The following is a 1,153,433-nucleotide window of genomic DNA, read 5'->3' as shown; positions in this document are numbered from 1 at the left end:
AGAGTCCTCCTGTTTTGGACATTGCTCAGTCAGGACAATTTTAAACCCTCAAAATTGAATGTCACGAAGTCACCTGATGCAGCACATATGAACTTTAGATCAGAAAGCTACAAGAGATAGATGCCAAGAGAAAGAAATGCAGGTGGATATTGACTGACCTCATAAAAACTTACAGCATTATCAGCAGGCTCAGGCTCTACCCAGCTGGTACGAGACACTCCCTCATAGTTTCCTGGCAGTTTTTCCCAGGTTGTGATGTCAGGCCTGAGTCTGCTCATCTCCCTGAGCCTCAGTGTCCTGACATGATCAGGGAAGTGGGGATTATTATCCCCACTTATGTTGCCTCCCAGAGTTGTTGTGAGGATGAAAAGGGTGAATTCATATGAAAACACTCTGCCAACTACAAAGAAACATAACACACGTTCTCTTCAGTAGGGCCATCCTGTCACCAAAAGAAAGACAAGCAATTACAGGATTAATGTATCATTTCAAAGCTGACTTGCCATCAGAGCATTGCTGTCATTTCTCCTTCACTCCTCCTCCCACCTGCTCCCCCTATCATAAAAGGATTAATTGGTTAAAAAGTGTAAGCTCTGTAAGGTAGGAATTAGTGCCTGGCACCTAGCAGGCATTCACTAAACAAAGAACTGGTAAGTGGGTGGATGAATCATCCAGTGGAAGAAGTTTATGGGAGTTAAAATTCCTGGAGACCTACCCCCTCTGGTAGCTGCAGGCTGATGACTGGCTGATGATAGAAAAATACATAGCTATGACGTGTAACTGAACAGGAACTCTTAGCAAAGATCTCTTGTAGCAAACAAGGCTCAAGCAGACATTTGTGGACCCAAAAAGTTGAAAGATATTCTAGAAAGCTCTTCACCTGATGAATTATGGAACAACTATACAGTGAAATACCACTCAACAAATAAAAGAAAGAAAGATAATAGACATGTGTATTAATTCTGTATCCCGAAACTTTGTGAATTTTTTAGTTCTAATAGTTTTTTGATAACATCTTTAAGATTTTCTATGTATTATATTGTCATCTGCAAACAGTGACAGTTTTACTTCTTCCTTCCAAATTGAATTCCTCTTATTTTTCTTGTCTGATTGCTGTGGCTAGAATTTTCACTATTATGTTGAATAAAGATGGCAAAAGTGAGTATCTTTGACTTGTTTCTGATTTAGTGGAAAGGCTTTCAGCTTTTCACCACTGAGTATGATGCTGGTGGCTCTAGGGTGTCATATACAGGATTTATTATGTTGAGGTATGTTCCCTCTATACCCACTTGATTGAGAGTTTTTATCATAAAAGGATGTTGAATTTTGTCAAAAACTTTTTCTGTATCTATTGAGATGATCATATATTATTCTTCAGTTTGTTAATATAGTATAACACATTGATTGATTTAAAGATATTGAACCATCCTTGCCTCCCTGGGAAAATACCACTTAATCATGGTATGTAATTCTTTTAATGTATGATTGAATTGTTTTTGCTAATATTCCAGTGAAGACTTTTGCATTGATGTTCATCAGTGATATTTGCCTGCAATTTTCTTTTTTTGTGTAGTACCTTTGTTTTATTTTATTATCAAGGCAGTGCTAGCCTCGTAGAATATTTGGAAGCATTCCTTCCATTTCAAAACTTTTAGAATAGTTTGAGAGGGATGGGTGTCAGTTCTTCTCTAAATATTTCATAGAATTTACCTGTGAAGTCACCTGATATTGGACATTTGTTTGTTGGGCTTTTAAAAAAAATTACTGATTCTATTTTATGACTGGTAATTGATCAGTTCATATTTTAAATTTCTTCCTGTGAGAGTGTACATTTCCAGGAATTTCTCCATTTCTTCTAGGTTGTCACTTTATTGTCATAGAGTGTTCATAATAAACCTCTGCATTTCTGCAGTGTCAGTTGTAACTTCTTTTTCATATCAAATTTTATTGATTTGGGCCTTTTTTTGCCTCATGAGTCTGTCTAAATGTTTATCAATTTTTGTTTATATTTTCAAAGAACCAGGTCTTCATTTCAATGACCTTTTCTATTGTCTTTATTTCTGTTTGATATTTATTGTTCCTTTCCTTCTATAAAATTTGAGTCTTGTTTTTTCTTTTTCTAGTTACTTTAGATGTAAGGTTAGGTTGCTTGAGATTTTTGCTTGTTTCTTGAGGTAGGCTTGTATCACTATTAACTTCCCCCTTAGAACTGGTTTCTCTGCATTCCACAAATTTTGAATCATTATGTTTTATTTTAATTTGTCTCCAGATGTTTACTGATTTCCTCATTTCTTCAATGACTTAATCATTGTTTAATAGCTTCTTTTTAAGCACCATGTGTTTAGGTTCTTTTGGAGTTTTTTCTTGTAGTTGATTTCTAATCTCATACTGTTGTGGTTGGAAAAGATGTTTCTTATGATTTCAGTCTTCTTAAATTTACCGGCACTTGTTTTGTAGCCTAGCAAATAACCTATCCTAGAGAATATTCTATATGCACTTGAGAAAAATATGTTATTCTGTTCCTTTCATTTTGTTTTTGTTGAAGTATAGTTGATTTACAATATTGAGCTAGTTTCTGTTGTACAGCAAAGTGATTCAGTTACATTTTTTTTCTAATATATATATATATATATATATATATATTCTGTTTCATAGACTTTTCCCTTATGGTTTATTACAGGATATTGAATATAGTTCCTTGTGTTATACAGTCTGTTACACTTGTTGTTTATCTATTTTATGTATAGTAGTTTGCATATGCTAATCCCAAATTCCCCCACTCCTTTCCCCTTTGGTAACTATAAGTTTGTTTTCTATGTCTGTGGGTCTATTTCATAAGTAAGTTATTCTGTATTATCTTTTATATTTTATAAGTGATATCATATGATATTTGTCTTTCTCTTTCTGACTTAGTTCATGTAATGTGATAATCTCTAGATCCATTTCTGTTGTTGCAAATGGCATTGTTTCATTCTTTTCTATGACTGAATACTATTCCATTGTGTAGCTATACCACATCTTTTTCCATTCATCTGTTGACAGACAGTTAGGTTGCTTCCATGTCTTGGCAATTGTAAATAGTGCTGCTATGAACATTGGGGTGCACATATCTTTTCAAATTGAGGTTTTACCCATATATATGCCCAGGAATGGGATTCCTGGATCATATGAAACTCTCTTTTTAGTTTTTTGAGGACCCTCCATACTGTTTCCATAGTGGCTGCACAAATTTATATTCTCATCAAAAGTGTAGAAAGGTTCCCTTTTCTCCACACTCTCCCCAACGTTTGTTATTTGTATATTTTTTAATGATGACCAGTTTGACTGATGTGAAGTGGTACCTTATTGTAGTTCTCATTTGCATTTCTCTAATAATTAGCAATGTTGAACATCTTTTCATGTGCCTCTCAGCCTTTTAATTTTCTTGGTGAGCCTGGGCAGAATTTTGTCAATTTTGTTTACCCTTTCAAAGAAACAGCTCTTCATTTTATTGAATTTTTTTCTATTTTTAAGATCTCTATTTTATTTCCTTTCTGATCTTTATTATTTCCTTCCCTCTGCTGACTTTAAGCCTTTTCCAATGAGTCAACTCTTCGCATGAGGTGGCCAAAGTATTGGAGTTTCAGCTTTAGCATCAGTCCTTCCAAAGAAATCCCAGGGCTGATCTCCTTCAGAATGGACTGGTTGGATTTCCTTGCAGTCCAAGGGACTCTCAAGAGTCTTCTCCAACACCACAGTTCAAAAGCATCAATTCTTCGACGCTCAGCCTTCTTCACAGTCCAACTCTCACATCCATACATGACCACAGGAGAAACCATAGCCTTGACTAGACGGACCTTAGTCGGCAAAGTAATGTCTCTGCTTTTGAATATACTATCTAGGTTGGTCATAACTTTTCTTCCAAGGAGTAAGCATCTTTTAATTTCATGGCTGCATTCACCACCTGCAGTGATTTTGGAGCCCCCAAAAATAAAGTCTGACACTGTTTCCACTGTTTCCCCATCTATTTCCCATGAAGTGATGGGACCGGATGCCATGGTCTTCGGTTTATGAATGTTGAGCTTTAAGCCAAGTTTTTCACTCTTCTCTTTTACTTTCATCAAGAGGCTTTTTAGTTCCTCTTCACTTTCTGCCATAAGGGTGGTGTCATCTGCATATCTGAGGTTATTGATATTTCTCCCAGCAATTTTGATTCCAGCTTGTGTTTCTTCCAGTCCAGCATTTCTCATGATGTACTCTGCATATAAGTTAAATAAGCAGGGTGACAATATACAGCCTTGACATACTCCTTTTCCTATTTGGAACCAGTCTGTTGTTCCATGTCCAGTTCTAACTGTTGCTCCCTGGCCTGCACACAGATTTCTTAAGAGGCAGGTCAGGTGGTCTGGTATTCCCATCTCTTTTGGAATTTTCCACAGTTTGTGGTGATCCACACAGTGAAAGGCTTTGGCATAGTCAATAAAGCAGAAATAGATGTTTTTCTGGAACTCTCTTGCTTTTTCCATGATCCAGCGGATGTTGGAAATTTGATCTCTGGTTCCTCTGCCTTTCCTAAAACCAGCTTGAACATCAGGAAGTTCACGGTTCACGTATTGCTGAAGCCTGGCTTGGAGAATTTTGAGCATTACTTTCCTAGCGTGTGAGATGAGTGCAATTGTGCGGTAGTTTGAGCATTCTTTGGCATTGCCTTTCTTTGGGATTGGAATGAAAACTGCCCTTTTCCAGTCCTGTGGCCACTGCTGAGTTTTCCAAATTTCTTGGCATATTGAGTGCAGCCTTTTCTCCTATATTGGGTGTATATATGTCAATGAGTTTAATATCCTCTTCTTGTATTGATCCTCTTATCATTATATAGTGTCCTTTACCTTTATTTATAGCTTTTCTTTTAAAGTCTGTTTTATCTAACATGAGTATTACTAATTATTTCTTATCATTTCCATTTGCATGACTATCTTTTTCCATCCCTTCACTTTCAATCCATGTGTATCTTGGCCCTAAAGTGGGTTTCTTGTAGGCAGCTTATTGTAGGCTCTTTTTAAAATATTTAATCTGCCACTCTATTTTTTTGATTGGAGCATTTAGTTTACTGACATTTAAAGTAATTGATATGTATTGATAGATATGTACTTATTGCCACTTTAAATCTTGTTTTCCAGTTGCTTTTATATTTCTTCTTTGTACTTTCTTTTTTGTTTTTCCTTTTGTAGTTTGATGTTTTTCTATTATGCTATGGTCTCTCCTTTTTGGTTTTGTGAATCTGTTGGCCACCTGATGCAAAGAACTGACTCCTTCAAAAAGACCTTGACGCTGGGAAAGATTGAAGGCAGGAGGTGAAGGGGATGACAGAGGATGCAGTGGTTGGATGGCATCACCAACCTGATGCAAATGAATTTGAGTAAGCTCAAATAGGAGTCCTGGTGTGCTTCCTGTCCATGGAGTCACAAAGAGCTGGACACGACTGAGTGACTGAACTGAACTGAACTATGTGTTTTTTATTTTTTGTTACCTTGTTTTTCAAGTATGTTATGGCATTGCTATATCTATTTGCTTTAGACTGGTAATCATATAGGCTCAAACACATTCTTTTTTAAAACTCTATATTTTCTTACTCTCCCCCCAACATTTTATGATTTTTATGTCCTCTTTTACATCTTCATGTTTATCCTTTTGCTGTTCATTGTAATTATCATTGCTTTTACAAATTTTAAAAATCTGTGTACTGGCTAATTTAAATTATCTACTTTCCAATTATGATATTCTCTTTCCTATAGATTCTTGCTTCTCTGTTTAGAAAAGAACTTTCAATATTTTTTTATTTTAAAAGAATAAACTAAAAGGTTAGTCTTGCTGTACTCTTTTAGTTTTTGGTTATCTGAGAAATTCTTTATCACTACTTCTATTTTAAATGATAATCTTGCTGGGTAGATTAAGTTGCAAGCTTTTCCATTTCAGGACTTCAAATATATCTTGTTACTACCTTCTGGCTTGCAACGTTTTTAGAGAGCAATCACTTATGGAGATTTCCTTCTAATTAACTTTGTTTTTCTCTTGTTGCCTTTAGAATCCTCTCTTCATCCTTAACTTTTGCCACTTTAGTTATTATATGTCTTGGTATAGATCTCCTTGGGTTCATCTTGTTGGGGACCTTCTGTTCCTCCTATACCTGGTTATCTGTTTTCTTCTTTAGGTTTGGGAAATTTTCAGCCATAATTTTTAAAAATACATTTTTGACCCCCTTTTCTCTTTCTTCTCCTTTTGGGATCCCTATTGTTCATAGATTGGGATGCTTTATATTCCCATACGTCTCATATATTGCTTTCATTTCGTGTGTGTGTCTTTGTCCGCTCTTTTGATAGAGTGATTTCCATTATTCTACCTTCCAGCTCACTTATTCACTATTCTGCATTACCCAGTTTGCTATTTACTGCCATTAGCTCAGCATTGTCTCAGCGGGTGATTTTTCCACTGAGTATGTGAACAGTACATGAACCGAGAACTTCCAGATGTTCAAGCTGAATTTAGAAAAGGCAGAGGAACCAGAGATCAAATTGTCAACATCTGCTGTATCATCAAAAAAGCAAGAGAGTTCCAGGAAAACATCTACTTCTGCTTTATTGACTACGCCAAAACCTTTGACTGTGTGGATCACAACAAACTGTGGAAAATTCTTCAAGAGATGGGAATACCAAACCACCTTACTTGCCTCCTGAGAAATCTGTATGTAGGTCAGGAAGCAACAGTTAGAACTGGACATGGAACAACAGACTGATTCCAAATCGGGAAAGGAGTGCGTCAAGGGCTGTATATTGTCACCCTGCTCATTTAACTTTTATGCAGAGTACATCATGGGAAATGCTGGGCTGGATGAAGCACAAGCTGGAATCAAGATTGCTGGGAGAAATGTCAATAACTTCAGATATGCAGATGATACCACCCTTATGGCAGAAAGTGAAGAAAAACTAAAGAGCCTCTTGATGAAAATGAAAGAGGACAGTGAAAAAGCTGGCTTAAAGCTCAACGTTCAGAAAACTAAGATCATGGCATCTGGTCCCATCACTTCATGGCAAATAAATGGGGAAACAATGGAAACAGTGTCAGACTTTATTTTCTTGGGCTCCAAAATCACTGCAGATGGTGACAACAGCCATGAAATTAAAAGACGCTTGCTCCTTGGAAGAAAAGTTATGACCAACCTGGACAGCATATTAAAAACCAGAGACATTACTTTGCCAACCAAAGTCCGTTTAGTCAAAGCTATGGTTTTTCCAGTGGTCATGTATGGATGTGAGAGTTGGACCATAAACAAAGCTGAGTGCTAAAGAAGTGAGGTGTTGTTTTTTTTTTTCAGAAGTGACATTTTTGAACTGTGGTGTTGGAGAAGACTCTTGAGAGTCCCTTGGACTCAAGGAGATCCGACCAGTCAATCCTAAAGGAAATTAGTCATGAATATTCATTGGAAGGACTTATGCTGAAGCTGAAACAATACTTTGGCCACCTGATGTGAAGAACTGACTCATTGGAAAAGACCATGATGCTGGGAAAGATTGAAGGCAGGAGGAGAAGGGGATGACAGAGGGTGAGATGGTTGGATGGCATCACTGACTTGATGGACATGAGTTTGAGCAAGCTCTGGGGATTGGTGATGGACAGGGAAGGCTGGCGTGCTGCAGTCCACAGGGTCACAACGAGTCAAACACAACTGAATGAGCGACTAAAGCAAACTGAATTGTCTCCTCTTTATAATTTCTAGTTCCTTTTTACAGTAATCTGCATTTCTGTGGATAGTCTTTCTTAATAACTTCAGTATTTTCACTACTTCTTTTTTTAACTTGGGGTATAGTAGACTGGGGTAACAGGCAAATTTGGCCTTGGAATACAGAATGAAGCAGGGCAAAGGCTAATAGAGTTTTGCCAACAGAACGCACTGGTCCTAGCAAACACCCTCTTCCAACAACACAAGAGAAGACTCTACACATGGACATCACCAGATGGTCAACACCAAAATCAGATTGATTATATTCTTTGCAGCCAAAGATGGAGAAGCTCTCTACAGTCAGCAAAAACAAGACTGGGAGCTGACTGTGGCTCAGATCATGAACTCCTTATTGCCAAATTCGGACTTAAATTGAAGAAAGTAGGGAAAACCACTAGACCATTCAGGTATGACCTAAATCAAATCCCGTATGATTATACAGTGGAAGTGAGAAATAGATTTAAGGGCCTAGATCTAATAGATAGAGTGCCTGATGAACTATGGATGGAGATTTGTGACATTGTACAGGAAACAGGGATCAAGACCATCCCCAAGAAGAAGAAATGCAAAAGCAAAATGGCTGTCTGGGGAGGCCTTACAAATAGCTGTGAAAAGAAGAGAAGCGAAAAGCAAAGGAGAAAAGGAAAGATATACTCATTTGAATGCAGAGTTCCAAAGAATAGCAAGGAGAGATAAGAAAGCCTTCCTCAGCCATCAATGCAAAGAAATAGAGGAAAACAACAGAATGGGAAAGACTAGAGATCTCTTCAAGAAAATTAGAGATACCAAGGGAACATTTCATGCAAAGATGGGCTTGATAAAGGACAGAAATGGTATGGACCTAACAGAAGCAGAAGATATTAAGAAGAGGTGGCAAGAATACACAGATCTGTACAAAAAAGATCTTCATGACCCAGATAATCACAATGGTGTGATCACTCAGCTAGAGCCGGACATCCTGGAATGTGAAGTCAAGTGGGCCTTAGAAAGCATCACTACAAACAAAGCTAGTGGAGGTGATGGCATTCCACTTGAGCTATTTCAAATCCTGAAAGATGATGCTGTGAAAGTGCTGCACTCAATATGCCAGCAAATTTGGAAAACTCAGCAGTGGCCACAGGACTGGAAAAGATCAGTTTTCATTCCAATCCCAAAGAAAGGCAATGCCAAAGAATGCTCAAACTACTGCACAATTGCACTCATCTCACTTGCTAGGAAAGTAATGCTCAAAATTCTCCAAGCCAGGCTTCAGCAATACGTGAACCGTGAACTTCCTGATGTTCAAGCTGGTTTTAGGAAAGGCAGAGGAACCAGAGATCAAATTGTCAACATCTACTGGATCATGGAAAAAGCAAGAGAGTTCCAGAAAAACATCTATTTCTGCTTTATTGACTATGCCAAAGCCTTTCACTGTGTGGATCACCACAAACTGTGGAAAATTCCAAAAGAGATGGGAATATCAGACCACCTGACCTGCCTCTTGAGAAATCTATATGCAGGTCAGGAAGCAACAGTTAGAACTGGACATGGAACAACAGACTGGTTCCAAATAGGAACAGGAGTACATCAAGACTGTATATTGTCACCCTGCTTATCTAACTTATATGCAGAGTACATCATGAGAAACGCTGGGCTGGACAAGATTGCCGGGAGAAATATCAATAACCTCAGATATGCACATGACACTACCCTTATGGCAGAAAGTGAAGAGGAACTAAAAAGCCTCTTGAAAGTGAAAGAGGAGAGTGAATAAGTTGGCTTAAAGCTCAACATTCAGAAAACGAAGATCATGGCATCTGGTCCCATCACTTCATGGCAAATAGATGGGGAAACAGTGCAAACAGTGTCAGACTTCATTTTTTTGGGCTCCAAAATGACTGCAGATGGTGGCTGCAGCCATGAAATTAAAAGACGCTTACTCCTTGGAAGAAAAGTTATGACCAACCTAGATAGCATATTCAAAAGCAGAGACATTACTTTGCCAACAAACATCTGTCTAGTCAAGGCTATGGTTTTTCCAGTGGTCATGTATGGATGTGAGAGTTGGACTGTGAAGAAAGCTGAGCACTGAAGAATTGATGCTTTTGAACTGTGGTGTTGGAGAAGACTCTTGAGATTCCCTTGGATTGCAAGGAGATCCAACCAGTCCATCTTAAAGGAGATCAGTCCTGGCTGTTCTTTGGAAGGACTGATACTAAAGCTGAAACTCCAATACTTTGGCCACCTCATAGGAAGAGTTGAGACATGGGAAAAGACTTTGATGCTGGGAGGAGAAGGGGACAACAGAAGATGAGATGGCTGGATGGCATCACCGACTCAATGGACATGAGTTTGAGTGAACTCCGGTAGTTGGTGATGGACAGGGAGGCCTGGCGTGCTGCGATTCATGGGGTCGCAAAGAGTCGGACATGACTGAGCTGAACTGATAGTAGACTGGAGAGGTCTGTTTCGTTGTTGTTTCAGGGAAATTCTCCTGATCTTTTCATTGGGAGTGGTTCCTCTGCTTCTTCATTTTACCTATACTTCATTGGCTTTATGAGTTTAGGAGAAACAGTCATCTACTGTGGTCCTGAAGGGTTTTTAATGTGCGAAATTTCCTGTGTGGCGTCCACGAGTCTCATGTTTTTGTGTGAGGGCTGTTTTTATTATGGATGCTGCCCGCCACATCTTTCTTCACTGTATGTTGGCCATTATCCCCTTGACAGGGGAGTGTGGTTGCTGTCGTGGTGACCAGAGCCTGCACTGAGTGTTGGATGGGCCTCCTCTTTGGTCTGTGGTTGTCACAGCCCTATCAGGGGCAGGATCTGCTCCCCAGTTGTTGGAGTAGACACCCCCCAGATCTGTTTCTGAACTGCAGTGTGCAGTAGGCAGGACTGGAGCACTCCCACTGAGAGATGAGCCACTGAGGATTCCTCTGTAGAAACTACATTCTGGGAAGTGCCCTCCATGGTGTCACCTGTCACCCATTGTGCAGGCTCACAAAATACAGTTTGGGGCACTGCCCTCAGCCCCACTTCAACCATGGAAATTCAGGTAGTTGGCCTGGGTATCCCTTAGGCACTTAGCTCATAAAGCCATTAGCGTGGACCCACTGGTACAGAACCGCTGAGGTCAGGCACCAGGACTGCTGTAGTCATCCATCTGGACCTACCACGGGAGCTATTGAGTTAGCCCAGACCTCAGCCCTACCTCTACATGTTCCCACAGAGCCTTCAGCTGCTATTGCTGGGCCCGACCTACCTACCCACCGGAGCTCCAGTAATCTGATTGGCTATCCCCCAGGCACTAAGTTTACAAAGCTGCCAGTGGCACATAAATCTGCAGATCACACAGCTGCTGGGACACAGCTCAGATTTTAGCCCTTGAGAATCAGCTTGGATTTTAGCCCCAGCTACATGTGTGGACAACCTGCCAATGCTTGCATGCTCTCAGAGCTTGTAAAGGTGGAGCTGTGCCCACCATAAGAATGAGGCTGCTATGATGGGCCCTGCCTCTCTCTTCAAGTATGCACGTTAACAATGGGGCTTCAATGGCAGACACAAGCTCCTTCCTGTGTACATCCCAGTTGCTGCTTGGACCACATTCCAGCCTTTTCAGGCTATCTCTGTATAGCCAACCCCAGTGCTCTCCTCAGGTCTGTCCTTTGAAGCCCAAGTTTTAGCACCCCGCCCCTACACACAGTAGCAGATTTATTTCTTGGGCTGGGGGGTGCAGGGGGGTGACCAGGATCCCCTATACTGGTCTCTCTCTCTTCGCCTGCCGTTAAGCCGACTGCTGTGCTCTTCTCTGAGCCTCTGAAGTTCCATTTCTGAGCTGATTTCCCAGTTGTTGAAGGTTTCCAGGACGAAGGAACCTTTCCTCTTTCACAGCTCCCTCCCAGGGTTGCTGGTCTCATCCCTCCCCCCCCCCCCCCTTTTATTTCATCCTTTTTGGTTACATGGTGATCTTTCTTGTGATTTTGGTTTCATGAGCTCTTCTGCCAGCATTCAGCAGTTATTCTGTGAGAATTGTTCCCACATGTAGATGTCTTTTTGATGTATTTGTGGGAGGAGATGAGCGCTACATCTTTCTATTCTACCATCTTGATCCAGCCCCCCTCAACTCTTTCCTATTCTGTTTCTTTTGGATGGAGGTAACTCAACAAAGATGTATAAAATCCATCTGGTCTAATGTGCCATTTAAGGCCAGTTTCCTTAACGATTTTCTGTCTGGATGATCTGCCCGTTGATGTCAGTGGGATGTTAGAAGCTCACTATTATTACTGTGCTACTGCCAGTTTTTCCCTTTGGGTTTACTAATATTTGTTGTCTGTATTTTAGGTGCTCTTTTGTTGGGTCATATATGTTTATAATTATTATACCTTCTTATTGGATCGGTCCCTTCATCTTATGTATTGTCCTTTGTCACTTGTTACAGTCTTTGTTTAAAAGCCTATTTTGACTGACATAAATATTGCTACCAGCTTTATTTTAGCTTCTATTTGCATAGAATACCTTTTCTGTCCCCTCACTTTGTCTGTTTGTCTTTAGATCAGAAGTAAATCTCTTGTAGACAACAAATAAGTGGTTCTTCTTTCCCATCCTTTCAACTACTCTGTGTCGTCTGAATGGAGCATTTAGTCTATTTACAGTTAAAGTAATCATTGATGGGTATGTACTTATTGCCGTTTCGTTCATTTTTTCTTTTTCTTTTTTTTTCATTTCTTCTTTTTATTTTTGTAGTGTTTTGTTCCTTTCTCCTTTTGCTCTTTTCCCTTGTGACTTGATGAGTGTCTTTAGTGTTATGTTTGGATTTCTTTCTCTTGTGTCTGTGTGTATCTATTATATATTTTTGATTAGCAGTTGCCATAAGGTTATGTATAACAACATATTTTTTTAAGTTGATGATCTCTTAGGTTCAAATACATTCTAACAACCCTGCATTTTCACTCCTCCCCACAACATTGAATAGTTTGGTGTCATATTTAGCATTTTTTTATTTTGCATATCCCTTTACTATGTATTGGTATATAAATGATCTTACTACTTTTGTTTTTTAATCTTCCTACTGGCTTTATGAGTGGTTGGTCTACTACCTTTACTCTATGTTTGTCTTTACCAATGAGGTTTTTTCCCTTCGTAATTTTCAAATTTCTGGTTGTGGTCTTTTCTACTTAGAGAAGTCCCTTTAACTTTTCCTGCAAAGCCAGCTTAATGGCAATGAACTCTTTTAGGTTTTGCTTATCTGTAAAACTCTGTCTATCCTTCAAATTTGAATAATAACCCTGCCGGGTAGAATATTCTTGGTTATCGGTGTTTTCCTTTTTGTCACTTTAAATATACTGCGCCACTTCCTTCTGGCCTGCAAAGTTTCTGCTGAAAAGTCAAGCTTATTGTCGTAGGAGACTTCCCTTACACATAAGTAGTTGCTTTCCTTTTGCTGCTTTTGATATTCTATCTACGTCTTTAATTTTTGCCATTTTAATTATAGTATGTGTTGGTGTAGACCAATTTGGATTCATCTTGTTGAGGACTCTCTCTGCTTGTTAGATCTGAATTTTGTTTTTCCTTTCCCAGGTTAGGGAAGTTTTCAGTTATTATTTCTTCAGAGAAGTTCTCTGTCCCCTTCTGTCTCTTTTCTCCTTCTGGCACCTCTACAATACAAATTTTAGTATGCCTTATGTTGTCTCAGCGGAGAAGGCGATGGCACCCCACTCCAGTACTCTTGCCTGGAAAATCCCATGGACGGAGGGGCCTGGTAAGCTGCAGTCCATGGGGTCGCGAAGAGTTGGACTCGACTGAGCAACTTCACTTTCACTTTTCACTTTCATGCACTGGAGAAGGAAATGGCAACCCACTCCAGTGTTTTTGCCTGGAGAATCCCAGGGACAGGGGTGTCTGATGGGCTGCCGTCTATGGGGTCACACAGAGTCGGACATGACTGAAGCGACTTAGCAGCAGCAGCAGCATGTCATCCCAGAGATTTCTTAAACATTCCTCATTTTTAAAAGATGTTTGTTTTTCTTTTTGGCTATGCTATGCATGGGCTTTTCTCTAGTTGCAGCAAGTGGGGGCTGCTGTCTAGTTGCAGTGCACAAGCTTCTCATCGATGTGGCTTCTCTTGTTGCAGAGCAGAGGCTGTAGGGGCTTTCAGTAGTTTAGGCTCCTGGGCTCTAGAGCGTCAGTTCAATAGTTGTGGCACTTGGGCTTAGTTGCCCCTTGGTATGTGGGTCTTCCCAGATCAGGGGTCAAACCCATATTTCCTGCTTTGACAGGCAGATTCTTTACCACTGAGCCACCAGAGAAGTCCACACTCCTCATTTTTAAAGAATTCTTTTTTGATTTCCACTACTGTCTTCCACTGATCTGTTTCTCTGTAGCATCTAATCTACTGTTGATTCCTTCTAGTATGTTTTTTATTTCAGTTATTGTATTCTTCAGCTCTTCTCACTGTGTTCATCCATTATTCTCCTGAGTTCACCGAACATCTTTATGATCATTAGATTGAATTCTTTATCAGGTAGATTGCATATCTCCTCTTAACTTAGTTCTTTTACGGAGGTTTTGTCTTGTTTTTTTTCTCTCACTTGCAACATATTCCTCTGTCTCCTCCTTTTGCCTAATTCTCTGTGCTTATTTGTGTGTATTAGACTGGTCACTTCTCAGTCTTGGAGAAGTGACCTTATGTAGGAGACATCCTATGGGGCCCAGCAAGACATTTCCCTCTGATCATTAGAGTTAAGTGCTCTAGGGGTGCCTTATATGTGGGCTCTTCTGTTGTAGAGAGGCCAACTGCTATGAGCACATGGTAGGTAAGCCTGGCCCTTAGCCTGGTTGGCTGCCAGGCCTTGCCTCATGCAGAGGCTGCTGGCCCATTGGTGAGTGAGACTGATTCCTGGGGCAGCTGTCTACAGGGACCAAGGAGTTCCAAGAATGGTTCTGGCCAGCTGATGGACAGGGCTGGGTCCTGGGGCTGTGTCCTCCACTGGTAGGCAGGTAAAGCTGTGAGGCTAGTAAGCTAGAGAGAGGACACCAATATGGCACTCGCCAGCACCAGTGTCCTCCTGGTAGAAGGAGTTCCCCCAAATGGCTTCTGCCAGCATCTGTGTCCCCAGAGCATTTCCCTTTTGCTTTCTGCCTCTCTGGAAGGTACTGTGAGATCAACAAGTGTGTCTGACCCAGGTCCCTTTCAATGTATTGCCTCTGTTCTGGGACTTGAGGCGTGTGAGATTTTGTGTGAGACCTTTAAAAGTGGAATTTCTGTCTCTTTGAGCCCTCCAGCTCTCCTAAACATACGCTCTGCTGGTCTTCAGAGCCAGACATTCTGGGAATTCATCTTCCCAGTGCCAGACCCCTAGGCTGGGGAACCCAGTGCAGGGCTCAGACCCCTTGCTCCTCGGGAAGAACCGTGAACATTGTGTCTATCCTCCTGTTTGTGGGTTGTCTCTCTAGGGGAGTGAATCTTGAGTAGACTGCATCCCTGCCCCTCCTACCTGTCTCATGTTGATTTCTTCTTTATATCTTTAGTTATAGAAAATCATTTCTGCTGGTTTTCAAGTTATTCTAATCAATAGTTGCTTTGCAAATAGTAATTTTGATGTGTCCATGGGAGGAAGTGAGCTCAGGCTTTTCCTACTCCCCTCTGTTGGCTTCACCTAATAGCAGACTTTGTATTAGCAATGAGAAATGAGTTCTGTGTTCCATCTCTGGTCCCTAAGGACATGCCAACGCTTCAACATTTTCATTTTAGAATCACCAAAGCATATTCATTATGTCAAAAAAAAAAAAAGAAGGGGGGAGGAAAGTTGACTTCAAATGCCATACTTTAAAATCCCAGTATGGGTTATTTTGGAGTATGGATTATGGAAATAACAAAATAACAAAATAATTGTTATCAAATTCAATGACAAGGCATTATTTATTATACAGTGACACTATTGGTGGGCTAAAATAACAGATTGTGTTAATTTATCAGACTAAGGATATATCCTAGTATTCCCAACTCACAGGAAAGCAACCATCAGAAAAAATAGAAAATTTTAAATGAATTATCTCATTATGGCAAAATTTCAGAGGGAGAGGGTGGGATGATATGGGAGAATGGCATTCTATCATGTATACTATCATGTAAGAATTGAATCGCTAGTCTATGTCTGATGCAGGATACAGCATGCTTGGGGCTGGTGCATGGGGATGACCCACAGAGATGTTATGGGGAGGGAGGTGGGAGGGGGGTTCATGTTTGGGAACACATGTAAGAATTAAAGTTTTTAAAATTAAAAAAATAAAAAACTTAATACTGAAAAAAAAAAAAAAGAAAATGAGTCTGTAATCAAAGCAAATTTTCAAGTGGCTCATGTGTTAGCCAGGCAAGAAAAACCATTTAGGGATGAGTTAATTAAGTTGTGTTTGATTGTAGCAGCCAGAGAAATGTGCTCAGATGAAAGAAGCTTATTTAAGACTGTTTTAGCACAACAGTTGTTCAGAGAGTTGAGAACATTGGGAACAATGTCATAGTCAATTAATAAGCAAGGCAAATAATTTTGAGTATTTTCTCTTGAATCTTGATGAGTTGATGGATGTTACCAATACTACTCAGTTGTGGTTCATTCAAGGAGTCAGTTACGAGTTTTAAATGACCAAATAATTAGCCTCTATGAATAGCTTCTATGGCAAAACCTGCAAGAAATATTTTCAAAATGAAATTATACACTTCAAATGGGTGAATTATATGATAGATGAGTTGAATCTCAATAAAGCTGTTTTTTAAAAAAAATTTCAAGGTAATTGTGAGAAACCTATTTTTAGTATGAACCAAATAAGGATCTCCTCAGGTATGTTATTATCTTTACGACATTGGACTTTACTCCCATCACCAGTCACATCCACAACTGGGTGGTGTTTTGCTTTGGCTCTGTCTCTTCAGTCTTTCTGGAGTTATTTCTCCAGTGATCTCTAGTAGCATATTGGGCACTTACCGACCTGGGCAGTTCATCTTTCAGTGTCCTATCTTTTTGCCTTTTCATACTGTTCATGGGGTTCTCAATACAAGAATACTGAAGTGGTTTGCCATTCCCTTCTCCGGTGGACCATGTTTTGTCAGAACTCTCCACCATGACCCATCCATCTTGGGTAGCCCTACGAGGCATGGCTCATAGTTTGAATGAGTTAGACAAGGCTGTGGTCCATGTGATCAGATAGGTTAGTTTTCTGTGATTGTGGTTTTCATTTTGTCTGCCCTCTGATGGAGAAGGATAAGAGGCTTATGGAAACCTCCTCATGGGAGAGACTGACTGAGGGGGAAACAGGGTCTTGTTCTGATGAGCAGGGCCAAGCTCAGTGAATCATTAAACCAATTTTTTGTTGATGGGTGGAGCAATAATGGATGCTGTAAAGAACAATATTGCATAGGAACCTGGAATGTTAGGTCCATGAATCAAGGCAAATTGGAAATGGTCAAACAGGAGATGGCAAGAGTGAACGTTGACATTCTAGAAATTAGCAAACTAAAAGGGACTGGAATAGGTGAATTTAACTCAGATGACCATTACTTCTATGACTGTGGGCAACAATCCCTTAGAAACAATGGAGTAGCCATCATAGTCAACAAGAGTCCGAAGTGCAGTACTTGGATGCAGTCTCAAAAACAACAGAATGATCTCTGTTCATTTCCAAGGCAAACCATTCAATATCACATTAATCCAAGTCTATGCCCCAACCACTAATGCTGAAGAAGCTGAAGTTGAACAGTTCTATGAAGACCTACAAGACCTTCTAGAACTAACACCCCAAAAAGTTGTCCTTTTCATTATAAGGGACTGGAATGCAAAAGTAGGAAGTCAAGAAACACCTGGAATAACAGGCAAATTCGGCCTTGGAGTACAGAATGAAGCAGGGCAAAGGCTAATAGAGTTTGGCCAAGAGAACACACTGGTCATAGCAAACACCCTCTTCCAACAACACAAGAGAAGACTCTACACATGGACATCACCAGATGGTCAACACCAAAATCAGATTGATTATATTCTTCGCAGCAAAAGATGGAGAAGCCCTATAGTCAGCAAAAACAAGACTGGGAGCTGACTGTGGCTCAGATCATGAACTCTTTTTTGCCAAATTCAAACTTAAATTGAGGAAAGTAGGGAAAACCACTAGACCATTCAGGTATGACCTAAATCAAATCCCACATGATTATACAGTGAAAGTGAGAAACAGATTCAAGGATTAAATCTGATAGACAGAGTGCCTGAAGAACTATGGATGGAGGTTTGTGACATTGTACAGGAGACAGGGATCAAGACCATCACCAAGAAGGAATGCAAAAAGGCAAAATGGCTGTCTGAGGAGGCCTTACAAATAGCTGTGAAAAGAAGAGAAGCAAAAGGCAAAGGAGAAAAGAAAGGATATACCCATTTGAATGCAGAGTTCCAAAGAATAGCAAGGAGAGATAAGACAGCCTTCCTCAGTGTTCAGTGCAAAGAAATAGAGGAAAACAACAGAATGGGAAAGACTAGAGATCTCTTCAAGAAAATTAGAGATATCAAGGGAACATTTCATGCAAAGATGGGCTCAATAAAGTACAGAAATGGTATGGATCTAACAGAAGCAGAAAACATTAAGAAGAGGTGGCAAGAATACACAGAAGAGCTATACAAAAAAGATCTTCACAACCCAGATAATCATGATGATGTGATCACTCATCTAGAGCTACACATATTGGAATGTGAGTCAAGTGGGCCTTAGGAAGCATCACTATGAACAAAGCTAGTGGAGGTGATGGCATTCCAGTTGAGTTATTTCAAATCCTAAAAGATGATGCTGTGAAAGTGCTGCACTCAATATGCCAACAAATTTGGAAAACTCAGCAGTGGCCACAGGACTGGAAAAGGTCAGTTTTCATTCCAATCCCAAAGAAAAGCAATGCCAAAGAATGCTCAAACTACTGCACAATTGCACTCATTTCACATGCTAGTAAAGTTATGCTCAAAATTCTCCAGGCCAGGCTTCAACAGTACATGAACTGTCAACTCCCAGATGTTCAAGCTGGATTTAGAAAAGGTAGAGGAACCAGAGATCAAATTGCCAACATCTGTTGGATCATCAGAAAAGCAAGAGACTTCCAGAAAAATATCTACTTCTGGTTTATTGACTACACCAAAACTTTTGACTGTGTGGATCAGAACAAACTGTGGAAAATTCTTAAAGAGATAGGAATACCAGATGACCTGACCTGCCTTTTGAGAAATCTGTATGCAGGTCAGGAAGCAACAGTTAGAACTGGGCACAGAACGACAGACTGGTTCCAAATAGGGAAAGGAGTACGTCAAGGCTGCTTATTTAACTTCTATGCAGAGTACATCATGAGAAATGCTGGGCTGGATGAAGCACAGCTCATGCAGCTCAATACCAGAAAACTAAACGACCCAATCAAAAAATGGGTCAAAGAACTAAACAAACATTTCTCCAAAGAAGACATACAGATGGCTAACAAACACATGAAAAGATGCTCAGCATCACTCATTATCAGAGAAATGCAAATCAAAACCACAATGAGGTACCATCTCACACAGGTCAGAATGGCTGCGATCCAAAAGTCTACAAGCAGTAAATGCTGGAGAGGGTGTGGAGAAAAGGGAACCCTCTACACTGTTGGTGGTAATGCAAACTAGTACAGCCACGATGGAGGACAGTGTGGAGATTCCTTAAAAAACTGGAAATAGAACTGCCATACGACCCAGCAATCCCACTCCTGGGCATACATACTGAGGAAACCAGAATTGAAAGAGACACATGTACCCCAATGTTCATCACAGCACTGTTTACAATAGCCAGAACATGGAAGCAACCTAGATGTCCATCAGCAGACAAATAGATAGGAAAGCTGTGGTACATATACGCAATGGAATATTACTCAGCCATTAACAAGAATACATTTGAATCAGTTCTAATGAGGTGGATGAAACTGGAGCCTATTATACAGAGTGAAGTAAGTCAGAAAGAAAAACACCAATACAGCATATTAATACATAGATAAGAAAGATGGTGACAATGACCCTATATGCAAGACAGCAAAAGAGACACAGATGTAAAGAATAGACTTTTGGACTCTGTGGGAGAAGACGAGGGTGGGATGATTTGGCAGAATGGCATTGAAACATGTATATTATCATATGTGAAATAGACTGCCAGTCCAGGTTTGATTCATGAGACAGGTGCTCAGGGCTGGTGCACTGGGATGACCCTGAGAGATGGGTTGGGGAGGGAGGGGGGAAGGGGGTTCAGGATGGGGAACACATGTACACCTATGGCTGATTCATGTGAATATATGGCAAAAACCACTACAATATTGTAAAGTAATTAGCCTCCAATTAAAATAAATTAATTAAAAAATTAAAGGCTATGGTTATTCATTATATTATTTATGAGTAAATATTTTGTGGAAAATATTTGAGTATATCATGTGCTATGAAGCCAGTACTGTAACAGTGAACTTCATACACTGTAAATGGACTTAACCATCATCAGTTCTGTGAATTTTTGTCTAACACAGAAGCTAATATCCTGACTTACTCTGCCATAAAGCAGTTTCATGGATAGCAGTAGTAAAAAATTTTGTTGCAAATTTTTAAGCGCAAGGCTAAGATTAAAATCTTTCTGAGTGAGAAGAACCACTTTCAACAACTATCAAACAAGAATGACTTTTGAAGGTAACTTTGGTAAAGACTTGGTAATGCTTCTTAATGAATTTAACTTACAATAACAAGGTAAAACAGCAAATTTTATACTATGGTTAAGTCATCTTAACAACAATTTAATAGTGTTGCGTAATTTACAAGTGTTGTCAAACTAGTTTCTATATGACCCATGTAGCCAAAATTTAAAATGAGAAGCAAGATCTTCCTATCTGGCCCATTACTGAAAAAGTTTGCAGACCCAGATCCAAGTCATAGTCCTAACTGTGCTTCAGAGTCCTAGCTATAATATATGTATTATAATGGTAAATCTTCTTTATGATTTTGAGTAAATTAGTGTGAAGTAAATTGTGTAGAATAGTGGCACATGGTAAGTGCTTTTAAAGTTTAAGTTGTTCTTAATAACTATATTTCTATAGCTCTTCTGAACTATACAGAATTGTGGTCATTACAAAAGATTATCTGTAGGTAGAGGGAGGTCTTTGGTGACTAAAAATTTCCTTTAAAAAACAGTCCTCTTTAAAACTACTGGAGGAATTTCCACCTTGTCCATCCCTTGCTTTTTTATGTTTTGGTAGCAGCTTTAAAATCACTGCAGTTGGTGACTGCAGCCATGAAATTAAAAGACGCTTACTCCTTGGAAGGAAAGTTATGACCAACCTAGACAGCATATTCAAAAGCAGAGACATTACTTTGCCGACTAAGGTCCATCTAGTCAAGGCTATGGTTTTTCCTGTGGTCATGTATGGATGTGAGAGTTGGACTGTGAAGAAGGCTGAGCACCGAAGAATTGATGCTTTTGAACTGTGGTGTAGGAGAGGACTCTTGAGAGTCCCTTGGACTGCAAGGAGATCCAACCAGTCCATTTTGAAGGAGATCAGCCCTGGGATTTCTTTGGAAGGAATGATGCTAAAGCTGAAACTCCAGTACTTTGGCCACCTCATGTGAAGAGTTGACTCATTGGAAAAGACCCTGATGCTGGGAGGGATTGGGGGCAGGAGGAGAAAGCGACGACAGAGGATGAGATGGCTGGATGGCATCACTGACTCAATGGACGTGAGTCTGAGTGAACTCCAGGAGTTTGGTGATGGACAGGGAGGCCTGGCGTGCTGCTATTCATGGGGTTGCAAAGAGTCAGACACGACTGAGCGACTGAACTGAGCAGCTTTATTTAGATATAATTCACATACCAGATAATTCACTGATTTAAATTCAGTGCATCTTCACAACCAATTTTAGAACATTTCCATCATCCCAGAAAGAAACCCATACTTAATCATCATCCCTTAATCCTTTTTGCCTATTTTGAACATTTAATATAAATGGAATTATACTGGGCTTCTCTGGTGGCTCAGATGGTAAAGAATCTGCCTGCAGTGCAGGAGACCTGGGTTCGATCTCAGGGTTGGGAAGATTCCCTGGAGAAAGGGATGGCTACCCACTCCAGTATTCTTGCCTGGAAAATCCCAAGGACAGAGGAGTTTGGCAGGCAATAGTCCATGGATTTGCAAAGAGTCAGACATGACTGAACGATAACACTTTCACTTTCATATGAGATGAGATCTTTTGTGACTGGTTTGCTTCAGTTAGCATATTATTTTCAAGTCTTAAACATATTTATTCCTTTTTATAAAGGAATAATGTTCCATTTATGAATATACCACATTCTGTTAAGCCATTCATCAGATGATGGAATTAGGTTGTTTCTATCTTTCAGCTATTGTGAATAATGGATGAACTGTCATATACAAATTTCTATGTGGACATTTTTTTCACTTATCTTAGGAATGTATCTGGAAGTAAAATTGTTGCATGAAATGGGAACTCTGTGTGAAAGGGGACCAGACTTTTGTCCAAAGTGGCTGTACCATTTTACATCCCTGCCAGCAGTATATGAGGGTTCCAGTACCCCTATATCCTCACCAACACTTGCAATTATCTGTCTTCTTTATTATAACCGTCTTAGTGATGATAAAGTGATATCTGGCTCACTTTCAATTCTCTGGGATGACGTATTGGGGAAAACTACCCTTCTCACCACTCCACGCTGGGTTCATGAGGGGACAACACCCTGAGGGCCCAGCCCTGCAAGAGCATCAGGATATTCCCTCTAAAACTTAAGTTTTTCTCAGAGGAGAAAAGATTCCCAGACATTGTGCTCAACTGGTAATTAGTTTTCAATTCACAGACTCACACATTCATGCCACCCTCAGAGAGGGCATTATTGAAAAATGAGGAAATATTTTTCAAGGGATGGCAAAAGAGTTACAGGGCATATATGCTCAGTTACTTTGGTCATGTCCAACTCTTTGTGACCCTATGGACTGTAGCCTGCCAGGCTCCTCTGTCCATGGGATTCTCCAGGTGAGAATATTGGAGTGGTTGCCATGCCCTCCTCCTCCAGGGGATCTTCCCGACCCAGGGATCGAACCCAAGTCTCTTATGTCTCCTACACTGGCAGGCAGGTTCTTTACCACTAGTGCCACCTGAGAAGCCCAAGTTACAGGGCAGGTGATCACAAAGCATCTTGACGCAGGAGGAGCCAGGACAAGCTCGCTTCCAGAGAGAAGTTCTATGGACATTGCTGCCCAGCCCCACCTCCTACCAGCTGCTCCCCATCTCTGCAATTTCCAGAGACACCAAGGAGCCTTCCGGGGAGAAGGATCAGGGCTGCTGGGAATTAGTTACCATATAGGAAAGAGGAGTCTCCCCAAAGAGGCAGACCCTGCATCACAGCAGGACATCACAGATGAGGCTGGTTTCTGGTCCTGCCTTGTATGGTTACTGCTGCCCAGGGTGGAGAGATTTGCCCCCAGAGGAAGTCTGCCAGTTGGTGGCTGTTTATTGCACGCCTGCATGCACTGGCCTCTGCGGGGTGTTGTGCTTACTGGGTGCACTTTGCAGAAAGTGTTCAGGGTAAGGTTTCCTCTTTACGTGCTCCCACCACCCCCCAAGTGTGTCCTTTATAGCACTTTCACAGTTACCGCAGAAATGTAAATTTCAACTCATTTGCTCTGTCCTCTAGAGTCGGAAATAACATCTGACATTTGTAGATTCTCTAAAGTATTTGGTAAATGAGGAAAAAAGCTGAAGTTGACACTGGCTCATTGAACCCAAGCATAGTACCTCACTGTATATATTGTTTTGTAGTTTATTTATGCTTAGTAAATATAGTATTATTGAAAATTTCCTTTGTCCTAGTGACTATGTAGTATTCTTCTCACAAACTCCCCAAATTTGTCTTGACCAGGCTCTAGGTTTTGGACATTTACATAGTTGAAAATCTGTAAGCACAGGCTGTAGGTGAGCAGGCTTCAGCAGCTGCAGCACATGGACTCAGTTGTTGCACTCATGGGCTCTAGAACATTCAGGCTTCAGCAGTTGTGGTGCATGGGACTGGTTGCTCTTCGGCACACGGGATCTTCCTGGACCAAGGATTGAACCCATGTCTCCCTCATTGGCAGGTGGATTCTTAACCAGGGAAGTCCCATTATTATTTTTGAGCACAAGTCTCACTGCTTCTTAGGATAAATTCTTAGAATGGAATGGAACATTGCTGGGTGGAACGATAGGTCTGTTGTTAAAGGTCTGCAATGCATATTGCCAAATTTCCCTTCCCCCAAAGACTGTGTGTGAAACCTGTTTCTCACACATATTGTCCTTGGGAAGCATCGTCATTCTCTTCATCTTTTCAGTAAAATAGGCCCACAGAGTATCTCACTGATTCCTGAAGCTATGCAGCCTCTCAGGAGATTGTTTATGAATGCCTTCGCAAGTTTTATTTAAAATTTGTCATAAAGAAAACTGTTTCCGAGAAAGCCAGATCAAAGATTCCTTCTTGAAAGGGACATTTTATAGGTGACGAAGAAAAACAGCAACCAAAATGAATGTCTGGTGAAAGATCACTGGGAAAGTTGAAGGTCGAGTTTGAGCCTTGAATGTCAGGTTAAATGTCATTACATCCTCCCTAGAACTGACAGTTGGCTGGGGGGGCAACTTCCCTGGAACAGGTGCTTATCTGAAAATAACTGAGTTATCAGAAAGTAACTCAGAGTTCAGCTCCAATGCAGGCTTGGTTCAGTCCTCTTTTGCTACTTTCATGTGACTTTTGTCATGTTATTGATATTTCATGTTTCTTTTTCAGTTCATTTACCTGTTTGCTTCCGCCACTACCCTACTTTTAAAGACCATTTTCCTCAACATGCATGCAGTGATGCGTCCTAGCGTTGTGTGGGTTCTTGACAAACCATATATCATCTCTGCTGTTGTCTTCCATAATCTGTCTTCTTGAAATTGACTTATTTCTTTCAAGACCTAAATAAATTTAGTTTTAAAATATACTTTCAGTTCAGTTCAGTTCAGTCGCTCAGTCGTGTCTGATTCTTTGCGGAGATGCAAAGTAAATATCCTTTACATTACCTCAAAAAATAAAAATAAAAAACTAGTTTCATTTTCCATGAATAGAAAGTCACCATAAAATAAATGCAATTAAAATAAAGTGTGATTGGATTCTGGGTGGGTATCTATGATTGTCAAAGGCTCTTTGAGCAATTCTCTTCCTTGTAATGGGAAACAATGCAAGAAAGAGATATGCTAGCAACAGATGAGATTTCACAATCCGAATGACTGAAATAAATTTGAAAATGCAGTTACCTCCCCCACTAAGTAAACCAATGTTCTCCAGTACTGTGTCCACAGACGACTTAAAATCATCTGTTTACCATGGGCACGGTGGCTGTCACACCCGAGCATGCATCAGTGTTTCCTGGAGTCTTGTTAAAACACAGATCGCTGATTCATTAAGTCTGGGCTAGCACTCGAAATGTGCATTTTTAAAAAAGGTCCAAGCCATGCTGGTGCTGCAGGTCCAGATCACAGACTCCAAGAAGCACAGGCCTCACTGCATCACCTATCACTTTAGGAAGAACTAGCTGGAAAAGGCCAGCAGGTGCAAACCTACTCCATTCATTGTGACCATTTTCCTCTCAAAGTGCAACAAGCCCGGGTCCAGCTATAGCATCCACAGAGCAGTGCTGTAGTCTCTCTAGAACCACTCACTTCCTCTAGAAGGAGAACTGAATTACAATGTGTGACCAGAGGGGAGATTTCTGGCCTTCATAAAACCTCCCCACAATCAAAGAGCAGAGGAGGAAGTAGGTGAGAATCCTTCCTTGGGAAAGCCCCTCTCTGTGACTTCTCCCAGAGCTGAATTTCCTGAAGACTGATAATCAAATGGAATTAAAGAGTTCACAAAATTTGACTCTCTCCATGATGCAAAAAAAATTTTTTTGAGAACTGACTAAACTCAGTGAGGTGAGTAGGTAAGTGATTGTGGAATTATACAAGCCAACCTCCTAAAGTTAACGCCTCCCTCTTTTGAAGGCCAAGGTGTTTGAAACTTAGCTCCAGTGATAGAATGCCCATGTGTCAGCAGTGGAACCTTCCTCTGAGCCCTTGACATCAACTGTGTGTGAAAATAGAAAATCCCGAGAGAGCTCAACCATAATACTGCCTCCCAACAATTCAAAGCACATTAACTGTTCCATGTGAAAAATTTATTGAAGTACATGAAATATAGTTGATTTACAATGTTGTGTTAACTTCTTCTGGTGTATTGCAAAGTTATTCAGTTTTATGTGTATTTATATATTTTCCATATTCTTTTCTATTATGGTTTAATATAGGATATTGAATATATTTCCCAGTGCTGTACAGCAAAACCTTTTTGTTTATCTAATGTATATACAGTAGTTTATTAATCCCAAGCTCCTAATGTATCCCTTCTCCACCCCTTTCTCCTTTGGTAACCATAAGTTTGTTCTCTCTGTCTGTGAGTCTGTTTCTATTTTGTAAATAAGTAAGTTCATTTTAGATTCCACATTTTAGAATTTAGATTCCACATGTATGTGATATCATATTTGTCTTTCTCTGTCTGACTTATTTCACTCAGCACAATAATATCTAGGTTCATCCATGTCGCTGCAAATTACATTATTTCACTTTATGGCTGAGTAATATTCCATTGTCTGTGTATACCACATCTTCTTTATCCATTCATCTGTTGATGGACATCTAGGCTGCTTCCATGTTTTAATTACTATAAATAGTGCTGCTATGAACATTGGAAGTACATGGATCTTTTGGAGTTAGTGTTTTCTCCAGACATATCCCCACCAGTTGGATTAGTTGGGTTATATGGCAATTCTATTTTTGTTTTTTAAGGAACCTCCATATTGTTCTCCATAATGACTAGACCAATTTACATTCCCACCAACAGTGTAGGAAGGAGAACCCTGCTTTTTTTCCACACACTGTCACAGTAGAAGAAATGCTCTCCTTTACTGCTGTATCAAGGCGTCTGTTAATGCCATGTATCATTCACTCCATCAAGGATAGTCACCGCAGTTATTGCTCTTTTCTTTGATTTATTTGACTGGAATGGGTCTTAGTTGCAGCACTCAGGATCTTTGTTGCATCCTGTGGATCTTTCACTGGGGGCACATGGACTGTCTAGTTACAGCTCACAGGCTCTGGAGCAGGCAAACTCAGTAGTTGTGGGGAGTGGGCTTTAGTTGCTCCAAAACATATGGGATCTTAGTTCCGTGACCAGGGATTGAACTGGCATCCCCTGTGTTGCAAAGCAGATTCTTAACCATTGGACCACTGGGGAAGTCCCTATTCCTCTGGTCTTGACTATAAAATGTTCCTTTTAATTTTTCATAATAAACATAATAGTGCAACAAATGTATTTGCACACATTTCCCTTCAGTTGAAAATATTTCCTTAGGATACATGCCTAGAAGTGGATTTCTCAGTCAAAAGGTAAGGATATTTTGAAGGCTTTTAATATTTGCTGCTGAATTGCTTTTGGGTATGGACCTAACAGAAGCAGAAGATATTAAGAAGAGGTGGCAAGAATACACAGAAGAACTATACAAAAAAGATCTTCATGACCCAGATAATCATGATGGTATGATCACTCACCTGGAGCCAGACATCCTGGAATGTGAAGTCAAGTAGGCCTTAGGAAGCATCACTATGAACAAAGCTAGTGGAGGTGATGGAATTCCAGTTGAGCTATTTCAAATCCTAAAAGATGATGCTGTGAAAGTGCTGCACTCAATATGCTAACAAATTTGGAAAACTCAGCAGTGGCCACAGGACTAAAAAAGGTCAGTTTTCATTCCAATCCCAAAGAAAGGCAATGCCAAAGAATGCTCAAACTACCTCACAATTGCACTTATCTCACACGTTAGTAAAGTAATGCTCAAAATTCTCCAAGCCAGGCTTCAACAGTACATGAACTGTGAACTCCCAGATGTTCAAGCTGGATTTAGAAAAGGTAGAGGAACCAGAGATCAAATTACCAACATCTGTTGGATCATCAAAAAACTAAGAGATTTCCAGAAAAATATCTACTTCTGCTTTATTGACTACTCCAAAACTTTTGACTGTGTGGATCACAATAAACTATGGAAAATTCTTAAAGAGATAGGAATACCAGATGACCTGACCTGCCTTTTGAGAAGTCTGTATGCAGGTCAGGAAACAACAGTTAGAATTGGTCATGAAACAACAGACTGGCTCCAAATAGAGAAAGGAGTACGACAAGGCTGTATATTGTCACCCTGCTTATTTAACTTCTATGCAGAGTACATCATGAGAAATGCTGGACTGGATGAAGCACAAGCTGGAATCAAGATTGCCAGAAGAAATACCAATAACCTGAGATATGCAGATGACACCACCCTTATGGCAGAAAGTGAAGAGGAACTAAAGAGCCTCTTGATGAAACAGTCGGCTTAAAACTCAACATTCAGAAAACTAAGATCATGGCGTCTAGTCTCATCTCTTCATGGCAAATAGATGGGGAAACAGTGGAAACAGTGACAGACTTTATTTTCTTGGGCTCCAAAATCACTGCAGATGGTGACTGCAGCCATGATATTAAAAGATGCTTGCTCCTTGGAAGGAAAGCTATGACAAACCATACTGACAGCATATTAAAAAGCAGAGACATCACTTTGCCAACAAAGGTCCATCTAGTCAAAGCTATGGTTTTTCCAGCAGTCATGTATGGATGTGAGAGTTGGACCATAAAGAAAGCTGAGTGCTAACGAATTGATGCTTTTGAACTGTGGTGTTGAAGAAGACTCTTGAGAGTCCCTTGGACTGCAAGGAGATCCAACCAGTCCATCCTTAAGGAGATCAGTCCTGAATATTCATTGGAAGGACTGATGCTAAAGCTGAAACTCCAATACTTTGGCTACCTGATGCGAAGAACTGACTCACTGAAAAAGACCCTGATGCTGGGAAAGATTGAAGGTGGGAAGAGAAGGGGATGACAGAAGATGAGATGGTTGAATGGCATCACTGACTCGATGGACATGAGTTTGAGTAAACTCTGGGAGTTGGTGATGGACAGGGAAGCCTGGCGTGCTGCAGTCCATGGGTTCTCAAAGAGTTGGACACGACTGAGTGACTGAACTGAACTGAGTATTGGCTGCTGAATTGCCTTTGGGGGAGGGGGGATGTAGAACTGACCAGCGTGTTAAATTACCTATACCCTCACCAGAAATGATTATTATCAATGTAAATATTTTAAACAGAAGCATGATGTCATTTCATTTCTGTTCTGGTTAGCAGCATGTCTTTAAAATGAGTGTAAAGTTGAGTATTTTTCCCACATTCCTTAACTATTTTATTTTCCCTTTCTGAATAATTTGATTATGTCAGCCAACTTTTGGAAAATAAATTATGGTGAGTCTGAAGACCCAGAACAGAATCTTATTTACTTGCATTCTGTGCTCCCTGCAGCTTCAACAAACTGGATAACATTTGTCCATTCTTTCCTTTAATCCATTAATATTTGCTGAGCACCTGCTGTGTGCCTGTGTTCTGGCTGCTGGAGATGGAGGAGTGAATGAGGCAGGGAGGCTCTTGTGGGCAACAGACACTGGAACCAACAGAGACAAAGTCATTTCATACATGGTGAGAACGTGGAGGAAATGAACTGCAGATGGATAGTCAGGTGGCTGTCTTAGAGGAGACCACAGAGAACCCCCCTGTCATTCACCCATTAAAGAAAAAAAAAAAAGCCATCTCTACGGCTTCCTGTTTTGCACTTAGAATAAGATCTGTACTCCCTGCAGAATCAGGCCACAGTCTGCCTCTCTGACATCACCACCTTCCAATCTCCTGCTAAACGACAGTGCTCCTCAAACACCAAACTTGTTCTCATTGCTCCTTCTGCCTTCAAAGTTCTTCTCCTATGTTTGAATGGCAGCCTCTTTCTTAATATCAAGTCTGAGTTCAGATATCAACTCCCATGAGAAGATTCTGCTTACTGTCCTATATAAAGAAGTACCTTCTAACCCACCAGTCACTATCCTGTTATGTTTTATTTTCTTCATAGCATTTATCTCTCTCTGAAATTAATTATTTGCTGCCCAGCCCTTTGCCTCTATAAACTCCAGGCGCGTAGGAACCATTGCCATCTTGTCCACTGCTTCAGTGATGTGTCTGATAGATACGCAGAACTGCCCCAGACATCTGATATCAATCACCTGACTTTATTCCTGTAAAGTATCCATTAGGTGAAAAGTTAATTTCAGTAGATAAGAATGCCAGGATTGGCAATGGTTTTTTTCAAAATGTCACCAGTTAAACACTTGAGTTGGGAATATTGCTTTTCCACAAGGCATTACTCTGGGGATGGTTTACTAAAATAGGAAAATAACCGATCAACTTGATTTATTATCCAAATAGGATATTAATAGTATTAGTGAACCTGAGAAGACTGTGTATCAAGGGACTAGAATTAGTGAGAAGTAGTTAAGGGCAGTTAAAATTTCTTGCAACATTTGATCCTGTAGGCAAAAAATTCTGTGGGCCAGTTATTTAATCTTGATAGAGATTTTTGGTTTCTAATGATTCCCCAAAGCCTTGGAGTGTTATGCTGTGGAATCAAAGTAGCTGAAGAGGGGCTCTTGACGAATCAGATTCAAATCCTAAATGTCTTTGACTCAGCACTCTCCTATTTGCCCTATGTCTGAACATTCAGATATAATTTTAAATTAATGAACGTGTCCTGTCCATCTCTATAGACAACAGACCATTGATAAGACCTCTGCTGAAGTATAGTTCTGAGGTAACCAAGTAATTACAGGTAAACTTAGCTCTTTTTAGCTGATTCTGTGACATCACCTACATATCACATTGTTTTTATGGGAAAGTAGAGTCTGTGTTTTCGACTTATAGGTAAATACAAAAAATATAGCTGGTATGGTGCTAATATCACCCCTTTTCCTTGCCCAGGTTTTAAATCATGTGAGAAATGAGACAGAATATGGCAAACAGAGACAAATCTCACTTGCAGTAGGAGCTTATTTTGGAGATTGTGATTTGGGGGCCTCCTTGTTTAAAATATTTATATATCTATGACTGTGCTGAGCCTTGGCTGCATCGGGTGGCCTCTTCCCTGCAGTGCTCGGGCTTCTCTCTAGCTGTGGCCTGCAGGCTCCAGAGCGCATGCCTCTGTAGTTTGCAGCGCGTGGGCTCTCTAGTTGAGGCATGTGAACTCAGTAGTTCTGGCCCATGGGCTTAGTTACCCCATAGCATGTGGGATCTCAGTTCCCTGATCAGAGACCAAACCTTGTCCCCTGCATTGCAAGGCAGATTCTTAACCACTGGACCACCAGGTAAGTCCCTGATTTAAGGCTAATACTGAATCCTGACCCTCCCAGTTCCAACAGTCCTGAGTACTCAGGTGCTATCCCAGAAGGATCAGAGGTTAGTATTCCAGCAGGATCAGAGGTTAGTATTCCCAGTTTATTCTTCTGAGATAAGTCAGTACACCTCACTTGGGGCAGAGTGAATAAAGGCTCTGAGAGGCCAGGAGCATGGCACTTATTGAGCTGCTCCACATGAAAGGAAATATCAGCAATGAGCAAGAAGCATTTCCCCTCCTGAGAAGGTCTCTGGATTTGTCTCTGTAGTCCTAGAGTGTTGCTGGCTGGTGTGGGTTCAAAAGGGCCTAAGAAAGGATGACTGTGGATTCATGCTTTCAGGACTGCCTGACTTTCTTGTTGCTCATGTTTTGCCACGGAAGAGTCAGGAAGGCAGGTGCCTAGCAGATCTCCATCTCTTCCTGGTCACACTTTCTTGGGTCCTCAGTAGGGAACTGGAGTAGAGTAGAAAGCCATGGCAGATACTGACACGGTTGTAGTCGAGTTTCATTAGCAGACATTGGCAGTAGGACTCTGTGTATAGTACTCTCTTGAAGTCTTGAGCCAAGGAAAAGGTAGAGCAATGGGCTCTTCCTGTTTACGAAACAGGATTTGAGATGCAGCAGTAATTATGTGACTTCAGGCTACTTTCTTAATTATCTTAAAATCCTGGTTAGCCTTTTGTAAAGTGAATGTATTATGTAGAAATGCCCTGTAAAAATGCTGGAAAGGAAGACCATATTTGTGAGACATATATAAAGAACACTGACAACTCAAAAATAAGGAGACAAACCAGTCCACTAAAAATGGACAAATGATTTGAAGCAAATATTTTTAAGAGACATGAGTAGCTAATAAGCACATGATAAAAGGCTCCGTATCATTTGTCATCAGGAAAGGCAAATTAAAACCGAAGTGAGATACCACTACATACCCTTTAGAATGGCTAATATTATAAAAACTGGTAATAAGTATTTACTCAAGAGAAATGAAAGCATATGACCACACAGAAACTTGTGTATAAATACTCATAACATCTTTATTTGTAATAGTCAAAAACTGGAAACAACATAAATGTCCATCAACAGGTGAATACATAAACCATGATATGTCCAGCATATCTACACAATGAAATATTGTTCAGAAGTAGGAAAAAACCAAACTATTAAATATACACAATAATATGGATGAATCTCAAAATAATCAGGCCGAGTCAAAGAAGCCAGATCAAAAAATAAACCCCTCCCAAACCCAATACTTTGGCTCCAATATTTTGGCCACCTGGTGCAAAGAGCTGACTCATTGGAAAAGACCTTGATGCTGGGAGGGATTGATGGCAAAAGGAGAAGGGGGCAACAGAGGATGAGATGGTTAGATAGCATCAGTGACTCCATGGACATGAATTTGAGCAAACTCCAGGAGATAGTGAAGGACAGGGGAGCCTGGGGCATGCTGCAGTCCAGGGGGTCACAAAGAGTTGGACACAGCTTAGCGACTGAACAACAGCAACAAACCCAGTACGTCTGTATGACTCCATTTGTATAAAATTCTAGAAAATACAAATTACTCTGTAGTGACAGAAAGCAGATCAGTGGTTACGTTAGACTGCAGGCATGGGAAAGGTTGAACACAATAAAACTTTTGGGAATTATAAGAACATTTGATATCTTGATTATGCTGATGGTTTCATGGATGTGTATACATGTCAAAAGGCTTCCCAGGCGGCTCTAGTGGTAAAGAACCTGGCTGTCAGTGCAGGATATGTAAGAGACATGAGTTTAATCCCTGGGTCGGAAAGAGCCCCTGCAGGAAGTCATGGCAACCCACCCCAGTGTTCTTGCCTGGAGAAGCCCATGACTACAGGAGCCTGGCGAGGTACAGTCCATAGTGTCGCGAAGAGTTGGACATGACTGAAACAAGTTAGCCTGTACACGCACACATGTCAAAGCTTTAAACATGTTCCGTTTACATAAAGTATACCTCAATAAAATTGTAAAAGAAAGCAGAAAGAAGTAGGGAAGGAGGAAGAACTGATACACAGTAATAAGGATGAATTTCACAGTGTGCTGAGGGAGAGAAGCCAGACACTAAAACAGCACATACCTTATGACTCCATTTATATACATTTCCAGAAAAACCAAACTAATCTCCAGTGACAGAAAGCAGGTCTGTACTTGCCTGGGCTAGAGGGTGGAGAAAAGAAGGGACTGCAAAAGGGCAAGAGTAAACTTTTGGATGTGATAGAAACATTCTGTATCTTGATTGTAATAGTGGTTTCACATGAACATACATCTATCAAAGCTCATTGAGTTTTATACTTTAAATGGATTCATGTATTGAAGTAAATTATATCTACCTCAATAAAGTGAGTTTTAAAAGAATTTTAAAATGCCTTTGTTTAACTCTTGCTTCCAGGAACCATTCAAGCTGAGAATAACACAAAACATATGGGCCTGAGAGGTATCTTTGCTTGGGAGAAATACTTAAATGGGCCTCTCAGCTATGTAAGAGTTAATCCCAAATCCTATTCCTGAATGAAGACTTTGGGAACAACAGGGAACTCACCTGCTGTGTAATAACATAAAAATTTTTGCTTTCACTAAGGTTAGAGTTAACATTCTGGCTAATATTCACGAGGTGTTACTGGCTTCATTCCTCTGCCTGGGGCTAAATTGCAAAGGGAGTTGGGGTCTTGGACTTTTAAAGAGGGAGGATTGGATTAAAAAGACCCTCATCCAGGACTTCCCTGGTGGTCCAGTGGCTAAGACTCTGTGCTTCCAGTGCAGGGGGCCCAGGTTCAATCCCTGGTCAGAGAATTAGATCCCACATGCCACAACTGAGTTTGAAACCCACAATTAAAGATCCCACATGCCACATCCCATGTGTCCCAACTAAGACCAAACACAGCCAAATATATATATATATATATATATATATATATATATATATATATATATATATATATATTTTTAAGAGTTAGCAAAGTTTTAAAAAAAAAGACTCTCATCCAAGAGAGAAACTGGTTCCTGAAACGTGAGAGGTGAGGGGCTAAGGAACAAGAGGCGAGTAGGGGAACTTCGAGGGGGGACGTGGCTTGTGAACAAGCAAGAGTCATGATATCAAGTAATCTGTTTTGAGTTATTCTCTTTCTTTCCCTCCCTGACCTGTCACCCACAGGCTCTCAGTAAAGTTAAATGCTACAACATTATATTAACTGCTTTTGAGAACATTAGTGGGGGACCATGTCCAGTTACAGTGATATGTGGGGAGCCAGGGAAACTTGGAGACATGAATACACAGTTGTTGGAAGTAGTCATCAAAGAGACCCACAGTAGTGATCCACAGCAAAAGGTGATAAAAGCTCAGCAACAAACAGTCTGGGGAAACACATGAGGACATCTCAGGGATTCTCAGAACTACAGCTGGAGGAAACTGGATTTCCTGCACTACATCGCAGCACAAGGGGCCCAGACTCTATTACTGGGTGTTTAGAGGAATGGTGACCTCCTAAAATGTGATAACTTGGGGATGTTTGGGATATAAAGACATTAACATTCCCCCCTCCACCCCATAATCTCCCAAGGATGTTTGGATGGACTGTCCTGAGTTATTTTGGACTATGAGACAGAAAAAATAATCCATAAGGTCTGGTTCATAAAAGCTCGAGAGAGACCTAGATTATGCGACCAAACCCTAACTAGTAATTGCCTCTGTTGGGTTTGACGTCAGTTGATGACTGGACTTTGAACCCGAGAGAGAGTTTAAAAGAAAGATAGCTGGAGGCAAATCATTTCCTTCCTGGATTACCTAGCGAGAACATCCAAAATGAAAGCCTTCACTCACCTTGCTCTTCTTGCCCTTCTTTGTCAAGCCTTAGGTAAGAAACACTTAAATTTTTTTCATTCCTTTGAACATATTTGTTGTCCCTGAGATAGAATCAGCAGGCTTAAGCTACTAGTTCCCACCGCCCCATTAAGTGGACTGTGTTGTGGATGAAGTTTTCTAGGGACTCAAAGGCACAAGGCATTTCAGTCTGTGATGAAGGCAGATAGAACAGTAGTGAAAAGAAATTTCTGGACTAGGATTTGGGGTTCAGAGAGCCTGAGATTTGCCTTGAAAGTCCTGAGGCCAGACAAGAGCAATTTAGTAGTTCCAAGGGCTCATTGCTCTAGAATGTCCTTCTCTTTAACCCCCAAATGTCATTTGGGTCCTAATACAGAGCATGCTGCTGAGTCACTTCAGTCGTATCCGACTCTGTGCGACCCCATAGACGGCAGCCCACCAGGCTCCCCCATCCATGGGATTCTCCAGGCAAGAACACTGGAGTGGGTTGCCATTTCCTTCTCCAATGCATGAAAGTGAAAAGTGAAAGTGAAGTCACTCAGTCGTGTCCGACTCTTAGCGACCATGGACTGCAGCCCACCAGGCTCCTCCGTCCATGGGGTTTTCCAGGCAAGAGTACTGGAGTGGGGTGCCATTGCCTTCTCCGAATACAGAGCATGGACCTGGTTTAATCCCTGAATGTGGCATGAAGTTTTCTGCCCCTTATACTTGAGAATTAGCGTTTGCCTCTGGGCAAATCCCTTAATCCTCTGAGTGTTGGTGGCACTCCTGTCAAATGCTGATGCTCGTATCTGTTCCACAGGCACAGCTGGGCACAGGGAAGCCCTTGATAAGTGAGCGTAGCAGCAGGAGCCGGGTAGCAGCAGTCAAAATGGCCAGCTGGTCAACCGTTCTCTTGTTCCTGGAAGGACACTTGCCTATGACTGACTGGTTAAACCAGGCCTTGTTCAAGGTGAAGAGCCAGATTCTACCATCCAGGGGTATCCAGACCCAAGGGGAAATCTGGTAGCATCTTCAGCAGTTTTCTAGATCCAAAGGTTTAGGAATAGCTTCCTCACTAAAACTTTTCTTTTAATTATTTCTTTTAAACTGACCATCATTCTCAGAGCTCTTGGAGACAATTAAGGGTTCTAGAAAAGTGATTATGGGATCACTAAGAGTTTACTACTTCATGTGTCCAGGGATTCCTAAGAGTGGAAAAAAGTGACTTTGATGATTACCATAGCCCTTAGGGCAAAGATCATCTTTATTCATCTCACTCTTTAAAAAGTTTCTATGTCTAGAATTAAGAATTGGGTACACATCACTAGAAAACATCTTGAAAGAAGTTTGATACATTAAATACCTTAATGGGGGTATTTTTCATCATTGTTTAAACATACCCCCTTCTCTACCATCCCTCAACTAATATGTCCTGTAATGGAAAATTGAGGTAATTCCCATGAACTGTAAGGACAAAAAAGAAGCCACTTACAGGTGGTAAACAGCGTCCCCTGGTGGCATTTTCAATTGTCCTCACTGAGAACTACTCTGAGGAATATTAAACTCAGATCGACAGTTCTGCAACTACAGACATAAATGGTATTACATCTCATAATAATATATGTTGATATTAATATATAATTATATTTCACATTACAGTAATAAATTATAATTAATAACAATTAATACAATAATTGTGGCTTCATAGAAATGGCTTCCCTGGTGGCTCAGATGATAAAGCGTCTGCCTGCAGTGCGGGAGACTCGGGTTTGATTCCTGGGTCGAGAAGATCCCATGGAGAAGGAAATGGCAATCCATCCCCTGGAGAAGGAAATGGCAATCCACTCCAGAACTCTTGCTTAGAAAATTCCATGGATGGAGGAGCCTGATAGGCTACAGTCCATGGGGTCGCAAAGAGTCGGACATGACGAAGCAACTTCACTTTCACTTTCATATTTTTCTAACCAGCTGAGCTAACAGGCCAACTGCCATCATCGTACTTCTCAGTAACTTTTTTTTTTTGCCATGATGCACAGTTTGTAGGATCTCAGTTCCATGATGAAGAATGTAACCTAGGCCACAGCAGTGAAAACCCAGAATCCTAACCATTAGGCCACCCACCAGAGAACTCCCCAGTAACAGTTTTCCAGTTTTGTCTGTTCAATTTTTAATTTCATTTATGTCAGTTTTTTTTAAAGAAATAGTCATGTATTTTTATTTTTAATATAGTCCACTGCATTTATTTTTCAGGAAAAAATGGATTAGGTACTAATTAGTACCTAATAGCAACTGCCATTATATGTTCAGTGTTTTGTTTTCTGAAACTTGGTATCTTTATTCTTCCAGCGATGAGCCAAGACAATGCAACCTCAAGTGCCTCTACCGTCACAAGTACACCTGCTTCAGCCACATCTACTGCAACTCCTACCACCACAAGTCCACCTACCACAGATACTACAGCCCCTCCCGGCACAAATACATCTACTGCTGCAAACGCTACAGCCCCTCCCGGCCCAAACAATACATCTACTGCTGCAAACGCTACAGCCCCTCCCGGCACAAACACGCCTACTGCCGCAAACGCTACAGCCCCTCCCGGCACAAACAATACATCTACTGCCGCAAACGCTACAGCCCCTCCCGGCACAAACAATACATCTACTGCCGCAAACGCTACAGCCCCTCCCGGCCCAAACAATACATCTACTGCTGCAAACGCTACAGCCGCTCCCGGCACAAACGCGTCTACTGCCGCAAACGCTACAGCCCCTCCCGGCCCAAACAATACATCTACTGCTGCAAACGCTACAGCCCCTCCCGGCACAAACACGTCAACTGCCGCAAACCCTACAGCCGCTCCCGGCACAAACACGTCAACTGCCGCAAACCCTACAGCCCCTCCCGGCACAAACACGTCAACTGCCGCAAACCCTACAGCCGCTCCCGGCACAAACAATACATCTACTGCCGCAAACGCTACAGCCCCTCCCGGCACAAATACATCTACTGCCGCAAACGCTACAGCCCCTCCCGGCACAAACAATACATCTACTGCTGCAAACGCTACAGCCGCTCCCGGCACAAACGCGTCAACTGCCGCAAACGCTACAGCCGCTCCCGGCACAAACGCGTCAACTGCCGCAAACCCTACAGCCCCTCCCGGCACAAACACGTCAACTGCCGCAAACCCTACAGCCGCTCCCGGCACAAACAATACATCTACTGCCGCAAACGCTACAGCCCCTCCCGGCACAAACAATACATCTACTGCCGCAAACGCTACAGCCCCTCCCGGCCCAAACAATACATCTACTGCTGCAAACGCTACAGCCGCTCCCGGCACAAACGCGTCAACTGCCGCAAACGCTACAGCCGCTCCCGGCACAAACGCGTCAACTGCCGCAAACCCTACAGCCCCTCCCGGCACAAACACGTCAACTGCCGCAAACGCTACAGCCCCTCCCGGCACAAACACATCTACTGCTACCACAGAGAGTACAACTTCTAACACTGCTACGAGTACATCTACTTCTGCAGGTAAGTATAACTCCTGCTACCGCCTCGAATACGTCTACTTCTAGCATACATACTCCAAGTAGGAGCAAGTCCCTCAAGTCTCCTCACTAAGGAGTCACAGTATTGTGAAGGATGGTAAGTATGTGTGTTCTGCCAGAGAAGGGAAGTGTGTGTAAAGAAACCCAAGGTATCCTTGGATATAAAACCCTGGAATTAAAAAGTCTGGGTCACACAGGCTAATAGTGATGGCAGAGATGCTAAAAGATTACCTGCAGTTCCATTCTATTCTCTCCTCAAGCTACTTGCCAGATGTGGAGAATTTTTTAAACTTGGACTTTGTGAGAGCTACTTTTGCAGCTTCCCTCTCCCTAGGAGATTTTTAGAAATAGTTTCTTTTCTCTGAGGTCAGGTGCTAATAAGCAATGATGAGAACTCTAGCCCCACTACTAGACCCTCGGTCTACTGAAGAAAGGAGCCAGTTCTACCCTGATTCTTCATCAAATGTTATTGAAAACGTGACATTACCAGAGTCATGGTCCAAAGGACAGATGTTTAGGGACACTGTCTAAGAGATGAAGGTTGACCTCCGGCCTAAGTTATCGAGACAGGAAACACTTGCTTCTTTTCCCAAAGTTTGATATAGAATAGAAAAAGTTTGGTCAGTAAACTTTACCAGTGAAGGCAAACTAATAAATATTTTAGGTTTTGTGGGCCATAATAAGATCTGTTAAACAACTACCCCACTCAGCCATATTAACATCAGAGTAGCCACGGACAATATACACATGAACGTGCTGATTGCGTACTGATAAAACTTAGTTTACAGAAACAGAGGAGGACTGGCAAGAATTGGCTTGAGTCATAGTGTTCCAACCCCTGGTCTAAAAGAGTCCTTAAACCTATGTTTAAAGGATCTAGATAAACCCTGTTACTCTCAGTTAGGGAGACTGAGGCTCAGTGAGGGCAGCCACTTGCCCAGGGTCAAAGAGCAAGCTGATGTCTTCCTATACATTCTTCTTTTGGCTTCCTCAGTAATCTTTGGTAGATCTAAGAAATAAATGATTAAGGAAATGGAGCCAGAGGGTGCACTGAAACCTGCTTCCCCATCTTCTTTCAGGTTTGGAACAGCTACACAATCAGCTCTCCTGTAGTCAGGAAAGGGAGGTTTTCTATGCCATTTCTGCTTCCCTAGACCCTCTGTCAGAGTAAGGCAGCCTTCTTGTGTTCTGGCCCTATACTAACTGTGTGGCATGGGCCAAACCAATTCTCTTTTGGCTTCAACATACTCACCTGTAATAAGGGATGATTGAACTAAATAGCCACAAAATCCTTTTCCCACTGTAACATCCTGTGACTTTATTCCTGGCACACAGAAATGCTACCGAGTCTGTCCTTTATTGCCAAGGAGAAAGCCACACTGGGAGTTATCTGACCAGTATATCCAAAATGGTGCTGCACTCAATTTCTTCCCTCGGCTTATTCCAAATCATCCTTGCAATGTGGTTAAGGCTTTGTTAAGAAGCCATTTACTTTACTTAGAATATTGGTTAACACCCTGTTAGAGAGCTGACCCTTATTGTTGTTTGTGAGATATTGCATGCACTATGCCTCCTATGTCCAGGTAGCCTGTTTTTTTTTTTTTTTCCTTTTACTCTTAAAAATATTCTTTTTAGATAGAATTTATCTTTTACAGAAGTTTTAGATTCACAGCAAAATTGAGAGAAAGGTAGGGCGATTTCCCCTATTTCCCTGCCCCCATACCTGCACAGCCTCCCTTATTATCAACATTCCTCATCAGAGGGTACATTTGTGACAACTGATGAATCTACACTGACACATCATAATCACCCTAAGTCCAGTTTACTGAGGGTTTACTGTTGTATATTCTATAGGTTTGGACAAATGTAGAATGATATGTATCCATCATAAAGACTACTTTCACCTTCCTAACAATCTGCTGTACTCTGCCTATTCACCCCTCTTTCCCTGCTAACTCTTGGCAACTGCTGATCTTTTGTTGCCGTAGTTTTGCCTTTTTCAGAATGTCATGTTGTTAGAATCACACAGTATGTAGCCTTTTCAGATAGGCTGCTTTCATTTAGTAATATGCTTTTAAGATTCCGCCATGTTGATTTTCAAGGCTTGAACATGAATAAAATTCCATTGTCTGGCTGTACAAGTTTGTTTATTCACTTACCTACTGAAGGACATCTTGATTGCCTCCAAGTTTTGGCAATTATGAGTAAAACTGCTCTAAGTATTCATTTGCAGGATTTTGAGTGGAAAAAGGTTGGTTAAATACTAAGTGAATACTTAGCATTTATATTGAGTAAATACTAAGGCTTGCACTTGCTGGGTCATATAGTAAAGTTTAGTTTTGTAAGAAACTGCCAACCTGTCTTCTAAAATGGCTATACTTTATATTTATATTCCCACCAGTATGAGAATTCCTCACTAGCACTATTTTATTTTTTAATAAAAGTGAATTAGGCCCATAGTTATGGAAAAATAGCTTAAATGGGGTAAAAGTATATGCTGCTGCTAAGTCACTTCAGTCATGTCTGACTCTGTGCGACCCCATAGACAGCAGCCCACCAGGCTCCCCCGTCCCTGGGATTCTCTAGGCAAGAACACTGGAGTGGGTTGCCATTTCCTTCTCCAATGCACAAAAGTGAAAAGTGAAAGTGAAGTCTCTCAGTCATGTCCGACTCTTCGTGACCCCATGGACTGTAGCCTACCAGGCCCCTCCGTCCATGGGAGTTTCCAGGCAAGAGTACTGGAGTGGGGCACCATCGCCCTCTCTGAACCACCAAAGGGTAGAGGGACAAATTAGGAATATGGGATTAACAGAGTCAAACTACTATGTATAAAAGAGATAAGCAACAAGGGTATACTATATAGCACAGGGAATTATAGCTATTATCTTGTAATAACTTCTAATGTAGTATAATCTTCAAAAATACTGAATCACTATACTGTACACTTGAAACTAACATTGTAGATCAACTATATTTCAGTAAAAAAGAGACCATGTTATATACATTGTACCTTATATGTAGTTTTTTTTTTAAGCAATGATTTCCACCTATGGAACCATAAGAATTTTAAGACAGCTCTGAAGGTTGTCAGTCATTCAACCTATTCTGAAATCAAAGCTCAGAATCGTCTCATTTGACAGAGGGAAATGGCTAGCCAAGATCGCCATTTGGCTAACTGGTGACTTCTCTTCTTGGATCCCATCAGTTTTCCAAAGATAGGAAAGATGCTGCACACTGTCTGATCTAGGAATCCTCGCCAGTGGTGTAGAAACCATAGTCATATTCTTCTCACCATTCATTCAGTCATCCACTCAGAAAGCCAGAAAGTAGAGTGGCCCTTCATCACTTCCTCTTAGAATTTTCACTGAGTTAACCCACTTTGTTCCCTTCCCCTCCCTCATAGGTCTGTATACCACGTATGCTAACCAGAGTATAAAATCCAGTTTGGGATGGGGGGTAGTTTTTTGCCTGGTCCTCCCTGTCAGTCAGTCATTCATATCTTCTGAAAAAAATATGGTGCTTTCTCTAAAATGATTTTGGAGCACCCCACCTAGTATTAGAGGAGCGGATATCAATGTTCTGGAGGATCTATGAAATCCAGAGTATTTCCTTACTCCTTGGAATTAGAACACTGGGATCTCTTTCTGAGCAGACTGTTACTCACCAACCTCTGACCTTTACTATTGACAAGTGCTTGGCTCTAGAATTTTAGCAACAGTCTTCCTAGAGACATAAGAAAATATGTGTTTGTTTCTAGCTGTTCTAAGGGTATACCATGGCGTAACACAACCAAGTAATAGAAAGTGCCCAGGAGGGAGACATGAAGATTTAAAAGTATATTTCCAGGTGTAATTTGTTGTCACTTGTGGGTTTTTAATCTCTTTCTACTGTATCTCAGGTCCCAGCACACCTTGCAAAGAGGATTCCTGTAAGGATGGTTCTTTGTGTGTTAATCTGCATGATGATTATTTTTGCCTGTGTTCAGAAGGATATTACTATAAGTCTTCCAAATGCAATAAAGGTGAGTTACAAAGGATGAACAATGGAAATGTGCATCTCAGGCCTAAAGGGAATAGAAAACTTAATGACAAAAAGAGCTTCTGGAATATCAAAAGGAGAAGAAAATTTGGAGGCGACAAAGGCCAGCCAAGCAGAAAAAAAGTTTCTGTCTTTATCTCAGTGGAACCTAGTGGGAGAGGAAATGGACTAATTCAGATATGTGAACTAGTTCTAGAGGTACGGGAGGGAATGGGTCCCTTCACTTTATCTGGTTGAGGATCAGTGCCATAGGGTCAAAACGTAAATGATAGATGTAGAAAGGTAAGTGTGTAAAATGATAGATGTAAGTGTGTAAAATTACAAAGACTGCATAAATACAAAGCAATGCTGTTACATGGGGACACCGATGCAAAATGAGGTGATTTCCTCAAACGACAGAGTCAGACAAGCCAGGAACCTGGTCTCTGACTTTGGCTTAATTTTTTTGTCATAGGATTTGCTTGTACCATAACACCAAATCTTATTTTTGGAGACTTAAGAACTTCTCAGCTCTGGAAATGGACTTTAAGAGCAAATTGACACTATACTTTTTTGGTTAGATCAGCTGGGTGCTATAAAAGTCCAAGGCTGTTTCCTGAGCTATATGTTTTTGTCTGTTTTATGAAAAAGAAATATCCCTTCTTGCCAACTGCACTAGAAATGAATGCATTGTGTTGGCACAAGGATTAGAGATATCCCCAAGGCCAAATGGCTGTTCCTGTTGTTAGCATGAGTAATCTCATTTTGGGGATCCACTCTAAGTGAATGACCCCAAATATAGAAAAGTTTTGTGCACTGAGATGTTCGTGCAATCTTTTTTTCCTTTTGAATAATTAAAAGCATTGAAAATGAAGAATGACTGCATCAGTGAAGGAAAGATGTGTTTCATAGAATATTATATAGCATTTAAGATGATAATTATGAAGACTGAGTAATGATTTGGAAAAATGTTTACTATTAATAATAAGTAAAGAAGACTCATGATATAAACTTGCAATTATAATGATACAAACTAGACACATAAACACACACAAAAGAGCTGGGAGAAATATACCAAAATGAGAATAATTGTGATAGGTTAGGTTGGATTTGGGGTAATGTTTTTCATATTTCCAGAATTACTGTCGTATCATCATGTTTAGAATTTAAAAATAATCTATGCTTTAAGCAAAATGGACCTTCTTTACACTGAATATCACAGAAAGATTCTGCTTGAATTTCAGGAAAGATATTCCCTGGTACAATTAAGGTCACATGGTCATACACATCTGAATTTGAAAATAAAACTTCTGAGGCATATCAGAATTTATACATTCAAGTTACTACATTTGTAAGTATTTTCCAAACATCTTTCCTCTATGAATTCTTTATTCTAACACTGACTTGTATAGACCGGCATTTGGGTGGTACAGGCTGGTCCAGCTATCCCAGTGTTTCAAACAGTGAAATGTACCCTTATTGGTCTGCAAACAGTAGCTGTTCCAAATTCCCAGTGCCACTGCTTCCTGGTTGCCTGGGCTCTTCCTCTAGGACCCGGGGGCCTCTCTGTGATCCCGCAACCAGAGGTAATACCTGGCATGGCCGAGGGCCTTCAAAAGCCACTTCTAGCCATGCCATACTCTTTCTTACAGAGGCTGATTAAGTGGGCAGATAAATGTAATGCTGTTTTAAAATAAATTATTTCCATAGAATTGAAGAGAAAAGAGTTGAAAAATTGTATTTTTTCCTTTTGCATACATTTGCATACATTTCTAAACTAGTCTGGCTTCTTTAATGTCCGGAAGAGGAACTCCATCTGAATTAATAAACATTACCTCTTTATCCCGTTGTCAAAAATGTCAAAATGAACAACAGTTTCATTTCATGTTGACTACTGTGAGTGAGTGTGTCGACATGCAGGAGATGGAGATCTCTATTCTGGAACCACATATGTCAAGAAGGTCTGGAAGGTCTCAGAGAGGGTGTCCAGCCCGTGTTTCTCAAAATTTAGTTTTGAAGGGAAAAATATTAGGTTGGAAATATATCTCAGAGCGCTAGGTGGAGAAAGACTTTAAAAAACGAATGTCTGAATGGGGGCCCAGGAAGCACAGTGGTCGTGAAAATGGACCACGCAGTACGGAATAACGGCATCTAGCGACAGATTAGAAATTACGCAAAGAGGATAAAAACACCCTTTTAAGTCAAAAATCAAAAGATGTCCAAGGTCCTTGGAGTATGGCATGAGAATGAATGTGAGGTTTGTCAGAGTTTTGTGTTTTTTATTAGTTGTGTGTGCTTTTGGCATGACACTTTAACTCTTAATCTTGTCTTCTCAGTGTTCAAATGAAACTTGATTAGATTAGAGGCTCTAAAGTAGAAGCTACCATGCTTTATGGTTTTTGTGCTTTTAAAGAAACCAATAAAGCATTTTGTACAACTTAAAAAAAAATTAACGTGTTACTCTGTGACAGTGTGTTTGCATTTGAAATTACATAATTATAAAACAGTTTTGTTATTAGGATTGTTAAAACATGAAAAAATCTTATCCAAATGATCTTACAGATAGTCCAGGGAGAGCACGTGCTCGTGACCAAACAGCCGTGCCTGGCACTGCTGTGATAAAAGCTGTGTCTGCTGTATCCCAGGCTTGCCAGAGCCCCTTTGCCTTACCTCTTGTGCATGAGTGGCCTGCTGGCCGTGACTTAGCTTCTTACCCTGGATCTACATTCCAGTTTCCTGCTCAGATGATATCTGGCACATTGAGGATAAGCAACACCAGCGTTTCCATTTCTAGGAAATCCTTCAGTTGTCTCCTGTGGCTTTACTGAGCACTGGCCACTGCGGCCACTGCATTTCCCAACATGATTTGGGTATATGAGTGTCCAGAAGCCTTTTCCTGCTACAGATCTAGGCCCCTGGTCTTCAGAGACTAGTTTAGTGACTTGTTCAGTCAGATCTTGATGGTCCCAGAGGTGCCAGGGAGGGGATAAAGCATTTTATAATACCCAAGAAACTTTTAATCTGAAAGGGATACACCAGAACTCCTTTGCAACTCCTGGAGATAGGAAAAGAAAGACAGTTTACTTTCTTTAATGTCCTCTTAGCAGACCATGTAGCCGGGGCAGTGCCAGCTCAGGCCCTGAGAAGCCTCTCAGGGTCTATTTTGTCCCCAGCTAGATCCAAGTAGACAGGCTGCATAGGGATTTGAAGTTTCCCTGTTATACTGTACCTGGCATTTTATGTATATTTCTAATTTGCAAAGTAGCCACATGGGGAAGATGGTACTATGGTACTGTTTAGCAGGTGAGGTAGGTAGTCAAGGATCAGGAAGGCTAAGTAAACTGACCGAAGGTCACCCAGCTGATGACTGAGGACGAGGATTTGAACCCAGACCTGCCTGACCCTCAGGGCTGCTGCTTCTCCCCTGCTGGCTCTGTTGTGCAGTGGGGGCCTGGCAGGCCTGTTTACATAATTCCTGCCCCCATGCCCAGCCTTTTGGCCTTTCAGATCAGTAAGTGTATATCCTCAAGTCCTCGAAGGATGACCTGGAAGAAGGAAAAAAGAAAAGGAAAACTTTTTTCCTATGCCAGATGCTAATTTTACAATCTTTTTTTTTTTTGAAATTAAGAAATTTAAATGGCCAATGGTCAACAGTGGAGCTGGATAGAACCTTGGAGGCCATCCAGTGAACTTGATCCTACATAGACTCCCAGTGCTCTGATGGTTTACAGAAATATTAAAGTATGGGGGAAAACAATAAAATTCTTGAATTATAAAAAGTTGCACCAACCCAGTTCAACATTCATGTAATAAATATCAAGACTGAGGTCCAAAGAGAGGAAGACATGTCCAAGGTTATGATTTCACATTTAATTTCTTCAATCATCAGTCAGCTTGTGTTTGTTGAGTGTTTCCTGGAGATGGCCCTATGCTGAGTGCTATGGGATGGGAGTTGGGGATGGGCAGGTATGGTGGTATCATAAGAAGGAGAAAATGAACCCATTCTTGGCATCAATTAACTTACCTTCTAGCTGGGACCTCCAGCCTACCTCCACCTCACCCCTGCCAGAGGTCCCAGCTTCATCTCTGGCCACTTGTTTACAAGTATCTAGAGTTGTCTGCTCTTAGAACACAACTCAGGCCTAATAAGATCTACCAGTGCTGGAGCCCCTTCCAGCTCACAAATCTATGTATCATGTATTCCATCGCATTTTCTACACATTAGAGCCCTAGTCGGTGGGAATTACTGCTGTCTCAAATTTCCCAGTGAGAAAGTGAGGTTCAGAGAAGTTAAATTTTGCAAACGCTGACAAATGGAGAAACTTGACCCTTCTGAGCCACACCGCTTCCAAGCATTGGTGTGAGCTATTCCTTCCTCTTTCTACTCCCTGGACCCGTGCCACCTACTGAAATGCTTTATGGCCCGTTTCCTTTATGAAGCCCTGTCTTGGGCTCTGAGACTGGAAGAGTGTTTCTTTGAACTTCCATGGAAGATTGTATTATCTCTGGCACTTACCTCTGTCAGCTTCACGGTGTAAACTGAGGTTACATGGTGTAACTTGATCATAGGCTGGGTCCGCCCATCTTGGTAATCTATGTCTCTGGCATAATGCCTTGGGAAGGGAAGCATTTAAGTCTTCCTTGGGTAAACTGATGAGTGTATGAAGTATGCCTATAGGTAAGTCTAAAAGATGCAAAACTTCACATGACTTTGAAAAGAGAAAACAAGTCATATTTAAGAGTATTGATTTGACTGAGTGCTTCAGGCTTCCATCTTTTTCCTGGGTAGCTCGGACTTATACCAGAATTATCCTATTTTAGAGCAGAAATTACTGAAAGGTGCTAGAGTGCATGTAAAGAATAAATTTGCTGTGTTACATAAGTGAGTTTAGAAACGGGTTTCTATTAAAAATCTAGATATACTATTACTTTTCCCCCTTGCTGTAGTTGTTATTAAATCTGTTCTTCTTCTCCACAGTTTAAAGATACCTTTAACAATTCTGATTACGGACAGACTGTAATTGTTAAAGTAAGGTAAGTTTGCTGTGGACCCACAGAGTACTTTGGAAGCAGGCTATGTTCCCTAACTTTTAGTCTCCTCTTGCGTTCCCCATATGGCGCTGAAGTCCTAGGGTGGCTAGTCACAAGTCAAGAAGAGGTGGTCAGTCTGAGGACCACAAAGGGCCCTGACTCAGATGCACATTGACCCTGGCCTGGGTGGGCAGAGTGTAGCCTGGGGATAGCAAGATGATCCCTGTGATTGGCTACTTAGCAACGTGCTCACATGGTCCAGGACATCACCTGAATCTGTTTGTTCTGTTTGATCCCTTGGCTACAAACCACACCTGGCTATTCCCTGGAATGTGCATCCCAGGGGGCCTGGAGGAGAATGAATGGTTCATGGCCATCTCTTCCTTCAAAGGGGGAAATGAGGCAGACAGGAAGACCCAAGTCACACGACTGGTCACTGAAGGGCCTGTCGTGAGCTCTTTCTACAGTAAGAACAGGCATGCAGTGAGCGTATCAGCATGTAGTGACCAGGGCTGTGTGCTGTTTGGAAACCCAAAGAGGTAGAGGATTCTTAAGAAATTAGTGATTCCATGTCGGCCTTCTCTGAAGCACATTGATACACAAGTGCTGCAGGCTGAGGAAAGAACTCTCTAAGGTAAACAGAATCGTGCAGAACAAGCAGCTCTAATGTATTTATATTTCTGTGGTTTTATTATCACGTCTATCTTCATAAACTTTGTCAAATCCTATGTGGAAAAAGATGAATGAAGAGAAGACCCCCTAAAAGTAGTGAGTTTTGATCTTGGTGATGAGCAAGGGGCATGTGTGACTGGTAGCCAGGAGGCAGTCTAATGGGAGGCACGGTACAGGCAGCAGGCAGAGGGGCTGGGCCCCAACACAGTGGCTGGAAGCTGGAGACACAGCAGACAATACTGAAGGCTATACATCATTGAAGGGTGTTCGGCTTGGTTTAGGGGACAACAGGGAGTTCATGCATCGGGATGACTGGATAAAAGCAGGAACAGTGAGGTATGACGGTAGTAGGTAGTAGGCAAACCTCTTCTTGAATCCCAGCCTTGGCACCTTACTGCTGTGTTACTGGGTGCGTGTTTTAACCTCTCTGGACTTTTGTTACCTAATCTGTATATCTGGTTTACTCTGATCAACTTTCCCAGAACCCTGTGGAGAGCAAATGAGACACTGTTGGAAAGCTCCCCTGTGCAAAGTACCTGGCATGTAGTCAGTTTCAGCATGTATTAGTTCCCGTCTGTTTGCCTTCCAGAATAGGGGACCCTGCAAGTGTGATGGAGAGCTGGCCCCACGGAGTCATTTGGTGGGGAGTGGTTCCCTGAAACTGTGGCACTCCTTCCATTTTTAGGGAGTTACGGAAAGGGACCCAGGGGAGTTTGGTGACAACACCTTACCTGTGAACTCTGTCCTAAGAGGAGCAACTCCCTCAGCTTGTGGGCAGTGGCAGGCAGATGGACCTCAGTCTCACTTCAGAGGGCATTTCTTAGGCTCCAGACCAGTGCTCTTTCCTCTGAATCCCCAAGCTCTTTATTTACTGCCTGAATGTTGGAATTGGAAGGATCCTCAGAATTCCTCCTATACTCCAATCTCTCTTTGGATAGAGGAGGACACTCGGGCTGAGGGAAGTTAGGACTGGTCTTGGGCCACAGAAGATGGTGGCTCCCCTGGGTCTAGATCTCTGGGTTCTTACCTTGGAGGCTAGCGCCCTGGCTCTGTATGCTGCTGCTGCTGCTGCTGCTAAGTCGCTTCAGTCGTGTCCGACTCTGTGTGACCCCATAGACGGCAGCCTACCAGGCTCCCCTGTCCCTGGGATTCTCCAGGCAAGAACACTGGAGTGGGTTGCCATTTCCTTCTCCAGTGCATGAAAGTGAAAAGTGACAGTGAAGTCGCTCAGTCGTATCCGACTCTTAGTGCCCCCTTGGACTGCAGCCCACCAGGCTCCTCCATCCATGGGAGTTTCCAGGCAAGAGTACCGGAGTGGGTTGCCATTGCCTTCTCCCCTGGTTCTGTATACGACAACTTTTGTCACTTGAGTACGTGGCCACTCCATCCTTTCCTTGAACTCTTCCATGAGTAATGTCTTGCCTCCTGAACTGTATGCTAGTAGGTTCTTCAGATGATGAATGAATGATGGGTGGCATTTCTTTCCTAGCCCCACTGTAAAATTATACCATAGATCTCTGGTCATCTTTCAACTGGTAAAGAAGAGGTTGTACCAGGTACCCCTTTCTCACTGCCTGGTACCTTCCTCTGTTACCTCTGAGTTTTACCATGAACAAATCATGAAACTTTAAGATTCTAAAGCCCACTCTGCTTTTTGGACTCCTTTTTTTGAGGTGATCATTCCTAAAAACAGAATTTGGTTCATGTTTTGGATTTTCTGGATTGTTCCACAGAACCCGTATAGCTGCAAACATTATCTAAGTAGGGTTGGCTGTGTTTTCAAACTTCTATATTTATTCAAAAGTCAGAATGGAGTATAGGAAAACAATAGGACTGCAAAAATATATCCTGAGTCTTAAAAAAAAAACATGGCCACAAGTCAGAGAGGGAAGACGTGTTTTAAAGCCTTTTTTTTTTTTTCCTCTCTCAGTAGTTGTATCACTTGATTTTTTTTTTGGATAAATGAAAGAATTAGAACTTGGCACAGCCGATCTCAGGACCCCAAACTGTAGTGCTAGTTAGAGAGAGGGAAAGACCCTTATGATGTCTTGCAGCAGGTGATGTGATTTGGTATTACATTCTGATGCTTCCTGGGCTTCCCAAGTGGTGCTAGTGGTAAAGAACCCACCTGGCCAATGGCGGAGGTCTAAAGAGATGCTGTTTCCATCCCTGGGTTGGAAAGATTCCCCTGAGGAAGGGAATGGCAACCCACTCCAAAATTCTTGCCTGGAGAATCCCATGGACAGAGGAGCCTGGTGGGCTGTGGTAGATAGGATTGCAAAGAGTTGGACACAACTGAAGCAACTTAGCACGCATGCACGTCTGATGCTTCCCACGGCCCCTCCTTTCTTGGGATCAGTTCTCCTCTGGGTCAGGTGTGCCCAGGCCTAGTCACACACACACACTTTGAAGCTGCCTGCTAGCCTTCTGGGCCCTTTCTGGGAATGATCCATACTCAGTATGGTTGATTACTGCTCTCTCTGTGTGCAGAAAGGAATACATACCCCTTTGTCTCTCTCAAGGCACAAATCTGAGATTTTACAGCTCATCAGGAGATCTCTTCTTGATTTTCTACAGAAAACGGCAGCTTACTGTTTCACATGTCACTGATTCTACTTCTGGTTCGATCCAGGCACCTAGAAATGATTGTCCACAATTTTTCTAAGTGTCTTCCAATAGGGCCTTACTATAGTCCTAGATTTCCTCTGAATGCATATTGAATAGAGATCTCTAAGTCTATAAATGGCCATCTTATAGCAACCCCAGGCCTCCCTCTTTGAGCCTCAACTGTGGATATAAAACAATGGGTTGGGACTAACTCTGGGAGATTTGAGAGTCTGGAAGATCTGAAGACCAATTTGGTGATGCTTTAGTTCAATTCATCAAGTGATGGATTCATTTCATTTTTAGCCCATCTGCTTCAGCAAGATCTGAAATGCGTGCTGGTAACCAGGGTGTTGACGTAGCAGTAGTAAACATTTTTACAGAAAGTACAAAGGAAACTGAGACATCCATATCAAATACCATTAGAAAAGCGACTAATAGCCCCTCAAGTAACTTTACAGAATATGACCGTAAGTATTAAATAATTTTATTCAACATTTACCTGAAGACCTATCTACATTTTCTATTATAAATAAATAGAAGTAAATGTTTTACTTTCCTTGTGAAGGGGGCCAGAAGAACTGAATAATTGAATCCACAGACATCTCTGAGTTTTCTTTGAACCTGTCCTTTCTTCCTCCCTCCCTTTCCCCAGTCACTTGACTTCTGCTCACTTATAACCATCCCCTAAGTCATCAAACTGACTAGTTTCTTCCTCTTCTTCAAAGGTAGCCTTGGGTAAATAGCCTCTGGACTGGGAAAGATGAAGAAAGGAGGAAACAAGAGAGCTCTATACCAAGTTACAGCTTTCCAAATGCTTATAGAAAGTTTTAGTTACACAGTTCCCCTTTAGGCAGATGTACATGCCCATAGGAGAGCTGTAACAGTTCACTTTTGCTGTTTGATAAACACACCAACCAGGCCTGGCCTTTCCATGAGCCCCTGTGACATGGGAAACACACACTCTTTATTTGCTCATTTTTTATTTTTAACCCTTTGCTCTTTGTAATTGGATTTTTGTTGTCCTTGTTTTGGGTTTTGCTTGTAACAAGCTTGAACTCATCTGGGGCTCTGGACTGTCATACTTCTAATTTTCCACCTTTGGTTTCAGGACTTTCTTTTTATATTTTGTTTATGTCTGTCCTCTGAGAATTTCCTGTGCAAACCATGCCAGTTTCTTTAAATTACCTGGCCTTCTCCCACTTTTGTTTTTTTTATAGCTCATTGGGGGTCATTTGCAGCTGCACAGTTAGGATTACATTTTCAAAGCTTCTTACTTTCCTGAACTGTTTTCATCTTCCAGAGTCTCATACCATGGAACTACACCTTAGCCTTTCTGAACATTTCAATATTTACTCTCTCCAAGTCATACTCCTGTTTCTGGCTATCACTTGGTCCTTGTCTTCCAAGGAACCAGTCACTTCTACCTGCCAATAAATTTCTCCTTGGGGGTCAGAATTTGGTCCAGAGTAGCAATTCATGTAGTCAGAATAGCTATACCCGCCTGGAAGATGAAAATGTCAGCAGGGCAAGACAAAACCTTACTGTACACCCTACTTTTGGCTAGATGAGATTTCTATCAAGTGTGAGGAAGTTGAGAGTCCCCATCAGCTTGGGGTTGGACCACTCATAATGGTCATCAAATGAAAATATCCAGTGCGTTCTTCAAGATAAAGTTAGGGTTCCCTTTGCAGTTCTCTCATTTGGCTCTACTTGAACTGCCTTAGCTCTGAGCCTGGTCAACTTGAAACCATTCGGCTTCAGCTCTAAGAACTGCTCTTTTTGACAACTCCCCTCAGCGTCTCTTCACTCTGAGACCAGGCATGTGCTCTGGTACATTATGTATCTGGTACAGATACATTAACAGATTCTCAAATGATGCCAGCTGGAGATGGCCACAGGAGCACAAACTGCCCAGCACGTGGAAGGGAGTGCTCAAAACTTTTAGAGAAAAACACCTTTTGCCGCTCTCTCATTTCAGCTGCAAAGACAGAGTCTGTCTTCTGTGTCAACAGTTGTAAAATCTCTTTCCCTGAGTTTTTATTTAGAGGCATTTTCAAACAGCAGGTGATAAAGGAAGGTTAGTTACAGGCTTGGATGTTTGGAAGAGAGTAACCAGATATCTTCCACCTGCTCCTATTCTCTCCCCCTAATCTATTCTCAGATTCATCTTTTTGTCCCTAATGCCTTCCAGTCTGTTTCTAGACTAACATTCTTAAAAGATGATTTTCTCATGGCCATGCTTCTGCTCAGAATCTACAATGGATTCTCAGACTTGTAGGATAAAAGTCAGTGGCCTTAACCTAGCCTTCTAACCCTGCTATACCAATGAATGGACAAAGGGATGATTATTTGTTGAGTCTCCTATAGTAGACACTTGCATTAGCCCCATTTCACAGGTGGAAGACACCTTGAACCCACCAAAAATCAAATGATTGAACAAAAGCCTCCAGACCATCAACTGCAGAGCCAAGAATTCTATTTTCTTCCACCTCACCTCACTGCCTCTCCCCTGCCCAAGTACAGTCCCATCACTCTCAGATAACAATCCTTTCCTTCTTTTCATCCCTTGTTTATTGCACTTAGACTTTGCCTCGGACTATTAAATCTTTCCTCTCTTTCAAGACTTAGCCCAATTTCCACTTTCCCCATGTTTAGCTATCTGAGCCCCTGAATTCCCGTTGTACTTAAAGTCTGTGCTACAAGTTGCTGGTTGCAACTTTCTATGGGTACAAACATGTAACTCTCCAAAGATGGGGTCCCAAACTTATGCAGCTACTGTGTCCTTTCTGGAACCCAGCAAAGAGAATTTGAATATAATTCTACTGCATGGGATTGAATTAATTTTAATTGAATAATATAAGGAAATATTTACAGAAGAGACCCGCTGGGGAGCTGAATTTCAGAATCTTGGATTTTCATTGGTTGAATCCCAAAATGTGTTAAAAGGCAGTGATGACCACAATGGAACGAGGTGTTTTCACAAGTTACCTTATCCATATTGTCTTGCTAAGTATGTCTTTGAATTATTTGTGCCTCTCAGCGCAAGATCGGTGTAATTACTATGGTTGTAAAAAACCGAATGACCAAAATGACTGTGACAGTGGTTTACTATGTGAGTGCAAAGAGGGGCTGGCGAGACCAAACCCACAGATACCTATGTGTGTTGGTAAGTGTTCATCTGCTTCAAATGGCTCACCTCTTTCCCCTTTCCTTCTGCATTCTCACAAAGTACACACTTTCCTGCTCAAGCCTCCATGTGCATTTCAGAGTCTGAGGGATGTGAATTTTGGCTTTCGTTCTATGGGCCTGGAGGGAGCCTTGGGTAAGAGCTGATGAGGAGGTCCACGTACCACTTCACAGCCACTGAGTGCTTAGTTTCACCCAGAAAAAGCAATATGAAAAATTATATTCTGCGATGTGTCACTTTGGGGTTGAAGAGGCTGTTTCTGAAAATCACCCAGAAATCCCTCTCTTTTGAAGCTTCGTGTTCTGATACATGCAACGCAGAGCACAAGAGGCAATGCCTAGTGAGAAACGAGAGTGCTGCCTGCGTGTGCTTGCCAGGCTACAAGGAAGATGATCAAAGAAACTGTCAAGCGTAAGAGAAATCACCCCTTTCTCATCTTTTCACAGCTAAGGCTAGGTGAAAAGGACAGAGCTTGTAATGTATGTACGAGTTTAGCTTGGGAAGTTGGTTCACTGGCAGAAGGTTCAGAGCATCACCACCACCACCATCAATTTTCGAACATTTATCTGTGTGCTGGGAACTACAGTAGGTAATGCTTCTCAAATAACAACTTCAGGAATGTATTCATTCCCCCATTTTCAAGTGATAAAACTAAAGCTCAGAGAATATGAATGGCAGGTCCCTGCTCACAGGGCAGCAAATAAGTAGCAGAGTGACCATGTGGTCTCACAGCTTGAGGGGTCCCACTAAGTGCTAGGCCTCTGGGACTCATCTTCCCCCAAACCGATGAATCCTCCCAGTGCTGTGAAGATGGAGCATTCGGTTGGTAGCAAATGGAACCACACAGGACTGTATGCCCCTCAATCTTCCCGAGAGCCATGCAAGGTACTTAGCATAGGGGTGCATAAGGAAGAAAAGAGAAAGAGGAGACAGAACGGGGAGCAGACAATGAACGAAGGATGCATGGGAGACATGGAGGTTGGGTAGGAACTCTGACCTGTTTTCATAAGGTTCTTTACCACACTTTCCTATTCCTTCTTATATTTTAGGTGTGCGTTTGGCTACAGTGGAGTCAACTGTGAAGACTGTGAGTACAAAAGTCTTGCTTTGTTATTAAGCTTCTGAGAAACAGACATTGACCACATTCAAAATTCTGTCCAGTCCCCCAAAGTCTCTGACATAAAGAGAAAGAAAATCTGCCTGGAGTTTGTCTTCTGGGTCAGGCCAGTCCATGCCCACCCTTAGGTCATAGGTAGAGCCTCTCAGCTATGGGAAACAGTAGAACTCAGCCCAAGAGATGGGCTGGAACCCCTGGACTTGTCCCAGGCCAAAGAAGGTTGTCCCAACATTGTATTCATTTCCTGCATTAGATTAAATATTCATTGTCTGCTACTAGAAAGGATAAAGACCAGTATATTCCAAAAATGTTTACATTCATAGTGGAGCAAAACTAGAAACCAGACATTTAAATACTCAAATCATCTTTTTTGTTTTACTAGTGTTTTTTTAACTATTTTTTTCCTTTTTTCCAAGTTTGGGATATATTGCTGTAAATTCAGTTGCTTTGTTCCCTCCCATGCCCTACCCTCACCAGACTGGGGAATACTAACTATATTCTATTTAAAATTTTATATAATGAACTAAAGATCAATGACCCAAGGCGAAGGAAATATTTCTGTTAGTTTCCCAGCCAGCCACAAAGTTAGTGGTGAGAAATGCTTTTCTTTTCTGCTGTGTTTTATTGTGAACCTGGGTTTGATAGGTCATTTCTTCCTTCTGGGCTTTCAGTGTCTCCATCTATAACATGAGAAGTTTGGATCAGATGACCTTTGAGGCTTTTTTCCAGACTTAATGATCAATGGCCCCATGCATCCTGGTTAGTTAGAGGTGGCATAAAGGGCAGTCATGGAGCAGGAAGATCTAGAGCAGCACTGACCAATCAAAATACAACATGAACTTCAGACTTAATTTCAGATTTTAAAAATTCTACGTAACATTTTAAAAGTAAAGAGAAATAGGTGAAATTGATTTTTAATGAAATGTTATTTCACTCACTATATGGAAAATAGTATCATTTTAGCAGGCAATCAATGTAAGAATTATTAGAGATATTTCACAATTTTTTTTTCATCCTATGTGTTTGAAATCCACTGGGTACGTTACACTGACATGCCACATCAGGACGACATTTTAAGTGCTCAGGAACTCTAAACTGAGCAGATCTAGAGGAGACTGAGTGGGAATGAACCTCCAGACTCTTCCCTCACCGATCCCATCCAGCCTTTACCTGGCTCCTCTGTTAGTGACAGATTTAACTGCAACCTAGTTCCCCTAAGTTTATCAGCAAAATCAGCTATGGCGGCAGGCAAAGGCAGCAGAGGTAGGGAGGTAGAGTGGACCTCAGGTGAGATCCCACTCCCTACGAAGCCCAGGAAGGCCTGCCACCACGGCCTCCGTCGTGTTTATGGTCTTCTTTCGTCTGGCAAGTTTGTCTCTCTGAGTTCTGAAGACACAGTTGGGGGAGACAGTGGACATAGGGTTAAAGGAAGTGAGCCACCCACTCATCCTGGCCCTGGAAGAGGGGGTCACAGACCAGAGCCCCATTGTGTTCTTGGCCAGAAACCACTGGGAATTCCCATACCTGTGCAGTAGAGGGGTTGGGGGGGGGGGGGGGCGGGTCTGCTTGGGGGAAGCTGTTCCTACTCTTCTCTTTTCCCTTTCAGCATTTCAGCTGATCCTCACGATCGTGGGCACCATTGCTGGCGTCTTTATTCTTGGCATGCTGATTGCACACATCGTCTCAATGAGGTATATGGGACAAAGTGTCCCTTTCTTGGGTCACAGCACCATCAGCACTACACTCTGGTTTCCAAACACACCCAGCCTTTCCCAGGCAACAGAAGGAAAATAAGGCGAGACCTCTCTAATACCATTGACCTTTTATCACCAGAACTTTCTTCTGATTCTATAAGCTACACATGATTCACTGAAGAAAATAGATCATGTGTAAGAGAGCAGAATGAAAAAATCACCCACAAAATCCACCACCCTGAAACAACCAACATTTTGGCATACATCCTTCTAGGTTTTTGGCTACTGTTTAAAATGAATTTTGTATCTTTTGTGCTTTAAAATTTTTTGTTGAGATTTGTTTTTGCTTAATACTATAAAGTGACATCAGTGTTAGTTGCTCAGTAGTGTCTGACTCTGTGACCCCATGGGTTGTTAGCCCGCCAGGCTCCTCTGTCCAGGGGAGTGGGTGGCCATTCCCTTCTCCAGGGGATCTTCCCAAGCCTGGGACTGAACCCAGGTCTCCTGCATTGTAGGCAGATTCTTCACCATCTGAGCCACCAGGGAAGCCTATAAAGTAACACAGCAACCATTTTCTGAGGTCATTAAAAACGCTCTGGGTAGTTTGGGTATTTTTGAGCATGAGCCACTCATTCTCCTTGTTTGCCCTACAATAAACCTTTATTTGCTCAAAAAAAAAAAAAAAAAAAAAACCGAAAACCAAAACCAAAACAAAAAATATTTTGTTAGCAATATTTAACTCCATTGATATTGTCAAATATAATTTTCATCAAGTCACCCCTTCCCAGAATCTCTCTGCAAATAGCCTAACATCCCTGGTGGTCAGATGATGAAGAATATGCCTACGATGCAGGAGACCTGGGTTTGATCCCTGGGTCGGGAAGATCCCCTGGAGAAGGTCATGGCAACCCACTCCAGTATTCTTGTTTGGAGACTCCTATGGACAGAGGAGCCTGGTAGGCTACAGTCCATGGGGTCACAGAGTTGAACGTGACGGAGTGACTAATACAAGGACAAGGACACCTCACCTGAGCCTCTTGGGTTTTAAGTAGAAACATTATCTCTGCATGGTGTTTTTTCAGTTTGGTGCCTTAAGTGCCCTTTTTAAAAACAAGTAGGGTCCATTCATTCATTCTACATTTAGATAAAGTTCCCTCCATTAACAGGGATGGAATGCTATCATCTATTCCATTCTAGATGTGCCAAGTGAGGAGCCACTCTGATTTAAAAAAATGAAAAGCTACTTTTTAAAAGTAGCATTTGGCTCATAGCTTATATTTTGGCAAATAGGTTTTCTTGCACTGTAATGTGAGAGGACAGATAGTTTTCATTCCTAAAATATTTTGTTTCTTCTTTTTTTTTCCTTTTCACTCCATTTTGTTATTAACTCTTCCCCAGAGACTTGATTGCAAGGATGCCAAGCTGGGAACTGGGAACATGGCCTTCCCTTTCCCAGGGGGAGGGGGCCCAGGACATTCAGCTCCGGAGCAAGGCTGCCTCCTCCACGGAGAACCGGCTCACTGCCATGTCTCCAGGGCCCTCAGGGGCTGCAATAGAGCTGTGTCCCGGAACAGTCTTGGTTCTCAGTTCCCTCTTCCTGCTGCAGAGCCCGGTTTTGCTCTTAGCTCAGCCTTGGATTCATTTCTCCCGAAGCCCTCCAAGAATTAGAATTTCTTGCCCACTCCCAAGGGAAGGGAGCCTCTTCTCAGCCACCTTAGACAGGAGTGTTGTCACAGGGAGGAACTCTGTGGTGGGCTAGGCTGGCTATCAGGGTCAGCAGGCGAGTGGGTCGTCCTTTACAACACCCCAGGGCCTGAGAGTCACCCTTGGACTGTGCTGTGGCCTTCACGGATGCCTCTGGCCCTACCACCCACTCTAAGAGAGCAGCACTGTTGGTGACTGTGGGCCAGAAGGAAAGAATGGTCACGATCAGAGTTAACTGGCAGGGAGGCAAGTGCCTCCCTCGCCTCAAATCCTTCCACTTGGCACTGAATGCTTACATTTGAGGTCCTTGAGGGCTCACAGCAGATCCTGGGAAACTTCTATTTCTCCTTAAGACCTTTATGCCTGAACTCATCTTCTTCATTGAGGTGCTTTGATAGAATTGACTTTGCTTGAATGAAAAACTGTATTACAAATCATCCTTTTTCTTTAACTTTTACTATCATTTCCATAAGTAATTCAAAGGCACACTGACAAATACTAACATTATTAGCAAAACGTAATATGACAGGCAGAATTACTAATAGATGGTAATGTTGGATCAGGATAATGTTCTGGTTTTGATGTTTACATGGAGCTTATGAGGCGAGTCAGGGAATCTACACTGAATGAAGTACTGAAGTATTATATCAGGTCTGTAGCTTATTCTTAAATGGTTCAGGAATGTTAACAGTTGGGGACTCTGAGTGACAGATGTATGGGAGCTTTGTGTAATTTTTTTTTTGTAACTTACATGTAAATTTGAAATTATTTAAAAAATTTACATATTGAAAAAAGAATATTAACATTTGCTTCAAGGAACTTGCCACCACTGTCAGATCCTAATTTCTGTTACCAATTAACAGGTTAAAGAACAAAGGCAGGGATGTAGAGGAAGAGACCTTGATTGAGAAGGACTCACAAAATCTGAGACTCAAGGAGACTGGCTTTAGCAATCTAGGAGCAGAGGGGAGCATCTTCCCTAAGGTCAGGGTGAACCTGCCCAGAGACAGCGAGTCACAGAACCCCTACACAGGGGCCTACACCCTACCAGACTATTAGGTGAGTATTGTGTGCTTTCTATTTGCCTTTGTTAAGTGAAATGCCCCAGGGCAGACTTGGGACCTGGCTACTATATCAGCAGCAGCCCTGGCTGCCCCGTAGACCTTTTTTATTTTTCATCAGGAAGCTATTATAATTAGCCACCAGTGGGTCCCTAACAGTGACCATCTATGTGACTTTAGACACACCACTTAATTTCTCTCACCATCTATTTCCTCAGCTGTAAAAAGGGAAGCTTAATTCAGATGCCCTTAATGTCTCTTTAAATTATACATTTCTTGGGCTATAACTCCAGTGGTTGTGATAATTCCTAGACTGCTGAAGGCCCTAGGACCCAACCTAGGCCTGGCCTGGGAAGGACTATTGGATGTAAGCATGGTTCTGTTTACATGGGTCCTTTCCAGCCAGCCCACATAAAAGCAAATCTCTCCTCTCCTCCCCACCCAGACCACAAGGCAACCTGGTCAATTTCTAAGGTAACAAGTGAGGCTGGTAATATTCTTTCCCTTGGGAGGACTTTCAAGGTGAATAGCTTGTTCTCCTGAGACTTGTATTAGAGAATTGTAGCTGGCATTGCTCAGTGTGACCGAACGAAATACTGAAGGGAGAAAGCCTGTCAGAGGAGACTCCTGCAAGGAGTGACAAGACAGAAGGCAAAGGAGAAGGGGCCGGAGAAGAGGAAGGGGAAACAGAAGAGGCAAGGAGGAAAATGACTTGTTTAAAAGAGGAAGAGTGGGGAGAAAGAGGAAGAAGGAGGGGTGAGGCATCCCAGGAGAGAAGAAAAATAAAGAGGCTGCGGAGAAGGAGGACCTAGGAGGTTGGGGGAAGGGCCGGGAAAGGGGTCACAGCATCCCCGCTTCCCAGATTTGAGCTCAGCCTCTGCGGGTGGCCCCGGGTGAGCAGGTCATCCTTTGAGAGTGTTAACGCACTTTGAATATTCTGGGAAAATCTGAATCGTTTTATTTTAAAATCTCATGATTGATTTTCCTTTAGTCATGGACTCTTAAGTGTTTCATGTGTGCATGAAGGGGTGATCTGCACAAAGTGCGCCACGTGGGGTTGGACACAGGGTCCAGTCAGCAGTAGTCGAGAATGGATGTCCCATGGATGCCTGTTGGTCCTACATGAGATGAACCTTCCGTTGAACTCACTTCAAGCCTCCCTTTCTCCACACTGGTGGAATACTTACTTCAAGTATTGCCTCTGAAGAAAGGCCTTTAGTGGCTGAGTACGCATGGGATTTAGAATCTGACAGACCTGGTTCACAGTCTGGCCCTTCCTGCTCTGAGCTGTGTGATCTCTGACAGGTTATTTGACTTCTCTGGGTTAGTTTACTCCTCTGTGAAATGGACTAAATGAAGTCTACTTCAGAGGATAAAGATCAAATAAGCCAAAGTGCATAAAGAGCTATTTGAATAATATTATTCAAATAATATTTAAAACAATGTTAATCACTTATGAAACTAAATTTTCTTATACATTTCTGTTGGAATACTTTTCTAAGAGTTCCCCTCCCCTCTCTCATTTTGTCTAGAATTTTCTAAGAATTTGGATCCATCTACAGCCCCTCAACCTAACATATGAGCTTTTATTTTGAATGTTCAAAAGACTGATGGAGAAGGGAGCAGCCTTGAAGATCCAGCCTTTGGTACTTCTCTTCCATCCAACATCTAGCCTCTCCGAATGGAAGTTGTGACTATTTACAATGAATACAGTTTGTTTGCTAACTAAGTACCTATGAAATTAAATGCATATAGATACTGTGAGCATTTGCAAGATAGTTGATTTGCTCCAGTCAGGACAGTGGTTAGTTTTTCTTCATGGCGGGGCAACAATAACCATTTCCTATCTAGAAGGAAGTTCCCCAGGATTATTTACTCCCGCAAGAGTCTAGAATAATGTTGCTTGGAGTTGATACACTGCAGATAAGTGGCCTAATTTTGGAAGACTCTTACACACCAGCTATGGAGGTCGTAGGCAATGGGAGGAGATACCATCCTTCAAGGTGCTCAAGTTCATTCTCTGGCAAGTTAAAACAGAGATGGTACTTCTGTTCCTCAAATATAGGGATTTTATTTTCCTGCTGGGAGTTTGTGACCTGGCCTCACACCCAGGGGACAGAAAAAGAGACATGTCTCTTAGTTTTTGAGGAGCAGTTACTGGCAATGCAGGACCTTCTTAATGTCAACTAGAAGGCCTGGACTGGAAATGTCCCTCGAGCCTTGTGATACAGATTCCAAAGGTACTTCACCAAAGCATCAGCCTTCCCTCAGAGGCTCAGCAGCGGCCACCAACATACACACAGCCAAGAATGGGGGCAGTCACCTCAAGCACAGTCTTTCTTTAATGTTAACAGTATCCTTGCTTATGTCTAATGTCCTGTCTCCGTGCAAGTTATTTTATTATTATTATTTGTCCTTGACTGTTAACTATAAAATATGACAAATAAAGTGTCTTTAATAGATGGTGTCCTTCCTTGTGTTTGGGACTTGGGGTGATGCAAATGGCGGTTACGTTTCACTTTTAATAGCAAACCTGACATGTGGTAAACCGAATTGATTAACATCTGGTCATTAGGCGCAGTTGGATTACCCAAGGTAATTTAAAAATAAACATTTGGCTGCACTGGGTCCTTATTTAGAGAAGTCTGTGGGCTTCTCTTGTGGAACGCAGGCTCTAGAGCACGTGGGCTCAGTAGCTGTGGGGTCCCAGCTTAGTTTCACTGTGGTATGTGGGATTTCAATTCCCCGACCAGTCAAACCTCCATCCCCTGCATTGGAAGGCAGATTCTTCACCACTTAACCACCAGAGAAGTCCCTACCCAAAGTAATTTTTTTTTTTATCATAGAGTAGACATTTCTGGCGTCTTCCCCTGCATATCCCACTACTCTTCCATTATGAAGCAACCAAGCATTTTGAATGGGATTGATCCAACTCCCCGACCCTCAGCTTCAAGTGTAGGCCTTGGTTGGCCCAAGCCTTTCAGTGGAATCCCATGCCCCCTTGCTACAGTGATCGACTTAGTGAGCACATGGCCTAAGTGGATACAATTAGAATAAAGCTTAAATGTTGGTAGGAGACTTGTGGGAGGAGAGAGTTCTGGAGAGTGGGGTTGAGGTATGAGGTCTTGAACTGCTTTGGTTTTGCTGAACTGACACATAGAGGGCAAAACTGAGAGAATCATGGGAAAATGGAGCTGGTACTCTAATCAGACCATACCTGAAGTCTTTAGATTTTACTTTTAGGCTAGTTTGAGTAATTATTTCTCTTTTTGCAGGTGAAAGCAGCCTCATCTATACAGCTTGTGTTTACTCTTGTGTTGTCAAGGCTAACTGGTAAACAGAATAAAAGAAACACACTCATGTGATCTATTAATGCCCACAGTAAAAACACCTGTTATCAATCGGTGAGTTTTGACTGACCACTGTAACTTGTCAAAGTACCATACCATTGCGCTCATTTTACATACTAGCAAGGTAATGCTCAAAATCCTTTAAGCTAGGCTTCAACAGTACATGAACAGAGAACTTCCAGATGTTCAAGCTGGATTTAGAAAAGGCAGAGGAACCAGGGATCAAATTGCCAACATCCTCTGGATCATAGAAAAAGCAAGAGAATTCCAGAAAAACATCTGCTTCATTGACTACACTAAAACCTTTGACTGTGTGGATCACAACAAATTGGGGAAAATTCTTAAAGAGATGGGAATACCAGACCATCTTACCTGCCTCCTGAGAAATCTGTATGCAGGTCAAGAAGCAACAGTTAGAACTGGACATGGAACAACAGACTGGTTCAAAATTGGGAAAGGAGTACATCAAGGCTGTAGATTGTCACCCTGCTTATTTCACTTATATGCAGAATACATTATGCAAAATGCCAGGATGGATGAATCAACAGAGGGAATCAAGGTTGCCGGAAGAATCAAGGTTGCCAGGAGAAATACCAACAACCTCAGATATGCAGATGATACCACCCTAATGGCAGAATGTGAAAAGGAACTAAAGAACCTCTTGATGAAGGTGAAAGAGAAGAGTGAAAAAGCTGGCTTAAAACTCAACATTCAACAAACGAAGATCATGGCATCCGGTCCCATCACGTCATGGCAAACAGATGGGGAAGAAATGAAAACAGTGACAGACTTTATTTTCTTGGGCTCCAAAATTACCGCGGACGGTGATTGCAGCCATGAAACTAAAAGACGCTTTCTTCTTAGAAGGAAAACTATGACAGACCTAGACAGGATATTAGAAAGCAGAGACATCACTTTGCCAACAAAGGTGTGTATAGTCAAAACTATGGTTTTTCCAGTAGTCATGTACAGATGTGAGAGTTGGACCATAAAGAAGGCTGGGCACCAAAGAGTTGATGCTTTTGAACTGTGGTGCTGGAGAAGACTCTTGAGAGTTCCTTGGACAGCAAGGAGATCAAACCAGTCAATTCTGAAGGAAATCAACCCTGAATATTCATTAGAAGCACTGATGCTGAAGCTAAAGCTCTGATACTTTGACCACCCGATGTGAAGAACCAAGTCATTGGATATGACCCTGATGCTGGGAAAGATTGAGGGCAAGAGGAGAAGGGGGCGACAGAGGATGAGATGGTTGGATGTCATCATCGACTCTATGGACATGAGTTTGAGCAGGCTCTGGGAGACAGTGAAGGACAGGGAAGCCTACTGTGCTGCCGTCCCTTGAGTTGCTGAAAATCAGACATGACTTAGTGACTGAACAACTGAAACTTGTCATCACTGACTCTAGTTCTGACGTGCATGTTACCTCCTTTACATTTGAAGATGATTCTGGATTTAGTGCTAAAAGTAGGCTACTTGAACTTCTTCTCTAAGAGTCTCACCTGTCTCATGACCCTCTTCACTACACTATGTCAGTTTCCATCACTTCTCAAAGGTCCTGGGCCATTCAAAACTCTGGGCTTCATGGGCCAGAGTACATTCATTCTTGGGAGACTTTCATTGCTATTGTGTGACTATATATGTGTGTATAATGTTTATGAAAATGGCTCTTGCCTCCAAAGTTGCTTTTGATTCTTATACAATATGCTGTAATTCATGTGCTTCTGCTCACTGGGACTTCTGCAAAGGTCTACTAACTGACTGTCCTGCAACACTAGACGGCTGTCAGAACGAACTTTCTAAGAGGTGAGTTTGATCATGGCACTTCCTTGGTTAGGGCTCTCAGGGGCTCTGCACTGAGAGACCGAAGCACAGAGGGCCCAGTCAGTCTCCTTGCGGCTCCTTGTTCACTCCTGCTATGGCGCCAACAGCGCCAGCTTGGCCGCTCCTGCCCACCCCACGCCTCTCCCCTCCCCAGCAGTGCACTGACACTGGCACACCAGCTTCTCCCTAAACATGCCACCTCCTCTGCCTCCACTTTTGGCCTATGCTGTGTCCTACGCTTGACACACCCCTTTCCTTCAACTGCCTAACATACACCTCCTTCTGTCTAGAACAGCTAAACCACCGTCTCCTCTGACCAACTTTCTCTAATCCTCCTCTTCTCTACACAGCCCTCTCAAGCAGAAGTATCCCCTCCCTTGTGTGAGACCTGGAACTCGCTTCCCCAGGAAAGAGGTCCTGCACTAGGTAAGTCTGTGTTTCTTTCTCACCCAGAACAATGCCCTGCATAGAATAGTAAATAGTTATGAAACAGTATAAAGCAGGAGTCTCTCAGTTCAGCCTCGAAGAGTATGCTCATTATCTTGATGGTGGTGAAGGTTGCACGAGTATTTGTTGTCCAGTTGTTCAGTCATGGCCAAAGTATTGGAGCTTCAGCTTCAGTATCAGTCCTTCCAATGAATATTCAGGGTTGATTTCCTTTAGGACTGACTTGTTTGATCTTCCACTCTCAAGAGTCTTCTCCAACACCACAGTTTAAAAGCATCAATTCTTCGGTGCTCAGCCTTCTTTATGGTCCAACTCTCACACCCATACATAGCTACTGAAAAAACCATAGCTTTGGCTGTATGGATACATTGTCTAGGTTTGTCATACCTTTTCTTCCAAGGAGCAAAGCTATGACAAACCTAGACAGTGTATTAAAAAGCAGTCCCACCCATACATGACTATTCATGGGTATCAGTTCAGTTCAGTCGCTCAGTCATGTCCAGCTCTCTGCAACCCCATGAATCACAGCACGCCAGGCCTCCCTGTCCATCACCAACTCCCAGAGTTCACGCAGACTCACATCCATCAAGTTGGTGATGCCATCCAGCCATCTCATCCTCTGTCGTCCTCTTCTCCTGCCCCCAATCCCTCCCAGCATCAGAGTCTTTTCCAATGAGTCAACTCTTTGCATGAGGTGGCCAAAGTATTAGAGTTTCAGCTTCAGCATCAGCCCTTCCAATGGACACCCAGGACTAATCTCCTTTAGGATGGACTGGTTGGATCTCCTTGCAGTCCAAGGGACTCTCAAGTGTCTTCTCCAACACCACAGTTCAAAATCATCAATTCTTCGGCGCTCATCTTTCTTCACAGTTCAACTCTCACATCCATACATGACCACTGGAAAAACCATAGCCTTGACTAGACGAGCCTTGGTTGGCAAAGTAATGTTTCTGCTTTTCAATGTGCTATCTAGGTTGGTCATAACTTTCCTTCCAAGGAGTAAGTGTCTTTTAATTTCATGGCTGCAATCACCATCTGCAGTGATTTTGGAGCCCCCAAAAATAAAGTCTGACACTGTTTCCCCATCTATTTCCCATGGAGTGATAGGACCAGATTATAGCAAACCTTAAATCATAACCTGTGTATATGAAATTTATTAGACCTCACTAGAGCTGTTTTTAAAAATGGGATGTAGATGCTCATGTGGGAGCCTCTCTGACCCCGAGGAAGGCATCCTCTGGTCACAGCCCCGGGACAGCACAGGAGCACACACACGTCATTCTGCTGATCTCTGCTTCAGCCTAAAGGCTGAGATGAGCATCAGGCAAAACTAGCTGGGGATGGGCTGCTGCCCCGATAGGAGCAGGTCTTGGCTATACATTCCAGTCACTTGAGAAGATCTAAAAGTCACTGACACCTGGGTCCCACCCAAGAGTGCTTCACTGGTCTAGATAAAGCCTGTGCATCCTGCTTGTTGAAGCTTTGCAGGTGATTCAAATGTGTGGGGGAGTTTGCTCTAGACCAGCGGCTTGGCTCCTTGCAGTCAAAACGCAGATCACATCATTTTCCATTCCTTCTCCAGAGATTCTAGAGATCAGGAGTTTTTTATGAACAAGAAATCTTCTGTGGGCTCTGAGCCTCTTTATGGAGAAGGGACTCAGCCATCCAGGTGGCATCAAGACCAAAACAGCTGGAAATTTAAATCTTTGGGGCAGTTTTACCCCTGAATTAATCGCCACCCTCTTTCCCCCTTCTTAACCCCTGGGCAAATTACATGGCCAGTAGGTGGTGCTGTCTCCTGTGGCTTGCAAAAAACAACTTCGGGTGAGATAGTTCTTTTAAAAGCTGGATTCATGTCAATGGCACCCCACTCCAGTACGCTTGCCTGGCAAATCCCGTGGACGGAGGAGCCTGGTAGGCTGCAGTCCATAGGGTCTCGAAGAGTCGGACACGATTGAGCGACTTCTCTTTCACTTTTCACTTTCATGCATTGGAGAAGGAAATGGCAACCCACTCCAGTGTTCTTGCCTGGAGAATCCCAGGGACGGGGGAGCCTGGTGGGCTGCTGTCTATGGGGTCACACAGAGTCAGACACAACTGAAGTGACTTAGAAGTATGGCAAAACCAATACAGTATTGTAAAGTAAAATTAAAAAAAAAATAAATTAAAAAAAAGCCTTGTTTGAAATTGCTCACTTTTAATGCAACAATTCTAAATGATTGCCGCTTGACTTTTTCTTGGTCTTTTCATTCCTTCCTCTTGTGCCAGGTAAACATGAATATTATCAGTTCACTCTTGTTACAATATTTGAGTAATTTTGACTGGATCATTAGAGATCATACATTGTTTCTAGTGGGATCCCTCCAAACCGAGGGATCAAACCCAGGTCTGTGTGACCTCATGGATTGTAGCCTGCCAGGCTCTTCTGTCCATGAGGATTCTCCAGGCAAGAGTACTGGAGTGGATTGCCATGCCCTCCTGCAGGGGATCTTCTCAACCCAGGGATCAAACCCAGGTCTCCCTCATTGCAGGTAGATTCTTTACCACCTGAGCCACCAAGGAAACTCAAGAATACTGGAGTGGGTAGTCTATCCCTTCTCCAGCGGATCTTCCTGACCCAGGAATTGAACCAGGGTCTCCTGCATTGCAAGTGGATTCTTTACCAGCTGAGCTACCAGGGAAGCCCAGTTGGGTTTAAAATCCCAGGTAATCTGACTCCAGAGTCTACCTTTCTGTCATTAATGCCAAAATATTAACATAGGGGCTTCCCAGGTGGAGCTGGTGGTAAGGAACCTGTCTGCCAATGCAGGAGACTTACAAGACATGGGTTCAATTCCTGGGTCAGCAAGATCCCCTGAAGGAGGAAATGGAAACCCACTCCAGTATTCTTGCTGGGAAATTCCATGGACCGAGGAGCCTGGCAGGCTACACTCCAGGGGGTCGCAGAATTGGACACAACTGAAGCAACTCAGCATGCATGCAGTATTAACATATGTAGGCTGTTTCAGTGATTCATACACATAGTATTTGAAACTGAGAGTGTCCTGTATTTACTAGGCCTGGTGCCAGATACAAACAGGACTTCCTGGAGCAATGGGCTAATGGGCCTTTATTATCAAAAATGAAAATTCTATCCTTATGCAATTGTTCAGATTTCAGAAAGTATTCTCTCCATTAAAGTAATTCATCTAAAACCACGTACAAAATGCCTGCTGTGGATTACTGATGACCCCAGGTTTGGCTGTGGCCTCCCACTCTGTTTGGGCACAGGGCCTCCAGTTTCCCTCCAGTGAAAACTCTGTGCACTCTCTCTGCCCAGCTGTGGTATCCTGCCCAGCTGTGGTATCCTGCCCAGCTGTGGTATCCTGCCCAGCTGTGGTATCCTGCCCAGCCGTGGTTACGGAGGAGTCTTTGAGGCTTCTTTCCTTATGCTGGAAACAATAACCTCTTGACGGGGTCCAAGCCCCCACTGGGTTGACACTGACCACCGCTATCCCCACCCGCCCTAGCACCACCTTTATCAGCCAGGCCTTCTTTGCTCCTGAGCTTCTGGGGAAAACCCCTCTGTCTTGTTTCTCTGGTGTGTAGAAGGTCCTCAACAAAACTCACTGAGTGAAAGAATGGAGCCCCTATTTCAGTGAACTAACATTCTAGAGCAAAGAATATACTGGACTATGGAAGCAAAGAACAGAATTAGGGAAAAACATCAGGAGAAGTCTCTGGATTATAATAGGGTTGATTGTCCAAATGTCTGTTCGAAATGACAATTTTGAGGTATTTGTTTTGTTTTTTTTTAAAAAACCTTAGGCCATAACAGAAAGCCTCTCTTAAACAGCCCTAACTAAGCAGCTTTACCATTTTCTTGAGAATTAACTTTTACAATACCCTCTAAATGGTACATAATTCTCATTCCACAATAGAACATCTATCATTTTAAACTAATGCTTTAATATTTTCTATTGTTATTATTTTAAGTCTCATGCTTAAAAAAAAAAAAACCATAAAAAACCCTTAAAAGGGTCAACACAAATAGACTTTTGGACCGTGGACTGCCTGATAGCCCAGAGGCATCTATTTTTGCTCCTGGGGCTCCTGTGAGCCCTCTCTACGCTCCTCTAAGTGGTGATCCAGGCTCCTTCCTGCTATGGCTCATTTTGAATGTTTCTCAAGGTCACGCCATACTCAAGTGCATCAACATACTGGAAAGGGAAAGAGTGTGAAGGATCATGCAACAGAGATTTTCATGGGTCGGGTCTGGTGTTAATACCTTTCTTTGTAACCACATCACACTGGCTTAGAACCCAGTCAGATAACTACACTCAACACACCAAGGGAGGCAGAGGAACACAGCAGAGCTACACAGGCAAGAAGACCAGGAAATGGGAGCTTTGTGAGCAGCTAGCCTGCCTCTGTTCCTCTCCCTGCCTTTGCCTTACATTTTCTCACCTTTCAGGATTCTTCATAAATATCGCCATTCCATCCTTAACCTAGAACAATATCTGGCACAAAGTATACACTCAGTAAATATTTGTTAAATTAATGAGCCATTCCACGAATAATTTTTTATATTTTATTTTATTAAATTATAGTTGATTTACAGTGTTGTGTTAGTTTCTGCTATACGGCAACGTGATTTTCTTTTACAGATTCTTTTCCATTATGGTTTAGTACAGGATATTGAATATAGTTCCCTATGCTCTTCATCTTGTTTTTTATCCCACAAATACATTTTAAGTGCCTACTCTTAATTCTCAGTTAAGGCAGAGAGTCAGTCATGCCATACGCAAAAATTTCAAATTCAACTCATCTGATGAAGCAAGGACCAAGCCCTTTGAGAACATGGAGGAAAACATTCTTACAAACATCAGTTCTGGAAGGCTTGAACTGGGTATGGAAAGATGAGTCGGGTTTATCAGTTGGGAAGATGAAGGATACAGCCTTCTAGGAGAAGAAGCCTGATGTGCGGAGGTGAGAATGTGTTTATGAGGGCCAGTGTCAGGGCCAGGTTATGATGGGTCTTTGTGTTGTTTAATCACCTATTCCTGGTGTGGTGACCTTTCAGTTACACCAACTATGTTCCCTGCCTGCTTTTCTTGAAGAGAAGGCTGAATGGCAATACCTACTAAGGCGTTCACTCAAGTCCTTCTTGTGTAGAGACACTTACAATGCCCTCCCTGGTCCCTTTGGAAGGAGGGAACCCAGCCAGCTCAAGTTATAGCTCATGGGTTTCCTGCTTTGTGTCTGGTTGGCTTTGTCCTTCAGCTGCACTTGGAAAGCATGGTCTGGGAGACACAACTCTCCACAGCTAACTACACTGCAGCCTACTGACCTAAGGGAAGAAGACCCTGTGCTTGCTGTTAGTTGTTGTTTGGGGATGAATGTTATTAGGGTCGTTATAAAGTATGGAGCTCCATGCAATGAAAAGTTTGCTGTGACCCTGGATGGCCACCCTGTATAACATGACTCAGGAGACTAATGGGCCAAAACTGTGGTCCTAAGAAATCATGTGGGGACCCAATTTAGGAAGTACAAGGCAGATTCAATAAACATTTACTGAAAGCCCACTGTGTGCCAGGTGTTTTCAGATGTATTTGCTAATTTAACCTGCATGTAAATACTCCCTGAAATGATCACAAATAAGACCAATTATGAGATAACATTGGGCTTCGCTGGTGGCTCAGATGGTAAAGAATCCACCTGCAATGCAGGAGACCTGGGTTTGCTCCCTAGGTTGAGAAGATCCTCTGGAAGAGGGCATGGTAACCCACTCCAGTATTCTGGCCTGGAGAATCCTCATGGACAGAGGAGCCTGGCAGGTAACAGACTATGGAGTCGCAGAGTCAGATGTGGCTGAGTGACTAAGCACATGAGATTACATTGCACTTCAGAAAATATTAAGATATATTTCTTTTAAGTACACTCAAATTAAGACTAGGCCACCGTCATAGTGAAGATCAGCATTCCATTCAAATGAGGCAGCTGTGATAGAATAGAAGGAACTGTGGCCCTTGGAGTAAAGAGATCTTGGCTCTATCACTTATCATTACTTCTCCAAAGCCCCAGTGTCCAAATGGGGGAGAATGAGGTATGTTTTACAACACTGATTTGTTCTATAAATACCTAACTGAACTATAAATACTTGACTGGGAGCCATTCTTTGGACCTCTCTGAATGTGGTGACTTTTTGAATTGTGCTTGTCTTTGGGAGGAACCTAGAAACTATTCTTCTGGAATTACTACCAATTATAATGTCTTCTAAGCTGGGGAGGCACCTACATCTGTGCAACCACGCTCTTATCTCCTGCACCCGAGATGAGTGCTGTGCTAGACTGAGGGCTGAGTTCCCATGAGATGAATCCTTGATGCTGCCAGGCTGGCTAGCTGTTCCCTACATTTTCTTGACTAAAGCCACATGTGGCCTCCAGAAGGCTAGTGAGTCTGAATATTGAGTTGACCCTTGGAGGAACCTCTGGTGGGTACTGCAGGCATTGTGTCTTATTGTATGGTCTCTGAGATGGTGGAGCAGATAGTGACCAATCTCTAGCGAGGCTAGGGAAGAAACTACCAAAGAAGGAACTTGGGTTACATGGCACGAAGAATGTGCTGTGATTGATGATTAAATAACCAGAGTAGACTAGCCAGGGGGCTGGTGGGGGGCTATCCCTTCAAGAGGTGAAGTGGTCCTTTTCAGAGTTCACTCTCAAGATAGGTCCTCACAATCTTCCCATGTAAAGAATGTGTTCAACCAGGTCCTGCATCCTGTTAAAGGGCAGTGGTTTTTCTGCAGGACAATTTTTAGTTGGTAGAACAGGTTATGTAAACCAGAGCCTGCTGCCAAGTGCCAAACACGTGTGAGTTCACAAGCAGTAATTATAGAGCCAGCGCTGGCATGGATCAGATCCTTTGCTTTCCAAGAGAGCAAACTGAAGTCCAGGGAGGGGCAGGTGATCACACGGTTGCCCAGCTAGTTGAGGATTGAAATTGAATTCTTACAAGTTCAGATTTATAGTTTTGCTCCACTAGCAATTAAATATGAAGAGCTATAGTCTACCAAAGGGACAGTAGCCCCGTACATGGTCAAAGCTGGGTCCTGGGCTGGAGGCTTCTTGCAGGGCTGCTGGCTCTTGACTTCTGCAGACCTGGTCACTGAGTAGCAGTACAGCCTCCACTCCCCATCATACCCCTGAACTTGGCCCCCAGAAAGGGGTAGGGGTCAGAAGTCCTACCTTTTAAAAACTGGCTGAATTCCTAGCTCCAGCATTGCCTGAAAGATCACTGATAGAGCTGACAAGGCAAAAGAGAAAGGCAAGATGGAAGTGGGGGATGGCAAGGAAGGGATTGTAGGTGAAAAGGAGGATTAAAAAAGAAAGTGGTCCTCTACTGGCCAAGGCAGAATGCTGGCTGGGCTTCCAAGAGCGTTCCCACGTTCTTGTATTGGTGTATCCCAAGTATTGGTGTTCACTGCCCTCTATCCTATACCCTCATTTTGTCGCATTTCTTCCCAGGCCACATCTGCATGGACCATTTCCTGTTCTGTGCCCCTGCCCAATTCCTAACTCACTCCTTTTTTTCTGGCATTTATACTAGAAGTCTCTATATATGACTAATTAAAAAGGAGTGTGTGTGTGTGTGTGTGTGTGTGTGTGTATTTGTCTTTATTCATTGTAGTTTTAAGTAACTGGAAAAGCATCTGTGCCCTTTAGGTGGTGTGAGATAACTTCTAGGAAAACAGAAACAAATTGTAATGGCTTTGCTAGAGTGGAAAAGGGGTATTTATTGAAAGACTCCAGCAGTCTCCTCTGGGTCTAAGCCCTACAAACAATTTTTTTAAAAAGTTTTCTAAAAAGGAAACAGACATGTCAAAATTCATTGAAAAATATCGCAACTTTTCTGTAACTAAACTAATGGATATTGTTTTAAATATCTCAGTTCATGAAAGCTGGAAAACATACATTCCCTCTGGAATATATAATCTTAAAAATATTTTCAAAACTAACCTTCAAAAAATTGCTCACAGAAAGATATAATAATTCATGAGCATTTTCAGAATTGATAATTCCATGAACAGAGAGGTTGAAAAAACATGACTTGTGTATCAAGGGTGTGCTATATTCTCCATAAATAAGTTTAAAATAAGTTCTAAATGGCTTCAGAGAAATTTGATGTTTCTATGCCTTACAACTATATTTGTACATTAAAAGCAACAACAAACAGAAACACCTTAGCTCACTGCTGAAATTTTCCATCGAGACTGTTTTGTTTCCTGTCTCAATATGAAATTCCACCCATCTGAGCCTTGGCATAATGTGTGTCCTTAACCTCAAAATAAACAAATAAAAACTACTGAAATCAACTACATGCCAATTAACATAATAGGCTATTTTCACCAAAATGGAACTTGCTATGCTTCTCATGGCCTGTCATTTGCCCATCTCCTTTGTTCATTTATTACATGGACGGTGCCTTTAGGTCTGTCCTTGGCAGTCCTGTATGGGTGCCATGGGGAGTGCTTTTGCCTAACCAGGATCATGTCACATAGAAGTAGAAAAATCTATAAAGAACATTTTCTTATATAAAGGAATATATTTTTAAAATAAAAAGTTAGGGAATTCCATGGTAATCTAGCTGTTAGGATTCCAGCCTTTCACTGCCATGGTCTGGTTCAGTCCCTGGTCAGGAAACTGAGATCCCACAAGCCGTGCAGCATGGACCCCCCCGCCGCGAAAAAAAAACCAGTTAATTATTAGGTTGATGCAAAGTAATTGCGGTTTTGCATTGTTGAATTTTGCTGTTTGATATTGGAATACATTCTTAAATGTGGTCATGTCATACATCATTTTAACGCACATTTCTTGTGCTTTATTTTTTTGCTAATGCCTTACTTGCTGTTTATATTTATTTTAGACTAGGGAAATAATGTTAGAAAAAAGCAAATTCAAGCAATCTTTTTATTTGAGTTCAAAATGGGCCATAAAGCTGTGGAGACAATTTGTAATATCAACAATGCATTTGGCCCAGGAACTGCTAATGAACGTACAGTGTAGTAGTGGTTCAAGAAGTTTTGCAGAGGAGACAAAAAGAGCCTTGAAGATGAGGAGGACAGTGGCCGACAGAGGCTGGCCATCAGAAGTTGATAACGACCAACTGAGAGCCATCATCGAAGCTGATCCTCTTAGAAGTACATGAGAAGTTGGCAAAGAACTCAACATTGACCACTCTGAGGTCATTCAGCATTTGAAGCAAATTGGAAGAGTGAAAAAGCTTGATAAGTGAGTGCCTCATGAACGGACTGCAAATTCAAAAAAATTGTTTTGAAGTTTTGTCTTCTCTTATTCTATAGAACAACAGTGAACCATTTCTCGACTAGATTGTGACATGCAATGAAAAAGTGGATTTTATACAACAACCTGTGATGACCAGCTCAGGTTGGACCAAGAAGAAGCCAAACTTGCACCGAAAAAAAGGGTCATGGGTCACTGTTTGGTGGTTTGCTGCTGGTCTGATCCACTACAGTTTTCTGAATCCTGGCAAAATCATTATACCTGAGAAGTATGTTTAGCAAACTGATGTGATGCACTGAAAACTGCAACGTCTGCAATGGTCAACAGAATGGACCCAATTCTTCTCTCCCACAATGCCCAACTGCACATCACAATTAGTGCTTCAGAAGTTGAATGAACTGGGCTATGAAGTTTTGCCTTATCTGCTATATTCACCTGACCAGTCGCCAACCAATTACTACTTCTTCAAGCATCCTGACAACTTTTTGCAGGGAAAATGCTTCCACAACCAGCAGGAAGCACACAATACTTTCCAAGAGTCTGTCAAATCCTGAAGCATGGATTTTTATGCTACAGGTATAAACAAACATTTTTCATTGGCAAAAAATGTGTTGATTCTAATGGTTCCTATTTTAATTAATAAAGATATGTTTGACCCTAGTTATAATGATTTAACGGAGAAGGCAATGGCACCCCACTCCAGTACTCTTGCCTGGAAAAGCCCATGGATGGAGGAGCCTGGAAGGCTGCAGTCCACGGGGTCGCTGAGGGTCGGACATGACTGAGCGACTTCATTTTCACTTTTCACTTTCATGCATTGGAGAAGGAAATGGCAACCCACTCCAGTGTTCTTGCCTGGAGAATCCCAGGGACGGGGGAGCCTGGTGGGCTGCCGTCTCTGGGGTCGCACAGAGTTGGACACGACTGAAGTGACTTAGCAGCAGCAGCATAATGATTTAAAATTCATGGTCTGAAAGCACAATTACCTTTTCACCAACCTAATATTAACATTAAAGAAAATTTTATACATGTTTCATAGTCCTATCAATTGCTGCAAAAGAATTTGATAACATTCTGTCATCAAGGTCATTCATTTCTAGCACTGTGACAAGCCCCAGGCATGACTATTATAAAAGCAGAGTAAATTAAGCATATTTTCTAAAGTTAGGTGAAAACTGTAGGGTTGTTTTTTTCCCCCCTTGGACTTCTTGGTATCTATAAATCAGTGAAATATTTTTGACCTGGATTATAGACTGAATTACACAATAGGACAACTCACCCGTGGGAGTGAGTTAGCATGGAAATCTGAATTTCAAGATACAAAATTTTCTTTTTAATTAATTTTATTTTCAACAATGCTGGGTATTCATTGCTGTGAGGGCTTTTCTCTGGTTGTGGCGAGCAGGCTTCTCACTGCAGTGGCTTCTCTTGTTGCAGAGCGTGGGCTCACAGGCTCAACAGTTGCGGTGCACAGGCATGGCGAGCAGGCTTCTCATTGCAGTGGCTTCTCTTGTTGCAGAGCGTGGGCTCACAGGTTCAACAGTTGCAGTGCACAGGCTTAGTTGCTCTGTGGCATGTGGGATTTTCCCAGACCAGAGATCAATTTTGCATCCTCTGGGTTATCTATGTTCAAACTTTGAAACTCAAACTCAGTCCAAACAGCAGCCTCCTTTGGGTCCAAAAGCTCAGCAATGATCAGAAATGGGATGTTGTGGAGGCAGCCACAAGAACTATTAATATTCCAGTGGCTGTGGGAAGCACGGCCTTGTCTCCTGCCTGAGAGGGACCACCAGTGCATGCTGATTTTGTTCTTCAGAGAAAGTCAAAGCATTTGAAGGGCACTTCCACTCTCCCTGATGCCTCAGATGGTAAAGAATCTGCCCAGGTTCAAGCCCTGGGTCAGGAAGATTCCCTGGAGAAGGAAATGGCAACCCACTCCAGTATTCTTGCCTGGAAAATCCCATGAACAGAAGAGCCTGGCGGGCTACAGTCCACGGGGGAGCAAAGAGTCAGACACGACTACGACTGAGAGACTAACATGTCGAGCTTTACTTCTCCACTCTAGCTAATAAAAAGAATGAAGGGTGACTGGACAAGAAAAAGCCACACAACAGAAAAAAAAGCTTGGGAGGAATTAGAAGAGGCACCGACCTCCAAACTAGTTCTGAGATAATGGAACATGGAAGAATGTTGTCATCACTTGGGATTCAGCGGTTTATGGCAGGTCTGGGCAGGTTGGAAACCACCAGGGTGGGACTGGAGGAGGGCAGATTTGGTTGCAGCTCTTTCCAGGTGCAGTCCAGGTAAACAGGGGTGTGTGTTGGGACTGAACAGTGAAGGGCCATGCTGGGGTGGGGGAGATGGTGCACATACCAGACACCACAGGCTATAAACTTAGAGGATGCTTGATAAATGCAAGTTTTTAATTGTACTTATCAAGGCAATACTTACTCAATTTCTGCAACTTTCCTTCCATCTAATCTATCCATCACATCCTTAACAGACAAATCTTTGCAAATCACCACTCGGCACAGATACCTCTCAGTTCAAACTCTTTTACTGGCTGCCCATTAATTATAATCATCGCCTCTCAAGCTTGGATAAGAGTAGCCCCAAGGTCATTCAGCTGAGGCAGAAAGACCCAAGATAAACCCGGAGAAGCTCCAGCAGCACCAGTTTTACTGGAAAAAGTTTAAGGACAAGCATGACTCTTACATCAGAATAAACACTGGGAACATTTAGAGTATAGTGATATTTACATGCAATTTATGGTTGAAATCCTCTTTCAAGTGGAACTTGGAGCTTGGCTTCTATGCACACTGTACCACAAGAATAAATTGACTTCCTCTGGCATCAGGCCACCACCTTGGTAGAATGTGGGGTGGGAGGGCACAATTAAACTCCAAACTCCCTAATCTGGTTAGTTAGAACTGCTCCCCCTCCCCCTCCCTCCCCAGAGCCATCTGTCCGACTGGTTCCTGACCTGCAAAGGTCATATCACTTTGTTTTTTCTTGCTGCTTCTGCTTCTAGTCAAAGGCACTCTGAACTTTTGGACAAGGCATCCAGCTCTGTCGCTTTTGGCACGTTAACCCTTTGCCTCAGTTTTCTCACCTGGTTAACAGCAGAGTTGTGGGAGAGGATTTCAAGAGTTAACAGGGTATTTACATTTCAGCGTCTGGCTAGCCGTGTGCTCTTTCTGCTCTACGTGTTAGGCTGCTCTACTGTTACCTCCTTCTACGTGAAGACCGCCTCTTCTCTGGCCTACAAACCATTCCGGTCTTAACCCCCTCAACGCGGCACCGCCCAAGCCCACCTGGTCCTTTGCACATGCTGTTAAGAGAAGCTCCCCACCCCATCCCTTACAGTCAATTTTAGAACCAGCTCAGATATTAAGAATAAGGTGAAAGGCTGAGCATCTGTTTTTAATTTGTGTCTCTTTACGGAAACCGCCAGCGTACCGAGATAGGAAAAACGCATAATAGCGACATATTGACCAATCTCAAATCCGCGTTAAGGGGCAAAACTTGAAAGAGAGGAGAGTGTGTTTCAGGTGTGCCTCCACGCCCCCACGTTCCCCATGGAGCGACTCTCCTCACGGTAACACGCGCCGGTGCCTTCGCCTCTCGGGCGAGCGCTGCTTTGGGAAGGAAGACCAGACTGCCGCTGCACGGTTCCCCCCGCCCCCTTAAATTCAGCAACCCCAAGTAATCTCTGCTCTCGGATGGAGCGTGACCTGCCGCCTTCCCGCAGGCCCACGCTGCTAGGAAAGCCCGGCAGACCCCACCCCGGGATTTAGACCCCCGCTCCGGCCTCCAGGTGCGCCGGAAGCGACTTCCACCTGGATGCCCTCGGCCTCCCGTTTCGGGCCGGTCCCCGCGAGGGGCGGAGCTCGGCCCGCCCCGCCTCGCCGTCAGCGGACCGTGTGGCAGCCGGGCGGGGGCCGGGAAGGGGAGAGAAGGGGAGGAGTGAGGAGAGGAGGAAAGTGGAGCCCGGCGGGCCGGAGCGAGGAAAGGAAGGGAAGGGGTGGAGGCGACTGGCAAGAGTTTGCCGGCGCGCGGGGGAGCCTCGGCCCGGGACGCGTCGCGGAGCCAGAGTCGCGGCCGCAGCGCGGAGCCGGCTGTCCCGCCTCTGCCCAGACCGCCCGCCGGGGCTGTCCCGAGCGGCGACACCCCAGGCGTCCCGGCCGGCGAGCCGGCGCCGCGGCGGCCCCGGGACTCGGCGGCGAGGGCTGCGGGAGGGATGGTGGCGGCGGGGCGCGGGCCAGAGCAGCCGCCCCCGCCTCCCGTCCGGCCGAGGCCCCCGGCCCTCCGCCCCCGCTCCCCGGCCGCACGCCCCCGCGGAGTCCGCCGCCCGCGCAGCCGCTGAGCCGGGCGCCCCACCATGCCGCGGGCCCCCGCGCTCCTGTTCTCCTGCCTCCTCGGGCTTTGCGCGCTCGTGCCCCGGCTCCCAGGTAAGCCACGCCGCCCGCTGTGCAGAAAGAAACTTCGTGGCGCCCCGAGCCGCCCGCCGGCGTCTTGGAGGGGCAGGGGCCAGGGCAGTTGTTTGAAGGTGGGAGGCGTCCTCGGGGACACCCCCAGGTGGCGAGCCGCCGGGGACGACCGGGTGGGGGGCTTTCAGACTGCGTGCGCCACCCCGCGCGCGGCCCGCCGCAGCCCCGCTGGGCTGTCGTCGGCCCCCGGTTCCCTCCCGGGCGAGGAGGAGCCTTCCTGTGTAAACAGCCCTGCCCGTCTGCTGACCTAGCCCGCGAGCGCCCGCGCCCAGTGCGCGGGGAGGGCCGCAGCCAGCCCCGCGTCGGGATCCGGACTCTGCAACTCCCGGCACAAAGCGGCCCTTGTGGCCGGCCCCGGGCGGCCGGGCTGCTGGGAGGCGCCGGGTGATGCAGCCGGTGCCCTGATCGCGGGGAGCGAGGGGTAACTGGAGGCGCGTGACCAGGAGCCAAAGCGTGGGGTTCACGGCCACTCTCGAGGGCTAGACTTTTGCAAGCGTGGATGCCCAGGGTTTCCTGGCGAATCCTAGAGTTTCACCCCGTCTAGGCCAGCCGCCTTTCTTTAAAGATGTAAACATCCCTTCCTCCCCCATGCACCCGCATACCCGAGGGGAGACCCGCGTCCGAAACCACAGCCCCACCTGGGAACCAAGCCCTACCTGGGATCTCGCGATCTACTTCCTTCTGCCTGGCTTTATGTAGGAGCTTACAAACACCCGGTGCAGCGTACTCCCCCTGATTCTGAAGGATTCTGGAGCAGGGGGTGTGCAGTTGCACTCGCGCGATCCTGCTCTGGGCTGGCGGCTGTGTGAGGACCCTCAGTTACCTGCTTTAAGTTTTCGGAGTTGGGAGACTGCTGAGGAAGGATGCTCTGTTGGCGCTGGAGTTGCCAGGCAGAACTACCCCCACCCCGTCCCCTCTAAAAGCAGGAAGCTCCAGACTTTCTCTTTTCCGGTAGGAGATAATTGTGTTGAGGTTCTCCGTTCACTTTCAAGCCCCAAATTCGATGGCTGTTCCGAACCATGTGTCCCGCCTAGAGGGAAAGGAGGACGGTCCCCTGCAGAGTTTCATTTACATGAAGGCGGTGAAGGTTGCTGTCTGAGACAGAGGAGAGGTCTAGACAAACAAAAACTTTTTTAGGCGATATTTCAGACTTATTACTGTAACAGGTTTCTTTCATCAGTCCAGAGCTTGGAGTGAATCACTGTTTTCCAAACACCCATCTGGCAACCAGTGCCCATTGCTCATGGGTCCCCAGGGAAGGGCAAAGAGAGGGATATAGCCTGTGTCATACATAGGAATATATTATTGCCAACAGCCCCCTGCTTCACAAGGACTGTCCTTTAATTTGAAATTCTTTTTTATTATTAGGAAAACTTAAAAAAAATAATTTGTAGTGATGATAGGGTAGTTTTTTGTTTTGAGCAAACGAAAAAATTGGCAATCCTATATAAATTTTACCTTCTCTTTTTGTTTTCTTTTCAAATTATAATCTGTGAAATACAGAAGTTTAGGAACTGCTGAAGGAGATGATTTCTCAGTTTCCTTACAGGTTGACATCCTGGTTCTGATACAGACTTAAATACTTCCAGTTGCAAATAGTTCTTTCAATCCATTATTTTCCATTTGCATTGTGATTTCTGCTTTTCAGATTTCATATTTTTCTTTTTAATGATCTCCTTTTTGCGGGTTAGCCCAGGATAGTGAAGTGATTTGCCCACTGTCCTTGTGCATAGGCCTCATAACTTTTTGGTTTAGGGCCCTTTGTCCTGCATGACACAGTTTAGGTAGGGAAAAAAGCATTGAGCCCACAGAGGTTTATTTCCAGTGCTGTCTCTTCTTCTGGAATTGTGTTAGAGCTCAGCCATCGCTCCATGGATCAGCAGAGCAATGGGAGAGCAAGCCCATCACTGGCTTCCAGACCTGGCCACCTCCCTCTTAATGCCCTGGAGCTTCTCAAGGTTACCAGCGACTGATACATATCTGTGTGATTTCTCCTAGTTTCCCAGTGTTGCTGAGCCAACTGCAAGCTTTCAAACTGCAAGTTTTCTCTTCCTTCCCTTGTTTTCTCTTTTTCTTGAAGCACTGCAGGTACTTTGTCCAATTTGTGTTCTGCTACTAGGACAGAATTTGACAGAAAAACCTTGATTACCCACTAAGAGAAAAAGGTGACCCACAGGGGCCTGCCTGCCTGGGTGTCCCTAGATCAGTCTATTGCTTTGCACTACTTTCATCTGTGTGTTTAATCCAGCAGGAAACAGGCTTTTTATTTAAGGGGGCTCACTTCAAACAAGTCCCCAGCAGGCTGACAAACCCCCATCCCAGAGTCCTCTGCTCTCCTTATTAGCAAAGACCTGCAGACAGGACCCGAGGAAGGGTTTCTCTTTGGGGAGGCCCTTGCTCTCTACTAAGGAGGGAGGGGTATGGCATTGACTGGGCTGCAGAACTGGAGTCATGTTTGCCGTCATAGTTTATTAAAAGGGAAAAAAAAATCAAATGTTCTTTTAGTGAATGCCCTGCACATTAGAATGCTCTAAATCCTAGGAGAGCCCTTTATCCTATTTACTGGACTCCTGTTGGCAGCATTCCCCCACCGCCACGATTTCCGTGGTCCATGATGGGGCTGTTGGAATTTGGCCTTGGGTTTGCAGCTCTCAGGTAACCAGGCAAAGGTTTAGAAATGCAAACTAGGGGGCTTGGTGGGTCGGCTGCTGTTTACCCTAGGTATTTACACTTTAGCGCCATCATCCTTGAATTAGGGGGACTTTTAATAAAGGCGATTGAGGCAAAAGAGGGCAGGGTCTAATTAGCTCTAATTAGTATTCCTCTCCTGCTTGTTCTCCATGCTTATTTAGCTACTGAGGCAACGGAGAATGAATATATCTAAGTAGTTGGCAAAAGGCCGTTTGTGCCTGCCTACCCTGGTAACTACTTTTTCTTCTCCAGCCAGCTCACGGAAATATTCTGAAGTTTTAATGTAATGTAGGGTGATTACCTAGTGCTTAAATGATAATACCCCGTTCACGTGGCAGTGAGCAGCTGGGCTAATGGTGGTGGGGTCACATCACAGGTATTTTCAATACACTGGGACTGAGGGCTGTGGTGTGTTTCTTCTTTCAAGCTGAGATGAGATTAATGACCTTTATGAATGTAAAGGAACACTTTATAGGCACCCATTTGTTTGTGAGGCTGCTGCTTCTATTGATTGCAGGGTTTGATTCCTGGGCTACATGGTGAAAAGTTTGCTTCCAGGGAAGGCTGTGACACCTTCCCTGTGGTAGATGCTAGTTCCCGCCCCCACCAGTTTTTCAAAAATAGTTGCTTGTCTCTTATAGAGTTATACTCAACTCTTACTCAGAATGATCCTGTTAAAACTCAACTTAGATTGTGTTACTCTGCCTAAAATCCTCCAGTGGCTTCCAGAAGTCTTGCCAGGGTCCTACCAGGCTCTGCATGAATGCCCCCTGACCGCCCCCTCCACCGCCCCCACCTAATGCCTCTCACTACTTCCCCTCATGCACTTTAGTCCCATCACTGTTCCTTGGGCTGGATCACAGGCCTTCCCTCTGCCTGGAATGTTCTCCCTGCCGATCTCTGCACCGCAGGCCTCCAAGGCCTTTTCTCAGTGTGTCCTACTCAGGCAAACTGCAACCTCCTGTCTCACGTTCTTCCTGTCTCCTTGCCTTCCTTGTTATTTCTCTTTAGCACTTACTACCATCTAGTGTACTTGCTTATCTGGTTTATTGTTCATCTTCTCCTCTGAGCATTTAGCCCCCAATCAGGACATAAGCTCCATGAAAGCAGGGAGTTTTGTTGGTTTTATTTGTCATTGTATTCGTCTGTGCTTAGAACAGTGTCTGACTAATACTTGTCGAATAAATGGATGGACACAAGTTTTGGTACTCTGTATGCATGTGTGTGTTGGAGGCAGAGTGACCCATCCTCACCTCCTTGCCCCCTTCTACAACTAGCTTTGAGGTCAGAGACTATGCATGTAGCTTGTTAGGAAGAAACAGTTGCGCGCGAGAGAGAACTCACTTGAGTCTGTCAAGATTTTTTTGAGTTGGCACCTATGATACAGGTTGTTTTTGTCACCCATGAATTGTTTGCAGGGGGATTCTAAGGCCAGGAAAAGTTGTGACTTGCCCAAGGTCAGGTAGCCAATAAGTGACAGAACAAGCTCTTGGGTCTTTCGTGCCAGGATGTCCTCTCCTTATCACATGACTCCAGCCCAAATGTTCTGTCTTCTGTGAAGCCTTGTCTGTACCCCTTGGGTGGGGCAGAATGGGCCTCTCCTTCCCTCCCTCTCATTGCATGTTCTGTCTTTTAGAGGAGGCTGGAAGTTGGAGGGGATCTGCCTCACCTGCTATAAGGTAAATTGCCTGGCTCTCACAAAACAACAGCAAAAACACCACTTACCTTTAGGTCCCTGATACGGACAGAATGATTGGTACTGGGTTGATTCCTACCCACCTCCCAACTCCCAGCATGATTTCAATGATCTTTAAAAAAAACACACACAAAACCCTCAACTTTTTAAATATGTAAAACAGTTTTAGATTTACGGGAAAACTGAGACGTTGATACAGGAGTGCTCATATGCCCCAATTCCAGCTTTGCCTGTGGTTTGCATCTTGCGTGCACATGGCATATTTGTTACAATTCATGAACCACATCAATATGTTGTTATTAACTAAAGCCATACTTAGATTTTCTTAGTTTAAGTCTGATGTTCTTTTTCTGTTCTAGGAGCCCGTGCAGGACACCGTATTACATTGAGTTGTCATGTCTCCATAGGCTCCTCTTGGTTGTGACAGTTTTTCTATCTTTTAATGACCTTGACATTTTTGAGGAGGTATTTTGTAGATAGTCCCTCCACTGGGATTTGTCTGTTTTATTTATTTATTTTTTTTAATGATTAGACTGGAGTTATGAATTTTTAGAGGAAGATCATAAGTGGTCAGTTGTCTTTTTAAAAATAAATTTTGAATAGGTAGTAGGTTCGTATACTTTTTAAAAGCATATCCAGTGTAGGGTGAGAGATTGCGCTTTCGTTCTTGTTGCTGGTTAGTCTGGGACATGACCCTGACCTGCTTCCTTGCTCAGACCATCCCGGTCAGTTTCTTATGGGTCCGTAGTATTTTTGTATGTTTACTACAAACCTCCCTCCCCCAGTTTTATTGAAAGGCAGCACTAAACACACTGTTCTGCACCTTGCCTTTTATGTTAACTTCGTGAAAACTGTCTCAGAGTGAGCGTCGTACCAGTATGCAGCGAACAGAGAGCATGCACATTCTTTTTTAAAGCTGCATAGTATCCTATATATGAACTGATGTTTTTCAAACAGCAGGTCATGTCTATAAAGGTGGTGATGTTGAATGTTCTGCTGATGTCTGGCGTTCAGAAAGGCAGTAAAAATACAAACGAGACAGATCCTTTCTAGGGTGTATTTACACTTTGTGGTCACATCTTTAGACCGATGACTGTTTAATTGCTAGGCCCAGCACTGGAAAGACTTTGTCTATCCTGTGACGCATGAGTGGCTGTGGTTCAGGGCATGGGGAGAAGCACTCCAGTGCCTTACCATTTTTACCCCCCAGACAACAATGATGAGATGTTTTTATTTTCTGTTGTCTTGAAAACAGTGAGGAAAATGTAATTCAGGATTGTGTTTCTCTCGCTGGCTTCTCAGTTGTATCTTAAAGGTGGTTGCACAGACATCAACGGCAGGGTCTGTTCTTGTCTGTGTGCTTTCCAGGGTGCGTGCACACCCTACTTGCTCACTGTGTGTTTCCCACTGTTCCCAGTGAGTAGTGTCCTGTCTCCTCTCTCCCTGCCATTAGGGCTGCGTCGTCTTGGGACTCACCTCTATTATCCCATGGAGTGTTTTAGATCAGGAAATTCCAACTGCTGGAGGTGTGCGTCAGTGGGTGCTGTGTGACCTTCGCCACGTCGGGTAGACAGAGGTGTGGAGAGGCTGAATGGAGGGAGACCGGCCAGGAGGCGACCGCAGAAACCTGCGGAGGGCTTGGCTTGGACTGTGTGGGGCTGAAGGAGGGTGCAGGCAGGAAGGGTTAGATTAGGAGAAACATATCATGCATCTTGAAGGAAGGATCGGCCTGGCCTGGATAAGATTGATAATAGGGAGGGATGAATCATTGAATTTCAGAAGGAGAAAGTATTTTCAGATGATGGTTTGCAGTAAACCCCTGGCTTCAGAGACATTAAGGGCTGCAGGCAATTGACACTGAGCTGGGAGTGGTCACTGTGCAAACAGTAACCAAGAAAAGTTGTGGCCACTGTCTGGGCCTCTAGCACCTATTACTATGACCTAGACACAACACTCTGACATTTGTGAACTGTAGCTATTTAAGTTTTTATTCATTACTTCCTTCCTTTCAGAGTGCTACTGGTGCCGACTGACTCATCCAGCCAAATCCAAACTCACTGAAATATTAATAGGTGGAGGGAGGGGAGATGCCAGAGGAGTAGCACTGGCGCTGGGGCACATGGCAGCACACGGTCTATGCTTTTGGTTCCCAGAGTGCCTGGTGGGACTGGCATGACTTGTCCCTGGCAGCCGTGAGCTCCCAGGGAGCACAGCCTGGGTCATTCATCTCCGTGTCTCTAGCTTTCCCTAGTCCAGTACCTGGCGTTTAGGACTTGCATAGAGCAGGGTTTCTTGAATTTGAATTTGTCTCAACAGCAACCTAATTTTATTTTTATATTTTAAAATTAATTTTTTATACAGTTTTTAAAGGTTACTTTGCATTTTGTTATTACAAAATATAGCAACCTGATTTTAGTGGAATCACTGTCAGTGCAGTGAAACTACTATTGCATGTGAATATGTAAGAACTAACAGAAACGACTAAGAATGTAGTATGACAGATATTTTACAGTTGTTCAATATGTTTCCATACCAGATGCCTGTCACATCTGTGGATCCTCTTTCAGGATTTTGTCCAAGGTCTTTTAGGCTAGCAAAGCAGAAGACCAGAGCCCAGTGTGATATGGGTCAGAGAGGAGGAGCCCTAATGCTCTGAACCCACGATCTCTGATCCAAGGTCCCAGAGCTCAGTGATGAGGCCCTGGTAATTAGAAAGTGGTGTTTGTGAATTAATGTGAGTTGAGGCAGAGACATAATTGAGACATCCAACCTCAAATTCCTTTTGGACTGAGGGCCTGTTGAACATCTCCTTCAGAGGACCCTGGAACTCACTGGTCACATGACCCGTGTCTGGGTGGCATAGAGACCCCATATGGGTACTTGCTTGCTGGTTCCCCTTCTGACCTCTTACCGGAAGACTGGGCTCCTTGTTATTTTTTCCAAGTTATTTTTGTTTTCTCAGGTTTTCAGCTGTAAAATTAGATGACTTAGTGAGCTGATCCTAAAGCATTTCTAGCTCCAAGGTTCTGCAGTTCCATGATTTTATAGAAATGATTTACAGGGGTGATTTTATGCATCCTTTATAGAAGTTATTTTATATGTCAAAGCAAATGACATGCCACAAGAGCCTGGATGTGTATTTGATAAGGTGGAGGAGAACAGGAGAAAAGTCACTTTTATTCTAGGTTTGATTCTGTCCCCTGCGCGGCTAGTGGTTTCTGTCAGATAAGGAGTTTTTTGTTTTTTTTTTTTTAAGTTGTCGACGTCTATTTATTTTTCTAAGTTTGTTTATTTTTGACTGTGCTGGGTCTTCGTTGCTGCACACAGGCTTTCTCTAGTTACAGCGAGTAGGGACCGCTCTCCGATCGCCATGTGAGGCTTCTCATTGTGGTGGCTTTTCTTGTTGCAGAGCGGGTGCACGACGCCAGTAGTTGTGGCTCCTGGGCCCAGTCGTCGTTGTGGCTCTCGGGCTTAGTTGCTCCACAGCATGTGGGATCCTCTTGGATCCAACTCATGTCCCCTGCATTGGCAGGTGGACTCTTAACCACTGGACTGCCAAGGAAGTTCCCACGTCTATTTATTTAATGTCAACTTTAAGCTAAGTATTCTGGGGAATATTGTTTTTTTAATTGAAGTATAGTTGATTTACAGTGTTGTGTTAATTCCTGCTGTACAGCAAAGTGATTCAGGTAAGGAGATTTAACCCAACAATGAAACTGACCGTTTGAAACTTTTCCTGCAATCATTTCTCTTTTTTAACAGGCTCAGGTACCTATTTGAAAGTCTCCAAGTGAGTGGATTCATTTTAAAGTGAGAAAGGAGGTTGTCAGTGTAAACAGGTGGACGGCAAGCCCGACTTCCCTGTGGGCTGAATTCAGATAGCTTCCTGGTGAATGTTTGGACCTGCGAAGGGCTCTTCCTCCTGAAATGAGGCCTGCAGGGTGATTGGTCCTGGCTTTGTTTCTCCTGTGAAATGCATTCCGAGTCCAGCGTTGTGCCCAGGAGGTCCCACTGCAGGCCTGGCAGTGACATTGGGGTCCCCAGCTCTGGTGGTATGAGGTGGGGTCCCAACAGGGTGGCAGTTGTTAGAGATGAAGTGCCCAGGGTTCCATGTCAGGGTCTCTGGCTGGGAAAAGCCATCATTCTCACCCTCTGTGGGCTCCCAAAGTCACCCCTCTTTCTTCCTAGCCCCTCAGCTCCTGCCAGTTCCTCCCACTTTCATTGCCTGGAAGAGGGAATGAGCTGCCATTCTCATGCCAAATGGCTTTCCCTCTAGTGCCTCAGTGCAGTGACTCAGTGCAGCCTCCTGCGTCACCCGACTTCTGTAGCTTTCTCTCTGCTAGTGACAAAGAAGAATCAAGGAGTTAAAGTGACCAAATTAGAGAAATGTTATAGTTTTAAGATGTCTTACAACCTGTATTTTTATGTTGTTTGACGAAGCTGGGGAAGAGTCTCAACCTCCCCGTTTTCTCCTCCACACTCTCCTGTTAATCTTATTGCCTCTGTTTTTCCCCTTTATGATCTGAGATCATCTTCCTAGGGCTGGTGGCCCTGGGTTTTTCTTTTTTGCATTTTTCCAGTGAGCCTCTAGGCAATGAGCAGAAGAGACCAGTGGGTCTGTTAGTGCTGTGAGGACCAAATAAAGTTACATCTGTTTAGAGAGAAACCAGTAAGTATTGCTGTTGGTCAAAAGAAATCTGTCCCAGAAGGAAAAGACTTGGGTGATGATCAATTTCACCAAGGATGCCTTTGCTGTTGGGGATGGTAGTGGGAGGGGCATACAGTGGAAAAGGGAGATGGGGGAGGAGGGGGACAATGGATTTGACCTGAATACCACACTTGAGTTTGCTTCAGGAGACCCCTCCACAGATTAATGGGATGGGGACAGAGGGTGGAGGGTAAATAATTTTTACAAGGACGTTTCCTTCTAGTTTTAGTTTCTGATATTTTTTTGAACATCAGGGATAGACTTTGAAGGGGTGGCTTTTTAATTTGGTCAAATACCTTTTTATTATCTCCCCAGATGATATGTATTTTCTTGATCTATTAGTAGATATACTGATTTAATAGATACCCTGTATCTTAAGCTGGCATTGTATTCCTCAGCTACATTCTTCTTTAAGGACTTTGCTGCTGTCTTTGGGTACACTGTGTATTTGGTGTGACTGTGCCTAATTTAGGATTTTCTTATGTCTGAAGAAGATCAGTCAGTTCTTTTTTAATTTGCTCTTTGTGCTGTTTATGATATTTTGTCTGGACTGAGGATAGAGGGGCCTTGTTCTCGATGAGCCAGGGCCTGCTGTGTCAGGAAGAAGGCAGTGGGACTCCTGCGGGCACAGTAGAAGCGCTGGGAGCTGCTAACCAAGTGTGCATGTGGTGGGTACTTCAGAAGCCGTCAGTGTTTAGCTTCTGCCAGTGAGCAGAGGCCTGCGATCAGCACAGGGGCCTGCACCCATCAGCTTCAGGGAGGCCCCCTGTTAGAGACGGAAGTGACCCCTCCTGCCCATGCAAAAGCCCATTAATGGAGTTTATGGCCGGAAGCTAATGGCTGCATCTTTATCTTTCTTTGAAGGTCTCAACATATGCACTAGTGGAAGTGCCACCTCATGTGAAGAATGCCTGCTAATCCACCCAAAGTGTGCCTGGTGCTCCAAAGAGGTGCGTAGGTGCGGGAGGGGAGGAGTGCTCTGAGGGGCGGGGTGGGGGGCGCGGTGGGCTTCACCTCAGCAGCCAGGTTGACCGGGCAGAAAAAGCGTGTGCAGGTTCTGTGAGCTGCCTCTTCCTTTCTCCCAGGGCGGAGACAAAAGAAAAGCTGCATTTTTATGTTTTAATCCTGTTTTCGGGAAACAAGATCTTCTTTCCCTTTTGTAGGGGAACCAGTTTTGATTCTTGTACAGTTTTCTGCTATTTGGTAAAAAGACCTGAGCTTGTGGAGTGAGTCTTTATAACGGTATAAAACATGCCTGGGTGGGTGGCCTGTTGGCGGATGCCGGTCATTGTTCAGTGGCTTATCTGAGGATGAATATTATGAATTGGCCTTTATGGAATGGTTACTTGAAAAGAATGGCTGCTCTTTCTTTAGACCCTGTAGGAAGGGATGTAAGTTTGGGGTGGTGATAGGGATATTGCTCTCGTAAAGCAATACAAACATCAGCGCTTGGTTGGCTAATCAGGAAATATTCAGTTTCCAAACCTACACAGCCTCTTCCAAGTGACTGTTCTAGAATTTTTTTTTTTTTCCTAGTAAAGAGTAAGATTACTAAACAAGCTACTTTGAAAGAGGACTCTTTTCAACATGTGAACCCCTCATTGTATTTGGGGCTTAATGGTACTGTTTTGTTATTAACTTTAAAACCTTTCACAGATTCCTTAAGACCTGCACAACAAACCCAAGTTCCATGGCCCCTGCCTGCTTCCCTCCCTACCTTCATCTCTTGCTTGCCCTCAACACTTTAGCCCCAGGGGATGACCCAAGCGAGGGTCCCCAGAGAGCCCTGACTGATGAACGCCCTCATGGTTCTCTGTGCTGCTTCTCCTGAAGAGCTTCCCAGATTTCCCCTCCTTCCCCTGACCAACCCCTTGTCTTCAGTTTTCAAGAGATTAGTTCAAGACTCATCTACTCCATGAAGACTTTGATGGTTTCCCCCAGACACATCTGTCTGTCCACCCAACCATGTTTCCATTCATCTATCCATCTATCTGCAATAAGAATGTAAGCTTCCCCCACTAGAAATTTAGGGCAGGGGTTTTATCTGTTTTCTTCACTGTTGAACCTCCCATACCCAGAGTGATACCTGGCTCATAGTATTAATAGCTGCTCAGTAGGACTGATGAAGGATTTCACTGGGTGGCCATTTATTACATGTCTGCATGTACAGGCCACGACCGACCACCTTTCTGTCCTCTGTAGTTGGACCTCCAGCAATAGCCCTTGTAGCCTCTTACTCTGTGCGTTTGTTTTCATGCCTGTTTCCAATTAAATCATTATTTCCTCGAGATTTTGTGTCTTCCTCATCTTCAAAATTGGCCAAGAATCTGTCCGGAATTCATATTTGATAAAAGAGGCCAGCTAAAAAGACACCTTGTTTAGAAAACCAAAGTTGAAATCTCAGTTTCACCATAATTTACTGCTTCTTGGTATGTAAAATGAAGATGATAATTCCCACCCTCCAGTACTTTGGAAGTACAAAACAAGATCAATTCATGAGAGGGCTTGTGGATGGAACTGCTAATTAACTGAGCCTCCTGTACCTTATAGATATTTTCTCATGGAATGTGAGCCATGGTTTCTGGAAGTTGGGCTGGATTGTCAACTTTAGGTTTCTTCCTTTCCCCAAGTCTGATGTCCTGATACTGGTAGTATCTGATGACACCTTTTTATGTTTTTGTTTTTGGCTGAGAAGCACAACATATCTTAGTTCCCCAGCCTGTTCAAGTCCATGTCCCCTACGTTGGAAGCGTGGAGTCAACCACTGGACCACCAGGGAAATCCCGACTAATATCTCCAGGAGCAAATCATTGTCCTGGTCCACACCCGGGTCCCCTCTGTAGCTTACTGGGCTCAGTCTGTGCTTATAGCCTCAGCCTTGGCTAATGAATGTCCTGTGATACCTGCGTGGGAATGCAGCTTCCCACCCCCTTTGGGGGTGAACTTTCTCCAGGGCCTGAGTAGTCTCAAAGCTAAGTTTGGGGCATTCTAGACTGCCCCTTAACAGGGTAAGTGTGACTGAGTGCCATAGTCATGAATCCTGGGACATCATCAAAGAGGTGAGGTTACCTGCAGAGAGCACATGATGTGGAGGGGCTGTTACCGAGTAGGGGGCTGGGTCCCTAGCCAGTGTGTTCTTGTGGATTCCCGGCTGCATTCCACCACAGATTAACCCCCAAACACATTCCACTGAGCTGTTCTGCTTCAGATCCTACAATGGCTTTCTTGTTTACCTGGGGTGGGGGGTGGGGACGCCTTACTCTGCATATAGCAAACTTGTAACCTAATTCTGTCTCCCAGGTCCCCCTCCCATTACGCTGTTCTCCCCCAGGTGTGGCGTTTGAGTCAGCCAGTGCCCTTACCACCCTTCCCCTGCCCCCATTTCATGCCACTCTGTCTGCCTGGTTCTGCTGCTTCGCTGGCCCTGTTAACCTGGCTCTCCTGTCTTCATCTTTCAACTGTGGCTTCATTTTCTCAGGTAGCTACAGATCTTACCCTCTGGCTCTAAGGTCAGAGTCTCCAGACTCTCCCCTGTCCTAGTTGAGGATGTGGCATGGGGCAGGGAGACTGCCGGTCCTTATCACACGACTCAGCCTCTGTCCCTTGCCCTTCGTCAGAGCCCGGGGCTGTTCTCTGCCAGCTTGAACACTCCCAGTGCTGATTGTGCTGCACAGCATAAGACACACAACAGACTCCGGCGGCTTATTACCTATTTTTCTGTTTTGTCCTTCACGTTTCTGAAGTAGGCATTTGCCTCTGCTCTAAGAGTGTGAGTTTCACAACCCCGCTAGATGTGAAGGGGCATGTGCGGGTAAGAATGTGCGCGGGTGCTTTTATGGCAAGGCCTCAGGGCAGCCCATGTGATTTCCATTCACATTTTCTCATCTAAAACCAGTCACAGCACTCAGCCTAAGTGCATAGGGAGCTGGGAGACTTCATGTAGTTGTGTGCCCGGGGAAAAAGGGGGAAGGGGCTTTGTGGATCAGCAGCCTGTGCCGGAAGCAGGGAGGCCAGCATACTGGACAGAGGATGGTATTTGGGGAGAAGTGGGCGGGGCTGAAGCAGCGGTGCTCCCCCAGGACAGAAAGCAGGGTTACAGGAGCTGGAGAGGAGACAGGCAGGCTAGGCGATGGTGCCGAGGGCTGTGGGGAGAGGAGAGACTGTTGGGGTGTGAAGGTGAGACACCCTCAGGAGATGTGGCTGGGAGTAGTTCAGACTGCCAGGAAACCAGAGGGAGAAGAGCCCAGGCTGCCAAGGCCGCCCTGTGGAAGCTGGAAGGAATCCCGCCGGGACAAGAGCAGGGAGGCCTGGGGCACATTGATGGTGGCTGTGGGGGCAGACGTTGGAGAAGGCTGGGGCACCTGGGCTGCGGCAACCAGTCTGCCTTGGAGGTGGACATGGATAGAAGGAATGAAGGGGTCAGTAGGACTGGAGGTGGGAATGTGAGGAAGGAGACAGATTAGAGGCTGGGAAACAAGACCAGCTGACTGGATCTTCTGGGAGATTACCGTGCTGGGGAAAGTAGAGCGGAGGGGACATGACCTATATTCTCCTTTAAGCTGGGAAGGAGTGAAAAACATGAGTGTCCGCTCCAGCTCACAATAAAACACAGATCTGTGGGAGAACATCTCTTTGTGGTCGTGAAAGGGAAGCATCTCAGCCCAGTGTACATGCTCCATGAACAGCCATCCAGTGCGTTAAGTGAGCCCAGCAGACCTGGCAGGGACTTGCCCATCTCCCAGCAGCCAGGCCACGTGGTGGTGTGCTGACGGTGCACAGATTTTAGTCTGTCGCCACTTACCTTCAGCCTCGCCTCCCCTCCCCCCAGATCCACCAGGGCTGCAACGGAGCCAGGGCCGCAGCCACAGAGGGCCCCAGCTTCCTGCCCCTGCCCAAGTCTCCGTCAGGCCCTCTCCCTGTTCACCACTTTGTATTTGCTTCCCCCTCTCACCAGGATCAAGGCATCTGCCCCCACGGTCCGCACCCTCCCACCCCGCCCTGTTCCTGCTTGGGTTCCTCTTTCCCCAGGTCTGCAGTTTCTCAGCTCTTCACCCTGCTGTTTCAGAAACAAAAACCCATCTTTCCCCCTAAATACCACCCACATCTTTTTTGAGTTTTGGCTTTCTGCAGCAGGCAGTGAGGTGCGCAGAGGATGTGATGACCGGCGTGCTGCAGGCGGACAAGCTGAGTGCCCTGGCCGCTGTGCCTGACCGCCGAGAGCCTGCTGAGCGCTGCTCTTGGCTGCAGGGGGGGGTTTTGATTAACAAAATGTATGAGAGTTAAGTACTATTTCGGTGAACAGTAGACCTCATTATATCCTCCGTGTGACAGGTGACAGAGGCAGTGCAGAGGGCCAGGTTGTAACAATTCTGAGCACCAGTGTTAGAACAAAGTAAAAGCCATCTAGGTTTGGTACGCCTGCTTCTTATGTTTTTCTTTCTGATGTTATTACCGTTTAGTGACTAGAAGCCGTGAAAGATCTTCGAGTTCCAGTGTGCCTTCTGTTGCTTCTCTTAGTGGGTTGCCTGTCATACAGTTACCTTCCCTGAGCCCTTTGGAGGGTTGGTGACAGTATCTCTGGAGACTGTGTGGACAGATGCTTCCTTCGTGAACTGAAACTTCTTCCACCACGGAGCTGTGGAGCTAGTGGTAAAGAACCCGCCTGCCAGTGCAGGAGACTTAAGAGACGCTGGTTCGATCCCTAGGTCGGGAAGATCCCCTGGAGGAAGGCATGGCCCCCCACTCCAGTATTCTTGCCTGGAGAATCCCATGGACAGAAGGGCCTGGCGGGCTGTACAGTCCATGGGGTCACAAAGAGTCGGACATGAACGCAAGCAGCTGAGCATGAGAAACCATTCTGAAACTAGTTTCCACTTTTCCATGTTGAGATGAAGTCTCATGCCTGTTTTTCTGCATCAAGCGGATAGTTATCCTCCAAGTTTGATAGGTGGCAGAAGAGTTCGGCACCTGGAACAGCAAAGGAAATGCCCAATTTAGGGGGATGAAGTCTGGGGTCACAGAGTTAGTTTCCTGCTCTGGAATTCAGCAGTGACCTTGACCGAGAAGGGAGGCAGATGATGCAAGGAACACTGAGCTTGTGTTCACAGAGCTGAGGCTGGAGAAACTTAAACTCCTCAGGTGAACATAGGCATGAACTTAGGTGTGTGGACCTCTGACTCATCATTTGTAGAAGTGAGGGACTGGACCAGGTGATGCATCTGAGGTCCCTTCTCCCTGGAAATTGCTTTGTTCTGACACCTGGCAGAAGCTCTTGGCACATCAGACTTCAGGATGTCACTCATGTGAGGAGGATTTTTTAACCATGAGTCTGCCTTTCCTTCAAGAGTTTATAATTTGGGGCGTCTTCATTCATTGAATTTGAAGCTTAGGAGTGGAGGTATTGAGACATTGTCTTTATAACATTTGTGCCACCTGGAAAGGACATAGCTCTTATAATATATGCCCTGGTCTTTGTGATTTTGGTCTCTTCTCTTTTAATGTGCATCTGCCCTTATTCAAAATTAAAATATCTAGTGAGGATCTCAGGGGAAGAGGGCGGAAGCTTGTGGTGGGTTTGTCACTCCCTGTGGGGTCTGCAGTGCTATCTGTCCCTTTCTTGGGCAGCAAGAGCCTGTGCTAGAGATCAGGCGTGGCTGTCTTCAGACTCCATGCCGGAGAGAACTTCAGCGATTGTGGGCATCCCTGATAGACTTCGAGAAAGCCGCCTTATCCTCAAAGGGTTCTACAGACCTGCACGCCCAGAGGTGCCTCAGCAGGTGTCACTGAGGCTCTAAAGGTCTGGGATAATGACAGGACTTGATTATATAGATAAAGGTATCTTCAAAGGATGTCAAGCGCGTGAGAGAAGCCACTGGGACTGCCCCAAGTAGCAAGAAAACCAAACTCTGAAACAGGAGAAGGTTGACAGAAATGATAGTTGATGGCCCTGAGGCTAAGTCTGGGTTTGGTATGAGTGTCGTGGTAGGCGGTCCAGTGCTGCCCGTGAAGCTGGAGCTGCTGAGCAGGGGGCACCCCTGTACTGTCCCGTTGCTGATGTGTTTGGCACTTGTAAAGTCATCCTGCACATGGCAGTTTTTATGTGGCCAGTGATGGTTCTCATGCTGGCCAGCTCGGTGGCAGGAGTTCGTGGTCTTTCCTGCTGGTGCAGCAAACTTCAAGGAAGCCTTGTGCGTTGGAGTGAAGGTTTGCCACAACCTTGAACAATGTTATTAAGGAAAAATAAAGCTGTTAACAATGAGGGGAATGAAGAGGGCTTTGCTCCTAACAACCTGGAAAATAAAGAAGCCCCGAATAGAATCAGGAAAGCCAGCTACACAAACAAGGCTATAATGGGCTCTCTGTGGCTGCCTGTCAGCTCTTCAGGTCTGGGAGGTGTGTCCTGGACTTGAAAGTCTCCTGATGAGCCCATCAGGGGAGCAGCAGGTGGCTCTGTACCTGTCCTCCCTTGGGGACTGGTAGTGTCTAGCAAAAGCAACCTTTGAGCAGACTGACTGGGCAGCTTGGATGAAGTTCATTGCTGGTACAGGTGTCCGTGCGTCACAGGATGATCTTGCTGATGTAAATGGCTGAGGCTGTGGATGAGGAATCATGCAGCGGCCTCCCACTTAGTGTGAAGCAGTTTGACTCTGTGACATTGTCTATTCCAAAACGCAGGCTGCACCAGGCCAAGGGGAGGGGTGTTGGGGTACCCATCGCTCTGGGGAGACCGAAGATGCTTTCCTCGCCAGCTTGGTGGTAGGAATGTGCACTGGTCTGCTCAAGACATGTGCACTTTGACAACCAGAACTGGGTGGAGGACAACCAGTTTCTCAGGATTCGAGGAGCTGGCAGCAAGGACCAGTGTGCTGGCAAGAAGTTCAGAAATTCCTTAGCAAAGTAAGCTCTGAGCAGCCCCTGAGCCCTTTCAGCTCTTGACAGCTATTCAGTAATTCAACCTCTGCTTCACACAGCTTAGGACAACGGATCCATGCCTGTAAGGCCCTTAGGAAGGTACCTCTCCTTTCCCCTATTGCTGTGATTTGTTTGTTTGTTTGTTTGTTTAAACTGCTTCATCAGAATTGCTGTATCAGAGCCCAGCTTGACTGTACAGAACCCAGCTTTGGACTCTTGCAATTTCTAGAATAATCATTTTTCTAAGCTTGTTCCACAAGTGTTTTTGGAGCCATTTATATGTATATTTATTGTGGCATCCCTGAGGTTGTTGACAGGCAAGATCTCCTGTTATGTCAAGAGTTCAATAGACAAAATTTAAAAAAAATTCAGTTATAAACAAAATCACAGAAGCTCAGAACAACACATCTGGTTTTACTTACTTAAAAATACTTCAAAGTCTCCTTGACTTCCTGGTCTTGACTCTTGCAGAGGCCCTACTGGGCACCTACTGGCCTTGGGATATTGTCTGAGTGACGGCTACTCGGCCACTTGTATCTTTCAAAATTTTTAGTTATGCAACTTTTGACCATATCAGTTGTTTTCTTCTGTTTATCAGGTAGACAGGCACATTTTTTTAAAGAAGCATTTTGACCATTAAAATAACAGTGCGGCCAAACATTTTACTGTGTGTGTTTACAACTTACACAATGCTTCCGTATCCAGCACCTCAGTTCTTTATTTAATTCTCATAATACTCCATGAGGCATTTGGGGTGGGGGTGACCATCTTGTCCACTTTTAGGAAATGGAATGTAGAGGGTCCAAGGTTGAGGGGTGATGATGAATCCACAGCCTGAGATGCTCTGGAGCCATCCTGACTGCCCTCTGCCCTCTTCCCCTGTTTCCGTGCCTCCAGGACTTCGGCAGCCTGCGGTCGGTCACTTCCCGGTGCGACTTGAAGGCGAACCTGATCAGGAATGGCTGTGGCGGCGAGTTCGAGAGCCCGGCCAGCAGCACCCAGGTTCTGCGGAGCCTGCCGCTCAGCAGCAAGGGCTCCAGCCCAGCGGGGTCCGATGTCATCCAGTTGACACCGCAGGAGGTCACGGTGACCCTGAGGCCCGGTGAGTGCCCTGGGGTGGGCCAGTTCAGGACGGTGGGAAGAGAAGCCTGGCAGGGGAGGGCGATGGGAGGCATGGCCCAGACCCCGGGAAGGGAGGGCCAAGGCCTTTGGGATAATAAGAGTATCTTTGCTATTTTAAAAGTTGTGGTGAAATATACAGAACATACAATTTGCCATTTTAACCATTTCTAAGTGTGTAGGTCAGCGCCGTTAATTGTACTCCCAGTGTTGTCTAACCATCACCACTGTCCATTTCCAGAACTTTTTTCTTATCCCAGACTGAAACTCTGAACCCGTTAAACGCTAACCCCTCACTCCCTCTCTGCCTCCCCCCTGCCCCCAGTCCCTGGCAGCCACCATTCTACTGTGTGTGTGAATTTGACTGCTCCACATACCTCATACAAGTGGACTCAGATACATTTGTCTGTTTGTGACTGGAGCATTTCACTTACTGTAACATCCTCCAGGTTCGCCCATGAGCTAGCATGTGTCAGTTTCCTTCCTTTTCAAGCTGAATAGTCCTCCATTGGCTGTGTAGACACAGCTGTTTATCCACCCATGGGCTCTTGGGTTGTCTCCACGTTTTGATTGTTGTGAATAATGTTCTTATTTTCGATGGGAGGATGCTGGTACATTTACTCCTTAGTCCATGCAAGTTTCTAAGGGAACAGGCTACCTCCAGGAGAAAGTATTTTTTCCTGTCAGCAAATTTGAATCGGTGGCATTCTGAAGTGACAGACTTGCAGAGTAGAGACATTTTTTTCTTTATGACCTTGGAACCTCTGCCTTGGAGTTCATTGTGGTATAAGGGGACTAACAGTTTTTGCACACATACTATGTGCTAATTACTTGACCTACCCAAAGGTAACAGACATAATTTTACAGCTGAGGAGCTGTGTGCTCAAGGGCTCGCAGGCAGAGCAGCGAACCTAGTTCAGTATTGGGTCTATGTGGTTGCACAGCTCATGGTTTCTTGCTCACCACTTTTGACGCCTCATATTCTACACATGAGGTCCCTTGTGATGTCAAGGGAGGATGTGAACATGGCCAAATTAGAAAGTATCACTTGTTGAGAGAAGGCAGCCTTTTCCCCCCAAATCCTGTTGACTTTTAGCCTCTTCTCCTTTCTCATTGTCTAGGAAGCCACTCACAATAACCATTTCCAGATGGTTCGTTGAGACTTCGGGGTGGCTGGGGCTGTGGGAAGATGAGGGATCTGGTTGGCTGTCTGGGCTTCTGGTTCTGGCTCTGTTTCTAGCTCGGGGCCCTGGGCAAGCGGCCCCACTCCTTAGCATCTAAGGGTCTTTGTCACCTTCATTCCTCACAGCCCTATTCAGAGGCTTAAATGAGACTTGTTTAAATACACTTTAAGAACTTTAAACTACTGTTTTCAAAGAGTCATGGCCAGAGATGCAGATTTCGGAGACAGCCACACCTCTATTTGGATAGAGATTCTCATATCTCAGAGACAGTCGAGCATGGCCCTGCACATCGTAAGCATTCAGTCATGCTTCTGCTAGTTGTCGTAAGAAAGGACTCTGAGTCACCGTGCCTCTGAGAACTGTCTCATTTCACCTACTGACTTGTCTTGGAAATAAGAAGCAAAAGAAGGTGTCAGGGGCCCTGCTGGATATAGAGCAGTGCGAGCTGCCGCACAGCCCAGGGCTTAGTGCTGGGGTTAGCTCCGCATACCGTTCTTACAAGTCATCTGACTGGAAGGGACTCTTGGCCCTGCGTTTAGTAAGGTTCCGAGGTGAGAGAGAGAAGGCGGCCCTTACAGAACTGTGCGGCTGGGTAGAAAAGAGGGAGCCGAGCGGGCAGATGTTCGGTGGTGTCCTCTGGGGAAAGATGAACGCCTCTCCTCACGTTAGTCTTTGATTCAGACTCAAGGTCAGGGGCTCTGACCTAGAAGGGGACGTAGGCATCCTGGTAGATTAGTAAGTTATCAGAGCACAGCGTATGATAAAAATGGTTATTGACTAACATAAGTGGTGTATTTTCCTTTTTATCTTAAAAACTGTGTAACGGGCACTTCAAGAAAAGCCTTGAAAAATCATCCACTTTATGTTTTCATTTTTGCTAGGTTTTCTGTCTTTATTCCTGTATTCGTATTGTCCATGTGTTTATGATGTATATATTACTGTGTACCGTTTTCAGTCAGTTTTTGAAAACAAAGACCAAAATTAACACCTCTGAAAGAGTTTGAGGGTCATCATTGAGGGACGTTTTTATTTTGGGAACTCCTCATCTAGAATTACTCTGAGCCTGTGCTGCTCTCCCCAAGAAATATTCTTCATGGGGGTGAATCCTTATTCTTGAGGGTAGATTTAGTTTAGGGAGAAGCCGGAGGTCACACAAAGCCAAAGATGTCGCCGTTTCAATTCCAGTTTTTAAAATGAGAATTACGGTGTGGCTCTAAGGCAGAGAGACTGTTGTGTGGTTTGACTTATCAATTAGCTTTTGAAACAGCCTCCTAAAAACAAACAAACAAACAAACAAAAAATGAAATAGCCTCCTAAGAAATGATTTGAATAAGGGGATCCTCCTTGTGTAACGTTCTCATAACGTTCAGTTTATGCACAATGCTTGTTTATGCACGAAGCTCAACATACACTCAGTTAAAGAAAGAAAGCAGTCTTATTTGGTATACTTAACAGCTCTCACTAAGCATTGTGATTCAGTTTCCAATACTGAAAATAAAAATACATGAGTCTGTGTTTATACAATATCATGATGTGAGGACTGTGTGCAGCTCTGGTCCTACAGAAGGTGCAATAATGGAGAGCCCATTGCAGCCAATAGAGATGAAGATAGAGAATTGGAGAAGAAAATTGGTGAAAAGTGAGGAGGAGACCTGATGAAAATCTGAATTCCTAGAGGTCTAGAACCTCATGAACACATTTCTTTCCCAAATATAGAAACATGTGATGCCAATGATGCCTCTTAAAATTTTGAAAATTTTAGTATTAATAAAGAGAAATACAGGCAAACCCCAGATGTTTATTTGTTTGGGGGAAGAGAGGAATAGTATGTTGTAATTAGCAACATTTTCAGTTTACCAAGTGCATACTTATTTCAAGGTAATGCCCCTCTGACTCTGGGGAAGGCATTCAGGTATGCAGCGATTGGTTTCTTCATTGTGTATTTTCAGAAATGCTTTTGTGTCTCCTTTGCCCAGCTCCCCCATACCTCATGATAAGTGTTTGTTGAGTGAAATGTGTAGCACTTTATTAGCTTTATGCCAGACTAGTTAAGGACAAGCTTCAGCACTATATGTGAGGCACTTCACCCAGGCAAGGTTATTATTCCAGAATAAGCCTGGAAGAAAAAGAACAATTTTCCCCTTATTTAAGCAGAATTTTTAGAATTTTATTTTGTTTTTTAATTGAGATATAACTCACATACTGTATAACTTATCATTTTAAAGTATGCGATTTAGTGGTTTGTAGTGTATTTGCAAAGTGGTACAGTATCACCACTATATGATTCCAGGACATTTTCATCACTACAAAAAGAAAATCCTGTAGCCCTTAATACTCCTTATTCTCTCCCTCCCCACCACATGCATTCAGCCCCTGACAACCACTAATCTGGTTTTGATCTCTGGGATTTTGCTTACTTTTCATTTCATTTAAATCACGTAATATGTAATCTTTTATGTCTGGCTTCTTTCACTTAAGCAAAATGTTTTCAAGATTCATTGATGCTGTAGCATGTATCAGGACTTCATTCCTTTTTATGGCCAAATAATGTTCCACTGTATATGTATAGATATACCACATTTTAGTTGATGAATATTTGGGGCTGCTTTCACTTTGGGACAATTATGACTAATGCTGCTGTGAACATTTATGTACACATTTTTGTGTGGACATATGTTTTCAGTAATCTTGAGTGTATAGCTAGGAGTGGAATTGCTGGGTCATATGGTAATCCTGTGTTTAACTTTTTGACGGACTGCCAAACTTTAAGCAAGATTTTGTATAAACACAAGATCATGTTTTCCATTCTGTTTCCAATCCTGGAAACTGTATGTCAGGATAACAATCTTAAAAAAACCTTAATGAAGAACATAAAATCCCTAAGAAAGAACGTAAACTTTAGAATAAAGCATACTGAAATGGTGAAAAGCTAGGGGTGGAGTGATTAGAAAGGGTTTGCTTAAGTCTTGATTTGACTCAATCCATTAGCCTCTTAAAAAATGACCTCTGATTGGCAGCTTTAAAGCATTTTTTTTTTAAACGTTTTATTTTGAAGTAATTTTAGAGTCACAAGAAGTTGCAAAAATAATGGAGAGTCCCTGTGTACCGTCTCAGCTTTCCCCAAGGATAACTTGTTACATAACTGGAGTGCGTTATCAGAGCCAGGAAACTGACCTGGGATTGTACTGTTAACTGTACAGGACGGGTTGCTTTTGAGATGGGCTTCTTTCCATCCCTGTGTATACTGCCTTTCTCCCCTCTCTCACGTTGTGATGGGAGATGGCACGTGCCTGACTTGGGTATTGCTTCTGCTCCCCAGACTGACAGTGCACACACTTAAAAACACTTGATGATGGGTGGATAGTGCTTTGCTGTGGGCTGAATGTTTGTATCTCTCCAACATTCATATGTTGAAATCCTAACCCTCTAATGTGATAGTATTAAGAAGTGAAGTGGGGCCTTTAAGAGACGATTGGGTCATGGGGTAGAACCCTCATGAATGAGATTAGTAGTATAAAAACAAACCCCCAAACCCCAGAGGGTTCTTCTGCTTGCTTCAGTAGGAGGTCTGTAGTCTGAAACCCAGAAGAGGGCTCTCATCAGAACCCAGCCACACTGGCCTAGTCTTGGTCTTACACTGTTGTTAACCGTGAAAAATAAATTTATGTTGTTTATAAGCCACTTGGTCCATGGTACTGGTTATAGCAGCCCAAACTAAGATTATTTTCAAGGAAACTAAAAATGCTGAACCCTAATTGCTTGGCGTCAGGTACTGTAAAGGTCAATAACGTCTTCTGATGGTTCCATCTGTCAGGAGTCAGAATTCTGAGGAGAGGGAGTAGTGTTTGGTGCCGCACTCAGCCTTGTTCTGGGCCAGGAAGGCAATTCTTCGTTATGGGTCTGGATTTAATTCTGAGTCTTAATTGCCTTCTGCTTCAGTGAGCAGAGAGCTGGGTGATAGTCTTAGAAGTTATGTGCTGGGGCCCTAATTCCCTGTTCAGCTGTAGTCCATTTATAATGTAGCTGATTTTAATGTTTCTTTTAATTTCTAGCACAGACGTATAATCCCAAGGAATCAAAAACTACTTGCAGTGAGGATAGTGAGAGTGTTTATCTGTTAGATGCTACTTTGTCTAAAATATTTGAGTACAAATCAATCTTAGGAAAACCAAAAGTTGTTGCTAGAATTCTCTATGTTCATTTTCTGGGTTCTGAGTTCGATCACTGGGTTGGGAAGATCCCCTGGAGAAGGAAATGGCTACCCACTCCAGTACTCTTGCCTGAAAAATCCCAGGAACAGAGGTGCCTATTAGGCTCCATTTCATGGGGTCGCAAAGAGCTGGACATGACTGAGTGACTTTACTTTCACTTTCAAGTGTACTTGGTTCCAGAAGTGTACTCAAAGATGGAGAAGGTGCCCCAGACCCTCTCCTAGCAGAGGGTGCCCCTGGCCTGCAGCAGCGGCTTCACCTTCAGTCAGCTAACCTTGGGGGCTCCCTCATCAGGGAGTTGGGGCACTTAGCACCCACGCTGAGAACTGCTCCAGAAGTGTCAGTCCCTCCAAAATCTGCTGTTAATTGAGTCCAAGCTTATATTGCTTGCTGTGTAACAGGCCAGTAAATCAAGAGACAAGTTGTTGGGACAAGGAATAATGACTTTATTCAAAAAGCCAGCAGACCAAGGAGATGGTGGACTAGTAGCCCAGGAAGCATCTTCCCTGAGTTAGAATTCAGGCTTCGTCCCTCATGGCTCAGCTGGAGAAGAGTCCGCATGCAATGTGGGAGGCCTGGGTTTGATGCCTGGGTTGGGAAGAGCCCCTGGAGAAGGGAAAGGCTATCCGCTCCAGCATTCTGGCCTAGATAATTCCATGGGCTGTATAGTCCATGGCGTCGCAAAGAACTGGACACTACTGAGCAACTTTTGTTTTCACTTTTATACTAAAAGGAGAGGAGGCAAAAGCATGGTTCCCAGCAGGCTTCAAAGGAGGTGTTTTAATTTCTTCCTTCCTACAGCCGTTCACAGGCAAGGCTGGTTGGGATGTTTCTTTCAAGCAGATAAGCAATGGTACCTGGGAGGCAGGGTTCCCTGAGATGGGCCAATATGTGTAATTTAAGTTTATAGACAACATCCCTTTTAATTTGTGACAAAGGTTCTTCCTCGATTACCTTGACAGAAATTCCAGTATTGTCAAGGACTACTGAGGAGTTTGTAGCATTTAAAATCCAGCACAGATAAGGTAGCCGTAAACCCTTATTTTGAACATTAATGATTTAACCCTTTTTCATACATTCCTCCATTTTTGGAAAACTTGGAGAGAAAATTTTTTTTTTCTTCTTTTTTTTTTTTTTTTTTAGCATTTGCAGCCTCCCTTTGGGGATGTGTGTGTGTTTTAGTGATCAGCTTCTCTTAGAATTTACTGGCAATAGATTTCTTACTTCAAAATAGAGAACCTCTTGCATACAGAGAGACCTATGTATCACATCTCATTTCTCTGTTTGCCTTCATGTCTGGAAAATTTGGAGTTAAGTATAATACTGAAGGCTGTTAGCCATTCACACTCAAGTTTTTGGCAGAATGTTCTGTCTCTCTTTTTAGCCCCACAGGAAATTGCTTTAATAATTGACTTTCAGGGGACCTGGGGTTGAAGTTTTACTTGCATAGAAGCATTTGTACAGTGTTTATATATATATATATATATAGAGAGAGAGAGACTCCTCCACACCCACAGTAATGAACATCTTCCCCATTTTACTGATCTAGAAACTGGGCAGCAAGTTTAAAGGAGCCTGAGGTCTGGAATCCTTGGTGACAAGGTCTGGATTCCAACCTGGCTCTTGCTCTCCAAGGCTGGTGTCTACTTCCCTCCCGGGGATGCCTCCCAGCCTCCATGAATCCAAGCTGGTTCCCTGTTTCCTGGTCCTAAAGTGCTCATCTGTTAACTGGTCATAATCCCCCCAAAGGTGGAAGCAGATTCTTGATTAAAGAAGGTGTAGCTGGGAACTTGGGGGAAGGGCACAGGTCAGAAAAACACAGACGACCCTGCAAAGAGGTCATAGGCTTGGATGGAGGGGACATGTTCGCAGGCCGCCACCCCTCCCCGACTGTGGTGGGGCATCCAGGGATGGGAGGGGCCCTATGCTGAGAGCTGCTCCCTCTGCCTCATGGGAACCAGAGACAGATACTGTAGCAGTCCGGAATTCATTCTGGAAGAAATCGCGAACATTCTTCTGAGTCAGACTCCAATGGTTTTTAAAAATAGACTCATACCACCAGGCAGCCCAAACTACATCAATCTCCAGGTGGCTTGAGCAGTACATGCAAGGACATGTCAGGGGAAGCAGGCTGGGCTCCGCCACTCAGGCTACAGTGGTAATTATAGTAATCACTCTGCATTTGGGCGGGCCTTCACTGCTTACAAGACTCTTTTTTCCACACGAGTGCTTCATAGACTTAATGCTGGGTGCTGTTATTGCCTTTTTACAGTTAAGGAAATGGAGATTTGGGTGGCATCCCTAGTTGAGGGGCAAAGCTGGAATTTGGACTAAAATCTTTAGGTCCTTAGATTCTTCACGGTCTAATTAATGACGTATGCCTCGTCTGGGATGGGAGGAGGGGAGGGAGAACAGACCACTGGGTCTCCTATCCTGCAAGTTCAAGAAGGCTTCAACCCACTGGTTGTCAGCTAGAGGTGAAAGATTGGTTCCTCTGAAATGTCTCTGTGGGCAGATGAGGCGTGGACCCTCATGTGGGAGCAGTCACCTTCGACATTGCACCTCTGAACACAAGAGAGTACATCCACATTTCAAATGTGTGTGGACAGTTACACGCAAAGAGTTCAAAGGCACCTCTTGGTGTCTCTGGGAGGCTAATAATTGTGATGGCAGATAGAATCACCTGGTAGGATTTACTTATTGAAATTATGTCTGAACAGTGTGTTTTTAGAGGTTATGAAATGATGAAGAATCATTGTCCTGGAATGCATCCCCCAGTTACTGCGCTGACTTGGGCCTTTCTGCACAGCCTGTGGGGCAAGCTTTCAGAGGCCACGCCTCCCAGACACTGCCTTTTTCTCTTTGTTCTTTTCCTCTGAATCAAGTTCTTTTTCCTTTGTCTGTTGACTGTCTTATTATAGAACCAAAAACCGTTTTCTCTCTTGTAGCTGTAGATAAATCTAATAATGTTTCTTTTTTTTTTTCCTTTTCTTTTTGATGGTGCTAAAATTTGTAATATTCTCATATTTATACAGATAATTTGATAATGATTTGTGTCTGCAATGTCAAATATGCCCCAGAACTAAATACTATTGTTTGATAAATGGCTAGAGAGGTAGAAATAGGTGACACAATATAAGCGTAAACATTTTTGCCCTTGTGGGGTATTTTAGGTAACCATCTTTGCTTTCCCCCTTTCTCTTGCCTGCTCCTCTCCCTCGCCACCTCAGTTCTTATATCCTTCTTTTGTTAATTTCTTCCCTGTTTTCTGTTTCACACACAGCTTTATAGTCTCCTGGCCATACTCCCATCCTGGTCAGTCCTTTTTCTGAAGTTGGTATGTGGTGGGTGGACTACTTTCACCCAGTTTGTGTCCATGGAATTGTCTGGTTCACTATCCACCAATTACCTAAAGTCGTTTTTGCTGAGAAAACAGAACACTGCTAAGGAGACTCATTCTTAAAGCGTTTCCTTAAAAATTGCTGAGCCCTGTGTGTGAAAGGAGTGGCTCCCCTAGTAGCTTGGATGGTAAAGTGTCTGCCCGCAATGCAGGAGACCTGGGGTCAATGCCTGGGTGGGAAAGATTCCCCTGGAGAAGGAAATGGCAATTCATTCTAGGACTCTTGCCTGGAAAATCCCATGGGTGGAGGAACCTGGTAGGCTGTGGTCCATGGGGTCACAAAGACCCCATGTGTGTGAAAGGAGAACCTAGAGCTGCACCCTTAGCACCCATATTCCATCAGTCACTCTGCTTCCGGGAAAAAAATGTCTTCCAAGAGGCACATGGTCACTAAAGAAAAGTTTCAGGTGGACTGGCTTTGAAAGCAAAACCCATCCCTTCCGCCCCAGCAAACTGGATGACCTACGTCTAACATGCATGGTCTCTCGGTTGGCACAGGTGACAAGACTACGTTCCAGCTGCAGGTTCGACAGGTGGAGGATTATCCCGTGGACTTGTACTACCTGATGGACCTCTCTCTGTCCATGAAGGATGACCTGGAAAACATCCGGAGCCTGGGCACTAAGCTAGCTGAGGAGATGAGGAAGCTCACCAGCAACTTCCGGTTGGGGTTTGGGTCTTTTGTAGACAAGAACATCTCTCCTTTCTCCTACACAGCGCCGAGGTACCAGACCAACCCATGCATTGGGTGAGTGACAGCCGCCCTTCTGTTGGGCATTTAAGGATGGAGAAATGGTTCAGAAGGAAGACTGACCCTAAAGAAAGGCCTAGGGAGGTCATATCTGGGTGGGGGGGGGAACCTGGCTTAGGTGTTAAATTTGCTGAAGGATGTTCTGGCTCTGTTCTCCCTCTGCTTGGGAAGAAAGAAGTTGTTACAAGGTTGTGTAAAGCTACAGTGATGATAGCTTATTTGTTTTCCTGCCTGCTTGACACAGCAGTGTTTTCTGCATTAGTAGATTTTAGAGAGTGCTCTCAGGAAGTGATGGACCCCGATAATCGTGAGCAGCAGGCAGAATAATTTAAACTTTCCCCTTGTTTAGAGTAACTTTGGTGTTTGGAATAAGTGAATTCAAAGTCTGTTCCTGTTGTTTATATAGATAACTATAACTTACCTTGACAAAACAAAATGAAAACCCTGCCTTTTATAAGTGTGATTTTGTTTTCTAACATAAGTACTTGAATTAGAAAAGATGGGACACATTATTAGAGAACGGCAGTTTCTAACTACTGCAATGAACAAATCTAAAAAATTATGTAGTGACTCAGGCGTGATAGAAGTTTATTTTCTGAACTCACCTAAGGGCAAATGGGTCTCCTGATCAGTGGATACCTGTCCTGTAAGCAGTGACTTGGGACCCAGGCTCCATTGGTTCATGTGTGGCTTGTAAGGTCATCATGCCTCGAGGATTCCTCCTAGGAGGATACTATGGACCAGAAGAGAGTGGCCTCTGCTCCTACATTTGGTTCTGTAGTACTGGGTTCTACAGTGAGGCTGGGAGCTAGGTTAGCTGTGCACAGTAGAGGAGATAAATGAGTTGATGAATAGGTTTCTGCCCTGGTACATTTGTATATTGGCGGTGGAGGATCTCTTCCTCCAACTCCCCTAACACAACCTCTGTGAGGTGGGTTTGTTCAGATGGCAAGACTATGTGGTGTGACAACAGTGAGTGATAACCTTCAACTTTTTCTTATCTCTTCTCCACATTCAGCTTTGGTTAGGCTTTGGCATATGAGGCCCCAAAACAGTTACTAGATGAGGAATAGGCAAGACTTAAGTTCTTACTAAGTGTCAGGCACCCACTGCATTTCATACCTTATGTGGATTGTCTCATTTAAATTTCCTAGCAATCTTTTGAGGTTTCTAAAGTAGAAGTGAGCTGTAGTTTTAAGATAAGGAAAATGAGGCTTAAAAAGAATAAATAACTTACCCAAGATTATACAAATAGTAAGGGGCTTCCCTGGTGGCTCAGCCAGTAAAGAATCTTCCTGCAGGGTGGGAGACCCGGGTTCAATCCCTGGGTCAGGAAGATCCCCTGGAGAAGTGAATGGCAACCCACTCCAGTATTTTGCTGGAGAATCCCATGGACAGAGGAGCCCGGTGGGCTGTAGTCCATGGGGCTGCACAGAGTCGGACGTGACTGAGGGACTATGAGCACTGTCTACCCACACTTGGAATATGAATCAAGGTGAACTACTTCCAGAGTCTGTTTCCATTAATGCTTATTTTTACCCTGTCCAAATCACACCGCCACACAGTTGCTTTACTTGCGTTTCAGTAATAATACCCATTCCCAAACCACCCAGCCTTCAGGGCACTTGTCTAAACGTCATGTTATCTGTGTTGCAGTAATAAGCAATCAATCCCCAGATCTCAGTGGCTCAACACAATGAAAGTTTATTTCTTGCTCATACAGAATCTCAGGAGAGCTGCTTTCTGTTGCAGCTCTTCTTCAGGGGGTGACTCAGGGATTCGGGCATCTTGTGATGTCATTTTTGATTCTTTGTCTCCTTGGCTGTCCCTGAAAGGAAGGGGCTGCTCTTAAGCCCCTGAGCCTGTCTGTCCTCTTGGCTCCCGTTCGGCAGCCTCAACAGTTTTCAGGTCTCGTTTGGGTTGGGTTGGGGAGGGGGCAAGGTGGTAGTTACGCTGGTGCTGTATGTTCTGAATCCTTCTTCATCCCTCTGTACACTCTTCTAGCAGCTAACGTAGATCTTCTCCAGGAATTGCAGTAACACCGTGGTGGAGAAAACAAGAACAAATTTTAGATACAGATGAGATTCTGAGCGCCTTAACCATGAAGAGGTGCTGCTGCTGCTGCTGCTGCTGCTGCTGCTAAGTCGCTTCAGTCGTGTCCGACTGTGCGACCCCATAGACGGCAGCCCACCAGGCTCCCCCGTCCCTGGGATTCTCCGGGCAAGAACACTGGAGTGGGTTGCCATTTCCTTCTCCAATGCATGAAAGTGAAAAGTGAAAGAGAAGTCACTCAGTTGTGACCGACTCTTAGTGACCCCATGGACTGCAGCCTACCAGGCTCCTTCATCCATGGGATTTTCCAGGCAAGAGTACTGGAGTGGGGTGCCATTGCCTTCTCCACTAAGAGGTGCTAGGTGTCCTCATTGGTGGGGTTTAGCTTCCTCCTGGCCACTGGTGGCTGTGGTGTTATTGTTAACTTTGGTTCTCTCCCCAAGTCCTCTGCGCCACATCTTTTTGTTGGAGTTCTGTTATTTGCCAGGAGCAACAGCATCTTAACCAAAAGTTTTTTCAGTTCATCCAGAATGGTGATTCTTTCTGTTGCTTTTTTCTCTGCCCTCTGGTTGGGCCCTGTCTCCGGACAGGCAGGGTGTGTCTGTACTTCGATTCTTCTGGGGACCATCGGTGAACTGTCATACTAGATTGGAAGCTGGCAGAGGATGAAGGGCTGGCCCGGGGCCCTCAGCATTGAGTATTCAAGGTTATTACACTCTCATTCAGAGCTGCTTCTCCAAGCCCTAGAAGGCAGAACCGACTGCAGACAGTAGAAGTTTTGACAGTGAGTACAAGGCACACTGACAGGCTGCTTGGGAGACAGGAAATTCGGTGAAAGAATGGGGGTTTGAAAGAAACATCAGGTCTGAGCTATGCAGATCCCTCCTGCCTAAGCTGGGCAGCACTTGAGGGAGTTGCTCCCTGAATCAGTGAGCAGGCTGAGATAGATCTCCTGTGTCCAGGCAGTGGACTCTGCTGTCGCCTGGGTGTCCTCGGAGATCTCCCACCACCTCTGGGGGAGAACAGAGCAGGAGGATGTAGGCAGGCTGTTTCTGCCCTTGATCCAGCCTGTACATGGGCTTTGTATGCTTTCCTAAGTGTTAATGACACTGTGAATTAGTTACCAACAGTTAAAAATAAAAGATTTAACAAAGAATGGCCAGGATTTCTAGGTTTTCTCCAAAAACTAGGAGGTCTGGTAAAGCAGGCTGGTTTCACATGTCATTGGCTGCCACAGTCCCTGCCACTCCCTCTTGTCTCCCAGCTGGTCTCATTCACTGGTTCTGTTACTGGGCCCTGTCTAGATTCTTGGATAGCAATGCCATAGAAACAAATATTGCTCCCATAAGACTCTTAGACAAGCAGAGCTTTTTATTGAACGGGTAGCTTGTGCATAAGAGAGAAGGTGGAAAAGAATGTCAGTTCCCCAAAGACTTTCTGATAAGGGGTTTTAAAGGCAGCGTGAGGGGAGAGGGGCTGTGGTTTGCCTGATGAGCTTGTGCTCAGTTCTTACATTGGTTGGCATCAGGGTGAAGTTTTGAGCATCATCACCCTTCTGGTTTTACAACCCGTCTGTGGTCTGTGTGCCTGCAGTCAGCAGTTTTTAGCTTGGCGGAGGGGGCAGGGGGGCCCTGCTTCCTGCTTCCTGCAAAAACAACTTAGGAATGTGTGTCAAGGTTTTATCTATATCTTTCGGGGAACTGGGAGTTTGGCAGTTCTGCTAGGTGGTGGATTTATGGTTCCACTTTTGTCTTTTGGAAGTCGTGTACAGACGATCTCATGCACAGAGATGGAGCTCATCTTTTACACCCATGGGTCTTTAGCTGTCTCAGAAGCCCAAGCTTTTAGGCGCTGTTCTTCTGGCATGTGAAGCCCACTTGCTCAAGGCCTTTTGCTCAGCTCTGTTCCAGAATGGCTGTACTCTTGTCTCCCTGTCTCATCTTGAGTTCTATGCTTGGCTCTGTAGATGCTGTCTGGGATCCTTGTCTGTTCTTTTCCTTCCACTCACGTGGAAAGAAAATCACAGTGTTCTCCCTCAGTGGTACGTTCTGCTAGGGTTTTCTCCCTGTGATGGTGGAAGCAGCAGTAGTAGCACCTGGAAAGTTCTGGGGAGATGGGAGTTAGGAGGAACGATCTGACCACCTGTGCAGGACATCTCAGAAGAGAACCAGTTTCTCATGGGGCTTTCCTAAGGTGTGTCCCTCCTCCTGTTCCAGATGTTTCTGCCAAAGGATCAAAATCCTAGACTTCTCTTTCCTCATCTTAGAATGAACCAGAAATGCCAGAACTGAAGTAAGCAGTACTAGGGCTGCCATAAGAAGAAAAACCAAAAAATAGTTTAATCATCAGATTAAAGAACTGTTTAATTCTTTAATCAGAGTTGCTGAATTTAATCAGGAGCTCTGGGTATTAGGAATACTGTATTCCTATTCTATTCTGGGTAATAGGAATAGTGTCCTTGGGAAGAGTCACATCATATTCACTGATACAGGATTTGACAGATTAATCCAGCCTGGTATTTCTGGTTCTGAACCTTTTTCTTTTGTTAGAGGTATAGAAGCAGCTCACAGAAACAGGCTATAGAGTGGCGGTTGCCAGAGGCTGGGGAGTTGGGGGTGGGGGGCAAGGGGGAGAAGTTGGTCAAAGGGTGCAGACTTCCAGTTATAAGATGAATACATTCTGGAACTTTAATATACAGTGTGGTGGCGGTAGTCAACAATACTGTATTTGAAATATATAATTGTATACTTGAAAGTTGTGAAAGAATTGTTAAACGTTCTCACTCCCACGCACAAAAAGTGGAAGTACATATGTAAAAATCTTTGCAAATGAGATAACACATTTTGTCTTTCATCGTTTATATATTTTTTTCCTTAACCCTTTGTATTTCTTCCAAGAGGTGATGGTACTCCTTTACCACCTTGAAGGTACTATTTGATTGTCTTCTGGCATGCTCTGTGGCTGATGAGAAGTCTGCTGTCCATCTAATGGTTTTCCTTCTCTCTGGTAACTTTTAATATTTCCCTGTTTTTTCATGTCCTGTACAGATAGGCGCTCCAGTGTGACTAGGTTGGATTTAGTACTTTTATTTGCGTTGTACGGAGCTTGCTCTGCTTGTTTAATTCGAGAATACAGCTCTATTCTTGAAATTTTTCGGACATCTGATTCCCTTCTCTGATTCTCTTCGTTTTCTTTCTAACACTACTAGGTGTGTGTTGGAGCCTTTCATTCTAAACATCATGTTTCTTAATTTTTCTTCCATAATTTCTCTTTCTTTCCATTAGCTGCATAATAGAAAATTTCTCCCAGTTTACCATTTTGTTCTTCAATTAAAAAAAAAAATTCTTTGTTTTATACTGGAGTATAGTTGAGTAACAGTGCTGTGTTTCAGGTGTATAGAACAGTGCTTCAGGTATATCTGTACATGTATCTGCTCTTTTCCAAATTCTTTTCCCATTTAGGTTATTACATGATATTGAGCAGCATTCCCTGTGCTATACAGTAGGTCCTTGGTTATCTATTTTAAATACAGCAATGTGTACATGTCAGTCCCAAACTCCCAGTCTGTCTTTTGCCCCCCTCCCCGCTTCCCTGGAACCATAAGCTCCTACTCTTAAGTCTGTGTGAGTCTTTCTGTTTCGTAAGTAAGTTCTTTCATATGTATTTTTTTTTAGATTCCACATATGTGCCATGCTGCTGCTGCTGCATATGCAATTTATCTTTCTCTGTCTTACTTCACTTAGTGTGATAATCTCCAGGTCCATCCATGTGGCTGCAAATGGCATTATTCCATCTTTTTAATGGCTGAGTAATATTCCATTTTATATATATGCACCGCACATCTGTTGATGGACGTTGTGGGTTGCTTCCATGTCTTGACTATTGCAAACAGTGCTGCAGTGCACACTGGGGTGCCTTCATCCTTTCAAACCGTGTTTTTCTCTGGATTATGCATAGGAGTGGGAATCCTGGGTCATCGGGCATGGCAACCCTCTCCAGTATTCTTGCCTGGAGAATCCCCATAGACAGAAGATCCTGGTGGGCTACAGTTCATGGAGTCGAAAAGAGTGGGATATGACTGAGGGACTCAGCACAGCACAGCACATAGTATTTCTATTTTTAGTTTCTTAAGGAACCTCCATACCATTCTCCGTAGTGGCCGTACCAATTTATATTCCCATCAATAGTGTGGGGGGGTTCCCTTTTCTCCACATCCTCTCCAGCGTTTATTGTTTGTAGATTTTTTGATGATGGCCATTCTGACTGGTGTGAGGAGGTGATATCTCATTGTAGTTTTGATTTGCATTTCTCTAATAATGAGTGATGTTGAGCATCTTTTCATGTGCTATCTCTTGGCCATCTGTATGTCTTCTTTGGAGAAATGTCTGTTTAGGTCTTCTCTCTCTTTTTTTAAATTTATTGGCTATGCTGGGTCTTCGTCGCTACTTCGGCTTTTCTCTAGTTGCGGTGAGCCAGGACTACTCTCTAGTTGCAGTGTCCAGGCTTCTTTTGTCTTGGAATGCCGGGTTCAGCAGTTGCGGCCGTTGGGCTTGGTAGTTTTTGCTCCCAGGCTTTAAAGCACGGGCTCAGTAGTTGTGGCATAGAGGCTTAGTTTTTCCGAGGCATGTGGGATCTTCCCAGACCAGGGATTGAACTCAAGTCTTCTGCCATTGGCAGGCAGATTCTTTACCACCAAGCCACCAGGGAAGCCCCAAAGTCTTCTCATTTTTTGATTGAACTGTTTGTTGTCTTATATTGAGCCACATGAGCTGTTTGTAAATTTTGAGACTAATCCCTTGTCGGTCACATCATTTGCAAATATTTTCTCCCAATCTGTGGGCTGACTTTTCATTTTATTTATGGTTTCCTTTGCTGTGCAAAAAAAAGAGAAAGCTTTTGAGTTTAATTAGGTCCCATTTGTTTATTTTTGTTTTTATTTCCATTAATCTGGGAGACCGCTCAAGAAAGATATTGCTGCAGTTTTATGTCAGAGTGTTCTGCCTATGTTTTCCTCTAAGAATTCTATGGTATCTGGTCTCATATTTAGGACTTTAATCCATTTTGCGGTCATGTTTGTGTGTGGAGTTAAAGAATGTCCTAGCTTCATTTTTTTCACATGCACCGTTTATTGAAGAGGGTGTCTTTTCTTCATTGTGTAGTCTTGCCTCTTATGTTGTAGCTTAATTGACCGTAGGTGCATGGGCTCATTTCTGGGCTTTTTATGCTGTTCCATTGATTTATATTTCTGTTTTTTGTGCCAGTGCCTTGTTCTTTAGTTTTTAAATCCATGCACCGAAGTTTCATTTTTGAATTTGAGTGACAATATTTTTTATTTCTTTTTTTCAGACTTTTGTTTTTTTATATTTTTTCATAACCTTCTGATTGTTTTTTCTCCCTAATAATATCCCATTCTAGTCTACGGAATTTATTCCTTCTTCTCCTCAATGTTTTAAATATGTTTGTTTTAAAGTGCTTTAGATCATTTTGCTATCTGTTTCTTGAAGATCCTTCAGTTGGTTGCATTTGCTGACATTCCTTCATGGTGGTTTATTTCTCATAGGGTCAGTAACGCTTTCCTTAGCTCCTCTTCAGAAGAGGTTGTTTTCCATCAGGGGGTCATGTGTCCCAGGTATGCTGACTTTCCTGCAGGGTGGTTTTTTTGTTCCCTGCTTCCAGGATCCTCCAAGTCTCACTGTGGGACTAGTTCTCCCGTTTCGTTTCTCAGCAGGGGGGTTCCTTCCTTTTAAAAGTAATGAATTCTGACTTGTTCAGGCCTGGAGTTACAATCTTTGTGGGTGATTCATCTCGCCGTGGGCCTGGAGTGCATCTTCCTTGCTTCTTTCCCAAGCCAGGGGCTGGAATTTTTCTGGTTTTGATTTTAGTGACAGGGCAACTCTTCGTGGCCCACAGATTTATGCAGAGAACCCTGTTCCGGTGCTTGACCCTGCGCGGCTGAAGTCCATCATCCCTGATAGAACCTGGCCCCAAGCCCCAGATTCTCTGTCAGATCCCAATGTAACCAACCAGGTGTCTTGGCCTCCTTAAGAAATAGAAATCAATCAGAGGCCAGAGGAGAAATTCAGGCAAAGCTTTATTGAGGTCTCTGCTGCAGCAGGGGCAAGTAAGAACGATCAACAGGTTCTCTTGCTTGCTTGCTTCCCAACCCCCCCACACCGCCCCCCGCCCTGTTGGAGCCGGGAGTGGTGGTGAGCTTGTTCCTTATATGTGAGGGTAGGGGAGTACCCAGGGGTCGGGCTGGAGGGGGGCTTAGGTGGTCTGCCCATCCCTTCAGTGGTATTGTGTGCAAGGGGGCATGTGCAATACCCTGCTTTTGCTCCTGACCCTCTGCTTTTTTACTCCAGGCTTTTCAAAAGTGGCAAATGGGTTTTTTGGACTCTTGTATCTTTTGTCCAGAATCTGCCGCAGTTGCACATGCACTCGGTCTTGCAGTTTCTTTGTATTTTGTTGCTTGAGGAGAGATGTGTCCAGGTGCAAGCATTGCAGTACTACAGCAACGGGGCCCAGGCCCCAGCCTGTCTGACAACGTGCCGTGGTGGGGCTGGGGGCGGCAGAGGGCCCCTTTGCCGTGAGATCCCTGCTCACTGCTTCCCACCTACTTAAGTCCATTCATTTGTGCAGTGCTTTCCTCTCCTTCCTGGCACCTGGGATTTCCCTGCGAAGCTTCCAGTCTTGGCTACCTATTAACATTTTTCAAGATTAGATTTTTACACAGCATTTCTCTTTGTTTAGAAGAAGAGGGGAGGTCTTTCTCTGTCAGCTCCACGGTCCACAGTATTATTGTTCTGAAGCATTAGACTGTTTTCTGGATTTGCCTAGATTTAATGTCTCAAATAGGATTCACTTTTTATACACACATGCACCCCCAGGCTCTTTAAGCATATATATTTCATTTATCTTCCTGGTTCATAATCCTTAATTTAGTAAAGATTTGCTGCTAAGTCACTTCAGTCGTGTCTGACTCTGTGCAACCCCACAGACGGCAGCCCACCAGGCTCCCCCGTCCCTGGGATTCTCCAGTCAAGAACGCTGGAGTGGGTTGCCATTTCCTTCTCCATTGCATGAAAGTGAAAAGTGAAAGTGAAGTCGCTGAGTCGTGTCCGACCCTCAGCGATCCCACGGACTGCAGCCTACCAGGCTCCTCCGTCCATGGGATTTTCCAGGCAGGAGTACTGGAGTGGGGTGCCGATGCCTTCTCCGTTAGTAAAGATTTAGTAGGCCCTAAACTGGGATCCTACAGCACAGACACAGGTTGAGGGGGTGGGCAGGCTTCCTGACACAAGACCATCGAACACCCAGATCTTCAGGTCCCTCAGTCAGCTCTCCCAGGGGGGAAACAACTAGTCACAGGTGACATTATTTTCCAGTGACTGCAGAGACATTCAGCAGAGCCTGTGTGACAACGCTGTTTTCCTCTCTAAGAGGTGCCTCTGATTTGGTTGCAGTAAAGTTCTCTGCAGTGAAGGCTTCTCTCTGGGAAATGCATTCTCTAGTTCCCGATTATTAATAGTAATTCTCCACGGAAGGAAAAGGTGAAAAATGCTGATTTAGCTGAGCTTTTCTGGTTTTCTCATTGAACAGCAGTTGCTGTCCAGTTCTTCCTTCCTCAACCAACCCCATCAGCCATAGCAGTAAATTCCTGTCGTCCCCAGCGGCACAGGGTGAAGTTGCTTCAAGGGCGAGGAAGAGTTTGTGTCCATTTTTTTCCCTCCTGGGTCCCTCTATTAGTCAGATCACCACAGTGGGACTCACTTCCTGTTTCTCAGCTCACTTCCTATTTCCAGCTGGGAATGCAATTTCCGTGACCTTTCTCTTTATGGCCAGCTGAGAATGGGAATAGAAAGTTTGGACGGCCTGGAGTCATGGGTTATAGGCAAGCTTGATCTGTGCAAGCACAAGGGGTGGGCAGAGATTTAGGTGGAAGGAAGAGGGAGTAAAACACAGGAAAGGCAAACAGGGACAGCCTCTGATGGTTCTCCTCCTCCCGGAGGCACCACAGCCGTTACAGCAGTGGGGTTGACCATCCACAGCTGGCTTGCAGCTGGTGGCTGATGGAGCAGGTACTGAAGGGCCTGAGAGGAATGGGGCAGCCTCTTAGAAAGCCCAGGGCTGCCTCTTGTGCAGGAGGGGAGCCTCTCAGACCTGCCCTGGCTGCCCTTCAAGGTGCAATTAGGCAGGAGCTGCTAGGTCCTAAGCCTGCTTCCCTTCCCATGCACATGGCTTGGATTGGGTTATGAAGCCATCCCCTTGTGCCTGTCTGTCAAGTTTGGTTTTCATCTTTGTTCTGAAAGAGAGGCTTCCTTAGCATTGCCACAGACCTGCACAGTCTGTCCAGCTGGCCGCCCAGCTGCCTCACTGCCCATCTTTGCTCTTACTCCCAGCCCTACGGTCTTGTTGGCCGCCCTCCGCCCTTGGACTCACCTCTCCCACAGGGCCTTGTATTTACCCTTCCCTCTCCCCCTGTACCTAGGGAATCTTCTTGGAAGCAGTGTCAGGCCTCTCACCCTATTCTGTTGGCTGTATGTCCAACTGACACTCCAGCAGCTATGGTTGGGATCTAACTTCCTCCAGGAATGGGGCCACTTGGGATCTCTACTGTGGACTGAAGATCAGAACACCCAACAGTCAGGAGAGTTGTTTTGTGATATTGGTCAGTCGCTAAGTTGTGTCTGACTCTTTGCAATCCTGGGGACTGAAGCACGCCAGGCTTCCCTGTCCTTCACCATCTCCTGGAATTGGCTCAAACTCAGGTCTGTTGAGTCGGTGATGCCATCCAGCCATCTCATCCTCTGTTGCCCCTTTTTCCTTCTGCTCTCTTATCTTTCCCAGCATCAGGGTCCTTTCCCACAAGAGGGCTCTTCCCATCAGGTGGCCAAAGTATTGGAGCTTCAGCATCAGTCCTTCCAATGAATATTCAGGAGAGAGATATGGCATTAGCCTTCTATTGAGATGTGATACTTCCCTCTTTCCAAGTTGCCAAATAGAATGTTCCGTTTGAAGATGATTTGCTTCTCAATGATTTCTCTTTGCATGCATCTGGGAGAGCTGATAGTTTATCATTCCAGTATTTATAAATGAATGAGGAAGCAGGAAGAACATTGTCATTCCTATTGCATTTAGAGTTTGCTCACGTGCCAGCGTGTCCTGGTTGTCTCTGAGTGGGTTGACAGGAGAGGTTATGTGATCTTTGATCAGGTGACGGCAGCAAAGTGGATTTGAGAAGCTGGTTTTGTAAAGTCACTCTGCCATCCCTTGACACTGCCCGCCTTCGACAGCCCCAAAGAGCCCCCACCCCCTTCCTCAGGCACTGCCAAGGCTATGATGCCCGTGCTCCAGGCCCTTGCCGCTTCAAGGCGCATGTCAGGGCTCCTCTGTGGCGTCTTCGCAGATTACAGAAGCCCATCGTTACCTCTGCTTCTTTTGACCTGTTTGTCCATTTCATGCACTTACAGCCTAGTGTGTGCTGTCTTTCCTGCCGTTTAGGACTTGTGTTTGGGAGGTAGGAAGTGTTATTGCTCTGTTGTCCCCCGTGTGCCTGTCCCAGGGACACACGGTAGGTGGCTGAGTATTCGTTGGTGCCACTCAGGGCACTCAGTAAAGGCACAGAATATGTTGTTGTTTAAGATTTTAAGATAATGAAGGAAACGTGACTCTTGTCCTCTTTCTCTGTAGTTACAAGCTGTTCCCAAACTGTGTCCCCTCCTTTGGGTTCCGCCACCTGCTGCCTCTCACGGACCGAGTGGACAGCTTCAACGAGGAAGTTCGGAAGCAGAGGGTGTCCCGGAACCGCGATGCCCCGGAGGGTGGCTTTGACGCAGTGCTCCAGGCGGCTGTCTGCAAGGTAACCTTCCCTTCTGTCCCGTCCCTGCACGGGAGATCAACGAAGAGGCATCAGTGTGGGTGCTGGCATTGCCTCTGTATTTTGAGCCACCCCAGCCCATGGGCTCCCTTCCGCTGTTGCATCAGAGGGTGAGCTCAGTGGGCCCCTGGGGAAATCTGCAGCCATCAAACCAGCTGGAGTGCAGGGATGACTGGGGGCTGGTGTGTGGCTGTGTCAGGGTGTGGCTGTGTACAGTGGGAAGCCGTCTTTGCCAGCAGACAGCTGTTCTGTGTTTCTGCATTTGACTCTTTTGTCCCTTTTTTGGGGGAGTGGGGAGGGAAGGGGTGGAGTCGAGCCATATGCATAGAACCTTGTAGAGCTTTATGACCCAATTTTCGTAAATACTAAAGATTGCTCTCTTGGGGAAATCCAGTGAAAGAAGAACTTGCTTGTCATCTTTGGTTTTCTTTCTGTCTGTTTGTCTTTCTCCTGTTTCTCTGTAATATATGAATCCAGAGGGAGGACACAGACTTAGGTCAGAAATGAACTCAGGCTTTGAGAGGTTCCAATCTCAGCAAAATATGTAACTGGAATGTTGGTAATAATTTATTCTTAAAATAATTTTCTACTGTCAAAACAACCCAATAACATCAACAAAAGATAAAAATAAATGTCACTCTTGAATTTTGCTATCCCAACACATACTTCAGAATTTTTTCCAGAGTGGTCATCACACACTGTGCATAATTGGTAGCACTTTCTTGAACGTTTCAGGGGGCTCAGCAGCAGGGCGGTGGTTGGGACACCCATGTCTGGGGGAGGAGGGCTGGGTAGGGAGGTTAGCATTCAGTCTGGGGAGGCCACATAACTGATCTCAGGGAGCCTGTGTCTAGTGCTTCACAGACTCACTTCTCCTCCTCTCAGTCCTTTACAAAATGATAAGAGAGTCATGGTTGTCCTTCCTGAAATATTAATAAAACCCCAAATGGTAGACAGAGGGGGATAAGGGGAAAGGAAAGTGTGAGGAAAGCAGCAGAGCCTTCTCCGTCCTCTGCTTGGTCCCACTGGCATTCTGCCCATCCCTGTTCCTTGGGGCCGCCCCGGAGAGGAAGGTCTCAGTGGCCCCTGCCCAGCTGCTGGCCAGAGGTGAATGGTTTGATTCAGAGGCCCCTGATGCTTCATAGCAGCCCAAGAAAGGCAGCCAGGACCCAGCTAGATTCAGCTCTGAATCTTTCAAGTAAGTCACAAAGTAGTTCATGGATTTGCCTCAGGAAGAAAAATTATGACTCTCATTCCATTTTTGACTCTCATTCAGATACTGACTGTATGGGGTGCTATCTTTAGAGATGTTCTGCCAAATCCACTGCTTGGCAGAAAAAAATAGTGCAGGGGAAACACAGGATCCCTCTCGCCACCCCATCCTGGGAATATTGTGGGTTTTCTTTTTGAGGGGGAAACTCATGTTTAAGGCTAGGGGGAAGAACCCAGTAACAGGCCTGTGCACTGTCCAGTTATATTAATTCTGTTTGATTAGATGAATCAGAATGGCGTGATGGAATGCTGGAGGTTTGGTGGTCTGTGAGAAGCTGTTTGATTTGTTCTTCCCCCACAGTACCTTCCCTTGTTGTCCCAGACGCATGACAATATCCTTCCCTTTGAAAACTCAGTATTTTAAGACTGGAGTGTTGGTGGAGATGCTACAGATTTCTTAGACTCAGTGCCTGCACCTGGTTGTGAATCGTTGGCTAAGAGGCATTTTAGCGTGTGTTTCGGTTTCATATCTTTTGGCGTTTTTTTTAATTCCCCACCTTGCCCTCTTGATAAAACAGTGTAGAGGTATGACTGTATTGTGCAAGCAAAAGAGAAAAAATAACAGAAAAGATTGGAAATAAGTAGACCAAAGTGTTAACAGCAGTTGACTCTAGTGATAGGATTATGTGTGGCTTTCTTTCCTCTCTGTTTTTTAATTTCATATTTTACTTAAATTTTCACAATAAATGACATGTGATTTTTAAATTTTGTAATGGAATATTTCAAACATGTGAGAGTAGAGAAAATAGTGAAATAAAACCCCATGTACCCATGGTCCATTCTTGGGCAGTTACCAATCTAGCCAGTCTTGTTTCATTTGTATTCCTAACCACTTTATTTTCATTATTTGAAGTAAATCCTAGATATCATTTGTTTCAGTGATATTTAGATTTTTAATGTTAATTAGATTTCAGTGATAATGAGATTTTTAAAGTTCTTTTAAAAGCCCTAAGTAAGCATGCCTTATCTTGTTGACTGTATTTTCTGCCTCCTCCTGATTTGCCCAGATTAAAGGCCCTTACTCTTAATCCTACAAACTGAATGTGACAGCGCCAGCAGGCCTGTGATCTCTGCAGTTGGAGAGAGTCTCCTGAAGGCCGGAGCTGACTAGGCAGCCCCAGTGCTGTCTTCCTCTGACCCCATGCCCTGGAGATGGAGCTGATAACAGGCCTACTCCTTGCCCACAGGGGCGGGTGCTTTGTTCTGATTTCATTCTCACTCTGGCTTCCCTAGGATGGACTGATAGTTACCAACTAGAGAGACTTAGGGGTATGGAATGCTCACATGACTGGTCTTAAATCCCACCCTGACCGCCGGCTTTACATTTCTTGGGAAGCTGCTCTTTGCAAAAAGAAGGAAACAGTCTGTTTCTACTTAGGATTGTATTTAGGTTAAGTAGAATTCTGCTTCTATGAGTGGACATTCTGAGTTGCCATCTCTCCCTGCTGCAGGTTACATTGTTAGGAGAGGCCATGGACCAGCAGCCACAGCTAAGGAACCCCTCTGTCACCAATGCAGGCGTTTTTCCTGAGGCTCTACTGGCCTGGGCTGGAACGAGGGAGTGCCTCTACCCCCAATTTCTTATCTTTACCTAGAGACCTTTAATTAAACTTGTTATACTTGGTCTGAATAATGGTTTCACCCTTTACTGCTTCTGTTGCTCTCCTGGGACTTCCTAGAAGTTGACTGTAAGTTGTTTATTCTGAAATTCAGTAGGTGGAAGTGTGATGAGTGGTTCAGATTGGAGCCATGGCTGCTTTCCTGCTCTCCCCAAATAGGGAGAGCTGCTGCCCTGGGGAAACAAAGGGTGGAGGGGGTGCCCAGGAGCTCAGAGTTGTCAGTCTCAGCTTCGCTGTTCTCTGTGACTCTCAAGTCAAACACGTTCCCTGCAAAGTTATGCCTGGCTGGGTGTGTCCCAGCTATGTGGATTCTGTGGGCTGCTTTCTCCCATCAGACAGAAAAATCAGATCTCTGCAACCCAGCTTATTCCCTTTCGGCCTTACCTTCTAGCCCCCTAACATTTATCCATCTTATCCTTTAGACAGATTTTCTGTTCTAATCTCAATTACCTAATTTTGCATTATTTATTATTTTTTTAAGCATTGTATGTCTTCTCAGAAATAGGTTGATAAGTATGTCTCAAAGCAAACAAAGTAAGTTTGCGTGTAAACAGTCTTGGCGTGGCATGGGTCCTTTATCCCTTGACTAGTGAGAGCATCTTAATGTAAAATGGGGACCACAGCCCCAGATAGGCTGGAGGGACAGCTTCCTCCGATAAGACTTCCTGCAGGAATGCAGATTCTGTGGGCCTCTGGAAGCAAAATAATGGCTGCCCTTGCCCCACTATCATCCTTGCTCCAGGTGTTTTGTATACATCAGCTCTGATTCTCACAACAGCCCTGTAGTGTATTGGTGGTGTTGGTGCACAGTTTGGGGGCTCAGTGGTAAAGAATCTGCCTGCCAGTGCAGGAGATGCCAGAGGCACGAGTTCAGTCCCAGGGGCAGGAAGATGCCCTGGAGGAGGAAACGCAACCCACTCCAGTATTCTTGCCTGGAGAATCCCCATGGACAGAGGAGCCTGGCGGCTGCAGTCCTAGGGTTGCAAAGAGGCAGACACCACTGAGCACGCATGCTGTAGTGCCCAGTTTACAGGTGAGGAAACCGAGTGTCCCGAGGTTCATTATACTGACTGTTGGTAATAGCAGAGCCAGGTTTGCACCAGTTCCTCCTAAAGCCCCAGCCCTGTCTATTTCCTGGTACTGGGCACTTTAGGAAGTATTGATAGTGCCATGCAGAGCAGAGAGGACTTGATTTAGAGTCCTCTTGTCCCGATTCAAGTTGTGTCTCTTCTGCTACTAATGGCTCCATGGTGGTCTGGGTGCTCGGCTGGAGGGGAGGAAGCCCAGGGTGCCCTCCAGCATGCTGTCAGTGCCCCTTTTCACAAAGGACACGTCATAGCCTTGTTTGTGCCCCTTTGCCCAGAGTCCTTGATTCTGCTTTTTGTCTCTCCTGGCTCAGTTTTGAGCCCAGACCAGGCAGTGGCTGCTGTGGATACAGCAGAGGGTGGAGAATTCCCCAGTCCTGGAGGCAGGCTCAGCTCTGAGAGGTTTTTACTCTGCCCACCCTCCCCTGGAGTTGACTTGGCTTCTTTTGACTGTTGTCTGATTTCTTTTAGACCTGAGACTTGTCATTTTTCCAAGTACGAACTGAGAAATGTAGACAATTGCCTTTCTTTCTGAGTTATCTGTCTCGGCGTGTTTCTGCTAGCAGATCACACTGTGGTTTCTGGGGCTTAGCGCAACCCGCCCTGCTTGTTCTTCCCCTGGTCTTTGTGAAGCCTGGGAAAGTATTGGATTTCTCTGTGGTCCATGGAGGCTGTAGGGCTGTGTGCGCAGGCACACGGGCCCTCTGTCCATGCTCATGAGGTGTTTTTGTCGGAGGTGGTACAGGTTCTCCTTGGCTTTCTGTTTTACAGATGGTTGTGGTTTAACGTGGGGCTTCCCTGGTGGCTCCTCATTAAAGAATCCACCTGCAATGTGGGAGACCCAGGTTCGATCCCTGGGTTGAGAAGATCTCCTGGAGGAGGGAACAGCAACCCACTCCAGTATTCCTGCATGGAAAATCCTATGGACAGAGGAGCCTAGCGGGCTGCAGTCCATGGGTCTCAAAGGGTAGGGCACGACTGAGCGACTAAGCGTGCATACGTGGTTTAATGTGAACTTCTGAGTCACTCAGCTGTCTTGGTCCCTCGAGTGATATGTCCTTGTTCTGCCTCCTGCCTGCGAGCTGTGCTGTAGGCCTCGCTGTCCTGCTCACAGCTGCTGGTTCCACACGAGGGGTAGGAAGAGACAGAGTTACAGCTCAGAGTTATCAGCAGGGCACAGGTGAAGAGTTTGTGTCTCACTTTTTTTAAAGAAATTAATTTCTTAGTTAACGGCGGCTCTGGGTCTCCATCGTTGCGTGGCTTTCCTCTAGTTGTGGTGCACGGGTGCGGCTCTGTAGCTGTGGTGTGTGGCACGCACACTCATTGCAGTGGCTTCTCTAGTTGTGGAGCACAGGCTGTAGGCGAGTGGGCTTCGTTGTCCTGCAGCGTGTGGGATGCCCCCAGACCCAGGGATCCCCCCAGGGACCAAACCTGTGTCCCCTGTGTTGGTAGGCGGTTTCTTTACCACTGAGCCACCAGGGAGGCCCATGTCTCAGTTGCCTGCGTAGCTGTCCCTACACCTTGGCTCCCTTGGCTGACGATGGCAGGGAGGACTCAAGCTGGGAAAAATTAGAAGGCCCCTGCAATGAACGAGGCTGTATTTCAATACCCGGCGGGAATGCCAGTGTTTCAGATGATGGGCTCATTTTTGCTGTATTTGAGGCAAAGGGGGAAAGTGACAAGAGTTTATTCTTGGGCCCTCCTGACACTGCTCTTCCTAGCCTTCATCCTGGCCTCTGGATTCCAGTCACAGTGACCTTCCGTCCATTACTCTGACTCATGGGAGGCCCTTGGCACCTGCTGGTTCCTCTGCTTGGAATACTCCTCCCCTGTATTCTCGCATTTCTTTCAAAAATTAAAAAAAATTAGTAGACTGTATTTTTTTAAGAGCAGTTCTCTGTTCATAGTAAAATTGAATAGGAAGTACACAGAGTTCCCGTATACCCTCCTCCCATATGCACCCTCCCCCAGCAGAATGACACATCACTGTCTCACAAGGCCTGTAGCTGACACAAGGTTTTTCTTGGTGGTTCTATGGGTTTGGGCAGATATAATGACATGTGTCCCCCAGCGTCATACCATGCAGAGCATTCCAGTGCCTGTGCATCCCTCCCACCTCCACCCATGAACCCTCTTTTAGTGTTTGTTCTCTGCCTACTTGGGACCTCTGCTTGCTTGCCTTATGTCAAGGAAGCCTTCCCGGATCCTCCTGAAGAGGTTGGAGTTGCTGTGCACCAGGCCTTGGTCATGTCAATGCAGTTATTTTTATTTGAGTGATGTCTGCCTCCGCTGTGAGACTGGCAGCTTCCTGAAGGCAGGGAACCACGTCTGTTTTCACACCACCTGGTTCGGCAGCACCAAGCTCATTGCCTGCACACGGCAGTTTCTTCTTGAATATTTGGCAGACAAGGAGATGCTTTGTCCTCACTGGTTCCTTTATGCTTCTGAAGTTTAGGATGCCCATGTCTGCCTGGTTCCCAAGTGCTCCATGTCATTCACACATACTTCACATGTCCTCTGAAGCAGAACCAGAAGTACTGTTACTGGACCATACTTTCCAACTTCAGAATGTTTATTGTGTGCCCAGTAAGTGCTCAGTGACAGGTATGGTGAAGAAAATTAAAGATGAGAAAAAGTCCTCATCCTCCAAGATTTGATCTGAGCTTGCAGATCCACTCAAAGGAAATACAACAACCTATTTGTAAACATTAAATAGAACTATGTAAAATCATGGACATTTTACTATCAATGAAATTTGATATTTGACTATTGATAGTTTCTCCTACAAAAATTGAAAATGCATATAGTTCAGCCTCATATATTGCAATTGTTGTCTTTAGTTCAGGTTTGACTCACCATAAGAGTCTACATTATACATTTTCTACTGCAAGTTGTTAGGACTTGGGCTACAGATGAATGTCTAAATCCTCAGTCATGGTCTGAGATTTCTTTTCCCTGAGGAATGAAATGCAGCATTTTCACCTGTAAGTTGAACCACAGACAGATTTTTTAAAAAGATTTTTCATTGCAAAGCATGGATGGAAACAGGAGGAACAAACTACTGATGAGAGCATGTTTACTGTTAAAAAGTGACGGAAATAGGCTTGAATGTCCACATGATTGGGGAAGTGAATCAGGGAGAATCCAGCCTTGTTTTTCCTCATGTGCATCGTTGGAATTGAGGCTCCTTGGTCCCCAAGCTCAGCTCTGCTATGGGTTCTGTGCCTTGGCTGGTCAGGTCTGCCTTCTTCCCATCCTCTTTTCCTCCCTCAAATCTATTCTCTCTCTGTGCTTGCCTGAAAGGTCAACACACAGAGTGTTTCAGTTATGACTTTCAAAATTTGTTGGGCACTTACTTGTCTGCAGGATGCCCCATTAGCTGCTGTGAGAGATACACAGTGATGAAGCCACAGCTCCCACCCCTGGGAGCATCTCTCCAGTTGGACGACAGATGCCTATATTGACAATCTAAAATGCTGGCGGAGTGCACAGACTCTGTCGAAGGTCTGGCTTGGGGGACCCAGTGGTTAACTAAGTGTTCTATCCCTTCAAGGGATCACCTTTGTCTCTTTGCATCCCTGTGTTGGCCCTGAGGCTGTGATGCTGATGATGTTATTGATTACCATTGGCTGAGAGCCAGGCTTCTATGCCATGTACTTCATGGGGCTTGTTTTACCTAATCCATTGAAAAGAAAGTGAAAGTGACGTTGCTCAGTCGTGTCCGACTCTTTGCGACCCCATGGACTGCAGCCTATGAGACTCCTCCATCCATGGAATTTTCCAGGCAAGAGAACTGGAGTGGGTTGCCATTTCCTTCTCCAGGGGGATCTTCCTGACCCAGGGATTGAACCCGTGTCTCCCGCATTGCAAGCAGATGCTTTTATTACCTGAGCCACCAGGGATGCTATATTATATTGTCCCATTTTGATGATCAAAACAAGCCTGGAAAGGTTGAGTAGCATTAGAAGGTCTTACAACTGGAAATGACAGAGCCAGAGATGGAACTGTATCCACTTTGCCAGCTCCAGAGACAGAATTCTTAACCTTGACCTTAGAGAGCCTGCCACTTTTTGGGCCACACAGGAGCAGAGAGGTGGGAGGGGTGTGCTTCCAAAGAGGGCGGGTCCTGGTCTCAGGAAGCATTTTGGTTTCCCGTGTGACTCAGTTCACCAGCGAAGAGCCAGGACCAAGTCTGTCCCTGGAGAGACAGCTGCACATGCTGCTGTCCTCTGAAGCGCAGAGCTTCCTGTTTACAAGAAACAGTTATAAGGAGGCTCCAGCAGCCTCTGGGTTTGCTAGGGAAACCTCAAGTACCATGCCAAGGTCCGCGCGCTGCCGGAGCCCAGCCCTTGGAGTGATGCGCATCTTTGCCCTTGGCTTCCCCATCTGTGAGATGGGAACTCTGCATCCCCTTTTGCATTTATAATTTCTGGCATCTGGGAACCGTGACTCTGCTGTTTGGCTCTCCCACATAGCACTGTGGAGAGACTTTCTCAGATGGTGCGTCCTTCCCAGCAGTGAGGGAGTGTGTGGCTGGTGACTCTTGCATGACAGCTGAAGCCCGTGGCTGTGTCAGCACCTGGCTGGAGGACCCAGGTGTTTGGGTGACTGTTGCTTTTACTCAGATAGGCTCATGTTGAGAACAGAGAACCCCATGGTTAAAGCTGGTGTTTCTGTCCGTGAAGAAACTGCTAGCTACACGGCATCCTGACCTAAGGCCTCCCCATATGGAACTGTGTCTACAAGAGAGAGTACTGTGGCCGGGTTCCTAGAGATCGATGTGCCAGACCCTTCCCCACCCTCCCACAGGGCATATCTGAGACTCCCTCTCACACTTGCCATGCTCTGATGTGGTCTGTGTGTGAGAAGGTCATTGGGATGTGGGCATCAGGACTCACAGGCTTCCGTGAGCCTGTCAGAAGACCCAGACACTTGCAGTCCCAGCCCCTCCTTCCTCTGCAGCCAGGCTACATCCCAGGACCTGCATGTGCTTCTGGGGCTGTGTTTAAGACAGACATTGATACTGGAGAACAGAGAGGGTGAGTGGATGGTGCTAGGGTTGGAAACCACACCCCTGAGGAGTGGTTAAAGGTGAGCTAGGAGGAGAGACACCACCAGAAGAAGTGTGTTTCCTGACCTCAGACGTCACTACGGAGGAGGGCCGTTCAGGGAACATACCTGGGTGGCCACAGAGAAACAGGTTCGTGTTCAAGGCAAGGGAGAATTGTCTAACAAAGACCTCTGTTTGGCATGGAACAGGCTGCCAGATGTGACAGTGGGTCTGTATGGGGACCCCAGGCCCGTATGGGGACCCCAGGCCCATATGGTTTGGGTGCCAGACAAAAGGTCCCTGTACGGGGCAGAGCATGGTTGAGCCAACCTCTGAGGGTCCTTCCAGCTCCAGGTGGTAGGTATTTCCTCTGAAGTGGCTTTTCTGCCCAGTAACCCAGCAGTGCTTCTGTTCTGTAGTGACCTCTTCTAGCCTGTTTCCTTTGGGCCTCACTGCACCCTTTTAAGCTGCATTTGTATTCAGTCACTGTGACTATGAACTCTGCCTGCACACTCGTTTTGTGTGCCAAGCACAGCTAGCCTGAAGCTAATGCCCGGAAAAGCTTTCCGCTCCCGATGGCTTCCCCATGGAGCCACCTTGCCCAGTGGGCAAAAGTCCAGGTGACGTGGGCAGCTGATCAAGGGGACCCAGGGACAGTCTGGAAGTGGACAGGGAGGATGGAAGCCTGTTCTTGGTCCTTTGAGTGACCTTCCTCCTTTGTCAGACCTCGTAGCCCCTTGCTTATGACTCGTTCCAACCCCAGAAACCAAAGCCTCACAGGCCAGAGCTTCATATCATCAGATAGAGAAACTACACCCTTCCTCCCTAGCCCTTATTTCTTCCCCAGTCCAACCCTGGAGTCAGATGTTGGAGGGGAACAAGCCTGCAAGTTGGTCTTCACTCTTGGGAGGATCCAGTTTCTATTTATTTTCTCAAAGGCTGTGAGACCGAGTGTTCCGTCTCCACTCTGCTTCCCCTTTGTATGAACTGCTGCTCCCTCTTCACCATTTCAAGGTCCCAGGTCCCCCCGTTCCAGGCCTGGCTGCCCAGGGCTTCCAGTAGCCATCCCGCTGCCGCCCACCCTCCCTCCCCGCTCCTGCAGCTTATACTGGGGGATCCAGTACAATGGGGATTTTTCTGCAATCCCCATTAGTTTTCTCAGATCCCAGTGTATAACAGGTGATTGGGGGCAACATTTTTCAATTAAATTAGCCCCTTAATGCTTCCCATATTTATATGATTAAAAGAAGATGTTTGTTGGATTCCAAAGCATATTAAATAGTTGGTGGAATAGGGAGTGATGTGATTGAAGACTTCTAGACATTGTGAGGGAGGTTTCTTGTTGCACAGCCCTGATCTTGTTCACGTGTCCACTTACGGCTCTTTCCTCACTGAGCACAAAGTGTGTGCCAGGCGCAATGCTCTTTGTTGTTTTGGGCCCCATAGCCCTTTGTCTCTTCTCTAAGCTCTAGATTGCTGCTGCTTTTTAAGGACAGAGCAGAGTGTTGGTAATTTCTCCACTGAGCTTCCAACTGGTGAAGTCATCTCCAGCCCCAGCACAGAGTAGACTGTTCAGTACCCAGAAAACCAGAGGGTTTGCCTCCTGCGACCTGGACAGAGATTCTGGGCTTGGTGACAGGTACCCCCAACTCATGACTCCTGTCACGTGTGTCTGGAGTCTGTGGATTGCTGCTTTTCACATAGCATGGTCTCCTGTGCACATGTGTGACTCACGTGGAACAGCTGGAGTTAACGTGAGTCACAGAATACTTCCCCCTCGGGTGGCATGACGCACGCTGGTGGCCGGGAGAGGGGTGGGCCTGGGACCTGGGCTTCTCACACAGCATGGGCTTAGGAAAAAGAGGGTGACATGCTGCACTGCCCAGAGGCTCTGGCTCAACACAGGTCATGGGAATGGATTATAAGACAGAATGGACAGTTCGGGACTGGACAGGTGCTGTTGGGGGACCAGGAAGGTAGGATGAAAGAGACACCTCTAAGTTTTCTAGATAAGACATTTGATGGTCCCTTTGTCAGAAATGGGGAAGAAGGTGCCTCAACTTTGGAGAAGTTGAGTTTTAGGTGATGGCAGACACATCTGGCATGTGATGTAGACCCGGGACTGAAACTCCAGAAGGAGGTTGGTGGCGGGCGGGGGTGGGGGAGGGACGTAATTGTGTGCTGTTCAAGCAGATGTACAGAACTTGGGTTAATCTCCTCAGAGGACAGTGTTACCTTTGACCTCATCCAGTGCCTGGAGAGGAAGTGGAATCTGCAAGCAGCCGGAGGGGAATGGGGCACTGGACAGTGTAATGTCCAAGACACCAAGGGCAGGAGAGCTCGAGGGAGGCCCTGGTTGGCAGCAGAGAGGTGAGAGAACAAGATGAGAGGATCGCTGTGGGGTTGGCGACGGGACCTCAGCATGGGGTTCTCCACCTTGGCTGCACTGGAGTCTCATCTGGGAGGTGGAGCCTGGTGGCTGGCCTACAGGTCGCAGGAGAGCCACTGGGCGTTAGCATCATTAGCGTACCTTCAAGTGCAGCCAGAGCAGAGAACCACTGAGGGGAGCAGCTAGAAGCATCTGTGAAAGAGGGAGTGGGGGCATGTGAGGAGACTGGGTTATACAGAATTGGGGAGAGGAAGTGGAGGCAACCTGTCTGCTCGTCTTTGAGACAGGGGATGAAAGATGCTGGGTCAAAAGCAGGGTATTTATTTTAAGTGGGTCATGAGCATATTTTTAGGCACAAGGAAGGAAGCAAAGGAAATTGACTAATGGAACAGTGCCCAGAGAGGGTGGAATTTGGGAGCTGCATTTCCTAGGGGAGGGAGAGCACTCGTACCTTTTAGGGCAGTCAGACCAGAAAAGAAACCAGGAGGATGCCCCGTTTATTTATGATGGAGCGACATCCTTGAGCTGTGGAAGCAGACTCTGAGTGCCTGGAGTAGATGAGTCCTATTCCATCTTCCCTGGATGCTCCTCCTGAGTGCATGGGAACTGGGAGTTGGGAGGCTAGAACAGACCTTGTGCAGCTTTGATGCAGACTTGACCGAAGAGAAGGCACGTGAACTGCAGTCTTGGCCAGACACTGGGTTTCTGACTTCTGAGTCCAGTGCATTTCTGTCCCGCCCACCCCTGACATTTTCATCTGAGGGCAGACCTCTATCATGTTGGAGGAGATTGGCTTTTAAAAATCTTGTTTTTACCCAGAGGCTTGGAGAAAAGTTTAGCTAAACAAATAAATCTTTTTTTTTCCCCTCTTAAAATAGTTTTGTATAAAAAACAGAATATGTTCAATCTAAAAATTTAGAAAATGCAGAGAGCCAAAAGGAGATAAACATCACATCCCTACAATCCAAAACCAAGATTGTGCATTTCTGGATTTCAGTCACAGATTTTCAGCCTCATGGAAATACCAAGGACAGTCACTGTCAGTTCTTCTCTATTTACAGCATGCGGGTACTGAACTGATTGCTCCTTGTGTGTGGATTTTGTTTTAATCCTCTCAGCCCTATTCTATCAATACTATTATTACCTCCATCTTATAGCTGAGAAGCTGGGACTGGGAAAGATAAAGTAACTTGCCCAAGGTCACAAAGACAAGCTGAGGGAAGGTGTGGGCATGAACCAAGATTTGCCGCTCATCCATTCATTGGAGCCCACGCACCCAGCTGCTTCTGCGGACACTGCCACCAGACCAAGGAATACTCATAACTCGTGTTCCCAGCGCGGTACTGACATCGAGTCTGATCATCTAAACTTCTGTATTTGAATGAATTTCTGAGCAAACTAAGCCTTCTTTTTCAAAAAAGAAAAATATTGTGGTGTGATGGATGTATGGGCTTTGCAGGTGGCTCATCTACCAGTGCAGAAGACACATGAGATGTGAGTTTGATCTCTGGGTCGGGAAGATCCCCTGGAGGAGGAAATGGCAACCCACTCCCGTGTTCTTGCTTGAAAGATCCCATGGACAGAGGAGCCTGGCAGGCTACAGTCCACGGGCTCAAAAGAGTTGGACACAACTGAACTTGCACACTTAAGTTTATTATATATCCATCGAGTGTCTGCTCAGTCATGTCTGACTCTTTGCAACCTCGTGGACTGTAGTCTGCCAGGCTTCTCTGTCCGTGGGATTTTTCCAGGTAAGAATAATGGAGTGGGTTGCCGTTTTCTCCGCCAGGGGATCTTCCTGACCCAGGGATTGAACTCATGTCTCCTGTGTCTTCTGCATTGGCAGGCGGATTCTTTACCACCGAGCCACCTGGGAAGCCCCTAGTATAATAAATTACATGCATTGAAAGTGTACAGTTTGACAAATTTTGGCCTTTATACGTACCCATGAGATATATATGCACTGCAGTCCCGGTGATGAACACATATCCTCCCCGTGGGTACTTTTGCTCTTTTGTCATTTCTCCCTCCTGCATCTCCTGCCCTCTTTCCCCAGGCCCTCACTACTTTGCTTTCTATCACTACATTTGAGTTTGCATTTGTTAAAATTTTATGAATCCAGGATATACTCTTTCTTATTTTTTTTTGTCCTGGTTTATTTCAGAACCATTGTTTTGAGATTCATCTATGCTGTTGAGTGTCTCCATTCCCTCCTTTTGTTACAGAGTAGTATTCCACTGTATAGATACACCACAGTTTGTCCATCCACCACTGATGGATATCTGGGTTGTTTTTGATATTTGGTAGTTTTTGCCTATTATAAATGGAGCAGCTATAATGTAGATGTGCTCAAGTCTTTGTGTGGACCTATAGCCACGCTGGTGTGATCACTCACCTAGAGCAAGACATCCTGGAATGCAAAGTCAAGTGGGCCTTAGGAAGCATCACTACGAACAAAGCTAGTGGAGGTGATGGAATTCCAGTAGAGCTGTTTCAAATCCTAAAAGATGATGCTGTGAAAGTACTGCACTCAATAGGCCAGCAAATTTGGAAAACTCACCAGTGGCCACAGGACTGGAAAAGGTCAGTTTTCATTCCAATCCCAAAGAAAGGCAATGCCAAAGAATGCTTAAACTACCGCACAATTGCACTCATCTCACACCCTAGCAAAGTAATGCTCAAAATTCTCCAAGCCAGTCTTCAACAGTCCGTGAACTGTGAACTTGCAGATGTTCAAACTGGATTTAGAAAAGGCAGAGGAACCAGAGATCAAATTGCCAACATCCTCTGGATCATCAAAAAAGCAAGAGAGTTCCAGGAAAACAGCTATTTCTGCTTTATTGACTATGCCAAAGCCTTTGACTGTGTGGATCACCACAAACTGTGGAAAATTCTGAAAGAGATGGGAATACCAGACCACCTGACCTGCCTCCTGAGCAATCTGTATGCAGATCAAGAAACAAAAGTTAGAACTGGACATGGAACAACAAACTGGCTCCAAATAGGGAAAGGAGTATGTCAAGGTTGTATATTGTCACCCTGCTTATTTAACTTATATGCAGAGTACATCATGAGAAACGCTGGGCTGGATGAAGCATAAGCTGAAATCAAGATTTCTGGGAGAAATATTAATAATCTCAGATACACAGATGACACCACCTTTATGGCAGAAAGTGAAGAAGAACTAAAGAGCCTCTTGATGAAAGTGAAAAAGTTGGCTTAAAACTCAACGTTTGGAAAACTAAGATCATGGCATCTCATCCCATCACTTCATGGCAAATAGGTGGGGAAACAATGGAAACAGTGACAGACTTTATTTTGGGGGGCTCCAAAACCACTGCAGATGGTGACTGCAGCCATAAAATTAAATGACGCTTGCTCCTTGGAAGGAAAGTTATGAGCAACCTAGACAGCATATTGAAAAGCAGAGACATTATTTGCCAACAAAGTTCTGTCTAGTCAAAGCTATGGTTCTTCCAGTGGTCATGTAAGGGTGTGAGAGTTAGACTGTGAAGAAAGCTGAGCACCAAAGAATTGATGCTTTTGAACCGTGGTGTTGCAGAAGACTCTCGAGAGTCCCTTGGACTGCAAGGAGATCCAACCAGTCCATCCTAAAGGAGATCAGTCCTGAATATTCATTGAAAGGACTGATGCTGAAGCTGAAACTCCAATACTTTGGCCACCTGATGCGAAGAGCTGGCTCATTTGAAAAGACCCTGGTGCTGGGAAAGATTGAGGGCAGGAGGAGAAGGGGATGACAGAGGATGAGTTGGTTGGATGGCATCACCGACTTGATGGACATGAATTTGAGTGAACTCCAGGAGTTGATGATCGACAGGGAGGCCTGGCCTGCTGCAGTCCATGGGGTTGCAAACAGTCGGACACAACTGAGCAACTGAACTGACACTTTTATTTCTCATGGGTCAATCCTTTGGACTGAAGTGGCTGGGTCATATGGAAGATGTTTAACTTTTTAAGAAACTATCAAACTGTTTTCCAGAGTGCATGTATCACTTTACATCCCTGTCAGCAGTGTATGCTGGTTACATTTTCTTCCTCAGCATTTGATATGGCCATGCTTTTTAATATTTAGCCATTAGGTATGTGGCAGGATATCAGTGGTTTTAACTAATAGAAGGCTTTTAAACTTCCTGGTTTGCAATTTTTCACTGTCCCTGTGGCAACTGTGGAGCCTCAAACATTAAGCAGTAAAAGGAGAATAGATGTAAAAGTTATTACTAGTCTGAGAGTAATAACCATAGATCCTTTTTTAAGTCCATCATATGTACTAAATACTTGTTAACCTAGCATCCACCCTGCAAAATAGGATTATTTTCATTTTACAGATGAAGAAACAGGCTTAGAGAGACGACGTGACTGACTTAGTGTCTCAAAAAGCAGAGACTTGTACTCAGCCTTGCCTGTGCCAACACTTTCATACACTGGCCCCCATGCCACACTCCATTTTGTATTATAGTTATTTCCTTAAAAAAAAAAAAAATCCGCTTTCCCAATACTGCTCTCTGTCCTAAATGTGGATACAAAGCTTAAGTCTTCAAAATAGTCCAGGCAGACAGTGGGAAAATTATTTCTCTTGTAGATTCTCTTTGGAGTCAGCGCTTGTATAATCTCCCAGCCCCAAAGCCTGGGTGAATGAATAAGCATGTCATTCTCCACAGCCCGACCTCTTGGCCAATTTTGTTAATATCACTTACACAGTAAGAGTCCACTTCAGAGAAGACAGAATTAATATTATGATGCTACACTATTCTTCATTTGTGGAACTATTTCTGTTTCAGATGCAATTTTCCAATTCAACGAACATTTATCTTGGACCCAGCAGTCATTAATTGAGAGCCTGCCATGCGCTTTGAATTACTGCAGTTATCACACACCCTCCCCTCGCCCTGTGTGACTGGACAGTTCAGTTGTGTGTCTAGAGGCAGATCATCTGAGTGTGACTTCTGGGGTCCTTCCTGGTTCAGTGACCTTGGGTTGGTTTCTTAATGTCTGTGAACACCAGTGTCCTCATCTGCAAGATGAAAATGTTACCTCCTTCATAAAGGTTGCAGTGAGGATGGAATGGAACAGTGGAGGTGATCAATAAGCTTTTAAGTATTGTTATTCCTTCTTACTAACATGAAAAAATGTAGAGGGTTAAATAATGTGGTCAGATCTACAAAGGTAATTGCTGATGGCAAAAAACTCCCATGCCCACCTTCAAGCTCCCAAGTTTCACATTATTCTGACTGCTTGTTGTCACTCTCCTGTAGGTTTCTACATGCCGCTTGAGAAGCTGGTGTGGAAGGAAGGGAGGCAAATGACAGAGCCAACATTCAAGTCTTTTAAAGTAGCACTTGGATATTAAAGATAGTTTGAGGGGAAAATGAGAAGATTACTGCCTCTAATCTCAACCCCAGTGATATTGTGGTGTATTTTGTTTCAATCTCTTCTCTTTTTAATAGAAAGTGATGCTTCTTTCTTACGTCGTTTTTTCAGTTCAGTTCAGTTGTCCGACTCTTTGCAACCCCATGACCGCAGCACACCAGGCCTCCCTGTCCATCACCAACTCCCGGAGTTCACTCAGACTCACGTCCATCGAGTCGGTGATGCCATCCAGCCATCTCATCCTCTGTTGTCCCTTTCTCCTCCTGCCCCCAGTCTTTTCCCCAGCATAAGGATCTTTTCCAGTGAGTCAGCTCTTTGCATCAGGTGGCCAAAGTATTGGAATTTCAGCTTCAACATCAGTCCTTCCAGTGAACACCCAGGACTGATCTCCTTTAGGATGGACTGGTTGGATCTCCATGCAGTCCAAGGGACTCTCAAGAGTCTTCTCCAACACCACACTTCAAAAGGATCAATTCTTCAGCGCTCAGGTTTCTTTATAGTCCAACTCTCACATCCATACATGACCGCTGGAAAAACCATAGCCTTGACTAGATGGGCCTTTGTTGGCAAAGTAATGTCTCTGCTTTTTAATGTGCTGTCTAGGTTGGTCATAACTTCCAAGGAGTAAGCGTCTTTTAATTTCATTGCTGCGATCACCATCTGCAGTGATTTTGGAGCCCAGAAGAATAAAGTCAGCTACTGTTTCTACTGTTTCCCCGTCTATTTCCCATGAAGTGATGGGACCAGATGCCATGATCTTAGTTTTCTGAATGTTGAGCTTTAAGCCAACTTTTTCACTCTCCTCTTTCACTTTCATCAAGAGGCTCTTTCGTTCTTCTTCACTTTCTGCCATAAGGGTGGTGTCATCTGCATATCTGAGGTTATTGGTTGTTCTCCTGGCAGTCTTGATTCCAGCTTGTGCTTCTTCCAGCCCAGTGTTTCTCATGATGTACTCTGCATATAAGTTAAATAAGCAGAGTGACAATATAGAGCCTTGACGTACTCCTTTCCCTATTTGGAAACAGTCTGTTGTTCCATGTCCAGTTCTAACTTGCTTCCTGACCTGCATACAGGTTTCACAAGAGGCAGGTCAGGTGGTCTGGTATTCCCATCTCTCTCAGAATTTTCCAGTTTATTGTGATCACACAGTCAAAGGCTTTGGCATAGTCAATAAAGCAGAAATAGCTGTTTTTCTGGAACTCTCTTGCTTTTTCAATGATCCAGCAGATGTTGCCAGAGAAGGCAATGGCAACCCACTCCAATACTCTTGCCTGAAAAGTCCCATGGACGGAGGAGCCTGGTAGGCTGCAGTCCATGGGATCGCAAAGAGTTGGACACAGCTAAGCGACTTCACTTTCACTTTTCACTTTCATGCATTGGAGAAGAAAATGGCAACCCACCCCAGTGTTCTTGCCTGGAGAATCCCAGGGACGGGGGAGCCTGGTGGGCTGCCGTTATGGGGTCGCATAGAGTCAGACAAGACCAAAGCGACTTAGCAGCAGCAGCAGCAGATGTTGGCAATTTGATCTCTGGTTCCTTTGTCTTTTCTGAAACCAGCTTGAACATCTGGAAGTTCATGGTTCACGTATTGCTGAAGCCTGGCTTGGAGAATTTTAAGCATCACTTTACTAGCGTGTGAGATGAGTGCAATTGTGCGGTAGTTTGAGCATTCTTTGGCATGGCCTTTCTTTGGGATTGGAATGAAAACTGACCTTTTCCAGTCCTGTGGCCACTGCTGAGTTTTCCAAATTTGCTGGCCTATTGAGTGCAGCACTTTCACAGCATCATCTTTCGGATTTGAAATAGCTCAAGTGGAATTCCATCACCTCCACTAGCTTTGTTTGTAGTGATGCTTCCTAAGGCCTACTTGACTTCACATTCCAGGATGTCTGGCTTTAGGTGAGTGATCACACCATCGTGATTATTGGGGTTGTGAAGATCTTTTGTGTACAGTTCTTCTGTGTATTCTTGCCACCTCTTCTTAATATCTTCTGCTTCTGTTAGGTCCCTACCATTTCTGTTCTTTATCGAGCCCATCTTTGCATGAAATGTTCCCTTGGTATCTCTAATTTTCTTGAAGAGATCTCTAGTCTTTCCCATTCTGTTTTTTTCCTCTATTTCTTTGCATTGATCACTGAAGAAGGCTTTCTTATCTCTTCTTGCTATTCTTTGGAACTCTGCATTCAAATGGGTGTATCTTTCCTTTTTCCTTTGCTTTTCGCTTCCCTTCATTTCACAGCTATTTGTAAGGCCTCCTCAGACAGCCATTTTGCTTTTTAGCATTTCTTTATCTTGGAGATGGTCTTGATTCCTGTCTCCTGTACAATGTCATGAACCTCTGTCCATAGTGTATCAGGCACTCTGTCTATCAGATCTAGTCCCTTAAATCTATTTCTCACTTCTACTGTATAGTCATAAGGGATTTGACTTAGGTCATACCTGAATGGTCTAGTGGTTTTCTCCACTTTCTTCAATTTCAGTCTGAATCTGGCAATAAGGAGTTCATGATCTGAGCCACAGTCAGCTCCCAGTCTTGTTTCTGCTCACTGTATAGAGCTTCTCCATCTTTGGGTGAAAGGAGTCTGATTTTGGTGTCGACTGTCTGGTGATGTCCACATGTAGAGGCCTGTCTTGTGTTGTTGGAAGAGGGTGTTTGCTATGACCAGTGCGTTCTCTTGGCAGAACGCCATTAGCCTTTGTCCTGCTTCATTCTGTACTTCAAGGCCAAATTTAATCACACTCTAATTACAGTACTGTATTCTTTTTCACTGGTTTAAATGTTTACAATTTCATACTTTTTATGAACACAGTGTCTAGTGGCAGTGAGGAGAGATCTCAGTTGCCTTAACTGTTCCCGAGTAGTAGGGTCTCCACCTGGTTCCCGTTTTGTCACTATTAGTAAGAATACTGCTATGTGTGTTTCAGAATACTTCTTGCAGAGTCTCCTGAAGGAGAGTCATTGAGTCAAAAGATGTGTACTTCTTCAAGGGTTTTTTCAAGTCAGGTGTATTGAGGGATAATTTACATAGAGTAAAATTCACCCTTTTATATGTATAAAGTCTTAAATAAGACTTTAAGATATAGATGAAGAAATTAAGAATTAAGATATAGATGAAGAAAAAAAATTGATGAAAAAAGAGATGTAGATGATTTCTTTCACCTGGGGAAGTTTTCTGGTGGTGTCTGTTGTTGACTCCTCTCTTTGCCCTCAGCCTTTGGCCATCACCGATCTGTTTTCTGTCCCTATATATTTGTCTTTCCATGAATGTCTTCTGAATGAAGTTAGGCAGTAAGTTGCCCTTTGATGGTTTTTTTTTAGGCTTTTTCCACTTAAATCTGGAGCTTTGGAGGTTCATCTGAGTTGTGTGTATCTGCAGTTTGTCCTTTTTTATTGCTGAATAGTATTCCATCTAGAGATGTGTGATGGTATGTCTATGTATTCACCACTTGATGGACCTTTGGATTGTTTCTAAATTTTGGTGATCATGAATAGCTGCTATATAAATATTTGCATAGTAGTTTTTATGTGAGCAAAAGTTTTCATTTCTCTTGGATAAATACCAAAGAGTGAGATTGCTGAATTGATGGTCAGCGTGTATTTAACTTTATAGGAATATGCCAAACTGTTTTCCAAAGTTGCCAAAACATTTTGTATTTTCACTAGCAATTTATGAGAGGTCTAGTTGTTCCACATTCTTTCCAGTGCTTGCTATCTTCGGGGCCCTTTTTTTTTGGCATAGCTATCTGGTGGCATCTCATTGTGAATTTAATGTGCACTCCCTTAATGACTAATGATGTTGAGGATCCTTTTGTGTGCTTGTTTCCATCCATATCTCTTCTTCAGTAAAGTGTCTATCCGAGTTTCTATTTTTAAAAATTCAGTTGTTTGTGTTGTTACCAACCTACGAGAGTGCTTTGTACCTTCTGAGTACAAGTCCTTTATCAGATTTTTATTTTTTGCCAAACATTTTCTCCCAATCATGCCTTGTCATTTCATTTTCTCAATGGTAACTTTCAAAGAGAAGATGGTTTTAATTTTGGTGAAGTCCAGTTCATCAGATTTTTGTCCTGTGAATCATTTAAGAAGTCTTGCTTATACCAAGATTACAAACCAAGATTATAAAGCTTTTTCTCCTTTCTTTCCTTTGGATACATTATAGTTTTAGGTCTATGATCCTATTTGAGTTCATTTTTGTACATAGTGAGAGGTATGGGTTAAGCTTCATTTTTTTTTTCAAATAGATGTCTGATTATTCCATTAAATCGACCGTATGTGTGTGGGTCTATTTCTGGTCTCTGCTGTGTTCCACTGGTCCACGTGTCTTTCCTTTTCTCAGTAGCACACTGTCTCAATTACTGTAGCCTTGGCCTGATTGAATGAATTCCACAACTTTGTTGTTGTTTTTTCAAAATTGTTTTGAGTTTTCATTGTTGAGTTCCCATATATGCCAGTTATTGGCCCTCCTAACATATTCTCAGTCTTGCCACCAAGGGGACCCACTCCTCTCCACTTCTAATCCCTTAAATTAGATTTGTCACAACTTAGAATTCCATTGCCATAGGGGACTTTCTAGGTTTCTTCCTTGGGGTTTTGAAAATGTGCCCGGCCTCCTCATTGTGCGTTTACTCGGCTTCCTGGTGGCTTAGACGGTTAAGAGTCTGCCTGCAAGGCAGGAGACCCGGGGTCGATCTCCGAGTTGGGAAGATTCCCTAGAGAAAGGAATGGCAACCAGCTCCATTATTCTTGCCTGACCATTATTCCATGGACAGAGGAGATTCTGTCCTCTGTGCCTGGCCTTCTTATTGAGCCTTTGCTAGTGCCTAGGATACCTCCCCATCCCCAGCTTCTGCCTGCCCCCTCATGTCTTCTTCCAGCTTCCTGGAAGGGTCCTGACCTTTAGCTCAGTTCATGTTTCCTCTACCCTGGGAAGACTTTCTCGCTTCCTCCCCCAGTTTCTGTTGAGAGTGTATTTACCTTCTTTAGCACACTTATCCTGATATGTTGAAGTTGTATTTCTGCTTGACTGCAAGCTTTTTGGGGTCCGAAACAGATGATTTCATAGACCCAGTGCCTTCCACGGAGCCTGTGCGAGGTCAGAGGTCAGTAATTGTTTGTTGGCTGAATGTTGAGCATCTGGGAAACCGATTCCCCAGAGGTGGATTCCTTGCTCACAGCTGGTATCCTGGCTTTCAGTCCTCGCTGGCTTCCTTTCAAACCACCTTTTCTTCCTTGTGTTACTCTTTTTGTGACTTATTTCCATGCTGCTTTTCGAGTGAATAAGAAAATGTCTCAGCTCTTAAAGGCTGTTTTGTCCATCATTTTGGTGATAAGAAAGGATGATACCCTCACCCCCTCATCTGCCATAAGGTGATAACTTTTAACTTGTGAAGTCTATGAATCTGGTCTGTTTCAGTGTCCAGTGTCCGTGTGCAGATAACTCAGCAGAGTTTAAATCCTTCCTGTGTTCATCCTGCTACCCATGTATTTTCTTTCACTACTGGTATGAAAGCACTCCAATCCCAGATTTTATTGCCCTGTATCAGGATCTAGCTGCTCCTAATTGTAATGATTAGGAGTGATTTGTGTAGTGTCAGGGCCACAGAGATTAAAGATTTAAAATAGAGTCCTTCCGTGACAGTATAGCCTGTATTGAGCCATGCTACTGTCTGAAGAGTGGGCATATTCTATACAGTGAAGCAGTTAAAGGGAGAAGAAAGGCTATCTGATTGACCTTAATCACAGGAGTGATTCAATTAATGATTGAAGTAGTTTACATCTACCAGAAAGATGGCAGATTTTATCAAATTCTCCAAAGACAGATCCATCTGTTGGTCATTTGGGTGCTCTGTTCTGAGTGATTTGTGTCTTAATTGGGGAACTGAAGTGGTCACTTACCGGTCATCTTTAGACCATGGCAGCCAGCCGAGTGTGTTGGAGTGTGGGAAAGTTGGGGTAGGCTAAAGGCTGTTCTGTGGAAGGAATACTAGGGGAGACTCAAAGGGGAGGCCTCCAGGAGGGGTGGCTATCGGGTAGAGAGTGGGAGCAGCGAGGGCAGGGTGGCCTGCAGCAAGGGGTTCCAGGCACAGGTGGGCCCCACGACGGAGATTCACCTCTGCCCCTTGGCTTCCCCCGTCAGCTGGCTCTCTGTGATTCTGCAGTGCTTGTAGAGTGATCCCCAGCTGTGCACGCAGAGGATCACCTGTGATCCGCACCACAACGCCTGGGAAGGGCCAGTGCCCCGCCTGATGCCCCAGGGCAGCCAGGAAGCCGTTAAACCCGTCAACTTCTGTCCCTCAGGAGAAGATCGGCTGGCGAAAGGACGCGCTGCACTTGCTGGTGTTCACCACGGACGACGTGCCCCACATCGCGCTGGACGGAAAGCTGGGGGGCCTGGTGCAGCCGCATGACGGCCAGTGTCACCTGAACGAGGCCAACGAGTACACGGCGTCCAACCAGATGGTGAGGGCCGGACCCCGGCACCGCCCCGCAACCCTGCCTCGGTCTGCGGCCTCACCCAGCCTTGGCCACCTTCCTCCGGACCTCTGCTCACTGACTTCCCCATCCTTTCTTGGGACTGAGTTTCTATTCCATCACCTCCAACTGGGCTTCCAGAACTCCTGCTCATCGTTACCTTAGAGCGTTTCTCAAGGATTTCTGTAGCTGGTTCATCTTTCTGCTGTTGTGCACCCCCACGAGGAATGTTTAGTTGAAGGAAGAGGTGGGTGAGACAGGATAGATGTCAAAGGGAAGAGGCGATTTTACATGAGAGAGGGGACTGTGTTCCCGCAGAGGAAAAATAACTGGGACAGAAGTTATGAGGCAAGACCAGCAAAGACAAGACTTCCGGGTTTCTAGAAATGGGTTTCCTGAGGCCCTGAGTTCCACCAGTGTTGGGGGCAGGTGGCAGGTGTCCTGTACTGGATGAGAAGCCCCAAGGACTTGCCACTCCCGGTAGTCTGTCACTGTGGTTGTGCAGTTAAATAGAATTTATGCTGGATTTCAAACATACAATAGGCCAGTAAATGAACTTCTACCTACCTGTCACCCAGACCCAACAATTAAGACTTTTTTTCACACTTGCTGTACAAAGTTTGTTTTTTCTTCCCAAATATCCTCTTCCTTCCCAAATGCACTTTCCAGAGTGCATTTGGTAGAATGGCTGACTAGAGAGAAATTCTTTCTAAATCTTGCTGGACTAACCCATTTTCTCAAGTTTTAAGAGGTGGTCAAGAATGATGGAGTCCAGAGAAAGAACTCCTAACTATACTACCTGATAACTGTAGAACCTCACTGATGAGGACTCCTGGACCCATTATCAGCCCTTAAAATCCTTCAGGACTTTGTTAAGCTGCCTTGCAGCATCCTTCAGGGAGTATTCTCCCTCCCTCCCTCCCCTGTACCCCTTCCCACGCTGCAGCCTGACTTGTCCAAATGTCAGCAGCCTTTTCTGCCCATTCTGAGCCGTGAGAGGACTGAGCAGAACCTGTGCAGGACATTGGCAGGCCCAACATTGGGCATGGGAAAAGGAAAGTAGGGCAAGGAGATCAGGAAGAAAGTCTTAAGGGAGAGAGGACAGATAAACAGGTGCTGATGGTAGGATGTGGTCGCTGCCCTTTTGTGGCTTCCCCACTCTGCACATTCCTGAGGAAGGGGTGGAAACACAGACCAAGTGTGGGAGACCTCCACTCATCACTTCTCCATTCTGGGTTGAGAGGGGCAGGGGGAGTGAGTCTGGTTTGGTGGGTGCCAGAGGGTCCTTTCCTGGAGAATCTTCCCTACATAGTTTCTCAGTAAGGAGCTGCCCAGGGGGCTTGGCTGTTAAGGGGCTGCTAGGGGAAGATGCTTATTATTTGCACGGGTGATGAGTTACTGAGTGCACGTTGGAGCCAGGTGCTAGTGTCTCTACTTGCAAGAAATGTTACAGCCTTGACTTTTGCCTTGGCCCTAGGACTATCCATCCCTTGCCTTGCTCGGAGAGAAATTGGCAGAGAACAACATCAACCTCATCTTTGCAGTGACGAAAAACCACTATATGCTCTATAAGGTACACCTGGAAGGGAGCGAGGGAGGCTGGTGGCCTGAATCTGGGGGCCCTGCTGACTCTGAGATGAATGGAAGAATGGAACGTGGGGCCAGGTGAAATGCGGGGCGGCCGCATGAGGAGTGTTCACGCCCTGCTCTGTGTGGGCAGAGATCCAAAGGAGGGTGGAATATAGCCCTGTCTTGATCTAGTGGAAAATGATGGTATTGAGGAAGCTCTTAAGCATTCCTACAGCAGAGCATACCAAGCGAGTCAAACATTTGGTTTCTAATTTGATAATGAGGGAAACAGTCTCAATTCCTGGTTTTCAGATGGTGAAATGGAAACACCCAGGGAATAGGGAAGAAAGATATAAAAGGAAGGCGTGCAGAGAGAAAACTAGGCATACATGTAGACAGGCTGCGTGCAGAGTCTGTGTGCCCTCCCACAGAGTGTGGGAGACCAGTGGGTTAGTCTGGGGCAGGAATTTCCAAAGAAAACAGTACATGTCTTGAGTGCACAGAGCGGTCTATGAGTCTGTTACAAGACTTGCCCCAGTCATCCCACGGGCCACGCTCTACCCTCCCCTCATGAATGTGCTTGTCCCCCACAATCACGGGCAAATCGCCTTTCGCTAGAACTCCCCTGCGAGCTGCTCCCGGAGTGTTCGTGTAAGTTGGGTGTGAAGCCCAGCTCGCCCCTGACATCCTTTGAAATGAGAGGTCATGAGAAGTTCATCCCCACCTCTAGAACAGTCAGCCCCAGTCCCCCCTCTCTGCTGCTCTTAAATATCCACCGGAGAACCTTTGTCTGAAGGTGTGTTTCTACTGTACCTGCCTCAGATCATTGATAAAATGCCACTTACATCTTCTTAAGTTCTTATCTTCTTTCAGTCTGAATCAACTTTAGATGAAAACAAGAGAACGATTTTTTGGGTCTTTGTTTAGTGAAGATAGCAGGATAGGACATGGCCATTTACAGGGATCGGTTTTGGAGAGGTGGTTGCACGGACTATACTCCAGATGCTTCAGGAGGGAAGAGACCCACCTTGGCTTAGGGCAGCCTTGCTTAGAACCAAGTACACCTCACTCAGGGAGGAGGCATGTCCAGTCCAAGGCAGGCTGAGGGTGGCGGCTATTTCTAGATGTTTCTATCACTTTAGTAAGTGACATACACTGGCCTTGGTACCAGTGAAAGAAGAAAGGCAGCCGCGTCAAGGCCGCCTGCTTTGCCAAGGACTTCACCCAGAGATACCAGACCTCCTTGGAAGGCACCATTCCCATTCAGTTCCCTGCTAAGAAAAGAGACTGTCTTGGAGACCACTGGCAGAGTTTCCTCTTTCCCTCTTCCTGGACAGTTTGAGGGCATCTTTGAACGGAAACTGGGAATACCTATGTAGTCTAGAAGAGAGGACAAGAACATTGAGAATATATTGATTCTGGTGGTGGTGGTGGTTTAGTCACTAAGTCGTGTCCGACTCTTGCAAACCCATGGACTGTAGCCTGCCAGGCTCTTTCGGCAGGGAAGAATGCTGCCAGAGACCAAACCTGCATCTCTTGCATTGCAGGAGGGTTCTTTACCATTGAGCCACCAGGGCTCCCTATATTGACACTAGAGGATGGAATTTCAGAGTGTTTTTCCATGACATGCCAGAGAGGAGGGGTCTCCAGGAAGAAGCCTGATATTGTACTTTAGAAACACAGCTTGTCAGACCCTTCTCACTCAGACCTTGGAGAACCGAGATTCCACAGCCTACTGCAACAGCTCCATTCCCTTGTGCTTACTTGCGGCTTCTCTGAGTTATGGTGCCAGTGAGCGGCAGAAGCAGTGCGGAGGGCCCTGACCATTCTAGCTCAGTAGGGCAGTGTTCACCATTTGACAGGATGGAAAGGCAGAATGGGCTCATTTATTTTCTTTGTTTTTTTCCCCTGAAGAATTTTACAGCCCTGATACCTGGAACAACAGTGGAGATTTTACACGGAGACTCCAAAAATATTCTTCAGCTGATTATCAATGCATATAACGTAAGTCACTGATTTCTTCTCCCACCCCCACCCCCACCCGCTCCCCCTGGGGCCCCAGGAGCTGGTGCAGGCTCGGGTTGGAAGGGCGCCATTGTGCTGGGGCGCTTGGTTCCGTGTCTTGCCTCCTGCCTCTTGAGTTTGGCACCTTCCTCCTCCATTTGGATTCGGGGTAGAGAAGGCGTCCCGCCTGTGCCTTGGTCTCCCCTGACCCCTGCCACCTGGACTCACATCATAAGCAGATCCCAGTGGAGCAGCACATGGCACAGTCTCTGGCCCTGGGATGTGCTTGGCTTCTCCCTTTGTGGTAACCCTGATCCCCATTAGGGCACCACGCTTGGGTGGTGGGTACAGGTGCTCTTCAGCCATCCAGGTGCCTGGGCCATCCTGCCACCATGTTCCCTGTGGCAAGAAGTGAGAAGCATGCACCCTGCTCGCCTCCCAGCAGGACTGAAATTCCCCAGGCTCTTGGAGCTCCACATTGAGCCACAGACTAAAATGGGTCAAAAGAATCCAAGAAGAGTCCACAACAGTCCTTTTGCCTACATGCTTAGGCTCTAATTAGGTCCTTTTCGAGGGAGCCTGCGGGGCTGTTAAATACTGCGCTACTGTAGCTCCATTAGCCTGACTCTGCTGTAGTAATAAGTACATGCTTAAGGACATGATTTAGTGGGGCGCTGCTGCCTCCCAAGCCAGTCATCTGCGATCCCCAAATCTCTCTCCATCCCACCCCCTTCCCTCCGTTCCTAACTCCCAAAAAGTGCTTGACACAGACCTCCTCTCCTCGGGAAACGACAAGCCCCGATTCCTGTGCTGGCATGTACGTGCCCCTCCCTGTGAAGCCTCCAGTGCCCACCCAGCCCCTCATGAGGCCTGGTGGTTCCCGAGTTGGAATTCAGAGTGCATCTGCCTGTTAAAAACAAAGTTCTACATAGAGTAAATGTAGTTTAGCTGGCTCTATTGTGTAGAATAGACCTGTGGGCTAACCTGGGAATATAATCAACTGCGCTGGCATCACACGGTATTAGAAAAACCATCTTACTTTCCTATGAATGATTTACAAATGCACATTTGGAGCTCTGTCTTTCCAGCTGAATTTGTTTCCTACTATGGTGGCCTTATTTTGAGTCACAAAATGCTGCTGTGCTAGACCAGGGGCTGTAGGTAATACCCTTGCTACAGAGGACCCAGAGCGTAGGGTGCCAGCCTTCTCCTAGTCTCCTGAAGGCGGTGAGTGGGTGGCAGTAAGGAGTCAGGGCAGGTTTTCCCTCCTCCCCGTACCTCTTGCCCAGTTCTGTGCAGCTAAGGGTCCTCTTTCTCTCATACATGCTCTGATCCTCATTCTTGGAACTTCCTGTTGAGAGAAACTGGACTTCCTTCGCCTTTCCTAGCTCGCTCCTCTCACACTAACATCCTCTTTTCTGATCTCTGACCTTTAATCTTCATCGCGTCCAGTGGCCAGCACAGAGCCCAGTGAGACCGGGTTTCCAGGTTAGCTACGCTTTGCGGTTTTCAGATTCCTGCAGTGCGTGGAGGTGTAATGTAGTGAGGGAGTCTGAGCAGGGTGTGTGTGAGGGAAGGGCCAGGCCTGCCCCATGTCACCACTGTCCCAAGGGGCCCCCTCACCGTGATACCCCGGGTCTCAAGCTCTGGACACGAACAGCGGGGTCAGAGCGAGAGCCAGAGGCATGCCCTGGACTGACTGCCCCATCCTGCTGGAGTCCTAGGGCTTGAAGACCCCTGGGTTAGCAGGGGGACTGTTGCTGACCAGCTCTCAACCATGCAGTGACCATTGCTTACCGCTTGCCAGGCCAGAGCCTTTGGGGAAGAAATGGCTGAAGGGTGACTGTGTCCTGGACTCCAGCATGGGGTGTAGGTTTCTCCTGGGCTTCTGAGGAGGAGCCATCTCCCAGCATCTCCATCCTCAGTCAGCTCCTGAGTTCTGACATCCTGGGTAGCTGGCAGCCAGAGCTCCAGGGCTCCTCTGGAAGTGTTTGCTGTCCAAGGCCCAGGCCCTCCTGCTCCTCATGGGTCTAATAAAGAAGGGCATCATGACACCCGGTTCTGTAGGACTAGCAGCTGGTGCTCGCCAGAGTTGGAACAGGCGCTGTGCTCTGTCAGTGTTCTGTGTGACTGAGCGGTCTGCACATGCACAACCATGTGAGGGTCCAGTACAGACCAGGCGCACGGGGCCTTGGTAGTGGATCCCCAGGTGGAATCTCAGAGACGCTGCTCTCCCTCTGAGGCACAGTGCAATGACCTGAGCTGGACTCACAACAGATGAATTCGCCTTCTTTATGGAAACCCAGGGGCCTGGGTGAGGCAGAGGTCTGGAGGGGAGCAGGGAGCCCTCTCTGTGGCTGAGGATTCAGGAACCGGCAGAGTAGAGAAAAGATCTGTTCCAGGCACGGGCAACATTTGGAACCTGGAGTGAGCCCCCAAGGACCTCTATGGATCCAGTATTATAGCTGCACCCTGAGTTAGATTGGTGTGTCTGTAAGGAAACATGTTAGGAAACCAGACTCTGTGACACCAGAGTGAGTGTGTGAAACCTGCCCTTTAAAATGGGCATTTCTGGAATATGATCTAAAGCAGCTATTCAAATTCAGTGGAAAACGAAAACAGCTTTCTTGAGAAGTAATTAACAAACTGTAATTTATAATGCACTGTACCGATTTCAAGTGGATGCTTTGATAAGTTTTTGACAGTTGTACACACGTGTAAAATCATCACAGTGAACGTGTCAATCACCCTAAAAAGTTGGGACCCTTGGTCGCTCCTTACTTCTGCTTTTTCCTTCAGTGGAAATTTTAAAGAAATGCATTAAATATAGAAATGTGAAACAGCAAGGTGTTCAGAGCAAAGTCTAGCTGGTGGAAGCTGTGTTGGGGGCACTTCGGTGTTCAGTGTTCATTAGCACCTGATTCATTGGCTGCGGTCCTTTCTGGTAAGGACTGGGCCTCAGCCGCCCACACGTCTCCTGGATTTGAGCCTGCATGGGCCCATGTGTATGTGTGTACTTTGGCCTGTGGTAGGGGCTCTGGTTATCCTTTCACCTGCTTCTCTACCCGGTCAGGGTCAGGGCATGGCTCTAATTGGACTGTTTGCATTTTCGGCGTCACCTTCCCGCCTCTGCACTTTGTGGTGGATTTCCTGTGAGTCACACAAGACATGAGTAAGTGTGGTGTGGACGCCTGCCTCCCCCAGTGCCAGCTCACCATCTGTGGGGACATCCTGAAGGGACTGCAGCGGAGCACGCATAGCGGACGAAGTGGTGTGACTCGAGCCCCGGGAGGGGGCGCAGCATGAAGGCGTGTCTAGTGCAACGGCTCGTAGACTAGAGTCTGTTGTTCTCCACTTTCATGGTGGGAAGTCTGCACCTCTGGGCTTTGATTGCTACATTTTTTCTCGCTATGCTGGATTCTTCATTGTGAGGGATCCCCGGTGTGGAGCTTTGCTGACAGTGGGTACTGGTGGGAGGTTCCCTTCCAGAGCTCGGAGGTAGGGCCCTAGATGCACGCATGTGCGTACACGCGACACCTGCATTGTGTCACACAGACAAAGGGAGGGTTGAGCTCGGGGAGAAATTCTGGGGGGTCCCTGTTCAGGATGAGCAAGAACAGGGTGTGCTGGACGCCGCTAGAGCTGCACGTGGAGGGTGACGTCAGAGGACTCCTCACCAAGCACATGGCTTTCTTTTCGCTGTTGCCATAGTCTGCTCTTCCCGCTCCACAGCTGGCCTGCCGTAAAATGATTGCAGATGTCACCTAGCCTGGGTATTTAACGGCCTTTAAACTTCTTGACATTGTCTACTCGTTCTAGGGTGTGAGGAATAAGGAATCGTATTCAGAGGCAAATTTGGGAGGAGTTCATTGAATTTCAGGAGTGACAGCGTTTTCATGCATCACAACTGCATTGGCTGTGGCTTTGGTTTTCTGCTGTATCCTGTACCCCGGCCACTTCTTCCTTCCTTCATTCATTCAACAAACAGAGGCAGCTTTATGTGTGGCAGGCATCATGCTACCCCCTGGGGATAAAACTGAACAGAACACAGTGCTACCCTTCAGAAACTCATTATCTTTGAGGGGAGACTGACTCAACCAGGATACGACCTAAGCATCCACACTCCCCGAGGTCAGAGCCAGTTTCCAGTTAAGTGTATAACTGCAGAGAGCACTGCAGGGGGACCCAGAAGGCCCGGTTCCGATCCTGCCTGCCCCTGCCAGCTAAGTGGCCTCAGTTCCCACTTCCATAAAATGAGAAGTTTGAAGTGAATAATCTCCACAGTTCCTACCCTTACTAACATCTTAGAGCGTTTCTCATTCCAGAGACAGCATGAGGATTGAGAATAATACACACTGGATCTGAACACAAAGCTTAGGGGTGTCATGGCCAGAGCAGGACATAAGATTCCATGTCCATCTGCTACAGTTACCGATGCATCGACTAGGAGTTCAGTCCTCAGTGTCCCCTTCCTCCGTCAGATTCCCCGTTAATTCTTCCAGGCGGTAGCTTCAGCAGATCTTGGTGGCAAGTGCTGATGCTTCTTCCCAATGTCTTATTTGTGAGCCATGGGGCCTTCGCGTTGCATGAGACTGAGCCTAAGAAATTTAAATAGCTCCAGTCTACCTAGCCCTTTAATGATAAACTGCTTTGCCTCATCCTCACACTTACTCACAATTAAAATGTACAATTTTAATTTACCTCATCTTCCAAAAATTTTCTTCCGCTAAGCCCGAGCTGCCTAGCATAGCTGTTGTTAAAAATATCCATCTTGCCCTCTATCCATCCATGCAATAAAAGTTTATGTTTAGTCCTAGAGAGAAATATGCTATGGTCCTTGGAATTCACAGCTCAGTGGGGAGAACAGATTTGTAAAAAAAACTAACCACATTCAGCAGGGCTTCCCTGGCGGCTCAGCAGTAAAGAATCCACCTGCAATGCCGGAGAGGCAGGTTCGATCCCTGGGTTGGGAAGATTCCCTGGAGAAGGAAATGGCAAGCCACTCCAGCATTCTTGCCTGGGAAATCCCGTGGACAGAGGAGGCTGACAGGCTATAGTCCATGGGGTTGCAGAGAGTAGGACACGGCTGAGCATCTGAACAACAGCAGATCACGTGCAGCGGGAGAGCTGTGTGTGCTGAGTGGCACTCTCGCAGTCCTCTCTGCCAGTGGAGGCTGGCACTACCAAGAGAAGAGGAAGTGGATTTAAGAGAGAATATTTTTAGAGTTGTAGAAGCACTTAGACAATTTGTGGCAAAGGGAGAGACTATTTTTTGCAGAAAGTGTTTTCAAGAAGCTGTTAATGTGTTGGGAAAACTGCATATTAACTAATGCAGGTTTAACACTACATGCTCAGCAGAATAAAAAAAGAAAGATTATCAGCCCTAGGAGAGCAGGAAGCACCTCTGCCTTCCTCTGCCCAAAGTCTTGTTGCCTCGAATGCACCTGAGAAGGGAGGTAGGGGCTGAAGGGCCGTCAGTTGACCTGGGGAGGGAGATCCATGTGTCTCTTGGAATGTGTATGCAACCTGCTATTCTGAGTGTATTTAGTGTATAAAGAATCCTTTTTGTAAGATGTACCTTAACTACAAATTAGTTACTTCATTTGGCCTCTGTCTCCAAAGAGATTTTCAGTGGCGATTTTTTAAACTTGGAGACGTACAGACAATTGCGTAGACTTTTCACAAACTAAATACACCCCAGGTATTGAGCCACCCAGGCCAAAATGGAATATTACCATGATTGCCTCCAGAACTCCTATGACTGCTTCTATGACTCTCCCCCAGGGGATAGTATAAAGAAGCGGAATCAGTCTGTATGCTGTGCACATCTGGTTTTCCTTTTGAACTGTGTGATATTTATGAGATTCATCTGTGTGGCAACAGGCAGTCCTGTTTCATTCATTCTTGTACTGTATGGTATTCTACATGAGCACACCGTAATTTGGAAAAAAATTCTGTTCTATTGATAAGCATTTGGTTGGTTCCAGTTTCTAGCTGTTATAGACAGTATTGCTGTGAACATTGCTGTATGTGTCTGCTGGTCAGTACACATCTCTGTTGGATATGATTCTGATGTGAACTGCTTGTCTAAGGTTGACCTAAGCATTAGTAGGTACCAGCTGATGTTTTTCTTGAGGGTTGTACCAGTTCACACTCCCACCAGCAGGGTTTGAGAGCCCCAGTTGCCCCAACTCCTTTCCAACATTTGGTGTTTTTAGTCTCTTATCTTTTCTATTCTGATGGATAATTTTAACTTGATTTTGGTTTAATCCATTGTCTTGAGGACATAGTCCACACATAAGATGTTATGTTCTCTCAGAAAGCAGTTGAGAGCTCATGAATGTGGACCTCATCTGGTGGGGGATGGATGTGATGGTGAGCAGTGGAGGGTGGGTTCTGGGAGAAAGTGCCTGCGGAGCTGATGGGAAAGGATGATAAAGAGCTGGTCAGGGGAGGAGAGAGAGGAGCAGTGGAGCAAAGGACCATTACCCCAGGCAAGTGCAAGGCCCATAGTCTAGAGAGCACATGGCAAGATACGAAGAGCTCCATGTCTAAAGCTGAGGGTGGGGATGAGAGATGGCTCTGCAGAGATGAGCAGGGACAGCTCATCACCCTTGGAAGCAGATGAGGTTATCGTGCGGCAGGTGGATCACTAGCCACTTCTCTGAGCTCCCAGAGGGAGACCTCAGGCCCAGCCTAGTAAGATGGTGTGTGGGTGTGGAGAGGAGGAAAGGGATGAGGGAGGAGCAGCGAACCTAGCCCACTGGCTCTCGCCTTGGCTTGAGACCCCAGAGTCAGAGGAAGCCCTGTGGGCATCAGAGAACCGGTGTGGAGAGCATCTCAGCTGTAACCTTGACTGAGTGGTTCTGGCTTCTTCTCTCTCTGTTCAGAGCATCCGGTCTAAAGTGGAGCTGTCTGTCTGGGATCAGCCTGAGGATCTTAATCTCTTCTTCACTGCTACCTGCCAGGACGGTGTATCCTACCCTGGTCAGAGGAAGTGCGAGGGCCTGAAGATCGGGGACACGGTAAGTTCTCACCTCCTCACGTGCTTAGACTTGTTAACATTGGTCATTGTGCTTTGGCTTCTGATAACTTTTGTGACTTATTAGAGGCCTTTGGGAGTTTGTATTCTGTCTTCCAGCTCAGCTTTCTCTGTGCTGTGCCTTCAAGAAGCGGGTGGACTTGTTAAAAACTCCAGTCACTACACAGCCCTCAGTATATTGGCTTCCTCAAGTTCACATGGTACCTTTGGTGCCTTTAACTTATTATTATTATTACCTTTGTTTGACAAGGATTAAATTGGGTTGGGGGAGTGTAAGTGGAAACCTAAAAGCCCCTGCCTTCATTCCTCGTCTCCTGGAGCTTGCTCTGTGCCTTGGATAGTCTGATCTTCACTTTCCCCTTCTATACAATATGAAGAAAACCTCTCACCTCTTCTGATCTGATCCGATGGAATGGCTAACTCTCACAATGGAGGGAGCATGGATTGCCTTGTCTGACTTTAAGTGGATATAATCAAACGGTGGGGAAGAAATATCGCATATGAAGGTACATTCCAAGCTAAGGACTTGAGGGAGGGAGGAGGACGTACAAGTGATGAGAACAAAGGTGAAACCCTGGCTCAGAGGCAGGCAGAGTGGTGATGGAGAGCCAGCCACACTTCTAGAGATTTCTGCCACCAGAAGCACCAGCCAGACTGTGAGATGCATTCTCTGCTTCGTTGTCACTTTCCTTGCTCAGAAAATGGGAAGGCAGTGAGGGGAAGTTCTCCTCTGTAATGAAAGGATCTGATTGGAGCCGGAAATATTAGAGGGATCGTAAAGATCCATGACTGTATCTTCTGGGCTTTCATAAGCACTAATGATGGCCAAGGTGGAGATTAGCAGACATATCCTGGACGCCAGGGAAATGGCCCAGAAAGACATGGGTGGGGTCACACCGTTGCTTACCCCACAGTGTGGTCTTTTGGAGTTGCCTCATGTTCTGTAATTGATTCTGTCCCTCCTTCACCTTCCCAACTGCTCTTCACCCACTTTACGACCCACAAGCATACATCTCACCCATTCTAAATCTTATAGGGGTGCCTCACCCCAGCAAAGAACGGTTCAGAATGTGGTATGAAAGTTGAGAAACCGAAGGACTCAAATGACCAGACAACAAATCTTTTTCTAACTCAGGTTTTTTTCCCAAATGTCTTTTTGCTCTTAAAAGGAAAAAAGGAGAGGAGGAGATTGAGCTAATCAAGTTGTCAGATAATGAATTATTAAAATTTAAAAATGCTTATTTATGGCTTTTAGCTCCGAAGATACTCATAGAATAAGGCGATGTCGCTGTAACAGACTCCTATTCCCATCTTCCTATTGACATGAATAAATTTTGGAGAGAGTGGTTTAATCTATGCAAATAAAATATAGGAGTAGAACTGATGCTAATCCCTGTCTTATTTAGTAATAAGTCGAATTTTCAATATACATGGACTATTTGGGTGGGGAAAGCCCCATCTCATTAAAGTTGCACGTTGAATAAAATTTTACTTTTTCCTACTTGTCATATTTTGTGATATATTTATGTTGTTTTGATCAGTTGCAGTGATTAGTCAATCCAGATGGTGTTTTTAAAAACATAAAAGCCTTAGAGTCACCGAGTCTAAAGAGGCAATTATGAAATGTAGAAGGAGTCAGAACTAACCAGAAAAAATACTTGTAAGTGGATTCTGTAGATCTGTGGTGCATGGGATGTTTAGTGCAGTGTGTCAGGAAAGCTAAAGAAGGATGCGTGAAAAACACCCAAAGAACCCTTTGCTTGGAGAAATAGGTGCCATGAAACTGAGGAGGCGAGGATGCCTGGGTTTCAAGATGTCTCTTGACAATTTCTAATGGCATCCTAATGCAAAGACAGGTAACATAGGTTGGCAGTAGCAGAGCTGGGCAGACGCATAGCTGAGTAAGTCTGCTTTCTAGGAGTGTTGATGCCATCAGCTGGAGGAAGGCTTGGCTGAGGTTCCTACTGTCTCCTGTCCATGTTTGCTACTGGCTTGAGATTAACTCGTGGGAGAACTGCTTATCAAAGGTGGGAAGGTCACAAAGCTGGAGAAAGTATATTACTTATAAAGCAGGAAAAGCAAGATTTAAGAACATCTTTCAAAGTGAAGTGGAGTTGAAATCATTGGGATTAGTATCTTGCGCTTAGTTCAGAATATTAATAAGATAGAGGGAACTTGGTTTGATAGTAGCTTTTAAGAAAAGGATCTGGTAGATTCTGATTCTCAAAGGCTCCATGTGGATAACTAGCATTGCTTTTAAAAAAATACAACGCCAGCTGAGGGTGCATTAATGGAACCCCACTGGGTTCCCTGTAAAGTGAGAGTGAAGTCGCTCAGTCGTGTCCGACCCTCAGCAACCCCATGGACTTCAGCCTCCCAGGCTGCTCCGTCCATGGGATTTTCCAGGCAAGAGCACTGGAGTGGGGCGCCATTGCCTGTAAGGAAGGTAGTTATTCACGTTGACAGATGAGCAACACACAGAGTTGTCAGTTCCCCAAGTAAGCAGCCAGTAAGTAGCAGAGCAGAAGTCCAAGGCTCAGACCTTCCGGCTCTGACACCAACACCAGTGCTCCTCCCTACCCGCCACCACCTTCCCTTGGCACTCGCGGCCCATCACTGTTCCATCACACCTGTCCAGAGGGCTCGCCTCAGAGTATGATCTCAAGGGCCAGCCTCTAGCAAGGGAGTACCTCCCCACGTGCTCTGCACACCCCCCGTGGCTCAGTGCTGCCAGGCACCCTGAGATGTGAGATCACCCACAGACGGGCAGTGGACTTGCGACAGTCTCCTGAGTCCCCTCACTGCTCATAGCATCCTGACCGTGGGGATGGTGACGCGAGCTGCTGTTTCCTGGGGATTTATAATGCACTCCATGCTGTGCTAGGGCTTTGCCACCAGGTCTCTGCTGCTTGGGTCAGGTGGACATTCCTTCTCCATTTTATGTGAGAAAGACTGAGACTCTGGGTGGGGTTGTGGGGTGGCGCTGAGGGGCTTGCTGGAAGTCTGACTGCTGGTGAGCACGCACAGCTGCAGCCACTGATGCCGCAGTCCATGTTTTCCCCTTAAACCTTGTGCACTTTGGAAAGTTTCAGAGACGCGAAAGGTGTTATCATCACCACTTTCGTGGGGTCACTCTAGTGTACAGATCTTGTTTCTGCTAGGACATCTCAGCAATATAGGAACGTTGTCCAGAAGACAGGACAGGATTCTAAGCGGCATTTTTTTCACAAACGTGAACAATCTCAGAGGTATTTGGATGGTTTCAGGAGCATCTGAAGCAGAAGAAGGAAGGGTGCTTCTCCCACGCTCTCCACAGCGTTTCTATGCCAGCAGGTGAGCCAGAGCCTCTTTTGGGCTCCGAGGGGCCGTTACCCTGTTGAGACAGCGGCCTGAAGGCAGGCCTCCCATACTGGCCCCGTTTGCTCTCTCTGTCCGAGAGGCTACAGTCATGTGGCCCCTGGCTCTGCCGCCAGGGCTGCTAGGTTTTGTTTTCTGTGGATGGAGACAGGCTGGCACAGAGCAGCGGCCACTCACCCATCATAACCGGACCGAGTGCTGCTGGCCAGGCCACCAGAGGTGAGCTCCTTGAGGGCCCTGGAGGCAGCGGAGGACAGAACCCAGGGCAGAATGGAAAGGTGGGGTCCTTGTTCAGAAGTAACTTCAGATAGCAGAGTATTACACCTAAGCATGGGTCATTCTGAGTGTGGAGTCCACCATGCTGGTGTGGCAGAGAAACTGGAGGCCTCCCCTCAGCCCCCTTTTTGCTCATGGAGCCCCAAGGAAGAAAGGCCCCTCATCACAGGGGGCACTATTTCAGCTGAGGCTCAGAGTTTTCCAGACATAGAAGAAGGTTCGGGAGGCCCCATTAGTGGTAAGTCCATGAGGGTATTGCCCTTTTGCAGGTGGGAAGCAGCTGAGGGGAGTGGGCTGGGGACGGAGGGGAGAGTGGCAGGGACAGAGGCAGGACCGGGCTGACTGGGAGGACGAACCTTCCAATACGGTGTCTGGCTGTTACTCGGCAGGTGTTTTCTGTTCCTTAGCACCACAAGCTGGGAGGGCTGCGGGCAAGTCAGGAAACGGCGAGGAGGTAGGCAGGGGCACAGGGCACAGCGGAGAGGCGCTGGGTCTCAACTGGATAAGAGGAATTAGGGAGCGCAGACGGGCTATCACTACCATCAGGTGCGTCTCCGGGCCTGGCCTGTGGATAAGGATGTGGCCCATGGGTTGAGGGGAGCCGTGGGACAGCTGGGTTCAAGCGGCTTCCGTGTGGGTCTCGCGTCTGTAACCAGAATTTCCTGCAGGGGTCGGGGTGGTCAGGCAGCACCGTGTGGTTCCTTCCAACCAGAGGCTGTGGTTCCCTGACTGTCCTGTGTCCTCTGGGTAAGGGGTCTGTTCAGAAAAGAAGCAGGTGGTAGGGTGGTTGTTATTCAGTTGCTGAGTTGTGTCCGACTCTTTGCCACCCCATGGACAGCAGCTCACCAGGCTTCCCTGTCCTTCACCGTCTCCCAGAGTTTGCTCAGACTCATGTCCATTGAGTAGATAGTGCTGTCCAACCAATACCATCTTCTGTCGCTGACTTCTCCTCGTGCCCTCTGTCTTTCCCAGCATCGGGGTCTTTTCCAATGAGACGGCTCTTTGCATCAGGTGGCCAAAGTATTGGAGCTTCAGCATCCGTCTTTCCAATGAAGAATTAGGGTTGATTTCCTCTAGGAGGTGTAGGGGGTGAGGGACAAAGTTGTCCTCAGAGAAAGAATCCTTAAATGAAATCTTGAAGTCCCAAATCTAGTGATTTCCATTTTTTCCTCCCAACACCAACCAAGGCTGACTGAGTGGGCCAGGCTGCTGGAAGTTGGTTTTCTCATGAACTGGCTTTGACACATCAGTATGCAAGTGGCCTGCTGTGCGGCCAGCACTAACGCCTGGTACAAAGGACCCTGTGAGCCCCGTCACAGGCTTCCCACGGCGTTCCCTCTACTGTCCCCTCCCCTGGGGCTCTCCACCTCGTGTCCGTGCCCGTTGTCTCAGTGAGCTCCTAGTAGCCTTGGCATCTGCACAGCCTGGATTTGGTGGGCCTGCGTGGGGGTTGGGCAGCCCCTGGGAAAGGATGAATCAGGCCAGCAGCCCCAAGGGGGGAACCAGGAGCATCTCAATGAGGTTCAGAGGAAGGGCTGCTGTGCCCATGACCATCCTCTGGAACCTCAGAGTGGGAGACAGAGAGTCTCCAGAGCTGGGGGCCTTCACCATCAGTCCACAGTGGTCACAGAAAAGGAGCCTCATTCCAGCCACCGGACAGGCTCGCTGGATTCTTTCCTGATCCCTCAGGGAAATGGACTCTGAGGGGAGGGGTGGCAGAACAGATTGACTCTCTGTTCCCAACGTGCTTTTTATAGCATTTCTGTGCCCAGCAGGACCTGACACTTGGTGGCTGAAACTGAGCCATTTTCTGGTTATCAGGTGGCCAGTCAGACATTAGGCTGCATGGGCCCTGACAGTGAGGGCCTTGGTTAGACCAGAGCTTGGCTGGGGAGGGCCAGCGGGACCTGCTGAGAAGCCAGGCCTTCCTGCTTCTCCAGCCGGGCAGCCTGTGCAGACAGCAGGTGAGCATTTCTGAATCCTGGGTGGTTGGCTGCCAGCACTCATTGAGGGTCTTCACCTTTCCACTTCCTCCTGGTAAGTCCCAGGAGATTTAATCACCTCTCTTGCTGCTTAATTCCATGATGCAGGCAAGTTTTCCTGGGGGAAGGTTATGCTCACAGATGGACACTGCTCACAGTCTTGCAATAATTAAATGCCTTGGACTCTTGGTCCAGGCTGTTTGTAACTTTTTTCATTTCTGACCCCCAGCTGCCTTTGCAGGGAGCAGAGCTTTCCATTTACCAAGTCCAGCAAAGTTGTTGCCTTGGGAACCACTAGGCTTCTCTCTGAGCCTCAGAGGGAGAGATGTTCACCTCTACATTCTTGATGCCCTTGGCACCTTGGCCAGGTGCAGCCTCCTTGTCTTTCCATCTGTACTCAGCTTACCCCCAGCCCAAGGCTGGAAGATTTAAAGAAACCTCTGGTCACCACCTGGGAGGGGTCCCCACCTATGGTCCCTGTGTGAGCTGGGCCTCTCCCTCTGAACCCAGCTCTGGACACTGGACACTTGCCTCATTCTCTCCTTCTAGGAGGAGATGTGCCAAGGTGAGCACAGGCCTACCCACCCCCTCCCCAGCTGTGTGAGCATCACTAAGCCCCCTGAGCCCACCAATCAACCCTGCTTTCTGGTAAATGAGGATGCCTCCTCCTAGGGCATGTAAATGAGATGCTCATGGAAATACCAAGCACGGTGCCTGGTGCGTGTAGTACTCAGCAGCTGGTAACCGTCAGGCAGATGGCAGTATCCTGGGTGGGTCCCCATCTTACTTCCTTGCCTGGAGAGCCCCGCCGTACCTGAGGGCCTTGGAACTTACTCTTGAATTTGCTTTCGTCAGTCGTTCCCTCTGCCCCTCCCACTGCCCACGTGGAAGCGGGGGTGGGCCAGTCTCAACTCGCTGCAGCTGGCTTGGTCCTGCCAGCTTCCTGACCTGGCTCGTGGCCTTGTCCTCAACTCCCTTGTCCGGCAGCGTGTCCTGTGACACCCCTTCCCCAGTGCTGACTCCTGCTGTCTTGTTGCCAGCAGGACCCTCTCCAGGGCCTGGGGCGCTGGTCCTCCTGCTCAGTCTCACGCACGCCCGCTCCCACCCTGGGGGTCCCTAGGTGTCACGGAATCCGAGGGGAGGCCTTTTAGAATCAGTAATGATCCCAAAATAAAAGGGATCCATAGAGCGTGTAGAAAAAATTATTTTGAGAGTTTTCCGAAAATATACCTAAAGAGTACCCAGTAAAGCAGGTTATTGATGACTTTTTAAAGAAATCAGTTCTTTTCCAACCCAGATAGTAGAATTAACAACAACAGGAGCTAAAAGTGGTTCCTAACTTGTTTTGAGCTTCCAGAATGTTCTGAGGAGCCTTTTGAAAAAGAGAGACATCTGGGCCAGGCAGTGGGTCAGTTTCTGGAGTGGGTCCAGGCCTCTGTCCGTTTAAGGGAGAAGGACTCGGGGTGTTGTCTGGTCAGGTGTGCCAGCTACCTGTCTGGAGATTTCTGCAGCGCCATGCGTGGAGGGCAGTGCTAGATGATTTCTCACCACACAGCGTGAGAGGGGAAGTGGGGTCATGCTCGACTTCCTGGGAGAATCACAGCGAGCAGTGTCTTTCCCTTCCTCACATCCCAGCCGTGTGGGCGGCTTACAGGCACCTTTCCCCCCTTGTGGTCTGCCATTGAGGTCTACTTTCCTACCTGTTTTCATGGCAACTCATAAGCAGTTCAGGAGCTGGCAACATGCTTTGCATGCTTTGTTTAATAAGAGAAAGTCTGTCCACATGTATCCCTGGTGACTCAGATGATAAAGAATCTGCCTGCAATGCAGGAGACCTGATTTTGATCCCTGGGTCGGAAAGATTCCCTGGAGAAAGGAATGGCTACCCACTCCAGTATTCTTGCCTGGAGAATCCCCGTGGACAGAGGAGCCTGGTGGGCTACAGTCCATGGGGTCACAAAGAGTTGGACATGACTGAGCGACTAACCCTCTCACTTTTTCTTTCACTTCTAAATAAAACCTCAGGGCCATGGGCTGATTGTGAAAGACTCGGTTGTGGGTGCCACTCAGAAACTGGGACAAAGGGAGGCTCAGGTGTGTCTGTGAGGAGACGGCTAAGCTGGAAGGGACCCAGGGGTCCTCCGTCCCTTCTCCAGCAGGGGAGGAGGCACCTCTGTGGAAGAGTAGGCAGCTGTCAGGGCTGCTGGGCCCCAGGGCCCCGCGTGCTCAGGGAGCATGTCTAGCTTGGTGCAGACGAGGTGCCTGGTAAGTTGTTGAATGTTTCGTTGACTTTTAAAATGGAGATGGGGAGAGGATAGGATAGAAATGAAAAGAAAGGGGAGAAAGAGAACCATGTAACCTTGAGTGAATCTTTCTACCTTCCTGTGGAAGCCTTTTTCCTCCAGGGTGTGAGGATTCAAAGAGATAACATTAACGAACCAAGCACAATGCCTGTCAGATGCTGGTGCCTGAACACACCCTTACTGGGTAAAGGGAAGGGCTTGCTGACTTGGGGCCTCATCCTCCTCGGGTGGCTGGAATGGCCTCCCTGCATGTGGGCAGGGGCCAGATTTGATCCCAGCTCTGCACGGAGGACCTTGGAGGAACTGTGCTAAGGCCCCTGGGTGATGGGGAGGCCAGTACAGGGAGCGGGAGGCCCAGTCGCGCCACGGCCACAACATCCCCTCTCTTTCTCCTGCCCAGGCGTCCTTTGAGGTGTCGGTGGAGGCCCGGAGCTGCCCCGGCAGACACGCGCGGCACACGTTCACCCTGCGGCCCGTGGGCTTCCGGGACAGCCTGGAGGTGGGGGTCACCTACAACTGCAGGTGCGACTGCAGCGCGGGGCTGGAGCCCGACAGCGCCAGGTGCAGCAGCAATGGGACTTACGTCTGCGGCCTGTGCGAGTGCAACCCCGGCTACCTGGGCACCCGGTGCGAGTGCCAGGAAGGGGAGAGCCAGAGCGGGTACCAGAACCTGTGCCGGGAGGCGGAGGGCAAGCCTCTGTGCAGCGGGCGCGGCCAGTGCAGCTGCAGCCAGTGCTCCTGCTTCGAGAGCGAGTTTGGCAAGATCTACGGGCCCTTCTGCGAGTGTGACGACTTCTCCTGCGCCAGGAACAGAGGTGTCCTCTGCTCAGGTGGGTGCCCCCGCAAGTACCGTTGCTCTGAGCCAAAGCATGCCTTTTACTGAGTGCCGTGGTACTGCTGGGAGCAAGCGAGGGTCAGCCTTGTAGGTGGCACCAGCATGTCGAATAGAAAACAAGAGACAGCGCTGCCGCGTTGTCTGAGGGACTCAGGGCTGGCGGGGTCTGCTGTGCGTCCTTCAGGACTTACCCACACGGCATTCCTGACTTGTAGATGAACAGCCTCTTCTTGATCGCCCTGGGGACAAGGAGCTCTCTGGGGATGGTAGTCATTATTCCTTTATTAGACATCCATTCATCGCCTATGGGCTTCCCTGGTGGCTCAGCTGGTAAAAGAATCTGCCTGCAATGTGGGAGACCTGAGTTCAATCCCTGGGTTGGGAAGATCCCCTGGAGAAGGGAAAAGCTACCCACTCCAGTGTTCTGGCCTGGAGAATTCCACGAGCTATACAGTCCATGAGGTCACAAAGAGTCAGACACGAGTGAGCAACTTCCACTTATCATCTCCTATGGCTGCTCTAACAAGTTTCCATGGACTTAGTGGCTTAAAACAACCCAAGTTTATTCCATTCCAGTTCTGGATGTCAAAAGTCTGAAGTGGGTGTTATCTGGCCAAAATCCAGGTGTCGTCAGGGCTGCTCGAAGTTCTAAGGGAGAGCCTGTTCCCTGGCCCTCTCCAGCTTCCAGAAGCCCATCTGCGTTCCTTGGCTTGAAGCACCTTCCTCTGTTTTCACAGCCAGCAATGTAACATCCTCACATCTCTCTCTGACCTCTGTTTTGCACTGATGCTCTTTGCCTCCCCCTTATAAGGAGCTCTGCGGCTGCACTGGCCCCACCAGATAGTCCAGACCAGTCTCCCCATCTCAGGATCCTTGACTTAGTCACATCTGCAGGGTCCCTTCTACCCTGTAAAGTAACACTGATACAAGTTCCAGGGATTAGGCTCTGCATATCTTCGAGGTCCATCCTTCTGCCTCCCACAGGTATGATTTGAAAGTTTTCTTTTATATCAAACAGAAAATTGTTTCTCAGTCACTTCCACTGGTGGGTCACATTTTAGGCTTCCCTCTTCCATATGGCAACCTGCTAAAACATCTGAGAACTTCTTTGTGTTTCTCTGTTCTCTTTTCTTTTTTAATTTTCAAAATCTTAAAATTTTTTGTTCTCTTTTCTTAACCCAAACCAGATACCAGGTCTCTTCCTGCTTTGAGGCTCTTGTCATTTTGTTAAGCATGCTTCTCAGAATCAGGGAGGTTATTTGGCATCTGGGTAACAGGGGCTCAGCCCCAGGTTCAACTGACATTTGCTTCCTGTGACCTGAACTTTGCACTTTCATAAACACCTGCTAACAGCACTCACCTTTTCTTTTCTATCAAACAATCACATTGTCCTGTTGAACTTGATTCTAACTTGACGACCAAAAGTTGAAGGTTAACATTCGAATAAACTGTAGCCATGCCAGGTTTCTGTTGTGTCACACCTGAGCACTTAGGTTTTGAATCCAAGCATAGGACTTTACGTGGATTACAGTGAAATGGAAGTTCGGCAGCTCCCATTCTGGGAGTGGCCCTCTGGCGAAACACTGTGTCTTTTCTTTTTTTTTTTTTTTTTAGTTTTTTATTTTTTTAATTTTAAAATCTTTAATTCTTACATGCGTTCCCAAACATGAACCCCCTCCCACCTCCCTCCCCATAACATCTCTGTGGGTCTTTTAACATGTCTCTAAAAGGTCAGTCTGTCCAACACCACGCCACCTGCAGATCGAGGAAGCAGAACAGTTTTGGGCAAGATGATAGTTTCTTCTGCTACCTCTTATTCTTTTCTATGTTCTGTTGCTTCCAGGATCCCTTCTTTGTGAATGGTCTTCTGGTGGCGAAGTGGTGATTTAGAAGGAACATGGAGTGTGGCAGGGAAGATGAAGCGCAAAGATGTGAAGCAAATCAGGTCATAGAAATCATCTGTGCCTGTGGGAGGAGCAACCCCCCTTCTGTCCACAGGAGAAACAGGAGCAGATGGTAGCCCAGGGGAGGATAAGCCAGCGAGGTCTCCAGGGGCAGACCACACTGTGAGACGCATACATGGGTGTGGCATGCTCAAAATTGGAGATGTTCTAAAAAGTGCAGGACATATGGTGTCATAGAGTCAGAGAGCTGATAGGGTCTGGATTTGTTGTGCTGAACAGGGAACAGGGATCCACTCTCCCCGATGGATTGGATGGTTCCACTGGATCAGCAGAAAAGTGCTTAGGATCAGGCAGGCCTGGGCCTGAATCCAGCACCAACATGGGCTGCTTGTGTCCCTTTGGGCACAGAACTTTGGTGAGCAGTGAGAGAACGTGTCTAAGCACCTAGCACATTGCCTTGCTGACCACCAGCTCCTCTAAGAAGCAGTGCCACACACTCCTGGGAGCTGTAGCCGTTTCCAGTGTGTGTACGGGGCCACCTTCTCCATGAGTCCCGCGTGGCGGGGTGGACAGACTACCACCATAAACACTCTTAAGATACCTGACTGTGTCTGCAATTGGCTTTCAGCAGTTTTTTTTTTTTTTTTAAAAAACAAATTAGCAAGTATTATCATGGAATGCTGTCCTAGAATGTGCCCGTGGGAGACTCTCTCATGTCCCTGAGTGAGGAAATGGGAGGTTAGAGATGCCTTTGGGCTCCTGCCTGTATGGTATGTGGAGTCACTAACTCCTCTGGGTTGCTGAGCTGGATGTCTTCTGTTCCCTCATAGGAAAATTTGAAAAATACAGGGGGAGTCGATGGATGTGTGGTCAGTCTGAGCTGTCTGTCTCCTTCTTGGTGACCAGGATTAATTTGGACCATCTGGTGAAGCAGACAAGAAACTTCTTTTACCCTCTGTGTCCTCAGTCAAGAGAATGACTCCAGCTAGCTGGAGGATTATTCTTAGGTCTAGAATATTCTGAAGGGAAAGAAAGAGGTTGTTCATTATTCCAACATTCTTACTTTAAGAGGTTTCCCGTCTAAATTTTTTTCTAAATGTGTATGTGTATGCAATTTTGTATCTTGCTTTTTTTTCTTATATCCTAAGAAGCACCTGAAGTTGAATTATTTGAACACAGCAATGATTAGAAGAACATTTGGCTGTCTTTCCACTGCATCTCCAATTAGCCACCTCCACCCCTTCACTTTCTGGCTCAGACGGTCAAGAATCCCCCTGCAATGCAGGAGACTTGGGTTCAATCCCTGGGTCGGGAAGATTCCCTGGAGAAGGAAATGGCAACCCAGTCCAGTATTGTTGCCTGGGAAATCCCACAGACAGAGGAGCCTAGCGGGCTATAGTCTAAGCGGTTGCAAGAGTTGGACCCAACTTAGCAACTAAACCACCACCCCTTCACTTTGAAAGCAACAGCTAGTTGAAGCTATCCAAGTCTTCCTGGAGACAGTAGTTTGTGAGGTCAGGAGGTATGGGTGATGTGAGGTCATCCAGGAAGGATGCCCAGCTCTAGGCAGGACCCATTTGCATGCGTGCAACCCTGCCTGCCCGTCCATGTAGCACCCAGCTCCTCATTGCTTGTCTCACAAGCACTCCAGCTTGTTCAGGAGGCAGCAGTGGTTGGGTGAGGGGTCTACCCCAATTCCTTGTTCCCAAGGTCAGCTTGGGGCTCCCGCTCTGAAATTGAGTCCTTTGGTTTCAAGCTCTCAGATCACTGTTATGTTTGGGGTTTTGTGGGGGAGAAGTCTTATTTCTCAACAGCCGTTCTGGTCTTGAAGATGCTGACTCAGAGACTCACAAGCAGCTGACTTCAGCATTCTCTCAGCCCTTCCCCCTGCAGCCAGGCCTGCGGGGGCCGTGAGGTTGTGATCCACCTTCAGACAGGGCCTGAAGCAGAGCCAGGCCAGAGCCGGCGGGGACGTCCTGGAGAAGTTCTTCCACTTCTCCCTGGTCTTTTCACCTGTAAGAGGCTTGTGGTCCTCACCCCCAACCAAGACACAGGACCGAGGGTCAGGCAAGAGGTTACAGGTTTGAGATGTGTTACATGTCACAGAGGTTAGTAGTGACGGAGACCCACCTAAGGTCTGGAAGCAGTTGAACATCTTGGCTGTTACTTTTGTGACGCACTGTCATGGGCATGTGTGTGGACACGGGGGTGCTGTTTCTCCCTCTGGTTTCTAGAGGCAAAATGACTCAGAGTGCTTCTGTCCACAGACCATTCCTGTGAGTACAGAGAGCCGCGGGGCCATTGTGAGGATTTCTGTTCCTTTGAGTCTTCTTAAGTGTTGACCCTTCAGAATCCCTCTGTTAATAGAACACATGGACATGGTCTATTTAGTTGTTTTCAATGTAATTAAAGGTTATTGTGCAAACTTTGTTATTCTTTGCTGGTTTCTGTACCCAAACAGTGCATTTCCTGGGATTTGAGTTACTCTGCTGTGGTAAGCTGTTGAAATCATCCCAACCCTAGTGCTTTCAGCAATCTCTGTTCTTAAAATGCCTGTGCTGCTTAGTTGCTCAGTAGTGTCTGACTCTTTGAGACCCCATGGACTGTAGCCCACCAGTCCATAGGATTCTGCAGGCAAGAATACTGGAATGGGTTGCCATGCCCTCCTCCAGGGGATCTTCCCAACCCAGGGATCAAACCTAGGTCTCCCGCCTTGTAGATGGATTCTTTACTGTCTGAGCCGCCAGGGAAGCATGCACTGGGATATGTGGAATAATTTACTGAAAGCTTACTTCTTGGGTTTCATATATTGAGAACATTTATATCAAATAGGATATAGAATTTTTAACAGAATGCTTTCATATTTTACTTCATCTAATAGGTTATTTGGCCAAGTAAGGCAAGTAGAGGTCAAGGGGCAATTGCATTATTCTTCCAGACATAAAAAAATGGAGAGTTGCATCATTCTGAGTGGCCAGAGCCAGCATCCAAACAGAAAATCCTGGTCTGGGCTGATGGTTTCTAGAAGGTTTCACAAGGTTGTGTTAAACCTCTTCTGTTAAAAGCACCTCTGACATTATGGCCTACTTCTAGACTTATTGATTCTTGCCAAATGAAACACCTCCCATGGCAACAGTTATCTGGATATGTTTATAAAAATGCTTCTGCCTCTGTTTATACTATTTTGTTTAGAAATATAATTTTCACAGTCAGAGTAAGTATCCTAGTGGCCATCTCTGGAGCTGTGGCCCCAGCTCTACCTTCTGTCACTGCATTGCAATTTCACATTCCATAAATGACTTATAGGATCGTCTAGAATGTGGTTCCATGACAGAGGCCTCCAAAAGTACCTTTTGAATGAACCCAGATTTGACATATTTAATTTCTCAAGAAGAAAGGGGCTCTTGGTGAGATTACTACCACTGCGTGCCTCAGGTGGGAGAGCCTAGAAAATTCTTCACATCTTTTCATGTGTATTAGTCTCTATTCCGTTTCTTGATGGTTACCTGGATGCTTTTTGCAAATACAAGGAGGCAGTATATATGAGTGTGAAAATTCCGTCCATATCTTGCTCAAGTTTATTTGAATAAACAGCAAGGTACCAAAATGTAGGGCTTAGTCAGTCATATAAGCAAATGATGTACCTTTCAGACTGGCCAGGTGAAGCAGATGAGCTGGACTGCTCAGCTCTGGAGTCATCCAGCATCTTGCAGCCTGAGGCTGGAGAAAGCTCTTTCAGAAACTGTCGTGTGATAAGTATCAGATCTTAGTGCAGCTGGAGACACTGAGGCAGTGATCTCTCACTGAGGTTGTTTCGTTTTGGGTAGAGTGCTGCATTCATCTCATTGAGGAGTTCACTGAGCATTCCTCACCTGCCAGGTTTTATACCGGGTGCCAGGGGTACAGAGTTGGAACTGCTCACAGTATTGAATTAATTTTTAAATGTGTGTTGTCACTAGAATTTTCCACTCCTCAGAAATTTTCTGGGTTAGAGGAATGAGGATATGAACCGCTTAAGCTTCTACCTTCACCATCCAGACTTGTGTGAGATGTTGAAAGTTAAGCATGTTGGCAAGCCGTTTGGAGAACCTGCCTTGTTCCATGCTCTGGGCTATTGTTCCAACTCTGGGAATTGAGTTTTCTTACTGCCCTTCTCACTGCTCAGATCCCAGAAACATCTGAAGCAGCAATTTACCAGGGACTGTGAAAACTGGAGTGATCTGAACATTGGACCTCACCTTACTACACTTGTCTCTCTGCTTAGAAAGGGAAGTGTGCAGACAGGGAAGCCGGTGATGCGGACTCTGCACATGCTTTTGAACTTCAGGCCTAATCCAAGGTCATGGAATTTGGCTTGTGAAGGAAATAATGAAACTTTAATAACAAAGGAAAAGCCTAAGAAAACCATGAAAATGCCAAAGATAAAATCTTAGTCATGTATAGAATTGGGTGGCATTAACTTTTTGATATTATAGAATAACACATTAGGAAATTTTCCATTCTTAGTTAAGTTGAAAACAATGAGAGACCTCTGGTAACTAAAATAGTTATTCTTAGAGCTACTTTGGTTCTCTTTCTTCAGTGTTGAGCTGTCACTTTTGAGTTTGGTCTTGATTTTGGAAACTGTTACATAACTGATGGTAGGTCTCTGCTGCTCAGTGCTTTGGGTAGGGTGTGGCAGGATTGGATGGAGCCCTGTTTTCCTTTGGGGTAAGCGTTCTTGACTGTCAAACACTGACCTAAGAACTCCACCCAGATCCAAACTCTCCCTGCTGTCTGGAAGTTGCTCTAAGTGAGTTCAACCTCCTGAAATTTTGTGTCTTGTTAATGAAAGGTACTGGGGTCTGTTAGCCTGACTGGCATCAAAGCCATTCGATTGACACTGTGTGGTGAAGGAAAGCACAGTGTTTATTGCAGGTGCCAAGCAAGGAGACTAGGCAGCTCATGCTGGAAAGACCCTTAGCTCCCCAAGGACTTTCAGAGAAGAGTTCTTAAAGGCCACATTAGGGGTGAGAGTTGCAGGGAGCCTGATCAGCTCATGAGCATTCTTCTGATTAGCTTATGGTGAAGTAGTAGCATGAATTTTTTTTTGAATTTCAACTGGTCTGGGGCCTACCATCATCATGCAGTCAGCTTCCTCTGCTTGGTGGGGGCTTTAGTTTCTGCCAAACAACTCAGGGATATGACTCAGGGTGTCAGTAGCCCTTGAGGAGGAGCTAAGGGTCCTTGACTTGGTTTTATACCTAAGCTATTTTGCTTTTCTTGACTGCATTTCTTTGTTTCTGCATTTTCTCACTTCTCTGATTAAATTTTCTCTTTGGAACTTGGGGGAGGCCTCGGAGGAGGCTAAAGCTTTTCTACAAACAAGAGTCAGAGGACACGGGCAGGAGGAAGGTCTATCCCTGGAAGGCCCCTTGGACCTGTTGTCTTCTGGACATCTTCCTGAGCCCCTGCCTATTGCCCTCTGACCCAGAGGATGGGACCTCCTATCACCCTAGTCCACAAACCACAGCCCAAAAGTCTTGATCAGGTGACCCACCATCCTTGAGCTAAAGGAATATACTTCTCAGGTTGCTATTTTATGTTGTTTGACATTGCAGTCTTGGCCTTTAGGCAAACATTGTAACAATGCAAGGAGAATCTACTTTAAGACACTTTTAGTATCTTAAGGTGTTTTTCCTTGGAAACACACTGAGGCTAGTTTGTATTCTCCATAAGCAAGCATGAAATAGTAGGATTATTTGCATCTCCTGTGTTTCCTGCCACCACCGGACACACACACACACACAGTGGGTCAGCTGCCTATTACCTGCACTGACTGTTTGCATTGTGGGAAACTGAGGCCCAGAACCTGGACTAAATCACTTTATGATTCTTGGTTAGAGATTCAGACTTGGGGAACCTTGCAAGTAAATAGTTAACCTTGTTTCTACTGAATTTTGCTCATTTTGATTAGCTTGAGACCCTTCCCAAATCTCTCTATTACCAGTTCAGCCCTTCCTGCCACCACTCAAGCATGTAGCCCGCAATTTTCCAAGTCTTCCCTAATAAGTGCGCTTTATTTTGGTCAAAATTTTAGGAAACATTTAGTCTCTGTTTTGTTCCGTGAGTTTTCTCTGGGTTGCATAAGGAGAGCGCACCCCAGGCTGGAGGACACGCGTGGACCAGAAGCAGCCAGGGCGCCTGGTTTTATGACTGTTACTTGAGAGGCACACAGCGTTCCTCTTAGTAGCCAGTGAGTGTCTGGCTGTTGTTATTGATTAGACTGGACCCACTTTCCCTTAAATGAACCTTTGTTAGCCTGTTCTAATTTATAAAATGCTCTTGAGGTAAATGATCTCATTTGGTTGTTTTCCTCTACCGGGAGTTGGAGGTGGCTGTTACTGATCAGCCCTGTGGGGGAGACTGTGGCCGAGAAGATTGGCATGTTGGCCACGCTCCCCACTGGTGGTGGTTGGCCCAGAGCCTTGACCTAAGAAAAGCCCACCTACCCTAACCCTCAGGGGATTCTCTTCTCTGGACAGCTGCTTCCTGCCATCTCGTGGCTTGGCTGGGCTTCTGGCAGCCAGGCTTCAGCGTGGCCCACTCCTGTCACATGCCATACCGACTCTGTCCATTGAGAGTGCTGCTCCAGGCTCTGAACAGTGGCCAACTGAGGATGGAATGTGGCACCTGTTCACCAGCCGCAAGAACATGACAGCTTTCCAGGTTGAAAATAGTCACCCTCTCATCCTGTCGCAGTGACCAGAGGAAAGGGGAGGGAATTCACGTCTCCCCAGATGCGGTTGGCATTTCCCCACAAGTGCCTGCCAGGCAGATTGGGCAGATTAAGCCAAACTTGAGAAGTTGATCTGGGGCACCTCTGTTTCTTTTGGCTGCAGGCCTTCTGTTTTTGTTTCTGAGTCAGCATTCTTGGGGGCCTGTGAGGACTCTGGTTCATTGCATTCAGCTGATTACAGACTCCTTTGAAACTGGAAAGGTGAGTTCAGTAAGGAACTTGGGATTTTCCATCTTCTCTCCATGGCCTGAATCTCCCTGTAATTGATAGAGTTGGGTCAGACACCAAGGCCTTTCCTTGGTGCCCTCGTGTGAAATGCGGCAGTAATAAGAGAGACTTGGCAGCTGGGCACCAGCATGGAGAAGTCAAATGCTAGAACCAGAAAGGCAACGATGTCCTTTGAGAGGGTTCTGCTGCCTTTGACAGTGGAGTCTTGACTTTCTAGCCAGTGAAAGTGAAAGTTGCTCAGTCATGTCTGACTCTCTGCAACCCTGTGGACTATACAGTCCATGGAGTTCTCCAGGCCAGAATACTGCAGTGGGTAGCCTTTCCCTTCTCCAGGGGATCTTCCTAACCCAGGGATCAAACCCAGGTCTCCCACATTGTGAGCACATTCTTTACCTGCTGAGCCACAAGAGAAGCCCAAGAATACTGGAGTAGGTAGCCTATCCCTTCTCCAGAGGATCTTCCTGACCCAGGAATCAGACTGGGGTCTCCTGCATCACAGGCGGATTCTTTACCAACTGAGCTATCAGGGAAGCCTTTTCTAGCCAGAGCTATCATCTTTAAGTAATCTTGAGGTTTGGAAAAGCTTAGCTTAAAGCAACAGCACCTTGTTTAGCAGTGGTTGCATTTTACTGCTCATATGCAGAAGGCAGCATGCAGTCCAGATGAGGGCAGAGGCTGAGGGGCTTGTCAGGGCCTCACCTATTGGGAAGCAGCATCAGCTGAGCTCGTCAGGGCTGGTTCATTGACACTGAGCTAAGGACAGAGGAGCAGCCGCTCCCGGGACTGAGGATGCATCATTGTTCACATCTCCCAAGAGCCTTTTGCTGGAGAAATCTGAGCAAGGTGCAGGCACAGTAGTGAGTGCAAAGCCTGTGACTTCTGCTTGACCACGGCCATGTGTTGCCACAGGAAAGAGTTTCTAATTTTTATTTCTCGCGTCGCCCTGAAGTCTCTGTTTTTCTTGGGCATTTGTTGAGAATTTAAAATATGTTAAGAATCATGTTTAAACATCAGTAATTACTCCTTTTCCTTTTCTAATTTCCAGTATCAGATATCTTCTCCAGGGTTTCAGGCTTGCCCTGATGGCGTTCACAGCCTCCAAGAGCCAACAACATGTTTTGAGCATCCACGGTGTACCTGACACCATGCTAGGCATTGGGCAAGCAAAAATGAAACACCATCTTTGATTTTGTATGGGTTTGCAGGCTAATGAGATGCGTCACATGGGGAAACAAATATATCTGTGTAATAAGTGATATATACTATACTCTCCCTGTTAACTAAGTATTCTAGTTGACTTAAGAACATGCTCAGGACTCTTGAAAGAAAAAAAAAGAAAGAGAAATCCTTAACCCCTGACCCCCCTCACTGTGAGCTCCTCTCCTCCATACTCACAGCCGTATTCCTCAGAACATTTGTCTGCACCCACTGACTACACGAACTACCTCCCAGGCAGCCCTCACCTCAGTCCAGTTCGGATTCAGCCCCACGATTCCACCAGAACAGGTCTTCCAGGCCCCATATGGCTGTGTCCTGCTACATCTAAGGCTTATCAGCCCTTGTCTTGACCTGAATGTTGAATAGCAGCTGACCGCCTTTCAGTGCTGGGATTTTCTGCGGCACGGCTTAGCCATCTGCTCCTCTTGGGCGTTTCGCTGTGCCCACCCTTCAGTCACCCTTATGTTGCTCGGCCTGCTTCCACGCTCCCTTCAGCTTTGTATGTCCTAAATGCACCTCAGTCTCAGGACGTTTCAGACTGATTCCATGATCTTCCTCCCAGCTGTGGTTCTCTTCTGATTTTCCTTATCTCCCCCTTTTATTTATCCACCTGTACAAGCCAGAAACCCGGACATCATCCTTTTTCCTACCGTCTCCTCAACTCCTGCATTCCTTCTGCTACCGAGTCTTGTCCTCTCCCCTCTTCTGTTTGAAATTCGTCTTCTCACCATCTGGGCTACCACTGCCCTAGTTCGTCTACTCCCCATACTGCAACCAAAGTAGTTGTTTAAAAACAAATAAATGCTGCAAATATATAAAAAAACAAATATATACTGCAGCCAAAGTAATTGTTTCAAAACAAAGATATGCTAAAGTTCAGCATGTTTCAGACGCTTGGAGTGGTTTGGAATGGCCAGAACTTAGGGTGCCTGGGGGCACAGGGGCAGCTGAACAGACTCAAGAGGTAGGCCTCGAACAGCCTCGTATGTCAGGGACAAAAGTTTAAATGTGGAAGCTGTGCTTTCGGTGGTGAGGAGCTGTTGAAGAGTTTTAAGCAAAAGGGTGTCGTGACATAGTTGACAGTTTAGGGAAGTGATGGAGGAGGCCACGTGGACACTGACCTGGGGAAAGGGCAGACCATAGTGTGAGGACTCAACCAGGAGAACGCTGCAGTGTCCCTCTGAGGCACTCAGCCTCCCTCTTGGGAAGGGAGTTTATTGTCCAGCCGTCTGGGGGCTACGGGCTAAATTCACGCTCCTCAGTCTAGCCCTCAGGCCCTCCTTCCTCCTCCTTCCTCCACCTTCTTTCCCTTCCTTCCCTTCTGTCTGTTTCTATACACACTTGCCTGCAGACACGTATGCCTACAAACACACATGCAGACAAACAGACCCATGTCTAGCCCCTGGGTAGCCATTCTCATCCACCTCTCCTTTTCAACTACTTCCCCTCCAGGCTGCCCACTCTCTCTATTCATCCTCACAAAGGAATGCATCCTATGTTTTGCACCCCAAATGCCTTCTGTCCTCTACTATTCCAAAACCTGTAGCTTAGCCTAGAGCCTGTCCCAGTCTCTCTCTGCCCTGACCTGGAATAGCAAGTGTCAGTGGTGGAGGGATGGGAGAGCCCACCTAGTTACCACCCTTACTGTTCACATAGGAAAACAGAGGCCAGGAGTGATTTGATGATCAGTGATTAAAAGGGCCAGCCTTGGGCATGGGTCTGTTGCACATTTTTAAGCTATAAAATACCCTGGGTCACCTGGAACATTTATCCTGTGTGTTGTTCTAATTGACTAAGTCACGACTGGGCTGGAGAGGCAGTACATGTAGTGGTTAGAGCTCCAGAGTTAAACAAATGTGGTTCCAAACAGCCCTGACTCCTACTTGCTTTGTGACTTTGGATAAATTACGTGGCTTCTCTAGGCTTCATTTGCCATACTTGCAAAAATTAGGGTAATAACTATACCATCACATAGGGCGATTGGGACTATTAATGGGAACACTCAAATTAAGTGCTTAGAAAATGCCTGTCCTATTGCAAGTACCCCCAAAAGTTTCTCTGTTAAGAGATTTTAATGACTTGATGTCTCAGTGAATTAGAAATTTCTTAAAGGCAGCACATGATACAGTTCCTGTAGTGCACATTAACAGAGAATTCCCCCAATCCCGTGAGATAGACGAGCCCCTGGACCTCTTCATTGATGAAGAAGCTGGACCGCTGCCAGAGCCAGCAGGTGGCTGGGAGAGGTGGCACAGTAGGTGGCTCCATCCAGAAGAAGCGCCCCCAGCTGAGGGGTTCCAGGTCGAGGGGCAGGGTAGGGCCGAGTGGGTCTGAGGAGACTCTCTGTAGAGCTGGCGTCTGGGTTGGTGTGGAGCAGGGAGCACTGTGCTCTCTTTGGGAGGGGCAGCCCTTAGTTGCCAAGTTCTCCAGGCAGTAACTCATCTTTGGCAAGAGCAGGCTGTGTTTACAGGCTCGGGAAGCGCGTGGTGAGAAGGACACAACCTCTCTCCTGTCCCTGGAGGCTCATTTAGTTTCCGCTGAGGTGAGCCAGGCCGAGACGGCTCACGCAGGAACTGAGGAGATGCCCTGTGCATTTCTCTGTTCTCTGATGTTCCAGCAGCAAAAGCCAGTGCATGGAAGGGAACACTGAGACAGTGGGAGGGGCCCTTCCCATGGGGACCAGACTCACAATACGAGAACACTCGGCTGGTATGTAATCCTAACCTGCTCCTGGGCCAGGCGCCAGGGAGAGTGCCTCTCAGGAGGGTTTTCCCCTTCCCAGCCCCGGACACAGACGCGGACCCTTCAGAAGCCTGTGTGTGTGTTTGGCCACATGGAGGGCAGCCCAGATCTGGCTGTGGTTGCATGGAGACTGTGTGAGTGCCAGGATGTCTGTGACCATGCCCTTCTGCTGTTGTGTCCACAGGCTCAGAGAGCGGCTCTGAACACTGGCTGATGCTAAGGAGGGCAGGGCTATGCACTGTCTCTGGCTCAGCAGTGGCTTGGGATCCCCGAGTCACACAGACACCAGGGGACTGGAGGCACACAAAGCTCTGAGTTGCTTTTCCTGCTTTTTTTAAGACAGCTTTTAGAGAGTTCTAGAGGCTGTGCCCTGGGTGTCACCCAGAGGTGTCCACACCGCAGACAAGGCCTGACTTCTGTGGCAGGGAAATCACCCAGATGAGCAGAGGTTTTCCAGCCCACATCCCTTCTTGTTCTTTTCTCTCTTAACCACTTCCTGTTTACATGCTGCCCGTCCTGGGAAGAGTAGGAGAGAGAGGAGGGGGAGATGACAGACAGAGGGCTGTGGGAGGAGAAGCACTGGGGGCTGCTAGGGAGGCAGAAGGTAGAGTATATACTTGGTGAGAGAGGGATGCTGCCAGTGGGAGAGGAAGAGACGGGAGTGAGGGACGCACCCTTCCAGTCCAGGGAGCTGCTCGCAGCCCTCCACTCCTCAGCCCGGAGAGGAAGAGCTGCAAGCTGATCAGCAAACGAAGTGCAGTGCGTTCCCAAGCTGGATGGAAACTATTTTTGGACCTGCTGTGGGGAGAGATGATTTGTACCCAAAGCATCTGACGTCTGTGGTGACCCTTGTTCCTGGGCTGGGCCAGGATGGGGAGAAGACACCCACTTCTGTTTCTGCCCCGTCCCAGGCTGGCTTGCTCCTTCTTCCAGCCCCAGGGCTCTCACGCAAGTTCCCTGAGGTCACCCCAGGCGTCTCTTGGGTCTCTGCAGACTGGGGTCCAGCTGGGAGCTGAGGGCCGCATATGCTCTGCCTCAGACGTCCTGCTGTCCCCTTCCTGCTGAGGCTGGAACCCCGCACCCCCCAACTCACATACACAAAACAGGGCCTCCGGAACCATTGGGTGTCAGCCTCCACAGCAAAGCTCTGGGGTCCAGCGAGCAGTTCCACCAAACCCTGAGTGTTCTCTCTTTGGGCTGAATGTGGGTTAAGTCACTTTCTGGGAGCTTCTAACTCTGGAAGTCTGTTTTCTTTTTTTTCTTTCCTTGGCTGTACCATGCAGCTAACCAGATCTTAGTTCCCCAACCAGAGATTGAACCTGGGTCCCGGCGGTGAAAGCGTTGAGTCCTACCCAGTGAGCCTCCAAGGAATTTCCTAACCCTGGAAGTCTTTGATCCAAGCTCCCAGAAAGTGTTTCCTCCGAACTCTGAGATCATCTGCTCCAAGCTTCCCTTCCCTCACCCTCCCTTTATTATGACAGTGACAACAACGATGAACCTAGTTAGCATTAATTGAGCACTTTTGTCATTTAGTTGCTAAGTGTGTCTGACACTTTTGTGACCCCCCCTGGACTTTAGTCCACCAGGCTCCTGTGTCCATGGGATTTCTCATGCAAGAATCCTGGAGTGGGTTTCCATTTCCTTCTCCAGGGGATCTTCCCAACCCAGAGATCAAACCTGAGTCTCTTGCTTGGCAGGCAGAGTCTTTACCACTGACCCACCAGGGAAGCCCATGTGTCAAATACTAAGTGCTTTATACAGGTTAAGTGACTGAACTCCTAACAGCAAGCCTACAAGGGAGGCATCTTTATTGGCCCTATTTTATTTTTTTAAAGAGTGTTCTAGATTTTATTTGAAGTTACAGTTTATTGAATTTTTATTTTTTGGCTATGCTGCATGGCATAAATGCAGGATCTCAGTTTCCCAACCAAGGATGGAACCCATTCCCCTGCAGTGGAAGCACGGAGCTTTAACCACCGGACTGTCAGGGAAGCCCCTATTGGCCCTATTTTAAAGTGAAGAAACCAACATGCAGAGGGGTTAAACATCAGTTACTTCTGGCAAATAGCAGAATCAGGAGGCAACCCAGGCTCCCTGATTCCAGAAGCCACATGTCAGCCACCGCTCTACCGCCTCAGTTTCTGAACGTTCCCTCTATCCCTGCTCTGTTGCCCATCACCCACGTTCCGTGGTGTGTTTACTCCCCTTCACCCTTTGCCTCGTGCAGGAATGTTCACCCCTCCTTTTCCTGGGGACAAGGGGCCTGGCTGTCTCCTATCTGAGTCAGTCACCCCTCGCCCGGCAGATCCTTGCTTTCCACTCCCTTGAACTCCCCCCCTTTGCAGTTGTGTCCTTCCACGGCACAATCCCGTCCTTCTTCTCACGCCTGTCTTCTGATCACCCGTGCACAGTGCTGTGACCACCGTCCAGAGCACTGATCCTTGCTTGCTCTGCTCCGAGGGCAGTCCTGTGTCAGCTGCTGCAGGAGGGGCTTGATTTGCAGTAGCACCAGTATTTCTGACGACACTCCCATGAGGAAGGCATTGTCCTCATTGACACATAAGGACGTGATCATCAGTCAGGTTTAGGGATTTGCCCAAGGTGACATAGCCAGTGGTGCAGGATACACTTGGACATGGATCACACACTTGAGCAAGTATGCACAACCCCCAGCCCTTCATGCAGCTGATCAGGGTTACCCTGAGCTCCTCCGGCCACAGCCCTCACCCCAAGCTGTTCAGTTTCCCTTCACCACCCTCCCCACTTCCTCCCCACCTCATTCTCTTTCTGCTGTGATCTCTTTAGAGTTTGTTCTTCCCTTGATCCTTCCACTTGCCACCAGATTTTCTCTTTTCTGTATCTTTCTCTTTAATCAGAAGGATGCTCAAATATCCCCTCTTTAAAATCCCCAACCTCCTTCCTCCCCATCTCTTCCTTTCTCTGAACATCCGGATCCCTTGTGGGAGCTGCCATGCTCTCTGTGGCCACTGCCTCACCACTTTGTCACTGGACCCCACCCTCACATCCCGCTGCACTGTAGAATTTGCCCTTGTTGGCCTCTGCAGGGCTCTGGTTCTGGCTGGGGCTTCCTCACAGGCCCCCCTCCCTCCTTCCTGCCCGCTTCCACGGCACCCCTGCCTCTGAATAGCCCGTATTCTACTTTATCAAGGGAGGCAGGGGGCTGCGTCTTGGCCCGTGGCCCACACAAGCACCGTTTTGCTGATGGAAAGCTGTTGAATTCTGTACAGCTGAAATTCTGTATAAATAGACACATTTACAACTTCCTGTCCATTTAACTATCAATCATTCCAACAAAGGTACTAATAATAACTTGCACATGTAGCAATTCACAGCTTACAAAGTACTTTCACATGCCCTTCAGTATCCCTATCTGTATGTAATGAAAATATTTTTTACGTCTGCAGAGTATTAAACAGGCATCATGAAATTCAGCACACTGCCAAGGTGCTGGGGAAGCGTTATAAATGAGCTCTGTTATGAGGAGTTCTTGCTTCGGCCCTCTGGGTGCTGTTAGCCAGCATCGTGTTCCTGTTCTCCTTGTGGCTCTCCTGCTAATAGATGGGTTATTGAGCCTGGGGACGGGACCCAAGTGGCCCTTGTCATTTAATAACACATGTTGCTCCTAGGGCGTTAGGAGAGGCCAAGGGCTGACCAGAGGCTGTGGAAATCTGCACGTGTGGGTCGAGGGAAAGGCAGGTTGAGGCCCAGCTGCAGGATCTGAGATGTCTGGGTTAGGATACAGTGTGACCAGATTTGCATGGTTTGTGACACTCTGTGCGGGTCACGCTTTCTGGAGGAGACGTGGAAGCTTTAGGCTGAGATGGCGCGTGGCAGTGCCTTGTTGCCAGCTCCTCTGGTTGGGAGGCCGTCCTTGGAAGACGGTGTTGAGGGTGATTCTGAGGCTAATCCCTGGCTCCCTGGCAGAGACTCCCCTGATTAGACGGTAGGCTCTGCCTTGGGAGTGAAGGAGGGCAAGGTGCATGCGCCCCTCTCTGTAGCTGCTTTACACTGTCTTGGGAGGCAATGGGCCACCTGACGGACAAACTGGGCCCATCTAGGGAGTCCCTGAGGACAGCCCTTAGGCGGATTCAGCCGTTCCACCAAGTGTGGCTTCTCTACTAGTGTGACTTGCTGGGACTTTGCATTGGAACTGGCAAATGTTAGAAGCCAAAGAGCCCCATGGATGAGGACTTTCCAAGGTCCTGTGGCCCCTGTGGCTCCCACCTGCTGCCCCACTAATGGCGCGGCTCTGGGTGTCCTCACTCACAGGCTCTTTGCAGAGCATTTCCTTCTCTCCATGTCCTCGCTGCTCAGGTGCTGGGGGGCGGCTTCCAGGGATGGCTTACGTCTCTGGCCATGAGTCCGGCCCCTAGCCACGGTGGTGACCACCGACTCCTAGTATCTGCTGCCTGTGATTCCTAACTCTGCTCACACCCCAGATCCAGGAACTCTCAACTGCTTTGACCTGGGGCTGGGTTTTGGAGCTCTCGGGTCCTCTTGGTATCATATGTGCCCGAGGCAGCTGGGTTTACTTGCCAATCAACAGTCATGGGGGAAAGTACGAGCAGCTGGCAACTTCGCTATCTTCTCATTGAGCAGATCTTTTCACATGAGAAGCTCAGTCACAATGGGGAGCAAGTTCTTCTTTCAACACACACATACCCACACTTCACCACAAAAAAATAATATACTACCTCTTCTCCAAACCACTGACAGTTTGGAATAGTTGTCAGGTTACATCTGGTTCATTTTACATTGCTGCCAAATACAGAGTAAGAGGGAAGACAACACTCATCCAGGTCAAACAAAGCAGTCCCTCTGGCCTGAGTGGTGTCTTTGCTGCGGGTAAATATGGCACCAGTCATGCCTCTTCTGATATTTTTGCTTTATGGGATGCTGTGATGTACAAGCCACTGGAGAGGCCAGAGCTAATGAAAAACCTACCCCTGAAGTGCGCTCGCTTTGAGATGCGTTTAAAAGTGGATGGACGGAAGGAAGGAGGGGCGTGTGATGGAGCAGGTGACACGCTGGGGGTGGGAGAGCTGGAAAATAGGCGGATATTCACACTGCAGTCTTTTCATCTTGGCTGCAGGTTTGGAATTTTCATAATAAAATGTTGAGGGCGAAATTACCCTGACAGTGAACCATTTTAATTTAAAACAGGCTCCTGACCAATGTGGTCCCGAGGCCGAGAGTGAGGGAGCTCGCTGTGTGGATTGGACCCATTTCATTTGGGAAGACTTCCCTGTGGAGGGTGGTTTCCTGCCTCCATAGCTGTTCGAGGACTGGTGGGGAGGAGGGGCGTGCAGGCCTCCCTCCCTGGAGTGGCTGTGTGCTCTGTGGCCCCCCACAACCGTAACCCTTGAGCCAGGGGTGCTGTCTCCCCTGTGGCCCACACAGCACACGCCAGCCTCCAGGCAGTTAAACTGCACTTGGCAGCCTCCTCCTGGCTGGGCCTGGCTTTCCTCACCTCTCCCAGAGGGCCGCCATGTGCCTCGACACTGCCTGTGAAGTGTGTGTGGGGGGGGGTGCTGTTGCCCAGTGCTGTGTCTGCCGGGGCTCTGCGTCCCTGGGCTGTGGTCCATGTGTGGGGGTTTGGGGGGGGGCTTGTTGGCTCCAGATGGCCACCCTTGTCTCCCGCAGGTCCCGGGCACTACGATGAGGACTGGGCAGAGAGGGGGAGGGGGACAAGAAGGAAGTAGGGGTGAAGCGGCGCTCTGAAGTTAGGTCCTGACCTGAACTGTGGATCACACTCGCTGGGGGGTCTCACAGAAGGTGCTGAGATCCAGCTCCCAGGATAGCTGACGCAGGAGTGGGAGCAGAATGCAAGCCCTCCCCCCGCATCTGACACCATCCCCCATCTGTCTGGTCTCCTGCTAGTGTGTCTGTGGATTCTCAGTAAATACAAATCCTTGGGCCTTTTGGTATCAGTCTTAGAAGAATGGCATGAGAAAGGAAAGTGTGCTGCAGTAGCAGTGTAAGGAGGACTTTTAAACACCTGCCCTTCATAGCGTTGCTTTCCGCTGTGTTAGCACAGAAAACAGGAGATCCGTGAACGGCCAGGCCCCCCTGGAGGCTGGCACTCCCCATGCGCCTCCCTGCCCAGCAGGTGCACGCATGTGCCTGGCGCACACACAGTCCTCTGAGCCCAGCAGCCCCCCTGCCCTTGATGCCTGCAGAGCTTGGAGGGGGGAGGTCCGGGCCCTCCTCCCTTGGAGGCTGTGGAACGGACAGGTCCCTCCTGCATGGGGGACCAGGGGGACACTCAGCCGGTTCTCCTCGTGATTAGGGCCTACTCTGTCTCCTGAGAGGCTGCAGATCCTCAAGTTCAGACTGTGGGTCCTTGAGCCATACTCCTGGTTTGGCCACCCTCAAGCTGCTTCGTCCTTCCATGTGTCGTTTTCATCACTTGTGAGCAGGGGATGGTTGTAAGAATTCTGCGAGTTCACGCTGTAAAGCCGGACACGTTCGTAGTGAGTTCAGTGTTAGCTGCTGGGGCCCTTGGCCCCTGCTCCTGAATTGTCTGCTCTGGCCACAGCTCCGGAGTCAGCATCTCACTGAGACTCGGGGACAGTGCCTGTGTGCGTTTCCGTTGCGGCTGTGACAGGTTACCACAAATGGGTGACTGAAGACAACTCCAGTGTGTTCCCTTACAGCTCTGGAGGTCAGGGTCTGCCATGGTTCTCCCTGGCTACAGTGTCGGTACCGGGAGGGCCACACTCCGTGCCAAGGCTCCAGGGAGGGCCCTTCCCTCACCTTTGCCATCTCACAGAGCTGCGCTCCTTGCATTCCTGGCTCCTCGAGGCCGCCGCCTCTGTCTTCAGAGCTGGCAGCACAGCATCTTGCTCCTCCTGGCCGTGGCCACCAGCTTCTGCAGTCAGATCTCCCCTTGCGTTACTCCTACACGGAACGTTGTGATGGCACTTAGGGTCCCAGGGTAATCTGGGAGACTCTCCTCTGTCTCAGAATCCTTCACTTTATCACATTGCAAAGTCTCCTTTGCTGTAGGGGATCACAGCCACAGGCCCTGGGGCTGTTAGTCACATTAACTGGGGAGACAGGAAGAAGTTCTCTGGGGCCCTGGGCCCGGGGCACAATTTGGCCAAGTTCTGGACCGACTTGGAGCAGCATCCAGTGCAGGCGGACCACATGCACCGCCTGGGCGCCCTACTGTCACCTCGTGGTGGCACCAGGCCCTCTGTCTGCCTGGTCAGAGTCTGAGGGCACAGCCCGTGCCTCATTCTGTCGCATCCCCAGGGCCCAGCACGTGGCAGGCGAGGGCACAGCCCGTGTCTCATTCTGTCGCATCCCCAGGGCCCAGCACGTGGCAGGCGCCAGCTTGGTTGTGTGTCCGTGCAGGCAGGCAGGCACTGATGTGCGGTGTGTGTCCTTTTAGGCCACGGCGAGTGTCACTGCGGAGAATGCAAGTGCCACGCAGGTTACATCGGGGACAACTGTAACTGCTCGACAGACATCAGCACATGCCAGGCCAGGGATGGCCACATCTGCAGCGACCGTGGGCATTGCGTCTGCGGGCAGTGCCAGTGCACAGAGCCAGGCGCCTTTGGGGAGATGTGTGAGAAGTGCCCAACCTGCCCCGATGCCTGCAGCACCAAGAGGTAAAGCCCCCACCCCAGCTTCTCCCCCAGACCATCCTGCCATCTGGCCGGTCAGCCTCCAGGGCCATCAGGCTCTCACTCCCCCTCTCCCACACCTTGCCCATGCAGCCTTGCAGGAGAATGAAACTCTTACTCACATGAACTAGAATAGGGCCTTTGAGGCTCTGGTTCCATGGAGACTTTGTGAAAACAAAACAAAACAACAAAAAGCAAGACTGTTATTCAAGTTTAGAAATTACCAGATTACTAGGTTAGATGATACTGAATTGATTTTGGTACCAAAATGGCATCTTCTTGAGCCTTTAGTGTATCACTGAGTATTTCAAAAGGACATTCAGCATGCATGTTTTTTCCAAATTAATTTGACCTTCCCCATTAACATCTCCCAAACAGTGTTTCACAGGCCACCTTCCCTGTATAGAAAATACTGCTTTAAACAAAACATCTTCAGAAGGTAAATTGGACAGGAGGGCACCCGACCTAGATAAGGCATGCCAGGAACAAACTGCAGTGGCTTTTGAATTTTCTGCTCCATTTGTACAGATAATGGAGCGAGTCTCCGTGCTGCTGCTGAATGCAGAGATTGTCCAGATACAGGCTCCAGGCCTCCACTGACCCAGCCACAGGGTCATGTTCCCCAGTTGACCTCCTCGCAGCTCTGCCCTCCACATTCTGCCGGAGCACGAATGAGAGGGAATGAAAGAGAGCAGGGAGTTATGGCATCGGGAAAGCAAGAGTGACCGCTTGCCTTGATTTTGCTAGAGAAACAGCTGTGCCATCGTCATCCTTGTGCTGAGGGCCCAGGAGGGAGGGGCGCAGATAATCAGAAACAAGTAATAATACAGACGTTGTTTCCTTTTGGCTGGGAAATGCAACTGTGCAATTTTTTTTGGCAGATATCCCTTCCAAATGCCTGGCCCAGGCTCCTAATGAGAGGAGGTCATGATCCCCGAGTGGCTGGGGCTGCCGGTCAGTCTGAACTCAGAAACGTTCTGGGTGGCAGAGCCCCCGTCTGGACGTTTGCCACAAATAATCCAGGCGTGGGTAATTGAAAGCTGGCCGCAGATGGAGAGACAAGACAGACAGGGCCAGATTTTATTTTGTGTAATTAGAGGGAAGCCAGGCAGAGTAAGGGAAAAGAAACACAAATCCACTGTAGACCTGCTGAGAGTGGAGAAATAGCAGAAATGCAAACGGAAACATCCCCGGGGAGGAGGTTAGGATCCTGGGTCTGGAGCCCAGATAGCTGTGGCCATCTGAGCCTGGACTCTCGGCCATTATCAACATGCAATGCCTGAGGGAGGCTCCCTCCCCCCAGCTCCCACCAGCAGAACCCTTTTGAGTCTGTGCTCCCAGACCTTGGGGCATGTGAGGCTGTTGGGAGGTGGGGATGAAGCTAGGATAATACGCGTGGAACCAATAAATGCAGATAAAACCTGTTTCTTTGCCTTCCTCTGGAGCAGCAAGGCAATAAACGGTTGGCTTAGGTCAGTTAAAAGGCACTTGGGAAGACAGCCTTAGCTTTAAATGTTTAAAGCATTCATTTCTAAGAAGACATGGATTTTTTTTTTGGTTGTTATCCATTAAGCAACACCAAAGGAGCAAGGAGAGCAAAGAGGTGCCATCAAGGAACCTCACTATTCCTTCTTGTCTCTGGGCCACACTGACACTGCCTTTTTCACAGCCTTCTTGTAACTTAAAAAAAAACAAACAAAATGAAGTCCCTTTGATCGTGCCTCATTTCAGGCTGTTTCTCTGCTCTCTGCTTTGCTGAGAACCACCAGGTTTCCAATGTCTTATGTCCTTTTTTTTTTCCCCTCTGGTACTTCAGAGCAGGCAATCTCCACTTTCTAGAACTAACCAAACACACCCTTCACCTTGGGTGAGTTCATATTCAGCCTCAGCTGATTTCAATTAACAGACTCCCTGAGCAGAGTCTGTCTCAGCAGCTTGTTTGTTTAAAGGCCAGACTTATGGTAATACGTGACTACAGTAAATCACAAGTTTCAACCCAGTGCGAGGAGCACACGGGTTAAACTGATTTGCCAGTGTGGATGATGAGGGAATGTTCCCTGGAAGCAGGCCTGTTGTTCCCTGACGACAGGGCCTGCAGGTGGAGGCCTCCGTGGTGAATCCTAATGGAGACCGGAAGCAGACACCTTTCTTTGCAGCGTGTTAATTGTGGGGAGGGGGAGGGCAGCAGCATTAGTGTGAAGGACCAGAGCTGGAGGCAACCCCTTCTTGGGGCCCAGCCCAGACTCAGTACCCGCCCACTGGGCTCTGGCCTCAGGGGAAATGCAGCAATTCCAACTTGTTTAACTCCAGAATGTTTCCATGAAGTCATTCCCGGGAGAGAGGAATTTTGTGGCCCATCCTGGGATGGTTGAATTCTTCAAACTATTAGAACCCTAGTAAGAGGGTCTTATCTACTTTCTCTCCACGATCTACTCAGTCGCCCAGTCCTCCTCAATGTTCAGAAAGCAGAGGAAGGACTTGGAGAGGGACTTGGAGCAGCAGGGCTCCTGGGTGCCGAACCCTGCTGCCTTTGATTTCTCATTTCCCTCACCTATGAAATAGAGCGACTTAATAAAACGCTCCCAGCTCCCTTCAGGCCTGGCATCCACTGCACCGTTTTTGCCCTGGAAATGTAGTAACTGGTTCCTCCATCCCAAGGAAGTTAAAGATGAAAATGAGAAACCTGATGCATGGCAGTTATATTTCCTGCCTATTTTTGCCAGAGAGCCTTCCGGACACACAGCCCTGTTGGTCCCCATAGGCCTGTGGGGTACGGGCTGCTGTCCCCTGTGTCGCTGAGGCTTTGTAAGCTTCCCCCTCACCCCCGCCACATTCTGGTGCCAGGACACAGCTGCAAGGAGGCAGTGGCCTGCCCCACGTGCTTAACTCTGGAGTCCTCACCCCATTTCCTGGAGAAGCCCCTGTTTGGGGGATCTCTTACCTCCTTGCAGGTCACTGAGCTCCATCACCTCAGAAAGGCCCTTCAAGTTCACCGTCAAATGGCAGTTTTGTTCCAACCCACCTCTCCCTGGAGTTGAGTTCTTGCTACCCCATTTATGGACCCCACAACAGTCCCCCAGAGGGGTTAGGGATCCTCTCTCCCTTCCACAACAATCTCAATGAACCGTTAGAGCTTGGCTGCCATGCCACGTGGGTTCTGTCCGGGAGGGAGAAGGGGGAAGGGCCGAGAGTCTCCAGGACAGTGGTCCTCAACCCTCGCCTTTGCTCAATCCCTGGGAGACTAGGCTCCAGCCCTGGAGATGCAGATTCTGTGGGTGTGGCTGGGCCCCGGCCACGGGGGGGTGAGAGCCCCTCCTCAAGGCCAGGAATACTTTTTTTTTTTTTTTTAATCATCAGAAGCTCCTTGTTTGGGGCAGACTCCTCAGGGAGGCATTTGACACACTGGAGAGCAGGTGCATGTCGCTCCTGGTGTCGGAATTTGAAAGGCCTCCAGCCTGCAACTTGACATGGGGACCAGACATGTCTCTAAACTCACCTAGGCTCCTCCAAGGACCTTCAGGCTTCCCTGCCTGAGGGCGACAGGGGGGGCAGTAGGGCTGAGCAGCTGAAGATGGGAGAAGTTAAAGCTTCGAGGGCCTGAAGGAGGGCTGGGATCTGCACTCCTGGGGCATGTACTCTGTTACATATGTGGGGCTGATCCACAGCATTTAACACCCATTTATCGCCTCTCTTCCAAAGAGACTGTGTCGAGTGCTTGCTGCTTCACTCAGGGAGCTCAGCTGACAACCAGACCTGCCAAAACCTGTGCAAGGATGAGGTGATCACACGGGTGGACACCATTGGTGAGTATGCCGAGTGGCCTGGGCAGCTGGCCCCCTTTGGATCCTGGCAGGGGACGTAGAGACTCTATCCTGTGGGGATGATCTTCAGGGCTGCCTGGCAGACAAGATGGTAGTTTTAGCCTTGAGTTAGGAAGTAGCCTCAGGTCCTTGGCCAGTCCTTGCTGGCTCCCCAAGAGGACTTGGGGTACCTGGGCTAGAGCACAGGTTCCAGGCTCTCCAGGGTATAAGACCCTCCCTGTTTATCAGTGTCTGTCCTGTCCCTGGGGCCAGTCCCTTCCTAGCCACATCTTCTCCCAGGCTTCCTGAGAAGTTGGTGTATTAATTAGAATAAGTACTGTTAGCTGCCACAACAAACATGCCTTGAACCTCAGTGACTTAACAAAATAGTTGGTTTGTCACTCACTGAAAGTGAAGATGTTCCTGGTTGACAGAGCCTCCGTTGGTCCTTCATGAGCCCAGATACCCTCTCAGTTTTGGTTCTACCCTCCCCCAGGTCCTCAGAATCCTCTCCATTGAGTCTACAAATGGGGAGGACAGAGGGAAGGATTGGATGGGAGGTTTACAAGGGCTGGACCTGGAAGGGTACATGTAACTTCCCCCCAGAATTCAGTCACCCGGCCACATTTACTGCAGGAATGGTGGGAAATGCCATCCAGGTGTGCCCAGGAAGCTGGGAAACCACGTTTGGTGCCCAGCTAGCCAGTCCCTGCCCCATTTGGCCTTAGCCCAGCACAGCTCTCTTGATGCTGCTGGCATAAGGCAAGGCAGAGCTTGCATTCTGTCCAGATGAACCCAGGATAGAATTCCTGCAGGTCTCTGCTCCTTGTTCTGCCTCCCTGGTCTTGACTGATGCTCTGGCCAAATCATGGCAGCCAAGTCATGAATGCCATCAGCGCATAGTCACTGAGCACCTACTGTGTGCCAGGGCTTGTACTCACCTGGGAGCCAATGGGAAGCCCCGCACCCACCCAGTCTGGCCTCTCATGCCAATTTTCCTGCCCTGCTTCTGCCTTGGGACTTGAGGCCTGGCTCGCAGCAAGTTCTGCCTGCAGACCTGGGCCATTGCCTCATGACTGGACACCCACATAAAGACAGGGCAGTGCCTCTTCTGACCCACTAACTCGCTCTGGAGCAAATGTTGCTGTTCACGCACAGCTGTGACCTGAATCAGCTGCTTCACAGAGAAAGTTTCTGTTCGAATTCAGCAGTTATCCTTCCTTCCTTCCCCCAGGCTTACACACACACACACACACACACACACACACAGAGCAGCTATCCTTCCTTCCTTCCCCCAGGCTTACACACACACACACGCATGCACGCACACACACGCTCACACACACACACATACACGCTCACACACACACACACTTGCTCACACTCAGCCAGACTGGGCTTACAGTTGGGGTTTGAGAGGAAAAGCCCAGGCCTCCGTGTCTGATAACCACTCAAAACTGTCTGGTCCTAGGTAGAGCCTCCTTTGAGCCACAGGCTTACAGAGGGTGGAGCTGGAAGGCGTTCCATGTCACAACATAACCTGGAGTTGTTACTCAGGACCCATGGGTCATTCCCTTATCACCCGCCTCCCTCTTACTTCACACTCTTCCCGGCTTCCTTCCCCCCAGAAATCAGTCTAACCCCGACCCAGGGAAGCCTTGGACTGTGGATAATGGCTCGGGGGTGGGGGGCGGGGAGGGTGACGCCTTCACCTCAGGTGACAGCCGTGTGGGGACAGCGGGTGTGAGGCAGCGTGAGGAAAGGAGCTGCTTCGCACGGGGAGCGAGGCAAGCAGTGTGCACCGTGCTGGGGGCTGGGAGTCTCTCGCTCGTCCCATCCCTCGTGGCCCTCTCTCGTTTCACGTCTCAGGACGGCACTGCCAGCTCTCGGCCTCTGCGGCTGGCTCTCCGGCAGGGGACTCGAGTGTGAGCCCTCGCTCGGGCCTCCGCGGGCAGCCGGCCAGCCCCTCCTTTCTCCAGTTCCACTGTCCTGTCCCGCCTGGCCATAGTGCGTCCTTCCCTCCCGCATCCCCACAGTGAGTGCTGCAGAGGCTCCCGTGCGTGGAAGGGAGTCTGCATCCCTGGGCCAGTCTAACTCAGCGCTGGGCCTGCATTCTTGAAATGAGAGACTCCCAGTCAGCCTCTCTGCACCCCTTTTCTTTGGGGGCAGGATTTGGCTCTTCACCCCACCCCTCGGTGGCTCTGAGTTACTCAGAGAGACACTCAGGACATTTCTGCTTGGTTTTCTTCCAGTGAAAGATGACCAGGAGGCTGTGCTTTGTTTCTACAAAACCGCCAAGGATTGTGTGATGATGTTCACCTACTCAGAGCTCCCCAGTGGGAAGTCCAACCTCACGGTCCTCAGGGAGCCAGGTGGGTGAGGCCTGGCCCCGTCTGCTCCCCCAGGGCTCTTGGTTTCTGAGGTATCACCCATCCTCTTCTCACCATCCTTTCCAAACTCCAGAGAGGGGAGGGACACAGTTCCCTGTGAAGATCAGGATCTGAGGCCTTCTCTACCTGACTGCTGTAGTTCAGAAGAAAGATGATTGTTCATCTGGGGACCGTCGTTGGGCCGGAGCTTGGGGGCTGTGACTGGAGGGAGTGGGAGTTATAGGAGGATGGGGTCCTGCCCTGGGGGAGTGCCTCATCTCAAAGGAAGGGGTACAGGCGTGACGGTAAGCACAAAACACACTTAACCTGCGTGGCTAACGACAGTGCGAGCGTGCATGGCAGGGCCGGACCATCAGGGCTAGAGTCAGGGCGCTCTGGGTGCGCGCACGGCCCTGGCTGGGCTGCCGCCTCCTGGAGTGGAGTCCAGGAAGGGCGCAGCGCTGTGCTAACATTCCGACATGTGCTGTGCCCAGCTGCTGAGGACGGCATGCTCTGACCCAGCAGGGACATTTCTGCCTCACGCTCTGGGCCTGGGGACCATTAGCCCTTTTCCTTGGGATAATTAGGGTTTCTGGTATGACCCCTTTTATTCTTTGGAGGAGGTTGGAGCGAGGTGAAGGTTCAGAAAAAGATCTGCTCTCTTGAGTTCACAGCATTGCAAACTGCTTCCACGTGAGGCCAGACCACATAACGTGCCTTCCCTAGGCAGAGGCAGAGGGAAAGGCTGTGGTCTCAGCCCAGGATGCACGCCTGAAGAATGAGGCTTTGTTTCCAAGCACTGTCTTTGTGGTTCTTTGAAAATAAGCACATTTGCTCCAAAGGCTGCACACTAAAGGCTTACAAATGTTGGCTGGCCCCCAGCCCAGCCCTTGTGGAATGGCTTCGTGAAACCTGCCGCCTGGTCTACTCCTGAAACCATTTACGTGAAAGTTGAGACGTGGTCCAGCATCCTGCATGGGAGGCAGGGCCGGGGTGGGGTGTGGGTGCTTCAAGTTGGGGGGATGCAGCTGTGCACAGGGTGTGTGGGGAAAAAGTGGAGCAGCCTCTGAGTTCTCTTGGACTTTGCCCTCGATTTGCTGTGTGGCCTTGGGACAGTCATCAGCCTTCTTTGAATCTTTTACTTCATGTGCATTGGAGAAGCCCGCCTGCCACCCACACCTCCCAGAAGCCATGTGAGGGTCTTATGAAGCACAGGAAGGCCTCTGGGGAGAGCTGGTGGGCCTGAGGTTGGAGTGGGGGCATAGTGATGCCGGCGGCTTGCTCACCGTGCTCTGGTCCTCCAGAGTGTGGGACCGCCCCCAGCGCCATGACCATCCTCCTGGCTGTGGTCGGCAGCATCCTCCTGACTGGGTTTGCACTTCTGGTCATCTGGAAGCTGCTCGTCACCATCCACGACCGGAGAGAGTTCGCCAAGTTCCAGAGTGAGCGATCCAGGGCCCGCTACGAAATGGTACGCCAGTGGGAAGCTGGAAGTGGGAAACATGTCAAGCTTAGGGGTCCAGTTGAGTTCAGGCAGAGGCCCCCTAACACCTTTAGCATTCAGAACAAAGAAGCAAAGCCTGAGGGGTGGTGTGTACCCAGTTCAGAACACGCTGCACAGAGCCCCACACCACGCCCAGGTCAGGAGGCTCATGAGCAGAGGTGCTGGGCACAGCCTGAGCAGGGGGAGTCTGGACAGTCTGGACACAGCCCAGGAGGGGACCCCACATACCCCTAGTCTATCGCAGTGTCTGTGTGTGCCTTGCTTCCCCAAGCAGACTGCTCGTCACCCAAGGACAGAGCACAGTGAGTGCCCCCTGAAGTCCTAGTTGGTTTCTGTGAAAACTGGAAGGGACTTTAGAGACCATCTGATGGACAAGGTCCCCCGTTTCAGAGATGGAGAGAGAAAGTTCAGGGAAGGGCAGGGCATTCCAGGCCAGGGGGTTGGAGGAGCACGTCTTGCAGCACAAGGCGGGCACCTCCACCTGCACGCTGAGCCCGCTGCCTTCCTGGTGGCTGACCCTGGAAGGCCTCCAGCCCTGTGTGTGTTCAAATGAGTGAATGAACTAACACATGTCCTCTTACCCTCCGTGTTCTCTAGGCTTCAAACCCTCTGTACAGAAAGCCCATCTCCACACACACTGTGGATTTCACTTTCAACAAGTTCAACAAATCGTACAATGGCACAGTGGACTGACAGCTCCTTCCCTTCAGAGGGCTGGAGGGGTGAGCGGCCAAGCCAGAGACTGACATGCTCTGGACAGCTGCTCGGCTTGATCACTGCTCCCTGCTCCACCGAGCGCAGAGACCTTCCGGCAAGTCCTGGCCAGGAGCCCGTGCAGGAAGGCGCCCGGCTGTGCCGGCTGGCCACCCCTCCAAGCCTGGCCGCAGTACTCTCGGCTCTCCTCAGCACGTCCAGCTTGTCGTCTCAATGAACTGCTGAGACGCGGGCCGCGTCCTCCTTCCGGGAGGGCTGGGCCTCAGATCTGGCCCCACGAGAAGGCTCTTGGGAATATCAAGGGTGTGTAAGATCCACAGTCTGGCTTCGCTCGTGTTGATCATGTTTGTATGAAATAAAATGATCGTGCATTTATGTATAGTTCTGATTCCCGAGAATTACCTGCCTGGTGTCTCTGCCTCACATGTGGGTGTTGGTGACGGGATTGAGACGCCTGTTGAAGGCATGTAGTTTGCAGAAGTCAGCTTTCTTCTGCCCGTGTTCATCTAGTACTTTTGTAACGAAAAGGAAAGAGATTGTTTGGGATTGAAAGTAAAGATTAAAACCGAAAGATTTTGTGTTTGACACTCTTCATGACTCTCCATGACACGCACTTACCTTTCTGAAGTCCCCAGCAGGGACACCACACAAGCCAGTCCAATACTCCAGACCAGGGCTTGTTCTACAGAGCTCCATGCAGTACTCCATTAGTGGCAGGGAGGGGGGCACTCCAGGGAGGGCTGAGCAGATGTCTTTGGACATTCCTAACTCTTACTTAGGTTCAGAACTGTGAAGATCGCCCCTCTGGCTTCTTTCCCATTTCCCAGGTGTTAGGCTGAAAATTGTGCAGATGAAGAAGGGTCAAGCTGTGGCTTCCACATAAAGTGACTTCTTGCACATTATAACAAGTTTCCTATCAGCTGTCCTTCCTGAAGGGCCCTTTAAGGTCTCTCTCTTAGCATATCTGAATCAAATTATCTGACCCTATCCCCTGTTTATAGATAAGGAAACTGATCGCTAGAGAAGGGATGGGGCTTTCCCACTAATGACAAGCTGGTACAAAGAGCAGGCCTCATAAGAAAAGGTACCTGCTCCTTTTTGCAACGTTTCTTTCACTAATCACTTAGCTGCTGCTGGCATCACTTCAAGGCTGTTGGGCTTTCATTCCAGAATCATCTGTTCTCAGCCTTGGACCAAATTCCCTGTACTTCATTTCAGCAAACGCTAAGACAAATGTCTATTAGTAAACAGCTGTATTTATTACTGGGGGCAAATAGGAACGGATCCTGTGTTTCCTTTGCCTTGTGTAATTAGGAGGAAACGGAGACCTTGCAACTTGGTGAGACTGCCTTAAATCCTTTTTTGGAATAAAGCCAAATGTAGGTAAATATACAAAATAGACACAGGGTGGTTTTGTGACTTTTCCAAACAGAGAAAAATACGATTTCAGAAGAAACGTTGGATTTCTCATTTGATTGTGGGTTTCCTGAAGACACGGTTAACTTGTTCAAAGTCTGATTTTCTACCAGGCGGTTCTGTAAGGGCACAGCAGCATTCTTGAGCCAGGGACAGAAAGGATGAATTGCTGCAGGCTTCCACCTGATGTGGAAGTTCGAGCTATTTCCTCAGTGACACCAGATGGCTGTTGCTCACAGTGCCCTGCTGCCCCCTGCTGGAGGCTCTGGGGACAGCTGTTCAGAGACCTGAGGAGATTCTGACCCAGTGTGTGATCCCCTTCCTTTCTTTTGGTGATTTGGCCAGGTCCTCACCGCCTCCTTTACCACAGGTAATGGAGCAGGAGCTGAGGGTGCTCTGACCTTTGCTCTGCCAAGCTCTCTCAAACCGAGGGCCCATTGTTGCTGGGCTGTGGAAGCACTCAGGTGAGAGTGAGCTGCAAAAGGACCTGCCGCTGTGTGGCCACCGGCGTGCCTGCAAGGACCACATACCTGGTGGCCTCTGGAAAACTCTCTACTGTTATCTGTTTGGACAGGTAATTAGTAATGAGTTTGTTGGAAGAGTGAGGGGTGGCTATTTACCTTTGTAATCAATCCTTGTTGACTTAATACAGATTTCCAAATGGTACTTTATTCATTTTTAACAAGGTTTCTAATTGCAAAAGTAGTACGTGGAAAAAATAAAAAAGAGATCAGAAAGAAAGTAAAAATCTTTTACAATCACAGCACACAGAGGCAACAACTCTTATCCTTTTTGTGGACAACATCTCAGTCTTTTCTCCCGTGCATGTATGTGTGATTTTAACCAAATCTGAATTATGCCGTCACTTTTCAAGAGGACTGGGGATTCTCATTCCACTTGGTTGACTAGTACTTAATCTTTAAAGTAACTAACAGCTGCCTCTCCTGAGGTGATAGTTTTTTAAACTTGCTTAATCAGGTTCAAAGCTGGCGGTGATTATCGTGAAACTCGTGGGGTGAATTTCAGGTAACAGCAAACAGGTGGGGAGATCAGCGGGGCGGAGAGACGGTCCTTTTTGTCGGTTCACACGACATCTCTTAATTGAATTGCTCCTCCCTCTCTGGAGGGCTGTCGTCGTGTGGGGCTCCTGTTGCTTCTGAGAAGGGCAGCCTGGCGAGCTCAGCTTCCTCGGGCCTTTGTGACTGGCTGGGATGGGGCAGCGGAGCGGAGGAGGACAGCTGCATGGAGGACACTCAGGAGGTAAGAGCCTCTGAAGCATCCTTATGGACGTGTGGGGCCTGTTTGGGAGTCTTTCTGGCTGCGGCTGACGGCATGCCTGGATACGGGGCTCAGAAGGCTTGGTGAGGTCTCTCCTGAGCTGACTTCTGTTTGCACCCAGCTCAGGGGATCCAGGCTTCCCAGGAAGGACGTGGTTCCATTCTGATCCTCAGAGAAGGATGTAAGTGAAGGCAGGACAATGAGGGAGACACTTGAGCAGGGGTGGTGCTGGGAAGGGAGAGCTCTCTTTCTCAGCCCCCAGGGCTCCTCCCACTGAGCTTGTGGCTTTAGGGGTGGTCACTGCCCAGCCGGCCTCAGCTGACAGCGCCACCTCCGGGACAGGCTGGTGATGTGTCTCAGTGAGACAGATGGTCTTCGTGTCCAGTTTGTGGCTCTGGAGTTCAGTGCTGGGACGTTCGAAGCCTCCTTTTGTCATACCATGGGAATGTATAATCTAACTTCGGCGTCTGGAATTTTTGCTGTTGGTTGTAATTGGTATCTTGATCATCAAGAGGCTGGGAACTAAACGCCAGGAAATGGAACCTACCTCCAATTCTTACTGAGATCCCTGTTTTCTCCAATGAACCCCACCCCCTCCATGACCCCCTCAATCCTTGCCTGTCTCCGCTACCACACACGCTTTCTGATCCTTCCGATGTCCTGCTCTGTAGTGCTTCATTTTAAGTGGCCTTGAATTCTTGTTGCAAACAGGCAAGCTCTAAGCTGTAGGTAACCATAGGGATGTGTGCTGCGGTGACCTTCGAAAGGAGTTCTTGGTCATATTGTGTTGGGGACACTTTTGGTGTTCTAGTGAACCTTTATTGGAATAAGGCTAATACATGTGTAAACAGGGGTCATACTAAAAAGCCTGGACCTGTTTATCAGGGCAGCTGGTTACTATTTACTTCAGAAACCCCTTGGAGTACTCGTCAATTACAGCCTCATTGGTTCTACCTGCATCGAATATCAAATGCCTGCAGTGAAAAACAGCCTCTCTTCACGTGACCCTCACAGTAGTCACACCTTGTGTTCAGGGAAGGTATTTCCCATCTTCCTAAGGAGCGAGTTGAGACCAGTCACTCTGGGAGAGGGTTGGCACGTGAGACCCCACCTCTAATTTGATGCCTTCTCCTCTGTGTTCATCTGGGAAAGCAGGGCTGTCAGTTCTTATCTCAGAACTCTGCTGTGTGACCAGAAGGCACACATGTCTACTGAAATTAAATAAGTGTGGATGAAGAGATTATGTCCCTTCCCCTCCCTCTTACGTCTTTTTCTCCCATTCCATCTCATCAGCAATCTCGGGTACATGTGTGTTCACCAAAAATCAAGGTGCTTTTTCTATTTAAAACTTGAGGGAAGATGACAACTGACACACACTTCATGATTCCTACCGAGTTCAGCACCAAAAGTTCAGCAGTTTAAAGACCTTTCCATGGAGATGACCATAGGTTGGTGCAGACGCTGGTTCAGGGCTCACCTCCCTGCTGGTTCAGCCAGCCCTGTGGGAATAGAATATTTGTATGAGCGGTTGTGTGTGTGGTTGATATTCCTATCCTCTCCTGTGTCCATACAACAGTATTTTTAAGAAACCTACAGTGAACAGAACACACCGTCAACTGAGGGTTGTGGGTTGCATCCCATGTGAGGATACCACGTGGGCAGCAGAGCTGGGCAGAGGTCCCAGGAGAGACGGGGAAGCCAGGGCTGCCTGCCTGCCAAGTGTCCCTGAGGGCTTGTTCCTGCTCAAGCCTCAGGGACTATAGGCTTGAGGTGGGAGACATCCCCTGACAGACCCAGAGAAGAAAGCAACAGTGGGGGGAGGGAGAGGGGAACGCTCCGGCCCAAAAGGAGACCACAGGGGCTTAGGGAAGTCAGGGCAGCAGGATGTGGAGGGTGAGAGTGGAAGAGGAAGTTATAAAAGAGGAAGGAGACCAGAGACATGAGGCTGTTTTTCCCTGAGCTAGTCTTTTTTTTGGCTGCGCTGGGCCTTCGTTGGTGTGTGGGCTCTTCTCCGGTTGCGGCGATCGGGGGCGGCTAGCTGTGGCGCAGGGGCCTCTCCTGTTGCCGAGCGCAGACTCGCAGGTGCACAGGCTCAGTAGGTGTGGCTCGTAGGCTCTAGAGCCTGGGTTTAACAGTGGTGCCCGTGGGCTTCGTTCCTCCGCTGCATGTGGAATCTTCTGGACCGGGGGAAGACCTGCACTGGCAGGTGGATTCTTACCCACCGAATCACCAGGGAAGTCCTCCCTGAGCAAATTCTATGAGGTCATCATTCAAGTGTGCAAAAAGCATTATTTTTAAAAAACTCGTCACCTCTACTTCAAGTGTCTGTTCAAGTGATGGGAGAAAACAAAGCCACTAAGTAAAGAGGGAGTGTCTTGTTAAGCACAGTCGTTCCAGGGTCTCCCGAGCCCCAGCCTGCAGGCTCAGTGCAGCAGCATGACGCTGGAGGCAGGTCCACAGAGCCGTCTGTGCACATGATGCCTGCTAAGAGGTCACTGCCCTTTCAGGACCATGTTCCTGCATGGCGGTGGAGAGAGCCTTCAGGTCCACCAGTCCTGTGTCTCAGTTAACTTCCAGGCCCTTTTCAGGGAAATGCGGCTTCTCCCTCACATTATCTGGAGCCACAGGCCGCCTCAGGCTCTGCCCCAGCCACACCTGGCCTCCAGGTCCACTGCCTCGCTCCGCGCCGGGGTTTCTGGCATCTCTGCTCTCCTGGGCCCCTCCTGGAAAGCGAGGCCCAGAGCTCCTCTGCTGTCTGCGTGTCGATTTCCCTCCCTCCCTGCCTGGAGTGGGGCGCCTGTGGCACAGCCTCCCCCAGGATCTGACTGTGCCCACCCCTCCACCTTCTGTTCCTCTCCCCAGGTCAGAACACTCCTCCCCACTCCCTTGGTGGGAAGGGGAGAGGCAAACGTTCTTCCAGACCAGTCCTTCTGCCAAGACCTTGAACTTTAAAAGTTAAAAAAATATTCTAATTGTTTTGTTTCTCTTTGTATTTCCATTGTGGCATTACTTTCCTGTGGCTCAGAGGCCAAGTGTGGGCTTGGAAGGGCTGTGGAGAAAACAGACTGTGGAGCAAAAAAAAAACCAAAAAACAAAATCACTTGATAATTCATACAAGGCCGGATTATGAACTTTAAATGCCCTAAGCCCTAAAAAAGATATGGCACCTCATGTTCTATAATCTAAAATAAAAGCAGCATTTAATAAGACGGCAGCTACTATTAAATAAAGAACCCCGAGGAGTCCTGATTTGCACCTCCCCCTTTTTAAAAAAAATGCCAGATTCCTTCAAAAAACATGTTTCAGTATCCTTGCTTCCTGGGCCTCTTAGCCTGTGCCTCAGTCAGGCGATGGTGTGCCCCAGCACTGATGGCACATATCATATCCGTCTGCTAAGGGGGGGAGGAAGCAAATGGCAGAGTCCATGGGTGACACACGGACTGATGCTGGTCTCTCTGCTGAAGCACAGTAGGCACACGAGAGCCAAGCAGCTGTTTGTCTTGGAGCGGTCACTGATAGCAGCCGAAGCTGAAGGCTGAAGGCAGGCAGGAAGCCTGAGTCTTGGTGGAATCAAGTTTTTGTCTTCCTGGTGGCCAGGCTAGATGTGGGGGAGCTGCAGCACGCCGTTGACTGTGTTAGTCAGCTATCGCTGCACAACCACCTCCGAGCCCCAAATTCCATGGCGCACAGGATGCGCATTTATTGCATACTCACAGGCGTGCGGACCGCGTGAGGCCCCTGTGCATCAGGCTGTGGAAGGCTGGTTTGGGCTCTGCTCCGTTTTTGTTCTCCTGGCGTGTGTGGGCTACTCAGGGATGTTCTTCTCATCGTGGTGGCAGACATGAAGGGGTGGGTGGAGGAAATGCGAGTCTAGGCTCAGAACTGGGACCCTGCCCCCTTCCCCCACATGCCATTGGCCAGAGAAGGTTACACAGCTGAGCCCACCAGTGGGGTGTGGAAATACTCTCCACCTCAAATGGGAGGAACTGATGAGTCATAAGGGAAAGTGCGTGGATTCAGGGGGGAAGGAAGGATGGGGATATCAGTAGCGCTGTCCCTTGTCTTGGCACTTACTGTTGAATCTTGGTAGCAGTGAAGCATGCGTCTCTGAGTTGTGACTGATGGTGTTACCGACCAAGGTTGTTTGGCCTCCTTAATCAATAGAAAGTGATCAGAGGCGAGACAAGAATTTCAGGCAAGGCTTTACTGGGGGCCTCTGCTGTTGCGGAGGGAGCAAGAACAAACAAGTGGGGAGTGAGCTTGTTGCTTATATGGGATGAAGGTACGGGTGTGTCCAGGGGGTTGGGTCAGAGAGCTGCTGTTCAGTCACTCAGTTGTGTGCGACTTTTTGTGACTCCATGGAATGCAGCACACCAGGCTTCCCTATCCTTCACCATCTCCCAGAGTTTACTGAAACTCATGTCCATTGAGTCAGTGATGCCATCCAATCATCATCCTCTGCCACCCCCCTTTTTCTCCCGCCTTTGATCTTTCCTAGCATCAGAGTCTTTTCCAATGAGTCAGCTCTTTGCATCAGGTGACCAAAGTATTAGAGCTTCAGCATCAGTCCTTCCAGTGAATATTCAGGGTTGATTTCCTTTAGGATTGATTGGTTTGATCTCGTTGCTGTCCAAGGGACTTTCAAGAATCTTCTCCAGCACCACAGTTAAAAAGCATCAGTTCTTTGGTGTTCAGCCTTCTTTATGGTACAACTCTCACACCCACATATGACTACTGGAAAAACCATACCTTTGACTAGATGGACCTTTGTTGGCAAAGTGATGTCCCTGCTTTTTAATATGCTGTCTAGGTTTGTCATAGTTTTTCTTCCAAGGAGGAATCATCTTTTAAGAATACACAGAAAAACTGTACAAAAAAATATCTTAATGACCCAGATAACCACAATGGTGTAGTTACTCACCTAGAGCCAGACATCCTGGAGTGTGAAGCCAAGTGGGCCTTAGGAAGCATTACTATGAACAAAGCTAGTGGAGGTGGTGGAATTCCAGCTGAGCTATTTAAAGTCTTAAAAGATGATGCTGTGAAAGTGCTGCACTCAATATGCCAGCAAATTTGGAAAACTCAGCAATGGTTTTATAGGACTGGAAAACGTCAGTTTTCATTTCAGTTCCAAAAAAGCCCACCCCTTTGTGGTGGTATGTGGGGCATGCACAGTACCCTGCTTTTGAGCTCCTGCTTTTGCTCCAGGCTCTTCAAAAGTGGAAGTTGGTTTTTTGGAGTCTCTTTGTATCTTTTGTCCATAATTTTTCCCCAGCTTCACGTTTGTTGTGCTTAGTTGTTCAGTCATGTCTGACTCTTTGCAACCCCATGGACTGTAGCCCACCAGGCTCCTCTGTCCATGGGGATTCTCCAGGCAAGAATACTGGACTGGGTTGCCATGCCCTCCTCCAGGGAATCTTCCCCACCCAGAGACTGAATCCAGGTCTCCCACGTTGCAGGCAGATTCTTTACTGTCTGAGCCACCAGGAAGCACCATGCATGCCGTTGTTTTTAGTCCCTTATGGTTTCTTTGTATTTTGTTGCTCAGGGAGAAGGGTGTCCGGGTGCAAGCATTGCGGCCCTGCAGCAAAGGGTCCCAGGCTGTCTCATTCCTGCCTGAGAGACTTCCACACACTTATTCTTAGGGGCTAAGGAGCTGAAGGTCTCTTCTGAAACTTCTTCCTGCTGGACAGAGGCTGCAGTCCCTAGCTTGCCCTAGAGGTGTAGAAGCCCCTCACTTAGCTGTTCCAGGGACCTCTAGGGAACTGAATCGTTTTCTTCTGTAATGGACTGAATTCCTTGAGCCATCATGATCCTTACTTCAAACTACTGGAACCTGAAAGATGCAAACTTAACCAAAAAGTTAAACAAGGGCTAAAAAGAACAACAATAGCTGTTAAAGAGCCTAGAAAGGGAAGGAGCCAGGTGAATTTTGGATTTCCTTAGCTGTTGACCAGACAAAGCTATTAATAAAATTGCCTGCCAAAATTATGAAGCCACTCTGTCTGAGCATATATTTCCTTAACATTAACTTTCATCTGTCCTGTCCCATTGATCCAAATGCAGCAGGAAGTATTAGTTATTGTGCAAACTCTGCTTTGTTCTGCCAGAAGGCAGTCAAGGGCAGGATGACTGTCAAGAACCACATCATCCAAGGAAACAGGAGAGGTCCCGGGATCCATTAAGGCTTCAACTAGGAGCCAGCCCGCTACGTCATTTTACTAGTCTGTTGTTGGTGCCTGCCTTTTGAATAGGTGTCTCAGGCCTTTCACTGGCTCACAGGTATACTGTTCTTCTGTTGTGATTCAAGGGGTTTCTGGATGTAAAAGCTTTAGTCTGGACAAATGTGCACAGCTAGATATCCCTTGCGGAGAAGGGCATGGCAACCCACTCCAGTATTCTTGCCTAGAGAACCCCATGGATGGAGGGGCCCGATGGGCTGCTGTCCACGGGGTCACACAGAGTCGGCCATGACTGAAGCAACTTAGCAGCAGCAGCAGCAGATATCCCTTGCAGTTTGACAGCAGTAGGGGTGGTTAAAAGTACTTTATAGAGACCCTTCCACTTTGGCAATAGCTAATCTTCAGGAGACCCCTCTTTCTAGGTTTAAAGAACTTGGTCCCTGGGTTTATTTGTGCAGAAACAGCTCCTTCTCTGTAGTTTAGTGGGAGCTGGAAGTGTGTTGTGGGCATAGTCCTAGACTGCCTTCTGAACTTGTCCTAGATTAATAATATATCTCAGGGCCTGATTCACGTCCTTACCCAGTAGAACGGCAGTAGTAAGACAAGGTCTCAGGCCACTCCTGGGGGTGACATGGACTCTGAGGAGTGCAATAGGAAGCAAGTTGGTCCAGGGTTCGAGTTTCTTGGCAGAGGTTTGCTGAGGTTTTCTTTAAAGTATGGTTCATTTTCTCTATTTTCCCTGAGGACTAGGGATGTCAAGAGGTTTGTGGCTCATAGTCTATCCCTAGGACCGTTGTGAGCCCCCGTGTGATATTTGCTGAAAGAGAAGACCCGCTATCACTCTGGAGGGACTTTGGAAGTCCAAACTGAGGAATTATTATCTTTTAAAAGGGACTTGCCAGGGCTTTCCTGGTGGCTCAGTGGTAAAGAATCCACCTGCCAATGCAGGAGACACAGCTTCAATCCCTGATCTGGGAAGATCCCACGTGCCTTGGAGAAACTAAGCCTGTGTACCACAACTATTGAGCCTGTACTCTAGAGCCACAGCTGCTGAAGCCTGTGTGCCCAGAGCCTGTGCTCCGCAACGAGAAAAGCTGCCACAATGAGAAGGCCTCCCGCCACCACTAGAGTAGTCCTCGCTCTCCACAACTGAAGTCCACGCAGCAACCAAGACCCAGCACAGCCAAAAATAAATGAATATTTTTTTTTAAAGGGACTTACTGACTTCCATAGCTTTTTCAAGTGAGGTGGGGAAGGCTTCAACCTATTCTGTGGAAGTATCAACAAACACCAGAAGATATCTGTGTACGGGTTGTGGGGGCATGTGAATGAAACCTAACTGCCAGTTTTCCCCCAGATGTGTCCCTTGGCATTGAATTGCCCTGACTTACAAAGAGCAGATTGGATAGGTCTGTGGGTTATTACAGGCACATAAATCATAGGAAGCATTACTTGTTTTTACTGTTCTTTTAAGCCCCTTCCCTTCTCTTCCCTTAAGCTTTTTGCATCAAGTTCCATAGTGCGTCCCTCCCATAGTGGCTGGCATCATGTAAGCTCTTAGTGAATTTCCATTGTTGAGTTTCAGGGATTAGAACCTTATCCTTCTTTTTATACCAACCTGTGCTTCTCTTCTCATAATCCCATTTTACCATTTTCTTTTTCCTGTGGGAAATACTAGGGAAGGCCAGGGAGTTCAGGGGGACCAATCACTAGATCTATAACTTGTTCAGGTTCCTGCAAATTGCCTGTTTTGCAGTTTGATCACCTTTGCTATTGCCTTGGCTCACAAAAGATCCATCCCTCTGATACATCCCACTGTAGGGTTACAGAAGCTACACTGCTTCTAAAACAGCCAGATCCAAATCTTTGTGTTTCATGGGGGAATTTTTAGCAGTTAACATTCCTCTTTATTTCCAAATGGCAGCATGAATCTGTAACATGTGATAGAGTCAGTAAAAATATTTAGAGTCAGTAAAAATATTTAGAGTCACATTTAGAGTCAGTAAAAATATTTAATTTCTTATCTTTCCCTAATGGCTAAGTTCCCATTAGTGCAATTAGTTCAGCCTTCTGGGCTGATGTCTAGGTTGCCAGGCCCTTGGCTTCTATGACCTCATCTAGGCTAACTATCACCCCACTCCAGTACTCTTGCCTGGAAAATCCCATGGATGGAGGAGCCTGGTAGGCTGCAGTCCATGGGGTCGCAAAGAGTCGGACACGACTGAGCGACTTCACTTTCACTTTTCACTTTCATGCATTGGAGAAGGAAATGGCAACCCACTCCAGTGTTCTTGCCTGGAGAATCCCAGGGACGGAGGAGCCTGATTGGCTGCAGTCTATGGGGTCGCACAGAGTCGGACACGACTGAAGTGACTTAGCAGCAGCAACAGCAGCAGCAGCAGCAGCAGGCTAACTATGGCATACTCTTGCCTTTTGGGTTTCCATTTCTACAAAACTGCACCCATTATTAAACGATTTGACCTCAAGGCTGTCAGGAGGCTCATCTAGAAGATCAGACCTGCTGGAGTAAGTTTGTTCTAGGGCCTCCATATAGGTCTCCTCTCTCGACTGCTGGAAGCAGAGTTGCTGGGTCAGGATCTTGCACACTTTCAAGGTAATGTTGGGGGTGTCCATCAGGAAGGCCTGATACCTTATTAACCTTCTTCCAGTCAACCAATGATGCTTTGACTTCCAGCCCAGATTGTACCTAATTAGGGGTTAGCACATCTGAGTGTTGTCCCAGGGTGAGTGTGGAAGCCTCGTTAACCAACAGGGTCGTGGCTGCTACTACACACAAGCAGCTTGGCCCGCGCAGGGCCACTGAGCCCAGTTGTTTGGGAAAGTAAGGCAGAGGCCACTGTCTGGTCCCAGCTTTGGGGCCAGGACCCCTAGTGCTCTCCCTGTCCTCTTGTGAGTGTATCGCGTCACGGGCTTGTCCAGTTCTGGAAGCCCCAGTGCCGGTGCTCTGCTCAGCTCGGTCTTTCGTCTCAAAGGCCCACTGTGGTCTTCATTCCATCACAGTTGTTCATTTCTCCTCCTTTTAAAGCCTCATGCGGGTTTTGCTCTAAGGCCATAATTTAGAATCCAGATAAAACAGCCAGCTTTCCCAAGAAAGCCTCGGAGCTGCCTCTCTGCGGGTGGAGATGGTACTGCACTAATGCTGCTTTTTGATCAATGGCCAGGGCTCGTGCTTCTGGGATCAAAACAAATCCTAAATGTTGAACCCCCTGCTGTGAGATCTGAGCCTTGGTTTGAGAGACTTTCTATTCCCTTTTATACCAGAAAATTTAGGACCTTAAGAGTATTTTGACCTAAATCTCGTTTGGTCTCACTACTTATCAATAAATCTCAATAGATTGTAGCAGAGTTCCCTGGCTAATGGATTTCCAGAAACACGGGAACTGTCTTGAAAACCCTCTGGAATCCCTGTCCAGTATATTGGATAGCCTCCAGGGTGTCAGGGTCCCTCCATTCAAAGGCAAAAAGGTATTGAGAGTCTGTATGCAGGGGAATATAGAAAATGCATCGTTGAGGACCAAAACAGAAGTACTGGGTGCTCCCTGGCACTTGGAGGAGGAGGGTGAATGGGTTTGGCACCTGTGGGTGAATAGGGATGACTGGCTCATTTACTGCTTTAAGTCTTGCACAAACTGATACTCCTGTTAGGCTTGTAAACAGGGAGGATCGAGGTGTTACAAGGGAATTGGCAAGATGGAATGAGTCGGTGTTTTAGGAATTTGCTGAATGGCAATTGGACTCCCCTCAGGGCCTCAGGCTTCTAAAGGGTATTTTCTGTTCCAGGGGTATTTTTCCCGAGGTCCTGACCTTACTTTTATTAGGGGATCTTATCTTGCCCTTCCAAAGTATCTCAAACTGCAGGGTCTACTTGTTCTCTGACTTCTTGGGGAATATTTTGATGCCCAGTAGGTAGGTCATCGGGGTTACTAATAGATGCGTTCTCAGTTCAGGTGCTTTACCTCCGTGGACTTCACGCTGCCCTAAGAATATACTAGTTCCTAACTTATCTAGCAGACCTCTCCCAAGGAGGGGGACAGGGCATTCCGGCATATACAAAAGGGCACGAGTAATAAAGGACCCAACTCCTCAGGCAAGGAAGAGATGTAAATCGCCCTCCCTTTGGCTGCCCGCCAACTCCTGTCACAGTACAGTCCATGGATAGAGAGGGGGCTGGCTGGTCAGAACAGAGCAGGCACCTCCAGTGTCTACAGGAAATTCAGTTCTTCTGCCTGCCGCATCGAGGGTGACCTGAAGCTCCCCTGGGATAATGAGGATGGATCGAGTGGAATCTGGAGCTGGCGCCACTTGGGCCCTATCAGTTGGTGTTCGAGAATCTCTCATCCAAGGGATTCACAAGGAACTGGGGCCAGTCGGGGTTGCCCCTCGGGCATCCTGCAGGAGAGCGCTCAGGCCATTCCCCTTCCAGTGGCCCCCTTTCCGACAAAGATGCACAATGGTTCTGGCCCAGGCAGCTCCTTGGTGGTCTGTCCTGCCTACTCAGCCCCCCAGGGTGCTCTCGAGCTGGTGGGTGAATCAGAGCAGCCAGAAACTGTTTCATTAGCCTCTTATCCTTATTGTCCATTAAGTCTTGGTTGTTGCAGACTTTGAAGGCCGCCTCTACCAAGGCTGACAGTGGGGTTTGAGGTCTCCTTGAGGCCCCTCAAGCTTCTGTAATTTTCTCTGGATACCTGGAGTAGCTCGGTGGTAAGATGCATGGCCAATAGAGTCCTCCCTTTGGCAGACTCGGGGTCTGTATTGGTGTCTGTCCTGAATGCCTCTTTCACCCAGCTGAGGAAGACTGCTGGGCTTTCACCTTCTTTCTGTGTAACCTCTCAGACCTCATCATAGTTTACAGGCTTCGCCATGTGCCTTTTCATTCTTTCTGATACACAAGTAATGTCTCACCCTAGCCTGTCCTTACACAGCCCTCTGGTCCCAGTGTGAGTCATGTTGTGGGATTGCATCCCCAGCTGCCTGATGAGTTGGGTGGTGTGGATTGGTGGCCAGGAGGCCATCTGTTACCTGGCCTTTGTGAGTATACTCTCCTTTTCATCCCTGGTGCAACAATGGGCCAAAATAACCATGATGTCCTGCCAGGTGAGAGAGAATGCCTGACAAATTCATCCCTAAACTTGTCAGGGTTCTCTGAGAACCTCGCAAACCTCTCCTTACAGATGAACCCAGCTAAGTTTAAGATCTCTCTTTGGGATGTTCTAGGGGCTACTTGAAGCACCCCAAAGTTAACTGCAAGTCAAGAGAATTTCAATTAGATTTAAAAAAAAAATTCCACACAGTGGTTTTATTTTTTATTATTTTTTAAAATAGGAACATTTGGCTGTGCCGGTTCTTAGCTGCAGCATACGGTTCTTCAATCTGCATTGCAACACGCAGGATCTTTCGTTGCGGCTGACCAGATTGGCCAGTTTCCTGGCCAGAGATTGAAACTGGGTCCCGGCATTGGGAGTGCAGAATCTTAGCCACTGGACCACCTGGGCAGTCCTTCAGTTAGAATGTGATATTTGGGAAGTCTGTCAAAATTTTTTAAAAGTTTCAAAACACCTGGTCAGGTAGGAACTAGGTTTCTGTGAAACAATACTTATTCATTGAGCTAAGGTGGGGGAAAAAGACAAAAGTAAATACAGATCACATAAAGGCACAGGAACTCAAACAACCTGTCATTAAAAGCAGCATTCCAGGACAGCGCTGTTCTCTTAGGAGAGAAGCCACATCCAGTCTTGTGTCAGCCTACTCATAATAAAATCCATTTTCTTCATTAAATTTAATCCAACCTTTGAAAACTCTGACCACATACAAAATTGTTTTCTCAGTGCTCCTCTTCCGCAAACCCGCAACTTTCTATAGCCATACTTCTTTGTCCCTTATTCTTTCCCCATTCAGAATAGCCAGCTCTAGGACAAAATCACCCTTTTCCCTTTCAACAAAATAAATTTGCATTCCTCATACCTTCTGAAAACACACACCCTACTTCCTAAAGCAACCATGAACTGTCCTCTATGTTAGCATACGTCTCAAGGTGGCTCCAGCGTTAGTTTCTCTCACAGGAAGACAAAGTAGGTAAATTTAGAATACACCCGCTTAGCAGTTAATGTTCCAATATTTTATCTTATTTGAAATGATCTGGATATTCAGGGAATTCCTGTCGTTTATTTTTAAATTTATCAAAATTTGGACTGTTTTACATGGGTGTTTCCAAGACATAATCATTCCTGTACAGTTTACCAAATCCAATACGTGGGACTCTCACCCACAAGTACACCAGTATATGGAAGGAAATCTGCTGCTTCAGCCCGTTCCCAGTGGACTTTTCTTGGTGGCAGGAACATAGAGGGGAGAATCAGACTTCGAGCCACTACACGATGTGAGGTTTAAACCTCTATCACTCTCATAAATCTGGTCAAGGAGAGCCCGCTGGACCAAGGGCTACCCGGTGTGAGGCGAGCCTCTCCCACCTCTGCTTGTCACCAGCAAGGGAGCCATTACTGCCGAGAGAGCAGGTCTCACAAGCTGAGGAGCGATGCTGTAGCTGCCAACGGCCTCAGAAGCATGGGACAGAGGGAGGAGGGGACAGAGGAAGGAGGGGACAGAGGGAAGACACAGAAGTAGAGAGGTTTCAGGAGAGGGAAAAAGGACAGAGGGAGGGGCAAGTGTTGCCTGGATGAGGGCAGGAGGCCAGACTCACCGAGCACGGTGACACTGGAAGAGGAGGTTCAGTTGGTCACTTGTCACCCTTGGAGAAGCTGTGTTCAGTGTTTCCAGAGGTGCCCGGATCCTCTCCCCAGAAGGGGACAAGCCCCACGTTGGGCACCATAAAATATGTTACCAGCTAGGGTTCTTGACCTCCTGAATCCACAGAAATTAATCAGAGGCCAGACGAGAAATTCAGGCAAGGCTTTATTGAGGTCCCTGCTGCAGCAGGGGCAAGGGAGAACGATCAGCAGGTTCTCTTGCTTGCTTGCTTCTGGGTGGAGTGGGGATGGGGGTGAGCTTGTTCCTTATATGGGATGAGGGTAGGCATGTGTCCAGGGGTTGGGCTGGAGGGCTGGTTTGCCCACCCCTTAGGTGGTATTGTGTGCAGGGGCCATGCACAACTCCCTGCTTTTGCTCCTGACCCCCTACTTTTTTGCTCCAGGCTTTTCAAAAGTGGCAGGTGGGCTTTTTGGTCCTTTTGTATCTTTTGTCCAGAATTTGCCCAAGCTGCACATGCGCTCAACCCCATACAGGTTCTTTATATTTTGTTTGAGGAGAGATGTGTCTGGGTGCTGATATTGTAGCACTGCAGCAAAGGGTCCCAGGTCTCAGCCCGTCGCAGTGGAAGCAAAGACTAGCTGTGTCTCAGGATGGTATGGAAGTAACTTTGAACCTTTAGTAAGTTACTTAATGACTGGGATGATGTATATTGGGTTCACTCCGTGTTCAATAAATTGACTCTCTTCAACCCCATGGACTATACAGTCCATAGAATTCTCCAGGCCAGAATACTGCAGTGGGTAGCCTTTCCCTTCTCCAGGGGATCTTCCCAACCCAGGTCTCCCACATTGCAGGTGGATTCTTTACCTTCTGAGTCACCAGGGAAGCCCAGTCGTTTTCCAGTGGGCTTCAATTTTATCTGTGAAATGGGGTGATCAAATTAGATGACCTCTAGAGAGCTCTCAAACTCAAGTTTCCTAAGATTCTGGGATATATATAGTCACTGCATCAGTGGGTGACTGGTCCCAATATTGCCAGATTCCTCCCCTGCCCACCTGTGCACTCCCAGCCTCCCTCAATGAGCCTTTTCATGAATCAGAGCACTGAGGTGCACCATGAATGCTCACAGCCAGGCTGCCACAACTGGATGGATCACGTGGCTGGGCTCAGGATTCCTGGTTGTGATGGGCCTTTCTCAAGCCCAGTTGATTCCCTCCCTTTGCAAGGGATTATTCCTCTAGATACTTATAAAATTTACCATCCTTGAAATTCAGTCATATTGACAGGATGTGCCCAGGCGTATACCTTTGTCCATAACACCCACCTAGAACTTAGTGGGCCCTTGGCTTCTGCAGACGCAAGTGTTTTCATAACTGTGGAAACTTTCCTAAATTATAATTACTTCCTGTCCTTACATTGTCTTTTCTTCTTTATATTCATGAATCTGTTCTCTAAGCCTCTCATCTACTCCCTCATTATTTCCATTTCTTCATCCCTTTGTTTAGAATTTTGGTATGTCTTCCACCTGACCTTCCTGCCCACAGATGTAGTTCTCAATATCATACCATCTTGAAACTTTTCCACCCAATTTTCACATTCAAATCAAGGCAGAAATCTTCATTTCAGCGACCCCCACCCTGCGCCAGGGCCCCCCAACACACAGAAACTGTCATCCTCTTCTTGTTATCCTGTAGTGGGTCTGCTTCCTGTGGCAGCCCCCCTTCCCCTGAAGGCCGTATGCTCACTTTCATTCAGAAGCACTTGCTGGGCCTGCTCCAGTTACCGCACTGAGAAGGTGAAATCCCTGCGCTCTTAGAGCTTACACCTATCACAGGTGGTTCTCTTTGCTTTCCTCCCCTGGTTGCTGGATTTCCTCAGGTACCTTCTTTCGTCCCCTTTCACCACCCCCACCCCCCAGCCAGCACTTGACCCTCATGTAGCAGCAGTCCTATCGTTGGTAGGAGGCCCACAGACTGCATCTATGGGCCAGCACTGTGGCGACCAGAACGGGCTGTCGGAAACCTCAGCTCCTCTCAAGCAAAGGCCATCCAGATGGTGCTCTGATGCGCGCACACATGAGCATGCATCCTAGGCCTGAGCCTCCCCACTCTTGCTCCTGTGTCCACCCACCTCAAAGGAGACAGTAACCCGTACCTGTCCTCCTCTCTCGCGATCCTGGCAGACTGTGGTGGTGCTTCTGGGCCTTGCCTGCATGAACCCAGCAGCATTAGGTTCAGAAGGTGAGTGTGAGCTATGTGTCCTCAGGCTGCCATCTGCACCGTCCGGTGCCCGCTTTCCAGAGACTGGTGACGGTCCACATCAGCATGGGTGAGAGTGAGCTGGGTCTGAGCCCTGGGCCTGTGTTGCTCACAAGCGGGTTGTGAAGTGTCTGTACGCCTATAGCTCTAACCTGAGGAGAGGACCAGGGTTCTGAGGCTCCTGCGGCACACACATCCGCTGCCCTTGGCTGTACTGATCACCTGGAGTGGAGGAAGAGGCCAGTGCTCATACCGCCCACTCCCATTACTCGCAGATGTTGTCCTGGGCGCCCTGTGAGGGCTGTCCCCACATCCTTCACTACTGCCAGGTGTTCTCAATACTCCTTGACCACAAAAGGGCTGAACTGTCAAAAATGCCTCGAAAATACTTCTAGGCTGAAGAGCCCCCTCACAGGTCCTGGACAGCCAAATTCTTCTTTGTCTTAGTCAATTTGTGCTTCAAAGTTTTATGATTCCAGAATGTCTGTGCTGGGCTTAGTCTTGAGAAACATCAAAATCACCTGAAGTATCTGTTACAAATGCAGATTTCCAGGCCTCATCTCCTGTCTGCTAAAACCATCTCTGATGGCGGGGCCCAGGTCGTTCTTTATGCTCCTGAATTCCCTTCATTACCCCTGAGAAGGGCCCTGAGTGAACTTCAGTACCAGAACTGCTTACGGCAGGAGTGGGTTTCTCAGCAGGAGGTGGAGACCCCAAGACCGTCTTATTGCAGGAGAAAAATGTGACGAACCAGGGCGGTGATGCTCTAGTGTGCTCCCTGCACCAGCATTAGCATTGCTGGAGAACATGTTAGAAGTGCAAACTTTCATGTCCTGTCCTAGAACTACCCAGAGTCAGAAACACTGGCGCTGGGCCAGCATCTGGCTGAATGAGATTCTGTGTGATTCTGATGCGTGCTGCAGTGCAAGAATCTCAGCGCATCACTGCATAGGCCTCTCAGCCTAGAGGTCACCAAGACTTTGAAGACAATTCCTAACTTTCAGCTCCTCCAGAGTAGCCCCGAGGTCACACCTCTTCCATTTCCTTCCAACCTTATTCTGTGACCATTTCCCTTTCCCAGAGGGGACTTCTCTGGAGCTGCAGCACCGCGACCTGAAGCTGAACTGGACTTCAGGGCAGAGGCGATTAAGTGTAGACTCAAAGATAAGCCTTAAATGGGGCCATTTCAAAATGATCATCTGAGCCCACATCCTTCACTCCCCTCTAAGATGCTTCCTGAACAGACCAAGTTCTTTGGAGAACAGGGATCATCCAGAAACTGAGAATTTCTACGAAAAAGTGCAGTTGTGGCCAGAATAAGAGGGCTGCCTAACTGCCGCATGTGTGAGGAAAGGTGGATGTGCTCAGCCTCACCACTGTGGAAACCCAAGGTGGTTGTCACTACCAACTTCAACTCTGTTGCTGGGCTCCTTTCTATTTCTGAATCTGAAGGCTAACATCCCTCTCTAGCAATGCCCTTTGGGACAATCACGTGGGATCTTCTGACAAACTTCCAAGTGAAACCTGAGCCCTCTTGACACTGTTGTCTTTTGAAATAAATGAAAGAGCAGCTGCTCCATTTGTAATAGAGAAGCCCTCTTCATGTTGAAAGGAAAGCCAGACACAGGCTTCAGGGGCTCATCTCCTGCTTCCCCAGCAGGCCCTCTCCAGTGAGTGAGCGGTAGCAGTGCTGGGAGCTAGCACCATTTAGACACCTGGACTATTACTTTTAGGCAGAATGGCTAAAATTTACATATTATTAGGGTACCACATTAGACACAGAATAAAGGGCACAGAGATGTTGTACTGGTTTTAGGCTCTTTATGACATAAAATTTCTGTCTCACGGCAGTTAAAAGAATCAAAAGGTCTGACCTGGAGATGGTGGGGGGCGGGGAGGCGGGGGGCACAGTCCTCAAATGTGACATTCTAACAGAATAGGGTTTGATTGCCTAACCAACATCAGTCTCAGTAAAAGAAATCTGGAACTGATTATAGTGACAGGGCAGTGATCGTAAGTCACTAAATATTTCCTGTAGACCGTGGTAACTTCAGTTCCACACCGGACCCGTGGAAAAATCCAAGCAGGATTAAAGGCCGCTTATTGCTTCAAGCCAGTAGCATCTCAGGAGTCCATGTGTCTATCTTCAGGGCCACCCCAAAAGCATATCCAAGGGGCTCAAACAGCAAGTCTACTCAAGTAAGCTTCCCAAGCAGCTTTTCTGTACATCTCGGCTGCTTCCAGATGATTAGCTGATGCTATTATGCCCCGGCCCACAATGATGATATCAGAGCCCCGTTTGCCGATGACTTCTTGTGGGCTGTGGTACTGCTGGCCGAGATTATCACCTACAAACACACAGAAGTCTGTTTAATACAGAAAATGAAAAAAACCTGAAATGTCACCTTTCTGAGAAGTATCTAACCTGATTTAAATAGGAATATGCTCTTGTTCACCATGCCCCTTCTACACAGCAACTGAATAAAGGCAGATGAAGAGACTCTTAAACTGGCCAGAGACCTCCACAGTGGAAACATGCTCACCAATTCCTTTTTGATGTCTAATTTTAGAGCATTTACACTTTAACAGTATCCAAAAAAAAAAAAAAATTATTTTGCCCTAAAAGGTTCAATGCTAAATACAATGCAATAAAAATTACCTCACAATTGAAGACTATTTATTTTTTAAGACTATTTAGTATACATTTTAGAATCACAGTGCCACACTGTTGGAAAAGTCCTCATAAGGCATCTGCCCTGATCATCACCACGTGCGTGAAGCTTTCCCTGCAACTCTAACCAAATGCTTAGATTATGTACAGATCCTAATTCTTAATTCCGGCCTTTTTTTTTTTAAGAAATTTTTTTCACTGAAGTGTAACTGACACATGACATTAGTTTCAGGTGTACATCATGATACAGTATTTGGATACATTATACATTATGAATGTACTTGGAAACACTCAGTATTTGGATACATCATCACAGTAAGTCTAGTTAACACCTGTTACCTTATATAACCACAATTTTTTTTTCTTGTGGTAAGAACTTTTAAGATTTACAACTTTCAAGCAGCAACAAGTTTGGCATGCTGTACATTACATCCTCGTGACTTACTCTGTAACTTCAAGTCTCTACCCTTTGACTCCCTTCATCCATTCCATCCATCCCACCCTACAACTCTGGGAACAACCAATCTGTTTTGTCTATGAGCTTGTTCTTTTGGTTCTTAGCTTACATATATAAGGGATCATACACGGTATTCGTCTCTCTCTGACTTACCTCACTTAGCATAGTACCCTCAAGGGTATCCATCCATTCTGTCACAGCTCCTAAGTTTCTTTTGTAATAGCTGAGCGATACTCCACTGTGTGTATACACTGCATCTTCTCCGTCTGCTCACCCAGCTAAGGGCACTTAGCTGGTTTCCCTGTCTTGGCTGTGGTAACTATTGCTGTGAACATGGGGGTGCAGATATTTCTTCGAGTCAGGGTTTTTGTTTTCTTTGGATAAATACCCAGAAGTGGAGCTGCTGGATCATATGGTCTTTCTATTTTTAATTTTTTGAGGAACCTCCATACTGTTTTCCATAGGAGCTGCACCAATTTACATTCTCACATACAGTGCACGAGAGTTCCCTTTTCTCCACATCCTCACCAACACTTGTTATTTCTTGTGATAGTGGGCATCCTTATTTTGTTTCTGATCATAGAGAAAAAGCTTTGATAGTAGTCATTCTAACAAGTGGGAGGTGGTATCTCATTGTGGTTTTGCTTTGCATTTTCCTGATGATTAGTGATGCTGAGCATCTTTTTATGCATTTTTTGGCCATTTGTATTCTTCTTGAAAACTGTCTATTCAGATCCTTTGCCAATTTAAAAAATATTTACCTATTGTTTATTTTTATTTATTTGGCTGTGCTGGGTCTTGGTTGGGGCATGTGGGATCTTTAGTTGGGACATGTGGGATCTAGTTCCCTGACCAGGGATCAAACCTGGGCCCCCTGCTTTGGGAGTATGCAGTCTTGGCCACTGGACCACCGGGGAAATCCCCTTTGCCAATTTTTTAATCTGATTGTTCTGTCGTTCTTATTGAGCTGTATGAATTCTTTACGTTTGTACACTAACCCCTTATCAGACATATGATTTGGAAATATGTTCTATCATTCAGTAAGTGAAAGTGTTAGTTGCTCAGTCGTATCCAACTCTTTGTGACCCCAAGGACTATAGCCTGCCAGGCTATTCTGTCCAAGGGATTCTCCAGGCAAGAATATGGAATGGATTGCCATTTCCTTCTCCAGAGGATCTTCCCAACCCAGGGATCAAACCCAGGTCTCTTGCACTGCAGGCAAACTCTTAACCATCTGAGCCACCAGGGAACAATCATTCAGTAAGTCGCCTTTCTATTTTGCTGATTTCCTTTGCCTTGTGGAAGCTTTCAAGTTTGATGAAGTCCCACTTGTTCATTTCTGCTTTTGTTGTTTTGGAGTCAGATTTTTAAAAAATCATTGAGAAGACTGATGTAGCGATGATTACCACATATGTTTTATTCTAGTAACTGTATGGTTCCAGATTTTACACTCATGGCTTTAATCCATTTTGAATTAAGTTTTGTGTATGGTGTAAGACAGTGGTCCAGTTTCATTCTTTTGCATGTGGCTAATCAGTCTTCCCAACACCACTTTATTAAAGAGGCTGTCCTATCCCCATTGTATATTCTTGGCTCTTTTCAAAAATTAATTGACCATGTATGTGTGGGTTAATTTCTGGGCTATTTTGTTCCATTGATCTAGGTATCTGTTTTTATGTTTTGTAATATAATTTGAAATCAGGGAGTGTGATGCTTCCAGTTTTATACTTCTTTCTCCAGACTGCTTTGGCTATTTGATGCCTTTTGTCATTCCAAAGAAATTTTAGGACTCTGTTCTATTTCTGTGAAAAGTGCTATTGGACTGTTAGTAGGGATTACACTGAATCTGTAGTTTGCTTTGGGTAATTCAGACATCTTTACAAGATTCTTCTAGTATATGAGCATGAAATATCTTTCCATTTCTTTGTGTGCTCATTGTCCTTAAAAAATGATTCTGTCTTATGGTTTTTAGTGTACAGGCCTTTCACCTCCTTGGTTAAATTTACTTGTAGGTATTTTTTCTGATGCAGGTGTAAACAGGATTGTTTTCTTAATTTCTGATTGTTAGTGTATAAAAATACAACAGATTTTTGACTTTGTATCCTGTAACTTAAGTGAATCTGTGTATTAGTTCTAACAGCTTTTTGAGTCTGCGGGGCTTTTATATATAGTGATATGTCTTCTAAAAATAGTGACAGCGGTACTACTTCCTTTACAATTCAGATACTTTCTGTTACACTTTTTCTTGATTAATTTCTCTGGCTAGGATCTCCAAAACTAACCTGAATAAAAGTGGCAAAAGTGGGCATTGCTGTTGTGTTTTTGATTTTAGAGGAAAACCTTTCACCTTTTTTGGTATGATGTTGGCTGTGGTCTTACTTATGTTAAGTTCTCGCTATAGCCACTTTGTTAAGAGTCTTTCTCATAAATGGATGTTGAATTTTGTCAAATACTTTTCCTGCATCTACTGAGTCTCTATTCTTACTTCTGTTGTTTTCTTCCACTTGCATACGAGTTTCTTTACTGGTATGCTTAGATTCCTTTCTCTTCATCTTCTGCTTGTCTGCTATAGGATTGTGCTTTCCATGTGGTTTATTATATATTCTATTTTCAGTTGGTAAGTTTGACTACATTCTAAATCTCTACATGTTCATTCCCTCCACAAAGTTTTATGTTTTTCATGCCACATTTTACATCTTTTTGTCTTATATGTTCTTTAGCTATTAATTCTATAGTTGTAATTATTTTCACTACTTTTGACTCAACCTTTTAAGTGGTTGATCCACTGCTGCTGCTAAGTCACTTCAGTCGTGTCCGACTCTGTGCAACCCCATAGACGGCAGCCCACCAGGCTCCCCCGTCCCTGGGATTCTCCAGGCAAGAACACTGGAGTGGTTGCCATTTCCTTCTCCAATGCATGAAAGTGAAAAGCGAAAGTGAAGTCGCTCAGTCGTGTCTGACTCTTAGCAACCCCATGGACTGCAGCCTACCAGGCTCCTCCGTCCATGGGATTTTGCAGGCAAGAGTACTGGAGAGGGGTGCGATTGCCTTCTCTGGGTTGATGCACTCACTACCTTGACTATATATTTGCTTTTTCAGTGAAACTTACTCTTTCCTAAGTTTTCTTGTTACTAATTAGCACCCTTTCTTTTCAGCCTAAAGAAGTCTTTTTAACATTTCTTGTAGAGCCAGTGTAGCTATGCTTGAACTCATTCAGACTTGCTAATCTGGAAAACTCTCCAATTCTGAGTAACTCCACCGGGTAGAGTTCTTTGTTACAAGCTTTTTTTTCTTCACACTTCTGCTACATTATGCCACTGCTTTCTGATCTGCAAAGTTTCTGCTGAAAAATCTGCTGATAGTCTCATGGTGGAGGTCACGTGTATATAAGAAGTTTTTCTCTTGCTGCTTATAAGATTCTCTCCTTATCTTTAGCTTTTGGTGTTTTTAATTATGATGTGTCTTGATGTGGGTCTCTTTGGGCTCATCTCATCTGGAACACTGGGCTTTCTGCGTCTGGATGTCCATTTCCTTCCCTCGAATAGGGAAGTTTTCAGCCATTATTTCATCACGTAAGTTTCTAGCCTTTTCTCTATCTTTTCTTCTTGGGACTCCGATGATGAGAACGTCAGTCTGCCTGATGCGTCCCGTTAAGTCTTTTAAGCTATCTTTACTTTTTCCTTGTTTGGTTTCTGTCGTGACTGGGTAAGTTCCACTGCCTTTTCCTCAAGTTCCTTTGCTCCACCTGGTCTCCTACTGAACCACTCTACGCTATTTTCAGTTATGCTACTGTGTTCCTCAGCTCTGTGACTAGGATGTCCCACCTCTATTGAAGTGCAGTTTGGGGAGCATCTTTATGACCATTACTTTGAACTCATCATTAGGTAAATTACTTATCTCCATTTCATTAGGGTTTTTTCCCCTGAGGCTTTTATCATGTTCTTTCACTTGGAACACACGCCTCTGTTTCTTCATTCTGCTTTTCTCTGGGTTGGTTTCTATGCATTAGATGAAACACTTGTCTCTCCCAGTCTTGAAGGAATAGCCTGATGTAGGAGATGAACCTTGTCATTCAACCCTTCCCTAGGTCCTGGTTGTTTCTTAGATCTTCTGATTGTCAAAGCAGCCTATTATATTTGTAATAGCTCCCAGTAACTGAGGGTATGCCAAGACTTATCAGTGTCCCAGAGAGAAGGGGGTCTCAATTAAGCACCTAGATTCATTCTCTGATTGCCACGGCTAGGACCTTCAAATCTATGTTGAATAAAAGTGGCAAGAGTGGACATCCTTGCCTTGTTCCCAGTCTTAGAGGAAATGCTTTCAGCTTTTCACTGCTGTGATTTTGTCATACATGGCCTTTAACATGTGGAAGTAGTTCCCTCTATGCCCACTTTCTGGAGAGTCTTCATCATAAAGCTTTTTCTGCATCTATTGAGATGATCATATGGTTTTCATTCTTAGTTTGTTGAGGTGTCACATTACAGATTGATTTGTGGATACTGAAAAACCCTTGCATCCCTGGAATAAATCCCACTTGGTCGTGGTGTATGATCCTTTTAATATATGGCTGGGTTCAGTTTGCTAGTATTTTGTTAAAGATTTTTGTGCCTATATTCATTGGGATTGCTAAGTCACTTCAGTCATGTCCGACTGTGCGACCCCATAGATGGCAGCCCACCAGGCTCCCCCGTCCCTGGGATTCTCCAGGCAAGAACGCTGGAGTGGGTTGCCATTTCCTTCTCCAATGCATGAAAGTGAAGTTGCTCAGTCGTATCCGACTCTTAGTGACCCCATGGACTGCAGTCTACCAGACTCCTCCATCCATGGGGTTTTCCAGGCAAGAGTACTAGAGTGGGGTGCCATTGCCTTCTCCGTTCATTGGGATACTGGCCTGTAATTTAATTTTTTGTGGTATCTTTGTCTGATTTTGGTATCGGGTGATTGGCGGCCTCATAGAATGAATTTGGGAGTGTTCCTTTCTCTGCAGTTTTTTTGGAATCATTTCAGAAGGGCAGGTAACTTTTTCTAAATTTGATAGAACTCAACTATGAAGCCAAGCCATCTGGTCATGGATTTTTGTTGGGAGTTTTTTTATTCAGCTTTAATTTTAGTACTTGTGGTTGGTCTTTCATATTTTCAGTTTCTTACTTGTCCAGTCCTGGGAGTTTATATCTTTCTAAAAATTTGACCATTTCTTCTAGAGTGTCCATTTCATTGGCATATAATTGCTTGTAGTAGTCTCTCATGAGCCTTTGACTTTCTGTGGGGTCTGTAGTAACTTCTATTCTTTCGTATGCATTCAAGCAGTCTGTGTTTTCTGGTTGGAGCATTTAATTCATTTACACTTATACTTTAATTATTGATATGTATGTTCATACTGCCATTTTGTTAATTGGTTTGGATTTGTTTTTGTTCATAGGCCACCTTCTTTTGTTCTCTTGTGATTTGAAGACTATCTTTAGTGTTGTGTTTGGATTCCTTTTCCTTTTGTGTGTATCTACTGTAGATTTTCGGTTTGCCATTAACATGAGGTTTTATATAGCACTCTCTCTATATATATATGTGTGTGTATATATACACACACACACACAAAATTGTTTTAAGTTGTCTCAATTTCAAATGCATTTCTAATATCTTACATTTGCACTCTTTTCATGATTGCTGGTTTTGATATCAGATTTGTATGTGGATGACTCCCTATCTTTATGGGTGCCTTTATTGGTGAGTTCCCCACTCATAATTTTCTTGTTTCTAGTTGGGGCCTTTTCTTTTCCATCTAGAGAAGTTTCTTTAGCATTTGTTGTAAAGCTGTGTTGATGGTGCTGAATACTGTAAAGCTTTTGATTTCTCTAACGTGAATAAGTGCCTTCCTGTGTAGAGTATTCTTGGTTGTAGGTTTTTAATCTTTCATCGTTTAAAATGTATCATGCCACTCCCTTCTGCCCTGCAGAATTTCTGCTGAAAAATCAGCTGATAATCTTACGGGGATTCCCTTTTATGCTATTTGTTGCTTTTAATATGTTCTCTTTAGTTTGATTAATGTCTCAGTGTGTTCCTCCTTGGGTTTATCCTGTATGGGACTCTGTGCTTCCTGGACTTGAGTGTCTCCTTTCCCATTTGGGGAAAGTTTTTGGACATTCTCTCTTAAAATGTTTTCTAAGGTTCTCTCTCTTTCTCCCTCTGGGACCATATAATGTGAATGTTGGTGCATTTACTGTTGTTCCAAAGGTCTCCTTCATGTTTCTTCCTTCTTGTTCACAGCAATGATTTCCACTAACTTTTCAGTTTGTTCCATTTGTTCTATTGCCTCATTTATCTGCTACTGATTTCTATGCATTTTCCATCTGTTTGTTCTTAAAAGCTTTTTTTTGTTCTTTTGGGCTATACCATGCATCGTAATTCCCCAACCAGAGACCGAACCCATGACCCCTGCACTGGGAGCACAGACTCTAACCTGCCGGGCCCCCCGGGAAGTCTCCTAGCTCCTTATTAAACAAGTCTTGCACCAGCTTGTGCCCCCATGCTTTCTGAGGTATTGGATCAGCTTTACTTTGATATCATTACTCTGAATTCTTTTTAAAGTAGATTGCCTATCTTCACTCAGTTGTTGTTCTTAGGTTTTGGTCCTTCATCTGGAATGCATTTCTTAGCCATCTGGTTTTGTCTGATTTTCTGTGTTTGTGGTGTTTTCTTCAGACTGCAGGACTGCTGTAGCTCTTGCTTCTGGTGTCCATACTGTGGTGGCTGAGGTTGCTCCAGGGGTCATGCAGATCTTCTCGTGGGAGAGATGGGTGCCTGCCCACTGGCAGGTGGAGCTGGGTCTTATGTATGGTGAGCAGGGCTATCTCGAGAAGTATGTTTCCAGGTAGCTGTGGGGTCAGGAGGACTTTAAGCAGCCTGTTTGCTGATGGCTGAGTCTGTCTCGACCCTGCAGGTTGTTTGGCCTGAGGCAACCCAGCACTGGAGCCTACAGGCTGTTGTTGGGGCCAGGCCTTGCCAAAACGGTGACCTCTGGGAGAGCTCACACTGATGAATATTTCCTGCAAACTTGGCCACCAGTTAACTTGCCCCCACAGTGAGCCACAGCCAACCTGCACCTTCTCCCGGGGACCCTCCAAGATCCACGCGTAGGTCGGTCCCAGGCTCTTACGGAGTCATTGCTTCCTCTGGGTCCAAGTGCATGTGAAACCTTGTGTGTGCCCCCAGGAGTGGAGTTTGTTTCCCCAGTCCTATGGAGCTGCTGCCCTCAAGCCCACCGACCCCTGCAGTGGAAGCTCAGAATCGAAACCAATGGACCACCAGGGAAGTCCTCCAGCTTTTCACTAGACATTTCTTGTATCAGTTTGTGCCTCCATTCATAGCCAAATACTCTGGGGCTCATTGTCTAGCGTCAGGAAAAGGAGGCTGGGGAGCCTCATGTGGGGCTCAGAACTCACTCCTATGGGAAACCTCTGTGGTGTAATTATTTATTTATCACCCACCTGGCAGGTATGAGATTTAATTAAGGTATAGGCATCCCTCCTACCATCTATTTGTGGCTCCTTCTTTATCTTCAGGTGTAGAATATCTTTTTTGGTAGGTTCGTGTCTTTTTGTTGTTGATGGTTGTTCAGCAGTTAGTTGTGATTCTGGTGTTTTTGTGAGAGGTGAGCTTAAGTCCTTCTACTTTACCACTTTGTCTCCACCCCTGGCAAAATCTTTTGAAGTTTGCAAATACACAGTCCTGCAGGACTGCAAGCATTAAGTCCTGCTGGCCCCCAGGTAAGTTCTTTTTTAGGTGATAACAGCTGCAGTGAGGCACAAGGAGAGCACAAAGATGGTGTCCAGCAGATTATGCGCTCCTGAAAGCACCGTCTTTAACACAAAGGCTGAGCTCCTGGGTCTGCTGCCTCCTGCTGTGTCCTAGGGGTGGTGGCTATTTAAGAACTCCCTCTCTGTTGATGATAGTTCAGTGAAACCTGCAAGTGTAACCCTCACTGGTCACAAGAACCAGCCCATTCAAATATATCCCTCAATGGAAGCTGTAAAAACCAGGGTCCCAATCAGGGATGTAAGTAAGTTCCTTTTTGGGAGATAACAGTGAGCTGGAATGTGGCAGAGAGACAGCACAATGATTGTGTCCACAGCCTCTTTTCCCTGAGAGGATTTCCACAGGGCCACTAGATATCTGCCCCACAGGCCTCTTTCACACACCCTCTTTGTGGGTGCTATCTGTGCAGTGTTTGGGGGTGCCAAGTACTGTCTCTACAGCTCTTATTATCATGGGACCAAACATAAGATCTCCTGACCTTCAGAGCCCAGTAATCAAGGGGTGTTCCTTGGGCAGCAGCTGTAAATATCAGGGGACATGTAAACACTCCTTCCAGGAGATAATGGTGTTCATCAGCAGTTCAGCAAAGGGATAGCGTGAAGATGATGCCCACTGGTCTCCATCCCTGGAGGGAATTCCCACAAGCTCTTGGAGGTACGTGTTAAATTAGATGCCTACCCCTTAGATCAACTCTTAAATATTAGCAGTGAGCCTTTACTTCAAGTCTGAGGATGGGCTGCCTCTGAGTTGGGCCCTGAGCCAGGTAAGTCTCAGATTACTAGTCTTGTGAGTCTTGTGGACACGAGCCCAACTGGGTTTCAGAGCTAGATGTTTTTGGGGCTCATCTCTCAGGTCCAGGTTTTAAAAAAGTTGGGATGCCCGATGTGTAGTTAAAACCCTTTGCTCCTCAGAAAAAGCTCTGGGTTTTGAGTTCCACTTTGCATCTGCGTCTCCATACCAGGGGTGAGGACCCAATATCAAGATGGTTTTTCTTGTTTGCTTAATGTACAGTGCTCAGACAGCTCTTAGGTTTTATCAAGAGGAAACTGTTACGCAGGTAGTTACAGACTCAGCATGTCTGGGAGGAGGTTGGCTCAAGATTAGCCTACATTGCCATCTTGAACCAGAACCCCATTTTTTCCTTCCTTTTAAATTCTGCTGTTCCAGAAGCCTTCTGATAAGTGGCATATCATTATCTTTCAAATCCAAGATGCTTTAAAAATCCCAGATCCTAACTGTACTATCTACTTGAAAAACTATGGCAGCTTCCAATAAATATTACTAACAAGCCAAGTACTTTATGCCAAGACAATGTGCTAAGTACTTTACACACATTATCTCATTTAAGCCTTTCAACAGCTCTGAGGTTCAGAGTTATTGTTATCATGGGACCAAACACTGAGGTTCAGTGTTGTTATCCACATTTTACAGATCAAGAAAATGAGACTTAAACAAGGGAAGTGATTTGTCTAAAGATACTATAAGGGCTAGGAATCCAAATCCAACCTACTCACAAAATGTTTAGCACAAATATAGAGTTTAAAATAAAAACTGTCAAGTACTTTCTTATTTAGTGGCTAAGTTGTGTCCACCTCTTCCATCACTGGATGGACTGCAGTCGTCCAGGCTCCTCTGTCCATGGGATTTCCCAGCAAGAATACTGGTGCGGGTGAACATTTCCTTCTCCAGGGGAACCTTCCTGACCTAGGGGTTGAACGTGCTTGGCAGGTGGATGCTTTACCACTCATCCACCTGAGAAGTCCATCAAGTTACTACAGCAACTCTTCAGTCACTCAGTCGTGTCTGACTCTGAGACCACAGGGACTGCAGCACGTGAGGCCTCCCTGTTCATCACCAACTCTTGGAGTTTACTCAAATTCTGTCCATTGAGTCAGTGATGCCATCCAACCATCTCATCCTCTGTCGTCCCCTTCTCCCGCCTTTAGTGTTTTCCAATGGTCAGTTCTTTGCATCAGGTGGCCAAAGTATTGGAGTTTTAGCTTCAGCATCAGTCCTTCCAATGAATATTCAGGACTAATTTCCTTTAGGATGGACTGCTTGGATCTCCCTGCAGCAAAGGGACTCTCAAGTCCTTTCCAACATCACAGTTCAAAAGCATCAATTCTTCATTGCTCAGCTTTCTTTATTGTCCAACTCTCACATCCATACATGACTAACAGAAAAGCCACAGCTTTGACTAGACAAACCTTTGCTGGCAAAGTAATGTCTCTGCTTTTTAATACGCTGTCTCGGTTGGTCATACTTTTCTTCCAAGGAGTAAGCGTCTTTCAATTTCATGGCTGCAGTCACTATTTGTGGGGGGGGGGGGGGGGGGGGGGGCTCCAAAATTACTGCAGATAAAAGTCTCTCACTGCTTCCCCATCTATTTGCCATGAAGTGATGGGACCAGATGCCATGATCTTAGTTTCCTGAAGGCTGAGCTTTAAGCCAACTTTTTCACTCTCCTCTTTCACTTTCATCAAGAGGCTTTTTAGCTCCTCTTCACTTTCTGCCGTAAGGGTGGTGTCATCTGCATATCTGAGGTGAATGATATTTCTCCTGGCAATCTTGATTCCAGCTTGTGTTTCTTCCAGTCCAGCGTTTCTCATGATGTACTCTGCATATAACTTAAATAAGCAGGGTGACAATATACAGCCTTGACGTACTCCTTTTCCTATTTGGAACCAGTCTGTTGTTCCATGTCCAGTTCTAACTGTTGCTTCCTGACCTGCATACAGATTTCTCAAGAGGCAGGTCAGGTGTTCTGGTATTCCCATCTCTTTCAGAATTTTCCACAGTTTATTGTGATCCACACAGTCAAAGGCTTTGGCATAGTCAATAAAGCAGAAATAGATGTTTTTCTGGAACTCTCTTGCTTTTCCATGATCCAGCAGATGTTGACAATTTGATCTCTTGTTCCTCTGCCTTTTCTAAATCCAGCTTATACTTTGGGAAGTTCACAGTTCACGTGCTGTTTAAGCCAGGCTTGGAGAATTTTGAGCATCACTTTAGTAGCGTGTGAGATGAGTGCAATTGTGCAGTAGTTTGAGCATTCTTTGGGATTGGAATGAAAACTGCCTTTTTCCAGTCCTGTGGCCACTGCTGTGTTTTCCAAATTTGCTGGCATATTGAGTATAGCACTTTTACAGTATCATCTTTCAGGATTTACAATAGCTCAACTACCGTTTCTGTCCTTTATTGTGCCCATCTTTGCGTGAAATGTTTCCTTGGTATCTCTAATTTTCTTGAAGAGATCTCTAGTCTTTTCAATTTTTTTGTTTTCCTCTATTTCTTTGCATTGATCACTGAGGAAGGCTTTCTTATCTCCCCTCGGTATTCTTTGGAACTCTGTATTCAAATGGATATATCTTTCCTTTTCGCCTTTCGCGTCTATTGTTTTCCAGCTATTTCCCCAGCAAGATGGTAGGCGCTGGAGTGACTTTGAGGAGATACCCCATGTCCAAGGGCAAAGGAGAAGCCCCAGCAAGATGGTAGGAGGAGCGAAATTGCATTTAGAATCAAACCCCATACCCGTCAGAGATGCTCAGAGGGCTCAAACATACCTGGTGCACACCAGGACCCAGAGACTGAGACAGAACTGTGTTTGAGTGTCTCTTGAGGAGGTACGGGTCAGCAGTGGACTGCCACATTGGCTGGGTACAGCAGCCTTGGGTATGGCATAAGCCCTCCTGAAGGAGGTCGCCATTAACCCCACCATAGAGCCACCAGAACTTACACAGGACTGGGAAGCAAACTCTTGGCGGGGACAAACAGAACGTTGTGAGCACCAGAAGAAAGGAGCAGTGACCCCCACAAGAGACTGACACAGACTTGCCCAGGAGTCTCTGGTGGAGGCATGGGTCAGTGGTGGCCTGCTGCACGGTGGGGGGTCACCAAGTGTAGCAGTGCCATGGGACCTTTTGAAGAAGGTTGCCATTATCTTCATTACATCCACCGTAATTTGGCCTTGGGTCAAATGACATGGAGGGAACTTGGCCCTGTCCATCAGAACAAGACCCAACTTCCCCCTCAGTCAGTCTCTCCCATCAGGAAGCTTCTGTAAGCCTCTTATCCTTCTCCATCAGAGGGAAGACAGACTGAAAACCACAATCACAGAAAACTAACCAATCTGATCACATGGACCACAGCCTTGTCTAACTCAGTGAAACTATGAGCCATGCCGTGTGGGGCTACCCAAGATGGACGGGTCATAGTGGAGAGTTCTGACAAAACGCAGTCCACTGGAGAAGGGAATGGCAAACCACTTCAGTATTCTTGCCCTGAGAACCCCATGAAGAATATGAACAGGCAAAAAGATGAACGCCCCAGGTCGGTAGGTGCCCAATATGCTACTGGAGATCAGTGGAGAAATAATTCCAGAAAGAGTGAAGAGATGGAGCAAAGCAAAAACACCACCCAGTTGTGGATGTGACTGGTGATGGAAGTAAAGTTCAATGCTGTAAAGAACAATATTGCATAGGAACCTGGAATATTAGGTCCATGAATCAAGACAAACTGGAAGAGGTCAAACAGGAGATGGCAAGAGTGAATGCTGACATTTTACGAAAATCAGTGAACTAAAATGGACTGGAACGGGCGAATTTAACTCAGATGACCATCATATCTACTACTGTGGTCAAGAATACCTTAGAAGAAATGGGGTAGCCATCATAGTCAACAAAAGAGTCTGAAATGCAGTACGTGGGTGCAATCTCAAAAATGACAGAATAATCTCTGTTCATTTTCAAGGCAAATCATTCAATATCACAGTAATCCTAGTCTTTGCCCCAACCAGTAATGCTGAAGAAGCTGAAGTTGAATGGTCTTCAAGACCTATAGGACCTTCTAGAACTAAAACCCCAAAAAGCTGTCCTTTTCATTATAGGGGACTGCAATGTAAAAGTAGAAAGTCAAGAAGTACCTGGAGTAACAGGCAAATTTGGCCTTGGAGTAGAGAATGAAGCAGGGCAAAAGCTAATAGAGTTTTGCCAAGAGAATGCGCTGGTCATAGCAAACACCCTCTTCCAACAACACAAGAGAAGACTCTACACATGGCCATCACCAGATGGTCAATACCGAAATCAGATTGATTATATTCTTTGCAGCCAAAGATGGAGAAGGCTCTATAGAATCAGCAAAAACACGACCAGGAGCTGACTGTGGCTCAGATCATGAACTCCTTATTGCCAAATTCAGACTGAAATTGAAGAAAGTAGGGAAAACCACTAGACCATTCTGGTATAACCTAAATCAAGGCAACTATTATCAAGTCTTAAATAGGTCTTAATAGTCATTCTGCTGAGGCCTACTCTGTGGTATATAAAACCTATGTGAAACTTGAAAAACAGCAGACACCTTCACTATTCTCTAGTCCCAGAGGACCATCTACGTTTTTTTTGTTTTTGGTTAACCTGCAATGTTTTTTGTTTAAACTACTTAACTGAAAGCAAAACCCCAAAAAGGATGACTTTCATTTTAAGTGTTGTTTATAAAAAATAATTAGTTCTGTCAAGGTTAATAGGTATCCAACAGTTGAAGTATTTCAGGATTTAAAAGCAACTAAGCTTTACCAAATCTATAGTCTCATTCATTATGTTCTCAATATTATCATTCCATCCACAGAAACACCAATTCTTGCATCTGCTCCTATATAGTGTATTTATCCATCCTGTCAACACTTGTGTATTTATAGAACATTTATGATGCACAGGGGTACTGTGCTAGAGTATATGCATTCTTCAGAAAGAGATCTCATCCTCAAAGGGTTTCTAGCCTAATAAAAGTATTCCAAATACCCTACATGTGCAAAATATATGTACAACAATGTTAAGTTTATAAAAAGTTCAAGTGTATCCACAGTGAAATGACTGAACATATTACAGCCCAATTGTAACTAGGATACACTAAGGGGTTGTAAAAAAGGTAACTCTAGATTACCTTAGGAAACATAACAAGCAGCAAGCACATATACAAGTCACTTCAGTCATGTAAGACTTGTTTCCCTATGGACTGTAGCCACCAGGCTCCTCTGTCCATAGGATTCTCCAAGCAAGAATACGGGAGTGGGCTGCCATTCCCTTCTCCAGGGGAATCCTCCTGAGCCAGAGATTGAACCCATGTTTCTTATGCTTCCTGATTGGCAGGTGGGTTCTTTACCGCCAGCACCACCTCGGAAGCCCCACCTCTGGGTGTGGAAACATGGGCTGGCACGTACACAAACATTCTCCATACTCTAAGAAGCAGAACTGCTTGCATCTTAAACAGTTTTGCTGAGAACCAGATGTTCACAGTTCCAGTCTTAAGGAAAGAGACAGAAAGTGGAATAAACTCCCATACTTGTGATAAGCAAGGTTTCTCATACAATAACTAATTCAGGAAAAATATTTCCAGATCACCATTTCTTCCCCATTCAAACCAGAGTGATCCAGATGGAAGAAATGTCAAGTTCGCCTCCTCCCACAAATACATCAAAAAATACATCTACACATGGAACAAGTCTCACAGAATACCTACAGAATGCTGGCAGAGGACATCACACTTCTGAAAGGACAAAAAGAATCTCCACATAACCAGGTAGGACCAAAAAAAAAAGAAGGGAATCTGGACAGGACCTGCACCCCTTGGAGGGAACCGTGAAAGACCAAAGGCTTCCACACCCTCCTGGTGGGAAGAAGGGGGACTGAAAATATATTTTAAAGTATTTCTGAAAACTTCCCAAACTAAAGAAGGAAATATATCCAGGTACAGGAAGCACAGAGGGTCCCAAACAGAGCTACACCAAGACATAATTAAAATGGCAAAAGTTAGCATTTTAAAGGCAGTAAGAGAAAAACAATCAGCTGATTACAGAAATACTGCTGGCCAGAAGGGAGTAGCAAAATATATATTCAAAGTCCTGAAAGAGAAAAATCTATGACCTAGAATACTCTAGCCAACAGCATTATCATTCAGATAAAAGCAGAGATAAAGAATTTCTCAGACAAGCAAAAAAAAGAAGGCAGTAATACTAAACCTATTATGAAAGAAATACTGCAAGGTCTTCCCTAAATAGAAAAGTTATAGTAAAAGAAAATTAGTCAAAAAGTAAATCACTTAAATAAAGCTGGTATACAGATTAAAAAAAAATCCTGTGTGAAGGTTACAATAACCACAATGAACAGCAAAAGGATAAATATGAAGATGTGAAAGAGGACATCAAAATGATAAAATGAGGGAGGAGATTAAAATGTAGATTTTTTTTCAGAATGTGTTTGAGTCTATGATGACCAGTTTAAAGTAAGTAGATATATGAAGGGGTTAACATACTTGAAAAACAGGGTAAGCACAAGTCAAAAACAAAATAGATTCACAAAAAGAGCACAAAAGCATAAAATAAAAGGAAATCACCAAACTGCAAAAGGAAAAAGGGGAAAAAGCAAATACAGAAAGCAAGGTTTAAAATGGCAATAAATACACCTATGAATACTGACCTTGCTTCTGTGATGATCGAGAGGGGTGGGAGGGAATCTTAAGAGGGAAGGGATATATGTATACATATGGCTGATTCACACTGATGTACAGCAGAAACTAACATTGTAAAGAAGTTATACTCCAGTAAAAAAAAAAAAAAAGTAATTATCCTAAATGTCAATGGGCTAACTGCTCTAATCAAAAGATGCAGAGTGGAAAGCTGGATTAAAAACCAGCATGCAACATGTTGCCTATGAGAGACCCACTTTAGGGCAAAAGACACACAGACTGAATAGGAAAAGATATTTCCTGAAAATGGAAATGACAAGAAAGTACAATACCTGTGGCAGACAAAACAAACTCTAAACCAAAGGCTGCAAAGGAAGATAAAGGACACTATATAATGATAAGCACTCCAAGAAGAAGATATTTACTCCTGTCAACATATATGCATGCACCTAAGAATAGGAGCATCACTACGAACAAAGCTAGTGGAGGTGATGGAACTCCAGCTGAGCTATTTCAAATCCTCAAAGATGATGCTGTGAGAGTGCTGCACTCAATATGCCAGCAAATTTGGAAAACTCAGCAGTGGCCACAGGACTGGAAAAGGTCAATTTTCATTCCAATCCCAAAGAATGCTCCAACTACCGCACAACTGCACTCACCTCACACGCTAGTGAAGTAATGCTCAAAATTCTCCAAGCCAGGCTTCAGCAATAAGTGAACCGTGAACTTCCAGATGTTCAAGCTGGTTTTAGAAAACGCAGAGGAACCAGAGATCAAATTGTCAACATCTGCTGGATCATGGAAAAAGCAAGAGAATTCCAGAAAAACATCTATTTCTGGTTTATTGACAACACCAAAGCGTTTGACTGTGTGGATCACAATAAACTGTGGAAAATTCTGAAAGAGATGGGAATACCAGAACACCTGACCTGCCTCCTGAGAAATCTGTATGCAGGTCAGGAAGCAACAGTTAGAACTGGACATGGAACAACAGACTGGTTCCAAATAGGAAAAGGAGTATGTCAAGGCTGTATAATGTCACCTTGCTTATTTAATTTATATGCAGAGTACATCATGAGAAACACTGGGCTGGAGGAAGCACAAGCTGGAATCAAGATCGCCAGGAGAAATATCAGTCACCTCAGATATGCAGATGACACCACCCTTATGGCAGAAAGTGAAGAGGAACTGAAGCGCCTCTTGATGAAAGTGAAAGAGGAGAGTGAAAAAGTTGGCTTAAAGCTCAACATTCAGAAAATGAAGATCATGGCATCCGGTCCCATCACTTCATGGCAAATAGATGGGGAAACAGTGGCTGACTTTTTGGGGCGGGGGGCTCCAAAATCACTACAGATGGTGATTGCAGCCACGAAATTAAAAGACGCTTACTCCTTGGAAGGAAAGTTATGACCAAGCTAGATGGCATATTCAAAAGCACACATTACTTTGTCAACAAAGGTCCATCTAGTCAAGGCTATGGTTTTTCCCGTAGTCATGTATGGATGTGAGAGTTGGATTATAAAGAAAGCTGAGCTCCGAAGAACTGATGCTTTTGAACCGTGGTGTTGGAGAAGACTCTTGAGAGTCCCCTGGACTGCAAGGAGATTCAACTCATCCTTCCTAAAGGAGATCAGTCCTGGGTATTCATTGGAAGGAGTGATGTTGAAGCTGAAACTCCAATACTTTGGCCACCTGATGCGAAGAACTGACTCATTTGAAAAGACCCTGATGCTGGGGAAAGATTGAGGGTGGGAGGAGAAAGGGACGACAGAAGATGAGATGGTTGGATGGCGTCACTGACTCAATGGACATGAGTTTGGGTAAACTCCGGGAGTCGGTGATGGACAGGGAGGCCTGGTGTGCTGCAGTTCACGGCGTCACAAAGAGTCGGACACGACTGAGCAACTGAACTGAACTGAATATAGGAGCACCTAAATACATAAATACTAACAGGAGACTTTAGCACCAAACTCACAACAATGGACAGATCTTGTAGACAGAAAGTCAGTGAGGCAACAGAGATCCTAAATGATACAATAGGATAGTTAGCCTGAACTGATACTTTCAGAACATTACACATTCTTTTCAAGTGCAACACTCTCTAGGCTTGACCAGATACCAGGGCACACACACAAAAAAAGCCTGAACAAATTTAAATGGTAAAGAGAGTAGAAATTATTTCAAGAATCTTTCTGACTACACAGCATGAAACAAAAATCAACCACAGAAGAAATGAGAAAAAAACAATTACATGGACTTTACACACAATCATTCAAAATCTGTGGGATGCTGCAAAAGGGGTTCTTGGAGGGAAGTTCATAGCAATATAAGCCTTCCTCAAAATCTCAAACAGCAGAACCTACTACTTACAAGAATTAGAAAAAAGAACAAACAAAGCCTAAGTCAGCAGAAGGAAATAATAAAGATCTGAGAGGAAAAATATGAAATGGATTAAAAAACAATAGATAAAATCAGTGAAACCAAGACTTGGTTAAACAAAACTGACAAACCTCTGGCCTGGATTATTAAGAAGGAAAGAGCCCAAATAAGAAATAAAAAAGGAGAAATAACAACTAATACAGCAGAAATACAAAAACCGTAGGACAATATTATAAACTCTATGCTAACAAATTTGCCAACCTAGAAGAGATGAAAATATACAGCTCTTCAAAACTGAATTAAGAAGAAACAGATAATGTGAACAGGCACTAGAAGTGAAAGAGAATCTGTAATTAAAAAAAAAAAAACAACCTCCCAACAAACAAAACTTACGGGCCATGTGGTTTTACAGGTGAATTCAACCAAACATATAAAGAAAAACTTAACACAGATGTTTCTCAAATTCTTCCAAAAGGCTGAAGAGGAGGGAACACTCAAAGATGTTTTATGAAGCCACCATCCCACTGACACCAAAACCAGACAAGGATACCAGAAAAGAAAACTACAGGTCAATACCTTTGACGAATATAGATGCAAAATTTCTAAACATATTAGCAGACCCAATTCAACAAACATAAAACAGATCATACACCAAGACCAAGTTAGATTCACTTCAGGATCACAAGGATGGTACAATATACGAAAACAACATAATACACCACATTGACAAAGCACAGTCACATGATCATCTCAATAGGTGCAGAAAAAGAGCAATGGTGGAAAGCTGAAAGCCTTCCTGCTAAAATCTGGAACAAGACAAGGATGCCAACTCTCATCGCTTCTATTCAACACAGTATTGGAAATCAGACAAGAGAAAGAAAAGGTATCCAAATTGGAAGGGAAGAGGTAAAATTGTCATTTTATGCACATGCACACATGCATGCTAAGTCGCTTCAGTCATGTCTGACACTTTGTGAGCCCATGGACTGCAGCCACCAGGCTCCTCCATCCATGAGATTCTCCAGGCAAGAATACTGGACTGGGTTGCCATCCCATCCTCCAGGGGATCTTCCCAACCCAGGGATCGAACCTGAGTCTCTTACATCTCCTGCATTGGGAGGCAGCTTCTTTACCACTAGCACCACCTGGGAGAAGGCAATGGCACCCCACTCCAATACTCTTGCCTGGAGAATCCCATGGATGGAGGAGCCTGGTAGGCTGCAGTCCATGGGGTCGCTAGGAGTCAGACACGACTGAGCGACTTCACTTTCACTTTTCACTTTCATGCATTGGAGAAGGAAATGGCAACCCACTCCAGTGTTCTTGCCTGGAGAATCCCAGGGACGGGGAGCCTGGTGGGCTGCCGTCTATGGGGTCGCAGAGAGTCAGACACGACTGAAGCGACTTAGCAGCAACAGCAGTATACACACATACACACACCTATAACTTAATCACTTTTCCGTACAGCAGAAATAAACACAACATTGTAAATCAACTATATCTCAATAAAAAGCTAACACAAAAAAGCAGCTTTATTGAGTTCCATAGGACATTAACCTAGATCATTCCTTTATTAACTCAAGACTATCAGTGAGAAAGTTCGCAGTTTTTCAGCCACTGCAATTGTATTTCTAAGACTGCTAAAAGTGTTATGTGTTCAGATAAGTTTGGAAGACATGACAGAACCATGTATGTCCACACTGAAAAGTCACAATAAACATTAGCACAACAAAGATTCTGCAAAGTCCTAAACAAATGTCTGATTCTGTTTAGAGGATTCCTCCTTGAGCATAGAACACCTGTTTTTTGGCAGTATGTTAAAAATATCAGTTGGGAAACAATTATCAGTTTCTAGGCATACTACAATAAAAAGTAACCTTCTAGATTTTCATCCTAAAATTAGACTGCAAGCTATTTTTGTACATCTAGGTTTTATTTTGCTGACTTGGAAAAAGAAGCATTTTAGAGGAATCATTACCAATCAATAGGCTTACCTCCTGCTTCTAACTGAACTCCTGGAGTCAAGTGAAGAAATTCTGGTTTCATGCTTACTCGGGAGCCAGAAATAAAACCAACCACAAATTCAGAATGTTCTTCAGCCATTTTCACCTGAATGGAATGTAATAAGCAAATGACAAGACAGCAGTTAACCACACCAAATGTAAGAAACTTTGCTATCTTATAAATGCATTTTCTCATGTCATATTAAACTCATATCTAAACAGGTAATCTTAGATATGAATCTACATAACTTGCTCCACTAAGACCCTAAAATAACTCCTCCTATCACCTTCTCCCATAAGCAAACACTAAAAACACTAAAAATCCTATACTATTTGCATCAAAAATCTAGTTGCTCCATTATTACCTATTTTTAATAATGTTTAGGGACCTACCTACTTCCAAAAAGGATATAAATCATACCCTAGAATACATTTATAATGATATAAAGCTACACTGAAGTCTTACTGCCCATCTGCACAGATATCCAAGGACAGCCACCACATAAAAACAGCTGTGCTATAAAGAGCTAGCTGAAGAAATCTTACCTCCACAGCTTTCCCTATACTTTAACACTGCCTCCACAATTTCTCTTCCATTACCTCACATCTTTAGGCGATTCCCTAGGTCTGCCTAACTTTCTTTTTCCCCCTGCCTAACTTTCTAATTTGGTTCTTCCCTGAGGCCCAGACTGTTTCATTCTTGCTACTAAGTACTACCACCTACCAATAATTCATGTATTGTCCTTGAGCCAGATCCAGAATGCCAAACATTAACACTGACTCACGGACCCTCTGCTAAGACCGCTGGGAAATCACAGACATTCATGGTCAAATCAAGGGTGGGGTTATTTAAAACCTGGCCCTAGGGCCATGTGAGTTTTTCACAGTTCCACAACCTTTGAAATATGAAAAATAAATTCCCATGTAAAAATGAAAATTTTATTAAAACTTCCTACTACTTTAAAAAGTAGTCTTTAAAATATATGCAAATCCATCTCATCTTTCTAAGTGACTATCCAACTATGAAACCTGCCCAGAGGAGAATGTGAAGAGGAACTTTATGACCGGATGATTCTCCATCTCTTATTTTGTTCTGGTGTGCAGGGGGTGGAGCTGGCTATGGTACATTAGAACATGTACGGTGCTGTAAGAACTTCCCTGGCGCCTCAGTCGGTAAAGAACCCACCTGCAATGTGGGAGACCTGGGTTTGATCCCTGGGTTGGGAAGATCCCCTGGAGAAGGGAATGGCAACCCACTCCCATTCTTGCCTGAGAATCCCCATGAACGTAGGAACCTGGCGGGCTGCAGTCCATGGGGCCGCAAAGAGTTGACCACGACTGAGCGACTAAGCACACACGTGAGAATTTTTAATAATGAGGAGTTACTAGACGAAATACCGTGTCTGGACTCTAGTTAAGAGCTCTCCTGTAGAACGCCAATCAATATCAAAGATTGAAAAAGACAACCCACTTCGTGGGCTGCTGTCATGAGAATGTGCATCTTTGTGACTCAGGAAGATTCCAAGAAACTGGAAAAAAGCTCTCCAATTTCAACTCATGGTGAGATGGGAAAAACTCTAATGTACTTTAACTTCTTAAAGGCCAGGTACATACAGACACATATGCTTATTTGACTCAGTATCTGTGTTTCAGTGTTTCTCTTGTAGCACCACTCAAATCTCTTTAGTGTCTGCTGTAAGACATAAAAGGCTACTAACCATCAGTGCATTCTAGCCAACTAGTATTAATGCACTGTCACAGTAATAGCAGCTGATCTGTTGTTTTGGGTAGCAATTCCACAGACCCCAAATGAAGGTGTTTTCTTTCCCTGTAACATCTAGTGTCTCAGTCCTGGCCTCTCTTGCCCCAGTCCCTCTCCTCTGTCACTTACTGCTGCCTCAGTGTAGCTCCCAGTAGCCAAGGTGCCAGCAGAGCTCATTTCTGCAATAAGCAGGCATGCCCGGTGCAGCGGCAGGCCGACTTCTCCCAGGCCTTTCACAACTCCTGAGCCGGGCACGACATGAGCATTTACAAGATCTGCCCAGGAAGCTATTTTAAAGACCCCACCTAAGAAAGGGAAAAAAAGATGTTTGTCAATTTTCAAACAAAAACCTTTAACTTTTAACTCAACCAAAACCATCTACAGTAAGAAATAATCTAGTAACATCTAATGAAACAGTGAAGCACTTCAAGAATTTTAGTAATCATCAGTGGACCTATTTGTGAAAAATGCATCTTTCCATCTGCTTAGCTAGTTGAGAAATAAGGAGAAAAAAATCTTGTAAGCTCTATACTTAGCAAAACTGGTTGTTTTTCTTTGCAGGCTGATGTTTGTGTCCACCAGTAAGATTTATGCAACTGGAAAGGGACTCCAGTGAAGACAGGTATATTGAGGTCAAAGACAGCAAATTGAAATTCCTCTGAAGATGACAGATTTTCACTCTGTAGGGATATCTCAGGAACTTACCATCTCCTAAATCTTCTTCCTGTTCCTTAGGTCTCACTAGCTCTTCAAATTTCAATAAAGCAATTGTATTCATTTTAAAGGCACAACAGTAACTCAAGTAGACTTTTGAAAAAACTATATGCAAACTTGTAGAAAGCTTGTGTAACTTTTTCAACAGTCAATATCTTAAGCATATGAAGTCATTACAAACAAAGCTATCCTTAAAGAAGTAGCTTAAGAATATGCATGTATTACTTTAAGAAAAAATTATCTTAAAAGATGCTTATTAAAGAACATAAAATGTCTGTTGTAAGGTTAAGTGAAAACAAAAAACCATTACATAAATACGACAGAAATTTGCATAGATGAATGGGTAAAAGAAGCATTTTTACTAATGTATGCTCTACTCTGAGTTCCTATTTAACACTTTTAAAAAAGGATGTGTATCAACAGATCTTTTTCTGCTAAAAATAAATCTTACCACTTTATACTACTTTTTCCTTATTTTCTGTATCTGCAACTTTCCTTCTCCAAAGATTCAGAACTGTGTTTTGTTCTGCCAGGGCCAACACCTGTCATTTTTGCCTGCCTAAAACCCATGTCCCTTTCTTCTGGCATCAGAACAGCCATTTTCTTTAGGAGAATTAACCCTGTACCTCAGGTTTCAAGAAGTTTATGTAAAGCTAATAGCCTCAGATCACCAGGAGCAAGGTGTATTACCCAAGTGAGTTAATAAACATATTCTATACCCAGGCCTGAGTGATTGGTTTGGGGCAGGCATGAAGAATGTGCCTACCTGAGAAAGAAGAGAGAAGAAAGCAGAGCTGAGACTTGAGGAGAAAGTAAGCCTGAAAGAGATCACTTGAGCTCCTAGATCCAACCACGCTTGACAGGCTGTTCTACTGCTGGACTTTGTCACGTGAGCCAATACTTTTCCTTTTGTTCTTCAGCCAGTTTAAGCTGGATTTTGATTCTTGTTGGTTCCTGAATAATGCTTACCTTCATACTGCTTTTTTACTGTGTTTCCTATGTCCGCAAATTTCCGGTCTTCAAATATTAGAAACTCATGGCGTTTTGCCAGAGTGGTTAACTCCTTCATCACATCCAGAGTAAAATCATTCAAAATATCCACATGAGTCTTAAGCAAGCAGATTCTGGGTCCCAAAGCGTCTGCCAGCTGCAGCAGCTCTCTGGACTCTGAAATATCAGCAGACAGACACAGATTGGTCTCCTTCTTTTGCATAAGCCTGAGAAGCTTCGATGCAACCGGGTGGATCCCAGGCAGCTCTGCACGTGCACCAAAACTTAGTTCTTTGGGTTCTTTCTTCACAGGAGGGAGAGAACCATTAGGACTGGCCGCCACAAAAACATTCTCCTGAATAAATCTCTTCACTCTCTCCACCATCTCAGCATTGATTTTTTTCTGTTGCTCAAGAATATCCAGCATTTTTGACAATGTACACACCGAGTGGAGACGAATCCCATGGGCCTGCAGCTTGTCCTTGCCTCCCTGCTCTCTGTCCAGCAGCACTATGGCATCAGTGACCTTCAAGCCTTCTTTCTGAAGAACCTCAGCAGTTTCCAAAACACTAGATCCGCTGGTGACAACATCTTCAATGATCAAACAGGTTTCTCCTGGATTAACAGCCCCTTCTATAAGCCGTTTAGTACCTGGAAAAGAAAAAATTATGTTGATTCCATTTTAAAATTATGTATTTCAACCAACTCAAGATGTATCTATAGTATAAATTTGGCATGTATTTATGAAAAGGTGGATAATCTAAATTATACTTTCTGATAATCCACTTTGGAAATATATTTTTAAAATTTCCGATGAATCTTCAATGTGCTATGATTTACTATTTTGTTCAATGTCTCTATTTCAAAACTGTCAAAGTTACATATACAGAATATTTACAGTAAAACTAGCAAATTATTTAACTTTGTAAAACATCACAGTGTGTTTATGATTAAAATTTCAAATATGGGGTTTCTTTAGGCAAGATCACCTGGACTGGTGAAAGTTATAAAAGAAGATCACAATATCATCAATGAAATCATTCCTTTTTCCATTAACAATTTCTTTATTCAAGATCAGCAAAACAACTGGCCTTTTGAGTATACAAATTGAGGAGGGAAAATATTCAACAACCATTTAGATGAATCACTACACCCTTATGAATTATATAATGTAATGTGACTAAATATACTGGCCCACTTCAATCCCTACTACAGACTATTTTCAGATAACCTACAAATTGTAAATAACTCAGGCTGTAGACTACAAAAACCCGTGTTTTTGGAGAAGCATTTTTGTGTTTTCCACCACCAAATTTGCCTTATTTTGACGCAGAATATATTTAGTGGGTGTTTTGCCCACTTTTAACTTTCCCACACGTACTATCTTTGTCTTTTCCCCTAACTCCTTTTCTTCATTGAAGAACTGGCAAGTTTAACTTAGACCAGAAAATAAAACTGTATTTATAGGTATATTTTAAAATGAATGATCATATTCTAAGAAGTATTTTTGAAGATACATAATAAGGAAATAGAAATAAGTTTCCTTATGGGAGAAATTCATATAGATAAAACACTGTGCCACTCTATAGCAAAAATATTATTCTAGTTTTTTATAATGTTGAATAAACTAAAACTAGATAAGACTATAACAAATCTCCACAAATACAGCAACTTGCCACCTAATAACTCATGGGCAATCTTGTTTCAGCTCTAATTCCAATCCTACCTCCCCCCAATAATTTTTAGAAGCAAATCTCAGACATCATATGATTTCATCATAAAAATTTTTGGAACACATTGGTAAAAAGGACTCATCAAAAAAAGCAACAAAATAGAAATAATACCAAAAATATTAATTCTTAGTGTAATAAAATATGAAGTCAGTCCCAATACTTTTAGACTGATGTAGCTTTACGACTGAGCAACTTCACTTTCCCTTTTCACTTTCCTGCATTGGAGAAGGAAATGGCAACCCACTCCAGTGTTCTTGCCTGGAGAATCCCAGGGACAGGGGAGCCTGATGGGCTGCTGTCTATGGGGTCATACAGAGTCGGACACGACTGAAGTGACTTAGCAGCAGCTTTAAAACATGTTTGAAATACCCACCTGATAACCTACTGCCATGAACCCATTAAAAAAAAAATCTCTATTTAGAATTCCATGTGGTGTTTACATTGCCCCTCCTTTTTTTTGCCATGCTTCATGGCTTGTAGGATCTTACTTCCCCAACCAGGCCTCCTGCAGTGGAAATGCAGAGTCCTAACCAATGGGCCACCAAGGAACTCCTTTACATTGCTTTAAGGGAATAGTTTTATTCATGTAATTTAAACATAGTACACTGGTAGAGTATGTGCTCTAAAAGCATTCTGCTGATGAGGAAAGTGCTGGTAAAAACGTTGGGTTTCATAAATTTGGTGCACAAAGCACTTTTTTTTAACTGCCTAGTTAACATAAAGCATTTTATCCCCAGACTCTAAAGGAAAGGGAGTTGCTTTATAACAACAGTTAACACACTCCAAGGCCATAACAACTTAAAGGACTTATGAGGAATATTCAAAGTGACTATCAACCTCAGTGCCTAGAAGAACAAATTCTAAAAGTGTCAGGTTACAAATCAACTTAATGCTATACTATTTTTACTTTACCATAATCCTTTGTTTCCTTCCTTCTGATAAGCATTGGAATTTGGTGGGTTGAACAGATAACTGTAGCCAATGGTAGAGCTGTATAAGGTACTCCACACACAGTGTCAAAATTGATCTCTGCATTTTGGGCAGTTTGAAATAAAATTTCTGCAACCTGTTAAAGAAAAAGAACAACATATGAATGATCTATTATTACTATTTTTAAAGCTGTATATAAATCATGTAATAACATGATAGTCAGAACCTAGCAAAGGAAAGTCTCAAACTTGGGGCAGAAAAATATAAATGCCTTGTTAAATTATCCTCTCCACAAATCCCAGTGTACAAAAAAAAATTTAAAAACACAAGAATTAATCTGCTTGGCTAGACTCAGGGCTGCTTCAAGGGCAACATGGAATGTGTCAGGAAAGGCTATGATATTGACCTTGAGACTAAGCATGACACTCAGGCTTCACAGCTGTCCTCAGTAATTCACTATGCTTGAGTATCTAAACCCATCAGTTTTATTTTCCCAACACAAGTTTTCACTTAAGAAGTTTTACAGGAGAAATTAAGAAAACAATCACATCAGGACTTGTCTGGTGAATGAGCGGCTAAGACTTGGTGCTCCCAACACAGGGGACCCAGGTTCTATTCCTGGTTGGGGAACTAGATCCCACAAAGTGAAAGTGAAGTCGCTCAGTCGTGTCCGACTCTTTGCGACCCCACGGATTGTAGCCTACCAGGCTTCTCCGTCCATGCGATTTTCCAGGCAAGAGTACTGGAGTGGGGTGCCATTGCCTTCTCCAGGGAGATCCCACGTGCCACAACTAAAGACCCTGCATGCTGTGTCTAAAGATTCCACGGGCCGCAACAAAGGTCAAAGGTCCCATGTGCCACAACTGAGACCCCGTGCAGTCACAAAAATAAATACAGATATTTAAAAAGAAAACTGCATTATGAAGAATAGAACACCTACAAATAAATTTAACCAAGGAAGTGAAAGACTTGCACACTAAAAATACTGATTTAAAAAACCTGAAGGTGGCATAAGTAAATGGAAGAATATTCCAGGCTCACGGACCAGAAGAATTAAAATGTTAAAATGTCCATGCTATCCAAAGCAATACACAAACTCAATACAATTTCTATATAATTATAATGGCACTTTTCACAGAAACGGAACAATCCTAAAATTTGTGCGGAACTACAAAAGACCCAGGATAGCCAAAACAATCTTGAAAAAGAACAAAACTAGAGGCATCATGCTCCTTGATTTCAGACTATATTACAAAGTAATAGTAATCAAAACAATATGGTATTGGCATAAAAACACACACACAGGTCAACAGAATAGAAAGCCCAGAAATAAAGCTATACATGTATGTTCAATTAATACACATTAAAGGAGCCAAGGATATAAAAAGGGAAAAGGACAGTCTCTTCAACAAACAGGTTTGGGGCACACTAGACTACTATCTTACACCATACATAAGAATTAACTCAGAATGGATTAATGACTTGAATGTTAAGACATGAAATCATAAAATTCCTAGGAAACAACAAGTGGTAAGTTCCTTGACATCGGTCTTAGCAATGATTTTTTTGGATCTGACACCAAAAGCAAAGGCAACAAAACCAAAAATAAACAAGTGGGAAAGTGGTTCAAGACTGCAGAGTAGAATATCCTGAACTCACCTCCTCTCATTGACACAATTCTATAGCTCACTGTGAACAATTCCCTCTAAATGAACCTGAGAACTAGCAGAACAGCTACATCACAACCAAGGATAAAAAGGCCAATCGAGATAGGTAGAAGAGTTAGACACAGTCCCCTCAAAACTCCATCCCCACTTCAGCAACTCATAAGCAACAGGGAGCTCACAAAAACCGAACTTCCCCGACACCCTACCTGCGAACCCGCACCAGACAGATGAGCACTCAACACACTTGGCTTTGAACACCAACAGAGTTTAGATCCAGGAAAACCAGATGGATGCAGGGAATGGAGATTTGCTCTTAAATGGATTGTGAGCAGACTCACTCACCCTGGGACCCAGCTAAAGGGCAGCAGCTTGAAAAGAGCCAAGATCATATAGGGAGTAAATTCATTTGGTAATCTTGAAAACTCTGCCGGAATGTCACCACTGGAGCCCTCTCCAGGTATGGAAGCACTAGCAGGCATCATTTTTACACACTTGCTAGTGCCTTCCCCACACGCCTCTGCCCAGCACCCCCAGAGGCAGCAGGGGAATGCACCATTTCCCCATGCTTGTACAGCAGCGTAACAGCAGGCTCCCCATCTCCACCACAGCAGCCACAGCAGTGTGGACACGCACCAAAGCCAGCAGGCATATGCAGCCCTAACAGGGGACACTACTGGAGTGTGTACTCTGGTTGCAAAGGGGGATTTCATTCCTGGGCTCCATAGGTGTGAAACAGTAGAATACACAGTGTGAGAAATAACCAAGAACTACGGCAAGGTTAAGGGGTAACTAAGGTTCATTTCCAACGTGGGGCCACCCCCATCGAGACTGGAAGAAATGACTGTTTCACCTAACACATGGAAACAAACACAGAGTCAAGCAAATTGAGGAAACAGAGAGATATGTCTGAAACAACAGAAAAGGATAAAGCTCCAAGAAAAAATCTTAATGAAAAGGGTAAGTAATTCACCTGATAAGCAACTTAAAGTAATGGTCACAAAGATGCTCACCAAAATAGGAAAAAGAATAGATGAACTTGAAAAAGAGAAAATGCAAAAATATACCAAAGAAAAATCAAAGAGCTGAAGAATACAATAACTTATCTGAAAAACACACTAAAGGGGTTCAAAAACAGACTAGATAAAGCAGAAAGACTGGTAATCTGGAAGACAGGGCAGTGGAACTCACCCAAACAGGGCAGCAATAAACAAAACACCAGAATTTTAAAAAGCAAGAACAGTCTAGGAGACCAAGGGAATAGTATTGAGAATAATGGCTTCCAGTTTAAGATAGTGGAGGAGGAGGATGTGCACTCATCTCCTGTGAGGACACCCAAATTGTAACTAGCTGTTGAACAATCACTGACAGGACACTGGAACCCACCAAAGAAAGATACCCCGCGTGCAAAGACAAAGAAGAAGCTGCAGTAAGAAATCCCATCCCTGCCAGGTGGGTGATCCACAGACCAGACAACAATATGCCAGAAAGTTATGCCACTGTTATGAAGCTTCCGAACGCCACTTCAGGCTTCCCAGCCTGGGCATCTGACAAAGGGCCTGACATCCCCAGGGAGTCTGGCCTCACAGGCCAGGGGGATTTGATGACAGGACTTCCACAGGACTAGGGGAAGCATGGACTCCAGTCTTGGAGGGCACGAACAAAACCCTGCATGAGCAAAGACCCAGAAGAAGAGTGATCCCACTGCAGACTGAACCAAATTACCTGACAGCGTTGCAAGGCCTCCTGTGGAGCCAGCAGGGGCTCACCACAGGGACAGGGGCGCCAGTCTGGGAAGGTCCCCCTTGGTGGTCGTCATTAACCGTACCAGCTGAGCTATTTGAAATCCTAAAAGAAGATGCTGTGAAAGTGCTGCACTCAATATGCCAGCAAACTTGGAAAACTCAGCAGTGGCCACAGGACTGGAAAAGGTCAGTTTTTCATTCCAATCCCAAAGAAGGGCAATGACAAAGAATGTTCAAACTACCGCACAACTGCACTCATCTCACACGCTAGTAAAGTAATGCTCAAAATTCTCCAAGCTAGGTTTCAACACTACATGAACCGAGAACCTCTAGATGGTCAAGCCGGATTTAGAAAAGGCAGAGGAACCAGAGATCAAATAGCCAACATCTGCTGGAACACCAAAAAAGCAAGAGAGTTCCAGAAAAACATCTACTTCTTCATTGACTACACTAAAGCCTTTGACCGTGTGGATCATGACAAACTGGGGAAAACTCTCAAACAGATGGAAATATCTGCCTTCTGCGAAACCTGTATGCAGGTGAAGAAACAACAGTTAGAACTGGACATGGAACAACAGACTGGTTCCAAATTGGAAAAGGAGAATGTCAAGGCTGTATATCGTCACCCTGCTTATTTAACTTACATGCAGAGTACATCATGCGAAATGCCAGGCTGGAGGAAGCACAAATTGGAATCAAGATTGCTGGGAGAAATATCAATAACCTCAGATATGCAGATGACACCACTCTTATGGCAGAAAGAAAAGAACTAAAGAACCTCTTGATAAAGGTGAAATAAGAGTGTGAAAAAGTTGGCTTAAAATTCAACATTCAAGAAACTAAGGTCATGGCATCTGGTCCCATCACTTCATGGCAAATAGATGGGGAAACAATGCAAACAGTGACAGACTTAATTTTGTTGGGCTCCAAAATCACTGCAGATGGTGACTGCAGCCATGAAATTAAAAGACGCTTGCTTGTTGGAAGAAAAGCTATGAGCAACCTAGACAGCATATTAAAAAGCAGACGTTACTTTGCTGACAAAGGTCCATATAGTTAAAGCTATGGTTTTTCCAGTAGTCATGTATGGATGTAAGAGTTGGACCATACAGAAGGCTGAGCGCCGAAGAATTGATGCTTTTGGACTGTGGTGCTGGAGAAGGCTGAGAGTCCCTTGGACTGCAAGGAGATCCAACCAGTTGATCCTAAAGGAGATCAGTCCTGAACATTCATTGGAAGGACTGATGCTGAAGCTCCAATACTCTGGCCACGTGATTCAAAGAGCCAACTCACTGAAAAAAACCCTAATGCTGGGCAAGACTGAAGGCAGGAGGAGAAGGGGATGACAGAGGATGAGATGGTTAGATGGCATGACTGACTCAATGGACATGAGTTTGAGCAAGCTCCAGGAACTGGTGAAGGACAGGGAAGCCTGGTGTGCTGCAGTCCAAGGGGTCGCAAAGAGTCAGACATGACTGAGCAACGACACAGGGATGGGCAGACAGAAGCAGCAAGAAGCAGCACAGTCCCAGAGTGGCTAGAGGAGAAAACATGTCACGGAGAGTTAATCACGATGAAAAAGTAAAAAGTTATGTCCCAGATGAAGGGACAAGATAAAACCCCAGAAAAACAACTAAATGAAGTGGAGATACGCAGCCTTCCAGAAAAAGAATTCAGAATACTGATAGTGAAGATGATCCAGGATCGCTGGAAAACAGTGGAGAAAATGCAAGAATACCAAAGAACAGACAGATGAAAAATACACTCGGAGGAATCAGCAGCAGAATAAGGCAGAGGAATGAATAAATGATCTGGAAGACAGAACAGTGGAAATCACTGCTGTAGAACAGAATATAGAAAAAAGAAATGAAGACATTGTAAGAGACCTCCGGGATAACATTAAACAACCAACATTTGCATTATAGGGGTCCTAGAAGGAGAAGAGAGAAAGGACCTGAGAAATATCTGGAGAGATAACAGCTGAAAACTTCCCTAAATTGTGAAAGGAAATAGTCAACCAAGTCCAAGAAGCACAGAATCCCAGGCAGGATAAACCCAGGGAGGAACACTCCAAGACACATAGTAATCAAACTGACAAAAATGAAAGACAAAGAGAAAATATTAAAAGTAATGAGGAAAAAACAGCACATAACATACAAGGGAACTCCTATCAGGCTATCAGATGATTTTTCAACAGAAACTCTCCAAGCCAGAAAGGAATGTCACAGTACATTTAAAGTGATGAAAGGAAGAACCTACAACCAAGAACACTCTACCCAGCAAGTCTCTCATTCAGATTTGATGGAGAAACCAAAAACTTTCCAAACAAAAGTTAACAGAATTCAGGACCACCAAACCAGCTTTACACCAAATGTTAAAGGAACTTCTCTAGGCAGCAAACACAAGAGAAGAAAAAGACCTACAGAACATAAACCCAAGATAATTAGGAAAATGGTAATATGATCATACACATCGATTGATTACCTTAAATGTAAATGGATTAAGTGCACCAACCAAAGACACAGACTGGCTGCGCTGATGAAAACAAATGCATGTATGTACTTCCACTTACCACATCACTCGGCCTGACCCCCCAAATTGTGTCTAATTATTTTATATTGTTAACTTAATCATGTTCCCGTGTAATTATCTTCTATTTTTGGTCTGGCTATTGATTATGAAAACTGATAAAACTTTTACTATTATGATTATGTAATTATTACTTGCTATGGTTTTTCCAGTGGTCATGTATGGATGTGAGAGTTGGACTGTGAAGAAGGCTGAGCGCCGAAGAATTGATGCTTTTGAACTGTGGTGTTGGAGAAGACTCTTGAGAGTCCCTTGGACTGCAAGGAGATTCAACCAGTCCATTCTGAAGGAGATCAACCCTGGGATTTCTTTGGAAGGAATGATGCTAAAGCTGAAGTTCCAGTACTTTGGCCACCTCATGCGAAGAGTTGACTCATTGGAAAAGACTCTGATGCTGGGCGGGATTGGGGGCAGGAAGAGAAGGGGACGACAGAGGATGAGATGGCTGGATGGCATCACGGACTTGATGGACGTGAGTCTGAGTGAACTCCGGGAGATGGTGATGGACAGGGAGGCCTGGCGTGCTGCGATTCATGGGGTTGCAAAGAGTCGGACATGGCTGAGCTACTGAACTGAACTGAATACTATTGGATCACGAGTGGTCAACAGAAAAAATAATAGAACTCTATATCACCAAACCTACAATTTAATAGAAAACCGATAATCACTTTTCAAAATCCAGATGCATATCAGAATTATCTTGAAACTTTTTGAAAAATACAAATGCCCAGGTATTGCTTTTTTTTCTCCAGAGCTCCAGGTATGTTAAAAATAGATCTGTCCCCTTTCCCAGGATATCAGCTCATTCGAGTCTCATCTTTGATAATTAAGAGTAGCTAGGGACTTCCCTAGCAGTCCAGTGGCTAAGACTTCACCTTCCAATGCAAATGGTGCAGGTTCAATTCCTGGTGGGCGAGTTAATAATCCCACCACCAAAAATCCAAAACATAAAACAGAAACAATATTGTAACAAATTCAAGAGACTTTAAAAAATGGTCCAAATAAAGTTAAAAAAAAAAAAAGAGTAGGTCACTCATCCCTCTCTTAAAGAGGACTTCATGCATGAAAGTGAAACAATTGTCAACGGTTAGGTGATTCTTTTATCTCTTTCTATACACATGGAATTTGCTCACCTGATATTTTAAAATTCTGCTTCAGTCCCACACCCCATTATTCAGAATGCCCATCATACTAAAAAAGCTGAAAGAATTCCAAAGGACATATAACTTTAGGTGGGAAAAAACTGCAACGCTTATTTTAATACCAATGATCAGTTTTTAGACATCAAGACCTTCTAACAGATTCTAATTCCAAGGAGTCCCAAGCTCCCTAGAAGTCCTCCTGCCTCCTGTCTTGACTGGTCTTAATTAACATAGTCCTCTCCTACCCAGAGGCTTGAATACACAAGGATTTCCTTTTCTCCCTGCTCTCAGCCCAGGGCCTCTGCCAGGGAGTTTTCACCACTTGTGCCACAAAGGGTGAGCCCAGATGCTTACTGTTTAGAGCTCTTCCTTTGCCCTTCTTGGATGTGACTAAGAAAAAAAAAACTAGGGAGGAGACATCCCAGTGAGTGGATGTTTCTCATTTAGATTGAAAAAAATCTCCAACCCAATAAACAAGCCCTTCACAAACTACCAATCAGAAAAACTGCTAGCCATTGCCAAGCACATAGTAGGCACCTGTTCAATACTGGAAGAAATGAATGAATGAATCTAAAGAAAAAAATACTGAGAACATTCACATTACACACTATATATATAACAACTGTAAATACATAAGTACCCAACATAGGAGCACCTCAATATATGACAAATATTAACCGACATGAAAAGAGAAATCGACAGTTACACAATAATAGTGGGGGACTTTAACCCCCCATTTACATCAATAGAGATGGTCCAGACAGAAAATCAATACGGAAACTCATTGGACCAGACTGATTTAATTGATATTTATAAGAACATCCCATCCAAAATACAAATTCTCAAGTGCACATGGAACATTCTCCAGGATTTATCACATGCTGGACCACAAAGCAAGCCACAGTAAGTTAAAGAAACCTGAAATCATATCAAGCATCTTTTCCCATCACAATACTATGAGATTAGAAACACACTAGACAAAAAAACTGTAAAACACACAAACATGTGGAAGCTAAACAATGTTACTAAACAACTCACTAAAGAAATCAAAGAATAAATAAACAAAAACACAGACTTCCCTGGTGTTCTGACGGTTAGGAATCCGCCTGCCAGGGCAGGGACATGGGCTGACCCCTGGTCTGGGAAAGTCCCACACGCAGTGGGGCAACGAAACCAGTGGGCCGCACGCCTGGAGCCCGTGCTCCACAGGGAAACCGCTGCAACGAGAGGCCCGTGCAGCTCGGAGAGCAGCCGCCACTCGCCAAAACTAGAGAAAGCCCATGTACAGCAAGGAAGACGTGGTGCAGCCTAAAAATATACACAGTAAAAAAAAAAGATTCAAAATCCATGGGACGCAGCAAAAGCAGTTCTAAGACGGGAAGTTATAGCAATACCATCTTACCTCAGGAAACAAGAAAAATCTCAATGACCTAACTTTACACATAAAGCAAACTAGAGAAAGAAAAACAAACAAAACCCAAAGTTAGTAGAAAGAAATCACAAAGACTAGAGCAGAAATAAATGAAATAGGGATGAAGACAACAGTAGAAAAGACCAATGAAACTAAAAGCGGGTTGTTTGAAAAGGTGAACAAAATTGATACACCTTTAGCCAGATTCATCCAAGAAAAAGGGGAAAGGGCTCAAATCAACAAAATTAGAAAAGAAAAAGAAGTTACAGTGGACACCAAGGAAACACAAAACCACTCCCAAGAAAAAGAAATGCAACAAGACAATGGTTGTCTGAGGAGGCCTTACAAACAGCTGAGAAAAGAAGATGAGTGAAAGGCAAGGAGAAAAGGGAAGATAACGCCCATCTGAATGCAGACTTCCAAAGAACAGCAAGGAGAGAGAAGAAAGCCTTCTTAAGCGAAAAAAATGAAGATCATGGTGTCTGGTCCCATCACTTCATAGCAAACAGATGGGGAAACAATGGAAACAGTGACAGACTTTCTTTTCTTGGGCTCCAAAGTCACTGTGGACAGTGACTGTAGTCATGAAATTAAAAGATGCTTGCTCCTTGGAAGAAAAGCTAGGACAAACCTAGACAGTGTATTAAAAAGCAGAGACATCACTTTACTGACAAAGATCCATCTAGTCAAAGCTATGGTTTTTCCAGTAGTCATGTACAGATGTGAGAATTGGAGCATAAAGAAGGCTGAGCGCTGAAGAATTGATGCTTCTGAACTGTGGTGCTGGAAAAGACTCTTGAGAGTCTCTTGGACTGCAAGGAGATCCAACCAGTCCATCCTAAAGGAAATCAACCTTGAACATTCATTGGAAGGACTGATGTTGAAGCTAAAGCTCCAATACTCTGGCCACCTGATGCAAAGAGCCAACTCACTGGAGGAAACTCTGATGCTGGCAAAGACTGAGGGCAGGAGGAGAAGGAGTGACAGAGGAGAAAATGGCTGGATGGCATTATTGACTCAATGGACAGGAGTCTGAGGAAACTCCAGGAGTTAGTCAAGGGAAACCTGGCATGCTGCAGCCCATGGGGTTGCAAAGACTCGGACATGACTGAGCAACCGAACAACAAATAGCCAAAGTAACCACAAGTACAAAAAGCAATGATGGAAAAATCAGGCTCCCTGACCTCAGACTATACTACAAAACTGCAGTATGACACTGTCACAAAAATATGGATCAATGAAACAAGACACAAAATCCAGAAATAAACACACGCATTTATGGTAAATTAATCTTTGAGAAAGGAGGCAAGACTATATATGTAATGGAGAAAAGACAGTCTCTTCAGTAAGTGGTCCTGGGCAAATTGGACAGCTATATGTAAAGCGATGAAATTGGCACACTCTTTAATACCATATACAAATATTTATATACAAATATATAAAATGTATTAAAGACTTAAATGTAAGACTGGATACTATAAAACTCTTACAGGAAAACATATGCTCAACACTCTTTGACATACATTGCAGCAGTATCTTTTTCAATCCATTTCCTAAAGTAATGGAAATAAAATAAAAATTAAATAAATCGGACCTGATTAGACTCAGAAGTTTGTGCACAACAAAGGAAATAATAAACAAAATGAGAAGACAACCCACAGAACGGGAGACTATATTTGCAAACCATGAAACTGGCAAGGAATTAATCTCCAAAATTTACAAACACCTCATGCAACTCAGTATCAAAGAAACAAACAACTCAATCAAAATATGGGCAGAAGACCCAAACAGACATTTCTCCCAAGAAGAAATACTTATGGCCAAGAGGTATATAAAAAGATGCTCAACACCGCTAATTATTAGGGAAATGCAAATCAAAACTACAATGAGATATCACCTCACACCAGTCAGAACAGAATGGCTATCATCAAAAAGGTTACAAACAATAAATACTAGAGAGGGCTTGGAGAAAGGGAACCCTCCCATGCTTTTGGTGGGAATGGATATTAGTACAGCCACTATAGAAAACTGTATGGACATTCCTTAAAAAACTAAAAATATATATAGCTATGACATTATCCAGCAATCCCACCCTTGAGCATAGATCCAGAAAAAACCATGGTTCAAAAGAATCCATGCACCCCAATATTCACTGCTGTGTTATTCACAATATCCAAGAAATGGGAGTAACCTAAGTGTCCATCAACAGATAAATGGATAAAGATGGGGTACATATATACAATGGGATATTAGCAATTAAAAAGAATGAAATAACGCCATTTGCAGTAATATGGATGGACCTGGAGATTATACCAAGTGAAGTAAGTTAGACAGAAAAAGACAAATCATATGACAGACCTTATATTCGGAATCTAAAAAAAAATTATACAAGTGAACATATTTACAAAACAGACTCACAGACTACAAAACAAACATGATTATCAAAGGGAAAGATGAGGGGAGGGATAAACTGGGAGTCTGGACTATATACACACTGCTATATTTAAAACAGACAAGCAGCAAGAACCTACTGTATAGCACAGGCGACTCTGCTCAATATTCTATAATACCCTAAATAGGAGACGAATCTGAAAAAGAAGATACATGTGTACATATATAACCGAATCACTTTGCTGTACGCCTGAAACTAACACAACACTGTTAATCAACTATGCTACCAATATAAAATAAAAACATTTAAAAAAAAGAAAAAATGACTGAAGGTTTTCTTAACTCCGGGATGGAAACAGACACCCAGAATTAGGAGTGTTTGAAAGAAGATGGACCCAAAAAAACCTGAATGTAATAAAAATGTCAAAAGTTGAAGACAAGGGGAGAATCTTAAAAGTGGCAAGAGAAAAACAACTTCTTATGCAAGAGAACAACCCCCCTACCCCATTAAGACTATCAGCAGATTTCTCAGCAAAAACTTTGCAGGCCAGAAGGAAGTGGCATGATGTATTCAAAGTGCTCAAAGGAAAACACTTCCTACCAAGAATACTCTAGACCAGATGGACTTAATAGAGAACATTCCATCCCAAAGCAATAGAATACACATTCTTTAAGTGTACCTGAAAGATTCTCAAGGATAGATCATATGTTAGACCACAAAACATTTCTCAAGGAATTTAAGACTGAAATCGTATCAAGTATCTTTCTGACCACAATGGCATGAAACTGGAACTCAGTTACATGAAGAAAACTAGAAAAATCTCAAATATATAAAGATATGCTATGGAACTACCAGTGGGTCAATGAAGAAATCAAAGGACATTAAAAAAAAAAAAAAAACCCTTAAGTCAAATGAAAATTAAAAGGAAACATACAGAAGTCTATAAGATTCAGCAAAAGCAGTTTTAAGAGTAAAGTTTATAATGATACAGGCCCACCTCAAGAAATAAGAAGAATTTCAAATAAACAACCTAACTTTATGCCTAGACAAAGCAGAAAAAGAAGAACAAAAGAAGCCCAAAGTTAGCAGAAAGAAGGAAATAAAGATCACAGTAGAAATAAATGGAGACCAAAAAGACAATTTAAATAAATGAACTAATAGCTGGTTCTTTAAAAAGATAACCAAAATTGATAAACCTTTAGCTAAAGTACCAGGAAAAAAAGAGAACTCAAATCAATAAAATCAGAAATGAAAGAGCACACACACCTGATACCAAAGAAATAAAAGGCTCCTAAGAGGTTACTATGAGCAACTATAAATCAACAAATACCCTGGGAAATGGATCAGTTCCTAGCAACACAAGTCTCCAAGACTGAACCATAATTGGAAATAATGAATAAATAGGAGAAATAATAAGGAGAATTAATCAATAATAAACAGACAGACAACTCACAACAAACGAAAGTTTAAGACCCTATGCCTTCATTGCTGAATTTCACTATTCAAAAAAGATTTAATTCCTATCCTCCTCCAATTCTTCCAAAACATTAAAAAGATGAGAGAATGTCTCCAAACTCCTTTTACAAGGCCAGCATTACACTGATACCAAAACCAGACAAGGACACATACAGAAAAAGTACAGGTCAATATTGGTAATGAATTTAGATGTACAAACCGTCAACAAAATATTAGCAAACCAAACTCAATGCATAAAGAAGATAATAAGCTATGATCAAGTGGGATTTAGCTCAGGGATACAAGGATGACTCAACACTACTAATCAATGAGATACATCACATTAACAAAATGAAGGATAAAAATCATATGGTCATCTCAAGAGCTACAGAAAAAGCACTTGATAATATTCAACAACCATTGATAAAGACTGAACAATGGGTGGAGACGGAATAATAAAGGCCATATGATAGGCCCACAGCTAGTCATAGTCAACAATGAAAAGCTGAAAGCTATTTCCTTAGGATCAGAAACATGACAAAGATGAGAATTCTTGCCACTTTTACTCAACATAGTACTGGAAGCTCTAGTCAGAGCAATTAGGCAGGAAAAAAGAAATAAAAGGCATAAATATTGGAAAGGAAGGAGTAACTAAGTGCCGGTGGTGGTTTAGTCACTAAGTTGATTCCGACTCTTGTGATCCCATGGACTGTAGCCTGCCAGGCTCCTCTGTCCATGGGATTCTCCAAACAAGAACACTGGAGTGGGCTGCCATTTCCTTCTCCAAACTAAGTGGATGACATGATTTTATATTTAGAAAACCATAAAGACTTCACAAAAAAATTGTTAGAATAAACGAACACAGTAAAGTTGCAAGGTATAAAATCAATATACAAAAATCTGTTGTGTTTTTACAGACTAACAACAAACTATCAGAGAAATTAAGAAGACAATGCCATATACAACTGCCTCAAAAAGAACAAAGTACCTAAGAATAAATTTAACCAAGGAGGTGAAAGACCTGTACGCTAAAAAGTATAAGACACTAATGAACAAAATTGAACATGACACAAATTAAGATATTCCATGTTTATATTTGGAAGAATTAATATTGTAAAAATGTCCACATTATCCAAAGCAATCTGCAGATTCAATGCAATCCCTATCAAAAATCCAATAGTATTTTTCACAGAAATACAACAAACAATCCTAAAATTTCTTTGGAACCATCAGTTCAGTTCAGTCACTCAGTCGTGTCCGACTCTTTGTGACCCCATGAATCACAGCACGCCAGGCCTCTCTGTCCATCACCAACTCCTGGACTCATGTCCATCGAGTTGGTGATGCCATCCAGCCATCTTATCCTCTTCTCCTCCCGCCCCCAATCCCTCCCAGCATCAAGATCTTTTCCAATGAGTCAACTCTTCACATGAGGTGGCCAAAGTATTGGAGTTTCAGCTTCAGCATCAGTCCTTCCAATGAACACCCAGGACTGATCTCCTTTAGGATGGACTGGCTGGATCTCCTTGCAGTCCAAGGGACTCTCAAGAGTCTTCTCCAACACCACAGTTCAAAAGCATCAATTCTTCAGTGCTCAGCTTTCTTCACAGTCCAACTCTCACATCCATACATGACCACTGGAAAAACCATAGCCTTGACCAGACCGACCTTTGTTGGCAAAGTAATGTCTCTGCTTTTGAATATGCTGTCTAGCTTGGTCATAACTTTCCTTCCAAGGAGTAAGCGTCTTTTAATTTCATGGCTGCAATCACCATCTGCAGTGATTTTGGAGCCCCCAAAAATAAAGTCTGACACTGTTTTCACATCCATTTGTCATGAAGTGATGGGACCAGATGCCGTTATCTTAGTTTTCTGAATGTTGAGCTTTAAGCCAACCTTTTCACTCCCCTCTTTCACTTTCATCAAGAGGCTTTTTAGTTCCTCTCACTTTCTGCCACCCAAATAGCCAAAGCAACCTCGAGAAAGAAAAATAAAGGTGGAGACTTCATACTCCTTGATTTAAACTATATTAATAAAGCTATTGTGGTCAAAACTAATGGGCATAAAAACAAATAAACAGATCAACAGAACAGAATAGAGAGCCTAAAAATAAACCCAAGCACATATTTCAATTAACTTACAAGAAAGGAGCCAAGAATGCACAACGGGAAAGGACAGTCTCTTTAATAACACACTGTTGGTAAAACAGGACAGCAACATGCAAAAGAATGAAACTGGACCACTATAATACACCATACATAAAAATTAACTCAAAATGGATTAAACTTGAATGTAAGACCTGAAAACATAAAACTCCTAGAATAACACACAGCTGGTGTTACTCCCTGATATTACTCTTGGTGACATTTCTTTGGATCTCACTTCAAAGGCAAAGACAACAAAAATAAAATTAAACAAATGGGACTATATCAAACTGAAGAGCTTCCACAGAACAAAGGGAGCCATCAGCAACACCCCCTCCCCCCAAAAAAGTACCCTTCTGAACAGAAGAAGATATTTGAAAATTATATTTCTGAAAAGGGATTAGTATCTAAAATACATAAAGAATTCACAGAGCTCAATAAAAAATGATCTGATCAAAAAAATGAGCAGAGGATCTGAATAGACATTTTTTCCAAACAAGACACACAAATAGCCCAGAAGCATATGAAAAGATGCTCAAAATCACTAATAATCAGGGAAATGCAAATCAAAACCACACTGAGATATCAAATGGCTATTACCAAAAGAGCAAGAAATAATAAGTTTTGGTGAAGATGCAAAGGAAATGGAACCCTTCTGCATTTATAGTGGGAATGATAATTGGTGCAGCCACTGTGGAAAGTAATATGGAGGTTCCTCAAAAAGTTAAAAACAGAACTCCCATGTCATCCAGCAAGTCCACTTCCGGATATTTACCTAAGGGAAATGAAAACACTACCTTAAAAAGATATCTGCACCCCCACGTTCACTGGAGCATTATTTACAATAGCCAAAATGTGGAAACAACCTAAATTGCAAAACAACCATCAATGAACAAATGGATAAAGAGAATGTGGTATGTACACACACACAGTGGAATATCATTCAGCCAAGACAAAGGTAATACATCGCCACTGGCTCAACATTTAAGGGCATTAAGGGACTTCAAGGGCATGATGCTAAGCGAAATAGATGGAGAAAGGCAAATACCTCATGATCTTATTTATATGTGGAGTCTTATAAACACAAAGATAAATCGTAGATATAAAGAACTGATTGGTGGCTGCCAGAGGCAGAGCAGGGGAGAGGCAAAATGGGTGAAGGAATTCAAAAGGTACAAACGTCCAATCATAGAATAAGTAAGTCATGGAAATGTATTATAATATGCAGCACAGTGATCACAGTTCATAATACTGCTTTGCATATTTGGAGGTTGCTGAGAGATCTTTAAAGTTCCCAGCACAAGAAAAAAATCGCAATTATGTTAACTACACTTACTGTGGCAATGATTATGCAATATATACAGTCATTACATACACCTGAAACAAATGTAATGTTATCTGTCAATTATATCTCCATTTTTAAAAAATCAACAAGACTATATACCAAAGTGTTTTTGAAAGTTCTCATAAATACAGAGCCACTAGTTGATAATCTTTTCCCACAAAAATCATCACATTGTAACACTACAATGGATACTCCCACCCAACACCATCTTATTTTAAGAAAAGTGAAGAATTACTAAGTGACCTATATCCGAGGTGTTCAAATTTTTTAGTTCCTGTATTTCTAAAGATTTGAAAAATTTATGAATATTTTTAAGCAGCAAAAAATGTAACTTCTGGAGTACTGAAAAAATCAACATATTATCCTAGAACTGTTACATCATTCTTTTAAGTGAACACAATAAGATCCAAATGCCATATTGATTTGATAAGCAACATCTGCTTTAAAAAAAAAAAAAAGAGAGAGACTTCCCTATTGGTCCAGTGGCTAAGACTCTGCATTCCCAATGTGCGGGAAGCGGGATGGGGGTGGGGACTAGATCCCACATAAGGCAACTAAAGATCCTGGATATCACTATTAAGACTTCAGGGAGCCAGAAACAAAACAAACTACAACATGAAAATGCTTAACTATGAAACCTGGAAAAATTTACACTTTCTTGAACTTATAGTCTCATTTCATTATCTCCAGAGAATTTTATTCCAATGCAATATACATTTATGCTTGAAAAACTTCTACTGATCATTCTATGATACTTCTCCAAAACAAAAATGTATGTAAACTGAAATTTTAAATTGTTTAAATTTTAAAAATTTCCCATGACCGTTAAGTCTCTAAATGTTAAAACTTCTATGTTATTACAATTGTTATGATCATAAAATGAATTAAAACATAATCTGCAAATTTGATAGAAGCATAAAACATATTATTTTGAAAATGCATTGCTTAGTGACAGGAATAGTAGTACCTGACCCTGGCAATTAATTTATGTATCTAGTATAACTGACTATTACTACTAGGAAGTCAGAGTTCAGTGCAAGTTCTATTGCGTCTTAGGGGTGCAAATAATAAGAAATCCTATTTACATACATAAGCAGACATGAAAGAGTTCTGCTATAGCCAGAACTCTCAATGTTTTGAGCTCCTTCTGTGTTAACTATCCAAAATAACACACACATACACACAAACCTCAACATCTAGTATCAAAAAATAATTTTTGGTCATCTGTAAACTGATGACTTCTTCAAAAATAAACCAATTTTTCAAAATAAGATCCCTAATCATTCACTTTCTCAGCACTGATGAGATGCACCATAGCAAGATTCTGGATGGCAAGAACATTCTAACCCACTTCAACTAGTGCTTCAGTCCTTTTTGTAATAACCTCACAGAGTGGGGTTCACAAGGGGTGAACAGAAACCCTTAGTGGTGGAGAAAGCTTTACACATGTCTTCCAGACAGAACTTCTGTGACAATGCCAAGGTTCTACATCTTCACTGTTCAATAAAGTAGCCACTAGTCACATGTGACCAAATTTAAAAATTCCCGGGACTTCCCTGGTGGCCCAGTGGTTAAGAATGCGCCTGCCAATGCACGGGACAGGAGTTCAACGCCTGGTCCGGGAAGATCATACATGCCCCAGAGCAACTAAGCCCATGTGCCACAACTACTGAGGTCAGAGTGCTTAGAGCCTGAGCGCCACAGGAGAATCCGCAGCAGCTAGAAGCCCAGGCACAGAATAGTCCCCGGTGACCACAACTAGAGAAAGACCACGGGCAGCAACGAAGACTTAGCGCAACCAAACAACAACAACAACAACAACCCATAATGGTGAATACTCGCAAGGAGCAAGGAATTTAAACAGCACATTTAGACCCTTCTACTTTACACTGTGATCTGCAGCTTTGGTCGGCAGCTTGTGAGGAAAGCATAATCTCCCATCTTGCCTCAGATGTACTCAATCAGTCAGATTACCCATTTAAACAAAATTCCAGGTGATTCATATATACTCAGAGTTTGAGAAGCATTGTGCTAGAAATCTCTTAACTTCTACACAGCTTTTCCCTTTTATTCACCAAAGAACTGCCTCCATGAAATGTCCACCCTCTGGCCTTAGTTCTTGCTCCTGGCCACAAAGTCCAAAATCGAATCCCCTTTTCCTAGCAAGCGCCTTTCCAAGTATTTAAGCAGCTACAAAATTCTTCCCTCACCCACCATTTCCTCCCCGTCCCATTTTCACGAAGTTGAATACGCAGAACTCCTCCAACTACTTCTGTGAGAGCCAAAGCCCCAAACTGGGTTCCTTGACTCGGCTGCAAAGCACGTGTCAAAGCCAAGCGAGTCTACGAGCAGGCTGCCCTCTAGATCCTAAAGAGCCGAACAGTTCCTGGTCTCTGGGTTTCGCAAACCAACTCCCCCAAGCCGAAGCAGGGTCGGCCTTCCTGCTTGGCTCTTTTGATCTCACCCAGAGCCCAACTTCTGTCACCCCACTCCTCCTGGTCCCCATTCACGCCACGAAACCCTCTCCTTTCCTTTCCCCGGTAGGTACCTGACTCAGAATACGCGGTCGAGACACGATGCCCCGCAGATCGATGTACACAGGGGAAGAGAGCCCACTCTTCAGCACGAAGTTCCCAAACTTAAAAGCCTGCACGTCGTACAGACCCGTTACCAAAGACCCCAAAGGGGCATCAGCCGCCGCCATGGTCCCGCTCTTCCAGTTCACTCCAAACTCCAAACCTCGCTTGCCGCGGCGCCCGATGACGCCACCTGAGAAGTCCCGCCTCTTCCGGCCCTTTTTCCGGCGGCTGGGCGGGGTAGCTGGCTGCGCGCGGCTCCGGGTCCCAAGAAACGAGGAAGATGAATTTACACTTTGGTATCAAGGTTATCCAGGAGGAATATCATGCCAGCCAGTCTGAAAATCTAAGCATATTTTGTATTCACAAATCAGTTCCTTAGAGGAAATTCCCATTATGGGTAGATGGCAATACTTTAAAGATACCGTTAAAATCGTAAGGCTCATAATTGTTACTCATCAAATTGATTCTGACTCATTTGAAGAACTGGCTTATTGGAAAAGCTGCTGATGCTGGGAAGGATTGAAGGCGGGAGAAGGGGATGACAGAGGATAAGATGGTTGGATGGCATCACCGACTCGATGGACATGAGTTTCAGTAAGATCTGGGAGTTGGTGATGGACAGGGAGGCCTGGCATGCTGCAGTCCATGGGGTTGCAAAGAGTCGGACACGACTGAGCGACTGAACTGAACTGAAATTGATTCTTATTTCTGTTTAATTTTCTTTATGTATGTCTGTGTTTTCTGTGAAGACAAGATGACCAGCCAGCGTGAAGGAGCCCATGCTTTTGACAGTTCTCGTTTCAAATAAATGCAATAAAATCTTGATGAAATAGAAACCAAACTTTAAGATATTTTTATTCTTGTTTGCAAAATAAACTAATCATAATACTTCAATCCCTAATACATATCAACCTAAAGAATAAAATGGCCAGTTACTGTACCAGCAAAATGAGTTTTACTTGGGAATGGCAGAGGAATTGCATTATCAGCATGGAAACTGTGGCAAACCATAAGCAATCCTGGAGAAGAAAGGAGAGGAATGCAACTTTATGAAGATGCCCCAGAAGTTGGGAGGGTTTGCTTTGAAGGAAAGTTCTTTGGAGTAAATCAAGAGTTCAGGTTGGTGACAGTTTCTTATGGGCTGACAGTTTCTTGGTTGCTTTTCATTGGCTGCATTGTTGCTGAGCAAGGGAAAAAACCTTCCATCCCCATGCTAAGGAAGTTAAGTAAACCTCTTCTTACCCAGGGATGTAAAATAAGGTGCACAGGGTGGTATGTGCTTGTGTGTGTGACAGAGCTCCTCCGTCAGGGCTTCCTCCCTCCACTTTAAATGAGATTTTTCCTTTACAGTATTAATTTTAACACACACTAGTTAATTGACAATATACTATGAATTAGTTTCATTTGCATTTGGGTGGCACACACAGGCTCTTTCAAAGCCTCATTACGTCTGCACAGTCTAATCCAGACTCCTGGAGTCCACAATATATTGTGTAAACTTGTGAGATCCATCCCATATGGCCTAACAATTTTCTAACAAAGTTGCCAAATGAAACACCAGAATGAAGTTAACAACACACACTGACACTTATTTGGCATTTTTAGATAGAGAAATGCCTTAGAGTATTTCTTCAGGCTATAAAATTGTTCTTTTCTTTCCAAAATGCTGGGCAAAATGTGTTTTAATAAAAGCGCAATATTTTCATCTTGTCAAAGGCTTTCATATATTTGGAGGAAGAACAAAAAAAAATTACTCTTTTCTTTTACCGGACATTTTAATTCGAAAGAAAACAAAAGACCACCAGAAATAATCTTTAATATAGTATATTTATAGGAATGCATAACTTGAGATGTACATTTTGAAGCTTCATCCATAACTTAGAACATTTACTGTAATGATAATAACAAGACAGCAAGTCATCACTTTACAACATTACACGAGTGATTTTGACTTACAAATAAAATATTTACAACCTACCTTTACAAAACGACATTGTGTGCATACAAAATGAACAACTGCAGAAAACTTTAAAAATAATGAAACAACCAAAAACCCAGAAGATACACTTAAGGCAGACCAGCAAGACACTGAAATAATTAAGGCTGTGGAATTCTTCTGCACCTTGAAAATATAGAGCTATTTATCAATACTGTGGAGTGATTTTAAATCAATTGTTACAAGCCTGATGGAAGTATGTACTTATATGTATATGTGTAATGGTCCCTATGGGGAAACCTGTCCACTTATGGATAAGGCCTTTTATCTGAACGGCCAGAGAAGCCCACCCCCAGACTCTCAAAAGACTTGGTGGGGAGGAATCACTCAAAACCAAGAGGTGCCAATAAGATTTGCAAACCAACTGTCACATATTCAAATATAAAGATTCTTCTGACTCCAGGCAAACAATAACCTCAATGATGGTCCCATTATGTTTCAAGCTTTGTTCGTTTGGCTTTGTAGCTTCAAAAGATAGCAAATAAATCCCTAGCGAGTAGACTCTAACTCTACCCATCAGCCCTAATGGTTTTGAATGGCCCTAAATGGTTTTCAACTAGAAAACTGATCCACCTGGGCTGTCTTCAAATGGATAGATTTCTGCATATGAGCAATAACATATACATACATATTATACACTATATACATGTACAGATGTACATATATCCATATTTTCCAACAGTTTGCACTCTGATCACTACTGTTCTCTGACTAGGATCTCGTTCTGAAGAACACGTTTAGTTTTTTCACAGTCTTCACATTTGTCCTAACTACTATTTTTACTTACTCACCTTCCCCATAGAGTAGGCCAAAGTCTGGCAGAAACAAAAGTAAAAGCACCGGGGTCAAAAAAAATCAATCATAGGGATGACATATATGGCTTAAGTTAGTAAGAGAAGATGTATGTTTCGTTACCTTCAAATTCATAACCACAGTCTTTGAGATCATAGTAACAGTCCCCATAATACTCCGAGATGTGGCTTCATTTCTTGACGGAAGTCGGGCATTGATGTAACTCCTACACTAGCTATTCCTCAGCTAGTAAATTCATTTGCACTCTTCCATTTCTTCAGCCATCCTCACTATCCAAAATAACAGTTAGCTGAATAAGCAGTTAATCTTGTTCATCTGAATAAAAACAGAATCTGACCACAGTTTAGAATCTCCCAGCAAATAGGCTAACAGGAAACACAATAGCCCATGAGTATTCAATCTTTTCATAAATGTCCCTTAAAGATGAAAATTTGTCTTAGAGTAATTGTTTTTTCCTCTCCTCTAACTTCTACATGTATCGAAAATGAGGAAGAAATGTCTTTCATAGAAAATATGGCCTGTATTCTACTATTTTTGTATATATTTCTCACATGAATAGTATTCTCTATTAAAGATATCTAATGCTATGGACAAATTTCAGCTGTTTTTAACCCTCTAGAATTAATGAAACAAAGAACCTTTTAGTTTTTAGAAAATGTATATTAACATAGTAGTTCCCCTTTTCTTAGTAGAGAATGGGTAAATCTTATCTCTTCTAACCCCACCTTGAGTTTAGTTATTCATTTCCAAATGATCCCTAGATTTTAAATAGTTAAGAAAACTGTAATGCTAATAAACCCACTGAAAGCTCACGTACTGTGGTCGCCTAACCCAGACTCCACAGAGATGCTACACGGGAGGGAAATACATAAGCCTCACATTTCTCAAAACTGAACAAGCATGTGGTGAGTTTGCACTTTTTCCCTACTATGAAGACCCTTATGTTTGAAATATTTCCTCCTCTATCAGATTTATGGGACAAAGTTTTACTTAAGATACAGAAATAACCAGCATCTAGTGTATAACACATTTGCCCCTTCGTAGTCTCACAAATCTCAATGTCCATGCTCTTCCACAAGGCAAGAAAAAAGTAACAACTGACTCACCAGCACTAAATCATGGAGACTGTGGAAAAACAAATATGCCACTTCCAGGACATCTAATTATCTTAAAACAGAGAAAAAGATCAAAGGTTTCCCTCCAAAAACTAACAGTTCATTTCTACACCTGTGCATTTAATTTGCCTCTTACTATAGAAACCTGTGAGATTCTAAAGAAATGAGTTGTGATATCAGAAAACATTTTATTCTCATCTCTGTCCTCCCAGTGAGGAAAGTGGCTGTTTGGACTTTTCTCTGTCAATTTTTTCTAGAGCATATAGCTTGAGGAGAGAGTCGTGGTTGCTTTGGAGGGCATCTTACTCTGTGCTTCTGCCATAAGACATACTCGAGAAAACAGTTTATTGACAAACACTTCATCAGCTCTCCTAACCTTTTTCTGTAAATAAGCTTTTAAATGATTGAAATTATAGGCTAAGATCAAATAACATTCAGACAAAGAGCACCTAGTACTTCCAATTAAAATCAACTTACAGAATTTAATCTCATAAGTTTGTAAATGGTATCTAAAGACATGAATATTGAAATCTTGGAATGTTCAAAGTTACCATCAATAAAATTCTTAGCACTGGCAGTGTGTAGGTAGCACTTTTAAAAAAATCTAAGTATTTTCTAGACATCCCAACTAAGGTATTTTCCCCACATTCCTATGAGATTAATTCCTCCCTCCTTCCCCCAACTCCCATTTTCACAATGGGGATATTTGGGGCAGAAAAAAAACAAAGACTTTCTGTAAGAAAGGACGAATCAGGAACAGCTGAGGTTGAAACTCAAGAATTCCTGGGCTCACCCTATGTTCAGATAGTTTCATTTAAAAGATATTTTAAAGAAAAAATGCTGCAATATCAGTCAGTCTAAATACAATGAACTTCTTTATCTCCCATCCTCCCCTCTGAAAGGCACTACTATTTATAAAGACTTGTGAACCACAAAGCGGTGCAGCCAGCTTTTCCTCTGCTTCCTCTGTTCCCCCCAAGAGTGTTTATGGCTGTGAGAGACTTGAAGGACACCTCCAACGTTACAATTTTTTTTCTTAAACATTTTCTCACATTCAACTGTACGTGGATATAAATCTGTTTAATTTGCAACCAATGTAAAAGGTGTAGTAAATTACTATGTATACCTTTAAAAACTTATTGTGGGTTGTCCCTGATCTTTTCCTTCTTTCTGCATCCCATCCTTATAAAACAAAAAAAACCCCAAAACCCTATATAATGGATATAAGCCAAGCAAGAAACTTGTGACTTTAACCAATATTTATTTTTCCCATTTCAACTGGAAGTTCATTCTTACTGATTCCTAGTTAAGTTTTGATTGCAAAAATTACCATAATTAGAGGGGACTATTTTCTCATCTCTCCCCTCTTCTCTACCACAAAGTAATAAATCTCTCTGCCAAAATAGGTACAAGAAAGTGGTTCCTAATCCTTCATCCCTCACCACAGTTGCCCACAGAGCAACTAGAGTATATTTCCCAGCCCCATCTTCTGGGATTCCTTGTTATTTCCAACTTGCTAAAGAGAATTCCTAAACCAGGAACACAATCAACTTATTCTCATTGGGAAGGACCAGGAGCTTTGAAGATAGGATGTCTCCCTGTTAGCTTTCTTCAGTTATCAAACCATATAAAATATATACCCTTTCTCTTGGGGCCTCTACTAAATTCATTCTATTCTAATGATTGTACTTTGGCTCCAGTTAACAGAATCATCCTTGCCTTCCATTTGGCCCATCCCAGCTCTGATGTGAAAGCTGTTATAACTGCTTTGGCTCTAACACTCTTGCCCTCCCAACAGCACAGTTTCATTAATGCTCTACTGTGCAGTCTGGACACCATTATCCTTCTCAAGCAAAAACTCAGCTTGTTTCCTACATGGTCATAAAAACTCATAAAGATTCAGCAGGGGGCTTTTTAGTTATCGTCCACAGTGGACGGAACATAACTTGCCAAGCCATACTGTACAGATATTCGTAATCCTCAGTGCCTGTATTTATCCCATGATGAGCCCAAGGGACCAGGCTTTCTTCTTTTATGTTGTGTCTTATAACAAAGACATGTTTACTAAAAGAGTTTTTAGTAAACTTGTTTTAAATTTCAAAATATTGTATCATATAGTATTGGTATAGAACTATGGGTTTAAATGAAGAATATGAAGGGTTAGAGAGCTCTGAGAAAGTAGCCTTGGTGGCCCAGGGCCATTCGAAAACTAGGAAACAAATACAGTCAGAATCAGTTTCCACTTATTTGGTTAATCCTGAAAATACATAAGTGCTATCTAGTCTTATTGCTTGTACTTTTTACTAATTTATTAGTCTATAATCTTAAATGGGATGAGGTGGAACACAGATGAAGAAGTTGACTTTGAAGTCAATGGAAAAGAATGATGAGTATTTTTAATTCTACATTTCCACTGCAGGAATAAGTATTTTATATATTAAAGTTCAGGCTTAGTTTCCATCATTCTTCGTCATTAAGATAGGTTTAGAGTTCTATTTATCCTTCATAAACTCTCTGCTTGCACTTCTGTGCTGCATGATTTTAATTTTCTCAGGCTTTTTATAAGAGAGAAGCAATGCCATTAAACCTGATTTGAGCAAACACTTAAGTTATATTTTTTAAAATAGCATTTGCATAAGAGTAATTTAAAAAACACATTCTAGGAAACAAAGGATGGCTCATGTACAAAACACAAAAACAAATCTCCCAAAAACCAAGGAAAAAGAAAGAAAGAAAGAGACCATGAAATGCCCAGGTTTAATTTTTTTTTCCACCAGTGGAAAAAAAGGCAGTTCATAACCATCTTGTGTGGAGAATATATACCAGAAAGCAGTGTCGGCCTCAAAATGCAATTAGTCCTTTTAGTCCAGGGAAATATTGGTGGCTGAGCAGTGATAGATATTGCAATTGCAGTTAAAACTCAATGCTCTGTTAGGATGACGTATCAGATTTTATTCCATGGCTTCAAAAAGGACTTGGGACCAGGCCTTTGAAAGGCCTATATGGCTGCTTCCTTTTGGTAAGCACCCCTTCATTTCTACAAGGGGTTAGAAATAAAGCAGGCTAACTTTCTGAGGACTGCATTCTACAGCTGCAGAAGACATCAGAAAGTGTTGTTACGTTGTTCACAGGAACTGCAAGAAAGGTTTCTGTTTGCACTTTTGCATGAACCTGTTTTATTCGTTACCTATTTCAAATGAAGTGTAGACATAAAAAATAGCCCCACAACTCATGCTGTATTTGGACTTATTCCCTGGCAGGCTTTCCTGCCAGATGAACTCTGAGCTGCCAGTGAATCTGGGGATAGCATTTCATAAACAGAACCTAGGTTAGTCAAATACCTGTGACTGAGAGAAAAATCTTCTCACTCACAGATTGCAAAAGGGTAACATTGCTTTCTCTTAATGCACAGGTTCTGGTAAAAGAGTTCTATACAAGATTTATAAAATGTTCTAAAAAAAACCAAACCTGTCATCTAATTGTGCTTAGTCAAAACAATGTAATGCTTCGGTACATAAATTACTGTCTTAACTGGAGCACTCAAAGTTACTTAAGGTTGATTTCATATATATCTCTATATTATAAAACTCTGGAAGTTGAATGTGATATATTTTTACTGTATGTGTACATGTATCCTATTAAGAAACTATATGTAAGTAATCTAAACCAGTACAGTTGACATACATGACATCTCTGTTAAATAGAACTTCTTGCTTAAACTTTCAGCAAAGGCAGGAACCTTGATACTTTCTTCAGTGATCTTATGTTTTGCCAAGTCAACCACTCATTTTGGAACACAGGTAAAATCTCATAACAGCTATCCCTGTTATCTCTGCCTCTCTTCTGAATACTTTTCGTGACTCTGTACATCTGTATCTCTTCTGAACGACCTTCTAGAAAGTCCCTGGATTTAGGATGATTTCACTGCTGCTCAGACCTTGACAAACCAATGAGGAGGTTTAAGAGGTACATCTCTCAATCCAGAGAACCACATGGAGTGAATGATGGACAGAATTATTTACAGACACATTCAGTCTTGCTTTGGTTCACACTGCACTTCCATGTGAAACCACGAGGGCTGGGAGATGGCTACGTGCCTTGGTTTAGCCGATTGACAATGTAGCTCTTGACGTTGGGAATGGGGCGCACATCATTCTGATGCTTGCGGCGCTCGATGAAGCACGCCAAGCGGGAGGTGTCCAAGGGGATCTTGGAGTAGCTGCCATTGTGGGGCTGCAGCCACGGATGCTGCAGGCAGGTGGCTGCCGTGGGCCGCCTCCGAAAGTCTTCCTGTAGGATCACATTGATGAAATCTCTGGCAGCATTGCTCACACCGCAGAAGTACTCGTGGGGGAAGCTGAAGTCCACCCTGCACACATTGATACACGTCTCCTCCTTGCTCTCATCCAAGAAGGGGGAGACCCCACTCAGCATGACGTATGTCAAAACCCCGATGCTCCAGATGTCGGTGCCCAGGGATACAGGGATGCCCTGGATCACTTCTGGGGCAGCAAACTCGGGGTTCCCCAGCAGGTGGTGGATATGGAAGTGACCTGAGATCTGGACAGCGTCCTCCAAGTCAATGAGCTTCACTCGAGGCACTGGAATCCGTAGGTCAATGAGCAGGTTTTCAGGCTGCGGAGATCCAAGGAGGTGGGGAGGAAAGAAGGCAAGTTCAGCTCTGTTTTGACTACCTGTAGGACTCCAGCCACTCCAACATGGTTCTGCTATTCTTTGATAAAGCCTGTAGTGTGCAGGATGTTCCCTATGCTTCAAACTGAGCTAGACTCTGAGGCTGGATGGTACTTCAGAGAGGTTGGTTGACACGGAAAATCCTGTCTTTTTAACTAGCCCTTCTGCACTGAGAGAGTAAATTATTTATTTGGGGGGAACAGGGGCTTCTTTTAGAAAAAGACAGGAACATTTAGTGATTCCTTCTATAAAGTCAGACAAAGTGGTTAAAGCCTACCTACCTTCTCTTAGCCCAGATATTATGTGACTCTGATGTGTTCTCATTAATTCAATAATAACACACAAATTGTGTGACAACCCGTGTTGTGTTTAATATTCATAGGGATTCTAATGCAAGAAAATAAAATAAAATGAGAATTTATATTCCTCAACGGCAGTGACTGGCAGGTTGAACTTAACCATTTCTCTGCTAGGGTTGCTATTCCTTATTACCTTTATGTCCAAATGTGCAACTCTGCAGTTATGAAGGTACTGCAGGGCTTCCATGATGTCTCGAATGTAGAAAGCTACTTTTTCTTCCATCAGCTCATCATGATTCATAAGGTAGTCCAAGAGTCGGCCATCGTCCATCCTGAAAAAAGGGAAGAAAAGGCAAAGGAAATATGTTTGCAAAGAAAACAAAAGAATAGCACACACAGAAATCTGTAAGATTGCTAATATTTCTCCTATTCCCTATTATAAATGAAAATCAGTGTTGCAAGACATGTGCATTTTAGAGTCCAAAGTTAGTACAATGTTCAGAACTTATATTAAAAAGATAGATAAATAGATATGGAGGAGATAGAAAGAGATAGAAATAGATGGATAGATAAGGGAGAGATGCATGCTTCAGGGAAAAAATCTGTATACTCTTAAGACACATTGTGAATGCCTGCTAAGTCGCCTCAGTTGTGTCCAACTCTGCAATGCTATGGACTGTAGCCCGGCAGACTCTGTGCATTGAAATTGCTCACAAGGAAGTCTGACATGCCTTTAAGAGAGGTTAGATTGCAAAATAGAGAAAGGAAGGAGACAGAGAGAGATCTTGCAACTATCTGAGTAACTGGAATCTGATGGCTTCAAGGAGCCTCCAGAGAAGGTGAAGGCACCCAACTCTAGTACTCTTGCCTGGAAAATCCCATGGATGGAGGAGCCTGGTAGGCTGCAGTCCATGGGGTCGCTAGGAGTCAGACATGACTGAAGCGACTTAGCAGCAGCAGCAGCAGCAAGGAGCCTCACATGTGTTTTGCAAATTGCTTTTCCTTTGTCAGCTTTTAGTTGGGGAAAAGTAGCAAGTAGGCAAAATTTGACCTTGACATTCATGATCCCTTCTTGAATCCTACTCCTCCTGGGCAACTATCCAACTTCAAAAAACTATGTCTGAGAGCCTGGTACGAGGAGCCAGCCAAACCTAGACTTGAATCATGGTTCTGCCACACACAGGCTGGGGACTTGGAACAAGTCATTTAAACTCTCTGTGTTTTGCTTTCCTCATCTTTAAAGTGAGAGTAACAACAACAATAAAAATCCCTGTTTCATCTATGAGGACTGTTGATGGATCAAGTGAGACACGGAGGCATTAAAGCATAACTGGTAGCAATAGCAAGTGTGCGACGAATGGCAACTATCTTCAGGTCCCCTGTGCCCTCTTTAGCAGGGAGTGACCAGATGTCAGGCGGCTGTCCTCTAATGTGCACTGGGCCATTGAGGACCACTGGGAAAGGTCCAGGCAGAGGAGCCTGAGCCAGAATCCGAAGCTACTTTTGAGCACAGCTGACGTCCTCCTGCTAAGTTCCCATTCTCTTCTCTAGCTTGTTCCTTCCCACCAGCTTGTTTTCTTCTCCTGCTTGCTTGACAGGCTCAAAGGCCTAAATCACAGTTGAAAGCTGTAAATGGAGGTGCTTCTCTGAACACAGGTACATGTGGAGCCACACACAGTACTGGTCTCCAGTATAAATGTCTGTCTTCTCTCCAGGCCCAGGGCCTCATCACACCAATCAGACATTTCTTTGAGGGATCCATACTTCCGAAAAGACTGTCCTCTTGGGCCTCTGTAAGATTTCTCTAAACTACAGGGCATGATCTCTGCTCTTAGCTTGGGGAAGGAGTGGGAAAGATGTGATCTTCTTGCTCTTTTCTGGGACCCAGTATGTAGCCCCAAGTATGCAGGGATACATACTGGAATGAGTGGAAGTTTTTGAAGGTCTGAAATGAGAGGAAGTCTGGAATGAGTGGAAGGTTTTGAAAGTAAGATTCTACCCTGAAAGGACTTTCTTGGGGGTAGACTGGGGATGCTATATCAATAGATGAGAGGAGCAACGCCACGTCCAAGGAGCGACGGCTGTGCAGGAGCAGGAGGGCCAAGAGGAGGCACTCCACGTTCAAGGTCAGGAGGGGCGGCCCTGAGGAGATACCCCTCGTCCAAGGTAAGGAACAGGGCTGTGCTTTGCTGGAGCAGCCGTGAAGAGATACCCCAGGACCAATGTAATTTGCAAGAGGGCATCAGAGCGCAGACACACTGAAACCATAATCACAGAAAACTAGGCAATCTGATCACACAGACCACAGCCTTGTCTAACTCAATGAAACTAAGCTACACCGTGTGGGGCCACCAAGGACAGGCAGGTCACGGTGGAAAGATCTGACAGAATGTGGTTCACTGGAGAAGGGAATGGCAAACCACTTCAGTACTCTTGCCTTGAGAACCCCATGAACAGTATGAAAAGGAAAAATGATAGGATACTGAAAGAGGAACTCCCCAGGGTGGTAGGTGCCCAATATGCTACTGGAGATCAGTGGAGAAACAACTCCAGAGAGAATGAAGGGATGGGGCCAAAGCAGAAACAACACCCAGTTTTGGATGTGACTGGTAACAGAAGCAAGGTCCGATGCTGTAAAGAGCAATATTGCATAGGAACCTGGAATGTTAGGTCCACGAATCAAGGCAAATTGGAAGTGGTCAAATAGAAGATGGCAAGAGTGAACATCAACATTCTAGGAATCAGTGAACTAAAATGGACTGGAATGGGTGAATTTAACTCAGTTGACCATTATATCTACTACTGCGGGCAGGAATCCCTCAGAAGAAATGGAGTAGCCATCATGGTCAACAAGAGAGTCTGAAATGCAGTACTTGGATGCAATCTCAAAAATGGCAGAATGATCTCTGTTCGTTTCCAAGCCAAACATTCAATATCACAGTAATCCAAGTCTATGCCCCAACCAGTAACACTGAAGAAGCTGAAGTTGAACGGTTCTATGAAGACCTACAAGACCTTGTAGAACTAACACTCAAAAAAGATGTCCTTTTCATTCTAGGGGACTGGAATGCAAAAGTAGGAAGTCAAGAAACACCTGGAGTAACGGGCAAATTTGGCCTTGGAGTACAGAATGAAGCAGGGGAAAGGCTAATAGAGTTTTGCCAAGAGAACGCACTGGTCATAGCAAACACCCTCTTTCAACAACACAAGAGAAGACTCTACACAAGGACATCACCAGATGGTCAACACCGAAATCAGACTGATTATATTCTTTGCAGCCAAAGATGGAGAAGCTCTATGCAGTCAGCAAAAACAAGACTGGTAGCTGACTGTGGCTCGGATCATGAACTCCTTATTGCCAAATTCAGACTTAAATTGAAGAAAGCAGGGAAAACCACTAGACCATTCAGGCATGACCTAAATCAAATCCTTTATGATTATACAGTGGAAGTGAGAAATAGATTTAAGGGATCTGATAGATAGAGTGCCTGATGAACTATGGACAGAGGTTCATGACATTGTACAGAAGACAGGGATCAAGACCATCCCCAAGAAAAAGAAATGCAAAAAAGCAAACTGGCTGTCTGAGGAGGCCTTATAAATAGCTGTGAAAAGAAGAGAAGCAAAAAGCAAAGGAGAAAAGGATAGATATAAGCATCTGAATGCAGAGTTCCAAAGAATAGCAAGGAGAGATAAGAAAGCCTTCCTCAGCAATCAATGCAAAGAAATAGAGGAAAAAAACAGAATGGAAAAGACTAGAGATCTCTTCAAGAAAATTAGAGATACCAAGGGAACTTTTCATGCAAAGATGGGCTCGATAAAGGACAGAAATGGTAGGGACCTAACAGAAGCAGAAGATATTAAGAAGAGGTGGCAAGAATACACAGAAGAACTGTACAAAAAAGATCTTCACGATAATCATGATAGTGTGATCACTTATCTAGAGCCAGACATCCTGGAATGTGAAGTCAAATGGGCCTTAGAAAGCATCACTATGAACAAAGCTAGTGGAGGTGATGGAATTCCAGTTGAGCTATTTCAAATCCTGAAAGATGATGCTGTGAAAGTGCTGCACTCAATATGCCAGCAAATTTGGAAAACTCAGCAGTGGCCACAGGACTGGAAAAGGGCAGTTTTCATTCTAATCCCAAAGAAAGGCAATGCCAAAGAATGCTCAAACTACCGCACAACTGCACTCATCTCACACACTAGTAGAGTAATACTCAAAATTCTCCAAACCAGGCTTCAGCAATATGTGAACTATGAACTTCCTAATGTTCGAGCTGGTTTTAGAAAAGGCAGAGGAACCAGAGATCAAATTGCCAACATCCGCTGGATGATGGAAAAAGCAAGAGAGTTCCAGAAAAACATCTATTTCTGCTATATTGACTATGCCAAAGCCTTTGACTGTGTGGATCACAATAAACTGGAAAATTCTGAAAGAGATGGGAATACCAGACCACCTGACCTGTCTCTTGAGAAACCTATATGCAGGTCAGGAAGCAACAGAACTGGACATGGAACAACAGACTGGTTCCAAATAGGAAAAGGAGTACGTCAAGGCTGTATATTGTCACTCTGATTATTTAACTTCTATGCAGAATACATCATGAGAAACACTGGGCTGGAAGAAGCACAAACTGGAATCAAGATTGCCAGGAGAAATATCAATAACCTTAGATATGTAGATGACACCACCCTTATGGCAGAAAGTGAAGAGGAAGTAAAGAGCCTCTTGATGAAAGTGAAAGAGGAGAGTGAAAAAGTTGGCTTAAAGCTCAACATTCAGAAAACGAAGATCATGGCATCTGGTCCCATCATTTCATGGGAAATAGATGGGAAACAGTGGAAACAGTGTCAGCCTTTATTTTTCTAGGCTCCAAAAATCACTGCAGATGGTGATTGCAGCCATGAAATTAAAAGACGCTTACTCCTTGGAAGGAAAGTTATGACCAACCTAGATAGCATATTCAAAAGCAGAGACATTACTTTGCCAACAAAGGTCCGTCTGGTCAAGGCTATGGTTCTTCCAGTGGTCATGTATGGATGTGAGAGTTGGACTGTGAAGAAAGCCGAGCACCGAATTGATGCTTTTGAACTGTGGTGTTGGAGAAGACTCTTGAGAGTCCCTTGGATTGCAAGGAGATCCAACCAGTCCATTCTAAAGGAGATTAGTCCTGTGTGTTCATTGGACAGACTGATGCTAAAGCTGAAACTCCAGTACTTTGGCCACCTCATGCGAAGAGTTGACTCATTGGAAAAGACCTTGATGCTGGGAGGGATTGGGGGCAGGAGGAAAAGGGGACAACAGAGGATGAGATGGCTGGATGTCATCACCGACTCGATGGACATGAGTTTGAGTAAACCCCGGAAGTTGGTGATGGACAGGGAGGCCTGGCATGCTGCGATTCAGGGGGTTGCAAAGAGTCGGACACAACTGAGCGACTGAACTGAACTGAACTGATAGCAGTAGACAGATGCACAAACTCTTCTCTTTCATTTCAATTTCACCCCTGTCAATGAGCCCCTTGCCAATAAGCTTTTCCTAAATTCCTGCCCACCCAAGAGCCCATAAGAGATAGAAGATGAAAACTGGAGTGAGACAGATGTGGGTTCAAGTCCCAGCTTCTCCATTTCCTAGTTTTAAGGAGCTACTTTTAATGAACTTCCTTATCTCTGATTTTCTGATCTATAAAATGGGAATCACATTTTTATACAATGGAGGGGAGAGTGCGTGTTACATACAATACTTTGTAAGCCAGAGGCATTGTATGAAATGTAACTGCCATTTCCTGTGAGCAAGAAAATAAGCCAAACAGCTGGGGACTGCGTTCAAGAGATGATACTGGTACTTACAGTTCCAAAATGAGGATGTAGGAAGTGGGGGACTCATAGGTGTCATGGAGAGTGATGTACTGGGGGTGCTGCAGGTGCTGAAGCAGGGCAGCCTCGTGGGCAGCCTGCTCCTTTTTCTTCATTTTTTTGCTAACAAATTTCACAGCGACATCTTTGCGAGTAGCTTTGTGAATGCACTTCTTTACTATGGAGAACCGGCCTCTGGAAAACAAAAGGGAGAAAGTGTTTTGCCAAGATTCCTCAATCAACTAGGTATCATTTTATTCAAGGATGCGAGAAGTTTTATCTGAAGTGGTTAGACAGTAACATTTTATTATTATAGAAACCTACTTTTTTTTTGCATTTTTTAACTATAACATTATCATTCAGAATTGTTAACTATAATATTATCTTTCCTTTCTTAGCATTTGAGGGTTCTCCAAGATGCAAAAAACTAAATAATATTTTTAGTCAATGAACATCAACTACAAGTTCAGTTTCCTGAACAGAGTATATTTCTATAAAATACAACAGTGAGAATATGAAAGAAGGAGGAATTCTGCTCTACGATAATTTCAAAACATTTTCTACAGAGGCAATTTTTTTCATCTTATTTTATATTTCTTATCCTTTTGTTACAGAAAATTTCCTATATATACAAAAGTAGAGAGAAGAGTGTAACAGATCTTCTATGTACCCAGCAGCCGGTATCAACAATTGTCAACACTTTGCCAAACTTTCATCTCTTCTTTACCTATCTCCTGCCCATTTTTTTTGTTTTGTTTTGTTTTTCTGGAGTGTTTTAAGTGCATGCTATTTCTCACATAAATATTAAGTTTGCATCTCTAGTTTGACAAGGACATTTAAAAATATATCACCACCACTCCATGGAAGGTAGTAAGAAAGTAATACAGAAGGAAAAACTGTTTGGCAATGGAAGGAGAGAGAGGGAGGGTTGAAGAGGTGACAAGGCAGCAATATTCAGAATCTGTCCGTGAGGGGCCCTAACCCAAGAGTAGGGGAGTGAGAAGTCCTAGGGCAGTCCACTCATCTAGCGGAAATGAATGCATCAGATATCATGGCCACCACTAAGACTGTCCAGCTGACTCCTTAACCTGGCTCTGTGTTCACTAAGCAACTTCCTGATAATAACTTTTTTCACTATAAATTTTCCCCAAAGAAGAGAAGGCCCTAATTAACAAAGCAAGTATTAGACAAATATTAATTGAATGCCTATTACATGCCAGACATCAATCTTGGCATAGTGAACAAGTATTTAGCAAAACTGGCAGTTCTGTTTTACATTATCAAGTAATAAGTTGCCATCCTGGGTTTTAACAGCACTCTCTCATTTGCTTCCTATAGGTCACTCCTTCCAGAGGACTTTAAATGCAGGAAAACAACTGATTGCTGAAGAGAGATCTGGATTGGTGGTTATGTCACAGTATTGCTACCTTAATTTTAAAAATATATTTGTGTTTATCAATGTTATGCATCCTTATGGTTTAAAAAGTCATTAGCTTTAGCAAAGTTTGTCATCAAAAGCAGTAATGTCTCATTCTCCATTCATCACCATTTTTCTTCCCACAAAGGCAGTTTAATGTATTTTGCTGATTTTTCAGATATTTTCTTCTATGGCACTAAGTATAGTATGTTTTGTATGACTACTTCTTGATTTTTCAATTTTAGTTATTATCTGTTGACATCCCACTATGGAAGATGAGATTTTAGCCTCTTTCCTTCCTTTGTCTCTACTACATAACCACTTTTCCTATTCCCTGTCCTTCCAAGAGAATTATATTATAATCAATATTCAGTTTTTCCATTATTGCAACTATGTGAAGTGCTGGTCACAGTTGAACCTCTAGCAAAATAAGACAATTTTTCATGTTTGTAGTAAAATGCATTCTTTAATAATTTCTGACAGAGAGTGCATGGGAAATAAGTTGTCTGATATTTACATATCTAAAATATGCATATTCTACACTTATAATTGATTGTTAGGTTGCTGCTGCTGCTGCTAAGTTGCTTCAGTCGTGTCTGACTCTGTGCGACCCCATAGATGGCAGCCCACCATGCTCCACCGTCCCTGGGATTCCCCAGGCAAGAACACTGGAGTGGGTTGCCATTTCCTTCTCCAAGGCATGAAAGTGAAAAGTGAAAGTGAAGTCACTGAGTTGTGTCCAACTCTCAGTGACCCCATGGACTGCAGCCCACCAGGCTCCTCCGTCCCTGGGATTTTCCAGGCAAGAGTACTGGAATGGGGTGGTTAGGTTAGCTGGGTATAATTCTATGTTGAAAAAATTTTGAAGGAATTATTCTGTTGCCTTCTAACTTCTGGTGTGAACGATGATGTTAACTGTTAAGGCCCATAGCATTATTATTCCTAACCCTTTGCATATGATTCTTATAAAAATATTTAATTCTCTTTTCACTGAGATTTCTCTTACTTTCTTTAGCTCAAAGACCTTTTCTATAGTTTTGCTGGCCAGAAATATTGGATTCCATCAGAATTTTAGCCTCTGCATCATCATATACTTCCACATGAATACCCTTGGGGGTAAAGAGTAAAAGAAAGAAGAAAAAGGTGAAAATAGGGATCTCATTGCTCTCTTCCTGTTTTTTGGCCATAAAGATGGGTTTCTCTCAGAGATTTTGCTCTCTGGGCATGCAGGACAGTTCCCTGATTTGGTCCACCCTTGGGTCAAAGTTAGGAGATCAAAGAGAGAAAAAAACCTCAAAGCCCAGAAAACTCACTGCCACTGTCTATGTATTTTTCAGGTATTAACTCCCTCCCCAATCTCCCTGTTCTTAACTTTTCAGGAAGCTCAAATAGTTGCTGTTTGTATTTCATCCAGAGATGCTAGTGTAGTCAGTGAGAGAAAAGGCCACAAGGCGCTTACTCCATCTTGGCCAGCATCATAAATTGGTTCATTCTAACAACTGGGGACTAGGAAGTTGTTTGGAAGCTCTGAGTTTGTGGATGGAGGCTGTCAACTTGACTGTCACTGTATGGTGAACTGCATGGACTGTTCAGTTGGGGGAAACTTCAAAGTCAGCATCTTTAAATCTTTCCTCTTGAGTTGGTCAAATTTTGCAGAGAAAGATCCTCCAACTTTCTGGCAAGAACGTGAAGCCTTGGTTTTCCACCTCTGGAAGCCTGATTGATAAGAGAACAGGGGTCCTCGGTATCTAGCATTTACATATTCTCACAAGGGTCCTGTGTCAGTGATGCCATCCAATCATCTCATCCTCTGTTGTCCCCTTCTCCTCCCGCCTTCAATCTTTCCCAGCATCAGGGTCTTTTCAAATGAGTCAGTTCTTCATATCAGGTGGCCAAAATATTGGAGTTTCAGCTTCAGCATCAGTCCTTCCAATGAATATTCAGGACTGATTTCTTTTAGGATGGACTGGTTTGATCTCCTTGCAGTCCAAGGGACTCTCAAGAGTCCTTTCCAACAGCACAGTTCAAAAGCATCAATTCTTTCATGCTCAGCTTTCTTTATAGTCCAACTCTATAGGCTATACTGCTGCTTTTTTGGATCCTGTAACCAGGTAGCATTCCCAGGGAATAACTCTTCAGCTTCTTTAAGCTGCAATGGTGCCTGTATAGTTTATTTCTGGTTAAGTATGCCATGCTTAAGTCCTCTTTGCTTCTATGAATGAGCTATTGGAGTGAAGATATTTCTTTTTTGTAATAGTTACTGAAGAGCCATTTCTAACAAGATAGCCATATAGACCTAGAATTCTAGGTTTATGTGTGATGGAGAAAGCTGACTCATGTATATGACCCTGGCACAGTGGCACAGATATATTTTGTGTCTCATGTAAGTATCTACATGTCTTATTTCCACTCTGTTAACATAACAGCATTTTAAAGATCTAAAAATATGAAGACTATACTTCGGAGAGAGGAAAATCTTCAGGCTATTGGAGACGAACTTTTTAAAAAATTGATTGCTTTGAACAGATCAGAAAATTGATCTCTCCTTAAGAAATATCAAAACATCCATCTTTCAAGAGAAAAACGTGCCTTAGCCTAAGACTATTAACAGCAAATACAGGCTTCAGGGAGGACTTAACTGGTACATCCATGGGACTGAACCGGTTTCATTTAGAACCAGATGGGGATTTGTTCTGCTTATTATTGGGGCTCATAGTGTGGTAGTGGTTTAGTCACTAAGTCGTGTCTGACTCTTGTGACCCCATGGACTGTAGCCCACTGGGCTCCTCTGTCCATGGGATTTTCCAGGCAAGAATACTGGAGTGGGTTGCCATTTCCTTCTCCAGGGGATCTTCCCAACCCAGGGATTGAACCCACATCTCCTGCATTGCAGGCAGATTCTTTACTGCTGATCCACCATGAAGCCCTGGGGGTCATATATAGCTTCACAAACTTCAGTATCATGGAGCAAACTAGATTTCAATTACCAAAATTTATTTTTGACAAAAATTGCTGTGATGTGAAACAGCATATATTGGTAAAACAAACACAAGCTTAAAGTCAGGTACCCAGGGTTTGAATCCTGGCTATATACTTAGTAGTTGTGGGATCTTGAAAAAGTTACTTAACCTTCTCAGCTTGAGTTTCTTTTACTGGAAATCTACACTTCCCCGGTGGCTCAGACGGTAAAGCGTGTGCCCGCAATGTAGGAGACCCCGGTTCCATTCCTGGGTCGGGAAGCTCCCCTAGAGGAGGAAATGGCAATCCACTCCAGCATACTTGCCTGGAAAATCCCATGGATGGAGGAGCCTGATAGGCTACAGTCCATGGGGTCGCAAAGAGTTGGACATGACTGAGCGACTTTACTTTACTTAACTCAAACACTACCTCATGGTGTTGTAAGGATTAAATAACTTTTGTATAATATCTGCATGGTATCCAGAGGACTGTATTACTCAATAAGCATCATCATCATTCATTACCATGTAGACTTCCACTGGCTCTCCCTCCTGTTTTTCTGTTTGGCTACCTACATGAAGAAGATCCGGAAGTAGAGCTAAAGCTGGATTTTGATGAAAGGAGCTGTAACAAAAGGCAGTGATATACACTGTGACGCCTGCCTAGGAAAACGAGAATAATGAACATTTTTGCTCTCTCAACAACCTCTGTCACAACCACTTAGGAAATTTTATGCTTCATTGAGAAATGTCAGTTAGAGATGGAGATGATACCAATGGCCCATTGCTAGTGGGTGCTCTCTTATTTACACATCACAGGAGGGGGGTGACTTGTAAGACCTACTCACATTCTCTCACTTAGACCACCTGGAGACCAATGTATCACAGGCATGAACCCCTTTTTTTCCCTTATCATCAACTATTTTGTGAGACATGTGATACACTATTTTTCACTATTCTCTTAAAAGTCATATTTTTATCCTTTCATTTTTGAGAACACATTTTTCTAACTAAAGGGGAGAGAGAAAAAGAGAGACACTTGAACCCAACAATTAATGATTATACATTCTTCTAGTCAAGGCTATGATTTTTCCAGTGGTCATGTGTTGATGTGAGAGTTGGACTGTGAAGAAAGCTGAGCACCGAAGAATTGATGCTTTTGAACTGTGGTGTTGGAGAAGACTCTTGAGAGTCTCTTGCACTGCAAGGAGATCCAACCAGTCCACTCTAAAAGAGATTAGTCCTGGGATTTCTTTGGAAGGAGTGATGCTAAAGCTGAAACTCCAGTACTTTGGCCGCCTCATGCTAAGAGTTGATTCATTGGAAAAGTCTCTGATGCTGGGAGGGATTGCGGGCAGGAGGAGAAGGGGATGACAGAGGATGAGATGGCTGGATGGCATCACTGACTCAATGGACGTGAGTCTGAGTGAACTTTGGGAGTTGGTGATGGACAGGGAGGCCTGGCGTGCTGCAATTCATGGGGTCGCAAAGAGTCGGACACGACTGAGCAACTAAACGGAACTGAACTGAAGGAAGACATGGAACTTCTTATCAAAATTGACCATATACTACTCATAAAGCAAGTCCCAACAAAAATCAGGGAATCAGTATCACATAGACCAAATTCTCTAACCACATGGTAATTAAATTAGAAATCGGTAGTAAGAAGATAATCTTTTAAATGGACAGATTCTTAGAAAAGTTCAATCTTCCAAGACTGAACCAGAAAGATATAGAAATTATGAACAACCCAATTACAAGCAGTGAAATTGAAGCCGTGATTAAAAATCTCCCAAAAAACAAAAGCCGAGGACCAGATGGCTTCACAAGGGAATTCCATCAAACATTTAGAGAACAGCTAATGCCTATCCTTTGAAAACTCAAAAAATTGCAGAGGAAGGAACATTCCCAAACTCATTCGATGAGGCCATCACCCTGATACCAAAACCAGATAAAAACAACACAAAAAAAGAAAACTACAGGCCAATATCACTGATGAACATGGATGCAAAACTCTTCAACAGAATTTTAGCTAACAGAATTCAGCAACACATCAAAAAGCTCATACACCATGATCAAGTTGGGTTTATTCCAGGAATGCAAGGATTCTTTAATATACACAAATCAATCAATGTGATACACCATATTAACAAACTGAAAGATAAAAATCATATGATAATCTCAATAGATGCAGAAAAAGCCTTTGACAAAATTCAGCACCCATTTATGATTGTAACTCTTCAAAATATGGGCACAGAAGGAACCTACCTCAACATAGGAAAGGCCATATATGATAAGCCTACAGCAAACATTATTCTCAATGGTCAAAAACTGAAAGCATTCCCCCTAAGATCAGGAACAAGACAAGGGTGTCCACTTTCACCACTGTTATTCAATACAGTTGTGGAAGTCCTAGGTAGAGCAATCAGAGAAGAAAAAGAAATAAAAGGAATCCAGATCGCAAAAGAAGAAGTAAAGCTCTCACTGTTTGCAGATGACATGATACTATACATAGAAAACCCTAAAGACAGTATCAGAAAATTACTAGAGCTAATCAGTGAATTTAGCAAAGTTGTAGGATACAAAATCAATACACAGAAATCACTTGCATTTCTATATATTAACAATGAAAATTCAGAAAGAGAAATTAAGGAATCAATCCCATTCACCAGTGCAACAAAAAGAATTAAATATCTAGGAATAAACCTACCTAGGGAGACAAAAGAACTGTACACAGAAAATTATAAGACACTAATGAAAGACATAAACAGACAGAGAGATATTCCATGTTCCTGAATAGGAAGAATCAATATTGTGAAAATGACTATACTACCAAATGCAATCTACAGATTCAATGCTATCCCTATCAAATTACCAGTGGCATTTTTCACAGAACTAAAACAAAAAATTTCACAATTCATATGGAAATACAAAAGACCCAGAATAGCCAAAACAGTCTTGAGAAACAAGAATGGAGCTGGAGGGATCAACCTTCCTGACTTCAGATTATACTACAAAGCTACAGTCATCGAGACAGTATGATACAGGCACAAAAATAAAAATATAGACCCATGGAACAAGAAAGAAAGCCCAGAAATAAACCCATGCACCTATGGGGACCTTATTTTTGACAAAGGAGGTGAGAATATACAATGGGTCAAAGACAGCCTCTTCAATAAACGGTGCTGGGAAAACTGGACAGCTACATGTAAAAGAATGAAATTAGAACACTTCCTAACACCATACACAAAGATAAACTCAAAATGGATTAAAGACCTAAATGTAAGACCAGAAACTATAAAACTCTTAAAGGAAAACATAGGCAGAATACTTGATGACATAAATCAAAGCAAGATCCTCTATGACCCACCTCCTAGATTAATGGAAATAAAAACAAAAGTAAACAAATAGGATGGGATTAAACTTAAAAGCTTTTGCACAGCAAATGAAACTATAAGCAAGGTGAAAAGACATCCTTCAGAATAGGAGAAAATAATAGCAAATGAAACAACTGACAAAGGATTAATTTCCAAAATATACAAGCAGCTCATACAACTCAATGGCCAGAAAAACAAACAACCCAATCAAAAAGTGGGAAAAAGACCTAAACAGACATTTCTCCAAAGAAAACATACAGGTGGCTAACTAACACATGAAAAGATGCTCAACATCATTCAGTATTAGAGAAATGCAAATCAAAACTACAATGAGATATCACCTCACACCTGTCAGAATGGCCCTCATCAAAAAACCCACAAGCAATGCTGGAGATGTAAATTGATACAGCCACTATGGAAGACGGTATGGAGATTCCTTAAAAACGCATTTGAGTCAGTTCTGATGAGGTGGATGAACCTAGAACCTATTATACAGATTGAAGTGAGTCAGAAAGAGAAAGATAAATATCATATTCTAATATATATATACAGAATCTAGAAGAATGGTACTGAAGAATTTATTTACAGGGCAGCAGTGGAGAAACAGACAGAGAATAGACTTATGGACATGGGGAGAGGGGAGGGGAGGGTGAGGTGTATGGAGAGAGTAACATGGAAACTTACATTACCATATGAAAAACAGATAGCCAACGGGAATTTGCTGTATGGCTCAGGAAACTCAAACAGGGGCTCTGTATCAACCTAGAGGGGTGGGATGGGGAGGGAGAAGGGAGGGAGCTTCAAAAGGGAGGGGGTATATGTGTACCTATGGCTGATTCATGTTGAGGTTTGAGAGAAAACAGCAAAATTCTGTAAAGCAATTATCCTTCAATAAAAATTAAAAAAAAGATAATTTAAAAAAATCTCACACATTTGGACATTTTAAAAACATTTCTACAGCTGGGTCAAAGAGAAGAATCATAGTTGAAGGATAAAGTACTTAGAGCTGAACAATGAAAATGCCACAATCAGAACTCTGGATGTAGCTAAATTGTACCCTGAAGAGAAGACTGAGCCTTCAATTCTTATATTAGAAAAGCAGAAAGGCTGAGAACTTCAACTTAAGTTAGAAAAAGCAGCATAGAAAAGACACATAAATAGTCTAGTTTTTTCTTGGTATAGAGAAAACGCACTTAGTGAAAGAAACAAAAGACAAGAAAAAAGTCATGTTCATGATGTGATGTTGTTAAGTGTTCATAAACAAAAGAACAGAAAACTGGGTCATTACCTTCCAATTTCATTCAGCTCAGTATAAGCTGAATCAAAATTTTCCTTCCAAGAAATGGTGGCACCATCAGCAGCAGCATCTTTGGAAGAGAAAGGATCCATTTATCATACTGAGGAAGTCATACAAGAGGGACGAAAAGGTTAACAGAAAAGCTCCAGCATCACCCCCAAAGCAATTCTCATGGCTAAATATGGGATCTAACTCAGTGGGAAAATACCACAATTCTCTGAAATGTTATCTAAAAAAAATACTAGCCAAGGGGAAACTGATGTGGCAGTCAGACTCCCCATACTACCTCCATAAATGAAGGGAAAACTTGGAACAATCAGAAATGTAACTTCTGAATGTTTTCAAATAGAAATCTGGCAGCAAAAATTAAAAGGGAGAAAAAAAAAACCACACACACACACACTTTGAAAGGCCTAGAAAAGCCAGTGAGAATCAGGGCTGTAGGAAGGACGCAGCAGAGAGGAAAGGGGAAGAGTTATAAAGCCAAGAAGAAAGGAACATGCAGAGAGCAGGCTGAAAACTGCTCATTCTCACCCCTTTATTCTCTGCATTAACGAGCCTATCTGGTATACTGAATGATTTAGCTTTACCCCAAATATATTAATACACCTGGCATAATCTTTGGCGGCACTACCTTGTTTGATACGTTAACTCCCTGGCAGTGATTTATACACACACGCGCGCACACACACACACACACAAGCATGCACTACAACATTTGTGCTGTCTGCTGGGGAGCAAGGCTCGCACAACAGGAAGCAAAGCAGAAGCAGTGGTCATCCCAGGTGGGACTCAGGGGGCAGCTGGGAGAAGAGCAGTCCAGCTGCAGCACGTCGCTTTTGACCCTGGCCATCTCAGTCTGCCCACAGCACAGCTGGGCTGAGGCTGGACTTGGCTTACCCACATAGAGTTCTGAGGAAATAAAGAACCAGGACCAAGGTTTCCCAGTGAGTCACAGGCCCCTCGGGAGCAGAGCGGGGCCCAGCTGGCAGTGGGGAGGGCCTGGGGAGCATTTCCGGAGTTAACCGTGGGGGTGGGTGGGGGGCTGCAGCCCGGGGGCCCTACAGGGTCCACAGCCCCTCTGGAGACTCCGGGACGCCCTTGACCTAAAGACACAAGTTCACTGTCTTTTAATTTCAGTGACTTCCTCTCCTTATCCCACACATTCCATTGTCCTGCACTGCCCCAAACTTCACTATTGGGAGATTTCTTACAAAATGTCCCAGGGACCAAGGTGGCTTGGTGAATTCACAAATAGAGGGGCAAAAAAAGAACCAGGTTTGTAAAATACTCAAATGCAGCTAGTTAAATGCATATCTTAGTCATTCAACGTGTCTACATAAAAATGTATCCACCCTGAAAAAAGGCATTCTGGGAGGGCTGCGGGTGGAGAAATGATACTCATTTTAACTCCAACCTTCGAGCAAGTGGCTTTCCTTTCCCTGTTTTAAATTGGTGAGTGGGGCTGTCACTAATTCTGTGAGGCGCACTTAGGCTGGCAGGGGTTCCCAGGGAAGAGGAGGCTTGTGTTTCCATCACAGAAGAGGGACAAGTAGTACCCACGGGGCTCATGGCTCCTGCCTGCCCCTCTAGGTGCCTGGCAGCACACACCGATGCCCGGGACCAGGACCAGGGCAGACATGGGTGGCAGATCTAACTTGAGCCCCATACTTTACAGAAACACTCTTCATCAGGCCTCTGAAATGCTACTTGACAGAAGCCGACAAGCAAATCCAGGTCACCTCTAGCTCAATGGCCCAGCAGGCCAGTGGGCTGCCAGGGCCAGTGAGTTTATGACAGTTGGCCAGTTGTCTTGTCTTCACCACCAGGGTGCTGAGTGTGGCTGGGACTCACCGTACTCTGGAAGTCGCACGAATTCTGAGGGCTCGCTGGGAAGGCTGATCCCCCAGGGGTTACTGGCACTGACTCTGAACTGATAAGGACTCCCAGGACTGAGGTCTTCAATGACAAGGTAGGTGTCCAAGGTCGATGCTACTGACTGTTGCCAGGCCTGGGAACCTAGGGCACAATTTTCGAGGAGTGGGAAAGAGAAAAGGCCAGAGGGACATTGTTTCAAAGACCTTCAGCAAACAATGAAAGGAAAAATGACACATTCCATTCAAGGGACAGTTGTGGTCGCTGCCTCGGGCCTTGAAAGCCTGTTGGCTAACTGTGGCAGGTCTGGGTTCAATTTCTTGAGACTGAATACATCATGAGTGGTGTTGAAGCAGCTGGCCTGCAGAGTCTGCTCATTTCCAAATGGGCATGTGAGAGAGTGAAAGCGCATGACGAATTTACAGAGGAACACACAGCGCATTTTCAACAAGGCCAGAAAAATATATTGTTCGTTAATAACAAAGTGAGAGAAAACAGGCATTTCCAAATGGAAACAGAATGGAAACGAACATGTACTGAGCACCATGGACATGTAAAATACTGTGGAAGAAGTCCACCCATAATCCGCTCATTTCATGTTGCCACTGAAATCCACAGAAGCCCTGTGAGATCGGGAGCATCCGTCTCGCTTTACACATAAAGTAACTGAGGCTCAGAAAGACTAGATAACTTTCCCAAGAGAACTTAGTTCATAAGATGAACTATGTATGACCTGAAGAATGCCAAGGGAAATACAGGCTTGGAGAGACTTGTCTCTCAGCTCAGCAACAATGTCTTTGTGCTGAGCTGAGAGACAGAGTGAAAAGCTAAACAAAGAGGGGGGACAAATATTTTTATAACTGCAGAGGGTCTCTTTAAGAGAAGAAAGAAGGGTGAAAAGAAGAAGAGCAACAGAGAGCAGAGCAGAGCAAAGGATTCTGGTTCCAGGTATAAACCGTTGCTTTTAATTCAGGTGTGTGATTCATCACCTGGTTCAGAGAGTGCTACTAACAATTAGAGCTACCTGGCAGCTTCTCATTTCAATGAATTCTTCTTGATAACATTTGTTCCTAACTACTAAGGGTATGTATGCACTCTTAGTGTGTCAATGTAACAAGGTTAAAAACGGAACAATTTAAAAAGTGATCTCTCAATTTATACTGTGATCTCTAAGTTTCGTGCGGGGTAAAGATGAGGGGTGGGGTGGGGTGGAGCCTTGCTTTTGCTCTCCTAGTTACTTCTCTGGAAGAAAGATCACAGATTAGCAAACTATTAATAGAGAGCTGGGTTCTCATGCCAGCTCTGCCTCTTACGGACCCCAGCTTCATGCTTCTTAACTTTCTTTAAGCTTTAGCCTCCTCATCTGTAAAATGGGCTTGATTGTCCCTGTCTGCGTGATCAGCCTTGTTAAGCAGGTAAGAGCAGGCAAAGGTACTTTGCCATATGCCATGAGTCATTATCATTTTGGCAAAAAATGTTGCTCGGGGTTTGAGATCAAAGGCAGCTCAAGCCTGGCCTGAGGCCTTGGTGGTGAGTTGGAAGATAAGAGAAGGGACAGCTGATGAAAGGCATGGAAGCAGTGTTATGCCTCCGAAGGACCTCCTTAAGACAGAGAAGACGGGAGAGGAGGCAGGGGAGGCGGCGCACCTTCCTCTCTGTACTCCACGGTGTAACCGGAAATGGTGCAGTTTCCCGTGCTGGATGGGGGCAGCCAGCGGAGGATCACGGAAGTGCAGCTTCTCTCTTGGGCAATGGGGCGGTTAGGGGCCGCTGGAACACCTGCGGGACAGAAATTAGGGGCCAATGCCATTTCTGCAGAACTTGGCCTTTATGCCAAGGCTGAAGCTCACCTAGGGCGTGTGACCTAAGCTTTACCTCACATGTTTCCTGTGGCCTTGCGCACCAAGTGGTACACCTTTCCTAGGCTAAGGGAGGCTTGGGAGACACACCTTGCTGTCGGAATTCTTCCTTGGATCACATGCTGCATACTGGACAGAAAGCTCCGTGAGAGAACTGCGCTGTAGGAGGCATACAGTAGGGCCTGGACAGCTCTTATCAAAGATTCATTCTGTTCCCGTTTGCTGCAGCCTGGTTTCGGAACTTTCACAATGGCCCTCTTCTTCCCCAGGTCTCAGGGAGCCCTTATAATGTCCAGTTACAATGTTGGACTAACACAAACATAGAAAGCAGAATGGTGGTTGTCAGGGACTGAGGGGAGTGACAGGGAAGTGGAGATACTTTGTTTCAAGGGTGCAGAGTTTCAGCTTTATAAAATGAGAGTTCTGGAGATGCGTTACACAACAGTGTGCGTGTACTTCACACTACTGAACAGCACACTTGAAATTAGTGAAGATGGTGCATTTTATGTGTATTTTACCATAATTAAAAATGAATATTAAAGCACAAGAAATGTTTGACTAACAAAGAAACTGTACCTTGCACTTTAACAGTAGCAGATGTTGACGCAGTACCGTGGTCGTTTGTGGCTATGCAGGTATAGATACCGCTGTCCTGGGGCATCAGATTGCAGATTTTCAGGGTGATTTCCCCAGAATCACTAGGGACATGGAAAAAGGATGTCCTTCAAACACCAGTAATGAGACAGTCAGCTAGTAAAGGTACAAGGTGTGCTAAGCTGAGTCCTTTGGACCAAGGCCTAGTCCCTGCTTGTTATCTTCTTACATACCTTCGCTGAGCACCTTGCCCTCTATCTCCCCAATTCCAATTCCATATAGAGGAAGAAAATTCTTGGCATGCCTATCTCTCAAGTTGGTTGTAAATGAGGGATAGTAAAGGAGTAAAATGAGATAAGAATTAGAACATGGTTTGAAATAAAGTCCTATACAAATACTGATCCCCAATGTTATTACTACCTAAAATATTTGGTCCTAAAATACTTTCAGTCCATAAGCAATTACAAGTGGTACAAAAAATGGAAAGACTAAAGAAGGAAAACGTGCAAGTAGTCCACATACTACATGTGGCACCCTCAAAATAATTGAGTGACTTAAGGCAAATTCCTTCACTAAATAACTTTCCCAGTAGTTCCAGCCTGGGGTTCAGGACATTAAAGAACTGCTCTGAAAAGGTTAAACCCAGAGGTCACAGTCAGTCCCACTTCCTCCTCACTGGTTGTAACATAACGTGGTAATTTTCATGACCCTTGCCACGCACTGACTCTCATCCTAAGCTCCCTGGGTCCACTGATATTTTAGGATCAGGCCATGGAGTCTCTGCTGGGAATATCATTTCACACGCAAAAACATTAAGCTAAAGGATGAAGTGTCTTGATCCTAGCTGTTTCTTCCATAAATGTTTTCTAAGCATCTAGGGCTTGTTACTGCTTGTCTTACGTAAGCAGCATTGTGCAAGAAAGGTCTTAATTAGTGGGGCTTCCCTGGTGACTGAGAAGTAAAGAATCTGCCTGCAATGCAGGAGAACCAGGTTCAACCCCTGAATCAGGAAGATCCCCTGGAGAAGGGAATGGCAACCCAAGCCAGTATTCGTGCCTGGAGAATCCCATGGACAGAGGAGTCTGGTAGGCTACACTCCATGGGGTTGCAAAGAGTTGGACACAACTGAGCACCTAACACTTTCACTTTTGGTTCAACCAAGTTTGATTTTATAGTCTTTGTGTGGAAGCATACTTGTGGCTGGATTTTCTGTTTTCTATTGTACACTTTGGAGTAAGTCACTATTTTTTTCCTTCTAAGAAAATTGTTCTTAACGGAGGAATTGAGTATATCACTGTTTCACAGGATCCCAAGGGCCACAAAGGGTCTGTGCTAGAATAGGTTCCAGGGCAGCTCTTCTCTGAGAGACTAAGTAACCTGAACAGGAAATGCATCCCAGACTTAGCTTCTGGGTACTGCCCGAGGTGTGGGGAGGTGTGGTGCTGATGTGGGGCTGCTGCTTACCAGGAGGAGACGGTGTATGTAGCTGAGCTGTTGTCAGTGTCAAGGATGTTCTGGTCTGGACCCTTCCAAGTGATGGTGGGCTTTGGCCGCCCACAGACTTTGCACTGCAGAGTCACTGTGTCCCCAAGCAAGCAGGTCACATCTACTAAGGGCATGAGGAATTCTGGCGCCACTGTGGTCAAATCAACATGACGTAAATTTGCATTATTCAGAAGAAACAGAACAATTATTTCATAACGCAACCCTCTCACTCCCCACCCATGCTGTGTAATGATTCGAATAATCTTCAGCTTAACAGCGCAGAGTCACTGGTGTCCTGTGAAAAAGTATTTTTAAAGTACCGTGCCATGTTAAGTCGGTTCAGTTGTGTCCGACTCTGTGTGTGGCCCTATGGACCGTAGCCCACCAGGCTCTTCTGTCCACGGGATTCTCCAGGCAAGAACACTGGAATGGGTTTCCATTAATAAATGTTTAATTTTAGAAAAATTAGCAAATATAGATTTTTTAAAAAGCAAAGACAGTCTCCATGATGTCATCATTCAGAGGTTACTGTGAACAGTGTGGTATATATCCTTTTAGATTTTATAGAAATATAGCTTTTCTTACAAAACATGGATCTCATTATACACATTGCAAGCTGTGGTCTTTTTTACCCCACTGTTAATCCTAAACATTTTCCTTGTCCGTAAGCACAGGACTACATGACCACTGTTTAAAGATGCTACCTCAGTGCTGGATTTGCCATAATTTATTTAGCCAGTCCCTGTGTAGTCAATTCTGTCACTTTTTAACTCACCTTCTTGGATGAAATTTGGATTTAAGATCTGAAAAACACAAAGAAACAGAAAGTTGCTTAAATCCTAAGCTACTTAAAGAGAACAGGAGACTCATCATAGTGACCAAAATGAAAGTACAATTTGGGGCGAGACGCCTCGAGCCCAGCCCCTGTAGTTTGTGGCCATGGCACTATGGCCGTGACAACAAGGGCCCCTTATTTACCCTCCCCTCTGCTCTGTTCACACTCCCTCTGGGCAGCTGGGGCCCCAGGCAGGGCTACTGAGACTGCAGAGCTAGCCTGCTGTCCTCTGTCACTTGCTCTACCTCCCTATTGTATGCACGAAAACCCATTCTCCTCCACCTTGACATTCACTCAAGCATCCTGATGGCACTGATTCTTCCCAGCATTGGGAATATTCAAATATAGAGGAACCGACATCTATTAAAGTGGAAGGGTGCTGGACAAGAATCCAGTCATTTCCTCCCAGCAGCTAAATGCAGAGTTTGACTGGTTGAGGGGAAAGGAAAGTTCCACTTCTTCATCCTGCCCTCCCAGAACTCCTCCTGTGGCCCAAGTCTCCATAGGCAGCTTGAAAACCACAGAACTGCCCTCCTGGCTGCCTAGGTGAGGAAACGGAGACTTGGGCTGCCCTAGTGACCTGTCTGGTCGTACGGCTGGTTGGTGGAGGCCCTGCTGGTGCCCTTTGTACATACCAAGCTGTCTGCCATGTGACAACATGGAGCTCACAGAAGGGAAAACCTTCCAGTCCACTGGCCATTACCTCTTCTTGAGAAGATGATTGCTTTGATTTTTCTCCCATCGTTTGTATGACCTCTAATCCTATAGTCTAGGTCACAAAGCTGGGTGGGGTGAGCAAAACCTGGGCTACAGAGTAGAAGAGGCAGGGGCTCACTTCTTTTGTTTTATGTGATTTTATCCTAGTCATTTAAACTTTAGTACCATTACTTTCCTTCATTATAAACTGGGGATAAATAATACCTAGTACAAAGTGTTACCGTGAAGATTAAATGACACCATGTCTATTGCACAATGCTTGACAAGTATTCAATGACTATTTGAATAAAGATTATTTAATTCTAATCTTCTCCCTTCTGCTAAGAGGCCTATTGTTGCAGTGGCTTATCTCTAATAGTATATCTTGCAAAATTCTTCTTTACTTCATAATGAAGGCAGGAAGATTATGTGCCTGGCAAACCGCCCACTGGGGCAGTCACACTTATCTCTCTGATTTACCCAAGTCACAGGTCAACTCGGTTTCTGTGTGGTTTTGCCTTATACAGGCATCCATCAAGCCCTTTGGAAAAAGATATTCCTCCTCTGAGTTCCTCTCTGCAAACCTTTTGCCTGCGTCTACCACTCAGGCTTTTCATGAAACAGGCTGCAGGAAACTGCTGTAATGCTTCATCCTGGAGCTGAGTGTCTCAAGATTCTGACCACCACAGGGCTCTCTGCTAGTCTCCAAGGCCGCTCACACCACTGCCCTGCCTGCTTTTAAACCAGTGGTTCTCAGTCCTTGACCCAGGTGGCTTTAAAAACACACAAAAACCCAGTGCCTGGGCCTTATGCCTAGAAATTCTCTTTTAATTGGTTGGGATCAGCAGTTTTAAAACACAGGTGAATCAACATGCAGCCCGTTGAGGAAGGCTGCTAAAAGTTACCCTCAATCCAAGGAAACCAATCTCGGATAGACCTGTTTCCTGCCCCGGAGGTTCTTCTGGGTGGGGTGGGGGATGCATGGGGCATATGGTAAAGGGACTGCTTTTCCCACACTTTTGAAACCCCATCTACGTGAGGAGACCCCAGACCATGGTAGGAGAAGTGTGAAGAGTTGTTCCAGTTGACAAGGCAACTAAGCCACCAGTGCTCTCGATGGGCAGCACGGCAGCATGTGCAAGGGCGGCTAAGGGAGCCGGAAGTTGATCCGCCTGGCTTAGGTAGAGCGGGAGGATGACATGGAATCAGTCATTTCACAGTCAAGGAAAACTAAGAATATTTCCTAAACGTTAACAGTGGTTTCCCCAGGGTGATGAGATGGTGGGTGGCTGTCCCCCCATTCAAAAAATACTGCTTGCTTCTCTCAGTTCAGTCGCTCAGTCGTGTCCGACTCTTTGTGACCCCATGGACTGCAGCACACAGGATGGTGTAAGATTTTGTGGATACAGAGATACTAAGGCATAGGCTCTGACCTCAGAATTTATAAAACATCGGAACATTGGGTGATTTTTTTTTCTTACATGGGCTTTCCAAATATTCTGCAGTCATTATGTTTCACTTTTATAATAAATTTTTAAAGGAAAAAATGGTTTGGTCAGAGGTATTAGACTGTAAGCTCTTAAAAAACAGGAACCATGTTATTCATTTTCGCACCTCAGGCCTCTAGCCCCCAGTGTGCCACGTAATGGGCATTTAATACACGTTGGTTGAATGAATATTTGATCTATGTCACATTTCAGTTCTCCCATGAATTTAGGACTGATTTATACATAAAATCTGGAAACAGGACCAAAAGATCTATAACATAATTACTCCTGTGTATAATCCTAATAATATTTGACTGGAGTCAGCTTTTAAACACAATAGAATGCAAACTTTTTTAAAAAATTTAAAAACAATAAAATCCATGGCCTCTGAGAGAGCAGGGTCTTAGGAATATGGGATGCATAAGGGATCGGAAACTCTAGGAGCAGACAGAGTATGTAGTATCCAGATTCTAAGCCAGACACACTCTCTTGCCTTGAACAACATTCCCAAGCAACTGAAGCCTCCGTTTTATCTGCAAACTGGGGATCATAATGTCCACTTGGAAAGCTGTTTGACTGAAGGGCTCAACCTATTTGATGATGATTTACTGAGCTTACCATTGCTTAAGTGGTGGTGGCCAGCAGGGGAGAGGCAGAATGCCCACTACCCTCCTTGAGCCAGCGGTCTAGTGGGGAAGATGGACTTAAATGACATGCAGTGTCTAGGACGGTGCTGGGCTGATGTCAATAACCACCCTTCAAGGAACATGAAGCACTGGCCTCTCCCTCCTCCTACCCCAAATCAATCAGAAGGATTTGACTCTAGGGTCAAAAACATTTGGGAATGCTGCCAGCTTTGTTCAATGGCCTGTATTTCCCATCTTGATGGGAATCCATGAGGGAGCAAGACACTGAGTCCACTCCAGGAGTCTCAGAGAGCTCTCAAATGGCAGTTTCCTATGTTACAAACATTTAAGTGGGGTTTCATAAACCTACACTGCGGCAGTGCTTTATAAACATCCCAAACTGCTGCTTAGAGAGTTTACCTTATTCCCCTTTCTTGTCACAACCCCAACTGTGTTAAGTACATTATTAAACACAGCAAGCATTGTTTAAAAAGAAAATCCTCCTAGCTTTGGTGTAGACCTTAGTGGGGACTTTGGAGAGAAAGGCTGCCAGTACAGCTTAACTGTAGGTTCTTTATCTGGAGGCAGCTTGTGGAAGGCACCTCTTTTCATGCCGCTGCCCTTTGGCCGGCCCAGGTGTTGCTGATAATGGTAATACCATCACTGATCTGTTTAGCCTTTCATAGTTGGCACAAATTACTCAGACTCCTTCACTTGCTCCTCCAAAGCCCTGGGAGAAAGTGCTGAGCAGTTACTTATTCCCATTTCCAGAGGAGACAGGGAAGGTAAGTGTAACAGCACGGAGACAGTGATGGGGAAATGGCTCCCAGAGCTTTTTCCACCTCGGCGTTCAATGCAGAGGCAAGGTCTTGGGAAAAGCATCGGGAGACTTTGTCATCAGTGTCAAAGGACTGCCTGCTGACCTTTGCTCCATGTCCCATCTCTACCCAGTTCTCCTCTACAAACTTGTCCAGCAAGAACAAAGAGCCTGAAAAAAAAAAAAATCCATCCTAATGTTTTTCTGTGACTCTGGATTATGCCCATAGGGGATTCCTTCCTTGTTGTTGTTGTTTTTTTAATTTTTATTTTGAAGCAAATCAGAGTATTGACTGGAGGAGGGTCATGACAACCTTTCATCCCGTAGCTTCATATTTATCTGAGGTTTCCTATGGACCACAAGGCCCATGTGGGCAAGGGCCATGTTTCATTCACTGTCATTGCCTCAGAGCCTAGCACAATACCTGGCACACAAGCGTTCCATTGCTATTTGTCAAATCAATGAAAAACTGAAATGATAAGGAGGAGAGTTGAGAAAAATGCCTTGCCGTGAACTCAGAGTGTTTTTCTATTTCCATTTATCCGGAACATGGCTTGTTCTGAAATCTCATCAGTCAGTTACGATCTGAGATTTAGCCGACAGGGATCTTCCCCTGTTCTCTGCTCTTCCAGAGGTTGGTCCCTTTGGCTCTGATCATGTGCTGCCATCTGTCATCACGTCTCCCCTGCATGTTAAGAGCCCCACCAGACTTGTGAACCCTTTTGAAGCCATAACCTGTTCATGTATTTTATGTACTCTTTGTCATGTTGCTTGACATAGCAGAACAAGTAGAATTTGTTAAATTAACTGACTCAATGAGTTTAGACTAGAACTTAGGTTTCCTTTCCATTAGACACTACCTTGTCTAATGATCACAGGTGGTGTGGGACAGGACCTGAGGTATCAGACTGGGACTCAAAGGGTTAATTATAAGGTGCACACATTTCTTGAAACCTAATGTTTTCCTTCCTCAGAAACAGTCTGGGAGTCCATGTAAAGTGATGGAGGGGCAAGGGGAGAGATCTGGATTCCAAAATGGAAGCGGAGGGGGAGGGAAGGTGACGTTGTCTATATGAAACGCACGTTCTCTCTCTGAGAGACCAAGCTTCAGGAGGAGGAGGCTGGTATAGACCATGTGGGAAAGGGCTGGTTAGGAACCCGGTTGTTATGAACAGCAGAGGGCAGCAGGTGGTAGTGGGTCCTCCTGGAACCACCACAATCTAGTTCGTCAGCAACTCAGTTTCTTCCTTCTGGAGAGAATTCCAATTGTTTTCTTGATTTTACTTTGAAACGGGAGGGTAGTGAAGTAACAGGAAAGAATTACAGGTGAAATCAACCAGCAATGAATAATAAGCTGAGCTTTGAGCAAATCTGGAGTTTATTTTTCTTGCCAGTCAGTGTCCAAGGTTCTGACTCCAAGACCTGAGCGTGAGGATGAAATCCCATCTGTCTAGAAGACCAGGTGTCAAACGACTCCAGAAGAAAAATACCTCTTTCTTCTAAATCCCTCATCACCTCTCACAAAACACAGTTCAAAACTATACATCGAGAATGTCGACGGAGTCAAAATAGTCAAACAAAACTCAAACCAAAGGTCCTAAACTCAACTCAGAGCTACCTTGAGTGAAACAAAATTCCATTCTCTGCCTCTTCTTTCTCTTAGTGCTTGTGTCAAGCGAGTCTGTGTTCCAACAAGGAAAGAAAGGGATTTTTAGATGATGAATAAAATGGACAAATAACAGAAAAACAATGTCTAAAAGTTGAGGTATGATTTCTGGTTTGGAGGTTTAGCCCTTCATGTTTCCAATCTGGTGAAACCAGACACAATATTCCATTTGTTTAGTATACATTCCTCTAAATATTTAGAAAATATTCCTATTTCTTCTCATTTCTAAGAGGATATAAGCTGAAATTTAAAAAATACATAAATGCAACACAATCCCAGACAACAGAATTCTCTTTGAACTATCCTTACCTCCCAAATATTTTCATTATCATTTGGTTCTAAGTACTTTTCCTTCAACCATGATTTTTTCCTTTGACCCAATTTTAATAGAAATGTTTTTAAATTTACAAATATATGAAATTAAAAAAAATTATCTTCTTGTTCCTAGTTTCTACAAGACTGATTCCTTGATTTTCACTGGGATTTGCTTTATGGGTAGTACATGGTTGATTTTCACAGAAAGTTCCATGTGTTCCTGAGAAGAACACATAAGCACTAACTACTGGGTAGACTTATGAGTGTCTATGTGTGGAGCACATTGTTTTATGGGGATTTCTAGTCCAAAGTGAAAGTGAAAGTCAAACCAGAAATCATACCTCAGTCTTGTCCGACTTTCTGTGACCCCATGGACCATAGAGACCATGGAGTTCTCCAGGCCAGAATACTGGAGTGGGTACTTTCCCTTCTCCAGGAGATCTTCCCGACCTAGGAATCGAACCGGGGTCTCCTGCGTTGCAAGAGGATTCTTTACCAACCATGAGGGAAGCCTCTTCTAGTCCAAATCCCTCTCCTATTCTTCAAGCTTTGCTTTAAGAACATTGTGTTCTCAAAAATAAAAGGGATAAAAATATGACTTACACCGAATAATGAAAGAAGATCTATCCCCTGTCTCACAAAATAGTAGAGGAGAAAGGAACTAAAAGGCGGTTTATGGTGTGCACATACTGGTCTCTGGTGTTCGTGAGGACGGGGCTGGGCTTCCAGTGGTGGTGTTATCATTTCCCTTCTGTAACTCATGTTTCCAACGTGGAATCTACAATCTTGACTTTAAATATTCAAAATCTCTATGCATGAGTGTCCTGAGGTCTCATCCCTTAATGATTTGACCTTGATCATATTCTGATCCCCCAAACCTCTTTTACTGGGGAAACAACCTCCCAGAGTCTGTGGGCCCGCAATAGGTTACGATGTGCTCTGAGGACAAGGGCCAGAGGAAGGCTGACTTGTGGATTCCCACGCCCCGTGCTTCTTCCCTGAGGTCCCTGAGCTGAACACACAGTTGCTGTCGTCACTGTTTCCCCTACCAGTCATTCCCTGCCTTTCACTAGCGCTCCTTTCTCTCCCTGTCCTGCCCCTTAGGGTTGGATATTTGCCACCTTCCACTTTAGTCTACTACAACAGCCCTCCAATGGGCCTGTCTGTCCCCACTGTGTTCAGTTAGGTGCCAGTTACTTCCTAAAGCCCAGAATGAATTATTTGGACTCTGCCCAACAACCTTCAACTGCTCCTCACTGTCTGCTGCATCAAGTCCAGGCTTCCTGGCAAATCCCCCGAAGCCTTCAGAATCTGGTTAAAACTCACCTGCCAGGCTTTATTTCCTACCACTCTTCCCACATACCTAAACCCCAGGTATCCAGATAGCAGTCTCTTTTCAATATGTGCTAGGCACTCTCAAGCCGGTTCTCACCCTTCACACTTCTCCAAGACTCTTTACATCCTACCAGTCCCTCCAACCCAGCCCCTGACATTGTGTGAAGCCAACGACCACGCACACAGGCACCCTGGGAGACAGGTCGTGAATGCCCAACTGTGGGACAGTTATTTAACCTCTCTGCTCTCTCACCTGTAAAGCAAAAACAATGGCAACAGTACCTATGTCTTGGTGCTGTTGGAAGGAAAGGACTCAGTATGGAGCTGGATACATAGGAAAGGCGGATAAACAGGAGCTACTATTACTAGCCCAGCCCTGAGTGGCTGTTAAATATTCACCGAATGAGTCCTTGAATGGCTCTCTGACCCCATAAGAGCAGATTTCAAAGTTCCCTATACAACAAAGGCATTTAATCGAAGCCACCTCCCTCCAGGTGACAGCGCAGGGAGGGGCCTAATTTACATAACTTGTTGGCCCTCTATAGTACTCACTGCAATGCCTGTATCAACCAACTTGTGTTAAACTGAATTGACTAGGAAATCATGTTGAGCGGGCCTGTAGGTGGATCTTGACAGCACAGGGTGTGCGCAAGGGAGGTGGTGGCCTCTGCTCCTCTAATAGCTGGCTCTTAGAGCGACTTCTCCTGGGTCAATAGCACCTCATAATCTCATCAGTGTATGACACAAATGAGATGGGCCAGGCTTCCAGATGAGGGTGAGGGTGTGCTGGGTGACTCTTCTGACCAGAAAAAACAATTCAGACGTTTCCGGCTCTTGAAACTAGACCTCTTTCCTGGCATTTATGGCTGGACTCCTGAGTCACTGGGAATGGGTGTGGTGAGGCCAAATAATTACCCCAACTGTCAAGGGATTTAAAAAGTTGTTGAGGAAGAAATTCTTCTCCAGCAAGCAAATGTGCAACAGGGGATGGCCTGAAACTGACCTTCCTTAAGGAACTGAGCCTCACCTGGGGAGCAAACTTCTCTATCACATGCCAAGTCTGTCCTCTCAAAGCACCAGAGTTAAGACCTGCTGTTTCTATCAGTTGTGTGACCGTGATCTTTCTGAACCTGTTTCTTCTAGGAGGGTAAGAAAACTCCATCTTCACCAAACGGTTGGAAGGAGCAGAAAGCATAGTAGATGTGACGATGCTGTGGAAGATCTTGCAGTGAATCCTCTTGGGAGAAAGAAACACTAGCTCCAGCCACCTAAGTGTGCTTCTCCCAGCGGCAGAATAGAAATCAATCTGCAAGTAGAGTTAGAGCTAAGCTAGGCAAGAGGAGTGAGTCTCTGGGCCCAACCCATCGGATCTATTACAAAGAAAATATTTTGTAAAAATAAAATGAGAGGAATGTGATGCTTCACTTTCTTTTCTCCAACGAGTTCTTTTCATTAAAAAAAAAAAATTCTTTTTATAAAATGCAGAAACAGGCATCAGTGGAAATACACTGGCGATGCTGGGAGGTCAGTCACCCGACCAGGGGTGTAAAAATTTCCTTGAATCTGTCTGGCCAGGTTATTTTGAAGCTCTGAATCTGGGACAAGCAGCCGAGGCAGCTAAGGTGGGAGCAGCAGGCTAGCTCTTTGAAGACGTGAAAGCCAGGCCTAGGGAATTGTGGGTCTGGGGCGAGAAAGAAAGGTCAATTCTGGCCACTCAAACCCTTCCCAGAGCCGGAAGTAGACGCTCCAGCTGGGGCTCGGGAGGAAATGTACCCAGGCCATTCCTGCCACAGCCCCTGCAGAACAAGTTTCAGGGGCAAAGCACAAACTCTTCTGTTTTCTCTGCTGTTGAGGCCTCATTGTTCTCAGGGTCAGAAGTTCAGGAGAGCAAGGTCTTTTGATATTATACCTTAGACCGGCAGGAGGCTCAAAGGGTTCAACATCTCTTACATAAACACCCGTGCTCCCAGAGCTGTGTGACGTCCCACAGAGAAACCCCCCAGGCTCAGAAAGCCTGGCCCGCCTGAGGCCTTACAGTGGACAGTCCCTAGACAGCAGTCCAGTCTCCTGGCCTTACAGTGGACAGTCCCTAGACTGGAGTCCAGTCTCCTGGCTCCTGTGCCAGTGCTCTTTCCATATGATCCTACCTTTGTGTGATTTTTATTTAAGTCCTGCTTCAGCCTTGCAGGGCCGGGATGGGTGGAAAAAATATTCTTCTTTGTTGAGCTGGAAAACTGAATAACAAATTAACAGAGGAAAAATGGGTACTGGAAGGTGCAGCTTCTTATCTGCCAGAATCTGGGTTTTAGATTAAAAACAACCTGAAGGTGGGGGTGGGCAGCTCCAAGAGGGGGGCAGGATAGTGTGGGTGGGGGAACAAGGGCCAGGGAAAACCAGAAACAGGCTTCAGGGCACCTGCTCATTTTGTGAACAGGAAGTCACAACTTCCTCTGCCTCGGTTTCCTCTTCTAAAAGTCTTGGAAGGGGCTGCAGAGACTGCCAGTGAAGTGGAGTTATTGTTCAGCAGGTAAAGTTTCAGTTTGGGATGATGAAACAGTTCTGGAAATGAATAATGGTGATGGCCACACAACACTGTGAAAGCACTTAATGCCACTTAAAACACGTAAATGTGGTAAATTTTATGTATATTTCAGCACAATAAAAAACAAATGAAGGGGATAGTGTTAACTAAAGGTTTCCAAGATTCCATCTACTCTGAAAGTCTATGATTCTTACCCTATTTGGAAATTTCTTTTCAAATTAGCTTCATCTTTCCACATGCTTTCTCTCCCACAGGTTCCCAACCCAGCTCTTACACAGCAAGCACCAATACCCACCCCCTGGAGTTAAATGCCTCATGGTTGGTATTATGACTGCACGTAGCCTGTGTTGCAGCTGAGGACAGCCCTGTGTCAAATGGCTAGCTAGGGCAGAGATGTGATCTTCTTAGAATCATGACAACCTCTTACTCTGATGGACCAACCTTCTCTGTTAAAAGTGGCATTGACATTAAAAAATATTAAGATGCATTTAATTAACTGGACTTGACATAAATGCTAGCCTGAAGACTGAGACCCAAGTCTGGGAAGTTGGGTCAGGCCTTCCTACGCCAGCATCTGCTGCATGCAAGCGGCGATGCTGAGGTTGGAGGACGGGTGCCAAAGCCCAAGCATCGAGTCTTCAGACAACTTTTCAAAGGTGGCAGGGATGTGGGAACCCATGTAGCCTGGGGTCCTGGGAGAAATCCAGTACAGCTCAGAAAAACCCAGACTCTTCAAAGATGGGTGTGTTAGCTGAGAGCGCGGAGGCTGAGCCTCAAGCCTTCAGCCCTGCCTCCTGCCTGAGTGTTAGTGCAGACACTGGGCAGGACAGGGTGAGGAGCTGGCAGGAGGGCATGTGGTGCCTAGCCCACCATCACACCTGCCTGCCTTGTCAATAAAAGACAATTGGCAGTCTAAGCTCTACTGGCGAAAATGAATTAACAGTCACTTGTTCCCAAGACAGCCTCATGTTTGATTTTCAGCCTGATTTGACTCTTCTTCCCGTACAGACATTTCTCTCATTTATAATATCCCCCTCACTGCCACTCCCAAAGTGTAATCAGTGCAGGGTAAAGAACGAGACTAAACTATGGACAGATCTAGTCGTTTTTAGAATGGTCCCCTCTGAGATGTGCTCCTGGATCAGCAGGAGACAAGGGGGCTGTGAGCTGTGAGGGGATCGCAGAGACCCAGAGCCAATTAAGCAGGGGCTGGTGGTGTGGCTTGCAGTCCTGGGAGTGGGAGGGGAGGTTATGCTTGAGAACACTCATAAGCATGTCTCTATAGGGGAAGAAAAAGGATGTACACATCAGAGCAGAATTGCCTCCCTTTACAAAACTGGGTGTTCTCAGAAAGCTTTGAAAATCAGATTCCTAGGATTCAAGGTGCTTTATTTTCCTCTTACTAGCTTTCAGGGATGTGCCTATATGTCTCCCTAAAATTGTATGTTAGGACGTATGCCTGCCATGAGGGCAGCAATCAGCTAATGTGAAAGCAGAGACCCCAGAAAACTGCCCCTTGAAGGAACCCTTCAACCCACTAATTGAGAATGAATAAAGAGTGCTCTGGAAATTATATTTGTGCAGAGGCAGGAGATAAGAGCCTATATATGACTAGGCTTGGAATCAACATGCTGGCATCAGGTCAAAGGTGGGCAGTCAGCAGGGCAGGACTTAGCATTTCAGAGATCTAACACTGAGCAGTGCACAGGGTGTGTGGAGTGGGTGTCAGCTTGGGGGGGCTCAGGCCCAGGGGATCTTAGCAGAGGTCATAGGAATTACAGCTCAGCTCAGCGGGGCACAGAGACACACTCCCAATGAGACCACACCTATTACGGTCATCAGGTGCAAAAGCCTGGGGCCAGACTGGGCCTGGAAATGATGCCCAAAGCTCTCAATTTAACAGCAAGAGTCCTTTATGAGGTGGACAGCCCATATATTTCTCAAACCTGGTCTTTAACATATAGCTCTTTTCAGTAGGCACCCCCAAGCCATTTTCTTCTGCAAGGGACACTGCAATAAAGTGCTACCTATACCTATCCCTTGAGAAAATTCTCAATTCATATTGAATAGGTTAACTTTGTATATCTTATTTGTCCTCTGTGTCTGAAAACGCTAACAGTGCCATGATGCCTGCTTTCCCTCAGCACCTGCTTCTGTGCTCAGAGTTAATTTCAACATAGCAACACAGTTTAGAAGAGCCCGATAATTCCGACAAGGATCCACATGAATGTACGAGGGCTGCAGGCACTTCTACTACAGAAAACTTGATTAACCAGAATATTTGCAGCTTCCAACTCCTTCAAGAGTTCCAGTTCTGCCTCAGCTATTACATCTGAAAACTTCATACATGCATCAACACAATTTTTGGCTTTCTTTATATCAGCATTGACATCCTAACATGTTTCCTTATGCAACCACAGCACCTCCCGGTGCTCAAGCTCATGTGAAGCCTTGGATGAACAAGAACCCAAGAAATGTGTGCAATTCACAAAGCAAGGCTAAGACATGCACACTTGCAAGCTTTTCTCGTCTAAACGCAGAACAGAGTATTAATTACATCAGTCAACCTTCTCAGTGTTGACCCATGAGAAGGTCACCTGGTCCCACACCTACCTGTGCCTAATTCTTCCTCTAAAGAGCAGAGAAGGAAAGTCATTCTTCTCCCCCTAGTCCACCAGAGCTGAGAAACGTCCCAAATTGCCTTGTAGAACGCAGATACCTGGCTCTCCCCGCTCCCTCAAGGTATTTGCAGATGACATTTTCAGGACATGCCAGCAACACTGAGGTCTGGAGATAGAGGTGCCATGAGGCATATCTCCGAGCTGACAGGTGTGGGCTCCCCAGGAGTTGGTGCTTGTCTTGTGAAATGCAAAGAAAGCAGAGCCAGAAATTTCCCCTACCTTCCTCACTCTCTAAGATACCCCACAGGGGAGCACCGGACTGGCCTACACCTGCCAGATTTAGCTCTGTGGCAACACCTGCAGCCAGAGGGGACTGTTTTCTCCAGAGAGATCTCTCACTTTCAACCACTAGTCTCTGGCTTGGTTGAACTCAGCTGGCATCTTCCACCACTGACTTATCCCTCTTAGAGTCATGTGGTTTTCCTCGGCTTTTGTGCTGGTTGTCATCATATGGTGGTGGCTTTCTTTGGGATTAGGTCAAATTAGAATAATAAAGGTCCATTTAGTTAAGTGAAAAACATAGGGCTGTAAAAAGGAAAAGTTTTTAAAAATACATTCTACATTTTATGCACAGAAGAACTCTCAAACTTTTATCCATTATCAGGGATGTGGGCACAGATTTGGAGGAAAACATTTCAATTTACTGGGAACGACAAAATGGCAGGAAAGCCATTTGCTCCAATTCTCTAGGGTTTGTAAATTTATGATGCTTGTCAGTAGTGAGCCATGTGAAAGTCCTAATTCTATAATCCCAAAGAGTTCCTGGCCTAGAAGGAGTTGAAGTTGATTGGATGTTCTTGCTGGTGAAGATGTTGGTTTCTCTTCCACATTCCTGTAACCCTGTGATATGAGAAAGGCCCCCGAGCTGGGTTTCAGCCTCCTTATCTCTAGAAAGGACTCAGCAAGGCCTATAGGAGGCAGGCTGTTGCCAAGGCTCTTTTCCTTCATGACAGGTGCAGCTACTGCCCAGGAGCCCTGGCGGCTGGGGAAGAGCGGGTTCTGGAGTTGCTGCGATCACTCCTCATTTGCTATCCGCCAGCTATACACAGTGACCGGGGGCCAGGTCATCCCACAAACCACACCTAATCCCTGATTTTACTGGTGCCTTCAGGGAGGAGTTAGTCCCAGAAGAAAAAGAACATGAAGGGGAAAGGGAAAAGGGAAAAGGGAGCAAGGAGAACTAAAATAAAAGAAAAAAAAGGGTTCTTCTCTTTAATTGAGAACCAGTCACTATTTATAAAGCTATTTTCCATGAAAAAATGTTTTCCAAGTCTCCCATTATGAAGCTGGAGATTTTCTACACAAAGCCAAAATTGTCCAAAGAAGAAAATAATAAGCAAGCATTCAAGGGAACCAGAAGTTTTTAAAAAGGCATCTAGGAAGAGGTTTTTTTTTTTTTTTTTAATTTAAATTAAACTGAATTCAGTTTTGTTTTCTTTTTTAGAAGTTGGATGGGACACCCAGAAATGCCCTAATATCACCACGTATCCTTGACTGGCTGGTCACTTGAGCGAGGTCACTGCTACAGAACACACCAAAACAGACAATCATTGTAGTAAAGAGGACGACAATAGCTGCTTCTACCTCCATGCTAGTGTTAGGGTCAAGATCATCACACTCTGACTCCTCGGAACTGTTCGTCTCCTTGACGGGCAGCATGAGGTGGGGGAAGAAAGAGAACACAGTTAGAACACAGGCAGCGTTGGCTAGAGAGTGGGGAGAACGTAAGAGAAGCGTGAACAATGGGAAAGTGGGCAGAGAGAAACCAGGTGCTGTCGAGGTGGGTGCGGGCCACCTGGGGCGGCAGCATGCTCTTTCCAGGGAGAGCCACTCATCTCCCAGGAAATAGCAATGGAAGCAGCCAAATGAAGCATGAGTGCTGTCTAATTTCAGCTGGTGTCTTCTGTGAGGCTGGACTTCCCAGGCGAGGGTGAGGGAGACAGTGTAATTTCTTTTCCCCAAGAAGAACATTAGAATGGGTTTTGACTGTTCCTATTTTTCTCAGGAAGACTCAGGTAGATAATACACATTATCACAATATTACACATCAGCAATCTAGTTTCCATTGTCCAGAGGCAGATCTTTTCTGAGGGCCCAACACAAAGAAAAGAGATCACATCATTTCAAGATGGGGTACACCAAGGATCTGCCGAAGCTTAGAATCAGGGAGTTCATTATCATAGTTGGGTTATTACAGAGCAATAGCTTGGGTTTCATCAACATGCTTCCCTTCTCTGCCCAGGCATAGGCCTGAAGGTGATGTCTGAATTCTGGGGAAAAGAAATGAAATTTTACCAAGGACACAGTAGCCCTTACATTCCAAACCTCAGACTTCAAAGGGTTGGAGGTTTGGAAAACAGCTCTAATCTCTTTACCTTGCATGTATTTTTAAACCCAAGACACTGAATGGGTGACTTTGAGAACTTTACTATGAATCAAGCATCTTGCATTTCTAAGAGAATAAATAATACTGCAGATAATTTTGCTATAAAACATCTGCATAGTATAAGAAGGAAGGTATAAAAGAAAAAAAAGAGATACTTACTTATTTGAATCGAAGTTGCCAGGAGAAATAAAAAATAAAAAATAAATTGATCTCGCATGCAAAATCCTACTAAACTACTTCCCCTCTGGTCCCCATCCACCCAAGTCTCCTTGTGAGAATGCTGCAGGGTGAGGGTAGATGAGAGGTTGGACATAGTTCCGGAATACCTTACTCACTTTAACAGAGACTTTGTTGCCCAGAATATCCTTGGGTTTACGAGGCCCTGTGGCTTCATTTTTACCCGTGTTCTCCACTTCTGCCCGCTTTCTCATGCGTAGAGTATGCCATGAACATGACTTCCTGTTGTACCAAAAAATGCACCAATCAAAATGGTAGGTCAAGGCAGAGTGAGGCGGTGGGTGGGACTGCCACCCTCTGCTGAGTCAGCAAGTGAGGCACTCCAGTGAAGCCCTGGCTGCGGAGGCCCCAAACCTGCACACCAGCTCCTGTGGTAGAGGCTGGCAGTGGATCTTACTTCCAACAGGAAGTGAGTGAGGATGAACTTTTACCCCTCCCAATAGATGTGTGAGGTTGGTTGCAGCATTGGAGGGAAAAATGAGAATGGAGTTATTAATAATTTACTGAGGGACGTTTTTATATCATATTGATGAGGGCTTAGAGGACTTAGGAATTCCCTTCCTGAAGGGTATGGTGGATGGGAGGACTGGGGTGGGGAGTCAAATAGGAAATATAAGGGAGGTATAGTCTATAGTGTGTAAGGCACTTTCCCAGGATCAGACACAGAGACCCAAAAGCATGATAATGAGGTTTCCATCTCATTATTTGTATTTGCGCTGCAGCCAGTCTCAAACACTGTGTGGTACAGATAGAAGTTGTAGGGCATTGACTTAATAGACTGGTGAGTACCACTCATTCATCTGGAGGAGTTAGGACGAAGGGTTGATGTTCTCCACATTATACCATGTCTGTGAATACAGGGCTCTGTCAACCACTGAGAGGTCTTAGAATTTTCCTGATGGGAGAAGACTCAACATGTGCTCTCAGGAGGCGAGAGTAACAATGCCCTTTCACACTATCCTAACTTCTTTCTTCTCACTAGGGGGTTTGGAGCTATTTCTTCATAGACCTGTAAAGAGAGGCTAGTGCAGAGCTCTTGAGTTCCACATATGCCACAACTCAAAGACAAAGACATCAAAAGTCAAGCCACAAACAGCATCGGGGACCTGGGCAAGCATCGTCAGTTTCAGATGTGGTCACAGAGTTTGGATGACATTCTATCATGTCTGGAGTAAGTGAGGCTGGCTCCTCTCCAGTGTCTCCTTATCAAGTTTAGGCCTATACAGACAAAGCTCAATTAACAGAGCTTTCATTAAGGGAGACAGGGAGAGAGAAAGAGACCTATGAGATTTAGGAGGAGGGAGGATGCCCCAAAATACACAGCATCTCCTCCAGAAAACTCCACAAATGTCAGGGATTTTAGGATGTTTGGGGGAAGATGTGCTCAAAATATTCATCACAAACATGGAGGTTTAGCAATCTCCTTTCTGAGCAGGAAAGAGTGATAATAGTCATGTCCTCTCTCTTTTTTTTTTTTTTCTTGGAAAGCAGTTCCCACAAAAGGCAAGAAAGAATCTCCTGGCCAGACCTTCTCTTATATCTCCTAAATTGGCAGGCTCCCTGGGATCCCTTGCATACCAGCTGTTCACTCCAACAGTTGTTTCCGAGTGAGAACTGGTCACAGAAACTAACTTCAGGTAATATCACCTTAACTCCAGACTTTAATCCCCTATCTTTACCCCCAAAGCAAAGTCCCTGCTCATTCTGAGAACATCTTGAGTCAGAGGTTCCTGCTGAAAAGACTCTTAGGGCAGCCAGTACAGTGTGTGTGTGCGTGAGCATGGGGGTGGGTTCCTATGTTTATCACAACCCTGAAACTAGAAACGCTGCAAGCAATGTTGAGAAGCAGACACGAAACAGTACAAGAGGCAGAACACACTTAATTTCACTATTCTTTTTCCCAGAAGAAGGCGTCATCATGGTCTGGGGATCTTCCATCTCTTGGCCACAAGCCCAGGGATTGATGTGGAAACAGAGACATTTCAGTGACATTTATCCTGTAGGCATCACAACCAGCTTGACACTTGTGGTCACAGCAGCCCTTGGGAGGGTGCAATGAGTGTCCTTCACTGATAAATAGTGACAACCGCTTCCAGTCCATTGCTCTGTTCCACTCCCACTAACCCTTGAGCAAGAACTGCTGATAAGGAACCAAATGAGCAATTGGTAGTTGAATCTGCTCTCTTTTGCCTAGTTTGACACCCTTCCTACCAGTCTTCCCGTGGAAGGTGTGAAATGTGAACAGAAGATGTGAAGGTGAGAAGGGAGAAGTGCTGAGTGCCTGGATATTTAGATCACAACTCATTATGAGTTAGCTAGTGCTGTAAGTCATTGATTAATAAGAACCTGAATGCTTTGAGGGCCTTTATTTCCAAGGCTTCTGAAACCAACTATCTAAAGGATAAGATGAATGGGGTCGATTGCCCTTTAGGGGTTGCTGCTGATTTCCAGCTGGGCCTATGGTTACCTGGAAAGGCCAGGGTGGGGTCAGCAACCTGTCTCCTGAGCCAGAGAAAGCACCAAGGAGGTACAGCTCTGCTGGCGTTGCCCCTCAAGTATCCTGTGCGAGTTCCTCCCTGGGCACCGGTGACCACTCAGCGTGGAGCGCAGTGGGGGCTGCGAGCCACCCCACCACCTTCTACACTAGCCATTGATTTACATCAGCACCACCAGGTCACCCAGTTGGACAGCATCCGAGTGGCATCATTCCTCATCTCAGAGGTTACAGAGAACCCACAGGGGCTGTTTAGAAGGGAAGGCTAGGTTTGGATCTCTGGTGGTAAAGGCACTTTTTGTTTAGGAAAAAACTGCCAATGCATTCAACCAACTCTTAAAGAAAAAAAAAAAAAGAAGAGGAAGAAGAAGAATAATCATTTGTGCATTTAAAAGTTCCAGAACAGTGCAATGAGGAAAAAGGGTCCACTAGTTTTAACCTCATAAAGACATGCTCATGGTAAAAATTTATTTTACATATTTAAAATAATACATTTAAAATTATTAGTTACATTACAGGTACAATGATGAACATTGTGACTCTCCATTATATTGCACAGCCTGACTTCATCCATATGGGTTTCTTTAAATAGTGCAAAATACTTTATACAGGAATGTGTTTGGAAGAGCCTTCGCAACCAAAATGAGGAAGAGAAATATCTTACAAATGACCATGAACATATATTAAAGTGACAGGGGAGGGGGAAAATTAGAAAAAAAAGTTACAATCTGTACACAGGAATTTCCATAGACGACCAAAAAGTTCCCCCTCTCCTGGGAGAAGCAGCAGGCCTCTGACCTATGCAGGTCTGGCATTTGTGCTAAGGTAATTTTTTGGAGTCAATCAAAAAATTATATATATATGTGTGTGTGTGTGTGTGTGTGTGTGTGTGTGTGTGTATCAGCAACTTAATACAATATAAATAGAAGTCCAGTCCAGTGAATCCTGTGGTGGGTCAAATGGAGCAACAGGAGGCATGCCTTTTGTCACCTAGGGTTTCAGTACGGTTCTTTTCTTAACAAGGGGGTGATGGGGAGAAAAGAAAAAAAAACAAAACAGAAAATTATAAATGAAAAGGAAAGAAAACCACTGCTGTTACCACCACCACCAAAGAAAAAACTGAACAATCCAGCCCCGATGCCCCCTGCTGCGCGTGGGTCCAGCACTCAGACCTTGGTCCCGCTGGTGCTGTCGCGAATAAGCAGCAGGAACTCCCTATCATGTGTTTGCATTTTTGTGTTCTTTGTTTCGAAATTTTTTTTAGATCCACATACTCCTCTCCTGGGGACGCCAACGAGGCACTTACTTGATGCTCCCGTCACTATTTTCTGTGGCTGCCATGGCTTTGGTGAGGGGCGCCAGGATGCTGCCAGGGACCCAGCCCTCAGCGGCGGGGGAGTGGTCGCTGGCGGGCTGGTACACCAGGCACATGTTCTGCTGGTTGACGGCGAGGACCTGGACCACCTCACCTTGGCTCACACAGATTTCATTCTCCTTCAGTGCATAATAATCTTTGATCACAGCCATGGATGAGGCCCCATTGCAGCCTCCCAGGTCACTCTGCGAGGAGACAAAGTGAAAGGGACACAGATACACGAAGGCTGGTTCACACATGCTTGCTCTGCACCCTTGTGTGGTTAAAAGCCAGTCTTCCTACTAGCAAGGTAAATAGCAGGCAGAAATTATCCTGAGAAATGAAATTATACTCATAAATGGGATCTGAGAATGTATTTTAAGGCCATGTTTCATTAATACTATAATTGAGGGCGTAAAGGCGGAGATACTGCTCAGCCGTAGGGAAAGGACTGAACATGCCTTCCGTGTGGAAATCCCTCCTTAGCATGCACCTTCCTGCCAGCATCCTCCATGGGAGGAAGACTGTGGCAAAGGTACAGACATATGTAAACACCTGGGCAAAGGTCAGGTCAGTGGTCACAACCTCCCAGTAAAAAGAACACAGGCTCTTTGATACATTTTTTTTCTTCCTTTTGAAAAAGCATTGGTCTTACTCTACATTCTGACCCTCTTTGAGACAGAAGTAACAGTGAGACATTTGCCCAATTCAAAGGCCAGGCCATGACTTATCCTGACCCAACCACTGTGGGAACAGAACTCCTCCAGACCCCCAGCTCCACCCCCCGAGCCGGTACTCATTAATATGAAGGATCCTGCGCCCATGACTTTTTCACGTGACTCTGCACTGGGAAGCTACTTCAAGACAGACCTGCAACTTCCATGGATGCCTGGTTGCCTCACAGCATGGTGAGAGCCAGAAATTCTTCAGTAAATTAATGTGACTTCAACTTACTCACAAGGGCAAGGGATTTTAAGATGAAATCACTTCCAGGTGATAAAATAGGTCAGTATAATTACTCTAACACAGAATTGAACTTGGTCATTAATAGTTAAAAAAAAAAATTGGAAATTCCTTGATGCTTTCACTGCTGAGGGTCTGGGTTCAATCCCTGGTTGGGGAACTAAGATCCCACAAGCTGTGCAGTGTGGTTGGAAAAAAAAAAAATCAGTATCATCTAATAATTTGGGTAAGAAAAATAAAACTATAAGGTAAAAACATATAGGTCAAAAATGTAGACATTCCTATTCATAGACCCATTGAGGAAATGGAGGCCTGATGAGATTAAGTAACCCACTGAGGTTCTAATGCAAGACACAAAGTTCTGAGCTGCAGAATTTGGAATGGAAACCAGATAGCCTAACTCCTGATCTAGCACTTTTCCCATTCATTGTCATTTCTACTACTTTGTGGGGTCAACACAGCTGTGTACATTGATGACAATCCTCATGACAATGTTTGAATTGTGGATTATCTGCGATAAATGCCTAATCCAAGGGTAGCTTCCACAGTTACACATCAATGGGCAGCACCCCCTTGCTGCATCAGCCTATGGGTGGTGAAGAGCTGTGGGCTCGCTTCAGGAGCTCATTTTTAGAAGGGGCAATCTCTTCAAGTTGTCAGACCCTAGAGTTGCGACTTTTAGGTGATCCACCTCACAACTCCTCTATTTGCCTCAAATCATAATTGCTACTACAATACTACCTACAGCGTTTCTGCCGATGGCAACAATAGCCCTTCAACAAGAGTGTCTGAACCTGGGGGAAACTGGCCTTACTCACTCAGTTTTTCAGAGAAGGAAGAGACATAATTGAGACTAGAAGGTATTTAGTGGATTCTTCCTGCTAAAACAATCAGCATAAAAAGATGCTACTTTATGAAGTAAGAACAGAGGTTGTGCCCTCAAGGAGGGTGAGGGTGGAGGTGATGGGCCATCACTTACCTTGCTGGCCTCAAACTTGTCCCCGGCCTGGTGGTAGTCAAACCCTGGACTGCCATTGGAGGTAGATATCTTCAGGGGTGGCAGAGGCGGGTTATAGCTGGAGCCCTTTGGGGGCTTCTCGGAGCCCACGGGGATGGAGGAGTAGGGCCTGGGGCTGGCTTGGGGAACCCTAGCAGGCTGGGGCCTCATCACGGCTGTGCTCCTTTCTTTCCGCTGATACTCAATGGGCGACTGGAGGGCTGCAGGGAAAGAGCAGACTGTTACTCTCAGCTTTGGAAATCCCACGAGGACTTGGAGGCTCATGAGGCGAAGGCTTTGTGAAAGACAGAGTAGGAACTCAGGAGATAGGGGAAAGCTGTCTTGAAGGGAAAGAGATGAACTTTGTTTTCCTGAGGTTAAAATGATAAAGTTCCAGGGTCTGAGTAGTAAAGAGGTATAGCAGGTAAAAACCACACAGGTCAAATTCTCTAACAGTGACTTCAAGGCTGGCCTGATTATGTTGTTTCTATCAGTGTTCACTGTAACAAATATTTAATTGGGTTAATGGCTGAGGCCCAGAGAACTTCCCATGACGAGGATATCTCTATAGTAATAGGTATGTACTTTAACAGGACTCAACACACGGTCCATATTTCCTTTCCATCTGAGGCCTCAGGACAGGAAGGCTGACTCTGAGGTGCCTGCACACGTGTCTGTAAGTAAAAGCCTGGCCCCAGTCCATCATCACGTCCTTTGTCTTCTGAGTGTGCAAGTGCAGCATGGGCTGCTACCAGACCTCGACCTTTCTCCCTGGAGAACAGTAAATATTTAAGCATTGAGAACTGAGTTCAGTAATAGCTTCATAACTCACTATAATTGGGGAAAAGTTTTCTTGGAACCAGGTATCAATACAAGTCTGGATAAGTGACTATGGTCAAAGAAGTACCGTTCCAAATCTGAAGCAGATAGCAAGACAGCTGTGAAGCAGACCGCAGCAAACTGATTTGGTGAAACAATATCTATTCTCATGGAGCTGGGGTTTTACTTTGGTTATATGCAATAATTATGCTGAAGTGTTTGAAAATGGCATATCTTCTTAAATAAGCTCCACAGAAAGACTTCTTCTACCAGCCTCAATCTGCATAACTTAAGTTTTAGGATTAGGAAAGTTGTGCATCTTTGGATTGGATTTGTATCTGGCTGACAGATACAGTGTCTTATACCTGACCCTGTTTTTTTGTTTTGTTTTCTGGGGAGTTCAGAGACAAATGTATGCCCTACCACTAGCAACTATACTGCAGTTTTGGGGTTAAGAACCTGATTTTAAGTTACACAGCTCTTAGTTCAAGTTCTTATTCTAGCACCTACTGGTTTTCTGACTTGGGACCAGTTTATTTACCTCTCTGAGCTTCCTCTTCCTCATCTGAAAAATAGTGTGATAATATGTGAAATGCTCAGCACTGTGTCCCACACAGATAAAGGACTCAATATATGGGTGGGAGCCATTAGTAGTACTCTGTTATCTACAGTTTCAGTTTATTGTCCTACCTTACTATTCTTTTGTCCTGAATTGATAAACTTAGCAACTTCATTTCCAACTTAGAATCTATTAGAAATTCCTAACTGAATGCAATTTAATGAATGTTTTTTATATTTCACACATTTTTGCTTAACATTACTTTATCCACATAAGCATTAAATCAACGTTGTATATTCAAAAGCTGTGAACAGTATACAGCTTTCATTACTATCCCTCAGGGCTGGGCTGGTGTTTAATTTTAGATTCTTTAGAATTAGAAAGAACCCTAGAGATCACAGAAAGAACCCTAGAGATCACATAGTTTAATCTTTTTTTTTTTTTTCTTTTTTTACCGAAATGTTCTACAGTTGGGAGACCAGGGGCATGGCCCAAACTCTCTCTGTAAAATTGCTTTAAAGTCTCACGTTGTTTTAGTTGCTAAGTCATGTCCAACTCTTTGCGACCCCATGGACTGTAGTCTGTCAGGCTCCTCTCTCCACGGAATTCTCCAGGCAAGAATACTGGAGTGAGTTGCCGTTTCCTTCTCCAGGGGATCTTCTGACCCAGGGATTGAACCCATATCTCCTGAACTGCAGGAGAATTCTTTACCACTGAGCCACCTGGGAAGCCTTGAAGTCTCATTTTCTATCTTAAAAAATCAAGGCATTCTACTATATAATCTCATGTTATTTGTTTTAAAATAAATACAATGTGCTAAATCCCTTACCATGGTGTACAACTGATACCTGATGATCTCACAGGCTCTCTGGAGTTATCTGGAGATAACAGGGGCTACACAGAGAATGACGCTCTCTATGGGAGGTGTGCTGTGTTTTCCTGCTTCCAAAGCTGCAAAGCAGATGGTTCACAAAAAGAGCCAACCGAGGCCCAGCGACACGTCATGACTTCCCCAAGGTTCATCACCTCTAGTCTCTCCCCACAGTATTCAGTCCGTGCTAGACACCCAGCAATTGCTCTATGTGCATCATTTGGAAGAGACCAGATTCTAGACTAGAAAAAGTGATACGCTGAAGGGTTGGACGTGTGTGTGTAACCATGGGAACACATATGGCCGCACAGTACTCCTGTAAGTCTATAGAGAATGTCATTCTCTGTGTAAGTGACTATTGGTTCTGGGAAGCTTCAAGGTATTCCTGAAATTTAGAGTTAGCAATCACCTCTGTTGGGAGCAGAGAGGGATTTGAGCTGATCTGCCAAACTTCCAATTATCTCTAGATAACACTAGAGAACCTCTGAGATCACCAGCCATTAACTGCCAAATGGAAAAATATACATCACTGATAGCTGGCCCCTGAGACAAAGAGAATGTGCTCATTTCAGATTTTGGCCCCAATTATTACCAGCTGGTAATGGTGGCTACAAGGCACTACTTCTGTGCCAAGGCTGTAAGAGATTTTCTCTTCTTTTGGAAACATGGCCTTCTTTATCATGCCCTGTCTGCCCACTTGTATATTTGGGTTCAGAAAAATTCAACACAAAGTGTTTCTGAAAACTACAAGGTTGGAATGCATGTAAATGTGATCAAGGCTCATAACTCACCAACAGCCCAGACCCAAGGGGGCTTAGGGGTGTGAGGTTCCCTGAAAATGGCCTGCCTAGAAGCCAGACCCAGTACCTACCATTTAAGAAGTCGCGCTGTGTTTCTAAGACTTGGTTGATGTCCTGCACCCAGGCCTGCTGGATGTCAGCGTTGGCGGCTTGCAGAATGACCCTCTCTGAAGTCTCCCTGTTCAGAAGCGCAAACTTGCAGGGGTCACTGTCCACGTTCTCCTCCAGGACCAAGTAGTTCATCTGGAAGAAACCAAGGGGATCCTTTAGATATCTAAGTGGCTTTAAAATATCAACAACATATTACAGTTCCTTCAAGCTTTTATTTCATATGTTTCCAAAAATGTGCTCTGGCTCTAACACCTTAAATACTTCGGTTTCTGCTTTTGAGTGAGCAACACGATCTTGGAGAACCCACACAATCACCTTAGAGACTGGTGCCAAGCTGTCACTTTTTCTCACAATAATCGACCTTCAAGCCTGAAGGCTACATGCCTAAAAGATCTTCAACGTTCTGGATCCTAACTCATGCCAGTGTCTTGTCTTTGGAAAGCAGCTCCCCCAATGTGGCTCTTCCTTGCCCCTCCTCATCCTCGCCTGGATTCTCACCTTGATGCTCTTTTTGAACATGTAGCCTGGGGTGAGGGATCCCTTCCTGAGCAGTTCACTGAAGATGACGATTTGCTCAAAGAGGAACACACGCCTCTCCTTGGTCCGCGACTGCATGCCAGCATCCAGCTCAATCACGTAGAATGTGTCCTGCTGTAGCAGCTTGCCCTGAGCAGTCAGGGTCCCCTGATGGGAAGAAGGGCTGGAATGAAGTAAGTGAAAGACAGGGAGATGACCCTAGCCCCCCTGGGTAACAGAACCTCTCCCTCTGGGGACATGGACCACAAACTCAACAGCAAAAGCCTCAGGTTCTATTAAGAGACTGAATCAGGGCCCATTTAGGGAAGACTGTGGCCACCTTCCTTCTCATAGGGCCCCAGACGGAAGGGAACGATGGCTACAGAGCCACAAAGAAGCAGTTCGGGGAAAATGCCAGAAAGAAGATAAAATTATTAGCTAAAAAGATGTTCAGGAATTGTCCTAGCCCTTATATTTTTTAGTAAAAGGAAAGCAGAAAGTAGGTGATGCTAGAGCTGGAACGGCCTTGCTGTCCTTGGAGAAAGTGTGCCACTGAGAGGTATGCCTGCCTGGCCCTTGTGAGAAGACCCGGGGTACTTTCATAGCCATGGACCTAGAACCAATCTAGGGCCAGGGAAATGATGGAGGCAGGACCACACGCACACGCACACGCACACGCGCACACACACACACAGATGAGTTGGGCCTCTCTCTTCTATTATTTCAGGCTGGTGAAATTCTGAGGCCTTCATCTCCTGCTACAGACCAGCAGGTACAGCTGAGGTACTATCAATAGGTACCCTTATTTTATAAGCTGGTGGATATTTTTGGGGGGTCCTGGAATCCTTCTTATAATGCTTCCAGTTGCCAGATCACTTGACACCCAGTCTAGGAGGTAGAGCATATTTGGTTTACCAGTTCTAACCAGATTTTCAGAGATACTGTCACATCTTTCAAGGGAATCTAGCCCAAGCCAGCAAGTCTTCATAGATGCTACTGGAGAGCCTGGCTTTTCTACCGTTCTGCAACAAGAAGATGCTGCCATCTGAGACAGCGACCAGAATGCTGCCTCTAAACTGTAATCTCAGCTGACAACTTTTGTCCTTTAATGCAAATGTGGGCTATTCTCTGCACATGATGCCTTTTTCCAAACATTACCTAACACACGAGCTATTTTCCTTTCATGTTCCTGAGAAATGCCTGCCCTTTGCTTGGATCATGGGCCTTACTGTCAAGGTCAGCAGCCAAACAGGCTTATCTCTACCCTGGTCCAAAGTTAATATTAAGCCAGTGACCAGCTCTAAAAGCTCTATTAATATTACATAAGAGCCTGACCCAAGAGTTATAGCTCTGCCAACACTAAAGGGAAAGCTCAAGGATGGAAAAGGGAGGGAATCCAAGTGAAGGGGTTAACTTCTCCCTGCCCCAGAGCCATGCACTTCAGAAGGAACGGTCCTTCCCAGTTAGCAGAAGGAATGCAGAGCAGACTCTCTAGGATTTGATCAAAAAAGGAGATGGTGGTCGTTGATTTCAAAAAGAAAATAATCCCACCCTCCTGTATATGTCCTTCTGTGGACACATGAACATGTACAATATGGTTCCTGTGAAGTCTGAGGGGGTCAGAAGGCACATCAGATGCTCCTCCTGTCAGAGTTCAGTTCCTCCAGAGACCAAGAGAAATTCAAGTCAGACTCTTGCTCAGAAAAACACAGGGAACATGAAGGGCGAAGGGTGAAAGGAATTATTTGGCTTGTTCAGAACACCCTCAGACCTGGCATAATTCCAAGCAAACAAGTATAAAATGTCATCTAGTGTGACTTAAGAAACACCGTGTGAAAACTTGAGATGTATTTCTGATGCATGGCCCTTCTTCTCGAATACTTCAGGTCTACTGTGGAGAACAGGAACCTGTGAAAAAAATTAAGAGCAAAAAGGACCCTCCGCATAGTTCCCGATCACAACAAAGTGATGAAAATCAGACAGGGACAGCAGGATGGGCTGTAAGGGCAGAAAGGACCAAAGAATTTGGCTCAAAACCATCATGAATTGAACTCATTAACCCAAACCTGAATATTACACTTCCTAACCTTACATGTATACCAGTTCACCTTATGTCTATTTTATTATAGTTTAGCCAGAAAGAAGAGTCTCTTGTTTCCAAAATGAAAAATGCAATTTTTCAAGATTACTGGGAAACAGGATTAGAAGATCTAAATCTTTCTCTGAAGGGTTCAACAACAACTATAAGCACCTGTCAATAACTGTGTTAGTTTCAGTTTTATCATATTAGATTTAAAATAGACTGTCTTTAGTTGGAAGTGGTCAAACAAGAGATGGCAAGAGCGAATGTTGACATTCTAGGAATCAGTGAACTAAAATGGACTGGAATGGGTAAATTTAACTCAGATGACCATTATATCTACTACTGCAGGCAGGAATCCCACAGAAGAAATGGAGTAGCCATTATGGTCAACAAGACAGTCCGAAATGCAGTACTTGGATGCAATCTCAAAAACGACAGAGTGATCTCTGTTCGTCTCCAAGGCAAACCATTCAATATCACAGTAATCCAAGTCTATGCCCCAACCAGTAACACTGAAGAAGCTGAAGTTGAACGGTTCTATGAAGACCTACAAGACCTTTTAGAACTAACACTCAAAAAAGATGTCCTTTTCATTCTAGGGGACTGGAATGCAAAAGTAGGAAGTCAAGAAACACCTGGAGTAACAGGCAAATTTGGCCTTGGAATGCGAAATGAAGAAGGGCAAAGACTAATAGAGTTTTGCCAAGAAAATGCACTGGTCATAGCAAACACCCTCTTCCAACAACACAAGAGAAGACTCTACACATGGACATCACCAGATGGTCAACACCGAAATCAGATTGATTATATTCTTTGCAGCCAAAGATGGAGAAGCTCAATACAGTCAACAAAAACAAGACTAGGAGCTGACTGTGGCTCAGATCATGAACTCCTTATTACCAAATTCAGACTTAAATTGAAGAAAGTAGGGAAAACTGCTAGACCATTCAGGTATGACCTAAATCAAATCCCTTATGACTATACAGTGGAAGTGAGAAATAGATTTAAGGGACTAGATCTGATAGACAGAGTGCCTGATGAACTATGGAATGAGGTTCGTGACATTGTCCAGGAGACAGGGATCAAGACCATCCCCAAGAAAAAGAAATGCAAAAAAGCAAACTGGCTGTCTGGAGAGGCCTTACAAATAGCTGTGAAAAGAATAGAAGCGAAAAGCAAAGGAGAAAAGGAAAGATATAAGCATCTGAATGCAGAGTTCCAAAGAACAGCAAGAAGAGATAAGAAAGCCTTCCTCAGCGATCAATGCAAAGAAATAGAGGAAAACAACAGAATGGGAAAGACTAGAGATCTCTTCATGAAAATTAGAGATACCAAGGGAACATTTCATGCAAAGATGGGCTCGATAAAGGACAGAAATGGTATGGACCTAACAGAAGCAGAAGATATTAACAAGTGGCAAGAATACACAGAAGAACTGTACAAAAAAATTCTTCACGACCCAGATAATCACGATGGTGTCATCACTCATCTAGAGTCAGACATCCTGGAATGTGAAGTCAAGTGGGCCTTAGAAAGCATCACTATGAACAAAGCTAGTGGAGGTGATGGCATTCCAGCTGAGCTGTTTCAAATCCTGAAAGATGATGCTGTGAAAGTGCTGCACTCAATATGCCAGCAAATTTGGAAAACTCAGCAGTGGCCACAGGACTGGAAAAGGTCAGTTTTCATTCCAATTCCAAAGAAAGACAATGCCAAAGAATGCTCAAACTACTGCACAATTGCACTCATCTCACATGCTGTAAAGTAATGCTCAAAATTCTCCAAGCCAGGCTTCAGCAATATGTGAACCATGAACTCCCTGATGTTCAAGCTGGTTTTAGAAAAGGCAGAGGAACCAGAGATCAAATTGCCAACATCCGCTGGATCATGGAAAAAGCAAGAGAGTTCCAGAAAAACATCTATTTCTGCTTTCTTGACTATGCCAAAGCCTTTGACTGTGTGGATCACAATAAACTGTGGAAAATTCTGAAAGAGATGGGAATACCAGACCACCTGACCTGTCTCTTGAGAAACCTATATGCAGGTCAGGAAGCAACAGTTAGAAATGGACATGAAACAACAGACTGGTTCCAAATAGGAAAAGGAGTATGTCAAGGCTGTATATTGTCACCCTGCTTATTTAACTTATATGCAGAGTACATCATGAGAAACGCTGGACTGGAAGAAACACAAGCTGGAATCAAGATTGCTGGGAGAAATATCAATTACCTCAGATATGCAGATGACACCAACCTTATGGCAGAAAGTGAAGAGGAACTAAAAAGCCTCTTGATGAAAGTGAAAGAGGAGAGTGAAAAAGTTGGCTTAAAGCTCAACATTCAGAAAACGAAGATCATGGCATCTGGCCCCATCACTTCATGGGAAATAGATGGGGAAACAGTGGAAACAGTGTCAGACTTTATTTTTTTGGTCTCCAAAATCACTGCGGATGGTGACTGCAGCCATGAAATTAAAAGACGCTTACTCCTTGGAAGGAAAGTTATGACCAACCTAGATAGCATATTCAAAAGCAGAGACATTACTTTGCCGACTAAGGTCCGTCTAGTCAAGGCTATGGTTTTTCCAGTAGCCACGTGTGGATGTGAGAGTTGGATTGTGAAGAAGGCTGAGCGCCGAAGAATTGATGCTTTTGAACTGTGGTGTTGGAGAAGACTCTTGAGAGTCCCTTGGACTGCAAGGAGATCCAACCAGTCCATTCTGAAGGAGATCAGCCCTGGGATTTCTTTGGAAGGAATGATGCTAAAGCTGAAACTCCAGTACTTTGGCCACCTCATGGGAAGAGTTGACTCATTGGAAAAGACTTTGATGCTGGGAGGGATTGGGGGCAGGAGGAGAAGGGGACGACAGAGGATGAGATGGCTGGATGGCATCACTGACTCGATGGACATGAGTCTGAGTGAACTCCGGGAGTTGGTGATGGACAGGGAGGCCTGGCGTGCTGTGATTCATGGGGTCGCAAAGAGTCGGACACCACTGAGCGACTGAACTGAACTGAACTCTGTTTAGTTAACAAGTGAAGTTTGGCTATAAACTAACAGCCACTTATTAAGCTTAAATCAGGAAAGCCAATTTGCTCTTCTGAGATTCATTGTTTTGGGTTGAACTGAATCCCCTCTCCAAGTTGCATGTTAAAGTCTTAACCCCCTGTACCTCAGAATGCAACCTTATTGAAAGACAGAGTCTTTACAAAGGGAAACAAGTTGAAGTGAGGTCATTACAGTGGGCCCTAGTCAAATGATTGATGTGTTTATAAAAAGGGGAAATTTCCACAGAGGTCTGTACAGAAGGAAGATGACCTGAAGACACAGGAAGAATGCCCTCTGAACATGAAGATGGCCATCCGCAAGCCAAGGTGGGAGGCCTGAACAGGCCCCTTCCTCACAGCACTCAGAAGAAACCACCCTTGCCGACCCCTTGATCTCAGATTTCCAGCTTCTGGAAACGTGAGATGATGTATTTCTATTGTTGAAATCTACAATACTCTGGTTATAACCACCCTAGCACACTAATTCTGGTTATGGAGGCCCTAGCACACTAGCATATTCAATTGAAACCCAAATCCTGGGTACATCCAGCTGTTTCCCCCAAGGCTTGACTCTCTTTGTCAAAGAATAGAAATGTGCACTGTGAGGTTTTAGAGCTTTAAACATCCACTTAACTAAAAAGCCAGCCACTAGGCAGACCTGTTTATTAGAACCAGGGGAAAAAAGGGAAGGGAAAAAAAAAAAGTGTTCCATTTCTCCCTAGTTCTACTCCCATCACATAGTCCTGCACTCCCTTGCATTCCCAGCATTTCTCAAGTAGGAAAGAAAAGGGAAGAGGTCATTGGCAGGTCCATGGCTATAAAGAATCTTGGGTCTTTCCACCCCCACCTTGGAATTCTGACTGCAGCTTGGTTGACCTCCTATGACTGGTCTATTGCTGGAAACCCTAAATAGGTGCATCTTCTAGGCCTGTGAACCAGAGGGGCCCAGGCACAATGGTGTAGACAGTAAGTGAGACAGAGAGGGTGGGCACAAGGCTTCAAAGGGAAGCCTGGGCTCCTGCTGCTCCAAAAAGAGAGGGCTAAGAAGCCTTCTTGAGAGCTCACCTCAAAGCCCTGTAGGCGTCCCAGGTTCATCATGTCATTGCAGCGTTTTGGAACAAGGCACATTAACTCCACTGCTTTCTGTGGGGAAGAAAAGCAGCAGTCATAGCCAGGAGCAGCACTTGGGTGGGGGGCTCAGGACAATTCCATACTGGAAGACTGAGGCCTCCTGGTGGCTTCTTGGTCCTAGGAAAGGACACTGGTCCCTACTGTCCACTTCAGAAGAGAATGGATTTCCTGTTCCAGGTTGCAGGGTGTTGGTCATCCATGCAGAGGCTCCACATGAATCAGTGACCACATGCAGGAAGGAGGCTTCCCAGTCCATCCTTTTTCTACCTTCCCGCTTTTCTTTATCCATTTGCTTTCCTTCTCACATTTTCTTTCTTCTCTTTGTTGCTTTCTGGCTGCCCAAGCAACAGCTTAGCCTTGCTTGTGAAACACTAGAGGTTTTAACCTAAAATAACCTGCCAGAATGGTCTGTAACCACTCTGGCTTAAAATAATCCCCATGGTGACGTTGTCTCAAAGGACTTCACTTAGAGAGTAATCCTCGGGGCCCAGGGAGGGAGTGAAAATGGAATAATTTATATGTCAGCTTCAAACAGTACCTGGATTCATGGATAAAGCTGTACACTGAAACACTCAATCTCTGCAGGATGTTAGAGAGCTCAAATGCCACCCTTTCCCACCACATGTCACTGGGAGCCACAAAGAGAACATCAGCGGGGCTAAGCTCTGCTCTGGCTCAGGTCTGGATTCTTGTGTTCTTGATAAACCCTCAGTGTGCTCCTCAATGCTTGGCATTCCTCATCCTGCTGGGCAGCTGTCTGCAAGGGGTTCTGCTGTCTGAGTTGGCCTGGATCCTCTATCCTCCAGAGCCAATATTTCTCCTTTAGAGGGAGACATTCAGTACTGTCCCATGAGAACCACCAGCATTACAAGCAGAAAACTCACCTCAATATCTGAACACTCCAAGCCAGCCTTCTCGCTGTATCTCAGGAAGTCCTAGCAAGTAGGGAGGCAGGGAAGGGTGAGGGGAGGGTAAAACCAGTTAGGAAAAGACAGCACTATAAAAAAAATGAAGTATCGTAAAAACAAGATGACACCCAGAAGACTCCTCCCCAACAGAGATGGCAATGCTTTGTAGTAGCTGAGATATGAAGTTATGAGTCACAGTAGACACAGAAAAAACATTCAAAGATTCAAAACTATGCGTAGAGGGGAGGGGCAAAGAGGAGAGAGTGAGTGAATAGGGACAAAAGGGGAATGATGACGAGAAGGAATGGAGACAAGACAGTTAAATATCTCTTCCATTTGCCTTATATTTCTCTAAGACAAGTCAAATTAAACAACTTTAAAAGGTAACAAATGGTCAAATTTTAGGTTTAACTCTTCTGAGGTTTCCAGGGTTTTTTTTTGCGTTTTCTTTCTTGGTGAATTCTTCTCTGATTTTATGCTCTTATAATTTTTTAGTTTTTAAAGGTAGCAAGTCAGTTGGTGACTGCAACAACGTAAGAAAGTGATTTGGAAAAAAGAAAATCAAATAATGACCAAATTTAAAGGCAGGAACGATAGGCATGCAATTTACTTGGGGGCAAACGTGATGCAAATAACCAGCAGGTAAGGTAAAAACCCACATAGGCCTCCCATAGGAAAAGTGTGATGGAGACACAACCTTGAGCTGACCTGCTCCCTAACTCAGAGCCTGACTAAGACCCTGCTCTGACCCTGAGCGGAGCTCACAGACCTCTTACCTTGAGGAGCAGTTGATATTTTGTTATTCTCTGAATGGGCTTGATAAGGAAGTCGCTAAGTGTCAGCCTTTGATTTATCTCTTGTTTCACCTCCTGGAACACAAAGGAGCTATATTACACAAAAAGGAACCAAAGGATTGGGGTGCTCTGGTTATGGGTTCAAAGGAAAGGAAGGCAGGTCTTTGTGTTTGCCAGGAAAGGTTTAGAATCTACAAAGCACACGATGGGTAGAACTGCCTACACAATAGTTCATTTGTTATTAACACATAGCCTATGAGGGGCCCCCGGGAGGAGGAGGGCCCTCAGCAGTCTCCAGGGCCTGGTGATGAAGACTGGGGGCACAGTGGGCTCCGGGGTCATGGGAGGAGGACCGGAACTTCTGCAGCAGTCTTCCAGTTACAGAGGCGTTCTATCAGCAGGGACTCCAGTCCACTCATTGGGCTGCCTCCGCTCCTCTCCAGCAAAGGGACTCGTGAGAACTTAGCCAAGAAGCTAATTAATGGCTCTGAGGAGGCGGCTATCTCTGTCCTGAGGGATGGGCAGTGCTGGGTGGGGGTCACCTGCCGATGAATGACGGCTGGTATTCCTGAATGGGTTGATCTTGGCCTGAGTTTCTTGCCCCCACCCTGGTTCAGCCAAAATCGAGCAGCTTACCTCAAAGTAGGCATCGTACTCGGCGACGATGTACTCAGAGCGCGGCTTGTTCTGGCAGTACCACACGTAGACGTGCAGCTTCCGCTCCTGCAAGGGAGGGAAGAGGGAAAGGCGCTCAGGCCCCTGTGCCGCGCCGTCAACCTGAGAGCGCTGAGCTGGTCTAAGCATGGAGAAGAGGACACAGATCTGGTCCACACCCTGGAGATGCACCAAGGCGGCTAAACATCAGGGACAGAGGAGTAACCTTAGTGGGCAAGAGCCCATCTTCCAAACTGCCAAGGAAGGGAGGAAAAAACCCAGCAGCTCAGGAAGGGATGAGGAGGAAGAGAAGAGGAGGGAAGGGACTGCAAAATGCATGCACATGAGCCTGGCGCGGGGGAGGGGTGGGGCGCGGGGCAACACTCACATATTTAATAAAGAGCTGTGCCAATCTGTCTTGCTCCTGGATACATTTTTCCAGTTCACCCAGGAAAACACTAAAGGAGGATGGAGAAGAGAAGAAAGCCACATTCTTCAGAACTGTATTACTTCTCAATGAGGAGATAAATGACAGAAGACTCCCCCCAGACTCTACCCCTAAGGTCAGATGCGGGAGGATGGGGGCGCTCCCGGTTCCAGGACACCCTGATCCTCAGGGCGATGCAGCACTTACTCCTTATGCCAGTCATAAATCTGGTGAATATTTCCAAACACGATTTTATCCTTTCCTCGCATGTCCTCGGGGACACCCTTTTCTTCTATTCTCTTCATGAAACCCTGCAGGGTGGAGGCAATGGTGAGAAGAGCATTTCAGAGAATATTTCTGGACCAAGGCCCACCCAGAAGCCTGGAGGAAGCCCATCCTCTATGTGAGGAGAAGCCCTTAAGGGCTTCTGTGGTTTCTCACCACTCAACCAGGACTTCACCCTTATGCAGAGTGACAGAACTTTCTGAAGTTCTGGGTCTCTTTCTTTGTCTCCAGCCCCCTTAAGAAAGCAGGACAAAGAAGATACAGTTGGCTGTTCCTCTCCTGTCTCCCAATCCAAATTATGTCTTTGAAGGCTTAAAACTAGATGTGTCTGACCTAGAAATAAGTCTTAATATGTGAATACTTCAGCTTCTGTAACTGGAGAAGGACATGGCAACCCACTTCAGTACTCTTGCCTGGAGAATCCCATGGACAGAGGAGGCTGGCGGGCTACAGTCCGCGGGGTTGCAAAGGGTTGGACACGACTGAGTGACTAAGCACAGCACAGCTTCTGTAAAGTGCTAGCAAATACAATCTCATCTCAGCTTTAAGTTCCGATGTTGTTAGCAGCAGCAGTTGTCCCATTCAAAAGATGAGAAAGCCAACGCATGGGGGATTATGTGACATGTCTAAGTCATGCCACTGATGTGACTGATCCCTGGACCTCAGGCTCCAGACTCCCAAGCCTACCACTCCCAGGCTGGACTGCCTCTGGCAGCTGCTACACCTTTAGCTGTCCCCATCTCACCTTGGAGAGGAGGATAACTTTCCTAAGTTAGAATTCAGGCCCTCTGTATGCCAGGTTAGTCTGTTTATCCAAGGTTCGGGATAGGCAAATGTGTGTGTGTGCGTGTGTGTGTGTATTAGTTGCTCACTGTGCCTGACTCTTTGCAACCCCATGGACTGTATGAATCCCTAAATCAGTAGGCTGCCTAGGACTGGGACTTATAGACCCAGCGCAAGGAAGCAGCAAGTGAGTTAGATATCAGGCATCCACCTTGTTAGACTTCACATCTTTTCGTTTAAGATGATTATCCACAGGGCTCTAAGCCATCTAAATTATCCATTTACTTTCTTATACCTTCTCATCCATGTGTCTAAATCCCTCTAAAGTAAACCCCTATGGAGAGAGAATTGTTTTATTTACTATCAAGTTGACTCAACTGTGGACCTGCCAATCTTGCCTTATTGGTGGTTTTTAGTTTGTCTGTTGGCTTGGTAGCAATATGCTCTCCTTAAAAATCTAGGGAAACACAGAAGCCCCGAGGTTTCACTAACAGTGGCCTGCTTGACCTGCTGAGTGCTCATGGTGGCTCATAGCCACGAGGAATATATGTCCATATATTTCTCATACACACACACACATACACAAATATGGGCTTCCCAGGTGGCGCTACTGATAAAGAACCCACCTGACAATGCAGGAGATGTAAGAGATATGGGTTCAACCCCTGGGTCAGGAAGATCCTCTGGAGGAAGGCATGGCAACCCACTCCAGTAATCCTGCCTAGAGAACCCCGTGGACAGAGGATCCTGGCAGGCTACGGTCCATAGGGCCACCAAGAGTCGGCCATAACTCAAGTGACTTAGCACACGTGCACACGTATTTATGACTAGTGTATACGTTGGTTAAATACCAATGCAAAGCTTTGGAGACAATGGCTTGGTTACCTAAAACAAGGTGAAATGGATTCAGGTCTAACCAAGAGGCTGCAACATTTGAGGCCCTACATCCCCCTAAATCTCCTACAGTATTTCAAGGGGAAAAGGTAAAAAAAAAACCAAACCTTGTGAAAAAAAAAATCACATATTGTATTCGACCTACCACCATTTTTAGTTTCATCTCTGTAAACACCCAGGGAGAGGAAAATACCTGGGAGCCCAGGTAGGCTCCAATATCCCCCTGGCTGGGTGACCACAGACATGTCCTGAGCCAGGTACTCACCTCCACCACAATCCCCAGGTCCTTGACATAGTCTTTCTCTGTCTGCACCAGCTCATTCAGGACAAACCTGAGCAAGAGATTAAGAACAATGAGGGCTCCTCTTCACTGTGAAGCAAGAAATCCTCACATCAAAGTTCACAATAAAGTTACTTAGGAGCCCCTACGACAAGACCACCCAAACCCACACTGAGCACTCTGGGGGAGGTGCTGGCTGATGCCCCCTGGATGAGAGGCCCCCACTGGTGAGGAGCTGAGGGCATCCAGGCTGAGAGGGCTTTCCCAGACGGCAGCCATGCCAGAAGAGCGACACTTACAACCTAGCGCTTGCCTTCTTCCTATTGTTTATAATCCCTCCTCCCTCACCTATGACTGAATAACCGTACAACACAAGGCGGAAGGAATAACAGCCACTTGGGCAAAACTGAGTTATGAAAGCTTTGATCAGCATGAGACTTCTCCTTCGTGTCAACTCTGTTCTTTGCTTAACCAGAGAGAAAGACATTTGTTTGATAAGCAACCTTTGGGCCTCAGGACACTCATCAAATGAAGTGTTTGAGATACAGAAGCTACAATTATTCAGATAGGTGTTCATGGTAACCAGCCTGCAAAATCCCCAGTCAAGGCCAGAAAGACTGACTGAAGCCATTCCCTAATCACCATTTTCAGTGTGGCCACGTCCCCAGCCCCACCAGAGGTGGGATTTAACCACCACAAGGGTATTTACTTTCTTGGTTTCTTTCTTGGCAATGATTTCTTCTTCTTAGAGCATTTACTTTGTGGTTATGAGAGGGTAAGTACCGTAAGCCCTGGTTTATGCAGATGTTGAGACTGTGGCAGTATTGCCGAAGATGACAGTGTGAGAGGCAGAGCTGGGGTCTGAACCCAGCTGTACAAGAGCTCAGAGACCACTCTTTCACTGTTGCCTGCTGCCTGGCTAAACTATTCAGACTGGCTCTCTGGAGTCCCTGAGGCATCAAACCCGAACATTTCTTTCTGTCCAGACAGTAAAGAGCTGGACATAAGGCAAGTATGGCTGTGCACAGAGGCAGGGTAGCTGTATGCAGCCTACTGGATTCTGACTTGTATCCCCCAGGTTTGAAAGAGTTCTGCCTGGAGCCACACAGCTCATTTTTGGCCTGAGTGGGAGAAGGAATCAAGTTCTGGGACATCAAAGAGGGGCTGCAGCACAAGGGTGGTAGCCATTCTAAGCCTTGGAAGCAATTCATCAGAAATTTTTGTCCCATACAGCGCAGAGAAGCCACAAATCCCTGGGCCTGGACCCCCAGGGTGATAGGGAGGAGGCAAGGGAAACACACACTTCTTTATCAGTGTGCCCAGCACTTCCAACCAGCTCCCTCACTCTGATATACACAATTACGGGTTTCAGGCCACAGGAAGGAACTGGCAAGGCCAAATAAAAGCATTTAAATATACTGGAGCACAGACTGAGTTACTGCTTAGAAGAAAGTGGTAAAAAGAAAAACCACAGGAAAGTTAGAGTGGGAATTTGGGGCTGGAAGGGCTCTCTGGGGAGGAAGCCCGGCTCTCCGCCTCTGGATGGTATTTCTATCCTGCTGACACTGAAGGGTATCCTAGCTCTCCAGCCTCTAAGAAAGGGGATTGGACTAGGCGCTGCTAGTGGGCCTAGCATCTCCTCCCTCAAAGAGTTGACGAAACACTTGCAGAGATAAGGACACAAAGAAAGACATCTGAAAGGGACGCAGAAGACTTATGCTGCCTGCAATTCAAGGCAGTGTACAATCAACTGCCAAATAAATTGAACTGACAATGAAACAATTTTTTCATGTTCAGTTCTTCTGAGTAAAAGTTATTTATTAATTATTATTATTTATTTATTAATGGGCTTCCTTTATAGCTCAGTTGGTAAAGAATCCGCCTACAATGCAGGAGACCCCAGTTCGATTCCTGGGTTGGGAAGTTCCCCTGGAGAAGGGATAGACTATTCACTCCAGTATTCTTGGGCTTCCCTGGTGGCTCAACTGGTAAAGAATCCACCTGCAATGCAGGAGACCTGGGTTTGATCCCTGGGTTGGGAAGATCCCCTGGAGAAGGGAAAGGCTATCCACTCCAGTATTCTGGCCTGGAGTATTCTCCAGGACTATACAGTCCATGGGGTTGCAAAGAGTAATACAAAGTAAACGTTATTCTTTGGTCCAACTAACTACTTCCAGATACAGGTAAGATCCACATCTGACCCTCTATCCTTCACAGTAGTAGGGAATGGCTGGTTTTCCACAGAAAAGCTCTTAGAGCCTTGGCACAGGTTGTTCCCTGTGCCGAGAATACTTTTCCGCAATGGCTCAACCTCCTGGTCTTTATGCAGAGCACTTCAGTCAGAAGCACTTAAAGCTGCAACATGGCCTCACCCATACTCCTGATCTCCCTTACTATTTTTTATTTTTTTCCCACTTCTAGCATACTACATGATTTATTTTAAATTTTATTGTATGATTTCTCACATTAGAACGTGAACTTGCCACGAGAGCATGGGCTTTTCTTTTGTTGTTATTGTTAGTTTTATTCACTGATATACGCCAAGCAGTTGGTACAATAGATATTCAACAAATATCTGTTGAATAAATGAGTGGCTAAAACTTGAAGACAACTACGTCCATTCTTGACTTTTTCCTTCTCCTGGACAAATAACTGTCTGTTTTCATCTTTTTTCCATGGAGCTCCCATTTAACACTTTGAGGTCTTACTGGATTGAGTCTCAGTTCTCTATTTCCCTCAGCCTCCAGCCTCATGTGGGGTTTACAATTAAACACCTACACATCATCTCCTTCATTGTGGCCATAAATTATAGCAGAATAAGGGCAATATACAGCAAAAGGAATGAGTCATTCTAACAGCTGGCTTTTTGGGACAGCACAGGATGTGGAGAGATACATAGCTGAGCGAGGGAGAGAAGGGGGAAGAAGTGAGAGAAATGGGTAAAAGAGGCAACAAACTTTTGCCTCTAGGATTGAAATTAGACAATGTCATGTCTGGAAGCAAGACTATGACTGGAAGCTTAAATGACTGTTCACAGGCTCTTTACAAGAGTAGAGATAGGCTTTGCCAAGGAGCACCTGTCATCTCAAAGGTCACCACCCTGATATAAGCGTTCATCTTCCTGATGAAAGTTTTGCTTTGGCTTGACAAGACTGGAACATCAGCTTTGACCCTGCCTCATCTATGTAAAAACAACCTGGAAAGCTAACGAGAATTAGCTTTGTCCAAATCCTAAGAAATTTCCCTTTGGGGATGGTATTTCTTTATCTCTATTCTATTCTTGGGGTTCCCCTGAGCACCATAAAGTTAAGGTGGTAAATACAGAACCAGAGCGCTTACATGCCACCTGCTCATTTCCCCTAGGAGGTGACAGCCCTGCCTGGCCATGATGTTTCCTAGGAAATAGTCACAAATGGTCACTTTGCCTATTTCCAGGCAACAGGAGGGACTGCCCTCGTTTATTTTTGCTCATCTTCAGGTCTACGACCAGGCTCAAGCAGTTACGAGTTTGAGGGATTAGGAACAGGAAGGGGCCTTTCCCAACCGCCTGGCCTGTTCTCACTGTGCTCACCATCGCTCCCAAGTCAGGCTACCTGCAAGACTCATCAGCAGCTCTGCTGCCAACACTCAGTCAAACCCTGAACAAGAAAACTGAAGTTCCAGAGGGACTGTGGCTTTACATGAATGGTGTCGCCATCTTCTTGATCAAACCAAGGAACAGAAGAGTGCCTTCACATCAGGGAGGATAGCCCAGACCTCACACAGCTCCTGGGTTCTTGTGAAAAGGACTGCCATGTGAATTGTATTTACCCCGAAACATTCAAATAGCAAAGAGTTTCTCTTGGAACTCAGACCACAGTGAAATAAGTCAGACAGAGAAAGACAAATACTGTATGATATTACTTATGTGTGGAATCTAAAAAAGTAAAACAAACTATGAATATAGCAAAAAGGAAACAGACTCACAGATATACAGAACAAACTGGTTACCAGTGGGGAGAAGGAAGTGGGTAGGGGCAAGATAGGAGTAGAGGAGTAAGAAGTGGAAACTATTTTAGAAACTAGGAGCAAGAAGTATATAATAAAGAAGCAAGGATATACTGTGCAGCACAGGGAGATATGCCAGTGTTCTATAATAACTATAAATGGAATATAACCTGTAAAGTCATGTGAATCACTATGTTGTAAACCTGTAACTTAAGCAATATTGTGCATCAGCTTTAACTCAATTTAAAAAAAATTTTTTTTAAATAACCAAAAAAGAAATATTACTATATAACAAATGTTTTTTAAATAAACAAAACCTTTGAGAAGCGGTGGAGCTAGACCCTAGCCCGGTAGCCCAACAGCTCCCTTCTCCTATATGTTACTTTCCTACATCTGGGGAAACGTTTCCTCAGATAAAATTCCATCAGACTTTCTACCAAGGATTCTTTGATATGGGGTCATAGAAATGGTCCCAAAGTTTCCTAATCTTTGTTTTCTTTTTACCATCATGTTTTAAATTTCAAACAGACCTTGGTTATAACCACACTTTGTCAGTAATGTTTCAGCTGAAAATCCTTACAATCAGAGCCAAACGTCTCCTTGCGGATCAACACCACACTGTATAGACCGATGGTCGCCTTTACTTAGAATGAATGATATCAATGGGAACAGTGCGGGGAGTCCCCAGTTCTCCCTAAACTTCCCAGGACCCCCGACCCTTGCCCACTGCAACATGTGCAGCAGGCTGGAGTCCGGGGAAGTACTTACATCCTGCCTCTCAGAGCCTTGGCTTTCTGTTCTTCTTCCAGATTTCTGGGAGGTGTGGGTGGGGTCATGCCTTCATTCAGGCAGCCTGTGGGGTCTTTCAAGCTTCCTCGGTAAGAGCCTCCTTCCAGACTCTGAGAAGAGAAGAATAAACAACCTTAAAAAAGTGTACGTGAGAGAGTAGTCCGGAAGTCCTCACGCCCCCCCAGCCTAGCCACAGCCATCTTGGTAGATCAGTAACCGAGGCTGTCCGCCCTGGACCTCAGGGAAGTACCAAGAGGCCAGACTCCCATCTTGCTGGAGCAGGGCACCCAGAGCTGCCGCCTTCTCAGGCAATCAGGATGTGCTTGGCGCCAGGGGCTGCCGATTTCCCAGACAGAATGGACACTGTCACAGTGACTGATCTCTGGGTAAGAGCTCCAGAGGTAAAGCTAATTACTGCAATCCTACAAACAAGCAGCAAGGAAAGAAAGTCAGCTGTAGGACCACCAAGTGCAAGTTAACAAGGGGAGGGTAGTGATGGGAGAATTCATTTGGTAAAATCATGTTTGTTAAATCAGCTACAGTTTTCTTTGAAGAGACTAATGAGATGCAGATAAGAAGAGGTAAACAGATTTAGCGTTTTCTAAAAACATTTTTGCTAAGGTTTTATTTACCAAGGGCTTTCTTTCATTTATTAATCCCTTTAATCTCTTTTAATTAAGGTGCTGAAGGACTGAGAAACAAGTTAAAGAGCTTAACAAATATGTTACTCTAGAAAGAGCTAAGGGTAAAGGATTCTAATCCCAGACCTTCCAGTCCCTGGACAATCTTAAGACAGCTAAAATCATTCCAAATTGATTTCTTCTCAATTTTCAAATTGGGTTTCTCCTTTTTTACAGATTTTTAAGGAACAGTCAGAGACAATAGGTGCATAACCCCTTGAAAAATTTTAAATGCTCTAAAAGAGTGAGTTTCCCCCACTACCCCCATGGATGGAAATAACCAGGATGCTTAAAAAAAAAAATGGGGCCAATCTTAACACTTTCATAAGCACTGTAGGAAAAACAGCACAGAACGACATGTCATTTCATTGCGCAAACTGGCAGAAACCGTGTGGATAAACAGTAGGCTGGAGACCAAGGTTATGGTGGGCAACTGTAAAACAAATATGAGAGAGTAATCCAAACTATCCACACAAAACGACAGTCTAGGACAGCCACTTCGTAGGAAAAGGGAAGGCTTTACTTTAGCAGTCTTTGAAAGATCAAGAAGTGCCCCTAAAGGCAGTAGGAACAAAAGACTTTCGAGTCGTTTTAAACAACCTGCACCTGGAGCGTCTATTGTGAACTGGCTTAGCTGCAGTGTTTCAACACCGGCTGAACAGAGGTAGGAAAAGTCCAGGTAAATGAAACAAAAAGTAAATGAGGTGGCATTATATGAGAACAGATGGGGGATATCAGAATTGGAGGCTGAAAAACTTAAAGCTGAGAAGAGATGTCAACCTTTTTTTCCTCTGCTGCTGCTGCTGCTGCTAAGTCACTTCAGTTGTGTCCAACTCTGTGCGACCCCATAGATGGCAGCCCACCAGGCTCCCCCATCCCTGGGATTCTCCAGGCAAGAACCCTGGAGTGCGTTGCCATTTCCTTCTCCAATGCATGAAAGTGAAAAGTGAAAGTGAAGTCGCTCAGTCGTGTCCGACTCTTAGCGACCCCATGGACTGCAGCCTACCAGGCTCCTCCGTCCATGGGATTTTCCAGGCAAGAGTACTGGAGTAGGGTGCCATTGCCTTCTCCTCTATTTCACCCTTAAATCAAGAACCTGTGCCAGAGCCTAACATGAATTTGTTATTAACACTAGAACTCAGCATTAAGAGGACAGGCTCTTCAAGCTCGAGAGAGAGAATTTCTTTTAACTTGACATGAAGATGTTTCACAGAACAAGTAACCAACCATGGAAGCTGTCATCCAGGGAAGAAGCCTAGGCTAAATATGTAGAAAGGTCAAGAAAAGTTTAGCTAAATTTGCAGATTCAGGATCTGTAACCAGTGATTAAGGAAATGAGTATCTGGTGCTGAGGCTTGACAAGCCACCAGACAGGCATGTTTTTCAACATGTGACATGTCCTCTGGTGCCATCAGCAGAGACAGGCTCCCCAGGCGGATGAACCCAGCTGATGATTGATCTGATTTCGTGCCTTTTACTTCCCCTCCCCTTGTCCACACTGTTTCATTTCAGTCTTTATTCTGTAGCTTGTTGGCTGGCAGGATGCTGGCTGCGAGGCCTGGGAAATATGCTTACATCTCTGCTACAAGGCTCTCCCATGGACCATCCATCTTGGCGTGGTCCACTCTCAACTCTCGTACAGAATGAAGGACATCTGAGGAGTCCAAAGTGTTACACAGGGAAATATGTTCTGTCTCTTCGTGCCTGACCAGTTTTATGAGCAAAGAGCCAGGTTATCTCTTGGCAAGGACTCTCAGGCATGGAGTTGAGGGAGGCAGAGGCAGTAAGAGTGGAAGAAGAGAGAAATTTAGGGTTTGGCTAAAATGTGTGCTGTTTCAATCTCTGGGTTGGAAAAATTCCCTGGAGAAGGAAATGGCAACACACTCCAGTATTCTTGCCCGGAGAATCCCATGGACAGAGGAGCTTGGTGGGCTACAGTCCACAGGGTTGCAAAGAGTCAGACACAACTTAGCAACTAAAACAACAACAACAACATGCTGGGTACTCTGTCTCAAATAATGGCATTGGCTAGAAATACCGTAACTAATTCAAGAGTGAGTCCCTCTGAGGATCTGGCCACCTGTGCTAGAGTTGGGATATGGGGTCCCAGCCAAGGAGCACTATAGGTGATCTTCAATTGTTTGTCTGTGCTGCTCCTTGGGGGACATGGGCAGTGATGGCTGGTTGATGAGCGGTGGACTGTGCAGCAACAGGGGGGACTTCCGCCCTGTCTGGGACTCAGGACCACAACAGTCTCAACAGATAAAGGAAAAGGGGTGCCAAGGAGGAAGTGACAAATGGCGCAAACGGGTGCTACTATCGTTGGTGCCAGGTCAGGGAATAGAAATGCAAATACAATTCAAAAAAGTGGATTAAGAATGAAGGAAGACTATTGCCACAATGGAAATGAACACATTTCCTGTCAGCTTGATCTTGGACCACATATCCATAAAATGCCCTTCTCTCTGGACTCCTATAAGCACCCTTTACATACCTTTATTACCGTGTTGTGACTGATTTGTTTATACTTAAGCAAATATTTATTGTGCTTCTACTATGTGCTGAATATTTGCAAAGTGCTGGAGAAATGAAAACAGATAACGTACGGTTCCCTGCCCACCAAAATCTAAGCTACAGTGGGCATTCTTCTAGACAGGAGGGTACCGCGGGGAAGATGAGAAAAAAGAGCAGGCAGCTCTAAAGTGGGGTAGGGAAAGAAGGGAACGGCTCAGAAGAAGAGGCAACGCTTGAACTGAGTAATGAGAAATGGAAAAGGTTTCCCTGGATTCACCATTGGGAGGATGATCCAGGCAGGAGGAGCACAATGAGTAAAGGATCGGCTCAAGAAACCGCCTGGGGCAGCCTGGGAAGCTGAAAGCCACCTGGCGTAGGGAGGACAGTCTGTAAAGGGGGAGAAGGGGGACTAGCAAGTAACTATGTGTTATGCGAGTTGGGGGGAGTAGGAACTAGGGAAAGAAGAAATAGGACGTGAAATGGACAACCCTGGAGAAGGATGCAGAGATCAGATTACAAGAAGTCTTATGTGTAGCAAAAAATCCAAACCACCATGCTGAACACCTGAAATTAATACAAGACTGCAAATCAACTATACTTCAATTTTAAATAAGAGTACCAACTTCCATGACCAATGAGAGGAGAATTTTATGCAGGGAAGTAACGTGATTGGATTAAGTTTAAGAAAGATTTGTCTTAATACTCCTAAGAGCTCTTCATGACTTGGGAAAATGTATCTGATGTCAGTAAAGGAAAACAGGACTTATGATTTATATACTCTATGATTAACACCATTATTTTTAAAATATCTGAATTTCAACACTGACTATGTTTAGATGATGATATTATGAGATATAATTGTGCTTAAAATCTTGTCATTTTTCCCATTTTTCTTGAATGAGCATATAATGCTTTTGTTAATCAGAAAAGAACTATCAAAAAATTTTTTCAAAGGGAAAATGAAAGAAAAGTTAAGATTCCCCCCATCAGTCATGCAAAGAGACATCAGACGGAAAATAAGGAGGCAATGGTTACAACAGCCTAGGCGGGAGAGGATTTCTGAGCATCAACCCTAGACTGTGAGCTCCATTAAGGAAGGTTCTATGCTGGCAGGACGGGCACAGAGTAGGACTCCGAGAATTTACTGAATGAAACTCTTGGGTAGAGGTCAAAGTTCATCTGATAAAACAACAGACAAGGGTGCTGATCCAGCATCACCCACCACAACCCACCTTTTAGCTGTCCTACCGTTTTATACAACTAAGTCTGAAATACCTTGACAGAAAATTTTACGGTCTTAGTCACTCCCAGGCAAACTGGGGGCAGGGGTAGGGAAGACATTTGAAAGTAGAAAAACTGAAGTCTGGATTTTCCAGGCAAATGACATTACACGTTTGAGACTTCAGATTAAATTTTCTTTTGGTGGAAATCTAAACTTCTACTTTAACAAGCTCAGGAATCTTTTCCACAGAAGGATGCCAGAGGAACTCAGGTCTTGAAAGCACACATTTTCATCATGGATACGCTGAGGCCATTATTTCCTCCCATCTGGACTGTTAACTCTACTGTGCCTTTGACAAAGCAAGCTGGTTTGTCTACAGGAGAGCAAAGCATACACACAAACACAGCCTGGCCCTTGCTATGCTCCGTGACCCACAGACTGACCTAGGGAGGTGAATACTATCAAAGCAGAAGAACCAGAGGGCAGAAAGTCTTGCTGAAGCAGATAGGGCCAGTTCTCAGGGTGTCAGGCTACCAGGTAGACCAAACAAGAGCTCAAGCCTGGCCAGCCTCTTCCCTAAAGATGGAGGATTTTCAGTCAGGGGTCCGCCAGTGCCACCGGGAGCCCAGTGAACTACTGTGACGTGCCACCTGAGGATAGGAGTTCAGCGAGGAGGCTTTCCTTCCTGAGGCCTAGTCCCTGGTGGGTCAGACGGTAAAGCATCTGCCTGCAATGCGGGAGACCCAGGTTCTATCCCTGGGTGGGGAAGATCCCCTGGAGAAGGAAATGGCAACCCGCTCCAGTACTCTTGCCTGGGAAATCCCATGGACAGAGGAGCCTGGTGGGCTACAGTCCACGGGGTAGCAAACAGTCAGACACGACTGAGCGACTAACACTTCACTCTTGTGTCTAAGGTAGGTGGTAGAATCCTGGGCTGTTTACAAACACAGCAGATTCCCACAAAGCCAGAAGCCCTTGCTCCTCAAACTTGAGGCACGCTAAGTCGCTTCCCTGTGGATTGTAGTGTTAGTCGCTGAGTTGTGTCCGACTCTTTGCAACCCCCTGCCAGGCTCCTCTGTCCATGGGGCTCTCCAGGCAAGAATACTGGAGAGGGTGGCCACGCCCTCCTTCAGCGGATGCTCCCAACCCAGGAATCAAGCCCGAGTCTCCTGCACTGCAGGTGGATTCTTTATTGTCTGAGCCGCCAGGGAAGACCTTCAAACTTGAGGAATAAAACCAAATCACATTGACTGCTAAGCTACTACCCTGCATGCAACATTCACCCAACCACCAATCTACTAACTGACAAATACCATGTACCTGTGTTCCGGGTGAAGATAAAGTATGACTGACTCCCTTTCCCTGCCCTTCACAATGCAAATAAGGTGGTTAAGAGCTAACATTTGTGGGATGCGCAACTAATCAGTTTACAAAGCACATTCATACCTTACTCAGCCCTCAGTGTAACTCTCTTGAGATTAGATTCAGGTAGACAGAAGCATCACTGTTGATAGGCAAGATAAAAGAGAGCCCTCCAAGTGGAGTAAATAACTTGCCCAAAGCTACACAATAAGTAGCAGAGGCAAGATTAACATCATGTCTTCTGATTCCTTATATACTTAGTATCACCACAGCCAGTCCCTACGTCTAGGAAAAACTTTATTAAAAATCACACAGAAAAACAAGAGAGTCCTTAGTCCTGGCTTAAAGACCATACCTTAATACAAAACCCAGAAAAAGTATTTGAAACACACATACACCCGTGGTGGATTCGTGTTGATGTATAGCAAAACCAACACAATATTGTAAAGTAAAAAAATAATAAAATTTTAAAAATTTTATTTGAGCTCCATTTGGGGGGAGGTGTGTGGGCACGCTCTCCTGATAAACAAAATCACTGACTAAAGACCAAATTGGGCAGGTGAGACCTCAGAAGCGTCCATTAATGTCCAGAGGTACTCACCAAAGGAGTTTTCAGGGTTTTATCTGCACCGCAGGCGAGTGGAACCCCTGTCCTAGTTCCCTAATGGCACCTCTCCAGCAGCAGAGATCACAACTTCCCGAGGCTGTAGCCCCGAACAGTCATAGACACGTGACCATAACACACCAAGGGCAGCTTTCAGACTCAGGGACATGAGGGATCTCATGACTTTTGGGTGGAGCTTGGGGCCCAATGATTTCTAACTACAGCATCTAGTACCATCTCTTGAACAACTCAAAAGGAACGCAGAAAGAATCTAAGCCGTGGATATGAAAATCCAAGCATGCTGGATGCTCCTGTGATATTTCCAGTTCTGTACATTTGGAAGGACCTGTTAGTTCTTCTTATACTGAATGAATTTCCACTCACAGGTTCTGCCCTCTGGAGCAACCAAGAGTGAGACCAGTTCTTCTTTCCCACAGCAGCACTCAGTTACTAAAAGACAGCTCTCGTGTGCCTTCTCTCTCCCAACTTCTCCCCATACTTAACCTCCTGCAACTCTCCTTCAAATGACATGGACTGCATGCTATTGGTACTTCCTCCAGGGCCCTTCCACTGAGTTCACGAACATTTTAGAATGCTGCATTCAGAACCTGACACATGACTCACACACAACTCATGACAGGTGTGGTCTGAAGAGCTCTGAGTACAATGGGGCTATTACACCCCTGGATTTGTACGTTGTACTTTCATTAACCCAGTCTATGACCACACTGGTTATTTTGGCAACTGACATACTATTGTACTTACAGTCAAATAAAAACTCCAGAACTTTTTTTTTTTTTACAGGCTCTAGATCTTATCCTCCTCTACGCTAGACAGTTCATGAGCAATAGGTATGCCAGTGTTGGAGGTGAAGATGCAACTCCATATTCTCAAATAGGGCTGAAGAAGCAACCACCTACAGGTGCTCCGTTGCTACCCCATGGTGGGTACATAGGATAGGAAGAAAGAGAAAATAGAGGAAAGGAGAAAGGATGGAATTTTGGTTAGAAGATTCTGAGAAATCAAGCCACTGCTCTTGCCTTCCTTTCTGTGACATCAGTTCAGTTCAGTTCAGTGACATAGGGTTGGTTTTATATGTTTGGTCAAAGCAATTGCTGTAATTCTGGGTTTACTGCAGGTCCCCAAGAAGTAGCTATTGGTAGAAGAAGTTAAAGTCCTTATTATGGTAAAGTCACCACTGAAAGGCCATTCATTCAACTGCCATTTTTAGACAGTTTGTTATAGGGCTGAACAACTCTAGCATTATCCTACACTTCCCCTCTACTCTGGGATATTTGCTCTAATGGGACTCCTCAATATCTGTGCTCACAGGGAAAACACGTGGCCCATGGACCACACAAACTAGGGGCCTGTAGAGGCTCACGACAGCGGCAGTAGGTGAAGAGGAGCAGTCAGAAAATGGTGATCCAAAGTGTGAAAAATACAGACTTTGGAAACAAGTGTTTACTGATGTAAGTATGAAAGACTAGGATCTACTAACACAAGGAGGAGAAAATAATGTCCCAAATGACTAATAATCTAGTTGTGGAGGTAAGTTGCAAATGAAAAGATGAAGATATTTTAACAAGTAACATAATGGGATTATTAAGAGCTGTCCCAGGGAGCATGTGGTTTACACAGAAATTGTTCTGGGGCTGCAAGAAGAAACCTGGCCTGGGCTGGCGAAGGAGACCCTTGTGGAGAGATAAGATTTGAGGGGGACCTCGAGGGGCTGCTATACTTTAGATCAGCAAAAATAAGGAGAACATTGCAGAGAAGTCGGGGTGGTATGAACAGAAACTTGTGGGGAGGGAAGCCAAATGCATGTTTAGGGACAGTGAATAGAACAATTTGGTTGGAGCCAAGTTCATTGGCCAGAATAACACATGGATGTTGGAAAGGGAGGTTGAAGAACAGGCCACAGGACATTAGACTATTGGGTAAGTTTGGGCTTCATCTGTGGGCCAGGGATTTCCAAACTTTGATTATATACTTCAGTTAGTGAACGTGATTACAGTCATGCACTCCCAAAACAAGTAACTTATTTATAAATTATGTTTCTGTACTCCTGTATAACCCTTAAGTACATTAAAAAAAACATACACAAAACCATTTTAAAAGGATGAGTTAAAGAGATTCTAATATTTTCTTCCAGTACCTCAAAAAACCATCCTGTATACCTGGAGGCACCCCCACATTAGAGACCACTGCTATGAGGGGAGAGGGAGGCAGGGAGCCCTCACCAAGCAGGGAGACAATGTTGGGGGCGGAGAGGTGCTGGTGAGGCTGGTGGCAGATGGCGGGAAGAGGATTCAGAAGGCTTCCCTGGGCATGAGGTCAGGCCCATGCTCAGGTGGGAGAAGAGAAAATGCAAAAAAAAAAAAGGGGTAAGAGAGAAAAGGCAAACAAAAGGGATGATTTTTTAAGGAAAAGAAAATTTAATTGTTATTTGGAGAATGAAGAGGGTCTATGGATTAGTGTGGAGAGGAGAGGAAGTGAGGAGTGGTCAGGGAGATGGGCTTTGAGAAGTCAGTGCTGTGCCCATGAGAGCTCTCAACTCCCCTTGGCTCCCTGCCCCCACCACAGCATTGACAGAGATGGCAGGAGAAGGGACAACCCTCAGCAGTTTGATACTAGCACTAAAAACACCAGCTAATCTTTTCTTTTTAATTAGTAAGGAACATTAGAAAGAAAAGAAGGTGTTATATGTTAAATTTCAATGGTCTGCTATAAGCTGGGGTATTTGAAAAGGGAGTTACTATAATCAAAATTATATTCAGGCAGCTTTCCCTAGAGAGCATCCATCCTTTTCCAACTGGAGAAGGGCTTAAACAGTGCTGATTGACAGGACTGCTCCACAGAAGTTTGGCAGAAGCACAGACATTTACCCTAATGAGAGCTGTAGGAAAAACCAAATGAACAATGTGAATGGGAGCAAAGGAAAGAAAGATGCTTCAAGTTGTCATCCTGTAGTGATACACTCAAAGGTAAAAACATGGGAGGAGAAGAATAGCCCTATTCAAATGAGTTATCCAAAAAGGGGCTCTTTCAGTGGCATTGTGCCAAAACCCTGAGCTCAGACTCATAACCCTTCCCTCTAATGGTCTGTTTTGTCTATGAGACAGTCACAAGCAAGACCAGTTTTCAGTGGTGTACATTCATGATGGGATACGCACCATCTCCCTTAATTTCTTGTGATGAGGTATCCACATACTTTTGCCCACTCTCCTTTATCATCAGCAACCTCCTTTTGTAAGAGTTTGTAAGCTAGAAGACTCTGACATCCCCAAATAAAATTACCCGGTGCTTTCCAAGACCCAATCCATGTTCTGTGTCTCAGGAGCAAAGTTAGTCTCAAGGCTACCCAGACGCACACCAGTTACCAGTCGGATGCCACTTCCCTACAGGCCAGTGGACCAGACTTACAGAAGGCTACTTTGTCCTTGATACTTTTCACCTTTCATCAATGTCACAGTTCCAAAAGGACCTGTTAATTGCCCAGGCCCATTCTCAAAAAAAGCCAAAAGGACTTTGGGCTGCAGTTTTTAAGGAATCATCACTGGCTGGAAACAATCCTACAGGAGGAATGAGGACAGGTGCAAAGGAGAACACAGCAAACAGAAGTCAGGCCTGGGGAGCCGCTTGGAGGTGAAACATGCAGAATGGCCTCCAGGACCCCCACTTACCAGCTTGCTTTTGACCAACTGTTCTATTGCACTGACAAGGTCTGCAGCAGTAGGTACTTCGGTGGAAGCCTGCCGGGCTGCTAGCAAAGAGGAGGACTGCAAGACATTGAGCAGCAAGGGAAAAGCAGATTAGCCAGGAATGAGGAATAGCAATTAGGAAGAAACACAGCAAGTACAAAGCTCAGAGCAGGCAAGGGAAGCAAAGCTCTATGTTTAGAGGGAAGAGATGACAGAGGGAGATAGGGGTAGAGCGGGAGTGGGGCAGGCCTGCCGGACCCCTTGTCAGGAGCTCTGGCCAGCAGCGAAGCGGGGGCCAGATGAGGCTCTGCTTAGGCAGGCCTCCAGAGGAGCTGGGGGAGGGTCACTGGGTTCCTGGGAGGCCAACAGGGAAGGGCTGAGCCCACTGACAGCAACAGGGGAGGGGGCGGACAGGACTTTGGTCACTACAGGGCCGCCCACTGCTATTCCAGGAATTGAGGGGTCAATAAACCTAGCCTCAATTGTGTCTAAAGAGAAACTGTCCTTGCTTTGCGGAGATGCAGATCTTTAGTACAGACAGTCACTTTGTTTCAGGCAGAAATGCTAGGGGCAGGGCACTTGGGAGACCAGAAACCGCCTCCCCAGTCTCTCTCTCTGTCTCTCATACACACACACCCTCTCTCTCCTCCACAAACACAACTGTTTCTGGTAAGGCCCAGGACTGAAACACGAAAGTAACAAGGGCTTTAGCAGGCCTTGTGCCTCTCATGCTGGAGCAAACACGGACGACCCTGCTCACAGTGAAAGGAGGCTCAAGCCCAGGGCCTTCCTCCTCCCTTCATATCAGCAGTGAGGACTGGTCCATGGGACTGTGTGGTCAACGTCCCTGCTCCCCGAGGGACAGTGCTTTTGCTTTTGCTTTCTTCCTTTTCCTACTGGAGGAGAAACTGGGAGGGAACTGGTTAACCTTACAGGCATGTGTAAACTTTAACCCACCCCGCACTTCCAAGCAGAGGGCAATGGTGTTCCCAGGGCCCAGGACAAACGGGCATAACGACTGTGGGAGGAGAAAGCTGAACTTCCCAGCTGGGCTCTGGATTCAAGCTTGTTCCTTAAGTTAGGGGGAAGAGTTTCAAACAGGAAGTTTTTTGTTGTCTCATCTAAGACTGACTTGAGGTTTTTGCTTCTGAGATGGGGTAATAATATCAAATGAATGTAATTAAGAGAGCAACCTCTCCTGGAAAGCAGGAAAACAGCTTAAGATTCTTTGGAAATCCAAGTTAGCTACTTCTCAATCTAGTAATCCTACCCCCGGGAACTGATTCCAAGGAAGGAAGTCAAAAGAAAAAATGCTGTGTGTACCAAACGATCTGCAGCAGTATTACCAAGAGCAGCAAAAACTGGAAACAACCCAGGATATCCCCAAACAGGCTGGTCAAGCCAACTATGATACATAAGCGTAATAGTCCTCAACTATTAAAATTACAGCTATGAAGGTAAAATTAATAAGACTTTAGGAAATATTAAACACTATTTATATTTAATTTTATAGGTATTAAACATATAAAACACCAAACACATCATATGCCTATTCAGAATTATAACAATAAAACATACACGCATATGAACAAATAGAAGGAAACAAGGAGAATTAAAGTAACCGCATAATCCTAGAATGAATGAACTTTTTAAAACTTCTTTTATACTGATTTAAAACTTATTTTAATAATTCCAATTCCATTTGCTAGAAAATTCTGAAGCTCGTCCCACTCCCAAATATTCCAGGAAAACAGAAGTTCAGAAATCAAACAACAGGACTGAGGAGGTTCACTTGTCTTAAAAGGGGCTGATGCCGTCTGCCGTAATCCTGTGTCTGGGGTGAGGCTGCATTCACAGTTAAAGATTATCCAGAAACAACACAACATCCTTTCCCCAAAACAAACCGTGTCTGAGGGATTTCGAGGGGGAGGGTTCATGACCTTTCCTTGTAAGTTGGCACCTCCATGTGGAGGGCAGTGTGGGATGGTAGATACGTGACCTGAGCACCCTGCTCCCCATACACACTCTCACTGCTACTAGAACCTTTCACAATAGGCCTCTGGGAACACAGCAGGTTAGTTCTCGTTCCCATCTCAAGGCGAAGGTATTTCTGCCTCTAGGAATCCAGGATGGGCAGCATGCCATGCTTCCTCTCCTTCTCTTTCCAACAGTCCAGGGTCAGGGCATCACCTTAGGAGGGGCTGTAACTGTGTGCTTCTCACGGGTGAGTCACCGAGGGGGGCAGTACTCACACTGCAGTCACTGGCCTGTCCGTGGAAAGTGTCCCTCTAGCTTAGCCCTGAGGAACAGTGCAAGTAACGTCTGGGGACAACTGATCCAAACGCAAAGCAGAGAGAATGCAAATAAGATCTGGGATCTCACCAGGAACTCTGAAGCAACTGTACCTAGTACTTCCTGAATTGTACCCTGGGTGGCACTGTGAAGGTCAGCTCCCTGCCCGTACAACTTGGGCCCACCATCTCTGAGGGGGCTGCTGCGTGTGGGACACAGCACGAGAGAGCCCAGGGAGACCCTGGGGGGACGGCTAGCCACCACCAACAGTACCATAAAACAGCACTGAAGTCACCACCTCCGCCTCCAGTCCTCTAGGACAGAAACGCAGAGAAGAAGCAAGAGAAATGCGATGAAGTGAGAGCACTTCAGGAGGTGAGGAAGGGTGGCGACAGATTACACTACGAAAGGAGGGACCTGCCTGCCTGAGCCCCAGCTCGGTACCGGAAGCAAATCCCGCCTGAGCTCTGCCCCAGAACAGCTGGGATGACCAGCTGTGCTCAGAGACACAGGGACGCACGCATTCCCAACACCAGCGAGCCTCTGCATGCCACTGGGACAGCAGGTTTTGCAAACCAAGGAACTGGGGCAACCTGGCATATTGGGTTTGTCCATCTATGACAAAACCTCCCCTTAGCAGCATTTCCATCCCTTACGCTATTTGCACCAGGCTCGACTGGAAGTTACTTTGATTTGGAGTTTAGAGTTAAGGATGAGGAAAACCATCAACTAAAACATTGGTTGAACAGTTATGTACAACAGAACGATCACAACCTAGAACTGTCTCAGCTTCCTCTTTGAGACAAGTAGTTTCTTTTGGGATCTGCTGTTTCCAACGAGAGAGACATTATCCTTCATCAGCAGGACCTGGTACTAGGCAGATTCTCACTTTGAGAATTCTAACTTTGAGAATCCACCCCTACACTGCCCAGCATAAAGTTAGTCCCCACAACCCAATACAGACGGAATCTGCATCATCTTGGAACCATGAGGCATAAGAGATAACAAGGGAGAGAGAGCATTACTACCCTCACCACACACACTGAACCAAATCACATTTCACACATGGCTCTTCCAAGTGGGAAAGGGAGCCTACCATTTCGTCCTGCGTGGGGTCGTTGTCAAAGATCTTCATAGGCGGGGGGAGGGGTGTGTGTGACTCTTCATCTGCCTCATCTTCACCCCAACCTTTCTTGCTCTTCTAGAACAAAAGAGCAGCATTAGTCACTGTTCCCTACAGTTAGAGATGTCCGCTGGTTCAGGACTTGGGATTTCTTAAAAAGCAATATATGGTACCCTCCTCTCTCAACACACTCCTATTTTTCCCTGTGTGGAATGGGCACCCTTGTTTATCTCAAAGGAGAGCGAGGACCAAATGGGGGAAAACACGCACACACACATGAAAGACATCTACCTTACTCATTAGCCAGGAAAAGAAAGGCTGAGACAGCGGTCAGAGAGAAACCAACATTTTAAGCTTATGAATGACGATTAAACCACAGTCTAAACGTCACCAGGCTCGACTGTCATTCTCAGAGGAAGAAAAGGCAGATAGCATAAAACTATAAAGAGTCTGGTCTCATATCAAAAAGAACTTCTTAGCCATGTCAGTGACTAGACTAGGTTAGTTTGCCAGGTAAGAGAGTTACCTCATTTATATTCTGACCACAGAACCCCAGCTTTGGAAGGGATATAGGAGATCGCTGGCCAGTCCGACCATCGGGTCGACATGGGTCTCTCTGATTGTTACGTGAGGTCATATGCTCTCCCAAACCTTTCCAATATGGATGTTCATTTGTTTTCATGAAGGCCCATTTCATTACTAGTTGAGCTTCATTAAAGGCTGAAACCTTGCCTACTGTAAACCTTCACCTGTTAAGTATAATACTCCCCTCTGGAGCAACCAGGAGTTGTCTACTCCCTTTTATATATGGCACTGCTCAACATACTCGAAAATAGTCATAATCTCAAAAGACAGTCCTCTTGTTTTCCAAGTGAAATGATCTCCATCCTTTTATTCTTATTCTAAACAGGCCTAGCAGGAACTTGCCTGGGAGTCCAGTGGCTAAGACTCTATGCTCCCAACGCAGGGGGCCAGTGTTCAGTCCGTGCTCAAGGAAGTAGATCCCACATGCCACAACTAAGTGTCCGTGGGTCACAACTAAAAATCTTGCCTGCGGCAACTAAGACCCTAAACAACCAACCAAATATTTTAAAAATGGGTAAATAAAAGTCCTAGCAGGTTTTATGTAGTCTTTAGTAGAGACTGGGGACTTGGTGACCACTGGCTCCCTGCGGGCCTAGACCGCCATCTCCAAAGGGTGGGTGGAGGAGGAAGAGGGATAGACTGGGAGTTTGGGGTTGGCAGATGCAAACTATTACATTTAGAATGGATAAATGACAAGGTCCTACTGTACAGTGCAGGGAACTGCATTCAAACTAGGTATCTTGAAAATACCTAGGCCCAAGAAGACCAACTATGGGGAGTTAGAATCCGGCTAGCTCACAAGCCTTGCTGAAGGACACCTCTTGAGGCTCCAGGAATGAGGCACGTCAGAAGCCCCTCCTGACGGAAGGCTCCGAGGCCTCGTGTAATTACCTCGTCAGCGCTGTCTCCCTGGGGGGTCGTCTCATCCCCAGGCTTGGGAGACCCCAGGTCGAAGCTCTTCCGACCGTCTCGTACTTTCTTCTGCTTCTTGATGTTTCCATCTGCTTTCCCACTGTTAAGCCGGCGCACGGGACTCGTCAGCCACTTCTTCAGGGTGTTGGTGGACCGCTTGGGCCCCGGGGAGCTGTGGATGGAGTTCAGGGATGGTTGGGCCTGCAGGTTGGCCACCGACTCGGACTTGCCTCCGTTTTCACTTGAGGAATGAGAGTACGCATCTGAGGAGAAAGAACAGATAGGCAGAGCTGTGTCAGGACACTTAAGGTAGGCTACCAGCCTGGGGATAAGAGCTTGGCTTCAGAAAGCAGGGCACAAGGCAGAATGTCAAGGCCAGCTGCAGATCCCGGTCAAGGAAACACCCTTATTATCAGATGGCAGTAGCTAACACTCAATCCACAGGTGCTGTGGATACAGTAGCAGTAAAAGACAAAGACCCTGGCCTTCGTGGAAAAAAAAGTCAAGCCTCTAAGTGAGATTCATCGACTGATACCAATGTCATAAAGCACTGATGAGTATTCTAAAGTTGTATAAGACAGATTTTATTTTCAAACCCCTTCTTTAGTTACATACACAGAGAGAGAGACAGAGAGAGCGAGAAAGACAAGAGCCAAAGGGCAAGACAGGACACGCAAAATAAAGATAAATGCACAAAGCAGTATATGATTAATTGCCAAAGGGCTAGCATGGACTCTAGACGATAAAGAAACAGAGTTCAGAGTAGGGTCAGATCAGTGTAGGCAGCAAGACCGGTCTGAAAAGCTTTAATGGAAAAGATGTGTCTGAATAGAAGAGAAGGAATTCCAAAAGGGGGAGATGGCAGGAACAAAAGCACAGAGGCAGGAAAATGGAAAAATAAGTTAACACAGCCCTTAAAGAGATCCTTTAAATGAGATACAGATTAACAGAGAAGGAGAAACTGGACAGAAAGAAGAGTGACAACATTTAATAATAAACTAGAGGAGTATGAACTTTGTTATGAGACTCTACTGGGAAACGGGGTGATAAAAAGGGCTTTTGTTTTTTAATTAACTTGGTAACTGCATGTAACATAGCCCTGGGAAGAAGACTGAATCCAGAAGGCCACACTAGGACACAGCGAGGACAAAAGAAGGAATGTGAGGCATTTCAAAGCAAGACGTGATAGGGCTAGTATCTGGATGGCACATCAAAGGTGAGCTGTCTCTTTTGTGCTGCTGCTTCTCAATGGCAAAAGGTCTTGGGAGAACACCTGACCACTTTCACCTCACCCTTGATGGGCCCTCTTACCCTGGTACCAGTTTACAGGCTGGCATTTAAACAGAGTACTGCTGTGACTTTTCACACCCACTTGTCTCAAAGACCAAATCATCTTTTCCTATAATGACTTTATCTGAGACCCAGACTAGAGGTCTAACCTGGCCTTGGAGGCCCTGCAGCCTACACCTGCCCAATACATTCAATATAAAACCTTAAAGTGAATCAATGCTTTTGCCAATAGAGAGCTGCCTCCAGCTTCTCTCCTGGTGGATCTCACAGGCACCAAGCTCAGGCTCTTCACCCTGTGGGAACTTCCTTAGCTATGGTCAGAGTTCTGCGCATACTCTGGAAAACAACGGCAGAATATCTGCATGTAGAAGCATTAAAAATTGAGCTCCTAAAGCCCCTTGGTATGAAGGAACACTCAGAGGGTTGCTCAGCTCAGGGACTATGTGGGAATCGACTGGCTTGGTTGACGTCCCTTTAAGGACAAAGTCATAATCTTATCTCAGAGAATTCTGTGTTGGCTGTGGTCTTGGTTGTATTGACATTATTTCTCAAGTGTTTGGTATGGGTCAAACTCTTGTTCTCACAAGCCTGGGTGATAAACATCTCAGAAGCACCGGTAGTGGACCTCTTATCTTTCTGTTGATAAGCTGCAGAGGCTTTCCATTCACCATACCCATGTGATACCACAAGGCTCTATTAAATCCAAGCCTTCAAAACTTAGATATCAGCGTATGTTATGTCAGCACAGCTAGAGGCCCAGCTACATTAATTGTGCCTGGTACTACTACGCAGACAGATGACTGAATACATTTTCTGTTCTATGGCAAACCATAGGCTGGCTTTGAGACTGAAGAATGCAAATTTTGACTGACCATTCTTCTTGCCTCTCTGTCATCTGGTTCTGCTTTGGTGCGTTCTGCACGAATTAGTGGCAAGTGGACAGATTACAAAGTACAAATAAAAATCAAGAGTATTCTCACTTTTGTTTCAAGTTTATTCTGTGTAAACAATTAGGGCCATTCAACCACAGCCCACATAAAAGAGAATTCAAGAATTGGAAGCCATCTCTGATTTGTCATTTACAGTTAGGGTCCTGTATTGAGGCAGGGCTGCCTCTAAACCACTTTGAATGCAAAAGAATATGGCATCATTTAGTCTAAAATTTATACTTAGTTTATTGCTACTTCAAAGAATAATTGGCATGTGATGCTCATCCTATCTTTGAAAAATGAATGCAATGAGCTGTTTGAGAATTTATTCTAGTATCTTTCCAGGCACAACAGTTAACTGACTGATTTGTAACAACTACAATAGTAATACCGTTATTTCATCAAATCTTCCCAAGCTGAGATAGGTACTATTTAGTAGGATTGTCATTTTAGGAAATACAGTGTTCCAAGAAACCAAGGGTCAGTGCTGGTAAGTGGCAGAGAAACAAAATTTATACCTAGATCTGACTCCACTACACTATTTAATCTTAGTCCAACATCTGTGTTTCTACCATGTATTCTTTTAGCCTCTATATTATAAAAAGGAACATCAAGTTGCTAGTTTATGCAACATTCAGTTCAGTTACTCAGTCGTGTCTGACTCTTTGTGACCCCATGAATCGCAGCACGCCAGGCCTTCCTGTCCATCATCAACTCCCAAAGTTCAATCAGACTCATGTCCATCGAGTCAGTGATGCCATCCAGCCATCTCATCTTCTGTCGTCCCCTTCTCCTCCTGCCCCCAATCCCTCCCAGCATCAGAGTCTTTTCCAATGAGTCAACTCTTCGCATGAGGTGGTCAAAGTACTGGAGTTTCAGCTTTAGCATCATTCCTTCCAAAGAAATCCCAGGGCTGATCTCCTTGCAGTCCAAGGGACTCTCAAGAGTCTTCTCCAATACCACAGTTCAAAAGTATCAATTCTTCGGCACTCAGCCTTCTTCACAGTCCAGCTCTCACATCCATACGTGACCACAGGAAAAACCATAGCCTTGACTAGACGGACCTTTGTGGGCAAAGTAATGTCTCTGCTTTTGAATATGCTATCTAGGTTGGTCATAACTTTCCTTCCAAGGAGTAAGCATCTTATAATTTCATGGCTGCAGTCACCATCCGCAGTGATTTTGGAGACCAAAAAAATAAAGTCTGACACTGTTGCCACTGTTTCCCCGTCTATTTCCCATGAAGTGATGGGACTGGATGCCATGATCTTCGTTTTCTGAATGTTGAGCTTTAAGCCAACTTTTTCACTCTCCTCTTTCACTTTCATCAAGAGGCTTTTTAGTTCCTCTTCACTTTCTGCCATAAGGGTGGTGTCATCTGCATATCTGAGGTGATTGATATTTCTCCCAGCAATCTTGATTCCAGCTTGTGTTTCTTCCAGTCCAGCGTTTCTCATGATGTACTCTGCATATAAGTTAAATAAGCAGGGTGACAATATACAGCCTTGACGTATTCCTTTTCCTATTTGGAACCAGTCTGTTGTTCCATGTCCAGTTCTAACTGTTGCTTCCTGACCTAATATAAATACACATTTATATATAATTTATGTGTTACAACATTTCAATGATGAAGACAATCTCAGTCTCACTAATTTTACAGATAAGACAAGGAAAGCTTGTATTTGGGAAATCCATGGTCACAGATCAGTTAGTCATAAAGCTAGGACCAGAATCCAGGCACCTCCACATCTCTCCAGGGTTCTGAGCTAATGCTTCCTCTTTAGCCTTGAGGCATTAAAAACTGCCTCATAAGGTTGGGATTCTGGCTTTAAGTCACTGGGAAGACAGGTAATGCGCAGGTAATAAAGTTCTTGGGTATGTCCATCCTTTCTAGATCAGGAAAAAATAATATTCTGAGGTTGATTTTACTATGAGATATTTTTGAGACAGAGAAAAATATATAGAAAAAAATTAAATGGCAACCCATTCCAGTACTCTTGCCTGGAGAATCCCATGGAGGGAGGAGCCTGGTATGCTACAGTCCACGGGGTCGCAGAGTCGGACACTACTGAACGACTTCACTTTCACCTACCACCTAGGTAGGTAGACAATTATTTTGTCTAAGTCTAGACAATTTTTTTTGCCATATTTGCTTGTTTTTAAAATCTTTTAATTGAACTATAATTGATTTACAAAGTTATGTTGGTTTTAGGTGTATTAAGCAAAGTGATTTTGTATTTAGCAAAGTGATTCAGTTATACATATGTGTGTGTACATATATATATATATATTTTCAGATTCTCCACTATTATAGGTTATTGTAAGATGCTGAATATAGTTACCTGTGCTATATAGTAAATCCTTCTTGTTTACCTAGTTTATATACAGTAGTGAGTGAAAGTTGCTCAATCGTGTCCAACTCTTTGCGACCCGTGGACTGTACACTCCATGGTATTCTCCAGGCCAGAATGCTGGAGTGGGTAGCCTTTCCCTTTTCCAGGGGAATCTTCCCAATCAGGGATCAAACCCAGGTCTTCTGCACTGCAGGCGGATTCTTTACCAGCTGAGACACAAGGGACGCCCATGTAGCCCATATACAGTATGTGTATATGTTAATCCCAAACTCCCAATTTATCCCCCCCCTTTCCCCTTTGGTAATCATAAACGTGTTTTCTATGTCTGGAGTCTGTTTCCGTTTTGTAAATAAGTTCATTTATATCATTTAAGATTTCATATGTAAGTGGTGAAAGTGAAAGGGAAGTCGCTCAGTTGTGTCCGACTCTTAGCGATCCCATGGACTGTAGCCTATCAGGCTCCTCCGTCCATGGGATTTTCCAGGCAAGAGTGCTGGAGTGGGGTGCCATTTGGTATTTGTCTTTGTCTGACTTACTTCACTTAAAATGATAATCTTGATGTCTATCCATGTTGCTGCAAATGGCATTATATCATTCTTTTTTATGGATTAGTAATATTCCATTATATGTATAATATGTGTGTGTGTATATATATATACATACACATACTATATATCTTCTTTATTGATTCATCTGTTGATGGACATTTAGGTTGCTCCCATGTCTTAGCTATTAAAAATAGTGCTGCTATAAATATTGGGGAGCAGGTATCTTTTCAAATTAGAGTTTTCCTTGGATATCTGCTTATGAATGAGATCACTGGATCATATGATAATTCTATTTTTAGTTTTTTAAGGACTCTCCATATTGTTCTCCATAGTAGCTGCACCAATGTATATTTCCAACAACAGTGTAGAAGGTTCCTTCTTCTCCACATCTTCTCTAGCACACGTGATTTCTAGAATCTTTGATGATCGCCATTCTGATCAGTGTGAAGTGATACCTCATTGTAGTTTTAATTTGCATTTCTCAAATAATTAGCAATATTGAACACCTCTTCATGTGGCTGGCTGTTGGCCATCTGTATGTCTTTGGAGAAATGTCTATTTAGGTCTTCTGGCCATTTTTTGATTGGGTTGTTTGTTGTTTATTAATATTCAGCTATATGAGCTGTTTGTATATTTTGGAGATTAATCCCTTGTTGGTAGCATTGTTCATAAGTATTTTCTCCCAGTTCATAGTTGTCTTTTCTGTTTATGGTTTCCTATGTTGTGCCAAAGCTTTTAAGTTTAATTAGGTTCCATTTGTTTATTTTTGCTTTTGTTTCTGTTACTCTAGAGTAGAGAGCCAAAAAAAAATATTGCTGTGATTTAAGTCAAAGAGTAGTATGCACCTACATTTTCCTCTAGGAGTTTCATAGTACTGTATTTGGTCTTATGTTTAGGTCTTTCATTCATTTTGAGTTTCTATTTGTATATAGACAACATTCTAATTTAATTCCCTAGCCACTTCTCTAAGCTGCCCAATTTCTTCCTTAATATCCAAGAGAAGCAGACATGAGGCATGGTCACAGAACACATTCCAAGGCTTCGCTGATGACTAGAGAATTCCTGACACCAACATTCATCTCTTCATGATATTCTGTTCAAGCAGATTAAAAAAGAAAACTCTTTCAGTATAACTGGCATAATTTCCCTGCCTTGATTGTATGATTCAAGAATAATCTACTGGTGCCTACTTAATGGATGGCCACAGAGAGATGGCAGCACTGGACAGACATTCGGGCCTCTGTTTCTTCATCCGTAAAATGGACAGATTAGACACAGTGCATTCAAAGTCTTGCCCTACCACTGCATAGCTCTGTGACTCTGGGCCAATTACTTGATCTCTGTCTATCTCAGTTTTCTCATCAGTAAATGAAGATAACATTAGTATCAACCCTATAGGGTTGTTATTAGGATTAAGGAATAAATATTTGTGAAGCGCTTATAACAAATGTTATACTTCCACTGGGAGTACCATCTAAGTTAAACAAAAAGTAATAAAACCGTAACTATCTCCCCTAGTTCCAAGTCTGTGCTTCTACTCTGTATCTTCCTTCACCACATCTGTATGTTCTTCTAAAGGCTAGACTAGATAACATAAGGCCATTTTTAACCTCAAAGTGCTATGCCTCATGAAAACAAAGAAAAACTTAGGGCTACCAGTTGCTAGTCTGTGCTATTCTCCCTCCCCACTTGGAATAACTTACAATCAATGTCTGAAATCTCACTGGAGAAGAAGGAGTCACATCCTTGGGCTACCAGGTCATTGCTGTACAAGTTACTCCCTGGAGATGACACATGCCTCTTTATCTACAGGGTATCCCTCAGAACAGGAGCTTCTGATGGGCTTGATGACCAGGCAAGTGAATGGCTGTGAGTATTAGGGTCTCAGATAATAATATCATGGGGTTGGAATAAACATATCAACATTATTGGTCAAAGCCTTGAGAGAAAGGTTCCATAATTCTAGGTATTCAAGAATCATGTTTCTAAGCACCACAGGAGATGAGAGCTGTCTGCTTGACATAAATATGAAAACTGGAATAAAGCCCATGAGAGTTTATAGACTTGAACACATCCTAGTAAGTCCACTGTCTATGTTGCACATTCCTTTAGTTGGGTGACCTTTCATTATTAACCAAAATATACGATATCTGCATACAACAGGGGTAGTGACTGAATATACTAGAAATTTTGTTCATTTATAAATTAAATTTTCTTCCTGAAATGTTTTGCCTCATTTTATTTCACTTTTAATGCTACACCTAAAAAATACAAGCTTCTACTCTTTTTTTGCTCTACTGTAAATTTTGCAAAACTATTCCGCAAGAATACATTGTGTACAAGTCACCAAAGAATGCAAATTTAGGATACACCTGCATGCACAGATCTGTCACCTGCCAGTTTTCTAATCACAGAATACTGGTTCAGCTTTCTTTCCACTGATCTCAAAGTGAGTTGAAAGTGAAGGGCCACAACTCCTAGACAAAAAGAAGGCAGTTCCATTAGTTTTGTGTGTTTAATAGCCCCAAAGACCAGGAATGGTGTCCTTAGAAGGGCTAGGTTGGGACCTCAGAGTACACACATGTACAGATGGCACCCAAGGTTTTGGTAGGTTACGAGTGCCCCAGATGCATAACTCACTAAGCTGGCCCACCATTTTCTACACTGACTTCACAGGGACAACTCAAGAAGGAAAACTCATTTTAATCCAGTCTTCTGCAGTTGAGTGACAGTATTCAATCACATCCCAAAGGCAGATGTGATTCGTAATACATATACATAATATGTAATTCACACACTGTATTATGTAATTGCTGAAAGATTTGGGATCTAGCTGTTCTTTATTAGTCATACCTCATCACCCACCCTCTAGATGGACAATAGGTCTATAAAATTCTTGCTGGTATTCATCATAACATTGTTTTGGAAGTTTTGACTCCAGTAGTTGAAATCACAAGAAATCACAAAGATTTCTAAACTCATTAGATATTTACAAAAAAGTCCTTTAAACTCTTGTTATTTTGTTTTGCTTCAGCTCCAATGATACAAGAATAATTGTAAACTCATTCTTATTGCTGTCAGTGTCTTAAGTTATATGTAATGTGAATGCATTCAAATACATCTGTCTATAGAGATTATACGGAGAAGGCAATGGCACCCCACTCCAGTATTCTTGCCTGGAAAATCTCATGGACGGAGGAGCCTGGAAGGCTGCAGTCCATGGGGTCGCTGAGGGTCGGACACGACTGAGCAACTTCACTTTCACTTTTCACTTTCAAGCATTGGAGAAGGAAATGACAACCCACTCCAGTGTTCTTGCCTGGAGAATCCCAGGGATGGGGGAGCCTGGTGGGCTGCCGTCTATGGGGTCGCACAGAGTAGGAATGACTGAAGCGACTTAGCAGCAGCAGCATAGAAATTATATATGCCCAAACATTTCTGCTTTCTTTGGCTTTCTATAAATAATTTACTTAATATAAAAATCAGAAGTATCACACCCTTTTTTTTTTTCCACACTGGAAATTGCACATCTAGAGAAGGGTGTATGATGGGAAGGTCAAGGGTGAAATTCTCTGGGTAATAAACCCATAAATACAATTGTTTATAAGCACGGAGAGCACAAAACCTACCGTATTAGTGTGTCCTTCATGATACAACAGAAGGGCCCTGGCAGGTCTTTTAGCAGAATGTTGAGCAAAAATAGTCTCCTGGTTGTACTTTCCAATGAGGTCCTGAGGCAAGGCACCACCAGTGCCTGGCATGGCTGACTTCCTTGAAAACCACTTGGTTGCCCATCTTGGTGTCTGGGCCGCCTGGTAGCAGGGGAAAGTTGCTACGGTGACAGCAACAGGGCATGTGGGAGTGGGAGAATCAGCCTGGTCCAAAAACTAGGAAACTTGTTGCCCTTGCCATTGCTCCTACCACAACCTTAGACTAAGGCTGGCAAAAGCCAGGCTCAGGATACTCCCTGCCTCCCTCTTAGCCTGATTCAAGTCCCAAATGCATGGTGCAAACCCTGCTTCCTGCTTATTAAGTCATAGCTTTTACACACTTAGTTCAGGAATTTCTTCTTCAGTAAGCCCCTTGCCAACTTATCATTCTTCACCACTCTACTCAGGCTATTTTTATGCTTTTTAAAATATATTTTTAACATTCAGATCTCTATGATTTATAATATCTATCTTATTTTTCTCATTAAATTAAAAATACAAAATGAAGGTCCACTCTGAGCCTCAAAAGCACATGGCTTTGGGCTCTATGTTTAAAAAAATTTTTTTAAATTTTATATTGGAGTATGGTTGACTGTACTAGCTTCCCAGGGGGCACTAGTGGTAAAGAAGCTGCCTTCCAGTGCAGGGGACATAAGAGACTTGGGTTCGATCCTTGGGCTGGGAAGATCCTCTGGAGAAGGGAATGGCAACCCACTCCAGTATTCTCGCCTGGAGAATCCCACGGACAGAGAAGTCTTGTGGGCTACAGTCCATGGGGTCACAGAGTCAGAAGTGACTTAGCACACGTGATTGACTAACAATATTGTGTTAAGTTTCTGAGCTCTCTCTTATTTACTTTCTACTTATTGGTCCCCTTCTCTTCCCCGCTGGTCCTATCCTGGGAGTATGTGCACAGAGATCTGAATCACAGGGACAATTCCAAATCCCAGTGGCATCCATATAGGGCAGGAATCCTTTTCATCGTCAAAGCCCACTGGGACGTTAGTTCTTCATATCAGGATCTTCTCCAACAGACAAAGCAATCTCCACGAGAGTGAAAAGTCAGCACCCCTAGCTCTAATATAGATGAATTATTTGGAATTCTGTTCTAATTCAGTCCAGATCTCCATTGACTACTGCTGGTTGCTTCAGTGCCCTGTTCCCACACTTTCTACTTTGACTCCTGGCAGGATGCCACTGGATGCAGAGTAAAATAAAATCTCCAACTGCTCATTGTCAGGTTTCCTTGGCCTCAGTTTCACCTGTGTAATCTTCTCTTTGAGCCAGAGGCAGAGGGAGGAGAGACATCAAAGGGCACTGAGTCCATCCCCTCCCCCAACCCAGACAAGCATCTGCTGCTGCTTTATTGACTACACCAAAGCCTTTGACTGTATGGATCACAACAAACTGTGGAAAATTCTTAGAAAGAGACGGGAATACTAGACCACCTTATCTACTTCCTGAGAAATCTGTATGCAGCTCAAGAAGCAACAGTTAGAACTGGATATGGAATAATGGACTGGTTCAAAATTGGGAAAGGAGGACATCAAGGCTGTATATTGTCAACCTGCTTATTTAACTTGTATGCAGAGTACATCATGCAAAATGCCAGGCTGGATGAAGCACAAGCTACAATCAAGATTGCCAGGAGAAATATCAATCACCTCAGATATGCAGATGACACCACCCTTATGGCAGAAAGTGAAGAGGCACTAAAGAGCCTCTTGATGAAAGTGAAAGAGGAGAGTGAAAAAGCTGGCTAACAATTGAACGTTCAAAAAACTAAGATCATGGCAACTGGTCCTATCACTTCACGGCAAATAGATGAGGAAACAATGGAAACAGTGACAGACTTATATTTTCTTGGGCTCCAAAATCACTGCAGATGGTGACTACAGCCACAAAATTAAAAGACACTTGCTCCTTGGAAGAAAAGCTATGACAAACCTAGACAGCATATTAAAAAGCAGAGACATTATTTTGCCAACAAAGGTCCATCTAGTCAAAGCTATGGTTTTTCCAGTAGTCATATATGGATGTGAGAGTTGGATCATAAAGAAAGCTGAGCACCAAAGAACTGATGCTTTTGAACTGTGGTGTTGGAGAAGACTCTTGAGAGTCCCTTGGACTGCAAGGAGATCAAACTCGTCAATCCTAAAGGAAATTAGTCCTGAATGTTCATTGGAAGGACTGATGCTGAAGCTGCAGCTCCAATACTTTGGCCACCGGATGCAAAGAACTGACTCATTGGAAAAGACCGTGATGCTGGGAAAGACTGAAGGCAGGAGAAGAAGGGGACGACAGAGGATGAGACGGTTGGATGGCACCACCGACTCAACTGGACAAGAGTTTGAGCAAGCTCCAGGAGCTGGTGATAGACAGGGGCGCCTGGTGTACTGCAGTCCATGGAGTCACAAAGAATCGGACATGATTGAGTGACTGAACTGAACTGAAACATGCTACACCATGGCTGTCACAGGTTCTCACACTGGCTCATGTGATAAACTATTCCCCCTACTTGGCTCTGGAAGTTAAGGGCAAAGAATTCTGAATCTTGACACATCAGATCAGGCAAAAGTCAGTGAATACACAGCTCTACTTCTCTTCCAAGAGCAGATATTCTAGATATTAGTTTCATCAATGTTATTTTATCTCTGAGATTTGTCCACAGCCTCTGGAGAGGAAATGCACATTTTTTTTTTTTCTAAACTGTGGAATAGGAAACTCTCCTAAAAGGCTTCCGAATGGTTCAAAACATCACCACCAAAAGAATGTGGTAAAACTTCCCTAAAATGAGACTGAAGAAAGATAAAACCTAAATACAGAATTACTAGTATGAAACCTATTAGTGTCAAACTACATATTAGTCTAAAACCTAAATACAGAATTTTTGTTTAAGTAATGGTTTCTAGTTGTAATAGGGCCACAGGAATCAGCAGATCAGTAGGAGCCGAGTTTTCTTCTATAAACATATCATGAGCACAAGGAAGTCTTCTATTACAGCACAAGCACCTGTCAGGTCCCAAGGCTGGGGAAGGTGTCTTCTTCTGGCTTCTTCTCCTCATAGGCCATGCTTCCAAGTGCCAGGCCTGGCGAGGAAGCCAAATTCTCCTGGCATTAAGGGCCGCTCCCGAGTCCAGGATGTATCCACACCACTGCTTTCTCCTAAGCCTTCAAAGAGGCTCACAGGTGGGCTTCCCTGGTGGCTCAGATGGTGAAGAACCTGTCTGCAATGAGGAGACCTGGGTTCGATCCCTGGGCTGGGAAGATCCCCTGGAGGAGGGCATGGCAACCCACTCCAGTATTCATGCCTGGAGAATCTCCATGGACAGAGGAGCCTGGCGGGCTACAGCCCATGGGGTCACAAAGAGTCGGACACAACTGAGTGACTAAGCACACAGCCCACACACAAGTTAAATGTAAGCTCTCAAAAATAGCCTTACCCTATTACCTAACATGGTAACATTTCCCACTTTTCAGAATGTGTGAACATAAACAAGTTCAGCTCCAGTAATACACATAAAGCCTCAAATGACATTATGTAAGTTACTGTATTTAACTGAAGACTCTCAGAGAATGACCAAGACTATCTTTCAGTTTTTCTGTCCTGCAAGCAGACTCTTCATTCACAAAGGTTTCTGCAAGGATATTTCTCTTCCCATTCCTGCTGTCACTGCCCTAATTCAGAGACTTTGAATCCTCTTGTTTTAACTGTGTGTTAACAACAACCTCCAAACTGGTCTCTCTGAAGCTGCTCTTTTTCTCTTATCTATTTGCTGTCTCTCTACTACGAGAACAATTCTATCACTTTGGTCAAGTCCCCATTTAAAACTTGACTAACAAAGTCTAACTTAGCCTGCCATTTAAGGCACTCCATGGTCAGGCCCGAGCTCACAATTCCAGCTCTCTGAGCTTCCACTCTTTGATAATCCAAGGTTCTCAAACTGTGGTCCCCAGACCAGCAAGATAACCATCATCTGGGTACTTGTTAGAAATGCAAAATCTTGCGTCCTGCTCCTGAGGTACCAGATGAGAATTAAGAGGGTGGCTCAGCACTCTTGTGTTCTAAACAAGCCCTGCAAGTAATTTTGGTGTATGTTAAGGTTTAGAAACAGCTATCCTATATGAGCCATCTGCTTTCAGCTAATTATTCAGTTCACTGCATTTCTCTTTGCTCAAGCCACTCTGCAGCCTCTCGGCTTGTCTAAAGCCTACCTAGGAGTTCTTAGGTGACTAAGCTCAGCATAATCCTCCTGTTTTTCTGGGAGTATCTCTCATGCCATTCATTTGGCACTGATACATGCTTGTGTCCTTTACCTCCCTAACTCTAAGGAATGTCCTTGAGGACAGAGATGCCCTCCATCTTTATATCCCCAGCAGAAGCCCTTTGGTTACAGAGGTGCTCATTAAGTAGCTGGTGATGAATAGCTAAGGACAAAGCAAAAGAATTCATTGGAGTTTGATTATTTTCAGACCCAGAGACCTCTACGAAAAGGTTGTTGAGACCTCTAAGACCTCTAAGAAATGTTGTTGAGGTGCTCATCTCTTAAACTTAGCAATTTGACTATCCATGTAGGCTACTGCTTCCTGTTCCTTATGCTGTTCAAAGTGTCACCCAATCAATTAAAAAGATGGGTTAAAGAAACTACCTGTTTCCTTTCTGTAGGACTTCTAGGAAACTTTAATATGCTAATTAACATGCTCATGTAGATGACTCTTCAAAGGGAATATTTACTAAATTCTATTAATATGTTATAGAAGGCAGGGTTGTTAGCATCAGTCTTGGCTATTATTCCATCTCAGACTGGAATACAAAAAGTAAATTGGATTCCTGAGGATGGTATCCTGAAAACAGGGGTTGATAGTCAAACTCAAAACCTCCTATGAACACCAAAGCAAGAGATAAGTTATAGTCCAGACCAGTTATTTTTGGCTATGTGCTATCACATCAGAGTCTACGCAGGAGCCAATGGGAAGCCTGACCTGAATTCAACTTATAATGTGCCCTTCAGTAGTAACCTTAACCAAAGGTAACCATGCCAGGCTTAATTACAGAGAGGGAGGGAAAGAGCTAAGCAGGGTGCTGCTGGAACATTAAGACTTCAATTATGTGCTACTTAACTGAAAATGTCACAGTGGAAATTCTCCTAGGGAACCTGAGGCAAGACGAAAGAGGAGGGAACTACGTTATCTGGAGGAAGTAACAGGTGGTCAATGACTGGGTTTTCAGGGTCCTTTTATTTGAAACTACATTTTTGTGTGTGGTGGGGAGGGTACGTAGGAAAGAAACTGTTAAGATTAAGGGTTTCCAGGACTTAATACAACTTGAGACCCTATAGTCTTAGCCTGGCCCTGTCTTTCCTGAGGACCTGTGCCAAGTGAGCTTTCCTCTAGGGGCCTTGCTACCTGGCTTGGAAAAAAGCAGCAGGCAAATAAAACTGTGTTCAGTCTGGGCCTCCCAACCAAGCCCAGCCTCTCCATATACCTTCTCCCCTCTGTTCTTCATTCAGCAGCGGCCTTATGGTCCTCCCTGGCCTCTCTGGGCCCAAAGCACAAATGTATGCTAAGGGTACACTAAGGGAATGCATCCTCAGGTTGATAAGTTCACAAATATCAACCTGGGGTTGAGTTCACGAGTATGACCCCATTGGTGTCATTTCTTAAAAAAATTATTTAAACATAATTTCAGATTTAGAGAAAAGTGCCAAGATCTTGCACAAAGTATTCTTACATCTCCTTCACCCAGATTTCCCAGCTAATAACACTCTACCACTTGCTTTTTCTTTTCTTTCTCTTTCAAAACTGTTGAGAACAAGTTACAGAGAAGATTCCCCTTATCCCCAAATACTTCAGGGCTGTTAGTTCTCAGTCGTGTCTGACTCTTTGGACAGTACCCATGGACTGTACCCCACCAGGCTACTCTGTCCATGGAATTCTCTAGGCAAGAATACTGGAGTGGGTTGCCATGCTCTCCTTCAGGGGACCTTCCCCATCCAGGGATTGAACCCAGGTCTCCTGTATTGCAGGCAGATTCTTTACTGTCTGAGTCACCAGGGAATATTGATACTCTATTTTGCTTAAATGTTGCCAATCATTCCTATAGCACGCTTTATGGGAAAAGGTCTTATCTTTCATGACTTGGACATTTTTTATGAGTATAGGGTAGTTATTTTGTAGAATATTCCCTCAAACGGGGTTTGCTGGATGTTTCCTTAATGTTAGAGTGAGCATTTTTGCAGGAACAGTCCTGAATGTGATGCATCCTTATCAGGAGGTGCACAATATCTATTAGATCCAATTCTAGTGATGTTAACTCTGATCTCTTAGTTATGGTGAGATCTGTTCCTGCCATAATTTTCTAATCCATCAGGTAAAACTGCAGATATGCTTAGTCCTGGTGTTTTCAAAGTCTGGTATAAACCAACTATAAATGATATCTGAACATAATTCCTAGGTAAAATACTCAATTCCACTCATGAAACAATTTCCTGACCACAAATGTTGTTGTTGTTGTTGTTGTTCAGTTGCTAAGTCATGTCTGACTCTTTACAACCCGATGGACTGTTGCATGCCAGGCTCCTCTGTCCTCTATTATCTCCCAGAGTTTGCTCAAACTCCTGTTCATTGAGTTAGTAAAGCTATCTAACATCTCATCCTCAAGAACCCCATGTCATGTATGATGACAAATATGAGAGAATAATTTTCTGTTCCACTGAAAACAGATTGAACAATGTATAATGAAAATAGTGATTTTTGCTAAAGGCTAGAACTAGATTTTGTTAACATTTTGTTAAGTTGTGCTTTATTTGACATGCTATTTAGAATTGATTTTAGCCTTGTGGGTATATAAAACCAGTCAAGCTGAAGTTTCCACATGAAACTCACATTCCTAAATGGGCCCAGGAGTTTCTTCTGCGGCTGCTGCTGCTAAGTCGCTTCAGTCGTGTCCGACTCTGTGTGACCCCATGGACAGCCGCCCACCAGGCTTCTCTGTCCACAGAATTCTCCAGGCAAGAATACTGGAGTGGGCTGCCATTTCCTTCTCCAGGAGTTCCTTCTATAGATCTTGAAATTGGCCCTGAAAATGACATTGGGGGTTTTGTGAAGAGGCAAAAAATTCTGACTAGCTCTGTTGATTATTTACAATATTTTACTAATAAGTACAGAAATATCATCACAACAAGAGCGCTGGTTGCTCTAGTCTTGAGTGTGTGAGCTGACCAGCTGAGAAAGCCAGAGACTAGAGAATGGAAACACGATTCTAAGATCCTGGGAGACAGCAAGCCGTTTCTGTCCTCACAAGTCAGACTTAAAGAGTGTTAACCAGTAGGAGAGATGGCAAGTGAGTGATGAGAGAATGATCACTGAGAACCTTAGCTGGCCCCAGGGGCACAGATAAAGCTAGGTAGGTGCTATATTGGGAACATACAATGGGAACCCTGGAAGGGTCACTTCCTAATTATACCACATAGGTTATTTGCATAACTTGGTCAAGGGACTTTCACAGGCATTCCCTGCCTTTCGGGCAGGTGAGACAAGCTGACACCTTTTCCCCTAGCCACGAGCTGGTTCTTGAGACTTATCAGTAGTATTTCAACTTCCCTTCTATCGTCAAAAACATCCAAAGTGCCCACTGGGCTGCTAGAGAACAGAGTGCTTACTCATACAGGGCAGGGGCCAAAGCTCAGATGAACTTGGGGATTAATAGGAAAGATAAACACGAGAAGAATTCAGATATCGGACAATCAAGAGAGGCATGGAGTGGCAACATGGAGAGTGCAAGTCTGCTAGGGACATTCATATTCATGTTTTAAGAAAGAATCCAAACACTCTGCTGCCAAATAAACACATACCTGGGACCCAAGGCCCAAAGGCTGCTACTCTGCCATGCCCACCCAGTGGTGACAAAGCCATCTCCTCATTACTACAGCTGGAACCCCCAGCTTCTTCTTAATTCTTGATCATTAATGACTGGGGCAGGATATCATCCAGTGCCCCCGATATCCTGGAGATAGCCTCTGCAGGAAAAATTACGATTGGACTATTTCCCTAAGAATGTCTCTTTGCTAGAAGACTACCTAGATGCTGCCCTACTATGAGGGCTCTTTTATTCCTTAAGAACCCTGGGTCCTGTAGGTTCAATTTATATTTGAAGATAAGGTGTTGTTATTCTTTCATTCAACAAATGTCTACTGAGTGCTGTCTATATGCCCTGCACAGTTCTTGATTCTGGACAACACCCGTGAAGAAGACAAAGCCCCTGACCAGCAGATGTTGGCAATTTGATCTCTGGTTCCTCTGCCTTTTCTAAAACCAGCTCGAACATCTGGAAGTTCACGGTTCACGTATTGCTGAAGCCTGGCTTGGAGAATTTTGAGCATTACTTTACTAGCGTGTGAAATGAGTGCAATTGTGCGGTAGTTTGAGCATTCTTTGGCATTGTCTTTCTTTGGGATTGGAATGAAAGCTGACCTTTTCCAGTCCCGTGGCCACTGCTGAGTTTTCCAAATTTGCTGGCATACGTCTATAAGTAGGTTAATAAAGACATATACATGTTAAGTGGAGGAGGAAATGGCAACCCACTCCAGTATTCTTGCCTGGAAAATCCCATGAACAGAGGAACCTGGTAGGCTACAGTCCATGAGGTCGCAAAGAGTTGGACATGACTGAGCGACATTTACTTATACATGTTAAGTGTTTAAAGATGCTGTGAAATGGCTCTCCAGAAAGACTGCTGCTGCTGCTGTTAAGTCGCTTCAGTCGTGTCCGACTCTGTGTGACCCTATGGACAGCAGCCCACCAGGCTCCTCTGTCCACGGATTCTCTAGGCAAGAATATTGGAGAGGGTTGCCATTTCCTTCTCCCCAGAAGACTATATCAATTTATATTCCTACCAGTGTATGACTGTCTATTTCCCCCATTTTTACCATTAATTTTGTTCACCTGAAGGGTTAAAATTTCTTATTTTTATTTGTATTTCTCTGATTTCTACTGTTACTATCTTTTCCAAAAGTTTGCTTTTTTTTAGTTCTCCTTTTTACTTTGGCCCATTTTCCTATTGGGTTGTTGCCTTTTTTCTTATTGACTTCTAAGAACTCTTTATACATTCTAGATATTAATCTTTTGTCTAATATGTAGATTGCAAGTATTTTCCCTCAGCCTATGGCTTGCCTTAACTTCCTTTAGAGTGTCTATTAAATTCGCCTGAAATCCATCTGGAATTAATTTTTATGTAGGATGTTATTTGAACACATAATTTACCTTACTATTTAAAAATAAAATTTTTTTTGGCCATGTTGAGCAGCATGCAAGATCTTAGGTTCTCGACCAGAGCTCAAACCAGTTCTCCATGCAATGGAGTGTGGCGTCTTAACCACTGGGTTGCCAAGGAAGTCCTCTTACCTACTCTAGCATCAGGAAAAATATTTTAAACTTCAAAAGAACCTGTTTTCTATTTATCTCATAAGCTTCCATATTTTATAAATCAAAATCATGGACTTTTTTTTTAGCAGATATGACTTTGGGAAAAGATTAAGCAGCAGCCTTACCCCACATCTCACAGCCTGAGCATCTTCATGCCCATGCATGCCCCACCCTGTGCAGGCACCCAGCTTGCTAGACTCGTGAGAAGCAGAGCTCAGGCTCTGGCTCTCAGGGCAGTTTCCGTGCTCCTCTGGGTCACATGTCAACAGTAAGGTTCCCCATCGAAGAGACGATGCAGTCCAATCTAAATATCGCAGAAGGCCCAAGTTTATGGACCTAGGAATGCCCATGTGAGGACATTACAGTCACTACTCCAAATCACAATTTCCCCCATGCAACATTCCAATAAAGGTGATTTTATTTATCTGTTTTAAGTTTCAATATATTTAGGTTCAATTAGTTACAATGAATGCATGAACATAATAAGTTGAATGTTTAAATTATTTGTGATGGGGATAGTATGAGTCAGCAGGGCACTGAGATGGTAAAGAGGGTTAAAGTCAATAAGAAGTAGATTTTCCAGTAAAGCCTCATGAGAGATGCTAGAAGCTGTAGCAAGAATAACATGCTGAGGGGGTGTGTTTAGGGGAGGAGGGAATCCCAGTCATGTGTGATGGAGAGCTGGGGTGGAAGGGTAGGGAGTGCTGGAGGTGGGGCCAACTGCCACTCTGCTCTTGGATGTTCTGACATACCACACGGTCATGGGTGAAGCACAGAGGCTGAAAAACACCTGTGAGTGAATATGCATCTTAATTAATTATATGGACCAAAAACCCTAAGCTACTGAAACTCTGTAACTGGGAGTCAAAACCTGATGCAGCGCCTGTAGTCACTGCAGCTCAATGGGGTGGGTCACAAAGAGTCATCTGCACTGTCCCATCCAAACCCCCCAGTGACTGTGGCCATGGACATGGTAGATAGCTGACTAGGTCAGAGGTCAGGCAGGGCCAGGACAAGAAGCTGCACTTGCCACCCTGCCCCCATCAACCCCAAGAACCACAAGGGCAGGTGGAAAAAGAGTCTAGGGACCTGCTTGACATAAAATCTATCATTTTAACCATGTAAGTGTACAACAATGCTGTGCAACCATCACCATCATCCACCTTTACATTCTGTATGTTCTCTACTGAGATCTTACAACATGACAAATCCTCTAATCATTTTATTTCCAGTCTTGTGTAAGGCTTGCAACACTGCCCATGTATAGGTGCTCTTATGATGCCCATTTGATACCAAGGATGTGTCATAGAGAGGTTAAGTCCTTTCTGGCAGGTTGCAGAGGTGCTAAGTGACAGAGCCAGTATTTAGGGTAGGTATGCAGGACTAAAATCTATACTCTTATGGTTTTGAGCCTCATTTGGATGAAGGACCACACTATAAGTGAGAGAGAAAATGTCTTAATGCACCTATTATCTGCACGCACAAAAATGAATCTTAAAATTTCTAGTTCAAATTGCAAGTGAGGAAAATCTGAACTATTTATAACCCCAAAGAATGGAAATTGCACAGAACTCATTCTATTTAGTAGGAAAATGTAAGGATCATAAAAATATTTATAGGGCTTTCATAAGCTCATTTGCAAACTACATCTCCCAAACCTATTTTCTACCATTAAGCGCCTCACCTTTCAATTCTACTATCACAGGGTTGTGCAGAAACAACTTCTGTGGTTCAGGACAAGCCACAGAGCCCAACAGTGGCACCAGGAGTGGCTTGCCACAGCCCAGTGGGTGACCCCCATGCTCCCACTCTGGAGGACACACTGTTCCAAGCATAGAGAAAGCCTGAAAAATGGAAAAGCAATCTTGATAAGACTATTTTTTTTTTTGTCCTTAGAGTTTTTTGTGTTTGCCACCCATGCGTCTCTTGATTGCTTCAGAAAAGGGATCTCTTAGTAGTAGGATCCCAGTCCAGAGCACACCACCCAGAACCGCACATGTGAGTTGAAGTTGTTCATCTGCCTTCTCCTGGTGATGCTGCGAGAAAGACCTGCTCAAAGACCATTGGGTCCCATCTGAGAGCAGGTTTTCCTAGCTTGGTATGATGTATTATTCCAGGGGATGGGACAGGGTTAGGAGGGGGGTGATCCATAGATAGAAACCATGAGGTGAAAAAAAAACCAAGAACAACCATTATTTCCCTCTAACTCTCAAGTTCAAAGTCAAATGAGGCAACTTTTCAGTTCAGTTAAGTTCACTTACTCAGTCGTGCCCGACTCTTTGCGATCCCATGAATTGCAGCATGCCACGCCTCCTCGTCCATCACCAACTCCCGGAGTTCACTCAGACTCACATTCATCAAGTCAGTGATGCCATCCAGCCATCTCATCCTCTGTCATCCCCTTCTCCTCCTGCCCCCAATCCCTCCCAGCATCAAAGTCTTTTCCAATGAGTCAACTCTTCGCATAAGGCGGCCAAAGTACTGGAGTTTCAGCTTTAGCATCATTCCTTCCAAAGAAATCCCAGGGCTGATCTCCTTCAGAATGGACTGGTTGGATCTCCTTGCAGTCCAAGGGACTCTCAAGAGTCTTCTCCAACACCACAGTTCAAAAGCATCAATTCTTCGGCGCTCAGCTTTCTTCACAGTCCAACTCTCACATCCATACATGACCACTGGAAAAACCATAGCCTTGACTAGATGGACCTTAGTCGGCAAAGTAATGTCTCTGCTTTTGAATATGCTGTCTAGGTTGGTCATAACTTTCCTTCCAAGGAGTAAGCATCTTTTAATTTCATGGCTGCAGTCACCATCTGCAGTGATTTTGGAGCCCAAAAAAAATAAAGGCTGACACTGTTTCCACTGTTTCCCCATCTATTTCCCATGAAGTGATGGGACCGGATGCCATGATCTTCGTTTTCTGAATGTTGAGCTTTAAGCCAACTTTTTCACTCTCCTCTTTCACTTTCATCAAGAGGGTTTTTAGCTCCTCTTCACTTTCTGCCATAAGGGTGGTGTCATCTCCGTATCTGAGGTTATTGCTATTTCTCCCGGCAATCTTTACTCCAGCTTGTTTTTCTTCCAGTCCAGTGTTTCTCATGATGTACTCTGCATATAACTTAAATAAGCAGGGTGACAATATACAGACTTGAGGGACTCCTTTTCCTATTTGAAACCAGTCTGTTGTTCCATGTCCAGTTCTAACTGCTGCTTCCTGACCTGCATACAGATTTCTCAAGAGGCAGGTCAAGTGGTCTGGTATTCCCATCTCTTTCAGAATTTTCCACAGTTTATTGTGATCCACACAGTCAAAGGCTTTGGCATAGTCAATAAAGCAGAAATAGATGTTTTTCTGGAACTCTCTTGCTTTTTCCATGATCCAGCGGATGTTGGCAATTTGATCTCTGGTTCCTCTGCCTTTTCTAAAACCAGCTTGAACATCAGGAAGTTCACGGTTCACGTATTGCTGAAGCCTGGCTTGGAGAATTTTGAGCATTACTTTACTAGCGTGTGAGATGAGTGCAATTGTGAGGTAGCTTGAGCATTCTTTGGCATTGCCTTTCTTTGGAATTGGAATGAAAACTGACCTTTTCCAGTCCTGTGGCCACTGCTGAGTTTTCCAAATTTGCTGGCATATTGAGTGCAGCACTTTCACAGCATCATCTTTCAGGATTTGAAATAGCTCAACTGGAATGCCATCACCTCCACTAGCTTTGTTCATAGTGATGCTTTCTAAGGCCCACTTGACTTCACATTCCAGGATGTCTGGCTCTAGGTGAGTGATCACACCATTGTGATTATCTGGGTCATGAAGATCTTTTTTGTACAGTTCTTCTGTGTATTCCTGCCACCTCTTCTTAATATCTTCTGCTTCTGTTAGGTCCATAGCATTTCTGTCCTTTATCGAGCCCATCTTTGCATGAAATGTTCCCTTGGTATCTCTAATTTTCTTGAAGAGATCTCTAGTCTTTCCCATTCTGTTCTTGTCCTCTATTTCTTTGCATTGATCACTGAAGAAGGCTTTCTTATCTCTTCTTGCTATTCTTTGGAACTCTGCATTCAGATGCTTATATCTTTCCTTTTCTCCTTTGTTTTCACCTCCCTTCTTTTCACAGCTATTTGTAAGGCCTCCCCAGACAGCCATTTTGCTTTTTTGCATTTCTTTTCCATGGGGATGCTCTTGATCCCTGTCTCCTGTACAATGTCAGGAACCTCATTCCATAGTTCATCAGACACTCTATCTATCAGATCTAGGCCCTTAAATCTATTTCTCACTTCCACTGTATAATCATAAGGGATTTGATTTAGGTCATACCTGAATGGTCTAGTGGTTTTCCCTACTTTCTTCAATTTAAGTCTGAATTTGGTAGTAAGGAGTTCATGATCTAAAGCAAAGGAATCTGACAGGCTAGCAGAGGGGAATACTGACTTTCTTTGAGACAGAATCCCATAGTCAGGATACACATTTTCAATATCTATGCCAAGGAACAGCAGAGATGGGTATTCCATTCCAAAAACTGGGTGGGTTGGGACTTCCCTGGTAGTCCAGTGGTTAAGAATCCTCTTTGCAATGTAGAGGATGTGGGTTTGATCCCTGGTCAGGAAACTATGATCCCACATACTGTGGAGTTACTGAGTCCATACACCCCAACAAAGATCCACCGTGCCACAACCAAGACCCAATGCAGTCAAATTAAAAGAGGACATTTGGCTGGGTCCATCCCACAGGGCAGACACAGGCGGGCCTGTAGGCAGCTCTCCTGTGGGGGAGGCGACCCCTGCACAGTCCAGGGCCCCTGGGCAGAGAAAGGCACAGGAAGAAAGAAGGGATGATGGACATTGCAGGAAGAGCTACACTTTCAGTAACTCAAGTTAACAGGGGGCTCTGGAGGTGAAATCTAATGGTCTCACTAGGAGAGGTCTGTGAACCCTACAGAAGAATTCAGGAGCGTCAACACAAGGGAGCAGGAAATTAATCACGGTCAACCACAGGCTGCCCTCCTACCAGGAGAAGGCAGGTGGAACACACAGGGTTCTGGGAGGGCTGTGATGACTAGAAACAGCCTCCCTGAGAGAGTTGATACTATTTTAAGAGACAAACAAGAGTGACTGTGGTTAAAGATAATCACAGTCAGATGTTGGCAAAAGTAGACAAACATTCTAGGCCTCTGCTATTTAGGGTATAACAGTGTGTGTGTGTGTGTGTGTGTGTGTGCGTGCGCGTGTGCGTGCGTGCGTGTGTGTGTGTGTGTGTATACCAGGCAATACTTAGGTTAAGAGCTTTGGCAGCACAGGGTTTACATATGCAAATAAAAGTAATACCCTGCAAGAAAAAGCTGCTTCTGGAACTACAAATCTATCCCATAGTTTCAGAACACAATATGGAACTGTACCAAATTCCAGCACAGTAATAAAAAATATAGAACTTGATACAAGGATCAGAATCAAGCTGGGCGGGCAGCAGGGTGAGTGGGAGACAGAGTGGAACAATGAGAAGAAACCAGGACTCAATTTATTAACCACATGCTCTTGGGAAAATGGTTTCATCTGTCTGAGCCCCAGTCTTCTCAGATGTGAAATGTGTAGGCTGACTCCCCAGAGACCATCAAAGGGGAGGCAGTAGTGGCACCTGGTAAATCATTTCCACAGACACTCCCTTTCATTCCCGGATCCCACCTCTTTCCCCACACTATTTCCTTTGCCCAGCTACCTGGATGAAGAGCATCTCTCCTGACCCTTCAAGACCCACTCCCCATGTCACCTCTTCACAAGGCCTTCCCTGCACACAGCCTTACTTCTCCAGAAGAGCTGCTGGTGCTGTCCTCTGAGCACGCCCAACAGAGGAGGCAGGGGGACTTGACTTGTCCCTAAACTCACTGCACTTTCTCATTAGACCAAGGGCCTATAGGTCAACAGAGAGGATATCTGCTAGCTGTCTCCCCAGCACCCACTTCTTTCTTTCCCCTTCACAGGAGCACCTCAGATTTCCCAGCTTTGTGAGTTGAAACCCTGTCCCTGCTCAATCTCCAGCCCCACCCCCCATCTCAGGGGTCGGTCCTAAAATAACTGGAATATTTTATTTTCTGGGCCATGGGGATTAAGTCAAGGATGATCACATGCCTGACTCCACATAGACCCAAAGAAAATCAACTTTAGAGACTTTTCACTTCCTCTTTCTCACTGAACACGAAGGTCTGTGAGTTTCATTATTGGCAAAAGTAATCTAAATCTAACCAATATTATATTTATTTAATAACCAGAATGTCAAGTTTCTTTGTTTAAAAGTGATCAATGTGATTTCTGAATACAAGAAGCTCTGACTGGCTGCTGACGACAAAGAGGACATTTCTGAGCCATAAATGGAAGATCAGATATGTACCAGAGCACAGCAGATAACTGCAGTAATTAAAGGAACACATCCAAGATGATCAACTTTGGACATGAATACAGGATAATGGCAGAGACTAAACAAATAAATATAAAGGTGGTTAGAGATAACCTGCTGAGAAAGTGCTTAAGACACACACTGGCCTCCAGGTATAGGGAGGAGAACTTTATACCTCTCAAGAAAAACTGGCACCCTGAATCAACCCTAGGACCCACCAGTTCAGCAACTTATTTTGAAAATAGATACTGCCAGGGACCAAAATTGGGCAAAAAGCCATTAATTAGAGGTCTACTAAGTTTCAGGTCTGCTTCCCTGGAAAGCTTTGAAAAATGTTCACTAATCCTCCATCCCACTTAATGGTCCATCTCCAATTACTGCCCTGTAAGACAGAGAAATATCTGATAATGAGAAAGAATATGATTACTCATAAGCTAGCATTTACAGAGTGCAGTCTATGCACCAGAAAGCCAAGACTATATTAGGAGATACACTCCAGTAAATACCTGTATTTTCCCAAGTATAAAGATGAAAAAATTAGCATAAAGAAGTAACTAGAATAATGCAGTTTAGTAAATTCTAATGACAGGATGGAAACTCAGTCTGACCCCTCTAACTCACACTTCCCTTAGAGACCTGAGCTCAAAAGAGACTTGCCCTCAAAATCCTTCTCGTTTACTTACAGAAAATGACAGATGAGCACAAGATAGCTAAATGGCCCATGTTCCCTTCTGAGTCAAGTCCCTGTTTGTAAGACTAACTGGACATTGTTACAAAGTACTAGAATCACAGCTCCAGAAGCTTTGTGATCTGGTTCTCCTGGCAAGTACAAGGCGGGGCATTTAGGAAAGACACACTCCATGTAGCCTCTCCAAACCTGCCTCCGTTTGTTAGACAAACAGAAAAATAAGACTGCCCTATTTGAGTCACAATCTGATACCATTCTGAAAATGTCACGTATGTATGTATAAATTTTATGGTGTAGGCTGCTAATCATGACTATAAACACAAATTGGAGGTGTGACTAAATTACAATAAGAAATATTTTACAAACTAAACCAGTTTCAATCCTTTGCATATGCCAAGCTATTCCAGTATTATGGACAATGTCTCTGTCCTGTCTCTGAGATATGTACACATTGATACATAAAAAGAAACAAACCCAACAAAGACACATTCCAAACAACCAAACCAGGGTGGAAATCTATATAATACAATGTGCAGATTGTATCTCATGAACCTGGGATTGGTGACTTTGGAATAAGAGACAAGAGTGAGCACATAACTGTGGCATAATGCTTGGCAGGAAGCCATGGTAACTGCAAATCCAGGTGAGTTAGTTGCTGATTCTGTGCAATGGGAGGAAACTCCAAGAGGGTGGAGAATTTAGCTGACTTTCTCCAGGGACCCAGCCAAGCCTGGATAAACTCCAATCGTCACTTGGGATGACTATACTTCTCCCTACCCTGACGTCCTCCTCTTCTCCCCACAAAGCTGCTCTGGCCTTTGGAGGAGGCTTGCACACACCCTTGAGGACAGATCGGCTGTTTTGCTCTTACAGCCCGAGCTTACATATGCTGGCAGAAGGTCACGGTTAAATTTAGACCTGACCACCTCACTGGGAAGGAGCTGGGAAGCTGGCTGTTTGAGGAGATCCACAGACACTCTGGGAGAGGTGGCTGGTTATACTCCAAGTGGAAGCACTATTTGGTGGTCAAGACATAAGTTAAATTGGGAAGGGGGTATAATTTTCAAACCAAAGCACAAAGAAACAGGGACTTAAAAATTAAAAAGACTGGAAAAAACTCAAAAGGTTACTGAGGTCTTCTCTGTTTTCACACAGAATCCAAATAAATAAATAGAACTGTCTGGTTTTTTAAACCCTTTTGTGGAATGGGAACTGGAAAGAGTCTCAGAAGCCATCGAGTACAATGTCCTGCATATTGTTGAGTCAAGTCTACAACACTACTGAAGGCAATCACTCCGACTAAGCTGAAAACTGTCCTCACACATGAGGGGGGTGTATCCCTACAGGAGGTGGCAGCTGTGGATGGTAACGCCCCAGAGCAGAAACCAGAGCCAGGGGCAGGGGTGGAGAAGCCCAAGGTGGGTGGGTAGTGGTGAGTGGGAATTTAGCCCTTTTCTCTGGATCCCAGTTTCAAAGTATGGAGGAATATGACAGCTCCCTAGGACTCAGGTCATGAATTAGAAAGTGAAGACCCCACCAGTGATCCTTTGTGGACACTGTACAGGTTCCCCAGGTGCTTGTGGACCAAAGAATGGCGCATAAGCTCTGGAAGCAAGCCAGTGTCAAGTAGGGGGGCCTCCAAAAACTATCTGGCTTTATGCCTTTTTTACTTGACTTCCCTGTGTTTTCCCATGATAGTGAGCAAAGCTTTTGCAAAAGACTCTTTTAAATGAGGCTCAGAATGCAAATGATATACACTTAAGGACCAGAAGAATGGTAGTAACAAAGCTTTTGGTACCTATGGCAGTTTCGCCTACAAGTTCCCTATTGCCCCAGTGTAAATTCTACCTCCTTCTCTCTCCCTCCAACAGATACTGTCATAGCATCCATTGAGAACACTTACAAAGATCTGTGTGTGTGAGAGATCTGCTGCCCTCTCTAAATTGTAAACTTACAAGGGCAGTCTATGTCCACTTTGGTCACTGGCTGTGATCTCCAATTAACCTCCAGTTCTGGAGGAGTCAGAGATGACCAGTCCAGGAAACTTTGAGTAAGGTCCCCAGAATACCGTGGCAGCCACAGACCTCCCTGGGTTGTTTGGGAGGGCCTCATGAGACCCTGATTAGACAGGAGCAGGCTACCCAGGCCTGGCTTTGGATCAACCTTGACCTTCCATCAGGCCTAGAAGGTAATAGGAAGGCCCCGTGACATGTCTAAAGAAGGTCCCCAGTATCGCCTGGCCTCACCTGGAGACCCCAGGCCAGTGGAACAGATCCTGACTTGGTCAGGATGAGTGGAACCTAACCCTCAGCTCCAGCGTCTGGGAATTCAGCTGTGACTTCACAGTTGTAAAGTTCTCCCAGGATCCCTCTAGACATTTAGAAATACCAGATGCAAGTGGCCACGGCAGGGCAGATTCCAACGGGAGCAAACCTAGAGCAGGTAGCAAGGACATAGTTCCAGGAACCAGAGAGTGACTTCTCATTCACTGGGACCTCTGCCCCACTCAAAGAACTGGATCTCCCAGAAGACTTGATTCAGTGTTTCTACCCTCCCCATCCCCCTCAAACGAAAGAGCAGGACTATTCTACATTTGGGCTTCCCTAGAGGCTCAGACAGTAAAGAATTCGCCTGTAATGCAGGAGATCTGGGTTTGATCCCTGGGTCAGGAAGATGCCTGAAGAAGGGAATGGCAACCCAACTCCAGTATTCGTGCCTAGAGAATTCCATGAACAGAGGAGCCTGGCAGTTCAAGGGGTTGAAAAAGAGTCGGATATGACTGAGCGGCTAACACTCACTTTTTCATTCTACATTTCACTGTCTTTTCTACACTTGGTCTTAGCCAAAAGGCCGAGAAGCAATTCCACTGTCTTTTCTAATAAAAGTATAAGCAGTATGCTGCAGACAGAATGATAGTATTCTACTCAGTACCAGCTAAGACTTCAGGCAAGTCCTTTATCTTTTCCAAAGTGTTCTCAAGGATAAAACTGAGATCTTTTGTTCTGTGATGCGGTAACATTCTGGCAATCTGTGACACCATACAAACAAGGTGAGCTATATACACACATTCCCTACACAAATAGGGAGATGGTCCCAGCACCTGTATAACGCTGCACTCTGTCAAGCATTCAGTGAAGCTTTGAAAGGACAAAAATGGAATGAAAGATGATGCTCAGAATGAATCAAACCTCGAACGTCATTCAGCTCAACGGCAAAATGAAACTTGCCTGAGTTCAACCAAGAGCTGCACACGCCCACCTAGTCAGGTCTCCGCTGGATCTCAGTGCCAAGTCAGAGCAGCGGGCTCCCCTCGCCCTGCCACACAGCCCCATCCTAGCCCTCAGATCCTGAGGCCAGGCCAGCCACGCTTCTCATGTCACGCGAGGAGGCAGGACTGGAGTGAAGCCAGTCAGTTGAGGGTTAGAGAGTTGGGAGCGGGCAGCACATCGTCCCCCTTCCTGTTCATTGTTCTTTTTAAGACTTTCCCTCATTTTGTTCCCAAAAGGTGGCTAATCTGAGCTCTCTGAGGAGAATTTGCGATTTCAGTCTTGTTTCCTCACAAACTATGTTGGCTCAGAAAGGAAAATGTATAACCGCTTTCCTTGAAGGTTTCAGTGGGGAAGGCCTGTGGGCAGCTTCAAGCATGAGAGAGACTGCTATCCTCCTGGAATCAACGGAGAGGACTGAGGGAATGGGCTGGGATTGGCCCTGGAGTGGGATGAAAGTTTCTAATTTTATATCCTTTCTACTCTGGCACATAAGTGTATCATGGACTATAAGATGCAGGAAAGCTCCATCCAGGGGAAATACAATGCAAGCCACAAATATGAGCCATGTATTTTATATTACATAAAAAATAAAATTGCGTAATTTTACATCATTTAAAATCTTCTAGTAGCCACAGTAAAAAGTAAAAACAAACAGGTACAATTAATTTTCATAAATCATATTTAACCCAATATATCCAAAACACGATCATTTCAATATGTAATCTATAAAAAGATCACTGAACTATTTTACACTTTGTGAAGTAACTCTTTTAAATCTGGCATGTAATTTACACTTCAGTACAGCTCCACTTGGACCAGGCTCATTTCAAGTCCTCAATAGCCACATATGGCTGCTGGCTACAGAAGCACAGCTTGAGAAGGCGGGTCTAACCTCTCCTCTGTGGTCTACTGTATTAACTGCTGGCTTTAAGCACACTGTATACGCAGCCCTTTAAAAACCCCTGTAGGGGGCTTCCCTGGTGGTTCAGTGGAGAATCTGCCTGCCAACGCAGGAGACACAGGTTCCATTCCTGATCAGGGAAGATTCCACATGCCATGCGGCAACTACGCCCATGTCCCACAACTGTTGAGACTGTGCTCTGGAGCCTGGGGACTCCTGGGCCCATAACTGCAGAAGCCCGTGTGCCCAAGAGCCTACGTTCTGCAACAAGAGAAGCCCCTGAGAAGTCCGTGAACCAGAACTAGAGAGAAGCCTGTAACAAAGACCCAGCAGAGCCAAAATCAATAAATAAAACAATTTCTAAAAACCTGTAAGGCCCAGAGAGAACCCTAAATCTCCTGATAAGCCCTCTCAGATCCCCAGGCCACTGTGCTCCCGTCAGCCTCTGCATCATTATTTTAGTAAGAAACCAGGCAGATCCTTGAAGCATCTTTCCTCTTACTGTCTTCAGCAACTATTTTCCTTGGTTTTTTGGAGGGGTCATTATTTACTGTTTCATACTTATCAAGCACCCCCAAGTTGAACTAAAAGATCCTCAGGGGCATAAAAATATCTTAAATTCTCTGTGGTGGCTAGTCTAATACCTGCCACATGGTACTCAAATATTTGGGGACTAAGCATACAAAATAAGCTCAGCTCGATTTCTCATTTGATTAGAGAACTAATGAAATCATTTGAACGTGAAAGCACAGTTCCACAGAGACGTCTATACACTCATTAATGCTAACAATAACCCAACACTCACATACCACTCGCCACGTGCCAGTTTTGGGTGATTAACATATGTCAACCCATCTAAGCCTTGTAAGATCTCCATGACTGGATTTCCTGATCATCACATTTCACTAGATTTCCATCTTTCAGATGAGGAAACCAAGGCAGAGTTTATGTAACTTGCACAAAGTCACATAGGTAAATGGTAGAACTGGGATTCAAATTCATTCTGGCTCCAGGGTCCAAGCTCTTAATCATTATCATATATTGCCTCTCAATCCATTACCATCACAAAGTGTATTTTTTTTACACCATACCTATCAGAACATAGCTTAAGAAACAAAGGCTCTCAGCCAGCATATCCTTATAAAAAAGAATTAAGTTAATTCAGAAAACGTAAACAGAAGTAAACAGGAGAGATGTGAAATTCCTGGTCCCAGAGAATGTTCCTCATAAATCCTCTTTAAACAAAGAACTGCACACTCTTCCCTTCAAAGAGTATAGAACTGGGGGTAACTGGCAACTGAGTCTTGAAATCTGGGATGTCATTTCTTTCTGGACCTCCACTTTACGGGATTTATCCTAAGGAAGTAATTATAGGTTTGTGTCAAGACTTGACTATAAGAATGGTCATTATAATATTGTTGATAACAGCAAAATTAGAAACCACCAAAAATAGGGAGGTTGAAAATAAAAACAAACCACATTTATACGTGATAAAATGAGCATCTAGTGCTATGCTACTAAAACAGGTTTCTCAATAAAACAAAAAACCCTGATTTGTGGTGTCTGGTGACCCTCTTAGTATCAATACTCCCACTATGGCTGATCTCAAGCTTAACCATCCACTCTCAAAATCCTGAATATTTAACAATCCCAATCTGAACTGAGCTGGCATATCACTGGATGCATTCATAAAAATGTCATGAAAATTGTTTAATATGTTATGTGAAAAAAGTTTATAACACTACTATGTCATATTTCTGGAAAAAATACACACATGGAAAAAAGATAAAAAGGATATATTCAACATGTTAACATGGCTCAAAGTAATGGAATTTTATCATCATTTATCTTTATTTTCAAATGCTTTCCCAAGGCAGAAAGAAGTAAATCAAGACTCTCTTTCCCAATAACAATAATTTTGAAATGACCTATCTCTTTGGAGGCATGTCTCAAAAAGAGAAAGAAAAAAATCTTTGGACCTGCTGGTGAAAACAGCTACACAGTTAGAAGCCTCAGGATTGAGGAGATTCCTAATACCAAGTAGGTAAGAAAAGGCTGAGTGGGTAAAACCTGCAGCTCTAGCCCTCTGTATACTGGTCTCACGGGGGAAGAGGGTAGGTTGTACTCCTTGGAAAGGAAAGGTGTGACGTAGGGAGTGGAGAAATATAAATGCCACAACAATCCAATTCTGGAAGGATCTATTTCTTAACCCGAAGCTCTTCCTCATCCCTTCCCACCAAATTTTAGCCATTGCATTAAATCAGTCCTGACAATTGTCAAGTTCAAGTCTTGTCTATGGCAAAACTCTCTGTAGCTACTAAAAATATACTGGAAATACATCTATTTGGGAAGACATTTCAAAGATTAAGCAAAATCTTGTTTTAAAACAGAATATATAATATGAACCCATTTATTTTAAAAGGGAGCAAACACATAGAAAAGTATATTAAATGGTTAAGTAGTTGTTTCTAGGTAGTTAGGATTATGTTATCAAAGTTTTACTTTTATGGCCTTTTGGTTTGCCTAACTTTTGATTTTTTTCTTAACTAAGCATAGTTACCATTAAGAGTCTGAGGGAAATGATCACAAAAGTGAAGGAGTCTTAAATGGGAAGAAGGATGCCATAACTACCCTTCTTCACCCCTAGGGGCTAATGGGCTCAGAGAAGATATGCGTCAGTCTTAATGCCAATCCCTCCTCCCATCCCATGCCCCTCAAGTAACAGTGAGTGGGAAGGACACCCCTCCCCACTTCTCAATCCCCAGGAAGCAAAATCCCTAGGAAGCAGGTCACAGATGTCCTTGCTGGATGGAGCTGGGCGAAGGGAGGAGGAAGGTAGGGGAGGGTGGAGAGCAAAGAACAAACCAAAAATATGAAGCCCTCTGGAGAGCTTGTTAAAACGCAGACTGCTGGGTTGTAGTCAATGGAATTTGAATCAATAGGGCCAAGAATCTGTATTTCCAATATGTTCTCCAGTGGTAACCACTCTTGGAGGCTCTTCTCCTTTAAGATGAGGAGAGGAGGCGGCACCACACAGGTGTGAGGCTGAGATCCAAAATCTAAACAAAGTGGCGTGTTTGTGATTCTTTTGGAACAGTTAGGCTTGGTTCATTTTTGGATGGGGAAGGGTAATATCCCTTTCTCCCTGGGAGCAATAATGGATATGCTAACGGAGAAAGGGAAGAAACTGGGACTTCCTGATCAGTCCTGAGCCTGCACAGGCAAGGTGCCCTAAGAGACCAAACACAGGCCTACAACTAATCCTGCCCCAAGGAGAGCAGGTTCTTGGATGCAGAGATGTTTTATGAGGTGCTGTTTCAACCACACAGCAGAAGGGGGTTTCCCTTCCTTTCAATTTGCCAGTTTCCTCATTGCGGTCGCCAGGAAAGTAAGAAAGATATGAAAGGACTTGTTCCGTAACTCTGATCTTTGCTTTTTACCTGGCAAAAGTCAATCTGGCAGCCTCTTGGCTGCCTCACGGGTGTTTAACCAGGGCTCCCCTCCTTCCAGAAGTATAACACAGAAGGTTCTGTCAACCTCAAGAGAGGAGCTCCATTAGTCACTGAACAGACCAAGCTACCCATGTCTCCCATCCACAAGGAATATACAAGATACTGGCCAAACCTCAGACAAATGTCTAGAACCTCAAGGGCTGTGGTGAGCAGGTCATGATTTTTACCTAGGCAAAAACAGTCTGAACAGGACCTGCAAATCTTTGCAAATGAAGGATGTGCAACATATGCTGGGTGATGGGATCAGAAAAATGTTTCACTGGATTGCTAGCCAAAGTCAAGGGGCTGGCAGGACATGACGTCTTTTTACTTAACATAGGTTCTCAGGACCTAAGCTTCAATACTGGTGTAATTATGATCCAATTCTTACACACACTGTGTTACCCCTCAGAGAAGAATAACTCAAGTATGCTTATGGTATCTTGCCAGTACCTACTCCCAAACGTTCTTTTATGTAACCAGTGATTATAATACTAGAAGTGTCTTGTTTTTTAAAGTTTTATTTGGTTTAATTTTAAAAAGAAGGAAATCCCTATCATACTTATAGATACAGGCTTTCTTTCCCCACAGTGGCAGCTCTACAGCAGTGAGGCATAGTTGACAATGGTTTGAACCAAGACCATGAAATTCCTTAGGAAGGTCTATTTACAGCATTTTCACCCAGAAGACCCCACATATTTAGCTGGGAGCCCCCTGGGTATGCGTTCTATGTCTAATATTACAATTACAATTACTGTTACTATCAGTAGCTAACCTTTTTAAAGCATTTTATATACCTGGTGGTAAGCTAAGTCCTTTTCACACATTCTCTTAACTTTTCCTCATAACAGCCCAGTGGGGTCAGCACCATTATGATTCCCATCCATTCTCCACCAGTATCCAGTGCAGGGCTGGCAGGCAGTCAGCATGTAAACATGTGTCAAATGAATTAAAACACTGTGTGTTACATAAAAACCAGTGATTAAAAATGGAATGATAGGAATGCATTTCATTGCTTCATTTTCACCCGAAAGCACACACTTCATGGAATAAGACAAGAAAAATGGGGGGAAAGGGACCCTTGGAATTAAATTGAACCAGAGGGAAAAACATGGACAAACAGTTACTAAGAACAATGTGTAGAAACTGTTCTGGGAGAGATAGAGATGCTCAGCCTTCTGTGGTCCTGGGATAGAACAGCCGCTCAAAACAGACCAGGCAGGTCTCAGATCCCAATGACTCCAGTCACCCCACAGATGATTTCACAGTCAACACCCAAGTTCCAGCCTGGGGTCAGCCTCTACCATTCTCAATTGGGTAAGACAACTGAGAAGGGTAGAGGCTGACCCTAAATGTCTTTGTCGAGAAGAGAAATTGATCGCATGGGCAGGAAGAGAAAAACACAGTTGTGGAAAGAGTGCTGGGAAAGGGCTATAGGTCTGACCTTGCTACTAAATGGCTGAATCGGTTTCTTCTTGTAGGAGAAAAAAAAAAAAAAAGATATATTAAATAATCTCTGAAGTTACCTCTAGTTCTAATGTCCCATGAATAGCTAGCCCCTTCTGTTTGAGAAGCCCTTCTCAGAGTTCAGATCCATGCTCTTTCAAGGGCAGGGAAAATCTGGGATTTGGTCTGAAGGAGAGGGCAGGTCACACAAGCCACTGACAGTCACCGAAAAGGAGCAGCATCAAAAGGATGGGGAGTGTTTTTAGGCCAGAAGAGAAGCATCAAGATTCAAGAAGAACTTCACTAAGTAGATACAAAAGCACTACTCCAGAACAAGGCAGGCCTATGACATTGTTTGGACTCAGAAGTGAATCCCTCCTCCCTCACGCACACATTGCATAAAAACACAAGAGTCTGAGCTGTTATCTTTTTATCTCAGGTTCAGTTCTGTCGTTCAGTCATGTCTGACTCTTTGCGACCCCATGAACTGCGGCACACCAGGCTAGGACTTACCAACTTGTGGCACATGGAACCGCTGTGGTGACAGGCCCACAGCATGGTCAGTGATTACTGGACTTACAGTGGTACCAAAGGAAGGGTATTTGGCGTCCATTTTTGATTTCCCGCACCCCAACCAATTCCATATATTCCTGTTTCTACTAGGCTACATTATGACTGGAAAACAGGAATAATTGATATCCCTATTACTATTAACTAGTTAGAGAATCAAACATTCAGAAAACTAAGATCACGGCAACTGTTCCCATCACTTCATGGCTAATAGTTTGGGAAACAATGGAAACAGTGAGAGACTTTATTTTTTGGGGCTCCAAAATCACTGCAGATGGTGACTGCAGCCACGAAATTAAAAGACGCTTGCTCATTGGAGGAAAAGCTATGACCAACCTAGACAGCATATTAAAAAGCAGAGACATTACTTCAGCAACAAAGGTCCATCTAGTCAAAGCTATGGTTTATCCAGTAGTAATGTATGGATGTGAGAGTAGGACTATAAAGAAAGCTTAGTGCCGAAGAATTGATGCTTTTGAACTGTGGTGTTGGAAAAGACTCTTGAGAGTCCCTTGGACTGCAAGGAGATCCAACCAGTCAATCCTAAAGGAAATCAGTCCCGAATATTCATTGGAAGGACTGAAGCTGAAGCTGAAACTCCAATACTTTGGCCACCTGATGCAAAGAACTGACTCATTGGAAAAGACCGTGATATTGGGAAAGACTGAAGGCGGGAGAAGGGGACGACAGAGGATGAGACGGTTGAATGGCATCACCGACGCAACGGACATGAGTTTGAATAGGCTCCAGAAGTTGGTGACGGACAGGGCAGCCTGGCATGCTGCAGTCCATGGGGTCGCAAAGAGTCAGACACGACTGAGCAACTGAACTGAACTGAGTCAGAGAATCAGAGATGGGAAGAGAAGCATAAGATCTAGGTTGGGGACAGTATGTATGTTTGGAAATTCTCCCCAGATTAAGGTATATCCCTGGGAGGCAGAGAAAACCAAGAGGTGTATTGGGAAAACATACATGTTAAATGGTCAATTCAATTTTCATAGTGGTAAAGGCACTTCCTGGAACATAAAGAAAGAAGATGGTACGTATTCCTCAATGTCCTAAGGCTTCTCTGTCCTTTGGGAGGTGAATTAAAGTAAACCAAAGTGAAGGTCACTTCTGTTCCTCTCTGAGGTTACTAACACCTTTCTAAAGAAACTTGCTGTCACGGTTTCACACATTAAATTCAGTTTATAAAATGAGCCAGGGAAGGGACATTCAAATCAAGGTTTTGAATAAGGTTCCTATTCAGTTATTCTGGGAAAAGGTAGGGAGGAGAAAAGAAATTATAGATGAAGATGGCTTGCAAACACCCTGTAAACCCCCATAACCTTTACCCAGACCCACCCACCCCTGTGATGAGAGGGCCATGGGAATGTGATCCCAGCAGCTCTCCTGTGAGCTGACTCAGCCTGGGTAAGTCACCACTGCTTCCTCTTTTCACCTCTGAGACAGTCTCCTGAAGCAGTCACTGTTCACCGTCTAAATGGGGAGCCGTGTCGGCTCATGGGCTTCAGCTGCAAGGACAATGATACAACAGTAAGCAAGCATGAATAAAGGCCATGAGCCCTGTGGAGAAACAGAGGAGGCCAGTAGTCAGGAAACGCTTCCAAGAAGGGACAGTTGTCCACAGACCCAAGGTTAATTACAAGTTGACTAGAAACTTAAAGCCTCTAAAACTGACTGCCACCCACTCAGGTCTAAAATATCTCCAGGCTCTGTGATCTAAGATGTCACAATTTCTGGTCTATAGCATAGGACTTAGCAACCCTCCAGGTGACTTGGAATCCTTTTCATCTCTTGGGAACAAGTTGCTTTTTAAAATCTTAAGATCATTAAAGAACAATCCAGAATGGACCCACTTCTTCAGGTGTAGAGGAAAGTGTAACTAGCCAAAGCAATCCTGAAACTTCCCACAGAGCACGGCATCAATGACTGATCACCCTTCACACAGACACACACACACAGACACACACACACAGACACACACAGACACACAGACACACACACACACACACACACACGTATTTCATGTTTGACTATTTTTCACTTCCAAAAAGGCAGTTATAAATGTTATTTGCTCTCCTCCTTCCTTCTCACCCATCTCTATTTCCATTCTGCCAATGATTCTCAGTTTTCCTGCTCTTTAACACTAATTTCAAGGTAGGGAAGGAACATCATCTTTCATCAAACCTTTCTGCCACACTCATACTCAACAGAAACAAAAACTGGAACAGAAGAACACCAGACAGCTGCCTTCCTCACTTTCCCAAACCCAAAGACAAGCTGTATTAACTGCGTCTATATTTTTCCTAAATATGATTTAAAGGCCACATCACTAAATCCTTAACTCTTACTCTAGTGTTAACAATTACAACCACTTAGGATTCACCAGAGCAAGTCCAGGATAGCTTAGGTTTGTGTCAAAAATAACCAAAACATTCCTCTTGGTTCCTTTTCCCCCAGACTTTAGGAGGTATCCTTTAAACGCAGGACTGGAAGCCAGTCACAATCAGCCAGGGCCCCTTGACTTAGGAACCATAGTATGGGCTCCGAAAGCTTCACAGTCATCTTTACGGCCAGAGAAACTGGTTTAACGGAAAAGGGGGGCCAGGCAGGTCCCTGGATATGCCCTGCCATCAGCCCCGCAGACACTCTCCTGAGTCCTCCTCTGTGTTGCAGCTTGGGCATAGAGTTCCCAGGCTCTGGAAAATGCATTCAAGCTCAGTACAAGACCTTATATTTTTAGTCGGCTTCCAGCTAGATGTCTATAGGCTGGGTGGGGACTCAGAGCTCTCTCTTCTGTTAGAGCAGATGCAGAAAGCCTCTAGCAGTACCCAACACCTCAGACACTGTCACCCTGCCCAGTGACGCCAGGAGCTCTTTGAAGGGTGGCTAAGTCACGTCCACCACCATCCTCCTCAGATTTGAGCCCCAGGTTCCCATCTTCACATCTTTTAGATCTAGGAAAGAGTAAGGGGTAAAGTGGGAGAAGGGGAGAGGCACCCACCTTTGTTATCCTCCTTTTCCCTTTTAAGCTGCTTTCACTGCTCAGGACTTTTGCTTCCCTCTGTCTTCAGCTGAGACAGTCTCCTCCACTCAGGCTGCAGCAACACCCCCTTCTCCAAGCCGCAGAGCCTGCAGCCACTGCTTTCCCAGTCCTGCAGGCAGGGGGTGACCCAGCAGGCGCCCCAAGTGAGCTCCCCGCCCCCTCCTTGCACCACAACACAGAGGGCCAGCCAGGGCAATTCACAGACAAACTGAAGGCTGGAAGACCCCTGGAGAATTACTCTGTCAGGAAGCTTGGGCTGCCACACATTTGGACTCAAGGAGGCAGCTGCAGGGCCTTTAGATAAGCACCGCCCAAGTTCCCAAATTTTGCCTTTGGACAGGAAATGGACTCCCTAGAAATCCTACTTGGAAACTGTGCACCAGGACAGCAGCCTAGCCTTCATGGAAAACCCACCCACTCAGATTCCCTTTGGCCATTTCCGGCTTCCTCTCCCTTTTAATACCCGCTTCTTGCAATTCCCAGCCTCGGTTTTATATGGTTCTGAACTAGGCTTGGATTTTTGTGAGGGTCCCTGGCCTCCTAAAATTCTTTCTCCCTCTGAATTTTGATTTTTAGAGTTAGCTACTACACAGTTCTAAGCTGTTTTAATTAAATGCAGAGACTGAGAGAATCTAACACTGAGATTATGAACCTTAATGACTTGGGGAAAGGTCCTTCAGATTTAATTACTTTTTGTGGCCTCATATCTGTTTGCTGCTGCTGCTGCTGCTGCTAAGTCGCTTCAGTCGTGTCCGACTCTGTGCAACACCAGAGATGGCAGCCCACCAGGCTCCCCCGTCCCTGGGACTCTCCAGGCAAGAACACTGGAGTGGGTTGCCATTTCCTTCTCCAATGCATGAAGGTGAAAAGTCAAAGTGAAGTCGCTCAGTCGTGCCCGACTCTAGCGACCCCATGGACTGCAGGCCACCAGGCTCCTCCGTCCATGGGATATTCCAGGCAAAAGGACTGGAGTGGGGTGCCATTGCCTTCAGGATGGAGAATTTGTCAGAGCTGTGTGTAGGGTGGGGACATAGGATGGTGGTCACTTGGATAAAGTTTATTCACCAGTAAGTCTCAGAGAGTTCCATGGGGACCTTATCAGGTTAAGATGGGCATGGAGACTGGGGCATCGCAAACAGGGGTGGAGGCGAGACACCATCAGGTAAAATTTTTAAAAGACCAATGTCAAGTGAGAGCCTATCTTCTCACTTCTAACTACATAGAAACAGACCCTCTGAGCTGAGGTGTTAAAGAGACATGAAATGTGTTAGGAACATCTACTAACTCTGTCTAGGAAGGGCTCCATTCTTTTTCAGGATGGGCTGCACACTGATAGCCTTCCTCTGTCATCCTTCTCACTATCTTGTTTTGCAGGCTGATTTTGGGGAAATTAGTTGCTTCCCGCAAGGCTGCTCGACATTAAAATTAGCATAATAATTAAATACAGTCCTAATTGGGTACATAGAGAGTTCTTGGTTAATTAATGAGCCAAGCTCTGGCCCAGAGCTGCAAACCCACGCTAGCCTGCCAAAGCCCAGGCACAGAAAAGCCGGCTCCAGTCCCCAAATAAAGTTGTCGCTTGGCAAAAATAGTTCCTGGTGTAGAGACAAGTGTCAAATACATTCCTATAGCTAAGAGTCATCTGTTAACCCGCGGCTGAGGTCCATATGTAAATGAGAGCAGGAAAGTGTGACTCTGCCACTAAGGGGAGCACAGAGCTCCCAGTGCCCTCTCCCCACCCCCCGCATCCGCGCCCCACCCCCTGCAGACTGGCGCCCAACAACCAAAGACGCTGATAAGTAACTTGAGGTCCCAAACTGGAGCTCCGCATCCAAGTCTGAAGCTCTCTGAGACAGAGAGCGAGCGAACCGCGTAGTGCCGCAGAAACTGCAAAGAACACAGCTGGGAGGAAACTGTCCATCTGCCGTGCTCCACTCCCCAGCCCCATTTTCGCCCATCCCACATCCCCCGACCCCCGCCCCAATTCAGCCGGTCCAGTCTGCCTAAAAAGAAGGTGCCAATGCCGACGGTCACTCACCTCTGCACGGAAAGCAACAGCAGCACTTCGCAAAGAGCCACCCCAAAGAGGGACCTCGGGTGTACGCGCGGTCGCCGCCCTTCATGCTGCCGGTGGCCCCAGCGCTCCAGCATGGCCCGGAGCACCAGCACCTGTGGGAGCGCAGCCGGCAGGCCACCTCGGCGGGCGCCGCGGCCCCGGAGGCAGCTCGCAACCTCGGCCCTCCTTCCCGGCCGTCCCGCACCGCGCGCGGCCGCCGCTGCGACTTTCTGGGAGCCGGAGCCACCTTGGGGAGGAGAGGAGGGGCCCGCGGGGAGGGCGGGGCTGGAGGCGGAGTTCCAAAGTCCAGCCGTTTGCCCTAGTCCGGCAGGCAGCGTGGCCCAGAGCCTTATGCAACGCTGCTCTGACCCAGGGCACAGAGCATGCAAGACGAGGGTACACAACCCACAGCACAACACAGGTGCTTTTCCTTCACTGTAACTTCCTCTCCTCAAAGGCCGCCACAGTCAGCTCCGGCTTAAAATACACAACCTGATGAAGCTAGAAAGAAGCAAATTTAGAAGGTTCCAGACTCCATAGTGCTTTTTCTCTGACAGGTTTCCCTCTTCCTTCCCCTCAGCCTCCGAACATGGACAGCCCCTTCTGTGTTGAAAATACCTTCACCTATCCTTTTCTTTCCTTCTTTCAAATATTTAAGGTTAAATAATAATAGTGCCTCCCCTTTTTATAGGCTCCCGGGCGGCAATGTTGTTACTTGAAACTGTAAGACCTAAGTTCAAAGCTTTGTCCCCTACTAGCTGTCTGACCTTAGGCAAGTCATTTCACTTTTTTAATCTTCAGTTTCTTCATTTAAAAAATATAGGAGGGAAAAATAATCCCCATATTACAGGGTTGCTAAGAGAATTTTAAAAGACATAACCATGAAGCAGCTGTCAAGAGATTCGAGTGCCTACAGAGAAACTGCAGACACCTTACTTGTGGTGGAAGATGTCCATTCATTCCCCTAACCACACCCAGTGGGTCTATCATTCCTTTACTTAAATCTCTAGCTGTTTCCTTTTTTAAGTCTTTTCATATTTCAAGGTCAAGCTCATATCCACCATACTTCCCTGCCCCCCAGAAGCCCACATGGACCACACCAACTGGAGCTTCCCATGAACCACTGAGTTTACCACTCACTAAACATCTCTCCCATTCCTTTGTGTCCAGATTTAGGAGACGGGATTTCTGGAAACATACAGCACTCATACGGTAGCAATAGCCCAATCATCGGATTAAAAAAAAAAAGAAGCTTGTGAGAAGAAGCAGAAGCTTGATGAAACAGAAGCTTGATCACTCAATTCTGGAAGAAAGACAGCCACAGGACAAGACTTTGCCTTCTATACATTAACTCATCAATCACACCAAAAAACCTTATAAGGTAGAGTCCTCTTTTAAATGGAAAGAAACTGAATGAATGAATGGTGATGGGGCTCTGATGATTTAACTCTAAAGAGAGATTCTAAAAATCTTCACCCCATAGGAAGAACAGAACCCAAAGTCAAAATCTACCTTCAAGGCCTACCACTGCCACCTCCCTGATGGCTTCTCCTGGCAAGTTTTTAAGTAATAATCTCACTGTTAAGCAGGAAGTGTGCCCCAGGTGCTCCAGATATGAAACACAGAAATGAAAGTTCAAATTGCTCATGCAGCCCAAACCCCAGATTCCTGAATTCAGTGATCATTCTATTGGTCAGGCTCATCTTGACCCTTCAGCCCATCTAAAAATGAACTTTGTTTCCTTGTGATCCACTGCCTGGGTGCTATGATATGAATCAACATTTGGTCTACCCACCCAATACTGGGGCATTCTGATAGGAATTCAAAAGTGATTCAAAATTGCTTGATGAGTAACCTCTTACTTTAAACCTTCCTCTGGGCCTTTGCGTTTGAAAACTGAAACTGTTAGTTGCTCAGTTGTGTCTGACTTTGTGCAACCCCATGAACTATAGCCCACCAGGCTCCTCTGTCCATGGAATTCTCCAGGCAAGAATACTGGAGTGGGTTGCCAGCCCTTCTCCAGGAAAATCTTCCCGACTCAGGGATCAAACCTGGGTCTTCTGCATGGCAGGTGGATTCTTTACCAGTGTTCAGGTGACACTGGATTATCTTTCCATCAAAATCTTTTGTAAGAGGCTGATGATGTCATCTTGTAGAAACTGGCTTGAATTAGATGTCTGAGGAAGACTCCACCCTTGCTTCAGAAATAAAAGTACCAGAAACTAATGGTAAAAAATAAGCTATAAGGGTATATCATACAACACAGAGAATATAGTGAATATTTTATAACAGCTATAAATAGAGTATTTAAAAACTGTTAAATAGCTTTTTAAACTTATCACTACACTGTACACCTGTAACAGAATGTTATACAGTGAAATGAAAGTGTTAGTTGCTCATGTCCAACTCTTTGCGACCCTATGGACTGTAGCCTGCTAGGCTCCTCTATGGAATTCTCCAGGCAAGAATACTAGAGTGGGTTGTCATTCCCTTCTCCAGGGAATCTTCCTAACCCAGGGATCAAACTCTTTAAATATACTTCAAAAAGAATCTGAGTACAAGTAGACCCTTAAAGTAGTCTTAGTCTCCATGTAAAAGATTCACTAGGCATGTTTCCACTGGTCCTTATTAACCAGGAATCCACTCACTATCAATTTAAAGTATATTAAAATAAAGCCATTAGGGACACCTTACCCATCTTAAGTTGATATGATCAGCACATTTTGGGCCATTCTGAAGACTGGTTAGGCATCAATAACCCAACAGTCCCATTGCCATCCTTGTGTGCCTTCCAGAATGAGACCAGTGATGTCTAAAACCCAGCAAGGAAGTCTTGAACACTGCTGAAGACACGGACCAATTTCAGACTGATTCACTGACTCAGCAAACACCTACTGAGTGCCTACTATGTGCCCGGCTCTGTTTAATGCACTGGGTCTACATTCTCAAACAGAAACAATCCCAGTCGTTGTGGAATTAGCTGCTACAACAGACTCAACATGAACATGAAAGAAAAGGGAATCAATGTTAGATATTTGACCAAGTTTTGAGTTTAGGGATTTAAGAAAATAGGTGCCTGAATCCTCTAACCTACATCTAGATGTTTTAAGTGTCCTCAGGACAATTTGGAGGGGATGGTAGGGCACTGGTTTTTAAACACAGATGCTTATTAGAATCATCGGGGAAGTTTTTCTATTAATAAATTCTAGGCCTTAATATTTTTTTTTAAGGTTCTCACCAGGTGATTTCAGGGTGGAACCAAGTTTAAGAACCACTGATGCCTGGGTCTTCCTCCCCTATCCTTCTCAAGATTCAGATTAATTCACTTTGGGTGAGGCTATATTAGTGTTTTTTCAAAGTTCCCCAGGTGTTTTGTAAGATGCAGCATAGCTTGAGAGCCGTTGCTGTAATGTGGTGGTTCTCAAACTTGAGTGTGCATCAGAATTACTTGGAGAGTAAGTTACAGCACAGATTACTGGGCCCCACTCCCAGACTTTCTGATTCAGTAGGATTTCGTTTCTGCAAGTTCCAGGATGATGTTCATGTTGCTGGTAGAAGGACCACACATTGAGGACCAGTTCAGTTCAGCTCAGTTCAGTCACTCAGTCATGTCCGACTCTTTGCGACCGCATGCACTGCAGCACGCCAGGCTTCCCTGAGCTTGCCAACTCCTGGAGCTTGCTCAAACTCATGTCCATCGAGTTGGTGATGCCATCCAACCCTCTCACCCTCTGTCATCCCCTTCTCCTCCTGCCTTCAATCTTTCCCAGCATCAGGGTCTTTTCCAATGAGTCAGGTGCATCAGGTGGCCAAAGTATTGGAGTTTCAGCTTCAGCATCAGTCCTTCCAATGAATATTCAGGGTTGATTTCCTGTAGGATTGACTGGTTTGATCTCCTTGCAGTCCACGGGACTCTCTAGATAGTGAAATCTTCCCCATCTGTTTGCAATCTATACCCTCTTCTTTTTGTAACAGCACTTTGATTTTTCTTTGAGAAACCAGCTCTCTTCCATTCTTAGACCATGTTTTTGGATGTGGCTGACGCCCTCCCTGTGTCTGTGCTCCACTCTAAGGATAGGCCTATGACCTGGGTTTAGCCAGCCAGCCAAGGGGACTGGTTCAGATTTAGCACATGACCCAGTTTCAGCCAATGATCATAAACTAGAGACCATAGCAAGAACTACTGTGAAAGCAGCAATCCCTTCTCAGAAGATTTCTACATCGATAGAATGTTAACCTAAAGCAGCTGGAGGCCATCTTGTCATAAAGCCAACACAGAGGAAAGAGATGAAACGAGAGAGAGGTCGGGGTGTGTGTGTGTGAGAGGTTCGATGACATCACCTAAATACACTTCTTCCTCAAAGTTTTATTTATCCCTGGACCTTATCTGAGCCCCACTCCAAATAAACATCATTTTGCATAAGACAGTGGAATGTCTATAATCTCAAGGTTTTCAAACTCTACCCCACCCACTCCCAAAGTTCAGGCTGAGAACCACTGAGCTATAGCAGTATCTCTGCTGCTGTTGCTGCTGCTGCTGCTAAGTCGCTTCAGCGTGTCCGACTCTGTGTGACCCCATAGACAGCAGCCCACCAGGCTCCCCCGTCCCTGGGATTCTCCAGGCAAGAACACTGGAGTGGGTTGCCATTTCCTCCTCCAGCAGTATCTCTGGAGTGTTCCTAATTTCCAAACAGACGGTTGAGTTTCATTCCTATTTTTGGCAGAATTTGTCTTCAGTGATGCTTCCAAGTCTACCTTGCATGAATTAGGCTATCACCTGTCTGTGTGTCCATTTTACCTCACCTCCATTTCCCACAACAGTGAACCTCAAAGAATTCCTGCTGGTCTCAGCCTGCAGACATACTGGGCCTAGTACCCCACAACGCTGGGCTGGGTACCAGTGACTAGTGACCTCTCGCCCGAAGTTAGCCACAGGCTTCATGAACACGGGACCATGATTTCAGGCATCTGCCCTTTTCACTGACAGGTGTGTCCAATTTTATCCTTTAGACTTATTCTCCTCAGACCTATAGGAACAGAGTTTTTTAAAACCACAGCATTTATCCAGGTTTCTTAATGAGAGCTCAGCCTAGAGACGGAAGGAATAGCAACTGTATTATGCCCCTACTCCAGTCTAGAGATTCCTGTGAGAACTTTCTTACAGAGAAAAGTACAGTACACGCCTTCTACACAACATGCCCAGAGAGGACTGTGGCATGGTTTCCGGTGACTACGGGCAGGCCTGCCTTCCTCAGTCCCACCCCAACCAGTCACTTAACTGCCTTTTCCTCCAGCAGTAAATCTCAGCTCCAGTTCGCACTCTCAGGTTCTGATCCCAGATTCGTATCTAGAGTTTTTTTTAAAGCTCTGCAGGTGACTTCAGTATGAAGTCAGGGCTAAGGACCATGGGCCTTGGGACTCTGGGATTACTTCCTGCATAGTAGATATAGAGTTTAGGAAGCACCCCAATTCAAATATTTTCACTTGCTCAAACTCTGACAGCTGGTCCTTTGACTCATTCTCCCACCACCTGCTACGCTCTCCAGCTACTAACCACATGCTCCTTAATCCCCATCTTCCTGCGTAGATTTCTGGTCTGTAAACTGCCTAATGGCTGACACCGGAATGGTTCTTAATTTCCCCAAAAGTATCCTGTCCTGGCCTCCGTTTGCGACTGCAGCTTAAAACGCCGAGGTTCTTGCCAAGTACTGATCATTTATTCAACAAAGAGGTTTTTTTTAGTATCTACTATCTGTGACTCACTAAGGTAACCTATATATGGGAATTTATATGGGAATCTTGTATGAGAAACATAAATTGAATATGATGTGTTCCCTGAGCAAAGACAAAGAACAAGGTGAGTTCCAGGAAAGCAGTTGGTTCAATGTTTTTGTAGCACAAAAAGGAAATTGATGGAAAACCAAGACTGGACATAAAGTACAGGTTTCATCTTTATGTGAAGAATAATAATTATCAGTGACCAGAAACATTTAAGATTAAAAAAAAGGAGGTGCAATGTGTACATTGTTTCTGTATTTAATTTGAACTCCAAACATGTCTTTCAAATATAATGGCTATGTATATAGAGAAGGCAATGGCACCCCACTCCAGTATTCTTGCCTGGAAAATCCCTTGGACGGGGGAGCCTGGTAGGCTGTAGTCCATGGGGTCCCTAAGAGTTGGACACGACTGAGCGACTTCACTTTCACGTTTCACTTTCATGCATTGGAGAAGGAAATGGCAACCCACTCCAGTGTTCTTGCCTGGAGAATCCCAGGGACAGGGGAGCCTGGTGGGCTGCTGTCTGTGGGGTCGCACAGAGTCGGACACGATTGAAGCAATTTAGCAGCAGCAGCAGCAGCAGCCTCAGGTTACATCTGTTATTTTAATAGTAATGTCTACATAAAAAGCATTATTGCTAGCAGTATGAATAGTAACCTCTTCTAGTTATATCTGTTTAGTGTGATCTAACCACTACACCACTGCTGGCCCCATGGGTGTCTCCATTCACCTAGCAACAGCTTTTAGACTCCAAGGACTAAACCACCATTGAGCTTGTTCTTTCTGTTCTCAACTATGCCATGTAAATGTGTCCCTGTGTCCCTCTCTGCCTATCTAGCTGACACCTGTCTGCCTCCTTCTGGCTCAAAGAGTTAAGCCTGGCTTGCCCTGCCAACACTGCTTTTCAGGAAGGAAGATCACTGATCGTCCTCTGGTTTGAACCAAGCCCCAGGTAAGGGTAGCCAGGTGATGCTGAGAAGGCTGTGGGGTTTCACAAAGGACCGAGGGGTCTCACCAGAGCAGCCAGCGCTCATGCTCTTCTGGGGGACAGTGAGATAAAGCTGCGGATAGCCAGGATGGGCTCCTGGAGGTCCGAGCTCAGGAGGAGACAAGCTGTTTATCAAAGTGAGAGATGACTGCAGCTGGAGCTGCTAAAAACAAACCACGCTAGGTTTTATCTACTTCCAAAAAGGTTCACTTCTATGTAGGTCAAAGTGTTCCCAAAGTAGGGCAGTAAGAAGTGCCCGTCTATCACTTTGACGGAGTTCCAATTTGGGAAGGCTCGCCATTACTAAGTGTCCACTGTGAGGGATGGTATTTTCATTCTGACTGTCAATGCCCACTTCCCTCCCACGGGCAGAAATAGCAGCTGCAGCGGCATGTAGATTCCTGGGTGCGATGAAGAGGTTTCTGATACATTAAATGCAGTGTGGATTTTGCCTTAATGGAACTCAAGTCAGTTTATGGAGGAGTTCATGAATAGGAGGGATATGGAAGACCCTGCCCATCCTTATATTTCTGAATTTTCAACCATTCCAGATGTATGAGAGGTAAGCTTAGCCCATGTGTCCCAGAGGAGATTTCTCAGGCAGCAGGATTGCAAAGATTTTCTCAGTTAGAACTTCAGGCCTCAGAATATTATTGCCTACCGCATCCTCAGGCCCCCTGATAAAGTTAGCCAGTTTCCCCTGCAGTCTTTGGGGGATGGAGGACACTGAGCCTGCTCTTCACAGATGAACTCTCTCAGGAGTCCCAGACACATGGTCCTTTCTCCTTCCTCCCCTCCCTCCTCTCTTCCTCTCTTCTCTTTTCCCCTCTCCTTTCTTCATTTCCTTCCTCCCTTTCTTCCTTCCCATAAATATTTACCGCGACCTTCTTATATGTCAGCTACTGTTCACGCTACCTGAGACAGAGTAAAGAACAAAATAAACAAAACCTCTTCACTTGTACAGGGAATCTGGAAAGCAGTTGGGGGGGGGAGATAAACAATAAACATTGGTAAACATGCCAGGTAGTGACATAATTGCTACGAGGAAAAGTGAAACAGCAAAGGGGCATGTGTGATGGTAGAGGGTGAGAGTAAGGGGAAGTCTCTCTAACCAGGTGACATTTAAGCAGAGACGTGAAGGAAGTGTGGTGACAAGTCGTCTGGGTATCCGAGGACCTGGGGTGTTCCAGAAGGTGTGGGCGCTGGGCAGGAGAACGCATCACTCAGCTGTGGAAGAGTTCGGTCAGGCAGGCTGGTCAGGAGGTGGTAGGACGTGGTAGGAAGGATATGCCCCTCCCCGCAAGGATGTCCACACACCTAATCCTTAGAAACTGCAAATGCAATACCTTACAGAGCCAAAGGGACCCTGCAGACGTGATTAGGGACCTTGGGATGGGGAGCACATACTTGATTATTCAGGCTAGCACAGTGTAATCATGTGAGTCCTTAGGAGCAGGGAACCTTTCCCACGGTGGTCACAGGGAGATGTGACTTTGCAAGAAGGACCAGGGAGACGCCACATCACTTGCTCTCAAGATGGAGGAAGGGACCACAAGCCAAGGAATGCAGGTGGCCTCCAGAAATCTAGAAGCTGGGAAAGGTGAGGAAACAACCTCTTGTCTAGGGCTTCCAGAAGGAAGGCTGTCCTGCCGATTCTTGATTTTAGTCCGGTGACAATCACATTGGACTTCTAACCTGAAGAACTGTGAGAGAATAAACATGGTGTTGTTTGAAGCCACTAAGTCTGTGGTGATTTGTTAGAGCAGCAGAAGGGAACTAAGAGGAGGCGAAGTCAGAAAACAGGCTCTGGGGCAGGTTTTGCAGGAGCCTCCCTGCAGCCACACAAGGGGCTCTTGTTATCACTGAAGTGAGACAGGAGCCATGGACTGTTCTGAGCTGAGCCCAGCCCTCCTCCCTGTTGCCTGGAGCCCAGCAACGGTAATTATCCGCATGCCCACCTGCGTACAAAGGCAGGCACCCACACCCCCTGTAGCATACAGGCCTTGTGGAGAGTAAGGCAAATGGACATAGTATCAGAATCAGTGTTCCTAGCTGGGGCTGGGGGACAAGGCTGGGGAAAGCAGGCAGCCTAGTCCTCTCCCAAAGGTAAGGACAAGAAAAGAGGCAGGCTGGTCCGTGAGTGGATGGCCTCTCTGCTCCGGAGGATGGAGAGCTGGTATTAAACATGGCAAGACTTGCAAACTGAAAGATTTCTCATTCATGTTGTAGAGTTTGAGCTCAGACTGCTGGTTCAGTGGTACGGGGGTCCTAGACGAAGGGTGGTTGCTTTCAAAGTTCGACTGACACAGGGGAAGGCATTGAGGTGATGGGAAGAGGGTCCTCAACACTCTCTCTGGCCAAGCAGTATCAGGGTCCCACTGCTGAAAGCTCCTCGGGCTGAGGGCTGCAAGGCTTGCTCCTCATGGCCAACTGTTATGGTCCTCTCGTCTCTGGCCTTCCCTGTACAGGTCCGGTGGGCTTGCCCTCAGCCTTTAGACCTCTGTTGCTCCTTCTCTGCCTCCCAAGCTACAATCTGTGCATGTCATTTCTACATTCCCTGTGCTTTTGTGGGGAAAGTGGTTTTAGCTGAGGTAGCTCTAGTAAAAGAAAACTGCATCATCTTCTCTTTGGGAAACATTCTGTTTCTTGTTTCTCCTATCATTTATCTCCCATTCCTTCTCAGCAAACACACACAGTGGTAGCCTCTCCTCTCTTGGACTGAATCTGAGGCTCTCATTTTAGCTCTGAGTGCTACCAGCTCTGAGCTGGTTCATGAGGCTCCAAGGAGCGAAGTTGCTATTCACGTCTCACCCTCCTCCCCCTGGAAATAATAAGAGGCATCATTCTCATGTATATTTCACAGATTTACAGTGGGCACCAAGAGGCATGAAAATATGCTGTTGAGACAGGCGTTTGGCATAAGCGAAGTGTCAGCAGGCTGGTTACACAAAGGAGAGGGGCAGGATCTCTGCAGAGGGTCCCCAGAGGCGTCAGTCATTTCCCTGGATAATGTAGCGTCTCCTCCTGCGTCACTTCTTCTTGTAGCACCGCCACACTGGGGTGTACTGAAAGGAGGATGTGGCCTGGCCTGACATTTTTCTATTTGAGGCCTCCATTCCAAGCCCTTTGATGTCCTAAATAATATCAGACAATGGTAGCCGGTCCCAGGCAGGACATCTCACCCAGAACAAAGTAGGCTTGGGGCAAGTTCTAACTGTCTTTGCTGATCCCTTATCCTTAAAAGAAAAATAAAATAAAAACGAGGGTAAGGTGTGAACTAGATGGCACCTACATCTCCCTCTTCCTGAAACTGTCCTGAGAGGGCTCCCATTTGGTCAGTAACTATTGAGTCATTTTTGGCCCATCCTAACACAGACAGGAAAGTGAAAGAAATTCAGTTGAAAGTAAAATAAGGCAGTTTTTACAAAATTAGTCTTTGTTCTTCTCTTCTTTGAATTGGGGAAGCACACATTCATGCCCACCCAACAACACTCAACGTCTCAGCATCGCCCTCCATCATGTAGGGTCACCCAGCTCTAGGATATGATTCAAATGTTACCTTCAATGACCAGAGTTAATCAGTGAAAGAACAGGGCATTGAGAGGCTCAAGCTAGGGGATAATTTGAATTTTCAGTTCAAACATATCATATATAAACTCTACCCTCTAGGTGGAGGTGAAAGAAAATGAGAAGAGAGGAGTCCGCCATTACTTCTTAGGAACTCAGAGTCAGCTGGATCTGCTGTTGGTAGTGCAGAAAGGGCTCAGGGTAGGCCAGGAGTAGAGACTGAGGGCAGGGAGAGGGTGCAGAGTAGAGACAATGTTGGGCCATTGCAAGGCCTGCGGATGGAACTAGAAACAGCACCTTGACCCCGTGAGCAGCCCTGGGGAAGATGCAAGCTGGAGACACCCTAGACGCATCCCTATAGAGGCATCAGAACTGCGACAAACGACAGGAAAACGAACGTTAGTCGACTGTGTGGTACTCACAGGTCAGAAGTCTGACTCAAGGCAAGTGGGCACTATTGCCCATTTTATAGATTTTAAGTATTTTGTCCAAGATTATCAACTTACCGGTGACTGGGCAAGGATTCAGAACCCCCCCCAGATCTTTCACCTCAAGACTCTTATTCCACACCTCTCATCATGCCATCCATGTCCTTCTACACGTCACTCTAAAACCTCACGCGTAGCAGGGTCACTTATGTTTTATTCTAAGCAATCTATGCACATAACAAAGAGAACAACTTCACGGCTTAAAAGCATTTCTACTTAACTTTGCAACCTCTGAGACTCCCAGCAACTGTGAGAGATGAGGATGTTTATCTGCTTCCCCTACAGTTGCAGAAACCAACATTCAGTGTCTTTCTACTCGTTTCATATTCTGTTCTCTTCCTGATCCATCTGACTCCCTGAGTATCAAGCCCTCCCCAGTTTTCTCAAAGATTTGCAAGTATGCTTCTATGAAAAAGATAGGCTCATTATAACATATCAGATTGAACCATTTAAAATTTCTGATTTTCAACCAGTTTTGACTACAAATATGGCTATTTCATGAGGTTCAACCTAATAAATTGGACCTCAAAATGAAGGTCCAATATATGCTATGCTTGGATGGATTAAACACAGGATACTTAGACTGTTATCACTTTAGGTTACTTACAGTACTTGCCTGATGTCGAGAGAAAAAAGGAGATGTTTTTAGAACAGGATGGAATTGTAGAGGTAAATCAGGAAGACATGGATGAAAGATGATACCAATGCTATCTTAGAACATGTGACAATATGAATAACTGTACAGAATAAAAAAAAAAAAAAGACCAGCCCATAGAGAGCCTCAGAGTGGAAGGCAGTCACTATTAAGTCCCAAGAGAGACTGGCAGTGGACTCTCCAGCCGGTAGGCAGGAGGAGACTCTAAGTGTCTGGATCTGACAGCAGAGGAGATGGTAAAGGTGCATTTTCACTTCTGAAGCAGAAAGTGCAGGGAATTCCCACCCCACAGCGAATCTGCTGGACCAGCTGGACCGGCTCAAGGGGGTATCCGGGCCCCAGCAGAGCTGCACCCAATTTAGCCCACTAGCCAAAGCGCTGCTCAGAGCCATTCTGCTCCAGCCAGGCTCTTTCTAGCGGGCAAGGCACGCACAGGACAAGTCTGTCTGCTGCTACTGCCCACAGGGAAGGGAGCCCAGGAGACCAGAGGGAGAGGGAGTGGGAGGCATCATGTGTACAGGGCTTGTGCACTCTCAACCTTCACCCAGCTAGACTGGGTAAATCCAAGGGCACTGAGTCAGAGAACAGGACAATGAAGTAAAATAGCTCTCTTCAGTACCTCCAGCCTTGGGAGGGGTGGAGCACGGTGGTAAAGAGTGAGACCTTGGGAAATGGACCTGCGTTGAAATCTAGATCCACCACTAGCAAGCTATGGACTTTGGGCAAGTTACCTGATCTAAGACCCAGTTTTCAGTCTGTCAAATGAGGAAAACAGTGAAGCATGAACACAGAATCTGGTGCTAAGTGAGGCTCAGTAAATGCCAGGTACTTTTACGAGCTGATGACACACTTAATACAGGTCAACAGTATCACGACTTGTGTGGCATCTTCAGGCTGTGGTGGTACATCCCTCCAGAGCCCACTGTTCTCCACTGTTCTATACCTTCACACCTTCCCCAGCCTGGGTAAGCTGTTCCCGAGGCCAGCTAAGTGATAAAAGGAGAACTCATCAGGAGACCCCATAAGAGAGGACTCCCTGTAAACAAGCCAGGCCACCACAGGCACCGCCTCTTTCCTCCAGGACATCAGCTCCAGGGCTCACCAGGCCCTGGTTTAGTTTGGCTAAGCAAACAGGCATTTCCCTATAGCTTCTTCAGGTGCTCAGTTGGAACCAGGGCAAAAATCATACAGGAAAAAGAAAAGGAACACAGGTATCCTACAGAGCTGGGTGGAGAAGAACCTGGACTGTGTTTCCGGACCCTGTGCTTTTTTGAAAGACTGCTTTTACGTGTACAGTTCAGCGGCAGTAAGTACTTTTCCAATGTTGTATAACCATCACCATCATCTACCTCCAAATTTTTTTTGTCTTGCAAAAGTGAAACCCTGTACCTGTTAAACACCAACTCCATAATTCCTCTTCTTTCCGCAGTCCCTGGCAACCACCATTCCACTTTCTGTCTAACCCTAACGCTAGCCCTGCCCCTTCCTCTCTAAGCTCCGCCCCTCCCGCCTATGCCCCCGCCCACTAAGAAAAGAAAAGTGATAGTTACCTCACAGAGTGGAATCGTACAGTATTTGTCCTCTTTTGTCTGGCTTATTTCACCTAGCACAATGTCTTCAAAGTTCATCCATGCTGTAGCGCGTGTCAGATTTCCTTCTTTTTTAAAGTCTAAATAATATTTCATTGTATGTATATCCCACATTGTGTTTACCCACACATCTACTAATGGACACTTGAGTTGCTTCCATCTTTGCTATGAACATAACTGTACAAACACCTCTTTGAGTCCCTGCTTTCAATTCTCTTTGGGGTATACATCCAGAAGTGGAATTGCTGGATCGTATAGTAATTCTATGTTTAATTTTTTGAGGATTCCCACACTGTTTTTCACGGCAATTCACCCTTTAACTTTCCCACCAGCAGGGTAAAGGTTTCCGATTTTTCCACAGCCTCACAAACACCTGTTATTTTCTATGGTTTGTGAAAAAAATAATAGCTTTCCTGATGAACCACCATGAATTGGTTTCTCATTGCAGTATTGACACGCAGCTCCCTCACGGTCAGTGATGTTGCCCATCTTTTCATGGACTTAGGACCATTTGTATACCTTCTTTTTGAGAAATGTCTATACAAGTATTTTGTTCATTTTAAAATCGAATTGGTTCTTTATTGTTGAGTTGTTACATAACTGCATATTAACCTCTACCAATGGACTTTTAAGTCCTTCCTATACCTGACACTCAGGCAGCACCAAACTCCTAAAGCAGTCACTCTGGACCCATTAGAATTACCAAGGAACTTAAAAAACACTAATGCCCAGGCCCTTGGTGGCTCTGAATTAACTGGTCTGGGATGGGGCATGAAGCATCAGTATTTTTTAGTCTCCTCCAGGTGTTCTAAGATGCCCAGAACTGAAGCCACCACTGCAAAGTCTTTGTCCCTTGGGAGGTGCTGCCTTCGCCAGTCACTGCTGAGAAAGTCAGAGGGGATTAGGAAGAAGAACGACTAGGTCCACAGGGCCCAACTCCAGGGAGAAGCTCTAGGATGTCAGGGGGGCTGTAACAGGAACGGCAGGCCCCTCTGCTTTGTCACACAGCCCCACCAGCAGTCCTGCCACAGAGATATCAAGAGGAAACAAGCAACCACTGACTCCTAAGCAGCGTCAGGAAGGAAAGACTGGAGAAAGGCCCTGGAGCCTCTCGGAAGCCCAGCAGGCAGAGTGTGGTACAGAGGTTCAGCGAGGAGGTAGGAGCCCTGGTCTCTTCCAGCTCTGCCACCAGCTCCCTCCGTGGCTTTGAGAGGTCACCTTGCTTTCCTGTGCCCAAGAGAGCCCCTACAAGAGAGGAGGCTGGCCAGTGCAGTGATTCTCAACCTTTCTGTCCCTTGGATTCACCTGAGGAGGGTTTGAAAAACACTGACGCTCAGGTCTACTCCGGGAATTCCGACACCTCTTGTTCTAGGTGGGGCCTGGATCTTGTCGTTTGATAAAGCGTCCAGGTGGCCCCAGGCAGCCAGAGTTGAGAGCCTTGCTCTAGTAGTTCTCCAAGCTCCCTCCTCAGCGCTGACATCCAGGGCTCTTTTGTCTCCATTTCTGGGGATGGCAGTCATGCCTGAGTACCCAGGCAGCACTCAGCACACACACGATTTCCTATCCCTTAAGATTTGTAGGAGCACTGGCCTGATGCTCTCTCAAAGGTTAAGAGGACCAGTTGCCTTTCAAGCATTGACAAAGAAATGAATTCTGACCTCTGGTGACACTGGAGGATGCCCTAGCCTATTCCACAACCCCCAGAAGATCATTTCAGCCTCAGTTCCATTGGGCATAACTTGGGAGGTGGAGTGCCCACTGGAGACAAGTCACTTGGAGAGGAGAGAAGGCCAGGTGGCCCACAGGCAGCCTGCTGGATGGGAAAAGGAATAGCTTATCGAATTTCTGCTAAGAGGCTGAGACTCCAGACAGGTCCTAGAGAGAGACAGAGGGGCTTTTCCAAGATGAGGCGTGTGCTTGAGTGTGCATACTTCCAGCTGAGGCCTTGTTAGGGCTGTGAGGATGCTCTGAGAAGAGAGACTTAAACCTGACTGCTGGGAGTCAGGCACCTGGAGGAGGGGGGTGGATCCTGAATCCTCGGGTTGAGAAGCCAGTGAGAGCTCACAGGCTGCCATGTGAAGCCCCGCCTAACTGGCTTATGTTGGGAGAGAGAAAGCAGGCTGCCAACAGGAAGAGCCAAGGAAATGGTGATAGGCACTACGGGTGGTGCTCATAAGAAGTCATGATGGCAGCAGAGTTAGCTGGAAAGTTCTGCGACAGTCTCCTGGCTTTCTTGCCTCTATTTTGCATCCCTCATCCTCAGCTCCCATTTCTCAATTAACTCTCCACTAACTGTATGCCCCTCTGGACACCCCAGGCCCCACCTAGAACAAGAGGTGTCAGAATTCCCAGAGTAGACCTGAGCGTCAGTGTTTTTCAAACCCTCCTCAGGTGAATCCAAGGGACAGAAAGGTTGAGAATCACTGCACTGGCCAGCCTCCTCTCTTGTAGGGGCTCGCTTGGGCACAGGAAAGCAAGGTGACCTCTCAAAGCCATGGAGGGAGTTGGTGGCAGAGCTGGAAGAGACCCCCTCTGTCACCTCCTGGTGGGCCAGGGCAGGGAGGGGATGCAACCAGCCAGGAACCAGGGAAGCCAGGCCTAGGGCAAGAAGCCCAGGTCCTCCCCGGAAGTCAGGTCCTTTCTGATAGACCACCCCACACTGGGAGATGAGTCACCAGTCAAGTTTCCCTGCAACCGAATGGCTGTCCTGGCTTTGTCTCTGGAGATGGGAGTTTTCAGTCATTTTGCTGAATAATTTGTGGAAGTGATATAATAACTATAACTTCTCCTGGCAACTAACATGTATTGAGTGCCAGGCACTGTTCTAAGTGTTTTGCATATATTACTTCATTTCACCCACACAATTCTAACCGCTTTGTTTGTCCCAGGTTCCCCCATGGTGAGATTTCAAGTAGAACCTGAGATCCCCTGCTTGTCCCTTCCCCAAAACCACCAGATTCTCTAGTGACCACTTCAGAGGACCGAGGGGCCACACCTGCAATCACAGACCCACACAACTTCCCGATACAGAGCAAAGAGGGAAACGCGGGTGATGGCTGCACCGGGGGAGGGGAGCACAGGTGTGTGTGTGTCTCTGTGTGTGTCTGTGTGTGGAATGAGGTGAATTAGCTTTTAGCAGCCATTCTCCAGATGGAAACCACCCCTACCCGCTCCAGGCCCTTGGAAGGACCGGTTCAGTTCAGTTCAGTGGCAGCACCAATAATGCAGCCTGCTATCGCCACCTTGTGGACGAGAGGAGGAAGTCGGGTTTAGAAGTGGACCCGATGGAATTCCAGAAATGAAAACATACCACAATTTCATTAGTCAGTAGCATCAGGAGCTCTCCGTGGTGACCATTACCCCTGCTTCCCGACAGAATCAGGTCCTTCCCTCCTCCCATTCCATAAATACCTAGCACAGGGTTGCACGGAAACCCTGAGGTAGATGTCTGACCAGTGACAAAAAGAAGCTCAGAGTTAAGAGAACTCTGCTGTTTTCTGGGCCTCAGTGTCCTCAGTGTAAAATGAGTGACTTCCAGGCCCTGACAGCCTCGACTTCTGAAGTCAGAGGCGCTGGTAGTTGAGTGTGCGTCGGTGTCCCCAGGGACTTACTAAGATGCAGACGGCGGCCCCGCGCCAGCATTTCTGGCCCAGAAGGTCTGCAGTGGGGTCTGAGAACTTGCATTCCTAAAAGTTCTCAGGAGATGAAGATGCTGCCAGTCCAGCGACACCCCTTGCCTGGAGAATCACTGTTTCCAGGGGCTTAGTCTCCCTGGTGTGAGACAGTGAATAAACAAGCAAGTGGGAAGAATACAGAGCTTATACAAAACAGAAGCCAAGGCTCCAGTAATCTGCACATCAGAGGCACATAAATGAGTGTCTCAGACCCTGGCAGGGCTGAGGGGAAGGCCAAACTCAACTGGCTTGTGCTGGGTGTTACCCCCAGGTTTGCTCAGGCTTCTGTGAACCATGAGCACCTGGGGAGGGGGAGGGGCCCAGGGAGCTGACAGCAGCTGGGGAGGGGGAGGGGTTAGTGGAGAAGGGAATCTAGGTACTGGGCTGTGGGCGGAAGATAACTATTTTGGATGTGTGGCGATACAATGGGGGAGTTAGACGAGATCTGGTGGTTTAGTCGCTAAAAGTCGTGTCTGACTCTTGCCGACTCCATGGACCATAGCCTGCCAGGCTCCTGGGTCCATGGGATTCTCTAGGCAGGAATTGTTCAGTCGCTCAGTCGTATCCGACTCTTTGCGACCCCATGGACTGCAGCATGCCAGGCTTCCTTGTCCTTCACCATCTCCCCGAGTTTGCTCAAACTCATGTCCACTGAGTCGGTGATACCATCCAGCCATCTCATCCCCTGCCGTACCCTTCTCCTCCTGCCCTCAGTCTTTCCCAGCATCAGGGTCTTTTCCAATGATTCGGCCCTTCGCATCAGGTGGCCAAAGTAGTGGAGCTTCCAGGCAAGAATACTGGTTGTCGTTTCCTTCTCCAGGGGATCTTCCCAACCCAGAGATCGAACGTGGGTCCTCCTGCATTGCAGGCGCATTGTTTGCCGACTGTGCTACCAGGGATCTTAAGGGTCATCTAAGTCAGCCTTCATTTTTAAGATGAAATGATTCAGAAAGATTAAGTGACTCTTTCCCAGAGTTACATGGTTGTTGTGCTGGACTGGCAGCATCTTCATCTCCTGAGAACTTTTAGGAATGCAAGTTCTCAGACCCCACTGCAGACCTTCTGGGCCAGAAATGCTGGTGCGGGGCCGCCGTCTGCATCTTAGTAAGTGCTCCCAATGCACTCCCTGCACAATGCACTCTCTTCTCTGGGAGAAATCGCACAGGTCAAAACAGGCTCCTGAGACAAGCGAGTGCCATGATGCTCTTCTAACAAGCGGGCCACATCTCCAGCAGCCTCTGGTCCTCATCCCTCCCCCTCCTTTCTCCCTACCTTTCACCAGGGGGAAGAAGCAGTCCATCTCCACGCTGCTTCGGGAGTGGGAGATGCACAGGGCGCTGCTGGGGACCAGGCCCTCCTGGGGGGGGCTCCGCTCCGTGGTTCGGACCAGACACCAGCCTGGCCGCTCGCTCGGCCGCTCTAGCAGCTCCACCGTCTGTCCCACCTGGATGCTCAGCTCGCTGCTGTGGCCTGCGTTGAAGTCCTGGAGCACCACGGTCAACTCACAGCCACCAGAGAGCTTTTGGGGGTGAGGTGGGGGTGGAGTAAAACACGAGGGCATGGGGGAAGGATAGGTGGGTGGGTGGGGAAGGGGACAAAGGATGCATGAGAACAGAGGAGAGGGGGAAGGGAAATAGCAAGGATGAGATTCAGGGTGGAGGAAAGGGAGAAGATGGGAAGGGAGTCGGGAAGAGGAAAGGAAATCAGGAAAAAGAAAACAAAAAATAAGAAATTAACACAGTGTTATTCAATTACTGTCGTTCACTCTAGCTGCAGTGACAGTCTGGAGCCTACCCAGAACCAGGTTTTGCTCCTAATTCCTTGCTGCAGCGTGGGAGTTAGTTCTTTTCATCATTCCTTTACGAGCTTCCAGCCAACGGTGCCGTCCAACCCCGGCCCAAGTGTGTCCATTTTCTTCTTCCAAGGGCTCCTCTGCCCCATGCCTGGCTGCACTCCTGGTCCTCACACTCTTCTGGCATCATTTTTAACTCACTCACTCTCACTTGATTCTAACTGACTTTGGGAATAATGGAGATGACCTCCCTTCCTTCTCATTCCTGCCACCTTCCTCATCCCCACCCTATGCTGCAGCCATTAGCATAAAATGTAGGCACTAGAGATATAAAAGAGAACAGACCCTCAACTCAATGGCAGACACAGAAGACTGTTCACCTGGAAGGAGACTAGAATCATCTGCTTGCTCAGCCCCTGGGAAGCAGGGGGAAGATGGGCAGAGAAGAACGGGCGCATCTTCCTTAGGAACCAGCCTTAGTGCTCCAGCCTTCTTCCTTCTAGGCCTGCCACCATTCCTGGGGCAGAATCAATAAAACTGGGGAGAGAGACCCTGCGACAGGAACACCCTCTACTAGTTGAACACGGAGACTTATCACCCTCACCGAGAGAAACCATTCGGTATTCATTTGTCTTCTGGAACTCAGCACACAGCCTACCTCTGGGAAGAGCTGCTGCACTTAGGGGTAGGGTAAGAAGGGGGCGAAGGGAAGGAACAGGAGACCCAGGGGCCCAGCTCAGCAGCCTGTTCTCTAAGATTCAGGGGGAAGCTCCCTATTATCTCCAGGGAGCTCACCTTCAGTCTGCACATCTTTGATTTAAGCCTCCAGGGCCTGCACTGTCAGTACCAGCAGCGGTAGCTATGAATTTTACACACATCCAGAGAGGCTTCTGCTGAACGGTAAGCACGACATAGGTAAGCACAGTGAGTAGGGAATCAGCAGTCTCCCCAGCGTCAAAAGCTCAGCATTCAGGACTGTGAGAATTTTCTATTAAAGGAACTTGAATGTTACAGTGGGCTCGAAAAGGTTAACATGACATATCAGACTCATAGCTGCAATATGCATCATTACCAATCACAAAGCACGGAGTCCACTCTAAACACATTTCCATGGATGGGCATGGTTCTGCCATCAGGGTTAGGTCAAGAAGAGAAAGTGTAGGACAAAAAGTGGGAGGTGGAAAGAGACGAGAAGAAAGAAACATGGTTTTGGTTCATTTTTTCCATGTGACTCTCCTGGTTCCATTAAGTACACAGACCCCACTACCCACTCAGCTGGTGTTATCTTCTCCAAAGTGTCATTTAGAGGAGGATGTGGAATGGAAATACCTCAAGTCTGAAGAGTGCTCTTACAGTGTGTAAGGTACCTTCACATACATTATCCACTCCACAGTCATTTCTTACATCAAGAAATTTAAGCTCAGAAATGTCAAGATCAGTGGTTGGAACAGTGAGTGTGCATGGAAATCACCTAGGGAGGTTATTGGAAATGCAGATGCCCTAGCTGTTCCCTCCCTTGCACTTGGATTAGGGCCCAGAAATGCATATTTTTAACCAGGAACCTCCAGGCCTCCTCCTGAAACTCAGGATTCTGGAAAGGGGATTCCCTGGTCTACTATTTGAGAAACACTGCTAGGTGGCTTCCCATAGTCACCCAGCTGGGCTTGAACCCAGACCTCGACTACAAATCCCTTCCTCCTTAAACCACATGCCACCGGGCAAGTCACACATTTTCAGGCGTGTCTCTGGCTGCAGAGGGTGGGAGGCACATAGGGAGAAGACGCCAGCGGCCTGAGCTCCTCGGTCTCTCAGAATGCCTGCCCTACATCAGGCCTCTTAAGCTTTTTGGACTGAAATTCTTGACCAGTTTATACTACATATGAATAACTGCATCACTGAAACACAAATTTTACTCTGATATTCTATTTAATTTCTTTCCCCTCTCAGTTGCTGGTGGCATCCCACTAGGTCAATTACACTTTCTACTAATGGACCATTTGTAGGATTCTGGGCTAGGTGAGCACGACATTTCCTTAACTCCAAGAAGTTCTGTCACTGAGTTTCTATGCCCCTGTGGCGTTCTCCTCTGCACCACCCTCAGGAGCTCAGGTTCTTTCCTGGGGCCAAGGGGGCATAGGGCCTGAGATGTAACCTGCAACCTCTTCAGGGCTGGGTGCCGCCCTCTGAAGACTGTTGAGGGAACGCAGAGGGAGCCTGAAGCTCTGGCTGCAAACAGCTCAGTAGGGTACCAGACACAAGGCCCATTGACCCTGAAGGCAAGTTACAGCCAGACCCACCCACCAGCAGCGAGAGGACCAGGGTTGGGTAAGAGCTTGGAGCCATGCTGTGCGCTTCTACAATTCAAAACCCAGTTCTGGTAGAGAAGCCTGGAAACACCACGAGGTGGTGCTGTTTGCCTCCTGCAGGCTGACAGTCCAGAAATGAGGGCGGGGAAGACGAGGGAAAGGCCTTTCTGTGACGCTCATGCTCTAGGTCCAGCCAAACGCACTGGAGTCAAACCCAGGGTTGATGACCTGGCTCCTCTCACCTCAATGGCTTAGTCAAAGAGATTACTACACGGGGTCCCCATCCCCATGGCAACAAGGGAATTCCAAAGAGTGGCAATGGAGGGAATTAGGAGAAACGGATGAGGCAGTGGTGAGCCATGGCTGCCCCCCAAACAACCCCTTGAGCCACGGGGAAATTTTAGGGTGTACAGATTTGGGGTTCACAACTGAGAAACAATGCTTCAGAAAACCCACAGTGGAATTAGTACTGAAAAGTTCTAAGAGCCCCTGTTGATATGCGGAGGGTCAAGGTCAGAGGGACCAAGAGATCTCTGAGGAAGCTTTGCACATTTAAGGTGCTTCCTTGCAATTCTTAAAGTAATTCATTCAGGCTTTGTGCCTTACGCTTTCTGGACTGCGATGCTTCTCACCACCATCTGAACATTTCACTTCAATCATGTCTGAGTCTTTGCAATCCTATGAGCTTTAGCCCTCCAGGCTCCTCTGTCTGTGGGATTTCCCAGGCGAGAATACTGGAGTGGGTGGCCATGCCTTCCTCCAGAGGGTCTTCCCAACCTAGGGATCGAACCCCTGACTCCTCTATCTCCTATACTGCAGGCACATTCTTAACCTCTGAGCCACCTGGGAAAGCCCCTATAGAGGGCTCACTAACCAATAAGCCCAAATCCCTCACAAATACTAAATTATCAGCTACATAGAAAAGTTCACGTGTATATATTTCTTTCCAACCAGTTCTGGTGTCTCCTGACTCACAGAGTCCCATGACCATTATTTTCTCTTCCTCCTCCTCCCATTTCCCAAGGACCAGTGGCTGTGCCCCATCCTCATGGTTTCTTATTGCCTTTGCAGTGGGTGGCACATTTGGGAAGTTCCCACCTCTCTGCCTGAGCTAAATCTCCACTCCTAGGAACTTAAACAGCTTTATCTAACAGCCTGTTACAGAAAATGCTGCAAAGAACAATTCCTGTTTTCACTTAACTAGTTTCTTCACAGGCAATTAAGAACTTTTTAAGGTCTTCCTTTGCAAGTCTTTAGATTTTTATTTTATATTTCTCAGCATGTTGTTTTCTAACTTTCCTTTTAGGCTTGTGGATTATTTTTCCCATCTGGCTTCATTGTCAGAGATGACCCCTTTGTGCTTTCCCAACACAAAGCTGCCACATGCAGCCTGTCTTTCAGCTGTTCCCCTGCTTGACTGACTAGCCATGGAGACATGCACGGAGCTGGAAAACCACTGCCCATTTACCCTTCTTGCCTCCACTCTGGGCTTGTCTTTTGGCCTCTTGACTCCTCCCCAAGGAGAGCCATTCACAGCCAAGGCAGCTGTCCAGACACTCTCTCTCTTCCTCAGTATCTGCATCTCCCAGAATCGACTCATTTTAAAGATGACTTTGCTTTTAATGATCAGTTCCTTGAACAACTTCTCCTTCCTGAGCACGCAAGCCTTCCACCTAAGCAGCTCTCATTCTTACGTCTCTGATGCGTCTACCCCTCCCCTTGCCCCATCCTCCCATTTCATGGCTCTAGACTTGGATTACTTTAATAATTTCTTCAGCCTCCCGGGCCCTCTTTGCCTCCTTTAACTACCTGTTCTCTCCCACTGCCAGCTGTCTGTCTATGAACACTTATCTGGGCCTCACCCTCTTACACCTGCAGCTTCACTCTGAAGTTGCCCCATGGAGATCTGCCATCAGGCAGCTCACTGACTTTCCCAGCACTTCAGATGTCCTCCTCCCCACTGAGCTGAGCTATGCTTATCCTCAAAGAAAATAAAGCTATGATCAGGTTCTTTCTTTAACTAGTTCCCAAGGGTAAAGCAGGCCTTGTGTTCTAGACCCGTTTTACTGATCAAAATGTAAAAACTTGACCTTTTTCTCTCTTAGCAGAGTCCCTGATTTCTCTAAGATGACCATCACTCCCCCGACAGTAGCTTGTTTTTCGTTCATGATGTACGTTTGAATCTCTTCTACCAGCCTGTTGCTTATTCCCTCTATGAACAACATTCCTATTTGATGGGTGTCCTTAGACGTGTCTCTCATATCACAGAGGTCACAGGTGATTTGATGGGCACCACGAAGGACTGTCATGTCCTGTCCAAAACTTTGAAGCTGCATTGAAGTTTTACTGCATATTTTTAAACTATCTGAAATGGTTGTTTAACTTTCAAACTATCAGTTCAATCCTACTCCAGATTCTAAGACCAGACTTACTCCTGCTAGAAAAAATGTCATGAGTCTTGCCCTGATAGCACAGTCTCAGCATGAAGCTGGGTGTGATGGAGTCTTCTCTGACCTTGCACCCCCGTTTCTGTAATCTCCCATCTTTCTCACTTCACAGTGACCCCCCTACTTAGCAGTGTGCCCCCGGCCTGGGTGTGAGTCTTTGGTGAGGCCTATTAAACCCCTCCGATGTTAATTTCCATCTGTGTCTGCTCCCATTGCCCCTGAGTCATCAGCTGATTCTTTCGCTTCCTCTCCCAGTCGCTCTCCTTTTCAGGTCCAGGCTTTCTTGGTGGAGCCTGTTCCCTTCTTGCCCAGTCTCTGGGTGGGCTTCACCCCCCACCCTCTGTGATGCTTCCTAGAGGGCAGAAGGAGCACCTCACCTTCCCTCTGCTCCTCGGTGACAGCACACGCTGCTACACACCAGGGAAGACTTCATAACCCCCCCGGCTCTTGCGCATATTCACCAGAAACCACTGCTTTCATGTAGGTCGTTTTTGCTTGGTTACTATTTGGAGAGTAATGGAACCTCCTTCTTGTATAAACAGTGTGCACTAGATCACCTCTGTGAGCTTCCCCAAGTTACAGAAAAAGAACATGAATATTCCCTGTGGGGTTTCCGGTAATATTCAGAAGTGGAGGACAATACCCCTCCCTTCTGTTGTTATTTCAGAGCCTCAGCTTCTGTGTGCTCTGCTAATCAGATTCTCCCCAGGCAGCACAGACTAGTGGTGAGGCAGGGACTCTGGAGCCCTTTATCAGTTGTGTGACCAGGGACAAGATATTTAACATCTTGGTCTCGGTTTGCTCATCTGTAGAATGGGGATATGTCACAGTACCTACTTTGTAGGTTGTTATAAGATTAACTGAGATAACACTTGTAAATATTAAATAAGCTAATACTTTTAAATATTTTTAAAGCACTTAGTGCCTTGAGCAGAATTAGCTAAGTGTTTAAAAATGAATGCCAGAGGTATTAATTTATTATTATTTAAATTTGAAGAGAAAGTTAGGAATAGAGAAAAATGGAAAAGAGAAATCAGTTTGAGGGTGCATTTATCTGGGAATAGACTGTGCCAGATGTATCAATATATAGGCATGTAGATGATTATATAATGATTATGCCATGAATTAATCTGCAAATGAAAACTTTTATTTTATTTTTTCCTTTTTAAACATCTTAATGGAGTCTTGTCCTAAACCCAGCCAACTAGAAGAGCTGGCCCTTGCTGTCTAGGGAAGGTGATGTGGACACCTTTAAAGGTTTCCCAAGTCAGCACACCAGTTCCCTCAATTAGCCCTGCTTGATCCTCAGAAAGCCTCAGGAACTGGAAGCACCAGGCAACAAGGAGGGCAGGAGTTCAGGTGGGGCTGAAGAGGTAAGATGGGCTGAAAGTCTGTAAAGGAAACAGATCCCTAGTTCCCCCTCTACCCAATGCACACTTTCCTGAAAAATGGAAGTTCACTGAATATCTACACACAGAGTAAGGAGATGACCACATCCTTGTCCCTCTTGGCTCCCAGAATCCTGGCAATCAAATATGAACACTTGAGGCTCTTTCACTGGAGAAACCAGAAAGGTGTATAGAAACTGACAGCTGGGAACCCCTCCCCACAAAGCCGTGGTACCCTGCCAGACCACCAACAGGGAATCCTTCCAGTCAATAAGCGCCTTCCTTTTACACAGAATATGTGGTCAGCTTTCTTGGTGCCGCAAGATTCAGCTAAGAATTACCAGACTTTTCAGAAAAGTCTCCCTGACAGAGACCAAACCAGGCAGACACAGAGGACCAGGAAGTCAGAGGGAGCAAAATGCAGGCAGGACGAACTTCAACAGCACTATAATGTCCTCAGAGAGAGAGGAGGATATTTTATCCATGAAAAAAGAACAGGCTGCTGCAGAAAGGAGGAGACTTACAGGATGAGAAAGCGCCCTTAGAAACCAAAATCATGGCTGAAAAGAGACATTTCGTATATGGGTTGGTCTCCACATTGCAGGCAGATTCTTTACCAGCTGGCCACCAGGGAAGCCATCTGGGTTGGAGATATATTCAAATTTTCCAAAAAGTAGAATAAGAACACCAGCAGAGGAAAATAAGAGAAAAATAAGACAATTAAAGAAGCAATCCAACAAGTTTTAGATAAAGTAGAAAGGAATAAATTGCAAAGAAAAATTCCCAGGACGGAGGGCATGAATTGCCAAATTGATACAGTGTTCTAAGTGCCTGATGTAATTAGTTTTTTGTTTTTTGTTTTTTTTAAAAGACCTACTCTAAAGCACAGCACTGGCACATATCAGTAAAAGGGAATCCTAAAAGCTTTCAGAGAGGAGAAAAAGTCAGGTAAAACTCCAAAAATCAAGAATCATAATGATAGCAGATTTTAACAACACTGAACATAAAAGAAAATGGAACAATTTCTTTAAAATTCTGAGGGAGAATGACTTCCAATCTGGAATTCTATGCCCAAACCATCATTAAGATGAGGGTACACTAAAAACATATTCAGACTTTAAAGACTAAAAAGTTTGCCTCAACAAGCATTCAGTGAGTATTATGATTACCATTTGTTTTCCCAATTTTCCTTAATTTCTCTTTACTTTCTTTGTTTCTCTTAATGTGATATGCCTTTGACACATAGAAAATAAAATTAATTCCTTCATTCCCTTTATTAAAAAAATGAACTGTCTGAACCCACAAAATGGTTTTTGATTTTAGCAAAGCATTCATCAGAGTCTTATGTGATAAACTTTTAGTTAAAACAATGAAATGTGGACTGAGATGATGCTGGAACTGTTGGGTGGATTTATGGCCTGTTGGAGGTGAAAGGAATCTGGGGGCTCATCTGATCCAATCCTTGCATTTTACAGATGAGAAAAATAACTCCCCAAGAAAGAAAGGAACTTAACCAAAGAAAATAGTGTTTGGAAGACAGTAGATACTAAATAAACATTTGTTGCTTGAAAGCATACGTTAGTAAGTAAGCAAATGAGTTAAGTCAGATATTATTCAACCTTCTTTTCTTTTAGATACATAAATAATTAATTGACTCATAACTGCTGGCTCTGGTTGCTCTGCGTGGGTCTTCTCTAGCTGTGGAGAGCAGGGGCTGGTCTCTCTAGATGAGGTGTGCAGGGTCCTCATTGCAGTGCTGTTTTCTTGCTGCAGAGCAAGGCCCTAGGGTGTGCAGGCTTCGGCAGTTGCAGCACACAGGCCTAGCTGCCCCGTGACATGTGGGATCTTCCTGGACCTGGGATCACACCTATGTCCCCTGCACTGGCAGGTGGATTCCTAACCACTGGACCACAAGGGAAGTCCTATCCAACCCTTTTAACTCACACAGGGAAAAACTGAGGCTCTCAACCTAGTTGGTAGTTGGGCCAAGACCAGACTCGGGTTTTCAAATTTAGGCTCAATACACTTTTCACCAAACTTTGCTAGATTAATGATGTCATTGCTCTAAAAGAATAACACAAGGCTCTAAGTCCACTTTCCCACCGAAGGCCTCGATATATGGAGTGAAGCCAGTGTGGGAGGAGGGCTTCCAGATCCACGCTGCAGAGGCTGCAGAGCTGGGAGAGGCAGCTGGGATGACAGATCACAGGAGCCAGGTGCCTTCGTGGGTTTCTCCCTGGCCTCCTACTCAAGGCTGGATTCTTTAAGAGATATCTGCTGTCTGCTTTATGAAACTGTTCCCTGCTGGTGAAGAGCTGTGGTTTTAAGAACATTTTCCGTGTTTTTAATTTTCATTCATGGTTCTCAGTCTGCGTTCCAGGGGAGTACAGAGGATTTAATTCTTCCTTTTTTAAAACATTCCTTCTAATGGCTCTAGAACATGTAGTTTCTGATATTTTCTTCATATGCTTCTGGATAAACTTCACTATGTTACTGTCCCTCCTAATAGGGTGGTCCCTATTAGGACTGAACCTATTTCCTTAGATGGAGTCTTCCAGCACAGACCAAGGCACACACTAACTTCCCAGGAGTGACCGCTATACTTCCACATGGTTCAAGAGTCTCTTGTTAAGTCAAACTGTTGATGCCTATTAAGCAGAATCTACTGCAAACCCCAATCTGAATTGCAGAGTCTTCTCAAGCCTGCACCTGCCCTTTCTCTACTTGGGGCTCTGAGACTTTTAACTCAGAGAATTTTCTTTTTATCTTCATTAAATGAGGGGTGACCTGTTGACCCCGTGACAGAGGGGCTTGTCTCAGCCCTTGCTGAGAATGTAAGAGATAGCCGGCCAGCTGCTGGCAAGCTGGCGGGTGGGGGGTGAATTACAAATTCACATTCAGAAGTACATTCTCAATGCTTTGACTCAGAAAGCAAACACCCATAGTGACATAGGCCAAAAGAGATGCCAGGAAACATCCTGTTAATTTCTCATTTCGGGGCTGAATAAGATGATAATTCACATCTGAATGGCCCTTTATGGAGTACAAAACTCTTGCACAGACATTATCTGACTCTCACAGATCCCTGATTTTACAGATGAGGAAACTGAGGCGTAACGAGCGGGAATGACAGGCTCAGGGTCACAGAGAGCAAATCACAAAGGCAGGACTCCGAGTCTTAGGAGTGCAGTTATCTCATCCACACTCATTCGCTTACTCTGCAGCCAGCCACTGAGCTGGGCACAGGACACAGAGCAGCGAGGCAGACGGTTGTGATGACCTGCCCTCAGCAGGCTTACTAGCTGCTGGGGAACACACATCATATGAACACCCAAGTACCACAGGGGAAATGCAAGGTGCTGGCCCAGGGATGAGGAACAATGTCCCTTACTACTGCCCCATGGGTACTTGTCACACGAGTGTATGCTGCTCGGTTCTTGTCTCATCACAACGATGATTTGGAGTGACGGGCATTAAAGCCCTTGGCACCTAACAGCTCTCAGGTCTTGAACAAACCGTGTCATAGCTCTTAGACAAATCAGTGTTACAGCTCTATTTTATTTAGAAGACAGCAGGAGAATCCATCCTTGAAGAAGAGAAGAGTGGAGGAGGGCGCCAGTGGTTGGTGGGGGCGGGGGCGGGGGCGGGGGCGGTAGAGAGAAAGAGTGAACGCAGGTGAGACCGAGAGGGAGAGAGCGCTTGGCTCCTCCTTTTATATGTTTTCTTCCCCCTGGGCCTGCCCTGTGCAAATTGGGCTCAGCCAGGAGTGCTGTTCTACCTGAAGTCCTCACTCTGGTCCTCGGACCTTTCTTTGACCTTCCTTTGACCTTCCTTTGTTCTGTTTTCGCAGGCTTTTCCCTTCCTTGTCTTTTAGCCACGGCCATTTTGGACTCCTTTTCCCTATTCTAACTACCTAACAGTACTGCCACGATTGTGCCTGCTCTGAATTGTGTCTGTTATTAGCTTCAGCCCCTCCCTGGGCCGGGACAGTGGATAACAACTTCATTCCTGCTTACCCACAAGCCAGGCGGACCCGAGAGCACCTGCCTCTCTCTGATGCCAGCCCACTCAGCTCTGTCACCACTGGGCCATCTCCAGTTGTGCAGATGCCAGCTCTGCAGATGAATGATCTGGAACAAAGGCCCAGCAAAGACAGAGAGCAGCAGCAACAGAAAGGTTCCCAGAGTCTCATCACGGCTTCCCTAAAGGTTGTCGTCTTTGCCGTCAGGGAATCCCTGTTAGATTTCCTCTTACCCCTGGTCCTACCCTCCCCTTTTCAGTGTGAGTTTGGGTCTTGGTCTGTGACCCCACACTCCCTATTTCCCAGGCTCACCCACTACTGGGTGAGTCCTAATGGGACTTTCTGCTTCTATCTGCTGCTGTTGGCTGGTTTTGCTCTGGGACTGACTGCCAACCACGTCTCATGTCTGGTTCCTGACATTGTGTCTTCCTCACCACTGCCTCCCAGCCTGGTTACCAAGTATCAGGATGCCCCTGCTGGACACTGCTTACTACCTGCTCCCTACTACCTGTCTGTGATCTGTGATCTAGTTTCATCTTCACTTTTTTAACTTGCATTTTTTTGGAAATTTTATTAACAAAAACTTTTCTTTTTTTAAAAAAAGATATGCCTTGGTCCATTAGGAGTTAATGTGTTCTCTGCTCCTGACTTTCAATTCAGGTCAGTGCTCCATGAACAGAGAAGCAAAAAAAATGTTAGTCGCTCAGTTGTGTCCGACTCCTGCAACTCCATAGACTGTAGCCCACCAGGTTCCTCTGTCCATGGGGGTTCTCCAGGCAAGAATACTGGAGTGGGTAGCCATTCCCTTCTCCAGGGGATCTTCCCAACCCAGGGATTGAACCCAGGTCTCCTACATTGCAGGCAGATTCTTCATTGTCTGAGCCACCAAGGATAACAAAAATTTTCCTTTCTTTCTTTTTTTAAAGATGTGCTTTGGTCCATGAAACGTTAACGTGTTCTCTGTTCCTGACTTTCAATTTAGATCAGGGCTCCAGTAAGAGAGGAGAAAAAGAACAGTGCTAATGGCGCACTGTGGCCGCTAGAGGGGAGCAAAAGTTAGGACTTACGAAAGGCAACAGCCACACTTGGGGTGCTTGACTAGAAAGGAGACTGGATCCTACCCTGCTTAGGGCACATGTGGGAAATATGAGACAGATGGTTGCATAGTGCCTGGCACACAGTAGGTGCTCAATACATGTTTGCTGGATTAAATTCCTAATTTTAGATATAAGAAAGCACAGACCAGGGCAAGTTACATGACGTGATCACAAAATCAGAGTCAGGGCCCTCTCTTCTTGGCTCTCAGGCCAGTGTGCCTTTCCATCACACGGTACACCAGTCCCCCTCCCCGTCCTTTTCTGCTCCTTTCTCTCCCAGATCCAGATTTCTCGACCTGTCCAGCCAGATTCCAAAACATCCTTGGATAAAACTGTAGTCATTTGTGCCCCTCTCCTCCCTCCCTTATACCTAATTTGAAACCTGGCCCCGTCAGGTCATAGACCCTCTTTGTTGTCTTTTGGATGGCTCCTCGCTAATCCAGGCCTGCACCAGCCGCCTCTGAGTTTCTGTGGGTGTCTCCTCATATCTACTCTTCCATGCTCCAGCATCATCATAAATCTGTTATTTTAGGTACACATCAACTCCACCGTGTCTGTCCCTTCAGATTCTACCAGCTTCATCCTAGCTTCACAGCCCCTGGAATCATCCCATTTGCTTGTTTACCCCGACTTCTACCACGTGTCGAGAGATGTTCTCTGCTTGGCCTCTTCCCAGACAGGTACCGGTCATTTCTGCCTCTGGACAGCTGTTGAGGGGGTGGGTGACAGTCCCACTGAAAGCTCCCTCTTCCTCTGCAGACCCTGCCTTCCCCACAGCTCTCGATTCCCTGCATCTCACGTCTCCCACATTCTTTGGCAGTCGTCTGCACAACACGCTTCCTGGGACTAATGTGACCTGACCAACGTGTTTGATACTGAAGCAGTCAGAAGGATTTACTCTGTCTCTTGCCTTTTTGGTTAAGTTACTGAATTTGTAGAGTGCCTTCTCAGATTCATCAGTCTTCTCCTGCTCTATGGTGTTGCTTCAACAGTGGGCCTGCCAGGGCTCTGCGTTTGGCAACAGTGGGCCTGGCAGTGCTCTGCGTTTGGCAACAGTGGGCCTGCCAGGGCTCTGGGTTTGGTAAGAGTGGGCCTGCCAGGGCTCTGGGTTTGGCAACAGTGGGCCTGCCAGGGCTCTGCGTTTGGCAACAGTGGGCCTGCCAGGGCTCTGCGTTTGGCAACAGTGGGCCTGCCAGGGCTCTGCGTTTGGTAAGAGTGGGCCTGCCAGGGCTCTGGGTTTGGCAACAGTGGGCCTGCCAGGGCTCTGCGTTTGGTAACAATGGGCCTTCCAGGGCTCTGGGTTTGGTAAGAGTGGGCCTGCCAGGGCTCTGGGTTTGGCAAGAGTGGGCCTGCCAGGGCTCTGCGTTTGGCAAGAGTGGGCCTGCCAGGGCTCTGCGTTTGGTAACAGCCACAATGACTGTGACTGTTGCAGTGTCTCAGCATTTTTTCTCACAACTTTTAGCTTTTTGATTTTTCCTGCCAAGATATGTCAACATCTGTAACCCAGAAACTGTGTTTTGTTGGTAGTGGTGGCAATGGAGTGGCGGGGCAGGGGGTGAGGGAACTAGTAAGACCAAGACTTCCCTGGAGGACAGCATGGTGGTTTGTAGGCTGGATTTTGAACTCAGCAGTCTGAACGTGAATCCAAGTTCTACCTTGGAAATGGAAGATACAAGGTCTGTCTAAGTTCCTCATCAGAAATACTGAGGTACTGAAATGAACAGAGTTGCCATTTTGGTTAAAGATAATGCATGTGAAGCACTTGATATCCAGTTAATGGCTGTTATTCTTGTGATTTTTACTATTGTCATTATTATTTGGTGTGATTGGTTGATTTATTGAGTGTAGATGCAACAGTCCCTTTTCTTTAGAGAGAGAAATCATTCATTTTATTTTAAAACTCTTAAATGCTATACATAGAGAGAGTGGATCTAATCAGCTCAATGAATTTTCTCAAACTGAACACATCTGTGTGATCAGCACCCAGACCCCGGAAAAGAACATGGGCAGCAGCTCTGAAGCCTTACTCACACTCACTTCCTGGTACCCCCACAACCTTTTTTTTTTTTTTTTAAATTGTGGTGAGAATACTTACTATGAAATCTGTCCTCAACACTTTTTTAAGTGCACAGTGCCCAAAGCTGTACTGTTGGCTACAGGCACAATGGTATACAGCAGAGCTCTAGAATCCTGAACATTCCCTTCTGTGCTGTCCTGCCGCGTGACTCTGAGCAGTGAGGGTTTAACACAGTCAGAATATTTCAACTTCTTTCTGATAGTCGCAGAAGCTGGGGTCAAATATTAAGGAAGAGTACTAAACTGCAGGTCCAGTTAGAATATCTGGGCTAGACTAAGATTTAATAGCTAATGGCAGAATGCAAAGTCAGGATCATAGACCCTCTAAGAACTGGGGTGAGATGGGAACTCTATTTTCCTTAACATATAAATCAACTATACCAAATATGGGTTGAGAGCAGACATCCATAGTTTCAGAGTAGGCAGAGGAAAAATCAGTTTGGATATCTTTTAAAATTTTAGAATTTTTTCTTCACTGTGCCCCTTTCCTTGTGATTAGGAGTTTAGTAGCTAGAAAGGGCTGGCTTGATCTGAGATACATCCTGGACAGAGTAATCAGGGAAGTGAGGGGCAGGCTTGGTGAGGAAGTTGATGGCCCATAGGAGCGCACACCACCTCAGCTAAGAGCTCCTAGTGGCAGCACTCGGCTGGAGAGCAGATTTCTTTATATCCTGAGGAAAAGATGGAAATCGGTGGGGTACTTGGGCAAGTTACGGAAGACTAGGCAGTGTGCCTGTGGGAGGGCCCCTGGGCCCCAAATGTTAGCACACAGGGAGGAGAATGAGCTCTTAAGCAAAGCAATGGTTAGTAGTGTCAACCTGGGGATGTATTTGGTATACATCAGACCAAAGAGCTTCCATGGTGGCTCAGATGATAAAGAATCTGCCTGTAATGCAGGAGACCCAGGTTTGAACCCTGGGTCAGGAAGATCCCCTGGAGAAGGGAATGGATATTCACTCCAGTATTCTTGCCAGGCTAATCCCATGGACAGAGGAGCCTGGCGGGCTACAGTCCATGGGGTCACAAAGATTGAGACATGACTGAGTGACTAACACTTTTCAGACCAAAGAAGAGAATACTCTACTGGAGCTAAACACTCTGGTATACAAGTATGACAGCACACACATACTCAGCATCACAACAGGGGAGCGCCCCGTAAACACTCCCCACTTTCCTGGGTCTTCAGCTATCGGCAATGCACTGGATTCTAATAGAGAAACAGTCACCTCCTCCCCCAAGTACAAAGAGGTACTTCTCTCTCAATGTTCTGACTTCTGGAAAGTTTTGGTCAACTTCAAACCAACTTGGTTTCTGCAGGGAAGAAACTGCTTAGATAGTCTAAGGTAGATTAAAGGTAGAAATTCTTCTCCTTTTAGGTTGACCTTGAGTTACTCATTCATTCAACACACATATATGAAGTACTCCTGCTTCTGGATTTACAGTTAGGTTAGCATGCAGTCCTCAAACGCCTGCCCCAAGCCCCCAGGTACATCCTCCCAGCTCACATGGGCAAGGATGTACTCCACATTCTCGCAGCTCCACCCCACTGCTAAGACCTTCCTTAACTGTTTCCACCAGTCTCCCCCACCTGCTTCCTATCTCCCCAGGAAAGCCTTCATTAGGCCTGAGACCTCCAAGGGATTCTTTGAGATGCTCCCTCCCACCTGTCAACTGTGTCTAACATGGATCCAGACTGGGCACTTTGGGCTCTAGGACCATCCCCCATATCATGAGGATGCAAGGTTTCCTTTGGGGAGGAGATGTTCTGATTGTGTATTTCCCCAGAGGCACTCACCCTCCACACTCACCACAACAACCCTCGTTGATACTGAGGTCCAGGTAAAGTCACTGCTTAAAATCACCACTGCCAGGCAACCGCTAGGCACTTTGACAAGGTAACACTGAGCTGTCAATGAGAACAACAAGGGTGCTGTTTGCTTCTTTGAAAATGGCTTTAGATCTTAACTATCTTAGGACTTTTTTTTTTTTTTTTTAATGAATTTCAGTTAGTGGCTGATGAGAGCTCTCTGGGTTGCCTGCCCTTTCTGATGACGAAGCACACTCTCCAGTTGCCTCTTCTGTTTGACTTAAGGAAAATCTGAGACAAAGGAGACAGTTTAGGACAAAAACCCTCCCGTGCTCAGTCTTTGCCTTCTCAATTGTGAAGTGAGCTGTGGGCAGGGCTGTGTTCTGACCTTGGGGTGAGAGGAGACTTCACAGCGTTAAGATGTGGTTGCCTTCTTTATCTAAAATCATGTTCCTTTAGGGAGGGCTGGACTCTCTGGGTCTCAGAGAAGCTCCATCAGGGTGGGGTGTGGCACAGCCCCCACCTGCCTTAACAGTGAAGGCTGAACAGAGATTAATGACGCATCCATGACCAGCTGGCAGTCTCCTCATGGCAGTGGTCCGCAGCCTCCTGCCCCAGCCTCTGGGCAGAGGACACTGGGAACCTTGCCCCGGGGGGCTGCTCCTTTTCTGGCAAAGTGCAGGAACCAGTGGTCCTTACCCACTGGGCTTCCAGGAACAGCCTCTGTGTCTCTGTGTGAGGCTCCCACACTTCAGCACAGCTGCTGCTGGCAGCTGCAAGGTGGATTTTTTAAATCTCAGCATATGAGGTTTTGAGAAAAGAAAGGCTCCCTACACATCAGGGAAGCTGAAAATTAGAGGAAGAAATTCATGATTCATTCTCTAGGCATAAAGCCACTGTCACATATGCCACAAATGTCACCGGATTTCCCAGGTCTAGTGTGGACCTCAGGCTCACTGGCAAAGGATGGAGAACATAAAAGACTCCAATATACAGAGTTTCACCCTTCATATACCAGAAAGGGAAAATGAAGAAGGAAGCCTTGTTGCTACAGTAAGAGTCAGAATTATTGGTCATTATGCAGCAAGAAAAATGTTAGGTAATACCGGAAATGTATATTCTTAAATACAGCCAGACCATTGATGAAGAGTACAGACATCACCTCTGGCCATAAAACTGAAGCAAATCCCCTTTGTGCATGAGAAAATCCTAATCTCTTCACAACATCCTTTAGCACCCACCTCTTCAGCCTTCCCGTCTGCCACAGCAGTCTACAATCCACACGTCCAGCTATGTGGACGGCCAGTCCTGAATACCCATCTGAGGGTATCTGTTCAGCTGTCCCCTCTGCCTGGAACACCTTGCCCCCCAGTTCCCACCTGCCACGTTCTCCTGCTCCTGTATGGTTGAGCTCAATTTCCTTATGTCCTGATTAATTATCGAATTGATTCATTCAACAAAAATGTATACTGAGTGCTTACAATGTGCCAGGTATCGCTTTAGAGACTGTATTCAGCACTAAAAAAAGAAATACTTCTGACCTCGTGGAGTTTGCATTCTTGTAGGGGAGGCAGGCAGTAAACAAGATAAACAGGTAAAACAAGCAGCATGTTAGAATGTTAGTGATTAAGTGCTCAAGAGCAAAAGAGAGCAAGGAAAGGTATGGAGAGTGGTGCGTGGGTGTGTAGGTCTGGTGTGTGGGCTGTGTGGGGAGTCTATGTGAGGGGGTGCAAACCCCTTCTGGCTGCATATCTTCTGCAAGAATGTCCAAAAACCCACCATTTCATAATTGCTTTTTCTTTACATGTTGCCAGTGCATAGTATATGCACCTCAATTATGGTATTTAACATCCTTATATTTTTATATAGGGGCTACTTATACACATGGGTCATGCTCTGCAACTGGAATCCAGATCCCGACAGCTTTGTGTCTTCAGACTCCAGCCCTGGACATATTTTATGCAGTCTCTGTTCACATAGGGTTTCACGAATTAAGAGAGAACTCTGCCCATGAAGTCAGAATCTAATGTACCCTTGCTTCTGTTTTTCCCCCTTCAATGTTCTTTCTCCTAGATCTTTTTCTCTTTATTTTTCTTTCTTGCTTGCAACAGAGGGTTTCTTAATACTTTCCTGAGAAGGTATCATCATCAGTTAATCTCTCCTTCACTAGTTACTTCTGAATGAGACTAACCACTCATCAAGTAACGGGGAGGCAGGGGGAATGCTAGGTAGTGGGAGCTGATCTCTTATGGAAACTCATTTGCAGAGAAACTAATAAATTAAAAAAAACCTTCTGTGGTGTTTAAAAAATATGCCCACAAATTCTTTGACATTCCACCCTTCAGTGGTTGGTGGAGCTTAATTCCTTCCACCTGAGTGCTCGCTGGACTTAGAGGCTTGCTTCTAGTGAACAGAATATGGTGGAAATGTTGAAGTTGACTACTAAAGCCAGGAAACAAAAAACACAGTAGTTTCCGCCTTGCTCTTTCTTGGATCACTGGCTTTGAGGGAAAGCCAGCCATCATGTCATGAGGACACTGAGAGAGAGGACCATACGGTGAGGCGCTGAGGCCTCTGGCCAACACCCATGTGAGGGAGCTCTCTTGGAAGCAGGTCTTCTAGCCCCAGTCAGACCTTTAGAGACTGCAGCTTTGCTCACATCCTGACTCCAACTCAGGAGAAACCCTGAGCCTGAACTACCCATTTCGAAGTCACTCTTGGATTCCAGAACTGCAGAAATGCTTAGATAATGAATATTTGTTGTTTTAAGTAGCTAAGCTTTGAGGTAATTTGTTACACAGCAATAGAAATTGAGTGAGTTCTTGTTCTACAACTAACATTGAGAAAGTCAATGAACCTCTCTAAGCTTTAGTTCTTCAATTGTGGATAAAGTAGATTTGGGTCAGAAAATTAAGGGGTGCCAGCCCTCAAATCCTATGTTCTCTGAACGGAACACTCTAGGAATAATGTAGTATATGTCAGTTCAGTTCAGTTCAGTTGCTCAGTTGTGTCCAACTCTTTGTGACCTCATGGACTGCAGAACGCCAGGCCTCCCTGTCCATTGCCAACTCCCGGTAGTATATGTCAGCTATGTATAAAATGTATCAATAACAATTTTGATCTCTCTGAGCTATTTCTGCAGATTTAGATAGCAAAGGGATCATCATTTGAACCCAAAGGTGCAATTTATGTTCTGAGAAGTGATATTCATCTTAGAAAGAGATACACACAAAAAATCCCACCAACAGATTTTGTGCTTAGGAGGGGCCTAGAGAGGTAATATCCTTTACATGGGATGGTGCTTCACAACTGACTACGAGCTTTCATGCATATTTCATTTAATCCTCACAAATCTCCATTTTATAAACGGGGTTGAGGCTCAGACAGTTTTGGTAACTTGCTCAACATCATGCAGTTATTATGTTCTAGAGTTTGAAACCTGAACCACAAATTCTTTGTTACTAAATTCTACTTTCCCTTACTCTCAGCTGCCTCCCTGATGAAATGGCAACCCACTCCAGTACTCTTGCCTGGAAAATCCTATGGACGGAGGAACTTGTTCGGCTATCGTCCAAAGGATCGGGAAGAGTCGGACACGACTGAGCAATTTCACTTCACTTCACTTCACTTCATTCTATTAAGCAGATTTAGGACATTCCTAGCATGACACAACACCTTCTACAAGAAACTTCCTGCAGAGAGCTGCTGATAGGGGTGGTCTTACACAGCAACATCTTCTATCACAAAACTCCATTCTATCCTGCATCCAAGTGATTGGACCAGAGTGGTCATCTGCCCATGGACAGTGAATAGCTGACCAGGAATAAAGGACACGGCCTGGCGTGAAAAGATGAACAGGGCCAACTAGATTCTATCTTTTAAAAAATGTGAGCTAGGAAACGGCAAGAGAATGACATACTTACCTGAGGGCAGTGCTGTAATTATGAGGAGAAGAAAGCTCAGAAGGGTTACAGTGGGCCACAGGCAAGTCAAGGTTATGTGGGAACAGAAAATGGAGTAGGTAGAGGTGATAAGGTGAAGACAGATGTATAGCTCTATCTCTCTGTCCATCTGTCTGTCTGTCTGTGTCTGTCTGCTTATCTACCTATCCACCTATCTTTCTATCTGCTTATCTCTTGAGAAAAGAGAGACTGGGACAGAATAAGCCAGACATGAGGAGAGGAACTTGAACTGGGAGCACAAGTGAGGTCCCTATAACCATCTTGGATCTAGGACCGTCCTACGGACCCAGGCCCACAAGGTCTGAATCTACTGTGGCCACTAGGATGCGATTTGATCCCTGGTGATACTAACCCGCTTTGCTGAGTTCTCTTGAGAGAGCTGTTTACCTTACAACTAAACAAATGTAACAAGAGCTGGCATGGCTAGTATGAAATTTAATAAACAAAACTGTGTGAGTATAAAATTCCAAAAATCATGAGGGTTTTCTAAATCAAAATATACATACACAAATAGCTCCATGGATTCTGACAGTTAAATAACAAAACCACTTGTGATACCAAAACCGCTTATATTTCATGATACCCAAGACATAGGACATGAACTCTACTCCTTCACAGGATAACTGTGATTATGAACTAACCAATGGTTTTTCAGTTTTAAGAAACTGCTCCTAACCGTGCAAAAGAGTCCAGAGCAATGCAAAAACCAACTAAGACATCTGTGTGTCCTAAGCTCTGTTGTAGAGGTATGACTGGCAAACAGGGAAGAGCCTTGTGAAGCTCTAAAGGTCACTTGGGATGGACATAAACCAGTACCTCATCAGGGCTGAATTTTATTAATTGGTGTAACTGAGCAGCCTCTGACCACCCAGAATATTGGCCTTTCCAGCATCCAGACTCAGTATAGGGAGTTCTGGACTAAAAATGAAGGATCCTGGATATGACTCTCAGCTCTGTCACTTAGCAGCCATATGGGTTGGACAAGCAACTTCACCTTTCTAAGCCAATTATCCCATTTCTACTACAAAATGCATGGACTTCATAAAAAATCGTCAAGGTCCATTCCAGCTTTAAAACTGTATGAGTGTGATTCAAAGATTCTCAACTATTCGTGCACAGCTAGCTGCTCACCACACACACATGGTAACCTATTACCGTAGTATGTCTATAAACTCCAAACAAACAAAAACCAGGACACATGATCTAGCCACAGGACAGATTCTTTAAAATTGGAATTGTTCCATAAACTACTTAGTAGATAGACCTGGGCCCATGGCTCCCCAGTTGGTCCATATTGTTCTTCAAGAGGGGCTTGAATGGGTGACTGAAAATAAAAGAGCCTTCTTTCAAGGGTTCATTTCTTATCTTGCTGCTACTTCTACTGCTGCTAAGTCACTTCAGTCATGTCCGACTCTGTGTGACCCCAGAGATGGCAGCCTACCAGGCTCTTCTGTCCCTGGGATTCTCCAGGCAAGAACACTGGAGTGGGTTGCCATTTCCTTCTCCAATGCATGAGAGTGAAAAGTGAAAGTGAAGTTGCTCAGTCGTGTCTGACTTCGTGCAGCCCACTAGGCTCCTCAGTCCATGGGACTTACCAAGCAAGAGTACTGGAGTTGGGTGCCATTGCCTTCTCCGCATTTCTTATCTTACTTGATTTTAAAGTAATTTAAGGTCAAATATATACAAATCTACACATCTTTGACCTCTTGCCCTTTTTCTCCATTGAGTGAGTGAGTGAGTGAAGGTGCTCAGTTGTGTCCGACTCTTTGCGACCCCCATGGACTGAGGAGCCTGGTAGGCTACAGTCCATGGAATTTTCCAGGCAAAGGTACTGGAGTGGGTTGCCATTTCCTCCTCCAGGGGATCTTCCCGACCCAGGGATTGAACCTGGGTCTCCCGCATTGCAGGCAGACACTTTACCATCTGAGCCACCAAGAATCTGGGAAATCTAAGGCTTATCTAGCTTCTTTCTTTCAGTTTTCTTATAAAACACCAGCAGTCACACCCACTTCTTTTTTCAGCCCTCACTAACCCCCTGGGCAGAGTATTTACATCTCCTCCAATTCTGCTTTGCACGAAACCCTAAAGCATGCTGCTGGGGGATGCGGTGTACCGGGCTGCAGCTGGGCCAAGCCTCAATGAGATGGATGGGGGCTGGTGGAAAAGTGGTTGAGATGACTACGTCATGCTCATCATTTAGTGGAACAAGGGTCAGTGTTTTAAAGCTTCCTGTCTTTCCCCTCTCCACTGGGAGAGGATTTGGAACTTTGTAGGCTATTTCCCTCGGAGGATCAATGCGTTTTAGAAAGATCAGTTCCCAAAAGGCAAAGAAAGCACAAATGCAGGAGAGCAATCTGCACTGCATTTTAATATCCCTGAAACATGGTAGCAAGTAGATTTGTTCCCTAATCCCCTCTAAGACCATTTGAGGATATATCCCGAAATCCCCGTCTGAGCGCTTCCCTCAGCTCCTCTTCATCCGCGGGCCACAGATCACTCCCCCAGGCTGCCTCTTCCTCTGGGGTGGCACACGCAGGCTTCGGGGTCTGCACAGATACTCAGGGTGGACTGCCTGGCCCTCCGGACACCAGGTGACGGCACAGCGGAGGTGGCGTGGGAGCGCTGGGCCTCGAGACAGACATCTGGACGGCCATCTCGTTCTGCCCCTAAGAGGATGGCGATCTTGGTCCAGCCAGTGGGTCTTGCCGGGTCTGTTTACTCATCTCTAAGTGAGCACTGGGTACATGAAACAGAAAAGCATCCCTGAGCTCTACCTCTGGGTTCTGATTCACAGCTTGCCCTTCTCTGAATCTCCGGGTGGAGATGCTAAGGATTCGGAGGCAGCTTCTTGGTCCACTCTGAGCTCTTGGCCATCTGCTGGACACACTCATCTTTGACATTTCAGAGCCTTTCTGAAATTGAGGGGAAAGTCTGTCTCCCTCCTACTCCAGAGAAAACACTGTTTAGTTCCTGTTTAAATTTCTCTTATTAAAAGTTCTTTTATGGAAAATTCTCTTTTCTTGTTTTATTGTTACCATGCCCCAGAATATCCAGCATTGCTTTAAGAATATTCCAAATGTCAGCCAGATTTTCTGCAACAAGAACACATAACTTATTCCTCTGACCACAAATTTCTACCCTTAAAAACTCAACCAAGAGTAGCAAATACCACTCCTGTCTCTGTCGCTTGCTCTGAGTGTCTCTCTCTCTCTCTCACACACACACACACATACACACATTCTCTCTCTCTCTAGCAATTCAAAGTCATCTTCCTTGGATCCTGCATCAAAGGCCCTCACAATCATCCCATTGTGTTTGAAAGAAGGCAGATCTCGAAATGTTAATCCATACGGTTTAAGAAAACGCACCACAGTATACTTGTAGCTGTCAAAAATCAAAATGTTACTTAACCTAACATGTTTGCCTTTTTGCTTTTGCTGTCAAAATCTGAAGACAAACTGACTCTATGGGGACTTTCAAATTGTCAAAACTCCTTGTTCATTTCTTTTTGGATTCTTCATATTATCCTCTCTTAAATCTTTTATATTCTTTTTAAGCTAAAAAACTGCTCATCAACAATACATAGTCTTGCTCACTATTCACTGAGAAAATAGAGGTCCTAAAAGGTGAACATGTTCAATTTCCTTCTCCTCCTATTCCTCTCCGGCTTAGAGAACCAGTCCAAATCCTTGAGCACGTAATTTAAGGCCTCTCAGATCCAACCCCTCAATCTTTCCAACTCATCTGCTACCAAGACGGACCCTGGGTTCCAAGTCACAGCTGTACTTGCTGATTCCTGAACGTATCCAATAACTTCCCATTTCCCTGACTTTTTATTTATGATGTTTTCTCAATATGGGATAGTCCTACCTTCCCCTTCCAAACCACACCCCTCTCATCTTCTGGAAATCCTTTCCTACCTTCAAGCCCAGCTCAAAGGCAACCTCATCCACAAAGCTCTCCACAAGCAGCTCCCATCCAAGCCACCACCACTAGCAGTTCCAAATAATCTCTTCCTTTCCTTTCTAGCAAAATGCTATTGTACCTCTATTATAGCACACCTTTGCCTTGGATACTTGTTTCCATCCCTGTGTCTTTTGTTGGCTTGAAAGTGCCTTAACAGTGGAGCCTATGTGGTTTAACATTTTTTTCTTTTACAGAAACTATTTTAGAACATTGTTGATTTAAATTTGCTGAAGTAGATGGAAAGAGCTGTACCTTGCTTCATCACATTTTTAGAACTTCTACCTCTTTGCTTCCTTCATATGAACTCTCATGTTTAATTTTAAAATCTCACATTCTTTTTAGTGTTTTTAATAAAACAAATTTTTCTGGAAATAGGGAGGATATACATTCTAAATGTTTTTACTGGCTTATGATTTTGGAATTTTCATTGGACCACCATCAATTTTGAGGAAATTCTTCATAATTTTTAAAAAATTAATCAATTTCAAAATATGTTTAAATATTAAGAGGGAAAAATACAACTATTCTTTATGAGATATGGAAGGACTTAGGAGTCATGAGTCTCAAGGATACCTCTGCTACACAGTAATATTCTTCTGTACAAGATAAGCACAAAATGTGGAAGAGGGAATTAGAGAGGTACAATGGATTGTCACTTGTCACTTTTCTGATAGAGAGAGTATGGCAAAGACTTCTAGGATCCCCCAAAAGTCCATTCTGCCTCTATTTCTTAGTAATAAAGACTCTTTTTTTTTTTTTTTTGAGGGGGAGGGTGTACATTGCTGCCCAGTAAAAGACTATATTCCTTGGGCTCCCTTGCAACTATAGCAGCCTTATTATCAAGTTTGGCCAAGGAGATGTAAGCCTGAGTGTAAGCTGCAACCAGTCTCCTTAACATGAGAGGGATGGTTCTTCTCTTTTGCCCAATATCCTCCTTGGAACACTGGCCATCTTAGAGTATGAATTAGATCAAACCCTGCAAATGGTGGAGGAATAAGCTAGAAGGAGGCTGGGGACCAAATGAGTTTGTGGCTCTTCTCCAGCAGTCCTAGACTGCTTACACTCAGGTGTCTATTATGTGAGATAAACTTCAACCTTATTTAAGTCAGTCTCTGGGAGCTTTTATATGTAGCTAAATCTTCTAACCTAAGTATATAGATGACAGGATCTTATAAAGGTAGGAGGGGGAGGTTTAAAAATATATATTTTGGAATCTCCATGTTTTTCTTTTCTGATCAGGAGAGAAAAGCAGGTTGGCTCAAAGAAGCATATCTCTTTGACAAAAGAAGACAGAGAGTGAGGGCAATGCTGCAGGAATAACTAGCAAAGCTCAGCTGACAGCAATGCCTGTGACACGGCTGCTCTGAAACCCGAGGGCCAGAACAGACCAGAGGAGACTGCAGGGGAAAGTTTCCACAGAGGCTTTACCGCAGCATTCTTAGAAAACCCGAGCACTGAGCTAAAGCAGAGCCACGCAAATCTCTGCCTTAAAGAAAAGATGAAAAACAAGCTGCAAGTCAGTACAAGAAGTACAGGGCGACCTAGGGTGACTGACAATGACTGAGGTTTTGTGAGAATATCTGTATATAAAACACGTTCTTTTCAAGTTTGCTTCATTGTATATATCTTAGTTTTCACAAGTTAAAAATTTACAAGAGTATTTACAAGTTTATAGTGTTAAAAATCTTTATATGAAATCCCTCTCTACCTGCCTAATTGACTACACAATCATGTACTGTTTTTCTTTAAGTTGCATTCCTGGGGAGATTCTTTTGATGATTTTTCACTTGTTAAAAGACCCATAGAGTCTGCTTGCAGGAGCTACAAAAATTGCAGGAAAAATGCCAGTGATGGGACAATTAGCCTCTATAGGACTTGCTTTGAATTTCTAAACTTATTAAATAGTGATAAATATCAACCAACTCAGGTTTAACTCAGAAAAGGTAGTCTAGTACTTCTATGAGTCATCTGCTTTACTAGCTTTTCTTTGTACTGAAGGAAACCACTTCTTTCCATGTTTCTCCAAGCCCAAAACTTCTAGATTTCTGTCCCCTAAAGTTCACAAAGCCACCAATAAAATCTTGAACCCAATGTTACTTTTATGTTGAGTTGGCCTATACATTCATTTAAGTTTTACTGTAAGTTGTTTTGGAAAAACCTGAACAAACTTTTGGTCAACCTAATACTATTATATCTGTTTTTATCAGCAAAATAAGGTTACTGCATTGCTCCGTGATAAAGTGTGGTCATGCAGGCTATGATCCCCTGCCCACCTGTGTGAATGCAGTCCTGGAAACAGCCTCTCCTATGGATGTCTCAGTCCTCAGAGACTCTTCTGCGTGGCACCTGTAAGTCTCAACATCCCTCCCAGCCTGATTTCATCTGACCGGCCTCACTGTTCATTCCTGCAACTCCATCCGTGGGAGCCATGTCACCATTTATTTCTTCGGGTTGTGTTGCTTCTGCATCTGAACCTCAGTGCAGACCATTCCAGAGGCATGAAAAATACTTCCCCTCATTTACTCTATACAAGTTCATCCTCTCTGGATTGTCCACAGTGACTGGAGGATAATTTCCCTACGGCCGCTTTGGCTGTGAGTGCTGTTTTAGAAATGATACGGTTTATAGGCATAAATTACAAAATGCTAGGGCACTTGCCTTGCGGGCTAGTGATTAAGAATCCGCCTGTCAGTGCAAGAGACACAGGTTAGATCCCTGCTCTGGGAAGATTCCACATGTGGTGGGGCAACTAAATCTGTGCGCCACACCACTGAGCCCATGCTCTGCAACAGAAGCAGCCACCTCAATGAGAAGCCTGTGCGTGGCACCTAGAGGGCAGCCCCACATGCCACAACCAGAGAAAGCCATGCACAGCCACGAAGACCCAGGACAGCCAACAAATAAAAAAGCTAGGATTTGAATGGAATTTAGAGATTATGTGTTTACATGTTTATTTATCATTTAATACTTTGCTATTTCCCAAGAAGCATCTGAAGAGGCTAAATAAAATGTATATACATGAAAATATTTAAAATACAAAGAGACTATCAAAAGCTATATAGAGATGGAGAATTCATAACTCCCTTATTTATATATGGGCCTCCCTTGTGGCTCAGCTGGTAAAGAATCCACCTGCAATGAGGGAGACCTGGGTTTGATCCCTGGATTGGCAAGATCCCTTGGAGAATGGCAAGGCTACCCACTCCAGTATTCTGGCCTAGAGAATTCCAAGGACTATATAGTCCATGGGGTCGCAAACAGTCAGACACAACCGATCGACTTTCACACTATTTATATATAAGGAAACAGAGGCTCAGAGAGATGAAGTGATTTGCAAAGATTACCAAGCTGGGACTAGCAGCTCTTCCTTCATTGGTGACTTTGGTTCCAGGCTGATGGTTCTCCTTTCTGCTCCAAGTTTCATCATCCTGTCTGACTTCTCTCCCTGTGGGCAGTGTCTCTAGCGCCCGGGCCTTGTTTCTCTGACCTCAACTCCCCTGAGCTCCTCTTTTACGTCACTTCAGCAGCCCTTCCCCAAGGTCACACCATGGTCACTATTTTTGAATGCTCTGACTCTCAGAATCACTAAAGTACACATCCTCCTTTCTTTAATGGCATTCTACAAATTTTGATATGTTGTATTTTTATTTTCATTCAGTTCAACTAATTTCTCTTTTGGCTTCGAATTTGATCTGTGGGTTATTTAGAAGTGTGTTATTTAGTTCCCAAATACCTGGAAAATGTCCAGAAGGGGTACCAGAGCTCATATTAACATAGGGGAAAGGCCACTTGGGGACACACAAAGAAGGCCAAACCACAAGCTAGGAAAAGGGTCCTCACCAGAAACAGAATTTGCCTGCACCTTGATCATGGGTTCCAGTCTCCAGAACTGTGAGAATGTGTTGTTTCTACTGTAGCATTTTGTTACGTTAGCCCAAGCAGACTAAGACAGCTTATTGGCTGTAACTCTCTGCTCTGCTACTTTGGTGGTCATGTTAGGACCCTGACGCACATTTTTAACCGACCACAGTCCACTTTCAAGTGAAATCACAACACTTCTGGATCATATAAGGACCTTACAACAGTCATTCCATTTCCCCCTTCCTGGCCTTTATGCTATTATTGATACAGCGATTATATTTACATGTTATGGGTCACAGACACCTCTGTTACTGCTTTTCTTAAAAGGATTCAGTTATTTCCATTTAAAAAAATCCTGGACTCATCTTAATGTGCTTATTCATTAGATATATGAGCTGACTTCCAGATTACTGTAAATGACAGTTTTCCAAATATTTCACCACTTCACAATGTGGGTTTCCATTTTTCCAGCTTCCAATAATACTCTCTTTCATCTTCAGCTTTCTTCCAAAGCCTATACCGCACATTTTCTTTTTTTGTTGCTCTTTTCTCTCTTTAAGAAATTTTTGGTCTGGTAGCACTCCAATTTCAGGTAGACATTTCTGAATTAGCTTGCTGGAGTGATAAATATACTAAACATAATAAGAATTTAAAGAACTAGAGAACTTAAATGATTGCATTTTATCTGACGATAAAATTTCTATACCAGGTGTATCTTTTTCCATCTTTATTTTCTATATCATTGCTTTAGGCTTGCATCTCTCTTACACAGTGTATACCTGAGTTTTGATTAATAAGTTCAATTGGAAAGTAATTGTATTTTAATTAATGTATTAAATTCATCTGCATTGATAGTGATTAACATTAATATACTTGGGCTTCTTTCTGACTTTTTGTTTATATTTTTCAATTAGCCATGAATTTTCTCTGCTTCTTTTTTCCTTCTATCAGAATGATTAAAATTGCTTGATTCTCTGTACTTTCCCTTACCAGTACTTAAATTATATATTCTATTTCTGTCCTCCCAGTGGCTGTCTTATACTACCCTTGAAAGAGTATATATTTCTAACAAAGCTTAAGTGAATTCCTACTTCTATCCATTTCTTAAGTCAGAAACAATCTGAGCTTGCTTTATCCTCCCTCAGAATACTTCATTTTGTTGCAAATGTTTATTATTCTTTTTATGCTTATTATTTGTGCTTAACATTAAATTATATTTGCGTGCTTAGTTATTCAGTCATGTCTGACTCTTTTGCAATCCTTTGGACTGTAGGCTGCCAGGCTCCTCCGTCTATGGGATTTTTCAGGCAAGAATACTGGAGTGGGTTGCCATTTCCTTTTCCAGGAGATCTTCCCCACCCAGGGGTTGAACCCAGGTCTCCTGTGTCTCCTGCAACGCAGGTGGATTCTTAACCAACCGAGTCATGGGGGAGACTGAATTTACCGTAGTATTTTAGTGTCTCTTTTACTTTTATTTTCTTTGTGTATCTAGTACTCCCTCCTGGGTTCATTTTCCTTTTTGCAAAAGAGTGAGGATTTATGAGTGATAAAATGTCTAAGTTATTGTATACTGAAAACATGCTTATCTCACCCTTACTCTTATAGTTTTCCTAGACATAGAATTCTAAGTAGCAAAGATTTTCCATTAGAACATTGATGCTTTTACCCATTTCCCTGTAGTCTCTGTCATGAGAAGCTTGTTATCACACTGAATGTCATTCCTTTTTAGGTAACTACTTTCTCTCTCACAACATTTTTTTCTTTTTTTTGATGTTCTCTACTTTCACTAAAATGGTTCTATATTTCCTGAGATCTGGAAAATTCTTTTAATATATGTTTGAAAAATGTCTTTTGCCATCTTCCCCACTGTATTCCAGAATTATTATTAAAATTACTTGTCATCCCCTCTCTTTTATCCCTCTGGTTGTGCTCTAAGACATTGCTTCACTTCTATTTTCTAAATCAGTAATACTCTCATCAGTGTGCTTTCTTATTCTGTGGTCACTTGTTTCTGTTTCATATACAGTATTCTTCCTTTACTTCACTGAGGATTTTTTAACATTCTTGTTTAAAGGCTCTTTCACACTGCTCTTTATCAATTTTTATATTAATCATGTATTTGCCATTTCTAGTGCTTTCCATTTCTTTGTGCAGATTTGTTTTTCCTTGTGGTATCATTTCCTTCTATCTAAGGGACTCCCTTTAACATTTCCTGTAGTGTAGATCTGCTGGTGAGGAATTTGGAATTTTTTTCCAGCTTTTTTATGTCATGGAAAAAATATTTTGCTTTGATTATTAAGAGTTATTTTTACTAGATATAGAAGTCTTGGTTGAGAGTTTCATTTACTTTCGTTATTCCACTCAGAGGTGCACTGTCTTTTTGCTTGTCTTCAATGAGAAATATGCTGTCATTTTTATCTTTGTTCATCTGCACGTAGCATGTATTGACTGCATTTCAGTTCAGTTCAGTTCAGTCGCTCAGGCATGTCCGACTCTTTGCGACCCCATGAGCTGTAGCATGCCAGGCCTACCTGTCCAACACCAACTCCTGGAGCCTACCCAAACTCATGTCCATTGAGTTGGTGATGCCATCCAACCATCTCATCCTCTGTCATCCCCTTCTCCTCCTGCTCTCAATCTTTCCCAGCATCAAGATCTTTTCCAATGAGTCAGCTCTTCGCATCAGGTGACCAAAGTATTGGAGTTTCAGTTTCAACATCAGTCCTTCCAATGAACACCCAGGACTGATCTCTTTTAGGATGGACTGGTTGGATCTCCTTGCAGTCCAAGGCACTCTCAAGAGTCTTCTCCAACACCACAGTTCAAAAGCTTCAATTCTTTGGCTCTCAGCTTTCTTTATAGTCCAACTCTCACATCCATACATGACTACTGGAAAAACCATAGCCTTGACTAGACGGACCTTTGTTGACAAAGTGATGTCTCTGCTTTTTAATATGCTGTCTAGGTTGGTCATAACTTTCCTTCCAAGGAATAAGCGTCTTTTAATTTTATGGCTGCAATCACCATCTGGAATGATTTTGGAGCCCAGAAAAATAGTCAGCCACTGTTTCCCCATCTACTTGCCATGAAGTGATGGGACTGGATGCCATGATCTTAGTTTTCTGAATGTTGAGCTTTCAGCCAAATTTTTCACTCTCCTCTTTCACTTTGATCAAGAGGTTCTTTAGTTCTTCTTCACTTTCTGCCGTAAGGGTGGTGTCATCTGCATCTCTGAGGTTATTGAGCTTTCTCCCAGCAATCTTGATTCCAGCTTGTGCTTCATTCAGCCCAGTGTTTCTCATGATGTACTCTGCATAGAAGTTAAATAAGTAGGGTGATAATATATGGCCTTGACGTACTCCTTTTCCTCTTTGGAACCAGTCTGTTGTTCCATGTCCAGTTCTAACTGTTGCTTCCTGACCTGCATACAGGTTTCTCAAGAGGCAGGTTAGGTGGTCTGGTATTCCCATCTCTTTCAGAATTTTCCACAGTTTATTGTGATCCACACAGTCAAAGGCTTTGGCATAGTCAATAAAGCAGAAAGAGATGTTTTTCTGGAACTCTCTTGCTTTTTCCATGATCCAGTGGATGTTAGCTATTTGATCTCTGGTTCCTCTGCCTTTTCTAAAACCAGCTTGAACATCAGGAAGTTCACGGTTCACGTATTGCTGAAGCCTGGCTTGCAGAATTTTGAGCATTACTTTACTAGCGTGTGAGATGAGTGCAACTGTGCAGTAGTTTGAGCATTCTTTGGCATTGCCTGTCTTTGGGATTGGAATGAAAACTGACCTTTTCCAGTCCTGCGGCCACTGCTGAGTTTTCCAAATTTGCTGGCATATTGAGTGCAGCACTTTCACAGCATCATCTTTCAGGATTTGGAATAGCTCCACTGGAATTCCATCACCTCCACTAGCTTTGTTCGTAGTAATGCTTTCTAAGGCCCACTTGACTTCACATTCCAGGATGTCTGGCTCTAGGTAAGTGATCACACCATCGTGATTATCTGGGTCGTGAAGATCTTTTTTGTATAGTTCTTCTGTGTATTCTTGCCACCTCTTCTTAATAACTTCTGCTTCTGTTAGGTCCATACCATTTCTGTCCTTTATCGAGCCCATCTTTGCATGAAATGTTCCCTTGGTATCTCTAATTTTCTTGAAGAGATCTCTAGTCTTTCCCATTCTGTTGTTTTCCTCTATTTCTTTGCATTGATCGCTGAGGAAGTCTTTCTTATCTCTCCTTGCTATTTTTTGGAACTCTGCATTCAAATGGGTATATCTTTCCTTTTCTCCTTTGCTTTTCACTTCCCTTCTTTTCACAGCTATTTGTAAGGCCTCCCCAGACAGCCATTTTGCTTTTTTGCATTTCTTTTTCTTGGGGATGGTCTTGATCACTGCCTCCTGTACAATGTCACGAACCTCCATCCACAGTTCATCAGGCACTCTGTCTATCAGATCTAGTCCCTTAAATCTATTTCTTACTTCCACTGTATAGTCATAAGGGATTTGATTTAGGTCATACCTGAATGGTCTAGTGGTTTTCTCCACTTTCTTCAATTTCAGTCTGAATTTGGCAATAAGGAGTTCATGATCTGAGCCCCACTCAGCTCACGGTCTCGTTTTTGCTCACTGTATAGAGCTTCTCCATCTTTGGCTGCAAAGAATATAATCAATCTGATTTCGGTGTTGACCATCTGGTGATGTCCATGTGTAGAGTCTCCTCTTTTGTTGTTGGAAGAGGGTGTTTGCTATGACCAGTGCATTCTCTTGGTAGAACTCTATTAGCCTTGAGTAGATGGACCTTTGTTTTTAGGGTTTTCTATTTTATCACTAGTTTTGAGCAATTTAATTGTTATGCCTTGCTTTTGTTTTCTTCTTAGTTATAGTGTGTGGGATTTACTTGGATTCTTGGATCTACGTATTTATAGCCTTTATCAAATTTGAAACCTTTTCAGCCATTATTGGACTTCCCTGGTGGCTCAGATGGTAAAGAATTTGCCTAAAATGCAGGAGACCTGGTTTAATCCCTGGGTTGGGCCAATCCCCTGGATAAGGGAATGGCTACCCACTCCAAGTATTCTTGCCTGGAGAATCCCATGGACAGATGGCCTGGTGGCTACAGTCCACGGGGATGCAAAGAATGATATGACTGAGTGATTAATACTTTCTACTTTCTTTCTCAGCCATTATTGTTTTAAATATTTTTATGTCCCCCTTTCCATTTTGGGAACTCCAATTACATGAATATTAGGATGTTTGAGGTTGTTCCATGGATCAACAATGATGATGCTTTGTACTTCTAAAAAAGTTATAAAATTTTCAGTGTTTCCCTTTGTATAGTTTCTAATACAATGCTTTCAAGTATGCTTATATTTTCTCCTGGAATGTCTAATCTACTGTGAATCTTATTCAGGTATTTTTTACTTTAGACATTGTAGTTTTCACCTCTAAGAAGTTCAACAGGGGTTTGTCCTTATGTTTCCCATATCTCTCCTTAATTTTTTGAATGCATGAAACACTGAATAATAACTGTTTTTATGTCCATGTCTGCTAATGCCAACATGTGTGTCAGTGCTGGTTAAGTGTCAATAGATTTTCTCCCTCATTATGGGTCATATTTTCCTGCTTCTTTGCAGGCCCAGTAATTTTTGATTGGATACCAGGTATTGTGAATTTTACCTTTTTTGGGGTGCTCAACAATTATATTCATATATTCCTATAACTACTCTTGAGCTTTTCCTGGCATGCAGTTACTCTGAAACAGTCTTATTCTATTAAGATTTGTTAGGCAGAATCAGAGCCTAGTTCTTCTAGGGCTTATTCTAAGTACTTAACCTGATGTCCTGAGAATCTGAGGTTTCCTAGTTTGCCTGGTGGGAACAGGCATTACTGTAGCCTCTTTGGGGAACAATGAGTATCCTTCCTCTAATTAATTCAGGTGATTCTTCCCCATCCTGGGGGAGTTTCCATTTATGCATGTGCTGATCAATAATTTGATGAATACTTGCAGGAAACCCTCTGAGTATCTCCAGAGTTCTGTTCAGCTTTCTCCTCTCCACAACTCTGTCCTGTGAAATCTAGCTGCCTTGATATCACTGGACTTTCAGCTCTGTATTCTCTAGTGAAATTAAGAAGGTGAGACTGAAAGTCCACTGGTTCACCTCTCCCAGCACTGAAACCTGGAAACTCAGAGCAGTAAGCAAGGGTATTCACAGGGCTCACTTTGTTTCCTGTCTCTTGGGGATCACACTGTCCTTTGTGGTCTGATGTCCAATGTCTTGAAAATAGTTTCTTATTTTTTGTCTGGTTTTTGATTGCTTCAAGCTGGGGAGTATATCTGGCCCTTGTTTCTCTATTTTGGTTGTACAGATAAGTCTCACATCCTCTTTCCTGACCACAGCTTACCCTCCTTAGTTATTCTTACTATGACTTCTCCTTAATTCCACTGGGGCCTCTAGCACATGGAGCCCTCTACTGACTCCCATAGAAAAGCTATGACAAACCTAGACAGCCTACTAAAAAGCAGAGACATTACTTTGCTGACAAAGGTTTATATAGTCAAAGCTGTGGTTTTTCCAGTGGTCATGTATGAATGTGAGAGTTGGACTATACAGAAAGCTGAGTGCCGAAGAAGTGATGCGTTTGAACTGTGGTGTTGGAGATGACTCTTGAGAGTCCCATGGACTGCAAGGAGATCCAACCACTCAATCCTAAAGGAAATCAACCCTGAATATTCATTGGAAGGACTGGAGCTGAAGTTGAAGCTCCCACACTTTGGCCACCGAATACAAAGAATGACTCACCGGAAAAGACCCTGATGCTGGGAAAGATTTAGGCCAGGAGGAGAAGGGGACGACAGAGGATGAGATGGTTGGATGCCATCACTGACTCAATGGATATGAGTCTGAGCAAGCTCCAGAAGATGGTGAAGGACAGGGAAGCCTGGCATGCTGCAGTCCATGGGGTCAGAAAGAGTTGGACACGACCGAGCAACTGAACAAAGTCTCCCAGTCTGTCAAGACTCTCCTTTTATTACTTTCCCTCCTATGCAGCTTGTATTCCACGATCCATTATTTCAGTAATGTTCTTGTCAAGGTCCTCAATTCCCATTTTACCCCTAGGTTCATTTAACCTACCTAATTACATGGTAGAGGTTCAATATATTTTAAAAAATAAATGGATAAGTAAATGAGAAATGAAGTATATATGTTAATTTCTGATAAAATCTCTGCCTATATTTCAAAACTAAATATTAAAAAATTACTAATTTTTAATACATCTCTTTTATCAATACAGATAATAATTATGTATAAAATTAGGTTATCCTTTATATACAAATAATATTTTCCCAATTCTACATTACTTAGGATGAACGCTTGTGATTTTCCCTAGTGAAAGTCATAGACCTCTGGGGTAAAACTAAGTCAGTAATATTAAAATAGAATGTTTAAGTATGAATGAAATTGAAAGATAAGTTTCTATTACTCTTCAACTTTATAGATGTGGAAATTGAGATATTCAGAAGGCAAATGATTTGGCTAAAATGTTTTTCAAAGTTCATACAGCTGGTCAATAGCAGAATGAGGAGCAAAATCAACTTTCCTAACTCCAAACCAGGGTTCCTTCTTTCTCATTGCAGTGCTATATTTTCTTGCCCAGGTCTACTTGTATGCAATACCTTGTGTTTGCAGAAATTTGAATGTGGTTTACAGTAGAGCTTGCTCTGGCTTCCTAGTGAAATCAGCTGCTTAATGATGGAGTAACCATATGATTTCTAGAACAAGGTCATGCAATCTTATAGCACAGCTTATAATAGGACTAAAGTAGCACATGGGTCTACTAGGTAAAACATTCTTTGAACCATTAGTCAGTGACTCTGCCAGGGGATTCAATAAGTTCACATTCCTACTGTGTAAAACTTACTGTGTAGAGGCTGATGCCAGATACTAACAGAGAACTTGGTGGGTTAGCATATAAATAATGCAATAAATCAAGATATGAAAGGGCTCAAGTTCCTCTATGTCCATCAGGACATTGTGCCCTTAAAAACTGGTTCCCTAAGTCTGGAAAAAGTTTTAAGAACAAGGAGCCTTCCAATCTTCATATTCTGATTAGACATTGACACATTGACTCAATAAATTCAGAGCCTAATAGTCAGGGATGAGGCCTAGTGAAAATTAGGCAGTGGGAATAACAGAAAACAATGACTCAAACATGAATAACAGTATTTCAATGTATATGTTTGAAATGCACAAACACACACATGTACACACACATAATACACATACTTGTTGAGTAGATGCAATATTTGAAATCTGAGTTAGAGACAAAATGTAAATTATATGCAAATATGACTTGAGGTTACTGCTAATGTAGTCATTCTGATGTTCACTAAACATTTTTAGCTTTTTGCCTTCTGGACACATAACTCGTTTGGTTTACTGGCCCCTTTTGGGTTTTGTAGGGCCACATGACTAGTCTTGGCCATTGAAGTTGAGTCATTTCCAGGCTGGATCATTTAATTTTGGGTTAAAATCCTTTAAAATTCTCTTTCTGTCTGGGATGGTAATCAGCAACTTTAGAAGATGATACATCAGCTAGGGTCCCTGATTTTCTGTGACAAATAGAGCCCCACGCCAACCCATTATGAATATGTAGTGTTAGCAAGAAATAAATCTTTGCATTTTTAGCCACCAGTATTTTTAAAGTCGTTTGTTACCAGAGCACAACCTAGCTTGTCCTGACAGATATATCTGCTTTCATTCTTTTCTCTGGATGGGGAAGATACTGTCTTAGGGAGAGATACTAGTAGGAGCTCAGGAATATTGGGAGAGTGGTAAGAAAGATGAAGTTAAGGAAGGGAGGGATATGTAAAGGGGCTAGTCTAAGACAAATATAAACATATACACATTACAGGCAATTTGGGAAGACTGCTGGGCTAGAGGAAGCACAAGTTGGAATCAAGATTGCAGGTAGAAATATCAATAACCTCAGATATGCAGATGACACCACCCTTACGGCAGAAAGTGAAGAGGAACTAAAGAGCCTCTTGATGAAAGTGAAAGAGGACTGTGAAAAAGTTGGCTTAAAGCTCAACATTCAGAAAACTAAGATCATGGCATCTGGTCCCATCACTTCATTGCAAATAGATGGGGTAACAGTGGAAACAGTGTCAGACTTTATTTTTCGGGGCTCCAAAATCACTGCAGATGGTGATTGCAGCCATGAAATTAAAAGATGCTTACTCCTTGGAAGGAAAGTTATGACCAACCTAGATAGCATATTAAAAAGCAGAGACATTACTTTGTCAACAAAGGTCTGTCTAGTCAAGGCTATGGTTTTTCCAGTGGTCATGTATGGATGTGAGAGTTGGACTGTGAAGAAAGCTGAGCACCGAAGAATTGATGCTTTTGAACTGTGGTGTTGGAGAAGACTTGAGAATCTCTTGGACTGCAAGGAAATCCAACCAGTCCATCCCAAAGGAGATCAGTCCTGGGTGTTCTTTGGAAGGACTGATGTTGAAGCTGAAACTCCAATACTTTGGCCACCTGATGCGAAGAGCTGACTCACTGGAAAAGACTCTGATGCTGGGAAAGATTGAGGGCAGGAAGAGAAGGGGATGACAGAGGATAAGATGGTTGGATGGCATCACCAACTCAATGGACATGGGTTTGGGTAGACTCTGGGAGTTGGTGATGGACAGGGAGGCCTGGCATGCTGCAGTTCATGGGGTCATAAAGAGTTGGACACAACTGAGTGACTGAACTGGACTGAATTGAACTAGATTTTATTATTGTTGTTGTTACTATTACTACCATGATTATTATATTTATTATTACTTTTTTTAAACAATCTGAAGATTATGGCCATTACATGCTATGACTCATCCTTGGTGTTTGATAAAGAGAGGAAGGAGAAATAATTCTAGCTTTTGGAATCTCTTAGAGTGATGCAATAGCTATGCTTCCCACATGGTGTGAATTTTGTTCTTTGAGTATATTTTTTTCTATCCCAGTTGGACTATACAGTTCTTGCAGTTAGGACTATATTTTATTTTCCTTGTGTGTACTTTGGAAACAGTCCTAAAGCTCAATAAAATCAAGCTGAAGGCCAGCTGCACTTGTTATCAGGGAATTGGCATCACATTCCATTGTTGACCATCTCTTGGACTGACTCGAACAGATTGCATCAGTTCTCACATTTTCATTTCCTGGAGCTTCAGGAATATGTAATGAGAATCATGAGCATGGTGATAGGACAGGGCAGTGAGGAAAAGTGCATTTGCCATCAACGCTGTCTTTGGAATTGTAGTCCTTTTTACTGGCGACCAACTCAGTGAAGCAAATTAAATGAGACATTTTTCAAATTTGACTTTTCATAGCAACTGTTTCAATTTTTTAGACATGTGTGCTTTTGGGGTTATCCTCCTTTTTATTGCTCCTGGCCCTTGGTGCTTTTCCTTTTGCAATTGTCCCATTTGCCATTCTTAATTAGAAATAATCTACAGAGCCCCCAAAGTCAAATGATATATTTAAAAACTCATGGGTGTATAAGACAATAAAAACTGTTGAGGGAAGAGTCGGCATTTATCAGAATCCTTTGCACTGTCAGTGTCTAAACCACACAATATTTTCCCACACACAGCTGGGCTTCTGCTTGCCTGTTTGATCACGGCCTTGGAGCTTCTTGGCTAACTTTCCAATTGCTGTCCTTGTTTATCAGTTCTTGTCCTTGACTCAAGTTGTAACTTTGCCTATCACACACAAGCCTGTCTTCTGCTCTTGCATTACCTGGAACTCAAGCAGCAGGCTCCTTGTTTTTGCCAAGAGTGACATTATTCCTCAGAACTCCTTACTCCCCAGTGGTGTAGTGGAAGTATTCACCATCAATACAACCAGTCGGGTTGTATTAAAGATGGAAAATATTTCTGTTTTTCTGCATACTAAAAAAATATGCAATTGGACTAACAGTGCCTACTCTGTGTCTGGCACTAACATAGGCAGTGGGGCTACTGCAGTGAAAAGAGCAGACAAGAACTGCTGCCCTCATGGGACTTATTTTATAACAATGACAAATCCAATTACTAGTAAGATCTGACATGGATCCTACAAAACTGTAGTGGTCCGTTATTCAGCTAATGATCCACAACTACATGTAAGGTACAATGTTTTTACATTCTATAGTTTTAGTTAAAAATTAAATTTTTATCAGGATAGGCCAAAAGATAGTTGACCCATACCAGGTATGATCAGAAGCCCCCTCCTCAGCACACATGTTGGTCCCCACTCTCACCCTGGGATCCTTTAACCCTGATTGATGCCATAGCAGCAACCCAGCAAAATCTAAAAAAATCAATACAGCCAAATATAAAAATTCCACATACTTGGGTTAAAAAGGCCACCATTGCCAGGCAACAGTACCCCTGGACAGAGTAACAAGTAGAATTCTTATTCCACTTCTTATTCCAAATTCCTATTCCATTGTCCCAGAAACTCAAAGGCACATACGTCGAGACTCCCTCCTCCCATCGCTGCTATATTTTCCTGTGGCTACCACCATCCATGACCATACCCACCCACAGCAGGCCTGGCTAGATGATCAAGCCACTAGCCCCCTTGATGGTCATTGGTAAGGCTGGATACATCATCTATGCTGTGAAAACTCCCTCCCAGGCCAGAAGAGGCTTGCAGAACTGGCAGAAATAGGGTTCATAGGACAGATCCGAGAGCCAGCTGGACATCTCCCCTGAATCCCTGTGTTGAGATTCTGCTATTCACAAAACCCAACCTAAAGCAGACTGGAGTCAGAGCCTGAGCAGCTCCTTTGAATAGAGGGAGTAAGGGCTGCTGTACCAACAGGTGACCCAACACAAACAGAAGGAACGTGTGAGTGGTATTCCTTGAGCTACTTGGGTCATCAGAACGACAATCTTATCCTTGTCTTCTGACTTCATTTTGGTTTTCTAAACTTGTCTTCCTTTTTGGATTATGTATTTGCAATTTATTTAATGGGCTCACATCCTCACAAAATTCTTTTTACTGGGCTTCAGCACCTTTCCTATGCATATGTATTTGTGCACATGTATTGTTGAATTACAGTCTGCCTTCCTTCTCATGGTGTCTCTAACACTGATCTGATTAACTGAATCCTCTGCACGCCACCTCATCTCCTCCAACCCAACCTGTTTGCTTATATGCTCCATCCTTGTGTTGCAGTGGACACGAACTATTTGTTTCTAAGGAATAGTCATTTTTATAGCACAGCTTGGAGTTTAAAGCTCAGGAAAAACACATTCACATAGTATCTTTCATAAATATGGATATTCTAATCATCCAAGTTTTATGATCCTCATATTTTCAATTTATCATGGTCCACATGTGGAATAACTATGACAGATGTTAGATCCTATGCCACCTCCTTGTTACCAAGCTTTTGGGTTTCTGATGCATATCTCAGTGTGTGCTCAGAGCTACAGAGTTTCTTCCTTACCCCACTCTGCTCTTCCCCAGGCATTCCTTTCCTAATGATACCTATTTTATGCTGAAGCTAAAATAACTCATTAATTAGCTTTCTTTGAGCATATAGTGAGTACAGAGAATTAAAATGGGGAGATGCTCACATGGGTTTATTATCTACATCTAGAATACACTTCAACTTGACTGTTCTATGTGATTTATAAAATGATTCTAATATATGCCATGTATTTGAGTATAGGATTATTTCTAACTCATTTTCATAGCCTGTTCAGTGGCTCTTACAGTGTCTGGTGCAGAGTAAGAGCTTATTGAATAAATGAGTGGTCCCAATGGTGGTATAGGAAGAAAATGTTAGAATATCAGAGTTGAGAGACAGATGAGGACAGTTTTAGAAATGAAGCTTCTAAAACCCTTGGCTCTTGGATGGTCAAAACACATATGGGAGCGGAAGAGAAACAGCTCCTTGTAACTCTTGGGTCCTTGTCTGTGAGATTCAGTGGGAGACCTTACTTTCTCACTGTGAGGAATCAGTGCACAACTGGAGAAAATAACGAAAAGAAAGGCAAGTACTGGAAAACAGGATTTTCTCTTTCATGTCTATGGTTTTCTTGGGTATATTTAAATACCTGGGAATGTGATTCATCAGTCATTGGGTTTAACAAAATCCACCCTCATTTCCCCATATACTTTAGTGTTACAGGAAACTTTCAATTATCACAACTAATGGGATGGAAGCAAAAGTACACATAATCAAATACCATTTCTATTGGCCTTTGGAAAGCATTCTGTCTGCCTTACCCCCAGCAGCTTTGCTTTTATGATGATTAGTTCTAGCTTGGGCTAATATTAAAATGAGTTTGTATTTTCTCTGTCCAATACCTGGCAGTAGAAGAGAAATGTGTTTATGGCAGAGGAAACTCATGCAGGGCTTAGAATTTGTCGCAGTTAATCACCCACATGGATAATCTACATGCAGCAAGTGGGATTTTGAACAGACTTAAAGGCAAAGAGCAACTACATGTCCTGGATTTTAATGGCCCGGGGTAGATACCCCAGGGGAAAGCTATAGCTCATGTTATGAAGAGTGTGAGCAGAGAAAGAACACTGAACTAGGAGGGAGGCAACTGGTGTGCTCATCCGTGATGCCCAAGGGAGGCCACATAACCTCTTTGTGTTTCAGTTTCTTTATCTAGAAAATGTAATAAGGACACCTGTACCTGTTTACCTAACAGATTAACTGACAAAAAGGAGTAGTGAATAAAAGAGTTTGTAAAAGTATTAAACACTAGGAAAACACAAAGTATTGATAGACAAACAGTGAAATACTGTCACCAGCTTTTCACAACCTGTCCTTTGCCCTAACTCCTCAATGCTTGGAGTCTTAGGCTGTGGCTTCTGAAACTTAACCCAATTTCTTAAGGATTCTGCTCTTCCAGGAATAGCTACTTTGACAATGTCCATGGATCCTAATGAAGAGTTACATCGTTTATCAGGATTTTAACAGAGATCTTTCAGCTATGAGAATTAATCTTGTTGTTGTTTAATCACTGTGTCTGATTCTTTGTGACCCCATGGACTGTAGCCCGCCAGACTCCACTATCCATGGGATATTCCAACAGAATACTTGAGTGGGCTGCCATTTCCTTCTCCAATAATACTTAACCTAGTGGCTCTCAAAGTGAGATCCCTGGACCACCTGCAGCAGCAGCATCTAGGGATGCAAATTCTTGGACCCACCCCAGACTGAGTGAATCACAAGCTCTGGGAGTGGAGCCCAGCAATCTGTGTTTCAACAAGTGCTCCAGATGATTCTGGTGTACACTCAAGTTTGAGAACCACTGCCTTAACTCATAGGGAAAAAAGGAAACCCAGGAGTTGGGCTCTGAGACATGCTACTGAAAGGCCTTTATTTCTCTGAAGGAGGTAGGATAAGGCTTATGGGACTTTTCAAATCATACTGCACAGCTGTATGTGTGTGTAAGTAAAACGATGGCCGAGAACATAATTTTCTCTGGGAGGTCTGTTTCCCAACCATCCCACCTAAAAATGCATCACCACCTTCCTTAGCACTCCCCACTTGCCTTTCTTGATCTACTTTTCCTTGTAGCATTTACTACCTCTTAATATGCTGTTATTTACTTATTTCAGTTATCGTCTGTCTCCCCCAGCTGGAATATTCACTCCATAAGGGCAATCTGTTTTGTTCACTGCTGTGTCCCTAGTTCTGAGAACTGTGCATGGTTCCTAGTCAGTACTCTGAATTAACAAGTGAACAAACAACTGCTGACCTTGAGAGAGAAGAAAATACTGGGTCAGATCAAAACACTGAAACACCTGCAAGAACCCTTCTTACAGCACAGGAGCCTTGCCTCTCTCTTCCTGCTTTGGGCTCTGAAATAAGTCTGCAAACAAGGCTTGGGTAACTGCCATCCTCAGGGGTTTAATTCACTATGCTGTTTGATTATCATTACAAAATGTGCTATCTGGTTTTTCCTAGGCTGAGGGTAGTGTACTGATTGATCAATGCATTCACAGGGCTGGCTATGGGTGTGCAAGAGACCGGAGTGTGACACAATAGGGAAAAGGCCCTCTAGGAACAGAAATCTACTGAATTCTCATTCTTATGCTTCCCCTAACTTGCTATATTGTCCTAACCAAACTGCTTAGCATTTCTGGGTCTTGTTTCATCTGTGGATCTCAATGATTTCCAAGGTCCCTTTCAATTATATTAATAATTACATACCCATTCAAATATTACTTGATTAATGCCTCTCTCCTCCACTAGCAAGCTCTGTGAGAACAGGGGCTGAGTCTGTATTTGCCCACCTAGTTCATAATGCCCAGCACACGGGGGCACTCAAAGATTTGCTGAGTGAGCAAATTCCTGTGGACACCAAATGGGAATCTCAGCCTCATCATCTTGTGCTCTATACAGCTAAGTTCAAGGTATGTGGATGTAGGTTTCAAAACCCTGGCCTGGAAGAGATCTCCAATCAACAGGAAGAGCAGGATGCTGTGCCTCCCTCCACCAACCCCCAGAGCACACAGAGGTTGCAAAATTCATTAAATGTATTCATGGCAAGGTATATGGGAGAGAGCCCAGACTGGGCACTGGCCATCAGCCCTGCGGTCTGAAGAAGCAAGGGTTTGGGGATCAGAAATCTGAATCACAGATCTGTTATTCTCTAGCTTTATGAGTTTGTACAAATTATTTACTTTTCTCAGCTTCAGCCTTTTTATCTGGAAAATGAAGTACTGCCTGCCTCTCAGGATGGCTCTGAAGATCAGAGGAGTTGATATGTATCAAGTGCTCTCCCAATAATCTGGTATGAGGACAGTGCTCAGTGTATGGAAGCCTCCTTGTCTGGTCCTGCCTTTTCTGCCCCTTACAAGGTTCCTAACAAAGCTTCCTGTTCCAAAAAACTGACCCAAGTTGGTTATGGCTAATGGGAGTGCCCTGGCCAGCCTGGCTTAAGGGGAGATAGTGATCAGAGTCAAAAGTACTTCTCAAAATATTTACCTTTGGAAATACATACTTTCTCCATTTGCCTCTAGTTTGCTTAAGGACATTTTGAGATTTGAACTTGCTCTAACTTGATATCAAAAAGTGCAATTTTGTAAATAAATCTTAACTGATAATCATTGAATGTACTCTTATCAGCGAACAGGATGAGTTAGAACTTAACTTCTCTATTTGGCTGCCTTTGTCTCTCCTTCTGCTTTGCTCTTTGAGGGAATTATCCTCCTGGTCCTGCCTTGCCCCCTCCACCTTCTCCCACCACATCATCCACTTCAAACGACTATCTTTATCTTGGACAACGAATTCTGCTGCTAGGCAACCAGAAAACAAAATCCACAGTGGTGGACGTGATTCGCATTGTGACGGCAATTGCAGTGGTGCCACCACCAGGCCAGACGTACACCCATTGCATCTGTCCTCAACAGATCTTTCCAGAAAGCGGGATGGGGTGCATTCTTGGTAGAAAATTAAGGGCCTCAGTACTCAACAGAAAGTATTTATAAATCACTGTATATCAACAGCCTGCTTTAGAATAATTTTATTAGAACACATTCAAGAAAGTGACATATGGAAAAAGACAGCAGCAATTCTTAGTCATGCAAATGCCCGTGTTAAGGTTCTCCATTGGATTTAAATTCAAGTACAAAGACAGTCCTTTCCTGAGCCAGGTGCAATTCCAGAGCATGACACTTTGAGTCGAGAGCATGTTTCCTCTGCAAAGTTCAGAACACTGAACAAGTCCCACCCTCACAATAAGATTGTGAGATACATGGAAGTGTAAACTTTCAGGATTTTAAGGAACCCTTTACCCAAGCCCTCCCCCATAACCCAGCTGGGGGAAGTAAACCCAACTTTGGGACCTCTTATAAATAGATTTAGTCTATTGAAAATAAAGCAGTGGGCCTTAAAAAAAATTAGAAAATGAATATATACATACATATATATATAATGTAATGGAATCACCTTTGCCTTTTGCCTTGGTGTGGGATTTCCATGAAACTGTGTTAGGGGTGGGGGCTCTCAAGTGTTTGGGGAGTTGGAAGACTTTTTTTATTTTTTAACTTTTTATTAAGAAAAACTGCAAACATATACAAAAGGGAGAGAATGATATAACGAACACCCACGTGCCCATCATCTAGTCTCAACAATTATCAACATGTGGCCAGTTTGTTTATTTCTTCTCCCACCTCCCACCCACCCCTGCCAACAGGATAATTTGGAAGCCAAGGAAGGCTGGTAGGGTGATCTTCGAACCAGACACCTCAGCAGTGAGTAAGGTTAGGGAGGAGCTAGAAAACAGTGGCAAAACCTGGGTAGGTTGAAGCAGATGGAACATTTGTTGGGAGAAGTAGTTCCTGCCAGTGTTTGGGATCAGTTGGAGTTGACCCTCACCTTTGATAAACCATAACCATAAGAGGTCCCTTTTTCCTTCTCCCTCCCGTTCATGATATAGGGGAGGCAGGCTAGAGTAAAATGATGGGTTTTTCCAGATTGGGGCCATTGACAAAAGAAACATTCAACCTGGAGAAAAACTCCAGGAAAACTCTAAAGAGCCCCCCACCAGGGTCGGGGGCCTGATGTTCAGACTGGGAGCTGGGGGAGTGTGTTGGGCCATGGGGCCTCTCACAGGTCCCTACTGCCCCACTCGTTTTAGACTTTGGAGAGAAGCTCGGCAACCTTGAATTGCACCCAGTAGAGAAAGAAGCAAGGGGCCCCGAGGAGTGAGCCCATGGCCCGGGGGGCAGATTTTGCATGGAACATGTTGCCCTCTGAGCAAAGGCTGCACCCCACACCAGCCCTGCCAGAGCAGTCTCAAGAGAGGCGGGTGATGGGAGTCCAGGTGGGAGGTCCCAACGGCGGCACGGCTAACCCGGTGAGCTGCGTGCTAAACGTAAGTGGAGAAAGGATCTCCAGGTCCCAGGTACCACCGAGGAGCAAGGTTGCCATCCTGTTAAGAAAAGGGCCGGGGCTCTGTGATTTGCATATAACTTTGCCAAAATTTTCACGAGATCCTGTAGCCCTTTATAGAAAACAGAGTGAAACCATCAGTGTGACTAGTGTATTTCTAGCGATCCCATGCACACAGTGCAACCTGGCAAATACACAGTCATTATTTTAGAGGAAATGGAGGACGCAGAGTGCTGTGTAGGACAGTGCTTGGTCTGAAGGTTCAGAAGTCAACCAGGTCTAGCATCCAGAGGAGGATCACTGACTGGCCACTTTTAACTGTGAAATACTGCAAGAGCGCAAACCTGCCCGCTGTTCTTTGCGTTAGTTCCCTGTAGAGCAATCCTGCTGTGACTTTCCAACTTCCCAGACAGACAAGGAGAAGTGGAGCCAGGAATAATATAAATAGAGATACATTAAATAAGAGGTCCAGTGGCAGTGATCATTAGCGTTTATTTCACACCCTTCCTGTTTTTTTGGTTTTGTTTTCTTGTTTCAATTCTTTCAGGGTCCCTGTGCCCTAGCAAGTCTTACCATGACATTCAGCTAGAGAAAGAAACTGAGAAAAGGTTACTCATTTGTGCAGCAGATCTTTAGTAGTAACTGACTTAACACTCTTGATTTCAAGTGTTTCCGGGGTCTATAACATGGTAATCTGGAACTTTTCTAAGGCACAAAGCTGGTTCATGCACACTGCAAGGCCGGCTAAGGGAATGGATTACTGAGTGAGGGAGTGATGGAGCCATGCCAGAGACCCCACATTCCAGTGCAGTTCTACCATCTCTACTGGGCCATTGGAGGCAATGGAATCATCCTTTCTTTAGGAACGATGGTCCCTCAAAGAGAACCAGCTTCTAGTGCTAGGAAGAGTGAAATATTTCAAAAAGCAATGGCTCTTATCCAGGAGAAAAGTTTAAGAGGAATGAAAGAGTCTGACCTCCAATTTGACTGTGGTTCAGCTCACGGTGTCAAAGGCTACCTTGTGGAAATGAGAAAATCAGTATGAGACACTTTTAGTAAGAACTCCAGCCAGGCGAAAACTGTTCATTAAGGGACAGAAAAAGCCTCAGCATGGAGTGCAAATGGCAGTTACTCTGAACTGTGGAGGTCGGGGGCGCTAAGGATTCAGAAGGGCGATGGGATTCTAAAGAAAGTCCGGGACAGGATGCACGTATTTGTGAAAGGAGAAAGTACTGGTTGCCCACTGAGCTCACCTTTCCCAGGGCAAAAGGGTCTCAAAAAACTTAAATCATATTTTCCTTTGCATAATGTTGCATTAACGGGCTGAGGGTAGGGACGTGGCATCAACTGTCCCGAGTATCTAGTCCCCCACATGGTAATTCACTGTCAGCACCAGTTTACAGATGTGCTATCACATCTGCAGAACTTACTTTCGTGGTGGAATTTAATAGCTTTACGAGTGCTGGATTTGACATTTGGCTCTTTAGACAATGGTTAGAATTCTAAGGGAGGAGAACAGTTTAAAAAAATATCTTTAGTGTCATCATTATTAATAGCTAATTTATTTGTATCATTTTTATTATCACTATTATTAATGTCTAATATTTGTTGCATCTTTACCATGTGCCAGGAAAAGTGCTGAGTATCTGGCATGCATCATTTCATGAAATTTGGAATGGGTAATACCATTACTCCCATTTTGCAGACTGGGGCATTAAGGTCCTGCCCAGGATCATACAACTGGCAAGTGGAGGGGCTGAGATCTGAACTGAGGTTGGTTTGACTCCAAAGTGGTCCTAACTGCTGTGGTAGGTTGCCTTTTGTAAAGGAGAATCCATCTGCTAAATGATATTTGTATGTGTGTATGTTTGTGGATTCCAAAGGTCTTAGAAAGCATCCCTCACATATTTTGAGGATCCATGTTATCCTTGAAGACGTAACTAGAAGTGGTTTGGGTCACTTTAATATGTGTATTTATTAGGTTTTGCACAAAAACTTTTATCTCCTTTTAAACCTCAAGATGTAATGGTCTCTGTGTACCTGCAAATCTGATGATGGTTTGTTATGTGAGACATATAAGAAATTCAGGCATGTAGGCAAACTGAACACTTGTTCTCCAAAACTGAGAAAATACATGCACATTTACATAGGAAGTCACTATATTATATGGCCCAGTTGGTGCCTTAAAAGGGTAGTTAACATCCATACATCAACATTAAAAAGCGATGGCCATTTATGATCTCATTGAGATGATTTTCTGAAAATCTAGCCTAGGGCAGAGACTAGTGGGAAAAATTTAAGTGGAAATGTGGTTTAAAAAAATACTATTAAATTTCTTTGAAATGTCAACGATCTCTATTATTTAGACAATAACTCTCAGCTTGGAATTCACAGATATCCCATATCCAATTGCCCTCTACCTTTGGCACTCTGATTCAGCAGGCCAGTTTTTTGAAGTGTTTCTTTGGTAATTCTAGGGGTCACTTGGTTTAAGATCATTAGGGCCCAGGACTTTACCATGTACCAGACAATACATGGTTGGAAAACCTGAGTTGTGCAGCATTTCAACTGCATTTTCACGTCTGCCAGTATACACTGTCCAGAAGCACTTGGGCATTTTCCATGAGGAGCAAGAATCAGTGAGACCCATTTTGATAGGACAGCAGCTTTTATTAACCAGACCTTCCAGAATTCTTTTTTTTTGGGGGGGTGTATTGAGACTCCTCCCACCTCCCCCTATTCAGTTACGCGCATGTGCTAAGCTGCTTCAGTCGTGTCTGACTCTTTGTGATGCTATGGACTGTAGCCTGCAGGCTCCTCTGTCCACGGGATTTAGCAGGCAAGAATACTGGCGCGGGTTGCCACTTTCTCCTCCAGGGGATCTTCCCAACCCAGAGATTGAACCCACACCTCTTACATCCCCTGCACTGGCAGGCAGCTTCTTTACCACTAGCGCCACCTGGGAAGCCCAGGTATAGACTCCTTCATAGAAGCACTTTACTTATTAACACACTGCAGGTCTCGCTCTAGTATTAGACACTCATAATATGAGTTTTCTGAGTTATAAAGAGAGGTTCTACAGTCTCTGGGTAGAACATCCAGTGGTATAAAAATAGCCAAAACTGGGGAACATATTTGTTATATTATAGATTTATATCCTTTCTTGTTCTACAAAGAATTTGAGGCAGCTGGTTTTTAAATGCATCTTCAGTTGACTATATGTTCTAGATGCTTCTGTCTGAAGGATCTGGAAGCCACGGAGGCAGGTATGCGCCTGAGTTACTGCTTCTGTGGCAGACGTAATAAACTGTCTTTTCTACATTCCTGGCTCATGTCATGTTCTGTTAGGCACACAGACAGTGAGCAGTTGACATGTATAATACATGGAACATGGTATGTTCTGGTCTTTTTTATTTTTCCCCCTTGCCCTTGGTATTTTCAATCAGGTGCACTCCATTCAGTTGATCAGGAGGGAGAAATGATAGGACTTAACAGCATCTGGAGAAGGAAATGGCAACCCACTCCCGTATTCTTGCCTGGAGAATCCCAGGGACAGGAGCCTGGTGGGCTCCTGCCTATGTGGTCGCACAGAGTCAGACACTGACGTGACCTAGCAGCAGCAGCAGCAGCAGCAACAGCATCTGGGCCAAAATGTTGCTTTGTGTGTTTCTGCCTGAATCATCCAAATGTTTTGGTTCATGGACTTGGCCAGCAGAAGGCAGTGTACATAGCAGACATGAGAAAGACCTGGGTTCAAATCTCAGCTCTGCCACTTTCTGGATGTGTGACCTTGGGCAGGTTATTTAACTTCTACATTTTCCTCATCTGCAAAAATGAGGACAATGATACTTACCTTGAAGAATTGGGAGGACTGAGTAAGAAATTACATAAAAAATGCCAGGCTCATAGTAGGTGTTCAGGAACAAAGACACTTGTTACTCTAGGTTGTCCATGTTCTGGACGCTTCCTTATAGTAGCCTTCGTGCTTTCCTTGGCCTGTTCAGTGATAGCAGGGGCTTCTAAGGGAAAGGGCTGTATGACTCTCATTAGATGGGCAGATTTACCCTTGGAGGGCACTTTACTGCTCTGTGTTCCTCTGTTACACACATGGAATGGCAAAGCCCATATTAAATGGTTTAAAAGAGCCTTTCTCCACCTCCCATTTCAAACTAGAGCCCAGACGGGAAATATTCCTTCCCCAGAATGGGAAACTGAGGTACAGAAGAGTACAAATGTTGAACCGTGCAGACAGAAAGACATCATGAATTATGTTTTCAGTGTAGCTCTTTTTCAAAACTGATTTTTGTGACTTTCTTAGTTTTTTCATGCTTCCTACTCTACTTTTGGCTTCTAGCCGTGTGTGTGTGCTGCTCATACTGACCCCAGGGCTCCTCATCTGGAATTCAGTGAGGAGGTTACTGGCAAGGAGTGGTTAGCCAAGCATCTTGGTGAAGAACAAAGAGGCCCCGGGGGTGGTGCAGAGACAGGCTCTGCTGTGTCCCCTCCTGAGTGACAGACTGAAGTCCTCACTTCCAGAACACTATCCCAAAGGAAAGAAATCAGCCTCAGCAAGGAAGAGTCACTCCCTCTGTTTTTCATCTTTCCATTTTTCCTTCTGCTTTTGGAGAGAACTGTGAGACTAGGCCAGGTGGGAAGAGCATCCTTGACAATGTTTGTTTCATGTAACTTTTTTGTTCCAAGTTCAGAAAAGTTAGAAACTTTCTCTACTGAAAATTATCAGAAACTTCGCTCTGTCCTTTGAGAGCAGGAGAGGAGGGAGGAGGAGGTAGGGGAGGGAGTGGGAGAGCTGTGTGTTGGCCTGATGATGAACCTGCTGTTAGGAACCTTGCTGCCCATGCAGGGGTGACCCATCCTCCTTACCCGGGGACCCAGTGTCCCCACACTGATCACTCGGGGAACCCCTCCATCTGGAATCATAGGGGGTTAAAACCAAACTTGAACATGCCTGCCTTTTCTCCATCCCACTGTATATCTCTTCATAAAATCTCTTCATGAACTTCAGCGTATATTTCAAGCTTGTCCTCTCACCATTCCTATACTTTACTGAACAGCTGAGTTTGGGGAAAAGCCCTGATGACCTAACTCACTATTCACCTTCCCTATTTCCCCGCCTGAATTTTCCTCCTCTTCCCTTTCGCTATCCAAGGCTCCTGACCTTCAAAAACCAAACAAAGTTGCCAGTTCCTCCACTAACAACCTTCAGTAACCTTGGCCCATCTGCAAGTCAGCCCAAATTCACTGCCTGGTCACTTTCTCTCATCTTGAGATGTCGAGGGGAAGTTCATCCCTCTGTTACCTGCTAGTCACCTGCTCATCCCTTTGTCTTTGGTTCACACAGAGGTTTGATCCAGAAACCATCTAATAATCGTGACCCTTCCTGTCCTTAAAAATAACATCTACTCTTTTTTTGATTAATAAAAGTAATCTGACTTATCGTGGAGAATTTGGAAAAAGCCACCATCCAGAAATAACCACTACTTACATTTTGGTGTATTTCCTTCATATATACATACATGCATACATATATGTATATATAAGTATATGTATATATGCATACAGAAGCACAAACACACACACATATACACACATCCACATTCCTTTTAGTGTTTAACAGAAGAGTTAGTCTCTCATATTTAGAGGGAAAAGGAAGATCCCAGGCAGGTGGAAAAGAAAAATAACCCCAGGCTGCAGCCCAGGTAGGCTCTTCACCTGTGTCAGCTGTGGCAATGAGCTTTTGGAGCACATGGCTTATTGGTTTGTAATGTCACGGACTTGACGGCCAGGGGAAATATCCAAGCTATCCCTGCCTCCCAAACCACGTGGGGAATCCTTCTTAGAGAGCAACACGGGAAACATAGAGACACACCAAAATTCATAGATACACACAAACAGAAATTATACATGTAAAAACATATTCAAACAAGTCTTTTCTGAGCCCTCTCTGTGAATGCCCCCTCTATTTCAATGCATTGCTGATAATACAGTGTATCACATTTAAACCTTGTTTTTAATGGGTCTCAGGGTTCAGCGCTGAGATGAAAACTAACCCATGGGAAACAATAGCAAACTGGAAGAAGATGCTTTCTCATACAGTGCTGATGGAAGGGATTCCAGAGAATCATTCTAATATAATTCTAATCGTGATGAAGATGCATTCCAGCAACATTCTTCCTGAGGTCAGAAACATCTTTTAGGACAGAGAGATGTTTAGAGACACAGTGATGCAGTATGTGTTAGACATATACTAATAAAGGTGATTATGATTTGAAGGATCATTATATTTTAGTGAAGATATAATCACACATATCTACCAGAAAATGTGAGAAGAGTAATCTGCAGACAGCAAGGGAGGGGCAGGACCATGGGGAAGGGGGCAGTTTATCAGGACGCTCTAGGTCCTAGAAAATGTTGCTGTGGTTTGGGAGACATGCTTCTTCTCTTGAAGCTCTCAGGGATAAACTTGATATATTACATAAAAGTCTAAAGGCAGGGTGAGAAAAATGCAGCCACTGTGATGATCCAGAGGAATGTTATTTCAGGAGGTGGTCAGAGAATGAAGGAGAGCTGAGATGGCTTAGAGACCAAGCTGTGGATGGGGATCGAGGCCAGGAGCAGACCTGGGAGGCGGCATACGAGTTCAGTTTCCGTTCTGTTGAGTCGACTACAGTGAGTCGTTCAAGAGCAGTTACGTCATAGACAATTAAAATTATGGTGCTGGATCCTAGGGTGAAAAGTAAGGGCATCTTTCAATTCATTGTTAAAGTGCAACTGTATGCAAAGTATAATATATATGCTTTGGCTGTTAAAGAATATCAGTTGACTGTGGGAGACCAATATTGGTGGCTCAGAGGTGGTAGCGGGGCATTAATGTGGAGAAATAGTGAGCATTTCCATGAAGGAGGCTTGAGTCAGGCTAGGAGTGAGTGGTGGGTAGGATGTGATTAGAAGTCAGTGGGCATCACGGGAAATGGAAGCAGCAGGAGCAGATCATGACAGGAGTGGAAGCAGCTGACTGCCACTGTTCACTATGCACCAGGTGCCGTAGTCGACAGTAAAGATAGAAGCATCGTTAAAATCGAGCCATGGGCATCAGGCAACTCACAGTGTAACATGGGAGAGAGACATACAGGTAACCAATTATTTGGTGAGTGCAATTAGGTTGCAACCTACAAATTGCCAATATGTGATCAACCATTTTAGATCCAATCCACAAAAATGGCAGTTCCACATGATTCAATCTAATCTAAGTGTATTTTAGTGTGTATAACAGATAAGGGTCTCTAAGGATCGTATATAGGGAGGAAAAATTATATAAATGTCTTTGGAGATGGGACTGTAGTTTATTCTAAGTATATGCTACAGAAGGCTTTTAACAGACAAGTGAGATGCTGAAAGAAATGTTTTAGGAAGATGAATTTGGTATCAGTAGAAAAGATATAATGCAGGGGCAACATCCCAGAAAGCAGTGAGGGGCAGAATTTAGTAGGCTACTTAAAGAATTTAAATAAAGGGTAAGCAGGGCCTGACCAGGGTGATGTGATAGATATTTTGAGGGAATCATCCTTAGTGACTTGGCTGTGGACCGGCTGGCTATCAGGGGATATTGCCCAAAATGGATCGACAGATATAAACCTGGGTGTCTGGAAAATTCTGCTTCTGCCCCAAACAGGGAAGTCAAGCCAGGTTTGTTGGTTTGAGAGAAAAAAGAAAACTTTCTGATGCCGAGACTGAAGGAAGCTGACATCAACTATAAAGACTAACTGACGGTGTTCACTATGCCACCATTTGGTCTTGTGTTTGCTTGCTAGTTTCCTGGTTCCACAGGAGAACTGGGAGTTCAGAAGGCTGGGGACCAGGAGAACTGGGAGTTCAGAAGGTTGGGGACTGGCCTGTTTGGTGTCACTGCTGCGTCTCCAGTCTGCAATACTGCCGTGCACATAGTAGGTGTGCAAAAATGTGCTGAGTAAATAGTGACTATGAAACTGTCATTAGCAGTAGGTCACTTCAGAGATATCATCTTGGAATTTGTGTCATGGACATCAGAATGGAAGCAACAAAAAACTATTATTGAAGGTGGGGGAAGATCTAGAGAATGAAAAATCAAGAGAAGTTCCAGTTCAGGGAGCATGAAGCAGCAAAGAGGTGTGAAATGGCAAAAGCAAAGGAGGTGCCTGACAATATGAGGGAGAGAAGAGATGCTGAATGTACCAGACGGAAGTGGGCACAACACATGAGACTCAGAACCTGTGGACAGGTTAACCTTACACTCACTCTGAGTTGAGAGGAAGAATGAGAGCATATACAGCGTTACACATAAAGGTGAAGATATGAGTAATTTGGTAACCATCATGCCAAAAACAACTCTCATTATTCCTTAGGTGCTCCCAACAAAGTCCAAATTCCTTTGAATGGTGTCCAGTGTCTTCCATGATTTGACCCAACCAATCATTTCAGCCTTGTTTCCCACATCTCATCTCACAAAGTCCACACTTCATCAAGCATATTTACTGTGCATGTCCCAAACTTATCCTATATATTCCTTTCTCCCTTTCCCTGTTCTAAATGTTTGGTCCATTTAGAATGACATTCCTCCCCGTTCCCAATACCAGTCCTGCCGAGATAAACTCTACCCACTTGGTAAAGCTTAAGGCTAACCTTTTCTAATCTTCCCAGACTAGGTAAGTTTGGTTTTATTTTTCATTTAAAAATATTTTGCTATTCTATTTTTAAGAAGTTTAATTATTTTTGGCTGTGCAGCACATGGGATCTTAGTTTCCCCATCCAGGATTCGAACCCACGCCTCCTGCATTGGAAGTGTAGCATTTTAACTACTGGACCACCCAGGAAGCCCTCCAATTTTCTTCATAATATCTATTCTGTATTTCTAGATCTCTTTCTTACCCATAATGCCCAACACATTACCTTGTGTTTACTGGGTCTTCATTCATTGGTTTAATAAATAGTGACAGAGTCCCTTCTGTGAATCAATATTTTGTTGGATTTGGTGATGCAGTAGGGATATAAAACAGATATGTCTCTGCCCTCTTGGACCTAACATCTGGTGGAGGAAGCAACTGAGTAACCAAACAAATGCTGAGATAGTCAATAATGGTGATAGCTTCTAAGAAATGACAATACAGAATACTGCGAGAGATGTGACTCGGGGAGAGGAGTTAGTCAGAGGGTCAGGACGGGCTAAGAAGAGAGAGCAAACGGGGCAGACTGTGGCATGAGAGGATTAAGAATTTTCTCGGCAGAAAGAACAGAGGGCCTGAGATGGCAAGAAACCTGACACATTCCTGGAAGGCCAGGAAGATTACGGGGCAGGAAACAAGAGGAAAAGTGGCTGCAGTGAGGAAAAGAGGGTCGAGGTCCAGGTCATGCAGCCCTCATAGGGCATGCTGAGGATTTTGGTATTCATCCTAAGAGCAAACAGATGCTTTCAAAGGGGTTGAAGGCACAGATGTGAAGAGCTTACACTTTAAGATCACATTGGCCTCAGAATGGAGAAGAGATTAGAGGAAGGTCAGAGTGAATGCCTGGGCACCAATTAGGAGGCTTCTTTTTTTTCTTTTAAAGTTTACTGAGTGTTTAATATAGCTCTAATGCTATGCTTGAAATTGTTTAAGTTAGTTAAGTCGCTTGCTCAGTTGTGTCCGACTCTTTGCGACCCCATGGACTGCAGCCTACCAGGCTCCTCTGTCCATGGGATTTTCCAGGCAAGAATACTGGAGTGGGTTGCCATTTCCTTCTCCATAGGAGGCTTCTTTCATAGGCCATGTGTGATAGTCCCGTAGTGTGGACTAGAGTGGATTATACAGACCATCAATAAATGCCAAAAGAAGGCAGAAGCAGTCTTTCGGAGTCAATAAGTAGGATTGAGAAAAGTTGAGTTTCACCTTTACAAATCTCTCCACTAATGTAAATCACAGTCAACAGCCCTTCAGCTCTCCAGACCCCTTGGGAAATGTGCTTCCGGATAATAAAGTGTTCTCGATGACAAAAGGTAAAGAGCAACACCAACTTTTTCTTCCTATTTAAATCTTTAACTAGCTTTACATCTCTGACTTCTTACAAAGAAAAATAAACCAAACATAATTTCCTCTTGTGCTGACAATTCCAACAGAGTAATAGTTACGGCATAGGACAAAATATGAAGGATGTCCTAAGACATGCCAGGTTATATACCTTCAGTAAAAGGACCCAGCGGCTGGAGTTTTGCTTCCTCTGCCAGCTTGTGCTTTCATAGCTTCTCTGCTTCCTCTTCTGCTATCGTAGCTCAGCTTTTGCGGCTACTAGTGTCTACATATAAGTAACTTTCTCTTATGGGCTAAGTTTCTAGATGAAAATGGTAAGAATTACATATAAAATTAGGATTTGAGAGGATCTCCTCTGAGCATAGATGCTTAGTTTTGCTATGTAAAGATTTCCTACCTGAGTCTTAGATCTGTTTGTCAAACAAGTGAGTTCCAAATCCAATGGAGGCATCATCTGTTTTCCTAATACATTTCATTGCTTTAACTGTATTGCCTGTTACATAATATATAAAGTGCAACAGATGTATTTTAAAATGTCAAAGTCTTTGTTCTTATTCTTTTAGTAAAACAGAGGTAAACTTAGGGATTGATAAAAGCCCACATTATGCATAAAGTTTCCATACTGGTTTTCTCCACTAGTCTGTGGAGAATAAAAAGATGAACTCTATTTTAAAGGACTAAATGTAAGAAATGTCTCATTATATCCCATCATATGAGCCTTTAACTTACAAATGTGTTGCCTTCAAAATGTCAAATTAGATTTAGATGCTTTTTAAGACACAATAGAATGAAAAGACTATCCACAGAGTGAAAGCAGATATTTACAACATGTATAACCAACAAAGGATTAATATCTAGACTATATAAAGAAGGCCCAAAACTACATAAGAAAAAAACAAACAAACAGGCAGCTCCCTAAAAAACTAGGCATCATGCCCCTGCGATGAACAGGGGCATTGCAAAGGAGAAAATCTAAAGGCCCACTAAGATATGGAAAGATCTTCAACTTCATTAATAATTAGGGGACTGCAGATTAAAACCATAAGCAAATATTACTACATACCCATCAGATCTGGCTCTCTCAAGTATACATGATGATGCGGAGCAGCAGAAATTCTCACATATACTTATAGGTAGGAGTGGAAAGCTGGTATCAGCAGTTAACAGTAACAAGGGACACATGTACACACCATCACCTAGCCATTTCTTTCTCTTCTTTCACTTAGCAATTTCATCCCTAGCTTTATACCCTAGAGAAACTCAAGTACATGCCTTCTACAAGGATACACATGCAAGAGTATTCATAGCAGCACTGTTCATAATAGTCCCAAACATCCCATGTGCAAAATGGATAAATAAGTTGTGGTATATTCATACAACGGAATACTATACAGCAATGAAAATGAATGAACAGCTACACATGTCAGAAAGGAGGAATTCCATAAAAATAAGTGTTGAGCAAGAGAGCACACACACACACAGAGAATGAGTCTAGCCATATAAAACTTTACAACAGTCACCCTGAAATAATATTCTTTAGGTACACATACAGAGAAGGTACAATAATAAAGAAAATCAGGGCATTATTATTATGAGTGTCAGAAGAATGGTCACCTCTAGGGAAGAGGACAAGGCTGCGACCAGAGAGGGGCACACATGGCACTTACAGAAACCTGGCCATGTCTTGCTCTCATGAACTGCATGGTTATTATGTGTATGTCCACTTTATAATTACCTATTCAAATGCTTAGTAATTTTTATGCATTTTTAGTATACCTATTTTACATTAATAAATTTAAGAAAAAGTTTAATGTTGACCAGAAGTATCTGATTAGGAATGCATTTTATCCATAGATAGATAGATAGTGAAGTCGCTCAGCTGTGTCTGGCTCTTTGCAACCCCATGGACAGTAGCCAACCAGGCTCCTCCATCCATGGGATTTTCCAGGCAAGAATACTGGAGTGGATTGCCATTTCCTTCTCCAGGGGATCTTCCCGACCCAGGGATTGAACATAGTAACCACTAATCAGACAAGTCTGTAAGTCTCATTCGGTAATAGAATAATTAGAATAATTATTCTAGAGTTAAAAGTCCAATAATGCACATTTCAATAAAAATAACAGAAAATAAGACAGTTGCAATATTATCAGTTAAACAAAATATATATGAGAGAAATATTAAATAAGGATTATTTTAAAGTATCTAATATCAGATTGGAAAAGATAAAAAATATTGAAGATACATTAGGTGGCAAGACTGGAGAAACTGACACCCATACTCAGCTGGAGAGAATATAGATTGGTCCAACTCCTGTACGGGGTGATCTAACAACATCTATCAAAAATTTTAAACACATGTTCTACTTCTATTACACCAGTAATAAACTCATAACTTACAAGCATGAAAAACTACATTTGTATAAGGATTACAGCCCTGTTTGTACTGGTAAAAGACTGGAACATCCCAGGCGCCCATCAGTAGAAGACTGGTTAAATAAATTATGGTCCTCTGAACTAATGGAATACTGTGTAGCCATAAAAAAGAATAACCCAGCTCTACACATCCTGCTATGAAATTACCCAGATTTGTTACAAGGAAAAAAGTATAAAATAGTACTTATTGTTTGTTTACTTGTTTAGACATTTTTTTAAAAGAATAAATGTGAGCTTTTATATTTTAAAATAATATTCCAAGAAAAACCCCTAAATTTTAAATGTGTATGTATTACTGCTTCAAAAGTTCCTTTAAAAAATTTTGAGTACATCTGCTTAAGGAAAAACAGATTTAGATTATAATGAGGAAGTATAAGAAACTTTTGGAAAAAATTCTGAGGGAACTTTTTAATAGTTCCTATCAGAACTAACAGGTCATTAAAAAAAAGCCTAATTCCACATCAAAACAAAATACTTCTTTTGATACAGATGTATCAGTTGCATTGCCCTTTTACAATCTGTCCATGATTAGAATAATTATTCTAGAGTTAAAACTGATACAAAAGAGGAGAAATAGAAGGAAGATAAACTTCAAGGTCAAGCTCAAATTTCACTTCTGGTGTAAAAGCCATCCCTGGTTCCCAGGCTATTGTTCAAAGTGCCTATACTTCTGTTAAAAAAAATGTAGCATATTGTGTGGTAAGTATATATCTCACCTAACATTCATTGTCCTAGTTTCTCTGATGCTAAGCACAAAAATTGGAACCAAAGAAGTGCTAAGAACAACTGTGTCCTTCCATAAATACAAATAACATGTATATAGCCACTGTACATGGCATCATATATAAGACACTTGTGGGTGTGAACTCAGGAAACTCTGGGACAAGGACAGAGGTTATTCTTATATATCCTGAATCTCTATGGTAAATGGTCATCAGTGAACACTCAATAAAATTCTGTTGAATAAAATTCAGTGTACCTAAATATTTGTACCATTTTTGTCTCTAGCTAATTTCATGCTTCTCTGTTAACAGATTTTCCTGCTTGATCAGGAGTTAATGGTAGTGCCTACTTCAGTCAGTTCAGCTCAGTTGCTCAGTCGTGTCTGACTCTTTGAGACCCCATGGACTGCAGCAAGCCAGGCTACTTATTTGCCTCGTAAATGCATCACCAATCCAGTGGTTTGGACTTTATATGTCCCCATTAGAAGTACTGTTTTAAATTTAATGTTAGACAATATATGCCTAAAATATTTTTCTTTGAGCAGTTTTCAATACATTTTCATGGGTTCAATAAAGGTGCTTAATATCTTGTGTGTAAAGAGGCATAGAAACGGTGACTTCTTGTTCTGGGGGGTTGCAGGGTGAAGTGGGATGGGGAGATGAGTTAGACTCTGTATTACAGATTTCAGATTCTACAATTTGAAATAAGTTCCTTGAATAAACTCTTCCCCACTTCTCATCCCCTCATATCCTTCCTCATTATCACCGTCATCACCTGTTATTATAACAGTTTTCCCTTTTTTCTAAAATAACAATTTTCCTTTGATATTCTTGTCTTATGAGACAGGAGTAATGTTTGGGGGCTATGTGACGACTTCCTGATCTCTTCTTGTCTGGAATGTCTACCTGCCAGGAAGGCAGCCTTCCCTAACTGGAACTCTACTGACTGCAACTAAGGTGACAGTGGTGGAAATTCTAACATTCTGGTTTGAAGTCATTATGAATCAAGAAGTGAAAAACTGGGGGACTACCTTCAAGAACTCCCATGTTATCTTTTTAAAAGATTTACTGAATTCTTTTAAAATAAAAGCTGCAATAGTGTCAGTCACAGATACACACAGAAAAAATAGATGTAAGTTGCAGTGCATTCTAAGTATCTCCAATTTGAGTATATTTAGGTTCACATCAACACAAAGAGAAAGGTTTAAGCCAGCCACCTAGGTGCTTTGTCTGTTTTGTTCACTGCCATAACCTCTTCGTCTAGAATAGCACCTACCAAACAGTAGGAGCTCAATAAATGCTTGATAAGTTAATCAATGAGATTAACAGATAGCACGCATCAAGGTAATGAGGAAAAGAAAAGGTAGTGAACATTTAACATCCTCTAGTGCTCACCAAGTCAGACCATATGTAAGTGACTAACAGCAGAGTCTTGAATGAAACGTTCTAAATCCCATTCCTGCAACTGAAAGGTAACCAGCTAGCAGAAGACAGGAAAACACAGAGCCCGTTTTTTTCTTCATAAACGTCAGAGTGGAGCACAACCCCTTGCATACGACACAGAGAGCAATGCATATGGGGGCACTCAGTAAACACCCCGTAACCAGGATCAGCAGGGGCCATGCAGATTTAGAACTGCTCTTCTGAACTTTGCTGCTTCAAGGAGAACCAATTAGAGCATTAATGATGATAATAATAATAATGATTGGAGATGAGCATTCTGAACTTAGAAAACTCAGCTCTAATACGGGGAGGCTGAAAACTTGACTATCAACTCTGAACAAGGCAGTGACTACTCCAACACAACCAGGGCCAGATCTGAGTGGCATATGGCAACAGAAGATCAGAAAGACTGATTAGGAGAAGGAAGGGTCTGGTGGAAACTAGGGAGCGGACACATGGAATGGGTCTAGTCTTTACAGATCTGCACCTTCCAGCACTTCTCTCAATAGGAAGAGCTATCAGGGCAGAAGTAGGCTGCGCCTCTCAGCAGACATTTGCTATTTGTTGCCCTGGGCCAAAGTTCCATCCTTGGGGTTTTTTTCCTAGTGGCAGGCCACCACAGAGGACAGGCAATCTTGTTTCTCTTGACAAGGCTCTGCTTTCTGGCAGTGGGATCATATCATCTCACCCCAATGCCACAGAAGCATAGATCTTCCCATGGCCATCCTGTGTCCACTATATCCCACTAGTCATGACAGATAGGTGGGCAGTAGCCATGAGCAGTAAGGCAGTGAAGCTAAGCTTCCAGGAAGGTAAAACCCACACAAGCATTTTCAATCTACAGTCAAGATCACAAAAAAGGGTAATATTTATCCACTTATCTACCAAGACTTCCATGTTATGGGAGAAAACATGTCATATTTGACAGCACAGCACAAATGGGGAAAGGAAGCTCAGGTAAAGTGCAACCACCACCTCAAAGCCTCGTTCACCCACCCCATCCACTCTCATCTCACTGCTTCGGCTCTGGATGTTCATATCTTGAAATTTCTAAGAGCTCTCTCTCACCCCTCCCAGGAGAGCTTGCCTCCAGATACCAGAACTCCTACTGTCATCATCCCCTAGTCATCCAGGAGCACACCATTTTAAGAACAATATTTCCCAAAGCCTGTTTCCCTCTTACCAGTAGCTTTAAGAAGGTAGATTCAGTCATCTTGTTCTGCACTAAAAGAACTTTTTAACTCAGAAGGATAAAGGGCGAATGATATGCCAAGAGGTCTGTGCAGAACAATCGAGTAAAACCCTCGCCCTGAGAGCTGCCACTTCTCTCTGCCTCCAGCCTCCAAGCTGGCCCTGCCCTCGACCTGTGCCATCTCCCAGTCTTGTGTCCCTTCTCCCCAGTGTGTCCGACGAGCAGTGTACTCACTTGAGGCTTGTTTGCCTTGGACTGTTGCCAGCTAATCCACTTGAACATCTTGGCTTGATCTCAGATTTGCGTTCTGCTTCCACCAAACTTTTTACAAATAGAATTTAAGTTTGTGGTGGGTGGCAGCAGGGTTGAACTTGTGCTGAAGACTCACGCTCTCACACCGCTTGGAGGCAGGGATCGGCCTCACCACAGTGCTTACTGCCCAAGCTCTCAGAATCTGACAGGGAATTTGCCTACAGTGGCTTGAAGACTCTGGGGCAGAATCGCACTCCCACCAAGGCCACTACATGAGTCACAAGTACTTAGTATCAAACAGTCTGTGGTAGGCATTAACACTTGATAAGTTATCTTTCTCCTTTGCAGTCTGGAAACAACTTAAAGAACCACTTTGTAATTTACTTTGGGCTGCTGTAGATCTGCTGGGACTGGGCAGGGAGGTATAGAGGCAGCTGGAAAAGAAGCCAGTAACAATAGTGTTTGTTTTTGCTACAAAGTTTTAGAAGCTGAACTATCAGTAACTACAAAAGTACTATGCTTTTGATTCCATTTAACAGGCAGGAGAGTGACTTGGGCTTGAATCTGAGGCCTACCATGAACTGGCTTTGTGATACTGCGCAAATCACCTTGTTCCCTTTAAACAGGATGGAAACAGAGGGCAAGAGGATATCTCGGGCTCCATTCTTCCCTGAGTGTCTGTTTTCAAACTCCAGGCTTACCTGGAGTCATATCTGGCCTCTGGCCAGCCCTATAGCTATCGCACAGAGATCTGACCTACTGACAAATCACCTTTTGCAGTTTCCTTACTTCCGGATCATGTATTTGCACAACACCACCACTGGAAACCAAGAAACTTGCGGGCTCAGTGCTCGGTGATCTGCCCGTGTACTGCAAACTGCTTCTCAGCCATGGTGGGTTATGAAGATTATTTGCTTTCTAGATGATCGGTAACATTTATGAAGTCTAAGTTTAGGTTTCAGATGTATCCACCTCAAAGGAGGAGTACAACTGTAAATCTTTTAAAGGTATTTATTTAAGAGTTAGAAAATGTTCTGTTACTAGATGGGAGGCAACACAAACCTCTCCCTCTAAAGAAACAGTTTAGGGCCCTGAGATAAAGGGCAGAGTAACCGAAGTGGTGAGGACTCTCCTGCAGACCCATTACATTTTTTCTTTCTAGCTTTTAGCATTGTGCATTTAATAGGCTAGACCTCCAGAAGGTGGGTCACCTGCTCAGGCCCCAGGGCTAAATGTCACACGTTGTCACAATCTCATTCTGGAGACTCAAACTTGGGTGGACCATCTTGATGGTTTTCGTTTTTGTTTTGTTTTTTCAGTTCAGTTCAGTTCAGTTGCTCAGTCGTGTCTGACTCTTTGCGATCCCATGAATCGCAGCACACCAGGCCTCCCTGTCCATCACCATCTCCCGGAGTTCACTCAGACTCACGTCCATGGAGTCAGTGATGCCATCCAGCCATCTCATCCTCGGTTGTCCCCTTCTCCTCCTGCCCCCAATCCCTCCCAGCATCAGAGTCTTTTCCAATGAGTCAACTCTTCACATGAGGTGGCCAAAGTACTGGAGTTTCAGCTTTAGCATCATTCCTTCCAAAGAAGTCCCAGGGTTGATCTCCTTCAGAATGGACTGGTTGGATCTCCTTGCAGTCCAAGGGACTCTCAAGAGTCTTCTCCAACACCACAGTTCAAAAGCATCAATTCTTCGGCGCTCAGCCTTCTTCACAGTCCAACTCTCACATCCATACATGACCACAGGAAAAACCATAGCCTTGACTAGACGGACCTTAGTCGGCAAAGTAATGTCTCTGCTTTTGAATATGCTGTCTAGGTTGGTCATAACTTTTCTTCCAAGGAGTAAGCGTCTTTTAATTTCATGGCTGCAGTAACCATCTGCAGTGATCTTGGAGCCCCCAAACACAAAGTCTGACACTGTATCTACTGTTTCCCCATCTATTTACCATGAAGTGATGGGACCGGATGCCATGATCTTTGTTTTCTGAATGTTGAGCTTTAAGCCAACTTTTTCACTCTCCTCTTTCACCTTCATCTAATGATGATCAATAACTTTATTTTTGTATTTTTATTATTTCATACATTTATTTTTTAAGATCAAGTACTTCCTTATGTATGCATTGAGCTGTCCACTAAATTCTTTTGAATGCATTTTTAGTAGACCTGTATTACATTGTCTTATTTAGCTATATCTGAAAGAAAATTCAAACAAAACCAACCAATCAACCAACCAAAAAAACATATGAAACAAAAACTCTGGTCTTTCTCCAACTAGAAAATGTACCAGTGGCCTCTCTGTGTCCTCTCAAATACCAATTCTCTCTCTCTTTCTCATATGTTGTAATGTATTTTATAATATCTCTATTAGCTATTGCTTTGGGTTATTTACACTTCTTTATTAACGCAGATAAAGGAGTTTTAAAAAGCATGTCTTCTTTTATAATTTTATTTAATTTAATATAACTAAAAGAGTAGCCACAAAATACAGGTCATTCACCCAAATATATCATAAAATTGTGTATATTATACACACACAAAAAATCTAGGGCTATGGCTTGTAACACATTATTCCCTGTATAACAAGTTATATCCTGCCGGTGTATTGCATCATCCTGATTTTTTCAAAAGAATTTGCTAAGTGAAAAATATTACAATGTGTGAACTGATAGGATTTTTATTAGTCTTGACACTGATGAGTCTCTACATTTCCAGATATTTGGTTTTTATCCTTAGTGGCAAAAGCCAGTAATCTGTAGGCCCTTAAAACTCCAGTCACCTATAGTCACCTGGACAGTCTCCTCTGCTTCACACCCTCTTTTGTACAGGTTCTTGGCTAGTCCTTGAAAATCCCAGGAAGCTGAGATCACTGCCTTCACTGTACAGACTTGGAGATGGAGGCATGGAATGACTGAGTGACCCATTCAAGGTCCTGCCACTGTAAGCAATCAGGGACTGAATGCATGCCTGATTCCCCAAGCCATCCTCGTCCTCTGTGCAACTGATGCCTTCGCAGCCCACTCAGACTCTCTTTCCTGCTGGGGCTGCCATGCCCCAGCTCTTTGCATGTTGGCTGTTAACAGCTCACAGCTGCCACAAAGACCAGCCCTTTGCTTCAAGGTAGGGCAGATTTTGGATGCCATTCACACTCCAGCTCCAAGAGGGATCAGGCTGAGCTGGACTCCAGCTGAGGCCACGTGCACATCTGTCTTAGCTCCTTCTACAGTGGGCCCTGTTTCCTGCCCCTTTCCTTGAAGGGACACCAATAAATTCCATGTACAGGAATCCCGGTCTCAGACTTTGCTTCTAGGGAACTGGAACCAGTAAGCTCTCCTTCCTCCCAAGAAGCCCTCTATCCAGCCTCATTCTCTGGAGAATTTTTCTACTTAGGAGCCCATTTATTTATTTTTTAAGATATTACTTCATTTTATTTGGCTGGGATCTTTCTTTAGTTGTGGCATGGGAACTCTCAGTTGTGGCATATGGGAGCTTCTTCTGCAACCAGGGATCAAACCTTGGCCCCCTCCATTTTAAGAGCACAGAATCTTAGCCACTGGGCCACCAGGGATGTTTCCCTATGAGCCCATTTAAATGGAGAGTCCATTTTTCTCTTCCCCTGTCAACAATAATCCCTGCAAGGAAACTAACTTCTTACATTTAAGGCAAGTTCTTCCAATTGCAGCATTAGTCCACTTTTTCTTACAGGAAAAACCTAGGAGCCTTTTTAAAAATCTCTTGTTAGTAGCAGAAGACTAGAATGCCATCCTTTCTCTTTCTGGTTATTTACTTTTCCTCCCTATATAGGAAAGCAAGCCAAAGGAGGGCTTGTTTCATTCATTGCTGCCCTCTCAGCGTGGAGATCCGCACCTGCTATGCAGCAGAGCGTGAGCGGAGAACACAGCAGAGCATAACAGAGCATAAGTGAAGAGAGATGAAATAGGCCAGTGCACGGGCTGGGCCCTCCCCAATATACCAACGTGGGGGCTAGACCCTCTCTGACTACAGCCCTTGCACCTAGCGGCCTGTTCTGTGCTCCCAGAGTACATGTGTCAGGATCACCAGGGTCTGATAAACCAGGTGAGGCTCTTTAGTAAAGAAGTTCTTTCCCAGAAGGCTTCTGCAGCCAGGCTGCCCTGCTCCTTGTTAGTGGTATTGTGTTACCACAGTGAGTGACCTTGTAGGAATCCTTTGTCCCCTTAGTCAGGCCCTTGCCATCTCTAAACAGAACATTTCCTCCCAAATAACAGAACAAAGTTTTGGTCATAACTCATTACACTGCTTTGACAGTTGAGAATTTAAACACTTCTGAGTTGTATTCTGAAATAGCCAGGCTTCTCTAGGCATTTCCCTGTCTCCCTTCAGCACATTGTCGTTGTCAGCCCGCCTTGTAACTTAGATCACATTTGCTTGTTTTTGAAATCCCTCATTCAAGTCACAGTCAGCCCCAGGATGTTTCAGCAGTATTCTTCTGTTATAATTTTTGCAGAGAATAGCACTTGCAGCTCAATTTCCTGTCTCCAGCCAGCCTGAACATGTCTAGAAATTCACAGCGCATTTTGGATGGAGAGCACCCTTCCTAGGAGGGGTTTGTAATGTTCAATTCAATAAGCACTTATTGAGCATCTCTGGCATGCCTAGTCTAAACAACATATACATGCATAGAGACTGTCACTGCCCAGCTGGCTACTTCTGTACCATTAGTTGGTAATTATTTGGCAGATACCCGTCTTGTTCAATGATAAGACACTTCTTCACTACTACCTCATTACTCAGCCTTGCTTGACTAGAATTCTATGATTCTGGATTTCTCTGAAATATGGTTGCCAACCTCCATCACCTAATACATGTATAAGCAAAAGGGTCTTGTAGTCATGTCCAGAGTAACATGAGCATATTCTGGACAGAATTGGAAAGGGCTTAGACCCAGAGCTCTATGGACAAAGTAACAACATCCATTTGCCTTCAGGGAAATGACACTTTTACACAGGACAAGGATAAAGTAGAACCTAATTATGCAGACCCATTTGAGAGCTGAACAAAAACAACTTTGGGGAGAGCTATTCATTTCATTTACTGAGGCACCCATGTTAGCTCTGTCAGAATTTAATGCAGAATTAAGAATACTAGAGTGATTCCTCATCAAGGGAGGACATACCACAAGCAATTGCAGCTTCTCTGTTTATAGAGGGAATGGGGACATTCCCTTTCCTAAAAAGAAGAGTCAGACAAGGATAGACCCAAGTTTCAAAACCCGAGTGGGAAATGAGGAAGGGCCAGGTGTCGGGCTCTTGCTGGTCTTCTGTTCTCAATCTTGTCTTTATAGTCAGAATGTGGATGAAGTCACAAAAAGTATGTTTAGCCAATAATGCTGGGGAATGCATCTGATACACTGGTCAGAATAATTCTATATTCAAAACATGCTGGAATATGGATGGAATTAAACAAGAAAACATCTAATAGATATTAAATAGTCCAACACTCAGGTTACTAAGTCACCTGCCCAACTAAGAGCGGGCCACAAAAACAGGCAAGGAGATTCCATGAGTCAGCACTGTACATCCTACTATACAGGGTAAAACATCTTAGGGAGGAGAGCAAGCATAGTCGCTCTAGAACAAGAAGCTGAATTTGCATCGGTTAGTTCACACCTAATGTACTATGTCACTCTGGAGGCCCCATTTTATATAGATCATTATATACTAGAGTAAATCCGAGGAAGGCAACCAGGATACGGAAAGATCTGAAAATGTGTTAATACAAAGAACAGCTGGAGAAACTGAGAACTTCTAAAAAAGAAGATTAATAGAAAAGACAAGTCAACTGTCTTTAAATAAAGCTTTAGGGGTTACCACTGGCCAAAGGTGATACAATTTGAGGGTTAAAATGAAATACCTGAGAATAATGGATTATAACCCATTAGATAACAAAATAAGCCAAGAGCCAATGCTAACAGCAAATAGCTACATTTTAGATTTTAAGGCCTAGCAAATGGAAAGTGCAGTAACGTTGTTCTATTTACAGACAAGCAAACTGAAGCTGTGTCCCTTTAGGTCTGATATGGAAAAAACTTTTTGACATTTAATGGATCACGGACCTGGAGGGCAGAACTCTATTCAAGAACTTCCAAAGAGTTTTAATATGCTAAACAATTGAGTAGTATCTGGATTTCTATTTCCTTTCTAATAAAGATAGAAAGTCAACCTTTACTGAGTGTCTAATAGGTAACAACTAAATATATTTTACTTAATCTTCCCAAAGACTCAGTGAGATGGGTATTATCTTTGTTTTACAGATTGGGAGATTAAGGTGCAATAACTCATACAACGTGATACAAAGGGCAAGTGCCAGAGCTGGAATTTGAAACCAGGTGTGTCCAAACTCCTTCCACCCTACCCAACACACAAAGGACACATAAAGTGATTGCAGAGGTGTCTTAGGGTCCCACAGTTCCTGAAGGCCATCCGTCCTGGCCCTTTGATGGTTCTGTTTACCATCTATCCAGCCTACAGCTCTACTATTCTCATTCCCCTGGATTAGAAGAAAAAGACTGGCGCTTTTCTAGAAACTCACTGTTAAAATAACCTTGATCTCTGTGAGGTATCTCTGCCCCGTCCTTTCCCCACAGTCACCTTGTCTGCCCTCCTGCTGAATATGACTCAGCCTACCTGAATTAGCCCGTTTTCTCTTTCTCTTCTTCAGAGTCTATTCAGCTGACTCCTTGGAAACCAATGAAGACTAGTTTCCAGGTCTTGTGGTATAGTTAGGGGGAAAATTTAACACTGTTGATAACATCTGTAAATTCAAAGATACCAATAAATAGTTTCTCTGATGAAAGGCAGTGCAGGTCAAGGGGACACATGGCTGTCCCCTTCTCACTGCTTAGTGTTAGAAGAGTAAGAACGTTCTAATTATGGTGCATGGTCGCAGACAGGCCTTCCCTTTATTTAACTGTTTCTAAGTGATTTTCCAGGTTTCGTGTTGGAACACAGAATCTCTCTTCATCTTCCAACCTACTGCTCATATTTCCCAAAGGCTGAGAAGGTAATTGGGAATTGACCAGTCCTCCAGCTGATCAAAGCTTTTTGCTTGTAGTAAGGAAACTTGGAGGTTTCTTTAGCATATTTATAAATATGCTATTTGTATGTTTGGCTGCTTTCAGACCACCTGTTTTAGCTTCTTCTTCATTCTAGAGTACCCCGCCTGCTCTGTTCATTCCCCAAGTACTTCCTGAGCATCCCTGTGTGCTATGTGCTGAAGGGACAGCCGTGAAACAGACAGACATAACCCCTGCCCTCATCAGGGCTTAAGAGCCTGGCTATAGAGACATACATGAAACGAAAATTACACAAATAAGGATTCACATTCAACAAAGAGTCCACATGTCTCTACAGTATCCAGAACAGAGCTTGGCACGTGGTGGGTGCTTTTTCATGAGTATGTGACTGGAAGTTTTGCGAAATGTGCAGAAGGACCTACTAGCTGAGTTCATCTTAGCACTGGGAGCTCAAAGCTTTGACTTGGAGAGTGAGGGGAAAATATGACAGTGAATCAGGGAGACATGGGTTCTTGTTTCTGCTGTTCTACTCGCTGCTAGGGTTTTCTTAGGTGAGTCACTCAGACTTTCTGGCATCAGTTTCCTCACTTGTGAATAACGTGTAAGTACCAGGGCTCCTCATTAATAAACAGCTGCTGTCAGAAGTGGTCTGCTAGACCACCCTGCAATCACCCTGCTAGAAGACAAGGAGAGGCTGGAGTGCAGGCTTCCTAAGACAACTGTCTCTGGCAGAGGTGTCTAACGGCCGTGGGGAAGACAAAGTAGCAGCCGGAAGGGAAGCATCCCCTGGACGACCACCATGGAACTGATAGGCTGCTACAGCTGAACTTGGGAAACATGAGCTTCACTTACCACCCACTGACTGCTTAAAAAGAAACACTTTCATTCATAGGATACTCTAGGTTATATTTCTAAACAACCAATCAGAGGAGAAAGGAAGTACAGAAATAGTTTTCTTTGTATGTTTAACAAGTAGAAAAATCCAATTTTCCATCTACTCCAATAGTCAAAAATGAAAGCAGGATGTCAAATAGAATTGATTACCCTGCATGTCCTTGAACACTAGTCTAGAGAATGATTTTGCACCATGATCTTCAGAAGTTTCCAGTAAGAAAAAAAAATTTGGAAAAATCCTACTAAATGCAGATTATCTTAAAAAAAAAAAAAAGTCCCTAACTGAGAAAACTAAAATGAAGTCAGGACACAGCATGTTGCCTGAGGCTGGAGGACTAAGGCCAAAATACTCAGTCTAGAAACTAGGGTCAACTGACCTTTGAAAACCCCTACCTTTATTAATAAAATCCCTAGTATTCAGAAAAGGATCATGTCATAGTCTTCTGACCCTGAGGTAAACAGATGAGAGGAGGGTCAGAGACAGAACCTTCCCCTGCTCCTGATGCACAGTCAGACCGTTGAACTCCTCCCGTGGCTTGAACAAGCACTCCGAGCCTCTGCTACATTCTCCTTTCTTTGCCTCCTCATCAGAGCTCCTTTTACTCACTTGCTCCAAAATGTAAGAGAGCAAGTGACCAGGTTTTCTCCCGAGACAACTACATCCCTCCACATTGCTTCAAACATCACTTCCTGGTCCTCTGCCCCTCAGGAACTGAACCCCAGTACTCTGGCCAGAGAAGGGCATCATTTTCACCAGAGCGCCTTCGGACAGGAGGCATCTCTGTGGCCGTTTCCAAAGTCACTGGTCTTGGTCTAACTTCGGGATGAGCCAGTCACAGCCACTAAGGTCTCTGGAAACTATCCCAGTCTCAGCTTCCTGAGTTCCAGCCTCCCAGAAAGCACAGCCTAATAAGTGCCACTGGGGCATCTCAGGAGAGGAAACCCAGACTTGCTCTTTACTCTCACCAGTTCTGCTAAGCTTTGATGGCATGAGAGGGCTGGCTGGCCCCTCAATCTTCTGTCCCCTCCGACAAAATCTCCACGCTATAGCATATCTCCTCCAGCCCTCCAGCTCTTTCCCCTCTGGCCGCCACAAAGGCCACTGGCTACTGAGGTCAGGCTCCACTGTGGGAGACGTTCCCCCGTGGGTGGCCCTCCAGGAGTGGTTAAGCCAGTAGGAAGTCTTGGGGAGGAAGGTTGGCTGTAGCGTATCTCCTCCAGCCCTCCAGCTCTTTCCCCTCTGGCCACCACAAGGACCACTGGCTACCGAGGTCAGGCTCCACCGTGGGAGACATTCCTCCATGGGTGGCCCTCCAGGAGTAGTTCAGCCAAGTAGGAAGTCTTGGGGAGGAAGGCTGGGGCACTGGCCTACCTTGTCACTGTCCGCTGTGTTCTGGGAGGTCCTCGAGGCAATGGAGATGGTGTCTGGCTGGCTGCTCCCGTCCCCCTGGCTGTCAACATCCTCCACTCCATCCCTGCAGGGAGAAGAGAAAAACAGCAGGGGTGGGGGTGGGGGGAACAACTGTGGGTTTAGAGCATACAAGGATTTCCAGCTGGTCTGGCAGAGCAGAGCCTTAGCACTTTTTAGCAGGGATTTGTCTAAAATTATCCCACTAAAGGAAGCAGTCCCATGTGATTTTCAATGATGTCACTTCTTGCGCTTAGCAAATACATAATCACTATGTTGATAACTGAACACAAAATGACTCTCTATAACTCTTCTGGCCCATGGTACCGAGGGGGCAGCTATTTATTTTCACTAGGAATGGGTCTATAATAGGCAGTAGGAAGAAGCACGTCCTGCTTAGCACCTGCTTAGTGCAGTAGGAAGAAGCACATCCTCTCCAACTGTCTGGGTCATCCGCAACAATCCCAGAGTTCAGGGCATTCAAACAGATTTTGTGCATGCTATAATAGGATGGGGGTGGTTTATAGCTGGCTTATAAAGAGAACAGAACTGAGAAGAATTTTTTTGACCTGTGCTTCTCTTGCTGGGATATTTTTTCCAGCGGAGATGATCCTTGGGAAGGTCCTTATGTTGGACCCTCAACTCCTACGTCTGGAGGAAGAGTTTATTGCCTTCATTTTGGTGGGTCTTACTGATTGCATGCTTATTTATGATGACTTCTTATTAACATAGAAAGCCAAGGCATCTTTTCAAAGATAAGAGGACAGTCACAGATTCCGCAGCAGCTCTGGAGCCAGCTGTGCTCCTGAGGGTCTGACAAGACAGTCTCCCAAGTGTACTCCTGGCCTTTGGACCTCTTCCTAGGCCCCTGGACCATACAGCTATTTCATTCACATGCTCCCTCAACTCTGCTGCTTTACAACTGGGTCCCAATCCCATACTGAACACAAAGGCTGGGCCAAGGGGGATTAGATGTCTGGCAACTGGTGAGAGCCAAAGGGTCAATGTCAGGAAAAACTGGAGGTGTGGGCCAAGGGTTGGATAAATCAGCACAGGAAATGACAGCACTTCCTATGGGGGTCTGTGTGAAAGTCATACCCCTGCTACTACTTTAGAAAAACATGGCCTTAGGGGAAATGAGAACTCACGCCCGAGAGTGTTACTCCATGGGCAACAGTCACTGAAGCTGTCTCACCAAAGTCTACACAATTACAGTCTACGGTGTGGGAGTACATGGACATGTGTGTGCGTGTGTGCATACATGTGATGCATATGTACATACACAGAGAGTGCTAATCATAAAAAGCTTCTCCCACGCAGAATGATTCTAAGTCAACTGTTTTCTCACCACCACTTATGGGCTTGGGAAATGCCAACTTGTTTTAATAATATAAGCCACACGTTCGTAGGAAGGAAAATCTGCTGTAAAAAAAATTATGTGATGCGTTTCAAAACCAAAAATAAAGGACATTTAGATCATCTGTTATTTTAGATATCTGGAACACTGTTCCCCACCATTTGTACATAGTTCCGAGCTGGCTGTACTTTCTGCTTCCTGCTATTCTGGCCCATTGTAGTACCTTCTGGTCCACTCCAGATGAAGCTAGTTCTGGGGGAGGTGAGGAGCCTAGCCAGGAGGGTAGGTAGTATTCCCCAAGCCAACCCATTCCTCTGTAAACTCTGTCCCCGTATATAGGGAGCCAAGCTAATGAGATAACACAATGCCTGGCTGTTCTCTGCAGAGTCCACCAAGGTTTCTCACTCTCTCGTCACCTGACAATGACCAAGGAAAGGCACAGGCATTTCCAAGGTATGTCCATCCCACGTTCCAGAAATGCTCAAATTCTCCTGCTAGAGGAGAAAGGGGCTCTTTCCCTGGACAGCCTCGCCCGAATATCCTTTCCCATCAAGGTCCTGGACCTTCAGTTCCTTATAACAGTGTTTCATTCTCTCTTTTTTATTGAAGTAAAGACTTGCTACAGAAGGATCTGTCTCTAGTACTAAACTAATTGTGCCCCTTACCCTGACACAGGTAACTGAAATCAAAATAACCCCTCCCCACCACAGTCATTGGAGAAGGCAATGGCCCACCACTCTAATACTCTTGGCTGGAAAATCCCATGGATGGAAGAGCCTGGAAGGCTGCAGTCCATGGGGTCGCTGAGGGTCGGACACGACTGAGCGACTGCACTTTCACTTTTCACTTTCATGCATTGGAGAAGGAAATGGCAACCCACTCCAGTGTTCTTGCCTGGAGAATCCCAGGGACGGGGGAGCCTGGTGGGCTGCCGTCTCTGGGGTCGTACAGAGTTGGACCCGACTGAAGTGACTTAGCAGCAGCAGCCACAGTCATCACTGTTCTTTCAGCACCTAGAAGGGGCCTTATCCTGGCCATGCATGTTCTGGGGCTCCTGCCCCTGGAGGAGTCCCTCTCTACCTCAGCCACACCCTTCTTTCTACCACCTCTCTTGGCAGCTCCCTGGCTTGTGTATGCTGGCTGGTACCAAAGGGTCAACTAAACCTTCTGAATTTATTCCATTCATGAATAGAAGAGGAGAGGGCAGCCTGTTATCGCCAACATTCATAACCTCCAGAACTCTGGTTTCAGTTTTTTTTTTTTCAAGTTTTCCAAAACTGACATGAAGTTTTCCTATGCTTTCTTTTAAAGTGCCCTGCAAAGAGTCATTGAAGGTGACTGTCACAAGGAGACTTGAGAAAGAAATACTTAAGCAGTCACCCACTGGTATAGAGAAAACTGGGATTCAGAAGGACCCAGAGAGATGAAGATATTACAAAAAAAAGTCATCTTCTGCCCAATCACAATGCTTGCTTCAAATGAAAGAAGGTGAGGGCTTGGCAGGGGTGGGGTGTAGAGTAAGAGCTGCAGTGACACCATACCCCTGCCATCACAGTCCTTCGGCTGTCTAGCCGGTCCAGAGGGCCCTCCCCTCAGCCACCTCCCTCCCAAAGCCTTCCCCATTCACTTCACTCTAGTGCCCATCACAAGTCCTCTCTCCCTGCTGCCTGCAGCGTTTCCTGTCCCTACCGGTGGTCCTGGCTCTTCTTGCTTAATTATCCCATGTGTGAGACATGCCTGTCAGATGGTTCTTGAGGGAATGGACTCCCTTTTATATTCCTGGGGCACCCAACACACTCAGGTGCTCACTGAAGCTCTGCTGAGTATAACTGACAGTGATGGGTGAGGTGCTTAAGAGGTGGTGACTCCTCTTAGGTAGAATTCAGTGTGGTGTCACAGAGAGGGGTGCACCACCCCCACAGAAGCAAAGGTTCACCCCACCCCCACTCCTTGAGGCCTGTGAGGCTGTGCTAGGGGCAGAGACCCTGGTTACCTCTTACTATTGTTCCTCTGTTTGGCTGGCGTTTTGGGGAGCTGAATTGGCTCCTTCAAAGCTCCTTTCAGGTGAATGATCCTTTCTTGAATCACCTCTCGAATGTTCTTGATCCACTCCTGCTTGGTTTCTATGTTGGAGGCCTGGAGTGCCACAGGGAGAGACAGTAAGAACCTCATTCCCCTTCAGTCCACTGAAACAGTTCTCAACCCTTCTCTTGCAGGCTTAATCCATCATTGGTCAAGGATACCAAATGCTGGAGGGGTTTATTTCTCTGGTTTTATACTTGTGACTTCAATCCCATGGACATGCTTTTCCAACTCCTTGAACAGGGCTCTGGCCTCAAGACTCAATGCAAACTTCTACAGGGTCATTTTCAAAATATTTAATAACTGTGGAGGCACTGACCAACAGTGATATCTGCCCCTGCTGGACCAAGGATTAACACTTCAGTTACTGGATTCTGGGGAGGTCTGGAGAATACAGGAGGGGCAACAAGGGGGTGTTTGGAGGCAGCAGCCATTTACCAAATGGATACATAGACCTGGATATACTGGTCTAACTTGGATATACTTATATCTAACCTGGGTATAAGTCCAACACCCAGATGACTACATAGGCTTGCGGTGATTGAGTCAGTCCCAGGTTTTTAGCCTAGTAAACCTGTTAATTGAAGGCACTGCTATCACTCCATGGATATCCCATTTGTCTTCATGGAAGTCTGCTCAGGTACTTCTTCCTCATGCCGGGCAGCAGCTATGCTGACAATTCAGAGTGAACAAGTGTGAAGCTTGGTCAGGGCTGGCCCATTTCTTTCTTGGTGATGGGCACTTCCCTGAGAAGCACACAACTGACAGGTGCGCCATGTGCAGGATCTGTCCTCCATTTCACTAGCATGGCCACAAGTGCTGACTCAGCTCCCCAGTTATGTGTACTCTGGGGAGCTGAGGGGACTCCAGAAGGACCCTGCTCAACACTCCTCTCAATCGGCCTAGTTCCCATGCTCGCTCGTATGATTCACTAGAGTTTCCAGAATGTAACGGTCTATATCTCACACACAGTCAGCCTCCACTGAGCAGAATACCTTACATGTGGAAGGTGTTCAGGAAAGAAATGTTGAATGAATGTAGAGCATAAAAGGTGACTTTTGCCAAAGGTCAGTTGGCATCCTTGCCTCCTGAAGTGGCCACAAGGGCAGAACATATTTAAGTGGACCCCACTAAAGCCATTCCCTTCCTTCTTCCCTGCACGCTCCAACAAGTGCCTGGACTTACAGACCAGTAATCTTTGAGGCTTCAGGCTACTTTCATGATAGAATTTGTGTCTGAACACCCATGTGGGGCTGCCCTCTTGAGGGAAGCCCAGAGGCCCCAGCTTTTACACATATCCTGCCCACATCCCTCTAAGCCCCCTTTGGTTACCCCCAACCCCAGTCTTGTGCCCAGCAGAGAGCAATACTTACTTTCAGCACTGTTTTATTGTCTGAGGATGGGGTGCGCCCAGACCACAAGGCGAATTTGCAGGGATCACCCTCTACGTGTTCGGTCACACCCAGCTCTGAGGTCTGTAGACAGGAAATGCCTGTGAGAGGCGGGGAAGGGGAGGGCGGTGGGGAGACTTAGGGCTGGGGTGGGAAGGGAAAGGCAACAGAGAGGAGAGGACCGAGGGAGGGGCTCTGTCAATCAAACTTAAACAGACCAGATGTTCTGTTCTTCTACCCAGGATGAAAGGACCTACAGGCACATGCCTGATGAGCAGGTAGCAGGGAGGGTGGGTGAAGAGGGAGGCGCCCAAGCCAACAGGAAGAAGAAAGGTGAACTCTAAGATGCGGAAGTGGGCTGAGGGGGCACTTTCCAACTAGTATGCCTTTCACTTGTCCAGGATGGTGTTGGTGTGGCACCAGGGGAGAGACGAGCAGAGTGTTCAAGATCCCTTCCTGCCCAAGGGAGCTAGCAAATGGGGAGTCTCGTCTGACCCCACCTGCCCCACCTACCAGTAGCTTGTTCTTGTAAACATATTTCGTGTGTCCTGAAGAGTCTTTGATCTCCTTGCTGAAAACCAAGGAGATCTCAAAGAGGAATAGGTGTCGCTCCCGCCCCTTCCGGATCAGCGACTTGGGGTCCCACACTTGAAAGGCATCTTGTAAAATCAGCTCCCCCTGCACGTCCAGGTTCTCGTCGAACCCTGAAAAACACCCGTTTCCAGTCTGTGTCGTTTCTGCACCACATGTGGGCACCTTGCTCTCGTCCCGTCTTGGAGGCAAGCTGCCTGAGAGTGATCCCTCAGCTCCCACAGCACTTTTCTCTCAGGCTGATTCCTGTGGCTCCTGCACACCTCAGAGGACAGCTCTAGGGCACTGGGATTAGACCCCTTTTCTGCCCCAGGTCTCCTCTGCCAAACCAATATCAGGGGAATCTCCTGCAGAGCTCCAGAGCAGTCTCCCCCAGCCCTCTGCCAGCCGGGGACACCTGCAAAGGCGAACGCCATCTCTTCTTCTCCCTCCACAGCCCCCGCTGCCGCTGACCTGGAGCTCCGAATGGGGCTGACGACACACACCGCCTGCCTGAGTGCCCCCGACCCCACTCCGTTCGTTGTCACTTCATTTCTTACGCTCCGTCCCTAGGACTCTTCCCCTTGATAGCTCCTGTACTATGCGGCGCACAAGCCTTCAACAATTAATATTCGTATCAGTTTAACAGAGGTTCTGGAACTTCATTGTGTATAAAAATCACCTAAAGTGATTATGAAAACACATGTATCTGCCCATTCTTCAATCCCTAAAAGACTGCGATTCAGTAGGAGTGGGGTGGAGCCCATGAATTTGCACTTTTAAACAAGTTCCCAGGTGCTGCTGCTGCTGGTCCATAGAGCATACCTGAAGGGCCTGGATCCAGAATACAGGTCAGGGACAGGCTGGAGGAGAAGGTGCTCAGAGAGGCAGACATGCAGGGGAGGGGCTGGGGAGCAGGTGTGAACAGAAGAGTAGGAGGTGGAGAAGGCGAGACACTAGGAGTAGATTCAGATAGTCAGGGCTCAGTCTGGAGAAGGTAACCATGGCTCCTCTGCACGAAGAGGTGGCCTTCCTGTGTTAAGGGTGGCCAGGATATACTGAAACCAGACCAAGTCTTTGGCAGTGTTGGGGTAAGGGGCAGGGAAGGAAAAGTGGTCTCAAAGAGAGGAATACCCCCACAGGGTTACTATGTGCAACAAAGAAGACTTGCCTGCCTTATCTCACCTGTTTGCCAGCCCAGGTTGGGATGTGGAATATTAACTCATCTAATAGTTTTGACCATGGCTGCTCTGCCCTCATCTGCTGGGTTTTGCAGTGTTGGGAGCACTTTATTGTCTCACTCTGCCAGGTTTCTGGGTCCCTAGAACATGGTTCCAGCGGACTGAAGGAGCTTTGACAAAGTCCCATCAGTTATATCTGGCTGGACTTGACTCCCCTGCTACGAGCGGCTGAGGGTAGTTGCACACTGACACGCATGTGCTTAATGCCACTGAACTGCACACCTAAAAATGGTTAAGGTGGTAAACTTCATGTTATATGCATTTTAAAAGAACGAAAAAGAGAGAAGGACAAGGCTAAAGACAGTGTGTGTGTATGTGCTGGTTTCTGCTTATTACGATGACAAGTGTGAGGCAGATACTATGCAGATGAACAGGGCTGCTATGGGTCAGGGTTTTCACACCTTTACAGTAAGGATGATGATGGCTTGTCCTACTCTGCCTCTCAGGCAGCAAGCTGTCCACATACCTGATGCGACACAGGCCTGGGGCTACCTGTAGGCAGGTGATAGCTGAGCTGGCCCCTGTGGATCTCCTCTCACACTTCCCCAGGGCCTATGGAACAACTTGCCATTTCTCTTCTCTTCCAGCCTGGTGCTCTGTTTGACTTCACACCACATCCCCCCCCATGACGCCAGTTCCACAGCTTTAGGAAAGGAGGCTCCCCGGGAGGCTGAGCGCACAGCTACCTTCCAGCATGCTGACGTGCATGGCGTCGTTGGCTCTCTTTGGGACACTAAGCATCACCTCCAGGCCTTCCTTGAGCTCCCCTTTTCCTTCTTCACAGCAAGTTAAAAGTTCCTGTGAAAAGGTCCAGACACAGTTAGAACAGTTTCCCCCAGCTTCCCCAGCCTCCCACTAGCTAACCCCTCAAGGCAATTATATACCAGTTCCTCAAGGAATTATGTGCTGTGCTTAGTCACTCAGTTCTGTCCAACTCCTTGTGACCCCATGGACTGTAGCCCACCATGCTCCTCTGTACATGGGGATTCTCCAGGCAAGGATACTAGAGTGGGTTGCCATGCCCTCCTCCAGGGGATCTTCCCAACCCAGGGATTGAACACAGGTCTCCCACAGTGCACGCAGATTCTTTACTGTCTGAGCCACCAGGGAAGCTAGCTTCATTATCCGTAATGGTCCCCTCTGGGAACCCCTCTGGGGTAGAGAGGTTATCACCAAAGAATTCAACCACCATGCTTTTCCCAGACTGAGCGTCCTCAGCTCAATCTAATCCAACTAACTCAACCCAACTCCCAAATGGCTGGCACTAGAAGTGAGCAACTAGGGTATTCTCTATCACTCAACTAACCTGGAGGTCAGGGAATACCCCTGGCAAAAGATACAAACAGAGGTGCAGTACTATGCCATCATAAAGAGGACACACAGCACTCATCCATCAGCATGCCAACTTCCAGCACCACTTTCATTGACACACCTCTACCGCCTGAATGATTTCTTCTACACTGGGAACAACTAGGGATTGTGGAAAGTACCGGTTTATAGCTTTTCAGAGTCCTAAGAGATTTTTAGATGATATGTATTAGAAGTGAGCCCAGGGCCAACAGATAGGATCATGGACTAGTCCCTGGATTGTCAAATGAGGACACTGTGCTCAAGAAGGACATGGGTTTTGCCCAGGTTATAGAACTCACTGGAGGCCATGTAGAGGCTTGAATCCAGATTTCTTGAATCCAAATCCAATACTCCATCCACCAGGCCAACCTGCCTTCCCCCTGTCCTCCTGGACCATGCTCTCTCTTTAACGTCTCCATTGGAGACTAGGTCTTTACCCTTTCCATAGAAGATATATAATATCTGGTTGATGGAGAAAAGATAATTTCCAACTATCTTAGTAACCATAAAGACCATGCAAAGTGATTTCACTCAAACCAGAGGGATGCTGGCTTTCGCTTTTCCTATCAGGGTTATCATATCTTGCTCACTTTGACACTGGAAAGGAAGACGTTAAGCAACAGATCTACAAACCATACTTTCTCCTTCTGGGGATGGGAAGGCAGGGAATGGGTGGATGGGTGGGGATGCACTTCCAGGAAAGAAAGAAAGTTGACAAGACCAAACCTTGTCAACATAAACACATCAATGACAGACCTCCTGGCAAATTAATGGTACCTGCTAGCAGGAGGCTCCTTATTTACGGTGTGCTTTCAGTAGGGTCTGTCTGGCCTGCCTATGATTTCTTATGGTAAACAAACCTACAATCAATGGCTCCCTGGAAAGTATCACATAAGATACACAACTAAGTAAAAAGTGATTACAATTCATGATGAAATGGCTCTCTTCAGAGTAAGTGATAGGATGCAACATACATTATTTAGAAACTGTGCATGCTAATCAAGATCACAGCATATCCTGATGTTGTAAGAAAGGTCTTGGAGCTTTTGGTGGTCCTGGACTTCTGTGTTTTATCTCTGTCTTGGATTATCTGTATCTTTGAAATTATTAGTAAAGTAAGGTATCTGATTAGTGATCATCTGATACGAAAATCCAGGCCTTTGTGTTATCTTCTATACATTCCCGCATGAAGAAGGGAGCTCTGAGTGTCCAAAGAAGAGATACACCGCCTAGAGCAGACGCTTGGGAGGCAGACAAGATCATGTCTCGGCTCTGTCTTTGGTTCCAGTCAGTTTAACAGCGTCATTGTCCAGAAAGTTGCACTTACTTCTGCCAACCTTAAGTTCTCTTCCCTTACCTAATTTTAACCCTCCCAACCTGTTCTCATACATCATCAGAGGCATTTCTAGGCAGAAACATGAGAGAAATAAGAAATATGCTACAGTTTGTAACAGAAAACACCAATTACTTTAACCTCCCAAAGCAATTTGGCATGTCCACCAACCAACCAGCAAAACCAATGAGTTCTCCTCAGATCTCTGCTATAGTTTATAAAACGGAGAAAGCTCCACATTTAATTTAGACTGAAAAGGACAGCTGTAGCAGATTTACACAGAGAATATTGAACACTCTGACTTTCACTTTTATGCAACACCTAAAGGGAGGAACTCCAGAGGATACTGATAATTAAATATCAGTTTACTTGGAATAAAGCTGACTTTAATGAGAAAATAAATCCCATATTATTTATTTATAGTAAAAGCTCAGCAAACTATTTTTCTTTTACTCAGCAAGCATTCGGCTACAAGCACATTTGAAAGAGGTCAAAATTATCTTACTAAGTCTTTTCTTCCCCAAATAACTTTAAAACACGTCTACAACAAATTCCCCCTACTTTACTGTCTTCTTTCTCAGTTACCTGCATAGTCCTCTCTTTCTAAAACAGCTAATCACAGAGTGAAAGCCCAGAGCCCACCCTTCCATCTGCCTAAAGCAAAACACAGGGCAGCCTATCCATCCTCCACATCTCTCCCTGGCCCAAGGCACAAAATTCATCCTAGGAACTTCAGCCTCGGGGATTAACAGGGAGGGGTGAAAACCTATATTTCTCTGAGAACTGGGGCCTAATTGACTGGAGACCCTGGCAGTGTGGATGGGTGAGTCAGTTTTATTTTATTTTTTAAAAATTCACAACCCCATCAATTCCTGAAAGAGCTTTGGAAATAACTTAAGTTTGAAAACCACACAACACACAGATCTTCTTGCATAATAATAATCATTTAGAAGAGTCATACATCATGTGGGCTAGGAAAGGAGAGGATAATTATATACAGTTGTTATTGTTGCTATTTAGTTGCTAAGTTGTCTCTGACTCTTTTGTGACCCCATGGACTGTAGCCCGCCAGGTTCCTCTGTCCTTGGAATTTCCCAGGCAAGAGTAATGGAGTGGGTTGTCATTTCTTCCTCCAGGGGACCTAGGGATCAAGCCTGGGTCTCCTACATTGACAGGCAGATTCTTGACCACTGAGCCACCTAGGAAGCCCAACATTACAGTACTTTTCATTTAAATCTATAACCCTGCTCCATCCAACAGCCCATTCATTATGCTTACTCAAATGTTTTGTCAGAATCCAAGATAGAAGATTGTTCTCCACCTCTGGGGTAAGGAGAAACTCCTGTAAGTAACCATCAAACTAGACACTATCTGACAAAGAAGGACCTCAAGTTCTTGTGATTAAAGAGCAGAGACATTACTTTGCCAAACAAGGTCCATCTAGTCAAAGCTATGGTTTTTCCACTAGCCATGTATGGATGTGTGAGTTGGACTATAAAGAAAGCTGAGCACCAAAGAATTGATGCTTTTGAACTGTGGTGTTGGAGAAGACTCTTGAGAGTCCCTTGGACAGCAAGGAGATCCAACCAGTCCATCCTAAAGGAGATCAGCCCTGGGTGTACATGGGAAGGACTGATGCTGAAGCTCCAATACTTTGGCCACATAATGCAAAGAACTGACTCATTGGAAAAGACCCTGATGCTGCGAAAGACTGAAGGCAGGAGGAGAAGGGGATGACTGAGGACGAGATGGTTAGATAGCATCACCGACTCAATGGACATGAGTTTGAGTAAACTCCAGGGGTTGGTGATGGACAGGGAGGCCTGGCGTGCTGCAGTCCATGGGGATGCAAAGAGTCGGACATGACGGAGCGACTGAACTGACTAACTGACTGGCACACCAATTTTTCAGGAAAGAATACCCATGCCCTACTCTGAGATCTTAGGAGAATTTTTCTCAGTCTTTATATAAGAAACTTCAAAAACAGAATGGCAACTTCAAAAACAGAATGGCATCTTCAAAGTTCTACCTAAATAGCTGTGATGGTCTGCACATAGTTATTTCTGCCACTGCTGCTGCCACTGCTGCTGCTAAGTTACTTCAGTCGTGTCTGACTCTGTGCGACCCCATACATGGCAGCCCACCAGGCTCCGCCACCCCTGGGATTCTCCAGGCAAGAACACTGGAGTGGGTTGCCATTTCCTTCTCCAATGCATGAAAGTGAAAGTGAAGTCACTGAGCTGTGTCTAACTCTCAGCGACCCCATGAACTGCAGCCTTCCAGGCTTCTCCGTCCATGGGATTTTCCAGGCAAGAGTACTGGAGTGGGGTGCCATTGCCTTCTCCGATTTCTGACACTAGTCCTCAACAAAGGCCAAAGGCATGGATGCCCTGTGGTGATTCTCTAAGTCATTTTCTGCAGGGTTGGCAGACTGGAGTGCCTGGAAGTGAAGTCCTGGAGTTGAGGAAGGTGAAGGTTTGAAGGACGGGGCTGAAAAATAAGGATGATGTAGGACCCGGCCCTAACCCAGAAGGGAGAAGAGGTCGGGGTGTGGCTCACTGCTGCCCCCACTCTTCTCATCACAGAACTACAAATGCTAAGTCAGTAGGACCCCACAGACAGGAAAGGTGGGCACACTTCAACATGACTAGAATCTAGATTGGAACTAGATGGGTTCTCAGGTTTACTGAAGCAGCTAGGAAATGTGAGGTTCAGCAAGCATCTCATAGGACTGAATTTCATCAGAGTTTCTCTAGAACTATACTACTTACGACATGCTTCTCACTATTCTTTTTTTTTGCATTTGAGAAGTGACCAGCAATATAGTCAAAGTTAGGGAAAACTCAACCCTTACACATTAAGAGTTAATGCAGATACAGTTTTATAACTGCCTATGATATCGACTTCCCAGGTTTTCTTTGAGAAATGTCACATTTTCAGACTGTTAGTGTATTCTCTGAGAAGAATCAGCTCAAATCACATAGTATTTTATATAATTTGATGATTTGACTCTTAAAGAAAAGGGTTGGGAGAAAAAACATATCTCCTGGTTGGCTCCAGAAGAACCCGTAACACGTAGGAGCCTACAGATACAGAGTTGTCATTGTGTCTTTGTATGTACTTTCAAACTATTTCCTCTTTAAAATCTCCTAGCCTAGACAAACACAGACATTAAGGCAATGATAGGTGCTGCCCATGCTGGCACTGCCCCTAAGACCTTGATCCTGGATCCTACCAAGAAGGGCCACCAGGAGGGATCTGCCCAGAAGGGAAGGACGGGAGAGTTTCTGTGTACCCACCACTGTCTGAGGTGGCAGTCACTAAGAGCTGTGCAGTGGTGGGTGTATATGAAAACAATCACAATCCATCCCTGCTTCCATTTCTCCTCCTTCCCCCAAAATAAGCATGTGGGATTTCATGGGATAGAACATGCAGTCTGGAGCCAGCAATGGCAGCGTGGGCTCATTGCTGAAGTTCTGCTCTAGGCAGAGGAAAGGTCTTCAGGTAGAAGCTTTCCCATGCCTGGGCAAAGCTAGGATTCCCTGGACCTGGTTGGCAGTATGGTCAGGGTGACATAGAGAGGAGGGGAGGTACCTTCAGGAGCAGCTGGTACTTGGTAATCCTCTGGACAGGCTTAATTAGGTAGGAAGAAATGGAGTTGGCCAGACCATGCCGCTGCTGTATCTCCTACAGGGATAAAAATGGACACTGTTAGACACAGTGGGACATGTGCACGTATGTGTTCTGGGAGGAGGTGAGCAGGGTTAAGGACAGAGGAGAAAAGGAAAAGGTACAAAATGATTAGAAACTATTCTTGGAAGGGGAGAAGATAAAACCAAAACACATAGGAAATAATCATTGTGTCTTTAAATGATAATGAGTGCCTGAGCAGTAGAGAGGATCACACCTAGATTCTGGAAAAAGTGAAAATACAGTTAGATAAGCAAGATGTACATAGGTCATTGATGGTGGAGAGCTAAAAGAATGAATTAGGGTTTGATAGTGAGTTTTTCAAGGGTAAAGTTTCACAGATCTTATATAGAAGAAAAACATGGTGAAAATAGTATTTCAGAAAGACTCATATAAGCCTAATAGCAACACAGAGAGTAGAGATTGGGAAATAGACACAGAGACCAGTCCAGAGATTACTGCAGAAGTCTAAGTGTGTAAAAATAGAATTACCATCAATCCAACAATTCCATTCCTAGGTATATACCCAAGGGAAATAAAAAAATATGTCTATAAAAAATTGCTGCAAAATATTCATAGTAGTATTATTTTATTAAGAGTAGTGAAAAGGTAGGCATAACCCAAATGTCCATCAACTGATGAGTGAAAAAAAAAATGTATTACAGTCATACAATAGAGTATATTTTTGGCCATTAAACAGAATGAAATACTGAGACATGCCACAACACAGATGAACCTTGAAAGCTTTATGCTAAGTGAAGGAAGTCAGCCACAAAAGAACACACATCACTCCATTTCTAAATGAAGTGTCCAGAAGAGGGAATCTATAGAGATAGAAAATAGACTGTCAGTTGCTCAGAGCCAGAGGGGTAGGGAGGATAAGGTGGAGGGTGATGGCTAAAGGGTGTGGGGTTGCCTTATGAGGTGATGAAAATGCTCTAAAATTGGCTGTGAGGATGGCTGCACATGTCTGTGAAGGTACTAAAACAAACTGTACCTTTACATACATCTATATCTACAGGTGTGTAATGCGGGGGCTTGCCATAAACGAAGGTTAGTGAGCACAGAGCATCAGAAGAATTACAAGAAACATTTTAAACCTAGACAAGGTAGGACTTGTTATGGGCCATGAAGGAAGGTGAAGAAAAGGGAATAATAATAATAATAATAAATCATTCCATTTTCCTCCAGCTATCCCAGAAGGTGGCAATTTTCTCACTCATTTGCCTCTTCCCTAAAGCTGTGTGTTTATATCAGGACTTGTTCAAGGAAAATGGGCAAAACAGCTGGCAGCCTGACCTTATTTGGGCAAATGAACATTTTGAGCTTATCTGGGGCTTTGGCAGGAGAGCTCAGGCAATAAGGCACTTGACTGGCTTCCCTCTCTGACAAGATGCCGAGTTCCAGGAAGGCTTCATGTGGAGACTAAGGAAGGGGCGGTGTCCAGTGGCTGGGTCAGCCAACCAAGCTTAGTAATCAACAGGGTACCAGTCATCACAGCCTCACAGCTCCCATGTCTGGTGTAGGAAATGCTGGATCATGTCAATGTGTGGGCCTTTCTGGTACTTGAATTTTCTGTGCTCTCTTTACAATAATGGATAACAGGGCTGTCTTTATTGGGGGTTTAATCTCTGATAGAAGGAGGGCCTAAAGTAAATGGTCTCTAAGTATAGCATTTAGGGAAACTCTTCTGATGGGAGGGAAAAAGCTACAAAGATGATGCTTTCTGGAATGCGTAGGGAACCATCAGGAGAGTTTGCTGCCCTCTCTCCCTACCTCTAGGCCAAGCTCCAGGAACTCCTGCTGGACTGGTTTTCTGCCTTGCATTGGCCTCCCTAACTAATGTACAGGCTCATCAGGCATGATATTGGAAATGGGGGTAGGGTGTAAAATTTGGGGTATGTCCAACTATAAATCAAAGCCTAGAAACTGGCTAGAAATAGGAATATGAGGAATGTAGGATGAGAGGAAAATGCAGATTGGCACCAGACACTGTAACATGTAAAAAATGAACCAGGCAAACCATGAGTCAACCTCCTGAGGAGCTCACAAAAGGAACAGTATGGCATTTGTAACCTGTCAAAAGGCAGGAGGTTGCAAATGCCAAAAGAGAAAAAGCATACTGCACACAAAGAGAAAGGCAAGGATTCCCGTAGGAAGCAACACATGACTGTGACCGTTTAAGGACAGGAAGACTTCGAAGGGTGTCTATGTGTGCCCGTGTGCAGTGTGTGCAAAGGGCTCACAGTCTATCTTAGGCAGTGAGAATAGTGTGAGCAAAGATAAGGAGGCAGATGAGTCTGTAGCCTACTTAGAGCACAGGATATGTATGTTCAGAAAAATGTGAAGTGGAAGACAGGACACAGTGCATTTAAAACTTCAAAAAGACTCTTCTAGATACTATTGATAAAAAAAACCCCATAAATATCTTAAGAGAAATATATTATTAAAGAGAGAGAATAGCAGTATAGGGCATCCAAAATGATACCCAATAACTTCTGATACCAAGTCAGAGAAGTACTTTTCTTGAGTTTTTGGTTTAAACAAAACCTCGCAAATTGCACTTTGGGAGCATTTCCATAGTAATATTCCATCTTTAAAAATCATGTCTGTTTTTTCTTGTCTGGCTTTCACCCATTCAAGTATTATTCCTTCATTGAGCAACAAGACACTTGTAGAATCACTTCTGTTACAGCAGGTCAGGCTAGAAAGATGCTCAGAGAAGGATTATTTTGTAAACTTGAGTATGGGAACCATATTTGAATGTCTGAGACCCCATGGGACCTGGCACATTATCTTGCCTACAGTAGACATTCAAATATTTAGAGAAGGAATGAGTAGGCAGAAAGTTAGACTGAGGAGACATTTAAAGTTTTCTGAATTTCAAGTGTTTGTCACTTCTGATAGGACTATCAGAATGGCTATCACCTACCTCTCATTGAACTTCACTTTTTTATTCTCATTTCTTTCCTCCCCCTGTTCTTCCCATGCATCCTACAGTGATTCATTTGATTCTGTTCATGTTATAGCCAATACATCACTCTCTGGGGACCAGTATCATAAACACATCATTTGCCAACAGGACTGTGTGCTCACCCAAAACCAGAGGCCCTGGCAAGGCACATCAGCTCTGAATCTCCTCTTGGCTTCCACTACAGAACAAGTGCTTGACCCTGGCTGCACATTACTCTCACCTGGAAATGTTTAAAAATCTCAATGCTCAGGCCAAATCCAGGCTGATCATAACACAATCAGGGCTGGGACTGGAACCAGTATTTTTCATAGCTCTAAGGTAATTCCAAGGTACAGTTAAGGTTGAAACAATTGTATTAGAGTAGTTAGTGATTCTCAAACTTGATTGGGCATCAGAGTCACCTGGAGGGCTCCTTAAAACTCAAGATTGTTTCCCTGGGGATTCTGATTCAACAGATCTAGAGCAGTGGCCAAAACAGGCATTTCTAATAAGTTCTCAGGTGATGGCAATGTAGCTGGGCTAAGACCACACTTTGAGAAGTCCTGCATTTGAGGAGCTATATAGGTGGCTCAGATGGTAAAGAGTCTGCCTGCAATGCAGGAGACTTGGGTTCGATCCCCGGGATGGGAAGATCCCGTGGAGAAGGGCATGGCAACCCACTCCAGCATTCTTGTCTGGAGAATCCCATGGAGAGAGACAGGAGGGCTATAGTCCATGGGGTCACACAGAGTTGGACATGACTGAGCAACTAAGCACGCGCACACGCACACACACGCAGGAGAAGTGGAACATCTTGATTGGCACTTGGATCCTAGTGCACCTCTTCTACACGTGAGATTTACGGCTAGCTAGATTTGGCATTGTGTGCTTAGCTGCTCACTTGTGTCCGACTCTCGGCAACTCCATGATGTTGAGATATGCAGGCAAATGTGCCTTATCTGAAACCACAACACTTGAGATGGGATGAAGTAAAACACAGCATTTTTGTTTTGTTGTTTATGAGTCGTGTCCAACTCTTTTGCAACCCCATGAACTGTAGCCCACCAGGTTCCTCTGTCCATGGGATTTCCCAGGCAAGAACACTGGAGTGAGTTGCCGTTTTCTTCTCTAGGGGATCTTCCTGACTCAGGGATCAAACCTGCGCCTTCTGCTTGGCACATGGGTTCTTTACCATTGAGCCACCAGGGAAACCCAGAACAAAAAATAAACAGTGGTTTTGGTTTTTTCCATGTTTTATCCACTAGAGAGAGGATTGGGGGGCCAGTAAAGAAAAATGAGGAACAAAGGATAGTTGGAAACCCATAATCTCAAAGTAGAGAAGCATTCCACCTGCTCATCAGTGGCTCAAGAACGGAAATTCACAGCTTACATCAAAGAAGGTGCCTGCATGCTCCAGGATCAGCTGGTTGGAATCAGGCTTGTTTTTACAGTAGGTGACGTACATCTGAAATTTGTCTGCCTAAAAAAACAAAGATAATAAGAGATCAGCATCCATTAGTTGCTCCCTTCTGTTGACTGTGCCATCAAGTGCTGTGCAGTTAAACCCTTAGATTGCCTGGCACAGACAATTCTTTGGCAGATGTCCTGGGCTCATTAGGCCTGTGCTACCCTGATAAACTTGGGGATACTTTTTTCTTATCAGCAGGGGAAGAGAGCTCACTGAAAAAGAGTTCATTTCAAAACTAGTCCGTACTAGATAGAATTAGAAAAAATCAGTTTACAAATCATAATATGTCCTGAAGCTGGACAGAATTTATTGAGAGCGTATCCCTCCTCCTTTTAGCGTTACCTATAATTTGCTTCCCATCTTGAAAAATGATAGCATTTGGTTTAAAAATGAAAAGTCAAATGAAAATGAAGTGTAATCTCAGCAGGAGATCTGCTTGTACTCTAAATGTCCCATGGGGGCAGTTTCTAGGGCATGTCAAGCAACTGTGCCACCATCCCACATGTGCCAGAAGCAATGATGGGGGAAAATGAAAGCAGGGTGACCCTTAGGGGGTCCTAAGTGAATCCTAAACAGATTGCTACTTAAAGTCAAGAATCCTATGGCTTGGTGAAAATTCATTTCTTATGTCTTTGACAACTCCGGGGTTAGTGCTTCACAGCCTTTCCACTGGGAAAGTTACGTGTACTTTGGCCACCAAGCACTTTTCCCAACTGTGAAGTACTTCCCATCCCAATGTCTGCATAACACTGGGGATGTCCTCTTCTAAAAAAGAAGCCTAACTAAGTGCTAATTATAGCAGGTTTCACTTATGCCAGCACTTACTTTCTCAAGTACTCTATCCATATTAACTCATTTGATCCTTATGAGAACCCTATGTGATGAGTTCTTTTATTATCAACCCACTTAACAGGTATGAAAATAGTGGCATGAGGTTGGTTGCTGTTGTTTAGTCGCTAAGTCATGTTTGACTTTTGTGACCCCAGGCTCCTCTATCCATGGGATTTTCCAGGCAAGAATATTGGAGTAGGTTGCCATTTCTTTTTCTCCAGGGCATCTTCCTGACCCAGGGACTGAACTTGTGTCTCCTGCATTGGCAGGCGGATTCTTTACCACTGAGCCACATGAGAAGTCCACAATGTAGGTTAGGTCACTTTAAATTCAGAAAGCAGTGGAGCCCAGGCAAGTCGACTTTAGGCTCCTTGGTCACAACTCTTGCTGTTCAATACATGGCAACTCTTTCCACCCTTTGCTCCTGCACTATAGTCATACGTTAAGGTGATAAGACTTAAGAAATCACTTTGAGATAATTCTTGGCAAAATGAGCATATTTTATACTAAAGGTTTTCTGAAACCAATTTTATGTACTATTTAGGAGGCATTCATCATCCCTAAGAGATGCTAATAAATCATATTTATGGTTGACTGTAAGGCAAATCCACAAAATGTATGAAACAAGATGCCAAAAAAAAAAAAATCCCTTCACTTAATGGTCAGTTTCATTTTGTCTCTACATTGGCTGTACAAGGGATCATATACTATTATTAGCAATAGTGTGAACTGTGCGCGGGCTCATGAATTTAGAGGTGGAAAATGTATTAGCACAAAATAAAATGGCAGTCTGAGACTTCCTTAAGAGAGCAGGCCAGGAAGTAAATGTTACAGTTTCAGAAAAAGGAGGCAACTCAGGTCTAGAGTTGCAGGATAAACTGTGATATTAATTATATGTCAGTGGACTATTCAACATCCCAGCTCCTCTGCGATCTTTCCATCTATAAAATATAAAACATAACCACAGCCCTGCCTATTCCATAGGGCTGTTAACAGCGTAAACTCTCTGAATTGTAAAGACATTGGAAAAGTAATTAGCCCATTTTGAGTAGTAGTTCTAATTGGTTAATTGTTGAATACGTAGCAACAATTCGTATTTCTGGGGAAAGATTTCCATGTTTAGTTGCACTTACTGTACTAACTAGGTGGGCTTCCCGGGAGATGGTGGTACACATATCACGAACCTGAACTCAGGATAATGGGGCGTGGAGATACAACAGAGACTAGTGTTTCCATTTATATAATTAGAACCTGGTACATTCAGCCCATGTACTTGGCCCATGACAACAGCTCCAAGAAAGAGAATGACTACGTATACATCCTGTAGGTCAGAACTGGGATGGATAACCGAGTCTGTTCTCTTATCAAGGAAGAAAATGTAAACAATGGCTTGGTGGATTTCTAAAGTTCTAATCCCCTGATCTTCATCCTGTTAAAAATAAGTCGTGGATGGAGCTGGGACAGTTCTTCTACCAGGGGTGGTGGTCTTGTTTCCATCTCCTGACATTTCAGTTTTTGAAAGTTTTTTTAAGGTAGATATCAGACACATCTAAGGACCTTTCCCAAGGAGGGCTCTGGTGCTCCGTGATAGACTGCTTTCTTTCAGATCTACTCATGGATCTTCTCTACAGCCCCTGGTCCTGTGTTAGAATTTCAGTGACACCAAGCATCAGCTCAGGCACTGAACAGTAATGCCATCTGCTATCACCTGTACCCCTGGAAAACATGGGATCGTAGGAGGAGAAGTTCAGTAGGTTACCCAAGTAACAAAGCAGTGTCCCACATCCTCAGGCAGCTGCTCATACTTCTCCAGTTCTTTGAGGAAGATGCTGCAAGGAGGGAGAAAGGCTGAAATCAGACATTTCTATACTGTTGGACCCCTCCCCACCAGAGGCTCATACTGAGGCCAACCCAATCTCATAAACTCTCCATTATTTACAGATGCCTTCTCCACTTTCTAAGTGATATGCAGTAAGGAGCAATTTAAAATATGTTGGAACTAATTTCATTAAATTTTTAATTAATTAATGCTACTTAATTGCTTCCCTTAAAGGTTTACACTTCTCAGGCTGAAAATAATGGAATATGATACTTGTGTTGGGCATTTCAATGCTATGACTCTATTTTTCAATACAAGTAGTCTGAGCATGTTGCAATGTTTGAAAATATATAGATATAGGTATCAAAAGACCAAAATAATACTATCTATGATCCCAGAGGTAAGGTGGAAAAATTCTGAATCCTATACTGACTTCTTTCCAATTTTTCACTTTCTTCTTCTGTCAGTACCCAGTTTGTGCTAAAAACTGAGTTAATGCTTCCGGTTGCTGACACTGTTAGGAAAGAAAATTTAATGGGGAAAATGTCATAATACATTTCAAAGCTGAATTGAATTACTACCGAATTATCTGCCATTGTGAATATCTAAGGCATGGCTCCTTTTCATGTTAATAAATAATAAACAGCTGACTACACCAACTTCAAATTCGTATATTAAACAATTGGTTTGAGCTCAGAGAATACAAGCTCAAATAAGCCAGAATCATTGGAATGGCATTTTCTTTTTAAAAAATCAGACAAAGTGTTACAAATAATTTGAGGCTGTAGGGAAACATTCTGACAATGATGGAGGATGGTATAATCTCTACAGGTCAATTCGACAATATCTATAAAAGTAAAAAAGTACTTATCTTTGCCTCTGCAATTTTAATTTTGGAAAATGTGCTATAGTTGTAATCACACATATGCAAAATGAAGTATACATATGCATATTCACTGTGGCATTCTTCATAATAGCAAAAGGCAGTGTTTAGATGACAAAGTAAACTATAGCACATCCACAGAACCACAGACTATATGGCTATAGAAAATGGCAAAACTTTGTAGGTTTTTCATGGAAGATCTCCAGGTCAAGCTGTTAAGTAAAGAAGGCAAGGTGTAGAAGAATGTACCTAATATTTGGCCTTTTGTCTAAGTAGGGGATATATATACTGTTATTTCCAACCCAAGAAACTAATGGTTAAAGTGTATAATTTTAGTTTTGCAAGATTAATTCTGGAGATCTACTATATAGCATAATATCAATAGCTAAGGTTACTGCATCACATACTTAAAATTTGCAAAGAAGATGAATCTTTTGTTAAGTGTTCTTATATAACAACAGAAAAGAAAACTTTGGGAGGTGATAAATATGTCTATCTATGGCCTTGATGGTGGTGATAGTTTCATGGGTATATAATTATCTTCAAATGCATCAGTGTTTTGTGATATTAAATATGTACAAATTTTTACATCAACCATACTTCAATAAAGTGGTTAAAAAGAAAGTCTTCCCAAAACAAAAAGACAACCTACTGAATGGGAGAAAACACTTGCAAATGATGTAACCAATACGAGGTTACTATCCAACATATATAAATAGCTCATACAACTGCAAATGAAGCAACTGACAAAGGATTAATTCCAAAATGTATAAGCAGCTCATACAGTTCAATATCAGAAAAACTAACAACGCGATCAAACAGTGGGCAGAAGATCTAAACAGACATTTCTCCAAAGAAGACATGAGGATGGCCAATAAACACATGAAAAGACACTCAACGTCACTCATTATTCAGTTCAGTTCAGTTCAGTTGCTCAGTCGTGTCCGACTCTTTGCGACCCCATGAATCGCAGCATGCCAGGCCTCCCTGTCCATCACCAACTCCCAGAGTTCACTCAGACTCACGTCCATCGAGTCAGTGATGCCATCCAGCCATCTCACCCTCGGTCGTCCCCTTCTCCTCCTGCCCCCAATCCCTCCCAGCATCAGAGTCTTTTCCAATGAGTCAGGTCTTCGCATCAGGTGGCCAAAGTACTGGAGTTTCAGCTTGAGCATCATCCCTTCCAAAGAAATCCCAGGGCTGATCTCCTTCAGAAAGGACTGGTTGGATCTCCCTGCAGTCCAAGGGACTCTCAAGAGTCCTCTCCAGCACCACAGTTCAAAAGCATCAATTCTTCGGCGCTCAGCCTTCTTCACAGTCCAACTCTCACATCCATACATGACCACTGGAAAAACCATAGCCTTGACTAGACGGACCTTTGTTGGCAAAGTAATGTCTCTGCTTTTCAATATGCTATCTAGGTTGGTCATAACTTTACTTCCAAGGAGTAAGCATCTTTTAATTTCACGGCTGCAGTCACCATCTACAGTGATTTTGGAGCCCCCCAAAATAAAGTCTGACACTGCTTCCACTGTATCCCCATCTAGTTCCGATGAAGTGATGGGACGAGATGCCATGATCTTTGATCAAAGGTACACTGAGTTATCACCTCACACCAATCAGAATGACCAAAATACTACAAACAATAAATTCTGGAGAGGATGTGAAGAAAAGGGAACCCTACTGCACTGTTGCTGGGAATGTAAATTGCTACAGCCCCTATGGAGAACATTATGGAGATTTCTTAACAAACTAGGAATAAAACTACCATATCACCCAGCAATCTAACTCCTGGGCATCAACACTGAGAAAACCACAATTCTAAAAGATACATGCACCCCAATGTTCATTGCAGCACTATTTACAATAGCCAGGACATGGAAGCAACCTAGATGCCCATCGACAGATGAATGGATAAAGAAGTTGTGGTGCATAGATACAATGGAATATTACTTAGCCACAAAAAGGAACAAATTTGAGTCAGTTGTAGTAAAGTGGATAAACCTAGAGCCTGTTACACTGAGTGAAGAAGTCAGAAAGAGAAACAGATATCGTGTATTAATGCATATAAATTGGATCTAGAAAAATAGTACGATGAACCTACTTACAGAGAAGAAATGGAGACGCAGACACAGAGAATGGTCTGGTGGGCACAGTGGGGGAAAGAGAAGGTGGGACAAACTGAGAGGGCAGCATTGACAGATATACACCATTGTGTCTAAAACGGACAGCTAGTGGGAAGCTGCTGTGTAGCACAGAGAGCCCAGCCTGGTGCTCCGTGATGACTGACAGGGCTGGGATGCGAAGGGGAGGGAGGCTTAAGAGGGAGCAGATACATAATATAACCATGACTGATTTGCACTGATGGCAGAGACCACCACAATATTGTAAAGCATTATCCTCCAATAAACAAACAAACAAACAAAAAAAAACAACGTGATTTAAAAATGGGCCGAAGACCTGAATGGACTTTTTCTCCCAGGAAGACATACAGATGGCTAACAGGCACATGAAAAGATGTTTCAACATCATTAATCATCAGAGAAATGCAAATTAAAACCACAATGAAGCATCATCTCACACTAGTCAGAATGGCTATCACCAAAAGGAGCACAAATAACAAATGTTGGCAAGGATGTAGAGAAAAGGAGCCATCCTACACATACACACGAATTTACTCAGCCATAAAAAGAATGCAATTTTGCCATTTACAACAACATGGATTTACTAGAAGGCTATTGTGATAAGTGAAATAAGTCAGACAGAGAAAAACAAATACCGTATGATAACACTTATATGTGGAGTCTAAAAACTACAACAAACTGGTGAATATAACAAAAAACAAACAGACTGACAGATACAGAGAACAAGATAGTGGTTACCAGTGTGGAGAGAAAAGAGGAGAGGGGCAAGAAAGGGACGGGGGATTAAGAGGCACAAACTACTACACATAAAGAAACAACCTACAAGCATATACTGTACAGTGTGGGGAATACAGCTAATATTTTATAATAATTATAAATGGAGTATAGTCTCTGAAGACTGTGACTCACTATGTTGTACACCTGAAACTTATATAACATTGTACATCAAGTATATCGCAATAAAAAAAGAGAAGAGCAACAGACTTTCACACGTGTGAAATAACACAAAAAGAAGAGCATTCACCGCAGTACTGTTTGAAATAAAACTGGGTTGGAAGCAATGCAAGTATATTTTTAACTCATTACCACAGGAAACCAGATGAAAAAACATGGTGGATAAAGATAAACATGGGTCAAATACTGCCACCAACTGTCACAGGCTGTTATCTAATGCAGCAGGAAAAGAGGACAGTTTAGGAACTGAAAGGCCTTGGGTTAAAATCCTTGTTTTGTCAGGTTAGGTGGCTCTGGGCAACTTACCATGAATCACAGCACCCATATTAGAGTGACATTGTAATGATTATAAATGAGACAATAAAATTTTTTTAAGTAAATTAAAAGAAATAAATGAAACAGTATAAAATGCAAAAAAGGGATAGAGGTGGGTGGGTCTTCTCAATCTATACTTTTCTATTTAATTTTGATTTAAAAGTTGATTCAAAAATTAAATTAAAAGATATAAAGTAGGTCTGAATTATTCCATTACTTACCTCTACCATTGGAACAAATAAATTTTATTGATTTGACTTATACTACCTGATTTCTCTTGTCCAAGCATTCTGGAAGCATCTTATAATTACAATTGGTTATGGGTTTTATATATATGTGTATATATATATATATATATATATATATATATATACACACACCTGTTATTTGTTTTCTCTTTTCAATGACATAGAATGATTTGGTTTTGGTTTAAAGAAATATATATGTGCAATTAAAAAATGTTTGGCAAGCCATATTTGTAAGGCCAAAATGCCAATGATTTATAGAATCATAGATGATATTTTTTGTCCATCTGCCATTGACATTTTCTACTACAAGTAAGTATTACTTCAGTAGTAAGTAAAAGTCAGTTGAAAATGTTTGAAGACTCTTAGCAGTATCCATTTAATGATAATCATCTTTCCCCTGAATTCTGGAGTATCCTGATCTGAATCACTGAACGGCAGTGATTATAATGCAATTTGGGCTTACAAAATGCAAATATGCAGTGCTCAAAAATCAATAAAGGATCATATTTATTACTACTTTTAGAAGAACTGCAGGTGACCCACATGTATTTAATATGAATTCTAAACTAGAAATAGAAAAATATATAATGCTGCAAGTGAGGATCAAATTTTTTACAAGGACAAGAAGAAATCATGGGGTTTTTTTTTTGTTGCAAACAGAAGCAATCTGGATCATCACCACATACATAATATATTAATTCAGTCATCTATTTTTAATATATATAATTTTTATTTCTGGAACTAAATTCTAAAAGACATGTATTCTGTGGCTGTTTTCCATGAGCACACTGAACAACATAAGGTACAAAATCGTCACAGGTATTCTTTCAGGTGTTGAGACATTCTCTGTGGCTGTTTCTCATATCGGCCTTCAGGATAATCTCAGTGAAGACAGTGGATGGAGATCCGGCTCTGAGCTGTGATGGGCTGAACAGGACCTGGGGGTTAGGGCTGGAATGACTTGGAGAGTGAGGGAAGAGCTATTCTAGGACAGGGGCTGGTGAAAGGAAATGAACCACTTTAAAGAAAGGAGGAGTGAGAACAGAAGAGTACTTGGAAAAAGAGAAAGAGGAGAATCTGGAGCCCCAGGCACCTAGGAGAAACACTCCTGGGTGCAGGAAGCTTCCACTTGCCCACTTTTGGGCTCTCCCTCCAGTCCCCTCACTCTGACCACTATGGTATACAGGTTCTTCTCTATTAAGAGTGACCAAAGAAATGATACAATACCTGGATCATGACACTCCATAGAAGATATAAAACTGTATCCTTGTTTTAGGAGTTGCAAGGACTCTGTGATGACTCAGGGAGAGCTTCCCTCTTTCCTTAACTTATGACCAAAGGTCAGTGACTTGGTCACTTCAGGTTAATTTTAAGTAAAAAATGGTAATTATGCCCACAGAGTTGCTAATTGATCTAGATGCTGAAGACAGTAATAGCAATTTTTGGTGACAGCAGCTGCCTATGGGAGGATACTCTAAAAATTCTTAAGAAATGAAAGCACTTTAAAATGAATTAAGTACACAGAATATCATGTCTACAATTAATGCCTTCCTGGAAAATGGTTTTAACAGCAACTGCCACTAGCCCACTCTTCTGCTAATCCAAGGCCTTACTTTCCTTTCCTCTGCAAACCAATCTCAAATAAAAGAACCAGAGTTCACATCTAGTCACAGTTGTCAGTAAAGGGTCTTACAAAGTACCACTTTTTTTTTCAATTTTAAACAACCTCGTGAGGTTGTTGTGAAGATTTAATAAACTCATGTAGGTAAAGAACCCAAACTACTACCTGGCATATCAGTTCAGTTCAGTTCAGTCACTCAGTCGTGTCTGACTCTTCGCGACCCCATGAATTGCAGCACGCCAGGCCTCCGTGTCCATAGGCACTAAATTAGTTTTTCAGGATCAGTGCCTCCCAATTTTAATAAGCTCCACTCCTGGAGACTTACTCCCAGGGAGCTCTTCCCACCATGCCCCTGGTGAAAACCTATAGTAGACTGTCTTCTCTGAAAACCATATCCTAGGAAAAATCTTGATTGGGGTTATGTAAAAATTGGATTTCAAGGTCACATATCATTTAAGCTTGGAAATTCTGGGTTAAACTAGTTTATTTATGAAAGGACTTTCAAAATCCTATAATATGATGAGGTACATTATATCTCTGAGGTAAGTAGAGTGTGCAGTGCTTCCCAAACTTTGTTGCAAGTGGAACACTTTTGGAGAAGGTATCAGACTTTGTCTCAAGGAACACTTAGTGACCCCTACTCCTGCCTGTGCACTGTCCTCTGGGGTTAGGATCTGAGCATCTGTATCATTTAGCAAAACTCCCTGGGTGATTTTAATGCATCCAGTCCATACATAGATCAGTTTTTGAAAGCAATTTTTCGGGCTCCAAAATCACTACAGATGGTGATTGCAGCCATGAAATTAAAAGATGCTTGCTACTTGGAAGAAAAGCTAAAGCTATGACCAACCTACACAGCATATTAAAAAGCAGAGACATTACTTTGCCAAACAAGGTCTGTCTAGTCAAAGCTATGGTTTTTCCAGTAGTCATGTATTGATGTGAGAGTTGGACTATAAAGAAGGCTGAGCACTGAAGAATTGATGCTTTTGAACTGTGGTGTTGGAGAAGACTCTTAACAGTCCCTTGGACTGCAAGGAGATTCAATCAGCCGTCCTAAAGGAAATCAGTCCCGAATATTTACTGAAAGGTGAAGCTGAAACTCCAACACTTTGGCCACCTGATGCGAAGAGCTGACTCATTGGAAAATACCCTAATGCTGGGAAAGATCAAAGGCGGGAGGAGAAGGGGACGACAGAGGATGAGATGGTTAGATGGCATCACCATCTCTATGGACATGAGTTTGAGTAAGCTCTGGGAGTTGGTGATGGACAGGGAGGCCTGGCGTACTGCAGTCCATGGGGTCACAAAGAGTCGGACACGACTGAGTGACTAAACTGACTGCCCTTTCCAGTGTGCTTCCAGCTGGCAGATCCTACATCCACTCTATATGGTTTAATTATTAAATAAAAAAGGTAGGAATTAAACAAGCTACTCTGTGATGGGCATATCGATTCATAACTTTGAATAAGTTGTGTACTACCATCTCAAGTAATTGCTGAAGACCAGTAGCAGTATTTTGCTTTTTAATTTGAAACGTATGAAGACGACAGGTTATGTACACTTGATCAGCATAATTCTACCTACTTCAAATAGACATGATGAGTTTAAATTAAAGCACAAGAAGTCACAACACTTTCTACAAATGATGGGACATTCCCCCTCAGCTGTTCTATAGCAACATCTTGGTCTTTACCACTCCAATAATTAGGTGTAATAAATCATGGGAGAATGAGCAAAGCAAGAAGTTTAAGTGTTTGTGTGAATATCTGGGGTTCTTTCAGAAATGAGTAAAACTTTTAAAGAAATGTCAAGATTCAAATACTGTATGATATCACTTCTTTGCAGAATTAAAAAAATACAACAAACTTATGAATATAACAAAAAAGAAGCACGCTCACAGATACAGAAAACAAACTAATGGTTACTAGTGGGGCGAGAGAAGTGGGAGGGGCAACACAGGGGTAGGGGATTAAAAGTTACAACTATGAGGTATAAAATAAAATAAGCTACAAGGATATACTGTATAACACAAGGGACACAGTCAGTATTTTATAATACTTATAAATGGGGTCTAGCCTGGAAAATTGTGAATCACTCTATTGTACTCCTGTCTTGTACATAGTGGGGCTTCCCTGGTGGCTCAGATAGTGAAGAATCCACCTGCAATGTGGGAGACCTGGGCTCAGTACCTGGGCTGGGAAGATCCCCTGGAGGAGGGCATGGAGACCCACTTCAGTGTTCTTGCCTGGAGAATCCCCATGGACAGAGGAGCATGGTGGGCTACAGTCCACGGAGTCGCAAGGAGCTGGACAGAACTGAGTGACTAAGCTCACAGCACATAATTCCTGGAGGAGCCTGGCGGGCTACAGTCCATGGAGTCGCAGAGTCGGACACGGCTGAGCGACTACGCACAGCACATCGTACCTAACAGTGTACAACAACTACATCTCAATAAAAAAGAAATGTCAAGATCTAAGCAATGTTACTACTCTGTCAAATTATGATGATGCAACACATTATGCAGTTACTTTATGAGGAAAATGCTTCCCTCCGGCTTTGGATGGGATCCTCGGAAATAAAGCCACTAGCATTACTGACAGAAAAACTTTGTGAGCTTTGTCATTAAGCACCATGAATACAGCACCATTCCAAAGGCACCCTGGGTCATTCTGAAACTGTTATTTTTGCCACAGGTAAATTTGGTCTGTAATCTTACTGCTTCTAAAGAAGTGTGTCCTTCACTGAGGACCTTCATATCAAGGGTACAGCTTGAATTTAAAGGAGAACACATGTGATGGCCTTGTTTGTGCATGCTCTCAGGCATGGGCATATACACTTGTTGGTGAGAAGGGGAATGAAGCAGGGTAACAGTGGTAACAAGAGAAAAGCAGAACAACAAGGAGACATAAACAAATAAAGCTGGAGGCAGGCTGGGGAGAGAGGTATCAGGCTTATTTGCAGGCAGCCCAGGACACTGCCCCTTACGCTTTTGCATACAAGAGGAGCTAGAGATCATTTCTAAGGGAGCCATTAGTGACCAGATAGACCCAGAGCCCAGCACGGAAGAGGTTCTGCAGGCCAGGACAGCTGGCTAGCACACCGAGCAGCTGTTAAACTACTGGAGGGTTGTGTGCACTCCAGGGAAGGTGCCAGATGGTTCATAGAAGTCTTTGCTCAGCACAGTTTGATCACCTGGGCTGGGCCATGATAATCACCAGGCTCTGTCTCTTTAATTCACAGCAGAAACTTCTGCTGAGGTTACAGGTGGAGAGGAAAGGTGCACAGGGCTGGACTCTTACTCAGTATACGCCCCACCCTCACCTTAAACCTCAAGCAGCAGCTTACCTCGCTGCAGTACTACCTGTTGAATACATTTTGCTAATATTTCCTAAATTTAACTTTTGTGATTAGATGAATCAAAAAGTACAGCACAAACATAAGTTTAATGTTAAAGTAAAATATAAACAACGAATCTTGCATTTAATGTTATTCATAGGCCATTGACAGACAGGCTGTTTAGTAGCTAGGCATGGGCACCAAGAAGTTAGTGTGTACAACTGAAATGAACATGACTTTGACACACCAAAATGAATGTTTAGACTTTGTTTTGCTTTGGGTACTCCCCCATATTTATAAAACTAGCACTGGAAAAAAAAAAAAAACAGCAACAAAATCGCAGCTATAATTTTTTAAGGCCCTACTGATAAGTGTGTAAGGCTCATAGTTATCTCTCAGAGTATAAATTTAGGGCCCAAGAAAAAAAGCACTAGGATGTCCCCTTCCTCTCTGCTTGACATTTGAATATTAAGAAAATGACAGTGTGAAAATAGGGAGTTATGAAGACGTGGATTCTTTGGCTGTGTTACTAATCGGTTTGAGCAGGTCACAAACCTTGTAAGTTCCAGTTTCTATGAAACAAGAGAGTAGAATAGAATGAGATTTTCCTGGTGTGGGAAAGCAGCACAGAAAGCAGAGAATACAAACAAGATGTGTGAGTACAGGAAGGAGGAGAGGCAAAGCAGAGAAAGCAGCTGCAGCCTGGCAGAAGGGCCTTCGGATGAGGCTGTGGCCAGCACACCCTGTTTCCCTCCACTTGGGGGAGCCAGTGCCTCACCTTGTAGCTACAGATCCACCCTCTGCATTTCAAGGGGTTGTAAAATCAATTTAGAAGGTGGAAACCAGCATTAAAGAGGAAGGAGAACAGAACCTAATCCAAAGTATCAGTGCATCACACATGGTGAGGGCATTATTTTGCAGGATTTAATTTTCCTATTATATATAATATATAAAGCATGTGCATTTCAGGACAGGAAATATAATTTTTCCTTGGCTGATAATACAAAATGTTTGAAAAACGCTTAACTGACTCTCCTGCCTACCACAGGAGACAGGGAGGTCTAGCTCTTTTTCACCCATCTCCCCCCCTCCACCTCCCCCTCCCCCTTTCTATGCTGCCTTCCTCTAGTACTGCCCACTCCCTCCCTCTCTCCCTTCCTCTCCGCATCTCTTCTTTCCCTTGCTATCCACTGTCCTCACTTCTCCTCTATCCAGGTGCTCTATCCCACTTTCCCACTCACTCTGTCTCTCCTCCCTTCCTCCATGCTCCTGTCACCACCATTTCTGCCTCACACCCCCTCCACCCACCACCTCACCCCTCTTGTGCCTCAGTCTCACAGGAGCCGACGTGACAAGACACAGTCCACCTTGGGGTGTGACGGCTTCACCGTCCCCCACCCTTGACCCAGGATGGAGACTCACTCCCAAACTTCTTCATTTCAGGCCATTATTATAAGGGTGTGTGACCTGGATGACATACCTATGGAAGAAACGGGTTGAAGTGTTCCTGAGATTTGAGGATGCACATTGAAGCTGGTGAGATATGAACCAAAGCAACCAGACTTGGCAGTGCCAGCCGTGGTCTACGGAGAGGAGAGAGGGACTGCCCCAGCCACCGGAATCTATGCCTAACTGTTCAATGGGGAAATGTCACAAAGTGCGCAAGTCACTGGGCCCTCTCTGGGTCTCAGGGCTCTTATCTGTCAGTGGAGACGATTAGGCTTGATGCTCAGGAAGACCTTCTGATCCCTGACAACAGAGATTTTATAAAAATGTTATTGCCCAGACTCACATATGACCATATCGCCAAAAACTGAAAGGGAAAAATTAAGTTCAGATTTAACCAAAGGCGATGAGCATTTTAAACAAACTGCTGTCCTTACTGAAGCTGAAAATCAAATACAAGGCAAACTGGAAATGAATGATTTTCCCACATTACAAGCTGTAGGCCAGTCAAAGTGGGGAGAAAGCACTAATAAAACCATGACCACTGGGGAGGTCTATCTATGGCATTTGCCTCAGTTCCTGAGTACTCCCAGAATGCTTAACAAAATGCAAAAAAATAGACCTGGGCTTCGAGTAGGTGAGTGCCATGATCTCTGTATCTGGTTCTATAGATACAAGATGCAGTATCAACATAGGGAAAGCAGAGGGTAAAAACCAAGTGTCACTCCTTAAACCTCCAATTTGTGTTACTATCACTACTTGTTAACTATTAAATTCTACAGATATGAATTGTTCCTCTTTACAATAATTTTGGTACTTGGGAACTTCTCCATTCAATGCCTATAGAGACAAAGCTCCTACAGAAAGGTCACACACACACAAAACCAATCTTGATTGTCATTCTTCAAAGTGACATCATTTAAAAGGATCAATATTAACCAGCCGAGTTATTTAACATATGCACCTTTGGCCTAGATACTAATTTCCCAGTGCCTCAGCTGATACGGTTATGCAGGCGGTGTCCATCTCAGTCCCTCTGCCTCTCAGTCTGTCTCCAGTCTTCCTCCCTCCCAATCTCTTTCCCTCACTCTCTCTAGAGAAGAGGCACAGACCTGAGCTATGCACTAGAAATCAAAGGAGTCTGTTTCTCTGTCAGATAGCACTTAATTATAAATTTGAAAAGATGCAAGCAACTGGGGTTAAAAAGTGACCATTTCAGAAAAGTATTTCTGAAGAGCAAACTAGAGTTTGGACAATTGCCTGGTCTTCCCAATAAGAAGTACCCAGGAAACTCTTTCATTTAGACATGCAAATGTTTTGCTTGTCTAGAAGGTTCTGACAGTGGTGAAGAAAAATAATGATTTTCCGTATCTTGAGATTTTCATAAACAAAAGAGTGAATTATGACTTGAATGGCATTAGCCATAAGTCTGCAAATTTTAATTCTATTTTTAGCCCACCCATTCATTCATCCACCCAACAAACACTTACTTAATGTTTACTGTGTGCCAAGTATTGGGGTTATGCAGTGAAAGACATGACCTCTTATGGAGTTCACAATTTCTGCATTTTCAAAGTTGGCTTAATTGCCATTTTTAATATTACTCGTTAGAGATTTTCGAGGGTTATACTTTCTACATTAGTCAAATTTTGTATGACATGGGAAGAAAGCACATATTATGAGTAGAGTAAATCAAGCCTTAAGTCCTCTAGATCCTACTGGGAATTAATAAACAGCTTGATTTTTTTTCATGTTCCCCTAAATTGTGGACTATTTAAAACATATTTTGGTGGATAGCTTTCTAAATGCATTACAAGTTCCTTGCTTTTTCATGCAGGATATGCCAATGATTCATTATTACCTATTACTAATATAATATTACTATGCTGTATCATAATACAGTGGTTCAGTTGGACTCTATATTGGGTTATATTGGGACATAGGAGCATCTGCACCAGTGGAGAATAGCTCTTGACCACCTTGATCTTTTGGATTCTTTTGACTCTTTTTTTGGAAGTTTATCTTTCTTCCCTGTCAGGTACTGATATCAAGCTACTTGCTCGAACTCTTGATTCTTATTTGCTGCTTCTAAATTGCTATGGGCTTGGAAACAATCTAACCAAGAAAGAGAGAGGGCTTCATGGGAGACAAGAAGGAGTTCCTCTGGAAAGAGAAGAACTTTATCTTTGTGATATTTCTTTTGGTTGCTCAGAGGCTGGTTTTTATTTTCTTCTTGTTTCTTATGTTATAAATAGGTAACATTTTTGGGGTAGCTGTGTTCTTAATCACTGAATTTATTCCACTACAAAATGCAATATTCCTATGGCTTAACTTGACTTTTTTATTTTATGGAGTTTTTAGAACTCTATTTTGTAACTGGTAGGTAGACTTTCAGCTACTTCTTAAGTAGACTACCAAACTGCTTGCCTTGATTTACTGGATTGATACCTTTAAACCACAGTAAGGCAAGGTTATGCTGCATAGTCCGTTGTTATTTAGTTGCTAAATTGTGTCCAACTCTTTATGACCCCATGGACAGTAGCCCACCAGGCTTATCTGTCCATGGGATTTCCCAGGCAAGAATACTGGAGTGGGTTGCCATGTCCTTCTCCAGGGGATCTTTCCAAACCAGGGATTGAACCCATGTCTCCTGTATGGGAAGTGGATCCTTCCAACGCTGAGCCATCAGGGAAGCCCAGATATTCTGTTACAATTGGTCAATTTTGAAACGAAGAATCTTTCCCCTTATACACTGATTTGGCAAAAACAAGGCTCACAGGAAGTGGGTATAGTGATCTCTATATTCCTATACCTTGCCAATTTGGTAAGAATATGAACAAAGTGAGACTTCTGACTAAATCCCAGAGATCATAAATCAGATAAGAAAAGTAACATGACTTACTACTTTCTAGGCTGATATCTTCCCAAATATCTAGGGAGATGGGATAATACTCAGCTGAGCTCAGATGATGGAATGTGGGGTCAGTGGTCAAGAACGGCTTTATTGGGATCTTATTAAATAGACATGAGGAGAAAATATTGCTGTCACTGGAGATTTCCAGACAAAAAATATAGAGAGTATAAAAATTTGGATTTAAAAAAAGACTAGGAACTTTTATCAAGTACTCCAGAGAGTCAGAAGGTATTTTCACCCTGGAGCTTACTGCTTTCATACTGACAGGGGAGCTACGTATTTTATGTTTTCTTTAGCTAATGCCATTTGATGACTTTACAGGGGATTAATCATCAGGTGTTGATGACAGGAGTGCCTCTTTACCTGCTTTTTAGACCTTTTAGAGCTCAGCATCCTTTTAGAGCTCAGCATCCTTTTATATTCAACTATTACTTGCCAGGTGGCTCAGCAAGAATCGGCCTGCAGTGCAGGAGATGCGTGCTTGATCCTTGGGTTGGGAAGGTCCCCTGGAGGAGGAAATGGCAACCCACTCCAGTATTCTTGCCTGGAAAATTCCATGGACAGAAGAGCCTGGTGGGTTATAGTCCATGGAGTTGCAAAGAGTCAGACACCGATGAGCAACTGAACACACACACTTGCCTTTGGTCATTCTTAGCAAAGAATGAGGTCTCATTCTCTAGAGCTGGGCTGTGCCATATAGTAGACACTTGTCACCTATATTTATTAAACAAAGTTGAAAATGCAGTTCTCAGTAGCACCAATCACACATCATGTGTTCACTAAGCACACATAACCAGTGGCTATGGTACTGGACATCACAGACACAAAATATTTCCACCCTACTGACGGCTCTATGGCACAGTGCTGTTCTAGAGTCTTGCCTCAAGGGGACTGCACCCTGGTGTACTGGCAGTTTCATCTCCAGCATGACAACTTCATTGAGTCAAAGCCTTGACTAGCCTGACCCTAGGACTTCCTCCACACTGTATCCTACAACTCTGAACCTCTACGTTAGCCCTTCTTTGCAACAGGGTCTTGAGAGAGCTCTAGGACTTTTTGTCAACATTATTTCTCAAGGTTCCCTCCATTTGTACATTGGAAACTCAGTTATTTCCATAGCTGGATATGTCATCTTGAGAGGGTAACAGGCAGGAAGGCCAGGGGTCTCCAAATGGAGGAAATAGCCTGCAAGTGTCACATATTTTTATCTCTCTTAAGCGGCAGGAGGAAACAAACTAGCGATATTTTTTCCTTCTCTATACAAATTTAAAAGGTTTCTCTTAAAATTCTGTGTTTCCATAATGACACCTGGTTTCACCTGAAGTTAACCATTGCCTTTTTCTTATGGAACTGTTTATCTTTAGCTATGCTAATGTACTATGCATTTACCCCAAACTCTGTCCTCAAGTCGGTTCCCCCTTTTGGGCTCAGAACCTACTTGATAAACCAGTATGTTATACTCTGATATTGTTCCTCTAATCTATGTAAATGAAACTATTTGTATGGTGATCTGCCCTTCTTCAAGATTCAAGTTAATCATTTTATGGCCCAAGATAAACCATTTGGTGCCAAGATTATCCCAAAATACATCTTATGGGTGAAGGGCCTGGTGCCATTTTAAGTTTTGAGACATTTCTTGCATTCATTAACAGACTGCTGGTGACTATATAACATCCAGCTGAAGACTAGCAGGGGGGTACTCTTTCTAACCCCCTTCTGATGCCTATGTCAGAAGCTTTCTCTATCTCCTTTATGCTTTAATAAAACTTCGTTACACAAAAGCTCTGAGCGATCAAGCCTCGTCTCTGGCCCCAGATTGAATTCTTCTCCAGGGGCCAAGAATCCTGGCGTCATAATTCAACAATAACCTTTCAATCTAACCAACCAGTGTTCTTGCTGACCCTTTGTTAATGATTGAATATGTTTAGTATGCTATGAAAAAGATGTATAAATCAGATTGGGAGCTGGAAGAAGTGAGTTGTGAAGTTTTAGGGCTCTATGATTCTACTTAATTCAACAAAACATAGAGGGTTGATTGATGTTCTCCCCTATAAACTGTCAAGAAATATATTCCACTAGATAATTTGATTAGGTATCTATCAATCTGTCTATTGTTTTGGTTGAGGGCAGGGATGATGAGGAAGTTAGAGATGAAGGGAATATTTAGGTCAAAAGAAAACATCAGTGGAACTTGAAACCTAAGGCCTGCAAAGTAGGATGGTTAACCTCAGATGAATTCTAATGTCAGGATTACCCAGAGTTTTAATAAAGAGAAGCTACTTTTACCCCCCTCAAGCCTGCCTATTATTTTGATTCAGTCTGAGGATACCGGCAGTTAGGTTAGTCAGGATACTGCTGAACATTTGACTTGACCCTCCATTAGGAATTTTGGACCACTGTGGAGAAAGAGGGGTGAGTGAGAAAGAAGTCTGACAGCCATTAACTTAGAGATTTAACAGGCACTACTTTACCAGGAGAGAACTCCCAGTTAACTTTGGTCCACCTGTTGGGAAGCCTTGCTGTTGGGTATTTATGGCCCTAAGTGTCCTCCACTGAAACCCTCCACCACCAACCTACTTGTTATGAAAATCGTAGATCTCCTGGATGTTGCCAAAGATGATGTGCTCCTTATTAAGGATCCCAGGGGGGATCTCCTCCACACCACTGGTCATCTCCCACAGGTAGGTCTGTAAGACAGCAACAGTTCCATCATTGGCAAGCACTGCCATGTGAAATACATACAAAATAAATAGGCCTTAAAAACGTGTGGGGTAAGGGTCAGACTAGGGATGCACGTAGAGCTTAAAAAGTGAGATGGTAAATAAGCAGAATGAAAAGAAAGAAAACCTGAATGTTCTATTATCTTGATCTGCTGTTAAGGAAATTCATCCCAGCAACAGCACAAACTCCATACTTTTATTTATTAAATATGCTTTAAGTTTGACTGTGTGTCAGGGGGGAGATGTCGATTTTCAGACTTAAGTTCATAGACTGTGTCATGGATTTTAGTTTGAATTCATTTTCCTTACATGCTGTCTTTTGCTGGGTCTAGTTCTAATCTGAGAAAAGTTTGTTTTCCAAAGCACTTTCGATTCTCGTGCAATTATTACTGATTTGGGGAAAGGCGTCCTCTGGCTGGTTTTTCATTCTTCAAGCTCTGGGGTAAGACAGAGTACTGAGCTCCTCTCCAGTACCAGATTTGGCAAGGACATCATTTTCTAACACAGTTGAGAACTGATGACCACAAGACTTACCTCTAAGCACTCGTGTAAGTCTCTCACATAAGCCTTCTCTGTCTGGAGCAATTCTGCCATAATGAATCTAGAAGGAAACAAGCGGGCTTTTAGTTGGTTAGAGAGATAAGGCATCCCTTCTTTCAAACTTCACTGCCCCCACCCCAAGCATTTATCACATTCTTGAAGGTCCTTTATTTCTACTTTACTGACATAAATCTCTTCCTCTGAGTCCCTCTCACTCTGATCATTTGCTTTGTGTCCCTTCAGTATGCTTGGGCTCAGCAAGTTCCATACTTACTCCCCTCCTTCCTGCCCCAGTTCTACCATGTTGTGATTCTGTGCTGACATTTGTGTACTCCCAGTTGCACGTGTGTGTACGGGCACAAGCATGCAGCACCACTCACACGCATTCTCACCAACTAGACACCAACTCAGCTTCCTACATTTCTCTTACTGTAGCTCCCAGAATGCTGATTCCTGCTCAGTAGAATTGCTGACTTATACCAAAATGGTTCACAGTTCCACAGGTTAAACCAGGTTTAAAAGTTAGAAAGGTTAGCAAACTGTTTTCTTTAATGAACCAGAGAGTAACTACTTGTGGGTCATTCAGTCTCTGTCACAAGCACTCGGCTTTGTTGTTGGACATGAAAGAAGCCACAGACATATGTTAAAAAGAAATGAGTCTGGCTGTGTTCCAATAAAATTATTTATGAACAGAAAATAATTTCATCTAATTTTTATGTAGCAAAAATATTCTTGTTTTGATAGTTGTCACCGTTTAAAAATGTAGAAAATAATTTTTAGTTTATAGCCTATATAAAACAGGTGGTGGGTCAGGGGTGTCCTGTAGGCCATAGTATGCTGACCTCTGGCCTCCAAAGGGACTGTTTTACATCGTAACCTACTGTGCCTGAGGCTGAGTGGGTGATCCCAACCACAGCACAAGCTAACAGTGCTAAGTGACTGCTTTTCACTCTCCAGAAAAGAGAAGGGTGTGCCACACATTTGCAAGGAGAGGGCTCCTGTCTCCCTGGACTCCTAAACAATACAGTGCACCCGGGCAGACATCAAACTTAAAGACTACAGTGAGCCTTCACTGTAGTGTACCCACGTCTTTCACAAATTTGTATTATAAATGGTCCTTCCTAGCTGGCATGTGCTGTGCAATAATCTCTAATTTAGCACAAAGTACATTTTTATACATTTATTTCAGATTTTCTATGTCACTGTTTTCATGGTACTTTATAATGAAAATTCCTATTTATAATGTGTTACAGATAAAAATTTAGAGAAAGATTATCCGCAGAGTGTTCCCTGTTGGGAATTTCACAAGAAATGTTTAAATAAGAGGCATCTTCTCCTGCACCTTTATCTTCATGGGTTTTTTTTTTTTTTTTTAAAAGCAATACATTGTTCTAGCAGTGGCCTTTCCATTAAAGTATAAAAATTCCCTTTTGGAGGAGTTAATAAGCCACACTCTTACTATTCTTGCTCTATTGGTAGATGGAAAGTCCATGAGCTTTGAGGTCAGACAAACAGGAACTGAATCATGACTGCTGTTTCCTAGAGGCAGGTCTTGCTTCTCCAAGCCCCAGACTACTCAATTGTAACACAGGTGATCACACAGGGCTGCGGCAAGGATTAAACAAGCTCATGCAAGCAAAGTTCCTAGAACACTGTAAGTGCTTGGTAAAAAAGGAAAGAAGATCAGAAGAAATGTAATCCCATGTGCTTTGAAAAGCTGTCTTTGATTTTACTGCCTTGGATTCTGGCAAGCTTGTATCTTCTCCTTTTTTCTCCTTCTACTTCCTGCAGTTTTTCCTGTTTTCCTTCATCATATAGCTCCAGTACCCTCTACCCCATTTTCTTTTACTTTCCATTCACCTCTACCATCCTGTGGCGATTTGGAGTCCCAGAGAGAGCCCAGCAGGAAGATCTGTCCTCTCTCTCATTTTCCTCCGTTATGGGTTGAATTGTGTCTCCCCTGAAACGCACATGTTGTGTCCTAACTCCCGGTACCTCAGGATGTGGTACTTATTTAGAAACAGAGTCACTGCAGATGCAGTTAGTTAAGACGAGGTCACACTGGCATAGGCTGGGCTCCCAGTCCAAAATGATCAGTATCCCTAAAAGGGGGGGGATCTGGACACAGGCCTGTGCTCAGGGAGGATGCCAAGTGCACATGAAGACAGCCATCAATATGGCAGGAGAATGGCCTGGAGCAGAGGCTTCCCTCCCAGCCCGCAGAAGGAACCAACCCAGACAACACTGTACTTTCAGACTTCTCGCCTCCAGAACTGTGAGACGATACACTCCTGTTGTTAAAAGCATCTCCTTCATCATACTTTGTTACAGCAGCCCAAACAAACCACCACACTCCCAGAGGAAACACAAGCTCTGACTTCAGAGACCACCTTGAATTTCTTCAGCTCCAAGGGACCTGTGGTCCTACTTTATTTTGATAAAATCAACTACAGAAGACTTCTTAATCTTAGCGCACACTTTTTTCCAGCATTGCCTGAAAGGACTCTGTCAGAATGCTCTTCATAAAGTGTGCGCACATCTCTGGCCGAATGTAACTGTGAAACACCGACGTAAAGGAAGCAGAGTGGCAAGACTTGGTTTGTAAAGCTGACTTGCTTCATTGTTTCTTCTCTCCAATGCCCGACACTTCTTGGTTAGTGTGAAATGTGGGTGGAAGCATCCCGTCTGTCCATCCCAACCTCTGTAGGTGGTCATGAGGATACATCAGCTAGTCTAAAGTGATGGGCCATGAGGAACCTGCCAGTCAAGCGGAAACTGCCCTCAACCCCTGCCCACATGCACACATAAACATACTCTTTTTTTCTGGCTGATTTCCGCTTCTCTTCATTGACCTCGTGGTTGGCATCCCGGAGCTTGACCTCACGATCTGAAAGGCTTGCTGGGATGATGTCCAGCTCCAGGTCCTTGTTATCCTACACACACACAGATCACAGAGGTCACCTTGGAGATGTTCTGGGAGAGCAACTCAACAGAGTTAGGGGAGGCAGGGGACAGGAAGAACAGAGAAAGATATAATGGAGAAGGATAAGAAGATGGGGAATCCCACCAGCTGCCACCCACAAGCACTCTTCTTCATAATTCTTCAAAAAAATTCTTCATAATGTTTTTTCAAATAAGAAAGATAAAATATTCAAGTCAATTGTTCAGGACTAATATCTACAACAAAGGAAAAGAATGAACACATTTGATAATTAGTGTCATATTTCCCCAAGGACTTTGGCTCTGTTTAGATCTACACAGACACACTGCTCCAAGGTTGATTATTAACCATTAAAACAGATGTGAAACAGAAATGCATAAATACAGAAGAAAACTTCCACTTGTCAAGGGAAAGTAATAAAAGTAAATATTTTTATTTAAACAAACAGCTTCTCTGGAAATAGAAAGCTAAATGATAGAACGATTACTGAATTTTCTAATTGCCCATTCCTGCTTACTTCAACCACTGTCTGGTATTTATACAGGATGAAAATCTCTAGGAAAAAAAGCTTATAGGTTAAAGCCTGGGGGAGATGTTAATTCCCCCAATTTTAGTGGTTTGACCACTTTATTCTCTGTTTCAGAGTATGAATGAGCCTATTTAAAGATTTAGGAACTAGAAATCCTAGGATTAAATTGCCGCCCTGTATTTAGCTCTTAATTCATAGGTTACTGACCCCTATTATAAAGAAGAGATTAAAAAGTCAGTCTTCTTTGCTTCCTGGCAAAGAGTGTCTCTTTTCAGTTGAAATGTCAAATAGACTTTACACATATTGCCTCCCTTATTCTTAAAAGAGCATTATTATACATACTGAGGACTCTAATCATTTGCTGGTCAACATAATTAGGTGAAGACAGTACTGATGAAGCCCAGATAAGGAGTTTCATCCTGAAAGTCAACAGTTAACTCTACACATAGAAAAACTCTGTTCTGTAGCCATAGGTCCCACCCCTGGCCAGCCAATTTTACAATATACACAGCACCAGTTGTGGGGAGTTGGAAGTTCCAGCAAGATCCAGCCCATCCAGGAGAAAAACCACACAAGGCAAGTGCTCCAGGTGTCAACAGCTCAGAAAGATTCCTCTGCAGTCGCCACTTCCTTCCACAGCAGCAGTACTGAGGGAGGGGGAAAGGAAGATGTCCCACCCGGGAACCCCCATACCTACCTCTGTGTTGACTCCTAGGGCTTTCTCCAGGGAGTACCGGTATTTTCCCATCCTCAGGGAGAAGTCTCTGTAATGCTTGTCCACTGTGGTCACCCATTTCCTGATCTCTGTGGCATGAATGTGACCTTTTTCCACAAAGCTATCAGCCAGCTGAATCAGAAGCTTCACCTTCTCCTTTGTTTGCTGCCCCAAAAGATGGTCATAAGTTACTAGTTGACCTTCACTCTCATAACCCATCACCCCATCCTTCTTCACAGCAGCCATAGAGACCCCAGAGCCAGATTGCCTCGATTTGTATCCCAGTTGCTGTCACTTATAGGCAGGAGGTCCTGGGTAAGCTACTGAAACCCTCTGTGCCTCAGTTCCTTCATATGCAAAATAGGGATCATAACAGTTTTTATATCATAACATTGTTATGAGCATTACATGAGTTGACAATGCAGGATGGGTCTGAACACAATGCTCAAAATAAGAGCTCAGTAAGCAATATATGTTAGCCAGTATGATTACTGATTTAAGAATCTCTTATGTTAATATAGTACTTTACTGGTTTACAGAGTATGCTAATGTCACATCAGAGGCTTGTTTGAGTCTTAAAGCATCCCTAGAAGGAAGGTGGAGGGAGGCAGTGTAGGTCTTATTGAGTCACATATAAAAAAAGCTGAGGCTTTGAGAGGCTTAGGGCTTGTCCAAGTTCATACAACCCGTAAGTGGTAGAGTGTATTTGCCTCTTGTCTATAGTTTCTAGTTCGCTCCCTTCATTGCACTGGCTTGAAGAAGGCTTTCTAAACATCAAGTGTGTTGGTATAGCCAGAATCTGAAGAAATCTAACTAGCAGATTTAAGAGTAAACTCTGTCTCCTTCACCACCAGGATCTTATCTTTAGTTTTCTTTAGAGAGAAGATGGATACAAAGCTAGTGTCCATCACGGGGCTAAGTGAGGTAGAGCCATGGCATATATTGGGTTAATTTCATTTCTAACAAGAGTGTGTTCAACACCTACCCTGACCACACCAATGTGTACAGGGGTGTGGGAACTGACTTGAGGGGTAGACAAGAGAAGAAAAAGAGATACTCATTTCCTCCCAACAGTCTTTATCCCTAGAGGGACAAGACTCACCCAGAGTAGTTAAATAACTCAGGGCATTGTATAACTGAATGTCAAAATGTAAAGTACATATAGTTAACACTGCAGTGATCTTAAAAAAGGGGGAAAAAAAAAAAGGTGGGCTGGCAGAGGCAAGACAGGTCTCATGGGGGAGGTGGGGTCTACGTGCGTGGATTCATGTCAATGTATGGCAAAACCAAAACAGTATTATAAAGTAAAATAAAGTAAAAATGAAAAGTTAAAAAAAAAAGGACATAGAAATGGAAGGGCTGTCCAAACAAGCAAACACTTGCTCATCTTTTATCCTAGGTTTGAGTTTTGAAACTTCAAAGTCTATTAGGAAAGTCTAATAGATTTTAAGAGAAAGGAAGAGTATTTAAATACTATTCTGAAAAATAATCTTTTTTCTTTCAGACAGGGGGAAAGTAGGTCCAAAATTTGGACCATGCTACAATCCAGATAATTGAGGGAAGCAGACAGAAAACCACTGGGGCAACAGCGGAACAGACAGAAGCGCCTTTCACTCCTTATGCCACCACCATCACCCTGGCCTCTCCAGGCTCATCTACAGCCCCTCCCCCCACGAGAGACTGATCCTCTCCAGAAATGCCAGAGGCGGCTTCTGGTTGGAAGGGCAAGAAGAGAACTTGGCCACCACATGGCCAGGGCTCCCGCTCTCTAGCAACTCATTGAACACATCTGAGCCTCTCCTATCTCAGTGCAGTGGGCTGGTCCCTGGGGCTGGGAGACAAGGGGCCAGAAGAGCGTTAGTGTGAAGGAAATAAGGTGGGTATGAGGACAGGAGAAACACCTCCTTAACCATGGAAAGGCAAACAGCAGCAGCACTGAGAATCAGTCAATAAAAGATACCTGGTATTCCAAGAACTTTTAAAAAGCTTTATTTGGCTGCACTGGGTCTTAGCTGCAGCATGTGGGATCTAGTTCCCTGACCAGGGACCAAACCATGCATTGGGAGCACAGAGTCTTAGCCACTGGAGCACCAGGAAAGTTCCCCAAGGACTTACATATCATTGCATTTGGGGGTTTCCCCCTAGAAAACAATTTTTCTTAGGTTTTTTTTTTTAAACTTTAAACATTAATTTTGTAGCTATAATCAAGAAATCTATCTTGATATAAAAGTCTTGGAAATATATATCTATTCTCTGCTATTGGTACAGAGACTTGCATATGAGATGGGGGTTTATAGCCTATTGGTAACAACAGTCCTACCAGAGCAGCTATAGCAGAGGAAATTATATCCTGAAACATCAAAACTGATTTCAGTGTCAATAAGGAGAATGGCATGTGAGCAAGAGCATTCCAGCTACATGTGGAACCTGGGGAAGCAAACAGACAGGGAAATGAGCACAGAAAGGCCTTCCTCATGTGGCCTCCCCTGTCTGTGTGACCACAGCTCTCCGTGGCTCCTAAACGCCAGCCATGTTGAGCTTTGCCTGCCCCTCCTTCAATCAGTGGCTCTTCCTCACCCCTGTTTTCATCTAAATGTCCCTCCTCCCCTCCCTATAAGCTGAGTGGGGGATTGCCCTTCCCAGTGTTCACACAGTACTACACACACATGCTGCTACTTCAGTGTGTATCATCCTGAATTATTCATGTGTTTCCTTCATTAGACCATATGTTTCTAAGAGATAAATGTGGTATCTTACTCATTTGTATCAGCAATGTTTAGTAGGTATAACATAAATGTTGGGAAAATGGATGAGTGGGCAAATACTGTGCTGAGAGGTGAGTAGAGCTAGACCAGCAAGAGTTGAAGGCTTCCATGGGGAAGAATCGTTGTTCAGTCAATCAGTCGTGTCCAACTCTTTGTGACTCCGTGGACTGTAGCACCTCAGGCTTCCCTCTCCTTCACCATCTACTGGAGCTTGCTCAAACTCATGTCCACTGAGTCAGTGATGCCACCCAACCATCTTGTCCTCTATCATCCCCTTCTCCTCTCACCTTCAATCTTTCCCAGCATCAGGGTCTTTTCTAATGAGTTGGCTCTTCACATCAGGTGGCCAAAGTGCTTTTTGATTATATGGACCTTTGTTGGTAAAGTAATGTCTCTGCTTTTTCATATGTTGTCTAGGCTTGTCATAGCTTTTCCCCCAAAGAGCAAGCGCCTTTTAATTTCACAGCTGCAGTCACCGTCTACAGTGATTTTGGAGGCCAAGAAAATAGTCTTTCACTGTTTCCATCATTTCCCCATCTATTTGCCATGAAGTGACGGGACCAGATGCCATGATCTTTGTTTTTTGAATGTCGCGTTTTAAGCAAGCTTTTTCATTGTCTCTTTCACCTTCATCACGAGGCTCTTTAGTTCCTCTTCACTTTCTGCCATAAGGGAGTGGTGTCATCTGCTTATCTGAGGTTATTGATATTTCTCCCGGCAATCTTGATTCCAGTTTGTGATTCATCCAGACCGGCATTTTGCATGACGTACTCTGCATATAAGTTAAATAAGCAGGGTGACAATGTACAGCCTCGATGTACTCCTTTTCCAACTTGGAACCAGTTCATTGTTCCATGTCAGGTTCTAACTGCTGCTTCTTAACCTGTATACAGGTTTCTCAGGAGGCATGTAAGGCGGTCTGGTATTCCCATCTCTTTCAGAATTTTCCACAGTTTACTGTGATCCATTCAGTCAAAGGCTTTAGCATAGTCAATGAAGCAGAAGCAGATGTTTTTCTGGAATTCTCTTGCTTTTTCTATGATCCAGCGGATGTTGGCAATTTGATCTCTGGTTCCTCTGCCTTTTCTAAATCCAGTTTGTACATCTGGAAGTTCTTGGTTCATGCACTGTTGAAGCTGAGCTTGGATGATTTTGAGCATGATCTTGCTAGCATGTGAAATGAGTGCAACTGTGTGGTAGTTTGAACATTCTTTGGCATTACATTCTTCGGGAATGGAATGAAAACTGATGAACAGATTTGACTCATGAAACGGACCCAACCATGCCCATGGCCCATCCTGAGAGCAGTCTGAACTGATTTCTAGTAGGTGACTATGGTGGCACCGTGAGACCTGCCGCATGTCTGGCCACTGCTGATGAGATCAGAGGAAAAACCTGTCTCATGAGGGCAGCCCATCAATATGCAGCCAGTGACTTCCAAGGTGTCCTGGTCTAGGACCTCTTACTGAACAGGGACAGGGGCAACATGCTGGGTGGGTTTTCTGGGAACGTGGACCATAGAGACAGCGTTCTGGGTAGCTTGTTGGAGAGCAGAAGTGAAAGCAGAGAGAAGGAGAGAAGGGAAGCTGAATCACAGTGGTGGTGATGTTAGCCTGTGACGAGCTGACCAGGTAACACGGCTACTGCAACTGTCCTTGGTCTCAGGTGACATCCCAATTTTCACCTCCAGAGGTGAGACTATGCTACATGTCTTGTTCTTCCCATCGGGTTGAGTCACTGAGCTTTTCCTGGGCTCCTGGGAAGTCCAGCTACATAGCTTCTGTCTTTATTTCCATATCCTGCCATACAATAATCTTTTCCTCTTTGTAACCTAAGCCAGTTTGAAACTCAAATCTTACCACCGAGAAAAGTAACTTATATAGACTGACAAAGCGGGGGTCAGATTGCAGAGGTGATGGCATGTTAGGTTCAGAAGTAAAGACATGACCCTGTGGACAAAGGGAGACTTTGGGGAGTATAATTCACTTGGGATTGGAAATTTGGGGCTGACATCTCACTTATCTTGGGCTTCTTATGCCCCCTACTATATGTTTTGCTCTTTCATTTTGAATTCTAATTGTTACCACTGGAAAAGACAGAAGTTAAAAAAAATAAGAGTTCAACGGTTCTATTTTTCTTTTTTCTTTCTTTCTCTTCCTTCCTTTGATCAGTTAATATTATACCATCTTCCCTAATCACAGTGCCTTACTCTGAATATAGTTTGTAAAAAACCCATTTGGTGTCCTTAGCACATTTGACAAGTCTTTAAAATTTAGCCTTCTTGATATATTCTGATAAACTCATTATAAACTTCCAATTGGCCTTTCATTGCTAATCTGCCTTGTACTTATTGCTACATTTTTTGTAGGTATGGAATTATTGAGTTCCCTGTATAGGAAAACAGTTTCTTGAGGTATATCTTCATATTCATTTCATGAGAGACAGAAATTGTCATTAAACATGAAAAACTAAACTTTTCAAAAATGTATGTCACATGTGAGCTATATTCATTCCTCTTAAGAAAGAAAAATGAAGTCGCTCGGTTGTGTCCAGCTCTTTGTGACCCCATGGACTATAGCCTACCAGGTTCCTCAGTCCATGGGATTTTCCAGGCAAGAGTACTGGAGTGGGTTGCCATCTCCTTCTCCAGGTGATCTTCCTAATCCAGGGATTAAACCCAGGTCTCCCAGGTTGTAGGCAGATGCTTTGCCATCTGAGCCACCAGGGAAGGCCCATTCCTCTTAAGAGTTTCAGAAACAGAAATATGCTCATCTTTTATCTGCTGCTTAGATTCTACTTTTCTCATAGAAAGTGCCTGACAGGTTCAGTGTTCCCTTTCCTGGCTATCTGAATTCCAAGACATAATTTAGTTCAACTAAAGCTCCAGTTGCTTTCATTATCTCTTTGTTAAGAAGAATTTAGCCAAGTTTATCTCATAGCTTCTTTCACTTTCACAGATGAAATTATCAGTTTAAAAAACTACTTTCTCAGCAATTAAGGAATCAATTCCATTCACCATTGCAACAAAAAGAATTAAATATCTAGGAATAAACTTACCTAAGGAGATGAAAGAACTGTACACAGAAAATTATAAGACACTAATGAAAGAAATCAAAGATGACATAAACAGATGGAGGGATATTCCATGTTCCTAGATAAAAGAATCAATATTGTGAAAATGACTATACTACCAAATGCAATCTACAGATTCAATGCGATCCCTATCAAATTACCAGTGGGATTTGTCACAGAACTAGAACAAAAAATTTCACAATTCATATGGAGACACAAAAGACCCAGAATAGCCAAAGCAGTCTTGAGAAAGAAGAATGGAACTGGAGGAATCAACCTTCCTGACTTCACGTTATGCTACAAAGCTACAGTCATCAAGACAGTATGGTACTGGCACAAAAACAGAAATATAGACCAATGGAACAAGATAGAAAGCCCAGAGATAAACCTATGCACCTACGGGTACCTTATTTTTGACAAAGGAGGCAAGAATATACCATGGGGCAAAGACAGCCTCTTCACTAAATGGTGCTGGGAAAACTGGACCGCTACATGTAAAAGAATGAAATTAGAACACTTGCTAAACACCATACACAAAGATAAACTCAAAATGGATCAAAGACCTAAATGTAAGGCCAGAAACTATAAAACTCTTAGAGGAAAACATAGGCAGAACACTTGATGACATATATTAAAGCAAGATTCTCTATGACCCACCTCCTAGATTAATGGAAATAAAAACTAAAGTAAATAAGTGGAACCTGATTAAACTTTAAAACTTTTGCACAGCAAAGGAAACTAGAAGCAAGGTGAAAAGACAACTCTCAGAATGGGAGAAAATAACAGCAAATGAAACAACTGACAAAGGATTACTTTCCAAAATACATAAGCAGCTCAAACAACTCAATACCAGAAAAACAAACAACCCAATCAAAAAGTGGGAAAAAGACCTAAACAGACATTTCTCCAAAGAAGACATACAGATGGCTAACAAACACATGAAAAGATGCTCAACATCGCTCATTATTAGAGAAATGCAAATCAAAACTACAATGAGGTATCACCTCACACCTGTCAGAATTGCCCTCATCAAAAAGCTTACAAACAATAAATGCTAGAGAGGGTGTGGAGAAAAGGGAACACTCTTTCACTGCTGTTAGGAATGTAAATTGATACAGCCACTATGGAAGACGGTAAGGAGATTCCTTAAAAAACTAGGAATAAAACCACCATATGACCCAGCAATTCCACTCCTAGGCATATACCTTGAGGAAACCAAAATTGAAAGAAACCCATGTATCCCACTGTTCATTGCAGCACTATTTACAATAGCTAGGACATGGAAGCAACCTAGATGTCCATTGATAGATGAATGGATAAAGAAGTTGTGGTGTATATATATATATATATATATATATATACACACACAATGGAATATTACTCAGCCATAAAAAGCATTTCAGTCAGTTCTGATGAGGTGGATGAACCTAGAACCTATTATACAGAGTGAAGTGAGTCAGGAAGAGAAAGATAAATACCATATTCTAACACATATATATGGAATCTAGAAAAATGCTACTGAAGAATTTATTTACAGGGCAGCAATGGAGAAACAGACATAGAGACTAGACTTATGGACATGGGGAGAGGGGAGGAGAGGGTGAGATGTATGGAAAGAGTAACATGGAAACTTACATTACCATATGAAAAATAGACATCCAACGGGAATTTGCTGTATGTCTCAGGAAACTCAAACAGGGGCTCTGTATCAACCTAGAGGGGTGGGTTGGGGAGGGAGATGGGATGGAGTTTCAAAAAGGAGGGGATATATGTATACCTATGGCTTGATTTATGTTGAGGTTTGACAGAAAACAGCAAAATTCTGTAAAGCAATTTTATCCTTCAATAAAAAATAAATTAATTAAAAAAGTACTTTCTCAACATCATTACTCATTGAGAAATGTAAATAAAAACCACAATGAAATGCCACTTCATACCCTCTAGCATGGCTATATAAAGAAGACAGATGATAACCAGTGTTGGAGAGGATATGAAGAAGTCAGAATTCATATACACTGCTGGTGGGAATGGAAAATGGTGTTCACACTTTTGGAAACAGTTTGGCATTTCTTCAAAAAGTTAAATATAGAGTCATCATGTGACCCAGACATTCTACTTTCAGGTATATACCTAAGAGAATTGAAAAACAAATGTTCACACCAACACCTGTACACAATGTTCAAAGCAACATCATTCACAGTAGTCAAAACTGGAAAGAATTCAAATGTCTATCAACTGATGAATGGATAAACAAATGTGGCATATAGCCATACAATGGAGTATTATCCAGTCACAAAAATGGAGTTCCAATGAAGACCCGCTGCAATATGGATGAATCTTGAAAATATGTTAAGTAAAAGAAGCCAGATACTAAAGACCACATATTATATGATTTCATGATTCCAAGTTGCATCACAAAGTGTCTGGAACAGGTAGATTCATAGAGATAGAAAGCAGATTAGAGGTTGTCAGGGGCTTAGGGAGGAAAAGATGTGAGTAACTATTGATGGGTATGGGGTTTATTCTGGGAGTGATGAAATATTCTGGAATGAGATGGTGGCAATCGTTGCACAATCCTGTCAATGTATGAAAAACCACTAAACTGTAAAAAATGAAAAACAGAAAAATCTAAAGAGTTTTGCTATTAGAAAAACTGAGTTCTTCCAGATGTTAAGATGATTAAGCTTTAATTATCACCATATACCTTAGCACTTTATAAATTTTAAAATCCACAGCTGGAATATATCACTTGGATTCTTCTAACTGGCTTGACTACAATGGAGCACAACAAGAAAATTTTGTTTTCCTCTTATCCTCACACAAATTCTCTTTATCTTATTTTTATTCTCACATTTTTATATTGCTATATAGAAAGTACCTTTTGATATGCAGTGTTTCTTCTACTTGATCTGTTTCTTTGGAATAGAGTAGTTTGATAGACTCAATATATTCTATTGCTCAACTCAATCCTATGATCCATCATATTTTCTGTCTTGTGGTTTAAGATCAATTTGGTTTCTATTTCAAATTCACTTTATTGGTTATAAACATTAAAACCAAAGATGACTGGTTAAAAGAGGTTTGCTTCTGGTAAGTAGGACTAGGGTAGGGCAGAAGATACCCAGGTAGATTTGTTAACTTGAGATATTCTCATAATGAATGGTCCTTACAGTTGGAAATGATAGATGGGAGGATGAAATCCCATTAACAGAAATAGCTAAGAGTAAGAACAGAGAGAGAGTCAAAGTAAAAAAATTATATTAAATAGAAATTTGAGGAGGAAGGGTTGCTGAAATCTACCCAGACTTTTTTTTCTCTTATGTTCTCAAACATTTGTAGCCTCTCTTCAATGTGTAAGATATAGTTCAGTTCAGTCACTCAGTCATGTCCAATTCTTTGCGACCGCATGAACCGCAGCATGCCAGGCCTCCCTGTCCATCACCAACTCCCGGAGTCTACCCAAACTGATGTCCATCGAGTTGGTGATACCATCCAACCATCTCATCCTCTGTCATCCCCTTCTCCTCCTGCCCTCAATCTTTCCCAGCATCAGGGTCTTTTCCAATGAGTCAGCTCTTCGCATCAGGTGGCCTGAGTATTGGAGTTTCAGCTTCAACATCAGACCTTCCAATGAACTCCCAGGACTGATCTCCTTTAGGATGGACGGGTTGGATCTCCTTGCAGTCCAAGGGACTCTCAAGAGTCTTCTCCAACACCACAGTTCAAAAGCATCAATTCTTTGGCACTCAGCTTTTTTTAGAGTCCAACTCTCACATACATACATGACCACTGGAAAAACCATAACCTTGACTAGACGGACCTTTGTTGGCAAAGTAATGTCTCTGCTTTTTAATATGCTATCTAGGTTGGTCATAACTTTCCTTCCAAGGAGTAAGCATTTTTTAATTTCATGGCTGCAATCACCATCTGCAGTGATTTTGGAGCCCAGAAAAATAAAGGCTGACACTGTTCCCACTGTTTCCCCATCTATCTGCCATGAAGTGATGGGACCAGATGCCATGATCTTCGTTTTCTGAATGTTGAGCTTTGAGCCAACTTTTTCACTCTCCTCTTTCACTTTCATCAAGAGGCTCTTTAGCTCCTCTTCACTTTCTGCCGTAAGGGTAGTGTCATCTGCATATCTGAGGTTATTGACATTTCTCCCGGCAATCTTGATTCCAGCTTGTGCTTCATCCAGCCCAGTGTTTCTCATGATGTACTCTGCATAGAAGTTAAATAAGCAGGGTGACAATATACAGCCTTGACGTACTCCTTTTCCTATTTGGAACCAGTCTGTTGTTCCATGTCCAGTTCTAACTGTTGCTTCCTGACCTGCATACAGGTTTCTCAAGAGGCAAGTCAGGTGGTCTGGTATTCCCATCTCTTGAAGAATTTTCCACAGTTTATGGTGATCCACACAGTCAAAGGCTTTGGCATAGTCAATAAAGCAGAAATTGATGTTTTTCTGGAACTCTCTTGCTTTTTCAATGATCCAGCAGATGTTGGCAATTTGATCTCTGGTTCCTCTGCCTTTTTTAAAACCAGCTTGAACACCAGGAAGTTCACGGTTCATGTATTGCTGAAGCCTGGCTTGGAGAATTTTGAGCATTACTTTACTAGCATGTGAGATGAGTGCAATTGTGCGGTAGTTTGAGCATTCTTTGGCATTGCCTTTCTTTGGGATTGGAATGAAAACTGACTTTTTCCAGTCCTGTGGCCACTGCTGAGTTTTCCAAATTTGCCGACATATTGAGTGCAGCACTTTCACAGCGTTATCTTTCAGGATTTGAAATAGCTCAACTGGAATTCTGTCACCTCCATTAGCTTTGTTCATAGTGACGCTTTCTAAGGCCCACTTGACTTCCCATTCCAGGATGTCTGGCTCTAGGTGAGTGATCACACCATCGTGATTATCTGGGTCGTGAAGATCTTTTTTGTACAGTTCTTCTGTGTATTCTTGCCACTTCTTAATATCTTCTGCTTTTGTTAAGTCCCTGCCATTTCTGTCCTTTATTGAGCCCCTCTTTGCATGAAATGTTCCCTTGGTATCTCTAATTTTGTTGAAGACATCTCTAGTCTTTCCCATTCTATTGTTTTCCTCTATTTCTTTGCATTGATTGCTGAGGAAGGCTTTCTTATCTCTCCTTGCTATTCATTGGAACTCTGCATTCAAATGGGTATATCTTTCCTTTTCTCCTTTGCTTTTCTCTTCTCTTCTTTTCACAGCTATTTGAAAGGCCTCCTCAGAAGACCATTTTGCTTTTTTGCATTTCTTTTTCTTGGGGATGGTCTTGATCACTGCCTCCTGTACAATGTCACGAACCTCCATCCACAGTTCATCAGGCACTCTGTCTATCAGATCTAGTCCCTTAAATCTATTTCTCACTTCCACTGTATAGTCATAAGGGATTTGATTTAGGTCATACCTGAATGGTCTAGTGGTTTTCTCCACTTTCTTCAATTTCAGTCTGCATTTGGCAATAAGGAGTTCATGATATGAGCCACAGTCAGCTCCCGGTCTTGTTTTTGCTCACTGTATAGAGCTTCTCCATCTTTGGCTGCAAAGAATATAATCACCCTGATTTCAGTGTTGACCATCTGGTGCCGCGCTCGTGTGCCCTCACAGCTTCCGCACTCATGCGCTGTTGCAGCCGCCATAAGATATAGTTAGGTAAGTGAATAAAGCATTGTTCTTGTGCTTTCAGGTCTTGCAGGCTCATACTGGAGACGACACTGCATACACATTACTGGGAGAACAGGATGGTCCGTGACAGGTGTCTTAAGGGCTGTACAGACAATGGTTGCAGTCCAAGGATGGGCCAGATTGTACCCTGGCAGGTAGGCAGGATCACGGAGGAGGAGGCACTGAAGTGGAATGGCAGCATCTTTTTAAATAGTACAAACTAGAGGGAAGGGAAGGCTAATCTAAGGAGAAAATTAGTATAGAAAAGATACAGAGGCACGAAAATAAATTATGTATTTCTTGGAGGGTAGGAAAATATATCCATTCAGCTGGAGTGTAAAATTTGCATAAATGGGTAACTGAAGATACAGCTGGGGTGCTAAGGTGACACAGATGCAGACGTTGTTGAGTGTTAGCCTGAAGGCACTGGAGAGTCATAAAAGCTCTCCAGCTGGTTGGTAATATGACCAAAGTAGTGTTTTAGAGAGGAACACCAATGAAGGACAGGATGGACTGGAAGGAAGGAAAGGCTGAAAGCAAAGAACCCAATTAGGGTGACAACAATGTGAGTAGAAAGGAGAAAGATAGGAAGATTGTAAAGGAAGAATAAAATAAATTGACTAAATGATTCTCCATGTTTCTACTTTTGTGACGGGCAGATCCTGATCGTAGGAAGTTCTGGGTATCCGCTGTGATCCATCCTATGTGAACAGGATCACCATGGATCTGGTACTATTCAGACTACTAATGACTCATTGTTGACACTGTCTGGAGAGGGGCAGATGGATGCAAAGCGGGTAATTCAAAACCATTTTCATTTGGATTTGAAAAGGGTTCTGGGCATCTGCCACATCCCTAGTGCTGTTTGTTCTAGCTGGTGTTGAAATGAATCTCTTATCTGATTGACAGCTTTTCATATTGAGTGACAAGGCCCAAAAGCTCACAAGTGTGCAGAGGAAAACTCCCCACTATCAAGAGTTCAGGGTGTAGGATTCACAAAGTATAAAACTACTTCTGAAATATCTCAGGAATGAGGCTAAGAGTCTAATTTTGTTACAGCAAATTAGAGGGAAGTTTGCCACAGTGTCAGAGGGATCTCTGGGTAAGGTAGGCATCAATATGTTCCTCCCTTGCCTCCCACAAAAGCAGCTCTCATCCTGGAAGAGCATCTGCCGTGTCTGGAAGTGATGCCAAAGGTGGTCCTCCATGGCAGGGAGCCCAGGGTGAGGGACAAGGAAGCTACAAAGAGGGAACTGAGATAGATTTCCTTCCAACCCAAGGTCCTCAGATCAAATCCTGGCTAGGAAAACATGAAAACAAGATTTCCTTCTATTGTAGCATTCTCCATCTCAGTGTGAATGGGATGTGGGTACATACACCAGCGTGTGTTTTGCTCCCCAGGGACCCCAGCCCAGCTCATTTCCTGGGCAAGGCCAGATGGAAATAGTTAGTTCTGGAATCTGCTTTGTGAAGCCACCCATAGCCACTGGCCCTTCTCAAAAGGTGGACTTCCAAGGCCTTTCAGATTTCAAGAGTATGTGGCTGATTTCATACACACAATGTGCATTTCACATGAATATATTCCTTTGTTGTATTTGGTCTAAAAGAACACAGCAGATTCCAGAACCTGGAGCACAAAGATGAGGTCCATTCAGAAGCACAGCATATAGGAGTTGAGACCCTGTGTACAGAGCTCTACCCAGCAGCTGCATCTCTTTGAATGTTCAGATTTCAAAGGAGATGATTCTACCTACGTGTCCCCCCCTTGGTGCTATAGTCAAGCTTTTCGGTACAGAGGCTATTCTCCCGTTCACAGTGAGTAAATGGCCAGAATGGGGTGTGCTGGGTGGAAGGGGAGGGCTCCAGGATGCTTCCTACCTTGGCAGGCACCCTGAACTCCCCATATTCTTTCAGCAGTTCCTGAGTCTCCTCTGTGGTCTCCCCGGTGGAGGTATGTGTTGAGAGGTAATATTCACCTGTTTCTTGGATCCAGTCTAGTGCCTGTGGGAGGAAACAACCCACTAAGTTCTCCCAAAAGCCAGCTGTTAGTAGGAAAACATGCCATGCTCTGATGTGAACATTGTGGTTTGGAACAATATGATGGACCCAGGAAACCCTGGCATGATTTAATCAGTATGTAGCTTGGAAGTTGATTTATGAAAGTGGCCTTCTCTGTTATACTTGGAAAAACCCACCAGCAAAGACAGTGTCTTGTCCATTAAATTGGGGACTCTTCTAGACCAGGTCCACTATTATCCATGAGTTAGAGCAATCTGCCCCCAGCATCTCCTCCCAACTCCTGTCACCAAACTCTGAGTAGAGTGCTTGGTGAAGGTTGAATTGCTGTCAGTGCAAGCATTCTTCTTCTCACCCCCATCTCCCATCTCTCTTCTGTCTGGTGTGATGACCCTCTTTGGAACTGTCCAAGTCTTGGTCATCTAGGCCTCTGTATGGTCCTTGTCCAAGACAACTCCAGGGAAAGCTCTGAACATACCTGCTTGGCGCTTCGCTCAAACACCACGTATTGCTGACACTGGTCTAACCGCCGCTTCTTCAATGTCCAGAAGTGCAGGACACGGTTCTCCCTCTGTAAGAGCTCACTCAGGATGGCTGCAGGGCAGAGAGCAGGTGCTGGTCTCAGGAAGGCTCTGATCAAATCTGACCAGCCACTCGGGACCCACATCCTAGATGCCAGATAATTGCGCCCTTCGACTCTCCCCACAGGACTAATTCAACACCAGAAGCAAGGGGCCAAAGTTTGGTTCAGAGAGAATTTCCCAGAGGAGAGCAAGATCAGGGAGACTGAGGGAGGGCCTACTGTGAAGTTGCATCAATAAAGTGGGGGAGAGGATGTCCCCAGGGTGACTTAAAAGTGACCCTGATTTTCTTCACACCAAAGCTAGTCCTTGATGATAGGAGACCTTGGGAAGTATTGGTGCTGAAAATAATAACTAATTCAATCAGACCCTTAGAGCCTGTAGAGAGTGAATGGACTTGGGAGGAATCCCAGCCACTCTTGGAGGTTCTAGGGGAGGGCCAGAGGTGAACAGGCACGAGGACTGGGGTAACTGCATGGACAACCACATCACTTGCCACGTACTCTGCCTATACAGAGGGCTGTTCTCTTAGTACTTTAACAGCATAGCCTCAGTTTAAAAACCTCTAAATCACAGGCATAGGGAAGTTGTGTTGAAATCACGTCATCATGGAATCGTGTCTCTAAGCCCAAACTCCCCTGGTGGTTGGGACTGATCATAAGAAAAGCTAAAGCCATTCTCAATCATCTCTAATGATGGTAGGCGTGAGGATGTGCATGAGGCCATGAGCAGAGCAGAGGCTGTGGGAGGCATTTGTCCATGTCAGCTCCCTCCCTCTGCCTACTTCTCCTGTTGTTCCAGAAGCAGCTGGTTACGTGGATAGACTTCCAAAGTGTTTAATAGTATGTTCTAAGCTTGAAGCATCAAATCTATTTTGTACTGTTTGCCTCTGACTTCCCACTAACTACATTAGATACTACAAAGATATACAAGAATGATGCTATGAAAAGTTGACACTTATTCAGTGCTCACTATATGGCAGACACGTATTTTCAGAGTACCTCATTATGCATGGACCATTATCTCCACTTTACAGATGAAGAAACTGAGGTTTAGAGAGGGTAGGCAACTGGCCCAAGGTCATTCTTATGGAAAAGGGTAGAACTTTATGACTTCTTAGCCACCTTGGGCTCTCAGGTTATTGGGACTGTAAAGCACAAGTTATGTTGCAGGGAAAAGCCAATTCTGACTGCATGTTGGAACTGTTTCTTTGACTTGCTTTTTGTTTGTTTTGTTACTATAATCCACAACGGATTAAAATAATAATCCATAATCACCCATAATGGTCTGTCTCAGAGAATCCTGCCCCTCTGCCTGACTGTTAACCTAAAGTGCCTTTGCTCAGAATCCTGTCCACTTGTGGATGGCAGAAAGGAAGAAATCAACACATTCCCTGGCTGAAGCTTGCCATTATAGGAGATATTTGCAAGATTAATGGCCCTTATACTTTGTTTCTTCACCTCCCCTCATCTCTGCTCTATAAAAGAACCCAGTATTAATACCCCAATAAGACTGTTATTTTGAGACATTAGTCTGCCATCTTCTAGGTCTACTGGCTCATGGGACAAGCAGAGCAAGCTTGGACTCAGTAACAGGGTGCTCTACACAGAGGGCACAGCCCAAATTGTAGTGCTTGTTGATTTTTGTGAACTTTTAATGCACTATGGAAGTTTAACTCTTGAAGGATAGATAGAATCTGTCTCTTCTCCCTTAGGCTGAGAACTTATATGGGTCCCTGTTATTGATTTCTCTCTATATCTATGCTCTTATTATATAGCTTTTTAGTTTCTCCCCCAAAGAGACCAAGCGTACTTCCTCACCTGTGACCTCACACTTGGTCATGTGACTTGTTTTGGCAAATGGGTCGTTGATAGGACATAAGTAGGGGCTTGGAGTGTGCTTGTGCAATCGACCTTGCCCCTTTGATCTCTGCTATAACCTCCCTAAGAAGTTCTCCTGGGTGACCACTGCCCCTTCAACAAGGTCCCAGAATTAATCCACATGGAGCAGACAAGAATCCAAACTGTAGTGAAGGGGCCAAGCCAGCCTGATTTGCAGTCTCAAGCAGAAGTGCATTGTTGAGCCCAGCCAAGGCAGCTGGTCCCCAGGCAATGCAGTCAATGAACAATAAATGCTTACAGTTGTGGGCCACTGAATTTCAGGGGTTGTTATATAGTAATAATTGCTCCTATAAGAAAAACTTAAAATATGAGGCAGTGCTTTGGGCCCAGGTAGCAGGTAGAAAGGAAATGGATACAGAAGAGGTTATAGGTCTCTGCTCAGGTGAAAGCTACAACTGGGCAAAGACAGTGAGAACCCGTGTTACCTTTAGTCTTTTTGTCTCCAAGTTAGAGCTTTGTTCACTGAGGTCCCTCCGTGGTGGCTGAGAGAATCAGCCCAGCTTAGGTGAATGTCCTAATGAGTTTCAGGTTCCATTTTTGCCCCTTGTGTAAGCTTTCCTGAGGGCATACCCTGCTCTGGCCCCCACCAAGATGGGGCACATCCTGCTTTCCCTGGGAGGCTGCCACTCTTGGCACACTGGGGTGGAGCTGGGGCGTGCTTGCTCTCAGCAGGTAGCTGGCCTCACTCAAGTCACATTTAGACATCAGAACACAGATCCTGAAAAATCTGCAGGAAGGGAAAGGTGACATAATGCCAGCTACCTACAGGGCCCCTCAGCTGCAAACAGGATAGCACATCTGGAAAAGGAACCCTCTTCCCTCTTCTCTGTAGGAAACTTTGATTCTTAAGTTTTAATTCTTCCTGGTGTCCTCTGATCTTGCCACCTCCCGAGCTCCTTAAGCAGAAGAGAGGCCCTTCCTAAAAGAGGTTGAAGCTTCCCACTGTCCCCTTAGCAGCTTGCCAAGCCTGTATCACTTCCCTCCCTAGCACTGGTCTCCAGGGTTGTATTGCTTTGCTGTGTCAAGATGACATTTGTTAAATTCTTCACCCACTCAAAGGCTAATTTCTGTCAGGTCCAGAGTAAGTGATTCCACCAATAATAATTTAAGCTTAATGTTGGTCAGCAAATGAACAATTTTAAAGGTTATTGATTTTTATCCACACAACTGTAGACTTTATAGAATTCAGAGAAATATTGAAGATTATCTAGACCAGTACTTATCTAAATTTTACGTGCACAAAAATCACCTGGTTCTGGTGGGATGGAGGAGCTCTTGCCAAAAAGGAGGTTCTGATTCTGTAGGTTTAAGTGGGGCATGAGATAATGTTTCTTATAAGCTCCTGAGTGTTGTCAATGCTACTGATCTGGGGCCCATATTTTGAGCAGCAAGAATTTACACATCCTTCTTCATTTTTCAATAAGAAAACTGAAGTTTCTAAAGCTTAAGCAGTAAGTAATAAAACTAGGTGGCTCAATGGTAAACAAAACAAAACAAAACAAAACAAAAAATGCCCCATCTGCCAATGCAGGTAACTCAGGAGACTTGGGTTTGATTCCTGGGTTGGAAAGATTCCCTGGAGGAGGAAATGACAACTCACTTCAGGATTCTTGCCTGGAAAATCCTAGGGACAGAGGAGCTGGTAGGCTACAGTCCATGGGGTTGCAAAGAGTCAGACACGACTGAGCATGCAGCACACTGTACATTGCAATAAAACCAGGATTAGAATGCGGTTTTATGAATCTCAGTCCATGTCTCGTTCTCAGGCTGCAAGGTAACTCAGTCTTGTGCCATTCAATATGGTAGCCATGTTTGGCTATGACACGTAAAGTAATTAATAGTCAGTGGGAGTAACCAGGCACATTTCAACTGCTCGAAAGTCACATGGGACCAGTGGCTACGATACTGCACAGTGTAGATATGTAGAGATTATTTGTTATTTCTCTTAGCATTGTTCTAAACTCTAAGAGAGTCCCTTGGACTGCAAGGAGATCCAACCAGTCCATCCTAAAGGAGATCAGTTCTGAGTGTTCATTGGAAGGACTGATGGTGAAGCTGAAACTCCAATACTTTGGCCACCTGATGTGAAGAGCTGACTCATTTGAAAAGATCCTGATGCTGGGAAAGATTGAAGGCAGGAGGGAAAGGTGATCACAGAGGATGAGATGGTTGGATGGCATGACCGACTCAATGGACAGGAGTTTGGGTGAACTCCGGGAGTTGGTGATGGACAGGGAGGCCTGGTGTGCTGCAGTCCATGGGGTTGCAAAGAGTCGGACACAACTGAATTGAACTAAACTGAAACTCTAAGATAAAACAAAATATACTTGGAGAAATTTTATAGTCATTTTTCCATTCCAAATTTTGATGCATGATGAATTGCCACTGTCCATACCATCCCACATCACACTTTTTCTTATCTAAGGAGAAGAACCAGGAAATCTGAGGTCACATGAAGACCAGGTACCAAGCTCTGGTCCACGTGGCTGGAATGGCTTCAGGTTGGCAGGGCCCACACTGACCTTTCACTTGCTGTTCGGGTCCTCGGGTGTGGCTGGCAGCACTGGGCATGCTGACGTTGTTCCTATGGATGTACTTGAGAAAGACCTCAGCATTCCGCCGTGCCAGGGTGCAGGCCTGAGAGAGACACAGTGTGAAGTCCTACACATAAGTCTCAGTCCAGAGGTGCACATGATCTAAGACACGAGAGAAGGGATGCTGGCGATGAGGCTTCTGGGTCTCTGGGTGAGCAGAGTCCTGGAGGCCAATGGGAGCAACATGGATGTTCCAGTTCTAATGGAAGAGGTTCACTTATTCTTTTAAGTGAAAAGCTTAAAAAAGAAAAGCTCCCTGTTCCTCTCCCCTTTCCCTTACAAGCGAAAAAAGAAATCAGCTACTCCTTAACTACTACATGTACTGATTCAGCATGACCACCATCACCTTTCAGGCTGATTTCCCTCTGCCACATATAAGAGTGCCTCGTATATGACCTTGGTGTAAGTCACTTTAACATTAGCTTAATTTAGACTCGAGAAAGCAAATTTAGTAATCAAACCTATTAACCACACATTCCAAATATAAATGGCAATTACCCACGTTTTAGAAACATGTTTGTCTATAAAACCCACCTCCACCTCAATAAGATTAATAAACATCCTATTGCTGGGCACAATATATCATGTAAAAGAGTAAGAGCCATTGTACCATCCCCTTAAGGCTCACAGAGCAGTGGGTGGCAGAGAGGACGGGTTTGTCCCATGCTGCTGCACCAGAAGGAGGCTGGGGCCCAGCACAGGCAGGAGTCACGAGCAAGTCAGGATTAGAATCTAGGTCTACTGATAGAGCGCTTCTAGTTTCTCTCAAGACCAAAGATTTTCTAAAATTTCTTTACAAAGCAGTATTTTTCCTGTTGGTAGAAGTAATACATGTTAGTCCATTAATTTTCAGTTCACAGCTTTCAAAACTGAATTATCTCTAAATAAAATTGTTAACTTCTAAACTTTTTCATACTTCGCATCTCATTCTACAAATCATATGGTCAAAACTAAGCTTTTTTATATTTAGCATCTGATTCTACAAGTCACGTGGTAAAAAATTATTTTAAATGTTGATTTCACAATAATGGTTTCTGGGAGCTCTGGTAAGATTGTTTATGGTCCTACCACCCTAAGGACTATGAATTTAACAGCTGGATAGTGGCCCCAAAGCTAAAGAACCCAAAATACATCAACTAATGTATACAGAGAGCTTGATCTTCTGTCCACTTGGCTTGTAATTCCCACAACAACAGAGTTCCTCAACTATGGTTCTGGGCACATATGGAAAACCTCAGAACATTTTTTTTCCTTCTTCAAAGGAAACATTTAATTTTATCAAGAAATACCTTTATACCTCTATTTAAAAACTTTGACATGCTCTACTTAAATTGTTTCATTTTAAACTTTGTTTTATCAGAGGGAAGACTTTTAAAATCATCTTAAGCCCTATATGGAAGAATTTCTATTTAATCTTATTAGTAAGAGCTGATTACTAATGGTCAAATGCAGGTGCAGATACTAGATAGATGGGAGGAAAGCAGCAGGAGGTCATCTTTAAAAAAGAATAAAAATAAAACTTAAAGAAGTGGTCAAGTAGAGAAAATCCCTAATGAAAGAAAAGCAGTTAATTACAGAATTGTAGAAAATCAGTGGCAACATGTTAGGGTATAAAAATTCTCTAGCGTGCTTTCAGAAACCTGAAAGGAAGCAGAACATGAAAGCAAGGAATTTGAGAGTAAATGGAGCCTTTGAAAAAGTTTTCACACTGAAGGCTCTGTCAGAGAGAAGATCAAAGGCAGAAGGAAAGAGGCTTAGGAGGTCTTCCCACACCAGCTGAAAGCTGTTCAGAGCTGGATTGTGTTTCCCCCCAGGAAGCTACGTATTTCTGCCTTCATACGCAGAATAAACAGTGTCACATTTATCGGTAATCGGTAATTGTTAGATTGATAAATAAATGTCTAAACATATTTCTTTAAACTCTTGCTCTAAATTTTGTGTCGTCCAGTTATAAAAGATGTATTTTAATAGTTTTCTATCTTATATATTTAAATTAAAATATTTTTATAGATAAAACATAACTAAGTGAAAGTATGCATTTTCCTCAGTAAACATCAATGGGATATCAGGATATTTATACACAGCACCAGCAGAAATGGAGCATTCTAATTAACTAATTATACAAAAAGCGTTAAGAGAAATAACGTTTGAAGTGTAACTTTTCAACCTTTCAAACGTCCTCTCTACAAATGCCTCCCTTTAGATAAGAAACTAGAAAATACGGGGTATGGGAAGCCCACATGGAGCAGTGAGAGAGAGAGAGAGAGAGAGAGAGACAGAGAGACAGAGAGAAGGGAGGAGGAAGAGGAGGAGGAGGCCGAGACGGGCAGACAGTAGATGAAAAACAAGGCTAAAGTCCCAGAACTGGGATGACAATGTGCTCTGACCTTAAGAAAGGCTTCCTTTTGTTCCAAATGTTTACTGATGAGTGGAATGACGTGGTCGATCTCTGCTGCTGGCCCCAATTTATCTCGTCCACCACACCAGTCTTCATCTCTTCGGTATTCTTGCTCTAAGCTCTCCAGGACACTACAGACCTAATGAATCAAGGATGAAAAGACTCAGTAATTGTTTAAGAAGTGTTTTATAAGGACCATTAGCTTAGAGACCCCTACTGTAAGTGACATTTTTCATTCAAAATCCAATTTGTGGCCTTAGGTGTGCAGTACCCCTGAGATGTCTAAGAAAAAGGTCCAGGAGGCAGTGAGAATCCAGTGTCTGGAGCTTGGAAGACAGGTTATAACTGAGGTATGGACTTTGGAATCATTTTCTGACAGCTGATGGTTGAAGGCTACAGGGATTGATGACATCACCTAGGGACAGTGTACACAGCAAGAAAGGAGGTAAGACTAGTAATTTGGGGAGTTTCAAAGTGTTTTTATATGTTAAATTGCGATAATCTTATGATAACCTATGAATTAGGTAGAACAGGAAAAGGAGGTTTGGGGAAGATATTTGGGTTGTCCAGCCATCTGTACTTGTCCTACCGGAAGTAGCCTCAAGTAGAGGTAAAGGAGGAAGTTGCCTATGTTGTGTGATTTATGCACCATAAGTGAATGTTATCTTTCCCCTCCCTGGGAAAAATATTCCAGCAAAAATGTTTCAAGGTGCTACCATAAGGCAATGACATCTCCAGACCTGCTACCGCAAAATGTACATTTCCTTCAGAGGAATAACAAATTCGGGTTAACTTAAAAGATAGTTAAGATGGTTTTTCAGTTCTAAAAAGTCTAGGAGGCCATGCTCTAATTGACCGTATAGACAAATTCAAAAGACCAAAAGCATTTCAAACGGGGCTTGGGTGTTTATTATCAGTAGGAGACACAACGCAACCTAGTGTCAGGGATTAAGGAAGGATGCAGAAAATAGAAACCATTTCTATACTTTCCTTCAACAATCTGTGGTTACTTACCTGGCTAGGGCAGCAGGGGAAAGTGGTTCTAACTATCCTTGACCTCCTCTATCTGAGAAAGTCATCTCTTTTGGTAAACAACGTGGCATTGGATAGGATGCTTTCTGAGTTATGAACTGAACTGAAAAATTAGCTGAAAGATGTCCAAAGCAGAACACTCCCATTGCCAACATGCTTCCCATGTCATGAGAAGGCCTATCCCAGAACTCTAGCTAGTTTCTTTAGCACCACACATCTCTCTTGAGGCAAGGCCTCAAAACAAGCAGGAGGCTCACATCTTGAGAGAGAACAGATTATACACATGCAACAACTTTAAGAAAACGAGTGCTTAACACTTGTCCCAAGATAGTATTAGTTTTAAAACCAATCAATTTGGGAGCTGGAAGAAATGGAAAGATTACCCAGTATAAGTCATTTAATTTAATAGGTGAAGAATCAAAAATCTAGAGAGAGAAAGTGACCTTTGGTAAGGTCAGTTCAGGGTCAAATTTCCTGACTCTTAATCTAATGTTTTGTCCCCTTCAGCATCTTGCTGCTGCTTCTGCTGCTAAGTCGCTTCAGTCGTGTCCGCCTCTGTGCGACCCCATAGACAGCAGCCCACCAGGCTCCCCCCTCCCTGGGATTCTCCAGGCAAGAACACTGGAGTGGGTTGCCATTTCCTTCTCCAATGCATGAAAGTGAAAAGTGAAAGTGAAGTCGCTCAGTCATGTCCGATTCTTCACGACCTCATGGACTGCAGCCTACCAGGCTCCTCTGCCCATGGGATTTTCCAGGCAAGAGTACTGGAGTGGGTTGCCATTACCCTCTCCTCAGCATCTTGAGCCATCTCAAATTTAAAACCATATATGATATTACAAAGGGATTAAGCCTCATTTTTTTCATATGGATAGTCAGTTGTCCAGCACCATGTGTTAAAAAAAAACTTGTTGAATTGCTTTTTCAAGAATCAATTGACTATATATGTGGGTCTACTTCTGGAACCTCTACTCTGTTCCATTCTGTCTGCTCTCACACCAATACCATTTTGTCTTGATCACTACAGCTTTAGAGTCTTAAAGTCAGGTAGTATAAAACCTCCAATGTTCTTTGTCAAGATTGTTTTTGGCTAGTCTAGGTTCTTCACATATCTGTCTAAATCTTAGAATTAGCATATCGATTTCTATTTTTAAAAAAGCTTGCTGAGGTGTGACTGGGCTGTGCTTAATTCATAAATCAACTGGAGAAGCTCTTTATTATGTTAATCTGCTGCTCTCACTTCTGAGGGCATGTAAGACCATCTCTCTGAAATGCTTGAAAGGAGGACTGAGAGAAGGTGTAAACATGAATGCTGGCTGCAGGTCCCACTGACAGACAGTGCCGGGAGCCAGTGTGAGGAACCCCGCCCGTGACAAGGTCATGAGGAAGGAAGCTGACATACGCAAGGCATGCTCAGACTTCAGGGGCCCCTCTGGAAATTCCTAAGCATGTACCCCAACAAAAATCTGCCGGTTTTTGTGCTCTGCTTTTCCACTCTTCTGACATTCTCTGGAAAAAGTCAATTCAGGGCTTTAGTCTTCTGCATTTGAAAGAGTGTTTCAATCCAAAAACCCCTCTGATGGCTTTCTAGCCTGCCTGCAGGACTCGTACAGCTGCGCGTGTGATTGTTTGAGGCCTCCTGACCGCAGGAGGCACAGGAAGCTTAAAACATCCTGGGAATGCAGGGGCTTCCGAGGAGTCAAAATCTTTAGAATACGACTGATTAAAAGTTTCGTTTGTTGAGTCAATGCTTGCTGCTGAATTTTCATATCCTTTATTTTTAGATATAGTTGGTATATAGAAAAACAAGTAGTAGACCTGGTATTAGCAACATTAGATCTTTGAGTTAAGTACCTTCTTTGTTATAACCCACTGCGCCTTTGTTCTATAGAGATTAACTTTAGTGCTTTAAGGAGATGCAGATTAAAGAAAAACACTTCAGGGGAAACGAAATTAACATTCATTAAGGAAGAGAGCCAAAAAGTGTTAACAAGCCTCGTGGCCAGAAGATAATGTAAATCACCTGAGACCTTTTGTATACAAAATGATACACAGAAAGAATCTGGGTTGCGAACGCTACATAATTTTGTGTTACCCATTGATCTCCATGTTTTATCAAAAGTATAAAAGGCCTTCTGAACAATAAAGGATGGGACCAGTTTCTCGAACTAGTCTCTCGGCCTGGTTTCTTGGGAATCTGGCTCCCCTCGTGTCTCTCTCTCTTCTCTCTCTTTCCCTCCCTCTGCTCTTTACTTTAATTTCAGGCTGAATTTCCATCTGGGGCGCGGAGGCTCGCCAGGTCTACTTACTTGCCCTGGCTGTTAAGACCCGCGCGAAAGGGAGCCTAAGGTGAGGCACCCTTAGATATTCAAGCAAGCGCCGGTGGCCCAACGTAGATGGTGCAAATTCCTTGTCTGGAATTTTATTGGTCTTCTGCGTAACCCAAGCTATTCAGCCCTCTTCCTCCACTTAATCTTCCTACTACACTATTTCTTCCTAATCTAATCTTATATTAATCAATAAATAAGTTTTTCTCACGCCAACGCCGTCCACCCTTCGAATTCCCTGGATCCACCGGGGCTGGACCCCAGCAAGACAGGTTACATCTGCTCTGAGATAGACTTTCCCATGGTCCCTTTTGTCCCATAGTCTGTTTCTGATCTATTTCTACCAGGGAGCTATCCTGTCTTAAAACTCTATTTCATGAAAAGAGTCCCATAACAGCACCCAAATCATTTACAAATCCTCTTAACCCTTGTGCATATTACTGTACATATATTAACAATGAGTTTGGAACTTCATGGCCCCGAAGTAGGTATCTCCTGCCTTTTCTTCCACAGCTGCACCATCCTACTGGTTAGGCGCACACTTCTCTAATGACAGAGAGCCGTGTTTCCTGTACTACACTGGGAATCCCATGAATGAAAGAACTGTATGCTTTTCAAGCAGTGCACAGTTCCCTATTGTGGTAGATTAAACTGTGTTCAGTAACTCATCACTCTCTTTCCACAGTCCTCACAGGAGGCATACTTCGCTGATGTTGGCTTGGCCATGTGACTTGTTTTGGCAGAAAGGATGTTACAGCATGTGATGCGGGCAAACTTGAAAGGCACTTGCACAGTAGGTCTTGGGCTCTTGCACCCCGGCCTTTCACCACAAATGTGGCTCAAGTAGCTGCCAGTCAAGAAGGAAGAGGAATACAGGAACAGATCTAGACCTAGCCTGTAGCTTGGAGCCTGGTTTTATTATGCTCAGCCAAGATCAGCTGAATACTAGATACCAAAGCAAAAACAGATGTTTACTGTTTTACACCCCTGGGATTGGGGGTGATTCGTTATACAGCATTATTGTGGCCAGAGCTAACTGGTACATCACTGAAACCTAGCATTCAGCATATGCCCACCCAATTTCTACTTCAACACCTACGTCTAGTGAGTTTGAGAAATTTATAAGAGACAAATCACATGGTCCACTCCTTTAATGGAAATAATTATATGGAATCCAACCACGGTGTTTGCACAAATCATCCTTGTACTCTCAGGCTAGTGCTGAGAGGACTGGCTTCTTGCTAAGGTAGATCCTACAGATTGGCCACGTGTGGCAGAAAACTGCCCTCCATTGGTCTCAGGCCCGCACAGCGCTCTCCCTTACCTGCTCAGAAGTTTTATAAAAGGCCACTGAGGCATTGACCAGTTTCAGTCGGTCTTCCATCTTGAGCATGAGTTGCTGCCAGTGGAGGGCCACCTTCTCAGCACATTCCCGGATGGCATCTGCATCATAGTGACCAGCCTGGAGCAGGGCCTCAGCTTTCTGCTGAACCTGCAGGGCGCTCTGGTGTGTCTTCTGCAAGGAAGTGGCATGAAAGAGGGACTGGGCACAAGGGGAGGAGAGAGAGGTCCGTGGGAACAACCCAGGCGTGGTATGGGAAGGGGTGGAGTGAGGCGTGAGTGGAAAGATGTAGAAAAGTTAAAGAGCTTTAAATGACTGATTCAAACATGTTGTCATCACTGTTTTAAAAGCATATTAAAAAATGAATATCAAACATTTTCATTAACTAACTGCTCAGGTCCCTAACTCCTGTCCCTACCCCTTTCTCATTTATTTGCATCACTCTTCATTTTAAAGACATCTTAGTTTCTGTGCTAGACAAACACAGTTGTGTATAAATCTGATTCCTGATTGACTCAAACATTAATTAAATCTCCTTTTCAAATCTAATCATAAAATTGTTCATCATCAGTTTTTAGAGGAGGCTATTGCTGTAGTCCCACTCTGCAGATCAAATAAACATAGCACATTAAAAAATCCCCATGTAATACAAGTCTCAACCAACAATGCAATCACTTTAAACATGAATGATCATTTTTAAAGGGTTCTGTAGAAGGAAGACATTTGACAGGTTAGTAAAGCAGGAGAGTAGGATCTCACATCATCTCTTAGTTACCAAGGGAACAGAACAGTACAGAAGATAATTCAGTTTAGCATATAATCCCGCATTACTACATTATTTACGTTGCCTTTAGGATAATCTATACTGCAGAAGGTTTGTTTTCTTACTCAGGGTAAGTGTGGTTTGCTTTCTCTGAGTTTACTTTAACTGAAGGAGGTGGGGAGAATAGGTTGGAGAACTGGGTGGCAGGGAGACAGTCAAATAAATACAATTTATTAAAACAAAAGACTGATGTGGATGAGCCATATGACTTCAACCAGCTAATATTATCCCAGCTTCATCTACTGGGATCATTTCAACCCAGTGGTATAGCATGAATTTGGCCTTTGCACTTTCAGGAAAGGATGGCTTAGCTGACAGTGGAGGAGAACAGCTGGAAGCCCAGCGCCTTACTCCTGAATGAGTCCTGCTCTTCTTGGGCTGCAGTGCAGGGACAGGTCCCCAGAGCAAGTCCATTCGAGCACTGCCTGTGTGTGAACACAAGCTCCCCTCTTTTCACCTCCGCCTCTCCTTTTACCTTCATCCCAAATTGCAGTCTACACAGCCTATCAACTACCTTCTGGCTGCCCTTTCCCCTCTGCTGACTCTGCCCTTGGCATTAGCTATGTTAGCATGACCTCCTACAGCACCTAGACTCCTTTATTCCCTTACTTTGCCACTGATTTAGCCTTCAGTCCTGATGAGCACATTCTTATCATGTAGCAATCTTCCTAACTGCTACATGAAGTTAGAAAAAATAAACTTACAAGTAGAAATAATCCATTACAAATCTTTGGTTTCTCTCTCTGTTTTACTTATTGGTACCATTTTCTTTTCCTGTCTCCTAAATGTTGAAGTACCCTCAGGTCCATTCTTGGTTTTGGTTCACTTCCGTAGAGTTCTCATCTATTCCCTTGGACACTCAGCTCAGCTCTGACCTCCTTCAAAGACCTTTCTGGATAGCCTGAGACTTACTAAAAACTACCCTCTTCTGAATGCCTATATCACTTGGCTGATTTCCCTTACTTAATGAAACTCTTAAGGCCAGGGCTGCTTTAAAAAATCTCTTTAAAAGCCATTTAGTCATGTGTATTTTCTGTGCTAGGCACTGTACTTATGAATTTTTCTAGTTCTTATGACACTACTATAGGTGGGTATTCTTATTTCCACTTTACAGATTAAGAAACTGAGGCTCAGGCTAATCAAGGTACTTGCCCCAAAACGTACATATAAGGAAGTGATAAAATCAGATTCAGGTTTGACCTATTTCCAAATTTATGTCCTTTCCACCATATCACATCACATCACTTCATATCTAGCAATTAGAATGGTATCGACAGTTTCTCATTTAGAGGAAGGGCTCACCAAGCAGAATTAGTGATTCTGATAATTGTCTTGTCTCTCCTCAATATAGAAAACCAGCATATAATTGTCATCATAAACCTTTATTGTACCTTTTTCTCGGAGTAGAGGAGTAACTTTAATTTTCTTACAATTTATGCTGTGTAACAAATCCTCTTCCTTATTCTGAAACTCATTAATATCTAATAGTCCTGGGAGCCTCTTTTTCCCTTTAATTTCCTAAATGATAAACTCTTATGCATATGACATAATATCTGCTTCACTAAGCTTGAGCCATTATTTTGCCTTTATTTCTACTATTATCTAATCTTATTAAGTGCTATGTCTTTGAGACATGGATTATCAAGGATGTTTATATTTAGTAGGAGGACATGGAAGAAAACCAAACCAAATCAACTGAATTTATTATCCAGTTTTAAATACTGTCATAGTGCTTATGCTTAGAATGCATAAGAGGATTTCAAATAAAAATGGATTTTTAAAAAGCAGGGTATAAAAACAAGGGTTCCACTATGATGTTCACAGTTCTTGAAGACACATCAGTCACAACATTTGGATACTAACAAATACGAATCTGTAAAGCTGTATTTCTGGAGAGCTGTCTACTGCTCTGCATTCTGAATGGCTCTGGGGAAGTTTTTCTGTAACCAAGGATACTTCAGATAAACATTCTGACCTTCTTTAAGGAGACCAAAACCTTCAGACAGATGAGGTCAGTCAAGCTAGGGGCAGCAAACATCTCAGTTTTCCCATGAGAGTTCTAGTCCATGCTGATTTTTCTGGCTTAGTTATTACTAATTCCCACTTTTACTCTTAAAAGAGTCTTAGTTCTAATAATAAATTATATAATTGTCTTACATAAAGCTATTTTATTTTCCCTTCTAGAGGGCAGGATTCTTTCTTAGGGCCCAAGAAGTCAAATTATGTTCCCTATCACTGTAAGGACTTCCAGTAACTATCAAAATGGGTTAAATAAAATCAGACTAGTTAAATCTCCTATCAAATTACTTACAACCTACCTGGCATATGTTCCCTCAGTGCAGAACCTGGTCTAAATAGACATATTTAGAGAGAAGTATAATGCCACCTGGAGAAGGAGCATATGTTGAAATTCTGGCTCTGTTCTTGTCATTATTCTAGCCAAGCTGCAGACCCTGCCTACCTTCCATTCCCAAGATCTACCAGAAATCCTATTTGTTTTGTCACATCCTCTTGAGTCCACAGTTAAACTCTACAGGGGTTTATATCTCAACATTTATCGTAGGAATATTTGATCAAGTTGCATCCATGAAATTAGAGACACAGATGCTTAGTAAGCCTCTATTCTGTAAGGATGCAACATCATCTAATACAAATTTGTGTACACTGCAAAAGGAAGTCAGACAGAATTTAGTTATTTCAGTAACATTACTAACGGATTTACCCACTATTTTCTACTAGCTCATTGAGACGCTCAAGTGTGTCATGACACTCGGTTTTACTACCTCAACATCTAATTAAGGGACTGAAAATTGAATTACCTGACAGGGCAGGTAAACTTCCACATTCAAGATAAATAAGGAGGAGGTGTGGCCAAGAGCTGTCCTTTCTTTGCCTAGCATCCCTCACAGGTTCATGTCAAGCCTTGAATGTGATGCCCAACTTTCATTTTCTTCATTGCTGCCTCTCAATGGGGCTTTGACCACTGTGGGCTTAATTTTTTATTGTAATCTCAATCTTGATTTTTCCTTTACAATAAATAGATCCTAACACCCTAATATTTGGGTGTGCCAGTAAAATGCAACATTTCCTAAGAAGTTATTAAACATCTTAGAGAAGTATGACATTCATGTTAATGCTACATTTTCACATATAAAAAAGCTTGTCGAAAATTAAATGGCTGAAATCCATCAATACTAGTTTAAAAATGGCTAGCAATCAGTTGGACCACTGTATTAAAGATAAACTTAATGACATAGACAGGTAAGATTTTATCATTGCTGTGTTTCTTTAGTAGAAGATAATACCTTTGCACTTCTCACACATTCAAAAGTGGGTTAAGTTCTATACTGAACCACAAGTGATGCAGGTCTTTGAGGTTTTCTCTCTTTATCTCTTTTCCCATTGGTACTGAACTTATTTTTAGCATAGTTCCCATGTCCCATATCCTACTCTTTCCCCATACTGTTCTAGAGCAATCAGCTCAAGTCTCTTTGGGAAGGAAATGTTCCAGTACAAAGGATAATTAAAGATATTATTTAAAGCAAGACAAAATTCATATTAGACTATCACAAGTGGAATTTTATTTTAAAATAGCCTTGGTTGGTAAATTTCTGATTTTAGTTTATTCTTTAGTGAAACAAACTATCTAGGGTCATCTGCTCCTGTGCTCACTGCTCTTATTAAAAGGCAGATTTGACAATGAAATCTAAATGTTACATGTAAATCAAATGTTTAAAAATAGAATCCTAATTTACTAATGACTCCTACAGTTGTTTATCCTCAATTCTGAGTGAGCTTCAACTGGAATTGACTTCTAACCTTTTAGCTTTATATTTTTCACATGATGCACAGATCATAAGGTATTAAAAGATTCAATGGACCAAGGGCCTTGAAGGTTAAAGGTACTAATAAAAAAGATCACATTTGGAGTGTGAATACTTGTCTTCTAATACCAGGCTTCCGTGGGGTGATGAAGCCCTGGATTTGCTTTTCCAATTCCTGGGTGATAAGGAAGCTACCTGGCCCATTTCACAAGAAAGAGTAATGGCTTCACCACATAAAAGAACACCCACATCTTGAGGAATCATCCTGCCTAAGTTGCAGAGCAGAGAAGGGAAGGGAGGACAGTGCAGTCAGATCTGGGTGTTACCTCGATGGCTAGTTGGAACTGCTCATGCTCCCGCTGTAGCTGCTCTGCTTCAGACAAAGAGCTGGCATTGACCAGGCTGGCATTGAGCATTGACTCCCCATTGCGGATCCATCCCAGGACCTAGGGAGTTGGGACAAGAGCACGGGTGAATGGCCTTCAGTCAGATAGCTGACTATCTCCTACCCACAATGAAGAGAAGATAGGAAGGATCTGGATAAGTAAAGTCTCTCCAAATTTATCTGGAACCCTGTGCCTTAAGATATTTATTGTAAGTACCAATCTCATTCCCAGCTTCACATTTTCTTTCCTACCCTTATCACTCTTCAATCCCAGTCTCCTCAGCTACTTAATTTAAATATTATTTTATCTGATTGCACTGTAGGTACAAGTTCCTTCTGGAACACAGTATGGTAGAAATAAATATATTCCATATGTATGGAATATTGGTATATTATCCTTTTCTTTTTTAAGGCCAACAACTGCTTGAAATCTTCTATATCTCAACACACCTATTAGAAACAATTTCTTCATCATCTAGTGAAACCAGACCATTTTGTGGCACTCACGGAAGTCTGCCTTATTTGGTTATTTTGACCTATGTTTCATTTCCCCTCATTAGAATATAAACTTCTGGAAGACTTGATTAATACATGAACCATATCATAATCTCACCCAATGCCTACCATAGTGCTTTTCATATGACAGGTATGCAGTAACATTTTTGAAAGAGTGAAAATATCCAAGTCACTGTGGAAAATATCCAAGTCACACCTGAAAAGTGGGTCCAACCTCCTATGGTTTGCAAAATAGCCAAGAGTAGACAAGTTTTAGCCTTGATTGGTTAAACAACCCAAAAGGAGGAAAAAGAAAACAAGCAAAATAGTATGAATCACCCATACACTGGATCATTAGAAAATGAAAGAGTATGTTATAATTGATTTAAAGTATTTAGAGGTTATGGCTAGGCTGAGTAAGATTTCTAGGTGATCTTAATTTAGTACTGGGGGAAAGGAAATTCAGCTAGAGAATATTAGAATAGAAGGAGAATCAGCTGATACTGTCTAGACAGTCCTAGCTGAAATGGAAATGTGGCAATTACTCAGCTAATAGAGTCTGGTGCAAATAATCAAACTGGAAGTATTAGGCCTTGAAAATCTACCTTGTGTCTGGTCATCAGAAAATTGCCAAATATTTGCTTTATTAAAGAGTCTGAGAGTTTGCTTGGAGAGGAAATAAAAGTTCTTCTGAAATTTCAAGATTAGTAAATACCATCCATCTGTTCCCTCAAGGCAAAGCAGAAGACATCACAATCTGTTTCAGAGTTTTTGAGACTTTTTTGTTTCTTCTCTCAACTTCTTCATGTTAAACAATCAGAAAAATACTAATCCTAGTCTCCTTTTCCATAATCCTCAGTGGCATTTCTCAAATGTCCTCCTTGGGCAGACAATGACTGATGCCATATTGTGCACGGATAACATTGGGACATAAATCCCATTGAAGCTGGGCTATTTGGATTGAGATGTTAATTCATGGGCTGTCTGGCAGATTGCAGATGAGATGCCAATCTGTAAAGCAATTAGTTGCAGGAAATAACTGTTCAGAGTGTATGTGTGAAATCTCTGATGCCACTGGTGCACTGTAGTTGGCTGACTAGAGGCGCTTATGATGTCTAAAAGCTGGCTGTAAGTTTGGGTACATGCATACACAGATTGCATGCCCAAATGCTTCACTCCTTTGGAAAATGGAGCTCATAATTTATATTTCTGAACTATGTAAGTCCTTCTGCCATGATTCAACACATCTTGCTTGGTTCAAGATTCACTTGAGGGTGTCAAAGAAACATTTTCTCAATGTGCATCACAAATCAACGCTTGTAGGGGGCAATCTGACTCCCTCTGGGCCTCTTCAGTCTTGCTGGAATATGTTTCTCTCTATTTTGAGCCAACTGAAAACATCAGTTATAGCTATAGTTGTGGGATCTCCATCTACCAGATTCTCCATTTAGAAATATGATAGGTTTTAGTCTCTGCATCTTACATTAAATCATGCCATATCCTTGATATTCTTGTTCATTTTTATTTCCCAAATGTTGTTTATAAAGGCATTCCAGGACTTTAAATAGGAAATTTGATTTTAGAAAGACAAAAATGCATGGCAGTTTAATCAATGGCTTGGTTCAGGGGTGGGATTGATGCCAATGATTAAACTACAAGCATTTTTATCTTCCTAGAATCAAATCTCCCATGTTGAAGTCCTGGACTCAGTCCTAGAAGCAGAACTGAGACCATGTTGAAAGAACACAAAATCTTAAGTCAAAACACCTGGCTTTGTTTCTACCTGATAAAGCCACTTAACTCCCCTGAGTCACAGCTTTTTCATCTATAAAGGTACGATATCTTTCCTTCCTGTATCAGGATTGATGTAGCATACTGTTAAAGGCAAAGCCTGATGATGGTGGTGATTTTTAGTTTTGAGACAAACCTAACTATGATTCTTCAATTATACCTCTCACAATGAGAAGAAAAAGAATTTAGGAATACCAACTTATATTCTAGTATTTGCAGAGTTTATTTGTATATTCTTATGAGATATAGATACCTTAGCTGTTTTCTTATCATCAGTCTTTGTGCTCTGATCAATAACTCTTGTTGGTATAATTTTCCATAATTTCACCCTTTATCTTCCTGGTTCATAAAATTGGTTATTTATTCTCTGTGAGCATCCAAATGAGAGGAAGGTAGTAGAAGAAATTTTGTAACAAACATGAGAAATATTGGCCCCACTAATCTTGAGCTATTTGACTTTCGAAACATCATTTAATCTCCCCGAGGCTCAGTTTTCTTATCTGTAAAATGGTAAGTCACAAGGTATCGATGAAATGAAATAATTACTGTAAAAGTATTTTGTAAACTATAAGATGTAATCCTCTAAATGCACATTTTACATATCATTCATCTTGGACCATAGTTTACTAATAGGTTAGATGGTCTTTAAAGATCACTTGGAGCCATAACATTCCATACTTCTTTCAAAATTCAGAGACTGTCCCTATAACCACAGGATAACAGAGAAAGATAGCCCTGCAGATATGAGGGTTGGGAAGAATATTGCTGCTTGGGGACTTGGGAGTTAGGTCACCAATTCAGCTCAGTCAGGCTGAGGGGGGACTGAACATAGAGATCTACTGTTTCGTTAGGCCAAGGAAGCTCAGATAACAGAGTTAGGAGAAGAGTGGATTTGGTTAACTGGATCCTGGATCCTGTGCCCATGTAGGTTGGGGAAGTTGCTTGGCTATGACCGTGTTCTCTAGGTCACACTGACAGGAAATCTATGAGGCTCCTGCTACTGCAGATGACTTATCACAAGGCACACTCATTACTGAAATCTAGCCACAGGAAAATCGTCAGCCTCTCAGGTGGTTAAATGGGAGCCTGTTATATTTCTAGTGTTTCTTAGTTTAAAAAATTCACATTTATGAGATTGTATGTGTTTATCTTTCATGGTTTTATAGACTCTGACTGTGTCTTCTTAATTATCTCCATTTTGAAACAAATGGATGATACTTGTCCCTATGGCTGCCTATCTTTTGGTACTACTCCAACTCCTTTTAATTTTTATGTACAGTGAACAGAATTAAATGGTATTTTCTATATGAATATGAGGAGAAGGTAATATTTTCTCCTTTGTTTTAAATTCCTGTCTTGATCATATGCAAATATTGGCCAGTGTTTAGTCCACAGGGATAATTTAAGTCAATGTCTTTAGTAGACAAATAAGTGCAATTTATTTTCCCATAGCTCAGAGCTCCAACATCCCACAAATCCATTTTGGCATATTTTCTGCTAAATGCATTGCTGTGCAGGAATACATATGGGCATTCATTTAGTTTTATGCCCACTAAATAGGTTTTTCAAATCTCTCTCAATTATCTAATAAATGTAAGGTCATCCTTACTAGAGTAGCAATTTTCCTGGAAAACAACCAAAGCATTCTGTGGGGTCTGGAGAATAATCTGAACAATTTTTTTTTTAGAAGAAAGGGGGTATCTGGGTGGTCTAGGGCCCTGGACCATGGGAATCAGGGGAGTGGTTTCCCTTCAAGACTCAGCACTTCTCTGGAGATGCTGGGGCCATTTATCTTAGATACAAAGTCCTAAGTAATCCCTCAGAAAGCAAATCAGTTGCATTAATCAGTTTCATTTGTTCTAAATACTTGAAAATTATTTTTAGTCAACATCTGTGATATCATTGCTCCTCAGAGCTCCAGTTTAATATAACTGTGGTCTAACTGCACATAGGTTATGAGGGCCCAATCTAAACCTTTAACCTCTGAGCTATAATGACAGAGACATAACACAGTGTTGTCCTCTCCCTTTCTGTCTCTATTAATGGCACTTCAATTAAGGTGTCCTTTTTTTTTTTTTTTTTTGAGAGTACATTCCAAAGAGAAACTCTCAAGCTGGTGTCTAAATTTAGCCCACATGATCAATACTGACATCTAAATTAACTCCCTCTTTCCAAGTGTCAACAGCTTCCCAGTCAATATTTCCTGCTCCACCAACTTCCATCAAACCTCCAAAGCCTTCTCTGAAACTGGATTAGATGACTCCCTAAAGAAAGAGCCCACGTTGACAAGGAGAACAAGTCTGTTTAATGAGGCATAATGGCTTAACGGGACAGCAGTCCCTCGGCACCTGCAAGGGCTGATATCCTTTGCCAAGGCCTTCGTGATTTCCTAAAGGCTGATCTCAGCCATCCAGTACCATTTTGAACTACAATCCCCCATGTGTCATTCTTGCCATGGTGAAGAGAAGAAGGAGTTTTCTCTTTCCAGAATTTTCTCTTCTGGAATTTCAAATTCCAGAAGCACATTTTTTTGCTCTATAATTCATGGAATACTGAATGGGAATGTATGCAATTAATCGAGCCTGGATGTTCCATATATAATCTACTTACCCACTTGACAAACTACCTATCATCCTTCAGCTCCCCATCCTGTACAGAATGTATACTTGGAAGGTTAAAAATTCATTTCATTTTCATTTTCACCACAGTCAGTTCAGTTCAGTTCAGTTGCTCAGTCGTGTCCGACTCTTTGCGACCCCATGAATCGCAGCACGCCAGGCCTCCCTGTCCATCACCAACTCCCGGAGTTCACTCAGACTCACGTCCATCGAGTCAGTGATGCCATCCAGCCATCTCATCCTCTGTCATCCCCTTCTCCTCCTGCCCCCAATCCCGCCCAGCATCAGAGTCTTTTCCAATGAGTCAACTCTTCGCATGAGGTGGCCAAAGTACTGGAGCTTCAGCTTTAGCATCATTCCTTCCAAAGAAATCTCAGGGCTGATCTCTTTCAGAATGGACTGGTTGGATCTCCTTGCAGTCCAAGGGACTCTCAAGAGTCTTCTCCAACACCACAGTTCAAAAGCATCAACTCTTTGGTGCTCAGCTTTCTTCACAGTCCAACTCTCACATCCATACATGACCACTGGAAAAACCATAGCCTTGACTAGACGGCCCTTTGTTGGCAAAGTAATGTCTCTGCTTTTGAATATGCTATCTAGGTTGGTCATAACTTTTCTTCCAAGGAGTAACTGTCTTTTAATTTCATGGCTTCAGTCACCATCTACAGTGATTTTGGAGCCCCCAAAAATAAAGTCTGACACTTTTTCCACTGTTTCCCAATCTATTTCCCATGAAGTGATGGGACCGGATGCCATGATCTTTGTTTTCTGAATGTTGAGCTTTAAGCCAACTTTTTCACTCTCCTCTTTCTCTTTCATCAAGAGGGTTTTTAGTTCCTCTTCACTTTCTGCCATAAGGGTGGTGTCATCTGCATATCTGAGGTGATTGATATTTCTCCCGGCAATCTTGATTCAAACTTGTGCTTCTTCCAGCCCAGCGTTTCTCATGATGTACTCTGCACAGAAGTTAAATAAGCAGGGTGACAATATACAGCCTTGACATACTCCTTTTCCTATTTGGAACCAGTCTGTTGTTCCATGTCCAGTTCTAACTGTTGCTTCCTGACCTGCATATAGGTTTCTCAAGAGGCAGGTGGTCTGATGGTCAGGAGGTCATATGATCTGGTATTCTCATCTCTTTCAGAATTTTCCACAGTTTATTGTGATCCACACAGTCAAAGGCTTTGACATAGTCAATAAAGCAGAAATAGATGTTTTTCTGGAACTCTCTTGCTTTTTCCATGATCCAGCGGATGTTGGCAATTTGATCTTTGGTTCCTCTGCCTTTTCTAAAACCAGCTTGAACATCTGGAAATTCATTTCATTTCCATTTTCATCGTAGTCAAGAAAAACATAATTAGAGAGTTGGCTCTACTATGAATTCTGTAACAAAAATAAATAAAAAACAAAGAATGCAAACAAAATTATATGATGTTGTTGTTGTTCCGTCACTAAGTCACGTCCACCTCTTTGCGTACCATGCACTGCAGCACCCCAGGCTTCCCTGTCTTTCACTCTCTCCCAGAGTTGGCTCAAATTCATGTCCATTGAGTTGGTGATTCTATCTAACCATCTTATCCTCTGTCACCCGCTTCTACTCTTGCTTTCAATCTTTCCCAGCAACAAGCTCTTTTCCAGTTAGTTGGCTCGATTCAGGTGGCCAAAATATTGGAGCTACAGCTTCCGCATCAGTCCTTCCAATGAATATTCAGGGTTGATTTCCTTTAAGGTTGACTGGTTTGATCTCCATGAAGTCCAAGGGACTCTCTAGAGTCTATTCTAGCACCACAATTCGAAAGCATCAATTGTTCAACACTCAGCCTTCTTTATGGTCCAACTTTCACATCCATACATGACTACTTAAAAACCATAGCTTTGACTATATGGACCTTTGCTGGCAAAGTGATGTGTCTGCTTTTTAATATGCTGTCTAGGTTTTTCATAACTTTCTTTCCAAGGAGCAAGAGTCTTAATTTCATGGCCACAGTTACCATCCACAGTGATTTTGGAGCCCAAGGAAAGAAAATCTGTCATTATTTCCACTTTTTTCCCTGCTATCTGCCATGAAGTGATGGGACCAGATGTCATGATCTTAGTTTTTTGAATGCTGAATTTTAAGCCAGGTTTTTCACTCTCTTTTTTCACCTTCTTCAAGAGGCTCTTTAGTTTCTCTTCATTTCTTGCCATTAGAGTGGTATCATCTGCATATCTGAAGTTGTTGATATTTCTCTCAGCAATCTTGATTCCAGCTTGTGATTCATCCAGCCCAGCATTTCACATGATGTACTCTGCATATAAGTTAAATAAGCAAGGTGATGATATATGGCCTTGTACTCCTTTCCCAATTTTGAACCAGTCCGTTGTTCCATGTCTGGTTCTAACTGTTGCTTCTTAACTTGCATGCAGGTTTTTCAGGAGACAGGTAAGGTGGTCTGGTACTTCCATCTCAAAATTTCAATTAGGAATAATTTTCCTGTTATCCAGTTTATTGAGATGACCATGAACAAAGGGCAGAGGAGAACTCCCAGGTCTGGATTTTGGAGGCCTGGGCTCGGGTTTCAGCTAAGCAGCCATGAGGCCCTGGGAACACTCATCTTATGGTACCTCAGTTCCTCATTTGTAAAGTAAACGTACACCACTGTCTCTCATGGACTTTTTCTCCTAAACTGAGATCACAAATGAGAAAGTACTTCTCATAAGAAAGAAATTACTATCATTGCTGCCAGGAGATTCAGCATTTGAATACTCATCCCTACTCTGGGCCTGCTAGGATTTCTACCATATCACCACAAGTAACATGTCTCTCCAGACAATTAGGTGCAACCCCAGGATAATTAAACTGAAAAAAACCTGGATGGCAGTGCTGTGACCTGGCTTTGCTTAGGGCTCAGTGATGTCACCGGTGCTCAAGATGAATCTTTAGCACAGAATGTGAGGACTCAGCACTGGTTGGAAAAGAAGGGGAGCAGAGAAAGTAATTTTGCACATTATAATAAATAATATATAATAACTATATAAGCATAGGCATTAACAAGGACTACCTTGAATAAAAGGGACCAAGAAAAAATTATAAAATGTATTTTTGTTCCCTGTGCTAAATTGATAGACTTAAATCTAAAAGTGCTAGCAGTTACCGAACATGATATTTTGGGCAGGGCTCTGCCTAGAGGAAGCAGGGGAAATGGGTTGATTGGGAGAGTCTGGAGCAGAAGAAGCAAACACTGAAGTGCTCTGGGGTCTACCCTGCCAGGAAGTCCTCCTGGACATGTGGAAGGTGATGGCGAGTTCTTTCTTCAGTGTGACCTTTGTCTGGTGACCTTGCTAAGCTTCAGTGACTTCCTCTGAAAGGAGAGTAATGTTTGCTTCAGAGAATGGTTGTGAGGATTGATCAAGAGATAGGTATAAAAGGTCTATGACACTCAATAAGTGGAACTATAATTATATTCAGATTTCTTCAGTCCCACTTTGCCTAAATAGGAAGTCATCAATCATTATGCTGAAAATTCCCATTTAGTCTGTTTATAATATAAATATGTAGTATATTTAAAATGTATCATTGGTCATTGTGTGTATGTTCCTATAAATCCCTAGGAATGGTACAGGAATATCCTTTAGGACAACAGATAGTATCATGTCTCATACAGGTAAGAACTCTTTAAAGTTGGCTTTAATGTGGCGAGAACATTTTATAAAAACCACAAATACACTGAAAAGAATAATGGGAAGTGAATGATGGCTACCACTTATTATCAAGAATATGTCAGGTCCTTACTAGACATATAGGTGCCCCCAAATTAATCAGTCTGGCTCTAAAGCCTGAATATGTCTATTGATAAAGGCTTTGCCTTTCCCATGAACTCTATGCAGGATTGAGGACAGAAAGGAAGAGAATGGATGCAGTGACTGAGGACAACTTGGAAAAGCCCTAAGAAGATGTTCTCCTTAGATTGTTATATGCCAGAGAAATAATGGATTTGTAAGTCTGAGCCACTGGACCATTAGATCTGTTTGTTAGAGTCAATAGACAGCAGACTAGCTTTCAGAAGCTAATACAACCATTCCTTAACTTACCTATTCCTAAGTTCTGATCACACCTGAGGCTCTGTATGCCTTACCCCATACCAGGAGCAGGCCCAGACCAGACTCAGCCACTGGAAAGCCCAGGCTGAAGGTGGAGGGCCAGGCTCACCTGTTTGACCTCGGCCTGGAGGTGCCGCAGCTGGAGGCACTGCTCAAGTCGCTTGTGGGTCTGCTCTGCGTTGAGCTCCAACTCATGCTGTTTCTCATGGAGAAACTCTAATAGCTCTTGTACCTGGGCTGCCAGATCAATGTCTTTTTCACAGATTAACTCAATCCCTGATTAAAACAAAATGTAAACAATTAAAAACCAGGTAGTATGGTAAAGACTACATTTCCTTCAACACGCATATGAAAGCTGGAATTCGGAAAGACGACACCAGTACCCTCCCAACCTCTGCATATCACTCTGTGAAAAGGGATAAATCACCATAACAGGCCTTTGAGATGCTCAAAGCACACCATCTCTATTGGATTAACTGATCCTTTGCCGGGGAACAACTCTTTAACAGATGATCAGCTCCTTACTAACTGGAGTCAAAGAGGTGGTTTACTGGAGTCCATCCCCAGACAAGACCGCATACAGCAGTCCTTACTGGGTGGTTTGCCAACACCCAGAATATTCACAACCAAGCCTTTGGATTACATTGGGAAATACAAAACAAAGCCCAAAAGACGCTGTCTCAGGAACTTCTGCCAAAGGCACACTCTCTTTCAGCTGGTCAGATGCAATTCATGATTAGAAGCTAAATGCATTCTGAAGAGAATAGTTGGCCACCAGTGGTAATTTTATTACTCAACTACTTAGGTTCCCTAAAAAAGCACTCTTAGAAATACCTGCTAGCTCTATTGTTTATCAAAAAAAGGCAAACACGCCTGATAACCATACCCCAGCAATATCACAGGGGTACTGAATACTTGGCCTTCTCAGGTGGTTCAGCAGTAAAGAATCCACTTGCCAATACAAGAGACATGGGTTCAATCCCTGGGTGGGGAAGATCCCCTGGAGAAGGAAATGGCAATCCACTCCAGTATTCTTGCCTGGAGAATCCCATGGCAAGAGGAGCCTGGTGGGCTAGAGTCCATGGGGTCATAAAGAGTCAGACACGACTGAAGCAACTTAGCACACACTGAGTACTTATCCATTTAGAAAAATCATCACACTAAAACTGTGCCCACAGGAGAGTTTGCTCATCCTTCTACTGATTCAAAGCATTAGTAAGCCCCACCAGTCACCAACAAAGTTTATTAATAAACTGCCAACCACCTGACTTTGATGGGAGACGAATCAACACCCATCAGGCAGAAGCTGTGGCTCCACTCCTTGGGTAAAACCCCGGACCTCCCTGACTTATTTTTTTGGAGTACCTCTCCCAGCACACAGGCATGCGCGCACACACACACACTTCCTCTCTTCTCCAAACCAGAGCTCCTATTCACACATTATCACCAATAGGCCTAAAGTAGCCTTTCTCCAACAGATTTCTGCTTCAGCAAGGGTCACTAAAGAACTCTAAGATGGAGCAAAGGCACTGCCTAGTTATCAAGGTCCTTCTGTCCTCTAGTGACTTGACTGTGATTCCTTACTTGCTGTGATAGAGCACACGGAATGTGTGAAGCCTGTCCCAAATCAGAATCCTGATCTTGGCAAGTTACCTAAGCTTTCAGAAACTTCACTTTCCTTACATGTACAATGGGATTTTACATACCCACCTATCTCAGGAGCTGGTTGGGAGGATTCAGTGAGATAATATATAATATATATATAAGTATCTAATATATGATGACAATAAACATGCTTTGCTCCTCAGTCCCACGGCTTTCCTGGTTCCTGACTCAAACTTTCAACTTTCTATCTTCTGACAGTCATGGCTTCTTGGCTCCTATCTCCAACTTCATGCAAGCTGTATTATTTCTTGATTCTTACTGTCCAGCTATTTCTGATTCAGCCCTGCTCAGATCCTTGGCTTTGGGAAAATCCTAACTCTGGATTGCTTGCCTCCTTCTGATCCCTTACTCCACCTGGCTCCTCAGATTCTTAATTTTGTCCAGATCCTTTCCCTGAGCCCATATCCTGGAATCTATGACCTGGTGCAGTTGTGGTCCTGATACTGACAAACAGAATCCCAACTAACCATGAGGTTCAGGGTGCCAAAGTATAGTTACTTCCATGGAGATCACACTCAGAGGAGCCCCAAAATCTCAGTGTACGGCCACATTAAAAAAATTGCCCTTTTGAGACTCCCCCCTTACTGAGACTGACACCATCAGAAATTCATCACTGCCACCACCAACACAGTGGCCTGATGCAGTGGGAGTGTATAAGGAAAATCTATACGTGTGAAGAGAAATTCATTTCTAGAGTCAAAAATAGTGTTTTATATAAGACAATATGGGAGAGTGGGAGATTTTTTTCTGGTGTTACATGTAGTAACTTCAGTATCTTTCCATGTTTATTTTTTCTGTTGGTTTCATAATTCTAAGTCCCAGATCCTGAAAATCTGTATCTGTGGGAGACAGAGAAGGGAATGGCTTGTTCTTTTGGCAGTCAACTCCCTCCACTTACTATTTGCAATTACCAAGAGGATGTGGTAGAGCATTACTTTGACTGAAATAAAACAAAAAGATAAAGAAAAATTTCTACCTTTGCATTGCTAGGCATCATGGGATGACCCTTGACCTCCACGTTTACTTCCTAAAAATGTAATATAAGATCCACCTGCAGAAGTAGATCCTTGCTTCCAGCCACAATGCAGATTTTTTTTCCATTTCGTTTTCATTCTGCATGCATCTCTAGTGTTTAGTATGCTGGGCTTGGGCTAAGTGTCTTTCTATGGGAAGCTCATGGCTCACACCTGCCACATCACATGCAAATGGGCTGTCTAAGCTTGGTACCTCATCAAAGGGGCCAGCCACCTGCTTAGAACACCATCCAGAACCTGCCTGCCCTGAGACTCCAGTCCTTCATTTTCATTAATTTCACTTGATTTTTTTAAATGAGATGAACAGGAAATAAAATGGGTGAAGAAAATGCCTATTGCATTTCTACACTCAACAACTCATCACGTGAATGAAGTGAATGGGAAGAACATGCAGAGTTACTCCAGCAATACCTAGAAGAACAGAAACTCATGCCTCTTTCCTGGTGCCCACAAACACACTGACATGAGTCCCAGCTAATACCCATCAACTGGTAAGCAGCATCAATCAATAGCAAATAGTATTTTTGTGTATTGACATTACTGCTTTCAATCTAGTCTGAGGCCTAACTGTCTTCCTTAGGGGCTCTCCAGAGATGCAATAAGATGTGTTTGTCTTTTCCATCAAGTAATGAAATATATTCATACTGAAATAGTTTGCCAGCCTCTCTAGAGAAAGCTGTATTGAAATTTCTTTCTGATGTACCTCCACAATGTCCTGCAAATATCCTTGTGTCAGAACACTTCCATTGAGGTCAGTTCCTTACTAACTTGTCTGCGTCCTCACAGTAATGTAGGTTCCCTGGGGCCAGGACCATTTCTATTTCATGCATCTCAGCTTCTTCAGGACCTAGCACAGTGCTTGACACGTAACACTCCCAAAATACCTGTTTAGTGAACACAGGGGCCTCTTTAAGGAAGAACATGGGTGATCTGAGAGCTCTGGGGACAGAATTAGGTTGGAATGCAGGCTCTGCAACCCATTAACAGTGAGTCTCTGGGTTCCAAATCCCCTCTGAGCCTGCATAAGATGGGAATCTGAACACTGAACCCTCAGGATTGTTATGAGCACTAAGAGAGATAAGGTGGATACAGGGCCTGGCATTTAGTAGGCTCAAAAAACACCCATGTCCCCACTTTTTCCTTTCCCTTGGGGGAAATTATATTCTGTGTTGATTACTGATGGGACTATTGAATGACTTATATAAAATGTAAATAGAAAATCTTACCATCAGATGTTTATGACCTTGTTCAAAGTATATCATTAGAAATGATGATTTGGATGCTACTAGACTAGTGCTCTCAACCTTGGCTCACATAAGATTCATCTGGAGAACTTCAAAAGTCACCATGTCCTGGCCACCGCCCAGACCAACAACATCAAAAATCTCTATGGGTAGGAACCAGGCAACAGGAATTCCCACCTTAAGCTTCCCAGGGTGATTCCAACATGCAATGAAGAATGGGATACACTGGATAAGATGGAACAATGGTCAGCGATCCAGGAACAGAGACATTCCTTAGGCTATACTCAGTTACCAGAACGTTCAGCATAGCAATTACTTAGGGCTCAAGGCCACAGTTGGTAATAAAATGTTGTTTTGTTTTCCTTTGCTGCCACTTTAATTTCTTCATGGAGAGAGGTGGCTGTGGTCTAGGGTAGAGTTAGGTATTTCTGGCTACGCTGCCCATACTTGTAACATGTTTTTCAACTGTTTGTATGTTCTTTAAACATCTGTGTCTGCCTCAGATAGAGAACATTTTCTTTTCTCTTTTCTCCTCCCCCAACTCCTCTTTCTGTGTCACTACCACAATTAACACCCAGTTCAGAAATTACAAAGTCCTTTAATCAGGTTTTTAGATTAGTATTTTCAACCCTGGCTATATATTAGAATCACCTGGGAAGTTTAAAAAATCTGGGCCCACTCCAGACCAATTAAATAAGAATCCCTGAGGAGTGGGATCCAGACACTGGTATTTTTAAGAAGCTCTCCAGGTGATTCCAAAATATGTAGTCAGGCTGAGAACCATTGTTTTACATCAGCTTCTCTTCGCTTCCTCTCAGAGCCACATTCCTTCACCCCAGAGTAGCTTACATTTTGGAAGAACACAGGCCTTTTCTTTCCTTTTACAACATAAGTACAATTATTTGTGGTCCATTATTTTTATGTATATCGGTTTCTCCCAGACTGATGTTCACTTGATTAATTCAGCAAATGTCAATATAGAGAATTTGCTATGAGTGAGACATAACCACTCTGCTGGATGCTGGAAATATAAAGAGAAGGAAGGAAATGACCCGCCCTCATGCTGCTGGAGAAGCTACAGGAACACAAATAACCCCAATAGAATTCAGTGTGAGCTACCGTATCAGTACAATGTACAATAGTTATCAAGCTTTACTGAACTCATACCAGGCTCATGTTTCACCCCACTGCATGCTCACAGTGACTTCATATGGTTAGGATTCCTATAATTGCTGTTTTTCAGAGGAAGGTAAGGCTTGGAGAGATTGGGTAACATGCTCAGGGAACCCATGCAGTGGGAGGTACGATGCAGATTCCAACCCAGAAGTCTCTGTCTCTCCTGGCTGTACGATTAACCCCTATGTTCAAAGAGAAGAGTGATCCTCACAACTTACTTTAAGAATTAATTTAAGTGCTGGGACTGGGTTCTTCCCAAGCACAGTAAATTTTAAGCACCATTGCCACACACTCCAAAGAGTTTTCACTTAAAGACCTTGCATAAAGAGAGAACTTGATGCTTTGATTAAACCATGAAAGGAACATATGCACAAGATATACAGCTCTTGTTTTATTTCTAAGGTCACATGTAACAGCTGCATGGTCAGATAACATTAGGGAGACGAGCTGGGGCATAACCAGTGGGGGCAGTGAGGCTAAATCATGGCAAGTGAGAACTGAAAGGAAGTTTAAGAATGAAGGCCCACTTTCCACACTAGACGGAAGAAGAAACTAAGGTCAAAGTCAGACTGCTTGCTGGTGGTGCAGCTGGACCTTGAATTCCACCAGCGTGTTTGACCCAGCAAGGCTCTTTCCAGAAAAGCCTGCCACTTCCTAAGTTGAGGCCCAATAGATAACCCTAAATAATGTGCAGGTTAAGAAAATGTTCCTATTTTGCCAACTACTTTGAAGGCTGATGTTGATTTAAGCAGAGGCTTTTGCTTTGGTTATGGCTCTTAGCAAATCAGGTGGATTTAGTAGAACCTGGCTGAACGTTACAAAGTTCACACCTAAAAGTAAGTGTAAGGAAATTCCCTACTTCCATTTATTCCTATAAAAACCAAAGCATAAGCCCTTGATTAATTCAGCTTGGAAGGCTACATAGCAACCAAATTCTTCATTTTTCCAATTGTTCTTTTTCTGAGACAGCAGTTTTTTTTTTTACCTCTAGTTCAAATATAATTCATTAGACATACAAGGCAAATGCCCAACCCATTTGTTCCCTGAGTCCTGTGTCTCTGAAGTTCTGCCTTCTTCAGCCACCCAGGTTCTTGGCAAGGCCCACTCTCAGTCCACCTTCAACTTCCACTCCCAGTCCCAGCTCCGGTGTGATGCTGCCCGCCCTCCAAGCCAGAGATGAGACAGACACCTCCTCTGCAGGACAGGCACATGGTAGCAGAGGAAGCTTCCCTGAGAGCCCTGGAACCGCTCCCCTGGAGGTCTCGTGGGCTATGCCAGACTGAACAGCTAGCCGAGGAGGAGCAGGAACAGCCGTCCCAGCAGAGAGGGCTGAAGGGGCCAACCAAGGCTCTTTTGACAAAGTTCATTTCTAGAACAGGATATGTGGGGGTGGGCAGCCCATCTGCCTGGGGTGTTTTCACCCACTCAGCCCTCATGGTTAAGAGGACCGCCAAGCACAGTCAGTCTACAGGGACTACTAGCTCCTGGCAGTCTTTCTGTTACCAAGGATATCTGGCTCTTGGACAGAGGTGCACTTGCCCAGGATCATACCAGCACCTTGCTCCTAAGTGCCGCAAGTCTTCAGGCAGATGAGGCTCTCCACCTGCGAGACACATCAGTACTGAGGGATGAAGGGATAAGCGTACCTGCAGAGTTTCTCTGCACAGCCTCCTTCCTAGGTACTGTGTCTGCATTCTCTCATGTTTCCCTATCTTAGTTGGATAGCCGGCTATCTTGAAGATCATGAGGACAAGCTATAGGGTGAAACCTTGAGTCCAGACAAGGTTCTCCATCAGTTTTCCCCTTCCGTAATAAGGCCTTGAAAAGGTACAGCTGTGGCCAAGAATATTGCTTCTCAAACTTTAACGTGCACATCATTTACCTGAAGATAAAATGAGGTTCAGATTCCTAAGTCTGGGATTCTGTTTTCCCCATCAGCTCTTGAGCAATGCTGGTGCTGCTGGCTCAGGGCCCACACTTAGAGCAGGTCCTAGATCAGCAGTCCTAGATCAGCACATCAGAATCACTTGGAGGGCTTACTGTTGGGCCTCATGCCTGAGAGATTATGACTTGGCAGGTTCTGGGGATGGGCACCTGAATTTGCATTTCTAACAAGAACTCAGGTAATGCTGATACTGCTGATCTGGGGACCACAATTGGAAGTTGCTGTTCTAAGGTACACCAAGAGATATCGGCTGCTGTGATTTAACCTTCACGATAAAAAGCAGTGATTCTCAGCCCTGGCCGCACGGTGGCATCATCTGAGAAGGTTTTGCCAAGGCCCAAGTCCCATTCAGAGTTGCTAAATCAGAGTATCTGGGTATTGTCATTTTTAAAATAATCCCCAGATATGCCACAAAGTGAATAAGGGCTCCTCCTGGAGCTGTGTGGAGCATGATCTGCACCCTGAAAACAGTGTCTCACAGACAGCTGCAGCCTGCTCACAACACAAATGAACATTCAAGGAAAGATAATGCTGATCAAAGTAAATAGAATTTACTAGATATCTCTCCTCCTGTTAGGAGTGAAGTTCCTTTGAATGGTGGTATGTCCTCTTTCAGATCATTAAAAGCAGCACAGTACCCTAAAGTCAAGTTTGATTGCTAAGGTCTGTCTGACAATCTCATGATTCTAAATCAAGAGAGACATGGACCAACCATGTTTCAGAGAGTTGATGGCCTGAGCTCCTGCCTGCCTCTTCCTGGAGGACCTGGGGTGGTGGGGGTGAGGAAACCTGGGCTCTGGCAGTCTACTAGTTTTAGGCCCAGACCAATAACTTCTTCCTTCTGGACTAGGGAACCACTACGGCTCTCTCCAGCTCTGAGTTCAAAGGCTGTTCTGGAAAGTGGCAGCTGAAACTTAGAGGCCATGCATTTGTTGGATAAACAATGAATAAATTCTAAATAGAAAAAGAAGTCTAGTCTGAGTAACAGCCATGTGTATTTTGAGAAGTTATAAAATTATATGACCTTGCCATAAATTTTGTCAGTACTTCTTACACTCACACACAGACTAGTGATAAGAAAAATGAGGACTCTGGGAGGGCTTCCCTGGTGGCTCAGTTGGTAAAGAATCTGCCTGCAATGCGGGAGACCTGGGTTCGATCCCCGGGTTGGGAAGATCCCTGGAGAAGGGCACAACAACCTACTCCAGTATTCTTGCCTGGAGAGCTCCATTGACAGAGGAGCCTGGTGGGCTATAGTCCATGGGATTGCAAAGAGTTGGACACGACTGAGTGAGTAACACTGAGAGGCATGGACTGGAGATGAGGAGTCAGCCCTGAGGGTGGATAGGCTAGGACAGTATGTGCAGGGGGTAGGGGTGGAACAGCAATATCTACACATCTGAATACAAGTCACAAGGATGGCTAATGGCATTTGGAGCCCACCTGGTTTATTTCTCTAGAGCACCATGTTTGTGAATCTGTGCTAATTTCCATCATTGGTTTTTCCCTTTCTCCCCACAGCACCACGGAGAAGGCAATGGCAACCCACTCCAGTACTCTTGCCTGGAAAATCCCACGGATGGAGGAGCCTGGTAGGCTGCAGTCCATGGGGTAGTGAAGAGTCGGACATGACTGAGCGACTTCCCTTTCACTTTTCACTTTCATGCACTGGGGAAGGAAATGGCAACCCACTCCAGTGTTCTTGCCTAGAAAATCCCAGGTATGGGAGTGCCTGGTGGGCTGCTGTCTATGGGGTCGCACAGAGTCAGACACAACTGAAGCGACTTGGCAGCAGCAGCAGCCGCAGCACCAGAAGAACCTGGTCCTATTCCTGTCTTTATGATAGCTAACTGGGCAACCTCAGACAAACAATTTCAGCTCTCATGCTTCAGTTTCTTTCTTATTTTTTAATGGTACAAAACTCTCTGTTTCTTGTACCTGTGGGAAGAGAATGAATGAGTGGAGTGGAAATGCCCCTTGGAGTTAAGCTGATTGGTGTTCTTGTTTTCATCATCTCCCTGCTGTACGCATAAGCACAGGACAGGTCTCCTACCTGAGGCCTGGACCTCCATGATGTACTGGTGCAGATCCTGGCCCTGCTGGATGACCTCAAAGGTCATGTTGTTCATGGCTAGCTTCCGCTCTGTGTGGCGCTGCAGCCGCTGTTCTGCCAGTGTTAGATCCTCCGTGTTGAAGTCATTCATCTGCCGAAGCAAATCCTCATTCCAAGCGTCGAGCTCTGCTGTCACCTGTAAGGGAACCACCGTCAGTGCAGGCTCACTGGTTCACAAGAGACAGCTATGTAGAAGCTCACTGATTCTGAGCCTTACTAACTCATCTAAGTCAGATCTGACTCTGCTTTGCATCTCTTTCCTGACCCCTAGACTGCATTTAAGCAATGATGCCAGGCACCCATGTATGCATGCCTTTACTAGGGTTCTCCCTGTGTTTCAACGTCTACAACAGCTACTTCGCTGTACACCTGGAACCAGCTATGGTCCAATGTAAAATTAAAATGTTTAAAAAATTGTTCTTCCTGTGTTCTAGTGTCTACAGCAGCAGCAAATACTTAAATGATGGATTATGGTTTAAAAAGGTTTTGCATACTCCATCTCACTCCAACTGCAATAACCTGAGACATAGGCAGGGTGGAGATCTCTAGGTCCATCTCACAGAGAAAGCAGCTGGTACTCACTCACACAGATGGAATGGTTTGCCCAGAGTTTACCCTACTCATGAGGGACACGACTGGAGGACATAACTCAGTCTCTCTCCTTCCTGCAAACACTTAGTCCACCATACCGTAACTGTTATAAAGATCTCACATTGGAGAAGGCGTCAAAAATTAAGTACTGAGTCTAACTTCAAGAAACAAACAGAAGGCTGGAGAAGCCCAGGGAATGACCGAAGGTCACATAATTGTTTAGAGCTGGAGTACACCAAACCCCGGGATCCTGATCTGGTCCCTGTGTTCTGGGTACAGGATTCTATTACTCACAAAGGGTGATGCCTGGTAATAGTGACTAAACAAGGTGTAAATATATAGCTTACCACTAGAAATCCAAGATTACACTCTATTGAAAGGCACACATGATTCTGATGAAGACTGAAGCATGGAATGAAGGGAAACTGCCCTAATATGGATTTTCTAATCGGTCATTGCTCTACAGTTTCAGTCATGTGATGTGCCCTCATTTACTCTCAAATAAGTGCCTGCACACGGAGACTGAATCCTACACTTCCTTAGGATCGCTGCAATCAAACACGCAAGAACAACTCAGAAGTACTTAACTGGATAATAATTCCACATGATATATAAACCAAACAAAACCTTTTCTGAAATGGCTTTCAGATGTGTTATCTCATGAAGTCCCTGGGAAGGCAATGGCACAGGTAGTGTCACTCTCTTTTCTGGGAAGAGGCGATGGAAGCCTCCCCCCAGATCACACGGTGCAGTTTGGTCCAGGCACCCTAAGCACACAGCCCAGAGACCAGCTTAGTGATTTTCATCATGCTGAGAGTCATCTCGGCTGACATGTGGCAAAACCTTCCCAGTTACCAAACACTGCTATCCAGGAACATCAGGAGACAAAGAGAAGGAAAGACCAGTCTGATGCAGCCTGTTCACAATGGGAGATGGTGCTGTACCATGCTGTGCCAGGGCCACACAGACCCAGATGGGAAAGGCAAGCAGTCTCTCATGAGAGGCACAGGATTCTCATTCTCTAACAGTAAGACTTTCCTCCAGTGAAAGTGCAATTACTCTCTTCGAAGCAGAAATAGGGCAACTAAAACTATTACCTTCACAAGTCAGACAGAGAAAGACAAATATCATATGATATTACTTATATGTGGAATCTTAAAAAGAAAGGTACAAATGAACTTATCTACAAAACAGAAATAGAGCTACAGATATAGAAAACAAACTCACAGTTACCAGGGGATATGTGGGGGGCAGAATACATTGGAAGACTGAGATTGGCACATACACACTACTCTGTATAAAATAGATAACTAATAAGAACATACTGTATAGCAAAGAGAACTCTACTCAATACTCTGTAATGGCCCACATGGGAAACAAATCTAAAAAAGAATGGATATTCGTATAACTGATTCACTTTGCTGTACATCTGAGCTAATACAACATTGCAAATCAACTATAGTACAATAAATATTTTTTTTTAAAAACCCTTCACTGTTAACGGCTTCTGCCCCTACCTCTTTGCAGGTCAACTAACGGATCCACTGAGTTCAGCCCAAAACCTGGTATCGATTTATTGTGGGGAGTTCTTGGTGATTTGGGAATCAGCAGGTTGGCAGGCACACAGGTTTTTGTTATATCCTATCTTTGAAAAGCACTTCATTCTCTATCTAGAGAAGGGAGTTAAAATGAGAAAAACGAGAGAGAGAACTTATAATTGTGGGCTTCCTTGATGGCTCAGTTGGTAAAGAATTCTGCCTGCAATGCAGGAGACCCATGTTCAATCCCTGGGTGGGGAAGATCCCCTGGAAAAGGAAATGGCAACCCACTCCAGTATTCTTGCCTGGAGAATCCCATGGACAGAGGAGCATGGTAGGCTACAGTCCATGGGGTTGCAAAGAGTCAGACACGACTTAGCAACTAAACCACCACCAACTTATAATTTATAAGAGATAATTTGTAGAATGAATAGGACTTTGTAGGCTAGGCCTACAAATGTTTTTCCTTCTTGTATTTAAAAAAATTGAAGTAAAATTTGGATACAATAAGACACATAAATATTCAGTTCTATGAGTTTTGACCGTTTTAGATACCAGTGTAACCGTCACCAAAAACAGAATAGAGGACCTTTCCACCACCCTAGGGACTCACCCCTTCCAGTCGGTTCCTGCCCACTGCCTTCAGGTACTACTTGCTGATTTCTATCAGCACAGGTTCTTAGATTCCGCATAAATGAAATCACACAACACGTACTCTCAAGTCTGGCTTCTTGTGGTCAACACACTGTATAGAAGATTCAGCTGTGCTGTATCCATTCATTCCTTGCTGCTACTGAGTACTGTTCCATGGTGCAGAGATAGCGTGGTTTACCAGTCCTCAAGCTGATGAACTCCTAGGGTGTTTTCAGTATTTCGCTATTATGAATAAGGCTGATGTGACAGACTTGCACAACTCTTCTGTGGACACAGGATTTCATTTCTCTTGAGAGTCACTTAGGAGTGTGATTGTAGGGTCATAGGATAAGTGTATGCTTAACATTCCCAAAAGGAATTTCACATTCCCTGTGAAAGTTCTAGTTGCTCACCATCATTTGGTATTATCAGTCTATTTAATTTTAGCCATGCTAGTGGGTGTGAAGTGATATCTTATGACTTTAGGTTGTATTTTCCTGATGACTCATCATGGTGAGCACATTTTCATGTGCTTATTGACTGCTGGAATCTACTTTTAGAAAGTGTCAAGTTTTTTTCTCATTTTTCAGAACCTAGGTTATCTTTTGATTATATATTTGTTAGAGTTCTTAATACATGCTGGATATAGGTCATTTATCAGATAATATGTGGGAAAGAGCCCAAACAAAATTTTTAGTCCATTTCCTTGCCTACAAACTTAAGGGAAGTAAGACTAAGACAAGCATGAAAGAAAGAGTCTTTTTCTTTACGTTTCTTTTTCTTAACATTTTAGCTTTTGCTTTGTTTTCATGAAACTGAGTCAATAAAGAAGCTGTTTGCTGCAGGAAGACCCTAGAGAGGTCCCGAGACATGTGTCTGGAATGGAAAGGCAAGTGCCAAGAGTCCTGATCAGAGCAGAGCAATGATGAGGTGCTTTAGCTGACAGAATAAGGCTCAGAGGTCTGGTATCTTGAGAATCTGAATTCCAAACCAAATGTGAAATATACCCAGGATTCTATATCTGGTGTCTCTATATTCCTTCCTTCCCCTTCTCTACCTACACTACCCAACCCCATTAAGCTGAGGGGCCCACATCTGAAATGAAGCCTGAAGAAAGAGAATTTCAAGAAGCTACTCAGTGCAACAGCCTGACTTCCAAGCTTTGCTCCTTGGGTCTACACATTCTTTACTATCTCTGTGGCTGACTCTTCCCAACCTCCAAGAACTGAAGCCCAGAGCCTTGAAATAGTCTGATTTATGTATTTCAAATGATGGCTGGAGTTTAATTATTTTCTTTCCTGAGTATTTTTTGTTTCCTCAAGGAATATTCTGTTACTGGCTTCCTCCTCTCCACCTTCTTTCTAGGGCACAGGGCTGGCACAGAGCAGGGGTTCATTTTTTAAGGAAAAAAAATTTGTTTTCAAACCTGAAGTTCACTTTACTGGTAATGAACAAACCTAGCATTCTAGCCCCATCTCATGCTCTCCTGTTATGTGAACTAGGCATGTGGCCTACTCTCTGGTGTGAGAAGTTGCTCTGCCCTCTCTAGCCACCTTCTCTGGTCCAGCAGCCCTGAGACATCCATGTTCCTCCTCCCAGTCTGCTCAAGTCCTCACCACCCTTCAAAGTCAACTCTGGCATGGAGTCTCATGACAACCCCCAGAACCTGATGTTTTTCTCTGGCTTATCTCATTACACAGGACAAGGGTTAATTTGCTAGTACAGAAACAAAACCATGAAAAGAAAAACCTGTCTGGTGGACTAATCCGGTGATCTAACTCCATTTGGAAAGGAAACCTGGAAGAATTTATTCTGGGCAGAAACTAGGGCCTGAACCAAATGAGTGAAAGATGGAACATAAGGTACCCACAGGACATTCAGCTTTCAATCAACCTATTTTTCTTTCTCCTTCCACTCAATTAGCTCCATCTCAGCTCCTGGCTCACTCAATTCCCCTCTTGGCTCCGATGGGCACTCTCTGCCTCACTCTTCTGAATTAATTGAAGTGTTAGGATATGATGACCTCTTTGAGAGATACATTGGCAGTGTTTTCTATTCTAACAATTATCTACTCCAGAGTCACAGCCATAAGGGAAATCAGAGAAAAGAGCTAAACAGGAATTTAGATAGGATAAGAGGCAGTGGGAAACAGGAAGGCACTTCAAAAAGAAGCCCAAAGCTTTCGTGCCAGATGCGATTCACTGAAGCCAGTATTCTGCAGCCCAAAACGGGCTCTAGGGCCTTTGTTTAGCAGTGGCCTTGGGCTCTGTTCTCAGAAAGCCCTCTTCTTTGGCTCCTCTCGTTTTTTGGGTCCTTCCTAGTAGTTATGCGTAGAGGATACTTTCTCCCCTCACCCCCAAGTGTCTTAAAGAAGATACTTTCTCCTGAACTGTGTATTCATTATGGGATAAATAGTATTTACCATAGCTTCCCAGGTTGCACTAGTGGTAAAGAACCCATCTGCCAATGCAGGAGATGCCTGAGACAAGGCATCTTTCCCTGGGTGGGAATGATCCCTTGGAGGAGGGCATGGCAACCCACTCCAGTATTCTTACCTGGAGAATCCCCATGGACAGAGGAGCCTGGTGGGCTACGGTCCATAGGATTGCAAAGAGTGGGACACGACTGAAGTGACTTACCATGCAGTGTTAAGCATTTGATTCTCTTTTATTTCATCATCATAGCAACTCCTCACAGCAACATGAGAAAACCAAGGCACAGAGAAGTCACATCATTTGCCTCAGGGTCTCAGAGCTGTCAGTGGCGGAACTGAGTACTCAACTCCAAGGCCAAGGGCTCTTAACCACGGTGTCATATTCATAGAGCTGGTCCCAGAACCAGCGTCAGGGGGTACTTTTTAAATTTTTTTCACTTCAGAGAAGTGCCTGTTTAACCTTTCCTCTGTTTTCTTCTCTAAAAAAACCCTCACAAATTCACTGTAACTACAGTTTCTTCACTTCACATGAACCTTTAAAATTAATCATGTGCTTTGAACAGATCAATAAATTTTATGTTTTTGGCTTTATATAATGCCAGAAATAACTTATCCTTTCAAAAAACATACAACCTTCCCCTAGTAAGATATTTTTGTTGAAGAGTTTGGTAAATTTTAAAAATTGATTCTGAGTACTTATATACTTAAAAATATAGTTTATGTATTTAAAGTATATGGAGTACTTATACTCAATATAAAGGTCATATTACTCTAACTGGAATTCTTTGTTCCTTCAGAAGCCTTTGGGGCTTCCCTGTGTCTCAGACAGTAATGAATCTGTCTGCAACGCAGGGGACCTGGGTTTGATCCCTGGATTGGGAAGATTCTTTGGAGAAGGGCATGGCAACCCACTCCAGTATTCTAGCCTGGTGGGCTGCAGTCTATGAGTTGGACAGGACTGAGCAACTAACACTTTCACTTTTATTTTCAGGAGCCTTTGCCATGAACAGGAGAAACATCTGCAATCTGACCTTGGGGTGTGAACACTGGGACAAAAGTTGTGGCAAAGAGAAGTGTAACCTGCCCTCTGCATGGGCACATTCTCTTTATGGTAAGAGTAAATGCCTGTGTCTCTCACAGCAGTTACATGAACACTCAGGGATCACCTAATAGAACTGGGTAATAAATTCAGAGAGAATAAGATGGGATGTTTGCTTAAAATGTGGATGCAAATACATATACATATGTGTGTGTGTGTATATATATATATATATATATCAAATTTGTATATATTATTTAGGCAGTTTATTAATAATAACAATACTAACTACAATGTATTACAGTGTTAAGTGCTAGGTACTTCAGTTCTATGTGTTAACTCATTAAATCCTTAATAACTCTATGGACTGGGAATTATTATTCTCATACCTATTTCTCAGATGAGGAAACCAAGGGAGTAACTTGCATAAAATCGTACAATTAGTAAAGCTGGTGAGACAGGTTTCAAACCCAGGCCCTGTAACTCATACTGCGTACTCAATGACTATACTACACTGCCATTCAGCAAAGAGTGACACTGTGTGTGTGTGTGTGTGTGTGTGTGTGTGCACGTATCAACACTACATATGTTATGCACATTAAGGTCCAATCCCATCCCAACTAATAATGAGGAGGAAGGGTCTATGGCATTACACTGTGGTAAGATGCTCTGAAATATATGAGCTGTCAATGCAAATGAACATCTATCTGTTCTATAATGTCATTATTTATATTAAAATGAGAAAACTGAAGGCTAAATATTCTTCACTGAACTACAAGTGCTGGCTGGTAGGAGAAGAGATATTGCAGCTAAATAGAATTTCATTGCTTTGGGAAGGGCTATTTCATCTACAATGGGTATGTATATTTACATGTTCTTTGAGCTGCAAAGAGATCCAATCAGTCAATCCTAAAGGAAATCAGCCCTGAATATTCATTGGAAGGGCTGACGCTGAAGCTGAAGCTCCAATACCTAGACCGCCTGATACGAAGATCCGATTCCCTGGAAAAGACCCTGATGATGGGAAAGACTGAAGGCAGAAGGAGAAGGGGGCCTCAGAGGATGAGATGGTTAGATAGCATCACTGACTCAATGGACATGAATCTGAGCAAAGTCTGGGAGATAGTGAAGGACAGGGGAGCCTGGTGTGCTGCAGTGCATGGGATCGCAGAGTCAGACATGACTTAGCGACTGAACAGCAACATATTTATGTGTATTACCACTGTGAAACTAAACTAAATTATCATGGCCATTTGTTCTTCTTGTAGTCTAGTATTAGGTTCTTTTCTGTTAATCAATTAAAATGATAAGATTAGTGAATTCTAATACAGATTATTTTAAAAATATATCATGGAATTTCACTCTGTTTTAGAAATATATACAATCTGTCCAGAGTTAAAATGTTTATGTATGTAGCTATAAGGGAACCTTTGAGGATACTGAAAGAAGCAGTATGGAAAAGCAGGACTTAGCAATAAAGAAATCCATGCAGCTATTTTTTATGTTTGTGAAAAAAATGAAAGAACATATCATAACACTCTAACTGATGAGTTCCAATGTTTGGTTACCTAATTTCTATTCCAACTGGATAATTTAGGTACTGGAACACAATTTTTATGACCAAGTTCATGTTCTTTTTTTCATCATCATCATGATTAAAATTGAGGTCTTTTAAAATCATGACTGATACTGAGGGGATCTCGAGTCTTTATTTTGCCCATATCTTTGCCTCTTAATCAGTTTGAGACTCACAGAAATCTATTGTTTTCAAAAAAAATCTCCCCTCTGTTGAAGAGCTCCCATGATATATTGTTCACCCATTCTAGAACTTATCCATACTTGAGGGTCAGAACGGATTTTCTCCCGCAAAGGCTAAACACTCCATGCTGGAGTTTACATTATTTCCTTCTACTGAGTTCCCTGCATCTTTACCAGAAAGGAGAAGTGGGCAGCATTTGAACCTTCATAATGTCACCTGACTTCAGGTCCACAGCCCCTTACCCACCCCATTACAGAATGATCTGAAAGCTTCCATTAGGGATCTTTGATAATTTAACAAAACAGGTGACATTCTAGAATACTAAAGCTATGTAAGTAATCCTTTTTTTTTTTTAATGGAAGATGTGAGGGGCAACTGGCAATGATTCTGAAATCAATTTGACAAAAGTCTAGAAGAAACTATCAAATAAATATTTTGCGAGAATTTTGGTTTACTTTATTGCACTTATTCTGTATTTCCTTTGCAAAAGATCTGGAGTACATTTAGAAAAGGCTATAGGGATCCCAAGGAAACCTACAAAGATTGATCCCAGACAAATCTTTTTTTTTTTTTCTTGATATAGTTACTATGTTGGTGGGTTTGAGGCACATTACAACCAGGAGAACAAGGCTTTGCAGAGTCTAACACTATCTATGGCGGAAAGGGCTATGAAATTGGACGAGAAGATGATGTGGTCCTTTAAGAAATGACTGTGCAGGCTGATGGCTCTGTGTCACTGAAGGAAAATGTCCAGTGAAGCACCACAGAGCTCTGCCTGACCTGGCCAATATTTCAAATTGTTGAAACACTGATAGCAATAATAAATTAAATATATTTTGATAGGCTGAAGAACTGCACCAGAAAAAAAAGAATAAAATCTGAGAGGAAAAATACATAAAACTCTTTCATTTAAATTTTTTAAAAAGTCAATGTACTAGAAACATGTACCCAGAAAAAACAGCCAGGGGCTTTTAAGGGAGCAGAAACATCAACAGGACAGTTTCTATGATGAAGTCATAGAAACGTCTCTTGGGCTGAGCGTATAGAACACCAGCGTCTTGGACACACAGCTCCCCCAGGGTTGCTGGGGCTGGGGGTATAAGCCACCGTAGATAACTAGAGTCCAGCCACCGGGGGCAATGAGGCGACAATGTGGACCCAGGAGGTAGGGAGAACACTGCGGCTATATCCCACAGAAAAGGGCTAACAGGGAAGAGAAGTAGTTATCGAAGTTTTAGAGTCAGAGGGGACTGCAGAAATAACTTTCACAATCTCAACACTTTCTGGATAAAGGAAACGAGGCCTATGACGAACATTTTCAAATATTTTTAAAGCTTCCAAAAAGAGGGAGCAGATTTGTTCTGTTTCTCCAGAGAGCAGAAGCAAGAGAAAAGGGCAGAAGGAGATCTTGGTTCAACAAAATAATGAGATTCTGAGTTCCCTCCTCTCCTGAACTCTGCTTCTGGGCTCTGCAGATATTCTTGTAGAGGCTGGATGGCATTCTTCAGAGATGCCAAACCCTGGACATCAATTTTTACCTTTCCTCCAGGTGTCATCTTACTGGGAAACCTTCCACAGGCAGCCTGAGAAGCTAAGCACTCCTGCCTCAGTGTTCTCATCGATCTGTAAGCCTGTCTGTGTCATAAATTATCACTATGGGATGGTTCTGTTTCTGCGGTTCTTCCCAACCAGCCCCCTGATAGCAGGGACAGTTTCATCCTCAGTGCCCAAAATAATTTCTGAGGCATAGTAGGTGCTCACTAAATGTTTATCAAGTTGAATTTCTGTTAGGTAAAAGATTGACTGAACAATCTCACTCAAGCATAAAACATAAAAGGTCTCCACATACAACCAATCACAGAGTTGATACTACCAGTGAATAACAATCAGCTTTCTCTCCTCTAGGAAGAATTTTCCTCCTTGAAGGCCATTTTTTTCTAGCCTCAGCCTGGCCCCCGCCTATCCCAATATGAACCCCATGGATTTAGAGCTCCTATTCCATTCCTTACTCTGATTAATTGCGCAGATTAATTTTCAGGTATTGAAAAAACTCTGATTGTAATTACAGAGTCAGAAACTTAAAAGAAGGATTATAACTGTGGCCCATTTTTCATAAAGTCCCTTGTATAGGTTTATCTTTCTTGGTGTCATTCCTAGTTCTCTCCAGTATGGGTATATCCCGGGGGTGCCCAAGATTGCCCATTGATAACAAATAGAAAAATCCTAAGTATATAAATAAGCATATGTATGTATATATATATTATATGCACACATATTTGATCAAACTACTAAAGAAAAAAAAAGATACACAACATTTCCCTGGACTTTCATAGTATACTGATCCCAGACTCTCACTTGTACCACATGGTAGATGGTGTGTTGGGAGGGCTCCTCAGGGGACACAGGAAGCACCTCAATACAGATGGACTTTCTGGCTCATCTGTTCAGCTGCTTTTAGCATATTTCAAATTAGTGCTCTTTTCATGTGCCCAGCTAAAGGGACTTATCTATTATCTAGTTTTAACTAAACTACCCTTCACAAAAGACATGTGGCTTAACAAGGTTCCTCAAAGAAACTACAGTTTGAAGATAATACTGACCATGAAAGCTCAAGAGAACTCAGAACTCTTCGGCAGCCATGTGACGGGGTAAAGAAACAATGACAATCTAATCAGATCTGTCAAGAAGCCAGAACCAAAAAATAATGGAAAATTATCAAGAATACTATTTGAAATACAGAACTGCAGCTTCAAATGAAAAAGTCAGGCTTCATTCACCCTAAGGGCACAGTGAATTTTGAGGTTATTAGTGGCAGTAGAATACATACATAATTTATAAGCCAATATAGATGCATATGTGGAGAGCTGAGAGTTCAAAAATAGTTTATTGAGTGTGTATAATCAAAGGAGTTTGGAGACCACTGACCTGCTCCTGTTTCTAAAAATATTTTATTTCTTTCTGATTATTCTAATTAATTGTATAAAAGGTGAAATGCATGGAAGCATCAAAAAGAAGAAATTTTCCATATTCTTACCATCACAAGATAAAGATTATTTGCATTTGGTGAAGTGTCTTTTCTATTACAACTGTTTCTTATAACATATCTTTCACAGAAGGAGGCTGAACTTACAGGGAAAAAACTTAATAGAACATCTGTGTGTCGTTGCTTCTGGTCTCCAGGGATGTGAAGAAGGCGGATCAGGAATGCAGTCTTGGTTTTTTAACCTTTGTCTAATACGTTTGGGATAACTGTCACTCTCACCCGGGTACCTCAACCCCATCCCAGGTACTCTGGGAGCCATATAGTTAAGTAAAAGGAAACTAGTGCAGCAACTCATGTGTTATCTTAATTTTAAAATTAATTAGCCCATGCTAGCCATCAGTGACGTGGTTAAGGAGTCTTAACTTAGACTCCCCAGATGTCGGGGGCAGGCCTGCACTGCTCTTCAGTAATCCCTAGGAATTCTGAGTATGCCCATCAAATGCCTTCCTTTAGGGAAGGAAACCATAGCTGTAGGTCCTGCAGTGACAGCCTCTGCCCTGGCTTATATCAGCTCTACACATCTCTCATTACAGAAACCACCCTCAGTTTCACACTCTGAATCTTCTCTAGAAGCTTGCCTTTTACCCCCACACTGAAACACTAGTTGGCATTTGAAATAATCTCATCACCCTGAAATATAACTCTGACAATCTGACTTAAAGCAGAAATTTTCCATAGCTTTGGCAGGATTTTCATTCCTATCTAAGATGAAAAGCAACATTTCCCCAAGTTTTGGGCCACACCTGAAAAGGGGAACCAGACCTCTGCTAAAATCTGGGTGCAGAACCAAATTCTTATTCCCCTCATTTGACTTATTCACTATTTTCATCTCCCTCATGTTATTAGACCCTTTACTGCTTCCTTACTTCAGCTTCGCTGCATACCAAGCTGTCCAAGTTGTCAGGGTGGGAGGGGAAACTTTTATACAACACAAAGGCTGAGAAATGCAAATCTTACAGTTTAAATATCAAGCTCTTCTACTGCAACATTTAAATAGGGTCAAATTTTATGCTATTTGATCTATAGTCAACTTTATTTTTTTTTTAAAGCAGCATATTTTTTTCCCGTAGGCTTTGGATTGGAAATGGATTGTCCCAGAATCACTGCAGGCAAACACATCCTAATGGTGTCCTCAGCTGATGTCAATGGGTTACAGTCCAAGTGTCGAAGTGAAGCTAACTGACCCATTGTGGAACTAAACCAGCAACTCAGACTTCAAAACCACAGCCATCTCACCAAATAAAGCTTAAACACCCAAACCCTTAGGTTATTTCCTTCCCCTTAAGCATTTTTGGATGTGGACTTGGAATGATAGGAAAGTAAATAACACAACAGCCAAATTCCCATACCTGCTAACATAATTCCCTCAGGGATGTATTCACTCTCAGTGGGTGAAATGGAGTCAAGGAAGGATGGTGGGAGTGTCCGTGGCCAACACTACTGCAACCAGACATCACCTCTGTTTATTTCTCACTCTCACTCTTTCTTTTAGTACCTTGGTCACCCCACATTCACGCCTTTCCACACACCAATATCTCTAATTTTCCATTGGCATTTTCATTGTTCTTTCAATATATGTTTAAATACCATTTGCAACCTGAAATCACTATGAGTACCAATTCAAAATAGATTAAAAAGTATAAATAAATTCACTTGAAGTTATGGAATGAGTTGGAAGGATAATCAAGATCTAGATTTAAAGACTTATCTCTTCCTTTATTTCAGAAATTGTCCAGAGAGCACCTTTTAGAACATGCATCTTTAAGTAAAAACTTGCAGTGGCTTCTAGGAAGTTAGGGTAGAGGTGAAGGAGAGAAAGGTCAAAAGAGAGTCAGAGATAGGAAGGATTGCTCTAGGGATTGAAGAAGAGGGCACCTGTTGCCAAAACAGCTTTCTGGCCTGTAAGGGGTTGAGAATGACATTGAGACTGGAATATTGGAGCATTCAACATTTGAAAGGTTTCCCTGATGGCTCAGATGGTAAAGAATCTGCCTGAATGTGGGAGACACAAGCTCAATCTCTGTGTCTGGAAGATTTCCCAGAGGAGGGAATGCCAACCCACTCTAGTATTCATGCTTGGAGAATTCCTTGGACAGAGGATCCTGGTGAGCTACAGTCCCATGGGGTTGCAAAAAGTTGGACACAACTGCGCGACTAACACTTTAACACTTACGTTCAAAAAAATAATAATTCTCCTTCCCAAACCAGTTCCACAGAAGTTTCCATAGATATTGCTGGAAAGATCAATCCCAGACCCCCAGAAGCCTCAACTTGGAGGAGATGGCAGGAATGCAAAGTAAAGTTTTAATGAATGGTAGACAGAGAATTGGTTTTCCTTCACAACACACCAGCAAGGAGCAAAGAGAAGACATAGTTTTTAGCCATTTGCCATCCCTTAAAAGGACAATACCCCACAGGTGTTGAATGTTTTTCACACCTCAGAAACCCTACTGACCTGGCTTTAGTCACTGGCTTAAAGCAGAAAATAATAAAAGGTTGGTATTATGTGGGGCAAACATTATTAGTAGGCATCAAAAGAGGACATAAGTAAATCAGAACACCAGATTCTGACCTTCCCAGGATGAGCTGAGGCACTGATGAGATGAACCAGCAAATGACCTTTGCACACGCTTAATTTCTTAATAAGCAGAAAGCAAACGAAGGATTGGGTCTTCCTTCCTCTGACTTCCTGGCTGCTGTGTGAGTCCATCCAACCCCTAATCTACAGTCACCAGCTGAGGAGACCACCTAATCTTAATACCTTCCTACTCAAGAAGCTATAGAATTTAGCAAGTCTACTTCAGTCACCAAATGACCAACTCCATGGTCTTCCAGGAACCAAAGTGCCAAGCAAGAATCCAGTGCAAACCAACAAACCCTTCCCAGTGGACTAATCCCAGAGACTGAGGAGAGGGCCTCTGCTTGGCAGTGGGGTGAAAGGGACTGGAAGGAATCTAACACGGTGAACATGAATTTGGTGATCTCTAAAAATGTATTGTGATACATAATCCCGTCCAGTCCCCTTAGTCTAGCTCTGGGGCAGTACCCTTGGCCAAGAAGCAGCCTGCCCTCCACCTGCCCATACCTCTTCCCCACATCTACCTCAATGGTGTACTGCTCAAAGATGCGCAGCTGTAGGAAGATGTCCAGCTTGATCTTGCGCTCGTGGAACAGCTCCTCCATTTGCACCTGGGCGTCATCCAGCTGCTGCAGCACCGACTCTATGTGGCTGATGGAGCTACTATGGGGCGTCTTGTTGTTGGACACAGCCGAGTCCCTGTGGCACAGTGGGAGAGAGAAAGGAGGGGCTTGCCATATTAAAAGTGACAGTGGAGAGGGAGCTTTCCTTGTCTCAACAAGGGGGATGGGAATCAATAGAGTCACTCAGGCAATAGATGTTTATCAGACTCCTATTGTGAGCCTGGCACAGTCTGCCTAATAGGTGAACCAAAGACACATGTACCCTCTTTGGGGTTCACAGCACTGTAGCTCCGAGATTAGCTGCTGTCCTATTCCTCAGACAGAACTGTGACAGGAATCAAATGAAATAGCACATGCAAAGGGGTTCTGTAAATATCAATTAAATGGAACGCTTCCAAGCATATGTATAGTCTAATATACACATATTTCAATGCTAAGTCACTTCAGTTGTGTCCGACTCTGTGCAACCCCATAGACGGCAGCCCACCAGGCTCCCCCGTCCCTGGGATTCTCCAGGCAAGAACACTGGAGTGGGTTGCCATTTCCTTCTCCAAGACATATTTCAATATACACACACAAATACACATATCACGATACATAAAGGTAGACAAATTAAAAGTATATGGAAAAAATTCTTCCTAGTTTTAACTCACGGGATCATGGTTAAAGTAAAATGAGATCACGGCTGCAAAAACTATTCATCCCCTTTATAATTCTATGCCAAAGTTATGGCTGGTGTTATTTAATAGGCTTTAAGCTGTACTTAGGAAAGCCTGAAGCCTGGCTCAAATCCCTGCTCTGACATACATGGGCTGGTGACCTTGGGAAATCTCCTCCCTGAGGCTCAGTTGCCTCCTGTAAAGTGGATTTAATAATCCCCGGCCTGCTCATGGCATGGTTTGCTGTTAAATAAGATGGCATGCATGACCGTACTCTGTGACCAGGAATGTGCTGTATGAATGACTGTTAATTCTGGAAGATGTGTCAGGTTCTTACTGGGCACAGGTCCAGCTGGGGAAAGTAGAATCTAGGGCACAAGAGGCTGAGCAAAAAACAAAGGCTTCAGAGATGATAAGCCCTGATTTGAGTGTTAGAAGAAAAGGATGAACCAAGTAGATGGGAAGGGCGGGCTTTCTGAACAGAGAAGGTCCGTACAAAGGCAGTAAGGGGAGATGACACATCACAGAGGGAATAAAGAGATAAACACTGATCGAGATAAACGTTGATCTGCTGAGACAAGCGAGGTTGTAACACCCCCAAAGAGACCGTTACAATAGAAAAACTGGAATTCAATGTTTAGATTCTATAGGGCCTTGAGTGAGTAAGCTAGAGCCCCTGGACTTGAAAGAAACAGGCACGTTCATTATCTCATGACATCTTGGTGTCTGATACAATCTAAGAAGTCAGAGGGGAAAGTCCTTAGTTTTGAATGCTCTCATCAGCAGCTTTTCTGAAGACCAGGTACTTTTGGCCTGTGTCTGACTCAGAAGCAATGGTATCTAAGCTCACACTGTTACTGGAGGGAGCACAAGGCCAAGAGCGCCCCCCGCCCCCCCCCCCCCCCCCGCCTTCTGTCATCTAGAGAACTTACAGTCCCTCTCTTCTCACCTTGGCCTACTTGGGCATGAAAGTTCACCATGCACAGCTTCCCCCAACCATGAAAAGAACTCAGGAGGAGTACTGAGCACTATACATCGTGCATTTGCTGAGAACAGTACTAACGAGAGGAAGTGACTACTATCTCTGATGGCTCCCCTCAGTCTCTCTCTATCACTCAGCTTCCAGGAGGAAAAGGATGATTTCTGGCCCCATTGTACAGCACCTCTGTCACTATCATATACACTAGAATCAAAGACATAATGTAAAAGCACCTTAGGTGCTCCAGTGTGCAGAGTCATGAGGCCTGGGGAAGATGTGTGTACTGGTGCGTGGGAGGCATCTTGCCAATGTCTACTAGGGATTGTTCACTTTTTTCTTTGACTGGTCTTGATATCAAGGAAGGGAGCCTAGGTGAGTGTCAGACTAGTGGAGGAAGGAACAGTCACCAGTGGTTCTTGTCACATGTCTGTGGCCCTCTCTGAAATCCATAGAACTTAAACTGGTAGGACAGGCATCAGCCATATCATTGTCTCCACCAACACGGAGCAGCCTTCAGCCCTCAGGCATGGTGCTAGGTGGGCAGGGCATCTGCCACAGACTCAGTCCCACAGAGAGGCCAGCCAAGCTTGTGGAAAGCATTTGGAAAGAAAACACAAAAGCCATTACATAATTCTAGAGTTGACAAGCTCCTAGAGTGAACTCTAAATCACACAGATAAAACAGCTGAGGCCCACAGAGGTTAAGTAACTGCTCATTATTTGGAATTTTCCTCAGGAGCAAATAACAGTGGAGTTTCCTAGGTAGGCAGACGAAACTGTCATGTATTATACATTCATGAAGATAAACCAGGGGAAGAAAGGAAAGAGGCTGTCTTGTTAGTATGCAACAGGAGGACTCAGAACATGGCATGTGAATGTTTGGAATAGAAATGATCAATCCAACAGAAAAACATGCCACGGCTATCTTAAGGTAAGTTCTTATTGTTTATTTAATTGGACAACTGGTTTGAGGATGGGGGGTGGGAGGAAGCCCTTTCCAACTGAAGTAATTCCCTCTGGCCTCAGGATTGTCCTGGGTCTTGCTGATGAGATTATTACTATCTGGAGCTGGCAGAGGTCCCAGCACTCAGTGATTTGGGGACAGGAACAAGTCCCGCAGGCAGACATCATTAGTGCCATCAAATCCTATTTACATATCACCTGGGCACATGGCAGGTTACTGAGGGCTTGCTCAAGGCCTCATGACACTTTATCTGAGGAGCTGATGCCCTTGACAGGGACAGGAAACTAGATATTGATGCAAATGGAAAGGAAGCAACAGCGGGGGGCGGGGGGGGGGGCGGATTACTAGAAATGAATATAAGGTGTCAGACAGGATTTTCTAAGAGTCATTCTTAGCTACATTTGTTTAGGGCAATAGAGAAGGAGTTTTATTTTCTGGGTACCAAGGAATGGTAGAAAGGTCAAATGTGGGTAAGCGGAGAGCAGAGTAGGACACATCGCACACTCCCTACGTTTGCATGAGGCCAAAGGCAGTCATTTGGGGTCACATATTACTCACTGGAGCACTGGAATTCAGAATTAGCCCAAGACCAGATGCCAAATAACACTATGTTCCATAATGGCTATTTCTTTGCATGATCAAATATGCCATCATTCTTAATGAAGACGCTGTTTATTTTCTATTGAATATTGCTAAATTTTTATTGTATTTATATTACTTATTGATCACTGAATAACATCTTCAATGATATACATAATTCTTTGAAACATAAGAGCTTTTCCACTGACTATTTCATTCTAAATGCAAGTTGGGTATGGTGCAGGCATTTTTATATCTGACAGATGGAGAAACTGAAGCTCACACAAGACCACAAAGCTGGCTGCAGCTGAGCCAAGACCAGGACATGATGACTTATCTCGTGTCTAGTCCAAGGCATTTCCCACTGGAAAGCACCGCCCATGCTGACCTGGCCTCGCTGGGCTCCCCCAGGGAGGGAGGCGCTGACCTGAGTTGCTGGATAAGGTCTTCGCCCTCCTTGATGACATTAAGTGTGGCATCCAGAGTGGCGGTCTGCTGCTGCTGGAACTGCTTGATCAGTTCCTGGACCGCATCCACAGAGTCTGCACAGACATCCTCCAGCATCTCCTTCTGAAGGTCTTCCATCCATGTCCATAGCTGTAGGGGATAGAGAGAGCAGAGTCTACTCAGGGCACATGGGAGTGGAGGGCTGGGGTTAAGGGCAAGAGTGTGGAACTCAGGTCACCCAACCTACTCTCAACTACTCAGTTCAATATCAGACTGTCCTTCTAATCAGCACCCTACGGGTCAGTTTGCATCTCTGTATTTATATTCACTATCCATCTCTGCTAAGTTTACTCCATTAATACAGGCATTCCCTAAGGACAGGAATTACCCTCTGCTTTACTTTCTAGTGGTTCTGGAAAACTGGTCTTAGAGCAGGAAGCTAACTCATTTTTGAGAGAGTGGGAAGAACAGGGAACTGATGATGGACAAATTCTATTTCATCTTTTCATAAAGGAGGACTCTGCACACTTCCTGCAGATAGCTAGAGGCAGATTCCCAGAAATGTATCACGATTTTACATATATGCAAGAAAGAATGGGATGTTCACTAAGAACTAAGTGAAGATTAATTAAGAAAATATGTGCTAGGCTAAACTATTTTTTTCTTCTCAGGACTGTTTCGTTGGTTAGAAAGTTGACTGCTAAAGAGGTATAGCTTATTTTAATTTCAATATAAGACATTTCCCTCATGATATTCAAGATGATGAAACGCAGTCAGGATGATGTTACTGGTCAGACAACTTCAAAAGAGCTAAGTGTAGTGATTTGAATGGAGTAAGTACTGGAAATGATGAGGAGTAGAACTGAATTACTAAATTAATGTCTTGATGGCCCCTCCTCATAGCGAAAACAGGCGGCCTTCCACAGTGCTCCACTTCTAAGTGCTCTCAGTGAGCACTTTCATGAATGGTGGAGGGAAAGACATGTCTGATGTTTGCTTAGAAACAAGGGATCTTCCCCCGGTTAGCAGAAAAGATAAGCTCATGACTCTACCAGGAGAAAAGCCAGTGCAGAGAAAAAATTGATAGGAGGAGCCAGAAGATGCAGACTGTGACTGCTGTTCTTCCCATAACCTGCGGTGTCTTTGAGTGTATCATCTTTGCTCATCAGACTTCATGTGTAACAGAGGCTGAGGAGAGCAAAAAATAGAACAGTTAACTTACAGTTCTAACATTCTGTAAGTTTTCCATGTCAAAAACATGGGTGAATATCCATCTTAAGAATATTATTTCATCTTGCTGGTTCTCAGTATCGTAAATCATGGTGTGGCCTTTGTGACAAGGGGTTAGAAAAGAGACAATAAAGAGAGACAAAAATAATCTGCAGACTTTTGACAAGTTATTCTTGTCCTTAAGAGAGGAAAAGCCTCAAGTGTGACAGAAGAGGTTGAGTTCATAAGACTAAGAAACCCTGGAGGTAACAAATAAAGGGGGGGTGTGTTCTTTTTGGACAGGTAAGAACTTCTCTGAGCTTCAGTTTCCTAATCTACAAAATGGAAAGAAAAAGATTTGACCTGCTCACTTCAAAGATTATGAAAAATAAATTATTTACTTATTATCAATGCTTTAAATAAACAGCATTATTAATAAGCCTATTGCAAATTATTATTCAGTGTTCCTGTCATTTGGCAGCTTGTGTCTGGTTTAGTTCAATTTACTTATTTATTTATTTTTTACAAACAAGCTTTCTGTTGTAAAACACAAGCTTTCTAGAGTATTTAAGCTGAGGTACATTTTCCTACAGGTATGAATGTATCTATTTCAAATCAGTATGAAATCAGAAAGTTCAGGATATTGGTCACTATAACTTAAAGTTACTTCAGACTTGCTGGCTGCTGTTTTTCCTGGAGCAAAACCATTTTCCAACTGTGCTGAAGTCCTTGGGTATGAGACAATGGAATCTCTGAAAAATTGCTATATAGAGAGGCAATATAGCATAGCAGTTAAGAACTTCTAAATCAAAAAAATTAAAAACTTAAACAATAAAAGAAGGAAGAAAGAAAGAGAGGGAGGGAAAGAAAGAGAGAGAGAGAAAGAAAAAAAAAGAAAGGTATGAAAGAAAGAACCCCCAGTTCTACCACATATTAACTCTATAACCTCGGGTAAGTAATACCCTCTTTACACCTCAATTTTCCTTGTCAGTAAAATAAGAATAGTAATAATTGTTATCCCTACAGAGTTGTAAAGATTATTAATAAATTGATATATATGTGTGTGTGTTATGTCTTTATGTATATACACACAAACGAGATACATGTGTGTGTGTGTATATATATAAATACATACACTCTACATTTATATAAATTTAATATATATAAATATATACATATGATATAATATGCATATCACTTAGAAATAGTACCTAGCATATAGTAAGTGCTAGATATTATTATATTTATGCAAGCCACCTCCAGTTCCCACTAGAAGACGGAGGAAAAATTTAAAGTACTCCATTTTTAAATTGGTAAAACATCGATACTGGATTTGATCTTTCAATATGCTAACATGAGCTGGGCCCCTCTTTTCTGTTTTTTGCAACTTTGTCCTGGGATACCTAAGGAAAACCTAGAGATTGAAAAGTCCAGAAATTTCCTTTTTAAAAAAGCAAGAAAAGACAAGACTATGTGAAGAGAGAGAGAGAGAGATTAAAATCGTGGGTAGGAAACATGTCACTTAAAAAATTCTGAAAGAGATGGGAATACCAGACCACCTGACCTGCCTCTTGAGAAACCTATATGCAGGTCAGGAAGCAACAGTTAGAACTGGACATGGAACAACAGACTGGTTCCAAATAGGAAAAGGAGTACGTCAAGGCTGTATATTGTCACCCTGCTTATTTAACTTCTGTGCAGAGTACATCATGAGAAACGCTGGGCTGGATGAAGCACAAGCTGGAATCAAGATTGCCGGGAGAAATATCAATCACCTCAGATATGCAGATGACACCACCCTTATGGCAGAAAGTGAAGAGGAACTAAAAACCCTCTTGATGAAAGAGAAAGAGGAGAGTGAAAAAGTTGGCTTAAAGCTCAACATTCAGAAAACGAAGATCATGGCATCCGGTCCCATCACTTCATGGGAAATAGATGGGGAAACAGTGGCTGACTTTATTTTGGGGGGCTCCAAAATCACTGCAGATGGTGACTGAAGCCAAAAAATTAAAAGACGCTTACTCCTTGGAAGAAAAGTTATGACCAACCTAGATAGCATATTGAAAAGCAGAGACATTACTTTGCCAATAAAGGGCCATCTAGTCAAGGCTATGGTTTTTCCAGTGGTCATGTATGGACCTGAGAGTTGGACTGTGAAGAAAGCTGAGCACCAAAGAATTGATGCTTTTGAACTGTGGTGTTGGAGAAGACTCTTGAGAGTCCCTTGGACTGCAAGGAGATCCAACCAGTCCATTCTGAAGGAGATCAGCCCTGGGATTTCTTTGGAAGGAATGATGCTAAAGCTGAAGCTTCAGTACTTTGGCCACCTCATGCGAAGAGTTGACTCATTGGAAAGGACTCTGATGCTGGGAGGGATTGGGGGCAGGAGGAGAAGGGGACGACAGAGGATGAGATGGCTGGATGGCATCACTGACTCGATGGACGTGAGTCTGAGTGTACTCCGGGAGTTGGTGATGGACATGGAGGCCTGGTGTGCTGCGATTCATGCGGTCACAAAGAGTCGGACACGACTGAGCGACTGAAATGAACTGAACTGAACTGAATGAAACAAATTTAGTGTGTCCAGATAGAAAAGGCACTGGATGGAGGACTGCTCAGGATGAGGCTGGTATTCCTATTACAAGAATGAGAGAGCTAAGAAGTTTATAGATATCTTAAGGAATTTATTTTATTCAAGATAATTTTGTTCTCAGTACCATCCTTAAGCTATTTTAATGGCTTCATAGCTTGGAGTTTCTTTTTTTTTCTCCTCTTCAGTAAAAAACTTGAACACTTCTGGTGTAAGTCTAGGGAAGAAAGTCAGCATTATTGCTTTCTGAGTAAATCCACCATGACTCATGACACTCCCTCCACCTGGTAGCCATGTAGCTAAATTGTAGGGACCAGTCAAAGATCAAACTTGCCAAAGACGAGATGTCAGTGTAACAACAAAAAGACTAGAGAAAGATTAGGTATGTCGGAGGAAACACACCGACCTCGGGAGTCAATAGCATTTTAATAAAAATGTGTCCTACTCTTGTATATTCTCTGATTAATGAGTTGAAGTTGATTTTTCACATTCAGTTCAGTTCAGTCACTCAGTCGTGTCCGACTCTGCGGCCCCATGAATCGCAGCACTCCAGGCCTCCATGTCCATCACCAACTCCCGGAGTTCACTCAGACTCACGTCCATCGAGTCGGTGATGCCATCCAGCCATCTCATCCTCTGTCGTCCCCTTCTCCTCCTGCCCCCAATCCCTCCCAGCATCAGAGTCCTTTCCAATGAGTCAACTCTTCGCATGAGGTGGCCAAAGTGCTGGAGTTTCAGCTTTAGCATCATTCCTTCCAAAGAACACCCAGGACTGATCTCCTCACATTATCAGGTCATATATTCTACTTTATTATAAAGAAAATCTTGTCTAAGGTAGTTTAAAACCTACCACTAAGGAAAATCAACTAAGAAATCAATGATGTACAACATAGATGCCACTCAGCCCAGTGGTCAGCAGCCTGGTAAGGAAAGGAAAGGGCTGGTCTACCTTCAAGAGCATAAAATGTCAAGTAAAATTGCTACAGAATTTGACTCAGAGATAGCGAAGCACCAGAGACAAAGGGTTAGTGATAACATTTCTTCATTTTTCCTTCTGTAAAAACAAAACCAAAACAAAACCCAGAGGGAAAGAAGTTCTCGAATGGAATTGGTATACACTGGGGATAATTCTCGATCTTGCCCTTGTCCTAGCTCTATGATCATGGGAAAACTACTTCAAGTGCTTCATACTTAAAGTACATGTGATGAGTGTATGTGTGCAGGGGGGTTCTCCAGAAGCTGAGGTAAAGAAGAGAGTTGTAATAAAAATGCCTCTCTAAGTTGAAAAAAACTGCAGTCACATCTTTGACACCAAGACACTCAAAGTCCAGAGAGTTTAGCAACACTTTGAAGATAATTGTACTACCAAGTTAAGATACTATTTAGTATCTGGAAGGCTTGAGTAGAGAACCACAGGAAATCATGCACAGTCGCCCCCTGGTGTCAGCAAGCTTAAATTGCAGGCTCATAATTCTGAAGAAGCACCTCTGAGGGATAAACATTAACATCAGCGTGACTAACCTATGAGTAACGGCCCATATTCCGTTCCTTAGGCTGTAAGTTTCCTACTATCTGAATTTCCTGTAGGTTTCCTTCTGTCTATGTGTCCATCTGACTTATTCTTGAAGAGCATGCCTAGACTGCTTTGAAAAGAATCCAGAGAGTCACTTTTATTATTAATTTATTCATTATCAGGGAGCCAATGAAACTGAGTCAGAATGATCTTGCAGTTCAAGTTATCACAAGCCATTGCAAGAATGAGGTGAAATCATGGAGTGAGTGAGGCAGCTTAGGAGCAGCCACCACATGTTTCTTCCTGCTGTCCTCCATTTCCATTTCTCTCCCCTAGGATAATCCTCCTAACCCTCTGGTTATCTACAGTCTAAAATATTAATTAACACTGTGCCTCTGCCATCAACCCACCTGCTCCCGAGAAAAAAAAAATCTCCTGTTTCAGCCATTTCCAGACCCTCTGTTCTTGATCAAACACACCTGTGCAAGGACCATTATTTCAGGGTTCTGCTCTCTGCTTGGCAATAATTATTTGGGCCCTGCTTCCCAGGTGGGAGCCTGGTGGGCTACCATTCATGGGTTTGCAAAGAGTCAGACACAGTTGAACATGCATGCACGTGATATGTACCCTTAGGTCTCTTTTTGTGTTCTCCCAGAGAACATATGTAATTATGGCCCCAAATACCTATATCCAAAAGAATGAACTGATTTGAGACTCTGAATTTTGGTAGAGGGGGAGGTAAGGCCGCCTTTCAATGAGCTACACAAAGTTTGCTCTAAGACTGAAACCAGTGAGTTCAGGAAGGGCCAGTGCATGGATCCCACTCTGCTTACACAGAGGGGCAGCCTGAGAAAAGGGCAACTGGAAAGGGCAGGAAGGGAGGGACAGGAAGGAAGAAACTAGGAGGTTTGTAGAAATGATGACACTTATGGATGAGAGGTTAAGGAAAGAGGTAATTTTACTCTGTTGCTTTCTCCTGTTGATTGGCTGTACCATTTGCACAATTCTGGTAGCCATTGTACTGATACAACTGATGGACTGCTAGATGCAAAAGGAACACCGATTCCATGGGATGAGTCACCCCTCCCTCATTTTGAAGGCATCATTTTCCTTTGGCATTGACTACCAGTTTTTATCTCTTAAATAAATACCATACCAGCCTAACAACTGACATAGAAGAAGAAGTTGTTTTGTTCTTAAGGCCAATAATCCCTTGTGAAAACGGATTTAGTTTTGGTTCTATAGTGGGCAGATAAAGGAATGTGTGTGTATGTGTGTATCTATGGCGTTTGTGGTATACGTACCTATTTGAGCAGGAAATAGCATGAAAGAAGGATTTCACAGGGTTATAAACAATTGGAAATGGCATTTAATTAAACATTTAACAAAGAGCTGAGGTTGATTATCTTGGACACATTCCTCAGTTAATTTGACTCTCATATTATGACTACAAAAATATCTAAAAACAGTTATTTTGAAAACCCAGCAATTGCAGCATTTCCATGGAAACACAGCAAAGAGAGAGGATTCTGCCTGGACAATCTCTGTGGAGCAGATGACACTTGCCACAAATGCCTTTTTTTCCCCTGGACAAAGAAAATGAGGACTTGAGTAAATACTTCTCCCTACATTCTCTCTGAGGTTTCCAGACCAGCAAACAGCCAGCTGGCCTCTTGTCCCCAGGCAAAAGGAAGATATTTGAAAGTTCAGCACAATTTCTATTAATAGCTGAGGTTCTGGATGCATAAGAAAGTTCCAAGCACATGTTTGTTACCTCTCTTTATTTTGTAGCTCTTCTCTCAACGTAGAGATGGAAAGTTTTGTTTTTATAAAATAACATTTATTGGGATTGTTCCTCACTTTCAATTGAAAATATTAAAGAAAACTTATGAAACAAATAAAATATTCAAAGGAAAATTAAATCATTCATAACATTCTTACTTCTTTGTATACTTCCTTCTAGTCTTTATTCTAAGTGTGTGAAAATTGTGGTCATGATGGATATACAGCTTTTTATATATGATACCACAAGCTCTTTCTCATGCCATTAATAATCTTTGACAGTGTGATTTATAACTGTATAATATTTTACTCTATAGATTCATTATGATTTAATGAATCACTTAACATGGAATATTTAGATGGTTTCTAATTATTCAAGGTTATTAATAACAGTGCAATTAAATAATTAGAAGCCTTTAACCCTCCAGATGCCTTTAGTCATGAAGAATTCACAAAGCCAGCAAACAGAATCAAGCAGACTCTTGAATCTGCAGAAGAAACGAGCCTTCTTCATATCTTCCCTCTGTTTCCCCTCTGATCCTAATTAAAGTACATCTTTGGTACAGCTGAGTAGAAAATTATTCTTCCATTCACTCTATTTACTGTAAGAGAGAAAACATCCATAGCAACTCAAAATTCTCTCACGGACTTGTGGACTAGTAAACTTGGCTACTAACCTTGCCATGAGTAAAAATCAGAACTTTGCCGACAGAGTAAAGAGGATGGAGTCAAGAGTTAATTGACCAGGATCAGACATTTGGAGTCAAGAGTTAATTGACCAGGATCAGACAGGATCCACACTTAGCAATGTCTGAGAGGTGGTGTGTCTTGAGAGGCATTAAACAGAATAGGGAAAAAGCAAACCACAGGCATTCCTTCATTAGCCCATTCAAGGATCCTCACTTCTGACTACCCAATAATCAATTTCTGCCTGCTATACAGGCTGTAGAGGAAAGCTCCCACAGGCAACTCAGATTCCCCACCTGCCTTCCTTTGTTTACACTGTCCGTAGAGTTCAAATCAAAGAACTGGAATAGATGAATGATGCAGTCGAATGGGCTTTCCCCCACCTTTTTATTTTTTCTATTTTCTTTTTTTAGGAAAAGTGACTAGCTTCTCATTGTCAAGTAAGCCTGTTTAATATCTATTCAGTGTCACTAAGTATCAGACCAAGCAGTAGAAATATTAGAATCTATGTTTACACATCTAAACCTACATGTGTACTCTACATATGAGCACCTCCAATTTGACAAGGAAGAGTCAATAATCTCAGTGAGATCCCGGCATTGTTGATGAGGTACACACACAGTGCTCCTATCCTGTCTGGGTGGGAAGCTGGAAGCCCCAGGGAAGAATTTCAAGGAAAAAATGATGCCTCTGAGTTGAGTCCTCAAGTTCTTTACAACCTACTTTAGAGATGATCTAAGGATAAATTTGGGAGGGAGTTTTCTACTAGGAAAAAGTGGGTATTAGAATTGTACGACTCAAATTTGTAATGGTCACCATCATAATTATCACAAAATAATAGAGACTAAGTAATTACTCCAAAGACACACAGCCATGCCCAGTGAAGATCGAGATCTGGAAATCTGGCATCTAAGATCTTGCTGCACCTAACATGTGTGTGTACAACACATATGCATAAGTGTGTACTTACATACACACGTCGTATTCTCCACTCTGTATAAAAGGGACCTCAGACAGACTAGATTGGGGATAGGAGGTAACTGAGAGGAAATGGGCAGATAAAAAGTCCTACAGGATGCCCCCCATGAGGAGCCCCACTATGATAGCCACTCAAAATGATACTTTTCTTTCCCTCCTGGAAAAAGTTAGAATGTATATGATCTGAGAGCTGTAGATCTCTTGAACAGAAAAGGCCTCACAATCACACACCCCTTTGCATCCAGGTAGGACTGCTCCTAATTTCTCTCATACTTTGGGGTCCCAAAGAAAGAGACTATGCTACTTGCCGACAGCCTCAAATAAATTCCTGGGTTTAGAAAACTCTTCCAAGTCTGTTTCCTGGTCTTTCTATGAAAGGCCAATGAGAAACAGCAGGGGCTTTGGAGTCAGAAAGATCTGGGTTCAGTCGTTACATTTAACACATCTTCACTACAAGACCTTGGGCAAATTATTAATTTCTCTGATATACAAAATTAGAATTAAAAATGACAATTCTCATTGCTATTGACTAGACAGAGAAGTAGTTAGGCACATAGTAGGGGAAATCCGTTTTCGTTCCCTCTCCCTTTCTTCACCTGTCCCAGTATCATCCCACTTCCTTTGGTGCCATTTCATATGAATGTGGTTGTATAAACTGAGCGATGCTGGGAAAACAAGTCTCAGATTCAAACAGGACCAAACTTAGCAAGGTTTGAGAGCTATCTTGGAGAACAGTGGTTGATAACTGAATCCCTGACTATTCTTTTACTCTTTTCATCGAAGAGCTACCCTGCCTCTGTCTTGGGGTTTGGAAAGGTAAAAAGATGAGTAAGGAGAAGGAAGAAGAGCAGAGGAGCAGAGGACACACGAGAGGGAGAGAGGAGAACAGAATGCATGGTAGCAGGTAAGAACACGAGCACAGAATTTAGGGAGACAGGTCAAGACCCTGCTGCACTGAGCAGCTCTGTAACCTCAGACAGGTTCTTTTCTGGGCCTTAGCGTCCTCATTGGAAAATATGTTTAATGAAGCCTGTATCATAAGGTTCTCACGAGGATTACATGAGATGCTGTATGTGTCTAGCAAGTAGTCAATATTCAATTAGAAAAAGATACTACCTAATGTACACTGAGTGCTTGCAACAGATCAAATCTTAGGCTAGATGAACCACATATATCACACCAGGCTTAATTACTATTATTAATTATGATTATCGACATCAAATAAAGAAGAAGAGGAGGAAAAAAATCTTGAATTCACATTAGAATCATAAAGGGCCTTAGGGACATTGAGTCTAAATGCGCAATTTTATAAATGAGGCACCCTAAGGCCAGAGACACTGTGATTAGCACAAACACACAGGGTTTTATGGCAGCAGGCTCTGGACTAGAATCCCACCCTCCTAGCTCCATGTCCAGAAGGCTGGAGGTGCAGCTAGAGAGGCTTCCTGGCAGCTTCAGTTACCTTTTCAGGAGTGGCACTTCCCTGGAAAGTAACCTGGTCCACACCTCCTTTGGCAGCCTACAGCCCCACAGTCCTTACAAGGAACGTGGCTCTTGCTCATTCATGCTCCTTTCTCCCACCCACAGGCTCGTAATTAAAAGAGAATACACATGCCTTTGGTTTCTGAGACCTTATTAAGAATCAAGTAAGCCACAGCAAGCAGATAACCAGGCAGGAAAACTCGGATTAAAGCTAATCCCCCCCCCCCCCCCACACCCTCCTTGCTTTACAGACGCTCATCAGAGGGTGGTTGTAGGTCCCATGGAGAAGCAGCGGAGCCAGCTTCACAGGGCTCCCCAGCTCTTCATCTGCCTGGGGAATCTCAGTTTAGAAAACATCTTTTCATGTTTAACTCTGACAGACACTGCAATGATCTGCATTTTCCCACAAAGAGTCAGAAAAGCCTGTGAAGGAGGAACAACCAGGCTTCTTAAGGCATTTCAAATATCAAAAATCAACTTAATTAAGTAAGGTTAATTTTTCTTCCTGAGCAGCAATCCAACTTTAATTAATACTTCATTAAAATTGGTTCCTGGGGGAATATAAGCATGTATACACCTACTGAGCTCATCTGTCAGGGGTGTTATCACAGAAGGTGTTAAATGTGCCTCCTCGCTGGCCACTTAGACGGCCCCGCGTTAATAGGAGCCAAAAAGCAGCCTAGGTCTGCAACTCTCCTGCTCTCTGTGGGCTTTGATCCTGCCAACAATGTAACATGATCCATCCTCCTCTCCCCCGTCTCCACTCTGTGAATGATTCAGGGGCCAGATTTAAGCCCAGCCTCCTGCATGGACGGCACCCCGGTTTCCCTCCCTTCACTGGCTTTTGCTCCACAATGAGAAAGGTTAGGACACTCTCACTTTATTAGCACACTGTGGCAGACTTCATTAGATGATTTAATCCTCTGTTTAAAAAAAATAAAAAATAAAAACATTGAACAGATTTGCAAACTCTGTATATTCCCTGCTGGTAGCAAAGATGATTTAAGTTCTGCAGGACTCTGATTTCTGATGGGAAACATCAACCAAGAGAAACTAGGTGTTGCATGAGAAAGGAATCTCTGATCCTCTATTATTGCCTCTTAAGGTGACTATTTCTATACTAGGAATTCCCAAATTTCTCCAGTTGCAGACTGAATGCTCTAACAGACCCCCCCAAACCATCTGCCTCCCCAGCCCTCTCCTCATTAGAAATAACGAGGAAATTTTGCCCCATATTGGTTGAGACCGCAGTGTAAGTTATCAGGAGCAAGTTGTTAATGTCACCAACCTCAGGAGGCTAGTAACTTCCAGACCACCCAGGACACCAGGAAGACCTCGGGAAGCTAGGAAATCAACCTGACTTTTGCCAGGAAAAAGCAGCCCAGCCCAATGCCCCTCCTTGCTAACTTCCCATACCTCTTTGGTGTGAGTATGGAAGGAGACAGACATGTCCAGCAGAAGCTTCCGCTGCTCCACCCTGCGCACGAAGTCTTGGATGCGCACCTCCAGGTGTCTAGCTGCCTTGTAGATCTCCTCCGGGTCACATTCCCCTGTCTGAGCCAGCTGCTCTGCTGCTTCTAGGAGCTTGTCCGCATTGGTGTATGTATTCTGCCAGCAATGACAGTGAGGAAAAGTCAACTTGCAGTCACGAATGGAGCTTCACGTCTTCCCCCAGCCCACCAGGGCTGCCCAGAGCTGGAGTGCAGTGCGTGGGCACTGAGCCCAGAGCTCCCTAATCTGGAAGAGCTGAGCGCCCAGCTCACCCACCACCTCCCAGCAAGCCAGCAGCCTGCCTGGCAGCTCAGCACAAGCGGGTACTAGCTCAGTGCCTCCTCTCTCCCTGGGATTTCTCCCAGGTGGGGTGTCCTGGAAAGAAGAGAGCAGACATGCTAGAATCTCCATTCCTCAGCCTCGCCCGGACCCTCTACCTTAGGGAGATCCATCACTGCCCTCACCTCTCAGGCTGTAACTGCCAGAGTTGGAAATACCTCATGCACAAAGATCAGCTGGGTTTCTATATGAGAACACCAGAGAAATAATAACTGGGAAACTTGCATGACTTTTCCCCCAAGTCCCTTGTAACTACTGGTGTTTATCTTTTGGAACAGAGCTATCTCTTTGGAGGGGAAAGGGTCAGAACTCAGGGAACTGACAGAAGGAAGCAGCCACAGCCAGAGCGGAGATGCAGGCAATTCCCTGTGTGCCCAGCAAAGGCTTAAATCTTGCGGGAAGGTTGGGGAGGTGTCTGGTGATTTTGTTCATCTTATGCTACTGCATGCACGCACACAAGCACACACTCATTCTCTCACACACACTCTCCTCCAAACCCCTGTCTATGTTCTCCAGAGCATTTTGAAAAGCAACCAGCTTGTAATTATTGCTCATCAGGATGGAGTCACTGCCTCTGCAATACATGTATGTCAGTTAGTACATATATGCCATGGATAAGATTTTTCCTGGGTAGGCTTCCTGTAAAAGAGAGTTCCAGACAGACCCTGAATTAGAGCTGGTGGCTCAGATGTACATTATATTTCTCAACACCCTTCTAATGACACAAGGCCCAACAAAGTGATGAACAAGTGAACTGGTGATGATATGAAACTGGCAGCAGAAACAGTCAGGATCAAGTGCAAAGTGAGTGGAGAAGTGGAATGGATTTTGTAGCAATGATTGTGTGCGGTGCTTTACTTTGCCTGTATCTGAGTGGTCTCCGGTCCCCAGAGAGTTCTTTAGACTCACCTGAAGATCTGGGTATTAAAGGTTGAATTGTGTCTCCTCTAAATTTGCATGTTGAAGCCCTCAGCCCCAGTACCTCAGAATGGGGCCCTTATTTGGAGGCAGAGTAACGGCAGAGGTAATTAATTAAAATCAAGTCATAGTGAAGTAGAAGGATTCCTAATTCAATACGACTGCTGTCTTTACAAACATAACACCATGCAAAGAGACAGACACACACTCAGGGAGAACACTGTGTGGAGCTGAGGGTGGGAATCAAGGGATGTGTCTACCATCCAAGGAATGCCAGAGTGTGCAAACCAGCAAACCACTGGGAAGTAAGAGAGGCACAAAACGGATTCTTCACCATATGCCTCAGAAAAACAATCCTGCTGACACTCTGCTCTTGGATTTCTAGCCTCCAGAGCTGCGAGACAATACGTTTCTGTTGTTTAAGTCACCCAGTGTGAGGCATTCTGCCATGGCAGCTCTAGCACACTACTACAGTGAGGAGAACTTCCCAGATGCCGTTGAGCCAGCTTCTTGATGGAAGAATGAGCGGGCTTTCGGCAAACACTTGTCATGGCCTCAAGGGATGCCCAGAGAGGCTTCAGTGGCTCCTTAAGGAATGCTGTCTGACAAGCAACTGCCCAAGTCACTCTCCCAAAGCAGGTGAGGTGGAGCTGAGGCTTGGGTGGGGATGAAAAGGAAGAAAAATCCTTTGGCCCTACTTGGGGGATTCATGAAAAACATGATACTTGTGAGAGGAAAGAGGCTTTGCCACTAGGTTAAGTAAGGGGATATTGATTCTGGAAAGCAAATGAAGGAAGCATGAACAGTTCTGATGGAAAAGTGGGAGAGATGGAAAATGACAGGCAGGAGGAGACCTCTGGGGCTGTGGGCCAGGTTAAGGAAGCCTGAATTGTGGAGGTGGCCCACAATTTCTAGTAAATATACCACAAGCTGATGGGAGAGAGTTTTTTCAAGAATTCTTCAAATCTTCCATTTTAAACTTTAGGGAATCTCAAGAAAGCCCAAAGAAACCCCAAAGTTGTGTCTTTGTAGTTTCTAGCTAATAAATAAAAATTTATGGTACAGCCAAAGCAAGCTTGCTTTCCAGTTAAGTTTGGGACCAATAAGAGGTACATAAGAAGTACTCGTGCCTGGAAAATCCCATGGACGGAGGAGCCTGGTAGGCTGCAGTCCATGGGGTCGCTAAGAGTCAGACACGACTGAGCGACTTCCCTTTCACTTTTCACTTCCATGCATTGGAGAAGGACATGGCAACCCACTCCAGTGGTCTTGCCTGGAGAATCCCAGGGATTGGGGAGCCAGCCTGGTGGGCTGCTGTCTATGGGGTCGCACAGAGTCAGACACAACTGAAGTGACTTAGCAGCAGCAGCAAGAAACAAAAGTGAAGTGCCTATTGCATGTAAGGTGAACAACTTGTCCTGGTTTGCCCAGGATTTTTCCGGTTTTAGCATTAAAAGTCCTGTGTCCTGAAAAACCTGTCAGTCCTGAGCAAATCAGGATGGCTGATCACCCTAACACAATTCAAGACTATACATGTCTCAGGAGTACAGATAAATATATGATATATGTTGCTTCAAAGGAGAATAAAATCATCCTTAAGGGAAAAAAGTATGACAACACATTAAATGGGACAAGCAACACAAAAATAATTAGGAGCTAATGTTTCTTGACATGATATAGGTGCTAAGAAGAAAATGAGTAAAAACCAAGAATAATAACAGCCAATAATGACTGAATAGTTTTCACATGCCAAGGACCATTCTAAAGGTTCACATGCATACTCATTCATTTAATCTTCACAATGACCCCAGGAAGTTGATACAGTCATCAGTCCCACTTTACAGATGAAGAAACTGAGGTAAAAAGTATTTCTGGCTAAGGTCACATGTTTCAAAGGTGGTAGAACCAGGATGAAAATTTTGTTGTCCAGCTTCAGACCTCAAGCTCCAAATCATTACACTACCATATCAGCTGAAGAGGGGCCTTGCACGCCATGTAGAAGTATGACTAGTGTATAGTGTCTAGAAACATTACACCGCCTCTACTTTGCCAACTAAGGTCCGTCTAGTCAAGGCTATGGTTTTTCCTGTGGTCATGTATGGATGTGAGAGTTGGACTGTGAAGAAGGCAGAGCACCGAAGAATTGATGCTTTTGAACTGTGGTGTTGGAGAAGACTCTTGAGAGTCCCCTGGACTGCAAGGAGATCCAACCAGTCCATTCTGAAGGAGGTCAGCCCTGGGATTTCTTTGGAAGGAAAGATGCTAAAGCTGAAACTCCAGTACTTTGGCCACCTCATGCAAAGAGTTGACTCATTGGAAAAGACTGATGCTGGGAGGAATTGGGGGCAGGAGGAGAAAGGGACGACAGAGGATGAGATGGCTGGATGGCATCACGGACTCGATGGACGTGAGTCTGAGTGAACTCCGGGAGTTGGTGATGGACAGGAAGGCCTGGCATGCTGCGATTCATGGGGTCGCAGAGAGTCGGACATGACTGAGCTGAACTGAAGTGAACTGAACTGATGCAGGGGCAGGCAGAAGCCTGAGGATGGGCAGAGAAGTGGGGGAGTTTCTCATGGGTGGTCTGTCTCTCTTTGTGCTCTGTCAATCTCATAACACAGTTGCTCTCATGCTCAAGTAAAGATGTGCTTCCCTGGGTACCTCCCTCCTGGTCTGTGTACCCCTTAAAGATAGGTCCCATGTGTCACTCATTGTGGGTTCTTCATGCCAGACACCATGGCTGGTAGACAACAGGCACTTACTAGATGTCTACTAAATGAACAAGACTCAGAGCTTGAATGAGCATGTCAAATCTGGGTAAGTTGAGCTAACCTCACTAAAATTGGAGAGTAGAAGGAAATCATATTTATAAGGCCGGGAAAGGCCAGATAATAGATTTTACAGTGAGAGAGACAGGAGAGCCAGTGGAAGGGCAAGAGGGTCAGCGCTGAAAGCAGGGCTCCCTTCTTTACCTGTTTCCCAGCCCTCCTTCCCATCATGACTAGAAAGAGCTCTAAAATTCAGACCCAGTCATAGCTCTCTTCCACATAAAACTGTCCAATGGCTTTCTACTGCCTCTGGGGTAAAACACCTCAGGGTGCCACGCAAGACCCTTCTTCAGCTGACACTTGTTTTTTCCCTTCAGCCTCAATTCCCCTAAAACAGCCTGTGAAATAAATTGCTTATACTTCTGGAAAATCATAGCACTGGATCTTCCCCTGTGCTTCTGCCTGGGTTGTCCTTCCCCTACTTTTTTTCCATGACCAACTCTTACTCACCCTGTAAGACCCAGCCCAGGTGTCACTTCCTCCAGGAAGTCCACCTTGAGATCCACTTCCCTCCCAAGGTTGGCTTATATGAGCCCCTCTGAGCTCTCAGAGTGATCTGTGGCAAACCTCTTCTTGGTTCCTGCCATATCCTAATGCCAGTGTTTGCCTTTCTCATCCACTTAGGGGCAGGTAGTCTTTCACTTCTTTCCCTTGGTGCCCCAAGTAAGTGCTCTATAAAATTTTAATGAATGAATTAATAAACTAAAAAATACATCAATCCCCACCAATCCTAATGTTCAGTCCTTGGCCTTGGCCCCCATCAACTACTTGGTACAAGACCTTATATGCTAGAATTTATGTTCAATGTTTAATCTCACTTGGTTTATCCTATTTCCTGGCAGAATCGTGAAATAAGAATGTGATTATAGAATATCAATTAAAGTGTTAATGGAGCAATTCACTGATACCTGTCATTGTCCCAATTTGGGACCAGGAACACAACTGGCTTCTGCTCACCTTCTGACCAGGCCAACAAGAGTGTTTACCCCAGGGCCAGAAGCCAGCTCACCATGAGTGCAGCTCCTAGGCACTCTTTGGCTCCTCAGTCTCCTATCCTCTGCCTTGGGTTTGATCCTTTGATGACATTTCCTAATTGGCATTCCAAAAATAGGCTATGAGTAGGGGGACATCAATTCCTCAGCCCCTGGGGCTTTTAGGCAGGGCCTGTGGTAACTGGAGCCCTGGGCCAGAGATATAGGCCATATGGAGGGCTGCGTTTCCTGTTCTTCCCTCCCTCCATGCCTGTGTCCACCAGGTAAAAGGTTCTAGGTGATTCAGCCCTTATGTTGGTGGGCATGGATCTCATCTTCACCTCATTGTGCTTTGCAGATACTGCTTTCTGTTTTACAGACTGGAGGTGTGTGGCGACCCTGTGTTAAGCAAATCTATCAGCATTGTTTTTCCAACAACATCAGCTCACTTCATGTCTCAATGTCACATTTTGGTAATACTTGCAATATTTTAAATTCTTTCATTATCATTGTTGATTTTTGATCATTGATCTTTGATGTTACTACTAGGACTTACTTGAAGGCTCAGATGATGGCTAGTATTTTCTAGCAATAAAGCATTTTTTAATATCATGGAGGGCATGTATTCATTTACACTGAAGGTCTCTTTACATCTGATCATTTCTGCAGCTGTGCATACACAAATAACTGAAACATGAATCCTCCAGAAAGTTAGGTTCACATTTGACTCTATAAACACGTCTCTAAAAGTCCCCGACTGAATCCTCCAGGAATTTAGGTTCATCTTCGACTCTATAAACATGTCTCTGACAGTACCATCAACTCCCCAAGTCAACATATCCTTCTGGAATCCTGAGCCCCTACTGTATCACATTTACTTTTCTCGATCACACTGAGCTGGTAACAGAAACCAGGGGTGTGTTTTCCCTGCAAAATGTACCTATGTCCTAGATTTCAGTTTCCAAGTGTCCTGAAGAAAGCTTCTGATAGAAGCAACAACTAGGCAGGGTGTTACAGCATTAGGTACTGGAACTCAGGTGATCACACATGTCACCATCACAGTGAGGACGGGGGCTGGGACTAACCCAAATCTTCCTGGGACATCCTAAGTCTGTAAGAATCTCCCAAAGTTCAGCCTATAGCTGGGTAAGTCTCTCCTGATGAAGAATACCCAGAGTGCTGTAACTCTCCCGAGGGACAGGATAACGCTCTAGACTTAAATCAGGAAGCCTATCAGTATGATGCACGAGACTCTCCAGGATGGCCATGGAGATGAGATTTCCACACATGTTGATGACCCTGAGCTGGGAGCAGTGGCTCAGGGCAGGCAGAATGGCTGTGAGGTGGGAGTCCATGATCCCATACAGGTTTAAGTCCAGTTCTTCCAGAGAGCCTGCAACTTTCTCCAGCAGAACTTGGAGGAGCTCAGGACTAAAGCTGGTCAGGATAACACCACTCAGATTCAGGCCCTTTAGCTGAAAGATGTTCAGGCACTGGAACAGATGGGTCAGGTCAGGTTCTTTAGACAGGCAGTTGGTTATTGAGAGATTGTCCAAGGAGGGGTCTTCAGGCATCTGAGTATCTGGCTCAGATGGCCTTCCAAGAAAGATGGAGATTCCATTAGGAGATACTGGAGGTACTGCAGCCTGAGGATCTGAGAAGTACATTGTAGAAGATGCTGACTGTCCTGCTCCTCAACAGCAGACACATGAATGGGGCAGAGAAGGAGTTTCTGAACATTGCTCATCTTGCCCAGCTGATCCTCAGCTGGCCAGAGTGGAGAGCTTCTGAGTGAAACTCAAATCCACCTCCTGTACACAGTCCAGCTTCACCAAACTGAGAAGTCTCTTAATATCTTCCATAGACACTGAAATAATCTTTATCTTCTTATAGCATAGGTGTATACGGCCTTTTCTCTGTCTCACCCACATGAAGAGGTAAATGAGGAATTTACCCAGGCCATTTTCTTGAGACAAAGTTCTCTGACTACCTCCAAGGGAGCCAAGGGATGCTTTGTCCTTGACATGTCCTCAGCCACCGGTGCCATCCGTGAGCTTGAGTCCATGTCTCCAGACTACATCCTCCAGAAGTCCCAGCCAGCATTCCGCAAGTCCAGCACCTGAAATTTGTACCTCCTGGGGTGAACCTTCTGGGCCAGCAAGATATCAAGGCCATCCAGCATTGCTTGTAAGGTTCCTTTGTGAGGCTGCTGCGTCAGGCCCCCCAGAGGCAGGCGGGCAAAGGGCCAGGCTTGCACCATGGCCCTCAGGGTCTCACTGTGTCTGCCAGAGAAGGCAACCACGAATAATGGTGGGTAGAGCTCAGTAGGCAGATACTCCAAAGAGGTGACGGCTGAGGCTTCGTCTCTCATCAGGCTCACTGCTGCTAAGTTCACAAATCTGAGTGGGTTGTGAACACTCATCCTGACTCTTGTCTGAATGGAATCCAGCTCTGATCTGTTTGGTGGGCTGCTCAGACCTCAGACTTGGTGGAGAACACAGGCAGTGACTTCAGAGTGAGAAGCTTCTGCATCTCTTCTTTGATGACTGATGCTTTTATAGAACTTTTCTAACCACATCTGCCCTCCTTCCAACCACTAACTTCCAATCAGAAGGCACTCACTGATAAGATTCCACCGTGTCCCTCAGGGTAACCCTGACTGGGTTACTGTCAATCTCCACATGAATTGACTGAGTCAGACCTTCATTAATAAAAGAGAAAGAACAAGGCAGGGGAGGGGCGGTGGTGGTGGTAGTGGCATCAAGGACTTATTCCTTGATTTACCTCACAAAACTGGATTGAGTTTTGCTAATATGGACAGTTGTATCCCTGGATGTGAGAAAGGGAAAGGATTATGGGTTTCTGACATTACACAAAAAGCTAAGTCAAAAACAATGTCTTCAGCATATCATTGTTGGGAGATCTTTGGCAAAATCAGAGTTGTTAAATGTCCCAGAATTAAAACAGCTTCATAAAGGCAGTGATGTTATTTCCAAAGGAAACAAAATAAACTCCTATTTCTTTCAAGTTGTCACTTAGGTGTTACATGAGGAAGATAGCAGATTGTGAGTGTATTCAGAGAGTTAAGGGATGTGCAACTGGAGGTGTGGTTGGCCCTCCAGATTCAAGTTCTGACTTCTTTAAAGGACATCTAGTCAAAATCCTAATGAGAACTAAGGGTGGGTGCTGGGCAGTGTGGTGGTGGCCATTCCTAAAGGGACCCTGTGAAGGACTCAAACAGCATCATATATGTTGTTTTTTCATCTCCTTTTCTCCTGGGAAAGAGGGACATTAAAGACTTTCTTTGGGTGATATTTAGAAATTAAACAGGAGAGGCTAAGAGGAGACAGTTTCATCTTTGAGGGTGTTTCCTCCTAGAATATTGTGATCAGGACAGCAAATTGACTTAAAAAGACTCAATCTGAGGATGTGAGCAGAGGGACACATGACCAGCTCTGCACAGGAGGACATTTTCATGTCTGGGAGTCAATGATGCTGGTCACTGTGGGCTCCTGGGGAGCTTGGAGCAGGGGGTGAAATAAACATGGATCAGTCCGACCTAACCTTGTTCTCAACATGGCCACTGCTCCCAGTAAACACTGTCTTTTAGGTGCTTCACACCGGGGATGGGCTGAGATGGCAACTGACCCCAGGCCTGTTCTAGGGATATCACCACATGGTCAACACCGAAATCAGATTGATTATATTATTTGCAGCTGAAGACAGAGCTCTATACAGTCAGCAAAAACAAGAACGGGAGCTGACTGTAGCTCAGATCATGAGCCCCTTGTTGCAAAATTCAGACTTAAATTGAAGAAAGTAGGGAAAACCATTAGGCCATTTGGGTATGACCTAAATCAAATACCTTACGTTTATACAGTGGGAGTGACAAACAGATTCAAGGGATTAGATCTGGTAGACAGAGAACCTGAAGAACTATGGATGGAGATTCATGACATTGTATAGGAGGCAGTGATCAAGACCATCCCAAAGAAAAAGAAATGCTAACAGGCAAAATGCTTGTCTGAGGAGGCCTTACAAAATTGCTGAGAAAAGGAGAGAAGTGAAAGGCAAAGGAGAAAAAAAGAAAGATATACTCATTTAAATGCAGAGTTCCAAAGAACAGTAAGGAGAGATAAGAAAGTCTTTTTAAGTGAACAATGCAAAGAAATAGAGGAAAACAACAGAATAGGAAAGACTAGCGATCTCTTCAGGAAAATTAGAACTACCAAGGGAACATTTCATATAAAGATGGGTACAATAAAGAACAGAAATGGTATGGACCTAACAGAAGCAGACGATATTAAGAAGAGGTGGCAAGAATACACAGAAGAACTATACAAAAAAGATCTTAATGACCCAGATAACCACAATGGTGTGGTCACTCACCTACAACCAGACATCCTGGAGTGTGAAGTCAAGTGGGCCTTAGGAAGCATCACTACAAACAAAGCTAATGGAGGTGATGGAATTCCAGCTGAGCTTTTTCAAATTCTAAAAGATGATGCTGTGAAAGTGCTACACTCAATATGCCAGCAAATTTGGAAGACTCAACAGTGGCCACAGGACTGGAAAAGGTCAGTTTTCATTCCAATCTCAAAGAAGGGCAATGCCAAAGAATGTCCAAGCTACCACACAATTGCACTCATTTCACATGCTAGTAAGGTCATGCTCAAAATTCTCCAAGCTAGGCTTCAACAGTACATGAACTGAGAACTTCCAGATGTTCAAGCTGGATTCAGAAAAGGCAGAGGAACCAGAGATCAAATGGCCAACATCTGCTGGATCATAGAAAAAGCAAGAGAATTCCAGAAAAACATCTGCTCCATTGACTATGCCAAAGCCTTTGACTGTGTGGATCACAACAAACTGTGGAAAATTCTTCAAGAGATGGGAATACCAGACCACCTTACCTGCCTCCTGAGAAACTTGTATGCAGGTTAAGAAGCAACAGTTAGAACTGAACATGGAACAACATACTGTTTCAAAATTGGGAAAGGAGTGCATCAAAGCTGTATACTGTCACCCTGTTTATTTAACTTACATACAGAGTACATCATGTGAAATGCCGGGCTGGATGAAGTACAAGCTGGATTCAAGATTGCCAGGAGAAATATCAATAACTTTAGATATGCAGATGACACCACCCTAATGGCAGATAGTGAAGAGAAACTGAAGAGCCTCTTGATGAAGTTCACGTGAAAGAGGAGAGTGAAAAAAGCTAGCTTAAAACTCAACATTCAAAAACTAAGATCATGGCATCCGGTCCCATCACTTCATGGCAAATAGATGGGGAAAAAATGGAAACAGTAACAGACTTTATTTTATTGGGCTCCAAAATCACTGCAGATGGTGACTGCAACCATGAAATTAAAAGGCACTTGCTCCTTGGAAGAAAAGTCTAGATTTGTCTGACAAATCTAGACAGCATATTAAAAAGCAGACACATTACTTTGCCAACAAAGGTCCAAACAGTCAAAGCTATGGTTTGTCCAGTAGTCATGGATGTGAGAGTGGACCATAAAGAAGGGTGAGCATTGAAGAATTGATGCTTCTGAACTATGGTGCTGGAGAAGACTCTCGAGAGTCCCTTGAACTGCAAGGAGATCAAACCAGTCAATCCTAAAAGAAATCAACCCTGAATATTTACTGGAAGGACTGATGCTGAAGCTGAAGCTCCAGTACTTTGTTCACCTGATGCCAAGAGCCGACTCACCGAAAAAGGTCCTGATGCAGGCAAAGATTGAAGGCAGGAGGAGAAGTGGGTGGTAAAGGATGAGATGGTTAGATAGCATCACCGACTCAATGGATATGAATTTGAGCAAACTCCAGGAGACAGTGAAGGACAAGGAAGCCTGGCGTGCTGCAGCCCATGGGGTTGCAAAGAGTAGGCCAGGACTGAGTGACTGAACAACAATATTCTAGGGACTCTGGGAGCTGAACCATAATCCCTCACACTGATATTCTCACAAAATTTTAAATTCTTTCATTATCATTATCTTTGTTGATTTCTGACCAGTGATCTTTGATGTTGCTACTATAACTTGCTGAAAGCTCAGATGATGGTTAGTATTTTTTTAGCATTAAAGCACTTTTAAAAAAATCATATACACTGTTTTTCTAGACATCATGCTATAGGACACTTAACGGACAAAACTTTTATATGCACTGGGAAACCAAGATTCATGCGGCTCACCTTCTTTTGGTGTTCGGTTTATTGCAGTGGTCTGAAAGTGAACCCACAACAGCTCTGAGGTATGCCTTCCTTCCATCCCCCCCCTGCTGCAGCCTTGGCTCATGACTTTTTGCCTTTCCTCAGGGAGGAAACAGAGCATTGCAGGATAACTTGTCTCTAAAAACATTGGCATCCTAGCAATATAGCTGTGGTTTTAGCCTCCTTAGGCTGAAGCAGAAGGACGAGAGGTAGGCTTTTTAAAGACAGAGTGTGGAAGAGGCAGTGAGTGAAAACACTTCTGAAATTAAGAGGTGACTTCCTTGATAACATGAAGTTAGCACTTAGGGCCCTGTGCTCTGGGGATGAGGACGGATGAGGATGGATAAGGCCAAAGTTCCTCTTATAATTCAAAAGTGGTAGTGTAGACCAGAGGATGTAACAACCAGGGGGCCAGTATAGAACTCTCCCCTCCTGATGATTATTTTTCCAGGCTTGGAAATGGACATTTACCTTATCTCCTAGTGTAGCTAGTCCTAAGTTTAAGGATAAGTAGTGATCCAAAAGTTCCTTTGTAAGACCCTTATTTAGCACTGGGAGTGTATATTCCATGTAAATGGGAGTTAGATTCCCAGGACAAAATAGAGAAAATCAGTTGAGCACATAGCATTTTTTTTTTTTTTTTTTTTGGCTATGCTGCATGGTATGTGGGATTTTAGTTACTTCATCAGGGATTAAATCTGAGCCCCCTGCAGTGGAAGAACAGAGTCTTTGGACCACAAAGGAAGACTCCATAGCATATTTAAAATATAGCACTAGCTTCTCAGGTGGCTCAGTGGTAAAGAATCCACCCGTCCATACAGAAGATTCAGGAGACCCAGATTTGATCCCTGGGTTGGGAAGACCTGCTGGAGGAGGAAATGGCAACCCATTCCAGTATTCTTGCCTGAAAACAAATCCCATGGACAGAGGAACTTGGGGGTTACAGTCCATGGGATCTCAAAGAGGCAGACATGACTGCGTATGCAAGCTCACTGATACAGCACATCAGTACAGTCAAAATGTATAGCTAGGGTGATACAGGAAGTTGCTTTTCAGTTTTCATTCCAGGGTATCAGGCACATATTTCTCCACCATCTACTGGCTCTTGAAAAGGAAGAAGGGATGGACTCTGATGATAGTAAAGTGGTCTTTGGTGGGAAGCAGTAGGATGGAAAGGAGGAAACCACTTGGTACCAGTGATGGGTTAACCCACCACATTACGTCTGCTGGAAGGACATCTGCCTACGTATCCTGAATAAAGGAATAAACAGTAGTTGTCTCCATTAGGACAATTTGTGTGTCCAAACAAGGAGTAACTAATGACTACTCTTAATCAGATGCTCCTTCAATTGGAGACTGTCTATACAAATCTGCTACAAGTCTACTAATTGGGACTGATACCAAAAATAACTATTGCACTTGCCAATACTTCCCAACACAAATAGTGTGGGAGCTGAAAGTATCTCTGGGAACCTAAACACTGGCTTTATCACATTTACATATACAATCATCACCCTGTCCCATTCTCATACACATCTCTACTTGCTGGAAAGCATTTTCCTCTGCACATCTAAAATGTTTCAACACCTCTTCCTATTAACAATAAGTGGTGTATTTTCAGAACTCCACATTTTTAAAGTAAAGTTTTATTTCCTATAGTCTAACTTTTATGTGTTTAAGAACACCTAGACTGAGTAATTCTGAGAAAAGAATAGCAGTTGTTGTTTGACAGGATGTTCTCCTTTACTGATTTTCTCTTTCCTTCTTATCCTCAGTAACCCTCTTCATTTACAGGCTATGCTTTAACCTTGATGTATTTCTTTCAGTTGCAGGCCAGAAGCTGAGTATCTAGGTATTCTCAGGCAAAACAGCAGAAGAGATAACCAGAATTAACTATTAGCATATTACCTATTTAATATAATGATAAAAAGCAATGCTTTGTTTCTGGACCAAGAGCCAGGGTCAATTCTAGAAGCTGCCAATACTGGTTACAAAATATGATCTGTCAGAAAACATCAGGACCAGCTTGTAAGAAAGGACAAACCAGATTCCAGAAAACGCGGCCACCCCAGGGGACTGAGACACAAAGCAAGGAAGGACTTTCTCCTTGACTCTTCCCACCTATGCCTCCAGGGCAGAGAGAGCAGTAGATGGCATAGACTGGGCCAGGCCTGATGCTCAGACTGAACAAAAGAAGATGGTAAATACAGGAAGGGACCTAGAGGCCAGAGGCTGGCCTAGAGCTGCAGGCGGGGGCTAAAAGAAGAGTGAGAAGAGCCCCAGGGAGCTGAGCAATTAGAACATCAAAACCAGGAGAGTGCCATGCAGACACAAAGCTCTGAAGACTGCAGAGGGAAGCATTTAATCCTTTTCCCACTAAGCGAGTCCCAGATGCAGCCAGCTGGCAACTATATTGCTGCTGGGAAGCAACCCACCACCCCAGCACTATGGGAATTTGATAACACAGTCTCCACCCTGGCTACCCTTCCCCTCCTTCCTCCTCATCACTGAGCTCAAATGGCAAAATAATGGAGGGGAACATGTAACCACAAAAGAAGAATGAGGACAAAAATGTTTTAGAAGTGAAGACGGCATACCTAAGTGTTCAGATATGAATTTGTGGATTGCCCAGTAGCCTGGCCCTATAGAAGTTCATTCTCATGTGGAATTCTTGAAGCCAAAAAAATAGCGGTTGGTGAGACAGGATTTCCATGGAACAGAGATAAGTAAGGCCACCTGCTGCAGGGTTTGGCAATTCAAGAGACTGGGGAGGCAGGGAGATGTACCCAAAATGCTGTTCTCTCTCAAAAGAGTAACTTTGCACTGTTGCTGTTTTTCCTGTTTTCCATATTCTATGTTTGGCTGTTGGTGGGAGGCAGTGGGCGGGAAGAGGGAGAAGGCAGGCCTTTGGAGAAAGACAGTCGGTTTGAAAATACTGCTGAAAACCTTGGGGCTTGTGGACTTACTTTCTCTTCTGTTTTATCCTGAAAAGGGCAGGCAGAAAAAGATGTGCCTGACCCAGGGAAATGGGGGTCAGGTGAAAGGGAGAATGAGCAGAGGGGCTTGTCCACACTTCTGCTTCTGCCCCAGTGAGCACAGTGCTTCTAGAGCTCTTTCACCCCCATGTGGTCACATATAGCCCTAAGCGTCCACATTCCAATCTGAAGGGAGCCCACTGCCTACGACCCTCTCTATGAATGGTGTTCCTGCTCATTTTCAACTTCGCAGACCCTGGACCCCTATCTGCCCTGTTCTTATCATAGCTAACCTCCTTGGATTTCATCCATAGACTCTATGGAACAGGGTCTCTTTAACAGCAGCACTGATAACATTTTGGGCTGGATAATTCTATGTTAGGGGGCTGTTATGGGTTGAGTTCTGTTCCTCCAAAAAGGTATGTTGCAACCTTAATGCCCAGTACCTGAGAATGTGACCTGTTTTTTTTTTTAAGAAATAGTGTCAATGCAGGTATTAGTTGAGGTCAGACTGGAGTTGGGTGGGCTGTAACCCACTATGACTTGTGGCCTTATAAAAAGATGAGTTCAGGAACATACAGACACAGAGAGGGCACTGTGTGACGTGAAGGCCAAGGCTGGAGTGATACAAAGGAACACCAAAGATTGCCAGCAAACACCAGAAGTCCAGAGAGAGGCTGGGCACAGATTCTCCCTTACAGAAGGAACTAACCTACCAGTACCTTGATTTTAGTCTTTGAGCCTCCGGAACTGCGAGACAATACACTCCTGTTGTTTTAAGCCACCCAGTTTGTGGTCCTTTGTTACAGTAGCCCTAGGAAATTAACACAGGGGCTGTTCTCTGTACTGTAGGGTTTAGCTGCATCCCTGCCCTCTACCCACAGGATGACAAAAGCAACGCCTTCCCCAGATGCCAACCCAGAATGTCCTCAGACATTGACAGACATGCCCTGGGTGGGGGTGGGGGATGGGGAAAAATGTCTTCCAGTTGTGAAGTTCTTTTAGATCATAAGACCATCAAGGAAGGCCCAGTGAGGGAGCCCAAACAACCTCCTTAGCTTATACTGCTTTTCTGATGGTCCCTCGGATGGCAGAAGCCCTAAGAAATCTAACCCTGTGGTTCTCATAGGACAGGACTGGGCAGTAGATCAAGGAGCCTGGGGGAGAAAAGCAGTGTTCAGGTCCTACCCCAGATTACTCAAATCAGAATGGGAGCTAAGGAGGAGGCGGGGAAGGGGAGTATCCTGCAGCATATGCTTTTAAAAACTTAACTTATATGCAGAGTACATCATTCGAAATGCTGAGTTGGATGAATCATAAGCTGGAATCAAGACTGTCAGGAGAAATATCAATAATCTCATGCAGATGACACCACCCTAATGGCAGAAAGTGAACAGGGACTGAAGAGCCTCTTGATGAAGGTAAAAGAGGAGAGTAAAAAAGCTAGCTTAAAACTCAACATTCAAAAAACAAAGATCATGGCATCTGGTACCATCACTTCATGGCAAATAGATGGGAAAAAATGGGAACAATAACAGACTTTTTTCTTGGACTCCAAAATCTTCAGACAGTGACTGCAGCCATGAAATTAAAAAATGCTTGCTCCTTGGAAGAAAAGCTATGACAAACCTAGACAGCATATTAAAAAGCAGACACATCATTTTGCCAACAAAGGTCTGTATAGTCAAAGCTATGATCTTTCCAGTAGTCATGTACAGATGTGAGAGTTGGACCATAAAGAAGGCTGAGCGCTGAAGAATTGATGCTTCTGAACTGTGGTGCTGGAAAAGACTCGTGAGAGTTCCTTGGACTGCAAGGAGATCAAACCAGTCAGTCCTGAAGGAGATCAATCCTAAATATTCATCGGAAGGACTGATGTCAAAGCTGAAGCTCCAATACTTTGGCCACCTGATGGAAAGAGCCGACTCATTGGAAAAGACCCTGATGCTGAGAAAGATTGAGAGCGTGAGGAGAAGGGGACAAGAGAGGATGAGATGGTTGGATGGCATCACTGACTCAATGGTCATGAGTTTGAGCAAACTCTAGGAGACAGTAAAGGACAGGGAAGCCTGGTGTGCTGCAGTCCATGGAGTCCCAAAGACTTGAACATGACTGAGCAACTCAACAACAACAAAAGTGTGTTAGTGACTCAGTCATGTCCAGCTCTTTTCAACTACATGGACTGTAGCCCACTAGGCTCTGTCCGTGGAATTCTATAGGCAAGAATACTGGAGTGGGTAGACATTACCTTCTCCAGGGGATCTTCCCGACCCAGGGATCAAACCTAGGTCTCCCACACTGAAGCAGATTCTTTACCATTTGAGCCCCCAGGGAAGCCTGTAAAAGCTTCCTAGGTGACTATACTTGCAGTCTCTATCTAAGGTTAAAACCACTCTCTAAGCATAGGGCTCACAGCCTGGGCTGAAATTCTAAGGTGACAGAAATCTCATCTTTTGCTCCAAAAGAGCTACAGGTTTTGAATGAATGGTAATATTACTAATGACCAGAAAAACCTGGAGAATTTAGGACTATAATGGATTTCACAGTTTACCTAGTAGTTTAAATATAGTAACTATGGTTTATAAAAGTAAAAAAATAAACATAACCAGAATGCTCAATACTTGGGGGAGGTTACTACACTGTGGGCTTTCCTGGTGACTCAGGCAGTAAAGAATCTGCCTACAAGGCAGGAGACCCAGGTTCAAGCCCTGGGTTGGGAAGATCCCCTGGAGAAGGGAATGGCCACCCACTCTAGTATTCCTGCCTGGAGAATCCCACGGACAGAGGAGTCTGGCTGGACATGACTGAGCGACAACACTTTTAATACACTGTGCTATGGCCAAATGAGGCAGTCCTCACGATTATGCTTTGAAGACTATTTAGTGATCTGAAGAAGTATTCCTGATGTAAGATCAAATGAAGAAGTCAGCATAAATCAAAGTATGGTTCTGGTCCTAACGACCTACCTATCTATTGGAAAAAACTACTACTGATAATGATGGCTGCCAGTTTTGGACCCATCTACAAACATTACTACAGTGTAATGTAGTAATGCTGTTATATCATGTTACAGATAAGAAATTACTTTGCCAACAAAGGTCCGTCTAGTCAAGGCTATGGTTTTTCCAGTGGTCAGTTATGGATGTGAGAGTTGGACTGTGAAGAAAGCTGAGCACTGAAGAATTGATGCTTTTGAACTGTGGTGTTGGAGAAGACTCTTGAGAGTCCCTTGGACTGCAAGGAGATCCAACCAGTCCATTCTAAAGGAGATCAGCCCTGGGATTTCTTTGGAAGGAATGATGCTAAAGCTGAAACTCCAGTACTTTGGCCACCTCATGCAAAGAGTTGACTCATTGGAAAAGACTCTGATGCTGGGAGGGAATAGGGGCAGGAGGAGAAGGGGACGATAGAGGATGAGATGGCTGGATGGCATCACTGACTCGATGGACGTGAGTCTGAGTGAACTCCGGGAGTTGGTGATGGACAGGGAGGCCTGGCATGCTGCGATTCATGGGGTTGCAAAGAGTCGGACACGATTGAGGAACTGAACTGACTGAGATGAGAAAACTGAGGCTTGGAAAGGTGAAAGAATTTGAAATCTCGAATAAGCTCACATAGCTGCTGAATAGTAGATGTCAAGGTGGAATTCACATTTATTTGACTCTAAGCAAAACATTCTTCACATTTTTCTGTGCTGACTGGAAACTTGCCAATATATATTAATAGTTTATATATAACTATCTCTAAGCTATATTAGGGATATGTTTTTCCCCACTATTTTCTTGTTTCCAAATGTTCTATGGTGAACATGTGTTAATTTTATAGTCAAAAAAATGGGAAAATCATTCAAAGTAAAAAAAATTATATGCAGGGCATTCTTTAGAAATTATTCCAAAAAATAAACCAAATTTTATGTTTATATATGTTTGCTTCTTTTTGTCTGTGTAAGAAGAAAAACATACAAGCTAACTGTGATTGCCTTGGGAGGAAGGGATTAGGAAGTGGGAATGGAGGGATAATTAGCATTTTTATTTACACATACCTTTACAAGGTTTTGCTTGTTATTGTAACAATTAGGAATCTCTTTCAAACTTTGAAAAATACTAAATAAAAGAAATTTTAAAGGAAGACATGGGGATCTAATATATTTTTGTCAATTGAATAACATCTAGAAATACAAATAACTTTCATTATAAATGTATTTATGTTAGAGATGGATGCATTTCCTAGTTCTGGGATCCCGAAGACACTAATGCTTGACCAACCAGCGTGACATATTCAATCATATAAAAACGCACAATCTCTCTGTAGCCCCAGTCAGTGATTTCACCTTTCTCAGTTTGGATTTTATGACACTGCTCATCATAGCTCAGAAGAAACATGATTTTGATATGACATACATATATGCAAAAAAGATCCAGTCAAAAATAATCACCTGTGAAATCTTGGAAATTATTTCCCCTGGCACAATGCCAGCATCAAATACCCAGGACCCTGAGCTGTCTCCCACAGCAGGAAAAAAATAAGAGACATGTCAAATTTGAAAATACTTAGAAGCGAGGCTGATTCTCAGACAATACTCCCAAGAGCCTCTGTCTGGAATGCTGTTATAGGCTTTGGTTGAAAGCCTTCTCTATCACCATCACATAAATATCAAAGCCCTCATGCCCATGGCATGGAGCTGACAGCAGCACAGCGTGATAGGCAGGGGTCAGTCCTGGGTACTTATGTGTATGAAACTGACAAGGTGATGTGATTGAAATGCTTAGGACCTTTTAAATAAAAGTCAGCAAAATAAAGATGGAGTGATGCAAAGATCAAAGGAGTAATAGAAGAATCATTTTCTTCTAGGAGAATCATTATCTCTCCCCCTATTTTGCTGATGCACTCTGGGACTGTGGTTTCAGTGGCTTTAGAAGGTCTAGGTCACTTATATCTCACCTTCCCCAGGTGTGCCACTAAGATCATCATCACCATCCGAGAGAAATATGGATTTTAGCCACAGGACTGCTCCAGGGCCCACAGGAGGTGACACACACTGCTCTCGGGTCTACATTCCCTAACCGAATCACGTCTCCCTGAATGCAAGCCAGCCCTAGAAGGGTTCTGAAGTGTTGGGGAGGACCCTCAGTAAGGGCAAAGGAAAACCTTGGCCTCTGCAGTGGCCCTGAAGGTCTTTCTACTCATGACTGAAATCAGTGAACACTGCCATGCATCCTGAGACATCCCCCCACCCCGCCAAAAAAAAAGATGAATTATGTTCAGAATGATCTTTATATAAAGCATGGAAAGTTTAAACTGTATTTTAGAAAGTTTACCATCAATACAGATGAGCTTTGAAAAGTTTCAGCATGAAGTGGCTAGGATTAAATCTCGGTTCTCTATGAAATGACATAGAATAGTTCATTCTCTAACGATGAGGAGGAAATGAGGCATGACAGTAGTACAGAGTGATGGTGCGATGCTCGGTGTACACTGGATAACAAATGACTGGGTAAGATGTGTAGGCCTGGAGAAGGTTTCGAAAACAGGCACATTTTTGAGCCAACTTCAAGAAGTCTAAAATGTGAAGGCTAAGAGGAGGAATCTACCAGGCAAGAGAATGGCTTGGGCAAAGGTCCAGATTGGAAAGTTGGGAGGATATGAGGGCTCTTGGAAAGGACCTGGGGTTTCTCCCTTCAAGCCAGAGTTGGTGACGGAAAGCTTGCTGGGGGTAAGAAGAAGTGGCACTTGGTTCTTCAGGAAGAACAGTCACTCTGTTCAGAGAAGCACAGTGTAGGAGTCAGAGAGCCTAGCTCTAGTCCTCGCTGTGGAATAAGTCCAGAACAGTCGCTGTGTGATACGGAATGGTGGTAGGGAGTGGGCTGAAGGGGGCAAGAGAGACAGAGGAAGGAGACCGACACAAAGAATGGGGCCACCTGCACTCCCTTCTCAAACAGGACCAGACTCAGAGATTTGCTCTAAGACAGAAGAGACACCATATATCCACCAAGGACCGATTACCACAAATTGTCCCCCAAACCCACGGCCCTCTGAAACCTCAGGATTTCCATTTTCAAAGAGGAAACAACATCTTCTTGTTTCCTTAGGTGATCAATTGAAGATACTCACCCACTGGAGCATTTCCTTGGAGCAGAGATGCTACAGGAGATCAAAGTCTCCCCACATATGGCCTCCAAGGGAAAGGGCAGAATCTGAATAGCTGGAGATCAGCTATGAGATAGGGAAGGGTCATAAAGTTCAGGATCACATCGCATCATTCACCTCATTATCTGGAGTTCTTGAAAGTTCCTAACTTTCACAGACCAAGCAGTATCTTCCATGACCAGACTACACCCATAATGCTCATCATGAAAACCTTGGCATGATCATGAGTAATGAAGTACAACTCCCCTCCCTCAATACAACAAAGGGGAAATTAGGCAATGAGGATTCTTTATTGCTGAGCCACTGGGGAAGACCAGAGGTTATGTGAACGCAGAAGCAATAAATGGGAGAAAGCTGGCTAGGTGGTAAGGTCTGGCAGGGCATGGATACATTGACATAACCCTAAAAGAGGCAGAGGGAAGGGTCGCTGTAGGCCCCCAGGGCTTTCTGAAAGCTGTGAGCAGAGCTTCCTTGTTCTCTTTGGGCAGAAGGGCATGTAACAGAAGTGGTCGAGGGCTCTATGCACAAAGCATCTTGATGTTTCCATTTCCAAAATCCACCTCTGACCCCAAACTCTCCCTGATCTACACTTACATAAACATCAGAACAAGGCTCATTAAATCACTAGCTTTAGCTTTAGAATGTGGGAAGTTTCCTGGCTAATCCCTGCTACGCATGGGAATCTGGCCCTCAAACAGTGTCAGAAGTCTGGGGCGTAAAGAGTTCACTTAAACTCAGAGGCTGGTCAGCACATTCCCTCTCTTGGGAAATAGCCGGTATGGGGCAGCAGCATCAATCTTTTCTGTATCTTTAGCTCCTTTTTCCTGAGCATGTTCCAGACATGATCTCATCCACTGTCATTATATGCCCCGAGTAATAATGATAATTTACATCTGCTCTGTGCTCTAGACTTAAAGTGTTTTTAAGTACACTATCTCATTTAATACTTACTTCAGCTATGATGGAATAAGCATAATCCCCACTTTGTAGATGTAGAAATGCTGTTAGGTGACCTGTACACATAGCCAGCGTGGCTCTGGGCTTCCCAGGTGTCCCAATCCCTGTGCCCTTCCTTCGCACTTGTTGCCTCCCACAAGGAAAAAGGGAGGAAGAATCTGTAACTCTCATTTTGTTGATGATAAAGTTATGGCTTTAATTATCAAAGTGGCCTTTATGTGGGGCACAGGATAAGGAAAGAGAGAATCTAGGAAAATAGTGTGTCAAAGTCATCTGGTACCAAGTCATCTGACCACCTGAAGCCATGATGGGATATAATTCCTTGGAATAAACTTCACACTTTCTAACTTTATAAACTTGTAAAACTTTTACCAAAGCCACAGCAGGTGGGTCAGACCCAAGTTTTGCATCCAAATAACCCTCTCTTCTGTAGCTGGTTCCCTACCACCACCTAAGCAAATGAGACTGACCTTATTAATTCCCAAGACACTAAAGAGTCCATGACTTCCCTAGTAGCACAGATGGTAAAGAGACTGCTTGCAATGCGAGAGACCCTGGAGAAGGAAGGATCCTTGGGTCAGGAAGATCCCCAGGAGAAGGAAATGGGAACCCAATCCAGTATTCTTGTCTGGAAAATCCCATGGATGGAGGCCCCTGGTGGGCCACAGGGCATGGGGTCACAGAGAATCAGACATGGCTGAGCGACCTTCACTTTCACTTCACTTCAAAGAGTCCATAAATTTAGAGTCCAAGAAGGCTCCTGAAGCAGAAGAAAACTGAAACGTGTCTACCATGTGGATTTGGAGTTCCCTTTTTAGCCATATTCACTGCCCCCTTCCCTTGAAGTTATTTTCAAATTCTATGCATGTGATGGACTAAAGTCCACCAGAGCTATTTCAATTCAGACTTGGCATTGCTGAGGCTCAGATATATTATACAAAATAGCCCAAAGTGTGAAACACCATGGGGATGTGTAATGACAGCTAAGGTTGCCCATGCTCCTAGAATATAGTAGGACAGCTGAACTAGTCTCAGAAGGTGAAACTGAGTTGCTCAGTTGTGTTTGACTCTTTAGACTCATCTGTCCACGGAATTCTCCAGGCAAGAATACTGGAGTGTGTTCAGTTCAGTTCAGTCACTCAGTCGTGTCCGACTCTTTGCGACCCCATGAATCGCAGCACGCCAGGCCTCCCTGTCCATCACCAACTCCTGGAGTTCACTCAGACTCATGTCTATCAAGTCAGTGATGCCATCCAGCCATCTCATCCTCTGTCGTCCCCTTCTCCTCCTGCCCCCAATCCCGCCCAGCATCAGTCTTTTCCAATGAGTCAACTCTTCGCACGAAGTGGCCAAAGTACTGGAGTTTCAGCTTCAGCATTAGTCCTTCCAAAGAACACTGCACCCAGGACTGATCTCCTTTAGGATGAACAGGTTGGATCTCCTTGCAGTCCAAGGGACTCTCAAGAGTCTTCTCCAACACCACAGTTCAAAAGCATCAGTTGTTCGGAACTTAGCTTTCTTCACAGTCCAACTCTCACATCCATACATGACCACTGGAAAAATCATAGCCTTGACTAGACGGACCTTTGTTGGCAAAGTAATGTCTCTGCTTTTGAATATGCTATCTAGGTTGGTCATAACTTTTCTTCCAAGGAGTAAGCATCTTTTAATTTTATGGCTGCAGTCACCATCTGCAGTGATTTTGGAGCCCCCACAAAATAAAGTCTGACACTGTTTCCCCATCTATTTGCCATGAAGTGATGGGACTGGATGCCATGATCTTTGTTTTCTGAATGTTGAGCTTTAAGCCAACTTTTTCACTCTCCTCTTTCTTTCATCAAGAAGCTTTTGAGTTCCTCTTCACTTTCTGCCATAAGGGTGGTGTCATCTGCATATCTGAGGTTATTGATATTTCTCCTGGCAATCTTGATTCCAGCTTGTGCTTCTTCCAGCCCAGTGTTTCTCATGATGTACTCTGCATAGAAGTTAAATAAGCAGGGTGACAATATACAGCCTTGACGTACTCCTTTTCCTATTTGGAACCAGTCTGTTGTTCCATGTCCAGTTCTAACTGTTGCTTCCTGACCTGCATACAGGTTTCTCAAGAGGCAGGTCAGGTGGTCTGGTATTCCCATCTCTGGGAATACCTGTGGAAGAATTTTCCACAGTTTATTGTGATCCACACTGTCAAAGGCCTTGGCATAGTCAATAAAGCAGAAATAGATGTTTTCATGGAACTCTCTTGCTTTTTCCATGATCCAGCAGATGTTGGCAATTTGATCTCTGGTTCCTCTGCCTTTTCTAAAACCAGCTTGAACATCAGGAAGTTCACAGTTCATGTATTGCTGAAGCTTGGCTTTGAGAATTTTGAGCATTACTTTACTAGCATGTGAGATGAGTGCAATTGTGCAGTAGTTTGAGCATTCTTTGGCATTGCCTGTCTTTGGGATTGGAATGAAAACTGCCCTTTTCCAGTCCTGTGGCCACTGCTGAGTTTTCCAAATTTGCTGGCATATTGAGTGCAGCACTTTCACAGCATCATCTTTCAGGACTTGAAATAGCTCAACTGGAATGCCATCACCTCCACTAGCTTTGTCCGTAGTGATGCTTGCTAAGGCCCACTTGACTTCACATTCCAGGATGTCTGGCTCTAGGTGAGTGATTACACCATCATGATTATCTTGGTTGTGAAGATCTTTTTTGTATAGTTCTTCTGTGTATTTTGCCACCTCTTCTTAATATCTTCTGCTTCTGTTAGGTCCCTACCATTTCTGTCCTTTATTGTGCCCATCTCTGCATGAAATGTTCCCTTGGTATCTCTAATTTTCTTGAAGAGATCTCTAGTCTTTCCCATTCTGTTGTTTTCCTCTATGTCTTTGCATTGATTGCAGAGGAAGGCTTTCTTATCTCTTCTTGCTATTCTTTGGAACTCTGCATTCAGATGCTTATATCTTTCCTTTTCTCCTTTGCTTTCTGCTTCTCTTCTTTTCACAGCTATTTGTAAGGCCTCCCCAGACAGCCATTTTGCTTTTTTGCATTTCTTTTCCATGGGGATGGTCTTGATCCCCGTCTCCTGTACAATGTCACTAACCTCCGTCCATAGTTCATCAGGCACTCTATCTATCAGATCTAGTCCCTTCAATCTATTTCTCACTTCTACTGTATAATCATAAGGGATTTGATTTAGGTCATACCTGTATTCGCCATTCCTTTCTCTAGGGGATCCTTCCAACCCAGGGATTGAACCCGGGTCTCCTGCATTGCAGGCAGATTCTTTACTGTCTGAACCACCAGGGAAGCCCATACTAGTCTCTACCGAAACCCAAGAGGCAGTGCCTTGGGCCGGCTGGGCAGCTGTCTTGCATATCCTGAGACAAATAAAGGGACCCTATCCCGATGAAACTTGGATATCACCTGGTACCACAGGAGGCCACAGGAACTTAGCTCCCTCTGTCCCAAACCTGCTTGCCTATCCATGTGGAATAACCAGCTGTAATGCTTTATGCCTGTCAGAACTTGGCAGTGGGCTTTTCTTCCTCCTATTAAAAAATTATTCCAAACATAATTGGTTCATGAAATATCTCCAGTTGCTCAGCAGAAGAGAAAAAAAAACACATATCTATTTGGTGGGCTGTTCTTGTTGGTGATGTAAGTTTAGCTTTCAGTTTTCATAATATTTAGCCTGAAACCCTTTCACCTGAAGCTCTTAGGTGCTGGTTCCTGGCACCCTTGTCCCAGAAGCACTCCACTCACAAGTTCTCAAAAGCCTTTATCCTAGAGCCCAGAAACTCCTGATTTGCCCATCACAGCTGCAGAGGACTCACATCACACAGCTCTTAGGGGTCCTGGAAAGCACTACCACCTAAAACCACACTTGGATCGGAACCAAGTGCTGCATCCTGGATCCTGGCTAGAGCCCTGATTTCAGGAAAGGATCTCCCAAGAGGAGATGGAACAGACAAAAAGGAAGAAAAAAAAGGGGGGGGGGGCAGGTAGAGAAAAAGGAGAGAGGGAAGAAGGGGGAAGAGGAGAGAGGCTACAACTATTAATGTTTTGAAGAATTCCCCACCCACCCACCACCACCACCTCCACCATCACTGTCTCCACCATCATCTCAGCCAATTTTAGGGGCTCAGAATGTCCTCACATTCCTCTAATATATGTACATCTACAATGGGGAACTGGAAAGGCTTGGGCGGGCATTTGTAAGTAAGTTGCCCTTCTCTGAAGCTTTCTCTTGGAAAATGATTCTGAATGCTTGGCTTAAACCCAGCCCTCTGTTTTCAATGCTTACTGTGCTTCTCTTTACCAACTTATAACGGTACCTACTTTTAATAGCCTATAATTATATTTACTAGAATCTGGGAAAAAGTAAAAAGTCTTAATATAAAAGATTTCATCACCAAAAAAACAAAAACAAAACCACTGTAGATATTTATCCACTACGATGGATATATCTGCTGCTGCTGCTAAGTCACTTCAGTCGTGTCCAACTCTGTGCGACCCCATAGAGGGAAGCCCACCAGGCTCCCCTGTCCCTGGGATTCTCCAGGCAAGAACACTGGAGTGGGCTGCCATTGCCCCCTCCGACGGATATATCATTAAGTGAGAAAAGCTGACAACCAACATACATATATGTATAAATAATGGAAGAATAAATATCTGAAAGAATTAACACCAAAGTATTAGCAACTAAGACAGACAACTGAGTGGGTAAAATATTTTTGTTCCTTTTTGCTTGTCTGTACTTCTATATTCAAAAGGGTATATCTTTCCTTTTACCCCTTGCTTTTCGCTTCCCGTCTTTTCACAGCTATTTGTAAGGCCTCCTCAGAAGGCCGTTTCGCTTTTTTGCATTTCTTTTTTTTGGGGATGGTCTTGATTTCTGTCTCGTGTACAATGTCATGAACCTCCATCCATAGTTCATCAGGCACTCTGTCTATCAGATCTAGTCCCTTAAATCTATTTCTCACTTCCACTGTATAAGCATAAGGGATTTGATTTAGGTCATACCTGAATGGTCTAGTGGTTTTCCCCACTGTCTTCAATTTAAGTCTGAATTTGGCAATAAGGATTCATGGTCTGAGCCACAGTCAGCTCCCAGTCTTGATTTTGCTTACTGTTTAGAGCTTCTCCATCTTTGGCTGGAAAGAATATAATCAGTCTGATTTTCGGTGTTGACCATCTGGTGATGTCCATGTGTAGAGTCTTCTCTTGTGTTGTTGGAAGAGGGTGTTTGCTATGACCAGCGCATTCTCTTGGCAGAACTCTATTGGCCTTTGCCCTGTTCCATTCTGTACTCCAAGGGCAAATTTACCTGTTACTCCAGGTGTTTCTTGACTTCCTACTTTTGCATTCCAGTCCACTATAATGAAAAGGATATCTTTTTTTGGGTGTTAGTTCTAGAAGGTCTTGTAGGTCTTCATAAAACTGTTCAACTTCAGTTTCTTTGGCGTTACTGGTTGGGGCATAGGCTTGAATTACCATGATATCAAATGGTTTGCCTTGGAAATGAACAGAGATCATTTGGTCGTTTTTGAGATTGCATCCAAGTACTGCATTTCAGACTCTCTTCATAACTATGATGGCTACCCCATTTCTTCTGAGGGATTCCTGCCCACTGTAGCAGATATAATGGTCATTTGAGTTAAATTCACCCATTCCAGTCCATCTTAGTTCACTGATTCCTAGAATGTCAACGTTCACTCTTACCATCTCCTGTTTGACCTCTTCCAATTTGCCTTGATTCGTGGACCTAACATTCCAGGTTCCTATGCAACATTCCTCTTTACAGCATCGAATTTTGCTTCTATCACCAGTCCCATTCACAACTGTGTGTTGTTTTTGCTTTGGCTCCATCGCTTCATTCTTTCTGGAGTTATTTCTCCACTGATCTCTGTAGCATATTGGGCACCTACTGACGTGGGGAGTTCATCTTTCAGTGTCCTATCTTTTTGCATTTTCATACTATTCATGGGGTTCTCAAGGCAAGAATACTGAAGAGGTTTGCCATTCCCTTCTCCAGTGGACCACATTCTGTCAGAAATCTTCAAGAAAATTAGAAATACCAAGGGAACATTTCATGCAAAGATGGGCACAATAAAGGACAGAAATGGTAGGGACCTAATAGAAGCAGAAGATATTAAGAAGAGGTGGCAGGAATACATAGAAGAACTGTACAAAAAATATCTTCACAACCAAGATAATCATGATGGTGTGATCACTCACCTAGAGCCAGACATCCTGGAATGTGAAGTCAAGTGAGCCTTAGCAAGCATCACTACGGACAAAGCTAGTGGAGGTGATGGCATTCCACTTGAGCTATTTCAAATCCTGAAAGATGATGCTGTGAAAGTGCTGCACTCAATATGCCAGCAAATTTGGAAAACTCAGCAGTGGCCACAGGACTGGAAAAGGGCAGTTTTCATTCCAATCCCAAAGACAGGCAATGCCAAAGAATGCTCAAACTACTGCACAACTGCACTCATCTCACACGCTAGTAAAGTAATGCTCAAAATTCTCCAAGCCAGGCTTCAGCAATATGTGAACTGTGAACTTCCAGATATTCAAGCTGTTTTTAGAAAAGGCAGAGGAACCAGAGATCAAATTGCCAACATCTGCTGGATCATGGAAAAAGCAAGAAGAGTTCCATAAAAACATCTATTTCTGCTTTATTGACTATGCCAAAGCCTTTGACAGTGTGGATCACAGTAAACTGTGGAAAATTCTTCCACAGGTATTCCCAGAGATGGGAATACCAGACCACCTGACCTGCCTCTTGAGAAACCTGTATGCAGGTCAGGAAGCAACAGTTAGAACTGGACATGGAACAACAGACTGGTTCCAAATAGGAAAAGGAGTATGTCAAGGCTGGATATTGTCACCCTGCTTATTTAACTTACATGTAGAGTACATCATGAGAAATGCTGGGCTGGATGAAGCACAAGCTGGAATCAAGATTTCCGGGAGAAATATCAATCACCTCAGATATGCAGGTAACACCACCATTATGACAGAAAGTGAAGAAGATTAAAGAGCCTTTTGATGAAAGTAAAAGTGGAGAGTGAAAAAGTTGGCTTAAAGCTCAACATTCAGAAAACGAAGATCATGGCATCCGGTCCCATCACTTCACGGGAAATAGATGGGGAAACAGTGGAAACAATGTCAGACTTTATTTTGTGGGGGCTCCAAAATCACTGCAGATGGTGACTGCAGCCATGAAATTAAAAGACGCTTACTCCTTGGAAGGAAAGTTATGGCCAACCTAGACAGCATATTCAAAAGCAGAGACATTACTTTGCCAACAAGGTCCGTCTAGTCAAGGCTATGGTTTTTCCAGTGGTCATGTATGGATGTGAGAGTTGGACTGTGAAGAAAGCTGAGCACCCAAGTATTGATGCTTTTGAACAGTGGTGTTGGAGAAGACTCTTGAAAGTCCCTTGGACTGCAAGGAAATCCAACCTGTCCATCCTAAAGGAGATCAGTCCTGGATGGGGTGTTCTTTGGAAGGACCGATGTTGAAGCTGAAACTCCAATACTTTGGCCACCTGATGCGAAGAGCTGACTCATTGGAAAAGACCCTGATGCTGGGAAAGATTGAGGGCAGGAGCAGAAAGGGATGACAGAGGATGAGATGGGTGGATGGCATCATTGACTCGATGGACATGGGTTTGGTTGGACTCCTGGAGTTGGTGATGGACAGGGAGGTCTGGCGTGCTGCGGTTCATGGGGTTGCAAAGAGTCAGACACGACTGAAATGAGCGACTGAAATGAACTGAACTGAACTTCTATATTGAAAATGTGTGGTTTTATAATTAGAAATTTTAAAAAAATAAAATAGAAGCTTCATTTGGAAAAAAAATAAAGTGAGAGTTGAAGAAGCTCAGTTTTTCCCATTACTCTGAATGTATTGAGCTAGAAGCATGGGTTCTGGTATCAGAATGTCTGGGTTCAAAGCTTGTCCCCAAAACTTGAATGACCATCTCTAGGCCTGATTTTTTTCATCTGGAAATTGAAGACAACATTAAAATCTACTGCACAGAATTGTTTCAAGGATGAAATGAGATATTTCTTATAAAGGTATGTATTCAGTAAATGGCAGTTATTTTTATTACTTATTTTTACATGCTTATAGCACAGGTTTAAAATACTCTCAAAATGTTTTTATCCAGGAGAAATATTTTCATTGTATAATTTGCATACATTCCCCCATATGCAAATCCATCACAGTCTCCCTCTCCCTTTCAGCTACAACAATGCTGGCTTTCAGAGGCCTACCCTGTGGGCCTAGTGTCACAGAAATGAAAAAGGTGGAAGAGAAAGGAAGACAGTATGGTTTGAAAGCAACTGTTGGAAGACATGGTAATACGTGGCTTGCTTTCAGAATCAATACCGGGCAGATGAGGAAGCTTTTCTCTGGAACAGCTTTCCTGGTTTCCTTTCTAAACCACATCAGCGGTCTCTGAGGTCAGCAACTTGATTCTTCCCACCAGTGTGTTAGTCTCACTGTGTAAGGTAAATATGTTGTCACCTTGTGGAAGTAGTGCCCACACACTCGGGGCCCCTCTAAGGAAGACCACTGAGGCAGAGAACCCTTGAAAGGGAGAGTGCTCTCACTTGGTACCCAGACTCTCTCTCCTTCCTTCCCCTTTGCTGAGGCCCCATGTAGGCTCAGATTCAGTCCCATGACAGAAATCAAATGGAAGCACATGTCTTACCAACAGGCTAGTCCTCCATATCGGGTCTCACTGGCAGCTAACCCAGCCTTGTCCTGGTGTTCACATTTGATAATATGGCTTTTACCCCTATCCCTACCTTACCTGGTGCCCTAGCAACCCTGCCTCTGATTTGCAGCCCAGTAGGCAATGGCACCCCACTCCAGTACTCTTGCCTGGAAAATCCCATGGACGGAGGAGCCTGGTGGGCTGCAGTCCATGGGGTTGCGAAGAGTCGGACATGACTGAGCGACTTCACTTTCACTTTCCTCTTTCATGCATTGGAGAAGGAAATGGCAACCCACTCCAGTGTTCTTGCCTTGCCAGGAGAATCCCAGGGATGGGGGAGCCTGGTGGGCTGCCGTCTATGGGGTCACACAGAGTCGGACACGACTGAAGTGATTAGCAGCAGCAGCAGCAGCAGCAGCAGCAACTGAAGCCTGCTAGCTGGTAAGAGAGCTTGCTATTTGTTAAGCGTCATCTCAATGCAAACCACCAATCTTCCTCCTTAGATCTCTGAATACACTGACTCCCAGATGCCCAACGCTTGGTACCTCCTATCACCCCAAGGCTGAATGTACCATTACTCTATGCCTTTTCCATGGTTCTGACTGGTCATATTGGATGGACTCCTCTTGCATATGCTTAACCTGAGGGCCAAGCTTAGTTCCTGTAGCTGATCTTTCCAGTCAGCACCTGACCCATCTCAAAGGACAAGCCTACTTTTTCCAACATAATTAGGCAGACCAGGCGACACCTGGGGCTTCCCAGATGGTGCCAGTGGTAAAGAATCTTCCTGCCAATGCAGGAGATGCCTGAGACAAGGGTTTGATCCCTGGGTCAGGAAGATTCCCTGGATGAAGGCATGGCAATACACTCTAGCATTCTTGCCTATGGACAGAGGAGCCTGGCAGGCTACAGTCCATAGGGTCACAGAGTCGGACACAACTGAAGCAACTTAGCACAGCACACACAGAGCACACCAAGCCGAGTCTTGAAAGGTGACAGTACGGTACATGCTAACCCTCCTAGAGGGGAGTGAGGCTTGGAAATGTCCCATCACCACCACTACCATGATCACCACTGCTGCTGCAGAGGCCACCATTCACCAGGCACCTCCTAGGAACCAAATGCTCTATTAGGCACATTCCATGTGTTATTTCTGACCCTTACATCAGTCTTCAGGGGAGGTATCACTGTCTCCATTTTAGAGATGACACTGAGTCTCAGGGAAATTGATTATCACAGGGTCCAAGGCCAACAAAAGGAAAGAACAGATTGACTGCAAATGCTACACTTTTCTTTACTGTATTGTAAAAATTACAACTGAGAGGGAGGTCTCATATAGGCTCGTGGAGCTATTAAGGGGGATGTGGTCTGAAAACAAGGAGGTTTTGTTAATGATAGCCTGACTTTAGCATAAGGTAAAAAGAAAGAGACAAAATAATATCCTGGACTGGGTCAAGTGTAGCCCACTTTTTGCTAGGAAATGGAAATGAAGACTCAGGACAGAGACTGGCCAAGTTCATTGTTAAATAAGCCAAGCTCCAGCAGAGAGCATAGCGAGCTATCACGAACTGTGGGTACCTGTGTTTCAGATGAGGCAGGGGATAGGCAGAGAATAGTGAGAGGCAGTCATAGGATTCCACAGCCCTGGGGTCACACAAAACTTTTAGATAAGAAGATGTCCTAGAGGGTCATGTAGGTGACCCTGAAATCCAAGGGAATTCTTAGACACAAGGCAGGAAAGAGTGGCACTCAGCAGTCCGGTTGGCCACAGGCTAACACGTGGCTGTCTGAGGGGTCACCCAGATCCATACACAGAAAGGACTAGGAACTGGTTCTGGGGTGGAACTGAGCACCCTGCCAGGTCTGATCCCAGAGACATCCAAAGCTTTGTGAATCAAGAGACTCTGCAGCAAAAGGGTTGAGAGCCAGGGGTCTGGAGTCAGACTACTAGGATTTGGATCCCAGTTCCACCACTTACTAGCTCTGCCAACTTGAGCTATTATTTTACTTCTTTGCCTTAGATTCCTTGTCTGTAAATGGTAATGTCAATACCTAACTCATGGGATGTTATCAGAATGAAATGAACAGCATCTGGCACATAGAAAGTACTCAGTGTTACTGTTTTTGTCACTGTTGTTGTTGTTAGCTACTCGGTTGTGTCTGACTCTTTGTGACCCCATGAACTTTAGCCCACCAGCTCCTCTGTCCACGTTATTACCTTTAGCACTGTTGTTATTAGGACCTGCTCAAAAGGGAGAAGGAAGAGGCAGGACTTGATGAGTGCTCAGAGATGAACAGAAACTGGTCAGGGTAGTTAAAGAGCAGGAAGCATTAAAGGGGAGACTGCATTGAGACTTGGGAGCATGACCTGTTCAGTTAAAACCCTGAGACAGCAGAAGTATACAGTGGGGTGGAGAGAGCACAGAAGGGATAAAAGGTAAAACCAGAGAAGTCAGCAGTCAGGTTCTAAAAGGTCTACAGTATCAAGAGCTTGAGGGGCTTTCTTGGAGTCTAGATGGTAAGAATCTCCCTGCCAATGCAGGGGACATGGGTTCGGGAAGACCCCACATGCTGAGGGGCAGCTAAGCCTGTGTGCCGCAACTACTGAATCTGAGCTCTAGAGTCCGCACTCTGCAACAAGAGGAGCCACTGCAATGAAAAGCCCACGCGCTGCGACCCGAGAGTAGCCCCTACTTGCCACAACTAGAGAAATTCTGCACAGACAGAAAAGTAAGAGCCAAGCCGTCTTTAAAAAAAAAAAGTCTGAACTTATTCCCGGTGGGAAGACACCTATGAGTACCGTAACAGATGGAGTAACACAATGAGATGTGCATTTTAGGAAAACCACTCTGGTAGCAATTTGTGCATGGATTTAAGGAGACCATGACTAGAGTCAGGGAAAACAGGAAAATACTGTAGTAATCCAATCAAGAGACAATGAGACTCTGCTCTAGGGCAGTGGTAAAGAAGATGGAAGAAAAGGGACATTAAAGATAAAGAGTCAGTAGGATTTTGTGAAGGATTCAGGAGTGAGAGTCAAGAACAACTCCCACATTTCTAGCTCAAGCAGCTGGATGGTTGGTGCTGTTCACTCGCACAGGGAACACAGGGGTAAGAGTACACCTGGAAGGAGCAGAAGATGCTCAAATAAACTCTGGACACATGAGGTTGGAGAACCCTCTGAAAAACTGAAGTGGAAATGTCCAGACGGCCAGTGGGTTTTCAGACAGGAAGCGCAGGGTGAGACCAGAGACGAGACATGGGTCTGGAAGCCATCAGAGCAGGGGGCCAACTGAGAGTGGGAAAGAGTATAAAATCATGCAGGCTGTGTAAAGGGACAAGAGAAGGTCTGGGGAACAAATCCTGGGGAAAAGGAGAAGAGTCTAAGAAGGACCAGTAAGAAAGTCATGTGGACACCAAGAGATCTAGCTGTCATGGAAGGCTGACAATGGGGGGATTTAAAAAGTGGCTGACAGGGTCAAATGCTTCAGGAAGACCAATTAATATCTAAAAAAGTATCCTTTGGATTTAACAGGCAAAAAGAAACGTTCAGGTGGAGACTTTGGTAAGATTAACCTCTATCGGTTAGAGAGAAAAGAAGCCCAATGGCAGAGGTCAAAGGGCATCTAGGAGGTAAGGAAGTAAGTGCCCATGCAACTATAAATTGTTCTCTTAAGAACTTGGGCTTTCAAGGGAAGAAGAAATGGGAAGTAGGGTTTCTTTTTATTCATTTTTTTTTTAAGGTGGGAAAAACTTGAGGATGTTTAAGGAAAAAAGAGTTGCCTCTAATGTAAAACCTCCCATGATAAGAAGCTCACTGCATCACAAGACATTTCATTCTGGTTTTGGATAGTGTATAAAAAAGTAATTGTGGGTTGGAAATGATACATGAGTTAAGCTAAAATTAGCTTCACAATACCTTTCACCCTATTTCTTCTACAGGAAGATTTCAACTATCAATCCTCCACCCACCCCAACCTTCCATACAAAAATATTTACTCAAAATAGTTGAACATATAATTGAACATATCCAGTTATTTCAATGTCGCTATCTTGGCAGGCTTCCAACAATCACAGCACAGTTTGTCAATATCCTTTTGAAAATATATTTTCTAGAACTAGGCACAATATTCTTATGTGATCTAAATAGTGCATAAAGAAATTCTTATTTCTCTGGTTTAGAGATTATATTTTAATTTGCATCATCATTCAAATGTCTTTAATATTCCCCTTTAAGAGAAATGTCTAAACTCTTTCATCTAAAGGTCAAGGTTCTTGAGAGTCTTTCAAGCTTTTCTAAAATGATCCTCTCTCTATATTGTATTAATAGAACGCTTTGCTCTCATCAACTTATTAATGTTTTATTTACGGTGTCACAATTTACAGGAGATGCCAGGAAATTTGAGGGCTCTCATAACCACTATAGTTTTCCCTGAGCCAGAACTGAAATCATATCAGACATTCCTATATCCTCCATCTAATGGAGGAGACTATGGTCCTCTCGAGTCTCAAGCATGGCTTTCTCTTTGCTCTCCTTTAATCTCTATTATTTCTTCATACTGTTTACTACCCTCAGGCTTGTAGATCTCATATAGATAAGAACCTTTCTAATATATCCTTAGCCCTCCTATGAAAAGAGTCTAAACAGAAAACCTTATACAATTGCCATTTTTTACTTATGCTTAATACCCTAAAGTCTCAGGAATATTTACATTTATCTTGTGTTAAACTCTAAGTACCTTACTTATTACACATGCCTTTTGTTGATATATGGATAAGAGAGACTACAAATATTGTTTACAATCTGTACTTTTGGTATTTTTTCCAACTTAAGTTGACCTAAGGGCATTTCCTTCAGAAAATGCTTCTTTCTGTGTCACCTGTGGGCCTCACATATCTGGTTTTGGCTTTACTGGGGTAATTTTCTCCTTCAATTTCAAAGTTCACCTAAATCCTTCTAGACAGATCAACGACGTTTCCTGCCAAAGCACATCCTTCTCCATCTTTACAAGATGCACTCTGCCCCTTGCCAGAAGTCCGTCATCCTGGCTTTGCAGGATATCGTCCAAAAGACTTTTTAAAACATCATTCACACAGGAAATCATTTGTTTCTCAGCCTCCCTTCTTTCTCATAGTCACTACCATCATACAGAACAAGAGGCAGAAACACCACTTGTGCTTCTGAATCTCTCAGTGCGCCACCCAGAACTTTAGCCATTAAGAATGGACTCCCAGTTCTTCCGAGTTTGCTGTCTGTTCCACACAGGAAGCAGCAAAAGTGGTGGCGGGGGTGGTGGGCAATTCATAGTCTTGATAAGAAGTTCTTGGCAGGCTCTATATAATATCTTGGATATTGGCTCCGACCTCCTCTCAATTTTCCACATCAAGTCTATAGAACATGACCTTAAAAACCCTTGTTTGGGAATTATCCACTATATAAAATATCTTTCTTCTTCCTGACAGTGGTCACAAGACCCCTCCCATCAGCTCATGCCAGTAACTTCTCCCTAGTGAGGGAAGGAGAAAGAGGAATGTACTGAGTCCACCCCAATGGGAAGAGTGCCAGGCAAGCTCCAAAGGGTAAGACTGTCCCTCATTTCTCTGCTGTTTCACATTCTTCCACTTGCCCACTTCATGACATTAATTTATCAGCATTTTCCTGGCTTTCTCACCATTTTTTCCATCCTGCCTAAGAAGCTTTCATCATCTCTGAGAAACTGGAGTGTGAAAAAGTATCTACTTAATCTCTCCCCGCTCTTCCTTCTGCTTGCATTTGCAGCTGCTATAACTGGTTACCATCTCAGGCGTGACAAGAAAGATGGAACTTAGTCCAAAGGTTACCACTCCACCGCTAGGCAGGCATATTTTTTGGATCATCAGATGAACTCAGGCTTTATCTTGGTTTCACTAGATGTACCCCTTGAAAACCCTTAAAGAGTAAAGGTTACGTCCCCGCTGTTACTGCAGGACTTCTTAGAGGGTTGGAATACACTGGCTGCATGTTTTTTATTAGATTGTGAGTTCCACAAGACAGAAACTATGCATTTGTTTCATTTTCTATGGGGACCTACACAGAGACTTGATGGGACATGGAGACTGAATTGTCCAACTCTGTGGACTTAGGCTATCCATCTCTAGGAATTATCCTATTCTACTCACCCTACTACTCTGGTAAGTTAGCTGATTATACTTTGAATATCCTTTAGGGGCAAGGTCATTAGTAGGTCCACTAAAATGTTTCTCTTCCTTTTTTTTTTTTTTTGCCTATTTTTGACCCCAAGACTCAGAATGAGGTTTTTTAAAAATGTATTCAGGGTTGAGGAAAAGCAAGGATCAGCTAGAGAAATAACTAACCAGAGATTACTGAATGAAGTACCTAATTGTGACTGTGTTTTTAATGTTTCTTTAACTCTTTTTTTTGAATGGTCTGTTCTTTCAAAAATGTCACACTAGTGCTTAGCTACTTAAATGTGACTTGTGGCTTTGAGATTTTAAAATATATATATTTGAATGTAAATGCTTATTAATTTTTGACTAAACCAGCTTACAGAGAGTCTGGTATTTCAGATAATGAGGTCATAAAGCAGACCATTAACAGAGTGGGCACAACTGTTCTCTAAACCACGAGCATTTGAATATTCCCCTACTGAGTTATAGAAAATATCTCAGGACAAAATGGCAGCACCATTGCCCATTCTACCTCCTGAGCAGATATGGACGCATCTGTCCCCTGACAACTATGCTTTTATGGGCAGCAATTCCATTTCTATGCTTGTTTATACCGCCAGTGACATTTAACATGCAACACATACACACACACACACATTATATATATATACACATACACATACATATATATACACACATATATATAATGTGTGTGTGTGTGTATGTATGTAGTAAGTGCTTTTAAAAATCTGATTTACTCTATCGCCTGAGCCATTTGATAAGTTTATGGGCAACCTGAGTCAAGTATCTGTCTGGACCAGAAGGGGTCTCCTGGTTCCCGGCTCTTCTGTTTGAGCATGGACAATATCAGCAGCTTAGACTAGAAAGGCCTGCAGAGACAGCTGTTGGTGAGCCCCCTGGCCTTGACCCCTCCCCATCTGCCTGTCAGGCTGTCGTGACTGAGGCTCCCTTACTCACACAGCTCGGCTTCTACACAGGCTGTTGAAAGAGTGCCATCTGCAGGATGAAGGAGAACGCATAAATACTTAATTCATTTCCTTCAGATGAGTTAAAATGTGTTCAAAGGTAATCAACACAAGATTTAGGTTAAAGTCTAATGACAGATGATGAATTGCTGCATTCATTCTTCACAGGTATAATTTCCTTCTATTTATTTTAATGACTGCCTTAAGTATCTTTACCTCAAAGAGTAACAAGCAGTGAGAATCAAAGATGCATCCACTATCCCACGAGCGGAGAAGTGTGGGTTCAGGGACTTTGTGCTGCCCTAGGCCTGTCCCCATGGGTAGCCATTTCTCTGCTCTTCCCTGCAGAAGGGCATATTTCCAGGCACCGTGACAGATGAGACAGCTCTTTTCCTGCTTTGATTCGACACAGGTTTTAAACTTGAATGCAGAAAATGGGAGCTCAGAATTCCCTTGTCACATCAGCCTTGGGTCAAAAGAATCATAAAATCATGAAGCTGAAAGAGGTTTCTGCACTCAGTCATGACCCTCTGCAGTGCTGCTGACCAGTGGCCCCCAGCCTCTGACTTCATACCATGTGTGATGCCCTTTGTGACTGTCTCATAACCAGCAGCCCATAACAACCAACACAGGTTTCTAATGCTTTCACTGACTGGCACTGATCTCTAACTCAGAAATTATCTAATTCTGGGTCAAATCCACTTCTCTCCTCCCAGTGGCCCTCACCTAGTTGAAAACAGAAGCAAGAAAGACAGAGCCCTTTCCTGCCTGGATCACCTCCTTTCTCATCACTTGAGCAGGATGGTCACACAACACAGGACAAAGCAGAGCTGAGGCAGCTGGCTACTGACCGTCCGTCCACCTGCCTTCATCATGGGCAGGGGTGGTTTTCCTATGTGGACTACCAATTCTAGGATGCTAGGCAGCTCCACTGCCCACTGCCTTCCCCAGAATGGGGACAGGGAACAAGACATGAATAAGGATTCATTTCCAGAACATGAGACCCAGCTCTAGAGGCCTATTTACAGGGCAGTGATGTGGTGACTGCACCTGAGTGTACGTGTTTCCTCTGTGGCCCACATCCCCTGTGCCCCTTTCTGGAGGAAACACTCCTCCTAAAAGCAGGAGGCTTTTGGAAGGTACGACACTCTCTCCTCTCCTAAAGACACAGTCTAATCAGGAAGCAGAAGCAGGGAGAGGTGGGTTATATCAAGAGATTACTTGCTGGCTGGACAGGGAAAAGTAATGCTTGTGACAGGGGAAGCCTCCCCACTCTTATTTTTCTCTCTGACCTGTACTTTACATGAGCAAACTGGCAATGGATTTTACACCCAATTCCTCTACCTCAGTAAGGAGGAACAGCATGGGGTTAGGGTTACCATCCTGTATTGACACCCTTCCCAGCTACCTCTTCCCTGCCTTAGTTTTTCTATTGCAACTGTTCGCAGTTGACAAATATTTATTTACCATTCATCTAGTGATCCAAAACAAGGATCTCCTTGCATCAGGCAGGAAGGCAGCCCAGAGTGCCCCACCAAACACCAAAGCCACAGCCCTGGTCTCCTTCTTCGGGATCCAAACACATACAACCATTCACAGCATCTCACCTGAGCCACCTCTTCGAAGTCATCATGCCTCTTCTGCAGGGCCCGAGCTCGGTGCAGAGACTTCCCGACCCCTGTGTGCTTGCTGAGAAAGGCCTCGCCGTGGTTTTCAATCCAATCTAACACCTAGTCAGAGAAGGAAGACAGAAACAATGACTTCTCGGCAAAAGGAAAGACATGTGACAACGTGTGTGACCGCTAGGCTATCAGAGTCCCATCCCAATTAGAAAGTGGCAGTCCAGGTGGAAATGTTCAATCCATGATAGACACAGGGATTTCATTACTGTCATTGGCAATATAATAATCCCACCCTTAACTAAGTTCAGTTCTTCCTTTTTGATCTCCAGAATATCCTCTCATTACTTGTTCAGTTTTCTCAGCCTTAATAAGCCCATTATTTTAAACAAGCTACACAGACCGCCAGACACAGTTTAACCCTCTCACAACTTTGACTCCAACCACAAAATCAGACACATTTGCAGGAAGTTAGGCAGTAATCCCTGGGTCAGAAAGATCCCCCTGGAGTAGGAAATGGTAACCCACTCCAGTATTCTTGCCTGGAAAATTCCATAGACAAAGGTGCCTGCCAGACTACAGTCCATGGGGTCACAAAAGAGTTAGACATCAATGAACCACTGAGCACACACACAGGCAGTGCCAGGTCAGGGCAGCTCCTTGGCTCTCACTCCACCACAAAAGTGCTCATGGAAGTGACACTAAGTCATGGGGACCCTGCCTCATTGCTCTCCTGGGACTCCCTCCCTAATTCTGGGGGTAAAGTCCAGAGTAGACAATCCCCAACTGGAACTGTACCAAAGATAGCCAATCACCAGGACAACTGTGTTCTCTGGCTTCTTTTCATCTTTCTCCTCAATCAGCATCAACCAATCAACCAAATAAAGGTCTTTAGCATCGCTGATGCTCTTGGGTAGCAGTAGAGACTCCATGTTCTCCAGACTTAAGGTCTAGTGATTGGCCTTAAGACATTTCCCCTGGAGTTGAGGGCAGCTGAAAAAGAGGTGACTGAAGCAGTAGAAGGATGGGTGAGGGAATGCTGAGAAGGTGAGAAAATATGTTGTCCTGAGGGTCACTTGACAGGAGGAGTGGGTGCCCCTTAGTAAAACCCTTGAAATATAGGCAGGATCAAAGCCTGGAGTCCCTTTTGCATTTGTCCACATCAGTTCAGTTCAGTTCAGTCACTCAGTCATGTCTGCCTCTTTGTGACCCCATGAATCGCAGCATGCCAGGCCTCCGTCACAAAAATGTGGATCTCCCAGAGAGAAGGGAAGCAGTTCATCTGGGCTCTGAGAAGTTGGCACTCAATAAATCAAATGGCCACAATTAAATCAGAATTGCAGGGCAGACACACCTGTTGCAGATCCTGCCAAGATTCAACTAATTTGACTCTGCTCCTACTACAGTAAACTTCAGCTAAACATTTGATTAATGAGGTACTAGTTTTCCCAGATTTTAGAAGGACTTTTGGGAAAATGAGTCAGATGGACTAGGCCTGTTTAAAGGGTACTTTAATGCTGTTTCTTTTACAGATTGTCCTGTGGTAAGCAGAGAGACCAAATCATTGCCTGGATTGTAGGCATGGGAGTTCTGGTTCTACAGAAGCTAGCCTTTGGCTTCACAGCCTCTGACATTTGAGATAAATTAATGTCTGCAATTGTACGAAGTATGGACTCTTTCAATATCATAAAGTCATACCAAGATGGTATTAGAGAAAAGCACATATAAATATAAAAATGAGGTTTAACAAAAGTACATGGTACAAAGCCAAGTCAGGTAATCATCCATGAAAATAAAGGGGAAAAAAGCCTTTCCAAAAATGACTTTATCTAAACATTTAGTGTAAAGAGCTTAAACATTTTAGCAAAAAGAATTTATATATAACACAGGAAACTATATTCAATATCTTGTAATAATCAATAATGGAAATGAATCTGAAAATATATATGTATAAAACTGAATCACTTTGCTGTACACCTGACTCTAACACAATATTGTAAATCAACTATACTTCAATCAAAAAGATTTTAAACACTAACAAAAATCTGACAATACTTTTTAATATTCTGGAGGCACATCTGCAGAAAGAAATTGCAATAGTAAGTGAACTGAATTTTTACCTTTTGCAAACACTGAAAGCAGCACTGACAGGAACTTTAAATATCCCTTTCTCAGAATAAAGAAGAGCCTACTTTTCTTTTGAGTTACTTATGGTGATATTTCAGCAAAAAAAATCAGGAGAGTGCATTTTTACTTGACTTACCACAATTTGATCCCACAGTTCTGTACAGTAAAAGGAATGATGGGTATTAGCATGCAAAGCCAAAGATAAACATTTCTAGTCACAAATTTTCCCATATATTGTGCACCATGGATGGTGCAACTTTATAATTTTTATGCATATTTAAACTTTCATTAATCCCCTTTTGAGAATGAACTGAAGCTTGGAGATAATTTTTATATACAAAAGAGCTGTCTTGTAGCTTTTCACGAGTGCTTGGAATTTATGACGTATTTTTCAGATCATAATTTAAAAAATTTTTTTTGAGTAGTTAAGTGTGACCTACTTCTCTGGCAGTTTTTTCATGAATCTTATTTTGTTCCTTTTCATTTTCAATCTCTAAAATTTCAATCTATTTCATTTTCAATAAATATTCTAAATAATATTCTAAAGCAAATTGGTTAGACAGAGATGTTTCAGATGTACTAGTTCACAAACAGTTAGCTTTTATACTCCCTGAGGGTGTTTTCACAACTTTTAAACATTTTGTTTTAAAAGCAGTTTGTTTCCTGTTTCAGTTATTTTGCTTTCTTTAAAATGTCAATTCATTTTCCCTTAGTGACACCTAGTTTACTTAATTAGCTCAAATTTAACCACTTAAAGTCTATTTCATATTTAAGGGGCTTTTACTTAGTTTAAACATAACTTTGCTCTGTGATGTTACATTGTCTCCATTTAGTCTAACTTCTTTCATTAGAACTGGAGCTGTGGGGAAAACAGTGTAACCTCACTGAGGAGTCAGGGACTGCAGGGAAATCAGTTTAACAAATATAAAAGCAAAAGCTGTAGGAAGGGAATAAAATTACTTTAGTAATACATAGAGACTGAAAAAGTACCTGAGGACAGATAAATGTAATCAATGAATTGTTCAAAATGATAATTTCTGACGATTTTGTTTCAGACAGTTCATAAGCTCTCTTGACCTTTGATTTCATGGTCCCCAACCCTGGTGATACAGGGTTCTAACATGTACTGCATAGCAGAGAAATGTGCTTGTGAGCAGACACCAGCAGTGCCTGGCAATTAGTGACACACTGTAAATTAATGTGCAGCATTGGAAGTCTAGTGAGACCCAGAACCTGAACATCACTGGCTGAAGAATAAATTGAGTTTCTAGCCTCACCCTGGACCCTATCAAAGTGTAAGCACCCATCAAGGTACCCCTTATTTGTGCCCCTTTATTTAATTTCTCTCATCTACAAGATCCTACTTAAAACAGTCAATTATCAGTTATAGTTAGGATAGTACAGGATGATAGGTAATGATACTATTGTTGGTTTTGAATTGGTATCTAAGTGTTTCCAACAATAGGAGGTTTTCCTTTTATTTTTTGTCTGAAGGAAGGGTCCTCTGGATGCAGAGAAGCATGTGTGGGATATGGCTATTCACATACTCTAATAAATATATATTGTTAGTTTCATGGCGGCCTAGTGTCAGGCCAGAGGACAGCCCAAGGTGCAGGATTAAACAAGGCAGGGCTGGCCCTGACTCTCGGAACTCAGTCTAGGTGGGTAATGAGCACTAGATATGAAACCACACAATTCGTCATTAATTGCAAGGGTGAAAAGTGCCAACAGTCAGGGAAGCTCACTCTTAAGAAATGAGGTTTAGCTGAGACCCGAGAGACAGTAGGACTTAACCAAGTTAGCAGCTGCAAAGATCAGCATGGCTGAAGTAGGCTTTAGTAGGAAATGCGCCCAGAGAAGGCAGGTACCAGATAGAGCTAAGCCTTGGTGGGCTGAGCTTCATTCCAGTGTTTGGCCTAAGAGCCACTGAAGGGCTAAAGGAGGAGGAAGACACCATCAGGTCTGACTGAAAAATTATTGCTCTCACTGCTTTGTGGAGAATCGATTGGATGAAGGCAGGAACATGGGTAGGAAAACAGGAAGTTCCCACAGAAATCCTGACAAGAGGCAATAGCTCAGATGAGGCCAATGGCAGTGTCTGTGAGGAGGCAGGTTTGAGTAATATTTAGGGGACAGAATGGCTAGGATTTGGTGACTGGGCATGGGGGTGATGAAGAAGCAGGTGGAAGGTTAATCCCTCCAGGAGAAAGGCTTGAAAAACTGGGTGGAAGAGGAACTTGTCACTGGTGCAGAAGCAAGTGAGTCACAAGGGATAGCAGATGACAGATTTTTTCATGCTTTCTTTCAATTTTCATACTCACATTCCGGTTTTGATAAATGACAGGTGTGTGAATGAATTTGAGTGGGAAGTAGCACCCAATGATAGTTCTCAGTCTGATTCTGGCAAGATGTGCCTTTAATTTCAAAGGAGTAATTTTATATACGAAGGTTTAAAAATAAACTATAAATTATTAATATAGCTGGATCCCAATGATAAAAAAAAATTAGGGATATGAAATCCATCTGAAGAATTATAAATTTAGGCTTATGTTGAATTAACCCTTGCATTCCTGAAGGCATTTCACTGGGGTATAATTTTTGGTAGTGGTGGTGTAGTTGCTAAGTTGCATCCAACTCTTGCGACCCCATGGACTGCAGCCCACCAGGCTCCACTGTCCATTGGATTCTCCAGGCAAGAATACTGGAGTGGGTTGCCATTTCCTTCTCCAGGGGATCTTTCCCACCAAGGAATCAAACCCAGGTCTCCTGCATTGCAGGCAGATAATTTACCAACTGAGCTATGAGGGAAGCGTTAACATGACATGTGAAGTCCTCTGTGACCAGCCCCACCCACCCCAAACCCCACCTCCAACGAATTCCTGTCCCATCTCTCAATATCCCCAAAACTGCTTGTTACCTTCTGAGTTTTGTTCTTGCTATTTTTCACTTCACATGAAATGTCTCTTTTTCTCCCTACATCTACTTCCCAGGCTCCTTTGTTTTTATCCTTTAAGCACCATCTCAAAATCTCTAGTTTTGGAAAGTCTTTTCTAACATCCCACTCAGGCTGGGGGTGGTATCACTCTTCTCTGCTCTGTTCAAACTACAATTATTGCCCACAGGCTGGTCTCTTCCACTAGACTCTGACCTCTCTGTGATTCCTGGACATAGCATGGTACTTGGCAGAGGGGTTTGTTAAGACATGCTGAAGTCAACTCAGACTCATCCTCTCAACATATGACTCTGAATGCCTCTAGCTCCATACTCCTTAGACAGGACCTTCCCTTTTAGTACCTCTCACAGCCTGCATTCAAAGTTCTCCCTTTGTGTGTATCCTCCCTCTGCACTGTCTCACTCTGCAGGTGGTTCCTGAAGAAGTACGAAGTTTTCACCATTGTATGCTACCCTTTCATCACTTGCTTGCCCCCAGTATCCCCATCAGCCTTGCACACGCAGGAGATACTCAATGAATACTTATAGACATGAACTGTCAAGTGCAAGCATGGCAGCCTCCTGTCTCGGGGAAAGCTGTGCCAACCCATTCAGCCGGAGGTCTGTTCTTGGCCCGTCACTGGGGACAGTAGTCCTGCTCAGCTCAGGACTCCTCACCACAACAGCAGGCAGGTAACCTTGCAAACCACTTGTAAAGTTCTTCCTTTCTCATGCCCCAGCTTTCCCCAACTTTTCCACCAGAATTAGTCCTTTCCCAGAACAGCCTTTTCCAAGGGAGACACTCACATCCTGAACTGGATTTAGGAGCCAATCTAACTGTCATTATGTATAATCCCCTAATCACCCCCTTTCTTCCTCATCTAATTGTGTTTATTCCAACCAGTATACAATCAAGACTCTGTTTTTCAGGGGAGGAGACAGTTATTTCTAGCTGCTAAGGAGAACAGAAAAGTCCTTTTGAAGAGAAGTATTATATTTTCTGAACAGTGGGCATGAATGCAACCAAGTTAATGGGAGAAAATCAAAGGTGTAGCTGCTTCCTGTCCTGGGACTCTGATTTTTTTGATTCTTCTAATATGACAGAATCTTAATGTTGGAGAAGAAGATAGCAACCCACTCCAGTATCATTGCCTGGAAAATTCCATGGATGGAGGAGCCTAGCAGGCTACAGTCCATGCAGTCACAAAAAGTCGGACACAACTGAGCGACTTCACTTTCACTTAACACTGGAGAAGAACTCCAACTTAAAATGCAGGAGAAGGCAACTACCTTTGAACAAAGTTTCAAGTTGGTGTCTAAGCTCTGTTTACCTGTGAGTGGTTTAGGTATCTAAAGCATCATTAAAATGTGCACCATAATAAATTAAGGGCATCATAACTTACAGAGGAACCTAGGTTCTTCTCCCTTCTCCCCTGATTCACCATGGTACTCCGACCATTATTCTGTTTTCATGAATGCATCTAGCTCATTCTGGCCCCAAGGACTGTGTAGGTTCCATTTCACATACTTGGAACCTTTTCTTTTTTTTTGCTGTTTTATTTATTTATTTTACTTTATTTTACTTCACAATACTGTATTGGTTTTGCCATACATCAACATGAATCCGCCACAGGTGTACATGAGTTCCCAATCCTGAACCCCCCTCCCACCTCCCTAGGATGCTTGGAACCTTTTCTTAAACACATTCCATGGCTTATCCATTTAGCTCACTGGCTATCACATAGCACCTATGACATATTTGTTTGTTTGCAGTAGTGTTTTTCTCTACTTCCTAAATATAAGCCCCACATGGGCAGGAGCTTTGTTTGGTTTACTGCTAAGTCCTCAAAGAACATCAGCTCAATAAATTAGTGAATTAACCAATCTGATGTGAGAACTTTCTGTGTGATGAAGCGCAAAACCATGAAAGGAAATGAAGATGTTTAGCAAACAGTTGTGAAATCACAATTCCAACTCTCTGATTCCCTCCCTGGCTCTCTCTGATCAATCATCTTATTTGAAATATGTTATTAATTTTGTGTAATAATCTGATCCCTGATAAAATAGGCAAGATGTTTTCCATAAAGTGAAGAACTGCCCCACTCAGCTCCTACCTCCCAGCCCCAGCCCTCAACTCTGTAGAAGCCATTATTCTGAGCTCAGGAAGGAGAGCTGACACATCATCACGTGTCAACAATACATTTTGTCCTGTTAAAGGCTCCAGTACACATGATGTGTGAGAGTACCCAGGACAGCCCATCAAATCATTATTTCTGCTTCCTTACACAGCACACTGCATGTTAGTTCTAAAGGGGAATGGCTCATCCTTTGCCAACACCACCCTGCTCCCCATTGGCTGTGACTGGAGAGCATGTGGGCAACACTTGAAATGCCCAATTATCAGCAATTATCAGTTATCAGCAATTCATTTTCTGTCTCATCTTTGGAACAAGTATGGTCAAAATAAATGTCTTGCTATGGCAGGGAAAGCTGTCATTTTTCCAAGAGGACTCAGCTGAAACTCATTAGCAGGTGAACAGATTATCTTCCCCTGAGAACCATGGTCCTGTCTCCTGACACATGTGATGCCAGGTGGAGGCCAGCTAGGAGACCAGCAGTCTTCCTCCCCTGCCCCTCCACTCTGGCCAGCCCAACAGGCTGGGGTGACTGGAACTCGTCTTTGTCCTTGGCAGCTCCCGTCCTTGGCAGCTCCCTGAGAGCATCTCCTCACCACGGTGCCTTGATTCCTGTTTATGGTATCACCACACTTCTCATCACTAAGGACTGAATCTCTCAAGTCAGAGGCTCTCAAACTTTAGAATGCTTCAGAATCACCTGGGGTTCTTTCTAAAACACAGGCATCATGTTATCCACAGATTCTGAGCTAAATAGTGTGGAAGAGGACCAGATAATCTGTTTTTAACAAGCCCCAACTCTGCCCAGATGATCTTAATGCCAGAGATCTGAAACCCTGGCAAGTCCCCCCCTAAATCGAGTTTTTAACTTCTCTATCCAAAACTGTATTCCTTTTATTATCCCACCCCTGTTCCTCTCAGGATTGAGGAACATCAAAGAAAAGGGGGAACTGAAACAAGTAGGATCTTCGAGGCCCTTTCAGGTACAAAAAGCCTCTCCATGTCCCCAGTTCTTGTTTGGCCTTCCTCAAGTTTCAAAGAGGAAGCTCATGTAGTTAATGGTTAGAACAGAGCCACAGGACTCCTGTTCCTCCTGAAGGGATACGGATAACAAGCTGGTGCATATCTTTGAGTTGTTCTGCAGAAACTAAGACCCCCACCCCCATCCAGTGGAGGGTGGTGATTACATGCTGACCACAAGCAGTAGATCCCAGACTGGATGGAAATAGAAGGTTGATAATTAAGATTCTCGAAACATCACCCTGTTACCTCACCACCAAACAATCAGAAGAATGTCCATGAACTGATCACATACCCTGTGTGTGTACCCCCAATGTTGCCTTTAAAAACCCTTCCCTGAAAACTATTTAAGGAGCTCAGGTCTTTTGAGCACCAGCTTCCTGTTGTCCTTGCTGGTCACCCTGCAGTAAATACTGTACTTTCTTTCCTTCTCTAGGCAGTGTCAGTTCATTGGCTTTGCTCCACGTTGGACAAGTGGACCTGAGTTGGGTTAACTTGTCCAAGAACCACACTTGGAAAAATACAGTTCCATATTCATACCTGACACTTCCTTTGCTTTCTATAACAAAATGGACAGCAATTTTCAGTGATGCTTTTTCATAAATACTCTCATATCCACCCTTGTTCCCATCACTTCGGTCAATGACTGTGATCCCACCATCTTCCCACTCCGACTCAGTCCTCTGCTGGCACAAAATTACCTCTACCCTTCACTCTGATAACATGTTTTCTCTGGTCAGAATCTTTTCTAGCTCTCCACTAGTTACAAGGTGTGAATCTTTTATCCTTTAGCCTGGCATTCAAAGCTCCAGACACAGCACGTTGAGGTCAAGGACACGCTGAGTACATGTTTATCAGAAATGTCCTTGGATGGCGGCTGCCTTGTTGTTCAGTCACTAAGTCCTGTCTGACACTTCATGAACTGCAGCATGCCAGGCTTCCCTTCCTTTGATATTTCCCAGAATTTGCTCAAATTCATGCTGAGTTGGTGATGCCATCCAGCCATCTCATCCTCTGTCACCCCCTTCTCCTTCTGCTCTCAATCTTTCCCAGCATCAGGGACTTTTCCAATGAGTCATCTGTGCACATCAGATGACCAAAATACTGGAGCTTCAGCTTCAGCATCAGTCCTCCCAATGAATATTTAGGATTGATTCCCTTTAGGATTGTCTGGTTTGATCTCCTTGCTGTCCAAGGGACTCTGAAGAGTCTTCTCCAGTACCACAATTCAAAAGCATCAATTCTTCAGCACTCAGCCTTCTCTTGGAGAAGGAAATGGCAATCCACTCCAGTATTCTTGCCTGGAGAATTCCACAGACAGAGGAGCCTGGCAGGCTGCAGTCCATGGAGTCACAGAGAGTCGGACACGACTGAGTGACTAACACACACACACACAGAGCTTTCTTTATGATCCAACTCTCACACCTGTACATGACTACTGGAAAAACCGTAGCATTGACTATATGGACCTTTGTCGGTAAAGTGATGTCTCTGTTTTTTAATAAGCTGTCTAGGTTTGTCATAGCTTTTCTTCCAAGGAGCAAGTGTCTTAATTTCATGGCTGCAGTTACTGCCCATCCACAGTGATTTTGGAGCCCAGGAAAATAAAATCTGCCACTGTTTCCACCTTTTCCCCACATATTTGCCATGAAGTGATAGAACTAGATGTCATGACCTTGGTTTTTTTGAATGCTGTTTAGTCACTTGTTAACAATAAAAGGGGAACTGAGGACATTAAAGGTGTTTAAAATTACAGTAGCTCAAGAAAGCCCCGAGGCTCAGTAACTTTTGGGGAGGGACTTCTTCTCACTGCTTCTCAGGACCCACCAGCTTCCCACGCCTGCCAGAGGGAGGGACCCAAATCCTTCCTTGGAAGGTGTTCATCACAGAATGACCACTGTTCAGTCAGAACAGAAAATCAGAGTAAGCACCAAAGGAGAAGGCCATGACAGGGAAGGGAACAGAAGGTGGAAAGCAGGGCAGAGAGGAAGGGGGGAGAGGTGTAGAGTGTAAGGGGTACTAAGGGTCCATGAAATTCCAGGCAGGGGGGTCTGAGCACATCAGAGGCAGGCCTCCAAGGCCCACTCCCCAGCCCTGCTAATTCTAGCTGGAGACTACATGGAGAAGACTGAACATATCCTTTGGTACCAGCCTCCTCCCACAGGGAGAGGGATAGAGTGCCCCTCTAAGATCAGTGACACCGAAGAGTCAGATGAGAAAGCTTCCTCATCCCCACTCCAGTCAGAAAGCAACGCTGCCTGGTGGAGCCCTCTGTTTCTCCCCTCTCTACTTCCCCCAGTTCGGCCAAGCCCAAACCTGCTCACTTTCTGGACACCCACCCTGCCCAAAGAATCATCTGTTGTCTACTTGAACATATTTGAATGACTGGATTATCACCATCAAAATTTAATTGAGAGTTTTAATACTGCTACATACTACCATGGGCAAATGGAAATTATTCAAGATACTCAAAACCACCAACAAAGAAAACCACCAACAATGGTGAGGTAATGTAATTATGGTTGTGAAAAATAAGTGAGAATGGGTAGGGCTTGTTTTAGGGGCATTGTGTTAGAGATAAATAACGATAGCAGGCCATTTTATAATGATGGAGCAGGTGGAAAAGAGCGTTTGAGTGTGAGTGTGATTGCCTGTGTGAGTCTTACTGGACAGGCAGTTTGGGAATGAATCTCATCTGTCAGCAGTTATGCAACCTTGGGCAAGTCTCACCCTTTGGGACCAAATAATCTATCTGGGCCCTTTGAGCAATGACATTCCAGCACTAACTTATAAACTCCTCAAGGGCAGGGGCTGTGTCTCTCTGCATTACCATCATCTAGCATAGTGCCCAGGGCACAGCAGAGAGGCTAAGAGCATGAACTTATAAATTTGGTGAAAGTGGGTTTAAATCCTTCCTCTGCCACTAGCTATGTGACCTTGTACAAGTTTACTTAACCTTTCTAAGCCTCAATTTCCTTATCAGTAAGATGAAGACCAAACTATTACCTGCTTTATAGTGTTGGAAGATTAAATAAGATAAGTGAAGTGATTGGATATTCAATTGCTCATAAAGATGAATCATGAGCTATGAATAATAAAACGTTTATAGACACATTTAATCTCAGGAAAAAAAAAAAAATCTCAGGGCTGGAATCTCCTCCCTGACATACCCACCAACTACCACCCGTTGGCATTTCAGATTTTTGAGAACGATTCCTGCTGTGTATGTTTCCCCATCTACCTGGGACTATGTATGCCGTGGGTGAGCATTTTCCTTCTCAGATGCTTTAATCCTTCCTTTTTATAAGAAGAGTTCATTTCTAGACCCATCGTCATTCCAGTCATTTTTTTCCCTAAGCATGCAATTTGTAACCTAAAGTGCTCACCTTTTATTATGCAAAGCTGTTAATTGGATTATACAATGCCCAAACTGGTTTAGTATGATTAAGGGGCTTTAGTCACTATAGCTAGTAAAAGATCGACTATCTGGAGTTTGAAAAAATTACCATCAAATCCTTTTTACACACTGTTTGGCAGGCAAGAACTGACACAGTAAAAGCTTTAGCTTTCCATATGAGGCTTCAGTAAAAACTGAGAGAAACAGGTGAGATTCCTTTGTAGTACAGAACTACGGATTTTAATATTAATGCATTCCTTCAGAATGGAGTCACTGAGCCAGAAAATTCTGTCATCACTGCCCCTCCCTAAGCTCACTTTTGGACCACTTAAAAGCAAAACACATTGTTCTTAAGGGAGGGCACTGGAACCTCAAACAGGTCATGTCCCCCGCTAGACCACTCCTAACCCTTCCAGCCTGACCTCCTGCTATCACTGCCAAGAGCAGGCACCCAGTTAGATTTCCTCTTCCTTGTCCCCTGGCTATAACTCTTAGCTCTCTGCTTCCTGGCTATCCCCAGGAATACCATCCCCAGATCCTCTGCCTGAGCTCCAAGGACCAGTGCAAATGACATTCCAACCATGGGAATTTTTTCTGCTCTGACTCCACCAGCCCATTGTTGTCTTGCTTCTCTGGCCCTAAACCCAGATAGACACATGCCATTGATACATTCTCAGGTACATATGTCTTCTCTCAGGCCAGGGACCCCCAGCTCCTAGCACAGGGCCTTGCACACAGGTGTTTCAAAACACTTTACCAATTTATTCTTGTACCACAGGCAAGGAGAAGAAGAAAAGGAGGTAGAATAAGACAGCTTACAGAGATACTCATGACAGTTGCTCTGGCTATGAAAAAACAGAATGGAATTTGCATCTATCAGAAAGATCAAGACTTGCTACTCCTTATTCTTCTCAACAAAGTTAGGTCTATCTGGGCTCGGAAGGAGCCCATGGTGGAAAGATAAGTTGGCTGATATTGTGAAATGCTCTTTTGGCTACTGCTTAGTAGGGCATGGCAACCCACTCCAGTATTCTTGCCTGGGAAATCCCATGGACAGAGGAGCCTGGCAGGCTACAGTCCATGGGGTTGCAGAGTTGGACACAACTGAGGACCGACACTTTCGCTTTTAGTACTGTTCTACTCTACACTGGAAAACCAAAAGCACTGAATATCATTCCACTAGCAATACTATGGCAGCTGTGCCCTGTCCATGCATTTCTGCATCTTAATGAACCCAAGTTCCAGTCTGATCCTCAGAGACTCATTTTCACTGCCTCCAAGCCCAGAGGGGAAGAGAATGGTAAAAGGACACCTCCTATTGGGACCCAAAGAAGAGCTAGCACAGAGATAATGTGTCAGGCCAATTCTGGCTACATAATGTTTAAATGAAATCTTGTTTTCACGGGTGTCTATCTTGATTTCAACCTCTCTCCTTTACCCCACGCTTTGGACAAGGTAATCCTGCTTGGGAAAGACCACTCCCCAGAAATGGCAATGAGATGAGGAGTCAGGCACAAGGAGAGGTTGGCTGGCTCTCCCTCCCCTCTCCACAAGCAGGAGTCCCTGTCTCTTTCTCTTCTGTCTCTGCCCCACCTTCCTCTTTCTCTTTCTCCTCCCAGCCCATGTATGTCTGTTTCTCTAATCTCTGTTTTTAAATCTATCCTTTTCTTTCCCATCCCCCTCAGTCCCTGTCTCTCCTCTCTCTCCCTGTTTCAGGGTGGGTGGGTGGGTGGGTGGCTGAGTGTGTGTGTGTGGGTGTGGGTGTGTGGTTGTGTGTGTGTGTGTGTGTGTGTGTGTGTGTGTGTTGGTATGTGGGGGTATGTGTGTGTGTGTCTTTCCTCCCTCTCTGTTAGGTTGTATGTATCACTCCTATCTCTCTTCTGTTCTCCTTCTCTGTCTGCCAGGCTCCTTTCTCATGTGACTTCTGTAGGATACCTGGACTGGGAGCCAGAAGACTTAGGTTCTGGTCCTGGAACTACCATTAACTAGCTGTGTGGTTATGACCAAGTTGCTTTACATCTCTGGGATTCAATTTCCGATTGGGTGCTCTTCCAGTCCCTAGCAGTTCTGAGATTTTTATCACTGAATGAAATAAAACTCAACAGATTCACGAAGCAGTGGCTATTGTAGAAACAAAGGAATCAGGCTGGGAGTTCCCAACAGTGCAAGCATCAGGGGACACCCAAGTACTACTCCGAGAAGATGTGACTAAACCCAGGCAATCCTGCTGGAGGATCTACTACATGCTAGGCAGGCACTATGCTTGCATCTCATTCAGTCCAAAAAGATAGGTATGTGATGTTTCCTATTTTAGGGGTGAGGAACCTGAAGCACCAGGAGTGAAGTCACTTGCCCAAGGTCCCATGGCCAAAACTTGTCAGAGCAGGATTTACACTCAGGCTGTCTGGCTCCAGAGCCCATGCTTTTTATCCACAGTGCTATACTGCCCCAGCCATTGATGCTCATTCACAAGCGTCCCACTTAGGCTGTAGAGTAAACTTCTTTCAACCTCACATGTACTCAGGAGTCTTGGATCCAGACTATATGGTTAATCAATTCTCTCCTCTTTCAAGACACCAACTCTGACTTCTTGCACCTCGGCCTCTCCCATTAATACTTGATTGCTATGCACCTGCCTCACATGCTCAGGTAGCATGGAACTTTCTATTTTCAAGTGTTTATCTTTTGTTGCCTTCTATCTAAGCAGACATCTTGCCAGAACCTAGTGCAATGCTGGGCTCCCTGCCCAGGCCCACACTTGCTGAATAGCTGATGGGCACCAAGATGCTTTGTAGCACTAATGTTATGTCCTGAGTCCTCTGCCTGGGGCTGTAAGTAAATACCTGGGACCCTTCAGACTTTCACAATTCCTGCACGCAGACCCCAGCTGCTCACTGGCAACTATTGAATGGGCTGGGAAGGAGGGTTAGATGGTGTTCAAGTCATAGAAGCAGAAACTGGGGTCCTCCAATGATAATTTCATCTCAAGTCAGCAAATATAAAAAGAACTCCAGCTTTATGCCAGACAGCTAAGAGTTGTAAGGGGCACAGAGAAGCAGCAGTCATGCCTTCTGCTCTCAAGGAGATACTGGAACAGAAGAGATGGAAAAATTCAAAATTAAAAAAATGACAAATATATAAAACTTCAATAGCACTTTGACTTTGGTGTTAAATTACTTTTTATGTATGTGGATGCATGCATGCATGCCAAGTTGCTTCAGTCATGTCTGACACTCTGCAACCCTATGGAATGTAGCCCACCAGGTTCCTCTGTCCATGGTATTCTCCAGGCAAGAATACTGGAGTGGGTTGCCATGTCCCCTCCTCCAGAGGACCTTCCTAACCCAGGGATCAAACTCAAGTCTTTTACTTTCCCTGCAGTGGCAGGTGGGTTCTTTACCACCAGTGCCACCTGGGAAGTATGTGTGTGCATATATATGTGTATATATATATAATTAAATATAATTATATAATTGTGGGAGCACAGAGAAAGGAAACTACTTGTCCCAATCTCATTGTGAAAACTAAGACAGGCTCCTGCATGGCTTGGAGTTAGGAGACCAAAATTCGAGTTTGTCACTGGAGCCACTGAGTTCATCATGTCCAGTGACCTCTGAAGCACCAGCTCAGACACTGATCAGACGCTGATGATTGCTGGGTGTCTGGAAGCATCTGAGACCCATCACAAATTAGTAGCCCTTGTTTATCACATTCTTCTTTGCATATCTGCCCCAGTGTCAGATATTTGGTGCGAGTGAGTGGGACAATGGCTGAATGACATCATGTCTTCAGAAGTCACATTCACATGTCCAGAAAAGAACAATCGAATTAACCACCCTGGGGGATTCAGTCCTCATGGAAAATCCAAACCCCTTTACTTCACCTCATAATCTTATTGCTTTTGTTGAGTGCCAACAATGTGATTCACTGATAGAGGTGAACTGATAGGGTCTGCATTCCAGAAATGCTCTTGTTTCTAAGAGCATGATGTGGAACAGTCACCAGTGTAGCTTTGTTATACCTTCCCCCAGCTGCAGTGTAGATGTCAGGGTGGCCACGGAGAAGTCTGATAACCGCTATTTCCAGAGAGTCTGTGTCTAGATGCCGCCCTCCTAAGGGGGATGCCTTTCCCCACCCTCCTCACAGCCCTCCCCTCTGCAGCATCTATCCTACCCCATCCAACAACCATGAAAACAGCAGGAAGGCAACGAGCACACCAAGGAAGCTGCATAGTCCACGGTACAGAAATCTCCAGAAGTCACTCAAAGTTCACCCAAACAGTAATGTCCCCTCTGTGTGCCTCTGGAGGCTGGCACCTCACTCTGTCTCGTTCACAGACCTACCCTGCGGTCTCCTGTGCTCAGAGTTGATACACTGGTCTGAACAATTCCAGATGGCAGGAGCAGACAACTAAAGCATTTGCTTCTCCATTCCCAGCAAACCCCACAAGGGAGGGTTTCAGAGCCTGGGCCAGCACCTCAGCAGTTCCCATCTCTCCTGAGACTAAAGTGTCACCTCTGAAGACTCCTCACTGCCCTAGCTGGGGGGCAGGGGCTGCAAAGGAGTTAGGGCAGCCCAACAATATGGGGCACTTCTGGAGGCCTGTCTACTCCTGGGACTGACTGCATGGTGGTAACCCAACACACAAAGGGTGTCACAGCCCCTGATAGGATGCTCTGCCCTCCCTCCAAACCTATCTCCTTCTCAGGGTACCCAGTGTAAGATCTCCCTAACAACAGCTGTAAGGGGAACCAACACTCCAAAGATACGTCCAGTTAGCTTTCAATTTTCCATGTATGTTTTGATATACTTTTTGACTACACTTGGTCAATATCACAGGAGGTGTGGAAGGAGAGTGAAATGCTATTTTATGTGTATAATCCTGAAATTATAAGGTGGCCACAGAAAAAGTTTGAGACCATGAGTGCTCCTACCCTTGCCTCTTGGAGTGAACCAGCAGGGAAATGATACTAAATCTTAACTCTCATCTCTAGTTCCCAACCACCCCCTGCTCCAGCTATTAGTCCTCAGAGAAAAGCTCCCAGGGGTCCCCAAAGATACAGAGAAAGGAAGTATGAGGAGAAAAGAACGGGTCATTTCATCCAAAAGGGTATTTGTGGCAAGGCTATCCTTTTATAGTTAGAAAATAACCATTTCTTTACTATTTGTGGTAAAGAATAAAAGCTACAACTATTATAATAATGCAAGAAACAGATTAAGCCAGAAGTAACCTCTAATTACAGAACACACAATTATCAACAGCCCATCTTTTAAATCTGGTTTCCCAATCAAGCTTGCCAAAGAATCCCCTAAAGGCTCTGTACCCCCACCACACCCCAGCTCCAGCTGGCTACCTGGTTGAGAAGCGAGCTGGCTGGGGGTCCAACCCTGACAATGCTCAGATACCCCCCCTCCCCAGACCTGTCCAGAAAGCTCATGCCTGGGGGACGGCCAAGCTTTCCCCAAATAAAACAAAGTCATGATGGCAAAGAATTGCTACTTCTCAGATTAAGCCTCCCTTCCCAACCCCAGGCCAGGTCTGTAAAGCTGCTTAAGTGAGAAGCATCAGTGAGCAAGTCTGTAAGGTATAGGAGGGGGTGGGGGCTGCTGGGGGCTGGATTGCCCTCTTCTGTCCATGAATCAGGCATCCCCAGGCCTGATGACCTCGGTGAGGGGCTCAGGCATGCCTGCCTGGCCTGTGACAGATGCCGGGATGGGGGAGCAGGGTGCTACCTGCTGGACGTCCTGCTGGAAGACGCAGAGCTGCAGGCGCTGGTGGAGCCGCACCTTGCGGTGCTGCCAGATGCTCTCGAGCCGCCGCTGGTGGTGCAGCACTTCGTGCACCACATCCAGCACCTGGTGCACCGCCTTGGAGTAGTTGGCTGTGGCCGTGAGGGACTCGGAGTTCCCGGGACTCAGGGGCCGCTGCAGCACATCCAGCAGAGCTTTGCCGTCCTGGCTGACCTGTAAGACGAGAAAGGTCAAGTCAAGGGAGAAGAGGGAGGGGGGTGCAGGCACAGAGAGAGGCAAGGCAAGCTGCTGGGGCCCCTGGTTGGAACGGAGATTCCCACTCAGATTCATGACAACCGAGGAGTGTGCCACCAGAGCTGACCCAGTGTTCAGCCTGCAGCCTGGGGAGGTGCTGGTGCTGCAGCCATCATCTTCAAGGCCCTGAATCACTGTCTCTCTTCGAATTTCAGCTTTTTCAGGGCAAGTACTCTGCCTTGTTTCTCTCTTTCCATGCCTAGAACAGCGCCTGACACTCGGTACTTGATAAATATCTTGACTGACTCTCTAACTAGGTTAGGCAACAGAACTCCACTTTGGAAAAAAAAAACCTGAATATAAGTTGTCACCATAAACCCCTCTGCCTCTTCCTTTCTCAGCTTCCTCTACCTAGCTCTGAACTTCTAGGTGTGTGACTAGAGGCAAGTTACTTAACCTCTTTGGGCCTCAGCTTCCTTGTGTGTGAGGTAGGGATAGTAATGGCACATAGCTCAAAGAGTTGTGGTAAGGATTAAATGAATTAACACAAGCAGAGTACTTAGTTAGAACAGAACCCAGTGTGTAGTACTGGCTACCAAATTCTATCTTTATCATCATCATCATTTCTCTGTCTTGCCTTCTTTATTTCCTTGTCATTTTCTTTCTTTTATATTTATCCTTCTTTCACTCTCCTTTTATTCAACCCCCTTTTTTTATCCTGAAAGTGGTAACATCCCTGTCTTTTCAGAACATGCAGAATAAGGGAGGGGCCCTTAGATTGTAGACACAACATCCATGCTCCTGGGTTCCCCAAAACTCACCAGTGGGGGTGACATTCCCTGTCAATCCTCACCAGATTCCTGGCAATATTTCTAGAAAATGGTATCATCTGATTGACACTTGTGGCTCTCCAGTGCTTGGCAGAGTATCCAAGGAACATGTGTCTTTCTAATTTAAAACAGTGATGACTAGGGAATTGATAGGAATTTTAAGACCCCAAATTAATCTGGTTAACAATGAAGTCAAAGTTAACGTAGAGTTAAGACAGTCTTTTCCTTCCAAAAACGTGGCAGAGGAGGTGTGCTCCCACTTCTGGCCTTATGATGATGAATAGGGAGCTATTTGCTGGGCTTGCAGCTTCCCCTCCCCTACCTGCACATCCTGATAATAGCTTGGCTGGGGGTTCAGAAATACAGAGCCTGCAGTTACTCCCCTGTTGATGGAGCCACAGAAGTGCATGGGGGACTGTGGCATGATTAAGAAAGGAGAACACATGATTCAGGTGGAGAACGCAGCTGAGACAGGAGAGCAAGCCTGGCTGGAGGAAAATGACCCATTTTGATCACCAACTCTATCCATCCCATTCTACTGTGCTCCCTCCTACAATGTATTGCCAGGAGAGGGAGAGAGAAAGTACCTCATCAATAACAGAGACATGAATAAGATACACATTCTGTGGCCATACCCGGGAGAGCTCTCTTCAGGGAATTCTGAGCAATGCTGCTTTTGGGCACTGTGGTCTGTCCAGGGCTGGGTGGTTCCAGTTGGAGGGCCAAGTCCTGAAATTCAAGTCAACCCAAGTCCCAGTCCTCTGCCTCAGCCCACACGTGCAGGAGGCAGGGCAGTCCACTGCCTTCTAAAGTGGGCTTGAAGGGAGCATCTCCATCCCACAGTGCTAGGGCCCGAGAATTAATTGAGAGAAATGCCGTGTCTCTCTATATATTATAATCAAAGTCCATGAGTGTGTGAGTATAATATTACTCTCATTTATATGCTCTATTTTTATATTTTATAAAGAGTAAATTTAGAGATTCTTGACCCACAGGCAGAGGCACAGTTCTGTCCTGAGAGAAAGCCTTGAGCTATGCGCACTGGAGCTGGTGAGATCAAATTTGGCTCACTGGTTCTCCTCTCTCTGCCTCTTAAAATGATGAAAACTGTTACCTTTTCAGTACTTATTATTGCCAGGCACTGGGCCAAGTGGATTACACAAATTATTTTTACAACTCTTAAAACTACAGGCAGTTGTTATTACTTTCATTTCACAGAGGAAGAAAATGAGGCTTTGGGTGGTTAAGTAACTTGTTTGAGGTCACACGGGTAAGAGAAGGAACCAGGATTCAAATCTCCATTTTGACTGTGGCAAAAACTCTTATTTTCACTCAGTTGAAATTAGTTAGTTCTTTGACTTCAACAAGCACCAAACTTACTTGGGTTGATATTTATTGAAATGGAGGTTCCAGGTCCTACTTCTTGACAGTCTGAGTCAGCCTGGGATGGAGCCCAGGAATCTATACCTTTAACAAGCACCTCAAGTGAGTCTGAGGCAGATGGTCCAGGAACACACTTTGAGAAACAGTGCCTTAGCTGACCTTTCCCCCAAGAAAATCCATGGGCCAGATGTGAAGACCCTTCCCTCTTCTCATCCAGCTTTCCTCATCAGCCGGTCTCTTCACATCCCTCAGCCACTCCCTCAGAGTTCACATCAGTTAACAAACTTACTGGGCTGGGTGTATTCACACACATGCACCTATATACTTCTTTTCTTTTACTTTAAAAGGAAGTGTTTCCCCCTTAACTTGTACCATGTTCCCAGTCTTCTTTTTCTAGCAGAGGAGCTGTTTAGTTTGACTTTCACTTCCACAGCAGCTTCTCACTCCTACAAACACTTATCTCCACCCCATGGCGAGTTGTCCTCTGGACCCGGCAGTGAGAAAATTAGTACTTACTTGATGAACTGCTTCATAACAGTGGTGACAAGGCCTGTTCACCGCCCAGAAAGCTCCAGAGGAGCACAGCCTTGCTTTCTTACAGTCCTTCCTCTGACAGCCCAGTCTTCACACACAGGGTGAGGTAGGGGCATGTGTGTGTGTGTGCGTGCACACATGTGCACCAACATGGTACCTGCTGATGGCTGCCTTTTTCTGCTTCCTGGGCAGAGACCATCATTCACAGATCAAAGATCTTAAAAGATGTCTCCAAAAGGAGAAAAATGGCCTCTTTTCTTCTTAGTCCAACCCAGGCTATATCACAGCTCATAGGCTGGCGCTCTTGCCACCCACGCCCATACACAGCCAGGACCCGTGGGTGTCCTGCTTGGTTCTCACCTCTGTGTAGGCCTGGGTCACCTGCTCATACAAAGACTGGTGGTGGTGGATCGCCAGCTCCAGGTCCTGCATCTCAGATGGCAGGCCACCTTCACTGCACATCTTGCACCAGGCATCCACTCCCGACAAGAACTGGAAGGAGATGCCAGCTAGGTCAGTGTGGGAGCACTGGGGGCGGGCAGTGACAGGCATGGACAGATACCTTTAAGAAGCATTTGGACCTCTGGAAGCTTTCAGAGACCACTGCAGAAGGTGGAGTTTTTTCTTTAATTCTATAAACACCAACCTCAGGAAAGAAGTCAGACCCAATACCTACTTAGAAAGTGTAGTTTACACAAAGAAAGATGACGGCTATGAAACTGCTGGGGATGGAAGCTGTCTTCATGTTCAGTGGGCTATATCCACTATAAAATACACGTGTGAAACAGCTCACTAAATTATGTGTACATGAGAGATGTTTATCCTGTGCATGCTCACACATGAGAGTCAACATATAACAAAATGGGATATTTACACATACGTACTCTACAATGTGGATATCTAGCTGTGAAGAGGAGCAAAGAACGCCTCATAAAGGCCCATCCGGCACCCCAGGGAACTTGGAGAGACCACTCCTACAGAGGACGGAGATTAACACTCAATAAGATTCCTGTCATTGGGTCAGAAAACCCAAGGGGCTGGCAGAGGGAGAGGAGATTAAGGACAGACTGCACTGTGTCTAGAGTGACTCCTGGGATGTGATATATAGATATAGATCTTGACAGAAATCAAATTATTTAAAAGTTAAAATTAACAACTGTGGAAGACTATGGGTCTCCATGCACAAAGGGTAAGCTAACTGAAATCACTCAGATTTATTGGGTGGAAAATACACCTCTAAAATGCAGATAATTCTTCACCCAATAGTCTGGAATGGTTCTGTCTGTGATTCTTCTTGCCTGAGTGCACAGCTCCATTTAAATTAATTGCCTAAATACCTTTTTATCTCATTGCCTAGAACAGCCCATCTGAGGACAATAAAGAGCTGCCTAAATAAATGCATTGAAAAAATAGCCTTGAATCCACTGCTTGGTGTGTGCACGTGTGTATGTTTTCCAGCTAAAAAGAAGCATGGTTTATGAGTCTCCCTGAAGGACTGGCAATCTTGAGAAACTGCATTAAAAAAATGGATACAAATAAAATTTCTTCTCATCCAAATAATCCAAGTCAGGAAGCAGCAAATAAAAGCTGATTTCTCCAGTTACTCTCAATTCGGGTGTGTGCTTCTACAACTGCTTGAGTCCTCCTCTTGGTATTACGTCAGCTTTCAGTCCTTGGCCAGTTGGCTGTGGCGGCTGATTTTTCATTCTGCATGTTTATATTGCATTAAGCCACCTCCTAACAATTCTGGAAGAGTGCTGCGTATCACCCAGTATCAATCTGCATGTGTTTTCTAATATCTCAGAAGCTGCTTTGCTCCATCAACAACCATTTTACCAAGGAACCCGAAAGTAACTTGACAGTTATATGTCAGTCATGGGGGCAGGACCTCTTCAAGGCCTTTCGGATTTCTTGGTAATAATCTAACCAGAGTCCTATATCAGACCCCACATAATGGTCATCTCAAGGAGAGAAAGAGAGACAGAGAGGGAGGCACTGAATCTCCATTGCCAATCTGGAGAAATCTTGGACAAAGTTTGAAGTAATAGGGTTGAAGAGAGAATAGGAGATTAGTTGTGAATATTTGCTACTACCACCATTATCATAAAAAACAGTAATAAAAGGCTAGATTCCTCTCAATGTGTAGGGCTGCTCTTAACTTATAAAACAGAATTTCGGTCTCTGGGAAAGGCTCAGATAGAATCAGACACAGGGTGGAGGAAATATAAACATACCAGGATAGTATGTTGAACATAGAGCCACAGTAGTAATGTTTACCATTTAAGAAACACGCTAAGCACCTAATGTTCCATTTCTAATTCTTATAACAGTGCTGTGAGATTTATGATCATCCTCACATTAGAGATGAGCAAACAAGCTCAGAATGTTGAGGTGACTTGCCTAAGAGTTAATGATCAGAACTTACATATGTCTGGCATCAAAACCTAGACTCTTTCAATTATTCCATGCTGACTTCCATATTAGACAGGTAACAGAGGAAGAGATTTAAGGAATGACCTTGTGTCTGACTCTATATTACCTATGAGCTAACCAAATGTCATACAAAGAAAGAAACTTAGAGGTTTTCTTTAATGTTAGACACACTTGATCCCAGACACCTATAGACTGATTTTCACAATGGTCTATTAATAAACTTTTAATAACCAGGATATATATATGTGTGTATACAACGGTATGTTATAAATTTTACTGCTATAAAAGATGTGTAGCACATACATAATTTACAAAGAAACTGTAAATTTAGAAGCATATAGAATGCTTATGATAAATTCCATGTAACAAATTAATTCTCACAGATGCTTCTATTTGTAAATGACAAACTTATATAGTTACAGCACAAAAGCTGGTTGGTATTTCAACTTCCGTTAAGGTATAAGACAAACGTGAAAAACACCTGGAGACTTATGTCAGAATGTTACTCATTCATCAGTGATTTTAAGTGGCATTTTTTCTGAATGAAATTATATTTTTGAATATCAGAAGAATATTTCCTTAATTTTGTGTTCTATTCACAGTGTAACAGCTCTACACAGGGCACATTTTTACACTAAATCTAAATTTTAAAATATTTTTTCTCTCATTTTTTTAAAGATTCTATACAGATCAAGCACTGGTTTGCAACACTTGATGATTTCCATGGTGTATAACGTCTATCGTGGTCTATTTCAGGCTACCAGTGTGACATCACCAAATGTGGAGCTGGGAGGAGGTGATCAGCAGCACACAATTGTATACTTTTTCCACCATAGGCATAAATATTAGAAATAATCTCAAGAACATAGAAAATAATAAGACCTGTTGAAATAATTGAAAATGATGAATTTTGAGTGCTAATTACCTTTGTTTTTAATATGATATATTTAAACTTATAGAGTTTGAAGTAACGGCTATGTTTAACAACCAGTTCATTTTTTAAATTTGTGAAAATTTAGCCATTGGCTCTTCCTAAGCTGGTTAGAGTCAGCTCCTACACACCACTGGATCTTAGGCAGGTCACTTAATCTCTCTGAGCTTCCCTGCTCCTCTCCATAAAATGGGTTAATAATGTCACTGGCCAATGCCAGTAAGTAAATGGCAACAAATAATAATTATTTCTGTCCACTGTATTATTATTATCCACAGCAAATGCTTCATGTAAAATTAGTTTTTCCCTGATAAAACTCAATGATCAGTTTAGTTTCACTCCTTGGTCTATGTTCATGGAATGCAAACTAAGCAGTCAACACACAGCCACCAATAAACTAGTGAGCAGAACGTGAACAGGCTCTGGGTTCCTTCCTGTCTGAATGTGAGCAAAGCCACTAAGAGTTACCAATGTCTCTCTGTGTACACAGGGGCCATGACCGTGGTAGAACATGGCTTTTCTCACAACTACCCAACAAGGTCTTCAGTGTTTCAAAAAGAGAGGAGGGGCTCTCTACACCGCAGTGTATGTCCCTCCCAGCCTGCCCTGTCTCTGCCCCTCCCCACCAACAGCAGCTGCAGCAGTTCCCCCTGGCCTCACCTGCTCAGCCTTCTGATGGAACACAGCAGACATGGCGAGGATGGTGCTGCGTTCATCCAGGGCAGCTGCGAAACTCTTCCACTCCTGGTCTAGCTGCGTGGAGATCTGCTTGATTTGCTGTGAAGCATAGTGGCCAGCCTCTGAGAGGCGGGAAGCCACAGACATGATGCGGTTGATGTTGACATAGGCATTCTGGGAAGCAAGGGAGAGTGGTGCTTAGTGGGGCAGGCTGAAAGGGCACCCACAGAGCACTCTGGGGTGGGGAAGTACCTAGTGAAGGAGGCTACCCAAACTGACAAGTTTGAGAGAGGCTCTATCAGCCATATTAGCATACCCATTTTGGGCCCAAAGGAGGCCTTTGTTTGCATATTAAAATTTCAGCAGATGGCAGGTACAGAAACTGAGCTTTTCCATTCTGTGGACCAACACAGTTTCTGTGGTTCAGACACTAAAGAATCTGCCTGTAATGCAGAAGACCCAGGTTTGATCCCTGGGTTGGGAAGATCCTCTGAGAAGCGAATGGCTACCTACTCCAGTATTCTTGCCTGGAGAATCCCATGGACAGAGGAACCTGGCAGGCTACAGTCCATAGGGTTGCAAAGAGTTGGACACGATTGAAGGGACTTAAAGTGGCACATGGCACATTAATACCCATGAATGCAGTCACTTTACATGGACGACCTTAATAATCCTCACAAGCACCTTATGAGGTCATGCCATGGGGACAACATGGTATTTCCAAGAGTTTCTCACTGGAAGCAATGGCTCAGACCAAAGCAAAAAGCAAGAGGAGGAGTAGGCACCTCTCTCAACTCAGGAGAGGGCTGTACCCAGGGCATTACTACAATAGGGCAGCAATGCCCAGAGAGCAAAGTACACAGGTCACAGGACAACCACACATCTTCCTACCACCAAGTGAAGACTCTACTGCCCCCCGTTCCTACCCCCACCAAGGAAGCAGGTGAATAAATAAAGAGAGCATGTGCTGTGCTTAGTCGCTCAGTCGTGTCCGACTTTGCAACCCCATGGACTGTACCCTGCAAGCTCCTCTGTCTGTGGGGATTCTCCAGGCAAGAATACTGGAGGAGGTTGTCATGCCCTCCTCCAGGAAAGATAGCACATGAAGCCACAATATCCACACTAAAAATAAGACCCATGGAGCCCTTTCTTATCCCTATATGATTTAGGAACATCTCCCCACCTGACCTCAAAAAGGCATCTGTGAGGTTCTCCCGGCCCTGCTGACTCCTCTCACCCTGTGTTTTGTTTACATTTATTCCCATCTTTGATTGCCAATTAAAAATTCATGACCATGTGTGTCATTCCTTATGAGGCCAGCAGAAAACTCTCCGGGAAGAAACAAGACAATAGAAAACCCATAGAAACAAAGACAGTAGTGAGCATGGTTATTTTTAACTGCTATCTCCTATTAATTGTCTGAGGTGTCAAAACAATCAAGCAATATTGTGGCAGCTGCAAGGAGCTTTTCTGACTCACACAATGTCTGTCTGAAGAAGGACTAGGGTGGCAGGTTGCTGGCATACCTTTCTTCGTTACAAATCTTCTCACATGATAATAAATATTCTTTGGCAACGGTATTTTCTCTTGGCTCTATTTGCTCAGCAGTAGTTCACTAATGGCGGGTAAGTTTAATGAAGGTTCTTTATTTTCTTTTCCCTCTTCCTTCATGATCCCCATTCATCTTCATTGTCCCTGACCTCAAGCATTCTGTCCCAAATCTGAGACAGGTTTATAAAGTCACTCTTCATTTAAAAGGTCTCTGTGAAGGTTTAAAGGGTTAAGTGAAGAACTTAAACACAAATCCATCCTGATGTCTATGCGTGATTTCTTTCTTTAGACTGGCCTGAGACCTTTCTGATGTAGCATGTTTCCTTAATAGAACTAAAATATTATTACCCATTATTATTTGAAATAAATATCCTTCAAAGATTTAGGAATCATTATCGGTCCTGTTTTCTGAGTTAGGACACAGATTCTTCTTAAAATTAAACTCTATTTATAGAACTGACAAGAAAGACCAACTCTGAATTAGAAGGAAAGAAATGGGGAAGATGGGCATACACTTAGTTTAATAGTTCTGTCTTCTAAGGATCTGAATTTCCCCCAAATTTCCTGCTGTGGTTTCACCCAAAGCAGACTTTGGGTGAAACAAGGATTTGGGGCAGATTGTTTATACGGGTATGATTCCAGGAATCATACCTCCAGGAGGGCCTAGAGGAGCTATTCCACGTTCAAGGTCAGGAGGGGCGGCGGTGAGGAGATACCCCTTGTCCAAGGTAAGGAGCAGTGGTTGGGCTTTGCAGGAGCAGCCGTGAAGAGATACCCCACATCCAAGGTAAGAGAAACCCAAGTAAGATGGTAGGTGTTGCAAGAGGGCATCAGAGCGCAGACACACTGAAACCATATTCACAGAAAACTAGTCAATCTAATCACACTAGGACCACAGCCTTGTCAAACTCAATGAAACTAAGCCATGCCCTTGAGGCCACCCAAGACGGGTGGGTCAAGGTGAAGAGGTCTGACAATATGTGGTCCACTAGAGAAGGGAATGGCAAACCACTTCAGTATTCTTGCCTTGAGAACCCCATGAACAGTATCAAAAGGCACAATGATAGGATACTGAAAGAGGAAATCCCCAGGTCAGTGGGTGCCCAATATGCTACTGGAGATCAGTGAAGAAATAACTCCAGAAAGAATGAAGGGATGGAGCCAAAGCAAAAACAATACCCAGCTGTGGATGTGACTGGTGATAGAAGAAAGGTCCAATGCTGTAAACAGCAATACTGCATAGGAACCTGGAATGTCAGGTCCATGAATCAAGGCAAATTGGAAGTGGTCAAACAAGAGATGGCAAGGGTGAACATCGACATTCTAGGAATCAGCGAACTAAAATGGACTGGAATAGGTGAATTTAACTCAGATGACCATTATATCTACTACTGCGGGCAGGAATCCCTCAGAAGAAATGGAGTAGCCATCATGGTCAACAAAAGAGTTCAAAATGCAGTACTTTGATGCAATCTTAAAAACGACAGAATGATCTCTGTTCGTTTCCAAGGCAAACCATTCAATATCACAGCAATCTGAGTCTATGCCTCAACCAGTTACATTCAAGAAGCTGAAGTTGAACAATTCTATGAAGACCTACAAGACCTTCTAGAACTAACATCCAAAAAAGATGTCCTTTTCATTATAGGGGACTGGAATGCAAAAGTAGGAAGTCAAGAAACACCTGGAGTAACAGGTAAATTTGCCCTTGGAGTACAGAATGAAGCAGGGCAAAGACTAATAGAGTTTTGCCAAGAAAATGCACTGGTCATAGCAAACACCCTCTTCCAACAACACAAGAGAAGACTCTACACATGGACATCACCAGATGGTCAACACCGAAATCAGATTGATTATATTCTTTCCAGCCAAAGATGGAGAAGCTCTATACAGTCAACAAAAACAAGACCGGGAGCTGACTGTGGCTCAGATCATGAATACCTTATTGCCAAATTCAGACTTAAATTGAAGACAGTGGGGAAAACCACTAGACCATTCAGGTATGACCTAAATCAAATCCCTTAGGATTATACAGTAGAAGTGAGAAATAGATTTAAGGGACTAGATCTGATAGATAGAGTGCCTGATGAACTATGGACGGAGGTTCATGACAGGAGACAGGGATCAAGACCATCCCTATGGAAAAGAAATGCAAAAAAAGCAAAATGGCTGTCTGGCGAGGCCTTACAAATAGCTGTGAAAAGAAGAGAAGTGAAAAGCAAAGGAGAAAAGGAAAGATATAAGCATCTGAATGCAGAGTTCCAAAGAATAAGAAGAGATAAGAAAGCCTTCCTCAGCGATCAATGCAAAGAAATAGAGGAAAACAACAGAATGGGAAAGACTAGAGATCTCTTCAAGAAAATTAGATACCAAGGGAACGTTTCATGCAAAGATGGGCTCGATAAAGGACAGAAATGGTATGGACCTAACAGAAGCAGAAGATATTAAGAAGAGGTGGCAAGAATACACAGAAGAACTGTACAAAAAAGATCTTCACAACCCATATAATCATGATGGTGTGATCACTCACCTAGAGCCAGACATTCTGGAATGTGAAGTCAAGTGGGCCTTAGAAAGCATCACTACGGACAAAGCTAGTGGAGGTGATGGCATTCCAGTTGAGCTATTTCAAATCCTGAAAGATGATGCTGTGAAAGTGCTGCACTCAATATGCCAGCAAATTTGGAAAGCTTAGCAGTGGACACTGGAAAAGGACTGGAAAAGGTCAGTTTTCATGGCAATGCCAAAGAATGCTCAAACTACCACACAATTGCACTCATCTCATACACTAGTAAAGTAATGCTCAAAATTCTCCAAGCCAGGCTTCAGCAATACGTGAACCGTGAACTTCCAGATGTTCAAGCTGATTTTAGAGAAGGCAGAGGAACCAGAGATCAAATTGCCAACATCCGCTGGATCATGGAAAAAGCAAGAGAGTTCCAGAAAAACATCTATTTCTGCTTTATTGACTATGCCAAAGCCTTTGACTGTGTGGATCACAATAAACTGTGGAAATTCTTCAAGAGATGGGAATATCAGACCACCTGATCTGCCTTTTGAGAAAGCTATATGCAGGTCAGGAAGCAACAGTTAAACTGGACATGGAACAACAGACTGGTTCCAAATAGGAAAAGGAGTACGTCAAGGCTGGATATTGTCACCCTGCTTATTTAACTTATATGCACAGTACATCATGAGAAATGCTGGGCTGGAAGAAGCACAAGCTGGAATCAAGATTGCCCGGAGAAATATCCATCACCTCAGATATGCAGATGACACCACCCTTATGGCAGAAAGTGGAGAGGAACTAAAAAGCCTCTTGATGAAAGTGAAAGAGGAGAGTGAAAAAGTTGGCTTAAAGCTCAACATTCAGAAAATGAAGATCATGGCATCTGGTCCCATCACTTCATGGAGAATAGATGGAGAAACAGTGGAAACAGTGTCATACTTTATTTTTTTTGGCTCCAAAATCACTGCAGATGGTGACTGCAGCCATGAAATTAAAAGACGCTTACTCCTTGGAAGAAAAGTTATGGCCAACCTAGACAGCATATTGAAAAGCAGAGACATTACTTTGCCAACAAGGTCCGTCTAGTCAAGGCTATGGTTTTTCCAGTGGTCATGTATGGATGTGAGAGTTGGACTGTGAAGAAAGCTGAGTGCCATAGAATTGATGCTTTTGAACTGTGGTGTTGGAGAAGACTCTTGAGAGTCCCTTGGACGGCAAGGAGATCCAACCAGTCCATTCTGAAGGGGATCAGCCCTGGATGTTCTTTGGAGGGACTGATGTTAAAGCTGAAACTCCAGTACTTTGGCCACCTGATGTGAAGAGTTGACTTATTGGAAAAGACTCTGATGCTGGGAGGGACTGGGGGCAGGAGGAGAAGGGGACGACAGAGGATGAGATGGCTGGATGGCATCACTGACTCGATAGACGACGTGAGTCTGAGTGGACTCCGGGAGTTGGTGATGGACAGGGAGGCCTGGCGTGCTGCAACTCATGGGGTCGCAAAGAGTTGGACTTGACTGAGTGACTGAACTGAATTGAACTGATTCCAGGAAGCACAATGAGGGAGTGGGCAAGACAGAGGGAAGGGTGGCAAATGAAGACAGGATGTGTTCATTAATGGGTTACTGCTGTGAGCATTTGGGGGTCCTCCTTCCTGAAACCTTTAAGAGACTGTATAGAACATGCTTCCAAACATCGCAAGGGGAGATGAGGGATCTGGAGTATTTATGCAGCAAGTACCATCACTCATGGTGGAAGTTCCTCCTGGAGTTACTCCCTGCCATTTCCAGCCTGGCCTATACACAAGCCTAGCACACTCTCCAGGCCAGAGAGTGCCATTGGCAGAGAAACGTGGGAAGCTGTCATTGTATATGGGAACCAGATGTCCCTTGGGGCAGACTGAGGGGTATGAGTGGGACATTGACAGTCTAATAAAGCTCTCCTTCCAAACTAGGTTCAAGTCCTGCAAACCCTCCCCACCCTCATACATTCATCCAGACCTATCTAGTTTTGTTGGGTTTTCCTCTCCTGGGAAAGACCTCCTCGCCCTCTGGCCAGACAGGAAGCAAGAACAGCAATGAAGAGCAGGGCATGGCCAGTCCACAGGCTCTCTTGTGTGTACCGTGTGAGTGCCTGGCCCTTTGTCATCACTGCCTGTTTTATGTTCTCTCCCCACAGGGATGGGGAGACATGTTCCTGCTCACTTTCAGGAGGAACTTTCTAGTTATTAGAGATGTCGAACTGTGGCTACCACTGGAGGCTGTTAACACTGTCTCTCATTCAAATGTTTATGGAGAGTGGGCCAGGCTCTGGGTTGGGGGCTGTGGGATATCAAAGAGGAATGAGATAGGATTTCTGTCCTCAGGGGCTCACAGCTGAGACTTAAGAAAAGTCCTCAAATAACTGTAATTTAAAGCAAAATGAAGTAAGTGTTGAGACAGAGGTAGCAGCAACTCACAGTGGGGATGCAGAGAGAAAGGGTCTGAACCACCAGCAAGGATGTTAGGAAGGGGCTTCCTGCACAGAATGGGGTGGTGAAGCTGGCGGTCCTCCAAGGCCCCCTTCAACCCTTAAGCCTGTGATCATAAATGAAAGCTAAAGACAAACAAACAGAAAAGACCATAGCTTGCATTTCACATTCTAGAGACTAGCACAGTAAATGCCTTTTTGTTTCCTTATCAGTGGGCAGGGAAATGTCTTACTTAAGCTAACAAATGATTATGCTTCACACAAGTAGAGGCAGCATTCCTCACAATAGAAGGATAAATATAATGTTGACTCATGAATTTGCTCATTGTTCTTCTCTATAGCCCCTGTGCAGAACAGCAAAACACTGCAGGCAAATCACGTGGCCCAAGCTCATCACCTTCATCTCCCTGGAGCCTAGAACCTGAGACAAGTAGGCAGATAGATTTTAAACTGGAGTCATAAACCAAATGACCACAGAGGAATGGAGGCGGTCTCCCATCACTTAAAAGGACAACGTAAGGTTAAGAATCCAAATAAATAGGGTGCTTAGTCATTAGGCACAAATGTCATGGCCTTTGGTCAACCCCTCTGTGTAGTTTTTCTGTGTTACTGTTTATGCCTCTGTTAAAGAACATCTGGGACTCACACTTGTCTTGGGGATATGGCCAGCAAGAATGGGTATTTTGACTCTATGGCCTTTCCATTTCCTACCAGCTGCCTCCTCCACTCTCTCTGTCTGCATGGCTCTGCTGTTCTTCTCTGTCAGCCTTCAATGTCCTTCCAGCTGCAGAACTGACCATCAGTCAAAGGCACCAAAGTTGTTAGGCCAGGAGCCAGGAGTTAGATGTGAGTTCTGGTCCAGCCCTGGCACTCACTTAAGATATCATGTGCTTCCTCTGTGCCCCAGCTTCCTCATCTGTACTATGAACTGAAGATCTGACATTCCCTTTCTGGGTAAGCAGTGTTGGTGCTATACAGCCAGGCCTCGAGGTATTCCCTGATTCAAGGAGAGTGTCCAGATTGAAAGTAGAGAGAACCTAGGAGGTCACAGTCTTCTTCTGTCTCATCTCCCAAGAAGAGCAGTGCAGCTCAGCCTTGGCTGTGTGCATGCCTCAGCCCCTCAGCCCAGCTCTGCTCTCTGCTCTGTCGTGTGAGATCCACGCCTGGAGCTGGGTGACCAAAGAGCAGCCTCTTCACCCAAGCTGAGCTACCAAGACTAACCATATTCTCTGACCAGAAATTTAACAATAGGACTAATAATTCTGGCTGAGTATCCTCTTAAACCCTTATCGCAACACTGCCTTATCAATTTACCCCAGCCCCCACCAAGTGCTGCTATTACTATTATCATTATAAGCATATCGCACTGTCCAAGGTTTAATCACGATCTACCCTGCAGAATGCAACCCACCAGCAGCCTGGCCTGCCGCCTCACTCACCCCCTGCCATCTCCCCTCAGAGGCATTCCTCTGATTGTTTTGGTCACAAACAGAAAAAAATAACTAAATTCAGCAAAATCTTGCTAACTTGAAATCCTCTATATTTACACCTTGCCCCCACTTTTGTTGCCTATAAAATTCTGTTTTCTCATTTCATTCCTGTAGTCATTAACTGAAGATCAGAGGATAGACGACTGGACTCTTCTTCTGAGGCCTTGTCTCCTGCTGTGATGAACTTAAATCGATGAAACAGAGTCATTCTGCTGAAATTTCTATGTGGCAGAATCTTGATCAAAGTTTTCAGCCCTGCCAAAGGCTCCCACTTTGAACCTGGCCCCTGGCTCCTCTGACTGGCTACAAAACCTGCAAAGTTGCTTGCAAGATAATGATAACTGTCCACATGAAAACCCAGCTAAATTTTCTCTTTAAATGTAGTCTCTTATGTGGTATACTCTGAAAGAAATACTGGTTCTTTTAAAAATAGTCATTTGATGCAAGCTATCATTTTGGTAACCCTGGGGTCTGTGTCAGGGGCTGATTATAAGAACATATTGTTTCTGAATTCGTATATTATTTGAATTCCATTCATTTACTCCTAAAATCAGGAGTAAATTTTATATTCCTGTGGTCATACGTCCCCACCCTGAATTATAAACTCCCTGCTGTGGGCTATATGAGATAACATAAAGCATCCAGTCAGTCTGTGCCTGGCATATAACTGATAACTCAAAGAATATCGTATCTCTTCCCACATCCAAGTGCAGCAGTTTGGGGTTAACTCTCCTCTCCAAATTAAGTGCAACTCAAATCAAAGTATTAGTAAAAAGTAAGACAAAAGAAAAATCTATCAACGATTCCAACTAGAGACAAATATTCCAATAAGAGGCCAGAGTCCCACTGTATTTCACAGAGTTTGCCACAAAGTCCCCTACTATTCCTGAGGAACAGTTCCTTGCACAAGAGCCCGCGAGGGCAAAACTTCCCTCACTGTCTGTCAGGCCACTGCCCTGAAAACCACACTTCCGGTGTTGGCAGAAGCCCTTCCCCTAGGATTCAAGGGTCTGTGGCCCTGAATTATTCATAAGCCTTTCTTTGACTCAGAAAGATTGGAGAAATCAGAATTGGCCAATGACTGATTCTGTGAGCCATGCCCTTTCAACCTTAAGCTGGAAAAATAGAGGTTCTTGTCTTTGGGATAGCTTTCTTAAGGTGTCTCCACTTTGCTGATATGTGTGAGCCACATCCAGAGCGCCCAGAAGTGGGAGTGTCCCATGTTCATACAAGGGGATAGATCCACCTCCTTATCAATGAGCATATTGCAAAAGGTGGCCAAAGCCTCTTCCCCAGCCCAGGCAAGGGAGCCTGTCACTTTGTTGTCCAGAGGCGCATTTCTCATCATCACCTCCAGAATGGCAGAGGGGATTTACTGAACTGTCTCATCTCTTCAAGGAATAGTCCTGGGCGCAAGGTTTTCAATTCATTCTGTTCAATGGGACTGCAGCTTTTAAATTATCATAGTGAAAATGGAAGTTGTGAACTGACAGGTCATCACAGAAGGTGAGGCCAGCTACCACAGACGGGCCACTTTCCTGAAAGGGGCTCAGTCCTCTAGACAAGCCCTGCAGATCTTGCCTCTCCAAATCCAAAAGTCCAAGGAGGGAGGCCAGGCAAACAACCAGTCAAGAGCCAGGGTACTGGGCAAAATCATCCAGGCCAAATGCAAACCGAATGCTAAATCAGAATGTGAAATACAAAATATATAAACCTCAGCTGATAAAAATGTTACGCAAACCAGAGAAGCACACCCAAGGTTACTGAATGCTATTTTGTACCAGATATGCACGGTGGGTGGGGAGAAACTTTTCTTTAGGGTCTTTTTCTGATCTTATTTCTTCTGTGTATAGAGAAAAAATTTTTTAAGTAATTTTGAGTATATATATAAATATATATACAGTAATTGGGGGAAAATATTCTAAAAGCTATATAGAGGAAATATATATTATTTTATACCCTAGTCCTTTCCCGCCCCAGTGAAGCTAATATTCAAAGCATCAAATGTCTATGAGTGATGGAGCTAAGGGGGAATTTATGTTCAACCTTCTACTTTTATCACGCTCATTCTTTTTCCTGAGACACAAAGGTTGTTTCTAGTTCAGTATCACTGAACAAAAAGTTCAGTGCTTTTTGATCCCCCTCTAAAAATAATGCTGAGGGCTGCAGTGCATTTTTAATTCTAATGCATTTGGTATTTTAAATATTATTTAGTTTTAAAAATTATTTTAATGTATCTTTACTTTTAATAGATTTGATCAAGTTACATTACATGACAGCTCTAATTATTCAAATGTCCTCACAACTTTTTACTTTGGTAAAGCATTTTTTTGGCAAGTAAAGTATAATTTATTTACAAGCAATAGGCAAGTTTTAGTGACCAAATTATATCTTAAGAAGGAAAAGAATATAAACACACTTTATTTAAAAAATTTTAGAAGCCAAGTTCATAAACAATCTCATTTTATAGTTAGAAAAAAATAATAAGACCCAGACATTTCTTGAATCCACCTAGTAGGTGCTTAAAAATTTGTAAAATCAATTAAGTAGTATGTTCAAAGTCACAAAAAGAGAGGCAAATTGGGACTAGATCCAGGTCCTCTAAGTCCTAGTCTGCACAACCCCTTTACTTATATTACCCTCTTCTCTTGCCCTAGAGATCATTCAAAGGATTGTTTTTGGTTTTTTTCACAATACTCTTAGGAGAGCCACGAGGAGATGTATTTGGAGATCTTCCCAGGCAGCTTTCAGAGACTTCATGAGTAACATTCAGAATTAGTAAGAAAATAGAGATTGTGCCAAGGCAATGGAAAAAGCTGAACATCACCTCCTTTTTCCCAATTAATAATACCATATGTACTGCTTACATCTTTGCAAGTACCAAACCCACTTTGGGTCCTGAAACTGTTAAAGCATCAGCTTATGATTAATTACTTGAATGTTACCATGTAAACCTGCTGATCCCACCTCAGAACATATGGGCATCGGGATAGTTACTTACATCTGGAGTAAGAACTCTCCATGCTTAAAACTCTACTCCAATAGCTATGAGATGTGGTAAGCTGTAAATGAAATCTCTAACTTCTGCCTCCCTCAAGCCACAGGGTGCCCTCTAAGGGGCCTAACAGGGCAGCTGATGGATGACTATCTGGTCAGGTCTGGCCAAACAGTAGGTCAGACCATTTGGAAACCATCTGTCTCTGTCGGGCAGAGAGAGGAAAGAAGCTGGAAGAGCCCTGGTGCTCAGCAAAGATAACACTGGCCCGTGAATCCCTTGCTCTCTCTCTCGCCTGGCTTGCTGTAGCAATGTTTCCTCCAGCAATTGCTTTACAAACCATTAAACAGCCATGAAAACAAGTGCCTGGCCATATGTCTGAGGGCCGAGGAAGCCCAGGAGCAGATTTAAGTAAAAGAGAAAATCTCTCTCTCCTCTCTTAGTTTTGAGTGAAACTTCCTTAAAAGGGTGAGTGTCTTTGCACGAGGCATTTTTTGTGAGATTGAAATGGTAGGGAGGGATGGGTATGGCTGGAATCAGATTCAGGGACACCGTAAGGGAAAGAGGCTAGAAACAGAACAGCTCTTTTGAGTTGCAGCTGCTGCTAAGTCACTTCAGTCGTGTCCAGCTCTATGCGACCCCATAGACGGCAGCCCAACAGGCTCCCCTGTCCCTGGGATTCTCCAGGCAAGAACACTGGAGTGGGTTGCCATTTCCTTCTCTTTTGAGTTAAGATGTAGTAATTTCAGGATTCCTTTAAGGTTGGAATCAGAGACTATGAAACGTCACAGAAACGCCAGTATTTTATACCCCAGGCCTTTCTCCTATATTTTCTCTTGACTATTCAGAGCTTGGTCTGAGACACCATCACAACCTGGGAACTGGTTAGAAATGCAGAATCTCAGGCCCCTTCCCAATCTTCTGAATAAGACCGCATTTTAACAAGACTGTCCCAAGTGATACGTATAAACATTAAAGTTTGAGAAGCTCTGTAGACAGGAACTGTGAGGAGCTGTCCTGAACAAAGGGAACTATTTCTTCTGGCACTCCCACCCTAAGAACGATAAGAGCTGAACATGTGCCAAGCATAACATCATGCCAAATGTTGTGCTTAAAATGCATGATCGCATTGCATCCTTACAATGTCTGTGTTTGTCAAAGGTACTATCACTGTTCTCCATTTACAGACGAGGTAGTGAGGTTCTGAGAATAACTTGCCAATGGTCTCACAATTAGGAAGGAAATACAGAGTAATGGTTAGCACCAACTGCCCGTGTTCTTTTCCACTGTGCTGGTTTACTTTACCATCCACCTGAAAGCAGTTGAGCTGGCCAAAGATGTCCTGAGAGAGAAGAGAAACGATGAAGAGAAATTGCTCCCAAAGATCCAAAAACCTCAAATTCCAGAAAAATAGGTCTCCTGGAGAGAGAATTCAATAAGAATTTCTACTTCTCTGAAGTCTCCCCACTGGGGCCCTTGACTTGCCCTGGCAATGCCTAGAATAACTCTGCTCCAGAATGGGCATGAGCCTGGCAGGTGGACTTTTCTTATCCTTTCCCTCCTTGGAGGAAAAATCACAACCTGTAAATCTTAGACCAGTCACCTTGGGGAATAGGTCCCTGTCTCTATAGGACCATAGTAAAGCTCAGGATTAAGACAATTCTTTGACCCTCAATATCTTGATTTATCATTGGAGACTAAATCTGCTATCCTATTTGTTTATTCAACCATTCATCCAACAATGCAAGTGGGGAACAAGACAAGCAAAACTCCTATCCTCGTGGAGCTTACATTTTGGAAGCGTCATTATTACAATAATGTAATATCTATTATATATTACCTATTTCGGTGCTATACAAAATTCAGGTGGGCAAAAGGATAGTGTATGATGGAACTGAGAAGCGCTACTTAAGACAGAGAAGTCAGGGCAAGCTGACCTCTGAAACTGAGGGTAAGACTGGAGCTTAGCCCTGAATGAAGTGAGAGAATGAACAGCCAGAAAGAGGCTCCAGGTAGAGGAAATAGTAGGGGCAAAGACCATGAGACAGGAGTTACCTTGGAGTGTTCAAGAAACAACAAGAAGTCCAGGGTGGCTGGAGCAGATGAGTAGGTGGTAGAGGATGAGACTGGAGGGGTAATGGGGGTCTATGCCACAGAGAGCCTTATAAACCACGGTAAGGGACTTCAGCTTTTATCCTGAGAAGGACAAGAAGACATTAAAGCATTTTGAGCACAGAAGTGACACGATGTGAAGTACCTTACTTTTGGCAGGATCACTAGGGCAGTTATGTCGAAAGTGGATTGTAAGGAATCAAAGGTGGAAGCAGGGAGACCAGATAGGAGCTACCACAATAGTCCAGACAGGTAATGGCTATGGAGGTGGAGCTACTACAATATTCCAGACAGGTAATGGCTATGGAGGTGGTAGGTAACAAGTGGCCAGATTCTGGATATATTTTGAGGGTAGAACCAAAAGGACTTGCTGATGGAAATCCTTTACGCACTTCCTTATTTCTGGGCCTCTGATTGTGTCACAAAATCTGAGCTCTGTTTTTTTTTTTGCACTGCCCTTTTCTCATTTGCCTATTTAATTATTTAATCCAGACCTCTCAGTTCTCAAATATTCTGATTTGTAAACATTTTGCTTGTATGTCCCTGATCCATCTCTGTCCCTCATCTGGTACTCCTGGTCGGCGACCAGCCATGTCCCAAAGACATATGCAATGCCGCTCCTGCATATTATTATTATCAATACTTCATATTTGTGTCATGCTAACAGTTTAAGCCCTTTCGTATACATTATCTCATCTGACGTATGAGGTTTCACAGACCATTTCACGTCTTTCATTTGGCTCCAGGAAACCTCAGAGAAGAAGCATGAGTCAGCTTTGGCTGAATTTCAGACAAGTTAACTCCTTGGCAGCTACAGACCTGGCAGAGAGCAGGCACTGGCTGCATGTGAGTATGTCAAAGTGTGTGGGTAAACTGAGCTACAAGGCTCAGGGGGCAAAAACCCAGAGGGCAGAGCAAATATCCTGAGGGCAAGGCACATGCTGACAGAGGGCCTCTGAGAGCAGTGGATTGAAGCTAGAAAAGTGGAATCAGGGGTGTTGGGCAGAGAACCAAGAGTGAGGGGGAAGAAGAGGGAAAACTGGGCCCTGGAGGGGTGAATGATCAGGAGAGAAGGCTGAACCAGGCCAGTGCCAGCCACAAGTCAGAAATCTGCGTAGTCAGTCAAGCCCTGCAGGTCAGCTCAGAGAAGCCTTTCAGGAAGGGACCCACGCCAAGTATCTGGGCAGCAGGTGAGGAAAGCCAGCATTGTACATCAGAGCGACACTGAGTAATACAGGGTGGTTCTTTGCCTATGTCAAGGAGCTTCTCTCTGTTTCTGGTTAAAAAGGAGCCAGTCCTCAAAACATGGCTGATTAGTGGGTAAAGGAAAATGGGGCACCTGGAAAGGCTAGAGTAGGGAGCAAAGACAGGAAGTAGACAGATGCTCTTTCTCCCTGGATACCCTTGAACTTGAAGAGAAGTCCCCCAACTCCACAGACTAATTAATTGATAGCTTTAGAGTCTGACCTCAGGGATAGTGTCAGTTGACTTATTTTCTGAGTCCAAAGCATACTTATTTTCCTTTGGACAATTCTAATGTCAACAATGGTTCCAAAAGCATAGATCACAAATGGATCCTGAGCACATCAGAAAATAAATCTAATCCTTCTCCTGAGTTGGAAGGAAAGGGTAACTCCATTCACAAGGCTGTCTTGTTCAACTGATTAGTTAGAAAAGGTCTGGTTGGAGACACATGTATTATTTTACAAGCACAGGTTTCCTTAGAAGGCCTCCCCTAGGGAATCTCAGTGTTAACAGAAAACATTGGATCATATTCATTCTTGCCAGGGAAGGACACATTTTAATGGCTTTACTTCCATCTTTAGGATTAGAACCTCAGAAACCAAGATGCTTGAGGTCAGGTTGAACTTAAAAGATCATCGAGTCCAATGGTTCCTGAACTTTATTGTGTATCGCATGTGGACCCTTAGGCCTACAGGGTATTTTCTAATTTCCCTTTTTATTTTTTCTTTGATCTATTATATACTAAAGAGAGCAGTATTCAATTTCCACATATTTGATAATTTCCCAAATTCCTTCTGTTGCTGATTTTTAATTTCATTCCATTGTAGTCTGAGAACATATTTTATGTTATTTTTATCCTTTTTATTTATGAATATTTGTTTTATGGCTAATATATAGTCTTATTTTGGACATGTTTCACGTGCTCTTGAGAATATATAGTCTGCTGTTGTTGGATGGAGTGTTTTATAGGTCAATTTGGTTTATTTCTTCACTCAGGTCTACTATTTTCTTATTGATCTTCTGCTTAGTATTCCAATCATTATTAAAATTGGGGTATCAAAGTCTCTATTAATTTCGAATTGTATATCTCCCATCATTTTGGTCAGTTTTTCCCTCATTTATTTTGGTGTTACACGTTAGGCACATATGCTTTTAATTGCTGTATCTTCCTGATGGAGTAATTCTTTCATCAAATGTTCTGCTTTTTCCCCAGTAACATTTTTAATTTATTTTAATTGGAGGATAATTGCCTAACAATACTGCGTTGGTTTTGCCATACATCAACATGAATCAGCTATAAGTATACATAAGTATACACATGTCCCCTCTCTCTTGAACCTTGCTCCAACCCATCCCACCCCTCAAAGCTGTCACAGAGCACCAGGTTGAGCTCCCTGAATCGTACAGCAAATTCTTACTGGCTATCTATTTTACATATGGTAATGTATATGTTTCCATGCTGCTCTCTCAATTCTTCCCCTCCTCTCCTTCCCCCACTGGGTCCACAAGTCTGTTCTCTATGTTTGTGTCTCCATTGCTGCTCTGCAAATAGGTTCATTGGTATCATCTTTCTAGATTCCATGTAAACACATTAGTATACATTACTTGTTTTTTTCTTTCTGACTTACTTCACTGTATATAATAGGCTCTGGGTTCATCAATCTCACTCAGTTCAGTTTTCAGTTCAGTCGCTCAGTCATGTCCTACTCTTAGGGACACCACGAACCGCAGCATGCCAGGCCTCCCTGTCCAACACCAACTCCCGGAGTCCACCCAAATTCACGTTCATTGAGTCAGTGATGCCATCCAACCATCTCATCCTCTGTCATCCCCTTCTCCTCCTGCCCTCAATCTTTCCCAGCTTCAGGGTCTTTTCCAATGAGTCAGCTCTTCCCATCAGGTGGCCAAAGTATTGGAGTTTCAGCTTCAACATCCAACGAACACCCAGGACTGATCTCCTTTAGGATGGACTGGTTGGATCTCCTTGCAGTCCAAGGGACTCTCAAGAGTCTTCTCCAACACCACAGTTCAAAAGCATCAGTTCTTCGGCACTCAGCTTTCTTTACAGTCCAACTCTCATATCCATACATGACTACTGGAAAAACCATAGCCTTGACTAGACGGACCTTTGTTGGCAAAGTAACGTCTCTGCTTTTGAATATGCTATCTAGGTTGGTCATAGCTTTCCTTCTAAGGAGTAAGCATCTTTTAAATTCATGGCTGCACTCACCATCTGCAGTGATTTTGGAGCCCCCCAAAATAAAGTCTCTCACTGTTTCCCCATCTATTTCCCATGAAGTGATGGGACCAGATGCCATGATCTTAGTTTTCTGAATGTTGAGCTTTAAGCCAACATTTTCACTCTCCTCTATCATGTTTATCAAGAGGCTCTTTAGTTCTTCTTCACTTTCTGTGATAAGGGTGATGTCATCTGCATATCTGAGATTATTGATATTTCTCCCGGCAATCTTGATTCCAGCTTGTGCTTCATCCAGCCCAGCTAAAATGCATTCCTTTTTATAGCTGAGTAATATTCCATTGTATATATGTACCACAGCTTATCTATTTATCTGTCGATGGACATCTAGGTTGCTTCCATGTCCTGGAAACAGCCTAGTTTTTGTTTTGTTTTGAAGTCTATTTAAAAGTCTGTTATTAGTACAGCCGCTCTGGGTTTTCTTATGATTGCTGTTTTGTCATTTTTCCCATTCGTTTACTTTCAACATATTATAACCTTGAATCTAAAGCGTTTGTCCTATAAACAGTATATAGTTGGATGTCATTTTTTAAAAATCCATTCTGACAATCCTTGCCTCAGATTAGATCGTTTAGTCCTTTCACAGTTAATGTCATTATGGATACAGTTGGATTTATGTGTGCCATTTACCTGTTTCTATATGTCACAAGTTTGCCTTTATAACCCTGTTCTTTCTAGAGTGCTTTATGTTTTATAATGTATTTTATAATGTAGCACTTTATTATTCTGCTAACTTTTGTTCACTCCATATTTTTTGTTATTTTCTTAGCTGTTGTTCTAGGGCTTCCTATAAATGTCTTAACCCATGAGAATCAGCTTCAGATGTATACTAACTCAATTCCAGTGAGATATTAAAATGGCACTCTTGTGTAGGTTTATTCTCTTTCCCCAGTGTTTTGTGATGTTGTTATTATACATATTACATCTCTCAGTGTTATAAACCCAACATTAGATTGTATTACTTTTTATAATTTCACGTCTTTTGAAGCTGAGATAAGAAAGTACAGTAAATATAACTCTATAGTTCTTATTACATCAACTTCCTTATTTATCATTTCTAGATCTTCCCTTTTACCCCTGTGCCCATCCTTTATGCTGTCACTGGAAAATGTTACATTTCTGTATGTTATATGCTCAGTAGTACATTATACACATATTATTTTATATAATGGACTTTTAAATCAGTGAAGAGAAGAAAGAAGAAAAAATGTGCAGGTATACTGTCTTTTGTAGTTATATAATTACCTTTCCCAGTGCTCTTTGTCTTTTTGTATGGATTCAGATTCCTGTCTGGGTCACCTGCTTTCACTGTAAAGAACTTCCTTTATTTCTCATCAGTTAAGTCTGCTAGCAAAAAATTTCCTCAGTATTTGTTTATGAGGAAGTATCTTTATTTTATTTTCATATTTGAAAGGTATCTTTGCTGAATACAAGATTCTTGGTTGACAGTTTTTTTTTTTCTTTAAGCACTTTGAATATATTATTCTATGTCTTTCTGGGCATCATTGTTTCTGGTGAGAAATCATCTATTTTATTGGGATTCCCTTGTGACAATTCATTTTCGCTTGCTGCTTTCAAAACTTTTCTGTCTTTGGCTTTCAGTATTTTCATGATGAATCTGTTTGTGGATCCTTTTCCTTTATCTTACTTGGAGTTCCTTGAACTTCCTGGCTGTGTAGATTGCTTTTCAATATTTGGGAGGATTTCCACCATGATTTTTTTTAACTGCAAAATGTTTAATTCTTTAACTTTTTGTTTTATATTATAGTTGATTAAAAATGTTGTGTTAGTTTCAAGTACACAGCAAAGCAATTCAGTTATACATATACATGGATCTATTCTTTTCAAATCCTTTTCCCATTTAAGTTGTTACGTAATACTATGCAGACTTCCTTGTGCTATATAATAGGTCCTTGTTGGTTATCCATTTTAAATATACCAGTGTTTTACATGTCAATCCCAAATCCCTTCCCCCAACCCTTTCTCTCTGTTAACTGCAAGTTCATTCTCTAAGTCTGAATCTGTTTCTGTGGCATCACTTGTGTCATTTCTTTTTAAATTCCACATATAAGCAATTTATTGTTCAGTCGCTAAGTCATGTCCGACTCTTCGCGAACCCATAAACTGCAGCACATCAGGCTACCTTGTCCTTCACTATTTCCCAGAGTCCTCTCACACTCATATCCATTGAGTAGGTGATGCCATCCAACCATCTCATCCTCTGTCTCCCCCTTCTCTTCATGCCCTCAGTCTTTCCCAGTATCAGGGTCTCTTCCAATGAGTCGGAGTTTCACATCTGGTGGCCAAAGTATTGGAGCTTCAGCTGCAGCATCAGTCCTTCCAATGAATATTCAGGGTTGATTTCTCTTAGGATTTACAGGTTTGATCTCTTTGCTGTTCAAGGGACTCTCTGATTCGAAGGCATTGGTTCTTCGGCAATTTACCTTCTTTACGGTTCAACTCTCACACCGGTACACAACTACAGGAAAAGCCATAGTTTTGACTATATAGACCTTTGTTTGCAAAGTGATGTCTCTACTTTTTAAAATGCTGTCTAGGTTTGTTACAGTTTTTCTTCCAAGGAACAAGTGTCTTTTAATTTTGTGGCTATAGTCACCATCTGCAGTGATTTTGGAGCCCAAGAAAATAAAATCTGTCACTGTTTCCACTTTCCCTCCTTCTTTTGTCATGAAGTGATAGAACTGGATGCCATGATCTTAGTTTTGTGAATGTTGAGTTTCAAGCCAGCTTTTTCACTCTCCTCTTTCATCCTAAAGAGTCAAGAGACTCTAGTTCCTCTTCACTTTCTGCCATTAGAGTGATATCATTTGCTTATCTGAGGTTGTTGATATCTCTCCTGGCAATCGTATATAGGCAACATCGTACAATTTTTCTCTTTTCTGTCTTAGTTCACTCACTATGACATTCTCTACATGCATCCATGTTGCTGCAAATGGCATTATTTCATTCTTTTTAATGGCTGAGTAATATTCCATCGTACGTATGAACCACACCTTCTTTTCCCATTCCTCTGTTGATGGACATTTAGGTTGCTCCCATGTCTTGGCTATTGTAAACATTGCTGCAATCAACACTGGAGTACATGAGCCCTTTCATACCATGTTTTTCTCCAGATATATGCCAAGGAGTGGGACTGCAGGATCATATAGTAGCTCCATTTTTTTTTTTTTAAGGAACTTCCATCTGTTATTCGCAGGGATTCTACCAATTTACATTCCCATCAACAGTGTAGGAGGGTTCTCCTCTCTCCACACACTATCCAGCATTTATTGTTTGTGGATTTTATGATGGTTGCCATTCTGACTGGTGTGAGGTGATATGTCATTGTAGTTTTGATTTGTACTTCTACAAATCAAATAATTAGTGACGTCAAACATCTTTACATGTGCCTCTTGGCCATCTGTATGTCTTCTTTGGAGAAAGGTCTATTTAGATCTTCTGTCCATATTTTGATTAGGTTGGTTGTTTTGATATCAAGCCACATGAGTTCTTTGTATTAATAAATTTTACAGACTAATCCCTTGTTGGTTACATCATTTGCAAATATTTTTTCCCATTCTTTGGTTTGTCTTTTCATTTTGTTTATGGTTTCCTTTGCTGTGCAAAATCTTTTGAGTTTAACCATGTTCCATTTGTTTATTTTTATTTCCATTAATCTCAGAGATGGAATGAAAAAGATATTGCTGCAGTTTATGTCAGAGAGTGTTCTGCCTATGTTTCCCTCTAAGAGTTTTATAGTGTCCAGTCTCACATTCAGATGAGACCTAAATGGAGATTAAACAATATGTTATTAAACAACCAATGGATCACTGAAGAAGTCAAATAGGAAATCAAAAAATACCTGGAGACAAATGAAAACAAAACACAATGATCCAAAACCTATGGGATACAGTGAAAGCAGTTCTAAGAGGGAAATTTATAGTAACACAATCTTACCTCAGCAAACAAGAAAAATCTCAAATAATCTAACCTTACACCTAAAGTAACTAGAGAAAGAAAGAACAAAGAAAACCCAAAGTTAGTAGAAGGAAAGAAATCATAAAGATCAGGGCAGAAATAAAATGAAATAGAGACCAAAAAACAATAGCAAAGATTAATGAATCTAAAAGCTGTTTCTTTGAAAAAATAAAATTAAGAAACCTTTAGACAAACTCATCAAGAAAAAAAAGGAATGGCTTCAAATCAACAAAATTAGAAATTAAATAGAAGTTACAATTGACACCACAGTAATATAAAGGATCATAAGAGACTACTACAAACAATTATATGCCAATAAAATAGACAACCTAGAAGAAATGGACAAATTCTTAGAAAAGTACAACCTTCCAAGACTGAACCTTGAAGAAATACAAAATATGAACAGATCAATTACATGTGCTAAAATCAAATTTGTGATTTAAAAAATTCCCAACAGACAAAAGCCCAGGATCAGAAGGCTTCACAGGTGAATTCTCCCAAAGATTTAAAGAAGAGTTAACACCTATCATTCTGAAACTATTCTAAAAAATTGCAGATGAAGGAACATTTACAAACTCACTCTATGAGGTCACTATCACTGTGATACCACAGCCATACAAAGATACTACACAAAAAAGAAAATTTCAGGCCACTATCCCTGATGAACATAGACACAAAAATCCTCAACAAAATACTAGCAAGCAGAATCCAACAAAATATTAAAAGGATCAAACACCATGATCAAGTGGGATTTATTCCAGGGAGGCAAGGATTTTTCAAACTCCACAAAGCAATCAGCATGATACAGGACAGTAACACACTGAAAAATAAAAACCATATGATCATCTCAATAGATGCATAAAAATGTTTTGACAAAATTCAACACCGATTTATGATAAACAAAAAAAAAACTTTCCAGAAAGTGGGCACAGAGCAAACATACCTCAACTTAATAAAGACCATATATGACAAACTTACAGCTAACATCACACTCTACAGTGAATAGATGAAATCATTTCCTCTAAAATAAGGAAAAGACAAGGGTTTCCACTCTTGCCACTGTCATTCAGCATAGTTTTGGAAGTTGTAGCTACAGCAATAAGAGGAGAAAAAGAAAAAAGAATCCAAATTGGAAAAGAATAAGTTAAACTCTTGCTGTTTGCAGTTGACTGGATACTATACATAGAAAATCCTAAAGATGCTACCAGAAAACTACTAGAACTTATCAACAAATTTGGTAAAGTTATAGGTTACAAAATTAATACATAGAAATTGGTTGCATTTCTATACACTAACAACAAAAGATCAGAAGGAGAAATTCAAGGAACAATCAAATTTACCATTGCATCAAAAAGAATAAGATACCTAGGAATAAATCTGCCTAAGGAGACAAAAGACTTGTACTCCAAAACTATAAGACACAGATGAAAAAAATCAAAGATAACATAAACAGATAGATAAACAATGTTCTTGGATTAGAAGAATCAATGTTGTTAAAATGACTATACTACCCAAGGCAAGCAATAGATTCAACACAACTGCTACCAAATTACCAATGGCATTTCCACAGAACTTGAACAGAAAAAAATCTTAAAATTTATATAACAGAGATACAAAAAACCTTGAATGGGCAAAGTAATCTTGGGAAAGAAAAATGGAGCTGAGGAATCAGACTCCCTGATCTCAGACTATACTACAAAGCTATAATAATCAAGACAGTATGGTATTGGCACAAAAAAATAGAGATACAGATCATTGGAACAAGATAGAAACCCCAGAAATTAGTCCATGCATCTATGGTTAATTAGTCTATGACACAGGAGGCAACACTACACTTAAAAAAATCCCCATATTTATAATGGCTACTTTGAATCTTTGTTAAATTTGGTATCTGGTGACTATCAGAGGTATTTCTGTTTCTTGCTTTTTCCAGCAAGTGCTTTTTATCTGTTTGTCCCCTCACCCACCACTTCCATTCATATATTTGTTTCTTTGCATAACTTATAATTTTTTGTTAGAACCTGGTCATTTTAGATAACATATTGCAGCATCTCTGGGTACTGATTCCTCCACTTCTGGGGCTTGTTATTGTTATTTGTCTACTTATTTGTTTAGTGACTGGCTGGATTATTATTATTATTTAGTGGGAAACTCTGATGTTGTTCCTCATGGGGTACAGCATTGGGTATGCCCACAGTCACCCTGGGATGATACTGGTCTTTGTAGTCATCTCTTTAACTTTCTCTTTCCCTGACCACATCAAGCTGTTAAATTTCACCAATTTCCTGATCACTATTCTATTGTTTCCCATAATGTCCTGGGGGTATCAATTGCTCCACAGATCTATCCAATCAAATCCAAGCTCCTTTGAAGGGATAGTTCCTGAGGCCAGTATTTCAGATTTGTTCTGACCCAAGGAGGTCTTTTTCTCTCTGGCAAACTAACCTGCCTACAGATGAATCCTGTATCTTCAATGACTCTAGCAATCTTCTTAGTTATCTCTCACCATAACTTCCCTAAGGGCATTTTTGAGAGTGCTATTGGCTTGAACTTCTTTCTCCACCCTCTGTTGAAAATAAAATCAGTTGCTTTGGGAAAAGATTTGGGGCTCTCTGCTTTATATTTTGCTTCTACTCCAAGGCAGTGCTATGCCCATGATACAGCAGCAGCTCCATGAGTGGGGACTAGGCAGAAGAAGATGCTCCACCTCTTAGCCACACTCACCTAAAACTTAACTTCAGCATCCGGTAGCTTGGAGCAGGATAGGAATTGTCCTATCTGAGAAGAGAGTTCTTCAATTGGGAACTAGGGAGAAAGGGGATCCTGTGTTCTTGGTTGCACTAGTCTTGAGCAGAATTTCTATCTCATTGAGGTGGAAATGGAGAGAAAAGAGGGTCCTGGTTCAAATACCACAGATTCACTGTTCTTAGCAAGTTTTAGTAAATTTTCTTGAATAAATGTTTCTTCATTTGTCGTATGCACTTAGGAAAATTTTTAGAGACTTTTTGTTTAAAATATGTCTGCCAACCCGCTGTATAGCACAGGGAACTCTACTCTGTAATGGCCTATGCGGGAGAAGAATCTTAAAAAAAAAGAACAAAACTTTCACTAGAGAGTAAGTCTGCATAGCTCCTCATCATTCTATCACACTATCATACTGGAAGTGGACTCTCTTTCAGAACACATAATGCTACATTTTAGGGCGTGACTATTTTATACATATACATGTCTACAGAACAATAGTTTGCTAACTTTAATATGTACATAAAATCACCAGTGAAACTTGTGAAAAATGGAGGTTTGGGGGTCTCATCCCTCAGAGATTAGAATTTTCTAGGATTTTCTAGTCTTCCAAGAGTAGAAGCCAAAAAGAAATCTGCACTTTTAGCAAGTGCACTAATGATTCTTTGGGGGAAAAAAATTGCACTAAAAAGACTAAAGCATACCAGCAATCTGTCTCTTCTCTTTTTCAGCAGGTTCTGTGTCTACTAAGAGACTTTGCAGCTATGGCAGGGTCAAACCCTGTCTATTAAACATTACTACAGTGTGCGTGCAAGTGTGTGTGTGTTTTCACCAAAACCTAGAAATACTGTCATTATAGGAAGTGCTGCTGTCTGTTTGCGGGTAGAAAAGTGCCTGCAGAATCAAAGGTGACAGAAGACCCCAGAGTGAGGCTTCTCAAATTGGGGTCAGGAAACCTGCTCAGAATCTTTCTCTCTCTTGCACCAGGTTTGATTTTTCCTTGGTGTAACTATTTGTAACTTTCCCTCAAAACAAAGAGAGCGCCACAGGCTTTGTTGCAATTGGTCTGATTTGCACACCACCAACTGACAGTTAGTGCCTCTGGTGAGCAAATTAATAGCATTAAAGCAGCTATCAACCTGCTGCTGCAGAAATGCTTCCTACTGCCCAGCTATACATGGTTATCACTAACATGAGTCCTCACAGTCATAATCATAGAAAATGAATATCATTTCATATTTTAAAACTCTAGACAGAAACCATTAGCAATTTATTTTTTCCCAAAGAACCAGCTAATTAAAATTGTAAATAACACTGTTATGCTTGTATGTACTTCTCTGAGTGTCTTTTTCATGAGTGACTGGAGCATAGATGGCTACATAATGATTCTACTGCACATTACAACCCAAACTCTACTTCCATCTGCCCACACTCCCATCAGAGGAGGAGGCCACACTCAGGGCAAGGAGAATTTGTAAGAAAGGCTTTCACAACAGAGGACATATCAGGAAAAAGGAGGGCCCCAGAGAGCTCAGGAAATCTGGCTTTATGAGGCACTATAACAAGCCAGAGAATATTTATCTACTGGGTTTAGTAGGTAGGTTATTATTGGAGATGAAAAAAGTATAATAGGATTCCCCAGTCGAAACTGCACACACACAAAAAAATCTTGCTATAACAAAAAGGCAAAGATCAAGCATTTTTAACCATCTTCTTTCAGAGTTGCTCACGGACCATTCTCAGTGGGGCATTACTCCCACACTCTCCACATGTTAATAACTGACACCCTTTACTAGTACCAATTCATAGATAAAATCTAGGATATTTCTGATTTTTTCCATAATTTGCTGATATGCGATTATTTCTCAATAATGGTCATCTCAGCCGGAGTTGGGTCTTTAACTGGTATATAAAACTAGACATGAAAACAAAACCTAAAAAACACATAAATTATAACTAGATCATTTTGATTTACCAAATGATATACATAGGGCTTCCTTATGTTATAAAGAAGAATTGGTACTTCACAGAGTTAATTCATAGGTTTCCCTGGTGGCTTAGATGGTAATAAATCTGCCTGCAATGCAGGAGACATGGGTTCAATCCCTGGATGGGCAAGATCCCCTGGAGGAGGGAATGGCAATCCACGCCAGTATTCTTGCCTGGAGAATCCCATGGACAGAGGAGCCTGATGGACTATAGTCCATAGGGTCACACAGAGTCAGGCACAACTGAAGCAAGTTAGCACAGCATAGCATTTAATTCACAGACCAATAATTACTATCAATTAATGAACAATAAGTCAATACTAATTATTAATTGAAAATGTACCTGACCTCTCCTCATTTAAATGGAGCCTCTTTTGTTATTCTCCATCATAGCAGCCCTATTCTTCCAACACAAGACTTATTGATTTATGATTATATATTTACTTATGAGATTGTATAATATCATCCACCTCCCCACTGGAACCTCAGTTGGAAAGACCATCTCTCTTTTATTCACCACTATATGCTCAATGTCCAGCATAACATCCAATCCTTAATTAGCTCTGGAATGAATGAAGAAAAGTCATGAGGATCTTGGGATCTTGAATTGGGGAGGATGATCAATAGGCTTTAGGATTCCCTTGAATCCCCTGAAAATATTAATATCTTTAAAATGTTATCTACACATATTTCTCTGCAGAGAAGACTCACAATTTTCATTAGATTTCAAAGGGGCTTGTGACTGCGCAGAAAGGTAAGGGATCACTGGCCTATTTCAGTAGTAAATCCTAAAGCTTATCGATCACCCTTCCCAATTTAAGATCCCAAGAACCTCATGACTTCTTTCTTGACTCATTCCACAAATAATTAAGGATTAGATGTTGTGCTGGATGTTGGGCATATAGTGGTGAACAAGAGAGATGGTCTGTCCCACAGAGGTTCCAGTGGAGAGACAGATGACATGATAAGGATTCAGTAGCAAACAACTCACCTGTAGCCTGAAACAAAGCATGCTACATGCACCTTTAAGTGGACAAATGTGTGGCATATGTGTAGGTTCTGTTCCAAGAACCAAAATGTAAATGTCTCAGGGAATTTACAGAACAACCCACATTCCCACTTCCCCTGAGTAACTGATCATTCCTACAGTCACTGGGCTCCATCAGTAGCTGCTTAAGTTCATCTGTTTCTTGGCAACAACATCCATCACTCAGGCCAGAGAAAAGGAGTCTGTAATACCCTTCTTTTACCTGCTTGGGATGATGACATCCATTTGGGGGAAGTTCCTTTTAATAACAAACCTGTAAACCTCCCAGTTAACAAAGGCACTGGTCTCTGTCTATAATGCACTGGTTTGGGCAATTTGATCAAACAGCACTGGGGTTTCCCTTCCCCTGCCTGCAGCTGGAAAGGAAAGCCAGGATAATCAGGCTAAATGGGCCTCTGAGTGCTGCAAGCACTCATGGCAGTGGGACACTTAGAGATGGGCCGGAACATATTAACTGGCTGTTGCATATTAAAATTCCTCTTCTTCTCTCCCAGTTCCAGAAGATGCTTCCTTTCAGTAAAATTCTTCCCTTATTTTAAATTTTTTTTTTGTCCTGAAAATGGAAACATCAAAGGTAAATTTGTCAGAGGAAAGAGTTTTTGATGTGTCATTAACTCTCAGTTATCCATCTTAACGGAGAAGAGCAGTGGTGCAGATAATTCAAAGCCAAAGGCTCTTTCTATTTAACCTTGTAGTTCACTGTTTTGAGGGGCTTGGTAGCAGACTTACCTCTCTAATTATGTTTGTCTTTGCTTCTTATTAAAATGAGTTTGTCTGCCTTAGGGCCAGGCAGTTGGGTGACATGAAGATTCTGGTACAGAATTTGTAAAATTCACCCGGGGAAATCTACAAGGCACACAGATAATCAAACCTGACTAGATCTGAGTTCACATTCTTAATCACTTGTGATCAATTGCTTTGTTCCTCTGTGACTAAAGCAAACCTGAGATGAGACACAATTATAGAAGACTAGTTGGAAGGGAATGAGTCTTTACATTTAGATGAAGGCAAGACTGCTGTGGCCAAAACTGACAACACAGTCAATATTGATGTTTTCCCTGCCTGGTCCCACAGCCTTCTATTCTGCAGCCCGAAGTACCTTCCCATGCAAATCCCATGCTGTTCATCTGTACCTGATACCCCGCAGTGACTCCCTTTGCTAACCATTAGGGTTATTCACAAGTACCCACTCTCTCTTCCCCAACATCTGGAGGTAAGACCATATATCTCCACACACGAAGTTAGATGTGGCCATGTGACTGGTGTTAGGTAGTAAACTGTGCCACTTCTAGGTGGAAGCTTTCAGAGCTAACATGTGCCTGGAGGCTTGCTTTGTCCAGTGAGGCACTGGCTGCATCTGAGACAGTGGCTGCTCCCTCAGCCTGGATCCCTGAGTGACTGTGATGAGCAGAACCCCCACCAGCCAGTGATGGGTACATGGTAGGAACAAGAAATAAACCCCTATTGCTTTAAATAATTGAGACTGTAAGGTTCTTAGTCACTCAGCATCTCTTGTTGTTTAGTTGCTAAGTCATGTCCAACTCTCTCGCAACACCATGGACTGTAGCCTGCCAGGCTCCTCTGTCCAAGGGATTTCCCAGGCAAGAATACTGGAGTGGACTGCCATTTCCTTCTCAGGGGATCTTCCCCACCCAGGAATCAAACCCGCATCTCCTGCATTGACAGGCAGACTATTTACCACTGAGCCACCAGGGAAGCCCACACAGCAACTCAATCACAGCACATATCAAACTGCGCCGTGACTGTCTGAGTTATCTCCCTTATCAGACACTGAAAACTTGAGGCCAGAGTTATTTCTTCTTCAATACAGTAAGTCCAGTGTATCACATAATTAAAATAACTCCTTAGAAAATGAAATTGTCTTCCTTCCTGGCCTCTGTGATCCTCTGGGTTTATGTTTTTCTAATACTTGCCCTCCTCCTGTCATCACCAGTTGAAATGATAAGGTGTCTCTGGCATCAGATATATGGGGAATGGCAGAGATATTCTTTTGGATCAGCAGTACAAGTAGGAAGAGCTGGCAGAGGGGAGAGAGAGAGATGTTGAGGCATACTTAGGCTGCAGGCATTTCAAATACAAAGGGTTCAAAGAGGCAGACAAGATTTCATAGTCTTGGGGTGACCACATGGAAAAATAAGTATCCTAAAGTGTTAGTTTTTCAAGGAATCATAGGTATTATCTAGACTAGACTCCTACATCATCAGCATCATTAATATCATAATACCAATACTTACTGATAATGGATGAAGTACTAGGCACATCTCCAGCCACCTTACAATTAATTCATTAAATCCTCCCAACCATCATATAAAGTAGCTATTATTATTCTGATTTTACAGATGAAGAAATTGAAGCACAGAGAAGTACATTTCCTATGACTACAGCCAGCAAGTATCCCTCTCTGTTTGAATTCAGCATCTGCTTGAACTCTCCCCATCACGGGGGCTCTAACTTCCAATACAAGCCAACTCCCAAGCCACGTCCTGCCTCCTGCTCCAACTGGACAGTTCTGCTTCCTAGACCAACAGGAAACAATTCCACCTCTTCTCTGCAAGGCAGCCCTTCACAGGCTCCTCTTCTCTAGTCCAACAACCCAGTTTACTCACTGGTTTCCAATGTGCCACAGACTGAGGTCCCTCTCCATCAGCTCAGTGACTCACGTGCCAGTCGGTGGAGTCAGTGGAGTAGAAAGGGGCACTCTCCCTTCTAGTACAGCACAGGGCTGATAGCTTCTACAACCGCAGCACATTCCTTTTACCACATGAAGCAGGGTTCAGAGGCAGAAACGGGGCCATAATCTGCTGCAGGAATAGCCGACTCACTGCATGCTCTGCACACGTTCCCATGCTAGCAAATGGAATGCTAAAAAGGGCTTCATGTTCAGAGCTTCTCCTTCCTACTCAGGTTGGAAGTCCGTTTCCACCCTCTGTACCCCAACCCCTTTCCCCCTCATCCTTCTCTTGCCCCAGGAAAACAGGCCTGCACTCACCATGGAGTTCATGGCAAAGTGATTGTGCTGTGTCTGGAGGTCTAGGGCGTGCTGGTAGCTGACTCCGATCTCTGTATGGCTCTGGAGGAATAACTCCTTGTTGTGGCTTATCCAGTCAAACATCTGGAAGGGGAAAAGAAAACACAGATAATGGTTATGAGTTCAACAGCAAGAAACGGTAAGAGCTACTGGAAGAAAACCAGCCCTTCTGCTGGTGCCCAGTGAGGACCAGACATTGTGCTCAGGGTTGGGGTGCCCCCAGCCTGGCTTCCCAGGAGAGCCCTCCTTAGAAGGAGGCCCCACCATCAGCCTCGATGCTTCCTTACAAACTCTAGAGGAAAAAGAGAAAATGAGTAAGAGGACCAGGGAGAGTTAGGAGAAAGCTGTTTACTATCAGCTTCTTCTTTTAAAAACTTTTAGAAACCTTTACTTCCCCTTTTAAAAACTTTTCAAAATCATCAAAAGAACCCCCCCCACACACACATGCTTTAGGGACAGGACAGGTGGGAGGTTTCATGTATCCCCTACTGCACCAGCAGGAGAGGCCCTTGTCGGAAGCCACAGAGCATCCTAATATACTCCCCTCCCATTTACACTGCCTGACCACACACATCGTTGAATTGACTCTGAATGGAATCAACTTTTCGTTTGATCCCAGAGCCTCACAATTTCAGGGTTTCTGCTATAAGCCATGAGGAATCAGAAGAGGAGGATTTTAAAGGTAGGGTAAATACTGCCTGGCACAGTGGGCACTGAGCCATTTTCCTCCCCCAGCTCTGTACCTGGTTTTCATTTAGGTTTCTACCTCCTTCCCAGGTGGCCCACTCACTTTTAGGGGAGCTGATCAGAACCTCAGTTCCAAGGAAAAGCCTGGTCACTCTAAGGGTTATCGCTTCTCAGGACACCAGATCTAAGCTAATCAGTGTATGACATTTCCTGACTGATTGGATTATCTTAGAAACATGTCCAACTCTTTGTGACCCCATGGACTGTAGCCCGCCAGGCTTCTCTGTCCAAGGAATACTCCAGGCAAGTATACTGTAGTGGGTTGCTGTTCCCTTCTCCAGGGGACCTTCCTGACCCAGGGATTGAACCTAGGTCTCGTGTATTACAGGCAGATTCTTTACTGTCTGGGCCACCAGCGAAACTGGTAGGAAACAGGAATGTTATTCAATTCAGTATAATAAAACACGAAGGGAAGTTTGCTGGAAGCTTCTGGGAAAACAGAACTGTAGTACTATAGATACAACTTCTCTTCCTCTGATACTGTCATTGTGACCCTGCACCTCAAATTGCTGAACTGTCACAATTCTGGTGGCAGCTTGAGGGAGAAGTCAATGGGCAGAGAAAGGGTGTAGCCAAAATAATGGAAAGAAAAAGGCAGAGTTCTGCTTGAGCCTTGCCTGATCACCACCTTCTCTCTGGACTTCCTTAGTACCTGAGCCAATAAATCCTCTTTATTACTCAAACTGGTTTAAGTTGGATTTTCTGTAATTTTCTGCCTAGAGTAGTCAACTGATATAGCCAGGAAAGATGTTAAACCTTTGGAGAAGAGGACTGCTACACCTGGAACTCACGCTCAGTAGCTTGGGATGAGCTAAAGACTGTGGTTCAGTTGCTGAGAAGAGCAGGGAAGAACTGAGCAGAGACGCAAGCTGAGATGCTGCAAAATTCACACCAGCTCTCCTCGAGGCAGAACTACAGCCTCATTCCATTTTCCTCCTTTAAACAGACAAAGGTGAAGGTGAAGTCGCTCAGTCATGTCCGACTCTTTGCGACCTCGTGGACTGTAACCTACTAGGCTTCTCCATCCATGGGATTCTCCAGGCGAGAATACTGGAGTGGATTGCCATTTCCTTCTCCAGGGGATCTTCCTGACCCAGGGATCGAACCCGGGTCTCCCGCATTGGAGGCAGACGCTTTAACCTCTGAGCCACCAAGGAAGCCAAATTCAGACAAATGAATTTACTTTTTCAGTTTAACCAACATTTATCAGATACTCATTATATGCCCGGCACTGTTCAAGGCAAAAATGATTAATATGTGCTTCTTGAGTTAAGTGGCTTAAATGCCATTGTGAAAAACAAACATGGACTCAGATATAATGTTAGTATAACTTGGCATATGACAATTAAGATCACAATTTGAAAAGAAATCTATCAAGATAAAGGTCAAGATGGTGGATCAAGGTAGCACCCACTCTTGGTGGTGTGGAGACAGGAAAGAGCACAGAAGGCTTCCCAGGGTTGGTGACACCTGAGTTGACCTTGACTCAGGTAGGAATTAGCCAGGGGAAGATGAATGAGATAGATGTAAGCTCCACACAAAGGGGAGATCAAAGGGGCAGAACTCTGGGGCAGCCCAGTGTTCTAAGGGCTCTGAAATCACCACTTTTGTGCTTCTGGACCTGATGTAAGGAGAATATGTGGCTGAGGAGGTAGATGGGACCGTGAAGAGCTCTGGACACAGGCTTCAGGAAACCTGGTCTATATACTGTGGGCAGCAAGGCATCAGTGGAGGGTTGTGAGCTGAGCAGTGAAGCTCGATGTGAGCTTTGGAGCAGTGTGGGATGGGAGGCTGGAGGGGAGAGATGGAGCAGTGAAAATGGTTGGGAGGCTGTTACAGTAATCCTGGGGAGCAAGAGTGATAGCCTGGAAACCTGGGTGTGGGGAACGGCAGTGGAGCTTGAGAAGTGGGCAGAGTGAGAGCTACTAGGAAGGGACTGAGGACTCCCAACTGGAGAGAAGGGGAGAATAGTCAGGTATCTGGCATAGCACCCCGGGTCCTTGTGAAAGAAGGTGCCATGGTACTACCTCAGGAGGAGGGTGAGAAGCTGGGGTAAGGGAGGAGAGATCGCGGTTCCATGTTAGATAACTGAGCTTTAGATGCTCGGGAGAACTTCAAGTGAAGGTGTCCTGTGGGTAGTTAAGAGTTTCGTCTGGAGGTCAGGAGAGAGACATCAAGGCTATGACAACCCACACATAAGCATAAACAAACCACCTTCCCAAGGCAAATGGGCATGCTTTGATGTAGAGAGGATTCTCCCTTCTGAATTACCCAGATCACTCTCTGCTACCTACACAGACAAAGGGCGAAAGTAGTATTCTTCACTTTTGACTGTCCATGGATGTCCCAGGCCAGGGGAGCCTGCGGAGGCTGGTTGGTACTGGTGGTGTGCAACACCCTGGGTCTGCCATCCATAGCCAATCCCACACCAGTGGCACATGGTTGGTGTTTCTTAAAATTATTATTAAGGACAAGAGGGGAAGAAGACAAGCACCCCTGGAGACTAAAGGAATTTCATTGTGTAATTTTTGTTCTTTAAAATTCTACCTCTCAACCTCATTTTAAAATAATTTCTATCTCTTTTTCTTGTTGATGAAAGAATCAATAAAATTAATGAAAATCTGAAATGCTTGAAGTCCTTAGAACTTGGGATAAACTCACTCCTTATATTTCCTTGGCTATCCTAGTGGCCTGGAAGTGACCTTCCTTGTGTTTTCTGCTAAATGACTATTTAGATATGCTAATAAACAGAGAGTTATGTGCTAGCATCAGAATTATTAGATTGCTTGGCGCCAGGTCCCTGCTGGACTACAGAGCAAGGAGAGCTGAGCATGGGCCAATTAGGGGGGAAAAGCAGGGACAACAGCAAGTTAAATGGCAGGTGAGGACAGAAAGTGCTGGAGGAAGTGCACATCTCATTGAGCAGACTTATCACATGATGAGGTCTGGGCCCAAGCCATTTTGTCCCATCTGCCTTCCGTAGTGGAGAACATGAGCAGTCTCTGGGGCTGAACTTTCTGGGGAACGGCAGCTATGCTGGAGGCTAGATGCAGTGCTCCAAAGACGTGACACTCATCTCATGCAGCGAGAAAAACACCTGCTCTAGAGGCCAGATAGTCTACATGATAGCAGGAACCAGGGTTTTCCCAACATGGCTGTTTTCTCGGGACAGTCTGAAGTCTTCTCTGGGCCTGAATCTGCTAATAATATATAACCCTCACCTTTTTGAACTTGGCTGCCTGAAAGGATCATCAGCATTTCTGCTGCATTCAGCGGAACCGGCAGCAGAGAATATGTGTGTGTGCATGTATACTCCCAGGTGGGTGTGCGGTCAAGCAGGATGAGGACAAGACTGGGTCTGGGCCTGGCTCTGTCACTAACTACCCGTGAGACTGTGGGCAAGTCTCTTCATTTCTGTGCTTCTCTTCATTTGCAAGGGATAAGTAGTACCCAGAATGGAAGTAAGCATCCTGGCTTACAATTGGCTCCACTGGGAAACTTACGCAAAGCATTTTTTTCTATTCAAAATAAAAATTAGTCTTATTGAATCTCCTGCATCAGAATACATATTCATTGTTACAAAGTACACTTCTAACTTTTAATTACAAAGAATGTCTGTGAGAAAACTGGCATTGTTTTTGACAGTCAGAGAAAGGCAGCTTCTTAGTCTTAGCCCTGATATCTGTCTGGAGCTTTAGAGTTCGAAATGTCCATTCGCACACATCATCTCACTGCCTCCATCAGGCCCAATTTACAGGTGGCAAACAGGTCAGAGAAGTGAAGCCCACCCAATGGGCTTTTATTCATTTCACCCAAGGCACATTCACTGAGTGTCTGCTGATCCAGGCTCAAGGGATACTGCCCTGCCTCCTTGACTACAGGACCTCCTCTGCCCAGGCTCCCCAGAGCAGTTGCCCCTCAAAAGGCAGCCACCAGGGCACTATGAGGCTCCAGCTGTGGTAGGACACTGTCCCTCACAGGCCATTCACGGCCTAGTACCCAGCCCCCTCCTCTCTGCCTCACCCCTGCCCTCTCAGTGCCTGGAGACAGCTGATCCAAACAGCTACACTTCTCTCAATAAATACTTAGTGAATGAAAGCAATGCATGAGCAAGTTGGCCATGGGTTCTGGGGTTGCTGATCTCCAGACAAGCTGACCCTTTCTAAATTCCCTTCCAACTAGGACACTATGTTTGATCTGTTTGAACTGGCTTCTCTGGAAGACACTTCAACTAGACACTTGAACAAAACTCTAAAGAAAAAAATTAAAGGAAATATCTCCACAGTGGTTTCAAACATTCTGAACTGTTTATTGTTGTTGTTGTCACTGTTATTTATTTTTTTGAGAAGCAGCAAATGGTAGGTTCCACAAAATGTAAAAAGACAACAAAATTCCTCCAGGAGGAAAGTTCATGTCTAAATAATGAAATTTTATCTCTTTGTTTGGAAACCAACATAGTTTCATCTCATTAAGAAGATGGATGCTACATGTAAGCTACTTGAGTTTTTTTCTTCATATTTTGCTAAGTAATTTTTTATGCTGGCTAAAACTCAGTGAAAATATAAAAATCTAGTTTTTAATATATAATAAATGATAGAATCTATTTAAATGCAAACTAGGAAACTAAACAGAAACATTTTTATCCTTTTCTTTTAAATATGGGGATAGCTAAAAGATTATTATTGTTTTGTTCTGTTTTTAATAAAGCATAAGCTATTAAGAGAGCAAGGATATTAAATAATAATCCTGGACTTATTTCCTTCATTTGCCACATTTAGCAACAGCATCTGATTTAGAGTTTTAACTTTCAAACCAACTTACCACCTAGTGTTAGAATTTTATGCTATCTGTAATTTAAATTATATAGGTTTTAATTTGCTCATATTCTGGTTTGGATGACTTGATTGAGAGGACAGAAGACAACTAAATGATTTTCTTTTCTAAGTATGCACATTCCAGCATTACCTGTTGTCCCCTGCATCCCGCTTGTATACTGCATTAACCCATCCGTGAATGCCTATGCCCTAAAGAATACCAACAGCCTCCTTGTCCGAGAAGCTTGCTACATCTGAAAACTTGCTGTGCAGTCAATTCCACAACAAAATGTTATGTGTGTTATAGTGTAAAGAAGAAGTTTCAATTCAGGAGACTTGGGTTCTACTATCGACCTGCTTTATAAACGTTGACAAGTCCATTAATGGTCTGAACCTCAGTTTCCTTATCTGTGAAATGGGGATAACAATTTACACTATTTCAACCTTAGCGTAATAGTGAGATTAAAATAAGACAATGAATTTCATGCTTCGGTCATTGCTACATACCAGATAGATTTTTAAATCTATATAGTGAGCATATTCTATTGCACATATTTCCCTAATGTTTGTGTCAGAGCAGAGAACAGATGAAAGGTGTAGATTTAAAATTGCACAATCTTTACCCTACTGAAAAATCACTGTGGGCTCATGGAAATTACACCTGAAGTTCATACACAAACATCCACAGCCCACCCCTGCCGGAGACATGCTCCCAGAACCTCCACAGGGCACTAGACAGACCAAGGACACCTGTGCATCTCCCCACTGCCCCCACCCTGACACACACACGGGGTGAGAAAGAGAGGGAGAGAGGGAAGGAGAGAGAGAAAGAGAGAACGAAAGAAAGAAAGAGCCTTTGCTTACACAGGACTCAAAGCCCTGCATGTTCTCTCAGGGTCATGCCTGAGGGCACTGTCCCCTCCTGGCCTCCCTGCGTAGCCCAAACACTGGAACAGTGATCTAACCCTCTCCTGCCCTCCCCCTTCCCCATCCTCTCTGCCATATCCCAACCTTTCACTATTACAGACTCAATCACTTTGACTCGTAACAGTTTTTCACCCAGGAGAGACTCCTATTAAAATGCATCATTCCTGCAACCCCTCCTAGAATTGGTTTATCCCGGGCACAGAAACAGTTCATTAAGAAAGCAAGGTCCTTTGTGAGCATGACTCAGGGATGGGATCCTAAAATGGGGTGGCAGAGGAGCCCTAGACCGAAAGAGACAGGCCCTAAGATGGCAGTGGGAGGGAACCAAGGGCAAATTTCCCCACTTTACAACTCTGCTTTCACACAACTCTGCCTGACCCCGGGTATATGTCTTCAGGCAAACAGGGAAACACACAGACTCCATGTGTGTGTTCTGGCCTAGGACCCTTGTTGTTGTTATTCAACAGCCCAGTCTTGTCCAACTCTTTGAGACCCCATAGACTGCAACACACCAGGCCTCCCTGTCCCTCACCATCTCCTGGAGTTTGCCCAAGTTCATGTTCATTGCCGTCCAGCCATCTCATTCTCTGATGTCCTCTTCTCCTTCTGCCCTTGATCTTTCCCAGTATCAGGGACTTTTCCAATGAGTTGTCTGTACACATCAGATGACCAAAACACTGGAGCTTCAGCTTCAGCATCAGTCCTTCCAGGGAATATTCAGGATTGATCTTCCTTAAGACTGACTGGTTTGATCTCCTTGCTGTCCAAGGGACTTTCAGGAGTCTTCTCCAGCACCACACTTCGAAGGCATCAATTCTTTGGCATTTTGCCTTCTTTACAGACCAGCCCTCACAATCATATACGACCACTGGGAAGACCATAGCCTTGACTATACAGACCTTTGTTGGCAGAGTAATGTCTCTTTTCAACACACTGTCTAGGTTTGTCATTGCTTTCCTGCCAAGAAGCAATCTTCTGATTTCATGACTGCAGTCACCATCCACAATGATTTTTGAGCCCAAGAAGAGGAAATATGTCACTATTTCTACCTTTTCCCCTTCTATTTGCCACGAAGTAATGGGGCCAGATGCCATGATCTTACTTTTAATATTCAGTCTTAAGCCAGCTCTTTCACTCTCCTCCTTCACCCTTATTAAGAGGCTCTTTAGTTCCTCTACACTTTCTGCCATCACAGGGGTATCATCTGCTTATCTGAGGTTGTTGATGTTTCTCCCACCCATCTTGATTCTGGCTTGTAACTCATCCAGCCTGCATTTCTCATGATGTGCTCAGCATATAGGTTAAACAAACAGGGTGACAGCACACAGCCCTGTCCTACTCCTTTCTCGATCTTGAACCAATCAGTTGTTCCATAAAGAGTTCTAACTGTTGCTTCTTGACTCATACAGGTTTCTCAGGGGACAGGTAAGATGGTCTGGTATGCTTCCCGCAGCTTGTCATGATCCACACAGTCAAAGGCTTTAAGTATAGTAGATGAAACAGAGATAGATGTTTTTCTGAAATTCCCTTGCTTTCTCTATAATCCAGCCAAGTGTTGGCAATTTGATCTCTAGTTCCTCTTCCTTTTCTAAACCCAGCTTAGACATCTGGAAGTTCTTGGTTTGCATAATGCTGAAGCCTAGCATGCAAGATTTTAAGCATGACCTTTCTAGCATGGGAGATGAGTGCAATTGTCTGATGGTTAGCACATTCTTTTGGCCACCTCATGCGAAGAGTTGACTCATTGGAAAAGACTTTGATGCTGGGAGGGACTGGGGGCAGGAGGAGAAGGGGACGACAGAGGATGAGATGGCTGGATGGCATCACCAACTCGATGGATGCGAGTCTGAGTGAACTCTGGGAGTTGGTGATGGACAGGGAGGCCTGGAGTGCTGCAATTCATGGGGTCGCAAAGAGTCGGACACGACTGAGCGACTGAACTGAGCTGAACTGCACTGACCCTTCTTGGGAATTGGGATGAGGATTGACCTTTCTCTTGTGGCCACTGCTGGGTCTTCCAGACTTTCTGACATAATGAATGCAAAATCTTGATGGCATCTACCTTGAGGGACCCTTAAGACCCTTCAATCTTTGTTTTCAATTATCTGCTCATCTAGGATTGAGCTTTCCTGCTTTTACAAAGCAGGATAGAGAAAGAAAAGGTAAAGGACCCCAAGATGTGGACCTAGTTTGTAGCTCCCCAGAATTCCTTACTGAAGGGAGTTTGATACCTCACCTCTTCTGTATCCTGCAGGCCTGCAGACCATAACGAGCTCAGGGTTCTGGGAGACAGTCTTTCACTGATGTCTATAGACAGGGAGGTAGTTGGGACTTGTGCCTGACAGACAGTTAATAAATACCTACTGAAGGAGAGAAGGTGTTCTGGGCCCTGTCTGTTCTTCTTTAGGCTTTTGGAATGACAGCAGGCATAGTTGTATATATGGTACAAGAAAGAAGTCATTTTTATCTATCACCATAAATCCAGCTCTTCTCAGAGGATGGCTCAGCCTGGTTACCTGGGAGACCCCAGCACTGTAGCCTCAGGAATCAGTCAGGGCACCAAACAATATCACAGGCCAGGCTGTATCTCTGACCTGCAGACATGCTATTGATGCTCTAGCATAGTTCTTACCCACTCTGACCCTCAATTCCCTAATTCCCAGATCTCAGATCTAACATCCTAACATGCTACTCACATCTAGAACTGTCCAGTTTCTCTATAAAACAAATGTCCCTGTTTGCTCCCATTGTGAGCAGGGAGTTAATAAAACCCTTTCCCCTTGCGTATGCTAATCTGACCTTCAGTTAACACCCTAGTTCTGTTTCCCTGGAAACAGATAAAGATAGTATGTGCCAACATGTTACTAAATCATGTTGCCAATGGTTAAAAAAAAAAAAAAAAAAAAAACCACTCCCGACTGGTAAACTGAATCTGGATTGGAAAGACTATCAATGAACTATAAATAACTGGTGGGGATAATGTCCCTTGATCGTCCCTGAAGGGGGTGACTGTTGTAACTGGTGTGTCCACTGCCAGAACCCTGGAAGCTGTGCCAATAGAGTTGCTATAAGAGATACTGGCTCATGTGAGACATGTGTTGTCGAGCCGTGAGAGCTTCTGTGGCTGCCCACCATGGACCTTGTCTCCTTGCACCTGAGCTGGCCTGCTGCAAGGACTGTACTGCGAGGAAACCACAGCTCCCACCTTATATTGTCCTGAGTGGATCAGTACCAAAGGTGGCCCATAGCAGTCTTTGAGTCTGAATGCTCAGTGGCGTCTAAGAAGACTCCTTAGTATGTGTGGTATCCAGATTGCACAGCCAAATCCTGTGTACATAGTCTCTCTTTGTCTTCCCTTTCCCCATGCTCCTTTCTCACTTTCAACTTCTCTCAATAACAGCAGTAATAATGGTAATAACAACAATAATAGCAACTAATATTTGCTAAATGCTCATCCTGGTGGCTCAGTCAGTAAAGAATTGGCTTGCAATGTGGGAGACCTGGGTTCGATCCCTGAGTTGGGAAGATCCCCTGGAGGAGGGCAGGGCAACCCACCCCAGTATTCTTGCCTGGAGAATGTCCCATGGACAGAGGAGGCTGGTGGGCTACATTCCATGGGGTCACAAAGAGTCGGACATGACTAAGTTACTAAGCACAGCACAGCACATTGTGCCAGGCACAGTTCTAAGCATTATTAACATATAACTCATTTACTCCTCTTAATAACATCCTAATTATCTCTCCAATATTGACCCCAAACATTATCATCTCCATTCTACAAATTGAGAAACTAAGGTACAGAGAGGCTAATTAACTTGCCCAAAGTCACAAAGCTAATAAGTGGCAGAGCTAAGATTCAGACTCAGGAGGCCTAATTCCAGTGCTGATATTCTTAACCCTGTTGCTCTACCTTCCAAAATGCTCAAAGCTTCATTTCTGTCTACCCTTCTCTTTTTCACCAAACTTTCAGAAGTACATTTGGCCCCTTGGCTGCTTCTGTTCTTCCTCCTTCCACTTCCTCTTTAACCTCTTGTAATATTTTCTACCTTTACTGCTTTCCTAAGTCTGCACTCACCATGAAAACTGCCTCTTTCTTTCTGAGGTCTTGACCCTTCCCTTGATCTTACATCAGAATCCAGTGCCGTCATTTCTGCCGTCCTTTCGACGGGCTCTGACCCTCTACCATCGGCAGGCCATCCGGCTGCAGACACGATCAGCTTTCTCCTCCTGCTTTCACAAGTCTCTACCCAACACTAATTTCTCTCAGGAGAATCAGGGCTTCACAGACTCAGGCTCTCTTGACACACCACATCTAGTCTCAGCATGACAAAAACAATAGAACACTCCAATTTCAAAAGCTCACCAATTCTTCAGTTCTACACTGATTTATCTAAACTTGCCTCCTAATTCTCTGCTGCCCCTTTATGGCTGTCCTTCATGTCCTTCACACCCTCACTGGAACCATCTCAACCCTTAGCCCTCTGTCTTTCATTCATCAGCTTTGTCCATTTGAAAATCCATTCAGGCTCACATTTTCAACAATCCAAATATTTTTTCCTGTTTCATATGCCACATCTTGTGCCAAGTACGTTCACAGACTTTCATGTTTAGTCTTTATGCTGCTGCTGCTGCTGCTGCTAAGTAGCATCAGTCGTGTCTGACTCTGTGCGACCCCACAAATGGCAGCCCACCAGGCTCCCCTGTCCCTGGGATTCTCCAGGCAAGAACACTGGAGTGGGTTGCCATTTCCTTCTCCAATGCATTAAAGTGAAAAGTGAAAGTGAAGTCGCTCAGTTGTGTCATAATAATGCAAAAATGAGGTTTTGTTAATTTCGTTTTCGACATAGTGAAAACTCAGTACAAAGAGCTGAAGTAAATTGCCCAAGATTACACAGTTTGTAAGTGATGGAGATAAATCCAGAATCTAGTGTCCATCTGAACCTAATTTCCTCTCTTCCAGGGTGCTCTCTAACCTCAACTTCCCTGATAACTGACAAGAAGAAATATGTGGCTCTGCACAATGAGCTTTACACACATTATCTCAAGCCTCAAAACAGCCCTATAAGTTAGATACCACCATCATCACCTTTCTCTAGAAGAAACTGTTTGAGAGATCAAATAATTTGGCCAAGGTTGCACAGTCGGGGTGCATATTAAAGCAAAGTCTATATGACTTCAAATTCCATGCTTTTAAACTACTATCCAATTGTCTCCCAAATGCACACACTTTTGGATTATTCCTAGTCATAGTCACCTGGTGCCCATGAATTCAGTATGAATACCCCCTTGCTGTAGCATCAGCATCTCAAACTACTCCGCCTGCTCTGTGAAAACTCTTACCTTCTCTTGACCCCCCATATCTTCACCCTGCCCCCCTGAAGTTGATTCATTGTCTTTCTTCAAATCATTCTGAAATGTACCCTGCACTTTCCACTGCTATGGATACTCACCGCTCAGCCCCTCCTGCCAAGATTACTGTAATTACTCCCTTACTGGTTTCCCTGACTCTGTTTTCTTCTTTATACCAAGCAATCTGCTCCACCAGGCTCACTGCTCTGATATACTACTTTTACCCTGTCATTCCCCCAGTCCAAAAAAAAAAAAATCCCCTACAGAATTATTGTTGCTATCTATTATCTATAATCAAAATCTAATCTCCTTATTCTGGCATGCAAGGTGCCTCCCCCCCCCATGCCCAGTTGGTCCATATCTGCCCTTCTCCCTATTCTTTCACTCCACTGTATGTATCAAGCATCCTTTCCTGCCATATTCTATTCAGCACCATGCAAATAAATCACACCATGCTCACTGCCACCCCCATATATGTGTTCACATCTCTCCTTCCATATCCAAATATCCGATTTACTTCCACCCTTCAAAATGTACTGGAAGTCTCCTTTCCTTGCAATGATTTCTTTGACCAACTGAGCCCATACTGATTTCTCTTTCCTCCAAGTTCACTGCCCAAGTATGTACCATAATTCACAAACCTAACCTTCATTCAGAACTACCTAAAGTGTTTTCTTAAAAAAGTATAGCTTCCTAGGCCCTATCCTTGAGATTCTGATTTAGCAGGAACTCTGCAGGTAAATCTGATGCCCTTGCATTTTTATTTAAACAGTTCATGTAGACATATAGTCTGTTTTTGACGGGGTAGCTAGCAGGGAACTTAACTCTACCATATGTACACTAGTTAAAAGCATTGGTTGACAACCAACATAAACCACTGATCCTTGATGGAAGGGAAACATACAAGTAAGCCCCAGGTCCACCCTGGCTTTCTCCCTGAGGGTATTTTCCAAACTATGAAGCCAAGAAACAGGAGCTGAGCAGAGAGCAGCAGTCTTAATGGCTGTAATACAACAGAGACTAGACTTCGGGGCTGGTAGGGTGTTTGCAATTATGGTGATAGGAAATTAGAGAGGAGGGAGCTAAGAAAACGAGACCTAAAAATGTTCACCAAATTTCCTTTAGGTCCTTGGCCAAATCCTAAGCTGTGCATAGGCAAGGTGAGATTCCAGAAGGTCTAGGAGAGAATAGCTGTGGTATGTGGAAAACTGAAGAGAAACATCAGGGGCTACAGTGCTGAGGAAATGTTATGAGTTCTAAATCAGACAGTGTGAAGAGACTTTGGTGAACTCTGGACACTCAACTGGGACCCCAAAAAGACCAGACTGTAAGAGTAAGAACTGCATCCTAAGAATACGGGCTATATCCTAGAATTAAAGAAAAGATGGAAGTAGATATGTCATAGCAAAGCCTAAACCAAGGCTCAACAGGATCACAATCTGTAGTTTAACTGCATCCCAGAACAAAACTTAACAAAAGTTAGAGGAGGATAACCTAATCAAGAGGCTGTACAATACATCATCTATAACAACCAGTAGATTATTCAACATATGAAGGAGAGAAAATTGACTAAGAATAAAAGAAATTAAAGTCAATAGAAACTGAACCTGAGATGATTAGGCTATAATTTAGCAGACAGGACTTTCGAAAGAACCATGATTAACATCTTCAACAAAATAGGAGGGAAAGGCACAAAATGAGTTAAAAGGGGAACATAACAACAGAGTCCAGTGTTCTGTTTCTTGTAGCCAAAAGCATGCCGACATAAACAGTCACGTGCTCAGGATGCTTAGCACACTATTTTATTCACTTATTGAGCGCCCACTGTATTCCAGATATTGGATTAGAGACTAATGAGGAAAAATCAAGGTCAGAGTCTAGTGAGGGAGGCAAATATATTTGATAGTCTCTCACTTTTAACTGTGAAAAGTACTATGAAAAGTGTATATGCCCTGGAGAAGGAAATGGCAATCCACTCCAGTATTCTTGCCTGGTAAATCTCATGGACACAGGAGCCTGGCGGGCTACAGTCCATGGGGTTGCAAAGAGCTGAACATGACTTAGCAACTAAACAAGAACAACAAATACATGTCTATATAACTGATTCACTTTGCTGTATACCTGAAACTAATACAACATTGTAAATCAGCTGTACTTCAATAAAAATTTAAGAAATAGAAAAAAAAAAGGCAAAGGTCAAAAGGCAGAAGTAGATCTTTATTTAGTGGCAGTGAGGAACCACTGAAGGAAACTAGTAAGGTTAAATTCACTTCTAACCCTAAATAGGTCTCTGCACTGAAGCCCTCAACACACAGTCATTTATCTCATTTGCAAAGAAGAGTCCAAGGCAGCCACCACGATCTCACAAAAAATCAACTAACACATTACAGGCTTCTCCATGACTGAGGGGTCTCACCACCACCACCCAGCCCCCTGCCTCCCTCCTTCCCCTTCTTTTTCTTAAAAACCCTTCAACATCTGAGATGAAGAAGATAAATATAAAGAAGGAGATACAGATGCCATAAGAAAGGTGCCTGGCACAGGGCATGACACACAGTAGACGCTGAACACATGTTGGTTCCTTCCCACTTTCTTCCCCTCCTTATCCTGCCAGACAGGATAGGCTGCCAGTCACAGGTAGTTGTTTTCTGACTAAAGAAACCCAGGCTACAACTCTTCACACTCAAATCACACACTGTCCTAGAAAATCAGCACACTCCTATTAGGCCTGAAAAGGTCACTCTCTTCAGACTTGCCCTCCTCATGCTAAGTGAGGTAATGAAAAGTTTCACCAAGTCGATTATTAATATAAATGTTTTCAGAATTTGAATAATGTTTTTATTCTTTGCATTTTATTTCCAGTCTGCTTGCCTGGATGGACTAAATTTCCTGCAGTCCTGGCAACACACACACTACCCCACTGTGGGAAGGAACGGTCACCCAGGAGCCAGCAAGTCAAGCAGAGGAGAAACGGGACCAACCAAGCCAGGAGTCAGCTCGGGGAGCCTTGGGATATTGACTCTGAGTGGCCAAATTCCTTCCATCTGAACCACAGATGATGATAAAATATTTTCAGGACCAGCGTGAGGGAATGTTTACTCACTTCCCAAAATGTAAAATTGAAGAGGTCAAACTCAATTTAATTCAAGCTGAGAAAATAGTGCCCAGCTTTATCCCAGAGCTAAATTTAGGCATAAACCGAGTTCTGGCCCTGGCAAGTTAATTTATATGAGCTAATGCTTGTTCCTGGCCTACAAGATATACTCAATAAATGGTAACTATTATTGTTACTGCAAAAATGGAGTGTCTGTTGGATGTTCTCACCCAGTCCTCCCACACATCCTAAAATCAGCTGTGGCAATTACTTGCACATCTGGGGAAAAAATTCCACGTGGACTGAGGAGGAGGTGGCCTCCCCTTCAGGAGTCCCTCTCCGAGAAAGGGGGCAGATGCTATGCTGGAAGGGGTCTGGACTAGGTGAGCTTGACTCTGAGCAGAGGAAGAAAGCTAGCCCTCTCCTCTTCCCTTCTCCCCTCTTCCTACGGCAACAATGAGGCTGAGAGGTGGGAGACCACTAGGGAGCCAGGCTCAGCTACCTGCTGGAGAAGATGCTCTATCATGCTTCCAGCTTCCGACCCCACCTAGCAGAATATACTCCATAGGAACTCAGGAAAGACTTAGGAAGGAAGAGCCCAACTTCAAAACCCTCCATTTCCTTAACAACCTCATTCAGAGGACTAAGGTAAATTCTTGTGTTTAGATAATGCCACTGTCCGTAAGAGTAGAGCAGAAATGCACTAACCAGGTAACTCCTGGTAATGTTTTCAATAACCTTCATCACCACTTCTTTGACTTTTCCAATGCCTTAAGAGAAACCAACACTTGAAATAAGTCATTTATCCTTATTCCAAAGTGCTTTTGGGCTTTCTTTTCACCGCCTTAACACCCTAACATAAAAGTCTTGTGGTTCCCTTAGTTCTCCTTCCTCCTTGACCTCCAATTAACCACCATGTCCTGTTTTCTTTCCCTTAGACTATCTCCAGGGCTTGCCCCTCTCCTTTCCTCTCTCCCTGTCAACTCATCTGCTCACATTTGGATTAGTATAAAAGGACAAGAATTGGTTTCCCTAACTCCAACTCTTTCTCTCCATTGCACGAGGAAACCTGTTAATTCCAACTTTTAAGCAACAGAATGAGAGTGACATCTCTTGAAACCACTCAACAGTAGGTGGTGCTCTTGTGCCAACTCAGAGCACTCACAAAAGTTCTGTTCTATCAGGCAGCCTATTGAGGGCCTCTGAGGAACACAGTTATCTCAGGCACTGGCCCTGACCTCTGGGAATGTGTAATATCACTGCATTGGGACAGGGCCAGTTTGATGGATAAAGACTCTGGAAAGTTGCCCAGAGGAGAGAAAGACCACTTCCATCAGAGGAGAGTGGGGAAAGTAGCTAGGCCTTCAACTAGGATAGGGTTTCAATAGGCAGATAGGAGGGAGGTCGGTATAAACACAGGTGTGGGAGGTGGGCCTCTGCAAAGCACAAAAGAGGTTTTCCTGATGCCGGGGCTGAAGGCCCAAGTCCAGTCTCATTCTCCATTCTAGGACCTTCTGGTTTGCACCTCCTCGGACACCTTGGGACAAGGGGTATCCCAGGGAAATCTTTTAGGACAGGACACATGCCACTCTCAGGTAAGACAAGTCAGTCCACCCATTTGCATGGAAGAAACCAACATCCCTTTTTTCTCTGTACCAAGAAAGGGCAAGAATGTAGCTTTCCTCCAGTCCCTGGTTGCTCAGGGAGTGGTGTGACTAGATTTCTGACCTCCTGTTGTGACTCCAGGTAATCGACATGGCATGGACACCCCTCCCTCCGCTGCCCTCCCCCTGCCTACAGCCCACACCCCTCCCCACGCTGAGCCTGAGCTGCAGCCGCACTGGACGGAACCTACTCTGTGCCTCTGAGGCTGCCATGCCTTTGCTCATGTTCTTCCCTGGCCTGCACCACAACCCAGGCTGAAGGTTTCCCCTCATGCTGTCCCCACAGCAGTGACAGGCTCTTCGGTCAGCTTTCCCTGTGCAGCAGCTGTTTGTCAGTGCCTCCCCGCTCTAGTGTGGTAATGCCTGACCCCAGTTCATCTTCCAATGGCCCGTTCCCAGTACAGTATCTGGCATTTGTTTAATTGGCTTGTCTTCAGCAACAGTGTTTTAGATCCTGCCAAACTGGGCACACACTTCTAACTTCCTTCCTCTAGCTTCCCCAGACACCAGGGCCCTACCTCACCTCTATGTTTTGCTGCCACATCTGCCCACTGTCTGCTCCAGTACCCATGTTGTGGATGACCCTGTACTCTCTGCCCTTCTTCCCATGCCCTGCAAGAAAGCCCCCCAACCCCCATGCCTCTTCCACCTTTGATGGCCCAGCTCCAACTGGTCTCCATAAACTTACCATCTGCTGAGCACCTACGGGGCTTCTGGCATACTAGATGCTTCAGATACATTTTCTATAATCCATACAACAATCCTAAAGCATGTATTAAAAATCTACATTTTACAGATAAAGAAACTGCTCAGAGAGGGCAAACTGGCCATAGATAGTCAATCAGCTAGCAAGTGGCTAGGCTGCGATTCAAAACTCGTCTCTGGTGATTGTAATGCCAGTGCTCTTTCTAGAAGTCTTGGCTGGGTCTTCTGGTGGCCTATGCACGCTGCCCTCCAGGGGAGGCCTGAGCCACACAGGGAACCACCCAAGGAGGGAAGCAAGACCACAAAACAAGACCACAAAAGGGAAGCGAAACAATCAGTTCTGAGAGAACGAATGCATCCTAGAAGGCTGGCGTAACAGGCTAGAGGAGGTGTGTGGGCACGGAGAAGAGGGTCACCAACAGGAGAGGAAGCAGAAGGGGCGCAGTAGGGAGGACAGAAGGTGAAGGGAAGGGAGGAAAGTGGGTTCTTCAAAGGAAAATGGCTGGGAAGAAATCTTGGGAAACAATTTGTTTATATCTCTGATGAGCGTCCTTCTTTCCTAGCTCATCTAAATTGCTGCAGACAGACACAGAGTAACAACCCAGATTCTGGGAAGTACTGTTCGCGTAGTGTCCCTGTTCTCAGTTCTGAAGGGTCATGTGGGGTCCACATGTAATGGGAGGCCACCTATGACACGTATGACAATTCAGGCTACTGCCAGCCCTCGTAAGAGACCTGGGAGGGTGGGGGGAGTCAAGCCTGCTGTGCCCAGTGTTCCTGCCGCTCCTTGCTCCACTGCTTCTCACACCCACTTCCCACGCAGGCCTGGCCACCTCAGCGGACACTGAGTACACGGTGTCCCGAGCATGAGGCAGAGTGAAGGACGGAGCGGGAGAACGGGTGCTAAGGAGGAGAAAAACAGCTTCAGGAGAAAACATGCACACAGGCATTCTGCAAAACACTGTGACATGGATTATTTTTGGAATCCAATGTTTCTAATGTTCAAGGGGAGGAAATGAAAACGAGTAAGTAGAGATTCCCAGGACCAACAGGCTGGAAATAATACAGGATGCAGTGTCCTGGGCTGGGTGGGACACAGACACACTTCCTTGCCCTGAGCTGAGCCAGGCAGTGGGAGGGGGCGGGGCAGTGGAACAGCCTCAGCAGGAGGGAGGCAGCAGGAGGGGCACCGGGGACCTTTCTCCGAAGGGAGCAGGAAGTTACAAGCCACCCAGCAAAGACTTCATCTCAAAGGTCATAGTTCTTGGAGGCCTCCCTCCCAACGCCAAGGGCTCAAGCAAATGAATCACAGAAACTTGTCAACATGCTCCCTAGAAGACCAACCAGTGCTTGCCCTCTTACCATAGCAGGGGTAAGGTCACAGGTCAGGTGACCACCAGCCTCCACTCCACCCCAGTCTCTCTAGCCACCTCCTAGGTTACTGGCCTAGGCCCTCTTTCTCCTGCAAGGCAAGGGCAAGATTGGTATTGGGTGGAGGTGGGGGGGTGGTGGTGGTGTGTGTGTATGTGCGTGTGTGTTGAGAAGGGGGAGGAATATTGGGGAGTGTGTGTGTGTTGGGGAAGGGGAGGAGTGTGGGGGGGGGTGTGTTGTGTGTGTGTTGGGGAGGGGGAAGAGTATTGGGGTTTGTGTGTGTGTGTGTGTTGTGTGTGTGTGTGTTGGGGAGGGGGAGGAGTATTGGTGTGTGTGTGTGTGTATTGGGGAGGGGGAGGAGTATTGGGGTGTGTGTGTTGGGGAGGGGGAAGAGTATTGGGGGTGTGTGTGTTGTGTGTGTATGTGTGTTGGGGAGGGGAGGAGTATTGGGTGTGTGTGTATGTGTTGTGTGTTGTGTGTGTGCGTGTGTTGGGGAGGGGGAGGAAGCCCAGCCACAGAACAGAGGGCCCACCTTCCCACTGCCTACCTGACACTATCCCAGGCATACCTCCCACCGTTGCCAAATCTCAACTTTCTCAAGTAAAATGGTGCTCACATTCACACCCCCCACCCTCCCTGACAGACAGGAGGCCAAATGAGGAGCCACCAACTGCGTGACTCTGGGTGGGTCTCTGCTCTGGGTCAAAGTTTTCTATGTAAAAGGAAGGGCTGGACCAGAAAATCTCTAAGGTCAGGGGTGTGAGAACACTTTAAAAACCGACATTCAAAAAAAGATTTCATATCATGACAACAATAGCACTTCAGTCTGACGAATGACACTGTTGGCTCAAGGCGTGTGGGGGTTGGAGAGGCGGCCAAGAGAAGAGGCAGTGAGCCAAGCGTGGGGCAGGGAGGGGAGCAGTGTGTTTCTTCCACCCTGGCCCAGTGGTCCTGGTCACCCCAGGCAGAATGAGATTTAGGCTCCTGCTTTGGGCTCTGGGGAGTGAACAGCAGTGTTTGCACCTGAGAGGGAAAGGGCAGGAAACAGCAGTGGGTGCTCTGTCCAGTGACAGGGCATCCTGTGGACGTCCTGAGCTGCTAGTACAGTTAACAGGACATACAAACAGCAAACACAACAAGCACAAAACCCTTAGTGCACTGTCCTGCTGCCCACCGTGATGCTCTTCACCCATCTTCTCAGGGTGACTAACATGAAAGAAACATCATTTTGTTTGCATAGACCTCAGAGAACATAAAAATGCATAGACATTTCTTGGATAAACCGCAGGAAGTTCTGGCTGCAAGCTTGTAAGAGAATATGACAAGTATGCTCTTTGCTCTCATGCATGGCAGGGGCTGACAAGTGTCTCAGGCGTAGCTCGTGCATGGGGAGGGGTGGTCACCTGCACCTGAGGAGCCTTGCTTTCCTCTGTGGCTGTTTCAAGGACAGACACTCCTTTTCCAGAGACTTTCCCTTTGGTAGCTCCCCCAACCCTGACTCATCAGATATGATCCCAATTTGACCTGGTGCTTCTCTCTTTTGCTTCACCCAGGGGCACCACACAATGTAGTGATCTTGGGGGGCCCTCATGAACCTTTATCATAATTGCCAACTTCTCTCAAAACTCAGTTCTTAACTTCATCCCATTAGGGACCATTGAAAATTATTTGGAGCAAGTTCATTTGAAAGGTAGCATCGATCACACTCTTTGAGGTCTCAGCAGGTACCTGATGACTAAGAAGTAAACCAGGATTGAAACAGCACAAGAAGGAAGGGAAGCCAAGGGTAAGGGAGCAGTGATTTGGGCGAGGCACAGGGCTGGGGCCTCCACACACACCATCGCATTCAATTTTCCTAACAACCCTGGGGAGCTTTCTTTTTTTAATCAGGAAAAGAACTCAACAAATCATGATTCTATTTGCTGAGAAAAGCTTCTCTTTCTCATTTTCCATCATCAACCAAAATGATACCTCTGAAGAGAGAAAAGTCAACTGTAGATACACAGGGGAGGATGAATACTAAAAAGGCAAAAATTACTGTACAATTGTTGAGCTGTGAAGGGGCTTAGACACCATGCAGTGTGGCAAGTCTCAAAGGAGAAAGAACTTTAGGACATTTGGGTCGGGGTGAGAGGGGTCTTTACTCAACCACTCTGGGGACTGTGAAACATCCCCATTACAAGACTACTCTTGACCACCACTCTAACTACTGTGACCACACACATGCCCCGCCCCCCTCTTTATCCCAGTGAAGGACATTTTCACAAACAGAGAGGATTGTACATAGAATAATATCGTGTGCAATCAGAAGAAAAAGTCAAAAGACACTGAGCTAGCCCAAATTCTTCATCTCTGTTTTGTTGGGAACATAACTGGGGGTCAGAAGTTAAAGATGTGCCTAAGATCTCCTAAGTGCTAAGTCTCCAGGCCACGTCGAAGCCCCCTCTCACAAGACTCTATTTCATCACAGATATGGCACCCATGAGTGTGAACAGAATTTCACCACACAAGGATGAATATGAAGGAACAAATTTAAAATTAGGTTCTCCAAAGGGAGCTTTCCTACAGGTGGCATGGTAAAGGCAGCCATTGAGGTCAGGATCCTCTAAGCAAACGAGAGATCCTCATCTGGGCAGGTGCCTTGGTCATGGAGGAGGCAGGCACCTAAATATCCTCCCAAGTGTGGTGATAAATACCTTGTCTTGGGTGTGTCCCACATGAAACAAATACAGCATGCGGTATAGACTGATAATAAGCACAGTTTTAATGCTGGAAGCCCACTGGATAGCTCTGTTCATTCTTTGGGGGATACTCCTGTCAGGAAGTGGAAATATATTCCTTCGTTCCGGAATGGCTTTGAACAAGATTAGAGGGCCTCCTGGATAGACATCAGTATAGCCTCCTTTATTCAGAAGCAAAGTAGATAAAGGTTTCTCCGTTAATTAAGTCAAGTTATGCCCTGGAGCCCTTCTAAGAGCTTCCCTTTCCCTACAAAGACTGGAAGATCGTAGGGAATCTTCCAGCAGGCATCTGGTACAGCAGCTTTGGTATTTTCTGATAGCTATGATCGGCATCAGCACATATATGGGCAGCAAGAGGTCACAATGGCGGGTGTCAAGATGACAAGGCTGGGCTTCCTATAGTGCCTGGAAGGTAAACTCTTGCATCTCACGGTCTCTCCCAATTCTACCATTCTAAGATGTACCCTAGGCATCCAGGAAAAGTGGGGAGCTAAGGAAGACACTCCCCTGAGCTGTACCCACCCTTCTCTTTTCCAAGGAGACATCTACCATGAGTCTGCTCAATGACTCGTAATAAACAAACTGCCCCCTAACGGGGAAGAGGCCTCCCTTCTTGCCAGTAATGGGATGTGATTGCAGGGCAGACACCTTCATCACACAGGATCCACTGCAGCTAGTGGGGCAAACAGCTGTGAAACAGGGCTGCAAAGAGAGTTGTAATCTGTGCCTGGCTAATGAGGAGCGACTGGACCATGTTCTGTGAACACAGTGGAGGACAGGCCCATTAGTTACAGACCAGAGGGCACAGGGCCCAGGCAGCGGCGCTCATCTTCCAACAAGATGCATTCTGCGTTACTCGAGTCACCTCTGAATTACCCAGCCCTCCCACCAATTGCTCATTAAGGCTTCCCAGTCATTTCCAAGCTGCAATATTTTCCTTTCCTAAGAACTCCTTAATCACAGAGGCTGTGCCTAGGACAGTGGGGTGTACACAGCAGACACAAGTAGTAACAAGTAGGACTTGATGACAACCTGCTGCTGAAAGACAGAAATTCTGGCTCACTCGTCTTTATCCAAGTGCCTTGTTTTGGGCTCATGACAGCTGCTCAGCAGACGTTTATTAAATGAATGGGTGGCCTGCCTTATGAATTATCTGTAAAACAGAGTCCCTCCTCCCTAAATGTTTAATTGGCAGAGAAAATGGCTCCTTTCTGGCCACCCCCGAGATGAGGGATGCATGGGGTCATTGCAGAGGTCAGGGGAAGGTGGTGAGGGGTGGTTTCACTTCTCAAGGCCAGCTGGCAAATGGGAAGTGCTGCCATTATTGAAGGCCTGGGAAACAAGCTGTCACCCACAGGGCGAGAGAGGAGACTGCGCCCACCCCTTTATAAAAATAGAAGCTGGGTGATCACCAGACTCCTCCAATTGCCAAGAGCTTCCCAGATCTGGAATCAGAGGCCTCCAACAAGCCTCCCACCAGAGAGGAGGCTAAGACATGGCTCACGCAGTAACTATTTCCTCAGGCCCTTGTTTAGATGCGGATCTGCTCACACAGCTCTTACCCAAACCACCATCCTCCTCACCCTCTTTCCAAAACACCAAATAAGTCAAGGGCTGAGGCCCTTAGTTCTGCACAGATATTTTAAATTAATCTTGAAGCAATTTAAAAGGATTATTTTTCTCCCCTGCCCCTCACCCAGCACATTTCTGTGGCAGCTAGGTCAAGCCTGAGCAGCTTTTTCACCACTGACTCAATATCAAAATATTCCTGGGTTGCCTTCTCCCCATCAGCCTTTCACTCCCTCCGTTTTTTTTTTTTTTTAATATTCCTCCTCTCCTCTGTACACACATACACACACACACGTGCACAAATATGCAAGCAAATACACTTCTCTTTAAGGTATGAGAATGGATCCTAACAGAGTCCACATACAGAATTCAGGGATCGTAGACTTCAATAGGGAAAAAAAATATGCTTTTATTTTTACCCACCTCTAACTAAAATATAGCATTCTCTTCAATTATGAACAAAGGCATCCAACTTCATTAATGTTATCAATACTTGGGCCTCTAGAATCAATAGAAACATACTCATTTTCATATCATATCAGGGTTGTTGCCCTGAAACATCATCTGTGGTCATCACTACTACAAAATTATGGTAGTTATAAGATTTCAAGTTGATCTTGTTGTTTAACATGCTCCTAAAGTACCACCTAAGTTGCTATACTTAAAAATTTTAGTAACTGTATTTCAATAATCATTTTCCAAGCCCATATGTAATTTTGTACATTTACAAATATTATTCTGAGAAGCAGTCCATAGTCTTCACCAGACCAAAGGGATCCAGAGTGCAGAAAGGTGAAGAGCCCCAGCTTAACCTAATGAACATTAGAAGGTGGGACTGAGATTTTCCCCAGAGTCATCCTGCACCAGGGGACTCAGGGACTAACAGGTAGAGCTCAGTGATAGCATACGGCAGGCCCCAGGAGTGGCAGGAGAGTAGGGTTATTGGATAAGAGCTTGGGTGGACTTTGGAGACAGACACAATATTGGCTCTGTTCAACTGGCAGTGTGATCTTAGGGAAGTTACTGTACCTCTCTGAGCTTCCATTGCCTCCATATGAGTTAAGAATAATACACCATACAATTCTGTGAGCATGAATTGTGAGGCAGCATTACACTTGGCTGACTGGTTCTAGGCTGACTCCAGGTCAGCCTTCTCTACCTGGGGGCTTCTGCGGTAAGGCACGTTATGCTGTTTTGTTTTGTAAACGGGCACTGTCTGGGCCCTTTTAGGCTTTCCATTTCCTGAACTTGAAGGATGCCGTGAAATGCCTCAAACTCAAACACATCTAGGCAGACCCAAGTCCCCTACCTCCCTGAAACAGGCACCCAGGCCAGGATGCAAAGCAGATCTCCTACCCCAGAGCAGAAAAAATCTCAAGTAAAAATGAAATGCTCCAGACCTTTCCAACACTGGTCACAGAGGCCAAAACACATGCCTCTGACTTTACAGAGTAGCTGACTCCTGACCTGCTGTCTCTTCTCACCTGGATATGAGCAGGGGGTTCTGCAGTCCATGTGCTCCAAACCTCAGGCCCAGGCCAGGCTAGGGTCAGACTCAGGCTGCCTGGCCACTGGGTCAAGAGTCCTCAGGAAGGCCAGAGGAAACCCTGAAACTCCAAAAGTTGTGCAAGAAACTCCTATCTCTTCCAAACTCTGTCTTAAATGATGTGCAAAAGTTCTGTTGTAGAAAGGGGTCATGTACTCTTTTAAAATTATACATATTGATTTTCATCTGATTATAAATTATAAAAGATTGGAAAGTACAGAAAACTTATACAGAGAGATTAATCATAATCCTTGCCCCTGGAAATAAAAAGTATTAATGGTGAATGTTTTTCCAGCTATACTTATATTGGCACACTTATTATATAAACTAGGATCATAATTATATAGTTTTGTATCTTGATTTCATCACTTAAAATACCTAGAGACATTTTCAGTATAGGCTCATAAAAGACACAAAACTGTTATATCAGGCACTGTCTGTAAGACTCAAGGTTACTGAGAGTCATGGTGTTCCTACTAGTGATATTATGCATTTAAATTTTATTCCCAGAAAATTGATAAGAGAGCCCCTTTCACTCCTCTTAAAAGTATATGCAACAGTCAACTCTCTTCTTTAGCTCAGAGAGCATCTAGAGAAGATACTTTCCATCCTTAGCAAAGAGGCACTATAGGGTATTTTCCTTTTTCACTTTTCTCTTTTTCACTGATAAGGGGAAAGCTTTGAAAATTTACTGCTGGAAAAAATATCATGCTTGAGAAAATGTGCAGCAGTGAGGAAAACCCTCCAGAAATAAAGTGGTATGGCGGGAAGAGAGCACTGGACTTCAAATGGAAGAGAGCTAGATTCCCATGTCAAGCTACCATTGTAGCCCCAAGATCAAAGAACACCCAACATCACCCACTCGGAGGGCCAAAGGACTGTACAGACTAAATGAGACTGTATGCAGAAGTGCTTTGTCAACAGTCAAGTATACTGCAGGGCAATAATCACTAAGTCGTGTTGCAACTGGTAAGAGCATTGTTGCTTCTGTTGCTCGGCCAGCTTGAACCATTCACAGCATGCCCCAAGAGGGGCAGTGTCTAACAGTGCAAAAGTGGGGAGTCTGCAGCCATGCTGCACCTCCTAGTTTGGCCAAGATATTTAGCTTCTCAGTTTCTTCATCTGTAAAATGGGATGATGATGACATACCTACCTCGTAGGACTCTTAACAGATTAAAATGCATTAATTTACACATGGTGCACAGAACAGTACCTGATACATAATAAACACCACACAAGGGGAGCTTTAAAAAGTGGGACTAGCAGAATCTGTGTGTGCCCCCACCCCAGTCCTACTCAGGCTTGGACGGCACCCTCCTACCTTTTCAGCGTCCTGCTCGAAGAGCCGCAGCTGGAAGCACTGGTCTAGCTTGAGCTTGCGCACATGCCACATCTGGTGCAGGTGCTGCCGGGTGGAGTGCAGCTTGTCCAAGAGGCTGGTGATCTTGGGCACCAAGCTCTGGAAGTCGGCACTGCCCGGGATGCAGTTGCGCCCTGAGAAGCCGTCACTGCAGCGGATGCACTGCAGCAGTCGCTGCCCCTCCCGGTCCAGCTCCTCCACAGGCGCCTTCAGCACCTTCTTCTTCAGCTGTGTGTGTTCATCAATTAGCCGCCTCGAGCCCTCCACGTCCACGGGGAACTCCTTCCGGGCCAGCATCTCCTGCAGGTCTTCAAGGCGTGAGAGCAGGTGCACGGCGCTGTTGAAGAACTCCTCCAGGGAGAGCCGCAGCTCGATCCACTCCTCGTGGTTGTAGTCCAGGGAGCCATCGAACTCCTCCGTCAGCTGGGAGGGGTCCACCAGCTTCGTGAGGCCCTCCACGGACACCATGCTCGTCTGGGATGGGCAGACACAGAGAGGGAGACTCAGTGATGCAGGGGCAAGTCCAGGGAAGACCCCCAGGGGAGCCGTGGGCAGGAAAGAGAAAGTCAAGAGGAAAGGACAAGGTACGTCCAGAAAATGACCAGACCCTGCCTGGAAAAGGGCAAGTGGGAGAATGTGCAGCCTCCTGATCAGATGTCACAATCAGCCAAGGTCAGTAGTTTCAACAGACTAGCTGACTGGCTCAAAAGTCTCTTCACCTGCCACCATTTGCCACTGAAGGAATGACTGTCTTCATGTCCCTACTGTCCTCATTTTCCTCTTCCCAAGTCCACCACAACAGGATGCTAGAAGCTGGGAGAATAGACTGAATCTAGTTCCAGGGGCCTAGTTCTCAATAGCTTTAAAACCCAGGATCCTGTCCTCATGGGTGGATTAAACAGTGAGGGTCAGTTTTGAGCTGCAAGGGTCTCAGAGTTGATCTTCCTGTCTCTGTTCACGAGCAGATGCCCTTCTCTGCTGCAGAGAACAGACAGGGCTTGGGGACAGGGAGTCTGGGCCCCCCATTTTCTCTGAGCCCCCTACAAGCTCTTAGAGAGTAGAATAGAGAAGGTTTGCCTCTGGGACGCAGAGCAGCAAGTGATGGCACAGGCAACCACCCGAATTTACCAAGAAAGATCTTTTCCTTCCTTCAGGATTACCTGATTCTGTTTCCTGGAGAAGGAGAGGCAACTAGAGAATATCTAGATCCAAGGTCCAACCCTACAATTAACAACTGTGCAAAGTAGGTAAACCAAGTTTGCAGAGCTTCTGCTCCTCCCACTGTATAATGGAGATAATGGAGCCAGCACATGCTCCGACGCTGTTAGTGCTCATCAGGATGACCTCAAGGTTGCATCCTTTCTGAAGCCCTTAAATGCAGTTCATGCCCTTCTGTCTAGCTGATCTTTGAGCATCTCCTCCTCTTCTTCCTTTCCCCTCTATCTCCTTCCAAAGACACAGAAAGGGGCTCTGATACTGGACTGCTCATCAGAGCACCCTGGCAATTTTACAAAAACACTGATGCTCAAATCCTTGTCCCGAGAAACCCTCATCTAGTTGGCCTGGACTGGAACTTGGGCATGGGTAGTTTTAAAAGCTCCTAATGTGCAATCTTGGAAAAGTTATGACCAACCTAGATAGCATATTGAAAAGCAGAGACATTACTTTGCCGACTAAGGTCCATCTAGTCAAGGCTATGGTTTTTCCTGTGGTCATGTATGGATGTGAGAGTTGGACTGTGAAGAAGGCTGAGCGCCAAAGAATTGATGCTTTTGAACTGTGGTGTTGGAGAAGACTCTTGAGAGTCCCTTGGACTGCAAGGAGATCCAACCAGTCCATTCTGAAGGAGATCAGCCCTGGGATTTCTTTGGAAGGAATGATGCTAAAGCTGAAACTCCTGTACTTTGGCCACCTCATGCAAAGAGTTGACTCATTGGAAAAGACTCTGACGCTGGGAGGGATTGGGGGCAGGAGGAGAAGGGGACGACAGAGGATGAGATGGCTGGATGGCATCACTGACTCGATGGACATGAGTTTGCGTGAACTCCGCAAGTTGGTGATGGACAGGGAGGCCTGGCGTGCTGTGATTCATGGGGTCGCAAAGAGTCAGACACGACTGAGTGACTGAACTGAACTGAACTGAATGTGCAACCAGTGACACAACCTCTGCAGATCCAAATCCCTGCTACTCAAAACGCAGCCCTGGAACCAGCAGCACTAGCACCCCGTGGCAGCTTGTTAGATATCCAGGATCTCAGGCTCCATCTAAACCTGCTGTGTCAGAATCTGCATCTAAGGTCCCTAGGGGACTCCGTGCATTAAATCCAAGAAGCCTTCTTTTAGAGCACTTCCCCCTTTGAATTTGGCCCCAAGTTTACCACTTCCGGGAAGTCTCCCGTGATTTCATTCACCAATTTTTCTGTAAGTATCTGCCATTGCACATGCCAGGACTCTTATCTCTTAGCACTTATTGCCTCGCTCTATACTAAGTGTACCTCATCTGCTCTTTGTGAAACACTACTTTATAAACATTCTTCCAAGTGGGAAGCTCCCAGCTCTCTCTCCTGTTAAAGACCAGCTTGCTCAACTTGGGGTGAAGTGGGTGCAGGGAGATGGAAAATGCTGAGCAGCTATGCTGAAGCACAAGTTTTAAGACTTGTTGGAAAAATTGTTTCCAGTCATTTCAACTAATAAATTTATAAGCCTGCTGTCACTGCTTCTGTATATAAACAAACCCAAAATACACAAAGCATTTATTTCCCTATAGGACTCCTAGTGCTGGGGAAGATGAGAGTTAACTGTTTTTACACCAAGTCAAATTTCTCATGTTATTTACACAAAGAACTGCCTCTCAGCTGGTCTCATTGCTGTGCTCAAATTGCAGCCTACTGGGGCCACTCCCCCCTCCGACACACACACAGGTGCTCCCGGCCCCTAGGGCCAAGCCTCTGGAATGGCAAGTTACTGATAGATAAAGGGCAGCTCTGCTTTCCAACACAAACACATACTGTACTCAGGGTTCATCCTCTTGCAGATGAGGGCAAAGTTCCCAGAAAGGGGGAACAGCTCGGATTTGGCTGGAACAAAGATTCCTAAATCATTGATTTAATATGTTGTCATTAAAGGCTCTCAGGACACTCATATGGCCTCTAGAAAAATCTAGTTAAAAAACAACATGTTTTCTGAGTGTAAAAGTAATACAAAATTCTCAAAAGAAAGTAGAAAACCATGAAAATCAAATCACTCATCCAGCCACCTCAGATAAAGCACTGTTATCATTTTCATGCATTTCTCAGCCTTCCTTTGCATATACTATACACTTAAAAACCAGTTTTAAATTACACTGCTAATACTATCTTATAACTTGTTTTTAGAAAACAATATATCATGCACGTTTTCCAATGACACTATTGTTCTAAATATAATTTTAATGGCCTCCTAGTACTTGTGTATTAATGTCGCCAAAATTAATGGATATTTAGGATACAAACTATACATATATGACTGTATATATATGTATGTGTGTAAATATGTGTGATACATATGCATGTATATTACTGCAAAAAACAATGTGATGAATATCCCTGTAGACATTTTTTTGTTTCTAATCATCATTAATTATTCATCTGTTTTTTTTAATTTTTATATTAAAAACATTTTCCTAGAAGGAGAATTAAAAGATCAGTAGATATAAACTCTTTTTAAGGCATTTGACCTAAATTACAAGGTTGCCCCCAGAAACAATTCCTCTGACTTCCACACACCAGTAGACACAGGACTGCTTAAAGACTCTGTGCCCTTGGGACAATCTCATGAGCCTCTCCTCCCTTCTAAGAATCTCACTGGAAAGGCCATAATGGCCCAGGAATCCTGAATTATCAGCCAGTCCCTGACATGTTGGGGATTTTAAGGTGGTGGAGAAGGGCAGGTGAGAAATGGGTGGGTGGCAGAAACGGGAGGAAACATGAGTAAGAGAGAGGTCGGCCTCACCTCAAAGATGAATTTGGAGCTGCCAAAGTTGGTCTTCTGTTTCTGCCAGAAGTTGTCGGGTTTGATGATGAGGGCCACATGGATCTCAGCGGGAAAGGCTTCTTGCAGCGTCTTGAGGAGGGGCTTGATGAGGTCCCACTTGGACCCCCGCATGTCGATGATGACGGTGAAGCCACGTTTGCACACGTCCTCGCTGTGGGGAGGTCAGAGGGCAGGCATGGTCACTCTGGGCCACTGCGACTTCGGAGTACACAGTCAAAAAGCATCTGGAAACCTGCATTCCTCTTAATCTGGACCAACCTTCCAACTTCACACCAGGTCTCCTGGCTGTCTTCCAATGTCACTCAAAATGTACTGCCTCAGAAAACCTTTTGTGATTAACCTCATTTGACCAAGGGCATCTGGCTTCTCCCGGCACTTAGCAAATAACTCAGCCTTCCCTGTAGTCAATTGCACTTGTTGGGACATTTATGGTTTCAGCATTCACTATTGTGTTGGAGTTTCTTTTAATTCTTGTCTCCCTCTCTTGCTTCTGGGAGCAATCACCTTTTCTCCATTTGAATGCTGTACAAGCTCTCTAGAGACAGGGCTGCTGCTGCCCCTAGATCTGAAATGGAAAGTCCTTGGCATGAGTGCTATCCTTCCCCAGGCCCACATCAATGGTAGCCACTGGAATACTTTACCACTGAACCGAACCTGGGCCAAAGCATCTTTTTCTAAAACAGAGATCTAGGCCGATTCTATCAATTGATTAGAGATGGTACACAAGGTATTGATAACACCACTGTATTTAAGACGTATTACTTGGAGTTCAAAGTGTATGTCAGTTTTGACAAATTGTTGGGTCATGCCAATTACTCTTAAATGGCCAAGGGTGGGACTGATTAGAGCAGTGGATGTGGTCCCATTGTCTCACACACTTCCATTATACGAGTCGGGTATAAAAAGGCACATTTCAGAAGTTAAGAAAGGGGAACTACTCTTGAAATCAACGCAAGATGAAATGACAGTGACCAACTTTGAAAACTGAAAACTAATCAGACTAAATGAATCAAGATGATGCTACAAACTTACTTAAACACTTGGACTTTATAACACCTAATAATTTAAAGAAAAAAGAAAGTCAAAACAGTTATAACATCTCAGTTTGGAAGAAATGTTTTGGTAGTTAGGGGGCTTTTCTTGGTTTATTCAATCTATGTATTTATTTTCTAACTCAAAATAGACTTTGGTTAATTCACATGTTTGTATAAATACCGGTGTAGCATTTACTTAGGGTACTTGTCTTAATTTCCTATAACCCAGACTGTACTCGCTTAAAGCCCTGTACATGTTGCGTGCTCCACAGTCGTGTACCACCAGCTACCAATCACTTATTGCTACTGGAGGTAAGGCCACAACTGGAGGATTTCGTCTACAAATGGAAACAAAATTCTGTTTCAGGCTTCACTCTCAAATCTCAACCAGTGATAAACTTGTCAGACTTTTGAAGAGACCACAGCTCTTGCAATTGTGTGAATGTCTCAAGCATAAGGCAGCTTATTGGGCCTTCCAGTTATACAGGAAACTCCCCAGGCAGGGCAGACACTCTTTCCATTTCTTCTTGTTGACACAAAGGATTAGACTCAGCAAGCAAGAAGGTTGAGTCCTCCGTTTCTCTGCAAATCCTAAATCCCAAAGGAAAGCAGTTACCTCTTCTCCTACTCTGACATTTACTGAGTCAGTAAGTGGCCAGCGTAATTCTATATTATTGTATGAAAGCAATGTACCTTTTACTTAAATTGCAGAATTTCTTTCCCATTGTAAGAAAACACCTGCTAATCATAGAAAAGTTAAAATATTCAGAGATCTGCATGAGAGACACTAATGATAGGGATATATAATACTCAACAGGCCTATTTCCTTCCTGCCTTTTTTGTGCATGTAATTTTCATACCCTATAGTGTTCTACCTTTCACTGTAACATAGAATTTTTCTCATGTCTCAGATTTTTTTGAAATGATTACATTTAATGGCTTCCCTGGTGGCTCAGAGGTTAAAGCGTCTGCCTGCAATGCGGGAGACCGGGGTTTGATCCCTGGGTCAGAAAGATCCCCTGGAGAAGGAAATGGCAACCCACTCCAGTATTCTTGCCTGGAGAATACTATGGACGGAGGAGCCTGGTGGGCTACAGTCCATGGGGTTGCAAAGAGTTGGACACGACTGAGCGACTTCACTTCACTTCACTTGTAGCTCAGTCGGTAAAGAATTTTCCTGTAGTATAAGAGACCTGGGTTTGATCCCTGGGTTGGGAAGATCCCCTGGAGAAGGAAATGACAACCCACTCCAGTATCCTTGCCTGGAAAATCTCATGGACACAGGAGACTGGTGGGCTGCAGTCCATGGGGTTGCAAAGAGTCAGGCACGACTGAGTGACTAACAGTTACTTACTTAATGACACATAATCCATCTTATAACTACACCACAGTTTATTTAATCATTCTCATTACAGCTTTACAGAAGGGCACATCAATTTACATGTATACCAGCAAAGCATAAGTGTACCCCCTGCCCCCACTACTGTATCCTCATCAGCACTGATTATTGAATTTTTAAAATCTTTGCCAATTTTCTAAGAAAAATATTGTATTACATTTATATTTGCATTTCTTTGCTTACTGGCTATAGCTTATTGACCTATAAGAATTTCTTCTGTTACTTACCTGATCATTTCTTTTAACTATTTTTCTATTTCAGTTTAATGGCATTTCTTATTGAGCTTAGCTTCATCTGCAAGCAGAAGTCACTTGGTCGTGTCCGACTCTTTGCAACCCCATGGATTATACAGGCCATGGAGTTCTCCAGACAAGAATACTGGAGTGTGTAGCCGTTCCCTTCTCCAGGAGATCTTCCCAACCCAGGAATTGAACTGGGGGTCTCCTGCATTGCAGGCAGATTCTTTATCAGCTGAGCTACCAGGGAAGCCCTAGTCTGACTCACATTTGCTGCATGCCCACTTAGGCCAGGCATTGCACAGTAATTGGGGGTCTTCCCTTCCCTTAGAGATGACTGACTTCCTTGTTTACCAGCTCCTCAGGCCCTGTCGCTGTTACCATAATTATGTGGACATGAGAAAATCCCATCCCTAACAACAAAGAGTCAGTGTTGCCACCAAGAGCTGGAGTTTGACAATCCCAGATCTAAATGTGGTCATCAGTAACAGCTCACACACTGTTAACGAATAAGTTCTGACAACAAAAAGAGAAATCAGGTACTAATACTCTCTAGAAGTTCTCACTAGCTCAGGAGATGGAGAAAGAGACCCGGAGGTTGAATGCTGAGAGATAACCTAATTGGGCTTTCCTGGTAGCTCAGACTGAAAAGAATCTGCCTGCAATGTGGGAGACCTGGGTTCAATCCCTGGGACGGGAAAATCGCCTGGCAACCCAGTCCAGTATTCTTGCCTGGAGAATCCCATGAACAGAGGAGCCTGGTGGGCTACAGTTTATGGGGTCACAAAGAGTCGGACATGACTGAGCGACTAACACTTTCACTTTCAACCTAATTGGCATCTCTCTGTGAAAATAGCTGATCTACCGAAGTGCTTTCTCTGTGTGATTTGAAGCAAAAAGCATAGCCAGGGGAGGGTAAGGAACTTTTCTTCACATGCTTATTGTGCCACGGACTGTGGTTAGACACTTAACCCATGGTATTTCATTTCATCCTCACAATGACCTATAAACTTGGCATGTTATCATCACATAAGAGATGATGACACGGAGGCAGAGTATGTGCCTAAGGTTACGTGACTGGTAAGTGCCCAGCACAGAGTCAAAACCAGGACCACTGACTCCAAAGCCCACACTCAGGTTATTATACCAGATCACACCTACCAGGGCCACTATGTGTGGTGTTTTGTGACTGGGTGTGGAATGAAGGGTCAGTGATGAGGGGACCAGATTAGGAGACAGGGGAGATTAGGGCAAGGAATCCAAGTATATGACTTCATTCTACGGTCTTCAAAAATCACAAAAGCACAGAAGCAAAAGATTATGGCAAATTCAGGAAGTTCAAGTAATTCACTTTGGTTTAGGCACAGAGGTAAGAGCGTGGTGAGACAGTGTGGTCTGAGTGCCTCAGAGAGCCCTATTCTAGGCTCTGACCCTCCTTTTCCACCCTCCCCCCAGAGAACAAGGAGACCTGCCACATAAGAGTCCAGGCTGCCCCTACCCTTTTCTAGACCAAATTCCTTGTCCCTGGCATCCTAAAATTTTCAGCTCAAAGGGCCCTTAACCTACTTCCTGAGCTCATACGTGCCTCTCTCCTAGGTTCCATCCCCAGGGTGTAAAGAACACTACCAGTGTGAGTACCTTGGCCTGAGGGGTGGCAAAGAGCTGCTATTTTCAAAGATGTGGCTAGAACATGGATGTGTCAGCCAGGTTGTCCACATGCATGTAGGGGGCCCCTCCACAATGGAAGACAGACCTAGGAGGTAGGCAGAGAAGGGAGGCAGAGCATGAACTAAGGCAGAGCTCCCTGCAACTGCCAAGTTCTAGCAAGGAACACAGAGGAGTCCAACAAATATGAATCTGAAGTTGGCCTCCTAGGTTGCTATGAAAATATTTTTGTCAAGGTAGAAGGGTAGAACACATTTTTTTCTAACAGTTCATTAACTTGCTATATTAATTTTCAATATTTAGACACAGGGTATGTAGGTTTCCATTTGTACTCCTGCCCCATTGGCATTGCAATGTTAGAAGCAGGTCTCAAATTCAGAAGCAACTTGTACCACGGCAGGAGTGCTGCATTTATCCCTAAGGGCAGTGAGGAACAGAGCATGATCAGGTGATTTGGGAAGACTACCCCTGCAGGTGTGCTGAGGGACAGTAAATCGGGATCAGCCAGAGTAGAAGAACAAAAGCAGCAGAAGCAGAGACCACCTCCCTAGGACTAAAATGTGTCCTAAATGAAGCCTTCCTTGGGCTACCTGATTTAAAGCTGCAGCAGTCCCCTACCACTCCCTACTTCCCTTCCCTGATTTATGGTCTCCTCAGCACTCATTAACCAATGATTTGGTGGCAAAGACAGTAACGAATTTGCCTGCAGTGAGGGAGATACGGGTTCAATCCCTGGGTTGGAAAGATCTCCTGGAGAAGGAAATAGCAACTCCCTCTAGTATTCTTGTCTGGAGAATTCCATGGAGAGAGGAATCTGGTTACCATCTGGAGTGTGTATTTTACTTATTCATTTTTACTGTCCATTTTCCCCTCAATGGAAAGCAACCTCAATGAGGGAAGGGCTGTTTGTGTTGATTTCACTGCTAGATTCCCTGTGCCTACAGCACCTGGGGCAGGCTAAGACTCAACATATTGAGGAAGGAGGGTAGCAGGTAAGGGTATGATAGAATCTAGAGCCAACACACTTTGGTCAAAATCCTAGCTCCATCATCTACCTGTTGAGGAAACATAGGCAAGTACCTTTAAACCTCTACATCTCAGTTCCTTCACTATAAATTGTGAATAATAGTAACTACATTACAGAGTTATTTTAGAGATTAGGTTTGTTAAGATACATAAAGCACTTAGATGGTGCTGGGCACATATCCCTACTATGCAAGTCTAAGCTGCTGGGGGAGACACTGTTGGTGTCCCACCCAGGGCAATTGTGTTGATCTTTGTGCCCAGTCCCCAGCTCCATAAGTGTTGCGGCGATCAGCTTATGCCTGAGACCATCTCAGGAGACTTGCCTTTGACTGATGGGTGCACTTTTTCAAAAGCCAGGTGGCAGTTATACCCCGATCCCAATGGGGCCAGTGCCTCTCTTATACAGAGGTGCCTTTCACTCAAGGCAGGGTATCTCTGAAGTGTGACTTATACTCCAGTGCATTCTCTCTTCCCTGGGGGTCTCCACTGGACTTCTCCACTGCTCCTTCCTTCTCTGTTCCTCCAACTCCTTTACACTTTTTTCCTGGAGAGAATGCCCTTTAATAGACAATATCCATCTGAGTCCCTGTCTCAAGAAACAGTCACACATACATCAATTTCATAAATATACAACATTCTGAAGGCAATCTGAGGTATAGTCTTGAGATTAAAAGAGAAATATGAGTTGCAAATTTTGACTTGGGAGTCATACTATGCCGGGCACATAGTAGGTGTTCAATAACATTTGGTAAATGAATAAATCCATGAACATTGGCAGCAGATATGCACAGAAGTGGGTGACATCACCCAGTGAAGACAAGTAAGATGAAAAAAGAGCTCCCTGATAGCTCAGTTGGTAAAGAATCTGCCTGCAATGCAGGAGACCCTAGTTAGATTTCTGGGTTGGGAAGATCCGCTGGAGAAGGGATAGGCTACCCTCTCCAGTAACCTTAGGCTGCTGCTGCTAAGTCACTTCAGTCGTGTCCGACTCTGTGTGACCCCATAGACGGCAGCCTACCAAGCTCCCCCATCCCTGGGATTCTCCAGGCAAGAACACTGGAGTGGGTTGCCATTTCCTTCTCCAATGTATGAAAGTGAAAAGCGAAAGTGAAGTCACTCAGTCGTGTCCAACTCTTAGTGACCCCATGGACTGCAGCCTACCAGGCTCCTCCTTCCATGTGATTTTCCAGGCAAGAGTACTGGAGTGGTGTGCCATTGCCTTCTCCGATTCTTAGGCTACCCACTCCAGTATTCTTGGGCTTCCCTTGTGGCTCAGCTGGTAAAGAATCTGCCTACAATGTGGAAGACATGGGTTTGATCCCCGGGTTGGGAAGATTCCTTAGAGAAGGGAAAGGCTATCCACTCCAATATTCTGGAGAATTCCATGGACTGTATAGTATAGTCCATGTGGTCGCAAAGAATTGGACATGACTGAGCAACTTTCACTTTTAAGATGAGAAAGCTTCTGAGTCTAGGATAGAACTGATGTGAATATCAGTTTTAAGAGATAGGAGAAGAAAGTAGCTGAAGAACAAATGCAAAGAGGTAAGATAAAACTGGGAGAGCAGTGAAGTCAAAAAAAATCAGGGAAGAGAGGACTTCAAGGAGGAACTACAGCATCAAGTGCTCCAGAGAGGTAGGTCTTAGCTGAGATGAGAACTATTACATTTAGCAGCTACAAGGCCTTAGTTCAGTTGGTCAGGGCAATGTCACTAGGCACTGGGGCAGGAACTGGGTGGGGCAGGAAAGCAGCCTTCCTAACTGGTCTCTGTGATGATGGGAGAAAAGGTCAAGGTCATCAGAGACGGGATTTGGTGCACGTACTCCAGAAACCAACTGAGTTCACACTGCTCTTTGGCTATGCCCAACACCACAGAGAATACCAGGCCACCTCTTCCTCAAGCCTGCATGCCCCCAATCCTCCCTTCCTCTCAGTGTGCTCACATGGGGAGAGCTGCAGCAAGACAATTTACACTGGAACATAACTAGCAGGTGGTCATCCTTTTCCCTTTAGGATAGTTACCTTTTCAGTGATACTTCTTAGCCCAAATTTAATTTTCAGGGGAAGAATTTGCATTGTGTATGGTGAGGATGGGAGCACAGAAGGTGAAGTTTGGAGCAGTGGGCCTTCAGACCCACTAAGTAGGGGGAAGGAGAGTGAGTGACCCTCCCCATCTCCCATGCCCCCTGCTTTAGAGGTAGAGTGCAGTCACTGCCCTACTCCTCCTGCCCTGCTAATTTCCCATATGGCACTTGAGACCTGGGCCCTGTTGGCCAGCTTCTCATCCTTTGCAATAAATTTCAGTTCCTTCCAACTGAGCTGTGAACTGATTCATGGACTCTCAGGGGCTCTCAGGCCCAGGACGTAACGTATACTGAGTGACGGGATGACTGATCAGATAGTTCTTGTACTCAGTTCTACACCATTTACTCTTTTGTTCTCACGTGTCACTGGGGCTGTTTTCACTCAGCAAGCCCATGCTACCTCAAAACGGCATTTGCACCACTTTATGCCAATGCTTTTCAACCTTTACTGACTTTCATCATCACCTAGGACCCTTATTTAAAATGATGATTTCGGGAGCTTCCTTTGTGGTCCAGTGGTTAGCAGTCTTCCTTGCAATGCAGGGGACATCAATTCAATCCTTGGTCCAGGAAGATTCCACATGCCACAGGGAGCTAAGCCTGTGAACCACAACTACTGAGCGCAGGTGCCACAATTACTGAAGCCAGACTGCCTAGAGTCTGTGCTCTGAAACGAGAAGCCATTTCAATGAGAAGCCCACGCACCGCAACTGCAGAGTAGCCCCTGCTTGCTGCAACTAGAGAAAGCCCCTGTGCAGCAAGGAGACTCCGTGAAATCAAAATAGAAATAATTTAAATTTTTTAAAAATAATGATTTCAGTGACCCCTTTCAGATACTCTGATGAAAATCAGTCTGGGATGAGCTCCAGGAATCTCCTAGGTGATCCAAGAACAACACCTAGACTCTCTTAGGCGTGGTTTGTGAGAGTTTAATGATGTGCACTTTGTCTACAATAGATGAGGCCTGGCATTAATAAACAGGTGACAGAATGCAACTCCACAGTCTGAACATTGTTTGCAGGGAGGACAGACAGCTGTGCTACACAGAAGTTAGTCAAAAATGTTAGTGAGTTTCTCTCTTCATAGCCTTATGCTCTCTTGAAGGGAGTTATTTACTGCGAGCCCAGGTTTATATGCCTTCACAATGAGAGACTGGTCATGAAGGGGCTTCATAAATAATACAGTGTCATATATTTTTTTCATTAATTTTTTAATCTAACAAATATTTATTGAGCACTTACTCTGTGGCTGGCCCAGTGCTAGGCACTAGGGATATAAATGTGGATAAGACAGACACATGAAGGTAATATTCTAGGGTGAGAGATGGACACAGTAGCTATATCAATAGCACAAAAGCAAATTGTGGTAAGTCTTAACAACTTATCAGGTGGCCAGAACAGGCCACTATGAGGAGCTGACATTTAAACAGTGACCAAAACTATAAGAAGCAGAGAGTTAAGGCAATGTTGTAAAAAGAAAAATGGAGGCAGAGGAAACAGCCTGAGTGAAGGTCCTGAGGTGGAAAAGAGCCTGTGTGCTGGCTGATCCTTCACTATGGGGAGGAAACAGGGGAAGTGAAATTCATAAGGAAGCTGGAGACCAGCAGCCAGAACTGGCTGTAAATATTGAGGAGCTCCAAACTCTAAGATGGAGAGAAATATAAACTGAGAGCCAAACTTGGAGCAGCTGGTTTTTTTTTTTAATTAAAGTGGGACAGACATATAGATTGTTAATTATTATTAATCTACATGTATGTTCATGAGAATCTATGTCTGCTAAGTGTTTTATATGCTTTATCTAATTTACTCCTCACATGAAACTCAGAAGTAGCTTCTATTATTATCCCACCCTATAGTTGAAGGAACTAAGGCCCAGAGAGGCTGAGTAACTTGCTAAAGTCACCAGGAAAAGGTAAAATCATATTTGAATCTAGGCTGATTGCAGTATCTGTCATGCTACCTTGCCTCAGAGAGAAACAGAACACTTGAACCTGAAGAAACGTTAGTGCTTACCCTGCTGATCCTTCATTTCAGAGCTAAGGGCAGCAAATGCCAGAGGAGGGAAGTGATTTGTTCAGAGCCACACAGCTGGGTGGATGTTTTGTATATTTAGCTTCCCTGGTGGCTCAGGTGATAAAAGCGTCTGCTTGCAATGCAGGAGACACGGGTTCGATCCCTGGGTCAGGAAGATCCCCTGGAGAAGGAAATGGCAACCCACTCCAGTTCTCTTGCCTGAAAAATTCCATGGATGGAGGAGTCCTGTAGGCTACAGTCCATGGGGTTGCAAAGAGTCAGACACGACTGAGCGATTTCACTTCACTTTGTATATTTGGACCAGACATCCAGTTGTCAATCTGCCCATTCCATGTCTTCTATTAAGTCACAAGAAATTTGGAACTGAGACATTAAGTAATCTGGTTTGCAGGGCCAGGATATCCTGTTTTGAGCATCAGAGTTCCTTCCCTGGGAGTGAGGACTCTCTTGTTTACGGTTCCACTGAGCTCTGGCAGTAGAGAGATAGCCTGATCCCCTGTGCCCCAGCTTCTGTGGTGCCAACTGAGATTCACCCCATATATATGAGTGCCTGACAGATTCTCACTTGCAACAGCTACTGGAATAAATGTAACAATGACCCATCCTGGTGGCAGGTGGGGGAGCAGAGATCAGCAATGAGTACCACTCCAGCGGAACAGGTGAGGAGGCAGTAAGAGCTTCTGCTTAGTGTGTGCTGATGGGAGCTGCTCAGGTGCTGTTAATTGTGGGCTACAGGGTGTGTCTGAATCCTAGTGTGGGGACCTGGGAAGGAGCAGAAGTAGATTTCAAATCAGACCTATTCACTGAGTAGTCCAGGGAAGGAGACAAACTGAACACTGGGGCAGAGGGCTGGACTGGTCACTGAGCAGGGAGTGAGGGACAGGACGGCCGAGTCAGATGGGAGGACTTCCTGTCTCACAGGGCAGCAGGGCCCTACCACACACAGCTCTGGCCCCACAGGAGCAAGCAGGACCCGCAATGCAGGATGATCTGGAGGGATGATGAAGTCTTACCATGGTGCATGGACAGTTCATGGCGAGCAACAGAAACCAGCAAAGTGTGGAAGGAAGAGTAGCCCCAAGAAATCTCCTTCACACTTTCCTTAGAACTACACTCTACCCATGTCTCCCTCACATCATTTCAAGCTGAATTTCTCCATTCAGAATTTGAGCATCAAAAAGGGTCCTTGGAGTTCTGAGAAGAAAACCATGCCCTGACCCATTTGTGTCTGAGTTCTCAAGCCATTCCCAGGTCATGGAGAGTCCGTGGCTATGGGAATCCCGATTTTGTTTCGATCCTTTTGTCTACCACACTGATCTGTGTGAACCTGTTTTCTGCTCTTTGGTGCTATTCTAATAGCGGCTTTCTGCTGATTGCCCCAAACCACACCACACCCACTTTCTTAAACAACCAGAAATCAGCAGGTATTAAAGAGAAGTGTTAAAGACACATTAGCACCTGCTTTAAGCTTTCTAATTGGTATAATCAGAAGTAGTAAAAAGAACATTGGAGGAGGCAGTGCCTTACAGAGCAATGAGCCACTAGAGAGAATATCCTGTAGTGAGTAAGAGATCAGTCACACAGACAGTTCTCAAACTCAACCTGCACAGCATGAAGGTTCCTGTTTGGCTGTATGTGAAAAGAAGAGGAGAAGCTCAGAGAGGTGGGAGGGCTCCCGTGCTTGTCCTATACCTCTTGGCAGACTCACAGGTGGCTGTCCACCATCAGCTGGCTTTCAGAAGGAGATTCATCTACCACCAAATCCTTCTCAGGATCCATGTTAATCCATCCAGAGGTTTTTTCCTATGTTTGTTTCTTTAAAAAAAAAAATAATTTATTTGTTGTTAGCTGTCCTCGGTCTTCGTTGCTGCACAGCATCTCTTTCTCTCTAGTCGCTGTGAATAGGGGCTACTCTCTAGCTGGTGTGTGGGCTTCTCACTGCGGTGGCTTCTTTCGGTGCAGAGCACGGGCTCTAGCACGTGCAGACTTCAGTAGCTGGGGCAATGGGCTCAGTAGGTGCAGCTCCCAGGCTCGAGAGCACAGCCTCAATAGTTGTGGTGCACAGGTTTAGCTGGTCCACAGCACATGGCATCTTCCCGGATCAGGGATCAAACCTGTGTCTCCTACATTGGCAGGGGGATTCTTCATGTTTTGTTTCTGTATTTTGTTTTGATTTCCTGGAAGACACTCTAGGTCCACTTTTCCAGGGTATGATTATTCCAAACAACTTGTCTTTTCTATTCAATTAGTAACACATCTTTTGCCTCTGCACCTCTGATCTGTGATGCCAGGGCTACAGGGCAAAAGCTCAGAGATGATCCTTTATCCTAAAACAAAGTCTCAATCCTTTCTCTGTAAAGTGGGGAGAATGACTAATTGGTCTCGGGTTTCAGCTCAGCAGTGTTTAAAAGATCCCTGCAGATTTGAACATGCAGCCATGGTTAAGTGCCCCTACAACAAACGTTCTAGAGATGTTCTTGCCTGTTTCTGGGTCTAAGAGCTCCCGCTTGCCAGTTCCCCACCCTTGACTACCAGAAACCAAGCCAACTCTTGCCCAACTCAGCATCCCAGGTAGACCTCGGAATGGAGTCCAAGTAAAGAAGGGTTATGTTTTCCACTGCTTTAAAGTTTGCTGCCTAATTCCACCCAAATGAAACTGTTTAAAAAAAAAAGAAAAGAAAAGAAAAGAAATAAAACATTTTGATTGCAGCTGGGCCAGAGGCAGAGATGTAGCCGATTCTCTTTTCAATCCGTGGACAGAGTGTGGTGAAGATTCAGGCCCCAAGATTACTTCCACATCCCCAAGTATGGCCATAAAGTTTAGGTCAATGGCCTAAAACACACAGCAAGACCTCTGCACCCACAAACTGACTTATTCTCAATGCTGTCTTTAAAAACACTTTCTAAAAATAAAAAAAAAACAAAAAAGCTCAAAAATAACAAGATTTTCCAGCCTACAGATAGTCAAAGGAGCATACTATAGACTGAAAGGAGCTCCCAAGAAGAGTTCCAGGAATGACCCAGCTAACAGACCAAAGTAAAAGGACGCAGCCTTCCAAAGGAAGGTTCCTGTGGGGGCCAGCCTGGTTAGCTGCATATAAACCTAGAATGTGTTAACCTACCAGATTATTACCTGACAGTCTCACATTCTCTGAAACACAACTTCCATCCACCAAAGAAAAAGACCTGCTTTCTAAGCCAGACTGGTCTGGGGCAGGGCACTTGGAAGGAGCCCCTCTCAGCTAGGAGAAAAGGAGCTGGGAAACTTGGGAGAAGCATCAGAACCATGGTTCCTAAAAGTCTGAGGCTGGCTGGCTAGAGAGAGCAGGCGGCAGAGGGGCGGGTCCAGGGGGCTGGGATGGAAACTGACATTTCCATTTCCCAACCTCAGCCTCCTGTCCTATTTCCTATTCTGCTTCGTAGAGTTGTTCACCCCTCCTTCTAGGGCATTCAGAATATGAAACAGAAGTGAAATGGAAACCAAGGGAAAGAAGAAAGGATGAAAGCCAAAAACAGCAACCTCTCCACAATGCCCTCTCCCGCCCCTCCCTAGACCATCCCCAAGGCCATGCTCCTCCGGCCTTCACCATCTGCGCTTTCCCATAGTCAGGCCAGGTGAAAACTCAGGCATCTTTTTTTTTAACTTAAAAAAATATGCATCATTATAAAATGCTCATACATCTGTGAGTAGTAGGCCAAAGACTGAATCCACATTCCAAAGACTGTAATCTGTCTAACCACGGTGTCTCAGTCACCCCAACTATCAGTCACAGGGAGCTTTTCCAAAGCCGGGAGACAGAGAAGAGAGTTGACCCAGGTGGGGCTGCAGCAATGTGCCATGTTCCGCCCCACCCACAGAACAGGGACTCCTTGCTCACTGCAAACTCTGTTGCCATCACCACTCTTCCTCCTCTCACTGCATCCCCACCTCTCTCACCCTCTCAAGGGGATCCCCTCCTCTCTGGCTGGGCTCTACTTTCCTAGCAGGGCAGGTGGAATCCTCATTAATAAACCACATACTTCCTCCAGGAAATAATCATTGGTTAAAACTGCCTGCGTACGCCTCCTCTCCTCCCTGAGTAACAATCACTTTCTTGAAAGCCCACTGCGATTTCCCTGTACATACAGACAAATGCCCAAATAACCTATCAACACAGACCCCTCAGCTGTCTTTACACTGTCAGGGCCAGGTCCGCTGGACTTTGCCGAGGCAGGAGCTTCACTCGGCACAGAGCAGGTGCCTCTACATTCTGACAGCAGCCAGGGGCTCTGCGATTTCCACGGTGGAAAACCTCGGTAAGGCTCAGGCACAGGAGTAAACCTGGGAGCGGTGAGGGGGGTAGTGGAGACCCAAAGGAGAAAGCCAAGGGAGCGGGACATGTCTGGAATTCAAGCCAACCAGGAACAGTTCCTGCATGCCTTTGCCCTGACCCACAGCTAGCTTAGAGACTCTGAGAGCTCATGGGTAAGGGGAAAATTCCTCCACACAAGACCCCAGGGAGGCCCTGACCCCAGTGGCTGTCAGGAGGCAGTTCAAGGTTGTAACCACCGGCCCCAGCAATACCACTGGCCAGCTGGGTGACCCTCAGCATCTCGCCACACTCTCTGGATAGCACTCCACCCTTTGAAAGTGAAGGGGTTGGCCTGGCTGACCTCTGCAATCCCTTCCTACCTCAAATTCCAGGATCCTAACCTATCTACTTCTTCTGAAATTCAGTTCAGATTATACATCCAATAAACTGTCTCTGATGACGTCCACTGAACTGCTATGCTTATTTAACAACTGCCTAGAAAATGTTTAGTTTTTTTTCTCCAGTGGGTCCTAGAATCTCCACCAGACTGCAAGCTTTTCCAAGCGCAAGAACTAGGTCCCCTCTCAGTGTGCAAGTTCAGCCTGAAAAAACCAGAGGATTATTTGACCATCATCTCTTAAATTGTTGTGTATGTAAACTAAACAATTGTTCCATTTATATACACAGATTTAAATCTGGACTGACTTGCAGGCGTCCTAATGGAATACTTTATCCCCATCGGGGCTAGGTCAGGGGGAGGAATGGTTCTTGCCTTCCTCCAGGTCCAAAACAGGGAATTTCTTCCTTAGTAAGGAAGTTCTGAAGTCTGAGATTCCTGCAAAGGAAAACTGCCTCCAGTCTAGAAATGAGACGACAGTCTCTTCTGAGACAGGGAATCAGGGTGGAGAGTGTCACAGCACTAGGTTCAAACCTTGCCTAGAGCACCAGGCCAAGAGGAGTTTCCATGCAAAACCTGGCACACAAATTGCTAGCATTGTAAACATGAAATTCCAGCTCAGGACTGCATGAAACAGTCTGAGATAAGAGGGAGGAAATTGTATTGATTTTAGAGTTTTTCAATAGTTCTCAAAACCAAAGCTGATCCTTGTTTGACCTAGAATGAGGTAGGGGGCGGGCAGAGGAGGGAGGCCCTGAGAGAAGGTGAAAGAGGAAGCAGGACCATCAGGGCGCACACTTGGATGATGTCAGTAAGTGACTCGGAAAAACATTCGTTTTAGCTGAGTCACGGTGGCTCTGACAAAGTGCTCCTGTCTGGGTTCCGGAAGAAAAAGGGCTGGCTGTCACACTTGCTCGATATAGAAACAGGAATACTTCTTGTTGATGAGACAGCATCCACTCCTGGCTCCCTGGCATGCTCCTCCATACTCTGTCCTCTGATAGAAGGCTCCGCAGCGGAGCCAGTCCACCCACCTGGCCTGGGCCCCTCTGTGGGTACAGCCCCTTACAGAGGAAAGAAGACATTCCAAAGGAGCCCTGGGTCTGACTTCAGTGACTTCATGTCTGGAAAAGAGAGACTGGCATTGGCTCTGATGGGATGGAGAGGGTGAGACACTGCCCTTTTCTCTTGGGGCTCTCCTAGTCTAAGAGAATTCAGCCAACTTGCAAGGTGCTGCTCTGTAAACTTCCAACAAGACCCACTGACCTGCCCTCAAGCTGTTTTCCATCTATCAGGGAAAAAGCTTTCTGAATAATCACAACTCATGGAAGACAGGGGACCCATCACCACTACCTGATGGGTTTTCTAGTTTCAAAAGTCTTCAAATTTTTTTCAAAGTATTTTGTTCTGCATAGGTGATGTCAGACTTTCAAGAGAGACATTCTTTAAAAGTTGTTTTATCTAAAGCAATCCAAGAAGAGATAAGGTGGAGTAAAAGAGGTAAGGGGGAAACCTCCTTCTTATAATAAAAGTTACAGTGAAAAACTGGCATAGAAATTTTCCACACTAGTAAGTATATACACCAGAATTATACTCTTAGCACCAAAAAGCCCTACATGGTGATGTCTTTCTTGTTCTCATTTCCCATGTTTGGAGGAAAAAAATAGAACCTTTAAGGGAAGGTTTGAAAAGACAAATTAAGACGTCAATCTTCAGTGTTTGTGGCTAATGCAAACAGTGAGGGAGACAGTAGAAATGTCAAGAGATAAGTATGCCTGGGGCACTGTAACTTCAAGTCTACCTAAGGCTGAAGACAAACCAATAGGAGTGATTTTCTTTTTAAAAAAGGATTTTCTTTTATAAAAGGAAGAATTGATATAGAGATTCTGCCTGGTAGGCTACAGTCCATGGGATCGCAAAGAGTCGGACACGACTGAGCGACTTCACCTTCACCTTCACATTATTTAAGCGTTTTTACCCAAAACAGCATTATTATAAAATTCTCAGTTTCAACTAGCAATATTCAAGCTAAAGATTTCTACAAACATTATTTAATATTTCAATGTGAAAGTGTAAGTTGCTCAGTCAGGTCCGACTCTTTATGGAATTCTCCAGGCCAGAATACTGGAGTGGGGTAGCCTTTCTCTTCTCCAGGGGATCTTCCCAACCCAGGGATTGAACCCAGGTCTCCCGCATTACAGGCGGATTCTTTACCAGCTGAGCCACAAGGGAAGCCCAAGAATACTGGAGTGGGTAGCCTATCCCTTCTCTAGCAGATCTCCCCAACTCAGGAATTGAACCAGGGTCTCCTGCATTGTAGGCAGATTCTTTACCAATTGAGCTATCAGGGAATTTAATATTAAACTAATTCCATAGTTCAGGAAAAATAATTATCATTTAGTGGTTACTTAGGTTTAAATGTTTCAATAAAAATTTAAAAAGTAAAGCCTAGAAAACCTAAGGTCAAAGGAGGAGAGGGCATAATATTTGGAGCCCTTGACAAAATCCACCTGTATCTTCCCTGGAGAAGGAAATGGCAACCCACTCCAGTATTCTCACCTAGAAAATCCCATGGACAGAGGAGCGGCTACAGTCTATGGGGTGGCAGGGAGTTGCACATGACTTAGCGACTACACCATACAAACCATGTCTTCCAGGCAGCTGAGCTAATGTACTCCACCACTTGGTGGCAGCATACCTAAACTGCCAGAGTGTGTAAAGGGTAAAGGGTTAGCAGTTCAGCCGTGTATGACTCTTCGCAACCCCATGGAATGTGGCTTGCCAGCCTGCTCTGTCCGTGGAATCCTCCAGGCAAGATTACTGGAGTAGGTTGCCATTTTATACATATGTAAGGCTTCCCTAACGGCTCAAATAGTAAAGAATCAGCTTGCAATGCAAGAGATCCAGGTTTGATCCCTGGGTAGGGAAGATCCCCTGGAGAAAGCAATGACTACCTACTAAAGTATTCTTGCCTAGAGAACCCCATGGACAGAGGAGACTAGCAGGCTACATTCCAAGGGGTCGAAAAGAGTCGGACACGACTGAGAAACTAAGTTTCACTTTCATACGTATATAATAAAGGCAGTCTCAACAAAACTAAAGTGACATAACATGAAGTGTCAGCATCCAGTATATGCCTCCCAAACATACACTCATCTCACATGCTAGCAAAATCATGCTCAAAATTCTCCAAGCTAGGCTTCAACAGTACGTGAACCTAGAACTTCCAGATGTACAAGCTGGATTCAGAAAAGGCAGAGGAACCAGAGACCAAATTGCCAACATCCACTGGATCATAGAAAAAGCAAGAGAATTCCAAAAAAACCCATCTACTTCTGCTTCATTGACTACGCTAAACCTTTCGACTGTGTGTATCACAGCAAACTGTGGAAAATTCTTCAAGAGATGGGAATACCAGACCACCTGACCTGCCTCCTGAGAAATACGTATGCAGGTCAAGAAGCAACAATTAGAACTGGACATGGAACAAAGGACTGGTTCCAAATTGGGAAAGGAGTACATCAAGGCTGTATATTGTAACCCTGCTTATTTAACTTTTACACAGAGTACATCATGCGAAATGCTGGGCTGGATGAAGCACAAGCTAGAGTCAAAATTGCTGGGAGAATATCAATAACCTCAGATATGCAGATGACACCACCCTTATAGCAGAAAGCGAAGAGGAACTAAAAGCCTCTTGATGAAAGTGAAAGAGGAGAGAGAAAAAGCTGGCTTAAAACTCAACATACAAAACACTAAGATCAAGGCATCCGGTCCCATCACTTCATAGCAAATAGATGGGGGAATAATGGAAACAGTGATAGACTTTATTTTCTTGGGCTCCAAAACCACTGCAGATGGTGACTGCAGCCATGAAATTAAAAGATGCTTGCTCCTTGGAAGAAAAGCTATGACCAACCTAGACAGCATATTAAAAAGCAGAGACCTTACTTTGCCGATAAAGGTCTGTCTGGTCAAACCTATGGTTTTTCCAGTAGTCCATGTATGGATGTGAGAGTTGCACCATAAAGAAGGCTGAGCGCTGAAGAACTGATGCTTCTGAACTGTGGTGTTGGGGAAGACTCTTGAGAGTCCCTTGGACTGCAAGGATATCCAACCCATCCATCCTAAAGGAAATCAGTCCTGAATATTCATTGGAAGGACTGATGCTAAAGCTAAAACTCCAATACTCTGGCCACTTGATGCGAAGAACTGACTCATCAGAAAAGACTTAGAGGCTGGCAAAGATTGAAGGCAGGAGGAGAAGGGGACAACAGAGGATAAGATGGTTGGATGGCATCACCGGCTTGATGGACATGAGTTTGAGCAAGCTCTGGGAGTTGGCGATGGACAGGGAAGCCTGGCGTGCTGCAGTCCATGGGGTTGCAAAGAGTTGGACGCGACTGAGTGACTGAACAGAACTGAAACATACACAACCCCAAATACCAGTGAGGGGCATCTGATAGAACCTAACCAATGACAGGTGAAGAGAGAAACAGAAACATGTTGAAAATATTTACATAATGAGAGAGGGAATATGTATGCTTAGTTGCTCAGTTGTGTCTGACTGTTTGTGACCCCATGGACTGTAGCCTGCCAGGCTACAGAAAGCTGGGTCCCAGAATCTATAGGATTCTCCAGGCAAGAATATTGGAGTGGGTTGCCATTCCCTTCTCCAGGGGATCTTACTGACTTAGGGATCGAACCTGGGTCTCCTGCAACGCATGCAGATTTTTTACCATCTGAGCCACCAGGAAAGCCCCAAAGGGGAGGGAGAAACAACCCCAAATCTGGAACCCACAAAGTGAAAAACATATCCTTCTTCCTCAATGCCAAGCTCTCTCTCTAGTATCCATATTTAGGGATCTCCCTCACAACATTCCAGACAAATGAATTTGAATGAAATTTATTTATTTATTTATTTTAAAATTTACAATACTGTATTGGTTTTGCCATACATTGACATGAATCAACCACGGGTGTACATGCGTTCCCAAACATGAACCCCCCTCCCACCTCCCTCCCCATAACGTCTCTCTGGGTCATCACCGTGCACCAGCCCCAAGCATGCTGTATCCTGCGTCGGACATAGACTGGCGATTCGATTCTTACATGATAGTATACATGTTACAATGCCATTCTCCCAAATCATCCCACCCTCTCCCTCTCCCTCTGAGTCCAAAAGTCCGTTATACACATCTGTGTCTTTTTTGCTGTCTTGCATACAGGGTCGTCATTGCCGTCTTTCTAAATTCCATATATATGTGTTAGTATACTGTATTGGTGTTTTTCTTTCTGGCTTACTTCACTCTGTATAATCGGCTCCAGTTTCATCCATCTCATTAGAACTGATTCAAATGTATTCTTTTTAATGGCTGAGTAATACTCCATTGTGTATATGTACCACAGCTTTCTTATCCATTCATCTGCTGATGGACATCTAGGTTGTTTCCATGTCCTGGCTATTATAAACAGTGCTGCGATGAACATTGGGGTACATGTGTCTCTTTCAATTCTGGTTTCCTCGGTGTGTATGCCCAGCAGTGGGATTGCTGGGTCATAAGGTAGTTCTATTTGCAATTTTTTAAGGAATCTCCACACTGTTCTCCATGAATTTGAATGAAATTTAAATCATCCTGATTCCCCAGCATGAATTCCTGAAAAACCTGAATATACTGAGATTTATTTCACCTGCAACACAGAAGTTTACCTAATCTAAGTGGAAACAGCAACATTAGCTTCCTAATCAGCCTGCTGTCAGTAAGCCATAGGTCTCTGAATCCTAAGAAAGAGAGCAAATGACCACACCTAAGCCTTAGAGAAAAGAAAGTCTTCTTCAGTGATCAATGCAAAGAAATAGAGGAAAACAACAGAATGGGAAAGACTAGAGATCTCTTCAACAAAATTAGAGATACCAAGGGAACATTTCATGCAAAGATGGGCTCAATAAAGGACAGAAATGGTATGGACCTAACAGAAGCAGAAGATATTAAGAAGAGGTGGCAAGAATACACAGAAGAACTGTACAAAAAAGATCTTCACGACCTGGATAATCATGATGGTGTGATCATTCATGACCTGGATAATCACGATGGTGTGATCACTCACCTAGAGCCAGACATCCTGGAACATGAAGTCAAGTGGGCCTTAGAAAGCATCACTACGCACAAAGCTAGTGGAGGTGATAGAATTCCAGTTGAGCTATTTCAAATCCTGAAAGATGATGCTGTGAAAGTGCTGCACTCAATATGCCAGCAAATTTGGAAAACTCAGCAGTGGCCACAGGACTGGAAAAGGTCAGTTTTCATTCCAATCCCAAAGAAACGCAATGCCAAAGAATGCTCAAACTACCACACAATTGCACTCATCTCACACGCTAGTAAAGTAATGCTCAAAATTCTCCAAGCCAGGCTTCAGCAATACATGAACCGTGAACTTCCTGATATTCAAGCTGGTTTTAGAAAAGGCAGAGGAACCAGAGATCAAATTGCCAACATCCGCTGGATCATGAAAAAAGCAAGAGAGTTCCAGAAAAACATCTATTTCTGCTTTATTGACTATGCTGAAGCCTTTGACTGTGTGGATCACAATACACTGTGGAAAATTCTAAAAGAGATGGGAACACCAGATCACCTGACCTGCCTCTTGAGAAACCTGTATGCAGGTCAGAAAGCAACAGTTAGAACTGGACTTGGAACAACAGACTGGTTCCAAACAGGAAAAGGAGTATGTCAAGGCTGTATATTATCACCCTGCTTATTTAACTTATATGCAGAGTACATCATAAGAAATGCTGGACTAGAAGAAACACAAGCTGGAATCAAGATTGCCGGGAGAAATATCAATAACCTCAGATATGCAGATGACACCGCCTTTATGGCAGAAAGTGAAGAGGAACTAAAAAGCCTCTTGATGAAAGTGAAAGAGGAGAGTGAAAAAGTTGACTTAAAGCTCAACATTCAGAAAACGAAGATCATGGCATCTGGTCCCATCACTTCATGGGGAATAGATGGGGAAACAGTACAAACAGTGTCAGACTTTATTTTTTGGGGCTCTAAAATCACTGCAGATGGTGATTGCAGCCATGAAATTAAAAGATGCTTACTCCTTGGAAGAAAAGTTATGACCAACCTAGATAGCATATGGCAAAGTAATGGCAGAGACATTACTTTGCCGACTAAGGTCCATCTAGTCAAGGCTGTGTTTTTTCCAGTAGTCATGTATGGATGTGAGAGTTGGACTGTGAAAAAGGCTGAGCGCCGAAGAATTGATGCTTTTGAACTGTGGTGTTGGAGAAGACTCTTGAGAGTCCCTTGGACTGCAAGGAGATCCAACCAGTCCATTCTGAAGGAGATCAGTCCTGGGATTTCTTTGGAGGGAATGATGCTAAAGCTGAAACTCCAGTACTTTGGCCACATCATGCGAAGAGTTGACTCACTGGAAAAAGCTCTGATGCTGGGAGGGATTGGGGGCAGGAGGAGAAGGGGACAACAGAGGATGAGATGGCTGGATGGCATCACTGACTCGATGGACGTGAGTCTGAGTGAACTCCGGGAGTTGGTGATGGACAGGGGGGACTGGCATGCTGCAATTCATGGGGTCGCAAAGAGTCAGACACGACTGAGCGACTGAACTGAGTTGAACTGAAGCTTTAGAGGATCATTCATCATTGCTGCCCAGAAACAAACTCCAAGGAGACCCAACTTTCTCAGTGGAAGGCAGATAAGGACCTCAGCTCAGATGAGAGCAGAGGAGATTAACTACTACTTTGTGCCAAGCCAGGAACTCATTGCACAACCAGCCAAGGAGATCAAATATACCCAGAGGCAAAACAAAAGATTCACCAAGGGCAAAAACAATCAAGTCATCATAGATTTGTTATCAGATTTGAACTTTAATGTATGGTCCCCCTTTCAACATTCCTATTAGTTTAGGCAAGTTAAAGGAATCCTACCCTGGATGACCCCAAAGGGCAGGCCCTGTGGCCAATTCTTTTATTCTTTCAAATCCAGGGATAGGTTTAAGTGCATAACCCTAAATTAGGCTTCTTGATGATGGTAAAAACAATGTTTTCACAGGGGGTTCTGGTCAGTAAGGAGTGTAAAAACTTAAATTTGGAGAAACAAAAAGACTTGGAAGTCTATAGCAAGGCATACTGGAACTATAAATTGGGAAATTTGGAAAGAAACATGGCAATGAGGATCACTGGCCTTAAAAAAAATCCAAAATTGCAACGAATCTATCCCCAAGAAACCATTTAAAATGTAGACAATGGTTCATACACCAAGAAGTTTACTGAGAGTCATTTATAGCAATGAAGTTTTTAGAAATGACTTGGATATCTAATGATAAGGTTAGTTAGAATATGGTGTATCCAAAGATATACTATTATGCATAAAATGTTATGAAAATATTCTTAGGGTATAATAGTAAGTGGGATAAAACATGGAGCAACATTAAATAAACAATATGATTCAATTTTGCGTTACAAAATCTCCAATAAAAAGAGGTAGGAAAGAAAAATGTCAATATATTAATTGTTTCTATTTCTAGAGGGTAGAGTTACAATTGACTTAAAAATTTTTTCTATTTTCTGCTTTTATTTTTATAATAAATAAATAATTTTCTAATTTTAAAAGAGGCCAAGACTTTATCACACTATTAGGTATATATATATATATATATATATATATATATATATATATATAAATTCAGTATTTATTACAATGATGATACCCCTAGATGATACTGATCTTATTACTATTACTGCTATTCCTATTAGCTCTCATTCTAACCTTAACCATTATTGTAACCTTGACTTTAAGGGACTTCCCCTGATAGCTCAGTTGGTAAAGAATCCACCTGCAATGCAGGAGACCCTAGTTCGATTCCTGGGTCAGGAAGATCCGCTGGAGAAGGGAAAGGCCACTCCAGTATTCTGGCCTGGAGAATTCCATTTTGACTGTCACAAACAGTCAAACACGACTGAGCGACTTTCATGGGACGGGCCCAATTTAAGGTCTTTTCTGTAGCTCAAATGGTAAAGAATCTGCCTGCAACGCAGGAAACCAGGGTTTGATCCCTGGGTTGGAAGTTCCTCTGGAGAAGCGACTGGCAATCCACTCCAGTATTCTCGCCTGGAGAATTCCATGGACAGAGAAGCCTGGTGGGCTACAGTCTGTGGGATTGCAAAGAGTTGGAGATGACCGAGTGATTAACACACAAAAACTTGACTTTGATAAGTTGTGCTAGACACAGTGAAGGACAAATAACAAAACAAGGTCCCCACTGCCAAGCAAAAAAAGGGAAAGAAATCGGCCATCGGCCCCTGCTGTGTGCCAAGACCTTGGCTAGGTACCTTACATGTGTTCTCATGTGATCCCCACTACCTTTATGTCTGTTGATATCTCTGTGCCTATTTTATAGGCGAGGAAATTTGTCAGCTACATGTACATTTCTCCTCCCAGAGGGGAAGGTTCAGGGGTTCATTCTTCCTGGGCTGGAACACTCTGCACAATTTCCAGGATCAGTATTTGTCCTTGAGGCCACTCCTTCCTCCTCTACTAGTCCATACTTCCACTCCCAACAAGTCAGTGGCAATGTCCAAAGTCCCTTCTACGGATCACATTGAAGATGCATGTGAAGAAAAAACAACACTCCCCTCTCCATCAGGGGTCCTTTTGTCCAGTGCTGGGTCCTTGATTCATCACCTAAAGGCGTTGAAGCATTTCTGGAATTATGAGAGCTGCTTCTCATGGTTACGTTATGACCACATGGTTTCCGCCTCTGATCATTCAGGTTATTGTTCTCCAGGGAATCACAAGTGCTTGTCTCTGCATTTGAAGCATCACAGTAGGCTCTTCAGGGTTTCCACAAGCCCTCCCTGGGCCCTCTGCCTCAGAATACACCAGCACAGACACACACCTGCCACGTCTGGCAGTGGCATGGTCAAGAAAGTGAACTAACTTCAGAATGCCTATCGGCTGACTGCTAAGTAATGCCAGAATCATGCTTCTGATATCAGAGCAATGCAAGATCACTCCAGGTAGGTGACTGAGCGAAAGAAACATCTCAGACCCATGGAAACAGGACAGGATGAGCACCCTAGAATACAGTGGAGACCACCCCCACCTTTCCAGTTTATATGTTCAGGGTCCCTACTACAGACTTTTACTCATCTCTTTAAACAGTTGCCAAGGTCTTCAGTGCTTTAATTTTTTCACAGCATCCCTTAGTGTAATTCACACTGAAAAACAGTTGACTGTTTATCCACAGATAGCATAAATGAATAGAACTGTGTGTCTAAAACTGAGCACACAGACATGGGAGAGGAAGTTTGAGGCACCACCCCCCACCTCCATCACCCTGCACACCCGCAGTCACCACGGGTGTCTTGGCCAGCAGAAACCTGAGCTTCAGACAATCACCACCTGCATTTCCCACCTGCAACAACCTTTATACTTAGAATCTAAAGAGTATCTTGGATGACACAGGTTTGATGGGACACCACTGCCCACCATAATTACAACCATCCGCCTTTCTTCTCCTTACTACTCTCTCATGCTGTCCTACTCCTTCAATCCTTAGCCTATCCTTCAGGATCGGCCTCCCTCCTCTCTTCAGATCTGTCCCCTGCACTCTACCACCACCGCCTCCTTCACTCTGGCCTCTGCATTTAGTCAGTGCTCCAAGTCACACAGGCTGTGTGTCAACAGGAAAGTTACCTAATCTCTCTGAGCCTGAGTTTCCTCATATGGAAAATGGGAACAAATAATATCCCTCTCAAAATTCTGTGAGAAATAAGTTAATGTATACAGCATACTTATAATAGTGCAATAATGTAGCTTTGAAGATGACAATATTGGCTAGCATTTATTTATTACTTACTAGATCAGTTCTAGAGGTTGGATGCATTAAGTGCATTTTTTCAACTCCAAATTATATTTTACAATTTATCCATGTTGTCACGATCACAGTAGTTCAGAGAAGCTGCTGTTGTCGCTTAGTTGCTAAGTCACGTCCACCTCTTTGCAACTCCATGGACTGTAGCCCACCAGGCACCAATGTTCATGGAATTTCCCAGGCAAGAATTCTGGGGTAGGTTGCCATTTCCTTGTTCAGGGGGTCTTCCCGACCCAGGGACTGAACCCACGTCTCCTGCCCTGCAGGTGGATTATAGTGACTATAGTCATAGAGCTGGGATTCCAAAGAAGACAAACTTTTGTTGTTTAGTCATGAAGTCATCAGAAAAGTTAGTCACAAAAAACTACATATGGTATAATATCATTTTATAAAGCTCAAAACCATGCAAAACTAAATAATACATTGCTTACGCAAACATGTGGCAAACTATACCAAAAAAGAAAGACAAGGATAAACACAAAACTCAGGATAATAGTGATTTCTGGAGGAAGAAGGTGGGATTAGGGTAGGAAAAGGCCACAGATAGCTTCAAGAGCAGAGGAGATGTTCCCATTCTGAAGGTGGGGGTGGGCTCTCAGGTGTTCGATTTATTACAATGCTTCATAGCTCACACATACATCTATTCCTTCACATGTAGCAAATACTGCCATATATGTGCACATATTTATGCTTTTAGGGCTTCCCTCATAGCTCAGTCAGTAAAGAATCTGCCTACAATCCAGGAGACTCAGATTTGATCCCTGGGTTGGGAAGATCCCCTGGAAAAGGAAATGGCAACCCACTCCAATATTCTTGCCGGGAGAATTCCCATAGACCGGGAAGCCTGGTGGGCTACCGTCCATGGGGTTGCAAGAGTTGGACATGACTTAGTGACTAAACCACCACCACCATTACTATTATTAGGTGCCTTTAGGAGATAGACTATTACCTTCTGAGTGCCGAAGTGCTACAGAGGAGTGAGATAGACATTCTTTTCCCAAATTAAAAATCAGAATATTGGACTCAGAAATATCGAGTCATATGCCCAAGGTCTCAGCTTCTGTTAAATGTCTTCCTTTTGCCCCTGTGAGTCCATCCTCCATCCTCTCCTCTCTACCCCAAAGCCCTGGGAGGCTGACCCACATGGAATGCCTCAGTGAGCCCCGTGTCACTTGGTTTTGGTTACATTCAGTAACTGACAATGACAGGAGGCCAGAGAATGGGAAGGCTGAAGCAAGAATATTGACTTCCTTTATCCCCCATCATGGAATCACTGTGAGCTGTTGGCAGCTTTCTACTGAAGGCCACAGTTCCTGTCAAGTGGCCCTCTCCTTCAGCTACCTCTCTGGATTCCATGCACCTCTCCTCACCTTGCCCCTTCAGGCCTAGAAGTCATAATGTCTTGCCTACCTGATGTTGCCAGCTCTGGGATAATTTGAAAATTCAAATCTTGCTGCTCTCCCTGTTGCCCACCTTCAGCATTGTAAAGTGTGTCTTTGTTAAACTCTGCTCAGATAACCTGGGTGGAGTGGTCATATGCTTCCTGACTCAGAAGTGGTAGAGCTGGGATCGGAACCCCAGTGCCTTCCATTGATCTGAAGATGTCTCTCTTCCCTTTGCTGTGAAGGTCTGTATGGCTCCAAGGAAGGTGATTACAGGCAATGGCTATTACTATTGTGATGCTATGTTCCTTAGCAGCAGAGTAGAACACCATTTGCCCTTCAGTGCTTGGACTGTGTACACCTAACAATAGAAACACTTAACTGATATTGTTAAGAAACTTGTATAGAATGTGGTAAGTATAATAGGAATTATGAAGATTTATACATAAGCAATAAAAGAAATTTAAAAGGGATCTGGAAAAGGATAAGCTTTAGGCAAATGTCTTCATTGGCTCTATTTTCTGAACTTTACATCACTACTCTTTGCAGTTTTCTTTAACTGATGGGGCTTCCTTGGTAGCTCAGCTGGTAAAGAATCTGCCTGCAATGCTAGACACCCTGGTTCGATTCCTGGGTTGAAAAGATATGCTGGAAAAGGGATAGGCTACCCACTCTAGTATTTGTGTGCTTGCCTGGGGGCTTATCTGGTAAAGAATCTGCCTGGAATGCAGGAAACCTGAGTTTAATCCCAGGGTTGGGAAGATCCCCTGGAGAAGGGAACAGCTACCCACTCTCATATTCTGGCCTGGAGAATTCCATGGACTGTGTAGTCCATGGGGTTGCAAAGAGTCAGACACAACTGAGCAACTTTCATTTTCACTTTCACTTTCAGAGCAAAGGGCAAGATACCACCGACACATCTCAACAGGCTCTTACAACAGACACATTCAGTGATGACACATTCAGATTCCATAGCTTGGGTTCTCTCATGCTGAATACAGTGGGAGGAAATCCTTGCAGCTTTCACCTCTTCATCTTTTAACTTTCTGGCTCTCTCTATTTATTTCTATTTTCTGGTGACACTGCACAAAGACAGTGCTGGCTATAAGCCCAATTTATCTGTTGCTGAAATTGTAGAACAAGAACAAATTATCAAGCAATAAGCAGAATATTGGCACGTTGGTTTGACTGACATTACAGAATATCCCATCATTATTTCTTGTCATTTTTCCTCACCAGTATGATACCTGTATTCCCTGCTAGAACACTCAGCATCTCAGCAGCATTGCTATTAATTGGAGATACATCAAGGTGCTAACAATCAGTGCCCAGAGGAGCCGCAGAAAACTGATCATGACAAAGCAGGATAACAATGAAGAAGAGGAAGAATACAGTGCAATAAAAATAACCTGGGATTTCTTTACTAGATACTTAGAGATTCTACTCCAAGCATATGGTCAACTCCCAATAATCACAGTGGGTAGACTATCCATACTATAAGTCATGCTCAGGCAACGGCTTACTCTCAGCCTACATTTTGTCTCTCAGTTTCTAGGGACACGCATCCACTGCTTGTTTCTGAGTATTTCTTTTCCACTCCTTTCATGTAAGATTACAAGCAGATATCAGGGCAGAAGGACAAAAAAGTTAGATAAGTATAGGATGGATGACAGAAAAGATAACACAAGTTTACCAAGATCCCTAACTGTGCCGTGGCTTATGGTAGGCACTCAATAAATATTTGTTGAATTAAGTGAATGAAGTTATCAGAAAGTTGAATTAGGAGACTTTTAAGGCTTTTCTTCATACCCTAATTTCATCACTCCTCAAAATAAGATAACAGAAATCTTGGAGAAGCCCCAGGAGATAGATATTCAAACTCATCAGGAGCAAAAAAGGGAAGTTGGAAAGGACTCATCTCAGGCTGAGACGGATTCCACAAGAGTAACTGCTGCTGTCACAGTCACACTCTAGAATCATGTTTAGCCCCATCCAGAATGCAAGGGGACTGGAAAAGAGTTCTCTTAGAATTTAAGATACACACAAGATCTGAAGTGAAATTCCAGGCCTTAAATAATATAGGGGATTTGAGAAAGAGAGTATGTTTGTGGAGTAGTAATACTGTTTTGAGGTTATAGATTTCTATAATGTGTTTTCCCCCAATATCATAGAAACACAGAATTCAGGGCAGGAAAGTTTCTTAGAAATGATCTAATCCGGCCTCCAACCCACTGTAGAAGTCTTGGACAGGAAGCTCGCTTTCTCCAGAGGCAGCAGCAGTAGTGCTGGACAGCTCCCACCTGGGCAGATTGTTTCTCCACATCAGAGTCAGGATCTCTCTAACTTCTACCCACTGATGCAAAAGAGACCATGCCTGTTCCCGCCTCTTAGGGGCAGCACAGCTCTCCTGAAACCTGAAGTCAGGAATCACTTTTCTTCCATTTTCACCCTCACCAGAAAACATCCTCCAACTGCAGAAACACAGTTTGTGGATCCCTTAGTATGCTGCTCTCCTGACAATATTCTAACTGGTCCACATAGCTCCTAAAAAGGAGCTGGCAAGGTTCAGTGTAGCAGACTGAATGCAGTGGCCCAGACAGAACCTGGCCTTCACACATTATAGTGGGACTTTTTCTTCCCATTCATTTCATACAACCATCCTTCTTCCCAGACTCTCTTGGGTTTTTGTTCCCTTTGGCTGCTGCTGCTAAGTCACTTCCGTGGTGTCCGACTCTGTGTGACCCCATAGATAGGAGCCCACCAGGCTCCCCCGTCCCTGGGTTTCTCTAGGCAAGAACACTGGAGTGGGTTGCCATTTCCTTCTCCATTGCATGAAAGTGAAAAGTGAAAGTGAAGTCGCTGAGTCGTGTCCGACCCTCAGCGATCCCACGGACCGCAGCCTACCAGGCTCCTCTGTCCATGGGATTTTCCAGGCAAGAGTACTGGAGTGGAGTGCCATCGCCTTCTCCTCCCTTTAGCTAGCAGAAACCTTTTCCTTTTAAATTGTTTACAATCTGTTCTGTCCCACCTTTGCTTAACAGGTCAGAAATAAGTTCTTTTAATTGTTCACTTTCTATTTAGAGTATGCAGCAGCTGCATGGATATGATAAACCTACCAGAAAGAAAACCACACCCTTCATATTTATAAAGGGCACACTGTAATAACTCATAAATTATCACAACCCTCTGTTTAATCACCTATTTTGTAATATAACAGTGCCCAAAATGGCCATCAAGCTGATTGGTTCCTTAGATTCTGGGATCCTCTTTCATCACTTACTGGTCCTGTTCGCTTGTCTTCTCTTGCTTCATCCCTACGCTACCAGCACAGTTATATACTGTGCTGTCTGTCCTTTATGATTGCTGGTTTGGCACTCAGTAGGGAAATACTTAGGTTTTTCCTAACTTTCTCAAAATGTCTGTTCCTGCTCACCATGAGTCCTAAATCAGCCTGGCTTATAGAGGCTCTAAATATTTGTAAAATAAACAAATGATAAATGCTTGAATAAGTGAGTGTCACCCACAGGTGATTAGCCCAGTCTGAAGAGCACATTCCACCTGACAGAAGCCTAGCTTTATAGCCTCCTTGGCCATGACCCAGAATAGTCTATTTCTTCTAGTCAGGGTCACCTGCCTAAATCTAGCTGTTCATTTCTGCAGATTCCTTTCTTTCCAAAGCCAGGGCTAAGCAGAAGAATGGCAAACACGATCTGATGTGCTAAGTGCTTCAGTTTCCTCCCCAGACCTCACTGTCACTGGAATAACCCTGTTCAAGGTTTTGTTTCCAACAGTCATCACGTGTGAACTTGTGGCCAACAGAACTAGGAAGCGATGGGTGGGGATGACTAGTTGGTAAGCTCTTCAGCCTGCCAGGTACGCACACTCCTGGTGAACATAAGCCCCTTGGGAGGGAGGCAGCAGGCATCCCTGAACAATTTTTCCCACTGAAAGTAGCAACAGCATTTTTGCCTCCCACCTGCCAGAACCTGTGAACCTTTTCTGTTCTAAGGAGCCTAGGATGCAATGCTTGGGACTACCCTCAGGGAAGCAAACAGCCTGAGTCTACTATGCTCTTTCAATGACAACCTATTGTTTATACTTATTCATGACCTTCCTCCCAGCTCTTCTTGAGTTTTGTTCCCCTTTACCTAGTAGAAATCTTTTCCTTTTTAATTGCCTCCAATCCTTTTTGTCCCAGCTTTGCTTAACAGTCAGAATTAATAAAATGTTCTTCCAATTTTTTCACTTACTATTCTAAAGAAGAGTGTGCATTAGCTTCAGGGATGTGATAAACCTATCAGAAAGAAAAACATACCCTTCAGGATCCCAAATTTCTTCTGACTCTGAAAGAACCAAGAGTCTGTCATTGGTCCCCCTGAAAACTCTTCCTGTAAATTGCTTTAGGAAATGCCTGGTTTTATGCCTGTTAGTAGTATACTTGGCAAAGATGCCTTTAAAACTGCTTAGCCCCTCAATGGCTAAATTGCTAAATTACCTACATCAATCATGGGTTATTTAAACCATCTCCTTGCCTCCAAGACAGATGGGAATATTTCTTCTGAATAAAGACCTCCGGGCGGGTGAGGTGGGGTGGCGGAACCCTTCTGTTCTATTCTTTATCCAACTCTCTTGTACTCATAGTTTAGAAGCTCTTCTTTGGATATAGCTAAGTCCATTTCATTGGAGCTTAAGACTTCTTACCTTTTTTCTGGTTCTCTGTGGATATCATAAAGAAAAAAAAAAAAGCCACCATTTGACATCTATTTGTTCACAGCCTTCTGCTCAGAGCTCTTCATTCTGTTCAACATCTTTCCAAGCATTTGATGACTGCCCTTAAATCCCCTTTACCCACCTGCCCACCACCATCCGCCAATCCTTGTACATGTGTCTCTCCCATAGCTATTTCAAATGCAGTGACTGCCTCAACTGACATCTGTTTCAAGAACTTAATCAGCACGTTCAACAATTATCCAAGGTCTCCCCGCAAAGGGAGAGCTCCTCTGTACAATTTACTGATTCCTCTGTAAAATGCAGAGAGACAAGATGAAAGTTCTAAAAGCCCCAGGCACCACTTCTTATTTGCCACAGCAAACACTTGACAGACTCCAACCCCACTAAATCAGAGAACAGAGTTCTCACTGACCGTGAACAAGGATGGGGAGAGCACTAGGGTAGGAGTCAGGGGGGCTCTGAACCAAGCTCTGCTACTGACCACCACCACCCCGTAAGCAACTCCAATCCCACAGAGATGTTGCTTCCAAGTAAAACACGACATGCGTTTGCCTGGATTACTGCTCAGGGGTCTTCTGGCTCTCCCATTCCGTGTTTCTCTAACCATGCCAAGGCCTCTCCTCCACCTTCTTAAAAGACAAATTCCGTGTCCCTAGCATGTCTCCCTTGCCACCCTCTGAGCGCAGCACCACCTAGAAACACTCAGAAACCAGTGTTTCTCAATCATTTTTTAAAATCATCATCCTGCCGCAAAAGAGGCTTTTTATAATTTTTCCTTAATCACCAATGAGATTTTAATACCATGAATATATTGTATATATGTTCATGCACTATATATTTAGCTGTGCTTAATACATGAAAGTTTTTGTGCGTGTGTGCCATACACAAGAACCAATTCGCATCCCCCTTGGAGGCAATATTGCCCCCATTGAAAATGCATGACCTAGATTGAGCTGAAGGCTGCCTCTTGAACAATATAAGTGGAGCTATTTGCCCTAAACTCTAAAAGCTACAAACATATTCAAAAGCCAGAGGTTTTAGAAAAAATCCATTACACATGCCAGAGTGGAATCGGCCAGAATTTCCATTTCCCCAAGGCAAAGAATAGCTTCCCATCCCTTCCCCCTGAGGCCACACTGTCACCTGTTCCAGGGCCTGTCCTGGTCCTCTAAGCCTGGAACCTTCACCTCTGCCCATGGTTCCAGCATCCAGCTTACACTTTGTTCATATGAATCCCAGCAGTAACAATGGGAAGGATGGGAATGAGGTGAACAATAGGTACTAATGTAACAGAAATAATTAGAATCCATTCCAAGGGCAAAAACAGCCAGGCCTCTGGCAGGGATGGAGGCTCACTCCAGCTTAGCTGCATCAGGCCAGCTTCCCCCTCTCTCCCCTGCAGAACATTCACCTCACCTTGGCACGCTGGCCAGATAGGTCACCAGTTTCCGCAGGTCTTCCTGTCTTATTCTGTCATGATTGCTGCGAGCAGGGAAGGTCAGGATGGGTCCACCTCGCTTATCACGGCCCCCTGCAAAGAAGAAGAGAAGGGTGTTTAAGAAAAACCAGCTAGAAACTACCACAGAGGAAAAAGAATTCTTCTGAGTGCTAGATAAAACAGGCAGAAAGATGGTGCCCAGAGAAACCGGGTCACTGCCTTGCGCAAGGGCATGGAGTTTAGATTCATAACCTTGGGCAAGTCTTTTGACATCTCTGTTGCCTCATCGGCAAAATGCGGATGAAAATAATGGCAACTACATTACAGGGCTGCTGCAAGACTTGATAAGATGGCACGTGGCGAAGCACTTTGAGAAGTACGCGCTACAAATATGAGATGATAATGAAGGAGGTGATAATTGCTCTTACTGAGAAAACAGCCAGTGAAAGTGCCATGGTCTTTGGAAATTCAACCTCCAGTTTACTTCTCTTTGCAGACCTCTATGAGCAGAGTGCTCAGGGTTAACTGAATACCATGGTGAGAAGCCCTTAAAGCATCCAGCTGGGACATCACTGCTAGGAGGTTTTTAGATTCAGAGAAGAGACCTAAGTGTGGTCTACACAGCCAAGGATCCACCCCTGCCTGCCTGCCTGCCTAAGTGCCACCTGTCACTCCTGCTGGAGGAGCCCATGAATCTTCATTGGAAATAGGATGCTCAAGGTCTTAATCACTGCAAATGCATATGTACACACTATGATAACAAATGTCTTCTAAACATCTGGTTTAAAAAAAAGTGGGGAGGAGTAACTGCGATGATGATCATTGTTTGCTATCAGGATGCTGGGGTTTTACATGGTTGCTTTTTCTTTCCTCTATTTTCCAAATTTTCTACTCATGATTTATTCTGCGATTAAAAATTTATTCATTAGTAGATGCTATGATTAGGAAGCAGGACCAAGTTTCTCAAGAAGGTTAAATGAGGACAAAGCTAAGGTGCAGTAACTGTGTCCTTACAGGCACTGGCTATTTCACAAAGAAGACTCTGTCGTGATCTCAGGCTGCCACCTGACACCCCCAGAGCAGGTCTACAAAGGGGTCTAGTGCAAGAGGGAGGAAGGGCTGGCGAGGCCACCACCAACACTGGAAAACAAGCTTAAAGGTCAGCACCTTGAAGAAGGGCACTTTCCAAGCCTCCCAGGACCCCACTCAAGTATGAGTTCATGAATATTGTTTCCCTCTGATTGTGGGGCCCAGAAATCACCAGACAGAGGGAGTCTCCACAAACAAAGTCCAACTTATTGCAGGATACTCCTCTGGAAGAAATCAGAAGGCTGCAAGGAGAAAAAGGCCAAACAAGATCATGGCCACTGAGAGATTTGGCCCTGAAGAAAAAAATATTTCACCACCACCATCCACTCCCTGCAGCCCCCACCCAGCCATATTTGTGTACACATACCACAGAGTTGGATCCTGACCCCCAACTCCAAACCTTAAAAACCACAGGCTCTGGGCTCTGAATATGGATGACCAATCTCATTTCATCTACCTTGGAAATGATCTCCATCTCCCAACTGCCTTCACAGGGGGAAAAGGAAGTAAAGGGATCAAGAGGAAAGTTTCCTCAAAGCTAGGAGGCTCTCCTTCACTATCAACCTTTGCCTGCAGTGTTGACCTCACTTGAAAGATTTTCACTCTTGGGTGGTTTTAACTGCAGCTATTGCCTTTCTCACGGTCCTTCCTCTGTGGATGGTTTAAGAGTAGAGCTAAGGGAATATGGGGGGCCAAGGTTGGTGTGATGGCAAAGACTACCTAGGAAGCTTGGAAGGATGTGAGCATTGTCCCTCCTGAGCAGAAGCCAGTTCTTCCCTGGGAGTCAAGAGTTTCATAATCTTGGCTCCAAGAAGGTTCCAGATGGTGGTGAGTGGTGGGGGGACGTGGGGTGGGGAGGGTGGGGGAGTGGAATCCCTTCCCTCCAGGAAAAATGAATGGATATGGAGTCCAGAGGGGGCAGCAGGACAAAGCCAGGTATTTTTCAGAAGGAAGATGAACTTGCAAGATTGTAGGAAGAAAAGGAGGAACAGGCATAAAGGAAGAGAATCTGTGCTGGAAGGAATGGGGACAAGGGGTGGCTCAAGGCTTCAGGACAGGAACAAGAGGGGGCCCTGCCCTTTTGTCTGTGGTAGACTCAAAGAGGAGGGAAACAACAGACATAAGTTAGAAAGACAAAAAGTTCAGCCTGCCTAGGAGACACTTTCTCTAGGTAAAATAGTGTTGAAGGTCAAAATAGGCTTGAGGAACTGGGAAAAGGAGGATGGACCATCTTTGGAGAGCGTTCCTGGAGAATGGACAGCAGGACTGGGTACGATGTAGGTTTAAGGGTAGGTGCAGGGTATCTGGCTTTAATGAGAGCTCTGTTAAAGGTCTGGCCATGGCGTCCATGCTAGCCTGAGTAAAGGCAGAACAGAGCTCATGCATAGATTAAGTGGGGAGGAATTGGGGAGGAAGGAAAACGGCCTGCTTCTTTGTGAGTTCTCAAAGGAGAGGGAACAGCATATGTTTTATTTACCTGATATCCATACTTCCCCAACTGATAGGGGAACACCAGAAGCGGTCATGGGTAAGAAGCTAAGGCTACAGACAGACATATCAAGGTCAAGGTCTTGAATGTGCATGGCTACAGTAAGGACGTGGAAGACTTCAGTGCCAAGGAGATTGAGGAGCCATGAAGCTGTAGGATTTGACTGATAATTAACATGAGTGCTGAGGTTCCAGAGGGCACTAAGTAGAGATAAAGAATGAGAACCCTTTGCTGAAGTCAAGGTGCATTGTGGAGTGGGCCCCAGACAGTGGAGACAAAAAGAGCAAAGTTTTTAAAAGATGATAGAGATGGTGGCAGGATCTTCAGCAGCGCCATCCCCTTACTTATCCAACACCTGCTGTTTGCCAGTTAACTGAGGCTTTGGTGCTGGGAATAGAGGATGGGAATATAGAGGATAAATAGGGAGGGAGTGGTTTGATGTGCTAGAAAAGGCACTGGTCTCCTTCTGCAAAAGCAGGGAAGGACAGGGCTAGGTAGGAGGCAAGTTCAAAGGCAAGGGAAGTTAAGGCTTTGCTGATTGAGGTGGAGGAAGATGGCACTCATATTTTTCAGGGGGAACCAGGCTCCAGTGGGGACAAGTAGATTATGGTAATTTTGGAGGAGGACAAGAAAAACACCTCTAGGGAATCATATCAAAAGTATGGCCCATACAACTGTAGTTCTGCAAGATGCTGATGGATTCACAGGGTGTTTTTAAGAGAATGTGTTATTCGTATTTTGGGAAATGCTCTCGTGCTTTGAATGGACAGTCTCCAAGAAGGTGGCTACAATAGGCAGCATCACCCAAGTTTACTTGAGAGTAAGCCCTTTTTTCTTTTTTGAGGATCATCTCCTGTACCAGTTGTTCTATGGAACGTGCTTTGAGACATGGGTCCAGAGTATGAGTGGTGGTGCCACAGCAGTGTGGAGCTCCCCTGAGAACAATGGGCATGATGTTGATGGCTGATAAGGTGGCAAAGAGGGACATCGGCAGGAGCCAGATGAGGGTGTGAGCATGCACCGAGAGCAGGGTGAAAAGGGTCTGCACAGGGAGGCTGGAGAGAAGGGACAACGGGTGCTGAAAGAGGGAGGCAGAAGCACATGAAGGAAGCTGGAGAGAGGGCAGAGGGAGAGCCCATGGCTGAGGACACAAAGCAGGATGGGGCAGGGCCGGGAAGAGCCCATGGCTGAGGACACAAAGCAGGATGGGGCAGGGCCGAGACGATACAGGCTGCCTGAGCGCAGCCGCAGGTTCGGCTGCACACACATGCACTCGCCCACACACTGGTGGGCCCCACAGGTTCGGTCACACACACGTGCACTCGCCCACACACTGGTGGGCCCCACAGGTTCAGCTGCACACACGTGCACTCACCCACACACTGGTGGGCCCCAAAGGTTCGGCTGCACACACGTGCACTCGCCCACACACTGGTGGGCCCCACAGGTTGGCTGCACACACGTGCACTCGCCCACACACTGGTGGGCCCCACAGGTTCGGCTGCACACACGTGCAATCGCCCACACACTGGTGGGCCCTGGGTTATTCCACATGCACGTTCCCATGGCAGCACAGCTTCCCCTCGCCTTGGCCACACCAGGGCACCAGCAGGGGAGGCGGCTTAACCGGCACTTGGTTTCTCTGCTCAGCACTTCCTGCAGGGATTCTTCTCAGAGAGACATGGATCCGCTACACTGCATTACTTAATTCTGGGTTTCTTTATTTTTATTTTTGTGTTTGGTCTTCTAAAAGCTTAGGATACAAGCGCCTTTTTTGGTTTGTTTTTTGCTTGGGGTTTTTTTTTTAGCTGCAGCCAGTCATCTCCCTGGCACCCTCAGTGTCCTTACCAGGCACAGAAGGACAACACTCCCTAAGCCCCAAAGTTCCTGGCACCATTTGCAAATGAATAAGACTTACCCCCACATAGAGAACAGGCTTGTGGTTGCCGGGGGAAAGGGTGGCCCACGTGGACACATGGGCATGAGTTGCCCACTGGCCCCCTTGGCCCCACTCTGGGAAGCAGCTACCTGCCTCTCGTTTGACTGACCATCTTTCTGGCACATTGCTGCTCTGTACACCATGAGGGCACCTCCTGACACTTGGAAAGCTCTTTTCTAGGGCTGGCTAGACCCTGCTCCAGGGCTCTAATGGAATTCACATGGGAAAAAGTAAGCCACAATCAATCAAGCTAGGGTCCCAATGCCAGACTGTAACATGTCTGCATTCATATGCCCTGAACTGCTGTGCAACAGGATGGTGCTCAAAGAGTATGCATTAAAGCCAGGATGGCCTCCAGGAGGAGGCAAAGTGGGAAGCAGAGGAACAGCTCAAAGTTACGGGGAAGGCACTGCAGACAGAGGAAGCATCAGGTATAAGAGAACGGAAGAATTTGCAGGACACCTGGGGAGAGGTAGGACACCTGGTTAACCAGCTTCAAGGCATTAAAGAAGAGGCAGAGAAATGCTCTGGCTCCCTGGAGACTGTGGGCCATGTCCTGGGAGCCCAGATGATGGACAGCAGTAGAGGTCAGAGCCCTGGTGCTGCCCAGCAGTCCCAAGACTTCTACACAAGGTCTTCCCAAAATGCTCAGTGAGCACTCAGATCCAAGTCTATGAAGGCTTCAGAGGCTGTCTTCTGTCTCCACCTATACTGAACTAGCTGCCACCTGATCGAGTCAAGGATCCAGCCTGAGCTTCAGCTTCTTCAGTGACAGGGGCTCATTACCTAATAAGGTATACCAGTGCCTAATGCTAATGGAGAAGGGCAGCTTCCCAGCCACTCTCTCTCACAGCAAAAACAGTAGCAACACACGCTGTTATTATTACCACTACACGCTGTGCTTAGTTGCTCAGTTGTGTCTGACTGTGCGACCCCATAGACTGTAACCTGCAGTAGCCTGCCAGGTCCCTCTGCCCATGGGGAGTCCCCAGGCAAGAATACTGGAGTGGGTTGGCATGCCCTTCTCCAGGGGATCTTCCTAACCTAGGGATCGAACCCAGGTCTCCCACATTGCAGGCGGATTCTTCACCGTCTAAGCCACCAGGTGACCACTACTACTGCTACTACTACTGGTAGTAATACAGAATGCACTTGGTACTTACAAAGGCTTGACTACTCCCATCACATACTCTGCCTCCACGTCCCATCCCTACACTCGGAGTTATCAGTCTCCCCTCTGGTCGGGTGGGAGACTCCTGCTGCTTGGTTTCTCCTTCCTCAACCCCCCCTCTTTCTCCCTTCTCTCCGTTTTGGCTGTCACCCATCCGCGTGCCCAGCAGTGCCTAAGGAGTGAACCCCTGCACTGAAGAACTGCGCTGGCCCTTTCCCTGTGATCCCATTTTCACTCCTTGTATATGGCCAGAATCATCCGGAAACAAAAGTTCAGTCTATGAAGCTTAAGTACCTGGGTGTATTTTTTTTTTTTAATGTGATGCCTGGCTACTCACACTGCCATTCCCCCAGCCCCTGCTAGAGACTCTGAGCCAGGAGGCCTATATTGATGGCCTAGAACTGGCACCCATAGTGCTGCTGGTACACCTCATAGTTCAGTTTCAATTACATCAGCAGTTACCAGACTTTTTCTTAAAGGGTCAGACAGATGGCCTGTGGTCATCTGGTCTCTGGTAGAACTACTCAGCTCTGCTATTACAGCAACAAAGCAGCCATTGGCAACACTGGTGGTAGACTGAATGATGATCCCCAGGCATATCAAGCCCTAGTCTCAGAACCTGTAAATGTTACCTTATTTGGAAAAAGAGTTTCCATAGATAGTGATCATTAGGGCTCTAGAGATGGGAAGATTATCCTGGGAGGTCTGAGTGGGCCCCCAAGTGAAGTCACAGGTATCCTTACTGTGAGGCAGAAGGGTCTGACACAAACAGAAGGGCAGAAGGCAATACCACCAGGGAGGCAGAGATGGGAGCGACATGGCCACAGGCCAAGGGATGCTGGCAGCCCCCAGAAGCTAAAAGAGGCAAGAGTCAGATTCTCCCCCAGAACCTCTGGAGGGAGCACAGCCCTGCTCACATCTTGATTTCAGTGCAGGAAACTGACTTGGACTTTTGGCCTCTAAAACTGTGAGCGAATACATGTCTATGGTTGTAAGCCACCAAGTTTGTGGCAAGAGGAAGCTAATACACTACTAAATGAATGCACATGGGCTATGTTCCAATAAAACTTTATATGCAAAAACAAGTGCCTGGCCTGCAGCAAAACACAGGCTATAGTTTGTTGATCCCTGAATTAGACATTAAAAGGACTGGGTGCACAAGATATGCTATAGAGAAAAACAAAAAATACATACAAATACTCACTTGAGTATTTGGAAGGGTAGGGCAAGGTGAGGTGGATGTGCGTGGGTGCATGATGGACCCACCTTTGGTTGTGAATGTCCTCCAGAACACCCAGTGGGGACCAGAGTGCTCCTTTCCCTTTCTGCCTGCCTCTGGAGAGAGGAGCAGCTGCTTTGAACATCACCTCCACCCCCATCTCTCTCTCATTTGCACACAAAGAAGTGCGTGCCTGCACACATTCCCAACACACACACACACACACACACACACACACACACACACACACACACACAAACTTCTCTAGATCTGTAACAGAGGAAACTTGCATAGACACTCACCAGACACGAAGGCCACTTTTTCCTTTAGGATGGGAAGGACATCAGAAGCTTTCAAACCATCATTCCGAAAAGAGCCTGTCAGAGAACAAAACAGAAGGAATCAGAGTGAAAGGGGTCAAAAGACTGAATCCCTTGGTTCCCCCTTAGCTTTTCAATCCCCTCATGGGCCAGAAAATAATGCCCTCTCTGGGGCCCACAGCCTTGCCCAAGAGCAGGAGAGGCTCCACAACAGAAAGGACACTTTGACATGATGCCAGTCCACAGGGGTGACCAAGAGTATGCCCCTCTGGGTCCTTTTCAAGAAGAGGACAGTGCAAGTCACCCCCCCAAAATATACACAAAGTACCATGTCCTGGAAGCAAAACTACAGCCCCATTGCTGTGAACTTGAAGATGGGGGCTTTTTGGAAATCGTTTTTATACTTTCAATGCTAGCACAGTGGCTGGTACCTAGTGAATGTTACACACTAGACACTCAGTGAATACAGGTCAAGTTAACATCAAGATGGACCACAATGTCCTAAATAATTCCTTTTGCTTTTTCCTCTATGTGGCATAGCAACTGTTAGTCTTCATTTTACAGAGGGAAAAAGTGAAAATTCCCGAGTGAGAAGCAAAGCCGAGTGCAGCACCATTTTCCACCTCTCCTCCCTTCCCGTCAGTGTCACTGCCACCAGTCCACAGTGAACGACCGATGAGCGATGTCAATTCCATGGGAAGCAAATGCACTCCCTTCTTCAGCAACTCACTCTCTGCCTAAATCTCATTTCTCAGGTGGAAAGTCATTTTTGGGGTCCAGCTGAGCTCCTGTTAGGAGGCTGGAGGCAGAGGCCTGGGGCTCACACAGAATAGAAAATAGCAGTGTGCCTGGAGAAACAGCAGCCTCAGGAAGCGAAGGACAACCCAGGCTGGTGTGAGATGTGTGGGAAGGGAGGACTCAGCTTACACGTGCACACATACAAACTCCAGGCCATCTCACCGCCCCTTGTCACTTATCCTGAGTACCCCAGAGGACTCTCAGGGAGAGCCAGCCCACACGCAGAGCCCTGCAAGCTGTAAATGAAATTTCTGCTGTGTACCACCTCCAGGAACATGGCACAGAGGGACCCCAGAAGAAAGGCAGCCCTGTGTGGGCTCCGTGGGGCAGAGCTGGAGACCACGGAAACTCCTTCAAGTGCCTTTCTCCACTTGGCTTTCCCCCTTGTGCTCCCAACCTGATAATCTACAAAGGGGAGAAACGTGCTGAGCAGGATGGTCTTGCTCAAGGCGTCTCAATTCCTCATCACTATTTCAAGCTTCCAAAATTGTTGGGAATTTTGGCAACACCCCAGGACTAAGATCACTGCCTAGAGAAGGGAAATAAGACAGTTGCACACTCAACCAAAGAGGAGAAGCAGGCCCAGAATGCCAGTGTCCATGGTAAGAGGTCATATGCTGGCCCAAGACAAATTTACAAAGGATCTCTGACCCTTCCATCTATTTCTTCATTTTCATTTTTCACTAAATGTAGACAGTGACGCTTTTTGCTCATCAGTTGCTTCTCTTTACAAGCTGACCCAGAGCAGCTGATGCTGAAGTAACCAGCTGCAAGGCTCACTTTGAGAAGGCTGTGGGCAATAGAGGAAAAAAAATAACACCATAAAAAGAAAGTTCTAACTATAGAACTTTTTGTACTTTCTATCTTTGTTTCTACTGATCTTTATGCTCTGACTTTATCTTCCAACAAAGGAAAGCTATTAAACCTCACCAGTAGAAAGGAATTAGGATCAACGTGCTGCTGCTGCTGCTAAGTCACTTCAGTCGTGTCCGACTCTGTGCGACCCCATAGACGGCAGCCCACCAGGCTCCCCTGTCCCTGGGATTCTCCAGGCAAGAACACTGGAGTGGGTTGCCATTTCCTTCTCCAATGCATGAAAGTGAAAAGTGAAAGTGAAGTTGCTCAGTCATGTCTGACTCTTCACAACCCCATGGACTGCAGCCTACCAGGCTTCTCCATCCATGGGATTTTCCAGGCAAGAACACTGGAGTGGGTTGCCATTGCCTTCTCCAAGGATCAACATAAATTATTGTAAAAAATTAAAAATAGATACATAGATAATTTTTCACCATGATGCAATAAGAATAAGCTTCAGTTTCCTGGGCAAGGAAGAGTCCTATCAGACTTTACCAGCTAGACAGAGATCATCTTTAGCATATGAGTTATGTGCATAGAATGATATATCTGCATCAAAAGTTTTATTTTCATATAAAATGTGTCCTTCCAGATTATTTACAAGTTCAAAACCAGCAAGACGCAAGCTAATGAAATATTACTGTATAATAACAATCCACATAACCCTCTTGTCTCCTAAACTCTTGTCCTGTTTTTTTCCACTGTTGTTCCTCTCCTGTTAAAGTGTCCCTCTCCATGTTAAAGTGAAAGTCGCTGTAGCCTTTTCCTTCTCCAAGGGATCTTCTCAACCCAGGGATCAAACCCAGGTCTCCCGCATTGCAGGCAGATTCTTTACCAGCTGAGCCACAAGGGAAGCCCAGTAAAGTATACAAGATGGCTCTAATTTCCATACAGTTCCCAGACACGTAAGGAAGAAAATGCTATAACAGAAGCAAAAGGTTACCCATCCTGCCACCTCCCACCTGTCGAGAGACGGAGAGAGAGAGCTTGGAATTCCATTCTACAGACCCCACTCATCAAGCCCCACCTCCTCCTTCTCCACTCCAGACTCCAAGGCCTGAGAGAAGAGGAGCGGCTTGTCCAGGCAGCTTGCAGTTATTGCTCCAAGTACATGTCACTATCTTGGGTTGGGCTGGTCTATGATTCCTGGCAGGAGATGGGGGTCCTTTCTCTTCCCAGGCCAGAGCTCCCCCATCCCGTTCAGACCACAGCTGAGCTATCTCCTAGGTTGTGTGTCCAACCATAAGAAAACTTAAAGGGTCCAGGTTTACAAAATCCCTAACTAAAGGATAATCATTTCCAACAGCAACAAGATTTTTCACATTATAAAAGGATGTGATCCAGGGTCTCTTTAAATAAAAGTTGCCTTAGTGGTTTGAATTAGTTTCTTATTTGCCAGAAATTGAATTACAAATAACTTTTCAACAATGTATGCATTATGTAAAGCCAAGTAGAGCTAAACTAATTAGTCTAGCAGCTCAGAAGTTGGTGACCTTGCATAGAAAACCTATTTGCACCGGCTAAAGATCCTGTGTATCAATAACCCCATGGCCCCTGTGAAACCAGTTGTCATACATAATCTGTAAGAAAGGAGAACTTCACTGAACACTAACTCAAACAGAACCAATGAAATAGCAACATGTGTTCACCATTAGGTACATGTCTGCACAGACTCATAGTAAATGTTCAATAAATATTTGATGACAAAATAAATATATAAATGAAATGTTAACCTTTCCTAAAGTGACTTTCACAAGGTCAGTGGCCTCATCTGTCACACCAAATGCTGGTGATCTGAGTAGATGATACCACTCAGCTGTAGTATTCCGAGACTTTTTAAACCTTTTCCTCATATTTATTGGCCTTTGAGATCCTTAGATTATCAAATCAGTATGCTTTGAATGAACCAATTTCCTGACATGATTCAGTGCACTTCAGGAAGATAGAACAACTCTTCCTTGGCCTTCCAGTCCATTCTTCCCCAGGAATCAATTTAGAGATTGGAATCCTCATGGCACATCACACCATTTTGCAGACAGCCAAGTTACCAGAATGAGAGACTAGTGACAGGAGAACTTCCGGGGGCACACACTTTGAAGGAGGCAGGCCTGAATGGCAAATTCTCTCTCTGATATAAAGGTATATTTGATGGCACTAATAGACTATAAACCCCAGGCCCCTTGCTACCTCTAAAGAAAGACTGGGAAGAAATAAAAGCCCCTGTGCTCTTGCAGTTACTGCAGGAAAAGAAAGAACCAGGGGGCTCCCTCATGGACCTGACCCAACATGAATGCTGTGTTTTATCTTATGGACAAAGACACACTTCGCTGGCGCTCAGTGCTAGTCCCACCCCATTCATGTCCTGCTGCTGTCAGAATTACAAGCCTGCTGTTCTGTTAATTAGCAACGTTCAAGCGCTCTGCATCTATTAGGGAAGTAAAAGTTACCACTGCCATCGCCCCAGGATCTCCAGCATGGGTCTTCTCCAAGCCCCACTCTTGCCTACTCCTCACTCCAAATGGGCTATGCTCACATTGCTGCTGCCTGCTCCTCTTCACATTTTCCTAGTCGCTGTTCCCATGCAAGAAGATGCCAATCACCCTCATCTGGCTCCCAGCCTCTGTGTGGCTCCCTGAGGCAGGAGCAGGACTGGCCGTCTGTCACAGGCTCTGTCTGTGATTCTGTAGCTCTGGGATAGCAGGGAGTCTCTCAGGGGAGCTGGGGCATCATCTAGGCTAGCCTCCTTTAGGAAGCAATCCTGATTTCAACAAGAAACAAATTAGCCAATGTTGAACATTTGGAGGTGAAAGCTGCTCTTTATTTCCTTTTGGTTTGCAGTCACTCCCCCTTAATTTGCACTTAGAAGTTACTGTGTTAAGTATTCTAATGTTGCATCAAATGGACCCGAACCCTGTTTAGCTACTGAGACACCAAGTTGCCCAGCGCTCAGGTCTCCGTTTCCTTTCCACTCCAACCCTATGAGTCCAGGACGGAAGGCTTGATCATGGTGGCACTGAAAGATTGACTGATCCACCACACAAAAAAGATCTGGCTTAGAGCTGAGAGTTCCAACAGCTCATTAGGCCAAACCTTAGTTTGGGCACTATTTGAACAATTTCCTATTCCCAGAGTCATTCTTTTATCAATTATTTCTTGAACCCTATTGTGTGCGAGCCTTATGTTAAGCTTTGGGAATACTTTGACAAGTAAGAAATGGATCCTGCTCTCCAGGAGGTTTCCAGGCAGAGGTAAGTAGGCATGCAGATAAGACAGTGAGCTGTTATCAGAGACAGGATAACGTATGTACAGAATGCAAAGGAGTCCAAAGGAAAGCCTTCTTAAGGATGAGTCCTAACTGCTTGCTACTTAAAGTTACAAGCATCACCTACCAGCTAGAATCTTGCTAGAAATGCAGAATCCCAGGCCCTACCCCAGACCTACAGAATCAGAGCCTGTATTTTAACAAGAAGTTCAGATGAGGAATACACATTATGTTTAGGAAAGTGCTATACTCTGAAGTTTGTCTTTCTATTCCAGAGTTGCCTCAGAAGCAGAGATAGACAAAAGCATCCTTTATCCCAGTCTAAACAGAACCTCTAAAATCTGATCTAGGGCTTCTGCTCATGACCAACCCCCTACACAGAATTCCAGACATTCAGCCATTACTTTGTGACCCAAAACTCAAATCCAGCTCTGGAATAAAAAGGCTATCCAGGAAGGCTATCCTCCTCCAGGGCACTGAGACTGGACCATGTCATATTTTTTGACGGTAGGAACTTTTATGAATAACACTTGTTCAAACTGCTCAGCATTTTGGTAGTTTAAACCACTTTCTCATGGACCAAATGCTTTAATTTCACAACAAATCTTCCTCTACACCAGGCCTCAGAACCCTCTGCCTTCTGGAACTGTTCTCAGTACCACAAACACTGTCACTGATCATATTTACAGGCCAAGATGCCATCTCTGAGACAGCCCTGGAGGACAGAGCATCCAGGCGGCTTATGCCTGTTTACCACACCTGCACTCCCACCCGCGGGTACAAAGCCCTGAACACTGGGCAGCACTGGATGAGAAACAGAGGAAGGAGAGGTGCTGTCACTCTAGGGAGCCTCACACCTATGGAGAACACAGGGCTCAACCCAGGCAATTTGCTCCTTAGGAGAGGAGACCCAATTTTTGCCCTCTGAGAGTTTTCTGCCTAATACCTAATGCCTATTTCCTCTGACACCAGAAAGCTACCAGACACAGTACAAAAAGATAACTTAGATTCTGAGATCCTGATAAAGATCCTCCCATCTTGCCTCCAACATGGCTGGCCCACAACCTCTTTAGCCTGATTACTGCTGCCATCACCCACTGAGTTACCCAAACAGAAACTTGGAGGCGTATCCTAGACTCCCCTCCATTGCAAAGATTGATTCAGTCACTTGATACTGTTGATTCTACCTCTTAAATCTTTCTCTAATGAATCACTCCTTCTGGGCAGTTTGTTTGACCACCCCCGTCCAGTTGAGCTGTCCCTGACTATACCTTGCACTCTGTCACTCCTAAAAGGCATTTCTGTGTTTTCATTCTGATCCCCCATTAACTGCCCCCCATTCCCCAAGGGTGGGGACCATATTTACTTGGTGTTCTACCCTAGCACCCAGCACAGCGCCTGTCATGCGAAAGAGGCTAAAGAAACACTGAACTGAAACTGAGCACACACAGGTCATAAGCAGACAGAGTAAGAGCGGTGAGTTGTCAGGGTGGTTCCCCCAGGAGGTGATCTTTGAACCAGATTTTGAATAAGGGAGGAGCCAAAGAATAATGCTCTGATGGGAAGCAGTACAAGCCAAGACGGAGAGAAAGGGGCCAGCAAACCATGTGCTACAGATGAAGAGGTTGCTGGCTGAGCAGAACAGCAGGGTCAGAAAGGCACGGTGGTAAAGGGTGGGCTGTGTGATCTCGCTCTGAACCTGATCATTCTCAACAGACTGGGCTCCTGAGAAGGCCTCCAGCAAAGATGTGGCTTCAAATGCCTACAGAAGCTCCGAGAGCTGGATTGTGCCGCGGTAAGGACCAGAGCTGGTAGAATCTGGCTGGTCCCAAAGGAAGGCCATAGTTCCAGAATAGAGTTGGATCCAGCAGGCACTGACTCCAACCTCCATGTTACCTCCTGTTCTGTCTTCAGAGAGACAGGGTAGGATGGGACACACAGCCCCTGCTGAGGTGGCTGGTGGGATGGGGTGTGGGGGGCGCTGGAACTCGGCATCTTTGTTATCTTCTCCCTAGCTTCCAAGATAGGCAGGAGAAATGTTTGCTTGCCAGGTGCCTCCTGGGAGCCTGCCAGGCTGGGAGTTTGGGGAAGACCCCATGAAGATGCAACATGGAACGATTCATAAAGGGAAGAGACTTAAGGACATGGCTCCTCCTGTGTGGGGACTAGTTGGGGGAAAGCTCTTGGCAGAAGATGCTGTCAGTGCAGCTGGGATGAGAGGGAACCCACTGGTGCAAAGAGGTGGTGATCTTTATTCCCCTCATTGTCCTTTCTTTCCTTCCTCTTTTCCTATATTAATTCAAGACAAGGATGAGAAGGGAAAGGGTAAGAGAGATAAAGAGCTGGAAACACACACATACAGATGGAAGTGATGGTCTTGTCTCATCTTTACAGACACTAATGAGCTATTGAGGCAACTGCCTGTGGGAAACTCTTTCAGGGACTATAAATATGTTCCTTGGCACTCTCCTTAAAAAACCTGCCACTGAGGCAGGAAGTGTGTGCAGAGCTGAACGGAAGGAACAAATCTGGCTGAGAAAGAGACGGAACAGCTTTGCGCCAGCAACAGACACACAGCACAGTGTGAGGATGCATTGCCTCTCCCCAGTCGGGGGACCCACTGCTCCAGCCAGGCTGACCCCCGGCAGTGTCCTTCACCACTGACACTTGCCAATGTCAGACCAGCCAGTGGCATGCTCCCACCCCACGAGCAGCAGCCACAGAGCAGTGATAGTGTGGCAGGCTCTCACCCCCACAGAACCAGGCTATAGAGCTTCGGAGAGAAGGATATTCACAAGCCTCAGCTCACCTGATCTCAATGCAGAAAGGAAGGGGCGTGGTGGCGGTGCAGAAAACAAAAGGGCCCCTCTCTGAGTAATTACTAAAATTAAGCTTTTCCAAGCAAACTGATGAGGCGTTATGCCAGAAACTGGCAAGGACGGCCAGACTGACCCGTCTTTGCACAAGGGGATGCAGAGTCTACCTTCTCTGAACTCTGGCATGCATTTGAGTGTCACTCCTCACAATGACCACTTTCTGCCCTTCTTCATCGTGAAGTGTGCCTCTTCCCCACAGTACCTTCCCTAAGTCCTTCCTGACCCCAGGCTGGCCCGGCTTCCCTTCTGTCTACATCACATGGCAGTCACCCCACTGCAATGAGATCTCCTCCCCTGAGTTGAGGTCTTTGTCTAGACTCTTAAGCTCTTGAGGGAAGGAACTGGGTGCTTTTCTCCACATCTCCAGTGCGTGGCACACAGCTGGGGCTTAATGAGTTTGCCCAGGAACTGAATCTTTTTCATCCACAGTGCCTTCTACACAAAGGGTGCTTAGTAGCAGCTGTGCCTCTGCCTCTCCGGGCCCCACTTTGCATCTGCTTCTACCCCATCTCCATCTTTCTCCCTCTCATGCTTCACAGAAACTCTAACTGCGGCCTATTTGACTGTCAACTTCCTAAAGTCAATATTAGATATAAAGGCCTGGCTAATAGGCTACTTCTGAGGAGCAGAAATGTGTAACACTTACCATTACTAAATTAGCTCCTTTAAAGATCACTAATAATTAGCACTTTAACCATACGGGTAACACCTCTCTGAGCCCAGCTAATGAGTAAACCATTTCTGTTTATTCTTCACAAGCTTTAATATTAGCTTGAGTTGAGACCTCAGCTGCAATACACAGGTTCACTCACCCTCCCTCCCTTTCCAGAAAAGCTGCCATCATTTAATGTACTCTGGATACAAGAAAATGGCCATTTCAAAAGAAATTATATTGCTCATCACTTTTTTTTAACAGAGTCTTTTCTAACTGATCAGGTTATTTAAAGTGCTCATACCTTACAGATGGTGGTGATGGTGGGAGATTTATTGTCTTTTTGTTACACTGAGCATTACTCTTGGATGGGTCCTCAAAGTAACACAGAACATTAGCCAGAGATGAATATAAATAAGCTGTTGAACATTAGCAGCATATTTGCTTTTATACTGTGTTTAGAGAGAGACCTAACAGAAGCAGAAGATATTAAGAAGAGGCGGCAAGAATACACAGAAGAACTGTACAAAAAAGAGCTTCATGACCTGGATAATCATGATGGTGTGATCACTCATCTAGAGCCAGACATCCCAGAATGTGAAGTCAAGTGGGCCTTAGAAAGCATCACTACGAACAAAGCTAGTGGAGGTGATGGAATTCCAGTGGAGCTATTTCAAATCCTGAAAGATGATGCTGTGAAAGTGCTGCGCTCAATATGCCTGCAAATTTGGAAAACTCAGCAGTGGCCACAGGACTGGAAAAGGGCAGTTTACGTTCCAGTCCCAAAGAAAGGCAATACCAAAGAATGCTCAAACTACTGCACAATTGCACTCATCTCACATGCTAGTAAAGTAATGCTCAAAATTCTCCAAGCCAGGCTTCAGCAATACGTGAACCGTGAACTTCCTGATGTTCAAGCTGGTTTTAGAAAAGGCAGAGGAACCAGAGATCAAATTGCCAACATCCGCTGGATCATGGAAAAAGCAAGAGAGTTCCAGAAAAACATCTCTTTCTGCTTTATTGACTATGCTAAAGCCTTTGACTGTGTGGATCACAATAAACTGTGGAAAATTCTGAGAGAGATGGGAATATCAGACCACCTCACCTGCCTCTTGAGAAATCTGTATGCAGATCAGGAAGCAACAGTTAGAACTGGACATTGAACAACAGACTGGTTCCAAATAGGAAAAGGAGTATGTCAAGGCTGTATATTGTCACCCTGCTTATTTAACTTATATGCAGAGTACATCATGAGAAACGCTGGACTGGAAGAAGCACAAGCTGGAATCAAGATTGCCAGGAGAAATATCAATAACCTCAGATATGCAGATGACACCCCCTTTATGGCAGAAAGCGAAGAGGAACTCAAAAGCCTCTTGATGAAAGTGAAAGAGGAGAGTGAAAAAGTTGGCTTAAAGCTCAACATTCAGAAAACGAAGATCATGGCATCCGGTCCCATCACTTCATGGGAAATAGATGGGGAAACAGTGGAAACAGTGTCAGACTTTATTTTGGGGGGCTCCAAAATCACTGCAGATGGTGATTGCAGCCATGAAATTAAAAGATGCTTATTCCTTGGAAGGAAAGTTATGACCAACCTAGATAGCATATTCAAAAGCAGAGACATTACTTTGCCGACTAAGGTCTGTCTAGTCAAGGCTATGGTTTTTCCAGTAGTCATGTATGGATGTGAGTTGGACCGTGAAGAAGGCTGAGCACCGAAGAATTGATGCGTTTGAACTGTGGTGTTGGAGAAGACTCTTGAGAGTCCCTTGGACTGCAAGGAGATCCAACCAGTCCATTCTGAAGGAGATCAGTCCTGGGATTTCTTTGGAAGGAATGATGCTAAATCTGAAACTCCAGTACTTTGCCCACCTCATGGGAAGAGTTGAGTCATTGGAAAAGACTTTGATGCTGGGAGGGATTGGGGGCAGGAGGAGAAGGGGATGACAGAGGATGAGATGGCTGGATGGCATCACTGACTCGACGGACGTGAGTCTGAATGAACTTCAGGAGTTGGTAGTGGACAGGGAGGCCTGGCGTGCTGTGATTCATGGGGTTGCAAAGAGTCGGACACAACTGAGTGACTGAACTGAACTGATACAGGTACTCAGAGGCAGAGGGTGTGTACTGTGGAGGTTTAGACATATAAAAGGTTTACTCCATGGAACCCTCACTCTCAGCGTCTTTCCTTCTTCCCCAGTGTGCATATCAATAACATTTTAATTAATTTTACTTTAATCAGCATATTACGACTTTAGTTAAAAATGAAACTGTTGACTTGAAGAAAAGTCAGCTTAGGCCTCTGTCATTATAGAAGACATTCAAGCAGGCATCCAAACATGAAATGGCCCATCGGTAGAAGCAATGCCAGAGGGACTTATTGGGCACAGACTGGACACAGGTCTACCACAGACATGGAAAACCTGAGGGCCAAAATAAAAAACAGGTTTGCAAAATTGCAAGTGCAGCCTGATAGATGAGAAAGGCCATACCCAAAGGTCATATTGTTGAATAAACTTTAGCACATTAAAGCCCCTTCTCCCACTTTAGAGACATGCATGCTGCTGTCCTTGGTCCTGAGTTAGTTGTACAGTTGCTACTCATAGTGGCTGCTGTCCAGCCTGCCTTACGATATATGAACCAAATGAGAAAGAGTCAGAGATGATAGAGACGTCAAGAGGTATCAGAGAGATAAACAAATACGAAAAAGTATTGAAGGGCATAGACATGGAGACATTACTGTAGAGAATTGAAAGAGTCATTTTGGGATTGTTTTCAAATAATTGCAGTAATGAAGAAAGGTCTGCATACATCACACGACAGACATACACACACACACACATCCCATGGAAATGAGACAGCTTGAACTCATGTCCCCCAATATTATGTGCTGGTTTCTGAATAAACTGACATAGATGGGTTGGTCATGGAAAGACTCTTAGAGTTTTAAGGTATTTTAAAATCTCTCCTTAAGTTATTACCCTGAGCTATTATCTAAACACTGTACAATTCAGCTCAGTACATACTAACTGAGCATCTATATGTGCCAGGTAAAGTCCCAGTCACTATGGGTAAAATAAAAAAAATGTAGAGTTTCTGACCTTAAGGGACTTTCAGTTTAGAGGGAGACTGGGACATGTTAACATGTAATTTTAATATCAGGTAAGAAGCATAATGGTAGAGGTACACACAAGGGACAAACATTCAGAAAATCCCAAAGGGCTAATATAACTCAAGGTATAAGAAAGAGTCTGAAGAGTGAAGGAGCAGTAACCAGAGAAGAGGCGATAGGTAATGGGTACCTCAGCCAGGTCCAGGACTGGAATGGACAGTAGCGAGTACGGAGGTCTCTCCAGTGGGTTGCAGGGAATAGAAAGGAGTAGCTAAGACATGGTGGCTTCCATCCTACAACCCAAACCCTCTTCACAGTATCAGAGCGATCAGTTAATGTTTGCCAGAGATAAACAACAAAGTTCCCTTACAGACTTAGCATTATGAGGAGGCAACATAAGTTAGGAAATGACCAGGATCAAGGAGAGTCTGACTCATGATGCCTGATATCTCTTTAGAAAGAAGCACAACCATGTCACCAGAGGAGGAAATGGCAGCCCACTCCAGTATTCTTGCCTGGCGAATCCCACAGACAGAGGAGCCTGGCGTGCTGCTCTGTCCATGGGGTCTCAAGAGTCGGACACAACTTAGCAACTAAACTACTAATTACCACTAACCGTGTCATGTGTTAAATTGGAAACCAAAGTAATCCAAATATCTCATGAAGCTAGAATTCTTCTCCAGAATATGGAAAACAAGGAGCTTGGGGCAGTGAAGGGTATCTGCAAGGGGTTGCCTTGATAACCTTCAACTCTGCTCACCAGAGGACATGATAAGCTGCACATTCCAGGAGCATCTGGTAGACTGAAAGAGGCTTTTTAACCTTGCATCAAAATGCATGTGGTGGGAAAGGCCTTGAAACTCATGAAAATACATGCAATTTATTGAATATATGTCCATACATTTTTATTTTTCTGAGAATTGTGTAATTCCAGTTTTCATGAGATATTCAAAGGGTCAATGGCTCCCTAAATGGTAGAGAACTACTGGTCTAAAGCAAAGTCAAATGAGCCTACAATCTGTCTTGAGTTCTAATCAGTAAACCCCATCACCCAACACCTGTCTCACTCATGGCCCACTAACAGGGTTTAGCTGAGACACAATACAGTTGTTGGGCTTCCCTGGTGGCCCAGATGGTAAAGCATCTGTCTGCAATGCAGCAGACCTGGGTTCAATCCCTGGGTTGGGAAGATCCCCTGGAGGAAAAAATGGTAGCCCACACCAGTACTCTTACCTGGAAAATCCCATGGACAGAGGAGCCTGGTAGGCTACAGTCCATGGGGTTGCAAAGAGTCGGACATGACTGAGCAACTTCACTTTCACTTCAATACAGTTGTTGGGCTAGAAGAGAAAGTAACTAGAGAAGACAAATGATTTAGATTCCTTAGCTTGGATAAGAGGAATCTGAGGCAGATGGTAGGATGTGAAGGCCAAGTGCCAGATCCTATGTTCCAAAGATAAGCTTCAGAGATGGTTTTCTCTCATTACAGAGTTACTGAAAGCCAGAATGAGTGAGGTCAAACACAAAATGAGTTGTGTAGGTGTCTAGGTAGTGCCTTTCCTGGATGCTTTCTTAACTGAAGATTTCCCTGGCTTCTAGCAAAGTGATGACAACTTGACCCAAGACCACTCCTAGACCATGAGGGTTATGGTCAGAATTAGAGCTGACAGAGAGAGTCTGCAAACTTATTTAACATGATCCCCCGGAGGCTGCATCATGGCAAGATGAGAAGGAGGCTCTCAGATGTTCCTAGTAAGGCAGCCACACCAGAACAAGCCTGGCCACTGTTTGCTCATCTTGTACCAGATGGTGAGCTCTCTCAGGGCAGCACATCCTGAGAGGCAGCTCACATCCCTGAGTAAAGCACAGGCTCTGGATTCAGAGAGAACTAAGTCTGACTCTCAGCTCCAGCACTTATTAGCTGTGCCCTTGGACAGCTTACTTAACATCTCTGGGCCTGTTTCTTCATCAGAGATTTAAAATACCTACCTTACAGGCTGGGGTGATGATTAAAAGAGAAAATCTATTTGAAGGTACCAGACACATAGCTGATGGTAGGTCACCATGATACTCCTCTCCTTCCTGTTCATCTTGGCAGTCCCAGCATGGGCCCTAATACATAGTAAGTGTTGACAGTGTCAATAAATGAGTTAATGAATAAGTGAATAGAGTAAATTCAGAAAACAGCAACTAAAAACTGCCTTTCCACCTTCCCACTACATACCTGTAAGCCAAGCTGCTCATACTTATCTATGTAGTTGCTCTGAATTTTTATCATTTCTTTCCCCTACCTAATATCGGCTATTTGGCAAGCACTCCAACCATTCCTGCTCCCCAAAGCCTGGTCAGATGCAAAAGAAAGTATCCCCAGTGGGAGAGCAGCTGCTGACTGAGTGCTCACCCTCTCCTTCTATGTCCAGAGAGCTATGGTCCTGGGCACCCCTTCCACACCAATCTCTATGTGCTGGACCCTGTAGCTAGCCAGCCTTGCCTTTTCTTCCCTAGCTCCTCTTCCCCACTGCTCTGGGTTCCAGATGAAGGTGTACTAATTCAGATGGCATTTCTGAGAAGTACCCCTACTGAAAACACATCCCAAAAGCAAGGCCACCATCTGAGATGAGATGGCCCTGACATCTACCTGTAGGCAGAATCTTCACTGCCCTGTGAGGAGACACAACAGCTTGTGGGGAGAAACAAGAGGCCTGAGGGGAGTCCCTGCTCTGTGGATCTTTTCCCTGGTTGCCCTTGAGTTGTCAAGCCATTGAGTGGAGAATTCACAGAGGCAGAAAGGGCTGGCTAAAGAGGTCAGAGAGCTAGGTGTGGAGGCCAGGGGAGTGTCAAATACAAATCCAGGTGAGCTGAATCTTCAGTCCACCTGCTACATAGGATAAATGGCCCCAAGCTGCTAAAATTCTCTGTTCTGGGTGCTCTGAAAGTCTTTTCTCATTTATTCTCCAATACTTACAATTATTTTTGGCAGTAATCTAAGCAGAATACCTCTAAGAGGCTGGGAAACCAGATCTTCTTTGCTCTCATCCAGCTTCTTAAAGAAAAGGAACCCTTAACCAGGGCCAGGGAGCTGTGAGGCTGCCTTGTCCATGGACAAATGCACACCAATACTCAGAAAACAGCTTATATGCTAAGTACTAGAATCATATTAAAGTAGGGAGTAATGACATTCGTTATGGCTTCATACTATTGAAAAATCACACAAAACCTAAATGTTGAACCACAGGGGACTGGTAAAACAATCCATGGTCTAACCACTCTATGCAACCATTAAACATGACTGTACAATAATAATTAATGCCACAGGAATTGTCATGGTATAAGGTTAAGTGTGAAAGCCAGATTATAAAATTCATGTACAACCTTATCCTAATTGTATATACACTGGTGAAAGTGAAAGTGAAGTCACTCAGTTGTGTCCAACTCTTTGTGACCCTGTGAACTGTAGCCTACCAGGCTTCTCCATCCATGGGATTCTACAGGCAAGAATACTGGAGTGGGTTACCATTTCCTTCTCCAAATTGTACAACCTTATCCTAATTGTATATACACTGGTACATGAGTATAAAAACCAAATAAACACACGCAGACAGTGGTTATCTCTGGAAAATGGGATTATGACTAATTTAGTGGTTCTTAACTGTTTTTCACTGTCCAGTTTTTCTTCTCTTTTCTTGAAATAATTGAGAAGAGCAAGTTCCCTCCTTTGTATATTAATCTTTCATTTACATGTTCCTTATATAATAATATTCATGCACTTAAAACATTTAATAATTAGATTGTGGTTATGACAGCATCTGCAACCAACATTTTAAATCAAATGTATTTAAAGTTAAGGATGGCTGTTATTCAGCTGTTCACTCTATGATGTGATTCCATGGCAAATTTAAAAGTAGCTACCATTCATCACAGATAAAGTTGTTCCATGACTGAAAAAATGAACTTCAAAGAAACTATAAAAAGAAATTTAATTTTTCATTAAATGCCATTCAAAGATTTGCCATATATCCAAATAAAGTTTATCTCAGGAAGGCAAGATATTAAAGATTCAAGTAAAATAAAATTCAAATAAAATCAACATGGTTTTAGATTAAAAACTAAACATTCTATCAGGTGAATAAATTTATGTTTTTAACATATGCTTAATTACTTTTATTGTAATAAAGGCAGGCAGACATGCTAGGGCAAGAAGGAATGAATTTCTAAGTACTTATTATGTGCCAAAGGGATTTTCAACTAGGCTTCTATATGGAGGAATAAGTGGATAAAAAGGGCTTCCCAGGTGGCTCAGTGGTAAGGAATACACCTGCCAATGCAGAAGATGTGAGTTTGATCCCTGGGTTGGGAAGATCCCCTGAAGGAAGAAATGGCAACCCACTCCAGTATTCTTGCCTGGAGAATCCCATGGACAGAGGAGCCTGGGGGACTACAGTCCATAGGTCGCAAAGAGTCAGACACAACTGAGTGACTGAGCATGCATGCACATGGATAAAAATAATTAAATATGTTTTTGAAAAAAGATGAATAATGGGTTGGGTTTGCCCTACTAGATATCACAATATATTTCTTAACAACTACAATTATGAAAAAGTGGCACAGACACAAGAATTAACATACAAATGAATGGCACCTGATTCATAGACCTAATACAGATCTGACATTTAAGAACCTAATATATGATAAGAGAAGAAACTAAAGCAAATTATTAAATAAATGGCACTGGAAAAAGAGACTAACTGGAAAAGAAAAATCAAGTTAATTCTCACCCTATACACCACAATAAATTTTAGACAGATTAGAAAACCAAATCTTAAAAATGACATATAAAAAAAAACACCTTAGGAGAAAACATGGGTGAGTATTTAACTGACCCCTGAATGACAAAGAGTTCTCTAAACATGAAAACACTGAAAAAAATAAAAAAGGAAAATATGATTTTTGTCTATGGTAATTTTAAAAACTATACATCAGAGTATAAACAAAATTTAGAATGCAAATGACAAGCTGGAAAACATATTTGCAACAAAATTGACAAAGGATTAATACTATTCCCACCTGAAAAACAGGCAAAGAATATAAATACACATTTCAAAAAGAGAAACAGCAATAAACAAGAACAAGTGGTCAACCTAATTAGTAATCAAGGAACTGCAAACTAAACAATGAGATGTTTTAAAATCTGTCAAATTTGCAGAGATTTTGAGAAGGTGACAATCCTCAGTGCAGGGAAGAATTCCAGACTTGCCCGCTCTGTCCACACCCCTGCCAGTGCAAGTAACCTGGCTGCAACCTTTCCAGAAGGCACCTTGGTAATATGACTCATGGACAATTCTGTATACAATCAATGACCTAGTAATTCAATTCCCCTCTGGATGCCCATCTAAGGAACTAAGAAAAAACGAGGGCAAATACCTGAGGACAAGGGGTTTCAAGCGGCACTCTTAACTATGGTCCCAAAGTGCAAACAGCTTAGATGTCCAACAGAAGGGCACTAGTCAGATAAACTTGGGAGAGTTCTAAACGGAATACCAATCAGCCATTAAAATTTTTATTTTTGAGTAATTTACAATTTCATGGAAGAATGGTTATAACACATAAAGTAAAAAATAGGATACTAATGATACATGTACTATACAACACTAAGTTAAATCATATGAAATTGCTGAGGCTCAACTGTTTTTTTTACCTTCAGAAATATCAATTTGGTATGTTCCCAAATATGGCTATATTTCTGGGTTGTGAGGCTTATGATGATATTTCATTTTCTTCTTCATACTGTTCTATAGCTTTCAACATTTCTTCAGTGAACATGTATTATATTAAAATTTTTAAGCTGTATATTTATGCAAAGACCACATGAAGAAACATCCAAAACTCAAATCTGTAACAAACCACCTTTTTCCCTCTTGTCTCGATTTTACAGTTCTCTGCCTCCTTGATCTCTTAATATCCATGCTACTCATCTGTGTCTCTCTTTTAATTTATCTGCATGTTCTGTAACTTGTTCTTTGGGGTTAATCCCCAGAAAAAGAAGCAGGGCCCTAGAAAAGGTCTGACCTGTTCTATCAGTCCCCTTTCCTCCAGGAAGACTCCCCAGACCAGGCATGAGTATCAAGAGATTTCTAATGCTCAGAAGTGGTCCCATGCTTTACAGTCAGTGAAGTACCACAGAAGAGGAAAGCAGGCAGCCTCCTCACTGGAAATCCTCCTAACTGTGTCACTGCCAATCCCCTAGAGTTGGGAGTGAGGTTCCTGTCCCTTCTTCACGGTAGGATCACAGAAAAAAGGTAAAAGATCACCTACAGGCTTGGGGAGAGGCCGGCAGCAGCTTCCCTCCGACAGCACAATGGTGAGAATGAGTCCATCACCTGTAGCCTGACGTCTTGCGCTCTCTATTCTTGGCACTTTTGTATGCTAAATGATGAGGACTTTTCATGACTTGTCCTTTCCCAGAACTTCTTGACTATGCCACTCACAGAGCTCTTAGGCCCCATGGGGTGGCAGAAAGAGCATCGGACTTGGGAGTCAGATGGTCTAGGTTCACCTCGATGTATCAACTTAGCCACTTTGCCCCTCTAGTGTCTCAGGTATGAGGACATAACTCTGCTGATTGAACCCTGAACTCTAGGCAGGCACCAGTTTGCAGGGCAAACATCGGACTAGACACTGGTTAACTGTGGCTATGCCCTCAATCCCATTCAGGGAACATGGTTCCCAGTGTGGGGGGAGGACTCTGTCAAAATAACCAAAGTCACATCCCTGAATTCCTACTCATGCTAGGACAAGTAGATGAGTGAAACCTGAGAGTCAGGCTCAGTTCTTCATGAAATGCCAGACCTAGTCATGTCCTGCCGCCTCTTCCAACCTCTTTCTCTTCCGACAACTGAATGCATCTTTATAACCTCTAGGGGCATAAAGAAATGGATCACCATCCCAGGGCCTTCACATCTTCACCAGTCTCCCAGAGTAAAGCATCACTGTGTCTTACCTCCCTCTCCCATGACCCTCATCCAGAAAGAACTCCTAAACATGCCCAGCAGCTCTACAAACAGGTCCCGGCAGCGGGTTTATCAGAGACAACATTCCTTCTCAGAGCACTGGTCTGTGACAAAACATGCCCTGTCCTAGAGCACCCCATTGGAGGGCCAGAACCAGTGGCATGACATATCGAGAAAGCCCTTACAGACTGCCAGTCCTTCATTTACAAGAAGGGGAAAATGAGATCCAGTGAGAAGAAGGCACTCAAGGCCACACGATGAGTGGAGAAACCCAATTTCAGTCAGGCATTCTCTGTTCTATACCACACAGCCTGAAGAGTATCCCCACTATCGATGCTTAATAGTAGAATGCAAGGATGGGTAGATGACAATTCAGAGCTTTGCTCTTCAACCAGCTACATGAGGCTGTTTAAATACCAATTAATTAAACAAAATTAAAAACTCAGTCCCTCAGTCACATTTGATGTAGCTAATGGCTGTCATATTAGAGAACATAGAGAACATCGTCATCGCTGCAGAAAAGCTCTACTGACAGTGCCAATCCTTTAGATGGATAGAAGATGGATAGATATCCCGTAAGAAAAAAGGTCCCTGGAGCAAGGTCTATGGCAAGTACTCCCTTGAGATCTACTGAGGAATGCTCTCCATATCCCATAACCAATGACTCAGTGACTGAAAGAACAGCCCATAATACAGGCAACAAGGGGCTCAGCCAGTACGGCCCACAAAGTGCAAGAGACACAGATCACCATCCAAGGGAGCATCCTGGGTCTAAGCACAGGAGTCTATGGGAGAAACAAGTGGCTTCTGTCTCCTCACCTCTTTTTTCAAAAAGTATGATTATCAATTTTTGAAACTTGATCAAATTTTCCCATAGGTACCAAAGGTCTCAGTTACTAACCACCAAGCCTCAAACAGATGCTTCTGAGCCTCGGTCACTTTGGGAGGCAGCTGTGCAGCAGGCAAAAAGAAGCTGAAAGGAGAAGGGAAATCCTCAGGTTCTCTAGTGGGAAAGTCTTCACTAGCCTCTCATTTTCAAGAGGCAGTTTGAAACCCTGCATGTGTACTTACTTTGTAGTGTTTAATCACCCTCCATCAAGCCAACAAAGAGTTGACTGGTCATACCAGAAATCAGGCTGTCATGCTATAGAGAAAAGTCAACCTGCCCGATAGCTTTGTAAGCCCACAGTCCAACATGTGACAAGTTGAGAAGTCTCTTAAAAGGCTGGGTGAATATTCTGTCAAGAAAAAAGCCCCTTTGCAAACAGGCTTGACTTGTTCTGCTCTATTCAAAATTTGGAGTAGAAGCCTGATTAAGAACACTTTTGCAAATTAAAAAATTAGTTTTAGAAATTCAGGATGCTCAGCCTCCAGTAATGACATCCTTTAAATAAAAGATTTTATTGGAAAAAAACTGCTTTACAATATCATGCTGGTTTCTGCCCTACATCAACATGAATCAGCCACAGGACCCCTCCCTCCTGAACCTCCCTCCTATCTCCCACCCTATCCCATCCCTCTATGTTGTCACAGAGCATTGGGCTGAGTTCCTTGGGTCACAGAGAAAATTATTACTACATAAAGTTTCAGTCATTAAAATGAGAGATATCAGCTACTTACAGAGAGCAGAAAAAGACCAGGTCCTCTGGATATTTATTTCTTTTTTAAAATTGAAGTATAGTTGATTTACCCCTGCATATTTTCAGCACCTGAAGGTCCAACTATACATGAGACAAAGAAAAGATCTACTCTGAATTCTACTGGCTCAGTTAAGGCAATTGATACAGTTAATCTTTAGTCTTAATAAGATCTCAGTGAACATTCAGTTTCTTTTCTAAAGCCAATGAGGATATTCTTATTAGTTCACACTGTAGCGATTAATAATCTACTTTGCTGTTTCAATTTTAAGACATTTTTTCTTATAACAATAGAATTCTCTTTTGCTTTGGAGTGCCCTAGCTCCATTTTTCAGGAGGAAGATTCATCAGTGTTCAACGTCAAAAAAATGTTACTTAGTATCACTGTGCCTCAGTTGTACCATCAGCAGCGTGTAAGTAGCACCACCTCATAAATGTTGTTGTGAAAATTGACTGAGATGATGTGCATGTCTTTTGACTGGTTCTAAAGACTGGTTCCAAATAGGAAAAGGAGTACGTCAAGGCTGGATATTGTCACCCTGCTTATTTAACTTATATGCAGAGTACATCATGAGAAACGCTGGACTGGAAGAAACACAAGCTGGAATCAAGATTGCCAGGAGAAATATCAATCACCTCAGATATGCAGATGATACCACCCTTATGGCAGAAAGCGAAGAGGAACTAAAAAGCCTCTTGATGAAAGTAAAAGAGGACAGTGAAAAAGTTGGCTTAAAGCTCAACATTCAGAAAACGAAGATCATGGCATCCGGTCCCATCACTTCATGGGAAATAGATGGAGAAACAGTGGAAACAGTGTCAGACTTTATTTTTGGGGGGCTCAAAAATCACTGCAGATGGTGACTGAAGCCATGAAATTAAAAGACACTTACTCCTTGGAAGAAAAGTTATGACCAACCTAGATAGCATATTCAAAAGCAGAGACATTATTTTGCCGACTAAGGTCTGTCTAGTCAAGGCTATGGTTTTTCCAGTAGTCATGTATGGATGTGAGAGTTGGACTGTGAAGAAGGCTGAGCACCGAAGAATTGATGCTTTTGAACTGTGGTGTTGGAGAAGACTCTTGAGAGTCCCTTGGAGTGCAAGGAGATCCAACCAGTCCATTCTGAAGGAGATCAGTCCTGGGATTTCTTTGGAAGGAATGATGCTAAAGCTGAAACTCCAGTACTTTGCCCACCTCATGTGAAGTGTTGAGTCACTGGAAAAGACTTTGATGCTGGGAGGGATTGGGGGCAGGAGAAGAAGGGGACGGCAGAGGATGAGATGGCTGGATGGTATCACTGACTCGATGAACGCAAGTCTGAGTGAACTCCAGGAGATGGTGATGAACAGGGAGGCTTGGCGTGCTGCGATTCATGGGGTTGCAAGAGTCGGACACGACTGAGCGACTGAACTGAACTGAAGGAGTAAACGCTAGGTGCTGGAGTGAATGAATGAATGAATGAAGTGTCTGAACTATGTGACTGATGCGTCAATGGACTCAGCTATACAAACCTCGAAGCAGACAAACTGCAGAAATGATTCACAATTTAAGACACTGTCATTCATGTACTGTCAGCTCCTAAGATACAATAAGTGGGAGGAAATAAGCTGCCTACAGAAAGCATGCCTTGCAAATTCAGGCTACTGCAAAGGTGAGAACATTACAGTTTTCCCATGAGAAAAAATCTTCCCTTCCACTCTAAAGTTTTATGATTGTGTATTTGTGCAAATGGGAAGAACAGTTAATTTAATAAGTTTCAGCTTTGGAGTTCTAGGATTAAAATCTACCCATCAAAATCCGTATGTAGATTTGGATTTGGAAGTGTTCCCCATTTGACTTGGATCCAGGTATGTACAGAGTAATTGAATCATAATTATGTTAATGTTTCATGCTATAATGCTTCTGACATGGAAGGAAACTGGACTGAGAATCTGAAGATCTGAGTTTGCTTGTGGCTTTTTCAAAGTCTCTTCCCCTTTCTGACCTTCATTTTGAACACCAGTAAAATGAACAAGCCAGGCAAGATGACGACTGAGGCCAGTCCTCCCCGAGCTGTCCTGTGCCTAATTCTGTTTGTTGTAGAAGAGATAATGGTGTGCAAGAAGATAGAGAAGCAGGCATCCCAGAGGGGAAGTGAGAACCTAAGGGTGAAAATCATCCTAGGAAAATACCATATTTAATTAATTAAAATGCATCATTAGTTTATATACCACTAAGAAAGAAAAAACTATTGCAACTGCCTGCTAATCTGAGAGATGGCAAAATGTGACAGTAAAGGGGAATCTCATAATGAAACATGGGAAAGTACTTATTACATTACTGGGTACTTATTATACTCTAGGCACTAAGCTAAGTGTTTTAGATATTATCTTTATTTAACTCAAAAACAACCCTATGAGATAGAAATGTATGATCTTATATGAAAGATCAGCATTTTACAGAAGAGATGATTGATGTACAGAGGGTTTACATCATTTGCTTAAGATCCTCTAACTAGTCCATAAGAAAGGTGAGATATGAACCTATAACTATTTCACTCCAAACTCCATCTTTTTAACCTTTTACCCTTTGAACAAGGCTGGAGCATTTGATGCAAAGTGAAAACAAGTGTCTGATGGAGACAGGGCTGAAACACTGAAACTGTCAGGATACATTAAAGGAACTTATTAGAGTAAAATACTTAGAACTAGAAGGGACCTTAAAGACAATGTATCACAAGCATATACTTTACAAAGACTCTAAAGCCCAGAGAGGGGATATGTCATTTGTGCAAGGCTATATAGCCAGTCCTAGTGGCTTAGACAGTAAACAATCTGTCTACAATGTGGGGGACCTGGATTCAATCCCTGGGTCAGGAAAATCCCTTGGAGAAGAGAATGGCTACCCAATCCAGTACGCTTGCCTGGAGAATTCCATGGACAGAGGAGCCTGGTGGGATTCAGTCCACGGGGTTGGCAAAGAGTCCGATACAACTGAGCAATTATCACTTTCACTTCACATACAGCCAATCAGTGTAAAAGCTAGGATAGAATTTTGCCAGGTAATAAAATCAAGCTTGCCCGTCTATAACTGCCTGAAATCTGGCAATTCCCATCTTTTTACATCCTAGGCATTTCCCATTTTTATACATTGATTTCTTAGTGATTTGCCTGTGATGACATAGGCAAGTTCCTTCAGTGCTCCAGGATGCAATTAATTCAAGACTGAGATACAGAGCATTCTCAAAGCAGTGTGGGGAGGTGGACAGAGCAGGAGTGCAGGGGGTTCTAATCCCCCTAGCTCTGGAAACCCTGCAGGCTTAATTCCTCTGTCTTGTGGATTCATATGTAAAACGAGGCTAATAACACCAATCTCACACAGAGACAATGTCTACAAAGTCCTGATGGTGCATCAATGGCAGGTATTTTGGCTAAGATCATTGCAATAGCTTGGGGTTTGTATTATGCCCTCACCTTTCTTGGCGGTCAGTTCTTACGTGGATAATCTGTTGTGCATTTTCCAGTCTTAACTGTATCTTCTTTGGCTGGATACAGTGGGAGCAGGATGACAGACTTGACCCTTGCCTTCTCCATTTCCCTTTAAGATAATTCACCTTTTCCAAGAAGAAAACCAAAACCCTTCTCTATACTGTTCTCAAGCTTGTCTCCTGCTAGCTTTAATTTTGTTACCTGACTTGACTTTAAATTTTTGTATAAGGCCTTTAAACATCTGGCTCCTCGAAGAAGTCCCTTTCCTTTCATAATTCATGCTGCTCATCTTAAAGTGAAGGCCAATCTCTTTCCAAAGTGTGGGCAGTCCTCAAGATTTCATAGTCATTTGAAGCTCAAGGTCAAAACAACCTACGTTTAAACTTCCAACCATTGGGAATTGAGTGCCAGTACAGGAAAAGCCCCTTCCTACCTTTTCAGGAATCTTTGTTCTTCTAGTTACATATGTGTGAAAAGACAATGTGTGATAATTATGTTGCAGGCTGCCAGGAGCTAGGGCGGACCCTCAAGCTGGGAAGTGGAAACTGCCAAAGAAACTGAGTAGCCAGGATGTGGGCTGACTTAACAGTCCTACTTTCCATTTTAAAGGCACCCAACTAGGGGGAAGCATGTGCCCAGCTCCACAGTCAGCCACTCTATGGAAAGCCCAGCTGGTGAAACCAGCGGGCATAGCCAAGGCACCTCCACCTCTGTGGTGATAGACTACCTCACAAAATACATGCTTTGTAAATCAAGCATCACAAGAGCCCAAATTTCAGCTCCTGCTTTTGCAAGTCCTCGTGACTATTCTGTTCTTGCTGCTTTGTGGGACTTGGCAGTAAATGTTTGCTACAAAGATTAAAGGCTACTGGAGACCTGTGTTCAATCCCTGGGTCAGGAAGATCCCCTGGAGAAGGAAATGGCAACCCACTCCAGTATTCTTGGCTGGGAAATCCCATGGACAGGGGAGCCTGGTGGGCTACAGTCCATGGGGTCGCAAAAGAGTCAGACATGACTGAGTGACTAACACACCTAGGGGTGGAAGCCCTAAGTGCCTTTCATACCTGATGTGAAGTCTCACAACTACCCTATGAGATATATATTATTTCTGCATTTTATAGATGAAAACTAAAAGTGAGTGAAATAAAATGATTTACCCAAAGTTATAGGACTAGAGCATAGTGAACTCTATTCAATATTCTGTGAATAAAACCTGTATGAGAAAAGAATCTGAAAATAATAACTGTGTATGTATAACTGAATCACTTTGCTGTACACCTGAAATACAGCATTGTAAATAAACTATACTCCAATAAATTAAAAAAAAAAAACCTGAAAACATACAAAGTTATAGGGCTAGGAAAGGATGAAATCAGAATTTGAATTCAGGTCTATCCCATTCCAATGACTGTGCACAAAACCTCAAATTATATGGATCTATCTCATCTAGTTCCTGAGCACTCTGGGTCAAGGCACATTTGAAGCATCTGCAGCCTTAGACACACAGTTTTGATGTATCTGGGTTGAGCCTCCAGTGCCTGAGTTTCTAGAGAGTCAGAAGACAGTCAGACTGCTGAGCCTCTGCCTCGGTTTCCTGCTGAGCACTGCAATTAGTACCCTGTGGCTAGCATTGTGATCCAAAGCTCCACCTGACTGATAAGAGCCTTGCTCATCTCTTGCCATGCCCCTCAACTGGAGCAGGCCAGAGGGAAATGTCTTAGCCCTGTGCTCCCAAGTCACTGTCTGGGAGCCTGCCAGGAGTGGATAGATTGCCCCACAGGGTAGGACCACACACTCCCTTGACCCTGAGGGTCTCTCACCACTTGTAGACTCTGGTGACACCTCCTCCCAGGACTGCCCTAATCTCCTTCCCCTACCTTGGACGGTGGATGGTGGTGCTGGCCTGAAAGAAACTTTCTTTTGTGATGCTCCACTGGATCCCATGTATTTCATTGCTCAATTGTGTCCAGCTCTTTGCGACCCCATGGACTATAGCCTGCCAGGATCCTGTGCCCATGGGATTTTCCAGGCAAAAATACTGGAGTGGGTTGCCATTTCCTTAAGCGTCACAAAAGAAAGTTTCTTTCAGGCCAGCACCACCATCTACCATCCAAGGTAGGGGAAGGAGATTAGGGCAATTCTGGGAGGGGGTGTTACCAGAGTCTACAAGTGATGAGAGACCCTCAGGGTCAAGAGGCTAAGCATAAGAAGTCTTCTGCAGTAACCTCGGTTGTCCTAGATCCACGGTGGCAACTATTTCTACCAAGTCCTGTAAGGACAGGCCAGAGACTGGCCAGATGCCCACCAAACCCATTCCCTCCTCTTCTGGAGGACACAGTTCTTATTTTTTCCACTCTCCCTTGCATTTCAGAGCAGTCATGTGACTGAGCTCTAGCCAATGAAATGTGGGCAGAAGTGTTATGTGCCACTTCCAGGACTAGGCCATAAAGTCATCCCACACACGTGTCCTCTACTCTCTCCCCCCTCTTCTGAAGGCTGAAAGCAGAGTTCCACTAAAGGACTCTAAGAAATGTCAGAGTCACTGAAGAGAAATTGAACGTCTGGAGTGAACTATGATATGAGCAAGAAATAAGCTTCTATTACACTGCCCCTGATACTTGTAGATTATTTTAGTAGGCAACATATGCTGACCGTTAGCAGAGAACACCAATGCTGTTGACATAATTTGGGGTGAAACATGGTGATGGTAAACTATGCAGGCTGAAGAAATTACTTTCTCCATTCCAAAATCTCTGTCTAGTGTTCATGTGTAAGGAGTAGACAGGTCTCATTTAAAAGCAATAAGGATATGGCAGTGATGTGGGTACCAAAACTGTGGGAGAACTTCAAAGAGAAGGAGAAAAATAAATATAAAAAAAGAATAATTGAAGGGGACTTAGAACTACTTTGGAGAAGGCAATGGCACCCCACTCCAGTACTCTTGCCTGGAAAATCCCATGGATGGAGGAGCCTGGTAAGCTGCAGTCCATGGGGTTGCGAAGTTGGACACAACTGAGCACCTTCACTTTCACGTATTGGAGAAGGAAATGGCAACCCACTCCAGTGTTCTTGCCGGGAGTATCCCAGGGACGGGGGAGCCTGGTGGGCTGCCGTCTATGGGGTCGCACAGAGTCGGACACGACTGAAGTGACTTAGCAGCAGCAGGAGCAGCAGAACTACTTAGGACTCAGTAGTTAGCTGGGCTCTCTATTCTCCTCTCTGAAAGAGCGGATCCATTCCCATGCCCCTGACAAACACATGTGAAAATCTCAGGCAAATTTCAAAGATAGATATTAACACAAAGCACTGTGACTGCTTTTATTCCCAAATCTAAATCCTTGACCGTGCCTCTCACCCAGCCTGGCTCTAGCTGCATGGCCAAGCACCAGCAGGTGTTTCCATCTGGACGCAAAGTTCAAATCTTCCTCTATTCTCAACTTTGTCCCCATCCTATCAGAGAGGGGAATCATCACTTGCTTCACACATAACATACGCCATATCCATATGTAATAATTATATAATATTACATATACATGATTATAGCAATCACCTAATTAGATTCTCTTATATTCTTTCTTGATATAAATGTCATTATCTCATTTTGCAGATGTGGGAACTGAGATTCATAGAAGTTATAAAACGCTTTGGCCAAGGTCACACAATTGGTAACTAGGAAGAACAATTTTCATTTATGTAAAACCTGTAACTGATGAGAGTGCTTCCTTAAACAGCTAAATACACCTGGTGGTGCGCTACAGCCTTTTGTTCTGGTTCCCAAGAGCCAATGGTAATCATCAGAATTTTTGCCAGCTGGTTGTTAAATAGGTTGGTAGCTTGAAAACTGCCACAGACAGAAGTATTTACACGTTGGAAATAGCCAAACGCTACAATCAGGACTTTCATTCCTCCATCACTAACTACACCTTTCTATTTGGACCAGTTAGGCAGGCAACACTGTTGTTCTGTTGAGATTTCAGGAATAATAGTTAGAAGGAAAAAGCCTTATGGAAGATTTTGCAAACAAAAACTTAACAAAAGTAAAGGCAAACATTACCAAGATACAAAGCAGTAAGGAAGAAGTATGAGTCCCTCAGCATGGCTCAAGCTTCTAACAATTCCATACAAACTCTCCCAGTAAACTGGTAAGAATTAAAAAGAACAATGCAAGTTTAGGAGGAGAAGCAGTTAAACTATAGGGCAATGTGAAGAAATGCTATGGAAAGAAAGATCATAGAGATTTAGTTTTGAACTAAGGGATGACGGAGGTATTACAAGCCCCTTGGGATCACTTCTGAAGTAGGGATTATTAAAAAAAATTTTTTAACCCCCAAATCTGCAGTTAGCACATTAATGCAGCAACACCCATAATCCAAAGCAGAAGATAAAATCACATGATGCATTCCAAAGCCAAAAATAAATAACTGGAATACTTCCTTTGATCAGCTGCACACGGTTTACCTTCTGTAATCAAAGTGTATCTTAATTAGATGAGCATGTGTATATATTCAGTATTTAGGGAAAGGAGGTTAGAAGCTTACAAAGTGGTTAGGGGCACTTAGCCCACATTCACTTTTTTTTTTTTAAGTAAACACTCCCTCTGTGGAAAATAATCCCCATGTGAAAAATAAAAAAACTGGTGTTTTTATTTGTGGCCTAGAGGACTTATTCCCAAACCTGGCTTATCACCAAATTTGGCTGAAAAAAAATTTAAACGTAGACTTTGGTATCTATATTTAGATTTAGATTCAAGGAATATAAGAAACTCAATATGTGTTTGCCAGAACTAAACTGACTCATAAAAGCATAACACCAAAGCAATAATTTTTGTTAAAGGATTAAAGAATCCTAACAAGAAACCTAAACAAGGTTGACCAACCAACCTCAGTAAAGCCAGGGAGGGAAAAGCACTTAGGGCAGAGGGACTGAAGGGAATTCCAGTTTTTGAAGAGGTTACACCAGATGAAGCTGGACTCTGGGAATGAAGACTAATTGCCACTTATTAGCTATGTTTGGGGAGAAGGCAATGGCACCCCACTCCAGTATTCTTGCCTGGAGAATCCCATGGATGGAGGAGCCTGGTAGACTGCAGTCCATGGGATCGCTAAGAGTCACACATGACTGAGCGACTTCACTTTCACTTTTCACTTCCATGCATTGGAGAAGGAAATGGCAACCCACTCCAGTATTCTTGCCTGGAGAATCCCAGGGACGGGGGAGCCTGGTGGGCTGCCGTCTATGGGGTCGCACAGAGTCAGACATGACTGAAGCAACTTAGCAGCAGCAGCTATGTTTGGAGGGTGAATGACAGTCTCACTGGGCTTCAGAATTCTTATCTATGAGATGAGGAGATTCACGCCAAAACTGAGAGGTGATTTCCATTCTCCAACTGCCTATCACAGTTTCTGGCACAGAGGAATTCATTGTTAGCTATTTCTCTATTATTATTTTCTCCTTTTACCCTGCTTCGGGAACATTCAGTTCAGTTCAGTTGCTCAGTTGTGTCTGAACATTTGCGACCCCATGAATTGCAGCACTCCAGGCCTCCCTATCCATCATCAACTCCCGGAGTTCACTCAGACTCATGTCCATCGAGTCGGTGATACCATCCAGCCATCTCATCCTCTGTTGTCCCCTTCTCCTCCTGCCCCCAATCCCTCCCAGCATCAGAGTCTTTTCCAATGAGTCAACTCTCTGCGTGAGGTGGCCAAAGTACTGGAGTTTCAGCTTTAGCATCATTCCTTCCAAAGAACACTCAGGGCTGATCTCCTTTAGGATGGACTGGTTGGATCTCCTTGCAGTCCATGGGACTCTCAAGAGTCTTCTCCAACACCACAGTTCAAAAGCATCAATTCTTCAGCGCTCAGCTTTCTTCACAGTCCAACTCTCACATCCATACATGACTACTGGAAAAACCACAGCTTTGACTAGATGGACCTTTGTTGGCAAAGTAATGTCTCTGCTTTTGAATATGCTATCTAGGTTGGTCATAACTTTCCTTCCAAGGAGTAAGCGTCTTTTAATTTCATGGCTGCAATCACCATCTGCAGTGATTTTGGAGCCCAAAAAATAAAGTCTGTCACTGTTTCCCCATCTATTTCCCATGAAGTGATGGGACCACTTCGTTTTCTGAATGTTGAGCTTTAAGCCAACTTTTTCACTCTCCTCTTTCACTTTTATCAAGAGGCTCTTTAGTTCCTCTTCACTTTCTGCCATAAGGGTGGTGTCATCTGCATATCTGAGGTTATTGATATTTCTCCCAGCAATCTTGGTTCCAGCTTGTGCTTCTTCCAGCCCAGTGTTTCTCATGATGTACTCTGCATAGAAGTTAAATAAGTAGGGTGACAATATCCAGCCTTTAAGTACTCCTTTTCCTATTTGGAACCAGTCTGTTGTTCCATGTCCAGTTCTAACTGTTGTTTCCTGGCCTGCATACAGGTTTCTCAAGAGGCAGGTCAGGTGGTCTAGTATTCCCATCTCTTTCAGAATTTTCCACGGTTTATTGTGATCCACACAGTCAAAGGCTTTGGCATAGTCAATAAAGCACTGGGACCATTATCCATTGCCAAAGCTTTAGAAGCTGTTGCCTGGGTGCTTCCAACCTCCCTCTCCTGCAGCACCCTACAGCAGGCTCAGAGTATCTTCTGAAGATGACAGAGAAAGTTCATCACTGCACAGGCCAAAAATCAAGAGAGCCCCTTTCACGTGGCTCTGCTTTCAACTCTGCATGAACCTGAACAAGCTTGCTTCCCTTGGTTTTAGTTTCTAGCCCTGACAAATGGGCACAATGAAAAAAAGCCTGTCCTGGCCAGAAAGCTCTAATGAAGAGCCCAGGAGAATGGGTTACCATTAAGCGCCAGACAGCTCAGGGAGAACAAGACAGTTGTCACTGTCCCTGGGAGCTCTCCCTCCCTCCTGTGTCAGGGAGATGGTTGGTACTCCCAGACTGCTGCACCAAGCTTCTGCTAATTGGAGACTTGATGACAGATGACACCAAGTTTCTGGGAGACAAAATGATCTCTCCAGCCCCAGAGCTCTGCAGTGAGGAGGAGGGAGGATAGGAAGCTTCCCCTGAGTACTGCAACCAAGGTTCCTGAGGGCAGCACATAAAACATTCATGGAACTCGAGCCACCACTAGGACACATCGAGGGTATAGTAAACAAGCAAAGCTAAGAGTGGAGAATGCTTCTCGCCTACCCTGCCAGCTGCCACAACCCAATGGGAACCAGCTGGGGCCAGCCAGGAGCAGCAGGACAGTCATAGTGGACCACAGCAGCTTGAGAGCACCAGAGACTCTGGAGGAGTCTCAGGAATTAAGGGAAGGGTACTTTGTTCCCTACCAGAGAGGAAAACAGGCATGTCTTGAAAAAAAAAAAAAAGGTGATGATGCAAAATTAGGAGGGAAGGACCCTAGTTTGTACTTGTTGTAAGAGATCATCACTGGAGAGAAGAACAAAGGCCACATGTGGGAGAAGGCAGACTTGGGAAGAGGGGAAGGTTGGATGAGTTTGTAAGAACACAACCTGAATAAAACTGAAGGAGAGAGACAAAGAGGAGGAGAAAGGTTCCAAAAAACTAGGTTACCCAAACTTTATTAAAAGAGTCGGGTGGAGTGGCTGCTACTTATCAACACAGGAAAGAAAATTCTAGATCTTTATGCTGACTTCTTCCTAATTTAAATTTTCGAAGTCACTTCCATGTAAATGAAATACACCAAACACATGGGATTTCACACTTTCAACTTGAGTTAGCTCTGAAGACACCATATTTTCTCTTCATTCACCCCATCCCCTCATCAAGTGAAGGGAGGTAGGAGGTGGGGAGGGGTGACAGGGTGAGGAGTGACAGAAAATGCCCAGATGACCCTACCCTGCTGACTGGGTCATCCTCATTTCCAGCAGCTCCTGCTCATAACTCCAAAGCCCAAGTCTAACTAAAGATGAGGAGATAGCCCAAGTAAAAGCCACTTCTTCCTAAGATGGGAGCCACATCATGGAGTAACTCCCATGGCTACGTTTACAGATCTAATTCATACCAAATTAATTTCAGTTCAGTTGCTCAGTCGTGTCCGACTCTTTGCAATCCATGAATTGCAGCACACCAGGCCTCCCTGCTGCTGCTGCTGCTGCTAAGTCACTTCAGTCGTGTCCGACTCTGTGCGACCCCATAGACAGCAGCCCACCAGGCTCCGCCGTCCCTGGAATTCTCAAGGCAAGAACACTGGAGTGGGTTGCCATTTCCTTCTCCAATGCATGAAAGTGAAAAGTGAAAGTGAAGTCACTGAGTCGTGTCCAACTCTCAGTGACCCCATGGGCTGCAGCCCACCAGGATCACCAACTCCTGGAGTTCACCCAAACTCATATCCATCGAGTTGGTGATGCCATCCAGCCATCTCATCCTCTGTCGTCCCCTTCTCCTGCCCCCAATCCCTCCCAGCATCAGAGTCTTTTCCAATGAGTCAACTCTTCGCATGAGGTGGCCAAAGTACTGGAGTTTCAGCTTTAGCATCACTCCTTCCAAAGAACATCTCCTTCAGAATGGACTGGTTGGATCTCCTTGCAGTCCAAGGGTCTTCTCCAACACCACAGTTCAAAAGCATCAATTCTTCGGCACTCAGCCTTCTTCACAGTCCAACTTTCACATCCATACATGACCACTGGAGGAATCATAGCCTTGACTAGATGGACCTTTGTTGGCAAAGTAATGTCTCTGCTTTTGAATATGCTATCTAGGTTGGTCATAACTTTCCTTCCAAGGAATAAGCGTCTTTTAATTTCATGGCTGCAATCACCATCTGCAGTGATTTTGGAGCCCAAAAAAATAAAGTCTGACACTGTTTCCCCATCTATTTCCCATGAAGTGATGGGACCAGATGCCATGATCTTCGTTTTCTGAATGTTGAGCTTCAAGCCAACTTTTTCACTCTCCTCTTTCACTTTCATCAAGAGGCTTTTTAGTTCCTCTTCACTTTCTGCCATAAAGATGGTGTCATCTGCATATCTGAGGTTATTGATATTTCTCCCGGCAATCTTGGTTCCAGCTTGTGCTTCTTCCAGCCCAGCATTTCTCGTGATGTACTCTGCATAGAAGTTAAATAAGCAGGGTGACAATATACAGCCTTGACATACTCCTTCTTCCTATTTGGAACCAGCCTGTTTTTCCATGTCCAGTTCTAACTGTTGCTTCCTGACCTGCATACAGGTTTCTCAAAAGGCAGGTCAGGTGGTCTAGTATTCCCATCTCTTTCAGAATTTTCCACGGTTTATTGTGATCCACACAGTCAAAGGCTTTGGCGTAGTCAAATTAGTTTACGTATCCTTAAAAGGTAAACGTTCTCCAAAAGTAAACATTCCCAAGTCCACCACTTGTTTATGTTTAAAGTTCTCCATCAGATCTGGGGTTCTCAATGGCACCTCTAGACTTCTCCCTTCCCACCAGGAGCTTTGGGAGAACAGAAACCATACCCATCAAACTGTACAGACCCCAGCAGAGACATACACCAGGACTTCGTGAATACTTTAATGAGGATGGCATTTTAAATCCTTGTTATTCCCTAAGGATTCTCCTCCAGGAAGAGAAAAGTTCTGAGAACTAGCAATGCCTGTTAAGAAGGAAAACACACAAGGTTCCAGTCTTCCGTGGGGAGTGCCAAGACCTGTGTGAGCAGGAGCTCAGCCAGCCAAGTCAAGGAAAGCCACTGTTCTTCCCGCTATGAAGGATGACTTGCAGCACGCAATGTCTCCACACCCTCTGAGCCCCAGTTCAGCTGGGACTCTCCAGACCTCACAATCCTGCATTGGTCAGGATTGTGTTTGAGAGTAACGAAAAACCCTACTTATACAAGTAAGGTGCTTATATGTCTCAAGAAACAAGAAGTCTGGAGCTGGCAATCTGGAGCTGCTTCAACGGTGACTATATTCTTGATCCACCATCTTTGCACATGGCTTTTGTCTCTCAGTCACAAGATGGGTGCAACACCTCCTGGCATCTTGATCCCACTCCAGGAAGGAAGAAGGGTGAAAAGCAAACAGCTTTCTCTTTGGGTGTTTTTATCTTTACTTGAGAAGAGAAGGCCTTCCCATTGACTTGTGCCTACATATCAAAAGAATCATGTCACATGGTCTCCCCTAGTAGCAAAGGAAGCTGGAAATGCAAGTATTTCACTCTCCACCCTTCATAATAAACAAAGAAAAGGAAGAAGGTCTTTGGAATAGATGTTAGGTGTACCAGCTGCAGTATTTGTGCCATTCATACAGATTCACAAATCAAAAGGACACTCACACCCTCCTAGAAGGGATGATGTGGGGTGCCTCTTGACTGTCTGGCCTCTCAAATGGGGAAGGTGCGAAAAAATTTACCCAAGGCTCAGAAAAGCCTCTTAGGTTCCCAAATGTGCCCCCTTCCACTGAACATGCTGAGTCACTTTTACATGTATTCCTCACTACAATTCCCCAGGGCACGGATAACCTATCCCACTTTTAAAGATAAAGAAGGAAAGGCTAATGCCAAGTGTCCATGGCTTACAAGAGGGAGAAACAGATTCTGAACCCAGATTTCTAGTCTCAAATCAGTGCTCTCTTCTTTACACCATTGGTCATCTTATACTGCATGCCTATTTCTGCTACTGCTGTAATCCCCGCACCCTTCCTGTTTATGAGGATCCTTTCCCCTTTTAAAATGGAGATTAATGCAAAAGGAGAAGACAGGTCATAGGGAATCTGGAAAATACCATAAAAGGTTGGAAAAGATCAGGAACCTCTCACTCTTGCCAACAGAATGTGCATCTAACTCTCCCAAAACTCACCCAAAAGAGGTTTTAAAACACAAATCCATGAATAGAAGATGTCTTCCAGTGGTCATCTGCTCCATGGCCCTCACTCCACCCACCTCAAACTGCAGAGACAGATCTTGGAGTTCCCTGGCATGTCTGTGACTACCCCCCACTGCAGGTTGCTGCACAGGCTCGGCATTGCTCAGGCTAGCCACGTACTCCTCCAGCAGAGCACTTCTATCCCTGCATGGCAATTGCCTGGCCACTGTTCTGACTTCCATACAAGACCCTTCACTTCTCAAGAAAAAAGGACTGTGTATAATTCAATATTGTATCTGCAGCATCTAGCATGATGCCTGGTACATGGTAAGGTCTTAATAAAAAATATTCAAATAAATAATGCAAAACATCAATTCTTATTGTAGTATCTGTGTATTTCTTTTTGCCCTCTCCAGAGTGGAAACAGAAAGCAGCTGGTCACTCTGGTGGGAGCTCATATAGACTCCACAGACTCCAGGGATAGTAGAATGTGAGCCATTCAACACAAATTTCTTAGGATGTAAGATCCAAGGAAGCTGAAATCTACAGCACTGGAAATGATGTTTCTGCATTTTGGGGTGGGTTGGGGGTGTGAGAAGGAGAAGGAAATGAGCTCTGAACTTCTAACTCTTGGTGTAGGACTCCTGGTGCAAGAAAAGCAGAGAAGGGAAATGGGAAGAAGCGCAGCCTGGAAGCAACAAGAGTGAATGCCAGACACTACCTGAGCTTCCCATTCAGCTTCGCCACACAGGCAGCCTCGACTTGACTACAAAGTCCCCCTGCCTCTGGCTTCTCAGGCTCTTTTTTAGCTTAAGTCCATCCTACTGCTTTGCCCTGACCCCTGGCACCCTGCCCCTGACTCTCTCCTAGCACTGATCCATCACACTTCCATAGACTCCCTGAGTCTAGCTGAGGCCCCAAGATCCATTCCCGCCCTGCCCACTGCAGCCTGATGGAGGAAGAAGATGCAGAAGCCAAAGGTACCTCTTAAGTAGCAGTTCCTAGCCTCCCTGGAGTCAACGACCCCTTTAAGAATCTGAGAAAAGCCACAGACCTTTGCCCCTGCTACAACTGCACATATGCATACAACCACAAAATTTTCCTGTGATTATAGGAGCTGAACAGGCTTCCCAGGTGGCTCAGTGGTAAAGAATCCAAGGAGCCTGGTGGGTGTAGCCCACCATAGGCTTGCAAACAGTCAGACATGACTGAGCATGCATGCACATAGGAGCTGGACAGACCTCCAACAAAGCCTACCCATGAACCCAGAATAAGAACTCCCGGTCCAAGGGCAGGCGCGACTTTTGTCTTAGGGCTGTTGCACTCCCTGGGAGAAGCTCTCAATGGCCTGGCCAGGACACTCCCAGCTTGTCTTTCCCACACGGAAGCTTTTGGAACAGTGAGAACACAAATTGTCTCTTTGATCCCTCCCACCTGAGAATCCTTTAATGAAGAAAACACTAAGTGCTTAGTGTGTGGCAAGCTGTGGGAAGTCAAAGGAGTGACACACATTTTCTGGAAATCCAATCTTCACAGTAAACTTGTGGAGCAGATATTCTCCCTTTTAGATGAGGAAATCAGGCTTAAAGAAGTTAAGGAATCAGGTGGTCACACAAACGCACAAGTGGGTTATGGAATACAGAATCAGACCCAGGCTTATCAGGGATCCATGGCTGCTCTTGTGTGCACCATATTCGAGGCAGTTCCCAAGCCTAGATTACCTTTGGAAGTAAGCAAAAGAAAGCTCCCCTAGCCACTCAAAATCTAACCCCTCCCTCCATGCCCACAAAAGCCTATAATTCCACAATCAGAAATCTAGCCGAAGAGAGAACTAATGCCTCATGGTTATGAAGCCATTTCTCTGGTTCTATATCAATGTGGTTTTGCTGTTTGGGCAGTTCATGGAACTGTCGCCTGAGTCGTGAGTGTAAACCAGAAGACAGGGTAGGGAGCACTCCAGTAGTAAATAGGGAAAGCAGCTGAAGGTGGGTTGGAGGACATGCTGCTGCTACTGCTGCTGCTGCTGCTGCTGCTAAGTTGCTTCAGTCATGTCCGACTTTCTGCGGCCCCATAGACGGCAGCTCACCAGGCTCCCCCATCCCTGGGATTCTCCAGGCGAGAACACTGGAGTGGGTTGCCATTTCCTTCTCCAATGCATGAAAGCGAAAAATGAAAGTGAAGTCGCTCAGTCGTGTCCGACTCTTAGCGACCCCATGGATTGCAGCCCACCAGGCTCCTCTGTCCATGGGATTTTCCAGGCAAGAGTACTGGAGTGGGGTGCCATTGCCTTCTCCAGAAGACATGCTACAGAGCATCTTTGAAGATGCAATGAAGAAAACTAGCTGGCAGATGGAAGGAACATTCCCAGATAAACTGTAAAGCAAGAGAAAATAATAAGACAACACCTGACAAATTCCTTCCTATGAACAACACAGTAGGAGCTTGAGGCCAAAGCAGAGGACAGCCCTACCTTGTTAAGTACCTGTTGGAGGGTTTGGGACTGGAAATGGCCTTTAGAATGGACTATCTTCACATGCTGAGACTAAGCTGGAGATCAAGCCCAACGGAGATCATTCAGGAAAGATATCACCCATAACTGGAAGAGTGTCACAGCTTGGGAGGGATGGGGTGAGGACTAAGTCAGCCTATGATTTGACAGAGTCTGGAATCTAGGAGACAGTGAAAGCAATTTGGGAGCAAATGAGGGGACAGGAAAAGACCTCACTCTGGGTATCTGTTTATAACCAGCACCTAGGGCTTACTTTTCGGAGAAGGCAACGGCACCCCACTCCAGTACTCTTGCCTGGAAAATCTCATGGACGGAGGAACCTGGTAGGCTGCAGTCCGTGGGGTCGCTAAGAGTCGGACACGACTGAGGAACTTCACTTTCACTTTTCACTTTCCTGCATTGGAGAAGGAAATGGCAACCCACTCCAGTGTTCATGCTGGGAGAATCCCAGGGATGGGGGAGCCTGGTGGGCTGCCGTCTATGGGGTTTCACAGAGTCGGACAGAACTGAAGCGACTTAGCAGCAGCAGCAGCAGCAGGACTTACTTTTAGAGGCCAGAGGCAAGGGCTTGGTAAGCAAGAGGGCTGGTCTTGACTAAAGCACCTGAAGAAGGTGGGCCCCTTCCCCCAGCATCATGGAAATTCAGGAAATCAAATTAAAAAATTATAACGTAGAATGAAAATTAAGAGTTTAACATGCTATAAGTCTGCAGAATACCACGTTCTTCAAACATATTAGAACTGATATAAGGCAAAGCTAGTCAACAATACCATTATGTATGTATGTAAAGATTAAACAAGTGTTTATAATTTTTTGTTAAAATAATCCCAAATGTTCAACAATAAGAGTGCAGTTAAATAAATCACAGCATAATTGTTAGGTATGTAGGGTCTGAAATCAGAATGCTTAAAGTCCTGGCTTTGTCAGTCAAGAATTATGTGCCCTTTTGAAAATTAAGTTCCTTAAGCCTCCATTTCCTCACCTGTAAATGGGTATAATTATAGTAATTGCCTTCTGGTATTATTATTTGGCACAGTGCTTGATATATTCCTAGATAACTATATAGCAAGAAATTATTCCAGAAAATGTTAGCTGGCAGTTTTGTTGTCATTTTAGAAAGCAGGGAAAACCACTAGGCCATTCAGGTATGACCTAAATCAAATCCCTTGTGATTATACAGTGGAGGTGACGAACAGATTCAAGGGATTAGATCTGGCAGACAGAGTGCCTGAAGAACTGGGCAGAGGTTTGTAACACTGCAGAGGAGGCAGTGACCAAAACCATCCCAAAGAAAAAGAAATGCAAGAAGGCAAAGTGGTTGTCTGAGGAGGCCTTTCAAATAACTGAGTAAAGAAGAGAAGTGAAAAGCAAGGGAAAAAGGGAAAGATACACCCAATGAATGCAGAATTCCAGAGAATAGCAAGGAGCGATAAGAACATCTTCTTCAAGATAGAACACTATTAAGCCATTAAATGTAATTTATAGAAATATAATATTGAAAGATGTTTACAAATAACTTGTTTGGGGTTTTAAGGAGCAGATTATAAAGCATGCATACTTTATTTTTGTTATTCCTACATATATATAATTATGCATCCATGTTTTATACATGTATTTTTTTCAATTTAAATATAGCTGATTTACAACATTGTCTTAGTTTCAACGTGTATGTATTTGTGTGATTAAAAAGATGAGAAAAAGATTCAGAAAAGACTAGCCAAGGAGAAAAAGAAAGGACTTTTGCACTCAGAAATGAAGACAAGAAAGACCAACTTCAATACAGCCAGAAAAAGCTCTAACAGAGTATGCTGCTGAGGAATTTCTTTGATGTGAGCTTATAGAAAATTCCTGGCTGTCACTGCTGCCCCTGTTTTCACCCTGCCCTTCTTTTCACTTGTCCTCAGTCCATGAATGGGAATTTGAATCTCTTCAATTGCAGGAGGGCCGAGAGGAGCTATTCCTTGTTCAAGGTCAGGAGGGCCGGCCGTGAGGAGACAACCCTTGTCCAAGGTAAGGAGCAGCGGCTGGGCTTTGCTTGAGCAGCCGTGAAGAGATACCCCATGTCCAAGGTAAGAGAAACCCAAGTAAGACGGTAGGTGTTGCGAGAGGCATCAGAGGGCAGACACACTGAAACCATAATCACAGAAAACTAGCCAATCTGATCACATGGGCCACAGCCCTGTCTGACTCAATCAAACGAAGCCATGCCGTGTGGGGCCACCCAAGACGGATGGGTCATGGTGGAGAGGTCTGACAGAATGTGGTCCACTGGAAAAGGGAATGGCAAACCACTTCAGTATTCTTGCCTTGAGAACCCCATGAACAGTATGAAAAGGCAAAATGATAGGATACTGAAAGAGGAACTCCCCAGGTCAGTAGGTGCCCAATATGCTACTGGAGATCAGTGGAGAAATAACTCCAGAAAGAATGAAGGGATGGAGCCAAAACAAAAACAATACCCAGCTGTGGATGTGACTGGTGATAGAAGCAAGGTCCAATGCTGTAAAGAGCAATATTGCATATGAACCTGGAATATCAGTTCAGTTCAGTTCAGTTCAGTCACTCAGTCGTGTCCGACTCTTTGCAACCCCATGAATCGCAGCATGCCAGGCCTCCCTGTCTATCACCATCTCCCAGAGTTCACTCAGACTCGTGTCCATCGAGTCAGTGATGCCATCGAGCCATCTCATCCTCGGTCGTCCCCTTCTCCTGCTGCCCCCAATCCCTCCCAGCATCAGAGTCTTTTCCAATGAGTTAACTCTTCGCATGAGGTGGCCAAAGTACTGGAGCTTCAGCTTTAGCAGCATTCCTTCCAAAGAAATCCCAGGGTTGATCTCCTTCAGAATGGACTGGTTGGATCTCCTTGCACTCCAAGGGACTCTCAAGAGTCTTCTCCAACACCACAGCTCAAAAGCATCAATTCTTCGGCGCTCAGCCTTCTTCACAGTCCAACTTACATCCATACATGACTACTGGAAAAACCATAGCCTTGACTAGACGGACCTTAGTCAGCAAAGTAATGTCTCTGCTTTTGAATACGCTATCTAGGTTGGTCATAACTTTTCTTCCAAGGAGTAAGCGTCTTTTAATTTCATAGCTGCAATCACCATCTGCAGTGATTTTGGAGCCCCCCAAAATAAAGTCTGACACTGTTTCCACTGTTTCTCCATCTATTTCCCATGGAGTGATGGGACCGGATGCCATGATCTTCATTTTCTGAATGTCAGGTCCATGCATCAAGGCAAATTGGAAGTGGTCAAACGGGATGAAAAGAGTGAACGTAGACATTCTAGGAATCAGCAAATGAAATGGACTGGAATGGGTGAATTTAACTCAGATAACTATTATATCTACTACTATGGGCAGGAATCCCTTAGAAGAAATGGAGTAGCCATCATGGTCAATGAAAGAGTCTGAAATGCAGTATTTGGATGCAATCTCAAAAACAACAGAAAGATCTCTGTTCATTTCCAAGGCAAACCATTTGATATCACAGCAATCCAAGTCTATGCCCCGACCAGTCATGCTGAAGAAGCTGAAGTTGAACGGTTCTATGAAGACCTACAAGACCTTCTAGAACTAACACCCAAAAAAGATGTCCTTTTCATTATAGGGGACTGGAATGCAAAAGTAGGAAGTCAAGAAACACCTGGAGTAACAGGCAAATCTGGCCTTGGAGTACAGGATGAGCAGGGCAAAGGCTAATAGAGTTTTGCCAAGAGAATGCACTGGTCATAGCCAACACCCTCTTCCAACAACACAAGAGAAGACTCTACACATGGACATCACCAGATGGTCAACACCGAAATCAGATTGATTATATTCTTTGCAGACAAAGATGGAGAAGCTCAATACAGTCAACAAAAACAAGACCAGGAGCTGACTGTGGCTCAGATCATGAATCCTTATTGCCAAATTCAGACTTAAATTGAAAAAAGTAGCAAAAACCACTAGACCATTCAGGTATGACCTAAATCAAATTCCTTATGATTATACAGTGGAAGTGAGAAATAGATTTAAGGGATTGGATCTGATAGATACAGTGCCTGATGAACTATGGACAGAGGTTCATGACACTGTACAAGAGACAGGGATCAAGACCATCCCCAAGAAAAAGACATGCAAAAAAGCAAACTGGCTGTGTGAGGAGGTGTTACAAATAGCCGTGAAAAGAACAGAAGTGAAAAGCAAAGGAAAAATGGAAACATATAATCATCTGAATGCAGAGTTTGAAAGAATAGCAAGAAGAGATAAGAAAGCCTTCCTCAGTGATCAATGCAAAGAAATAGAGGAAAACAACAGAATGGGAAAGTCTAGAGATCTCTTCAAGAAAATTAGAGATACCAAGGAAACATTTCATGCAAATGTGGGCTCGATAAAGGACAGAAATGGTATGGACCTAACAGAAGCAAAAGATATTAAGAAGAGGTGGCAAGAATACACAGAAGAACTGTACAAAAAAGAGCTTCATAACCAAGATAATCACGATGGTGTGATCACTCATCTAGAGCCAGACATCCTGGAATGTGAAGTGAAGTGGGCCTTAGAAAGCATCACTACGAACAAAGCTAGTGGAGGTGATGGAATTCCAATTGAGCTATTTCAAATCCTGAAAGTTGATGCTGTGAAACTGTTGCACTCAATATGCCAGCAAATTTGGAAAACTCATCAGTGACCACAGGACTGGAAAAGGTCAGTTTTCATTCCAATCCCAAAGAAAGGCAAAGCCAAAGAATAGTCAAACTACCACACAATTGCACTCATCTCACATGCTAGCAATGTAATGCTCAAAATTCTCCAAGTCAGGCTTCAGCAATACGTGAACTGTGAAATTCCAGATGTTCAAGCTGGATTTAGAAAAGGTAAAGGAACCAGAGATCAAATTGCCAACATCTACTGTATCAAGGAAAAAGCAAGAGAGTTCCAGAAAAACATCTATTTCTGCTTTTTTGACTATTCCAAAGCCTTTGACTGTGTGGATCACAATAAACCGTGGAAAATTCTGAAAGAGATGAGAATACCAGACAACCTGACCTGCCTCTTGAGAAACCTGTATGCAGGTCAGGAAGCAACAGTTAGAACTGGACATGGAACAACAGGCTGGTTCCAAATATGTAAAGGAGAACGTCAAGGCTGTATACTGTCACCCTGCTTATTTAACTTCTATGCAGAGTACATCACGAGAAATGCTGGGCTGGAAGAAGCACAAGCTGGAATCAAGATTGCCGGGAGAAATATCAATCACCTCAGATATGCAGATGACACCACCCTTATGGCAGAAAGTGAAGAGGAACTCAAAAGCCTCTTGGTAAAAGTGAAAGAGGAGAGTGAAAAAGTTGGCTTAAAGCTCAACATTCAGAAAATGAAGATCATGGCATCTGGTCCCATCACTTCATGGGAAATAGATGGGGAAACAGTGGAAACAGTGTCAGACTTTATTTTTTTGGGCTCCAAAATCACTGCAGATGGTGATTGCAGCCATGAAATTAAAAGACGCTTACTCCTTGGAAGGAAAATTATGACCAACCTAAATAGCATATTCAAAAGCAGAGACATTACTTTGCCAACAAAGGTCCGTCTAGTCAAGGCTATTGTTTTTCCAGTGGTCATGTATGGATGTGAGAGTTGGACTGTGAAGAAGGCTGAGCACCGAAGAATTGATGCTTTTGAACTGTGGTGTTGGAGAAGACTCTTGAGAGTCCCTTGGACTGCAAGGAGATCCCACCAGTCCATTCTGAAGGAGATCACTCCTGGGTGTTCTTTGGAAGGACTAATGCTGAAGCTGAAACTCCAGTACTTGGGCCACCTCATGCGAAGAGGTGACTCATTGGAAAAGATTCTGAATTGTGGGGGATTCGGGGCAGGAGGAGAAGGGGACAACAGAGGATGAGATGGCTGGATGGTATCACCAACTCGATGGACATGAGTTTGAGTGAAATCCGGGAGTTGGTGATGGACAGGGGGGACTGGCATGCTGCAATTCATGGGGTCGCAAAGAGTCGGACTGAGCGACTGAACTGAATCTCAGAAACAGGAAACAGCAGCCTCCATTATTATCAGTATGACCAATGATAACAGTAATACCTCTCATGGGTGGAGCACTTCACCTTTTCTCCGTGTTTCACACACCCATCCAGTCTTTAAAACAACCTTCACCTGAGCACTGACCAGGAGTAGGACCCCACCAGCAGCTCATCCCAGTCTGAGATGCACAACCTCCCCCAGGGCAGGAATAAATGAGTAAATCAGGGATGCTAGCTCAGGCCACACAAATCAGGAGAGGACCGTGTACATCATGCAGATGTCACCGAGGGGCAGTTCTGAGGGTTTTTGGCTAAGACTGTTACCAAAACGCAAGTCCCTGTGCCTGCCACACAGTGAGCCAGATAATACCAAAATGTCTAAGTTTGGAACAGAGAAAGATTTACCTTAGGGCCCCACAAGGATTGAGTGGATTATGCCCTAAAACCCCCGAACCCCTTAAAAGTTTCCAGCAAAGCCCTTTTCTAGGAAAGGTGAGGGAAGGGCATGGTTAGTTGTTGCAAACTTCTTGGTGTCTGCTCTTGATGTCAGTCATGGCCAGGTAACGATGTTCCTATAAATCTCTACCAAACAAATGTCATTCTGTTTTTACAAGAAAGGACAAGGTCCCAAGGCTCAACTTTCACCCTCCAAGGTCCAGGTCCTGGCTAAGAGGAGACAGATCTCAGCTGGCTGCTCCTTCAAGGCCAGGTCCCCAAACCCTGCCCAGCTGTCACTGCTGAGGGAGTCAGGCGCCCAGGACCCAGTTGGCCCTCAGGCTCCTCATGCAGCCCATATAGTGGGTGCTAGGTCCCAAGGCAGGCTGCCACCACTATTAGGCTGCAAGGCAGGGATGGGAGAGAGGTTCACCACTGCCTCAAGGCCTGGGCCCATGCGCGGCCTTGGCAAGGGCTCTGGAGCCCTGCACAACATAGCCCCCCAGGCTGTTCCCTGCCCACCCTGCCCCTGGCTCACCCACTGGCCTGAGGCCAGGTAAGCTGGATAGCCCTAGGGAGAAGGCCAGGATTCACCTCCTACCTCATTCTGCCTGATGACCATCATTCCAGAAACAGTTGGCTGAACAGCCCCATTAAGGGTAGATCATTGACAGTTGGTTGCGTGGGGGAGGGGCCCACTGCAGTGCTGACCAATGGCTGAGCAGAACCACTAATGGTCACACATGGACAGTTGGTTGCTTGGGGGAGGGGTCCTTTTCAGTGCTGAATAATGGCTGAGTGACCATTAATGGTCTCATAGTAACCATTGCTTGGTAACAGGGTGAGAGATCACAAGCAGAAGGGGAGCTACGAATAATGAGGAATCACATAATGCAAGAGGAAGGCAATGTGCAACCCTTAGCATGCAGCAGTTGCTGGGCACCATTACGGTGCAGGCCACTATGGTTATAGTTACTGCAAGACCACTACCATGGGATGGTTAGAGTAGCAGCAGTTGGAGCCCCCCTCTCAGTATAAGCAGCCTGAGGAGCCTGAGGGCCAGTCGGGTCCTGGATGCTTGGCTCCTTCCCTGATTACGGATGGGACCTGGCCCAGAGAGAGCCACCAGCTCACATCTGCCTCTTCAGGAGGGCCTGGGTATTGGTGGGAGGACTCAGACTGAGTGCTGGACCCAGGCAGAGTAACCAGCCAGAGCAAGGACCCCTCCTCTTAGCCAGGGCCTGAACCTTGGAGGGTGAAAGTTGAACCTTGGAAACTTGCCCTTTCTTGTCAGAACAGGGAATAATATTCGTTTGGTGGAGATTTACAGGAACATCGTTACCTGACTGTGCTTTGACCTCAAGAACAAAGGATTTAGCACCAAGAAATCTGCAACAACTAACCACGCCGCTCCCTCACCATTCCTAGAAAAGGTCTTGCTAAAAGCTTTTAGGGAGTTTGGTCTTCTTAAGGCATGATCCACCCATCTTCTTGTGGGGCCTGCAGTAAACCTTTTTCTGTTGCAAACTCCAACATGTTGGTAATGTTTGGCCTCACTGTGTGTCAGGTACATAGACTAGCATTTCAGTAACAAGATCAGTGGAGGCATGGAAAACACTCTACCCCATTTCACATTTATTCCCAGTATTCAGAGTGGGTGGTTGGGGGAAGAATTCCATGCCCTGAGGACAAAGCTGTCAGTGAAAGAAATGTCCCCAGTTCCCTTCCTCTGGGCTCTGGGGAACCCTGACTCCTCCCAATGCAAAAGAGCAATTTTGTTGAGGATCAAAACAATTATATGAGTGCATGAGTGCAGGTGAGTTTGATACAAGGGTCTGAAATTAGGTTTCTGGCAGGTAGGCAGGCTTTGGCAGGCTTCAGCAGCTGTCCTTTTGTGCAGAAGCACGGACAAAGCACCCCATGCTCGCTGCTAAACTTGGCTCCTCATTGTTATCCAAACAATGGAGTCAAGAGGTAGATGAGAATGGAGGCAAAGAGAGGGGCTCTTGTGGAGCCAATTCCATGCCCAGGAATAAGCATCCAAAGGCAGTGATTCATTGAGGCTTAATATTTTAAGACCTCCTTTTCGGGCAGGTTGAATAAGCCAGGTGGTTCTGTAAGGCCCTTAGGGAGGAGAAAGAAAAGACCGATTCCATCTTCCCATCTTGCCCACACAGGGAGACTCATGAGGAGGTTCTGGAAATGACAACATTCTATTAGGACTCTTAGAAGGTCAGGGTCCACTCGCAAGGAGCTCCCTCTCCATCCTCAACAAAGCACTTCAACGTGTGGTAAGGATCAGTTTGATCCTTACAACAGGGGAATGGACAACCTATCAGTTTATAGCAGGCAGCATCCCAAGGACCACGTCAAATATGAGGTCTTGAGGAAAGTGAGGGACTCTGTGGGGAAGAATGAGGCCCTGTGAGGTCTGGTAAGCAAGGCTTTAGCAGCCTGGCTAAGCTCCAGGAGAGAAGGTAATTAACACAGGGCTACAGGAAAAGTTCTTTCCACCTTCTGAATGTGTGGATGTGGTTTCTTCTAAGTCTTAACCTTCTCACTAATTCTTCCCACATCTCTTCTAGTAGTAATAACCAGTCAACTTTGCAAACAGACTCTAAAGGTATTTGTGGTCCACAGACATTTACCCCAATGTGTAGTATTTGCAACAGCTACATACACATGTTCATGGTCTCATGCTGGTGATTCCCCCAACCTTTCACCTAACCCCCTACCATTGAGACTCACTTCTCTTCCCAACATTCAGGTCTACCAGCTGAGGGTCCTCGAACACATGGCCTTAGAAAACACACTCTCCCTGATATTCAGCCCTCTTCCTGTGAAGCCATAGATAAGGGCCATCCAGAAAGGGAAAAGGACCAGGCTGAAATCTGAGAAACCATACTGATCCAGAGGCCCTGGCAGTGCCTAGTGTACAAGGAGCACTGGGCAAAGGCTCGGTGCCCTTTGGGTTCAGCTTCATCAGGAAATATATCTCCCAACTCAACTCAAATACTATTGATAATTTGTCCTGCTCTTGTAGGGCAAACCATTTATGCTTTAGTAACATGGAGATGCAGGTTTAACAACAGGTGACAGCCAACAGCAGATTATTCACTTCCATGCTCACCTGGAGGTAGTGCTCACCCTGGTGGGAATAAGGTTGTCACTCTTTTTGAATACTGTATTTCATTCTAAGAAGTAGGTACTAGTATCATGACCACCAAGAAACTGGGACCTAGGGAGGCGCCTAACTTGCTAATCATCACACAGATAATAGAGATAAGGGAGCCAGGACTAGAATTGGATCTCTCTGAGTCCAGAGCCCCAAATCTGTACCCTCCTTGCCCTGGAACTCCTTCCCTCTCCTCCAGATCTATCTGAATCCTGCCATGTGACTCTATACCAATGGCATCACTAGAAGAGACTTGGGGAGTAGTCCAGCTCATATTGATCTCTCCTCCCTCTGCTCTTTTATTACACTCACAGTCTGAGGTACTCCACCTAGCATCTGATTTTTTTTTCACTCTCCTATTTCTCTGATTGCTTCATATGTGGCCTCTTGGCTCCAAATCAGTCCTGCCATGGGCATCGCAAGCACTAGTGAACAGTTAGTTTGAGAGACACAGATTAACACTCTAGTTGGCACCCTCTTTCTGGGGTATAGAATTTCAAAAGTCAGAATTTTTCCTAATTCTACCTTTTTGGCTCCTTTTACAAATTAACAGTTGTATTTATGAAGAATTCTAAAGAAATGGGAAAATGCTTATGATAAAATGTCAGGCTAAAAGAGAAAGGATACAAAAATAAATACACCTGTGTGAGTTCAACTATGTAAAAAATACACTAAAATGCTGGAGAAAATATATTAAAGAAAAAAAGAAAATAAAGACTGGAAGGAAATATACCAAAGGTTAAAGAGGGGTTATCTCTGGTAAAGATCAAAGGACTATTAAAGGAACTATTAAAGATTGTTATTTTTCCATTTAGTTTTCAGTCTCTCTTTTGGAAATGTCAGAAACTGCACTTAAAAGAAATTCCAGAATGAAAGTCAAATTGGATTCTATCTGTAGAGGAATCAGTGAGAGTGAACTTGGTGGTGAAAAAAAGTTAGGAAAAAAATTCTAAAAATATTTCATTCAGGGTTCAAATAGACAAACAAAAATCGCTCTAGGAACTAAAAATGGAGGAAAATTGACTACCCAAACAACAGAAAAGCGAAGAAGCCAAATAGGATGGCGTCAGAGTCACCCATGGAAACTTCCATTTCCAGGAGAGGTGAGCATAACTTCCTTTGCCCAGAAAATGGAGCCATCAGAGAGAGAGGAGAATGATACCCCTATCTCCTATTTTTCTCCACCCTTCAGTTTCCTGCCAGTGTCTTCCATTAACCAAATTCAGTTAGGAGCCAGATCTCATGGGGCCTGGGAAATACAGTCTGCAGGGGTTGGCAACCTGCAAAACTCAACAGGGCAGGAAAAGTTGGGAATCTGCAGGGAAACTCTCTCAAGACCAGCATGAAGGGGGTTAAACTAGATCAAATATCAAATAAATTCTAGGTCAGGTCAATAAAGAATGAAAGTACACATGTTGACAATTTTCAGGAGCATGTAAGTTTTATACACATACATGAGTTCAAGGCAAACACATTCTATTTTAACAGCCAACTCTAAATATCAGTATTTCCCAAATTTTCCTGATAGTAAGGGTCCCCTGGAGCCACCCCTGAGGCCTCAACTATTATGAAATAGAGATAAGCCACCCCCACTGTGCCCTGCCTGAATTCTGGACCCACAAAATCACGAGCATAATAAAATGGCTTTTGTTTCACGCCGTTATGTTTTGGGGTCAGCAACAGATAAAAGGAACACCTTGCCAGGGATTTGAGAGTCTTCAGAAGTGATCTGGTACACCCCCACCTCCTCAGGTGGGACTGTGTTCCAAGTAACTGGCAGATGGATGTCAGTGTTGGTGATGGTGGGAAGGGGACCCATTAGAGTGTTGAAGATAATGATAGCATTCAGACACATAAACACTAGGGGGAAAGTCAGAGGCCCTGGAAGGATTCAGAGGAGAACTGCTCCCTGTTTTTTGTTTTTGTTTTTTTCCAGCTTTGGGGCTTGCAAACAAATTCTTTTCCTCTCCAGATGCTTTCTGCTCCTCATGTCCTATCTATTCTCCATCCCATCCCTTCATCACCTTCCAACTCTGTTCAAAGTTGCTTCCTAGAGTAAGACCTGACCTGGTTCTAGGTTCATTTTCTAAATTTTCTCAATGGCCATGCACAGAAATTGAGGAAAATAATTGTGGGGTAAAATAAGGTAGTTTGGGAAAGTAGTTATGGACTGTAAAGCACTATATAAATAAATATTTCCCTCATATGTTTCTTTTTATACAATCTTGTATGTAAGACTTCTCCAGAGACAAGAACTGGGTGGTCACAGGAAGAAGCATTTCTATTCCCTGCTTCCTGTGCCTCTATCAAAACTCCTGGAATCCCATGCATGCTCTGAGGGTATGTGCTGACATTACATACAATATCAACACTTAAACAAATATAAGACTTGAAGCCTTATGAGTACTTGGATTACCGTCTCAGGACATATTCCACTCCATCTCCATTCCAAGGTAAACCTGTGTGCTCAGTCTTGCCTGGAGCACGTGACATATACTGAGAAGACCAGAACAGTCTTCAGTTCAGTCGCTCAGTCGTGTCCAACTCTTTGCAACCCCATGGGCTGCAGCACGCCAGGCTTCCCTGTCCATCACCAACTCCCGGAGCTTGCTCAAACTGATGTCCATCAGGTCGGTGATGCCATCCAACCATCTCATCCTAAGTCCCCTTCTCCTCCACCTTCAATCTTTCCCAGCATCAGGGTCTTTTCCAGTGAGTCAGTTCTTCCCATCAGGTGGCCAAAGCATTGGCGCTTCATCTTCAGCATCAGTCCTTCCAATGAATATTCTGGACTGACTTCCTTCAGTCTTGACTGGTCTGATCTCCTTGCAGTCTAAGGGACTCTCAAGAGTCTTCTCCAATACCACAGTCCAAAAGCATCAATTCTTCAGCGCTCAGCTTTCTTTATAGTCCAACTCTCGCATCCATACATGACCACTGGAAAAACCATCAGTTCAGTTCAGTTCAGTCACTCAGTCGTGTCCGACTCTTTGCGACTCCATGAATTGCGGCACGCCAGGCCTCCCTGTCCATCACCAATGCCTGGAGTTCACTCAGATTCACGTCCATCGAATCAGTGATGCCATCCAGCCATCTCATCCTCTATCGTCCCCTTCTTCTCCTGCCCCCAATCCCTCCCAGCATCAAAGTCTTTTCCAATGAGTCAACTCTTCGCATGAGGTGCCCAAAGTACTAGAGTTTCAGCTTGAGCATCATCCCTTCCAAAGAAATCCCAGGGCTGATCTCCTTCAGAATGGACTGGTTGGATCTCCTTGCACTCCAAGGGACTCTCAAGAGTCTTCTCCAACACCACAGTTCAAAAGCATCAATACTTCAGCACTCAGCCTTCTTCACAGTCCAACTCTCACATCCATACATGACCACTGGAAAAGCCACAGCCTTGACTAGATGGACCTTAGTCGGCAAAGTAATGTCTCTGCTTTTGAATATGCTATTTAGGTTGGTCATAACTTATCTTCCAAGGAGTAAGCGTCTTTTAATTTCATGGCTGCAATCACCATCTGCAGTGATTTTGGAGCCCCAAAAAATAAAGTCGGACACTGTTTCCACTGTTTCCCCATCTATTTCCCATGAAGTGATGGGACCAGATGCCATGATCTTCGTTTTCTGAATGTTGAGCTTTAAGCCAACTTTTTCACTCTCCTCTTTCACTTTCATCAAGAGGCTTTTGAGTTCCTCTTCACTTTCTGCCATAAGGGTGGTGTCATCTGCATATCTAAGGTTATTGATGTTTCTCCCAGCAATCTTGATTCCAGCTTGTGTTTCTTCCAGTCCAGCTTTGACTAGACGGACCTTTGTTGGCAAAGTGATGTCTCTGCTTCTTAATATGCTGTCTAGGTTGGTCATAGCTTTTCTTCCAAGGAGCAAGCATCTTTTAATTTCATGGCTGCAGTTATCATCTGAAGTGATTTTGGAGCCCCCCCAAATAAAGTCTGTCACTGTTTCCCCGTCTATTTGCCATGAAGTGATGGGACCAGATGCCATGATCTTCGTTTTCTGAATGTCGAGTTTTAAGCCAGCTTTTTCACTCTCCTCTTTCACTGTCATCAAGAGGCTCTTTAGTTCTTTAGGCATTGCACTAGAAGGACAGTCTTAGTGCAATACCTACTCACTGGGAGATCTGAGGTGTCAGGTATTAGACAGTTCTCCATGGTGCCCTGCATTTATGAGCAGAGGCCCTGATAACTTTTGTTTCACACCACCTTTTCCCTCTGAGGCAAAGAGCAGATTTGTTTGCTGGTCAGTGTAATAAAGATATCTCCTTCTGGGACAAAGGCTAGGCAGATTTGCCTTACCTCTTCATGTGCAGCATCTGTCCGGCCCCTCTGCATGGCTGCTGTGGGTAAGGGGTAGACACACAAACATGCTAAAGCTCATGCTACTGGTTTTGCTATGAGTAACGAAGTCCTTTGTCTCTGACCCAGGCTAACTTGTTAGCTTGCAAACAGGTAATAACTCAGGCCCTTCTGAGTTGGAGTTTTGGCCACTGGGTCCTAGAGTACACACTCCCCCTCCCCTGAACACCTGCTCCAGTTTCTCCCGTTTTTCCTGTCCAAAGCACTTCCTTCTGTCAAATCCTTGATGACAAACCCACTGCCTGTGCTAGCACAAGACAAGAAAAGCTGAAGGTAAATGTAATTAAGGGACTAATTCAAGCACTAGACACCAATTTCTGTCAGAACCAGCCTTGCTGAGGGGATAATGATACTAAGGAAGGCAGCTTTTGCTCTGAAGAAAAATCTGTTCAGAAATTTCGTTTTTCCTGCACAGCTTTTCTCCTCAACAATCCCAGTCCCCTCAGGACTGTTTTCTCACTGTCCTGAAAGTCCACATCCTCCCCTCCACTGTTGCGCTGCAGAATCAGTTTATTTAGACACCTTGTGAAAACTGCAGGTTCCTGTTTCACCCCAGACTTACTGAGTCAGAGTCTTTAGAGGTGGGGTCCTGGAATTTGCATTTGAAACAAGTGCCCAGGTGATTGCTAAGAATGCCAAAATCTGCTTTAAACACTGTGGGCTCAATCCTGGCTTAACATGAAAATACGATGCTCAGGCTCCAGGCCAGAAAATCTCATTAATTTCTCTGGTGTGGGGCCTTGGCATGGTTTTTTTTTTTTCCTAATGCTTTCTTAGAAGAGTCCATTTGCAGTCAGGATTCAAAACCCCCAGTCTATTTACCCTAATGGGAAATGCATATATTTAGGAGTTTTCTCTAATATTTTTCTGCTCCAACATCCCACTGCCCTTCAACAAATGTGTTTAGTTCTTCTCCCTTCGAATATAAATCTTAAGACTTTCCTCCAACTGTAACTCTTTAATAAATCACTTACAATAGAAATCTACCCTCACAATGTACAGTTAATTGGCCCATTACCTTTCTTTCACTCCACCTCGGGGCTCCAGTTAATCCATTTATAATTCATGTATCCATTAACCCCTGTGAGCTTTGCTAAAGGTATCTTCAGCAACCACTGGGTTTTTCCCGGCTTACGACTCTGCCGTTCAGTCAATTCTCCCTGCCTCCCTCCCTATCCCTTCTCCTCAGCACCCAAATCTTTAGGGGAACAGAAGCCCGGGAAGACACCCTTCATACCCGCAGGTCTGGGAGCATTTGCTAGTAAAGTGGAGTCTGAATGGTTGCTAAAGATCATAGCTTCTCATCCCCCACACACTCCCTGTGTCTGGATGGGTGACCAGGGTGCCACAGAAGCCTCTATTTAGTTACTAAATTCAGCAGGTCTGACATAGAAGACCTGCTTTCTTCTCACTGTGCTCTTGAGGGTACCACTTAACAGGAGCGTTACTTAGGTACCTCTAAACATAAGACATTGACTTTTTGTTTTTTGGAAATACTTCCCCTTCCATCAACCATATCAATATATTTATATCATAAATTTCAAATGCTCAGTATTCTGTTTGATTTAAAAAGTTAGTTGTTTTTATTTTTTTTATTGGAGGGTAACTGCTTTACTGTTTATGGGGTTCTCAAGGCAAGAATGCTGAAGTGGTTTGCCATTCCCTTCTTCAGTGAACCATGTTTTGTCAGAAGTCTGCACCATGACCCATACATCTTGGGTGGCCCTACATGGCATAGCTCATAGTTTCATTGAGTTAGGCAAGGTTTAAGTCCAACTCAACATTCAAAAAACGAAGACCATGGTATCTGGTCCCGTCACTTCATGGCAAATAGATGGGGAAACAATGGAAACAGTGACAGACTACTTTCTTGGGCTCCAAAATCACTGTGGATGTTGACTGCAGCCATGAAATTAAAAGACGCTTGCTCCTTGGAAGAAAAGCTATGACAAACCTAAACAGTATATTAAAAAGCAGAGACATTACTTTGCCAACCAAGGTCCATATAATCAAAGCTATGGTTTTTCCACTAGTCATGTACTGATGTGAGAGGTGGACTATAAAAAAGGCTAAACACCGAAGAATTGATGCCTTTGAACTGTGGTGCTGGAGAAGACTCTTGAGAGTTTCGTGGACTGGAAGGAGATCAAACCAGTCAATCCTAAAGGAAATAAGTCCTGAATATTCATTGGAAGGACTGATGCTGAAGCTGAAGCTCCAATATTTTGGAGCTGGTGTGAAGAGCCAACACATTAGAAAAGACCCTGATGCTGGGAAAGACTGAAGGCAGGAGGAGAAGGGGATGACAGAGGATGAGATGGTTCGATGGCATCACCGACTCAATGGACATGAGTTTGAGCAAGCTCTGGGAGATGGTGAAGGACAGGGAAACCTGGTGTGCTATAATCCATGGGGTCACAAAGAGTTAGACACGACTGAGCAACTAAACAACAGTTGCTTTACAATATTGTGTCAGTTTCTGCCATGCAACAACTCAAATCATCTGTAACTATATATATATATACACATATATCTCCCCTCCTTCTTGAACCCCCTCCATCTACCCCCATGCAACCCCTCTAGGTCATCCCAGAGGGCCAGGCTGGACTCCCTGTGTTATATAGCAGCTTCCTACTAGCTAGCTATTTTACGCATGGTACGTATATAGGCTACTCTCTCAATTCGTCTCACACTCTGCTTCCTCTGCTGTGTCCACAAATCCATTCTCCATGTCTGCATCTTTATTCCTGCCCTGCAAATAGGTTCATCAATATCTATTTTTCTAGATCCATATACATGTGTTAATATATAATACTTGTTTTTCTCTTTCTGACTTACTTCACTGTGTATAACAGGCTCTAGACTCATCCACATCAGTTCAACCAATTCACAGTTTTTCCTTTTATGGCTGAGTAATATGCCACTATATACAAGACATTGACTTCTTTATGGGGAGGAGAGAGAAGAGTATTCCAGAGCCTACATTCCACATGAATTAAAGATAGCAAGATCCATGCGCTCCATGTCTGCCCCACTTGCTGTGCTTTGTAGGAAGCTCTCCATACCCCTACCAAGGGGAGCTCTGGACAGCACTGCCAAGTCATCAAGATCATTGATATATTAAATCACTAGACATTTCTGCCAGCATCATTCCCCTCTTCTGCCATACTCCCCTTCCAGAAGAATAACTAGCCCCACACTCTCACCACAGTCACCTCTGTCAAAACTCCCACTGAGTAGGACTCTGATAAACCCAGGCTTGGAGCACTGATAAGATATATGGCCAGGGAAACATCTTATGTTGAAAGAATGAGTCACTTTAATTGTCAAAATGTGGAGTGGGTTGAGCTGGAGGGAGAGATTTTCTAAGGGGAAAGTGAGAAGGTTTTTACTCCTAGGATGAAGTACAAGTTCATTAGCCTCACCCCCTGCCTAATGAAAATATAAACTGGGGGAAGTAATCAGAGATCTTAGCATTTCATTCAGTAAACAAATGGGCACCTATTTGCAACAGGTTCTGATTGGGCACTGTATGGATTTAGTAATGGATGAGATATGTCCTTTTCTACCATAAAAAGCAATCACACATGAAGAAGATACTTGGATAAGAATGGTCAATAAACCACAAAAAAATGTTCAATATCACTAATCATTATGGAAACACAAATCAAAACTACAAAGAGATACCACCTCACACTCATTAGGATGACTACTATAAAAAAAAAACACACCAAAAACAGAAAATAATGTTGGCAAGGATATGGAGAAACTGAACCCTTGTGCACTGTTGGTGAGAATGTAAAATGGTGTAGCTGCTGTAGTAAATAGCATGGCAATTTTAAAGACAGAATTACCAAATGGTGCAGCAATTCCACTCCTTGGTATATACCAAAGAAAAAAATATAAAAAACCCACCTAAAAGCAGGTCTTAATGAGATATTGGTACACCTACGCTCATAACAGCTTTACTGACAGTAGCTAAAATATGGAAGCAACTCTAGTGTCCATTGACAGATGAATGAATAAATAAAACACGGTGTATATATATACTAGTGTATTGTCTGTCCCTAAAAAGAAGAGAACTTCTGACATATGCTACAACAAGGATGAACCTTGAGGACCTTACGCTCAGTGAAATAAGTCAGCCACGAAGAGAAATATGGTACCTTAGACTAGGCAAAATCATTGAGAAAGAAGGTAGAATGGTGGTTGCTAGGGGAGGGGACAATGAAGAGTTATCATTTAATGGGTACCTTGATGACACTTTGATTGCAGCCTCATGAGAGGCCATGAGGCAGCAGACCCAGTAAGTTGTGTCTACACTCCTGACCCATAGAAACTGTAAGATGAAAAATGTGTGTTACTGTAAGTCATTAAGTTTCAGAGTAATTTGTTACACAGAAATAGATAACTAACACACTACCTTCAAGTGCTCTCTCTAGCCCCCAAAATGTGCCACCCTATGTTTTCGATTTCTGACCAATTAATATCTTCCAATATCCACATCTGGGCTTCATTTCCTTAGGATAATTTTATATTATATATAATTTTCATCAGATTGATATTTCCTATGGCAGAAGGATGCAGTCACTATGAAGGCATTCCTGGGCTCAGAACAGTCAATGTGGAAACATACAAACTGAGATTGCTAACAGGATTCTCATTCTTGATCTGCACAAGGTCTCTGTACCCTGTGTCTAAAACACGAGGGCACTCACTCCCCCACCTGACTTGGTTTCCCTTTCCTTTCTTCCCCACCAAAGAGATGCTGTTCTCCTATATTCCTCAGAGGAATCACTTCCCACTATAAACTGTATTTTCACAGAACATCCTAGGCCTGTCTCTTCTTTATTTCCAGTTCTCTCCGAACCACCTGAGGAAAAGATCTCCTTCTCCCTCCCTTCTACCTTCTCCTCCCTGCTTTGCTCCATTTTGAGCCAAAAGATAATCCTAATCATGACTGAAGTACAAGATCAGTACCAGGGATTTACACCTGTATCAGGAAAAAGGCAGAACCACACATTTTGAAGTAAATGAGAGCTAACAGCCAAAGCTAACAACTCAAAAGCCCTTGGCAGCACCCCAAATCAACATCTGAGCCTCTACAAAAACTTTAACGCCCACCTCCTCCTCATCTAACTTAACCTGCTTCTGATCATAAGCAGCTTTCCAAAAAAAAATAAATAGGACTCTCCTTTGCTGAGGTCTTTGCTATCCATACAATTAAAACAATGCATTCTCTATTTTAAAAATTGCAAATGCATCATATGTGGCAAGTTGTTTTGTATTTAGCCTGAGAGGTTTATCCATTACACATATATGTGTTTTTTAGAAAACTATAAGGCTAGTTCTGCCATCTGACCTCTCGATGAATTTTGAGGCAGAGCCCACTTGTAAGTTGGGGTCAAAGAACCTGTATGCAGAGTGTGAATGGTGTTGTTCATTAAGGAAGTGAGGTGAGAGACAGGCGGATGTATAAATACAGGCAAGGGGGTGGAGTAGAGTTGAGAGGAAGGAGACCAGGGAATGAAGTGAGCTCTGTGGGAAAGAGGACCAGGGGAGGGGAGTGGAAGGAAGATGCTATTTTCTGAGTAACTCGCGTGTGAGGGACACTTACTAAACTGAATCCTCACTTCCACTCTGTGAGGCAGGGCATCTTCTTCTGTCACTTTTCAGATGAGGAGCCTGGTTCTTAGAACATTTATATGATCTGCTGAAGGTCATGTAGCTCATAAGTGTTGAGGTCAAGATTTTAACTGGGATCTTTTTGAATAGTCAACAAGGTCCTTCTGGTACTTCTCTGTGCATCCACCCACTCCCTTCTTTATCTGGGCTCCTAACGGCCAATGTGGAAACATTTAAACTTTATCTAGGTGGAAAAAAAGGAGGAGGTGGATTGTCCCACTTTTCTTGATGAAAGTTGGGGCAAGGAAATGCTAAAGCATAAGAGGAAAGTAGCAGAGAGAGTCTGTGAACCAGAGTCTCCATTTCCTAAACCATGGGAAACTGTTTGGCTTTTAAGGTAGGAGCTGGAGGACTGGCGGGCTGGGTCTTGACTGCTCAGAAGGAATGGGGAGAGAAGGCCAGGGGACCCCTTCTCAAAGCCACCACAGTCTCCCTGGGCAAGTGAGAAACAGCAGCCCCAGCAGAACAGGGCCAAGGCAAGGAGAGCAGCTGAGAAGAGCCATAGCAATGAAACCAAGAACAGCTAATACCAGTGACCCAGGCACAAACTTGGCCTCGTCTTGATCAAAGTGTATGCATATAATTATGGTTGGGGGAAAACTGAGGGAGGGGAAGCTACAGCTTAATGAAGAAGATACAGCAATATATCCTGGGCATTTGTTTCATTAAAATGTTTGCTCTGAAAGAATTATCTTCCTTTTGCTTGCTTGCTTTGCGCTATTTAAACATCACCCTTTTAATAACAAGGTATGCTGTGGATCCAACAAGAGGGATATAGAAACTGTGTCCAGCTTTTATCTCAGGCAAACATCTGGATGCCACTGCTTGGACCTATACTTCCAGGCAGAGCCCAGGTCTTGCCTTGGGAAAGAGCCCCCCAGGGGATGCAGATGCAAGTGGTCCAAACCCACTTTAGGAAACTGGCTCAGACTGAGTGGCTATGAAGAAGTCCACCTTTGGCGTAGATACACTGATTAGACTGGGGCCGCTCTTTAAGATATAGGGCTTAGGAAACTGAGGGGAAACTGTTGCAGGATAAGAAAAACTGGGCTACTGGCCACTAAAATACAATGACCACCAGCATACTCCACCTGCACTCCTCATCAGCACTTCACAAACACCTTCTCACTGACTCCTTATGACTCTCCCATCCCTAATATTGCTCCCAGTTAACTGCCGTTCCTGATATTTTTACTAGACCACAGGCTGAGGTCAAGGTTGCCAGGACACTCGTTGTGTTTAAAATGCTGCAGGGAGAGAATAGAGGGTTTTGTCTGAGTCCACACTTGTCCAAGCAACAGCCTTGTCCTGAACACATGGGAGGTGAGTGGCTTTCCCCTAGGAAGGTCTCCCCTGGTCTCCATCTGCACAGGGCAGAGTGCCCAGACTCCTAGGTCCTGTGGAAGGCAGGGGGAGAGCAGAGCAAGCCAGTTAGCACACCTGCCCCCATGGTGGTGCCCACCCGGGCATCTGTCCACCTCTAACAGTAGAGACCACCTCTGCCTCTTCTCAGGGAAGGTCAGTGATCTTTACTAAGTGCTCTGAGCCCTTGGGATGTGAGGGGCCTCCCTGCCCCAGGAGTCTGACAGGAAATCAATCTGCTGTCTCCTTTGCTTTCTGAATATTATGAATGTCCATCAGGTAGGGGTCTGACTCAGATGATCTCCAAGGTCCTGCCTAACACCAACACTCCATAATTCCTTTTAGCCTTTAGGTCTGAGGATGGCTTTTTGGCCTGAGGCAAGGACAAAACTGACATAAAGTTAGCAAATGCAGTCACCTCCCAAATTGCCTTGAAAACAGAGGAGAGTAGTGGCATGAATAATCCAGAATTAGACCTTCTCTTGCATTGGAAGAAACTGAGACCAGATTGGAGGAACTAGTTAAAGATGAGGTGACGTGGCTGACTGCTGAACTTGGGCTGGGGCCAGGACTCCTGACTTCTAGCGCTCACCCCTCTTCATCGCTCAAGTCTGCTACATTTGGCTTGAGAGTGTATGCCCTGACTTTTGGAACCAGCAGCTGCTTCCTGCTCATAGGGATATTTGGTTCCAGCTGAAAATCCCATGGACAGAGGAGCCTGGTTGGCTGCAGTCCATGGGGTCTCAAAGAGTCAGACATGACTGAGCGACTTCCCTTTCACTTTTCACTTTCATGCATTGGAGAAGGAAATGGCAACCCACTCCTGTGTTCTTGCCTGGAGAATCTCAGGGATGGCGGAGCCTGGTGGGCTGCCGTCTATGGGGTCACACAGAGTCGGACACGACTGAAGTGACTTAGCAGCAACAGCAACATCCCTAAGGGTCAAAATCTTGAGCACACACCGGTCAGATGACGAGGACAGGTGCCATGGCCAGGTTTGAGGGGCAGACAGAAGCCATCCAGGTTTTGCAAGTCACCATAAATGTATCACAATGCAGGTGATTCACATAGAGACTGCTGAGTAATAAAAATGATCACCTCCCCAAATACTATTAAGGGGTTCCCTCAGGATGGATTCCCTGGTAACTCCAATCATCCCACTTAATGTTTTTATAGATGATTCTGATATGATCCTAAGTGAAGTCTCTCCTAGGAGGTGGAGAGCGACTGAACATATTTACTGTTTCAGGAAGACTGACCCAAGTGACCTACCAAGAAGAAAGGCAGGATGAGACAGGTTGTTCAGGAGGCTTTTGAAGCAGCTAGACATGAGGTTAAAAATGGGGATCAGAGGGAAAAAATGGAATGCAGGCAAGAGGTTATAAACAGCTACTGGATCTGAAGACTAAGATGAGGCGGCCATTGGGGAAAAGAAATCAAGAAGAAACTCAAAGCTTTAAGTCCTGAAAAAGAAAAACCATGTATGCTGGGAAAAGAGGCTGAATTTCACTTTGGACATCTTGAAAAGGGTATTCCCATAGAGTTCACACAGAGCAGAGAGAGAGGAGAACCTGAAATCTAAAAGATACGAGCGTGCACATCCATGGTGACCCAGAGAACAGGCCTGGATGCTCAGCAGGGCACACGCCATGCCGGGCGCTCAGGGCCTCCAGGTGTGTGTGTCTCACATTCCTAACATTCTGTAAGCATCTTGAAGACGGAGAACTTGGCATCTTGTTTTTCCACATTCATCACCATACCCAGTACAGGGCACACGAAGCACAGAACTGAGAAGTCTCCTCTGGCAGCACACATGGGGCCCCATCAATGGTCTCCCCTGCATGTTAGTCTTCATGTCAACAGAAGTCACGCTGGCCCAGGGCCATAGGGTCCTGCAAGCTGCCCCCTTCTCTTCAGAGGACAACACAAGGTCCCCACACAGACTGACAAGGCAGAAAAGGAAGCCCCTCTCTGGATTAAACCCTGCTGTTATTTTCTCAGTTCTAAAGATGATGGCCAGCTCATAAGACTCGAGTCATTCTCCAAATATCTTTCCTGCCAAGGATTATAACATTGAAATCAGGAAAGGAAAAAGAGCCCTGACCAATGAGGGAAGTCAAGACTCCCCAGGCTCCAGGTCTTGTGAATGAGTCCCTGGCCACAAACCCTTCTACCTGCAGCTGAGGCCACATACACAGGACGTTCCTGGGCCAACACCCACCTCCAGTTCCTGACTACATAGCCTTCCTGCCCCTCCCTGGACCCTGGGGCAAAGGTCCACTAGCCACCATTCCACACATGCCCTGTGATGAGAAGAGCAGTGTTGGGACCTTTTCCCCAAGGCACGTGGTGAGGGCTAAACAGACAAGCTGACAGCTAGATGCAGATACATTCCCCAAACAAACTGGTGCATCCAATCTCTACAGATTTACTGTCACTGAGGAACATATTAGAGATAAGGCCTCCCTCTTTCCCTTTTGTCTGAGGCAGAAGCCAGAAGAGATTAGGAGTGGAGAATGCCCAAGAAACATAGCGGCCTGCATTTGCCAGAGGTACCATGAAGCTCCACATCATCAGGGGAGATGGGGGCTCTGACGTGGCTCACCCCACCCCTTTTGCATGTGATCAGGGAGCAGGAGCTGAGAGCCCAAGCTTTGTAACAAAGTCCTGAATTCACATCCAAGACTCTGTCTCCAGAGCACATCTCCAGCATGTCTGTAGGCTGCTCCCTCTCCACCTCTTACTGGAAAGCTCTCTTCTGGCTAGGCTCTGCCAGCTCAGGCCTGGTCAGTCAGGGCTACTCTAGGGGGTTGGGGGGTTTCGGGGAGCTGGCAGAGACCCAGCACCAAGCCACATGCACAAGGGCCCAAAGGGAACCCTGCACTTGTGCCCTTCTCCAGAGAGAGAGCTGTGATTTCAGACCTCTGGGCACTGTGCCCAACAGCCTGACATCCTAGGAGGGCAGGCGAGGCCCTGCTGGCTCCAAGAAAGGAGCCTGCCATGGAAGTAACTGGTGGAGGGGCTCCATGCAGACAACCCACATCTGAGGGGAGACTGGCAGCGATGGATGAGCAAGGAAGCCTTGTGCCTAAAAGAGGCAAAGTTCCCACCTTGCTGCTGCAGAAAGTCTGCTGGGACATCAGGGACGTCTAGGCAATGATGAATGGCAGGGCATTCTGTGCTTCACAGTATCAACAACAAGCTTTATATATATTTTCCCCATAGTTCCCGGAGAATCATCATCGCTGCCCAGCTGGGCACTTCTAAGGCTTTGTCCCAGCTTCTCCAGCTGGCCCTGAGATAGGGCCACTGAAAATAACAGCAAACCTTGATTCTTTCCCCAGTTATCACAGGGCCTGGAGGCCAAGGCAAAGACAAAGGAGGTAAAGGAAACTTCAGTACAATGGTTTGTGGACCCTACATCCCCCTCATCTCCTTGCCAAATCTTCAAATCAACCTAAGCACCACTTCATCCACAAAGCGTGCTGCTGCTGCTGCTGCTGCTGCTGCTGCTGCTAAGTCGCTTCAGTCGTGTCCGACTCTGTGAGACCCCATAGACGGCAGCCCATCAGGCTCCCCCATCCCTGGGATTCTCCAGGCAAGAACACTGGAGTGGGTTGCCATTTCCTTCTCCAATGCAGGAAAGTGAAAAGTGAAAGTGAAGTCGATCAGTCGTAGCGGACTCTTTGCGACCCCATGGACTGCAGCCTACCAGGCTCCTCCGTCCATGGGATTTTCCAGGCAAGAGTACTGGAGTGGGTTGCCATTGCCTTCTCCCCACAAAGCAAAACAGAGGGCTAATGTCTACTCCCAGTTGCATCTGCCCTTTGCTAACTGCATGCACTTCCATCTGGTCTGGGACTGCCATGTCCACCATCTAAACAGCAGTTCAGTTCCACTCACTCAGTCGTGTCCGACTCTTGGCGACCCCATGGACTGCAGCATGCCAGGCTTCTCTGTCCTTCACCATCTCCCAGAGCTTGCTCAAACTCATGTCCATTGAGTCGGTGATGTCACCCACCCCTCTCATCCTCTGTTGTCCCCTTCTCCTGTCTGCACTGCAATCTTTCCCAGCATCAAGGTCTTTTCTAATGAGTCTAAACATAGGCCATGACTAAGGCTCTGTCCCTCCTACCCTTTCTCTTTTCAAATTTCTTTTTTCTCTTTATCAAATTTACTTTAGCTATTATAAAAGCAATACATGTTAATAACCTTGGAAAGTTATTTCCTTAATCTCACAAAGCCAGATTTCTGGGCTGGCATGGCTGTAAGGGTGGAAGCTGACCATGGTAGCTCTGACCATTCCTATTACGTCTGCTTTCCAATAAATGCTTTCTCTGAGATCAATGATCAGACCCATCAATTAAAAAAACAGTTCAATTAATACAACTTCATGTGACACACAGCTTTTTTGAAATGTGGCTATCGTATCCCAGGAGGTAGACCATTTAAAGTGTGGAATCATCACTTCCTGTAGATAGCACAGGCCCAGCATGCAGGCAACAGTGATGTACGGTGTTGGCAGAGTCAAGAAGAATCACAAAGCTATCACTTACTGTGCACCTACTACATTCTAGGTATTCTGCTAGGCTCTGGGCAAATGTTTTTCTCCTATTCTCAACAAGCTTGCAGAACAAATTCAGATCCCAGATAAGGGAAGCTAGGCTAAAAGACTTACCCAACACCTCAGATCTGGAAGCCCTGGAGTCCAGTCTTCTGCATCCAAATCCCACTCTGTTGTCCTAAGCAGAGACCTGATTCCCTGTGGATCATTTCTGGCTTTTCCCTGCAGTACTCAAGTAGAATTTCTTGCCATCGAGAGCAAGAAATTTCTTTCTGGCTTTCTCAGACTTCCTCCTCTAACTTTCTACAAGGGACCAAGAGGAGTTAGGTGGAGCCATTGTGACCTTCCCAGCCCATAGCAATCAAGACAGAATAAAGCAGGAAGATCTTTGGGAACTCAAGACCTCTGGCCATTACGCCAAGGTAAGGTAAAGGAGGATGTTGGGGGGACCAACATGATTCAGGAGCTCTGAATGAGGAACTTGAGTTCGTTTTCCCCTTAGAATAGAATCTAATGATTCCTGGAACACCATCACCCTCTGTTGAATAATTTATACCTTATATGAATCACACAAAATAGTCATATTATGGATAAGGAAAATAAGATTCAGAAAGTCAGCTAATCTACTGACAGCCACACAGCCCGTCAGTGCAAAGGTGAGCTGGCTAAACCCAGGTCTGTCCAACTCCAAACTCATGCTTTTCCACCCCACCAAGCTGCTCTCCTTACTAAGCATCTAAAACATATGGGGGTAGTGCCAGGTTTAGGGAGCGGATGCTTAGGACACCCATCAGAACCTTTCTCAGAACCCCCAGGAAGATGATTTTATTCAGGGACTTTGATGGTAACTGCTCACAGCCATTAAGCCATCTGCCTGAGAATCCAAATTCTAATTTCTTCCACAGGCAGCAATTCCTAAGGGAACATGTAGTTCAAACTTCAGGAAGAGTCAGAAAAACATAGTCCTTCTGTGGTAGATTGTTTACAAAGCTGGTCACATTGAGTCCTCCCATCCACGCATGCATGCTCCTCTGCAATGTGACTGTCTCTCTGTCCATCAAGAGGTGGCATCTATCTCCTTACCCCAAACCTAGACTAGTCTGAGACTTGGTTGAGCCAGCATGTAGCAGAAGAGACACTGTGTGACTTCTGGGTTTTGACTTCATGAGGTCTTGCATCTTCTGGTCTCATCTTCTTGGAACACTTCTGCCATTACGTAAAGAAACTCAGTCCTGTCTTCTGGTGGATGTAAACCCATCAGATGAACAGAGAAAGACACCCACTGACAGCCAGCACCACCGCCAGACATGAAGCCATCTGAGACCACTCAGCCCCAGTCAAACTGTCGAATGACTGCAGCTACATGACTGACCCCTGCTGATCTCAACCCAAATCGCTGACCCACAGAACTGTAAGCAAATCAGCAATTGTTTTAAGCCACTAAGGTATGGGTAGTTTGTTACACAGCAGTAGGTAACTGATACAACTTTCTTTTTTGCCTCTGGGAACACTTCCCTCACCTACACCTCTCAGCAATACCCACCCACCTATCTAGTGAGGAATCTCTTTTGGTTCTAGGCAACCCCTGCTTAGGACTTCTCTCAGAAGTTTCTTGCTGATAATCACTTTCATTCGGCACATTTGATGCAGTGTACCCTACAAGGCCAGCACTGTGCTGGCAGACACAGGATATTCAGGAAATTTTCTTCAATCAACTCATGGCATTACAGATGTCAGTAACCCAAGCCCCCAAACAGTACCAACATAAGTAGAAATGTGGGCTGCACAGCTGAGCTACCAGGTCACCAGAGTATGGGCCTGTGGTGGGCAGAAGTGTGAATATATGAACAACATCGAGAAAAGTCATTTGGGGTACAATTTCCCAGATCACCTTACAGATCACTCCAGTGCACACATCCATCACTTCTGAGAGCATAAAGGAAGTGGGAACTGAAGAAGACTATAAAGTATATTTCAGGCAAGGCAGCTGACGTGGCTCATGGCCTGAGACTCCACAGGCTCCAAGAAGCCCTGAGACTGGAACCAGGGAGCACATATAGTTTTGACTGCATAAAGAATTGAGCCCAAGGGTTTCACAAGGGCTCATAAAAATGGAAGAGGTTTAGAGACTGCTTTTATTGATGCACAACTCCTCTGTGTGTACTCAAGAAGAAAATGTCTTCTCTCATATATCAAGCTGTTGGTCAGAGTCAACAACTCCCTGCTGCCTTCGGAAGAGTTCCAAACTCTAATCTGACACGCGGGGCTCTCCATGAGCTGTTGCTAAAGTCGGTTCTGGGATTTGATTCCCAGAACTAACACTATTCACCAGCTGCGTGGCCCTGGGCAGGAAACTTCACACCTCTGAGTCTCTGTGTCTTAATCTGAAAAACTGGGATTTTACATGCATACGTAAAAGGCATGCTATGAACACTAAAATAACATAACAAAGTGCCCAATATTGTCCCTGGCAATGGGTATTGACTAAGTGTACAATTCCTTCCCAAGAGTTCAACAGTTTCCATCACAGAGAACAGTTAGTTAGATGCCAGGAAGGAGGTAAGGATTCCTTGGAATAAAGGCTAAAGCTTGATGTGGTTGGTAAAGGACCAGAGTGATGCACTATGTCTCTGTGTAACTGTTTGGTTTTGTTTCTTATCGCTCATCCCAGCTACATCTACACAGTAATCAGGTTTTTTGGCAAGGCTTTGGCAAGGGATCTTTTGAGACAGGCACTCTGAAATGTTCTTGGTTGCACTTTATCCAAGCCAGCTTCCTCCTGCCTTATACCACATACCCAAGAGTGGGCAATCGCCTCTTATACTCAGAACACTGGCCCCATGTGAGGACTGTTCTCACTCCATATCTGGTTTTATGAGTGGAAAAAAAGTGGCTCAGATGGTAAAGAATCTGCCTGCAATGCAGAGACTCAGGTTCAATCCCTGGGTCAAGAAGATCCCCTGGAGAAGGGAACAGCTACCCACTTCAGTATTCTTACCTAGAGAATCTCAAGGACAGAGGAGCCTGGTGGGCTACAGTCCATGGTGTCACAAAGAGTCGGACACAACTCAGTGACTAACACTTCCATTTTCAATTTCCTTAGTTCCACCTCAGCAAGGCACCACTCCCATATCCAGGCAGACTGAGAGTCCCAGAGAGACTCACCCTCAACTCTTCCTCTTCTGAGGAAAGTCAGTCCATTGTTGATCATAACTCCTTCCTGCCTCCCTCACACAATGCACACTGATATTCTATAGTAAAATGGGAAACGGAACTAAGAGAGATAAATCTTCATCAGAGACCAATCAATACCATTGACTGGGGCAGCTTTTCACTGAACATGAGGCGCCAGGCAGCTATGGAGATCTTCCCCTCCTTCCCCTAAAACTAAATGTACCACCCCTCTACCAGTCCCTAGGATTTCACTGCAGGGTAGTTGTATTGCCCATAAGTATTAACCTCTGCCCAACTAGAGCCTAAGGCTGAGCAAAAGCTACAGCTACTAAAATGTCAACCACTGGCTCAGGACAAAAGAGAAATAGGCTCCTTCATACCTGTGAGCCTTTATCCTGTGGAAGGGCCTCCCTGGCTCAGTAACCCACACACACCTCTACCCTGTCATTCAGACAGCCCATAGAGCACACACACTTCGCGATATGGAGTGGTTCCCAGTCTTCAAGCATCAATTCCCACGCTCCATCAGTCCCATCCAAATTGCAGCACTGACCCCTCATAAGAGAACAGAAATAATTTAAGCGACTCAATGTGCCAAGCCTTCTGGTTGGTCCTTTATACAAGTCATTATCATTCATTTCTACTACATCCCTCTAAGTAAAGCATTATTATTTCCATTTTACATATGAGTAAACTGAGGCTAATAGAACCTAACAACATAGTCCATGCATGCATGCTAAGTTGCTTCAGTCGTGTCCAACTCTTGTGACCTTATGGACTATAGCCTGCCAGGCTCCTCTGTCCATGGGATTCTCCAGGCAAGACTACTGGAGTGGGTTGCCATGCCCTCCTCCAGGGGATCTTCCTGACTCAGGGATCAAACACACATCTCCTACATCTCCTGCACTGGCAGGTGGGTTATTTACCACTAGTGCCACCCGGGACGCCCACCTGGGACTATCTACATAGGCCATAGATAGGGTTAGAATCAAGGTCCATGTAGCTATAAGCCCATGACTGTCCAACCAGGAGTCAGCTTGTAGAGCTGCACTCTCCTGGTATGTGTTCTGAAAACATCTGCCTGTGTCTGAGTGTCTACACAGGACAGAGTTTGTGCTTCAGTCACTGGTTTTCAATAGCTTCCAGTACAGTGTCATATTTGAAGACAGGATTGACAATGGTGACAGACGGGGTTGTCTTCCAAGTCATTCCCAGAGTCCTCCCCATCAGACGCCCAGAGACCTAACCCAAACCAGAGGGCATGTAAATGTAGTTGCCAACAGTCATTAAAAATGATGTATTTCTTACAATACTTGGCATACTATGTTATCATGGCAGGAATTTAGACCATGATGAAAAGACATGAAAAGAAGCAGAGAGATGTGCAGAGAGGGTAGACAGAGTCAGTCACCTTTCCCATGAACTCACTCTTCACTTGGGGAAGAGGGTGGCACCCAAAGCCTCTTCCCAGGGAGCTTCCTCTAGTTTTCAAACCTAACTGAGCCCCTGACCAGGCACAATTTAGGACCCTCACCACCACTCCAGGATCTCCCTCAAAGTTGAGGGAGACAACTCTCTCAGCAGAAGCCAGCTCTCCTTGCTCTCCCCTGAACCCTCCCCCCATCCTCTCTAACCCAGGTTCCCAGAGCTTAGACCAAGTAGAGAGCCAGTTGCCAATGGCAACCAAACCCCATTGCTTCAATTCCAACTCCACTTTGATGGGTTTGGAGGGATGGAAGTCAAGGAGGGGCCAGGACTAAGAGTTGCCTTGTGTCTAATGCATTCACTTAACAATCATCATGCCCTGCACTCATGCAACTCTTCAACTTTTCTAAGGGCTTTCCAGTATCATCTCATCATCTCTTAATCTTGCTGCAATCCTTGAGGTGAATAACAATATCCTCAGGCAGACAGGCACTCCTTGCAGTTGCTTTGTTCCTCCCCACCAGGCTTAGCACCTTTGAAGACTAAAAAACTTTCAGCAGAGGAAGAGCAGGAATCTGATCCTCTCAGTACAAAGCCACAGATTCCTTCAGCCCTTGAGGTGGATGGAGTCTTAGCAGCTCTTCAACTAAACATGTCTCATCCTTAGCAGGAAAGTGAAAGTGAAGTCACTCAGTCGTGTCCGACTCTTTGCGACTCCATGGACTGGGATTTTCCAGGCAATAGTACTGGACTGGATTGCCATTTCCTTCTCCAGGGGATCTTCCCAACCCAGGGATCAAACCCAGGTCTCCCGCATTGTAGACATCCTTAGCAGGGGTGCCCTCCTAATCAGCACCCTCCAATATAACTTTCTGTGATGTTGGAAATACACCTATCTGTTCTGCACTACTGTCCACAGGGGCCACATGGGACTATTGATCACTTCAAATGTAGTAATTTGATGGAGAAGCTGAATTTTTCACTTTATTGTAATTGTAAATAATTTTAATAGCCCCAGGTGCTAGTGGCTACTGTATAAGACAATACTGTCCCAATCAGACCTCACTGCAATGGTAACTTACTGCCTCCGTTTGCTGCTGTCCCACAGAACAAAAGGTGTTGTGGAATTCGACACTGAGGATACTCAACGTATGTGCCAAAAGAATCACGTGGTGTAAAGGTCAGCTGGATCACTTTTGCCTACAGTTTGGATGTTTAGTGTTTCAATTACAAGATGCTCGCAAATGCCTGCAGACTGAGAAGGCTGGAAACAGGAGCCACGGAAGGGCATTGAGGCCAACCCCTTCAGAAAACAGACTAGCTACCCTTTTCTCCTCAGATCACACCTGACAGATTCATGTTCCCTGGGAAATTCTCTGTTGGTCCAACTTTCTCCCAAAGTTTTGACTACCTTCTCAGTGATTCCCTACCTGTAGGTATCCCAGGGCGAGAACCAAGCTAGCGAGAAATTACATCTGTCACCTTGCATCACCTCCTCAAAAACTCCACAAGGGCCACAGGTCAGCAGCATCCCTCAGGAAAAGAGCTGTGGGCGGGCCGGGGCCAGGCTCCTAGTGCGACGTCCTGAGGTTCTCTCTAGCTCCTGCCCATCTCCATCCTCACTCATCAGTCACCTAACTGGAAATCTCCAAATTTAGACGATCAGAAAACCATGTTTTCCTGTCAGATTAGCTCAGAGCAGTGGTCACAGTTTAAATTTGGGGCTTCTAGGCAAAATTGCTTCCCAGAGGAACCTCATTCCCTTTGTTACTTTCTGAATGGATCTCTAGAGAGAGGGAGTGCCCACTGGTGTACACCCTAGAAATGAAGATGCTGAAGTTGTGGAGAGATGGAATCTAATCTTCTTGTAAGAAGAAAAATATCTGGGGGGAGCCAGATCAAGATGGCAGAATAGTAGGATATGGAGCTCACCTCCTCCCACAACACATCAGAAATACATCTCTGTGTGAAATAATTCTCACAAAATATCTGCTGGCAGAAAATCTCATACAACCAAACCTACAAGACAAATATTTACTTTTCCTGTTTTTTAAACTAGAAATTAAGAATGAATATGTATGACTGTCTAGTGTTTATTAGCATTATTTAGAGATTTCCTGTCACACTGTTGTACCTACAACTCTTCATCCATCCACCATGTATTGAACATGGTTCATATGCTTTCCAGTCACTATGCTGGCCATAGCTTTATCTATAGAGGAGACAAAGAATAACCAACCACTCAATATTTATTGAGCCCTTACTAGACAGAGAAGTTCTTATCTTCACAGAACTTATATTCCTGTAATGGAAGGCTTTCAATAATCTGTGTACAAAGTAAAAATATCATTTCAGATAGTATAAGTCCTAAAAGAACATAAAAGTAGTAGGACTTGGGTATGATGGGTAGAATGGGGGATGTGCAGTTTTAGTTCTAGTGGTCAGGAAAGACCACTTTAAGGAGGTGACATGAGCTAAGGCCTGATCCTTGGGAAGGAAGCAAATGAGAGGGCAAGGGAAGATGCCCCAGGGAGAGGGAAGAACATGCACAAAGGCCCTGAGATGAGAACAAGCTTGGCAGGTTTTAGGAATAGCAGACTGGCTGCATTGAAGTGAACATGTGGGAAGTAGTAGGAGAAGAGGTCTGAGAAAGAGGCAGGCTCACATTATGGAGCTTCTGCCAGGCCTCAGTAAGAGGAAGGCACTGGGGTAAGGGGGTTTAGGCATGAGAGAGACATGATCAGATTTATGAATACTGGAGTGGGTTGCCATTTCCTTTCTTCAGGGGGTCTTCCCGACCCAAGGATCAAACCCACATCTCACACATTGCAGGCAGATTCTTTACCATCTGAGCCATCAAGGAAGCCCCATGAGTAAAATACATTACTATAAAATATAGTACAGGAAGATTGCTGTAAATCATGCCATTACAAAATATTATAGGAACTATGCTAATAAAGAAACCTACACTGCAGGGAAGAAGCAAAAAACCACTAGCCTTTTCAGGATGCTGGCATTCCAGGCCATAACGACAGCTGCCAAGGTGTGGAAGTGTGAGACAACACATGCTTGTTGTCACAAAGACATGGTGGCACACTGGAGGGCACGCAGGGAGTCAGCATGGAGGGCAAGTGGGTGCATGCACAGGAGGTCCTATATACCAGCCTCGGGAACTGATTTTGCATGTCACTTAAATTGGCTCTTAAAAATACTGGTACCCAGCCCCACACTGGACCGATTCCATCAGAACTTCTGAGGTGGGAAGACAGGCACCAGTACATTTAAAAGCTCTCTAGGTAATGCTAGTGCACAGCCAGGGTTGACAGCTAGCACTGTAGGTGATGACTGAGGAGCCTTGAAGGGTTTGAAAGGAACAGTAACAATTATTTATTTTCCATAACAGATTTGTTTGTCTAAAGATTATATTTTAGAATACAGTATTTTTAAAGTATAATATATTCAGGCGATGAAGACAAATTATTAATAATTACCTACATTTGCATTTTAAAGTTTTGAACATTATTGCAAATGGAGTCACGAGTTTCCATTCCTACTGAACTCTGGCTCTTCTGACAGTTTATGAGAAATCTAGAAACATCTAAACAGAAGAAATCATCAGCAGTTCACAGTTGATGGACTTTAGAGCCAGAAGAATTTCCCCTGAGAGCCTCTTTATTTTACAGATTTGGAAAAAAAAAAAAAAAAAAGCCCGGGACGTGCTATGTCAAGGCTAAGGTTATCCGGGATTAGCTGCAAAGGTATAATTGGAACTCAAACTCTCCACCACACCATACTGCTGCTTGTTTATTAGAAAAGCCATCCCATTGTCTGGACTCTGCATTTTTCACAATACTAAGTATATCTTGAAAGTGCACTTAATTTTATAAGAGAAATATAAGAGAGGAAAAGGACAGAAAATAAAAATCCAAACTAATCAAAGGCAGTTTGGGTCACATAGAACTTTATTTTTCACGTTATCTCCTTGGTTTACAACCTTCTGATGCTTTGATATTTTTGATAGGTTTCTACAAACAGAATTTGTTTCAAGGAAGACAGGTTTTCTACAGATCAGTAGTTCTTGTTCAAGGTGCATATTTCAAGATGTAGACCCACATCTTTTTCCAGAAGATGGAAGAGTTTGAAGCGAGTGTCACAGAAGACTGGTCCTCTCCCTGGGCTCCAGGATGCATCTGAAGGACAGGACCCCTGGCTCTATATTAGAATAAAACACCTTAGGATTTCTGAGCCTATACTTGGAAATACCATTCCAACACTGAAGGCTAAAATATGCTGCGTATTTTATAGGTGCGCCAGGCAAACGCAGCAGCAGTGCCACCTGCATTTTTACTGCCACCTTTGAGCCCAAGATCCAAGATTCAAGCGACACCAGCAGCCACCCACGTGGTTCTTCTCCAACTCTTGATGAAGTCTTTTACTTTAATCTGGACAAGTTGGAAGAAGCACACTGACATTTTATTTGCCAGTTGAGTTTATCTGAAACAGAGGTACGGGATGGTTCAGCCAAGGTCACTGTTTAATCTGGATGCAGTGACAGCTATGGAATCTGACTTTGTCCATTTAAGTATGTGAGCAGGACACTCAGAAGACCACAGAAGAGATTGGGTTCAGGCTGGACCATGTGTAGGCTATGAAAGCTTTGACCATCCCCAGCAGGAACAGATCTTGCAACTGAATCAACAGAAACAGTGGCTTGGCCAAGTAAGGCTTGGTCATGCAGACATGGAAGCAAATCCTCAGGAATTAAAAAAAAAAAAAAATCAGTCAGGTGGCCCAGGAAAAGACTGTGTGCAGGGAAGCTCAGAAGGAGGGGCAGAGGCTTAGAAGTTGGCTCAGAGCAAGTCTGCAGGTGAAAAACAGGAGGAGCAGGGTCAAGACCCACCCAGCTCAGCGGTGGCCACTTTGGATGTTAAAGGGACAAAGCTCATCAGGACAGTCATCAGTATGTTCTTCAGCCGGAAATCCTCTGAAATTATCTCAGGATCTTCCTAGACTAGACCGGAACATTACCACTGTCTGGAATAGAGATAAGGGTTTCCAGAACTGGGTTATCTTTCAAGCTATGAAACTACAACTTATACTCCTTTAAGATCTTCAGATATTACTTTACTAAATAACTTAGATTATTCTTAAACTCCCAAGAGGACATTAATCCTCCACATTATCTAGTTTTTTTCCTACAGTTTCTCAGTGTCTTTTATAAACTTATCCAATTTTTTTTCCAATCCTTGAGTAACGGTCCCCAAATTCAATGTCCTGTGGTAATATTTGTACATCTCTTCTATCTTTCTATCATTTCCTTTTCCTTCTTGTGCACCCTCAACTCTCAAACCTATTTTTCTATGTGTCTTAGAACCTATTTTTCTCCCCTACCTATTTTCTTGAATGCATCCAGCTTATAAAAATCTGTAAAGAACACCAACAAAAAATATTTTTTAATGTCAACAGGTTTAGGCTACGGGATGCACACTCTGACGCAGCATCAATTGGGGACATTTTTCTCCCAACTGCTTTCACATCACTTGCAAGGTGATTCTGAAAACACAAAAGATGGTTCAAGTGTCCTATGACAGAATCTGAGGTTCCCTCTCTCTGGGAAAATGATCGACCCTCCACTGCAGGAGCGGCTGGCTTGGTGCTTTCATTGCCCATGTGTTCACAGCCTCACTCTGAAGAGGTTTGCTAACCTGTCCTCTGAACTTGGGGGTAGTGAGCACCTGAAACCTCTCGCTAAGGTCCACTTTCAGGCATTCAAACCAGCATGCCAGAAGAACCCATGCTCTTTTTCTTTCAATCCTTCTCATCTTCAGACGTCATCTTACTTATGACGTGTTCTGAATATGGCGAGGAGGGCTGTGGGTGGTCCGCATTTGCTCCCCGTGTGGCCCTGATGAGGACACTGAGGTTTCCCACATGGCGGCGGCAGGGAGGGACTGCAGTGCTAGGAGGAGGGGCCGGCATTTTCTTCATCTTGCACATTCACTTATGAAGAATCTTTTATTCGTGTTCACTTATGAAGAATTTTTTATGCAGCAGACACATCCCACACATGAGGATATATTCACTTCCTTTAGACACACTTATTTCCTTGGGTGGTTTTGGAGGTCATGCTTCTTTCTCTCCTTTGGAATAACCTGCAGTTAGAAGGGCATCATGTGCAGAAAGGAAGTTCCATTTTGCTGAGGAGAAAAAGGACAAAAATGCAGTTAGTGCCTCTCTCGTTTCTAGATAATTTTCTGTAACATCTAAACTCTGACAACAGCCTCTTCGGAGGGTGCTAAACAGTATTCCAGCTCTGAAAGCCCCACCTCAGGAGTAAGATAAGGTATTTGACTTTGCCTCTAAGCATGGCTCCATAAGAATTCAAATATAATTTACATACATTATGGAAATATGCCACTGCAGCTAAAACAGACTGTGATGTTCAGTTTAGATAAATTTAAACTCTTACCTCTCAGTGAGGAGACATCTCTCTTTCCTTTGTGAATCTCAAAGTGAAGGGCCTCCAGGAGCTGGTTTCCAACTTCCTGCCAGCTCCTGCACCTTCAGCTGGCTGTGCCCCTGCCTCTCCAGACCGAATGAGGCAGGGTGCTCCTTGCTTTGCAACCTCCAAGGCTCCAGCAAGCGTCTGGGCCACGCAGACTCTAAAGGCCTAGTTAGGAGGACTGGGACTTGGGCTCCAACCTGTGGAGCAAAATTCAGCAACAGGAGACCCACCAGGAAGGCACTGACTTTTCCTATCCCAAGCCCCTCTTAGTACACTGGCTGCCGGCCCTGAAGACAGAAACACACGCGACCATTTCATCTGAGAGCCATACGGGCTCTGTGCGTGACTCAAACCACCTGGCACCATGGGCAGTTATCCACCATACAGTGCTCTGTGCCGTTATCAGAGATGATGTGGAGGAGGCACAAGACAGGTCTGAATACAAAACTTTAAACATTTGATTTTATGCTAAAATGAAACAATTTCTCAATCCAAAAAATGTCCATCTTTCTGAGTTATTTTCTGGGCCTTCAGCCTGTGGGGGTTCCTGAGAAACAGAGAGGCCATTAGGCAGTGCTTGTGGTTCTGACCTTCAGAAGCAGCTTGGGAAAGAAAATTGCTATGAGGCTTTGATGTGGATTCCCACAGGTCTGGAGAATGAATGTTTTGGGAGGTATGCAAATAGTTCTCACTTTCAGGAGCAAAGTCTGAGCCAGAGTACCCGGGTCCATGATAGTACAGGACATTTTTGGTGAAGTGCGTGAGGCCACATGACACTCACATATTTCTGTGCTGTAGATGCAAACTTGTGTCCACTCAGTGGAAGAAGGTGAGGGTGAAATGATCTGAGAGAACAGCATTGAAACATGTACATTATCACATGTAAAACAGACGACCAATGCAAGTTCAATACACGAAGCAGAGAATCCAAAGCCGGTGCTCTGGCACAACCCAGAGGGACGGGATGTGGACAGAGGTGGGAGGGGGGTTCAAGACGGGGGGATATATGTATACCTGTGGCTGATTCATGTTGATATATGGCAAAAACCATCACAATATTGTTAAGTAATTATCCAATTAAAATAAAATTTAAATTTAATAAAAAAAAACCCAAACTGTGTCCACCCTAACCTCCTGGAATAAAGAGTACATTGTGAATCAAAGGGAAGTAAGAAAGAGGAAAGCATAGAGTTGGAGAGGGAGCATAACCTTGGGGGCAGAGGTAGAACCGGCGAGATGATCTCAGATCATCTGTTATTAAGCACGGCCTACAGTTCATTTCAATCCCCCTCCCAAGGGAACTTACAGAGCCATCCAAAATAAATAATATATTGTGTTAATTTAGTCCCAGTTGTAGATCACAATAAACTGTGGAAGATTCTGAAAGAGATGGGAACACCAGACCACCTGACCTGTCTCTTCAGAAACCTGTATGCAGGTCAGGAAGCAACAGTTCGAACTGGACATGGAACAACAGACTGGTTCCAAATAGGAAAAGGAGTACGTCAAGGCTGTATATTGTCTCCCAGATTATTTAACTTATATGCAGAGTACATCATGAGAAACACTGGACTGGAAGAAGCACAAGCTAGAATCAAGATTGCTGGGAGAAATACCAATAACCTCAGATATGCAAATGACACCACCTTTATGGCAGAAAGTGAAGAGGAACTAAAAAGCTTCTTGATGAAAGTGAAAGTGGAGAGTGAAAAAGTTGGCTTAAAGCTCAACATTCAGAAAACGAAGATCATGGCATCTGGTCCCATCACTTCATGGGAAATAGATGGGGAAACAGTGGAAACAGTGTCAGACTTTATTTTGGGGGGCTCCAAAATCACTGCAGATGGTGACTGCAGCCATGAAATTAAAATACGCTTACTCCTTGGAAGGAAAGTTATGACCAACCTAGACAGCATATTGAAAAGCAGAGACATCACTTTGCCAACAAAGGTCCGTTTAGTCAAGGCTATGGTTTTTCCAGTGGTCATGTATGGATGTGAGAGTTGGACTGTGAAGAAAGCTGAGCACCGAAGAATTGATGCTTTTGAACTGTGGTGTTGGAGAAGACTCTTGAGAATCCCTTGGACTGCAAGGAGATCCAACCAGTCCATTCTGAAGGAGATCAGCCCTGGGTGTTCTTTGGAGGGAATGATGCTGAAGCTGGAACTCCAGTACTTTGGACACCTCATGCGAAGAGTTGACTCATTGGAAAAGACTTTGATGCTGGGAGGGGTTGGGGGCAGGAGGAGAAGGGGACGACAGAGGATGAGATGGCTGGATGGCATCACTGACTCGATGAACGTGAGTCTGAGTGAACTCCAGGAGATGGTGATGGACAGGGAGGCCTGGCGTGCTGCGATTCATGCAGTCGCAAAGAGTCAGACTCGACTGAGCGACTGAACTGAACTGAACAGGGCCAAGGGCTTCCCTGGTAGCTCAGTGGTAAAGAATGGCCTGCTGAGCAGGAGACTTGGGTTCGATCCCTGGGTGGGAGGATGCCCTAAAGAAGGGAATGGCAGCCCGCTGTAGTACTCTTGCCTGGGAAATCCCAAGGGCAGAGGAGCCTGGTGGGCTACAGTCCATGGGGTCGCAAAATGTTAGACACGACTTAGCAACTAAATAGCAGCAGCAGCAAACAGGGCTTACCCTTCACAATGATTGTAAATGGTGAGCATTTACCACAAAGTGCAATAATCAGGGTGTCAAATTTACTTGAATATCAGCTTAGTCCAGTATCTGTATTATTTTGTTTTGGGGGAAAATGCTTGTGATTTTTGTTCATGGGAAAATATACATAACATACAATTATAGCCATTTTTAAGTGTACAGCTTAGTGGCATTATATATCCACATTGTTGTACAGCCAACACCTTTCAAATGGCATTAAGTATACTCACATTGTTGTACAGCCATCACCACCATCCACCTCCAGAACTTTTTCATCATCCCCAATTGAAATCCGCATTACTTTTCACACAGTCTATGAGCCACCCCGGAACCTCAAAGGATGAAGCTCTTACCTACTATCCTATGCAGTCCTGGGGAAGACTCTAAGATACAATATTATCTAGCATTTTAAGCTTCACTCATTTGGATCCTGTAAAAGGGAGGAGGCCAAGGTTCTGAGAGGGAAACAGACTTGCTCCAACAAAACACTGACAACAGTGGAACCAGCTCAGCCTCCAGTGCACATCTCATGACACCTCATTACATCTAACGCTGAGAAGGAGGACGTGAGAAGGCCCTGCACTGGTGCCCAAGACTATCCTCCAAGGGCTGACCTATCCCTTGTCCCACCCTCTGCTTTGTGGGATTCTCACTGCTTTGGGCAGAGAGCCAGAGTTGCCTGGTAGCCCAGAAAAAGAAGACAGCTCTCTTACACAGCACTCACTGCAAAACCAACTTGGTTGTTGGCACCTTTTTTTCCTTTCCATTTTCATTTCCATGAAAACAAACCCACTTCCCATCCGCTTCTTCACAAAATCGCCATAACATACTCCCTACCACGCTTTCCTCAGTGTTCTTCCCAGCAGACAGGAATAGAGGAGGTCTCTATTCCTAATCATCAAGATCACTGGTTTAACCAGATTTCATCTGCATAAAAATAGGAGTGCCCAGGAGATCCTGCCTGGTGAGAGTTCTCCTTCCTGTACCTCGTAGGGGTGCCTCTGCCCATGACTTCCCATCAAGCTCAAGATGCCCCAGTGCTTCTCAGGTCACCTCCATTCAGGAGACCAGGAGCTTTCAAGAGGAGATTTGCCATTGTGTAGTTCTTGGCAAAATTGCATCACAAATGATAAGTACAGACTTCTTACCACAAACAGAACCACACCACCACAACATTGGTCACAGTATTACACACATACACTAGCACCCAAGAATTTGATCCCCTGAATTTGTGATGCATACGCCCCAAGAGCATGTTGAACCCCACTGTATTCCTTTCTTAGGGCTGCCACAACAAATCACCACAAACTGGATGGCTTAACACAACAGAGATTTATGCTCTCAGAGTTCAACCCCAAAGTCCTAAATCAAGGTGGCAATGCCCAAAGGCTCCAGCCTGGCTCTTCCTGGCTTCTAATGGCTCCTGAGAATGCTTGTCATTTCTGGGCTTGTAGCTCCGCCACTCATCTCTGTTCCTCCTTCACATGGCCCTCTTCTCCATGAATCCTCTGCTCTCCTTACAAGAACACTGAGCATGGGATTTAGGGTACACCCTAATCCAGTACAACCCCATTTTACCTGAACTAATTATCATCTGCAAAAGTCCTATTTCCAAATAAGATCACGTTCTGAGATTCTGAGTAGACATGAATTGTTAGACAGTGCTTATTCAACCCATGAATAAGATATGTTCAATCCAATGTCTCACTTTGTTTTCTTTGTTTTTGCCTTCTCCGTTTCAGTCCTACTTGTGACTGACCACTGCCTTGTTGGAACGTTTCTAAGGCATCTGCTTCTATCCTCACTACCCTATTCAAATCTCCAGACTGCACTTTAAATGGGTGCAGACCTTACCAGATCAAGGAGGAGATGGTACTAAGTTGCCCACAGAGGATTCAATACTTCAAATATCCCTCTCCCCCCTTCATGCAAGAAGTTGTGTGCACTCAACTCACATTCAGCATTGCACTGGAGGTTACAGGATTCCTGCCCTCAGGGAACTTAGTGTAGAATAGAAAAATGGACAACTGCATGACCAGATGAGCAAAGCAAAGCACAAGGGTGAGGCAGTGAAGGAGGAAGAGGATATAAGCCATGCAGGAGCAAGGCCCCAGAGACAACCTGGGAAGAGGCAAGAAGATACAAACAAGTCCAGAATTTTCAGATCTCTTCAAGAAACTTAGAGATGCCAAGGGAACTTTTCATGCAAAGATGGGCACAATAAAGGACAGAAATGGTATGGACCTAACAGAAGCAGAAGATATTAAGAAGAGGTGGCAAGAATACACAGAAGAATTGTACAAAAAAGATCTTCACGACCCAGATAATCATGATGATGTGATCACTAATCTAGAGCCAGATTTCCTGGAATGTGAAGTCAAGTGGGCCTTAGAAAGCATCACTATGAACAAAGCTAGAGGAGATGATGGAATTCCAGTTGAGCTATTTCAAATCCTAAAAGATGATGTTGTGAAAGTGCTGCACTCAATATGCCAGCAAATTTGGAAAACTCAGCAGTGGCCACAGGACTGGAAAAGGTCAGTTTTCATTCCAATCCCAAAGAAAGGCAATGCCAAAGAATGCTCAAACTACTGCACAATTGCACTCACCTCACATGCTAGCGAAGTAATGCTCAAAATTCTCCAAGCTAGGCTTCAACAGTACATGAACTTGTGAACTTCCTGATGTTCAAGCTGGATTTAGAAAACACAGAGGAAACAGATCAAATTGCCAACATCCGTTGGATCATAGTAAAAGCAAGGAAATTTCAGAAAAACATCTGCTTTATTGACTACGCCAAAGCCTTTGACTGTGGATCACAACAAACTATGGAAAACCCTTCAAGAGATGGGCATACCAGACCACCTGACCTGCCTCCTGAGGAAACTGTATGCAGGTCAAGAAGCAACAGAACCGGACATGGAACAACAGACTGGTTCCAAATTGGGAAAGAAGAATGTCAAGGCTGTATATTGTCACCCTGCTTATTTAACGTATATGTAGAGTACATCAAGCAAAATGCCAGGCTGGATGAAGCAGAAGCTGGAATCAAGACTGCAGGGAGAAATATCATCAAGCTCAGATACACAGATGATACATACCACCCTTATGGCAGAAAATGAAGAGAAACTAAAAAGCCTCTTGATGAAAGTGAAAGAGGAAAGGGAAAAAGCTGGCTTAAAACTCAACATTCGAAAAACAAAGATCATAGCATCCGGTCCCATCACTTCATGGCAAATAGATGGAGAAACAATGGAAAGTGACAAACTTTATTTTCTTGTGCTCCAAAATCACTACAGATGGTGACTGAAGTTACAAAATTAAAAGACGCTTGCCCTTTGGAAGCAAAGCTGTGACCAACCTAGACAGCATATTAAAAAGCAGAGACATCACTTTGCCAACAAAAGTCCCTCTAGTCAAAGCTATGGTTTTTCCAGCAGTCATGTATGGATGTGAGAGTTGGATTATAAAGAGAGCTGAGCACCAAAGAATTGATGCTTTTGAACTGTGGTGTTGGAGAAGACTCTTGAGAGCCCCTTGGACTGCAAGGAGATCAAACCAGTCCATCCTAAAGGAAATCAACCCTGAATATTCATTGGAAGAACTGATGGTGAAGCTGAAGCTCCAATACTTTGGCCACCTGATGTGAAAAACTGACACTGGAAAAGACGCTGATGCTGGGAAATATTGAAGGCAGGAGGAGAAGGAGACAACAGAGGATAACATGGTTGGATGGCATCACCGATTTGATGGACATGAGTTTGAGCAAGCTCTGGAAGTTGGTGATGGACAGGGAAGCGTGTTGTGCTACAGTCCATGGGTCTGCAAAGAGTTGGACATGACTGAGCGACTGAACTGAACTCAGAATTTTCAGGGGGCTGTAAGCAGATCCCATCTAGATGGATCTAGATGATGGCTCTGCTGCAAAGGGTAGGGTCATCAGTGTTTAGGTTGTAAAGGCCACCTGTTTGTATATGTGCACCTGATCCTGCAGGGACTTGAGTCCAGGCCAAGAGGACCTATTAAGTTTTTCTAAGCAGTTGGGATGGTTGACTTCAGGGAAGCCAGATCTAGCTGGGTGTGCATGACAGACTGGGGGGAGTCACGAGCTGGCAAGGAAACACTGGCTGGGAGCCCAGTTAAGAAGACAGGCTCGAGGGCCAGAGCTTTATCCCTCTGCTATCAGTGAAGACCCATTCACAGTTGAACCTTCCGTTAGACTCTGCAGTCAATACAGCCATCTCAACATGGTGGGGGCTGGGGTGAGCATCCTGGCTGCCCTCCAGCCCTCCCTTCCCATTAATGTGATGGGTTACAGAGGGCACGTCAAGGAAAGTGTTCAATGAATTCCGGGAATGGAGATCCCCTTTGGACAAAATTCCCCAAAGAGGAGCTCAGGAGTACTTTGCAAATCAACACATGAACGCCTCTTATGGACAAGAGACTGTCCTGAGAGGAGAGCGCCACAGTCTCAGTTCAGATCCAGCTTCTTCCCACTGTTGCGTTTCCCCAGGACTGGCGCTGGTGTCCAGGAGGTAATGAAGCAACCCCCAGCTCAGGCACCGCCTCCCACAAGAGGCAACCAGATGGGTGATTATCATCTCCTCCACGAGACTGGAAACTCCCCACCTCCCATAAGGCTCCATCTGGGTCCCTCCGGTCACAAGACATGATGCCCAGGGGAGGCTATAAATACAACCCCCCCCCCCCCCCAACAACCCACCTTCTTTATCCTCTTCATCTGTTCACAAATTCTACTTGGGACCTTAAGGGGCAGAGGGTGGTGGGGAGGTGACATGGATGGAGCAGGAGCAAGCCCAGAATGTGAGGGACAGAACAGTCTCTGAAGTCCTCAAGGCACATCTCTGAGCCTATCTTCTTGCCTAAGCCTTCCTGGAGAAATGCAGGCAGAAGGGAGCTCAAAGGAGCAGCAGGATGGCTCATCCCTTCGGTTTCCTTTCTCCTTAAGCAAAGTTTTGTGTACCATCACAGGAAGCCTTCACAGGCCCCACAGTCACAGCCACCCTTGCTGGAAACTAGCCTGGAGCAAAAGGCCTCAGGAGAGAGCCTGGGGCAGGCACATCCCCCAGGGAAAAGGGGTGGGTGTGGAATTTCCTGAGTGCAGCTTAGGCAGAGGAGAGAAAAGGCACACTCTCCATGTCCACCTCCATTGGCCTGGAGGCTCAAGCTCCGCTAGTAGACGGGGCACAGGAAAGCAGTCCCCGAGGAAAAGGACCCTCCTCCAGCTTCTCACTTTTTCAGCAATCGATCTAACTTGAAAGACATAACTTCCACCCCCTTTATTTCTGAAGGGAGATGCAAACGGGTGATCTGTTTGGACTAAAATTAAACTCCCTCTGTGTAACTTCTCAATGGTATTCATTTATTAAATCTGACTCACACTTTTGATGTGGAAAGGTTTTATTAATATAACTACTTATCCCAGCCCACTCTCATTGGGACTCATGGCTCTTACCCAACGTACATTTTGGCTAGTTCTATGTTACCTTAAATTCTACCATGGGTTAATGTTTCATGACAAGCACAATCACAGATTCTATGAGAAATTCCTCGCTGTCTTTGGGTAACAATTATGAAGCAAAATTGGAAATGGGAAGCAGCCTTGTCTACTCAGGCAAAGACTCCCAGATTAGGGGGTCTGGAGGCTCAGGGTCTTATCCTACAACTATCCATGTGATCCAGCCACTGGCTCTTCAGAGTCTTGGGTTCTTCATCTGTAGAATGAGACTGCTGGCCTCACACAGTTCTCAGTTCTCTTCCAGCTCTGACTTCCTGTGATTGTAAAAGACATTTTAAAATATCTCCAGGGAGAGAAATCTCACAATATTATTTAGTCATGAGAAGACTGGACTAATGATATCTAATATCTCTGAGTTCTGAAAGTCTGTTATTCAATTACATACAATGGTTTTTAAATGTGCGTAGTAAAAAAAAAAAGTTTAACAAACAGAACAATCTTCTTTAAATGCCCATTTTAAAAGAACAGAAGTTAAAGAGCCTAAAATAAAATCTCTAGCCATTCTGTGTACACACAGAGAAAAAAAGTGGATGAGATTAAAGCTATAACATCTGGGGCAGCAAGACTTTGGTGACCAGGACACTTGGCTGACTGAAATAAGACATGACAATTACCAAAGAGATGTTATACCACAGTCCTAACTCCACGTCACCACTACATCTTTTGCCATTAGACTCCAGGGGAACCCAGAATCCCAAGGTATGGACAGCATTATGCAAAAAAGACTAATTCTCTCTTAGCAAGGGCACTGCTCTCCCTCACTCCATGGCAGACCCTAGGGCAGTAGAACAGCATCTCAAGATACTCAAGAACATGGGTAGGACAACCTGAGCTCCAGCAGGTACCAGTCTGGATATTACTATGAAAAATCTGACATCAGGTTGAAGTTACAATTATCCTGGTTAACAGGCCATAGATGAGCTCAGGTCACAATGGAGGTACAAAGAGGGGGTACAATACAGTGACAGACGAGTGGCACTCATCACCAAACACTGAGCTAAGTCTGGTTACAGCGGGGAACAGTAACAGGCAAGAGTTTTGGTCAAGTGATCAGCATCAGTAAGGTTTTGTTAGGCCCTAAGTTTAACCAAAAACTATCACTTAACACAGTCAGAAGTCACCTAAGCCCTCAAGGGCTGGGAATAGATTTTGAGTGCTGGCATATAGAAGATTCTCAACTGTATTTCTTGATCAAATGGAAACTTACAAAGAAGCTATTGCTCCATTGTTTGCTGAGCAATGTTTCCCACTGATGGCAGCTCAGGCTTCTCAGTCACCCAGGAAAGGGGAACAGGAGTGAGGAGTAAGCCTAAAGATACTTGGACCAGGTCCAAGATCCCTTGGAAGTAGAATTTCACTTCATCCACCAGCCTGTGTGTCACTCATGGAAAGGAGCTGTATTATCGGGATGCACTGATGATCTGACGGTGACCAATATTCTCCATAGTTTGAGTTGGGATGGGCTTTTGGAAAGGGGTGCTCACTCACCTGAGGAAACACCCCTCAACAGCACCTGAGACCCTGGTGCCCCAGGATCTTAGAAAACTTGAAAGATTTCTGGTTACTTGAAGTAGTCAGACCCTCCAAAGAGTCATCAAAATAAACAAGCAATTAGAGGCTTTGAGTACCTAATGCCTCAGGACAATTGGACAGATGTGATGAACCTCAAGAATAACAACCAGTTAAACCTATTTTGAGTGAAAGTATTCCCTTATTAAGAGAAGAACTGACAGATAAAGTAAGGAACATTGTCAGTTGAATATTGTGAGAAATTGTATTTAACTTGAAAATAAATATTGCATTCCTATCAATTCCATTTCTTATGATGTATCTATCTTCTAACACAGAGGTAAATTAACTAATAAAAATTGATTTTATTAGAATTATTTTATTTGGAGAAGTATATCTAAGTACCGGAGAAGGCAATGCCACCCCACTCCAGTACTCTTCCCTGGAAAATCCCATGGACAGAGGAGCCTGGTAGGCTGCAGCCCATGGGGTCGTTAAGAGTAGGACACAACTGAGCGACTTCACTTTCACTTTTCACTTTCCTGCATTGGAGAAGGAAATGACAACCCACTCCAGTGTTCTTGCCTGGAGAATCCCAGGGACGGGGGAGCCTGGTGGGCTGCCGTCTATGGGGTCGCACAGAGTCGGACACGACTGACGTGACTTAGCATATCTAAGTACAGTCTGTGAGTCAATGGGTTTTATATCAGGGAACTTTCTAGACCTCTGATCTTGTCCTGGCCTCTCTTAGCCATCCATACCTGTGCCAATACTCTCACTAGCCACTTTTCCAATAAAATCAAGCTCAAAGTAGTATCAATTACTTGATGGCACCTCCAAATTTTAATGCATGGAAACAGACCCACAAATATATATGTATCCCCTGATTCTTGACAAAGGTGACACTACAGAGCTGTAGGGAAAGAACACTCTTTTCAATAAAAGACTAAGTCAACTGGATGGTAAAACAGGAAGAGAAAAAAGAATCTTCCCCTCACTAGACACAAAAAGCACTTCATTTTTGTGTAAGCACTTCAACTTTTGTGAAAACACTTCCTTTTACATCTAAATGTGAAAAGTAAAATAACAAAGCTTTCAGTAAAAAAAAAAAAAAAAAAAGAGGTAGACAAAGATTTCTTAAACAAGACACAAAGAGCACTAACAGTAAAAGAAAAAATTTGGTAGGTTACAATTTGTACTGCATTAAAATACATAACATATTTTATCAACATACACCATAAAGAGCATGAAGAGCCAGGCTATAGACTGGAAGAAGATATTCACAATGCATATATTCCACAAAGAACTCATATCCAGAATATACAAAGAACTCCTACAACTCAATAAGAAAAAGGAGATCATTCAATAGCAAAGGCTAAGCACAACAAGTAAAGATTCATTTTACAAAAGAGGGCATCCAAATGGCCAGGAAACATATACAAAGGTTTTTGACCTCATTCATCATCAGGGAAACACAAAGTCAAACAAAACACAAAGCCACAATGTGAGGCACTATCACATACCTATCAGAAGAACTAAAACAGAAAAGACAAATAACACCGAGTATTAGCCAAGATGTTGAGTGACTGCAAGTCTCCTACCTCCTGATGGAGATGTGAATTGTTATAACTGCTTTAGGAAACTATTTGGCAGTACTTACTACAGCTAAACATAATCATCTTCTGGAGCTTAGTAACTACTCTCCCTGGTATATACTCCACAGGACTGGGAACATACAATCTTCAACAGCAGGTTTATTCATCATAGCCCCAAACTGGAAACAACTCATATTCCTTATACAGTAAAATAAACAATTTTTGGTGCTTATAGAATATTATACCACAATGAAAGTGACATACTTGCTACACACAGCATGAATTAATCTCTCACATGTAATGTTGAACAAAAGAGGACATATACAAAATAGTACATACTTTAAGATTTAATTTATATAAAGTGTCAAAACAGATAAACTAATCTATGGTGCTAGAAGTTACCCTAGATAGTGCCCTTGAGAGGAGAGACTAGTGAAGGAAAGGGGATACTTCGGGGCCAGTGTTCTGGGTGCTTGTAATGTTCTGATTCTTGATCTGTACCCTGGTTTCTCAGGTATGCTCACTGGGAAAAATTCATTGAGCTGTATGCTTAGGATTTGCACGCTTTTTCTTTTATATTTCAATAAAAAGTTAATATTGAGAAAACACAAACAAAATAAATTTAAGGCATAAAGTCTATGGCGGGGGTGGGGGGCGGTGGGGGACATAAAAATCTGCCTTCCAAATCCAAACCTATTAAATGACAGCAAAACTGACAGCTTCTGTTTATTCTGTTCTCAAATGAAAATTTGACTTTATTTAAGATATAGGCCCCACTTTTCAAAAAAATTGGAAACCACCATCTTATTGAACGAACACACATTTGAGGGTTTTCAGTCTTCACTGGAAACTTCTAGGACATCAAAATTGTTAAACTTTGCTTGGTTTACTTTCACTTTTTTCCCCATGTTAATATTGTTGTTTAGTCGCTAAGTCATGGCCAACTCTTTTGCGACCCCATGGATTGTAAGCCCAGCAGGCAAGAATACTGGAGTAGGTTGCCATTTTCTTCTCCACAGCATCTTCCCAACCCAGAGATTTAACCCATATCTCCTGCTTGGCACGCAGATTCTTTACTACTGAACCACCAGGGAAGCTCTCCATGTTAATACGTGGGTTTTTAAAAATACAATTTCTCTTGGGTAACATTTTCTAATGAAGATTAGCCACCCTAGTATTCATTATAGCCAGCAAGCAAATTAACCTGAGCAGAACACAATCTACCCAATCCGAATTTGGGGAAGGTCAGCCAGTGATCATTGTTCACATCACACATCGAGCAGCTTCACACTCATTGGATAGGGAAGACTGGGAGCAATTATCTCAATAATCCAAGGCAGGAAACACAACCAGGCTATTCAGGAAAAAGAGGGGGCCACAGGGGCCAAAGTTGCTCCAGTGAAACGGAGCCTGGCTAGCCAGAAAGAGCTCATGTTTTCCACGCGCTGGCTTCTGCCCCTTCTGGAGGAAAGGTTTTCCAGGGGATAGGATCATTCTCTTCCATCCCTTAGACTTACATTTGTACAATGCCTATGGTTTACAAAGTTGACCAGATACTATCATCTGAGTCTTATGCTCATCCTGAAGTAAGATTATTATTACCTCCTTTTTGCTGATGAAAGAACTGAGGCTCAGCAAGCTAAAAAAAAAAAAAAAAAGAAAGAAAGTTGCTAAATCATGTCTGACTCTTTACGACCCCATGGACTGTATGTAGCCTACCAGGCTCTTACATCCATGGGATTTTTCAGGCAAGAGTACTGGAGTGGGTTGCCATAAGGTCCTCCTTAAAGCTGCAGGACTAGGAAGTCACACAGCAAGGACAAGGCACATTCAGGCACAGTGCTGTCTCCACTACCGTGAGGTCTTCTGACTTCTCTCCCATCTTGCTTGTGAGAATGAGGACATAATTCCAAGACTTGAAAAAAAGATAAGTCTAGGGCTCTTAGATAGCAGGCAGCAGGCAAGCTGGAAACTGTGCCCCAGCCCAAGGATGGTGTTCATCCCTTCACGACCATACATCCTGGAGGCCCTGGGGAGTGGGGGAGAGGACTGGGGCAATTAGCTGCTGAGTGTAGCAATGGTCTGAATGCCCACTGCAGAAAGATCATCAGCAACGATGAAACATGCTTCATGAAACATCAGGCAGGCTTTCCTGCAGATGGAACTGACACATGTGGCTTTGAAATACCCACCATAGAGTTCTGAAATCCACTCATAAACATGGTGAGGTTGATTTCGCTGGAGATGACATGTCCCCAGTACTAAACAGCATAAAGTGCACTGGCTGTGGAGTCCAACAGACCTGGCTTTGAATCCCAACTCTACTTTGTGAAGACACATGTGGTGAACAAGTTACTCTTCTCAGCTTCAGTTTCCTTGGCCGTAAGAAAACAATAATATCTGTCCAGAATCACTGTGAATTGATGAAACAATATACGTAAAGTTCCTTTCCCTGCTTCCTACTTTAAAAAGTAAATAGATGGTAATAAGATTAGTTTTCTTTTTGTGAGTTTCTAAAACATATGATATGATAAGTTTGTGTCTTCCTTGGCAGCTAAAATGAAATAAAAACATAAATCATTTAAAATATACCTTATAGGATAATCATATATGAATATATAATCACCTTCTCAGATGGCCTAATTTAAGAACCTTGACCTTTTGTTTTTTTTCCACCTGGAAGTAATCTGATTAACTCAGTGCCTGCTTCATTTCCTGGAATAGAAATTGCAATAATCTTCTCCTTAATTTCAATAAATGATTAACATGACAAAAACATGTGAGCTGTAGTCAGAATCCAGCTCCTACAATTTCATCTAGAACTGGTGTTACCAAATGCTGCCTGAAAGAAAGATGAGTATCTGATTGGTTAACTCCAAATGTCGTCTTGGGCAAATTCCACACGTTACCCAAAGAAGCAGAAAGAAAGGGTCTTATATTTGGCTGCCTATGACTTTCCTTTTAAAAAGAAAGAAAAAAAATCAAAATCTACAGGTGTTCTTCCACGAGAATGTTTTGCTTTCACCTCAACCCCCATGAGTACCCTCTACCCATAAACTGGTCTGCCTTCTCAACTGTTCTATTTCTGTCCATGCCTGCACATTCTTAAAATCTCAGAAGCAAGGAACTGGAAAGATTTCCATTAAAGCCATGCGGCCTAATATCAAAAAAATGCAGGAATCATTTCTTCTGCATCCCTGACAATCTGCTACTAGCAAAATACTTCCAGTGTAGGGGAGTCAGCTACATACTTCTCTGCCGCACTGTTCCCATTCTTGGTCGAATTCTTCTATAAATCCAGCTGGGATGTTTCCCCTTTAGTTCTTCCCCCATTCACTAATCCTAGCTCTGCTTTCACGAACAATGGGGGACATAGATAAATATCTCCAGTCCTCCTTATCAGAGGTCCAGCAATGTGGAAGGCAGTCATTAGCTTTATACATACATTTTCTGCTCTGAATCAAATACTCAGTTCAAATAACGCTTGTTGAGGGTCAACTATGTGCCTTATATTGCTTTAGGGGCTAAGGCAGGAGAGCTAAATAACACACGGCACCTATACATAAGACGCTGACACTAGTCCCTAAGAACAATCTGGATGTGACCTGTGCTGCCAGAGCACCCACCCTCTCCAGGTACACTGGGGCTTGGTGATGCCTCTCTTAAAGCGTGGTACTTTGGGGTATTTACCCAAAGGTGTTGAAAAGTTATGTCCACACAAAAACCTGTATACAGATGTTTATAGCAGGTTTATTCTTAATTGCCAAAACTTGGAAGCAACCAAGATGTCCTTCAATAGGTAAATGGATAAACTGTGGTACATCCAGACAATGGAATATTATTATTCAGGGCTAAAAACAAATGAGCTATCAAGCCATGAAAAGACATGGAGGAACCTTCAATGCCCATTACTAAGTGAAAGAAGCCAATTTGAAAGGCTATATACTGTATGGTTCCTACTACATGACATTCTTGCAAAACTATGGAGACAGTAAAAAGATCAGTGGATGCTGAGGGGGAGGAGAAGGGAGGGATGTACAGGCAGAGCACGTGGGATTTTTAGGGCAGTAAAACTTACTATGTATGTGCCTATAATGGTAGCCACATTATACTTTTGTCTTAACCCATAGAATATACAACACCAAGAGGGAACCTTCATGTAAAATGTGGACTTTGGGTGATTATGACATGTCAGTGTGGGTTCATCAATTGTCACAAATGTACCACTCTACTGGGGGATGCTGACAATGGGGGAGGGTAAGCAAGTCTGGGGGCAGGGTGTAAAAGTGGGAAATCTCTGTATCTTCCTCTTAATTTTTCTGTGAACTGAAAATTGCTCTTTAAAAAACAAGTCTTTTTAATGGAGAAGGAAACAGCAATCCACTCCAGTCTTCTTGCCTGGAGAATGCCATAGACAGAGGAGCCTGGCAAGCTATAATACATGGGGTCGCAAAAAGTCAGACACAACTGAGCGACTAACACCTTCACTTTAACAATGGGCACCTAAACCTCTCCAAGCCTCAATCTCTTCATCCTTAAAAAAAAAAAAAAAAAAAAGAAAAGTCTTTTAAAAAAGTTACTAGAAAATAGATCGGTAGGTCTGCATGGCAAGGTCGATTTCCTGGTTTTGATATGGTACTATAGCTGTGTGAGATGTTGATGGTAGGGGGTGCTGGGTGGAGGGTACTAGGACCTCCCTGTATGTTTCTTTGCAACTTCCTGTGAATCTACAATTATTTCAAAATTAAAAGTTTAAAAGTAAATGGGTAGATGGGATGACACTGGCAAAAGCTGCTGATAAGACAGTTCAGAGTCTAATAAAAGGTCCAAACCAGGGTGGGTCCATCTACTGAAATATCTCTGGAAGTGAGCACCAAGGACTGTCAGATCAACATCCACACCCTGCCTCTCACTAGGAGGTAAGGCATCTTTCTGGAATGGCAACCCTGAGCCCTGTGTTCTGAAACTACAGGGCCTTCTCCTCATTCCTATTCTGGAACAACTGGATGGGCAGAGTCTGCGTCCTGTGCTCCGTGTCACCTGGAGGCACTCCGTGAAGAAGGGGAGGGGTCATGAGCCCTCAGGTCCCAGAGTCCAACGTGCTTTAGCAGGCAGGCCCGCCATTCACCAGGTGTGGTGGCCTCTCCCAGACTCCGCAATATAGGGATGGAGACAAGCATGTTATCACACAGGTTGTGAGAGGAGTCAATGAAAGAATTCACACCAAGCACATATAAAGCTCCAGTAGCTACTAGAAACTCAATAAATGTTCATGGTCTGAGAGCCTCCTGCATGAGTAAGGTCTAGGTTTTCAGGACACACTCTTACTCCCTTTTCAACACCAGACAGAACATGGGTCCTTCCCCACTTGGTACCTTTCAGCTTGCCATGACATCTCAGATTTCCCAATACTCTGCTACTGCTAAGTCGCTTCAGTCGTGTCCGACTCTGTGCGACCCCATAGACAGCAGCCCACCAGGCTCCCCCGTCCCTGGGATTCTCCAGGCAAGAACACTGGAGTGGGTTGCCATTTCCTTCTCCATCCCACTACTCTAACCAGAGCTTAAACCATGTGCAGTAAAGGACCAGTTTAGCTTGTTCGGCTCTTTCATTTTTTTTTAATCCAATCTGTCATAGACTGGTACTTTGATAAAATACAATGAAAATGAATTACTTGAGAAAGGCAATTTTAAAAACAAAATATAAGGCCTCGGTCTTTTTTTCTTTAAATTTTTAGATTCAACAGGCAAAATTGCCCTGGCAAATTGCTATAAAAGTTTCTAAATGCTTCCTTTCAATTTCTGTACTTCTCATTACTGACTGATAACAGCTGGCAGAGCTGAGCCATGGCCCGCACTTTGAGTCATGCCTCTCTTGTACCATTTCCTCCAAGTTCCTAATAATCTTACAGTCATAAAATACAACTGGGTAGTGCAAAATCTCTATGTTTTATATTAATATTAATTCTCCCAAGACAGCATATTTTTTCAGTGCCACAGTCACATCCACAGTGCCTAGCATAGGGCGGGTGCCTCATAGGGGCTCAAATCCTTGCTAATACTCCAAGTATTAAACAGGCATATTACTTTTACTTTTTCACAAAGTGCATTTGTGAAAACCTGCCCAATGAACACATCCTATCTTTGTAGCATCCCTATTATTTGCCTGCCTTCCATCTATTTGTGTCTGTCTTTTTCACCACCTGCTTCATCTCCATTTAACTGAAACACACCAGATATAGTCACTGGTTCTCTTCCACTGAGGGACGAGACAGGACAAATCACTGAAAATCTCATTCATCAGAAAAGCTGGCTCTGGTTCACCAGATAAACATTCAAGGAAATGGAGCGCTTATATTAACACACTTCCAGGAGATACTGTTATTCTGTCTACTGCTGGGCCTGTGGCAGCCGCTCGGTAAACTTTTATGTGACCTAGCCTTGGAGCACTGGCCACATCTCAGGGACTGCAACACACATCTCTATCATGGGTAAGGAGACCAAAAGTGGTGATGAGCGCGGTTACACGAAGCAGCCTCAGGCCACGCAGACCAGCGCTTTTCCACCCTGGCCACACAGCAGAATCACCTGCGGAACGTTCCAAAAACATCCTCATGCCTGTCCCACAGACCCAGAGATTTTTTAAGGTAATTATGCTTGGATAAAATGTGGACATCAATGTTTTTCCGGTTCCATCACTAATTCCAGTGTGCAGCTAAGATGAAAAACCACTAATTTGGCATACCCTCCCACCCATATTGGTACTTAGCAGGTGTTCCTTAGATGTTTGTTGAGTGGATGAATGGCCCATTCAATGGGTGCGGCAAATGTGGAGATGGTCTTCACTCCTGTCTCCTCAGACCCTTCACTATCAGCGTGCATCTCCTCTCAATGTCCAGCCTTAAACTCCAGACAGAAACACCCCATTTCCATCCTCTTCCTGGTGGGAGGAGGGCTTGTTTCTCCCAGGGATTACTGTCCCTAAAAAAGCACTAACTTAGCTCATCCTCACCTTTGTCAAGCAGGAAACTCCAGGACTTTCTAGCATACACACCCAGAAGGCCCCCACAAAGAGCACTGGCCCCACTCACACAGGATGGGAACATGTTATCTCATATATCTTGTGTTTATTTAATGCTCGTTCCCTGGTTGTTTTTCTGGCGGTCCATGGGACCATGATGCTATCTCAGACTCCAGACCCCAGAGGACAGAGGCATGAGAACACTTAGTACCAAGTGACCGATTTGTGGAAGTCTGATAAATGGACACTGTTGTGCTTCTGAGGCAGGGCCAGAAAGCAGGAAATAGGTAACATGAGAGGTGAAGAGGGGCGGGGAGTGAGGCAACGTGTGGGCCTGGAGGGGAGATGAGATGCTGGTGCCCGCTGTGGGCAGGCACAGGTGACACATGGATCAGGAAGTGTCTGCAAACCCATCTAAGGGCCAGGGAAGAGCTTCACTGAGTTCTGAGTCCTGTGCTGAGAATGTGTGCCTGCAGCTGCCCTGGCTTCTGACCTCAGGCTGTTCCCTTAGCGGCTCCTGCTGCTATTCTTAGCTCAACAGCAGCCCCGCCCCAGGCTCCTCTTCAAACCTTTCCATGACCCCAAAGGAGCCACTGAACTTTCAATCTCCCTCTGGACCCTGAACCTCCCTGTCCTTGACTATGGGGACATTTGGAAGGAGATGAACACAGGGTAGCTAAAAGTCAGTTGTGAAATCCAATACATATTTTTTAATGTAGAAAGGAAGAAAACAAAAGAAATACATTAGGTCCTTCCTCTGACCCCCCCACCAAAACAGACATTCCCTGGGTCTCCCCCCTTCCTTGCCCACCCACATATTGATGACATCTCACTACCAGTAATGGGCATTTCCTGCTATGTTTCTATCTCCCCACTAAACAGGGAAAAGGTAACTCACACTATTTGGGCACCCCTTTTCCTTGGAGAAGGCAATGGCAACCCACTCCAGTACTCTTGCCTGGAAAATCCCATGGACAGAGGAGCCTGGTGGGCTGCAGTCCATGGGGTCGCTAAGAGTCAGACACCACTGAAGCGATTTAGCACACATGCTGGACTCTGATTTTTCTTATACAATTCTTCTAGTCCATCAGCTATAGTAAGAGACCCACCAAGGGCCACAGTTTGCAACTGGCACAGCTGGGATCCAAACCTGGTACTTTGTGACTTCAAAACTGACAGAGCATCACCCCCTCCTGAATGCAAGTATCATACTTCTGTCACCAAAAAAATAATCTCCCCTCAGCCCTAATGCGGCTTCTCAAGGCAAGAATCATGAAGCCCCATTAGACTGGTTCCTCCCACTGGGCTCCATAAATCCTGTGGGCTGACTGAACCATCCACTTCCAGAAAACACAGAGAGGAGAACATATTTGCCATCCATGTGCCAGTGAGAAATGAAGAGATATGTGGTTTCTCTTGTTACATCAGATTTTTAGGAGGCTGAAGGAAGGGAGGAGGGAAGCATCCAGCCAACAGAGAGGAATCACTGACCACCCCAGGATCCATAATAACATTTCTGGGTCCCAGAAGCACTTCATAACTGTAGGGATTCTGAGAAAGTGATTCATTTATTCACCATCCAGTAGATACTTCCTGAGCACCTACTATGTGCCAAGACTGTACTAGGTGCTGGGAGAAGAGGTGAACAAAGCCATCAGCCTCTGTCCTCCTAAAGCTAGCAGCTATTGGAGGAACAACACTGGGGTTTGGAGACATGTGTGGGGTAACGGCATCTCCTGACACACTACCATAAATTTAGAGCTGAGGCACTTTTAAGGGAGTAGGAGGAGAAGGAGGAGTTGAGGAAACCAAACTCGTTGCTATGCAACCGTGATGATTATTCTTAGCCAGGGCAGGCAGCACAGCGGCACCACACAGGGCGTGGGTGCGGGGAGATCGGAGCGGGGTGGGGGAGGGGGGTGTGGCGGGGAAGCTGAAGGAGTGGGAGTGGGCCGTCTCCAAGAGCGCAAACGGACACTGAACAGAATCACACTCGCCAGAGGCAGACAAAATATGGTGGGCACAGCCCCAGAAACCGCAGAGAGGACCTCCTGCCCGGCTATGAAAATCCTTGTTCTTGGGCCTGAAATTAACCTTCTGTTACTATAATCACATCTGTACTGAATACCAAAAAGGGACGAAGAACAGCATAAATGCTGGCATGTTTCTTGCCTGGGGGAACACGCAGTCCACCAGGGCAGTGAGATACATAGGCACAGCAACAGTCCATCAACAAGTATTTATTAAGCTTCTCCTCCGTGCGCATTCTGCACTGCACCGGATGCTGTGGGGGCTGAGGGAGGGCACAGATCGTGTTGGCTGCACAGAGGCCAGCACCATGCTGACCGACACTGCTGGGTCATGGCTCTGAGTGCTAGACCTGGCTCAGTCCCCATGGGCTCCAGGCAGCCTGGGGCTAGTTGTTAGACGTCTCTGAGCCTCAGTCTCCTGATCTTTAAAACAAGACTTACGCTAAGCAATCCTTCCAGTTCTGACAAGTCTTTGCCATTATAAACACTACAGGATTTCAGGGGAAGCACAACTGAGTACGTAATAAAATACTCAGGAGCTGCGTGGAAGAGGGAAGATTTGAAGGCGGGGTGGAGAGGTGGGAGACTGATGTTTACTGAGGGCCTATTATGTACCTTTCCCTAAGGATGAAGGGTATTCCGAGTTGAAAAAGCCAAGCCTCAGGGAGGTTGAGTAACGGGCTCAAAGCTACATAGCCAGTAAGTAGCAGATCCAAGATTCAAACCCAGACCCACCCGGCTCCACAGCCAGTGCACTTGCCACTGGTCCCCACTGCTTCTCCAAGATGGTAGGCCACGGCTAGCAATGGGGGTGTGGGGAAGCAGCATGGACAAAGGCACTGGCAGCTCGAAAGCCTCCAGGAGTAACAAGGGAAGACTCCTGGAGGCTGTGCGGGGAAGGAGGGTGTGGTGAGCAGAAAGAATGAGAACTGGGCAGTTCTCACTCACAGCATTGTGCTTCGCTGTGCCTAGTCGCTCAGTCGTGTCCGACTCTGTGCGACCCCATGGACTGCAGCCCGCCAGACTCCTCTGTCCATGGGGGTTCTCTGGGCAAGAATACTGGAGTGGGTTGCCATGCTCTCCCCCAGGGGATCTTCCCAACCCGGGGATGGAACCCAGGTCTCCCACACTGCAGGTGGATTCTTTACTGTCTAAGCCCCAGCATTGTGCTAAATTCGAATAAAAAGAAAATGGTATATAAAGCAGTCTTTACCCTAAATTGGGACTTCCCTGGTAGCTCAGACAGTGAAGAATCTGCCTGCAATGCAGGAGACTCAGGTTCGATCCCTGGGTCGGGAAGATCCCCTGGAGAAGGAAATGGCAACCCACTCCAGTATTCTTGCCTGGAGAATTCCAAAGACAGAGGAGCCTGGCAGGTTGTATAGAGTCAGACACAACTGAGTAATTAATACTTTCACTTGCACTTTTCATCCTAAATTAATGTGCAACCAAGGAGATAAAATGTGAAAACCAACAATTAGTGAAACACTCCAAAAAGTCCCAAAGAAGGTGTTCAAAAGTACAATATGTCATAGCACAGTGTAAGTGGGGGGACCGCTGCTTCTGACTGGGGTGGCCATAGATCTGTGGAGGAAGGGGAGTGGGTATGAGCCTTAGAGGATTCCACAGGGCACAGTTGGGGGCAGGGGAGAGAGGTAAGGACATCTGGGACAGGAAAACTCTCATCCGGGGGAGAAGAGTGCAGAAATATGCTCTCTCTGCTTAGAAGACAGAGCTGGTGGGAAACAGCTGGATTGGGAGAGACTAGACCACTCCAGTATTCTTGCCTAGAGAATCCCAGGGGCAGGGGAGCCTGGTGGGCTGCCGTCTATGGGGTCGCACAGAGTCGGACCCGACTGAAGCGACTTTGCAGCAGCAGCAGAGCACTTTGGCTGATGGAGTGAAGAGTCTGATCCTTAACTAGGAGGCTGTGAGAATCACTGAGCACACTTGAACAGGGGAAAGACAGGCAACAGAGGAATTGATGTAAAGGCAACCAGCAGCACTTAGAGAGCCAGGCTGCACTGAGGGTCTGAGCAAGGGGGTCACCTTGGGATTGGCAGGGAGGACAATGTCCTCAGTGTTTCAAGATGAATAGGAAAGTCCTGGTGAGTGGGGAGCAGGAGACACTGGGAATCAGAGTCAACCTGAGCTTCAAGAGAGTGATAGGCTCATGTTCAGAATCGGAGAAGCCTAGCACAGAGTCAGACACGACTGAAGTGACTCAGCAGCAGCAGCAGCAAAAAGTAAAATTTGAGGGAAGGATGGCGATGAGGTTGATTAGTTTCATTTTAGACATTCCGTCTAAGGTTCCTTTGGGATATCCAAAATCATGAATCATAAACTCAGAGAAAGAAACGCTTAGGCTGGGGGAGGGAAGGTGGGCTCATCCATTGTCCAGGGTGAAGGAGACCACCCCTGCTCCTGACGCCCCCAGGAAAGGCAGGAGGACAGCTGCTCTGTGAGTTAGAACTGTATGTCCTGATAAGAGAAATCACAGGAGAATGGAAACAAAATCTCTGAGCCAACCCATAATTATTCCCACCAATAGAGCTAGTGAGGCTCTCTGTCAGGGTCAGGCCCAGAAGAATGGAATCCACTTCACTCTTCAAGCTGTAATCCCTTCTGGGCTCTTGGGAGAGACCATCAGCATCTGTCAGGGACAGGGACTACAGAGGACCACACCTGGCATCTCAGTACGGATACAAGGAATAAGATTTTGGAGTCAAGAGTTCTGGGTAAGAATCACGACAGCTCCATCTTAAATGTGGGCAAGTTCCCAACTTCTGTGAAGAGTATAAAAGACAAGCTTCAAGTACCTGACATAGAGCAGGACATACATACAGGGTCAGTTAAATGTTAGCTCCCTCCAACCCCACCCCAGAGTAGGCCTTTCCGTTACTGATCAGTTCTTATTAATGGAAAAAAACTGAATCAATATCTATTCAGAAGACCTAGTTATACTCTCTGGGATAGCACAAAAAAGTGTTTCCCTTTTCACCTGTCGAATGGTATGTTTCCCCTGAAGCTGGATTTGACACGTCTCGAACTGAATTTCATCCTCAGGATAAGGTCTGACAGATACAAAGCAGAGAGGGGTTATAACTGTTCTGTAAATGCAGCCCAAAGGCCCCAAAATATCATCTCTGCCTGACTGTTAAGGGCATATGAAATGCTACCGTTAGATTTCTTTCTTTAGCCTAACTTGCTTCTTTTAAATAACAAATTCTCCCATGAGGAATAACCCACTGAACTGTTGTTGTTTAGTTGCTAAGTCATGTCCAACTCTTTGTGACCCCATAGATTGTAGAGCATGCCAGGTTCCCCTGTCCTTAACTATCTCCCAGAGTTTGCTCAGATTCATATCCATTGAGTTGGTGATGCTATCTAGCCATCTCATCCTGTCATCCCCTTCTCCTTTTGCCTTCAATCTGTCCCAGCATCAGAGTCTTTTCCAATGAGACAGCTCTTCACATTAGGTGGCCAAAGTACTGGAGCTTCAGCTTCAGCGTCAGTCCTTCCAATATTGAGGGTTAATTTCTTTTAGGATTGACTGGTTTAATCTCCTTGCTGTCCAAGGGGCTCTCAAGAGTCTTCTCTGGCACCACAATTCAAAAGCATCAATTCTTCAGCACTCAGCCTTCTTTATGGTCCAACTCACATCTATACCTGACTACTGGAAAAACCACGGCTTTGACTATATGGACCTGAGTGAATACTGAGATCGGAGGAATCAGTGGACTAAAATGGATGGGAATGAGTGAATTTAATGCAGATCATCACTATATCTATCCCTGTGGGCAAGAATCCCTTAGAAGAAAAGGAGTAGCCCTCATAGACAAGTCTGAAATGCAGTACTTGGATACAATCTCTGACACTGTAGTCAGAGCCAGGAGGCACTTCCAAGTGATGCAGAAGTTCTTTGTCACCCAGCTAGGCTTTCCTTTGCCCCCCACTCTCTGAAACTGTTCCTTCAATAATGACCCATGATAGCCTATTTTCCGAATTCCAGGGTTCTGCCTCACTCCTCAGCAGATTGGAGGCCAGCATCCACATCTTCCTTGAAACCCACGTGTGAAGACACCCAAGGTATCTCAGAGTTACCACTCTCCCGTCCCATTTCACCTGGCCCAGGGCTCTGCTTTTCTCCTCTGCACCAACCCATCCCCATCAAGGCAGAGAGACCCCTTCCCCATCCTTCAGGTCCCCATCCTGAAGGGTGGTTCCGAAGAGTGGTTCTGAAGAGTCTCTTCCACAGCGCGCCGAGCACACAGCCAGTGCACAATAAACTGCACACAAAGCAGACGGAGCCATCACATTCAGATGCTGGCCAAAGTGTGGCTCAAGAGGATGGTGCCCGAGGACGTGAGCCACAGAAGGAAAGGACTTTGCTGTGTTTCCGAGGGAGTTTCCATTGCTCAGCATATGCAACCTGACCCACAAGCACCCGTTCAGCATGTTTTCTCCAGAGAACAACGTAAAGGGAGTGCCCCAGGGCCCTTTGCCTCCTTGTTGCTCTGGTCTCTGTGTCCAAGGAAACGTTCTCACAAAGGACCACGTCTCCACAGAAAAAAGTTCCAGCAATGGAACCCTGAGAGGAGAGCCCTCCTTGGCCAAAAGGGGCTTTTCTCCTCCAGCCAGCTTCCCCAGTCCCCTGCTGCAGGCGTCCAACATCTTCCCAGGCCCCCACCCTTGCCTGAGCTGCACCAACTTTCTTGGGATGCAGTCTTTGTCACCTCACTTCTTCATTATTTGTCCCACGATACACACAAAGATAAACAATATCCAAGATCACCACACTCCCAACCACTAGGCTCCCTCACACCAAGGCCTTTCCTCTTCTCCCAGCAGAAGTGCCATGGAGGGGAAAACCATACTCTCCCTCGACAAGTGTGGAGCTCTCTGAGGACCACAGCCATGACCGAGAGCCACACGTTGTCACCAGCTGTTCCTTCCTCTGGACCCATTGCTTTTCCTTCAGCTACCAGCAGAATTCTGCCCATAAAGGCCACCCTCAGTTCATGCTGGTGACTCAGAGTACACAGGAAAAAACAAGAGGCCCCAGGATAGACAGGGAGATACAGATATGCAAGGAAAGGTGGAAAGAGAGAAGGCAAGAGAGGGTAGGACTGGAGTGAATCCTTTGTGAGCTCAGCCATTTCTTACACCTTATCTTAGTCACCCTTGTCACCTTTGGCCCTGGTCCTGATTCCCAAGATTCACCCTCCGGTCTGCTCCTCCATCTCTGCTCATTGCATGTGAAACACTGAAATTTGTCAGATATTCTGAGCTCCAGAACCCATGAAGAGAGTTGCCAAGGCAACAGAATACTCCTCTTTGGTTATAATTATTCGTGGGTGATACCACTGGTGGAGTTAGAGCTCGATGTCTATCCCACTCCCCCTCCTTAGGCAGGGTCTGGCTGGTTTCAGAGTGGAGGTAGCCATTAATGGCTTTGACAGGGGGATTGGAACGGAAAAGAGTGGGTCCCTCCAAAGACCAGCTAAGATGCTGCCTAATGGGCCATCCAGTAGGGAGACAGGATTTTGCAGTGTTGACTAAATGCTCTGCTCCTACTAGGATGGGGTAGGAGGGGGACAGAGAGAAGACTGTCAGAGGGTGGAGTGGCATGAATCGTTGCAGAGGACCACAGTGCCAGGCCATAGCACTCAGGACAGGGGCTTGAGATAATACCAGCCTGCTGGGCCCGGGGGGAGGCGTCTGGGGCCTTATGTTCTGTTTAGGTTTGTTCCGACCTCCCTTGTTCTCCATACTTTCTCCCCAGACCTTCAAAGACACAGACTGCACAGAACACACTTAGGATCAAGTGCCCAGGCCCCAGTGCTATTCAGGGAAGACTGTGCTCAGCAAATATTATTCCATTCAGAGGGCTAGCTCAACCATTTCCTGCATCCAACCCACATCTGAGCCCCATTTCTAGCCCCTACCCTTCCCTGGATCTCAGTCTTACCATCTCTAAAATGGGAGGGCTTTCCTCTCCTCCTTCCAACCACTAATATTTCTGGAAAAGGTAAAAATAATATGAACGTTTGCCTGTGAGGGCTCCTCGGAGAAACTCTTTAAAGAAGCAGTCAGTACCAGCAGCCCCACCGCCAAGAGGCAGGGGTCCTCAGAGACCCCAGCTCTGTTGTTTTGAGGGAGACAGGGCACAATGGTCCAGAACAAGGCCTCTTACACTCGGCCTCCCTCTTCCTCCATATCTTCACCATCATTCCCCACATGCACCCACTGCCCTCAGACTGAGCTGTTCACACAAGGGGGGCTTCCTCCCCCCACCCTGCTCACACCATGATCACTACACATCTCACATTCACTCCTCCTGCCAGGACCAGCAGACTCACCTCCCCAAAGCCTCCCCAGCCACACAGCCCACAGGACTCTTCTCCCTACTCCTAAGACTTTCCACCTGCACCAATCATTTGATACATCCCTCTCTTGTGTTTTTATCAGTCTTTTCTTGAAGGCCTCACACAGCCTCTAGAACAGTGCTGTGCACATAGTAGGCACTTAAGTTTGTTTGAGGGTGGATTTTTAAAAATTATTCCTTGTTCAGCAGAACCAGGTGACTCAAGTGTCCAGGTGTCGGAGCATGTCCTTCCAGAGAACGGGAACTCCTCACATCCTGCTGTACTTCCCAGCACAACTCTCCTCCTCCTCTCCTAAACACACCGTTTCCAGCTGCACAAACTCTCACAGCCATTCCACCCCACCCACCTTGTCCCCTGCTTGTCCGGATGGCTTGGGACCTCACTCCCCTCTGACCTCACTGAGCCATGTTTCCCTCACTAGGGGCCCCTGAATTCCCTGTGGAGCACAAGCTAGGCCTGTAACTTTAAAGCAACATCACCAGCTTGGTCACAAACACCCTGGGACAATGCACATCCAGGACTGTCTTTTCCCAGGTCACACCCAGCACCAGGAGTCTGTGTCCAGGCTGGGAATTCCAGCATCTCTTTGCTGCCTTGAACCTCTACCCAGAATTTCTGGGCCTCCAACATCTCTGGGTTTCCTGGCAGGAAACTGGTATTGTCTCTCCCTGTGAGGAGACAAACTCTACCCTCTTCCTGGAGCCTAAGCAGATGTCAGGCCCACCCTACAAGTTCCCGTGGGCTCCCCGAGAGTAGGCTCAGTGTCATGATAAGACAGTGGGCTTTGCTACCAGGCAGCCCAGGGTTCAAATCTTTGGGAGATTTGATAATATACCCAAGTCAGTCAGCATCTACTGATGGGCTGCTCTTGTCCCAAGGGATCAGGTGCTCTCAGAGTATGATCCTCACACAGGCAGCATGAGTAGGATCTGGGGACTGGTTAGATATGCAATTTTTTCCTGATTTGTGGGCTCAGGAACTGCTCTTTTTAACATTTTTTATTGGGGCATAGTTGATCTACAACATTGGGTTAGTTTCAAGTTTTCAGTAAAGTGAGTGTTATCTATATGTCCATTCTTTTCTAGATTCTTTTCCCATATAGGCCACTACAGAGTATTGAGTAGAGTTCCCTGTGCTATTCAGTAGGTCCTTATTAGTTATCTATTTTAAATATAACAGTGTGTATGTGTCAATCCCAATCTTCCTTATCCCTTCCTCCTCACCGCCCCCCATAAACATAAGTTTATTTTCTACATCTGCAACCGTAAGAAATACAAATTCTTGGGCCCACCCCAGGCCTGCTAGATCAGAAACTCCAGCACCTGTGTTTTAACAAACTCTCCAGCTGATTCCGGTGCACATTCAGATTTGAGGACCACTGAGTCAGGTCTTGCATGCATGACTCTGTGTGACCCCATGGACTGTAGCCCGCCAGGCTCCTCTGTCCATGGGATTCTCCAGGCAAGAATACTGGAGTGGGTTGCCATGCCCTCCTCCAGGGGATCTTCCTGACCGAGGGATCAAACTTGAGTCTCCTGGGGTTCTTGTATTGCAGGTGGAGTCTTTACCCATGATATACAAAAATGAGAAATCTATAATCTAAACCAGCAGTTCTCAGCCCTAGCCACACATTAAAATCAGCAGGGGAGCTTTTAAAATGACACCAAAGCCCAGCCCCATCCCAGAGTAATTCCATTAGAATTTCTAGGAATGGGTAAATAATCATAATGCAATGTGCTGAGAGCAAAGACTAAACAAGCGTGCAGGCAACTGAGCAGAGAGAAGACAGTGAGGAGATCAGGGCAGTGGGTTCACTACCTGTGCCTCTGTTTTCTTATCTGTAATATGGGGATTGCAACATCCACCCTACATGACATGATGTACCTAGATGCCTGGTATACAGCAGATGCTAAGTGTGGGCATCCATCCCTCTGTTCCCCAGCCCTGGCTCTCATCTGACTCTGAGCTCAGTAGCTGGACTGATGTGTTTAGTATGCCCCACATTAGCTCTTCGCCAAGGACCCCGCCCTGCTGAGGAGAGGCCTCCTGGCTAGCCATAACCTTGGACGAGATTTCTTTGGCAGCCATTTCAACATTCCCAAAGTCTTCGGTCACCATCCCGAAAACAGCCTGAGTCCTTGCGAACCAGTCTATTCCCAGAGAGCTGCTCCAAGCCCAGACCCCAACTCTCACATCCCCAATTCTTTCAAAGACCGGCCCTCTAAAACAGTGGACAAAGGCCTCTGGAGTTACACGAGGGACACATACATGGTCCCATACCTGCCCACCCCTACCCAAGCTTTTGCCTGTGGCTCCAGGCAGGTCCACTGCCTCAGGGGAAGCTCTCTCCTATCAGGCAGACCCCCGCTACTGAACCATTCTTATTCCATCTCCCTCCTTGGCAACATCTGAATGCAGGCCTATTGGGGACTTGGCAAAAGTACCAAGCTCATTTCCCCACCCTCCCCACAAGGCATAGGAGTGGGTCTGCTGTCACAGACAGCACCCTGGGCCTCCCCCACAATGCTGCCAACCCCCAGACCCACAGGCAACCCCATGGCTCCCAAACAGCAGAGGGCTGCCCTTGTGGCTGCCTCCTTGGGCTCAGTGCTTATCCCAGCAAATGTGAAAACATTTTTGGCCGCTTGAGAACAATCTTCTCTGTCATTTAAAATTAAAAAAAAATGAATTGCGTCATCACTTCATAGGCAAACCTAGTGTTGTTTTGTTTTGTTTTTTGAAACTAAAAGTGTGATCACTCAGCTTGCCCAGACTTGGTTTCCTCTCCCCTGGATTTCATCAAATGAAGCTGGGCTGTTTCCTAAAATCAAATTAGCATTCAAATAATAAAGTTTTGTCACCACAAAGAATGTGCTGTGCCGTGCTTAGTCGTTCAGTCGTGTCTGACTCTTTGAAACCTCATGGACTATAACCCACCAGGCTCCTTCGTCCGTAGGGATTCTCCAGGCAAGAATACTGAATGGGTTGCCATGCCCTCCTCCAGGGGATCTTCCCAACCCAGGGATTGAACCCAGGTCTCCTGCATTGCAGGTGGATTCTTTACTGTCTGAGCCACCAGGGAAGCCCATGAAGAATAGTTTAAAGCAAACAAACAAGAAAAACTCTGCACCACCAGATTGGGAAACAGTCTCCAGAATGCAGACCCCACAGAGTTGAACACAGGTGGCACTCCTGGCCTCAGTTCCCCTGGAGGAGGGGCCTTGAAAGCAGCATCCCCACAGTAGGCAGTGGTCAGTAAAGCATCAGTCATGCCATTATCTACAAGACACCTAGAAACCAAGCCCCCACCCCAAATAAGGGAGTGGGAGGGGAACACACAAACAAGGAGGGATCTGACTTCAGAGAAAAGGGGCTAGACGACCATTTCTCCAGGAAAAACCAGGCCTATCCTCCTAAGAGGCAGGGGCTGCCAGGAAGAAAACAACGTCTTTGGAAGCCAAAGCCTGGCCTCGTTCCCTGCCCCTGACCCACAGAGTCCCCACAGAAGAATTTGGAACATGAGACAAGAAGAGAAATCCCTGCACAAACAGTCTTGGAGGAAGAGGAAAAATAAAGCAGCTACACAGCTTTTCCCCAGCTCTCTGAGTGGTAATACTAGGGCCGGATTCCTTCCCAGACACCACAAAGTCATCCTCTCCGGGCCCCATCACCCCTCCTCCTTCCCCAAGTCCTGCCACGTGCAAAATAAGACCTCAGCCCAGGCTGGCCAGAGGAGAATGAGATATTTTCTCCTTGGCTCTGCATTTTCATTCAGCCTTAAAAAGCCCAGGCTGGGCAAGAAGCCTGCAAGCGTGTCGTGCTGCACCTCAATGCTCCCTCCCTAGGGCTGGCTGAAAATCCCCAAGTTTCTCCTTCTTGCTCTGGCGTTCTCACTGGCTGGGGTGCCAGTCCCTGGGATCTGGAAGCACTAATGGATTGGCCCTTACAATGCTTAGAAAAGTGTGACCCCAAACTGAGCATTAGCAATGCACAGCTCTGTCCACCAAGACAAGCCAAGCTGGGGCTCCGACAGATAGAGGGCGGCTGGAGGGACAGGGAAAAGGTGTGCTTTTGGCGGTATGCTGTCATCAGCACTAATGGTGGAAAGAGATACTGGGTAGCCAAAATGATGGACAGTTGATACTCCAGAATCAGGGGAACTATTTCTTAGGAGACAGCATGTTTTCTCACAGCAGAGTTGCAAAGAATCTACTTGTTTAAAAATGAATTTCCATGTCCTAAATACAAAAGACTAGGAAGAACTGGGAACCACACAAAGAGGAGAAGCCAATTCAAGCTTTAAAACTGACCCTATAATAAACATCCAGAAATAAGCAAGAACTGGCTATATGGGGAAGATGCATAGGAAGTTAAGAGTTGAGAGGGACCTGAGACCACATTTCAGTCAGTTCAGTTCAGTCGCTCAGTCGTGTCTGACTCTTTGCTGACCCCATGAATCGCAGGACGCCAGGCCTTCCTGTCCATCACCATCTCCCAGACTTCACTCAAACTCATGTCCATCGAGTTGGTAATACCATCCAGCCATCTCATCCTCTGTCGTCCCCTTCTCCTCCTGCCCCCAATCCCTCCCAGCATCAGAGTCTTTTCCAATGAGTCAACTCTTCGCATGAGGTGGCCAAAGTACTGGAGTTTCAGCTTTAGCATCTTTCCTTCCAAAGAACACCCAGGGCTGATCTCCTTCAGAATGGACTGGTTGGATCTCCTTGCAGTCCAAGGGACTCTCAAGAGTCTTCTCCAACACCACAGTTCAAAAGCATCAATTCTTCAGCGCTCAGCCTTCTTCACAGTCCAACTCTCACATCCATACGTGACCACAGGAAAAACCATAGCCTTGACTAGACGGACCTTAGTCGGCAAAGTAATATCTCTGCTTTTGAATATGCTATCTAGGTTGGTCATAACTTTCCTTCCAAGGAGTAAGCATATTTTAATTTCATGGCTGCAGTCACCATCTGCAGTGATTTTGGAGAGACCACATTTAACCCCTGCTTTACAGATTAGCTGTAAAGGACTTCCCTGGTGGCTTCAAGGGTAAAGCATCTGCCTGCAATGCAGGAGACCTGGGCTCAATCCCTGGGTCGGGAAGATCCCCTGGAGAAGGAAATGGCAACCCACTCCAGTATTCTTGCCTGGAAAATCCCATGGACAGAGGAGCCTGGTAGGCTACAGTCTATAGGGCTACAAAGAGTCAGACACGACTGAGCAACTTCACTTTACAGATTAGAGGGACCTACCTAGAGGTGGTGGCTCTGGAGAAGGAAATGGCAACCCACTCCACTATTCTTGTCTAGAGAATCCTGTGGACAGAGGGACCTGGTGGGCTGCTGTCCATAGGGCCACATAGAGTTGGACATGACTGAAGTGACTTAGCATGCATGCATGCCTTGGAGAAGGAAATGGCAACTCACTCCAGTATTCTTGCCTGGAGAATCCCATGGATGGAAGAGCCTGGTGGGCTGCCGTCTATGGGGTTGCACAGAGTTGGGCATGACTGAAAGGACTTAGCAGCAGCAGCAGAGGTGGTGCCTCAGATGGTAAAGAATCTGCCTGCGATGCAAGAGACCTAGGTTTGAACCCTGGGTTGGGAAGATCCCCTGGAGAAGAGAATGGCAACCCACTCCAGTATTCTTGCCCAGGGAAATCCCATGGACAGCAGAGCCTGGTGGGCTATAGTCCACGGGGTCACAAAGTATCGGATATGACTGGGCAACTAACACAGATTAGAAAGCTAAGGCCTGGGGAAGTGAGTGATTGCCTCATATTACAAGGCCACTGGGCAGAAGAGCCACAGCTAGAGCTGGATGGTCTAAGCAAAGCACTGTTCACTTGGCTACATTGGTCCAAGAGCTTCCCCTTGAAAAGATCCACCATCCCAACCACCTGATACCAGCCAGTGTGTCGCCAGGACCCTGCAAGGCTCTTGGCAGTGGCTGTTTCTGTGATTACCATGTTTCCCTACACACAAGTCACCCTCATGTGCTACTGACTACACTAAATCAACCACCAAAATGATTAATAAATTACTGCCCAATCATTCAAAATCACAGCATGGACTTTGATAGCAGCACCTTATCTGATTCAAACCAGTGTGCTGTACTCAGTCATGTCCAACTCTTTGTGACCCCATGGACTGTAGCCCACCAGGCTCTTCTGTCCATGGAATTTTCCAGGCAAGAATACTAGAGTGGGTTTCCATTTCCTACTCCAGAGATCTTCCTCACCTAGGGACTGAATTCAAGTCTCTTGCGTCTCCAGCATTAGCAGCAGATTCTTTACCATTAGCACCACCTGGGCAGAGCCCGATTCAAACCAGAAGCTGATACCAATTTCATCAAGTTCTTGTATAATAATATTCTCAGTATTTGGGTGGCCCTTTTGAGTTTTTCCAAAATTCTTTGATATCTTATATTTAACATTCTGTTCATCAAACCCCAGGGATTAAAGGTAGAGAAGGGGCTGAGACACTTGTTTCATAGACTTTTCCAATGATTATCCATCAGTAAACAGCTGGTGAGTGAGGCCAAGAGACCACCAAAAGCCTTTTATTCCCAGAGCCAAGCTCTTTCCTGAGCAAGTTGGGAATAGGAATAAGAAGCTAAACTTTACAAGAAGCTTCAGAAGGAAGAGCCATAAGGATATTGTCTGTTAACCTGAAGGCAAACAGAAGATACAGGAGCCTGGGGGCTAACTACTGAGAGTCATACTTCAGTCATACCTCCCTTTTCTTTTTTTTATTAAAGTATTAATTGCACACAGTAAAGTGTAAAATCTTAAGGGAAGATCTAGGTAAATTTTTGCATGTTTATACACTAATGTAGCCATCCAGACATTAGAACATTTACAGCTACCCAGAAGGGCCCCTCATCCCCCTTCCAATTAAGAATAACCACTGTTCTGACCTCTGTCTCATAGACTAGGTTCTTCTTGTTCTTGAACGTCATATAAATGAGAGAATATAATATGTATTCTTTTATACCTGGCTTCTTTTACTCAACACTCTGCTTGTAAGATTCTTCTATGCTGTTCGTAAGCCAACGGTGTGATTCTTCTCATTGCTGTATAACATTCTGTTGCATCAATATACAAAAATGCATTTACCCATTCTACTGTCGATAGAATCACTTTGGTTGCTTCCAGTTTGGGGCTGTCATGAATAAAGTTTTATGAACAGTCTTAGAAACGTTTTTATGAATTAAAAAACCCTCTTGTCAGTTGGGAATATCCAGGAGCAGAACTGGAGCATCATGGATGTATACAGAAAGATACTAGTGAAAATTTTTCAAAGTGACTGCATCCATCAGCAAAGAGAGTTTCTGGAGCTCCACACTTTGTATTATTGGTAAAGACTCCTTTTTAAAGTATCACTGTGAAACAAGGTACCCCAGTTAGGTTTTTAGATAACCAATTTTAATCTATAAGCAACTTTTCAATTCTCATTTTTAATTCTAACAATTCTACTTCTTGAACAGACTTAACCACCTAACCCTTGCAGCCCACACAGAGGTGGGCAGAGAAATGTCTACTCACATATTCAATATCTAGGAATTTCATTGTCTCTTCCTTCATGGGTAGTCATCTGAAGTATCAGAAGGTCATACACCTTCTAATCACTCTTCTAGGAAATGTTGAAGGTGGCCTAATCAAGAACTTAATTTCCACATAATCGTAAGCCCATGAGTTCTAGTCTCATTGTGCATGGACATCTTTGCTGCTTTAAGGCTATTTCTATGTCCAGAATACTGAAGGTTGCCCCATAAGTGGGCAAGTGAGTTATTACCATTTCGTTTGTTTTCATGCAGCTTGGCAAATGTTACTCAGTTATCAATTAATCAACACACATTTACAAAGCATATATTTTATGTTACTGAGGTAGACATTCTAGAAGCCACAAAGAGAATCAACATTTCTCTTGAGGAGGCAGGGCCCTGGGGTAAATCATGTGGAATGTTGTCATCTACCTTCCTCTTCTCATTTTAATGCAAACTCTTTCATAGATGAAATGGAGTTAAAACAAACATCAATGATGGCCTTGACCTTAAAGAGAAAAGCATGTCTTAAGAAAATGAAAATGGAAGAGGGGAGAACAGGCCTGCCCATAGGGCCATTGTGATGGGGTTAGCAGGCGTTTGGTTCTATCCAAAATGTCCATAAGACACTTGGTCACATAAGACATCTGGTCCATGTCGAAAGGTCCTTGAAATTTGGTCCTATCTAAATCATCCATGAATATATTTGGTCCATGCCAAATGGTCTTGGACAGGACCAAATATCAAGGATCTTTTGGCATGGACCAAACAAACTGCAATATGATAGAGTAACTGGATGACAGAAGGTAATGACTAACCTATAGTCTTCTCTTAGAACAAGATCAAATTCTACCTTATCCCTTCCTCTCCTGACATCTGCCCACCACCACCTTTTTTGTCCCCAGCAACTCTAGGTGTCACTGCCCATACCTCACCACTGGGGAATATGTGCTCAAGACAAGATACATTCCCTGACCTTACCAAACATACCAACCTTAAAGAAAATACCTATGGTGACCACCAAATGCAGAGTTGACTCCCAAGAGGAGGCACATACAGGCAAAGAGCAGAAGGGCCCTGAGCTGGTCCTCAGCGCAGGTCAGACAAGGCAGAGCAGTGGAGCAATGGTCGTAAGTGCCCTGCCCTCTAGCAGAGCAAGGGAAAGAGCAAGAATAAACACGGAGCCCTTAGAGTCTGTTAACAGACAGGACAAGCTTTCCGCACACTACGTCACTATGATGCTAGGGTAGGGTTCGGCTACTGCTCCTGAGTACAGCCTGGCTTCTTCACTCAAACAAAAGCTGCCTGAAAACCATGACTGAGAGTTTTAGGAACTTTCTTAGAAACATCCTCAGATAAGCAGGTGGAGGTGGCTGTGTACAATTTTGCTCATTAGCATGCGACAGCCCTCAGTTTCTCAATTCAGAGTTTCTGACTTGGCTCTCTAGACAAATGTAAATGACTGAGAACAACTCCGTGGCTTTTCTGGACTGGAAAGCTGCTTCTGCTCCTATGCAGAGACATAACCAAGCTGATATGGCAGCTAAAGAAGGGCATGGCAACCCACTCCAGTATTCTTGTTCATGGGAGAATCCCATGAACAGAAGAGTCTGGCGGGTTACAGTGCATAGGGTCGCACAGAGTTGGACACAACTAAAGCAACTTAGCACATAGGCGTGTACGACATGGCAGCAAACACTGAGGAGTGGGGGAGGGGACGGGGAAAAGGCACGGGAGGTCAGAGCCATGAGGTGGCTCTAAACCACAGAACCCTTCAGGACCAGGTGAAGAAGGCAGAAACAGCATCTGAGTAAGGGCAGAAGGAAAACCCGGCGCCACGTCAAAGCCACCCACACGACGACATGGCTGTTAGAGCACAACGCTCCCCTCCATCAAGCTCACGTCTTCTCCAGATGTCTTTTTGAGACAAATCACATTTTGGGTTTTTGCTGTTTGCTTTGTGTTATTCCCAGGAACCTGTAGTCTTATTCTATCCTGAGGGACCATTTACTTCTTACCACTTGGTTTAAACTTTCATTTGGTTTTCCTGCTTCCCTACACGGTCAACTCAGAGGGAACACCTCCCCTCTGTCTGGGGCAAAAGCGAAACTACTACTTTTTAAAATTTTATTTTTAATTGTAAGATAATCGCTTTACAATGTTGTGTTGGCTTCTGCCGCACAACAGTGAATCAGCACTAAGCACACAATGTTCCCTTCCTCAAACCCCCCTCCCATCCCCTCACCATCCCCCTCCCCAGGTTGTCACAGCACCAGGTTGAGCTCCCAGTGTTACACAGCAACTTCCCACCCATCGCCTGTTTTACATACGGTAATATATCTGTTTCACCACTGCTCTCTCAGTGCGTGCCACCCTCTCCTTCACTGTGCCCACAAGTCTGTTCTCTATGTCTGCATCTCCATTCCTGCCCTGAAATAGGTTCATCAGTACCATTTTTCTAGATTCCATATGTATGCATTAATATACAATATTTGGAAAACTACCACTTCTGAATGGCCAAACAGTAAAGAGGGATGGGGCTGAGGCCTCCATCCTCAGCCCCAAAGTTTATTTCATCTCAGGCTTCTGTCTTCATCACTGATTGTTATCTAAATAATCTCTGCAGGAAACATATCTTTTTCAGGGACAAATGTCTCTTAATATACAAAAAGTAACAGCCATCAGTTAAACAAACATTAGTTGGTAGCATCTATGTCTCAGCACTCCAGGCTTCCATTTTCTTTGATGGCTGATCTGATTCCACTGATAAATTTGATATAGGAATAATAAACAGCTAGAAAAAGTCAGAGCGTGCACATCAGCAAGTGCTTCTTGGGGGCAAGGAGTTGGCCTTATTCATTCCTGTCTTCCTAACACTTAGCCTAGACAAGCACAAAAGTACTGAATAAATGTTAATTGAGGGAACACATGAATGAAGGAAATAATACAGTAACTTAAAACATACGGTACACATCAAAGGCATAAATTCTAAAGGGACGCATAATGACGGAAAAGTTCAGCCTATAAGACTGTGGAGTAATAAAGTAAATGCAGCCTAAGAGAAAGAAAACAAAAATGAAGGAGACACAAGATCAACTGAAAAGTCTAAAGCATTGCCAAATAAACTGTGTGGTAATAATAACTGCTGTCCTCAATTATCTGAAGGATTTCAAGTAAAAATGAAATTATATAGCTCTGAATTATTGAATTCAGAGGGCTGAACTCAGATCAATGTGCCTAAATTAGACAAAGTCAGATTTCAATTACATCAAATAGTTGACTAGCAGTTAGCTCTGTCCAACACTAAAGTGAGTTGTCATGTGGCGTCATTAGAGACTTGTCACCGAACCTATAGATCATCACTGCTCAGACATCGTCCAGAGGCAATTTCTGCCTCAAGTGGAAGTTAGATTCAGTGGACTCCAAGGTCTCATCCATAACTAAGATTCTATGAATCTATAACTCTGTGATCAAAAGTGAATAGAGTCAAACAAAGCCAACTTCCTGGAAGAGGACAGTTTGGAGTCAAATTGGAAAGGAGATAACATGGAATTGGCAAATTAGTCTAGTTGCTTCAGTCAGCATTGGAGTATAGGACCCTGAAACCTTACTAAAGTGGGGAGGATTAGAAAATTAACCCTGTATAATTGTATATGGGACACTTGGAGGTCCATTGTCTTATTCATAGAACCATCTATTTAAAGTACATTGATCCCTTCCAAAATTGGCAGATAATCCTAATCTGATGAAGTTGAAATGGGGAAATCCTATCAGATATTTAACAAGTTGATGCACAATGGAGAGACCATAGAGCTGGAAATTAAAGGAAGCCAACAAGGCAAGTCTAGTACACAAATCTGTAAGCAACTTGAAACCTGTGAATGGTGGTCCCTGAGTGCCACCACAAAAGTGCCTATCCTGGCAGCCTTGGACTCTTGTCATTATCAAATCAGGGGTCATTATTTTATGAATCTTATACTGTAGCTGAGCCAGACGTACAACAGTACCTTCTTTCATTTTGCTTGGCTGATGGCCAGACACAAGTCATTTTACTATGACTTAAAGAGTACTGTGCCCATCTGTTCACAATTGATGGGAATAATTGAGGGGTAGAATGTGCCAGGCACTCTTGGACAATCCTGTAGAAATGGGTCAGGAGCTTTCTTGGCCATCTGCCATGTGACAACACTTCCTTCATCTGTGAACATATGGAGTTGATGAAACCATCACTTGGAGAGCATGGTACAACAGGGCTGGGGCCATTCTATTTCCACAAGAAAATTTACCTAAGTTACAGCAAGGGAATAGCTTTTACATTCTATTACACCTTGAGAAATTCTTGCAAGCATGCATCCTCGCATGGTACCCTCAAGCTAGAAAGGGAAAGTCGTGATTGAATGTCGTCCCTGTCCACTGTCTCGAGTTTAAGATAGGGACATAAATCACCGGAAAGACAGGTGGCCAGATGAAGTCCTGAGACCACAAACTTCTGTTGTCCGCCTCCACTAAGCTGGAGCAGTGGTGGGGAACAAGAAGGTGTTCTCAAATATTTGCTCAGGCTTTTGAAATAGTTCAACAGCTGAAGGAGAGAAAACTCACCATTAGTGGCTGAGAAAATAGTTTACAAAACACTGAATTATTTGTAAATGTAATTTTGAGTGAAAAATAAAAAAAGAGAACAGGCTGAAAAATCTTCCTCATGTCTGTCCGATTAAGTTCAGAAACTTCCACTCATGACTTATTTTAAAAAGAGAGAAACAAAGAAAGAAAGAAAAGAATCATTAATTTGAGGCAACAAAGTCTCTCCTTATTCTTGGCCAGGAATTCCCCAAAACATGATCCTCTTTAATTCAACTTTTTCTGTAGTGAACATCAAGGTAAACCATGGAAGCAGAAGAGATGTCCCTTTAGGGCATCCTAGAGGAGGATCTATGTATACCAGGCACTGTGCTGGGTTGTTCTGGCATAAAACAATATAAACAGTCAAAATCTCCATCTAGTGGTCCCATCTTCTAATCTATTAATGGAAGCAGTGCTTTTAACCCCTGTATCAAATACAGTATTTCACAGAAAATCTATCACTCTCCACTTTACAAAATAAGTATGCTGTGCTATGTGCTAGAGGTGGAGAAGGCAATGGCACCCCACTCCAGTACTCTTGCCTGGAAAATCCCATGGATGGAGGAGCCTGGTAGGCTGCAGTCCATGGGGTCGCGAAGAGTCGGACACGACTGAGCGACTTCACTTTCACTTTTCACTTTCATGCATTGGAGAGGGAAATGGCAACCCACTCCAGTGTTCTTGCCTGGAGAATCCCAGGGACAGTGGAGCCTGGTGGGCTGCCATCTATGGGGTCGCACAGAATCGCACACGACTGAAGTGACAGCAGCAGCAGCAGCATGTGCTAGAGGAGGGAAGGAGTATTAATAGGTGAGCTGTTGAATTCTGGTTATAAGCTGGTAGAGTCAACTTCTTTTCTCCAAACCAAGATGGAGCCTCTAACTCATGAAGCCACCATTGCTCAAGTGGAAACACCTGATTGGTGGAGCCCAGGCCAAATCAACCCGAGGGGCTGATGGCCAAACTGTGTATTATCCAGGTTCTTGACATTACCTCCTCAGTCCTTCCAAGCATTTTCCTGCTTACAGGGGAACCAAGGATGAGGAGTGGAAGAAATTCATTCCAAGGTATTTTGCTGTTTGTGGGCAGTGTGTTGAAAGCATTTCAATGTTGTACATTAAAAACAGTGTTTGCATTTCCTCTGATTTTAATTATTCAGGCCCTCAGTGTCCTTGACTCCCCCCAGTCTCCCTGGCATGCCCAAGAAAAATGAAGAGTGGGCCTAAACAACGATATCTGCCAGCAGTGCCAGGAGCACCACACGCAGCCCTCTGCCCACCATAACCATGGCGTCCTGTCCTTTGCATGACAGCACAAAGCGGCCTGCTCCTGGAACTCTTGCTTACGCACCACACCACCTCTAACCTTGCCCCTTCCTCTTTACAATATTAGCATTTTGAGTCAGGTCATGCATATTTTTTGTTCTCATGATTTGGAACTGTCAGTTGGAAAGAACAAAGCAAGAAGCATGTCATCTGAGGCCCTGGCTTCAAGGCATAGCTCCTCCTTGCTAGCTGGGTCACCTCAGGAACTCTCTTCACCTGTATAAACTACAATCTCCCCATCTAGAAAAAGGTGATATATGTGAAGGGATTCCCTAGTGGCTCAGATGGTAAAGAATCCACCTGCAAAGTGCAAATCCCTGAGTAGGGAAGATCCCCTGGAGAAGATAATGGCTACCGACTCAGTATTCTTGCCTGGAGAATTCCATGGACAGAGGAGCCTGGCAGGCTACAGTCCATGGGGTCGCAAAGAGCCGGACACGACTGAGCCACTAACACTCACTTTCACTTTTCAGTCCATGTGAACCTTTTTGGAAATTGTAAAGCAGCCTGTTTCTATTGGGGGTGATGCATAGACCATGTGTCTTCTTTATACTCCAGAGTCTGAACTCCCCCTCTGCAGGCTCTGCACAGATTTGGCTGAAATGCCACTGAATGCCCCTCTTGTTGCTACAGTGCTAACATGGACTCTGTACATTCAGAAGCCACGCACACCGTTATAAAGATGCCTACTGAGAAGGATCTTGTAAGCCCAGCCTGTGTACCCCTAGACAGGAGACAGGAGAGATCTACCCCTCCGAGCCTGCTGAGGGACACAATGGCTATAGCCAGCGGGAGCCAAGACTTCTCCAGCACTGCAGGCCATGCAGGTACATCCAGCCCCATGGCCCAGGAGACAAGAATCCTCAGCTCCCAGGAACATGATCTCCTCTTTAGCACCACCACCTGCAGGACGACCTTCACAGCCACTGCAGCCAAACTCCCTCACCTCACCATTTGGCAAGCTAAGAGCCCAGAATTCTCTCACTGGAACTTTTTTGTTTTTAAGAGCCATAACTAAAATCTCTGATTGTCTAACAAAAATACTCAGGAGACCAAAGGGTGAAATATGCTGTGTGACCCCCAAAGCCACTAATCGCCCTTCAGTGGTGCACTGCGGTGTCCTGTCTTCTTCCTGAGTGTCTGCTAACAGGTCCGCCCATGATTAGAGGCATTTAGAGTGATACTGACTCACTCTGAATCTTCAATAGCTGACACCAATAAGCAGTTGCTTTGCTTTACAACAAAGAGAATTCAATAGTTAATAGTCTTATAGAGAATTCCAATCCACAGCCTTGTTTAATAGAGATCCAAAGGCATCCCCAAACTGCACAAATGCTTCAAGTAGAATAAATCACTTTCTTGCACTTCACTGTACAACCAGGTATCATGGGCCCCAGATTCAACCCTTTGCTGCTGCTGCTGCTGCTGCTGCTGCTGCTGCTGCTGCTGCTGCTGCTGCTGCTGCTGCTGCTAAGTCGCTTCAGTCGTGTCCAACTCTGTGCGACCCCACAGACGGCAGCCCACCAGGTTCTCCCGTCCCTGGGATTCTCCAGGCAAGAACACAGGAGTGGGTTGCCATTTCCTTCTCCAATAATGGTCTGATAAAGGAGGTAAGATGTGGCTGAATGCTCGTGAATGACTTAGACAATAATTTATAAACACGAAAGAAATCCATATCAGAGTGTTGCAGAGGTAGCAGGGATTTCCCCTGAAAAACTTGAAATGTCCTCCCTGGTGCTACCCAAGTTCTATCATGTGAAAAATATCAAGCTGGACTTCTTCCATGAGACTTTCTCTGATCTCTCCAGCCTAGAAAAAGTTCATTCATTCATTCAATATTTATTTATTGGCTATCTATGTATACCAGGCACTGTTCTAGGTTGTTTTGGCATAAAACAACAGTAAAGTAAAATATAAACAGTAAAAATCTCTGTCTAGTGGTTCCATCTTCTGATCTATTAATAGAAGTGTTTATACCCCCTGCATCAAATACGTCTTTCACAGAAAATCTATCAGTCTCCACTTTACAATATAATTATTTTCCCAAACTCATATTACTCTCCACTTTACAATATAATTATGCTGTGCTATGTGCTAAGTTGCTTCAGTCGTGTCTGACTCTTTGCAACCCCATGGACTATAGCCCACCAGGCTCCTCTGTCCATGGGATTCTCCAGGCAAGAATACTAGAGTGGGTTGCCATGCCTTCTCCAGGGGATCTTCCCAACCCAGGGATCAAGCCCATGTCTCTTATGTCTCCTGCATTTCCAAGCAGGTTCTTTACCACTAGCACTACCTGGGAAGTCCCATATAATTATAAACATATCCTTTTAAGCAGCATGGGATCAAAGGCACTTCTGATTATTTTTTTGGTGTGGTAAGAGAAGGTGCTGGGGCTTCCCTGGTGGCTCAGCAGTATTAAGAATCTGCCTGCCAAGAAAGAGACTCGAGTTTGATCTCTGGGTCAGGAAGACATTCTGGAGAAGGAAATGGCAACTACTCCAGTATTCTTGGCTGGGATATCCCACAGACAGAGAAGCCTGGTGGGCTACAGTCCATGTGGTGGTAGGTGTCAGACACGACTTAGCAAGTAAACCACCACCACCACCAAGAGAAGGTGCTAAGTAAATATATGTTGAATGAATAGTCAGCTAATCGTGTGAAATAAACATGTTTTAATTTTCTTCTAATTAATTTTCTTCAATTAGCCTCCCCAAAGACAAGAACTTCTCTGTTAATATTTCTGTATCTTCTACAGCATCCAACCTGGTACCGAGTACCAGGACTGAGTACATGGCTCGTTCCAAATACATTCTTAGTTGAATTTAGTAATTCTCCTTGCAGTGGGGATTTCTCTTCCATGCCAATTCTGTTAATTATACCGTAGGTTTAGAAAATGGGAAGCCTAAGACCAAGGAAAACAATATAATCAATTCTAAGTGACCTACAATCCGCCGACATGCTGACTAAGCTGTCTCTCAAAGCAGAGCACTGTGTCTGTGAGAGGGGAATAAAGTCATCATTCACCCATGAGGACTGACATAAGCCACCTATGCATTGCAAGAAGAAAACCAGAATGAAATTGGAGCAGCAAGCCTGACTTTGAACAAGACCACGCATGAAACATCCATCATGTGACCTACATAGGGTCTGCCTACCAAAAGACGGTGAACCCAGGAGTCAAGGACACCTCCCCATCAGGCATACAGCTGCAGCCAAAATCAGTCCAGAGAGGCCAGATACCCCAGGCATGTACCCTTGCTTTCAGTCTTTTGATTCTGTCTCTTGAAATCCATGGAACAGCTAGCCTTGTCCTCATAATCTTTAAGGGATGCCTCAGCTAAAAAAGTCAGTGGTTGGAGCTGACCTCTGTGAGGAGATGAACTGATATCCTTCACTACCCTAGCTGAGATCAGGTGAACAGATGATGCTCTCCCAACCCCCGTGGGCATTCGGGAGTCCTGTCACCTAGACCACCAATAAGTATATCATTAGCGCTGGCAGCCTGAGAATGGCATAGGCATCTGTGTGTCACCTATACGGGCTTTAAAGTTCCAAGTTTTGGACATGTTCATAGGATATCACATGATTTGCCATCTGAAAATTCAACTCACTTACTTAGAAGGCTATCCTCCCCATTTCCAAAATGAGCAAGTACCCCAAGACCTTCAAAATTAATATTAAATGACCCCAAATTACTTTCCCCTTTCTATCACAGACAATGCCAGACTTGGTTTCAGCCTTCCCAGATGTGAGCAATCTGATCCCTGCTCACATTGTGTCTGCCTGAAAGTATTCCTGCCTCCTTCCCCATCCTTTTGATCCAGCAAGGATCCTGAAGCTGCTCTTGGAAGCTAGCAAAGGCATTTAGTCATGCAAAGCAGAGAGCTGACTTCATTTTGCTCAATAAATATTTCATTGAGATTTAGAGAAATAAGAGAAACCTTATTCATGAGACCTATGTTTATCTTAATGATTCACAGCATAATTTGTTCCACTTAAATATTTATTTTATTATCTTCTCAGGTCTGAAAACTTCTACCCATTCATCAGTTAGTGAGTCTTCATATAATCACCTCACAGATGTGAAGGTGCATGGTAGAGACTCATTATCCTCCAAACTGGAAGCACTTCCTTTCCAGCTCCCTCCTTGTGCCTGGTTCATGCTTTTGCTGGCTCTGACACATGCCCCAGAGCCCTCCAGTCCATCTCCATTCCCTGGCTCCTTCTCATCTTGCATTTCTCAACGCTATATAGAATCTTAAAGCTTATCTGGCTCAGATACCTCTCCCAGGCACAGTATCCCGAGAAATTGTATAGAACAGGGGTGAGGCATGTGCTGGGCATTATGATATATATGGTCAAAAAGAGACTGGATTTGCAATAAAGACCTCTGAGTTCATGTTCCAGTGTCACAATTTCTGGCAACTTCCCACTTGTATAACAGGGAAATACGTATTGTTGGAAGAATCAAGTGAGATAATGGAGGTGCTTCATAAACTATAAAGAATTATAGCTCCCTCCCAGGGGTGTGACCATTAAATAAGAAGATATTTTTCCAGTGTTTAGGACAAACTTGGTATGTAATAAATATTCAAATAAGCTATACCAGACCACCTGACCTGCCTCGTGAGAAATCTGTATGCAGGTCAGGAAACAACAGTTAGAACTGGACATGGAACAACAGACTGGTTCCAAATAGGAAAAGGAGTACGTCAAGGCTGGATATTGTCACCCTGCTTATTTAACTTCTATGCAGAGTACATCATCAGAAACGCAAGTTGGAATCAAGATTGCTGGGAGAAATATCAATAACCTCAGATATGCCGATGACACCACCCTTATGTCAGAAAGTGAAGAGGAACTAAAAAGCCTCTTGATGAAAGTGAAAGAGGAGAGTGAAAAAGTTGGCTTAAAGCTCAACATTCAGAAAATGAAGATCATGGCATCTGGTCCCATCGCTTCATGGGAAATAGATGGGGAAACAGTGGAAACAGTGTCAGACTTTATTTTGGGGGGCTCCAAAATCACTGCAGATGGTGATTGCAGCCATGAAATTAAAAGACGCTTACTCCTTGGAAGAAAAGTTATGACCAACCTAGATGGCATATGGCAAAGTAATGGCAGAGACATCAGACTAAGGTCCGTCTAGTCAAGGCTATGGTTTTCCCAGTAGTCATGTATGGATGTGAGAGTTGGACTGTGAAGAAAGCTGAGCGCTGAAAAACTGATGCTTTTGAAGTGTGGTGTTGGAGAAGACTCTTGAGAGTCCCTTGGACTGCAAGGAGATCCAACCAGTCCATTCTGAAGGAGATCAGCCCTGGGATTTCTTTGGAAGGAATGATGCTAAAGCTGAAACTCCAGTACTTTGGCCACCTCATGCGAAGAGTTGACTCATTGGAAAAGACTTTGATGCTGGGAGGGATTGGGGGCAGGAGGAGAAGAGGACGACAGAGGATGAGATGGCTGGATGGCATCACTGACTCGATGGACGTGAATCTGAGTGAACTCCGTGAGTTGGTGATGGACAGGGAGGCCTGGCGTGCTGCGATTCATGGGTTCGCAAAGAGTCGGACACGACTGAGTGACTGAACTGAACTGAACTATAAAAATATAGGGCTTCCCAGGTGGCACTAGTGGAAAAGAACCCCACTACCAATGCAAGAAACCTGAGAGATGCAGGTTCGATCCCTGGGTCAGGAAGATCCCCTTGAGGAGGACACAGGAACGCACTCCAGTATTCTTACCTGGAGAATCCCATGGACAGAAAAGACTGTCAGGCTACAGTCCATGGGGTCACAGAGAATCAGACATGACTGAAGCGACTTCAGTTCAATTCAGTTCAGTTGCTCAGTCGTGTCCGACTCTTTGCCACCCCATGAACTGCAGCACGCCAGGCCTCTCTTTCCATCACCAACTCCCGGAGTTCACTCAAACACACGTCCATCGAGTCAGTGATGCCATCCAGCCATCTCATCCTCTGTCGTCCCCTTCTCCTCCTGCCCCCAATCCCTTTACACACTATAAAAATGTTTGGGGTGGGGGGAGAATGAGTAGACTTCCAAGGCAACTTGAAACCAAAGAAATTTTACCTTTTGCATTAACTAAATGTCATTTCTAAAATTTTTAAATCCTTGGCACCATGAGAAAGATTTACTATGCCAAAGCAAAAGGGGCTTCTAAAAAGTAATTATAAAGGCTTATATGTTAATAATGGCTTTGTACCTTGTATTACTAGAGCTAATTCCATTATCTGAAAAACTAAAAGCTGATGTTCAGTAACCTGGTGAATGCTCCAAAGCACAGCTCCTAAAAGAGCTTTGCCACCACAGCATGTTAAGAATCACTTTTCTAAGAAGCCATCCCAAAATATCTCCCACCATGTCTGAGTCATTCTATTCACTCTAGACACCACCCACCCCACTCCACACACACATACACATAACTTTCATGTTCCTCTACTTCCGGAGCCAAAGAATCTTAAATTAACACCAGAGTGCATTATTTTCCCACACATAAAGGGATTAGCTGAGTGACATTAGCCCAAAGGAATGAACCATTGGTACCAAGGCACTGCCAGGGTCAAAGAGGTTTTGAGCTGGGAGTACCTACTGAGCTCCCTTCAAATGACATCAATTCTGCCTTCCCTAGAGGTAACTCTTAATAAATGTTTTAGTTATTTAAATATCATATAATTTTCTGATTTTCTTTCCCCCACATGCCCAAGGGGAAAACCCCACTATTTTTCTCTTTCATAAATGAAATTCCCGATAGAGATCCCTTATTCAGGGCAGCAGGTCAACAGCATAGACCCATCCACACACCCAGCCAGTGCCCCCTCCTCTCCCTCAGAGCTGCCGCAGATCAGAATGAAACCTGCAGTGTCTGAAATCTGATCTTGTATCTGCACTTGATCTTCCATCTGTCACTTTTCCAATTCAGCAGAGGGCTGGGAGCTAAAAGATAGAGCAAGAGAGGTCTCCAGGAGCCCACTTGGCAATGAGCAGATGTTAACCAAATGGGAGAGATGTAACCCTCCTTCAAAGAAAGAAGAAGCCCCAAATCATGGCCAAGTACACCTTGGTGGCCAGAGGAGATTCCAAGATGTCACTTAATGGTACAACATCTAATTACCCCCAGCTGTCTAGGCTATGGGTATTCTCATCAGTTTTCAGATGGAGAAGTGGAAAAGAATATGAGGTGTAGAATAAGAAAACTTAGGTGAGAATCCTGACTCATCATGATATGAGCCGGATGACTTGGGCAAGTCACATACTTCTTTGAGCTTCAGTATCCTCATCTGTAAAATAGGGACAATACTATTGTGAGGTTTGAGATAAGCACCTAGGACAGTTCCTGGCAAATTAGGAAGTATTTAATCAATATCCCAAAACACTAAATTACAACACAAATACTATCAACAGGCCATATTCTTTGGATTCCTTTTCCAGTAGAAGGTCTAGATTTCTGTTAACTGTGTATACTATTTTTGCTGGCTCTTGCATCACTAAGAAAAAGCTACTGAGAGACTACCAGCTGGAATGGAAGATATAGTCTCCAACCACAACTGGAGAGAAATTATCTACCAGATAATTTAGCCACAGAGTTCTCCTCATGAATGTAGTGTTGGGGCCAACAATGTCAACAACGCCAGCAGGATATTTTAAAACATCACTACCTCTGGAAGATAAATCTGCACTATCCCCTTCATTTGGATACAGAAGAGAAGTGTTAAGCCATCAAATTTGCTTCTTTGTAGACCATGTCCTAACTTCAATACTTTGGCCACCTGATGTAAAGAAATGACTCAGTGGAAAAGACTCTGATGCTGGGAAAGACTGAAGGCAGGAGGAGAAGGAGATGACAGAAGATGAGATGGTTGGATGACATCGCCAACTCAATGGACATGAGTTTGAGCAAGCTCCGGGAGTTGGTGATGGACAGGGAAGCCTGGCATGCTGCAGTCTATGGGGTCACAAAGAGTCAGTCAAGACTGAGCGACTGGACTGAACTGAGACCATGTCTTGGTCAATAGATCTTAGCTTTAAAAATGCATTCCCACCTTTGTTGACAATCCTGTCTTCCATACTGAGAAATGTTCCAGGAACCAGGGTCTCTTTCTGGAAACTGATTTAAATTTATGAAGCTGCTTGTATTTATGGTAAAATGAAAGTAAATCTGGCTGAAGCGAAGATATACATTCCCAAGATGACTGACTGTTCATTTATTAGTTACCTCCCCTAGCTAACACCTGAGTCACAGGCTGCCCCTTGCACAGCCTTCCTCCAGGAACCTGGTTCATTCAGGAGCACTGGGAAGGAGCTGAAAAAGTAGGGGAAACAAACAGCATTAAATCAAGGGACACACCCTCTAAAGCCAGGGTCAACACCCAGGAGGGCAGCAGGGCTTGGACAGTGGCAGAAGGACTCCACCCACACAGCACTTTGAACAGTTCTCTTCCAACTGGAGGCAAAGAGCCGCTAATCTGACGCACACTCTAAACAGAGATGTGGGTAAAAATAAAATGAGGACTGCTCCCCTGTGAGAAAGCCAGGAAGAGAACATATTGAAGCAATCATGGCCTGAAGCCCTGCCCAACACAGTGCTACTACCAGGCGACCTCAGTCAGGAACAGGAAAGGGTTGATCAAGTTACTTTCCTTGCTCAAAATCTCTCAATAGCTACCCATAAACTATTGAATAAAATCTGAAATCTCCACAGTGCGGAACAGAAAGCAACCTTTCCAGCTTTCTCTCTCATTATCCCAAATCCCTTACACACATACTCACAATGAGCATACACACTGGACTCCAAGTGAAGACTATCTCTCCAACTCTGAAACTTACCCCCAGTGCCTCTCCTCTCTTGCCCTCCTCATCTCCACAAGTCCAGCTTCTATCCATCCTTCAAGGCCTATCAAGGCCAAGTCCACAGCTGAGATTCTTCTCTCTCTCTTCGCAGCTCCCATGGCACTTTCCAAATAAACAGTCTTTTCCCTTCGCTGCAATTTCCATGAAGAAAAAGATAGCTTGCCGTGTTCATTCTCATAATAGTATCTTTGCAGATATTCAATACATATTTGTCAATTTAAGAAATTTCTCAGTGCCAAGATGTTTGTTCTGTAAGTTGAATTTTCTAGTCCTCACCAGACAAGAGAATTCAACTTCCACTGGCTTTGCCTGATTTCCATGGGGTCACAAAGAGTCAGTCATGACTGAGTGACTGGACTGAAATGAGACCATGTCTTGGTCAATAGATCTTAGCTTTAAAAATGCATCCCCATCTTTGTTGACAATCTTGTCTTCCATACTGAGAAATGTTCCTGGAACCAGGGTCTCTTTCTGGAAACTGATTTAAATTTATGAACTTTTCATGTCAGCCCCTGAAAAGTCTCACTGCACTGTGTCCAGGAGGCCCTTTCACATCTTCCCTGTGCTCCCCGGGTGACCCACCTGCCATGTCCCTCTCTCCTGCTCTGGGTGCCAGCTGCTGCTGGAGGAGGTCTGAGGTGACCTCTCTGAGGAATCCAGGGCTCTCCAGTCCCCAACGCTCCAAAGGCCAAACAGCCTGAGTTCCCTGGAGTCCCCCTGGCCCCTGGCTCTAACCTCCAGTGGAAGCTTAGTCTCCTTCCCCACTCTGTCCAGGAGATCGGCATCATCTCTCCCCAGGCTTCACACAGAACCCTCCTGACAGCTGCTCCTCCCATTCTGAGCAGCACACACCCCCCTCCTCAGGGCTCATACCCCAGCCCACGGAATTGGCTAGAGATGGATATCTGGGAAAGAGAGTGTGTGGTCTCTCCAAAACCCATCTTCCTCTTCCTCCCATTCAAACCCCTCACACAAACCAGGACCACCGGGCTGCCTGCCTCTCTGACGAAGTGGCCAGGACGTGTCCAAGTGGCCAGAGTGTGCACTAAGCTACACTTGTTTCCCCCAATCAGCTGCCTCAGGCCTCATCCCTCATCCCCCTGAAGGAGAAGCACTGACTACAACCACCTTTCCTACTTAAAGACAAGAAACCCTTCCTCTGACAGACTCTACCTGTCCTGCACCTCCCAGGACGCCCCTGCCTCAGGCCCCTTCCTTTCTTCCTCCAATGGGCCTTCACCACTGCGCACAGGTCCTTCTCTCCAGAAGTGATCAATAAGATTGGATTTCAGCAGATACTGCCCAGGGCCTGAAGCTTTATCAGTGCTGAAGCTTTCTACGCCTGCCAATTAGTGTGTCCATTATTCTGGGCTGGGTCATCCAAACCCTTAATCTACTTAATGGAGAAGGAACTCCAGGGAGGCAGGAAGCACCTTGAGCTGAAAGGCTGAACCTGCAAAGGAAACTACAGAGGGCAAGGAAGTGCCCCTCAGGGGCAGCCCAACTTGGCCGCCTGGCAAGTCGCCTCAAGGAAAGGAGGCAGGGTCTTCAAAGCAGTCACTGATGGATGACTCCACGCCTAAAGGAAACAACAAGGCGAGGCAGAAGCTTTCCCCCAGGGCCTCAGGCCAAACTTCAAGGCCAGAGGAGGTTGCTCTGCAATTCCATCCCTGATAACAGACCCTACTGCCCTCCCACAGGGCCAGGTACCCAGACAGGCAGCACAGGGTCTCCCTCACCCTTTTAAAACCTGCCCATCAAGCTGCTAGGCCCCAGATCCCTTCCTTACCATTCCACCACCCTTTTCTCACCCAAAAGGTAAACTGTAGGCAATATGGGTTAAGAATTAATAACTAACATCACTTCATCCAAACAGTAACCCTATAAGATAACGACTGATATTGTGAGCATCTTATAAATGAGGAAATGAAGGCCTAGAGCAGCAAAGTGACATAGCAAATATTACACAGAGGTGAGTGGCAGAGTTGAACCACTTTTGGTTCACACTGCACCATTCAGCATACTGCCTTAAAGGCAAGTCCATCAGCAAACTAAGCCTAGCCACTGGGCTTGATGCTGCCAAACTTTATTAAGCTTTAGGTTTTTCTTTGTTTTTTAAAGGAGTGTGGTCGTGCAAATCAGTAGCTTTAACTAGCAGAGTTTAAGGATGGAATAGCATGGCGGTGACATGCTGTTCCGACTTTCACCCCACTTGAAAGCACCGACCCCAAACTCAGCTGTCCTCATCTGCCCATGACCAAAGTATGCACACATTCAAGCTGCTTGACACACCTTTTTTGGGTATCTTCTTTGAGGGTATCTTCTTTGAGGCCCATCGGAGGAAGAAAGGAAGGGACCTGAGGTAGGGGGGTCCTGGGAGGTGCAGGACAGCTAGAGTGCAGGACAGACAAGAGCTAGCAACCTGGAGCAAGTAATGTACTGATAAAGGGAACTTCTAAGATGCAGTCAAGCCACAGACATGGATTATGGAAAAGAGAGGAAGGGAGATAGATTCTGAACCTGCAAGAGGCACTGGGTCAGGAACTGCACCTCCTCTCCTCAAGTGGAAACTACAGAGGGGCCAGACAGGGCAGGGCAGAGAGGTAAATATCCCTCCTTCTGGGTCCTCTTGTCCCAAAGAGAGGACATGGAGTCCATCTGATCTTCCAAAGGCAGGGAGCAAGGGGCCTGCCAGAAAGGCTGTCTTTGGAGGCCTCAGACCTCACTTCTGTGCTCCAACCCTGCTCCTAGGGAATGAGGGCAGGTGTATTAGAGCAAGGACAGCCTTCTAGGGAAGTGACGTTCCCAGAAGCCCTGCTGGGGAAGTGACGCCCACGTCCCCAAGGTCTGTGAGTATTCTCAGATCTTTTTTTTTTTTTTTTAAACTTTATTTTACTTTACAATACTGTATTGGTTTTGCCATACATTGACATGAATCCACCACGGGTGTACATGCGTTCCCAAACATGAACCCCCCTCCCACCTTTCTCAGATCTTAATATGGTCCTTCTTCTGCAAGCTGCACCCCATTTCTGCCAGAAACACCTGGATGGACCCAGCTCACCCAGTGGAACCATATAACATGCATTAGATTTTATGCAGTATTAATTTATAAAGGTAATTTGTAGTGTGATTAAATTTTGTGAATGAATTTCCTATGAGGCCATTCTTTCTACCATAGAATTTTGGTTTTGAATATTTTGATTAAACAAAATTATTCTATTGTGATAGCAGGCTATATAAAATTTTTACAGTTTTTAGGTTCCAAAGTGGGTTTTCAAGGAACATGTCCTCGACATTTCTGAATCCTTTCCATTAGGGTGTGGCTTTACATTTTTCTGCAATCACTCCGAGCATATAGTTCCCCAAATAGGCAAGAAACATGGCTACACTTAATCTTTTTCTCTAGCTGAGATAGATAGTTGTTTTCCTGCTCAGTAGCCACTTACCCGCTTCTTCCTGGCTTAGAGGACCCAGACTTCATTCAGGAATCAAGTATCAGTGTGCTTCCTGGGAAGCAGACACACTTGCAGCCCCACAGGGTAAATGCTACTTCTGCTACACTAATCGCGGAACTGGCATCCGCTTTCTGGCCACTTGTTTGGGAATACACGCACGAAAAACAGTCTCTTTCAGTTGCTGTGCATTGCTCACGAGACATATGAAATGGTGGCAGCCATCCTGGGGCAATAAGGAAGAGGACAGTGCAGACAAACACAGTCCTGGGACCTTCATTTCTTGTGATGGCTAGTTGGGCAATTAGGACCAATCCTCCCACTGAAGAACGTCTCTGGGGTTTTCTCTTAACTTTCTTAAAAGCATTAAAGAGCTAAGTAACTAGGCCAAAGCCTTGAAGAAAGTAAGAATCCAAAGAAGTTGCCTTAAAACACAAAGCTACTTTTTGCCCTGAAAGTATCTGGCAACCTGTAAGAAACAGTGGCAAAAGGAAGCTGTGCTTTTGGCAGCCAGGAAGAGAAAAGGGTACAGAAATCAAAGTTCAGAGCCAACCCAATGAAGGAACTCTGACATATAATACCCTACTAAGCTGGGTTTCCTCCAGAGGGAGGGTTTCACTCTCAAGGTAAAGTCAGTCTAGAAGAAACAAGCCAGCTCTTATGAAAACTTGAAACACAGCTGCCTGTAATCTGGGTCCAAGGAACCTTGAGCATTCAACTTGGGTTAAGGTAGAGTTGGACTAGTGGTACCCCTTGGAGTCCGGCAAAAGAAAACGATCGCTGCAAGAGGAAGTCACCATTCTAGGCTTCAAATTATTCTCATAAAATCTTTTTCAAAAATAATGACCAGGAAACAACCGAAGAGAACACAAGGAAAAAGATACTTTGAGTAAGAATCATCAGAAACAGCAGACTACAGAAACAGACCCACAAAGACTTCAGATACTGGAATTATAAAACAGAGACTATGAAGCAAATATATCTATTGCAGTCAAAGAAATAAAGGACAAGCTTAAAAGATTTTTTTTAATTAAACTAAAAGCTTTTTTTAAGTGATTTGGAAGAGCATTAAGTAAGGATTCTAGCATTAAAAAATCTAACACTTGAAATTAAGTTAATGAACAAGTTTCATTGCAGATTAGATACAGCTGAATAGAGAATCAAACTAGAAGATAAATATCATATGACACTTCTTCTACGTGGAATCTAAAAAAAAAGTTATACCAATGAACTTATTTACAAAACAGAAACAGACTCACAGACATAGAAAGCAAACTTATGGTTACCAAAGGGGAAGGATGGGGGGAGAGACAAATTAGGAGTTTGGAATTAAAATATACACACTACTGTCTATGGAGTAGATAACCAACAAGGACTTCCTGCACAGGGAACTATATTCAGTATCTTATAATAAACTATAACGGAACAGAATCACTTTGCTGTGCACCTGAAACTAACATATCATTGTAAACCAACTGTATTTCAATAAAATTTAAGAAAAAAGAAAAAATTAACTGGAATAGAAACATCTAGGATGTATTATGCAAATATAAAATAGTGAAAATATAGAATGATAAGAAATATAGAAGACACAGTGAGAAATTTCAACTTCAATGACTTTCAAAATGAATTCAAGGAATTTCCATTTTAATCAACTATATCCCAAAAGTAAGGGCGGGGGGGGAGGTGGATGGCAGAGAATTTTCCAAAACTGATAAGTTGCAACCTACAGACATCAAAACTCTAATGAACCCAAGTAAACTAAATAAGCGAGAATCTGGTTATGATATTGAGCCTCTGACTTAATGGTCCAACTTATGAACTTCTTGTTAAGCACTAAAAGAGGTAGGAAAATAGGAGAATCATTTATGTCATTTTGAGTTTAGGCTGAGTTATCTGCAGCCACATCCTAAATGATATTCATAGTGAGAATGAAGTATCCACCATTTTTAAATGCCTGTTATGTGGCATGCACAACATATATATTTCAATTTTTCATAATTCCCCACAAAGCCTTATAAGGTAATACATATTAGTTAATAAGGCTTGGTATACAGAAAAAATAGATGATTTCTTGCTCATATTATATCTTCAAAATGGTTCAGCAGAGGGCTATGTTCATAGTCACTCAGGGTCCCATGCTGATGGAGGCTTTAAAATCCAACAGAGATCCTGTAATTGATGAACAGTGGGAGAATAAAGTAAATCAGATTTTATTTTTAAAGCTTCCATATGGAAATGAAACACCTAATTCTGCTTACAATGCACTGGCCAAAGTAACTCACCCAGCCAAAGATGTAGAAAAGTGGAATCTTACTGTGTGCCTGGAAGGTCGTAGAGCTGGAAATATTTAGTGATGACCTATTATGACAACCACAGAGAGACATGACCCTAATTCTTCAGATGAGGAAGCTGAGGCCCAGAGAGGTATTTAACACATGTTAGATGAATGGAGAATGTACTCACATTAATATGTCTTCTAAGGTAATATTATGAACATGACTATTTGCCCTTTGGTGATGGAGGTCGTGAGAAGACAAATGGAGCTGTGGTGTGATCTATAAGGAGACAAGCAAAGTACCAGTTGGGTCTCATTATGCTCTGTCCCAGAATCACCACTGTCAGGGGCAAAGCATGGGTCCAAGGCCACCAGGGGGCAAACACCCTAGTCCTTCCTTTGGTCCTTGTGCTAACCAGAGCCTTTCCTACATGAATAAGATGGGACAAAAATTGGCCAGAGAGAGTTTGTATACATGAACCAATGGTTCCCACTATCTTACATATTCCATGTGGTTAAGAGGGAAAAAACAATCCCACATAATTGAATCAGCCATGCCAAGTTTCTTAACTTTGATCTATGTAGATTCAGAAAGCTGGCCGAGGCAAAGGAGATGCAGACAGAGTGTTCTCAACCCATCATGTTCAAACACAGGAGAAGGGGCCACCTTGTTCTCTTAGATCCTCAAGACCTTCCTATGAGGTGGATTTCCAACCTGTAATGTGCACGATATTCCCCACCCCCTCACATGCCTATTGATGATACAGGCACCACCTCCTCCCAGGACCCACACCTACTGGCAGGCTCCCTTGGCTACCATGCGTGTCTGCCTCTGCCAGCCCAGTCCAGCCTACTGTGACACAGCAGTATCTGCCTGAGAGTCTCTCCCTGTGGCAGGGAAGGACCTGTGGGGTTCTTATTTATTTATGTGTTGGTTTACTCCATCCCAGGGATGAGGCAGCGGTTAAGGAAGGGGAGGGAGGAAGAGGGTGGGGGTGGGGGTGGGGTGGGGAGAGGGCAAGGGGGTAAAGCCCAGAAAAGAAGCTGTGGTGAGCCAGAGATTGGCGGAAGAAATGTCTTTATAATTTCAACTGCTTTTGAACCACACTGTCTCTAGCTGAGCCCCCTGGGGTGAAAGGTCCGTGTATTACTGCGAATAGGAGTCTGTAACCTTAATTATGCCTCAAAGCATTTGCCTGTGTTCTTCCTGAAACGTCCAGAAGGAAAAAAAAAAAATGTGGTTTCCATTACAGTGTCACTGAGGGACTTGTACTGGGGTTGGGATCATTAAAATAAAAACACTGATGAGTAAGCCATGGCATTTTTTCCTCCAAGACTTACGTCCTTCCTCCACCCCTAGTCCTGTACTTTATTTTGAGGCAAGCTTAAAATAGTCTATAAAATATGGAGCTCATTATATCCCATCTAGCAGATTTCATCTGGCTTGAATGTAGATTAAAAGCCCCATGCCAGTTCTTCCTCCTAGCCTGAGTTTATAGGGAAGGCACTCCTCTGCTTTTGCTCAGGGCTGAGTTCTTTAGAGTGTGAGTCTGCAATAGACCAGGAGAGCCAGGAGGTGCCACTTCCAACTCCACTCAGCTTATTTTTCATGATAATAACAAGGGAGGATAGAGAAAAAAATAAAATTCTGCTTTTGGGGCTTTTTAGAACTTTTCCTAGAGCCCTGAAAAGCTTAATTCAAACTAGGCGCCCTTCAAACCCATGAATTCCTCCAGTCTTCCACATAGCAATGACTATCAGGGCTGCTGAGCTCATTAAAAGGGGCAGAACTGAACTGAAACTGCAGGGGAATATAATGAAAAACTAGGAGTTTTTGCATCCTTGCTTCAAAGGTAGGCTCAGCCAACAACTAACTATAGCTTTAAGAAGTGAAATCATCTCTTTGGGCTCAGTTTCCTCATCTCTAAAATGAGAGGCCTCTTCCAATTCTGTCTCTTTTTTTCTTTTGCTGAGGGTACAATTATGGAGGCAAAAGGATGAGAAATGAAAACTTCCTCTTACCACTGATCTTACTTGACCCAATACCATCTCTTGAACTAGTAAATTCCCTTTCTATCTGATAAAGCCCCAGTCTTCTCTGATTATACCTTCCCTCTGAATCACTAGAAAATGCCCTGCATTTTCCCTTACCCTGAATACCCTTTTCCCTCGCTCTATCTACATACTTAAAAATCCAAATACAAGGACAGTGCTTAATAGTAAGTACATGCTGAGGGCTTGATTTATCAGTTTCTAACACAGTTCTTGCACAGGCATCATCTTCTCCCCAAGGGTCTCCCCCCAGGGTGCAGTATAGGGTTTTGTCTCTGAGGAGGGAGAAGGACTCAATCAACTCTTGATGGCAGCGGAAGGCTCCACTCCTTAGCAGTCTGCTCTGAGCTACCCAGTGGCTGAGTACCAAGGTGACAGTCCTACCCACCCCCCTACTCTCTAGCTGTGGGTCCCTCTGAGTCTCCTCAGCCACCTCACCTATGCAATGAGAATAACACCCCCTACACACAGCCCTGCTGGCAGCTTGAATGAAACAGGTGAGCCTACGCAAAGTCGTGAACTACCTACCTCTTCAGTCACAGCCCATAACATTGCCTACTCTTTTGCTAAGCATATCAAGGCCATCCGAACTGCATTTCCTCATTTCTCCTTTTTCCTACTTAAAAATAGCTCTCTAAGCACCCCCTTCTTCCTTCCTTCCAGCAGAGGAAGCATTCTCCCTCCTCCAGTCTTCCACTTTCCATCTGCACTCTTCAGTCAACCCAATCCTACCTCCTCCAGGTCGCTGCTGCACTTTACAGTACTTATCACAAGCTCTGTTCAATTCAACTGTTGCTTGGCTCATGGATCATCTGCCTCACTCATTAGAATGTAAACTGCATGAAGATTTCATGCCTTATTCATGCTGTATCCCCAGCAAATAGCTCAGTGCCTGGAACACTGTCAGTGCTCGATGAATATTTCTTGAATGGATTAATTGATCCATTTCTGTTCATCATTTTCAAACTTCTGTCATCACTGGCTCCCACCCCCAGCCTCAAACACATTCAAGCCTCCCTTCTTTAACAAAACCATTGCTTGACCCTAATGTCCCATCAACCACCATTCTATTTTTACCTTGCATTTTCTGACATATTTCTCAAACAAATAATATGTGCTTGCTGCTGTCTCATCTTCACCACCTCCTCCCACTGCAATCTGGTTTCTCTTCATCAAGGCTGCTGAAACAATGCTATGAGTCGTCACCAATGCCTTCCATCCCCAAACTCCTCACACTGCCCCACTTCCCTGCAGATGGGGACCCCTAACTGTCCCTTCTTCTCTACCCTCAAGAATATATTGTATCCTGGCTTCTTCCTATCCCTTTGACACTGTCTCCCCATGTTCACACTTTTCAAAACCAATCTATGCCAGTCACCTTTTCCCCTATACTGTCTTTCCTGAGCTAGTATCAATTTCACTATCATTTTGGGGCAAATGACTCAAAATCATGCATCTCCTATCCTAACTCTCTAGAAAACAGACATACTTCCATTGAATGAAGGAAGTGGGCCTTTTGTTATGCTATGTTATCCTTCTGTGTATTCTCAGCACCTGGTCTACTGCCTGGTACATGAAAATTGTTCATTTCATTTTTAAAAAATGAAATGCTCTTGCTCTGCTATTAACTGTCTTTAACCTGATATGGAAACAAGAATCTTCACAGAATGATCCCAACCTACCTTTCCAAACTGAACTCCTACCACACAGATGTTCCAGGCAATCTGTACTCTCCAACTTCCATCCTTGTGATTAAGTACTACTAAAGCTTAAGTCAGTTCTCTCCTCTTTAATGTACCTCCCATTGTATTATTTACCATGGTATTTGTTAGTGTGTATCTCCCCTGCCAAATCCTAAAGCTTCATGAAGACAAGAACACTATCTTCTTCAGCATTGTATTTCTAGGCTTTTGAATACTGCTGCTGCTGCTGCTAAGTCACTTTAGTTGTGTCCAACTCTGTGCGACCCCAGAGATGGCAGCCCACCAGGCTCCCCCGTCCCTGGGATTCTCCAGGCAAGAACACTGGAGTGGGTTGCCATTTCCTTCTCCAATGCATGAAAGTGAAAAGCGAAAGTAAAGTCTCTCAGTCGTGTCTGACTCCTCACGACCCCATGGACGGCAGCCTACCAGGCTCCTCAGTCCATGGGATTTTCCAGGCAAGAGTACTGGAGTGGGGTGCAATTGCCTTCTCCTTGAATAGGCTCTTGAGTAGGGCACAACATATAGTAGGTGCTCAGAAGATACTTGCTGAAGCAGTAATACTGCCTCTTTCCTTCAGAACCAACTACTTCCCCCCCTTGTGAGTGCATAGCACTTGTTCAGTAACTCAACATGAAATACTTTGTGGGATCACACAGATATATTCCAGGCATTGTGGATGCATTATCTACAGGTAATACAGGGATTCTCCAGTATTCTTGCCTGGAGAATTCCATGAACAGAGGGGCCTGGCAGGCTACAGTTCATGGGATTGTGAGAGTTGGACACAACTTAGCACTATCTTTTTATTACAGGCATTATCCACATAGAACCGTGGAACATTAAAGCTGGAAGGGATCCTTTTCATAAGATCCATCACTTGATAGAAGGGCCAACAGGGACTCAGAGAGATTACCACTGGTTCTAGATCTTTCAGGAATTTGAACTTTAAGTTCCTGAGGGCAAGAATCCTACCTCCTACTCCTAAACACTCCCTGCTATACCTGGGGCTTAGTAGGTAGTATTACTACTGCCACTAATATTAACAATACTATTTATTGTTTTGACAGTTTCTTTGGTAACAAAGCACCCTCCATCCACAAGGTGAAGAGCAAACCCATCACCTACACTGGGAATCCACAGCTGGCTGTATGATCATCCAGGGACACAGTTGTCCCACTTCTCCTCAGTTATCATTGAAAATGTCACAATAGAAGAACAAGAACTGGGAGGCCATGTGGGTGCTTAGTCGCTCAGTTGTGTCTGACTCTGCGACCCAATAAGACTGTAGCCCGCCAGCCTCCTCTGTCCATGGAATTTTCCTGGTAAGAATACTGGAATGGGTTGCCGTTTTCTCCTCCAGGGGATCTTTCCAACCCAGGAATCATGCCCACGTCTCTTGCACTTCCTGCACTGGCAGGTGGGTTCTTTACCACTGTGCCACCTGGGAAGCCCCGTGCCACACCCAGAAAGTGCTATTTTACTGTTCTCACATCGCAGTCACCTCCTCCTCACCGGGTAGAAACACCACACCAGGACCTCACAGCACAGCTATCAGCGTCCTTCCCCTAGGACTTGGCCTAGATATATCTTGTCCAGTGATCTCACACCACAGAAAAAACATCCCTGTGATACACTCTGCTCTCTACTGACAGGGGAAATGGGCACCCCAGTTTAACACGTTTGCCAGAGAGAGAGACAGATGGGGTCCCCCCACCTGTACAAGAACAGGTAGAGGAGAGAACTCATCCCAGGTGAGAGCTGGGCGTCCTGGATCTTGATTCTTCTCTTAGCATGTCTGTGACTAGAGCAGAGTCTTCTAACTTTATAAGCTGATTTCCTACTTGTGAAAGTGGAACTAAATTAACTGCTCTCAGAGAGACATAGTGAGAACCAAGGGGGATAAGATCCTGGAACTGTCAAGTCACTACAGTTCTCCACCTGCAACCAACACTTCCATGACAATCGCCTCTGAGTTCCCTGGAGAGTTCGGATACTCTGTTAGCCTCTTTACTTGGGTTTCGTGATAAGATACAGTGTTAAAGAGTCCACCTGCCAATGCAGGAGATGCAGGCTCGATCTCTGGGTCAAGAAGATTCCCTGGAGTAGGAAATGGAAACCGACTCCAGTATTCTTTCCTGGAAAATTTCATGGACAGAGGAGCCTGGTGGGCTCCAGTCCATGGGGTCGCAAAGAGTCAGACACGACTGTGCGAGCAGACTTGCATGACAGGATACCACTTTGAACTCGGTGTCCAGGTGAGAATACTAAGGGATGGGGAGACAAGGACCTGCCCTTGGGGACACTCTACTCACAAGGGAAGAGACAGACCTCCAGAAGCAACTAAGCTCCTAAAAACCATAGAAGTCTGGGAGTACAGCATTTCTTACTGAGCACTTATTCATACCAGGCCCTGGCCACACATATTAATTCCTTCAAGGCTCACAACCAGCCCACCAGGCGTGTCCTTCTACCACCCACAGGAGTACATCGTGAATCACAGAACACTGGCCTTGCACCTAAATGCCCATGTGTCTTAGAACAGAACCAGTATGATTAACTGGGGGAACATTTTCTGGAGGACAAGGGGGCTAATGTGGTTTGGAAGGGGAAGGATGTGGATTAACTGTGAGACAGGGAAGCTTCAGGTATTTCAAATGGAAGCACTTGAATCATGAAGGGAAAATATGAAGGTTGCTGGGGTGTGGGGCAATGCGGAATTGTGCTGAGACAGTGTTTCAAGGGGTGCTGAAATCAAATTTTTACTGAATAGGTCCCTTTAAGAAAGTGGTTTTGTGCCAGAAGCCAACTGAATAAGAGATATCTATTAGTGACTTAAAAACTAAGTTAAAGTAACTTCTTTGTGTAGTGTATGAATATTCAACTTCAGGGGGAAGCTGATTACAACCTAACCTCCTCTAATTAGAAAATTCCCAGCAAAGAAAAACCAGCCTACTTGCTTTTCATACACAAGCTGCGATTTCCTTTTCCCCACCAGCCATAGAAAGGAAAGAACAAGTCATAAAGGTTGGCACAAAGAAGCTACATACCATGCTGGGCACATATACTCAATAGGACAAGCCGAACCAAGGTGGGTCTCCAGCATTCAAGGCAGGCTAGGAACGGGCTAAGCAAGACAACTTATGGTTACCAGGGAGGAAGGGTGGGAGGCAGGGATAGATTGGGAGTTTGGCATTGACACTTACACACTGCTATATTTAAAATAGATAATCAATAAGGACCTGCTGTATAGCATAGGGAACTCTATTCAATCCTCTGTAATAACCTAAATGGGAAAAGAATTTGAAAAAGAATAGATGCTTATATATGTATAACTGAACCACTCTGCTGTATACCTGAAGCTAACACATTGTTAATCAACTATGCTTCAATTTAAAATAAAAACTACAAACAAGAAAAGTTTAAAATTTTTTTAAAAAGGTTTAGTCAGTGATAGAAAATGATTGTAGTTTAAATTTCTGAAGAAACTTGCATGAATTATATCCAAAGGATTGCGTTCTTTTAATGTTGTTCCTTCGTGCCTTCCTTTGTTTATCACTCCCATATAGTGACTGATTTCCTCATTTATTTTGCTGAAAAGTCCATTTTACCTATATTCTCTGGCATCCATGTGAAAGCCCGACAATGAGCAGTTATCAACTGTGGCTGTCATTAGAATCACCAGCAGAGCTCCTTGAAGATGCTGGTGTCCAACCCCCTTCCCAAGGACTCTCATTTAGCTGGCTGGGTCGGTGGCGGGAGTTCAGGGGGTGGGAAGGGAGGAGATAGACGCCATGCTTTCTAAGAGCTCCCAGATGATTCCAGCATATATCCAGGAATGAGAACCAGCTGGTTTCTGGCCCAGAATCCAAAGCACTTTGTGGTAGCTACAGGAATGTACATGAAGCACCAAGAAGAAATTGGCGGCCTAAAGCTTATGATGTAAATTCAACCTCTCACTTAAGTTTTCCACACACCAGTCATTTCTGTACTTCTGTCATCATTTCACCATATCCACATACCTCCTATAGTTATTTCCTTGATATCATTTTAAATCAACTCCATCTCTTAAATTTGTTTTTAAAAGAAACTCATAGACTGGAGATAATGGCAAAGCAACATAAAAAGGCAGGAGCAAGAGAAAACAAAACGTGGCTCTTGAAAGGAAAAAACACCCAGAAATGAGGGAAGGGCTTCCCTGGTGGCTCAGCTGGTAAAGAATCCGCCTGCAATGCGGGAGACCTGGGTCTGATCCCTGGGTCAGGAAGATCCCTGGAGGACAGCACAGCAACCCACTCCAGTATTCTTGCCTGGAGAATCCCATGGACAGAGAAGCCTGGCAGGCTACAGTCCATGGGGTCACAGAGAATTGGACACGACTAAGCACAGAAGGGCGGGTCCAGGGCAGGAGACCCAGGATCCATGGGGTCAAGTTGGTCCAGGCACAGCAGTGAGAAGGGATGAAGTCTTGGCTCTGATTAGAGAATAATAGAGAATGCCACGGAATAGGGTTACAGGTGGCCGGGGATTGTGCCTTTAAAGGAGCTCTAGGGACAGAGAGAGGACTGAGGGAACACAGGGGCTAGAGGAGGCAGATATCTGGGGCAGAGAGGAAGGCAGGGCAGAGTGTGAGGCCTAGGGAAAGCTGGTGGGAAGGTAAAAGGGAGACTAGGGGCAGGGATGAGGGGAGATCTGAGAGACGGATGGGGATAAGGAAGGCCTTGCTGGATAGGGTCAGAGCAGGGGCTGGAAAGCACAGCAGAAGCAGACAATGGACCAAACAGGGTGTCCTCCAGACACTGCCAAGCAGTGACCAGCAACAAAGCACGCAGGGACACCTGTAAACTGCCTGCAATCATCCCACGAGCTACCAGAGGTGGTCGCTCCCACACATGGAGAAACACTGCCTAATGCGCTATGAATAAAGAGCAGCTGCCTTTTCACTCTTCCCCTTTTATGACCAAAAAAATTTTTTTAATTAAATGTAAACAAAGAAATGTAACCCCCCATCTCACTTGTCAGGTCCCCATGGTTACACTAACACTCAACACCAAAATGCAATGTTACTTCTCTTATACGCACACTCATGTTTTAGATCTGTATGAACACCCTTCTTTTGATAGACAGATCCCACCATACAAACCATCTCCTTAGTCACCATCTGAAAGCACAGAACATGATCAACAGAGTTGACAAATGCCCAGTAACAAACACTGTAAAAACAGCGTCTGATATTAATGAAAGAAATCGTCAAAATCATCATGTCTGAGCAACCTGGCAGTTCATTCTCTTATAAATCCTCACATATAGTCAAGTCCTAGAAAACAACCCCTTTTATTTTCTTAAATCCTTACCCTTAATGAACAATGATGAGGGAGATAAAAGATTCATTTGCAATCACCAAGTATATGCATTGCCATTTCTTCGTAAAGTTTATTTCCGCTCCATGATGGGTTCCAGTACTTTTCTCCCTTTTCCTAGGTGTGTCAAATCACAGATTCATTTATCCCCCAGTCACAGCCAAGAGAATGACTCAGGCTGGCACACAGCTTGTCGATTATTTCATTTTCCTGGGCTAAACTTATCATTTCCCACTTCTTCTTATTGCTTACTTATTCCCTCTTCACTTTCTTGAGGTCTGTTACTTTCAAAATGATATGAGGCATGACAATGATAAGGGTGAAACAACAAAATCCTAAAAAAAAAATGATGAAGGGAGCTAAATTCGGTTACACTAAAGACAGATCCCAGGGAAGTCTGTTCACTGCCCAGAAGGACAGGTTCATCATTCATCCATTCATTCAACAAATATTTATTGAGCATTTCCCATGAGCCAGCTCAGCCTAGCACACCATATTAAAGCATGCCGCAGTCTACACAAAGTTAGCTAACGTTAGTTACTAGAGGAAAGTTGCTACATCTTAAAATCCTGCTTGAACATGGCTTCAGGCATCACACATGTACATGTATAATACTGTGATACTCATTAACTAGAACGGGGCAACATAATCAACAGTCACCAACCCCCAAACCTGGAAATAAGTTGCCCTCCACAGTCAGAAGCTGCTAAAGACTCACGTTAAAGAAAACCCTAGAGATACTGTTTATGAAAGACCATAAACTTTCCAAATATAGCCATACATGGTGATGAAACATTCATGGAAGAACACACCTGGAAAACAATGTTTTGGGGAGAGTTTAATTAGTTAATTCATAAATTTACTAACCTGACATTTCTAACAATGCCTGACACTTTTACATGCACTAACACAATAAATCTCCCCCAAATTCTATAATATAATTATTATTAACATCTACCATTTTTCAAATTAGTAAACCTAGGGTCAGTTTGAGGGTAAATCATTTAATCAAGGGCACTTAGAAAGTAATGAAGCCAAAACTTGAACTCAAGTTTGCAACTCATGGATTCAAGCACTTTCTAAAAAATAAAACCAAATTATTATTAATGTAGCTTGTATATTAACATCTAGCTTTTTATAATTAGCATCATGTTAGCTTGAATCTTGTTTTAATTTCCATAAGTATAAATTATCTCTAAGCCTCTAACAACTCTTAATTGGACTTTTCTCAACTCCTGGTTATTAGATACCACATGTTCCTGTCTTTCCTAAGATGTCTGTAAGACAGTGAGAATCAACAGCATTGGTAAAGAAAACTAACACTCAAGGGGCACTTTTCTTCATGCCAGGCATGGAATAAGTATTTCACTTGTAGCTTTCCCTATAGCAACCCTCTGAGTTGGTGCTGCTGCTGTCATTACCATTTTCTTTCACAGTGAAGCAGGCACAGAGGGGTTAAGGAACTTGCCTAAGGCCACATGGATAAGAAGGATTCCCACCTGTGGCCTCTCCTTCCCTGGTCTCTGATCTTCACCAGTAACAAGTTCTGGCTCTCTTCCTAACATTCTCATCTCATCTCAAGTCTGGCTCCCACTGGCCTGTTCTCAGTGCTAGTGAGAGGCTGCTTTTCAGATGTGCTGGTTTGGCTTCCTCCATCTTTGATTTCTCCCCAATAAGAGCCCTGGTTCACCTGCTGTGTGCAGCTCTCTGCTCCCCCCTGGTACTGACCTCCTGGCACACCTAAGACAATCCCCAGTACAGACGACCACACCCTGGGCTGGGCAGCAGAGCCTCCCCTAGGCCACTTTTTCCACCAGGGTTTCATCTCAGTCTTCCCAAAAATCTCTTAAAGGAGCCAACACTTTTAAAAATAACACTCAACACTGTTAAAAAAATAAAAATAAATTACTCAACCAAGTTAACAGTGGCTTTTCCTTACAACAGAATGTCTGGATTTGCATCACATTACCAGGAGATTTAAATCACATGAATATTTGATGGTAATATGTATTAAGGTCAGATTAACCTGAGGAATAGAATAAAACGGACTTTCCCTTCCGTTTCCACTAACTGCAAATTCTGTATGGCTCACCGACAACCCACAAAGGCAGCTGTCCTCCAGACAGGTGCCAGAGCTCCACGATGCTGAGGGGCCTCATGAGGAGGCAATGAACACTTACAAAGCACCTACTATGCACCAGACATTATGTCATGTGTTTTATAGGTATGAATGAACTAAGAATTCTGCAACAACCCCAGCATATAGGTCTCACCACGCCCATTTTACAGATGGGAAAACAAGCTCGTAACGGTCTCATAAATCAGCCTAAGGTCACAGAGCTGGTGGTGGCAGAGCTGAGACATGAGCCTGCATCTGTTTGCCCCCAGCTTCTTGCTCAGGGTTCCACCTAGAGTCCTGCAAGATGGAGCTTGCCTTTGACTACAGTACTGAGTTTGCTGATCAACCCAACAAGAAATGAGGTCCCAATATACACATGCTTCCCAAATGGCCCTGGGCTCCTGATTCCCAGCTGGGTCACAAATGTCCCCAGAAAAACAGCTGCTTTTTTTTTTTACTTTCTATGGGCTGGCTACTCATCTGTTTCATTCCCTCTTCTGTCTCCTTGCTCTCTGCTCCCTCCTCTACTGTGTCTTCCTGTGTGTGTGTGTGTCTGTTTCTGTGTCAGAAAGCTGTGTGTATATGCATGCCTTCTGCTTCTGTCTCTTACACACACACACACACGCATGCACACACATTCTCACGTCCATTCTCTCCCCCCCCAGGAATACCTCGATCCAGCAGCCGGAGCAAGCGGAGATACCAAAGATACCACTGTTCCCAGAAGCGGTCCGTCATCCCCCCCTGAACTCATCCTTCACAGCCAGTCCCCTCAGCAGAGCCTCGTCCCACCACCGCCAACTTGAGGAGGCCGGAATTTCTTGACGCTGGGCTTGCGCGCAGCCTGCTCGAAGCAAATGCCTGCCTGCGAAGACAGCCACCAGTCCTCCCACACAGAGGCTGACTGTGCCGGGAGGCTGTTTCACAGCAACAAAGGAACAAGTGCGGAACACTGCCGCCTGGTGCAGACCAAGCCTGCAGGGGCCCAAAGGGAGGTCAAGAGACGCAGGGGCGGGCACCAGGGAGCACCTTCACAAAGAAGGGAGCGGAGAAGTGGTCTTGGGAATGAAACTGCACAGTCAAGGTCGTATCTTAGATGTCATTCCAGGATCTCCTGCCATCCTGGCTTCCCCTGCCTCCCATGCCAAAGGCCAGCGGCTCTCCTAACAGGAGACGGGGATAGGAAGCCAGGAACTCAGCCATCCTGGACTCTGAGGCCAGCCTACAAGAGCCAGAGCCTCACTGCCTTATTCCATGGAAACCACAGGCACCCCGGGCCCAAGGCTGCTGGTCCCATGTGGCCAGAAAAAGGCCACAGACTCCATCTCCCTTGGTGGATCCTCTGTTAGAGTAGAGAGAGCATGGACTTCAGAGTCACATGGACATGGGTTCAAATCCTGCTACCACTTACCAGTTGCCTGGCCTTGATCACTTTACTCCAACCCAGCTTCCTCGCCTGGGAACTAGAGAGAACAGTATTTGCTTCACTGAGCTGTTGTGAGGTTCCCAAGAAAAGAAGGACCTAAAGTTTCTGGTCCAGCACGTGGTGAATGGTGGTGCTCAGGGGCTCCTTCCCCCTTCTGCTCCAAGCCCTCTTTCTCTAGCCAGATCCTCAGCTCCCACAGCCCTCGCATCCTGTGCTTTCCCACCTCTGTGCACTGGCTCCTGGTCTTCCTGTCCAGAGCATGGCCATCCTATGGCCAAGTATTCACTGCGGCCAAGTTTTCCTGGTTTTACCAACACGCAGCTCAAATGCCACAGAGTCAGGCAGCCTTCCCTGGTCCTCCTTCCCATCTCCACTGCATTTCACTCCCTCCTTTGTACAAGACTCTGCTTCCTGACTCAGCCAAAAACTCCATGAAGACAGGATCTGCTCTGTGATCATCACTGAACCTTGAAGAGTCTTGAACTTTGCAAGTGCCTAAGTATTTACTAACTGAAAGTCAAGAGGCAAATGTCTGTGCACCCCACATGGTTTTGTTTTTTAAGTTAGGAAAAGGAGTGGACTACAAGGGCCTCAGTCCCTGAGCACCACCTAAAGCCTGTGGAAGGATGACAGGGCACCCTGGCCTTGAGGCTGTGCTCCCAGGTGACCAGAAGTCCTATTTGCATAAGTGAAATCAAGAGGACCCCAGGTCCAGAACAACTTTGGACTCCAAGCCTAAAAACTACCCAGCAGCCATGTGCGCATTCATCACTGCTTTCGCCCAGCCCAGGCCACGCCGGCAACGTCTTCTCGCTGTTCCAGAAGAAATGCTGGCCTCCCAGGCCTCCTGGTCTCCATCTGGAAGCCGGCAGGAGCAGGCCTCCTCAGCGTCAGCTCTTCCTGGAGGCTCAGGCTTCCAAGATGACACAGGCTGCAGATTCTGACAGAATTCAGACTGAGGAGGAGGCCTGGCCTAGGGCAGGAGCTAGGAGGGAGAGGGAGAAGGCGAGCAGAGCCACGGTCTCCTCCAGGCTGGCCCTGCCCCTGCTCCACCACGGCATCGTGGCCCCTTCGGGAAGAGCAGCACTGGGACCGAGCACACCCCTCCACCCAGAAGCTACCTCGCCGGCTCTCCTAGAGCTATTTTACTATTACCTTAAATGGACAAGACTCCAGTCTGTAGTTAACACAAGAATGCACACCCCTCCTCCTCTCTCTCCAGAGAGAAGTGCACTGACCCTTAGCCTCCCCCTCCTTCATGAATAACAGGCTTCATCATTCAGGTGTGGCCGGTACTTTTCATGCTCACAAAGAACTTTCACATCCATCCTCTCCCTCGGGCCTCTGAGCCACCCTGTGAGGTCTGTAGGATGGGACTCACTTTACCCAGTCTACATAAGGGAAAACCCACATGCCAAGAGGTTAAATAACTGACTTATGGTCAAATACCTAGTCGGTGGCTGGGCTGAAGAAGTGTGTGCCATCTGTCTCTCCCAAGGTGTTTCTGTGGCTCTGGATTAATCTCTGGGGAAGTGTGATGTCTTTCATAGAGAAGTGGAGGCCCTCGCAGTAGGGCAGGACCCTCGGGCAGTGCTGACAGGCCACAAGCACAGGCTCAGCGGAGGGCCTGCGTGTGGCCTCTTACCGAGCGACAGCCTTTCGTCTTTTTCTTTGGCTCCGGGCTTCTGGCTGCCAAGGAAGGGCAGTCTCCAAATAAGAATGCCAAAAATGGCTCTGTATACCCTACTGGGGAGAGATCCGAGATGGGAGGCCTGCACATGTGGCTCCCACCTGGGTCTGAGGAGACCCAGAGATAGGCTTTGAAAAGAGCACCTGCTATGAGGCAGAAAGTCCCAGTGACCGTGTGGGAGCTGTGCGAACTAGAATACTCTGACGGGGCTAATGCTACTCTTCCATGTCCCATTCTTGGGCCTGGAGAAGGCAGCTGGCCCTGTTCCCCTCCTTCCAGTAATCAAGTGCCAAACATTCCACACAGCTTCATTTTCAAAGACAGAAAGGGAATAAAGATGTTAACAACATGGGTGCAAGCACTGCCCCCACAAACTGTAAACATAAGAATGTAAGCGTCCCCTGTGGGGTCAGGCCCAGGATGAACCCATTCAGCCAGCAATTTCACTAAACATTGGCTTCAGCCCGTCATGCTGGGCTCCCGGGAGCTCCTCGGTCCACCACTGCTCATTCTCCAGCTCCCACAGAGCCTCATAAGCCTGCTTTCAATGCAGCCTGTCCAGAAGAAGAATACAGTGTTCCAAGAGGCTGTCAGAGTTGCCGTTTCGCTGCAGTGCAATTAGAATGGACGGGATATTGGCCAGGAAGGGGCCTTATTAGGTCTTGCTGTTGTTGTCGCTTTGTCTTAGACAATACTCCTGCAGTGGCTCCTTCTTCCATCACGGTCAGAGCAAGCACGGTCATTCCTGTTGGCCTGGTTCCTGCAGCCCACCTGGCTGGTGCTACGGGGACCCATTCTCAGAGGCAAGGAGCATCTCCAGGCCAGCAACAACCCATCCATCCCAGAGGGCTGATGCCTGTCTGGATGATCACCAGAACATGGATGTGCTCCCTTCTCTTCCCTGTTCCTTCTTCCTACGTGGCACTGTTCTTTCTCCCGCTCTCTACCCGCCCCAACATGGAAACACTGTGTTCCCAATCAGATAACGCCAGCACAAGTGTATGGAGCAGAAGGCAAGCAGCACGGAGGGAGGGGAGAAGCAGTCACGTCCCAAAGCTTTCCCACTCATCTCCTGGGACGATGACCACTGTTCCCACAGAGGCACTGGCTGGCTTGTTGGACACACGGGGCTAGCTCACCAGGGAAGGTGGCAGTGTTGCTAGTCTGCATAGCAGAGCGAAGACTATCTCTGCCCGAGGAAGTGGGCTCCACCAGGCTGCCATTTTGCCCTGCAAGCTGTACTTCAGTTGCAACACATATCACACACTCCAGCAGACACCATCCTCAGCCACCTCCCACACCACTTCTGTCCCCTTGGCGATGAGCACCCAAGTGGAGAAGTGAAGCCCTGTGACAACACATTCTCAGCAATGCCATCCATGGATGGGACGGACACTGGCCCATCTCTCCTGTGAGAGCCAGGTGTCCCCAAGTGAATAGGTTTCCTACGTCCACACCTGAGGCCAGCACCTAAGACAGGTTATCACCTGTCATGCTGAAATTCAAGCCCACTTCTCCCAAGAGGCCTTTTCCAGCTAACCTCGTTCATTCTCTATCTCTGAGGTTCTCAAAGTTTAATGGGCAGCAGAATCACCTTAGAGGGTTGGTTATCTAGGCAGGTAACTCGGTCTCACTCCCCAAGGCCTGCATTTTTAACCAGCTCCCCAGATGAGTCTGAAACAGGGATCTGTCTGCTTCCATCCCTGCTCTCCTCTCTTACTTCACTGAGCTATTCTAGTTGAATTCTAGACTGTACCCTGTTTCCCCACACACCCTCAGAGTGCAGAGTTAGAAGAATCTCCTGGAAGGTAAGGGGCCTTCAAAGCCCAGTAGAGGGTCCCAGACTGCAGAGTTGAGGAGCTGCCAGCCAGGAGGCTGAGAATCAGGCTCCTCTCTCCACAGGCTCCAGAGAGCATTCATCTGTACAATGGCTTTAAATGTCACCTCAAATACCAGGCCGGGTGGCAGGAGCGAAAGGCGGAAGCTCATTAGCCTGCCTTGGCCTGCTTTTGTGTGGCTTTCATCCGTGTTCACCTCCGACCTCCTCTGGGATCATTAACACTCCCTCGACTGGGGGAGCCTGAGCTCTTGGAAACGTCACACAGCCCTTCCCCACACTGGGCTCCACACCAAATCGCTAAGTCAGGGAAATGCAGTCCCTCCAGGACACCTCCCCAGAGCACTTATTCTTCCCCCACCAATCGCCAGAACCCCGTGTGGCCCCGACTCTCCTTCCACAGCATGCCACCCCAACACTGCCACCCTGGCCCCAAAAACCAAGCCGTGCCCTCATGCCTTTTCAAAGCTCACCCATCCTGGGCCTGTGAAAAGTATTACGATAAATAATCTCAGCCCCTCTAAGGTCTGCACAAGGAGAGCTTAATATTCACACCCTCCGGGAATATTTACATTTTGGCAAAAGATAATGCCCTAGATCAAAGAAGAGAAAACAAAGAACAAAAACAAACCAGGCTTATAAATAGAACAGACTGATGGTTTGCCAGAGGTGGGCAACGGAGAGTGGGTCAAGTGGGTCAAAAGGTACAAACATCCAGTTATAGTAAAATAAACAAGTCATGGGGATGCAATGTACGGCATGGTGAAACTATAGTTAATAACACTGTACTGTATATGTGAAAGTTGCTGAGAAAGGAGATCTTAAAAGTTCTCATCTAAGGAAAAATATCTAACTATGTGTGGTGATAGATGCTAACTAGAATTACTGTGGTGATCATTTCACAGCATATACAAATCATTATGTTGCACACCTGAAACTAATATAATGTACTGTTGTATGTCAACTATATATCAACTTTTTAACAAGGGAATTGGGAAAAAATAGCATATTTCTACCATCACCGGGAATGCTAACTTCTTTTTTTTTTTTTTGAGGATTTGTATGTGTGTGTGTGTATGTATATATATATATATATATACGGGCTTCTCTGATAGCTCAGTTGGTAAAGAATCTGCCTGCAATGCAGGAGACCCTGGTTCGATTCCTGGGTCGGGAAGATCCTGCTGGAGAAGGGATAGGCTACCCACTCCAGTACTCTTGGGCTTCTCTTGTGGCTCAGCAGGTAAAGAATCCGCCTGCAATGCGGGAGACTTGGGTTCAATGGATGAGTTGGGAAGATCCCCTGGAGAAGGGAAAGGCTTCCCATTCTAGTACTCTAGCCTGGAGAATTCCAGGGACTGTATAGCTCACGGGATTGCAAAGAGTTGGTATACATATATATACATAAGGTCAAAAAGCTTAGTTTGTGCAAATTATGATCCAGAATGACATATAAATTTATTCAATATTTTTTTAAAAAAAAGGAAGGGGAGTGGAAGTCCAGGCCTTGGATAAGCAGCAGGGGCGGGGTGTGTTGGGGGCAAGGAGGAGGGTCCATGACTCTTCCCTAGCTCCATCGGCACGTGCCTATTGGGTGACCTGGTGAAGGCAACTCAAGGAACCCGGTGCCTCCTTTGCCTCCCTCATTCACCCTGTAATCCCCCACTTCCTACCCAGAAAGAACGTAGTTGACTGCCCTCTCCAAACCTCTAATTTATAAAGTAGTTCTTCTTGAGGGAAAAAATAAAACAATAAATAGAGTGGACACCTCAGAACCTGATCCCAGCAGCCCAGAAACCCAAGAGTTTATTATTGCCTCCTCTGTTTCCTTCACACCCGGCAGGGGTGCCTCCCTACTCCCTCTACTAACAGCAGCTGCTTCACCCATCAATCGAGGTGGTGTGACTCAGTGACCCAAGGGTCTTAGGTCTGGGGGCCTTTTGCCCCCCTGACATTTGGTTTCTCTTAACTCTTCCTCCCGCCTCTCAATTGCCACAGTTTACTGACTTAGAAAAACTCACAGATGTCAGTCACCACAGCTGAAACCGCATGCCTCACTCAGCCTGTGGGGAGCCCTTGGTGTGGAGAATCCTCTCCCTTCTCTCTCCATCCCATGCCTTCTCCATCTCCACCGAGAGCTTTTCCAAATAGACTCCTCAGCATATCTGCCCAGAAAAGTCAGGCACCAGACGACAACAACTGCGGTTGATGATCTTGAATATGAAGTTCAACGGGGTCAAAAAGAGCCCACTGCATCATCAAAGAAATACTAAATTCTGACTAGCATATATCTAGAACTAAACATTTTTAAATATAATGGTTGGGTTTTTATTTTTTGGAAAATGTATAATTTGTGTTTGCTCCATAATGTAAACCACTATTGCATCAGAATATTTGACTCACTGGAATGCCCTGACACTCACCCCAAAACACACACACACACACACACACACACACACACACAGAAGCACACTAGCCAATTTGAATTCTCTCTTCCTTGACTCTTATTTTTAAAAAGAAAAGAATCAATTGCCATGATCACTTTACTTTTCATGAAATAAATTCTGCTTATGGATCTTAAAAATAACCAATTCCCATAAATTCTAGAACTAATCCCTGTATGATCTGTTTATTCAGTTAATATGAAGCCTGCTAAGGTTAGGAATTTCCACAGTTTATTGTGATCCACACGGTCAAAGGCTTTGGCATAGTCAATAAAGCAGAAAGAGATGTTTTTCTGAACTCTCTTGCTTTTTCCGTGATCCAGCAGATGTTGGCAATTTGATCTCTGGTTCCTCTGCCTTTTCTAAAACCAGCTTGAACATCAGGGAGTTCACGGCTTGGAGAATTTTGAGCATTACTTCACTAGCATGTGAGATGAGTGCAATTGTGTGGTAGTTTGAGCATTCTCTGGCATTGCCCTTCTTTGGAATTGGAATGAAAACTGACCTTTTCCAGTCCTGTGGCCACTGCTGAGTTTTCCAAATTTGCTGGCATATTGAGTGCAGCACTTTCACAGCATCATCTTTCAGGATTTGAAACAGCTCAACTGGAATTCCATCACCTCCACTAGCTTTGTTCGTAGTGATGTTTTCTAAGGCCCACTTGACCACTTTCCAAGATATCTGGCTCTAGATTAGTGATCACATCATCATGATTATCTGGGTCATGAAGATCTTTTTTGTACAGTTCTTCCATGTATTCTTGCCACCTCTTCTTAATATCTTCTGCTTCTGTTAGGTCCATACCATTTCTGTCCTTTATCAAGCCCATCTTTGCATGAAATGTTCCCTTGGTATATCTAATTTTCTTGAAGAGATCTCTAATCTTTCCCATTCTGTTGTTTTCCTCTATTTCTTTGCATTGATCGCTGAAGAAGGCTTTCTTATCTCTTCTTGCTATTCTTTGGAACTCTGCATTCAGATGCTTATATCTTTCCTTTTCTCCTTTGCTTTATTGACTATGACAAAGCCTTTGACTGTGTGGATCACAATAAACTGTGGAAAATTCTGAAAGAGATGGGAATACCAGACCACCTAACCTGCCTCTTGAGAAATCTGTATGCAGGTCAGGAAGCAACAGTTAGAACTGGATATGGAACAACAGACTGGCTCCAAATAGGAAAAGGAGTACGTCAAGGCTGTATATTGTCACCCTACTTATTTAACTTATATGCAGAGTACATCATGAGAAACGCTGGACTGGAAGAAACACAAGCTGGAATCAAGATTGCAGGGAGAAATATCAATAACCTCAGATATGCAGATGACACCACCCTTATGGCAGAAAATGAAGAGGAGCTAAAAAGCCTCTTGATGAAAGTGAAAGAGGAGAGTGAAAAAGTTGGCTTAAAGCTCAACATTCAGAAAATGAAGATCGTGGCATCTGGCCCCATCACTTCATGGGAAATAGATGGGGAAACAGTACAAACAGTGTCAGACTTTATTTTTTTGGGCTCCAAAATCACTGCAGATGGTGACTGCAGCCATGAAATTAAAAGACGCTTACTCCTTGGAAGAAAAGTTATGACCAACCTAGATAGCATATTCAAAAGCAGAGACATTACTTTGCCAACTAAGGTCCATCTAGTCAAGGCTATGGTTTTTCCTGCAGTCATGTATGGATGTGAGAGTTGGACTGTGAAGAAGGCTGAGCGCTGAAGAATTGATGCTTTTGAACTGTGGTGTTGAAGAAGACTCTTGAGAGTCCCTTGGACTGCAAGGAGATCCAACCAGTCCATTCTGAAGGAGATCAGCCCTGGGATTTCTTTGGAAGGACTGATGCTAAAGCTGAAACTCCCGTACTTGGGCCACCTCATGCAAAGAGTTGACTCATTGGAAAAGACTCTGATGCTGGGAGGGATTGGGGGCAGGAGGAGAAGGGGATGACAGAGGATGAGATGGCTGGATGGCATCACTGACTCGATGGACATGAGTCTGGGTGAACTCCGTGAGTTGGTAATGAACAGGGAGGCCTGGCGTCCTGCGATTCATGGAGTCGCAAAGAGTCGGACATGACTGAGCAACTGAACTAACTGACGAACTAAGGTTTGGAAAGGGCCTGAGCTGAATCAGACCGACTGAGTTCAAATCACAAGTCTTTTTCTGACTGACTAGTAACTTGAGGCAAATCACTTAACTTCCCTAAATCTCAGTTTCTTCATCTTTGGATGAAGATAAGGCTGACCTTACAAAATCTGAACAACCTGCATGAGGGAAAAACAAAATAACATGTATGAAATATTAAGTACTGTAACTAACACAGCAGGTGCATTCTCCTACAATAGACAACAAGCTCATGCCAGTTGAACTTAGCAATCCATGGGATCCAAATGGACAAACACACCAGTTTATTCAAAAAGACAATGTCAGTTTTGCCTCTGAGGATAGCTGTAAGCCAAGTGGACCTTGTGAAGTGCTGAGTTAGGTACAAGTCAGGACTCCAAATCCCGCAGCTCTCCACCTGCCCTTCAGGTAGAGGCAGATTCCTACATCTTACTTGCCCAAATGCCCCAACTCATCTGGCTTCTTCCCTCTGCCCTAACACAGGTTGCAAAGATCCAAGAGAGAGTCAATTAGAAAAAATCCTTTGACTATGTCCACATGAAATATGTGGATGACTCTCAGTACTGAGGAGATGGAAAACTTTTTGGAGTTCCCTGATAGAGTTTCCATGCAGTAAATGCCAATGATTTGGCTTCCCTAAAAGTCCATCAGGCCTGACCTCACAGCATGCATACGGGAAAGCCTAGTTAAAGATATCCATGTAAAAAAACAACTACTATAAAACTCCAAGAAGAAAAACGGACAGTCTTAGGGTAAGAAGTTTTTCCTAGGCAAGACACAAAGCTCAACTCACATATATGCATTTTTTAATCTCTGAAGGAACATACAAGTCACCTAAGGAGACCAGGGGATGGAGAACAGTATTGAAAGGAATACTTCCCACTGAATATCTTTTTAAACCTTTTGAATTTTGACCCTTGAACTGTACCTAACTTTTTAAAGAACATTTTAAGATAATGGAGTCAAGAATAAATGTAACTGTTCTTAGAGTCTGGCTTCCATGCTGAGAGAAGACAAAGCCACATGGAAAGACCACATGAAGGAGAACCAAGGACCCAGGCTGAGAAGCCCAGCTCGTCTCAGCCCCACCCATGCCAGCTGCCATCCACGTGAGTGAGGTCACTTTAGAGCTTCCTGCCTTTCCAGCACCATGACAGACACCACGTAAAGCAGAACTGCCTACTCGATCCTCATGATCAGGGAAATGGTAAATTGTTGGTGTAAGTCACTAAGACTGAGGGTGGTTTGTCACAGTGTAAAGATAAATGAAGGTGGGAGTCATTGGTGATTGGAGACAAAGCCACAAGACTGGCTGAGAGCACAAGGAAGTACTGAAAAGGACTGTACCTTTAATTTCATCTTGAAGACAAAAGCATGTCTAGTCTCAGGACCTTACCTATCTGTCTACCTATCTTAGAATTTGAATTCTGAAGGCAGAATTGTTACAGGGATGTCTAATTAACTTGCTTGCTTGAATTTTAAAAAAAACAGATTTTCTCTACAGGAAGTAAATATATCTGATTTGGCTACTTGTTTTGACAATGAGAGATACCTTTTCCAATTCACTAAATATGCAGCTCCAAGATTTTTAAGAAAACATATTTAAAGCCTGTTTATAAATCTACAATGTGCTAGAAAATATTTTATTTGCAACCACTTAAACTTATGGTTTTAAAAAAATGTTTAATGTCAACTTAGATATATCAGGGGAGTATATGGTTTTTAATATTCTTTTAGGGCATACATAAGCAGAAAAAGTCTAAAGCCCACTGAGGTATATATCTTAATACTCGGCAATTGTTAAAAACGATAGTTTTCCACAAATAGATATGAAAAGATCTTCTAAACATACTGTTGGGCTAAAAATGCAAGGTATAGAACAATGCGGCTAGTATTTACTCACTTTCAATAAGAAAATGGTATAGTAAGTACAGATTCAGATTTGCCTATATTTTCAGAAAGAAGCACTGGAAGGATTCATAAGAAATAACACTGATAGTTACCTATGGAAGGAGTGGATTGGGTAGATAGGCATAAGGTCATATTTGATACTGTGTTGATTTTTGAGCAATATGAATGTATTATATTCACAGATTTTTTAAGTCTTCAGGAGGAAAAAGGAATATATAAAATTATAAAAACATGAACAACGTTAAAAGATAATCTAGGAGACAAATATATGCTGCATTGCAACAAAACATTACATAAAAGATTAAGATCTCAAATTTACAAAGAGCTCCCAAAAAAACAGAAAGAAAAAGGTAAACCACCCAGTATAAAATGAGTCAAGAACATGAACAGGAAATTTACAGAAGAAGAAACACAAATGATAGATAAAAAGTAAAAAGATGCTAACTTCTACTAATGATCAGAGAAATGCAAATTAAAGCATAACAGCCGGCCATATTTCACCTATCAGATTGGAAAATGTATATACATAAAATGGCAGAAGAGTATATTGATATAATGCTTTTAGAAATTAATTTGGCAGTACCTATCAACATTTATAAAGTGCACAACCTTCAATTCCAGCAATTTTACTTACAAAACTCTCACAATTACCAAAATGCTTCAGTATATTCTGTAAAAACTAGCAAGAAAAAACCAGAGATAACCTAGAAATCCAACAACAAGGAACTGGTAAAATAAACCGATATAATTATTGATACAATCTGCATTAGGCTTTGAAACCACTATAAAGGACACGGAGTTTTATATATAGTGACAATTTGAGGATGTCCATGAGATATTGTATGTGTGAGAGAATAAATTTGCAAGATAATTTGAAATAATTTGTACTAGTCCATTTTTTGTGAGAAAAGATAGACTATAAATATACACATAGACACTATGAGTATGCATTTCAATGTGCATAGAAAAGGAGTTCTGGTAGGAGATTTACCAAACTGTTAACAGTGATTATCCCTAGGAGATGGGAGTAAGTGGTTAGAGAATTATATTTTATGCAATTTTATATCCTTATAATTTTTTACCATAAGCATTCATTACTTTGGTAATTTTGAAAGCATTTAGGCTGACTGAAGTAGCAGCTGGGCTTTTTATGAAAAATGAGAGCTCCCCCAGGGCCAGGACAGCAAGTTCCTTCTCCACTTCTCACTCACAGGGTCTTGAATGTGAGATGATCCACAGAGAACCCACAGGCCACCGGAACTGAGTCCCTGGACTCATGCACCCATCCCCTGACTGGCAAAGGCAGCTCATCCCACACTTGGCACCACTCCTTGCTCACCACAGGGATGGGCTAGGTGCTTTGTGACCTCAGCGAGCACCGAGCACAACCCACCTCTTCTCAGCCCACTCACTCATCAGCCCCTTAGACCACTTGTGGGACTTTAGTCAGAGATGGCAACTATGTTTCATATCAAGTTCCAGCTCTGCTGCTGCTGCTGCTAACTCACTTCAGTCGTGTCAGACTGTGCGACCCCACAGACGGCAGCCCTCCAGGCTCCCCTATCTCTGGGATTCTCCAGGCAAGAACACTGGAGTGGGTTGCCATTTCCTTGTCCAATGCATGAAAGTGGAAAGTGAAAAGTGAAAGGGAAGTCGCTCAGTCATGTCCAACTCTTAGCAACCCCGTGGACTGCAGCCTACCAAGCTCCTCCCGTGGGATTTGCCAGGCAAGAGTACTGGAGTGGGTTGCCATTGCCTTCTCCAGCTCTAGTCAGAGGCAGTAATTGTCCAGAGCTTGTGTTAAACAGTTACTATCTTCCCCTTGTATCAATACATATCTTTAAGACTATGTAGTTAAAAAAAACAAACAAACACTGAGGCCACAGACAGGATGGATGTGGAAAGAGTGGCACTGCCAATTAGTGGCGCTGCCAAGATGAGGCTGGAAGGGCCGTGGCAGGCAGACTGGCAAGTCGGCCATCCTTGCCCTTGAACGGTGGGCTCTGACTCACCGACACAGATACTCTCAAATCCACTGTCTCTGCTGGGAGTGTTGTCACTCACAGGGTGAGGACTGAAGAGGGGCTGAGGGTAAAGGGAGGTGACAGCTGACTGTGGCTGTCATAAGCACTGTGTCCATCAGAAGACAGAGTGCAAGCAAGGAGAGCCTGAGGAAGGGGAAGGAGTCACTAACAGACAGAGATGTGACCCAAACGGCTGCAGATAGAAGGCTCCAAACATCCAGGTACAGTGCCAGTCCAGAGACTGGGTCCCATCTGTCAGGTCTTACCGAGTTCCTTGACCCGAGGACACGCAGCTGTGTCCACATAAGAAGATGCCTTCACAATTGTGAACAGTTCAAGTGCCCTGTTTCTTGGGAATTCACTGATCTTCTCTATCCCCACAACCAAAACCAGAAAAACCCAAAGCCAAAAAAATCTCAGAACTTCACGTGTTGTAACTAAAAACACTCAATAAACAAAGCCAGTCTTTGGGCTCCCTCCGGGAGTAATTGTCTAAGAATGCTTCTTTGCTTTTCAGCTGGTGAGAGAGAGACAGACGTGCTAAGGCTGTAAGGAGCTCATCTTGAAAGCATTAATTTTTCCAAGCACCAACGTGCAGTTCCTGTGCTTTTCCTGAGCAAGTGGCAGCAGGCTGTGAGGAGGCTGCAAGGACATCTCTCTGAGCAGGGTCTGCCTGAGCGAGTTTGGAGGAAGGGTCACAACCTGCCACAGGGAGGGGCTGCATAAGGCCTGTGGGGCACTCAGGCTTTGGGGTGGATCACTCAATTCCAAAACGGGAGGAAAGCAAGCAGAAGCAATACCTCTACCTCTTTTCAGGCCCATTCTCTAGGGGCCCAGTAGTGACCAATTAAAATCTTCTTCTTCCTCACCCATCCCTCACCACCTGTAGCCCTGACAATCACATCCAGTGGCCAAGCACGGGGAGAGGGTATCCAGCTTGTGGGTAGAGGTCTTTATACCAGTTCTCCTTCTTCTCTCCCCGTCTCCCTCATTAGGGATGGAAGTCCACCGTGGAGGCTGCAATCTGGTCATACACAGTTTATTCTTTGTTGGCCCAGGTCCATTCTCCCTAGGAAGCTGAGGACCCTCTGCTCTTCACTCTGTTCACAGAGGACAAGACGCAATGAACCATCTACAGCAGCAAAGGGAAGTCTCATTGTCTGCCTGATGGAGGCAGACGTGACAATTAGGATGCACCAGAAGTCCTGACCATCTTCACTAGACATTCTCCAAGCAGAGTGCTATCACAGGGGCTTGTCCATATCCAGCAGCATGCCTGGATTCCCAGTGGGGATCAGTGACCAACCCCTACCCAAGCTTAAATGCTGTATCACCATCAAGACTTCATACACCAGTCTACCACTGACTAGCTGTGCAGGGTTGCTCAAGGTACTGCACCTCCAGTACCTCTGTTTTCTTATCAGTAGAATGAGGATGATAATAGCATTTAAATAAGTTAACAAATACAAAAGAATTAAAGGAGTACCTGGCACACAGTGAGTACTATATACATGTTCATGATTAATATTATCATTCTTATGAACTTCCAGCTTTTGCACTCCATCTCAGATAGCTATTTCAGTCCATTGCACGTGCTCTTCCCAAGCTTTGGAATACTGTCTCCTACCTGTCATTATCTAAGCTATCTGTGCCAATTCTCTAGTCTCTAGAAGGCCTTCCCTGCCCCATCCAGCTGAGCTGGGTACCCTGTTCTTCCTGTGTCATATTAAATCCATTTTATATCATACTGTACTTCCAGTTGTCTATGTCTCCTCAACCAGGTCCTGTTCACTTCTGTATCCCTTAGTGCCTGTCACAGAGAAGGCAATTGATAAACATGTGTTCAGTGAATGAATGAATGAGGAATAGAAGGAAAGCTTTCATTTATTCAACAAGCATTAAATAGGTGCCTACTCTATGTTCTATCCTGGACTATGCCTGGAAATACAGGAAGAAGCAGGATACCCGAGGGGCTCCCTAAGAACTCACAGTATGGAAAGCGGAATTTCTACCTTCTAGCTGTAACTCAAGAGAAAAGAGGGGGTATGTGCAGCCCTGCCCAAGGCAGGTGATCACTAGGTCCCAGAGGGAAGAAGTGGTTCTTGGAGGGAAATACGGTTTGCCCAGAGTGGGTCTGTTTAACTTGAAGCAGACAATGGAAGCCCTAAACAGAAGATTCTATTTATTTTCCCTGTATTGGAAGGATAAATGTAGCTTTGCAAGACCTATGAAAAACAAAAGGTAGATTCTTCCTTATGAGGGTGGTTTATTTACCCAGGTACTATTCATCAATGTCTTCCTAGAGCGACACGGTCATATCATTGCGTCCATGCTGTCTGCAGACTACCTTCACCAGACTGTAAACTCCTGTGGGCAGAGCCCATAGTTGGTGCCTTTTTGCATCTCACCCCGCTCCCACCTGCCATTAGCAGCTAGTGCCGGCACAGCACCGTGTCCAGGGTAAAGGAACGCTGCAGCGTGCACATGAGGAACAGCTCACTCATTTCGTATCATTTCTTCCCTTCTGCACTTCTCACTATGTGTTTACCTTTGTTTTGTTTATCAGCTTAAGGGACAAGAAAAAAGAAACATCAAGAGTAAAAGGAGTGTTTGTTGTTCCTTCTGTTTTTCTCTTCTGAAGCAGAACTGACACCACCACTATCCCATCCTGCAAATAAAGATGGCTGTGGGATTTTGGAGATCTACCTGGCTGTAACTCTACCAGAAGCCTCTGACAGCTCAGGCCCACTGACGAAGAAAAGGAAATAGAATTTCCACTTATAGTAAGAAAAAGTCAAAGCAACTTTTTCCTTGGAGATTACATCATAGATATTTGAGGTTATGTTTTTCCATACTGGATGCCCTAAAAATGAGCTTCTTTTCCTGAATGAAAAGTCAAAGCCTGGCCACCACCAAAAGGGCGACAGAGCTCCCAAACCCCAGCCTGGGGAACAGAGAGCCTCCAAGGACCACCGCCCTGTGGTTGCAGCGATGTGATCGCACATCTGTCCCGGAGGATTTTCAGAGTTGCAATGCCTTCACCACTCGCTCCAGGACTCTGGTCCCACCATCCCTCTTATCTTGAGGATTGTCTGTGGGCATATAAACACAAATTTCCAAGCCAAGTAAAAGTGAGCTGGAAATTACCTGCCTCATCATTTCCATCATTCTTACAAATAAGGCAGATTAAGCTAAAAAGGTCTGTAACTCAGACAAGGTCCTTCTACAAGAACTGAACAGAGAAAACATGTGTCCATGGTTGTGCGTCATGTCCATGCACCTACACCTGTGGATGTGTCCACGTGATTATATCTCTGTATATCTCTGAACAAGACTGGAAATATAACCCGAGGCACTGAGCTGATCACTAAGGCTGCTATGTCTCTGCCACCAGACACAGTCTCCCAGGAGGACCAAAACTGGTTTGAGAACATATATGGAAGAAGGGTAATTTGATAACAGATAGTTTGTTTTCCTAATATCTTTGAGATGGAAAGTACTCTTCCAGAGGTACACACAAACACTGCTCATTAAAGTGTTTCCCACATATACTTTAAATAACTCTCATCTTGAGCAATGCGTATCATCTTCATTTCCCTCCATGACAGGCCTGTGAGGGTGGGTGGGCAGGAGAACAGCATAAAGTATGTGCCTGGATCTCTGCTAAACCTTTGGCAAATGTCCTCCACAGTAGTCTTATAGATAAGATGGTGAAAAATGAACAGGATAAGAGTAGAGTTGGGTGGGATTACTGCAGACAAATTGCAGAACCCAAAGAGTGTTTATTAGGACAATACAGTGAGCTTTGGGTAGGATACAGGTCTCTGGTGGTAGCCACAAAGCTCTTTCCTTGACTGCTGCATTTTGACTTAAAAAGAAAATAGTTTCTAAGATGACAAGATGAAAGATATGCCTGATGGTATGGACAGATGACACAAAACTGGTATAGTGAGGTTAATACTGTAAGAGATGACCAAAATCAATAAGTAAATTTATCTCAGTAGATTTGAACACGGGAATTAACAAGGGCAAGCTTTACGCATGAGATCTACATTTTAAAATAAAAAAATGTACCTATTACTCAGCTCAGCAATTCCAATCCTTTGTATCTACCCTAGAGAAATAATTGCCCATGTGCATGCTTGTTCATGAATGTTCACTGCAGCACTGTTTATAATGGTAAAAAATTAAAAAAAGAAACAATAGAAGAATTGCTAAGCCAACTATGGAATATCCACAATGAGAAATACTATCTGGAAGATTTTCAAGACATGTCATTGCATGAAAAAAAAAAAGTTGCAAAATGATATAAAAGCCCTATATGTTAACCTCAGACATATATACACAGAGAGATAATTTCCACAGATAGATAGACATATATGTAAATACATGGAAAGGAGGGAAAGTCCCTGATATCTGCTACCAGGATCTACCTCCAGGGAGAAATTAAGTTGGTATGAAGTAAAAAGGGGCTTTGACTTTACTTGTAACATCCGAAATTGAGAATATATTGTGTTAAACTATGTGACTTAGCTTTCATTTTACAGTCAAGTCTTGCTTTTAGCTTTTAAAAAAAAAAGCTCAAAAATATGGGGAAGGACACAAATTCTTGGGTTTTCCATTACCACAAATGTAAGAGGGGTCAGCACTGTCAGACTGCAGAAAGCTAATTCACACTATCCAGAATGCATCTGAAGCCTAGTGCCCAGGCAGCCTGCAAGGACCAGGGATCACTTGGCTGATCAAGTCTGCAGTGCTGTGCTGGATCGAAGCCTGGCAGCACAATTAGGCAGGGACACTGACAAAGTAGAGAGCAGCTAAAGGAAAGAAATGCCTACAGAGAGCCTGAAAAGCATGACTTCAGAATAAAGACTGAAGGAACCACAACTGTTTAGCCTCAAAACAAGATCATGGGGAGACAGACAGGCTGCTTCCAATATTTGAAGGGTTATAATGCAGATGACAAAGCAAACTTATTTTGGGTTTTTCCAGAGGTAAAAACTAGGATAAATAAAAACAGGTAATTCTACCTATGAAACATGAATAAGAAGAAGAAACACTCTGATAGAATGAATGACAACAGAACAGTCTGTCAAGCAAGATCATGAGCTTCCTGTTATTGGAGGCATTCAAGTAAGAGAGTCTATGTGAAAAGATATTGGATTTCATTAGAAGCAAAACTACGTGATCTATAGGATCCCTGACAACTCTAATATTTTACGACTCTATATTTTGGCTGCAGAATCAGTTTTCAATCAATGTGTACCCCCCCATCAACTTCAAATCCCACAGGTGGTGTATTCTGCCACCAGGTGGCAGTAGATGCCTTGGGCTCTGGGTCCTGAATGTTAGCTGCGGTGAAAAAAAAAAGCAGTTTTATGCAATGTTTTTAAATAAAAATTTAAAAAGAACAGATGCAAGCATGAAGTCCCAATGTAGCCCACTTTAAAGGAACATGTAAGTGTAATTTATAATTTTTCTGATTATTCTATCACAATGATTCTTAATCACCTGCTTTCCTCTTGTACATTTCCTTTGTACAGCGTCTACAAAGAGAGCCTTATCTTCTTATGTGGTCTCCTCTCTCTGGTGTCAGGTTTCCTCACTTGCACACAGTTCCAGATCTCTGCGTCTCCTCAGTGCAAAAATCCCTGCTTCCTTTGCAGCTGCAGACTGTGTCTACTACAGTCTTTCTTCCCTACCCAAGCAGAAGACCCAACACGAGGGTCAGAGAAACACCCCAGCCATTTCCTGCTTCTAGCTTTCCTGCCTCTGTATCCACACAATTGAAGCCACAAAACAAGCAAGCAACAAACAAAAACAGAATAGACCCAGTTGCTGAATCCCCACACCCCGACAGTGAAAGTATGTGATTATCTTTTCCCAATTAGAAGAGAATCATCTCCCACCCAGCTCTTAAAGAAAGGAGAAACTCTGTTCTCCAACACAGCTGTCAGCTTGGGTGTTGCTTAAAATTTGAATACAATCGACAACCCTTGTCCCAGTCCCTAGCAACCTAAAATGATAACATTGCCTTGGTTACAAATCACTTCAGAAAACCTGGTTCTCAAAAAGTTATCTCTGTAAGAGCTTGTGAGTGAATGAAAACAAAGCAAGATTTTCTTAAAACCGAGACTTAGAGCCGCTTTATCACAATAAACCATGTACCTGAGTCAAGGTGTTAGTCATCCTCCTGCATCTCAGGTGAAACGCCTCTTCTTCCAGGAAGCCCTCAGGAGACTAGGGCTGTGTTGGCTGCCCCCTGCTGTGTGCACCAGTAGCATCCTGTGCCTGCCTTGTCACAGCCCTGGCCTCACCCTGTCACTGTCCTAACCACACTCACTTCAGTGCCCTCTGCACTGGCCCATCTCCTGGTTACACGGCGGGATTCAGGAAGACCCAGACTATATCTGTGTCTTTTACAACTGAATCCCCTGAACACAGTAGGACTCAATATTCATGAAACTATCATAAATACATACATTATCAATTAATTAACTGATGTGGAGCCAAAGTGTAGGCAGCTGCTCCACTGAGGATATTATTTATCCATTTCACAAACATTTCCTGAGCATCTCTCGTGCCGCTGTGGTACAGGATGTGTCAAATGCAGGTTCTGCCCTCAAAGAGCATGCAATGGGGGAAGGAAGTCAATGACACAAATACCTACACTGTGAAGTAGACACACAGTAAAATCAAAACAGGATGGATATTAGAGAGTGAGAAAACAAGCAAGGCACTGGGGCCACCGAGCAGTTCAAAGTGGCTGGAGCTAAGGCTGTTGGACGGGTAATGCTGGAACCAGACTCTGGAGCCCCTTGAATAAAAATTTCAATTAAATAATCAATATGTGGCAGGGTAAGAGCTTTATATTCATGGTTTCCTTTATTTCTTGAAACAGTACTATGTAAAGCCATCCTATTACAGAGAAGGAAAAGGCTCAGAGGAGTCAAGAAAATTGCCTAACACGACACAGCCAGTAAGTGTCAGAGCTGGGGTCCACACCTAGGGCAGGCTAATGACTCCAACAACAAGGCCGTAGGGCTTTGGAGACCGAGGTGCCAAGTTAAGGAGTTGTTACTTTACCCTTGGGATGCAGAGCCACTTTGAGTAGGAACATGCCCCAGTCAAAGACTGAAGATTTATCAGACAGTAACGGAGAATGGGTTAGGAGCAGTCAGGCTTGAAGCCTACTGCAATGGGCCCAACACTATATCACGAAACTCCTGAACAGGGAAAGCAGCAACAAGACTGGAAAGGTGGTCCCAAGCTGAGGAATCCAGGAAGAGTGGGGACAGTCTAGTATAATCCCAAGGTATAAACCTGAGTGATGGACGGCAAGGCTTCAAAAGTGGCATATGCCTGCTTCTCTAGTGCCTCTGCATGTGTGCACGTGTGCCTGGGGGAAAGAAAAGGACAGACTGCAGCCAAGGACACAGCTCCAAAACAGGGGGCAGCCTGAATACCCAGCCCCACACCTTTCTATGCACTGCGGCTACCTGCAGAATTCCCGGAACTGTGAATTCCCGGAGCCATCCCCCACACCTGGAGCACCTGAGCTCCAGTGACTCACAAAAGCAATAATGTGGCATGAGGCATCCAAAGTGTCTCCCCAGGTCTGGTCTCCTCCAACCAGCCTGCCCCAACATAGAGAATGCCTGGCCCCAAATCAGCACCAAGAAGCAGAGGAGTGCTAGAGAGACTTACACACCCCAAGCAGTAATCCTGGCTCCCTGTAATCTTGGGCCAAAAGCTTAACCTCCCTGGATCTGTTTCCTCATCTATAAGATAAGCAGTTTGGATCACAATCAGACATTGCACACTGGAGGCCCACAGCCTGAACTCATCCTGCTAATGGACTTTGTTTGACTAACACAAAGTCTTTTAGTTGAATTAGTTTCAACATTTTAAAACAAGGCTGTTTCACAAAGAAAATTCATATTTAAGTCCTCTCTGAAACAAGATCTGGCAACAAGGAGCTCACATTCCCACATGGCATCAGTCAGCTGGAGCTGAGCGGCTGCAGCTCCCCTGAGATGAGGGACCCCTCTCCAGTCTGCCACAGTCACCGCCACTCCCTAACTGCTCCCTGACAGTCTCCACTCACCATCTACAACAGGCCTGCTTCAAAAATCTCAGGTTAATGATCTGGCTCCTTGGGGCACTTGAGTTCACGATTCCTAAGATGATGATGATCTAAAACACCATCGTTGTGAGGCTTAGGAACTGGGGCAATAAACAGGAGCACAGAGAAGTTGGCAGCGAACTCCCCACAATGGCGGATACAGGTCTCTAAGAGAGGCAGGGGCTTGCTGCAGCTGAAGAAGGTTTATTAAAATGCGTGTCAGACCTGCCTGCCATACCCACCACCCCCAACCAGGAGGAACTCACAGATGACATCAGCTTTGGACATAGTCAGAGAAACCCCATCATGAAGCAATTTACTTCCCCAGTCTCTCTAATTTAACAATTAGCTTAACAACCCTGGTCAGGCACTTGCTGCTGGAGCATAGAAGAGATCCTGACCAGCAGCAGCTTCAGCCTAGAATCTTCTCAAGGTCCTTTCCCGCACTGCCCTTGCTTCAGCTGGGTTGGCCTCTCAGCTCACACAAACAGACATTCTCAATATTTTCAGAGGTTCCACCTCCTCCTTGAGCCTCCCACTTGAGCTCCTTAGAAATTCTCCCCTGTGTCCAAAATCAATTTCTCCTACTGCAATTTTAGCTCCTTCTCTGTTAGTCTGTCCTGCAGAGATCCTGGCCTCATCATTGGAAGCATGCAGGCAAGAATGCTTTAGCCAATCACTTCTCTGGCTCTTCAGGAGCTAGAGTGTGGAAGGGAAGTCTGAAGACAGTCCATGCTGCAGGAGAGAGGGTACAGTTCCAAGGCTGGAAGCTTTGGTACACCCTGGGCACAGAGCCTGACTCAGAGAATGAGTCTCAGGAACTGGGCTTGCCCTGACCTGGACAGCATGCTCAGTTCTCCATCTGCACTGCCAAAGGGCCTCTCAGTACAATGCACAGTGCCTCCCTTGCCCAGCTCACCCTGCTCCTGCCTCCAAGGCCTTTCTCAAGTGGTACCTTAAACCCCAAATGCCAGAGAGAGATGCACACACATTGGCAAGGGGAGACTCAAGAGGGGAGCTTATAAAGTCACAAGTCCACAGATACCTGCAGGATATTTTGAAAATACAGTATTAGAATTCCCGGAATAGGAGGGGTGAGACTGGGGACCACAATAGCAGACCTCAAAGAGGAAAGCATCACTGCGTGACTAGGGAGAAATTTCAAACAGGCCACGGAAGGAGAAAAGGCCAGGAACTAAATGACCCAGGAGCTTAAGTCAAGCCAAAAATAAAACTGAGGAATGCCAATGTCAAAGCTAATCACAGAGATTATTCTGTTTCACCAAAGAGACACAATGAGATGAAGAATCGGGGGACCTGTTGGTGATGCTCCTCGCACAAGAAGTATCCTCAAGAAAGGAAGTTCATCCCAACTTGCCCTCCTCCATTGCCAGGGATGAGGTCAGGGTTGAAAATGCAGTTAAGTGCTCAGGAACCTGACTGACAAACAAGATATAAATAAATTACCAGGACCATATGGCATCCACCTGGCAGTCCTGAAGGAATTCAAGGGTGAAATTGTAGAGCTGCTAACCAAAATGTGTAACCCCTTACTTCAAAGTCACTTGTGCCCTAGAACTGCCAGAATACTCGTGTAGCCTCCATTCATAAGAAAAGACCCAGGGAGAATTCTCATTTTTCAAACCAGGAAAGCCAGCAAAACATATGTGAACAGGACTACTAAGCGTGTAAGCAAGCATGACCTATCGGAGGAAAAAAACAGAACAGTTCTGATAACAGCAAAGCATGTTTATAAGACTTTTTAGAGTAAACATTAATGTGAATTAAAGAGAATCTGTGGGTGTAACTTACATAAATTTCCAAGAAATTATTAGCAAGGGATTATAGTAAAAACACTTATTTTAACTGAATAATGATGCGACAGGGAAACACTTTTTCAGTATGCTCACTTAGACCAGAAACAAGTAAAAAAATAAAAAATTGACCATATTCAAATTAAGAAATAAAAAAGTGGAGTTCTTAAAGCCTGAACAGTAGACCTGGTCTTATATAATATTCTTATAAATAATCTGTTGGAGGCATCGGAGAGCTACTCCACAGGTCTACACTCTTCCAGGCAAGAAAAAGAACTGCTGATCCAAAGAAATAATAGGAAGGTCTTTTTGGGTTCTAAGAGTTGATGTGAGAGAGAAGGCTGAGTTTCAGTGTGATGGGATCTATCTGCCCCGTGACAATTCCTTAGTCTCCTCTCCTTTGATAAGGTGAATTCTGGACTCCATTCTCTGAACCTTATGGATATGGGCCCCCAAACCTGCATATGCTTGAAAAATAGGAACAGATGCAGATTTAACTCACAGAAAATGATTCTGAATAGACTAACAGAGAGACTGTTCACGACATCTGGTTAAACTCTGGCCAGTCAGGTTCACCATGGGCTGGCCCTTCTTCCCTCACCTGCAGTGCCCACTCAATACACAGAACTTCAAACTCATAAACCAAAGGCAGACATCCATAGAAAAACCATTCTGAAGCTATGAACCAAATATTCTAAAACAAACAAGAGTAGGACTGGATTGACCTACTCCCTTGAATTAATTTCTGTTAATACATCTTAGGTCGGGCTTACAGCTGGGAGCTAACCAGAGAAATGCAAACCTGGGTGGGCTCAGCATCTCTTCCTTGTGATCCACATCTGCCTATCGCACTTCTCCGACTGCTTATAACATGAGTGGCTGCCACATAGTCAGAGGCTGTGTACCACTTTCTCAGCACCACCTCTGCTTATCCAAGTCCATTCATTCCTTCAAAACGAGAAGCAAAACAACCCACCATTAGCATCATGGGAATTTAAAACTTACTCTTTCATTTTGGGGCTTGAAGTCAGTGTTTTGTTGGAGAAGGCAGGGGGAAAAATGAGTTATAGATTGTGTCACCTGCTAAAACTTGTTCTTATGTAATATAGTGGCTACATACATAGGTTCAAATGCTGGCGCTGCTAGTCACTAGGTGCGTAAACACAGAGCCCAACACCCTCACTTGTTAAATGGACGGCAAAAAACATTTGCCTACTTCAAAGGGCAGTTCTGGGGATCATTTTAGGTCATGTTTAGAGCTTGGTACAGTAGCTGGTGCATAATAAACACTCAACAAAATTCAGCTGGTACTAACAAAGTCTCCTTTCCTCTAGATCTAACAAAGTAATTCCTTTCTTGATTTTCTCCTCAAATCTAACTGTAGCTTTTAAGACTTTTTCAAGAGGTAACTGATTATAGCTGCCCCTGATCTACAGCCCTCCAGGGCTCAGCTGTCCCTTCACCATCTTCTTGTGCAGTACTTGCTTAGACCTGTCTGTGTGTCATTTCATAAACTGTGAAGTCCCTTCCGTGTGCCAGCATCACCACTGCCTGTTCTTGGGTACAGTCTGCACGCAAACTGGCAGCAAGCCTAGCTTTACCAGTAATCGGCCACTAACTGCTTCCAAGAGAGTCAACATACGAAACTGTTTTTGATGAATCTGTCGAGGTAAAGGAGGTGCACTGTGACACTAGACTCTGTCATCACTTTGAGAGCAGATCTATTGTTGGTGACGTCTCACTGACCAAGCTCACAATGCTGATGCGTAAGCCAGAAGCTCCATTTACAGGATACCAAAAGCAACAGCAAAATACAGCTGTTACAGGACCCCGAGAGCTCAGGTCAGCATGGTCGGTGGAGGCTGATGGACTGGGGAAACCAAACCATCACCCAAATGTTGCTTAGAGGGCATATAAACGCAAGGCTAGAAGAGTCCGCAGAATAATTCATGGCCCACGGGCCGCGGACCACAATGGGCTGGTGTATATACCCCAAGATTTGAGCTAGACCTTCCAGAGAACCAAAGCTCCCTTGTTTGCAGTCAGAGGCTGAATGGGTACTACCAGCTTCTGCCTCTTTAATAACCTGCCCTTCAGAAGTGCCTCAGCTGACCAGCAACTTCTGTACACAGTCTTTCCCCAGGCTGCACTCAGTACAATTAATTAGGCTTTGGATTATGAAATTAGTCACATTTCAGCCCAGCATCCCTGAGATTACTCCCAGCTCATAATAATGGAGTCTTTTCTCTTCTTTCACACGTTTGCAGAACATCTCCTGGTTCACAGCTGTAGAGGATGGATCACATCCATGTAGGATGGATGGATGGATGGACGGACCTAATTTAACCCTCAGAGGAAGCTTCACTTCTATTATTTCCAGGTTCCTAGGAGACTTCACTGTTATCTCTATGGAATCTCTATGGGCCAAAACTCCTCCAGGCCAGAATCCTCATCTTTTATTTGATTTCATGGTTCTTTAGTGAGTAGAATAAGAATTCATTATCAGTAGGCACCTCATCAATGGCATTGATTGACCTGTTCAGTGATGCTGTAGATATTTGCTTTCATTAACAGGAAGAGACCACTTTTCAAGCACTGGTGAGAGCGAGCAGATTTAGGAAGCAGATTGGAACAGAACAAGACCAGGAAGGGGGTACACTGAGCTGCCGTCTGTACAGGGACTTGAAGAAGGAGGTATAACGTGTCCCTGGGTTGTATTTAGAAAACTGATACCAACTACTTAGAAAGAAACAGCTCGTCTTCCATCAGATTATCCTGGCCAACATCCTCTTTTCCTTCCCTGGTGTCTTGACAGCCCGTGGAAGAACATTCAGCTTTAGTTCTCAGAAGAAAGAAACTTGGAGCCTGGGACATAAATATGTCTTATTCTACAAATCACTGACTTCTTATGCTGGGCAAGATCATCAAGAGGTCTTTGAAGAATCCATCTGGTTCAAGGACTGGTGTGCCAGCAGGAAATTCTAATAGAGGAGACGCCTTGCCAGTTGAGGGATTCCTGCCTTCCTACATGGTTGTGGCATGGACATCTGCTCTCTTCTTCTTGGTTTGAGTTGCAAGGCAATGTCGATGAAGAGTCCATGTTTGAAGCCAGGCAACCTTGGGTGAGACCCTGGTTTTGACAATTTCTGACAAATCACTCAACCTCTCTGAGCCTGTTCTTTCAAAGTACAGGATATACGCTACCTTTCAGAGTTTGGGGAGGACTAGAGATGGCATCGGAAATGTGCCTATTCAATGGTTGTCTTAGGATGGGGGCTTTTTGGCTAGCTTGGCACTTGCAAAGACATCACCATTACAGAAGTCACCACCAAGTAACACCTGACTGGCTCAGAGCACTAGCATCCAAGCACACCTAAACAGGTGGGACCCCCTCGCCCCCACACCCCCCAACCAGGTACAAAGATGCCTCCCTCCCCTTCCTGGTCATCCTTCACATGGACATGCTGCCTTCCCGAGTCCAGAGTTCTAACCATGAATAGAAACCCTTCAGTGACAGACATCAGCATATAGCACACAAAGGTAGCGTAGAGAGAGCAAGACAGAGCAGAAAACAACCCTGATTAAGACAATTTCAATCACATGATTATATATGTAGAAAGTGAAAGTGAAGTCGCTCAGTTGTGTCCGACTCTTCACGATCCCATGGACTGCAGCCTACCATGCGATTCTCCAGGCAAGAATACTGGAGTGGGTTGCCATTTCCTTCTCCAGGGGATCTTCCTGACCCAGGGATCGAACCCAGGTCCCCCGCATTGCAGGCAGATGCTTTAACCTCTGAGCCACCAGAGAAGCCCATATATGTAGAAGGGACCCTAATAATCATTCAGTACAACCCTCTCATTTTACAGGTGGGACACCCGAGACCTTGAAAGGATAAGGGACAGATCCATATCAATGATAGATCAATATCTAAGTCAACAATAGATCAGTCCTAGAACCAAGACCTCATGACAGGGTTAAGGGCTCTATGCACTATCCTGCACTGCATTGCACAGACCCACAGAAGCTGACACACAAGGCAAGGTGCCAGAAGAAGAGAATGTCAAACTTGCTTATTTAGCTTCTACTGCATAAACAACACTGGGATAGGCACTAAGACTTTCAAAAAAGTTCTCAGCTGTCCTCCAGGAGCTTAACATCTGTCAAGCTGGGGAGAAAACCCCTGATGTGTGCAATAGCAATAATGAAAGAAGGTTTGTGATGACAGGTCCTGGAATGTGTTCAAGGAGATCAGAGATGGGAACAGAGTGATGTCACAGAAGATTTCTTCCCCACCTGGAGTGGAACAATGCTGGAGCCTTACAAAATGGATGGACAATGAATAGACCACTGCTAGGATGGAAAGAACCCTCAAGCAAAGGTTCCAACAGAAGCAGAGTCTTGGAGTCTAGCCTGACTATGGTGTGTTTTCAAGCCAGTAAACACAGAGCCTCTGGCAACTTCTCCAAGAACCTGGAAACTATTACCTGGCTGCTTCCTTACCATCTCTTACTATCTCTTAGCACAGAGCATGGAGCTTGATGCTCAGAGCACAGACCCTTGAGGATTTCAAACTTCTCAGAAATCACTGTAGCACTGAGGTCTCTCTCACACAGACAAACACACACACCTGCACACAGGCAGGCATGCACTGGGATGGCGATGGAGTCGGCTGCTCAGGTTTCTCTCTTCCTACACACCCCATGACCCACTCTCATCTGGGTTCCACCAGGCTCTGACCACTCCATCACTGAAGTGGCCTTCATCTCTGCTCCCCACAAAGGCTTGTCTAGGAATCCTCGGTGCTGCCCACAGGACTGCAGTGTGTGTGTTGCTACTGCCGCTCCAGTCTCTTCCTTTGCTCCACACAGGCTGTCTTTCAGAGCAGTCTCCGTCTGTGAGCTTTTGAGAGGATGTCCCCAGAAAATCTGGGACAGGTCCAGCTACCTGTACTAACCTCCTCCTAACACCACCTTCCTTTCACTTTGTTTTCCTTAATTTTCCCTCTACCATTCTTTCATCACCTCTTTACTTTATCCTGTTGTAGGGCATAATTTTTATAAGCTGCTGTAACTCCTTTTTCAAGCAAAGTGGTATCTAAACGTGCATCTGCTGGTCCAGCCCATTTGCACAGCAGCCTGACAAGAGAAGCTCTCCAGTCTCTTCTCCAGCAAAACCTTGGCATCACCATCACAGATCCTCCAAATCCATCCTTCCAGGCCTAAACTGATGTCACCTTTCCTGCAAACCATTCCCTAGCATCTCCTGGTAAAGCTCACCTCCTTCCTCTGAGCTCAACCACATGTGGGATCAACCTCTTTATAAAACTTACCCTATTCCACCTTGTAATCCATTCTAAACATGGGTAAAATAGCAACAACAATAATAATTTTCTTAAAGAAAATCAGCTCTATGATGTCATTCCCTCACTCAAAAATACTCAGTGGCTCCCTGCAATGAAGGAATCCCTCACTTTACCGCCAGCATACCTCTAGTTTAATTCCCTATTTTCATCCTACATACCTGCTGATTCAAACTGCCTACTATTCCTTGAGTACACCCTGTTCTTTGCTACAAGTAAGAGAGAAGCAGGAGGTTCTGTGTACTTCTCTCCAGCCCTGTCCCTGGGCTGCACAACTGATACAGGAACATACACATAGACTTAGTCTGGGGAGATCCCCAGTCTCTTAGACGGTCTTTCTAACTTTGTTCCTCGGTATTTCTTTCTCCTCTTCCTTCTCCTGGGTCTCTATGAATTTATTTTCTTCCAGGGTAGTACAAGAGAAAGAACACAGACTATGGAAGTAGGCATACAGACTATTTTTTGGCTTGAATCCTAGCTCTGCCACTTAACAGCTGTATGATTTTAGGCAAGTCCTTAGCTTCTCTGAGTCTCCGTTTCCTTACCTTTAAAATGGGAACCACAAAGATTATTTATTTACTTTTTCATATTCTTTCCCATTATGGTTAATTAAAAAGTACTATTAGTCTCCGGTCTCAGCACAGGCACTACTTGGGATTGAGGTTTTTTTCACATCACAAATTGCATTGCTTCCTCGTACACTGAGTAGAAAACACCACATTTTCCCTTCCTCAGGCCACCAGGCAGAGAAAGCTCCTCCCCAGCCCTTACCAACTCCTCTAAGCGCCATGTTTTCTTCTTATTGTAGAAATAAGATTCAAATACCTCTGTCAATAAGCATTATTCAACTGTTGGGTGGGCGGCCGGGGTCGGGGGAAAGGTCTATATCAATACATATGTAAAATCCACCAGGCTCTCTATCATCTCCAGATGCTGCAGGGCAGAGGGTGGAGTGCTGATGTTCAAATGCAAAATGAACTGGTACTTGTGATGGAGGTAGCCAGGGAATGGGGCTTACTCTAGCTGCCTCATGTCTATGTCTCTGGATGTCAAGTGTGCTTGGTAGGAACAGGGGACAGTACTAGATGGACTCTAACAGCTAAACCTCACTCCATAGCACAGGCAGCAAAAGAGCCTTCCAGGGACTCACAGTGCAGTTTGGGGCTGTCATTGGTGTGACCAAGCCAACTAAGCTTTCTGATTTTCATCCTAATTTCACAGAGTGATCTGGATACTTCAGAGTTGTGACCTGGCATGATGTCATTAGGCTGCCACCTGTGGAAAGGCAGGTTACACCAGGTGAGGCTGACCAAGGCCCACGCAAGTGCCCTTGAGTTCCACAGATAGAGATAAGTGATTTCCTTCCTGAAGAAAGACCGTGCTCCTTGCCCGACTTCTAGTTGATCCCAGAGTGAGATCTGGTTGAGTTATCCAAACTTTGTCATCCTGCCCCCTTGGTGCAGGGACTGTCAGAACAGTGGCCCACCCAGGGTTAAAGGAGGCCACTGCTTATGAAGGAGAAGCCATGCTTTCTCCATGCAACACTAGCAGGGCCCTGTCATAATCAGACTCGTCGCTCGCCTCCTCAAGGCCACGGTCAAGCCGCTGAGCTAGCAGAGCAGGTCCAGAGAAGACACCCACGAGACATGAAGCGACCACAGTGCGTTGTAAGGAGACCGTGGGAGGGGCCTCCTGACTGTCTTCACGTGTCATCATCAGCTGGAGATAGAGATCCAATCTGCACTTTCCCGGTGGCAGCAGTAAAGAATCCGCCTGCCAGTGCAGGACACGCAGGTTCCATCTCTGGGTCAGAGAGCCCTGGAGAAGGAAACGGCAACCCGCCCTAGTACTCTTGCTTGGGAAATCCCATGGACAGAGGAACCTGGCAGGCTACAGTCCATGGGGTCATAAAGAATCAGACACAACTTAGTGACTAAACACCACCACCACAATGACCCAGTTTATCTATGAAGTTGGGCACTCAGGGGTAATTTCAGTGAAGAAACATTCAACTGAGGGCCCTCTTGCTCTTTTTACCTTTGGAAATTACAGACATGACCTCAGATCCTTTTTTTTTTTTTTTTTTAATCTCCAAAGCCTAGATGCTAAGGTACAAAATATAAACATTGCCTAAATCTATGGAGGGTGTAATGTGTATTTGCTCTGCTATTTAAGAATGTTCAATTATACTCTACAGGGAACAAGAGAAACAAACAACTGAAGATAGATAAAATAAAGCACAAACGATAAAGAAGCAAGGAGCTCATGAGGCATGTTAGCCATGGATAAAATAAGAGCATGCACGTGTTGAGGAGAAGCTAGGAAGAAGGAAAGGATCAACCAGACACCTAACGTTCATGCTGGACACCGACTGCTCTTTTGTGACACCCATCCAGGTCCCCTAAGTCCTCTGCCCACACAAGACCCAGAGCTGTTACCAGAACTGCTCTAGTCAGGCTTACCACCCCAGCGCTTCTCAAAAAAACGTATGCGTTGGCCACAGGCCAACTGTGCTGTCTCCTCTCATTCACCTCTCAGTTCTGGTTTCCATAACCCACATCATCAGTGGGAAACGGTGACCTGGCAGAGACAGACAGGACCTCTGACCCTGTACACCACAGAAGTCAGGGATGTGGTCTTTACACCCACTTCTACCCTAACCTAAGTGTATAAACTCATCCCATATCTTTGGCTGAATTTTCAGTTCCATGACCTCAGGACAGTGTGTGCCAACTATGTGTACAGAGGTCACCATTACATCAAGGTTATTTCCTACTGCAAGAGGGCCTGTTGGGGGTGATCTTGAAGAGTCAAGGTCAGGGAATGTAGAAAGAGAGGAAAGGGGCCAATTTCAGGTCTGAGGTCAGAGTAGAATTAGGTACTTGAGGATAGATCATTTTACTGAGTGCCAGGATATAAATGTCCTCTTTCTGGTTCTGCCACTAAGAAGCTGTGGACAAATCACTTTGCCTCTCAGAAACCTGGGTTTTCACCTGTCTGGAATGAGGCAGTTAGGCTGCCATTGTTGTTCAGTCACTAAGTTGCATCTCTTTGTGACCCAGTGGAATGCAGCACGCCAGGCTTTCCTGTCCTTCACCAACTCCCAGAGTTTGCGTAAACTCATGTCCATTGAGTCAGTGATGCTATCCAGCCATCTCATCCTCTGTCGTCCCCTTCTCCTCCTGCCTTTAATCTTTCCCAGCTTCAGGGTCTTTGCCAATGAGTTGGTTCTTCGTATCATCAGGTGTCTAAAGTATTGGAGTTTCAGCGTCAGCATCAGTTCTTCCAATGAATATTCAGGGGTGATTTCCTTCAAGATTGCCTGGGCTGATCTCCTTGCTGTCCAAGGGACTCTCAAGAGTCTTCTCCAGCACCACAATTAGAAAAGCATCAATTCTTTGGTGCTTAGCCTTCTTTATGTTCCAGCTCTCACATCTGTACATGACTACTGGAAAAACAATAGCTTTGACTAGACGGATCTTTGTTGGCAAAGTGATATCTTTGCTTTTTAATATGCTGTCTTGGTTTGTCATAGCTTTTCTTCCAAGGAGTGAGCATCTTTTAATTTCATGGCTGCAGTCACTGTCCACAGAGATTTTGGAGTTAGACTAAATTATCTCTAATATCCCTTCTGGAGCTCCCATTTCGGTATTTAAAATCTGCTTCCAGCCTGCACAGCACAGCTAAAGTGCATCCTTAGAAACACTAAGGATGTGTTTGTATAAAGTCCCTGGTGCTTACACAGTAGAGTACAAGAGATCACCTGGCTCCTCTGCATACTAGCAATGAGGAAGTAACCAAGAGTGAGGTTGGAAAAATAAAGTCTTTTCCTTGAAGTCTCATATTCTCCTAGTGGGTCAGATGAAGATGTCTAGATCCACCCTCCCCCACTCTGGACCCTGTTCCAGGTCAGCCTCCCTGGTTCTCCAGCCAGCTCTGGGCCTGGGAGGCTGACCTGAGTGTACCACATCAAGGCTCTCTCACTCTCCTTCATCCTGCTGAGTTCAGCCACTGGAAAGCCCCTAACAGAAGATGAAGAGAAGCACAGAGAGTGTGGCCTGGATATCTGCTACCTCTCCACAGCTTCTCGTGAGGTTCTGATGGCCTGCCTGTGTTCCTTAACTGAAAGTCCCAGCTCCTTTCCAGGTGGCCCTCAACACAAACTCTGTCCCCAAGTTCCGGTACCACTTCTTCCTCATTCTGTTAGGTCTAGGGACACTAAGCTCATCACTAGTCCCTGCCGACACTTACGTAAAGAGCCCCTTCGCTTCCTCAAGTGACCCACCAAGGCTGCGCCATCTGTTTCCTGCTGGATTCCTGACTGGTGTTCCTAATGAACCCATTTTCTCTCTAGCTCCATCTTTGAATGACTGATTCACCCTGAAAATCTCTGCACTATGCAACACACATTCCAGACTTGCTCTGGCACAGCTGAATTCCCAGACAGGGGCTGAAGCGCCTCTTTTCTCTGTAGCCCTCGACAAGCCTACCTGCCGATTTCCTGTTCCACTTGGAAAAACGTATCACAGTGACTAAAAGAACCTCACTTCTGTGCATGAATGAGCAGCACAACAATCAGCTCACTGTCCACTGAGCTCTTCCACCCAACTTGGTGACTCAACATCTCTCCCTGGAGATGGTCTTGTTGCCCCTCATGTCAGTGTTCTCCTATTTATAAGCCTCTCCCTGACAACACCCAGCCCACCCTGCCAGAGAAAACAGTGTCATCAGGGCTGCCGGATCCCCATCAGACCCAGCTCCAACTTTGCCCCCTTGGACTCACCACAAACTGAAGGCGACCCAAACTGAATGCTTTTGTCTGGCCTCTAGAGATTTTTTTTTTTTTTCTAATTTCAGCTATATTGACGTATAACTGACATACAAAATTGTAAGATATTTAAAGTGTACATCATGGTGATTTGTTACACACATACATGGTGAAAGGAGTCCCCCCATCTAGTGGACATACTCATCACTTCACATATTTATCTGTTTTTATGAGAACATTTAAGTTCTACTCTCTTAGAAAATTTCAGTTCTACAATACAGCACTGTTAGCAACATGCACCATGACATACATCGATCCTCAGACTTTATGCACTGTACAGCTGAATCTGTACCAAGATCTCCCCATTTCCTCCAGCCCCTGGTAACCGCTTTCTACTCTGTATTTCTATGAATTTAACTTTTTTTGCTGTTTTTCAGAGTCCACATATAAGCAACACCACGCAGTACCTGTCTTTCTCTCGTTGACGGATCTCACTTAGCCCAGTGCCCTCCAGGTCTATGCATGCTGTCACAAGGGGTGGGTTTCCCTTTGGCCTCCGGAGAACTTATGTTCTTTCTCAGTTCCAATCTAAGCTGAACATCTCTACTTCTTGAAATGGTCTCTTGTTAATAACGATAGTAATAATAATGATGAGACAGTGATTGAGCACTTGTGGACCAGACACCAGTCCAAGCACTTTGTGTGTTACACATTCAGTCTCTACAGCCCTATGCAGCAGGTGCCTTTATCATCCCACCCCATTTTATGAAAGAAAAGATGGCATAGAGGTCAAGCCACATGCTGAAGCTCAGGCCCCTGAAGTCTGGCACCAGAGCCTTTACACTTTTTCTTAATGTTTTCTTATGAAATGCTTTAATCATCTCAGAGAATAGAAAAAATAGAACTCGTCCCGATATACTCACAACCTAAATTTACCAATTATTAACTTGTTGCATATTTGCCTTATAGTTTTTACACAATTATCTCGAAGTGATTTGCAGCATCATAACATTTCATCTATAAATACAATATAGATTTTCTCATCCACAATACCACTAATCACATGTAACAGAATTAACAGTAATTCCTTAATATTATCTAATAACCAAATTTAGATATATTCAAATTTCCCCAACTGTCCCCACAAAATACAGAACTCTTCACGAGTTCGCCTGTTGGCCTCACATATGGCCAGTAAGATCTCATCTGAATTATTCCAATTTTAGTTCACATGCCGCACCCACCCCCACCACCAATATGCTATCTGCTCCTTGCTGTACTTTTCCTTCTTATATAGTCTTTTTAAATGAAAAATCTCTCACTCTAGTTCTCCTTCTACTCAGTCCTTATATAAATCTAGTGCAAACCAGTCTTTCCTGGTGGAAAAGACCAATCTCCCCAATTTAGCTACAGCTGCACTGCAGCCACGGCTGTGTAAGAGCAGACAGCACGCACAGGACTCAGCACTGTTTACGTCACTGTGGGCAACTCAAGGAAAAGGATTAAGGTGGGGAGGTTCCTGAAGAGATGGTTGGGGGTCTCTCTGGGGGGAATATTCTTGCCAAGAGGAAGGAAACTGGCAAGTTTTGCTCCAGGTCTTTGCCTCTGTCACTCTTGTCCTGAAAACAATGTGTGTGCAGCTCAAGTGGCATCAGGTGGAAAGAGGAGGCCCAGCTGGGTCACTCCAGGCACCGATGGCCACTTCTGAGCGTCTAGATGCCAACCAGAGGCAGTCCTGATAACATACACCTGTTCTCCTCCTCAGGGCCCAGCCAATCAGCTCCTAATCAGATGCCCTCTCTGGGCCCCTCTCAAAAACCTTTAGGTCTTCTCCCACCCAAGGTGGGCAGTGTGGAGGGAGGGTTGACAAGGATAACGGGTCACCATTACTGTTTCTTTTTGTCCTACTTCCAACCTCTCTGATGAAGGATAAAGATGAGGAAGAGCGAAGCAGAAGAAGAGTTCAGAGAAGAGGGCATCAGCGAAGTCTGCCCTCAAGCTACTCAGGAGCCGAAGTCCTTAACTCAGCTCTAAACACCAAAATGTATATCCTGCCTGTAAAGGGCTGCTGGGGGAATCACAGCTTTTTTCACACACCGATATTTTTTTAAAAGTCTCTTGCTATCTCTCAGCAGTTTAAACTCCTTCTTGTCCTTTAAGGCTTAATCAAAATCAGCCCCTGAGTTTGACATCCTCATCTATGCCTCCTTAGCATCCTGTGATGACCTGACTGCAGGACGTATCATGATGAGCTGTAATTATCTGTTTCCTTGGTTGTCTCCTCTGCTAGACTTCAAGCTCCTGAGGCTAAAACCATGTCTTGTCTATCTCTGTACCCTCAATCCTTAACACAAAGCCTGTCACATATCAGTCATTTAGTAAGTGTTGGTCAAATGAATTCTAGCACTTCTTCCCCAAACCACATTCTGTGTATTGCTAACAGCACGCGAGTGTTTTTCTTTATTTTTCTTTACTTAAAAAAAAACTCCCAGTTGCATCTCAGTAGCTCACCTGATAAACAAAGTGACTGGAAAACACCACGCATCCTGAAAACTGAGTCTGTGCTTATAGAGAAGTGAGCCTGCCCCTTCTCAGTGTTCTGTATGCCAATTCTTTTATACCATGACTCCTGAAGGCTTGGCCCAGCTTTTTTCGATCCCTGCTACACCAAAGTCCGTGCTTTACATATGGTACACCCTCAAGAAACGCGTGTTGAAATAACCTGATGGTGTCCATGACTCAAGCTCCCTAGAGAAGTTGACCATCTGCCAAATATAGCTACAGTGTGTTTGAATTATGTTAAATAGTCAACAAAGTTCAGGCAAGGAAGAAAATTGCCAATCCCTCCTGGAAGTGAGCAGAGACAGGACTTTCTTGCTTTCAAAATGTCCAAACATCTTGTTCTAAATACTGACATCTGTTTGCCTCCAGCTTGCTGCTCCCAATGTTTGCCAACTGGCCGAGAATATCTGTGTTTTTACCAACCATCTTCCCCCATCGCATCACTTCCTTCAGGAGCTGGCAATTTCACAGGCACCAGGGTGAAGCACTATGTGGGCACCAAGGGCAGATATTCACCCCCAACGTGGAGGTGATACAACTGCCTCTGCAACCTGGACAAACCCGTTATCAAAGCGTCCCGGTGGCTCGTCCCTCTAGGAAGGCACCGGCCGTGCCATCACCCCAACACAATCCCCGCTGCCCTCCCCTCCCCTGCTTCTCCTCCCATTGCCCTCTTAAATCATGTATCATCTGGCTGCCAGTGACACCTTTAAAGACATTAAACTCTCATTCCAAATACATGAGTCCTCCTGGAGGCAGACTGACCGGCCTCCAATATTTGGCGACCACTTCCACGCTCTTCCTCCCCTTGAGCTCTCCTGGCTCTCCTTCTGCCTCTCCCACTCTTCGCGGCTGTCATGCACTCCTCAGTCCCTCCCACTGTCTAAATCTGAGCGTTCTTGAAGTCATCCGTTTAGTTGTCTCCTTGCGCAGCCAGGGACTCCAACTCCTGGGAAGGCTCCCTACCTTGTGCAGAAACACCTCCTCACACTGAAATGCATGGAAGCCTTTCTCCTTCACATCCCTCAGAATCCCAGTCCTGCATCAGGCACTCCCAAATGCAAAGCTCAACCCTCTTTCTACACCTTTAGCCCCACACATCCAATGTGTTCCAGACAACTGCTTTCTAACCACCTACTGTCTCCACACCTTCGACATCACCACTCTCCTAACAGGTACCCTTTCCAAACATCCTCCTTTCTTCCACTGTGCCTCCATTTTCCTAAGGCACCAAGGAAGTGTACAATGTCAAAAAAAAAAAAAAAGAGAGAGAGAGAGAGAGAAAATAATGAGAAGCAGTACAGATTTATCCTTAGAAAGCAATAGGGGACTATTAGCACCTACACTGGACACAGAGGTTAAAGATATGGATTTCTAGGATCCACTCCCAGATTCCACTTCACAAAGTCTGTGCTGGGGCCCAGGAATCTGCATTTTTTTAAATTTTGTTTTTTTTGTGTGATTTTTTTTTTTGGCTGCACTGGGTCTTATTGTGCGTGGGCTTTCTAGAGCACAGGCTCTAGAGCTTGGGCTTCAACAATGTCCCCAAGTGATTCTGATACAAATAATCATAAGTCACATTCTGGAAAAAAAACTAGGTCTCAGCAGCTGGGTACAGGATAAAGATGACAGGGCTAAAAATGTGTAAATGCCCAAAGGTGACTTTAAATAGAAGCAATAAACTGTTACAAGGCTCTGTTGCATAGGGATTTCTACTAAAACCATAGAACCGGGATACACTGCAGAAATTATCCAGTCTCACCCCTCCATTTAACAAAGAAAAACTGAAGCTCAGAGGAGGTTAATTACCTACCCAAGGCCACACAAGTCTAAGGCAGAATGCTTAACATGACAAAGGCTGTCTTTTCTCCACAGAAGTAAACAAAATAAATATGCCCATCATGCAAACACACACAAGCTTAAAATGGTACTCTCCAAATTTTAACCTGCAAATGAATTACATGAGGCTTTTTCTACTATGCAGAGTCTGATTCAGCAACTTGGGGCGGCAGGAGGGGCGGGGAGGCAGGGGCAGGGGGCGGGGGTGGGAAGTTTGAGACCCTGTATTTCTAACCCCAGGTGATGCTCATGCTGCTGGTTCACAATCCCCACTTTGAGTAGCAAGGTCTTAGAAAGTGAAATAACTGCCCTTCTGTTCTAAATAAATGGTCTATTTCTCTACAGTGAGCACTTGTGCCACAGAAAGCTGAGCACCTCTGATTTCCTCGGCCACACTGAAGGGAATGCACTTTGCTACATCACTGTTTCCGGATCCAGGCCACTAATCACCTGTTGACAGCCAGCAGGGGTGGAACTCAGACCAAAGCGGGACTCATGAGCCTCCAACTGCAGCCCTGTTACCAAACCATCCATGGTGAAAAATGTGATGAGATGACAAAAAAATTTTCAAGGACTTTCAAAGATTTAGCTGTGCACTTTTCTTGAAATAATAGTGAGAAAATTAGGAGATTATTTCATTTTGAAGAAAACTTCCCAATTAAAAATAAATGTCCTTGTCTGGAAATACACGTAGAACCAAACAAATGGTTTTGTCTGAATCAGGAAATAAAGATGCACTTGGACACCATTACTATGAACAAAACTGTATAACACCCAGAAGAATGGCCTCCCAGCTCAGAGGTGCTAGGTGCTCCTAGCACCACAATGTCTAACCTCACATCTGGGCTCCACCACTTACATGCTACAGGATGCTGAGCAAGTCATTTAAGCTCAGTTTCCTCATCTGTAAAATGGGAATATGATGAGCATTTCATGAATTCCTACAGGAAAGTAGGAAAGAAAGGACAAGAAATCGCTTAGCATGATGCCTGAGACATGATGAGCATTTAGTACAAACTGGCCATAAATATTTCCAGAGGCATGAGCACAGCCAAGGAACCACCATTTAGTGAATTCCTCAACCACCGAGGAATTCAGCTTCATCAGTCACAAGGCAGAACTGTCTACTATACCTGCCTCCCCCAGGCTTAGAGGCCTTCTCTGGAGAAAGAGACACACACAGAACTTACTGGCTCAGTCTTTTCCATTCATCTTGGGACATCCCAAGTGCAGGCAGCGTGCCCTGTGACAGGGGCAAGTGTCATCAGTGGCTGTGTCTGGGTACCCATTACCCATGTAGGAATCCTACCATCGGCAAAGCCACCTTGGGGGTATGTAGTCACACGGGGTCCTACACTGAGAAGGCCCTGTGCTTGGGATTTAATGTTCTGTGGTCACTGTCTCAAATTCTTAATAATTCAATCTTAGAATATGTGTTTTGTAAGGGAAAGCTGATGGGAAAAGGGAGAACTCGCCAGGGGGCTGAGGCCCAGGCTTACACACAGTCTACTTTAAGCCACCTTCCAGAGCTGGGTTCTCAGGGTCCCATTCCCCCACCCTCTAGGGCTCCAGGTCTTGTCTGGCCATGCCATCCCTGTCCCATGGCAGAAACCTGGACACGAATAGGCTTGAGGGGTGAGGGTCAGGCACAGCCCCCCCCCCCAACATCTCAAGGTAGAACATGGCAGACATTCCTCCCCTGAACTGGCCACACTGCAGCAAGCTCAGAGGGTGACTGGAAGGAGCAAGCCTCTCTTCTAGCTGCAGTCCAGGTAGCCAGCATGCCCCTGTGCTTTCACTACCCTTGGTGGTGGCCCGTCCGCTCTGGGTTGAAGCAGTGGGCCCATGGAAAGGGGAGACGCCTGGCTCAACTTCTCTGCCCCTGGCCAAGGGTCAGTCCCACAGCTGGCAGAAGGGGGATCCCAGCAGTCCAGAGGCCACATGCACCAAGTTACAGGGGAGGGAGCCCGGCACCAGTAAGGGCCTGCATGGCCCCCTGAGTATCCTGTGCTAAGGGAGCACATCATTAAATAGAAATTTAAAACATCATGACAGGAGAGAAAGGCTTTATATTTTAACAACTACAATAGCACTTTTTCCATTTTTGAACAAGAGACTTGGAATTTTCATTTTGCACCTTGCCTTGCAAATTATGTACCTGGTCCTGACCATCCGCCTCCAGCCGCACCCCGACTCACCTACTTGGTGCTATTTTCACCTCACCCTTAGCTCACACTGAGGGAGCAAGACCCAGCCCTTCTTGTGAAAGGAATCCCTGATAGGATAGGTACCAATCTGCCTCAAAGAATGGTCAGCAGCGCTAATGGAGAATGGCAAAGAAGAGTCCCTGAGCATCAAGGCCACCTAGAAGCAAAGGAATTCACAGGAGATGATGTCTGGCAACCTAGAGAATGACAACGAGGTTGAGGAGATAAAAGGATTAACATCAGCCCCAGAAAAGATTTCCCAACATTTATACCATCATCCCCATGGCTCCCAAACTGTATATCCAAGATACCTTGGGGCACCATAGCAAGTTCATAGGGGCTCCATGGGATATTTACTTTTTTGAAGGAAATACATCACTGCTTGACACCCGTCAGATACCACATGAGCTACCAGCACAAGACTGTTCTCAATTACAGCGTTAAGTTACACTTCATTCCTTTTGATAACATCATATCTTTGCAAAACTAGATGTGGGGCAGTTGCTATGAAAAAATCAAGCGCAGTACAAAAATAAATACAGAACAGGAAATGAAGAAAGTAATATCCAAACTGATTCCAAGTTCTGAGTTGTGCAGTGCCCAAAAGGGACATCCATCTCAGTAATGAGTAACCATGGCTATTTAAGAATGCAATAAAAAAATACTTTCCATTTATGTGTATTACTTTTTCAAATGGCTACTACATTGTTAGGACACAAATACTTATTAAGTTTTTTGGACCTAAATATTTAATAAACAGATCTATGAAGTCCTTGCTTGGCCTAGGGGTGCCATGAAAAAATTAGTGAGGTGTTACAGAAGCATGAGCCAAGAAAGTTTGGGAGCCTCTGCACTATACAGCTCCTTGCTTTCACATAGTGAAAGTCTCTGAGAGGAGAGGACAAGGGTGAGGATTATGAGGTGCACATACACAGTGAAACCAGAGCTAGACTCAGCCAGGTATACACCAACCACTGACCCAGGGACATTTCTCTCGTTAGGTTTGAAGAGGCTACTCCCAATGTTCAAAAAAATTGTTTAATATTTATTTATTTATTGGCCATGCTGCACAGCATGTGGGATCTTAGTTCCATGACCAGTGATTGAATCTGAGCCCCCTGCAGTGGAAGCACAGTCAACCACTGGACCACCAAGGAATTCCCCCAAAGTTCAAAATTAAATGTGGATGCTAAAAAATAAACTCTAGACCCTTTCATCTTTAGCTTGGAGGATGGACAGTCCAATGTGGAAAAGGTTGAAGGAGATGTTAAATCCACAGGTGAAGGATGCAAAGACAGATACCAGAGGAAAGCTCATTGATTTAATTGGGCTGGATCAATTCCAGTAAGAAATCCCAGAGAAACCCAACTGCAGGTCAAGGTTACGAAGCCTGCAGTGCTGAGCCAGGCCACAGATAAGGCTGAAGCTCTCTGGCACCACAGGGAGATGGGTAACTTCAAAACCTTCAAGCTTGAGAGGGAAGGAAAAATAAATAAATAACTGAGAGAAGAGTCTGGATCAAAAAGCAATCAAGGACTTCTATATGGGCAGAATAAAAGCTTCAAGATAAATGGGACTCTTCAGGTCACAACCTGTTTTATTTGTGGCCAGAAAGAATATCCGGCCCACCTATTGAAATGAGTTAACCTCACCCAAGACTTCAGGAACACAAAGATGTGGCAGCAGCCAAAGAGACAGAAGACAGACAGGTAGCTCTGCTACCATGAAATAAAGGGGGAATTTACATACAGAAGACCCTCCAGGGCTAAAGGATACTATTCTGTGGGGAATCTGGATGCCTTGTGTCTCACTTTCTTAATACTGTCAGATGGCTTGAATCACATAACCCCAGGCTTAAGGAATAAGCCTGGGCACCAGCAGGCTCATTGAATAGAGAGGACATTTGTGAGCCTCACAAACAGCAGAACCTCCTAGGCTGACCTGATGCAGAGAGAGGTATGGGGATGGGAACTGCTGACATCAGAAGTATGTCCCAGCCAAGTGCTCTCAGTGGGCCCCTCCTGCTTGAGAGCTGGTGCCTGCACATCCAGGGGCCAGGCCCAGAGCCAGGTGAGTCCTCAATCAGTGAGGACCGCTACGGTGAGGACGCGCATACGCTCTCTTCTGTCCGGCTGCCCCTTCAGCTCCTGCAGGTGCCCTGGAGACCGGTGGGTCTTTCCCTACTCTCCTTGACTGACCTTATTCCATTTCACGTTCTTGGCTGTTACCTACCTCCCTTGTCCCCGGCCCTTTGCTGTCCTTGGGGGTGCCTTCCAACCTGACCACCCTCTCTCATCAGTTTATAAACTTTGAGAATTTCTTGACCTTTAAATCTTAGTTGTTATTTCCCAGTTTCTCATCCTCAGCCCAGTTTCCAGAATAGCCATACCATCTGAAGACAGAGGGGCAGAATAGGGAGTGCAATGGGGGCAGCTCTAAGACAAAGAACGGGATACAAAGCTTCCCCGGTGGCTCAGCTGGTAAAGAACCACCTGCCTATGCAAGAGAGGCAAGAGACGTGAATTCAGTCTCTGAATCGGGAAGATCTTCTGGAGGAGGAAATGGTAACCTGCTCCAGTATTCTTGCCTGGAAAATTCCACGGACAGAGGAACCTGGCGGGCTACAGTCCATTGGGTCCCAAAGTGTTGGACACGACTGATCATGCACACACTCATGGTCCTGGAGGCTCGATCTCCAGAGCAAGAAGCACTCTGAGGAGGACCCTCTTCACCAAGCCACATGTGATAAAGGATAAATCAGTGGAAGTTACAGAGTTCCCTCTACTAGGGAGGGAAAGGATCTGGCAGGGCCAGCCAAGACACAACTCTCTGGGGAAGAAGATTTGCCAAATATTTAATTTAAAGAAGTTGGAGGCTCTGAAAAAATTCAAAAAACTTTTTTCTTTCAAAAATCCTCTTTACACACTAGGAGAGGAAACAAATCATGTTTTAAGAGTAGTTGTTATATATAGATTATTGGTATCCCAAAATTGTTGACTGCACTTTCCTGGGAGTGTATCAGTATTTGGCAGGTCTCATAAAAGTATGAGCTAAGGATACTATAACTGGCTCAGAATTTATCATGTACAGGTCACCCAGAGATTGGCAAGATTGGGAGTTTGTCATTGCTAAATGTCTAATGGCTGGGGACAGATATCAGCCAATGACAATTTATTCTGAATCTTTTGTGTCACATGTGAAAAAGGGATTTTCTCCCTACTCCACCCTCCCAAGGCAATCTTTAAAGGACTGGCATTTTCTTAGAGCTAAGATAAGCAGAGGAGAAACCTCTGTTAAAGAACATTCTAAAAGAGACCTTAAAGACTTTCAAAATGACCATCATCCATTTCAGCACCTTCAGTCTCCAGTGAAGAAACTCAAGCCCAGAAAGGTGAGTGTCCTGCCCAAGATCACAGTGCAGGCCAGCACAGAGCTGAGAGCAGCACGCAGCTCTCCCAACCCCAAACAGGGACACGCCTCTCTGCACAGTGCAGCCATCACTGTGCCATAAGCCAGCCGGAACGCTTGTGAAGATTCCTGCTGACACCCAACGCTAGGCCAACTTCCGCTGAGCCACAGTTTGGGGGAGTCCTCCTACCCAGCCCCCCCTCCAAAAAAAAAGATGTGTGTGTCTGCTCAGTCATATCCGACTCTTTGTGACCGCATGGACTCTAGCCCACCAGGCTCCTCTGTCCATGGAATTTTCCAGGAAAGAATACTGGAGCTAGTTGCTATTTCCTACTTCAGGAGATCTTCCCAACCCAGGGTCTGAATCTGCAACTCTTGTATCTCCTATATTGGCAGGCAGATTCTTTACCAGCTGTGCCACCTGGGAAGCCAGATAATCATATATAGTTTCATTTCAAGGACTGAGCAGTGCCTGGAAAGTGTAGCCTCAACTACACAACACTCATGACATGCAAGGCAAGGGGCTGCAGAAGGTTAAAAGACCCTGAAGTAGAGGATGAAAAACAGAGGGTTAAAAGTCCTGACATTTAAAGAGATAAATTGCCCCCTTTGTTCTTAACCTCCACAAAGGCTCTCCAGGAATTCACAAGGCTCTCCCATTTAAGCTGATGTATGGGGAGATCAAACTGAGATCAAAGCCTCAGTAGTGCATACATTGAGGGTCCAGGAAGGGATGAATAGAGTGTGTACCTGGATGCAGAACCATTTAAGTGTAGAACTGAAAATTCTTAGTGTGGGGAAAAAAGTGACACCCACCGGAGTGCTTGACCGAGTCCTAAAAGGATTGGCCTTCCGCTCTACCAAGAGAGGTTGAGAGTAGGATTTGATGCTGCCACCCCAGCAGTCAGATCCTGCCAAAGCGAGTTCGAGGACCCATGACACCTAAGGTAACAGATGATCTCACACTTGGCTATGGGTCTGTCAGAGAGGACCTTAGCTGGGAATCTGCCTTGGTCTTTGTCAAGAGGACAATTAAAACCTAAGGAGAAACCACAAACATGTTTCTTCAATACCTACTGTGGTGTTAGATGGAATAGTTAGGGAGGTCTAAAAATTATGCATAACAAGCTAAATTAAGTCTTCTAAAAAAGCTAGGTAGAACTAAACAAACTAGGTAGAACAGCTGAATGGCTGTAAGAGCTTAGTAACTGAGCCAAAGCAAAGAGAATAACTTAGATGATCTCCTCTTGGATTCAAGAGACATACTGAGCGGCATCAGGACAAGGGCAGAGGAAGGTTTTAGCTAACAGCAGCAGACTTTGGTGAACACTGCACCCTTCAGTAGCCCAGTGGTCCTGGCTCAAAAATCAGACATTACAGTCACATTCTATGAGAATTTTTGTTTTTGTTTAGTCACTCAGTCATGTCTGACTCTTTTGCAACCCCATGGACTGTAGCCCACCAGGCTCCTCTGTCCATGGGATTCCCCAGGCAAGAATACTGGAGCGGGTTGCCATCTTCTTCTCCAGGGGATCTTCCTAACCCAAGGACTGAACCCACCTCTCCTGTACTGCAGACAGATTCTTTAAGCCACCTTGGAAGCCCATTCAACGAGAATTATAGAGCACTCAATTGTATAACCATGTCTGGAGTGCGCCTCTGCTAGAAGTGAGGCACTATGGAGTCTGTCAGGAACTGCTAAAACTCATTTCTATTACCAATTTATATAAAAGCTTTTGGCAAATAAAATTCACATCCCACCACCCGCCCCCAAAAGTAACTGTAATACCAAATAATATAGAAATTTAGCACTTTTACCCTTTGGGATGAGGAATTCATTTAGGTCCTGAGGTTAATGGTTAACTGAATGAGCTAAGATATTTGCCATAACCCCGCTAATTAAAGAGCTACATTCAACTAGACTATAGACAGTAGACTCCTAGAGAACTTTGGCTAGAGCTACTGCTGATCATAACCCACGAGGTTTATCTTAAAGTTAGTAAGTGCTAAGCAGGACATCCAGAATTCCACATTATAGGAAAAGAATACACGTCTATTCTTAGGGAGACTTTATCACATACTCACAAAGCTCATACTGACAAGAAACTAATTAGTTCATCGGTGGACAGTACATTCTAAACCAGCCTGCTGTTCACAGGTCAGTAAATCAATGGTTCCAACTGTGGGAAAGATAATCTGAAAGTCCCTGGTCTGGTGTCTGGACTCAGTCAGGCACAGTGTGGAAGGCCAGCTCTCTGGCACCATGAATCTAGGGGCCACATGTTAGGGAAGTCCTGAGGGGTATGTTCTGCGGGTTCTCCAAAGCCTGCAGGGAAGGACCAGGACTGGGGCAGAAAAGAAAACCATCCCAGAGGTCTCTGATGCTTGCACACACTCAGGCAGAGAATGATAGCACATTCTCCATTTGCTTCCAGAGGCTTCTGCAACCTTTTAAATAAAGCAGTAACAGGAAGATGGGGCATAGAAGAGGAAATGCTACCATGGCTGATGCTGAAAAGACTCAAGCCTCTCATAGGCAACCATCTATACCTAATCTCGTTTTCTTGTTGCCTAGGAACAGTCGCAAAGCATGCTGGGAAGGGTAGCTTAAGCATCCAGGTGCAGGCTCTGTGGGTTCCCTAGACCAATTCTTGACCCAAACCCAACTTTATTCGTCTATCTGAGCTTGCATTTGGCTAGAGGCCTGGGGACTTCCCCGTTTTGCACATGGCAGACACTCTCCCTAGGAAGGAAAAAAATTAATTTGACACAAGCAATCAATCCCACTGGAATGTTTGCGCACACTGAGCCAAGCATAAATGGATCCTAAAGGGAGTACTTCTGGGAGGTGATGGGAATTTTAATGCTGAAAAATGATACTGTGTCAAGAACCAAGTATGACGGAGGAAGCACACACATTTGTCTCCAAAGCATGAGTAACACACACACACACGCACATGGCACATATATACACAGAGGCAAGTACACACACCATCCTTATGGGGAAAGGTATCTGGGTGTATGATTGTCCAGGCTTCCATCACTCTGTTTATTTTTTGTATTCAAAATGTTTTAAGAGATTGAAGAATACAGCAGTGTTAAACCCCTTTAAAGTAGAAAGCTAGAGAAGCTTGTGAAATGTTCCTGTGATTCCAGTGTGATTCCTGAGGTGGCAGGCTTGGTGAAAGCACTCACCACCTCTAATTCCCCATGATCCCACAAAACCCTCTGCCTTTGCCAGGAATTCCCTCCCTACCCTGTCAACTCTGGATAATGAGAGCATCTTCCAAATGCATTCAAGCATCTCCTACTCTATGACCACCACCAGCACCACATCTGTCAAAATAGGCTTCACCATGCTCTTGTTTATGTCCCTGAATTCCGCTAGTGTAGTCATATCATATACTTGGGATGTTTCAATGTACTTAAAACAAAAACTCTAATGTTTCCCTCTATCAAAATGTGAGTTATCTGAAGGTCTAAAGAATGTGAGGGAAAGAAGATGGAGTTCTGGGAAGAAGGAAAGGTAGAAGAAAGCCAAAACAGTAGTTCAATTACCCAGTGCCTCCTCTTGAGATGATGTGGTTGGGCTGGGTTTGCACATGCCCTAGGGAAATGAAAACTTTGGATTGCTTTTGCCATCTTCTCTAGGTGACTCAAAGGAAAAGTTCAAGGACATGAGCTGGCAGGAATACCATTAAGTCAGTCCTCCTTGTGCCTTGAGAGAGCTAGCAGAACAGCTCTGAGGGATCCCTGGTAAGGGCATTCTCCAGGGTGCTCAAACACATCCCTAATGACAGACTTGGGGTCCACAGGAACAGACTGAGAAGTGTGGGCTTTTCAACACAGACCCAGAAGTCCCAGAAACAGGGCTCCTCTTTCAAAAGGTTCTAAGGACCAAAACAGTTTTAAGTTACTGCTGACCATCAGTTGATTCTCAGGGGAAGTAGAGCCCTTGATCACCAAGCAAGGATGTGGGGTCACCTGTGAGCTCTGGCATCAGGGGTCTGACCATGCAGTCTAGAGATGCTCAGACAAAAGGCCTCAGAAGGATGGAAAGCCTTCAGGGAACCAGGGTATAAAGGTCCTGAGACTACTTACCTCCTGGTTTCCATCCCTGCTGGCTTTACTATGGTCTAATTAGCTCAGAATGTTAAACATGGAAGATGCTTTTGAGACCACCTCACCCATCTCCCACATCGGTCTCAGAAAGGGAAAGGAATTTACCACACTCATCAATCACAACGCTGGGCTCTAGATGCCCAGCTTATCACTCTTTCCACTTAAACCTAAACACCTGACACCACCATTTGCCTATTTTGTTAGTTTTTCCTGAACTGTCTTATTTGCCATTCTCCCAGTTTCTGCCACCTTTACCGGGAATAGAGTTCTCATTCACCCTGATCAAATGAGAAATAATGCTCATAGCTACTAGGGCTACTGAAGCCCTAGAGGCCTGGAGCCAAGAACAGTACATGAAACACTGAAGTCTTCCTGTGTTAAAAGAAGCAGAAGAGTTTTGGTTAAAGAAAACACCAATAAACAACTCCACGGCAAAAGACTCAGAGCAACAGTCCCAATCTGGACTTCATTTTTCTACCTATTTATGATGTATCTCAATTAATCTTATTTCTATAGAATACACATTCATGAAAACCTAGGGTGATGTTAAAGGAATTAGCTTTATTTGGAAAAAGCAAAACTGACTGCAACTTGTCATTTTAGGAGGCTGAAAAGACTCAGAAAGCAGATCCTAGCAAGGTAAGACGGAATCCAGACCCATTAGAGGCCCCTAATTCAAATGTTAGTCATACACACCAGACAGAAATGCAGGCATCAGCAGAGCAGCTCTGTGAGTAATCCATCACCACCCATCACCCTCCTAAAGCTGGGAACCCCTTGAAGATAGAGACTGTGCGATACTCCCCTCTGGACCACAGCGCACGGGATATAAGAAGTGCTCACTAACTGCTTGCTGGGAGAATCGACAATGCCTCGTTCACATGCTTATGTGCACACGCACACACGTGTGTAGACAGAATCACAATGAAGACAGTCTTAGAATCAAGCCCCATTTCTAAACCTTTTTCCCCAAAAACTATTATTTTAACTAGGGTAACACTGTTCAAAATACAATGTATTTTTCTCTTTTGCATGTCCTTATGTATATTTAACCTCCTCCTTACTCTATCAGAAGCATCTACTTGCCTCAGGGAAGTTCAAGACAGTTGTAGCAGCAGGCAAAGAGAAAGCGTTCATGTTTAGTTGTTGACATCCTGGGTAGGACTTTTTTTAGTGTTCAGCTTGAATTCTTGACACATTCTCCTGGGGATCAACACATCAAGATCCAAAATGGGTGGAGATCACTTTAAAACAGAGGTAAATAGTGCTCAAGATGTCACATTAGGGAGATCCTTGCTACAAGAGAAGGAGAAGAAGCCCTTTTCCTCAAGTATCAGGAGAATGTGGCAAAAATCCAGTCTAGGTGATCAGACACCAGGGTCTCAGCCTCCTCCCATATGCCACCTCAAGGCCCAACCAGAGTTTGGGGTGAAGGAGGCAGCTTTAGAATATAACACCTCAACAGGTGTGAAGGCACCTGATAACCCTCAGGCCACTCCTGAAGTGGCTGCAGGCCTCTAGGATAACAGCTGTCATTCAGTCCCATACCCTGATCCACATGGTGTGATGGGAAGAAACAGCACTGGCCTAGTGGGTATATAGATAGACAAGCCAGGCACAGAGGTTCTGACTTTTCACAGCTGGTACTGAGTGAGCTGGGGAGCTGCATATTTCTTCATTCCCTGATGATGGAACTCAGAGATGCTCAGAGAGCCAGTGACCTGAGCAGGCAGAGCCCTGGGGTTGGGACTAGGAGGCTGCCATGCACAGGGACGTTGACCCCACAGACAAACAGTCAGGACATGATTGCTACTGCTTGCTATCAGACAATATCCCAGCAAGAAAACACAAGGACAGGGATCAGATCAGACCAGTCCCGCCCCCATAAGGCAAAGACCAGGGGAATCCAACCATCATACCAGGACTCCAAGTAGCCCTCTCTCCCTACCCCCACCACTATCACCACAAGTTCACAGGGGCACCTCTACAGACCCAGATCAAGAGAAGTGAGAGAACAGGAGAAAAACCAAGTGAATGGGAAATTTACCTGTAAGAAACAGCCATCTAAAAACACATGACATACTACAAACTAGCCACGTTGAGGTGGAGGGAGATCAGCTCCACATTAGAAAATTTTTAAAGCTACATTTCCTTTGCACATTTTGGTGATAAGGAATGTGCAACTAAGCTGCAGTGTCACCCATCAGAGAAAAACCCAGTCATTCTGGGCAGTTAGATGAGCCATTCTTCCACTCACACACACATGTCTCTTTTCCAAAAGCAAATGGAACACATCATGAAACGTTTCACTCCAGCCCTGGTGCAGCCAATTCCCTACCAGACATGAAAAAATGTACAGTCCTTTCAAAGGAGGTACAGCTGTCACTGCCATCCAAGTCCCCTGGCTCTGCTTTCAACCACACTCAAAACCAAGGGAGACCCCAGAAAAAGGCAGCAGAAAAAAATCCCTTTTCATTGACTCAGCAGTTTCATTTGTTCAGAGTATTTTCCTTCTATTATCTCGCTTTATCTCATATTGCTCCTATGATGTATGGCAGGGCAAGCATGTTTACCTCTCTCTTCAGATGAGGAAAGACAGGTCCCATCTGTAAAAACAGACATTTTAACTGGCTTGGCGAAGTCACAGAGATAATTAGTTGTGGGTAGAATTGGAAACCGAGGTCTCCTGAATCACATCCTTGGATTCTTCTAGCCAAACACAAACTATGGCTTTTGCACACACAACCTAAAGCACTTCCATACCTGTGGTATTGGAATTAACTTTCACTCAAACCCACAAAACACATGTGGCTTTTTTTGGCTAATTGTGACTGCAAATCTGGCTCCTAAGTCACTTAAAGTCATACAGCAGAAGAAGCCAAGAATGGCCTCTATCGTTTATTTAAATGTCATTAATAAAAGCGTCAGTGAACACTGCACAGAAAGTTAGCCTCCAGAGAACAGGACTGGCTGCTCTCCCTCCTTCCTGAGAATAAAAGCAGACGAAGCATCCTGATCCTGTGGTTGTCCTGCCGTCACCTCTGAAAGAGATTAAATAATGGGTGATGCTCTTACTACTCCTTGGACCAAATAATGCTCCAGAACAAACACTCATCCTCAGAAAAGCTGGGTTATAAATGTCCACTATTAAGAGGACGGCTAAATAAAATGTGGCACATCCACACAACAGAATGCGACACAACTCTTCAAACAAATGGGGGGGAACACATGCACTGACATGGAAAATGTCCACAATTACAAAGTGATACAAACAAACTGCAGAATAAAGGGGACAGCATAATTCTCTTTTTTTGTCAAAATATGAAAGAAAGCTATGCATTTGTGATAAATACATACTTACATATGTTACAGGTACCTATGTCAGTCAAATTTATCTTAACACCAGGGGAAAGGAGGGAGAAAGAGCATTCACTTTTAAACATCCTGAAACCATCCTGTCCTTTCATTTTGTGTTAACTATTTCTTACAACAGCATCAATGCCTTTCCTCCTCCAGACAAGGGACACATCCTCTGTCTTCTTTCATTACCCCATATAAAGAGTATTAGCTTATGAATGTCTCACTTTGCTCAACAGATACATGTATACTGATATATCATACATTGAAACTAATTGGGGGAAATGGCTTCATTTAGGAAAAAGTCTAAATGTCTAAATAAATGCTCTATGAAAGTATATCGGAAACCAAATCTCTCTAAACAAAACCTTGTTTACCACCTACTTAAATTACCTTTTAACTTATAGACAATAAACACGTATGAGATGAATCAACGAATGAGTGAAATTCCCTTTCTGATTGACTTCCAATGAGCCATTTTTCCCTGTATCAATCTTCTCCTAATCCAAAAAGACTATAAACTCTTCAGGGACAAGGACCATTTGTTACTCACCTTTAGTAACTCCTTTAGTACCTGGCATAATAATGGGCACATCGTAGACATTCAGTCAATATTGTTTAGTTGATCCATTTGAATGTTTGAACTTCCCTATGTGGATATGAAATTAAAAGACGCTTGCTCCTTGGAAGAAAAGCTATGATCAACTTAGACAGCATTTTAAAAAGCAGAGATGCTACTTTGCTGACAAAGGTCCATACAGTCAAAGCTACGGTTTTTCCAGTAGTCATGTATGGATGTGAGTTGGACCATAAAGAAGGCTGAGCTTTTGAACTGTGGTGTTGGAGAAGACTCTTGAGAATCCCTTGGACTGCAAGGAGATCAAACCAGTCAATCCTAAAGGAAATCAACCCTGAATGTTCATTGGAAAGACTGATACTGAAGCTCCAATACTTTGGCTACCTGATGCAAAGAGCTGCCTCACTAGGAAAGACCCTGATGCTGGGAAATATTGAGGGCAGGAGGAGAAGGGGACAACAGAGGATGAGATGGTTGGATGGCATCACCAAGTCAATGGATATGAATCTGAGCAAGCTCCAGGAGATGGTGAAGGACAGGGAAGCCTGGGGTGCTGCAGTCCATGGAGTCGCAAAGAGTCGGACATGACTGAGCAACTGAACAACTACAACAATGTGTATTTTTGCAAAAGAAGGGTACTTCGTTAGTTTTCCAGTGCCTATGGGATATTTGTAATCAAGCAATAAAAGATCCCCTCTAATTAATCCAGAATAAACAACAAGTGTTCGCTATATTTTACAGTAAATATTGATTTCATAGGTCTTTTTGTTTAAGGTAGAATTGCTTGTCTACACAAAACAGATTCATTTCCTTAGCACAATGTTTCATTATAAAACTCCCAAATGACCTGCACACCAATAAATAGCTCTTATAAACAGAAAAAAATTCAAGCCAACAAATACTAATCAAGCAAGTATATGCAAGGCACTATGTTAATGGTGAGAAGAAGACAGACAAGTCCAAAGCAAAAGGTAGAGCCTACTTGGGGAAACCAGACATGACCGTTTTCCAAGGTGGGGCTTCTAAAACGTCTCGGAGTCATCGATGTTGAGTAAAGTTCTGGAAAGAAACTAATGTCCAAACAAGTCTAGTGTACAGCTCACCTCCCCTTGGACATCTCATCCAAGTCACCAAATAAGGACTCAAGAATCCCCTATTTTCACCTCTACTCTAGGGCTCCAGGGCTGACCGAGATGCTGAAGTCTGCACACCTAGCTCATTCTGAATTCAACTGGACAGATCATTCTTTAAAGCAATTCTCACCCATTCTCCAGAGAATGGATCCAATCCATCTCCTCTCTTTACGGGATCTCAGCACCCCACAGTCCTTCAGATGATCTTGGATCCCATTCACAGAGAACAATGAAGTCAGTCTTCTTAACAGCTTAATAAGGATTTTACCATCTGACCTATACATCTGACCTGGAAACCTCCTGGTCTTTTCCCACAGCCACGGAGGAAGAAGTGTCCCTCCATCCCGGAGATAACCTCTTTGCCTGGGAACCTCATCCTTCCCAACTTCTGAAGAAGGTAGTGCCCACTCTGATACCCTATCCACACACATACCACTTTCTATCACCTTCAGTGTCTACCACTATTTCCTCCCGTGATTTTTTTCTCAAACACTCAAAGATTTTTCTCTCTCTTTAGAGCAAACAAACAAAACTTCACTGGACCTGATAACTTTTTAAAAAATTTATTGAAGTACAATTTGCATGCATAAAATTCCATATATGTCTACAAATCACTGAAAGCTCACAAACAGATCACACCATACCTATGACCAAGAAACAAGACAACCAGTACTCCCAAAATGCCCCTTCAGTTACCATTGATTATTTTCCTTACTTTTATTAGCAAACCTCTTCAACAATGGTCTATCTTCATTTTTACCATCTCTTCAGCTATTTCAGAATAAGCATCCCCTCTTCCATGAATTCTCCCCACACCCATGCAGATGAGGCTGTTGATCCTTCCTCTCTGTTCTCAATGTACAGCATACAATCCTTTGTTTATGTGTCAGGCAACTCCACCAGACAGTCACCCTCCATGTCAGAAAGATGATTTCTAACTTGCTGGTATGGCCTCAGCCTGGCACTTCATTAGGTTCATAGCTGGTGTTTGACACTTGAATATGAATGAATGCAAGAATGAATGAAAAGATCCACTCACTGTAATCTAGTGTTTGCTGAAACTGATCAGTCTCTGTCCAGTTCTCGTCAAAAGTAATCATGATCTTTAGCTGTCAAATGCAATGGCTAGGATCATGAAGAATGACTAGAAAATTATACCGTTCCAATCACTGCTTAAGCATTCTCTTTATATCCAAATATTTGAGCCCATTATGTGCCAATAGCCTGGGGTACAGAGACAACATCTTGCACCCACCCTACAAATGAAAGCTGTGACATCATTCCCAATGGCATTCTGTCTTTCCATGGCCATAGACCCAACATGGAGTCCTGCCAATCTTTCCCCTTAACTGCTCCTGAAGATACTCCCCCCTCTTCCCACAATCTCCTTTCCAGGAGAGTAACAAGTCAGAGACAGGAATCCCCCAGGAGCCCCAGACCCCTCCCCCTAGCCCCCTTTTGTCACATCCAATTAACCATCTGCCATTCTCCTGGGTCTCTAGGCCCACTGTCCAGCTGCCAACCGAACACTGTGCTTCCCCACCCCCATACCCCATAGATGCCCATTGTCCCTGGGCTGCAGGGTAAGAGTAGAGCCACATTCCCAGTCCCTGCCTGCCATGCCCTGGAATAACTAACTGCAAGCTTAAAAATCACATCCCTACATATGTGGAAAGAAGGAAGGAAAGGAGAGAGGGAGGGAAGGGGAGAAGGAGAAGGGAAAGGAGGGAGGAAAGATGGGGAGGGTATCACAGGGGAGGGGAGTGGAGAGGAGGAAGCTACTGAAGCATAATTTGGAAATTCTAACCAGTAATACGATATTATATGCAATATAGTCTTACTAGTAATATATATAGTCATATTCTATTATATATAGTGATATTCTATTACCAGAAGTATGATCCCATTTCTATTACTAATTACAATATGAATATAACTATCACAATCTATAGCTATGAAATCAAGTGATCCTGATAGGTAAGGTTTGTTTATTTTTTTACCCATTTTACACATAAGGAAACTGAATCTCAGGAAGGCTGTACTTTGTACGAGACACACAGTAAGTTCCTTTTCTAAGACTCTGATTCTGAAACTGAGCCACACCTACGGAAATTTCCACCTCCTCCTACTCCAGGGAATAGAAACCCAGTCCCCCAGAGCCCACCTTTTGGTAATAGGATCCATAGGATCCCCTGGATTCCTACTCCGTCCCCTAGAGGGCCACATAACATGCCTCTCTAGACGATGGTTCTTGGGTCTGCCCCCGAAATGAGAGCTGAAGGGAGGGCTTTGGGGCCAAAGGAATGGGTGTGCTCACTGGCATCGTTCTCTGGTTTGAAGCATTCCTCTTCATGGAGAATGGGCAAGAGGCTCCTCCATGACCCCTGTCTGCTTCCTCTTTGTTTGAGAGCCTGAGAAGGCAATGGCGACCCACTCCAGTACTCTTGCCTGGAAAATCCCAAGGACGGAGGAGCGTGGTAGGCAGCAGTCCATGGGGTCGCTGAGTCGGACACGACTGAGCAACTTCACTTTCACTTTCCACTTTCATGCACTGGAGAAGGAAATGGCAACCCACTCCAGTATTCTTGCCTGGAGAATCCCAGGAACGGGGGAGCCTGGTGGGCTGCCGTCTATGGGGTCGCGCAGAGTCAGACACGACTGAAGTGACTCAGCAGCAGAGGCATTAAGGAAACGGAAAATTCAGAACAAGTCAGTCCCTGACAGAGCACCCGATGGCCAGGCATAAGCCCTCCTCAGGAAGCTGCCCCAATAACTTCTTGCCTGAATCCTCCTCCTCTGTCCTCCCCTCATTGATCCTCCACCGCCTCGCCCCCACCCCCCAGCTCCCCCGACAACTTGCCTTTCTGACTCACACTCTGTAGGAAGTGATTCTACAGACCCCTCTAGAGCCTGGAGCAGATCCCACCTCAACCTGCAGAAGAAAGCCACAAGTACTTCTAAAAGGATTGCTATTTTGGGACCTCCCTTTCTAACTTCTCTGCCCAAGGAACCTTTTAGAGCCATGCCAACCCAGCTCACCCACTTCGCAGCTGCCCTCAGCTTGTACTATCCACCCCAAGCACAGGACCATAAGCCTCTGATTCCCCAAGCCAGGCGATGCTCTCTCTGTTGGGGGTTACTGGCCAAGCACAGGTGCCCTCATCTGAGCTGCTGGCCAGCTGGTTATTTTACTGAGGTCCTTCCCCCAGTCTCCTCCTCTGGCCCGAGGCTCACCCCCAGCTACCTTGGAGATCCACCCCAACGTGCTCATCCAGGATCTTCCTTCAACTGCTCCTCTTTTCCAAATAGTCATTCCCTTCCCCAAGCCTGCCTTCTCCCTCCTCTCCACTCCTAGGTATTTACAGATCTTCTCTACCTAAAAAAAGCCTCCCCTCAACTCTGCTACCCATCTCCAACTACTTTTATTATTTTTAACCTTCCCTTCACAGCCAAACTTTTCCAAAGAGTCATCTATATGCACTCCCACCACTTCCTCCCCATCCACTCAACTCCCTATTCCCCTTGAAATTTGAATTCCACCTCCCATACACAAGTGAATGTTATTTCAAAGGTTACCAGTGATCTCCCAGTTTCCAGAACCCAGAAGGTTTGTTCGTCCCCCTCTCCCTCAGCCTCTCTGCAGCACTAGATCCTGTCGATGGCCGGACTGTTTCCAAGCCCTGCTCTTTCCTGGTTCTCTTCCAGCCCTTCACTCGGGTCTACAGCTCTGTCCTCGGCCCTCTGCCCTTAAGTCTGTATACGCTTTTCATTTATTATCTCGTCTATTCTGATAGCTCCAGCCACAACTTCTTACTGATACCTCCCAAATCTATATTTCCGTCTCTGGCCTCCCTCCAAAGCTCCAGACTCCCTCTGCTATCCGCCTACTGAATCAACACCTCCCTAAGCTATTTCACTGACACCTGAAAAGCAACATGTCCTAAAGAAAGTTCCCAAATCCTCCCTCTCCTCTGCCTCCCCACAGCTGCTCCTCCTCTTCCTGAACTCCTAATTTTCATTTAGGGTACTTCCATCCTCCCCGTTACCCAACTAAGCTTTGAAGTCATCTTTGAGACCTGCCTCTTCCTTAACACCTCTACATCCAAGTTACCAAGTGCTATAGACATTACCTCCATGAGTTTCCTCATAGCCACCCCTGCCTCCCCATTTCAACTCTGCCATCTCAAGTTCAGACCCTCCTAACCTTTCACAGTGGTCTCCCAATCCAGCTCTGGCTACCAGTTCCTCCCCTGTTGCAACTGACCCTCTGCGGGGCAGCCAGATTTATCTTCCTGATGACATCAGCTCCCCAGTCAGAAACTTGCGGTGGCTCCTGAAAGCAAACTGAAGAAAGACCATACTCTTTGGCCTGTCATTCAAAGCCTGTGGTTATCTAAGGGTCCAGTAGATGTTTAATAAATGAAGCAATCAATCAACTTGGTCCCCATCCCCTTCTGACTTTGCTCTCCCATTGATCCTCCACCTGAATCCTCTGAGTCATATAAACTGGACCACTGACTGTCCCCAAATATGCCATGGATGGTTGCACCTTTTTTTAACACTGTTCGAACACTGTCTTCCCCATCTAAAGTCTACCTATCCTTCAAGTCCCAAGAAGTAACTACTTCCTTGAGGACACAGTTCATTTGCCACTTTTCACTTGTTTATCCCTCATATCTGTGTTTTCTAGCTAATATCCAGCTGTCTTCTAATAAAGCCATGGGACAGAAGGGGAGGAGAGGAAGCTAATTCTCCAACAGTTTCTTCTTTACTTCTTTGTAATAATTCCTCTGTCCTCCCAGCTAATTCTCTCTGTTCCCTCACTCAACAGCAGATGCCATTTCAAGCAGCTCTATTGATCCAACAGCCCTATGGCTGTCAATCATTTCCTAGTTATTCTGCTGCCAGTCATTCACACTCAAAGGAGTGGCAGGAGGAGTCTGAACAGCATGCAGACAGAGCAGGAGCAGGAACAGACTGATTCACTGCACCCACCTGAGGCTCAGCGGAAGCAAGACCCCCTTTCTTGCTGGGCTTCTCTAGATGGTATGGGGCCATGTGGCCCAGGGCCTGGGGGACTAGCATTTTTATACTTTGGTGGAGGAGAAGTACCCTGATTTGTTGTAACGAGGGTGCCCCATCAAGTTCCCATGGGAAACCAAACTGAGAAGGATTGGAAAAGGTCCTGTGGAGGCCAAATTTAATAAAAGAATACTTGCCAGAAGAGGTACTTAGGGTAATAGAATGTTCGATTTGGAAAGAACTATCTACATAAATTTGGAGAGAATTGTACAACTTATAAAGACCTTTCACATACAGTGTCTTATTTGAGTCTTTCAACAACCCTATAAGGGAACTGGAGTGGGGGCAGGCATCATCCTCAGCTTACACTCTAGGTGTTACTTGCTCACCCAAGTCATCCAGATAAGTACAGAGCAATGGGGACGGTTCACCTCCTTCTCTCTTACCTGACCTTCTCAGCCTCTTTCACAGGCTTTTTCTCTCTTTCCCATCCCTTAAATTCAAGTGCTCCCTGAGGGGGGTATTATAATTATATCCATTTTCCTTCCTGCTCTATATTCTTTCTTGCAATGATTTTATACACTCCCAGAGCACAGCACATGGCTACACTAGGCACTCGATAAATATTTGTCAAACAAATGACTAAATGAATGAAAGAAAACGAGCCAAGGCCCAGACTCTAGCCTTTTGATTCCACCCAGGCTCCTGCACACCACTGTGATGCCTCTCCAGCACCCCCTTCACTTCATGTCAAAAGCCCTGCGTGGTCCCCCTTCAGGAGAGTCCCTTAGCCTCTGTGCCATCACATTCACTTAATAATGACAACAACAGCTAAGGACAGCTAGGATTTCTTGTGTTCCTAATGTGGGTCAGAAACCACCAGATGTTATTTACATGTTTTTCCTATTTAATTCTCTCAACCTGTGAAATAAGCATTCTTGTTCCCATTTTGCAGAAGACTGAGGATGACATAGATTATATAATTTATTCAATATTCCACCCCTGATTAGTGCTGAGCCTATCTGATCCAAAACCCATGATCATCCAGCTTCCTGGCCTTAGCACCACTGACATTTGGAAGCTGGAGAACTTTTTATTGTCCTGTGCAATATAAGATGTTCAGCAGTATTCTAGACTTTCACCCAAAAATTCCAGTTGCCACCCCCTCCCTGAGTTATGGCAACCAAAAAATGTCTCCAGACACAGCCAAATATTTCTTGGAGGACAAAACTGCCTCCATTTGAGAACCACTAAACTCCAGGAGTTGGTGATGGACAGGGAGGCCTGGCGTGCTGCGATTCATGGGGTTGCAAAGAGTCAGACGCGACTGAGCGACTGAACTGAACTGAACTGAAACTAAACCCTACTGCCTACCTCCAAAAGTGAACTACCAAGCTCCAGAACCAGAAAGAACTGGAAAAGTAAAAGCGTTCATTCTTCAACAGCTAAAAAGGACCTCTAGTTCACCTATCCTGGTGTTTTACTGACACTGAGAGTTGGGAAGATTTTTTTCACTTCTCAACTAATTTCTTTCTGCAGCTTCAGTTTATTCCAACACTTCTTCCATTCCCCAAGGGATTATCAAATACAACTGGATAGAATGTACCAATAATTGAGTTATTGATGATTGCTGGCACAACGATAAAGCAAAGCCTCCCAAATCTTATGGACGTGTGCATAGATGTTATATGTGGTAAAATATATTAATGCAGAAATAACCAATATATCGCAATATTAAAAATATTAACAACATTCCCTTTTCAGAGCAACAAAGTCCTCTCAATACTCCATCAGAAGTTCTTGAGAAATGGCATGATCAAAAGCCCAAATCATGATGGGTGGAAGTGAAGGAGAATCAAGAAGGAATGGTAAATATTAAATTAAGCATCATGTTTACATTCTGCAGCAAACACAACATCAAAAAGAGATGTTTTTCTTTGCTGCAGAAGAGCACTCAGAAGCTAAGAGACTCCACCCCTTTCAGGTGCCTGACTATGCACGGACACGATGGTATTTACCCAAAAAACTGCACACCAACATAGGGTGTTATTCCAAAATGTCCCTTGTCTATGATCTGGCCCTGACAATGTCCAGTTTTCTAGGTGGCATGGGGTTTTTATTTGAGAGAAAAATTGAAATAGTAGTCAGTGAATACCAATATATCACCACCTTAGATTCAGCAATTGCTTATATTTTGCTGTGTTTGCTTTATCTGTCAGAGGGAGATGGCTTGTTTTGGTTTGGTTTTGGTGACTCAAACTTTTTAAAAGATCTTTTAAAGAACAAATCACTTAATTATGTGAAAAGGCTAAAAACAATATAATACCTCTGATGAAGTGAGAAAATGAGTACAGACAAGTGAGTGTTGTAGGAATTCCAGGGGGAGAGTTGCTCTTGTGGGCTGTGAAAGCTTCCAGAAGAATGCGGTGCTCAAGTTTTGAAGAAAGAGTCACATTTGTAGAGTAGGGGTGAGGAAACATGAGTCAAACTGCCCTGGGACAGTGAGAAGAGCTGCCTGGCTAAAGCTGAGGTATGAAAGACAAACTTGACCCTAAAGACAGTCGAGGGTCACTGTAGGTTCATAAACCAGGTGTGGAAAGTACTGCAACCTACTTTAGGAAGTGCAATCTGTCTGCAGAAGCCAATTTGGAGTGGAGGTGAAAGAGCCAATTCCAACAGCCAAGAATAAAGGCTTCCAAAAGAGTCCATGGCATCATAATGGGTCTCCTGGCATAGGGCAGAAGCCCTGAGAATGAAGAGCATGGGCTCACTATGAAAGACGATTCAACAGAGATAGTTAGAAGAGAGACTCCTCAGAGACAATACCAAGGTGTTAAATATCGACCCTAGGAAAGGGAAAATGCCAGTAATAGGAATAAGGAAAACAAGAGGAGAAGCTAGTTTAGGGACTTGGAAAGAGAGAGTTGAGTGTGAGGCTGACCAAAGTCCAAGTAATAGCAAACCACTAAAAATGTCTTGACTCACAAGACCAAAGCCCAGCAGAAATATATAAGATATTTCCACATCGATTTCATTAAATTTATCCTCTGATTTTTTTTTCCTTTGAGCCTTAAAGAAAGAGGTTTCTCCTCAGTTCACCAAAGCCAAGATTTTACTTTTACTAGGGAACCTCCTCTGTCTCACTTGTTCAGATATCTAACTCAGTCAATCTAGCATCTTCAGTTCTTCCTGCCCAGAAGCTCCCTCCCTTCCACATCTAACGCTGTTCTGACTCTCCAACAACAACAAAAAAATGAAAACTCTTTTTCTTAATGCTAATATCCTGTCTAACTAGCACCCAAATTCTTTTTGCTTTTACCAGTAAACTCCTATCTACCCCAAATGCCTACCCGGAATGCCTCTTCTAATACTGTGCTCCCAAGAGCTCACAGTGGCCTTCTTTTCTATCACATCCAGTGACACTTACCTGGCATTCCTCTTATTCAACCTGTCTGCAGCCTGTCATCACATCAGAACCCACGCTGACTCCCTGGGGTCTCTAGGATCAAGTCTCCTTTGCTGCCACTTTCTAAACAAGGGTTTCTCCCCCAAATTCTAACTTTAGCCCTCTCCTCTTCCTTCCACCCCCTCCCTTTGAGAGCTGATGCATTCACAAGCCTCAGCTGCAGCAAGCCTTGATGCAGAAGGCTTCCAAGACCAGCCCTACTCTCCTGCCTGTGCCCCTGTCTGGAGTCCCATTTCTCCCACAAACCGATTCCACCTGTATGCTCCTCAATCAATTCGAATTTTCCACATCCAAAGCGAACAGCATTATCTGCCCTGCAAAACCCAGCTCCTGTCCTCAACCAGAGTGCATCAATCAAGACAATGTTGGTCCTCTATGCTTTCAACCCAGTTACTCCCATTTTCTTGTGGGCTTAATTTTCTTTCCCTCCTATAACAAGTTGGTCAATAAATTCCCATATTTATGCCTTTGACAATGACTTTCTCTCTGAGTGGTCCCTGAGTCCTCATTCTTTCTGCCACTAACCCAGCCAAGCCCTCTCCCTCAGTTCTGGGTCACTTTTGCATTTGGATTGTTTCTCTCTCTTATCAACTCCATCTATCATGTTACCCCCCAGATATACCTTTCCAAATATCAGTTTCTTCAGGATGTACCCTTGATCAAGAACCTAAAATGACTCCCTACCAATCTTGAATCAAATCCAATCTCCTCTCTCTTGGGCTTCCAAGACTCTCCCTATCTGGTCTTGTCCTACTTAACAAACTCTGTTTCCCATTCCTCCCTACCCTACACTTTCTGCTCCATCTTCCCGGCATCCTCAATGTCAATGCCTCAACCTCCCTGAGATTTTGTCCATGATTCTCCTCCTACTCTCCATCTCTCCTTCATAGGCTACCCTCAGTCCCTCTCCTCTGTAGTTCTGCCACCTTTTTATCTTAGAGCACCATAATGTTCAGCAGTTAATTAATCTCTAATTGAGCAGTAATTGTCAATCTTCTTTTAAAAGCTCTTGGAGGAGAGAGACCACGTTGAACGTTTCTATCCCACAGCACCCTGGACAGCAGAAGGTTCCTTAGTAGGAGCTGAGAAGTCCTTGTTGGTTTTCTGTTCCCAATTCTGAGTTACTATATTTCCCCTCCTCTGCCTCATAACCATGATCAATAAAATTATTGTGACACACTTTCCCAGGCTTGGATCAAAGAGTTCCCAGAAAGACAGTATAGAAAACACCAGAAAGACAATACAGAATACACTAGTCTGTAAGACTGGGGTGTCGTTGTGGGGTGTGTGTGCTTCTCTCTGTGTGTCTATCTATCCATGTACATGTATGGATATAGGATTTAGAAAATGTAGCTTAATCCATGATCAAAAAAACTTAAGTACCAAAATAACCAGAAGAGGACAAGGAACCAAAACGACAGAATTAGTTGAAACATGCCTAATTAGAGGCAGAGTATGCCAGAGTTTTGACAAAGCAATTGCCAGTCTGGTCTTTGTATGAGCAAAATTTTCCACCAGAAAGCAGGGGGTAACCCTGGCCCCAGGGACTTTGAAAATGTGTTTGAAGCTTTCTCAGTGGTTCGACTAAATAAATTTATAATCTGTCCAACCTACCAGGTGTAGAGCACTATATTCCATAAAGATTGGGGGATCAGAAAGGAGACAGTTAAGAAATATGGTCTTTTACAGGTTTAAGAATCCCGAGGCTAGAGATTGGAAGGGAGTAAGATCAGAAAGCAGAGCACAGAGGGCCACTCAGGTGGATGGTGGTCCTAGACCCTACCACAGATAGCCTGCCTCCCCTCTTACAACTTGTTACACATTGTCTGTCATTTCCAGCCTTATCTGTTGTAGATTTCACCCTTCTCTGATTTGAAGAGCACATCAAACCTAGCCCCCACCCCCACCATAAGGCAAAAAGGAAGAAGAATACCCCCAGCAGGATTCCACAGGAGACAGTCCCCAGTCAGTTATTTACTCTGTGATTTTAGCCAGAGCTAGACAATGTAAGCCCCATGTTGTATTTTGAAAGGCCCTGGGAAAAGTAACACATTGGACCATTATAGGTCATTAACACCATTAACACTGTGTGAATTCATTTGTCAGAAATTAGCAAGCCTCCAGAAACTTGAGATCTGCTCCAAGTGCCTGGGAGGAGAACCGACAGGAACTAGTGTTTGGATGGTAGAAAATGGGAAGGAGGAATGGATGCCAAAAGATAAAAGTAGGTCCAGAAAGGGAAGGTAGGAAAGCTCATACTTCAGGAGTTGTCCCCGGAACTAAGGAAAGGCAGACTTCTGTGCCAGATGAGAGACAGGAGTGGGGCCAGGTGGGGGAGTCAGGGAAGACGTCCTGGTGAATGTTTCCAGATAGGACTTAACCCCCAGAACCTCTCTCCTAGACTATAATCTAAGGTTATAAACTCAGATCAGGCACGTTTTTAGAATTCGTGCCTTGGTTCCTGGGCAGTGCATATGTGAGTGTAAGGCGGGGGGGAGGGGGGGCGCGCAAGGCGGCGGTGTATATTAGAAATCACGACTGGGTAAAAGGAACAAGGAGACAAGGCTGAGCCCTGAGAAGCAGGGTAGGATAACAGGGGCTCCTGTTTTCTCCAGGCTCTGGCATCAGCTCCTGTCCTCCACCTCTTTACTCTTCAGACCAACTAGAAAATGAACATATGGGTCGACCGACTCTTGACTTCTAAAGCCACAAGTCTCCCCAACAAAGCACCCCACCCCTTCCCCTCAGATGACCTCCAGGGCAGGGCAATGAGGTTAGGAAACAGATGGGTGTGCAGGGAGCCTCCAGAGCTAACCTGTTCCCTGACCCCACCAGTTCACGCGCTTTAATCCAATTTACAGAAACAGGGGGTCCCCATAACTTACTGGACTCTTTGGGACAAAGATTCCAGACAAAATGGTTCCAGATATGGAAGATGGGGAGCTCTACCTACTGAGTTGGTGGAAGCCACAGGTAAAGAGGAGATGGAGAAACCCTGGTTATCAGAGAAACAGGGCCACAGGTGGTGGGAGAGGAGAGTGGTCGGCATCTGCTCTGGGAAAAGGGCTGTGCAGACAAGGAACCTGAGACTCAGACCCAGGACTGGGTGGTGGCGGGGGCAAAGAACAACCGTGAAAGCAGGTCTGGCGGGGGAGCTCTACATACCACAGGCAAGCAAAGATTCAGTGGGTGTGTGTGAGGGGGACGCTAACTCACACGTCCAGAATGAGTGATTTTTATGAAAAGCTCCTGCGTTCCCATCACTGAAGAAGAGGAGGACAAGGACGAGGTCCTAGGCGCCCACCGCCTTCCCAGCCGAGTCCGCCTCTGAAGTCTGAGACGCCCGGCTCCTCACACGCATCAGGCTCCGCGGTCCACCGTCCGCCCCGCTCCTGACTGTCAGGCTGCAGCCTGCGCGACTCCCGGTCCCTCTTTGCCTATCAGGGCCCGGGGCCCCTGGCCCGGAGCAGGGGTGCGGGCGCGGGGCGGCCAGAGCCAGGCTGACAGGCGCTAGGGGGAGGGGGAGCCGAGGGAGGGGCGGGGGGCGCCGGGAGCCAGAGCGGCGCGCTGCAAAGTGATCCAGCCTCGCCCCATCCCCGCGCTCGCGGAGAAGGCGGCCCACCGGGACCGCCTCCCGCCTCCCCACACAGACTCCCGCAAGTGGGGTGAACGCCGAGGGGCGCCAAGCTCCCAGCCCCCACCCCTCTCCAAAACGCAACCAGCACTGCCGTTAACAACAAGAATCTCGGCAACTCCGGCCCGGACGACGAGGGGGACAGCACCCCCCAACACGCCCGCCCCAGCAACAGTCTCGTTCCCCAAACTTGTCCGAGAAGCCGCGTCCAGGGCAGCAGCCCCCCACCCGCCCCACCCCCCCAAGCTCCCCAGCTGCCCAGCTTACCTGTCCGGAAAAAGGCGTCCACGTCCGAGTCGGCGGCTCCTCCTTCCTCCGCTGCCCCCTCCGGGGGGTTCATGACTAGGGGAGGGCGTCCAGGGGCAGCCGGGGGGCGGCCAAGCCCGGGGCCGAGCGCTGCTCTGTGGGCGGCGGGCGCTGGGCTGCGGACACCGGGCTTCGAGGGCGGCCGGCCGGGGCGGCTGGGCTGGGGCAGAGGACGCCGAGGCTCCCTCAGGCGGAGGCGCACGGCGGGCTGGGGGCGCCTGCCGCGGGCTCCCCCATGGTCCCCCTTCCCCGGGGGGCGCTGGCCGCCTGCGGTCTGCCCGGGCCGGGGTCCGAGCTGCTTGGGCGCCCGCTCTCCCTCAGCAGCGGCAGCTGGCTCTCCTTCTCGCCCGTCTGCCTGTCTCTATTGTTCAGCCCTGCTCGGCTCTCCTCTTTATTTTTCCTCCTCCCTCCCACCCTCCCTGTCTCTCTACCTCCTCCCTCCCTCGCTCTATCGCCCGCACGCTCTCAGCCTCCCTCCCTCGCTCGCTCTCTGGCTCCCCCTCTGGCTCCCTCAGCCGCCGCCGCCTCGCAGCTCCTCCCCCGGCTCCCGCTCCTCAGTCGCGGCCAACAATGCCCCGGGCAGCGCCGCGCTCAACTGAAGCTTCGGCCCGGGCCGGGGTTCGCCGCGGGCCCCCGGCGGCGCGGACGCCTCCCTCCCCCCGCCTCCCCGCGCCGGCCTCTCCAAGGAGCCAAGCCCGGGCCCCGAGCTATTGTTCGTGGCTGTGCTAGGCCGGCTTCCTGAGCCCCGCAGGAAAAGCCCCGGCGAAGGAGGCGGCCGGGGAGGGGGCGGGGCCGCCGGGCGAGTCCTGGGCCGCCGGGCGCACGCCGGGCTTGCCGAGGGGGCTCGGACGCCTGAGCCCCGCGTGCTCAGCCTCGCCCCTAGCGCTGTCCCTACTCCCGCCTGGCGGCGGCCGCCTCCTCCACCCCACCCCGTTCTCAGGTGTATGAGCCGCGACCCCCCTCAAGCTGCCTGTCCCCCAAGATGGGCTGATCTGTCTCTAGAGGCTGGACTTTTCCCTGCTCCTTCTCGACAAGCTCCCTTCTGTCTCCTTGACCTCCTGAGCCTTTCGCATTTTCCTCACCAACTCTCCTTAGTTCCTCTGTTGTTTTTTTTTAAAGCTTTTCTCTTCCTTCCTCCTCTTTTCAGCGCCCCTGTAAACGCCTCTGCCTGTCTCGGTGACTCTTTGTCCAGTTCATTTCTCTCGCGGTGTGCCCCTGCCTATCTTTCCCTCCGTGACCCTCTTCTGTCTCCCATTTGTCTCTGTCCTGCCTCGGTACTTGGCCAGTGTCTCAACGCTCCTCTTGGACAGCTGTCAAACTCCCTAATCCCCGGGGCCTTCTCTGTTTTGTTCTTCCTCGTGTGAATGGAGAGATCCAGTTGGCCAGGAGAAAGGAGGTGTTACAGCAAGCTGAATTTCAATTAAAGTGGGGAGAGGGACAGGAGAGGAATGGGGAAGACCTCAAAAAAGAAAACAGATGCTGTATGGGGTAATTAATGCAGTGATTGTATTGTGCCAATTGGTTTTTAAGCAATAATTAAACAATAATTAGCCAGTATTCTGTTTATAGTCCTCGTGACTGCAAAGCTTACAAAACAGAGGCTCTTTAGACCTGAGTACTTAATGTGGTGTGTTGGAGGCTGTTGTTGCTACCTCATCCAGACAGATGGAGAGGCTGTGGCCTGACCTAATGTGTTAAAAACACACCTAATAGGAAAATCAGATAGTGTAGTGTAAAGCTGATGGACTGCTACCCACCAGCCAGAATCTCCCAGATCTGTCATCACTGGTAACCTACTTGGTTCCATCTCTCTCCAGGTAAAGCACCTGGAATCTCTCCAGATCTACAACCAGCTAACTCTTAACAGCAAATAGATTTAAATGCATTTTTAGTGAACCCTTTCTGGTTCCCTGTACTCCTTATTTTCCTTACTGAATGTCACAATTATTTTTCACCCACTGAAAAAAATAAGTACAGTTGCCTGTCTTCAATTGGGTGGAGAAGGAAATGGCAACCCACTCCAGTGTTCTTGCCTGGAGAATCCCCAGGGATGGGGGAGCCTGTTGGGCTGCCATCTATGGGGTCGCACAGAGTCAGACACGACTGAAGTGACTTAGCAGCACAATGTTGGGTACATCAGGCCCCATTTCTTAAAAATTATTAATAGAGACTCTGACATCACAAATTCATTGCCATGAGATCTAATTCATCTGGTCCAAATAGCTTGAACTGCCTTAAAGCAACCAGATGCCCCTTTACTTACCACCTTCCCTGACAATGAAAGTACTTCTCCTTTGTCTTTTCTAAGTTTTGCCTTCCCTTTTACCCTAAGCTGACACTCTGGCCTGCACTCCCACACATACGCATGCCGGCAGAGCTGCTATGAACTGGCACCATTGTGCAGACAGAGAACCAGAGGCCTGGCAAGAGCACTGCATGTGTGCTAAGTCACTTCAGTCGAGTCCAACTCTCTGTGACTCTATGGACTGCAGCCTGCAAGGCTCCTCTGTCCATGGGATTTTCCTGGCAAGAATACCTGAGTGGGTTGCCATGCCCTCCTCCAGGGGATCTTCCCAACCCAGGGATTGAAGCTGTGTATCTTATGTCCCCTGCATTGGCAGGTGGGTTCTTTACCACTAGCACCACCTGGGAAGCCAGGCAAGAGCGTTAGCTCATCCCAAATTCAGAGGAAACATGTTTAGAGAAAAGTTCATATCAAATTTTCAATAAATGTGGACCAGAATGGGGGAAAAACTTATGAAATGACACATTTTTTAAAAAGGAAATTTGGCAGTTTCTATTAAGGTTTTAAATGTTCATGGCTATATTAATATCAGACAAAGATTTCCTAGCAAAAGCTGTTACTAGGGGTAAAAAGGGACATTTCAGTTAATCAACTGCACACACAATCCTAAAATTTTTTGCATCTAAGAAAATTTCAAAATATATAAAGCAAAACTGATAAGACAAAACAAAGAGAAACAGACAAATTCAAAATTATAGTCAGAGATTTTAACCTCTACCTCGCTCAATAACTGATAAGGAAATAGATCATCAATAAGGATATGGAAGACTTGATCAATGCTGTCAACCAACATTCTATAAACTGACATTTATAGAATACTCCACTCAATAACAGCAAATACACATTTTTCTTCAAGTACACAGGTATCAAGTACACAAGATAAACTCTATGCTAAGCCATAAAACAAGTTTTGAAAAATGTAAGAAGATTAACATCATGCAAATTATACCTCAGTTGTTTTTTTAAAAAAAGCATGCAATATTCTCTGAACACACACACAATGAATTAAGCTAAAAATTAATAACAAATATATGAAAAAAACCACATATATGAAAACTAAATAAATACTTCTAAATAACCCATGATCAACTAAGAACTCAGTGGAAATAGTAGAAAGCATTTTTAACTGAATAAAGATGAAAAAGCATCATATAAAAATCTATGAATCAGAGCTAAAACAGTACACAGAGGGAAATTTGTAGTACTAAAATTCCTATTTTGTAAAGTCTCAAATCATTGATCTCCTGTTCTGCCTTAAGAGCAAAAGAAATCCAAAGCAGAAGAATAGAAAGTTTAACAGATTAGAGCATTAAAAAATTAAATATATAACAGAAAAACCGGAGAAAAATCAGTGAAACTAAAAGAAAATTCTTTGAGAATATCAATAAAATTGATAAACGTTTAGCCAGACTGCAATAAGGAAACAGATAACACTCAAATTAGTATTAGCAGAAACAAGAGAAGTGATATCACTATAGATTATAGATAGGTAAAAAGAACAATAAGGGAATATTATGCACAATTTTATGCCAACAAATTTGACAACTTAAAATGGACAAATTCCTTGGAAGACATGGACGAAATTTCACTTATGTATAAGTAGATAACTTAAATAGTCTTATATCAAAGAAATTAAATTTGTAGCTTAAAAGCGTCCCACAAAGAAAACTCAAGACCCATATAGCTTGAATGTTGAATTCTATGAAACATTTAAGTAAGAAATAATACCAATTCTATACACACTTCTCCAGAAAAATTTGAAATAAAAAGAGACTATTTCCCAACCAATTCTATCAGACCAGCATTACTGTGATGCCAAAATCAAACAAGGACCATATAAGAGAAAAAGAAAACTATAGTTTGCTATCCTGCATGAACATTGATGCAAAATTCTTAATAAAATTTTAGCAAGTCAAATAAAAAACGTTAGCAAATATATAAAAGAATAATACAACAGGACCAAGTGGGTCAGTTTATACCAAGGAAGCAAGATTTATTTAATATTTGAAAATCTATTAATGTAATTTACCACATGTTATTGATTGAATTGTGTCCCCCCACCAAAAAAATATATATATGTTGAAGTGAGAGTGGATGCCTAATCTGAGGTATCTGTGAATGCGACCTTATTTTGAAATAAATTCCTTGTAGATGTAATCAATTTGGATAAGGTCATTAAGGGGGATTCTTACCCATTATGACTGGTATCCCTATAAGAAGAGAAAACTTACGTGAGGACAGGGAAAACACCATGTGACAACGGAGGCAGAGACTGGAATGATGCAGCCCTGAGCCAAGGAGCACCGAGGGCTGACAGCAGCCACCAGAAGGCGGGGAAAGGCAAGGAGGACTCAGGATTCCACCCAGAATCTCAGAGAGAGCATGGCCCTGCTGGCACCTTGATTTCAGACTTCTGGCCTCCAAAAGTGGGACAAAAAAAACCTTCTGTTCTTTTAAGCTACCCAAATTTTGGTACTTTGTTATGGAAGCCCTAGAAAATTCATATACTGTATCTAAAAAGAAAAGTCATATGATAATTTGAATAGATACAGGAAAGGCGTTTGACAGAAAACAACATCTATTTCTGATCAAAACTCTCAGCAAACTAGGAATTGAAAGAACTTCCTCAACTTAAATAAATGGCATCTACAAAAAAACCTGCAGTAACATTATACTAAATGGCACAAGACTGCTTCCTCCAAAGATCAGAACAAAATAAGCAAGAATATCCACTCTCACTCCTATTCAACATTGTACTGAATGTTCTAACCAGTACAGAAAGTAAGAAAAAGAAATTAAAGGCATGCAAATTGAATAGGTAAACCTGTCTTTATTCATAGACAACATAATTGCCTATTTAGAAAATCCATGAAATTCATCAAAATGCCACTAGAACTAATAATGTGTTTAGCAAGATTCCAGGATGTAAGACCAATATTTAAAAATAAATTGTATTTGTATATACTAGCAATGAGGGTTGTGAACAGAAGTTTAAAAGCATCATTATTTATATTAGCTTGGAAAAATATGAATTTATGAAGGCTAAATCTGATAAAAAGATATGTAAGACCCATGTGGTGTAAACTACAATATATTCTGAAAGAAACCAAAGAAGAGTTAAGTAACAGGAGAGATATACTGTGTCATGATCAGAAGACTCAAAATGCTTAAGACATCAATTTTCTCCAGATTGATCAGCAGATTCGATGCAACCCCAATCAAGTTTCCAGAAGGTTTTTTTGTAGATATTGACAAGCCAATTCAACGTGAAGAAACTAAAAAATCCAAAACAACTAAGAAAAAGAGGGAAAAAATTGGAGGACTTACACTACCCAGTTTCAAGACATTATGAAGTTACAGTAATTAAGACAATGAAGCACTGGTGTAAAGAGAGACAAATAGATCAATGGAATAGAGTACAGAAACAGACCCACACATGTACTGTCGATTGCTTTATAACAAAGACCGAAGGGAATCCAGTGTAAAAAGGATAGTCTTTACAAATGGTGCTTGAAAAACTGAAAACATGTTAGTTTTCTATGACTGCTATAACCAATTGACACAAACTTAGTGGCTTGAAACAATACAAATTCTATTATCTTACAGTTTTGGAAGTCAAAAGTCTAATATGGGTCTCACTGTGCTAAAATCAAGATGTTAGTGGGATTGTGTTCTTCCTGGAGGCTCTGGGAAAGAATCTGCCTCCTTGCTTTTTTCAGCTTCCAGAAGCCAGCTGTATTTTTGGCTTTTGTCCTTCATCTTCAGATCCACCTGTGGGCCTTTCACATTGCCATCTCTCTGGTTCTCTCTTTAGCCTCCCCCTTGTACTTGTAAGGGCCCTTGTGATTATACTGGGCCCTCTCAGAATAATCTAAGATAATCTCCCTACTTTAAGGTTGCTCCCTAATTTTAGAAAACACAATTCCAACTGAAACCTTAACTCCCATGTAATTTGCTATGTAATATAACGTAATCACAGGTTCTGAGCCTGGGAGGTAGACATCACTGGGGAAGTGCCTTATTCTATCACAATACCCATATACCAAAAAAAAAAAAAAACCCGATAATTTGGATCAATATTTCAAACTATATACAAAAACTAACTCAAGATGGATCATAGACATTAAAGTGTACCTAAAACTATAAAATTTCTAGTAGACATTGAAGAAAATCTTTGTGATTTTGGTAGTCAAAGGTTTCTTAGCTATGATGTCAAAAGCATAATCCTTAAAGGAAAAAAATGATAAACTTGACATCATCAAAATTAAGAGGTTCTACTCTTCAAAAGACATTGTTAAGAAAATGAAAATACAAGCCATCGGGAGAAAATCTTTGAGTCATATATCTGATGAAGGGCTATATCCAGATTACGTAAAGAATTCTCAAACTCTCCAAACAAAATAAGCAACCCAATGTTGAAAAAATCGGCAGATTTGAATAAACACTCACCTTAGCAGATATATGGATAGCAAATAAGCACTTGAGAAGATATTCAACATCTTTAGTTATCAGGGAAATTAAAATCACAATGAGACACTACAATCTATGAGAATATCTAAACTAAAAAGATGTTCATATCAAGTGTTGCTAAAGATATGAACTAACTGGAACTCCCCTTCACTTCTGGTGGAACTGTTAAATGGTACAACCACTCTAGAAAACAGTTTAGCAGTTCCCTAACTAAAATGCCCCTGTGATATGGCCCAGTTATCCATGGTATTTACACAAGAGAAATAAAAGCATATATCTATGCAAAGACTTGTACACAAATGTTCATAGTGCTTTATATCTATAATAGCCAAAAACAGAATGCAATCCTAAAATTCATTGTGAGGAGATAAATGAATTGCAGTATGTTTATAATACATAATACTACTCAGTGATAAAAAAAGAATGGATTTATCCAATAATGCATGGATAAAATGAAAAATAAAGCATGGATAAAATAATTATGCTGAATAATGTCAAACTGAAAAGAGCCCATACTAAATATTTTATCTACATAAAATTATAGGAAATGCAAAGAAATCTAAACTTGTAGAAAAGTGGCTCTGCGGTTGTCTGGAGTTGACCAAAGCACAAAGCTAAGAGAGCAGGAGCAAGAGGGTATGATTATGAAGAGGAACAAGGAAGCCTTCGGAGTTGATGGATATGTTCTGGATTGCACTGCTAGTTTCATGGGTCTATGCTTCTGTCGAAACTGGTCACATTTTGTGCTTTAAGTATATACAGTTATCAAATGTCAATTATACCTTAATAAATCAATTAAAAAAAAAGAAAAGGGTAATGCTATAAAAACTATATACAAGGATATAGTAGCTGTCTTGAGGGTTTTATGTGGGACTTTTAGGTGATGGAATCCCAGTTGAGTTATTTCAAATCCTAAAGATGATGCTGTGAAAGTGCTGCACTCAATATGCCAGCAAATTTGGAAAACTCAGCAGTGGCCACAGGACTGGAAAAGGGCAGTTTTCATTCCAATCCCAAAGAAAGGCAATGCCAAAGAATGTTCAAACTACTGCACAATTGCATTCACCTTACACGCTAGTGAAGTAATGCTCAAAATTCTCCAAGCCAGGCTTCAACAGTACGTGAACCGTGAACTTCCAGATGTTCAAGCTGGATTTAGAAAAGGCAGTGGAACCAGAGATCAAATTGCCAACATCTGTTGCATCATCAAAAAAGCAAGAGAGTTTCAGAAAAACATCTACTTCTGCTTTATTGATTACGCCATAACCTTTGACTGTGTGGATCACAACAAATTATGGAAAATTCTTAAAGAGATGGGAATACCAGACCACCTGACCTGCCTCCTGAGAACTCAAGAAGCTACAGCTAGAACTGGACATGGAACAACAGACTGGTTCCAAATTGGGAAAGGAGTATGTCAAGGCTGTATATTGTCACCCTACTTATTTAACTTATATGCTGAGTACGTCATGCGAAATGCTGGGCTGGATGAAGCACAAACTGGAATCAAGATTGCCGGAAGAAATATCAATAACCTCAGATATGCAGATGACACCACCCTTACAGCAGAAAATGAAGAAGTAAAGCGCCTCTTGATGAAAGTGAAAGAGGAGAGTGAAAAAGTTGGCTTAAAGCTCAACATTCAGAAAACGAAGATCATAGCATCCAATCCCTTCACTTCATGGCAAATAGATGGAGAAATAATGGAAACAGTGAGAGATTTTATTTTGGGGGGCTCCAAGATCACTGCAGATGGTGACTGAAGCCATGAAATTAAAAGACGCTTGCTCCTTGGAAGAAAAGCTATGATCAACCTAGACAGTACAATAAAAAGCACAGACATTACTTTTCTGATAAAGGTCCATTTAGTCAAACCTATGGTTTTTTCCAGTGGTCATGTATGGATGTGAGAGTTGCACCATAAAGAAAGCTGAGCACCAAAGAATTGATGCTTTTGAACTGTGGTGTTGGAGAAGACTCTTGAGAGACCTTGGACTGCAAGGAGATCTAACAAGTCCATCCTAAGGGAGATCAGTCCTGAATATTATTAGAAGGACTGATGCTGAAGCTGAAACTCCAATACTCTGGCCACCTGATGAGAAGAGCTGACTCATTTGAAAAGACCCTGATGCTGGGAAAGATTGAAGGTGAGAGGGAAGGGGACGATAGAGGATGAGATGGTTGGATGGCATCACCGACTCGATGGACATGAGTTTGAGTATGCTCTGGGAGTTGGTGATGAACAGGGAAGCCTGGCATATTGCAGTCCATGGGGTCGCAAAGAGTTGGACACAACTGAGCGACTGAACTGAACTGAGAAAATATACATATTTAAAATTCCATAATGTTGAGTCTTTACAATGAGGAAAGAGAGAGAATCATGACCTGGGGGAAATTTTTTCACATAGTGCCTAAGAATTCAGGGTGGAGGAAGGAGGAGAGATGTTCAGGTCCAAGTATTTAGAAAAAACGCTCAAATAATGTGACAGACAGCCCTTTCTCTTCACCCGACTTTGAAGATTTAAGGAGGAAGGGGACAGAATGATACAGAAGAACAGATGGAAGAATGGTGAAGGAGTGTAATGTGCCCTAAAGACTCCAGAGTATTACTGACCTGGGTGCTTGGAGTCTTTAAATCGATAGAAATTGACAATAGGCCAGCTGAGGAATTCAGGCAAGGCTTTTATTGGGACTTTCCTCCAGCATGAGGGAGCAAAAACAAGCAACAGGTGCCCTCGCTTGCTCTCTGAGGGAAAGGCAAGCTGGTTATGGAGTGAGGATAAGGGTAGTTCAGTGGGTTTGGCGGGAGGGGTGGCTTAGGTGGTCTGCCCACCCCTTGGTGATACTGTATGCAGGCGTCTTGTGCAGTTCGCTGTTCTTGACACCGCCAAGTGGAAGCTGGGTTTTGGCCTTTCTGTATATTATTGTTCATAATTTGCCCCAACTGCACATGTATGCAGTTAATTTTAGTCCCTTATAGCTTCTGTGTATGTTATCACTTGAGGAGACATTTGTCCAGGTACAGGCACTGCAGCAAAGGATCCCAGGCCCCAGGAACCTCAAGAGAGGTTCAGAGTTCATAGAAACAATTGGGAAGGGAGGCAGTAAGCACCTCCAGGAGGGTGTGGCTGTGGGAAGGAAACAGAAATCTGTGAGTCAACGAGGAGGAAATGCAGCAGCATGTGTTGATGGTTAAATGTGAAGTGGAGCAGGTGTGGGCAGGAAAGAGAGACGGGTGGTGAGCTAAAGTTCAAGACTCATCTGGACACTAGATAACAGAGAATGGTGGCATCACTCACTGAAGAAAAAGTCTAGAGGAGAAACCAATCCAGGGAAAGATGGAAAAGTGAATTAGAAGAATATTACTTCATCTAACCCTTCACTTCGTCATTGAGAAAATTAGAAAGTAAAATGACTTGTCGAAAGTCACACAGCAGACCCTATAAATCATGCCTTCTAGGCCAGTATTCCATGCTACTTCCCTGGAACACATTTCCTCCCACCTGGGGATCTGAAGTGATGATGGGCGTCTGGGTGGTAATGTCCAACCAGCAATTAGAACTGTCAGCACAGAGCCTGGGAGGGCTGGGAGTTGGAAATATTGATTAAGGAGCTAGGAACAGGAGCAAATGAGATAAAAGGTTTTCTATCCATTTCCATTAACTTTCCTCTTTAGACGTATCATCAACTTGTATGTCCTGCTTTCCACTCAAATCAAATTTGCCTTAGGACCTGCACCTCTTCCTGACTTTCCTGACATAGTTATTCCATTCTCAGAGACTAGAAGCTGGGGCACTTTCTTGTCTCCTCCACCTCTCCTATTTCCAGCATTCATGCTGTCATGTAGCCAAAGTTTTCCTTTGAAATGTCATCAGTTGCCCCATTTTCTCTCCAATGCCATCCTAGTCCAGTCTGCAGCTCTGTAACCTTGATTTTCCCCAACAGCTTGTCAACTGACTTCCCCAGGCAAGGTCAGGGAAAGTAAAGTCAATGCCTGAAAGAAAAGATAAGCCAGAGAGGCAGAGAAGTCACAGGAACAGGCTGGCTGTGGAGACAGGAGACGAGAGGGTGTCAGGAGGTAGTTCAGTTCAGTTCAGTTCAGTTCAGTCACTCAGTCGTGTCCGACTCTTTGTGATCCCATGAACCGCAGCACACCAGGCCTCCTTGTCCATCACCAACTCCTGGAGTCCACCCAAACCCATGTCCACCGAGTTGGTGATACCATCCAACCATCTCATTCTCTGTCATCCCCTTCTCATGCCCTCAATCTTTCCCAGAATCAGGGTCTTTTCAAGTGAGTCAGCTCTTCACATGAGGTGGCCAAAGTATTGGAGTTTCAGCTTCAACATCAGTCCTTCCAATGAACACCCAGGACTGATCTCCTTTAGGATGGACTGGTTGGATCTCCTTTTAGTCCAAGGGACTTTCAAGAGTCTTCTCCAACACCACAGTTCAAAAGCGTCAATTCTTCAGCACTCAGCTTTCTTTATAGTCCAACTCTCACATCCACATATGGCCACTGGAAAAACCATAGCCTTGACTAGACGGACCTTTGTTGGCAAAGTAATGTCTCTGCTTTTGAATATGCTGTCTCGGTTGGTCATAACTTTCCTTCCAAGGAGTAAGCGTCTTTTCATTTCATAGCTGTAATCACCATCTGCAGTGATTTTGGAGCCCAGAAAAATAAAGTCAGCCACTGTTTCCACTGTTTCCCCATCTATTTCCCATGAAGTGATGGGACCGGATGCCATGATCTTAGTTTTCTGAATGTGGAGCTTTAAGCCAACTTTTTCACTCTCCTCTTTCACTTTCATCAAGAGGCTTTTTAGTTCCTCTTCACTTTCTGCCATAAGGGTGGTGTCATCTGCATATCTGAGGTGACTGATATTTCTCCCGGCAATCTTGATTCCAGCTTGTGTTTCTTCCAGTCTAGCGTTTCTCATGATGTACTCTGCATAGAAGTTAAATAAGCAGGGTGACAATATACAGCCTTGAGGGACTCCTTTTCCTATTTGGAACCAGTCTGTTGTTCCATGTCCAGTTCTAACTGTTGCTTCCTGGCCTGGATATAGGTTTCTCAAGAGGCAGGTCAGGTGGCCTGGTATTCCCATCTCTTTCAGAATTGTCCACAGTTTATTGTGATCCACACAGTCAAAGGCTTTGGCATAGTCAATAAAGCAGAAATAGATGTTTTTCTGGAACTCTATTGCTTTTTCGAGGTGTATAGGAGGTCAAAAATGGCAGATACCTCAGATGAGTGAGGGACAACCAAGACTGGATTTGGGTAAGTGGTAGATTTCAATGCACTTTTGAGAGAGTAAGAAGAGGCTAGATCTAAAGTGCAAGAGAAAGTATGTGATGAGGGAGCAAAGTGAAGGGTAGAACCCAACTGTAGATAGGAAGGGAGCCAGCGTGTGGAGAGAAAATGGGAGAAACAGAGCCGAATCATTTGTTCATGCAGTTTGGACAGTGACAAAAAGAAAATAAGACCGCAGTTAGACAGCTTGATCAAGTGTCCAAACATTCATTTCATTTTGCTTTTCAAAACAAAGCTAGCTGTGCAGAGTTGAAGGACACAGCTGAGAAAAGAAAGTGTTGGTCATTCTCTCTTGTTCGACTCTTGCAACTCCATGGACTCCTCTGTCCATGGGATTCTCTAGGCAAGAATACTGGAGTGGGTTGCCATTTCGTTCTCCAAGGAATCTTCCCAATCCAGGGATAGAACCTGGGTCTCCTGCATTGTGACCAAATTCTCTACCATCTGAGCCACCTGGGAAGCCCACAGAGAAAGAAGAGAGGGATCAAAAATTCTGAGGCTGGAAAACTATGAAGGCCTCACAGAAACTGGAAGGGAGGACAGCCTTCTCTCTTATAGGGGTCAGCCACCATTCTGAGAGTTGGTCTGCATAGAGGAAGCTGGTGGGAAATATTTGAGCCTCAAATCTTGATTGCCAGCCGTCCGTCCATACTGCACAGGAAATTTCTAACACAAAGCTGTTTCCTTGTCACACCATTTTCTGTTCAGAGTGAACATAGGAAGTAATCTGTCCTGTTCTTTTAACAATTCCAAGTGAACGTCAGAACATCCCCTGGTCCTCGCCTTGCTTGATATACAGTTGTAACAGAACCAAAGTTCATCCTGACCTCTACTCTTAATCTTTCCTGCTGCAACTGAAACTCATTCCCTCTCATCCTGTCTTTGGGGAAAGCATATAGTGGCCAAAAAGCCTGCATGCGTGAGCAAAGCTGCAACAGGTAAGGTGATACAGATTTCCTCCAGGCCCTAAGGAAGTTGCCCTCATAGACACCACACGCATATTCCTGTCAGCCTTGCCTCTCCTGCATAAAGCGAAGAACTCAAAAAGACAAAAGCACATTCAAATATCCCTCAGGTTCCACTGACATTTTAAGAGAAAGACTCCTTTAGATAGTGCAGAGATTCAAGTCCAAAGGAAGCTGCTGATGCTACTGCTGCTAAGTCACTTCAGTTGTGTCTGACTCTGTGCGACCCCATAGATGGAAGCCCACCAGGCTCCCCTATCCCTGGGATTCTCCAGGCAAGAACACTGGAGTGGGTTGCCATTGCCTTCTCCACCAAAGGAAGCTAGAAGAAATTAAAGAGCTAGTAAACCAAAGTATATCTGAAGCCACACAGGAAGAGTTACATGGTGCTTAAGAAGCAACCAGACACATAGCCCAGTCAGCCCAAGAGCCTCTCTGTGTCACTAAGTGGACTCAGGGGAGAGTAAAGTCTCCTCTCTGATGCCATCTCAGAGGCTAGGAGGACCTGCTAAGCATCCCTGGGGATATGTCTCGCAGCAAGTGACAAGAAATGAATCAAGATGAAAAAAAGTAAGTGAGAAACAGAAAGATCAGGATGGAAATGGGATAAAGACAAAGGTGGAAGAAAGATGATGGTAAGAAGACAAAAAGATAGGAGAGAGAGTGAAAGAGAGGTGAGAAGAGATACAGAAAAAGGAATATAATGTTCTCCTGCTGTTCACTTGGACCAAGGTTTTGTAAATAAAGTTTCATTGGAACGCAGCCTTGCCATTCTTTTACTTAGTGTCTATGTCTGCTTTTGTGGTATAAGAGCAGAACTAAGTCGTCGTGACAGAGACCTGTGGCCCACAAAGTCAAAAATATTTACTATTTGGCTTTTACAAGAAAAAGATTTGCTGACTCCTGACGTAGAGTAATAATCTCATAATTTCCTCTAACACTAGTAACGTTTTCCTGATTCTTCAATTATTCTTGATGCTTAAAGTTATCTTCAGAAACTATCATCCTGGAAGAAACCAAGGCCAGAGCCAAGAAATGGGAAAATCATTCAGAACTATAATGTAGAGAGTGACCAAAGCAAGACTGTACCAAGATACAAAAGAAATCTCAAAGCTGAAGAACAAATCTTTCAAAAAGATGATTATGCATGGAAAAATATGTGTATGTATATATATGTGTGTATGTGAAATACAAATTTAGCATTGTTAAATGCCAATCAGAAATTATCACAGAAATACATATTTCTGATAAGCATTATGTTTCTGTATATAAATTTTTCCTGATTAATATTTTAGCAATGCTAAAATCACATTTTGTATATTACTAAAACCACAATTGTTTCATGGTGAAAAGGTTGATACATTTTGGTCTCAAGGGAATTAAAGGAATTGATCAATATAATATATGAATAACAATATAAAATTGAAGTATGGATAACAGGGGAATTTAGGGAAAGACATGAGGGTACAAGTTTGAAAGCGGTATTTTTCAGTATCTCTAGCCAAGGCACTTGATAACATGAGTCTGGAGAGGAAAAAGGCCGGAAGTAAACGGTGAATTCTATTCCCATGAAAGCTGAAACATTTACACTCTTCTGGAGATTCTGCAAACAAATGAAAGAGTCAGGCAAAAGTAACATATCTCCTGCATTTTGGCTCATATTTTTCCAATCTTATCTTCTTCAGATTCAATTCAGTTCAGTTCAGTCACTCAGTCGTGTCCGACTCTTTGCGACCCCATGAATTGCAGCACGCCAGGCCTCCCTGTCCATCACCAACTCCCAGAGTTCACTCAAACTCATGTCCCTCAAGTTGGTGATGCCATCCAGCCATCTCATCCTCTGTTGTCCCCTTCTCCTCCTGCCCCCAATCCCTCCCAGCATCAGAGTCTTTTCCAATGAGATAACTCTTCGTCTGAGGTAGCCAAAGTATTGGAGTTTCAGCTTTAGCATCAGTGCTTCCAAAGAACACCCAGGACTGATCTCCTTTAGAACAGACTGGTTGGATCTCCTTGCAGTCCAGGGAACTCTCAAGAGTCTTTTCCAACACCACAGTTCAAAAGCATCAATTCTTTGGTGCTCAGCCTTCTTCACAGTCCAACTCTCACACCCATACATGACCACTGGAAAAACCATAGCCTTGACTAGATGGACCTTTGTTGCAAAGTAATGTCTCTGCTTTTGAATATACTATCTAGATTGGTCATAACTTTTCTTCCAAGGAGTAAGCGTCTTTTAATTTCAGATTACTCCTCCCCAAACTCCATGAAAACAACCCACTCCGTTTTGTTCCTTGTGCATGCAGGCACACACACACACGATTCCAGGCACAAGGTTCTAGTCTTCATCCTCTCAATTATCCAGCAATCCCTGCCCTGTCCCCATTTCCAGGTTCCTGTTCAAAGGCACAAACACTGCTGATTACGTACCCAAAATCCATTCTCTCTACTAAGACAGTTGCAATATTATCCAGGAGGGCAGTGTGTCCAGCTGAAATGTGCAGTGTCCCCAACCCCTTTGCAGCTAGGGGTGGCCATGAAACCCATTTCTTGTCCTGAGACACAACTCAAGAGAAAATCTGCCAGAGAGTTGAGGAAAGTGTTTGCCCTCGTCACACAGGCCCTCCTTTCTCTCCCACGTGCCTTTCTCCTTTGTCCATTTTCCTTTCCTTCCTTCTTTTTCCTGCCAGGCCCACAAATAGAAGGCTTGAGATAGAACAGCCATCTTGGGAGCATGTGACAGCAAAGCCCCAGGCTAAGGATAGGAAGGTTAAAGGTGGGAAGGCTAAGGCACTTGAGACCCTCCCGACACCTTGGAGCTGCTGCATCTGCCTTGGACTTCTTGTTAAGTGAGAATAACGTGCTGTCATTTAGTGATAGGTAAGGTCCTATAGGCAGGCTTTCCAGGTGATGCTAGTAGTAAAAAATCTGCCTGCCAGTGCAGGAGACACAAGAGAGGCTGGTTTGATCCCTGAAGTAGGAAATGGCACCCCCACTCCAGTATTCTTCGACAGAGGAGCCTGGCGGGCTACAGTGCACGAGGGTGCAAAGAGTCAGACACGACTAAGCAAGCAAGCAACAACAATGAGCAGGTTTAGGTAATGAGTCTCCACGCATGGTAAGTAGCTTCAGTTGTGTCCGACTCTGTGTGACCCCATGGACCGTAGCCCACCAGGCTCCTCTGTCCATGGGATCCTCCAGGCAAGAAAACCGGAGTGGGTTGCCATGCCCTCTTCCAGGGGATCTTCCCATGCCAGGGATCAAACCCTCATCTCTTATGCCTCCTGGGTTAGCAGGCATGTTCTTTACTACTAGCACTACCTGGGAAGCCCAGGTAATGAGTAGCCCAATGCAAGTAATACCCTCCTTTCTACCTGGAGAGTAGCCAATTTTTGAAGACCTATACTTCCTTCAAAACCCACCTTAAATCCCACCTCCTTGGAAAGGCATTTCATAACATCTCACGATTAATCTCCTTCTCTCCCTAATACGGTGACATGGGGCACAATTAAAATCATTGAAGTTGCATGCATTTATCAAGCGTGCTTCACATGATAAATAATTACAAGTGTTTATTCACACATACCGTCCCACTCCCACATTGAGAGCTGCTAAAGGCAAGGATCTTCTTTACTCATTTTGAATGCCCTGAGGCACTCAGGACCTTGCCCAGAGCAGTCGCTCAATGAAGGATTGTTGACTTACTCTGATTGGAGAACTGCTCCTCCTTCCCACATGTATATTATGCTGCCTCTGCTGCTGCTAAGTCGCTTCAGTCGCATCTGACTCTGTGCGACCCCAGAGACGGCAGCCCACCAGGCTCCCCCGTCCCTGGGATTCTCCAGGCAAGAACACTGGAGTGGGTTGCCATTTCCTTCTCCAATGCATGCAAGTGAAAAGTAAAAGTGAAGTCGCTCAGTTGTGTCCGACTCTTAGCGACCCCATGGACTGCAGCCTACCAGGGTCCTCCACCCATCATGTTAAAACATCTGGCCTCTGTGTATATAGGGTGGAAAAGTTACCAAATGGAAAATTGAATTTAGAAATCCTAGCCATGTTTTGACCATATTTGACAGTTTTGAAACTGTACGGCCTGTTGCTGACTAATGGCCCAGAAGTATAGACTAAAGTCAAAGAAGGAACAAAAATGAGATGGTATTTAAAACCCAAGACAGGGCCTATATACCATCAAAATACTGTGCTGGTTTTAACAAACTCAAACTCAGAGCAGTGTCTGTTGAAGGTAGACCCTTATCTATAGCAGTTAATTCAGCTTTTACATTTCTACTGCTTATTTAATTTATTTCCTTTGTTTGTCAAAATTTTTTAAGTACCTGCTGAATGTGTAGGTTTCCCTGGTAGCTCAGCTGGTAAAGAATCCGCCTGCAATGAGGGAGACCTGGGTTCAGTCTCTGGACTGGGAATTTTCCCTGAAGGAGGGAACGGCAACCCACTCCAGTATTCTAGCCTGGAGAATTCCATGGACTGTATAGTCCACCGGGTTGCAAAGAGTCAGACACAACCGAGCGAATTTCACTCACTATATGTATAGCCTAGCCTGACCAATCATTCTAGTTTGCCTGTGACTGAGAGGCTTTTGAGATGCAGAACGTTTAGCGCTAAAACCAGAGAGCCCCAGGCAAACCAAGATGATTAGTTATCCAAGAAACTCTGTGCTTGATACTGGATATAAAGCAGTAAAAAAGACAAACGTGGCTGCTACTCATATGGAACCCTACAACAGAGTCGGCTTTTGTTGGGGAGGGGGAGGGTGCTCTTAGTAATTACAAGTAGATTTGCATCCTTTAACTGTATTTTCAAGTCTTTCAAGTTAGATTTTATTACACAGGAATCAAGTCCTTCCAACACTTCCAGGTGCTAACACCACAAATCTCTCCACACAGCTGGCTGTCCATGTGGAGGGAAGATGAAGGACTTTGGAATAGGAGAGTAAGCAGAAGTTCAGTCCATGAATGTGGTCATTGTTCTGCCGGCTGTGAGTCCCAACTGGTTTTAATCACAGCCTGAGCCAGCTGTCTGTTGTTCTTGGATCAGCAGGCAGACTCTATCTTCAGGTTCTCAGCCATCTTCATGACACAGATTTTGACCTATTGGGTGGAACAGTGCCATCTTTGGAAAGGGCCAGGAGATGTCAACCTTCCCTGGGGAAGTATGGAGGTAATCTGATTGTGGCATTGCTGATGTGGCCGTCGCAGCTAGTGGGGATGTGACTTTTTATCAATCAATGTTCCATATGCATTTCTCCTATGGCTTGATACCAGATTAAAGAGAAAGGCACTTTGGGTCAAAGGTATATGATGGCTTATTTTCTCTCTCACAATGTCAATTCTTCTCCCAGGCAGATACAGCTGGCCCTCTATATCCACAGGAAATTCAAGGACAATGTCTATTTTTCATTTTTTAAGGAAATATTTTTTAAAAGAGCTTACATGACACAAAAGGAGGCAGAGTGGAGTATCTCACAAACACCCCTATAACAAGGTGTGTCAATATTCTACGTAAAAGAAATGTTTTGTTTTTTTTAAAGCCTCACTCACGTTGCAAGGAAATATTTCTTTATACGGCAGCTCCTCCTTATTGGCGGTTTCTGCATCCATGAATTCAACCAATGGTGGACCAAAATATGCAGAAAAGATTTTAGAAAAAAATTCCAAAAAGCAACTTGAGTTTGCCACATGCTGGGAACTACTTACATCACATTTACATTGTATTTACAGCTATTTACATCGTATTTACATTGTGTTAGGTATCAGAAATACTCTGCCTGCATGTGCATTCAAAGCGATTTCTGTGGTGTCCAACTATTTGTGACCCCATGGACTGTGGCCTGCCAGACTCCTCTGTCCATAGGATTCTCCAGGCAAGAATACTGGAGGGGGTTGCCATGCGCTCCTTCAGGGGATCTTCCCAACCCAGGGATCCAACCCCCTTCTTCTGTGGCTACTGCAATGCAGGTGGCTTCTTTACTGCTGAGCCACTGAGGAAGCCCCAGAAATACAGAGATGGCTTAAAGTATACAGGAGGATGTGCATAGGTCACATGCAGATACTATACCATTTTATGTAAAGGATTTGAGCATTCCCATATTTGGGGGTTTGTGAAGGTCCTGGAAACAATAGCCCATAAATACCAATGACAGCTATAATATGTTCTACTGAGCTTAGTGGTCGGAAGGTCCTTTGGTAGTTATCAATGCAACAAAGGCTGAAGGTCCTGGTTCCTCCATTTTGAGAATTGGTGGAATACTTCTTAGCCTATGGTGGATTTTTGCTATCTCCAGGCTTCACTTCTGAAGATAGAAACTCCAGAAGTTTCTATCTGGAAATAGAAACCACTCAAGTGGTTAGACTTGAGTAAACACCAAGTAAACACGATTGGCTAGACACTGCACTAGGTACTTTTTATATCCATTATCTTATTTAAACTGCATAGCTCAAAGTAGATATTGTTATTCCCATTACCAGATGAAGAATCCAAGGCACAGAAAGGTTAGGGAAGTTTCCCGGTGTCATATATTATCACAGAGCATAATTTGAATCCCTCTCTCAGACCTTTCTGAGAGTTGGTTTGATGCACTGAAAGAGAACAGATCTCGTGCACTTAACGAGAGAAGAAATTTTCTGTCTGTTTACTCCTAAATTTTGCTTGGGGAGAGGGTGGGTCGGTGGGACTCAGAACACTGCAAATCAGGGACAAAGACTGGACAAAAGCCTTGGTCTAGTTCCCTGCACCAGATCAAATGTGAACTTCATTTGTAACTATATGTGAGCTTGTGCTTTGAAGCAATAAGGAATTAATTTAAAAACTATCTTAGAGGGTTTTAAGAGCATTTTTTTTGACAAACAAAACTAAAACGCTTAATTTTATTTCCATGGAACTTTTCATGGCAAAGATGCTTTAAGTGGCGTAGAATTACCTTCTGCAAAGATACAGACTAGAGAAGCTAGGGACCCCTCCCTTTGTTGTTCCTCCTGGGCAGCTTTATCTCTGAGGCACAGCATCGTGGTTTTCAGAGCTTGACCACGTCACTGCCCATGCCATCCATCAGTACCGTGGTAGGACGCCGCAGGGACCCCAGAACAGCATTTACAAATGAGGCAAGCAAAGCCTAGAGCCATGTATCCCCAGGGTCTTGCCAACAGCCTGATTTGTAGTAGGTACTCGAGAATTTTATTGAATAAATAAATAAGTGAGCAAATAAAGTGATTTTTTAAAGAAGGTCACACAGCAGGGACAAAAATCCAGTGTCCTAAATCTTAATTCCATTCTCGATCTAGTTACATCATTCTTTGGGTTATCCTGGCCAACTTTAAAATGGATATTTGGATGTCAAAATGAATAGGGCTCTGTGCCTGACCTAAGCAATATCAAAAATTTAATTAGAAATGTGGAAAAGATGGAGTTGGTGAAGACCTCCTGTTATCCAGATGCCAAGACCATTCGGTGTGGTTGGTTTGATTTCTAATGAGCATCTGCTTCGATTCACCAAACCCTTTACACTTTCATACAATGCACGGCTCATATTACGAAGTCAAAAATTCTTTATCATCTGTGTGGTCATTCACTCATTTGTTTCCTCTCCCTGGTAATTGTTTAATCTGGCTTCGCCTACCACATTTCTTGGCTGCTTGCTCCCTCCTGCCTCTGTCAGTCAGGTTGTATTCAGGGAAGGTAAAGGCACAGAGAACATTCCACAGTCAGTTATAGCTGATTAGGTGTTCATCTATTGCTTTGGATTAGCCCCACGCCCTGTATGAATACACAGCTTTTGCTGGTTGAACAACCATCCATGGATGGGGGAGCATTCTAGATTTACTCTCAGCTTTCCATTGTCTGTGCTAAAAGAGGAGGCAAGGAGTATGAATGCACAGCAGATACATTTTTAAAAATCAAGGTATAATTTACACCCTAAAAGTCCACATTTTAATGAGTTTTTACAATGTTATATACCTGAGCAACCATCACCGTAGTTGAAACAAAGCACATTTCCAACATCGCAATACTCTCGTGCCCCATCTCCATCAGACTTCCCTTACTTTGGCCTCGGGCAACCACCAACTTTCTTCCTGTCACTATAGATTAGATTTGTCCTTTCTAGGGTTTCATGTAAGTGGAATCAGAGAGTAGGTACTCAACAAAAGTTATTTTTACTTGACTTTGGAATAGCTTCTCTGATTTCTTTCCCAGCGATGTCTGGTTCAGGCTGTTAAAATGAGTTCATCTTTCCAGCACCCACACTGATTTGACAGGGTGGGCATAGCTAGGACTTGGAGGAAACCTGAGAGGCAAGAAGCAGAGGCTGATGAAAATAATTACTGGCAATGAGAAAAATGTTGGCTCTTCCCAGAACTGGTAGACTTTGACCAAGAGTGCGTGCCCACTTTGTGCCCTGAACCTTTTATCAGTGTCGCTCAATACAGCTTCTCCGAAACCTAACTGCCTGGGAATTTTGCCTGCTTTGCCTTGAATGGGCATTTTATTTGGAAACTTCAGGCTCCAGCCAGCCCCTCTCAGCCACGGAGTCATTGCACCCTCTGGTGTAAACACAGGGATCTGTCACCCCTGTGGCATGAGGCATTCCCACCCCCGCAGCCATCTATTATCCACCACAGCCCTGCACTGGAGGGTCAGCTCGCTCCAGCTACTGTTAGGTTCATGGGTCAGAGCTGAGCTTGTGAATACATGAACACAGAGGGATCCCAAGAGTTCAAGCGCTTAAGAGAAGACAGGACCAGAGAGAAGGGAAACCCCAGAGAAGACAGAGCAAGCTGGATGTGAAAGATGAAGAGAAGGGCAGAGGCACAGTCCTCCAAAACAAAGCTGGAAGCCATAGAGGGATGGACTTTTTTCCATCTGAGACAAATCCTAAAAATTCACTCCTCTGCCTAAATAAATAGATTCAGACCCAGGCTATGACAGTCCTTGAAAAGCGGTTTTTAACATAGAAATGCTGATAAATCTTTTCGACCACCTCTATACCTCCAGGTGCCGCTGGATCTGCTTAATCCCTTTAAACCTCCAGTAACTTCAACTACGGTGTTTAAAGTCTCATAAATCTGTACTAGCTTAAAATAGGGAAATATAAATCATGTTCAGGAGCTTAGGGGTAGGGACAGAAGATGGGTAGGGGCAGAAGATGCCACTGAAAACCACAGCACAGGCTTTTCATCGAATTATTCCAAGAAAAGTCGAAATGGGAAGTGCTCAGATTTCTGAGCTGTGGTTCCATTCGTTCTCAATTTATTCTCTTTCAGGGGGTGAGACAGAGTGTTAGGGAGTATCAGTGGGATATTCAGTTAGAGAGGAAAAAAATCACAACGACCTATCACAGTTCTATTTTTACACAAAATGAAACCAAAATGAAACAATAATAATTTTTAAAAATCAACTGCCAGAAGTCATTAGAAACAGCTCTGTTTTCAGTAAGCTAACAACATAAATGATGTTTTCTTTTTGTTAAAATATTAATTCATGCTAAAATGTAAGTTATGGCTACTATGCTACTAATAATAGTTAACTTTTTTTTTTTTATCATTTCTGCTACATGCTAGATACCTCCCCTGTGAAGAACTTTAGGTACATTAGTTAATTTCACCCTCACAGGAGCCCCGTGAGAATTATTATTCTGTTTTACAGATAAGAAAATTAGGTTCAGATTGTTAAGTAACTCACCCAAAGTCACACAGCTGGTAAATTATTGAGCCAAAATCCAAACTGAGTGTTTGTTTTGAAAACCCTGATCTTATCTACTTCTGGGCTGTGATGGAACCAGCCCACAGACCACGTGGAGGAAACCCATATATCATGCTCTGAGAATTGATGTGTTTTCCTCTTTCTCTTTCTTGGCCTGATCCAATGAGCTTTTCCCTAACCCCAAAGTCTTAGAAACGTCTGCTGTATTAACTGAATTTTTACTCAAGCTTCAGACAACGTAGAGAAAGTAGGAGTCCTTCGCTTGTGCTGCTTGCTTCAAAGTACAGTTTTCCTGCAAAGATGTACCACCAAGTGGTCCTGGGGAAACCGCCAAACTTTAGTTTCCTCACCTATTAAATAAGGATGCGTATGACCCACCTTTGGGGTTGTTATGAGAATTAATGTGTGGGAAAGCAGTCTGGAGACTGCAAAGACCAAACAATTAATTGCTGCGTCTTATAATGATTCAGTTCAGTTCAGTCACTCAGTCATGTCTGACTCTTTGCGACCCCATGAATCGCAGCACGCCAGGCCTCCCTGTCCATCACTAACTCCCGGAATTCACTCAGACTCACATCCATCAAGTCAGTGATGCCATCCAGCCATCTCATCCAGGGTTGTCCCCTTCTCCTGCTGTCCCCAATCCCTCCCAGCATCAGAGTCTTTTCCAATGAGTCAACTCTTTGCATGAGGTGGCCCAAGTACTGGAGCTTCAGCTTTAGCATCATTCCTTCCAAAGAAATCCCAGGGCTGATCTCCTTCAGAATGGTTGGGTCTCCTTGCAGTCCAAGGGACTCTCAAGAGTCTTCTCCAACACCACACTTCAAAAGCATCAATTCTTCAGCACTCAGCCTTCTTCACAGTCCAACTCTCACATCCATACATGACTACTGGAAAAACCATAGCCTTGACTAGATGGACCTTAGTCGGCAAAGTAATATCTCTGCTTTTGAATATGCTATGTAGGTTGGTCATAACTTTTCTTCCAAGGAGTAAGCGTCTTTTAATTTCAAGGCTGCAGTCACCATCTGCAGTGATTTGGGAGCCCCCCAAAATAAAATCTGACACTGTTTCCATTGTTTCCCCATCTATTTCCCATGGAGTGATGGGACCAGATGCCATGATCTTCGTTTTCTGAATGTTGAGCTTTAAGCCAACTTTTTCACTCTCCACTTTCACTTTCATCAAGAGGCTTTTAGTTCCTCTTCACTTTTTGCCATAAGGATGATTATCATCTGCATATCTGAGGTTATTGATATTTCTCCCGGCAATCTTGATTCCAGCTTGTTTCTCTTATAATGATTATGGCACCTTAAATATAATACGGAGGAACAGCCCTTTTTCAATCCCTAGCTTCACAGACAAGAGAAAACAGACATTTCAGTCACTCAGATGGAGGCCAGAATTCAATTCAAAGCACTCATGATTGAAAGGCGCGAGAGAGGGAAAACACATATCTCTCTATCATCACTTCCCCAACTACCTTCAATGAGGGTATTGACATTGAAGACAGTTTGGGAAAATAGTTTCAGTCAGTCAGTTCAGTTGCTCAGTCGTGTCCGACTCTTTGCAACCCCATGAATCGCAGCACACCAGGCCTCCCTGTCCATCACCATCTCCTGGAGTTCACTCAGACTCATGTCCATCGAGTCCATGATGCCATCCAGCCATCTCATCCTCGGTCGTCCCCTTCTCCTCCTGCCCCCAATCCCTCCCAGCATCAGAGTCTTTTCCAATGAGTCAACTCTTTGCATGAGGTGGCCAAAGTACTGGAGCTTCAGCTTTAGCATCATTCCTTCCAAAGAAATCCCAGGGTTGATCTCCTTCAGAATGGACTGGTTGGATCTCCTTTTAGTCCAAGGGACTCTCAAGAGTCTTCTCCAACACCACACTTCAAAAGCATCAATTCTTTGGCGCTCAGCCTTCTTCACAGTCCAACTCTCACATCCATACATGACCACTGGAAAAACCATAGCCTTGACTAGGCGGACCTTAGTCAGCAAAGTAATGTCTCTGCTTTTGAATATACTGTCTAGGTTGGTCATAACTTTTCTTCCAAGGAGTAAGCGTCTTTTAATTTCATGGCTGCAGTCACCATCTGCAGTGATTTAGGAGCCCCCAAAAATAAAGTCTGACACTGTCTCTACTGTTTCCCCATCTATTCTCCATGAAGTGATGGGGCCAGATGCCATGATCTTCGTTTTCTGAATGTTGAGCTTTAAGCCAACTTTTTCACTTTCATCAAGAGGCTTTTTAGCTCCTCTTCACTTTTTTCCATAAGGGTGGTGTCATCTGCATATCTGAGGTGATTGATATTTCTCCCAGCAATCTTGATTCCAGCTTGTGTTTCTTCCAGTCCAGCGTTTCTCATGATGTACTCTGCATAGAAGTTAAATAAGCAGGGTGACAATATACAGCCTCAATGTACTCCTTTTCCTATTTGGAACCAGTCTGTTGTTCCATGTCCAGTAATGTTGCTTCCTGACCTGCATACAGATTTCTCAAGAGGCAGGTTAGGTGGCCTGGTATTCCCATCTCTTTCAGAATTTTCCACAGTTTATTGTGATCCACACAGTCAAAGGCTTTGGCATAGTCAATAAAGCAGAAAGAGATGTTTTTCTGGAACTCTCTTGCTTTTTCCATGATCCAGCGGATGTTGGCAATTTGATCTCTGGTTCCTCTGCCTTTTCTAAAACCAGCTTGAACATCAGGGAGTTCACGGTTCACGTGTTGCTGAAGCCAGGCTTGGAGAATTTTGAGCATTACTTTACTAGCATGTGAGATGAGTGCAATTGTGCGGTAGTTTGAGCATTCTTTTGCATTGCCTTTCTTTGGAATTGGAATGAAAACTGACCTTTTCCAGTCCTGTGGCCACTGCTGAGTTTTTCAAACTTGCTGGCATATTGAGTGCAGCACTTTCACAGCATCATCTTTCAGGATTTGAAACAGCTCAACTGGAATTCCATCACCTCCACTAGCTTTGTTTGTAGTGATGCTTTCTAAGGCCCACTTGACTTCACATTCCAGGATGTCTGGCTCTAGGTGAGTGATCACAGCATCATGATTATCTGGGTCGTGAAGATTTTTTTTGTACAATTCTTCCAGGAAAATAGTTTGATTCCTGAAAAAGTCTATGGCCAGAGGGATTTGGAAAACACCATATATATAATCCTTCCCTCAGGAAATCACAATGTACTTTGTCTTAAAGGTCCTGAGAAGTCCTACTATAACACAGCCTCTGCTTGATCCAGCAGTTTCCAAGCTTTTGACCAGAGGAACTTTATTTGGGGACTTCACTTCACTTACTTCACTTCACATTCTATTTATTAAACATCTCCCAAAACACCAGGGAAACACAGTGTAGGGGGTACCAATCTTGAAAACCATAGCTTCTCTCACTCACCATCAGCTCAGCATCTGACCACTCTCTCTTTTCCCTGTGACCCATGTTCCTTCATCAAACACCCACAGACAGTGAGGAGACCCCCAACATCTGAGAACATGTTGTTATAATACCAGGCTGCTCATAGAGGAGGCTCCATATATCACACCCCACAAATCTCTGGGCTCAAGCCCCAATGCTTCAGATAAAAACAGAGGAATAAGAGGAGGGGGTGTCTCTCTCATTTAGTGGCTTTTCAGTAATGTACATTTAATGATACTAACTTACACTAGAAAATCCTCTTTGTTTGGGGTCCCTCAGAAACCAACCTTGAAATAAGTATTTGAGAGCAAGTAGTTTATTTGGGAATTGATCCAAGGAAATACCAGCAAGAGAGTGAGGAAGTGAGTCAGGAAGGGGAAGACAGCCAATAAAAAGTGAATTATTAAGCCAACTACACAGTGGACAGCTATAGCTTAAGCCTACAGGAAAACAGTGTAAAACACACACTTCAGAATTATCCCACCCAAGGCATGAGGTTACTGGGATATTTACACATAATCTCCCATCACTCATTGGTTGAAGGAAGCTTGGGGCTGGGGGACAGGGCGGTTAAATTTCTAGAACTGCTGAGCTGCCATGTTATCTTGGACCTAGTGAGCTTCCAGAGCTTCAGGTAAAGTCTTCAAGCACCAGCCTGTAGATACTGGCAGTTGGAAGATGTGTGGAGCCCACTGAAAATGATAAAACCTGAGAGATATGGGTATGCCTCACCATGTCTCATACTTGCTTTGTGTTTTCAGATGGGAAAACCAAGTTGGAAGAAAGTTAAATGTACCCCTACTCCCTGAACAGCTGTTTCAGGTATTTTTGAGGTGTGAGGTGGGCTGAACATGACCTTAAGTGTATAACCAGAGGCCAAGAAGATAACTGAGACAAAGAAGCAGGTGACCAGCTCTCCTCTTCTCCCTGAGACAGTGGCTATTGGGCTTCTTTCTGGCTCCACATCAATAATAGTTCTCATCACAAGCAGTGATTCTCAACAGCTGAAGGGAAGGAGAAGCCACGTTCCCCTAGAGTTGTGTGTGGGAATCCAGGGGGACAGAGTCTGTTAAAGCATCTGTTTACAACTGCCTCACTCTCACACCCAATGCTAGGTCTCTGATAGTGGTGATAGAAACATATGATGAGCTAATGCCTCATCCGATGAAGCCAGCCAATGTGCCTCTGAAACCAGCAACTATTTCAGCTAAAGCCTTTGTGTTTTTCTAACATTTAAGAGGAGTTTCAGTAAGACAGCAGAGGAAGAAGTTTGCACTGTGAGCCAAGGATGTTTGAGTGTTTCAGGAAGTGGGCAAAAGACCAGAGTTTAGGAGAACCTGCAAGCAAAGTTGTCTGCGACTCAGCTTATGATGGTTCAACTCAAGACCATCATTCAACATCCAGTTAAGTTGAAAGTCAGAGGTTCCCTGTTCTGTTTCAAGGGATTATTACTCTCTGTTCCCTTTTCCCCAAACCTTACCTGCCAACCTTATTCCTTCTCTGAGTTCATCCCTATTAAAAACATTTACATATGTGGCTAAATTGGGAGCAATGTCAGTAATTTGTACCAAAGAGAACTCGGTTACTTAGTCTTCACAGTATTCCAAATTATAAAACCTGACTATATCTATGGTTTGAACGTCTATTTTGTCAGGTTATGGAACATAAGTTAAACAGAAGTAAAGGTAGTATTATAGGAAGGGCAAGGTAGAGATTCCTTCACAAAAGTTGTACTTCCTTTACTGACATTACATCGTATGATTCTTTGGCCCTTAATAAAATTAATCATTGGTGCCTATAATTTTCACTCAAGTTCCTAAGCATTTTAACTGTATGTGCCTCCTCTCCTGGCTGAAGTCTTTGTTGCTGGATACAGCTTTCAAGGAAAGCAATGGGAATATACTGCCTTGCCTTATTCCGACCTCTCCAAGCTGGAACTTCTTTTCACAACTACTCTGAAAACAGTGGCCTATACACCATTCATGATATAGGATGAAAGAGTGGCTTTCAGATACAGACCAAGAACCTCCATCCATCTATCCTTTACCCTTGAAAAGAGAGGGAACTCAAGCTATTTTTACTTCTCCCGTGCCCCTCACCTCTATACCTCAAGAAGAGACCATGCCATTGGGACAGAGAAATCTTAGCACGCTGAGTGGGAGTGGCCTAGTAGAAGATGGCGGCCGCTCTCTGCTACCGCAGGTCTTCCTCTTCCCTTTGCATCGCTAAAAAGTTCATGTGGCTTGCAGTTGTCTTCTCCCACACCTGCGGCAGTATATTCATCTATTTGGGGTTTTGTCCCATGAAGAGGGTCCCCAGACTAGGGTTTGTGCTTAGGAGAAGGAGCGGCAGAGGTCAGCCTCTGGCCTCTGTCTTGTGCTCTGGGCCTCCTAACAGAGAGAGAATTTAGCTTTCAAACACAAGCTCCCTTGTCATTGCTACCAGTGAGCATATTGTCCTGAAGAACTTTATGGAGAAGAGAAAGAAGACTACATGTCTTGTTTTGGGAACAGGATTTGGTCATTTCCTGAGGGTTCCTGGCCACCTTCCCCCTCCCAACTCCATGTTTACCGGGAATGTTTTCAAATGTACAGGAAAAATTATCAGAATAAAACAGTGAGTACCGGGCCTATACATACTCCTCCTAACTCACCAACCGGAGAAGGCAACGGCACCCAACTCCAATACTCTTGCCTGGAGAATCCCATGGACGGAGGAGCCTGGTGGGCTGCAGGCCATGGGGTCGCAAAGAGTCGGACACAACTGAGTGACTGAACTGAACTGAGCTGAAACTGTCAGTTTATCGCCTGAGCAATAAATTTGTGTTTTGTCAACCTGTAATGATGGTATTTAGTCAGGGAAGGCAGTGGCACCCCACTCCAGTACTCTTGCCTGGAAAACGCCATGGACAGAGGAGCCTGGTAGGCTGCAGTCCATGCGGTCACTAAGAGTCAGACACGACTGAGAGACTTGACTTTCACTTTTCCCTTTCATGCATTGGAGAAGGAAATGGCAACCCACTCCAGTGTTCTTGCCTGGAGAATCCCAGGAACAGAGGAGCCTGGTGGGCTGCTGTCTATGGGGTCACACAGAGTCGGACATGACTGAAGTGACTTAGCAGCAGCAGCAGCAGCAGCAGCAGCAGCAACTCACCAACTGTTAAAATTTTGCCACATTTGCTTTATCTATGCGTATGGTATATGCATGTGTATATATTGGGTTTTTTTTTTTCTTGTTTTGAACCATTTGAAAATATGTCATAGGTATCATTAAACTTTATCCTCCACATATGTCAGAATCCATCTCCTAAGAATATGGACATTGTCCTATATAACCATCAGTACACCTAAGAAAATTAATAATAATTCCATAATATTAAATAGCCCCAACTGTTGCAAGAATGTCATCTGTTGTATTTTTATTGTGGTAAATACATCACAGTTAAAGCGTCTGCCTCCAATGTGGGAGACCCGGGTTTGATCCCTGGGTTGGGAAGATCCCTTGGAGAAGGAAATGGCAATCCACTCCAGTATTCTTGCCTGGAGAATCCCATGGACGGAGAAGCCTAGTAGGTTATAGTCCATGGGGTCGCAAAGAGTCAGACACGACTGAGCGACTTCACCTTCACCTTCAAATACATCATAGTTACCATTTTATTGTGGTAAATCCATTACAGTTACCATTTTAATACTGTTAATTGTACCTTTCAGTGGCATTAAGTACCTTTACATTTTTGTGCAACTATCACCACCATCCATCTTCCCAAAGCAGAACTGTTCCCTTTGGGCAAGAATGCTTCATTCCTCCTCTCCCCAGCTCCTGGCAACCATCTTTCTGCTCTGTCTCTACACACTTTGACTATTCTAGTTACCGTATGTAGGTGGAATCATATAATATTTGTCCTTTTGTGTCTGGCTTATTTCACTTACCATAATGTCTTCAATGGAGAAGGCAATGGCACCCCACTCCAGTACTCTTGCCTGGAAAATCCCATGGATGGAGGAGCCTGGTAGGCTGCAGTCCATGGGGTCGCTAAGAGTCAGACATGACTGAGCGACTTCACTTTCACTTTTCACTTTCATGCATTGGAGAAGGAAATGGCAACCCACTCCAGTACTCCTGCCTGGAGAATCCCAGGGACAGGGAGCCTGGTGGGCTGCCGTCTATGGGGTCGCACAGAGTCGGACATGACTAAAGTGACTTAGCAGCAGCAATGTCTTCAAAGTCCATCCACAATGTAGCACATGTAAGAATTTCCTTCCTTTTTAAAGCTAAATAACTTCCCTGGTGGCTCAGATGGTAAAGCATCTGTCTACAATGTGGGAGACATGGGTTCAATTCCTGGGTTGGGAAGATCCCCTGGAGAAGGAAATGGCAATCCACTCCAGTACTATTGCCTGGAAAGTCCCATGGACAGAGGAGCCTGGTAGGCTACATTCCATGAGGTCGCAAAGAGTCGGACATGACTGAGCGACTTCACTTTCACTTTTCACTTTCACTTTCAATATTCCATTTAACATATATATATCACATTTTGTTTATTCATTCATCCATTGATGTCCATTTGAGTTTGTTTTACCTTTTGACAGCAGTATATTAACTACTGCTGCTATGAATATTGAATACACAAATAAGTGTTCAAGTCCCTGCTTTCAATTCTTTTGGATATATATCCAGATGTGAGAGTGCTGGATCCTATGGTAATTCTATTTATTTTTGTGGATTTACCATATTGTTTTCTACAGAGGTTGCGCCATTTACATTCTCATCAGCAATAGTTTCAATTTCAATAGTTTCAACTTCTACACATCCTTACCAACACTTTTTATTTCCCTTTTTTTATAGTAATTGCAATCAGTATGATCTCATCGAAGTGTTTTTTTTTTTTTAACACCAAAAACTTTTTGTACTGGGGTCATTGAAGTTTTGATATGCATTTCCCCAATGATTAGTGATGTATCCATCAGTGATTATCAATCAGCTGTGTATCTTCTTTGAAAAATATATTTTCAAGTTCTTATCCAATTTTAATCTAGTTATTTTTGTTGTTATTGAGTTGTAGTTCTTTATATATTCTGTATATCAATCACTTATCAGATATATGATTTGCAAATATTTTCTCCAATCCTGTGGTTGCCTTTTCATTCTGTTGGTTGTATCCTTTGATACATATAAGTTTTTAATTAGTCTATAGTCCAATTTTTTTTTTTAATTTTGTTGCCCGTTGGTGGCTACCAGAAAAGTTAAAACTACATGTGACTCATATTATACTTCTGTTGAATAGTGCTGGCCTGAAAGTTTGATTAGATTCACTTTGGGCAAGAATACATGATATATTCTTGATTATATCATCAGCTATATGGGCTCATGGCCACACAGGCATACAGAAGAAAATTTAGAAATTTCACTGAGTGGTTCTCTCCTACTTAGCTTCTGTAATGAATAATAAATAATATGACTAGCTGTCCCATCTGGAGCCTAAATGAATTTCACATTCCTCTGAAGAAAAGTGGGCAGGAGTGCCAGGAGCTGATTTGGCTAAAGGAAGAGGGAAGGTGTTTTTTCTCAGGCACCTGGAGAAAATCAGAAGAAAGCAAGGTGTCTGTCCTGGGTATTTATGATGATCCTAGTTCTAGAGACTGAAGCAGAAACTGACGGATATGATTTCACAATCAATGCTGTGAGGCACAGGAATACAAACAGAGGTGCTACCGTGGCATCCAGGGAAAAGTGCCCTACCCACGTGGTCTTCTCCACCTTACATAGCAGCCCTCACCAGCAGGACTTTAACCTGGGAAGACTGGAAGCATGGGGCATCTTTGGCACCATGGAAGTTTGTAGGTCTGGGAGCCCTGAGACATTGGCATAGACCAGTGTGGTCACAGAAAAAAAGAAGTGGCGACAGAGATGAAAAGCAAGAAAGAGGTTCTCGAGTGCATGAGAGACTCCCCTGGGAAGTCTCCAAAACACTGGAGTAAAGGGTTATTGCCAGTAACAAGTTAGGAAAGGAGAGCTGGGTAAGCTTTAGGGACAGTTACAATGGAAATGACTGGCTCATTTGAGTGCTATGGCTTACTGAAACAGCCATGAGGAAGGAGGACAGGGAAGGTAAAGGATGGAGTGCTTTCTTCCTGTTGCAGACATGAAGAGGTCAAGGGCTAAAATGGCCAAGAATTAGCTGAACTGCCCTCCCTAGGAGAGTTATGGATTCAAGATTCGACTCTTTGATAATCATCCTTACTGTTTAGCTGTAGATGTTGGTTTCTCTAAGAGGGCTAAGAAGGTTTAATGATCATTTTAAAAGTATTCTGGTGACTTCCCTGGTTGCCCAGTGGTTAAGACTCCACACTCCCATTGCAGAGCCATGGGTTGGATCCCTGGTTGGGGAGCTAAGATCCCACATGCTGCATGAAGCAACCAAAACAAAAAAAAAGGGAAAAGAAATGAAAAAGTATACTGGTAAATAGTATCATCTCACAAATTATTTGGAGCTGCAAAGGATAAACACATATTGAAAGTTACCATTTTAACCACATGATCATCACCACTAGTCAAATAATCTGATATTATATGTCTCCTGCTGAGATACATTATGAAGTACACAGCATCATATATAATGGACTCTAGCTAGGTCCTTTTCATTATACATTAGATTCACTTTGGGCAAGAATACATTATATATAAAGGATGCCAGCTAGGTCTTCAGATTTATTCCCCTTATAGATACAAAGAGATGCTACTGACCTTTCCAGGAAAGACCCATGGACCCAAGGATCTGAGAGATCATAGGAGGAAGATTATGCACAAAGATATAAAATCCTAAACCACACAATTTCTAAAAGAAAACACAGGAGAAAAACTTTGCAATCTCAGGGTATGAAAAGATTTCTTAGTATACACAAAAGATAAAACAGAAAGCTAATAGATTGGCGTTAATTAAAAATTTTATATGCTGCTCTTTAAGCTGTCTTTAAACTGTTTTTAAAACTGATACTGTTTTTAAAAATGAAAAGTTATGCCACAGAATGGGAAAAATATTTGTAGCACACATATATAGCAAAGGACTTAGAATATATAAAGAACATGTACAAATCAAGAATAAAAATACAAAGAATGAAATTTTATTTTATTTTATTTTATTACGTCAGACAGGTAATGTGGTGGTGTCGTAACAAGGTTTGCGGGGAGGGATATGTCACGCAGCAGCGTGAACACCCAATCAGCACGCTCATGAACTACAAAAGGATCGGAGAATGAAATTTTAAAATGGTCAAAAACTGAAGCAGCATTTCATGAAAGAAGGTTATGAATGGCCAATAACCACATAAAAATGCTCCACATCATTAATTGTTGGCAATTAAAATCATCATGGTATACCATTATACACACATTAGAGTAGGAAAAAATTTAAAAAGACTGACCGTATCAACCATTGACAAGGATGTGGATTAACTGGAACTCTTCTATAATACTACTGGGGATGTAAAATAGTACAGTCACTTTGAAAAAGAATGTAGCAATTTTTTTTAAATGTTAAACATACACCTGTCATTTGGTCAAATCATTGAACTCCTATTTATCCAAGAGAATTAAAGCAAACATGGAAGTTTGCACATGAATATTCATAGCAGCTTTAATCATAATAGCCCCAAAGAGAAAGCAATTTAAATGTCTCTCAACAAGGAAACAGATAAAATGTCATGTACTCATACAATGGAATACTATTCAGCAATTTAGTAAAAATTTTGATATGCCAATAAGATGGATGAATCTCAAAATAGATAATCATAATGAAAAAAGCCAGACACAAAAGAGGATATATTATAAAACCCTATTTATACAGAATTTTGGAAAATGTAAACTTCCCTGCTGCTGCTGCTTCTAAGTCACTTCAGTCGTGTCAAACTCTGTGTGACCCCATAGACAGCAGCCCACCAGGCTCCTCTGTCCCTGGGATTCTCCAGGCAAGAACACTGGAGTGGGTTGCCATTTCCTTCTCCAATGCATGAAAATGAAAAGTGAAAGTGAAGTCGCTCAGTTGTGTCCAACTCTTCGTGACCCCATGGACTGCAGCCTACCTCCATCCATGGATTTTCCAGGCAAGAATACTGGAGTGGGGTGCCATTGCCTTCTCTGGTAAACTTCTCTACAGTAACAGAAAAGAGATCAGTGGTTCCGTGGGGCTAGGGACAGAGGAAAGGATGTTCTGCAAATATGTCTAAGGAAACTTTTAGGGGAGCCTGGACAGGTCCTGGGGTTCCCAGGTGGTGCTAGTGGTAAAGAACCCGCCTGCCAATGCAGGAGGCATAAGAGACACGGGTTTGACCCCTGGATCAGGAAGATCCTCTGGAGGAAGGTGTGGCAAGCCACTCCAGTATTCTTGCTTGGGAAATCCCATGGACAGAGGAGCCTGGTGGGCTACAGTCCGTGGGGTCCCAAAAAGAGTCAGACAGGACTGAAGCGACTCAGCATGCACGCATGCAAGCACGGACATGTCCTATAGTTTGATTGTGATCATGGTTTCCCAAGGGTATGCATCTGTCAAAATTCATTAAACTGTATAAATTTTCAAAGTGGCAAACAGAGAATTAAGGAAGAGAGGGGAGCTGGAAGCTGAGAGTCCCTCATATCCACAGGGTAATTCAGAGATCTTTTTCCTTGGGTGGGAGGGGGATGGACTGTGTGCCAGATAACCAAAGTCAGAGGAAGAGAGCTCATCTCTGCCCTTAAGGGTCACTCAACAGTGATCAGTCAGAACCCCTGTGAGCCCTGCACACATCTTTCCTGCCTGGAAAGCTTTCCTCTTTCCAGCCACGTTTATCTCTTCTAAGACTCTCTTCCTCCAAGAATTATTTTCTATATATTCCCAAACATTCTTCATTCATAGCATGATTTCCACTAAATCACCTCTACTTCCTTTCACAGTTAGCTATTGCCCATAGCTGTATATACTTTTTGAGTCAGATATTACTAAGCATTGGCAAGGAGATGGAGAAATCAGACCCTCATCCACAGCTGGTATAGCCATTCTGAAGGATAATTGAGTACCTTAAAATCTACCAAGCCCGCTACTATGTATACCTGGAGGGAAATTCCTCCTAGGGAAACAAGGAGATGCGCCTAAGGAAGTTCATTGCCTCAATGTTGAGGACCACCTAGATGTCCATCTCTAATGCACAGACAAGTAAAATGTGTATGCATACAGAAGCATAATGAACCAGATATACAGAAATCTGGATTGATCTCAAGAACAGAGTTGAGAGAAAAAAATAAAAATAAGATTTATAGCCCAATTCATTTATGTAATATGCACCCACATAAAACAGCCTTGTGTGTTTTTGTTAAAGTTGCTCATATATCTAAATAAATATGTGTCAGATGTATTGGAAGGACTAAATAGAGTAGATGCCTATGGGAGGAAGGCAGGGAAATTGGGAATGGTGGGTGAAGGGAAAACATATTAAAATTGATTTTTTTTCTTGAAAAGAAAGAGGGCCATTCCATGGAAAGATGATGATATTCCATGAAGTGAGGATGGGATCAATTCAAGCATGCACACTTGAACCCCAAAGGATATATGAAAGAAAAAAATATAGATAGATAATAGGTAGATGGATGATAGACACACAGGTAGGTAGATAGATGGATAGATTTTGCCATTCACATTCAAAATGAATGAACTAACTGTCCCCTGGTGTGGTGTATTAGTTTCCTATTGATGCTGTAAGTTGCACAATCTTAGTGGCTTGAAACAACATGAATTATTGTTGCACAGCTCTGTAGGTAAGAAGTCAACCACAGGTCTCACTGGGCAAAAATCAAAGTGTCAGCAGGGCTGCATTCCTTTCTGGGGGCTCTAAGGGAAACTTGTTCACTTGCCTTCTCCAGTGTGTAGGAATCAACCCCATTCCTGACTCATGGCCGTCCTCCTCCACCTCCAGTAAGGGCAGGCCTAGTTTTTCTTACATGTCCTTCTCCGACCCTGACCTTCTCTTCTGCCAGCCTCTTTCACTTTTCAGAATCGTTGTGATTACAGGGAGTCCGCCTGGATACTCCAGAAATATCTGCCTATCTTAAAGTTGTGTGACTAATCCCTCAAATCTTTTAAAATTCTGACAATAGGTATGAATTCAGGTACTGGGTGGCTAGGTCACTGTCTGGAATGGAGGGTGGCATGTCAGCCTTGGATATTGGAAGTCCTGGTCTAGGAGACAAGCAACTCACTCTTATATCAAGAGTTGTAAACAGTATGTTCCATATTTGGGGATAAATGTGAGTCTTGGTCAGAAACCTTGGTGGGAAACCAAGACTATTACCAATAAGCAGAGTGTCCCCTCTGCTATAGGTGTTTTGTCATTGACAAAGTGTGATGTTTTAGCAAATTGAATGGCTATCATAACCTCTTGCCTTATGGCAAACCCTGCATAGGGATAGACTGGTGGCAAAGTCAACCTGAGCTTTATCTGAGTTAGGGCTATGCTCCTTCAACTGCCAACCTGGACAGGCAGCATCAGCACTGCCTGAGAAGGAGCTTGTCAAAAAGCAGAGTCTCAGGCCTCATGCCAGACCTACTGGATCATAACTGCATTTGACAAGATTCCCATGTGATCTGTATGCTCATTAGAGGTTAAGAAGCGCTGGGTTAGGGTTCTCCTTTCAAAAAGAATATGAACGTCTCTTCTAGCAAGTTACCATAGGCTAGTCATTTACAATGAATGACTGGTTTAAACAGATTACTTCTTATTTATCTCTTTGCTAAAATAAGCCAGATGGGAATTTTGTTTGAAAGGGAGGAAGAAATCATCAAATTTCCAATCAATCCTTGAGCCCATTTCAGCCTCAGCTCTGCCACAGGGATCTGGCATATAGTAGGACTCAACACACTTTTGTTTGGCTTTTGTTTTGTTGTTTAGCTGAGTAACTGACTTACAATAACAAAGGATATGTAGTTTTATGCATATCGTGATTTGCTATATGCTCAGCAATAGGACTTTAGGGAACACTTCTCAACATTGATGCACTTGGATGTCCTCTGACCTACAGGTTTTTCAAATCTTTTTTTTTTTGGACCTCAGAAAGAGATCACTTTGCGGAAAAGAAGCAGATCCATACCTGCAGTTCCATCCCTTCCCTTCGCAAGATAGCTGGGTCCATCTCATCCTCTTGGCAGAGTGCTGTTGTTTCTCCAAGGCTTCCTTGAGGAGCCTCCATTGTATCTTCTCTCTAGGCTCCCTTCCCACCTTACTCTAGGTGGGTAATTGCTAAAGACGCTCTTGTGATCCCCCCTCAGCATTCATCCAAGTATTAAAATACAGAATTTTACCCCTGGCAGCAGCTTCTAAGACACAGTATAATATCCATCACTGTATGGATAAAGAAAAGGAAGTCTGCACAAGGGAAATAAATAGATCAAGACTGGGGAGGCAGTTCACCACAGAGTCTATATCCAAACCTAGTCACAGAGGTCTGGTGACCTGTTTGAGGTCATATGGCCAGTTGATGACAATGCTGGAATGAGAACCCAACTCCAACTCCAAGAATTTTTTCCACTACAGCATCCTTCAGCACAGCTAGAACACCCTTGCCCATTCCTGATGGGAGGACACCTCATTATTGATTCACTAATGCTATTGAAAGTATTCACATTGAGGGCTGAGTGTCAAGGTGGGCTTTAGGAGAAAGGGTAAATTGTGCTACCAGGGAATGCTAGTGACCAAGTCTGGTCTTTTATCTCATACCAGACTTCCCACCTAAATCCACTTTTATGGCTTAAGCTTTTTGATTATTTTCCTATCCAATCCCCCTTTCTGGCCATGTGTGATTACTATCTTGCTATTTCAAGTTTCTCTCCAGCTGGGTAAGTCTTCACATAGGTTTTTCTCTTTGATTTCATCTCATCCACCTGGGGGAGGAGGAGAGGAGGGAGCAGCTTACCTTCCCACTGCTCTGTTCACCTCTCACTCATTTCTTCCCAGCTCTCCACTTTTCACCACTTTCTACTTCCCATTCCCTCTCTCCCTTCCATTTCTCTTAAAATAATGGCCCCTGAATTTCTTGCCCCCATCAAAATAGATGGCTTCCCTCCCTCTGCTCAAGGGGTGGGGGCGCACCATGAAAACCCCAAATGCCATCTTTCATCTTTCTTATTTCCTATTTTCAGCACGTATCCTATTTTTAACTCTGCCTCCTTCTTAGCAGATTGACACAGCACTCTGCTTGGTTCCCAGAATAAATGCAATTCAAGAATGAGCGGCAAGTCCAGCCTTCCAGCCTCCCAGAATCCTCTGTAGGCAGGCATTTGCTAGGACTGTTGCTGCCAGCACTGGAGAAGTATTTCTACTGGCATCTGTTTGTCTCAGAGCCCCATCTTTTGCTGTCCTGGAAACTCCTTCCATACAGGATTTTCTTCCTAGCAGATTTCCCTTCCTGATCATGTAAGCACCAAGCTTACATTAAAGATGTTTTTATTCCCCTAGCATACACTGGCTACACTATAAAAGATACTTAAGAAATACTTGTTGGGTGAATGAATGCTGGCACATTAATAACAGATCATCACTGAGTTTATAGGAAGTCAATTTGGAATTATATGATCCACAAGGTGAACAATACATATTAGAATTCACATTTTAAAAATAAAAACCAATTTCATGTTACATCCAATATTGCTGATGTCTCCAAATCATTATAAACCTGAATGAAGGAGCAACATTTACAGAGCAACTTCCACTATCAGGACCTGTACCTTGCTTAAATGATTTCTTTTATTCTACAACCTCTGAAATAGGTACTATTATCCCCATTTGGGGGTAATAAAACCAAGACTCAAGTAGGTGAGCAACTTGGTGTTGATACACAGAAAGAGTAAGTGGATTTAACCCAAGTCTAACTGCCTTCAAAACTCACTTTAAAAACTGAAGAGGACTTGGGGTCTTTGAACACAGCATCTGAGGTAGCACGTGCTAATACCTTCTGGTTCAGCCCGTGTCCCCTTGTCTATTTCTCTCATGCTTGGCACATAGTAGGTGCTCGAACAAATTATCTGTTGAATTACATTACTGAATGTACCATTTAGACTCAGTTTCTTAACCTGGTATCATTCTAATTTTCTGGGCTTGACATAGACACTTTAGAAGAAACTCAGCATCAAGCTCTGGAGGGTTATCAGATTGGGGACGCACAACCCAATGTCTTCTATCTTCATAAAGGAAAATGGGTATGGGATGAAAACTTAGCAGGCAGGATTCAGATTAGAACTAAAGGAAACACTGAAAGACACTGGACCAGACCGTGAAGAAGACAAAATATTTTGTCTGCAGAACCCCATCTCTCTGGGATGAGTCAGATTCCTGCCTGCTGGGAAGGCTCTATTTCTGAGGGTCTACAGAAGTTGCTTCTGTGCAATTGTGGCAACAGTAGGAAGAGTCTGCCGCTGAAACTGACCTCATTCAATGGCACCCTTTTCACAGCAATATGGCGTTGTCAGTTCCCTTGATTGCTCTCTGATGCGTAGCTTTAATTGTATCCTTGCTTTTATGTAGAGAATAGAATCATGTTCCCAAGAGGATAGCCAGGAAAATCCACTGCCAGACTCGAATACAAATGGGAGCCTGCAGAAATTGCTGCTTCATGGGTGGGCATGGGAGAAAGGAGAAGAGGGAGGACAGGTATCCCTGAAGATTTGGGGTTTATGCAGGAAGGGTCACTGCCCCCCTCTACCTCTACTAGGAGTACAAACAGCAGAATGTTATTCATAGGAAACTGCCTGGAAATCGCATAGGAAACATCCTGTGCATAGGAAATTGCCTGTGGAGGAGGGTTTATGTGTGCTGAAAAGCTGCCATCCTCCCAAAAAGCTGCCCCTCATCCACACTGGAGCTTCTGTGGCCTAATATCACTGTTGACGTAGTTATCTATTGCCTTCCTCAGTTACGTGTGTTGCTATGCAATTGAGATCATACTGTACATACAGTTTGCAACCTCCTTTTTTCATTTAATATTGTAGTTAATAAGCCTTGGAGGGTGGGAAAGTTTGGTAAAATCCAGCCGTTTTATAGTTGGCAGTGATAACAGGCAAAAACAGCAACAACAACCAGCACTGCAGTTCAGGTCCTGGGAGCTGGACTAGTCCTGTCCCACCAGTGGAAGGGTTCAGCTGTTTATACAGCTTCATGAGGCAGTGGGCAGTGGTTGGCTCTAGCAACTGGAATTAAAGGAGTTTTGTTTTGTTTTAATCTGCTCTTAACTTATTTTTCCCCCAAATTTCATAATAAACCAGTATCATTTTTATAGTCAGAAAAAATTATCTTAAGTGTTTCTTCTTTGTGCTGCCAAGAAAGCAGCAAGGCCTTAGAATCTGAATCAGCTACAGAAGAGCAAGCCACCCAGGCTCATCTCACCATGCCTTAGGCTGTTTATCTACAAAGTGGGACGTTCACCCTAGACCCTCTCACAGTAGAGACTGTAACACCCTTACTCTCATACAGAAAAGGTATGGACAAGGTAAAGAGATTAGCAGCCTGGGTCTGGGAGGTGGCTGAGCCTTGTGGTCCACAGCTGCCCAAGCCTCCACACCCCTTCTCCAACAAGCCTCTCAGAAGAAGAACATTCATTCACCTTACTTAGGCTCATAACCTCCCAATGTAGGCATCACTGAGAACAGACTGGAACTCAGTATCTTTAGACCCTGAAATAAGGAATCAAGCTCCTTTTTTGTCCCACTGCTCACTCACAGAGCTGACTAGTTCTTTAGGCCCAGGAGACAAGAACCTAGGGACCAAAAAATGTTTAGGGGTCCACAAAAATATTTTAATATATTACCATATCTGTCATATGCTGACAGAGTTGTAAACATACTTTTTTTTTTTTTAAAGGTGGAAGAGGGCCTACAAAAGCAAATTTCCCTAAGATTCACGAAAGTCATAATGTGGTCCTGCTCAGCCTATATCAGCTTCATTTTTTTCTGGGCCCTACTACGAAATTATCAAGGTGGATTGTGGATTAGATAGCTGACCGTTCCTCTCTATTCATCTTCTTTATCTTTCTGGTACAAAGGAAGCAAAACTTGGGTGTGGATATTTCACGTAACAAGTAACTAGAATGATGAGGTTTAGACTGAGACCCCCACAGCAGAATTAGGCAGATGGAGACATATTTAGCAGAGAGCAGAAGAAATAGAGCTTTTAATTGCCCACACAAACAACCCTTGCAACACAGGAAGAACAAGCAGCCATAACTCTAGGAAATGACTTGGCATTTTCCCTTTTTTTTTAAAGAATGATTATCCTTTATTCCTTAGGATAAGGTTTCTGCAAAATGTGAACATACCCTTTAATAACTCTGGTTCTTCTTTTCAAATTAGGGTTATAAATAAATAAGCACAATTTGAGAACCATTTGATTACGTCCCTGTACTTTCCCAAGATTCCCTAAGGAGGCACTTACACCAATTTTTGCATCATTAATATTTAAATAAAAATTCGAATTGAATTGTGGGACAAAAAGGCATTTGCAAAGCACATGTTTGGGCACAATGCAGCATGAGTTTTAGACTTAGGGAGCCAGTGGAATATTTGGTCCCTGCAGAGCAGCAACAGAATAATGCAGCAAAGAATTTTGAAAGGAAAGAATACTGGTTTCAAGGGAGGAAGCAGGGCAGAAACTCCCAGTTTTATCTGGAGTCTTTTATTCAGCAGCCACAAATACAGGGACCACCATCAAGAACCAGGAAGTAAGCAAATCAGGGCAGTTGAGCAGGCAACATCAAGTCACAAAGCCCAAGTCATTTTTAAAACATCAAGGAAAAGTTACTGTGCTTGAGACTTCCCTGGTGGTCCATCAGCTAAGACTCCATGCTCTCAATGTATGAAGCCCAGGTTTGATCCTTGATCAGGGAACTAGATCCCACATGCTGCAACTAAGACCCTATGCAGCCAAATAAAATAATTTTTTAAAAAAAAGTTACTGAACTCAAATCACCTCAAATACCTGTGATACCAAAAAAAAAAAAAAAAATTTAATTCCAAACACCTTGTTTAAAAAATGAGGTGACTTTTCAATACATCTTGTTGAAAATTTCATTTTGTAATTTTCTTGTAATTTTCATTGGTGAACACTTATAGAGCTCGGCACTATGCCAAGAGGGTATATACGATTGTTCAATAAGTCAACCCTCAGGGGATTGTAATGTGTTTGGGAAACATGAGAAATACTAGATGTAAAAATGCATCACAGCAGTATGGGGCATACCTGCTGAATGACACCGGAACGGCCCTGCCTCTAAGTTCTGTGCAGGAGCCAAGAGAAAGGCGAATCCTCAAGTGACTAACGTGTCATTGAGGACCCAGTGGAAAGCAGACAGCACACTCAAAGGATTTCACTGAAAGTTTAAGAAAATAATGATTGGAGTGTGGGCAGAGTTACGCCAACTAATCACAGTGGTAAACAGGGCCAGCAGCAGGGAATGCTGGCACCACTCTTGGCCTGTAAGGGAAAGGTAAGGAGCGAAATCGTGGAGCCCCATTGAGCAAGTGCTGGTGTCTGGAAAATGGGAGGCTCCACAGGAGCTGAGGACAGAAGCTCAGGATGCGGGTTGGGGAGTAAATCCCCAGCTTTTGGTCACCTGCTGGTGCCGTCCACAGGCTCAACCAGAAACTGGAGGACAAGGGAGCTAGGAGATGCAGTCATGGGGCACAGATTGGGAGAGACAAGAGTGGAGAATGGACAGGGTGACAAAGGGAGGCTAACCCAGTGCACAGGCTGGACACTTCACTATGGGCTTTATGAGAGAGGAGAGTTCTTGGCATGGTAGTGAAAGGGGAAAGGCATCTTGGGCAGAAGAAGACATGCCCATACAGGAAACGGGAAACAATTGATCTTTCAGCCAAGAAATGTGTGCAAAATGCATTTTCTTGAGAATAGGCAGGCTGCAACAGCCAGGAAGCTTGGAGGCACAGATACACAGAACTCAATCTCGGCACAATGACGTCTGAGGTGGATAATTCTTTGTGCCTTGTAGGATGTTTAGCAGCATCCTTGGCCTCAGCAGCATTTCACTCTGAGCTGAGATAACCAGAAGTCTTCAGGCATTGCCAAATGTTCTCTGCACACATGCTAAGTCCCTTCAGTCATGTCAGACTCTTTGGGACCCTATGGACTGTGGCCCACCAGGCTCCTCTGTCCATGGGATTCTCTAGGCAAGAATACTGGAATGGGTAGCCCCTCCAGGGAATCTTCCTGACCCGGGGATCAAACCCGCATTTCCTGTGGCTCCTGCATTGGCAGCAGATTCCTTATTGCTGAGCCACTGGGGAAACCCAAATATCCTCTAAGCAAATTTCCCCCCAGTTGAGAACCACTGGGAAAAGAAAAGAAAGAGACTATAACCAGAAATCTGTTGAAACATGGGGTAGACAGGAGATTCTAAAGGCTTAGATCAATACAGAACAGTAAGACAGACAAGAGAAGGACAAATGACACAGACCCCGAAAAAGAGGAGCAGGTAGGCTTTGGGAGGACAGGGGTGGGAGGTCATGGGTGACTTACAGGTGTGCAGATTGGACAGCAGGTAGAATGACGTCTCCACTGACAGAACTGGGGAGGCCTGAGGATCATCCTAAGCAACACGATGTGTCTTCTGTGGGCTTAACTTGAAAGGAACCATCGTTTAAACAAGGCACTGAGTTGAGAGCTGAGACTAGGACAAGAGGCATAAATTTGGGTCATCCACACAGAGACAGACTTCTACTCTCCTATGGAGAGAAGGAAAAGTAGAGAAAACCAGGGTTCTCTTTTCTTTTTTGGGGGGGAGGGATGTTGGGGTGGAAAGGCATGGTGTGCCTATTTAGAAGAAAAACGTGGGATAAAACCAGAAGGCTCCACAGACAAGAAAATCAGGCAGTTTTCTGAGGTGGAAAATGGGCTGAAGTCCAGCTCCTGCCCCACTTGTCAGTTCCTTTGTCCTGAGGACTCTGCCTGACATGAGCGACCACCTTTTTCTAACGTACAGAGATGCCACGTAGGCTGGGGGCGGTACTGAGGAGACTCAAAGCTCCACAGAAGTCACAAGTGTCAGGAAGGGAAAAGCCTTGTTGGCCTCACCTCCCCAGTGATTAATGGTCCTCTTTTATTTTTTCTTTGAATCATTCAAATCTGTAAAGAAGTAGAATTTCCTGGGTGATAAGAATGACCAAGCCGACTTTTGTTATGTTAATGAGGTGACTTCTGACAGTCACCTAAGGATGGAGGCTGTTTACCAGAAAAACTAGACATGTCCCTTAGAGAACTGGAAATTTCAGTCCCACTCCCCAGGCCTCTGAGGAGAGGAAAGGGGCTAGAGGTTGAATCACTCATCTGTGGTGGGTAATAATTTTATCAAACATGCCTATGTAATGAATCCTTCATAAAATCCCCAAAGGAGAGAGTTCAGAGAGCTTCCAGGCTGACAAACCAAAATGCATCCACACGCCCTGAGCTGGGCACCAGACTGCACAGGGACAGAAGCCCCTTTCTTCTGGGCCTCACTCTATGTATCTCTCATCTGACTGTTGATCCATATCCTTTAATATCCTTTGTAATGATCCTGTTAAGTGAGTAAACTGGCTTCTTGAGTTCTGTGAGCTGCTCTAGCAAATTAATTGAACCCAAGCGGAGGGTTGTGGGTCCTGTGATTTAAAGACAGTTGGTCAGAAGCACAGGTGATAACCTGAATTTGAGACAAACAGCTGAATTGGAGGGTAGTCTTGTGGGACTGAGCCCTTACCTGTGAAACCTGATGCTATCTCTGCGTAGACAGCGTCAGAATTGAGGGAACCTGTAGGACACCCTACAGATGTAGATGGTGTCAGAGAACTGCTTGGTGGTGTGGAGGGAAAAACTGCACATACTGGAACTGGATGCAGAATGGTAGGCTACTATAACAATATACCATAGACTGCGTGGCCTAAAAAACAGAAATTTATTTATCCTGTGGGGAGAGAGTGTAATTTCCTCAGTTCAGTCTCACTGCAACAAAGATTTGAAACAATGGGCAAGTCACAGCTTGGTTACAGCTTAGAGTTTATTCAGTAAACAGAGGATGGTGGAATAGCATCACCGCCTCAATAGAAATGAGTGAGCAAGTTCCAGGAGACGGCGAAGGACAGGGAAGCCATGGGGTCACAGAGTCAGACACTCCCTCCTGGGCAGTAACGCTCGAAGCGAGGAAAGTCTTGGCCAGGCTCGCCAAGGCCAGAGCAGCATCTCAGCCGTGACTCTGCAATAGCGGGCCTCTGAGCAGAGCTGGAGCTCTCCTGTTGTGGAAGCCCACACGGTGCTTCCAAAGAAAGGCTTGCAAACCCACGCCTGTGGGCTGCCTCTTCTTCCCCCAGGGAGCCTTGCTTCCCCACGTGCTGTGCACACGGCTTCCAGGCCTGGGCGCCAAGCGCTTCCTTGGAGGTCTTTTCTCAGGGGCTGAGCAAGTGCCTGAACAACAACAACAAAGGATCGTACACCCTCAAGGCTTGAGGATAGGCTCATTGATAGGAAGGGGGAGTGTTTGTTTCACCTGAGGTTCTCACTCTGGTCTGTGGACTTCTCCTTTGTTTCTTTTTCATGGGCTTCCCTCCTTTGTCTGTTTTTTAGCCACTGCCAGTTTGAACTCCTTTTTCCTATTCTAACTACCTAACACTCCCAGTTCTGGAGGCTAGGAAGTCTAAGATCAAAGGTCTGTCCGACTCAGTCCCTGTGAGAGCCCAAATCAAGGCTTCCACGCTGCAACCTTCTTGTTTGCCCTCACATGGCAGAGTCTAAGCTCTTGTCCCTCCCTCTTCTAAAAAGGGCACTAATCCAGTCATGGGGCTCCACCTTCATGAGTTCACCTAGTTCAGTTCAGTTCAGTAACTCAGTTGTGTCCGACTCTGTGACCCCATGAATCGCAGCACACCAGGCCTCCCTGTCCATCACCAACTCCTGAAGTTCACTCAGACCCACATCCATCGAGTCCGTGATGCCATCCAGCCATCTCATCCTCTGTCGTACCTTTCTCCTTCTGCCCCCAACCCCTCCCAGCATCAGAGTCTTTTCCAATGAGTCAACTCTTCGCATGAGGTGGCCAAAGTACTGGAGTTTCAGCTTTAGCATCAGTCCTTCCAAAGAAATCCCAGGGCTGATCTCCTTCAGAATGGACTGGTTGGATCTCCTTGCAGTCCAAGGGACTCTCAAGAGTCTTCTCCAACATCACAGGTCAAAAGCATCAATTCCTCGGCACTCAGCCTTCTTCACAGTCCAACTCTCACATCCATACATGACCACTGGAAAAATCATAGCCTTGACTAGATGGACCTTAGTCGGCAAAGTAACGTCTCTGCTTTTGAATATGCTATCTAGGTTGGTCATAACTAAGCGTCTTTTAATTTCATGGCTGCAGTCACCATTTGCAGTGATTTTGGAGCCCCAAAAAATAAAGTCAGCCACTGTTTCCACTGTTTCCCTGTCTATTTCCCACGAAGTGATGGGACCGGATGCCATGATCTTCGTTTTCTGAATGTTGAGCTTTAAGCCAACTTTTTCACTCTCCACTTTCACTTTCATCAAGAGGCTTTTTAGTTCCTCTTCACTTTCTGCCATAAGGGGGGGGGTCATCTGCATATCTGAGATTATTGATATTTCTCCCAGCAATCTTAATTCCAGCTTGTGTTTCTTCCAGTCCAGTGTTTCTCATGATGTACTCTGCATATAAGTTAAATAAGCAGTTCACCTAATCACCTCCTTAAGGCCTACCTCCAAATATCACTACATCAGGGTCTAGGTTTTTATCTTATAGATTTAGGAAGACACAATATTCATTCTACAGCAACCAGTAAAAAAGACTGAGAAGAAAGAGCTAATGAGGCAGGAGAAAAACCAAGAGAGTCTGATGTTCTGAAACCAAGGAATGGGTTTCAAGGATAAAAGAGTGATCAATAGGGTCAAATGCTGTTAATAGGTTGAATTGAGGCTAAGAGACAACTTTTGACATCACGTTATTTGAGAGCCAGACAAGAGTAGCTTTGGTGGAGAGATAAGGATGAAAGCCTGAAATCAAGGAGATTCAGGAGAGGCTCTAGAAACTAGAGGAAGCAAGTACAGACAACTCTTTTAAAGAACTCTGCAATCAGGGGAGCAGAGAAATGGGGCAAAGCTGGGGGAGAATACAATGGGAGAAATTATAAAATGTTGATGGGAATGAGGGGAGAATGAAATGATGAAAACATATATGGTCTACTCTCAACTACACAGGAAAACAGAAACAGTGTAACCTATTTGATGAGTATACTTTAAAAGATCTTATGGACCAATATCTGAAATGTATTTTGTAAAGTATATGTAAGTTGTGAAACATAATAACACCCCCAAAACCACTATCCACACCAAGAGCTAGACCACCATCAATCACATATGTCTTCTCTCTTAGAAGAAAGCAACTTTCCTCAATTTTATGATCGTCATTTCCTTGTAAAATCAAATTCTATTGTACTTATTGTACTGTTCTTACACTTATTCTGTTGTACACATTCGGTTGTACTTATTGACTGACTGATCTTCAACCTGGCCTCCTGCAGGCTGTCAGGCCACTTCGGTCAGACAGCAACATGAAATTACATTCTTACATTTAACCTCCCACACTGAAATTTCATTTTTCATCTTCCAGCTCTAGCTTTGCTTGAACCACCCATTCTTCTGCACGAAGATCATTATAATTCATTCTTTTCTGTATTATTTACCCTGCATGAAAGCAGGAAAGCCACATCACACCTTCTTCTCTTGTGCACACACAGAATGGATCCCAGTGACCACAGCATTTTTTTTTCTCCTGAGAGATGCACTTACAGCCCTCAAATCCCCAGCCTCCCTGTCCAATCCCAAGGCATACACTGCTCAGCAGATGCCTTCACCAGAATCTAGTGGTCCCTCCACAGAGGGAGCGGGAAAGCGGGTGATGGCCAGTGATTCTGTATCCTTTATCTCCTAATCTTGCCTGTGGACAAGCGGCCATCCTCAAGTCATCTAGAATTCTCCAGGTGTGCAAGGACCTGTAAGACCCTGACAAATGCCAACAGACTGGACCCTTCACAAGCAGATGACAGCAGGCTCTGAAAGCCCTCCACTTTCAGAGGTTCCAGCTCCCCCACTTGCTCATCGATGCTTGAAATTACTTTAAGGAGAGACAACAGTTTTCACTCACAATTGCAGAAACCTTTGAAGGCCCTAAATGAAGTAACTCATTGATTTAGATCAGTGCACTGGTCTGAAAGATTAGATGACACAATGGGCACCTGAAAAATGGGTATGAATACCCATAGTAGAGAGCAAAAGGACTTTTCTTGCTTCCTTGGGCGCCTAAAAAAGAAAAATCTTAAAATCACAAGATCTGGAGTCAAATTTGGTCTCACTGCCAGTGGTCTGACCATAGGCAAGTTACTCAACGTTTTAAGTCTGTCGCTTATTCCTAAAATGAAGGTGAATACCTACTTCCAGAGTCACTGTGAGACTTTGAGGCCATTCTAAGCCTGAACATTTTCCTTCTTGCCCTGTTACCTTCAGCACCTCGAGCTCTGTTCCTATCCACACCAGCTCCACCCCCCTCTCTGATCATTACAGAGGTTAAAAGGGAGAAGTCTGGAACACTGAATGGAAGTACAAACCCTAACCGTATCACTTGCTATGATCTTCGGCAAGTTACTTGACTGCTCTGTGCTGTTTTCTCTGTACAATGACGGTAATAAGGGTATTTGCCTCATGGAGTGACTGTAAGGATTGAGCGAGTTAAGACGTTTGAAAAGGGAGGTGGGGGCGGGGAGGGGGTCACTGCTAGAAGCGTTTCTGACAATCGTTCCCCAGGGCTTCTCACCTGCTCCCTTTCCACAAGCCAAAGGCAGCACCGAAAGCTCCTCCACTTCCGCTAACATAAAAAAGCCTGTAAAGTGCTACGCATTCCCCAGGGTTTCTCAAAGCCCCCAGCCTCATCCCTAAACCGCTAGGCCGTCTGTAGATCTAGGTGCCCCAGCCCGGGCGCGGCGAAACCTGCGGAGCGCGGACTCCCCAGGGGCAGCGGCGGAGGGGGCGGGGCGGGGGCCACGCGGGAGCGGGCGGGGCCAGGGAGGCTCTGTGAGGCGGAGCCGGGACCCCGCCCCGCGGTTGCCAGGCAGCGCAGCGGGCGTCGGCGTAGCCAGGCGAAGGCGAAGCGCTAACAAAGCCAGGTCCCAACGCACCTCTCCTGTGCTCCTGGCTGAGGCAGGTGCCGCCCTACCCCGCTCACAGTCGGCTGCTTTCCGCCCGCCGGCCCGCCGAAGGTGCGAGGCGGTGGATCTCTCTCCGCACCTCCCGCCTGAAGCCAGGCGCGAGGTGTCGCCCGCTGCCGGATAGCCCACTTGGGAGCGAGCCTCAGGTAGCCACCCCGAGGGGAAGTGGAGGGAGGGGAGCACCCTGAACACCCCAACGGTGGCTCAGGTCTGAGGGAAGAGTCCTGCCCGATGGGCCCACCTGGATTCTGAACCCCTCCTGTTCACAGAGCCAAAAGAGGGGACTGCGATCTTTAGGAGAAGGTAACCATGGGTGATTATTGCTCTCTACCCAAACTGTATGTATACTTTGTACCCAGGACTACCATTTTATGATTTCTTACACGGGGGCAGTGATTTGGAAACACAACAAAATCTGGGATCAAATCCTCCCATTGACTAGCCAAATCCTGACTTTTTCTTCTCTAACACGGATATAACAATCCCTATGTAGGGAGTAAAACTGTGTCCAAAACAGGTCTGTATAGTGAAAGCTATGGTTGTTCCAGTAGTTATGTACAGATGTGAGAGTTGGACCATAAAGAAGGCTGAAAGCCAAAGAATTGATGCCTTTGAATTGTGGTGCTAGAGAAGACTCTCGAGAGTCCCTTGGACTGCAAGGAGATCAAACCAGTCCATCCTAAAGGAAATCAGCCCTGAATATTCATTGGAAGGACTGATGCTGAAGCTGAAGCTCCAATTCTTTGGCCACCTGATGCAAAGAGTTTACTGGAAAAGACCCTGATGCTGGAAAGATTAAGGGCAGAAGGAGAAGAGGGCAACAGAGGATGAGATGGTTGGATGGCATCACCAACTCAATGGACATGGATTTGAACAAACCCTGGGAGATAATGGAGGAGAGGCAAGCCTGGAGTGCTGTGGTCTATGGGGTCACAAAGAGTCAGATATGACTTAGCAACTGAACAACAAAAATGAGGGGGTTGCCATGAGGACCAAAGGGCATGGCTAATACTTTATATAAACTGCTATCATTCATTCATTTTCCTCATATATATTGAGTAATGACTGTATTCCAGGCACCAGGTTTGGCATCAGGGATTCTATTGTAAACAGAAAGTGACTATCCCTGCCCTCGAGTTTACAGTCTATTGGAAATAGACTATTGTTCATAAAAAAAAAAAATCACACAAATAATGTAAAATTAGAGTCAAGTGTTGCCAAGGAGAGGTGAGTAAGGGGTGCTCTGAGAAGGTATAACATAACAGAGAGAGGTCAGGGAAAACTGAGCTGAGAGCTGAAAAACCTATGAAACGATGAGGAGTGTGTCCAGGCAAGGGTAACCATGTGTCCAAAACCCATCATCTATTCCAAACCCAAACAAATGCATACAGTTCCTGGTCCTTGGTTCTAAGAGTTGTTCATAGACCCTCCTCCTGAGATTCTGGTGTCTGAAGCCTTTCATTCAGGTAACTGCAGGCTTTAAACAATTTTTGAGGCCCTGTTTAGCCCACACCAATAAAACCAAATGGGAAATTGCAAAAACAAATGTATATTTCATATTCAGGAAGACCTATGTTCTTTAGCATGTATGTGTTGGCCTGCCATTTCACATTGGGAGGTATAAGAGGAAATTTTAAGATTTGAGGAGGCAGGGCTGGGATGGATGGATAATTAGAAAGGCCTTGCATACTGAGAGCTTTAAGAATGGAAAAGAACTTCACGAAGTACTGGAATAATGGAATGTTAAAGTAGAATGGATCTTTCCCCATTATTTTTTATCAGATGTGAATAAATGATCCACAGTGCCCGAAAGAAAACATTGGTCTTCAAACTCCTTTCCACCGTAAGGAGCTATGATCCTAAGTCTCTGTGACTCAAAAGTGCATGGAAGTCCTGAGAGTCCGATGGGGATGTGGGAGAGGACTTTAACCTGTCCCTCCTTCAATGTTCACCATTTCCACTGTGGTGTCACCATCTACCCAGTCATCACAGCTTGAAGAGAGTCACCCTAAACTTTTCTCTCTTCTCATCCATCTCTCCCAGTGGTTACCAAGTCCTGTATCTCCTGTCTCTCCTCTCCCTCCCAGTTGCAATTGTTTTTCAAGGCCAGGATGCTCTCCAGAGTTTTCCCCAAAGTCCTGCTGTACTCCCCTAACCAGGCTCCTTGAGTAAGGCTTCACCCCACTCTCTTCAGTGCATCTCAGCAGCTTTCAGTCAATGTGTGTTTCAAGAGTCCAGCAAAGAGAAAGGAATCATACAACAATTTAACAAAGAAAGTTCAATGTAACAAATTTTTAACTATAATGGATTGGGGTAATGGAAGATTGGTTAGCAGGACATAAAGATCCAAAGAGTACAAGAATCACAGGTTTAAGAAGTGGTCACTACCCTTGAGATAGATCACCCAAGAAAGAGATGACCTCTTAAGAGTGTGTCACAGAGGGTGTGGCCACAGCTCATTAGATGGCAGAGAAGTTGAGGTGCCAGGCAGCCAGAAATCCACTGTCTGGGATGCCAAAGAAGCCATGAAAAGGTGAAAGTACACTGGCTGTACTCTGCTGCAAACCTCCCAAGAGAGGTGCCAGGGGAAGCAGCCAGCTACTGGGCACTGCTGACTGCTGTGCACTATAGCCATTGGGCATTTAAGAGATTGTATACTGCAGATGCTGGAGAAGCTGTGCACTGCGGATCCCTGCAGTGGGGAAACTGCTCATTCCTGGAGCCTAGTTGGAGAAGGCAATGGCACCCCACTCCTGTACTCTTGCCTGGAAGATCCCATGGATAGAGGAGCCTGGTAGGCTGTAGTCCATGGGGTCACTAAGAGTCGGACACAACTGAGCAACTTGACTTTCACGTTTCACTTTCATGCACTGGAGAAGGAAATGGCAATCCACTCCAGTGTTCTTGCCTGGAGAATCCCAGTGACTGCGGAGCCAGGTGGGCTGCCGTGTATGGGGTCGCACAGAGCTGGACACGACTGAAGTGACTTAGCAGTAGCAGTAGCAGTGGGAAGAACTTGTGGAGCCCAGGAGAGAAGTCCCTTCCTCCTCGAGTATCCCTCCAGTGCCCTCTACTGATAAAGCTTAACATTATGCCAGGCGGCGAAGGCTGCTGCTCTCTTCAAATATCATCACTATTTTGGAAGTATTTTCTGACCACCTTATCTAGCCTTCAGATTAGTAAGATGCCTCATCAAGGAGATTTTGTTCTTTTATATCTATATCTTGACACTTATTGTACCCTATTTTAATCACTGATTTTCCTGTTAGTCTCTTCCTTTGGCCTACGAGTGCTCTGAGGGCAGGGTGTGTGACTCATGTATTTCTGTATGCCTTCGAATGACTCATTTATTTGACTCATTTATTTCTGTATGCCTTCTGTATGCCTTAGTGCTACTCCTGCCACATAGGCTGTTATTGGGTTAATTGTTTGGCCAGGACCACACAATTAGTCAAAGATAGGCCCAGGACCAGAGTCCTGGTCTCCTGTTTCATGGTCAGAAGCGCTCTTCATTAGAGTTTGATCTGCCCTGTGGGGTCTCTGAACGACAGCAGCCCTGTATTTTGTGTTGGAAAAGCCAAAAACAATGTTAAATATCATCAGGAATGGTAGTGGAAAGAGGAGAGAAACGTAGCTCTGATCTTTTGTTGAAAACTATGGTGCATTCACTCCTCATAGCCCTTGCTTACTTTGAGTCCCTGGATCATAGGGATGCTATGATGAAAATCAGAAGGAGGGGGAACAAGTAAAAGGATGGAAATGATGTGGATGTGGGGACCAGTCTTCACTCTAAGGAAATGGAGACTTTCATACACTTATGAAAGACAAGGTTAAGGTGGCCCCAGGTTTGTCTGACAGGTCCCCAAATCAGGATGGAAGGTGTGTGTTCCTAGGGGAGGAAGGGACTTCTCTTGTGAGTTTCATAAGCTCCATAACTGTGATTAGGGATCACAGTTAACACAGAAGTCTGTAAATGGTATCCCTGGGCTTGTGGACCATGATATAAACATGGAAAGATTCTTTGACATATGAACATGACTAAGTTAAGACGCACTGAAAGAGGTAACTATGCACTTGTTAAATAATTGTGGCTCAGCTGGTAAAAGAATCCACCTGCAATGCGGGAGACCTGGGTTCAATCCCTGGGTTGGGAAAATCCCCCAGAGAAGGGAAAGGCTACCCACTTCAGTATTCTGGCATGGAAACTTCCATGCACTGTATAGTCCATGGGGTCGAAAAGAGTTGGACACGACTGAGTGACTTTCCCTTCACTTCATGTGGAGCTTTTAACTTTCAAAATGTGGTACTAGCATGATATATAAGCAGTTTGGAGAAATCTGCTAATAACAGAGCCAAGAACCGCTATTCAAAAAAAAGGGACAAGGTCAGATAGGACTGCTCTTAGCAATATTGCTGCTGGCATCCAAATGCTGGGTTGACTTGATCCAGGGGTTGGCCGAGGGTAGAAAAAGATCCAGACTTCTGTGGAATAAAGTTGGAGAGGCAAGCTAATAAGACAAATCATGAAGAGCTTGAAAGTCAGACAGGGCATCATTTTGATGAGAAAAGAAATAAAGATCCAGTAAAGGTTTTAGAGAGTGATGTGATAACATGAGCGGTTAAGGCATTTTATCTGGAAAAACTAAATCTTAATTTCTTGGCATTGGAAAATGATTATAATATTAGAACCTACCTACTCATAGATTGCTATAAGGATTAAATGAGATAAGGAAACTTCATTGACTTTAAAGAAAGTGAAAATGTTGATCACTCAGTTGTGTCCGACTCTTTTCGACCCCATGGACTGTAGCCCACCAGGTTCCTCTGTCCATGGAATTCTCCAGGCAAGAATATTGGATTGGGTAGCCATTCCCTTCTCCAGGGGATCTTCCCTACCCAGGAATCAAACTCAGGTATCCTGGATTGCAGGTGGATTCTTTACCATCTGAGCCATCATCTGAAAGCCGAAGGGCTTTCAAAGGGAAGCCCATTGAAAACATTGACTGGCTCAGAGGTTAAAGCATCTGCCTGGAATGCAGGAGACCCGGGTTTGATCCCTGGGTCGGGAAGATCCCCTGGAGAAGGAAATGGCAACCCACTCCAGTATTCTTGCCTGGAGAATCCCATGGAGGGAGGAGCCTGGTAGGCTACAGTCCATGGGGTCACTAAGAGTTGGACACGACTGAGCGACTTCACTAACGCTGGGCACCCTTCCTTTATTTGCAACTGTGTGGAATATGGCTAATGAGACAATAATCATATTTTCAGGACAAAAAATTAGGATATAGTCTGACAAGTAAAAGTTTTGTTCCACTGAAAATGTATTTTTCATGATGCAAATGGGAATATCCATGATATTTCAGTGATTTATGGAAACAGTTAAACATAATTTTTGAAACTAGGATTGTCCTAGAGAAAATCCATGATGTTTAAATGGCTTTATTGTGAGAGAGGCAGTGTGGTGTAGTGTGGGAAAAGCAATGAAGGAGACCTGAATTTTTGATTCAGCTCCGACAGAAACTGTGAGCTTGTGCCAATCACTTCACCTCTTTGTGCATCAATTAGTGCTAGGGCGTGTCCAACTCTTTGCGACCCCTGGATTCTCCAGGCAAGAATGATTAAGTGAGTTGCCATTTCCTCCTCCAGGGAATCTTCCTGACCCAAGGATCAAACCTTCATCTCCTATGTCTTCTGCATTGGCAGACAGGCAAATTCTTTACCACTGTGCCACCTGGAAAGTCCCATATTGGACTATATTATAAGTCAAATTAAGTCCCTTCCTATTTTTGGAAAAGATGTTCCTTTTTATTTTCTAGACAGATTTTTTTAAGTTCACCAAGACTAAAGTGGGGAATGAAAGAGAAGGATAAATAAAAACTGACCGTAATGTATCCGACTAATACAATTGAGGGAGTAAAAGAAGTTCATTTTGGATGCTTTTATGGGAAAGAGGAACTCTACAATAGGAAGCTGGTGGATATGACTGTAGCATGGTTGAGTTTACAACTGGGGATTTGGCAGTCATCAGCACAGAAAAGGTATTTACTTCCAGTTAGAATATAGTAGATTGCAGCAGATCAAGCCATCCACTGCAACAAATTTAAAAATCTAGAAAAATTATTTTAAAAAATATTGTAAATACATCAGAGAGCTTTAGAAGCAATGGGTACTAGATTAATTCAAATTCCAGGAGGGTGCCAAACCCTTCCAGAGTGAACTCATGGTAAGTCATTTTCTTCCCAGTGGACCTTTGCCAACTTTGGATGTGGACTCAGGACTGCCGGCAAGCCTTGGCAGTTAAACAAACAGCTCTGGCATGACAGATTAGAAATTTAAGTCACCCCAAACACTTTCATTTTTACATAAGGTCTGTCATAAAAAAAAAAAGAAGACGCATGAAAATGTGTCTAGTAATCAAGAAGAAAAATAGACATCAAAGAGGATATCCACAGGGAGATTCAGCCCCTGGAGTTATCAGAACTTGTTGACTCTAAAATAACTCTAATAATATGTTCAGGAAAATAAAGGAAAAGATGTATAAATGGCTGAAAATGGAGAATTCCAACACAGAAATTGTATGTATAAAAATAACAGATATTCTGGAAATCAAAATGCAATATTTGAAATGAAGAATTTATTAAGTGAATTTATCAGCATCCTGGATAGCAGAAGACATGCTTCCTGATGGAAGAAAAGGTGCCAGGTAAGTGGAAAGATGAAACTTTTCTAGAGAATGGAGAGGGTCAAATGCCGGTTCCTCGGGTCTTGGACAAGGCAAGAACTAAGAGCTCCAGCAGCAGAGGAAAGACTATGAGGTCAAAGAGATAGGCTGAGTTGGCAGAGAATGGCAGTGTGACTTCTTTCTGACATCTTTGATCTCACTCAAGTAGGAAATTGCTTCATCTCCTGGGAGTGAGGAAAACAGTTGAGTGGGATTCAGGCTTGAGGGGAAAGTCATTACCTGGAGATTAAATAAGAAATGTGTGTTCTTGGGGGCGTGGCAAAGATCAACACAGAAGCAGGCGTGAAGGACCTAGAGAGTAGAGGTGGTGCAAGAATGGAAAGTGCTGCACTGAATGATCTTGCAACTGAAAGATTACTTTTGTAATGCTATTGTTTTATAAAAATAAAAGCAGAGTGAGGCTTAAAGATCAGCTTAAGTCCTGTGAGATTAAGTCTAACTTGATATGAGCCTACTTTTCTGGTTCTTTCAAACTCACTCAGTTTACCTAAATCTTAGAATCACATGATCATCTTTAAATATATGTTCATGCTTTCGTGTTTTCTGAAAGGGTTAGTCATCCGGTCATGTCCAACTATTTGTGACCCTATGGACTGAGGCATGCCAGGCTCCTCTGTCCATGGAATTTTCTAGGCAAGAATACTGCAATGGGTTGCCATTCCCTCCTCCAGGGGATCTTCCTTTCCCAGGGATTGAAGCCAGGTATCCTGCATCACAGGCTGATTCTTTACAGAAATCTTAAAGTTCCCCTCCCTCTTCTAGCTTCAGAAAACAACTTCAATTCTCCTGAGGGCATCCCAGCTCCTATGCATAAACTAATGCAGAGTTACCCTGCCTTATCCTGCCTCCTCAGGAAAGGAGTTGCTGCCAGTGTTAGACGCTGCTCTTTCTTCCCCTTGGCTCTTACTTTCTTTCAGTTCAGTTCAGTTGCTCAGTCATGTCCAACTCTTTGCGACCCTGTGAACGGAAGCACGTTAGGCCTCCCTGTCCATCACCAACTCCCAGAGTCCACCCAAACCCATGTCCACTGAGTTGGTGATGCCACCCAACCATTTCATCCTCTGTCGTCCCCTTCTCCTCCTACCCTCAATCTTTCCCAGCATCAGGGTCTTTTCAAATGAGTCAGCTCTTCATATCAGGTGGCCAAAGTATTGGAGTTTCAGCTTCAACATCAGTCTTTCCAATGAACACCCAGGACTGATCTCCTTTAGGATGGACTGGTTGAATCTCCTTGCAGTCCAAGGGACTCTCAAGAGTCTTCTCCAACACCACAGTTCAAAAGCATCAAATCTTTGGTGCTCAGCTTTCTTCACAGTCCAACTCTCACATCCGTACATGACCACAGGAAAAACCATAGCCTTGACTAGATGGACCTTTGTTGGCAAAGTAATGTCTCTGCTTTTGAATATGCCAACTAGGTTGGTCATAACTTTCCTTCCAAGGAGTAAGCGTCTTTTTATTTCATGACTGCAGTCACCATCTGCAGTGATTTGGGAGCCCAGAAAAATAGTCTTACACTTTCCACTGTCTCCCCATCTATTTCCCATGAAGTGATGGGACTGGATGCCATGATCTTCGTTTGCTGAATGTTGAGCTTTAAGGCAACTTTTTCACTCTCCACTTTCACTTTCATCAAGAAGCTTTTTAGTTCCTCTTCACTTTCTGCCATAAGGGGGGGTCATCTGCATATCTGAGGTTATTGATATTTCTCCCGGCAATTTGATTCCAGCTTGTGCCTCTTCCAGCCCAGCGTTTCTCATGATGTACTCTGCATATAAGTAAAATAAGTAGGGTGACAATATCCAGCCTTGACGTACTCCTTTTCCTATTTGGAACCAGTCTGTTGTTCCTTGTCCAGTTCTAACTGTTGCTTTCTGACCTGCATACAGGTTTCTCAAGAGGCAGGTCAGGTGGTCTGGTATTCCCATCTCTTTCAGAATTTTCCAGAGTTTATTGTGATCCACACAGTTGAAGGCTTTGGCATAGTCAATAAAGCAGAAAGAGATGTTTTTCTGGAACTCTCTTGCTTTTTCCATGATCCAGTGGATGTTGGCAATTTGATCTCTGGTGCCACTGCCTGTCTAAATCCAACTTGAACATCTGGAAGTTCACAGTTCATGTACTGTTGAAGCCTGGCTTGGAGAATTTTAAGCATTACTTTGCTAGTGTGTGAGATAAGTGCAATTGTGCAGTAGTTTGAGCATTCTTTGGCATTGCCTTTCTTTGGGATTGGAGTCAAAACTGACCTTTTCCAGTCCTGTGGCCACTGATGAGTTTTCCAAATTTGCTGCCATACTGTGTGCAGCACTTTCACAGCATCATCTTTCAGGATTTGAAACAGCTCCACTGGAATTCCATCACCTCCACTAGCTTTGTTCGTAGTGATGCTTTCTAAGGCCCACTTGGACTTCCCATTCCAGGATGTCTGGCTCTAGGTGAGCGATCACACCATCGTGATTATCTGGGTCATGAAGATCTTTTTTGTATAGTTCTTCTGTGTATTCTTGTTACCTCTTCTTAATATCTTCTGCTTCTGTTAGGTCCCTACCATTTTTGCATGAAATGTTCCCTTGCTTGCTAAGTCAGTTCAGTCGTGTCCAACTCTGTGTGACCCCAGAGATGGCAGCCCACCAGGCTCCCCCGTCCCTGGGATTCTCCAGGCAAGAACACTGGAGTGACTTGCCATTTCCTTCTCCAATGCATGAAAGTGAAAAGTGAAAGTGAAGTTGCTCAGTCATGTCCGACCCTCAGCGACCCCATGGACTGCAGCCTTCCAGGCTCCTCTGTCCATTGGATTTTCCAGGCAAGAGTATTGGAGTGGGGTGCCATTGCCTTTTCCGAATGTTCCCTTGGTATCTCTAATTTTCTTGAAGAGATCTCTAGTCTTTCCCATTCTGTTGTTTTCCTCTATTTCTTTGCATTGATCACTGAGGAAGGCTTTCTTATCTCTCCTTGCTATTCTTTGGAACTATGTATTCAGATGCTTATATCTTTCCTTTTCTCTTTTGCTTTTTGCTTCCCTTCTTTTCACAGCTATTTGTAAGGCCTCCCCAGACAGCCATTTTGCTTTTTTGCATTTCTTTTCCATGGGATGGTCTTGATCCCTGTCTCCTGTGCAATGTCATGAACCTCCATCCATAGTTCATCAGGCACTCTATCAGATCTAGTTCCTTAAATCTATTTCTCACTTCCACTGTATAATCATAATGGATTTGATTTAGGTCATACCTGAATGGTCTAGTGGTTATCCCCACTTTCTTGAATTTAAGTCTGAATTTGGCAATAAGGAGTTCATGATCTGAGCCACAGTCAGCTCCCAGTCTTGTTTTTGCTGACTATATAGAGCTTCTCCATCTTTGGCTGCAAAGAATATAATCAATCTGATTTTGATGTTGACCATCTGGTGAGGTCCATGTGTAGAGTCTTCTCTTGTGTTGTTGGAAGAGGGTGTTTGCTATGACCAGTGCATTCTCTTGGCAAAACTCTATTAGTCTTTGCCCTGCTTCATTCCGCATTCCAAGGCCAAATTTGCCTGTTACTCCAGGTGTTTCTTGACTTCCTACTTTTTCATTCCAGTCCCCTATAATGAAAAGGACATCTTTTTTGGGTGTTAGTTCTAGAAGGTCTTGTAGGTCTTCATAGAACTGTTCAGCTTCAGTTTCTTCAGCCTTACTGGTTGGGGCATAGGCTTAGATATTGAATGGTTTGCCTTGGAGATGAACAGAGATCATTCTGTCATTTTTGAGATTGCATCCAAGTACTGCATTTCGGAGTCTTTTGTTGACCATGATGGCTACTCCATTTCTTCTAAGGGATTCCTGCTGGCAGTAGTAGATATAATGGCCATCTGAGTTAAATTCACCCATTCCAGTCCATTTTAGTTCACTGATTCCTAGAATGTCGATGTTCACTCTTGCCATCTCCTGTTTGACCACTTCCAATTTTGCCTTGATTCATGGACCTGACATTCCAGTTTGCTATGCAGTATTGCTCTTTACAGCATTGGACCTTGCTTCTATCACCAGTCACATCCACAGCTGGGTATTGTTTTTGCTTTGGCCCCATCACTTCATTCTTTCTGGAGTTATTTCTCCACTGATCTCCAGTAGCATATTGGGCACCTATCGACCCGGGGAGGTCCTCTTTCAGTATCCTATCATTTTGCCTTTTCATACTGTTCATGGGTTTCTCAAGGCACTTTCTGGCAAATCAATATTCTTCCAAGCCTTCCCCTGAGGGATGCTAACTAGTGCTGTTAACTGCACACTCTTACTAACATCTGTAGATTCATCCCCCTGCAAGGAAACACTTTGATTTGGTCTTGTGGAAACTGCATCTATGCATCTTCTAATAGTAATGTTCCATTTTTATATTTCCTTTGCTTCATTTGGTTCCGAATGTGATCATATCTCAGGCAAGTGGGTAAAATGATTCTGTAACTGTGGGAGACATTTTGGCCTTACTTCTTAATTATGCGACCTTTTAAGTAGCTTCCTGAACCCAGCCTGATATAAACTACCGTATAGTTGTAAACGCCTTTGTAAAACGTTTCATAAAGCAGTGGTTTTCAAAGTGTGGTTTCAGGGACTTCTGAGGATCCTTGAGATTTTAGGGGGTAGGAATCCATGAAGGTAAAACTTTTTGTAATAATATCAAGACATTAAAGGTCTTTCTCATGCTTCTTCTTAAGAGTGTACACTGGAGTTTCCCAGTAGCTACATGATGTGTGATTGAATTCAGTCAACTGGAATGAATGGAAAAAGCAGACATGATAATCTAGCTGGTTCTATTAAGCCAGACATTAGAAGACTTTCAGAAAAGATAATGCCACATTTCTCACTAAGAATTTTTGTTGGTTTGTTTTCTAGAAACTGTAGTTATTTTTTATAAGATATGAAGGAGCTATTTTTATTTTAAAATAAATATTTTAAAATTCCTAAAATGACAAAGATTGCATGATATAACCCATATTAACAAAAGACTTTTTGGATCCTCAATAACTTTTCAGAATGTAAGGGGTGCTGAGATCAAAGACTTTGAGAATTAATCTCTTAAAAGACTATCTGTATAATATAGGTATTTTCTGTTAAGGCTCTGGCATAATTTACCTGGCACCATTTTTTTCGTTCGATAACTTTTCCATGAAAATGAGATATTTAGGCAGATATCTGGGTAAAGAAAAAAATTATCAGAGCAAACAAATCCAAATTTGAAATAGTCCTCACTATGTTGCCTAATAAGTTATTTATATTTTGGACTGTATGTATAATGTCTGTGAATCTCACAATTATTAAATCATAATTAGATATTAATTCAAAATTATATTTTTTATACTAGGAAAATAAATCATATATTTAAAATACTTAAGGAGACTATAGGCCTTTTTTACTGTAACCAATCAGTTTTCAGATAGAAGAATATTGTTCATTTTCTTTAGTTTCATAACACTTTTGAAAAGGGGAATTTTAAGAAATGCTACCATTTAATTTAGCAGTTCAAATGCTAAACTGGCCACAAAATGTAAATATTACTCATACTCAAGTATAATTAAAGTATTTTGAGAAATATTTTTATAAGGTAATAAAGGCCCATAGTCTCTTACTGAATCAATTAAATTATTTTACACTATTATTTGCTTTTAGAAGCGAGCTTAATTTTTAAATTTCTACAAACAAATCATGTCATTATAGAATTTCATACTGAATCAGATTTTGGATATTTTACATCACAAACCTAGGATAAAAAAATATATATAAATCAAAATACAATTTTAAAAAGTTAACAAAATCAATTTATGTTTTATTAGAGAGAAGTGATGATGATGATTAAAACATATACCTTCTTTTGGGGGAGTAAATTTTAAAAATAAGAGAAAATTAAATCAAAGGAAGACCTAAGTACTGGAAACATATATGCACAAAACTTTGGCCCTGACAGTAAATACATTGCAGTTAAAACAGTTATCAAACTTACAGAGGTGGTTTTAACATGGTGGTTAAAGGGGGAAATTCTATATAAACATCTCTGCTGGCACGTGCTCTGCCTAAAACCTTAAGCACCAAAACAATAATAACAGAAATCTAGAAGTTTACTGACTGAGCGAAACAATATCCAAATATAATTTCAACTGTTATAAATTTGTGTATAGTTGTAAAATGGTTGTAAATTTTGTATCACTATGAAAAGTATATAATCATCAATCAATCACTGCACACCTGTAACCCATTCTGCCATGACCACTTGTGGGAAGCTCTGCTTTAGAGATCTATAAAGGCAGAATACCAGACCACCTGACCTGTCTCTTGAGAAACCTGTATGCAGGTCAGGAAGCAACAGTTAGAACTGGACATGGAACAACAGACTGGTTCCAAATAGGAAAAGGAGTACGTCAAGGCTGTATATTGTCACCCTGCTTATTTAACTTCTATGCAGAGTACATCATGAGAAACGCTGGGCTGGAAGAAGCACAAACTGGAATCAAGATTGCCGGGAGAAATATCAATAACCTCAGATATGCAGATGACACCTCCCCTTATGGCAGAAAGTGAAGAGGAACTAAAAAGCCTCTTGATGAAAGTGAAAGAGGAGCTTAAAGCTCAACATTCAGCAAACGAAGATCATGGCATCCAGTCCCATCACTTCATGGGAAATAGATGGGAAACAGTGTCAGACTTTATTTTTGGGGGCTCCAAAATCACTGCAGATGGTGACTGCAGTCATGAAATTAAAAGACGCTTACTCCTTGGAAGAAAAGTTATGACCAACCTAGATAGCATATTGAAAAGCAGAGACATTACTTTGCCAACAAAGGTCCGTCTATTCAAGGCTATGGTTTTTCCTGTGGTCATGTATGGATGTGAGAGTTGGACTGCGAAGAAAGCTAAGTGCTGAAGAATTGATGCTTTTGAACTGTGGTGTTGAAGACTCTTGAGAGTCCCTTGGACTGCAAGGAGATCCAACCAGTCCATTCTGAAGGAGATCAGTCCTGGGTGTTCTTTGGAAGCACTGATGTTGAAGCTGAAACTCCAATACTTTGGCCACCTCATGCAAAGAGTTGACTCATTGGAAAAGACTCTGATGCTGGGAGGGATTGGGGGCAGGAGGAGAAGGGGACGACAGAGGATGAGATGGCTGGATGGCATCACTGACTCGATGGACATGAATCTGAGTGAACTCCGGGAGTTGGTGATGGACAGGGAGGCCTGGCGTGCTGTGATTCTTGGGGTCGCAAAGAGTCGGACATGACTGAGCAACTGAAATGAACTGAAAGGCAGAATAGGATAAAATGGTAAAATGTGTACTACAAAGAATATGTGATGATACTCAAGTTTTGTGGGAAGGCTAATGGCATAGCACAGACTCAAGATGAATCTTGGTGAGGGTGTGCAGGGTTTTAACAGATGGAAAGAAAGAGGGAGGACCCCTCAACTAAGTCAGCCTGAATTAGCAACATACTGAGGGAAAGAGGAAACTGGATGGAGTGTTACTAACAGTGGAAAAGTGTTTAGCTTTGAATTTTTGGAAAGTGGCCAGAGTAAACTATGTGTTAGAAATTTATGTTGGTAAATACTAGTAAACATTTATCACAAAAATAAACTCAAAATGGATTAAAGATCTTAATGTAAGACCAGAAACTATAAAACTCCTAGAGGAGAACATAGGCAAAACACTCTCTGACATAAATTCCAGCAGGATCCTCTATGATCCACCTCCCAGAATACTGGAAATAAAAGCAAAAATAAACAAATGGAATCTAATTAAAATTAAAAGCTTCTGCACAACAAAGGAAACTATAAGCAAGGTGAAAAGAAAGCCTTCAGAATAGGAGAAAATAATAGCAAATGAAGCAACTGACAAACAACTAATCTCAAAAATATACAAGCAACTCCTGCAGCTCAATTCCAGAAAAATAAATGACCCAATCAAAAAATGGGCCAAAGAACTAAATAGACATTTCTCCAAAGAAGACATACAGATGGCTAACAAACACATGAAAAGATGCTCAACATCACTCATTATCAGAGAAATGCAAATCAAAACCACAATGAGGTACCATTTCACACCAGTCAGAATGGCTGCGATCCAAAAGTCCACAAGCAGTAAATGCTGGAGAGGGTGTGGAGAAAAGGGAACCCTCTACACTGTTGGTGGGAATGCAAACTAGTACAGCCACTGTGGAGAACAGTGTGGAGATTCCTTAAAAAACTACAAATAGAACTGCCTTATGACCCAGCAATCCCACTGCTGGGCATACACACTGAGGAAACCAGAACTGAAAGAGACACGTGTACTCCAATGTTCATCGCAGCACTGTTTATAATAGCCAGGACATGGAAGCAACCTAGATGTCCATCAGCAGATGAATGGATAAGAAAGCTGTGGTACATATACACAATGGAGTATTACTCAGCCATTAAAAAGAATACATTTGAATCCGTTCTAATGAGGTGGATGAAACTGGCGCCGATTATACAGAGTGAAGTAAGCCAGAAAGAAAAACACCAATACAGTATACTAACACATATACATGGAATTTAGAAAGATGGTAATGATAACTCTGTATGAGAGACAGCAAAAGAGACACAGATGTGTAGAACAGACTTTTGGACTCTGTGGGAGAGGGAGAGGGTGGGATGATTTGGGAGAATGGCACTGGAACATGTATACTATCATGTAAGAAATGAATCGCTAGTCTAAGTTCGATACAGGATACAGGATGCTTGGGGCTGGTGCACTGGGATGACCCAGAGAGATGATATGGTGAGGGTTGGTGGGAGGGGGGTTTCAGGGTTGGGAACTCATGTACACCTGTGGTGGATTCATGTCAATGTATGGCAAAACCAATACAGTATTGTAAAATAAAAAAATAAAAATAAAAAAATTTATACTGTAAAATTCTATATACAAATAATGGAGAGCCTTGAAAGTCAGGATTGGATTGTCGTTTTGTCAGCTGGACTTTCTGACCTATTAAGAGCAGCTTAGAAGGTAGATCAGGACATACCAGTCAGGAGAGACCAGAGAATAACCCGAGATAGGGTAGCCCATTAGGAGGTGAAGGACTGAAACAGAGTAAATGAGGTGAAAATAAAGAGGAAGGGATGAGTAGAAGACCCATGTCAAATGAAACATCAATGAGATTTAGCGACAGATTCAACAGACTAAAGAGAATCGAGGCTCCAGGGCTTAGAGGCCAAATGACTGAGGAATGGTGGCTTTGTGTTCAGAAACAAATCTAGAGAGGGGACTTGGGAGATGGAGAATGAGTGACTGAACAACAACAAGAATATTTGTTTGATATATTATACATGTATTTCTGTATATATAAATGTGTTTTACACATGTGTATTTGGTGGGAATATATACATAAAGCTGACCATGTTAACCATTTTTAAGTGTACAGTTCAGTGGCATTCGATACCTTCACGTTTTTGTGACACCATCACCCTCATCCATCTTCACAACTTTCTCATCTTTCTAAACTGAAATTATACCTGTTAACTAACAGTCATGTCCAACTCTTAGTGACCCCATGGAGTGCAGCAGGCCAGGATTCCCTGTCCTTCACTATCTTACGGTGTTTGCTCAGACTCATGACCTTTGAGTTGGTGATGCCATCCAACCATCTTATCCTCTGTCACCCATTCTTCTCCTGCCCTCAGTCTTTCCCAGTATCAGGGTCTTTTCTAATGAGTCGGCTCTTCGCATAGGTGGCCAAAGTATTGGAGCTTCAGCATGAATCCTTCCAATGAGTATTCATGGTTGATTTCCTTTAGGACTGACTTGTTTGATAAATATAGTTGATCACTTTAACCAGATATATATATATATAGTTATGAGCAGACAATATGAGCAAACTAAGTTACTGTCCCTTGCTAGATAAAATGAATTGAAAAGTTATCAGAAACAATCAACTTGTAACAATAACTTTTAAAATTATGAACTATTTCATACATACAAATAAAATACTTAACTAAATTCAGGCATAAAAATGATGGAACATACATGTAAGCTTAAAACATAGAACATTCCTGATAGTGTTGGGACTCCTGTTGCATCTCCCCGCTGATGGTATCTCTCTCCCTCCCCTATCAAGGACAATACCATTCTGAATTTGTGTTCATCATCCTTTGCTCTTTCTTATAATATTATAAGCATGATAATTTATAATTTAATTTCTTATAATGCTATTCTTATTATATATGTGACCCGAACTAATATATGGCTTTTTCCTCCCAGCATCATGAGATTCATCCTGGTGATACTTGCTGAGGACTGTGCTATCTTCCCAATGAATTGAAGCTTTTATATTATGTAGTGACCCTCTTTATTCTTACATGCTTTGTGCCTTAAAGTCTCTTTTGTCTGGTTTTGACTCATCTACATCAACTTTCCTTTAGTTGTTATTTGCCTATTTATCCATATGTCCTTTTACCTTTAGCCTTTCTGTGTACTTGAGTCTTTCCAGGTATGCCTGCAACTACATATTTAAAAAATCCAGTCTGACAATTTCTGTATTTTATTTAAGACCTTTCCTTTTTACTGATTCCTGATATATGTGACTTCTCTTCTATCATGTCATTTATCCAATTTTCCTATGCTTCCCCCAGTCCCTCTTTTCTTGCCTTCTTTTGGATCAATCAAGTTGTGTTGTTATCACTCTTAATTCCTTTTTTTATTTCTACTGATTGGTGGTTATATTACTTTTATGGTAATTACCCTTGAATTTTTGTATGCATATCTGACTTTTTTACAAAGTCTAAAACTGATGTCTTTACACCCTTCTTCCTCTGAACAATAGTACACAAAATGGAAGATAATGGAGTACCACCAACTGATACCACTTTAATTTCTTGTCTTGAGATTTCCCAGCCAGGCTGGTAGTATAAAACTTCGACCTAGCTCGTGGCTGCATATTTTTGGGAGACTATTTCTCCCCCAATGAGAAGCAGCAACCCTGGAGTAGGAAATGGAAACCCACTCCAGTGTCCTTGCCTGGGAAATCCTATGGACTGTAGGGCTACAGTCCATGTCCTACAGTCCATGCGGTCACAAAGAGTTGGACACGACTTAGCTACTAACCAACAACAAAAGAAGCAGCAAGGGAGAAAGATTTCTGTGCCACTTGCCCCTTGCAAGTAGGCAGGTATTTTCAGTCCCATCCTTTCACACTAAGTGTGTGAACTCTGAAGGGTTTCAGGTTTAAGGGAATAAAAGAGTCTTCCTTTCAGCTGTTTACTTTTTCACTCCTTGCCTGCCCTTTTATCTCAAAGCCTCAGTTCCTAGCATCTACATTTGCCCCAAGCCAGCCCTAACCTCTTCATTTGCTTTCCACTCTCATTTCTGTCTTACTTATGTGGCATGTGAGGATTCCCCTCACTTTCTTGCAAGCTCAGCAAAGCAATTTGAAAGGTGTGTTTGCTGGGATTTGTCTCATATCCAGGTGTTTAGAAGAGACAGGCTTTTCAGAACATTTATCCTCTATGTTAAAGCAAACAGAGTCTTTTCATCTGTTGTTCCTTTGTGCATGGTGTTGTATACTATCTATGGATTTTCATGTTTTGTTTCAATTTACCCTGGACCTTTTTGAATGAAACATACAAGTTTCTCTTTACAATTAAAGTAGATGAGTATACCTGCAAAGGTATAGAGAGCTGTTCATTAAATGGCCCTTAAAGATTATTTTTATTTGGAAATATGTAATACAATGTCAAGTAATGGAGGATTCACAGAGTAAATTTTGCTACAACTCTTATGGGGCCAATAAGAGTTGTGTGATGTGGAAGATGGTAGTAATCTGATGTTGAGCAAATTATTTTGCATGAAAGCATTTTTATTTATACAAATATATATTTACATTGGAAAAAATTCTGAATGGAGAGATTCAATATTTTGGGGTGCTATCATTAGAGGTCTTTTTGTTTACTTCTTATTGATCTCTACCTGTTTTTTTTTTTAAATTAGCAATAATCCTACCTCGGATAAACCTCATTGGCCAGGATACCACCACTGCGCAAAGCTAACCTCTACTTTTTTAATGAACAAATAATATTGTGTGTTTTTTAAGCAAACGAAAGAATTAATACAACAACAGAAAGCGGGGTTTAGTGAAGGCCTTCTAACTTCGGAGTCGTGTAACAATAGGTCTGTCTTGTGGGGTAGTGAACCCCCAATATTGAGAGTGTCTCACAGAGGCTGGGTGACCTCCTGTCGAAGATTCCTGTCATCTTATGATTCAAAGATTCTCATTTTATTTTATTTTTCCTCTGACAATAGGTCAATCAATCAATGCCTCAGACAGATAAGCAAATATGCATCCCCCCGGAGCTGCCGGAATTGCTGAAGCAATTCACCAAAGCCGCCATTCGGTCCCAGCCGCAGGATCTCATCCAGTGGGCTGCAGAGTATGTACTCCTTTCTCACCTACAGTCCCTGGCTCCCCTTGGAGATGGAGGTGGCGGGTGGAGGAGGGAAGGTTTGCAAAACTGAGAGGAGGTTGTCATGGCTGCAGCCTGGGAGTCGGGACTGATTAGCATAATCTTTGTGATGTTCAGCGGTCACGTTGCTTTGGTACTTTAAATCCGTACAGAAATCCCGCAAACTGAGAGGATGGAAGCCCTTCGCCAAGTGAACCAGACTGAGCGATAGGACGCCAAGGCGACAGTCAAAGTGTCCTAGGGCAATCAGCAAGAGTTAGATTACCACATCACATATCACACAAGCACACTCCACTGGGTCCCTGCTCCCACCCCGCCCCTCCCCCACCCCCTGTCCCAGTGGAAAGAAAGTCCCAGAGTCTCTTGGAGCTTTAGCCGGCCTTTCCCTGATGTAAACCAGAGCCTCAGTCTCAGATTTCACCACCAGATGGCAGCAGTGCACCTGTGGGGGAGCTATGCGATGAGCCAGTGGGGCGGACTGTGTGGGATCAGTCCAAGTGGGTTCTCTCCTGAGTTAAAGCCTCTAATGAGATCCCTTCCTCTGCTCCTGTTAAAGCTCATTCTTGAGCCTAGCCACAGACACTTTGTATCTCGTCTTTGGGGAAACTGCTATTTTCTTGACTTCTTTGAACTAATCTGTTTCTTCAGCAGAAGGATTCCACACTGCGCTAGTGATGGGAGCAGGCGGAGCAGCGGCCTGGCTTCAGTGTGCCTCAAACACAGGTGTCCTCTTTCAGGAGACACCTCCAGAGGCTGCTCAGTGGAAGGAGCTCACACAGTAACTGCTAGCCGGGACTGAAACAACTTCACACAGAAAGGCTCCCAGCTACGAAATTGCTCCTTAGACAAAAGCGCCTACTTGAAATGGGGGAACTGAGGCTTGGGGCAGAGTTAGGAGTGGACCAATCCCCCCAGGGAGCACTTTCAGGCTATTTTTACTGTTTGGTGATGGCCTCCTTAGTAGGGCTCCACTGGGAGAAGGGGTGCGGAGTCAGAGGCTGCAGACCAGAGGTGGTAGGTTAGGGGAGGGGAGAGCACTTTCCTCCAGAGGTTGAGGAGGGCCGTTGAGCAGGTGGTGAGGAGGAAGCACTGATACCTCTGAGAAGGCTCAAAATGTATTCCAAGAGGACCCTCACAGAGTCTCCCAGGCCGGTGTGCTCCTGCTCCTGGGCTGGGCTAGTATCAAGTTTCTACAAATGGAAGGAAAATGAGCCAGTAGCGCTCATAAAAACAAGACACAAGTGGGGTTGCTTTGCCTGGTAATGAACCCTGTTTAGTTTTCCATTCTCAATTTTATATATAACATCTAGGACTGAACTTTAAGCATCAGAAGACTAATTTCCTTTGGCACACCCAGACAGACTTTTATACTATACGATAGTTTAAAACCTAATTTTATTGTTCTTGCACTGCTGCTTTATAGCAAGAAAAATGACATTTCTTGGTAGTGTCCCTGACATTTATGGGAGAAAACATTTCACTGTTGTAGTTTGCTTGCTTCCATATCGTATCGTGTGCTGTGTTTTAGATATCCGTGAAGAATCAGTTTGTAGTTTAACTACAGTGTAAAAGGAGAACATGACCTAAGAGCACTTTCCATCTATTCAGACACAGAAAGCACTTGTCAGATGGTTTTATGTGGCTTAGAAACCTGCAGCATTTTAGAGGTAAAACTCCACAAAGTATTTTCAAGACAAAAAGTCTATTTACCACAAGCCAAAGTTTCCCTGCATACGTACTATCCATGAAGAAACCACCTCCCAGACGTCAGCAGGACACAAACTCATTTGTCTTGTGTTGGGTACATGTGACCACACAAATGTGAAGAACCATGGAAATGCTCACTACAAATGAAGCCAGATAACCCACAGAGGATTACAGCCATGACTATAGGCTCATTTCCACACACTCTAACCAACTCTGCTACAAGGTCCAAAGATGCTGCCGAGTCACACCCACCCCCACACTGACCTGGTCTGCAGAGACCACTCATGTACATTAGTAGGGTACCTGAAAGTATTTCTTCTGTCCTCCCTGTGGATGACCTCCAAGGGGTGCTTGGAAGATGTTTTGGTCTTGGAAGCTGTTGCTCTGCATTGTGTGATGGCTTAGAGACAGACCATGGTTTACCCCATCCTTATATGTTGTTCCGACTCTTTATGACACCATGGACTGCAGCACGCCAGGCCTCCCTGTCCCTCACTATCTCCTGGAGTTTACCCAAGTTCATGTGCATTGAATCTGTGATGCTATCCAACCATCTCATCATCGTATAACTTCACCCTAAAATGGGCTTTTATAAAATTTCATCTGAATTCTTTGTATATTGCCTGGAGCTGGAGAAATTAAAAAAAAGTAAGTGAGGGGCAGAGGCTGTGATCCATGGGTAGTCAATAACAAGGCTTCTAATGGAGACAGGCCTTTCCACATAGCATCATGGCCCTGTGGATCAACTGCTCATGTCTGTTCTCTGCTGCAGCCAGTTTCCTTCATAGGTCAATCCCAAAAGAGAACTCAGTGTTTTTCCCACTGCACCAAAACAAAGTGCATTTCACAAAGCACTGATGTTCAAGCAGTGCTGAAATTTTGAGGGAAGATAAAGGAAGATTTTAGGGCTTCCCAGGTGGCTCAGGAGTAAAGAAACTGCCTGCCAATGCAGGAGACTCTCACTAGTTAATGGGACTTCCCAGGTGGAGCTAGTGGAAAAGAACCCACCTGCCCATGTGGGAGACCTAGGAGATGCTGGTTCAATCCCTGGGTTGGGAAGATCCTCTGGAGAAAGGCATGGCAACCCACTCCAGTAATCTTGCCTGGAGCCTGGCATGCCATGGTTCATGGGATCACAAGGAGTTGAACATGATGAAGTGACTTAGCAAACAGCATGTAGCACCACTGACTAATACCAACTTTCAGTATGTAGATAGCCATCATACCAAGCATAACGATTTTTATGTTTGAAAAAAAGGTCCTTCAGGTACTAGGATTCTTCCTTCATAAAAGAGAGTAGGGGATTTAAAACAACAATAATTTTCTTTCCTTTTATATGCATGTATATATATAGACGTGTATGTACATATACTATATATATATTATATCTCAACACACATGCCTGTATATGTGTGTATGTCTCTTTTTGTGCATGTACACACATAAATGTAAAACATTTAGAAGGGAATGACAAAAAAAATACCCAGACCCACTGTGCTTCAGGGAATTTCATGCCAAACTTTTGTTGGTTATTCCACATCCTTAGAGAAAAAAAATCTGCTTATTCCCTAAGCCATCTCTATACCTTAAGTGTGAAGTAACACATTCAGGCTCTTCCTGTGGATAAATGAACTAAAAACAACATCTGGCCTATTTGTCACTGTTTAGTTGCAACCCCATGGACTGTAGTTCACCGGGCTCATCTGTCCATGGGGTTTTCCAGGCAAGAATACTGGAGTGGGTTGCCAGTTCCTTCTCTGGGGGATTTTCCTAACCCAGGGATCAAACCTGCATCTCCTGCTTGGCAGGCAGATACTTTTTTACTACTGAGCCACCTGGGAAGTCCATCTAGCATACAGAAGCCACTTAATAAATGTTCTTCCCTCCACCCCTACCCTCAAAAAAAGGGGAGAAGGGATTCCCAAAGCAGCCAGAGGCCACTGAAGTACAGGCTGCTCCCCCACCCCCTTTTTTTCTTGTAGTTATTTTGGGGCTATGTCCCGTGGAGAGATTCCTCCAGTGAGAGAGCGGTCTGAGCGAGTGGCTTTGTCTAACTGGGCTGAGCTGACACCGGAGCTGTTAAAGATCCTGCATTCCCGGGTAAGTGCCAACAGGCAGTGCAGATAAGGAATGTGGGGGTGATACTGAGTTTGGGTGGGTACAGACAAAATTCCCCTTGATCATCAGCTGGCCACTCAGCACTGTCTTAAAATTCACTAAAGCATGCACTGAGAGTAAATCTTCCCTTGTGGAAATAGGAATGATGCTGAAATAGGCTGTGCGCTGACTTGTCACTTGGGTCATTCCGCATTGTCCTGAAGCTGCCAGAACAGTCAGGGGCTCAGTGCAATTTGAATTCCTTCTCTCTAGAAAATGCAGGTCCACATCCCCTGACAGTGTCTTCCTTACTGATCAAGTCCAGATATGATGCCAATCGGAGTTTGGGGAGGGGCATATTATAGTTCCCCAGTTATCTCAGGTACCAACATAGCCTTGCTTTTAGACTCTCTGCACAGCCATATCATCCTGGGAGCTGTCCTGGGAATGATTGAGAAGGATCTGTCCTAAGAAAACTTGCAGCTTGGCCAACTCCCAAGAAATATGATTTAGCACTACCATACCTCATTTTAGGATACAGGTTTGAGGTGATTCAAGATTGACTTAGCCAAATGCCTTGGTCCCAGAGGCTGCACATTTCACTGGAATCAGAGGACCAGGGAAGGCATAGTAGCACTTCACTGGGGGCATCTGCACCCTTATTGTATTGCTGGCCAACAACTAGCCACTTGTGCCCTTCTCCTCTTGACTGCCAAGCGCTTTGTGCAGTGGACATGGCAGAGAGCCGAGGTACCTGGGAACAAGCAGCATCAGGCATCCAGACCATAGACCCCGTATTAAAGCAATGCATTTAGAGTCTAGTACAAAGAACTCAGTGGAGTCTAGAAGCAGGAGATTTAACATCTATTCTAGTTCTAGTTTCACCACTAATCAGTGTTTGCAGACTAGTTCTCTACTCCTTGGTTTCATTTTCAGGCTGCCTCTCTGCCCTGCCTTATAGGGACGACCTAGGGATGAAACAGCAGATAATAGAAAAATACCTAGAAAAAAATTAAAATGTAATATACGTTTGTTTTCCCCATAACTCTGATACCTGAAGTTCAAGTGGTTAAATTACATCTCAGAACGTTCTTCACTGGGCTGAACGTTTCTCTGCCCTTGCAAAGAGAACTGCCAGAGTCCCCACTGACCCCTGAAACCTTCCCCAACCCCTTGCTGTATGCTGGGAGAACAGGGCCCTTGCCCTGGCAGGTGTCCTCAGGGCCTTCTCTCCTCTTACCCCTCATTCCTTGTCTCATGTTGGTCCCCCACCCCGCAGGTTGGTGGCAGACTGATCGTCCATGCAGATGAGCTGGCCCAGATGTGGAAGGTGCTGAATCTCCCAACTGACCTGTTTAACAGTGTGATGAATGTGGGCCGCTTCGCGGAGGAAATTGAGTGGCTGAAGTTTCTAGCCCTTGCTTGTAGCTCTCTTGGAGTTGTAAGTTAGCTTTAATGTTTTTTGTTCCTTAAGGGAAAATCTCTTGGGGGCCTGGACAGTCTCCAAGGGGGTAGTGGGTGTAGTACACACAATCAACTCTCCAGGGTTGATGAGGAGCCTACCCCTTCTTTTCTACTCCCCGTGGTGGCTCAGATGGTAAAGCATCTGTCTACAATGCGGGAGACCTGGGTTCGATCCCTGGGTTGGGAAGATCCCCTGGAGAAGGGAATGACAATCCACTCCAGTACTATTGCCTGAAGAATCCCATGGACAGAGGAGCCTGGTTGGCTACAGTCCATGGGGTCACAAAGAGTCGGACACAACTGAGCAACTTCACTTTCACTTTCACTCCTCTCTGAATTAAGGTTATTTCTCTGCTTATTAGCCAGAAGCAGGGATGGGGAGGAGAGCAAGGACAGCTGTCATCAGGTTCTGGGGAGAAGTTGACTAAAATGCAGTTTTGGGATTATATATTAATTTCACTTAGGTTTATTACCACTCCACTCCCTCCATTCATGTTCCTAAAGATAAACAAGAGCCAGCTGGAGACAAAGATTGGCTTACAGTTGGGTTTCAGACACCTAGAAGAAATAACAAGAGATTTTAAAAAAGAAATGCAGTCTTAAAGAAAACTACTGTATGATAAGCATAATTGAATACAAAAATCAGAGATAAGAGAGCAGGAAAGAAGATATGAGGCTGTTTCCAGAGTCATAGTCATGACATCACCATGGATACAGGATGTTCATACAAATTCATGCCTTTTCCAAATTTGACTTGATTTACAATTGGAAAAGCCATTTTCCCATTTCAAAGAAACCAGTTCATATACATACTTAAAAGGTTTAGGTAACACATTATATGTGGACTCACTCTTGTTAAACATTATTATAATAGCAAATGAAAATGAGTCAAAAATTATTTTTTAAAAATCCTTGAAATACGTACAAATTTAAAAATTAATGAGAAAATTATTGCTTCTGCCAAAACCAAATGGTACAAAAAAGGTAGACTGAATCATTCAGTATATCTAAATACAACCTTGTTCTTCCTTCTCAAATATCCTGAGTGTGCGTACTTGACACTTTGCTTGCGAGGAAATTTATCAGAAATACTGTAGTCCAACTTTTCCTGTGATTCTGCTCAACTTTCAGCATAATTATTTCTTTAGAGAGGAAGAGAGAAGAGGTCATTTTGGGGTTTTTTCCTTTTTCATGGCCTTTCCTAGCACTCTTATGCAATGAATAAACTATTCCCAGCAACAGAGGCAAATGAGTTGCCAATAAGCACTGCCACACTTCTGTGGAAATAGCCCCATGGATTGGGGAAAATTACAGAGGAAAAATGAAAAATTGACACATTTTATTAAATTCTCATAAGGTCACAAGCTTACTGACGCCATATTCACAGATGCTCACGGAGGGGGGAAATACACTTTCTCTGTAGTTAATCCTGCTTTTCCCCACCTGCCCTACCCATGAAGAGTGGATTAAGTGAAGAATAGATTCAACCCAACCCAGGAATTTTTCATCAGCTGCAGTAACTACAAACAGCTTTCAGGTGAATTACGCAGTTTCTCAGATTTCTCCTCACAGCTCCTCTCTGCAAGGTGGCAGTTGAGTGTTCTAGGAAAGGGGCGATGCTGGGATCTCAGCGCGCCCAGTAGGAGGGTTCCCACCTCCCTCGGTCCTCTCCAGCATCTCTGATCTCCGTGGAAATACTCACCTGTGTGGTGCTAGCTGTGCAGCTGAAGTCTTCAGTCTTTTCTCTCTCACGGCACAATAGTCCCCTAACCAGCACACCTCCATTCTCCCTGGTGTTCAGGGCCTCCTTAAGTCTCTTCCAGATTGCCTTCATCTGCTCCACGTCACAGCCCCCCACCACCTTGGAGGTGTCTGAGTCCTCTCATCCACACACCTCACAGTAACCTAGAGTGACTTGGGAAAACCAAATTCCAACCCTCCCTCTGCAGCTGCTAGGCTTACTTTGATATGGCTGCCTCCCACAGCAGGGAAAAAAAAAAAAACCATGAGGTGATGTTTCTACTTTCCTGCTAAAACGAGGAGGTTTGATTAATGTTCCATGAGGTTCTTTGACCTCTGTCATCCCGTGATTCTGTTCCACCTTCTCGGCTTCCACTGAGACACCCTCAAGCCTGGCTCAGGATACCAGAGGACCCACCAATTCTGAGTGGTGGCGAGGTGTCTGACTTTGTGTCCTATATCCTTATGTCAAGAGCGCCTAGTGCTGAAGTCAGCCTGCAGGTCTAGTCCATAAACAAAGGGTGCCCTGTGAATCCAGGAGCCAATCCCGTTTTACCCATTTGTTTCATGTTGGACTGTTGCTGGGAACTTAAACTTGGGAGTGGTCAGGGTGTCACCATCTGGAGGAGGGTTCTGTTCTTGCTAATCTATATATCCTTCAAGGCAAACCCAGAAATTCCTGCCTTGCTTTGCCAACTGAGAGTCAGCCATGATATCCGTGCCATTTAGGAAATCAAGTCCCCTCCTTACAGAAAATCTAATGGCAGGAATTTTAGGAAGCAGGTACATTTACTCCAGTCTTGAGCTCCCTGAATCTACACGTGATTTCAAAGTGCCGCAGATACACTTCCCTTTGAGCATGTGTTCCTCTTCCCTCTGAGCATTTCTTCCTCTGGAATACCTCTCAACCTCCTGTTCCACTGAGACCAATTATATACAAGAAGAGGTTGTGTGATGTGTTCACTAGAAGGAAGGGCATGTTTTGTCAGCAAATAATTCACTTTCTGAGGCTTTCACCTCTGAGTTTTAAAAAGAGGCTTGCAAGATGCTTAAAGGTTACCTTTATGGAGTGGACCCCCATCTGACCAAAAAAACTTGTGCGACAGAATGCAGACCTCTGTTTTTATTGTTGTTTAGTAGCTAAGTCATGTCCGACTCTTTGTTACCATAGGGACTGTAGCCTGCCAGGCTCCTCTTTCCATGTAATTTCCCAGGCGAGAATACTGGAATTGGCTATCATTTCCTTCTCCAGGGGATCCTAACCCAGGGGTCAAGCCTCTGTCTCCTGCATTGGCAGGGAGACTTTTTTTTTTTTTTTACCAGTGAGCCATCTGGGAAGCCCAGATCTCTGTTTACTTTAGGTTTATTTAAGTTTACCAAAAAGCTCCAGTCCAGAGAGTTCTTATCCATTCATCTATTTATTAAATATTTGAAAATCTTATGAGGGCAATAGAATTTGAAGGTTTGTTGTTTGAATAATCAATAAAAGATGTTTGGGGCAAAAAGCACAGACTAGGTGCCTTAAACAACAGCAATATTTTTTGGAAGCTGGAAGTCTGAGATCAAGGTTGTAAATGGAACCACCTTGGCTTGTGAATGGAAGTTGTCTCCCTCTTCTTCATGTGGTCATGCCTCTCTGCACTCATGAGTCTGGTCTCTCTCTCTCTGCATCGTAACCTCTTCATGTAAGGACACCATCCTTTTAACTTAATTAGCACTTTAAAGGCTCCAAATACAATCACATTCTGAGGTCCTAAGGGTTAGGGTTTCAACATATGGATTTTGGGCAGACATAACGCAGCCCATATCAGCACCCCAATCTGGATGAGGCTGTAGGAAGAGGACTACAGAACAAAGGCAGTAGGACAGTAGGGCTTTTCTTTAAAAAAAAAACACACATACACAGAGGATGAGCTATAGGTGGGAAGTTCATGCACACATGCTCGTACATCTACCCAAAACCACTGTCACGCTGACCTCAAGTCATGCACATGCCCGCCCATCCTCTTTGACAACCTCTTACCAGCTTCCTGTATGCCCACCCCCCAGCCTTCCTCTGTGGAAGCGCCTGGCACACTGCCTCACACAACGCTTCAAAACAGCCTCCAGGAGAGAACTCCCAAGGGCAGGAGACAGAGAGTAAATGGAAGTGGCCTGCTCCCCTCCTGTGGCCCGGCTCCAGTGTCTCTCTGGAGTAGATAAGCTGTCCTAATCACTGCAGCCCTTTAGAGCTAAGACCAGAGAGAAGTAAGAAGAAATTATTCTAATTTTGTAGAATGCAAAATCAAATTCCCCTCCTTAAGTGAGGTTATTCTCATTAAGGTAATAAATGTCTTAAAGCATTCAACAGTCTATAAACTAAATTCCTTGAAAGCATCCCTCCCACCAAGAAAGGAAAGGAAATATTATAGAAAGACACCCAGTAGAGAGAGAGGCGAGTATATTTTCAAAATGAGAAGCAAGTGATTTGAGAAAATCATACGGGGAAAAGAAAGGTAATAAAGGAGATAAAATAGTAACACAGTTCAAAGATTTTCCATTTACTTCTAACATTTACTCTTGGAGGACTTTAGTGATTCACACCATTTGTTTGGACATTCAGGTAACTAATCTTTATTATTAATATAAGTGTATTCATTTTTGACCTAAGTTTGATTTTACCTTTCTGATAAGAGGGTTTGCTGTTTATATATTCTAATCATTATCTTCCATAGAGATGGTAGTTGTGGTTTCTTTAAAGTAGTTATTTTGTGAATAGATAGGGTTGCCACAACAAGAAAAGAAAGACACCCAGTAGATACTCAATATTTTGAGATTGAATTCACTGACGTTCGGCATAAAAAATTCAAGCTTTCCAGAATATTGCATCATCCCCACTTAATTTTATGAGAGCAAGGTTTTTGTTTTCTTTGTTGTATCTAAACTGATCTTAGGAATTTAGTGTGGAGTAGTGAGCTTCTCCTCACTTAACCTTCTGGCTTTACAGACCATTGCCAAAACTCTCAAGATAGTGTGTGAAGTGTTGTCATCGGACCACGACAGCGGCCCTCCCCGGATCCCTTTCAGCACCTTCCAGTTTCTCTACACGTATATCGCTGAAGTGGATGGGGAGATCTCAGCATCACACGTCAGTCGCATGCTGAACTACATTGAACAGGAAGTGTAAGCAAACATTTAGCAGTTGGAGGGGAAAGAGTGTATGGAAAACAAATCCAGCAGCCCAGGGCATAGCGAGGTTATTATGCAGCTCTGGGAACAGAGGAATGTTGTGAAGAACAGTAAATAGGGATCAGAAAGAGAAGCGGCAATGGAAGAGAGCGAATGGTATAGGACAGTGACTCTTAGAGTGCCACCCAGACCCGCAGCAGCAGCACCCGGGAATGTGTTAGAAATGCAATTTTTCAGGCTGTACCCTAAGCCCATCAAATCAGAAACTCTGGGGGTGAGACCAGGCACCTGTGCTTCAGCAAGCCCTCCTGACTCAGACTCTGGCTCACATTCAGGTCTGACCAGTGATGGAGGCAGGGTGGAGGAGGAACAGACAGACAAGAGGTCAGAGAAAGAGAAGGTGAGGAGGGCAGGAGCCACAGCAGAATTAAGTTGGAGGGAGAGAGTTGTTCATATAATGTCTTTCTTAAGATTACATGTTAAATAAACTAACACCCCAATTTTTTTTCCCAAACAGTATTGGTCCTGATGGTTTAATCAAGGTGAATGACTTCACCCAAAACCCCAGGGTTCGGCTGGAATAAAAGCACACTTTTGGCAATTTTAAAGGAAGATACAGAGATGATTGTGCTTCAGAAGGACTGAACCCCATATACCATCCAAAGTCAATTTTCTTGTGTAACTGGTACACACTAATAAACAATTAGGCAAACATATGAAATCAGAAATGTGTGGAATTAAGACGTAAAGTTGTTGAGACATTACACCTCGATTAACGGAAGATTAGTATTCTTCCCATATGGACACTGTGTAAAGTGACTGATGAAGCATGGATAGAAAATACATCTCGAGTGAAGGCCAGGCTGTCGGGTTTTCAGAGGTGGAATGTTATCCAGATGCAGTTTTGATGTTCTGTGACTGTTAGGCATAATTTACATGAGCATCTTTTACATAATCAATCCACGTTTTTACCAGTTTATTTCTCCATTTGTTGTTTTGATGCTAGTTCATTCATTCATTCATTCACTCACCAATGTTTATTGAAGCTAGCTGTATACCAGGGACAAGACTGCCAGGTAAAATACAGAACACTCAGTTGGACAAACAACATTTTTTTAATAGTAATTTCTGTTTTATTCTTTTGCTACACCTGGCAACCCTGGCCAGGAACTATGCTGGCTTCTGGGCATATACAAATAAATCATATGTGAATTCTGCCTTCAAGGAGCTCACAGTCTAATGTAAAGATAAAACATGAACTTAAAACCACTTTAATGTAAGCGCCCTGCTGCTGCTATGACTGCTAAGTCGCTTCAGTCGTGTCTGACTCTGCAACCCCTTCAGGCTCCCCCGTCCCTGGGATTCTCCAGGCAAGAACACTGGAGTGGGTTGCCATTTCCTTCTCCAATGGATGAAAATAAGAAGTGAAAGTGAAGTTGCTCAGTCGTGGCCGACTCTTAGCAACCCCATGGACTGCAGCCCACCAGGCTCCTTCGTCCATGGGATTTTCCAGGTAAGAGTACTGGAGTGGGGTGCCATTGCCTTCTCTGTAAGTGCCCTGCTGCTGCTGCTGCTGCTGCTAAGTTGCTTCAGTTGTGTCCGACTCTGTGCAACCCCATACACGGCAGCCCACCAGGCTCCCCCATCCCTGGGATTCTACAGGCAAGAACACTGGAGTGGGTTACCATTTCCTTCTCCAATGCATGTAAGTGAAAAGTGAAAGTGAAGTCGTTCAGTTGTGGCCGACTCCTAGCGACCCCGCGGACTGCAGCCCACCAGGCTTCTCTGTCCATGGGATTTTCCAGGCAAGAGTGCTGGAATGGGTGCCATTGCCTTCTCTGTAAGCACCCTAAGAGGCATTAAAAAGCATTTCAGAGATGATTATTGAAGTTTCCACATTAAGGTGCTGACACCATATCCAGATATAATGAGACCCTCTTAGGAAAATCTCCCTGCATGAGCTTAAGACCTTCTGACAAGGTTACCAGATTTTTCTTTCTCCCAGGAAGCCACAAATTTAACAGGCTGAGTGGTTACTGTTCTTAAGGCCAGGTGTGCCCAGGTTGCCTTTCTATCTATAATACTATCCCCTCTTGAAAGTTGTTTTTGTATAAAAACCATGTTGCCTTTTTCATAATGCATGCACCTCTCCACTGAATTGGGGAAATTTTTGTCCATTAATATCTAAATAAGTAAAAGAAGACTGTGATGGGATGTCACCACAAGCCCTAGAGTGAAACAATAAAGAGGACTGAAACGAATTCTACCCCTGGTCATCTGGCCACACCTGCAGGGGGTAGGGAACAACTAATTCTCCCTGCTGTTTGCCATCATTCAGAGTGACCCATCAGTCATATCCACTCTGGAGCCTTCGGTTGTTTGAAAGGCTGAAGCACTGCAGGTGAAACCCTGCACTGTAATTAATCAGGGTTGCTGCTGCTGCTGCTAAGTCGCTTCAGTCGTGTCTGACTCTGTGTGACCCCATAGACTGCAGCCCACTAGGCTCCTCTGTCCCTGGGATTCTCCAGGCAAGAACACTGGAGTGAGTTGCCATTTCCTTCTCCAACGCATGTAAGGGAAAAGTGAAAGTGAAGTCGCTCAGCCGTGCCTGACTCTTAGCGACCTCATGGACTGCAGCCTACCAGGCTCCTCCATCCATGGGATTTTCCAGGCAAGAGTACTGGAGTGGGGTGCCATTGCCTTCAGTGACTATTTTTTTGGGCTCCAAAATCACTGCAGATGGTGACTGCAGCCATGAAATTAAAAGACACATACTCCTCGGAAGGAAAGTTATGACCAACCTAGATAGCATATTGAAAAGCAGAGACATTACTTTGCCAGCAAAGGTCCGTCTAGTCAAGGCTATGGTTTTTCCAGTGGTCATGTATGGATGTGAGAGTTGGACTGTGAAGAAAGCTGAGTGCCGAAGAATTGATGCCTTTGAACTGTGGTGTTGGAGAAGACTCTTGAGAGTCCCTTGGACTAAAAGGAGATCCAACCAGTCCATCCTAAAGGAGATCAGTCCTGAGTGTTCTTTGGAAGGACTGATGCTAAAGCTCAAACTCCAATACATTGGCCACCTCATGCGAAGAGTTGATTCATTGGAAAAGACCCTGATGCTGGGAGGGATTGCGGGCAGGAGGAGAAGGGGATGACAGAGGATGAGATGGCTGGATGGCATCACCAGCTGGATGGACATGAGTTTGGGTAAACTCCGGGAGTTGGTGATGGGCAGGGAGGCCTGGCGTGCTACAATTCATGGGGTTGCAAAGAGTCAGACATGACTGAGTGACTGAACTGAACTGACTGAGAGAGGGACTGACATCTTTTAACCTGCCTCAGTCTCTCTCTTTCTCTTTCACTGTGACCAAAGAATTTTCAATATGATCTTGCCTGGCAGTGAGGAGTGAAGGGGAGCTGAGGCAACAGCCCCAGTTTGAAAGACCCTAAGACAACAAGCTCATAGAATAATAAAAGTTAAAATATCTTTTGTACATTTGAGAAAACAGATTGAAATTAGAAACTAAACCTCAGTAGTCCTGAGCCTAATCCCTGAAGAGTGAGGCTAATGAAACCTCAGCCATCAAAATGAATCCTGAACACAGACATGAAATCATCGGTAGTACTGTAGCCATCAGTTGAGACTCAGTACAACTGGCAATACCAGTTGGGCAGAGTCCATTGCTCATCTTCCAAGCCACCACTTAGTGTCTGCCGTTTTCCTCCTCTCCTGCTCCCAGAGGTGATGCTTCCTCCAGACATTGATATTACTAAACCAGAGACGTTCCTCAGGGACACAGCACATCTGCACAGCACATCTCATCTACAGCACATCTCCCGAGTTAACCTGCTGCAGCAGTCACTCCAATGGTGAAAAACAGCCTTCCCGTCTACCTGTGCTATACTGTGTTAATAGTATGAATAATTAATACATTAATGATCACAGCCAGCATTTATTAAGCACTTCCTGTGTGCAAATCACTGTGCACAACACTTTACAGACATTCTCAATTTTTTCTTTATGACCTGACTGTACAAAGTCAGTGCTACTATCCCCATTTTATAGATGAAAAACCGGTCTTAGGGAAATTAAGTTATTCATTGTCACTGGTAAGAAGGAATTTGAGTTCAGGTCTGTTTGGTTCCACACTTGTGCTGCCCTACATGCACAATGACTATCATAGTTTTTCCCCAGAAACAGCCTCTGAGACAAGAATTTAAATGTATGTAGTTTGTATGGGAGGCAATCCCAGGAACAGTGGAAGGGGAGTACAGACCGTAACACGGTGAAAGGAAGAAAGCCAGTAGAGACATGTTATCAAGCCAGTTATCCCTGGAGTACTCTGGAGGCAGTGTAGATCACGCCTCACGGTTACCCAACCTGAGGGCTGAGGAAACTCTCCATCCAGCATCAGCTAAGAGGCATTCACTTTCTGGCATTAACGGCTTGACCAGCTCATGGTCTGAGCTTGCTCCTTTTACTCCAGAAAAATGAAAAGCTCTTATGTAGGAAGTTACAGATGTACACAATAAGCAACCTTTGAAAGCATATGGATGAGGTGCCACCAGCCTCTGCACAAGGCCTTACAGAGACTTTAATGATTTTTAGCATTTTGATCACTATTGTTTTTCTCATAGGGTGAGAGCCAATCCTAGGGGCTGCAGGCAATGAGTGACTGACACTGTGCTGCTGTAAAATCACAACCTTGACCTTCAAACTGACACAGTGTCCCAGACCAACTACTTTGTGTAGCTTCCCTAGTTGAGATCATTCCAGAGGGGCCCACTTGGTCATTGCTGCCAACAGACCCTTTTCAGACCCATCCCACTGCCCTTCCTATCGTGACCAGAAATATCTGAGTCCTAGCATGACCTCAGTTAAGCTGTCTAATTGAGACCCTTGTAACATATGGTTTGTATGTCTCCTTTAAAAAGAACAACATTCAGGAAGCAATAAAACCAGGATTTTTTGGAACAAAAAAAATGGGCTCTCTCATCCTAAATTAAGCTATTTTGATTAAAGAGAAGACTGCAGATATATTTAAAGCTTCAGTAGTAAATGCAAAGTTTATGGCTCAATTCCACTTTCTCTGTGCTCCATGCCCCCTCTCTCCTGGATGCTGTTCAATCAGGCACCTCTCTAGCCCCAGTTAACCAAAAACTTCCAAGACCCCCAGGGCCCCGGAACAGAGGCTGCTGGACACTCAAGTGTGGAAAGCTGAGTTTGAATCATGTAAGAATGGGATTCTTAATCTGAAATTTTTGGAGAGGCTCCTGAATGCCTCTGATAATGTTGTATAAGAATGTTTCATAAATGTGCACATTTGCGTTTTTTGAGGAAAAATTTAAAAGCTTCTAGCAAATTCTCAAAATTGTATAGGATTTCAAAAAGTTAAGAACCTTTGTGTTAGAAATAATTACAGTAGTCATCAAATGAATTGAGGAAAAGCAATAGAGCAGTCTCAGATCTTTCCAAGCAGAACTGAGCTCATGTTTCTAAGCTTTAATTTATTATTCAGTTCACAGCCGATTCTTGTTTCCTGGCTACAAATCTTAACTGTGTTTTTAGTTTAGATTTTCATATACTTTGCAACCTTGATGGTTTCCTATAAACTGAAACATGGTTAAACATGAACAAATACTTTCACACTTCAGAGGTGAGCCAACTGGAAAAAGTCATTGGTCCAAGGTACTAAATTACAAAATACGGCCTAGACCAAGCTGAGTCATTAACCATGATACTACAGGGATCTAAACTTCCCTATTAGGCTCAAAGGACTGAGTCCTGAATAATTTTGAGTCTTGGGCTTCCCTGGTGGTCCAGTGGTTAAGACTCTGCCTTGCAGTACAGAGACGTCAATTTGATCCCTGATCTGGGAAGACTCCAGGCTTCCCTTGTGACTCAGCTGGTAAAGAATCCACCAGCAATGCGGGAGACCTGGGTTTGACCCCTGGGTTGGGAAGATCTCCTGGAGAAGGAAAAGGCTACCACTCCAGTACTCTGGACTGGAGAATTCCACGGACTGTATAGTCCATGGGGTCAGTAAGAGTCAGACATGACGGAGCAACTTTCACTTTCCCTGGGAAGATTCCACATGCTTCGGAGTAAGTCAGTCCTGGGTTACAACTACTGAAGCCCTTCTACCTAGAGCCTGGGCTGCACGAGAGAAGCCACCACAATGAGAAGTCTGTGCACTGCACCTAGAGAGTAGCCCCTGCTCGCTGCTTCTAGAGAAAGCCCACGTGTAGCAATGAAGACCCAGCACAGCCAAACATAAAATAAATTTAAAAAAAAATAATCCTGAGTTTCAGAACATGCAAATAGCTGTCAGCCCCAGTGCAACAAAGGAGTCCAAACATTGGTTGGTTTATTTGTTTACTTAACCATTAAAAAATTCCTACTATGGACACCTCTGGTGGTCCAGTGGCTAAGAATCTGCCTGCCAGTGCAAGGGACTTGGGTTCAATCCCTGGTCTCAGATTCCACATGCCATGGGCAACTAAGCTTGTGCACCACAAGTACTAAATCCTGTGTGCCCTAGAGCTTGTACATCATAACTAGAGAAAGCCTGAGCACAGCACAGACCCAGTGCAGCCATAAATAAATAAATAAAATTCCCACTCTGCACAAGACATGTGCTAGGTATTAGGGATGCTACACTGAATAAGATAAGCTTCTTGCTTTTGTAGAAATGAAATGCTACTTTGGAAGACATCAAGTAACTAATCATGTAAAATAGCTCAGTCGGTAAAGAATCCACCTGCAATGCAGGAGACTCGGGTTCAATCCCTGGGTTGGGAAGATCCCCTGGAGAAGGGAAAGGCTACCCACTCCAGTATTCTGGCCTGGAGAATTCCATGAACTACCATGAGGTCACAAAGAGTCAGACACGACTGAGTGACTTTAACTTTCAGGTGAAAAGTGGTGCTATAACAGCAAAGTACAGGGGCACACTAATTAGGCTGCAAGAGTGGAGCAGAAGGAAAGACTTTCTTGAGAAACTAACCAGAGAGAGAATTCAGAAGACCAAGGCTTCAGTTGCCACAGATGATTGAGAAAAGGTTTCTGTAGCCTATACCTCTCTGCCAAGCTCCAGATTCAAATATCCAGTAGCCTACTTGATATTATTTCTTGTATGATTCCCATGAACTCCCAATCTACATGCCCCCAAATGAGTTCTTAGTTTCTATTTTTTCATAACAAAATGTTAGGGGGAAATGAGTTCATAAACTTAGCTCCTAAATATGGATCTCTCCCACCACTCATCCAGATACAAAACCTAGAAGCCAAGGTCAATGTAATAAACCTCCCCTTTACCTTACTTCCCAAATTTATCACTAAGTCCTGTTCATTCACTTCCTAAGCTTCTCTTGCATCTCCTCTTCATCTCCTGTCACACCTCCCTCTGTCCTAGCTAGAAATGTACTTCCTCTGAACACTACGGTGGCTTTCTTTAAGTCTGATCATGGTAGGAGACAGAAAACACTCTGAACTAAGATTTTAATGGTAATTAAAAAGCTTTACAAAGTTGTGGGTGAGGAAACCAACGAGGAGTGTTGAGATGCCCAGACACTCCCAAACACTAGCAAAGAGAGGGAAATGTTTTATTGCAGCCTGCAGAGAACTGGAGCCCAGTGGCTCCTCTGAGTTGTAGTCTCAGAGAGCCAAGGCATCAGCCAGAATGTGCTAGGAGGGGAGGAATATTCCAGTCTCTCTCCTCTTTCCCTCCTGTCTTCTGCCAAGTGATGCCTATCGATTAAACAAAACCTAAAGTGGAAACCCATTCTGAGTGATGCTATCCTTAAGAGTGAGTCCCCATGGCACAGAGAAGGGCAGAGAATGGATAGGCAGAAAATGGGGAGATCTATCTATACTGATGATTTCCTTTTCTAAAAACATCCTTTATACTAGGGGCTGGCACTCTTTCTGTAAAGGATAAGGTTGTAAATATTTTAGGCTTTGCAGGCTATAGAGTCTATATTGCTCAATTTTGCAGCTGTAAGACAGAAGCAACCATAAATAATACATAAAAAATGAGTGTGACAGTCTCCTGACAACATTTTATTTATGACACTGAAGTATAATTTTCCTATAATTTCACATCATGAAATGTTATTCTTTTGATTTTTAAAAAACAATTTAAAATGTAAAAACTGCTGACAACTGTACAAAAAAAGGTGGCAGATTGGATGTGGCCAGGGGCTATGGATTGTGGATTCTTGCTCTATGCTGCAGTCAGTAATATTTGTTAGACATCATTCATTTCACTCCATTTTACACTTTTACACATTCCTATTGCCCTTAAACAAAGGTCCGTCTAGTCAAGGCTATGGTTTTTCCATTGGTCATGTATGGATGTGAGAGTTGGACTGTGAAGAAGGCTGAGCACCGAAGAATTGATGCTTTTGAACTGTGGTGTTGGAGAAGACTCTTGAGAGTCCCTTGGACTAAAAGGAGATCCAACCAGTCCATTCTGAAGAAGATCAGCCCTGGGATTTCTTTGGAAGGAATGATGCTAAAGCTGAAACTCCAGTACTTTGGACACCTCAAGCGAAGAGTTGACTCATTGGAAAAGACTGTGATGCTGGGAGGGATTGGGGGCAGGAGGAGAAGGGGATGACAGAGGATGAGATGGCTGAACGGCATCAATGACTTGATGGACATGAGTTTGAGTGAACTCTGGGAGTTGGTGATGGACAGGGAGGCCTGGCGTGCTGCAATTCATGGGGTCGCAAAGAGTCGGACACGACTGAGTGACTGAACTGAACTGAACTGATTGCCCTTAGCACAATCCAAATCCTTAATGTGGCCTATAAGAACTCCATAGTCTGACCCCTATATATATGTTAATGCCTGCTGTCAGCACTTGAGCCACAAGTCTCTCTTACTCATCATCATACTGTCTCCACAAGTTTAGAATAGCTTTCTCTCTCCTCTCTATCTAGTTTACTCTTCAGATCTCAACACACTGTGGCAGTACTTGAAATAGCAGAGCAGGGAAGAGGGAGGAGAATTCTGGAAATACTGTGGAATAGGAATCACCAGGAATCTATCTCCCCTCCTAGACAACAGTTACACTTAGGGAATCTGTCTGATGCAATTATTTTGGAATTTTGAAGTCAATTGAAATGTTGAAATTTTTAGGGGGACGGATAGTATGGTAAATTGCAGCTAATTTCAATTTTAGCTCTTGGTACAGTAGCAGCAACGCATGCTTCACTCCCGGTCCAATTCCAGGCAGCCACACATAGGTTCCAGGAGCAGCTTGCACATAGCTTGTGGGAGCCAGGATGGGCAAAAAGCTCCCCATCCTACAAATGTTGGGTATCTGTGCTCTGATCATTGATTGTTGCTTCTGACCACGGAGATTCAGACTAAGAGGTAGGTAGCCTTTGTTGTTGTACTTCCCTCCATTGTTGGAAGCCCCTCCCACTCTGGTTGAAGGGACTCACTGGATTTAAAGGACTGGTATCCTTTCTTCTAGAGAAGGCAATGGCAACCCACTCCAGTCTTCTTGCCTGGAGAACCCCATGGGCAGAGGAGCCTGGAGGGCTACAGTCCATGGGGTTGCAAAGAGTCGGACACGACTAAGTGACTAAACCAAACCATCCTTTCTTCCTCCTTTCATTTTTCTCTTTTTCCTATTTTGAGAGTCAGACAGTAAAGACTGGGATATTCAAAAGCAACAGGATACACAGGGAAAATTAGAACATGACCATACATGCCCAGGGAAACGTGCAGGTTCAGAAAAGCACTGAGGAGACCTTACATTCTGCTAGAGATGGAAAACTGCATCCTGAAATTCAATGGAATCTCAAAGTACTCTGAATAGCCAAAAGAACCTTGAAAGAGAGGAGCAAAGTTGAAAGAGTCACACTTTCTGATTTAAAACTTACTACAAAGCTTCCATCATAAAAACAGTTCAGTGCTGGCATAAAGGCAGATAAATAAACCAATGGAATAGATAGAGAGCCCAGAAATAAACCCTTACATACACGGTCAAATATTTTGGGGGTACCAGGACCATTCAATGGGAAAAGGACAGTCCTTTCAAAAAATGATACTAGGAAAACTGGATATCCACATTCAAAAGGATGCATTTGGACCCTTATCTAATATCATTATATAAGAATTAAATAAAAATGGATCAAAGACCCAGATAAATGTTAAGACTTAAAATATAGAAATGTTAGAAGAAAACACAGGGCAAATCTTCATGACACGGATATGCCAATGATTTCTTGGATGTGACAGCAAAAACATAGGTAAGGAAAGAAAAAAAAGGGAAAAATTGGAAATTTCATGAAAATAAACAATTTTGTATATCAAGAGACAGTATTAACAGAGTAAAAAGACAAATCACAGAATGAGAGAAAATATTTGCAAATCATATATCCAAAATATGCACAGAACTCCTAAAAATCAGCAACAGAAATATAACAACTCAACCTTTAAAAAGGCAAAGACCTTGAACAGACATTTCTCCAAAGAAAATATGTGGATGGCCAATAAGCATATGAAAAGATGCTCAACAGTGTTAATCATTCAGTTCAGTTCAGTCGCTCAGTAGTGTCTGAATCTTTGTGACCCCATGGACTGCAGCACGCCAGGCTTCCCTGTCCACTGCCAACCCCTGGAGCTTGTTCAAACTCATGTCCATCGAGTCGGTGATGCTATCCAGCCATCTCATCCTCTGTCGTCCCCTTCTCCTCCCACCTTCAATCTTTCCCAGCATCAGAGTCTTTTCCAATGAGTCAGTTCTTTGCATCAGGTGGCCAAAGTATTGGAACATCAGCTTCAGTATCAGTCCTTCCAATGAATATTCAGAACTGATTTCCTTTAGGATATACTGGTTTGATCTCCTTGCAGTCCAAAGGACCCTCAAGAGTCTTCTCCAACACCACAGTTCAAAAGCATCAATTCTTTGGCAGTCAGCTTTCATTATAGTCCAACTCTCACATCCATACATGACAACTGGAAAAACAGCTTTGAATAGACAGACCTTTGTTGGTAAAGTGATGTCTCTGCTTTTTAGTATGCTGTCTAGGTTGGTCATAGCTTTTCTTCCAAGGACAAAGTGTCTTTTACTTTCATGGCTGCAGTCCCCATCTGCAGTGATTCTGGAGCCCCCCCCCCCCAAAATAAAGTCTCTCACTGTTTTCATTGTTTCCCCATCTATTTGACATGAAGTGATGGGACTGGATGCCATGATCTTAGCTTTTTGAATGCTGAGTTTTAAGCCAACTTTTTCACTCTCCTCTTTCACCTTCATCAAGAGGCTCTTTAGTTCTTATTCACTTTCTGCCATAAAGGTGGTGTCATCTGCATATCTGAGATTAATTGATATTTCTCCCAGCAGTCTTGATTTCAGCTTGGGCTTCATCCAGCCCAGCATTTCGCATGATGCACTCTGCATATAAGTTAAATAAGCAGGGTGACAGTATACAGCATTGACAAACTCCTTTCCCAATTTGGAACCAGTCTGTTGTTCCATGTACAATTTTAACTGTTGCTTCTTGACTTACATACAGATTTCTCAGGAGGCAGGTAAGGTGGTCTGGTATTCCCCTCTCTTGAAGACTTTTCGAGTTTGTTGTGATCCACACAGTCAAAGGCTTTGGCGTAGTCAATAAAGCAGAAGTAGATGTTTTTCTGGAACTCTCTTGCTTTTTCAATGATCCAGCGGATGTTGGCAATTTGATCTCTGGTTCCTCTGCCTTTCTAAATCCAGCTTGAACATCTGGAAGTTCACGGTTCACATACTGTTGAAGTCTGGCTTGGAGAATTTTGAGCATTACTTTGCTAGCATGTGAGGTGAGTGCAGTTATGCAGTGCTTCGAACATTCTTTCTTTGGAATTGGAATGAAAACTGACCTTTTCCAGTCCTGTGGTCACTGCTGAGTTTTCCAAATTTGCTGACATATTGAGTGCAGCACTTTCACAGCATCATCTTTCAGGACTTTAAATAGCTCAACTGGAATTCCATCACCTCCACTAGGTTTGTTCGTGGTGATGGTGGGCCTTCCTAAGGCCCACTTGACTTCCCATTCCAGGATGTCTGGCTCTAGGTGAGTGATCACACCATCATGATTATCTGGGTCATGAAGGTCTTTTTGTATAGTTCTTCTGTGTATTCTTGTCACCTCTTCTTAATATCTTCAGCTTCTGTTAAGGTCCATACCATTTCTGTCCTTTATTGTGCCCATCTTTGCGTGAAAATTTCCCTTGGTATCTCTAATTTTCTTGACGGGATCTCTAGTCTTTCCCATTCTATTGTTTTCCTCTATGTCTTTGCATTGTTCACTGAGGAAGGCTTTCTTATCTCTCCTTGACATTCTTTGGAACCTTGCATTCAAACGGTATGTTTTTCCTTTTCTCCTTGCCTTTACCGTCTCTTCTTTTCTCAGCTCCTTATAAAGCCTCCTCCATTAATCATTAGGCATATTCAAATCAAAATTACAGTGAAATACTACCTCCCACCAATTAGGATGGCCTTGTAGCTCAGTTGGTAAACAATCTGCCTGGTTCTTCTGCCTGGTTCAATCCCTGGGTCAGTAAGATCCCCTGGAGAAGGGAATGGCAACTCACTCCAGTCTTCTTGCCTGGAGAATCCCATGGACAGAGGAACCTGGCAGGCTACAGTCCATGGGGTCGCTAGAGTCAGACATGACTTAGCAACTAAACCACCACCACCACCATTAAAAAAAAAAAAAAGAAAATAACAAGTGTTGGGGAGAACGTGGAAAAATTGGAACCCTTGTGCACTGTTGATGGGAATGTAAAATGGTGCAGCCGTTGGGGAAAAGAGTATGGTGGTTCGTCAAAAAGTTTAATAATAAAACTATCATATGATCCAGTAGTTTTGGGTATATACCCAAAAGAATTGAAAGCAGAGTTTGGAAAAGATACTAGTACACCCATGTTTATAGCAACAATATTTATCACAATAGCTAAAATTTTGAAGCAACCTGAGTCCATCAAGAGATAGATGGATAGATAAATGTGGCATATACATACAATGGAATATTGTTTAGCTTCAAAAAGAAAGGAAATTTTGATACATACTACAACATTGATAAACCTTGAAGACAAGTATGCCGGTCACAAAAGGGCAATTACCATGTGATCCCACATTTATCTATCCATCAGGGACTGGAGGATGGGTGAATGGGGATTCATTGTTTGATGGCTACAGTATTTTAGTTTTACAAGATGAAGAGTTCTGGAGATGTATGGTGGTGATGGGTGCACAATATTACAATGTATTTACAACTACTGAATTGTACACTTAATATTGGTTCAGATGGCAAATTTTATGATGTCTATTTTTCTACAAGAAAAAATTTTAATTAAAAAAAAGCAACAGGAACTATTATCTTAAAAACTTATAAAGAGGTAAAAACCCCAATGAAACAAACAAAAATGGATGGGAGAAGCATAAAATTCCAAAGATTAGGGAAATGACCATCAGGCAGCATTTTGTAATTGTAGGTTAACAAACAATGTTGATGAGATATTAAAACACTCATGTTTCAGCAATACATATCCTATTATATTGTAACTGTCATATATTTGTATGTTACTCACTTGCTCCTTGGTTACCATGGGATTATTGTTGTTGGTTGTTTAGTTGGTAAGTCCTGTCCAACATTTTTGTGACCCCATGGACTGTAGCCCATCAGCCTCCTCTGTCCATGGGAATTCCCAGGCAAGAATATCTGAGTGGGTTGCCATTTTCTCCTCCAGGGGACCCTCCTCACCCAGGGATTAAACTGGATTTCTCCTGCATTGCAGGCAGATTCTTGACTGCTGAGCCACCGGGGAAGCCCATAGCTTAGCCTGCTGCTGCTGCTGCTGCTGCTGCTAAGTCGCTTTAGTTGTGTCCGACTCTATGGGACACCATAGATGGCAGCCTACCAAGCTCCCTGTCCCTGGTATTCTCCAGGCAAGAACACTGGAGTGGGTTGCCACTTCCTTCTCCAATGCATGAAAGTGAAAAGTGAAAGTGAGTTGCTCAGTCGTGTCTGACTCTCCATGATTGCATGGACTGCAGCCTACCAGGCTCCTCTGTCCATGGGATTTTCCAGGAAGAGTACTGGAGTGGGGTGCCATTGCCTTCTCCTATAGCTTAGCCTAGCCTACATTAGCCTACATTAAACATGCTCAAACACAGTGCACTGTCCTCACGTTGTGGCTGGCTAGGAACTGAGGCTCCCTAAGATGCCCAGCATCAAGAGAGAGTATCTTACCTCATATCACTAGGCTGGGAAAAGATCAAAATCCAAAATTAAAAGTACAGTTTCTACTGAACACATATTGCTTTCATACCATCATAAAGCTGAAAAATCCTTAGCTGGACCATCATAAATGGGGACTGTCTGTATGTAGTTGGAAAAAGTCTAGAAGGGAATGTACCAATCTAGTGGAATCATGAGTTTTATTTCTTTATCTGTTTCCTAAAATAAGCCTGTATTAATTAGGAAAAATCAGTATAAGTTTTGAAAATCAACTAAGCAAAAACTGAAAACAGTCGAATATGTTAAACACTTTATAGGATATATGAAGAGGGAAGAGAGAGTTCTCCTCAGTTTAATCTAATTCAAAGCCAAATTTATCAAATGTCTAGTTTCGCCAAATCACTCAGTACAAGTGTGCAATATATTGTTACAAAGATTTCAGTTTTTGGATTATTTTAATTGTAATTAGGACTTGCAAGATGTACATCTTTTTCTTTCTTACTTCAAAATGAAATAAGTTGGGTTTTCCCTCCAGCTCGATTTAAAACATTAACCCCAAACGCAATACCTTAAAAACAAAGACATTTCCATTAAAATTCGTGCAGCACGCCAATGGTAAGAATACTGTGCTATTCTTTGTTAACAGTGATTACCTCCACTGAAGAAACAACTATGCCTGGAAGTAAAGCTAAAATCGCAGCTAATGAGCACGATTATTAGGCCACAGAATTAAAAAAAATCTTAAATTGCTATCAGAATCACACAAAGAAAACAGGGCGTAGGATTGATGTTTATTGATTACCAAGAACAAAAACATTCAAAATGGTATTCAAAACACCAACTAAAAATACAGGGTCAAAATCCAGAGACAGTGCAATTCCTCTGAAACCTATTAGCTTTCTACCGTAGTCCCTTCCTCTGGTCTTGGCGGGTCCCCGTTGCCACTTCTCCTAGCAGACGCAGGACAAGGTCTCTCCCTCCAGTGGAAGCCCTCGGGGCAGCAAACTCAGATCTCCCAGGTGATCGTGGATTCTGGTCAGTTCAGGTCTCCCGCTCCTCGTCCCGCCCTTCTCCGCCCCGCCCCTTCGGCCCCGCCCCTCTCAGCCCCGCCCCGCCCAGGACCCGCAGCGTTCGCCGGCGTTCTGTGGACTTCTCTCACCCTGCAGCCGAGTGTGACGAGCCGGGGCCGGGAGGGGTCTATTGCGCAAACCCAAGGCGCCGTGCGGTGGGTCGGAGAGAGGTTCTGGTTGCGCGCCGGGGACTATGAGGCGCAGCATTTGGCGGGCTCCTTCCCGGAAGCGGAAGCTCGAGGGGCGGGCCAAGGGCGGCCGGGACTCGGCGGCGGTTAATTCCTTTTATCTTGCGGCTTTGTTTCACTCCGTTTGGACTTTTCTGAAGCTGCGAGAGATGGTCAGGTCTGGATCTCGACCGGGCCAGGTGAGGTCTGCGGACCTGAGGCGTCCACTGTGGGGGTGGAGAGGGACGGAGGTAGTCCCCGGGCCTGGAGAAGTGGAAAGCCCCCTTTGAAAAAAATAAAGAGTGCTGCCGCGTTAAAAAAATGCCGCGACAGGAGACGAGGCGGAGGGTGGGTGTGCGTACCTAATGTTAACGCCCTAACACAGTTGTTCTGCCTGTAGATGTTGATTCTGTTTTAATCGTTGTGGTCCAACTGAGCGCTGGCTTTGGAGTGGTCCCCGGGTTCGAGTCCAGCCTCAGCCGCTGGGTGCGTGACTTAACCTCTCGGAGCCTCACGACGTTGTTACATCAACTCCAGGTTCCCAGCTTTTCCAACGAGAGCTGCTATTAGCTGGTTTTCCGTCACAGTTGCTGGTATTTTACTACTAGTTTTCAAAAAAGTCTCCCACTTAGTGTCCCTGCATTTAGCCTTATTCTTCTCAAATGCACACCCCTCATCAAAATTCTCTGCTAAAAATCCAACTCTGGAACTTTTTTTTTTCCCCCCTCAAGATAAAAATCTCAGTTCTTTGACCTGTCAACACAGCCATTTTTCGACGTGACCAGTGCATTCCCTGCCAGCCCCCACCTCCATCCCAGGAATATCCAACGCTCTTCAGCTATTTCTTCCACAGCGCCCTGAGTGCCCGTGTTCTGTCAGGCTTCTGTGCCTTTGCATTTTGTTCTGCCTAGAATGATGTCCTTCTCTCCCTGAAATCTCCACTTTTCATCTCCTGTCCCTTCAGCTCAAGTACCGCTTCTACAAGCCTTGGCTGTCAACATATACATTGTTTGGATGCCCTCAGCTCCCGTTTTGTGTCCTTACTGAAATCCAGGCTAGAGACATTGTTATCTTCCTATGCTGCTGCTGCTGCTAAGTTGCTTCAGTCGTGTGTGACTGCCACCCCATAGAGAGCGGCCCACCAGGCTCCCCTGTCCTTGGGATTCTCTAAGCAGTTTATCTCTACCTTTTCAGGTAATCAATTAGTCAACCAATAGGAATCAATCAAGCCCTACAGACCCTCTACTTAGAGTGATCTTATGCCTCCTTAAGTGTAACCATACTATCCTTCTTTCCCCTTAAATTTTTCCTTTTATTTATCAACTCACTTTTAATGCTGTCTCCCCTATTAATGTGAATCTTACACTTTTCCCCAAGGCTTGGCTCAAGACTTTCTTCATGAATGCTTCCAGACCAGTCCAGCCCTTGTAGTTCTTTATTTTATGGTGAATGAACTCAAACTTGGTGCAGTCAGCAAGTGGGGAAAACATGGTTTTTGTAGTCATAGTCACCTACCAATTCAGATTCCAGTTCTACCACTACTGTCATAGTGATAGTAAGCAAAGTACTTTTTACTTCTCTGAGATTTCTTTTTCTTATCTACAAAGTAGGTGTAATATGCTGCCTTAAAGAATTGGAGAGACTAAGTGAGAGAACCTGGTAAAACATCTATTTCACACTTGGCATAAATTGTGCAACACAATGTAGTCCCCTTAAAAACAGTGTATTACTGTCCATGATGATCACAGCTAACGTTTGGGTAGCACTTATGTGACAGGTACTATTCTATGTGCTTTTACATATGCTGCTGCTGCTGCTAAGTCGCTTCAGTCGTGTCCGACTCCGTGTGACCCCATAGACGGCAGCCCACCAGGCTCCTCTGTCCCTGGGATTCTCCAGGCAAGAACACTGGAGTGGGTTGCCATTTCCTTCTCCAGTACATGAAAGTGAAAAGTGAAAGTGAAGTCGCTCAGTCATGTGCGACTCTTTGCAACCCCATGGACTGCAGCCACGCTCCTCCGTTTCCATGGGATTTTCCAGGCAAGAGTACTGGAGTGGGTCGCCATTTATTCTCATTTAATCTTCACAGTAGGCCTAGGAAGTAGATAATAATCCTCATTTTATAGATGAGGAAGTTGAGGGATGCAGAGTCTTCTCTAGTTACACAGCTGGTTAGCGGTGGAGACAGGCTTTAGGCCCACATAGTTAGTGCGGGAATCCATTCAAACATCTGCTCTTAGGTGTGTGACTCTGAACAGGCCAGCTTTCTGAAATTTAGGGTCCTACCTCACAGAAATAGTAACTAACAGGGGGTGATAAGTGGAAATGAAACGCTTTGAACACTAAATTTTTCCACCAATATAATTTTATCTTGCACTTGTTGGTAGGAGACACAGCTCCTAAGAGGTACTTATGTTTTTCTCAAATAATAAAGTAAAAAGTTTCTTTTTAATACTTAGTGGAAGTAAATGTAGGATAAAACGAACATTCTCTGATGTATTAACATTTGGGGCACTTGTTTTGAAAAGTGTTTTGCAGTTTGTATCTAGGGGCACTAAAGGCATTAAACAATGAATAACTTTATCAAATAATTAAGCTTTCAATCCTGAATATGAAAAGGTATTACCAGGATATGAAAAGATTTATTTCAGATTTGTATTTTAACTGAAAAATATGAAGCACACCAAGGGCACATTATATTACTTCCATTTAAGGAAATAGTATACAGCTATTAAAAAAATTTGAACTTTGTTAATATGGAATAGGATTTGAAAGTAAAAACACAAGACTCAAAATTTCAACTGTCTAGTCATGATGACTAAATAATCCATATGAAGCCTCAGTAGCAAACAGCACAGCTAGTGCCTAGATCTTGGTTTCTATTGATAAATACTGGTGTCCATGGAAAGGAATCACTACTTGTTGGGGAAATGGTCAACTCTAGGGTTGGGGCCTGGATATATCAAAGTAAAGAGCTGCACAGCTTTTCACAGTTAACACTGAAAAGTCAATTTATGGAATGAGGAAAAATATTTAAAACTGCATATCCGATAAAAGGTTCATAATCCTAATATACAAGGAACTCCTACAATTCAGTAGCATACATAGGCAAGGGGCCTGAATAGGCATTTCTTCAAAGAAGACATATAGATGGTCAGCAAGTATATGGAAAGATGCTCAATATCACTAATTGGGGGAATGCATATTGAAGCTACAGTGAGATATCACCTCACACCTGTTGGGATGGCTATCATAAAAACCAATCCAGAAGATAACTAGTGTTGATGAGGATATGGAGACTTTTGAACCCTTGTACAGTGTTCATGGGAATGTCAGGGTGCATGTGTTATGAAAAACCATGAAATTTCCTACAAAATTAAAAGAATTGTTACGTGATCCAGCATTCTCACTTTGAGTTAAAAATAGGATCTTAAGAGATATTTGCACTCACATGTTCATTGTAACATTCACAATGGCTAAGATGTGATAACAACCTAAATGTCCATTTATGGATTAGTGGATACACAATGGAATATTATTCAGCCTTTAAAAAGGAAGGAAATCATGCTGTATGCAACATGAATGGATCTTAAGGATACTTTGCTAAGTGAAATAAGCCACTTGAGTTCAGTCACTCAGTCGTGTCCAACTCTTGGGGACCCCATGAACCGCAGCACGCCAGGCCTCCCTGTCCACCAACTGCCAGAGTCTACCCAAACCCATGTCCATTGAGTCAGTGATACCATCCAACCATCTCATCCTCTGTCATCCCCTTCTCAATCTTTCTCAGCATCAGGGTCTTTTCCAGTGAGTCAGCTCTTTGCATCAGGTGGCCAACGTATTGGAGTTTCAGCTTCAACATCAGTCCTTCCAATGAATACCCGGGACTGATCTCCTTTAGGATGGATTGTTTGGATCTCCTTACAGTCCAAGGGGCTCTCAAGAGTCTTCTCCAACACCACAGTTCAAAAGCATCAATTCTTCGGCGTTCAGCTTTCTTTATAGTCCCAACTCTCACATCCATACACAACCACTGGAAAAACCAGCCTTGACTAGACAGACCTCTGTTGGCAAAGTAATGTCTATGCTTTTTAAAATGCTGTCTAGGTTGGTCATAACTTTCCTTCCAAGGATTAAGTGTCTTTTAATTTCATGGCTGCAATCACCATCTGCAGTGATTTTGGAGCCCCCCAAAATAAAGTCAGCCACTGTTTCCCCATCTGTTTCCCATGAAGTGATGGGACCAGATGCCATGATCTTAGTGTTCTGAATGTTGAGCTTTAAGCCAACTTTTTCACTCTCCTCTTTCACTTTCAAGAGGCTCTTTAGTTATTCACTTTCTGCCATAAGGGTAGTGTCATCTGCATCATTCCCCTTATATGCTGCTGCTGTTGCTGCTGCTAAGTCGCTTCAGTTGTGTCCGACTCTGCGACCCCATAGATGGCAGCCCACCAGGCTCCCCCGTCCCTGGGATTCTCCAGGCAAGAACACTGGAGTGGGTTGCCATTTCCTTCTCCAGTACATGAAAGTGGAAAGTGAAAGTGAAGTCACTGAGTCCTGTCCAACTCTCAGCGACCCCATGGACTGCAGCCCACCAGGCTCCTCCATCTGTGGGATTTTCCAAGAGTCCTGGAGTCCCCTTAGATGAGGTATCTAAAATAGCTAGACTCATAAAAACATTAAGTAGGGTGGTTGTTGCCAGGGGCAGAAGGGAGAGAAATGGAGAGATGCTATTCAGTGGGCATAAAGTTTTAGTTATGTACAATGAATAAGCTCTGTTAGATTTATGAGATAGATCTAAGAGATCTGCTGTAAACATGTGGAAGTGAAGTGAAAGTGAAGTCACTCAGTCATGTCTGGCTCTTCACCCCCATGGTATGTAACCTGCCAGGCTCCTCCTTCCATGGGATTTTCCAGGCAAGAATACTGGAATGGGTTGCCATTTCCTTCTCCAGGCGATCTTAATCCAGGAATGGAACCCAGGTCTCCCACACTGAAGGCAGACTCTTTACCATCTGAGCCATCAGGGAGTCTCATAAACATCATACTACAGTTAACAATTGATGTACACTTAAAATTTGTTGAGAGTAGATTTCATGTTACCGCAATGGGGAGAAAAACAAGGTTGGGTGGGGGACGGACCTGGAGATCTTTACTGTAAGGAATGGCTCAAAAATAATGGTGACGTTGAAATGATACAGGGGCTGGTTTGAAAAGACTCCTATTGGCAGAATCTGGGACAGTTTGAGCATTAATATAATCATCAGAATTCGTTAAAAAGGAATCAATGAGTCCATACTAACAAACAAAGAAGTACTTCAACGAAGTACTTCACTAAGGTTGAATGCCAACTAATCTAGAATGAATGACGTAAGTTAGAAAAATCACTATTTAACAAATGATTAAGGCAAGACTCCTCAATGAATGCTATTGGATGAAAATTTGATGAATAGAATGTCTGCGTAATCTTCAAGTATCTCCCCACAAAATGCTTAATATTTACAAAGGTAAAAATAGTAACCTGGTGAAAAATCCGGCAGGCACCACCTTAAATAATCAAACTTTACATCCCTAGTAATGGGACAAACGTAACATATGCCTGCTCATACAGTATTGAGATCCTTTTTATGGTATTCCTGCGAAAAAAGCACAGCCTGAACCTAATCAAGGGGAAGCAGACAACTCTAAATGTTTGCCAGAGGGACATTCTACCAAAGTAACTGCTCATATTCTTTGAATATGTCAAGGCTGTAAAAGACAATGAATGACACCTCTAGGAACTGTTCCGAGTAAAGGAGACTAAAGAGATACGACTGCTTAAAATGCTTCGTATGATCCTGGATTTATGGGATAAGGGCCATATATATTTTTTTTTATGTAAAGGACAGTATTTTGATAATTGGTAATATGAATAAGATCTGTAGATTAGATTATAGTATGGTTTCACTGTTCATTTCCTGATTTTGATCATTTGGTTTTATGAGAGAGTGACCTTGTCCTTAGGAAATATTTAGGAGTAAATATTTAAATATAAAGGAGTATCATGTCTGTAACATAATCTGAAATGGTTCAGACAAAAAGGAATACTACATTTTTGAAAGGGAGAACATGGCAGATGTAGTAAACTGTCAGCAGTTGTGGAATCTTGGTAGCATTATACCGTTCTTTGTACTATTATTTCAAAATAAAGAATACAAAATAAATTTGAAGGAAAGCTGCCAGTATCACACTGTTGCAGGGTGCTGTATTCTGGTTAATTTTCTTTACCTGATTTTGTAATATGACCTAATGTGTGTGTGTGTGTGTTTCGGTGAAATGCTGTATAAAATCTTTCAATTACGCCATTATGCCATATGTTTGTCTAGACAGTTTACTTTTTAAATTCTGAAAGATAATTATTGTGGTAGTTGTTTTTAGACTTAGCATGATGGTTTGGCTTTTGATTGTGGTCCTGGACAGGACACCAACATAGATACTGTGAAAGGAAAGCCCGTTAGGGGGTCGTGCAGGGTCTAGAAGAGTTGTGTTACATGGCATCTTATTTCTGCCAGTGTTGGTTCTCACTGCTGCTTTTTGACTTCCTCATATTCTAAGTTGTCTTAAGGAGAAGTGAAACTTTATAATTCCAGCAAGTTTAGTAGTAATTGCTCAAAGGAATCTTGAGATGAAATATGTAAACATGTCAAGAAAAATCCTAAGTGTAACTGCCAACAGTGACTACACCTAAAGGGTAAAATGAGGGAGTGAGTAGGAAATTTAACCATGTCTTTAAAAAATTATATTTTGAATAGATATTACATTTAAATAATGTAAAGTTATTAAGATATAAAAAGGTATACCATGGAAAGTCTCCCTTGTTCTGTCCCCCAGATTCTCAGTTTCCCTCCCCAGAGGCAAGCACAGTTAACTTGTTTCTTGTGTAACTCCTACGTATTGGATGTGTGTAGAAGCAAATGAGTAGAGTTTTCACGTGCTGGTCTTGTCAGGCATTCTAAACAATGTGGGAAAATAGAATCAGAGTTATGAACTCTGCCCTATATCTTAAGTTAACATGTATTTTGAAGACCTAGGGGAAGTAAAATATTTTGAGGGATTGAGTATAGTCCAGACTTACTATAGTAGATACTTCTGGTTAAAGTAAAATTTCAACTTCAGTCTTCAACTTACACAGACTTAAGGAACAAATGTATGTGTTGCTTGCTTGACATTTTATATAGAAAAAAAAATTTATGAGTTCAGTTGTAATAGTGGATTTTATTAAAATTAGTAACATGGTACATATATAAAATGGAGTATTATTCAGCTTTAACAAGAAGGAAATTTTGCACATGCTGCAACATGGATACTATGAAGATACTGTGCTAAGCAAAGTAAGCCAGTCACAAAAGGACAAATACTATCTGGTTCCATTTATATGAGATTCCTAGAACAGTGAGACCAAAAGTAGAAGGGTGGTCCCACCAGGTACTTAGGAAAGGAGAGGATTAGAGATTAATGATTAATGGGTACAGAATTTCAGTTTGGGAAGATGGCAACCTTCTGGAGATGGGCTGTAGTGATGGTCTGCAATTGTGAATGTGTTTAATGCCACAGAGCTGTATACTTTAAAATGGTTTATTTTGTTATGTATGTTTTACCAAGTGAAACAGAAGGAAACAATAACATTTTAGGTTTTGTCCAAACAGTATACTGAGAATATGATAGAAAAATATTTGTATATCTCCTATAATATAATGCATTATGTCATAGGTAATACCTTCAGGAAAGCACACTGGACCTGCTAAATTAACAAATGGAAAAAAAGGGTAAGTACTTAAGAAAGTGTCCAACTTCAGGAATTCTCAAGAGATTTTCAAGTCTATGGGATGGACTAAATTTTCCTACCCCAGAGAGCTAAGTGAGGGTCTCTACTTTCACAAACCTCTGGGGAGAAACCTTTCATATCTCTACCCATGTTGATCATTTTAGTCTTTACAACCTTCATAAAATCCTGCATACATCCATCTTTTACATGGTTGGCAAACTTTCTTATCCAAACTTTGGTGGAAAGAAAGTGTCTTTTTAGAATGTATTTTAGGAAAATATTATATTTTTTGTAATTATATTTATATTATATGTAAATGTTTTCTAGGACCAATTTGAGAAAGATACCCCGTTTTAATGCAGATTCTGGCTATCCCACTCACTCTGATTCAGAAAGTCAGGTAAGAGTAAACTGAATAGATACAGTGTATACTGTTTAATTAGTTTTCAGGTAAAAGCTAAGAAGTGGAAATAAAAATTCAAAGGTGAAGTATTAATTGTCCTGACAAAGAATGGAGACTTTTTGCTTTAACACATGTCTTCCACCAATAATAAATTGCTTCTAAATAAGGAAATTTTAAAATTACAGAATTTTTTTCCCTGCATTAAAATTCTATGTACATATTTCTATGTGACTTTCTTCTTACAGACTGACACTGTACAGGGGCTTGATGGCTGTGCGTCTTTGCTGCGGGACATTTTGAGAAATGAAGATTCAGGTATTTTTTTTTAAATGCTTCTTTGCTGATCACCTTTTCTCAATTAAGTAGTTATCTTAATGCTAATGAATTTTTGTTTTAATCATTAATAGGTTCAGAAATAACATATTCAGAAAATAGGTATAACCCCAGACCTGTAGAAACCAAAAGATACAGATCCAAAAAGAAAGGACGTGAAAAACATACTGTGCCTTCTGTAGTCCGGAAGGAAATTTGTAAGTATTTTTTTCTCTTATTTATTTAAATATGATACTTAATTATGGGAGTTTTGATAGATTACTGGGGTTGTGCAGTTGGGCTTACATTTTAATAATATTGGTTATACAGGTGTGTGTGTGTGCTTGTGATTTTTTTTTTTCTCTATTCAGCTTCTAATTGCTGAGTACTTTGCCAAGATGAAAAGTAGAAAAGAAAAATGGTTAGGTTTTATAGAATAGGTTCAAACTCAGAATGATATTCACAGATTGGTTGGGTTTCATGTGTATATCTATTGTTTTAAAAATACTGTATGTGTATACATATATTCTAAGTAGGATCCATAGCTCAATTTTTCAGCTGCACAGTTAGAAGATATAGTAATAGGAAGGTAAAATTCCAAGTTGGGTCTTTATGTAAGGAAAAACAGTCTGCCACTGATTGACAGTGACTGTAGCCAAGGATGGTTTACACTGTCACAATTAACTTGCTGACTAAGTGGAATGATTCAGTAAGCAGTTTAGAATAAGCAAGTTTTGATTATGTTGTTCCACAGAGGCTTATGGAACATGGTAGCCCAAAATAGAGATGAAAAAGTCCATAATGGGATTTCAGAGCATCAAGAATGGAACCAGCTAGTTCACAGTTCAGGTGGGCCAAAAATGTTAGTACAGCAGAGTACAGTAAGATTTAGCTTAGGTAAGGGGTTTGAGTCATGTACAGCACTAGTTCTGGGTATTAGAGATCAGGATTCAGGCAAAGAGGCTGAAATTCAGATGGTCTTGAGTCAGAACCAAGGCCGAGAAAACGACTTCCTATCGCTTCTTGGCCTTTTGGCTAAGATCAAGTGGTGGCTCAGACGGAAAGCGTCTGTCTACAATGTAGGAGACCTGGGTTCGATCCCTGGGTCGGGAAGTTCCCTGGAGAAGGAAACGGCAACCCATTCCAGTACTCTTGCCTAGAAAATCCCATGGACGGAGGAGCCTGGTGTCCATGGGGTCGCAAAGAGTTGGACATGACTGAGCGACTTCACTTTTCTTTTTTTTTAACCTATCTTGGAGGCCAGTTGTGTTTAGCCTTGTATTGTCTTGACCTGTGCCACTTAAGATGGCAGTCTCAAGCCACATGGGACTGCGGAGCATTCCAAGTATGGCTAGTACAACTAAGGAACTCAATTGTAAATGTTATTTAATTTTAATTAATTTAAATTTGAAAGCTGGTACATGACCTAGTTATTAAAAAGCTTTTAAAGTATGTTTGAAATAACTTGGTAAATGAATCTACTTTTTTTAACTGTAAATTTTATTAAACCTAAATATAGATCAAGGATTTCTGATAAAAATTTACCATCTGGATTGAGTTGTGCTTTATGGTAAAAATACACAGTATGCTTAGAATAGTTAATGCAAAAAAATAAAATATCTCAGTGATTAATGTTAATCACATATTGTAATGTTAATATTTTGGCTGTATTGATTTGAATAAAACATTATAGTAATGTTACCTATTTTAATTTTTTAAATGTAGTTCTTGGAAAATTTTAAATTGCTTATATGATTTACATTATATTTCGGTGGGACAATATTGGTCTAATCCAGGGTGAGCATACTACAGCCAGTTTCATTTTATTGTAATGTTTAGTTATTTTGTAAATGAAGCTTTATCAGAGCACAGTCATGCTAATTCATTTTCGTTTATGTATTTTCTATGGTTACTTTCGTGTTATAGGAGCAGAGTTGAGTAGTTGTGAAAGAAACCATCTGGCCTGTTTAAAGCATAATATGTTTATTCTCCAGCCTTTTAAGAAAAAGTGTGCTCACCCCTGGCCTAACTCTTAGAATAGAGACCTATTTTGGAGGACCGATGGACAGAGAAAGGAGTGGTCAGCGATGGTGCCGTGTTAGCAACTTGTTGGATCCTAGCTTGACTGTTTGTTCAGAGTCCCCACAGAGTTTAGATCTGTTGCTGTGTAGTCGGTGAGTCATGCCGACTCTGCGACCCCATGGACTTCCAGACTTCCTGGTCCTTCCTTCACTATCTCCCAGATTTTACTCAAGCTCATATCCATTGAGTCAGTGGTGCTATCCAACCATCTCATCCTCTGTCACCCTCTTCTCCTTCTGCCCTCAATCTTTCCCAGCATCAGTGTCTTTTCCAGTAAGTCGGCTCTTTGCGTTAGGTGGCCAAAGTATTGGACCTTCAGCATCAGCCTCTCCAATGAATATTCAGGGTTGACTTCCTTTAGAATTGACTGGCAGGAAAGAATAGGTGGCAACACCCAAATTAAGATAGGGGTTTTATTTATGAAGAAACTCATTACAAACTCATTAGGGTATAAGGAAACCACAAGGGATTCTGCTAGCCCAGTGCTGGCAGCATGCACAGAACTGTTAATATCCCTAGGTCTTAAGGGACAAGGTGAGGAAGAGGTTACCGGGATTCAGCTAGAGATATTGTTCTGTAGAGTAGGCCATCTTGAGAGGAGCAGTGAGCTTTAAGGGACAAAGCCAGCCCAAGGTGGCCTCATAGAGAGGGAGTTTGAAATACCTTGAATGCATGCCTTTTCCTCTCTTTGATAATGCCACAATTCCCATTGGATTGGACCCAACTGGAACCCTGTTGATGTATATCTAGTCAGGGATCTGATTTTCATTCTTACAAGCTAATGGATTATCCTTACTATGTCATGCATGTTGACAAGAGACACAAGACTCTTGGGCCAGAGACAAAGGTGCTGCGCTCATAGCCCAGCTAGCAGCATGCACATTAGCATATTTGTGTTGGTTCTGCCTCACTGCCAACTGCCAGTGGGATGATACGATGGGCTCACGGGGAAACTGCACATGCTGAAGGTTTGAGTTTCAGCTGAAAAACACTGAGCTTGGGGGATTCATTGCTTTGGTAGTAAGCAGTTAGAAACCCTATACCTGACCAAGGGAAAAACATCACCTTATCCCTCAACATTGCTCACCATAAACACAGCCCTGAGAAATGTCCCAGGTACAGAGCTTAGGTCAAAGCCTTACATTTTCTTTGGTAAACCCAGCAAAACATGTAGGAGCAGAAGAAACCCATAAAGGAATGTCTCTTAATAATGTAATCCATATAGAGTAGCATCCCACAGATAGCAGAGCAGAGTGGAGATGGGTAGAAGGTGGGTTTGGTGAAGCAAATGAGAGAGATCTGGCATTCTTAGTCCCGAGCATTAAATTCTTATTTGGATTAGAGTCACATCAGCAGTTCTGGCCTGTTGTCAGTATATAATCTTATTGTCCTTTCCCCTACACCGTCATCATCAGAAGTTAGGACCTACTTCCCAAAGGACAATCTCCATTAGGGTTACAGTATAAGAAATGGTTCTCATTGACCAAGGTGTGTTCTTTGGAAGCAGAAACCTCTTTCCCTTTGGTTAAATTACTTCATCTTTCTTTGATTTATCACTGCAGCACTGTCTACAAAGGATCTTTTTTTTTCTTCTTTTTTGGTACTTAACAGCTGTTAGCCAGTACAAGGTTTTTGCTCTGTTAATCACAGTGCCTAAAATACACAAAAGCTGGGATTTCCCTGGTGGTCCAATGGTTAAGACTCTACACTTCCAATGTAGAGGGCACAGTTTGATGCCTGGTCAGAGAACTAAGATCCTGCATGCCGCTGGATATGGCCAAAAGATTTTTTTTTAAATAAAATAAATAAAAATGCCCTTTATCTAAAAAGCACAATTTCTGACAACTCACCAATTTAACATTTTTTTAAAAATAGGCAAAACTGCATTTCCTTCCTTTTTCATCTCTCCACAGGTGAGACAGTCATAATTAAAACTTTAGGAATTTATTATAGCATGTTAACTAGTATCTACATATCATTTTAACTTTAACATATGTTATCTTACTACTTTGTGTTACTGTCTTCTGGGGCTTGGGCTCCTTATGTATTTTCTGTGTGGGACCTGCCAGATTGTTGGGTGTCTATGGAGTCACACCCACCCACCCTGTTGCTTTCTCAGAGGAATGAGGGAGAAAGGCAGTTCCAAAAATGCATTGAGAGCTTACCCAAGAGTGCATCTGACATTTAAAAGAAAAAAAAAATTTTTTTTAATAAGCAGCTACTTAGATTTTGATAAGTGTATTGAATGCTGTGGGCACATGCTCCTACCTTTAGTATCATATATATATTTCTGCCCTCATCTTGGAGAAATAAACCACTACAGGCAGAATATTTTGAGCATTAATTGCCCCCATCAAGGCCAGGTGTTCTCCATATTTCAAATTATAATAGGCACCCAGCAATGCCTATCTGCAGTAGGTATTTATTCCATATTTGGGTGGCAGGAATTATCTAAAAATTGTACATCCACTTAATGCTTTTTAACTTGTCTTGGATAAATTGTTTTAAGATTTTTGTGTCTTAAATACAGATGTACAACATTATCAATAGAGTTTCACATAGTTTGAGTTAATGGAGGAGTTAAGTAAGACATGTTAATTCTAAAGCTTTGAATTTTAAGAAGTATTTGAAGTTTATTAACTTATGTTGAGTGATGGCATCTGCTGACAAAGGCAAAATACTGTAGCTTAACTTAATCAGAGATTAAGAAGAATGTGGTCCACTGGAGAAGGGAACGGCAAACCACTTCAATATTCTTGCCTTGAGAACCCCATGAACAGTATGAAAAGACAAAATGATAGGATACTGAAAGGGGAACTCCCCAGGTTGGTAGGTGCCCCATATGCTCCTGGAGATCAGTGGAGAAATAACTCCAGAAAGAATGAAGGGATGGAGCCAAAGCAAAAACAATACCCAGCTGTGGATGCGACTGGTGATAGAAGCAAGGTCCAGTGCTGTAAAGAGCAATATTGCATAGGAACCTGGAATGTCAGGTCCATGAATCAAGGCAAATTAGAAGTGGTCAAACAGGAGATGGCAAGAGTGAACGTCGACATTCTAGGAATCAGCGAACTAAAATGGACCGGAATTGGTGAATTTAACTCAGATGACCATTGTATCTACTACTGTGGGCAGGAATCCCTTAGAAGAAATGGAGTAGCCATGATGGTCAACAAAAGAGTCTGAAATGCAGTACTTAAATCTCAGAAACGACAGAATAATCTCTGTTCGTTTCCAAGGCAAACCATTCAATATCACAGTAATCCAAGTCTATGCCCCAACCAGTAACACTGAAGAAGCTGAAGTTGAACAGTTCTATGAAGACCTACAAGACCTTTTAGAACTAACATCCAAAAAAAATGTCCTTTTCATTATAGGGGACTGGAATGCAAAAGTAGGAAGTCAAGAAACACCTGGAGTAACAGGCAAATTTGGCTTTGGAATACTGAATGAAGCAGGGCAAAGGCTAATAGAGTTTTGCCAAGAGAATGCGCTGGTCATAGCAAACACCCTCTTCCAACAACACAAGAGAAGACTCTACACATGGACATCACCAGATGGTCAACACCGAAATCAGATTGATTATATTCTTTGCAGCCAAAGATGGAGAAGCTTTATACAGTCAGCAAAAACAAGACCGGGAGCTTACTGTGGCTCAGATCATGAACTCCTTATTGCCAAATTCAGACTTAAATTGAAAAAAGTAGGGAAAACCACTAGACCATTCAGGTATGACGTAAATCAAATCCCTTATGTTTATACGGTGGAAGTGAGAAATAGATTTAAGGACTAGATCTGATAGAGTGCCTGATGAACTATGGATGGAGGTTCATGACATTGTACAGGAGACAGGGATCAAGACCATCCCCATTGAAAAGAAATGCAAAAAAGCAAAATGGCTGTCTGGGGAGGCCTTACAAATAGCTGTGAAAAGAAGAGAAGCAAAAAGCAAAGGAGAAAAGGAAAGATATAAGCATCTGAATGCAGAGTTCCAAAGAATAGCAAGAAGAGATAAGAAAGCCTTCCTCAGCGATTAATGCAAAGAAATAGAGGAAAACAACAGAATGGGAAAGACTAGAGATCTCTTCAAGAAAATTAGAGATACCAAGGGAACATTTCATGCAAAGATGGGCTCGATAAAGGACAGAAATGGTATGGACCTAACAGAAGCAGAAGATGTTAAGAAGAGGTGGCAAGAATACACTGAAGAACTGTACAAAAAAGATCTTCACGACCCAGATAATCACGATGGTGTGATCACTCACCTAGAGCCAGACATCCTGGAATGTGAAGTCAAGTGGGCCTTAGAAAGCATCACTAGGAACAAAGCTAGTGGAGGTGATGGAATTCCAGTTGAGCTATTTCAAATCCTGAAAGATGATGCTGTGAAAGTGCTGCACTCAGTATGCCAGTAAATTTGGAAAACTCCTCAGTGGCCACAGGACTGGAAAAGTTCCATTTTCATTCTAATCCCAAAGACAGGCAATGCCAAAGAATGCTCAAACTACCGCACAACTGCACTCATCTCACACACTAGTAAAGTAATGCTCAAGATTCTCTAAGCCAGGCTTCAGCAATACGTGAACTGTGAACTTCCTGATGTTCAAGCTGGATTTAGAAAAGGCAGAGGAACCAGAGATCAAATTGCCAACATCCGCTGGATCATGGAAAAAGCAAGAGTTCCATAAAAACATCTCTTTCTGCTTTATTGACTATAACAAAGCCTTTGACTGTGTGGATCACAATCAACTGGAAAATTCTGAAAGAGATGGGAATACCAGACCACCTGACCTGCCTCTTGAGGAACCTGTATGCAGGTCAGGAAGCAACAGTTAGAACTGGACGTGGAACAACATACTGGTTCCAAACAGGAAAAGGAGTCCCTCAAGGCTGTATATTGTCACCCTGCTTATTTAACTTCTATGCAGAGTACATCATGAGAAACGCTGGGCTGGAATAAACACAAGCTGGAATCAAGATTGCCGGGAGAAATATCAATAACCTCAGATATGCAGATGACACCACCCTTATGGCAGAAAGTGAAGAGGAACTAAGGAGCCTCTTGATGAAAGTGAAAGAGGAGAGTGAAAAAGTTGGCTTACAGCTCAACATTCAGAAAACGAAGATCATGGCATCTGGCCCCATCACTTCATGGGAAATAGATGGGGAAACAGTGGAAACAGTGGCTGACTTTATTTTTCTGGGCTCCAAAATCACTGCAGATGGTGATTGCAACCATGAAATTAAGACACTTACTCCTTGAGAGGAAAGTTATGACCAACCTAGATAACGTATTCAAAAGCAGAGATATTACTTTGCCAACAAAGGTCTGTCTAGTCAAGCTATTGTTTTTCCAGTGGTCATGTATGGATGTGAGAGTTGGACTGTGAAAAAGCTGAGCATCAAAGGATTGATGCTTTTGAACTGTGGTGTTGGAGAAGACTCTTGAGAGTCCCTTGGACTTCAAGGAGATCCAACCAGTCCATCCTAAGGGAGATCAGTCCTGGGTGTTCATTGGAAGGCTGATGCTGAAGCTGAAACTCCAATACTTTGGCCACCTCACGCGAAGAGTTGACTCATTGGAAAAGACTCTGCTGCTGGGAGGGATTGGGGGCAGGAGGAGAAGGGGACGACAGAGGATGAGATGGCTGGGTGGCATCACCGACTCGATGGACATGAGTTTGAGTGAACTCCGGGAGTTGGTGATGGACAGGGAGGCCTGGAGTGCTGTGATTTGTGGGGTGGCAAGGAGTCGGACACGACTGAGAGACTGAACTGAAACAGAGATTGTGAAAGCCATCTCTTGAAAAGAAAGTGAATGAGTGCCGGTGCTTGGGACCTATGAGTATAAAATCTGAGAATTCCTAAAACCAGGCAAATATTATGGAGCCAAAGTAAATCCAAGAGCAGAAGAGAGACCTAGGACTTAGGAGGAAAGGAAGAGCAATGTGCTAGATGGCTGTGGGCTGCATGGGATCTCAGCTTTCATCATTTTAGATTTCAAAGTGAAGACTATTTTAGGAGGATACTTTTCCTTTTTATTTATTATAAATTGTTTTTCCACTAAGGATTTCCTTCGTGGTCCAGTGGCTAATACTCCACACTCCCAGTGCAGGGGGACCCAGGTTCTATCCGTGGTCAGGGAACTAGATCCCACATGCCACAACTGAAAAGATCTCACTTTCTAATGGCAGAAAGTAAAGAAGAGGTAAAGTGCCTCTTGATGAGAGTGAAAGAGGAGAGTGAAAAAGCTGGCTTGAAACTCAACATTAAAAAAACTAAGGTCATGGTATCTGGTCCCATCATTTCATGGCAGGTAGAAGGAGGAAATGTAGAAGTAGTAACAGATTTTATTTTCTTGACTGCGGACAATGACTGCAGTCATGAAATTAAAAGACACTTGCTTCTTGGAGGGAAAGCTATGACAAACTTAGCCTATTAAAAAGCAGAGACATCACTTTGCTGACCAAGATTGTATAGTCAAAGCTAGGCCTTTCCAGTAGTCATGTACAGATGTGAGAGTTGGACCATAAAGAAGGGTGAGTGCTAAAAAATTGATGCTTTTGTACTGTGGTGCTGGAGAAGACTCTTGAGAGTCCTTTGGACTGCAAGGAGATGAAACCAGTCAATCCTAAAGGAAATCAACCCTGAATATTCATTGAAAGGACTGACGCTGAAGCTCCAATAATTTGGCCACCTGATGTGAAGAGCTGACTCATTGGAAAAGAGTCAGCTGATGCTGGAAAAGATTGAAGGGAAAAGGAGAAGGAGTCAGCAGAGGATGAGATGGCTAGACGACTCAATAGATATGAATTTGAGCAAACTGGGAGATAGTGGAGAACAGAGGAGGAGGTGTACTACAATCCAGGAGGTTGCAAATAGTTGGACACAATTTAGTGACTCAACAACATTTCCAGTTTGTTTTTTTTTTTTTTAACAGAAATGTTTATTAACCAGTTTGTTTTAGTTCATATATTCAGAGAGTGAAGAGTAAGTTATTGCATGTCACCTTAGAGGGGAAATGGTTAGAGATTTATTAGTGATATCAGTTGGGAAGATCTATGAATATAAAATATTTATTTGGCCCTGTTAAGACTTTGGAGCCATTTGGTAGTGGCTGTAACATTTACTGAGTTCTTACTGTGTGCTAGACACTGATGGTTTACCTGTGCTATTTAATTTTCATAACAGTGTTATGAAACAGGTAATGCTCTTATCATCATTTTTCTGATGAGGAAGACGTGTCCAAGAGAGGTTAAATAATTTGCCAGAAGTTATTCAGCTATTAATTGTTAAAGCTCATATGCAGGCCAGGGAAGTATGTTCACACCAGCAGGTTATCACAAAGGAAAGAATAACTCAAGTCAAGATAGATGCATCCAGTATCTCCAACCATTTTCATAGCCAAATAATAACTTAGTAGTAGTTTTCTGTGTTTATTGGTTATAATATTTCATTTGCCTTTAACGTTTTGCTTTTACTTGTAGGTTTTTTGCTTTTACTTGTAGGTTTTATGCTTTTAGCAGTGTTTTTATTTTCAATAAATTGTGTATGTATTTAGGGAATTCCATACCATTTAAAAAATTTTAACTTTTCACTTTTTAAGTAAGGATTAACTTTAATAAAGCAAGTGTATAAATCTCAATAAATATTTGCATATGTGTACATCCGTGTAGTTGACCACCCAGTTGAAAATAAAGAACGATTTCAGTACCCTACCAGGCTCCTATCCATCAGTATTCTCATTATTACCTGTCTCCTCATCCTTGAATAAACACTTTTCTGACTTCTTTCTCGATTGGATAGTTTTACTATCTTTGAACTTCATGTACACTGTGAAAATGCAGCTGTACACTGTGTAGTCTTGCGTCTGACTGTCACACAGTGTATCTGTTAACTTCATATGGGCAGCCAGAGTATATCAGTACTTTGTTCTTTTCCATTGCTGTATAGTATTCTATCATATGGCTACACCACAATTCATCCATTTCTACTATTCATGACTGTTTGGGTTTTCAGTTGGGGCTACTGCTAATAAAGCTGTTGTGAACATTCTTGTACACATTTTTTAGTAGACATAATACTCATTTCTGTCAGGTATATTCCCCGAAATATAACTGCTGTATCATAAAATATATGTTTAGCTTTGGTAAGCTTTTGCCAAAAAGTATATGTTTTTCTAAGTTTGTTTTGTACTCTGATAATCTATGATCTAACAAGAATACCCTCATTTCTATTAATAGTCTTTAAAACAATTTGGGAAGGGAATCTTATTAGACAAAGAAATAGATTTTGATAGTGATCTATGGAGTAGTCCTAGGTAGAAAACTGTTATTTTTCATGTATTAATTACTCTGTACATAGATTAATACAAAACTAATGAGGTTTGAGAGACAGCCCTGCCTAAAGAAGCTTATCGTTTAGTCAAACAGACAAGAGAGTGAAAGATAAGCAATATAGTATAGTATCCAAGTGATACATGGTTAGTATAGACAGTGTGTACTGTGGCATGGTGAAGAGCAGCCACTAGACTGGAATGACTGGAGAAGGCTTCAGATGAGCTTTGCTGAGTTAGGTAGAATTGAATCGAAAGGTATGGTTCATCATGAGTAATATTATAAGAAAGTGGGAAAAGCTTGTAGGTGTCTAAATTGGTCTGACTGGATTGAAAGATTTCTTAGTTGAGGGTGATGGAAAGATGGTTGGAAAATTATGTTGTGGTTAGGCTTTTGAGACTTTAAATGTCAGGTTAAGGTCTTATTTGAGAGCTCAATGTGTAGATTAATTCACTTTCTCTAAAAGCTCTGATTTATTTATTATTGTTGTTGTTATTAGCATCATTATCATCAAAGCATCATACTTGTACAAGGTATTCTATCTTTCTGTTCCATTCTCCCTCTCAGGAGCATTCCATTTAGTTCAGTCACTCAGTCGTGTCCAACTCTTTGCGAACCCATGGACTGTAGCACGCCAGGCTTCCCTGTCTATCGCCAACTCCCAGAGCTTTCCTCAAACTCATGTGCATCGAGTCAGTGATGCCACCCAACCATCTCATCCTCTGTCATCCCCTTCCTGCCTTCAACTTTCCCAGCATCAAAAACTGACTTTTCCAATGAGTCAGTTCTTCCAGTGAGTCAGTTCTTATCAGGTGGCCAAAGTATTGGAGTTTCAGCGTCAGCATCAGTCCTTCCAATGACTCCTTTCCCAACTCAAGTGCATTATGAGTAGCATTTAATAGAGATTTTAAAGACATAGTATAAGTTAATTTTGAGGAGAACCTGATTCATTACCTCCTTTTAAAAAAAGAATTTGAGGTGATTTTCTTTAAGGGTGATCACACTCTGTAAAGTATGTGATGAATCAAGTTACTTCTGAGAGCCCTTTTTTCCTCTAATACCTTTGGTAAAGGTTTTTGAAAAGAACCATATTTCAGAAATTGTTTTCCCCTTTTTCCATATTAGTATCTTCAGGTAATAAGAAGCAGATACCTAATGATGCTTCTGTTGGAAGTGAAAGAGACTCATCAGATATACTGCAAAATTGGTCACTACAAGACCATTGTGGAATGTATTCACCCTTAATATACCAAGCTCTTTGCGAACATGTGCAGACTCAAATGTCACTGATGAATAACTTGGCTTCAAAGAACAACCCTAATGGAATTCCTACTGCATCTTGCCACACTGTGTCTGGTTCTGGTTAGTATGAATGATGTTTTAAAAAGCATGAATATAAGCTCTAATTAAGTTGCCTGGTAATTGTATAAGCAGTCTGAGATGTGAATGACTTTTTCTCCCTTTAACATTTTAGAATCTCAGACGTCTTCACCTTCTAGTTATGGTTTACGCACCTCTATCCCAGTCCAGTTACCTCAGCAGCCACCCTGTCCTCCAATGGTTCATTCTGTGAGTGCAGTTTATATACTATATAAGTAATAATTTACTTTTAGAAATTGTCATCTTGAGAGAAAGTTTGATTTGCTGATTGTATCTTAATGCCCTAGGATGTAAAGACCAATTATTTTTTGAGTTATTTTTTATTAGAACAGTTTGCCTGTTAATTAAGGACAGTGGTGGGCAGGGGGAAGGAAAAAGATTACTAGAAAAAAAAAATCACCCATACCTACCACCGAAGCACAACTACTGTTAACGCATTGATAGAGCATGTTCCAGTCATTTAATTCTTTGTGTAGGTTTCGTTTTCTTTTAATTTGTTAAGTAAACTTTCTTTTAAAAATATCATCATATTTTATATAGCTTTACATGCTGCTTTTTTTTCACTTAACATTTAATTGTGATTTACCTTTTGTAAATTTTTACTAAGTTCTTACTACTCTATTTAGTGGATATACCATGGTCTGTGTAACTCCTCACCTATGGTTAGACATTAAAATAAATTTTTTACTACTGTAACATTTCTCTAAATATGTTTATGCAGAAGCCTTTTCAGCTTATTTTCTACACTGTGATTTCCCAAAGTGGAAGTTTATTTTAGTCCCAAAGTAGACTAATTTTTTGATGCCTTTAAACCATTTATGATATTTGCAAACAATCTATTTTGGTCATGGCTTTATAACGTTCCCATATTACTGAGTGAACTAATTAAGCTTTAAAAATGCAGAATAGTGAGCTAAGGGGAAATTGACTTATTCACTGGTAATCTGCAACTCCATCCTGCAAATGTCATCTTCTAACATTTTTCGTTTGAGTTTATTGTAGTTAATGCCCACAAGTCAGTGCTCATTATTTTTGAAGTCTTAGCTTGTTTTTTTCTTTCTTTAGGAAGTTCAGACTGATGGTGACAGTCAGTTTGCATCACAAGGAAGAACAATTTCTGTGAACTGTACTGATGATGTTGTAAGGAATTCCTTCAATACCTGTCTTGGAGTTTCATGTAACCTGCCCCAAGCTGGCAAACCAGCTACTCCAATATTTCAGCAACTGGGTCTTGCTAATGGGGTTCTGCCGAAAAGACTTTCTGAGGAACCAGACTTACTGAAGTGTTTCCAAACATACATGAAACTGTTGCGTTCTCATCCTGACAGTCCCACTGGCCGCAGCCCCACCTTATTACAGCCAGCTTTCTTGGCTACTAATGAAGAAAAATGTACTCACGAACACATTGGTGAGGTCAGAAGTGAAGGAAAGGATTTAAACATACCTCTGCGAGATTCAAGAATAAAGGATGTGCAGAAGGCAAAAAACGTGAACCAGAGTGCTGAAAAAGTTAGAACTATCAAGTATTTGTTGGGAGAGCTCAAGGCCCTGGTAGCAGAACAAGGTAGATAAGTACTTTCTTTATAATTTTCTGTGGCATGTCATCATTTAAATTCAGGATAATCAACATGAAGTTTGTGATATTTTCCATAGAAGTATGTCTTATGCTAATGAAGAAATGAGTTTTGTCTGTTTTATTCTTATTTTGTGGGTTTTTGCTCCCTGTTGTTTCCTGTGGATTTGAAATATGCTAGGGAATATTATTCTTTCACTTGTAAGTGTGTGTTCATTCTACTTGATTCAAAGGGACCTTGAAAAGATTCAACCAAAGAAAATTTATAGAGATAAATTTTAAGGGGTTGGAGGACATGGTTAACTCCCTAGAACAGAGTGATAATTTTTCCTACTTTAAAAGATGTAGAAGTTTTCCTCTCATCATTTATTTAATAACTGTTACAATGTTTAACAAATCTCACTTTGAGAAGGAACCTAAATCTTCTGATGCCCTTTTCAATTCACTCTTAAGATATTCTAATTAATCAAGAAAAATATCTTAGGTGGAGTCATGAGATATTTGAGCCAGGTTGTATTCATTTTCATTATGTATGTATATTCTGAATAATGACTTTCACTTGGAGTTAGTTACACATTTGTCATCTAGAAAACACAGTAATTGATTATGGAAGTTCTGAGTACCTAATATTTGCAGTCTGACAAAAAAATTACCAAGTCTTAAAATTTATCTGTATTATTAGGATTGTAGCACTGTTAATCTTGTGGTTCAGTATATTAAAATCTCCTGTATGTTCAGACTGTTAGTTCATTAGTATTCTCTTAACTGAGTACTAAATCGTTGGTAACAATTATAATAGTAGTAATATTAGCTATCACTTACTGAGCACTTGGCATGTGCCCAGCACTGTGCTAAGTGTTTTATATGCATTATCTCATTTAATCCTCACAGCAACCCTATGAGGTACTATTATTGTCCCCATTTTACAGATGAGGAAACTGAGGCTTGGAGAACAGTATTTCATTTAATCCTCTCAGCAACCCCATGAGGTACTGTTGTTATCCATTTAACCATGAAGAAACCTAGGCTTCAAGAATTAAGTAATTTGACTAAGGTACCTTGCAGGAAAATGGTGGAGCCCAGGTCTCTGCCCCCAGTGCTTTCATGCAAAACCCCTCTACAGAGCATTCTGCTCTGTAATTGGGCACAGTTGTTTATTATATGCATGTAAACTTTCCATTAAGGTGTTAACATACTTGTGGAATTGTTAACTTTTTGTAGCTGAATACTTTATCTCTTTTGGATATCAGACAGTTAATATTATATTTATTAAATGTTTTCATTTCACAGAAATTTTTGTTTAATTGAAGTATAGTTGCTTTATAGTGTTGAATGAGTTTCTCCTGTACAGCAAAGTGCATCAGTTGTATGCATACATGTATCCACTCTTCTTTAAATTTTCTTCCTGTTTAGGCCACCATAGATCACGTAGGTTTCCCTGTGCTCTACCATAGGTTCTCGTTAGTGATCTGTTTTTTGCATAGTACTGTACGTATATCAACCCTCATCTCCCAGTTCATCCCACCTTCTCCCTCCTTGCTGGCCATAAGCTTTTTTGCTACATTTGTGACTCTGTTTCTGCTTTGCAAATAAATTCATCTCTACCATTTTTCTAGCAGTTCACAGAAAATCTGAATAAAAATGAACAAAAGTAAAAGGACAAGAGATCTAAAATCTACCTTCTACCTGTATCTTTTTGCCACCTCCCAAATCATCCACTCCCCACAGTTAATGACAAAAATGGTACTGCTTCTGATGCTGCATCAAATGAAGTGTAGCTGCTTGTGTTAGATTTACTTTATAAAGTTAAATAATAAAACCTTTTCTTAGTAGACCCTCCCTCAATATATTTCCAAATTGAATCACCAGAAGTGAAGTATTCGCTTAATGCCAGGATCAAAGGTTATGTTGTTAATACTAAAATCAATTATAAGAAACCCTTTAGTAATTATAGGAACATGTGGACTAGGAGATATATATAAACCATCTTCCTACTAGACACTTTAACTGAAAAAAAAATCACTGATATCATAATTCTGTGACTTAACATAAATCTTTAGTTTGCTGAACTTAATGCCTTTAGAATTCTTCTCAATAAGGAAATGCAGACTACAGGAAAAAGGAAAATAGGATTTGTATAATAAATTCATAAATAACTGAGTTGAGTTTGTTTATAGTACATATGTATATATGTGAAATGTTTTCTTTTTTAGTAACACATATGAATAATCTTATCAAAAAAGAAATTTATAATACTGTGTTTACTCATTTCTTCTCTTTTTTATAGAAGATTCAGAAATTCAGAGGTTGATTACAGAACTGGAGATGTGTATATCTCTGCTTCCAGCTGTAAGTGCAAACACAAATATTCAGGTTGAAATAGCACTGGCCGTGCAGCCACTAAGAAGTGAAAATGCTCATTTACGCAGGTAAGAGTTGTGCTTTGAATTGTTTTGTCTCCATGCAGAGATGTCCCATGACCAGAACAAAAATGCCTGATGAGATATCTAGGGCTTTGTAAGGAAAATAGACATAGTCTCACTGTGTTTATACTCTTAATCCTCTATTTTCCAAATACTGACAGCAGTCTCTAACTCTTCCATTATTTGTGCCCACTAGTTTTTTCACAACTTTTTCACACCTGCTGTCACTTGGTTGGTAACAAATAGAGAGGTATTTATTAGGCTACTCTAGGCTATGCAGTCCATGGACTGTATCATCCATGGGGTCGCAAAAAGTTGGACACGACTGAGCGACTTTCACTTTCACTTTCAGGCTATGCGGTGCTTGTGCTCAGTTGCTTCAGTCATGTTCGACTCTGCAACCCCATGGACTGTAGCCTGCCAGGCTCCTCTGTCCACGGGATTTCCCAGGCGAGCATACTAGAGGAATGAGTTGCATTTCCTTCTCCAGGGCATCTTCCTGACCCCAGGGATCAAATCTGGGTCTCCTACATTGCAGGGGAATTCTTTACTGCTGAGCCACCTGGGAAGCCCAGAACTTAGACTCTGTGTATTATTTATCTTGCTATTGTGACCGTAGGAAATATCGATAGTTGTTATTTATTTCTATTTCTTAGAACATTTTTCTTTGATTGATTGATTGATTTTTATCTTTTGGCTGCGCTGGGTGTTCGTTGCTTTGCGTAGACTTTCTCTAGTTGCAGCAAGCAGGGGCTACTCTTTGTTGTGGTGTGTGGACTTCTCATTGCGGTGGCTTCTCTTCAGGCAGAGCACAGGCTCTAGGTGCTCAGGCTTCAGTAGTTGCGGCCTGCAGTCTCAGCAGTTGTGGTGCACGGGCTTAGTTTCTCAGTGGCATGTGGAATCTTCCCAAACCAGGGATTGAACCTGTGTCCCCTGCACTGGCAGGCAAATTCTTATACACTGTGACACTGGGGAAGTTGCAGAACAGTTTAAAATTGCTCTAGGAGCTAATTCATAAGCCACTTTATCTTTTTTAAATATAAATTTATTTATTTTAATTGGAGGTTAATTACTTTACAGTATTGTATTGGTTTTGCCATACATCAACATGAATCCACCACAGGTATACACGTGTTCCCCATCCTGAACCCCCCTCCCTCTTCCCTCCCTGTACCATCCCTCTGGTCGTCCCAGTGCACCAGCCCCAAGCATCTAGTATCATGCATCGAACCTGGACTGGCGATTCGTTTCATGTATGGTATTATACATGTTTCAGTGCCATTCTCCCAAATCATCCCACCCTCTCCCTCTCCTACAGAGTCCAAAAGACTGTTCTATACATCTGTGTATCTTTTGCTGTCTCACTCACATATAGGGTTATCGTTACCATCTTTCTAAATTCCATATATATGCATTCAGTTCAGTTCAGTTCAGTTCAGTTCAGTCGCTCAGTCGTGTCCGACTCTTTGCGACCCCATGAATCGCAGCACGCCAGGCCTCCCTGTCCATCACCATCTCCCAGAGTTCACTCAGACTCACGTCCATTGAGTCTGTGATGCCATCCAGCCATCTCATCCTGGGTCATCCCTTCTCCTCCTGCCCCCAATCCCTCCCAGCATCAGAGTCTTTTCCAGTGAGTCAACTCTTCGCATGAGTTGTCCGAAGTACTGGAGCTTCAGCTTTAGCATCATTCCTTCCAAAGAAATCCAGGGTTGATCTCCTTCAGAATGGACTGGTTGGATCTCCTTGCAGTCCAAGGGACCCTCAAGAGTCTTCTCCAACACCACAGTTCAAATGCATCAGTTCTTCGGTGCTCAGCCTTTTTCACAGTCCAACTCTCACATCCGTACATGACCACTGGAAAAACCATAGCCTTGACTAGACAGACCTTAGTCGGCAAAGTAACGTCTCTGCTTTTGAATATACTATCTAGGTTGGTCATAACTTTTCTTCCAAGGAGTAAGCATCTTTTAATTTCATGGCTGCAGTCAACCATCTGCAGTGATTTTGGAGCCCCCCTCTATTTCCCATGAAGTGATGGGACCGGATGCCATGATCTTCGTTTTCTGAATGTTGAGCTTTAAGCCAACTTTTTCACTCTCCTCTCACTTTCATCAAGAGGCTTTTTAGCTCCTCTTCACTTTCTGCCGTAAGGGTGGTGTCATCTGCATATCTGAGGTTATTGATATTTCTCCCGGCAATCTTGATTCCAGCTTGTGTTTCTTCCAGTCCAGCGTTTCTCATGATGTACTCTGCATAGAAGTTAAATAAGCAGGGTGACAATATGCAGCCTTGATGTACTCCTTTTCCTATTTGGAACCAGTCTGTTGTTCCATGTCCAGTAATGTTGCTTCCTGAGCTGCATACAGATTTCTCAAGAGGCAGGTTAGGTGATCTGGTATTCCCATCTCTTTCAGAATTTTCCACAGTTTATTGTGATCCACACAGTCAAAGGCTTTGGCATAGTCAGTAAAGCAGAAATAGATGATTTTCTGGAACTCTTCTTGCTTTTTCCATGATCCAGCAGATGTTGGCAATTTGATCTCTGGTTCCTCTGCCTTTTCTAAAACCAGCTTGAACATCAGGGAGTTCACAGTCACGTATTGCTGAAGTCTGGCTTGGAGAATTTTGAGCATTACTTTACTAGCATGTGAGATGAGTGCAATTGTACGGTAGTTTGAGCATTCTTTGGCATTACTGTATTGGTGTTTTTCTTTCTGGCTTACTTCACTCCGTATAATAGGCTCCAGTTTCATCCACCTCATTAGAACGGATTCAAATGTATTCTTTTTAATGGCTGAGTAATACTCCATTGTGTATATGTACCACAGCTTTCTTATCCATTCATCTGCTGATGGACATCTAGGTTGTTTCCATGTCCTGGCTATTATAAACAGTGCTGCGATGAACATTGCAGTACATGAGTCTCTTTCATTTCTGGTTTCCTCGATGTGTATGCCCAGCAGTGGGATTGCTGGGTCATAAGGCAGTTCTATTTGTAGTTTTCTAAGGAATCTCCACACTGTTCTCCATAGTGGCTGTACTAGTTTGCATTCCCACCAACAGTGTAAGAGGGTTCCCTTTTCTCCACACCCTCTCCAGCATTTATTGCTTGTGGACTTTTGGATTGCAGCCATTCTGACTGGTGTGAAATGGTACCTCATTGTGGTTTTGATTTGCATTTCTCTGATAATGAGTGATGCTGAGCATCTTTTCATGTGTTTGTTAGCCATCTGTATGTCTTCTTTGGAGAAATGTCTATTTAGTTCTTTGGCCCATTTTTTGATTGGGTTATTTATTTTTCTGGAATTGAGCTGCAGGAGTTGCTTGTATATTTTTGAGATTAGTTGTTTGTCAGTTGCTTTATTTGCTATTATTTTCTCCCATTCCGAAGGCTTTCTTTTCACCTTGCTTATAGTTTCCTTTGTTGTGCAGAAGCTTTTAAGTTTAATTAGTCCCATTTGTTTATTTTTGCTTTTATTTCCAGTATTCTGGGAGGTGGATCATAGAGGATCCTACTGTGATGTATGTCGGAGAGTGTTTTGCCTATGTTCTCCTCTAGGAGTTTTATAGTTTCTGGTCTTACGTTTAGATCTTTAATCCATTTTGAGTTTATTTTTGTGTATGGTGTTAGAAAGTGTTCTAGTTTCATTCTTTTAGAAGTGGTTGACCAGTTTTCCCAGCACCACTTGTTAAAGAGGTTGTCTTTAATCCATTGTATATTCTTGCCTCCTTTGTCAAATATAAGGTGTCCATATGTGTGTGGATTTATCTCTGGGCTTTCTATTTTGTTCCACTGATCTATATTTCTGTCTCTGTGCCCGTACCATACTGTCTTAATGACTGTGGTATAAGCCACTTTAGAAAATAAAACTTACTTTATTGGTCACTGCTTGTTTTTAATTTTTTAAAAAGGTATCAGTTTGATGTCTAACCTAATTCTTCAGACTTGGCACCAACGTTTCTTGGCTGTGTCCTTAGAGGACAAAGATTATATATCATGCTACTGCCACCGTTTACCTGACCTTCCAAAAATGAAATTATTGAAAAATGAAGAATTTGTCAGATATGCTTTTTTTTTTTTTTTTAGCAGAATGAGATTTCCAGCAGAAGTAGGAATTTTTGTGTCTCTTTGTTAATCTTTATTTGGAAGGAATCATCCATAATCTGTTATAAATGAGAGTTGGAATGCATAGGCTCATTCAAAAGTGTTTTTCAGCATTTTCAATCAAAAACAAGGTTTTTTTTTTTTTCTTGTTTGGACATTTTTAAACTTCCTCTTCCTTTTTAGCCAAAAAAACTGATCTTTCAGGACTTTCTTGGTGTTTATTGCCATCTTGTGGCATTAAAAAAAATAGCTAGCTTCATTGTTTGTTTGGCATTTGGATCTGGGCAGTTTTTATGTGAGACTCCTGAAACAGTACTCAACTGTTAGTACTGTTCTTGGTCCCTACCCATAAAATATCTGTAGTGACCCATTCATTGTGACCTTGTGGCCCATTCCAAAATTTCCTGGATGAAGGTTGTGGGGATTCCAGTTAAGCTAGTGAGTGCCTTAATATTTAAAGGGCAAGTTAGAACTTATGACCATTTCCTGAGTTAAGACTCAAATACAAGACCATTATGTACCCACGAAGAACAAAGAAATGAACTGGAACTGAAAGGCAGGAACTGGGCTGTGGCGTTGTCTTTGGCCTGATAATTTGATATGATAACATAATTCTTCCAGATGGAAGTTACTAGAAGAATAGATTGTTTATTTGTTATTTCATTTTAGTTTTTAGTTATAAAATGTAGTGGGAGAACCAGTGAGTTAAGATTTAGACCATCTGGAGACATGTATGGTATGAGTGGAACCCACAAACAAGATTCAGGGTAGAAACATAAACTTGGGAGTTATTAACTGAGCACATTTTTATTGAGCATTTACTACAGACCTGGCCCTGTGTAGGTACTGGAGACAGTAATGATTAAAAGCAAGTGGTTTGCTCTCAGCGTGTAAGTGTTGAATTCACTAAGAAGGTATAGAGTGTGAACATAACCAAGAGTGCATTGCTGGGGAATGACAGCTTCTTAAGCAGAGAACACAGAAGGAGAAGCCTGTGAAAGAAACCTGAGAAGGAGCAAGTAGAGACTCATACCAAATGAGATATTTCATTTCCTTATCCTGTCACCAACAAAAAGTGTTATTTCCTTTGAGAATGAAATAGCAACCTACCCCAGTATTCTTGCCTGGGAAATGCCATAGACAAGAAGCTTGGCAGGCTACTGTCCATGGGATCACAAAAGAGTCGGAGAGACACACACACACATAAGTAAAGATCCTGCAACTAAGACCCGGTGCAGCCAAATATATATATATATATATAAAAGTGTTATTTCCTTTTATTTTTGTGAATCCTGTGGTCATAAAATACCTCCTGTTTTAAATTTGTATTTCTTCATACTAGTGTGGCTGAGAATTTTTCATATGCTTATCGGCCTCTTCTGTTTCTTTTGTGAATTGCCCATTCTTACTGTTGGTCATGTTTTCTTTCCCTACTTACTGATTTGTAGGAGCTCTTCAATGTTAAAGCCCCTTTGTCTGTTATATGTGTAGCAGATTTTCTTCCAGACTGCTAATTCTAGAACAAGTTTCTGTTTTGGTGTAGTTAAATCCTTTACTTTTTTCCTTGATGATTGCTGGATTTTGAGTATTGCTTAAGAATGCCTTTCCCACTTAAGATTATGTAGATTGCCACCTAAAACTTATATAGTTAAGTTTTGTTTGTTTGTTGTTATATTTTATGTTTAGCTCTTTAATCCAGCCTGAATGAATATATACAAATGATGTGAGGTAGGATCTATCGTTTTAGATTTCATAACAGTGATACTTTAGTGCTGAATACTTTCAGATAATAATTCTCAAAAGATATTAGAGATTTTTTTTTTTAAGTGTTAACTTCTTAGAAGTAAACACTTGCAGTTCCTTTTGTATATTCCTATTTGCGAAACAGCTATATATTATGAAGTTCATTATGAGGTAGAGTTGGTGCTTATTGGCATTCTCTTTACTTAAATAAAGCCATTAACCTTTAGATCTAATAAATTAGTAGCAGCGTAAGTTTATGTTTCCCAGTTTTTACACTGCGTGACAAACCAAGCAGATAGTTGTCTGATAGCAGCTGGTCCTTGTAGGAATTCTGGTTCATAATTACGACAGATCTTTTAAAAGCAGATAATTACTACAGTAATGAAAATACTTCCTGAGAAGGAAGACAGAAGAAAATAGCAAGAGGAGATAGAAATGAAAGAAATAGAGAAACAAGGAAATCACTGAAGAGATAAGAGAACAAGAAAGGGAAGAGGAAAAATAAGTTAACCTTTTTCTATTGAAGGGCGGTTCTGTGCCATCCTGGACAGTCTTTTAAAAATTATCTCAGGTCTTAGCAGCAGTGTGGTTTTATTTATTTGGTTTTTGTCTTATGTTTGGGGACAAGATGAACTTCTGCTCTCCTAGAAGGTGCCACTGTTTGTGTTCTCTATTTTAATAGGCTTTCAAATGTCCAATCTAAAATGAGCCTGGATTCTTGCATTCATGTTTCTTCATTGTTTCATTTAGGCAGTTGAGAATTTTGAACCAGCAACTTAGAGAACGAGAAAAGACTCAAAAGGCATCTGGTTCTCTGGAATGCAACCTTGAATGTAGGTAAAAGAACTGTAAGAACTGATAGTGAATTCTTTATGGCTCTGGAAATGTTGATAAAGAATTGAACTTTCTCAATTACTTTGTCTTAACTGGACTTTTTGTTAAAAAAGTAGGAATAATACTAATTAAAATTTAAAATAGTGTAGAAACACAAAAATAAAAGATTTGTGCTATCACTTCCCGATAATTTAATCCTATTTTTTTTTAAAAAGTCTGTATTTCCTTTCACATATCTCCTGTTCATTTATAGTTAATTTATTTTGTAAATACTTACTGAGTATCTACTATTAACAGATGAATCCTAGTAGAACTATATATGTATTTTTCTTTTGTAAAAATGAGATTACACAGTATATACTCCTGTAGCTTGCATTTATTCATTTATTATATAGTGGATATTTTTCTCTATCAAAATACATAAATATTATTTTTTCTTATTAAAACTAAGTATTATTCTGTTTATGTAGTTCTGTTGTAATGTATTTAAAGTCCTCTGCTGATAGATATCTAGACACTTTCCCTGTTTTCCTAGTAGAAATAATCCTGCAACGAAAATCCTTGTACATGTCTTTGTGCCCATGTGTGACTGTTTTTGTAGATTATAGCCATAGAATTGCTGAGTCAGAGTATTACTATTTCAGTTTAAACTGATGTTGCTAGATTGTTCTTATGGATCATAGAGCTTAAAGTAATAGAAAAGAAAAAAAAAAAACAGATAGTAACTAGAGGAAAAGATAGGAATTTCTTTTTGTATTCTTGGAAACTTTTCCTAAGCCCAACAAAAACTCACATGCTACAAAGGAAAGATTGATAAAGCATGTCCCAGGAATCTTTTTCATTTCATGCACAGCAGAATTATAAATACATTTTATTTTTATTATTATTTTTTAATACATTTTTAAAAAATCAACAAAATGGGGAAATTTTTGTAATACATGATATGATAAAGACTTGATGTTCCTAATATACAGAAATATCTCTTACAAAGGGAAAGAAAAATACAAACATTCGACAGAACATACACTTCATAAACACGTTCAACTTCACCAGAGTAATTTTGGAAAAGATCACTCTGCTTCCATTGTGAATAAAAGGTGGGGATGGGTGGGAGAGAGGAGACTAGTGGTTGCTATTTTAAGTGGCTTCTCTTTTTATTCTCTACCATTTCCCTTCTTGTTGCCTTGAGAGCATGTATTTACTATTCATAATTACTTATTTACTATCAGCTCCATGAGAGCAGAAACTATTTCTCTGTTGTTCACCACTGTATGCTGAGATTCTACTTCACTCGAGGCTGCAGTTATTAAATGACTGGTACCATATACTTTTATAGCCATTAAAAGGAATATGATAGATGTATGTGCTGATACATAACAGTTTTATGGGGGGGGAGGCAAGGTCAGAAACTGTGGGCATAGTATGATTCATTTATGTTTAAATATATATGATATGCAAAAGTATTTTCCAGAAAGATGTCAGAGTGAATAGTGCTTGCTTCTGATGGGAAGTGGCGATGGGTGCAGAGGGAGACTTTTCATTGAGTATCTTTTGGTGTCATTGGTATTTTGTGGTTGAATTTTTTTTACTTTGTACATGTATTCAGTTCAGTTCAGTCGCTCAGTCGTGTCCGACTCTGCGACCCCATGAATCGCAGCACGCCTGGCTTCCCTGTCCATCACCAACTCCCGGAGTTCACTCAGACTCACGTCCATCGAGTCTGTGATGCCATCCAGCCATCTCATCCTCTGTCGTCCCCTTCTCCTCCTGCCCCCAATCCCTCCCAGCATCAGAGCCTTTTCCAATGAGTCAACTCTTCGCATGAGGTGGCCAAAGTACTGGAGCTTCAGCTTTAGCATCATTCCTTCCAAAGAAATCCAGGGTTGATCTCCTTCAGAGTGGACTGGTTGGATCTCCTTGCAGTCCAAGGGACTCTCAAGAGTCTTCTCCAACACCACAGTTCAAATGCATCAATTCTTCAGCACTCAGCCTTCTTCACAGTCCAACTCTCACATCCATACATGACCACAGGAAAAACCATAGCCTTGACTAGGCAGACCTTAGTTGGCAAAGTAATGTCTCTGCTCTTGAATATACTATCTAGGTTGATCATAACTTTTCTTCGAAGGAGTAAGCGTCTTTTAATTTCATGGCTGCAGTCAACCATCTGCAGTGATTTTGGAGCCCCACAAAATAAAGCCTGACACTGTTTCCACTGTTTCCCCATCTATTTCCCATGAAGTGATGGGACCAGATGCCATGATCTTCGTTTTCTGAATGTTGAACTTTAAGCCAACTTTTTCACTCTCTTCTTTCACTTTCATCAAGAGGCTCTTTAGTTCTTCTTCACTCTCTGCCATAAGAATTGTATAATCTGCATATCTGAGGTTATTGATATTTCTCCCGGCAGTCTTGATTCCAGCTTGTGTTTCTTCCAGTCCAGCGTTTCTCATGATGTACTCTGCATAGAAGTTAAACATGTATTAGTCTTTTGTGTTCTTTAGTTAAAAAAGGTTAAAACAAATTTAAAGCCTGAAATATCAATTGGAGAAGAAAGATACGACTTCTGCTGATCAGTTTCTAAAAAGTACATTTAGTATTCACATAGAACTAATGAAGCATATAATTGTTAAGCAAAATCAATAAAGTCCAAGCCTTTCTTTTAAAAACAGACCTTTTCCAGGTTTTTACTTTTTTCAATTTTTTTTTTATTGAAGGATAATTGCTTTACAGAGTTTTGTTGTTTTCTGTCAAACCTCAACATGAATCAGCCATAGGTACACATACATCTGCTCCCTCCTGAACCTCCCTCCCATCTCCCCTCCTAACCTACCCTGCTGGGTTGATACAGAGCCCCTGTTTGAGTTTCCTGAGCCATACAGCAGATTTCTGTTGGCTGTTTATTTTATATATGGTAATATGAATTTCCATGTTACTCTTTCTGTACATCTCATCCTCTCCTCCCCTCTTTCCATGTCCATAAGTCTATTCTCTGTTTTTCCATTGCTGCCCTGTATAAGTCCTTCAGTACCATTCTTCTAGATCCTGTATATATCTGTTAGAATACTATGTTTATCTTTCTCTTTGTGACTCACTTCACTCTATAATAGGTTCTAGGTTCACCCACCTCATCAGAACTGACTCAAATGTGTGGCAGAGTAAATTCCATTGTGTATATGTACCACAACTTCTTTATCCATTCATCTTTCGATGGGTATCTAGGTTGTTTCCATGTTCTAGCTATTGTAAATAGTGCTGCAGTGAACATGTGTCTTTTTCAATTTTGGTTTCCTCAGGGTATATGCCTAAGAGTGGAATTGCTGGGTCATGTGGTTTTATTCCTAGTTTTTTAAGGAATCTCCATACTGTCTTCCATAGTGGCTGTATCAATTTACATTTCCACCAACAGTGCAAGAGTGTTCCCTTTTCTCCACACCCTCTCCAGTATTTATTGTTTGTAGATTTCTTGACGATGGCCATTCTGACTGGTGTGAGGTGATATCTCATTGTCGTTTTGATTTGCATTTCTCTAATAATGAACGATATCGCGCATCTTTTCATGTGTTTGTTAGCCATCTATAAGTCTTCTTTGGAGGAATGTCTGTTTAGGTCCTTTTCCCACTTTTTGATTGGGTTTGTTTTTCTGGTATTGAGTTGTATGAGCTGCTTGTATATTTTGGAAATTAATCCTTTGTCAGTTATTTCATTTGCTATTATTTTCTCCCATTCTGAGGATTGTCTTTTCCCCTTGCTTATAGTTTCCTTTGCTGTGCAAAAGCTTTTAAGTTTTATCAGGTCACACTTGTTTACTTTTGTTTTTATTTCCATTACTCTAGGAGGTGGGTCATAGAGGATCTTGCTTTGATTTATGTCATCATATGTTCTGCTTGTGTTTTCCTCTAAGAATTTTATAGTCTCTGGTCTTAATTTAGGTCTTTAATCCATTCTGAGTTTGTCTTTGTCTTTGTGTATAGAGTTAGGAAGTGTTCTAATTTCATTCTTTCACAAGTAGCTGTCCAGTTTTCCCAGCACCATTTATTGAAGAGGCTGTCTTTGCCGCATTGTATAGTCTTGCCTCCTTTGTCAAAAATAAGGTACCCATAGGTGCATGGGTTTATTTCTGGGCTTTCTATCTTGTTCCATTGGTCTATATGTCTGTTTTTGTGCCAGTACCATACTGTCTTGATAACTGTAGCTTTGTAGTTTAATTTTTAAGTCAGGAAGGTTGATTCCTCCAGCTCCACTCTTCTTTCTCAACACTGCTTTGGCCATTCAGGGTCTTTTGTGTTTCCATATGAATTGTGAAATTTTGTGTTCTAGTTTCATGAAAAATGCCATTGGCAATTTGTTGCTGCTGCTGCTAAGTTGCTTCACTCATGTCCGACTCTGGGTGACCCCATAGACTGCAGCCCACCAGGCTCCCCAGTCCCTGGAATTTTCCAGGCAAAAGTATTGGAGTGAGTTGCCATTGCCTTCTCCGGGTAATTTGTTAGGGATCACATTGAATCTGTAGATTGCATTTGGTAGTATGTCATTTTCACAGTATTGATTCTTTCTACCCAGGAACATGGGTAACATACCCATCTGTTTATACCATCTTTGATTTATTTCATCAGTCTTATAATTTTCTGTGTACAGTTCTTTTGTCTCCTTAGTTAAGTTTATTCCTAGATATTTAATTCTGTTGCAGTGGTGAATGAGATTGATTTCTTAATTTCTATTTCTGAATTTTCATTGTTAGTGCATGGAAATGCAAGTGATTTCTGTGTATTGATTTTGTATCCTGCAACTTTGCTAAATTCACCAATTTAGCAAAGTAATTTTCTGATACTGTCTTTGGGGTTTTCTATGTACAGTATCATGTCATCTGCAAACAGTGAGAGCTTTACTTCTTCTTTTCCGATCTGGATTCCTTTAATTTCTTTTTCTTCTCTGATTGCTATAGCTAGGACTTCCAGAACTATGTTGAATAATAGTGGTGAATGTGGACACCCTTGTCTTGTTCCTGATCTTAGGGGGAATGCTTTCAGTTTTTCACCATGGAGAATAATGTTTGCTGTAGGCTTATTATATATGGCCTTTCCTATGTTGAGGTAGGTTCCTTCTATGCCCATTTTTGAAGAGTTTTAATTGTAAATGGGTGCTGAATTTTGTCAAATTTGTCAAAAGCAAAAATACATGCTTTTTCTGTATCTATTGAGATTATCATATGGTTTTTATCTTTCAGTTTGTTAATATGGTGTATCACATTAATTGATTTGCATATATTGAAGAATCCTTGCATTCCTGAAATAAACCCAACTTGATGATGGTGTATGAGCTTCTTGATGTGTTGCTGAATTTTGTTTGCTAAGATTTTGTTGAGGATTTTTGCATCTATGTTCATCAGTGATATTGGCCTGTAGTTTTCTTTTTTTGTGTTGTCTTTGTCTGGTTTTAGTATCAGGGTGATGGTGGCCTCAGCAAATAAATTTGAAAGTGTTCCTTCCTCTGCAATTTTTTAAAAGAGTTTTAGAAGGATGGGCATTAGCTCTTCTCTGAATGTTTGATGGAATTCTCCTGTGAAGACATCTGGTCCTGGGCTTTTGTTTTCGGGGAGATTTTTTTATCACAGTTTCAATTTCACTGCTTGTATTTGGGTTGTTCATAATTTCTATATCTTCCTGGTTCAGTCTTAGAAGATTGAACTTTTCTAAGAATCTGTCCATTTCTTCCAGGTTACCCATTTTACTGCTGTATAGTTGTTCATAATAGTCTCTTATAATCCTTTGTATTTCTGCATTGTTTGATGTAATCTCTCCTTTTTCACTTCTAATTTTGTTGATTTGATTCTTCTCTCTTTTTTTCTTGATGAGTCTGGCTAAAGATTTGTCGATTTTGTTTATCTTCTCAAAGAACCAGCTTTTAGTTTTATTAATCTTTACCATTGTTTCTTTCATTTCTTTTTCATTTATTTCTGCTTAGATCTTCACGATTTCTTTCCTTCTACTAATTTTGGGGGTTTTTTTTTGTTCTTCTTTTCCAGTTGTTTTAGGTGTAAAGTTAGGTTGTCTATTTGGTGTTTTTCTTGTTTCTTGAGGTAGGATTGTATTGCTATAATCTTCCCTCTTAGGACTGCTTTTGCTGCATCCCATAGGTTTTGAGTTGTTGTTTTCACTGTCACTTGTTTCTAGAAATTTTTTGACTTCCCTTTTGCTTTCTTCAGTAACCTGTTGATTGTTTAGAAGCATGTTCTTTAATCTCCATGTGTTTGTGTTTCTTACAGTTTTTTTTTCCTTGTAATTGATATCTACTCTCATAGCATTGTGGTCCGAGAAGATGCTTGATACAATTTCAATTTTCTTAAACATACTGAGGTTTGATTTGTGACCCAAGATGTGGTCTACCCTGGAGAATGTTCCATGTGCACTTGAGAAGAAGGTGTATTCTTCTGCACTTGTTTGGAATGTCCTGAAGATATCAATGAGATCCATCTCATCTAATGTATCATTTAAGACTTGTGTTTCCTTATTAATTTTCTGTTTTGATGATCTGTACATTGGTGTGAATGGGGTGTTAAAGTCTCCTGCTGTTATTGTGTTACTGTTAATTTCTCCTTTTATGTCAGTTAGTGTTTGTCTTATGTATTGAGGTGCTCCTATGTTGGGTGCATAGTTATTTACAATTGTTATGTCTTCCTCTTGGATTGATCCTTTGATCATTATGTAATCTTGTATCATGTAATCATTATCTCTTGTAATCTTCTTTATTTTAAGGTCTATTTTGTCTGATATGAGGATTGCTACTCCAGCTTTCTTTTGCTTCCCATTTGGATGGAATATATTTTCCCCTCTTCTTACTTTCAGTCTATATGTGTCTTTAGGTCTGAAGTGGGTTTCTTGAAGTGGGTTTCTCTATGGGTCTTGTTTTTGTATCCATTCAGCCAGTTTGTGTCTTTTGGTTGGAGCATTTAATCCATTTACATTGAAAGTAGTTATTGATATATATATTCCTATTGCCATTTTCTTAATTATTTGGGGTTGATTTTGTAGATCTTTTTCTTCTCTTGTATTTCTTGACTATATAAGTCAGTTTAACATTTGTTGTAAAGCTGGTCTGGTGGTACTGAATTCTTACTTTTGCATGTCTGAAAAGCTTTTTATTTCTCCATCAATTTTGAATGAGATCCTTGCCGGGGACAGTAAATTGGTTGCAGATTTTTCCCCTTTCAGTACTTAAACTATATCCTGCCATTCCCTTCTGACCTGCAGAGTTTCTGCTGAAAGATCAGCTGTTAAGCGTATGGGGTTTCCTTTGTATGTTACTTGTTGCTTCTCCCTTGCTTCTTTTAATATTCTTTCTTTGTGTTTAGTCTTTGTTACTTTGATTAGTATGTGTCTTGATGTGTTTCTCCTTGGGTTTATCCTGTACGGGACCCTTTGTGCCTCTTGGACTTAATGACTATTTCCTTTACCATGTTGGGGAAATTTTCAATTATAATCTCTTCAAAAATTTTCTCATACACTTTCTTTTTCTCTTCTTCTGGGACCCCTATAATTTGAATGTTGGTGTGTTTAATATTGTCCCAGAGGTCTCTGAGACTGTCCTCAGTTCTTTTCATTCTTTTTGCTTTATTCTGCTCTTCAGAAATTATTTCCATCATTTTATCTTCCAGCTCACTGATTCGTTCTTCTGCTTCAGATATTCTGCTATTGATTCCTTCTAGAGTATTTTTAATTTCAGTAATTGTCTTGTTTCTGTATGTTTATTCTTTAGTTCTTCTAGGTCTTTGTTAATTGATTCTTGCATTTTCTCCATTTTGTTTTCAAGGTTTTTTTTATCATCTTTACTATCATTATTCTGAATTCTTTTTCAGGTAGTTTGCCTATTTCCTCTTCATTTATTTGTACTTCTGTGTTTCTAGTTTGTTCCTTCATTTATGTAGTATTTCTCTGCCTGTTCTTTTTTCTTTTTTTTAACTTACTGTGTTTGAGGTCTCCTTCTCTCAGGCTTTAAGGTTGAATTCTTTCTTCCTTTTGGTTTCTGCCCTCCTAAAGTTGGTCCAGTGGTTTGTGTAAGCTTTAAATAGGGTGAGATTTATGCTGAGTTTTTGTTCATTTGTTTATTTGTTTGATTTTCCTCTCATGGGCAAGGATGAGTGAGGTGGTAATCCTGTTTGCTGATGATTGGGTTTGTATTTTTTTGTTTGTTTGTTGTTTAGAGGTGTCCTGCACAGGGTGCTACTGGTGGTTGGATGATGCCGGGTCTTGTATTCAAGTGGTTTCCTTTGCGTGAGTTCTCACTATTTGATACCCCTTAGGGTTAGTTCTCTGGTAGTTTACGGTCTTGGAGTCAGTGCTCCCACTCCAAAGGCTCAGGGTTTGATCTCGTTGGTCACTGTCAATCTGCCTCCTCCCCCACGGGATGCACCTCCAGCCACAGAGACTTTGGATTGGGGAGCGAGAGCAGCCCCACGGCAAAGAACTGCTCCTGGGTGATGAAGCAGAGCTGCACTCGGTAGTTCAGTTTAAATTTTGAGTTGCATCTTCCAGCAGAAGCTTCCTCAGCCGACAGGACACCTTGCCTCCAGGTTTGTACTTTTTAATTGAGGTAATAATTATGTGATCTATTTTGTCTTACAGTGTTTTCTCTTCAATCATTGAACAAGTCACTGCAAAATCAATTACAGGAGTCATTAAAGAGCCAGGAATTATTGCAGAGTAAAAATGAAGAGCTCTTAAAAGTGATAGAAAATCAGAAAGATGAAAACAAAAAATTTGCTGGTATATTTAAAGAGAAAGATCAAACTTTACTTGAAAATAAACAGCAATTTGACATTGAGACAACAAGAATGAAAATTGGTATGTGTTTGAACTGTAGTCACAGTCACTTTTTAAAAAGTAATACTGAAACTGAAACTTTTTGTTGTTTTAGAATTGGAGGAAGCCTTAGTCAATGTGAAGAGCTCCCGGTTTAAGTTAGAAGCTGCTGAAAAGGAAAATCAGATATTGGGAATAACATTACGCCAGCGTGATGCCGAGGTGACTCGACTGAGAGAATTAACCAGGTGATGTTGACATTATTTGAATAACTTATGCCTTTTGTTAGATGTATTTATAAACTTCAAAATAATTTCAGACCTGCCTTCTTAACCTTATCTTTTTCTCAGTGTTTTTGCTAATTTCTAAGGATATTTTTCTTTTGTTCCAGTTAAATTTCAAACGTGGCTAAATTCCTTTTTAAAGCATGTGATTCCAGGCAAAGGACTCTGATGAGGAGCTGAAGACTTGTTTAGCAAATGGTTAAGAACTCTCTGAAGCCAGAGACACCTGAGTGGAATTCCAGCTCTATCATTTATTAGCTGTATGACTTTGAGCAAGATCGTTAACCTTTCTAAACCTTAGTTGTAAAGTGGGGGCATGATTAGGGTTGATAAGAGGGCTAAGAAATCATTCATGAAAAGCATTTAGCACAGTAAGCCCTCATTCATCAGATCTTGGGTAAGTTATTTAGCCTCTTTGAACCTTATTCACTGCATTAGTAAAATGAGGGATTTGACAATAATTTCTAAGATTCCTTTGTTCCTTAACATGTGTTAAATAAATAAAACCACCTCACTCAATTTTTATATGATATTCTTTTATAAAGTTCAGTTTTCTCTTGAGGTGGTTGACAAAAATTGGGTTTTCAACTGATTTTTTAAATCCTAGAGAAGTCAGTTATTTTAGGCCTAAATTATATATCATCAGATCTGACCATGCTTTTGACTGATCCTGGAAAGTCATAGTTCTAAATATAAAGCAATCCTGAATATAAAACAATCTTATTTGTATTTCAAATGAAAAGATCCATTTTGAATTATATACTTTTTTCCCCACTTTGAGTTATAAACTTTTAGAGAATAAATGATATATAGATATATGGTGGTGGTTTAGTCACTAAGTTGTATCTGACTCTTGCAGTCTTGGCAGGACTGTAGCCTGCCAGGCTCCTCTATTTTCCCAGGCAAGAACACTGGAATGGGTAGCTATTTCCTTTTCCAGGGGATCTACCTGACCCAGAGATCAAACCTACATCTCCTGCATTACAGATGGATTCTTTTACTGCTGAGCTACCAGGGAAGCCTATACATATATACATATACATATATATATATATATAAAGAATATTTATTAGTTTTGTAAACACATTTGAAATGACTTTATATAAGCTATGTTAATATAGAAATATTGCTTCTCCCCACATTCATCTTTTACAGAATAATTTCACTCAAACTTTTATTGAACAGTGAGAAAAACAAAATGTACTTCTTGTATCCATGTAGTGTTAATTAGGCTCTAGTCAGAGTTTCTGGAATATTGGGTTATACCACTCTTTTTCCAAGTTAATTATGAGGATTCCCCTTTTTATGAAAGTCTTTATAAGGTCTCTAAAGAAAAGCATCTTCTCTTTTCTGAGGAGTAATTTAGGGTAAAAACTTTATTATCTTTAAGTATTTATGGTAAAAGAAGTTAATCACAAAAAACCACATATTTTATGATTTTATTTCTAAGAAATGTCCAGAAAAATGCTAGGATTTACTCAGATCAAGCTGCCCTTTAAATTTAAAAGCAAAACAGACAAAAAATACTCTTTGAGCTTGGTTGTCAGAATTCACCCACATTGGTGACTTGGGCAATTCCGTTAATTAGGAATATTCCCAGTACTATAGCTGGGCTACTGTGACGATTTACATTTTACTTCTGACATGAGAGCATAAGTCAACAACACTTGACAATACAGATAAATCTTCATGTTCGCCTACCCCATCTCTTTTTCCTATAGCCATGTAACCTCAGTCAGATATGTATGTGTCTCTGTGTGTGTGTGCATTTTTTTTTTTTGCATGTGTTAATTAGTCTGAGAGATTTGACAAAAATTTTAAATGCCTTTCTCAGACTACTGGGGAGGGATAATGGAGCTAGAAGTTTCACATACAAGTGCTAAATAAATTTCCTAAACCATTTCTTCTCCAACTTTCAATAGTTTTGAAATACATCTTTGTTACGTTTTTTAGATTTTACTAGAATGCAGGTTATAGTACCATTAAAATGTGAGGAAAATTAATATATTTTTCAGTAAAAAAAGTAGTAAATATTCTTCTGATAGTTTCTAAGAGCACTCATACAAGTGCTGATATTTATTTAAATTAGTATAGTTTTATAAATAGCCAAGAAAGGACTTTACATTTTTATTATGAAAATGCACCAGTTTTCCAAGCATTAAAAACCATTGTGTTTAGCTGACTCTCATGTAATAGAAACACAGATATATCTACTTTGTAGCTATTTAGGTGCTTGTATTGCTTCCTTTAAAATTTTGGCATAGTTTTATCTCTTTATTTACAGAGATTTTTCTTTTAATTTCAAAGACAGTTGTAAGTCACATTTGTTTACACATGAGAAACTTAATGATTGCATTTAATTTCCAGAGATTAAACTCTTTATTACATGTCCCTTTTTGTATTGTGAATTTTGTACAGAGCAAAGATAATATTTTTATTTAAGTCTGAAAAGGAACTTCAACATAAGGATTTCTTTTCCAAAAATAAATAAAAATAAAAATGTCAGTATGCTGTCTGGTTGAATTAACTAGTGGTCATTGCTCATTACAGCACTTCTTTAAAGATGGTTTCTATGGCATACTTTTTATCTTTTAATAGTAGCTCGTTAGCTTCTTGAAAGAGGTATGAAAAAAGTGGCTGGAGCCATTGCCATTTGAAGGGCAATCAGAACTCAAGACATAGCATATTTAAGATGACAGTGTATGCCAGGTTGGGAAAGAACTTTTTTTCCTTTTGTAGGAAAAGAATCACTTATTCTATATCCAAAGATATTAATATAATCACTGCTAACTGTTTCATACAGAGATTTCCTTTTAGTATTTTATTTGGACATGTATAACTGTTTTTACAAAAATAGTATTGTTACTGTGTTGCTTATGGCTACTCTTTTAAATTTAACCTTGTATAATGAACATTTTCCTATCAATAAATATTCTTTACAAATGACTATAAAAAATGGCTATGATGTAGTAAGAATGTAATATACCTGAATCAGTCCACAGTATTTGGAGATAAAGATATTAAGTTCATCAATTTTCTGTTATAAACTATATCTTTGTAAATATATCTTTGGGTGCAGCCTACTGGTGAATATCAGTAGGTTAAATTCCTAGAAGTGCAACTTGGTGGGTCTAAAGGTGTGGGATATAAAAGTCTTTTAAGATTCTGATATAATGCTATTTTGCTAGGAGAGTGTACACTCCCACTTTGCCTCTCCAAACCTTTTTAACAATGGATATTCTTATTTTCCTATGTTAGCTTGATAGGCCAAAAAAAATCATATTTTAAAAATTTTAATTTCTCTGATAAAAGTCAAACCTTAAACCATACTTATTGACTGATAATCTTTTTAAAAAAATTACCTATTAATGTTCTTTGTATCTTTAAATTGGTGTGTTTCTTTTTCTTATCTATATTTAAGAATATATATGATTCCATTCAAATAGACTAAAGTCTTGGTATAAAATGGTTTTAAGAGGACTACTAATAAAAGCTGTCACCAGATGGAAACTGTGCTAAGCACTTTACCCTTATGTTTTATAATTTTATCTTATTTAATGTTCATTCTAAATGTGAAGTAGTTATCTTCATTTTTGCAGTTGAGGAACTTGAGATTCAGAAAGGTTGAACAGCTTGCTCAAGATCACAGCTAGCAATAGTGCTAGGATATGAATCAATTTCTGTCTGACTTCAAACCCTGTGTGATTTTCCTTATATCACACTTTCCCTGGAATCTAGCTGTCAGTTATACCTAATTATACTAGATAATTAAATTATGTCCAACTATCCTTTTTTCGCCAGTATTGTTCCAATATCCTTTCCATATATGTTTTCAATGTAGAGTAATAGTTACTAGCACAATCCACTAACAAATGGGTAGTATATTTACCATTTTGCAGTGTTGCTCAAGAATAAAGCATCTCTACCTTAAGAGAAAATTTTTTCTGAGCCTCCATTTTTAGATATAATAGTATTAGATTTGATGCAGACTAAGGTCTTTTATCAATTGTTACTTTAATTTACTCTTTCCAGAACATATTATGTGATTTTGTGCTTTAGTTGCTTTTTTCCATATTAAGAACCAGGTGCTTGCCTCAGATACTTTCTTTTAAAGATGAGAGGAATATGTAAGTAAATGAAACAAATGGGTAAAAAGAAATAATTAGTGTACTAAATTCTTCTTAACAGAACTTTACAGAGCAGTATGGCAAAGCTTCTCTCAGATCTTAGTATGGACACTGCTCGCTGCAAGCCTGGGAATAATCTTACCAAATCACTTCTGAACATTTATGAAAAGCAACATCAACATGACCCGATCCCTGCTCACACTTCCATAATGAGCTACCTAAGTAAGTTAGAACCAGATCACACTCTTATTACACATCCAGAGCCTCTTTCTACAGTTGCCAATGAGGAAAACATGGTGCCAGATAGACCTTATGAAAATGTTCTGCCCTCTAAAGGCCCTCAGCACAGTAATACTAGGAGTATGGAGGAGGTATCAGCCCCTGGAATTGTTCCTGCCCTTTCAAAACAGGATTCTGATGAGGCAAGTGAAATTACGACCTTAGTAGAAGATGAGCATAATTTGGATAAAACAATTTACATTCCATTTGCTAGAAGCACTCCTAAAAAGAAATCGCCACTGTCTAAGAGATTATCCCCCCAGGCCCAGATCAGTGTAGCTCCACCACAGCTGGTCAGTGGACTTGTTGCTGAAAAAGAAAATACACTGTGTGCACCTGGAGTTTGTTCCTCTTGCAAAAAGGAAGAAGCACCTGAGAAACTTTCCAGAACAGCTGATAGGGAGGACAAGCAGCTTCTCAAGAAAATAAAGGAAGCCATTTGCAAGATCCCTCCTGCCACTGAGGAGGAGTTGGCGGCCTGTCACAGCCCCTCCACTTGTCAGAACAGCAACGTTCAGGTGAAAAGCAGTGCAGTCTCTGATGGTAGCTTTTTAAATTCTGACTTACCTTCTGACTGGAGCATCTCTTCTTTTTCCACGTTCACGTCTCGTGATGAGCAAGACTTCCGAAATGGCCTTGCAGCACTGGACGCCAACATTGCCAGACTCCAGAAGTCCTTAAGGACTGGTCTTCTGCAGAAGTAAGCTCAGAAGAAAGGAAAAGTTGTTTTTAAGAATAGAACTTGGCTACATTGAATGTATATTTTAAATTTCTTTAGAGAAAAGTTTTATATTATGTGTGAAATAAATTGTATGAATAATACATTTATCATTGGAATATATTGACACTAGAGCTTATAAAAAGTCATCTTAAGAAACTGACATTTGTTAAGAAGAAAGTTGTGTGTTACTAGAAAAATACTGTATTATAAATAAAATTTAGTATTTATTTATTAGAGTTTATTCTTACTCTGCTGGGCTAAGAATGCAGGTTGGAAGGAATTTCTGGTTGTTCTAAAGGATAATAGGAAGGGAGTCTCTGGGTACAATTTACTATATTAAAACTAGAGGGTTTTTTTTTTCTCTTTCAGGATTCCTGTTTGTTTTTTAATGGCATTGTGTTTTAATGTGTGATGTTCTGTGCTACAGGCTGGTGTTGTTGGTGAGACATATAAACATTTATTTTAAGAGAAAAAGTGCCAGTATCTCCATTAAAAAAAAAAAATGTTGATTGGTCTTAAAAAATACAGATAACATCCTAAGTTAGCATATGGTCTGTTAACACTTTAGCACTTTTACTTATTTTTGTCACAGATACACTGGAGATCATTAAAAAGTAAAGTCAGACTAATTTTAAAAAATGCTAAGATAGGTTTTGGTTTTGTAAATTTGTTTTTTTAAATAAATGTTTATTTGTTTTTTGTCATTATATTTGAACATGATGGATTTTATAAATCTTGTACTGATTATAATTCTGCTTTTCTGGGCCAATTTTTTTCCCCCCAGCACTTCAGCTGAGAGCATTTTCTGTTCTGTAAATAATATGGGTTAGGTTGGTCTCTGCTTCTCTAAACTAGCACTTCCTAACTATTTGGTGTTATCTCCTTCCATGTAAATGGCACATTTTAACTCTTAGAAAGCTGCATAGTGTGCTATGACTGATACTTCATACAAGTCACCTGCCTGGTGTCATTTTATTTGCTGCTTGGGCAGGCTTTAGCATTAGAGTGTTCTGCTGGTCCCAGAACCACCTCCTGCTGTTTTTAAGTGTTGGGGCTACAACTTCTAGAGACCCAGATAGAATCTCTTTAACATGTTCAGATTTTATAGAAAGATTTCTTAGGCCTAAATATTAAATGAATTTTAAGCTGTTTATACAGAATTGTCTATTGTTTATAATTTCTTCTAGTATTCATAAGTTAATTCCTTAGTTTATGTGGAGGTAGTAGTTCACAAGCCTTGAACACACAAGTTGAGAAGTACAGTTCAGAAATGCAAAATAGTAAAGCAAGGAAGGAAGTTGTGTCATATGTCTATGCCTAAATATTCAGTTGTTATTCATATGCATATGCAGAAGTAAATTCTTAAAATTATCATGGGATTTTCAAGAAGATTGTCCTCTTTTACCCTTAATCTAAGATGGTATCTTTACATGCAAGGAAAACTTTTAAATATTTACAGGTCCAGTTATCTAGGATTAATAATTTGATTGAATAGCAAATGAGACTGGAACATCCCCAAGGGACCTTTACCAGGAGCTTACTGTTTATTTTGTAAAAGACACATACATGTCACAAAAACATGAAAGGATTTGGTTAAACTTTAAGATGGAATATGATCCTAGAAAAATTGAGGGAATAGACAATGACTTTCATAGAAATTTAAAGTAGAAAGAAGCCCCAGTATGGTAGCAAGCAAGCATGAGCTATGCTCAGTCATGTCTAACTCTTTGCAACCCCATGGACTATAGCCTGCCAGGCTCCTCTGTCCATGGGATTTTCCCAGAAAGAATACAGGAGTGGGTTGCCATCTCTTCCTCCAAGGAATCTACCTGACACAGGTATCAAACCCACATCTCCTGCACTGTAGGTGGATTCTACCACTGAGCCAGTCAGTTCAGTTCAGTCACTCAGTCGTGTCCGACTCTTTGTGACCCCATGAACTGCAGCACGCCAGGCCTCCCTGTCCATCACCAACTCCTGGAGCTTACACAAACTCATGTCCATTGAGTTGGTGATACCATCCAACCATTTCATCCTCTGTTGTCCCCTTCTCCTCCTGCCCCCAATCCCACCCAGCATCAGGGTCTTTCCCAATGAGTCAGTTCTTCACATCAGGAGTCCACATATTGGAGTTTCGCTTCAACATCAGTCCTTCCAATGAACACCCAGGACTGATCTTTAGGATGGACTGGTTGGATCTCCTTGTAGTCCAAGGGACTCAAGAGTCTTCTCCAACACCACAGTTCAAAAGCATCAGTTCTTTGGCACTCAGCTTTCTTTATAGTCCAACTCACATCCATACATGACCACTGGAAAAACCATAGCCTTGACTAAACGGACCTTTTCTGACAAAGTAATGTCTCTGCTTTTTAATATGCTGTCTCAGTTGGTCGTAACTTGCCTTCCAAGGAGTAAACGTCTTTAATTTCATGGCTGCAGTCACCATCTGCAGTGATTTTGGAGCCCCCTAAAATAAAGTCAGTGTTTCCACTGTTTCCACAGTGTTTCCACTGTTTCCCCATCTATTTGCCAAGAAGTGATGGGACCGGATGCCGTGATCTTCGTTTTCTGAAATGATGAGTATCAAGCCCATCTTTTTCACAGTCCACTTTCACTTTCATCAAGAGGCTCTTTACTTCTTCACTTTCTGCCATAAGGATAGTGTCATCTGCATATCTGAGGTTATTGATATTTCTCCCGGCAGTCTTGATTCCAGCTTGTGCTTCTTCCAGCCCAGCATTTCCCATGATGTACTCTGCTTAGAAGTTAAATAAGCAGGGTGACAATATACAGCCTTGACGTACTCCTTTTCCTATTTGGAACCAGTCTGTTCCATGTCCAGTTCTAACTTGCTTCCTGACCTGCATATAGGTTTCTCAAGAGGCAGGTCAGGTGGTCTGGTATTCCCATCTCTTTCAGAATCTTCCACAGTTTATTGTGATCCACACAGTCAAAGGCTTTGGCATAGTCAATAAAGCAGAAATAGATGTTTTTCTGGAACTCTTGCTTTTTCCATGATCTAGCAGATGTTGGCAAATTGATTTCTGGTTCCTCTGCCTTTTCTAAAAGCAGCTTGAACATCTGGAAGTTCACGGTTCATGTATTGCTGAAGCCTGGCTTGGGGAATTTTGAGCATTGCTTTACTAGTGTGTGAGATGAGTGCAATTGTGCGGTAGTTTGAGAATTCTTTGGCATTGCCTTTTTTGGGATTGGAATGAAAACTGACCTTTTCCAGTCCTGTAGCCACTGCTGAGTTTTCTAAATTTGCTGGCATATTGAGTGCATCACTTTCACAGGATCATCTTTGAGGACTTTAAATAGCTCAACTGGAATTCCATCACCTCCACTAGCTTTGTTCGTAGTGATGCTTCCTAAGGCCCACTTGACTTCACATTCCAGGATGTCTGGCTCTAGGTGAGTGATCACACCATTGTGATTATCTGGATTGTGAAGATCTTTTTTTGTATAGTTCTGCGTGTTCTTGCCACCTCTTCTTAATATCTTCTGCTTCTGTTAGGTCCATACCATTTCTGTCCCTTATCAAGCCCATCTTTGCATGAAATGTTCCCTTGGTATCTCTAATTTTCTTGAAGAGATCTCTAGTCTTTCCCATTCTGTTGCCTTGCTCTATTTCTTTGCACTGATTACTGAGGAAGTCTTTCTTATCTCTCCTTGCTATTCTTTGGAACTGTGCATTCAAATGGGTGTCTCTTTCCTTTTCTCCCTTACTTTTCGCTTCTCTTCTTTCACAGCTACTTGTAAGGCCTTCTCAGACAGCCATTTTGCTTTTGTGCATTTCTTTTTCTTGGGGATGTTCTTGATCCCTGTTTCCTATACAATGTCATGAACCTCCATCCTTAGTTCATCAGGCACTCTGTCTGTCAGATCTAATCTCTTGAATCTATTTGTCACTTCCACTGTATAGTCATAAGGGATTTGATTTAGGTCAGACCTGCATGGTCTAGTGGTTTTTCCACTTTCTTCAATTTCAGTCTGAATTTGGCAATAAGGAGTTCATGATCTGAACCACAGTCAGCTCCCAGTCTTGTTTTTGCTGACTGTATAGCGCTTCTCCATGTTTGGCTGCAAAGAATATAGTCAATCTGATTTTGGTGTTGGCCATCTAGTGATGTTGGCCATCTAGTACAGTCTTCTCTTGTGTTGTTGGAAAAGGGTGTTTGCTATGATCAGTGCATTCTCTTGGCAAAACTCTATTAGCCTTTGCCCTGCTTCATTCCGTACTCCAAGGCCAAATTTGCCTGTTACGTCAGGTGTTTCTTGACATCCTACTTTTGCATTCCAGTCCCCTATAATGCAAAGGATATCTTTTTTGGGTGTTAGTTCTAAAAGGTCTTGTAGATCTTCATAGAAGCATTCAGCTTCTTCAGCGTTACTGTTCGGGGCATAGACTTGGATTACCATGATATTGAATGATTTGCCTTGGAAACGAACAGAGATCGTTCTGTCGTTTTTGAGATTGCATCCAAGTACTGCATTTTGGACTTTTTTGTTGACCATGATGGCTAGTCCATTTCTTCTAAGGGATTCCTGCCCGCAGTAGTAGATATAATGGTCATCTGAATTAAATTCACCTATTCCAGTCCATTTTCGTTCACTGATTCCTAGAATGTCGATGCTCACTCTTGCCATCTCCTGTTTGACCACTTCCAATTTGCCTTGATTCGTGGACCTAACATTCCAGGTTCCTATGCAATATTACTCTTTACAGCATCGGACCTTGGCTTCTATCACCAGTCACATCCACAACTGGGTATTGTTTTTGCTTTGGCTCCATCCCTTCATTCTTTCTGGAGTTATTTCTCCACTAATCTCCAGTAGGATATTGGGCACCTACTGACCTGAGGAGTTCCTCTTTCAGTATCCTATCTTTTTGCCTTTTCATACTATTCATGGGGTTCTCAAGGCAAGAATACTGAAGTGGTTTGCCATTCCCTTCTCCAGTGGACCTCATTCTGTCAGACCCTTCCACCATGACCCATCTGTCTTGGGTGGCCCCATGGGGCATGGCTTAGTTTCATTGAGTTAGACAAGGCTGTGGTCCATGTGATCATACTGACTAGTTTTCTGTGATAGTGGTTTCAGTCTGTCTGCCTTCTATTTCCCTCTGTCAGTGCCTACCGTCTTTTTTGGGTTCTCTTTCCTTGAATGTGGGGTATCTTCATGGCTGCTCCAGCAAAGCACAGCCTCTGCTCCTGAGCCACTGGGAAAGCCCAAAGCCAAAATGGTAGAGAAAGACCTAGAAGAGAAGAAACTTCCTTTGGATCTTAAATAATGCATAGGATTTGGATAATTCTATAAATATCCTCAAAATGTTAATCCCATGTAAAGTCAGTATCAGCAAAATGTGGGGGTTGAGTGGTATATTAAGAGGTTGTTAGGTACACCAATCTGGTCAAAATAGAGAAGCTGAAGTTGCTAAATGATAATGGTAGTACTAGATGATGGTAACACAACTTAGAAGAGCTGGGGTTAGATTGTAGAATTTCCTGAGCTCCAGACAGGAATGACCATTACACATTATGAAATCATTGGGTGTAAGGGTTATCTTGAGGGTGTTTTTTGTTTTTGTTTTTAAATTGAGGATCACCAGATGAATGTTCTTAAAACCGCATAGAGTAATGGTAAATAAGGATTAGAGGAGAGAGAGGCTAGGGGCCATTTTGTAAGCTACTGCAGTAGTCCAGACATAAGTTGATAAGCCTTTAGCAGTAAGAGTGAAAAAAGAGAGAAAAATTCAAAATTTTTCAGTAGGCTTGATGACTTGGTTGAAAATGAAGGAGAAATCAAAGATGACACCAAAGTTTTTAATTTGGTCAGTTCGGGTCACACCAAGCACTGTCTAAAATGAAAAATCAAGTTCTTGGTTAAGTTCAAAGTTAACAAATTCTAATGTAAGTCTTGCTAAATGGTACTGATTGGAGAGTGGGCTAAAAAGAGTGGGAGTGCCCATTTTCAGTAGTTCTGATCTTTACACTAGGAATTATTATAACTGCCTCCTCATCATCTTATTCTAGTCCCAAGTCCCAGCACTTTCACAAAACCTTTTCTGATAACCCAGAAAATGTGAAAAGCACTTGGTGTGTCTCCTAATTTCTGGAAGGATGAATTCGGTGTCTCCTGATAGATACAGGCTCTTGAATGGGAAGGAGCTAACTATCTTGTCACTATCCTATGGTCCTTTCTTAGATCTGTGGAGGTAATGTACAAACTGTTATAATGGATTCGGTATTTGTAAATAGCTTTGAAGATGAAAGTTAGAATCTGATTCTATTTGACCAACTGTAGGGATTGGAGGATCAGGGCTAAAGATGCCAAAGTACTTGGTGCATGTTCTTCTCTTGCCACCTTGAAGTTTTAGTGAATCGTCCAGAAATCTTTGCTTTTTACTAATGGTGGCATTTATGTCAAGTGTCTTAAAAGTTACAAAGGCCTGCTTCAACTACATGGAAAGTAGGGTAAAACTGCAAATTCTAGTTATATAGAAAACGTATGTAACCAATCATAATGAAGTATATATCTACTGCTTATACTGTGGGGCAGTCCCACCAGCTAGAGAGTCACTCATTTAATGAATAAATGAAGTGGAGCTCTAATATATGTCTGGTACTATTCTGGGCTCTGAGAAAACAATGAGCAAGACAGGTATTCTCCACTTCCAAGGAGTTTATGTTGACACAAAGTATAAGTGCTGTGAAGAAAAAACGATGTAAGGGCATAAAAAATGACAGAATTGGCTAAAGTTTTAATTATTAGAGGCTGTTTCTCAAAAATTATTTTAAGGCGGCTAAAATTTAAGCATACCACTGCTGCTGCTGCTGCTGCTGCTGCTGCTAAGTCGCTTCAGTCGTGTCCGACTCTGTGCGACCCCAGAGACGGCAGCCCACCAGGCTTCCCCGTCCCTGGGATTCTCCAGGCAAGAACACGAGTGGATTGCCATTTCCTTCTCCAATGCATGAAAGTGAAACGTGAAAGTGAAGTCGCTCAGTCGTGTCCGACCCTCAGCGACCCCAAGGACTGCAGCCTTCCAGGCTCCTCCATCCATGGGATTTTCCAGGCAAGAGTACTGGAGTGGGGTGCCATTGCCTTCTAGTTGAATTATTTGCATTCTAACACTTCCTTAACCATTTTTCAAATCTGTTAAATCTTGATTTCTTTCTGCTCATAATTGCTTTTTAAAAAGGGTTCTATGTATCAGTTATATTTTGATGTTTGGTTGATTGTATGTAGAGAACTGGTCTGTTTTATATAAAGCAGTTGGCCTGAGTAGAACCTCCCAGAGAATTACCAGATATCATAAGATCTAAGGGACTTCTGAAGGGCTTAAAATTGGTATTTGAAAAGGCTTCTATCTATGAAAGTCTTCTATCTCACTCTCATGCCTGGAGAGGGAACCTGTTTCATAGTGAAGCCTACTACTGGGAAAACACCAGGTGCACCTTTTTTCTGGACCGCCGTTTTGCCCGGGTCCTGGCCCATTTGTACTCATTCTTCAAACCCACAGCGCCACTACTGTACCTTGTGCGTTCCTCTGTGATGCATGTATCAGTTTACATTTCAGTCTCTCTGGAGTGTTCTCTGTCACCAGTACAAGGGTAATCTATCCTACCAGCCTTACCTCACTGATTTGCAGGAGAAATAGAGGTAGTTGCACTTTGAATACTGGAGGATGGTGTACATCGTCTGTGTCTTACGAAGTTTAAAGAGCTCTCACCGAGTGGAAAAAAGGGAACCTTCCTATACTGTTGGTGGGAATATAAATTGGTGTAGCAACTATGGAGATCCAACCAGTCCATTCTAAAGGAGATCAGTCCTGGGTGTTCTTTAGAAGGAATGATGCTAAAGCTGAAACTCCAGTACTTTGGCCACCTCATGCGAGGAATTGACTCATTGGAAAAGACTGATGTTGGGAGGGATTGGGGGAAGGAGGAGAAGGGGATGACAGAGGATGAGATGGCTGGACGGCATCACTGACTCGATGGATGTAAATTTGAGTGAACTCCGGGAGATGGTGATGGACAGGGAGGCCTGGCGTGCTGCGATTCATGGGGTCGCAAAGAGTCTGACACGACTGAGCGACTGAACTGAACTGAGCAACTATGGAAAACAGTATGGAAATTCCTTAAAACTAAAAAGAGCATTACCATAGGATCCAGCAATCCAACTTCTGCAAAGATATCTGGAAAAGATGAAAACTAATTTAAAAAGATTGCACCTAATGTTCATAGCAGCATGGAAGAGCTGAAATACAGAAACAACCCAAGTGCCCTTCAACAGATGATTGACTTAAGATGTGGTGTATATAAACAATGGAATATTGCATGCATGCTCAGTCACTAAGCCCACCAGGCTCCTTTGTCCATAGGGTTTCCCAAGCAAGAATACTGGAGTGGGTTGCCATATCCTTCAAGGGCTCTTTCTGACCCAAGGATGGAACCTGCGTCTTCTACATTGGCAGGTGGGTTCTTTACCAATGAGCCACCAAGGAAATCCATAATGGAATATTACTCAGCCATAAAAATAATGAAATATTGCCATTTGCAGGAACATGGATGGACCTAGAGAATATTATAGTAAGGGAAGTAAGAAAGACAAATGTATGATATTGCTTATATGTGAGATCTAAAAAATAATACAAATCTATACACAAAACAGAAATAGACTCACAGACATAGGAAACAAACTTCTGATTCACAAAGGGGAAAAGGGGGACAGGAGAGGTAAATTAGGAGATAAAAATTAGTATACACAAAAATAGATAAGCAACAAGGATTTACTGTATAGCACAGGGAACTATATTCAGTATCTTGTAGTAATGGAAAATAATCTGAAAAGTATATAAAACTGAATCACTTTGCTGATACCTGAAATTAGCACAATATTGTAAATTAACTACTCTTCAGTGTAAATAAAAAATCAGGAGCCCTCGCTGTCCTGCTTGCCCACTTCTGATGTCCTCCAGTTTGTCAGTATCTTTTAGTGCAGGTCCCATCAGTGAGCAGTGAACCCCAGATGTGATCTGATCAAGCAGAATACAGTTAGATTATCATTTCTTACAGTCTTTTTAGTGAGTGAAGTGAAGTCACTAAGTCGTGTCCGACTCTTTGCGACCCCATGGACTGTATCCCACCAGGCTCCTCCATCCATGAGATTCTCCAGGCAAGAGTACTTACTGGAGTGGGTTGCCATTTGTTTAAAATGGACTTAGACTGAGTCGGCTGTCTTTAGCCATCACAGTATACTACATATTAGGACTGTAGTTAGTTTCCAGACAATATTCTCATTGTCATTCTCAGTGTTTTGTGTGGCATTAAGTTAGCACAGCTCGGGGAGCCAGGTCCTGTCCAGCTAGAAATGAGCAGTTCCTTAAAGACAGCTTTGTGCCAAAAACAAGTGGCCTCAGCTGCCCCTAAAGGAAGAGCTCACACTTGCCACAACTTGAAGAGCTTGTTCTTGAAGCCAGGTCTGCTCCTGGAGGCCATAAAGCATGGTGAAGAGAGCCAGACTGGAAATCAGGAATCTTGGGTTTGGGTCCAATTGTTTTTTCCTGTGTGAACCATTTTTCCCAGTTACAAAATGTGTGAATTTGACTAACAGTTCTCTTTTGTCACTCCATGATTCAACAATCTATTTAATAATACAGTTCTAGCATTTTGACCAGACATATCTTTCAATTAGTCAACCACAAAGGGTTTGCTCAGAGTTTTAGAGCTTTATGTGAAACTTCTGTTTAGAACTTTATGCGAAGTAGACAGGTCATTCTCCCAATCAATAGGATGGCCCTGCCAACTCCGAAGAAGGTTTGTAGAAAGAAGCGGGGAGGGGGTTGTGTGTGATTATTTGTCTCATATAATTCAAAAAGCTCTGATATTCCTGATATCTCTTAATAATTCCATCTATTTTTAGGATTAAGTTTTGAACATCATCATTCCCTACTAAGAAGTTTTAAATACGCCTGGTATAAAAATATTGTAAATAAATTTTGCTTTATGTTTTATAGCCACCAATTTTTATGGATTAAAAGATTGGACTGGGAAGCCACCATCATTTAAGGCTTCCCAGATGGCTCAGTGGTAAAGCATCCACCTGCCAAGCAGGAGACACAGGTTTAACCCTGGGTTGGAAAGATCCCCTGGAGAAGGAAATAAACAGCAACCAACACCAGTATTCTTGCCTGGGAAATCCCATGGACCGAGAGCCTGGCAGATTACAGACTAGGGTGTCACAAGAGTCAGACATGACTTAAGCGACTAAACAACAGCAACAACGTGATCTTCTAGTCCAATTTCATTTTTAGAAACATAGAAATTGAAACCAAAAATGTTAAAAGACATTTGCTCAAAGCCCCACAACTAACACCTTGAATCAGGTATTGTGGTTCGCCATTTACTTTCTGCACTAGGTTGTCTTCTTGATACCAGTTGAATGTCATGACCACTTGAACCCCTGGGGCCTCAAATCTCTCATTCACTCTCTATGCCATTCTCTCTCTACTGGCATGGTCCAAAACTAAGGAATTCCTTCTGTAATTTATCATGAGGACTGAATAAGATAAGTGAAAATGCTTTGCAAACTATTGACACTATAATGGTTGGTAATGGTCACATTATGTAGTCGGTATACATGTATATATTTGTGCATACTATACTAGACATTTAAGGTTCACTTTTGCTTTATGAAAGACACATGTTCTTAAAGTCTGTTTAACATGAAGCATAATGCTAGTAAAACAATTTTCCCGCCTATCACTTGGCCATTTCCATGAAAGGTCACTATTTAAACTTGTTTTTAAAATAAATGGAAGAAGTTTCACTAGGTTTTCTCTCAACAGCACTGGCATTCACAGTGAGTTTGGACATTATCAGGACCCCAGCACTATCTTCTTCTCAGCTGAAGAGAAAGAGAGCTCATTTTCCATGGAGATCTCAAGGAGACATGTAGAAGTATCAAAAGCTATCAAGGAGGAAAACCTGGTCCCCTTTTGAGCCAGAGACTTGCACAATGGTTCAAATCTAAAATAGAAATGTTGTCCACTGCTCAGTAGGGGGCACATAGCCAAGGTACATATTTTCATCCCACCATCCTTTCCAGATTATTCTTTACTTGGCTGTGAGCTGAGCTCCAGGCCCAGAATGGGGTTGGAGATCAGAATCAAGTATTTTAAAAGTCGGCAGTTCCAAAACAAGCAGAACAGACCCTTTTGGAGGGTAGTAGTTTGTGGTTGGCAAGAAGAAAGGAGTAAATGAAAAATAAAATTTTAAATCCAGAGCCTCAGTGGATGGAAAGAAAATTAATGTGTGTTTTTTTTTTTAGGTCAGTACTATCAGACTTGTTGTTTTAGAATAGGGAGATAGACTGATGGAAGATGAGACACAAAGTAGAACAAGCCAATAAATATTTGAGTAAGTAGGTCCTCACCATTTACTACAGTGACCTATATGCCACCACTCCACCCTTCCCCTGCCACAAAGCTATGATCACTTTTTCACCGGAGGCTTAGAGCACTTGTCATCACCTCTCCCTACCCCCACCCCTTGCCTCCACTCCTTTCCCAACTGGTCTAAAAGCCCATGTGGTTAGATTTCTGTATTAATGGAAGACTAACACATAAAGCATTTCCTCTTGTCCCCTAACTTATCCAGAAAGAGCCTGAGAATTTAAATTGTAGTTTTGTATTCTTGGCTAAAGTTTGAGAAAAGGTCATGATAGCTCATTGATGAATATGACACCGGAACAGGCAATGTTCTATGGGATATGTTCGATGTTCAGTGGTCTATGGGATAGTTCATTTTAATGATGGTGCATTAGAAGAGAATGAGCCCTGGATAGGGAGTCAGGTGACCAAGTGAGTCTGTCTTCATGGTCTATGTGACCTTCAACCAGTAATATATTAGCTCTCTGGTGTGTGCCACACTGAGCATTTAAGAAAAAGATAAAGTGTGCCTCTGAAGACCTAGAGCCCCAGGACCTGCCAAATGAGGAGATATGATCTCAGAGAGTCTTTCCAACTCAAAATGCCATGGCTTCCAAGGAGGAGGTCTGGAACACCAATAGAACTAGACACACAGCCCTGATGGGCATTCACACCATGTTGGGGGTCACAGAATTTTAGTGTGGGATTACTGTTCTTTCTCTTTTCCTCTAATACTCATCTCTTGGTACCCTCTATATATACTTTCTTCCAGATGGGAACACTTTCAGAGAGCACTTTTGTGTTGTGACTCTCTGAGGACTTGAATATTTTTATTTCACCATTGCATTTAAACAATAGTTTCCATTGGATTTCAGTGTGAGGATGGAATTGTAAGGTTGTCTTTTCCCTCTTTGTAGAAATCAAAACTGACAAAAGGAGTACAAATGCCATTTGTGGGGAAAACTAGGAGACAGAAGTTTTGACTAAATATTTGACCATGAACTTTTAAAACTGATTTTAACAACTGTTTATTCAAATCAAGAGCATTGAACAGGGAAGAAAATACTTAGGGGCAAGGTGATGAGGCAGCAGAAGGAAATGAAGCAGGAGCTGGCAGAGTTTAGGCAAGAGATGGAAGGAAAAAATTAGGCCCCCTCAGAAATAAAGGCAAAATTGAAAGTAAGAGAAAATCAAAAATTTTTTAATCAAATAATTTTTAGGGAAAATCAAATTTAAAATATAGCAGTTTTGGAGACGGGATAAAGATGGCGGAGGAATAGGACGGGAAGACCACTTTCTCCCTCACAAATTCCTCAAAAGAACATTTCAACTCCGAGCAAACTCCACAAAACAACTTCTGTAGGCTGGCAGAGGTTATCAGGCATCCAGAAAAGCAGACCATTGTCTTCAAAAACAGGTAGGAAAAAATATAAAAGACGAAAAAGGAGACAAAGGAGGTGGGGAGGGAGCTCCGTCCCGGGAAGGGAAGCCCGTCCCGGGAAGGGAATTTTAAGAAGAGAGGTTTCCAAACACCAGGAAACACTCTCCCTGCCGAGTCGGTGGCGAATCTTGGAAACACAGAGGGCAACATAACAGGAAGGAAAAATAAAGAAATAATTAAGACCAAGAGATTACAAGCCCAACAGTAACTCCCCCAGCGGAAAAGCGGCACAGACGCCTGCATCCGCCATTGGGAAGTGGGGGCAGGGCAGGGACGCGCGGGAGGCGCGGGCTGCAGTGCTTTGTAAGAATCCGGCAGGAACGCCCCACGCGCAACCAGAACGATCTAACTGGGGCTAGCAAACCAGACTGGGGGATAGCTACCGCCCGAAAAGCTCGAACATAAGACACCGCCAGGACCGAGCACAGAACAAAGGACGGAACGGAAAAAGCCGGCTGCAGACCATCCCCCGCCGGGGACAGGCAGCCAGAGCCGTAAGGGCTGGAAAGGGGCAATTGCAGACCCGGAGAGACTTTACTTACCTAACTGCAAGCAGGCCTCTTTGCTAAGACTTCTGGGGGTGCTGGACACTCACAATCTGCCTCACGGGGGACGCCAGCGGTCCTCCCAGAAAGCTGAGAAGCAGCGGCAGAAAAGGTGACACGCCGCGGCGATCGCGCTCGCCAAACTCCTGAGCTACTCGGACCTGGGAAGGGCACAAAACGCAGTCCCAGCCGAATCTGTGCCTCTGAGGGCGGCCTGAGCGGCTTGGACCGGGGAAGGGCACGCAGCCTAGGGCCGGCCCCAGATGGTTCCCGGCTGAGCATCGTAGAGCCGGAGCGGTTTGTACGCCGCAAGAAGGGACAAGTCAGGCGGGGCTGAGACACTGTGCACACGACAGTGCTATTTGTTTGCAGCATCCCCCCTCCCCACAGCGCGACTGAACTAGTGAGCCTAAAAAACCAGCAAACAGAAGAAGTTAAACAGAGGGAACCACCTTGGAAGTGATCCCACACGGCCCAAAACATCAGAGAACGGCCAGATATATTTTTAATAATTTTAAAATCATTCCTTTTTTTTTTTTCTTTTTTTCCTTTTTTCTTCTTTTTTTTTTCTAACTATTTTTTTAATTGTTAAGTCTTCTATTTATCCTCTAATTTTTATTTCTATAACCTACTATTACTATTTTAAAAAAAAAAGACTTTTTTTTTTTTTTAAGGCAAACAACATATATAGCCTTTGGATGGTTGTTGGTGGTTTTTTGTTTTTTTTTTGGTTTGTTTTGTTTTTTTGTTTGTTTGTTTTTTAAATAATTCCTGTGTGTTTTTTTTTCTTTCTTCCTTTTTCCTTCTGCTTCTTTTCTTTAATATTGTATTTTCTAAAATCCAACCTCTACTCTAGATTTTTAATCTTTGCTCTTAGGTTTCTGTTGTCAATTTTGTACATTTAAAAACCCAAACTTCACTACCCATGTTTACCTGAGAGCGAGATTACTGGCTCGACCACTCTCTCCTCCTTTGGACTCTCCTTTTTCTCCACCAGGTGGCCTCTGTCTCTTTTCTCCCCCATCTCTTCTCTATCCAACTCTGTGAATCTCAGTGTGTTCGACGGTGGAGAACACCTAAGGAACTGGTTACTGGCAGGATTTGTCTCTCTCCTTCTCATTCCTCTCTCTTATCCTCCTGGTCACCTCTGTCTACTTCCTCCCTCTCCTCTTCCCCGTATAACTCCATAAATACCTCTGAGCGGTCCAGACTATAGAGCACACATAAGGAAGTGACTACTGGCTAGCTTGCTCTCTCCTCTTTTGATCTCACCACATCTAATTCCAGTTACCTCTAACTACCCCCTCCATCTTCTCTTCTCCTTGTAACTCAGTGAACCTCTCTGAGTGTCCCTCAATGTGGAGAAACTTTTCATCTTTTACCTAGATGTTTTACCATCGGTGCTGTATAGATGGAGAAGTCTAGAGGCTACTGTAAAAATAAAACTGAAAACCAGAAGCAGGAGGCTTAAATCCAAAGCCTGAAAACATTAGAGAACTCTTGAATTCAGGGAACATTAAGCAATAGGAGCTCATCAAATGCCTTCATACCTACACTGAAACCAAGCTCCACCCAAGGGCCAACAAGTTCCAAAACAAGACATACCACTCAAATTCTCCAGCAACACAGGAACACTCCCCTGAGCTTCAATATACAGGCAGCTCAAAATTATTCCAAAACCCTTGATGTCTCATAACCCATTACTGGTCACTCCACTGCACTCCAGAGAGAAGAAACCCAGCTCCACCCACCAGAACTCCAACACAAGCCTCCCTAACCAGGAAACCTTGACAAGCCACTGATAGAACCCCACCCACAGTGAGGAAGCTCCATAATAAAGAAAACTCCACAAACTACCAGAATATAAAAAGGCCACCCCAAACCCAGCAATATAACCAAGATGAAGAGACAGAGGAATACTCAGCAGGTAAAGGAACAGGAGAGTTGCCCACCAAACCAAACAAAAGAGGAAGAAGTAGGGAATCTACCTGAGAAGGAATTCCGAATATTGATAGTGAAAATGATCCAAAATCTTGAAATCAAAATAGAATCACAGATAAATAGTCTAGAGACAAGGATTGAGAAGATGCAAGAAAGGTTTAACAAGGACCTAGAAGAAATAAAAAAGAGTCAAAATATAATGAATAACGCAATAAATGAGATCAGAAACACTCTGGAGGCAACAAATAGTAGAATAACGGAGGCAGAAGATAGGATTAGTGAAATAGAAGATAGAATGGTAGAAATAAATGAATCAGAGAGGAAACAAGAAAAACGAATTAAAAGAAACGAGGACAATCTCAGAGACCTCCAGGACAATATGAAACGCTCCAACATTCGAATTATAGGAGTCCCAGAAGAAGAAGACAGAAAGAAAGATCATGAGAAAATCCTTGAGGAGATAATAGTTGAAAACTTCCCTAAAATGGGGAAGGAAATAATCACCCAAGTCCAAGAAACACAGAGAGTTCCAAATAGGATAAACCCAAGGCGAAACACCCCAAGACACATATTAATCAAATTAACAAAGATCAAACACAAAGAACAAATATTAAAAGCAGCAAGGGAAAAACAACAAATAACACACAAGGGGATTCCCATAAGGATAACAGCTGATCTTTCAATAGAAACTCTTCAGGCCAGGAGGGAATGGCAAGACATACTTAAAGTGATGAAAGACAATAACCTACATCCCAGATTACTGTACCCAGCAAGGATCTCATTCAAATACGAAGGAGAAATCAAAAGCTTTACAGAGAAGCAAAAGCTGAGAGAATTCAGCACCACCAAACCAGCTCTCCAACAAATTCTAAAGGATATTCTCTAGACAGGAAACAGGAAAAGGGTGTATAAACCCGAACCCAAAACAATAAAGTAAATGATAACGGGATCATACTTATCAATAATTACCTTAAACGTAAATGGGTTGAACGCCCCAACCAAAAGGCAAAGACTGGCCGAATGGATACAAAAACAAGACCCCTCTATATGCTGCTTACAAGAGACCCACTTCAAAACAAGGGACACATACAGACTGAAAGTGAAGGGCTGGAAAAAGATATACCACGCAAATAGAGACCAAAAGAAAGCAGGAGTGGCAATACTCATATCCGATAAAATAGACTTTAAAACAAAGGCTGTGAAAAGAGACAAAGAAGGCCACTACATAATGATCACAGGATCAATCCAAGAAGAAGATACAACAATTATAAATATATATGCACCCAACATAGGAGCACCGCAATATGTAAGACAAATGCTAACAAGTATGAAAGGGGAAATCAACAATAACACAATAATAGTGGGAGACTTTAATACCCCACTCACACCTATGGACAGATCAACTAAACAGAAAATTAACAAAGAAATGCAAACTTTAAATGATACATTAGATCAATTAGACCTAATTGATATCTATAGGACATTTCACCCCAAAACAATGAATTTCACCTTTTTCTCAAGTGCTCATGGAACCTTCTCCAGGATAGATCACATCCTGGGCCATAAATCTAAACTTGATAAATTCAAAAAAATCGAAATCATTCCAAGCATCTTTTCTGACCATAATGCATTAAGATTAGATCTCAATTACAGGAGAAAAACTACTAAAAATTCCAACATATGGAGGTTGAACAACACACTTCTGAATAACCAACAAATCACAGAAGAAATCAAAAAAGAAATCAAAATATGCATAGAAACTAATGAAAATGAAAACACAACAACCCAAAACCTGTGGGACACTATAAAAGCAGTGCTAAGAGGAAAGTTCATAGCAATACAGGCATACCTCAAGAAACAAGAAAAAAGTCAAATAAATAACCTAACTCTACAACTAAAGCAACTAGAAAAGGAAGAATTGGAGAACCCCAGAGTTAGTAGAAGGAAAGAAATCTTAAAAATTAGGGCAGAAATAAATGCAAAAGAAACAAAAGAGACCATAGCAAAAATCAACAAAGCCAAAAGCTGGTTCTTTGAAAGGATAAATAAAATTGACAAACCATTAGCCAGACTCATCAAGAAGCAAAGAGAGAAAAATCAAATCAATAAAATTAGAAATGAAAATGGAGAGATCACAACAGACAACACAGAAATACAAAGGATCATAAGAGACTACTATCAGCAGTTGTATGCCAATAAAATGGACAACGTGGAAGAAATGGACAAATTCTTAGAAAAGTACAATTTTCCAAAACTGAACCAGGAAGAACTAGAAAATCTTAACAGACCCATCACAAGCACGGAAATTGAAACTGTAATCAGAAATCTTCCAGCAAACAAAAGCCCAGGTCCAGACGGCTTCACAGCTGAATTCTACCAAAAATTTCGAGAAGAGCTAACACCTATCCTACTCAAACTCTTCCAGAAAATTGCAGAGGAAGGTAAACTTCCAAACTCATTCTATGAGGCCACCATCACTCTAATACCAAAACCTGACAAAGATGTCACAAAAAAAGAAAACTACAGGCCAATATCACTGATGAACATAGATGCAAAAATCCTCAACAAAATTCTAGCAATCAGAATCCAACAACACATTAAAAAGATCATACACCATGACCAAGTGGGCTTTATCCCAGGGATGCAAGGATTCTTCAATATCCGCAAATCAATCAATGTAATTCACCACATTAACAAATTGAAAAATAAAAACCATATGATTATCTCAATAGATGCAGAGAAGGCCTTTGACAAAATTCAACATCCATTTATGATAAAAACTCTCCAGAAAGCAGGAATAGAAGGAACATACCTCAACATAATAAAAGCTATATATGACAAACCCACAGCAAACATTCTCCTCAATGGTGAAAAATTGAAAGCATTTCCCCTAAAGTCAGGAACAAGACAAGGGTGTCCACTTTCACCGCTACTATTCAACATAGTTCTGGAAGTTTTGGCCACAGCAATCAGAGCAGAAAAAGAAATAAAAGGAATCCAAATTGGAAAAGAAGAAGTAAAACTCTCACTGTTTGCAGATGACATGATCCTCTACATGGAAAACCCGAAAGACTCCACCAGAAAGTTACTAGAGCTCATCAATGAATATAGTAAAGTTGCAGGATATAAAATCAACACACAGAAATCCCTTGCATTCCTATACACCAATAATGAGAAAGTAGAAAAAGCAATTAAGGAAACAATTCCATTCACCATTGCGACGAAAAGAATAAAATACTTAGGAATATATCTACCCAAAGAAACTAAAGACCTATATATAGAAAACTATAAAACACTGATGAAAGAAATCAAAGAGGACACTAATAGATGGAGAAATATACCATGCTCATGGATCGGAAGAATCAATATAGTGAAAATGAGTATACTACCCAAAGCAATTTACAAATTCAATGCAATCCCTATCAAGCTACCAGCCATATTTTTCACAGAACTAGAACAAATAATTTCAAGATTCGTATGGAAATACAAAAAACCTCGAATTGCCAAAGCAATCTTGAGAAAGAAGAATGGAACTGGAGGAATCAACTTGCCTGACTTCAGGCTCTACTACAAAGCCACAGTCATCAAAACAGTATGGTACTGGCACAAAGACAGACATATAGATCAATGGAACAAAATAGAAAGCCCAGAGATGAATCCACACACATATGGACACCTTATCTTTGACAAAGGAGGCAAGAATATACAATGGAGTAAAGACAATCTCTTTAACAAGTGGTGCTGGGAAAACTGGTCAACCACTTGTAAAAGAATGAAACTAGATCACTTTCTAACACCGCACACAAAAATAAATTCAAAATGGATTAAAGATCTAAATGTAAGACCAGAAACTATAAAACTCCTAGAGGAGAACATAGGCAAAACACTCTCAGACATAAATCACAGCAGGATCCTCTATGATCCACCTCCCAGAATTCTGGAAATAAAAGCAAAAATAAACAAATGGGATCTAATTAAAATTAAAAGCTTCTGCACAACAAAGGAAAATATCAGCAAGGTGAAAAGACAGCCTTCTGAATGGGAGAAAATAATAGCAAATGAAGCAACTGACAAACAACTAATCTCAAAAATATACAAGCAACTTATGCAGCTCAATTCCAGAAAAATAAACGACCCAATCAAAAAATGGGCCAAAGAACTAAATAGACATTTCTCCAAAGAAGACATACGGATGGCTAACAAACACATGAAAAGATGCTCAACATCACTCATTATCAGAGAAATGCAAATCAAAACCACAATGAGGTACCACTTCACACCAGTCAGAATGGCTGCGATCCAAAAATCTGCAAGCAATAAATGCTGGAGAGGGTGTGGAGAAAAGGGAACCCTCCTACACTGTTGGTGGGAATGCAAACTAGTACAGCCACTATGGAGAACAGTGTGGAGATTCCTTAAAAAATTGCAAATAGAACTCCCTTATGACCCAGCAATCCCACTGCTGGGCATATACACCGAGGAAACCAGAATTGAAAGAGACACATGTACCCCAATGTTCATCGCAGCACTGATTATAATAGCCAGGACATGGAAACAACCTAGATGTCCCTCAGCAGATGAATGGATAAGAAAGCTGTGGTACATATACACAATGGAGTATTACTCAGCCGTTAAAAAGAATTCATTTGAATCAGTTCTGATGAGATGGACGAAACTGGAGCCGATTATACAGAGTGAAGTAAGCCAGAAAGAAAAACACCAATACAGTATACTAACACATATATATGGAATTTAGAAAGATGGCAATGACGACCCTGTATGCAAGACAGGAAAAAAGACGCAGCTGTCTATAACGGACTTTTGGACTCAGAGGGAGAGGGAGAGGGTGGGATGATATGGGAGAATGGCATTCTATCATGTATACTATCATGTAAGAATTGAACCGCTAGTCTATGTCTGACGCAGGATACAGCATGCTTGGGGCTGGTGCATGGGGATGACCCACAGAGATGTTATGGGGAGGGAGGTGGGAGGGGGGTTCATGTTTGGGAACACATGTAAGAATTAAAGATTTTAAAATTAAAAAATAAATAAATAAATAAATAAATAAATAAATAAAAATCCCCTAAAAAAAAAAAATATATAGCAGTTTTGATATAAAACCCTAGACTTGAACTTGCTTTCCTTCAGTGCTTTGCACAGTACACCATTGCCTTCTGGCTCCCAGAGGCTATGAAGAAGACTATCATGGAGCAGGTCCTTGTTACTTTCAAGGTGGTAACAGTTTTCTCTCTGGAAGCCTTTAGAATTTTCTCTGGCTTTGATCTTAAATTTCACTCTAATGAATATTACAGTGTTTTGTTTCCGTTCTTAATGTCTCCTGTTAGTGCTCTGTGAGCTCTTTAAATCAGTGATCTTACATCTTTTTTCTAATTCTGGAAAATTATCAGTCATTATTTCTTCAAAGGTTTCCTTGTAATTTGTTTTTCTCTCTGCTTTGATTCATATTAAACTTTTGCTCCAAAGCTACCTGTCACTTACCTTTTTTCTTCCTTTGAACATTTCTGCCTACTTTTAACTCTCCCAGGGAAGGTTTCTTGACCTGATATTACAATCTGTTTTTCAGTTATCCCCTTCTGCTGATAAACTGGACTTCCCTGGTGGCTCAGTTTTAAAGAATCTGCCTGCCAGTGCAGGAGACAGGAGACATAGGCTCAGTCCCTGGGTTGGGAAGATCCTCTGGAGGAGGACATGGCAACCCACTCCAATGTTCCTGCCTGGAGAATCCCATGGACAGAGGAGCCTGGTGAGCTTTAGTCCACAGGGTCGCAAAGAGATGGACACAACTGAAGTGACTGGGCACACATGCATGCTGATAAATTATTAAACTCTTAACTTGAACTGTTACATTAGTAACATAGTTCTATATAATTGTTTATCTCTGCTTCATATTTCCAAAACTCTTGCCTTGTTAACCATATTTATTATGTGTATTTTACGTTCTTGTCTGTCTGGTCCGTTGGTTATTTCCTTTAGCATGGACTGTTAGGCATGTGCACATTGTCTCACTCTTTCCCCCTGTAAGCCCATATTACCTTGGGAATATTAGCTACCTGGACAGGCCATGTGTACCTGGCTGAGGAGACTGAAATCCAGCCTTAGACCCTCCTTAGTTCATAGATGATGGCTGGTGTCCTGGAGTAATATAGCAGTAGGAAATATTCCCGGCACTGATGACTTCTGTTGCTTCAGTCTGGACTTGATCACTCCCTACTTACCTACCCGCGTTAGCTGGCTTGTTCTGTATTTCCTCTCTCAGCTCTGCTCTTTTACAAAAGCTTCCTCCTTGGGATTAGAATAAGAATTAGGGCTGCTCAGAGTTAGGACACTGATCTGCACCTGTTGTTAGCTGCTCCCCACCAGCCAGATTCCAGCTCTGCCATATGTTGTATGTACATCCAATGGCACTGTGCTGGCATTACTCTTCCTCTGCCCCACAGAAGTGATGAGGTGAGCAGTGACTTGCCCAGAACAGTGTGGAGGGGGCAAGAATATATAATGAGACTACTTCTACACCCCATCCTCCACCTGCCATCTTCTATTCTAGACTGCTAGTTCCCATATGCATTTGAAACACAGCCACTTCCTATCTTTCTGAACGTTTCTTGTGTTTATATTATATCGTTATTCATTGACCTACCAGTGATTTCTGTAGCAGTTCTAAGGTGGATTCTGAAAGGAGGCCAGAAACTCCTGTTTGGTTGCTATCTTGTCCTCCCCACTAATGTATAATGTCACCTCTGCCACTCACCAGTTCCACAATATATGTGGGTATATTGCTTCTGTCTCTATTCTGTTTCATTTATGTATTATCTGCCTCTGTGCAATCCATACTGTTTTAATTATTGCAAATTCATAATATCTTTTAAAAAATGTTATTGGAATATACTTGATTTACCATAACATCTTGATATCTGATATGGTGACCCTTTCTTCTTATTCATTTTGTAAATTGTCTTGGCTATTCCAGGCCTTTTACTCTCCTATGTGAACTCAAGGATCAGTTTATTAAGTTCTATGAAAAATCCTCTTGAGTTTTAGGTGAATTGTTTTGAATTTATAGGTTGATTTAGAGAATTGCCATTGTTATTATATTGAGATCTCTAATACATTAGAACTGTATAAAGCTCCATTTATTTTCTCCCTAAAGATCTTGTTAAACTTTTGTGGGATTAAGTCCTGGGTGCCTTATAGCTTTTGTTACTATTGTCAGTCATTTTATCTTCTGCTTTTTTCTACAATGAAAATACATTTTTTTTTTCTGATCATATAAAAAGTGCTCATTGGAAACATTTGATTATTATATAAAGAAGAAAGTAAATCCCACGCATCATACTGAGGTTACATTGTTGGTTATCCTTTCAAGCATTCTTTATGGATGCAATATACCTACCCAATACATTTACATACATTGGATCCTGTCATGCTTGCTTTTTTTTGAACATTTATTCTCTACCTCCTCTCCCCATATTAACCCCTTTCTTATTCCCTAGCCACACACCTGTTACCTAATTTCATAACCAATATTTGCTCCATGCTTGTGAAATCCTACATAGATCCTTGTATTAATATTTATAGAGATTTCAGAGAGTTGATTGTTGTTTTGAAAAAAAATGGGTCCTATTATACTCATTTGTACTTTCATTTTCTCACACTTAGAAGAACACTATGAAAATCTATATGCTACTAACTATAGATTCTACTAAGTCATTTATATGGCTCTAATATATTCTTTTAATATTCCATGATCTGGAGATGTAATACTATAACTTATTCAATAATTTGGATCAGTTGTATTTAGCAGGAACTAATTATTTTAAATGGAAAGTGATTTAATACAGGTAATTTGGGACTTAACCAAATCCTTGTGAAAGTGTTAGTCGCTCAGTCATGTCCATCTCTTTACAACTCTAAGGACTGTAGTGCTCCAGGCTCCTCTGTTCATCGATTCTACAGGCAAGAATACTGGAATGGGTAGCCATTCCATTCTCCAGGGGATCTTCCTGACCCAGGGATTGAACTTGGGATTGACCCAGGGATTGACCCAGGGATTGAACTCCTGCGTTGCAGATGGATTCTTTACTGTCTGAGCCACTGTGGAAGCCCAAATCCTTCAGTTCAGTTCATTCAGTTCAGTCGCTCAGTCGTGTCCGACGCTGCAACCCCATGAATCACAGCACGCCAAGCCTCCCTGTCCATCACCAACCCCCAGAGTTCACTCAAACTCATGTCCATCGAGTCGGTGATGTCATCCAGCCATCTCATCCTTCATCATCCCCTTCTCCTCCTGCCCCCAATCCCTCCCAGCATCAGAGTCTTTTCCAATGAGTCAACTCTTCGCATGAGGTGGCCAAAGAACTGGAGTTTCAGCTTTAGCATCATTCCTTCCAAAGAACACCCAGGGCTGATCTCCTTTAGAATGGACTGGTTGAATCTCCTTGCAGTCCAAGGGACTCTCAAGAGTCTTCTCCAACACCACAGTGCAAAGGCATCAATTCTTTGGTGCTCAGCTTTCTTCACAGTCCAACTCTCACATCCATACATGACCACTGGAAAAACCATAGCCTTGACTAGATGGACCTTAGTCAGCAAAGTAATGTCTCTGCTTTTGAATATGCTATCTAGATTGGTCATAACTTTCCTTCCAAGGAGCAAGCATCTTTTAATTTCATGGCTGCAATCACCATCTGCAGTGATTTTGGAGCCCAGAAAAATAAAGTCTGTCACTGTTTCCACTGTTTCCCTATCTATTTCCCATGAAGTGTTGGGACCAGATGCCATGGTCTTCGTTTTCTGAATGTTGAGGTTTAAGCCAACTCTTTCACTCTCCTCTTTCACTTTCATCAAGAGGCTTTTTAGTTCCTCTTCACTTTCTGCCATAAGGGTGGTGTCATCTGCATATCTGAGGTTATTGATATTTCTCCCAGCAATCTTGATTCCAGCTTGTGCTTCTTCCAGCCCAGCATTTCTCATGATGTACTCTGCATAAAAGTTAACTAAGCAGGGTAAAAATGTACAGCCTTGATGTACTCCTTTTCCTATTTGGAACCAGTTTGTTGTTCCATGTCCTGTTCTAACTGTTGCTTCTTGACCTGCATATAGGTTTCTCAAGAGGCAGGTCAGGTGGTCTGGTATTCCCATCTCTTTCAGAATTTTCCACAGTTTATTGTGATCCACAGAGTCAAAGGCTTTCGCATAGTCAATAAAGCAGAAATAGACATTTTTCTGGAACTCTCTTGCTTTTTCCATGATCCAGCGGATGTTGGCAATTTGATCTCTTGTTCCTCTGCCTTTTCTAAAACCAGCTTGAACATCTGGAAGTTCACGGTTCACGTATTGCTGAAGCCTGGCTTGGAGAATTTTGAGCATTACTTTACTAGCGTGTGAGATGAGTGCAATTGTGCAGTAGTTTGAGCATTCTTTTGCATTGCTTTTCTTTGGGATTGGAATGAAAACGGACCTTTTCCAGTCCTGTGGCCACTGCTGAGTTTTCCAAATTTGCTGGCATATTGAGTGCAGCACTTTCACAGCATCATCTTTCAGGATTTGAAATAGCTCAACTGGAATTCCATCACCTCCAGTAGCTTTGTTCATAGTGATGTTTTCTAAGGCCCACTTGACTTCACATTCCAGGATGTCTAGCTCTAGGTGAATGATCACACCATCGTAATTATCTGGGTCATGAAGCTCTTTTTCGTACAGTTCTTCTGTGTATTCTTGCCATCTCTTCTTAATATCTTCTGCTTCTGTTAGGTCCATACCATTTCTGTCCTTTATTGAGCCCATCTTTGCATGAAATCTTCCCTTGGTACTCTAATTTTCTTGAAGAGATCTCTAGTCTTTCCCATTCTGTTGTTTTCCTCTATTTCTTTGCATTGATCTCCGAGGAAGGCTTTCTTATCTCTTCTTGCTATTTTTTGGAACTCTACATTTAGATGCTTATATCTTTCCTTTTCTCCTTTGCTTTTTGCTCCTCTTCTTTTCACAGCTATTTGTAAGGCCTCCCCAGACAGCCATTTTGCTTTTTTGCATTTCTTTTCAATGGGGATGGTCTTGATCCCTGTCTCCTGTACAATGTCATGAACCTCATTCCATAGTTCATCAGGCACTCTATCTATCAGATCTAGTCCCAAATCCTTTGAGGGACCCAAATACCCAATTCTAGGCTGGGCCTCCAGTGATGACTCCCACAACAGTCCCATGGAACCTGCCACCCAAGAGAAGTGCAACATTCATCACAGTCAGGAAGTTGATGTCCCAGCTGCTGGTTCCAGAGTCATGCCACCCTAGCTACAACCTGGGGATTCAGAAAGCTCGGGACCCATATCATGTCTGTCAGAGCTACACTTGTGCATCTGACTGTTGAAATTAAGTCACAGTCTAGAACACTAGCTTCAAGGGAGTCTGGGAATTATGTCTTTAATTTTTCAGACTCTGCAAGTAGACACACAAGAAAAAGGTTAACTAGAGGGAGAGTGGACCATTCTACCCAATGTGCTGTATACTGGAGATTGCTGTAGATTGGGTTCCCCTACAAACAGTTTCACAGTAAACATATCTGTAATGTGGCCTCATGGGTTCCTACTTATATTCCTAAGGAATAGGGTTCCAGGAGTAGAATTTCTGGAACAAAGTATGTATGTATTTTAAAAAATAGACCTTGCTAAATTGCCTTCTGAAAAAATTGTAACACTTTACATTTCTGCTGGCAGTGTGTGAGAATTACCTTCATTCATACCACACAATCAGTAATAGGAATGATGGTTTGGTGTTTGGTGTGTGTCTGTGTGTTTGCTTATTGTGGAGAATTTCAAACATGCATAAAAGTAGGCAGAGTGTGTAATGAATTGTCATGTTCCTATCTGGAAGCCTCAACCACCATCCATGCATGGCTGACTCTATCACATCTACTTCCCATGTTTTATATTATTTTAGAACAAATTTCAGATACCATATTATTTCATTTATAAAGATAAGTGTATGTCTAAAAGATAAAAACACACAATATTATTACAATATCTAAAATATTGACAATAATTATTCATGAAATAGTCAGCCAGTGCTTACATTTTGTTTGAGTAAAGATTCAAATGGGCTTCCCAGGTAGTGCTAGTGGTAAAGAATCCACCTGCCAATGCAGGAGACTTAATAGACGCGGGTTTGATCCTTGAGTTGGGAAGATCCCCTAGAGTTGGAAATGCAACCCATTCCAGTATTCTGGAGAATCCCATGGACAGAGGAGCCTGGCAATCTACAGTCTATACAATCACGCAGAGTTGGACACAATTGAAGCGACTTAGCATGCATGCAAGACTCAAACAGGGCCCACAGATTGCAACAAATTAAACTGTTTTGTGTCTTTTAACTTATAGCCTCTCCCTCCATTTTTTTATGCCTCACAATTTATTTGTTAAAGAACCAGGTTACGATCCCATGAAGTTTCTTGCAGTCTGAATTTTTCATGTTGCATCCCTTTGTTGTGGAATGTTGTCCTAGTTATTTCCTGTGAATTGGTAGTGAAATCTAGAGGCTTGGTCAGACTCGAGTTTGACTTTTATGACAACAATAATTCAGATGGTGTCTGTTTCTCCACTGGGACTCACATAATACCTGGTTATCTCTCCTTTGTGATGTTAGCAAATCACTCGTGGTCAGTGTCCAGATCCACTAGGATTACAACACTAGCTATCCTTTTTCATCTGTGACATATGATACATCTGTAAAGAAAAATGTCCTCCACTCTGCTATTTGATTACCTGAGTTCATTTACATAAGAAAAATGCTTGATTGTTTCCAGTTTTTTTTTTTACCAGTTTTCAAAATAATGAATTGGTTCCCTAGTATCTTCAGTGGTAACTTGTGTTTTTAGCATCACTGTGAATTCATTGGAGAAGGCAATGGCACCCCACTCCAGTACTCTTGCCTGGAAAATCCCATGGACGGAGGAGCCTGGTAGGCTGCAGTCCATGGGGTCACCAAGAGTCAGACATGACTGAGCGACTTCACTTTCACTTTTCACTTTCATGCATTGGAGAAGGAAATGGCAGCCCACTTCAGTGTTCTTGCTTGGAGAATCCCCAGGACGGGAGAGCCTGGTGGGCTGCCGTCTGTGGGGTCACACAGAGTCGGACACGACTGAAGTGACTTAGCAGTGAATTCATGGATTAAATTTGCTTGATGTGTTTCAATCCACTGTAGTTGTGACTCTTCCAGATGCTTTTAAATTGTTCCACCTTTGATCAGTGGAAGCTTTGCTATGGTTGTGTTTGTTCTCGCCACTGTGATAGGTGTCAAGCAGTTTTACATTACTTCCATTTTTATTTCCCTGATCTCTAGTGAGTTTGACCATGTTCTTATGTTTGTTGGGCCTTTTGGCTTTACTCACTAGAGAATTGTTTATTTGTATACTTTGCACAATTTTCTATTCCCATTGTTGGTTTTGTCTTAGCAGTTTTAAAGCGTGCTTTGTCTAGAAAGTAATCCTTGGTGAGAATATAGAAGCACAGACATTTTCTTATACATATTGATTGCTATTAACTTTGTCTTAATGAAGTGATGAAGTAATAATGAAGAATATAGTAGCACAAACATTTCCCAGACATATTGATTGCTATTAACTTTGTCTTAGTACCTTTTGCCAAATAACAAAAAAGGAATTATTTGTATGTGGTCAAATATGCTTGGCTTTATTTTATAGTTTCTTAGTTCTTGGTAAGGAAAGTCTTCCCAAATCATTGATTGTATATATAATCTCACAGACAGTTTTCTTCAAGTTGAAAAATTATTTTTCTTTTATACTGAAATACTTAATTTGTTTGCAATTTACTTTTGATTTTAGTGTAAGATAGTAGTCCATTTTTATTTTCTTTCATATGGGTAACCAGTTATGTCTGCACTTTTTTTTATAAAGAGGGTTCATCTTTTTCCCACTGAACTACCATTTTGGCACATAAACATTTCTATTAGCCACTGTAATAATGATCAATTATTTATTCTATTCCACAAATGCAGTTATATACCCTTACTAATGGCATATTGATTTGAATACATAAACTTTATAGTACAGCTGATATCTTAGTAAGTTCCATATATACCCACTCTTCATTTTCTTATATTTTTATAGTTGTATTAGCTATTCTTTGGCATTCTTTTGCTACTGAATTTTAGAATCATCTTATCTAATCCCAAGAAAACCTTGTTGGAATTCTAATCAGAACTACATTAAATTTACATATTAAAATTCCTAGAATTACCGTTTTTTATTGTCTTTCCTTTTAGGATTTCAATTTATTAAAATCCTATTTTGTGTCTTTTAATAGTTTTTTTTCCCATTAGTTTGTTTCAATGTAAATCCTAAGTCTGTCTTGTTAAATTTATTTATAAGTATGTAGCATTTTTGTCACTAACATGATTTGACTGGATTTTTATTAGCAACATGAAGATTTTATAGGCATAAGAAAGAACTTTTTACAGACTGTTCAGTCACTGGAACTTGTAATTGACGTGAAAGCTCCTCCTTATATTATCAGGAAGGAAGGGTGGATATACATCTCTCTAAGACAGTTAAGCATCTGTCTACAATGTGGGAGACCTGGGTTCGATCCCTGGGTTGGAAAGGTCCCCTGGAGAAGGAAATGGCAATCCACTCCAGTACTGTTGCCTGGGAAATCCCATGGACAGAGGAGGCTGGTAGGCTACAGTCCATGGGGTCGCGAAGAGTTGGACACGACTGAGTGACTTCACTTAACTCACTTAACTTAAGACTATTTAGGTAAGGTCTTGCTGAGAGGTTGGGGCCAGGGACCAGATGAGCCCTGGAAGACCTACAAGGAAGAGGAGTCTACAGTGTTGCTGTTTTAGCCAGCCTCCTAATATCAGCCCTCATGTGAGGGCTCTTGACTTAGCCAGTTTTTCCAGTGGATACATGGACATGTAGAAGACCATTATAAAATATGCTGGGATAATCTAGACTAATTTAATTCTAAATTTGCTGCTGCTACTGCTGCTAAGTCACTTCAGTCGTGTCCGACTCTGTGTGACCCCATAGACGGCAGCCCATCAGACTCCCCTGTCTCTGGGATTCTCCAGGCAAGAACACGAGTGGGTTGCCATTTCCTTCTCCAATGTATGAAAGTGAAAAGTGAAAGTGAAGTCGCTCAGTAGTGTCTGACCCTCAGCGACCCCATGGACTGCAGCCTTCCAGGCTCCTCCGTCCATGGGATTTTCCAGGCAAGAGTACTGGAGTGAGGTGCCATTGCCTTCTCCGTCTGGTTCCTATGAAGCTGCCTTAAAACTTTCAACAAACCACCAAACCTCCCTGACTCTCAGATTTCTTATAACAAAATAATTTAGATGCCCCTTAAGGCCCTTTGCAATCTGAAATTCTATGATTTATATATTGTACCACGTGTTCCCTATTTCCCATGTCTAATTCATTAAAAACACACCTCAGTCCCAGCTCCTGGTAAGTGCCCAATAAGGAGAGATTATTTGTTCAGTCTGTGAATTTTCTAAGTTTTAATCTCTTGTATCACTAAAGTAATGTTCTGCTTTTATATAAAGTAGATTTTGAGTGTTGGATTTGATCCATTTTCTGTTCTGTTCAGTCGCTCAGTCGTGTCCGACTCTTTGCGAACCCATGAATCGCAGCATGCCAGGCCTCCCTGTCCATCACCAACTCCCGGAGTTCACTCAGACTCACGTCCATCGAGTCAGTGATGCCATCTAGCCATCTCATCCTCTGTCATCCCCTTCTCCTCCTGCCCCCAATCCCTCCCAGCATCAGAGTCTTTTCCAGTGAGTCAACTCTTCGCATGAGGTAGCCAAAGTACTGGAGTTTCAGCTTTAGCATCATTCCTTCCAAAGAAATCCCAGGGCTGATCTCCTTCAGAATGGACTGGTTGGATCTCCTTGCAGTCCAAGGGACTCTCAAGAGTCTTCTCCAACACCACAGTGCAAAAGCATCAATTCTTTGGCGCTCAGCCTTCTTCACAGTCCAACTCTCACATCCATACATGACCACAGGAAAAACCATAGCCTTGACTAGATGGAACTTAGTCAGCAAAGTAATGTCTCTGCTTTTGAATATGCTGTCTAAGTTGGTCATAACTTTTCTTCCAAGGAGTAAGCGTCTTTTAATTTCATGGCTGCAGTCAGCATCTGCAGTGATTTTGGAGCCCCCAGAAATAAAGTCTGACACTGTTTCCACTGTTTCCCCATCTATTCCCCATGAAGTGATGGGACCGGATGCCATGATCTTCGTTTTCTGAATGTTGAGGTTTAAGCCAACTTTTTCACTCTCCACTTTCACTTTCATCAAGAGACTTTTTAGTTCCTCTTCACTTTCTGCCATAAGGGTGGTATCATCTGCATATCTGAGGTTATTAATTGAGCACTTTACCACGAGCCAGGTACAGTTTTAGTTGCTCAGAATGGGAAGTGTTTAAGGAGAGCTGTATCAGCCTCTGAGGATTGGAGTATTTGGGATCCACAAGTCAGGTTGGGAGTTGGGCTGGTGGTTGTATGCCTGGGTCTTTGTCTCTACTTTGCCCTGACCTCTGGGCTTTCTCTCCCTCATCTATAAATAAAGAGCTTGGACCGATGACTCTGAAGCCTCTTCCTGCTCTAACATTCCATGATTCCATGACATAAAATTTAAACAAGATTTTGGAGTAGAGACCTCATGGCTTTATCAGTGTGCAGGCTATATCAGACTGCAGCCTACCAGGCTTCTCCATCCATGGGATTTTCCAGGCAAGAGTACTGGATTGGGTTGCCATAAACACCTCAAAATTTGCTTTCCAGTATATAGTTTTCTCAGCTGTGATTTTCATGTGTTCGTTTTCTCCTTAAAGGTGGTCTTTGCTGTACTGGCTTTTTACAGTACTTCCCTCTATGGTTTCTAAGATAACCTCTGCAGTGTGTTTGTGGAGGAGGGGGAGCAAATAGAGACCCGATAGGTTATTAGTAGTAGTATATGAGGAAGAATGATAGAATGTGAAATAACAGAATGTGATCACTTGAGTTCTTCTTTATCTGTTCATTAAAAGAGTTGTAATTCTTTCAAACTATATAAAACTGGAACCTGACCCCAGTCCCCTCTGAGTTCCCCTGTCACCTCCTTGGAATCTGGGAATTCTGCAGCTTGAAATCATTTGTTTATGTCTTAAAATTGATACTAACACTATAATAATCATAAGAACTTTAACATTTTGAACTAAATTTTAGAATTATTATTATAATAAGTGATACAATAAAATACCCTTTCCTAAAAGATGCCCAAGAAATTCTCAATAGAGGATACTTGTGGGATTGCAGGGTGCAACTGTGGGGGAGATGACAGGTACTTTTTATTTTCTACCTTCTGTAGGGTTCTTTTCTTCCTTTTTTTTTTTTTTACTATTATAATATGTGACTTTAATGATTAAAATTTTGATTTAAACATTTTTTCTTGAATTTGAAATTATATCTTCACTGATGGCTTTGTAGTCAAATGTTTTCCCCCAAATATAAGATTTTTCAATGATAAAATGACAGTGCATGACAAAAAAGGTTTTAAAGAACAGAAAAGCAATTTATAGTAAATATTTATGGGAACAAACACATTCTGGAGTTCAGCATGTCTATATTTTCACATGGCAATGACTCTGGACAAGGCACTTGTCTTTAAAGAAATCATTAGCCAAACAAAAGCACTGTTGGTTAATTTCTAAAGTGATCTTTCTGCTGTGGATTTTATCTTAGCTATAAGCAGTTCTCAGCTCTGATCTCACATCAGAATTACTGGGGAATTTTTTTAAAAAACCATTCCCCAAGCCCCACTCCAGATCAACCGAATCAATTTCTGTGAGTGCAACCAGGCATAATTATTTTTAAAAAGCTTCACAGGTGAGTCCCACCTCTGGCCAGACTTGAGAACCTTAATCCACCAAAAGTGATCTAGGTGGATTTAATCAATTCATAAACTAAGGTGAGCTATTTATTATTTGACACTTGTCAGAGATTAATAAATTATGATATTTTACTTTCTCTTTTTTCCCTTTCCTTCTTCTTTGGTTTTCCTAACAAGGGCCCAGCAATGAAGGGAACCAGGCCAGAGGAGGGATCTGGAGACAGGAAGGAAGTGCAGAGGACACGCACAGACAGATGGAGGCTGGGACTTGTAGATTACTTAGAAAAGCAGCAAAAATAAACAGGCACCCCCTCCCCACTAAGCAGAAGGATATTTTCTGCAACCAGAGTTTTGCTTTTGGGCAATGGGGTTAACTTGCGTTATTTTAGGATATCTAAGGAAACGAATAGACATTTCTCTCTGAAGCTGATTTATTTAATCTTAACAAACCAGGTTTGTGTGTTTCGACCATGGCATTTTTCAGGTTCAGTGATATATTTCCTGTAATTTCATGCAAACCCTCTTGATCTCTAGTCATTAGCCATGTTTATAAGGTCTGGTACAGCCCAGCTCCCATTGACTCTTAAAAACTGGCCAGCTAGGATTCCCTTTCATGACAGGACTTCACACTAAGGATAAATTTTTGTAAGTGGAATAAAATTGACATAATAGTGCAGGATACAAAAATCAATAAACAAAAATCAGTTGCATTTCTACATACTAGCAATTAACAATCATAAAAGGAAATTAAAAAAACAATTCCATTTTCAATAGCATAGAAAAAAAAAAGTAGTTAGAAACAAATTTAACCAACAAGGTGAATGATTTTTACAGCAAAAACTACAAAACATTGTTAAAAGAAATGAAAGGAGAAAAGAAAGAAGAGAAATGAGAAAGCATCTTGTGTTTGTGGAATGGAAAACTTAATATTGTTAAGAAAAGTGTATTAACCAAAGCAATCTACAGATTCAATGCAGTCTCTCTCAAAATCTCAATGATGATTTTTTGCAGAAATAGGGAACAAGAAGTCCTAAAATACATATGAGAACTCCCTAAAATTCATTTAGGGACTCCTAAATAACCACAATGATCTCAGAAAACATGATCAAAGTTGGTAGTGAGAGAGTCAATTCCTAGGCAGGTTGATAAGAAGTCCGGGGGTCCCCAAGGAGAGAGGGGTCTGGAATTCTCAAGAAGGAGGAAAGGACAAACTATTTTCCCCTCTACATTCCTTAGGATTATATAACAATAATGTATCCTGCTTGAGGACAGTTTCTGGAAAAAACCTTCTGGCTAATCCTGTTATCTTAAAATGTAAATTATGGGAGTGGGTCTAGTAAGGTCTTTACAACCTCCAGACATTCTTTTGATTCACTGTAATAACTAATTAAAAGTATATAACTTCATTGCTAACACTAGTGAGGGGGCACTCTCCATCCCCCTTCTGATGTCTATGTCAGAGGCTTTCTCTATCTCTTTTATACTTTAATAAAACTTTATTACACAAAAGCTCTGAGTGATCAAGCCTTGTCTCTGGTACCGGATTGAATTCTTCTCCTCCAGAGGCCAAGAATCCCGGCGTCTTTCATGGTTCAGGAACAATCTTTCAGTAGTCTCATACTTCGTGATTCTAAAACATAATACAAAGTTCCAATAAGCAAAACAAAGTAGGATAGCATAAAAACAGACTTATAGACCAATGGAATAGAAGAGACAATCCAGAAATAAAACTTGCACACCAAAATGGCAAGATTAGAAAGACATAAGGAATCAATGATGAGCATTAAATATATATTTACCTATAGAACTAAGATTAAATAAGGAAAATTATATTGGGTTGCCCAAAAAGTTTGTTCCATAAGCTATTAAGGAAAAACCTGAACAAACTTTTTGGCCAACCCAATAGTATGCAAGACTAGGAGCCGACAACGATTAGAGCAGAACTATAATAAACTGGAAAATTCTGAGAGAGATGGGAATACCAGACCACCTGACCTGCCTCTTGAGAAACCTGTATGCAGGTCAGGAAGGAACAGTTACAACTGGACATGGAACAACAGACTGGTTCCAAATAGGAAAAGGAGTCCCTCAAGGCTGTATATTGTCACCCTGCTTATTTAACTTATATGCAGAGTACATCGTGAGAAACGCTGGGCTGGAAGAAGCACAAGCTGGAATCAAGATTGCCGGGAGAAATATCAATAACCTCAGATATGCAGATGACACCACTCTTATGGCAGAAAGTGAAAAGGAACTAAAAAGCCTCTTGATGAAAGTGAAAGAGGAGAGTGAAAAAGTTGGCTTAAAGCTCAACATTCAGAAAACGAAGATCATGGCATCTGGTCCCATCACTTCATGGGGAATAGATGGGGAAACAGTGGAAATAGTGTCAGACTTTATTTTGGGGGGCTCCAAAATCACTGAAGATGGTGACTGCAGCCATGAAATTAAAAGATGCTTGCTCCTTGGAAGAAAAGTTATGACCAACCTAGATAGCATACTCAAAAGCAGAGACATTACTTTGCCAACTAAGGTCTGTCTAGTCAAGGCTATGGTTTTTCCAGTGGTCATGTATGGATGTGAGAGTTGGACTGTGAAGAAGGCTGAGTGCCAAAGAATTGGTGCTTTTGGACTGTGGTGTTGGAGAAGACTCTTGAGAGTCCCTTGGACTGCAAGGAGATCCAACCAGTCCATTCTGAAGGAGATCAGTCCTGGGATTTCTTTGGAGGGAATGCTGCTAAAGCTGAAACTCCAGTACTTTGGCCACCTCATGCGAAGAGTTGACTCATTGGAAAAGACTCTGATGCTGGGAGGGATTGGGGGCAGGAGGAGAAGGGGACAACCGAGGATGAGATGGCTGGATGGCATCACTGATTCGATGGACGTGAGTCCGAGTGAACTCCAGGAGTTGGTGATGGACAGAGAGGCCAGGCATGCTGCAGTTCATGGGGTTGCAGTAAGTCGGACACAACTAAGTGACTGAACTGACTGATAATAAAATGGATAATAGATGCAACAAAAGGAAAGTGCAAATGAAGAGACCAGGAAGCACTACGCAATATTTCATAGCAGGTGCAAAGTAAATATTAGGCAAGAGGAAAAAAATTTTTAAAGGTATCCTCTAAATCAATGGGGGATTCTTGACTCACGACAAAGGAAAATATCTGAGGAACCCCGAAGCTAACGTTTCAGAGTAGGAAGATGCCTGGGGAAAAAAACCCAAACCAAAAAGCATCCTAAGGAGCATCCTGATTTTACAGATTAGAAAACTGAGGCCCAGAGACAGTGAGTGACTCCGTGAGCTCCACAAAGCTAGCACCAGACCCAGGTCTAACACTCGGGTCTCAGAATCTGGGACTCTCCACCACAGCACACTTCCTTTCTATTTAAATTTTTTTTTTTTAATAAGTAGCTGAATTGAACATTTTTAAGATTTCTCCAGAACATCCCAGGATACCATTTCAAAATGTCTTCAAACTTGGATCTTCTGTGGGGAAAGAAGGTACAGAAATGCTTTCACAGAGCTTGGTCTGGTTAGCCTCACAGCAGAGTTGGGTGGCGAACCCTGGTGTGAACCTTCCAGATTGTCCCCAGTCTTAGGGCATTCTCTCTCCACCTTTGATAGCGTCTTCCCCTCCTCGCCTTGCCTCACCGTGACCTAGTTGCCTCTCCCTTAAGTAGATATAGATTATGTCTGTACTCTGTGCTGTGCTCCTTCCTGCACACTCTGCAGCCCCATGTACCTGTGTGTAGCCTGCCAGGCTCCTCAGTCCATGGGATTTTTCAGGCAAGAATACTGCAGTGGTTTGCTATTTTTTTTCTCCAGAAGATCTTCCTGACCCAGGGATGAAAACCAGAACCCGTGTCTTCTGTGTCTTCCACACTGCGGGCAGATTTTTTTACCCACTGAACTATATCAGGGAGGCCCTAGATATAGATCATACTTGCACGTTCAAAGTAACTCTGTTAGGTGCTATCCTAAGCGCTTTACCAGGCTTATCTCACTGAAGCCTTACATTCCTGAGGCAGATTTTTTGTCCCCATTTCAGAGACAAGAAAACAGAGTAACAGAGGTAAGTAACTTGCTCCAAATTTTGCAGCTAGAAAATAAGGGGTAGAGTTCTCAACTCCAGAATCCGCCTTTTTAAGGACTACGTTATCCAGCCTGAACAAAATTGCACGTTGTGCCCAGTTCTGAAAAGGAGCACGTTTTTCGCGACACTTTGTCCGAAAACCAAACTTGCATTCATTTGGGGAATCTATTCGGTTCGTTGTTGTTTTTGGTAGCCACATCAAAGAAAAAGACGGTTAATTTCAAGTCAACAGAGTTTTTCCAGTGTGTGGTCTTCTGTGTATCGAGTGGTCTTCCAGGGGAAAACATGGGAAAACACACTGAAGGCCGGTGTGCGAGGAGTTGGGGCTGGGCGAGGGAAGGGCTAAGTGGACCGGCGTGCCGCGCCGGGTTCCGCTCCGGATTCTCGGCTCGCGACCCCGGTAGGAGGGCAGGTGGGCGTGGCCGAAGGACCGCAGGTCCATTCCCAGTGCGCTATGCAAATGACATGCAAACCAGCGCGTGTGAGTCCGAGTCCGCAGTGTGGACCGGGACTCGGAGCGCTGGGCTCTGAGGGGCTCTGCTACTTGCTGGCGCTTTCGCTGGACCGCTCACCCCTGCCCCGACCCGGACGCGCCTCTTCTGCTCCCAGTGCCGCCGGGTTGGCAGCCAGCAGCGCTTTGAGCGCTGAGCCCGCGCTGCGCGCCTGCGGGACGACCCTGCCGAGCGCTGTGCCTCGGCTCCCGGGCTGCCTTCGCTGCGCGGGTGAGTGAGCCCGCCCCACGCTTTTGTCCCGGCGCGGCCCCTGGGAGTAACTCCCCGAAGGCGGGGGTCGCGGGGTCGGGACCCTGTATCGGGAGCTTGCTCCATGCTCCACTGTTGGAGATGGGTTCCTGCGTGCTGCGAGGAGTCGGGCGGGAGGACGCATAAGGGGGCGACCCAGCACTTCCAAGCAGCCTCGGTTTTCTTTTGGAAGGTGAGGTGCCTGGGGACAGTGACGTCGTTGTCTCTGTAGGCGTCATCCGAAAGGGATACCTTTGATTTGAGTGGTGCAAATCGCCGCTAGCCTGCAAGAAAGAAAGGTGGGCTCTTCTCCCAGCTCCCCAGCGCCCTGCAGGATGACTGGGGAACGACAGCTGCGGGGCGGGGGTGCCACGTGAAAGTCTTCCCTGTCTAAATGCAGCCCTGGAAGATAGGGCAATGGGTTCAGCTCTGGGGTCCCAGACAAAATTGGGGCGCCAGGCGTTGCAGTCCTTCTCTCCCTCCCTGCTCCTCACTCAAGCCCCTCGCCTGCTGCTCTGCCTGCTTGTCTTCAACGAGTTTTATGGTTGAAAGACTCTTGTTCTCAGATCATTGCGGTTGGAAAGTTTAGGCTAAACTAATTCCCAGGTGTTAGCTGTCAGTGGTTAAGGCAGAACTCCTCCATGGAACTTGTGGCTGCTTACACTCCTCAAGACCCAAAGGACTGAACTTCTAGGAGTGGTGTTGCAGATGTGAAGATAGCTGGCGGGGAGAGTTTTTCAAGCATTTGTTGTTGTTGGGGGGTGAGGAGGGCACATCCTCTAGATAACCTGAAGTAGAAAGACCCAGTGCCTTTGCTGCCTAGCAAGGGTAAAAATAACCATTGCAATGGAAGAAGCTGGGGGGAAGTGGGGGCACACCCAGGCAGTGGGAATAGTACCAGGCCTCAGGCCACTGGTTTCTACCATCCCTCCTCTCCCTGAGTGCAAAGAGCAGAGTATGTGAAATCCCCACTTGCCACCCACAGCCTGACCAGTGCTGTGTCCCCTTTCCACCTGGGGCTGTGGGTTCCTCCCTGTTTTAGTGCAGTCGTTTGTCAAAATGCACAGCTGGTCAGTAAGTTATTTGTAAATGGTGGGTTTGAGAGGACTGTTTAGGGGACCCCTCACCCTTTAAAGAGTGGGGGATCCACAGACCCAACAAAGTCTCTGGGGGAAGGGCTTCCCTGGTGGCTCAGAGGGTAAAGAATCTGCTTGCAAAGCAGGACACTTGGGTTCGGATCCCTGGGTTGGGAAGATCCCCTGGAGAAGGGCATGACAACCCACTCCAGTATTCTTGCCTGGAGAATCCCCATAGACAGAGGAGCCTGGTGGGCTACAGTCCATGGGGTCACAGAGAGTCAGACACAACTGAGTGACTAAGCACAGGGGGAATGGTAGGTGCTTCTGGTAACCTTACTGGTTGCCTAAAAGGCATCTCAGGTTGTAGTAAAATAGTTTTGTTTTCTCCTCACTTTATTTCCCTCTTCCCCTCCATCTCTTTCTTTTGTCTTGAATTCTCAACCCCCTTGCGTTTTCTCTTTGGTGATCCTGTCTTAGTCTCTTTCCCTTCCCTGCATACTGCAGCCATGTGGAAAGTTCGCTGCTGGCACCACGGTGTCCTGGGCTGGTATGGAATGTTCCTTCTCAATGCCCAGAGTGAGGTGAGCCTTTTGTTTTCCATCCTGACTAGGCTAAGAACCTTCAGCCAGAGCAGGTGGGAGCCTGAGCACTGGGTCCTGGCAGACAGGGGTGGGGTGGCTGGATGCTGGCTACTGGACTGGGTAATGGGTACCCTGGGGACTTGCTCAAGAGCCTTTTCACCAGGATGTGCATATCTCATGTCCCTCACTCATGATGCACAAAGATGCTGGTCCTTAGGCACTACTCGGCATGAGCTTGGAAAACTGCTCCAGGCGGCAAAGGATTTGTGTATTTGGTTTATTTTGTGTAGTATCTAACTAACTGAGGAGGGGGGAGCTGGGGTTAGGAGAGAGGCCCTTGCAGAGCCAAAGGTGGGAGAGGGGTTTTAATGGTAGCAGGGGGAGGGTGGTCTGCCCCAGCCACAGTGGAATAGATTGTGAATGCTCTGGGATCACCATGGCCTCAGTATCTATAAGACTGACCTCTTGCTTCACACACATCCCCCTCTCCCCCCCAAAAATATGAATCTGAGTCTGTGAAACAGAACTAGTTAATTTATTGGCACTTTGGTGGCCATTTGAGAATGCAGCCCTGCCCCGGTAGGGGTTCAGAGACCCAATGAACATGTGGACTCTTAGTATCTTTCTGAAAACACTTCTTGGTGTTCTGGAAATATACACCAGCGCCCCTTGGCAGCCTAACTGCCCTTCCCTCAATTCAAGCCAACACACTCTGATTGGGAAATTGTTGATTCTTATAAGCTTCCTGTCCTATCCTTTCTGTAACTGTGGAGAATTTTAGAGAAAAACCCTTAGAAAGTAAACTTTCCCAACATAAGATGTTATCCTCTCCCAACCTGACTATTGTGTCCTTCTCCTCTGAACCCCAGGGAGTGTACCCAGAGGGCACGAGGTAGGACCATTTGCATGGAAAGCATACAAGTGGTGGCCTGGGGCTGGGAGTCCAGAGAGCATGCAGATGTCACTGGAACAGGCTCCTGTGCCATGTGACGTCGGCCCTCTTCCTTCCGCTCCCTTAGCCTCCTGCTCCGCAAGCACAGGAAGGTGATTGTGCGGGCCGGGGTCTGCTGTGTGAGCCATTCGCCTTGCCCGCCTGTGCCCTTCCGCAGATGAATTCCCTTGTCTCTTTGTTGAGTTCTGGCTTCACACTTCTCCATTTGTTTTAAGCCAGCAGGTTGAGTACCTGTAGTTCTTACAGCCTGAAGGTGGGTGGACCTCGGGGACTGTCACTACGGCTGCATATGTAGCCCTCCTGCCGTGTCAGATGCTCCTGCTTGTCAGGGCCATGGCCCTTGTGAAACCGGGCTGGGGCAGGAGGAGAGCCTCGAGGAAGTCCTCCCTGTTTGCTGCTCGTGGGGCTAAGGCTGGACTTCCAGAGGCTCACACTGTCCTCCTGCTCACTGTCCCTTGTGTCTGAGGGTGAATGCTTGTGAGGGACACCCTGCAAGGGAGCTGTGGGAATTTCCATATAGATCCGGCTTCTCGAATATCCCAGTGCTGTCCCCTCCCCCTACAGTTGGTGCTTTTGTCCCCCTTTCTCCTCTCCCCTCTTCTTTTGGGTCCTGAGTACAGAGCCCTCTGGAGAACAAAAGAAAGGGGGCGAAGAAAGGATCTCCTTTCCTTTCAGATCTGCTGCTTAATTTTCACCTGCTTCCTCTGACTCTGGGCCCCCAGATTGGATGGATGCTAATTTGTGAATGCAGGACTGTATGAGTTAGTTCGCATAATCTTTCAGGAGCCAAAATGCTTCGCAGTTGAGCTTTCATCATCGGGGATGCTGTTTATCTGCTTTGTTTTCAGAGGTTGATATTTCTGCTGCACAGCAGTTCCCCTTCAGAGAGAGAGGAGCATGAGGGTAGAGTACACTCTTTGGAGTTAAGCTTGGGCTCAGAGCCATCCTATTCACTCACTGTCTGCCTGTTCCTGGGTATGGTGTTTAACATCTGTGGGCTGAGTGCAGTTTCCTCGTCAGTGAGGGTGTTTATATAAATGAAGTGAATGTGTGAATATAAAGAGGTATAAAAGAAGGAATAGCTATTATTCTGTATATTGAATAGTGTTCCCTAGGTCTATGGAATGACCTATACCTCAGCCAACAAGCATGAATGACAGGCCTCCTCTCCATCTAGCCCTGTGGAGGATTATACAAGGAAGGTACTATGCCCACGGGACTTTGGGTTTTATGGGGAAACAGCGAACATGAATGCAGTATGTAATTAGAAAAGAGGGGTTAGTTCTGTGGTTCAGACTCAATTAGAAGAATTTTGGGTAGCAAGAAATTCAGAGGCTGATGGGATGAGGAAAGGCCTCAAAGCTTTTCCTCAGGGAGCAGGAGAGAGGGTGGTTACTGGCCTGGAGAGAGGGAGGTGGGAATATTTGTTTCCTGTCTCCAAAAGCTCTCCTCTCCTCCTTTGTTAGAACCTAGTGAGGAACCTTTGGCCCTGTGGTGAGCTCTCAACCATGCAGAACAGCTTGTCCTGAGATTTATTTGGGGGTAGTTTTCCATCTGCTGCCCAGAATGTTCCTGGAACAATTTTGTTTTCACTTTATCCTGGGTCAGAAATTATAAGAAGCCCATCTACAGCCAGAGTGAAAGCCCATCCCACAAAGACTTGGGCTCCTAGTGCTCAGTGCTCTTCCCTCATGCTTCAGTTCTGTCAGCCCACCTGCCAGCGGCATCACAGTGAGCTGGAAACCCTAGTCTAGGAGGCCAAGGCGTTGGGTGCAGAGCTGAAAACAGCCAGAGTTCTTATCTCTTCACTCTGATGGAGGACGGTGATGGGCTGGGAAGGTCTGACTTTGACCAGAGTGAAAGTGAAAGTGTTAGTTGCTCAGTAATCCCTGACTTTGTGACCCAATGGACTGTAGCCTGCCAAGCTCTTCTGTCCATGGAATTCTCCAGGCCAAAACACTGGAGTAGGTAGCAATTTCCTTCTCCAGAGGATCTTCTCAAGCCAGGAATCAAACCTGGGTCTTCTACATTGCAGGCAGAGAAATGGATGCAAATTGGTTCTCTCATCTGTCCTTCTGGTTCCCCAGGGTCTTTGAAGGCTGTCTCCTTTAGTCTGAGAGTGCCCTGGGAAGCAGGTTCCTTCCTTATCTGGCCTGACTCTGTCACCACTGCCATATGCCTGCTGCCAGGGCCCCAGAGTACCTTGTGTCTGCCCATGCAGCTCTCCCTTACCCCTGAAATCCCAGCCCCCATCCCACCCAGTACCCAGAGTTGACACCTGGGGCTGACACTGTATTCTGGATCTGCCTTGGCTCTGGAAGGCACCACCCTTCACAGGAACTTTCACCCCATGAGCTGAACATGGAAGCTCTTGCCAGTCTCCACTGACCCTGGAAGGAAAGACTCTTCTTTGCCCAGGATGGACTAGGTGGAGGCTATGTGAAAAACCAGGAAGAGGCTGTGGCTTGGAGCTGTGTGGCACAGCTTCAGTGCTGTCCACATCTCTGCAAACACATATTTTACTGGACAGGGGACCTTTTCTCTGCTTGCCTGAGGAACCTGTGGGCAGATGAGCAAGTGCTTGCTAACCTTTCCTCGCGATGGAGTCATAAGGTGTGGTGTCATACTAGGCCACGAGCTCCTGAGGGCAAAGGCTGTGGTTTATCTCCACGTCCTTGCTCTTAGTCCAGTAAGTAGTCAGTATCTGACACGCCATGGTGCCTGGTCGTCTGTGTTTAAGGCCTGGCTGGTGGGTGAGTTGGAGTGTTCAAGAAAGATCTTCAGGCATCTCCCCTCTGCTGCTCCAGGAGAAGGTACTTTCCCCCCATTTGCCTCACTTCTCCAAAATGTCTTCTTTCTGGTTAGGCATAACTGTTCTATTTTTCTCCTGAACTCTGTGCGTGTTTCTTGTCGAGTACTCAGCCCATTCAGAGAACATGCCTAAAATGGACCTGTTCCTACCGTTCCCCCTTATTCAGGTTAAGTTCTCATTCCACAACTTTGTTGTAGCGTCAACATTTCCATAATCACTTGGTTGGTAACGCTGTGGAAGTGGACATGTTCAGGAGAAGATGACAGGCTGTTTCAGTGTACCTGTAACTTGCCTCTGAGTACTACGGAAGCTCGTCTTCACGTTCACAGTAGGGCCTCATGCTGGGCATGAGACGGTTAATGTAGATACTACTGATTTTACCCCACAGCATTTCTACTGAAGTGTTTTAGAGAGTTCAGGCTTTTTGTTGTGACCGTGCAGCCACCTCAGGCACAAGCTGGTTGCAGATGACCACTGCTGCTCAGCCCTTCCTCCTGTGGTTCCACCCTCTACTGGTTATCCCAGGCAGAGAGAATCCCTGGGTGTTACTTTCATATTGCTATTGCTCGTGACCAGACCGTCACTAGCTCACACTTGGACTATTAACTGTGGCTCAAATACATTTTACACTTGACTGCTTTGTTAATCTTAAAGCCCAATCTGGCTGTGTCACTCCACCTTTAGAAACCCTCTGTGGCTCCCTGCTTCTCACAAGACACCCTTAACCTGAAGTGCAAGGGCCTCTGTAATCTGACCTCCAAGGCAATGGAACTCGTTAACTTATTGTCCCTAAACCCAGTGTGCACTTTCCTGTCTCTCTGCCTATGTGAGCTTATCCTCTCCTGGAATATTCTTCACTTTCCTCTTTGATTGACAAGTTCTTCTATCCTTAAATATTTGTTCAAGGAATGATTAAGTTCCTAATACACGTCAGACACTGTCCCCAAATGGAGACTGCCTTTGACCTCCTGAGCTTCACCTCAGCTTCAAGTTCTCTTCCTCATTTGAACTTCTGTATGAACCTTGAATTGGTCCCTGTAAATTCTTTTGATGTTGACAAGTCATACATTATTTTGAAAAGTTTACATGTTTAGTTTTATTTATGCTAAATTTTTTTATATCTACAACTACCTTGAAAAAATTTCAACGGGAAGACATGCCTAAAGCTTTTATTTCCTAATAGTAGTCTTTGAGTTCAGTTCAGTTCAGTTGCTCAGTCATGTCCAACTCTTTGCGACCCCATGAACTACAGCACGCCAGGTCTCCCTGTCCATCACCAACTCCCAGAGTCCACCCAAACACACGTCCATCTAGTCGGTGATGCCATCTAACCATCTCATCCTCTGACGTCCCCTTCTCCTCCTGCCCTCAATCTTTCCCAGCATCAAGGTCTTTTCAAATGAGTCACCTCTTTGCATCAGGTGGCCAAAGTATTGGAGTTTCAGCTTCAACATCAGTCCTTCCAATGAACACCCAGGACTGATCTCCTTTAGGATGGACTGGTTGGATCTCCTTGTAGTCCAAGGGACTCTCAAGAGTCTTCTCCACAGTTTAAAAGCATCAATTCTTCAGTGCTCAGCTTTCTTTATAGTCCAACTCTCACATCCATACATGACCACTGGAAAAACCATAGTCTTGACTAGACAGACCTTTGTTGGCAAAGTAATGTCTCTGCTTTTGAATATGCTGTCTAGGTTGGTCATAACTTTCCTTCCAAGGAGTAAGCGTCTTTTAATTTCATGGCTGCAGTCACCATCTGCAGTGATTTTGGAGCCCAAAAAAATAAAGTCTGACACTGTTTCCATTGTTTCCCCATCTATTTGCCATGAATTGATGGGACCAGATGCCATGATCTTCGTTTTCTGAATGTTGAGCTTTAAGCCAACTTTTTCACTCTCCTCTTTCACTTTCATCAAAAGTCTCTTTAGTTCTTCACTTTCTGCCATAAGGGTGGTGTCATCTGCGTATCTGAGGTTATTGATATTTCTCCGGGCAATCTTGATTCCAGCTTGTGCTTCCTCCAGCCCAGCGTTTCTCATGATGTACTCTGCATATAAGTTAAATAAGCAGGGGGACAATATACAGCCTTGATGTACTTCTTTTCCTATTCGGAACCAGTCTGTTGTTCCATGTCCAGTTGTAACTGTTGCGTCCTGACCTGCATACAGGTTTCTCAAGAGGCAGGTCAGGTGGTCTGGTATTCCCATCTCTTTCAGAATTTTCCACAGTTTATAATGATCCACACAGTCAAAGGCTTTGGCATAGTCAATAAAGCAGAAATAGATGTTTTTCTGGAACTCTCTTACTTTTTCGATGATCCAGCGGATGTTGGCAATTTGATCTCTGGTTCCTCTGACTTTTCTAAAACCAGCTTGAACATCTGGAAGTTCAAGGTTCACATATTGCTGAAGCAGTCTTTCAGAACCCACTAATAACAAAATTCCTTTGGGAGCCTTGTTGGCAAAATAAACCATGCCTCCCAGTCCCTAGCCTAGACTTGGGTGGGGTCAGGGAATCTCTGTTTTAACAGAGCTCCCCAGGTGTTTACGGTGTCAGCCAGAATTGAGAATCAATCTTCAATGCTTTTTTACTAGGTAATTATTTCTTTGATTTGTGTATTAGGAAGGAGTCTTCAAAATTAGCAGAAACCAATTCAGCTAGTTGAAGAGAAAAAAAAAGGTAATAGTTGTATAATGAAAAGAGATAACATTCTCATATTTTCTTGATTTCAAGTTACTGTAAGCTATAAGATTTATATCACTTTCTAGATTCTTGGGGCAAAAACACTTCCTTTAGTATATACAACTTTAGACAAAGTTTCAATGTGGTTTTAATCATACTGTCTTTCTTCAGTATTATCATAATTAGTATCATAAAAGTATTCAGATCCTTCTGAATTGTGTTTTTCTATCAGAGTTATACAAGACTTCAAGATAAAATGCTATTTTTGATCATCTGTGCTCATGATTTTTTAATGTTGAGCCATCCTTGAATTCTTAAGATAAATTCTTTGGTAAATACTTTGTCATGATATATAGTTTTTTTTTTTTTTTTTTTACTTTATTTTACTTTACAATACTGTATGGGTTTTGCCATACATTGACATGAATCCACCACGGGTATACATGAGTTCCCAATCATGAACCCCCCTCCCACCTCCCACCCCGTATCATCTCTCTGGATCATCCCCGTGCACCAGCCCCAAGCATCCTGTATCCTGTATCAAACATAGACTGGCAATTCATTTCTTACATGATAGTATACATGTTTCAATACCATTCTCCCAAATCATCCCACCCTCTCCCTCTCCCACAGAGTCCAAAAGTCTGTTCTACACATCTGTGTCTCTTTTGTTGTCTCGCATACAGGGTCATCATTACCATCTTTCTAAATTCCATATATATGTGTTAGTATACTGTATTGGTGTTTTTCTTTCTGGCTTACTTCACTCTGTATAATAGGCTCCAGTTTCATCCACCTCATTAGAACTGATTCAAATATATTCTTTTTAATGGCTGAGTAATACTCCATTGTGTATATGTACCACAGCTTTCTTATCCATTCATCTACTGACGGACATCTAGGTTGTTTCCATGTCCTGGCTATTATAAACAGTGCTGCGATGAACATTGGGGTACACGTGTCTCTTTCAATTCTGATTTCCTCGGTGTGTATGCCCAGCAGTGGGATTGCTGGGTCATAAGGCAGTTCTATTTGCAATTTTTAAAGGAATCTCCACACTGTTCTCCACAGTGGCTGTACTAGTTTGCATTCCCACCAACAGTGCAAGAGGGTTCCCTTTTCTCCACACCCTCTCCAGCATTTATTGCTTGTGGACTTTTGGATAGCAGCCATTCTGACTGGTGTGAAATGGTACCTCATTGTGGTTTTGATTTGCGTTTCTCTGATAATGAGTGATGTTGAGCATCTTTTCATGTGTTTGTTAGCCATCTGTATGTCTTCTTTGGAGAAATGTCCATTTAGTTCTTTGGCCCATTTTTTGATTGGGTCATTTATTTTTCTGGAATTGAGCTGCAGGAGTTGTTTGTATATTTTTGAGATTAGTTGTTTGTCAATTGCTTCATTTGCTATTATTTTCTGCCATTCTGAAGGCTGTCTTTTCACCTTGCTTATAGTTTCCTTTGTTGTGCAGAAGCTTTTAATTTTAATTAGATTCCATTTGTTTATTTTTGCTTTTATTTCCAGTATTCTGGGAGGTGGATCATAGAGGATCCTGCTGTGATGTATGTCGGAGAGTGTTTTGCCTATGTTCTCCTCTAGGAGTTTTATAGTTTCTGGTCTTACGTTTAGATCTTTAATCCATTTTGAGTTTATTTTTGTCTATGGTGTTAGAAAGTGTTCTAGTTTCATTCTTTTAGAAGTGGTTGACCAGTTTTCCCAGCACCACTTGTTTGATATATAGTTTTTTTAAAACACCTTTTGACTTTGATTTTCTAATGCTTTATTGGATTTCTTTTTTTTTTTTTAACATTTATGGTCATGTGAGATAGAACTATTAACTTTCTGCTTTACTTGGCTGATTTTGTGTGTGCCCACAATTTGTGTGTGGGCTGACATCTTCAGCCCGTTTAGGATCAACAGAATAATTCTGAGGAATATTAAAGTATACCAGGGTTTTATCTACATTTCCTTTAGGTTATATTTTTAATTCTGGTTTTTCTATAAGAAAATAACATTGCTAAAAGTTAAATGTCTTTTTCTGAAAGTTAACTGGAAGCTTTGAAAAAATTATTATTTAGTACCCAACTCATCACATGTTGCACATGAATTAGTAGCACCAGCTTTGAAAACTATGATTTATTTTGATAAATGTAGCAGTTTCTATTGCCTTTTGATTCCATTGCTTGACAAGTGGTAGGCATTGTTTTAGTTATACAATAACTTTTCTTTCCAATGTTGCACCTTATGGAATCTTTTTTAAAACTTTTTTTCACATTAGAAAAACCAAAGTATGATTTTTCTAAATTTTTCTATTTTTTCATATAGTAAAATTCAGTTATTTTAGTGTACAACTTTGCATTTTGACAAACATAGTCATGTAAGTATTGCCATAATCAAGATACAGAATATTTCCCTCACTTCTAAAAATTGCCTTGTGCACTTTCCTGGTCAACTCTTCTACCACCTGAAGACCTTAAGTAGTAACCTCTGATCTGATTTCTGTACCTGTGACTGTACCTCTCTCAGAAGGTCTTATGGTATGTGGCATTTTAAGTGTATCTTCTTTCATTTAGTGCAGTGTCTTGGAGAGTTATCTATGTTGTTGGGTATACCAGTAAGTCATTCCTTTTTGCTGCTAAGTGTTATGTCATTGTATGTGTTCTCTATTTGCCAGTCAAGGGATATTTGGGCTGTTTCCAGTGTGGGGTGATAATGAATAATTCACTGTGAGTATTTGTGTACATATTTTTATGTCAACATAGATATTTACGCAAGTGAAATGAAAATCTAGGAAGGGATTGCTAGGTGGTACAGAAAAAAGAAAAAAAAGTATCTCCAATGCTTTCTTTAAGATGCATGTTGATGTATGGCAAAACCAATACAGTACTGTAAAGTAAAATAAAGTAAAATTTAAAAAATTAAAAAAAATAAGATGTTTATAGTTTTAGGTTTTACATTTAGGTCTAATTCATTTTGAGTTTTTTTTTCACATGGTGTAAGGTATAGATAAAGGTTCTTTTTTGCATACAGACATCCAATTACTCCAACACTGTTGTTAAAAGATTATCCTTTCCCTCTTGAATTGCCTTTGTATCTTTGTTGGAAATAAATTGAGAATGTATGTGTGGGTCTGTTTCTGACTATTCTGTTCCATTGGTTTATGTGTATATCCTTTCAGCAATACTATGCTGTCTTTTTAAAAATTAATTAGTTAATTAATTTGGCTGTGTCAAATCTTAGTTGTGGCACAGGGGATCTTTGTTGAATCATATGGGATTTTTCACTGTGGTGCACAGATCTCTAGTTGTGGTGTAGAAGTTGTGGTGTGTGGGCTCTTTAGTTGTGGCCTGTGGTCTCCAGAGCATGTAGGATCAGTAGTTGCAGCATGCAGACTCTCTAGTTGAATACTACACTGTCTTGATTGTTGTAGCTTTAAGTTTTGATGGGAGAAATATCAATAACCTCAGATACTCAGATATTACCACCTTTATGGTATAAAGCAAAGAAGAACTAAAGAGCCTCTTAATGAAAGTGAAAGAGAAGAGTGAAAACGTTGGCTTAAAACTCAACATTCCAAAAACTAAGATCATGGCATCTGGTCTCATCACTTCGTGGCAAATAGATGGGGAAACAATGGAAACAGTGACAGACTTTATTTGGGGGGCTCCAAAATCACTGCAGATGGTGACTGTAGCCATGAAATTAAAAGACGCTTGCTCCTTGGAAGAAAAGCTATGACAAACCTTAGACAGCACATTAAAAAGCACAGAAATTACTTTGCCGACAAAGGTCCATCTAGTCAAAGCTATGGTTTTTCCAGTAGTCATGTGTGGATGTCAGAGTTGGACTATAAAGAAAGCTGAGTGTCAAAGAATTGATGCTTTTGAACTGTGGTGTTGGAGAAGACTCTTGAGAGTCTCTTGGACTGCTAGGAGATCAAACCAGTGGATCCTAAAGGAAATCAGTCCTGGGTGTTCACTGGAAGGACTGATGTTGAAGCTGAAACTCCAATACTTTGGCCACTTGATGCAAAGAACTGACTCATTGGAAAAGACTCTGATGCTGGGAAAGATTGAGGGCAGGAGGAGAAGGGGCCGACAGAGGAAGAGATGGTTGGATGACATAACTGACTTGATGGATATGAGTTTGAGCAAGCTCCAGGAGTTGGTGATGGACACAGAAGCCTGGCGTGCTGTAGTCCATGGGGCCACAAAGAGTCAGACACAACCGAGCAACTGAACTGAACTGAGTGTGAATCTTTCAACTTAGTTCTTTTCCAAAGTATCTAGAATAGTCGAAACAATTCTGAAAAGGAAGAACGGATCTATAGATTCAATACAATACTAACAAAACTTCCAGCAGGTTTTTATGCAGAAGCCAATAAGATGATTTTGAAATATTTCATGATCAGGACAGAGTGGTAGTCAACTAGAGAGCCTGCAACAAAGATCTGATGTAGCCAAATTAATTAATTAATTACCTAAGTTGATTCTCCAGAGAGCCCTGGGGCTTCTGCCTAAAAGTTGGATCCGTGTGAGGAAGGAGCAGAAGTCATACCTTGGACTGCTTTCCTTGTGGAAGGCAATAGCCTGGCCATCTAGCCCAGAGAGTCTGGGGCTCTAATGTTCATTCACATCTGCTTTCCAAGCTGGTCTGTAGAACAGAGAGTAGAGGGAGTAGGAGTTGCTATAATTTTATGGTGAAAGGGCTTTCTTCCCAGTAATTTCGAGCAACAGTCAACAAAATTTTTCTGAAAAGAGCCAATAGTAAAAATTTTCAACTTAGCAGGCTATGCTATGTCACAAGTATTCAACTCTTCCTTTTTTTTTTTGTAGCATGAAAGCAGCCATAGGTAATGTTAATGAATGGTCATGACTGTGTTTCAGTAAAACTTTATTTACAAAAATAGACAATAGGCTGGATCTGGCCTGTGGGACATAGTTTGCCCAGCCCTGCTATAGTCTGTTAATGTAGTGAATTACATTGATTTCTTTTTTCTTTTTTTTTTGTCTTTTCCTTTCTTTTTTTAATATAAATTTATTTATTTTAATTGGAAGTTAATTACTTTACCATATTGTATTGGTTGATTGATTTTTAAATGTTGAACCAGCCTTGCATTCCCAAGATAAACTCCACTTAGTTTAGAGCATCTGGTCTGCACCTGTCCCTGTCTTTGTTTCTTGGCTTGTCACTGAGCTGGGAGCTTCTCAGGAGCAGGGCCACAGTAATATCACTTCTTATCTCCCATCAAGCATAAAGTGGTGGTCAGTAAATATTGTGGCTGTGTGGGAAGAGCTGTATATGTTCACAGTACCCCTGCTGACCTTGCTTTGTGGTTCTCTCAGTGGCCTAGAGGAAATGGGGGTTGTGTGGAGGAGGTGGGTCCAAGTGCTGTCACTGCAGGCACAGGCCGATCTTTCATTTCAGAGGCTATTTTGGAAACATGACTTAAGTTTGGTGTGTGGGGACCTGCTTTCTAATTACTCTCTCCTTTTCCTGAGAGTTGTGGTTGGCACAAGAATTCAGGCATCCAGATGCCAGCCCCAGTGCTCGTGTTCTGAAAGGGCTTGACTAACTCCTTTCAAGGGCCCTGGCCTCCTTTTACTGAGGGGTTTGCAGGTGTGTGGGAGAGTCAGAGCAGGAGGGGTGGGCCAGTCTGCTGCTGGCCGGGAGCATGGCTGCCCACTGTGTCTCTGGGCAGCTGTGCACTGACCACATGGTGCCATGGCAACACCGTGCACCAGACAGGCTTTGTACAGGCAGTACACAGATTCCATCTCGGCTACTTCTCACTGACTGGGACAGTGGGTGTGGTTGACGGGAAGGGTCTGGGCTTTGCAGCTCTGCAGACCTGGGTTTGAATCCCACCTCAACAACTTACTAGATGGATAAGCCTGGGAAATTATTTAGCTGGTCTGAACTTACCTTCACTCATTTCTATAATGAAGATGCTCACAACCTCCCAGCATTGCTGCTAGGGTTACATTAAACATGTCAACCCTCTCCTGAGAGATGAGAGGGCACTCTGAAGGATATTAAGTGAGGAGTGGTGGGCAAGTCTATAGAGAAATGCAAAGCAAGTTTCAGACATGATGGGAAAATCCATTAGAAGTCTAGGGTATGGAGAGGGGCTATTGGTCACTTTCTCCCACCTCAGATATTTTTTCCTGAAGGGGCTGAGTCTCTGAATTTTTTCTGGGGCAGGGAGGGGCTGACTACCTGGTGTGGGTGAGCCCTTGGATTGTTTGGTGCTTTTATCTTATTGAGCCCGGTTCACTGGGATGGGAACAGGATCCTGGGATTGCGCCAGACCCTAGTTAGTGGAACCGATCACATAATTGCCTGATATTTGACGGTGCCAGGCCTCTAGGACCTGGTGACAGTCATAGCCGCCCCCACCCCCCCATTATACGTGTGTGGGCCCTCCCTGGGGGCATAACACATTTGTACCATCCTTACTGCTCCATGGGTTAAGGGAGAGTGAGGAGAGCCCCCCCGAAGTGCCGTTGGGACGTTCCCACTCTTTGTGTGCCCCAGGGTCTCTGCTTCTTTTTGCTGGCATTCTAGATCCCTGGGTCCAGCTCTTAGGGGATGAGGCCCCTGCGTTTCCTGCAGGAGGTCAGTGAATTAAGGAGACTGCTGCTTCCAGGCCCATTCTGCCCGCCCTATGGAGGAATCTAAGCAGGGTTTTTATGAGAGCTCATAAAGTTTGTTGAGGATTGGAAATTAAATAGAGTTCTAGCTTTATCATCCTGAGATGATGTTCTATTATTGTACCTTAAGACAACATTAAAACAGAGACGCTTGTAATATCCCTGGTTAAAAAACAATGTTAATCTTTACTGCATGAAAGATAAAATTCTAACTGTTCAACTTGGCATGCAAAATAGACTACAATTGGACCTCCACCACATAAGATATTCAGTTATCATTGAGTGGCTATAAGTACTTTTCATTTGGATAATGTTTTATAGTTTACTTAATGTTTCACACAGTTTGCATTTAATTTTTATTAGTCTTATGATGTCTTATTATTAATAATGTTAGACTTATTAGGCTATTTAGACTTATTAGACTAATTAATAATGTCTTATTATGCTTATTTCTGTTTTATAGTTGAGGATCTAAGGCTCAGGGAAGTTAAAAAGAACTTGCCCAGTTTCACATGGCCATAGTAAAGTCACTATTTTAAGCAGAGGGCAAAAAATAATGGTTACTTGCCACTTCCTAGTTGTGTGACCTTGAATAGCTTTAGCTCTAAAATAAGGATGACACAGCTTTGTCATAAGATTTTTGTGAGGGTGAAATGAAGTAATCCAACCAAAACACTTGGCGTGTTGCCTGCCATATAGTAAGGGCTCAGGAAATGTTAGGTATTATTATGATACTCTCTTTAAACTGTTCTGCAATTAACTTTTCCAGTTTTTAGTCCACAATTCTGAGTAACACTGCTATAAATATCTTTGTCCAAAGGGATTTTTTTTTTCTGTGTCATTTCCTTGGATTATATTCCTTGGATTATATGTAATGCTGAAGAACAGCATTACCAGGTTGAAAGGTACGATCCTCTTTTTGGCTTTTTTTCCTTATCACCCAAGAGCCTGCTGCTTGAACAGTTTCCTGATTAACAGGCCACTATTGGAGCCATGAGAGTGGTCTGTCTCCTGTACATGACCCTCCCCTGTGACCTCTCTCTCAGCCTGTTAGACGGACCATCAGTCATTGCTAATAAAGGCCAACAGATTCTAGACTGTTTGGAGCCAAACTATATAAAACAGGTTGTGCCTACAGCAAGACATAGACCAAGGTGTTCAGCAAACTGTACCCCAAACCCTAGGAGTGGCTGGCCTCTCACCCGCTTCCTGCAGGCTCCCTGGGCAGACAGCGTATGCACTGTTGGTAGGTAGGATGGATGAGGAGTGGTGTTGAAGGAGGTGGGAACTGCTTCTGAGGGCCTTTCCTGAAACTGTAGGGAGAAAGGCCGTGTATGGGAACCGTGAGCGCCTCCGGACTTTTTGCATGTGAGGGAGTTCCTAGTTTCTTAGGGCCGCTGTAAAGAGTGCATCACACACTGGGTGGCTTAGAGCAACAGGGAACTTATTCTTTCACATCCTAGAGGCTTGTTGTTGTTGTTGTTCAGTTGCTCAGTTGTGTCCGATTCTTTGTGACCCCATGGACCCCAAGCCAAGTGCGCCAGGCTTCCCTGTCCTTCACTGTCTCCTGGAGTTTGCTCAGACTCATGTCCATTGAGTCAGTGATGCCATCCAACCATCTCATCCTCTGTCATCCCCTTCTCCTCCTGCCTTCAGTCTTTCCCAGCATCAGGGTCTTTTCCAGTGAGTCAGCTCTTCGCTTCAGGTGACCAAAGTATTAGAGTTTCACCTTCAGCATCAGTCCTTTCAAAGACTGTTCATGACTGACTTCCTTTAGGATTGACTGGTTTGATCTCCTTGCAGTCCAAGGGACTCTCAACAGTCTTCTCCAGCACCACAGTTGGAAAGCATCAATTCTTCAATGCTCAGCCTTCTTTATGGTCCAACTCTCATATCTGTACATGACTGTTGGAAAAACCATAGCTTTGACTATATGGACCTTTGTCGACAAAGTGACGTAGAGGCTGGAAGCCTGAAAGCAAGGTGTTGGCAGAGCCATGCTCCCTCTGAAGGCTCGAGGAGTGTCCTTCCTTGTCTCAGCATCTGACGGTTTGCTGGCAAGCCATTGGCATTTCTTGGCTTGTGCGTGCATCCCTCCAGCCCCTGCCTCCATCTTCATACGGCCATCTCTACTGTGTCTCTCTATGTTGTGTGTGTGTCCAGTTTTCTCTTTTGTTGTGAAGACATCAGTCATTTGATTAGGGCCCACCCTACTTCCATGTGAATTCATCATAACTTGCAAAGACTCTATTTCCAAATAACGGTTGTATTCACAGGGTGCATGGGGAGGGCAGGGGTATGATTTCAACATGACTTTTTGGAGGACCCAGTTCAACCCACAACAGAGCAGTTAAGAAGGAAAAGTGGAAAATGTCCTTTCCTTGTATCACTGACTGTGTTGTGGAGGGGGCTTGATGGTGTTATAGACAGTGGTAATGCTGTTGGTGGGAGTGCTGGCCGCTGTCTCAGGGTGGTGCTGCTTCTGATCTTGGACCCCCCCCTACCTACCTACCATGCTGGGGACTGGTCTTGGACGATGTCAGTGACAGATGAAGAGATCAGGGGCATGTGGCTGGGGCAATGCAACCAAGGGTGAAAGGGCTTAGTTGCCAAGGGAAAGTGGGTTTCCAGTATTGAGTGGAGAAGAGGAGCTCAAGACTGGGCAGACGTGCAGATCTAAGGTGAAGTCCCAGGCCCGCTGGGACGCCGTGGCTTCTGTTTCTCCACTGAAAGGTGAGGGGTGAGACTGGATGGCTTCTGTGGGCCCCTCCTACTTTGGCATCATGTAATTCTTGTTTGAGACTTGACATCTTATTTATTTATTTTATTTTGGTTATACCACGTGGCATGTTAGTTCCTTGACCAGAGATCAAACCCACACCCTTGGTGGTGAAAGCTTGGAGCCTTAACCCCTGGACCACTGAGGAAGTCCCAGAGTTGACACTTTAGAGAAGCTCCTTGACCCTGAGGATTGTTGTGAGGTCTGTCTAGCTGATGAGGGTGTGAGCAGCTGACATGGGAAGGGTGCTTAATAGGGGACAGCTATCAGGACCTGGTATTTCCCATCCAGGCCTTTCCAACAGGACTTTATTTGAGTCACCTTCTCCAGGAGGCCTCTTCCTGGCCACCTTATCTACAATATTAACCCCACCCCTGATATTTCATGGCCCCTCTCCTGGCTTTGTTTTCTCCTCCTTATACTTAACCCATATACAACATGGTTTATATATTCTTTTCTCGTCTCACATACTGTCTGTTTCTCCACTAGGTGGTAAGCTTGTGGAGAGCAGAGATTTTTATCCAATATTAAATAGTGACTGTCACATCTAGGCAATCAATACATTATTTATTGAACATTGAATAATTGAAGGTACTATAAATTGGATAAATTTTTAAAGGGATGTACCAGTTATAATCTTTGAGGCATATCATTATTTGTCAGCTCCAGCCCCCAGCATTATCAGACTTTATATTTTAGCCATTCTGGTGAATATGTAGCAGTATCCCAAAATGGTTGTAATTTACACTTCCCTAATGGTTAATGATTGGAGAAGGCAATGGCACCCCACTCCAGTACTCTTGCCTGGAAAATCCTATGGACAGAGGAGCCTGGTAGGTTGCAGTCCATGGGGTCGCTAAGAGTTGGATATGACTGCGCGACTTCACTTTCACGTTTCACTTTCATGCATTGGAGAGGTAAATAGCAACCCACTCCAGTGTTCTTGCCTGGTGAATCCCAGGGATGGGGGAGCCTGGTGGGCTGCTGTCTGTGGGGTCGCAGAGAGTCAGACATGACTGAAGTGACTTAGCAGCAGCAATGGTTAATGATACTAAGAATTTTTTTCATGTGCTTACTGACAATTCTGTGTCTTTCTTTCTGACGTGTTATTCAAACTATTCAACTATTTTGTCCATTTAAAAAAATCGTGTTTTTTGTCATTTTATTATTGAGTTTTACAAATTCTTTATTTATTCTAAATACTACTTACTTGTCAGGTATGTGATTTGCAAACCTTTTCCCTAATTTTGGCTTGCCTATTCATTTTCCTGTTTTTTTGGTTGTGCTGTGTGGCGTGCAGGATCTTTATTCCCTCAGCAGGGATCAAATCCATGGCCCCTGCATTGGGAACGTGGAGTCCTAAACATTGGCCCATTAGGAAAGTCCTCTATTCATTTTCTTGACAGTGTTTTCTGTTTTAAATTTTGAGATCTAATTTATCATTTTCTTTGTAAAGTTGTTTTTTTTCCCCATGTCCTAAGAAACTTTTCTGACTCCCATATTACAAAGATCATCTCTTATATTTTCTTCTAGAAGCTTTCTAGCTTTAATTTCTATGTTTAGATCCATCTTAAATTAATTTTTGTGTGCCATATGAAGTGTGTGTGTGTGTGTGTGTGTGTGTGTATGCTCAGTCGTGTCCTACTCTTTGTGACTCCATGGACAGTAGCCTGCCGTGCTTCTCTGTCCATGGGATTATCCAGGCAAGAATACTGCAGTGAGTTGCCATTTCGTCCTCCAAATCTTATAAAGTGGGAGGGGTCAAAATTATTTTTTTCACTGATGAATATCCAGTTGTTCCTGCTGCATTTGAGGCAAAACACTTTCTTTTTTTGTTAGGTACTGTTTTTTCCCCATTTTGCAGATGAGGAAACTGAGAGTTACGTTAAGTAACTTGTTCACAGGT

At 43.8% G+C, this 1,153,433-nt stretch overlaps 6 protein-coding genes, 1 non-coding gene and 1 pseudogene across 7 annotated transcripts; 4 read left to right on the top strand and 4 right to left on the bottom strand.

The window, feature by feature from the left end:
* The first annotated feature begins 37,323 nt into the window (after positions 1–37,323).
* MUC13 (mucin 13, cell surface associated) lies at positions 37,324–59,617 on the top strand. Its single transcript, XM_052645146.1, has 10 exons — positions 37,324–37,562; positions 42,423–42,550; positions 43,791–43,897; positions 47,525–47,580; positions 51,160–51,323; positions 53,897–54,022; positions 54,337–54,454; positions 55,093–55,130; positions 56,767–56,851; positions 59,422–59,617. The coding sequence occupies exons 1-10, from the start codon at positions 37,324–37,326 to the stop codon at positions 59,615–59,617; spliced, it is 1,257 nt and encodes a 418-aa protein (XP_052501106.1).
* Positions 59,618–78,835: 19,218 nt separating this feature from the next.
* On the top strand, positions 78,836–190,729 carry ITGB5 (integrin subunit beta 5). Its single transcript, XM_052653972.1, has 15 exons — positions 78,836–78,972; positions 88,971–89,056; positions 96,915–97,119; positions 106,430–106,679; positions 118,425–118,593; positions 141,713–141,874; positions 143,364–143,459; positions 145,370–145,459; positions 152,350–152,484; positions 160,820–161,249; positions 181,542–181,764; positions 185,479–185,582; positions 187,832–187,951; positions 189,253–189,419; positions 190,050–190,729. The coding sequence occupies exons 1-15, from the start codon at positions 78,903–78,905 to the stop codon at positions 190,143–190,145; spliced, it is 2,403 nt and encodes an 800-aa protein (XP_052509932.1). The 5' UTR covers positions 78,836–78,902; the 3' UTR covers positions 190,146–190,729.
* A 19,119-nt stretch (positions 190,730–209,848) lies between these two features.
* UMPS (uridine monophosphate synthetase) lies at positions 209,849–255,540 on the bottom strand. Its single transcript, XM_052654080.1, has 6 exons — positions 255,368–255,540; positions 236,915–237,068; positions 234,249–234,920; positions 232,695–232,870; positions 230,795–230,909; positions 209,849–210,374 (listed from the first exon to the last, which is right to left on the bottom strand). Exons 1-6 carry the CDS (start codon positions 255,521–255,523, stop codon positions 210,205–210,207), a joined length of 1,443 nt encoding a protein of 480 aa, XP_052510040.1. The 5' UTR covers positions 255,524–255,540; the 3' UTR covers positions 209,849–210,204.
* Positions 255,541–263,411: 7,871 nt separating this feature from the next.
* KALRN (kalirin RhoGEF kinase) lies at positions 263,412–957,433 on the bottom strand. The gene is made up of 60 exons (XM_052653860.1): positions 957,361–957,433; positions 752,438–752,512; positions 745,207–745,321; positions 712,567–712,759; positions 708,538–709,050; positions 682,651–682,773; positions 653,239–653,430; positions 649,575–649,706; positions 646,216–646,446; positions 628,861–628,983; positions 589,953–590,144; positions 578,237–578,445; positions 574,570–574,744; positions 560,371–560,566; positions 551,363–551,529; positions 542,211–542,330; positions 537,220–537,438; positions 532,529–532,678; positions 530,070–530,184; positions 525,544–525,659; positions 524,928–525,050; positions 511,512–511,694; positions 510,159–510,277; positions 507,339–507,405; positions 506,662–506,771; positions 490,161–490,230; positions 487,493–487,582; positions 483,054–483,146; positions 477,463–477,574; positions 475,479–475,669; positions 474,948–475,049; positions 473,486–473,628; positions 470,100–470,202; positions 399,323–399,569; positions 341,182–341,465; positions 339,679–339,783; positions 336,273–336,368; positions 326,184–326,314; positions 321,414–321,480; positions 319,394–319,497; positions 319,148–319,217; positions 318,742–318,828; positions 318,088–318,180; positions 317,288–317,338; positions 316,338–316,415; positions 310,126–310,311; positions 309,588–309,759; positions 306,450–306,688; positions 304,460–304,713; positions 300,758–300,881; positions 299,621–299,680; positions 285,812–285,839; positions 285,016–285,187; positions 283,534–283,655; positions 282,746–282,877; positions 281,078–281,242; positions 279,215–279,293; positions 270,170–270,370; positions 264,507–264,645; positions 263,412–263,957 (listed from the first exon to the last, which is right to left on the bottom strand). The coding sequence occupies exons 1-60, from the start codon at positions 957,431–957,433 to the stop codon at positions 263,412–263,414; spliced, it is 8,967 nt and encodes a 2,988-aa protein (XP_052509820.1).
* Positions 957,434–990,733: 33,300 nt separating this feature from the next.
* On the bottom strand, positions 990,734–990,838 carry LOC128058505 (small nucleolar RNA U13). The gene has a single exon (XR_008200492.1). It is a non-coding gene; the product is annotated as a small nucleolar RNA U13 (small nucleolar RNA).
* Positions 990,839–1,025,459: 34,621 nt separating this feature from the next.
* LOC128058609 (uncharacterized) lies at positions 1,025,460–1,025,611 on the bottom strand (annotated as a pseudogene).
* Positions 1,025,612–1,025,878: 267 nt separating this feature from the next.
* Positions 1,025,879–1,036,787, top strand: ROPN1 (rhophilin associated tail protein 1). Its single transcript, XM_052647971.1, has 5 exons — positions 1,025,879–1,025,994; positions 1,029,717–1,029,834; positions 1,031,111–1,031,272; positions 1,036,022–1,036,197; positions 1,036,721–1,036,787. Exons 1-5 carry the CDS (start codon positions 1,025,879–1,025,881, stop codon positions 1,036,785–1,036,787), a joined length of 639 nt encoding a protein of 212 aa, XP_052503931.1.
* Positions 1,036,788–1,051,704: 14,917 nt separating this feature from the next.
* CCDC14 (coiled-coil domain containing 14) lies at positions 1,051,705–1,096,868 on the top strand. The gene is made up of 13 exons (XM_052646473.1): positions 1,051,705–1,051,878; positions 1,059,428–1,059,483; positions 1,059,810–1,059,882; positions 1,060,131–1,060,200; positions 1,060,293–1,060,415; positions 1,071,741–1,071,977; positions 1,072,090–1,072,184; positions 1,073,061–1,073,559; positions 1,075,856–1,075,997; positions 1,082,593–1,082,675; positions 1,091,298–1,091,516; positions 1,091,590–1,091,722; positions 1,095,947–1,096,868. The coding sequence occupies exons 1-13, from the start codon at positions 1,051,705–1,051,707 to the stop codon at positions 1,096,866–1,096,868; spliced, it is 2,826 nt and encodes a 941-aa protein (XP_052502433.1).
* The last annotated feature ends 56,565 nt before the right edge of the window (positions 1,096,869–1,153,433 follow it).

The sequence above is a fragment of the Budorcas taxicolor genome, chromosome 1 (assembly GCF_023091745.1).
Source record: "Budorcas taxicolor isolate Tak-1 chromosome 1, Takin1.1, whole genome shotgun sequence".
Lineage (NCBI taxonomy): Eukaryota > Metazoa > Chordata > Mammalia > Artiodactyla > Bovidae > Budorcas > Budorcas taxicolor.
This window is presented reverse-complemented; position numbering and strand designations above follow the sequence as displayed.

What these genes read in the sequence shown, in the direction of transcription:
- MUC13 (XM_052645146.1), top strand. Translation starts at nt 37,324, where the DNA reads ATGAGCCAAGACAATGCAACCTCAAGTGCCTCTACCGTCACAAGTACA. An exon ending in GTCTTCCAAATGCAATAAAG is followed by an intron (nt 42,551 to 43,790) that starts GTGAGTTACAAA and finishes CTTGAATTTCAG; the next exon opens with GAAAGATATTCCCTGGTACA. An exon ending in TAACTTTACAGAATATGACC is followed by an intron (nt 51,324 to 53,896) that starts GTAAGTATTAAA and finishes TGTGCCTCTCAG; the next exon opens with CGCAAGATCGGTGTAATTAC.
- ITGB5 (XM_052653972.1), top strand. Translation starts at nt 78,903, where the DNA reads ATGCCGCGGGCCCCCGCGCTCCTGTTCTCCTGCCTCCTCGGGCTTTGC. An exon ending in TCCAGGCGGCTGTCTGCAAG is followed by an intron (nt 118,594 to 141,712) that starts GTAACCTTCCCT and finishes TCTGTCCCTCAG; the next exon opens with GAGAAGATCGGCTGGCGAAA. An exon ending in TGATTATCAATGCATATAAC is followed by an intron (nt 145,460 to 152,349) that starts GTAAGTCACTGA and finishes CTCTCTGTTCAG; the next exon opens with AGCATCCGGTCTAAAGTGGA.
- UMPS (XM_052654080.1), bottom strand. Translation starts at nt 255,523, where the DNA reads ATGGCGGCGGCTGATGCCCCTTTGGGGTCTTTGGTAACGGGTCTGTAC. An exon ending in GACCGCGTATTCTGAGTCAG is followed by an intron (nt 237,069 to 255,367) that starts GTACCTACCGGG and finishes TTTCTTTAACAG; the next exon opens with GTTGCAGAAATTTTATTTCA. An exon ending in AGTTCAGTTAGAAGCAGGAG is followed by an intron (nt 210,375 to 230,794) that starts GTAAGCCTATTG and finishes GTGTGTTTGTAG; the next exon opens with GTGATAATCTCGGCCAGCAG.
- KALRN (XM_052653860.1), bottom strand. Translation starts at nt 957,433, where the DNA reads ATGAACCCCCCGGAGGGGGCAGCGGAGGAAGGAGGAGCCGCCGACTCG. An exon ending in ATGCAGGCACCTTCTTTGAT is followed by an intron (nt 483,147 to 487,492) that starts GTAAGCTGTGAA and finishes TTATCCCTGTAG; the next exon opens with GAGATACAGCAGCGGCATGG. An exon ending in TACATCCTCATTTTGGAACT is followed by an intron (nt 264,646 to 270,169) that starts GTAAGTACCAGT and finishes CCCTTTTTTCAG; the next exon opens with GATGGACGATGGCCGACTCT.
- ROPN1 (XM_052647971.1), top strand. Translation starts at nt 1,025,879, where the DNA reads ATGCCTCAGACAGATAAGCAAATATGCATCCCCCCGGAGCTGCCGGAA. An exon ending in TAAAGATCCTGCATTCCCGG is followed by an intron (nt 1,029,835 to 1,031,110) that starts GTAAGTGCCAAC and finishes CCCACCCCGCAG; the next exon opens with GTTGGTGGCAGACTGATCGT. An exon ending in AACTACATTGAACAGGAAGT is followed by an intron (nt 1,036,198 to 1,036,720) that starts GTAAGCAAACAT and finishes TTTCCCAAACAG; the next exon opens with TATTGGTCCTGATGGTTTAA.
- CCDC14 (XM_052646473.1), top strand. Translation starts at nt 1,051,705, where the DNA reads ATGAGGCGCAGCATTTGGCGGGCTCCTTCCCGGAAGCGGAAGCTCGAG. An exon ending in TTTGAGAAATGAAGATTCAG is followed by an intron (nt 1,060,201 to 1,060,292) that starts GTATTTTTTTTT and finishes AATCATTAATAG; the next exon opens with GTTCAGAAATAACATATTCA. An exon ending in CGACTGAGAGAATTAACCAG is followed by an intron (nt 1,091,723 to 1,095,946) that starts GTGATGTTGACA and finishes TCTTCTTAACAG; the next exon opens with AACTTTACAGAGCAGTATGG.